General features: G+C 46.4%; 8 protein-coding genes, 6 long non-coding RNA genes, 3 other non-coding genes and 2 pseudogenes across 43 annotated transcripts; 11 read left to right on the top strand and 8 right to left on the bottom strand.

The window, feature by feature from the left end:
* Window positions 1-77,769: 77,769 nt before the first annotated feature.
* Window positions 77,770-77,841, bottom strand: TRNAG-CCC (transfer RNA glycine (anticodon CCC)). Its single transcript has one exon. It is a non-coding gene; the product is annotated as a tRNA-Gly (tRNA).
* A 15,047-nt stretch (window positions 77,842-92,888) lies between these two features.
* SNX29 (sorting nexin 29) lies at window positions 92,889-680,115 on the bottom strand. Of its 21 annotated transcripts, none has more exons than XM_055561377.1 (21): window positions 679,917-680,115; window positions 655,132-655,196; window positions 652,500-652,552; window positions 631,454-631,578; window positions 609,816-609,996; window positions 606,481-606,551; window positions 604,685-604,933; window positions 602,354-602,729; window positions 592,361-592,479; window positions 588,991-589,066; window positions 586,595-586,677; window positions 542,822-542,885; window positions 540,362-540,490; window positions 463,819-463,901; window positions 389,676-389,782; window positions 322,188-322,304; window positions 288,039-288,094; window positions 283,964-284,045; window positions 209,938-210,078; window positions 160,598-160,737; window positions 92,889-98,214 (listed from the first exon to the last, which is right to left on the bottom strand). In XM_055561377.1, exons 1-21 carry the CDS (start codon window positions 679,921-679,923, stop codon window positions 98,085-98,087), a joined length of 2,454 nt encoding a protein of 817 aa, XP_055417352.1. In that variant the 5' UTR covers window positions 679,924-680,115; the 3' UTR covers window positions 92,889-98,084. The 21 variants fall into 21 exon arrangements, with proteins under 21 accessions (XP_055417352.1, XP_055417345.1, XP_055417342.1 ...); XM_055561370.1 differs by lacking the exon at window positions 679,917-680,115 and adding an exon at window positions 678,294-678,376; XM_055561367.1 differs by lacking the exon at window positions 679,917-680,115 and adding an exon at window positions 678,231-678,311.
* On the top strand, window positions 304,741-304,813 carry TRNAG-CCC (transfer RNA glycine (anticodon CCC)). The gene has a single exon. It is a non-coding gene; the product is annotated as a tRNA-Gly (tRNA).
* Window positions 614,623-628,341, top strand: LOC129638127 (60S ribosomal protein L37a-like). The gene is made up of 4 exons (XM_055562700.1): window positions 614,623-614,767; window positions 620,504-620,764; window positions 624,922-624,965; window positions 628,306-628,341. The coding sequence occupies exons 1-4, from the start codon at window positions 614,623-614,625 to the stop codon at window positions 628,339-628,341; spliced, it is 486 nt and encodes a 161-aa protein (XP_055418675.1).
* Window positions 680,116-683,814: 3,699 nt separating the features above from the next.
* TNFRSF17 (TNF receptor superfamily member 17) lies at window positions 683,815-686,955 on the bottom strand. Its single transcript, XM_055562192.1, has 3 exons — window positions 686,838-686,955; window positions 686,135-686,266; window positions 683,815-684,300 (listed from the first exon to the last, which is right to left on the bottom strand). The coding sequence occupies exons 1-3, from the start codon at window positions 686,953-686,955 to the stop codon at window positions 684,017-684,019; spliced, it is 534 nt and encodes a 177-aa protein (XP_055418167.1). The 3' UTR covers window positions 683,815-684,016.
* Window positions 686,956-692,305: 5,350 nt separating this feature from the next.
* On the top strand, window positions 692,306-692,378 carry TRNAR-CCU (transfer RNA arginine (anticodon CCU)). The gene has a single exon. It is a non-coding gene; the product is annotated as a tRNA-Arg (tRNA).
* A 24,199-nt stretch (window positions 692,379-716,577) lies between these two features.
* Window positions 716,578-721,810, bottom strand: LOC129637631 (40S ribosomal protein S3a-like; annotated as a pseudogene).
* Window positions 721,811-765,971: 44,161 nt separating this feature from the next.
* Window positions 765,972-779,875, bottom strand: LOC129638043 (uncharacterized). Its single transcript, XR_008707673.1, has 4 exons — window positions 779,761-779,875; window positions 778,226-778,465; window positions 769,111-769,242; window positions 765,972-766,173 (listed from the first exon to the last, which is right to left on the bottom strand). It is a non-coding gene; the product is annotated as an uncharacterized LOC129638043 (long non-coding RNA).
* Window positions 779,876-779,985: 110 nt separating this feature from the next.
* On the top strand, window positions 779,986-809,690 carry GSPT1 (G1 to S phase transition 1). 3 transcript variants are annotated; one of them, XM_055562500.1, is made up of 15 exons: window positions 779,986-780,125; window positions 792,679-792,723; window positions 792,837-792,878; window positions 793,621-793,848; window positions 794,623-794,656; window positions 796,249-796,326; window positions 798,131-798,311; window positions 799,134-799,288; window positions 799,387-799,527; window positions 800,799-800,892; window positions 801,746-801,826; window positions 806,122-806,295; window positions 807,131-807,220; window positions 807,332-807,500; window positions 809,198-809,690. In XM_055562500.1, exons 3-15 carry the CDS (start codon window positions 792,857-792,859, stop codon window positions 809,248-809,250), a joined length of 1,500 nt encoding a protein of 499 aa, XP_055418475.1. In that variant the 5' UTR covers window positions 779,986-780,125; window positions 792,679-792,723; window positions 792,837-792,856; the 3' UTR covers window positions 809,251-809,690. The 3 variants fall into 3 exon arrangements, with proteins under 3 accessions (XP_055418475.1, XP_055418474.1, XP_055418473.1); XM_055562499.1 differs by lacking the exon at window positions 779,986-780,125 and adding an exon at window positions 780,188-780,796 and having other exon boundaries at window positions 793,624-793,848; XM_055562498.1 differs by lacking the exon at window positions 779,986-780,125 and adding an exon at window positions 780,189-780,796.
* Window positions 809,691-816,258: 6,568 nt separating this feature from the next.
* Window positions 816,259-820,803, bottom strand: LOC129638044 (uncharacterized). Its single transcript, XR_008707674.1, has 2 exons — window positions 819,117-820,803; window positions 816,259-819,032 (listed from the first exon to the last, which is right to left on the bottom strand). It is a non-coding gene; the product is annotated as an uncharacterized LOC129638044 (long non-coding RNA).
* Window positions 820,804-823,052: 2,249 nt separating this feature from the next.
* RSL1D1 (ribosomal L1 domain containing 1) lies at window positions 823,053-835,618 on the top strand. The gene is made up of 9 exons (XM_055561770.1): window positions 823,053-823,259; window positions 825,774-825,913; window positions 828,350-828,488; window positions 829,371-829,519; window positions 829,607-829,708; window positions 831,754-831,847; window positions 831,936-832,061; window positions 832,930-833,202; window positions 834,987-835,618. Exons 1-9 carry the CDS (start codon window positions 823,161-823,163, stop codon window positions 835,311-835,313), a joined length of 1,449 nt encoding a protein of 482 aa, XP_055417745.1. The 5' UTR covers window positions 823,053-823,160; the 3' UTR covers window positions 835,314-835,618.
* Window positions 835,619-839,820: 4,202 nt separating this feature from the next.
* LOC129637223 (uncharacterized) lies at window positions 839,821-843,426 on the top strand. The gene is made up of 2 exons (XR_008707385.1): window positions 839,821-840,612; window positions 842,975-843,426. It is a non-coding gene; the product is annotated as an uncharacterized LOC129637223 (long non-coding RNA).
* Window positions 843,427-846,353: 2,927 nt separating this feature from the next.
* On the top strand, window positions 846,354-851,746 carry LOC129637600 (uncharacterized). The gene is made up of 2 exons (XR_008707543.1): window positions 846,354-847,442; window positions 851,652-851,746. It is a non-coding gene; the product is annotated as an uncharacterized LOC129637600 (long non-coding RNA).
* Window positions 851,747-858,647: 6,901 nt separating this feature from the next.
* LOC129637765 (uncharacterized) lies at window positions 858,648-868,225 on the top strand. Its single transcript, XR_008707569.1, has 3 exons — window positions 858,648-858,927; window positions 862,360-864,383; window positions 867,771-868,225. It is a non-coding gene; the product is annotated as an uncharacterized LOC129637765 (long non-coding RNA).
* Window positions 868,226-895,574: 27,349 nt separating this feature from the next.
* On the top strand, window positions 895,575-934,007 carry ZC3H7A (zinc finger CCCH-type containing 7A). The gene is made up of 23 exons (XM_055562821.1): window positions 895,575-895,719; window positions 907,433-907,534; window positions 908,307-908,346; window positions 910,655-910,852; window positions 911,601-911,759; window positions 911,992-912,072; window positions 912,166-912,204; window positions 913,065-913,098; window positions 913,709-913,992; window positions 915,459-915,666; window positions 916,739-916,803; window positions 917,350-917,536; window positions 918,584-918,745; window positions 921,971-922,167; window positions 922,441-922,541; window positions 923,193-923,374; window positions 923,782-923,858; window positions 924,794-924,927; window positions 925,332-925,437; window positions 927,962-928,070; window positions 929,880-930,013; window positions 931,853-932,016; window positions 933,114-934,007. Exons 2-23 carry the CDS (start codon window positions 907,467-907,469, stop codon window positions 933,301-933,303), a joined length of 2,919 nt encoding a protein of 972 aa, XP_055418796.1. The 5' UTR covers window positions 895,575-895,719; window positions 907,433-907,466; the 3' UTR covers window positions 933,304-934,007.
* LOC129638167 (60S ribosomal protein L37a-like) lies at window positions 904,658-905,382 on the bottom strand (annotated as a pseudogene).
* A 9,911-nt stretch (window positions 934,008-943,918) lies between the features above and the next one.
* TXNDC11 (thioredoxin domain containing 11) lies at window positions 943,919-1,004,260 on the top strand. Of its 5 annotated transcripts, XM_055562636.1 has the most exons (12): window positions 943,919-944,292; window positions 951,824-952,040; window positions 955,198-955,295; window positions 959,029-959,158; window positions 970,523-970,616; window positions 986,683-986,795; window positions 988,850-989,050; window positions 992,505-993,297; window positions 995,498-995,640; window positions 996,116-996,225; window positions 999,671-999,751; window positions 1,003,501-1,004,260. In XM_055562636.1, exons 1-12 carry the CDS (start codon window positions 944,048-944,050, stop codon window positions 1,004,141-1,004,143), a joined length of 2,868 nt encoding a protein of 955 aa, XP_055418611.1. In that variant the 5' UTR covers window positions 943,919-944,047; the 3' UTR covers window positions 1,004,144-1,004,260. The 5 variants fall into 5 exon arrangements, with proteins under 5 accessions (XP_055418611.1, XP_055418614.1, XP_055418612.1 ...); XM_055562639.1 differs by lacking the exons at window positions 955,198-955,295; window positions 959,029-959,158; XM_055562637.1 differs by lacking the exons at window positions 970,523-970,616; window positions 986,683-986,795.
* Window positions 1,004,261-1,004,406: 146 nt separating this feature from the next.
* Window positions 1,004,407-1,014,264, bottom strand: SNN (stannin). Its single transcript, XM_055562642.1, has 2 exons — window positions 1,014,141-1,014,264; window positions 1,004,407-1,007,353 (listed from the first exon to the last, which is right to left on the bottom strand). Exon 2 carries the CDS (start codon window positions 1,007,269-1,007,271, stop codon window positions 1,007,008-1,007,010), a length of 264 nt encoding a protein of 87 aa, XP_055418617.1. The 5' UTR covers window positions 1,007,272-1,007,353; window positions 1,014,141-1,014,264; the 3' UTR covers window positions 1,004,407-1,007,007.
* A 265-nt stretch (window positions 1,014,265-1,014,529) lies between these two features.
* Window positions 1,014,530-1,032,140, top strand: LOC129637810 (uncharacterized). Its single transcript, XR_008707585.1, has 4 exons — window positions 1,014,530-1,014,577; window positions 1,029,991-1,030,109; window positions 1,030,644-1,030,804; window positions 1,031,975-1,032,140. It is a non-coding gene; the product is annotated as an uncharacterized LOC129637810 (long non-coding RNA).
* Window positions 1,032,141-1,039,561: the final 7,421 nt, after the last annotated feature.

Raw genomic sequence — 1,039,561 nt, 5'->3', positions numbered from 1 at the left:
GAACAAATACTGTACCGGTAAACAAAGCAGGTGAGCCCAGAGAAGGGACTGATTCCAGACCAAAGGGAATATGGGAAAAGAGAGGGCTGGAAATCCAAGTGAGGGCCTCAAAAGAAGTGAAAAATGCATCGTGGAAGTGCTTCCCAGAAAGGTTATGTGAATGAATGAGATTCCTGAGAAAATTTAGCAGTCCTGGAAGAGCCTTAAGGTCACAACCTTAAAATAGACCTTTAGGGAACATCTTTGTTTCAGCACAGGAAAAGACAGATGGAAGTCACAGAAGGGGTGAAGAGGAATTTTTTTTTTTTTTTAAGTTCAGACTGGTCCACACTGAAGAAATAGAAAAAGGAATGAGCTTTACTCAGAGCTGAGTGGTTTAGTTCCCACAGACCAGTCTTTCTGCTGATAACTATGAACTTAAAAATCCTTCTTGGTCATTTGGAGCATGAACAGAAGCAGGGAGCTCAGAACTTTCCCTCTCCCCCCTTCACTTTGCCCTGAGGGTTAACCACAGTTGTAGAGCAGTCAGCTGAGATGGATAAAGGTTTCTCCCAAACCTACCATCTATTTGACCAGAGACACCAGGGAGGAAGCCCAGGTCACTGGAGAGTGAAGAATCCCAGACAGCTGGGGATGGTAATCTTAATCTCCTGATTTTCTAAGTGAACTTTGTACAAATCTCTGGCTTAACTCTAAGAATACATGAACTGTACAGATTGAGCAGCAGAAGCTTAAAGAATTGAACTGCTATTTGAACTGCTGCTAAGGGCAATCAACAAAGAACTTACCATTTGAGTCTAATCAAGTTAACAGCCTGCTAAAGCAAAAGCCTCAACATTCTTCAGAGGAATATAACAGAATCCCAAGTCTCCACAGTTTAACATGCACAATTCCCAGGATGCAATCCAAATCACATGATGTACAAAAAGCAAACAAAAACAACAAGAAAATGTGAGCCACTCTCAAAAGAAAAAGCAGTCAATCCCAAGATATCCCAAATGTTGGAATTATCACACTGGGGCAATAAAGCAGCTATGAAAACAATGCTAAAAAGAAGTAAAAAATATGCTTATAATAAATTAACATAAAGGATATCTCATCTAAGAAATAAAATGTATAAAAATAACCAAATCGAAATTTCTGAATCAAAAAACAATATCTGAAATTTTAAAATTTCCTGAATGGGCTTAATATCAGAATGGAATGGATGAACATGAAGATAGGTGAATAGAAATCACCCAGCTTAAAGAAGGAACTTGCCTAGTGGTCCAGTCAATAAGACGCCATGCTTCCAATGCAGGGGGACCAGGTTCTATACCTGTGCAGGAAACTTGCTCCTTCATACCACAACTAAGACCCAGCACAGCTAAATAAATAAATATTGAATAAAATAAATAAAAGAAAAAAAAGTTTGGAAAAAAAGCCTCAGGGGCCTGTGGGACAATGTCAAAAGGTCTAATATACGGGTAAAGTGTGTGTGTGCTCAGTTGTATCCAACTCTCTGTGACCCCATGAACTGTAGCCTGCCAGGCTCTTGTGTCCATGAAATCTTCCAGACAAGAATACTGGAGTGGGTTGCCGTTTCCTTCTCCAGGGGATCTTCCCAGCCCAAGGATTGAACCTGTGTCTCCTACATTGGCAGGCAGAGTCTTTACCTCTATGCCACCAGGGAAGCAAATATAGCAGATTCTTTATCGTCTGCTGCTGCTGCCGCTCTTAAGTCGCTTCAGTCGTGTCCAACTCTGTGAGACCCCATAGACGGCAGCCCACCAGGCTCCCCCATTCCTGGGATTCTCCAGGCAAGAACTCTGGAGAAGGTTTCCATTTCCTCCTCCAGTGCATGAAAGTGAAAAGTGAAAGTGAAGTCGCTCAGTTGTGTCCGACTTGTAGCAGCCCCATGGACTGCAGCCCACCAGGCTCCTCTGTCCATGGGATTTTCCAGGCAAGAGTACTGGAGTGGGGTGCCATTGCCTTCTCCGCTTTATCGTCTGAGCCACCAAGAAAGCCCCCATACAGGTAATGTTATTCACCCAGTTGTGTCCAGCTCTTTGCAACCCCTTGCACTGCAGCATGCCAGGCCTCTCTGTCCCTCACCATCTCCCGAAGTGTGCCCAAGTTCATGTCCATTGCATTGGTGATGCATCCAGCCATTTCATCCTCTGATGCCCTCTTCTCCTTCTGCTCTTAGTCTTTCCCAGTATCAGGGGCTTGTAATTAATATGAGTCCCCAAAAGGGGACTCATGGAGCAAAAATATATTTGAAGACCTAAAGCCAGCAAATTCACATATTTGGTAAAAGATAGAAGTTTACAAATTCCAAACTCTCAGCAAATACAAAATATCACCAAATTGAACTTTAAAAAGATTCTGCTGTTCAAAAGACATCACTAAGAAATCAGAAGGCAAGCTACATACTGGAATGATATATTTGCAGCATAGTTGTATCCAGAATATGTAAGGAACCGTTACAACTCAATTTTAAAAAGGTTACTAAAAAAGATGGATGAAATATTTGAACAGACACTTAAAATATATGAAAGGCTAACAAACACATGAAAAATGCTCACCATCACAGCCCACATGGAAGTACAAATTAAAACTAGAGTGCAGTGCTATCTGTCACTAAGTAAAATTGCTGAAAGGGTAAAAGGTTGACAATACCAAATGTTAGTGAGACTTTGGTACAATTCTTGTGATACTGTGATTCATAATAAGAAATATACTTTTGGTCTTCATCCCTGTCCCAAGCAAAATTCCTAAAACCCTTGGAATTTCTTAAATGCAGAGAGATAAGGATTCCTTGATGAAAGGGAAAGAGGAGAGTTGGCTTAAAGCTCAACATTCAGAAAACTAAGATCATGGCATCCAGTCCCATCACTTCATGGCAAATAGGTGGGGAAACAATGGAAACAGTGAGACTTTATTTTCTTGAGCTCCAAAATCACTACTAATGGTGACTGCAGCCATGAAATTAAAAGACACTTGCTCCTTGGAAGAAAACCTATGACCAACCTAGACAGCATATTAAAAAGCAGAGATATTACTTTGCCAACAAAGGTCCATCTAGTCAAAGCTATGGTTTTTCCAGTAGTCAGGTATGGATGTGAGAGTTGGACTATAAAGAAGGCTGAGTGCTGAAGAATTGATGCTTTAGAACTGTGGTGTTGGAGAAGATTCCTAAGAGTCCCTTGGACTGCAAGGAGATCAAATGAGTCAATCCTAAAGGAAATCAGTCCTAAATATTCATTGGAAGGACTGATGCTCCAATACTTTGGCCACCTTATGTGAAGAACTGATACATTTGAAAAGACCCTGATGCTGGGAAAGATTGAGGGCAGGAGAAGAAGGGGACAACAGAGGATGAGATGGTTGGATGGCATCACCAACTCAATGGACATGAATTTGAACAAGCTCTGGGAGTTGGTGAAGGACAGGGAAGCCTGGCATGCTGCAGTACATGGGGTCTCAAAGAGTTGGACACGACTGAGTGACTGGACTGAACTGTCTAATGAGGCAACTTTTAGAAATCGATAGATTGGAACTGGTTGCCCAGGGAACCAAATTAGAAGGTGGGAACTTTCAGGCCCATGCCCCATCCTCAGGGGAGGGCCAGGAGGCTGGAGACTGAATTAATCACCAGCAAGTGATGTTTTGGGGCTTCCTGAGGCTCAGATAGCAAATAATCTGCCTGCAATGCTAGAGACCTGGGTTTAATCCCTGGGTCAGGAAGAGCCCCTGGAGAAGGAAATGGCAACCCACTCTAGTATTCTTGCCTGGGAAATCCTACAGACAGAGGAGCCCAGTGGGCTACAGTCCATGGGGCTGCAAAGAGTGGAACATGACTTAGCGACTAAACCACCATCAACCACCATAAGCGATCCAGTACTCTTGCCTGGAAAATCCCATGGATGGAGGGGCCTGGTAGGCTGCAGTCCATGAGGTCGCTAGGAGTCAGACACGACTGAGCGACTTCACTTTCACTTTACACTTTCATGCATTGGAGAAGGAAATGGCAACCCACTCCAGTGTTCTTGCCTGGAGGTTCCCAGGGATGGGGGAGCCTGGTGGGCTGCCATCTATGGGGTCACACAGAGTCAGACATGACTGAAGTGACTTAGCAGCAGCAGCAGCCAGGTAGCAGAGTTTCCATGAAAACCCAAAGGACGGGTGATGGTGCTGGAAGTGACATACCCGAGAGAGCACAGAAGCTGTGCGCCCCTTCCCACACACTTTGCCCTGTGCATCTGGATGTTCCTGAGTTATATCCTTTTATAATAAGCCAGTGATCTAGTAAGTGAAATGTTTACCCGAGTTCTACGTGCCCTATAGCAAATTTCGTTGAACCCGACAAGGGCATTGTGGGAACCTCCACTTTAGAGCTGATCGGTCAGAAGCACAGAAGGACCTGGACTTGCATCTGAAGTGCAGTGAGGCAGTCTTGTGGCACTGAACCTTAACCTTTGGAATCTGACCTGCTCTCTAGGTAGATAATGTCAGAGTTGAGTTACACTGTAGTACACCCAGTGCGTTTCCCAAAATTGTTTCATGTGGGGAGGGGAAAAAAAAAAACCTAATGAGCAGAAGTACCAGAAGTGTTCTGTGAGTACTGAATAAACAAAAATCCTGTACAAGCATGTTGCTGCTGCTGCTGCTAAGTCGCTTCAGTTGCGTCCAACTCTGTGCAACCCCACAGACTGGAGCCCACCAGACTCCCCCGTCCCTGGGATTCTCCAGGCAAGAATACTGGAGTGGGTTGCCATTTCCTTCTCCAATGCATGAAAGTGGAAAGCGAAAGTGAAGTCGCCCAGTCGTGTCTGCCTCCCGGCAACCCCATGGACTGCAGCCCACCAGGCTCCTCCATCCATGGGACTCTCCAGGCAAGAGTACTGGAACAAGCATGATAGGATTGTACAATCCTGTACAATTTCTTAAAAAATGAAAGTCCCCCATATGACACAGCAGTTTTATTCCTAGGTATCAGGTTGATGAAAAAGTAATGGAAGTTTCAGACCACGAATTTTAAACATTGTATCTAGGCTCAAACGTATCTTTATTAATCAAAATAGGAACCGTTACAATCAACGCATTTTTTTGCCGATGAGAAATAAGTTTGTTTGTCCCTGTAGCATTAAAACCCATGCTTTGGGATTCGACAGACCTTGGCACTTTTTGCCTCCTGCTGGCTGTGAAAGTGTTTTCCCTGCAAACGGAGATGTTGAGACGCTTGAAGAAGTGGTGGTCAGTTGGTGAGAGGTCAGGTGAATATGGCAGACGAGGCAAAACTTTGTAGTCAAATTCATTCAGCTTTTGAAGTGTGGGTTGTGTGACCTGTCGTCAGGCATTGTCATGGGAAAGAATTGGGCCCATTCTGTTCACCCATGCTGGCTGCAGGCATTGCAGTTTTTGGTGCATCTCATCGATTTGCTGAGCGTACTTTTATGTAATGCTTTAGCTGACATTCAGAAAGCTGTAGCTGATCAGGAGGGCAACAGGCCACCAGACAGTGACCGTGACCTTCTTTTGGTTCAAGTTTGGCTCTCAGAAGTGCTTTGGAGCTTCTTTTTAGTCCAGCCACTGAGATGGTCATCACTGGTTATCATATAAAATCTGCTTTTGTCGCACATTGCAATCCGATCGAAAAATGATTCATTGTTGTTGCATAGAATAGGAGAGGGCAACACTTCAAAATGATGATTTTTTTTTTTTCTTTTTGATTTGTGGTCAGTTCATGAGGCACCCACTTAATTGAGCTTTTTCACCTTTACAATTTTCTTCAAATGCCTAAGGACTATAGAATGGTTGATGTTGAGTTCTTCTGTAACTTGTGTGTTTATAAGAGGATCAGCTTCAATGATGGCTCTCAATTGGTCATTGTCAAATTCCGATGGTTGACCAATATGCTTCTTATCTTCAAGGCTCTTGTCTCCTCTGCAAAACTTCTTGAACCACCACCGCACTGTACATTCATTAGCAGTTTCTGGGCCAAATGTGTTGTTGATGTTGCGAGTTGTCTCTGCTGCTTTACAACCCATTTTGAACTCAAATAAAAGTCTCTCGAATTTGCTTTTTGTCTAACATCATTTATATAGTCTAAAATAAATGTAAAATGGACAGCAAGTAATGTCATTATCAAAAAAAAACACAAAGCGAGAAGTCCACATTAAAATGATGTACAACATAACCACATTTATTTAAGAATATATTCCAATATCAAGCAGCAAATTCAACAACACAAAACCACAATTACTTTTGCACGAGCCTAATATTTACCTAAGAAAGTTGTAGACATACTTAAGCTCCAAAATTTGTACATAGTACCTTATTTGTAATAATAACTAAAACTAGAAACAGCCTGAATGCCCATCAATAACTGAATGAATGAGCAAAATGCAGTATATTCCTATGATGGGGTACTCAGATCAGTCGCTCAGTCATGTCCGACTCTTTGCAACCCCATGAATCACAGCATGCCAGGCCTCCCTGTCCATCACCAACTCCTGGAGTTCACTGAGACTCACGTCCATTGAGTCAGTGATGCCATCCAGCCATCTCATCCTCTGTCATCCCCTTCTCCTCTTGCCCCCAATCCCTCCCAGCATCAGAGTCTTTTCCAATGAGTCAACTCTTCGCATGAGGTGGCCAAAGAACTGGAGTTTCAGCTTTAGCATCATTCCTTCCAAAGATATCCCAGGGCTGATCTCCTTCAGAATGGACTGGTTGGATCTCCTTGCAGCCCAAGGGACTCTCAAGAGTCTTCTCCAACAGCACAGTTCAAAAGCATCAATGCTTTGGCGCTCAGCCTTCTTCACAGTCCAACTCTCACATCCATACATGACCACTGGAAAAACCATAGCCTTGACTAGACGGACCTTTGTTGGCAAAGTAATGTCTCTGTTTTTGAATATGCTATCTAGGTTGGTCATAACTTTCCTTCCAAGGAGTAAGCGTCTTTTAATTTCATGGCTGCAGTCACCATCTGCAGTGATTTTAGAGCCCAGAAAAATAAAGTCTGACACTGTTTCCACTCATCATTAAAAAAAAACTACTGATACATGCAATAACACAGATGAGACGCAAAGATATCTTGCTGAGTGAAAGAAGCCACATTTTTCCCGTACATTTAAGTCTGTTCCATTTACATAAAAGTCTAGAAAATACAAACTAATCTATAGTGACAGGAAACACGTCAGTGGTTGCTAGGGAATGGGGTGGAGGCAAATATGGCTTGAAAAGGGGGCACAAAGAGACTTGGAGTGAGAAAAGTGTGATCTGTATCTTCCTGTGTGGCTGTTTCACAGGTGTGTAATCTGCCAAACCTCATTGAATTAAATATTGTAAGTATGTGCGGCTTAACAGTTTATTTTACATAAATTGTATCTCAGTAAAGTTGTTTAGAAATAATTTTAGAAAAGAAGGACTTATTCCAGCTTGGGAGAGAGCAGTGTTTGTGTTCAGCGTTTGCCAGGGAGGCATTCTGTCCTGTGATGTGCTGTTTCCAGAACTGCTGTGCCTCCAAAGTCAGACCCAGGTTTGGATCCAGGCTCTCAGGTTGTGCCATGGCTGTGTTGTCTGGCACAGTTCACTGCATCTCAGTTTCCTCATCTATAAAAGTGCACACACTCCATCGATTGGAATGCTTCTAGCTGATGGTAACAATATCAGATCAGAAGTGACTTTACAAGCTGGGGTACACTTTTTTTAATACAACATCAGTCCTGAGTCCTGAAGTCAGTGGTTTTGAGATGTTCCAGCAGCTCAGTGTGTCAGGGTTCTGTGTTGAGGACTTCACGACTCCTACTGACAAGATGGCTGCACAGTTCCGAGCATCACATCCTCATAGAACCATGTTCAAAGACAGGAAGACAGAGTTGGTGGGGTGGGCCTTTACTGCCCAGAGGCAATCATTGGGAAACATTCTCCAGTCATCCAGAATCTGGTTTGGCCAGAACCAGAAAAACTAGTGATATAACCCAATTACCAGCACCAATCACAAAGAAATACAGGGAGCTTGGGTTTAGGACCATCAGTGACGTTGAATGCGTGCCTAACTGGACACCACCCAATAAACTGCTGAAGGTGTGAATAGTAAGAAAGTGAATCAGCAAAGACCAGTTTTTCCAGGGACCTCAGGAAGGGAGTAGGCTGAGGGCAAAGTGGAGAAAGTGTGGGTTAAGCATGTTAACAGAGGCAGCAGCAATCAAGAGAAGGTGGGTAAAAACGTGGGAGTTGGAAGGGAAATAACTGATGGGCCAGGAACACTGAAGAGGAGCACAGCCTTGGCCATGAGATAAGAGGGAGGAGGGTGGACAGGTTGGTGATGCTAAGAGTGGAGGAGCCTGGGGTTGATTGATTCATTGACAGGCATATTCTGTGTCCTGTGAATTCATTTCTCAGAGTTGCTCTCTGCTTGTGCTTCACTGTGAGGGGGTTAGACTTTCTCAGTTCACCTCTGTCTTGTTAGGCAAAGGCCACCATCTGTATAGACTGGTAACCATCTGGCTTTCATAGGATCTCTGCCCCAGATAGACCCTATGGGATTGAAGACATTGAAGGAGGGCATATTCAAGGTGTGGCTTACTCCCAGGTCTATCAAAGTCTCTCTTTGAGCTGTGAAGCTGTTCTTTTCAAGTTTTCATGGAGAAATTCATCCATTTCATCTCTTACAATGTCTTTGAAAGACTCTCTGGATTTGCTTCTTGTGAAAACTATCAAACTGGAACATTGTGTCCCTAAACCACCTATTTTCACTGTCACGGTTTTCCTGAAGAGCCTTGTCAATAACATTGTCCTGTACTTACCATGTAGGCCTCCACTTCCCTGGTCTCCAGTGCCTGTCGGAGAACGTGATGAGGCCCTGGGGACAGGACAGCCTCTTGTTGGCCACTGATGGGGAGCAGTGAGACGATTTAAACGTTGATGTTTCCTGCATCCGGGACAGCCCTCTCTGCCCCTTTCTGTCTTAGGAAGCGTCAGTTGTCACTTTTGTGATAACAGTGCCCACATACACCATTTTTAAAATGCGATGACCTTCTAAGCCCATGAGTCACAGCCTTCAAGTGCCAACCAGACCCATAACAGTGGTCCAGAGAGGACTCAAGCACGACATCTCTAGAACTCAATTCCCTTGTCAAACCACTTCCGCTTCTGTTGTTCCCTGCCTTGACAAGTGCCAACAACTCCCTACCATCTGCCAAGAATCAGAAACCACCTTCTCCCTCTCCCACTGCCCCGTGTCCAATCTCTCACGACCCCCAACACTGCAGTGACCCCCAGGGGCCACAGTAGTGACAGCCCCCAGTGCAGACTCAGGACCCAGATACCATCTGGTCACTAGTGGATACCATCTGGTCACTAGTGGATACCATCTGGTCACTAGTGGTTGCCCGACATTGTGTGTTTTTAGCCCCTGCAGACTTTCACGTCCTTATCTGTAGGATGATAAGGGTATCTCGGAGAGGATTAAGCTAAGCAATGCATGTTTGGCACTTAACCGTGTGCCAGGCACACAGTGGGCACTCAGCGAGTGGCATCCGCGTAGCCGCGGCTTCCATCCAGGTCACTGAACCATTGCCACAGCCTCCCAGCCCATCTCCCTCCCTCCAGTGGGTCTTTCCAGGCCCAGAAGGAAAACATGTTGATGGGACCAAGTCAGCCCATCTGGGCTTGACTCCTGGCTCTGCCACTCACTCAGTAGCTCTGTGGCCTTGGGCAGGTAAGGTCCTTTTGGCGGGACTTTGTTTCTTGATCTTTAAAATGAGTACAATATAGTACCTTCCCTGTAAAGTCGAAATGAGTTTATTCTTTAATGTGTTAGCATATTAGATGCAGAATATGCACGTGTAGAGGATAAGGATGCGAATCATCAAACATCACAGTTGGACTCCCCACCCCCACCCCCACATAAAGCCCAGTAGTGTATTATGAAGGCCCACACCACCCCCAACCCCTCCTGTGTTGAGCCTCCTAGGTTGGCTCCTTATAAAATATATCTGTATTCCTGACTTCCCAGCATAACGTCACTGGTCATCGTTACAACAGACGTGAGAAGGGCTGCAGCAGAGGGGGTTAGGGCAGAAGGAAGGCAGGCTTGAAGAGACTCGAGTTTGAACCCTGGGTCGGGAAGAGCCCCTGGAGGAGGGCATGGCGACCCACTCCAGTATCCTTGCCTGGAGAATCCCATGGACAAAGAAGCCTGGAGGGCTACAGTCCATGGGGTTGCAAAGGGCCGGACACAACTGAAGTGAGAGCACACACATGCACGCAGTTGGCATTTTTACAATTCGGGCTCAAAAGGAAAAAGGAGCCGAGGAGGTCAGCTGAATGACCCATCACTCTTCTGATCACTCCACGCGCCTGAACTCACTGAATGCTGAAACAACCCTTCTAAGATAAGTACTTTTTTTTTAGAAGTTGACTGATAAACTGATATTTTTAAAATTTTTTATTTACTTATTTATGTATTTTTGGCTGCACTGGATCTTCATTTTTGCACTTGAGCTTTCTCTAGCTGTGGTGAGTGGAGGCTACTCTTCGTTGCTGTGCACAGACTGTAGGCGAATGGACTTTGGTAGTTGCAGCAAACGGGCTCAGTACTTGCAGCACATGGGGTTCCTTGCTCCACGGCATATGAAATCTTCCCAAACCACAGATCGAACCCATGTCCCCTGCATTGGCAGATGGACTCTCACCCACTGAACCACCAGAGAAGTCCAAGGTAAGTACTTTTATTATCTCTATTTTACCGATAAGGAAATGGAGACTCAGAGGCATGGGGGAACTTTCTAAGAACACACAGCTTATAAATGGCAGGGCTGGGAATCAAAATCCAGCAGTGTGGTTCCAGAACCCATGACCTCCACACTGAACCAAGACTCAAAGTGGTCCTTCTGGGGTCTGGCAGGGGACAAGTCTCCAGCCCCCTGTGGTAGAAGGGGTCCTCTGTGGTAGAAGGGGTGTAAACAACAAAGATCCCCTCCTCAGCTGCACAGCAGAGGACATGTCACCAAGTAGGACCCCAGCCGTCCTCCGACACAGAAGTCCTTCTGTTGACTCTTGTTGACATAGGAAGTCCTTCCTATGACTCTTGGAGTCATAGCCTGGAAAGCAACTCCCATTCTAAAATTATGTCTCCTCTGACACATGCAACCAAGTTTATCCATTTAATTAATACAACTTAGTTAAGTATTTTTCTCCCTTCCAACAAATTCTAGCAATAAAGTCACATGCATTCATGCTAAGTAGCCTCAGTTGTGTCTGACTCTTCGCAACCCTATGGACTGTAGCCTACCAGGTTCCTCTGTCCATGGGATTCTCCAGGCAAAAATTCTGGAGTGGTTTGCCATGTCCTCCTCCAGGGAATCTTCCCAACCCAGGGATCAAAGCTGAGTCTCTGGCATTGCAGGCGGAATCTTTACCACTGAGACACCAGGGAAGCCCAATAAAATCATACATCTCCACAAAGATATCCAGTGGGAGTTTCTGAACCAACCCCACTTACCTACAGAGTTGCCACAGCTCCTGGTGCAGATGAAAAGAAAGTTTCATTAGCTTAATTTACTGCTCCCGACATCACTGGCCAGCGGAGTCTAAATGCTGATGTCATGTCTAATTAGTGGCAGCCTCTGCCCTGCTGGTCGCAGTTTCCTGTCTGGCTGGTTTGTGCTCAGGGAGCGGTGTCATAGGGAGCATCGTTATGAACTAGCTCCCCTGTGGAGAGTCTCTCATTACCATTTAAGAAAACAAGCTTGATGTTGTGTAGACAGTTCAGCAACATCCCCCCCAACAGGGCTGATAATTGTGATGCCCTTTCAGTGCATGATGGCTTTGTCTGATGATGATGACACCGGATCCTGGAGAGCTAGAAATCAGAAACGTCTCTGCCTCTCTGTCCCACACACCTCGCAGATCTCCTCTCAACTTGGGCTCTTCAAGGGCTCAAAAGCCAGTTTTCTACTTTGGGGTGAGTTTGCTAAGTGTCAGAAATTCAGCTCAAACCACCAATGCAATCATTGTGCCCCCAGGTACCATTTATTTATTTTAAACTTTTTATCTTGTATTGTGGTATAGCTGATGAACGATGCTGTGATGTTCGTGCATGCTCAGTCATGTCCGATTCTTTGCCACTCCATGGACTGTAGCCCACCAGGCTCCTCTGTCCATGGGATTCTCCAGGCAGGGATACTGTGATAGTTTCAGGTAAACAGGGAAGGGACTCAACCATACATATACATGTATCCATTCTCCCCCAGACTCCCCTCCCATCCAGGCTGCCACATAACATTGAGCACAGTTCCCAGTGCTACACAACAGGTCCCTGTTGGTTATCCGTTTTAAATATAGCAGTGTGCGCTGGGTACCATTTATTGTCATGAAATCGAACCCAGGAGAAAGGAAAATCGTTCAATACCTAAAGGATTAGAGCAGGTACAAATATTCATTGATATGATAAATTTCACCATGTGCTTTTGTTTAAAAAGGAAAAAGAGCAAGGGACTTGTTTGAATTCCTCAGTGCCAGAGTTCCATTGAGCTTTGAAGAATTAATGATTCTTAACTAGTAAAGATTTTTAATTACAGTCTGAGAACATCAGTCAGGCAACACCGCTGTCTGGTAGACAGTGGCGGATAGCTCTATGATAAATCAGATACAGCAAAACTTTAATGGTATGACCTGGGTGGTGGGTATGTTTGTGTTCATTGCAAAGCCTTTACAATGTTTCATTATATTTGAAATTTTTTCATTTAAAAGTATTGAGAAAAAATGCATGTGTGCTCAATTGCTCAGTTGTGTCTGACTCTTTGTGATCCCATGGACTGTAGATTCCCAGGCTCCTCTGTCCATGGGATTTCCTAGGCAAGAATCCTGGAGTGGGTTGCCATTTCCTTCTCCAGGGGATCTTCCCAACCCAGGGATCAAACTTGGGGCTCCTGCATTCCAGGCAGAGTCTTTACCACTGAGCCACCAGAGAAGCCCTGAGAAAAAAGACATCAGAACTCAAATCTCTTTCACCCCATTAAGGATCTTAACAGCTGTCACTAGGCCTTTGTTGGGCAGCAGGCTCTGGGCTCAGAGCTTGACATCCATGTCCTATTCCATTTTCATGAGAAAATGAAGCCGTTCCTCTAGTACTCAGTGTACAGGTGCAGAATCTGAGGCTTCAGATGGTAGCTTGTCCACAGTCTGCAGATGGTGGATGTCAGAGCATATAATTAAACCCAAAGTCCAACTTTCTCCCCATTCTGCCTTCCTGCCCACAAGAATAGGAACTGGCTGTATTGGAAGACCACCACCTGCCTCCCTGCCTTAGTCTGGGCTGATAGAACCAGTGAACACAGACTGGGTGGTTTAAACAAAAGACATTTAGTTCTCACAGTTCTGGAGGCTGGGAGTCCAAGATCAAGATGCTGGCAGATCTGGAGTCTGCTAATTTGTGGATGGCCACCTTCTCATTTGGAGAAGGAAATGGCAACCCACTGCAGTATTCTTGCTTGGAAAACCCCATAGACAGAGGAGCCTGCTGGGTTATAGTCCATGGAGTCGCAAAGAGTCAGGCATGACTGAAGTGACTTAACACACACCTACTCATTGGCCATAAAGAAGGCTGAATGCTGAAGAATTGATGCTTTCAAATTGTGGTGCTAAAGAAGACTCTTGAGAGTCCTTTGGACTGCAAGGACATCAAATGAGTCAATCCTAAAGTAAATCAACCCTGAATATTCATTAGAAGGACTGAAATTGAAGCTCCAATACTTTGGCCACCTGATGTGAAGAACTGACCCAATGAAAAAGACCCTTATGCTGGGAAAGATTGAAGGCAGGAGGAGAAGGGGACAACAGAGGAGGAGATAGTTAGATAGCATCACTGAATCAATAGACATGGGTTTGAACCAACTCTTGGAGATAGAGAAGGACAGGGAAGCCTGGCATGCTGCAGTCCATGGGATCACAAAGAGTGGGACACGACTGAGAGACTGAACAACAGCAACAACATTCTTATTGTGTCCTCACATGGCAGAGAGCAAAGAGGAAGCAAGCTATCTCTTACATTTTTACAAGGGCACTAATCTCAATTATGAGGGATCCACCCTTGTGATCTGATCACCTCCCTAGGGCCCCATCTTCAAATACCATCACCTTGGGGGTGAGGGTTTCATCTTATGAATGTGAGGAGGGGAGGATGTGGAACACAAACTTTCAGTCCACAGCACTCACCTATAGCATTCATCTAGGCCTAATATCCTTTATTATTCTTAAAAAAAAAAAAAGATCATGGGATCTGGTCACATCACAGCAAATAGAAGGGGAAAAAGTGGAAGCTGTGACAGATTTTATTTTTGGGGGGCTCTAAAATCATTGCAGATGGTGATTGCAGCCATGAAATTAAAAGACACTTGCTCCTTGGAAGGAAAGCTATGACATACTTGGGCAGCATATTCAAAAACAGAGACCTCACTTTGCCAACAAAGGTCCATATGGTCAAAGCTATGGTTTTTCCAGTAGTCATGAAAGGATGTGAGAGTTGGACCATAAAGAAGGCTGAGCACCAAAGAATTGATGCTTTGAAACTGTGGTGCTGAAGAAGACTCTTGAGAGTCCCTAGGACAGCAAGGAAACCAAATCAGTCAATCCTAAAGGAAATCAACCCTGAATATTCATTGGAAGGACTGGTGCTGAAGCTCCAATACTTTGGCCACAAGATGTGAAGAACCGACTCATTAGAAAAGACCCTGATGCTGGGAAAGAGTGAAGGTGAAAGAAGAGGGTGGCAGAGGATGAGATGGTTGGATGACATCACTGACTCAATGGACATGAATTTGAACAGACTCTGGGAGATAGTGAAGGACAGGTAAGCCTGGTGTGCTGCAGTCCATGGGGTCACAAAGAGTTGGACATGAATTAGCAACCGAACAACAACAGCAATTATCCTTTACCTTCCTTTTGAGACTTTAATGTCATGTAGAATCCCTCTATGTCCCAAAGGCACATCTGCATGTCATTTTACACACAAGGATAATGAGTTCATGACCTCCCTGAGGCCCATGCACAGCCAGAGAAGCCCCAACCCCCTTTGCTCATGACTGAATCCTCTCTAACTCACCACACGTCTCTGTGTTCCAAACTTCCCCACTCTTGCTCCAACTGTTTCCTCTTTCTAGACTCCACTTCTCACTTATTCACCAAATCCCACTGGAATGTAGATGCCCTGAGGACAGGACACCATCCCCTTCTCCACTGTATCTCTCTTTCCTAGTCCAGCACCAGCCCAGAGGAGGTGCTCGAGAAGCGTTTTTAAACAAATATTTATTTGCTTGTTTGGCTGCATCAAATCTTAGTTGCAGCATGCAAATTCTTAGTTGTGGCATGTGAACTCTTAAATGAAGCATGTGGGATCTAGTTCTGTGGCCAGGGATTGAACCCAGGCCCCCTGCATTGGCAGCGGGGAGTCTTAGCCACTGGACCACCAAGAAAGCACCTGGAGCCATTTTTTGATTGACAAATTCTAAAATATCTTTGTTGAGCCTTCCTATAGACTATGGCAATAGAGTGGTGAACATCATAGCCATGGTCTCCATGCTTATGGAACTATGAGAATGTATTAGTAATTTACTGCTGTGTAAAAAAAACACCCCAAAATGTGAAAGTAATAAATTTTATTATCTCACATTTTTTGAAGGTTGCAGATATAGGAGCAGCTCTGCTGAGAGGTTCAGGCCCAGTCTGTCATTAAGTTGCTGTCAAGCTATTGGCTGGGACAGAAATTATCTGAAAGCTGCAGAATCCACTTCCAAGCTCACTCATGTGACTCTTATTTGCTGGCAGTTGGTCAGAGGCCTTTGTCCTCAACACATGGGTCTCTCTGTAGGCTGTCTAGGGGGTCCTTATGACATGGTGGCTGGTGTCCCCTGAAGTAAGTGACCAAAGAGAATCTCCAAGACAGAAGCCTTAGTCTTTTAAAACCTAATCTTTTCTTTTTAATATTTATTTATTTATTTGGCTGTGCTGGGTCTTATTTGTGGGATTTTTAGTTGCTGCTGCTAGGATCTAATTCCCTAAGCAAGACTGAACCCAGCACCCCTGCATTGGGAGCATGGAGTCTTAGCCACTGGACCACCAGGACGTCCCTTAAAATCTAATCTTCAAGGTGGTCTACCATCACTTCTGCCATATGCTGTTGGTCATAGAATCCAAAACTGGTATCAGTGCATTGTGGGAAGAGGCCACACTGGGTCTGAATACCAGGAAGTGGAGAGTATTGGGGCCCATCTAGAAGGCCGGCCATCACAGTCAGGTGACAGTAATAAATATCACACTCATGAGTGGACAATTACAAACTGAGGTGTGTGCTCTGAAAACACAGAACCTGGTTCTGTGAAAGTAATAAGAGGTCTAATTCAGACATAGGTGGGGGTCAAGGATGGCACTTTGACATGGCCTCTGGGATGGCAGGACATGATTAGTAAGAGATGAAGAAAGGAAACAGGGTGCCCCAGACTCCTGGTTCTCCATCTTGGATGCCCTTTGGGTTTTTTTAAGTTTCCAGAATGATTGTCATGTGCAGCATTGTAATGTGAGAACCCCTGTTCTAGGCTGTGTGCTCAGTTGCATCTGACTCTTTGCGACCCCATTGACTGTTGCCCACCAGGCTCCCCAGTCCATGAAATTCTCCCGGGAAGAATACTGGAGTGGGTGGCCATTTCCTCTCCTAGGGGATCTTCCTGACCCAACGAGTCAACCCATGTCTCTTGTGTCTCCTGTACTGGCAGGTGGATTCTTTACCACTGAGTCACCTTTTCTAGGCCAGAGGACCAATTGATGTGACCAGAGGGACCATGGGGCTTTTGAAGAGCTGAAGGCTGGAAGGCTGGAGGACAGAGAGGATATGACATGAAACAGAGAGAAGTGGGCAGACCCTGGGCCATGTGGGTCCTCGGGGAACAGGGAGGTTGGTCTTGGAAGGTGTGAGGATGGTACTGGGAAGTGAAATGATCCAGTTTATAGTTAGAAAAGGTCACTGTGGCTCAGGTGGAGGTGGACTATGCGGGCAGCTCAGATGCCCGTGGGAACACCATTTGGGGATGTTCCGCAGTGGGCCCACCTGTGACACAGGATGAGGACTTGGTCAGAAATGTGGCTGCCTGAGTCTGGTATTCTGTGTCACCAATGCTTACGATCCAATCAAAATGCTTTATTTCACTAATAGGAAGCTGACTTCAGAGAGGTGATGGGGCTTGTTCAAGGTAATTGAACAATAGGAAAAAAGCAGAAGGAAAGAGAATCCAAGTGGGCCCTGAGAATCCAGGGTTGTGGTCTATGTGATCCAGAAGACCAGAGGGCGGGGTGGGGGGGCAGATGGGGAGAACATGATGATTAGACTATCAGGCTAGGATAAAAGGCACATCACGCTCCTCAGTGAGAAGATCAAAAGGTTACCAGTAACTTGACAAATAGATGGTATAATTATAAAGCTGTCAGAAATGGCATCCGGGGTCAGCCCCATGACCCATCCCTCTATTCTTGGCAGAGACTCTGGTGGAGGGCTGGGGAAGAACTGTCAGCCTCCTGACCCCCTGGGGAGGATGCTGCTCCACGCCCTACCTCTCTTTTCTGCAGTGGAACCTGTGGCTTCCTTTCCAAGGCAACTGAAGCCCGTGACAGCCTGTCCCACCTCTGTGGTCACATGCTAAAAGGCTGTTTGCAGCACCCCACTTTTATCCACACATTAAACGGAAGGGGCCCTTCCCTTTCCCATTGTTAATGATCCCTTGCCTCTGAAGAGGTGGCTTTTCAATGTCTTTCTGAAGAAAAAGAGAAGGTGACTCACATCTCACAAGGCTGAAATCATTAGCTCTGGGAGCAAAAGCTTGTAGATGTGGCTAAATGCTTTACAGTTATTCCCTCTAGGCAATAATCTCTACATTTATTAGGAAAGAAGCAGATAGTACAAAGAAGGAACAAAGAGACCAGAGACACATATTTCCATTATGTCCTGGGTTAGACAATTAAGTGGGTACTAAGTTTACTGACAGAGAAGGCAATGGCACCCCACTCCAGTACTCTTGCCTGGAAAATCCCACGGATGGAGGAGCCTGGTGGGCTGCAGTCCATGGGGTCGCTAGAGTCGGACAAGACTGAGCGACTTCACTTTCACTTTTCACTTTCATGCATTGGAGAAGGAAATGGCAACCCTCTCCAGTGTTCTTGCCTGGAGAATCCCAGGGTTGGGGGAGCCTGGTGTGCTGCCGTCTATGGGGTTGCACAGAGTCGGACACGACTGAAGCGACTCAGCAGCAGCAGCAGCAGCAGCAAGTTTACTGAAAAATGTATAATTCTGGAATGTTAGAGCTAGGATGACCCTGTAAGAAAATCTAGTCTAGCAGTGGGCAGAAGAGGCATTCTTTCCATTACCTTCCCTCTCACACCCATGCCAGACTTTTACTCCCATCAGGGGTGGTCCTGTGACTCATTTTAACCACATGGAATAAAGCAGAAATAATAGCTTTATTGCCTCCAGAAATCGTGGCAGTTTTGCACTTGTGTGAATATAGCCACCACATAAAGAATCCCAAGTCACATGAAAGACCACATGAGGAGAGAGAGAAGTGCCAGCCCTCCAGCCGTCCCCTCCAAGGCACTGTGAGTGAGGCCATCTGGTCACAATCGCTGGAGTACCTGCACGACGCCAGGTGAGAGCAGCTGAAGAACCATCCAGCTGAGCACAGCCTCCCCACAGAATTGTAGAAGATACACAAGCAAATAATATGAATGCTTTTTGACAAGGAGGATAGGGAGGCCTACAGAGGTTCAGTGAAAACTTGCCTTGAAAAACTTAATCGAGATACTGGGTGGCATTGGTATTAACAGGGGCTACTCCAAGCACAGGGACTATGACATGTAAAGGTCCTATATCAGGCAGGAACCATGTCATTCAAGGAACACTGTGGGGACAGTGGCATTTGATGAGGCTGGCAGCATCCAGTGATTGGTCCAGGCATGGCCATGACGGTTCATGAGCATCTTTGCCATAGACATCTTTGCTGTAGCAATTTTTCCACAGACCTTTTTGCCACATAACTAAATGGCCATAAGGCAATTTTTCTGTAAAAGGTAAAATAATGATAAGTGAAAGAGGGACTTTAAAGAGGACCTAATGAAACATGAGAAATGATTAACAAAATTAAAAGATGTTATTGTGAACTACAAAATGTTTGAATCCATTTAAAATATGTGTGGATTCATGGCGACAGCATGCAAAAAAACTGATTTGATCTTGTGGTTGCACCAAAGCAATTGTCTTCAGTGCCTTTTGTGCTTTATGCTTTTTTTTGCTTCTTGATTTGTTTCCTCATTCAGGATGCACTTTTTCACTAAAATATCTTCCTTAATTGAGAGGTGTTAATTTCCCAATAACAGGGTGTGTAATTGTAACTGAGATTTACAATGTGTCAGGAAAACCTTACACATTGTGTTCCTCACTTACTGTTACACGTCCATCCATAGGTTTCCAAAGTCCTGTGGGACATGTGGGTTCAACTCCGAACCTTCAAGGCCCTCAGCCTCTTTCTCCTTCAATGTAGTGCATTTCAAAATAAGGAAACAATTCTTGGGCAAATCCTCATCATCTTTCAGCTTGATAAAGCCATCAATAACATCACTAACTGGAAGAAGTGCTAGCAAATTCCAACCAGTTGAAAACCAAACTGTCAAAACACATTGTCAACCGATTATTTTATCTTTCATGGCAAAATTGCCATTTAGTTATGTGGCGAAACGTTTGCAGCAAAAGTGCTTGAGGCAAAGATGTCTATGGCAAAGAAGCTTAGGCTGAAATTACCAGACCTGGGGCACGTGACCCAGTTCTAGCCAATGGTGTGTAAGGGGGAGCCTGAAGGGGCTCTGGGGAAAGACTTTCCTCTCAGGTTAAAAGAAGGATTTGTGCTCAAAGAACCCCTCCTTCCCTCCCTACCTGCTTCTAGGTATCACGAGCTTGTGGCATTTGTGCAACCCATGGAGGAAAGGTAAAACAAAACAAAAATTGTGGGGAAACTGTCCTAGAGTCTGTGTAGACATCATCAAAGGGCTGAGTGAAGCAACTCTGAAAACACTTAACCCCAGGCTGCTCATTCAAGGACAGGATAAATGTCCTTGCTGTTTGGACCACTTTTAGACAGGCATTCTGTGACTTGCAGCCCCAAACTGTTGCACCTTTTTTTAGAAGAGAATTGGAGGGTCAACCAAGGGGACGCACATAGCTGGGGTGCTTGAATACCAAGCCAATGCCCTCAGCAACCCTCCAGATCAGAAAGGCCCATGACCTGAACTTGGTTCAGGTAGAGAGGAGCCTTTGCAGGGTCACAGGGTCATGTGTGTCTGGCCCCCACACACTCCAGAAGCCCGCAAATGGGCTGTGTCTCCATGTGCCCTGCATCACTCCTTGTTTGAGTTTTTATGAACTGTTGTAGCAAACTATGGAACCCCAGAAAGAGGTCATGGGAACCTTTGATTTGCAGCCAAGTTAGAAGACATACGGTTAACCTGGGGACCCACTACTCGTGATAGGTGTCTGAAGTTGGTGGGGGCACTGGTGGGATGGATCCTTGAACCAGCTTCGTCTGCACTAACTCTGAGTCATGTTGAAAGTGGATTGTAGCATACTTGGATGGTGTTGCAGAGAATTGCCTGACATGTGAAAAACCCACACATGTGGTGCTAGAAGTGAAGTGTGGCAGTAGTGACGGAGCACAGGAGAAACACAGGTGTGTTTTTCCCAGAAGCCTCCTCTTTATCACAGTCCACTGCCCTGGTCTCTGAACCTTTATCCTCATCTATAAAATATGAGTCATCAGGGACTTCCCTGGTGGTCCAGTGGCTAAGACTCCGAGCTCCCAAAACAGGAGGCCCAGGTATAATCCCTGGTTGGGGATCTAGAACCTGCATGCTGCCACTAAGTCCTGGCACAGTTAACTAAATAAATAAAAGTAAATGTTTTTGAAAATATGAGTAATCAGAGCTACCTCATAGGGTTATAATCAAAATCAAAGATGTTAATAAATCTGGAAGCATTTTGAAAACAATTTATTAAATATTATGTATGACCCGATTCCTGTTAAACTGTGAATTACTTAAGAGGAAAAACCATTTCACCTTAAAATTTTTTTAATCTCAAGTTCTTAGCAAAAAGAATTGGCGCAGGCTAAGAACTGTGGTGTTGGAGAAGACTCTTGAGAGTCCCTTGGACTGCAAGGAGATCCAACCAGTCCATTCTAAATGAGATCAGTCCTGGGTGTTCATTGGAAGGACTGATGTTGAAGCTGAAACTCCAATACTTTGGCCACCTCATGCGAAGAATTGACTCATTGGAAAAGACTCTGATGCTGGGAGGGATTGCGGGCAGGAGAAGAAGGGGAGGACAGAGGATGAGATGGCTGGATGGCATCACCAACTCGATGGACATGAGTTTGAGTACACTCTGGGAGTTAGTGATGGACAGGGAGGCCCGGTGTGCTGTGATTCATGGGGTCGCAAAGAGTCAGCTGAGCGACTGAATTGAACTGAAGGTACTTGATAAATTGTTTGTTAATTAAATGAATAGTTGATATTGGAAAAAAGTGAAAGTGTTAGTCGCTCAGTGTCTGACTCTTTGCCACCCCATGGACTGTAGCCCGCCAGGCTTCTCTGTCCATAGGATCCTCCAGGCAAGAATACTGGAGCAGGTTGCCATTTCCTACTCCAAGGGATCTTCCCCACCCAGGGATCAAACCTGGGTCTCCTGCATTGCCAGTGGATTCTTTACTCTCTGAGCCACCAGGGAAGCCCAGTTCACATTTGGTGAGCTCTTATTAGAGATTATCACATTAAACACTTATGTCCCCTTAAGATAGGTAGACTTTTCTTTTCTTTGTGCTACTGGGCTTGTAGGATCTCAGTTCCCTGACCAGGATTTTTTATTATTATTATTTTAAAATATATATTTATTTACTTGACTGCCTCGGGTCTTAGTGGCAGCACATGGGATGTTCATTGCATCATGTGGGATCCCTCACTGTGGTGCATGACTCTCTAGATGTGACTCTCGGGCTCAGTAGTTGTGGCGCTCAGGCTTAGGTGCTCCTTGACATATGGGATCTTAGTTCCCCAATCAGGGATCGAACCTGGGCCACGGCAGTGAAAAGCACTGAATCCTAACCACTAGACCACCAGGGAACTCAGATAGATACTATGACCAGTGCCGTCTTACAGATGAGGAAAGGGAGGCTCAGAGAAGTTAGGTCTGTTTCCCAAAGCCACACAGTAAGTGGTGGAAGCGAGGCTTGAGCCCCACTGTCTCTGCCCTCTGTGCCTACACCCATGATCCCCACCTTAGACCGGATGCGGGATGGACTTCAAGACACAGAAGACATTGCATAAACCCAGGAGGAGGAGTCAGCAGTTTGCAAGGACAAGTGGGCTACACGGAGGCAGCAAGGAGAAGTGCAGTGGTGTGGGAGCCGATCTGGAAGCTTCTGGATTGGACCTGCGCTTTCGAGCAGGCAGAGCAAAGACTCTGTGTTCTACATGTCCATCACCCAAACCTGCCCCTGTGGTGGGGGCTGGTGACGGATGCATCACCACCCAACAGACACCCCTGGCTCACCCACTTTAATTAGGAGGAGGTGTCAAGACCCATTAGGATCACCTGGGAATGCCATGCTGGGACCAACAGCTGCATACTCTCAAATCACTGCCTTCCCACCCCAGCTAATATTTCATCAGCATTCATTCATTCATTCATTCCTTTAGTGCTAGTATTTTTTAAGTATTAATCATTTTTACTTATTTTTTATTGACATATAGTTGATTTACAATGTTGTGTTAGCTTCAGGTGTACAGCAAAGTGATTCAGTTATATATTAATATGAAAGTGAAAGTGTTCATCGCTCAGTTGTGTCCGACTGTTTTGCAACCCCATCATCTGTAACCCACCATACAATTGTGGAACCCAGGAGATCAAACCCAAGCCTCCTGCAATGCAGGCAGATTCTTTACCGTCTAAGCCATTATGAAGAATCCAATATGTTAAAATATATATATACACATATATATGGGGGCTTCTGAGGTCTCACTAGTATAAAGAACCTGCCTGCCAGTGCAGGAGACATAAGAGACTCAGGTTCGATCCTTGGGTCAGGAAGATCCCCTGCAGGAGGAAATGGCAGCTCACTCCAGTATTCTTGCCTGGAGAATCCCATGGACAGAGGGGCCTGGTAGACGACAGTCCGTAGGGTCACAAAGAGTCTGACACGACTGAAGTGACTTAGCATGCACACAAATGTGTATATATATTCTTTTTCAGACTCTTTTCCATTATAGATTATCACAAGATATTGAATATAGTTCCCTGTAATTTTAAAATATTAAGCAGATAATACAGCCAGCCACATGGTAAAGTTGTCAAACAGTACAAGAAAATATACAACAGAAAGCAGAGCTCCCTTTCACCCCAGACTTCTGAGGCCAACGTCCTCCCAAGCCATGGCTATTTTAAGTCTCTTGTGGGTCCTTCCAGAAATGTCTTATGCATACAAAAATGTGCAAATACAATTATTTTTAATTTTTTTAAAACACATACACACATAATTTTTTCCTAATTCATAAGGCGTTCTGGACCTCTCTTGATAACACTGCATGGAGACCTGCCCTGCTCTTTTCATGGTTGCCCAGCACTCCATGACTCGGTTTCCACGTCATCTGATGATATTTATGTTGTGTCCAATCATTCGTTATTACAGGGGATGCTTCCATGAGCTCTTTAGATCATCCATCTTCGCTTGTTCTCAAAATATCTACAGGAAACCAGTTCCAAGTCATGGAAATGCCGGGCCCATGGCTAAGTATGTTTTTAATTTCAGTAGATAGAGACAGAGAGCAAATTGCCAACATCTGTCAGATCGTCGAGAAAGCATGAGAGTTCCAGAAAAACATCTGCTTTATTGACTATGCCAAAGCCTTTAACTGTGTGGATCACAACAAATGTGGAAAATTCTGAAAGATAAGGGAATACCAGATGACCTTACGTGCCACCTGAGAAACCTCTATGCAGGTCAAGAAGCAACAGTTAGAACTGGACATGGAACAAAAGACTGGTTCCAAATCGGGAAAGGAGTTCATCAAGGCTGTATATCGTCACCCTGCTTATTTAATGTATATGCAGAGTACATCATGTGAAATGCCAGGCTGGATGAAGCACAAACTGGAATCCAGTTTGCTGAGAGAAATATCAATAACCTCAGATATGCAGATGACACCACCCTTATGGCAGAAAGTGAAGAGGAACTAAAAAACCTCTTGATGAAAGTGAAAGAGGAGAGTGAAAAAGTTGGCTTAAGGCTCAACATTCAGAAAACTAAGATCATGGCATCTGGTCCCATCACTTCATGGCAAATAGATGGGGAAACAATGGAAACAGTGACATACTTTATTTTCTTGGGCTCCAAAATCACTGCAGATGGTGACTGCAGCTATGAAATTAAAAGATGCTTGCTCCTTGGAAGAAAAGCTATGACCAACCTAGACAGCATATTAAAAAGCAGAGACATTACCTTGCCAACAAAGGTCCATTTAGTCAAAGCTATGGTTTATCCAGTGGTCATGTGTGGATGTGAGAGCTGGACTATAAAGAAAATTGAGCGCCGAAGAATTGATGCTTTTGAACTGTGGTGTTGGAGAAGACTCTTGAGAGTCCCATGGGCAGCAAGGAGATCCAAGCAGTCAATCCTAAAGGAAATCAGTCCTGAATATTCATTGGAAGGACTGATGCTGAAGCTGAAACTCCAATACTTTGACCACCTCATGCGAAGAACTGACTCATTTGAAAAGACACTGATGTTGGGCAAGATTGAAGAAAGCAGGAGGAGAAGGGGACGACAGAGAATGAGATGGTTGGATGGCATCACCAACTCAATGTGTATGAGTTTGAGTAAGCTCCGGGAGTTGGTGATGGACAGGGAAGCCTGGCATGCTGCAGTCCATGGGGTCTCAAAGAATTGGACACGACTGAGTGACTGAACTGAACTGAACTGAGATAGCACCATCCAAGGCAACGTCACAACTCATTCTCTCCCCCAAATATGTGAGCATCTCTGGGACAGGATCCACTTGACTCCATTTACTGATGCGTGGATCCTACTTGTTCCTTTGAGATTCCACAGACGTTCCCTTGGCTCCTGCTAGGTATCCACCTCTACGTAGGTCCTCGAACACAAGTTATTAACCAGGATTATAAGGCTGGCTGGCCTTTAAAAGATTTTCTACTGAATAAAATATCATTTGGGTAGTATAAATAATGCATGCTCCTATAAGTGATTGAATAGGCCTCCTAACAGTGGAGGGACATGTTTATAACCTAATATTAAATAGCAAATGCAGCATACAAAGAGTGAATCTTAAAGTCGAGTCTTTTTCAGCATCCCTGGGATCTAGTTAAGAATACAGATGCCAGGACACCAGTCCTGCAGGTCCTGACTCAGTAGACTTGGGATAGGACCAGTGCAAAACAATCTGTATTTTGAGATGCTCACCAAGCTCACCAAGAGGTGCTGTGCATTCTTAAAATATTATATATTCACTATAATCTCACATATGATCAAAGAATAAAAATTAGGCTCATCAAAGAGAATAGTGCTTGTGTCTGACTGAAGTGAGTCTGAGCTTAGCTTCTTTTCTGTGCTTTGCTGTGTTTTCCAAATTTTCCAGCTCAGAAACTTGTTCAGAAAACAAAAGGATGCTCTAAAAATCGATACTCCCTCTGCCTCCCTCCATCTGCTTGTTCCTTCCTTCTTGATTCAGCCCAGATTGAAGGAGCCTAGAGGGACATGAAACTTGGTTACAACACTTAATCTGGAGTGGATGGGTTTGTCCTAGAAAGCATCATCAAATTATCAAACCTTAAATGAGGTCTCTGGATGCGAGGTGTATGGGAATTCTTTGTTACAGCTGTGCAACTTTTATTTAAGTTGAAAACTCCACGATTTTATGCAAGCATCTCACCGTCATCTTGGTGAGATAATAAAGCTTTTCTGTTGCTTGAATTACAAAGCATCGTAATATGCCTCTTAGCACTTAAAAAAAAAAAGTCTAATATGGGTCTTTCTGGAATACCTTATCGATGGAAGTCCATGCTTCTTCTGCCATAAAATATATTTATTAAAGTTAGGAGATAAACATTGATATAGTACTATCATCTAATCCATGGATCAATTTTCCCAATAATATCTTTTACATAAAAATATTTTTAACTGTATTTTCTTACTCTGGATCCAATTCAGGATTATATATTGCATTTGGTGGGCATGTCTCATTAGTCTCCTTCCTTCTAGAATGTTCTGCAGCCTTTCCTTGCCTTTCGGGATCTTGATGTTTTTTTCAGAGTACAAGCCAGCTATGAATTTTCCTCCATTTGGGTTTGCCTGATGTTTTCTCATCACGAAATTCAGGTAATACGTCTTTGGCAGGAATGTCCCAGCTTGATCTCGTGTTTTTCTTTGCATGTCAGAGGAGGCGGCTCACAGTGTGGTCTGTCTCTTTCCGATGTCCTTAACTTCGATCACTCAGTTAAGGCGGTGCCCGCAGGCTTTCTCTCCCGTCAAGTGGCTACTCCTGCCTTTGTAATCAACCAGGAATCAGTGGGGAGCTATTCTGACACCACGTGACTATCCTGTTTCTCATCAAACGTTCGCTCTTTAATTTTAGCTTCCATTGACGATTCTTCACTGAAACAAGTATCATAGTAGTTGCCGAATCTCATAGCATTGTTCAGAATATGAAAAGTTAAGTGTATATCAAAGGACCTTGACCTACTAGTTATATTTCAAGGGAAATCATATTATAGGTCAATTCTATCTCAGTAAAACCGGGGGGTGGGGGAAGAGAAAATATCTCAAGGAAGCAATGTAAGATGTGAACAAAGATATGAGTACAAAGGTTTTCATGGCAACGTTGCTAGTAAGAGCAAAAAATGGAAAATCAAGCAGTGTAGTAAATTGATACCAAGAAATAGGAGGCACTCATTTAAAGCAAGATTTTGAAGAAATTGTCCCCACTGAATGCTAAGTCATAGAAGGTAAAGTATCAAACTGCATTTGGCTAAAAGGAATTTGATATCCTGACTTGGATCCTAGAACAGAAAAAGGATGTCATCCCTTATAAGCAGAATCTAAAAAGAAATGATACAAATGACCTTTTTTTTACAAAACAGAAACAGAGTCACAGACTTAGAGAACGAATTGAAGATTGCCAGCAGGGAAGGATTGGGAGAAATGATAGTTAGGGAGTTTGGGATGGACATGTACATGACACTGTATTTGAAATGGATAACCAACAAGGTCCTCCTGTATAGCACAGGGAACTCTGCTCAGTGTCACGTGGCAGCCTGGATGGGAGGGGAGTTTGGGGGTGAATGGACACATGTATGTGTATGGCTGAGTCCTCTTAGCTGTACACCTGAAACTATCACAACATTGCTAATCAGCTATATTCCAGTATAAACTAAAAAGTTTTTTAAAAATGGGGAAAAAAGGATGTCAGTGGGAAAGGTAGTGAAATTCAAATTAAGTCGGTAGCTAAGTTAGTGGCAATGTTCTGATATTAAATTCTTTGTTTTAATAAATGTTTCATGGTATGTGTGTGTGTTGGTCACTCAGTTGCTTCCAACTCTTTTGCCACCCATGGACTGTACCTGCCAGGCCCCTCTGCCCATGGAGTTCTCTGGGCAAGAATACTGGAGGTTACCATGCCCTCCTCTAGGGGATCTTCCTGACACAGGGATCGAACCCGTGTCTCCCCCAGTACAGTAAGATTCTTTACCATTCATGGTACGTAGATATTAATATTAGGGGGAATTGGGTCTGGGCTATCCCGGATCTCTCTCCATTATCTTAGCAACCTCCCTGCAAGTCTAAAATTGTTCCAAAATAAAAACTCCATTTAAAAAATTGCCTTGGGAGTGATGGGTCTGTTCATCATCCTACTTGTGGTGATGGTTTCATGAGTGGATGCAATTGTCAAAACATTTTAAATTATACACATTAAATATGAGCAGCTTATTGTATGTCAATTATACCTTGATCAAGCCTCATTTTTAAAAAAATGGTCTTTGGTAAACTCTCAATTTTGTTCAAATACAAGCATTAGGAAAAGTACTGGATGGAAATATATCACAACGGTGTTGGGGGCCTTCTCTGATAGCTCAGTGGTAAAGAATCTGCCTGCTGATGCAGAAGACATGGGTTCAATCTCTGATCCTACATGCCGAGGAGCAACTAAGCCCGTGCACCACAACTATTGAGCCTGTGGTCTAGAGCCCGGGAATCGCAACTACTGAGCCCACGTGCCCTAGAACCTGTGCTCCGCGACTAGAGTAGCCCCTGTTCTCTGCAGCTAGAGAAAAGCCCATGCAGCAGTGAAGACTCAGAACAGCCAAGTAAATAAATAAATAAAATTTTTTAAAGAGAAATCTTAGTGCTAAAGCAATCAAGATTTTTTTTTTTTTAATGGTGTTGGTGTCTCTGTAGCTAGTGGGATGATAGTTCAGTCACTCAGTCATGTCCAACTCTTTGCGACCCCATGGACTGCAGCACACCAGGCCTCCATGTCCATCACCAGCTCCCAGAGCTCACTCAAACTCATGTCCATCAAGTCAGTGATGCCATCCAGCCATCTCATCCTCTGTCACCCCCTTTCTCCTCTTGCCTTCAATCTTTTCCAGCATCAGGGTCTTTTCTAATGAGTCAGTTCTTCACATCAGATGGCCAAAGTATTGGAGTTTCAGCTTTAGCATGACTGTCATTTTTTGCAAGTTTCTTATAGTGGACATGCAAGACTTGAATAAACAGAAGTAACCACTATTTTTACACAGGGTGGTTTGCAATGATAAAGCTTTTCTTCCTTGTCTGTGAAGCATCTGGCTTCTGGTAAGAGCTAATACCCATTTCCCACCTTCGCTCATTAAGACAATAAATAAGGCAAATAAATAAAACCTGAAGAAAGAAGAAACCCTCTCGCAGCCAAGGCTCCTCACCTGGGAATAAAGAGCCTGAAAATGTGCACTAAGAATGATGGAGATCTCAGAGCAGTGGTCCCCAAAGCTGTGTGTGTTGGGAATGCTTGTGAAAATGCAGATGTGTGTGTGTGAGCTGGGTTTGCTTGTGAAAATGCAGACCTCCCAGCCCCCACCAGCAGCAACAGTGACTCAGTAGGTCTGGGGTGGGGATGACTGGGAATGTTTGCCCAGTAGCTCAGGTGATCTGACCCAGGTGATGGAGATCAAGGCTCAGCCCCAGGGCTGAGGGGCCAGCTGAGAGTTTGCCTGAGGGTCAGCCCGGGGCTCACCAAGTGTGGACCATATTAACCCGCCCAGCTTAAAGCCCACATGACCCCAGTGCCTTGTGGCTGGGACTTTCCAGATCTCCTGCAGACTTGGGAGGATGTCTCGGGAAGCCAGGGAGGTGAGTAGTTCCCCTCCATCCTCAGGGGGACAGGGGTGAGGCCCGGACAGCTCCATGGACCTCAAGCCATGTCTATAACCCTGCCTTGGACCAGGTCTCTGGGTTTTCACTCCACTTTGGGGTGCCACTCACTGCCGGAGGGTCGGAAGGAGGGGACGCCAGGTGTGGGGGGAAGGGGCAGAGGCAGAATGGCTGAGGGGACAAAGGCCAGCCTGTGCCAGTGACGGGGAAGCAGAGGAGCACCCTGGCATCAGTGACACCCCAGGGACAGGGACAGCAAGGCTGGGGCGAGGGGGCGGAACTGGAGACCATGTGCCAGATGAAGGCCTTTTAATCCACAAGCTTCACACTCTGGGCCCTGTTCTTGGAGAGAAAGGAGGGGCGCCTGGAAAGAGCCACAGCCTGGTCCCTTTGTCCCCTCTGCTGGCTGCGACCTAATTAAGCAGCTGAGACCACGGTGCTGGGAGGAGCCGCCACCTCCCAGGTACTAATTCAGCCTCGGAGATGCAGACGTCTAAGTCCCGGCTCCTGCAGCACCTGGGTCTCCACCTCCCTCCAGAGACTCTCTGGAAAGTCACCTTGACCTGAAGGACCTCTCAGGAGGAACCTGAGGCTTCGTGCAGGAGCTCCAGCTGGGGAGGGGGCGAGGCCCCGGGCAGGCAGCTGGTGTCATAGTCCATGGAGAAGGGGGTGCCTTCCCATTCATCTGCAGAGTGGAGGTGGGCACCGGGAATCCAGATAAAAAGAGCTTTTCTGGGAAACTCCCCAGTGGTCCAGTGGTTAAGACCCCACCCTCCAATGCAGGGGGTGTGTGTGTTCAATCCCTGCTTGGAGAACTAAGATCCTTCATGCCACGGAGTACGGTTAAAAATTAAAAACCCATAAGCACCTGACCATCACAATAGGGCTTGACAGAAAAGAGCTAAAGCTACCCAAAGATGGGGTTCCAAGCCCAGAATGGGAGGTCAGGAAGGGCCTCCTGGAGTGGGATGGACAAGCAGGGTTTGGCCCCTTGAAGGCAGAAATCAAGAGTGTTTGCTGGCCGAGGGAGCAGCTTTAGCTCCGTGACCCTTTGGGGAATGAGGAGCAGGTGGAGGTGGGAAGACTCCTCAAAGGCGCTGGTTCTCAAAGCGTGGTCCCTGGAGCCACAGATGCCTCACCCGGGCGATGTTAGAAATGCCCATTCGCTTCCCAGGTGGCGCTAGTGATAAAGAGCCCACCTGCCAATGCAGGAGACACGGATTCGATCCCTGGGTCAGGAAGATCCCCTGGAGGTGGGCCTGGCAATCCACTCCGGTATTCTTGCATGGAGAATCCCCTGGTCAGAGGAGCCTGGCGAGCTACAGTCCATGGAGTCACAAAGAGACACAACCAAAAGGACTTAGCACACACGCAGGGCCCCCTCAGACCTCCTGACAAACAGGGCGGGGCCCAGGGATCTGTTTTAACAAACTCTCCAGGTGATACTGATGCCCGGGAACATCTGAGAAGCCGTGCCTTGTCGTTACTTAGCAACTGAAATATCACCACTCAGATAATCCCACCTGCCTGTCTAGACCACAGCAGGTCTGAGTGCTCTAGGCCTGTAGCTCTTACACTTTCGGGGCCTCTTTAAGAAAAGACTGTGGAATCACAGATGTAATCTGGGTTTCAGAAGGGGCCTTTGCAAGGGAGGGAGGCTGAAACATCATTAGCTTCCTGTTAAATTTGCCTCGGGACTGACAGCTCTGAATGGCGGTGAGGGGGAAGGCAGATGCTGGAGGCAGAAAGCAGGGGACTCTTTAAACCCCCCTTCCCACACGTAGGCCTGTGGTTTTTGCCCCAGTGGAGAAGTTCTGCACGGCTTATGTAGACGGCCAGGAAGAGGCTGGGCCGCTCGCTTACCAGGTGCGGGGGGGGGGGGTGCATCATGCTTATTAAACAAACCTCCCACCCACGTTTTGATTCAGCAGGTCTGAAGTAGGGCCCAAGTTTGCCTCTCTAGTTTCCTGGAAGGCACAGCTACACATTTTGCAGGGTTGCTGTTTTTGAGTCGCTCGGTCGTGTCCGACTCTGCAACCCCATGGACTGCAGCATGCCAGGTCTCCCTGTCCTTCACCATCTCCTGGAGTTCGCGTGCGTCCACGTCCATTGAGTCGATGCTGTCTAACCACCTCGTCTTCTGTCACCCCCTTCTCCTCCTGCCCTCAGTCTTTCACAGAATTGGGGTCTTTTCCAATGAGGGCTCTTCACATCAGATGGCCAAAATATTGGACATGTTATGGGTTATAATACTCAGTTATGACCACAGATCCAAAGAAGGGGGTTGATAAACTCAGAAGTCGAGACTGAGCTGCTGGGGGAAGCACCTTGCATCACCAGTCATGTGGGACCCAGATCTGAACATGAAATCCCAACCCCGCCTTCTTAGCTGTTGGCTCTTGGACAAGGTGGTCATTCTCTGTAAAGCGGGTTCCTGTTGCAGAGGGCCTGCCGCCCAGTAGGCTCTCGTATCATAGTTCCTTTGGCTTGGCCTAATGACTTGCTCTGAAAAGAAGCAACTCCATGGATGAGACCCCAATGCACTTGATGCCGCAAGGAGGGTTGAGGGCCCCTGTGGGTAACTGCATGGTAGGGAGGGAGCCTTAACACACAAAGGGCACAGAACAGCGTGGAGAAGTGGTGGGAGCAAGGGATTAGGGCCAGTCAGCTCTGGTCCCATCAGTGAGTGTCTGCCACTTATGACCTGACCCTAACTTGTTGCTGTTCTAAGTCCCAATCTCCTGTCTGTAAATGGGAGGGTATATGTTATTGATAAGAGTAGAAAGCATTGGACACCACAATCTTCTCAACAGGTTGAACCCACTGTGCGTGCATGCAGAGTCACTTCAGTCATGTCCGCCTCTATGGACTGTAACCTGCCAGGCTCCTCTGTCCATGGGATTCTCCAGGCAAGAATACTGGAGTTGCCATGATGATCTCCAGGGGATCTTCCCAACCCAGGGATTGAACCTGTGTTTCTTACATCTCCTGCATTGGCACACAGGTTCTTTACCACTAGCACCACCTAGGAAGCCCAGAATCCACTGTGCTTTGTTATTATTATTAATCCCATTGTTCTTTACCATTTAGAGCCTGAGAACTCAAGATGAGTGGTGATGGGCCTGGCTGTGTACCTCACGGGAAAAGTCACAGCAGGAACCGGAAAAGGATGCCACGATGGATCTATTGGAGGAGGAGTGTAAGTCTCAAAATATTCATGAATATTGATCAGAGAGCCCCTGTGACAGGCTTCAGGAGGCTGGGAAAAGGGCTGCTCTCCCTAGGGCTGGGGCATGGGTTGATGAAAGTCAGATTTATTCCAGGACTATGCTGTCCTGTAAGGTGGTTACTAGTGACGTGTGGCTTTCAGGTTGGTGGGGCTGAGCAACTGAGATGTAATTTAGAACCAACTTTAAAACCTGATATGCCATTCAGTTACTAGAAAACTTTTTTAAAAGTATATTTGGAGCCACTTGGGTAGATGAATCTCCTTTTTCAACTGAAAATATTATAAAGTTGAAAATACATTTGCAATAAACATTTAGCATCTGGATTAGATGCTAAAAGTATAAAATACACACTATCAAAGAATTAGCATCCCTCCAAAGAAAGATGCAAGTATTATCCTTTACACATTATTTGATGTAAAGGAGTTTATTTTTTAATTTATTCAAGTATAGTTGATTTACAGTGATGTGTTAACTTCTGCTGTACAACAAGGTGATTCCAGTTATATATGTATCTACACACGTTATTTTTCATATCTTTTCAATTATAGTTTATCCCAAGATATTGAATATAGTTCCCTGCACTATACGGCAGGATCTCATTGTTCATCTGTTCTATATATAATAGTTTGCATGGTGTAAAGGAGTTGAACGTCTTCATGTGATCAAATATTTCCTTTATGTTCAAGAATCATATTGTTGAGTTTTTTTTAATGGTTTCATTTTTACTATTTGACTATTTCATCTGGGCTTTTAAAAAAGAATGTGGTGTGAGATATTGAACTGATGAGAAATTCTGGATGGAAAAGAGCCATTTTAAAACAAATTTTTAATTTCTCAATGAGCATGTGCATATTTTGTCCTGGTGTGTTAGGTTTTTTTGGCGGGGGTAGGGGGGCAGTGTCATATTTTATGTCTTTATAGTTCTGCCACCTTTCATAGAACTTTTGCTAATGAGATATTATCTCGTGTAAGATTCAAAATAATCCCAGAAAGTGGATGGGGCATGTCATGTCATCCCATTCTACACATATAGAAATTAAACGCTTGCCCAAAGATTGCCAGTTTAGAAATATTGGAGTTAGCACTTGAATTTGGGAATTCTGATTTTTGTAACTGGATGTGTACTGTCAGGGGGAACCAGAAAAATTACTCCTTTCTTAGGTCGCTAGGTTGATCCTCCAGGAACTTGAACAAGCAGAAAGTTTCCTCCTGAAATTGGTTTACTCGAGTTAACTACACCCCACCTTACACGTCTGAGTCTGGGCCCCCCCTCATATCCATTGCCTGTTTTCTTAGGATTCAACCAGCCATTTCTCAAGATCATTTTCAGGACTTTGATCCACAAGTGGTCAATATGTATAGTCTCAATCCTTTCAGAGACTTACATTCATCACAACCTGGCTGTTTTAAAAAGGAGGCTTCTAAGAGGAAAGTCACCTTGGCCCACTAACCATGATCCCAGGCCTCCTGTCCTTTCCTTTCTCTGGCCTGATCTCCGTCACTGGTTTAGAGTGCGCCTTTCCAGAACTTTTCCTACGTGTTCATATCCACACCCTTAGAATCTATTGTTGTTGTTTTTGGAGTCAGGAATATATATGTATGATGTATGCATCATTTTTCAATTTGCTTTAAAAAACACATATCTTCAAGCTCTCTCAGTATACTTAGATTTCCTTCTTTCTAACTGCTGTGCAATATATTATGGTACAAATGTACCAGTCTATTCATTCATGCAGCAGTGGGCATTTGGGTAGTCTTTTGATTTTGTTGTTACACACAATGAGATAGACATACTTATTCAGCATTCTTATTGACATGGGCAAATTGTTGTTTGTGCTTTTCCAGGGGGTGGTAGTGAAACCTCCATCCTGGGGCATGCACTTATTAATATTTTACTGCCAAAATATTCTCTGAGGGCTATAGCAATTTATCACCAGTGATATATGAAAGCAATTACCATTTTTAATTTTGGGGCTATTTAATATAGATAGAAACGTTATTTCATTGTTTAAGTTTGCATTTCTCTGATTGCTAATGCAGTTAAATGATTTTTTGCATGATCATTTCATATAGTCATCTTATGCAAATTGGTCATTCATAGCCACTGTTCAAAATTTTCTTTTTGATTTACTTTAACCAGTGTAAAAAGGGTTTTCTTCACCTGAATATATATATATTTCTCTAGATAATAATTATATGTGCTACAAATATCTTCAGTGTTGCTTGACTTTTAACTTTCTTATATTGTTTCTTATATGTAGAACCTTAAAATTTATCAGTCAAATTTATCAAATTTATTAGTCTCTTAAGACTTAAAACATCTTATCTGTGTGTGGGTCCATGCTCAGTTGCTCAGTCATGTCCAGCTCTTTGCGACCCCAGGGACTGTAGCCCACCAGGCTCCTCTGTCCATAGGATTTTTCAGGCAAGAATACTGGAGTGGGTTGCCATTTCCTCCAAGGGATCAAATTTTCCCCTTATCTTTTCTATTGTATCTTTTGCAAATAATTAATTTTGTATTTCTTTTTCTAATATTTATAGGTCTTTTTATTTTTACATAGACAACAACCTCCAGTATAGTTTTTAAAAGTAGCAGAAAGATAGCATGGTTCTTGCCTTGTCCCTAAGTTTTACAAAATTATAATGGAGTCCATTTTAAGGTTATTGATTTCAGTTCGACTGATGAAAGGACTAACTCTTAGGCTAGCATCGCACTGTTCAATTTATGGCAGTTTTGATGTACAGATTGCTTAGTCACCATCAATTCACTTTTCCTTGCCTTTTAATAAAAAGGCAATGTCTTCTGATGTCTTTTTCTCAGCTTTAAGCATGAACAGCTTGGTTGGGCATTAAACTGCTATATCATGGCTTTTCCTCTCAAAATTCTTTAGATTTTGTTCTATTCTGATTTTTTTTTCCCCAGAAATATTTCTGGCTTTTTGTGGGCTAATCTTTGTCTTCCTGGATATTTTCAGAATTTATTTCCTGATACTAAAACCTTAAGAATATTCTTCAGGGTCAAATCATTTTCTCAGCTATGCCTTTGTTTATTCTTTTTGTTTTAATTTCTTGGGAAAACCAACAGATTTTAGAGTCACTCTTCTTTCTTCTCCTCCCTAATCATTTTCTCCTTTGCTGTCTGGCTTCTGGCCCTTTCTTCTGCTTTGCAGGACAAAGACCTGATACGTCAGTTCTGCTCATGACCTCAAATGCTGTTGAGTTATTGGTTCAACTTCTTCACCTCTTCTGTAACAAGGGACTCTTCAGGCATGGCTCTGTTTAGACACAAATGATTTCTTTGTGGGGTCGGGGCGGGGCAAACAAAATCTGAGGAAATGTAGTCGAGATTAAATTTTAAAATTACCTGATATCAGTAAGATCATGTTTTCTTTATTGGAGTATAGTTGCTTTACAATGCTGCCTTAGTTCCTGCTGTACAGCAAAGTGAATCAGTCACACCTGTACCTATATCCCCTCTTCCCTGGGTTTCCTTCCTATTTGGGTCACCACAGAGCACTGAGTAGAGTTCCCTGGGCCGTACAGTAGGTTCCTGTTAGGAACAGTAGGTTATCTGTTCTATACATAGTATCAATAGTGTATATATGTTAATCCCAATCTCCGAATTCTTAAAATCCAAGGTGGAGGATCAAAATGTAACCCATTTGCATATCTCTTCTGATTGAGTGCTCTGATACATCATCTGATTTTTTTTAATAACATAACCACATTTATTTAAGAATGTATTCCAATATCAAATTACAAAGTTCAACAATGCAAAACCGAGATTACTTTTGTACCAACCTAATAATCTTACACATAGTAATGCGTATGTTTCGGTGCTACTTTCTCAATTCTTCCCACCTTCTCCTTACCCCCTTGTTCCCATAAGTCCTTTGTCTGTCTGCATCTCTACTGCTGCCTTGCAGATAGGTTCATCAGTACTTTCTAGATTCCATATATATGTGTTAATATGATATTTTTATTTCTTTCTGACTTGACTTCATTCTGCAGAATAGGGTCTAGGTTCATCCACCTCATTAGAACTGATTCAAATGTGTTCCTTTTTATGGCTGAGTAATACCCCATTGCATACATATACCGCAACTTATTGGTCCATTTATCTGACAATGGACATGTAGGTTGCTTCCATGTCCTAGCTGTTGTAAATAGTTGTGCAATGAAACCTTGGGCTACATGTGTCTTTTTCGGTCATGGTTTCCTCAGGGTCCGTGCCCAGTAGTGGGATTGCTGAGTCATATGGTAGTTTTATTCCTAGTTTTTGTCATCTGATTTTGACTGGCCTTGCACCCAAATTGAAAAGTAAGGATGAATGATCGTGGCTTTGCTCCTGAGGCATCATTTTTAAAAAATTTATTGAAGTATGGTTGATTTATAACATTGTGTTAATTTCTGTTGCACATCAAAGTGACTCAGTTTATATATATATAATGTGCGTGTGTGTTGTTGTTGTTCAGTCACTCAGTCATGTCCGATTCTGTGACCCCATGGACTGCAGGACGCCAGGCTTCCCTGTTCTTCACCATCTTCCAGAGCTTGCTCAAACTCATGTCCATTGAGTTGGTGATGCCATCCAACCATCTCATTTCTCTGTCGTCCCCTTCTCTTCTGCCTTCAATCTTTCCCAGCATCAGGGCCTTTCCTAATGAGTCAGTTTTTCACATCAGGTGGCCAAAGTATTGGAGCTTCAGCACCAGTCCTTCCAATGAATATTCAGGACTAATTTCCTTTAGGGTTGTCTGGTTTGATCTCCTTGTAGTCCAAGGGACTCTCAAGAATCTTCTCCAACACCACAGTTCAAAAGCATCAATTCTTCAGCACTCAGCTTTCTTTATAGTCCAACTCTCACGTCCATACATGACCACTGGAAAAACCACAGCCTTGGCTAGATGGACCTTTGTGGACAAAGTAATGTCTCTGCTTTTTAATATGCTATCTAGGTTGGTCATAACTTTCCTTCCAAGGAGCAAGTGTCTTTTAATGTCATGGCTGCAATCACCATCTGCAGTAATTTTGGAGCCCAAAAAAGTAAAGTCTGACACTGTTTCCACCATTTCCCCGTCTATTTGCCATGAAGTGATGGGACCGGATGCCATGATCTTTGTTTTCTGAATGTTGAGCTTTAAGCCAACTTTTTCACTCTCCTCTTTCACCTTCATCAAGAGGCTCTTCAGTTCTTCTTCACTTTTCTGCCATAAGGGTGGTGTCATCTGCATATCTGAGGTTATTGATATTTCTCCCGGCAATCTTGATTCCAGCTTATGCTTCCTCCAGCCTAGCGTTTCTCATGATATACTCTGCATAGAAGTTAAATAAGCAGGGTGACAATATACAGGCCTTGATGTACTCCTTTTCCTATTTGGAACCAGTCTGTTGTTCCATGTCCTTAACTGTTGCTTCCTGACCTGCATACAGGTTTTTCAAGAGGCAGGTCAGGTGGTCTGGTATTTTATATAATTTTCCACATTTTATATAATAGTTTGCATCCGGTGGCTCATTTGGAAAGAATCCACCTGCCAATGCAGGAGACACAGCTTCAGTCCCTGGTCTGGAAAGATCCCACATGCCACGGAGCAACTAAGCCCGTGTGCCACACGATTGAGCCTGTGCTCTAGAGTCTGGGAGCTGCAACTCCTGAGGCCTGTGCCCCCTAGAGCCTGTGCTCTGCAACAAGAGAAGGCGCTGCACTAAGAAGCCCGTGTGCCACAACTAGAGAAAAGCTGGTGCAGCAACAAAGAACCCAGCACAGCCAAAAATAAACAAAATTATTTTTTAAAGTAATTTGCATCTGCTAATCCCATACTCCCAATCCATCCCTCCCTGCCCTCTTTCCCCTTGGCAACAACAGGTCTGTCCTATGTCCGTGTGTCTGTTTCTGTTTTGTGGATAGGTTCATTTAGGTCATATTTTATATTCCACATATAACTGATATAATATTTATTTTTCTTTGCATAGTATGATAATCTCTATGTTCATTCATGTTACTGCAAATGGCATTATTTCATTTTTATGGCTAATATTCCATTGGACATATGTATCACATCTTCTTTATCCATTCATCTGTCGGGACATTTAGATTGTTTCCGTGTCTTGGCTATTATGAATAGTGCTGCTATGAATATAGGATTACTTGTATCTTTCCAAATTATATTTTGTCTGGGTATATGCCCAGGAGTAGGATTGCTGGATCATATGGCAACTCTAGTGTCTGGTTTTTTGAGGACCCTCCATACTATTTTCCATAGTGGATGTACCAATTTACATCCCCACTAACAGTGTAAGAGGGTTCCCTTCTCCAGCATTTATTATTGGTACACTTTTAATCATGGCCATTCTGACCTGTGTGAGGTGGTGCCGCATTATGTTTTTAATTTGCATTCCTCTAATAATTAGTAACGATGAGCATCTTTTCATGAGGGCACCATTTTTTTTTTTAATCGTCTCTTCTTGGGTAGTTTATCCCAGATCTTGTGGCTGTTGGAAGATCTCTCGGGAACCAACAAGTGGTGCAGGGTGTGGATAGGAAATAAACAAGAATCTGTCTCTGTTTTTGAGTTCGAGGGCAGAAAAACCCAGGTTTTTGCTGGCTAACAAATGATCATCATCTTCTGGTCTGTGTAGTTCTAATGCTAGAAGCATGACCAAAGTATGTGTGTGTCTCTTTTATCTACATCCTTTGGTTGGAGTGTGGTTTCCATCTAATGTTGCAACCCTATGGACTGTAGCCCGCTAGGCTCCTCTGTCCATGGGATTCCCCAGGCAAGAATACTTGGGTGGGTTGCCATTCCCTTCTCCAGAGGATCTTCCTGACCCAGAGATTGAACCTGGCACGTGGGGTGAAACTTTTCCTCCTCAGAATGATTTTAAGGACTGCAACGAATGACTATAAGGTACTGGAAAGGAGCAGACACCAAATTATGTTCTCCTGTCCCCGTGCAGATTTCATTCATTTTCTCGGAGAAAGGAAGAAGAAAGAACATGAGCCTCTTTAAGATCAAACATCACATCCTTATAGCTGGCTTTTCAGTAAATAGCTTATGGAGTATGTTATAAGTCGCTAAATCATGTCTGACTCTTTTGTGACCCCATGACTGTAGCCGCCCCCCCACCCCCACCCCCACCCGCACCCCCAGGCTCATCTGTCCATGGGATTTGCCAGGCAAGAATACTGGATTGGGTTGCATTTTCTCCTCCAGGGGATCTTCCTAGACCAGGGATCGGACCTGCATCTCTTGCACTGGCCGGCAGATTCTTTACCACTGAGCCACTAGGGGAGCCCCTATAGAGGCTGTGTGGGGTTCTGCAAACTTTGGCCTGTGGGTCACATCCAGCCAGTCCCCCATTTTATAGAGTTTGATTTGAATACAGCTATGCCCAGGCCTCCAAGTTGAGTCCTTGAAGGCCTAACATCCTGCAACGCCCAAAATACTAACTGGCCCTGTAAGGAAAATGTTTGCCTATCCCTGGCTTAGAGCAACAATTTCTTCCTGAGCTAGGATTGACATTATTATCAGCTTGTGTCATCAGAGCTAATCGAGGGTCAGTCAGTGGACCAAGTCAGCCAATTGCTGTGGCTCAGTGTTTGGGGAGAGGTTCACAGGACCAGCACACAGGGCCCTGCTCTTAAGCTTATAGTCCTCTTGTGTGGATAAACAAAGCCCATGCAAGCTGCAGACCAGAACTGCAGTCTCGCACACTGACTAGCCTTGACTTTTTTAAATTTGTCTAGGCCTCAGTTTTTGCCCATCTATCAAATGACCATGTTATGGGACTCATCCCTTTTCTCTGTGTAATCGTTGTAAAAACTAAATGGATTGTTTTTTTTTAATTCTTCACTTGCACAGTATTTGGCCTGTACAAGAACCTCTTACCCAACTTTGCCTGGAAAATGGTATCTATCCTTTTCAGAATGAATCTATTTGTCCTGCAGCCAGCTTCCCTCCCTTCCTTTCTTCCTCCCCTTCCCTGTACACCCCATCTTTTGTAGCCAACAGAGCCATCATCCCCGCCCCCCCCACCATGGTCATGTTTCCTGCCCAGGTACCCTCCCGTGGACCCCCTGTGTAGCCAGACCTCCACCTGCTGACCCCACTCTGTCTGAGAAGGCCCAGAGCCACTTTTGAGGCAGGGACTGCAGAAACTCCATCTGTCTGCTAAGGGCACTGCCAAGGACATCTGCGTCCCTCTGGCTCAGACCTTGAGACCGCTGCAGTTTTAACTAAATTGGGGTCACCAGTTCCATCTCCCCATCCTGGTCCCGCCCCTTCCTCTAAAGCCTCAGAGCAGATGGCGGTCGTTGTCTTTCCCTCTCCTCTGCCCCTTCCTAATTAACACACCTCATCCTCTGCTGGGGCCTCTCTTAGCAGATGGTAAGTGACAACCCCTGTTCCGTGACAAACGTCCCTCCAGGGACAGGAGGGAGCTGGCGGTGGTTTCAAGGAGCACAGGGCAGATTTTGGAGACTCAAGAGAGGACGAGGTGAAAAGAATGTGGAAGGGACGTGCCAGGAACCTCAAACAAGACACCCAGGTAGCTCCTTCCCGGCACCCCCAGGTCCAGGCGAGTCCACTGCATGACCACGTGCATCTGGCCCAGTGCCTGGCCCGAGCCGCCATCGCCTTCAGCTTGGATGCTGCAGTGGCCTCTCATGTGGTCAACCTCCCTCCAGCCCACCCTCCCATCCACTCTCCACAGCCAGGGTGGGCTTTGCAAAAGGCAAGTTTGATGCCCCAACTAGAATCCCCTGAAGTCCACGACCCTTAATAGTGGCCACCACCCACGATCACATTCAATGCCTGCTCCATCCTCCCGTGTTGAGAGCCAACTGCTTGTCATTCCCCCAGGCACCTCTTTCTAGCTCGCCTGTCCATGGAGGTCTCTGTGGAAACCACAGCCCCTTCCTTCTGTGACTTGAACCTTAAGGGTTTTTTTCCTTCAATTTTTAAAAAATTGAAGTATAGTTGATTTACAATGTGCCAGTCTCTGCTGTACAGCAGAGTGACTCGGTTATGCACATATATACATGGTTTTTACTATTCCTTTCCTTTATGGCTTGTCACCGGATGTTGAAGATAGTTCCCTGTGCTACACAGTAGGACTTTGTTGTTCATCCATTCTAAATGTAATAGTTTGCATCTATCAACCCCAAACACCCAGTCAATCCCTTGATCTCCCTTCTTCCTTCTTGGCAACTACAAGTATGTTCTCTATGTCCGTGTGTCTGTCTCTGTTTTGTGCGTGTTCATTTGTGCCATATTTTAGATTTCCCAGATGTTGTTCAGTTTCCACGTTATGTCTGACTCTTTGCAACTCCATGGATTGCAGCACGCCAGGCTTCTCTGTCCCTCACCACCTCCCAGCATTCGCCCAACTTCATGTCCATTGAATCAGTGATGCCACATATAAGTGATATGATTCCACATATAAGTGATATCATATGATTTTTATCTTTCTCTTTCTGACTTGCTTCACTTAGTATGATCTCTAGTTGCACCCATGTTGCTACAAATGGTATTTCATTTTTTATGGCCGAGTACTATTCCATTGCCTATATGCACCACATCTTCTTTATCCATTCATCTGTCAGTGGCCATCTAGGTTGTTTCCATGTTTTGGCTACTGTGAATAGTGCTGCTAAGAACATAGGGATACCTTTTGGAGTTGTAGTTTTCTCTGGATATATGCCCCAGAGTGGGACTACAGGATCATATGATAACTCTAGATACTGCCTCTTCTAGAAAGTCTCCTCAATTCTATACTTTCCCTCTCTTCCAAGGCTGGGTTTGGAGATCTTGTGTTCCCATAGCACCCAGCACGTGCAGGAGAGCTGCTGGCTGTTTGGCATCCTATTGCTGCTGTAACAAATTATTACTTCCTTAGTAGCTTAATGATGCAAATTAATCATCTTACAGTGCTGTGGTTCAGAAGTCTGCAATGGGTCTCATTGGGCTAAAAATCAAAGTGTTGGCAAGGCCGCATTCTTTTCAGAGGCTCCTTTGGGAGAATCCATTTCCTAGGTCTTTTCTGCTTCTAGAGACTACCCACATTCCTTGGCTTGTGGCGCCTTCCCACAAAGCCAGTAACAGCGGATTACTCACATCTCCCTCCCCTTCTCTGTCTCCATCTTCCTGTCTGACGGATGCTGTGACAACGCTGGACCTACCCAGCTAATCTCCCCATCTTACATCAACTGATGGGCATCCTTATCTCCGTCTGCACCCTAAGCTCACCCCTGCCACATAGCAGAACAGATGCATATGTTTCAGAGATTGGGACATGCACATCTCTGGAACCATTTTTCCGCCTGCCACTTGTTACTTTAATTTTTGCCAGCCTGGCACGCATGAAATGATGGATCATCATGATTTTAATTTGGATTCATTAGAGGCATATTGAGGGCTTCCCCGGTGGATCAGCTGGTAAAGAACCCACCTGCCAATGCAGAAGACACGGGTTTGATCCCTGGGTTGGGAAGATCCCTGGAGGAGGAAATGGTAACCCACTCTAGTATTCTTGCCTGGAGAGTCTCATGGACAGAAGAGCCTGGCAGGGTCACAAACAGTCAGGCGTGACTGAACAGGAATGCATGCATGCACAAAGGATAGTTATCCCTAAGGAGGAGCCTGGAAGGCTGCAGTCCACGGGGTCGCTGAGGGTCGGACACAACTGAGCAAATTCACTTTCACTTTTCACTTTCATTCATTGGAGAAGGAAATGGCAATCCACTCCAGTGTTCCTGTCTGGAGAATCCCAGGGACAGGGGAGCCTGGTGGGCTGCCATCTATGGGGTCGCACAGAGTCAGACATGACTGAAGCAACTTAGCAGCAGCAACAGCAGGCATCAATACCATCCTCTTAAGTGTCATGAATATTAATATTTGTGGGGATGCCTTCCTGGCTTGGACCCCAAGTGAGATGGACACATGGAAAGAGCACTAAATTTGGAGTTGGCAGCCCTGGGTCTAACTTTGGCTCTGACTGTATTAGCTGTGTGAATATGGACATACTCTTCCTCTCTGGGTCTCATTTCTCACCATACAGAGTGGTTTTTAAATTAATTTAAAAAAGATACCCAATAACTTCTACTTAAACCGGGGAAGGTGAACAGGATCAAGTTGGGATCTTTTGAGGGAGATGAGCGTAGAAGATAGAGGGGCCTGAGTGAAGGAATCCAGGATGAGAGACCCAACAAAACATGGGCAGCCCATCTCTCTGGGTTTGATTTTTGCCTTGATTCTTCTCATTGTGAAAGGATGAAGTTCTGTGATATCAGGAGACGCAGTGGCGCTTGTAATTATGCACACAAACCTCAGTCAAAGGTGGCTCCTTCATTGTGTAAGCAGGGCTCTTGTTTGAGGTATGGTTACAAAGAGGTTCTCTTACCATAGCGGAGCTCTGTGGGTAAGTGGGGTAGGAAACAGCAAATCTTTGTGGTTCTCCTCTTGGATGGAGAACCTAGTCCTCTGTAAGGGCTGCTGGGTATAACTGGGCAGGTCGTATGTAATCCCATGGGATGTCCCATGATGGGGCAAGTGGGAGACAAAACCCAACCCATTACCCACTTGCCAGGTTTGAGCACACGAGCATGGAGCTGCCTCTACCCGGGGAGACACACTGCTTTCTCATTTGCACAAACACATGTTCTGGGCAACCAAAGCTCTCAATGCATTTGGGGTATTAAGGGGCACATTTTCCCCTAATGTCCAACAGAAACCTAGAAAGGAAGCAGGGACCCTAAAGCACTATGGTTCTTCCTTTTTGGCCACATGTAGCGATGGACACACAGATACTGATGTGCTTAAAAATGAACTCCAGGGTTTTCCTGGTGGTCCAGTGGTTAAGACTCCACATTCCAATGCAGGGGCCTTGGGTTCTCTCCCTGGTTGGGGTACTAAGATCCCACATGTCGGGGGGGGGCCACCAAGCCCAGGCACCACAATTACTGAGGCCCATGTGCCACGACTAGAGTCCTTGCACGAGATAAAACGTGATCTCACATGATAAACAAGATGCTGCCTGCCGCAACTAAGACCCAACATGGAAAAATAAGTAAATGTTAAAGGACTCCATTTGTAACTCAGCTGCTTCCCAAGGGAAATGGTAAATTCACACAGTGACTTCATGGGATTTTGGGGTGCTCCTAAATTGCTTCCATGACAGCCTGCCCTGTTGGGTTTGTCCCTCATGGGTTGGGTGAGGTTGCATGAAGGATGCAAAAGGTTGGAAGATTGCATGGGAGGACCTAGCATGACCCAAACATGGCCCCTGGGGGGTCCCAGGCAGAAGTACCCTTCCTCACCAGCCTCAGTCTCCTAAATAGTCCCTTTGCTCTTGTGTGCTCCAGAAAACCTGTATTTCAGTCTTGTCTTGATGAGCTTTGTTTCTGAGATCTACAATCTTCACTCGTGAACTTGATGTCATTAAATGCAAAGTGTGACGTCACCTGGCCAGTGGCAAAGCCATATCCCCTCAGGACATGGTATTGCCACTGTCGTTAACTGAATCCGTCTGTAAAGGTCTCCCAGGTGAGGCCGCCAGAGGGAATGTGTCGGTCAGCTTTCCCACCTGTAAAGTCAAAATGACGAATATCACGAAGACCATTTGTGAATGTTGGGTAGCTAATCTACGTAAAGCACTTAGAGTACATAGTAAGTGCATTTGCTCAATAAATGGAGGCGTCTATGATGGTGATGGAAAGGAGAAATCTAGAATATGGCTTTCTCTGTACAGAAACTTCGGCTCAAGAAAACTAGAAACTTAAGGACTGGAAGCAGTGGTTGTTCCAATTTTTAATGCTTTTTAAAAACTGAGATCCTTATAGAAAAATGCACAGATCTTAAAAGTATATAGAGTTCAATGACAGATTCTCACATCTGTGTAATCCACACCCTTACCAAGACACAGAATGTTTCATCCCCAGAAAGATGGCTCACATCCTTTTCCAGCCAACCCCCCACCCCCCCCCAACCCCGCTGAGTGGCTACATTGTTTCCACTTCTTTTGCTGTGGACTAGTTTTGCCTCTCCTAGGACTTCATGTAGCAGGATCGGACCGTATGTCCTGGTTTTGTGTTCAGCCTTTTCTGCGCAGCCTGTTTTCAGGTCCTTCCATGGTGTGAGATTTATCAGCAGTTCATTCTTTTCTTGGGCTTCCCAGGTGGTGCTAGTGATAAAGAACCCGCCTGCCAAAGCTGGAATCATAAGAGATGTGGGTTTGATCCCTGGGTTGGGAAGATCCCCTGGAGGAGGGCATGGGAACCCACTCCAGGATTGCCTGGAGAAGCGCATGGACAGAGGAGCCTGGCAGGCTACCGTCCATTGGGTCACAAAGAGTCAGACACAAGCGACTTTGCATGCATGCATGCATTCTTTTCTTGTTAGACATTTTTCCACTGTACGAATATAGCATCATTTATGTATTCACCTGTTGTCTTCCCTGGTGGCTCAGAGGGTAAAGCATCTGTCTGCAATGCAGGAGATCTGGGTTCGATACCTGGGTCAGGAATATCCCCTGGAGAAGGAAATGGCAACCTACTCTGGTACTCTTGCCTGGAAAATCCCATGGACAGGGAAGCCTTGTAGGCTACAGTCCATGGGGTTGCAAACAGTTGGACACGACTGAGCAACTTCACTTTTTGTTGTTGAGCATTTGGGTAATTCTTGGGTTTTGGCTGCAGTGAACAAAGTTGCTGTCACCATTCCTGTATGAGGCTTTTTTTTAAATATATATATATATATATACACACACACACACATATTTTCATTTATTTTGTGAGTGGAATCTCTGGATCATAGAGAAGGTTTTGTTTAACATTATAAGAAACAATCATTCTGGTTGTATCATTTTCTCTCCACTGTGTATAAGAGTTAATTGGCTTTACATTCTTGACAGCATGAGGTTGACAGTTTTCAATTTTAGCCATTATGATGGTATGTAGTGGTCTCTCATTGATTTCAAATTGCATTTCCTTGCAACTAAGGACATTGAGTGCTTTTTTGTGTGTGCTTATTGGTGTGTGCTTATTGGACATTCCTATATCTTCCATAAAGGAAGGTTCATTTTTATTTTGTTGTCAATTTGTCATTGAGATATAAAATTCATTTCTGTATTCTGGGTACCAATCCTTTGTCAGCTGTACATATTTATTTCTCTCCTAATCAGTGACTTAATTTTCTTAGTGATATCCATTTTACAGAATTTTTTATGAAATATATTTTAACATTTAAAAACTTTTATGATAATTTCTGTGCCTTGTCTAAGAAATCTTTATCCCAAGATCACTAAGAGATACTCCTATGTTTTCTAGAATCTTTATAGTTGCAGCAGTAACATTAGAATTTTTATCTCTCTCATTCTAAGTTTTATCTGTGAAATGACAGATGGGTCAAAGTTTTTTGTTTTTCTGTATGGATATCTAGTTGTTCCAGCATTATTTGTTGAATTTCATTTTTCCATTAAATTGTTTTGGTACCTTTTAAAGAAGTGGGATTGATTTCATAGATGTGAATCTATTTCAAGACTTTCTGTTCTGTTCCATTGTTCTATTTGTCTATTTTTAAGTCAAAGCCATACTTCTTTTCCAAAACTGTTTTTGGAAAACATTTGCATTCCCATACAAATCTTACATTCACTATGTCAATTTCTAGCAAAAAATACCCCACTGAAATTTTTATTAAGGTTGTGTTAAATCTGTAGGTGAATTTGAAAAGAATTGATACCTTAACACTGAATTTTCCAGTCCGTGAACATAATATATCTCTTCATGTATTTAGATTACTTTCTCTGAGTGATGTTTTGTAAGTTTTAGTGGTTTTATATATTCGTTGAAATTCAATCTTATGTATTTAATGTTTTTTTGATTTTTTAAATGGTATTTTAAAATTTCACTTTCAGTTATTCATTACTGATATAATAGAATGACTTTTTTTTTTTTTGTATGTTCTCTTCATATCCTACAGTATTGCTAAGTTTGCTTATTGGTTCTGGTGGGTTCTTGTTTTGTTTGGTAGATTCCTTAGGATTTTGTACATATACAGTTATGCAGTGTGTAAATAAGGATATTTTTAGCTCTTCCTTTCTAATTTTTATGTCTTTCAATTTTTCTTTTACTGTCATGTTTAGGACTTTCTATAAGATGTTCAATAGAAATTCCAATCTTTGAGCAAAGCTGTTTGTAACTAGGTACAATGTTAGCTGTAGGTATTTTATAGATACACTTTATCTGGTTTTCTGGGAGTTTTTGTCATGAATGCACCTGGACTTTTTTCCCCAAAGCTTTTTCTGCCTCTATTGAGATGATTGTATGGTTTTTCTCTTTTAACCTCTTAATGTGGCAAATTGCATTGATTCTTCAAATGTCAGACCAGTACTGCATTCTAGAATCAAACTTCATCTGATTGTTGGCTTTGACTTTTCAGTATTTTGTTAAGGATATAGATTTATGAGAGACAGAGGTCTACTTAGCATTCACATGGCTTGACACAAGTCCTTAAAAGTTTGCTAACATTCACCAGTGAAGCCCTCTTGGACTGGAATTTTCTTTGTGGAATGCTTTTTAATTATGAATCTGAATATTTAAGTAGAACTATTTTGATTTGCTATTCTTCCGTCAGTTTTGGTAATTCGTTTCATTCAGAGAATTGAATGATTTTTTAAAATTTAAGTTGTCAAATTTATTGAAATGATTGTACATAAAATTCTCTCACTGTTTTAATGTCTCTCAGATTATTGCAATGTACATTGTTTTGTTCCTAATGTTGATAGTTAATTTTATTCCCTTTATATCTTTAATTTATTTAAAATTTTTTTTAATCTACTTAAATTTTTTTTAATCAGAGGATAATGCCTTTATAATTTTGTGATGGTTTCTGACATACATCAACATGAATCGGCCACAAGTATACTTATGTCCCCTCCCTCTTGAACCCATCTCTCCCCATCCCACCCCTCTAGGTTGGGTTCCCTGCATCATACAGCAAAGTCCCACTGGCTATTTTACATATGGTAATGTATATGTTTCAATGCTATTCTTCAAACCATACCATCTTCTCCTTCCCCTTCTGTGTCCAAAAGTTTGTTCTTTATGTCTGTGTCTCCTTTGCTGCCTGCAAGTAGGATTTTTTTTTTAATTTTATTTTATTTTTAAACTTTACATAACTGTATTAGTTTTGCCAAATATCAAAAATGCAAGTATGATTTTGCAGATACCATAAATATGTGTTAATATACAATATCTATCTTCTTTCTGACTTCACTCTGTATAATAGGCTCTAGGTTCATCCACCTCATTAGAATTGACTCAAATGGGTTCCTTTATATTGCTGAATAATATTCCATTGTGTTTATATACCACAACTTCCTTATCCATTTGTTTGTTGATGGACATCTAGGTCCCTTCCATGTCCTAGCTATTGTAAACAGTGCTGCAATGAACACTGGGGTACATGTATCTTTTTCAGTTGTGGTTTCCTCAGGGTGTATGCCCAGTAGTGAGATTGCTGGGCCAGATGGTAGTTTTATTCCCAGTTTTTTTTTTGTTTTTTTTTTTTTTTTTTAAGGAATCTCCATGCTGTTCTCCACAGTGGCTATATCAGTTTACATTCCCAAAAACAGGACAAGCGTGTCCCCTTTTATCCACCCACTATCCACCATTTATTGTTGGTAGGCTTTCTGATGATGGCCATTCTGACTGACATGACATGATACATTACTGTAGTTTTGATTTGCATTTCTCTAATAATGAGCAATGTTGAACATCTTTTCATGTGTCTATTTGCCATCTGTAGATCTTCCTTGGATAAATGTCTGTTAAGGTCTTCTGCCCACTTTTTGATTGGGTTGCTTGCTTTTTTGGTATTGAGTTGCATGAGCTCCTTGTATATTTTGGTGATTAATTCTTTGTTCTTTGATTCGGTATTATTTTCTCCTATTCTAAGGGTTGTCTTTTCACCTTGCTTATAGTTTTCTTCATTGTGCAAAAGCTTTTAAGTTTAATTAGGTCCTGTTTGTTTATTTTTGTTTGTATTTTCATTACTCTAGGAGGTGGGTCACACAGGATCTTGCTGTGATTTATGTCAGAGTATTCTGCCTATGTTTTCCTCTAAGAGTTTTATAGTTTCTGGTCTTACATTTAGGTCTTTAATCCATATTCAGTTTATTTTTGTGTGTGGTATTAAAAAGTGTTCTAACTTCATCCTTTTACATAGTTGACCAGTTTTCCCAGTACCACTTGTTGAAGAGACTGTCTTTTCTCCTTGCATGTTTTTGCCTCCCTTGTCAAAAATGACTTGCCCACTGGTTCATGAATTTATCTCTTGGCTTTCTACTTTGTTCCATTGGTCTATGTTTTCTGGTTTTGTGCCAGTACCATACTGTCTTGATGACTGTAACTTTGTAGTATAGTCTGAAGTCAAGAAGGTCGATTCCTCCAGCTCCATTCTTCTTTCTCAAGATTGCTTTCATTCTTTGGGGTCTTTTGTGTTTCCATACAAATTGTGAAATTATTTGTTCTAGTTCTGTGAAAAATAACATTGGTAGTTGGATAGGGATTGCATTGAATCTATAGATTGCTTTGGGTAGTATAGTCATTTTCACTATGTTGGCTGTTCCAATCCAAGAACATGGTTTATCTCTCCATGCGTTTGTGTCGTCTTCGGTTTGTTTAATTAGTGTCTTATAGTTTTTGGCATACGGGTCTTTTGTCTCTTTAGGTAAATTTATTCCTAAGTATTTCATTCTTTTTGTTGCAACAGTGAGTGGGATTGTTTCCTTAATTTTTGTTTCTGATTTTTTCATTGTTAGTGTATAGGAATGCAAGGTATTTCTGTGTATTAATTTTATATCCTGCAACTTTATTGTATTGATTGATTAGCTCTAGTAATTTTCTGGTGATATCTTTTAGGGTTTTCTATGTAGAGAATCATGTCCTCTGCAAACAGTGGGAGTTTTACTTCTTTTCTAATTTGGATTCCTTTTATCTCTTTCTCTTCTAAGATTTCTGTGGTTAGGACTTCTAAAACTATGTTGGATAATAGAGGTGAGAGTGGGCACTTTTGTCTTGTTCCTCATTTTAGAGGAAATGCTTTGTTTTTCACCATTGAAGATAATATTTGCTGTGGGTTTGTCATATACGGCCTTTATTATGTTGAGGTATGTTCCTTCTGTGCCTGCTTTCTGAAGAGTTTTATCATAAATGGGTGTTGAATTTTGTCAGAGGCTTTCTCTGCATCAGTTGAGATGATCATATGGTTTTTATCTTTCAATTTGTTAATATGGTGTATCACATTGTTGTGTGTATTGATTAATTTGCATATGTTGAAAAATCTTTGCACCCTTAGTATAAAGCCTACTTGATCATAATGTATGATCTTTTCAGTGTGTTGTTGGATTCTGTTTGCTAGAATTTTGTTGATAATTTTTGCATCTATGTTCATCAGTGATATTGGCCTGTAATTGTCTTTTTTGTGTGTGTGGCATCTTTGTCTGGTTTTGGTATCAGGGTAATGGTGGCCTCGTAGAATGAGTTTGGAAGTTTTCCTTCCACTGCAGTTTTCTGGAAAATTTGACAGGCAGGATAGGTGTTAGCTCTTCTCTAAACGTTTGGTAGAATTCACCTGTGAAGTTGTTTGGCTTTTGTTTGTTGGAAGACTTTTTATTACAGTTTTGATTTCTGTGCTTGTGATTGGTCTGTTCAGATTATCCATTTCTTCCTTGTTCAGTTTTGGAAGGTTATGCTTCTCTAAGAATTTTTCCATGGCTTCCAAGTTGTCCATATTATGGGCATATAGTTGCTCATAGTAGTCTCTTATGATCGTTTGTATTTCTGTGTTGTCTGTTGTAATGTCTCCTTTTTCATTTCTAATTTTATTAATTTTAGTCTTCTCCTTTTTTCTAGATGAGTCTTGCCAACAATTTGTCAATTTTATCTTCTCAAAGAACCAGCTTTTAGTTTTATTGACTTGCTATTATCTCCTTCATTTCTTTTTCATCTATTTCGCTTGAATCTTTATGATTTCTTTGGTGTGGTGGGGGTTGTCCTTTTTCTAGTTGCTTTAGGTGTAAGGTTAGGTTGTTTGTTCGAGGTCTCTCTTATTTCTTGAAGTAGGCTTGTATTGCTATAAATTTCCCTCTTAGCACCTCTTTTAGTGTGTCCCATAGGTTTTCAGTTGTCGTGTTTTCATTGTCATTTGTTTCTAGTCATATTTTTATTTCCTTTTTGATTTCTTCAGTGATCTGTTGGTTATTCACAAGCATATTGGTTAGCCTTCCTGTGTTTGTTTTTAGAATTTATTTCTTTTTGGCTTTGTTGTGTGGGCTTCTCATTGATGTGGCTTCTGCTGTTGCTGAGCACAGGCTCCAGGTGCACGGGCTTCTCCAACAGTTGCAGTACATGGGCTCAGTAGTGGTGGCACACGAGCTCAGTTGCCCCGTGGCATGTGGGGTTTTCCTGGTCTAGGGGTCAAACCAGTGTCCTCTGCATTGTAAGGTGGATTCTTAACCACTAGCACCAGAGAAGCTCTCCCTTCATATTAATATCTCAGTCAGTCTAGCCTAGTGGCATATCAATTTTATCAACCTTTTCCAAGATTCAGCTTTTTTTTCTTTTTTCTTAGTTTTTTGCAAGTATAGTTGACCTACAATATTAGTTTCAGGGGTACAAATAGAAATTCAATATTTTTACAGATTACACTCCAAACAGAGTTATTATAAAAGATTGACTGTATTCCCTGTTCTGTGCATTACATCCTTGTAACTTACAAAAAGATGCACAACATCACTAATTATTGGGAACATAAAACCACGATGAGATACCTCCTCAACTTTATTTTTTATTGATTTTTTTTCTAAAACATTATATGTTTTCTCTTTCATTGAATTCTCCTTTATTGTTTCCTTCCTTCTGCCAGTTCTGGGTTTAAGTTGCTCTTCTTTTTCTAACTTTTTAAGGTAGAGATCTGAGTCATTAATTCACACATTTCTGCTTTAGAAGCTGTGAACGTGAAAATGTTAGTCTCTCCATCATGTCTAAGTCTTTGTGACCCCACGGACTGTAGCCAGGCTCCTCTGTCTATGGGATTCTCCAGGCAACAACACTGGAATGAATTGCCATTTCCCTCGTCAGGGGATCTTCCCAACCCAGGGACTGAACCCAGGTCTCTCCTGTCCTGCAGGCAGAGCCACCAGGGAAGCCATACATTCAATCTAAGCTCTGTTGTAAAAGTCAAAGCCCCACCCCAATTTTTCTTCTCCTCTAATACCGCAATCACACATATTAGATTCCTTGATTTTTCTCCCACAGTTTACTAAGGCTCTGTTTCCCTCCTTTTTTCCTCCCCTCTGCTTCAATATGGATAATTTCTATTGCTCTGTTTTCAAGTTCGCTAGTCTTTCTCTTTTTCTATGCAATGTCTGTACTTCTTTGATTTCCTTCCAGTGAACATCTCTACTTTTGTAGTTTTGGGTTTAAAATTTCCATCTTTTAAAAAAATATTTGCCTTTCTTTCTTTTTTTAACTATTTACAAATTTAAGCAGTTAATTTACAGTGTTAGCTTCAGCTGTACAGCATAATGAGTCTCATTTCTGGATGTGTTCATATTGACTGATCCTCTGGATTATGGTTACCTTTTCCTGCTTTGTCATATGCAGTGTATGTTTCATTGTATAGATTCTTTGTTCCTGAGTGTCAGGGTTCTGTAGTAATAACCGAATGTTATTTCAGCAGGCAATTACTTATTTATGAATTAGCTTGTTCCTTTAAAAATCTGTTGGTGTGCACCTGGAGTAGCCTTTACTCTAAGGCTAGCTTAGCCCTACTCCTAAGTGTGACTCCCTGGGGTCCCTCCTGAAAGTTCCATGGGTTCAGCCTCTCCACACTGGATGGTTGATGTGAGCTCTGATATTTATTCAACTCACAACTCCCTAGTGCTTTCTTTCCTGGGTCATTCTTTCAGCAGCAGGTGCTAATAGCCAATGTCACAAAAGATTGACCTTTGCACTCACAGCCTCATGCTCAGCCAAATACTCAAAGGGACCCAATGCCGTTCTCTGTAGCCCCTTCTCTGACCAGCTCACTTCTCTCCAGGACTGTTCTCCACAGATTCCAGGCAGTTCAGCCCCTCCAATCTCCAATCTCTCTCTTCCTTGCTTTGTTTGGACTCTGCCTTCCTTTGCTGTGTCCAGAAGGGATCTCAAGCAGAAAGCTTGGCAATCCCTTGTTCCCTGTGTCTGGGGGATTACAGTCCTGCAGTCAGTTGCACAAACTCTGGGCCCAGTTATTCTGTATATTTTGCCAGTATTATAGTCATTTACAGAGTCGTTTATTTGGGTCCCATCATGGCTGGGGGTGGAAGAGAGGGCAAAGTTTCCACTTTTGAGCAAACTGATGAGATGTAGTGCTTGCTAAGAGAAGTGAAGATGGAGCCAAAACCTTAGCTCACCTCTACCTCGAAGAACCACTATGAGGAGACTAGGCTACTGGGTCAGCTTGCTCTGCTCTTCCCTTCTTTAAGACAAGGGCGATGGTTGAAAACTGGCTTGGCCACAGTTCAGAGCCTTCTATTGTCCTCCTTTTCCTGAATTGTCCAGCTTCCAATTATATGTATATGTGTGTGCTGGGTCGTGCCTCTTTGGGACCCCATGGACTGTAGCCCACCAGACTCCTCTCTCTATTTTCCAGACAAGAATACTGGAGTGGGTTGCCGCTTCCTTCTCCAGGGAATCTTCCTGACCCAGGGGTCGAACATGCATCTCTTGCATCTCCTGCATTGGCAGATGGATTCTTTACCACTGCACCATTCATTAATACAGTTAATCCTTAAAATAGCCCTGAAAGGTAGGCTTGGTGTCCCCATTTTATAGATGGGACAACTGAGTTTGAGGGAGACAACCAAGACTACAGCACTCAGCACAGCTTCCTGCTGCAGGAAGCAGACATGGGTGGATTCCTGTGTGTTCATTCTTCTTAGACTTGGAAGAGACTTTGGACTTATCCAGGATCACAGGCACCCCTGCACCAGGAGTCTGTTGCATATTCCTGACAGGTGATGTCTAACTTCTATATGAAAAGAGTTTGTTGATGGCAAACTCAACCCTTATTGAGAGAGAAACCACTGCCTGCCTTTATCTTTTCCCAAGATCTTTTTATCAAAGTATAATTAATTTACAGTGTTGTGTTAGTTTCAAGTGTACAACAAAGTGATTCAGTTGTACACGCAAACACACACATATATATGCTCTTTCAGGTTCATTTCCACTATATTCTGTTACGAGGTATTGAATAGAGTCCTCTGTGCTATTCTGTAGGTCCTTGTTGTCTACCTCTTTTATATATAGTAGTGTGTATATGTTAAACACAGATTCCTAATTTCTCTCTCCCCCACCCTGCCCTTGGCTTTCCCCTTTGGTAACCATAAGTCTGAAACTACAGCCTTTAAAGTAATACAAACCATACACCAGGGCTCCCCAGCCTCTGGGATCTAAGGCCTGATGATCTGAGGCAGAGCTGATGTAATAATAATAGAAGTAAATGCACAACAAATGTAATGTGCGTGAATCATCCCGAAACCATCTCTCTCTCCCTGCTCCATGAAAAAAGCACCTTCCATGAAACTGGTCCCTTGTGCCAAAAAGGTTAAGAACTGCTGCCATAGGAGACCCCTGGGAGAACTGACGGCAAGTGCTAGAGTATGTTTAGTGCAAAGTGTGTCTCCTAAAGGATTCTAGGCACAGGGGGATCCAGGGATGAAGGAAATACTGTTGTGACTCTCAAGGAGTTTACATGTATTTAGGACTAGACATGAGCCTTTCTCATCAAGGTCAGTGTCTCCAAAAAAGTTGGCATGTCCTTCAGGTAGACATTACATTGTTGTCATTATTGTTCACTCACTAAATCATGTCCAACTATTTACACCCCCATGGACTGCAGCCGGGCGCCTCTGTCCACCACTGTCTCCCAGAGTATGGTCAAATTCATGTCCATTGAGTCAGTGATGCTATCTAAGCATCTCATCCTCTGCTGCCCCCTTCTCCTCCTTCCCTCAATCTTTCCTAGCGTCTGAGTCTTTTCCAATGAGTCGGCTCTTTGCATCAGGTAGCCAAATTATTGGAACTTCAACATCAGTCCTTCCAGTGAATATTCAAGGTTGATTCCTTTGGGATCGACTGATTTGATCTCTTGCAGTCCTAGGGATTCTCGAGATCTTCTCCGGCACCACAATTCAAAAGCATCAACTCTTTGGTGCTTAGCCTTCTTTATGGTCCATCGCTCACATCCATACATGAGTACTGGAAAAACCATAGCTTTGACTAAATGGACCTTTGTCAGCAAAGTGATGACTCTTTAACACGCTGTCTCGGTTTGTCACGTCTTTCCTTTCAGTGAGCAAGCATGTTTTAATTGCATGGCTGCAGTCACTGTCCACAGTGATTTTGGAGCCCAAGAAAATAAAATCTGTCACTGCTGCTGCTTTTCCCCTATCTATTTGCCATGAAGTGATAGGACTGGATGCCATGATCTTAGGTTTTTGAAGGTTGAGTTTTAAGCCAGCTTTTTCACTTTTCTCTTTCACCCTCATCAAGAGGTTCTTTAGTTTTCTCTTCACTTTCTGCCATTAGAGGGGTATCATCTGCGTATCTGGCATCATGGTGGCCACATTAAATTATCAAGTCACATACAGGAAAAGTTATTCCTTTTTCCTCTTCCTTTCTAGCCTGGTCACATCAAGGAGGAACTCGCCCATGGATGCTAATTTGTCTCTAACACCTAACACTAATCCCCTCCCCCACCTTTCTTTTCTTTAAAAATTGAGAGCAGATTTCAAAAAACGGATCTTAGTAGTTAGTCATGGATTTTATTTATTTAAATGCAAAATATTTAGTAGCAGTGATGGTATGATCACTGACCAATCAGAGCAAGATGGAGCTTGTCCATAGTTCCCTTATTTCTCTCAAGTGATATTAGCCTTTCATTTAAGAGAGTAATAATTTTCTTTTCTGAAAGAGATCCAGTAAAAAATTTGAGTGGCTTTAAAGGAAAATGTCAATACTTGTGCACACGGATATAGCATAAGGTAATGGAAAGCTGCCAAAGGAGTTTTTAAAACAGCATAATTGAGAGAGAACTCACACAACATACCGTTCATTCCTTTAAAGCAGGTCAGTCGTAGCATATTCACAGCGACGGTGTAACTATCATCACTATCTAACTTCACAATGTTTTCATTTAGCCCCAAAAAGAAAGCTGATACGACCCAATGACCATCATTGACCATCACTCTCCTAGTCCCTTCTTCCCTGGGCTTCCCAGGTAGCCCCTGGCAACCACCAGCCTATCTTCTGTCTCTCTGAATTTACCCATTATGGACATTCCACATCAATGGACTCATACATTATTTGTCCTGTTGCGTCTGGGTTCTTTTGCATAATGTTTTCAAGGTGCGTCCATGTTGTAATGGATACTGGGACAGTAAGTCCCACAGACTTGTTCCAAACAGGAAGAGGAGTACTCCAAGGCTGTATATTGTCACCCTGCTTATTTAACTTATATGCAGAGTACATCATGAGAAATGCTGGGCTGGAAGAAGCACAAGCTGGAATCAAGATAGCCGGGAGAAATATCAATAACCTCAGATATGCAGATGACACCACCCTTATGGCAGAAAGTGAAGAGGAACTAAAAAGCCTCTTGATGAAAGTGAAAGTGGAGAGTGAAAAAGTTGTCTTAAAGCTCAGCATTCAGAAAACGAAGATCACGGCATCTGGTCCCATCACTTCATGGGAAATAGATGGGGAAACAGTGTCAGACTTTATTTTGGGGGGGCTCCAAAATCACTGCAGATGGTGATTGCAGCCATGAAATTAAAAGACGCTTACTCCTTGGAAGAAAAGTTATGACCAACCTAGATAGCATATTGAAAAGCAGAGACATTACTTTGCCAACAAAGGTCCGTCTAGTCAAGGCTATGGTTTTTCCAGTAGTCATGTATGGATGCGAGAGTTGGACTGTGAAGAAAGCTGAGTGCCGAAGAATTGATGCTTTTGAACTGTGGTGTTGGAGAAGACTCTTGAGAGTCCCTTGGACTGCAAGAAGATCCAACCAGTCCATTCTGAAGGAGATCAGTCCTGGGATTTCTTTGGAAGGATTGATGCTAAAGCTGAAGCTCCAGTACTTTGGCCACCTCATGCGAAGAGTTGACTCATTGGAAAAGACTCTGATGCTGGGAGGGATTAGGGGCAGGAGGAGAAGGGGATGACAGAGGATGAGATGGCTGGATGGCATCACTGACTCGATGGACGTGAGTCTGAGTGAATTCCGGGAGTTGGTAATGGACAGGGAGGCCTGGTGTGCTGTGATTCATGGGGTCGCAAAGAGTCAGACACGACTGAGAGACTGAACTGAACTGAACTGAAGTCCCCTACATGTGAATGAGTTCCATTCTGAGAGCCCGTTCATAAGTCCAATTTTTCATAAGTCCAACAAAGTTAGCCTAGGTACCCAACCAACACAATTGGCTATATAGTACTGTACTGTAGTAGGTGTATAATACTTTTCACACAAATGGAACATTAAAAACCAACAAACACAAAAAGTAAATGCTTTTAATCTTAGAGTACAGTACCTTGAAAAGTACAATACTACCAGCTACATCACTGCTGCTTTTGTGCTTGCTTCTGGACATCCTAGGCTTGAAATAGAGACACTATACTACTGCACTCTGTACAGTAAAGTACACAAAAGCCCAGCCTTTTGAGGGGATGCCCACACATGACAGTGTACACCAGACACGTGAACCAACTTATATGATTGGACATGGGATGCATGCTTGCATCTCTGAAAGTTCACAGCTTGAAGGTTTGTATGTAGGGGACTTACTATACCTTATCTCTTAAGTTGTTGTTGTTGTTTAGTCACTATATCGTGTCCGACTCTTTTGCAACCCCATGGACTATAGACCACTAGGCTCCTCTGTCCATGGGATTTCCCAAGCAAGAATACTGGGGTGGGTTGCCATTTGCTTCTGTGGGGATCTTCTTGACCTAGGGTTGGAAACTGCATCTCTTGCATGAGAAGGCAGGTTTTTTACCACTGAGCCACATGGGAAGCCCATATTCCTTTTTATCAATTCAGTTCAGTTGCACAGTTGTGTCCGACTCTTTGCAACCCCATGGACTGCAGTACGCCAGGCTTCCCTGTCCATCACCAATTTTCAGACCTTACTCAAACTCATGTCCACTGAGTCGGTGATGCCATCCAACCACCTCATCCTCTGTTGTCCGCTTCTCCTCCTGCCTTCAATCTTTCCCGACATCAGGGTCTTTCCAAATGAGTCAGTTCTTCTCATCAAGTGGCCAAAGTATTGGAGCTTCAGCATCAGTCCTTCCAATGAATATTCAGGACTGATCTCCTTTAGGATGGACTGGTTGGATCTCCTTGCAGTCCAAGGGATCTCAAGAGTCTTCTCCAACAACACAATTCAAAAGCATCAATTCTTCTGTGCTCAGCCCTTTTTATATTCCAACTCTTACATCCATACATGACCACTGGAAAAACCATAGCCTCAACTAGACAGACCTTTGTTGACTAATGTCTCTGCTTTTTAATATGCTGTCTAGTTTGGTCATAACTTTCCTTCCAAGGAGTTCAGTTCAGTCGCTCAGTCATGTCCGACTCTTTGAAACCCCATGAATCGCAGCACGCCAGGCCTCCCTGTCCATCACCAACTCCCAGAGTTCACTCAGACTCACGTCCATCGAGTCAGTGATGCCATCCAGCCATCTCATCCTCTGTCGTCCTCTTCTCCTCCTGCCCCCAGTCCCTCCCAGCATCAGAGCCTTTTCCAATGAGTCAACTCTTCGCATGAGGTGGCCAAAGTATTGGAGTTTCAGCTTCAGCATCATTCCTTCCAAAGAACACCAAGGACTGATCTTCTTTAGAATGGACTGGTTGGATCTCCTTGCAGTACAAGGGACTCTCAGGAGTCTTCTCCAACACCACAGTTCAAAAGCATCAATTCTTTGGTGCTCAGCTTTCTTCACAGTCCAACTTTCACATCCATACATGACCACTGGAAAAACCATAGCCTTGACTAGACAGACCTTTGTTGGCAAAGTAATGTCTCTGCTTTTCAATATGCTATCTACGTTGGTCATAACTTTCCTTCCAGGGAGTAATTTGGAATTACTTTTAATTTCATAGCTGCAATCACCATCTGCAGTGATTTTGGAGCCCAGAAAAATAAAGTCTAACACCATTTCCCCATCTATTTCCCATGAAGTGATGGGACCAGATGCCATGATCTTCGTTTTCTGAATGTTGAGCTTTAAGCCAACTTTTTCACTCTCCTCTTTCACTTTCATCAAGAGGCTTTTTAGTTCCTCTTCACTTTCTGCCATAAGGGTGGTGTCATCTGCATATCTGAGGTTATTGATATTTCTCCTGGCAATCTTGATTCCAGCTTGTGCTTCCTCCAGCCCAGCATTTCTCATGATGTACTCTGCATATAAGTTAAACAAGCAGGGTGACAATATACAGACTTGGAGTACTCCTTTTCCTATTTGGAACCAGTCTGTTGTTCCATGTCCAGTTCTAACTGTTGCTTCCTGACCTGCATATAGGTTTCTCAAGAGGCAGGTCAGGTGGTCTGATATTCCCATCTCTTTCAGAATTTTCCAGTTTATTGTGATCCACACAGTCAAAGGCTTTGGCATAGTCAATAAAGCAGAAATAGATGTTTTTCTGGAACTCTCTTGCTTTTTCGATGACCCAGCAGATGTTGGCAATTTGATCTCTGGTTCCTCTGCCTTTTCTAAAACCAGCTTGAACATCTGGAAGTTCATGGTTCACATATTGCTGAAGCCTGGCTTGGAGAATTTTGAGCATTACTTTACTAGCATGTGAGATGAGTGCAGTTGTGCGGTAGTTTGAGCATTCTTTGGCATTGCCTTTCTTTGGGATTGGAATGAAAACTGACCTTTTCCAGTCCTGTGGCCACTGCAGAGTTTTCCAAATGTGCTGGCATATTGAATGCAGCACTTTTACAGCATCATCTTTTAGGATTTGAAATAGCTCAACTGGAATTCCATCACCTCCACTAGCTTTGTTTGTAGTGATGCTTCCTAAGGCCCACTTGACTTCACATTCCAGGATGTCTGGCTCTAGGTGAGTGATCACACCATCGTGATTATCTGGGTCATGAAGATCTTTTTTGTACAGTTCTTCTGTGTATTCTTGCCACCTCTTCTTGATATCTTCTGCTTCTGTTAGGTCCCTACCATTTCTGTCCTTTATTGTGCCCATCATTGCAAATGTTCCTTTGGTATCTCTCATTTTCTTGAAGAGATATCTAGTCTTTCCCATTCTATTGTTTTCCTCTATTCTTTGCATTAATCGCTGAGGAAGGCTTTCTTATCTCTCCTTGCTATTCTTTGGAACTCTGCATTCAAATGGGAATATCTTTCCTTTTCTCCTTGGCTTTTCACTTCCCTTCTTTTCACAGCTATTTGTAAGGCCTCCTCAGACAGCCATTTTGCATTTTTGCATTTCTCTTTCTTGGGGATGGTCTTGATTCCTGTCTCCTGTACCATGTCACAAACCTCTATCCATAGTTCACCAGGCACTTTGTCTATCAGATCTAGTCCCTTAAATCTATTTCTCACTTCCACTGTACAATCATAAGGGATTTGATTTAGGTCATACCTGAATGGTCTAGTGATTTTCCCTACTTTCTTCAATTTCATTCTGAATTTGGCAATAAGGAGTTCATGATCCAAGCCACAGTCAGCTCCTGGTCTTGTTTTTGCTGACTGTATAGAGCTTCTCCATCTTTGGCTGCAAAGAATATAATCAATCTGATTTCGGTGTTGACCATCTGGTGATGTCCATGTGTAGAGTCTTCTCTTGTGGTGTTGGAAGAGGGTGTTTGCTATGACTAGTGCATTCTCTTGGCAAAACTCCATTAGCTTTTGCCCTGCTGCATTCTGTATTCCAAGGCCAAATTTGCCTGTTACTCCAGGTGTTTCTTGAGTTCCTACTTTTGCATTCCAGTCCCCTATAATGAAAAGGACATCTTTTTGGGGTGTTAGTTCTAGAAGGTCTTGTAGGTCTTCATAGAACTGTTTGACTTTAGCTTCTTCAGTGTTACTGGTCGGGTCATAGACTTGGATTACTGTGATATTGAATGGTTTGCCTTGGAAGCAAACAGAGATTATTTCCATCATTTTTGAGACTGCCCCCAAGTACTGCATTTCGGACTCTTCTGTTTCAGACTCTCTTTCTTTCCTCTATTCCTTTTTATAGACAACTATTATTCCACTCTATGCATAGACCACATTTTTTACACATTCATCAGCTGATGGACAGTTAGATTATTTCTTTTTGGCTCTAACAAATTATGCTGCTATGTCTGTGTACACATTTTTTATTTGAACACATGTTTCAGTTCTCTTGGGTATATACCTACAAGAATAAGTACTAGATTAGATAGTAACCATGCTTAACCTTTTGATATATATAGTAAACAGGGTCTTCAAACAAATTTCTTTTGGGAGTTCCCGGTGGTTAAGGATCTGCCTGCCAATGCAGGGGACACGTGTTTGATCTCTGGCTCTGGAAGATCCCACATGCTGTGGAGCAACTAAGCCCTCAAACCACAACTACTGATCCCACACGTCTTAGAGCCCGTGCTCCGCAACAAGAGAAGCCACCACGATGGGAAGCCCACGCACTGCAGTGAAGACCCAGTGCAGCCAAAACAAAACCAAAAGATTGAAAAAAACTATTGTGAGCTCATCTCATGCTCAGAAATTGGCAGGCAAGGTCACGTGATCAAGAACTCTGGGAGCACACACCAAGAGAGCAGCTGAAGTCATAGTAGGTACCTCACAGGCAGCTCCTCCTCCTGTTTGTTAGAGGCAGCCCTGGTTCTTCCTGAGTCCCTCTCCCTACAGCTCTTGCATTAGAACCACAGGATGGAGGTGTTTATCTTCTGCAGTAAAGTTGAAGTCGTGGCTACTTCAACTCCTTCTGTTCAAAGAGCCGAGGTGAATAGCATTAGAAAGGAAAGCATTTGTCTAGTGGAGGAACGCCATCCAGCACAAAATACCCTCTGGCCATCAAGGTTTTACATCTGGGGATAGTGTGAGTGAGTGAACATAAGCACAATTGTCGGGATCTGCTTTCTAAACACGTGTGGGCTTTGCCTCCACTTTTCCTTTCCCCCGTTTGTTTTATTGACAGTAATGGCCAGCTGCCTTGAACAAAGAGGCTGATTTTGACAGCAAAACACTAGACCTTGAAAGCAAACTGAAACAAGTAAAATACAGGCAGATGAGAAGCCTTCCTTTGTAATCATTGCATGTACTTATTGGTGCTTTCTCAACCATTGTCTCCAACCTTTCAATGCAATTTTTGTCATCAGTGTCGGAGAGTAAATAAAATTTGATTATTTTTCCTCTCATTTAGTCTGGTATCTATCCAATAAATGTTTATGGAGCACCTCTTCTAGAGGCTGGGAATGCAGAGAGCAAACAAGAATTGCTGCCTTGTAAAAGGGTACCTTTGATGAGTGGAGACAGTAACAAATTCATCAGTAAACTATATGGTGTGTCTTATAATAATCATGATGACTATTATGGGGAAACAAAGGGCTGTGTGGAAGGTGTGTCCTGTAGGAGGGTCATTTCATGAGGGTGGTTTGGGAAAACCTCACTGGGAGAGTGACATTCATTCCAGCAAAGATGTCAAGCAAGTTGGGCATCAAGCCATGATGGCATGCAGGGTGGACTTTCTCAACCCCAGCAAGCTGGGCATTCTAAATGGGGGAATTCTCTGTTGTTGAAGCTGTTGTGTGCACAGTAGGGTGTTTAGCAGCATCCGTGACCTCCACCTGCTAGATGACAGTAGACTCGCCCAGGTGTGCTCATCAAAGCCATCTCCACATATTCCCAAATGTCCCCTGGGGGGCTAAGTCACACCCCAGTGGCAAACTCCTGCTCTGAAGCAAGAGGTTCCCTTGCAGATGGAACAGAAGATGCAAAGACCTCAGGGGAGGAGCGTTCCTGCTGTTCTAGAGACAGCAAGGAAGCCGATGAGGATGGAGCAGAGTGAGCAAGGGAGTGAGTACAGGGAGGTGAGGGCAGAGAGGCCTCGGAAAGCCCGGCCATTGTAAGGCGCTATGAATAATGCATGCATGAATATTCTTATACCTGATGTGTATTGCACATGTGTACTAATTTATAGGGATCTATAAATTAGAGTGGAATTCTGGATCATAGGGGACACATATGTTCAATCTCAGTAGATATATCAGTTTTCTGAAGTGTGTGTACTAATTTGCTCCCCCACCAGCAGAAGGAGAATTCTAGCTGTACCACATCCTGGCCAACACTTGGTATTTCCTATTTTTTTCCATTTTAGGATTTTGATATGTGTGGAGTACTATCTCATTTCAGTTTTTAAAACATGTTTTATTATTTATTGGAGTATAGTTGATTTACAGTGCTGTGTTTCAGATGTACAGCAAAGTGATTTAGTTGTACATATTCACACGGATTCAATCCCTGGGTCAGAAAGATCCCCTGGAGGAGAGCACGGCAACCTATTCCAGTATTCTTGCCTGGAGAAGCCTATGGACAGAAGAGCCTGGTGGGCTACTGTCCATGGGGTCTCAGAGTCAGACATGACTGAGTGACGTAGCATGCATTCACATGTCTTTTCTTTTTTGAATTATTTTCCCACATAGGTTATTACAGAATACTGAGTAGAGTTCCCTGACTACACAGTAGGTCCTTACTGATTATCTGTTTTATATATAGTAGTGTGTATATGTGTTGGAGAAGGAAATGGCAGCCCACTCCAGTGTTCTTGGCTGGAGAATCCCAGGGATGGAGGAGCCTGGTGGGCTGCCATCTATGGGGTCACACAGAGTTGGACATGACTGAAGCAACTTAGCAGCAGCAGCAGCAGCAGTGTGTATATGACAGTTCCAAGCTCCGAGTTTATCCCTCCTCCCAACTTTTTCCCTTTGGTGTCTGTAAGTTTGTTTTCTAGGTCTGTAAGTCTGTTTCTGATTTGTAAATAAGTTCATTTGTATCATTTTTGTTATTCCACATATGAGTGATATCATATGATATGTATCTTCTCTGACTTAGTAGGGTAATTTCTAGACCTATCTATGTTGCTGCAAATGGCATTATTTCATTCTTTTTTATGGCAAAATAATGTTCCAAGATATCCATGAACCACATCATCTTTATCCATTCAGCTGTCGATGGACATTTAGGTTGCTTCCATACTTTGGCTATTGTAAATAGTGCTGCTATGAACATTGGAGTGCATCTATCTTTTGAAGTTATGGCTTTCTCTAGTTATATGCAGTTTTAGTTTGTTTCCCTGATGACTGACATTCAATATGTTTTCATGTCTTTTCTGAGCTACCTGGGTATTCTCTTTCAAGAAATGTCTATGCAGGTGTTTTGCTCATTTTTCTAATGGGTTTCCTGTCTTTTTCATTTTTTGTAGGAGTTCTTCTGGATCTGAGTTGTTATGTGGGATATATAAATTGCAAAAATATATTCTCCTATGCCAGAGGTTTGAAGGTTGTTGTTGTTTTAGTTTTCTGTTGCCACACAGAAAATTACCACAAATATAGCCACCAATACACAGCACAGATGGTCTGTAGGTTGGAAGTTATCAGAGTTTGGCTACATGCTCTGCTGCTAAGTCGCTTTGGTCGTGTCCGACTCTGTGCGACCCCATAGACGGCAGCCTACCAGGCCTCCCCGTCCCTGGGATTCTCCAGGCAAGAACACTGGAGTGGGTTGCCATTTCCTTCTCCAATGCATGAAAGCGAAAAGTGAAAGTGAAGTCGCTCAGTCGTTTCCAACCCTCAGCGACCCCATGGACCGCAGCCCACTAGGCTCCTCCGTCCATGGGAGTTTCCAGGCAAGAGTACTGGAGTGGGGTGCCATTGCCTTCTCTGGCTACATGCTCTACTCAAACCTAAATCGAGGCGTCAGTGGGGTTGAGTCCTCATCTGGAAGATATGGGGAAAATACAGTTCCAAGCTCATCCTTGTCATTGGCAAATTCAGTTCCTGTGTCTGAGGCCTGAGGTCCCCATTCCCTTGCTGGCTATTGGCTGGGAGTTGCTCCCATCTGGTCGTCTCTGTCTGCAAAGCCTGCCACAGTTGCCAGATTTTTCTCATGCTTTGAACTTCTGGCCTCCTCTGTCTCCCATCTCTAGACCCAATTTAAAGGGCCCATGTGGTTAGGTCATGTCCACTGGATATTGATACTCTCCCTTTCAATTAACTCAAAGTCAGCTGATTAGTAACCTTAATTATTATATCTACAAAACCACTTATGTGGTTTTCCTTGTGTATAGAATATAATCACTGGACTGATATCCCATCATTTCATAGGTTACACCCTCTCTGGATGGTCACTGGGGACTTAGAATTCCACCTACCAAGTATTTATTTATTTTTACCTAAAACAATTTTTTATCAGAGTGTGGTTGGATTACACTGTTGTGTTTCTACTGTACAGCAAAGTGAATCAGCTATACATATATATGTGTGTGTGTGTGTGTGCGCGTGCATGTGCTAAGTCACTTCAGTCGTGTCTGACTCTTTGTGACCCCATGGTCTGTAGCCCACCAGGCTCCTCTGTCCATGGGATTCTCCAGGCAAGAACACTGGGGTGGGCTGCTATGCCCTCCCCCAGGGGATGCATATACATCTATCCCATCTTTTTCAGATTTCCTTCCCATTTAGGTTGCCACAGAGCATTGAGTGGAGTTCCTTGTGCTCTACAGTAAGTTCTCATTCATTACCTATTCTATATATAGTATGTTATAGTTGTTCAGTCACCCATTTTTTGATCGGGTCATTTGGGTTTATATATATATAGAGAGAGAGGTACATAAGCTGTTGGTGTATTTTGGAGATTAATTTCTTGTCAGTTGCTTCATTTGCAAATGTTTTCTCCCATTCTGAGGGTTGTCTTTTTGTCTTGTTTATGGTTTCCTCTGTTGTGCAAAAGCTTTTAAGTTTAATTAGGTCCCATTGGTTTATTTCCGTTTTCATTTTCATTACTCTAGGAGGTGGGTCAAAAAAGATCTTGCTGTGATTTATGTCAAAGAGTGTTCTATGTTTTCCTCTAAGTTTTATGATGTCTGGCCTTACACTTAGGTCTCTTATCCATTTTGAGTTTATATTTGTGTATGGTGTTAGAGAGTGTTCTGATTTCATTCTGTTACATAAATATGGGTTTTTAAAAATTAACTTTTATTGAGGTACAGTTGATTTTCAATGTTGTGTTAGTTTCTGCTGTAAAGCAAAGTGAATCAGTTATACATAAATGTATATCCACTACTTTTTAGATTCTATACAGGTCATTACAGACTATTGAGTAGAAATCCCTGTTCTATACAGAAGGTCCTTATTATCTATTTTCTATAGAGTAGTGTGTATATGTCAATCTCCCAATTTATTCCTCCCCTCCCCAATCCCCCCTAGTTAGTTTTCTACATCTGTGAGTCTATAACATAGGTTTTATTTTGAGAGAAAAGAGTAGCAATTGGAGGAATTTAAGAAAAGAATGACATTTTCAAATGGATATTTTTGGCTATTGTGTTGAGAATCACGGTGGGGGCGGGGGTAAGAGTAGGGGCAGTTACGAGGCTAATGCAATAATCCAGGAGAGGTGCAGGTGGCTTGGAGCAAGGTGGCAGCTGAGAAGATGGTGGGATGAGGTGGAATCCTGGATACATTTTGACAGGAAATACTGATAAACAGGATGCCTGAAGCATGAAAAAAAAATAAAGGACTGAAAAATTATTCCCGAGTTTCTGGCCTACTCATCATAGTTACTCAGAAACCCTGATGGAGGAACAGGTAGGGATGGGGCAGGCTTGAGCAGACAATCAGGAGCTTTGTTTGGACATGTTAAGTTTGAGATGTGGATGCGATGTCATGTGGAGCTGTCAATGAGCAGGTGAAAATACAGGCTGGGAATCGGGGAGCAGCGTGCATGACAGACACACCTGGGGGTCATCAGTATGTGGCAGCCAGGAGGCTGATGTGGCCACTCGGGAGTGGAGAGAAGAGGTCTGGGACCAAGCCTGGATGGGAGGGTCAGGATCTCAGGAGCCCTGGGGTGCTCTGCAGGAAGAGGTGGGGGAAATCCTGGGAGGAGGAACCAGGAAGAGAGACTGGACAGGAGTGTCCAGAGAAGTATAGGATGGAAGCTGGGGAGTGTGGTGTCCTGTCACCCAAGCGAAGAAAAGGTTAGAAAACAAAGGACTGAGCAACCTCACCAGATACTATAATGGAGAAGTTACATAAGGATTAAGATTTGACCCTTGAGTTTCACCATGGGAAAAGGAGGGGAGGGTTGTTGGTAATTTTTTTTTAATTAATTTAATTGAAGGATAATTAGAATATTGTGATGGTTTTTGCCATACATCAACATGAATTGGCCACAGGTATACATATGTCCCCCCATCCTAAGCCCCCCTCTCACCTCCCTTCCCACCATATCCCTCTGGGTTGTCCCAGAGCACCAGCTTTGAGCGTCCCGCTTCATGCCTCGAACTCGCACTGGTCATCTATTTTACATATGGTAATGTATATGTTTCAGTGCTGTTCTCTCAAATCATCCCACCCTCACCTTCTCCTACTGAGTCCCAAAGTCTGTTCATTACATCTGTGTCTCCCTTGCTGCCCTGCATATAAGATCATCACCATCTTTCTAAATTCCATGTGTATGTGTTAATATACAGTCTCTTTCTGACTGACTTCACTCTGTATAATAGGCTTCAGGTTCATTCACCTCATTAGAACTGACTCAAATGCATTCCTTTTTATAGCTGAGTAATATTCCATTGTGTATGTGTACCACAACTTCCTTATCCATTCATCTGCTCATGGACATCTAGGTTGGTTCCTTGTCCTAGCTATTGTAAATAATGCTGCAATGAACACTGGGGTACATGTGTCTCTTTGAATTCTGGTTTCTTTGGGATGTATGCCCAGCAGTGGGATTTCTGGGTTATATGGCAGTTTTATTCCCAGTATTTTAAGGAATCTTCACACTGTTCCCCATAGTGGCTATACCAGTTTGCATTCCCACCAACAGTGCAAGAGGGTTCCCTTTTCTCCACACCTTCTCCAGCATTTATTGTTTGTAGAGTTTTTGATGACGGCCGTTCTGACCAGTGTGAGATGATAACCTCATTGTGGTTTTGATTTGCATTTCTCTAATAATGAGTGAAGTTGAGCATCTTTTCATGTGTTTGTTAGCCATCTGTATGTCATATTTGGAGAAATGTCTGTTTAGATCTTTTGTCCACTTCTTGATTGGGTTGTTCATTTTTCTGATATTGAGCTGCTTATATATTTTGAAGATTAATTCTTTGTCAGTTGTTTCATTTGCTATTAGTTTATCCCATTCTGAGGGCTGTCTTTTCACCTTATAGTTGCCTTCATTGTGCAAAACTTTGAAGTTTAATTAGGCTCCATTTGTTTATTTTTGTTTTTATTTCCATTACTCTGGGAAGTGGATCGTAAAGGCTCTTGCTGTGATTTATGTCAGAAAGTGTTCTGCCTATGTTTTCCTCTAAGAGTTTTATAGTTTCTGGTCTTACATTTAATCCATTTTGATTTTATTTTTGTGTATGATATTAGAAAGTATTCTAGTTTCATTCTTTTACACATAGTTGGCCAGTTTTCCCAGCACCACTTGTTGAAGAGACTATTTTTTTCTCCATTGTATATTTTTGCCTACTTTGTCAAAGATAAGGTGTCCATAGGTGCTTGGATTTATCTCTGGACTTTGTATTTCGTTCCATTGATCTGTATTTCTGTCTTTGTGCCAGTACCATACTCTCTTGATTACTGTAGCTTTGTAGTATAGTCTGAAGTCAGGAAAGTTGATTCCTCTAGTTTCATTCTTATCTTAATGAAGTAGTTTCAGGTCAGTGACTGGGAAATGCTGACTCAGAGGGCTCAAGAGCAATGGGAGGAGAAGAATTGAGAACGCATCAGAGAAGAAAGCTGTACAAGTCAGGATAGGACAGGCTATGCTGCAGTAACAAACATCCCCCAATGTCTTTTGTCTTCATACGACAAGTTTGTTTCTTGTTTGAAATATGTGTTCAGTAGAGGTCAGCAAGAGGGCTGTGGTCACTGGAGCTACTCTGTGACCAGGCGAGTAGAGGGTCTCTCTCAACACAAACGTGCATGTCAGCAGAGGGAAGGAAGTGAAGGGAATCATGCACCAGCCATGCAAGATTCTATCTGGAATAGACACGTATCACTTCCTTTCAAATTCATTAGCTTAAAGCAGCTCAAATGGTTATGCCTGCCATCAAAGAATGTCCAGAAGGAGGGAACCAGGGATATCAATGAATAGCATGAGCCTGGTGGGCTACAGTCCATGGGGTTGCAAAGAGTCAGGCATGACTGAGTGACTTTCACTTTTTAAATGAATAATACACAGAGCATAACTTATATTTGAATTTTCTTGCACATTACTTCATTAATGAGTTTTAGGCATGTGAGTTTTAAGCATGATAATATCTGATTGTGTTTTTTCATTTATTTGTTTTTGGCTGTGCTGGGTCTTTGTTGCTGTGATCGGGCTTTCTCTAGTTGTGGCAAGTGGGGGCTACTCTCTAGCTGTAGTGTGTGGGCTCCTCATCACAGTGGGTTCTCTTGTTGCAGAGCATAGGCTTCAGAGTTGTGGCACACGGACTTAGTTGCCACACAGCATGTGGGATCTTCCTGGATCAGTGATGGAACCCACGTCTCCTGCATTGGCAGTCAGATTATTAACTACTGGACCACCAGGGAAGTCCCTGAGTGTATTTTTAAAACATTATTTGATTCAGTGGAATAACTCTGGAATAAGAGATTGAATTATTGATAGACACATAACCATGGATGAGTCTCCCAAAGATTATGCTGAGTGAAAGAAGCTGGATACAGTGAGTAGATAATATACAATTTGATTTATATGACACCAAGGAACAGGTTAACTAATCTATGGTGATAGAAATCAGAAAGTGGGTGCCTGGAGGGGTGGAGCAGGAATTAACTGGAAAGGGTAGGAGAGAACTTCTTTTTTTTTTTTAAGTTGAAGTATAGTTGATTTACAGTGTCATGTTAATTTCTGCTGTACAACCAAGTAACTCAGCTGTACACATATATACATTCTTTTTTATATTCTTTTCCAATATGGTTTATCCTAAGAGACTGGACATAGTTCTGTGTGCTATACAGTAGGATCTTGTTGTTTATCCACCCTATACATAATAGTCTGGATGTACTAACCCCAGACTCCTACTCTATCTGGCAACCACAAGTCTCTTGTGTGTGTCTGTGAGTCTATTTCTGTTTTGTAAATAGGTTCATTTGTGCCATATTTTAGATCCCACATGTGATAGCATATGACATGCGTCTTTCTTTTTCTGACTTACTTCACTAAGTATGATCATCTGTAGTTGCATTCATAGGAGAGAACTTTCTGGGAAGAAGAAAATATTCTCAATCTTATTAAGTGTCACATACACGTGATACACTAGTGTATATTACACACATGGCCTATACATTTACATACCTGCTTATATATAATTTGCATGTATTATATGTGTGTGTATATACGTGTATACATATGTACACACATATGTACATAAGCACATGGAGGTAGAACAGAGACCAGCAGGCAGACTGGGTCTCCAGGTGAGGTCGATGGTAACCTGGAGAAGCAGATGGATTTGGACACTGTGTTGGTTTCCTGTGACTGCTGTAACTACTACAAACTTGGTGACTTAAAAGAAACTTATTCTCCAAGAATCCTCGAGGTTGTAAGTCCCAAATCAGGGTGTAGGCAGGGCCACGTTCCCTCTGGAGTCTCTGGTCCTTTCTTGTGTCTTCCAGCCTCTGGTGGTGGCTATCCATCCTTGGTGTACAGCATCACTCCAGCCTCTTCATCCATCTTCACACAGCCTTGTATCTGTGTGTCTCCTCTTCTTATATGGACACCAGTCATTGGATTTAGGACACCCTATGCCATGATGACCTCATCTTAATGACTAATCACACTTGCATGAGCCTCTTTCCAAACAAGGCCACATTCTGAGATTCAGGTAGGCATGAATTTGGGGTGGACACAAAACAACCAGTATGGACAAAATTTGAAGGCAGAGTAGAAAGAACTTGCTGATGGATTGAACATAGAGGGAAGAGGGTGATGGAAGAGGAGTCAAGTGTGACTCGGGTTTTAGCTGGAACAACCTGTGGGAAGCGCCCTTTACCTTGGTTGGGGAGCAATTCTAGGGGAGCCCTTGAAGGTTCTGTCTGGGGGCACACTTAGTTTGAGATGCCCGTTAGGCATTCCCGTGGGAGGCTGAATGAATACACTGGGGTATCACGCATGTGCATAGATGGTGTTCAAAGCCATGGGTGAGATCCTCAGAAAAGAAGAGGCTGGTACCCGTCCTTGAGTTTTAATGCTGAGAGGTTTCAAAATGAAGAAGCAGAAGTACCAGCAGCCTTTGTGAATCTTCAGAAACAGAAATGCAATTTTTAAAAAGGTGGGTTATGGTAACAGCAATAAAAAAAGGTGAGTTTTAAGACATTGCAGTTGTACTGCTGAGATAAATCCGAATTATGGTCCATGTGTGCATGTAACTTGACAAATCAGCCCACTCTAATTCACCTAATTCATTTCAAGTGGGACAGGGAAACACTTTTGATTTGTAAAGAATGAAAAACCTTTTACAGTATTCAGCATCAATAAATTGTCAGCCTCTGGGTGATCCAGGCTTCGCTTTCCTCTTCTTAGCCAGGGATGATGATGATGATGATGATGTTCAGTCAGTCACGTCCAGCTCTTTGCAACCCCAAGGACTGCAGCACGCCAGGCTTCTTTGTCTTTCACTATCTTCCAGAGTTTGCTCAAACTCATGTCCATTGAGTCGATGATGACATCCAATCATCTCATCCTCTGCTGCTGCCGCTGCTAAGTCACTTGAGTCGTGTCCGACTCTGTGTGACCCCATAGACGGCAGCCCAGCAGGCTTCCCTGTCCCTGGGATTCTCCAGGCAAGAACACTGGAGTGGGTTGCCATTTCCTTCTCCAACACATGAAAGTGAAAAAAAGTGAAGTTGCTCAGTCGTGTCTGACTCTTAGCGACCCCATGGATCTCATCCTCTATTCCTCCCTTATCCTCTTGCCTTCAATCTTTCCCAGCATCAGAGTCTTCCAGTGAGTCAGCCTTTTGCATCAGGTGGTCCAAATATTGGAGCTTCAGCATCAGTCTTTCAATGAGGATTCAGGGTTGGTTTCCTTTAGGATGGACTGGTTTGATCTCCTTGCTGTCCAAGGGGCCCTCAAGAGTTTTCCCTAGCACCACAGTTTTAAAAGCATCAATTCTTCAGTGCTCAGCCTTTTTTATGGTCATCCCTGGTGGTTCAGATGGTAAAGAATCTGCCTGTGATGTGGGAGACCCAGGTTTGATCCCTAGATCAGAAAGATCCCCTGGAGAAGGAATGGCTACCCACTCCAGTATTCTTGCTTGGAGAATTCCATGGACAAAGGAGCCTGGTGTACTACTGTCCATGGGGTCGCAAAGAGTTGGACACGAGCGACTAACACTTTCACTAGCCAGGGATAGGGAAACACAAAAAGAACTCTTCAAGAGACCCACCTCTGTGACAGACACAGAATCCCCCCATGACAGAATACAGGGAGCCTCATCCTTGGAGACAGTCTGTGGGGTGCCCACTGGGAGTGAGGATAAACAGTTCTCATGGTCCCAGCAATGTGTTTGGGGCCCCACATGCACTGCATCCCTAGTTCGAGGTTCATAGTCACCTGGGTGGAGTATTTAAAGATGGGTGGACCTGAGAGGACCTGCTTGGGGGGCAAGCATCAGTAAGGCATAAACTTGAGCCTTTATTCACCTAGGGCCAATGGCCAATCAGCATCTTGGCCAGCTTTTCGGAGAAGTCTCTTAGATGAAGGTAAATAATTAGGCCTTTTAACCAGGAGATACGGAGAAGAGTCATAAAAGTGAGTGATCATTCATTCATTCGCTTCACTATTCATCCACTGAACAAATGAGTGTCTGAGTGTCCTTTATAGTCTAGCAATGAGGGTGTGATTGTGCATAAAACCAACATGGTCCATTTCCCCTAGAGCAGGGGCCGCTGCCGTCATTAGTAAGCAAACTGCAAATATTTAAGTAGAGATACGGACCTCCCAGGCTTCCCTGGTAGCTCAGCTGGTAAAGAATCTGCCTGCAATGTAGGAGACCCCAGTTCAATTCCTGCGTTGGGAAGATCCCCTGGAGAAGGGATAGGCTACCCACTCCAGTATTCATGAACTTTCCTAGTGGCTCAGATGGTAAAGAATCCACCTGCAATGTGGGAGACTGGGTTTGATCCCTGGGTTGGGAAGATCCCCTGGAAGAGGGCGTGGCTACCCACTCCAGTATTCTTGCCTGGAGAATTCCATGGACAGAGGAGCCTGGCGGGCTGCAGCCCATGGGGCTGCAAAGAGACATGACCGAGTTACTAAGCACACACACACAGGCCTCCCAGGTGGCTCAGTGGTAAAGAATCCATCTGCCGATGCAGGAGACTTGGGTTTGATCCCTGGGTTGGGAAGATCCCCTGGAAGAGGAAATTGCAAGCCATTCCAGTATTCTTGCCTGAAAAATTCCATGGGCAGAAGAGCCAGGCAGGCTCTAGTTCCTGGTGTTGTAAAGAGTTGGACACGACTAAGCAACTGAGTACATACAATACAGTTTATGAGAGACTGATGGAGAGGAGATGATGGTATGCCAAGAGGTCAGGAAAGGCTTCTCTGAGGACGTGATGTTCAATTTGAACCCAAGGAATGAGTGAGCCAGGCAGAGGAGGCAATCAAGGCAGGGGGACCAGGCTGTGTGAAGGGACTGGGGTAGGTGGGTAAGGGCTTGGCACGCTTAAGCCATGGGAAGGTCAGTGGAGAGGAGTAGAAGGGGTAAGGGGAGGCGGGGAGGGGGGGGGGATGGTCCTTACATCTCCAGAATGCAAACACAGACTGCAGAGACAACAGGCCTGGGTTTCAGCCCTGGCATCGGCTCTCACCAACTGGGTGACCTATGGCCTTCTGTCTTGGAACACTTGCCCTCGTGGGAGGAGCCATTAGCACCCCTCCACCCAGAAGCCTCCCCACTGGTTTTGGAAGGCTGTTACGCCCCAGTGCAGACATTCCTAGACTAGGCAGGAAGGCCATTGAATCTCCCTGGGCCTCAGTTTGCTCATCTGTGTAATGGGGTAGTAACAGCGCCTGTCTCACAGGGTTGCGGTGAGGACCCATGAGATATTTATGTGAAGGACTCTATTTGGAGCCTAGAATCTGGCAGGCATTTGGTGGCTGCTTGTGCCTAACACTTCTTTTCCTGTCACTGCTGCTGTGACCCCCCCCTCCCCTTGCAGGTGCTTCAGGGCGGTCCCCAGACTGGGAGAGGTGGTGTTGCCTGGGAACTTGTTAGAAACGCACATTCTCAGGCCTGATCTAGCCCTCCAGCAACCAGCATCCTGGGGGTGGGCCCAGTGACTGGGTTTTAACAAGCCCTCTGAGTGGTAACTTACCATCAAATGTGAGACCCACTGGGGTAGGGAGGTAGGCGGCCGGGTGTCTGAGCATCAGTCGCAGGGAACAAGAGGCCCAGGGCCAGAGGCTGGAAACACTGAAAACCACACAAAGCCACCACCCGGGGCTTCCCTGGGGGCTCAGTGGTGAAGAACCTCCCTGCCAGTGCCAGAGACACAGGTCTGATCCCTGATCTGGGAAGATCCCACGTGCAGTGAAGCAACTAAGCCCATGAGCCACTACTACCGAGCCCTCGTACCACAACTACGGGAGCCCGCACGCCCTATTGCCCCTGCGCTGCAACAATAGGAGCCGCGGCAAGATGAAGCCCACGCACTCCGCTTGCCGCAGTTGGAAAAAAGTCCGCACAGCAACGAAGATCCAGCACAGCCAAAAAAATTAATTAAAAATTGTATCCATAAAAAACCCGCCGCCCAGGGCGCCCCTCTGAGGGCCCGGGATCTGGGTCCCCGGACCTGTCGGCCTCGGGTAGTCCTGTTCTCATGACCAGTGCCGCGTACCCTAAAGTGACGGCGACGCTGCGGATGTCACTGAGGCAAGAAGGCGGCCTCAGAATCACAGCCCCGGCTAGGTGTCTCAGGTGACAGCTTGTCAGGCCACCTCGGAGGGTGTGCACATTAAAAGACGTGCACACACAGGACGTCTCTCAGATTCCTCACGGAGCTCTTTCAGGGTCAACTCTGATGACACGAAGACAAAGAACACAAAGTGATCAATACCTGCCTCAGAAACCGCCAGAGAAAGGAAACGGGAACCCGGCAGGCGGACCGAGAACATAGAAGCCAGAATGTTCACAGAATAATGATGGGAAATGAAAGGAAATTATTCTTGTTACTGTTTCCTGGAAAAGACACGGGAAGGTCGATCTGCCCATTTCCACACACCTACAATCCCCAGAGAGGGGGTCCAGGCAAAGGCGAGGCTGGGACATGGCAGCGCCGCCCCCACCAGCATACTGTGCTTGCTTAAGTCGGCCTTCAGGGCTGTGTGACCTGGCGCAAGTCACCATAGCTCTCTGGGCCTGGTTTCTCCATGGGATGCTGTAAGGGGGCAGCCCAAGCCTCCACGGCAAGGGGGCGGGAAGGACCACCTATTAAGCACCTGCTGTATGCTCTCACACTGTCATCCTCTCGTGGTTCTCCCGTCCACCCTGTGAAGTGAGTGAGGTCGCTCCCACCGGACAGGCAGAGGGGAGGGCATCTGCCTGCGTCTCCATCTCGGTCCTTTAGGATCTCAGGGGAGCTTCTTCAGGGTGTTTGGGTTTGTGAGGCGCTTCCCTTCCCTGGCGGTGGGACCGGCTCATCGCCATCCCCACCTCCTGAGATTGTGAGGATTTTAAATAAGACAGAGGATGTGGGGATGTGCTCGTGCATTCACTTTACAACATGTTCTTGCTCCTGAAACATGCCAGGGGAGTCCTGGAAGGGCACCAGGGTCAGAGCAGAGAATGTGAGGAACAAGTGCCCACCTGGAATGTGCAGCCTGGATCAGTAAGTGATAATAAATGAATGTGAGATGCTGAACAGCATCCGTCCTGGTAGATGCTGGCGATGCCTGAGTAGGGCTGGTGCTCTAAGGACTTTACATATTGTACTCAATGCGATGACCTATAAGGAAGGTGTGCTGTTATCCCCATTTTACAGAAGGGAATACTGAGACCCAGAGAGGTCAAGGGAGGTGCCCATAGTCACACAAGAGGTGGTGGAGCTGGCATTCAAGTTGCTGCCTCACAGGGGACGATGCCTTTTCATTCAAGGTGCTCCCTTCTTCACTCACCTAGTGTTTCTGGGTCTGAGTGTCACGTTTATGCCAGCAAACTTGGGGAACCAGTAAGTGCCGGTGATGTCATCAAAGAGGGAAGTCCCAGGGGTCCTTTACGGCAGGTGGGCTTCTCCCTCCTCAGGGCTCCCAGCCCTGCTACCTGCCTGTCTCCCTTCCCTGTGGACTGTTTTGATAGAGGCAGCTACCACAATCAAGCCAACATAGCAGTCATGTGGGTCACATGATTTTTATTTCCCAGCACATATAAAAGTTATGTGTATGCTATACTGTAGTCTATTGCATGCAATAGCATTATGTCTTAAAAACAATGTACATGCTTTAATTAAAAAATATTTTATTACTAAAAAATGCTGTCATCTGACAGTGAAGTGTGGTCAGAAACCTTCAATTTGTTTTTTAAAAAAAAAGTAATATGTGATTGCCAAAATGAATTATACCTGAATTTTAGAAGTCATTTGGTCCAAGCCCCAGCTTGAGTATTAATTCTCCAGCAGCCTTCTTGAGAGAGAGTCACTCACTTCATTTAAAAAAAAAAAAAAAATTTATGTGCCAGGTCTTATTTATCCCATGTAGGATCTAGTTCCCTGATCAGGGATCAAACCCGGGCCCCTGCATTGGGAGTACAGAGTCTTAACCACTGGACTACCAGGGAAGTCCTGAGTCACTCACCTCTGTTTGATCATAAAGTTTACCTTTTCCATGAAGTCTTTTTTCTTTCTTTTTTTTTTTTAAAGATCTATTTATTTATTTAAGTTTTGGCTGTGCTAGGTCTTCATTACTGCACTCAGGCTTTCTGGATCTTTGTTACTGCACTCAGGCTTTCTCCAGTTGCAGCGAGTGGGGGCTACTCTCTAGCTGTGGTGTGAAGTCTTCCCACTGCGGTTGCTCCTCTTAATTGTGGAGCTTGGGCTCTAGATGTGAGCGCTTCAGTAGTTGTGGGGCACTAGCTTAGTTGCTCTGCAGCATGTGGGATCTTCCTGGACCAGGGATCAAACCGGTGTCCCTTGCATTGGTAGGGGGATTCTTATCCAGTGGACTAACATGGAAGCCCTTTCATGGAATCTTTACACAGTCCATGATAAATGTTCTAAGTTTTTCCATTATATTGACTTAAAATCTTCAAACTTTGAAGTCTATATTAGTGACAGACCCACAGTGGCATAGGATAGAAAAACTCACACATTAGTGAACTTTCATTCAACTTTTTTTTCATTTTTTTTTTTTTTGCTGTTGTTTTTGTTGTTCAGTCATGTCCTACTTTTTTTTTTAACTTTACAATATTGTATTGATTTTGCCATATATCAACATGAATCCACCACATTTTTTTTTAATGCCCTTCAGTGAAAAGAGCTATCACTTGGGTGTGGACAGACTTGTTTGAATCGTCAGCAATGATGTTAATACATAAAACCATCTACACTTAGGCAAGCTAATCACTCCTCTGGGCTTCTATCATTGCTTTGAGGAAATCAGGATAATTATTTATTTTAATTGTGGAAAAAATGGGCTTCCCTGGTGGCTCAGATGGTAAAGAATCTGCTTCCAATTGCAGGAGACCCAGGTTCGATCCCTGGGTCAGAAAGTTACCTTGGAGAAGGGAATGGCTACCCACTCCAGTATTCTTGCCTGAGGAATTCCACGGAGAGAGGAGCCTGGCAGGCCACAGTCTCCGGGATCACAAAGGGTCGAACATGGCTGAGCCACTAACGCTTTCACTTCTTTCGTGGTGATTCTGTTTAAGTTTTTGAGGACTCACCAGCCTACTGTTGTTCTCACAGCAGCTGTACCATTTTCCATTCTCACCAACAATGTACAAAATTCCATTTCTCTACATCCTCCCTAAAACTCGTTATTTTCTGTTTGCGTCTTTAAAAATGAAAGCCAGCCTAATGGGTAGGAGGTGTTATCACAGTTTTAATTTGCATTTCCCTAGTGATCACTGGCATTGAGCATCTCTTCAGGTGCTTTGGATCATGTGCTATTTGGATATCTTAGGAGAAGTGTCTATTTGAGTCCTTTGACCATTCTTTAAAAAAAGCTAAAAAATTTTTTTAAAGATTGATTATATTTGGCTGCACTGAGTGTTCACTGCTGTGTGCAGGCTTTCTCTGTTTGCAGTGAGCAGGGCCTACTGTTGCGGTGTGCAGGCCTCTCAGTGTGGTGGCTTCTCTTGTGTCGGAGCGTGGGCTCTAGGCATTTGGGCTCAGTAGTCGCAGCCCGCAGGCTCCAGAGCACAGGCTCAATAGTTGTGGTGCACAGGCTCAGTTGCCTCTTGGCATGTGGGCTCTTCCCAGACCAGGGATTGAACCCTCATCTCCTGCATTGCAGGACAGGTGCTTGACTACTAGATCACCAGGAAACCCCCTTTTTGACCATTTTTGGATTGGGTTTTATTGTTGTTGAGTTTTGGAGTTTTCTACATATTCTAGATGAAGGAAAGTTATGACCAACTTAGACAGTATACATATTAAAAAGCAGAGACATTACGTTGTCAACAAAGGTCCAACTAGTCAAGGCTATGGTTTTTCCAGTAGTCATGTATGGATATGAAAGTTGGACTATAAAGAAACCTGAGCACCAAAGAATTGATGCTTTTGAACTGTGGTGTTGGAGAAGACTCTTGAGAGTCCCTTGGACAGCAAGGAGATCCAACCAGTCCATCCTAAAGGAGATAAGTCCTGGGTGTTCATTGGAAGGAATGATGCTGAAGCTGACACTCCAATACTTTGGTCACCTGATGAGAAGAGCTGACTCATTTGAAAAGACCCTGATGCTGGGAAAGATTGAGGGCAGGAGGAGAAGGGGACGACAGAGGATAAGATGGTTGGATGGCATCACTGACTTGATGGACATGGTTGGGTGGACTCTGGGAGTTGGTGATGGACAGGGAGGCCTGGCGTGCTGCAGCTCATGGGGTCGCAAAAAGTCGGACACAACTGAACAACTGAACTGAAGATGTTAATTACTTATCAAAAATTTTATTTGCCAGTATTTTCTTCCATTCTATGGGTTGCTTTCTTACTTTTTACATAATGTCTTTTGATGTCCAAAATGTTTAAATTTTTTCGTAAGTAATTTGTCTATTTCTTTTGTTGCCTGTGCCTCTGGTGTCATATTCAAGAAATCATTGCCAAATCCAATGTTGTGAAGCTTTCCCTTCTTGTTTTCTTCTAAGACTTTTATAGTAGGTCTTTGATCCCTTTTGAGATAATTTTTGTACATGGTGTTAAACAAGGATCCAACCTCTTTTTCCCCATGGACAATCAGTTTTCCCATTTGTTAAAAGGCTGTCCTTTCCCCAGTGAACGGTCTTGACACCCTTGTCAATGAGTGATTTGGCTGTATATACAAGGGTTTGTTTCTACGTTCCCCATTCTATTCTAGTCATGTCACTATCACACTGTTTTGATGAATTTGTTAAAAATTTTGAAATCAAGAAATGTGAGTCTTCCCGACTTGTTGTTTTTCAAGATTGTTTTAGCTATTTTGGGTCCCCTGAACTTCCATGTGAATTTAAAATGGATCATTCTATTTCTTAGAGAATGGAATGGCAATCCACTCTAGTATTCTTTCCTGGAGAATCCCATGGACAGAGAAGCCTGATGGGCTACAGTCTGTGGGGTCACAAAGAGTCAGACATGACTGAGAAACTAACACACACATTCTATTTCTGCAAAAAAAAAAAAAAAAAAGTCATTGGGATTTTGATAGGGATTGCATTAAATCAGGCAATTCTTTTGGGTAGTGACATCTTAATATTAAATCTTCTAACCATGAGCATGATATGTGTTTCTACTATTTTATGACTTATCATTCTTTCAGCAATGTCTTATAATTTATTTACAAGTCTTTTACCTCTTTGGTTAACACCCAAGTATTTTTTTTTCATGCTATTGTCAGTTGAACTGTTTCATAATTTTCCTTTTAAACTGTTCATTGTTAATGTACAGAAGTACAACTGATTTTTTTGTGTGTTGACTTTGTCCCCTACTAATTTGCTGAAATTTATTGTCTCTAACAGTTATTATCTCTGTTTGTTTGTTTTGTTTTGCAGAATCTTTAAGGTTTTATACATGTAAGACCTTATCATCAACAAATAGAAAGGATTTTACTTCCTCTTTTATAATTTGGATGCCTCTTATTTCTTTTTCTTGCCTAATTGCTCTGGCTAGAACTTCCACTGAAGTCAAAACAGTCCAACTTAAATAAAGTACAGTAGATTCACCTGGTAAACAAAGGAAATCAAAAAGTATATTTACCAGTTAAGAACAAAACTAAAGCACAAACCAGAAAAGAAAACTAAAGCAAAGTGCCAAGTGGGGAATAAATAAATGAAAACAAAACTAACAAATATGTTGAGAGGAAAGGAAAGAAAGAAAAGAAAAAAAGAATAGATATGCAAAGTTAAATAAAGGTAGATGAAGATTTATATACATTAAAGATTAACAGCAAGGGGAAAAGAACAGTAGGAAAGGCAAAGGAATAAGTGCAGACAAAATATAGTAGGCTTGAAAAAAATTAAAATTATAAAAAAGAAAAGAAAAAGGAAGAAGAAAAACAAAAGGAAAACACAGAACTGCAAAAGCCCAACGTAGAGGCAGAGGTTTATAACAACAGTAAAAAGTGTGACTGAATATACACATATACAGATACACCCATAAGCAAAATCAAAACAGTCCAACAAAAGTAAAGTACAATAGATTGATCCAACGAACAAAGGAAACTAAAAATTATATCTACCAGTTAAGAACAAAACTAACTAAAGCACAAACTGGAAAACAAAACTAAAGCAAGGCGCAGATTGGGGGATAAAGCAATGAAAATAAAACTAACATATATGTTGAGAGGAAAGGAAAGAAAGAAAAGAAAGAATAGATATGCAAAGTTAGAGGTAGATAAAGATGATTTATATACATTAAAGATTAACTGCAAGGAAAAGAATAGTGGGAGAAGCAAGCAAGGGAATAAATGTAGAAAAAATAATAGGTTTAAAAATTAAAATTAAAAAAAGAGGAAAGGGAAAAAAAGCTCCACAGAACTGCAAAAGCCCAATGTAGAGGCAGACATTTATAACAACTATAAAAAAATGTGACTGAGGGGAAAAAAGCTCAAAAGCTTAGATTTCATAGCGCAAATAAAATCGACAACTACAACAGGGTGGGGTAGGGAGAAAAAAAGTTTCAAAAGAATCTATAGAACAAGTCAAAACATAAGAATAATAAATGTTTTTCTTGAGTCTCTGCTGTCAGAGTCCTTTCCCTGCTGGGAGTCACAGTCCACCTCACCTCCCTAGGGATGCCCTCCAACACTGTGCTGGTCTCTGGACCTGCTGTCGGGGCAGCTCAGATTCTAATCTGGTCCTAGTGTGTTCTTGCCTCCAATGCCCACAGCTATCAGAAGTAATGTGTTTTCTTTTGTGGGAGCTCTCAATGACCTTTTATATATTTCATAGACCCAGAGTCTGGCTAGTTGATCGTATGGATTTAATCTGCAGCTTGTACAACTGGTGGGAATGTTTTGGGTCTTCTCCCTTAGCCACACTGCCCCTGGGTTTCAACTGTGGTTTTATTTCCACCTCTGCCAGGTGTGGAGGTGGTGCGGCTGCTTGGGTCTCAGGGGTTCTGGCAGCACCAGATACTCAGGGGAGTTGGCAGCTAGGGCAGCAGGAAATAATAGTGCTCTAGAAGGGTGTGGCAACCAGTATTGGCCAGTACGCTCCAGTATTCTTGCCTGGAAAACACCCCTGACAGAGAGGCCTGGCAGGCCATAGTCTACAGGGCCACAGAGTTGGACACGACCAAAGAAACCCTGCAGACATAGACGTGTCCCAGTGAGAGCTGGGTGTGAAGGCGGTGCAGCTGCTTGGCTTGCAGGGACCCTGGTGGTGCCAAGTGTGCAGGGACACAGATTGCCTCTGCCCCAGGAGTTACAGCCCTATCTGAGTCTTTTTTCGAGCCTCTTGCAGCTGGCAATCAGAAAGCCTCTTTGGCCAGTCTTTCTCCGTAGCTCCGCCCATTCAGGCACTTAGAGGGCTTCCTTACCTGGGGTCCTTCTCTTTTGTTCGGCAGTTCAGGCACTTAAGGGGCACCCTGGGTGGGGTCCTACTCTGGAGTTTAGTACCTCAGGCGTTTGATGGGCCAGCCTCTCTATTGTTCAGCTGCCAATGCTGGTGTGTGGGGGGAGAGAGGCTATGGTGATGGTTCCACCCCCTACACGTGACTCAACAGTATCTTCTTGCTTCCATGACTTCCTGGCTTTCCTCCACAGGCATTTCGTACCATAATCTCCTTCCTCACATCCCCTCAATCCGTCTCTCCACAGTCAACAGCAGCCCTCCCCCTGGGACTGGTCCACAATCCCTAAACTCCAGCTCCCAGCTGCTGCACCTTCCAGGGGACCGGCATCCCTGTCCGGGGTGTGTATGGCGGCGGCAAGGACTGTCTGTTTCTCATTCCATTTAGGCTGCCACTGATCAGCTGTTTCACCCTCAGCCTTAAATGTTTCTCCTCTGACTCAGACAGTTGCCCTGATGTGGGGATCGGACCTGCTTCAGTTGCCCCACCTGCTGAGGGCAGGTCCAGTCCTACTAACACTCCTGCTTTTCCTCCTAGTTCCTTCCTCCTACTGGGTTTTGCATAGTTCTGTATATTCTTTTCCACTGGTCAAGTTTCTCCTGTCTGTTCTCAGCTGGTGTTCTGTGTCTGAAGGTGTATTCCTGATGTATCCGTGGAGAGAGAGATACTCCATGTCCACCTACTCCTCTACCATCTCGTTCTCCCAGGTTTTGCTCTCTTCAATTTTGGGGGGGAAAGTTTGAGGATTGGCATTAGCTCTTTAAATGTTTGGCAGAATTCACCAGTAAAGTCATCAGGTCCGGGCCTTTCCTTTCTTGAGAGACTGATAACTAATTCAATCTTCTTACTAGTTATATATAAGCTCGTTCAGCTTTTCTATTTCTTTGATCCAGTCTTGGTAGATTTTGTGGCTCTAGAAATTCGTTTGTTTCATCTAGGTTATCCAACTTGTTGGCATAAGATTAGTCATGGTACTCATAATCCTTTTTATTTCTGTAGAATCACTAGTAATGTCCCCATTTTCATTTCTGCTTTTATCAAGTTTAGGCGTCACTTTTTCCCCTTAGTCCATCTAGCTATAGGTTTGTCAATTTTATTGCTTCATTCAACAACTTTCATTAATTTTATCTTTTGCTTTTCCATTCTCCACTTCATTTCTGCTCGAACTTGTGTTATTTCCTCCTTTGTGCTAACTTTGAATTTAGTTTGTTCTTTTTTTACTGGTTCCTGAAATTGTAAGATTGATCTCAGATGCCTCTGGCCTGCAGTAGCTTGAACAGGGTTTCGGTTCCCAGCCTAGGGTCTCAGAAGTCTTTCTGATCTTTTTGAATAAGAGCTTCGGGTCTTGGAGTGGCTCAATATCCACCTGGAATTTTCAGGTTATCCTGCATCCTTTGAATCCTGTGGAGACTCAAAGAAAGGCATGGATTCACAGGGATGGCTGGAATGTGGGTCTTCGGGTTCCTGTAACTTATCACTGGGCCAGGCTTAATCCTGGACCAGTGAACCCAGCTGGTGACTCCCCTGGAGTTGAAGTGCTATGGGTGCTCAGCAAGACTTGGTAAGGACCCTTTCATTTTGGGAGCAGCTGGTCACCAGGGGACTATTCTTCCAGATCTATAAAAGTACCCAGTCTCCAGGGCTTACAACGGTGTCTTGGACTGTCATCTGGAGAGGACTGTAGTCTGTTGCCATATCTGGACGTGACCTAGATTTATAATCATTTCAGATGAGGCTGGGTTTCTGGGTCAGTTAGCATGTCTAGAGTAAGGAATGGCCTTCTAATGTCCCTTCAAAAAGGCTTAACTTAGTGGTTGTTTTAGGGGCTGCCCTGACCCTTAAGAGAGCTACTGGCAGCGGGTGATACTGCAACGCTGACATTTCCTGGCAGTTTTGCCAAGGTTTTCTTTAGGGTATGATTGGCCTATTCCACTTTTCCTGAGGCTGAATGGAGGTGGTATTTAATTCCTAAAGCCTGCAAGACCTGTTGAGTTTTGCTTGGCTACGAAGGTCCTTTGTCACTCTGAAGGTGATGGGGCAACCTGAATCTAGGAATAATTTCCCTTAAGAAGAGCCTTAGCCACTTTAGTTGCCCTCTCTGTTCTAGTAGGGAAAGCCTCTATCCATCCAGTAAAGGTATCTGTAAAGACTAGTAAGTACTTGTAAGTATCCATGAGGGGTTGTAAAACCCTTCTTTGCTTCCAACTCTATGGGGAAACTTTATTGTCTCTTGTTAAAATAGGCGGTTTCTGGCCTAAGGCTAATTCTTACAAGTTGGGCATTCTTACAAGTTGGGCCCTTTCAAGGATTCCTTTGTCCTGCAGTGAAGGTTATAGCTGGGAATAGGACCTTGCTTTTCCGGCTGGTCTGTCTGAGAGTCAAGATAAGGGACTGCTCGGTATGGCCCCAAGGGAACTCAGGAGGTCCCTCCCAAGGACAAGGGTTGGCCACTGAGGTGCGGCTAAAAGGGCATCTGAAATCAACCACTGCTGGAACTGGGAAGTGAGAGCCCAGGGAAGTGAAGAGTGTGAGGCTTTTCATCACCACCAGTCGTGGTAGAGCTTTTGGAGGAGAAAGGTCCAGTGTGAGAAATTAAGACAGAGCAAGTGGCTTCCATATCAAGTAATCAATCTTCTTACCTGCCTTGTCAAAGACTCTCTGGGGTTTCTCGATGGAGATAGATGTCTCACTGGGGGGAGCCCCCGGAATCTCCAGGCCACCTCGGTCGTCCAGCAGGGCCATCTTGGGAGCAGGAGCCCCTCTTCCCCTTTGGGACTGAGGACAGTCCCTCTGGTCAGTGCGTCCCTGGGCTACTGTCCAGATTCTCTGTGTTTCCTGAGGAGTACAGCAAGCAGAGAGGACTGCTTGGACATCCTTCCAAGTTAAATCATGGACCAGAGTGAGGGCATGAAACTCTTCAGCAAAGTTACCGGGGTCTTCAGAAAACTAGCCTGGTTTCTGCGTGCATCAGGCTAAGTCAGTTAAAGAGACGGGCACATGTACTCTGACTGCCTTTGCCATTCAGCCTTCCCTAGGAGGGCAGAATTTTCCTGATCCTGGGTCATACGGAGTTTTGCTGCAGGTCACCCCAGAGGGACTTGTCTCTCTTTCTTTGGAGTAATGGGAGGGACACAGGGAGATGGAGTTTGGGATTGGTCAGGGGGACCAAGAAAAGTCGGTGACTCTGGAGAAGAAGGGGTACTGTCGGGAGAAGGGGGAGCTTAATTTCCCCCCTGAGAGATGGGAGAGCTTAGAAGGGGATCATCTAAAATGTCACGAGAGTTTTCTGCTTCCCCAGGTTTTAAATTACTAAGAGTCATATATGGCAGGGTTTTGTTAAGGACCATGAAAATCTGAATATAGGAAACCTCAGTCTACTTTCCCAAGGCAACGAAGATCCAATTGCAGCATGATATCATTTAGAGACCCGTTTTCAGGTCATTTTTCTTCATTCCCCAACTTATACAAAGGCCAGGCTCTGGTACAGTAGAACTTACGGTTTTCCTTTCTTGGCCCTTCTATTTAAAAAATACCCAGTTCTTAGGGATATACCCCAGAGGTGTTTCTTTTGGCTTGGAGATGGATTCTCCCACATGGAGTGACCTACAGCCAAGAACAAGAGAGGTACAGAATCCAGGGTCCTGGACACATTTACCAGGAGGCTTCAACCTGAAGAGGTTCGGGGCATCACCTGAATTCCCTTCAAACCTGATGGGGTTTCAAGCATGGATTTCTCCCATGGATTTCTGACCAGACATTTCTTGTTTTCCTTGGTATCTTGCACAAGGTGCCTCCCCACATGGCCAGGGGAGGACATTTGAACCAGTACAAACGGGTTGTCAAGACGTTCCTGAAGAGGGATCCTTTGTCTATAGAGCTGACGTCCCGTGACAAGTCTTCTATGCTGGGGTGGGTTTCTTACGACTAAACATCTACAGAGTTTATGATTCGGGCTTCTGGGTGGTGGCCAGCCTGATAAGCTCTCCATAGCAGTGTGCCCACTGCCAAGGCCTGGAGTGAAGGGGGTCCGATAGATGCAAAGAGGAACCTTTGGAGAAACTGGAGTTGGGTGCTATGGATGATGTCATGGGATTTAAGGCCCTTGAGGGCCAGGAGGGGAGAAACTCTCATGGGCACGGGGTGAAGGGAGAGACTAGGCAGCAGAAGAACCGCAACTCCTTTGCGCTACCTGTCTGGCGGCTAAGGTAGAATTGGGAATCATCCTGATGGTTTTATCTGACACAGACAGCACGGGGTTTGACAGTGGCAGGGATGCAGTTTAGGGATAATGTGCAGGATTTCTTCTCTAAAAGGACACAGAAATAGGAAGTAAGAAAGAGACTTTGTTGTGTGAGTAAGGTGGGAAAGAAAACTCTGGTGCAATGTTCCACATGGGACAGTGAGAGAGGGAGAGTGCGACCCCTTGGGCTCCTCTGTGGTCAGAAATCACATTTCCACCATGTCCCAAAGGACAGTGCCAGCTGTCACCCAAGCATTATTTGAATCTGCACGGCCCCTGGGAGATCCCCTCGACACCCCTAGTGTTGGCAGGGAGCCAAAAGGCTGTGGACAGATTGAAGTTATGCTCTGTGGGTTTTGAAAGCAAGCACGAGTGGGCCAAGGGCCTCCAGCCGCAGCTGGGGGAAGCCCTTGCTTTACCTTGACTTTCTGAATTCCCAGGCTTCAGCAGCAAGTATAATGTCAGGTGGCCTCAGCCTGCAGTGGCTTGGAGCAGGGTTTCAGTTTCTGAGCCAGAGATTACGGTCAGGTCACGTCAGTGAGAGCACCAGATCCTAGCCACCAGACCAGTGGTCAGTGGCAAGGGCCCTGGCCCTTTGGCTTTGCAGAAAAGAATTCCCACAAAGATGGAAAGTAGTGAAATAAACTGTTTATTAGGAGGAAAAGGAGTACAGTGCATGTAGATAGATATACGGGCTGACTCAGTCAGTCTCAGCCTTTGGGTAGCTTAAATCACTTACGTGGGGTATTTCTTTGGGTTCTCTTTGGCCAGTCATCTCCCTTTGCCTGGTTCTGAGTCTGTATTTGGTATATCTCATGGTCCTCCCCTGTGTACATACATCTCTCAGCCAAGATGGAAAGGCTTATGGGTAGCCTTGGTATTACTCCCCTTTTGACCTCCAAGGAGCTTTCTAGTTGGGAGGGTTTCCTTGACTTTGAGAATGAGAAATATTCATTCTCCTATATCCTGGGCCCAGCCTCCTCTCTCATTGTCCTGCTATTGAAATTTGGGACTTTCTGGCCACAGGGAACAAACTACTGCTTACCTCAAGGAGCAGGGGCATCTTCCTCCTGCCTCAAGATTAGAGTGGTGGTTTTAGGTCATCCTAGTTTTTTAATAAAAGCATTTATAGCTGTGAATTTCCCCCCTGTCATTGCTCTCATTGTATCCCGTAGGTTTTGCTATGCTGTGTTTTCAGTGTCTTGAAGTCCTTGGAGTATTTTCTATAAATTTTTCACAATTTATTTGATCCATGGGCTGTTCATGTTGTTTTTCATAAATTTGTGAATTTTCCGTTTTCCTTCTATTACTGATTTATAACTTTATCTCATCAGGTTGAAGAAGATATGTTGTATGAAATCTTATCTTTTAAAAAAAATCTGTTGAGACTTGACTTGTGGCCTAGAGCATGGTCTACCCTGGAAAAGGTCCCACGTGCACTTCAGAAGCATGTGCTGCTGCTGTTGGGTAGGGTGCCCCGTGTGTGTCTGTGAGAGGATTTAACACAGTAAGCCAATTACATTTCCTTCCTTCCTTATTTTCTGTCTGGTGGTTCTGTCTACTATTGAGAGTGGGGTATTGACGTCACCAGGTATTATTGGGAAAGTGTTAGTCACTCAGTTGTGTCTGGCTCTTTGCAACACCATGGACTACTGTAGAACTGTCTGATTCTCCTTTCAATTCTGTGAGTTCTTTGTTTTCTATATTTGATCATCTATTATGAGGTGTGTAAATGCCTATAACGGTCATAGCTTCTTCCTGTATTGAAACTTGCGTTAAAATCTATTTTGTTTATTATTGGTATAGCCACTTCTGACCTCTTTTGGTTACTACTTGCCTGGAATATCTTATCCTATGGTTTCACTTTCAATCTATTTGTGGTCTTAGATCTAAAGTAAATCTTTTGTAGACAAAATATAGTTGGATTATGTGTTTTTATTCTTTCTGCCAATCTTTGTCTCCGCTGGAAAGTTTAATCCATTGACATTTAAAGTAACTACTGATAAGGAAGGACATATTTAGTTATTGCTGTGTTTTCCATAAGTCTCATAGCTTTTTTGTCCCTCATTCTATGCATTCCTATCTTTCGTCATGAATGTTCCTTTCCATCTCCTTTTGTGTATATCCTACAGCTGTTTTGTGATTATCATGAGGATTACATTTAACAACCTGAAGTTAATTTGAATAATAAGTTGAATTCATAACAATTAGTAACAAAAAACCTATGCTCCTTTGCAGCTCTATTCCCATTCCCTTCATACATCTTTATATATTGTATGCCCCCAAACATAAACAAGTAATTCTTTTAAATGCATTAGTCTCTTAAATTATGTCAAAAACAAAATGTGGAGTTACAAACCAAAGTTACAAATGATACTGGCTTCTAGACTAGCTTGTCAGTTGAGCTTGACTAGGGCTGGGTTTTTACCAAGCAAGCATGAAAGAGATGCAGGGCAGATTGGGATGACCCCAAGGGAGCAGTGATTGGCATGGGCCACAGAACCAATGCTGGGAAAGGCAGGGGCTTGGCAAAGAGGAGGGCAGGATCTTGTGTTTTGGCTATTTTTGGCCGCACTGGGTCTTCATTGCTGCTCAGCCTTCTCTCGTTGTGAGCGGGGTCTTGTCATTGCTGTGGCTTCTTTTGTTGCAGAGCACAGGCTCTAGGCGTGCAGGCTCAGTTGCTGAGGCTTTGGGGCCCCAGAGTGCTGGCTCATTAGTTGTGTTACATGGGCTTCGTTGCTCCGCGGCACATGGAAGCTTCCCAGACCGGGGATCAAGCCTGTGTCCCTGCATTGGCAGGTGGACTCTTAAGCCTGGGCCACCAGGGAAGTCCTGAGGACAGGGTTTTTTAAGATGACAGCATTCCTGAGGAATCTGAAGAGCTGTTGCTGGGGTGGGGGCCAGTAGAGAGAAGAGCCAGGAGGTAGAGTGGATCAGAGCAGAGAAGCTGAAGTCAGGATTGCAGAGGTGTGTGCTGATGGCCGCTGTGGCCCTTGGTCTTGAAAAGCCGCAATGTTGCACAGGGGAATGGCCTCTGGAGAAGGAAAAGCTCAGAGGAGAGAGAGGTGCGGTGTGGCTGGAGGGGATCAAGGGGCCCTGAGTGATGAATTAATCATCAGTGTGTGAGAAGCAGCTTGGAGGTCAATAGACGAGTCCAAGCCTAGACATAGAGGGTGATACAGGTGGATGGCATGAGCTCCTGAGGAACTGAGGTTTTTAAGGAGGCAAAGTGGTTTAAAGTAGAGAAGCAAGTTCAATCCCAACCCAGGGATTGAACCTAGATCTCCCACACTGCAGGTGGATTCTTTACCAGCTGAGCCACCAGGGAAGCCCATGAATACTAGAGTGGGTAGCCTATCCCTTCTCCAGCAGATCTTCCTGACCCAGGAATTGAACCGGGGTCTCCTGTGTTGCAAGTGGATTCTTTACCAGTAGGGCTACCAGGGAAGCCCTTGGGAATATGGACTGAGGATAATCAAGGAGACAGCCTCCAGCTGGGGGGTCAGCTGTGCTTGGAGATAGCTGAGGCGCTGAGGCGTCCCTTGGGAGAGGCCAGAGAGAATGGGGAGGTTGCTGCATGCACGCTGGACGTGAGGGAGGGGCGGCCTGGGCCGATCACAGTGTGGCCAAGACAGTCCTGGCTGTGGGCACAATGGAGACAGTCCTGCTTCTCCTCCGCCTCGAGGCTGGGGCACTAGGGCCCACACTCGGCCTGCACGTAGTTTTCTTTCTCATCTGTCCAAATAGGGGATGCACTGTGGTGGCCTAAGGGTTTAGTGACCTGGAGGCTGGAGAGCGCAGGCGCAGTGTGGTCCACGTACACGCCCTCGAAAACCAGTGCTGGTCTAACCCTCCTCTCTCGAATCAGCCTGGAAGTACCCTCCCCACGGCCCTGGGCTGAGGGGTCTGCAGTATCCCTTGTGGGCCCCTGGGCAGCATCTCCCCATGATTTGCTGGGATGCCTTTTAAATACCAATCTCATTAGAGCATGTGCTTAGTCACTCAGTCACGTCCGGCTCTTTGCGACCCCATGGACTGTAGCCCACCAGGCTCCTCTGTCCATGGTGTTCTCCTGGCAAGAATACTGGAGTAGGTAGCCATTCCAGGGAATCTTCCAGATTCCGGGAATCGAACCTGGGTCTCCTGCGTTGCAGGCAGATTCTTTACCGTCTGAGCCACCAGGGAAGCCAACCTGGCCTCTTACTATCCTGGTTAAAAAGGTTAGATACCTGGTTTCAGGGGGTGAATTTTTTAAGCCAATGTAAATTTGGGGTGGGGAGCAGGAGACTGCGTAGCATTTTTTCTCATCCTTCAAGTCATAGCTTAAATGTCACTTTTGCCAAGAGAATCCCTTGGTCTAGCCTCAGGGTTCTCAACAGGGGACCATTCCTCACTCCAGGGATGTGTGGTGACATCTGGTTGTGAGAACACAAAAGGTTCCAGGGCGTTTAGGGGTTGGAGACCAGGGCTGATCACGCTAGTGACAGGACAGCCCTCATGCCCCAGAGCTATCCAGCCACAAACGTCATCGGTGCTGAGGCCGAGAAAGCCTGGCTTCAACTGTTAAAAGGAGATCTTTCTCCAAGTCCGTTGTGGAGCTTACAGTGGTCGGTAACTGTCTGCATGGCTGATTTTAAACAGGGTCTGTGTGTTTAGATAGATGCATACATGCATGCTCAGTCGTGTCTGACTCTTTGCAACCCCAAGGACTGCAGCCCACCAAGCTCCTCTGTCCATGGGATGTTCCCGGGAATACGGGTGAAGGTTGCCATTTCCTTCTCCAGGGGATCTTCCTGACTCATGGATTGAACCTGTGTCTCGGGCGTCTCCTGCACTGGCAGGCAGATTCTTTACTGCTAAGGCACCAGGGAAGTGTGTGTAGACAGACAGATACACAGAAATATACATTATTGTCCATCTGTCTTACTTGGAATCAGTCCAAGAGGCAAGGGTCTTTTCTGCCTTCGCCACTGCTGTATGCCCAGGGCCTGGCATGATGGTATACAGTAGGTGCCCAAAAATGGTTTGAGTGAATAGGAACCTATAATGAAGGGAATTTTTTTCTGTATAGAATTTTGATTCTACATCTCCAATTAATATAGATCTGCCTAATAACTCAAAATAAGCTCCTGCTCTACTTCAAATAAAAGTGATGCTTGTCCAATCAAATCATGTTGTTCAGGGTAACATGTGAAATGGTGAAGGACCTTATAAGAAGTTTTTATAGTGTATACTGAAACTTCACCTAATCCCCAACTGCTGAAAAAGAATGGATGCAAAGAATTAGACCATAAACCGAATATCTAATTTAGAAAATGTAACCGTTTTAATTTTGTCATTGTAAAGAGGTGTGTCTCAACTAGATTGTAACAAAATTACCACAGCTTATTCCAAAGGAAAATTTTAATACAAGAGATTTTAGAAAATTAAACACATTTGTTTAAAAATTCTATCGTGTAAACCGTAACAGAAGAGGGTAGTTAAGATAATACCACGCGTTTTGCAGCCCATCTGTGGGCTTCTCAGCCTTGCTTCCATCCAGACCATAGACTCCAGATTTGTCGCTGGTTCCCCCTCGAACAGACGGTTCACGGGGACCCACTCACGGGTCACCATGGAGCCTGTAGTCAAAAGAATTCTTCCACCACCAAGTCAGCATCTGATGAGTTAAGCAGTGTGTTTTACCAAATGGTGATGCCAGAGATGGTTCCGCTAAGGTTACTGAGGTAAAGACATTCTTTCCAGGATGGATCCCAGGTAATAAGAAGCCCTAATTAGCTCCACCACCCCCTCACTCCTGGCAATGCCCATTCTCCAGCTCATCTCAACACTGGTTGCAAACTTGCGATCCCGTCTTCTGTGTCTTCCGTCCCAGCTGTTGCAAAGGTCCCCTTGTATGGCCTCAAGCGATGGCAGAGAGAACTGCCGGAGGGGCACGGCTTCTCCCCTTGTAGTTCATGAAGGCAGTGATGGGATCTGAGGGCAAGGGGGGGCATCTTGGCAGGTCAGCTAGTGGTCTTTGGTGAGGATGGCAAATCATCCCTGTGCCACAAACAACTGAATCCCTGGACCATGAAACCCTCGTGGATCTGGCCGTTCTTCTATTCTTCTAGTGGGGTTGCTCATCCTTGCTATAAGCTCACCCATCTTTTAGAAAAACCAGCTTTCTTTTTCTTTTTTTTTTTGCTTCTCTTCAGAAATGGATTAAGTAAGGAAACCCATTCAATGTGGTTGTTAGAACTGAGAACTACCAAAATCAGGCCCATTCCTGGCAACAGGCAAGGGTGGCAAACGGGATGGCCTAAAATGCCGAGACAAACTGAGGAGGGGCGTTTCCTCTGCGGGCCAGGCAGATGGCCGCTCTGCTCAGAGCGTGGAGGTGGGCAGTGCTCCCTGCTCGCTCCTATCGATCCGGGAGCTGAAGTTTTCTTTTAGACACATAATCAAGACCACGTGTTAGGGAAACAGGAAAAATTACATTTTTGGCAAGGTTAGATAAAATATCCAGTGCTGCAACTGTGCAATTAACACAGAAAGCCAATCTGAACAGCAGACACTTAATGTTAAAGCAGCGACGTGCAATATTTTGAAAAATGATCATTGCAAAAGGCCTTGCTCGTGAGCAGACGCCTGCCTGCCGGGGGCACCCTGCCCGGGGGTGAGGTCCAGCATGGGTGGCACTGTCCGGAAGGGGAACACTGAGGCAGAGTCGAGACAATTATTGCCTTTGGGGTAGCAACTTGAGCGTGGCATGCTCCTTTGAGAAAGCTCTTAGCTCGTCGGATGCTCCCGGGCAGGGTCCTTCTGACAGGTCTTGGAGGCTGCCCATCCCAGCTCCAGGCTGAGGACCCAGTCAGTGATACGCCCAGGCGAGATCCTCCTCCTAGAGGAAGGCACCTCCTGTGCATGGGCGCTGGCACCAAGCTGCCGGGCTGAGGGATGAAGGATGCTGAAGGTGACTGGTTAGGAGAGGTCTGCTGGGACCTGAGAACGGGCTCTGGTTTCTAGGTGTGGGGCCAGCTGGCGGCTCCAGGCTGCACCCCTGTGAAAGTGAGCAGGTGAGGTGCGGGGGCTGAGGCCTGGGACCCTGGGACCGGGCCCTCTGGTGGGCACACTGTCTCATGAGCAAAGAGGCCACCCCAGGCCCCAGATCCCAGGGTGCTGGGTGTCAGGAGACAAAAGCAGCACAGCTTCGGATCCCCTGGGCTGCCCGGAGGGTCTTCTTTCCTGTTTCCGGGCCCAAAACCTGGGGATGAATTCTCGGGCCTCCAGTGCCCGCTGCCTCTCGGAACTGGCTGCAGCTGTGTTACCAGTCCCGGGGTGTAAACAACTTTGATTGCCTCTGTGTTCTGAAAGGCACAACACAGCCTGGCAGTGCTGTCGAATCCAGCGTTTATCAAAGAAGGCATCCTAACAGGCCCCGAGCGACCACACCTGGTCCACACACCCTGGCTCACCAGCCTCTCCCTCACTGTTCACGCCTCTTGCCAGGACTCACAGGATGGTACCCTGTCTCTGCAGCTCCGTCGGTGATCCTTCTGTGGCCAGGAAGCCCTTAGATGGCCAGGCTATGGTGTTCACGGCGACCTCTGTGAGGTGCAACAGACTCTCGGGAAAGCCGCCTCTTCCCCCAGGGCCTGACTGTAGAGAGATCTGTGCAGTTTCGAGCCAGGATTCCACACGGGCTGCGGAGCGGTGGCTGAGAAAGCTGGAGAGGTATACACCAGCCTCAGCCCTCACTCCCTGGGAGCTCTGGTTTTCTCCTAAGGAGAGATGTCTCTGCTTTTTCTGTGAGATGCGAACAGAGCTGGACCTGGCTGGGCTTCCATCCCAACCCGGCTGAAGCCACCCCTGAAGAGCCTGCTGGCCTGTGCTCTGGGGACTTGGAGGGGGCGCTTCCTGCTCCCAGGGTAGGTGGGGCGCCAAGAGGTTCAAGGCCTTCTGGAGACAGAAGGGCCCTTGTGTTCCTTTCTGAAGAATGGGGAGTGCTTTCCTAGGTGCTAAAGAATCTTTGATCAAGGAGACAGAAGCCGGTGTCAGCTGGTCCTTTGTGGGGGGCGGGCTGTCTTTCACCTGATGGGTCTCAGGGGCAGGGGGGACATCCTGCCTTCTGACTTAGATGGGGGTGGATGCGCAGATGATGACACGGCCTCGGGGGGTGGCATTCTGTGAGCCACATCCTGGCCTGGATCTCAGGGTTTTGTTCTTTCTCCAGGAGCTGGTGGTCTGCCCCTTCTAAGTCCATCCCACCGCCCTGGCGAGCAGGGCTATATCATGGCAGAACATTCCATGTGACTCCAGAGGTAAGGCTGGAGGAGGAGCTGTGATGTGCATGTCACATGTGTATCTGAGCTGAAACCAGATGGACTGAAGATCGGGGTTTCTGCAGGGTCACAGAAATGGGGGCACAGAAGGCAAGCAGCCTGGAGGGGTCCCCGCAGGGCCCCTAGGAACACGCTTTCTACAACCCGCATTTGGGAGGGCAGGGCAAGCTTCCCATGAATAATTAAGCTTTAAAAACAGGAAGGCAGAGCTGCTTCTTTCCAAATACAGGCCGAGAGTGCTCTTATGTCTCCCTCCCGCTCAGTATCGGCCTGCTGTAGCTCTGGGTGCCCTTTTTTTTTTTTTTGGCTGTTTTTTCACTCCATGCACAGAAGGTCAAAGCTGCTTCCTGGTGGGGTAGCTGGAGAAGGTGAGGCTAGAAATCATTCTTAGATGTGTTTGGGGTCAGGTGCCAACACAGCCTGGCTGATCAGAACCCTTGGCCCTGGAGAATGTCGGGGTGCTGGATCTATTTGGGTCTCATGTGAACAGAGAGACACCCTGGGTTCAGATCTGGCTGTGCAGCCATCAGCTGGCCTCAAAGTGACCCCGGTGGAGGAAGCCACGTGCGGGGCAGAGCTCTGGGGCAGCTGGAACTTCCAGATGGTCCCGGAGGCCTGGGTGGAGGAGGGCTCTGTGTTCGAGGCAGTGCTCTGGGGCGTGGGAATTCCAGCACGGTGCATGCGCAGTGGATCCCTGGGCACACGAGGGGGAAACCAACCACGCTGCCTTTCTGGGACATGCTGTCCCTCGGGTCCTCTGACCCCCACAGGCTGACAGCAGGGCCCCCACGTACACACACTGCCACCTCCTTCCACGCAGGACAGCCGGCTCGTGTCACTCCCCTGGGCCTAGCCCACCAGGTAGAATGCCCCCTCCAAAGTCGCTGCAGCCTCCTTGAGTCCCTGGAGGGCCGTGTGCAAACGTCAGTTCTGACAAGCCTCCCTCTGGTGAGCACGGGGAGTGCGGCATGGCCCTTCCAGGCTGTCCCTTCCAGGGTTTCCACTACAGGCTCGATGATGACCCACATTGCTCACCCAGGCGTGGGCTGAGGTGTGCTCAGCCCTCTGCTTTTCACACATTTATGCTGCCTTTTGGTCCTTTGTATCAGCAGCTGAGGGTGACTCCTACCCAGGGTAGGGAAGAGTTCCACGCTTCTGGATGTTAAAACTGGCCAAACAGCTCTGGTCCCATGGGGGGACCTGATGCTGTTCTCCTCCTGTTCCCACCTGCTGCTGGTGGTGGTGGGGTGCTCTCTGAATGGGGGGGAGCAGAGGGGTCAATCTTGGGGTGGACCCAGGGCCCTGCTCCCACCGAGAGCATACTGGCCGACAACACATGTGCTGTCTTTAGGGGACAATCATGATTTGTTCAGTGAGTGACGTTCACCCAAGTTCACAGAGAGTCACGCTGAGCTCCACGGAACCCCCAGAGGCCCACAGAAGCTTCTGAAGTGCTTCCCAGAACCGAGTCTCTCAAAGCCTTGAGGACTCTCCTCTTGGCTTTGGCGGCCAAGGCCACCAACCCCTAGATAGCTCAGGGCTTTCTGGTTCAGGTCACTAGGTTGTTGCTGACGGCTGGCCTGACCAGGTGCACGTAGGCTTCCTACAGGGGCCAGTCCTTCCAGAACCAACCAGAAAGGAGGTAGGAAGTTCTCCAAGAGCCACAGTTCCTCATCCCTAATGGCTCTGCTGCACGAAGGCCACGGGGCTGTCTCCCTGGAACCTGGTGGCAAGAACTAGGGTGTCTACTGACCACTGGTGGGGCGTGTGCGGAAAGGAACTAGCTCCCCCTCCGTGTTCATAGGTTGTAGCAGGCAATTACATTAAACAGGGGTGGGGGATGGGAAGTAACAGTCATTCGAATTCCCACGTGGGAAAGAGTCAAGAGGTGAATGAACCTTCTGACCAAATGAGACAGACTTGTGCATCGCGACCAGGGGGCTCTGAGCCTGACCTGGCGCCCACCCTTCGCCTGGCCTCTGGGCTGGAGGGAGGGGAATGCCTGGCCCTTGAGGCCCAAGGTGGGGCGTGGGGAGAGCAGGGCCCACGTGCCCACATCCGTCCAGTGAGGAGCCGCCCTGCTCTCACACAGCCCAGTTTAATCGGGGTGTCACGTGCCCGGCAGGGCATGTATGCTCTCTGGGGTTCACCGGTGGGGGTAGGGTGGTCCCTCTGAGGTGGCAGGGGCCAGCTGCCGTGGCCGGGGTGGAGACAGCTGGCGCAGCACGTAGGGCCCAAGTCCAGGGTACCGTCGAGGTCAGAGGTCACCGCTCTGGGGCTCCACGTTGCGCGTCTCCCTGGGGTGACCTCGGGCCAGCTTGGGGAAGCGGGAAGCCACTTTGGGCCGGCTGTTCTTGGTTAGTGCGTCTCCGGGAGGGGTGATGTCGCTGTAAGACAGAGTGGGGAGAATCGGGGTAAGTCAGGAGTTCTGAGAGCAACTGGTCACAGGCAGGGCAGCCGTCGGGGGCTGAGGGGGGAGAGGGGAGCGGCGGGAGTGGCTCAGGGCCATGGTGGCTGCCTGGCTGGCTGGGTGGTGAGAACAACCTGGAGAAATAAACCTCCTGTCTATCGTGCCCAGCACAGTTGTGGGGCCGCAGTTCTGAACCCTCTTTTAAGTCGATGAAAGAAGGTTCTGGTCTTGGCTTTCTTCTCACCATTTTCACTGATCTTCCAGCAAAGGCACATTTCAAAGTCAAAGAGAAAAGAAAGAAACTGCTTTGGAGAACATTGCATTTAAAAGTCAAAAGATGCGAAAACCCAGGAGACGGAATTCCGGTGGAGTTGATCCTAAAAGAATAATCAGAGGTCTGCCCACGTCTAATTGTAAGGGCGTTCACAACAGCACTGCGTGAACGAGCCAAAAATGGGGAACTACTTGCGAGTCCAGTGTGAGGGGCTCGCTGGTGCTGGATATAAAGCCCTCACATCGCAAGACGGCGGCAGCCCACGAACAAAGGGGAACAGACGTGCGTTTACGGGCCAGTGAGGGTGTACGCTTCTGCAGACTTAAAAAATACAACCTAAAAAGCTATGTTTTATTCATTGGGAATGTTTGGACTTCAAGCCAAGAGAGAGCATCTCAAGTGTCCCTGAGAGACCTGCTCCGAGGAGGCAAGGAGGGGAGCCAGGTTATATATATTAAAAGAAGTTTTGCAACAAAGGGCAGGCAGTCTGAATGTCAAAAAGTAGTAGTTGTTTGTTTAAAGAAAACCAGGTATCCCAAGTTAAGGGATTTAGTGCTTTTCTATGTACGAGGAGAAGCAAGAGCCGGGCTGACTCTTCCTTTGAAATCATTGCTTTGATGTGCACCGCGCAGCCGTCTGGGGCCAGTATGGAGTTTCCTGAGTTTCCCAGGGGCTCACAGTAGGGAGTGCCTGCAGTCTGATGGCTGCTAGATGGTGGGTATTCTTTCCTTCCTGAGTTTCCTCAGGGGGTCACCATCCATAATTACTGATGCCTATGACAGCCTTTGTTTATTGATATGGCAGGAAATATTCCATTTCTCAATTCCAACCCACGTTACAGCACAGTAGAAGGGGTATTCAGAAAACACTGAAGGATACACTTGTTTACTCCATGAATCTTTGCGCACCCCTGTGGGCCAAGCACTGTGCAAGGCACTAGGGCTAAACAGTGAGCAAAACGGATTCTCCCAGGCCCTATGGAGCTCACAGTCCGAAGGAGGGCTAAAAACATCATGCGCTCACTCTAAGACTTAGGGTACAAAGCCTGCCTGAGTGGCGAGTCCCAAGCAAGGCAGGAAGGGCCTGGGATGGGGGGGTGGGGCCCCGAGGCTCTGGGCACAGGAGCAGTGGGTGGAGGCAGCAGCTGGAGGACTCAAGAAGGTGGATGTCCCTGGTCTGGTTGCGTTTGAAATGCCAACTGCCAAGGTCACTGCTCCAGGCACACAGGGCCAGGGCTGGGGCCGTGAATGTACAGGCGGTGAACTCGGTCTTATTTCCCACAGCTGCTGTAACACATTAGCACACGCTTGCGTGGTTTATTACAACACACTGAGATATCTTACAGTTCTGGAGGCCGGCAGTCCCCAGTGGGTGTTATGAGGCCACGTTCAAGATGTACCGGACTTCCCTGGTGGCTCAGAGGTTAAAGCATCTGCCCACAATGCGGGAGACCTGGGTTCGATCCCTGGGTTGGGAAGATCCGCTGGAGAAGGGAATGGCTACCCACTCCAGTATTCTGGCCTGGAGAATCCCATGGACAGAGGAGCCTGGTGGGCTACAGTCCACAGGGTAGCAAAGAGTCAGACACGACTGAGCAACTTCACTCAAGATGTACCAGTGTGTGTGCTCAGTCATGTCTGACTCTGACACCACGGGCTGTATATCCTACCAGACTCCTTGGTCCATGGGATTCCCAGGCAAGAATACTGCGGTGGGTTGCCATTTCCTTCTCCAGGGGATCTTCCTGACCCAGGGATTGTACCTGCATCTCCTGCATTGGCAGGTGGGTTCTTCACTGCTGAGCCACCTGGTGAAAGAGTCAATTCCTGGGCAGGTTGATAAGAAATCTGGGGTCCCCGAGGAGGAGATAGGCGTCTGGAATTCTCGAGGAAAGGACAAACGTCTTTTTTTCCCCTCTACATTCCTTAGTCTTAGTCATGTAAAACAGTTTTTTTCTTTAAGCCCAGAACTGATGATTACACAACAAACAACTCCGCTTGAATCTGTACTAAGGATTATATAACAACACTGTATCCTGCGTGAGGACAGTTTCTCCTTCCTGAAAAGCTTCCGACTGATCCTGTTATCTTAAAATGTATATTATGGGAGTGGGTCTTATTGCCAAATGCAGACTTAAATTGAAGAAAGTAGGGAAAACCACTAGACTAGGTATGACCTAAATCAAATCCCTTATGATTATACAGTGGGAGTGAGAAATAGATTTAAGGGACTAGATCTGATAGATAGACTGCCTGATGAACTATGGAATGAGGTTCGTGACATTGTACAGGAGACAGGGATCAAGACCATCCCCATGGAAAAGAAATGCAAAAAGGCAAAATGGCTGTCTGGGGAGGCCTTACAAATAGCTGTGAAAAGAAGAGAAGGGAAAAGCAAAGGAGGAAAAAAAAAGATATTCCCATTTGAATGCAGAGTTCCAAAGAATAGCAAGGAGAGATAAAAAAGCCTTCCTCAGTGATCAATGCAAAGAAATAGAGGAAAACAATAGAATGGGAAAGACTAGAGATCTCTTCAAGAAAATTAGAGATACCAAGGGAACATTTCATGCAAAGATGGGCTCGATAATGGAAATGGTATGGACCTAACAGAAGCAGATTATACTAAGAAGAGGTGGCAAGAATACACAGAAGAACTGTACAAAAGAGAGCTTCACGACCCAGATAATCACAATGGTGTGATCACTCATAGAGCCAGACATCCTGGAATGTGAAGTCAAGTGGGCCTTAGAAAGCATCACTACGAACAAAGCTAGTGGAGGTGATGGAATTCCAGTGGAGCTATTTCAAATCCTGAAAGATGATGCTGTGAAAGTGCTGCACTCAATATGCCAGCACATTTGGACAACTCAGCAGTGGCCACAGGACTGGAAAAGGTCAGTGTTCATTCCAATCCCAAAGAAAGGCAATGCCAAAGAATGCTCAAACTACCGCACAATTGCACTCATCTCACATGCTAGTAAAGTAATGCTCAAAATTTTCCAAGCTAGGCTTCAGCAATACATGAACTGTGAACTTCCAGATGTTCAAGCTGGTTTTAGAAAAGGCAGAGGAACCAGAGATCAAATTGCCAACATCCACTGGATCATGGAAAAAGCAAGAGAGTTCCAGAAAAACATCTATTTCTGCTTTATTGACTATGCCAAAGCCTTTGACTGTGTGGATCACAATAAACTGGAAAATTCTGAGAGAGATGGGAATACCAGACCACCTGACCTGCCTCTTGAGAAACCTATATGCAGGTCAGGAAGCAACAGTTAGAACTGGACATGGAACAGACTGGTTCCAAATAGAAAAGGAGTACAGCAAGGCTGTATATTGTCACCCTGCTTATTTAACTTATATGCAGAGTACATCAATGAGAAACGCTGGGCTGGGAGAAGCACAAGCTGGAATCAAGACTGCCGGGAGAAATATCAATAACCTCAGATATACAGATGACACCACCCTTATGGCAGAAAGTGAAGAGGAGCTAAAGAGCCTCTTGATGAAAGTGAAAGAGGAGAGTGAAAAAGCTGGCTTAAAGCTCAACATTCAGAAAACGAAGATCATGGCATCTGGTCCCACCACTTCATGGGAAATAGATGAGGAAACAGTGTCAGACTTTTTTTGGGCTCCAAAATCACTGCAGATGGTGACTGCAACCATGAAATTAAAAGCTGCTTACTCCTTGGAAGGAAAGTTATTGCCAACCTAGATAGCATATTCAAAAGCAGAGACATTACTTTGCCAACAAAGGTCTGTCTAGTCAAGGCTATGGTTTTTCATGTGGTCATGTATGGATGTGAGAGTTGGACTATGAAGAAGGCTGAGTGCCGAAGAATTGATGCTTTTGAACTGTGGTGTTGGAGAAGACTCTTTCTAGTCCCTTGGACTGCAAGGAGATCCAACCAGTCCATTCTGAAGGAGATCAGCCCTGGGATTTCTTTGAAAGGAATGATGCTGAAGCTGAAACTCCAGTACTTTGGCCACCTCATGCGAAGAGTTGACTCACTGGAAAAGACTGATGCTGGGAGGGATTGGGGGCAGGAGGAGAAGGGGCCGACAGAGGATGAGATGGCTGGATGGCATCACCAACTCGATGCACAGGAGTTTGGGTGAACTCTGGGAGTTGGTCGTGGACAGGGAGGCCTGGCGTGCTGCGATTCATGGGGTCGCAAAGAGTTGGACACGACTGGGTGACTGAACTGAACTGAACTTTGAGACATTCTTTTGATTTCTTGTAGTAACCAGTTAAATTATATAACTCCCTTGCTTAGACTAGTTGCGGGGGGGGGGGGGGGGGAAGGGGCACTCTCCATCCCTCTTCTGATGTCTGTGTCAGAAGCTTGCTCTGTCCCTTTTCTTACTTTAATAAAACTTTGCTACACAAAAGCTCTTGAGTGATCAAGCCTGGTCCCGAAGCTCAATCTCCTCCTTCAGAGATCAGGAATCTGACATCATTCACCATAAGCTATCACTGGGAAGCCCCGGAAGGCTCCAAGGGAGATTCTCAAGGCCAGAAGTTGGCCTTTGCAGCCTTTCCAGGCACTCTGAGGGTCATGGCCCTGCTTCCATCTTCACAGCCAGCAGCGCAGCCTTGTCCACTCTCTCTCCCCTTGACTCTCCTGCGCGGCTGGGAGGTGAGGGCCTGTGGTCCCTGGAGGAGCCGGCTCCTCAGAGGACTGGAGACAGAGTTGGGGACAGTTCTGAGTCATGGGGCCAGGGCTTTGGTACTTCATTTGGTTTCTCCAAAGGCACCTCCTATGTGAGGATCAGCAGAGGGGAGGGGGATGGGGGGGTTGCCTGCCCCGAAGCCTCCTGCCCGGGGCTGCCACTCAGAGATGGCACGGTGGGAGCGTGCAGTGCGTTTCCTCAGGCAAGTGTCTCATCGGCTTGGAATGGCTTCTAGGGTAGAATAAATATTTATCCGAAAGAACAGAAATCAGAATCTGGAAGTGCTCTCTCTGCACTCCCAACAGGCAAGATGTGCAATTATTAATAACTTAGATCTCTATGAATGGATTAAAAAAAAAGTTTCATCCATACAAAGCAATATGCAAGCCTTACAGGAAAAAATGAAAGGCTGACATATGCGATAGTATAGTGTCCTCCTGCTAAATGAAACAAGCCAGCCACAAGGACAGATAACTGCATGATTCCAATTACAGGAGGTGTCCGAAACAGTCGAACTCCGAGGGGGATGAGGGAGGGGGTGAGTAGGGAGTTACTAATCTACAGGCAAAAATGTCTCAATTGAGTTAAGTTCTAAACTCAAAATGGACTAAAGATCAGATACTATAAAACTCCCAGAGGAAAACACAGGCAGAACACTTTGAACATAAATCACAGCAGTATCTTATCTCCTAGAATAATCAAAATGAAAACAAAAATAAACAAATGGGACCTAGTGAAACTTAAAAAGGTGTTTTGCACAGCAAGGGAAACCGTAAATAAAACCAAAAGACAACCCACAGACTGCGAGAACATATTTTTAAACAAAGCACCCAACAAGGGATTAATCGACAAAATTTACAAACAGATCATGTAGTCCTATGACAAAAAAAACAACCCAATCAAAAGATGGGCAGAAGACCTAAGTGACATTTCCCCAAAGAAGACATACAGATGGCCAAGAGGTACATGAAAAGATGTTCAATATTGCTAGTTATTAGAGAAATACAAATCAAAATTACAATGAGGTGTCACCTCACACTGATCAGAATGGCTAACATAAAAAAATCTACAAACAACAAATGCTGGAGAGGGTGGAGAGAGAACGTAGCCCTCCTACACTGTTGGTGGGAACGTAAATTGGTACAATCCCAATGGAGAACAGTATGGCGGTTCCTTAAAAATCTAAAAATAGAGCTACCGTATGACCCTGCAATCCCATTTCTGGGCATTTATCTGGACAAAACCATAATTTGAAAAGATACATACACCTTAATGTGGAAGGAATGATGCTAAAGCTGAAACTCCAGTACTTTGGCCACCTCATGCAAAGAGTTGACTCATTGAAAAAGACTCTGATGCTGGGAGGGATTGGGGGCAGGAGGAGAAGGGGACGACAGAGGATGAGATGGCTGGATGGCATCACTGACTCGATGGACGTGAGTCTGAGTAAACTCCAGGAGTTGGTGATGGACAGGGAGGCCTGGTGTGCTGCGATTCATGGGGTCGCAAAGAGTCGGACACGACTGAGCGACTGAACTGAATGTTCACTGCAGCACTGTTTACAACAGCCAAGACATGGAAGCAACCTAAGTGTCCATTGAGAAGGGAATGGATTAAAAAAAGTGTGTGTGTGTATACATACATGCATACATTAATGTATATATATTATATATTAACATAATAAAGATATATGTGTCTATATATACACACACACACAGTGGATACAGCTGTATCCATTACAGCCATAAAGAATGAAATACTGTGATCTGCAGCAACCTGGACAGACCTAGAGATCATCATACTTAGTGAAGGAAGTCAAAGACAAATATCATGTGGTATCACTTACATGTCAGCTAAAAAATGATACAAGGGAACTTATTTATAAAACCGAAACAGACTCAACAAGTCTGTTTTTCAACAGACTCGAAAAACAAACTTTTGGTTACCAAAGGAGAAACGTGTTTGGGGGCGGGGGGCAAATGAGGAATTTCGGATTAACGGATACACATTGCTATATGTAAAATAATCAACAAGGACCTACTATATAGCAGAGGAAACGCTACTCAATATTCTGTAATGACTTATCTGGGAAAAGAATCTTAAAAAAATGAACATATACCTGAAACTAAAACATTGTAGATCAACTATATTCCAATATAAAATTAAGTTTTAAAAAAGATGAGTTAAGTTCGAGGTCTGTACAACACTGCCTACAGCCAACAGTCCTGTATTTGATGTTTTAAATTGGAGTGTAATTGTTTTACAATGTTTCTGCTGTACCACAACGTGAATCAGCTTCACATATCCCCTTCCTCTTGAGCCTCCCTCGCTGTCCTGGGTCATCAGAGCATGCAGCTGAGCTCCTTGTGTTATACAGCAGCTTCCCGCTGGGTGGGTGGGTGGGTGCTGGTGTGTGTGTGTCAACGCTGGTCTCTCAATTCCTCATCGTTTACAGCCTTTGTGAGCCACCTGCACTGCTGAGATTTAAAGGAGGGGTGTGTTTCTCACCTGGCCCCATCAATAGAGATCAGGCCACCAAGAAGCTCTTTTTACCTCCTGCTGATGATGATGTTATAATAAAGCGGGCTGGTGAGTCTGGGTCTGGGCAGGAGCAGAACCACTGAGCAAGGCAAAATTATGTTCCTCATCTACCCGATTCTGTTTTAATGCGGAAGGTCTGTCTACCCCAGGGCTTCCATGGTGGGTCAGTGGTAAAGAATCTGCCTGCCAATGCTGGAGACATGGGTTCAATCCCTGGCTTGGGAAGGTCCCCTGGAGGAAGCAGATAACCCACTCTAGTCCTCTTGCCTGGAAAATCCCATGGACAGAGAAAGGAGCCTGGCGGGCTCCAGTACAAGTGGTTGCAAAGAGTCGGACAAGACTGAGCACACGTGTCTACCCCAATTTTGCAGACAAGAAAAGGGGGGTATGGAGGGCAAGAAAGGCCCCACCTCCATCATAAGAACAGATCCTAAAGGTGTATGGAATAATAGAAACCCCATATTCAAAGACAGAAAACCTAGGTGCCTTCACTTAGACCCCTTAGGACCTTAGAGGAAGATACATCGCCTCCCCAAGACTCAGTTTTCTGATCTGTGAAATGGGTATAATATTGGTTCTCCCTACTGTTTATGTATCATTCAACACATATGAATTGAATCTGTTATAAATAGGAATATAACTGGCTCCTTCAAGACCCCAGGATCTCTGAGATAAAATTCAGAGGCACAGGCAAATTCTGGCCAGCAAAATCTTAAGAACTCTGATGGCTGAGGCATCAATATATCAAAGGAAGTTGGTAGAAGCTTTTATAAAGATTTTACAAATGACAGAAATAAACCTCAAGGGAGTTCCTTGGTGGTCCAGTGGTTAAGACTCCATACTTTCACTGTAGAGGGTGTGGATCAGATCCCTGGTTGGGGAACTAAGATCCCACAAGCTGCATGGCATGGCCAAAAAAAAAAAAGGGAAAATAATATACCTCCCATTCCTTTTACTAGCACAGCTCAAGTCTTCCATCTGTCTGTCCTGGGGGCAGGAGACGGAGAAAGAAACCTTCTCTGAAGAGATCAGACTAGGTTTTCTGGAAGAGGAGCCCTAAAATTTACAGAGACAGAAAAGCCCTGGGATTTGGCAGGGCTGTTTCGAGACAGCTTAAGGAAATAAGTGAGTAAACAGGTGGATCCATCGGGGAACAAGGGTGGAAAAATCGTGACCCTCCTGTAAAGGAAGATCAAACCACTGTTTCCCTTGAGATAAGGCCAGACCCTGTGCTAAACTCTGGGGACATCAAGACAACAGTTTCTACCCTTAAGTTACTCAAAACAGGGGCAGGGGTGGCGGAGGGAGAGGGGGAAATGATGAAGAATATACACAGCGGTAGAGTCAGGGGCTGGGAGGGTCTCTGGAGGAGGCCTGAGCACTGAGGTAGAGGGGTGGGGTGGGGGAGGTAAGGCTCAGTGGAGTAGAGGCAGACGGAAAGGGCTTTCTGGGCAGGAAGAGCAGCCAGCAAAAGACTCCATGGGGAGCAAGACAGGTGGTGGGGCCTGAAGCTGCCCAAGTCTGTGTGGGCCAGGAAGGCCCCCAGATGATGTAGACACCTCTGGTCTACAGGAGTTCTACAAACTACCTTTTCAAAGGTGGGGACCCAGTCAGCCCGTGGCAAGCGATGACTTTTGGGCCACATCACAAGCATAAAGGATCTTAGTTCTCCACCAGGAACCGAACCTGCACCCTCTGCCATGAAGTGCAGAGTCCTGACCACTGGACTGCCAGCAAAGAAGGCCCGAGAGGCCATCTTAATGGCAACAAAACTCAACCTCAGGTTGTCAATTTGCCAACTAAGGAGACATAATACACATGAGCACAATCCAACTATTTGCAAAGGTTAGGGGAGGTCTTACTACTTTGCTTGTGGTTCCTCCCGCTTAGAGAACACTCCCTCTGGGACAAGGTCCAGACCACACATGGGACTGTCAGAACCAATGGTCTAGATGACCTTGAGGCTCCTCTGGGACCAGGCGGAGCACGCCACGTTGGGGATATGGTTCTCAGGGCCATGGCCTCTTTATTCTGGAGACCAGGGTCACCCTGCCCAGAGCTGTGATGGGAACATGGAGCCATGTTTCCTGAATACCGCCTTATCATCTCTGATGCTTTAACCTCCCACCTCTCATTATCTGCACACCTCCTATATAATACCCAAGATATTTCTTTACCTCTGTTTTTAGGTTACTTTGGCTTATGCAAAATCATCCACAAACATAGATGTAAGCATATTAACATTAAATTAAAAAAAAAAACAACCATTTCCTAGATATCACCACTGGCTCATTTACCACCCTAAATGGTTGTTCCCTCCTTCAAAATGTGTTTTCTTGGTAACATGGGTAAATCTCAAAGGCGTTCTGCTAAATGACAGAAGCCAGACTCAGAGGCTACACCCCACCTGATTCCTTCCTAAGACATTCTGGAAAAGGCAAAAGTATAGGGACAGAAGCCGCAGCGGCGGGCACCAGAGACTGGCTACAGATAGGCACCGGGGGGTTCTGGGGGCTGTTCCGGTGGTGCTGTGACCCTGCGCATCCTTCAAAACTCACAGAACTATATAACAAAAAGGGGAAATGCTACCACATGAAAATTGTACTTCAGTCTTAAGAAGCCTGGCTGAGAAAGGCTGTATTTAAAAATCTCTACCTTTTCCGCATGAAGGAGCACCTTGCATCCACTCTGGGTCTCCCAGGAGACAGTGACCTCACCCCCTTCCACAGCTAAGAAGGGCAGGGACCACGGGGACAGAAATTCTCGGACTCTGTCATTTACCAGCTGACTGCCTGGATGGTCACTGATGCGCCCTGGGACTGAGATTCCTCACCTGTAAGAAGGGATCGCATCACAGTGAAAAGACAACTCAATCAACAAACGGGCAAAGGATGTGAATAGCCAATACACAGAAGACCAACAAGCACATGGAAAGATGCTCAACATTCTTATCAGGAAATGTACATCAAGACCACAATAGGAGGGACATCCCTGGCGGTCCAGTGGTTAAGAATCTGCCTTCCGGTGTCGGGGGAAGGTGATCCCTTGTCAGGGAACTAAGATCCCGTATGCCTTGAGGCGACTAAGCCTGAGAGCCACAACCACCGAGCCTGCGTGCTTTAACTAGAGAGAAGCCGTGCGCCGCATGAGGCCACGTGCTTCAACAAGACCCCACGAGCCGCAACTAAGACCGGATACAGCCAAAAAGAAATACTTTAAAAAACCCCAACAAAATAAGACACGACTTCACACCCACTGGAATGGTGACTGTTGAAAAGACAGGTAAGTGCCAGCAAAGATGGGAAATCAGAACCCGGCCACACTGCCAGTAGGGACATTAAATTGTGCAGCTTTGGAAAACAGTCTGGCAATTCTTCAGATGGTTAAACATAGAATGACCATGTGACCCGGCGATTCTTGTTGGTACACACCCTGGAGAAATGAAAACATGTCCACATAGAAACTAGTACATGAATGCGGGAAACAGCATAATTTATAACAGCCAGAACTTAGAAATAATGCAAATGTGTATCGGTGGAATGGATGAACAGAACGTGGTTTATCCACTCAATGGAATTTTACTCAGCCACAGGAGGCATGAATCGTTGATATGGCTGAAGGTGGCAGAATATACCACACACCAAAAGGCCGCTCTGCTAACTGACTGTTTTGGGGTTAAAGGCACTTGAAAGGAAGTGAATGCAAGCAAACACTCTGACCTTCCCATTTTTCATTAAAGCAGGAGACAGAATTCCCAAGTGAAAGACGTCCTCACCACACCAGAAGGAAAGTCACGCTCTCACTGTTGAGGACGAGAAGCTGAGATGGAGCAAATTCTGTACAAATAGGTCTTGTTAAAATTACTGTCTTCCTTGGCCCTACTCACACAGTTTAGTTACTTTTTCACAATTGATCCTTCCTGTTCACAAAATATAAAATCAGCTCAAGAAACAGCAGGTAGCTTTGGCCAGGCCATTTCTTTGGGTCTTCACTTCCTTACTAAGGCTCCCATGTCACACGACCCTTCTACAAACCTGGATGAGCTTCCCCTGTTCTTCCATCTTATGTCGGTTTGATTCAGACAAGGAGATCAAACCAGTCAGTCCTAAAGGAAATCAACCCTGAATGTCCACTGGAAGGACTAATGCTGAAGCTGAAGCTCCAATACTTTGGCCACCTGATGCGAAGAACTGGCTCATTAGAAAAGACCCCGATGCTGGGAAAGACTGCGGGCAGGAGGAGAAGGGGACGAATGAGGACGAGACGGTTGGATGGCATTACTGACTCGATGGACATGAGTTTGAGCAAGCGCTGGGAGTTGGTGATGGACAGGGAAGCCTGGTGTGCTGCAGTCTATGGGGTCACAAAGAGCTGGACACGACTTAGTGACTGAACAACAACAAAGGTAAAAAAAACCCCAAGAGAGGAGAGAGAAAAATTGCCCTCTCCATGTGCTACTGCATGGATGAGCCTTGCAGCTGTGAGTGGTGGAAGATGCCAGATGCAAAAATCCACATGATGATTCTATTTCTATACGGCAAAACAGGGCAATCTCGAGAGACAAAGTAAATGTGTGTAGTTTCCAGGAGCAAGGAAGGTGTGGGCTTTCTCTTCAAGTGATAAAAATGCACTAAAAACAACGGTGGCGATGGCTGTGTATATGTATGAATATACTAAAACCTGATTCAAAAAAATTTCATTATTTGGCTGCATGGGGTCCTGGTTACAGTCACTGGGATATTGCTTGCATTAGGTGGGATCTTTCACTGCAGTGCACGGACTCTCCAGTTGGGGTGCACGGGCTCTCCAGTTGGGGTGCACGGGCTCTCCAGTTGGGGTGCACGGGCTCTCCAGTTGGGGTGCACGGGCTCTCCAGTTGGGGTGCACGGGCTCTCCAGTTGGGGTGCACGGGCTCAGTAGTTGTGACACAGGCTCAGTTGCCCCACGGATGTGGGATTTTCGTTTCCTGACCAAGGACTGAACTGCGCCCCCTGCATTGCAGGGCCGATTCTTAACCACTGGACTACCAGGGAAGTCCCTACAGACGACTGACTTGTGTACACTTTAAATAGGTGAATTGTGTGTGAACTCTATTTAGTAAGGCTGTTTTTAAAATGGTACATGTTAAAAAAACAGAAAAGAAGAAGAGTATTACAGAATCCTCTCTGGCAGGCTGTTGACAGCTGAGGGATACACTCTGTACTTGGATGGCTAGCTTGCAGAGAAGATGCTTAGTAAATACCCCCTCTCTTCACCTGCTTCTCAACTCGGCTTTGGCCAACCTCCAGCGTGGCTCACTCTCTCTCGGAGGGAACTATGCCCAGTCATCACCAAGCTCTGTCAACCCTGTGGGGCTGCTGGAGCCATTTCTGGGGCCGTGAAGGGTTTGTCCTGGAGGCTCAGTTCCAACCAGTGGGCAGGAAACCAGGAAGGCAATGGTGCCATGGCTTCCTTCCCCGAGCCTGCAAGGTGCTGGCTGTCCTGAGCTGCAGCGACCCCCTGTCGCGGGGTTAGGGGCATCTGGGCATGTGGCTTCCCCAGGGCTGACACCTTACACGTGGCACTCAGCTCAGCTAGAACCGGGTCTTCAGCTGGAAGGTGGTGGACAAACAGCCTCCTGAGGTCTGATGGCTGCCCATGGAGACAGCCCAGACATCCCCAGAGTACCCCCTTCCTCTTCTCTCCTGCGGGAATGGGGGACCAGAGCTGAGCCCAGGAGCCCCTTCATTCTGCCTGCTCTCCCGTTCCTGAGATGTGTTTGGCATTTGTTCGGAAACTCACTCTCCAGTGCTGGCCACCATCAAGGCACCGAGGGAGACCAACCTTGTGAAAGTGGCCCCTGCCAGGAGCCCTGGAGAGGGGAGGACTATTTCTTTTAATAAGCCTCTGGGGGCACATTGGCATGGTGTTCCCGTTCCCAGCACACAGGTGAAATTGATCCGATGGTCTCAACCACTCATCAGTGAAAGTGATTTCAAGGAGAGATGTGCTGTTCATTTCACTTAGGAAGTGGCTTTGGAGGGCCGGTCAATACTCCATTTGCTGGGAGCTGCCATCCAAGCGGCTGTGCCTTCAGCACTGATGGTCTGATCTTTGGGAACAACTGGAACTGGGGAGGGCACATCTATCACTGGGGGACCGCACACCCCATTTCAGCAAATCCCGTACTATAGTCTCAGGATCTTTCTCGAGTGATTTCAGTCGTGCTCTGATGGAATTGCTGCTCTCTGTTGATAGATTTCTAACATTTCAACTTTCAGCTTTTCTACTCTGAGTTCTGGCCCGGGGGTTACACACGCACAGGTTAAAAAGGGGAAGAAGGAGGGGACACTCACACAGTGATCCAGTGGCTAAGACTCCGTCCATGCTCCCAATGTAGAAGGCCTGGGTTCCCTCCCTGGTCAGGGAACTAAAGCCCACATGTGGCAACTGAGACCTGGCACAGCCAGATTTTACAAGAGGGCAGGGAGGGAGCAAGAGGGTGTAGAGAAGCCTCCCGTCATTAACAAAAGTTAAAGAGGAGCGACCCAGGCTCACTGTAGGGGAGAAATGGAACCAGCGTGCACAGGCATGAAAAGGGAGCAGAGAGCCTGAAACCCTGCCCTCCGTGGACGACAGCTGTTCGTGCAAGTCTGGGTTCTCCAGGCCACCGTCTATATGCATTTCTCATAGTGGATCTTCCAATATAAAAAATGGTTACTTCCTAGAGAGGCCGGCTTTGAAATCTGACATCCTTTTAAATCAAGGCATCCCGCTCACAGAATGCCACAGATGTTGGTGATGTGTCCTGGAAAAGACTGGTGACAGGGACGACGGGTAATTCTACCAGGTCCGCACACAGCGGGCTTGCTGTGTGGCAGGTGCAGGGCTCAGCAGTGTTACTCTACGAAGCTCTCCCTCCCACCAACCCTGGGAGGGAAGGTCTCGTTTCACATGTGAAAACTCAAGAAGCTGCCATGGAGGGTGGCTTCCTGAGCTGGAGGGACTTACGCGATGTCACGCGAGTCCTATGTCACAGAGCAGGACGGAAGTCCAGGCCTGTGTTCTCAGCCTCTGGGCTGGGTGGCAGGTGACAGGGCGGTATTTGTGGGGGGTGGTGGGGGGGAGAAGTCTCAAACGCTCTGGGAAGACTCTACAGTTTGTGAATTTACTTGCCTCGAGTGAGCCTTTTCATGCTCCAACCACTCCCATCTCTGCATCTTCTCTATAGTCACCTATTTTAAGAAATTTCTTGGTCTTGTTCTAGGCAAAGGCTCTTAATCTATGGTTGCCATTCACAAATGGGGCTGTGGGGTTAAACAGGACAACCCGGGGGATGCTCTCCATCAATGTGGGCTCTGGTGGCGGGGGCAGGACTGGCAGGGGCTGCCTCGTGGGGCAGAGGATCGTGGGGGGCGCGAGGGGGGGGGCTGCAGGAGGGGTGGAACCTACTTTGAAGGCATAGCCTCTAAAGATCTCCTGATGGAGCTGGGAGCCATGGGACAGAGATGAGCCCCACAGACAGGGAGCCCTGTTTTGGGGCTGGTGCAACCCTGCCCTAGGAGGAGGACCCTGGAAAGAGCCGAGACGGGGCAAGGCAAAGCAGCAGGGTTGGGATGATGCTCCCAAGGTGCTGAAGAGACCGCATCCCTAAGGCTCCATGACCAATCGGATGGGGGAGTGAGAACGGGTTTCATTTGTGCTTGGAAACTGGACTCTGGGGAGTGGCTGAGCTGGGGTGGGGGGTGTGGCGGGGGAGGTAAAGAAAGTGACAGGTGGATGGGGGTCAGGCATGTCCCTGGGATAAACTATGCTATTAAAAATGTAAAGATGCATTTGGCCTAGTTTACAGGAAGATCACGCAAGTCCACACACACACTGTACTGTCTACCTGTGAGCCCGGACATGCCAGCTTTCATCCCTTCACGGAACAAACCATAACGGATGAGATTCTGATTGCTACAGGTGGCCCTGGGCTGACGGGGCTGCACCAGGTGCCTGGCTGGGAGCCTCTGCAGTTACAGCTCCTTTTATCCAGAGCGGGGTGTTACCCAGAGTCAGGGTTCTGGGGCTCCTGATCTGACTCAACTGACATCTCAAAAGGTCTGTATACGTCATGTGCTAGGTTGGGGATCTTACCCCAAGAGGCTCTTCAGAAAAGGGGATAGATGATTCTCGCTCTTGCCCTTTAGGACCCCTCTCTCAGTCCTTCATGAAGCCCCCTCTCTGAATCCCACCACTGACCCCGTCTCAGTCCCCTTCTCACACATCAGCCCGCATCACATCTCCATGGTAATCACTGCCCATCTCCTCACGGCTGCTCTTCCCTGTCACAAAGCCCAACCAGACCCCACACTAGTTAAGCCAAGCAGTAGAACAAAATCCCTTTTGTGGGAACAAAAGCCCAGGATGGGGCTACTGGCTGTATTTTCAGTTCGTGGCTAACCCCACTGGGCCCCACCCACAGAAGTGACTTTCATTTTTTCCCTCTTCTCAGACCATCCCCGACCCACTCTGCCTGGCAGTTCACCCAGAAACAGGGTGCTCTGGCTCCTCTCCTCCCCGACATAGGATCACGCGGCCCTGCTCCTACTTAAGGCCAACCCCTCCAAGCATCCTGGGCCTGGGTTCTCTCCTCGGCTCTGTCAACAGCGCCTATGTGGGATTTCATGGAGACCTAGGGGATCACACGTGTCTAAATGCCAGAGATTCCCAGACTTAAATGTTAGCCTTGCTGCCTTTGTGCTCCAGAGTCAATGGACCCACTGGAATTTCTGGCATTTCCACATGGATGTTCGATAGGCATTCCTGTCCTGAACGTGGCCCAAATGCACATTCTGATTTTCCCCATCAAACTTCTGCTCCTTCTCTGGCCCTCGCTTTAGTAACTGCTGCAGTTCCCCCACCCTATTCATTGCACAAACCAGAACCTAACGCATCACCTTGGCTTCTCCCTCTCCCTTATATTCCTGACCCAATCCAAGCATGGGCCCGTTGGGTTCCACCTGTAGATACACGCTCAACAGTCCACTCTCTGCTCTAACATCGTACGTCTGGCCACCGCCACCTCTTGTCTGGACTGTTAGGACAGATTCCCACGTGCTCTCCCTGCTTCCTCTTGATTCCTCTGCAACTCAAAGTCGCCCGCCATTTCCCCTCCTCCATGGCTTCCCTCTGCACTCAAATCCTTACAACTCGTCCTTACCTCCTCCAGCTGCACTGGGACCCCCTGGACTGCTCGGAAGTCCTCCTCCGAGTCTCACTTAGGTCACTGCCAGTTACTCTGTTTTGGTTTCTTTACAGCACCTGTCACTCTCTGAAGCGGCATCTTTACCACCCTAATCCCAATGCCTAGAACTGTGCCTGGTCCACTTAACCTTTTGGGCGATGTCAAAGTGGCCTGTAAACGCCAAGCTCATCCCCACCAGACTTGTCCTCTGGGTCAGACAGTGCTTTGTCCTCGCCCAGAGGAGGCAGCAGCATGTTCCATAAGAACCCGGGCCTTGGAATCGGAAAGCCCTGGGTTGATACCTGACTCTGTAACATACCAGCTGTGTGACTGTGAAAAAGTCATTTAATGGCTCTGTGGTTCAATTTGAAAAGACAAGTAATAACCGGTGTTCACGTCTCTCATAGAAAGCAGAAGAGGTGGTATCACTTTTATGAGAGATGGAAAAAGAAAAAAAACAGCCTCCAAAGCATCACCCAGGTCTGTCCCTTCAGGCAGAAGCTACAGTGGTTATAACGGGAGGGCTGCAGAGAGAACACTGGGCTGGGATACAAGTTGGTGTGAATAGACATAATGTCATATGCAGAAATATGTAAAGACAGAGCTGTGACTCAAACGACAGGCAGACTGGGAGGAGGTGGGGACTGAAATGTCCAGAGTGTGTGCGGGGCTCCTGCAAACCAACCAGAAAGAGGCTGCAGCCCAGCAGCGCACGGGGAGAGGATAACCGTGAGCACTGGACAGCAGAAAAGCAACAGGTTTTTAGGTTTTTCAGTAATTCTGCTATTTGTTGAAGCCCTACTAGGTGCCCTGTCACAGACAGAGCCCCTGCTCTTGGGGAGGTATCTCATGGGCCAGGCACCATCTCCTCTCACCTGAACCACCCCACCCCTCTCTCCCGTGTTCTGCCTGCTGCTACTCTCCTCTGGTATAAGCGATCCAGCAGATAAAACAAGCCTGATCACAGCACTCTTTTGCTCCAAACTTGCCAGTCTTCCGCCTTCCGTGGACACGACGCTCTCCCAGGCCATCGCTGACTAGGCAGTCCCCTTCCCCACTCCATCCCCCGCTTCGGGGCTCCTCAGCAGAGCTGGGCATGTGCCTGCCCCAGGGCCTTTGCAGTTACTTTAACTCTTCACTGCCACAGCAAGGGGGGCTCTTGGCCTGGCTCTCTCCCTCCTCCTCCAGGTCCTTCCTCTTCTGGGATGTTCTCAGGGCCACCTTCCCTGCCGCCACGCTCTCCCCCGCCCCCTACTCCAGACTTGCGTGGTGTGTTATGTCGATGAGGGTCTGGAATCTGGCTGTAACCCAGCATGCAGAGAGAGAATGACACAGGAGTGCTCAGTGACCACTGGGGGAATGAATGAGTCCTGCTGGGGGACCCAGCGCATCAGAGTCACCTGGTACAAGGTGAAAGATGGCCCTTAGCAAGCTCTGATATAGATACTGAGAAGTCGGGGGGGTTGTGGTCACAAATGTACAGACCAGTGGAAGTTTTTAGGGAAGCTGAGGGGGCTGTGAGTTCACACGTTTGCATGTTTACACACACAAACACATACTTGTGCAAACCCTCTGACTCAGGAATGCCACGTCTAAGGGCCACTCCTACAGAGGCACTGGGTGTAAGGATGTTCAAGGCAGCGTGGATTCTAACGAGGAAGTGTGGAAACACCCTGCCTGGAGGCAGGAGACACATCAAACACACGATGGCACCTGTGTAAGCAGCAGGGCTGCCGCCACAGAGGATGCAACGCAGACCGGCAAGAAAACACCTCCACGGTACAATCACGGGACAGCAACAGGTTACAGAACAAGACAGGGCAGGATGCGGTTTTTATGAAAAAAATGAAACCTCAAAATGCATGTGCACACAAATATGCATCTAATGCAGAGACCAGAGGACGGGGGCGTGCGTGCGCACATGCTCTCAGTGGTGTCCGACTCTGTGACCCCGTGGACTGTAGCCCACCAGGCTCCTCCGTCCATGGGATTCTCCAGGCAAGAATACTGCAGCAGGTTGCCATGCCCTCCTCCAGGGGATCTTCCCGACCCAGGGGTCAAACCTGTGTCTCCTGCATTGTCAGGCGGGTTCTTTACCACTTAGGAACCAGGGAAGCCCTGAAGGACGGTGGTGAAGTGCCTATTTGTGCTTGTTCTGTATATTCACGTTATTTAAACCCTTTCCATTAAAACACATCACTCATTTAATGAAAAATACAATTAAAAAACACAACAGTCCATGAAAAAGCCCTGAGCTGCTGCCTGGAGACCCCCAGCTTCACCAGGGTCCACTCTCCCGCCCGGGGATGGCGTGCACTCCAGCTGGGACAGGCTGAGACCCCCCCAGAGCCGAGGGAATCCGGGGCAGCCTCAACTAGCAGGAGCGTGTCAAAATGAGTTTTTAGTGATCAGATCTGCTGGTAACCTGTTCAATTTCTCACCCCCTAGCAAGCTCCGGGAAGACTGGACCGTATTCTCTGCCTGCCCTGTCGCTCAGATTCCAGCTCTGGTGCATTTCCATCCATGTTTGCCCCACTCTCGACTTTGCCCTCATGCACAGCCTGGGTGAGGACCTCCAGGCAACAGTGGTCTCATAGAGTCCCCGTCCTCTGGCACTGCCCCTAGGAAGAACAGCAGTTAGCACTGACTAAGGATTCAAAAACCCCAAGAAGGATCCCAGAGCTGGGAGCCAGGTGTCTATGATCACCTCAGCCTGCACCCCTAGGCCCAGCCTGCATGACGTGGTGGTTCTGATGAGAGACGGCTAATGGTGTCAGAATGGTCACCTCTAACTAGGTTTAGACAACTTCTTAAGACAGAAGGCTGATTGTAGCTCACTCCCCTGATTATAGCCCTTCAAAGGCTGTCCACTGCACTCTGAATAAATCCCATGCTCCCTACAGCCTGCTGCCAAGGCCACTGTGCTTAGTCATTCAGTTATGTCTGCTCTTTGCAATCCTCTGGACTGTAGCCCACCAGGTTCCTCTGTCCATGGGATTCTCCAGGCAAGAATACTGTAGTGGGTTGCCATGCCCTCCTCCAGGAGTTCTTCCCCACCCAAGGATCAAACCCACATCTGCTATGGCTCCTCCTTGGGAGGCAGGTTCTTTACCACTAGCGCCACCTGGGAAGCCCCATACTCCGTCCTATAGCCTGATGCCAAGGCCACACTCCCTCCACCTGGGCCATATGGCAGGGGGCAGGGCCTCTGTATTGTCCAGAAGTGTGCCGTGCCAGGGCTGAGAGCCGCAAACATAAAGACCAGCTAAGGAGAGAAGAGGGACTTCGCCACTGGTCCAGTGGCTAAGACTTTGAACTCCCAGTGCAAGGGGCCCACGTTTGGTCCCTGGTCAGGGAACGAGATCCCATATACGGCAACTAAGAGTTCACATGCTACAACCAAAGATCTGATATGCCGTAACTAAGACCTGGTGCAGCCAAATAAACACTTTTTAAAAGAGAGAACAATGCCCTTTTGCTCTGAGGTCAAAGGCGGGTTTCTGATGGGTTGGCGAACTGGTGGAACACTGGAGAGTGTGAGAACTTCCTGGTGGAATGATTTGAACCATCCTTGGAAGAGGGAAGATGTGAGCACAGTGCATGGAGTTTTGCTGGTGGAAGAGACTCATGGAGGGTCCCCAGTGGTTTCTGATACTTTCCCAGCAGCTATGGACCCTGGTTTCATCATTCCAGGTCAGGCCTCATGACCGGAAGATGAAGAAGCTTTGCTTCCCCCACCAGGATGCACTCACTTAGGAGTACAGATCCTTCGTCCTGAGATGGAGAAACACTTAGATCACTTCCCACTGTGCCCTAAGCCTTTCTACCTCTGTGAGTCAACTGGAGATTTATTTCCACTTCCGTATAACTGGCAATCCTGAGTTTCTTTCACAGAGTCTTCTTCCCAGAGTCTGTTATGAAAATGTCATTTGAATTGAGAGGTCCCTGGTGGCTCAGAGGTTAAAGCATCTGTCTGCAATGTGGGAGACCTGGGTTCAATCCCTGGGTCGGGAAGATCCCCTGGAGAAGGAAATGGCAACCACTCTAGTATTCTTGCCTGGGAAATCCCAAGGACAGAGGAGCCTGGGGTTCTACAGTCTGTGGGGTCACAAAGAGTCAGACACAACTAAGCACGCATGCATGCACCATACATAGATCAGCCCCAGTCAGAGCCTGGCCAACTTCCTCTCCAATGGGGTTGACAGTAAACATTTCAGGCTTCCCAGGCCCTCTGGTCTCTGGCAACTACTCAGCTTTGTCTATGAAGCATGCAAGCACCACAGACAGCATGTAAATAAATGGGAGTGACTGTGTCCTAACAAATCTTTATTTACAAAAACGGGCAGTGGGTGAGACTTGGCTCGTGGGCCACAGTTTACTGAGTTCTGTTCTAAACTCTCTGGCTGTCTGATCCCAGCTGGATCTTATCCATCAATGGCTGCACGGTATCACGGAGGCAGGGCTGGCTGGCCCCAAACGCAGGGACCAGGAAAGGGCTTCCTCCTCTACCAGCACTTGAGAGCAAACAGAGATGAGCTGTCTGCTTATCACCCGACAAGTTTCGAGCGAAACGCTGGAACAGATTTTGCTTGGTGTCTCCAGTGGCCCCTGAATAGCATCCAGGACACCAAAATGCCAGGCGTGGGGACTGCTTTGAGCTGGTTTAGGCAGCTCTGTTTTCTCTTATTTTTGGCCACATTGGGTCTCAGCTGGTCATACGGATCTTTCCCTCTGGGTGTGCTGGGCTCGCTCAGTAGTTGTGGCCCTTGGGCTCAGTTGCTCCATGGCATGGGGGCATCTTAGTTCCCTGACCAGGGATTGAACCTACGTCCCCTGCATCGCAAGGTGGATTCTTAACCACTGGACCACCAAGGAAGTCCTGTGCTCTGTCTTCTTTTCAGAGACATGTGCAGAAGTCGAGAGTGCTGAGGCTGGCTATGGAAGGCCTGGGGTAGAAGAGGCCTAGGCTTAGGACTGGGTCCCAGGGCAAGGCCTGAACCCTGCTCCAACCCTTCCCGGAGGCATGGGAGAGTCCAGAATAACACTAAAACACAGCATCGTGAGGGGCCTGGCCTGGTGAGGGGGCCTCACTTGTAGACACTGAACAGACAGCAATACAAGGATGAGGATGAAAATCGTTAAATAAAAGGTCAAAATTTGATCCCGGGATTTTCCATCTGCTGTGTCCTCAAGAAACCACATCACTGAACATAAACCCAGATGCTACAATGAGCAGCTGGCTGTAAGCATGACAGTAAGTTCCAAGACATTCCATGACCTGTTCCTGTCCCCCCGCCCCCATGCTTGGTCCATGTCAGAATCCCTGCCCAGATGTCCTGATGTGACCAGCTGTCCCTTCGTTGGAGAACTCTGCCCTGACCCCTTGGCCTGTACTTAGAATCACCTGTTCAGTTTTCTTTGCTGCCTTCAGCAGACCAAAAACACCGGGAGAGCAGGCACTCAGCTCTCATATTTTCTGAGGTTTCCCTGGTCACTTGGCCCTCTGCACGTCCCTGGAAAACATCAGCTGCCTAGATGAGTGCCGGCATCTGCAGAACGCACACCCAGGACCCTGGCTGGAGACTCAAGGAACCGAGAGAGAGCTGGATGGCGTTAGGTCCACCCTCTCACCAGGGCCCCCACAGCTCTAGCTGGAGCGCAGGACTCACACGGACGGCCTGGGCAGAGCACATCGGCCGGCCAAGTTCATGGGGCTTAAGGGGAAGTAGTCGTTGTTCAGTAGCTAAGTCACGCTGGACTCTTTGCGACCCCATGGACTGCAGCACACCAGGCTTCCCTGTCCTTCACTATCTCCCAGAGTTTTCTCAAACCCATGTCCATTGAGTTGGTGATGCCATCCAACCATCTCATCCTCTGTTGCTCCCTCTCCTGCCCTCAATCTTTCCCAGCATCAGAGTCTTTTCCAATGAGTCAGCTCTTCATATCAGGTGAACAAAGTATTGGAACTCCAGCTTTAGCATCAGTCCTTCCAATGAATATTCAAGGAGAAGAGAGTGATTCAAGCCTACTTTACTGAGAGCTGATAGAAGGCGCCAGACAGAGGTGATTCCCAGAGGGCTTCACCTTCCAGGCGCACAGCTCAGAGGATACACAGGCTGTCACCAACTGTCCCTGCGTCCTCGTACAAGCCAGGCGGTGGCAGTGCTGTCAGAGAAAAGGGCCTCACCCGCCACAGAGATGCAGCAGGAAGGGCCGCTCACAAAGGTGACACCTGGGCTGAGCCTTGGAAGGCAGGGGATTCAGAACGAGACCCGGCAAGGCAGAGAGCAGAATCAAGGGCAGAGGGGAAAGAGTGGTGTATTCGGGACCTGCAGCTGCTTTAACAAGCTGCCTAACACGTGCTCCCTTCCAACAACACGGATGTGTTTATTCTCTTAGAGCTCTGGGGGCCTGAGGTTCTACATGTGTCTCACTGAGCTAAGACCAAGGTGTTCCTGCTGAGCTCCTCTGCCAAGTTTCTGATTAACTCTCTCTATCCAAACCTTTACTCCCTTTCTTTCCCTGAATCTGTTCCCCTCAAAATTGTTGTTCAGTTGCTTAGTCGTGTCTGACTCTTTGCGACCCCATGGACTACAGCATGCCAAGCTTCCCTCATCCTTCACTATCTCACTCTGGAGTTAGCTCAAACTCATGTCCATTGAGGAGAATCGAAGAAAAGAGGGGACTGGAACCATATATAAAACCCTGTGTCCCTGTCCTTTGAAGTCAAAGGCTTTTGCTTTAGTCTCCCAAGCCTCCCCAAGTCTCTAAAGGTTCAGGAGTTAGGGATGGGGTTATGTGGGGACTTCCCGGTGGTCCAGGGGCTGAAACTCCACATTCCCAGTGCAGGGTTCCCAGGTTCGATCCCTGATCAGGGATCTAGATCCCACATGCAGCAATTAAGAGTTCAGATGCTGCAACTCAAGAGCCCACGTGCCACAACCAAGACCTGGTGCAGCCAAGTTTTTTTTTAATGATTAGGAAATGTGAAGATGTGGAAACGAAGTACAGCTCCAGGGCTGGGAGACTGCTAACAGTGTAGACTGCAATCCAGCCACAGTCCCCGAACCTCCAGTTCCCTGAAAAATACGAAGGCCTGATACATACTCATAGGTCGTTTTTATAGGAAGCAGACTTCCCACTGGATGGAAACTGCTGACCAGCATGCAGTCCATTTTATGGATGAATCAGTGAAGGCTTAGGGGGAGACCTTGTTCTGGTCCCAGGGTTAATATCTGGTGATGCTGTTGTTGCTTATCTGACTCTTTTGCAACCCCACAGACTGTAGCCCACCAGGCCCCTCTGTCCATGGGATTCTCCAGGCAAGAACACTGGAGTGGGTTGCCATTTCCTTCTCCAGGGGATCTTCCCGACCCAGGGATCAAACCTGCATCTCCTGAGTTGGCAGGCTGAGCCACCAGGGAAGCCCCTGGAGATGCTTCAAGTGGACTAAAGGCAGTTTGACCACTGATCTGTACTCTCCAGCTCTGGCCTAAACCATCCCTGGGGCTGCCTGGCATGTCAGCCCCCACCCCAGTAAAGAGACTGGCTGCAGAGTCTCTGAAGCGCTTCCCAGCTTGGCCACATTTCACACGTCACAGTCTGATTTTGGGAGAGTTCAGTGCATCTGGTGTGAGTCCCTGGCTGAGGATCTCGGAAGCCTGCACCTGGACCTCCCTGGACTCCAGCCCCATACCTTTCCTGTTTGCTCACCTTGCCCTGTATCCACTCACCAGGATGAATCAGAGCCAAGAGTGTGAGTCTATGTCGGGTCTCTGGGTTTCCCAGTGGCTCATTGGATCTAGGGGTGACCTCGGGACCCCTGACACCCACCCTCTCACTGCACTTGAGTTCTGGGCAAGCGGGCACTAGGGTGCCTGGCTCATTGCTCCGTCCCTAGCCCAAGACGGGGCTCCCTGCCAGAACAGCCTGGCCTGAAGACCAACCTTTGGGCTTGGAGGGCTGGCAGAGCCAGGGTTAGATGGGTGTCCAGTTCCCAAGCGTGTCCTTGATTTCACCCTAAACCTGTGTCAAATGGGGACCCTCTGCACTCCTTTCCCTTCTCCTCCTTTGGGGGAGCCCAGCTTCCCAGAGGCGCTAGGAGTAGGAAAACCAAAGGCGAGAACTTCCTTCTTCAAGGGAGATGGGGCTCAGCAGGCAGGGGAGCATCCAGCTCGGGTACTGGCTTCAGGTGAGGATGTCTCTCCTGGCATCCAGCCTCATGCGGCCTCGCTCCTCTGTGAGAAAGAAGGCCTCAGCCCTCCCCAACAGGAAGGCACTCACTGCCATATGTACCCACATCTCAGACACCTGCAGGTGTGAGCTGGGCACCATGTGAGGCGGGCCTCCACCAACAGGGGTGGGCACATCGATCCTGCGGGAAAGACCATGCTCCCAGGGGGCTCAGCCCTCCCCAACAGGAAGGCACTCACTGCTGTATGTACCCACGTCCCAGAGACCTGCAGGCATGAGCTGGGCACCGTGTGAGGCGGGCCTCCACCAATGGGGGTGGGCACGTTGATCCTGCGGGAGAGACCCCACGCTCACCCTGTGGGCCCTGCCCGTGGGCGGCCCTCCTCCCGGGGGGCTGCCTGCCCCACTGTGCAGAGTGTGGGGTTAGGGAGTGGAGAAGAAACCTCTGCAGAGAAGGCAGGCCCAGCGCATTGGCCAGAAGGCTGCCCGCGCCCTGGGCCCCCACTCCCTGCGCCACTCGGTTGCAGGGGGCAGGCGGGGAGGCTTTCGGCCTGGCTGGCCCAGCCCAAGGCCTCGAGGAAGCTCTGAAAAGACTCAGAGGGACCAAAGTTCTACAGAAACAAATTCTCCCTGAGCTCAACCTGGGCAGTGGACAGACTGGCCAGCCCTCCTGTGGGAGCCTGCAGGAATTCCTTCGGAGCACTCACTAAATAGGAGAAAACTAACATACACTGAGCACCTACTGTTTGCCTAGCAACACGCCGGGCTCTTAGAGCATCGTGTTTAACTGAGAAGCTGAGCGGCTCTGAGGCGGACAGCCCGGGCTTACGTCCCTGCCCTCAGGAGAGGCCACGGGGCCGGGGCGGGTCCCCCGCCTCGCTGCTGTGCTGTCCTCTGTAGGCTGAAGCTGGTACCCTGACGTCCCCAAAGTCAAGAGGGTCAACGAGTAAATACAAGAAAGGTGCTGGGCGCAGGCTCTGACTCAGGGAAGTTAAAATGAGTTGTTACCACAGCTGCGTCCCTCTGAGGGAGGGTTACTAATAAGCCTGTCTTACAGCGGAGGACGGGGCTTCCCGGGGGCTCAGCGGTAAAGAATCCACCTGCGGGGCAGGAGCTACAGGAGACAGAGTTTTAATCCCTGGATCGGGGAGATCCCCTGGAGGAGGGCATGGCAACCCACTCCAGTATTCTTGCTCCCATGAACAGAAGAGCCTGGCGGGCTACAGTCCATGGGGTCACAAAGAGTCGGGCACGACTGAAGCGACCTGGCGGGAATGCACAGAGGAGAACACTGACGGTCAGAGAGGACCCGTGGTGAGAACTGAGAGATGGTTATCAGAGCAGCCGGCCCGTGCCCAGCCCACGGGAAGGGAGCCGTGGCAGCTGACGGCCGCTCTCACCTGAAAAGGGGCAAACCAATGGGCAGCTCCCACGCTTTCGGCACTGGAACCCTAACACAGGCGAACTTTCTCGGTCAGGCATGAGAGGAGCGTTCTGTGTGTCAGGGCTTCTCTGCCGCCCTGAGCAGCTGGAAAAGGCTGCAGCCCGGATACTGCTTTCAGCTGTGAGGCAACACAGCGGCTCTCGTGTCCTTCTGGGGGTGAGCCTCCGAGGCGGGGCCATGGCAGGGAACGGGAAGGCCTGGACTCTGCAGCCAAGGGTCTGCTCTGGAACCTCAGGCCAGTCATTTAACCTATGGAGCCTCAGCTTGCTCACCTGTAAAATGGCAACGATGCTAACTAAGGGACAGGGTTGAGGATGCGACTAGAAAAGGCACAGAAAGCGTCTCCCCCAGTCCCAGAGACAAGCTCCACAAATGACGGCTGCCGTTAATTATTATCGCCAGTGTTGTTTAACGAAAATCAGATCCCGTTTCATTCCCAAACCCGGCCCGGTTCCACTAGGACCAGCTGTCCCGAGCATGGTCTCGACAAGCAGTTGATGCCACCTCTGGGCTGAGCCAGAGAGATGCTGGGCATCACCATGGTGACAGACTGGGATGGCACACACCAGGGCGCTGGTGTTGGGGGCCCACAGCTGGACCCAAACAGATGAACATTCCAGGCTCTGATTCAAAATGACTGGGATGGAAGCCACTTCCCCCAGGGAGCCTGCCAGACTGCTAAATCAGCCCGTACGTGGCTGTGCTTCTTCTGACTCAAGGAAGACACGGCAAATGCTCATCCACTGAAAACCCACTAAGGTGGGGCGCTGGGCAGGAAGGGCCTAGAGGCCCCACAGCCGTCACACTAGGGGGCTTAGTGCAGTACACCCGCTTCAGAGGCGAGCGGCAGAGACTCAGAGAGGGGACGTGAGGCATCGAGGGCGGTGGCCGTTGTTCAGTCACTAAGCCGTGTCCGACTCTTTGTGGCCCCATGGACTGCAGGAGACCAGGCTTCCCTGTCCTTCACCATCTCCTGGAGTTTGCTCAGATTCATGTCCGTTGAGTCAGTGATGCCATCCAACCATCTCATCCTCTATCTCCCTCTCCTCCTGCCTTCAATCTTTCCCAGCATCAGGGTCTTTTCCAGTGAGTTGCCTCCTCACATCGAGTGTTTTATTCCAGCGGTTTAAAGACAAGTCCAGCCCCTCCTCTGCCCAGTGGACCTTCTTCCTGCCCCTGCCTGGGCTCCTCGCCTGGTATCAGACCGCCCTTGGCCAGTCCCAGGTTCAAGAAGGGGCCTTATGAGCTCGGCCGCTCGAGAGGCAGAACGTGGCTCCAGGAGAGTGGGCCTGTGTCGACAGCATGGCTTCTGTCACACGTCAAGCTTCCACTCGGAAGAGAAAGCGGATGACGGACAAATGCCCAGATGAGACTACCATTTCAAAAGGCACGTGCAGCCCTCTGTTCATAGCAACACTATTCACAATAGCTAGGACACGGAAGCAACCTAAATGTCCATCAACAAGACAGGTGACTAGATAAGGAAGACGTGGGGTGTGTGTGTGTGTATAAATATATATCAGATCAGATCAGATCAGTCACTCAGTCGTGTCCGACTCTTCGCGACCCCATGAATTGCAGCACGCCAGGCCTCCCTGTCCACCACCAACTCCCGGAGTTCACTGAGACTCACATTCATTGAGTCCGTGATGCCATCCAGCCATCTCATCCTCTGTCGTCCCCTTCTCCTCCTGCCCCCAATCCCTCCCAGCATCAGAGTCTTCTCCAATGAGTCAACTCTTCGCATGAGGTGGCCAAAGTACTGGAGTTTCAGCTTTAGCATCATTCCTTCCAAAGAAATCCCAGGGCTGATCTCCTTTAGAATGGACTGGTTGGATCTCCTTGCAGTCCAAGGGACTCTCAAGAGTCTTCTCCAACACCACAGTTCAAAAGCATTAATTCTTCGGCGCTCAGCCTTCTTCACAGTCCGACTCTCACATCCATACTTGACCACTGGAAAAACCATAGCCTTGACTAGATGGACCTTTGTTGGCAAAGTAATGTCTCTGCTTTTGAATCTGCTATCTAGGTTGGTCATAACTTTCCTTCCAAGGAGTAAGCGTCTTTTAATTTCATGGCTGCAATCACCATCTGCAGTGATTTTGGAGCCCCAAAAAATAAAGTCTGACACTGTTCCCACTGTTTCCCCATCTATTTGCCATGAAGTGATGGGACCGGATGCCATGATCTTCGTTTTCTGAATGTTGAGCTTTAAGCCAACTTTTTCACTCTCCACTTTCACCTTCATCAAGAGGCTTTTTAGTTCCTGTTCACTTTCTGCCATAAGGGTGGTGTCCTCTGCATATCTGAGGTTATTGATATTTCTCCCGGCAATCTCGATTCCAGCTTGTGTTTCTTCCAGTCCAGCGTTTCTCATGATGTACTCTGCATATAAGTTAAATAAACAGGGTGACAATATACAGCCTTGACGTACTCCTTTTCCTATTTGGAACCAGTCTCTTGTTCCATGTCCAGTTCTAACTGTTGCTTCCTGACCTGCATACAAATTTCTCAAGAGGGAGGTCAGGTGGTCTGGTATTCCCATCTCTTTCAGAATTTTCCAGTTTATTGTGATTCACACAGTCAAAGGCTTTGGCATAGTCAATAAAGCAGAAACAGATGTTTTTCTGGAACTCTCTTGCTTTTTCCATGATCCAGCGGATGTTGGCAATTTGATCTCTGGTTCCTCTGCCTTTTCTAAAACCAGCTTGAACATCAGGAAGTTCACGGTTCACATATTGCTGAAGCCTGGCTTGGAGAATTTTGAGCATTACTTTACTAGCGTGTGAGATGAGTGCAATTGTGCGGTAGTTTGAGCATTCTTTGGCATTGCCTTTCTTTGGGACTGGAATGAAAACTGACCTTTTCCAGTCCTGTGGCCACTGCTGAGTTTTCCAAATTTGCTGGCATGGAATACTATTCACCCATAAAAAGAAAACAGTGACATCTGCAGCAACATGGATGCAACTAGAGATTATCATACCAAGTGAAGGAAGTCAGAAAGACAAATACCACATGATATCATTTATATATGGAATCTGGGAAAGAGAAACAGAGTCCTACAGACATAGAGAACAGGCTGGTGGCTGCCGAGGGGGAGGCGAGGTGGGGGAGGGATGGAGTGGGAGGTCGGGATTAGCAGATACAAGCTTCTATGTATAGGATGGATAATGACAAGGTCCTGCTGTACAGCACAGGGAATGTAGTCAGTATCCTATGATAAGCCATGATGGAGAAGGATATTTTTTAAAAAGAATATGTGTGTGTGTGTGTGTGTGTGTGTGTGTGTGTGTAACTACTGAATCACTGCTGTATAGCTGTAATTAACACAACACTATGAATCAACTATACCTCAATGAAAAAGAAAAAAAAAAAAAGATGAGGCAGACTCCAGGCTAAGGCAGAGCAAGTGACAGAGAAGAGGAGGTGTGCAGCTTTGTGGGAACAGCCCTGCCCGGCCTGGCTGAAGGCTTTGCTGACCTCATCCCAACCCCCCAACTTCCCTCCAAAGGCTCTGTGCAACATCTAAAGCTACTGGTTACTTTCAAGGCTCAAAGACTGGGCACCTGAATGGTGAAACGGGGAACAACACTCTGGGGTGTGGACCAGGAAGATCAGGAAATTAATACAGAAACGGATGTTAGTGTTCTGTTACGGGCGAGGCTCTCGGAGGGTCACTGCCATAGAGCCCACACACAGCTGGCAAGTGTGTGACTGTATGTCAGGCACTGGGGGTCTTCCCACTACATCCCAGCCTCCTGGACAAAGGTCAGAGGAGGCTCCAGTGGAAAGAGCCCAGCCCTTGGGCTCATTCTCCTCTGGTCTCCAGTTGGATCCTTCTCAGAACTCCCAGGCTCCTCCATCTTCTTGGCTGGGCCCTTTAAGTTACCAGCCTCTACCAGCTGGGTGGGCAGGGCTTCATCCTGCCTCCCGCAACAAGCCCGGTGGCATTTCCTGCCCCATATGCGATGACGCCTAAGATTCCAACCCCCACCCAGCCCTCCATCCTAGGCTTTAGGCTCCGAGACTCCAGCACCCATCTCCACCTGGATGTTTGACGGGCATGGCAAACATACCACATCCAAGGCCACCTCTTGATTCCCCCACCACCCTTGGCCACTTTCACTTCATAAATGTCAACTCTCTTCTGCTAGTTCCTCACCCCAGCCACCCTGGGGCTGGCCTGACTCCTCTCTTTCCCTCCTGTCCACATTGACCCACTGGCAAATCCCGTCTGCTCTATTTTCAGGATACATCCAGAATCTGACTGCTGCTCACAGCACGGCCCCACCCAGCTATTATCTCCTCTCGCCTTGGTGATCACATCATTCCTTGCCCGGCCTGATGGCTTCTTTTTTGGTCCTGTCATTATTCACAACAGCCTCGGATGGCTCCCACTCCACTCCAAGTCCACAGCCAGAGTCCTCCTTTGACTGACCTCCTTGCCCCCCTGACCTCACCTCTGGTGCTCTCCCCCTGTTCACTCTGTTCCCACTACACTGGCTTCCCTGGTGCTCTTCCAGCAGGTGCTGCCCCAGGGCCTTTGCACTTGCTGTTTCTGCCTCCTGACTCAGCCCTCCCTCCCCCCACCCAGGTCTCCATGCTGTCGAACTATCTTTGTGGCCTTCTCCAACCACAGATGACACAACCCCAGCAAGCCCCTTCCCCTACATGTCCTCTGGTGGCTCTTTCCTGTTTTACCTTTCTCCAGAGTAATGACCATCTGACATATATACGTTTGTCATAGCTTTCCTGCCAGAAGCAACCATCTTCTAATTTCATGGCTGCGGTCACCATCCTCAGTGATTTTAGAGCCCAAGAGGAGGAAATCTGTCCCTGCCCACACCTTTTCCCCTTCTTTTTGCCATGAAGACGATTGCTTCTTGGAAGGACAGCTATGACAAACCTAGACAGTGTGTTAGAAAGCAAAGACATCACTTTGTTGACAAAGGTCCATATAGTCAAGGCTATGGTCTTCCCAGTAGTCATGTATGGATGTGAGAGCTGGACTGTAAAGAAGGCTGAGCACTGAAGAATTGATGTTTTTGAACTGTGGGGCTGAAGAAGACTCTTGAGAGTCCCTTGGACAGGAAGGAGATCAAACCAGTTAATCTTAGAGGCAATCAACCCTGAATATTCACTGGAAGGACTGATGCTGAAGCTGAAGCTCTAATACTTTGGCCCCCTGATGCGAAGAGCTGACTTATTGGAAAAGACCCTGATGCTGTGAAAGACTGAAGGCAGAAGGAGAAGGGGATGACATGATTGGATGGCATCACTGACTCAAAGGACATGGACTTGGGCAAACTCCGCGAGATGGTAAAGGATAGGGAAGCCCCGTGTGCTGCAGTCCATGGGGTTGCGAAGCATTGGACTTGACGACTGAACGGCAACAACACACACACACGTTCATTTGCGGTCCAAAGGGCAGGGACTTTGTTTTATTCACTGTTGAACTATCTGAGTCTGAAAAGGTGCACACAGTAGGTACACAGTAAGAATTTGCTGGGTGGGATGGATGAAACAGACAGATACATGGAGGACTCTTCCTTCCCACTCTCGGTGCTCCAGGCCCACCATGACTTCAGGGCTCCCCCTGGCCCAGCTGAGGCTGAGGCAACTGAGCTTCTTCCTGGAACTCTGACAGATCCTGGGGAGAACTGAGTGTACCTTTTAGTGTTTAGACTAATTTTAATCCCTTTATTTGCACCTATTTTGAAAGCAATCCTAATCGCTTATATTTAAAATCTCCTGTAATAAATGTACCTGCGTAGAAGGCAGCTGCTTAAATGTCTCTGTAATTTTCTCATCATGTTTTCTTGGTTTTCTAGTCAAAACAACAGCTTTAATCACAGGGGTTCTACATATATTAAGAAATAAAAAGATTTTTCCTCCTTTGATCTGAATCATTGTTTATAATTACCGATTGATCAAGTTAGTATTTGTACTTGACTCATATCATCCTTCTTGGGTTGAGGAAAGAATGAAGAAGGGAAATTACTTTTGACTTGATGGCGTAGAGCACCCACTACATACTTGGTTGTTTTATAACCACTGCGTCAGTCCCCTCTGCCATGCTGGGGGGTCTGAGTTACGGGCTCCATTTTATGGATGAAGAAATATGAGTGCAGAGAAGAACATAAATTGCCCGAGGTCATGTAGCTAAGAGAAAGACTGGGGATCTGAGCCCAGGGCTGCCCCACTCTTTACAGTTTATTTTTTATTTTGGGATATTCAGATAGTCAAACTACAGTCCCCACTCAAGTGCAGGATAAATAAATAAATATCCCCCCATATCTGGGCTGCTCTGAGGCAGCCGCACTGAGACTCAGTCTTTCCTGATACCTCAGGTTCAGCTTCAGACACTGCAAGAGAGCGAGCATCGCAATGGAGCAAGTCACACGATTGTTGAGGTTGCCCGTAAATAATTCATGTTTACACAGTACTGTAGTCCATTTATGTGTGCAATAGCATTAGGTCTTAAAACAATGTACATACCTTAATTAAAAAACACTTCCTTGCTGAAAAATGCTAACCCCCATCTGAGCCTTCAGTGAGTCGTAATCTTTTCGCAACAGTAACACGAAAGATAACTGATCACAAATCACCACGGCAGATATAATCAGCATAAACAAGTTTGAAATATTGTGAGAACTACCAAAACATGCCACAGAGACAGGAAATGAGCAAACGCTGTTGGAAAAATGAGGCTGACTTGCCTAAGGCGGGGTTGCCACAAACCTTCAAGAGTGGGGAAAAGCAAAACAAATCAAAACCTGCGAAGCTCAATAAGATGTGTGCCTGTATTTCTTCTCTCAGAAGGGGCCCCCGTGCCAAGAGGTAGTCACGCCCCTCCTGCCTCCATGCAGCCCTGCAGACACAGATGGCAGTGGGGCGGGGCGGGGGTGCCTGCCCTTGCCTCGCAATATTTCAAACTTGTTTATGCTGATTATATCTGCCGTGGTGATTTGTGATCAGTGATCTTTCGTGTTACTGTTGCGAAAAGACTGCGACTCACTGAAGGCTCGGGGTGTCCTGCCAAGGCCAGGTAGAACGGATTCTGAAAACCAGCCGAGGCAGCCGCGTTAAGCGGAGAAAGCCCAGACCTGGTGTCTGCCCGACCTCGCTGGCTGCGCCAACGATGGTCCCTCCCTGGCCACAGAAGCCTGCAGAGCTGGGGCCCAGAGTCTGATGAGGAAGCCACCCAGAAAGCCCACGTGCCCAGTGAGGGGGAGAGAGCTGGTTTTCAAAGGCTGCTCCTGGGTCTCAGGCTGGAACCTAGAGGCCTCACTATGACCCCTGAAGCCCTGGCTTAGACCCTGACTTCGTCACTACCACCTGCCCGTCCTGGCCCATGGCCCCCGCCCTCCAGCTCCACGCCTCCCTCCTCTCTTCCCCCCACGCTCTTTGGTTGGCTGACTTCCAGTCATCCTCCTCATGCAACAAACAACTCCCCAATCCCAGACCAGCTGAGGCTCCCGTGTGGCACCCACAGGCATAACTGGAACCCTTCCCTGGGTACCGGGTCACAGTTGCTCTAACGGTGGCAGTGCCAAGGGGCCACCCCCATAACACCCACCCCCAACAATGTAAAGATGAGTCAGACCCCTCCACTGACTGGGCGTCCTCACCTCCAGCTGAGCCTCCAGGCTGACACGAAGCCCCTGAGGACAGACTGCTGGTGGTGTCTTCCTAAAGCCCAGAATGGGGCCTGGGAGACACAGAGGAGGCTCAATAAGTAGCTTTAAATAAAGGACTTAATCTCAAGGCAGGGTGACTGCGAGTCTCCTTCCCACCCCTGCACCCCTGATATGGCTGCATGGAAATCTGACAAAATGAATTAAATCAAAAAGGTGAGAAGGACATTAGAGATTAACAAAAGGTTCAATACAGCAAGAAGCAATAATGATTATAAACACTGCTCCCCCACCACCCCAATAATGGAGCAAAATACATGAAGCAAATTATTGATAGGCTCAAAGGGAGAAATAGAAACAGACAGATGGAGATTTCAGTACTCCAACTCTCAACAGTGGACAGAAGCACCAGAGGGAAGATAAGTAAGAAAAAAGAAGACATAACACAATAAACCAATTAGAGACAGGTGTACACACACGCTTCTCAAGGCTACAAGGGACATTACCAAGGATAGATCACACATTAGGCCACAAACCAAGGCTCAACAGATTTTTTAAAGATCAATTTTATATGGACTATCTTCTCCAATCACAAGAGGACGAAGTTAGAAATCAGTAACAGAAGGAAAACTGGAAAATCCGGAAATTGTTATGGAAATTAAACACACTCTTAAACAACAATTGGATCAAAGGAAAAAATTACAAGTGAAATTAGAAAATACTTCAATAGGAATGAAAGCAAAATCTCAATATACCAAAACCTATGGATGCAGGGAAAACAGTGCTAAGGTGGAAATTTCTAGCTAAATAAATGCTTGTATTAAAAAAAAAGCAACCACTAGGAAGATGTGAAATCAGAACTCTTATTTTATGACTTTGGGAACTGGAAACAGAGCAAACCAAACCCAAAGTTAACAGGGAGAAGAAAATAAGGATGAGAACTGGGAATATAGAGAAAATTTAATAGAGGAAATCAATAAAACCAAAAATTGGTTCTTTGTAAAGATCAACAAAATGGACAAATCTTTGTCTTGGTGGACTAAGAAAAAAGAGGAATGACTCAAATTATTAAAATCAGGGATAAAAATGTGGACCTCATTACTGATTCTGCAGAAGTAAAAAGGATTATAAGAGTGCTGTGAACAACTGCATGCCAACAAATTGGATAACATAACTGAAATGGACAAATTCTTAGAAACAAAAATCCTATCAAGACTGAACGTATGAGAGGAACAGGAAATCCAAATAGATGCATTGCTTAGTAAGGAAAATGAATCAGTAATCAAAAATATCCTGTCAAAGGAAAGGCGTGGACCTGATCGCCTTGCTGGTGAATTCTGCCAAATATTTAAAGAAGGAATGCCAGTACTTTTTAAACTTTTTCAAGAAAACAGAAGAGGAGGCAACACTTCTTAACTCATTCTGTGAGGCCAGTATTGCCCTGACGCAAAGCCAGACAAAGACACTGTAGAAAAACTACAGACTCAAATCCCTGGAGAATATTAATGCAAAAACCCTCAATAAAACACTAGCAAACCAAATTCAGAAGCTTATTAAAAGGATTATCTACTATGACCAAGTAAGACTTATTCCTGGAAAGCAAGGATGGCTCAACATACAAAAGTTGATCACCGTAACAGCACACAAATAAGGTGGAAATAGATCATCTCAATTGATGCAGAAAACGTATCCGACAAATTCAACGTTCCTGCACAATAGACCCTGCACCCTTGTCTTCTGGAGCACAGCCCTGTGCTGACTGAACAGCAGGGACTTTTAGTGCATTAGTCTCACTCAACCTCCCTTAGCAAGAGGAGGGAGCTACAACTGTGCCCGTTTTATAAAGGGGGTAACTGAGGCCCGGAGAGGTTAACACATCATTGACCAGAGACATATTAATATGTCTTTTGTTACCTGAACGTTATTGACTGGACTGTTTCAATATCCACTTACATAACACATCACCAGCCACAGGAGTTAATCTCTGCAAAACTCCCCTGGTCAATAATGAGTTAAGTGACTCACCCCAGATTTTCACATCTATCAAACCACAGAGGAGGTGGTCCATGCTCTGACATCATGTCCATGCTCCAGATAATAATAATTGCAGCAGCAGCAGGGAAGATGGCAAAAGCATACACCACATTTACCCTGGCCTACACAGTGCTCCAGATGTAACCCGCACTACAGCAAACAGCACTGCGCCACTATTAACTGCACTTTACAGACAAGGAATCTGAGGCTCAGAGAGAGGAAGTAACTTGTTCAAGGTCTGACGGCTGGCCGGGGGCAGGGTCCAGGCTGGAACCCGATCTGGCTCCCAGGCCCATGCTCTTGGTTACTGCCCTACACCGCCTGCTGAGATGGGACCCAATCTCCCTCTTTTTCTCATGCATATGTTCTTTTTTGTTGTTGTTGCTTTTACATTTTATTTATTTTTAATTGAAGTATAATTGCTTTACAGTATTGCGCTGGTTTCTGCCGAACATCAACATGAATCAGCCATAGGTATACGTATATGGCCTCCCTCCCCACCCCACCCCACCAGGTTGTTACAGAGCCCTGGTTTCGAGTTCCCTGAGTCATACAGCAAATTCCTGTTGGATAGCTAATTTACATATGGCAATGTATGTTTCCATGTTACTCTCTCCATACATCCCACCCTCTCCTTTCTCCCCACCTCCATGTCTTTAACTAACACTGAATTCTGAAGTCATCCCTCCTAGGATTAACTGCACCTGAGATCACTGCTGGCAACTGTATAGTGCGGAGGTCAGCAAGCTTTTGTGAAGGGCCAGATGGTAAGTATTTTGAGCTATAGAGTCATGTAGTCTCTGCAACCACTCACCTGCCAGTGCAGTGTGAGAGTGGGCACAGACAGGAAATAATATGTGGGCATGGCTCTGTCCCAACAGAACTTTATCCATGAAGACAAGCAGTGGGGGGATGGATAGCATTGAAACATGCATACTGCCATACTTGACATCGATGACCAGTCCAAGTTTGATGCAAGAACAGGGCACTCAAAGCCGGTGCGCTGGGACAACCCAGAGGGATGGGATGGAGAGGGAGGTGGGAGGGGGGTTCAGGACGGGGGACACAGGTACACCTGTGGCTGATTCATGTCAATGTATGGCAAAACCCACCACAATATTTTAAAGTAATTAGCCTCCAATTAATTTTTAAAATGTAAACATGAGAAAAATTAATTTCCATGCACATAATATTATAGATTACAGAATAAACAAAGCCCTCCTCCAACTTAAAAAAACACAAACAAACCAAGCAGCAAGCCAGATCTGGCCCCTGGGCTACATAGTCTGTGAACCTCTAGTTTAGATAACATGCATGCTGTGTGCTCAGTCGTGTCGGACTCTTTGTGACCCTATGGACTGTAGCCCACCAGGCTCCTCTGTCCACAGGATTTTCCAGGCAAGAATACTGGAGTGGGTCGCCATGCCCTCCTCCAGGGGATTGAACCCGCATCTCCCGTGTTGCAGGCAGATTCTTTTACCCACTGAGCCACCTGGGAAGCCCCTCCTTGATTTTTGGATGTCAGCAATGGTGGGATGCACCTTTCATAGTCAATCACATCTTTCTGGAACAACAGGAACAAAAACCAGCAAGGCAGAATTAAATGTACTGGTCCATTAAAAGTCCTTTTAATTTCATGCAGCCATCTTAGACACTGTTGGTGAAACTTCAGCCTTTGGGGAAAGCAATCTTGTGTGTGTGTGTGTGTGTGTGTGTGTGTGTGCGTGTATGTACACACTAGCGTACTCAGTCATGTCTGACTCTTTGTGACCCCATGACCTGTAGCCCACTAAGCTCCTCTATCCATGAGATTTCCCAGGCACGAATATTGGAATGGGTTGCCATTTCCTCCTCCAGGGGATCTTCCTGACCCAGGGATCGAACCTGCGTCTCTTGCGCCTCCTGCATCAGCAGATGGATGCTTTACCACTATGCCACCAGGGAAGCCCTAGTTTAGGCAACAGTGGGGCCAGTTCTGAACCACCCACTTCCTTTTATTTGGAGGTGACAAGCCAGGTAAAGGCCATACTCTGGGCTCTGAGAACAGAAGAAAACAACCTGACCTTTGCTTTCTGTATGCACAGATCCCAGAGGAAACAGGCTCCTCAGTCTGCTTCAAACTAGCTCTCTGTAAAAAGCCCTGGCTGGCAGAGGCCCTCATCACCTGCTCTGACTGGAGCGAACGCTGCTCTCGGGACATGCCATCTACAGGAGGGCAAAGTCCTGCTCCGAGACAGCAGGCCCTCGAGCCACTGAGCCAGAGAGCGGGGTGGTATTTTATCAGCCCACGAGCTGGATGGGAGCAGCCCCGGGGGATGGAGCCAGGTGGGGGCAGGCTGGAAGGGTGACTGTGCCCCTGGCGTGTGACAGCCAGGAGGCGCTGCCATCTGCGTGCCCTGGGAGCCAATGTCACCCCCTCCCTGGGGGCTGCAGGAACTCCATATTTAAACAGGTCCATGTGGCAAGCCGGTTACTCACCAGAACTCTGCGGAGCTGTTCGGGAGGCAGGGGCTGTCTTTGTCAGCTCTCCCCTACCCTTTTCCTAATCAGTCCTATTTCTCTGGGGGCCAGCAGGGTGTCTGCACTTAGTAACTGTGCTGGTGGGGTGGGAAGAGCTTGCCTGGGCCATGGAGCTTCAGAGTGGCCATGAAAAGCCCAGTTCTGTTGCGTCCTGGCTGTGTGATCTTAGGCAAGTTGCTTGACTTCTCTGAGCCTCAGTTTTCACATCTGGAAATAATGTGCACAGGGAAGGGGGATGATAACAGCTAACAGATGCTCGTTGTTGGTCCACCCACCACGGGTCATGGACGGTCCACAGGCAGGTGAAGTGTTATTTCCTTGACACTTCTGGGTTCTTCTCTGAGGGTCAAGCTGTGGCGACCTTCCCCAGATCCTGGATTTCTGAGCCTGATCTACATCCCTCGCTATACCTACCTGTTGGGATTCATGCAGCTTCATGAAATTCTTTTATCACCCCTCCCAAGGAAGCTCTGGGCATCCTACCAGGGGGCTCTTGCTGAATTCCTCAGCCCAAGGCCCTGGCAGGGTTAAGAGCTTAAGCTTTGGAATCTCAGCTCTGCCGTTTACCAGTGGTGTGACCCACAGCAAATGACTCCACCCCTCTGGGCTTGGAGATGACTTCCTGCCCCTATGAAAAGGATAAGTGAAAATAATTCAGAACAGCTCTCTCAGGGGCTATAGGGAGAAATAAGTGGGATGTCCCATAAACCCTCTAATCCCAGGGTGTGACAGAGAATAAGGAATGACAACTGATTAATAAATACCTGCTGGACAAATGAGCCATTTAATGGAATATCCTAGGAGAACGTACAGTCCCCATACAGTCCTCACATAAACATTCCTGCTCCTGCTAAGTCGCTTCAGTCGTGTCCGACTCTGTGAGACCCCATAGACGACGGCCGCCCACCAGGCTCCCCCGTCCCTGGGATTCTCCAGGCAAGAACACTGGAGTGGGTTGCCATTTCCTTCTCCAATGCAAGAAAGTGAAAAGTGAAAGTGAAGTCACTCAGTCGTGTCCGACCCTCAGCGACCCCATGAACTGCAGCCTTCCAGGCTCCTCCATCCATGGGATTTTCCAGGCAAGAGTACTGGAGTGGGGTGCCACTGCCTTCTCCACATTCCTAGAGGCCCCAAGAAGGGACTTGCCTCTTCAGAAGAAGACTTCCCTGGTGGTTGAGGTGCTTAAGACTTCACCTTCCAATGCAGAGGGCATGGGTTTGATCCCTGGTTGGGGAGCTAAAATCTCACAAGCTGACCAGCCAAAACACCAAAACATAAAACAGAAGTGATACTGTAACAAATGCAATCAAGACTTTAAAAAAAAATGTTCCCACATTAAAAAAAAAAAGACAAGGTCTAGAAAGGAAATTTAGAGTCTCCGCAGATGTGAGCCATCAGGTTTCAGCAGACAGGCCCCAAGGCCCCTCCCAACATCAGCTCCCCTGTCCAACACTCTTGATGTTTGCTGCCTGATGACCGCAGGGTTGGCCTCCCCCAACCTTGCCTGAGCATCCGGGACACCCATCCTTGGAGGCCGCAAGGCCGTTCTCGGGAACAGTCCTAAGGTTGTGTTTACCCATGACAGTGAACTGTGCCCTGGGTGTTAAGGAACCAGGGTGTCGTGGCTCCCGATCAATGCACACACCTCCCTCTCTGTTCTGCTGTGTGTTCTTCTAAACAACAAAGCTGAGGACCATGGACTTATTCGCAGCAACAGCCTTCAGCAATCAAAACTGCTGAAAGACCTTTGCCCCTGCTGACGTGAGCAACAGGAAGCACTCCTGTGGCTTCGGGACGTGACAACTCAGAGCTGGGTCTGCCATCCAGGGCCTCTGCAGTTGTGGGGTGACCCTGGCTGAGTCCCTCCCCTTCTATCCTGCACCCCCCTCACCAGATCTGTTCCTCATCCACAAGAGGGCATGGCAATCTACCTCTGTGACCTGGGGCGAAGGGCCACGAGGGTTCCTGTTAGTGTGATAAGACCTCTCAGCCTAGACACATTAATAATTTTTAAAGTGCGCTCAGTCCTGTCCAACTCTTTTGACCCCATGGACTGTAGTCTGCCAGGCTCTTCTATCCACAGGATTTCCCAGACAAAACCACTCTCCTTCAAATATAGAATGTGACTCACACCTTGCAGATGCTGCTTCTTCAGGACCCGCCTCGAGAGGGTCCATAATAGCATGTAGGTGCCTGGGGGCCACCTTTCATCAGAGAAAGAAAAATCTCCTTGAAAATGAAGCCAACAGAGTCCTGCTGACATTATATGAACCTCCGGACCCAGCCACTTAAGTCATCGCTATCCTCGGGCTTTATAGTTAGGTGAGCTAACAGTATTTTTTTTTCAGTTTAAGATAATTCAAAGCAGGTTTCTGAAATTTTATAAACCAGAGTCCCTCGTGACACATACCATGCTTCTGGGACCTTTAGAGACTCAGGCGTTTAGCATGCTGAGGGCCTATCGTGGATCTAGATACCTTGTTCAGTTGCTCAGTCGTGTCCAACTCTTTGAGACCCCACGGACTGCAGCCCGCCAGGCTCATTTGCCCATGGGATTTCCCAGGCAAGAATACTGGAGTGGGTTCCCATACGATGTGCCTTTACCTCATTCTCCCACTTCACTGATAATTTATTTTTGTAAAAAGCAGTGAGAGTATAGCATTTCCAGCAATGAATGACCTTAGAGTCAGAGATCAGGGGTCAATACCCACCTGGGAGCAAAGTCCACATTTCCAACGCTTCACCTTCAAAGCATACACACTGAGGAGTTAAACTCAGCTTCAGTGTCAGCTCTGAAACCTGCCAAGCTGTGTGATCTTCGGCAAGTCCTTCAGTCACTCTAGGCCTCAACTTCTTCATCTACAAGGTGGGAATAAGGATGGGTCTCACTTCTCAGAACTGCAGGTGAAATGAGATCCTGCCGGTAAAATGTGTAACCCAAGGCCTGACACAGGGCAGGAGCACCGGCGAAGGTGGGTAAAACAGAAATGGTGGCTCCTTTTAGGGACACTCTGGGAGGAGACCGCATTGCAGGATTTGAGAAGACTAGGGATTAGGTCTATCTCTGCTATACTAATTTGAAAAAAGAAGGAAAAAAAAAGAAAAAGTAAAGAATACGAGAGAGAAGCAGTGCTCCACCCTTCTGGATGTATCAGACAAGTCTCCTTAAATGGATCACACATCCCACCTGGGGAGGTCCCTGCTGCGGGGAGTCAACGGAAAGGAGCTTTGGGTTCATTACAATAAACATTCGCTTAAGCTCCACAGCACAGATCAAAGGGGAGGGAGGTTCCTGACCTCTGGATGGTTACACTGGAGGGGGTGAGAGACACGTCCACACAGGTCAGCACGAGGCCTGGCGGCCTCGGTGGAGGAAAGCACCCCTGCCTGATGAGCTGGTACTGACATGGAGCAGGACCCTATGGCCCTTGCCTCTCCCACCCCCACACCACGCCCTCTGCTGGCCTTCTGCCTGTGGAAAACTTTAACCAAAGGATAAGTTTAATCAGAGAAGTGAGAACTGCTGAAACAAAAACAGTCCAAGGAGACTAAATAATAATAATGTAATCATTAAGCATAGCCAAGGACCTTTAGTTCTTTCTCAAGATAGGCTATAGATAATGTTCTGAGCCATATCCTGTGAGCTGTTCTATAGATACAGGAACACCAGGTGGAGAAGTTAACGACACGGTGACCAGACTGTACCCAGGACGTGAGCTGCCACGATTCCGAGAACTGACCACAAAGAAATGGGCACAAGTGCACCCTGGAACTGAAGATACACTGGACCTAAAACATCCAAGATGATGCTTGTCAGACCACTGATGACCAGTTGAGGATGACAGTTAGGGATGACTCTGCTGTTTCTGCATGAGGCCCCCACCCACTCTCTCTATAAAATGCCTTCACCCCCTGCCTGCCATGTGTGGGGTGGCGGGGAGTCAGCCTTTGGACAGATGTCCACCACCACCCCCCCACAGTGGCCAGCACCTGAAGGAAAGCAAACTTTCCTTTCCACCAACCTGGCCTGTTTACTGGCTTTTGAGCGGCGAGCAGCCGGACCCTCACACACTCCTTTCAGTAACAGTACCAGCGTGTCAAGTCAGCTAAAGAAAGACTTGATGGGGTCAGACAGAGATGTGGCCAGGGTCTGGACTTGTGGGAGAGGCTGGGCTGTGGCAAGAACCTGGGCAGTCCCTATTAGGGCAGGGCTATTAAAAACGGCAGGACAGAGTGGTTACGACCCAGGACCCTGGAGTCACACACATCTGAGTCTGAGATGTTGTCCTCCTCACTCGCTATGGATGGATCCTTTGGCAAATTCATTAGCTTCCCAGAGCCTCAGTTTCTTCATCTGTAAAATGAGCCTAAACATGGTACCTGCTCTCAAAGGGAATACTATAAACATCAAGTAAGATAATTCTAGCAGATGGAGATACTAATAATTCTGGCAGGCAGAAAGTGCTCAATACATCCTGCCCATCACAATTACCAGGAATATTCCCCAGCACTGAGCATTCACTCCCTGACATAACACATGTTTATACAGAACACTCTTTTTTGGCATACACAACTGGTCCATGATTCTTTGGTGTAGAAAATACAGAAGAAGGCATCCAGATCTGGGGAATAGGGTAAGCCCCATTCCACTCTGGGCCTCCCACCAAATGCAGCTATAAAACCTGGAGAGAATGCATGAAGGGAGCTATCCATGGATCCTGAAAAGTCAATAATAGCAGGTGGACTGGGGAAGATGACTATTGAACCTCAGGCGAGCTCACAATTTTAACTATCTTTTAGCCTGGACCCAAGGCAGCTGGACACCTGCGTGTGGACGCAGAGGGCTCCGGGCCAGCCTCTGGTTCTATTCAGAGGCAGGAGAGGGGCTTCCTAATGGTCAGGAAGAGTTGGGTAGGGGGCTCCTGTGTTTCTTTTCTCTCCTTCCTCTGGTTCTCACGCCTCAGTCTGGTCCTGAAGCACCCAAAACTCTGAGGGAGGGTGTGGAAAGGTGAATAATGGCTCCCTAGAGATGCCCTGGGACCTCCCTGGTGGCTCAGATGGTAAAGCATCTGCCAACAGTGCAGATGGCCCAGGTTCCATCTCTAGGTGGGGAAGATCCCCTGGAGAAGGAAATGGCAACCCACTCCAGTATTCTTGCCTGGAGAATTCCGTGGACAGAAGAGCCTGGCAGGCTACAGTCCATACCATCCATGGGGTTGCAAAGAGTTGGACACCACTGAGCGACTTTCACTTTCAAAGATGCCCTGTCTCACTCCCTGTTACTTTATGAGACAGAAGGGTCTTCGCAGATGTGGTTAGTTTAAGGCTTTGAGATGAGGAGGTGATCCTGGATGATTCGGGTGGGTCCAGTGTGATCGTAAGGTTCTTGTAAGGAGACAGGGGATCAGAGTCACAGAGTAGCTGATGCAGTAGAGGCTGAAGGGGCCACGGCATTGGCAGCTTCTAGAAGCTGGAAAATGCGAGCAAGCAGATTCTGCCCAAGAGCCTCCAGAAGAAACCAGCCCTGCTGAGGTCTCAACTTCAGTCCTGTGAGACTGAGTGTGGACTTGTGACCCCCAGAACTCAAAGGCATTACAGTCGTGTTGTCTTAAGTCACTGAGTTTGTGGGAGGTTTGTTACAGTGGGTGTCGGAAACTGATATGGGGGAAATACTCTTCAAATCAAAGAGCTTTGGCCCCACAAGGGCAGGACAAACCCTTGCTGCTTTTTATCTCTGTGTCCCCCTGTACTTGGTCTTGGACATGGACGTAGTTATGGAAGGTATGTGAATCTCAATCCAATCCTCACACCTTATACAAAAGTTAACTCGAAATGAATCACTGACCTAAACATCAAATTATAAATTTTTAAGCAGAAATTCTAGGGGAAAGTCTGCAAGGAGATGAAACCAGTCAATCTTAAAGGAAACCAACCCTGAATATTCAACGGAAGGACTGATGCTGAGGCTGAAGCTCCAATACTTTGGCCATCTGATGAGAAGAAATGACTCATTGGAAAAGACTCTGATGCTTGGAAAGATTGAAAGCAAAAGGAGAAGGGGGCGGCAGAAGATGAGACGGTTAGATAGCATCACTGACTCAATGGACATGAATTTGAGCAAATTCTGGGAGTTAATAAAGGACAGAGGAGCCTGGTGTGCTGCAGTCCACGGGGTCCCAAAGTGTCAGACACGACTCAGCGATGGAACAACAACAACAAAAGATATAAAGCACAATGCAGGGAATATAACCAACATTTTATAATAACTTTAACTGGAGTATAATCTATAAAAAGCAAATCACTATGTTGTATACTTGAATATAGAACAACATTATAGTACATAAGTCAACGACATTTTTATGAAACTCAATAGTAAAACAACAAACAACCAAATTTTCTAAAATGCGCATAAGACTTGAGTAGCTACTTCCTCAAAGAGGACACAGTGAAGAAAAGTAGGCACATAAAGAGATGCTTCATAGTATTAGCTACCAAGGGAATGCCAATGGAGACCATGACCAGACACCGCAGGGCATCCTATCACACAGCTGTGGCACCACCAAGCAATGAGGAGGGTGCAGAGCATCTGCCACTCTCACACTGCTTGTGGGACTGCACGACGGCACAGCAATTCCGAGACACGGTTTTACACTTAACCCACGACCCAGCCACCCTCTTCTTAGGTATTACCCTAGAAATGAAAACTTCAGTTCACATAAAAAGCTGCTCATGAATGGTTATATGTGCTCCATTCAAAAGTTGTTCACAAATGTCTTTTGTGAACAGATAAACTGTGGAAATTCGTGTGATGGAACACTCCTCAACAATAAAAAGGAACAGACAACCGATACACCTGCCAGCTGGGTGAACTTCAAAGGAGCTGTGCCAAGTGAGAGAATCCATCTCGAGAGCTTAGACGCTATATAATTCCATTTAGATGGCGGTCTTGGAAAGAAAACTGCAGTGATAAGAACAAGCAGTGGTGGCCAGGGCTCAGGGATGGGGGAGCGCGTGACCACAAGGGAGTAGCACGTGACAGCTCTGGGGGGTGATAGGACTGTTCCTTATCCTGATTGCGATGAGGCTCTCAAATCTATACATGTGGTAACATTCATAGAGCTGAGCGCACACATGCACAAAGTCAACTTTATGCTGCTTTTTGTTTTTGACCCTGCCATGTGGCTTGCGGGATCTTAGTTCCCCAACCAGGGATCGAACCCAGGTCCCAGCAGGGAAAGCATCGTGTCCGAACCACTGGACCACAGGGACTTCCCTGCATGCTGATTTTAAAAAGAAGTTGATTTTTTTTTTTTTTTTTTAAGTCAAGGCAAGCGGGACTGTGGTCAATATATGCAGGGTATGAACTGGCCCCTTCCCAGAATGCAGCGGGATGACCCCTCTCTGAGACCTATTGTTGATTACTGGGCACTTGGGGCTCTGATCACTGGGCTTCCGTCCACCTTCCTACTGGTGAAATATTATCCAGTGTAGAACTTTACAGCTGTGCCTCCCCCACGCCCTTTCACTTTCTACCTAGGATAAGTTGCACAAATGGCCCCAGTTATTCACTCCCTCTGTGACTTTGCAGAGTCCTCTGGCTCTGACTCTTGTTCTCCACTGTGGTCCAGAGCATGCCTTGCCCAACATGGGGTGTTAGCAAATATGGCACAGTCAGAGCTTGGTAGGTGCTGCAGTAATCGGGTTTTCCCCATTCTCACTCTGCCATACATACCCAGGCTGGCCTGCTGGTCCCAGCAGCCCCGTTACTCCCAGTCAAGGCCATTCCTGGGCCAGCTGACAGTCAGCTGGCATAGAAGCAAATGTAGCCAAGATCAGCAGAACTTCCATGCCCATCACCTAATATGTGAGCAATATGTTGTTATTATTGTTTGCCACAACCAAGGTGTCAAGGTTGTTTATTACACAGCATTAACGTGGCAGTAAATAACTGATACATCACCCAATTAAGCAGCCATTCTCAGTTACCACTCAGAGAGAACATTTAAAAAGAGCAGGGGGAAATGCAGAAAGCTGTGAAATTGTTTTACCCACGGAGAAAAAAGCTGCCACGGAGATTGATTATAATGTAGTGGAACAGAATAATCCCATCTGCAAAGAGCACCCGACTTCTTGCATGCTGTGGTCTTATCCCCCAATATTAGAGAACTTCTATTACTACTCTTATTATTGTTTTTTACTAACACCAAGTTGGATAGAGGTTATTGTGTCCAAAGTAACTTAATCTGCTTCCCTTGCTCCAAACTGAATTTTCAGATGCTCCAATATTTAAAAATAAAAGACATGAAATAGGGCAAGCAATTGTAATAATCTCGAAGCCGCCAACTCAAATCATTTCGAGACTGAAGTGAGAGTCTGAACATAGAAGTGAAATGTGACTACAGCAGAAATAGCTCCCCTTGGAGAAGTTCCCAGTAGGTGAATTTCATGTAATCCTCTTAGCAAGCCAGCAAGGTCTGTGCTACTGGCCCATTTTACAGCTGGGGACACTGAGGCACAGAGAGGCCAAGGCTGCTGGGTAGTGCGGTTGACACTGAACCCGGGTCTCTGACTCAAAGTCTTGCTTTTTCAGTTAGACACCAAGCTGCCGTTTTAATGTTGTAAGAAACTAATAACAGAGCTTCAGCCTATCTGCTCATGTGATCTATCCATCACAGTGAAGAGTTACTGGGGTGAATAGGTCTGATATTTTAGGGGCACCTGGCACTTTGCTGCCTGGACACTGGGCTCAGCAATGTAGGGCTTGGCCATGGGGTTGCCATCTTGATGCTAACATGATCACAGAGCGTCAGCCTCCCAGATTAACTTGACTGGGAGTTAATTAACTTGAAAGGGAGTGACCATGGCTGGGAGAGTTGCAGAGAAATCTATACTGTCTCCCACACATCCTCAACAAGTGCGCTTGCTGTGTGCTCCTCAGGCCATCATGCCTGGCAAATACCGTAGCTCCAAGGTCTGCCCTGATTCTGAGAAGCCAGAAAGGAGTTGTGTATCCTCCAGCTAACGGAACCAATTGTTTTACCCCACAGCCACAGCTCACCCAGTAAATGCTTAGGATGAGCCTGGTCTAAGTGCTCCAGCGCTGCTGAAGCTCTGAACCAGCCTTCTGAAGGGCGGCGGGGCGGAGCCTAGTCGGAATCCCATTTTTCAGATGGGGATGTTGAGGCATAACGTCCTTAAAGGGTCTGATCTGAAATCACTGAGCTAGTAAATGGGATGGCCTCGAGTGGAACCAGGGTCTGCATGACTGTAGCTCTTTCTCTTAACAACAAAGTTAGCTCGTACCTTCAATGCAAAAGTCATAAAACACGCCGCATCCCAAACTCTGACAGAATGGCTTGCTTCCTATTGCATTAATAATTTCTCAACCTGCCTTCCCAGAAGAGGCTAGCTAGAAAAACATCCAAAACTCTGTCACAGCAAGTTCTCATGTGTGAAAAAGAAAAATAAAAACAAGGCACCCTGTTCTCGCTCAGCAGCCTGTGACCCGCTTTATCTTCTGAGTGATGCTTGCCTAGCCAGCAGATGGTGTGTTCAAAGGAGAGTTCCCAGGGCCCAAGCAGGACTTCGGTTTACCCTTCTGGCCCAGTTAAAACATCCTGGGTGTATTAGATTGATGAACAAGAAAGGGCTGAGGCTTATGAGCAAACCGGTTGAGGAAGGGATGGGAGGGGTGTGAAGTGCTTGAGGAGCGGGTATCTAAGACCGCTTTTTGCAACTGGGTCAAAGCCCTCATGAGTTCCGAACCCTCAGCCCCATTTTCCCTTTCTTTCCACAACATTTACTTTGGGAGCTAACCCCAAAGAGGCAGAGATGGGTAGGACCTTGGACAGCACCAAGCAGCGGCCCTAGAACAGATATGCACGGCAAGAAGCTACGGTGCAGAAAGGTTTGAAGCAGTGGCCCGAACCCATGCCAGAGAACCCCCCACCCCCACCTCACCCCACCCCAGAGGAGAGACAAGTGGACAGTGACGAGTGTGACAAAGCCAAGCTTACTTCCTGGGGTGTGGATAACCCACAATTAGCATCCTGAACTTGACAACAGCCCATCAGAAGATACTTAGGGATGCTTTATCACGTTTCTCATTTTGATGGAACCGTGACACAGAGTGGAGACTGTCAAACCACACAAACCCAGCTTACTCTCCTCACTCCACCACCTCCAGCTGTGAGACTATGGCAGGTCCTGTCACTGTCAGAGGCTCAGTTTCCTCATCTGAAAAATGGGAACAATAACCCCAACCTCAGAGGGCAGATGTGAGGACTTAATGAGAGAACAGCTCCTGGCCCATTTCCTGGGGTCTTCTTACCTCTCTCTCAGCCATGGGACCTGAGGGATCTGCAGCTTGCTAAACAAGATTCAATGACAGGGACGTCCCTGGAGGTCCAGGGTGTAAGAATTCACCTGCCAATACAGGGGACACAGGTTTGATCCCTGATCTGGGAAGATCCCACATGCCCAACTACTGAGCCCATGAAACTTGCGTGCTCTAGAGCCTGTGCTCTGTCACAAGAGAAAAACCTGCACAGCACAAGGAAGTCACCCCTGCCTTGCTGCAACTACAGAAAAGTCTACACACACAATGGTGAAGACCCAGTGCAGGCAAAAAACAAAAAAAGACCCAATGACAGACCAGCTTCTTGGGCTGGAGCGGGGCTGATACCTGGGTCAGGTGGCTCTCTGCTGTGGGGCTGTCCTGTGCACTGTAGACTGCTGAGCACCATCCCGGCCTCCCCCCACTAGACTCTAGCCCCCCGCCTCTTACAGGTGTGATAACCAAAAACGTCTCTATCCATTGCCAATTGTCCCCAGGCTTGGGGAGGAAGGCATAATGTCCCTAGTTGAGAACCATGGTGTTAGAGGCAGGAGGAGACACAACAGGAGTTAGATGGCTAAGGGCAGCGAGTGAAAAAAAAAGGAGCCACATAGGCACAAACACAATCATAGTAAAAAGCTTCTCTGCACAAAAGCCCTTCAGGTAAATTGTACCCACGAAGAGAGTATGTTTCTTGAACTTAACAGGTGAGATGACCAGACTTCCTTTACAATCCTAGTAAGTGTTAGTCACTCAGTTGTGTCCGACTCTTTGTAATCCCATGGACTGTAGTCTGCCAGGTTCCTCTGTCCATGAACCTAACACCCTGTCGATAACATATCAACCCTAATAACCTGTGACCAATTCCCTGGAAGGGTAACTGTCCTCCAAGGATCCATGTTCCTCTTGCTAGGAGCAAAACTACATAATTACTGGCCATGTTCTTTTTACAGGTAAATAAGCATGGCCTGTACTTACACAAGGCTTCCCTGGTGGCTCAGAAGGTAAAGCGTCTGTCTGCAATGCAGGAGACCTGGGTTGGATGGCCTGTGGTTATACAAAGGTAAGAAACAAAAGAACCGCCCTGGAGAAGACGTGGGAGGCTCTAGCAGGCACCTTGTCTGGAGGAGCCGAACATGTGGCTGGTCAACAACCCTCTCTGGGAACACGGTACCTTCTTCACCTGGAAGCAGGCAGGCCTGATGGGCTGCTCTTGGAAGCTGAGCCGATGTCTACTGCCTAAGGCCTGTCCCGGTGGGCTCGTCACTCACCAGGCCTCAGTCAGAACTGCAGGGGCCGCTGTGTCCTGAGCATCTGGGGTCAGAGCGACCCTGGCTGTTATCCTATTGTCACTGTCCACTGTGACTGCCTGAGTAGGTCACTGCCTGCTTCTGCCCTGGATTTCTTCAGGTTTTAAACAGATTCGTCTATCGCAGGCCCTTTGGGCTCCAGAAGGCGCGTGAATACAGTGGGCCACATGCAGCCCACAGCTGTTGTGTCTGGACCACAGACAAACAAACTAGCTGCCAGCTAATTTAAGAGTCAGATTTCACATCAAGACGTGGGCGTCTGCCATCTCTTGGAAAGTTCACAGACCACCAACCTGTGGTCTCAGTGATAATCAAGGCTGAGGCGGGCCTGACGCTCTTGAGTTCCACTCCCCACACCTCCCTATTAACACAGCTCACTGGCTTAATTGACGTACAAGACCTGCCTGGACCCTATCGGTATCCGAGGTTGCTGTGGTCATAGTCCAGTTGACAGGGATACACTCGGGGTGTTTGCTCTGTTGATCCCAGATGATGTGAGGTGCAAACCTCCATAAGCAAGATGGTGAAAGATCACAGAAACAAGGGGGCTGGCTCCCACCGGGGCATATCTGTCCCAGTTAGGGCGCCAGTGCTGGTGGTGAACTCCCTCCTCTCCCAATAACCACCTGATTAATAACGGTGGGGTAAGAAGCAGAAGCTAAGAGACAACAACAGACGTGGCAATGGAAAAAAGCCATCTTTGAACTGGGGATGAGACATCAGTGCTTTGCCCCATCAAATCCAAATGCACTCATTTGCTCAGTCCTGCCAATCCCTTTTACGACTCTCTGGACTGTAGCCCTCCAGGCTCCTCTGTCCATGGGGTTTCTCAGGCAGGAATACTGGGGTGGGTTGCCATGCCCTCTTCCAGGGATGTTTCCGACCCAGGGATCGAATCCATGTCTCTTGCATCTCCTGCATCAGCAGGCAGATTCTTTACCACTAGTGCCAACTGGTAATCCCCAAATCCAAATGAAGCACCAGTGTGTCAGAAAAGGAGCCAAAGGTTCTGCGATCCCAGCTGACCTCTATCTGATCAGAGTTATTGAAAGGGATTGCTGCTCAGTTGTGTCCAACTCTTTGTGACCCCATGGACTGTAGCCCACCAGGCTCCTCTGTCGATGGAATTTTCCAGGCAAGAACACTGGAGTGGGTTGCCATTTCCTTCTCCAGGGATCTCCCCAACCCAGGGATTGAATCCAGGTCTCCTTCATTGCAGGTAGATTCTCTAATGTCTGAGTCGCTAGAGAATCCAGGGCCCCAGAGGGTCATGATTTCTGAAATAATGGCCAGACACCGGCCACAAAGCCACCAGGGCTGAATCCCCAGGTGGAGGCTTTGAACTCTGCAAGGGGCTCCACATCAGAATGAACTGCCCCAACCTACGAGACTAGGCCAATAGTCCTCCAGGACCCTGGAAAGCTACCAGTTCCTGAAAGGTCACTGCAGAGAGAGTCTTGCCGGTCAAAGGCACACGTTTCTAAGCAGAGCTGTGGAACTGACCGCCCACTGTGCCCCCCTCAAAACCCCAGGCCACCCAGGCAACTGGGGATCTCATAGGCGCTCCACCCCCGCTGCCCTCGATGCCTTGTTCATGGTGCCCTCCCCTGACACGGGTGGCAGGGACGCCTCCACAGTTGTGCTCTGCCACATGCTCCGTGCTCCTCAGCCAACTTGGCAGCAAGGAAGGACAGCTTGCTATTCTTACTGCTCTGGGACTAGGTGTGAATTTGGCAGCTTGTTCATGCAGAGGAAGCCTTCTTTGGGAAATGCTCTCTCCCCTGGCAACCCTGACCCAGCTTTCTCCAGGTTTCTGCCTCCTGTCTCCTCTGTTCTGCTGGCTCCTGGCCCAATCTGTTGCATTTCCTTCCCTGTCACCTCCTCTTGTTCACCCTATTTCCCTGAGGGCCCTACCCCAGCACCATGACCCCCATTCCCAAGTTCGTGCCCGGAAACTATCTCCCAAGAAGGGCTGCCAAAATCCTGAAAGAGATGAGTCTTAGGGATTGCAGAGTAATTCCTGAGTGTTTTCTTGGAAATTCATCCCCCAAATCACAAGTTATTCTTAAAATAGTCCCAACATTCTTCATACAATTTACTCTTTATTGTGGAACTCTACCATGATCTGCTCAATAAGGAAGAAATAGTAAGTTCAGAGGTAATTCACAAAGAATCATAGCCTAGACCAAATATTCAAATCGGGAAATGCTAGTGAACACTAAGGAGTCCTGTTTGGATAATAATGCAATGTATGAATCTCTTATGAGAGTCCTGTGTCAAAACAGGCAATTTAAGGACATTTTGTGCCTCTGAAACTTATTTCTTGGAATGCCATTCACATCAAGTATGGTGCTGTACAATCCATTAAGTGTCCAACTCTTTGTGACCCCAGGGACTGCACCACGCTTCCCTATCCTTCACTATTTCTCAAGAGTTTGCTCAAACTCACGTCTAATAAGTTGGTGATGGCATCCAATCATCTCATGATCTTTCACCTCTTGCCCTCAATCTTTCCCCAGCATCAGGGTCTTTTCCAATGAGTCAGCTCTTCACATCAAGTGGCCCGAAGTATCACAGCTTCAGCATCAGTCCTTCAAACAAATATTCAGGGTTGATTTCCTTTAGGATTGACCAGTTTGATCTCCCTTTCCAAGGGACTCTCAAGAATCTTCTCCAATACAATTTGAAAGCATCAATTCCTTGGCATTTGGCCTTCTTTGTGGTCCAACTCTCACATCTGTACATGACTACTGGAAAAACCATAGCTTTGACTATATAGACCTCTGTCATTAAAGTGATGTCTCTGCTTTTTAATATGCTATGTAGGTTTGTCATAGCTTTCTTCCGAGGAGTAAGCATCTTTTAATTTTGTGGCTGTAGTCACCATCTGCAGTGATTTTATGCAATAAACTTGTTAGTATTTATTTTATTTGCAAGAATAATTCACTGTTTGCAGTAGGCAGAGCCACAGACACACTACTTATGACACAGCATCAGCTGAAGGCAAGAATGACTACTGAGATCGTGACCCTCTCTCTCCTACAAGCTCCTGTCCTGGTTCCTGGAACCAGTGACCTTGGCCCTCGCTCCTCCTATTCTTGCTTTTGCCTCATTAATGTGGATTCCTTCAACCAGGGATGTTGACTGTTACGCTTTAATTTTCACAGAAGAATCATCATACTTTTTCTTGATGTCCTGTTTCTCTTGAGATCTGGAGAGAGAGATGTTTCCTGAGAAATGCAGGAAGGAACTCACAGCTGATACCAAGTCCAGAGGCTGCCATCCGAGGAGACACTCACCTTCCTCTCTTGCCTTCTGGACCCCACAGAGACCATCTCTAAGCTCAACACCCCACACTCTCATCTACTCCAAAACCAGTTTCTCCTTTGTCCCCTTGATCATCACCCACCCAGATATTTAGCATCAAAATCTTGGCATCATGAAGCAGGGCACCCAAAGCCGGTGTTCTGGGACAACTCCAAGAGATGGGGTGGGGAGGGAGGTGGGAGGGGGTTCAGGATAGGGGGGACACACGTGGACCCGTGGCTGATTCATGTCAATGTATGGCAAAAACCCATCACAACATTGTCAAGTAATTATTCTCCAGTTAAAATAAATTCATTAATTTTAAAAAAATGCAAAAAAAAATTTTGGCATCGTCTGGTGTAGGCCCTCCCACCTTTTCTCTGGGCTCTTATAAAAGCACCCTGCCCTGTCTCCCTAGCACTCACGCCCTATGCCCGGCTGCCAGTAGGATCCTCCTGAAGCACAGACCTGAGCTCAGAGACCTGCAGGGACTCCCTTCCTGGAGACCAACACTGCAACTAGCTCGAGACCTCTAAGCTCCCAGCCCTGCTCCCCAGGGCGTCCTGACCACAAGGGCAGTGCCCTGTTCTCTGCAGTGGAGGACAGGGGGCCTCTGAGCTTTGCAGCTGCATATCTGGGGCGGGGGGAAACACATCTCTCCCTTCATGTCTAACAGAATGGTGCATATCTAACTGGTATGAGTGGTAGCGGTTAGTGATACCTGTCAATATTCAAACATGTGCCTGCCCCCAGAGCCAGAACCACTTCGAAAGATCAGTCCCACAGACCTACCTGCCAAAATGTACATCTACTTGAAACGTTTCTGGCAATACTGTTTGAGGGAGCCAAATCTGGAAACCTCTTAAGCGTTCAGATGGAACGATGGTAAAATAAATTATGAAACAGCCATTGCACTGAGTACTCGGTAGCTTTCAAAGGGAATGAGCCAGCTTTATTAAATTAAAAAGGCAAACTACAGAGGGCTGGTTGGAGCCCGGCTTTGGCTTACATAAGTATCGATGCTTTCTGCAAAGTTACATAAGAAACTTGACAGCGACCGCGGAGGGTGGGGGGCCCAACACACAGCGGAGTGGGGTGTGATGTTTACTTCTCCTTCTTATATCTTTCTGTAGTGCTTCAGGATTTTTTTTTAATACCATGATTTTATCACTTCCTCCAAAACGTCTGCTCCCCAGACTCCTTTTCCCGTGCTCCCTTTCTGCTGGTAAAAAATAGTTACGCACATACAGGGCTTACTATGTGCGAGGTGCCATTCTAAGAGCTCGACATGCACGTGGAACCCTGTTGGCCCCACGAGAGAGTGCTGGGAACATTGCCACTGCACAGAGGAAGACGCTGAGGGCTGGAGAGGCTTCAGTGAGCTGCCGAAGGCCACACGGCCAGTCTGAAGCAGAGTGGGGCTTCAAATGGGACAGTCTGACACCCACCCAGGCACTCTGCAAATTTCCTGGTGAATGAGCTTGGGAAAGAAGGGAAAAAACGCTGCCTTGGAATAACTGCATGACCTGGACACCTACTGACCCTGAGGCCTGGGGCCCTGTCTCAGTCATCTGTGTGGTGATACTCCCCACCAACCTCCTTACCACCCCAGACGCCTGCATGGAGTCATGTAGGTGCTTGTGACCTGAATACAGCGTTGTGCTGTGCTTAGTCGCTCAGTCATGTCCGACTCTTTGCAATCTCTGGGCTGTAGCCCGCCAGGTTCCTCTGTCCGTGGGGATTCTCCAGGCAAGAATACTGGAGTGGGTAGCCATGCCTTCCTCCAGGGGATCTCCCCCATCCAGGGACTGAAGCCAGGTCTCCCGCATTGCAGGTGGATTCTTTACCATCTGAGCCACCAGGGAAGCCACCAGAGAATACAGGGTTATCTGTACGTAATAACACAGAGCATCTGCACACCTGCCTGGTCTGTTAGGACCTCAAGCGTGTCATAATCCTCTTCTTTCAACCCCAAGAGCCAGCCCTCAAATGTATCTGGGGTCCAATCACCTTTCACACGGTTCTTCTCATCACTCTGGTCAAGCCACAACCTCTTCCTGCTTGGACCCTAAAAAAGCCTCCCCCTCTGCCTCCCCTCGCCCCCACCCTGATTCTATTCTCTAATCTATATCCAGAGTGAGGATGCAAAAACATAAAGCAGGTCACGTTGCACTCCTGCCCCAACCCCTTCAGGTTGGAGTAAATCCTGACATCATTATTACGGCCTCCAAGGCCCTGTGTGATCCAACCCTGGTGACCTCTCCAGCCTCGTTCTCCTGCTCTCTGTTCTGGCCACACTGGCCTCATCCGACACACTGGGCTCACTCCTGCCTCAGGGCCTTTGCACTCACTGTTCCCTCTAATTTCCCTCGGAAATTCACAAGGTTGTCCCTCGGAGAGGCCTTCCCTGACCATCTGGTGGAAACACCACCCACGTGACCGGGACTCTCTAGTCTATAACTCTTTGTTAGTTTTCCTCAGAGACCTTCTTGTTTAGCAGCATGTGACATGTTTATTTGTCCATTCTCCATCTCTCTTGACTCCATTAAGGTGGTTTATGCTCTTTTTTTCTGTTTTGTTTGCTATTACCCTCCCCAGTGCCTGTTGAGTCCTTAGCAGGTGGTCAGTAAACACTGAGTGGATGACAGGGCTGTTTACCGAACAGAAGTCCCTTTGATGGGGGTTTTCCGTGTATCAGCTCAGCAGTGTCCCTGCCCTGGAGGTGTTCCAGGCTCCCCCACTTTTCCTGGACTTGTAAAAGCTGCACCATCATCAGCTTTGTGAAGCTGATCTCGCCCCTCTTCACCACCCAACAGAAAGCAGCAGCATGAGTGAAACATAAGGGGCGTGTGGGGGCAGGGGCATCTGACTCAGAGGAGAGTAGCTGTTACCCTCATCATCTTCAGAAAGAGGCATTTGTTCTGAGCTCCGTGGGCAGGAGTCCTGCAGAGGACTGGAGGGCCAGTACCCCGGGGGACTGCACTTTGTCTGCATCCCTCGACACAGCCCCTCCACAGGCCAGCAGATGGAGGTGATGAAGTGGCATTTTGCATATCATCTCTCCAGGCGACAGGGTGGCGGGTTCTCCCTGGGAGAGACCTCCGGGTAATGAGCTTCTGAGGGATGGGGTGTCTTCCTGGGGGAAAGGCCTGGTCCCTAGAGGGAGCGCTGCCATGGGCTCTCAGAGTCCACAGAAAGCCAGAGCCCGGCTGGGGGACACGGTTTCTCCCTGAGCCACTGCGCCTAGATGCGAGATCCCTGTGGGGAAGGAGGGCGGGAAAGGCGGACTTCCGGAACAGCCATGTTATCAGTTAGCGTTTCACGAGCACACAGTATGTACTGGGCACTCAGCGTCCCTGCGGCTCAGGGAAGCGCACTGGACTCTTGCTCTGGCCTGCAACTTGCTCTCACCAGGACCTTAGGCAAACCGGTTAAGTTTCCTGGGACCCAGTTTTTTACCTGTAGGCATGGATAGATGATGGATGGATGGATGGATGGATGGATGGATGGATGAAGAGAGAGACAGAGAAATGTCCGTAGGGTTTTTGTGGGGAGTCTCTCCTGGTCTTTCTCACAAGTCTCGTCATCAGCTGCAGTCGACACAGAGAAGCGGCCGAGTTCCACTCTCACCTACCATCCTGCATTCATACCTCTCCTCCCATTTCACACAAAAGGAACCTAAGACTCAAGAGGCTGCATCCTGGCCCGAGATCACCCTCCTCCTCCATGGCAGAGCTAGTGGGGAACAGCAGTGACGCCCAAATCCCCACGCTCTCCATTTGGACACCGGGGGTCTCAGACTCATCTGCTCATCACAAATCACTCACACGGATATTTCATTTTAAGCATGACCCACATCTCACCAGTCTGCCAGTCTGGCCTCAAGAGTGAGACTTCTTGAAGGGGGTCTTCACTCTTTTCTGGCCTGGGAGATTTGGGCCAGTCCCCAAAAGCAGTGTGGACCCAGGGTCCTGGGAAGGAACCACGTGGCTCCTGTGAGTGGCCCCTGGCAGAGCGGCATGTCCTCTGGGCTCCGCGTGATCCTGGAGGCGCCCAGGCTGAAACATCTCAACCCTGAGCCAAACCTCCCGCTCGCGGGGAGAACGTGGCAGCTCCTATTTCAGCAAAAAATATGTTTAACAGCTTTGAGAATAAATGTGGCAGCAGATGGGGGCAGGGAGTGGGGAAAACATGGACCGTGTTTTCTGCCGAGAATCCGGTGGGGAGGGTGTGCTGTGCCCTACATTACTCCTGCTCCCACCCCCGGAACTCTTCCTCTCCTCCACGGAGCGGCAGAACACGGTGCATTTCCCAAGGCTGAAGTATTCTGCAGAAAAACATCTTAATAACACACTATACAACAGCACCGCAAATCACTGAAGTCTTCATGGAGCTGCGGTCCAGTTCTGCAGAACGACTTCTTGGAATCCACGATCCTGCCCCCTTCGTTAATGCACCTTCCAAGGAGCACGCGACATTTCCCAAAGTAACTGCTCACATCTGCCACGTGTCACGTCCTGGGGTCTGCCTGTCCCTCCAAAGAGCCAGGAGGATGCAAACAACATGGGGTCCCCCAAAGGAAGAGGGCATTAGGGTGTGTTGTCTACTCGCTGGTTTTGGGGGCAGGCTCAAATCTCCACGTGGGCCAGGCACACACAAGGGTTCAAAATGGAAAAGAAACGGCCCACTTCCTACTGTCCTACTTTCTAATTCCGACTGCTGCTGGCATTAGCCAGGAAGTCAATGGGAGGCAGAGAGATCTGGAGAAAAAAGAATTCAACCTGCTGATTCCTCAGCTCTCAGACGTGTGCAGATGGCAGAATCCTTGGAAGTCATGCTGCCCCTTGCAGAACACAGTGAAATACTGACACGTTAAATAGGAAAGACGAAGCGGAAAAGTGTGTGTAAAAGCAGGTGCCATGGAACACTGGATGCCGGCCCTGCACAGCCCTGAACGTTTGAAGGATTTCAGTGAAGAAAAATGAGCAAACTCTACCTGCCAGGTTTAATCCCCTGCCTCCCTTCACCCTCCCGCCCCTCATGGGAAAGGGACCATCTTGACGGATGCTCAGCAGTGGAAGAGCTCATGGAACACACTTCGGAGCACAGAGGGCGAGCAACGCACCGTGGGCGCCTCACAGCCAGAGCCTACACGGCTGAGCAGCGGGTCAGAGCCAGCACCGCAAACCCGGGTGTCTCCCGGGCCAGGCAGGTAATACGAGTGACTTAGCAGTGGGTAAAACAACAGCCAAACGCTAACAGCAAATGGCAGGGAAGTCGGCTCAGTGTCCAGGGATGAGGGGGGATCGGCGGGGACAGGGCAGCACTGTGTGCTTCAGCCAGGTGTGGTCCAGTGGGAATACAGTCTCTCTGGGAGATGGTGAAGGCCAGGGAAGCCTGGCGTGCTGCAGTCCATGGGGTCACAGTCGGACGTGACTGAGAGTGAACCACCACCACCACCAGGGGTAAAGAATCCGCCTTCCAATGCATGGGTTTGATCCCTGATCAGGGAACTAAGATCCCATGTACCAAGGGGCAACTAAGCCCATGCACCGTAACTACATGCTGCAAGTAGAGAAGCCCGCACGCTGCAACAAAGACCCAGTACAGCCAATAAATAAATAAAATGAAATAAAAAAGGAAAGACCCAAGGAAATCTGTCAAGATTCTAAGAATAATCATGCTTTGGAAGGGAGGGTTATTTCCTTAGTTGAGATAGACGCTTTTTAACTGGGAGTCTCTCAGAGTGAGCTTCTGAGCTGAGATAGCAGGTCTGCTGTTTTCTAGAAGGATGCAGAGACAGGACATGACTACATGGAGGTGACTGGCAAGGACAGACCAGGGCGAGGCTCGCCTTCTGTCACCCCCTCATGAAATGATCTGCAAGTTCCAACCTGTAGCACCATCTGACTTCAAAAAGACAGAGGAGGAGAGGGCAGCGAGCAGTGGAACTGCAAGGAAAGCTGTTTGATATCAACTGGATTTGAGACCAAGGTTGAGTCCAGAGTCTCGTGTCAATATTGTGTCATTTGCCACAGTCTCTTTTGTATGTTTTAAGGCCCATGCAATGGAACCCCATGTTCTCCATGCTAATTGGCCACTGAGCTTTATTTCTCAGCTGTGATCGATGGCAGCCAGCGTGGCTGCACGACACGCCAAGATGCTCCTGTGTTACCAGGCAGTTGTCACAATTCCACAGGCTGGAGTTGGGTGCATGCCCACCAGAACTGCCTGGACCACCCACCCCAGCAGTGGGGGCACCAGCTCACCCCTATGAGGCAGCCTATTCTCACACTTGAGGTGGGCAGCCTTTTGTAACATCTGGGTCTTAGGACCATGTCTTGGACTCCATTTTCACCAGGAAATCTGATCCAAACACACATGACTCAGTCAGAAGTTGATTTCCAGTACTCATCACAGGCCAGGGAGCTGCCTTTAAAAGAAGGGGGGCTTCCCTGATGGTCCAGTGGCTAAGACTCTGTGCTTCCAAAGCAGGGGGCCTGGGTTCCATTCCTGGTCAGGGAACTGGATCCCACACAGCACAACCAAGAGATCCCACATTCTGCAACTGAGAACCAGCATAGCCAAGTACATACAATACGCAATGTTTAAAAAGAAAAGAAGGGGACCTCCTCTCATGAACTATAGTGGTGTTTTCAAAACAAAATCAAGCCCCAAGCGGCACAAATAATCGAATGAAAGAAAAATACCATATGGGGTATTCTATTTGGAGGGGTGGAGGGGGAGACATCTTTTTTATCAGAGATAGCAGAGAACAACTGAATCTTCTCATAAAGGTCCTAAAACAATTAGAAGGATGCGAGTAAGCGGATTTGGCTTCAGTTTCAAAGCCTGGAGCAGGTTCAGTTCAGTTCAGTCGCTTAGTTGTGTCCGACTCTATGACCCCATGGAAGGCCGCACGCCAGGCTTCCCTGTCCATCACCAACTCCCGGAGCTTACTCAAACTCATTTCCATTGAGTCGGTGATGCCATGAAACCATCTCATCCTCTGTTGTCCCCTTCTCCTCCCGCCTTCAATCTTTCCCAGCATCAGGGTCTTTTCCAATGAGTCAGCTCTTCACATCAGGTGGCCAAAGTATTGGAGTTTCAGCTTAAGGATCAGTCCTTCCAGTGAATATTCAGGACTGATTTCCTTTAGGATGGACTGATTGGATCTCCTTGCAGTCCAAGGGACTCTCAAGAGTCTTCTCCAACACCACAGTTCAAAAGCATCAATTCTTCGGCACTCAGCTTTCTTTATAGTCCAACTCTCACATTCATACTTGACTACTGGAAAAACCATAGCTTTGACTAGACGGGCCTTTGTTGGCAAAGTAGTGTCTCTGCTTTTTAATATGCTGTCTAGGTTGGTCATAACTTTTCTTCCAAGGAGCAAGCATCTTTTAATTTCATGGAGCAGGTAAGTCCTGCCAATGTCTGTCTGGTTGGAAATTCAACTTGGAAATTCCAGAAAGTGTGAAGCCAAAGATACTCCCCACACACAGAAGCAGAAATAAGCCCCATTTTGAGTTATAGCATCACTGTTAAGACAAAACAGATCCACGAACCCTCAGCACACCCATTTTGAAGAGCTCCAGGGAAACTCTTGCATTATCAGCAAACCAGTCTTTATCAAATGACAAGTCCCAACCTACTTTCAGAGGCCCATGGGTTTGCTATATGGATCCTTAGGTCTATTGTTTCCACTACAATGATAACATTTTAGAAATCATATACAGTTGACCCTTGAACAACATGGGTTTGAGCTGAGCGGGTCCACTTATATACAGATATTTTTAAATAGACAGAAATATTTTTGAAGATTTGCAATGATTTAAAAACTCTCAGATAAACTGCATAGTCTAGAAATACTAAAAAATTAAGAAAAAGTTAGGAATATCATAAATGTATAAAATAAATGTAGACACCCAAAAATATGTTTCATCTGTTTATGTCATAGGTAAGGTCAACAGTAGGTTATAAGCAGCTAGGTTTGGAGGGAGTGAAAAGTTATACACAGATTTTCAACTGGGAGGGAGGTTGGTGCTTCTTACCTCCGTGTGATTCAAGGGTGGAGTATAATTATATTCTCTAGCATCTGAAGACTCAATAAAAACTAAGGGCAGCTTCATCATTTGGGTTCCCTGAATCCAAGCATGCAGATGTCTTGATATGATGAGAGATGGATGAGGACTCTGGGGAATAATCAGTGATAAGGCCGTGATACCAGTGAGGCCCACTGGCCCCAAAGTGTGACTCAAACAGATGTTCTCCAGCAACGTGACCCTAGGAAAGTTGGGTCAGGGGGAGGAGGGGTCAGCACGTGGATCACCGGCAAGGTATGTGGCAAGCTTGGGAGAAGCCAAGTTTCTTCTGCATATCACTGTGAGCAAAGACTTGGTTTCATAAAAAGCAGTGGCCACTGTGTTAATCGATGATTCTGAATTGTGTAATGTTCTAAGTGTCTAATATGTAAACATCTTTTTTGCTTTTACTTTTATACGACCTGTAAGAACAAGGTCTATATACCTAGTTTTAAGTTGGCTTATACTTAAGTCATACAAATATGAAAGTAATTTAAGTCGGCACCAGTGGGAGTCTTTGGAGAAGTTTCCTTGGGTTCACTGCCGATATGCTAAGAAAGCCTGAGAGAGACTACTTTAACTCCGGGACACCTGTAGGCTGCAATCCTTCCTGCAATCAAAATGTACCAAAGGACGAAACTGCAGAGTTCTGAATTTTGGGGAGCCTTGAATCAACAATGCTGACTTGCGAGCTCGCCCCCTCGGGTCTCCTGGAGTGTCCAGGACACAGACAGGTGCCGCAGTGTAACCTCAGAGGAGAAGGCAGGCCGCACTGGGCGGAGCACGTGACCGGTACTCACACGAAGAAGGGCATCAGCTGGGTCAGGGTCTCCTTCTGGGGGCTGGCAGTAAACTCAGGGACTGCCTGGATGACTTTGTTCATGACGCTGCGCAGGTAGGTCTGCAGCTGCTTCCTGCGTTCCTCCACAAACTTGGCGTCCTGGGAAGACAGACAGACAGACAGACAGGCGTCCTCAGGTATGCTTTCTGCTTTCCTCAACCACCCGGAGAACACGCGACCAACAATCTTCTTTACCCAGAGCGAGTGCAAGTGTGTCTCAGGCTTTACACGTGTGACCACACTTAGCAACAGGGGAGATGCTCGTGATACTACTACTGTTGTGTGTGTGTGTGTGTGTTAGTCACTCAGCCGTGTCTGACTCTTTGCAACCCCATGGACTGTAATCCCCCAGGCTCCTCTGTCCATGGGATTCTCCAGGCAAGAATACTGGAGTGGGTTGCCATGCCCTTCTCCAGGGGATCTTCCCAACCCAAGGATCAAACCCCAGGTCTCTTGCATTGCAGGCAGATTCTTTATCATCTGAGCCACGAGGGAAGCCCCACTATTACTGCTAAGTGGGGGCAATGCAGGTTCATGAAATTTCCTACATTGTATTCCCAGGAACGAATGAAATCTCAGCACCTGCAACGTGCCAAGCATGGCGCTGGGATCTGGGACAGACCATGAACACAAAGGGTCCCTGCGATGGCCCTGGTGGAGGAGATAAATGAACCCAGTGACCACACAGGTCAGCACACAGTGTCATTCATCACATGAAGTGTGCCTCCCTCCAGAGAGGGTGCTTAATTTTGCCTTCACGGGAATTTTCTGAATTTGGAATCAGTCACCACTATTTAAGAAGGATTTCATTAATAAACAAATTCCACCCTTTCTGAGAAACCAGGAGACGTAGTGACACGGCCCCACTCCCAGGGCCACTCCGGGGGTGGGGGTCTGCTCGGTGTGGCCCCGAGGCAGGCCCAGGGCCCCAGGTCCACGCTCAGAATCCTCCTGGCTCACACCCCCACGTCTGCCTGGCCCTTGTAGGCAGGGCTGGCTTCCAGGCGTGCCCCAGGGTGAGAACTTGGACCCGTGTGGTGACATGCTGTCCCCATGTTAAAAATCTGAATAATTTTGGCATGGGGGCCCTACATCTGCCTGTTGTCATGGGCCCCACAGATCCCAGAGCCCCACCTGCTCATATGCCTCTGAACTGGCCGGGGGGCGCGGGGGAGAGGGGGCTGGCTTGGAACAATGAAATCGGGCCCGCGTTGGGGGTGGGGGACATCCTTCTTTGAGGAAGTGATGCTTCTTCCAGACTGGAGGCTGAGTGGGGCGAACAGGGCACGGCAGAGCAAGGGGATGGGAGGAACAGGGTTACTTATCCTCACAGGGACATGAGACGCACTCTCTGATAAGTCTCACATGACAAATGAGGGAACAGTGGCCCAGAGCGAGGCTGGGTTGCTCGCCCACGAGGCCCCACACTGAAAGCAGGACACTCATCACCCCCCTCGCCAACTGCCCCAGCCAGCCTGGGGCTCTGGAAATCTGCAGAAGGTGCCCACATGCTCAGAGACACCTGAGGACAAGCCCTGTCCCCACAAGGCCCTGCCAGGAACCCAAGCACAGCCGGGAGATTCTTAAGTGCTGCCAGGCTTAGCAAATAAAAAGACAGGATGCCCAGTGAAATCTGAATTTCAGATAAACAATGAATTTTTCAGTATTCATAACTCCATATTCAATAATTCATGACTCAATAATTTTTCGGTATTCAAGTATGGCTATACAATAAAACCTTTCCATATAATATTTGGGACTCACTCAGACTTGGAAATTATTCACTGTTTATCTGAAATTCAGATTTTACGGGGTGCCCTGAGTTTCATCTGCAGCCCTCCTCTGGATGCCAGAGGGGAGGAAAGAACACAGAGCATCTGTTGCCCCCTGGGGGCCGCTTCAAGGTCACAGCAAGGTCTCTTCTCCCAGAGCCACCCTCTGATGTAGTGCCTCAGCGGGATGTTTCTCCAGGGGAAATGGCGCTCCAACACTGTGGCTGGCCGTCCAACTTGATCGCCAGCGCGGTCCCACATTGGGGCTGGAATCTCATGCAGTGTGGGCAGGAGGCATCGGGCCAGGAGAACCGTGGGTCCTCGCCCCAAGCTCAGCCACTCGGGCTCTGCTCACCCGTCTGATGCCTGGGTCTGCTCCGCGGTCTCCAAGTTTCAACCCATCATAAGCAATTAGATCCTCCTCCTTGGGAAGGTGATTAATATGCCAGGTTAATGCTGAACGGAGCCACTCAGGCCTGGTTTGTAATCTGCGCAAGAAACCCTCAAGGACGGCTTGAAAGACTTTGCGGCAGGAAGGCAAGAAAGGGGCTCAGCAGTCCCGGAAGAACTCATGGGGATTCCTCCTTTTTCAGAGGAAGGATGCTCAGAACACTCTGAGCACCAAGGAGGGTGGGGATGGCTCCCCGTGCGGATTGTGGGGCTGTGCTGGGCTATACGGTCCTGGGAGGGGAGGACAGGAGGACCCTCAAATGAAGGTCAGAGGATCCCACCCAGGAGTCGAATCTGCCTGTTTTCACTAGGGCTTCTGTTGGCCCAGGTCCCAGGCCAACAGGGGCTTGGCAGAAAGGTTACCACCTGGAGGAATCCCACATCCTTGCCACACACTGAATCCTCGAGCTCGCCAGTCCCAGGAAACCCCAGCCAGCTTCTAATAAAACCCTACATGGTAGCAATCTGAGTCTGACAGCTGAGCAATTTCTACTGAGCTGTTCAGAACAAGAGATGGGTATTTGTGGAGTCTTCATGCCTGCTCTGCGCTCAGCGCTTTCCCAGAGCCGCATATTTCCAGCACAGTGGAGGCTCGGGAAGGGTAGGGAAATTGTCCGAGGTCTCAGGACCTGGAGGCAGCTCAGCAGGGTCCCAGGTCATCAGGCGATGAGCAAGGGAGAGCTGCCTTCAATTCTGAAGACGCTCTTCAATTTACAGAAGAAAAATCTATGGGTCCTTTAAACCCCAAGGCGTCTCCCAGTCAAGACGCATTTCACACTTGCACCTGCCCGTCGGCTGCAGAAGGAAGCCGGTCACACCGGAATGAAGGGGATAGGGCTAGGATGGTGCGGGCTGTCCTCAGACCACGAGCCTCTGCCTGGACACACTGTCCTCAGATCTCAATCTCATTCTGGGGGTCTGGACGCCTTGAGTGGCCACACCGACTCAGCAGGATGCAGTGAGGCTGCAAAGATCTCAGAATACCTCAGTCTTTCCCGGGACTGTCATTTCGTTTTTCACTATGAAAGTTCCAAATTATGGCAGAAAGTAGAGCGCATGGTATAATAAACCCTCATGACCCTTTATCTAATAAAGTCTTAACCCTTTCCCATATTTCATCATTTTCACCTTTTTGCTAAGCTGTCTTAAATTATAGCTATCATGATGTTTTATCCCTAAACACTCCAGGGTGCATTTCTAAAACACTAAGAACATTTTCCGATTGTACCACAATACTGCGGTCACCTCTAATAAGATGAATGATAATGTGTTGGTGTTACCTCATACCCAGTGTGTATTCGAACGTCTGAATTTTCAAATGTGCCTACTGCTTATGGAATTTTTTTTTTAAGGGTATAGTCCATCCTAGAACAAAGCTGGCAATTCTCCAGCAGGTTGAATGCAGTCTGGTTCAGATCAGATTCCCCCTCGGGATTAGTGAAGTTCTGACCAAAAGTCCTGTGGCCACAGGACTGGAAAAGGTCAGTTTTCATTCCAATCCCAAAGAAAAGGAATGCCAAAGAATGTTCAAAGTACTGCACAATTGCACTCATCTCACACGCTAGCAAAGTAATGCTCAAAATAGTTCATGAACTGTGAACTTCCAAATGTTCAAGGTGGATTTAGAAAAGGCAGAGGAACCAGAGATCAAATTGCTAATATCCGCTGGATCATCGAAAAAGCAAGAGAGTTCCAGAAAAACATCTACTTCTGCTTTATTGACTATGCCAAAGCCCTTAACTGTGTGGATCACAACAAACTGTGGAAAATTCTTCAAGAGATGGGAATACCAGACCACGTGATCTGCCTCCTGAGAAATCTGAATGCAGGTCAAGAAGCAACAGTTAGAAATGGACATGGAACAACAGACTGGTTCCAAATTGGGAAAGGGAGTTTGTCAAGGCTGTATACTGTCACCCTGCTGATTTAACTTATATGCACAGTACACCATGCAAAACGCTGGGATGGATGAAGCACAAGATGGAATCAAGATTGCCAGGAGAAATATCAATAACTGCAGATATGCAGATGACACCACCCTGGTGGCAGAAAGTGAAGAAGAACTGAAGAGCCTCTTGATGAAAGTGAAAGAGGAGAGTGAAAAAGCTGATTTAAACAACATTCAGGAAACTAAGATCATGGCATCTGGTCCCATCACTTCATGGTAAACAGACAGGGAAACAGTGACAGACTTTATTTTTGGGGGCTCCAAAATCACTATACATGGTGACTGCAGCCATGAAATTAAAAGACGCTTACTCCTTGGAAGAAAAGTTATGACCAACCTAGATAGCATATTGAAAAGCAGAGACACTACTTTGCCAACAAAAGTCCGTCTAGTCAAGGCTATGGTTTTTCCAGTAGTCATATATGGATGTGAGAGTTGGACTATAAAGAAAGCTGAGCGCCGAAGAATTGATGCTTTTGAACTGTGGTGTTGGAGAAGACTCTTGAGAATCCCTTGGACTGCAAGGAGATCCAACCAGTCCATCCTAAAGGTATTCAGTCCTGAATATTCACTGGAAGGACTGATCCTTAAGCTGAAACTCCAATACTTTGGCCACCTGATGTGAAGAACTGACTCATGTGAAAAGACCCAGATACTGGTAAAGATTGAAGGCAGGAGAAGAAGGGGACAACAGAGGATGAGATGGTTGGATGACATCACCGACTCAATGGACATGAGTTTGAGTAAGCTCCGGGAGTTGGTGATGGACAGGGAGGCCTGGCGTGCTGCAGTCCATGCGGTCACAAAGAGTCGGACACGACTGAGCGACTGAACTGAACTGACCAAAGGTGCAGATGGTGGTGCCTTTTCACCGCAAGCTGCTAGTGGGCTTGTGTGGCCTAAAAACACGAAAACCAGGGTGTAGGGGCTTCCCAGGTGGCGCAGTGGTAAAGAATCCACCTGCCAATGCAGGAGACACAGAAACACTGGTTTGATCCCTGGGTTGGGATGATCTCCTGGAGAAGGAAACAGCAACCCACTCCGGTATTCTTGCCTAGAGAGTCCCATGGACAGAGGAGCCTGGAGGGCTACAGTTCATGGGGTCACAAAGAGTCAGACATAACTGAGCACAGACAGAGGGAGCTGCATCCCGTGCAGGTTCCTGGCCTCTCCTGAGAAGTGGCCCTCGACAGCTGAAGCACAGGGCCACCGTCCCAGCCAGCCTCTGTGGGGACCCAACTCTGTGCCACATGGGATTGCCCAAGACACCACAGACCCATCCAAGATCCACCCAGCGAGACGATCACATTCCAGGTGATCACATTCCAGGTGACCTTCCAGAACAGCTTGCACTGCCACTGGCCAGCTCTACTGTGCGGCGGCTAAACCACTTAGAGCTGCGGTTCCTCATCTGCAAAGTGGGGTAAGGGTGGAGTCTGTGTCATTTGGGATAGCTTAAGCTAAGCGCCTGGTGACCAGCATCGTCTGCCAGGCTCTGCGATGGATGCTGATGTCTCTGGATGTTCAGCCAGGATGCCTTTCCTCAGGGAATGTCTCTGGGCACGGGGCGGGGAGGGCAAGTGCTGGGAGGCCGCCTTCCAGAGGTGAGCAGGGGAGCGCGAGGGAAGTTCAGGTGAGAAACAGACAGGGTTTCACTTGAGGAGCAGACTCCTAAAGGGGCTCTTCAGCATCTCTTGCAGGAGAGAAACCCATCGGGGGTCTAGTTGGGAGCCCTCAGTGGAGAAGGGCATGCCAGGCGGAGGGAACAGCAATGTGGAGACTGTAGGCAGAAGGAGTGCGGTTTATGGGAGTGGCACAGGCAGGCCGGAGGGGCTGGGCTGAGGTGGCTCCCAGGAGCCGAGGCTGGAGCAGCAGGGGTTGGATCGCACACAGCCTCAGGGATAGTGAAAGAGGCTGGGATGGAGGTGGGATGCAGGAAGTGCATTTAGAAAGACTGTTGGTGGCCAATGGGCTGTAGGCAGCCTGACGCAAAGAGACGCCTGTGAACTCTGCCCCCTTACCCAGGGTGCACATCTCAGCCCTCAGCATGGCTCGCATGAACCTTCTCGACATGGCCCAGCTTGCCCTGCCAACCTCCCTTCACGTTACCCTACCCCCAACCCCATCAGTACACACCCCACATCCAGGCGATCACAGCAGCTCTGTAAACACTTGCTGTAAGAATGTACAAACGTGGGGGGGTGGATTTAGGGACAACAAGACAAGCCACCAGAGAGAATGAGCCCAGACAAGAGACGACAAGCCCCCTAGTGGGGAGAGACATGGAGAGAAGTGGCTGCAGGCCGGCTCCCTGGTCCCCAACTCCCCCTAGGCAGGGAGTGAGGGGCAGACAAGGAGAGAGCAAAAATGGGGAGCCGGTCTTTCGGGGACCCCGTTTGTCAGCTGGCCCCCGGGGAAGAGACTGGCGTCCACATAGGGCCTGCCCCGCTGGATAGGGGCCAGCACTTAAAGGGCCACGGATCATGGTTGTGCTCCTGGGGCTGCCGCCAACACGCAGCATCAGCAGCAGTGGGCTGGACGGCAGCCCAGCTCACGGAATGTGCCAGGCGCCTCTGGTGGCCGCTTAATGAGTCCTCGCTGCCCATGGCCCTGCAGTCATCTTGCCTGGCCCTCTTATCGTAATACTATTGTCAGTTATGGTTGAGGACTAAGAATAGCAAAGGCAGTTAGTCCTCACGGTAAAAAAGAATACTCAGGACTATTTTAATGGGGGTATTTTTTTTTTCTCCCTCTTGAAAAGGTTAATTTTATTTTGAGCTTCAAGAAGATAAAGACGCCATCAAATGAAGAAGAGCTATTTTTAAAACAATGGAAGGATGTGAACAAGACAACGAGCTACCATTCCTGGAACCAGACCCCCAGCCCCCTGTATTTTGCAGCCTATTCTTTCCTAGGTCCTTCCTTAAAACAGCGCCTCCTCAACCACACCCCGTCTCTCCAAGAGGACCGTCCCCACCCGCCTGCACTTCCAGAGTGCCTCTTCATTCCCATTTAAGTATATCGCAGTGATTTATTCGATATATAGGTCTTGTCCATCAAGGGCATCAGGCCCTGTCGAGAGAGGCCATGGCAAGTCAGCTGATCTGACAGTGCCTCACTGGCTAGAGAATCCCCGAACAATTCTAGAACTAGTTTCCCAAGGAGCCCAGCATCAGTGAATGACTTCAAGTTCTATTTTAGAGCCGACAACCCAGGTGGGACATGCTGATGGGCTGGTGTCATTCATTCATTTACTCGATGATCCGGCCACAAATTAGTTCACTCATTCATGCAACAGATAGCCTGCTGTGAGACAGGTGCTACAGGGGAAGGAAATAAATCAGTCTCGAATCTTGCCTTCACAAAGCTTACAGTCGATGGAAAAGACAGACTAACTGATCATTACAAAAAGTGCGATGAGGCCAGGAACACACAGGATAAAGGTGCGCACAAAGTCTGCTGTGGGGAGGGGGGAGTGTGTGTGGGGAGCACACAGTGGGGTAGGCAGGCCTTTCCCAGGATTTATAATAGTTACAGTAGCATCAGCAGCAACAGGAAGAGGAGGTGTTACTATTAACGTTTACTGAACATTCTGAGTGCGTGCATGCATGCTCAGCCATGTCCGACTCTTTGCGACCTCATGGGCTGTAGCCCACCGGGCTTCTCTGTCCATGGAATTCTCCAGGCCAGAATACTAGAGTGAGTTGCCATTTCCTTCTTCAGGGGCTCTTCCCGATCCAGCGATTGAACTCAGGTCTCCTGCACTGGCAGGTGGACTCCTTACCATTAGCACCACCTGGGAAGACTGAGTACATTAAATGCTTTATTGGATTCGCACAGACCCACTGGGATAGATACATTTTAGTATCCCCATGTCAGAGAGAGAAGCTGACATTCAGAGAGGTGGGGGCGAGGGGCAGTGTCCAGACACGTGACTGCTGAGGGGTGGAGACAGGACTCGGCCCGGGAAGCAGAGATCCGCGCTACTCTAAGATAGAGGCAGAAAAGGGTGTTCTGCTCTGAGAACCACCTGGAGTCCAAAGACCACAGCCGGAGGGCTGTTCTGGGGAGACCATCACACACTTGCTAATGGGAAACCGAGGCGAGAAAGGGCCTGTCGCTGTTGCTTTAAACACACTGGACGGGGACTTCTGAGAGCAATGAAGCCCGGGCAGGAAGGACCCTTGTAGCGGCTTTGCAAACATCACTGAGCCCCTTCCATCAGCATCTCATTGGGTGTTTTTAGCAAGACCACACAAAATATCTTCACTTGCCTAACTCGGAAATAATAAAATCGCAACTTAAAAAAGGAAGCTCTCCTAATCTGTACACCATGAGTGGGTCCCCAGAGGTCAGGACAGAGGTGCTGATGTTCATTCACATCTGGGCCAAACAGGTAGGTGTGGCCTGGCTGTTTAAATGAGTCTGGTTTCCCAAGCTTTCTTCCAGGTAATCATCAGCTGGATGACTACCTGGAAAATCACCAGGCTTCCCTGGTAGCTCAGCTGGTAAGAGAACTTGCCTGTCATGCAAGAGATCCGGGTTCGATAATTGGGTTGGAAAGATCCCCTGGAGAAGGAAATGGCAACGCACTCCAGTATTCTGCCTGGAGAATTCCATAAACAGAAGAGCCTGGAGTGCTGCGGTCCATTGGGGTTGCAAAGAGTGGGACACGGCTGAGTGACAAACCACTTTCACTTTCATCAGCTGGAAGGACCAGATGTGAATGAAGCGGGGAGGAGGAGGCCTTTATTTAGAGTAGTTTGGTGGAGAGGGGAGGGCGGCGAGGGGTGAAAAAGGCCCACGTGTCTCTAAGGCATCCTTGCTGAGAATTTCAGGTTCCAAGCCTTGACAGACACCCAGTAATTTAGAGACCAGAGCTACTGGCCCATCTGCAGGGCCAGGGGAGCACAGTCCTGTTAGTTGAATTACTTTACCCCCAGTGACTCAGCCTGGCCACCATTTACCAAGTAGCCTGGTGATGGGCTGGGATGAACAGAGACAGACAGGAAACAGGCATAGCCCCGTGGGGGTCAGCGTCTCCCGGTCGGAACATTTACTGAGTCCCGGGATGTTACAGCTTTCCACCCAAGCAAACATTGACTTGAAGCCTTCCCTGCCAAGCCCAGTTAGTCCGTGTGAAAAACACCTAGTTCTTGGCCTAAAGGCATGAACGGCCTCTCACTCATCCATACACTCGAGCATCCACCAAGTGGCAGAGTGGAGGGTCCTCCACTCGCCCATCCACACCTGCCCTGGATGCCTGCCTCATTCTGGGGCCCGTGATGAGCAGGGGCTGGAGAAGGTGAACGGGACGGCTGCCCTCATGGAGGTCGCCATCAAGATCCCCTCCCTTCCAACACCGTTCGGCCAGTGTTCTGTGTGCTGAGCATTACGTGGAGTGTCCCCCTGAATTACCTCAACAGACCCCTGCGACAGCTCTATGGACTAGATACTAATATTCCCATTTTGCAGATGAAAAAACTGAGGCTCCCAGAAATTAAGGACCTCCCCTAAAATGACCCAGCTAGGGAGGAACAGAGCTGGGATTGTGGGGCCATGTCTGTCTGGGATTGTGGGGCCCTGTGCTGGGGGCCCCTGAGATGAGATGACAAGTCCTGGTTTCAGTAGACACCACCAGGAGGTCAGGGCCAACACTGGCAGAGCAGGAGGAGAGCTCCTGGAGTGGGGGTGGCATGCCCTCTGAGCTGGGCTGCTGGGAATTGGCAGGCACTTCCAGCCTGCGTCTGCGGTGGGGGGCCGGGTGGGTAGGATTTCGGCAGATGGGGAGGAAAGGAATCCGGATGGAGTGCCTGAGGGGGGTCGGGTGACATCCTCTTGGTGGGGGTGGGGTGTGTGTGGACTGAAGCAGTCAGGCTTTGGAGAGAGGCCAATGGTAAGGCGTGAAGTCAGTGCAGAGGGTCTGGGGGAGACTGAGTGCATGCACTAGGGGTTCAGGAGGCCCAGAAGTCGAGACTCGGGGGAGGAACAGAAAGGAGTTGATGAGGACTTCCCTGGCAGTCCAGTGGTTAAGACTTCGCTTTCGCCCTCCAATGCGGGGGGTGCGGGTTTAATCCCTAGTAGAGGAGCTAAGAAGCCTGGACTGTAAAGCCAGCTCGTCTGTCTCTATCAGTGGCACAGGCTAACACTCCCTTGGGAAGGCAAGGGGCTACTGAAAACAGAACTGCCTCCCTCGCCATATAAAAATAAAATAAAATAAATAAATAAAATAATTAAAAATATTTATTTTTAAAATATTTAAAAAAATATTTCCTATTTCTTGTGGAAATAGGAGTTTCCACAAGACACACAGCAAGATACGTGACTCTGCCGGCAGCCCTGAGGATCTGAGGGCTTCCGGCTGAGACTCGGCCTGTGGTGGGAAAAGAAAGGGCAGGTTCGAGAAGACACCACAGACCCCAAAGTCCTTCCCACACCTTCCTCATGAAAAACACCAGGGGGCTTAGGGCTTGCACCAAATCTAAGGCTGAACTTCCTACTGATCCAGGAGACACTCCTCCTCTTGTCCAGAAAGCTCCCAGTGAGGCTACGGACAAGCCTCATGGCTCACAACACCTCACTCAGAAATGGGGGAAACAGATCAGACCCCCAGGGCTGGGCAGCTCAAGGAGGGAGTACAACGTGGAGGAGTTTGAAGAGCGTAACAAGGCACTCGAGTGATGTCAGTGAACTAGGCTAAATGTCAGAAGAGAAGGCGGATCCCGACCCCCACCCGCAATGAAGGGAGCTCCACCCCACACCTGGACTGCAAACACAAGAAACAAAGCAAATCTCTATTTCACAAAAGGAGCAGAACCCCCACCCCCACCTGCAGGGCTCCAGGTACATTTACATTTTCCTCCCATGCACTTCCCATAATGATCATCATAGTAATTACTGTAATGCCATTTATTGCCAAGCTTCTGTGTGCTGAGCATTACGTGGAGTGTCCCCCTGAATTACCTCAACAGACCCCTGCGACAGCTCTATGGACTAGATACTAATGTTCCCATTTTGCAGATGAAGAAACCGAGGCTCCCAGAAATTAAGGACCTCCCCTAAAGTGACCCAGCTAGGGAGGAACAGAGCTGGGATTGTGGGGCCATGTCTGTCTGAGTTCAACTCATAACTGCGATGCTGTCCTGGCTCTTAGGGTCAACATATTCATACACAGCAGGATTTCAACAGCTTCGCTAAACACAGGAATGAAAAAACAGAGTAGCCCTGCAGTTCCCATGGGGTGAACCAGATACCAGAGCTCTAAAAACTCCCCTTGTGGCACAGCACTATGCATTGTGGCTGGATAAGTCTCATCCTTCTATCATTGGAACCTGCCCGTCGGTGGGAGACGGATTACGGACAGTAGCTTTAGAGTGGCCTCTGCAGCTCAAGAAGCCCTGGATACGGGGACCTGTCCGCCCACAGGCGGGAAACAGCCTGCAACGTCTCTTTCCCCCTCTGTGACGCTGGCACAGGCTGGGTCCCAGACAGGACATGACAAATGATCTCCTAGCAGTAGAACGGAAGGCTCTGTCGCAGTCAAAGCCCATTTTTCTCTGTTATTGACTTTGCAGCCAAGGCAACCTGCAGGCTGGACAGCTGAGGTGGGGATGGGGGAAAGGCTGGTTCATGCATTCACTGGGAAAAACTCAAGAGTGGGGGGAATAAAAGACCGTATCCACATGCAAGTGTCTCTTCCAGAGCTGTGAGCTCCAGTGCGGGAGGGGCCAGTGGGTAACACGGGCAACCACAGGTGCCAGAGGGGACAAGGTAATTGTTTAATCCCAGTAATTGTTGCCTTGTGGGGAAGTGGGTCCACTGTTGCCAGATCACCTAGATTTTTTTTCAAGTGAAATCCTAGATTTTTAAATATTGAAAATCATAAAAGATTTAAAGTCCAGGTGGATCAAACAAAACAGAAGACAGGCCACAATGTCAGATGTCTGATCTAATGAGATGCTCCGTAACTTAGAATGCTTTCCACAAATTTATGGAAGGAAGACCTAGGACCTGGGATTATTTAGGAAAGCAGCATGGTGTGTCCACAAGGATCACTCAGAGCTGAGCTCAGCCCCAGCTACGGCTTAGCTGGGCGACCCCTGAGCAAGTTATCTCCACCTCTCTGGACCTCAATTTCTCCACTCGTGCAGCACAGCCCAGGTGGCTCACTGGGTAAAGAATTCACCTGCCAATGCAGGAGACATTAAGAAATGTGGGTTTGATCCCTGGGTGGGAAAGATCCCCTGGAGGAGGGCATGGCAACACGCTCCTGTATTCTGGCCTGGAGAATCCTGTGAATAGAGGAGCCTGGTGGGCTACAGTTCATGGGGTTGCAAAAAGTCAGACATGACTGAAGTGACTTAGCACACACGACCTAGAGGATTATTATGTGATCAAATGAGACAATGTATGCAAAACAAAAACCGCAGCTGTTCTCAACCCATGGTAGACACTCAATACAGAGACATTTCCTTTTTCGAAGCAGTCACAATTCAGGTCCGTCAGCCATATTCTTTAGGCTGGCAAATTAATTTGGTCAAATTAAATATAGTGTACTACATGACCCATTGTACTATAAATCAACTATACTTCAATAAAATTGAAAAAATAAATAGAAGATATACAGACGCTTTACCATCTGAGCCACCAGGGAAGTCCTATAGTTCACTACACAGCCCTGCAATTCCACCCTGAGTACCTATCCTGAGAAATTCTCACACAGGATCCTGAGGGTCACGTACAAGGAGACCAATGGCTATGCTGTTTTGAGTGGGGAACAGTCAGGAGCCACTGGGAGGCATTCCGGAGTAAAGGACAAGTGAAATGTGGTGGTTGTGTCCTCCCCAAAATACACTGAATAGTCACAGAAGCAAAGGACAGGCTGACGCGGCCACATGAACAGAGCTGAACAGGAGGCTGAGTCAAAAAAGTTAAAGGATGGAGGCTAGGACTATGCCATGTACGTAAATTAAAAACATGACTAGTGCAACATATTCTAGAAGGAAACACAAATTTCCAGCTCTGAGCCAAACACAATGGCACAGCTATTTGTGGCAATGAGAAGAGCTGATGGGAGAAGGGATGGTGAACTTGAGGCTTCAGAGTGAACACTGAGATCCGTGCGTCAGGAGCTGGGCGACAGCATGAACTCGCTGTTTTGTCTGGGAGGTCCAAAGAGGAAAATCAGAGAGGAGAGATGCATTTCCTCATTCTGCACCTGTTTAATGCCAGGACCTCCATCCATCAGATCCAAAGACCCTTGTGGGATCCTGGGTTCCTACGTGTCCTGCCCTGAAAAACTCCAACAGTTTCAGAGGCTGAGACCAGAAGTTCAGAGTGCCTGCATGTATTTTATGTCCCAGTCTTCCCTGAGGGCTCCGTGGGGTCTCACTCCCCTCCCTCTCAACCCCTCTATGCAACTGTTTTGCCTGTGGGGGCCCCAGACAGCACAGCGATTGCTGGGCAGACAGATGGCACCCACAGCCACTTCCCCGCAATGCCCTGGGCCACTTCACAGCCCACTGCAAGTGTGATGCTCACACAGGGTCTGCTTTAGAGAAAGTTTAATGGCAGCAACAGCAGCGTCGTGTGGAGCCGTCTCTGACTGTCTTAATTGTAGTCTCTACGACCAGTGTAAATCCTTAACTGCTGATGCCACAGCCTGAAATGGCTGTTTGAGCAGAGAGAAGCATAACGGAGCCAAAACCATGCCAGGCAGTGCGTGTCGAATGCCAGGACTTGAGCGGACACGGTTATGAGTGTTATTTCTGACCCCAACATTTCACCGATGAGGCTCAAAAACGTAAGTGCTGGGCCCAGGATCACACAGCTAAGAAGCAGTAGGGTCAGGACAGCAACTGACTAGAGGGCCGGTCTTCCTCTCGCTGGGCCCAGACATCACGCCCCCAGGGAGGCCCCTCCGGGGGAGACATGGCTGGGAGGAACAAGCAGGCTTCAAAGCCAAGGAAGAGAAGGTGGCAAGGCGGCTGTGTCCCTCTCGAGAGTTGGCAGACAGATGCCAACACCCCGGCCCCGACCACCGGCAGGGACCAGGGGCGCACGCTCCACCCTCTAGGGCCCAGGCCTGATGCGCAGGACCCAAGGGCGACAGCGACATCGGAGAAGCAGGATGCTCGGCATGCCGCTGCGAGGGGACTTTGGGGGCCTGCAGGGCCGCTCCTCAGCTTTCAGGGGAAGCAGCCAACCTGGGCTGTTAGGGGAAATCCCTCAGCTCTCATATCAGCTGGCAGCTAATTCACGTGCTTGACTATGATGGTGCAGACAAAATCAAATACATCCACAGGCCATCCAGAAGCCAGAGGAAAAAAATCACCAGGTCATCAAACACAGATCTCCGCAAAATCAGTCCCCCCAAGCTATGTTACTGGTGGGGCCGGGGGCGGAGTATGGATCCATGCTTCTGGGGGCCAAGCGCCTTTCCAGAGAAACAACCCAGACACCCCAGGAAGGGGTGGAGCCCAGCTCCAGAGCAGGGCTGGGGCTACGCTACACACGATGGCCTGCTCTGGACTCCTTCCCTTGATTACCCTGCTAGCGACCGAATGCCCAGCACACCCGCCCTGGGGCTAGACATTCAGAATAACAGGATTTTTCTTAACTCTCAAAACACACTACTCAGGGAGGTGATGGTATCTCCAATTTATAGGAAAGGAATGGAGACTCACAGACATGAATTACTTTGCCTGTGGTCATAACAGAATGATCAGAGAAAGAATTTTTTTAATTAATTGATTATTTTTAGCTGCAATGGGTCTTCATTGCTGCAAGCGGGCTTTTCTCTAGTTGCAGTGAGTGGGGACAACTCTCTAGTTGTGGTGCGAGGGCTTCCCATTGTGGTGGCTTCTCTTGTTGCAGAGCATGGGCTCTAAGGTGCATGGACTTAGTTGCCTTGGGACATGTGGGATCTTCCAGGACCAGGGATCGAACTTGTGTCCCCTGCATTGGCAGGCGGATTCTTAACCAATGGACTACCAGGGAAGTCCCAGAGATAGAATTTGAACTCAGGTCCAGCGAACCTCCAGGGACTCTGTTGTCTTACACTGTTCTTTGTCTACACAGGGGCAGGTTACAAAAAATCCATTCGATTCAGAAACTCTGACTGACCTCTACCACGTGCCTGCTGCAACACTGGAGGGATGAGGAGGAAGAGGTCAGGGCCAGGCCATCTGAGTTTAAGGCAAACTGAAACTGTTTTATCTACAATGTTTCTGACACCAATCCTGTGGAGGTTTTTCTTTCACACCAACAACCAATTCTCAAAAGTTTTGGACACCGGCTTAGTGTCCAACAACTCAACTCAATTCTGACGCTAACTACCTGAGATTACCATCAGACCTCACAGATCAAGGGCTCAGTCCCACGACACTGCCCCTGCTTCAGAGTCCAAGTCCAAGTCCAAGCTAATGGTTAAGTGTTAGTTGCTCAGTCGTGCCCAACTCTTTGCGACCCCATGGACTGCAGCCCACCAGGCTTCTCTGTCCATGACATTTTCCAGGCAAAGATACTGGAATGGGTTGCCATTTCCTGACCAACTGGCTATAAATCGGTGGTTCCCATGACACCCTTGACTGGTTTGATAATTTGCTAGAATGGCTCACAGAACTCAGAAAAAGAGCTTACATACTGTTACCAGTTTATCACAAAGGATACAACTCAAGAACAGCCGAATGGAATAGACGCAGAGGACGAGGTCCTGGTGAGGGGACGAGGCTTCCCTGCCCTCTCTGGGTGCACCACCCTCCCAGCCCCTCAAGTGCAAAAACGACAGTCGCTCAGTCGTGCCCGACTCTTCGGAGCCTGTGGACTGTAGCCCGCCAGGCTCCTCTGTCCTTGGGATTTCCCAGACAAGAATACTGGAGTGGGGTGCCGTTCCCTTCTCCAGGGGATCTTCCCGACCCAGGGGTTGTATCTGGTTCTCCTGCATGGTAGGCAGATTCTTTACTGTCTGAGCCACCAAGGAAGCCCCTCAGCACCTCAAAATGTGTGCCAATTCAGAAGCTCTCCAAACTTCAGGCTTGAGGATTTCTATGGAGATTCCACTAAACAGCAGTGATTGAGTAAACGATCGGCCACTGGTGATAACTCAATCTGTGGCCCTTCTCCCTCCCCAGAAGCTAAAGGTTCCAACCTACTAATCACGCCATGGTCCTTCTGGGTACCACCCCCCATCCTCAAACTACCTAAGGACTCCAGCCGCTGGTCATTTCATTACCATACAAAAACCCACTCTTACCGAGCCAGAATTTCTAAGGGTTTTAGAAGCTCTTGTGTCAGACCCAATATTGTCACAAAAGCTGCTCCTTTCACCTCACTCAGGAGATTACAAGGGGTTTGTGAGTTTTCTGCCAGGAACCAGGGACGGAGCAAATATGTATTCCTTATTATATCACAGTATCATAAAACCAAACAGATGAGATGACGTTGGGAGGATAAAGGGATTATTTTAAATTTACTTGGGAATTTTATTTACACTGGACAAGGTCTCTGGAGTTTCCTCTTCTGAAGTACACTGCTTATTTAATTTATATGCAGAGTACATCATGAGAAACACTGGGCTGGAAGAAGCACAAGCTGGAATCAAGATTGGTGCGAGAAATATCAATAACCTCAGATATGCAGATGACACCACCCTTATGGCAGAAAGGGAAGAGGAACTAAAAAGCCTCCTGAGGAAAGTGAAAAAGGAGAGTGAAAAAGTTGGCTTAAAGCTCAACATTCAGAAAACGAAGATCATGGCATCCGGTCCCATCACTTCATGGGAAATAGATGGGGAAACAGTGTCAGACTTTATTTTTTGGGGCTCCAAAATCACTTCAGATGGTGATTGCAGCCATGAAATTAAAAGACGCTTACTCCTTGGAAGGAAAGTTATGACCAACCTAGATAGCATATTCAAAAGGAGACATATTACTTTGCCAACAAAGGTCTGTCTAGTCAAGGCTATGGTTTTTCCAGTGGTCATGTATGGATGCGAGAGTTGGACTGTGAAGAAAGCTGAGTGCCTTAGAATTGATGCTTTTGAACTGTGGTGCTGGAGAAGACTCTTGCGGGTACCTTGGACTGCAAGGAGATCCAACTAGTCCATTCTGAAGGAGACCAGTCCTGGGTATTCATTGGAAGGACTGATGCTGAAGCTGAAACTCCAATACTTTGGCCACCTCATGCAAAGAGCTGACTCACTGGAAAAGACCTTGATGCTGGGAGGGATTGTGAGCAGAAGGAGAAGGGGATGACAGAGGATGAGATGGTCGGATGGCATCACCAACTCGATGCACATGAGTTTGGGTGAACTCTGGGAGTTGGTGATGGACAGGGAGGCCTGGTGTGCTGCAGTTCATGGGGTCAGAAAGGGTCGGACGCGACTAAGCGACTGAACTGAACGAACTGAAAAATAAAGTCAGAATCAAATAAGGAACTGCAAGTCAAGTCATGCCCCGACTCGGGGTCTTAGTTTCTGTGTCTGTAAAATGCGAGTGGGTGCTGCCATCGTGCCCTGACTCAACCAACATGACCTGCGAGGCGCGGGGCCGGGAGTTGGGATCCAGGGGTGACTAAGGCCACAGCACAGACAGTCGGCGCTCACAAAACATCCCCAGGATCCACATTTCTCAGCCACCTCTGCAGGGAGGCGGGCCCAGGACAAGGCCTGGCCAACAGGCAGTGGGAGAGAGTGGTCCCTGCCAGCTCCGGGCGGGGGTGGCTCAGGGCTGGTGTGTCTCCCCCGTGCCTCTCTGCAGGGAGAGCTGCAGTGACCTGGGGACCATTCCTTTCCCCTCCTCCTTTTTTCTCTTGAACACTCCTTCAAGATGTGCTCTGTCCTTCTCCCTTCCAGCCTCAGATGACCTGCTCATGACAGAACAGCTGTGGCCTACCCTACCCCACAGATGGGGGCCACTGAAGCACAGACCTGCCTGGCACCCAAGATTTAATCCAGGCTCCTCGACTCAGAGCCCCTGGGAACCAAAGGGCCTTCTGAAGACTCGTGGAGTTCGGGGGTCTTCAAAGGAGGTTCCTGCAGGGTTCCCCGGAAGTGTCTCGAGTCGGGGCTGCACCTGGGGAATGAAGGGAGGCTCTGATTCAACAAGCAGCACCCCCTCCATCTGTTGAGGGTGATGTGGATGGTGATGCTGGGGATAACAAGAGCGGCCATGGACTGAGAGCGCACTCCCTGCGGGGCTCAAGGTTGAACAGTTTTCATATATTACTGGGTCTGATCTTCATACTCTGGGTGGGGGGCACTCCTGACCACAAATATCAGATACTAAGACCAACAAGGGGGACATCCCTGGTGGTCTAGTGGTTAAGACTCAGCGCTTCCACTGTAGGGGATAGGGGTTTAAATGCAGGTCAGGCAACTAAGATCTCACGTGACCTGTGGTCTGGTCAAATAAAATAAATAAAGAAGTGATGTAAAAAAGTGGCTTAGGATTTTAGAGCTAAGGAGACATGATGAAAGGAGAAACTGATTCTGCCAGGAGTCAAGGTGCTCATGCTGCGTCGCTGAGTCGTGTCCGATTCTCTGTGACCCTGTGGACTGTAGCCCTCTGCCCTCTCCCCTCCCTACCCCACGCCCGTCCACTCCCCCGGCTCCTCTGTCCATGGAATACTCCAGGTAAGGATACTGGAGTGTGTTGCCATTTCCTCCTCCAGGGGATCTTCCCAGAGAGTCATATATATGAATGACCAACAGGGAACACACTGAGAGTGCGGGGTTTAAATCTGTGTCAGCAGCGAGTTCTGCCCCAACTAATGTGTGGAGAAAGGGATGAGCTAGAGGCCTCTGTTCTACCCCGGTCGCCGGTGTCCAGCCCTGGGACCGCGGGGCCAGTGCACAGATGCCAGCAACTCTGCACAGCAGTGAAGACGTTCCTCCTCTGACACACACAGAATCCAGCATAAACTGAGGGTTTGCTGCTCTGTGCCACGCCCTGTACCAGCGCTTTGAATTGGTGGTGAAGAACCTAAGCTGGTTAGACCACCTGGGTTTGAAGCCCAGCCCTACCATGTACTAGATCTGTGGCCCTGGAACAGTTACTTCAGCTTTATCATCTCCGAGAGACGGATGATGATAGTAGGAGTTGCAGCCCCGGCACAAAGTGAGCGCTCAGTCTGCGTCAGCTGAGACCATTGTCATATTCCTCGTTGTGCCATTTAATTCTCACAAATAACCTACGGGTTCAGCATAGTAATTATCCCCACTGGCTGATAAGTACACAAAATACGGTCTTCATGCTCTAAAAAAATGCTATGCTATGCTAAGTCACTTCAGTCGTGTCCGACTCTAAGTCACTTCAGTCGTGTCCGACTCTGTGCGACCCCATAGACGGCGGCAGCCCACCCGGCTCCCCCGTCCCTGGGATTCTCCAGGCAAGAACACTGGAGTGGGTTGCCATTTCCTTCTCCAATGCATGAAAGTGAAAAGTGAAAGTGAAGTCGCTCAGTCGTGTCCGACTCTTAGCGACCCCATGGACTGCAGCCTACCAGGCTCCTCCGTCCATGGGATTTTCCGAGCAAGAGTACTGGAGTGGGGTGTCCAAGGGATGATTAGAAGGAACTTACATGTGTTGTGATGATCAGCCTCAGGAAAGAGACCGGAGCAATGAGTGGGTTTTGGCTGGATTTGGTGCGATGTCGGGGATGGAGGTGTGGTTAGTATAAGTTTTCCAGGCAGGAGACCCTCACCTCCCCAGCTAACTCTTCAATACTACCGTTCACTGACCAGAGTTGAGGTTCTTAAACCAGCTTTGTCTGAAGCCCTTGATGAAGCCTTGATGTCTTTTGTTGTTGTTCAGTGGCTCAGTTGTGTCTGACTCTTTGCAACCCCATGGACTGCAGCAGGCCAGGCTTCCCTGTCCTTCACTATCTCTTGGAGCTTGCTCAAACTCAGGTCCACCAAGTCGGTGATGCCATCCAACCATCTCATCCTCTGTCTCCCTCGTCTCCTCCTGCCCTCAATCTTTCCCAACATCAGGGTCTTTTCCACTGAGTCTTAAGCTTTTGATAAGATTCAAAAAAACAAAAACAAACAAACAAAAAAAAAAAACCCTTTGTATGCTAAGATGCCCTGGATTTCAGAGATTTCTTTTCATCTCTTCTTCCCTGGGGTAATCAAGTGGACAATGGCCTTTGAAATCCTGGCTCCACTGCCTCTATATCCTTTAGATGGCTTTACTGAGGCTGAGATTGTAAGAATTTATAATAGGTAATTTTTCTTCTTTTCTCCTTTCTTACTTTTGCCTGTCCAGTGACTATCCCCTCCATGGCTCTGTTAAGAAGACTGAAATAATCCTTTCAAAGATCTCCTGCTCCTCACTTTCAGTTCAGAGGCAGGGAAGGGCTGCCCTCACCACCCACCCCTCCAGCCGCAGAAGCAGGCTCACATCAGACAGGTCTAGCAACTGCAAGTTCTTCTAGTCACAGACACTGGCTCAAGAATGAGCACAGAAACAAAAGAAACACAGACGTGTACTCCAAAAACTACAAAACATTGTTGGAAGACACCAAAGAAGACCTAAATAAATGAAAAACAGCACAGCCCATGTTCATAAAAAGGAAGGCTTACTATTATAACGATGATGAGTCCTGACATTGATCTACGGATCCAACAAAATTTCTTATGAAAATTCCAGTTGCCTTTTTTTTTTTTTTTTTACAGAGTTGACAAGCTTACCCTAAAATTCATATGGAGGGACTTCCCTGGTGGTCCAGAGGCTAAGATTCCATGCTCCCACTGCAGGGAGCCCAAGTTTGATCCCTGTCAGGGATCTAGATCCCACACGCTGCAGCTGAAGATCCCATGCGCCACAACTAAGCCTTGGCATGGCCAAATGAATAAATAAATAATTCATATAGAAGCTGAAGGGACCCAGAAGGGCCAAACTCTCCTGAACAAGAAGAGCAAAGCTGAAGGACTGACTTCTCCATTCCAAAACTTAATATAAAAGCTACAGTAATGAAGACAGAATGGTACTGCCATGAGGCTAGGTATTTAGATCAATGGGGAAAAGCTGAAAGTCCAGAAATGAACTCTCACATTTCCAGTCAATTGATTTTCCACAAGGATGACCAGACAACTGCATGGGGGAATGAGCTATCTTTTCAGCAAATGGTACTAGGACAGCTGGATACCCACATCAAAGAATGAAATTTGTTCCTGTTCTTCAGTTGCTCAGTTGTGTCCGACTCTTGGCAACCCCATGAACTGCAGCACACCAGGCTATCCTGTTCATCACCTCCCAGAGCTTGCTCAAACTCATATCCATTGAGTTGGTGATGCTATCTTGCCGTCTCATCCTCTGCCACCCCCTTCTCCTGTTGCCTTCATCTTTCCCAGCATCAGGGTCTTTTCCAATGAGTCAGCTCTTCTCATCAGGTGGCCAGAGTATTGGTGCTTCAGCATCAGTCCTTTCAATGAATATTCAGGGTTGATTTCCTTTAGGATTGACTGGTTTGATCTCCTTGCAATTTTTTAATTTCATGGCTGCAGTCATCATCCACAGTGATTTTGGCGCCCAAGAAAATAAATTAAATATGTTTAAATTTTAAATAAATTAAAAGACACTTGCTTCTTGGAAGAAAAACTAATACAAATCTAGAAAGCATATTAAAAAGCAGAGATGTTACTTTCCTGACAAAGGTCTGTATAATCAAAGCTATGGCCTTTCTAGCAGTCGTGTATGGATGTGAGAGTTGGACCATAAAGAAGGCTGAGCAGCGAAGATTCATGCTTTTGAACTGTGGTGTTGGAGAAGACTCTTGAGAGTCCCTTGGACTGCAAGGAGATCCAATCAGTCCATCCTAAAGGAAATCAGTCCTGAATATTCATTGGAAGGACTTATCCTTAAGCTGCAACTCCAATACTTTGGCCATCTGATGCGAAGAACTGACTCACTGGAAAAGATGGGATGCCGGGAAAAGGCAGAAGGCAGGGGAAGATGGGGACAAGACAGAATGAGATGCCATTCAACCAGGATGGCATCACTGACTCAAAGGACATGAGTTTGTGCAAGTTCCAGGAGATAGTGAAGGACAGGGTAGCCTGGTGTGCTGCAGTCCATGGGGTTGCAAAGAGTCAGACACGACTGACTGACTGAACAACAACAAAGAAAATACAGTCTGTCACTGTTTCCGTTGTTTCCCATCTGAAATTAGACCATTTCTTTAAACCACATAAATTATCTCCAAATGAATCACAAAACTAAATGTAGGCACTAAAACTATAAAACTGCTCGAAGAAATCAGGAATAAATCTTTGTGTGGTTAGGCAAAGCTTTCTTATATACATCAAAAAGCATATGGAACAAAAGAAAGAATAAGCACATTGGATTTCGTCATAATTAAGAACTTGTTTTCTGGAAAGGACATCATCAAGAAAGAGAAAAGGCAACTCTGAATGAAAGAGGATATTTGTAAATCATCAATCTGATAAGGGACTTATATCTAAAACACATAAAGAACTACTGCAACTTAACAATAAAAAGACAACCCAACTTTAAAATGCTAAGCATCTGAATAGGTATTTCTCCAAAGAAGAGATACAAAGATAAGGACATGAAAAAAAATGCTCATTATCATTAGTCATCAGGGAAACACAAATTAAACCACAATGTGATATCACTTCATACCCATCATGGTGTATTAAAAAAAACAAATAATGATAAGTGTTGGTAAGAATCTGGAGAAATCAGATCCCTGATACACTGCTGATGCGAATATAAAATGGTGCATCACTTTGGAAAACAAACGGTTCTTCAAGGTGTGAAATACAGAATCACCATCTGATCTAGCAATTCCACTCCTGGGTGGAATGAAAGGAAACAAGAATATGAAAAGAAAGAGAGAGGAAAATATATGCCCAGCTCAGCTTTGTCCATAGTAGAATTATTCATCATAGCCAGAAAGTGGAAAGCCAAATGTCTATCAACCATTGTGTTGATAGACAGGATGTGGTATATCTACATAATGGAACAGTATTTGGCAGTAAAAAGGAATGCGGTAGGACTTCCCTGTTGGTCCAGCAGTTAAGAATCCGCCTTAAAATTCAGGAGATGCAGGGTCGGGGAACTAAGATCCCACCTGCCCCACAGCAAGCAAGCCCTCAAGCCACAACTAAACAGCCTGCCTGCTGCAACCATTGAAGCCTGCTGACTGCAGTCAAAGACCCTGCAAGATGCAATGAGGATCCCGTGGCTGCAACTGAGACTCAGCACAGTCAAGTAAATGAAATGAATAAATACATTAAAAGAAACGAATGCAGCGCTGATATATAACACAGATGAACCCCAAAAATATGCTTCTGTGAAGTCACAAAAGACTATATAGTATATGCTCCGTTTATATATGATAATATTTCCAGAACAGGCAAACCTGTAGACAAAAGAAGTAGATTAAAGCTCTCTTAAAAAACGAATGAGCACATCATCCAGAAGACTAATGAAATTTAATTTCAGAATTTTTGCTGGAACTGCTGGAAAAGAAGCTCTTTCTTCTGGGATTGCTGTCAGGATGATAGACACCTAAAAACTGCCAGCAGGTCTGTCTTGGACAACACCTGTCGAGGAAGAAGCCAGCACAGAGAAAGCAAGGGAGAGAAGGAAGGAGGGAGAGAGAGAGACCAGTTCTGATGGTTCTGAGCCCTGGACCAGCGATGTCTGAAGTTGCAGTCCATTCCTGCTCTCTCCAACCACATAAACCGAATTCCCCTCGTGCCTTTGCCAATCTGGGAGGGTCTTTGCTTACCTCCTCACTGCACCGGCGGTTCTCCCTGGGCACCCTGCACTCACTGCTCCGGTCACTCCCTCCCTGGGTTTCTCATGCTGGAGCCCCAACCTGTCCCCAAAGCCCCCAACTCTCCCAGGGCCCAGGCCTATCCAAACATTCTCTGCCTTCTGCACGCAGCAGCCCCCGTCAACCTCAAAGCGCCTCTTTTTAGCCAAAGACGCTTTCCCCACCTGCTCTGCACCTGCAGCAGGGCTCTATAACTCAGCTGCTTAAAAATAAACATGAGCTGCACTATTTCCAACAAGCTTTCCCACCCTATTAATTATTTAGCCCGCACCTGCTTGTACAAAAAAGGAACTTGGTGGGGAAGGGATGGGGGAAGAGCCTGGAAAGAGCGAGGCTGCTGAAAACAGCAGAGGAGCAGGGTGGCCCTCCACCAGGACTGGGAGCAACGGGGGTGGCAGAGAGAGAGAGACCCTGGGGACGTGAGGGGGACACTGGCAGGGCTCTCTGTGAGGCCTTGGGGGAAGTCCTGCCATCTCCTTGTCAGAACTATGCTTTGAAATTCATGAGCCAAGATACACAGGGTTCAAAGGAAAAGCACATGTATTTTAAGCGCAGCTGTCACTTTGGGGACAAGCGGTGCAGGCGTCTCTTTGTTGTGTAGTCGCTAAGTCTCGTGGGACTCTTTGCGACTCCATGGACTGTGGTCCTCCAGGCTCCTCCGTCCATGGGATTCTCCAGGCAAGAATACTGGAGTGGGCTGCCATTTCCCTCTCCAGGGGATCCTCCTGACCCAGGGATTGAACCCTCGGCTCCTGCATTGGAAGGTGGATTCTTTACCACTGAGCCACCTGGGAAATCCAGGTGTTTCTTTGCCGGGGCATAAATAACAAGATGGAGTGGCAGGTCTGATCACTACCTTTAAAGTGGTGATGCGCTTTAGGACAGAGAGCCATCTACAACAACTGTCACGTGACTGGATAATACACTTATTTCTATCAGGGACAAAGTCACAGATGATACAACTACTGTTATGGTTTGTAGCCTAACTTCATGTGTCAGTGAAAATAAAGCTGTGATGCTTGTTCATTGATGGCCCGGATTTTATCCTCAGACCTCAGGGTAAGAACTCCTGGGCTAGATCAGGGTGAGCCCCGGAGCAGTGTCTGAGCCAGTGTCCCTGTCGGTACAATGGGCTGGGGATGGTGCCCTGCCCACCATGGGGAGGGGAGGGGAGTGAGGAGGTGGCGGAATGATGTTAAGAGATTGTGGCCAGAAGACCCAGGAGATGGCTGAGCACCAGCCACCACCAGCAGCTTCCAAGCTCTCACTATGGGCCCAGTGTGTTCTGGTTACCTGCTCTTAATCCTCGTAGCAACCTCGAGAAGAAGATGCCAATGTTTGAGGACACCAAGGCACAGCAAGGTGATGGGCTGGTTTACACTGTTATCAGGGTTCAGACTCAAGTTCAAACTCAGGGGACCCCAGACCCACGCTCTCCTCCACCACCTCTTACACCCATCAGCCCCAGAGACCTAAGGGAGATAAACACCCAGAGGCTGAAGTCAGACTTGATTTAGAATTCGAGGCCTTGGTTCCAAACCTTGCACGTCGATAAGGAACACATTTTCAGCCTGGGTCAGGCAGTCCTGAGCCTGGAGACAACACAGACTCTAAACAGTAAGTAGGTAACATGTATTTATGATTTATGAAACATATCAATGGAATGTATTTAAATGCATCTTTATATTACTGGCATATAGTATTCTCACATGGATATGTTGTGCAGTAGTTCAGTTTTTAAGAAATTTTCCTGGATCTATGCATCATTTATTTTCACAAGTATTTTCCAGTGTGGTAGAATAAAAAATGATTGTAATCTTAAAACTGTAAAAATTGCTTATATAATATTCTGAAAGCTACTAGTTTGGAAAAGTAAGATTAGTATGGCTGCTGTCGTCTCTTGTTCACTCTGTTTTTTTTTTTTTAAGTGACAAATAATGTCTTCATTTCTGACCCTAAGTTTTAACCAGGAACTAGGAGCTTTCCATCCCAAAGAGAGGAAATGCCGCATGAGCCGAGAGGAGAAGAGCCTCTGACCCAGGACCTGGTGCAGAGTTGCCTGCAGGCCTGCATTTGCCGCTGCCTCTGCCTGGAGCAGGCTTTCTGGGTTGTGTCTGGCTAACTGCTACACAACTCCTGTATTTCAGTTTAAATGTGGGTGCCTGGACCCCTTGACTAGATGAGACCCTCTTCATTATAGCTCTCTGTGCTGTTCCTACATAAGAGCTCATAAAAGTACTTGAAAGTACCTGTATAGGTTTGTTTGTTAATGTCTGTCTCTGCTGATCTACAAGTGCCCCCAGAGCAGGGACCACATCTTTCTTTCCCTATTGACTTAAAACACAACTGCTACAAAACAAAACAAAACAAAACACAACTGCTTAATGAATACAAAGGGTAATCATATGGGAAGAAGAAAAAGCAATGAGGACTGAGCCAGCCTGTTTCCAGGGAACTTCCTGTTTCAACCTAGGAGGTCGAGACTGGACACGACACATCCCGATGTACTGATTTAACATAGTCACTCTGACCACCAACAGGTATGACTCAGAGTCTGACCACCTGAGAACTCGAGCAGCAATTTTCCCCCTAGAGGGGAACAGGAAGGAGTGAGGAAGAGCCCTGCTGGAAGGATCCAGGTCAGACAGTGAACAACAAAACCCTTGGACACTGCTTCTCAAACTCACCTGGCAAGCCTGTTAAAACATGCAGATTCTGATTCAACTGGAACCTGGGGGGGGGAGGGGGGATGGAGCTGAGTTTCCACATTTCTAACAGGCGACCAGGTGAGGCGACGCTGATGGTGCAAGAAACACACCTTAAGTGGTGACATCTTTAGAAGGAATAGATAGGACACAGAATCTGAAACCATCCTTTGAGGTCCTATTTTATATCATTAATCTTAAACTGGATTTTGGCTGGAGACCATGGCCCAGAAGCACAAGGTTGAGAGTAAGGGAGCCTGCTGAGACCATAAGGAGAAGTGGACTAATCAGACGTTCCAGTCCCAGCTCTCTGAACACCTCATTATGTGACCTTGAGCAACCTGTTTCCTTTTCCTCAGCCTTTGGCCAGTGGCTCCCATCTCTGACCTGCAGACCAGCTGTGTCAACACTTTCCAAACATTTAAAAAATAGATTCTCGGGCTTCACCCTTACAGATTCAAATTCAGTAGGTCTGAGGTGTGGTCTGAGTATCTGAATGTGTTTAAACCCAATGATTCAGATACACATCCAGAGTGGGAAACCATCAGGTAACTGACAACAGCGGTGGAACTCTCCATGGTGCTGACCAGCGTCAGGCAATGTGGACTAAACGTAGACCCCTGAGAGGTAATGAGGCTTCCTGGGGGTGCTGCGGCTGCTGCTAAGTCGCTTCAGTCGTGTCCGACTCTGTGCGACCCCATAGACGGCAGCCCACCAGGCTCCCCCATCCCTGGGATTCTCCAGGCAAGAACACTGGAGTGGGTTGCCATATCCTTCTCCAATGCATGAAAGGGAAAAGTGAAAGTGAAGTCGCTCACTCGTGTCCGACTCTTAGCGACCCCATGGACTGCAGCCTACCAGGCTCCTGGGGGTGCAGTGGTAAACAGAACACCTGCCAATGCAGGAAACAAGAGAGACTTGGGTCCAACCCCTAGGTCGGGGAGATCCCCTGGAGGAAGAAATGGCAACTCACTCCAGTGTTCTTTGTTGGAAGATCCCATGAACAGAGGAATCTGGAGGACTACAGTATATGGGGTTGCAAAGAGTCACACACGACTGAGCACACATGCATGGGAGGCGATAACTTCCCACCCTGTTTGAGAATCTGAAACAACGCAGCCATCTTTTGTCCTGTCCCATTACCAGTATCACGGGCACACCATCAGCCAGCTGGAGCACAGCAGTGATGCCTAATCTAAGGAAGAGGGAAAACAGTAATGCCCCGTTATTTACAAAATCAATGCACTCGAGGTGTCTGCGACAGCCCCCAAAGCAATGCCGAGGGACACGATTTACAGCTCTCCAGATCTGTCTGAGCACTGAGGGGAAGTCCCCAGATAGCAAAACCGTGCCTTATTTGATGCTCTGATTTGAAGAATGCCTGTGTGAAACTCCAGTCTGCACTTTCTGCAGGGATTCCCCACTGTAAGAGGAGGAATGAGCAGAGGGCAAGGGGAGAGGATAAAAGCCGGAAATGAGGATTAAGCAGGATGCCAGGGTGGCCCGGCTGGCTCATTTTTCTAGCTTTCCCCAAAGATGTATGCACCTGTCCAAAACGAATTACAGATCCATTACCCATACACGGAGCCGCTTCAAACATCAAGCAGCAGAAGGTCAAGTCCAAATGATAGTCCACTGCTAGCTGAAAACCTACTACCTCTCTGTTTTTACTCTAGTCTTTCAAAGGGAGCTGGGTAATTTTACTTTGGTTGGCAGCACTGTGCAAAAAAAAAAAAAAAAAAAGAGAGAGAGAGAGAATTATTTGTTTTTGTACTTTGCAGGCTGAAGAAATTCCATACTGCTCAGTTCATAACTTAATACCTCCTCTGACCTGGGTAACCTTTCCCAGGACAGTTTTCGAGGACAGTTCTAGCATTAAATCTGTTGACCTAGTGTGTTATTCAGAAATCAGAAACTATCTATATGTTTGTTTCGTCTGCCCTCCCTCCTCACGTCCTCCTCTTCCCAAATTGTAAGCTCTGTGCAAGCAGGACCCTTACCTATTTAGCCTCAGTGGCTGGCACATAGTAGGTGCTCAAGAAAGATTTGTTGACTGAATGAGTGAGTGAATGCATGATGCTCCTCTTGAGAAGTCTGTACACCTCTGGGCTTTTCTCTGGGCCAGTCTCTCCTGCTGTTCATCCTCCACATGGCTTCCCAAGAAGCCGGAGGGGTGGAGCTGCTCCAGGAACTCTGGCTTCCAAAGTGCCATCTCCTTTGCCTGGAATTCCCCATCTCACTCAACAGCTGGACCCTGCTCATCCTTCAGGGCTCACCTCTGTTCTGAAGCTTGTCTGCTCTCTCTCTCTGTTCCTTCTGCCCCAGGCTGTTTTGCCTGCACACTCCCCAAGCCCTTCTTTCCTGGTGAGTGGTATAATCTTCCCCTGGGGAAAAATCAGCCTTTTCCCACTCTCAGATCACAGGGCTGGGATGGGATTAATTCCACCCTTTGACTCCAGACTGAGCACACGACCTGGCCAATCCCAGTCATTACTAGTGACCCTGGAATAGGCACAGGACTCAAACTGGGCCAATGAGTGTCAGTGCCAAGACCAGGACACTGAAAGGAGATTGGCTCTTTCTGCCTGAGCTGCCAAGGGGATACAGAGAAAGCCTGGAGCTGTGTGATCTTTGCCACAAGAGGGGAGGCTGACTGCAAATGCAGCCAAGTCAGAAAAAAAGCAGGTGGAGAGAGAAACAGATAAGTAGACAGATAAGAAGCAAGAGAGTGAGTGAGCAAAAGAGAAGATGATTGGCCAAAATATTGGCCTCTGATGATGTCACTGAATTCCTGAATCTAGCCATTCCTGAAGTCAGCTCTCGACTTCTGTGCTACACAAGCCAACAAATCCTCTTTTTAAATTAAAAATAGCTTAATTTGGGTTTTTGTCACTTTCAGTGAAAAGCATCTTAGATGATATATCCTCCTCTCTGCAGAAACCCTGACTGAACCTCCGCCATAGTACTTCCTGGGGCTGGGGGTGATCTCCCAATTGCCCTTCTAACCTGTAAACTCCCTGAGGGCAAGAAACCCATCTCATTCACCTCAGAAGTGTTAAGACTTGATGTACCATAGATATATAACAGAGATTGTGAAATGAAAGGGTGAAGGAAAGTTTATCTGGAAATTATTGAAGCTTTCCATCGATCTGTTTTGCTTTAAGGGCCTTTCTAACAAGAACTCATAGACTTCTCAGGATCCTGACTGTTTTCAGTCTGCTCTACTCCCCTGAGTGCTAGTTTTTCAGATCTTCAAAGTCAGACATTCTGGAGATAACAGGAAGGAGCAGGTCCAAGCTGTTGAGAAAGCACACGGCCCAGGATTCTAACATAACTGTGCTTCTCGCTCACTGGGACTTCATCCAAGGCTGGAGCCATCCCTGGACCTCCACACTCTCCAGCTGAGGGGCTGGAGCACTGGGACAAAACGGATCCAACACACACCTGAACCTGTTAATTTTTCAGGCTTCTGGACCCGTGCGGAGGCTTTCCCCTGCTGAACGCCCTTCCCTCTTTTCTCTACCTAATTCTTCAAAGCTTACTTGAAAAGCTATCCTCTCCAAAAAGTCCGCCCTGAACTCCCAGAGATGATAAGTTCAAAAGCCTTCGGGGACAGGCAGTGAGAGAAGCACAGCAGCCTGGCAGCCTGGGCAGCGCCCACCCCATCGAAGGACCAGCCTCAGCTCCTGCCAACCGCTGCCACCAGAAAATCCAAGATAAAGACCGGCCTCTTACAGCTGGGCAGCCTGTGTGCTCTGATCTGCAGACACCAGTTTCCTATTACGGTTGTCACTGTGAACCTCATCACCACCATCAAATACAAACTGTGTCTCAGGTGGACTGTGCCCAGGGGGCCATCAGTTGACAGCTTCCGTGCTGGGGCTCTGTCCAGGGCATGGGATGGGACCCCGACACTACAGGGTACTGTCACCTATGTGTGCTCGTCTCTCCTACAAGGCTCCGTCTCTGCAGGTCGGACCCCACGTCTCCAGGTCTGCTCATGACCCTCTCAGTCCTCTGGACAAACCAGACCTCACCGGCACCAGGAGATGTTCTGCCCATGACCTGGCATGTGTCTCTCTGCTCACCCCATCAAGCCATCCTCCGCACAGCAGTGATGAGCCCACAATAAAAATGAGACCACTGTAATTCCTCTGCTTGAAGTCCTTGAATGGCTTCCCCATCCCCGACATACAGACACACTCCTCCATGCATAAACCATGTTTAAACAAATCACTATAGTTATCAAATGTATGAACGCTGCGTGCGTGTGTGCTCAGTCGTGTCTGACTCTCTGCGACTCCATGGACTGTAGCCCGCCAGGCTCCTCTGTCCATGGGATTCTCCAGGCAAGAACACTGGAGGGGGTTGCCATTTCCTCCTCCAGAGGATCTTTCCAACCCAGGGATCGAACCTGCATCTCCTAAGTCTCCATCTCAGGTGGATTCTTTACCACTGAGCCATGGGGGAAGCCCCACAGTTATGAAATGGATGAATGCTAAAAGGAAAAAGAAAAAAACATTGGACTGTAAAAGCCCCTAATGGAGAGAGAGCACTTATTCTAGGGGGCCGGGAAAGGGTTTCCTGAGGAGGTAGAATTTAAGCTGAGACCTGACAGATGAGAAAGATAAGTCACAGGAAGGGTGAGGGATGGAGTGTTCTAGAAGGAACTGTATATGCAAAGGCCCTAAGGCATAGAAGAGCTTGGGGGTTCAAGACCTAAGGGGGAGACACGGACAGTGGCCTGAGGTGGGGCAGGGATAATGGGTCCTCAGCCACCTGAACGCCGAGAGGATTAGGCAACAGAGTGCAGGCAAGCCCTTGGCACCAGGCTGGGACGGAGTTAGCGCTCAATGAACAGCTGCTATTCTTAGTAAGATGGCAGTGCTGATGTGAAAGAGGGCTTGTTTATCTCCTGCTGCTAGGAATAGTGCTGCCCAGGTCAGGAGGGAGAGCTAAAAGCCAGCATCAAAGCCTCCTTTATGATACAAAACAGTTCCCTTCTCATGGGCTTATGGGGATCAGGCACTTGATGCAAAAAAAAGCTTCTACACTCATTACAAAAAGTACCTTGCTTTCCCTGGGAAGGCAGAAGAGTTGAGAAAGTAATGATGAGAAAGTTCCAAGGAGGCAGTCAGCTTAGTGGTAGAGAAGACTGGCTCTCCAAAGAAGCAGAGGAAGTTGTGTTCAACATTTCTTGGACACAGAAGGCTTTCTGAACTCCATCTCGAGCAGAGGAGCCATGGAGGGGTGAACCCCGAGTGCACATTACAAAATGCAACCTGGGGCCTCAAGTTCCTTTGTGCCAGTAACCACTGACCAGCCCCCAGTGATGGCAAACCTCATGCCAGTGTCTTGGCATGTAGAGTCTGATGAGAAGTCAGTGCTCTTCTGGAAAACGGGACCAGTGAGGGAAGCAGACATGGAAAGGCGTGTGCACTAAAGCATTCTGGACGCTGTGGAGGAAACGGGCGCCGAGCGCGTGGAAGCACAAGAAGAAAGAAGAGGTGATGGGAGGGGAGCGAGAGGGGTTTACTGGAGATGAAGAGAGTTATGTCTTTTTAAAAGAATGCACAAAGGGTGGCATCCAGAAAACATTAGACGATTACAGAAACCAATAAGAAAGATACAAGAATCCTGGTGGGAAAATGACCCAAGGACACAGACCAGAAAGAGAGACAAGAGGAGATACGAAGGGTCAAAAATCAGGAATGACTCATCAGCCTTATCAGTGATCAGGCAAATATGTGAAAACCACGATGAGGTACCATTTTGTTCTCATTGTGTTGGCAAAATACAAATTGTAAGTCTAACGGTGCCAACTATTGTTGAGAACAACGGGGAGCTCTCATCTTCCTGGTTGGGAGGGAACACTTGGTCCCACCACCGGGGAGCGCGATTTGTCAACAGCTAGGGAGATTGAAGACAAACATGACCTGTAAGCTGGCACCTCACTCAGGACATCCCCGATGAGCCTAAAACGTGTGTGCCAGGAGATGCGGAAGGACATTCACGATAACAATGTATGAATAAGGAAACTCGTCAACAACCTAGTAAATGCCCGTCAAAGGGAGAATTTGTGCAACAGAGTACAAGTACAGCAGTAAGTGAATTAAAAGGATATGCATCCAAACGTATAGATCTCAACAAGGTAATATTGGTGAAAAACACAACATGTGAAAAGATAAAAAGAATGCTATCATTTATGCAATGTCACAAAAGGCAAACCCTCTCCTAAGCACATGTATGATAATCAAAGTGTAAAACCACAAACAGGAAGGATGCACAGATCCACAGGTTGGGTCCCTTTGGGAACAACGATACAGAGGACTCAGCTATATCTGAAATGTTTAATTTCTAAACATTAACATTTATTAAATCTGGATAATGATACATGCATGCTCACTATATTCTGGGGCATGTATAAAATATTCTGTAATAAGTTTTAAAAGCTTAACAGCAAATACAACAAAAAAGGAACAGCTGTGAATTCCAGGTAGCAGGAATGTGAGTGCTCATTACTGTCAGTTCAGTTAGACAGTTCAGGAGCTCAGTCATGTCCGGCTCTTCTCGACCCCATGGACTGCAGCACATCAGGCTTTCCTGTCCATCACCAACATCCAGTTGGTGCTTGCTCAAACTCATGTCCATCAAGTTGGCAATGCCATCCAACCATCTCATCCTGTCATCCCCTTCTCCTCCTGCCTTCAATCTTCCCCAGCATCAGGGTCTTTTCCAATGAGCCAGCTCTTCACATCAGGTGGCCAAAGTATTGGAGTTTCACCTGCAGCATCAGTCCTTCCAGTGAATATTCAGGACTGATTTCCTTCAGGATTGACTGGTTGGATCTCCTTGCAGTCCAAGGGACTCTCAAGAGTCTTCTACAACACTACAGTTCAAAAGCATAAATTCTTTGGTGCTTAGCTTTTTTTATGGTCCAACTCCCACATTCATACCTAACTACTGGAAGAACCATAGCTTTGACTAGACGGACCTTTGTTGGCAAAGTAATGTCTCTGCTTTTTAATATGCTTTCTAGGATTGTCATAGCTTTTCTTCCAATGAGTAAGCATCTTTAAATTTTATGTCTGCAGTCACCATCTATAGTGATTTTGGAGCCCAAGAAAATAAAGTTTCTCACTCTTTCCATTGCTTCCCTGTCTATTTGCCATGGAGTGATGGGACCAGATGCCATGATCTTAGTTTTTTGCTTGTTGAGCTTTAAGCCAGCTTTGTCATTCTCTTCTTTCACTTTCATCAAGAGGCTCTTCAGTTCCTCTTCACTTTCTGCCATAAGGGTGGTATCATCTGCATGTCTGAGGTTATTGATATTTCTCCCAGCAATCTTGATTCCAGCTTGTGCTTCCTCCAGCCCAGCATTTTGCATGATGTACTCTGCATATAAGTTAAATAAGCAGGGTGACAATATACAGCCTTATCGTACTCCTTTCCCAATTTGGAACCAGTCCGTTGTTCCATGTCTGGTTCTAACTGTTGCTTCTTGACTTGCATACAGGTTTCTCAGGAGGCAGGTAAGGTGGTCTGGTATCTCCATCTCTTTAATAATGTTCCACAGTTTGTTGTGATCCACACAGTCATAGGCTTTAGCGTAGTCAATAAAGCAGAAATAGATGTTCTGCTGGAATTCTCTTGCTTTTTGGATTATAATCTAACAGATGCTGGCAATTTGATCTCTGGTTCCTCTGCTTTATCTAATCTAGCTTGAACATCTGGAAGTTCTTGGTTCATGTACTGTTGAAGCCTGGCTTACAGAATTTTGAGCATTACTTTGCTAGCGTATGAAGTGAAGTGAAGTGAAGTTGCTCAGTCATGTTCGACTCTTTGCGACCCCATGGACTGTAGCCTATAAGGCTCCTCTGTCCATGGAATTTTCCAGGCAAGAGTACTGGAGTGGGTTGCCATTTCTTTCTCCAGGGGATTTTCCCAACCCAGGGATCAAACCCAGGTCTCCCGCATTGCATGCAGGCACTTTACCATCTGAGCCACCAGGGAAGCCCCTGCTAGCGTGTGAGATGAGTGCAATTGTGCAGTATTTTGAACATTCTTTGGCATTGCCCTTCTTTGGGACTGGAATGAAAACTGACCACCTTTTCCAGTCCTGTGGCCACTGCCGAGTTTTCCAAATATGCTGGCATACCGAACGTAGCACTTTCACAGCACCATCTTTTAGGATTTGAAACAGCTCAGCTGGACTTCCATCATCTCCACTAGTTTTGTTCAAAGTGATGCTTCCTAAAGCCTACTTGACTTCACATTCCAGGATGTCTGGCTCTAGGTGAGTGATCACACCATCGTGATTATTTAGGCCGTGAAGATCTTTTTTATATAGCTCTTCTGTGTATTCTTGCCACTTATTCTTAATATCTTCTGCTTCTGTTAGGTCCATACCATTTCTATCCTTAATTGTGCCCACCTTTGCATAAAAATGTTCTCTTGGAATCTCTAATATTCTTACATTTTTTTCCCCTTCCTTTAAGAATTCATCACTGTATAATAATACACCATTGGATAACCACTCTGGGAAGCTCTCTGCCTGTATCTACTTAAGTGGAGCATGCACATCCTCTGACTGGGCAATTCCATTCCTAAGTTAGACCCACAGAAATCAGGGCTGATCTCCACTAGAAGACATCTCTGTATAAGGTCACTAATTAAGCACTACATATAACTGAGCCATAGCAACAGCCAAACAACAACAACAAAAAACCATTTTGATATATTCATACAATGAAATCTTACCAATGGAATTTATACAATGCAACTTTTCATGCAATGGAATACTACACAGCAATGAAAAAAAAAGATTGTTCCTTGCAAGAACATGAATGAATCATACAGATGTGATACTGAGAGAAAGAAGGCAGACCCAAAGGAGGACAGACTCTATCATCCCACTGATGTCAAATTCTAAACCAGGCAAAATGAATCGATGGTATTAGAAATCAGGAGAGTGGCCACCCCTGTGCGGAGAGTGACAAGTGGCGGCTGGGAATTCTGCTAACAGTCTACGTTTTGGTCTCTGTGCTGTTAGCATAGGTGTGTTCATTTTGTTAAAATCCATCAAGCAGTACACTTAAGATTGGAGGTATGCTATACCTCAGTTTAAAAAACAAAAAAACCACCACCATAGCAACGAGAGAAATGAAGAGGGAGAAGATGACGACAGAAGGGAGGAAAGAACCCAGCGTGCCTGTGTTTGACTCATCAGAAGTTACAGAAGAATGGCAACCAAATTAGGGAGGCTTCTTGTAGACCTATTATTTCAAGCTAGCATTTGAGGTACTGGGTTAACAGCTAAGTAGCAGCACCTCACTGGATCATCACAGAAGCCCTCATCCCACGTGACTGCTGAGACAACCGAGTCACAGGCTTGCCTGAGGTCATGTGGCCAGTGTATGCCAGAAAGGCAAAGAAAGGAAAGTGAAGTCGCTCAGTTGTGTCCATCTCTTTGCAATCCCATGGACTGTAGCCTGCCAAGCTCCGTCGTCCATGGGATTTTCCAGGCAAGAATACTGCAGTGGGTTGCCATTCCTTATTCAGGGGATCTTCCCAATGCAGGGATCAAACCTGGATCTCCCACATCGCAGGCACATGCTTTGCCATCTGAGATACCAGGGAATCAGAGACAGGGTCTAATTGAGGCTAATGACACATCAAAGCCCACACCCTTAGCCTCTTGGCCTCTGGCAATTTAGAAGCCAAATTGCAAAGCTTCTAAAAATGCCTAAGTGGACTTCCCTGGTGGTTCAGTGGCTAAGACACCGTGCTCTCAACGCAGGGTTCAATTCCAGGTCAGGGAACTAGAGCCTGCATGCTGCAACTAGGATTCAGTGCAGCCAAATAAATATTGAAAAAAATAAAATAAAAATGCACATGCTGCAGAGAAGGCCAAGGGGAAGCAGATGGCTCCCTCCGTACATGAGGAATTCTGACTCCAGACACCTGGCAATGGGGACAGAACTAGGATGGTGGCAACTTGAGAAACTACAGATGTTTTCCCTAGTTGCTGAGATGAACCGAGATTGCAACACACAGCTCTGGAATGTCAATGGGAGCACTTGGGGGAAGGGAGCAATTATTCTTACTTATCGGAGACGTAAATGAAACTGAGAGGTACTCTTCTGGGTTGCGCTTTTAAGCAGTTGTCCACAAATGTAAGGAGGGGAAAGCAGACATAATGTGGATTAAGTATGTTCAGAAGGGCCTTCAGAGCTAGAAGGGAGATTAAATACTGACATACAAGTTATTTAACAGCCCCAGAAATACGTGGGGCAACCCTTATGCCCAGGAGCGAGTCCAGTGTTCTATAATTCACGGCCATTTCCAAACCAGTGGGTTCCACACTGCGGCAGCAGAGGCCTCAACCAGAGCGGAGTGAGGAGGAAGCTGGCTGGTGAACTGGGGGGCCAGGGCCCTGGTGAGTCACAAGGCACGGCTGAAGCAACGTCTCTGCAGACCCTCCTGCAAATATTCTCACTGTTGGGTCTATATCCAGAGGGCAGGTAGGGCCTGAGCATCTTTCTGAGAGCAGTTACCAAAGAGCTTTGAGTGTTGTGGCATGCGGGATCTTCTGCAACACTTACAGCTCTTTGATATATGCTCCCAGAAAATAAATAAAAGAGCTGTAAGTGTTCAGTGATGCAGGGAACAGAGGAGAAAGGGAACTGAAGCCACAGAACACGAGTGTCACACACTGCTATCGACGGAGCTTGAGTTCATTTGTTCATCAAACGCGTTTGGACTTTCCTGATGGTCCAGTGCTTAAGAATCTGCCTGCCAATGCAAGTGACATGGGTTTGATCCCTGGTCTGGAAAGATTCCACCTGCCGTGGGGCAAGAGGGCAACTAAGCCCGTGCACCACCACTACTGAGCCCACGGGCAGCGACTACTGAGGGAGCCACAGCAGTGAGAAGCCGCGGCAGTGAGATGCCCACGCACCGCAGCTGGAGAGCAGCTTCCACTTGCCACAAACAGAGAGAGCCTGCACGAAGCAATGAAGACCCAGCACAGCCACAAATACATATACGTTTAAAAAGAAAACGACATTGAATTCAGCACCTACTATGTGCCAGGCACTGAGTGAGATGCTGAGAAGACAGATTCAGCAGGCCTGGTCCTGCTCTCTAATTCCATGGGATAACGGGGGGCAGAGAGAGGACTGTGCATCAGGCAGCCCAGAGGGGGCATGAAAAAGGAAGTCAGGGGAAAGACAGCTGACACTCTGAGTCCAGGGAAGGCTTCCTGGAGGAGGTGGCACCTGCAAGGTCTGTGACTTGAGACCACCAGGATGATCCTCCTGGAATCAAACTCTTCATACAGGAAATGAGAGGGATGGGAACAAAGTGGTAACTACACCTCTAGCTGAGGCTCTGGATTATTCGTTTATAAAATGATTTTGATTTTTTAAACTGGATTTTAATTAGATGTTATAGAGCAGCCCCCCCAAGAATCCACTTCTTCATACGTAGGCATATATAGTCTAGATCCGAGGCTCAGTACTGCTTCTCTCTCGAGACAATTTTTCTGGCCAGATGACTTTGGCAACTGCTCTCTGGAAAATATCTTAAGAGGCTCTTCACTGTATTAAAGGGAAACACAAATGTGTGGTGTATAATGAGCCCAATTTCTTTCTCCTTCTTATTTAATACATTAAGTACCGGGACTGTTTACACAGTAGTTGGCAGGGTGTCAAAAGAGAAACAAGCTTGCGTTTATGGCTTCATTCAGCTGAAGCATCTTTTCTCTCTGGAAAACCGTGAGCTTCCGGGGACAGTGTCTGCATTCCCTGTGTCTCGGTTCCGACTGGGTGGCCGTATCTGCATTGCCTTCTGGATCTTTTCCCCACATGAGGGTGCTCCTGGGAGAATCCCCCGAGACGTTGCCTTTCTGCAGGGAAACCTGCGGTACCACGTGACTCCCTGTGGTGCTGGCTCCCAGGTCGGGGTGGGGGGGCGGGTGGGTTGGGTCATGTGGGCTTCTCGACCAGGAGGCACAGGGCCATCAGCACGAGCCGGACTTGATCCCTGATGGGAGCCATGGGACCTTGGGTGGGAGGCTTACAGCAGCCGAGCCAGTTTCCTCATCTGTAAGACATCCTTCTGCAGGGCCTGGCAAGAACTGCAGGATGAGAAAATGACTGTAGAGCCTCCAGTATTCAAGCTCAGCACAGGACAGCTGGCATTAATACGCACACAAAAGTGGGGGGCTCTGGACAGACCACCTATGTCAGGCTTGTCCGCTGCTCGGGCTCAGAGCCTCAGAATCCTCTACGGGAAAGATGTGCGTGCCTATGTGTCCACTTGCTCCATCTCACTACCGAGCCACACGCCCCCCTTAACCAGCTGGCACACAGCGCTTACCATGTGCAGGCACAGTTGTGAGCACTGCAGACATATCACCACCTCAGAGCCTCATAACAACACTAGGAAGGAAATGCGGGCACCACCCCTGGTACACAGAAGGGGAAACTGAGACACAGAGAGGTCAGGACACTTGCCTGAGCACACAGCTAGTGAGTGAGTGAGAACCTTTTTCCTTTTGGTTTACTCTCAGGGCTGGCAAAGACTACAGAAGGAATACACACACAAATAGGTGGATGGATGATGCTGCACACACTTAGGGTTATCAGGAAGGTTTATAAGCCTGTGGGCTGACTATAAAGGCACAGCTCCTAGCTCTAAAAATGGCCCCTAAGTGAGGGTGGGTGGTGGGTGAACCTAGATGGAGAGGCAATCAAGGGCTCTGGCTTCGCCTGCTCCCTGATTTCTATACCAGCGAGGTTAAGAACCTGACTTAAGGGACTTTCCTGGCAGTCCTCCAGGGGTTAAGACTCTGTGCTTCCACTGCAGGGGACCTGGGTTCAATCCCTGGTGGAGGAACTATTAATAAGATCCTGCATGACTCATGGATGACTGCATGACTGCACGACTTTAATTTTTAAAAAATTAAAAAATAAAGAAACTGACTTAATAAATCAATGTCAATGTCCACTAACTGAGCAATGACTAAATAATCTACATTTGCCCGCTCTCCAGCATCCTCTGGAGAGCAGATCTGTAGTGAGAGGGTGAAGGCGTAGGGCCCTGCAGACTGTCTGCCTGGGCTGACACAGCAGCCCTGACACCACTGAGGGAGATGACCTTGGGCAAGTCACTTCCCCTCCCTGTGTCTCGTTTCATTTGTAGAGTGAGGTCACGGTGATGGTTTTCTGCCCCAGGCAAGGAAGGAGGTGTGAGGCAGGCAGAAGAACGTTTCCTTTGAGATGTTGTTCAGTCACTCAGTCATGTCCGACTCTTTGCACCCCTATGGCAGGCCTCTCTGTCCCTCAGCAGCTCCGAAGTTGGCCCAAGTTCATGTCCATTGCATCGGTGATGCCATCCAGCCACCTCATCCTCTGACACCCTCTTCTCCTTCTGCCCTCAATCTTTCCCATCATCAGGGACTTTTCCGATGAGTCAGCTGTTCGCATCGGATGACCAAAATACTGGAGTTTCAGCTTCAGCATCAGTCCTTCCAACGAGTATTCAGGGTTGATTTCCCTTAAGATTGACTGATTTGATCATCTTCCCTGAGATGCTCTCACCCTGATCTCCAGGACCTGGCTACACTACCTCACATAGCAACAGGGACTTTGCAGAGGTGATGAGGGACCATGAGATGGAGAAATGTTCCTGGGTTACCTGGTTGGACCACAACTAATCTCAAAAGCAGAGAACCTTCCCCTGGTGTGGTCAGCAGAAAATGGGACTATGGCAGAGTGGTCAGAGAGACGTGGCACTAAAGATGGAGACAGGGGTCACAGGCAAAGGAATGCAGGAAGCCTTTAGAAGCTGCAAAAGGCCAGGAAACCATTCTTCCCTGGAGCCACCAGGAGGAATCAGCTGTGCCCACACCTTGACTTCAGCCCAGTGAGACCTGGCTCAGACTCCTGACCTCCTGAACTATAAGACAACACATGTGCGGTGCTCTCAACTGCCAGGTCTGCATTTGTTAGAAGGCAGTCATCGGAGGCTAACACAGACGCACAGAGGAAACGGCACACAGATGGGGGGGACCCCCCCCCAACTGCCTTTGTCCCACTTGCTCCCTTGTGTGAGGCTCATCACCAGGATGCCTGCCGGCCAGCCCTGTGAGCATTATCCCTCCAGCAGAAAGCAGCCCTGATTCCCCCTCCTCGTTCTTCTCTGAGCTCACTGGGACCCCACTCCAGTCTGCAGGATTCACTAGCTTTTCTCCTCACAAGACTGTGAACTTTGTGAAGGCAAAGATCACACTTTGAATCATCTTCGACTCCGCACACCTAGCATGACAGTCCTGACCTTGAGACGTGTTTGCCAAGTGGAAGAATTCACCTCTGTTTCCTCCACATGCCTGCTCGTTCCTCCTGCTGTCTCCAACCTCTGCTGGGGTCCTGCCGTTGGCCCTGGCGGCTGCATTGAACTCTACGCCTCTAGGGAGTTGCAAGGCGTTTTCCACGGCTCAGCGAGTGCCCATCGGTTCCTCCACAGCACACTGGTGTGTGTGTTTTTAATGAGAACTTTAATGCATAATTTCTCCAACAAGTTGAATTATCTGCGGCTCGGGGGAAAGCGATTCGCCTTGCCTTTGTGCCAAATGAACTTTTAGAGACTGACTCCATTATCCTAAGAAGGAACGACAGGCCCTTAATTCTCATTTGCTCACTGAGCAACAATGGAGATTTTTTAGTAGTATCATCAAAAAACGTATCTTCCACCTAAGTCCTCGTACCAGTCAAATCCATTTGGACAGGGAGCTCTCAAGCCACGACCTTTGGTCGCGAGGCAGCCAGCTTTCCTGTCTGTAAACGCTTGCCGGTCTTCTGCTCATCCTGCAAGAAACATTCAGGCAAAAGTGGAATGGGAACAACCTCTAAACATAACCTGAAAGTTACTCTACTCCTTTCTGGGATTCAGGTTTTTCTACATTTGTGCCAAGACCTGGTGAAGTAAAGAGAGTAAAAGGGAAACTTTTCCATTTCGTTTCTGTCCACATAGTCATTCATTCAGGCCACGAGCATCTCTGGTGTGTTGGGTTCTATTCTAGGAGCTGGAGAGAGCAGTTTTCATGAGCTTCATTCCAGGGCAGAGAGAAGGATGCTACTCAAAGACACAAAGAAACCATCTCCACTCACAGTATGTGCCGGGAGAGGCTGGGCGAAAATGAAAACAGTGATGGGCTAGAGACTGACTGAGGGGCGGCATGGACAAGGATGCTGGGGAAGACTTCTCTCTAAGGAGTGGTGCTGAGCTGAGCCCTCATGAGTCGAAGGAGTAGTCCAGGCAGAGATCGGGGAAAAGTCATTCCTGGCAGAGGGAAGAGCGGGTGCAAAGGCCAGAGAACAGCATGGACATGTACCCGCTTCCAGGCAGAAGCTGTAAGAACCAGCATCTGGTCTGCCTTTGTCCCTTGTCCTGCTGCCATAACCGTGCTGAGAGGAGGCTCCGGTAGCCTGGGTGGTGATGCTGTGAGTGGCAGAGCTCCTCACCAATGACACGTGATGGACCCTGAGCATGAGCCTGGGTTGTTCTGGGCCGCCAAGATCATAGTGCTATTTGTTACTTCAGTCGAATCATAACAAACTGTGGAAAACTCTTAAAGAGATTGGAACAGTAGATCGTCTTACCTATCTCCTGAGAAACGTGTATCCCAGTCAAGAAGCAAAAGTCAGAACCTTATATGGAACTGACTGGTTCAAAATTGGGGAAGGAGTATAGGAAGGCTGTTTATTGTCACCCTGTTTATTTAATTTATATACAGAGCACATCATGTGAAATTCTGGGCTGGATGAGCTACAGGCTGGAATCAAGACTGCTGAGAGAAATATCAACAACCTCAGATATGCAGATAAGATCAGTCTAATGGCAGAAAGTGAAGAGGAACTAAAGAGCCTCTTGATGAGGGTAAAAGAGGAGGGTGAAAAAGCCGACTTAAAAACACTAAGATCATGGCATCTGGTCCCATCACTTCAAGGCAAATAGAAAGGGAAAAGGAGGAAGCAGTGACAGATTTCCTGTTCTTGGGCTCCAAGATCACTGCAGACGGTGACTGCAGCCACGAAATTAGAAGATGATGGCTTCTTGGCAGGAAAGCTAAGACAAACCTTGACATTGTATTTAAAAGAAAAGACATCACTTTGCTGACAAAGGTCCATGTGCTCAAGGTCTTTTATAGTAGAGAGTTAGACCATAAAGAAGGCTGAGTGCTAAAGAATTGATGCTTTCGAATTGTGGTACTGGAGAAGACTCTTGAGAGTCCCTTGGACTGCAAGGAGATCAAACCAGTCAACCCTAAAGGAAATCAACCCTGAATACTCGTTGGAAGACTGATGTTGAAGCTGAAGCTCCAATACTTTGGCCACCTGATGTGAAGAGCTGACTCACTGGCAAAGATTCTGATGCCAGGGAAGACTGAAGGCAGAAGAAGAGGAGGCTGACAAAGGATGAGATGGTTGGATGGCATCACTGATTCAATGGACATGAACTTGAGCAAACTCTGCGAGATGGTGAGGGACAGGGAAGCCTGGCGTGTGGCAGTCCATAGGCTTGCAGAGAGTCAGACACGACTGAGTGACTGAACAACAACAACAAAAAAAAACCAAGTCTATCCTGAGTGATACAAGTCCCATGCCTGTGATATTTAATAGTTAATAAGTAACTTTAGGGGCTTCCCTGGTAACTCAACTGGTAAGAATCTGCCTGCAATATAGGAAACCCTGGTTTGATTCCTGGGTTGGGAAGATCCGCTGGAGAAGGGATAGGCTACCTACTCCAGTATTCTTGGGTTTCCCTGGTGGCTCAGCTGGTAAAGAATCCTCCTGCAATGCAGGAGACCTGGGTTTGATTCCTGGGTCAGGAATATCCCCTGGAGAAGGGAATGGCTACCCAATCCAGTATTTTAATCAACAGACAATGAGATGGTTGGATGGCAGCATTGACTCAATGGACATGAGTTTGAGCAAACTCTCAGAGATGGTGAAAGACAGGGAGGCCTGGCGTGTGGCAGTCCATGGGATTGCAGAGTCGGACACAACTTACCGACTGAACAACAACTTTAACATGGGCTTCCCTGGTGCTCAGCAGAAAAGAATCTGACAGTAATGCAGGAAACCGCCTTCATTGCAGGAGACGCAGGTTTGATCCCTGGGTTGGGAAGATCCCCCAGAGGAGGGCATGGCAACCCACATCAGTATTCTTGCCTGGAGAATCCCATGGACAGAGGAGCCTGGCGGGCCACAGTTCATGAAGTCACAAGAGTTGGACATGACTTAGCAACTAAACCAACACTACCAACTTTAACACACAACTATTGTGGCCTGACTTGGCTACGAAGGAATACATATTTCACTGACTCAGAAAACTATTTTAATGCGATGGGCTGGATTGGTACATGAAGGCATGACTATATCTCCATCGAGTGCACTGGGCTTCCTGCGCATTTATAACTAAACACATACACAGCAGGATCCAAAAGTCTACAAGCAATAAATGCTGGAGAGGGTGTGGAGAAAAGGGAACCCTCTTACACTGTTGGTGGGAATGCAAACTAGTACAGCCACTATGGAGAACAGTGTGGAGATTCCTTAAAAAACTGGAAATAGAACTGCCTTATGATCCAGCAATCCCACTGCTGGGCATACACACTGAGGAAACCAGAAGGGAAAGAGACACGTGTACCCCAATGTTCATCGCAGCACTGTTTATAATAGCCAGGACATGGAAGCAACCTAGATGCCCATCAGCAGATGAATGGATAAGAAAGCTGTGGTACATATACACCATGAAGTATTACTCAGCCATTAAAAAGAATACATTTGAATCAGTTCTAATGAGGTGGATGAAACTGTAACCTATTATACAGAGTGAAGTAAGCCAGAAAGAAAAACACCAATACCGTATACTAATGCATATATATGGAATTTAGAAAGATGGTAACAATAACCCTGTGTATGAGACAGCAAAAGAGACACTGATGTATAGAACAGTCTTATGGACTCTGTGGAAGAGGGAGAGGGTGGGGAGATTTGGGAGAATGGCATTGAAACATGTATAATATCACGTATGAAACGAGTCGCCAGTCCAGGTTCGATGCACGATACTGGATGCTTGGGGCTGGTGCACTGGGACGACCCAGAGGGAGGGTATGGGGAGGGAGGAGGGAGGAGGGTTCAGGATGGGGAGCACGGGTATACCTGTGGCGGATTCATTTCGATGTTGGGCAAAACTAATACAATATTGTAAAGTTTAAAAATAAAATAAAATTAAAAAAAAAAAAGAAATGCATTGGTGAAGACAAATCTTGCATCCAGAAACTATAAAAATGTGTAAATTTAATTGATTTTTTAAAAGTTCAAACTGGGGTTAAGATGACATTTTAGTTCTAGGGAAACAGAAATTCAGGCTAGAAAGGTACTCATCTGATGAATTTTAAAAGGCTACAGTGTGTTTAATATGTCCTTGAATACTGTCCAGGACTGTAGATTCTACAGTGAATCATTTAACGGGTCTAAGGCTTAGAGCAACAAGGTGCATGTAACTCAACCCCCCTGGAGATGTGTGTCTGCATATTAATACACGCCTTAATGGTCGGGGAAGGCAAGTGTTCCATATTAATACATGGCTCAATGGTCCAGGCAGGCAAGCGTTCCACTGGTGAAGTGACCCAATCAAAGAAAAGACTTCGGTGGGGTACATTTTTCTGGCTCAATTGAGAATCAAGCTCTCTAGAAACTTTGCCCACAAGGTGTCAAAGGAGGTTTTCTAAGTTATTAGACTCAGGTGTAGCCAGTGAAAGCTTGGTCTTATAAGAAGAGTTCATCACCAGCCTCTGTTGGGCATTGAGGTCCTGAATCCTGATTCATTCTGCCCTTGAAAATCAGACAGATCCTCAGATTTGATGGGGGTTGGGGGGCGGCGGCACAGACTAGAGGGAGTTAAACTAGAGTCAGAACCTGACCAGGGCTTCTCAGGTGGGCTCAATGTTAAAAATCTGCCCACCAATGCAGGAGACGCAGGTTCGATCCCTGCATCAGGAAGATCTCCTGGAGAAGGAAATGGCAACCCACTCCAGTATTCTTGCCTGGAGAATTCCAAGGACAGAGGAGCCTGGCGGGCTTCAGTCCATGGGGTCGCAAAGAGTCAGACATGACTGAGCGCTCATGCATGCAGAACCCAACCAGCCAATTAAAAGCTAAAGGGCCACACAGACCAGACAAGCAGCCAAGGCCCTGAGCTGTGAGATTCCTAAGCAAGACTGGAAACTGTCAGATCCACTTCTAACCATGGGGAACAGAACCAATGATCTGGTGAAGAACCAGCCAGTGCGTGTGTATAAGCCAGTCACCACTGGGTCAGGCCCATCCAGAGAGTACCTTTAATTCCAAGCTCATTTATTTGCAAACAGGGTTGCCCTGATACCCTACTGATAGATTTCACAGCCGTGAAGCCCACTGCTGGTGAAGGTCAGGCCCAGATTGATAGGGATGGGAGACCAGAGCACGGATGCAGGTGGCCCACTCAGAGGGGAAACTCTCTCTCGCCAGGTGTGCCTGGCACAGGAGAAGCAGGACTGCTCACGCTCTGTCTATGGTCACGTGACTCCAGAAGGCTCCTCCAACCCCTCAGGGCTGCGTCTCCTTCACTAAACCTGAGCCTGGCACACCAGCGCACTGAGGACCGGTGGTGCTCTGGATGGCTCTGTCTTATCTTAAATAAGTTCTGTGCAACCATAAGGCTTGAGGAGAGATGAAGTGAGGGTCGGGGGGTGTGGGGTGGTCCCTTGGGGCTGCAGAGAAAGAATTCAGCAAGTAGGGCTCCAAAGATGTCCCTCCCCATCCTCATCCCAGAGTCCAAGGGCATCTCACCTTACACGGCAAAAGGGGCTTTGCAGAACTTGAGAGAGGAGATGATCATAGATTTTGGTGGGGGGGGGGGGGAGGGCTGTGATCACAGCAGTCCTTATTAGAGGAAGAGGAGTCAGAGAAGGAGATCTATGTTAATAGAAGCAGAGACACCAGAGCGATGAGATTGTGGCCTTGAAGAAAGAAGGGGGCCACAAGCTAAGGGATGTGGGGGCCTCTAGAAGTTGCAAACCGCAAGGAGTGGCCTCTCCTCTGGAGCCTCCAGGAGTAATACGGGCCCCGCCCATGCTGGAATCATAGCCCTTTGAGGCTGGCTTTAGAGAATTAACTGCAATTGTTTTAGACCACTAAACGTGTGGGAAACGGTTACAGCAGCCATGTGCATGCGTCCATGCTCAGTCACTCAGTCATGCCCAACTCTTGTGGCCCTCAAGGACTGCAGCCCACTAGCCTCCTCTGTCCACAGGATTTCCCAGGCAAGAACACTGGAGTGGGTTGCCATTTCCTCCTTCAGGGAATCTTCCGGACCCAGGGATCGAACCTGCATCTCCTGCATTGGCAGGCGGGTTCTTTACCACTGCACCACCGGGGAAGCCCCCTTACAGCGGCCACAGGAGGTGAAAACACAGTGGCAGACAGACATGCCCCGGTCCAGCCTCATACTAATTCCCTCAGTGAGACGCAGACAGGCCACGTTCCCTGCAGGTGTTGTGCAAGGGCTGCGCCAGGGTAATGCTCTCTGCAGATGAGAACATCTTACAGTGATAATACGTTGGTTACATAGAATTTCATTTTATGACACTTAAAGATATTCTGGATGGGTCCCAAGATTTGTATGAGCCTGCAAGTCATGAGATTAAATCAGTAATATAGTCCCCTCCCCCATTTTCATAAGAAGTATTTTACTCCTTGCTGTGAACAAGTATAGAATTTCTCAGTCTTCTGTTTTTTATGGGCTCAACTCTATTTTTCTTCAACAGAAGAAAAGGAACAACAGATTTATTCTGGGTCTGAGACAAACCTGCTTTATAACTCTTTAAATTATGTTCCAGCAGACCCTGATGTCGGAGAAGGCAATGGCAACCCAATCCAGTGTTCTTGCCTGGAGAATCCCAGGGACGGGAGCCTGGTGGGCTGCCATCTATGGGGTCGCTCAGAGTTGGACATGACTGATGTGATTTAGCAGCAGCAGCAGCAGACCCTGATATGATCAGATTTCTAATCTGGTATAAACATGGAAACCTCTGAACATATAAACACAATGGTCAGTAAGTTTTCTCTATGGAATTGGTGAGTGTGGGGAGTGAGTTATGGAAACTCTTGCTCTGGTTTTTCTATGAGGAAGACCGTAGGATATCCTAGGAAATTCAAGGCCAGTGGGACCTGCACAGGCTTCATCCATGTGACAGTGCTGAGGTTCCCATACTTCCTATGGGTCAGCACCACCCAGAGAGCTTGCTAAGCCCCACCCTCCCTGTGGGGTCCCGGCCCCAGAACCTGTCTTCCAGTAGGTGCAGGAAGGAGCCTGAGAACCCGCATTTCTCACAAGCTCCAGGTGAGGCTGATGCTGTGGATCGGGGGTCACACTCTGAAAACCAACTCCCATCCAAGGCCCAACTTCTCCCAGGTCCCGAGAAGAATCCATGTTATCTCATCTGATTCAACTGCCCCTGCCAAGCTAGTTCATATGGTGCAATTGATGAAGTGTCTCTGTCTCCTACTTGACTGGAAGCCAGGGGCTCTCTGGCTTGTCTGCATCCTGGAGTCACTTGAAATCCCTCCATGCACAGGCCTCACTCCAGGCCAGTCAGCCCAGGATAGGGGGTGGGGGGTAGGCAGGTCGCAGAGTCTGGAAAGCTTCCCGAGTGATCCAAAGCCCAGCCAAGATGGAGAATGGCTGCAAATGTGATGGATGACAAAAATGATGCCAACCGGCTGAAGCAGACAACACAGCGGGGCCCTATGCCAAGCTCGGCTGTCATCTTTTGGGCTACTTACAGTGTAACACTGACTGGTGCTCAGTAATGCTGGCTGGATGAATGCATGGATGCTAACTGGCCAGAGAGGAGGGCTAGTGCCTCCTTTCTCCAGGGCACAAGGATGAACACACGGAAACACACTAGTTCATTATCAATGACCAACCCCCATGAGGCAGCAATCCTGTAATAAAACAAGCTCTTCTGAGAAAGCCTTACTTGGGAAACAACTCCATATCCTTAAGTCCAAATAAATATCATGACAACCATGGATGAAAACCAGAAGACTTTTTTTTTTTTTTGGGGTCCAAAACAGGAGCTGGCAAACTATGTCCCATAGGCCAGATCCGGCTGCCACCTCTTCTAATAAATAAAGCTTTCCTGGCACACAGGCATGCTCACGTGCACACACTGTCTGCAGCTGCTGCCACGATGGCAGAGCTGGGTATTTTGGCTGAAGTGGTAGGGGGCTGCGAAGCCAGGACACTTACTCTCTGGCCTTTTAGCAGAACAGGTGTGGCAGCCCTGCTCCAGAGAAATCAGAGGATGGACACGCAGACAAGACGTAACTCGACTGTCTTTAGGGGGACGAATGGTGGGTTTACTTCGTTCCCATCTTTTTTCTCGTATCAGCCAACTTTTTGAGTTATATAAAGGAGCCCAGATGTTCAAATCGCCGGCGGAAGGAGAAGACGGAGGCACCAGGCGGAGAGCTGCCCGGCCCGCGGCAGTGGCAGCACCTACCTTGTTCCCGATGGCCTTCTTGGGCGGGAAGCTGAAGGCCCTCACTTGAGGGTATTTGTTCTGCAACTTGTGGTGCAAAGTCCTGAACTCCGCGTACCGCCGGTAGACGTTCCACTCGTCGTCTTTTATCCGGATGTAGACCTTTGGAGAGAACGAAAAGAGAAAGAAAATATCAAGTCTCTTAAAACTCTCATTCCACGCTGGATGCCTCCATGTCCTGGCTATTGTAAAGAGTGCAGCAATGAGCTCTGGGGGTCGTGTGTCTTTTAGAATTGGGGTTTTCTCACAGTATATGCCCAGCAGTGGGGTTGCTGGGTATATGGTAGGCTTATTCCTAGTTTTTTAAGGAATCTCAGATAAAGGAGATGTACATCTCCTTTATACAGTGGAATATTACTCAACCATAAAAAATGAATTTGAGTCAATTCTAGTGAGGTGGATGAACCTAGAGCCTATTATACAGAGTGAAATAAGTCAGAAAGAGAAAAACAAATATTGTATATTAGTGTATATATGTGGAATCTAGAAAAATGGTGTTGATGAACCTATATACTATCATGTGTAAAATGGACAACTGATGAGAAGTTGCTGTAAGCAGAGGGAGCCCAGCTGGTGCCCTGTGATGAGCTAGAGGGATGGGATCGGGGAGCGGAGAGAGGCTCGAGATGGAGGGGATATATGTATAATTACGGCTGATTTGCATTGCTGTATGGCAGAAACCAATACAACATTGTAAAAATTAAAATTTAAAAGTGAAAAAAATTCTCATTACAAAGAGGGTGGGGCTCTGGCGACACCTCCCCCCACTCCAGGAAAACCAGCTGTGGCAGCAGGCCACATCCGCCCCCGGGGTCACTGGAGGCCGGTTGCTGGGCGTGGAGGAGGGACTCAGTGTACCACGTGCATAAATGGGTGCACAAGAGAATGGCACCCTCTGGCAGGCTGCGTACTGATGAACATCAGTTCCCAGTATCAGTGGAGACCGACAGCCCAATTCATCTCAGAGACGCATTTTCCATGCTTTTGTCCCAGGCATGCTGCAACAGTGACAGATGGCGGTGGGGAGGCCATTCATCCTTGCTGGCCTGCGTTTCTTCATCTGTTAATGGAGCTGACTAACGGCACCTCCTCCCAAGGTGGTGGGGAGAACAGTCGGGCTTATAAGCCGAGCAGCTGTGCCTGGATCACACAGGCCAGCACGCCGGTGGGGAGGGGTGGGGGGCGGTGGTGTGAAATCAATCCCAGGGAGGAGGAGGAAGGGAGGGGGCAAGAGCTGAGATCAGCACAACCCAATGGAAGGTCACATTAGGATGGCATACACACACCTGGGGCATGAAACGTCTTCATTTTAATCAAGATGTGGTCCTCAAGGTAACATTCAAGGGGTATAAAATGTAAGGGCTATTTCACCTGCCTTTTTTTTTTTTTTTTTTTTTTTTTAACAGGCCCTCACACCTTCCAAGGACACACACACAGCAACTACGTCAGAAAGCAAAACAGAGAAGTGGGAGAGAGCACAAAGAATTTTTTTTTTTAATTATATGAGTTAATAAGAACAGCCCAGGGCTTTTCTGGTGGCTCAGTGGTAAAGGATCTGCCGGCCAGTGCAGGAGGCATGGGTTTGACCCCTGGTCAGGGAGGATCCCACATGCTGTGGAGCAATGAAGCCCATGGGCCACAAGGACTGAAGCCCACGCCCTAGAGCCCATGCTCCACAGCAAGAGAAGCCACCACAGCGAGAAGCCCGCACACCACAATGAAGACCCGCCACAGCCAAAAATAAATAGAATTAAAAACAAAAAAAAGAAAAGAGCAGCCCAGAGGGTGAAGTCTCCACTGATAAATAGCTACTGTAATCTGCAGTCAGCGAATGTCAATACATGTCTTAAAACCTCTTTCACCATACAAGCAGGCATCTCTACTGTGACTGATAAATTCTGCCTCTCTCTAAAGAGTACCTGCATCCCCAAATGCGGACTTCATATATCTGAGCTCTGGGAAGGCGACCACCAATATTCTGGCGAACAAGGTGAAGGAGGGAGAATTTAAACCCAAAGAATGCCAATCAATGGATGGAAGTTTCCAGTGGACTTAGATGGAGAAACGGAGGCCTATCAAGTCTGATAGAAGCCCCCAAGTGAAGAGAGACCATAAATATCCTGGATGACAGATATCAAGTGATCTCAAGTGACTTGAGGGATGAGTCTAACGCAACATGATGAAACTTAAAAAGATCAGTGCTGGACTTTGCAATACAACCCCAAAAGCCAACACTGTAAGATAAGATGGGAGAGATACGGTACAGCAGTGGCCTGGGATAAAGACTCACGGGTTTTAGTAAATTCAAGTTAAGGGAATACCATCAAAGGGTCACCAAGAAAAGGCCTATGTATTATTTTCTCAGTCGTGTCTGATTCTCTGTGATCCCCTGGACTGTAGCCTGCCAGGCTCCTCTGTCCATGGGATTTCCTAGGCAACAATACTGGAGTGGGTTGCCATTTCCTTCTCCAACTATTTAGATCTCATTAAAAGGTATCTGATATATTTTAAATAAAAGGAGTTGACGAGTCTTGGTTTATTCTAAATTGACCACACCAACTTAGTTAGGTTTTAGCTGCTGCCTGTTAAAAGATGAACTGAAATAGGTTCAGAAATGCCCAGAAGACTTGCTACTCAAAACGTGGTCTGCAAACCAGGAGCATCAGCATCACGTGGTAAGGTGGCAGAAATGCAACATCTCAGGCTCCACCCCAGATGTACTGACTCAGAATCTGTGTCTTAACCAGAACCCCAACTAGCACACACATACTTTAAAAGTTTAGAAGCACAGGTCCTCAGAGATGATCTGCAACCAAATTATCAGAAGGAAGATGGAAGAGACTGGAGGATGATAAACTGAGCCTCAAAGATGGAGGAGGTACAGATCTCTGAAGACTGCAATGAGGAAAAGGAAAGACCGAGATGATGTGTTCTGGATGATTCCAGGAGGCAAACTTCCAGCAGACAGAAGCTAGAGAAAGACAAATTTCATTAGGAAAGAACTTTATAGCAGCCAAAGTTGCCTAAAGAGGAAAAGATATGTCTCAAGAGCTTTTCTGGCACTAGGTGCCCAAGCAGTGGTACAACAGATAAACAGATGGTTATCACAATTATGCAAGGATTTGCTTTGTAACATGGAAGGATAATTAGACCCCAGAAGCATCTGGAAAGTCTTGGCTAGCTGTGGAACAGAGACTTCAGGAATTAAGTCTCCGGGGACTGAGACAAGATGGGTCAGTTGGCAAGTAAACCCAGGAGCTAGGACTTCAATGCAGCACTTGTAGGGCATTCTTTGGGTCCTCCCAAGTCACAGCTAATGCGAGCTGCCCAATCAGTACCCATTTCCCTCCAATACTTCTGGGGAGAGCAATGTGTTCAGGAAAAAAAAAAAAAAATTAACCACATTTTCCAGTGTTCCTGGCAGACGCATTGGAAAAGACCCTGATGTTGGGAAAGATGCAAGCAGAGAATTAGGCAACAGAGAATGAGATGGTTGGATGGCATCGCTGACTCAATGGACATGAATTTGAGCAAACTCAGGGAGACAGTAAAGGACAGGGAAGCCTCATGTGTGGCAGTTCATGGCGTCGCAAAGAGGTGGACACGACTTAGCGACTGAACAACAAACAGATGAAAGAAAGCTCTTAGGAGAGATCTGACCCAGCCAATAAGTGCCTTTTAACTCTTCTCCCTGTCTTCTTCTTTCTCAAACACAGATGTGAAGACTGGAGCTCCAGCAGTCATTTTATGATCATGAGGTGACCAGGTGAATGGATATAGAAAAGTGGAAGGACCTTGGGTCTCTGATGAAATTATGAGGCCAAATTATTACACCAAATACTAGATGATCTATTCAAAACTTTTTTTTTTCTTTAAAAGAGAAATATTCACCTCTAAACTGGTCAAGCTAATGCTTTAGAAGTCTACAGACTCATGGCTGAATGCCATTCTTCTCTGATACATCTTGAATGGACTGTATCTACTTGTACTATATTTTCACACAAGTGCAAATATCCCCTTAAGAGTGGCAAATGTAATTGCTTATCTGAGCAAGTACAAAACAAATTACCTAGGTCAGGGGAGGTAAGCTGTGGCCTGTGGGTCAAACCCAGCCGCATCTATTTGTTTGTCGTTGTTCAGTCACTAAGTTGTGTCTGGCTCTTAGCGACCCCACAGGCTGCAGCATGCCAGGCTTCCCTATCCTCCGCTATTTCCTGGAGTTTGCTCAAATTTCACATTCACAGAGTTGGTGATGCTATTTGTTTACCTACTGTTTATAGCTGATTACAGTGGCAGAGTCGTAATGGCAGAGTGGCTGCAACAAAGACCACATGGCCTGCAAAGCTGAAAATACTTACTCTCTGCATGCGTGCACGCTAAGTCACTTCAGTCATGTCCAGTTTTGGGTGGCCCTATGGACTCCACCAGGCTCCTCTGTTCATGGGATTCTCCAGGCAAGGATACTAGAGTGGGTTGCTGTGCCCTCCTCCAGGGGATCTTCCCAACCCAGGGGTCAAATCTGTATCTCTTATGTCTAAATTGGCAAGTGGGTTCTTTACCACCAGCACCATCTGGGAAGCCATTCACTTTCTGGTCCTTTACAAAAAAAAAAAACTCTGGTCCCTGATTTAGATACTCAGAAAGTCCTCATTATTGTTGTTTTTCAATAAACATATACAAATTTAGTGCAGAGAAGGGCAGTGCTTTCCAATAATTACCAGCCCTGGGTGGACCACACAGAAACCATCTGAGACCCAGGAATTCCTAGAGTTCCAAAGCCTTCTGGTGATTCTGACGAGTGGGCGATGTTCGAGTCAGACTGTGCCCCTCCCCCAAAATGCACATATTGAAATCCAAACCACCAATGCAGTACTGGGGCAGGAGATGATTAGGTCATGAGGGTGGAGCCCTCATGAATAGGATTAGTGCCCTTATAAAAGAGACCCCACAGCTCCCTCATGCCTCCCGTTATGCAAAGACAGTGAGGAGAGAGCTGTCTGGAGCTTTGGTTTTGGACTTCCCAGCCTCTAGAACTGTGTGGAAGAGTTTATTGTTGAAATCACCCCATCTATAGTTGTTACAGCAGCCCAAGTGGACCATTAGCACCCCAAGTGGACTAAGACAATGGGCAATTAGGGGAACCTCTAATGTAAAAAGCACAGACTATCCCTCCTCTCTGACTATGTGTTTCCTCATCTATAAAATGGAGCTGAGACCTTACTGATAGAGCCTGTTCCCAAGGCAGTATGGAGAGTGTTTAGGTATAGAAACCATCCAGCTATGCCTGGCTTCACAAAGACCAGCACACGGAATGGGTGGAGACGGATTTGGAGAAGGAGGGAGAGACCAGAGTTGAGATCGACCCAGTTGGATGGAAAGTCACATCCAGATGGGATAAGCATAACTGGGGTGTAAAACTTCTTGAATCAAGAGAACACTCTGGGGGCACAACACACGAGGGCTGTTTCATCAGCATTTACAGGCCCTCACAGCTCCCAAGAACACCCAGCAACTGCATCGTGAGGGAAAAGAGAGGGAGAGAGATCAATGCATTTTTAAAAATTACATGAGTTAAGAACAGCTCAGAGAGTAAAATCTCCAATGATAAATAGCTCTTATAATCTGCAATCACTGAATGTCAATACACATCTTAAAAACCTCTCACATAATGATTAAAATTGGCAACTCTAATGTGTGCTATAAATTATAATTCTACATTTCTCATAACACATTCAAGAGCCAAATGCTTCACTCTGTGGAAGCACTGAGTCCTTTCTGCCTCTCCAATGGACCCTTCTTGGGCTTTCTCGTGGGTACCTCCTCTCCTGCCCATGTTCCCCAGGACCCTCCTCGCCCTGACACAGGCGTCCAATCCCACGTCTGCACGTTTCGCTTTTAGGTCAACGGCTCTCAAATTGTTATCTCTAGTCTGGATCTCTGATGTGAACTCTGGACTCAGGCTTGAGAAAGCTCTTCTTGTCTAGATCTACACTCAGGATCTCTACCTCACTCTCTCGGCGAATGGATGGCTGAGTTGCCTGAGTCAGAAATCTGGGCATCAGCTTTGACCAGTGCTGTTCGTTACCCCCTTGTCCAAGCAATGAGCAGCAGGGACTGCCAAGCCCACCTCCAGAGGCAGCCCTGCTCCTTGTGGGGCCACAACAGCAGGCTTCAGGCGCTCCTTCAGCCTCCCGTGTTTCCCCATTCAAACTCCTTCAGCGGCTGTCCGAGAAGGATGCTCATGCCAGAGACTAGGTTCTGGGGCAGGTTCATTGAGCAGGGAAGGCTCCTGCATCATTACAACCATCTCACTTCTTCAGGCTCCATTCCTCGCTTTGGCAAACCAGGATCATGCGGACCTGCCTGCCTTTTCTTTAAAATTCTTTCACCTCTTAACTTCTTAAAAATGTCAACACCCAGGATGGTGTTGATTTGCTTGCATTCTTTAAAACCTTCTTAAAAATGTTTGGATGAGAGCAAACATCCTGTTCTAGAAACAGCATCATCCCTTGGCCTACCACGTTCCCAATGTTACCCCCTGCTCTGGGGGATAGCAGGCATTCAAGAACTCAGAACTTTGGAATAGCAGCATTAGAAAGGACCTCAGAAACCATTAGTTCAGGAACCTCCCTGGCGGTCCAATGCAGAAGACGCGGGTCCGATCCCTGGTTGGGGAACTAGAAGCTGACGGGCTGCTAAGCCTGTGAGCTGCGAGTACTGAGCCTGTGCATTCGAGAGCCGGCACGCCACACCAGAGAGCGTTCCAGCCACAGCTAAGACCCGGTGCACCCACCAACCAATCACCAACCGACACGTCTTGTTTTTCAAAAAAGAAACCGTTAGTTCAATCCTTCCTTTCTGGGACAAATACTCCCTGCTCGTTTCATATTCTCCTTGATGTCTGGTTCTGGGGGCCCATGGCTTGGGGAAAGCCACCGGGACTGACAATCTGAATAAACAGCATCGGAGAGAGGGAAGGCCACGGGCATGATGACTGGGGCAGGGAGGGAAGCAGGTTTCTGGTGGTGGAGAATGGGGGCTCTGACATCAGAGCAGTGTCAACGTAAGCAGACCCAATGCATGGAGGCAGCTAAGCGCGGAGACACTGCAGCCCAATTCTGGGGCTCAGACCCCGGCTCTGCCGTGCACCCTGAGAAAGCCACTTCACTTCTCTGTGCCTCTGCTTCCTCCTTTGAGAAATAAGGGTATTACCTCCCTTGCTGGGTCTTGGGAGGAGTAAATGAGTTCACACGTGTAACAGGCTTAGAATAGAGCCTGGTAGATAGAAGATGCCATTTAAGTGTTTGATAAAGAAGCAATTAAAAATGTAGCATAAGACTTCCCCTGTGGTCCAGTAGTTAAGAATCCACCTGCCAACACAGGGGACACTGGTCCAATCCCTGGTCAGGGAACTCAGATGCCACGTGCCTCAGGGCATCTAAGCCCATGCACCGCAACTAACGGAGCTTGTTTTGGAGCCCGCGTGCTGCCAACTCCTGAGCCAGTGCTCTAGAGCCTGTGCTCTGCAGCAGAAGAAGCCACTGCAATGAGAAGCCTTCGCGCCACAACTAGAGAGTCACCCCAGCTCGCCTCAACTAGAGAAAGCCCACACGCCACAACAAAGGCCCGGCACAGCCAAAAGTAAAACACATAAATAAATAACATTGAAAAAAAATGCAACCCATTGGTTAGGCTGCCACTGGGGATTTACAAAGGTATGGATTTTGTAAGTCTCTGATCTTGGTAATCAGCTTTAATATTTATCTCCTCCAGTGGTTTGGCTGATGGGAACTGGGCTCTATTGGGACATGGGAACAGTCATAGCTGGCTCATGGACTGCAGCGGGAATCCCAGAAGATCAGACCTCGACCACCAGTCAGTTGTGTGATGTTAGGTAAACTGCTTCTGAATCTCAGTTTACTCACTTGAGTAACGGGTATAATTTGGAGGGGGGACGTGCCTGAAAGTGTTTATACAAATGCCATGAGGGTTACCTGCTGCTATTATTATTGTTGTTGTTATCACCATCATCATCAAAAACATGAAATCCTGCAGACAGGAAGAAGCACTGCCGCTCAAGTCACACCTGTCTTAGCTGTACGGTCTCCACCCTAGGAGCTCTGCTCAGTACAGAACAAGTATACAGGGTACTGCTGAGCCTTAGACTGAGCGTTCAGAACAAGTTATGCTGTGGGTCATTAAAAACTTCAAATAAAAATATGAATTATCACGCCTCTCCCCTAAAAAGCTCCCTAAACATGACTCCCAAAACACATTATTTCTCCAGAGTCTGTGAAAGCAGCTCTGTCCCTGAGACTGGATGGGGCGGCCCTTGGCCACTGTGTGTGCTCCTGGGAGTAGCCCTGCTTCTTCCAGGTCTCGCTTCCTCCTGCATAAAATGCAGGAGTTGAACTACAGAGCCTCTAGGTCCCTTCACGGACCCCCTCAGGGGGCCTCGGTGTCCTTAGGTCATTCATAAACCCCAAGAACTTCACTGGGCTCTCTTCCACCCACATTCCACTCCCATTTCATTGTGGAGATCAAGGGGTTCATGGAAATCAGGCAGGAGGTCTGACCTTGGGCTTGATTTAGGAGGATTTCATACCCAAGGGGCAGGGCAACAGCAGAACCATCCCTGGAGCCTCTGTCTCGAAAGCTCAGCTGTCTCAGTCACCCAGCAAGTGGGAGAGAAGCCTCCCGGGAACACTGGATGGGGAGAACTGATGCCCCAGGGGTACTGGGGGCAGAGAGGGGCCCAGGAGCTTCCTCGAGTTTAGTGACCGCCCTGCCCCAGCCAGTACCGTTAGACTGAGGCCATCTCAGAGGTGCAGAGTGGCCAGTGAGCATTTCTGGCACCAGCCTCTGTTCTAGCTGGAGGCCATCTGATAACAAGGCAAGGGGAGCTGGTCACGGAGCCCATGGAGACCAACAACACATTTCTGGTCAAGCATACCTGTTCTCAGCTTCCTCTGTCGTCCGGATGTCAATCAAACCCAGACCTCTCTGGTTAGCAGTCAAAGCCATGAAGCCAGAGTCAAGTACACGGTCAGACCCAAGAAAGTGAAATGATATTTTTCGGAATGCCAGTAACATAGAAACGCCTTCGATGTTAACACTTGCCATTTATGAAGCACCTACTATGCGTAAGGGATGCCACATACCTCACCAGGCATCCTCACGTGAGTCTGCAAGGCAGACGGTGTGAACTTGCCCCTTCTCCAGATAAAGATGTGGGCTCAGAGTGGGTGTGTTGCCTGCCCAGAGGAGGTAGGGAAATGGAAAGTTGAACCCAGGTCTGCCTCATGGCGAAGGCCTGGCTGTACTTTTTGACCGTACCAAGTGGCATGTGGGATCTAAGTTCCCCAACCAGGTATCAAACCCGCACCTCCTGCAGTGGAAGCTCGGAGTCTTAACCACTGGACCGCCAGGGAAGTCCAGGCCCGGCCCTTTCTATTACAGCACACAGCTGCAGAACCCAGGCTCTCCAGGGCCCCAGGAACCCCAAACCAGCAATGCCGGCAACTGGCAAGGAAGGTCCCTGCTCAAAAGCTCTGAGGCCTAACCACCCCTCTGCTGGGGAGACCCCATGTCCTTACAGCAGTCTCCTTGGTACCAGCGATGTCAACTGCTCTCTCTCATTCATGCCTCTCCCTTCAGGAATCTAATGCCATCAAAATCACGCAGAATTACCTCAACAGTCCAGCCTCAACAGCCATGCTTTTAGCATCTGAACTCAGGAAATGATCTCTGCAAATTAAGTTGTCCTTGAATTATACTTAACCAAACTGTGCACTTCTTTCACTGAAGAATTCAAAGGGCTTATGTCCAAAATTATTAGGTTTCTGTTCTTGTTTTGTTTTGTTTTTAAGGGCTTGCTCCCTCCAAATTAAGTTTGATAGGCCCCAGTTCTGTCTGCTTGAGCCATAACGATAATAATTCCTTGGAGGAATAAAAAGAGTTGACCTCTCCCAGCAAAAACAAGTTCCCTTTTAAAATGAGCAATAAAAAGACACTTCAAGTCCAATCTCCTCAACTCAGCAAAAGAAAAATAAAATAGAAGGGTAATATCTGTCATCAGGAATGGGGCAAATCCTCTCTTCTCTATTTTAAGAAGGAATTCGAATCTTGAGGTTTCTTTTCCATGGGGAAGAATGACCCCAGGGACGTGTGTAATAATCCTGGGGGGAAGGAGAGGTTAAGTGGGGGAAGGAGGCAAAAACCTCAGTCTGGATGAACTGAACCCAGAGCAGACTCACGTGTAGACAGTCTCATCTGGAAGATGAAGACCGTCTGCTGGGAAGGGGAGTGCCCATCAGACCCCCCGTGCCTGCTGCCTAGCAGCACCACCTGCTGCCCACTCTATGGAGCGCTCCCCCTGGCTTCTTTCACCTGCTTCTGAACTCCATCTCAATGGGCTCTGCAGAGTGTGCCCCTCGGTGTCTGGTTCTTCTCACTCCCTGTTGTGTCTGGGCGATGTTTCTGTGTGGTGTGGGTAGCACTCCCATGTCCTGCTCACTGTCCATGCTGTGGGCATGCCACAGCTTACATGCCCTCTGTGCTGGGGTGGACACTGCTTCTAGTTGGGACTGTTACGGGTAAGGCAGCTATGGGCACTGATGCATCTCTTTTCTTGTTGTTTTTTTTTTTTAATTTTTATTGCTGTATAGTTGCTTTATAATGTGTTGTTTTCTGCTGTACAGCAAAAATGAATCAGCTATATGTACACACATATTCCCTCTTTTTTGAATTTCCTTCCCATTTAGTCACCACAGAGCACTGAGTAGAATTCGTGTGTTATACAGGAAGTTCTCATTAATTATCTATTTTATATATAGTATCAATTGTGTATATATGTCAGTCCCAAGCTTCCAATTCATCTCTCTTCACTGTATAAGAAGGTCTCCAGGTCCATCCACATCTCTACAAATGACCCAATTTTGTTCCTTTTTATGGCTGAGCAATATTCCATTGCATATATGGCTTTTGCTCTTTTCTTTTGGGATCACAGATCTAAATGTGGAAGGTAAAATCAGAAAGCTACCAAGAGAAAGCCTAGCAGGATAGCTTCATGACCTTGGGGGTAGGTGAGGATTCCCAGCGGGAGCACAGAAGGGCACAATCGAGGGCGCTGGAGATGCCCTGTGTCTCTGGGCAGGGCTACACAGAAATACACAGAAGTAAAAGTTAACTGAACACAAACTGAAGATTTACACATCTACGGATAAACAACGAGGTCCTCCTGTAGAGCACAGGGAACTATATTCAGTATCTTGTGATAAACCATAATGGAAAAGAATAGAAAAAAGAATGCATACACCTGTATAACAGAATCATTTTGCTGTACAGCAGAGACTGGATGACACTATAGATCAACTATCCTTCCAGGGACTTCCCTGATGGGCCAGCAGTTAAGAATCCACCTTCCAATGCGGGAAACGTGGGTTCAGTCCCTGGCGGGGCAACGAAGCCCACACAGCGAAACTGCTGAGCCTGTGTGCTGCAACTAGAGAGGAGCCCACACACCACAACGGAAGCCCTGCGCATCACAAGACCTGACGCAGCCAAACAAACTAATAAGCATTTTCTTAAGAAAACCAAACTATACGTCAATAAAAACTATTTAAGCATCTGATATTTATATTAAACCTGGATATAAAAGTGGAAGTCAAAAAAAAGCCATACCTATACTATCCTCAGGACAGTGAGCTTTTTACCCTAATTTATGATGGCGGGATGTCTGAAATAGTCTGTGAGCCTGACACAGTCAGATGTCAGTGCTGAGAGGGGGTCCAGGTCTGGGACTCTGGCCTCGGGGAGACCTGGGTCTGAATTCAGCTCTCCCTCTTGGAACCAAGCCGTCCTGGATATGTATATTTACCTCTTCCAGCCTCGATTCTCTCTCTGTCTCTCTCTCTGTGCTGCTGCTGTTACTGCTTAGTCACCTCAGTCGTGTCTGACTCTGTACAACCCTATGCACCTGCAGCCTGCCAGGCTACTCTGTCCATGGGATTCTCTGGGAAAGAATACCAGAGTGGGTTGCCATGCCCTCCTCCAGGGGATCTTCCCAACCCAGGGATCAAACCCTAGTCTCCTGCATTGCAGGCAGGTTCTTTACCCCAGCAGGGAAGCCCTCCCCGCTCCTCTCTCTATATATATGAAGAAGGGAGGGAGCAAGCCAAGAAGTCAGAAGGGGAGAGGGAGAATGAAGAGTTAAGAGTTTGTTCTCAGTGGGCTGAAGTCTCAGCTCTGCTTTAAGATCTGCCAAGCACAGATTCTTTAGCCAGCCACATGCTGAACCTTAGGCATGTCTGAGGCCTGTCCTATGAGGGGCAAAAGGGCCGAGAGAAAGTGCATGGGCTGTACAGGGAGAGAGGTCTGGGTTCAAACACTCCACCTCAAGTCTCAGCTTCTCAATCTGTAAAATGGGGCCAAGACCAATCCTGTCGGGTGGCTGTGAAATGCTGAGCCTGGCAGGAAGGAAGCGATGGCAGCTGTTGATATGGTAACCCCATCACCTTCATCTTCATCTGCCTTGTGTACATGAACTTCCCTATTACAGAATTAGGGGTAATTATAGGCTGTGCAATCACAAAATTAAAGCAGGTAATTACCATGCCTGCCTAATTAATTGTCGAATGCCAGACAGGCAAGGAAACACAAACAGAACGCACAGTCTGTGGGCTGGGCAGTTAAGCATCCCCTTTGCTTCCAAAAAACTGTCAACAGAAACAGCGGAGTTCAGTAAATGACCTTCTTGGGAGGGTTTTTAAGGATGCAAATGAAACCTGGGAAGTGCTACTGGGCCTTCTGACTCAAAACAAGCTCGGTACACGGGCATTTATACAGCTCCTGCCACACAAGCACCAAGGTCTCTGGACAAGGTGCTCTTTTGGGAGAGGAACTTCATAGGTGATCCCTGATGGATGCTACTAACCTCTGCAAGGACCAGACCCTGCAGAGAAAGCTGCTGATGGGAATATAGCAAGAACCCTGAAATTAATGCTCATTTACACACTGCTTGTTTGAAAACCTCCACCAAATGCGTGCCTCTCTGTTTCCAGCTTCAGGCACCTTCATTTTTAAATTTACTTTTTATTCTGTTTATTTGTTTTTGCCTGCACTGGGTCTTTACTGCTTTGTGAAGGCTTTCTCTAGTTGCGGTGCGTGGGTTCCTCACTGCGGTGGCTTCTCCTGTTGTGGAGCACAGGCTCTAGGCACGTGGGTTTCAGTAGCGGCAGCTTGTGGGCTTCAGAGTGCGGGCTCAGCAGTTGCGGCACACGGGCTTAGCTTCCCCAGCACGTGGGATCTTCCTGGGCCAGGGACTGAACCCGTGTCCCCTGCATTGGCAGGCAGATTCTTATCCACTGCACCACCAGCAAAGTCCTTCAGGCAACTCCTTATTATCCACAGTCCTCCATCTTAAAACCAAAAATGTGTTGGTTTTTTTCCCCCTTTAATCTTTTGGCCATGCCTAAGGGCATGCTGGATCTTATTTCACTGGACCAGGGATTGAACCCATGTCCCCAGCATTGGAAGCACAGGTTCTTAACCACTGGACCACCAGGGAAGTCCCCAAATGCTTTTTCATGTGTATTGTGATACTCAAGAATGGAAGCTAAGTTTATATGAATGTCCTCAGACCTCCAGAAGATGATGTACCATTTAGTATTGCCAACCATGGGACAGACATTTGACCTACAATTTTCACCAGAGCCCTGCAATTTTATACGCTGAGAAATGGAATCTTGGAGCAACTAAGCAACGCACCCAATATGACCCAGGGGGTGAGGAGCAGAACCGGAACTGGGCCTTAAGTTGCTGCTACACCCGAAGCCCAGGCTGCGTGCTTTTGGCCCCAGAGAAGAGCAAGTGCTATAAACTGGAAGCTCAGATGCCCTTTATGAGGACTGTTAAATGAGGAGAGTCAGATGACTTCAGGGTAAGAAAGATTCTCTGAGAAATGGCTTTAGGTTCCTGATTAATTTTGCTTCCTTAATATCCAAGGAAGGAAATGATTTGTATTTTGGTTGGCGGCCTGTGTTAATGGCTCCGAACAAAACTTTCTTCTTAATGAAATGGCTTCATGTGTTATTAACTCTAAGTGTCCTCGTTGCTAGAACAAAATGCCTGAATTACTGCATGATCACGCTGATGGAGTGATATTATTATAGCCAAATGCCGAGGATAAGATGAATAACTGAGTTGGAGAAAAACGACTTTTTGGTTCACTGGGTTATGCAGATGAGGCAGACTTGTAAAGGCGGAAATGCATTACCAAAAACTGCTAGCATCACCCCACGTGCCTTTTAAAGGAGGAGAGAGGAAGACCTCGCTGGTGGTCCAGTAAAGAATCCGCCTGCCAACGCCAGGGACACGGGTTTGACCCTCGGTCTGGGAAGATTCCACATACCAAAGGGCAGCTAAGCCTGTGTGCTACGACTACCGAAGCCCTCTCGCCCTCGAGCCCAGGCTCCGTAGCCAGAGCAGCCACGGCCACAAGAAGCCTGCACACCACATCCAAGGGTAGATGTGAGAGAAAGCCACAGCGAGAGAAAGCCCACGCAGCAACCAAGACCCCGTGCAGCCATAAAGAAAGAAAGAAAAGAGGAGGACAGAGGATGAGCAGTTTAGAAGTGGAATAGAGCTGCCCAGTCTCCGTGTTTCAGGGGCTACAGCACCGCGCGCACCGTGTTCCAGCCTGAGTGCTACTGTCTCTGGCTGTGCTGTGCTCAGCCACTCAGTCATGTTCAACTCTTTCGACCTGTAGCCCGCCAGGCTTCTCTGTCCATGGAATTTGCCAGGCCTAAGTCTCTAAGAGGAGAGGAAACTTTTTTTTTTTGGCAAACATTAGCGCCCATGACGGAGAAGGCAACGGCACCAGCAGCAGCACAGCCCAGGAGCCAGGGCCGCAGTGCCGTTCACCTGCACCCTCATCTGCCATCTTATCTTACGGAGGCTGAGCCACTGGTCCAACACACAACTAGTCAGAAAGCAAGCGAACACTGGGGCCCGGGTCGTCCTGACTCTGGGGATCGCATCTTCCCATGACCACCCACCAATCTGGTGACAAACGCTGGGACTCAGGTCCCTTTGGCGTGCTGAGTTCCTGACTTGGGGGCTCACCTTTTGGCTCTAAAGTCAAGTCTCTGACTAGGTAAGTCAGAGGTGGGATCACTTCCGGTGAAGGTCAGAGGCAGACGGACTCTCACAGAGGAACCATGGGGAATGTCTCCACGTCATGTCATAACCTGCTATGCAAATAGACCTTCCAGGCCAATCAGGCCCACTAGGACCCTCTGCTCTGCCAGACGCCCACTGTGGCCCCCATCACTGCTAACAGCAGCCTTGGCCAGAGGACCAGGAGGAAACAAGCATGACATTGACTGTGCTCTGACTTCATGGATCTGACCCTGTACTGGGGCGGACCTCTCCCCTGCTGGGAGAGTCATGTGCCCTTTCAAGGGAGTTGGAGACCAGAAGGAAGGCAAAGAGTCACCCTTCTGAGACCCCTGGACTTGAGGGCAGCCCCAACTGCAAGTTCTACCCAGTGCTGTATTTCTTGGCCATGATCCCTACACTGTTGGCCCAGTTTTATTACAAGTTCTGGCCTGGTCTCGGTTGTGCAGAGTGGACACAGGGAACAGGCCCAGCTATCTGATGCAAAGAGCCAACTCACTGGAAAAGACCCTGATGCTGGGGAAGATTAAGAGCAGGTAGAGACGGGGACGACAGAGGATGAGATGGTTGGATGGCATCACTGACTCAATGGACATGAGTTTGAGCAAACTCTGGGTAATAATGAAGGACAGGGAAGCCTGGCCTGCTGCAGCCCATGAATTTGCAAAGAACTGGACATGACTGAGAAGGCAATGGCACCCCACTCCAGTACTCTTGCCTGGAAAATCCCATGGACAGAGGAGCCTGGTGGGCTGCAGTCCATGGGGTCGCTAAGAGTCGGAGACGACTGAGCGACTTCACTTTCACTTTTCACTTTCATGCATTGGAGAAGGAGACGGCAACCCACTCCAGTGTTCTTGCCTGGAGAATCCCAGGGACGGGGGAGCCTGGTAGGCTGCCGTCTCTGGGGTCGCACAGAGTTGGACACGACTGAAGCAACTTAGCAGCAGCAGAGTGACTGAACAACACAGAAAGTTAGAGAAAGCATCCTACCCCCTCCCCCAACCCAAGCCAGAGCAAAGATGACCGTAGGTGGGCCAGGTGCCCAGATCCCTGGCCATCTAATGAGGTTCATCCTCAGCCAAGCAGCAATGTCAGGGGCCACAGAGAAAACCACAGGGGCAGGTCCCCAAGCGCGCTTGAGACAGTTCGCAGGAAACTCAGAAATAGCTGGAACCATTGTGATGGGGGCTTGTTTCCAGCCATCAAGCTGCCAGGGGCTCCAGGGATCACACTTGGGGAATTTTAAAAGGAAGCATGACTTCATCCCGCAGTCACAGGCCGCAGTCTGGATAGCTGAGTCACGCGCATTGTGACTGGGCCACGCGCACGGCAGTCAGCGTTCGCTTGCCAAAAGCTGGCTACTCCGTTCACAGCACTGAAGCTACAGACGGGGTTTCAGACTCACTGCAAAAGGCAGTGAGACCTTCTGCTTCTCTCTTCACAGATGTAAATACCAGCCAAGTCTTCTGGGGGCGGGGGGCAGTGGAGAAGCAGAAGTCGGCTATCTGTTTACTCTCAAATAATTCAATTTAGAGACCATTTAGGGGACGATAAGTATGACTCCAATCACATGTGTGTATGTGCGCAATTATATCCCTGAAAATAACCAGAAGGCTTCAAATCAAAACATTAACAGTGGTTGTGTTGGAATGTTTGGTCAATTCTTATTACTGTTATGGTTTTCCCAGTTTCCCAACTTTTCTGCTTCTGTTGAATACTGACTTTGATGAGGGAAAAATGAAATGATACATTTCAGGTCAGTGGGGCTTCCGGTGAGCTTTGAGAAGAATGCATAGTCACCCTCCCTCTTCTCTCCAAATGCAACTGGATAAATGTTCAGAGCTGCTTTGAAATGCATGGCCACGTTCCAAAACAAAACAACTGTCCTTGTCATTTAGGAGGAAACCTGAATGAGTGTGGGGGTGGGGACTCGGGCCCGACCTGGGCTCCAGGGCCTGAGAGCTCACTGGGGCCCGGGGACCATGCAGGCCTGCCCACAGCATGAAACCAAGCTGGGCATGATTGTGAAGGCAGAAGAGGGGCCAGGATATTTGAGATATTGATCTCCATATGCACCTGAATTCTGCCACTATAATGAAAATGCAGGAAAAACGCTCTTGGAAGATCTGATGTCCCAACAGCTGTGGCACTGCTGAGACGGACGGAAGCTCCTTGCGACCCTGTCACCCAGAGCTAGAGCCCTGGAGGGGCTGCTGGTGTGGGCAAGCTTTACAAACAGACGAAGTCTCTTAGCCTCGGAGAGAAGGGTCCCAGTGAAAACTCACTCTCTGGCTGCACAACTCTGCTCAAGGGGGAAGCCAACCCTGCCTCTAACTCTCATCAGAGCCACGAAGGAAGCAAAACCAGGACTTCCCTGGAGCTCCAGGGGTTAAGACGCCTCATTTCCACAGCAAGGGGCATGGGTTCAGTCCCTGACGGGAGAACTGACATCCCATGTGATACATGGCATGGCCCCCAAAAAATGAATAAAAAGTCCTAAGCCGAGCTGCACGCACATAAGTATTCAATCTACTTCAGCTCATCCAGTGTTTCCTGAGCACCTACTACGAGCCAGGATCTGAGCCAGCTGCAAGGAGATAGATGGAAGGTGGACTGACGTTTGGAACCGTGATTACGAGCTGTCTGGGGACTAGGGTTGCCTGGGTTTGAATCGTGACTTCACCTTTATTAGCTGTGAACCTTAGTAACTGACTAAAGCTCTCCACATGACTTAAATTTCTTAATGTAAAAGTCAGGGCAGGGACTTCCCTGGTGGTCCAGTGACTAAGACTCTGAGCTCCCTATGCAGGGGGCCCAGGTTCAGCCCCTGGTCAGGGAACTAGAGCCCACATCCCACAACTAAAGATGCCAGATGCCACCTGAGATCTGACTCAGCCAAATAAATAAAAATTAATAAATAGTTTGCATGCTTTGACTAAGGATCCCGAGTGCTGCAACCAAGACCCAGTGCAACCAAAGTTCTGGCCTGCTCTAAAAGGTCCCACGTGAATGAGGCTGACAGACAACTAAATGGACAAAAACTACAGTCTGGGTGGAATCAGTGCTATGACACAGGAGGCTGGGAGACAAGGAGAAGCAGCATGGAATGCAGTGCGGAGTCCATCAAGGAAAGCTTCCTGGAGGAGGTGATGTCTAAGCAAAGACTTCAAGGGTGAGGGGAAGGAAGGGTGAGGACAATCCAAGTCAAAGCTACTGAAGTTTTCTACTTTGATTACACGGAGACCTTTCCAAACCAAGTGTTCTTAAGAATAGAGATATAGCAAAAATGAACTCGTGATAAAAGAATTTGGTGTCTGAACAAGCAGTACACTCAACTCTGAAGATACCAAAGAGACGGCTAACCCTAAAAGACAGTTTTAGGGCCTCCCTTTCTGAATGAAGAGTTTCAGACACATCGGGACTATTTAGCCACATTTGGCCTCCAAAGACCTGGGCTGTGTGATCAAGCATCTTTCAGGCAAGCAGTTCTCGTGTAAATGAATGGGCGAGGGAGGCCATTATTCACCAAGGATGACCATGAGTGTCACTTTCTAATGTGATTAAGTGACCTCCCTCCTCCTGCTGCTGCTAATTGTCCTTTAAAGAACTGGGAGCTGCTCATGATGCGCAGAATTCGATCCATACCAGGCACGGGTCCATCGTACAATGCTTCTGCTCCAGGCACATCAATCTCCTGCAGGCGCATCTCTCCTGGAGGGAAACCCTGTGAGCTAGCCTAACACAGTCGCTGGTTTTTCTCTGCCCAGTCATGGACCCTTTCATTGCTGGGAAGCAAAACCAATTCATGACAGCTTTGGGGAAACGGGGACTTACTGAAAAAATACAAGGGTATCTCAGACAACCGAGGGCTAGAAGTGCTGCTGGGCTCTCCAAGAGGCTAGACCAGGAGCCAGAGAGCTATCAGAACCAGGACAGGGAGCCAGGCATCCTACATGCTGCACGTTCTCTCTCTGCATGCTAGCTTTCTCTACTTCTTGAGCCCATGGTCCAAACATGACACCTCTCAAAACCCAGCCCCTCAAAACCCAGCCCCATGTACGTTCAGACTGACCCATTCATGGTTTGCCCAATCCTAAATGTTCCAGGTGTGAGCCTCCACAGTGAACACTGGGCATTCCTCTCTGCCAGGCACCCATACCCCCTCCTTCTGGCAGCAGCACACCAATTCTCCTCTAGGGACCCAGTGTCTACCCAACCTCAGTCCCTGTGCTTCCTGTGGACCCCACCTGAGCTCTGATCCTAGAGGCAGGCACAAGATCAAGGCCTGGCCGATCAAAGCCCTGGGGTTACCACAGGAAGGGCACGTCACCCAAGCCAGGCTAATAGGGAGCTTGTATTACTGGGAAAGAGGTGAGGGATATTTTAGTTGTATTTTCCCTGTGAGGATGTAAGCTCAGATCTGCTGGAGCTTATATCCTCACAAGGAGAGGAACCCCACAAGGAAGGGAACCAACTAGAGAATAAAATCATAAGAGAAAGGGAGGGAGGGTGGGAGAAGAAGGAAGATGGAGAAAAGCAGAGGGAGGGAGAGTGACTGAGCACCTGGATCAAGCCACACCTGAACTCATTAAGCCAATAAATTCTGTTTTAAGACAACATTTCTGCCACTTGCAATCAAAAGAATTAAAACCAAAAGAGAGATGATTAGGCAAGTATTTACATAGTTTTCCCCTGGGTGGGTATCCATGCTGGGTCAATTAGCCTTGGCAAGTGTCTGTGTATCTGTGCAGCGTGTATGTAGGAGGAGGGAGCAATTTCTGGAGAAGTAGAAGAAGCCTCAAAGGATCCCTCCTCCACAGAGGCCTGCAGTTTATTTATACAACACGAAGCTTCTTCTGGTGCCCTTTGTAGTGAGTCTGGCAACTGTGGGCTGAGATAACCTTGGAGCTGAGCCAAGAGTCTGAATACTACCCCCAGCACAGTCTAGAAACAGGACAAGTGGTGACTGTCAAACAGACCAAAAAATGTGGATAATAAATATAGAACTCTCCAATTAGAACTGATCCTTAATCAAATAGCTACAAATTCTCAGGCAGTCACTGCAGAGTACTTCAGCGAGCATGTCAAGACCAGATTTCTCTTCCCCCTTGTGGATTCATTCAGTTCATTCAGTCTGGATTTCTTCAGAATGCCACAGCATCTCTGTCTTGGCGTTATGGAAACCCACCCCCATCAAACTGCATTTAGGAGGCTTTAGTTAAATAACATGAAAAAGATGGCGTCGAGCTCGGGCAGAGATGCTACCAGCTGCAAGTCTGTTCCAAGCAGACTCGTGGACGGAGCACGGCAGATGCACCCCCAAGAGGACTCAAAGTTCCTTCACGAGCTGTCGGAGAGCCCAAGGTGAAGCTGAAGACGCGCTGCCCAAAGCATCCTAAAGCAACCCAGATGCGCACTCTTTTTTACACAGCTGCGAGCCTGTGCTCGCACTCTTTAATCTCCCTCTTTGAAAAGCATCCAATTTCAGAAATTTTGCAGTAATCATTTCAGAGCAATGAAAAACAAACAATAGAACATCTCAGATGAGAACTCTGTGCACCTCTCTCTTAACGTTCGCTTAAAGAGACACATTAGTCATTAGGAAGAGCCCTTTTTTATCCCCCTACACAACCGAGCTGCTTGCTTGCAGACCACAAAGATTGTAATACAGTTAATTTGGTCCATGGACTCATCTCTTCCTTATAATGAGGCCAATAAGATAGCATTTTTTTTTTTTAAATTCTGATGTTCAAGATGGGACTGGAATGCTCTAGAGCCCGTGAGCTTCAACTACTGAAGCCCGTGTGCCTGGAGCCTATGCTCTGCAACAAGAGAAGCCACCGCAATAAGAAGCCCGTGCACCGCAACTAGAGAAAGCCCAGGCGCAGCAGTGAAGACCCCAGCATAGCCAAAAACAAATAAATAAAACCTAAAAAGCTTTCTTCAAAGATAGGGCTGGAATGAACACTAGGGAATGCTGGGATGATCTGCTATTTGGTAAGGGGAAGAAAAGAGTTGAAAAGGGCTTGCCTGACAGCTCAGTTTACTGCCCACTAGAGAGGGGACCCGGCGGTCACAGTCAACTCTGGTAATTTCATTCAAACATTCCTTTGGCACCTAGACGTGTGAAGCATTTTCTCTAGAGGTCTTTGGTGTAAAGACCATGAAGGTCTCCTGCTTTCTAGGAGTTTATATGCAGGGGAGCCTCGAGCAGTTCTTACCAACCTGGTCATGGCCTTTCTACTTTCCAAGGTCGCAGACTCATCACAGACTCCCTGAAATAACTCACAAAGCCTGGGGATTCTGTCTTGAAAAAAAGACAACGGCACACACATTGGTAAAGAACTCGCCTGTCAATGCAGGAGACAGAAAAGATGCAGGTTCGAACCCCTCGGGTTGGAAGATCCCCTGGAGGGGGGCATGGCAACCCACTCCAGTATTCTTGCCTAGAGAATCCTGTGGACAGAGGTACCTGGCAGGCTACATTCCATAGGGTCGCAAAGAGTCAGCCTCGACTGAAGCGACTTAGCACAAACGCATGCACACACACATGCACACACAGCCCCACCAGGTGGGTGTGTACATACAAACAAACATATACACACACAGTACATATACTTTTCTAAGTCATCTCAGACCATTCAACAAAGTTGGGGCCCAGCCAGCCACCACACACAGTGAGGAAGTCACCGGCAGCCAGGTCTAAGAAATAGAATTGCCGAACATCCCCGACCCCACTGCTGTAGCGCCCCCTGTGGGCCAGCTCAGTGGCATTCGCCCGTTCACTCCTTTACTCCCTGCAGCAACCCTGCCGGCCAGAGTCACATCTCTTCTTTAGAGAGGAGGACACACAACCTCCAAAAGATAAGTTGGCACCTCCGGCTCCAAAAGGGTCCACCTAAGGCCCTAAGGTGCCCGAGGGCGCCCACACCCTGCTTCTAGGAGATCCTCATGTTTTAGGTCCTAGCTGCCCACTCGGGCCCGCCCCCTGTGCACAGAGCCGGAGGGGGCGAGAAGGCCTGTGTATGAGTCAGTGGCCCGGCAGCCCGGGGCGATCTAGTGGCTGAGCACGGCAGACCTCCTCTCCAGGTCCTCCTGAGATGTGTCTGAGCCCACAGCAGCTGACAGCCCACTTTTCTCTGCAGAAAGGAGCTGTGAAACCACACCTCTGGTACCTGCTGATCCAAATCAAGGGACTTGGGCAAAAACATGTCCTCAGTGGCCCTTGGTGCAGGGAAGGTGGAGGGGGGGTCTCCTAGGACCCAGGACCAACTGGCCTGTGTGCCACTTGGGGCAGGGGGACATGTCAAAAACTACAATGTCAACAGGAGCCCAACCCCTCAGCCACACACCCCGCCTCAACTCCCCAGATCTGAAAAGCTCTGAAAACCAAAAGGCTCTTATTAAGTTCAGTGCAGACTCGTTCAGCAGTGGAACCTGCCTGAACCATCCCATTAAGCGTGAATGCCCCCGTTTCACTGCAGGGACACTGAGTGTCCGGTTCTGGGTGCTGCCCCAGACCTGCTCATTATGCTCTTATTCTTTCCTAAAGTTCAAAAAGAAAAGAAAAATGAAAATGCGAATCTTGAATTGTGTTGATCTCAAGAGTTTTGAATTATGGGTTATGGACCTTTAATAAAACAACTTTAAATGAAGTTGAACTTAATGTATTAAAACCAGCCCAGAGGCAAAAAGTGAGCTTGGTCAAAATGACCACCTGGAGATGTCTTAAATTGCCCATAAAGTACAGTGAGCTGGGTCTGATGTACAACTCTGAGTGGTAATTTGGCTATATAAATGTATAACGCACACAGTGTTATATGCTATATGAAGGCTATGCACAAAATCTAATTTTATAAGATTTTTAATTTTATAGAAGAGGCAGCTCTTTAAACACTACACTCTGGGAGCAACTTTACGTGGAAGACCAAGAAAGGGGCCAGCAGATTGTCTCCTGTATTATGCTTCTCTGAGGATACTTAATGAGAGAAAAGTAGGCTGGCGACATGATTTAAATTTTTTCTCCTTTTTCCTTTTGTCAATCGTGGGCCACTGAATTACTGGCCCAATTCTTCCCCTTCTCTCCCTGCTACATACTCCATGTCATTCAGATGTGACTGCAGGTCCTTCTACTAGAGCCTTCCCAGGGGGCGCTAGTGGTAAAGAAACCACCTGCCAACACAGGAGACATAAGAGACACAGGCTCAGTTCCTCCTGGGAAGCTCCCCTGGAGGAGGAAACGGCAACCCACTCCCCTATTCTTGCCTGGGGAATCCCATGGACAGAGGAGTCTGGTGGGCTACAGTCCATGGGGTTGCAAAGAGTTGGACACGACTGAAGCAACTGAGCACACAATTAGAGGCAGATGACACTTCCCTTAACTTCAGGCTTGACTGTGTTACTTGCTTTGGTCAACAGAAGATCAGTGTGTGTAACTCAGGCTGAGGCTTCAGACGCATGTGCACGGTCTGGCTGGTCTTTGCACCTCTGCCTCCATCAGGAGGGCACACCCTCATCAGTCTGCACTTCAGAATGACACTTGTGTGTGTGTGCACTCAGCTGTGTCCGAGAGAGTTAGAGAGATTGATACAGAAGATGATGGCAGAGCAGCTCTGGTAAAAGGAGGAGGAGGGTAGGGCTCCACCTGTGCCCTGATACCGAGGGTGGGTCTGAGACCCCTCGGAGAAGTACCAGGTCACGACAAGCCCAAGTCTGAAAGCCCCTGGACTGGAAGATCAAGTCCACGCTCCCTGACAAAGCTCCCGAGGCCCCTCCCTGTCACTTCCCTGCCTGCCTCGGCAGCCCCACCCCCTCTCATTCCATCTTGCAGCCTGGGCCACATGTGCTGAGCTGTTCAGAAACCCCCGAATTCTCCCTCCTTGACATGGGTGCTCCAGCCCACATGGCTTTTGTCTATACCCGGCCCTCTGTCTGCAGGCCTTTCCTCCTTCGTCTGCCAGGCAGAAACCCACATGTTTCCCAAGACTCAGCTCACTCAATGCCTGATGTTGTTTCATTGCTCAGTCCCACTCCTTGCAACCCCACAGACCGTAGCCCACTGGACTCCTCTGCCCATGGGATTTCCCAGGCAACAATACTGGAGTGGGTTGCCATTTCCTCCTCCAGGGAATCTTCCCTACCCAAGGAATGAACCCACATCTCCTTCATTGGCAGGCAGATTCTTTACCATTGAGCCACGAGGGAGCCGCCCCTCCCCCTAATTCCACCCCCAGGTACAAGTGACCTCCCTGGTGACTAACAGAAAGCAATGGACTGATGTCTTTGACAGGTGTATATATCACGTATGACCAAGGTGTATGTATGTGGACTTCTGTGCATGATATCCCAGTCTAGCCCTCTGTGCAAATAAAGGCTTTTTTGTAGAGATGATCCATGACATCCACAACAGTGAAAACATGAAAGTCAGAGGGGTAACATAAAAGAGACAGCAGGAGATGGGTTAACTGGGTCCAAGTTGCAGAGAGGAAAGAGACAAGGCGCGCTGGCTCATGTAGAGGAAAGACTTCTAGTTGCCATGGCGCCAAGAGCCAGAGCGGCAGTGGGCAACCACCGCCACCTAGAGGTCAGTCACAGACACAGCGGATGTTGGCCAAACCTTCACTGCTTGCTTGGTATGTGGCTGACCAGGACTAGAGGAGATTATCAAAGGGCTTTTAATAGGAGCTGACCAAAGGTTTAGAAGGCCCAGCCCAGAATGTCAAGAGCTGTGGGTGCTTTAGAAAACTCCAGATATATACCAAGGTCTGACTGGCTGCCCAAGTTAGACTTGGGGCTCTGCTGTGGAAAAGGCAGTCTTAGAGCTGGCTGACAGGCTCAGATCTTCTAGAAGGGAGAAGAACTCTGGTCAGGATAGGTGAAGGCAGCTCTCTTCCTTCCTACCCCTTCTCCATGCCAAAGCCAGAGCAAAGGTTCCAAAGTAGGAATCGAAGCCGTTCACTGGGGCCCACATGGCACTCAAGGTTAGAAAGTAAAAGTCGCTCAGTCATGTTTGACTCTTTGCGACCCCATGGACTGTAGCCACCAGGCTCCTCTGTCCATGGAATTCTCCAGGCCAGAATACTGGAGTGGGTAACCATTCCCTTCTCCAGGGGATCTTCCCAACCCAGGTCTCCCGAATTGCAGGTGGATTGTTTACCATCTGAGTCACCAGGGCTCAAGGTGAAGTCTAATCTTAATCTGGACCCGACTTAAGCGGCACAGCAGGATCTTCTCTGGCCTCTCTCTTTCCTCAGATTCTTCTCTGATTATTCCGCTTGGGCTATTTAAGAACCCAGCCATGAATCTTACTGCCCAGCAGTACCAGACCTGTGTGGGAACTCATAAATAGATGGTGGAAAAAACAAATGGAATTCCAAGATCCTTAAATGCTGTGTGCTGTATCGCCTCTAGGGTTCTGGGAAAGCAATTCTCTTAGCTTTTTTCAAAGAACTCTCTGTAGCAGTGAACAACTGCTTTTGGCTCCAAGACAGCAGGGACCTGATCATGTGGGGTTTATTTTCTCCTGGACAAGCAGTCTGGAGGGAGGCATTCCAGGGTTAGTACAGCCACTCCACAAAATCAGAGGACCAAGTGCTGTCCATCTTTCTGCTCTGCCATCCTCACTCTTAAGCTGCCATTCTCAAGGACCAAAACTGACGCTGAAGCCTCGGCTATCACATCTGAATTTTAGACAATAGGAAAGAGACAAAAAGAGCAAAGCAGGCAGCACCCAGATGAATTATCTCCCTTTAGCAGCCCTCCTGGGAGGCCACCCCCAACATGTCTACCTATATCTCACCAGTCAGTGCTTAGTCACATAGTCATACGCAGGTGCACGGGATGCTGAGAAATTTAGTGTTCTCCCCTTGGGCACATTGCCCCCACTGCTAAAAGACAAGCGAAATGGATATTTGGGGAAAGCAACTAGCCGATTCTGCTACATTCCTATATATCCAGCTGCTACATCTTGGTGGAAGACCAGCAGACAGAAAGAATCTAAAGACATCATCTCTACTCTCTAAGTATCCACAATCTTATTGAAGACTAAGACAAATGCAGTTGAAGAGATAAATGACGATATTAGGCAGGAGTGAAATGGACCACAAGTCATGGTGCAGTCTTGGTAGGGTAAGTTTTATGCAGAAAAGAAGGCAGTTAACTACTGAGCACTTATTGTATACTGGGTGCTGTGCTAGTCACTTTATGTATTTTTACATCTTAGTGTTCACAGCGACCATTCAAAGGAATTATTATTATTTCAGTTTTGCAGAAGAAACCTGGAAGGGTTATGTTTAATGCGTCCAGGGCCACACAGCCAGTGAGGATTCAGAACAAGGGTGGCAGATTTGCCAAGGCGAGGGTTGCTTGCCTGCTCTAGTCCATTAGTGGGAGCTGCCTGGGGAAGGCAGTGGCTCTGTGGAGGAGGATTCTGAGAACGGGTCTGAGCTCATCGAGAAAGGGGGTGATTGATTAGCTATGTCTGCCATGGACACAGAAAGGGGGAGTGGTGGCACGAGTGACATGCATTTCACAGTCCTGCTTTCGAGACTTCTGGTGGTCAGTTTACGTATGGAAATGCTGCATTGGCACTCTGATGTCTACATCTGCACAGAGGGTGGGAGCGGGGCACACACTGCCATTAAGTGAGATGGTCTCAGGTGTGCTGCGAAGAATCCCTTCTGGCTCCCCTGCTTTCAGAAAGTGGGAGTGCTGAGACTTTCTAAGATGAAGACCACCTCTAAGCCTCCAGAATCTGAAGCTGTGGTTAGGAAGCTAATGTGTCCTTTAGGGGAATGTGGCGTGGAGGAATGAAGGTGCACATCTCGGAGTTTTAGCGGCTGCTGCCGAATAAATAAAAATAGCTGTAAGTACTTCTGCAGCTCTTCTATTCAAGGAGAAAAGTGGCTACCCTGTGGGTAATAGATGGACTTTCTCCCTTGCTTGTGGAAGGTAAGCACTCAGTTTAAAATCACAGGTAAAAGCCCTGTCATTCCCCCGGCACTGGGTCTCCAACTGATGGCTTAGCACAGTGCAAATCACATCTCTCACCAGGCAAAGGAGCCATCCAGTGTGGCCGAGTCTGCCTCCTGTGTGTCTTGGGTTTGTTCCCCCTTCTTCACTCTTGAGCTCAGTCCTTCGTCTACTCTTGCTAGGATCCCCAAGGGGCCCCAATCCATGCCACCTTTCCCTCTGCCACAATGACTGGCCTGGATCACTCCCCTTTATGTGTTACTGCTGTCTCCGAAACACTTGGCAGGTTCCCTGTCTCCTTCTGGGCACTGCCTGAGCTCCCAGCACAGCAGACAAGGGCCTGCTTCCCCAGCCTGCACTGGACGTGGGCTGCTCTGGGCCAGCCAGTAAGATGGTGCCCTGATTCTCCAGCTGCTCTGAAAGGCATCTATGACCCAGGCCTAAGCCAGTCAGCTCATTCCCTCACTCCCCTGGCCACAGACAACGGTTCAAGAGAGAGTACATGACCCCCTAGGATGCGGTGAAGCTTTTTTTGGGATGAACGGGCAAGCGATTCTTACTCCTCTCTCACTGGCTAACAGTTGATCATATTTAGAGCTGCTACAGCTGACTTGACCCATGAGAAGAGAGTCTGTCTGAGAATATGTCCCCAGAGAATAAAGCCAGGAGCTGTCGAGAGCAGGTGGACCTCGTGTGAGGCCCTGATCAACCTGTGCCTGAAGCTGGACTACCCCAGAACTGGTCAGTTACAGGGAGTAATAAATTCCCTTCCTGTTTGGGCCCGTTTGGGTTGACTTTTCTGTCACTTCCCAGGGAAAGTGCCAGACCCCAATCTCATTGCATGCATTACCCACTTCAAACACCATCATCTAGTTGAATCTGTGCCAATAACAGCAAGAGCCATTTTTCTCGTTTGCTTCTTCCCAGTATGTCCACACCCTGTTCTACGGTCACAGCATCCTGATTTTGCTTTAAGGATCCTGTCCCTTGACCCTGGTTTAAGCTGACCCACTCCACCTCCAGTGGGGGAAACCTGGGCTCCTTGAAAAGTTATCAAGAGTCCCACAGCCTGAAACCTCTCGAGGCATTCCCTCCACGGGGCCAGCTCTTCCCAACGATAACATGTACTGCTGGCTCCTATTCTGAGACAAGTCCTTGACGAGCTGTTTCGATGCTCTTCTCTGTTCGTCGAGTATACAACGGGTGCCTCTAGGAGCGCGCGATCAATCCTGAATTACCCATTCAATTAAAGGCGGTGAATGCATTAAATATGCCACCAGATGATAAAGCGCAATTACTGACCGTGCTGTGCTTTTAGGATTTGAAGCTGAGAAGCGGAAAGGAGTTTCCTAGCCTTAAAGCAAATGGAAAGAGAAGCTACTGTTATAATGACCTGTCCTGGGGCTGCAGCAAGGCAGGGTTGTGTCCTGGGAGGGGCATTACTCTGGAGCTCAGCTGCATGGGTGTGAATGAAGCCCCTTCCCCACCGTCTGCTCACAGGCACACTAACCAGCTAGGTACCCCTGGGAAAGCGCATGCGCCTCTCCAACACCTGATCTCCTCATCTGGAGCGTGGAAGCAGCACCTCCCTCTGGGGGTCATCCTGAGCCTGAAATTGGCTAATATCCCTAAAGCACTTAGTGCAAGAGGCTGGCACGCAGCAGGTGCCATACTGAGTATCAGTTACGTTGATCAGCGACACCTCACTATGAGGGCTGGGGAGGGAGCTGATGGACTGCAGGCGGGATTCCTGGGCCAACTCGACACTGAGGCCACATCTCTGCAAGCGAAAAAGCTTAGCTTAGGTTCACCTAGGCAGGTGAACTCTCTCTCAAGCGGACAATTTAGAATGCTTATCTCATCCAGCCTGCCAACTGATCAGTCATTTATCCATTTCATAGGTAACCAAGCACCTACTTTGTGACTGTACTGAGAGAGATGGGGGTCCTGGATAAAGAAGCGCCCTCCAGGCGCTCCCCAACGTGGTACAGAGACGGTCAGAAGGTCAGCCCATCACTGCACAGCATGAACAGTGGAAAAACGGCGACGCCCCCTGGGGATGAAAAAGAGCCCTGAAGGGGGACATCTAGAGCAGGGGTGGCAAACGTTTCCTGTAAAAGGCCAGACAGTGAATATTTCAGGCTTCAGAATATTTTATGGGCTCTGTCACAAAGACTCAACTCAGCCACTGCAGGATAAAAGAAGCCACAGATGGTATAGAAGATGATTATGATGGTATTCCAATAAAACTTTATTTGCAAAAACTGTCCAGGTATCAATGTGGTCACCAGCCATAGTTTGTTGATGGTTGATCTAGAGTAACCTAGATATGATGGGCAGGGCCTGCACAGTGGACCCAGGGCTGGGGGGAAGAGACAAAAGAAAGGCTTGTGGCTTGGGGATTCAGGCTTAAGAGTTCAGTTCAGTCGCTCCGTCGTGTACGACTCTTTGCAACTCCATGGACTGTAGCACGTCAGGCCTCCCTGTCCATCACCAACTCCCAGAGTTTACTCAAACTCGTGTTCATTGAGTCGGTGATGCCATCCAACCATCTCATCTTCTGTAGTCCCCTTCTTCTCCCGCCTTCAATCTTTCCCAGCATCAAGGTCTTTTCAAATGAGTCAGCCCAGGCTTAGAGGCAAGGGAGAAAATGTTTCCCCTCACTCAACAGGTCCAGAAGAACTGTTTCAGTGCCCATGCCAGGGCGGCCCTTAGATACACGGATGAGAATCCCCCTAGACCACCTGACCCAGCTCAGGCCAAAAGGGAAGCCAGCACTGTCCCTGCCCCGGGCTGTGCAGCCAGTGCTTGAGCATCTGCGGCTTCTCCGCTGGCTCAGCTGGTAAAGAATCTGCCTGCCAGTGCAGGAGACACAAGAGACATGGGTTTGATCCCTGGGTTGGGAAGATCCCCTGGAGAAGGGAATGGCTACCACTCCAATATTCTTGCCTAGAAAATTCCATGGACAGAGGAGCCTGGGTGGGCTACACTCCATGGGGTCACAAAGAGTTGGGCATGACTGAGTGCACATATACATATTCACATGTCACAGGAGCTCAGGGAACTCCCAGGTGCTGGCCTCGGCCATCTTTACCCTCCTTGCCACCTATCACAGCGGGGAATGCAGTGGTAACAAATACCAAAGCGGAAATTAACCTTATTAAATGCCTGCTGTGGACAAGGTGCTGTGTTAAGAACTGAATGTTCACAACAGTGAGGAAGGTACTGTCATCGCCCCCTTTATACAAGTGAGGAACCTGAGGCTCCCTCAGGCTGGCCAACCCCACCAAAGTCACACTGGAAGGCATGCAGCCAGGTCTGGATTGGCTCAAAAACTCATACCCTCCTGAGTAAGCTGTAAACAATGGGGAAACAGTGGAAACAGTATCAGACTTTATTTTCTTGGGCTCCAAAATCACTGCAGATGGTGACTGCAGCCATGAAATTAAAAGACGCTTGCTCCTTGGAAGGAAAGTTATGACCAACCTAGACAGCATATTAAAAAGCAGAGACATTACTTTGTCAACAAAGGTTGGTCCAGTCAAGGCTATGGTTTTTCCAGTAGTCATGTATGGTTGTCAGAGTTGGACTATTAAGAAAGCTGAGTGATGAAGAATTGATGCTTTTGAACTGTGGTGTTGGAGAAGACTCTTGAGAGTCCCTTGGACTGCAAAGAGATTCACCCAGTCCATCCTAAGGGAGATCAGCCCTGGGTGTTCGTTGGAAGGACTGATGTTGAAGCTGAAACTCCAATACTTTGGCCACCTGATGCGAAGAGCTAACTCATTTGAAAAGACCCTGATGCTAGGAAAGACTGAGGGCAGGAGGAGAAGGGGACAACAGAGGATGAGATGGTTGGATGGCATCACAGACTCAATAGAGATGAGTTTGGGTAAACTGGGAGTTGGTGATGGACAGGGAGGCCTGGCGTGCTGCGGTTCATGGGGTCACAAAGAGTCGGACATGACTGAGTGACTGAACTGATGGAAAGATTACATTAAAAGATAAACGCAAAGAAAATGAATGTCTAGTTTTAAGAACTCCTCTAATTAAAACAGGAAAAAAAAATGTTGGCATTCAAAAAGCCATATCGAATTAGTAAATTTATGGGTCTCAGCTTCCCCTCATGAGTCTCACAGACGCTAATAAAAACATTAGGTTATTACAGCTCCATACAGACAAACAAACTGATTTTTTTTTTTTTTAATGGGCAGAAGATGTGAATAGACATTTCTCCAAAGAGGACATACAGAAAGTCAACAAACATGTGAAAAGATGCTCAACGTCACCATCATCAGAGAAATGCAATTCAAAATCACAACTGATATTATCTCAGACTCTACAGGCGGATTCTTTACCAGCTGAGCCAACAGGGAAGCCCAAGAATACTGGAGTGGGTAGCTTATCCCTTCTCCAGCAGATCTTCCTGACCCAGGAATTGAACTGGGGTCTCCTACATTGCAGGCAGATTCTTTACTAGCTGAGCTACCAGGGAAGAACTGCCATGTCAAAACAGCTATCATCAAAAAGAAGACAAACTGCAACTGCTGGCGAGGGGGTGTGGTGAAAAGGGAACCCTCATACACAGTGGTAGGAATGTAAATTGGTATAGCCACCAATTTACAGTATGGAGCTTCCTCCAAAAACTGAAAACCACCGTAGGATCCATCAACTCCACTCCTGGGTATCCATCTGAAGAGAATGAAAACACTAACTCGAAAAGATACATGCACCCCCATGTTTATAGCAGCGTTATTTATAATAGTCAAGTTATGGAAGCAACCTAAGTGTTCGTCAATAGATGAATGGATAAAGAAGATGTGGTGCACACACAAAAGAATACGATTCAGCCATAAAAAAGAATCAATTTTGACCATTTACAGCATGGAAAGACTTGGAGAGTATTATGCTTAGTGAAATAAGTCAGAAAGAAAGACAGATACTCTATGTGATCACTTACATGTAGAATCAAAAAATAAAACAAACTAGTAAATATAACAACAACACACACACAGAAACAGACTCACAGATACAGAGAACAAATGAGTGGTTACAGAGGGGAGAGTAAGGGGCAAGACAGAGGAATGGGATGGGAAGAGGTGTAAAATATCGTATAAAATAAATAAGCTATAAGGATATATTGTACAGCACAGGGAATATAGCTAATATTTTATATTAACTATAAATGGAGAATAACCTTTCAAAACTGTGTATCACTATTCTGCACACCTGAAACTTACAATACTGTAAATCAATTAAATTTAAATACTATACCTCAATTAAAAATTTTACTTAAAATTTAAAAAGAAAAAGCAAAGAAATGTTCATCAACAGGAGAAGGGGAAGAGGCCAAGGAGAGAGTGAGTGGACTTCCCAAAGGTGGAAATTTTCAAAGGGTCAGTAAGAAATAGGTGAATACAGCAAATATTTGAAAAAGGCAAAACACAGAGGAAATCAAGAAGAGAGGAGTCAAGAAGACTGGTCCCAGCAGGATAGAAGTCTTTAGATGGTTATTAAGAAATACATCAAACTCGCACTGTTTATCTACTTTACATATGGGAATGGACATGTTTCAATGCTTTTCTCTCAAATCACCCACCCTCTTCTTCTCCCACCGAGTCCAAAAGTCTGTTCTTCACACAGAGTGTCTCCTTTGCTGCCTTGCGTGTAGGGAGGTGGGCGGTGGGTTCAAGATGGAGGGGATACATGTACACCGAGGGTCAATTCATACTGATGTATGGCAAAAACCATCACAATGTTGTAAGGTAACTATCCTCCTAATAAAATAAATACATTTTTAAAAAGAAATGGGATATATAAAACGGATATTGATGGGGTTAAACAAAGGTTTGAATACAGCACTACCTAAGGTAGGGTGGGTCAAAGGGACCTCCTATCCCTCCCCCCAACATTAAAAGGCCCCAAACAAGTCTGTTCTGTTCATATCAATTTGGAGAGATTTAAAAGGCCAGAACGGAGAAGGCAATGGCACCCCACTCCAATATTCTTGCCTGGAAAATCCCATGGATGGAGAGGCCTGGAAGGCTGCAGTCCATGGGGTCGCTAAGAGTCGGACACGACTGAGCGACTTCACTTTCACTTTTCCCTTTCATGCACTGGAGAAGGAAATGGCAACCCACTCCAGTGTTCTTGCCTGGAGAATCCCAGGGACGGCGGAGCCTGGTGGGCTGCCGTCTGTGGGGTCGCACAGAGTTGGACATGCCTGAAGTGACTTAGCAGCAGCAGCAGCAAAAGGCCAGAAGGCAAAAATGACACCGAGAAACCTGACCTGCGATCCCTGGGGTCAACAGGCCGATCAAGCAAGTTAAAGACTGACAGAAAGGCCCAGGACCCTTGGCTGGACCCCTCACTTGGCAGCCAAGGCCTTTTGCACAGAAATTGATACCTTCCTCTTGCCAGGGAGGTAGAGAGGTTTCCAGGACCCCTTGATGTGGAAGCTTCCTGGGCTATGACACCAAAATCCACTGTAGGGGCATCAACTTGTGCTATAATTATATTGAGAAAACATAAAAATGCGAGGGTTGGTTGTCAAGGCTAGAATGGCTGAGTGGGTGTTACATGAAGAGGCTGTGTCAACTCTGCCTGAGCGTTTCATAGGAATGGACCTGGGGTCTGGCCAGGAACGCTTTCTTTATCCAAAACTGTAAAACAGACTAGTTGACAGGGTCCTAGTGAAATGCACTCGTTCAGAGGCAGAAGAGTTAATGGAAGGCTTAAGACTGTTTTCTATGTCTGTGGGTCTCTTCTGCTGTGTAAGTAGTTCATCTGTGTCATATTTTAGATTCTACATATCAGTGGTATCATCTGATATTTGTCTTACTCTGACTTTTGTCATTTACTATGATAATCTCTAGCTCCACCCATATTGCTGCAAAGGACATTATTTCATTCTTTTTTAATGACTAATATCCCACTGTATATATATATATATATATATATATATATATATACACACACACACACCCCTACATCTTCTTTACCCATTCATTAAAGAATCACTTTCCCGTACACCAGAAACTAAACACAATATTGTAAATCAACTATACTACAATTTTTAAAATAGAGTTAATGAAACTGAGGTGAAAGTTTGTAGCAAAACTGGGCTTTCTGTTAGAAGGGTTATGTCTCTTCTGCTTGATTGTTTAGTGGGGCTGGGTGCTGTGTCTCATTTTCCCTGTCTGTATTGTAAAACAGGGGTACATAAATGCACCCGTGTGTGTGTGTGCGTGTGTGAGAGAGAGTTCAGTCATGTCCAACTCTTTGTGACCCCATGGACGGTAGACCGCCAGGCTCTTCTGTCCGTGGAATTTTCCAGGCAAGAATACTAGAGTGGGTTGCCATTTCCTCTTCCAGGGGATCTTCCTGATCCAGGGATCGAACCCACGACTCCTATGTATCCTGGATTGGTAAGCAGATTCTACTCTTGGGGCAGTGTTAATTGAATGTGCTAAAGGGGGCCAAGAGGGTTGCCCTGAACCCACAGAGGTGAGGTGTAAGCAGGGGGCCAGTGTCCAAGGGCTAACAGAAACAACTGTTTTTGTCTTGTAAATCGCTACAAACTCAGAAATGTAAACATTAGGCACTATCTCCTGAAACTGAGCTGGTTTAATTCAAACAGTTAGAACCTGAAACCAAAGGCAGGTAAAAAAGAAGGAAACAAGCCTTTTTAAAAAATACAAACGACAAGAGAAGCGTTTTTGCCCAAATAGCCTCTTTAGGATTACTTGTCAAATACAAATCTTAAGTCCTCTCCACAAAGTAAATGCTTCCCTCATAGCTCAGTTGGTAAAGAATCCACCTGCAATGCCGGAGACCCCAGTTCTACTCTTGAGTTGGGAAGATCCCCTGGAGAAAGGAAAGGCTACCCACTTCAGTATTCTGGCCTGGGGAATTCCATGGACTACATTCCAAGGGATTACAAAGAGCCGGACACAACTGAGCAACTTTCACTTTCCAAAAAGTAAAAAAGGCTTTTGCCATCTGAATAGACAAACTTAACTTTTTCAAGATGCCATAACAATATTTGGATCCAACTGTTCTTTTTATAAACCAATGAGTTTTGCACTATTGTACCCATCTCATGACTAATTTTTTTTTTTTAACAAAAGCTTTAAGATCTTTCTATCTATGTGCTCATGTGTGTGTCTATATGTTGATTGTGTGCTCATGTGTGTGTCTTTGTACTGATGTGTTTGTGTGCTCGTGTGTGTTTATATGCTGATGTGTTTGTGTGCTCGTGTGTTTATATGCTGATGTGTTTGTGTGCTCATGTGTGTGTCTATGTGTTGATGTGTTTGTGTGCTCACATCTGTGTCTATAGGCTCATGTGTCTATATACTCATGTATTTGTGTGCTCATATATGTGTTCTGTATGCTCATGTGTGTGTTTATATCCCCATCTGTTTGCTCATGTCTGTGTCTCTATGTGCAGAGATATGTAATTCCTCCAAACAATGGTATTGCCAAAACTAATTTGTAAAAGAGTTCTATTTAGTTGGCTTAAACAAACAAGTGCTTATATAAAAACTCTTAACAATATAATAGAAACTAAGGGCCCAATTTTTTTTTAAGCTAACATGATATAAAATAATCTTTTGTACCAAAGATCATTTTATATCATGTTGACTTATGCAGTGTATCAGCACTGGATACAATGTAGACATGCAATTTTTCACTCCATCTGGGTTGTTGATCAAATAAGTTCATGCTTCCTCTGTTATAAAATTTTTCACAAAAAAATATTTATAGCTTGAGATGATGACTAATTTTATCTAATATCCCATGAACGTTTCTACACGTAATCTAAATATATTTGTTAATAACATGTAAAATTAAATAGATGTAAGCAGGATAAAAGGGCTTTTCCAGGTGGTGAGAGTGGTAAAGAACCCACCTGCCTATGCAGGAGATGTAACAGACAGGGGTTCGAATCCCTGGGTCAGGAAGATCAAGTGGAGAAGTGCATGGCAACCCACTCTCGTATTGCCTGGAGAATCCTGTGGAGAGAGGAGCCTGGCAGGCTACAGTCCGTGGGGTCACAAGAGTTGGACATGACTTAGTGACTAAACCACCATCACCACCACCACCAAGCAAGATAAAAAGATTTTAGGTGAACCTTTTAACAATACTTACATGTTATAGTATATGCAAACTTACAAACAGCTTCCAAAATCTTTTTGGTTATCAGAATCCTCAAAGTTTTGCTAAGCTGAGTTAAATGATGAGTCAGGTAAACACACTAAACATCTAGATCATTTCCAAAGAAGACATTAAAAAAAAAAAAAAGCATTACTGAACATAAATCTATCTACTTCTGGCTTCCTGTTTTTTCAGTAGAGAATCTAAAGAAAAAGTAGGGTCTATTAGTAACCATGTCTTTTGCCACATTCAAAGATTATACTATTTAAAAAGGGCACATGTCTCTAGAAATTACAAAAGGTATTTATAAATATGCCAAGCCAAAAATGCTAGTCACAGTTCCTAAGAATTTACTTCTTTATTTTCACAAGAAATTAAGGCTTCTAATTAATATATGTGATTAAGGCTACTAGAACTAATGAGAACAATTCTTTATGCAAGGAAAGTAAGGTGTATTTTGGGCTAAGAAGAGGTATGAGATATGGAGATGCTGTCAGTCCTAAAGGAAATCAATCCTGAATATTCATTGAAAAGATTGATGCTGAAGCTCCAATACTTCAGCTACCTGATGCAAAGAGCTGACTAATTGGAAAGGATCCTGATGCTGGGAAATACTGAAGGCAGGAGAAGGGGATGACAGAGGACGAAATGGTTGGATGGCATCATCAACTCAATGGACATGAGTTTAGGCAAACTCTGAGAGATGGTGAAGGACAGGGGAGCCTGGAGCTGCAGTCCATGAGGTTGCAAAGAGTCAGACGTGACTGAGTTACTGAACAACAGATGGAGATGCATTTTTATAGACAGAATGAAAGTGATTTTTGCCCTTCAGCTGACTACTTTTAAATGGAAAAGAGAACAAGGAACAAACAAAAATGGACACAAAGTTGTAGATGGTTTGCACAAAAGGAATTTTGGTAAATGGATTTTATATGTGATCAAGCTGGCTAAGATAGGAATAAATTTAATTGAGTGAACAAATTTCATTATCAAAGGTACACTGGTGCAAAATTAGAATTTGTTTTTTCTCTGTCAGAAAGACAAGGCTTTATTACATTATTGGTCTGTTCTTAATGAGAAACTGTAAACAAAGGTTTTTCTTTACCTTTAATGTAATCTGTCTAGAAAAAAAAAGATTCTGTTTTGTCTGTACCAGGTCTCTAACTACTTAGAAGGAAAAAAAATCCTTTTCAATATTAAAAGACCAAAGCAAAAAAAAAAAAAAACTTTTAAAAAAAGAGCTAGGCCTTTTAAAACTATTTAAGCTTCTGTATTTGCTTGCAAAGTCTTTGTTACCATGATTAAATGAGTATGTATTGTTTCACAGTAACCTGTGATCCTAATATTTAATCAAGAGTTTAAAGCTTTTTGAATATTTTTGACAAACTGACCCTAAACCAAATTCTAAGTGAAGTCTTTTTTATTTTTATTTTTTTTTGTTAGGTAGATTCTTTTTTTTTTTAATTTTATTTTTAAACTTTACAATATTGTATTGGTTTTGCCAAATATCGAAATGAATCCGCCACAGGTATACATGTGTTCCCCATCCTGAACCCTCCTCCCTCCTCCTTCCCCATACCATCCCTCTGGGTCGTCCCAGTGCACCAGCCCCAAGCATCCAGTATCGTGCATCGAACCTGGACTGTCAATTTGTTTCATACATGATATTATGAAGTCTTTTTTAAAACATGAAACTAATTTTGAAGTTTTCAGAGGGCCCCTGAAACATTTCAAAGGATTTGTTCTCTCTTCTTATAAAAAGGAGATATTAAACTAATTAGGTTTATTTGACATGTTAAATTACATGGGAACCATTGTTAAGAAATAATACTAAGCTTCTTTATGCTGTGTCTGTACAGGTATATATTATAAATATTTCAGAAATCTTATGAAAACAATAAAAATCTGATATACCCTGATATGTTATCATCATAATTTCAACTGTTATCTTAAAATACTGTACAACACAAAACTAACTATACTTCCTTAAAAACTGAACTTTAACAATGGAATGGCCATTCTAAGTCTTTCTCATCTACAGACAGTTATTATTCTACTTGGATGGTTTTACAAAAGCTTCCTGCAAATGTGTTTAATCTTCAGAAAAATTCATGGAAAGGAATCTAACAAGTACTCTAAAATGCAAGTTTCTATACATCTGTGTCTTTTTTGCTGTCTTGCATACAGGGAGGTGGCGGGGGTGGTGGTTCAGGATTGGGAACACATGTACACCTGTGGCAGATTTATGTTGATGTATGGCAAAACCAATACAATATTGTAAAGTAATTAGCCTTAATTAAAATAAATAAATTTAAATTTAAAAAATAAATAAATAAAATGCAAGTTTCTAATAACTTTCAAATCATACCACTGAATTGGGTAAGAAATTACAGAACTCTAAATGGAAAGACAAATGGCTTCATAAAACCACTAACAAAAGATCAAAATGAATTCAGTACAGTTACCCAGTACTGAGTAAACTGATAAATATGATTATAATTTTTATTACTTCTGTCTGAAGTATTTCTGGCCTCTTAAAGCTTTCTTTCCAGATATAAGGAAATCTTTCCTCTTTTGCTAACTATGACTAAAGTAATTTGGTAAATTATACCTTTATAAGCAGAATTGAAACATATACCTTTTTCTCTCTAACCAACTGCTCCAGAATTTGGAAGCTCCTAGTGAATGGCTTTTTCTCATGGCAGTATAGTTATATTTACATAAGTTCAGTAAGAATCTGTTCTTCTCATAACAGGACACAACTGGAAAGTGGACATATTACCATATTATGTGCCATATTTGAGAGAGACATGCATATAGATTCAGATATGACCAGACGGCTTTAAGGAACTTAACGTTGACTTTATGGAGCCAATAAAGCACTGTTGGGGGAAATTGCTTACAGAGATCCCAGCAGCTTCATCTGGTGAGTGAGGTAGGTCACTTCCTGGCAGGTGCAGGAACCTCAGGATATTTAGGGGACCTCAAAAAGAGAATTCACCCAAATCTATAGGTATCACTGACTCAACAGGCATGAGTTTGAGCAAACTCCAGGACACGGTGAAGGACAGGGAAGCCCGGCATGCTGCAGGCCATGGGGTCGCAGAGTTGGACACGACTGAGTGACTGGACAACAAATAGGTATTACAGATGAGTCTGATAGCAAGTATTTGGCTTGGCTTCCAGGCCTTCAGAGATATTTAAAATTCAGTCTGGCAATTCCTTATGGAAAGTGCCAACAAAACATATTTAAAAGAGCCTATATGATCAATGGGGGCTTCCCAGGTGGCTCAGTGGGTAAAGAATCTGCCTGCAATGCAGGATATGCAGGAGATAAGGGTTCAATCCCAGGGTTGGGAAGATCCTCTGGAAGACGGCATGGCAACCCACTCCAGTATTCTTGCCTGGAGAATTCCATGAACAGAGGAGCCTGGTGGGCCACAGTCCATGGGGTTTTAAGAGCTGGAGAAAACTGAAGCGACTGAACACACATATGACCAATCACTATTCTTGCTGAACTTATGTAAACAACTGGGCCAAGTTTAAGCTTATTTTGCAAACAAATCAGTCATCATTAGCTATCTTTGGTAGAAATAAGGGTGATTTTAGAGAGGAAAAATTGTTTCAGTAATAAACCTTTGTGGTTATTAGATCCTAATACTATCCTTTGTCTTTAAGACTTGTTTTCTACCTATAAACTGGACTAGATCCTGAGTTCCTCACATCTGGCCGCAAGTCTCCAAACCAAGGTTTCCAACTTCCCCCATCCTTTTGACTTGGAATCATTAAGAACTAAAACTGCTCTTTTTCCCCAAAGCTCTGTAGACTAAACCTAGACAAGTTGATACACACTTCAGAGAAATCACCACGACAGCTCACATATAGACATTCTTCGGCTTGTTGTTGTGTTGGAGCACTCAGAACAGATCACCAGAGACATCTGAACAGCAAAGCTGGAAGATCTGTCCTCACTGCGACTGAGAATGATCCCAGCAGGACATCTATTGATAAAAATTTTCCCGACTGGCTGCCTTCAAAACTCAGGAACTGGGATTACTGTTAAAATCCTTAATCATTTTTTTCTTTTGCTTCCACAGAAGTGCCTCTCATTAAACACCTGGTTGCTTGTACCAAAGGCCCAACTTTGGGGACCCACCTGCAACACCACCTCCTGAGATGAGTTAAGCTGGACTGACCTATTATCCTTAGGACTAAGAGACTGGTTCCGAGGGATGGAACAACCTACAAACTCAGCTTCTGGACTACGAAACTTCTTTGGAGACATTTCAGAGGTGAGACTGTCGGAAAGCGAAATTTGTCACCCAGAAATATGTCTCTCTGGAGGATTATTTTAGGCTGATTATTTCTAGGAAACAGAAGACTTAGGAAGTCTTTCTATTTAACCTCTTGGAAAAAGAAATGGCAACCCACTCCAGTATTCTTGCCAAGAGAAATCCACAGACTGAGGAGCCTGGCGGGGTCCCAAAGAGTCGGACACGACTGAGCAATTAACACTTTCACTTAACTGCCTAAAGAATTTGGATAAAGAGCCTGATCCAGGAAGAGAATTATCACCAGAGCTCCCTGCAAAGATGGCAAGGTGAGTGGGCAGAACTTGGCAGGGCCTGGAGATCAGAGTCCACTGCATCTTATCTTCTCCATCTGGTTCAGCAAACATCTGTTTATCAAACATTTGCTTCTCCATCTCCATGTGAATTGCCTTCCTCCCCTGTGAAGTCCCAAACTCCTACCCTCAACATCCTCTTTTGTCTTTAGCTGAAGATGGTATTTGGGTGAGGGTTTCAGCCATTTCCCTAGCTGGCTCAGTAGTAAAAAAAAAAAATCTGCCTGCTAACGCAGGGAAGATCTCCTGGAAGAGGAAGTGGCAACCTGCTCCAGTATTCCTGCCTGGAGAATCCCATGGACAGAGCAGCTTGGCGGGCTTCAGTCCACGGGGTCGCAAAGAGTTGGACATGACTGAGCTTGCATGGAGTAGTAGTTCAGCCATTCTGGTGAGTCACTCAGTCTTTCTGGGTCTCTCCACGTATACAGGTTATTCAAATTCTATTTGTTTTTCTTCTGTTAGTCCTGCCTCATATTAATTTAATTCTTAGGCCAGCCAGAAGAACCTACTAGGGAGAGGAAAGTTCTTTTCCTTCCCCACAGAGGTACCCGGCGGTGCCACTTCCCTTGGCTTCACAGACCACAGTGCTCTGACATCTCAGTGCAGCAGAGACGGTCCCTGACTATGGTTCCACTCAGGACTGTAACTTTATGATGGCGCAGAAGGGATATACGTTCAATAGAGACCACTCTTCTGATTTTGAATTCTGATCTTTTCCCAGGCTGGTGATATGCAGTACAATCCTCTCTTGTGCTGCTCAGCCCTTTACTGAAAATACTTATGAGCAATTGCTCTAAAGAATTCACAAGAAGAGGGCTTCCCTGGTGGCTCAATGGTAAAGAACCCGCCTGCCAATGCAGGAGACAGGGGTTCAATCCTTGATCCGGGAAGATCGCGCATGCTGCAGAGCAACTAAGCCCATGCACCACAACTACTGAGCCTGTGCTCTAGGGCCCAGGAGCTACAACTACTGAGCCCACGTGCTGCAACTGCTGAAGCCCATGAGCCTAGAGCCTGTGCTCAGCAACAGGAGAAGCCACTGCAATGAGAAACCCAACTAGAGAGCAGCCCGCACTTGCCATAACTAGAGAAAAGCCCAAGCAGCCACAAAAACCCAGGGCAGCCAAAAATAAATTATTTTTATAAAAAAGAATGCACAAAGAGATAAAGGAAAGGAAGGAAGAAAAGAGGAAAGGACAAGGAATGGTAGAGGGCTATATTCTTAGTTTCAAAACTGATTAAAAGTCACAGGCATCGGGATAGTGTGGTGCTGTCCTAAGCATGGGCATACACATCTACGGAATAGAACAGATCCGAAAATAAACCTATTCATCTACATCGTATCGATTTTTGACAAAAGTGCCGAGACCTTTCAGTGGGGGAAAGAATAGTCTTTTCAACAAACCGTGTCAGGACAAATGGGTCCATGGGCAAAAGAATGAAGTCTGAAGCCTTCTTTAATACCATGTACAAAAATTAAGCCAAAATGGATCAAGACCTGAATATAAGAGCTAATACTGTTAAACTCCTAGAAGGAAAATAGGAATACATCTTCCTGCCCTTGGGTTAGGCAAAGGATTCTCAGATATCATACCAAAAGCATGAGGAACAAAAGAAACAAAACAGATAAGCTGGAAGTCATCAAAACTGAAAACATTTATGCGTCAAAGGACACCATCAACCAAATGAAAAGACAACCACAGGATGGAAGAAAATACCTGCAAATCTGATACGGGATTTGTATCCAGGATATGCAAAGAACTCTCAGAACTCAAAAACAAAACAAAACAAAATAATCCAATTTAAAAACGGGGAAAGGATTTGAAAAGACATTCCTCAAAGAAGAGGCCAGCAAATCTGCACTAAATGTGCCAGCAAATTTGGAAAACTCAGCAGTGGCCACAGGACTGGAAAAGGTCAGTTTTCATTCCAATCCCAAAGAAAGGCAATGCCAAAGAATGTTCAAACTATCGCACAACTGCACTCATCTCACCTGCTGGCAAAGTAATGATCAAAATTCTCCAAGCCAGGCTTCAGCAGTACGTGAACTAGGAACTTCTAGATGTTCAAGTTGGATTTAGAAAAGGCAGAGGAACCAGAGATGAAATTGCCAATATCCGTTGGATCACGCAAAAGAGTTCCAGAAAACATCTACTTCTGTTCATTGACTATGCCAAAGCCTTTGACTGTGTGGATCACAATAAACTGTGGAAAATTCTTAAAGAGATGGGAATACCAGACCACCTGACCTACCTCCTGAGAAATCTGTATGCAGGTCAGGAAGCAACAGTTAGAAACTGGACATGGAACAACAGACTGGTTCCAAATCAGGAAAGGAGTAGGTCAAGGCTGTATACTGTCACCCTGCTTATTTAACTTATATGCAGAGCACATCATGAGAAACGCTGGGCTGGAAGAAGCACAAGCTGGAATCAAGATTGCTGGGAGAAATATCAATAACCTCAGATATGCAGATGACACCACCTTTAAGCAGAAAGATAAGAAGAACTAAAAAGCCTCTTGATGAAAGTGAAAGAGGAGAGTGAAAAAGTTGGCTTAAAACTCAACATTCAGAAAACTAAGATCATGGGATCTGGTCCCATCACTTCATGGCAAATAGCTGGGGAAACAATGGAAACAGTGACAGACTTTATTTTGGGGGGCTCCAAAAATCACTGCAGATGGTGACTGCAGCCATGAAATTAAAAGACACTTGCTCCTTGGAAGAAAAGCTATGACCAACTTAGACAGCATATTAAAAAGCAGAGACATTACTTTGCCAACAAAGGTCCATCTAGTCAAAGCTATGGTTTTTCCATTAGTCATGTATGGATGTAAGAGTTGGACTGTAAAGAAAGCTGAGCACCAAAGTATTGATGCTTTTGGACTGTGGTGTTGGAGAAGACTCTTGAGAGTCCCTTGGACTGCAAGGAGATCCAACCAGTCCATCCTAAAGGAAATCAGTCCTGGATATTCATTGGAAGGGCTGATGCTGAAGCCGAAACTCCAATAATTTGGCCACATGATATGAAGAACTGACTCACTGGGAAAGACTCTGATTCTGGGAAATCAGAGAAGGCGGGAGGAGAAGGAGACAACAGAGGATGAGATGGCTGGATGGCATCACCGACTCAATGGACATGAGTTTGAGTAAACTCCAGGAATTGGTGATAGACAGGAAAGCCTGGTATGCTGCAGTCCATGGAGTCGCAAAGAGTCGGACACGACTGAGCGACTGAACTTTCAACTTTCCCTTTCAAAGAAGATATACATAAAGCCAGTAAGCACGTGAAAAGATGCTCAACATCATTAGCCATTTGTTGTTGTTTATTCACTCAGTCCTATCCAACTCTTTTGTGACCCCATGAACTGTAGCCTGCCTGGTTTCTCTGTCCATGGGATTTCCCAGGCAAGAATACTGGAGTGGGGTGCCATTTCCTGCTCCAAGGGATCTTCCCAACCTAGGGGTCAAACCTGAGTCTCCTGCATTGGCAGGCAGAATCCTTACCACTGAGCCACCAGGGAAGACAGCTGGGAAGTGAAAATTAGGGAAAATTGGCTAATAGGGAAGTGAAAATTAAAACCACAATGAGACGCTACTTTGCACTACTAGGATGCCTGTAATCAACAAAACTGACGCAGGCCCAGTGGTTCCGCTCTCAGGTGTGTCCCCAGGAGAACTGAAAGCGAATGCCCACACAAAACTTGTACACAGTACTCACAGCAGCGTTAGACAAAACAGCTACAAAGTAGAAACGACACGATGTCCCATCCATGGATGAAGCGGGACACAAAACGTGGTCTCTCTATACAATGGAATGCTATTCAGCCACAAAAGGGGCGGAACACTGATATCTGCTACAAGATGGGTGAACCTTAAAGGTACTACGTTAAGCGAAAGAAGCCAGACACAAAAGCCATGTATTATAAGATCTGTATGATTCCATTTACATGAAATGTCACAAAAAGGCAAACCTGTAGAGATACCCACAGAGAAAGAAAAGCAGATGACTGGTTTCCAGGGGTTAAGAATGGAAAGAGGAGGCGCCCTAACTTCTCACCTGACTCTCCCCCTCACTTTCTGTGCTAATGTCTTTTAGGCTTGTGACCCAAGACTCAGGTAAAACCTGCCCTCCAAGAAGAGGCACACCCACCACCCCAGGAGCCCCTCTCTCTCCACCCCTGATCCTCAGCATCATGGTGGCCTGAACATGTGAATCTCTCTCCCATGAACCCAGGAATATCGGGGTGCAGGCCCTGGGTCCCCTCCAGCATCATCCCACCAGTACTCGGGCATTAAAGAATGGATGAAGATGCCAGTGCATAAATGGAGAGTGAGTAGGAAAAGAAGAAGAGAAAAAGAGAAAGAATAGGAAGGGAAGGAAGAAAGACATTCGTTTCGGTTCTGGTGACACAACACAGGATTTAAGTAACATGTTACTAAGATAGAACAGGTCTTTGTGGCCACACGGTCTGCCTGTATCCTACTCTCGGCTGGAACACGGTCTTTCAGAATCTCAGTTCTGGTACTTGCCTTTCACACATTCACAGATGTCAGCCTGATCTAACCCGGACCCTCAAGTTCACAGACAAGGGAAGCTCGGTCCCCAGCAGCCAAGGTCAGCCACCACCCAGGCAGAGGGTGCCCTGGAGGAACGGCCATGTCTCTGCAGGCTGGGGCCAGGGACCCAGTATTTCTCTTGCAGGCACAAGTGGGGCTCAGAGAGGACGCTCAACTGCCTTGCATCCTGAGCACAGACAGTGTCTGAGCAGTGGAGGCCGTGAACACCTGTCTGAGCAACTCAGGAGTCTTCCTGGAGGCATCCGGCGGGAGGCAATCTGCCAGGTGCTGGCTCCCCCCAGCCCACCAGGCAGCACACACCTTACACACGGAGGTGTCACGCCACGCACACTGACACCAAGCTGCTGCACCTCCTTGTGCTAAAAATGGGGCTGTGTTCCTGCCTTCATGCCCTCCCTTCTCTCTGAATAGAAATGTCTGTCGGAGAGCTCCTGAGCCTGCTGCCTCCTGTCGCCAGCCTCATGCTCAACCCAGGCAGATGACGTGGCCCTCGCCCACGACAGTGCCACCTCGGGGGGCTGTGTGGAGCACCTGGCGTTGGAAAGCATCCTCAGAAAACAGCTTTACCTTTCGGGAAATTAACCTTGACAGACGCTGTGTCTCAATATAAAGCTCTGGGGTCGAGTGAGGCCCTCTTGGAGTTAGAGGCCCCTTTCTCGTCCGATCCTAGAGGCTGCTCCACAAGCGAGGCAGACCTGAAGCCCAGAGACCAGCCTGGGCTCTGGCCTAGCAGCACCCTCCCCACATGGCAGCGGCTCCGGGCAGGACTGGGGGGCATGGATCCTCTGCTGTCCTCAGGGAGCAGAGCAAGAGATGCCATGCTGAGGACCCAGGTGGCACCCCTGGACTCAGCTTCTAGGCAGAACCATGTTAACTAAGAGGGAAAACGGGTACTGAAACTGATTTTTGTCTGGTTTGGTTTGGGTTTTTTGACCATGCGGCATGCTGGAACTCAGCTTCCCACCCAGGCATCGAGTCTGTACCCACTGCACTGGAAGGCAAAGCCCTAACCATTGGGCCACCAGAAGTCCTACAAAACTAGTGTTTTCTAAACTGTGCACTGAAACAGCCCTGTCACAGAAGATGTCCACAGATATTTGAAGAAATGGAAGGGAACGAAGCTCTGCTCAGCATTCCCGCCAGGGATTCTTGGGGCCTCCCTGTGCTTCCCACAGCCTACCAGGTCAGATCCTGATCTACTCGAGCAAGTAAATCACCTGACCACCTCCTTGCTGGTCCTCAGTTGAATAAATGGGAACTTTCTCTAAGCTGGAGAGAGAACAGCTCAGGATTTTAAGAAAGATATGTAGGGTGGAACATTTTCTGCAAAGTCCCTTTATTCTCAACAGGGGCTAACGCTAGTGGGTCGCTCAGGTGTCATTGGAGCTGGTCTCTCCAGGCAGAGAGCCTGCGGTCAAGCACCAAGAGCTGTAAGTGAGCACATCTGTCTGATGACTGTGTGAATCGGGAGCACCGATTCACCCAGTCGGGGTTACCAATGAGCCCCAGGACTCACTCCCATGCCAACCAACGGAGAAAGGCCTTCCTCGATGACCCCATCAGATGCAGCTCCACCTGAATACGCCCCAGTCCCCTTCACCACATCACCGGTTTTATTTGCTTCCCAGTGGGAACTGTTGAATACAATTACACTGTGGGCTTATTTTTGGAGCCTCTGCACTGGGATATGAGAACCTTCCTCCGAGAAGACAGGGTTTGTATCTATTTGGGCCCATCAGTACATCCCTGGGGCACAGAAAACAGTCTGGCACAGAAGGTGCTCCAAACATATTTGCTGGTGGGGTCCTTGGTTGGTTGGCTCAAAAATGAATGAATGAATGAGTGAGTGAGTGAGTGAAGGAATAAACAACCAGAAAGAATCTTGTGAGCCAGCCCTCCCTGCACTCTGACCTCATGGGGTCAGTCAAGGACATGAGTAAGAGCTTGGGAGACACCAGCCACAGAGCGGCATCCCTGAACTCAACACTCTGAAGTAGAAAACGTTTATGTCGTTGTTTCTTGACTTTGTCTGACTCAGGCAGAAAATGAAAGAGCATTTTACATAATATGGAAGGACTCGTTTTCTGAAACTCTGCAAAAGGTCAGAGTTTTTTAAAAGGAGGAATGAGTATTTCACTGATATGTTCCATCAGAATTGGGCTTTTCACTCCACCGCAGAGCTGCGAGCATCACTCTGACACTGCGGATCGATAACAGGAATGTAAGAACAAAAGGAAGGGCCAGCCCCAGAGAGAGAATCAGCAAGAAGGATTCAGTCCTCTCCTCCTCCTCCCAACGCCCCCTCACTCAGTTAAGGGAGTAAAGTCATCTACATCTGCCCCTGCGATACCTGCATGGTGGGGGTGGTGGGGAGGGGGGGAGGGTGCTGGTCCTTCCTCCTCCAGGTTGCTCTCATCTCTGTGGGGGCCTGGGATCCTCTGCCTCTCTTACCTCCTGGCTCATCCTGGCTCAGCATGAAAGACTGGTTCAGGGACTTCCTGGAGGCCCAGTGGCTAAGACTCTGAGCTCCCAATGCAGGGGGCCCAGGTTCAATCCTTGGTCAGGGAACTAGATCGCGCATGCCACAACTGAGAGTTTGCATGCTACAAATAAAGCTCTCACATGCTGCAACTAAGACCCACAAAGTCAAATAAATAAATATTAAAAAAAAAATACAGACTGGTCCAGGCATCAATTCTTCCTGTAAGCTTCTATGACCTCCCACCACCACTGGCAAGTGAGTGAGGGTCTCCCCTTATTTGTCCAGAGCAGCTTCTGCAGAGCTCCCTTACGGTGCTGCTAACAATGAGGGGGATAGACATAACACAGTAACGACCACCATGTACTAAGTGAAAAGTGAAGTCGCTCAGTCGTGTCTGACTCTTTGCGACCCCATGGACTGTAGCCTACCAGGCTCCTCTGTCCATGGAATTCTCCAGGCGAGAATACTGGAGTGGGTTGCCATTTCCTTCTCCAGGGGTCTTCCCAACCCAGGAATCGAACCCAGGTCTCCTGCATTGTAGGCAGACGCTTTTACCATCTGAGCCACCATGGAAGTCTCCTATCATGTACTAAGTGTGAACGATATGTAGCCCAGGCACTATACGGAGTGTCGTACATGTAATCTCATTTTATTAATTTCACTTGATCCTCATAATCCCTCTGCAGGCTGTGTACCACCATCCCCATTTTTACAAGTGAATTAACTGAGCCTTGAGGGTGTTATACAACTTGCCCAAGGTTTCAGCTCTCTTAGAGATGTGATGTCAACCCAGGAATGACCTGATTCCAAAGCTGGTGTGTCTGATCTGTTCCCTGCAGCCGACAACATATCAAGTTATCTACATGTCCCCTGGATGCCAGGGACTTCACAGTCGTTATTCTAAGCTTCACCGTGACCTCTGAGTTGGTGATATCATCTCCAAAGTGCAGATGAAGAAAGGCACGGGCAATTAAATAAGGTGCCTATGCTCACAGAGCAAGAAAACAGTAAGGTCAGGATCAGAATTCGTATCCATCTACTCCAGAAATCCAGGCCCTTTCCCACTGTATCACACTGCTGCCCCCTCCTCCAACCGCAGATAAATTTATAAAAAGAATCTTGGACTTCCCTGGTGGTCCAGTGGTTGAGAATCTGCCTGCCAGTGCAGGGCACATGGGTTCAATCCCTGGGCCAGGAAGATTCCACATGCTGCGGGGCAACTAAGTTCTAGCACCACAGCTACTGAGCCTGCACTCCACAACAGGAGAAGCCACCACAAGGAGAAGTCCACACGCCCCAACTGGAGATCAGACCCTGTTTGCTACAATTAGAAAAAGCCCAGGCACAGCAACAAAGACCCAGTGCAGCCAAAAATAATTTTTTTTTTTTTTTTAAAGAAAAAGCATCTAAAATATAGCATACAATACCACAGCCATTGCTGAGACCTGGGCTCACCTGGACCACAGGTTTAACGTGGACAGAGAAGCCTGGAGGGCTACAGTCCACAGAGTCGGACACAACTAAAGTGACTTAGCATGCACACAGGTACATCAAGCTGTGTCTGCTCACTGGTACGTGGATGAAGGCAGGGAGGAAGGAGTTTGCTGAGGTCTGTGAGGACATGGCTGCCCTTGAGAAGAATCATGAAGAGGATGGAGTGGATAGTGCTGAGGGAGAGGATGTGGGTGACGAGTATTAACCTGTCTGCTGCAATTTGACACTCCTGTCTTGCATGCGTGCTGAGTCGCTTCAGTCCTGTCCGACTCTGCGACCCTATGGACTGTAGCCCGCCAGGCTTCTCTGTCCATGGGATTCACCAGGGGAAGAATACTGGAGTGGGTTGCCATGCCCTTCCCCAGGAGATTGTCCCAGCCCAGGGATCAAACCCGAGTCTCCTGAATTGCTGGCAGATTCTTTACTGTCTGATCCACCAGGAGACGGTCTTACTTTTGGTCCATGGAGCTGTCCATGGTGGCTCTATGTTGTCAATAAAGGTGATATTTCTTTTAAAAAAAAAGATAAAATACAGCACAGGCCTGAAGGATATCATGGTCCTCTGTAATTTCTCAGGACACTGAGAAATTGGAAAAAAAAAACAATGCTGAATGACAGGATTTGTTACTAAAACTAATCAGACAGGAAGGTCAGAGACTGTGGCAGCTTGAGTCCTCAGGCAGCCTACATAAACAAGCCACGGTCAGCCTCTGCAGTGGCCTCAAGGCTAAGACGCACCCGTCAGAAAACAGCCAGCGAGCCTTTCTCAGGTAATGTGCTCACTCAAGCTACAGCCAAGCAAACCATCTCCTCCCTTTCTTTGCAGCCCTATCTTCTCTACAAAAGTCTTGCCCAGTTCCTGTCTGTGGAAGGCTCTGAGCCACTTCCGGTTTGGTGCCATTTGACTGGAATCCAAGTTTGTTCAAAGAAACTCTTGAAATGGTTAACATGACTGAGTTTATTTTTTTATCAGAATGAATGGGCAGAGAAATTAAATTGCTATGGGAGAACATTATACAGCTGTGAAAGATGACTTTACCATCAAGTGCAGAGTGACATGGGAAAAATGAAGCCAAATGAAAAGGAAGACACAGGAGTTCATCCACGGGATGATTCCACCCAGAGCAAAGTGCACAGAAAAAGGGCAAATGAAAGATATTAATTGTAATTGTATCTATGCAGTGGGACTGAGTCATTTGTTTTCCTTAGTTCTAACTTTCTTTTATTTTCCAAATTTTCTATAATGAGCGTGTGCTACTTTTAGCATTTTAGCATTTTTAAATGTTTTTTCCCCCCCTTAAAGCAACTGGCTATTATGAACTAAGGCTGAGAGCTAGATGATTTTAAATCCTCGGAATGGACGCCATTCTGAGTTCTGATTAAGGGTAATTCAAGCCTTTGAAAAGTCCAAATTGTCTCTCTTGATTTTGGGAGGCGAATAATTGCATTTTATACTAAACTTATTTGCAGCTCAAATACAGCTCAAAACCTTGTTTTGATTACTTGTTTAGGGAAAGAGTAACATCAGAAAATGTAAGAATCACATTTGCATGATGGGTGATGAAGCAGGGAATTACAGTTGGGGGTAAAAAGAAATGGAAAAAAAAAACCCAACAACCCTGAATATTCAACAGCATGTCTTGAACATAAAGCCTATTCCTACATCCACATTCAAACCCAAAACATTTCCCCTCCACACCATCTTCTGCATCCTCAAAGACAAAAGCTGCATTTGGTAAAGGCACATGGGGTCCACGTGTTTCCACCTGACTTTCTTTAAGCAGACTGCCCTGGGAACTTGTCCTCAGAAGCTTGTCTTTCTGTCATGAAGAGAGCTGACTGCTTCTTCAGTCACAGCATCACTTTCAGCACGAGAGAATCCTGATGCCTGAGGTCAGCAAGATACCAAGGAGGACCCCTGGGCTCCCTTCCCCATGACCTCCCCCAGGGGCCTGGCCTTTCCTGATCACAGACCTGGGTCTGAGGCAGGAGACAGGTGGACCCAACAGCTGGAGTCTTTGCCTGTGGATAAATACTCCAACATGAAGATAATAGCAGGAGCAAAGAGGAGCTGAGGCCTGCCCAGATCAGAGATAAAAAACCACACATTCCTCATTCTCGAGGTCAAGGAGACCTTCCTGACTACACACTCGCAGAAAGACTCCCTGGAGGTCATAAAGGGGGGGATGCCACCCCACAGTAGGTGATGTCGACCTACCCATAGGCCTCTTCACTAGGATCCATCTTGGCTAAGAGATGTATACACACACAGCAGAACACCCTGAGATACACCAAATACAGACTCAGAACATGGCAAAGCAAGATGACTGGCCAGAGGAAAAACCCAGAAGAAATACGCAGAAAATTGATTCAATCTACTTCATTCTACCATGAGGACGCAACTCTCTGAGCTCGCCTATGTGTCTATCCACACGTACTCTTTTTCCTCCCAATAAACACCTGTTTCACTACTTTCCATCTCTGTCGGGAAATTAATTTCTACACAGCTGACAGGCCAGGACCTCATCACTGGCTGCTGTTCCTGGCAGCCTAGTGGCTAGGATTCAGCACTCTGCCTGCCATGGACTGACTTTAGTCTCTGGCCGGGAACCAAAACCCTGCTTCTAGCTGCTTCAGGACAAGGCCACTAGAGATTAGGTCTTCGGCTGTTTAATCAAGCAGCTCCAAATACAGAGCTGCTTGTTATTCATTAGGTCACTACTTTTTTGATTAACCACTAAATAAACATCAATTGAATAGAGTTATAAAGTCAAGAGTGATTCCGGCAGCTAAAACACATTTTCCCTTTTATTAGTGATTTTCTTGTTTTCCCCATTACATGTCACCAAGAAACAGCCATTTTTGAGGAAAAAACAGCCATTTTGAGAAAAAAAGATAAGGAAAAAGGAAGAGAACATTCAAAGTCTCACTGCCCAGATAGAATCATTTTTGGTTCATGTCAAAGACTATAAACCTGAAAGCCTGTGAGGGTTAAAACTTTTAATTACTTGCCAACATTTAAAAATAAGAGATCTTAGTGTTTAAACCTGGAGAAGGCAATGGCAACCCACTCCAGTACTCTTGCCTGGAAAATCCCATGGACGGAGGAGCCTGGTGGGCTGTCTATGGGGTTGCTGAGTGAATTCACTTTCACTTTTCATTTTCATGCATTGGAGAAGGAAATGGCAACCCACTCCAGCGTTCTTGCTTGAAGAATCTTAGGGATGGGGGAGCCTGGTGGACTGCTGTCTAAGGGGTCGCACAGAATCGGACATGACTGAAGCAACTTAGCAGCAGCAGCAGTGTTTAAATCCAGGTTTCCATTTAAAACTAAAAAGCCTAAAGATCAGAGACACGGAGTCCCAGTTTCTGCATGGTGACACTCGGCTAGCACTGAGATCACTGACCTGGGTCATTTCTTGCCTAGACACTATAGACATCTAGGTTTACTACAGCTAGTCTAGAACTTTCCATTTTATATTTCTTACGCTAATGCACACATTTAAAAATGGTTACTTTTTAAAATGAGATTAAACAATATATTCTATTCAGTTACCTATTTCCCCCTGACTTGTCACATATAAGAAATAATCTCCCAAGCTTGTTAGGGAACTGTGGACCAAAACTGCCTGCTAGGCGCTTGAATAAGATGTCTCACAACGTGAGGTCCCAATAAAGAACACAAAACTGATGAGCCACCAACAAAACCAACTGGAAGGATTTGGGAGGGGCCAAAAAGAACGAGGAGAAAATAGCCCATAATATGTTCTGCCAACCTCCCAGTCCTATCCTGACTGAGAGAGGCATGTGCCCCCAGGAAGGACCCTGAGTCAGATCGAATATGGGCAGGGTGAGATGACTGGCCACAGACAACCTGGAAACTAACCCCACCTGATGAACCCTGAGACTTGGAGCTGCGAGGCAGAGCAGTTTTCCTGGGTTCCCTGATCCTGATGCTCTCCACTGGAGCAGCCTTTTCAAACGCCCCTCTCTGTCAGCACATGTGTCTCCTGGGACAATTCATTTCCGAGTGTTAGATAAGAATCCACTCTTGGGCCCTGGAAGGGGTCTCCCATCCTGGCCACAAGCTAACACAGAAGACCTCCATCATTTTTAATAGCTATATAATACTTATCTATCTTGGCTGACTCTTTCATGAGCAAGCATTACTTGTGAGGTCTATCAGAAGTGAAGTCGCTCAGTCGTGTCCGACTCTTTGCGACCCTGTGGACTGTAGCCCGCCAGGCTCCTCTGTCCATGGGATTCTCCAGGCAAGAATACTGGAGTGGGTTACCATTTCCTTCTCCAGGGGATCTTCCCAACCCAGGGATCAAACCCGGGTCTCCCGCATTGGAGGCAGACGCTTTAACCTCTGAGCCACCAGGGAAGCCCGTGAGGTCTATCAGTGTAGTCCAATTCTCCCCTCTGCGGGGCCTCCTCTCTGCCATCCTCTCTGTAAGAGGATTATTCCTCCCGGTCCATTACCATCAGGCTTGACCTGCGTCTTGTGGAAGTGATGTGTGCCACTTCTGAGCACAAGCTTTCAGACACAAGCACAGTATGCCATCCTCTCTCTTCCCTCTGCCACGAGAGCAGGATGTCCTGGCGGCTGCTTTGCTTTGGATCCTGACACGCAGACAACGCGGCGCCTGAACACAGCTGACCCGGGATGGATGTGTAGCGCGAGTGGGAAAGAGACATGTAATACACTTAATGTTGCCCAAAGCCAAGAGTGGGGGCTTATTTCTTACAACAGCATAATGAAGCCTCAGCTGATCAATATATTAAAACATTAAAAATTAAAATAATTAAAAGATGATCAAACCATCTTACAAAAAATCTCCAGCCAGTGTCCAAGCCTGGGCCTGAAGGTTTTGACAGGATGTGGCTGGGGCAGGGGCCCCGTGTACCAGCTGGATCCGGGACAGGAGGGCCCCTATCGGCCCTGCAGGAAACACCAACTCTCATGGCAGAGATGGTTATTTATGTCAGTGGTGTCCAAGGGTAAAAGAAAGAGCCAAAAAACGCAGGCAGCTTTAAGAGGTGAGATGCTCACAATATAAAAGGAACTTAGCAATGAAGGGTGACCGAGGGAGCAGCAGAGCCCTGACACTCGTGCGCTTCGTGTGCACACCGGGACAGACGCTCTCAGAGTAAGAACCGAGATCAGCCTGGGCTTTGATCCTGGTTTCTCAACACGTGCTGAATGACCCAGCTTTCTCCTCCCTCCCGGCTCCTCCACTGTCACCTCGAGCCCCATTAATCTAAGCAACCCTTATCAGCCACCCATCATCACTAGGCCCCAAGAGGGCCTGGTTTTAGGGGGAATTTTTTATGACCAAAAAAAAAAAAAACCAAGTATATTTAGAATAAGCTGGCTACACTTAAGTTTAAATGATTCTGATTTTGTTGGCAACATCCACAGCACCAGTCACGAATGCATGCTTCTTCTATCAGACCAGATCGGGGGGTGACCTTGGCCACATCAATGTCACGGGGCTTCTTCACAGTCTGCTGGACCTGGTGTTCGCTGGCCCTGACCTCCACAGTGAGCACAAGTGTGCCGGGAGCTTCTGCTTTCTGCATGGCTGACTGGGCGGTCAGAGGAAACTTGATGATGATGTAGTGGTCAAACATGCTTCTCCTGCTGAGCACAACAGGCCCATCCAACAGCGTGCATTGGGAGGAGGATGAGGAGTATTTTCATAAAAATATTTTTAATCTTTTTTAAATTGGAGGATAATTACAATGTTGTGTTTCTGCTGTACAACAATGCAGATCAGTCATAACACAGTCATATATATATATATATATATATATATATATATATCCTTCCTCTTTATTTTGTTTTTAAATCTAGCTTTTCATTCAACATCGTTTGTAAGATTCATTCATATTATTGGATACAGTTATAGATCTTCATACTCCTTGCTGTCTGGTGCTCTAAGTGTGTGAATATGTCAGAGATTACTCATCCACTTTCTGTGGCTGGCCATGTCACGGTTGTTATTTTCCTCTTATTTATGTGTGTGATTAATAATTGTTTTCCCCTCGCTAGCTGGTAACTCCACAATGAGAACAGCCTACTTTATACATTCTCATCACTGTGACTCAATCCTTAACATGGTGCCTGACGCATAACGGGAGGGAAGACGGGCATGCAAGGAGGGGAAGGAGGCAAGGAGGGAGAACACGTCACTAGTATATCCAAAGACAGGACCCTACCTCCAAATACAAGGTCTGTTTCAGCAATCCAGTTAATTTCCTAGTTCCTGCTTGCTATAAGCTCCTTTCTTCCTTGCATAATTCACACTAAATTAAGCCCCCAGGCTCTTAAAGGATTCCTGCCTCTCGTTGCCAATAAAGATATTTAGATGTTATTAAGTAAAAATTTACAGGCACCGGAAGTCTCTGGCTCTCAAAAAAAGTTTGTTACTAAGATTCTAGCTGCCTGGGGAGGGGCTCTAAGACAGAATATTATCGTCCTCATGTTATTAGCACGTTCAAGACAGAAAACCATCCACAATTATCTTTTCAATTTTCTTTGTAAAGTATGCCCTGGTAGGAGGAAAAAAGCAAACAAACACTAGAGGAAACTCCCGCACGAGGTGGGGAACAAAAGAAAGCGATTTTCTGGTATTGAGCTGTATGAACTGCTTGTATATTTTGGAGGTTAATCCTTTGTCAATTGTTTCATTTGTTATTATAGACAACCAGCAGGGATTTGCCACGTGATGCAGGGAGCTCAAACCCAGTGCTCTGTGACAACCTAGATGGGAGGGATGGGATGGGAGGTGGGAAGGAGGTTCAAGAGGAAAGGGACAAATGTATAACTATGGCTGATTTATGCTGATGTATGGCAGAAGCTAACACAATACTGTAAAGCAATTATCTTCCAGTTAAACTTTTTTTAACTAAAAAAAAAGTGCTAAGAGGGCTTCCTGGGCAGGGACTTAAGCCTTGAACAGTGGCCACACCCTAGAGGGACCCCACCGTCCACCCCACCTCACCCAGACCCCACCCTCTTCCTTCTACCTCTGATGGACATTGACAAGACAAAGTCACCGTCTACCACGTGGGAGCAGAATTTGGCTTCTGGGATTTGTGTATTACACATCATCCTTCTAAAACTGAGTCTTTTCAGTCCTACCTGTGAGGCTCCAACTCAGTCACAGGCATAGGTGAGGCCACCTGTGGTCCTGCTCCCCTGTGACTGACCAGTTCAGAAGATGAACTTATAACTTCACTCTGCGGAGCTTATGCTCTGTGGTGAAAGATATGAACAGCCTGGTATGAGACCCCTGCTGGCCTCACTAGCTTTTACGCCCACATGCCTTGACTCTTCATGCAAATCCTTATTTTCCCAATGCATGCATATGCATGTCTGCCTGTTCATTCATTTAATAAATATTTATCGACAGGCACTGGTCTAGGCCACAGGATACAGCAGAAAAATACAACAGTGCTCGTGGAGAAAGTGCAAGAGACAGAAAGTAAACAAGCAAGCACATAAACACACAAAAGAAAGCGCTCCAGTGTGACAGCAAGAAGGCTGCACACAGGAGACATGGGTCTGTAAAGCACCTACTATGTGCCAGGTACCATGCTGGGCCCTTTTCTTATTCTTCCACCAATCCTACATGAGAGGTGGTCAGTAGCTACATTTTACAGTCAAGGGACACAGGTGGTAAATACACACAGCTGGTAAGTAAGACAGGTGGGCTTTGCCTTATGATTCAGAGACCAAGGTGGTAAAAAAAAAAAAAAAGAAAAAAAAAAAGACTAGCAGAAGCCAAGTTGGCCACAACTTCTTTGTTTTTCATGAAAAGAGCAAGAGGTCCAAAGTGAAGGCACTGCCACTCCTAAAAGCCAGGGCTGGAGGGGGGGAGTCAAAAGCAGCTACTCTGTGCTCTTAGCAAGTCTCAGCAAGGATCTAGTCAGGGAGACAGGGCACGCCAGGGTCCCCAGGGAGGTATGGGGACTAAATTGGGCTTTCCACCCCCAGGCTCTGCCGGGTGCTTGACTGTGAATGCCCAAAAACCAGCTGTGATGTGCAGAAAATCTTAACAGTGAAAAGATTCTTGAATCTTTCCTGATATGGTGGGGTATTTGAAGGAAATGTGTGCCTCTTCTTACTCCTGCAGAGGAAATCAGAACTTTCCCATCGAGGAGCTGTGTGAGTTTAAAGGAGATAAAACATGAAGAGAACTTGGCACAGTGCCCGGTACAGGGGAAGGACTTGGCAAACAGACCTGCTCCCCTCGTCAGCCACTGCGATCCTCCTCAGTTATTCTCAGCAGTCATCACCAGCACGCTCATCAGTCGTCCTCATCAACCACCTTCCTCCTCGTCATCAACCATTCTCATCCTCCCTCCCCCCCACCACCATCCGCACCTTCAACCTCATCAGTCGTCCTCCTCAACCACCTTCCTCCTCATCTGTATTTCACGTCTATCTCCTTTCTTAGGGCTTCCCTGGTGGCTCAGCTGGTAAAGACTCCACCTGCAATGTGGGAGACCTGGGTTTGATCCCTGGGTTGGGAAGATCCCCTGGAGAAGGGAAAGGCTACCCACCCCAAGTATTCTGGCCTGGAGAATTCCATGGACTGTATTGTCCATGGGGTTGCAAAGAGTCAGACTCGACTGAACGACTTCCGCTTTCTCCTTTCTTAGAGAAACTCTGTTAAGAAAAAGGCAGCATTTTTCTCTTAAAGAATACAGGATTGGAAGGTCATCTGGACCTAGGTTTGAAGGTCATGCCTGCTACCCACCAGCTGTGTCACCTCGAGCAGGTTACCAAACCTCTCTGACCTCAGTTTACCCATCTGTAAACAAACAGGAAAATACTTTCCCTCACAGGCTGGTGGCAAGGAATTGGCATCATGTAATGAAAGGCTCAGTATTAGGTGTTTACCGTTAACAGTGGTCTGTGGGTCTCTTTCCCACGTGCTTTTTTCAGGTACAAATGGACAGGGTCAGGGCAGACTTGGTAACACGACTCCGTTATTTACTTCCACAGTCCAGCACGAAGCCGCCGCTGCAAAATGCACCTTGCCTTCCTTTCCTTTCCAGGAGCTGAAGTGCTTGAACCTCTTTTCCCTCTAAGTCTTCGGGACCACAGCAGACCAGCAGCCCTAGAGGTGAGATTCCTCCTCTTCCCTTCCTCCACCCCATAGGACGGTCATTGCAACGTCCTTTGGGACTCCCTGAGACCCCAAATCAGCATGCTTGCTCCTTTCTCACACTCTCGTCTCTGCGGCTCCTGAAAAAAAAAGCAGCCTCCACGTGGCCGCCAACTTGAGCTGCCTCCTCCGGCTCCAGACAGAGCAGTCTGGCAGAATCTCACTCAGTGGGGAAGTCTGGCACGGAGCTGGGATTCACAGTCTCTCTGGATGTGCCTGCCGGCGGCACAAAGAGATAACCTTTAAAGGTTGGACTCAAACTGCTTTTCAGTATCTGGAAGGGGTAGAAGAAAAGATCCAAAACTTACAGCGACAGCCCCTCTTCTCCCCCCGGCCGCTCCCCCGACCCCAGGCTGACTTTATTAGGAGACAAAGGCTTCATCGAGCCCAGACCAGGGAGGAGGAAAAAACCCAAAACACAACAGCCTTAATGGTTCAAGTTCATCAGTTCAGATGAATGCATACTAAGCTGATGCAAGTGAAAGTGAAAGTCGCCTAGTCGAGTCCAACTCTTTGCGACCCCATGGACTATATACAGTCCATGGAATTCTCCAGGCCAGAATACTGGACTGGGTAGCCTTTCCCTTCTCCAGGAGATCTTCCCAACCCAGGGATCGAACCCAGGTCTCCCCCATTGCAGGTGGATTCTTCACCAGCTGAGCCACAAGGGAAGCCCAGAATACTGCAGTGGTGATGCAAAAGCCCTCCTCATGCCAGGACAGTCCAAGTTCTAAAGATCATAAGAGAACTCACCCAAGCAAAGAGAAGCATCAACTCCCCATGCCCAGGGTTGCTGTTTCAAACACAGGAGTGAAAAAGCTATCATTCCTGCACCACAGGCCTTGGGAAAGCACTCCTCACATAAACATGAATCAGGACAGCTAACATCTGAACAGCTGCCTAATTGATCAACTGTTTCTACATCTGTCTCCCTTCACCTTGCGTGAGCATTGGGCCGGAGTGGCATCTTCCAATGAGGAAACCACAGCTTAGCATCACGCAGTTGGAGGCTCCTGACAATGGTCTGGGTCTTCGGGTCACAGGAAAACCTCGCAGTCAAGGAGGGAAGGGAAGACACTTGTGCCCAAAGACTCCAACAACTGGAATGGAAGTTGGGGTAGCCTGGGTTCCAGACTCCCTGCTGCAGAGGAAGCTATTTCTAGGACTAGGGGCCCCTGTGCACTTGTGAGCGCAAACGTGTGGGTGTCAAGACCCACAGCGTACACATCTTCCAATCCACAATGACCCCGTGAACGAAGCAGCAGCCCTACTTAAAAGGGGAGAAAGTTGTGACTTGGACAGGATAATAGAGACCCTGTTCTAAACAGTCACCCAACTATGAACCAAGAGGCAGCTCCGGGTTCACACTTGAGGCGACCACAGAGTCCACGTCTGGATCACCCTCTCAGATGCCCAGGAATTTCAGACTCAACATCTGCTCTCCTTTCCATGGCCGCTCTGTGTGGGTGGGTGGCCAGGCAGGCAGACAGACAGACAGACATAAAGACAAACGGACCCAGCTGGTTGCAGTGCCCTGAGTCCCACTGCCCTCTGCCCCAGCCACACCAGCCTTCTAGTTCCTCTTGGGAACCAAGCCCTCTCACATCTCCAGGGCTTTGTATGCGTTGTTCCTTCTGCCTAGAATATTCCTCTTCTAGTTATTAGCGAGCTCTACATCATCTTTCAGGAATGAGCAGGTATCCTCAGAAGATCTCTTTCTTGCCCCCAATTACTTGGGCCCCTTCCTGTAATCTCTGGAGCCCTGTGTAGTATTCCATCACAGCACGTACACAAATTTTAACTACTGATTCATTTGTAAATATTTTCACATTAATAGGTTTAAAGTCTCCTCTCTGTTAAGACTGCAAGCTCCATTGGGGTGGGGCGATCAGATCTATAATTTGCACTGATGTAGCCCCAGGACCCAACACAGTGCTTGACTCACATGAGGGGCTCCTTGAATCCTCACTGTCTGACCCTCTCAAGCCCCTCTTACTGATCTTGAACTCTCACCCCGAGCAATCGAGGTGCTGGGACTGGGACCTAGAGTGTGTAAAGGGGATCATGGGAAAGTCTAGGGATTCCAGCTGAAGGTTTGGGCTACACTTGACCACCAAGCTCTAGAGAAACAAAACTGCTATGACAAAACATCTACCTTTGCTTTACTGACTGCGCCAAAGCTTTTGACTGTGGATCACAACAAACTGTGGAACATTCTTCAAGAGACGGGAATACCAGACCACCTGACCTGCCTCCTGAGAAATCTGAATGCAGGTCAAGAAGCAACAGTTAGAACTGGACATGGAACAACACACTGGTTCCAAATTGGGAAAAGAGTACGTCAGGGCTGCATATTGTCATCCTGCTTATTTAACTTATATACAGAGTACATCATACAAAATGCCAGGCTGGATGAAGCACAAGCTGGAATCAAGATTGCTGGGAGAAATATCAATAACCTCAGATATGCAGATGACACCACCCTTATGGCAGAAAGTGAAGAAGAACTAAAGAGCCTCTTGATGAAAGTGAAAAGAGGAGAGTGAAAAAGTTGGCTTAAAACTCAACATTCAGAAAACTAAGATCATGGCATCTGGTCCCATCCCTTCATGGCAAACAGATGGGGAAACAATGGAAACAGTGACAGACTTTATTTTCTTGGGCTCCAAAATCACTGCAGATGGTGACTGCAGCCATGAAATGAAAAGGTGCTTGCTCCTTGGAAGAAAAGCTAGGACCAACCTAGACACCACATTAAAAAGCGGAGACATTACTTTGCCAACAAAGGTCTCTCTAGTCAAAGTTATGGTTTTTCCAGTAGTCATGTACATGTGAGAACTGGACTATAAAGAAAGCCGAGCACCGAAGAATTGATACTTTTGAACTGTGGTGTTGGAGAGGACTCTTGAGAGTCTCTTGTACTGAAATGAGATCCAACCAGTCAATCCTAAAGGAACTCAGTCCTGAATATTCATTGGAAGGACTGATGCTGAAGCTGACACTCCAATCCTTTGGCCAGCTGATGCCAAGAACTGACTCACTGGAAAAGACTCTGATGCTGGGAAAGATTGAAGGCCGGAGGAGAAGGGGACGACAGAGGATAAGATGGTTGGAGGGCATCACTGACTCAGTGGACGAGTTTGAGTAAGCTCTGGGAGTTGGTGATGGACAGGGAAGCCTGGCGTGCTGCAGTCCATGGGGTCGCAAAGAGTTGGACACGACTGAGTGACTAAACTGAACTACTACACCACAAGACTGAATAATACCTGGGCGGATAAAACTTTTGGAACCAAGGTTGGGCCAGTTAACCAGTGAAGAGGAAAGTTGCCTGAATAATGAAAAACTGAGGCAGGGTTGACCTTGAATGGCAAGGGGAATGATCCAGGAGGGACTGATTGTTTAGGGAGAAGTTTTATAAGAAATGCAAAATAAGAACTCAGGGTCTATCAGGATATACTACAATTGAAGAACTGGAGTCAAGAGTATGAAGTCAAGATGTCAGATGGCAGGTCTCCCACTAGAAAGATTCATTTGTAGGTTCATGTATTGGTTTATTCATCCATCCATCCATCCATCCATCATGCAATGTTCCAGTCACTGGGGACACTGCAGTGAACAGAACGGACACTCAGCTGTGCTTTGTGGAGCTGACCTCCTGGGTCTGCAGCAGGTCACAGCCTGCATACAGTGGCACCTGTGCGCCTGGGTCTAGACCTCAGGTGGGTCCAGGTTAGGGATACTAATATGGTAGCAACGGCCACGCTGACTGCATGAGAGCCATGGCATCAACCTGAGTGGTTTCTGCTGAATCACCATGACACGGGATGAGAGGCTGGGGTACCCCTGATGCTCTGATCCTCGCCCCCCCCACCCCCCACCCAGGTGAGGGGCAAGTCCTCAGTCTCTTAACTCTGCCAGTTGCAAAGTGCCCAGAGGGAAGGAACTCCATCTAAGATGTGAAGGCTGGCGGTCAGTCAGCATGCGTGTGTTAGTCGCTCAGTCGTATCCCATGGACTGTGGCCCGCCAGGCTCTTCTGTCCATGTGATTCTCAGGCAAGAATACTGGAGTGGGCTGCCATTCCCTTCTCCAGGTCAGTCAGCGTGTTGGCTGCTGTTTGCATTCACATCCTCAAGACAGACGGATGGGTACCTGTGTGCCCACTTCTCATGCTGGGGCAGCAAAACCAGCAATGACAGAGAGCAGCTAAAGGGCCTTTTCCCATACAGACCAGCAGGACCTGACAGCTAAGCTCTCACAAACTTACAAGCATGGAAAGCGGCCTCAGAGGTCAACTGGTCCCTCCTGCATGGGACAAGGATCAAGTGTGGCTGGGGGATAAAGATCAGCATTTGGTAGAACCACCCTGCCTCGAAGGGCTCTCCATTGTTCCGTCTTATTCATAGTAAGTAAGTAGTCAGTGACCAAGACTGTATCTCTGTCACTTACAAGGACATCCTTAGCACCAAGCCTGATGCAAGCTAGCTAGACAAACAGACACAAAGAAGAATACAGGGTCAGCCCAAAACTGTTTCTCTCTCACTTCCACTCATTGGTCTCCATTCAGTCCTCTAGAGACAGCTGGGAGTCCAGGTAAAAACCTGGGACTTGGGGTGGGGAGGCCAACAGCGAATCTTTCGTTTGACCTTGGACAAGTTACTTCCTAACCATTCTGAACATGTCTTTCTCCACCCCAAAAATGGAAAGAAAGTCTACAGGATCTCAGGACTGTTGCAACAATGAAATGAAATAAACATAAGCACTTCATCAGGTAAACCAGGAGCCTCCGGATTCCCAAGATTCGGAGATCAGGAAAAAAAGAACAAAAATAACTCTCATAATAAAGTTAAAAGATAAGCAAGAGACCAGGAAAAAGAATTACCATCCAAAGGACTTGCATGAATTGACCAAAAAAGTGATGAGCAATTTCACAAAAAAAAGGGGGAAGGATACAAACAGGTAATTCACAAAAAAAAAAAAAAGAAAAAGGAAAAAAAAGACAAATTAAAGTACAGAGAACCACAAACTCACAAATAATTAGGAAAATGCAAGTTCCAACATCATGTAAACATTTTTTTTTTCCTCTATCAGATTGGTAAAATTTTAAAGATTGATGATCCCCAAGGTTGGCAAGGACATGGGGACAAAATATTCCTTTATTTTGTTGGTGTGATTGACAACTGGTTCAGCCTTTTAGGAGAGCAATTTGGCTGGGCCTTTTTTTTTAAAGTATATACCTTTCAACTCAGCAAAGCCACTTCTAGTCATTTATCCTAGGGAATTACTTACAATGTGTACGAAGAGGTCTACACCATACAAGGACAATTCCGGCAGTTTGGTTTGCAATGGTTGGGAAATAAAACAATCGAAATGTCCATCAGGAGAACAGTTACATAAGCAATGCTTCCTTCATACTGGAAAATAACTCTGCGGAAGCTTAAAAAGAGTGAGGAGAAGAGAGGTCTATTTACTGCGAGAGGAGAGCACGTATCTTATATTCCATTTTTTCCCAAGAAGAACAATAAATGCCTGATAAAAACTACAGTAGGATTTAATGGCACCACGCAAAGCAGAGGTTCTCCGTCCCAGGGGATGTTGGCCATGTCTGGGGACATCTTGTGTCATCACAGGTGGGGAGAGGGGACAGTGACACTAGGTAGAGGCCAGGGTGCAGCTCGAGGTCCTGCATGCACAGGTGAGGCCCCACCCCAAGGAGCTGTGGTTGTTTAGTTGCTCAGTCATGTCTGACTCTTTTGCAACCCCACGGACTGTAGCCTGCCAGGTTCCTCTTTCCATGGGATTTCCAGGAAAGAATACTGGAGTGGGTTGCCATTTCCTTCTCCAGGGGATCTTCCGAACTCAGGCATTGAACCCACGTCTGCTGCATTGGCAGGCTGCTTCTTCACCACTGAGCTACCATGGAAGCCTACAACAAGGAATTATCTGGCCCCAAATGTCAACTGTGCTACAGCTGAGAAACTCTGGTGCAGAGATACTTAACTGTCACCAAACTGGCTCCTGTGTCAACCTCAGGCTATGAGCAGCCTGTAGCCTTTGAGGGCCACGTGCTTTTGGGGCCAGTCTGACCCCATCCCCCCGGTAAGAGCACACTCATTTTGGGAGGAAGCACCCACTCCCACTGGCCTGCAGTTTTATGAGGAGGTATGCAAGCATGGTGCCCAGGAGGACACAGAGACTGGCAGACAAGGGGCACGGCCGCCCTCATCAAGAGGCTCAGGTCTAGGACCCAGTCAGAACTGGGGAGGGGAGAACAGAGGCCTTTCCTATGGGGCAGCTGAGCTGAGGGGACACAAGCCTGAAGCTGCCCACTGACCTCCTGCCACCACAGCCTGGCTGTGAACGGAGCCAGCACAGAGAGCAAGACGACCCTCCCCAAAGAGGTGGAGCCCCCATGCCCGTGAGTTCCTGGAATTCAAGCCATGCCCGTCCTTGGTCTTTTCTATTAGGCAGTCAATGAATGTCCTTCGTTTCTGACACTGGATCAAGCTGGATTTCTATCTCCTACAAGGAAGAGAGTGCTGGGACAGATCAGGAATTAATGTCCTGTTTAGAAGAATCAGGTGGTCAGTTGGTGGTTTAGTCGCTAAGTCGTATCCAACTTTTGTGACCCGATGGACTGTAGCCACCCTGGGCTCCTCTGTCCATGGGATTTTCCAGGCAAGAGTACTGGAGTGGGCTGCCATTTCCTTCTCCAGGGGATCTTACCAACCCAGAGATCGAACCCAGGTCTCCTAGATTGCAGGCAGATTCTTAGCCACCTGAGCCACCCACGTTGTCCCAGTTTGAGGATCCCTGGCCTGGATGTGAAGGGGGTTCACGTGCCAGGATTGGGCTGGGTCCTGCCACAGAGGTGGCTGTGTTGGACACCCTGTTATCCCGTTCTCTGAGACTACTCAGATTCACCCTCCACTTCGAGCCCTTGTACCAAGACATGGCTCCCCATGGAAATCTGTCCTCAAGGGACCAAGCACAGGGACCAGCAAACAAAAGCATCCAGGGGAACCAGGGGTTCTCAACTGTGACACTGCTGATACCCTGCGTTAGATCACAGTCGTGGGGGCTGTCCTGTGTGTTACAGGGTGTTGAGCCGCATCCCGAGCACCCAACCCTCTCCATCGTCTAGCACAAGACAAGTGTAGGCAGGTTTACAGAGATGGCTCCCGCTGATGGGAAGAAGAGATGTCTGAGCTGACTCTGACTAGGAGATCCTCAAGCCTTGAGACCAGAATTGTTCTCAGGCATATGGAGAAAACCACAGAAACACAGCAGGGCAGAAACTGGTGCAGAGGGCCAAACCACACCCAGAAATCCAAGACCACAGTGAGATAAAGCAGGTACTCTTCCCCCTTCTTACCCACTCCACTTGGAAAACAACTTTCTGGCAAAAAAAAAAAAAATTCTCACTGTCAACAGGAACACTCTGTGATTTGTATGGTGAAGGAGGATGCTTTCTTGCTTGTTTGGGTTAATTTAGGGGGCACCGGTATATGGTTTTACAGATATTGATGAAAAGCAGTAAAGTTCATAAGAATAAAAATAGCACCAACCAATTAGCTCTGTACCATATTAACTCTGCAATAGAACAATAATTGGTCATTAAAAAGCTTAGGTGAGTATTACGCGGAGTGACTAGCTAATTGTGCCAGGAAACACCATTTTCCCAACAGCAGGGATCCTCCAATTTCCAACAACATGCCACTGGCAGGCAGCTTGGGGCTGTCACATTTGCATGCAATTAGGACTTCCAGGAGAAAAAGTGCCCCCACCCCCCCACCACTTTAACCTGATTCTTTCATTTTGCCGTTCTCCAAAGCTCAGAGAAGAAAGTCTGCAGCCAAATGGAGAGAACGGGGAATACCAAGAAGCCGTCCAGTGACTGAAGATGAAAAACATTTGCTGATCTGTGGTTTGTAGAACTTTTCTTCCCAGGGCAGAAGAAAGCTGAGCTGCTTTCTTCTCTGAGTCAAGAACTAAGAATGGGCAAGAACTAAGAAAGGGCTGTCTGCCTGCGGGGTCCTGGTTTCTGCTCCCAAGCAGTTCAAGGCTGGGGAGACTTTTTGCCCAGGCTGCCCCACCCTCTCTTCTCAGGAGACCAACAGAAGTGATGCAAAGGAGTCCCTCATAAAACGACAAACTTCAGACTTCTGAAAAGCAACAGCCAGACAGGAAAGTGGCTTTGTCCAGATTTCTGTTTTCACCAGAACTCTCCCTTCAGACCAGGGAACAGAAAAGGAGCAGCTGGCTGGGACTGGGGAACCAGAAAAAAGGAATTACTGCAGCAAAACAGATTCACATCTTAGCCAAGTTTTTCTTTCTTCCGTTCTGTTTCTCTAATGGTGAGGCTGAAGATGGGCTAAGGCAAACATGCTGAAGAGGGCCCATTCAGCAGTGTTCAGGGCACTACACGTAAAGGGAAGGACTTCCATACCTCTCCTTCCTTTTTTATGTAATTATTTCCACACTGCCTCACTTGGAAAAAAAGGAATCTAGCTCCTTGCAGCCTCTAAGGAGGCTGAGGTGGAGTCCATGATCAAGTAGATGCTAAATAAAGGCTTTTCCAAACACGCAGATGAGCCCAGAGACATTCAACAGGGGGAATTCCTTCTGTTTACCTTCGGGTCTAATTGTTGATCACAAGTCAAACAGTTCTTAGATCACCAAGGGCAGCGTTTGCAGGGTAGCTGTGTGCCAGGCACTGTGCTAACCGCTTTATCTGTCATCCTCTGCTGTCACTTTGTAAAGTGAGTGGATGGATGCCCGTCCCTCTCACCGGTATCTCTCTCTGCAGCCCTTCTATCGCGAGATTGTTATATTTAGCTGGTAGAGTCTGTCCTCTCTAGATTGTGAGGGTGGGAGGGTAAATGCAATGTCAAGCATTGCTCTGCAGCATTTAACACGTGCCTGGCATCTAGTTGACCCTCCATCCACAGCTTTGGGATAAAGGAATTATGCTACAAAAGGAAAAATCATAAAGTTCCGCCTGTTCGAGAAGATAAAAGCAGTAACGGAGAATAATAGTGACTCGAGTGTCCAAGGGGAGGAAAACAGGCCTTTTTGGTTTGGCTTTTTGTTTTCCACCTGTATCAGGCTTTCCCAGAAGCCTTGAGCATCCCAGGAACAGCAGGAGGGGAACGTGCTGTAATCCCCAGAGGTGCCTGCCTCTGTGGTGTGGAAAGTTCTCCAGGAAGGAGAGAGCAAAAACAGAGGCCATGGCTCCCACAGCTTCGCTTATCATGCAGCACAGACACCAACCTGGCTGGAAAGGAACTCAGAAATCAAACGACCCACTGCCCGGCTGCCAGCAGTGTGCGGGGAGGGACCTGACGTGAACCCCTTTGTCCTGTGTCCCCCACCCCTGGAACGTAACCCACGAGGGCAGAGGCTTCTGATCAGCCCATGTTACTGCGACTGCCATGCCCATTTCTGTGCTGGGCTCCAACATCTCATCTTTCTCCGCTTAATGAATTCCTCCCTCTCTGCACAGCTACTGACTCAAAAAGTATAAAGATGGAACCGCGGCTAAAAGCAAACTTGAAGGCCTGAGGGGTAAACCATCTTAGCACAGAGATGAAAAGGGCTTGAAGCACCCAAAGACTGAGGTACAAAAGCATCGCCATCCTCCTATGCAGCCCACCAGACCCTGTGATCTTTTATTAATACAAAAAAATCATGGATCTTCCCTGTACGGCATATATAAATATGCTCTGCCAGGATAAACCTTGAAAACTCCTGCCTATGCTGCATGATATCCTTCAGGGGGTGGAGGAACCCCAAAACTGAATGAGTCTTCCTGGGACACCATCTTTTCTCCAAGTCAAGAGAGCCCCGCTGTGGTCCTCAGGAAAGGGGGCTTATTCTAGAACAAAAAAGCTTTGGTGAAACAAAGCAATTGTCATTACAAAGGAAATCTGAGCAAGTGGAATACGGTACCCGTAGCCAGTGCTTCTGGTGGTGAAATTCAAAGGCTGAAATGAACGCCATAGAGAGGACTGATTTCAGCTGTATTTACGCTACAGGTGCTTTTCAAAGGGAAAGAGCTAAGGATTCAGAGAATAAGTGGATTGATGTATTAGTTCATGCCAATTCGGTGGCTGTAATGTTGGCTTAAGGAAAAAAAAAATAGGTGGATCGTTCTAAGGTCTAACGTGCCTTTGTAAATACTATGGTAGGATATTAAGACAGAGGACCTCAAACTTGTTCGAAATTGGGGTATTTGGGGAATAAGAGCAAACACTTGCAAAGGTATAAACTAGGAACTAATTGATAAATGACAGATGTAACCATGTCACGTGGAAGGGACAGAAAGTCAAACCCCACCAGCATAACTGTGTGTTAACACACACACAGAAACTAAGCAAGACCAGTTAGTAAATAGGGCTTCGTTTTGTTTTTCCATTCTGTTTGTTGCTGTTTAATCATTTTGTCTCTGGCATGTGTCTGCAGGCAGCCAAGCATTGTAACAGGGGCCAGAAGTAAGAAATCTTCTTGGAAGAAAAACTTAAGCTGGGAAAGTTCTGGACATCAATTTTACTTTTGTCCTGAAACCTGGCCAAAGGCTGCCACTTCTTTCTTTTATGCCAGAGCACACCTCAGAGCCCACCTCGGGACACAGGAACACAGCATGGAAACCGCAGTGTTCAGAGACACAAATCCTTTCAAATAACTTGCATTCAGTCCTATCAAGGGACTTCAGTGCTTCTGGCCAGAATCCTGTGTGCAAAACACACACCCAGACCCCTTCCACAAACAAGCAGTGAGAGCCGGGAATTACGAGCAGCTGGAGAACCAGTTTAGCTCCTCCTCTGTGGTCAGAAGTACCCCGGTTTCCAAGCGTCCGGGCAGGCTTGGGGACCCTGCTGCTGCTCAAACAAGTGCAGTCACGGCCAATAGGCACCCGCTTTAACAATTTTCCAAAGCAAACCCACCGCAGGCCGCTCTGGGCTTTGCAGGGCTCTGATGTGTGTGCTGCAGGGAGCTTGGAGTAGAGGCACAGGGCATCCCTGGGTTGGCCACAGGGGGTCCTTGGTCCACGGTCTTAGGGATGCAGGTGGCTATCCACACAGGCAAGTTCCTGGTCAGGCTGGGTCCTTCCGAGGCAACTGGCCAATCTGTTCCCTGGATTGCTAAAGCTGGACTCCACCCACATTTATAGAATCTGTGCAAACTGGTACCTTGTCCGGAAATGCTTTGAGGTCTGAACATCATGTTTTTGTTTCTTTTAATTATTTTTTATAATTACTATTGGCTGCACCATGCGGCATGTGGAACTTCCCCAACCAGGGATCGAACTTGTGCCCTCTGCAGGAAAAGCACAGAGTCTTAACCACTGGACCACTAGGGAATATCTGGAAATCATGTTTCTGAATGAGCTGCTTCTCTGTGTCCTGTTTTCCCATCCATAAAATGGGGAGAATAAGTGCTTGCTACCCCACAGGGTCACTGTGAGGACTGAATGAGCTGCTTTATGTAACACATAGGCCAGTGAGAGGTGGCATTTCCCAAATGTTATTCATTCACGTGTCACCGTCCTAAACTTCTTGCTGTTTTCACTATCATGCATCTAGTAGTTTTCTTTAAACTGAATCATTTTCTTTCTCAAGTTTATTTTAAAAGGAAACTGCACATCACCATGCTAAATGGAAAAACAGAATCCCATGCAGGCGGCACTAGTGGTAAAGAGCATACCTGCCCAGGCAGGAGATGTAAGAGATGCAGGTTTGATCCCTGGATCAGGAAGATCCCCTGGAGGAGGGCATGGCAACCCACTCCAGTGTTCTTGCCTGGGAAATCCCATAGACAGAGGAGCCTGGCTACAGTCCATAGGGTCACAGAGAGTCAAACACGACTAAAGTCAGACATGACTGAAGCGACTTAGCAAGCATGCCAGCCATAAGTAGAAGGCAGGCATAAAGTTGTATTATTTTTATAATACCTACAATGAAAGAAAACAATGTAGCTCACTGAGATAGAGTCTGCTGCCTGTCGAAGGTGTTGATCCCGGGTCTTCCTCGGTCTCTGCTAAGAGGCAAGACTAGAGTGCATTCAAGGCCCCGTGGCCACAGGGAGACTTCCTCTTCTACATCATTGCCAGTGATAGAGGAGCTGAAAGACCAGTGGTCATCGCCCTGCAGAACCTGTCACGGGATGTCCAATCTCTGTCACTCCAAAACTTCACTAAACACAGAGAGGACCACACAGAAGACCACCTAGCTTCCTGCCACTCCGGGAGAGACTGATCTAAATGGTCCCCATCCGGCACTTCCTGTGATGATGGGAATGTTCTGTGTCTACGTTGTCCAATGTGGCAGCCACCAGCCTTATGTGGCTATGAAGCACCTGAAGCGCGGATGGCATGTCTGAGGGACTCGAGTTAAATTTCAATTAAGTCAAATTTAAATGGCCACATGAGGCTAGCGGCTGTTGGACTGGACAGCGCAGACAGATCTGCTGGAAAAGCTACACACGCTGTTCCTTTCGTCTGGGCTCTTCGAATGGACTTAAGGCCCTTTTTATGGTTATGCACTTAGCTTCCTTGGAGGGAGATCTTAAGAAAACCTGAGCGTGATCTGCCACAAGGATGCAACAGGGCATCGTCTGCCACGTCCTCTATTATCGTTGAGTCTAAAGTCCCGTAGTGACATTTCTTTTAGAGCTCTTTGAGGAACTGACATATCTTCTTCCATTTAGTGATGGACCTGCCCAAAATAGCTACATTTCCATTTTCACACTGGCTGCCAGGAAGCACAAAGGGAAACTTTCAAACTAATGAGAGCAACCATGTAGGCTCTCATTATAAATATATATAAATATATATATGTGTGTGTGATTTCCAGTGTTCCCTTAATGAAAGTGCTCTTAGTTTACATTTACTCTGATTTTGATATTGTATTTCTTCTATTTTATCACTCCTTTCTGAGTTTCTCTAGAAATTATCTGAAATCTTTTGTGGAATTATATAAAATGTATTTTTAAGCTAGTAAAAATAAAGTCCAACGGTACCAGTATTTTAAATGAGTCAACCTCTCTCCAATTATCGTTTATCATTTAAAAAACAACAAAGTCAAAGCGAAGCACACTGTAACAGAGCCTTTCTCAAAAGCTTCCAGACACATGCTCAGAGTCTGTTCTTGAGGCACTGACCGGAAGCACTGTTTGCTAAAAGGAGAGAGACAGTTGCATTCCAGAAATGCTGCTCCATACTACTCCAAGACCAGAGGGGATTTTCAGAGAGCCCGCAGCGTGGGATGGAGCTGCTCTGGGTGATGCGAGGCCTGCCAGGCCCGCGGCTCCATGTGATCTGGGCCTCGTCCTCTGCACAATGGGCTGGATCACACCCAGGAAAGCTCTGGACACTCTGGTCAAGCACAGGGCGAGTGCAGCTCGAATGCCGCCGTGACCAGTGTGGGAACAATCTCCCGGGCAACGGCATATGTGCTGTGTCCGTCTCGTTCGTAACAGACTTCTGGTCACTGAAAACGGCCCTGTGACTTGCCGGGGTGAGGTGCGGGAGGAGTCAGGAACGAAAGGTCAAGGAAACCTCTCCAGGGAGCTCGCATTTTAATTTTGCTCTAAAATAAAGCTGTCTGCTTCCCTCTCTTCCTCCTCCAGGCAACACCCCCAGCTTTCTGATGATCGCAAGGCAGAAGTTACAGGACATTCAAATAAGAGGGTGTCTTCTTGGTTTGGTTTGGGATAAAAAAGGAGAAGAGGACATTCAGAAATCTGTCATCTCCAATTCTCTTTTCAAGCCAGAGCTGAGAACATCGCGAACACATAGATTCCCTAATATTTACTAAAGTGCTATCGTCGCCCGGCCAAACAAGCAAACTAACGTGACGTTCTAGTGCAAACTTCCTTGCCAAACTCTAGCTCATCTGTCCAGAAGATTTCAGGTGAGCGGCATGTGGCTTGCTCAGGCCCATCCCTACAGAACCCATGCCCACTGCCAGACCTGCCATCAGTGACCAAAGGCAGCGGCCAAGTCAGAAGATAAGAGACGAATCTCAAGCGCCTACTAGGCACCATGTATTCCTCGTCCCGACAAAAGCTTTCCAAAGTAAGCATTATTATGATTTCCATTTTACAGATAAGGAAACTGATATTTACCTAAGCCATAAAAGTGAAACCAGGGCCCCTATTCCCAAGTTCAGAATCCTTTCAGCCCTACCCCAGTCCCTGGAGAAATGCCTTAATAGCTGAGAAAACTTCAATGGTCAATTTCCCAGTAAGAAAAATGACAAAACAAAACAAAACCAAGGTTTTTCACAGAGCTCGTGGGAATAAGAACAAAACCTAATGAAAGCTGTTGTGATACAAGATGACAGTGGAGCCAGAAGCAGTTAAGAGTCAAAGCTGAAAACCAAACAGCCCCAGCACAAAACACCAATGGCTGGAGTTCAATTAAGAAGAGAAAGAAGAAAGAAAGAAAGAGGGTAAGTAGGCAGGGCTGGAAAAGACATCAGAAAATCAGACAAAAGATGGAAAACCAGGGTCCCAATTGTTGGGGCAAAATCAGCTCTAAAGCAAAGGTTCCCCTTGTCCCAGACACTCAATCCCCAACTGGGTGTAGGCTGGCCGGCTCCACCCCAGGAGGCAAATTGAACATCACTTGACAACTGTCTGTTGACCCTTCTCTTCACCGAGTGGCCTGGTTTTCATCTGCGGTGTTGCCTTGCCCCTCCCTCAGTAACAAGGTCAGATGAGGTTAATTCCAACCCCCTTGCCAGTGGAGGTGAGAGGGTCACATGATTTGAACCTGGCCCATCACAGAAGTCCATCACTCCACCCCTGGGTTCAGGGATGTGCCTGGGATCTAAGACAGACCCTTGAGAGATGCCCAGACTGGCTGAGAGTCTGATGCTTCCGGGAGCCGCCTGGTCCACCTACAGAGAGAACTAGCCTGAAAAGGATGCCCTGGCAAAGGAAACAGGAGAAAATAGTGGCAGCTTCCTGACCATGGGTCCAGCCGAGCCTGAGGCCAGACCCATGCCTGGACTCTTCAGTTGTAACACAAGCCATCAACGCCCTGCTTTTCTGCTCAAGCAGCCTGAGCTGAGTGGTCACAGCCACACTAGGAACCCCGGCCAGCACGGGGAAGCACCCCCAGCCTCCTCTTGTCTGATGGAAGGACCGCTGCCTCAAGGAGGTTGGGCAGGTACATGCTGGTGTTGGGAGGCCGTGGCTTCTCGGTACAGCACTCTACACTCCACCACCAAGATGTAAAAGCTCCAGAGAGTAACAAGCAAGTGTGGGCTCCACCCTGGCAGTGGCATCTAACTGAAAACCAGGTAATTACCTGATACACGTGGAAGGCGTTGGCAGCTTTGCCCCGGAGAAACACTGACGGTATCCAGACGTTGATCAGAGCTCGGTTTGATCTAAACAGAAGAAAGATCGAAACTGGTCATTTCAATTTACCAAAAAAGGGAGGAAGCTATTAATTTTCTCCTCTAAGAGGCACACAAGGTATGTCAACATGTATTACACTTCATAGTAGACTAAAGGAGCAGTTCACAGTTTCATTATTTGGTCGCCCAGGATTATTTTTAAGGGCCTTAGTTTAAAATGCTTGTGTGCGCGTGTGTGTAAAATTTGTAGATGCTGTTCACATTCTGGACTGAGAGACCACTGGCCTTCAGGTCCTACTACCTGAGTGACGGTGGCCTGTAATTTATCTGAACCTCATTTTGCTCATCTGAAGAGGGGGCTGACCACAGGAAGACTCCACGAGCCTAGGGAGGGTCAAGAGCACTAATGCTCACAGGGTGTCTAGAGTGTTTGGAGGATTCGTGCAGTGTCCTCACAGTGCCCACTTTAAACCCTGACTCCCATTTTAAGGGGGGGCGGTGCTTCTCTGGTGGCTCAGTCTGTAAAGAATCTGCCTGCTAATGCAGGAGACCCAGGTTCAATCCCTGGGTCAGGAAGATCTCCTGGAGGAGGAAATGGTAACCCATTCCAGTATTCTTGTCTAGAAAATTCCATGAACAGAGGAGCCTTATGGGCTACGGTCCATGGGGTCGTAAGAGTTGGACACGACTTAGCGACTAAACCAGCATCATCACCTCATTTTAAGATCAGACTCCATGAAAACAACACTCATGGCCACGCAAGCAATGGCTCTTTGGGGTGGGGGAAAGGAATTTCAGAAAGTCAGGCACCAATAACCACTCTTGCAGCTTTTCCAAAAACACTGTGCGGCTTGAATAGAGCAAGTTTTATTTTTATTTCCATTACTCTAGGAGGTGGGTCAAAGAGGATCTTGCTGCAATTTAGAAAAGTGTTCTGCCTATATTTTCCCCTAAGAGTTTTTTTTTTTTAATTTTACTTATCACTTATTTTTGGCTCTGTTGGGTCTTCACTGTTGCATGGGCTTCTCTTGTAGCAGGGGCTCTTCTCTAGTCGCAGTATGCAAGCTTCTCTCTAGAGTAGCTTCTTTAGCTGCAGGGCACGGGCTCTAGTGTGCTCGGGCTTCAGTAGTTGCGACTCTTGGGCTCCAGGGCACAGGCTCAATGGCTCAATAGCTGTGGTGCATGGGCTTAGTTGTTCCTCGGGATGTAGGATCTTTCTAGACCAGGAAATCGAACCCATGTCTCCTGAATTGGCAGGCGAATTCTTTACCACTGAGCCACCAGGGAAGCCTACTGCTAAGAGTTTTAAGTGTCTGACCTTGTATTTAGGCCTTTACTCCATTTTGAGTTTATGTTTATGATGTTAGGGAGTGTTCTCATTTCCTTCTTCCACATGCACCTGCCCAGGTTTTCCCAGCACTCCTTACTGAAGAGGCTGTCTTTTCTCCACTGCATATTCTTGCCTCCTCTGTCGAAGATAAGGTATCCACAGGTGCGTGGGTTTGTCCCTGGGCTCTCTATTCTGTTCTATTGATCGATTTTTCTGCCTTTGTGCCAGTACCACACTGTCTTGATGACTGTAGCTTTGTGGTATGGTCTGAAGTCAGGGTTGAATAAAGCAAAATTTAAATTCAAACGCAGAATCATTTACTGCACATGTACCATGGATGGATCCACGCTTTCACCCAGATCATCTCTGTTGATCCTCGCAGGCTACTCGAGAGAACATCAAGGGTTCTTTTGGTAGAGTGACAGTTGGGCCTTACTGGATGACTCTAACCACACTCCTGAGTCGTGGGTGCACACGCCCACCATCACCACGCTTCCACAGCTGGATCAACATGCAGAGCTGATAAGCTGTCACCGAAACTTCCAGATCACTCGTAACAGTTCTCCTAACAGTACTGTGCATTTCTGGAAGGGCTGGGAGGCCCCACTCCTTGCTTCCATTCAGAGCTGTTCCAGGGATAAACGCTTTTTCTCAAGCTCTCCTTCTCTCTAAGAGCAGCTCATAAAAATTCACCAGCCTCTTGTGCTTGGACCACGGTTTGATGCACTGATGATGGAAGATTCCATGACTCAGCAGCCTCACAACCTCCAGGGTAGAGAGCGTTTCATTTTCACAAAGAAATGATTCTTTCCTGAAACAGCATTTCTTCTAAGCTCTGAACCAAGGCGCTGATCCCCTTCATGGGGCAAAATAAGGCCTATTGATCACCTCCCCGGGGATCTGAGTACAACCTGCAATTCTGGTCCACTGAATTGACTTGGGTATCTACAACACCTCTCCTGGAAAGACCCCCAAAACTGTGCTAGTGATCAGTGTTCCCCCTTCATTTCTTTCAGCCGGGGGAAGGGTGCAGAAGTGTAACTAATACTCCCGTTTTCATTAACCTCCCAGGATGGGTGAGGTCTGCACAACCTCACAGGAGATTACGCAGGCTGGTTAGGTGTGTTCCCCTTTCTGTATCACACTATATTAGAATTGACTGTTTACATGACCATCTCTCTCCTACATTTTCAAGTATGGGTTAAGTGAATACAATCATGATCCTGTGTATGGAAGACCAGATAAGTTGGAGGAATCCAGCCCACCAGGGCAGCTGGTATGAAGAGAGGGTGGGGGGAGGCTGGAGATGGAGCCAAGGTCAGCCAGGGCCTTCCCCGCAAGGACAGGCGGGATCTGCAGCTCCATCTCAAGGGAGGGAATGGCACTTCCCTCTGGCTTTAGTGGAGACAAGCACCCTGGGGGTAGGAGGAGGAGGATGTGGCTGGTCTGTGCTGATTCAGCCCCTCCACCAGGACCTAGCAGGGTGCCTCCCACAGCAGGCAGTGATGAATTCCTGCTTCAAAACTGAGTCCCTTCCACCTCATGAGTGGTCCATCTCTGGGATCCCCTATTTGGCTTTCACCTCCCTCCCCAGCAGGTCCCCCCTTGCCCTCCACCAGGCTGCCATTTCATGACCCTCTTTCATGCTATACCCTCCTCCACTCATCCCCCAAAAAGCCAGTGGAGACAAACTTGTCTTTGATTTTCATCCTTCACTATAACTTCCACAACCCCGCTCACCAGCACTCAGGGCCTCTAGATACCCCCTGCCTCTAATCTCTACCTCCGTCTCACAAGGCCAGCTGTGATCTGCACCTTATGAATGAGCAAGCTCAGGCCCAGAGAGGTTAAGCGGCTCGAGGTGACACAACTAAGGTTTCAACTTGGCTCGGCCTGGCTCTAACAAAGTGCTCTTCCAATGTCCACCGCCCCCCCCCCCCCTCCACCAGAAGCAGAGGGACAGATGACACCATCTCCTGGGGAGGCTAAAGCTTCTTCCACTCAGCACATCTGAATGAGAAGAGGGAGGTTCTGCTTGACCCTGACTCAGGACTCACTCCACTCTCTTCTGCAACCCCATGGGACTATTCAGTCCAAAAACCAAGGCAACTCAATCAGAAAGTCAGTCTGAAGATCAACCAAATAGCCTAGGGGTTATCGGCAAAAGCACCAGCTAGAATTAAATCCAATCAAAAATCAGACCAAGATACTGAACTCTTGTGCTTCCAAAAATCCTGGAGCTGCAAACTCAAAACTGGAACAGAAGACACCCAGACAATGGAACCAGTGAAGTGGGCCAGAGGAGTGGGGACTAAGGCGAGCGGAGGGGCACACGCCCCGTACAGCAGAGGCAGCTGCCGCTCAGCTCCAGCTGATGGTGGCCTTGCCGGGATTTCTTCTTTTAAAGAAAATGGAGAAATTTAAATTTTCATGTGGCATCTTCCAACTCTTAAATGTCAGCCAAAAAGATTAAATTGTTTTTAAACACCCATGGAGGGAGACTAAAAACACATCTAAAGGCTGGACACAGACTGCAGGCAGACAACTCCCCAACTCTACAATAACCAAATCAGCCATGCAGATTTAAACAGTCTTTTTTTTTTTTTTTTTGGCTGTGGTCTCCTGGGATGTGAGCCAAGCAACAAGAGTCCTATTTCTAAAAGGCCCTTCATGAGCGGGCGCTGTGGACTTACATTTCAAAATCCGACAAACTCTGGTCTTCAGATGTTTGACTCAAATCTCCGGGCACCTGCCATCAGGAGAGAGGGGAGGGGGAGAGAGAAAACACATCACGGTTAACATGGTTTGCATATTCACGGGAAATTCTGCCTCTCAATGGTCTCTGAACATTTCCTGTTCAGAATGAGGGGAAGAAGCAGTTACTGGAAAACAGTAAGAGATTTAGTGGAAGGATGGTTAGAGATGGAGTTACAGTAATAAAAATATGCCACCATGAAAGATCTCAATTACCTTCGCAGGAAAAAAAAAGGCTGTTAATCCCATTGAGATCATTGTAGGTGTGAAAAAGCATGTAATTTTGGAGCTAGAGAGGCCTAATTAGGAGCTAAGAGGTGAGACATCAAACATGCAATGGCAAAATATAGTCACCGTGACCAGGACGATAGTCACATATACAGACACACCTGGTGTGCAAACACAGAGGCCAATTTCTGTCCCCCAGGATGGCTCCATCCTTTCCCCTCTCATGTGTGGGCAAGTTAAGGCAGCTGAGTATGACCTCCTCCTCTGACTCAGAAGGGCTCCATGAGAACAGGACTGGGTGCAAGATGCTAAATCGCCTGGTGGGATGGTAATTCTTGCAGACAGCAGACAGCCGGCACTGGTAGACGCTCAGTCAGTCATGATGTTATCAGACCCTGGGAGTGAGTTTCCTTTTGTGACAGGATCGTATGTGAACTGGAGGTGACTTCCCCGGTGGTCCTGTGGTTAAGGATCCGCCTGCCAATTCAGGGGACACATGTCCTGGGGCAACTAAGCCCACGTGCCCCAGTACTGAAGCCCTTGCCCCCGACAGCCTGTGCTCAGCAACAGGAGAAGTCACTGCAAGCAGCAGCGCTGCAGCTGGAGAGCCGCCCCCACTCGCCACGACCAGGGAGAGCCCACGTGCAGCGATGAACGCCCAGCACAGCCAAAAAGTGAAAATACTTTTTTTTTTAAGAAAAGGAATGTGAACTGGACAGAATGTAAGACTGTGGATCAAAACTGAGAGGAATCCAATGGAACAGAGAAGGGGGAGAGGCGATAAGGGAAACGGGCCCTTCTTTCACACTGTGCGCCGTCGGGGCATTTAGGTTACCTTCGATCATCATTAACTGTGGTGAACGGGGACCTCCCTGGTGGTCCGGTGACTAAGATTCTGTGCTCCCAATGCAGGGTGCCCGAGTTCCATCCCTAGTTGGGGAACTAGATCCCACATGCCACAACTAAGAATCGGTGCAGCCAAATGAGTAACCTTTTAAATGATTTTTTAAAATCGTGATAATGATTCTGGGGGTGGATAATGTCCCCCAGACGAGGGAACAGAGGCTCGCAGAAGCTGAACTCGTCCAAGGCCGCACACGTAGGAAGGGGAGACAAATTCAGGTCTGTTCCACTTTCAAGGCTTTTCTACTACCAACCCTTAGCAAACAAGAGGAAAAGCCAGCTCAAAGGTGATGGGAGGAGGAGAGACTTGACAAAGCTCTGCCTGAACAGACGATAAGAAGACACTAGAAGACCGTCCCTAAAGAAACAGCAGGCTCCTCTGGGAGGCAGGAAGAGGGATGGCCAAGCAACCTGGGCTCTGGAACCACATGGCTCCTGACCGAGTCCTGAGCCCCTAACAGCGTGGCCACGAGCAGGCCACCTGACTTCTCTGTGTTGTACTGTCCTTGTCGGTGAAATGAGTGTAACGGTCACAGGCACAGGGCTATTCTGAGCACAAGAGGAGCTGACACGTTTTGTGTGTGTGGAACAGTGCCAGGCAGGTGGGAGGGTCTCCCTGATTGACCTGTATGCTAAAATAGTAATATGACAACAGGCTTCCCTTGTGGCTCAGCTGGTAAAGAATCTGCCTGCAATGCGGGAGACCTGGGTTTGTTCCCTGGGTTGGGATGATCCCCCGGAGAAGGGAACAGCTACCCACTCCAGTATTCTGGCCTGGAGAATTCCATGGACTATACATAGTCCATGGGGACGCAAAGAGTCAGACACGACTGAGCGACTTTCACTCACTCACTCACCCACTGAAGAACATAACAACTACTGAGAAGGAACAGCAGTGTGCTATCCTTGACACCAGACACTAATCTGCCGACAACCCTAGGGGTGTCTCACCCTCTATTCGGCAGCCCAGAAGGAGGATGGCCAAGCTGAGCCCTTTCCAGGTTCCTGGAGCTAATGAGCAATTCAACCGGGCTCTGGGCAGCAGGCTTTGCCAAGGAGCTGATGTTGAGAGAGTCTTTGAAATCCAGCAAAGAGAAACCTGCCTAACCACTTGAGAAAACGTCAGTTTCTTTCTTCCTTTTCTTTTTTAATTGGAGGATCATTGCTTTACAATGTTGTGCTGGTTTCCACCAAACACCACCACCAATCAGACATGTGATAGTCGCTCAGTAGTGTCTCTTTTTGACCCTATGGACTGTAGCCTGCCAGGCTCCTCTGTCCATGGAGATATATATGCATATCCTCTCCCTCTTGAGCCTCCCTTCCCCTGCTCTGCCAATCCCACCCCTCTAGGTCGTCACAGCGCTGAGCTGAGCTCCCTGTGTTATCCAGCAGTTCCCCCAGCTACTTTACACATTGTAGTATATATACATGTCAGTGTTACTCTCTCAATTCGTCCCATCCTCTCCTTCCCTTGCTGTGTCTACAAGTCCATTTTCTATGCCTGCATCTCTGTTATGGACCTGCACACAGGTTAACCAGTACCATTGTTCTAGATTCCATATATATGTGTCAATATACGGTACTTGTTTTTCGCTTTCTGACTTATTTCACTCTGTATAACAAGCTCTAGGTTCATCCACCTCAGTTCAACTGAGTCACGTTCGCTCCTTTTTATGGCTGAGAGATATTCCACTGCACATATGTATGACAGTTTCTTTATCCATTCGTCTGCTGATGGACATCTAGGTTGCTTCCATGTCTTGGCTATTGTAAACAGTGCTGCAATGAACAAAAGACCAGGGACTCCCTGGGCTGGGAGTTGGGGTGGCCCTGTTGTTCGAGGGACTGTCATTGTCCTCAGGGTGTCTAGGGTGAGAGCAGGTACAATCCCTTGGGGGACGCCATGAGGTTGTGTGTACAAAGATCCCTAAAACATCTCTGTCCTTTGACCCAGAAATCACATTCCCAGGATTTATCCAGAGGAAACAAAGACATCAACAAAAATTTACATTAAAGATGATTCCTCTTTCCAGGCTTAGACAAGTAAAACAAAAAAGAATCTAACGGTACAACTATAGAGGAATGATTCAAGAAATTACGACATGTCCATAGGAGATGCCTGGTTTAAGAAAATGACTTATACACATAAATACACACACATACACTCATGAGGGTACAAGCACAAAAATAATTCTGGGAAAGTACGTAAGAAAACAGCAACACTGATAACAGATTAGGAGTGGGACTGGGGAGAAAAATGACGCTTATTTTTCATTCGCTATCTTTCTGTAAGATTAAAAAAAATGATCAAGTGAACTTCTTTAAAAGAATTTAAAGGTGCTTTTGAAGAATGAGGTAGCATTCCATGTGCAGTTATGAAAACATCTAAAAGAGAAACCGTAACAGGAAAGAGTGGAGAAGGAACTGGCAACCCACTCCAGTGTTCTTGCCTGGAGAATCCCAGGGACGGGGGAGCCTGGTGAGCTGCCGTCTCTGGGGTCACGCAGAGTCAGACACGACTGAAGCGACTTAGCAGCAGCAGCAGCAGCAGCAACAGGAAAGTGAGAGCAGGCTACAGACGGTGGGTGTAATACACCACCTTGGGTGCAAAAACGGGGAAGGAAGAATATCAAGTTGTTGCTCTTTATTTTTGCATTAGGAAGGTACAGAAGTGAAGTTCAAGGCACCAACCAAACGGGCACCAGCCCTGGGGGCAGGGCCTGGACAGCGCGGTGGGACTGAGGCTATTCATTCACCACACCTTTATACCTACTATTTGAGTTTTGAAAGAATCTAACATCCATTAAAAATGTAAACTAAAATGTATTATCCCACCAAAGAGTACTCTTGATAAATTTTTAATGGCAGAGGAAAAAAGCTCCTGTTCTCTGTTTAACAAAATGCTGCTACAGAATTCCCTGGTGGTCCAGGCGGTTGGGACTTTGCACTTTCTCTGCTAAGTGAGCTCAGGCAAGAACACTGGAGTGGGCAGCCTATCCCTTCTCCAGGGGATCTTCCCAACCCAGGAATCGAACAGGGGTCTCCTGTTGGGGGCCGGTGTGAGGCACTCCGCCCATGGCAAAGGTCATGAGGAAGGAGGCTCGACATATGCAAAGGCGGGATCGAGCCTCAGGAGTCCCCCTGGAGATCCTCGAGCATCTACCCCCATAACCAGAGCCTGCCTACTTTACTACTTTGTGCTCTCACCTACACCTCTGACTTTACGGGGGGCTGTCCCCCACCACCTCTTTTGGAGAAGGAGTTAACTTAGAGCTCCAGTTAATAATAATTCCTGGGCGTGATAGGAGTGTTTCAACCTACAAACTCCTCTGAAGGTTCTCTAGCCTGCCTGACAGGCTTGTCCGGCCACACGTGATTGCTCACAGCCTCCCAACCGTGAGAGGCACGAGATGCTTTAAACCTTCTAAAAACATGTTCTTTAGAGAAGTCAGAAAATTATTAGTATAAGTATAGTGGGCTGATTAGAAATTGTATTGATGAAGGGTTTTTCATTTGTTGAGCCAATGTTTGTTGCTAAGTCTCCATATCCCCTGCCCTTACACACATTAATGAATATATAGAAGAAATAAGTATTAACCTTTGATATAAATCACGTTAGACCTTAGGCTAAGTAAATTCTTTCCTTAACTAAAACCCACTACACCCTCACCCTATAGGAATGTAACTTTATTTGGGTGGCATCTGTTTTAAGAATAATCACCCTTGGAGAAAAAAGTGTTCTGGTTGACTGACCGCTGTCACAAGGAGAGGGTCATAAATTGTCAGCAGGCCCCCTGGCCAGAAGATGATGTAACACCCCTAAGACCTCTGTATACCTTTGTATGAAGCACCTGACTTTGATAAAAGTCAGGACTGCTGACCCCGCGTGACTTTTGCATAATATCTCAGTGTATAAAAGTAGACCATGGAAAATAAAGAATTGGGATCAGTTCCTCGAAAGACTGGTCTCCCCATGTCTCTCTCTCACTCTGGCTGAGTCTCCATCTGGAGCGCGGAACCCACCATGCTTACTAATTATGCCTGGGCTTCTAAGATCCGACCGGGGAGGCCTCAGTGTCTCCTCTCCTTCGGGAGAACGGAAGGACGCCTGTGGCCTACGTAAGTGGTGCAAACTTCTTGTCTTGAAGTTTTATTGGTCCCCCGCGTAAACCAAGCTACTCAGCCTCTTTTCTCCACTGAATTTTCCTACTGAGCTATCCTCATTCTATTACTCTTTATATCCTTAATTAACGTTTAATTAAGCAGTTGTTTCCTGACCCTCGCCTACACCGTCTCTCCTTCGAATACCCTGGATCAGCCGGGGCATTGCAGGCGGATGCTTTACCAGCTGAGATACCAGGACTTGGATAAATCCAATTAAAATTCCTGGTCAGGGAACTGGGATCCCAAAAGCTGTGCAGCACAACCAAAAAAAAAAAAAAAAAATCTTTTAAAGCTGCTATTAACATGAACTGCAAATACCTAGTATGTGTCCTAGATAAAACTAGCAATGACTGTGATCAGTAAGGTGAGGATGGAAGAGATCCGAAAGTGCAGTATCAGAGAGAGCGCAGTCAGATGAATCTGTAGCCATGCGTCTGGACTTCTCTGTACTTTCTATGAGGAAGATGCATCAATCCTGTAACCACTAACAGATACGTCTGTATCGCATTACTGTGTTCTTTCCAATCCTCCCCCACTGGATGGGAGGGCCTATGTCTTCAAGTCTTCCTTGCATCGGGGCAAGAGGGCTGAGGGCAGCTCTGAAGCCTGTCCTCCAAACACCACTCTCCCCCTGCTGCTTCCAGATGGAACCCAGTGCCTTCTCTGGAACTCGCTTCTCTGAGTTTACCTCCACACCTAAGCCATCACTTTGCTGACAAAGGTCTGTTGAATCAAAGCCTTTTGACTTTTGGTTTTTCCAATAGTCATGTATGGATGTGAGAGCTGAACTGTAAAGAAGGTTGAGCACCAAAGAACTGATGCTTTCAAAGTGTGGTGCTGGAGAAGACTCTTGAGACTCCCTTGGACTGCAAGAAGATCAAACTAGTCAATCCTAAAGGAAATCAGTCCTGAATTTTCATTGGAAGGACTGATGCTGAAGCTAAAGTTCCAATACTTTGGCCACCTGATGCAAAGAGCCGACTCATCGGAAAAGACCTTAATGCTGGGAAAGATTGAGGGCAGGAGGAGAAGGGGACGACAGAGGATGAGATGGTTGGATGGCATCACCGACTCAGTGGATATGAGTTTGAGCAAACTCTGGGAGACTGAGAACAGGGAAGCCTGGTGTGCTGCAGTCCATGGAGTCACAAAGTCGGACATGACTGAGCGACTGAACAACAACAAGGCTAGGAGAAGCGTCCTTGGCACGACGTGAATCAGGCAAACAGGTCGGAGGCCGGACTCCAGACAGGGAAGGCGGCAGTGGCATCCTCACACTGCCCTTTGAGTGCAGCCCTGTCTCAGTTCAGACATGAACAAAGCTTGGACAAAGGGAACCTCACTTACAAAAAGGAAAGTTTTTACTGCCTGTCCCACCAGGCTGAGGGGAAGGGTGACCAGAAGGACCAAAACAAAAGACAAGTTGAGGTCTTTAAGGACAGATGCCATTCATCCTACAGTAATGTGAACAAAGAGCTTCTTCAAAACGATCAATTTTAAAAAGAAGGTAGATGTATGGCAAAACCCACCACAATATTGTAAGGCAATTATCCTCCAATTAAAATAATTTTTTTTTTAAAAAAAGAAGGTATTTTCCTGATAGATAACTTTCCCTTTGGGTATGCTTGGCACACTGTAGTCCATGGGGTCTCAAAGAGTCAGACACGACTTAGCAGCTGAACAAAACAACAAATGCCTGTTTGTTGGGACCCTCTTGGACAGTGGGTGTAAGAACCTGAGAGCTGTTAAATCCTTCCCACTCAGGAGCTTTTCTTCTAATTGGTGGCATTACTGGCATCAGCAAGTCAGGAGATACGAGTCAGCCTCAGTTTCAGGGAGGCTGGCTGGAAAAAGAATCCATGAACTTTCTGACCTTGGTGGATCTATCCTGAAAACAAGGCCTGGGTCAACAGGAAGTGCAGGATGACAACTGGTGGCCAATCTTATTCACCAACTTAACCAGCTGTCTTTTCACACTGTCTACAGAGACTGGAGAAGGGAGCATCTGAGGGTTACAGCAATCATCCCAAAAGCTGATTTGACTTCCAATTCTGGCCGTGAAAGAAGTGTGGGGCAGAGATTTTGTATGAAAAATCAGCTTTCTATTGATACTGGCCACAAACACCCTCATGCCTTCCTCAAGCCCCGGCACTCTTGGAGGACACGTGTTCGTGATAGAGCCTTCTCTTCAGTTCCCACCAACACAGAGCATGAGATAGCATGGCCATCCTCACTTCCCTCTCCCTGGCCCCACAGAGAAGGCGGCTCACCATCTGGGCTGTGGTCTGGGTGGGGGGGTCAGGGGGCAATATACTAGTTCGCAGGGAAAGGCAGAGCCTGTGGCTGGAGAGACAGGGCAGCAGGATTTCGGGGCCTTTCTGGAGTGAACACTCCAGGTGCTGCACACATTGGCGTGTAGGGACAGGCGAGACCCACAGACAATCAGAACCCCTTTCATCTGTGGGTACACAAGGCAGCCTTCACGATTACCTGAGAGGTCACGTGGTTCTCTGAAGGCCCTGCTAGAAAGCAACAGAGATGCCGGCTGGAGGGGAAGCCAAAGAGTGGTGAACGCCTTTTGTTGATGTTCAGTCGCTCAGTCGTGTCCGACTCTTTGTGACCCCATGGACTGCAGCACGACAGGCTTCCCTGTCCTTCACTATCTCTCAGAGTTTGCTCAAACTCATGTCCACTGAGTCAGTGATGCTATGTAACAATTTCATCCTCTGTCACCCCCTTCTCCTCCTGCCTTCAATCTTTCCCAGTATCAGGGTCTTTTCCCATGAATCAGCTGTTAGCATCCGGTGGCCAAAGCTGAATGCCTATGCACCAATGTATTCGCACAGTTAACCCTCCAATAAACATGTGAAGCAAGTATTACTGCAAGTCACATCTCCCTCCTTTCTTTCCCCAGCCTGTGTGCAGCTGGCTCTTCCCCCATCTTTCAAGATTCAGCTAAAAGAGGACTTCCTGTGAGACACCTTCCTGACCACCTGAACGAACCACACCCTCCACTGCCGCCCTATACCGTCCCCGGGGCTCAGGCTGCAACTGGTTGCTCCCTGCAAGCTCGGGGACAGCAGCCTCCACGTCTTCTCGTTCACACTGGCCCTGGCACACTGTGGACACTGACTGAGCATCTGGGACTGAGGAAGGGAGGGAATGATGAAGGAAGCTCCATTTCCATGAAAGTGTCAATCAAGCCTCCAACTGCTCTGGAGCAAATCCTCAGTCGTCATGCATGAGAAGGATGAGCTAGTTTGGAGATAAGAGGAACCAAAGGACGAGAATCATAGTCTTTGTCTTCTAATTACAGGGCTCTCGTATTCACTGCTCAGAAGACAAGGCAAAAAGGCAGACAATACAGGACAGTGAATCTTGGTCCCAATCATGAAATGACACCCATAATTTATGTCTTCCAGGCGCTTTCTCACACACCCCCTCTTTTCAAATAGCCTTCCCCAAAGCGATTAGCTCTCACTTTGCACTGCCAGAAATGACAACTATTTCCCACTCCACCAATACCCTGCTTTCTCATCTCACTTTTCAAAAGGAACAACACATCAGATGCACGGCTGTCTCCAGCTTGGTCGGCTGGGCCAGGGGACAGCCCTACGCTCCTTCACGTCCCCAGCAGGGAGGCAGCTGCCTGGTCTGGACCACTTTCAGGGTTCTGTGCTTATCTGTTAATTTGTTCTTCTGTTTGTACAAATATACAATTAGAGGCATCAGTGGAGGCCAAAGACTCTCTGCTGGGAATAAAGAACTGGCAAACAAGAATTTTAAAGAGTCTTTACTTCTGTCCTCTGAGTAGTCCTAGAAGCTGGCACAAATGCAGCCGGACGCACTTCTGTAAACTTTTTTTGGATGTGTCTGTTTTTCCCCAAAGACTCTGAGGGTCTCAAGGACCATATCCTCAGGGCCCCAGATGATATCAGGTACATACTGATCACTCGGAGCATGTTTCCCATGGATGAATAGATATACAGATGAGCAAACAGATGGGGGACGGGATGGTGGATGAGAGCAGAGATGAGAGGGTCAGGCTGGGAGAGAATTGTCTAATTTACTGAGAATGGACATCTAGTTTTTTTCCCCAAGTGATTAAGTTGCATGAACAACATCTGTACAAAGGGCTTACTTAGCAGCATTTACTCTCACTGTTCAGGGACAGAGTTCAAGGGCATTGGACAGAACAGACAGACGTTTGGGGCCCAGCAGTCCCCACCCACGAATAAAGCGCCAGCTGCTCCAGCAAAGACGTACACACCCACGTTACTCAGATGCGTAGCCCGCAAATCCACATTAGGTTCTTCTTATGGCCCTGGCACTCTGGGTACCAGGGAGTTGGCAGAGGAGATGAAGGAGCACACAGTCCACCCAGGGAGACAGTCTTTAAACAACTGATAACACAATTACGATGTGAAAAGTCCCCAGAGAAAAACCAGGCTCACTAAGGTGTCTGGGAAGGCGATAAGGAGAGGGGTTTGGAGGACCGTGGGGAGAGCTGGGGCCCAAAGGAGGACAGCAAGGCTCTGGCCTTTGCTCAGTGGAGGGAAACCTCCAAGCGGATTTAAGCAAGAGAGAGACTGGAAGAAACCTCACCCGAATAAGTCACTCTGGCTGCAGAGGAAAGACTGGGCAACAGGCAAGAGGAATAGCCAGGAGGCTGCTGAGCAAGCGTGTGTGTACACACACACGCACACGCGCGCGCCATCTCAATTCTACACGCTGGATCATTTGCCAACCTGTCTGCCCACTGCCTTTTCATTGACAGATTTTTTTTTAAGGCGGACCTCTAAGAAGAAATCCACAACTGTCTACAGCTTCTCTAGGCTTAATTGCTAATAGAAAGCTATTCTTCAGTTATGAATTTTCAGACAATCTCGAGCGAGAGACTCAGGCTTCTTAGGAAGGAGAGCATTCAACTTATCCAAACTCACTCCTGCTACAGATGAGAAGTGGCTGGGTCCCCCATGCATACTTCTTCAGCCTCACACCACATCAGGGGGTCTTGTCTGCTCCTGACAGGTCCCCAAAGTTTCTAGAAGCTGCTGCAAGGGCTTAGTGGCCAGAGGGCCTCCCCTCACACCCTTCTTCAGCAAGACCAGCTTAGCTTCTAGAGACTTCCCTGGAGATCCAATGGTTAAGACTCTGTGCTTCCACTGCAAGGGGCAGGGGTTTGATCCCTGGTCAGGGAACTAAGATCCTGATGATGCCCAGCAAAAGCAAACAAGCAAACAAACAAACAACAACAGCAAAAAAAAAAAATCTCTGTCCCTGGGATTCTCCAGGCAAGAAAACTGGAGTGGGTTGTCATTTCCTTCTCCAGTGCATGAAAGTGAAAAGTGAAAGTGAAGTCGCTCAGTCGTGCCCGACTCTTAGCGACCCCATGGACTGCAGCCCACTAGGCTCCTCCGTCCATGGGATTTATACACCCTAGCTTCTATCAATACTTCCAATGCATTTCCCAAACTGAGTTTCCAAGGCAGACCTCCTTTCAAAGAAAAGGTTACACAAGCATGATTTACTCAAGGAGACAGACGTTTAGGCCACACTGAGCCAACTGCCTCATCTCACCCTCAACTCTCACTGAATAGCCAGAGACAGAGAGGCACAGAGCTACCAGAAGATGCCAAGGAGAAGTGGCACTGAGCACACTCCAGAATCCAAACATGCCCTCCCCAGGCTTCCGCTGTCACTGGCGAGTGGGTGTAGGGCTTCCCTGAATACGCAGCAAACAACTGAAGCTGTCACTTAGACATCAGCCAGACCACCAGCCGCATTAACAGCATTAAGATGTATCAAGGAGGTTTAAGCGGCAGGTCTGAGGAGCTCACGGCTGCACACAGGAGCCGATTTGGGTCTATCTGGGTTGATGCGCTGGAGACACCAGGCCGTAAGGACAACAGATGCCCCTCACCTCCACCCCCGGCTTGTTCATTTTCACATTTCCGGTCCCTAAACCCCCTGCCTCTCCAGATTCGAGATCAGGGGTTACATGATGGCCCACAGGCCAAATCCAGCCTGCGTTTGTAAATACACTTTCTGTGGACCGCAGTGACACGGCTATGACGTGTGTACCACCTGCGGCTGCTGTCACTCCATCCCCAAAGCCCAGTCCCTGGGACACACAGTAGGCCCGCGACACCTACAACTCTGGGCTCTACGGGAAATGCGTGCCTGCTTCTGTCGCTGATGGCTGAACGGATGAGAGCAATCATCAGCAACCTTAGGGAAGCACTTCTTCACACAAATGTTTGAGCTCCACAGCTTCACGAAATGACTTTCAGTGACTTGAGAGTAAAGAGACACCCCTGATCTTAATGGAGGGGGAGGGATAAGAAGTGACATTTAAGGTACTGTGTATTAACACACATATATGGAATCCAGAAAAACAGGACCGGGGGGATTTGCAGGGCAGGAATAGAGGCATCAGGAGGTGGGGGCGGGGGGGAAGGAGAGGGTGGGACAGACTAAGAGAGTGGCACTGACATGTATACACTACCGTGTGTGAAACAGACGACTCGTACAAAGCTGCTGCACAACGCAGGTGGCGACCTAGATGGGTGGGATGGGGAACGGGAGGGAGGCTCATGAGGGAGGGGATATATGTGTGAAAGTGTTACTCACTCAGTCGTGTCCGACTCTTTGTGACCCCTCCTCTCTGTGGACTGCAGCCTGCCAGGCTCATCCGTCCATGGGATTCTCCAGGCCAGAATACTGGAGTGGGTCGCCATGCCCTTCTCCAGGGAATCTTCCCAACCCAGGGATCAAACTCAGGTCTCTCGCATTGCAGGCAGATTCTCTACCATCTGAGGGGTGTGGGAGTGGGATGGAGGCTTCAGAGGGAGGGGATACATGTATACCTACAGCTGACTCCCACTGCTGTACAACAGAAACCAGTACCACATTATAAAGCAACTATACTCCAATCAAAAAACATTTTTTTAAAACACAAATGACGTTTAAGGCCCTTATATACATTCATTTACCTCAACCTCACAGCAGTGTTCTACCGTGAGGATTCTGTGTCTGGCCCTATTCCACGAGAGGCTCAGGGAGGCTCTGTGAGGTGCCTGCGGACACAGCGAGAATTCAAAGCCCAGTTTAGCTCAACCCCAAGCTGTGCTCTTCTGCGTATACCCGCTGCCTCCCCCCAGAGAATCATGAGTGCAAAACAAGAATCCAGCCTAATCTCTGAAGGCAGGAGTCTGCTCCTGTGACAGAAATGAAGACACTCGGGCAATCAGAGAGGTATTCACCTTCGCTCTCTGAGGCTACCAATGCGTCTGGACTGTATTTCTGCCGTCACGGGTGTGGTGATTACATCGGCAGATGAGTGGGCACTGATGACTGGCATATAAAATCAGAAGGACTCTGGAATGTTTCCTCCCAGGATTTTTATGGGGATTTAATGTCTACTCTTTCTAAATAATGGAGCCACATCCTGGAGGCTGCTTCAGGACTGTGGAGTGGGCTGGCGGCTTAAGTTTCTGAGGAATTTCTCCAGCAATTCCCAGAGAATGCCCAGGTCCTCAGGGAAAGACGCAGGGTCTGGTGTCTTAAAGTCAGGTACCTCTGAGCCTCACCGCTTACTATCCATGAAATCTGTGCCCAGTTTCCTTTTCTGTAAAATAGGGCCAGCACTCGCCCATCCCAACCTCTGTACCATTGTTATAAAACACCCAACATGCTGCCTGTGTGGTTATTGTGGTCACCCTCAGCTGCCATTTCCCACCTTCCCTGTCACCTCCCTGCAGGAAAAAGACAACAGGAAGGGGAACTTGGTCCAGCGCTGAACTTCAGCGATCCTGCCTTCAGCTTGGGTTGCTTGATTTGGCTGTGCTGGGTCTTGGTTGCGGTCCATGCGGGACTCCTCTTGTTTCGGACCATGGGCTCTACAGCGCAGGCTCAGTAGCTGTGGTGCACAGGCTTAGTTGCTCTGTGCCATGTGGGATCTTAGTTCCCCGACCAGGGATCAAACCTGCATCCCTGCATGGGAAGGCGGATTCTTAACTACGGGACCATAAGGAAGTTCATTTGTTTTCTTAAATCGGAACCCATTTTCTACCACTGAGAATCCACCATCTCTCCTGATCTGCCTCAGGGGCCACCCACCAGCTACCCTGAGCAGAGCAGCAATGGCCCCACAGGGAGGAACAGGCACTTGGGCAAGCCGTCCGTGTTCTCCCGTGCCCAGCATTTCTAGTCCCTTCCAGCTGTGTCACAAGGAGCAAAGAGCACTGATGTTGCCCATGTCCCTCCTAGTCGGTGCTAAGGCGCCAAAGACAGGACAGTCACCTTGGTTTCTGCACACCGGTAACAGAGACCTAGAACCTCCTCTCTACTTGACCTGTCCCCTCTGCGGGAACAAAAGCCTTCCTGTTTCATTTCTTAACCTTCAACTCCTCTCCTATTAACAATGAGCTGGCACTGTATTTGCCACACGTCTGCAAATAATACAGCCCAGGCTGAAAACACATCTGTGGGTTTTCCCTTCTCTGCACTTCCAGGATTCCAATTTTTTTTCTTTTTTAAGCAAACCACTTCTCTTGATTGACATCTTGCCAAGAGGCCCAGCGTTAACAGCAGTGCCCCGGCTGCTATGTGGGGCAGCACTCGGGCAGCTGAGGGCTTGGGCATGCATGCAGGGCAGCAGGACAGCAAGAGCGAAGGGCATGGACGGCAGCGCCCAGCCCCCAGGGCCCTCTCCCCTGCGGTGTCAGCCTGGCAAGTGACTCGCCCTCTCTGTGCCTCTGTTTCCTTCTCTGTAGAATAAATACATCAGTTCCACCTGCCTTACAGGGTTGTCCTGAAGAAGTGAGACAACTTATGTCAAGTGCAGGAAAGAAAGTCCAAGATGCCAGGGCTTCATGTGCAGCCGTGGCTGTGGTCACCCAGAGTGGCCTGGCACATGGAGGCCCAATAGGAATCTTCGCAAGGCCAAGTCCACTGGGCTGGGTGTGGAGGCGGATCTAACACTTCTGGAAGGTCTGAGCACCTCTCACTTGTCACACCCACAGCAGCCCAGGGGCTGGCGAGGTGCAGGTCCGGGCAGCTGTGTCTCCCATCGATCCTGGAGACAGAACATAGCCCATCTGGCTGTCATGCACAGGATACCCTCTGTGTCCTTCACATGAGAAAACCCTAAAAAGGTGACTTTGAAAAGTCACCCAGAGGTGGCTCCTATGGTCTTCACTGTCCCTCCAGACCTGTTATTGCCACTTGTCAACAGAGCGGTTGTCCAAAGTGCGAGGCTTTTCCTTCACTTGCGTGTTTGTTCAGGAGGTTTGGGGGCAACTGATGGAGACCGAGGCAGGAGGGGACCACGGGCCACTGGGCGCAACCCCTGCGCACATCACTCACCAGGGAGAGGGGCTTCTGGGGCCCCAGCTGGGTGAGAGCCTGGAGACCAGCCGTCCTGCCACCTACCCCAACCCCAGTGTCCTCTCTTCAGAGGCCTGGGGCCCCCGGGGGACACAGTTTGAAACCCACCACCCTGGAGAAAAACTCCCGTTTCCTGAGAGGAGAATCCCCAGGCACAGCCTCTGGGAACTCTGGATTCACTTCCTGCCACCAACCACATCCAACCAGGCTCCTTCCTCACCCACTCCCCGGACATGTGCCTTGCATGGTTGGCATCTTCTGAACCCAACAAGGCTCAGGTGGCCCCGTTCAGTAGAGCCTTTGGAATGAGACGTTCCTTTTTTGCAAAGACAGCTGAAGGCCTCCCTGTGCTGTTCCCATGCACTTTGCACGTGTGTCTTGTTACAGCCCCTCCCATATACCTGGAGGTCATGGGTTTACTCCCTGCTTCTCCAGATGCCTGAGAGCTGACCAGACACCAGGCGGTGCTTTCACCCACCTCAGATGCCCACAACCTCTCACAGGGCCCAGCAACAGGGTCATGATCTGTGACACCTATCTATCTTTCTGTCCTAACAGCAAGGTCTGGAAGGATAGCACCAAACTCATCAGGATGGTGGTCCTGGGGGGAGAGGAGGGTGGAATTGAGGGCATTCGTTAAAAAGATTTTAATTTACTGCCTGAATGTTTGCATGTAGAATGTACTCAGGTAATACTGCGCGCATACTCAGTCGCTCAGTCGTGTCCAACTCTTTGCGACCCCATGGACTGTACTCTGCTGGGCTCCTCTGTCCATGGGATTCTCCAGGCGAGAATACTGGTGGGGGTTGCCGTGCCCTTTTCCAGGGTATCTTTCCGACCAGGGATCGAACCTGCATCTCTTATGTCTCCTGCATCGGCAGGTAGGTTCTTTACTATTAGTGCCAGCTGGGAAGCCCACTCATGTAATACCAGTGCTTTCCGAAAAAATGTTTAAATGATAGCAGCTGTAGTGAGTTGATGGCAGCCCCCCGCCCCCGCAACTTCAAATGGTATGTCCACATCTTAAGCCCCAGAATCTCTAATTGTGACTTTATTTGGAAAAACAATTTTACAGATGTAACTAAGTCAAAGATCTCAAAATGAGACTACCCTGGATTATCCAAGTGGGCCCTAAACTCACTGACCAATGTCCTTATGAGAGAGCCACTGAAAGAACCAGAAGGCCAGGTGAGGACAGAGGCAGAGACTGAAATGATGTGGCCACAAGCCAAGGAATGCTCCGGCCGCTCTAAGAGGCAGGAAGGCTCTTTCCCTGGAGTCTCCAGACAAAGCCTGGCCCTGGCCAGTGTCAATGCTCTGCTTTTATTATTTATTTAAAATTTTAAAGATTCATTTTAATGTGGACCATTTTTTTTTAAGTCTTTATTGAATTTGTTACAATTCAATTTGTTGCTTCTGTTTTGGCTATTGGCTACCAGGCATGGGATCTTCGCTCCCCAACCAGGGATCGAACCTGCACCCCCTGCATTGGAAGGTGAAGTCTTAACCACTGGACTGCCAGGGAAGTCCAAAGCCTTGATATCGGGCTTCTGGCTTTCAGAACTGTGAGAAAATGAACGTGTGTTGTTTTAAGCCACCAAGCTGGTAGAGATTTGTTACATTCATTGATCTCTTGCCAGGCCTGTGTTATACATTTTAAATGCCTCATTACTCTAAGGGGTTGATACTATTCCCATCCTCATTTCATAGATGAGGAAACAGACACTCAGAGAGTTGACTTCACGTGCTCAAGGGCACAGGGCTGTAAGTGGCCAAGCCAGGAGTGGACTCAGGCGCCAGCTCCAGAGCCTTCAATGCACGGTAACATGTAATGAAAGAACACGGCTTTGGGGTTTCACAGATCTAGGCTTATACTCTTACTCTGCCATCCCAACCAAGGCCCCCAACTTCTCCAAGCTCCACTCTCCTCAACTACAAAGCAGGCTCAGGACTTCCCTGGTGGTCCAGTGGCTAAGACTCCGTGCTCCCAATGCAGGGGGCCCAGGTTCAATCCCTGGTCAGGGAACTACATCCCACAGGCTGAAGCAAAGATCTCGAGTGCTACAACTAAGACCTGGTGCAGCCAAATAAATAAGTATTATTTTTTAATTAAAAAAAAAAAAAGCAGGCAAGTAATACTTCCCTACTGTGCTTACTATGGATTAAATAAAAGAAAGAAAACACAGAGTCTGGGATGTAGTATCCCGGTGCTGGGCACAGAGGGGGCCCTTGGCAAGCATCTCCTGAAGGCATGGGAGATGGGCCAGGCATGTCAGAAGTCAGGGGTAGGAAGTGGCTGGAAGACATGTTCTTCCATGAGGAACACGCTGACTACAGGTGCAAACCGTTTCCTGCATTCGCTCACCCAACCCGACCCGCAGTGGGATCAGAAGCACCAGATGGGAGGGAAGACAGATGGGTCAATCAATTCCACAGAACAGAGTGGGCAGTTGGTCCGCCTTAGGGGCTCCATCGTGTGATAAAAGATGATGGCACTGGTGGGGGAAAGAATTCTTTTAAAGCTGAGCTCCGGTTCTCAAACACTAAAAAGGCCCATTCCGCAATTTGTCCCCAGGCAACTTGCCATGTGATGTCCGGCAATGAACTCCAAAACAGTACTTTCCGAAATGCTCATGTGTCAAAGTTAACAGCCCCGACACACACACACACACACACACACACACACACACACACACACACCCCACCCCCACCCCCGCAGCAGCTCCCACAACCAGCTAAAAAATGGCCACATCACGGCTGGGCAGCCTCCACTTGCTGCCACTGATGACTTAGGAAGCCAATCACCAAAACCTTCACTCACTCAGAGCCCCAAACCATTCCCTGCAGAGATCAGACACGAGAAGCAGTCCTGCCACGGAGCAATCTGCCTGATCTTCAACCTGTTATCAACAAGCAATAAATAATGAAGTTTTGCTAAAGATGCTGGGGACAGTGCAATTTAGCATCTGTTTTATAATCACAGCTCCCAAAGTGTGATGCTTCCCGAGTCCCCTTTGAAACTGATGGTTTCCCAAGACAGTGTGTTTTGGAACTGAGAGCACAGTCCTCGGTCCACAGCCTGGCCCCCACTCTGTTTCCAGCATGCTGAGTAGAAGCAGGAAAAGTCATTTCATTTTTCTGGACCTTCATTTCCTGTCTGAGGAAAGGAAAGGGCAGGATGAAGAAGTGGACTGTGGCTGTTTAAGGCCTGGCGTCCACTCCCCTCCTGGGAGATCAGCCCACCCAGGGGCTGAGACTCGAGCGGAGCACACCCCACACCCGGATCCAAGGGTGAGCACTAACTAATGCAGGTCAGTCAGCACATCCCATCCTTACGGCCACAGTGGTTAGTTCAAGATTGGTCAACAAACCAAACTGGTTCAATGAGAGTGAAGCCTGGAGATTTTGCTGGCAACACTGGACAGTTTCATTCTTCCTCCTGACAATGACCGAAAAGACGAGACCACTGCTCACCCCGGTCTCAACTTTTCAGTGACCCGCTGAAACAAATGCCTTGCTCTGCTGATGCTGCTTTGACTCGAGTCCTCTGTTTCTGCCACTGAACACATCCTGATACAGAAACCATGACCCTCTCCAATTCCGGCATTTATTTCATTCCATATGTTTTCCTAGGAAGGCCAAGCCCTCCAAGTGAAAACCCAAAGGAAATCCTTCAATCCCTGCTGCCAAGGAGAGACTGTGAGCTGCTTAAAGGCACAGACCACGTCGATCTTGTTTTTGATCTCCAGTTCAAAGAACAGTACGCGGAATCCAGGAAACTGAGAACCCGACACACAGGGACTGAAGGAACAGATCAATAAGCAGAGGTCTATACGCTGCGGGCCCCTAGATAACCTTTACTTCTCTAATCAGCATCGCCATGAGAGCTGCCATAACCACCAGCATCACGGTTCAGGGAGGGCTACCGAGCTGCCAGGCATCAAAAGCTCTGCAGAGACCATCCGACTGAGGCTCATCACCACGCTGGGAGGTAAGTCTGCGGTCACCGCTGGAAGTCACCAGGGCCAGCCACAATAACTCTGCTGTTTCCAGCTGCCTGGCAGGACCGTACTTCCCCACCCATCCAAAGTGATGTGTGACCAAGGGACCTGCTTAACCAATGAAACAAGAGAGAAGTGAGGTGTCCCACATCCGGGCAGAAGAGAAGACTGTGTGCTCAGCCAGACTGTCTAGTCCCCCATCACAGCCTGGGTGCGGGTGTGAGGATGACAAGATGCAGTAGAGGCCCAGCCAGTTCGTGAAGGGCACGCCACATGGACGAGACAGAAGCCACTGTGTCTTCCTTACCGGCGTTTTGGAGTTCTTTGTTACTGCAGCATAACGCAGCCCACCCTGACTAATATATCAACTCCATTTTACAGAAGGGAAAACTGAGGCTCAAAGAGGTGAAGGGCCTTGTCCCAAGCCATGTCATTACTGAGGCCAAGAGGCATGTGCAGGCCAGGAGAAGACGGCCGTGGCCACTGTTCCTCAGGTTCAGAGGAGTTGCTATCTATGCCGCCAACCAGCCGCCTCAGGGCTTTTGCCGTCAGCCTGGCCCACACACTCCTGGTTGGAAATCCGGGCACTAGGGAAACAGAGGTGTTGGTCCCTCTGTACCTCAGAAACCGAGAGCCTACCCCGAAACAGCAAAACTCAACAAGTTTCCAAAGCTCAAGACATCAAAAGTCCAGGAATGTAAGAATATATACAGCATAATATAACACACAATAATATTAGTAGTAGTGTGACAATGCAAAAAGAATGGAGGAAAGAGATTAAAGAAATAAAATTACTATTGAAGACTAGACCAGAGAGAGTCAGTCGCTCAGTCGTGTCTGACTCTTTGTGACCCAGTGGACTGTAGCCCACCAAGAAAATGGCTACTAACTCCAGTATTCTTGCCTGGAGAATTCCACGGACAGAGGTCATAGTCCATGGGGTCGCAAAGAGCTGGACCCTACTGAACAACTAATATATACATACATACAGAGAGTAGGTACACAAGAAGTCCTGCCATAGAATTTTGAGATAATAAATTTCTCTGACTTCCTGTGACTTCCCTTGTGGCCCAGTGACTAAGACTCTGCGCTCCCAATGCAGGGGGCTCAGGTTCAATCCCTGGTTAAGGAACAAGATCCCACATGCCCCAACTAAAGATCCTGCATGCTACAACGAAGATCAAAGATCCTGTGTGCTGCATCGAAGACCCAACACAGCCAAATAAATAAATTAATGTTTTTAAGTCTTCAGATTTAAAATAAGAAATGAATTTCTATATAATCATTTCTCTATTTTCAATAAAAAGCAGTAATTTTGACTCAAATGCCTCACGACCAAATTGTGAAACAAAACCAGTTACAAGATCCACTGTGTCCACAAAAGAACCAGTGACTGCTGAGAGGAAGCACGGGTGTTAGGACCTGCGGGGACGCCCTCCCACCCTCCAGGTGACAGGTGTGAATTAGCAGGTGTCTTCAGCATAGTCCGTGCTGGGTTGTCTCTTAACATGCATCCAGGCAGTCCCCCTCCGGTCATCCGTGTCCTGTGTCATTCTCACCCTGAGGGTGGGCAGGCCCCACTGACTCCTCCTAACCAGCAGATGGAGGTAGAAGTTACAGGAAGCCACTTCCTAGGTCAGGATGTAAAAGACTGTGACTTCCGTGGAGCTGGTCTCTCTCTCTCTTGGCTCACTCACTTGGATGAAGTAAATGGCTATGATGAACCTGGGCGGCAAGAAACGGCCTCCAGCCAACAGCCTGGGAGGAACTGGGCCTTCAGTCCAAAAGCCCCTGAGGAACTAAGTCCTGTCACATGGGTGAGCATGGAAATAGACCCTTCCCCAGTCAGGCCTGAGATGTTTGTAGCCTGGACCCAAGGAGAGAACCAACCAAACTGCATGGATTCCAGACCCCCAGATCCCATAAGACTATAAATGCTGTTATCTCAAACTGTTGTCCCTACATCTTGGGACAATTTGTTATGCAGAAATAGACAACTGGTACAACCCCTAAAAAGTATAACAGTGAGTTTTGTTCACTCTTTCGGTGCTAGCCCTTCAGGAATCCTTGGCACTGCCCAATGAGTCCCAGTGATGCTACGGGAGCCAAAATCAGGCCTAAAACTCTGACCCTGGGATAAACTGGAGCGGGGGACTGCCCACACTTCAGTCCATCATGAGGCACCGTTGTGATGTCTGCCACACTCACATATTGTTTACTTGCACTACTGTTCACTGATGTCATTTTTAAATCAACTCCTCATTTTACTTATAAAATTTACTCAACAGGAAATCACTCTGGCAAATAGAAAACCAAATGCACTTGCTATACAGAGAAAGCAAACTGAATCCAATGAAAAAAGAACTTCATTAAATTTGAAGTGTCACGGTTCTCAACACCACCTGTGTTAGAATCACTCGTGTCAACAAGAAGGGTGTCCTGGCCCCACTGCAGAGGTTCTCCTTCCACTGAACTGGGGTTGAGCCCTTGCATCCAGACCTTGAGACATCCCGGAATACACGCTTGTGGCTCATGGGCTCTGGCGAGGGCCTGGATGCCATCAACCCAGCTTGGCTCACATGGGCATCTCCTCCAGCATGCTGCTGATAAGGAGGACCCAGTCGACACTCCAAGGCCAGTTCTCTGTATTGCTGGTGCAGGGGTCAACCCCTGACACACAGAGGATGCTAACAGGTCTACAGTGAATCAACAGAGGAGGTGTTATCCAGGATCCCGGGGGAAGGGCAAGATCTGACCACTGTCCAGGGGAGAAGTGATATTCCAGCCTGGGCCCCGGGGTGGGGGGCAGGGGGCGAGCTTCCTCCAGCCAGCCCTCACTCTCGCACCAACAGTTTCTCCAGTTAAGCCCTGGTTTGATTCCAGGCCACCAAGAAAAGCAAAAATTCTCTCTGTAATTGATAGATAATTTCATATTCAAATCGGAAATGCTTAAAAGAGACATCACGAGAATTAAGGGGTGGGAGACATGTGATATTTAGTTCCACGAACATGACAACAACAAATAAAAAATGAAGACAACAAATGTTGATCATCATGAGACATATAAATCCATGATCCCTTGCCGGAGTAGGGGGCAGGCTTAAAGTGTTTCGCTTTGAAATTACCAAGTACTTTCTGAGCAGCCATAGTCAGGATGCTACGGTGGGAAGTGAGAGCTAATATCCGTTCATTCCTTCATGCCATAAATACTTAATACTGTCTGCCAGGTACTGGGACACAGTCAAGCTTACAATGGACAAAGGCTGAGAGAGCAAATAACTCTAAGCCAAGCAGTGATAAGTGCTATGAAGAAAAATGTTAATAATGCAGGGGGTGTGGGTGCTATTTTATTCAGGCTTTTGACAAGCTGATATTTGACCCCAACTTTGGATCATTTAGAGAGATTATCTCATTTAATTCAAACCTCAAAGAACTCTCTTGTGGGCATCACCCCATGTAAGGACAGGACATGAAGAATGAAAAAGTGAGACTGATCGGCTCCATGCTTACCAGTCCTGATGACATGGGCACATTATCTATCTCACTTGTGCCTTAGTTTTCTTATCTCTAAAATGGAATCAGGAGTATCTACCTTATGGGCTTGCTATACCTGCAAACCACTTGGGGATGTATTTGGTAAATAAAAAGTGCTCAATAAATGTTGTCCATTGAAGGCAGCAGTGGAAATGCCACTCGCACTTTTAGGGACTTCATTATCTGATGGAGAAGCCAAATGATACACCGGTGCAACCAGGGCATGAACATATCCATGGATGTGCCATGTTGATTCACACTACCAGTCCCTTCTCCTGACAGACCCATCTTCCCAACCAACTCCTACTCGTCCTTCAAAACCCAAGTCAAACGTTTCCTCTCTTAAAACTTCCAGAACAATCTCAGCAGCTAATTAACCCACCACTGTGCCATCATTACACCTGATTCTACATTAATTCTCTTATTTGTTAATTTGGTCATTCAGCACATTTGTATCAAGAGCCTTCCCTCTGCCAGACCTTCCTCACCCAATCCTGCAATTACATGGTTACTGGGTCTCTGTGTCCTCCATTGGACAACAAACTTCTGTCCAGTGGCAGACAAAAATCAACTGGATAAAATTCCATAGGACAAATGAATAAATAAGCAAACAAAAGGGCCCATCACTTCAAGGCAAATAGATGGAGGAAAAGTGGAAGCAGTGACAGATTTTATTTTCTTGGGTTCCAAAATCATTATGGACAATGACTGCAGCCATGAAATTAAAAGAAACTTGCTCCTTGGAAGGAAAGCTATAGCAAACCTAGACAGAGTATTAAAAAGCAAAGCCTCTACTTTGCCAACAAAGGTCGGGTTAGTCAAAGCTATGGTTTTTTCAGCAGTCATGTATGGATGTGAGAGTTGAACCATAAAGAAGGCTGAGCAAGGAAGAATTGATGCCTTTGAATTATGGTGTTGGAGAGGACTCTTGAGAGTCCCTTGGACAGCGAGGAGACCAAACCAAACCAGTCAATACTAAAGGAAATCAGTCCTGAATATTCATTGGAAGGACTGATGCTGAAGCTCCAATACTTTGGCCACCTGATGCGAGGACCTTATTCACTGGAAAAGACTCTGATGCTGGCAAAAACTGAGGGCAAGAGGAGAAGGTGGCGACAGAGGACGAGATGGTTGGATGGCATCACCAACTCAATGGACATGAATCCGAGCAAACTCCGGGAGACAGCAAAGGACAGAGAAGGCTGGCGTGCTGCAGTCCACAGGGTCGTGAAGAGTCAGACACAACTTAGCAACTGAACAACAAAACAAAAGACAACATAAGAAAAGTAGACAAAATGGGTGGTCCAGAGGGGAAGAGGATTATAGGAACTCAGAAGTTAAAAATAAAAACAAAAAAATTAGAACTGAAGAAGTCACTGAGGGCTTTAGAATGAGCTGGAGTTTCAAGGGTGGGGATAATCTGGGAGGGTGGGCACAGAGGAGAAGGAGACACATACTCACGAAGGATACAAGCAAGCTTTTCAGAGTCAGGATCTCTGGGAGAGAGGCACTTGTATCTTATACTCTCTTCAGTTGTATAATGCTTAATTTCTTTCAAAAATAGATTCTTACATTATTTGCGTCATTTAGAAAAAAAAAAATTGAAAGCAGATCTTCTGAAAGACAAAAAGCAGAGAAGCAAGGCAACACAAGTTGGAGGTCATGTGCACAGGGGAGGGGCTGGCCTCTGGCCCACGGGCCAAGAGTGAGGGGCCAGGCAAGGCCAGAGTCACTTCCCGCTGCAGCATCTGCCAGACCTTTCTAAAATGAAGCTAACAGCACATAAAAAGCAGATAAACAACACAGACCTACTGTATAGGACAGGGAACCATATGCGATACCTCGTAATAACCTATAATGGAAAAGAATCTGAAAGAAGAAAATATACAATTGAATCACTTTGCAGTATACCTGAAACTAACACAGCATTCATTGTAAGTCAAACCTACTTCAATGGGGGGTAGAGGGGGAGGGAAGAAACTAAAAGATCTGTGGGCTTCCCTGGTGGTTCAGTGGTAAAGGATCCGCCTGCCAGTGTAAGAGACACGGGTTTGACCCCTGTTCCAGGAAGATCCCACATGCTATAGGTTAACTAAGCCCATACGCCCCAACTCCTGAGCCTGTGCTTCTCTGGAGCCTGGGAGAGGCAACTGCTGAAGCCTGCACGCCCGAGAGCCGTGCTGCACAACAAGAGGAACCACTGCAATGAGAAGCCCGCTCGTCGCAACTAGAGAGCAGCCTTCACAGCAACGGAGACCCAGCACAGGCCTAAATAAATATCGATCTGCCCGTACAGGGACTCTGGGAGCCACAGCTGGCTGGGACCCTCACTGTAACAGGGGGAGGCGGGGATTCACCCAGGGGCACATGCTCTCATGCCAGCAGAGGTGATGACACTCTGGACAGCAAAATGAAAAAAAAAGAAGGACGAAAAAAGAAAGCTACTTTCCTAGGAAAGAAATAAAAATCTAAGTGAACACAAGGCTCTTCTGACTTTATGAAAAGTCTTGTGGCAAAGTCTGATCTCAAATGCCTGACTGACTGCATCAGTCACATCTCAAACCTGGGCCACCCACCTCGGTGTGGATGAGGCCTGCAGGTTCTGGGCTCAGGGGAACACCACTTGAACCTTATTCCTCAGAAACGAGAGCAGCAGTATTTCTGTCGACCCGACGGGTAGGAAGGCTTGGGAACCCCAGGATCAGTTCCAAGACGGTACCTGTCCCTCAGGAAGAGGTCAAAAGAACAGGTCACGGCAGCAAATCATTTGGCTTGGTTTCCTAGAAAAGTAACAACGGATCTAGGCACAGTCTGCTCTAGAGCCTGCAAACCGGCTGACCAGGGAATCCACCTCCATGACACACACAGTAAAAACAGCATCTATTTCCACTGGAAGGTTATATAAATCCACTTCAAGGACACTGGGCTTCTCTACTGCTCAGATAGTAAAGAATCCACCTGCAATGCAGGAGATGTAGGTTTGATTCCTGGGTCGGGAAGATCCGCTGGAGAAGAAAATGGCAACCCACTCCAGTAGTCTTGCCTGGAGAAATCCATGGACAGAGGAGCCTGGTGGGTTACAGTCCATGGGGTCGCAAAGAGTCAGAAAGGACTGAGCGATTAACACTTTCACTTTTTAAGGAGATTGGGAACACTCCCAGAACAAACTGTACGGTCTCTCTGAGGCTCTGATGCCACTCAATGAAAACTGAGCCATCACTGAACGTCACTTCGTATTAGCAGCCCCAAGTTCATGATGAACCAGGAGAAAAAGGAGAAGACATGAGCCTTTTAAAAAAATTATAAAAAATAGAAATCTTTAAAAAAAAAATTAAGTCATGGGTAATTGGTAGGGAAGGCAAGACTAATCAGAAGGGAGCTCTGTTATCATGAAGAAAGATATTTATTAAATTAAGAAATAAGCACCTATATTTAGTTAGAGGGTATGTACAAGTATAATCATGTGGTTATTATGTATCCTTGGAAATACAGTGTGTGTTAATTTAGCAGAAATATGGTCAATTAACTTGGAATTTAGATGGACACGTTATGATCAGTAGAATTGACAAGGGGCTGTGGGGACAGAACAGAAGAGGCTGAAGAATCTGCATTTTGAGGATGACAAGAATGACATGAGTCAAGGACAGTGGCCCAGTCTGACAGCATGAGACAGAGGTCCAACCCTGGGCCAGTCTACACAGGAGTCCCACGTGGCGCCTGAGACTCAAGAACCGTGTTTCCTGGTTAACGACATTAGACTGAGAAACATACATGTCAATAAAACACAATGGTTAGGAGCCAAGCAACTCAAGACCTTGAGGTTTAACCCTTGAGAGGTGGGGGTGGAGGCTGGGAGCAGCTTCTGTAGAAGGCAAAAAGTGAGATCAGAGCTAAGTTATTAAATAAAGATGAGTAGCCTTGTTTGCACCAGTAATTGGTATGGGTCACGAGCTCAGGATTTCAGTCATCCAACTGAAAATGGCAACCCACTCCAGTATTTTTGCCTGGAGAATTCCATGGACAGAGGAGCCCGGTGGGCCACAGTCCATGGGTTCACAGAGTCAGACATGACTGAGCAGCCAACACTTGCAATCTTACTGCAAATGTAATTTCAAAGTTCCGCAGCCATAAGCCTTGGGTTAGCCAGGCTCTGTCCACCCAAACCCTAAACCCAAGCCCCTCAGGGTTCCCCAGAGGAACCGAACTACTCATGGTGATGAGTGAACCAGGCATAAATCAGGGGTATAACCTGGGCACCCTTGGGAAGACAGACCTGTGAGTCCAGCATTAATGTCAAGGAGCACGTGATTGCCTATTTGCACACAGAGACAGAAACTGGGCTCAAAGAGGGGCTTTTATTCCCCAGCACTGAGCTGTTTAAAGTGGGTTCTGCAAGCATCTTTCCGGATGATTCTGTGTCAGAAACTAATATTTCTGAGCTAAGCTTCTATGTGAGACATATTTTTAGTAGCCTCTCTTAAATGGCACTTTTAAAAATAATCTCCTTCAAGACGGTAGACGATTAGAACACGGATGTCCAAGCACCGAATTAAAAAGCTTCTTATAATTTGGAACACGCTGTTTAGAGCTGCTGTGGGACCACAGACAATTTAGTACTTGATCATTAGATATTCGGCAAGTGCCACCCAGCTGAAAAATATATTTCTTATTAAGCTTCAGGACTTAAATAGCATCAGCTCTCAAATGAGATCACTCCCTCAGAAGGTTTTAAAGATACCAAGAAAGTCCCAAGAAGCATTTTATTTCAAAGTGAACCTTATTACAAAACTTGGGATGAGTTTCTTCCATCTGTCTCACACCTGAATTTTAAATCCCTCATCTTTCTCTCCCATCAGCTTCATCATTCCAATAATGGAGGGAAGGGGGTCCCATGGAAACACTGAGCAGCTTACAGCGAGAATTAACAGGAAGTCTCTGCCATCCGACAGCCTCCAGGATGGCACCTTTCTGGATAATCAAACACTGCGGTTAATAGAGAGTTTCCATAGCTACCGCAGGTGCGTGGGCAGACTCACACAGCACCTGCTCCCTGAGTGTGCGCACCAGCCTCCAAGAAAAGGAAAGTCAACACGGCCCCTGTCGCCAGGCAGCTATCCATCCTCAGATTTAAAAAGGAAAATTCAACACCAAGTGATAATACAGAGTGACAGATGCTGACCCACAAAGTGTCACTGGAACAGATTAGGGGCTTAGCCAGGTGTTCAGGAGGGGTGCGGGGAAGTGGGGCAGGTCTGTGCAGGCTTTCGTGGAAGGTGGTTCTACTGTAAGGCGCTTTGGGGGACCTGAAATGGAAAGCATTTAAAATGTTTCAAGGCAGTTGCAATGAATAGCATCATCATTACACTGTAGAGCAATGGACGTGTTTATGAAACTAGAGATAATGGGAAGGGAAGGGGGAGCCGAGAGACAGACAGAGCATGAGACAGCCTCGGAGAGAGACTCAGCATTGGGGAGAGACAGTCAGTCAGTCAGAACAGGGGCAGAGAGACCAACACACACACAGTGGGTGAAAGAGAGAGAGAGAAGGAAAGACAGGCAGAGGCAGACCAAGACAGAAAGGAACAGAGAGTGAGAAACAAGGAGAAGTAGGAAGAAAGAGAGAGAGACAGAAAAAGAGATTACAAAGCAGAGGGATGGACTTCCCTGGGGTCCAGTGGTCAAGAACCTGTCTGGCAGTGCTAGGGATGCAGGTTCGACCCCTGGATGGTGAACTAAGATCCCAAATGCTGCAGAGCAACTAAGCCCGGATGCCACAGTGAAAGATCCCGCAACACAATGAAGACGCTGCGTGCTGCAACTAAGACCCGACGCAGCCAAATAAATAAACGAGAGGCTGAAAAAGAGAGCACAGGGAACCCAAGAGCCCTGCACGGCCCCTCTCTGGGAGCCTGTGTGCATGAGGCTCAAAGTGCCCAGGGACACACAGGAGTTCAGATGACCGAGAGCCAGGCCAATGGGGGTGGCGGGTGGGAGGGCAGTGGACGCCCAGCCGGTCACTCACCTCCAGAGCGCAGGTCCAGGGCACCCCACAGTCATGCAATGCCACCTCCCCCTCCAGGCTCTGTGGATCCCGGGTTGGGGCAGCTTCATGGGACAGCCCAGGCTGTCAGGGTCGCCCTGCAGCATGTGTGGGTAACGAATGTGATATGTAACTCGGCCCTAAGTTTCCTAAAAGCATCCCTTGGAAAGCATCTTAGAAAAGATGGTCCTTGGGGAAATAAATGCGTAAGGGGCGTGCCAGGTCTACCCTTCGCGGATGGCCCTGGTGGAAAGTGCTACAGAGAGAGGCCTCCTGACCATCTTTGTTTGAGATGATTTATCACAATACCCCTTCTTTTTCATATGTACCGCCTAGTGACAGACTTTATTGTCTTGGGCTCCAAAATCACTGCAGATGGTGACTGCTGCCACTAAATTAAAAGACGCTTGCTCCCTGGGAGAAAAGCTATGACCAACCTAGACAGCATATTAAAAAGCAGAGACATTACTTGGTTGACAAAGGTCCACAGTGTCGAAGCTATGGTTTTTCCCATAGTCATGAATAGATGTGAGAATTGAACCATGAAGAAGGCTGAAAGAAGCAACCATGAAGAAACCATGAAGAAGCCCAAGACCTGATGCTTTCAAACTGTGGTGCTAGAGAAGACTCTTGAGAGTTCCTCAGATTGCAAGGAGATCAAACCTATCTATCCTAAAGAAAATCAACCCTGAATATTCATTGGAAGGACTGATGATGCTGAAGCTCAATACTTTGGCCACCTGATGTGAAGAATGGACTCACTGGAAAAGACCCTGATGCTGGGAAAGATTGAAGGTAGGAGGAGAAGGGGATGATAGAGGATGAGATGGTTGGATGGCATCACCAATTCAATGGACATGAGTTTGAGCAAGCTTCGGGAGATGGAGAAGGACAGGGAAGCCTGGCGTGCTGCAGTCCAAGGGGTCACCAAGAGTTGGGCACGACTTAGCGACTGAACAACCACCACCACCTATGTGCATCCTTTGAATCACTATTCTACTCTCAGGAAAGTATTCTGCTCTCAGAAGACTCCACCTTCTCTAGATTACAAATTTCAAAGAGTGTAGTCTGACATCAAGATGAAGTGATCAGTTAAGTGAAAAACAACAACAACCCGCTTTGATGTAAAAAAAGCAAGAGGAGGAGACAAGGCAGTGGAAGATGCAGTCTGCGGGCAGGGAGTAGAATGCTTGAGAACTCTGTCACAGAAGGATGGGAACCTTTAAAATCCCCAGGAGGGTTGTGCCCGGAGGACAAAAGACATTAAACCCTGCTTGAAATGAAAAAGGAACGAGAAACAGGAGAGTAAGCAGCACGGCGCTGAAGAAACGATATGGTCCTGGATTTGCAATCTGGTGCAACCACGGAGCTGTGTGCCTCGGGGTGAGTCCTAAAACTTGTCTGTGCCTCGGTTTGCTAAGCTGAGAAATGGACCGAATGAATATACTGTGCTAGGGGAAAGGCTAAAAGTGCATGCCACCACCACGCACGTAGTAAATGGCTCTCATCAGACAGACAAGGGAGGGGACAGGTGGCAGGAAAACAAGCCAACAGGGCTGATGCTTCGAGTCAGGGAAGTGAGGCTGCAGACCTCCAGCCATACCAAGCGGTGCCGTCTTTTCTGCTTAAGCAGAGGCGATCAACTTAAACAGCACATGGGACGGGGAAACAGAGACCCACAGAGGCGGCAGGAAAGGGAGCAATCCAAGTGCAGTCACATAAAGTGAGACTGAATTTTCATCCCTGGTGGGAACAAACGTGCAGTTAATGAGCTGCTCTCCATGTGCTGTGACTGTAATTGACCGCCGCATCCTGCCATCTTACAAGACTCTGTCTCCATTTATTCCAAATAGGAGCTATTCTCCCAGAGAATTTTCAGGGCTGTAATCAAATCCTGCTAAAAAGGTTTTAAAAAAAAAAAAAAACAAAAACAAAAACTCCAGCGTTCATTCACATCTTATACCAGAGGAGGAGAGAATAATGAGTCGAGAGTCCTAAAAATACTTGCATTCAAAAAAATAAAAGGAAAAAATTCAACCCTTAATCCCAAACTCCTCCTTAAACGACTTACTTTAAAAGTCTATAGTATCATAAAAACCTACCACTGAGAAGACACTGTGTCTTTGTACCTATCTCTAAAAAAGCAATTACCATTTGGACTTCCCTGGCGGTCCAGTGGTTAAGACTTCTGACTCTCACTGCAGGGGTCACAGGTTCAGTCCCTGGTCAGGGAAGATCCCACAGGCCAACAGGTGCAACCAAAAGAAAAATTATTATTTGCTCCATGGAATTGTCCTCTGCTCTAAAACAGTGAAGTTCTCACCTAGCAAACACTTAACGGAGCACCTACTCTGTGTCAGGCACAGCCCTGGGCATGGAGATTCAGAGACGAAAACAGGGCCACCCCTCTCCGCCCCAGTGCCCACCAACAAGTGCCTTTACCAGCAGCATCTCGTGGAATCCCCAAAGCCACCCAATAGAAGAAGAAACCAGGGCTTCCAAACACAGCAGACCCCTCCCTGCCCTTGAATACTCTGGTGTCTGGGAGGAAGTCTAATCTGAGGGCAGCAGAGAGTGGCAATGGGAAGAGCCTCCCCCAACAGTGGCCCCTCAAGACGGGCGGGAGCATGCAGGCGTGCTAAGTTGCTTCAGTGGTATCCGACTCTTTGCGACCCTATGGACCACAGCCTCGGTAGGCTCCTCTGTCCATGGGGATTCTCCAGGCAAAAATACTGGAGTGCATTCCCATGCCCTCCTCCAGGGGATCTTCCCAGCCCAGGGATAGAACTCTCGTCTCATGTTTCCTGCATTGACAGCCGGGTTCTTTGCCACTAGCACCACGTGGGAAGGAAGAGTGGGCTCCAGAACCGAAAATGAGCTCACGGCTGCCTCCCTCCTTTGTCCAGGCTGCCTGGCTCTAGGCAGATGACCAGAGCAGGCCTCAGGCAAAATCGACAAGGTCAAGGGGCTTCCCTGGGCCAGTGTCAGAAAGGCCGGCTCTTCCCAACAGCCTGCAGGACCACTTACTCTGTCCTGACTGCTGGCCATCACAGCCTGCCCGCCGGAAAGGCTCTGATGACAGTTCGAGCTGCCTGTGGGTAAAGGATGTCACTGCCCTCATGGGCATCCAGACTGGAGGCCAAAGGGAGTGCGGCACGAGGAGAGAAGATGGGTCACTTATCAGGGGTCCAGGGAAACCTGGACTCCACCACTTACTACCTGACATTCACTCACTCATTCTATAAGTCAACTTACAGTCATTAAGTACCTACTGTGTGAATCACTGGAATTTAAAGGGAAAAAGACAGGGCACTTACCCTCAAAGAGGTGGTGGTGCCTCGAGACACTGATTAGTGAGAGAGAAACATAAAATTATAGTAAGAGGAGAGAAAGATACATACAAACATCACACTTGACAAGGAAAATCTGCCCTTGTCGGGTCTCCTGAGGAGGTGATTCTGATGGTGAGTGGCCTGGGCCCAGAGCCTTACTCCAGGCAGAAGGGATGGGAGAAAAGGCCCCACAGAGGGAGAAAGCAAAGGACCTGGAGCTGAAGAAGCCCAATGGGCTGGGGGCCCAGCACCATGCTGGAGCTTAATCATAAGTCCAGGGGGCCTGAACCCTCTGCATCTCAGCTGCCGTGCTTACTCAAGAGGAGGCTAATTTCATTTGATTCACAGGCTGGACTTCAAATGAGAGGGGACTTCTCTGGCAGTCCAGTGGCTAGGACTTTGCCTTCCAATGCAGGCGGTTCACTGGTCTGGTCAGGGAGCTAAGATCTCGCATGCCTCCCAGCCAAAAAAACAAAACAAAACAGAAGTGATACTGTAACAAATTCAATAAAGACTTAAAAAAATATATCAAATGAGATAAGGAAGGCAGAGAACCATGTGTGCCCAACACAATGTTGGAACTCCGACAACTGGGAGCTCCTGATGGGTACTGGCGCTCAGAAAGAGTTTTCCTGCAACAGGTAGAGGAGGACAGAAAAAGGTCCTCCCTTCTGATGGAGGACAAAAAGAAGATTCAGTGCCCCAGAATCTTGTAAGATGAGAACTCTGGATCTACATCCAGTCAAGCGAGCTCCATGAGCTGCCTGACAACCTTCCGGTCTAAGTGTGGGATTTCACAAGGATGTTATGTCAACTCTGTTTTAAAGATAAAAACAGAAAACAACTGTATATCCATCAATAGGGCCTGGTTAGACGAACTTTGGAATTGCCAGTTCAAAGGATTATGATGCAGCTCTTTAAAACAATGACGTAGACCTACATGCAAAGTATCGATAAAATAAAGTGACCTCTAAAGTGTATAGTTAGAAGGAAGACAAGTAATATACACAACAGTGAATAAAGCAGGCGACTAGTGATTAAACACGCAGGCACATGTACACCGCTTACTCAAGCCACGCTCATCTCTAGAAAGACAAACCCAAGACTGATCACTGTTATTGCCCCTGGGACAGAAAATAGATTTCTTTTTCACTGAATATACCCTTTTATGCTACTTGTCTGTTTAGCATGTATGTAACAAGGTTTGTCAAGAGTCCAAATTTTGATAATTTTCAATTGTTTAAAAAAGAAAAATCCAGTCTCTGACGGCACACAAACCCAGATCTGTCACTTCTCACTACAATTCAAAAAACTAAGAAAATTATGAGACAAGAAGAAGTTTGAACACTGATATTTGTTGGTATAAATGAATTATTGATAACAGAGGCTGACAATGATATTTGTTTCAATTATACTTGATTGCTCTGTTCTCTTGATTTTTATAGCTATATTCTGAAATGTCTAGAGATGAAATAATGCCTAATATTTGATTCAAAACAATACAGAAGGGGAAAGCAGGTGTTGGGAATCTGAAATAAGATTGACTGTGACTGACAATAGTTCAATCAAACAATGGTCACATCAAAGTGTATCACACACCCGCCGATCTTTGGGTGTTATTAACATCTGACATCATAAGAAAGTTTTAAAGCAAAGAAAAAGCTGTTATAAACATGCACAAAAGGACAAGATGCTCTCAGCAACGTGGTTTGCAGTAGCAAAATAATGGAAACAACCCCAATGTTTATGAACGCAAAACCATATTTAAACTAGTGCAGTATTTCTTTCAACAGAGAATTACAGAATTAACAAAGTGAACAAACTCGGTGGGGCGTTCTCAACCAGGGGTGATTCTGCCCCTGAGTGGACATCTGATAATGTCTGGGGATATATTTGGCTCCCGTGACTGGGGTGGCAAGGGGTTGCTACTGGACTCTAGTGAGTAGAAACTGGGGATGCTGCTACACATCTTATGATATACAGGATGGCCCCCGACAAAGAAGGAAATGGCTCAAAGTATCAAGAGGGCTGCAGTTTAAAATCCCTCTATTACAGTGGCCCCCAACCTTTAGACACCAGGGACTGGTTTCATGGAAGATAATTTTCCCATGGGCCGTCGGAGGGAGGGTGGTTTGGGGATAATTCTTGTAAGGAACACACAACCTAGATCCCTCTTGTGTGCAGCTCACAGTAGGGTTCCTACTCCTATGAGAACCTAATTCCGCCACTGATCTGACAGGAGGTGGAGCTCAGCTGCTCATGTGCTCAATGGGGAGTGGCTGTAACACAGATGAAGCTTCACTCACTTGCCCACCAACCACCTGCGTGGCTGGTACCTGGATGGGGGCACCATCTGAGTGGGGATACCCGGATGCTCTCCCTTTTAATCTCTGTACTTTTCCATGCCCTCGACATTGATGTAACAGAAGAGTTGCGGGCAGCAGAGGTGGTAGGCAGACAGTGTGAGCAGAAGGGCAAGGCTGGGGCACTCACCGGCCCCCGCAGGTCGATGAGCTCCTGCCGCATCTGGGAGACGAGGGCTTCCTTGGCCACCAGGGCCCGGTGCAGGCGCTCGTTGAACTCGATCAGCTCCCCGTGCATCTCCGCCACCTGCAACACACAAGCACCAGACGGTGAGGCTCAGGGGCAGACCCTCCCCACGGCCCATCCCGCCTTCTCTGAGCCCACCACTGGTCAGCTGGCACCGAGAGGTTGTTGAGCTGGAAACAATGAACACTGCTTCCTTACGGATCAGCTATGCAAATCCACCCATTTAAGCTGAATATGTTTTTGATTTGATGGAACTGAACACTGTAGTATCAATGGTCCCAGTTTATAGTCCAGAATATGACTATATCAGGTCATTTTTGGACCTGAGGCTTTTATTCTTAGGAAATGAACACTTGTCTAGCAAAGGCTTTCTTTCTCATCTGAGTTGTGCCTGTCAAGAATCCCCTGCTAATGGCACAAGTAGAATGGCTGACAACTTCTTTTCTTTCTTTTAAAAAAAAAAAAAAAGCCTTATTTGGCTGTAAAATTTATTTTTATTAAATTTATTTGGCTGTAACATGGCACCCCACTCCAGTACTCTTGCCTGGAAAATCCCATGGATGGAGGAGCCTAGTAGGTTGCAGTCCATGGGGTCGCTAAGAGTCGGACACGACTGAGCAACTTCACTTTCACTTTTCCCTTTCATGCATTGGAGAAGGAAATGGCAACCCACTCCAGTATTCTTGCCTGGAGAATCCCAGGGACGGGGGAGCCTGGTGGGCTGTGTCTCTGGGGTCACACAGAGTCGGACACGACTGAAGTGACTTAGCAGCAGCAGCAACATTTGTTTAGTTGTGGCATGTGGGGTCTTTGTTGGGGTGTGTGGGTTTTCTCTCTAGGTGTGGTGCACAGGCTTAGAAGCCCTGTACCAACTGGGATCCCAGTTCCCTGACCAGGGATCAAACTTGCATCCCTTGCACTGGAAGGTAGATTCTTAACCACTGGACCCCCAGGGAAGTCCCTGATGAACCATTTCTGTTCACTGAGGCTTTGGTTTTGAAAACCGAGACAACAGAATCAGAGCCTTGCTGAGGATGGCGATGGGGAGAGTGACAGACACGCCTGAGGCAGCACAGATGCCCAGTGGCCCCTGTTTGCTCTCTGCTGGGAAGACACCTGAGGTAGGTGGTATTACTCCCGCCACACAGACAGAGGAATAATGTCAGAGGAGTCTCAGGAGCAGGATGAAGGCCACACAGCTAAGGCTGACTCCGGAGTCCTGGCTCTTGGTCACTGGGCCACATGCCACAATCCTGCCCCTCCACTCAGGCCTGCAGAGAGCCTGCAGATTTATCCACATTTCAATACTCTCGGCTGATCCCAAATAAAAAATGGAGGTTGGGATAAGATAGCCTATGACTGGTGCACAGAATCAATAACAGATCTTTCCGCGTGTAACATACAAAGGGAACAAGGATATCCTGCATGGTCAAAGCATACAGTAATTCCTCTGATTGTAAGAGTGATCTTGGGACTTCCCTGGCAGTCCAGTGGTTAAAAGACCACACTTTCACTGCAGGGGATACACATTTGATCCCTGGTCAGAGAACTGAGATCCCACATTCCATGTGATACAGCCAAAAGAAGAAAAAAAGGATTTTTTTTTTTTTTTTTTTTAAGAAAAGTGATCTTATTGGGGCTTATAATCAAAATAAACTAATTTATTTAAAAAAATTTTTTAGAGAAATGTGAGGTATAATCTTGCCATGCTCATCAGAAACCATGAAAGATGACTCTGGCAAGTACCTTACAGAGAACACACCCCCGCCCGCCGCCCCCCCTCCGCCCCCGCCAAATGTAGAGGTCAAGCAGACCCCAGCCAGCCCCTGTCCCCCTGCCCCTCCCAAGAAATCACCCCTCCTATACCCAAGACCTTAGCCAGGGTCTTACTACATTCAGTATAATGTATAAATAGTGCCAGAACATTTATAAGTACTCTAGGTAAAATATAAAACATACTGTTAGAATGCAGAAGGGATGTAAGGAGAAGTTTTGTGGGCAAAAAAGAGATTAACCTAAATCTAGACGCTTCAGAAGGAATAAAGGGAAGCTGTCATTTTATTTTTCTGAATACAATATATATAAAAGGTAAAAGGCGCAGGGAGGAAATACAGAAGATACTGACATTAGTCACGGGATATTTTTTGTTTCCATTCTTTCTACTTTTCCTTACTTTTCAGTTTCTTATTAATGAGCATTCTTTCATTTATCAGAGAGAATAACCACTCAGGCTCTTTAAAAGAATTAAAAATTCTTCACGTGCAACTCAAGGAAGCAGCCAGGTGCAGTCAGCATGGAACTTCTCAGGCCCCCCTGCAATCCTGATGCTTCTGTTAACTTGCTCAGCGGCTCTTCACTCAGATGGGAATCCCTCTGTCTCCCAGGTGCCCACCCTATTCAAACCGGTGAGAAACACAAAGTGAAAAAGGCACAGCAGACACTGATGGCCACAGAATTAACTAACGGAGAATAAGTCACTGAGCCTTTGACCAAACTCTCGTGTCACACAGACCTAAAATCAATATTCCCCGGTTGCCTTATTTTCGTATAAAAAAGCTTAAGATGACCATCAGGCCTTTCACAAACAAATACAACATCACTAATAACACCTACTTGATTCCTCCACACACGCAGAAATCATACAAACCCTCCTCGAGCTTCCTTGGGGCTGAGAATCCATTTACCACACAGTAAGCAGGAAACAGATACAACTGCCAATTTCGCTGCTAAATACCTGCTAATATGCCCCCACAACATACAAGCTTTAAATAAATGTCACCATCATTTCCAAAGCAAAGTAGGGTTTTGCTTTGTGTTTGTGTTTTGTTTGGCAGTGGAAGCCAGGGTGTTAAAACAATTTTCCATAAATGCATAAAACATTGGAACATCCCAGCTGCAAGTGGTATTTATCACGAACTGTCAAAACCCTGGTTCTATTTTGCAGCCAGAGAGTAACTTGACCACATCAGACAAAGCTTTCATCTCACTAGAGAATGGGGGGGAGAAATCCTATGGAACCAAGGAGACAAAATTTGACAGTTTCCAGCAGTCATTAAAACAGCAATGCTCATTGTTACTAAGCTAAGCTCTGAAACACTGGATTTCTCCATTTCATATCCCCACAAACAGCTATTGATATAAACAGCTTTCATCTTACATAAACCACACTGAGCTTCCTATTCCTCAAATAACTCTTTCCAAACTATAGCATAACTAGAAATGAATTTGAGATTCAGAGCCAGCCTCAGAAGAGAAATGTGAAATCACAAATGGTTCTCATTATCACCAAAATAAAAGGCACAACCACTGCTTGTTGGAATTTCTATGAGGCTCTGAGGGCACTTACAGGTTGCATATGACCTTCCTTCCCTATTTCCAACAGCCACAGGGAATGAGAGAGAGAGAAATGTCCCCCAGTCCTTCTCCACCAAGGAGCAAGAGTGATCTTCCCAAAGCAACAGCTGATATTGTCACCTGCTGTTTAAAATCTTCAATGCTTCCCACTGCCCTAAAGATAAAAATCCATCTCCTTGCAGATCTGGCTTCAGCCTCTCTCCCTAACACCATCTCCTGCCCCTTCCTCTCGCGTTTTCTCCCCAAAGTCACTCGACCCAGAGGGTCTTCTATGTTGCATAAACATGCTGAGCTCTGGGAGCTCACCTTATGAACAAAGAGGAGAAAGACACAACCAGCAGAGGAAATGACAGGTGCGAAGGCCCAGAGGATGGCAGGAAAGCAGCCGAAAGAGGTGCTTTGAAAAGGCTCAGACCCTGATGCAAGGCAAGCCTTGGTTGGCTCACTTAACGCGTGCTCTTGCGCGAGTCACTTAACCTCTATGATCCTGAGGCCCGTCATCTACAAAACGGGGATTAAAAACCATGCTCACAGACTTCCCTGGTGGCCCACTGGTTAAGAATCTGCCTGCCGATGCAGGGGACAGGGGTTCAATCTCTGGTCTGGAAACAGTCCACATGCTGTTTGTTGGACAACTAAGTCAGTGAGGCACAGCTACTGAGTCCATACATACCCTAGAGGTTGTGAGCCGCAGCTAGCGACCCACGCACTGCGACTGCCGAAGCCCGCACGCTCTATCTAGAGCCCACAAGTGATCCACAAGAGAAGCCGCCACAATGAGAAGTCTGAGTGCCGCAATGAAGAGTAGCCCCTGCTCGCGGAAACTAGAGAAAGCCGGTAAGGAGCAATGAAGACCCAGGACAGCCAAAAAAATCAGTTCAGTTCAGTTGCTCAGTCATGTCAGACTCTTTGAGACCCCATGGACTGCAGCCAAAAATAAATAAATTAAAAAAAAAAAAACCACACTCATCTCAAGGGGCCGCAGTGTGGATGAAATGAGCTGCGGCCCTTAGCAGGCTCAATACTGTGTCCAAGCATGGCAAAGGCTCAGTGAATGTGAAGTGGTTGTATGGAGGGTGATCACATTAAAGGGACAAGAGAAAGGAAGAAAAGGACAAGCAGATTTCTGGAAGCCAAATGGAAAAGTAACAAGCCGTAACAAATGGCTCAGAGGGCTGTGGAGAGACACTCGCTGTCCCCTAAAGCGGGAGCATCATCCAGAGAACTGCTGACCACTCACCAGGCAATGTTCTCAGTGGTGAGGCACAGGGAAGTCATGGAGTTCACATCCTAGAAATCAGACAAACTGGACTAGCACTCAGGGAGAGAGGAGGACTTGGAAGGAAGACAGGGTATCAGGAAAGGCCTCGTCCAGAGAAAACACTCAGGAGTCACTTCTCTGATGGGCCTTGACTCATGCCAGGCAGCCTCCCACGGCTGATCCATGCCCTAAATCACAGTCAGGCACTCGCTGTGTTCTGGGACCAACGATGCTCAGGGCCGCCTTAAAAGTCAGCCGTGGGACTTGCCTTGTGGTCCAGTGATTAAGAATCCTCCTGCCAAGGCAAGGGGCATAGATTTGATTCCTGGTCCAGAGAGATTCCACATGACAAGGAACAACGAAGCCCATGAGCTGCAACCACTGAAGCCTGCAAGCCCTAGAGTCCCTGCCCCACAAGAGAAGCCCCTGCAGTGAGAAGCCACCACGACTAGAGAGCACTCCCCCACATGGTGCAACCAGAGAGAAGACCCTCTGCTTGGTGCGACTAGAGAGAAGCCTGTGCAGCAGCGAAGACCCAGCACAAAAATAAATGCATAAATAACACCATGCATGGCTCCCAAGCTGTGTCTGGAAGGTGCACAACTCATGAGCTAATAACGTGTGGCTGCTTATCAGTCATCATTTGTGTTTCGCCCTTTAGCCTTGAGAGAAGAGGGGAGAAAGATTGAAGAAGTTTAAGTCACAAGACTGTTTGGCAATACATGTCAAACTTTTAAAATCTCTCTCCTTGTGCTTAGCAAACCCCTGCTAGGGAGTATCCTGTGTGCTAGGGAGTAAACCTGTGCTCAAGCAGTTTAGCTCCAAATGGCTGGAGTCCACCTAAAAGCCCAACCACAGGGCCTAGTGAAATCTATCAGGTTCTGCTGCTATCCCCCACTTCCTGCTGCTTGGCAGACATCACTAGTCAATCAGGGCTTTCTTCCTCAAGAAGACACTCAGTCACCCCAAGCCAATCGATCAGAGTGCTGGCCTACAGGATGACACCTATTTAGTATTCCTGGCAGACAGGTTTGGGGGAAGGCATCAGAGAAGGCTGACGTCTGAGCTGTGCTAAAGATGATGCCTTTATAAGATGGTGACTTTATAAAGATGATGCCTTTATAAGATGCTTTTATAAGATGAAGCCTTTGGCGATTCAAGGGGCTGAGCAATCCCTTCCAGCTGGAGCATCAGGAAAGATGCTCTCTGAAAAAAAATGTGTCTGTGAAAAAGCTCTTAAGTCTGTAAAAATCCCAGAAATTATCATAATGACCTGCCAAATCATGAAAAGATTATAATTTTTTGAAAAATGCCTTTGGCATTTCCTTTCATATCACAATGTTCTATCTAATCACATTCAAGTAAATCTTGCTTCGCCCTTCCTCTGGCTATGGAATGAGACACGTCCTGATTAATTAGACCAAGATACCTGCAGTTTCCCAGGTGGCACTAGCGGTAAAGAAGCTGCCTGCCAATGCAGGAGATGTAAAGGACACAGGTTCGATCCCTCGGTTGGGAAGATCCCCTGGAGCAGGAAATGACAACCGACTCCAGTATTCTTGCCTAGAGAATCCCCATGGACAGCAGAGCCTGGTGGGCTGCAGTCCACAGGGTGGCAAAGAGTCGGAGAAGACTGAAGCGACTTGGCACATACGCACCCCCAAATTTTAACAGCAACTGACACTCTTCAGGTCACATTCCCAAACTCTCAGAGAACACTGACTTGATGCCTCACAATCTACCTCGATTTTATAAAATGCGCAGGCTGTGTGTGAGTCCCACTGCCAATGGCTGTGGGGAGAGACCTGGAACCTTCTGCTGTTGTGAGGATACCGCAACCGCCTTTGAGAGACAAAGCCCTCACCAGTGCCTACCAGTCTTCAAGGGTTTTGTTGTTGTTGTTGCTGTTTTTGATGTGGACCATTTTAAAGGCTTTACTGAACTTGTTACAATATTGCTTCTGTTTCATGTTTTGGCTTTTTGCCCAGGAGGCATGTGGGATCCTGGCTCCCCCACCAGGGATAGAACTTGCCCCTCCTGCATTGAAAGGTGAAGTCTGAATCACTGGACCACCAGGGAAGCCCCTTAACACCCCTGTGAACGCCAACTATACATCGGGCCTTTTCCGGGCATTAGATCACCCAGCTCGCGACTCTTGCCACCCTCCTGTGAGTGGCAGGGCTTCTTACACACGGGCCCTTGAGGCTCAGAGAGGTCAGGCTATGAGCCAAAGGCACCAGAGTCAGAGCCACGGCCTGTGTCCTCTGCCCTCCACCCTGGGGCACAGCCAGGAGCCGAGCCCTTCAGGGGTTAAGGAGATGAGCCAGTCCCACAGAGTAGACGGTAGCAGCCCCGTGTGGACCAGTGGCTCCCAAAGCAAGCTGACAGATGCTTGGAGGGCTTCTGACAAGTACAGATTTCTGGGTTTCACTCCCAGAAAGGCTGATTCAACACGGGGGAGTCCAGAGTAATACTTTTAAAAGACCCTAGTGACCGTGATGATCAATCAGACTTGGGAACCACTGGCAAAGACAAGGGGGGAAGAGAGTTCACACACACGGATGTGAACTGCGAGCTTTTCAAGTTCAGGATTTGTAGAATCAAGAGGTCATGGAAGCTCCTCCACTTGTCAGCTCTCGACTTCTGGATTCTCAAGGTGGTGAACAAAGCCACGGCCAGAGAAAAACCTCATCTAGCCTACCGGCCAATACCAGACAGCAGCAAGCGCCCCGGGCAGAGCGGTTCCTCCTGCGATGGTACAGGAGTTCTGCAACAGCGCTGCCTGAGGGCGCCGTGAGCGGCAGCTGGGCTGTCAGCTGTCTGCCACCCATCTGAGGCAAGCACAGAAATTCATAGTAAGCATTTCAAAACATTTGAAGCCATCTCATCTTGGTATGAAATCCAGGAATTCCACAGTTTTTCTAGTTTTGGGGGGTTTTGTTTTGGGTTGGTTTTTTTTCCCCGCATTTTACAAAAGTTCCAGTCTGTAATGAATTAGAAATTCTAAAAAAAAAAAAAAAAAAAACAAAAACAACAGGTTATTCGCAGATAGTTTCAGAAGCATCTATCTATATCACGTATGCCATCATTGAAACATCTTGCATTAATAATTATTAGAGACAACGACTAATAAAAGGATTTTTAAAAGTCAAAATATGACCATTTTTGGATAAAATTTGTAAAGAGAGTAGAAAGGAAAAATAAGAACCAATGTTATCCACATCTGTTGGTCTTCAGACGTATTTCCCTTGTTACAGTGTCAATGTAGGCTTGAAGACTAAGAAAATCACAAACGTTAACTGAACAACACACGTACAGACCTGGCCCAGGACACAGCCATCCTCAAAAAATTACAGTTGATGGCTCAGTAGTGAAGAACCCACCTACCAGTGCAGGAGACATGGGTTCCATCTCTGATCTGGGAAGATCCCACACTGCACGGAGCAACTGAGCCCGTGCGCCACAACCACAGAGCCTGCGCTCTCGAGCCGGGAGTCCGCACGCTGCAGCAACTGAAGCCTGTGTGCCTCGAGCCTGCGCTCCGCACCGAGAAGCCACTGCAACGAGAAGCCTGTGCACTGCAATGAGTAGCCCCCACTCAGCAACGCAGCCCCCACGCAGCAACGAAGACCCCACACAGCCAAAAATAAAAACCACACTTGCTATTGCCCTAAGACTGACAGTGAGTCTTGCCTACAGCCGCCTGATCATGTCCATTTCCCAGAGAAGGAAGGGTAAGGCTCAGGACCTGAGCAGCAAACCAAAAGGAAGGCGGGAGAAGGTAAGCACCCTGCTCAAGGCCACACAGGAAGCAAGCAGCAGAAAGAAGTGCAAGTGACAGTCGCTCAGTCGTGTCCGACTCTTGTGACCCTATGGGCCATAGCCTGCCAGGCTCCTCTGTCCACAGGATTCTCCAGGCAAGAATACTGGAGTGGGTTGCCATTCTCTTCTCCAAGGATCTTCCCAACCCAGGGATCGAACCCAGGTCTCCTGTGTTGGTAAGCAGATTCTTTACCAGCCAAGCCACCAGGGAAGCCCTAAGCAGCAGAACTGGTTTTCAAATTTCTGGGTCCGGGTTCTGAGGCAGGCTCTCTACCCTGCCCCCCTGCATACACTGTGACCAGGATGCTGAGCTGGCACCTCCAGATGCCAGAGGACCCGGAGGAGGTGAGGAACCTGGGTCGAGCATCACCACACACGTGCACAACCCTGGAAAAGGCACCGTCTCTGGGCGTGCCTGAGGCCTAGTCTGGCTTATCACAGACCAGTCTGCCCAACACCCCCGAGTCCCCGAGGAGACCCTGGCAGTACAGGAAGGGACACCCAGAGTGAACAAGAACCTGAGCAGAGGCAGCCCGACTGTGGGACTCAGGGTCCCAAAGAGGAACCCAGCAACTTGGCCAGCAGCCAAAATGAGACTTGTTTAACGTGGTCTTTGCTTCATACACAGGCACTGCAGAAACCAGCAAAGGAAATGCCAACCGGAGACGCTCCAGGGCCAGTGAGGGACACTTGGGGACGTGCGGCATCAACGAGCCATCCAAGTGAGGCCACCTCTGATCAGGCGTACAAAGAGGAGGGCTGTGGAGGTCAAACTCGGGTCCCATAGATCTGCTGTCAGGTGGCCTCTGACTCCTGGTATCGTTTCTACAAAAAGAGGGTCTCGTGCCCTGCAGTCCAGGTTGTCATGAGCAACAAAAACATGACCAGAGTATGGGCAGCACCTGGTGCCTGCCACAGGGTGTGATCCTGAATTCCTCCCAAGGAAGCGCATCCTCTGGCCAGCCAGTGTTCCAGGTACTTTACAGGAGCGTGTGCCATGGCCTGGGAGGTTGAGATTTATGTCCATTTTACAGATGAGGAAAGCAAGGCCCAGCAAGGTAAAGTGATGGTTCCAAGCCAGTTTGACTGAGGGGTGTGAAATGGACTATTTCCTGCCACACCAATAAACAAGGATGTCATAGCCATCTGTGATTCTGGCACTCTGAATGTGAATTTCTGAGCCCTGAGGGCACCCAGGAAGAACAATTCTGGGTACCAGACAGCCATCCGAAACTCCCTACAGCGAGCAGTGAGCAAGGAACTGAAGATGTGTAAAACCAAACAAAAGAGCCGAGATCCATATAAAACAAATGATTTCAGTGAGCCCCGACTCCTGCATCTTCCCATAGAAAGGCGCTAAATCCCTTAACTTGAAATATCTGATTTTCCTTAATTAACAATAACCTTCTGATGTTCAGACCACCTCCTCCTTATTACAAACTTCTATATAACCTGACTCCTCCCCCTCTCCTGCCCCCTCAGAGCAGTTCTCTCAGCATCACTTGAGATGCTGGATCCCAGGCCTAAAGTCCTAAACTTTCCACCAAATAAAACCTAACTCTCAACTTCTAGGTCGTGATTATTTTTAAAGTCGATGTGGACTTGGGGTCTTGCATCTCCAGAGTCTCCCCAGTTTTCCTGTGCTCTCCAGCCTGCCCTGTGCTCTGATTCTGCGGTAGGGCCGGCCCCAGAAAGGCAGGCAGGCTCATCCTGGTGAGGCAGAGCGCTGGGACCTCAGGACTGATCTTCCTGGACATCACACTGCCAAGCTACCAAGCGACAGGCTCACCGGAAGCTGGGGGAGGGCCAGCTCCATCCTCAAGTGCCACCCAGACAGCGCCACATGGGCTCCACCCGCAGAGCCACTGAGATAAGTTCATACTGAAGAGAGACTCCCTCCCTTCATCTCCTCTGTGTTCAGCAAGTTGAAATTGAGGAGCGGATGCTTAAAAATGTTTGCCTGGGATTATGGGTTCCTGAGGGAGAAGGAAACACTCAGAACACTCAGCACTAACAGATTATGGGACACCTCTGAGAACAGATGCTATGTACCTGGTGCAGCCCCACCGCGGGGCTGCAGCGTCCCCATCCTCAACACTGGCCCTGGCTTCCCCTGATGCCCAACCTTTCAGACAACACAGCAGGCAAGCCAGAGAAAGGTGGCACACAGAAGCAGCTGATAACCTGCCCAGGTAACACCTTCTCTTTCCTGCCTTCCACAAATAGCCCTTAAAGAGCAAAGGCAGGACAGACAGAAATGGAAATAATAAAAGGGCAGCCAACCCCTTCCTGGAGGTCGTTTGAGACAGATGAGCAAAACAGAGGGAAATAAAGCAAACACAAAACCTCTGAGTTCTAGCACTCTGCTGAAAGACATATTCTCATCAGAAGAACACAAGAGGCATCGCACAGCTATAGAGGTTTTTAAACAGGTTCCATCAACTTTCACACACCCTGGGACTTCCCTGACAGTCCAGTGGTTAGGACTCTGCAATTCCACTGCTGGAGGCATGGGTTCAATCCCTGGTTGGGGAACTAAGATCCTGAGTGATGCAGCCAAAAGAAAAAAAAATAAATGACACGGTCACCCATCCTGGGGAAGCATGACCAGAGGGGCTGCACAGCCTGGAATTTAAGCACAAACTCCAGAGCCCAGAGTCTTAGGATTAAAAACCACCCTCCTTCTTCCTAGCTGTGACTTTGGGCATATAGCTTACACCAGCCTTGGCCTGGAAACCCAAGTTCGATCCGTGGGTCGGGAAGATCCCCTGGAAAAGGGAATGGCAACCCACTCCAGTATTCTTTCCTGAAGAATTCTATGGACAGAGGAGCCTGGCGGGCTACAGTCCACGGGGTCATAAAAGGGTCTGACACAAAGCAGCACCAAGGACAGCACCCAGTGTCACTGGTCCCACAGAATCTACAGCCTCGGATCTTCAGATCTGTCCCCTCTGTCACCTCCGTCACCCCAGTCTTGGTTGAGAAGCCCCCCCATTTCCCACTGCTCTCTCCTCATCGGCCCCACACACAAGCTGACACTCAAATGGCCTCCCTATGACCCAAACTTGAACACATCCCTTCTCCGCTTAAAACCTCTCACTGATGCTGACAAAGAAAATGACCAGAGGTCTGCAATTTGTTTCCAAATGACACAAAGGTCGAGGCATGGAGTACGGTTGGCCTTGGGAACTGGAGCCACCTGAGATGATGTGATGCGTAGGGGTAGGGACATGACACTCTTCTGCCCATATTAAAATTCTTCCATAACCCAAAGTTTAAAAATTTCTTTCAATGGATTCCCACGAATTTCCCTGGCATGGTATACAAGGATGGGAATAGGGGGAAGGGAGGAAGGGGCGGGAAGAGATAGGGAAGGGAGGAAGGAAGTAGGACAAAATATTTCAAAGGAAAAACCGGCACTGAGCACATGAGATTACATGCTGCACCTCCACCTCCCTCCAGGCACATCTCCTGGAATCCTATCTACCCTTCAAAGACGAACTCACATCTCAGTTCTCCTTACTCCCCAGATCTTTTGACACATTTATCCATCTTCTCCATAAATGTATCCTCAAGAGTGTAGGAGCAGTTATGGTTTCATGAGCACTTACTTATTTTCTTGGGCTCCAAAATCACTGCAGATGGTGACTGCAGCCATGAAATTAAAAGACCCTTGCTCCTTGGAAGAAAAGCTATGACCAACCTAGACAGCATATTAAAAAGCAGAGACATCACTTTACCAGCAAAGGTCCACCTAGTCAAAGCTATGCTTTTTCCAGTAGTCAAGTATGGATGTGAGAGTTGGACCATAAAGAAAGCTGAGCACCAAGGAATTGATGCTTTTGCACTGTGGTGCTGGAGAAGACTCTTGAGAGTTCCTTGGACCACAAGGAGATCAAACCAGTCAATCCTAAAGGAAATCAGTCCCAAAAGTTCATTGGAAGAGTTGATGTTGAAGCTGAAGCTCCAATATTTTGGGCCACTTGATGCGAAGAGCCAATTCATTGGAAAAGCCCCTGATGCTGGGAAAGATTGAGGGCAGGAGGAGAAGGGGATGACAGAGGATGAGATGGTTGGATGGCATCACCGACTCAACAGATGTTCGTTTGAGCAAGTTCTGGGAGTTGGTGATGGACACGGAAGCCTGGCGTGCTGCAGTCCATGGGGTCGCAAAGATTCGGACACAACTGAGCGACTTAACTGAACTGAGCACTTACTCCATGTCAAATGCTCTCAGGGCCACACCAGCCACAGCCCCACAGGGGCACGTGGGCCTAACAAAGCTCCCACGTGGTCCCCAGAGCCACAGGCCCTTGTGCAGTGTGCAACCTGCAGAATCACACACAGAAGCCTTAGACATTTCACCAGATGCAAACCGCTGCTCCATTTTACAGGAGAGAAAACTGAGGCCCAGAGCAGCTGGACTATTTGCTCGTGGACCCACGGAGATGAGGGCACGCAGGGACACCTCAACCCACACTTATTTTGTTACACAAGCCCCACCCTCCACCCCGCCGCCAGGAGGAGATGTGGCCTGGTGGGGCAGCCTGTGCACACAGCAGCGCTACCCTGCTCCCCAGGCCTGTCCTGGGGCACAGGCTCTCATCCAACTCCACGTATCTTCCCGGGGACTGAGGCCAAACCACCGACAAAACCAGACACTTCCAGGGCTCATTTCTGCTGGATCAGTGAAGGGTAGGAGGCCACAGAAGGGGAGATGGTGAAAGTTCCTTTCTGTGAACACAGCAGATAATGTCGTTTACCTGGCATCACACAGTGGTTGTAATTATAACCCATCACCACGACAAAAGCACTGTGCTCTGCCAGGCTTGTGAAAATGGGTCAAGGATTACTTTGAAAGGCTCTGCTGGCCTCTCCTTTCAAAAGCACCTTTGTTACAGGCTTGCTCATGGAGGACAACTATTGGTTCCCAGGGATCATGGACTTGGAAGGCAGCTCAGCACTGGCCTCATCTACCTGTCCAGCACAGGGGGCTTTCTCCAGCCTTCTAGCGTTGAGTGGGGGAAGAAAGGGAGAGGCCATCGTCATCAAGAACACACACATGCTGAGCACACACCCTGGGACGGACCCAGTTCCCAGCACCGTCCCTCCGTGAGTTCATCCACAGGCAACCTTTGAGGCCCAGCCACAGCATTCTCTCTCCTTCAAAAATTCATCGGGGATTCCCTGGTGACTCAGTGTAAAGAATCCACCTGCTGATGCAGGAGACATGGGTTCGATCCCTGATCTAGGAAGATCCCACATGCCTTGGAGCAACTAAGCCCGAGCAGCACAACTATGGAGCCTGTGCTCTAGAGCCCGGGAGCTGCAACCGCTGTCCCCACGTGCTACAGCTACTGAAGCGAGCCCTAGAGCCCTTGCTCCACAACAAGAGAAGCCATCGCAATGAGAAACCTGTGCACTGCAACCAGAGAGCAGTCCCACTGCTCACAACTAGAGAAAAGGCCACACAGCAAAAAAAAAAAAAAAACACAGCACAGCCAAAAATATGTGTATGTTAGTCACTCAGTCGTGTCTGACTCTTTGTGACCCCATGGACTGTATAGCTTGCCGGACTTCTCTATCCATGGGATTTCCTAGGCAAGAATCCTGGAGCGGGTTGCCATTTCCTTCTCCAGAGGATCTTCCTGACCCAGAGGTTGAACCTGGGCCTCATGCATTGTAGGCAGATTCTTCACCATCTGAGATATCAGGGAAGACAGCCAAAAGTAAGTAAATAAAATTTTTTTAAAAAGAAATTCATCTTCAGTATCCAAAAATGCTCAAAAATTCATTGATTCAACAAATTTCTATTTTGCATTGACCAAGCCCTGTACATCTATCAAGTACTACAGACACAGTAGCAAATGAGAGAAATCTCTACCTTGGAGGGGGTCTCCATTCTAGCAGGAACACACCCCCACCAACCCCGACAAGGAGACAGACGTGCAAGGAGGTTCAGTTTTATTTGAGGATGACGAGTTAAGAGCTTGGGCTCTGAACCCTGAGTCCACGCTCACCGCCACCAAAAGGGCCTGCCTCTTGCCTCGGGGGTGGTTCATTTATAAAGCTCCTCCTGTCTGCAGTTACATCTGGAATGACTTCCTTCACCCATACAATCATTGGCTTGAGTGCCAGGTGCTGTCCTGGGTGCTGGACATCAGTGGTGACCCTCAGGGAGCTCCCAAGATGCTGATGGTTCCTATACAGCATGACCAATGTGCCAGCGGAACACACTGGGGTCCTGGGGGCATGACAGAAGGCGTTCAGTCTTGGGGGCTGGGGAGGAGTGGCCACGGGGGATGGATCCCAAAGACAGTACCCAATGTGAGGCTTGCGGGGTGGGAGGTCGGCCAGCAGGAGGCAGGAGAGCCAGTTCACACCCAGGCCCAGCTGCTCCTGGGTCCCAGCACTCGTGTGCACCTCCCTGGGCTGTGCTGTGCTCAGTCATGTTCGACTCTTTGTGACCCCATAGACCGTAGCCCATCAAGCTCCTCTGTCCGTAGAATTTTCTAGGTAAGAATACTAGAGTGGGTTGCTATTTCCTACCCAGTTCCCCCAGGCTCCTGGACTATAAAGTGGGGACCCACTGTGCTGGCGGGTGGGAGACCCTGATGGGACAAGAGCTGACCTCAGAGCCCAGGGCTGCCACACAGGCAGGGCAGCTTATTCCCATTTCTAAGAACCAGACACCAGACCTCAGAAGTTACATAATATCACGGACCTGCCACTCACTCTCCCATTCAGAGGTTTTCTCCAGAAAATATTTCACCCTCAAGGGTTGTTTTTACATTTACGGTGCAGGGTGCTCTGGAAAGCGCAGGATTTCATATAAAAATGTAAATCAAGAAATTCTGTGGCTCTTTGTCACGTTCTAACGTCTTCCAGGAGTCAGGGGAGGCCAGTGCATTTTTAATCACATTCCTTCGGAAGGAATACAAAGCACCCTCCTGATTTTTTAAACGGGGCTCAATAAATTACGTCCAAGTTTCCAAAGGAAGACAGTAAAGGAAAAACATTAAATTTTATGAGCACCAGAAAATGTTTTTCTCCCTGGATGGTCTCTTTCTCATACTGAACAGCACTGACTTAAAGCTGAGAGGAGCCCCTCCGGGTAGCGACCACCTAGCTTCTCCAGAATGAAGGACAGACTCATGGGAGCAGAGAACTGTGGGCACGGACGACTGGACAGAAGGACGAACGCGGCTCGGGTCCAGGTGGGCAGTGTGGACCCATGCTGGAGGATGAACCTGGAGCGCCTCCCAAGGTGACGGACACAGACTGCTCTCCAACACTTCCTTTGTCAAAGAAACAGAGTCCTTGCCGACAGCAAGTTAAACAGGTGATGTCTGGCCTAAAAAAATTGATCGCCCTCCCACTTGCAAAATGACTCAGCCCCCAAAACACCGGGGAGACACTGAGGTAGAAATCTCCTTATGCCGAGAAGCAAAACCCATCAGACCTGGGTTTGACAACACACTGAACGTTCTCCACCAGCCTCAGAGGCTCCTCTGGACGTGGCTGCAGAGAGACAACTTTGGCTCCAGGATGTAGCCCATCGGGCTGAAGCAGCTGAGGGCAGGCCGTGGAAGTTTCCCTCTGCTGTTACTCAGCCCCAGAGACTGTCACTCAGCTCTGGTTTTGAAGAAAGATCTGTCTGCTTCCTAGGTGCTCGTATTCCGAGCACCTGAGCTGGACTGTTCCAGTTGTGGGATGAGCAGCAGCAGCCAGGTCAGGAATGGCAGCTCCGAGTTCTTCCAGGAGGTCACCATCCTCGCATTGCTGGACAGACCCCCACACACACACGTCACGTCTCCACTAAATACCTGGGCGAATGGGCTGGGAGATGCTCTGGAGCTTTCTTCTTCAAAGTGAGATTTTTAAAAGCCTCCTTAGGGTATTTACATGAAAAAGGAGTGGAGATTTCTGAAAAGAGAAGCTGGCGGCCTCCTCTGGCTCCTGGACCAGTCTAGGGGCTCCAGAGGTGCAGTGGAGGAGTGTGAGGAGACAAAGGTGTACCCCTCGGAAGCAGGAGGGAGAGGGGAGAGGACTCTGGTCCTTTGCGACTGCTTCCATGTGCTGGAGCATGCCTCACCTGCAGCTGTCTCCTTCGGGACATTTTGGAAAGGCAGAAAGGTCAAATTGGTGGCTTAGGGAAAGGGAAGCTTTACTGGGTACTTTAAAAGATCGATATCTCACAGTTTTGGGAGCAATGTGGCGCTGAGACCTGAAGGGGGCTTTTGGACAGAAGACAAATCTAGACTTGCAACCCATAGTTAGGGAGATTGGGATGGACATGTACACCCCACTGTATTTAAAACAGATAACCAACAAGGACCTAGTGTATAGCATGGGGAATTCTGCTCATATTCTGTAATAACCTAAATAGGAAAAGAATTTGAGAAAGAATAGATGCTTCATAACTGAATCAGTGTGCTATACATCTGAAACTAACACAGCACTGATAACCAACCATACTCCAATATGACCAACTCAGTGGACATGAGTCTGAGCAAACTCCAGGAGACAGTGAAGGACAGGGAAACCTGGCGTGCTGCAGTCCATGGGGTCACAAAGAGTCGGACATGACTGAGCAACAGAACAACAACTCCAACATAAAATAAAAAATTTAAATGTGGCTTTAAAATAAGTAAGTAAACATAGATTTGTATCCCAGCTCCATTACCTACTAGCTGGGTGATCTTGAACAGGTGACATAACACATAAGCTCCGTGTCCTGTGTCTTTGTCTATAAAAGGGTCTAATGCTACCGGCCACCTCGGCTGGTTCAGAAGATAAAATGGGAGAAAAAATTCTCCCAGGCCTGGCCAAGGCTGGTGCTAAGTGAACGCTCAGCTCCTTTGCCTTCTGCAGCCGCTTCTAGTACCAGCCCTAGGGGATGGCTGCAGGAAGACGTGGTTTCCTCATACCTTGATGTTCCACCTCGAAAATGGGACATTGAAGCACGTGTCACCTGCCATCCCTCCAGAAGATACAATGCAAAACGAGCATCAGGAGTTTAAATGCAAACTCTGGATAAAGAAAGAGTCTCCTAATATTGATGTGCCTGCGTGTTCAGTTGCTCAGTTGTGTCCAACTCTTTGCAACCTTATGGACTGTAGCCCGCCAGGCTCCTCTGTCCATGGGATTTCCCAGGTAAGAACACTGGAGTGGGTTGCCGTTTCCTTCTCCAGGGGATCTTCCCAACCCACGGACTGAACCTGCGTCTCCTGCATGGACAGGCAGATTCTTTACCACTGCGCCACCTGGGAAGCCCCCTAATACTGATCCCTGTCCTGTAAGAGGACAGCTTTAAGATACCAGAGTCACCAACACAAAGAGCAGTCAATGGGAAGTGCCAGTGTGGCCGGGCCAACCTGAATGGCGGCGTCACACACACAGGGCAGTGCAAACAGAGCTTCATGTCATGTCACCTGCCTCAGGACTTTTTTTAAATTCCTGCCAAGAATGGCTCTGCAGTCAGACTTATTTATGGCTCCCATGCCGCCTCGAGATGCTGAGCAGACTCTATTTTGAACACCTTCTCTACATGTGCAACACGGAGTTCCAAACCAGAACTTCCTCCCTAAAGGCTGGAAAGACACAGTAGTAAGTCATTTCAACCTTTCTGTTAGTCGTTCCGGAAGTAACTGGTGCCTCTGGATCTCTGGAGATGGTCTAATTTGATTTAACATGAAAATACTATGATTTTCCATCACCCTCAACACCAATCTGATTCTTCCTCAAAAGCAATCATGGTTTAACAAAGACAGACAGTGCCCTGGTCACTGTTACACACTCAGACCCAGATGGACTGTCTTTGTCGGTCTCAGTCCACGGGAGGCAGGAGAGGGTGGAGGTGGTGAGTCCCACAGCCTGGGTTCATTCCTGACCTTTTTTCTTTTTTTTTAATTAATTAATTTATTTTTGGCTGTACTATGTCTTCGTTGCTGCAAACAGGCTTTCCTCTGGTTGCAGTGAGTGGGGCTACCCTCCAGTTGCGGGACGTGTGCTTCTCGTTGCGGCGGCTTCTCTCGTTGCGGAGACAGGCTCTAGGGCACGCGGGCTTCAGCAGTTGCAGTGTGCGGGCCCAGGAGTCGCGGCAGTGGACTCTAGAGTGAGGACTCGAGCTGTGGCTCACAGGCTTAGCTGCCCGGTGGCCCCTGGAATCTTCCCCGACCAGGGTCTGAACCCTGCATTGGTAGGCAAATTCTTAACCAATGAACCACCAGGGAAGGCTAGTTCATTCCTGATCTTCCCCGCTGAGAGGTCTATGAGTTTGCAATGAATCTTGCTGGGCCTTGACTTCTTCGTCAGTAAGAGGCATGATCACAGTGACCATCTTTAAGGGGCTGCACTAGAAATCACTGAAATAGTCTGGCTGAGGTGCCCAGCAGGCCGGCCAGCACAAAGGGAAAATGCAAACGGCATTAACTGTTACAATACTGCTGTTACAATATTATGACCACTGAACAGCACGGCTTTAGCCTTTTTGGATGGATGAATTGAATTCTTACACTCCACACAGCCACAGTTTCAGGGGAAATTAATGATTCTTTTCCACAGTGGGGACACACACACACACACACACCTGGACTCCCAAGTCCTCGAGGATCTATAACCTGGCCATCAGAGACATGACTGACCACGTGAATCCCCAAAGGAGCCACGCCTCCACGGGGCACCCCTGTGGGAAGCACTGCTGACCCGACCTGGCTGCCTCTCCCCTGCTGCAATTTAAGTCATTTCCCACAGAAGAGGTCGTGAAGTGACAGTCAAGCAACCTCTCAGGCATCTTGGCAGATTTCACTTTCTGGCACAGATTTGCTGAACCAATGACATGCTGCAAAGTTTGCATATGAAATCAAATTGGAGAAAGCGTTGCTTTAAAAAGCCTGGGCAGAAGGGGGCTTCCGTGGTGGCTCAGTGGCAAAAGAATCCACCTGCCAATGCAGAGGACCACGGGTTCGATCCCTGATCCGGGAAGATCCCACATGCCTCGGAGCAACTAAGCCTGTGCGCCACAACTACTGAGCTGGTGCTCCAGAGCCCGGGAGCCGCAACTACCGAAGCCCATGCACCCTAGAGCCTGAGCTCCACAAGAGCCGCCACCGCCATGAGAAGCCCAGGCGCTACAACCAGAGAGTAGCCCTGCCCACCACAACTAGAGAAAAGCCTGCACGCCAACAAAGAAAAAGCACACTCCTCCCTAAAAAAAAAGCCCAGGAAGACTGGATAATGTAAAGTGGGAGGGGAGAAGGAGAGGGGACAAAGGCCTTGAGGGATCAGGAGGGCAAAATCAGAGAGAGAAACTGCCCAGGTGGGCTAGAGTTGTGGCCAGGGCGGCTCTTAGATACGGGGCAGCCGCTGCTCGGCCCTGGGCGAGCACAGACCTGCTGCTGCTGGATTGCTCCGTGTTTTCCAGATTTTATGGGCAATTCAATGGTGGGTTGCTCACTACCATCAATAAATTCAATCTTTAAAATGGCAGGAGCCAAAAGAAACAGATCTTTGGCCCTGACATGGCCCAGTTGGCCAGATTTCGATCTCTGGTTTAAAGGAGTCCCACAAATGAATTCTACTCCAGGGGCCTGCTGGAATGAAGGCCCACTCCAGTCTTTTGGCCTGCAGAATTCCATGGACTCTTTAGTCCATGGGGTCGCAAAGAGCAGGACATGACTGAACGACTTTCACTTTCACTTCACAAATGAATTCATCTTTGAGGGAAGGAATCCGCTGTCATCAGAACCGTGTCCGCTTTCAGCCATCTGCTGTACAGATCGAGATTAAATGAGATAATTTGTGTTGAGCGCTTTATGCAGTGCCTCGCATATGGTAATGTCCAAATATGGCTTAGTAATATTTTTCCCTGAAGTGGGACCATCTACAGAGGAGGAGGGAACCTCACAGAAGCCCAGCCCAGGCTTCAGTCTCCAGGGAGTCTCCATCAAAAGGCCATAAACAAGCAACTGCGGGAGAAGCTGCTCCGAGAAAAGAGGGAGGGTTCATCTTCCTTCTAAAATCCCCCTCCCAAAGCTCTTCAGACTGCCTACGGTTTTAAATCAACATTCATCATTTCATTACACTTGTCTTCAGTCAAAACTTGAAACTCTAGAGGGGATGGCTTCCGAGGGGACCCTGTCTTTTGAAGCATGGTTTCCTATTTGTTTCCTTTAAGCTGAAAGCAATGATCCATCTTTATTTTTCTTTCTAAAAGGCTACCCCAAAATTAAACAACTGAGATATTTAACAAATCGGCCCATCAGCTACAGCAGGAAACAACAAGCATTCCCGCGAGGGTGCACTCGGAGCCGTGAAACGACAGCGATAAACGGGGAACGCAGAAGGGCTGCGTGCAGCGGGGTCGACAGCTGCTCCCGTCACTCTCGACAGGACCTCTGAGGACAGCCGGACGGGACTTGGCCAAACCCGCTCTATTCTCAATCAGCCATTCAACACTGTGGGTGTTGCAGCTCCCTGATCCCACCCAGGCCCCCCAAATGAAGGCTCTGTGGGGGATGGGGGTTGTGGTCCAAGTAGGACCTGATCACCTGCTTGGGAAGAAATCCTTATGGCTGATGCGGTGCCCTAAAAAAGAACCAACATCCTGGAGTCAGACAGAACTGGATTTAAGCTTGGACTGTGAACCCCCAAAGCGAGAGAGCCTTTTGTTGACAGCTACCTGCCCAGCATGTGCAAAGGTGCTGGGGCCATCACAGGTGCTTGATAAAAAAAAAAAAAGCTGCTGAATGAATGAATGAACCATCAAACTCAGAATGCAACACTTCATCATCACAAGTCATGGGTCAAATTATTGACTCTCTCCGACCTTCAGGTTTCTTGTCTCTCAAACTGGAAAACCATCACCACCATCCAGTGACGGTACAACACGGCACCCAGCACATCAGAGGTGTTACCATCCGCACCCCACGCTCCCTTCCTCCATCCGCACATCTCCTCCCGACTTGGGTGGGCACCCAACAACAACGTGAGCAGGACTCACGTGGGGGCCTTAAAGTTGGCCCAGGGGCAGAGCTGGTTTGGAGCAGAGGCTTGAAGCTGAGGCAGATGTCCTGAGGAGGAAAGAGAGCAGGTGAAGCCCAGAGGAAATAGTAGAAACGCAGACGGGACTGTGAGCACAGAGGAGGAGAGCAGGGTCTGCAGAATCAAGGGTGGGAGCACGGGAGCAACAGAGATCAGGCTGCACGAGTAGCAGAGAGATGGGGGTACATCCAGGAGCTAGAGATGCGGGCAAACTCGGAAGGTGGGCCTGAAGATGGGAGTTCTTGTGAGCCAAAAGCATTTGCCAAAGGACCAGGGGCTGGGGGACTGGGGGCACAGCCATCCCACCAAGCACCAGGTCCTTCTCAAGCTCTGTGGTCATGGCTTTAAAGCCACATCAGGACTGGGGGAGATTTGCTGGCATCATCCAACAGGCAAAAGGGATACACAGAGAGTAACCCATTTTTAAAATATCACCAATAAAACTGCTTTAACAAGACATTCCTAACAGCCGTGACACTAATGAGCCACCTCGGTGAGAAGCAAATGTTAATTTGCTCAGAATCCAGGGAAAATGACAGCATTTCAAGCAGGGGAAAACCCATGCAATCATCTGGCAATGAGGCCAGGACATGAATAAATGCGTGCACAGGTACACAAGCACACACACACCCTGCCTCGCCATTCTAACCCAGACTTAAAGCCCATCTTCCCAGATCCCCACTTCCTTTCTAAGGCGAGAAGAGTAATGATATGTTAACAGCACCAGTAACAGCAACAAAAGTAACTAACACTTATGCTGTAAATTATTTAATTCTCCAAACATAGTGTGAGAGGTCTTCTGTTGTCCCCAGTTCGCAGATGAGAAAACTGAGGCTCAGAGAGGCTAAGAAACATCACGATCACCCAGCATATCTGTGGGGCATCTCCTTTTTACTTCATGGGGCTGTACAGGGTGCCAATCATTCTCAGATCACTTATGCCACTGAAAGATACAATCACCAAAGCCAACAAGAGAGTCCAAGTGAGGATCCAAATTATCTTCATGTGACAAGTTGCTTCAATGCCTGGGATTTATCTGCCAGGCACTCTGCAAGGTGCTGAGACAACAGAACCATGAGGTCAGAACTCCTGGCCCCATGGAGCTTAAGAAGATGTCTCCTGTCTTTGTTGGGGGAACCATGATCTGCCTGCCTCCAGTGCCTATGGCACCAGAGGCTAAGCCAAGTGCCCGGATCTGGCCCGTCTACTGAGTTCTCTCCAAGTGGCCATGGAGACGCCACTGCAGGTCTTCAGCTGGGGTTGCTGAGCCGCTAGCGTGGAAGCCTGACGTCATGGTGCTGATCCTGCCTCTCTGGATGAAGAGGCCCCGAGGATACAGTCAGTGAGGAAAGGCCACTGAGCCAGCAGGGGCAGCGCGGCCTGAGAGCAGCACATCAGCGCCCACATCCAGCCGGGCCTGACGCCGCCTCCCAGAACAGTCTGCGACACGAGCCAGTAAACCCTGCTTAGCGATGCGTAACTCATTTTAAGATGGGTTTCTGGCACTCACAACAAAGAGAAAAGTGAGACACAGACATAAAAAATAAGACACAGGGACTGTGATAGAAATGCACTCCAAAAAACAGAGTGCCCAGGGGAAGGGATGTACGATTCCTCCTCACAAAAGACTTGAGCGTGGTGACATTACAGGAAGGTGACCGATGAGTCAGAGTCTGGTCCTCTGGGGACGGAGACCCACAAATCCCGGGCACCAGGAATCGGCCATGCTCCAGGAAGTCACCATCTGCAGTCTCACCCCGGCCAAGAGTCAAGTGCTTCGAGGCCAGGGCCAGTCTGTGCTTCTGTCTCCCAACAGTTGTTGCCAGGAATGAAAAACAGTCACTGGAGGTGTCAATCAGCCCAGACCCTGCTACTGGGCTTGTGGAAGAATTTCCTTTCCATTTAGCTCGAAGATTCTTGAGAATGCCACTGAGTCTGTTTTAGAATTAGCCACTTTAATAAACAATCTTGATCTGAAAGACTAAGAGATACTAACAAACCAGAAACATCTTTGGCTGAGGGTATGGCTCAGACCCTAAAGAGTCCGCCTGCAGTGCAGAAGACCCAGGTTCCATTCCTGGGTCAGGAAGATTCCTTGGAGAAGGAAATGACAACCCACTCCAGTATTGGTGCCTGGCAAATTCCATGGACAGAGGAGCCTGGGAGACTACAGTCCATGGGGTCACAAAGAGTCGGACATGACTGAGCGACTAACACTTTCACTTTTCACTCATAATTACAGTAGTCAAACAACAAGAGCAATACAGACAGACCTCAGAGACGTTGTAGGTTTGGTTCCAGACCACCATGACAAAGTGAAGCACACAGGGTCAGGGTTTTTGGTTCCCCAGTGCATATAAAAGTTACGTTCACATTGTCCTGCAGTCTACTTAAAGGACACAATAGCACTGTGTCTTTAAGAAAAAAACAAAAACAAAAAAACCTTAGTTAAAAAATACTTGATGGCTAAAAAATGCTAACCAGCATCTGAGCCTTCAGCGAGTCATAATCTTTTTGCAACAGTGACCCATCAAAAGCACTGATCACAGATCACCATAACAGATATGATAGTAATGAAAAAATCTAAAATAGGGACTTCCCTGGTGGTCCAGTGGTTAAGAATCCCTCTGCCAATGGAAGGGACACGGGTTCGATCCCTGCTCCAGGAAGATTCTACACAGTATGGAGCAACTGAGCTCAGGTGCCACAGATACTAAGCCCGCACACCCACGGCCTGTGCTCCACAACAACAGAGGCCACGACAATAAAAAGACCGTGCTCCACAACGCAGCAGCCCCAGCTCGCCACAACTAGAGAAAGTGCTCAGCAACGAAGACCCAGCGCAGCCAAAAATAAACTTTAAAAAATGGTAAAAGAGTTTAAAATATTTGGGGAATTACCCAAATGTCACACAGAGACAGGAAGTGAGCAGATGCTGTTGGAAAATGGCACCGATAGGCTTGCTCGACATGGGGCTGCCACCAACCTTTGATTTGTAAAAACACAGCATCGGTGAAGCTCAATAAAGCGAGGTATGACTGCAGCTGTCAATATAGAACAGCCTCGGTTCACAAAGTATGCCGTGTAGGAGGCTTATAAATACTCCACATGCAGATTCTCACCACACTGTCCCAAGGCTCTAAGATAGGTATATGCAACTCCATTTTACAGGTGAGAAGACAGGCTTAGGAAAGCAGGGCCTGCCCAGGGGTACAGCTCGAGTTCACGATGCTGCTCTTGCCACGGTCTGGCCGTGACGCTGTGTGAATATGGTCCCTGAGTGGGGCTGAGCTCCACGGGAAGGGCCTACGGAAGTCGAGAGGCTCGTGACTCAGCACGAAGGGCCCTGGCCGCCTGACACTCAGTAAGATGGTGCTGGGACCTCAACCAAAACGGCCACCTCCCTGGAGCAAGCCCAGCACGTGGCCCAATTTAGTGGCCTTCCTGAGTCTTCCCTGCACCCACCAGTGCCCTGCAATCTCTGATTCCCGGACACTTTCTCTCACTCACACACTCGGTTTGTATGTGCCTAGAGACTCCACCTGTTAGGATCTGAACTGTGTTCTCACCAAATTCACATAGTGGAATGAAATCCTAAGCCCCAGGATATCAGAATGTGACTGTATTGGAGATAGGTCACCAGGGTGGCCCTAGGCCAATATGACTGGTGTCCTTAGAAGAGGAGATCAGGACATGGCCATGGCCAGAGGGAAGACCATGCAGGGAAGGCCGCTGTCTATAAGCCAAGGAGAGAGGCCCCAGAGGAAGGTGACTCTGCTGACACCCCAGTCTCAGACACCCCAGCCTCCAGGGTTGGGAAAAAATATAAACATGTCATTTAAGCCACCCAGCCCCTGACATTTGGTCATGGTGGCCTGAGCCAATTAATATTCCCTCCAATCTCCCCAAATTAGAGGAGCTCCCAACCTGCTGCCAAGGCTGATGGCTCAGAAGCTTAATATGAATCCAGTGATCTGAGTTGGACCATAAGGAAGACTGAGCATCAAAGAATTGATGATTTCAAACTGCAGCACTGGAGAAGACTCTTGAGAGTCCCTTGGACAGCAAGATCAAACCAGTCAATCCCAAAGGAAATCAAGCCTGAATATTCCTTGGAAGGACTGATGCTGAAGCTGAAGCTCCAGTATTTTGGCTACCTTATGCATAGAGCTGACTCACTGGAAAAGACCCTGATGCTGGGAGAGACTGAGGGCAGTAGAAGGGGGTAGCAGAGGATGAGATGGTTGGATGCCATCACCGACTCGATGGACATCAGCTTGAGCAAATTCCAGGAGATAGTGAAGGACAGGGAAGCCTGGTATGCTACACCCATGGGGTCACAAAGAGTCGAACATGACTAGCATGTAACGACAACAAATACGATCTACAAACAAAGCTGCCCAGGGGCTGTTTCAGCATCAACGCGGACCACACAGGTGACTCACACAGAAGACATGAAACCCCAAGTCCCCTAGTTTTCTAACACAACAGCCCAGAGGCCCATCAACCCTACAGGAAGCCTCAAGTACGTCTCCCCACTCTTAGCAGCTGCCTCCAGCCCAGTCCAGTGTTTCCCAAATGTCTCTGACAATGGTCCACAGTAATGAACGCACCAAGTTCCAGCCTCCACTGACCCCAGCCACGATCACCACAACACCCCCACCCCACCCGCTGTACACACACGGCTTCCAGGCCCTGTGCCCCTTCACTGTGAGGCCAGGTACATTATGATCCCCATTTAACTCCAAAAAACTGAAAGCACTAGCTCAGGCTTGCAGACTTGCAAGTGACCTAGCTTCAAACCCAGGCCATCTGACTCCAGACTCCAGTTGGGGTTGACAGACTATGGCCTGTGGGCTGCAGCCAGCCTTGCTATTCTTGTACAGCAAGTTTCTTTGGAACACAGCCCTGCCGAGTCCTTTCTGTGACATCCACAAAGACGAGCAGATGCCACAGTGACCACGTGGCTGTAAAGCCGAAAAAATTATCTGGCCCTTTACAGAGAGCTTGCCATGGACTTCCCTAGAGGTCCAGTGGTTAATAATCCAGCGGCCAATGTTGGTGACAGGGTTCAACCCCTGAGCCAGGAAGAGTCTACATGCTGTGGAGCAACTAAGCCCGCTCTAGGGCCCAGGAGCCGCAACTACTCCAGAGCCCGGGAGCTGCAACCACTGAAGCCCGAGTGTCCCAGAGCCTGTGCTCCGCAAGGGAAGCCACCACAACATGAAGTCCGCACACTGCAGTGAAGTGGCCCTCATTCGCTACAACTAGATAAAAGCTCACATTTGACTCGGTTCTAATGAGGTGGACGAACCTAGAGCCTATTATACAGCATGAAGTAAGTCAGAGAGAGAAAGATAAATCTCGTATACTGATGCATATATATACGGAATCTAGAAGGATGGTACTGATCAATTTATGTGCAGGGCAGCAATGGAGAAATAGACATGGAGAAGAGACTTATGGATTGGGTGGGGAGGGGAGAAAGGAGAGGGTAGGATATATGGAGAGAGTAACATGGAAACTTGCATCACTATATGTAAAATACATAGCCAATAGGAATTTGCTGTATGATTCTGGGAACTCAAACAGGGGCTCTGTAACAACCTAGAGGAGTGTGATGGGGAGGGAGATGGGAGGAAGGTTCAGGAGGGAAGGGATGTATATATACCTATGGTTGATTCACGTTGAGGTTTGACAGAAAACAGCAAAATTCTGTAAAGCAATTATCCTTCAATTAAAAGATAAAGTGGCAAATAATAATAATAAACTGTTTCATGGTAAAAATAAAAAAGAAAAGCCCTCGAAGAAACAAATACCCAGCCCAGCCAAAAATAATAAATATTTTTTTTTAATGGGAGCTTGCCAACCTTGCTATCGGCTCTTGATCTCACACCAAGCCTGCCCCATTCAACCCTTCCAGGTCTCTCCCCAACTCTGATTGCCCTTCACACCCTGACAGGAGAAAAGATAAAAAAGAGGAAAAAATTGTATTTAAATATAATCCTCCTGATAAAATAAAGAACAAATCAAATTCTCTGCAGGTTCTTTTGTCCTCAGGCATTGCCAAGATGTCAACCTCATACAAGATAATAAATAAGAAGAACCAGCAAAGTGCTTCCCAAATATTTAATTAATGCATTTTATCTGCTTCACCACCTGGGAACAATGGGCCACAGGTTGGAAGATCAAGTCTAAGCCTTACTGTTGAATGCTTGGTTTTATAAAGCGCTTGTCACAACCTTGATATTACTTAAATGTAGCTTTTTTTTCTTTCTGTTATTATTAATTAGGTTTTTTCCTAACAGTCGGTATCACAATTAACCTTCAAAGAAGAGCTGCTGGGATGCATGTAACTAATTTTTACAAAGCAAACCTTTCCCAAGTCACCCCGTGCCAGCTTTCCATTCCTCCCTCTTTTGGCAGATTTCCTCGTCAAATTAAGATCCGCTCTTGATACCGTGCAAATAAATGCCTGCGACATTCTAACAATGCTGCCGTTCTTACCAATGACATTCAGAGGGGTCGACTGGAGTGGAGACAGTCAAAATGGAGGCATTCTTAGATTCTGACTCTCTTTTCCCAGGGCAAAATTTTGCGAAGGAAAGTCAGTTGAAACTTGGGTGTCATCACGTGGTTTCTGTTACTTCCACAAGACAGTTGCTTTGCAATCTTGGTGTAACATACTCACCATCAGGGAGGAGTATGTAAGCGGCCAGAGGGAGAGAAGGAGCCTTCTGGGGGAAGTCACTCAGAGCTTGTGTCCTGGTTGAAACTTTGCTGTTGCTTTCTCTGCTTCTCTAATTTCTCTCAACATCTTTCATTACCTGATGGAGTTACTGGGGCTTTAAAAATGAATGTCCAGGCAGCCTGGGAGGTTTCAGCAACTTCCCAGAGAAATGGATTGCTGGGTGAGGAGGACCATTTATCAGCTCTGAGCTGAGTTCACGGCACACTGGTTACCATCAGAGGGGCTAGGAGATGAGCAAAGAACCAACACTTAAGCTTCAAGGTCAACTAACTGTACTGTGAGCTCAGTCGCTCAGTCGTGTCTGACTCTTTGCGACCTTAGAGACTATAGCCCGCCAGGCTCCTCTGTCCCTGGGATCCTCCAGGCAAGAATACTGCAGTGGTTGTCGTTTCCTTCTCCAGGGAATCTTCCCGACCCAGGGATTAAACCCGAGTCTCCTGCACTGGCAGGCAGATTCTATGCTCCTGAGCCACCTGGGAAGCCCCCCTTAAGGTAAGCTACGTGGGGGCAAAAGTACTAGACAGAATTACTTCACCAGATGAACTCAGGCCAGGGATTACAAACAGGTTTTGCTCACTCTGTATAACCTACAGAAGGAAAACATTAGCCAGGTGCCAATATGTAAATGCGAAAAGCATTTCCCAGGGCAAGAGTCAGCTGGCACTGACCCAGGGCCATCCTCTCTGGACACTCCCGTCTCCCACACAGTCCTCCCACGGCCTCCCTTACCCATCCGATTCCCAGCCTGGACCTCACTGGGGTCTGCGTTGGTGAGGCCACCTTCACAGCACCCAGGGACCAGTTGGTGATGAGCTGCTCTGTTTTCTTAGACTCCAAAGATACAGTCCTCAACACTAAAGAGTTGCCTAAAAACCCATGGAACGCTGAGAAAATGGACTGAGTCATGAAGAAAACAATGGGATGGCTCAAATAACCAACCAATAATACAAGCTTGTATCTATCAACTGCGGGTTACGTGGAGAATTTGAAAATCTGATTCTGTCTACCTCAGCAAACCTAGGAGGTAGGCCCGTATTACAGATGGGAAAACTGAGGCAGGGGAGAGAAGCGATAAAGTCAGTATTCAAACTCATATACATCCCTCTTGAGAGCACAAGCCCTTAGCCACCCTACTAGCATCTCCCCAAGCAGGGAACTCTGAACCCAGGGTCATTTTCTGCAGAGTCTGGACACCAGAAAGCAACACTGAGCTCCAAAGACAAAGTTCTCCCCTGAATACATTCTCGGTCTCTCTGAAGATTCAGCGTGGTGCTCATCTCCCAATTCACCTCTGGGCAGGCAACAGTTTCTGGCCAGCTGTTTTGTATTCATCATGGTATTTGCAGTTGTTTTCTCTTGAGGGCAAAGGACAGTACTGGTTTTTCTTATAAATAAATTTACGTTAGGCAAAAACTGAGAACCAATTTAGAGAAAATATTAAATTGCTACTGGTGGGCAGATACAGCAAAAATCATGACAGTCAAATAGGAATGACTCAACTCAAGGTGATGGCGTGAAGATACGTGGCAGGTGATGCCTCAGCCTTAGGTGAGTGCATCTTCATGCGGGTCGTCGGAACAGGGTGCTCAAGACAATCCCCAGGGACACAGAAAGAAACATGGGTGCTTCAATTTAGATCTGGTTCTACCTGACATTTTAAAAGGTTTCAGGGTTCTGCTTTGTCTCATAAATAATCTATGCATATTGCAAGCAAAGATGTACACTGCAGATTTCTTTTTATCAACTGGGGTATTTCATCAAAGCAGCTCAGCTACCCAGGACCAGAATTCCACTTTCCCAAGGGGCAGGATCCCAAGAGATCTGCAGTGATCACCCGGTGCCCCCCACCCCCCAGCATCCATTCCCTGTCCTTCCATGATGGCCTCTGACTTCCACTGGCGACCCCATGTAATTCTGGGCAAGAGGCTCCTCTCCTGGCTCCAGGGTGGAACACATGATGGGATTAGACAGTCAGGGAACTCCCCGCTCCACTGCCACCACCAGCATGACTGGGACGATGGGTTCCGGCTCAGGTCCTGGGTGGGAACACTGGGACAAACACTTGTCCTCTGCGTCTGCTCCATCTGCTTCTTCACAAATCAGTCTCTCCGTATCTCACTGAGCAAAAGGACAAGCCGATGGGTCAGCCTAGAGCCTCCAGTTTTCCTCAGCGTTGGCTCGTCTAGTGAGCTGGGCTCAGCTATGGAACAGCAGTGTCTCCTGGGGAGCAGGTGAGGCCGGTGATGAGGGAAGCCTGCGGCTGGCAGGAGGGGCATTTCAGCCTGCACCCTGACCTCCTCCTGGTCGGAGATACAGAAACCTGCCCCGACAAACTCACGACGGCCAAGCCCAAGCAGTCTTCCCCAGGAAAACTTCTAAGAGAGAGAATGCTAGTTCTTCCTTCTTCCTGATTAAATGCCTCCACAGTCCACAGAGCCAGGAAGAACCCCTCCCTCCAGGGCTGTTACAGGAGGGATCTGAGCCAGCACGTGCCAAGCACAGAGCGGACACCTCCTGGGACTGCTGCCCGTACCCCTTCTCTAAGCAGCTGAGGCTTGGAGAGTTTCAGGAACGAGTCCAGGGTCATCCGGTTAATAATGCATACTTGATTCATTTCATATTCGTTCCACGTTTATTAAGTGTCCACTGTATGCAAGCCACCATGTATACAATGGTGCCTGATACAGACAGGAACCTTCATCCTACGTTCACAGCGAAAGTGCAAGTGTTAGTCACTCCATCGTGTCTGACTCTTTGTGACCCCATGGACTGCAGCCAGCCAGGCTCCTCTGTCCATGGGATTCTCCAGGCAAGATTACAGGAGTGGGCTGTCGTCCACTTCTCCAGGGATCTTCCCAACCCAGGGATGGAACCCAAGTCTCCTGCATTGCAGGTGGATTCTTTACTGCCAGAGCCACCTGGGAAGCCCTCACAGACGGTATCAGGTATTAAACAATTAAATGTGCACTGAATTGCTCACAAAGTGAAGAAGTGAGCACTTGAAGTGCTCTCTGTGGCTTGACAAGCAGTGCCTCCCACCTTCAGGGGATGGAAGGGCGGCTGTCACTGTGGGTCTCCAGACAGAACCCAGGAAAGGCCAGCAGGTACTCGAGCGGTCCCTGGGTCTGGGGCCTGGCTGCTCCAACTCCCCAGCATCTCTAGATGAGTCACTAGCCCCATCATACAGGAAAGGGACAGGGGTGGGGGGACTTCCCTGGTGGTCGAGTGGTTAAGAACCCACCTGCCAATGCTGGAGACACAGGTTTGATCCCCAGTCTGGGACAATCCCACATGCCATGGAACAACTAAGCCCGTGCAGCACAACTAATGCGCCAGTGCTCTAGAGCCCAGGAGCTGCAACACCTGAGCCCACGGGCAGCAACTCCTCAAGTCCACGGGTCACGAGCCCATGCTCTGCAACAGGAGAAGCCACCGCAATGAGAAGCTCAAGCATTGCAACGAAGACTATTCCCCGCTCGCCACAATTAGAGAAAGCCCGTGGACAGCAATGAAGACCCAGCGCAGCAAAAAATAATTAAAAAAAAAAAAAAAATGGGACAGGAAAACAAAGGATGGGTGGTTCATGAGGATCATGGGAAAGAGCCATGTCAGAAAGCTGTCAGGGGATGAGGAGACAACGGAGGAAGGGGAGCACCAGCTCAGGGGGCAGGACCCGAGATGGGAAAGGTGGGGAGCATCACACATGGAGGCCTGTGGCCAAGCACGGCTGCTGCCTGCCTACAATCTGTGCATGGAGTCCTTTCCCGAAGCCCTGGGCTCCTGGGAACGACACTTCCTTGCTTTGTGAGCAATCCAGTGCACATTTAATTGTTTAATACCTGACACTGTCTGTGAGGGCTTCTCTGGTGGCTCAGACAGTAAAGAATCCACCTGCAATGCAGGAGAAGCCCTGGGAATGACAGGTATAGAAACTTCTGGAAGACAAGGGCAGGCGGGAGGGGAATGACTATGATTAGATTTCCTCCAAACAAAGCAGGTAGGAAGCAAGCTGAGCCCGAAGTGTACAGGTCAAATTTCATTTAATAGTTTAAAAAAAGAATCAAATAATAAAGTGAGATGTGTCTAATCCTGAGGGACATGGGGCTTCTGCCCTGACCACCACTTCATGATCTACTTTCCACCCAACAGCCAGAGGAGCCTTTTAAACCCTGCCTCTGCTCAGAGCCCTCTGATGACTTCGCACGTGGCCTTGGAAGCGCTCACTTCCTGCCATCTTCCAAGCTCACCACGCAGCGGCCTTGTCTTCATCATTCTGTCCACCTGGAGGCTGTGGGAAAAGCCAAGACTGAGGAGCACACACGGGAACTGGGAGAAGGAAGGAGCGGAAGGCAGAGAAGGGGTCATGCCTGTGTGAGCCCATGGGGGCAGTCGGGGTGGGGCGCAGCAGTGGGAATGGAGGGAGTAACCCTAGGCGGGCTGGCCCTGAAGTAACAGAGAGGAAGGCCTGATGCCCGCAGAGGCGCCTTCTGCAGGTGACACCAGTGGACGACAAGTCAGCCCCTCCCTGGGACAAGTGCCCTGGACCCTTCCACGCCTGCGGCTACCACCAGGCTCCGACCTACCAAGCTTGATCCCACCTCTGGCCTTTGGCTGGCTGTCTGCCTGGGACGCTACACTCCTAGACCTTGAACTTCAAGCATCACCTCCTCAGAGGACCCTTGACCATTCTGCCCTGCCCCTCACCCAGCTGTCACCCGTCACGTTACCCAGTTCTGTGCAGAGTAGGGAGCTCTACCCGGAATCAGCCTGGCTGCATATCTGTGCCTTTGTTGACTGTCTTCCCAACGAGAATGTCACCTCCACTCCAGCAGAGAATGTGTGTCTCGTGCCCCCCTTAGGCCCCCAGCACCTGGCCCAGAATATGTGATCCAAAACTTCTACTGCTTCCTTTAGTGCTGACAGCCCTCCACTGACTGTTTTTGTAAATACAGTTTTATTGGCATTCAAAATAATGCTAATGTCTCCTAGGGCTGCCATGACAACATGCCACAGACAGGGAGGCTTAAGTAACAGAAACTTACTGTTCCCAGTCCTGGAGGCTGGGAGTGCACGGTCACGGTGTCAGGGGCTGGCCTCTCCTGAGGCCCCTCTCATTGGCTCACAGATGGCCACCTCCTCGCTGTGGTCCCGTGTGCCTTTCCTCTGTGAGCACACGGCCCTGGTGTCTCTTCGTGTGTCCAAATTTCCTCTTCGTACAAAGACATCAGTCTTACTGGTGGCTCGGGGACCTACTCTTATGACCTCATGCTTAGTCAGTCGTGTCCGATTCGTTGTGATCCCATGGACTGTAGCCCACCAGGCTCTTCTGTCCATGGGATTCTCTGGGCATGAATACTGGAAAGACTTGGCATTTTCTACTCCAGGGGACTTGCCCAACCCAGAGATGGAACTCAGATTGTCTGTGTCTCCCTCGCTGGCAGGCGGATTCTTTACTCACTGAGCCATCGGGGATCTACTTACGGGCCCTGCGTCCACTATAGTCACACTGCGATGGGGCAGGGCTTCAACATAGGAATTTGGGGCAGGAGGTGGGAACACAACTCAACAGAGAAGAGAACACAGCCACACCCATGCTTGACACGTGGCTCTGGCCGCTACCACGCTTCAGCAGCAGAGTTTGGTTGTGACACAGACCAGCACATCTGCACGGCCTGGAACGTTCCCCAAGCAGCCCTGCACAGAAGCTTGCTGACCCCTGGTCTAGAGCAGGGCTCCTGTTGTGTTTACCGTGTCACAATGAAACTCATTGTTCCCGAGAACCTCCATCGGAAGACCCCAGAGAAGTCCGGCGCAGAGCTCTGCGACATGTTCTCCAGCTTCACAACCACCAGTAATCTCATCACTCCCCTGGGTCGGTGACTGAGGCACCCCTGATTGCAAAGTATGATACCAGAGATAAAAAACCCAAGCCCGCAAAGCCATAATTAAGATACACCCAGGAAAAAAGGGAAGAGAATTACCTGTCAAATGCCAGCCCTCCGGCAATCTGTGAGGATACACAGTTTGCTAACAGCATCTGCAGTGTAATTCAGAAACGGCGCGAGGACCATTCGGAGGACATAGGGGCTGGTGTTGCGGGAGGAGACAAAGAGACACTAGGCGTGTCACCTTCTATCCTCTAAGCTCCCAAGCACCCCGGACAGGCCTGGCTTCTACTCCTCCTGTGGCTGTTTCTCCCTTTCGGTTCAACCACAATTTCAATTACAGTCAAAGAACCTCAGTTTCAAAAGCTCAGGGGAAGAAGATGCTGAAGACGCAACTTTAGTTTTTTTAAAAAACACATCTTAGATAGTGTTTCCCATGTTCCAGGCACTGTTCTAAACCTTTCGTCTCCATTAACTCATTCAGTCCTCATGACAAAATGATGGTGGGGGGACGGGGTGGGATGCTATGATCTTCATTGTACAGGTAAGGAAACAGACTCAGAAAAGCTAAGTAGCTCAGCCAAGACCACACAGCTACAAAGTCAAGGGGCTGAGATTGCAACACAGGCCATCTGGCTCAAGTTTGCCCCCAAGCATCACTCTGTATTTCTTCTTTCAGGTGGATAGATCTCATCTGCGGTTCAGTCATCCACAAAACGCTATAATATTTCCTATAATTCTAGGAATATATATAGCAGCAAGCGAAGACTACATACAGAAGTCTAAAAGGAAGAATGACTAGCTTAGACACCAAAGAGCTAAGATGATAAACACTCTACATTATAAGAAACCACTGTTGCGAGATTCCATTTACTGAGACTCTGTTCCTTATGTAATCATTCTCTGAACCAGTATCAGTGGGGAAGCTACTCCACACCCAGCACTGGGTGAGGCACAAAGAATATAATGGTGATGAAAACTGACACCACCCTGCCTTCACGGGACTTGCAGTCATGAAACAGACAGAAAACAAATGCTCACACAGATAATCACCGATTAAGACCAGAGATAATAAGAAACAGGATAGGAACTGTCCTCGTTCATACTGGTGAGTCATGGAAGGGCCCTTCTCGCCCGGCGGGAATGTACCAGGTCACACTTGGCAGGGGCTTTCCCAGAAGACAGAAGGGCATGTGCAAAGGTCCTAAGGTCAGCCTGTGGTTGGGCACCACCATTTTACCCTGGCACAGACCATGAGGGAGGGGTCATCATACTTACTTCACAGAGGTATCACCTGAGCGGTTAAGACTCAGGGTCTCAAAGCTCCTACGTGACAAAGCCATACCTTCCTGATTCCAAAGGCCATCTTGTCCCCAATGGGCCATGCCATGCTCTGTCTGTGAGAGGGCTTTCAAAGCCAATACACTTACTGGTTTTCTTATTCTTTGGATCCCACAGGAATGTCTCAGGGGCAACTTTGTAAACGTTCTTCTATTTCCATCTTCTACGAGTGGATAACACATACATCTAGGAAATCGTTTCCATCCGTAACACAGAAGTTACTTGGCCTATAAATTTTTAAAATAATAGAGCCCTATGGAAGCATCTCCTCCACCCCTTGGTCCCCAGGAAAGCAGCAAAGGATGTTCCTGAGGAGGACGAGACGATAAGGCGCTAGATCCTGAGCTCCAAAGAAACAGGAGGCCCTGGGCTCCCCTGCCCTGCACACCTCACCTCTGCTCCTGGGACAAAACCACCTGCCTCATGGGCCACTTCATTTTTAGCTGCATTCACAGGAAAAGCTCTTTGTGCTCACTGACAGAGCTTTCTTAAAGACAGACCCCCAACTCCCACCAACTGGCACAGAGCTAAGGGAAAACCTTTACTATACAGGTGATGGGTTTTCATTCAACATGTGCTCTGCATCTGTTATGCACCAGACCCTGGCCAAGCACTGGGAATTTGGAAGTAGATAAGCCATAAATAAATTACAATGCTGTTAGTGTTGTGACAGAAAGATGCTCAAGGGGCTGGGATGGGAGGGGGCATTCACTCATTTATTCATTTATTCAACAAACAGTGATCAAGCACTGTAACAGAGACTGCTCCCTTTCCCCCAATATCCTTTCTGCTTTAAAGTAATAAAGCTAATAAGTCGTACTAGACACATGGCTGCCAGAGAGACTATGTTTCCCAGAATCCCTTGCAGCCCAGCATACCTTGCAGCTCAGCATGGCCATGGGACTAAGTTCCATCCAGTGAGATGAGAACAAGTGATGTGAGTGACTCCTGGGTCTCAGAGTCAAGGAGCTGCCTCTCCCTTTCCCCTTCTCGAGGGCCAGCAGAGCAACAAGACAGAAGGAGCCTAGAGACTTCCCTGGTGGTCCAGTGGCTAAGATTCCGCACTCCCAATGGAGGGGGCCCAGGTTCCATACCCAGTCAGGGAACTAGATTCTGCATGTTGCAACTAAAGACATCGCATGTCACAACAAAGATCAAAGAGCAGTCAGATGAATAAGTAATTTTTTTTAAGTAAGCCTTTTTTAAAAAATGAAGGAACCTGGGTCCCTAAATCATCTCATGGAGAAGAGCTGCATACCTGCACGACCCATACCAACTCCAGCTCTCGTGTAAGAGACAAGTAATTTTTTCTGGTGATCCCAAAGATTATCTGTCTATATTAAGCTCATTATAACAAGCCCCACCCGTTTTTGTTGTTGTTCAGTCAAGTCATGTCTGCCTCTTTGCCACCCCATGGACTGCAGCACACAGGCTCCCCTATTCTTCACTATCTCCTGGAGTTTGCTCAAACTTATGTTTATTGAGTTGGTGATGCCATCCAGCTATCTCATTCTCTGCTGCCCCTTCTCGTTTTGCCTTCAATTAGGGTCTTTTCCAATGAGTCAGCTCTATGCACAAGGTAGTCAAAATACTGGAGCTTCAGCTTCAGCATCAGTCCTTCCAATGAATATTAAGGGTTTATTTCCTTTAGGATTGACTGGTTTGGGCAGCCCATCTGTTCCAGGTGCCAGGAATACAGCAGTGACAGTCGAAGTCTGCTCCACAGAACTCACATCCTGACCACAGGCAGACATCAACGAGTACTTCAGACCGTGCTGCTCCAAAGGAAGGAAGGCGAAGGGTTTGAGATTCATCTCTGTGAGCATGCGTGCTCCAAAACACCCGCTCTAGGAAGTGAGAGAGAGACCTGAAGGCTGAGAGCTGCCGGCCCTGGGAAGAAACTTCCAGGCAGAGGTGGCTTTGGGAAGACATAAAAGAAGGCCAGTGCAGTCCAGTGAGCAGGGGGAGAATGAGACCAGAAATGAGGCTGGAGGAAGGCACCTAAACCAGCCCAGAAGTCCAGGAGGACTGCCTGGAGGAAACACCACCTGGTGTCCGTTGTTCAGTCACTCAGTCATGTCCGACTCTTTGCGACTGAACAACAGACAGTCAGGATATCCACTGATGTCCACAGGCAAGAAGGTGTGCTTCCAGCAGAGGGAACTGCATAACAGGAGGAGCTCCGGAGGCAGCCCCCAGAATCTTCAGCTCCCATCTGTCCCTTTTGTGATGGAACCTGCTGGAAGACCCCCAGACACAGGTCCAGCAACCTTGGGCAAGAGAAGCACTGAAGGGCTGGAAAGAATCAGCAGGTTCCTAGCTCAGGGGGATTTCAGAAAGCCAGAAAGGACTCCTCTGAACCCCTGATAGGGTTTCAAATGAAGAGTTCGATTTTTTAATGATGTATCCTTGCATCCTTGCCCTGTGGAGTTGATTATAAACGACCAGCGCTGGCTTATAACTTTCTTATCTAAAGGAAGCCTTGCTTTATTTTTAATACAATTTATAACTAGGTGACGATCCTCCCAGGGAAGCTTCATCTCATTATATGCCTTTTCCTCATTCCACAGTGGTTACTGAAGAAACATCCAACTTCCCCTGCAGGTTTCCATGAGGGTGGTCCATGGAGAGACTCCAGTGGACATTTGGGGGCAGAAACATAGCAAGCAGCCCTTTCATAGCTCACGTGCCTTCTTGCTCACTGCTGACTCATGACTTTGGGTGAAGCAACAGCTGGGTCTGCAACTCTTCCATCCTCCCTGGTCCTCCTGGGGGGTCACCCTGTCCTGTGCAGGGCTGTGGGTCTACCTCTGTGATGAAGGACCCAGCCACTTTGGGGCACCCACAGCACCCTGGGGAAGGAACGAGAACGAACCTGGCCTTGGCCCAGGCATGGCGCCAGCCTGCTCTTCACCCCACACTTCAGGTCGTCTGTCCTTGATGGCAGCCGCCCTGAGGACTTCAGGCTCCAGCATCAGTGGTGAAAACAGCGGCCCTGCAGAGGTGCAGCCTGCTTCCGCAATCGTGTCACACCAAGCTCCCAGACCAGATTCTAGAACATCCGTGTGTACAGATTGCTTGGCGGTTGTGCTTCTTTCTCGTAACTCCAACTGCTGCATGTTTGACTTTAGAAGTATGAGGACAAAATATGACCCAGCACCGAGCCGGACGTGAGCTGTACAGATGAAAGGGGTGTGCGTGGATCCCAGGCTAAGGGCAGGGGGATGATCGAAGGCAACATGACACCCTCGCTGGAGTCTCAACCACTGCCCTTTCTAAGCGACACTCTTCCAGCTTCTCCAAACCACACTGCACCTCTAACCTGGCAGTGATGGACACGGGTGATTAGAAGCTGTGAGTTGGCCCTGCCTCCTCGTCACCACCAGGGTCGGAGAGCGGCCAGGTGAGGACGACGGCACCCACCTCCGCAGGCCTCATGATGGTCCTTCATTCAACGCACATCTACAAAGGACCTATTATGTGCCAGGAACCATGGAGGCTCTGGGATACCAAGCTCCCAGACCAGATTCCAGAGCATCCATGCGTACAGATTTCTTGGTGCACGAAGCAGCCTCTGCTCTCATGGAGAGGATGAATAAGCCGAGAAAGGCACAGGGAACACACATCAGCATATGTGCAGGGGCAGGAAAGACAATTGAGGGGGAGGATGGGTACAGCGCACAGAGCACCGTGGGAGGAGGCGGGGTACTCTGGAGACGAGGATCAGGGAGAAGGGTCTTCCTGAGAGACAGGTCTCTGAGCAGGGACCATGAGACCTTCAGGACAGTGAACGCTGGCAGGCTGTCGGCAACTGTCATAGCATCAGCTACAGGCACGGGCAGGGCTGTGGGGACCGCGAGTTAGATGTGTATCTTTGCATCCCTCCGCCTGAGCACCTTGGGCATAGGATGAGACTCGCTGTTCTGCAGATAACAAGCGCTCTGTCTATTCCATACGTCTTAACTGAGCACGACTCCAGTGGACCCAAAACCCTCAGGGGAGCCCATCACTTCACTCCCCTCTCTCAGGGTACACAAGAAATCAGAGTGGAGCCTCAGAAACCAAAAGCACTCCCAAGCACAATGGTGGATCGTCTTATCTTAGAGCAGTTTCTGTTGATGCTAATGCCCCAAAGAGAAACGACCTTTCCGTCCTAGCAAGGCTGCCTTTTACACAAAATCTCTGCCATAAACACACGTTTGAACCTTTATCCCCAATCAACTGTGACCTGCGTTTCTTCTCTTCTCCACACACAGCAGGTTAATGATCTTCTAATGGGTCTGGACATAATCGACAGCTTAAATAATTACACTTATAATTGCTGTACCCTGTCGTTTTTGCTCACGAGATAAATAAATCCTTAGGTGTTGTCAAGACTCTCCAGCTGAGAAACTGATGGAACTGTCTTTAATTTGTAACTGTCCAGGAACATCACTTATTTGTAAATAGCAACAGCAGATATTACACAGGCATGGCAGCCATCAGCCTTGGACCCATTAAGTCAAGGCTTTTCTCCTGTTTTGTTCACTGTGAACCCCTGGCACCCAGAGCAGTGACTGGCACATAGTAGGTACTCAGGACATATGTGGAGGATAAGCGAGCAGGCATGCCAAGGTTTGAGAGCTGTGCCTGTCCAGACCCACGTGGTGTGGCGCCCCGGTGATCACCCAGCGAACCTGAGGCAGGAATCAAGTCCGGGATCCCCCCAGACCCTGAGGGGAAATGGTCACAAGGCCACACAGTCAGTACAGACAGAGCAGAGGCTGCAGGTGTCAGAAGCCACCCGGCGAGGGGACCAGGTGGCGTGCCAGATGGTGGAGGATGAGCAAGAGCAGGCGCTTGCCTGCCAAGGCCAGTCAGGTGTCACCTCTGCTGCTGGCTGTACAACACACTCGGAGCAGAGGAGGCTGAGGGTCTGAGAGTCCTGAGGGTCAAGATCACCGGGGAGGTGAAGGCCGACACGGAGGGTTGGCGGCAGCACTCTGCAGACACCTGGGGTTGTATCTGATCATATGAATGACTAGCCTGGCCACACCGGCGCTCCATCTGAGTCCTGACAGAAGGCAGCCGGGCACTGCCCGCTGTGCAGACAGGCCCCCGGGAATCCCAGAGCCACTGGGGCTGTGATACTGGCAGACGGCTCAGGAGCCTGAAGGCCCCCAGAGAGTCTACACTGACAGCCTCCTGCCTCGTCCTCTCTAGACAGGCACCCAGCAAACGCTTACAGATGCCAGGCTGCACACAACTGTGCCAGACACTTGGGGTAAGATGGTGAGGAAAACGGACCCTGACCAGCACTCGTGAGACGCGTGAGGTCTCAGCACGGGTCCTCACTTGTGCATCGGCTTCCCCATTTGTGAGACAAGAGCGTGGTGACAGTTCCATGAATTGGAACGTCACTCCATTCATAACGTCACAGCATCCTCACTGCCGCGAGAACAAACCCATCCCCCGTCCCCTCACCACCACATCCCACTAATCCCCACACCCTCGGTCTGCTAGGCCCCGATACGTGTAACCGTTCACCCCCAAGACAGCATGCAGCCAGCATCACGAGCCCACTCGATGGAGGAGAAAACTCAGACTTGAGGCAGCTCTGAGCACCGCAAATCTGAACTTGCATCTTTCTGTTAAAGCCATCCCAGTGGCTGGAGCTCTTTTCTGAAACCCACTCTTCAACTATTTAAAGGCAAGGAAGCTGGGGTACAGAGGGGCTCAGGGCCCACGTCCCCATGATCCCAACGTTCTCAGTCTTTTTCTCTTTTTTATTGTATTTTTCCTAGGTTTTTTTTCTAGGTCTTGGTTTGTTATTTAACTTATTTAGTTAGTTTTAAATCATTTATTTATTTTTAAATGGGCGACAAGGCATGTGGGATCTTAATTCCCTGACCAGGGATCGAACCTGCACCCCCTGCACGGAAAGTGCTGAGTCTTAACCACTGGACCGCCAGGGATGTCCCCCTATGTTCTTGGTCTTAAGACAAAGTTTAGAAGAGCAGCGATTCTCACCACTCCCAAGACCAATGCTCCGCCTCCTCTGGACGCAGGGGCTCCCGGTGAGCTTGACAGAACAGCCTGGCGGATAAGTCTGTCCTTTGCTGTCACGTCTCTAATAACTCTTGAAGCGTCTCCAAAGTGCTGGGGAAGCAGAGTGGAGCATCCCGCCGTGACCCCCAAAGGCCAGGCCGCTGCCGCGGGAGCTCCGCCATCAGCAGTGCGCTGCCGCAAGCCATCAGAGCCAAACGCAGGTTCCCTTCAATGCCAACTGGGGGGAGTGTGGTTGTAAAGGCGGCAGAACGCGCGTTCAAAGACATTTACACGCGCGCTAGCCTCAGCCAGAACAGGACGAAGACGTCAAAAGCTCTGTAATATTCTAATTCTCCAGCCAGAGAGTCTGCTGTTTCAACAAATCTCAAGATACATTTAAAGGCTTGTTATGAGTCCTGACAGGTTACAGCCTGTAGCTACTCTGCCTCGTGTGTGTGTGTTCAGTTGCTTCAGTCGTGTCCGACTCTGCGAGTCTACGAACTATAGCCCCCGAGGCTCCTCTGTCCCGGGGAATCTCCAGGCAAGAACACTGGAGTGGGTTGCAATGCCCTCCTCCAGGGGATCTTCCTGACCCAGGGGTTGAAACCAAGTCTCTTATATCTCTTGAACTGGCAGGTGGATTCTTTACTGGTTCCTCCCAGTGCCATCTGGGAAGCCCAGCTACTCTGCCTTGCCACATACCAATAAAAAAGGCAAGAAATTGGACCACATTCTAGTGGAAACACTGTCTTTTCCTCTCCAAAACCCAGAGATGTGAAATTCGGAAACTGTAATTACAGTGTCTGAGGTTTTCAAAGCCTGGATAGGCCCAAGATCAAGAGCAATCTGCTTTTCAGGGTAGGCTTAGGGTGACTAGGAGCCCAGTGAAAAATTTAAGAAGGCACCAAAAAAATGAGGCATCAAGATAAGTCATGTTTTTGTTTGTTTGGTTGGTTTTATTTTTCGATGCTTATTAGCATGAGAGATCTTCCCCAACAGGGACTGAGCTCATGCCCTTGCACTGAAAGGACAGTCTTAACCACTGGACTACCAGGGAAGTCCACTAAGTCATGTTTTTGTGCAACATTCTGAAAAATCAAGATGAATGCAAAAAAAGCTATAATGAAAAGAACAGCATGATTTTTCATCAAGACGAGATGAGTAATACTGATTTGTCCTGTCACCTCAGACTGTGATGTGGCTGGGCTCCACACAGCTGCCCTATCTCTTGAAGGATGTATTTAACTTCCTTGTACCTTGGCTTCCTCATCTAGAAGATGGAAAGTACAAAAAATACCTTCTCTCTGAGCACTGCCATGAGGACTGAATGAGACAGTAAGTGTGAAGCATGTAGAGCATAGTGCCCGGCCCAGAAATGTTCAGAAAACGCTGAAAGCAGCATCCCCACCGCTTACTCCATCAATAACATCTCCATCACCATCAACATTTTCCATCAGTAACACTTCCACCGTCATCTCCATCAATGGCACCTCAAGCGCCATCACCTACTCCATCAATAAGGCCTCTACCCCTACCTCTTCCTCCACCAAAAACAGCCCCACCACCATCACATCCTTCTTCAATACACTTCATCAATATATTCTCAGCCAATACCACCTCCATCATTAACACCTCCTCCTCCACCTCCTCCCCTATCACTATGAGGAGAAAGATGGAAAAAACAGAAAAGCCCCTTAAACAAACCAGGCTGTTCTGGGCCTTCTGAGATCCTTCCAAGCCCCAATCCACTTCCTCCTTGCTTCTCAGTGGAAGAATTACTTCCTGGAACAGTGACTCCCTTCATTACCCACTTCATGCTCAGGTAAGAGACCAAACTGTGCTGCTAAAGCATTTAACACTTAGGGGGGGGGAAAAAAAAACCTAATTATTCCTGAATTTTTTGCATCGAGCCAAAAACGGCAAAGACTTCTCCAGCACGCAGCACATGGCAGGAACTACTAATAGCTGGTGAATGTTTGGAGAACCAAACTCTTCCTACCATACGCTTGCCCTTTCCTGACACTCATCAGCCATGAAGCCATGTATGAACTACTCATATGAGGGCAGGGGGACTGAAAGACCATTATATACACTGCATGCATTGACTCTAAATTCTAGTTCCTACAGATTTCAAATAATCAGAAAGCTGAAATAACCAGCTTTTTTTTTTATAGTGTCACATTATATAACTGATGTTCGTAATTATGGCCTCGAGGCAAGGCAAGCTCCTTAACTGCCTTCTAAATTATCGAATATCAAATTATGTTCAGTTGCATTTCAGCGTTAAGTGTATTTTAATTATATTCTCATTCTTTGAAAATTAGTAACCCACATGACTGGAAAAGATGATCAAGACAGCTTTGTGAATAAAATACTCTGGATAAAGCTCAGATTTCCAGAATGCTCTCACGAACCCGTATTCTGGTATTCTAGGTAAATGAGAATTGTTTACATGCTCTTTTTCCAAAAATAATATGGCCACTTACAAACAGGTGTCTTAAAGAACAGTATTTTATAATTAAGTGAGGAAATAAAGGAGGGAGGAGAGGCAAGAGAACAGGCGAAGCCAACGGCAAGCTTACACAGAAAACACACACTACAATGTCTCCACTATAGACGGCTCCATCCAGATGAGCCCACATTTGCCTCTGAGCTTCCTAGCAGCCAAGGCAAAGAAGAAAACATGATCCGTGGCAGTATTTGTTACATCCATAAGACTTAACTGTGTAGTCAAGAGAATCATTCTTGGGACTTTTAACTCTGAGAAGTTTCTCTCACATAGAAATTACTCACGTTCTAAGTGAGAGAAATTTCTCACATTACGCACAATGTGTTGTAAGTGGTCACCAACATTCTTACCTACGTGCTTGTAGAAAACACAACAAAGATTCTCAGCAGGCTGCATCTCCTGAAACCCTAAGGGTGGGGGACAAAAACTCAAACACCACTGAAAACACATGAGATAGGCTGAGCCTTGGGAACACCAGGGAGGAGCGGGCGGTTAAGGACTCTAATAAGCGGGCAAGTTTGAGCAGAGCATCTAAAGGAGGCAGTGGGAACTCAGCTCCATCTTGAAACCGTGAACAAACCACTGTGTCCTTGTCTTTCGAAGTAAAACGATGCAGACTCAAGAGTTAATGACTGGGAAACGTGAAGACGTCGAAACAAAGACGAGCTTTGGGGCTAGGGGACTGGTGACAATTTAGACTGTATTTCTGCCACATCGCAGAACCAATGAACTCCCAGTTTCCTGAAACATAAAGCCTGGCACACAGTCCTGAGTTGCTTTTACAGGAAGCAGACCCCTTCCAGATGAAAACTGCTGACCACAGAACACAGACCCTAGACTGGTGGAAACTAGAAGGTTGATGATCCTTAAACTTCATCCTGATGCCAACCAATCCAAGAACTGTCCACGAACTGGTCACACCCTGCCCCTCAAACACTATAAAACTCCTCACTGCACTCTCCAGGCTGGGTCACACGGTCTTCAGAGCATTAGCCCACTGTGGCCCCCTTTGACTGGCAAAGCAATAAAAGCTACTGTTCGCTATCTCAGCCGAAACTCTGTCTCTGCGTTTCGGCAGCAACCTGGCAGTTGCCGTGTGTGAATATGGGCCCAGTGGCTCCAGAACATTCAGCTTTGTAATTTATGCAATAGTTCAAGCATACAAAGAAAGAAATATCATACATACATAGAGGAGATAAGTAACAGGAACAAAACAAATACCCACGCACCCACTCACTGCCTGTATCACTTAAGATACAGAAACATCCGGTACTTTTAAGAACCTCACCCCTGTAAGCACTGCCCTGACTTCCATATCTGTCATCCCTTTGGTTTTCTGTGTATCTCGTCACGTTCAACTCTGCGACTCCATGCACTATAGCCCACCAGGCTCCTCTGTCCATGGGATTTCCCAGGCAAGAATACTGGAGTGGGTTGCCACTTTCTACTACTCCAGGGGATCTTCCCGACCCAGGGATCGAATCCAGGTCTCGTGCCTTGCAGGCAGATTCTTTACCAACTGAGCCACCATGGAAGGTTTTTCTGGATGGCTTACCACATAGGTGAATTCCTAATCTACCTCCTCTTCCACGCCACTCCTGTTCCACTCATCTTTATATAAATGTGTTCTGTTATTTGCCACCTAATATTCCTGAGGCCTGGCCACACTGACGTGCACAGCTGAGGCTCGTCCAGTATCACAGCTGTATTGATCTCTATGCCACACCTTTTAAAAGATTTCCTCTCTTGTTGATGGATGTCCAAGTTGCACAGAGTGCTCTGCCATTATGAGCAACGCCATGGGCATGGCTGGCTGTGTCCCTCCTGGTGTGCGTGGCCAAGTGTTTCACTAGGGTGCGGCCCAAACCTGGATTTTAACACTGGCCAAAATAATTCAATTTAGAAAAAGCATTTGGGGACTTCCCTGGTGGTCCAGTGGTGAAGAATTTGCCTTCCAATGCAGGAGATTCAAGTTCGATTTCTGGTCGGGGAACTAATATCCCACATGCCATGGGGCCACTAAGCCCACCCACCATAACTACCGAATCCGGTTGACACAACGAGGCAAGCCCTCGTGCCATGATTAAGACTCAGTGCAGGCAAATTTTTAAAAAAATAAAAGAACACTGGCAATTCTTAATAAAAAATTGCATCAACTCTAAATGTGCAAAGAAAATACACCCATGGGCTAGATGCTGCTTGTGGGCTGCTGGTCTGCAGCCTTCAACAGAGACTGACAGGTCCATGGTAAACTGGAAAGGAATGATTCTCCAAGCAGGAAGACGATTAACGCTGCCTGTGCTCCTGCCATGAAATGGCTTAACTCAAGGTCAAAGGGCCCAAGTGGACAGACCATCTGACCTTCAGGCAGGGGTTTGTGAATATCACTTTTTTTTAAATGAGCTTCTAGAGTCTTTTAGATGGAACAACATGTGACTTGGTACTCACTCATACAAACCCAGAGGGAAGACAAAGGGGCTACTAACCGAGGACAGATTTATACCCTTTCAAAGGCTGTTGTGTTGAAACTCTGACCATCCATGAGCAGGGCACACTGTGTACTATAAGTGGCTCTACCAAACCTCCCACCACCGACAACGCCTCCGGAGTAGAAATTTGACTTCAATGATAAAAGTTATAAAACTCAGCAGAGAGTATGATGCCAGGTTTGAAAAACTCTATACATTCCAGTCAAAAACAAGCAATGTGACAGATACCATCTATATTTATATGTCCATTATGGAAACAAAATGTTGTCCTAACAGATCCTAAAGTGTCAACAGTGATCGTCTCTGGGATGAATTGCAAGTGAATTTTTTTTAAAGTTTTACTTGTCTGTAATTTTTTTCAGTGATCCTATGTTACTTTTATTCCTGGTGATACAAGATTGTGACTAATCAAATTACCTTGATTTGCAATGGCCACTCTTCTTAAGCGGATTTTCCAGGTGGTGCTAGTGGTAAAGAACCCGCCTGCCAATGCAGGTGACATAAGAGAAGCAGGTTCAATCCCTGAGTCAGGAAGATCCCCCGGAGAAGGGCATGGCAACCCACTCCAGTGTTCTTGCCTGGAGAATCCCATGGACAGGGGAGCCTGGCAGGCTACAGTCCATAGGGTCGCAAAGAGTCGGACACGACAGAAGTGACTTAGCACACACACGCGCGCACACACACACTTCTAAAGAACCCAGAATGGACCCTCTTGAATTAGGAAAGCTTTGGGAACATGGTGAGATTTCAAAACATATTCACTCTCAGATGTGACGCCAAGATAGTCCACTGTGCTTTGTAAAAAGGCACTGCTTAACAGAAAGCTTCCAAAACAACAGAAGAGCACAACTCTTCTGTTGTTTTGGAAGATATAACACAACTGACAACAACCTGATGCTGGGAAAGACTGAGAGCAGGAGGAGAAGGGGGCGGCAGAGGATGAGACGGTTGGAGGGCATCACCAACTCAATGGATATGAGTCTGAGCAAGCTCCAGGAGATAGTGAAGGCAATGGAAACCTGGCATGCTGCAGTCCATGTGACTGCAAAGAGCTGGACACGATTTAGCCGCTGAACAACAACAAAGTAGCAATACTCATACCAGTGATGAACATGCATTCTGCCTGGCACAGGATAGGCACTGGGAACAGGGGCTGACGCTGGTAGCACGGTGATTCTCTCTTCACCACTACAGCGGTCATCATCAAGTAGGAGAATCTTCTAGATCAGGGGCTGGCACATTCTTACCTGCTGGCCAAATCTGGCCCACTGCCTGATTTGATAAATAAAGTTTTATTGGAACACAGCCACATCCATTTGTTTACTTATTGCGAGTTGCCTGAGGCTGCCTGCACACAACAATGGGGGGGGTGAGTAGCTACAGCAGAGACTATGTGCTCTACAATCTACAATGCCTAAAATACGTATCATTTGATGGGGGGGAATAAAAAGACATTTGCTGACCGATGATGGAGAAACTGTGAAGTGCTTATACCAGAAAAGCAAGTTATAATTCTGATGTGTCAAAAAAAAAAAAAAAAAAGGCAAGAAATTTACTTTTCTTTCCCTAGATATATAAAAGCTGTTGACACAAAGTTTCAGATGCAAAATGGCATTTTAACTGATGGCCAATTTAATCCACTTGATTTCATCACTTTTCATCCAAATTGACCACCACTTTGCTTTAAAGTACACACCATCAAAGCAGCTCAAACCTCAAATACCAGGAAGGCGGTTGTTATGTTATTTACAGAGAAACCGATATCAGCTCTCCTCCTGAGTTGCAGCAAAGGGCTGAGGAATTTTCCATTAATTTTAAAAGCTCTTAACTACCAAAGCAAAAAAGATTTTTCAAGAAGACAAAAAAGGCAATATTTTTGGCATTTAAATCCAGTTTTCTCCACAAAAGGAAAATAATTTCTACATGGTAGGAACTGGGTTGTTACATATTTCATTTAGAGGAGAATTACGGAATTTAGAAGATTCATTTTCAGAAGCATTCATCTCAGGCACCTGGAAATGAAAGAGCTGGGGCACAGAAGCTGATCTTTGTAGGAAAAAAGAATTTCCAAGTTTTTGGAAGACTGGCCTGCCTTCTCTCTCTTTACACTGTTAAAAATGGATCTTTTTTTTTAAAACCACCTGGAGGGCGAGGAGGGAAAAAGAATCAAGAGAACCCAATTTCGATCTCCTCTGCTAAAAAAGTCATATTCTTTGCCCTAAGCATGCCACAGAGCTGTCTGTATGACCCAGAGAAGTTGGATCAGGGTATTCTAAAGGTTCTGTGAAGGAGAAAGAAACTTTTAAGAGGAACCTGTCACTGTGTAAAGGAGGCTGACAGCTTGCCCTGGAGAAGCTGGGTTTTTGGTACGGAAATGGAGCCTGTGAGTCACGTCGAGAAGGCAGGGTGTACTCAGGTCTCAGTTTCGCCGGGTACAGAGGTAAAGTGTACCTGCGTCAACGGAAGCAGCAGAAAAAGCAGGATGCTGATGGCGAAAAAAATTTGCCATGAAGGATGCTGTGAGACAGAGTTGCTTTCTGATAAACAAAACGCAGAGAGCTGTCGGCAACTCAGCCAGCAAAAGTTCTGAGACGGGGAGGAGGGGGAGGGAGGGCTAGGGACTCTGGCAGCCCCTCCGGACAGTATGAGTGAGGACTGTCCTGAGTGTCACACCTGGGCCTCCCTGGCGGTCCGATGGTTAATACTCTGTGCTTCCACTGTGGGGGCTGATGTTGTTCCGTCACTAAACTGAAGGCTTCCCTGTCCTTCACCATCTCCCAGAGCTTGCTCAAATTCATGTCCATGGAGTCACTGATGCCATCCAACCATCTTATGCTCTGTTGCCCTCTTCTCCTCTTGCCTTCAATCTTTCCCAGCATCAGGGTCTTGTCCAATGAGTCAGCTCTTCTCATCAGGTGGCCAAAGTATTGGAGCTTCAGCTTCAATCTTTCTAATGAACATTCAGGATTGATTTCCTTTAGGATTGACTGGTTTGATCTCCTTGAGGGGGGGTCGAGTGGGGGCTTGGGGGTGGATTCAATTCCTGGCTGGGGAACTAAGATCTCTCCCTTATCGGCATGGCCAAAAAAACCGCACAAAAACCAGAAAGCATCACAGTAAATTCCAAGGGAGGCAGGAGGCAGACTACACTGCCTTGTGGTGGGGTGTGGGGTTCCCTAAAGAGGACCGATGATCCCACTGCTCCTCATCCTGGTCAGGTCAATGCCAGGACAGGCGGCACGGAGAACCAAGAAGGGGAGGATGCAGAGACATCTTCTCCCTGGGGCTCCAACAGCACTGGGAGCAGTGGTCTAGACCCAGCGTGGTCCAGAGCAGCTCCAGTGGTGGAAGAAGCTGTCCTCAGCCCTGTGACAGCAAGCCACAGGAGGCGAGGAGCCAGCCTGGGGAGACAGGCTGTGGAAGGACCTGGGCTGGCCCAGACAGGAAGCATGGACTCACTTCCTAGAAGAGGATCAGGGCAAGAAGCCACGCCCAGTCATCAGAAAACATGCTTTCTGCAGTTGCCAAGGCAGCAGGAGGCCACGGCTGCCCAGGTTCCTACACAAACAGGAATGGAGTGATGACCACGGACTTCCCTGACCTTGGGTGAAGGGGCTTGTCCTTTTGTCCTTGGAAACCAAAACGACTCAGCCTCCCTCCCTGCGTGCTCTTTCCAGCCCGTCTCGGCCCTGGGGCGCGTGGGTTGTTCATCAGGAGTGTCACTGTCGCTCCCCTCGTAGGAAGCAGTGCAAATGATGCCGTGACTAATCTGTAAACATCAGAATCAACATTCCCAGGCTACAGATGAGGGCAAGTCCCAGAGGCTGGGTAGCAGGGCCGGGTAACATAGCTAGGGCCAACACTGGGACCCTCACACTCTGGCCAACGATGAGATAAACCACCTCTGCCAGCTCCTTTAGTTCAGATTCAAGGTGCTTTTCAGCAGGGAGCAGTTACGAGCTCTGGGCCTGGAATTTCACCCCCAGCTCTCCCACCAGTTACCTATGTGACCTAAAACATTAGCCACTTCCGCATGCCTCACCTTTCTCCTCTAAAAAACAGAGATAAGAGTTAAGACCACTTAGGATCAAGTGAGATAAAGTGCTCAGAAAAATGCCTGGCTCCTACAAGCACAGAACAGACGTTAAGCCAGGCAGCTTGAAAGGATCTGAACCATCACTAAGAAAGACACCTGCCCCCAAGAACAGAATGGTTCACCATTAATTGACACAAAGGATTCTTTGTGCTTTTGATTTTTCAATCCACTCAAATGTGCCCCCAAAGTGGATTAAATAAAAACCGTTCAACTCATTCTTTCTACACAGTCATTGGATCAAGGCAAGTTATTAGCTGGGCTACATAATTCATTTGATTAATTTCCACCACCAGGAGCCGGGAGAAGGGTCAAAATCCCAAAGTGGCTTTGAGTCCAACTTCGAGTCTATTTCAAGCTTTGGAAGAGTATTCCACTAGAAGACCCTCATAAAATGTGCCAGGAAATAGAGACCATGTGCTTAACCTCCACAGAGCGCCGACACTTCTCACAGTAACATCTCTGTACATGAAGGCACCGGCTGAATGGGGAGGTGGCGGGATCTCAGCCCTTGCTGCCATCGGAACGGGCTCAAAAAAAAAAACCAATTCTGCAGGGGGTGGTGAAAGTGAAGTAAAAGTGTTAATCACTCAGTCGTGTCTGACTTTTTGCAACCCTGTGGACTGTAGCCCCACCAGGGTCCTCCGTCCATGGGATTCTCCAGGCAAGAATACTGGAGTGGGTAGCCATTCCCTTCTCCAGGGGATCTTCCCGACCCAGGGATCAAACCTGGGTCTCTCACATTGAAGGCAAATTCTTTACCATCTGAGCCACAGAGGAAGAGGAGCGGGTGGTGGGGAGAGAGAAATCAGACGTGTGGGATCAACATATACATATTAGTATATATAAAAGAGGAAGACAACAAGGGCCTAATGTAGAGGACAGGGAACTAAACTCAATATCTTGTAATAACCTAATGTAAGGCAAACAAACAATATATATATATATATAGTGACCTAAAACATTAGCCACTTCCCCATGCCTCACTACAGTGTAGTTTATATATATATAAACTACACTGTAACTAAACCTCAACTGGAAAACAAAAACAAAAACAAAACTATTCTACCACTTCTCTGCTGTGTGACTTAGGATATTTGACTCACCCTTTCTGAGCCCAGTTTCTGATCTCTTGGTAAAAAGTATTTGAGAGGATGCATGTGATGCCCCTGTCTAGTTTTTGACACATAGTAGGCACTGAATCGGAGAAAGCAATGGCACCCCACTCCAGTGCTCTTGCCGGGCAAACCCCATGGACAGAGGAGCCTGGTAGGCTGCAGTCCATGTGGTTTCTATGAGTCGGACACGGCTGAGCGACTTCACTTTCACTTTTCACTTTCATGCATTGGAGAAGGAAATGGCAACCCATTCCAGTCAGTGTTCTTTCCTGGAGAATCCCAGGGACGGGGGAGCCTGGTGGGCTGCCGTCTATGGGGTCGCACAGAGTCGCACACGACTGAAGCGACTTAGCAGCAGCAGGCACTGGATGTGAACATTTGACTCACTGGGAAAGACCCTGATGCTGGGAAGGATTGAGGGCAGGAGGAGAAGGGGGTGACAGAGGATGACATGGTTGGATGGCATCACCAATTCAATAGACATGAATTTGGGCAGACTCCGGGAGATGGTAAGGGACAGGGAGGCCTGGTGTACCACGCTCCATTGGGTTGCAAAGAGTTGGATACAACTTGGCATCTGAACACACACACAGGCACTTATTAAATGGTATCAACTGAATTATTTTGTACTTAGTAATCATTCATTCACTTCCAGGTGAGTGAACCACTTTGGGCGTAACTGACTTATTCCACATAAGAAAGTTGTTCAGATAGATGGTAGCAGCAATGTTCACATACAAGCTTGGACAGCATTGGTCGAACCTTGGCTTTTGCAAGCCTATCACCAGAGCCACTGTGCTATGCGTTGGCCTCTAGGTGCAAGAAGACAGACAGGTGATGGAAAGTTTTAGATCCTTTAAATAAAACAAGCAAGAGCATCAAGCTATTTGGAGGCAAAGTCCCAGGTCTGGAGAAGTGCCACCTCTAAAATGATGGACACCCTCAGGCAATGTTTTCACAGGATATGTCCCAATCACACCCAAGAAAACTGCTATTAATACAAATCTTCATGCTGGAAGCCTTCAGGTACTTTCCTGAGGACCCAACTGCAGAGAAACAAGTCTCTCAGCACCACCGGCTTGACCCACAAAACTACATCTTCTTGAGAACGTCAGAGATGACTGGCTGGACTTTAGAAAGGAATTTCTATCCAGAGGCTGAGGGCAGAGAGGGGATGGGATGTGTGGCAGTCCACGTGTCCTGGTGTCAGGGAAAATCAGGTGGGCAGGAGAAGGCAAAGGAAAGATACAGCTGCCCCACTGTACAGAGTGCAGAAAAATAAACATTAACCGTAGCACCTGAAGAGGAAAAGACTCTAAGAGGAATGAAAAATGGAAAGTGCTGATAAAAAGAAAACCTGAAGATGCCTGCCTCCGTCTCACTCTATTCTGTATCAGTTAATCGCCTCCTGAGAACTTGGTCAAGCCTTTGCTCATGCTGTGCCTGCAACCCGGATTGCCCTGTCCTTCCTTATCTTTCTGGCAAACTCCTTTTCTACCTTCAGAACCCAACTTAGAAATGAATGGTTCCATGATACTGTCTCTGAGACACCCTGAGCCATGCCCCTCTATGACCAGTTCTGATGAATTCCCTCCTTTCCTGTGTGACTTTTTTTGATTTCCTGATCAATTGCTACTATTGACTACTCCTTTATGATGCCGACTCCCCTGCCAGGTTGCAAGCCCCCTGGAGCAGGAGAAGAGGGTGAGTCGTCATCAATGTATGCACTAATCTGGCACTCATTCATTCATTCGTTCATGCACACATTTAAATGTTCACTGAGCACTGAAGCAGATCTTGGTCACCTGCGCCTTTGGTGCCTATTTCCTGTCTAGCAACAGGCTCAGTGTTCACTGAGGATCCACCGCACACCCCAGCCTTCATTCTCATGTCTGAACTGGGCTCTTCCCTTGGCCTTGGCACATGAGAGGTACCCTGCCATTGGTTGAAGAGGGAGCGGGAAGCTAAGCTTGCTCTATCAGAAGGAACTCAAGGCTTTCCCCAGAAATCAAGAAAGAGACTCTTTCTTTTTCCCCTGAAATGTGAACCTGGAAGAACTATCCACCCAGGGGTTATCACAGCCAGCTGTGACCAGGAGGGGGATAAACCCACCAAAATGATATTAACCCAGACATGGTAGAGGTCAGGAAGAGAGACAGACAGACAGAGACAGGAGCCTCGTAACAGAGCCTGGCATCTTCCAATATGCCAAGATTCAGCCACACCTAAAGCCAAACTCTCCCTTCAATCAAGAAATTCTCCTTCTAGGCAGAATCAGGGTAGGCTATGCTCTGCTGTAATAACAAGCAAACCCTGATACTTTAACAGCTGCACAGATAATGGTCTATTCCTGCTCTCCCCAAGTCTGCAGCAGGCCTGGCAGCATGATGGGGCCAATCCCTTCCAGGCAGTGATGCAGGGATGCAGGTGAGCATCACCCCGTAGCTACACCACAGGGAGCACATGGCTCCCAGGACCATCACAGCAAGGACAATGAGAACAAAGGGAATTCATACCAGCTTTCTCTGCTTCAGCCTTGGAGGGCACTCATCACTTCTACTCAGAGCCCACTGGCCAGAACGAGTCCCATGGCCCCAGTCTAACCTAAGGGAGACTGGGAAATGGACCAGCCCTGCTCATCCAGGGAGAGCGAAGTGAGACAAGCTTGATGAACACACAGCACAGTCTCTGCCACCACGGGATCAGCCATGCTGTCTGTCACCTGTAGACAAAAGACTCTGAAATTACATCAGCACCAGCCAGGTGCCAGGGATCACGGGAGACGCCGGGACCACAAGAGTGAACAGGACGATGCAGGAGCTGCCACGGCGGAACCCACGGCACAGTGAGAGGCAGGGGAAGAAATGAGGGAAACAAGCACAGACGAGACAGCACACACACCCGGCACAGTCAGGACGAGGAGTGGAGACGCGGGGCGGCGGGGGAGGGGGGGTGAAGAGGGCAGGAGAAGCAGGACACCTGGCGAAAGCAGCTCGGCCTTTGGGAGTGCAGAGGGTGGCTGGGGGCGGCCTCTAGGTGAGCTCTGAAAGCTCAGAGGTCAGTCCAGGAAAACGGGGAAGGGAGGGAATAAGGAGAAAGAACAGGGTTCCAGGTAAGAAACCAACAGGTGGCAAGGTCCAAAGATGAGTGAGGCCACGTGCATGTGGACACGGACACCAGCTCACGGTGAGCTGGGAAATATGGGCAAAGGGGGAGGCAGGAGCCATGGCACACAGCGTCTCCCAGCAACATACGGGAAGGGGCTACACCAGTGCTCACTGCAGCACGGTTTACAGCAGCCAAGACACGAAAGCAAGCTAAGTGTCCACTGACAGGACTGGATAAAGCAGATGTGGCATGTATGTGCATATGTATACATATATAAACATACATATAATGGAATATTACTCAGCCATTAAAAAGAAAGAAATAATGCCATATACCGCAACCTGGATGGACCTAGAGATTGTTATACTGAGTGAAGTTAAGTCAGAGAAGGAGAAATATCAGATGGCATCCCTTATATGTGGAATCTAAAAAGAAATGGTACAAATGAACTTATGAAAGAGATGTTTCTGACGGAGAACAAACTTACATTTACCCAGGGGCAAAGATAGTTAGGGAGTTTGAGATCAACGTGTATACTCTGCTATATTTAAACTATATAACCAACAAAGACCTGCTGTATTAGCACAAGACACTCTGCCCAATGTTATGTGGCAGCCTGGATGGGAGGAAGTCTGGGGGGAAAATGGATCCCTGTATATGTATGGCTGAGTCCCTTTGCTGTCCACCTGAAACTATCACAACATTGTCAATCTGCTGTAGTCCAATATAAAATAAAACGTCTTAAAAAGGGAGTGGGGACTACATTTAAGCAACTCAAAGGCCAAAGAGGAGCCACTGGAATTTTAAGCTGGGAGATAGCCCTGGGGTAGTTTTTCATTATTCCGTCCACGTGCATTAAACTCACCACCTCCCTCCCCACAACTCAGCATCTGCCTGCCCCCACCCCCCCACCCCCCCGTGGCTCCCCACTGTTGAGGACACCCCCTAGATGCTCCTGGTGGGCGGGTCCACGCGGGACAGCCCTGCCCCTTCCTCCACACGGAGCCCGACCCTGACAGCACAGTGCTTCCTGCACCCCTCCACGCAGACCACACAACTCCTCCCCAGGAGGCAGCTTCATGAAGCCACTTCCCACCTCAAGAGGGAAAGCAAATATAAAACAGACCCAAAATAGTGTGGGTCTGAAAAGCTGAAAACCAGCCACCATAATTACAAGTATTTTTATCCCTTGCCCAAAAAGGAGTAGCAGATCATTTTCCAAGTGTCTCTCTAAGGAGCTTCATCTGTTCCGTCTCAAGTGCTGCGGGCTCCAGAGACGCCACCAGAAACGAGGCTGTAGCAGGAAAGGAGCCAAAGAGAAATCCCAGGGTGGATACACCAAGCAAAAACAGGGCCTATGGTATCATCATCCATGGAGGGCGGGGGCCACACCATGAGATGGAGAAGAGAAATCCAAAGATCCACGAGAGGGACCAGGAGATGATGGACCAGGAGATGGGCAGGGATGTGAGAGAGCTAACAAGGCTGGGATGTGGGCGTGTCCACACAGGAGCCCGGCTGTCCCCGTTCAACACCCCTGGCCAACTGCACTGAGTGATGAAGGGCCAGGGGACCTGCAAAAAATAAAGAGGTCCCACTCGGCAAGAAGGGCATGCTGCCCCAAGTGGAACCTTCCCCTCTGCTACCCTGGAGGGTCGCCTGAGCACAGGAACGGTTGGGGACATATGACGAGCAAAAGAGGCATCAGAAGAGGCCATCTAAGCCAGCGCTTGGGCTTTCAGCAGTGACTATATCAGCCACAATTTCTTCCTATTATCCCTCCTCATCCCTTCATTAAGTCCCTCAGGCTTGACAAGCTCAGAGCTAGCATGCTGGGCAATGCTTTCATCGCCGTCATCCCCCTTAGAGTGAAAAGTTGAACCAGCCAGCTAGGAAGGCCTGGTTCCTGCTTCTAGCCAACAGGATACAAAGAGCACTAACTCTGGAGTCAGACAGCCAAGGCCATAACCTCATTCAATATGTGAAGCCTGGTGACCGTGGGCAGGTGGCTTGTCATCTCCATGCCTCAGTTTCCTCATCTGTAAAGACACAGCTATAGTTTTCCAGTAGTCATGTACAGATGTGAAAGTTGGACCATAAAGGAGGCTGAGCATGAAGAATTGACACTTTCGATCTGTGGTGTTGGAGAAGACTCTTGAGAGTCCCTTGGACTGCAAGGAGATGCAAGCCATCAATACTAAAGGAAATAACCCTGAATATTCATTGGAAGGACTGAATCTGAAGCTCCAAGACTTTGGCCACCTGATGCAAAGAGTCGACTCACTGGAAAAGACCCTGATGCTGGGAAAGGTTGAGGGCAGGAGGAGAAGGGGGTGACAGAGGATGACAGATGGTTGGATGGCATCACTGACTCAACGGGCATGAGTCTGAGCAAACTCCAGGAGAGAGTGAAGGACAGGGAAGCCTGGCGTGCTGCAGTCCATGGGATCGCAAAGAGTCGGACACCACTCAGTGACTGAACAACAACAACAAAAGACGCAGCAAACATTAGATCAGACAGTCCAACATGACACAGTGAGCACAGGGCCGAAGAAGAGAACAAGCCCTCAACTTAGGCTGACTGCTCTTACCATCACTGTCGCCGATGTCGGGGCTTGCTTTTCTCTAAGAAAATGCCACCAAAAGCCTAAGAGAGGTCACAGAGTACCAGGCACATAACAGACCCTCACAAGACACTGGGGCGAGAAATTCTCCAGGACCAACAATCTAATTTCTTCCACGAATAAACTTCAACTAAAGATTAAATGGAGAGGGGCCTTCCCTGGTGGTCCAGTGGTTGAGAATTTGCCTTTTAGAGCAGGGGGTGCGGGTTGGCTCCTTGGTTGGGGAACTAAGACCCCAGATGCGCAGAGCAACTAAACCTGCGTGCTCCAACTACGCATCACAACGAAGACCCATGGCAGCCAACGTAAAATAAAAATAAATAAAATCAATTTTAAAAAAAAGCAGGGAATGAGAGAAAAAACAGTTGGGAAATCTGTAGACTCAAGGAGGCTGAAGCAGTGTATTAACAGCCTACAATGTGTGGACGGACCCCGTTTGGAACCCTATTCAAGTGTTTGTTTGAAAATTTGAATACTCACCAGATATTTGATAATGTTAAGACATTACTGCTAATTTTTAGGAGTGATATCATAGGACTTTCTTTTTTCTTTTAAAAAGTAGAAGGGCCCTTATGTTTATTGGAGACAATTTCCCAAATACTTTGGGAGGAAAACAACACCGTGGCTTGGATGAGCCTCAGTGCACCGAAGAGCAGCTGGGGAAGGGGGCACGGACACGGCCAGACTGGCTGCGACGGCCACCAAGGCAGCTGGGCTGCGGTGCGCACCTAAAGGCTCATTATGCTCTTCTGTCTATTCTGATATTCGAAGTTTCCATAATAAAAATACATTTTAAATAAGGGAAGAGAAACTGAAGAAGAAAGAACACGTATATATACATATATTCACACACACACATATACATACACACCTGTATGTATAACTGAATCGCTATGCTATACACCTAAAATTAACAAGATATTGCAAATGAACTATACTTCAATTTTAAAAGATAGAGTTCTTTTTAAAAAAACAAAAAAACAAAACAAAACAAAATAAGTACTTTGAAAAAACGGACTGCCTATGACCTTTATCACGGAACTAGTTCATTCGTGCACAAGGGCACAGGGAGAGCCTCGAAACCACATCTCCTTCTCTCCAACCTGCTTCATATCCAAGGGTCAATGCAGCTGTCCTGGAGACAGGGCTGTGGCTGATATTAACTGGAACTAATGTAGAAAGCCAAGCAAAGGGGAGGAAGGCCTGGGCTTAGCATCTCCCATGAATCAGGTGCTAAGGTTCCTTCCTCAGCAAAGTGAAGAGGGTGAACAGAAAGCTAGAGGCCCTGCAATACTGTTACTCATAAGAAATAGGAGGAGGAGTGGGCGGCAGAGGATGCGACGGTCAGATAGCATCACTGACTCAACAGACATGGATCTGAGTAAACTTTGGGAAATAGTGAAGGACAGGGAAGCCTGGTGTGCTGCAGTTCATGGGGTTGCAGAGAGCTGGATACAACTTCATGACCGAACATACATACAAAATATACATTTGGTCTTGGGCCACAGTTCTCAGTTCCCAAAACCCGTAGAATTTCTTAAGTGTTGAAAATAAACACTTAGAAAGAACACTCAGAACGCCTTAGAAAGGCATCTTTTGTTATGTCAATGAGGTGACTTTCAGAATCACCTAATGATGGGGGCTGGGAGCCAGAAGAACCAACCCCATGATTACAGGGTTAGAACTTCTTGTCCTACCTCCTGGCTCCAGCGAGGGGAGAGGGGCCGGAGGTTGAGTCAGTCATCCATGGTCAATGATTTCATCACTCCTGCTCTGTAATGAATCTTCTGTTTTTAATGGAGAGGACAGGGTTCTGAAAGCTTCCAGGGTGGTGGACACATGGGTCTGGGGAGAGCAGAGTGGCTGGAGAGGGCATGGATGCCCTATTCTCTTTCTGCATATCTTGTCCTACATGTCTCTTCCATCCAGCTGTTTCTAATTTACACTGTTCTACAATAAACCAGATATCTAGTGAGTAAAATGTATGAGTTCTGTGAGCCGCTCTAGCATATTAGGGCTTTCCTGGTGGCTCAGATTATAAAGAATCTGCCTGCAAGGCAGGAAACCCGTGTTCTATCCCTGGGTTGGGAAGATCCCCTGGAGAAGGGAAAGGCAACCCACTCCAGTATTCTTGCCTGGAGAATGCCATGGACAGAGGAGCCTGGTGGGCTATAGTCCACAGGGTCACACAGAGTTGGACATGACTGAGTGACTAGTGCGTGCACACACAAACACACCTTTTACAGATAGGGCTTCCCAGGTGGTGCTAGTGGTAATGAATCCTCCTGCCAATGCAGGAGATGCAAGAGCCTCGGGTTTAATCCCTGGATTGGGAAGATCCCCTGGAGAAGGAAATGGCAACCCACTCCAGTATTCTTGCCTGAAGAATCCCATGGACAGAGGAGACTGGCAGGCTGCAGTCCATTGGATTGCAAAGAGTCAGACATGACTAAGCAGCTGAGCACATCTTTTATAGCTACAGCCTGAAATACTTAGAAGTGGAATGATATGAAAACTCAAAATACCACGAGAAACTGGAGAGTAGGACGAGACAGAGATGAAGCAAGACTGGCCAGGAGTTATTATACCAACTGTCAAAGCCACATTATGGGTGTTTGGAGGCTGATGAAACTCTTCCATTTTGGTACCTTTCTATAATAAAAAGATTTTAAGAATTCCTTGGAAATTTAGCCTTGTTAGTCATTTACACTTTATTGAGAATTATCCCTAGCCCTCCAGAAAGGAGGATTCCTCACCAGTATTCATTCACACATAACAATTGCACTTCAATACCCAGTTCTGAAGGGTAAGCAATCTTTCTTCCTCTTAGAAAGTAAGAGCATAGTCTCAATCCACCCAGCAACATGGAATATTAAAACACAAAAACATGTTCATGGATCAGAAGAATCAATATAGTGAAAATGAGTATACTACCCAAAGCAATCTATAGATTCAATGCTATCCCTATCAAGCTACCAATGGCATTTTTCACAGAGCTAGAACAAATAATTTCACAATTTGTATGGAAATACAAAAAACCTCGAATAGCCAAAGCAATCTTAAGACAGAAGAATGGAACTGGAGGATTCAACCTGCCTGACTTCAGGCTCTACTACAAAGCCACAGTCATCAAGACAGTATGGTACTGGCACAAAGACAGAAATATAGATCAATGGAACAAAACAGAAAGCCCAGAGATAAATCCACACACCTATGGACACCTTATCTTTGACAAAGGAGTCAAGACTACACAATGGAGAAAAGACAATCTCTTTAACAAGCGGTGCTGGGAAAACTGGTCAACCACTTGTAAAAGAATGAAACTAGAACACTTTCTAACACCATACACAAAAATAAACTCAAAATGGATTAAAGATCTAAACGTAAGACCAGAAACTATAAAACTGCTAGAGGAGAACATAGGCAAAACACTCTCCGACATAAATCACAGCAGGATCCTCTATGAACCACCTCCCAGAATACTGGAAATAAAAGAAAAATAAACAAATGGGACCTAATTAAAATCAAAAGCTTCTGCACAACAAAGGAAAATATAAGCAAGGTGAAAAGACAGCCTTCAGAATGGGAGAAAATAATAGCAAATGAAGCAACTGATAAAAAATTAATCTCAAAAATATATAAGCAACTCCTGAAGCTCAGTTCCAGAAAAATAAATGACCCAATCAAAAAATGGGCCAAAGAACTAAATAGACATTTCTCCAAAGAAGACATACAGATGGCTAACAAACACATGAAAAGATGCTCAACATCACTCATTATCAGAGAAATGCAAATCAAAACCACAATGAGGTACCATTTCATGCCAGTCAGAATGGCTGTGATCCAAAAGTCTACAAGCAATAAATGCTGGAGAGGGTGTGGAGAAAAGGGAACCCTCTTACACTGTTGGTGGGAATGCAAACTAGTACAGCCACTATAGAGAACAGTGTGGAGATTCCTTAAAAAACTGGAAATAGAACTGCCTTATGACCCAGCAATCCCACTGCTGGGCATACACATCAAGGAAACCAGAATTGAAAGAGACACCCCAATGTTCATCGCAGCACTGTTTATAATAGCAATAACATGGAAGCAACCTAGATGTTCATCAGCAGATGAATGGATAAGAAAGCTGTGGTACGTATAACCACAATGGAGTATTACTCAGCCATTAAAAAGAATACATTTGAATCAGTTCTAATGAGGTGGATGAAACTGGAGCCTATTATACAGAGTGAAGTAAGCCAGAAAGAAAAACACCAATACAGTATACTAACGCATATATATGGAATTTAGAAAGATGGTAACGATAACCCTGTATGCGAGACAGCAAAAGAGACACAGATGTATAGAACAGTCTTTTGGACTTTGTGGGAGAGGGAGAGGGTGGGATGATTTGGGAGAATGGCATTGAAACATGTATAATATCATATATGAAACGAATTGCCAGTCCAGGTTCGATGCAGGATACAGGATGCTTGGGGCTGGTGCACTGGGATGACCCAGAGGGATGGTATGGGGAGGGAGGCAGGAGGGGGGATCAGGATGGGGAGCATGTGTACACCCGTGGTGGATTCGTGTATGGCAAAACCAATACAATATTGTAAAGTAATTAGCATCCAATTAAAATAAATAAATTTAAATTAAAAAAAAATAAAAATAAAACACAAAAACAAACCCACATCCAATGCTTCATTTTGAGGAACAGTTTAATGGAGATCTCAGCTCAGAGTTTGGTATTCTGAACCCTTACACAGAACCCAGGCTTCTATTTAAAAGTCTGTTTTTGTTTGTATAAAAATGACTCTCAGATCCATCAAGAGTGTTGGAACCCACTGGTGCCAATTTATGAAGCCAGCCCTGCTGGTATAACTCCTCCCAAGGTCCTGGCTGCTTCAGGAACTCTTCCGTTTTATTAAAATGATGATCACATTCACAGTTATCCACAGCATGTGATTATGAATGTATTTTTTACCAGTTTGATGCTTAAGCTTACTTTTCCATTAATAGTAACTCTGCCTTTATAATGAGAACAAATGTCACTAATACACATTTATTTCACCCATGAGCAAAAATTCAGGGACTAACTACATTCACACAGTAAATGATAAGTATCCTATAATTTGAAAAATCAATCAACAGCTAGCTGAGTCCTTCCACACAGGACGAAGTAAAGATCTGTTTGCTGAGGATGGACTGGCAGCATCGTACACAGCACACAGGCAGGCAGACAGGGGAGAAGCACGGGCTGTGAGCAAGACCTAGGACAGCATGGAGAAGGCAGAACAGAGGAGCCTGGACGGACAGACAGGGAAGGGAAAGGCATCTGTGCATCGCTGACTCTTTCAAAGCTTCGTATCAACTAAGGCAGCGGCCCCCAACCCTTGCAGCGGCCCCAGCAGGTTTCACGGAAGATAATTTTTCTACAGACTGGCGGTCAGGGGGTGACGATGGTTTGGGGATGATTCGAGTGCATTACATTTATTTATATGTGCACTTTATTTCTATTATTGTTACATCCGCTCCACCTCAGATCATCAGGCATTAGATTGCTGAGGTCGGGGACCCCTGAGCTAAGGTACTTTGGAGGTAAGAGAGACAGATTCTAACCTGAGCTACAAAGAAATTACTGTCAACAGTCAGGAAATTGGGAGAACTTGACCCAGAGAAGGAAATGAAGCCAGAATAGCTCTGGCCAGTTCCCATAGGAGCAAACAGAAAGTCATCAGGACCTGGCTGTTGAATAAATGGCCTCTCAAGCATTCTTGCCATTCTTGGTCAATTCAGGAGCTAAAGCCCCAACTGCCATGGCTCAGCTTACAGGCCTGCCCCCAGGCCAAAGGATGGCAGAGTTTACCCCCCAACTGAGATGGCAGGACATGGTGGGGCCACCATTCTCCAAAGAACGTCGGCATAGAAGGCAAGAAGCAAGCACAAGGGAAACTCCAATCCACTCCAGGCACTGAAGTGGATTCTTTACATTTAATCCTCAAAGCAACCCGACCAGTAGGTATTATCTGCCCAGTTTTACTGACAGCAACACTGAGGTGTAGAGAGGTCAGGTGACCTGCTCAGGGGTACACGGTGGTGAGAGGGCCAAGCTGAACTCAGTCTGACACAGGACACCTGTGCTCTCCAAGCCACCAGGCTATAGGAGGCGACGTGGGTCCAAAGTCTGAATGCTATCAACATTCTCCATTTTTCTTGATGGCAACTGCTAGGGAAAAAGTGGGAAATGAGTCCAAACCAAGAGAACTGTATTTGAAAGTGTTAAAGAAGAATCTTGGAGCAGATCTATCTTGGACACGTCCAGTATCTTTTATCCTCAAAGCCCTTGGTGAGAACAAATCCATTTCCTCTGAGGCTGAGATCTTCAGGAGGGATGGGAAGTGGACAAAAGAAATTTCTGAGCATCATCATTGACAGTCCCAAAGAAAAGGAGAGGAACATTTGAGAAGCTCCAAGTAGACACCCAAACTGCAAAACTGCCGAAGACATAGCTCAAGGAGCCCATGAGGCAGGTGTCACTCTATGCCTGCACCTCTGGCCCTTCAAACCTGTTTCTTAATGATCATAATGGACATGTCTTCCTCACCCCCCACCCAGGCGAGCTTCCCCAGAGGCAGATACTGTGTCTTGTTCATCTGTGTAACCGACACCGACGAGCCTTGGTTATACAGATGCTTCCCATGGATGAAACATCACTGACTCTGCAGTCAAAAATGAAGGAAAACAGTCTAGGGAAAAAGAAGCCATTTGAGGAACGTCTCTGCTTCAGACTCACATCTCTGTTGGCTCACTTTCTAGAGTTATCAATTCTACTGCTCCTGGGGGAAGGGAAGCTGCTGAAGGTAGAGAACAGGAAGCTGAAGGCTGGACACTCCGGAGGGACTCAGTAAATATGTGCTGGATGAGTTGGTACCGCCCATCTGTCACTCAAAGTCCCCTCCAGACTCTCCAAGCTAAAACTCCTCCTAAAACTGACAGCAGAAAAATGTGCGTCTCCTCCAAAGAGCCCTGATTCCTCTTATTAGATATGGAATCCCCTCCACCAGGATGCTCTGAGTGGAAGGCGTGCCCTGTACAACTCCCTCTCTCACCCTGAGCGGTGAGAGAAGTCCGTCTACCACTCTTTGAACCTGACCCTGAGTAGCTGAACCCACGTGACTGGCTGTCATCCATTCAATACTTATAAAGCTCCTACTGTGTGCTGGAGCCGAACTGGGCAATGAATATACCCTGAAAAAGTCAATAGCCACAGGTCGCCAGAGGGGCTCCCAGCAGGCATTCTTCTGCAAGTCGCTTCAGAAGTAGGTTGGTACGAGAGCAGATAGAACGAGTTTCTTCCTCACGTGGTAAGTGAGGGTGTGAGCGAAGCCCCCTCCAGCAGGTTCCAAATGGCTGACGGGCCACACGTCTGTCAGCTACCGCTGGGGACCCCCTCATCTCCCTCCACGCCTGGTTCAATGGGACCACTGCCTAGCCCTTCTCTTTAAAGACTCTCTTCCTCAGGGAGCCCAGCCTTCTACTACACAGCTGGAAGATGGGTCTGGGCCCTGGGGCTAGACGCCCTGAGGGATTCAAACTCAGCCCTGCTTCTTATCAGCTGGGGAACCCCCGACAAGCTACTTCACATCTCAAAATCTCATCAGTGGGCAGCGGCTTCCTCAAGGAACTCGGCTGAAGACCGCGAGGATGCAGACGTGACGCCTCAGTGCAGAAGCAGAACTGAAAGTGCGTGCTGCCAGCAGGCTGCCAGGATTACCGCGGCTCTTACACGATGCTTGATATTAGTATTCTCTCCTGCCAGATTAACCTATGCCTGCCAGGACTCTCTTCCATCCTGATTTCAAAAGTTGACCATCACAGGGTGTCAGGAACTATCTTTGCACACTCCTTCCAGTCCGGGGCCCCTGAGTCTCACCAGCCACTATGTACGGTGTTGCTCTGGCTTCTGAGCTTTCGGTGCAGCCGTGTGCAGGTGGGTGGAATGGTTTTAATCCTCTGAAAGACACCTAGAGAAAGAAGGTTCGGGAACTCCCATTTCACTGGGATGAATCAGAGGAGAGTCATTCAACTGCTGGGGTGTTTTAAATAGTCATATTACTTCAAACAAAATGTTTTTGCTTCTTTTGCCCTTTTGAAATGGAAAGAGAACATGTGGACTCTTCCCCCACATCCTTTCATTACTCCACTCCAACGTGTGTTTACAACTCTTCTTGGTAAAAACCAGCCCATTAATAAAATGACAGACGAGCATCACGAAGAAAGGGCTTTGATTAAGGTCAACAGAGAGGGTTTGGCAGAAGTTGTGATAAAATGCAGCTCGAAGGCTATTCACAAATGAAAGATGGCTGACAGGACCTCACTTTGCAAACAAAAACAATGAAAAATCAATGCACAGTAGTGAATGCCATGGGAGGACCATCTCCACTCCAACCTCACCTCTCATCGAGCTCACTGACCAGAGACACTGACTCCTCTTCTCCCAGGGGTAACAAAGACATGGAGAAGGTTTAAGGCTGGCACGATAAATCTACCCCGACTGCCATTCCCTCCGATGTAGGAGTTCAGCACTGATCTTTCTCGCAGGCCACAAGAGCAATGATGTCAGGGGGTGAAACACCAACTTCACATCAGACACCTAGATCTTTCCTGCCCGTCAATGCTGGAACACAGGGAGGTTGTGAGACCCTCTCACAGTCACAGGGGGTGGGGAGAGGGCACCCAATGAACACTGAATCAACCAGCCAACCAACCGAGCAGCCAGCCCATGAATGGACCGTGGTGCTTCCTCAGTGGGTCAGGCAGTTACTTCCTCCTGACCCTCTTTCAAGTTTGAGCTTCCGGTGAGCATGTCCGCCCCCTAGATCGCCACCCCAGGCCCAGAGTCCAAAGGAATCCGGGGACACGAACACTGGTCTCTACACTTAGCGGGTCTGTCGACATCCGTACAAGTGGACACCTTGTCCTGGTTTCCCTGACAGGACAAAAGCTCCCAAGCCCTTTCCCCCTGGCCAGAACCCTTCACCCTTCCTAGCTCAATGGCTCTTCATTCATTCAGCAACCAGAGATGTCCCTGTCCCAGGAGAATTTCAAATACTTTCATTCTAGGACTATTTAGCTAAAGTCACCACTTGGCAACAAATGGTCAGTGAGAATACAGAGATCGAAGAGAGCCTCTGCCACCCAGAGACTCAGAGTTCGCCAGCTCCTGAGGGTAAGGGGCTTGTTCCTCTCTCCACCTGGGCTTTCCACCAACAGCCAACTCTGGTCTCATGACCCCACAGAATGAGGGTCCACAGATGGGTGTGGTGGTGGCAGAGACGCTCCAGGTGTTAGAGGAACCACTGACCAAAACCACCCACCCTGGCCAGGTGCCATAGTAACTCACCTGCATGAGTTATCTTAAGCAGGAGGTCCTGGGAGGGAACATGGAACTAACAAGCTACCACCAACCAGAAGAATTCAGGAAAGGTCAAAAGGAAAGAGAAGACACCAGCCCACAAGTCCCACCAACCTCCCAGAAGGCTTCCCACTGGAATCCTTCTTGGCTAAGCAATGCGCACGCCACCAGGAAGGTCCCAGAGTCGGAGAGACTGGCCAGAGATGACCCAGAAACTAACCGCATCATGTGATTCTAGCAGTCCACTGCATCCATATTATCCCATTTCTCAGCACAAAGTTGTATGTGATACTCTCTTCTGTTTTAAATATTTTCCAAATCCAAGGGTACCATTGTTTTCTTATTCTTCACATGATATGTGTTTTCTCTCTTACCACAGGTTTCTCATTAAATGATACCTTTCAAAGAACCGCGTCTTAGGGTTCTATATCAATTACAATGTGGTTTAATCATTTTACGTTTTGTTTGTTGGTGGGGGAGGTGGTGGGGCAGTGGCCACTGGTCGTTTTGCTAACATCTGTCTAACACACTAGGGCCGTGTCTGAAAAGTCCTCTAGGCAACCAATGTCGGAGATACACATCGACGCCATCAGCCTTACCTCGATGAGCTTTCTTTCATAGGAGCTTGCGAGTTCCTCGGCGACTTCTCCAGGTTTCTGCTCAGGGACTGTAACTTCTCCATCAACATTCCAAAGATTTGGGACAACTTTTGGGAAAAGAAAGACTTCCGTAAGTAACTTTATCAACTATAATTCCCTCAATTAAATTTTTTTTCTGTAGAATTTTTTTCTGAAGAAAAAAATTTTTTTTCTTCTTTTCCAAATGGCTTCTCTGGAAAGAAAGCTCTTGCTAAAGAAGAAAAAAAAAAATCACAATTACTAACTACTTCCACATTGCATCATTTTCACACAAGTACAATAAAGTGAATGATAAGCTATATTTAAAAAATGGAATAACTGTCCTCGAGATAGATGCACAGAAGTCTAGGGAACGATCTTGTCGCTACTTTCCATTTCAGGGGAAACAGACGATGCTTTGGCAAGATATAAGAGCCTACATGCGCATCTTCTATGTTGGTTAATTTTCTTTTTCTTCAACAAAAAAGTTTTTCAGGGAGGTAGTACCTGCCTACAGCATGAAGTGAGATGGCAGTAGGGCCGCTCAGGCAGCATCTAGAATCAAGGAAGCTTCTGGAAAAACTCCAAAGCCAGTGCACAATGATAATGCAAAGACATCTCCACGAGATACGGCTCTCAGATCAGCACAAGAGTCAGCTCAGTATTGTAAGAAACCGTCGCACTGTCCTCCATAACGCCTGCAACAAGCTACGCTCCCACCTGTGGTGCAGGAGGGCCCCCATGCTCCCACACCATCATCAGCATTCACGATCGGTGGACTTACTGATGGCCGTTCTTACTGTTGTGAGGTGACAACGCATCGTAGTTCTGATTTGTATTTCTGTAATAAGTAGTGATATTGATTCTTTTCATGTGCCTGTTGACCATCTGTATATCTTCTTTGGAGAACTATCTGTTTAGGTCTTCAGCTCATTTTGATTGGGTTGTTTTTCCCATATTAAGCTGTATGAGCTAAAAATAGAGTTACCATAGGATCCTGCAATTCTAGACCCTGGGCATCTACCCAGAGGAAACTTTTCATTTGAAAGGATACATGCATCCCAATTGACAGCAGCATGATTTACAACAGCCAGGACATGGAAGCAACCTACATGTCCATTGGCAGATGAATGGTAAAGAAGACGGGGTACATATACAAATGAAATACTATTCAGCTATAAAAAGGACTGAAATAATGCCATTTGCAGCAACACGTATGGACCCAGAGATTGTCATACTAAGTGCAGTAAGTCATACAGAGAAAGACAAATGCCATAGGGTATCATTTATATGTGGAACCAAAAAAACTGAGGTACATGAACTTCTCAGCAAAACAAAAATAGATTCACAAAGAAAAAAAACTTATGATTACCAAAGGTGGTAGTTCAGTGGTGGCTATATCAGGAGTTTGGGATTAACATATATACATGACTGTATATAAAATAGGAAAACAACAAGGGCCTACCGTATAATACAAGGAGCTACACTCTCTATCTTAAAGTGACCTATAATGGAAAAGAATCTGAAAAGATATATATGCACAACTGAATTACTCTGCTATATCCTTGAAGCTAACACAACACTGTAAATCAACTAGACTTCAATAAAAAAATCTGCACAGTAGATGCCCATGGAAATTGCTTCTACAATAGAAACTGATAAAATATGATAGAAGTAGACAAAACCTGGAAAAGAGCCAGATAATTCCAAGATAAGTAGGAGAACAAGAGTAGGAAAAATGGCCACATGAGCAGTTAAGAAAATCCAGTGGAGTGATTTAAGACTGTAGACTCGCGCCGGGTCTGAAAACAAGCATCAGGGATGCAGAGGCCTGTGTGTCCTGAGATGAGACTCCTGGATGCTCCAATCAAATGTGATGAGATGGCAATGAGGCAAAACAGGAAGCTACGCCTAGTCCTCCAGCCACTGGGATGTGGGAGGCATGGATGCTGGTCAGGCACTCAGGCAGAAGTCAACACTGGGAAAGATTGAGCAAAATGGGAGTGGCTTCTGGGCCTGAACTGATCCATGGCTCCACCTTCAGCCCTTCATGGAGCCTCCATCAGGCTGCAGCTGGTCCAGGCATCTGAGTGACGATACAGAACATGCTAGAATAAAACCGTAAGGGATTTCCCATCAGGAAGCTTCCATAAGCCTCATTATTATCCATCAGAGGGCAAACAGAATGGAAACCACAATCACGGAAAACTAATCAAACTGATCACATGGATCACAGCCTCATCTAACTCAATGAAACTATGAGCCATGCTGTGTAGGGCCGCCCAAGATGGACGGGCCATGGTGGAGAGTTCTGACAAAACACAGTCTACTGGAGAACGGGATGGCAAACCACTTCAGTATTCTTGCCTTGAGAACCCCATGAACAGTGTGAAAAGGCAAAAAGATACGACACTGAAAGGTGAACTCCCCGGGTCGAAAGGTGCCAGATATGCTACTGGAGAAAAGTGGACAAATAACTCCAGAAAGAATGAAGAGACGGAGGCAAAGCGAAAACAATGCCCAGCTGTGGATGTGACTGCTGATGGCAATAAAGTCCAATGCTATAAAGAACAATATTGCATAGGAACCTGGAATGTTAGGTCCATGAGTCAAGGTAAACTGGATGTGGTCAACCAGGAGATGGCAAGGCTGAACATCGACATTTTAGGAACCAGTGAACTAAAATGGACCGGAATGGGTGAATTTAATTCAGATGACCATTATATCTACCACTGTGGGCAAGAATCCCTTAGAAGAAATGGAGTACCTCTCATAGTCAACAAGAGTCTGAAATGCAGTACTTGGGTACCATCTCAAAAATGACAGAATGATCCCTACTTGTTTCCAAGACAAGCCATTCAATATCACAGTAATCCAAGTCTATGCCCCAATCATTAATGCTGAAGAAGTTGAAGGTGAACAGTTCTATGAGGACCTACAAGACCTTCTAGAACTAATACCAAAAAAAAATGTCCTTTTCATCATAGAGGACTGGAATGCAAAAGTAGAAAGTCAAAAGATATCTAGAGTAACAGGCAAGTATGAAATTGGAGTACAAAATGAAGCAGGGCAAAAGCTAACAGACTTTTGCCAAGAGAATACACTGATCATAGCAAACACCCTCTTCCAACAACACAAGAGAAAACTCTACACATGGACGTCACCAGATGGTCAATACCAAAATCAGATTGATTACATTCTTTGCAGCCAAAGATAGAGAAACTCTATACAGTCAGCAAAAACAAGACCAGGAGCAGACTGTGGCTCAGATCATGAACTCCTTATTGCCAAATTCAGGCTTAAACTGAAGAAAGTAGGGAAAACCACTAAACCATTCAGGTATGACCTAAATCAAATCCCTTATGATTATACGGTGGAAGTGACAAACGGATTCAAGGGATTAGATCTGATAGACAGAGTGCCTGAAGAACTACGGACGGAGGTTCATGACATTGTACAGGAGGCAGTGATCAAGACTATCCCCAAGAAAAAGAAATGCAAAAAGGCAAAACAGTTTCCTGAGGAGGCCTTACAAATGGCTGAGAAAAGAAGAGAAGCAAAATGCAAAGGAGAAAAGGAAAGATATACCTATATGAATGCAGAATTCCAAAGAATAGCAAGAAGAGATAAGAGAGCATTCCTAAGTGATCAATGCAAACAAACCAAGGAAAACAATAGAATGGGAAAGACTATAGATCTCTTTCAGAAAATTAGAGATACCAAGGGAACAATTTCATGCAGAGATAGGCACAATAAAGGACAGAAATGGTATGGACCTAACAGAAGCAGAAGATATTAAGAGGTGGCAAGAATACACAGAAGAACTATACAAAAAAGATCTTCATGATCTAGATAACCATGATGGAGTGATCACTCAGCTAGACTCAGACATCCTGGAATGCGAACTCAAGTGGGCCTTAGGAAGCATCACTACAAACACAGCCAGTGGAGGTGATGGAATTTCAGTTGAGCTATTTCAAATCCTAAAAGATGATGCTGTCAAAGTGCTGCACTCAATATGCCAGCAAATTTGGAAAACTCAGCAGTGGCCACAGAACAGGAAAAGGTCAGTTTTCATTATTCCAATCCCAAAGAAAGGCAATGCCAAAGAATGCTCAAACTACCGCACAATTGCACTCATCTCACACACTAGTAAAGTGATGCTTAAAATTCTTCAAGCCAGGCTTCAGCAATATGTGAACCATGAACTTCCTGATGTTCAAGCTGGTTTTAGAAAACGCAGAGGAACCAGAGACCAAACTGCCAATATCCACTGGATCATCGAAAAAGCAACAGAGTTCCAGAAAAATATCTATTTCTGCTTTATTGACTATGCCAAAGCTTTTGACTGTGTAGATCACAACAAACTGGAAAATTCTGAAAGAGCCGGGAATACCAGACCACCTGATCTGCCTCCTGAAAAATCTGTATGCAGGTCAAGAAGCAACAGTTAGAATTGGACATGGAAAAACAGACTGGTTCCAAATTAGAAAAGGAGTACATCAAGGTTGTATATTGTCACCCTGCTTATTTAACTTATATGCAGAGTACATCATGTGAAATGCTGGACTGGATGAAGCACAAGCTGGAATCAAGATATTTGCTGGGAGAAATATCAATAACCTCAGATATGCAGATGACAGCATCCTTGTGGCAGAAGATGAAGAGGAACTAAACAGCCCTTTAGATGAAAGTGGAAGAGGAGACTGAAAAAGCTGGCTTAAAACTCAACATTCAAAAAAGGAAGATCATGGCATCTGGTCCCATCACTTCATGGGAAGTAGGTGGGAAACAATGGGAACAGTGAGAGACTTTATTTTGAGGGGTTCCAAAATCACTACAGATGGTGACTGCAGCCATGAAGTTAAAAGATGCTTGCTTCTTGGAAGAAAAGCTATGACAAAACTAGAGAGCATATTAAAAAACACAGACGTTATTTTGCCAACCAAGGTCTGTCTAGTCAAAGCTCTGGTTTCTCCAGTAGTCAAGTATGGATGTGAGGTAGTCAAGTATGGATGTGAGGGTCAACCTGTAAACAAAGCTGAGCGCTGAAGAATTAATGGTTTTGAACCGTTGTGTTAGAGAAGACTCTTGAGAGTCCCTTGGACTGCTGGGAGATCAAACAGTCAATTCTAAAGGAAATCAGTCCTGAATATTCTTTGGAAGAACTGATGCTGAAGCTCCAATACTTTGGCCACCTGATGCAGAGTCGACGCATTGGAAAAGACCTTGATGCTGGGAAAGACTAAAGGCAGGAGGAGAAGGGGGCAACAGAGAATGAGATGGCATCACCGACTCAATGGACTTGAATTTGAGCAAATTCTGGGAGATGGTGAAGGACAGGGAAGCCTGGTGTGCTGCAGTCCATGGGGTTGCAAAGATCAGACACGACTTAGCGAATGAACAAGGACATCACAACAGAGACACAATAAAGAGTAAGTATTGATTTTTTTTTAGTCTTTCTAAAGGCATCACCCTTACAGAAAATGAGAATCAGAAAGAAAACACAACAAAATTTTAAAAGCTGAGAAGTAGACCAGCAACTGGTGAATAATTTGACAGACCTGAGAAAATTTCATTCTCAGCTGCAAGTGGGCAACTCCAAAATACACTCTGATTAAAATGAACAACTTGTTTAAACTGCTAAACGAGACACTTCTAGGAGTAAGGGTGAGTGAGCACCAGCTAACAGTCCAAAGAAGGGATTAACGAGTCGGTCTTAAGAAGCAACTAGCAGATGATGAAAGAGCTTAGTCTTTGGAAAAGGTGAAAAAAAAAAAAAAGTAGCTGTGCCTGAATTGAAGGTAGGGGTATCTTACTCACAATAGAGGTAAAAATAATACATAATAAACTTTTGAAGTTCTCCCATTTTTCTCTCCTTCCCAACTCCCAGTGTGTTAGTCACTCGGTCGTGTCCAACTCTTTGGCACCCCATGGACTATAGCCCACCAGGCTCCTCTGTCCATGGATATCTCTAGGCAAGAATACTGGGGTGGGTTGCCATGCCCTTCTCCAGGAGATCTTCCTGACCCAGGGATTGAACCTGGGTCTTCCACATTGCAGGCAGATCTTTACCATCTGAGCCACCACCCACCCACCCAACTCCCAGAGGAGTAGGCATATATCTCCAGGTAAGGGAACTAATAGCATGATCCTAAGAATCTACCAGCCAAAGAGAAAAGACCTGAAGGGCTCAATGTGGGAGGCTTTTCAGGGAAATGGCACAGACCCACCACCCCACCAGGAAATGATCAGGGACAGTTTTTAATCAGTGTTTTAGTGCCCCACTCTTGCATGTGAGCAGACAGGAATCACTTTATATTTAAGGCAAGCCCCTAAAATGAAAGATAGGGACTAGAATAAAAAAACAGAGAAATGAAGCTGTAGGAAAGGAAAATTATTAAGCAAGAAGAACACTTCAAAAACAAGTTATGTGTCACACTCCCAGAGAGAAGAGAAGCAGCAAGTTGAGAAATGGAAGAGAAGGATATTTGGAAAAAACCCACAGAGTGTAAGAAAGCCCTTTGGAAAGCAAAACCATGACAGCAGAAATGCAACACCAGGCACAAGGGAACAGAAGGCAAAGAAACTTCTAGAGAGCAGAGCCAAAGGATGACAAAACAGAGAACAAAAGAGGAAATCACAAATTACCAAGTGAGAAGAGCTCAAGAAAGAAAAAACAAAATAATAGAGGAGGAGGAAGTCAAAGACACAATTCAAGAAATGTCCCAGAACCAAAATGTCCCAGACATGAGTGCTGAGGTCGAAGAGCTCAGTAGGAAAGAGCTCCATGAGGACAAGCTCGGCGATCACAAGCTAACAGTGAAGTTTCAGAACACCAGAGACGAAGATGAGAGGGTGTAAGTGCCCAGAGTGGAAGGAGAATTTTTACAAAGGATGAAAAATTAGCCAGGACATGGAAGCAACCTAGATGTCCATCAGCAGATGAATGGATAAGAAAGCTGTGGTACATATACACAATGGAGTATTACTCAGCCATTAAAAAGAATACATTTGAATCAGTTCTAATGAGGTGGATGAAACCGGAGCATATTATACAGAGTGAAGTAAGCCAGAAAGAAAAACACCAACACAGTATACTAACGCATATATATGGAATTTAGAAAGATGGTAACGATAATGCAAGAGTGGGGCACTAAAACACTGATTAAAAACTGTCCCTGATCATTTCCTGGTGGGGTGGTGGATCTGTGCCATTTCCCTGAAAAGCCTCCCACATTGAGCCCTTTAGGTCTTTTTTCCTGTATGTGAGACAGCAAAAGAGACACAGATGTATAGAACAGTCTTTTGGACTCTGTGGGAGAGTGAGGGTGGGATGATTTGGGAGAATGGCATTAAAACATGTATAATATCTTATAAGAAATGAATCGCCAGTCCAGGTTCGATGCAGGATACACGAAGCTTGGGGCTGGTGCACTGGGATGACCCAGAGGGATGGTATGGGGAGGGAGGTGGGAGGGGGGTTCGGGATGGGGAGCACGTGTACACCCGTGGCAGATGCATGTTGATGTATGGCAAAACCATTACAATATTGTAAAGTAAAATAATAATAATAATTAATAAATAGTTTATGCTTAAAAAAAAATCAGAAATGGCAAAGGATTTCTAAACAGCATCAGTGTAAGCTAGACAACAATAAAGGGCTATCTTCAACACCCTGAGAGGAATGATTTCCAACCTAGAGTTATCTACAGAGCCAAACCATGTGAGAAATGCTAAGGACGTTTACAGACAAGCAACGTCTCAAAAATTTTATCTCCCACCCAAAGAAGAGAAGAAATCTAAAATGAGGAACACAGAGATGCCAAGATATCGGGGATCCAACACAAAAGTGAGTTGTGGGAAAATCCTTCATGACAACCAAAGTGGAAGAAACCCACAGGGCCATCATGGATAAATGGATAAACAAAGTGTAGTGTGCCAACACAATGGATCATTGTGTGAAAGTGTGAAAGTGAAAGTCGCTCAGTCCTGTCTGACTCTTCGCAACCCCATGGACTGTAGTCCATGGAATTCTCCAGGCCAGAATACTAGAGTGGGTAGCCTTTCACTTCTCCAGGGGGTCTTCCCAACCCAGGGATGGAACCCAGGTCTCCTGCATTGCAGGCGAATTCTTTACCAGCTGAGCACAAGGGAAGCCCAATGGATTATTATTTAGCTTTAAAAAGGAATGAAGTGCTGACCCTTGCCACAATATGGAGGTACCTTGAAAACTTGCTGCTGAGTGAAAAAAGCCAGCCACAGAGGCCTCACACTGTATGCCATCATGAAACGTGCAGAGCAGGTACTGGTTTCCAGAAGTCTGGAGGAAGGAGGGATGGGGAGTGACTGCTCGTGAGTCTTGGGTTTCTTCCTGGGGTAATAAAACTGTTCTAGAAAATGATGCTTGGACAACCTTACGAACGTACCAAGCAGCAGTGAACCGTGCACTGTGAGGGGTGACTGGTGCAGCATGTGAATCGCACTGCGATAAACGAGGACTGAACTGGAGAGAACAGGTGCACAGAGGAGTCAGGCTGCTTCCAGCTGCAGGTCGGAGGACTCCAGGAGAGACCATCTCAGGACGACGCCGATGCCTCAAGTGTTTGAAAATACTGAGATTTATACAACTGAGGGAGCCTCTGGAGTTGAATTAGTGAAAAGTACACTTAATACCAAAAAATTTTTTAAACTCAAAACAGTTAAGCATTAACTTTGAAGAAATGTAAAAGTTGTCCAAAAATACTGATCATGTATATATGTATCTCATGGCTGAGCTGTGGAGAGCATTTTCAGAGTCGTAATAATGTAATCACGGACTACTGATTGAACCAAAATGATTGCGTGACTGTGCTAGATTATATGACAACTGGAGGGTGTGTGTTTCTGTGTGTTCATGTGTGTGTGTGTGTGTGTGTGTGTACACACATACTTCAAGGGTGTGAAGGACCAGAGAATGCTACCCTTCATCTTCCACAATAAGAAATCCATAAACAGGAGGAGAGGGGGACCATAGAGGATGAGACAGTTGGATGACATCACCAACTCGATGGACAGGAGTCTGAGCAAGCTCTGGGAGTTGGTGATGGGCAGGGAAGCCAGCCCGGCATGCTGAAGTCCATGAGCTCACAAAGAGTCGGACACGACTGAGCAACTGAACTGAACAACTTAAAAAAAAACCAACAAGAAACAATAGACAAATTATTCAGAGCTATCAAGGTAACTGCTGAAAGAATGGGTTTAAAAGCTTACAGTAGGAACTCCCTGGTGGACAGTGGGTAAGAACTGTGGGTAAGGAACACAGGTTCGAGCCTGGAAAGATTCTACATCAGAGCAGCTGAGCCCGGGGGCCACAGCCACTGCAGCCTGTGGGCCTAGAGCCCTGCTTCGCAGCAAGAGAAGCCACTGCGATGAGAAGCTACGACGAACAAGAGCCCCACTTGCCGCAGCTACAGAAAGCCTGCTCGCCACAATGTAGACCCAGCAGAGCCAAAAATAATAAATTAACTGTTTAAAAAATGGTTTAAAGCGTTTGCTTGTGAGCAGTGGGAAGTGGGGGAAGATGGTGGCTGGAAGCATCAGGTCTTTTATCGACAAAGCTCATATTGTACTAAAACTCAATTCTCTGAAAAACTAAATTCAATTTTATTTGGTGAAAAAAACCTTTAGTTTTCAAATAAAAAGCTGAATGCATTTAATCTAAGATCAAGAATAAAATAAGGATTCCCACTCACCACTTTTGTTCAGCATAGCATTGAAAGTCCTAGCCATGGTAATCAGACAAGAAAGAGAAATAAAAGGAATCCAAATTGGAAAGGAAGAAGTAACACTGTCACAGTTTGCTGATGACATGATATTATATATAGAAAATCCAGAAGATACCACTAAAAACCTACTAGAGTTCATTAATGAACTCAGTAAAGTTACAGGATACAAAAAAATATTCAGAAATCTATTGTACTTCAATACATTAATAATGAACCATAAAAAAAGATAAATTTAAAAGACAATTCCACTTACTGTCACATAAAAAAGAATAAAATACCTAGGAATAAATCTAGCCAAGAGGGTAAAAAATCTGTACTCAGAAAACTATAAAACACCTATGGAAGAAACTGAAGACAACACAAACAGGTAGAAAGATACACTGTGTCCATGGAACAGAAAAACTAATATTGTTAAAATGACCATAACACTCAAGGCAATCTACAGATTCAATGCAATCCCTATCAAAATACCAATGGCATTCTTCACAGAACTAAAATACTTCTAAGGACCCAAATAAACAAAACTATCTTAAGAAAGAACAGAGCTGGAGGCATCACACTCCCTTGATTTCAGACACTACAAAGCTACAGCAATCAAAAGAGTATGGTACTCACATAAAAAAGGACAGCAGGATCAAGAGAACAGAATAGAAAGCCCAGAAATAAACCCACACTTTAGGTCAATTAATCTAAAACAAAGGAGGCAAGAATATACAATGGGGGAAAGATAGTTTTTTCAACTAGTGATGCTGGGAAAACTGGACAGATACATGTATAAGAATGAAATTAGAACATTCTCTCATACCATGTACAAAAATAAATGCAAAATGGATTAAAGAACTAAATATAAAATCAGAAAGTACAAAACTCCTAAAAGAAAACATAGGCAGAACACTGTTCAACATAAAGTGCTGCAATATTTTTTCAATGTTCCTAAGACAAACGAAGCAAAGCAAAAAATAAACAAACAGATCTAATTAAACTTAGAAGCTTTTGAACAACAAAGGAAACCATCAGCTACAACAAAAAAGACAAGCTACCAAAAGGAGAAAATATTTGCAAATAACATAACCAATTTTTTATTTGTATCAGGACTTCCCTGATAGCTCAGTTGGTAAAGAATCCACTTGCAATGCAGGAAACCCCAGTTCGATTCCTGGGTCGGAAAGATCTGCTGGAGAAGGGATAGGCTACCCACTACAGTATTCTTGGGCTTCCCTGGTGGCTCAGCTGGTAAAGAATCCTCCTACAATGCAAAAGACCAGGGTTCAATTCCTGGGTTGGGAAGATCCCCTGGAGAAGGGAAAGGCTACCCACTCCAGTATTCTGGCCTGGAGAATTCCATGGACTGTATAGTACATGGAGTCACAAAGAATCAGACACAACTGAGCGACTTTCACATAACCAATAACGGGTTAATACCCAAAATATATACACAGCTCTCCACAGCTCAATATCTAAAAAACAAACAACCCAATTTTAAAATGGTCAGAAGGTCTAAATAGACATTAAAAAAAAAAAGATATACAGATGGCAAACAGACACATGGAAAGATGCTCAACACAGTTAATCATCAGAAATAAAAATCAAAACCACCATGCGGCATCACCCCCGTCAAAACCGCTAATCATCAGAAGACCACAAACAATAAATGCTGGAGGGAAAGCAAACTGGTGCAGCTTCTGTGGAAAACAGTATGCAGGGTCCTCCAAAAGCTAAAAATAGAATTACCATATGATCCAGCAATGCCACCCCTGGATATATATCCAAAGAAAATAAAAACACTAATTTGGAAAAAAAAAAAAAAATACATACACCCCAGTGTTCATAGCAGCACATTATTTACAATAGCCAAGACATAGACACAGCCTAAGTGTTCATCAACAGGTGAATGGAAGAAGATGTACCTCTACAGCCTACAGATCAATATTAGGAACGTGAGGGGAGCCACCTCTCTACTGGCAAGGTGAATCTGGGGCGAGGCACCAGAAGCCACTTGTCCCTTTAGTTGAAGTTTGTACAAGCATCACATCTGATCAGTGTGTTTTCTAGCCCAAAAGATTTCACCTGCCATGGGAGCAAGAGAACAGGCAGGTGTTCAAGGAAAGCAGCACAATAAAAGTGTGAGTAACATCAAGTCATATGAGAGCCAAAAACAGCAGCTTACAGCACCGCTTCCTCCTCTCCGCACATCCTCCAGCAAACCAGTCACCTTGGAGAGGGTAACTGGCATTGAATCCTGCACATCAAATCTGAACGACAGACACACACTTCTGTGACTGATTGCACTTCATGTTTGTTGTTGCTGTTTTAAGATATCTGTTTCCTGAGAGTGATCTATTAAATCTGGGCACAGAAAGACAACTCAACAGCCCAGGAAGAAACAATTTGGGTCCAAAAGAGCTCACTCTGAATTCCAGAATACAAGACTTAAAAACACTGGCTAGCAATGCCATCTCAAGCCTAAACTTTTTCATTAACAATCTCCGTCCACAGTTTGAGTTACTCTGACAGTGACTTCTGCCCTGCTCGAGCGCTGCACAAAGAGGACCGAAAGAAACTCTGACCCACGTGTTTAGATATTTCAACCATGGAGGAGAAAGTTGTATAGTAGTCTGCCCCCATCTGCAATTTAATTTCCATGGTTTCAGATACCTGTGGTCAATTGTGGTCCAAAAATATTAAATGGAAAATTCCAGAAATAAACATTCAGTTTTAAATCACATACCATGCTGAGTAGCATGGTGAAATCTTGTACCATCCTGCCCTGCTCAGGACGTGAACCATCTCTTTGTCCAGTGTATTCAATGCTGTATATACAACCCGCCTATTAGTACAGGACAAAACAGCATATATGGGATCTGGCATTATCCGCAGTTTCAGACACCCACTGGGGGTCTTAGAACATAGCCCTGGGGGATGGTGGCCAGAGGGTGGAGGATGGGATAAGGGATACAGTGTCGAAATGGCCAAAACATAAGTCCAAAAGCAAAATGGAGAAAGGGCTGGATTTAATTTGCTAAACACAATTTGAAAGCTACATCCATACACAATGGGTCTTCATAAAAATAAAACAGTGATAATTGCTTCATCTTACTTGGCACTTTGGAGTTGACCAAGCATCTTCAAATGCCCCATTCACAGAAACCTCCATACAGGACTCAATCTGGCCAGCTGAGGTTTGTGCCAGAGCTGAAGCTATCTAGGTTATCTGTCTAGCACAGAATGCCTCGTAACCCAGGCGACCTACTTAACATCCACATTAGTCATGGGAAAATTTACACTTTATTTACTTGTACAAACTCTGAGCAGTCAGCAGTCTTCTCCTGTATGTATTTCCTTGATGGCATAATTATCCAAGTTAGATTCCAAATGGAAAAAACACTGGCAAAAATAATAAGCCTTCTCTACACCCAGAGAGACACGGAAAGTGTGTCTGGTACAAGCACATTCACTTTAATCAGAACTACCTTTCGTGTTCTAGAGAGGCTGTGGGTTTGTTAGCACCACTGTTATTTACACTTGGAGAACAGGACAGTCTTTCGCATCCTTGCAGCCTACCAAGGTATCTGTGATAAGTCACCTGAAATAAGCAGATGCTAAGCTGGTCTCACTAGCAGGCAAGGCACCAGAGAACACATGGGGTTTTTTGCCTAAATTATTTTAAGCCAAGCTTTGGCTACCACGGAGAGCGGCCTGGCAAACAGTATGATAAGATTACTGTTTTCCTTTCAATATGAACAATCTTAGCATGACCCCAGCTGCAAACAGCATGAGGTGCAGGCCGTGGAAGAGGATAAGGAACCATTTAAAATTCAGAGACGGCTCCCTTGAACATTCTTATGGACACGAGGAGGTGTGCCAGGTCCTGTGACCGCAGGCCGGGTGTGGTGTGATGGGGACTGGGGACACCTGGAGGCTCCAAAGGAGAACCACTCTTCCTGGGCATGGTGACAGTGACCTCACAAGGCAGCAGGGACCCACATTTGCTCCAGCAAAGGAATGAGTCTTCATAACAACAGCACCCACCATTCTGAGCGCTCGCTGCTGCGGCAAGGGGAGGGCACGGTGAAGACGACACTGTGTGCTCTGCCATCAGACAGATGCCAAGTGCAAAGTCTGGTTCCACCACTCACCAGAGAGAGACCCTGGTTTCATCCACTCACTCAACAACTAGCTACTTACGATTCATTACACACCAGGCACTAGACATGCCCACACAGCAAGTCTCTCAGTCATGTCTGACTCTTTGAGACCCCACAGACTGTAGCCCGTCAGGTTCCTCTATCCGTGGGAGTATCCCAGCAAGAATACTGGAGGGGGTTGCCATTTCCTCCTCCAGGGGATCTTCCTCACCCAGTGACCAAACCCATGTTTCCTGTGTCTCCTGCATTGGCAGGCACATTCTTTACCACTGAGCCACCAGGGAAGCCCTTTCATAATAACCCTGGTTTTTGTTGTTCAGTTGCTAGGTCGTGTCTGACTCTTTGTGACCCCATGGACTGCAGGACACCAGGCTTCCCTGTCCTTCATTATGTCCTGGAGTTTGCTCAAATGCATGTGCTTTGAGTTGGTGATTCTACCTAACCGTCTCATCCTCGGCCACCCCCCTTCTCCTTTTGCCGTCAACCTTCCCAAACATCAGGGTCTTTTCCCAAACAGTCACAGGATGAAACACCATAAAGCAGGCAAAGCACTCAATTCGTGTGCAGCCAGGGGTCCAGATGCCGTTACCACTGGGGTCATCCTTCAACGCCTTCCGCCTTGCCATGCACTCTGCTGGGCACGTTACTATATATATTACGTACTGTTCTCACAGTGAACATACATGGTAGATATTATTAACCCCAGAAAAATGAGTTTCCAAGGCGTTATGGGATGAGCCCAAGATCAGACAGGTACCAAAGGGCAGGTTCAGGATGAAACCCAAGCCTCTGTTCCTCCCCTGACATGCTCCTGCCCCAGCTCCGTCGGCAGCAGCGTAACTAGAGGGGACACACCCAGTCTCTGGCTCAGACCTTTGTTCAGCAGGTGTTCGTGAGCCCAGAAAGTCAAGGACAGGCTGGGGTCAGGGGAGGTGGCTCCTCTCCTGACCCCAGGTTACAGCCCGGCTCCCGTCTCACAGCACCAGCTGTCACCAGGGCAGCAAGTCTCCGGCATCTCTCAGGACAGCTTCTCTTGGGGGCTTTCTGAGTTACCACTGAACGTGTGCAGGCTTTTCAGGGATGGGGAACAGATGAACTCAGGCTCCGAGTCAGCCCATTTCAACCTTGGGGAAGGGAGTACTTGCCCCCCAAACTGAGAAATCTTGATTCAACCTGGAGTTTCCATGAGAAGCCAAGCCACAGTACTTGGGGGGAAAGGTGCTGAAACAGACAAGAGATCCTGGCACTGAAAAGGAATAGCTGCTCCCGACTGGAGTGAGAGAAGGTTCTACCTCCGTGCCGGGGTCTCAGGATGCAGCATAGAACATCTACAGGCAGCAGAAAGGGGGAAAACTACTGTTCATGGAGCCTGATGAGCAAATGATTTCTATCATATTGTACCCGGCCTGAACCACCACTATGCAGGATCTCCTGCACAGCACTGAGGAAGTGGGGGTGTGGCTTCTTTTACAGCACTGCAATCAATGTACTTGGTACTGCAAACCACTGTCTGCCTGACTTCAAAGCCCCAAGCTCTCCCAGACTCACCACACTGCCTCCCTACCTCCTGAGCCCACTGGCCACCATGTCACCAACTTCCACCTGATAGACTTCCCAGGCCACGTGCTAAAACCCCAGAGGAAACCTGCCTCCCTGAATGCATCAAACGCACACACACAGACACACATGCATGCACACACACACCACATGTATGCATATTTGGTTGCCTGCTCGTGGGTAACTATAAATTTCAAACCCTCCAGAAACTTGAAACCTTATTTTCCAAAAGCCTGATATATACCTAGTCACCTCACAGAGAGCCAAGCCAAGAAAATGTTACCTAAACAACATCCTAGAACGTGACATCTACACCCACATCATTGCCCCAAGGGATGCATACTCATCTGTATCCTTCAAGAATAGGACCAGGAACTCTGGGATCGAGGGGGATACTGTTTCTAATAGACGAGTAATTATATAGGATGAGAAGGCTTCCCTTGTGGCTTAGACGGCAAAGAATCCGTCTGCAATGCAGGAGACCGAGGTTCAATCCCTGGGTCAGGAAGATCCCCTGGAAAAGGGCATGGCTACCCACTCCAGTATTCCTCCCTGGAGAATTTCATGGACAGAGGAACCTGGCAGGCTTCCTGCTTCCAAGCAGTCCATGGGGTCACAAAGAGATGGACACGACTGAGCGACAAATATACTAGAAGCAGAGACACAAGTGCATCCCTGGATTCAAACCCTGGCTCTGTCACTAGGCAGAGTGAAATAGGAGGCACATGACTTCATGGCTTTGAGCCTCAGTTTCCCCATCTGTAAAAGGGGATAATACCTCTTGTGAGGACTAAACAGAAGAATATAAGTTACTTTACATTCTCGCCTCATGCATTAAAGATATGATAATTTTTTAATATTTATTTACCTATTTGACTACACCAGGTCTTAGTTGTGACATGTGGGATCTTTAGCTGTAGCACGCAGGATCTGGTTGCCTGAGCAGGCCTCTGTTTTGCGAGTGTGGAGTCCTGGCCACTGGACCACCACAGAAATCCCTAGGATAGTTTTTTTTTAAGGCAAATATAAAGTGAGATCCTGCCTTCTTTTTCAAATCAAAAGTCTGTTCACTAGAAGTTTCCATCTCCTACAGGTCTTGCCAGAGACATCTGCTCACCTGTTTAGACGTCGCATCTCTCTTGCGAGGGATCATCTAAATACATAACGCGTGCACAGGGACAGCTGGGGGCGACTGCTGCCTACAACCAGAACTGTCATCACGCCCGTCACCAACCACATTTCCACCTGCCCCTGTGATGCAGTCCAGCAGAGGCTCTGATGGAAACTGGAGAGTTGTGTTCTTCCCCTTAAAGTGAAAACCAGTCTCAGAGCGAGAACCACTCTGTTGCTGGAATAAAACAGGCAGCGAGGCATGCCAGACGGAACGATTTCTTTGCCACGATCTAAGCGGTGCGAAAGCATTTGCCGAAAAGAGCTCTGGACCCGACCACACTCTACGGACCCACGAGGGCCAGCTTGTCAGCAGAGATGCAAGATGACACGGACGGCTCCGAATGCCATTTGTAAAGCTGTTCCTTTCAAAACACAGATATGTCTAAGTCCAGAATCCCACTAGTAGCAGATATGTGTGTGATGCGGTTCCATTTTGGTGGGAGGGAGGGGGGATGGAGGGGGGAGGGAGGAGGATGATCTGGATCTGAACCTGGTTGTCTAGGACGCAGGGCCAACCCGAGCTGCTAACACTGGTCACCTGGGTGTGGAGAGCCGTGGACGACAATCAGTTTTCCCTGTAAACCTCTGAATCATTTTATTCCAAACAAGGACGTGTGACGTCCACAGTTCATCCCTATAGCAGCAGTGCCATGCTTATCAGAGGCAGGAACTGCTTGTCTGTAAGCTCAGGTTCATGGGCATCAAATCTTCCTTGGGAAATCACCGTACGACCTGCCTTTAAAAAGAGCCTCCTGAAATTTCAAAAGGCCGCGTGGAAGATTTCTCTGGACTGCCTCAGTGCTGGAACTCTGCGCCATCCCCCGCGCAGATGTCGTGCACTTTTTTTAAAAAGGAAATGAGCTGGGACTTCCCTGGTGGTCCAACGGTTAGGACTCTGTGCTTTCACTGCCGTGGCCGGGCTTCAATCCCTGGCTGGGAACTAAGACCCCACAAGCCAAGCGGCATGGCCAGAAAGAAAGGAAGAACGTGTCAACAGACTGAGACGGACGCGACAGTGCCAAAGGCTTAAGAGCCAGAGTCTGCTGGACCTGGGTTCAAACATCAGCTCGGCCCCTTTCTGCAAGGCCATCGGCTGCCCTGGGCCCAGTCTCCTGCTTGGTAAAGAGGGGATGTAATAACACACCCATCCTGCAGGGCAACCGTGGAGGATTCAGAGAGAAAACAGACAAAGCTACCAGCAGAGGCCCAGCACAGAGAACACGCTGTGTACGTGGTCATGGTGATGGGGGCTGTCAGGGTGATTAATGGAACATCAGACGGTGACGTTGACCATACCCAGACTGCTGCTGTTTGGTCCCTAAGTCATCTTCGACTCTTCTGTGACCCCATGGACTACAGCCCGCCAGGCTCCTCTGTCCAGGGGATTTGGATTTCCCAGGCAAGAATACTGGAGTGGGTTGCCATTTCCTCCTCCAAGGAGTCTTCCCGACACAGAGATCAAACCTGGGTTTCCTGCATTGGCAGGTGGCTTGTTTACCACTGAGTCAGCTGGGAAGCCCTAGAAACTCCTAAAAGGCAAAAGCTCCCTCCTGTTTCTCCGAACCCACAAAAAGTCCAGAATCCGATGAGGTCCATTTTAGATTCTCAATACTTCCTGGGTGGCTGACCGACATCACTTAGAAACGGAATGTACCAATATATCAAGAACATCGGTCAGCCACTTTCACTGGAGATGCGATTGAGCCACCGAGGCACATTTTTTAGTGTGGCTCTCAGACCCTGTGGCTATGTCTCCTCTTTGTTTCTTCCACAAGTTTACTTTCTCAAATTATAAAAGTAACACATGTTCACTGCAGGAAAAATAATCCATCTTAATATGTTCAAGCCCCTGTCATACACCAGACAACTGAAATCAAGGGACGTTAACCAGGAATAAATCTCAACCCAGCCAACAAGTTATAGGATAATCCATTATATTTCTAGACTCTCGTATAGAGTGCAGTTCACACTCCTTCCAAGGGGTGTACACACTACCTCTCACTTGGCCCATACAACTGTTCAGGGGTTGGGGGAACTGCCTAGAGGATGAGACTAGAATAGCAACGGTTAATATTTACCGGATGCTTGCTAAGCGCTCACCTGACGGTAAGCACTTCTCGTGCAGTGACACGAAGCATCCACCTTTGCATTCTGAGGCTGCGATCTGAACCATGATGCCGCATCTCTGCCCACGAGCTCCAACGTGGGAGTTCTGGCCTGGCAGAGATGGATGGGAATCTTGATTCCAGAGGGAGAGCCTGAGCAAGCCTCAGGCAGACTGGGTTTGCTCTTCTCTGGGAGGTTGGTTTATTCCCCCCATGTGATACCACATCCCAGAAGAAAGCACCACAAGTGAGGAAACCTTGATATCGTGGATGTGACTACTTATTTTCTTTTCCCCATTTCATTAAAAATTAGAAATCAATCCATGAGCATAAGTTTGTAGTTTTAAAAGATTCAACCCAAAAGAACTGAAGGTATAAAAAAAAAAAAAAAACTGGTATTCAATGGTTCCAAAGGCAAAAGCAATCCAAGTGTCCAGGGATGAAGGAACGAATGAACACTATCTGATCTGTACATAATGTACAGTCATTTGACCTTGAAAAGGCGAGAGATTCTGACCCACGCAACAACACAGATGAACCTTAAGACACTGTGCTAAGTGAAGTAAGTCCATCACTAAAGGACAGACACTGTGTGAACCCACTTATAAGAAGCACTTGGATTAGTCAAGTTTAGTCATAGAGCCGGGAAGGAGAATGGTGGCTGCCAGGGGCTGAGGGGCGGGAGAATCGGGGAGGGACACGACTGAGCGACTAATCTGATCCGATCTGTCTAACGGTGCAGTTTCGGTTTAGAAAGACGGAGAGAGCTCTGGAGACAGATGGTGGCAATGGTTACACACAGTGTGAATGGACTTCCTGCCACCAAAGCGTACATTTCACAACAGTTAAGATGGCCAGTTACACGTTATATGTATGCCACCACGATTTGAAATATTTAAATATTTTTAAAAGAATGAAGTGCTGACAGATGCCACAAAGTGGGTGAATTTTGAGGACATGACACTAAGTAAAAGAACCCAGATACAGAAGGACACATAGACTGTGACTCCATCTACACGAAATGTCGAAATAGGCAAATTCATAGAAACAGAAGTAATTTCACAGCTGCTGCGGGCTGGGGGAGCAGAGGGTGGGACTGACTTACTGGATTCAGGGTTTCCTTCAGGGTGACAAGAATGAAGTGATAAAATGGTAATGGTTACACAGCTTGGTGAACGCACTAAGGAACACTGAACTGTGCACTTAAAACAGGTGAACTGTACGGTATGCAGATTATATCTCAGTAAAAAATTCAAACGCCTAAGCATTGAGCGTAGAAAGAGCAAGGCTGTGATGACCTAGAGGGGTGGGAGGCAGGCTGGAGAGGGAGCGAATATACGCATACTGACAGCTGATGCACGCTGCTGTACAGCAGAAACTAACACAGCACTGCACAGCAATTATCCTCCAGTTAAAAAAAGTATCCTATGATAAACCATAATGGAAAAGAATATTCAAAAAAAGAATGTAAAAATCTCTCTCTCTCTCTATATATATATATATATGCACAGCAAAGAATCACTTTGGATTGATGAACAGAAATTAACAACACTGTAAATCAACTATACTTCAATAGAAAAAAATTTTTTAAATGCAGGGCACCCTCTACCAGGGCTCACCTTTCCGGGGCACCCTCTATCATGGCTCACCTTTCCTCCCCAATCCCGTTCCTCCCACTACTATTCCAGGATTATTCTTCCAGGTATGTACAGATGTGCACACCCTCTGATGTTCTCTTACAGGTTCTGATCTTTATAAACCCAAGGAGCACACAGGGCACAGTTACCCTTCCCTCCACAACCAGCAAGGGCGACCACGCCCCAAGGCACAGACAAACCCACCTCTTTCTTTACAGCGGCTGCATTTCCAGAAGGAACCACAATCTATCCCACCCTTCTTTTACTGATCCCCCATTTGAACAACGCCATCTCTGCAGCCTCGTACCCATCTCCCTCTGCATGTGTGTAAAGCTTTCTTTGCGATGGAATCCTTGAGATGGAGCTGGTGGGTCAAGGGGGGGGGATACAGTTTCAATTCTGAAAGCTGATGCATGCTCCCTACCCCCAGACTTGCACAGAGTGTCCTGTGACCCTGAACAACATCTTCGTTTCCACGGGCCTCAGCACCCTCACCAATGGGACCCGCAGAGGACTTTCCAGTCAATTTTGGTTTCAATATTCATTATTTAAACCCTAAGCTCCAGAGGAAGCATGACAAAGTCACTGTGGGGCTGGAGTAAGTGTGTGGACAGATAGCATGAGGCTGAAATGTACTCAGTCCTTGGGTCTCCAGGACCCTCAGGCTACAGGGCAGGGACACCCCCACCCCTGCTGTGAGGGACAGGAGGCTGGGCTCCACAGGACGGCTCGTCCAGCCCTCAGGCGACACCTGCAAGTACTTGAGGACCCTCCCCACTGGACGCCCAAAGGACAAAGCCAGTGGAGGAAACCCACACTGTAGAAGGCAAGAAAGAGGATTTTATCAGAAGGGGTTAAAAAAAAAAAAAAAAACACACACAAAATTAATGTTGAAAATTCAAAATCTTTCCCTGCTCCAGGGATCCACCAGAAAGCAGTGTCAAGGGTTGCCCAGAACACAGGCAGGAAAAGAAAAGCCATCATCTCTGAGACTCAAGGTCACGGGGAAGCCTAATGTTTGGAGGGGTAAGAAGAGACTGCTTTAGAAAAGAAATCATGTTGAAAGCTCACATCTCTAAAGAATGCCATGGGGTCAGGTCATGATGCAAAGAAAAAGGGGATCACGGAGAAGCCTCAACCTGGCAGCTGCCTCCTAGGGGGACAGAAAAGCAAGAAAAGCAGCGGCTGGCAGAGAGGAGCAAAGGTCTGCGTGGCTGCATTTGTGAGGCGGGGCGGGGGGCAGGGGAGGCTGTAGACACGGGGACACAGGGCAGGGGGTCAAGGGCATGGTGGTGACCCTGGCAGGAAGGTCCACTAGGTCAGCATGGCTCTAAGGATGGACTGTAGGCACCCCCTCTTCAGAATGACTTGGAGAGGGATGGGGTGGGAGTGAGAAGATGTCAACAGCAGGTTCCTGGGCCTCGACTCCAAGCAATTACTTCAGCGGGTCCGAGGGAAGGGCCAGGAATCTGCATTTTTAATAAACACTGGCTTGATTTCAATTCACAAGCTATGTTTGAGAACCAGAGCATGAAACATTGAGAGGATGTCTTACAGAGACTAGGAGATGGGAGAACAGCCCCATCCAAGGTTTCTGCCCTAGGACTGGGCCGATCTTGCTCCTCAGGGCTCCCAGCATAATTCGGGCTTGTTAGAATGGCAAGGGAGCAGGGGACAGAAAGAGCAAGGGCCCCGCACCAGCCAGCGAGCCACCCTGCCTCCTCCCCAAAGACGGAACTGAAGGACTTGGCGGCCCAGCCACGACCACGCGGCATTCTGAGCACCTGGAGTGTTTCTCTCCCACGTGACAAAGAGATCCTGATGTATCTAGAGCAACATGCTAATAAATGACAGGCCGGAGGCCACTTCAAAAAGCCCACAGAGATGTTCTGCAGCTCTGACAACTTCCCCAAAAAACCTTATTTATTTCTAAGAGCCCAAAGCAAAAACGAGCTGGAGGGAGGAAGCAGGACAGGAGAGAGCAGCAAGGAGGAACCTGGGGGAAGGAACTGGAATGTTCCAAGCCGCAGGGTTGAATCCAGTTCTCTGTCTCTGCGCTGATGGGATGGCTCTGGTCCGCTTAGGGAAGCCTCTTTGTCCTTGACTATTACAGTCAGATGATGACACAAGACAGGAGTCCCCCTCCTGCTGAGAGTCAAGGAAATTTCCCAAGGGAGGCTTCAAGTCCTCGAGGGTGTCTGACTGTATATTAGAAAAAAAATAACCACTCTTTCCACACTTGGCACCTCTGACTGGGGAGACATCAAATTCAGGAACCGACTCCCAGCCCCTTACAAGTCCCATGAGAAAAGGGCAGATGGAAAGTACTTCCTCCCCTAAGCTAATAAGATAGAGAGACAAAGCAATCATAAAACACTATGAAATATATGTAGGTCTTTGAGCCAGTTCCCGACACAGGGCTCTAAAAGCCCTGTAATCCCCTGAGTGACAGGCTTGTTGGGAGCAGCTCCTGTTCTTTTTAAATCACCCTGGTTTCTGTGTGAAGAATGGGCTACAAAGAAGCAAGACCGGAAGAGAGGAGACCAGACAGGAGTTACTGGAAAGGTCCAGGCAAGAGACAGTGGTGCCTGACCCAAGCCGGCCTCAGTGAGATGGTCAGAAGTGGTCCATCCGTCACCGTGGAAAGAACCTCGGAGCTGACAGGACTTCCTGGTGGGCTGGACATGGGAGCCAAACTATCCAGAGAAACAGGATGATGCTGAGATGTCTGGTTTGGGCAGCCAGCTGGTGGCATTTCCTGAGATGGGTGGGTGGGAAGGATGGCTCCCTCCCCTAAATGTCCAGGCCCTAATTCCCAGAAGCTATGAAAATATTACCTTTAGATAGAAAAAGGGATTGTGTAGACGGGATTAGGGCCTTGAGGAGGGAGATGATTTTGGATTGCCTGAGTGTGACCAATCCGATCACATGAGTCCTTAAAAGGAGAGAACGTTCTCTGGCTGGAAGTCCAAGAGAGAGGTGGCAGAAGAGGGAGACAGGAGACACTGGCAAAGGGAAATCAGAGTCCAAGTGTGAGAAGAACCCAGCCTGCCACCACTGGGTCTGAGATGCAGAGCCGTGTGCAGAAAAGCCGATAGGAGCCATGGGCGACCCCTGCTGAGAGCCGGCAAAGAAATGAAGACCTTGGCTCTACAAGCCACTGCAACTGAATTCTTTAGCACCTGAGTGAGCAAGGAAATGGGATTCTCCCCTAGGGCTTCCAGAAAGAACACAATCCTGCCGAAACCCAAAGAGATCCATGGCTTCCAGACCCGAAAGATAATCTGTGTGGTTTCCAAGCAACTAAGGTTCTGACCACCCGTTACTGTCACAACCGCGAGGACTCGCGGGGAGACGGGAGGTCTGGGAGGAAGGACAAGCATTCCCTTTCGGCTTCCATAAATCCAAGAGGAGCAGGCAAGGTGGCAGGTGACGACGCACGACTGGAGCTAGCGTGGAGGTCAGCAGTCACACCTGCCTCTCCCATGGCGACTCCAGTGGATGCAAGTCCCACATATATCGGGAATTACGTAAGTCAGACAGGAGCACGGTGCCTGGCACAAAGCAGGTGCTCCATGAACAACTGTTGAATGAATGATTGTTCTCTCTTAAAAAAGGAAGAAAGCTTCGCTCAGGACTTCCATGGTGGTCCAGTGGCTGAGACTCGGTGCTCTCAACACAGGGGGCCCTGGTTCGATCCCTGGTCAGCGAACTAAATCCCACATGTCTCAACTAAAGATTCTACACGCCACAAGGAAGACCCAGCGCAGCCAAATAAACCACCAAAGGTCAGTGTCATCCACATCCCTGACGTTCACTGCCACGCTTCCTCTCTCTCCTTTGCACTCATCCTCCTTGAGGGAGCTGTCTACACTTCAGGCTCAGTCGTATCTGACTCTCTGTGACCCCATGGACTCCCCATGTGACCCCACCAGGCTCCTCCGTCCATAGGATTCTCCAGGCAAGGATACTGGAGTGGGTTGCCATTTCCTCCTCCAGGGGATCTTTCTGACCCAGGGATCGAACCCGCATCTCCTGCATAGCAGGCAGATTCTTTACCACTGAGCCTCTTGGGAAGCCCTGTCTCCACCCGCTGGACCCAGTTCCTCTTCTTCTGTTCTCTCTTCAACATCCTCTAATCACACAAGTCTACCGATCTGCTGTCAACATCACCCCAAATGCTCACCCCTCAATGATCCCAAAGCCCACCTGCCCCCTCCTGTTTGGCCCACCAGCAGCCCCTGGCACAGCTGCTCACCGTCCTTCAAGCAGGCTCTCCGTTTAGCTTCCAGGACCCCACACTCCCTCGGGTCCCCCCTTCCTCCTCGGACACTCCCTCTCCATCTCCTTTGCTGGCGCCTCCTTGTCTCCTGCATCCTCTTCGTAGGGGGAGGCCCTGGGGCGTGGTCCATCTACACATGCCCTCTTGGGGCACCTCCTCCAGTCTTGGGGTCTAAATGCCTTGAATGTCCAAACCTTCCAAGTCTGTAGCAGCCCTGGCATCTCCTCTAAACTCCCAGGATGCATACCTCCCGCCTGTCTCCCTCCAGATGCCCACGCATCTCAGACTCCGCACATCCACACCACAACTCCTCGTTGCCCCTGCCCCCTACAAAGCCTCTACTCTGCCCAAAGCAAAACTCAGCGCAATCAACAGCTTCCACCCTTGCCCGCTCCACCCTCGTCTCCAGACAGCAGCCAAGGCAGTGACTGAAAATGCTAAGTCAGATGACACCCCATCTCAGAACCCTCCAGGGGCTTCCCACTTCACACACAAAAACACAAAACCTCCCCACGGGGTCACAGGGCCCTGCAGGATCTGACCTGCTGGAAGCTTCGGTGACTTCACCTCCTCCTACTCCACACCCCCGCCCTCACCACCTGCTTGATGGTCCTGAGACACGCCGGGCACGCCCCCTCCCCCAGCTGGTGCCAGGCTGCCCCCTCTGCCTGGAACATTCTCCCGCCTGACGACCACTCCTCCCCTCTTTCACATCTGTGCTCAAGCATTGCCTTCCCAGTGAAGCGCATCCCCAAATGTCTGAAGTCCCCACCCTCCTGAGCCCCCTCAGCCTGCTCTACTCCTGACTCTTCTTCCATCGCAACCATCACCTTCCAACCGGCCACACAGTATGGGTCACCCTTGGGGATGGTCATCCATCTCCCCCGAGCTGGACTGTAACTCCACAAGGGCAGGAATCCTTGTTCTGCTCACTGTTTACCCAAATGCCCAGAAGGGGGCCTAGCCCATGAGAGACACTTAATGAATATTCATTAAATAATAATGAACGAATGAATGAATGACCGAATAACAACGTGCAGGTGAGGGCCCAATTACCAGGAGGATACGGCCCGGACGACTGTGTCCTTCCACCTTTCTGTCTGTCGTCTCCAGTCTGCCCAGCACGTAGTAGGGAGCAGAGGACATCTGCTGAGTGAGCAAAAAAGGGCCAGTCCTCTGGGATCACTGGACCCCCAGAGATGACTCAGAGGCCCAGACACCACCAGCTCCTCCATCTGGGCCTGAACACTCCTCCAACCCAACCCGTGATTCCTCACCCACCCCAATCCTGGACTGGTGGGCAGATCATGGAAAAGACAGCTTGGGATGAGGAGTAACATCTGTTAAGCTAGTGCTCAAGTGGATCTGATGCACAATTAGACAGCTGGAAGAGGCAGCTGCTCCCTCGCTGCGGGCACCATGCCACTTGGAGAGGCAGCTGGTAGCCCACTGAGGCTTTGCATGGCAGGGCATCTAGAGCCCCTAGAAGGGCTGCCGCGTTTTAGGGGTGTGACCCAAGGGGTGGAGCTTCCCGAGACACAAGCCGCCAGAAGCAGGAAGAGGCAGTCCTAAGGCAGGTGTGAGGAGGGCACCACACCACACAAATCGCGAGGACAGCCTGTGGCCCAAAGGGCAGGGCCCTGGAGGCCAGAAAGGGACCCTCAGGGAGCTCAGAAAAGGAGCAGCGGGCAGCCCTCTGTTGTGCCATTTTCCCCAGCACCCCAAGTCTCTGTAAGAATCGGCGTCTCCTGGGTCAGTGGTCTGTGCCCCAAACTAGGCTGGCTATGAGTGACCTTGACTGCTCCTGGAAGAGAACAAAATCACAGGTCCTATCGCTGGATGTACACAGGGCTCTCTCAGAAAATCCTAGCTTGCCTTTCTACACTGAGCTGCAATGTCACCTCCTCCAGGAAGTCTGCCCTGAGTAACCCTTACAGCCCATCTCTCTGCCCTCCCCACCTCACACGTGCTCCAACTGAACACATGCACTTCAGGCCGGCTCTTGGCCAACCGACGTCTACTTTCATTCCTTCTGGAAACCCTCTTCTCTCTGCCAGGCTCTCCCAGGTGGAGGACCAACTGGCCACCTGCCCAGACTCCACCCGGGGCTCCCTGTCCTGGGGCTCCCACTGACATCTTGTCCTCGGGGACCCCCGCCTCCCCAGCCTGACAAGTGGCAAACCACCAGTCCATCTCTCCACAGGAGCGGGGCAGACGCCCCACCATAATTCTTTTGGGTCCCCCACCAACCACACTTTCCTCTGGTTTCTCGGCTTGTGCACATGCCCGTGTCAGGGGTGCTATTCCACACAGGATGGCCTCTTGATGGTGTGATGCTGAAGCAGAAACCTGGAGGAGAGGGGAAGCCATACAAAGATCCAAAAGGAGAACATTCCAGGCCACAGGAACAGCAGGAGCAAGGGACCTGAGACCGAGCCTCGCCAGAGAGGAAGGAGGGGAGGTGTCTGGACACGATGGTGGTGGGAGACAGAGAGGAAAAGGAGGGCAGGGCCAGACTGTGCGGGGTCCGGAGGACTACCCTCAGGGCCTGACCATCCTCAGGATGAAGGGAAGCCTGAGAGACAGAGTCTGGGGAGAGACGCTTCTCGAAGCATCACCCTGACAGCAGAGAAGTGGCAGGTCGGCCAGAGAGGAAGCAGGGAGAAGGAGCTATATGATGATGACTCGGACTGGGAGGTGGCAGGGCTGAGAGATGCTTGCCTTAGCCGTGTTTCCATGGTAACCCCTCGATGGTCAACACCACCCAGAGACGGACCTGCCTTTCTCAGGATAAAAATGAGACTGCCTGCCATTCTTGAACAACTTCAGGGCTGGAACAGGAAACGCACATGCCTGCCACACAGCTGGTTTCCTTTGTTAAGATGCGCTTCGGTAGCACCTCCTGAGCATGCCATGTACGGAACCCAACGGGACGAAAAGCAACCCTAGTCTGGAGACTGCCTGGAAGTGGGACTTTTCAACCTTAACTGAGGCTGGAAATAAACTACACGACACCATAATGCCCCACTGGGTCACGCCACCACCAGACGCAGGCCCCGCTGCGCACTCTGTGAATGGCACACAGACCTGACGGCTCTCCGGGAGGAAACACTGCACCCGGGTCAATCGGGGGCCACCGGCTCCTTTCTCTACACAAGTCACGGCTCGTTTCAGGTCCTCTCATTTGCTTCACGTGGAAGAGGAGCTGCTCTAAGCTGGAAGATACTTGTTCTTACCCACAAAATCATTTTCAGGGAAAAGCAAAAGGAAACAGACTGTGCAGGTCAGAGGAAAACTAAGTTCAGGCAGAAAGACTAATGAATGAATACAGTCTGATAAGAAAGAATTCTATCAAAAAATTCAAGACGTGTGCTCCTTGTCCTGTCCACTTTATTCCCCATGCCTCTCCTGGTTCCTCTGATCTTAATTCCCGTCGTCTCCACCATACATGCCCACCAGCCTGCCCGGCTGAGTGACTGCTGAGTGGCCAGCAGGTCACCCCACAGAGGCCTCTGTTTCACCAATTTTCTCTGCATAGCGCAGGGAATGTGAGAAATTTAAAAATGCAGCTCTGATCCCGTCAGTCTTCTATTCGTGACTCTTCAAAGACTTTCCATTTTTCTTGGGATAAAGATCAAACTCTTTCCTGGCAGCCATGGGGCCCTTGGCGCCCTGGGCTCCATGACAGGCCCCTCGAGCTCCAAGCTCCAACGACACCAGGCTTTCCTCAGTCCCCCTAACTCCTTGTTCCCCTGCTTCCTCAGGCCTTAAGCCTGGTGAGGAAACGCAAACACCCTCCTCCTTTCAGATCTGAGCTCCACCGTCTCCTCCTCAGAGAAGCCGTCTCTGACCCGTACAGACCAACCCCCAGACCTGAGCAGATACTCTGAAGCTGCTGCTTTGAACGGGGACTGCTGGGCCCAGCGTCCTTGTTCTCAGCAGACCACAAACTGGCCCTTCTGTGCGGGTCACACATAAAGGCTGCTCTCTGACTCTAGGACGTAATCATTAATGATCAAGCCTAGCGCTGTTTTTGATCCAAAGACTCATCTCAACTGTGACCCACCCAAAAAGGAGGAGGGATTATTAGCTGTAAATACTGTTAGTTCTGCCTCCCACCCCCCAGCATCATTTCTCTTCCTCAGACCATCCAAAGCCCTTGTTAAAATCTCTGCAAGCTAGGTGTTCCCAGAGCCATGAAGAGATGTGCCCATCTCTTTGGTAAGGGTATCACCTTAACTCACTGGTAACTGAACTTATTTCAGTGTATAGTGAGTGTGTGTGTATAAAGTTGTGTATTAATATAACACACAGACTCCAAGGAGAAAGAGAACAAAGCCCATGCATGTAGTACTCTCTGGGTCATCATCAGTGCTCTAAAACCAAAGCAATAATAAAATAGAGACCTACCAGGTAACATTTAGGGCTCACTTATTACTACATACCAGGCACTGGGTTAGGTACCTTTTGTGCACTCTTTAAATCTGGGGCGGGGGGGGGGGGGGGGGGGGGGGGGGGGGGACTCTACAAAGTAAACATTGTTAATATCCCTAATTCCACAGCTAAGAAAAATGAGGCTTAAGGGAATTACTAACCCAAGGTCAAAAGGCTGGTAAGTCCAAACATGTAACACTTCCACCATCAATCAAGCCATCCAGTTCCTGCAGTAGAAACTCTGCATGCTCCCACCTGCCTCAGCTCTCCACAGCACACCGTCAACCACAAAACCGGCCTACACCAGAGCAGCCAGCCCAAGTGTGTTTCTAGGCCAAGAAACAGGTGATGCTTTGGGAGCAAAGAACATTTGTTTCAGAATTCAGCAACCAAGACCTGGGGTGGGGTGAGGCATAAGTGTGGGCAGAGACATAATGTCAACCACAGGGTTTACTTGGGTCAAGAAGGAAATTTTAAAAAGAACAAAATTAAATGTATTTAAGGACTACACTCTTACACAGGTTTAAGAGAACTTTTCCCTAAAACACAGCTAGGAAGAGTCAGCATCTCTCATGCTAGAGGAAACTTAAGAAGGTGTCAGTGTGAAGCAGTACCCAAACATATAACAAAAACTGAAAGTAACCTAATGAGAGCCACATGTACTGGGCAGTTTCCAGGGCTGTCCTACCAAGTGCCGGCCATGCGCGGTCACAGCACCATCCCAGACCTGCACGTATCCTGGCAACCTCACTGCCCAAGGCGAAGCTGAGGCTGCCCACATCACACAGCTCACCCACAGGCCTGCAGCGAGCGAGGAGCCACGCCGGGATTCTGCCACGATGTGGACCAACGCCAGGGCCGAAGCGCTCAGCCGGCACATGACGGATCCAACGAGAAAGGGAGATACCATTTCTCAGTAAGTTTCAGTTCAGTTCAGTCACTCTGTCCTGTCCGACTCTTTGTGACCCCATGAGTTGACCACTTAGCAATTCACGTGAGTGGGGGAAATCGATGTTCTCCATTATTATAAGGAAAACATGCCCTTTCAGACTTATTTTTAAAGTGGTGCTATTACCACTTAGGTAGGCCCTACAGTGAGACCTCCTCGAACAAACATTATAATTAGATCTGCTGAATAAGTTGCCACAACAACTCTAGAAGGAGAAACGTGACAGTTCTTTTGAGAACACAAAACTGTAGTTTCAAATTAAGTAACAAATGGTGAGAAGTGTGACTCTGGGGGCAACACACATCTGCGGTTCAACATTAACCCACGAGCCTCCCGTTAACCCACTCGCATCAGCTCTGTGGCCCTGGCTCCTCAGAGAAGGAAATCACCTTCCGTGTAGATCATATAGGGCCAAGGTCAGTATTGAGAGGGGAGCTTTGCTTCTAGGAAGCACAGGAAACTCTCCACTGAACACACATCATTTGTCCACTTACATGAAGGAAAAAACAGAATTCTCTCTTCCACTCAGAATTCTAGACCCCACTGTATCCCTCTGAGGGGACAAGAATACTAACCAGGATCCAGTTACCCAACAATCTCATGTCCCACAACAGCCTCTGCCCAATGTATTCTTTTTTCCTCTTTTATTTTTCTATTTCTTTTTTATTTTTTACATTATGAAACTATGATAAAACATTTATAGGAGACTTGGAAGATAACAAAACAAAGTTACATACAGTTCTACTATCCCTTGGACAGCAAGGAGATCAAACCAGTCAACCCTAAAGGAAGTCAACCCTGAATATTCATTGGAAGGAATGATGCTGAAGCTGAAGCTCCGATACTCTGGCCACCTGATGCCAAGAGTCGACTCATTGGAAAAGACCCTGATGCTGGGAAAGATTGAGGGCAGGATGAAAAGGGAGCAACAGACAATGAGATGGTTGGATGGCATCATTGACTCAATGGACATGAGTTTGAGCAAGCTCCAGGAGATGGTGAAGGACTCGAAAGCCTGGCATGCTGAGGTTCGTGAGGTTACAAAGAGTCAGACACAATTGAACAATATATTAGAATCATATTTTAAGACAATAAATTAAGACTTTTAGCTTGAGTTTCAATATCAAATTCTCAAAAATTAATAGAATAAGTGAATATACAGAAAAGTAGAAGGATATAGTAGACCTAAAAAGCACCATGAACCAATTCAACATAATTAAGATTTATACAATTTTCACACAACAGTAGAGTAAAAATTCTGTTCAAGTTCTCAGACTATAAACTAGGAGACAGTGGAACATATCCAGGGACATAAAGCAAGCTGCAAAAATTTCATGGTCTAAAGCTGCTGAAATCATACAGAGTCTGTTCTCTTATCACTGTAGAATTAACTTAGAAATCAATATCAAAGGTGTTTGAAAATAAGCCACACATTTTCAAGCAATGTGCCTAATACCTGGCTGCGTCCAGCATGTGCCCTGTGGTGACATTAAGGGCACATTTAGTTTTTTCAGATTCAACTGTGTGTGTGGATTGGCGTGTACGTGAAGGACACCAGACTTGCACCGAAATATACACAAAGAAAGGAAAAGCAGAGAAATAAAGTCAGTGCCACCCCACAGTTCCACTCCCCCAGCGTGTGAGCTGGGACGTGCTTGGGCAGGTGTGGGAATGGCCACTCCCCAAGAGTCTGAGCAGCTATGTGCTCCTCCCTGCACGAGGCTCCTGCTGAAGTGAGAGGCTGTAGGGTTTAACAGAGAGAGAGAGAGTGTGTGTGTGTGTGTGTGTGTGAGAGAGAGAGAGAGAGACAGAGTGTGTGCCAGTGTGTGTGTTTATAATACAGCCTACATCTTAAACACCCTTAAATACTCACCAGCCACTGCATCTGGTGTTTGACTTCAGAAACGACAATCTATTCCACTGCTGGAAGAAAGAGCATATCCAAAATGGTAACTTCCTAAGAGATTCTCCAGAGTATTTCTAATTATTAGTGATTGTCATCATCCACGCTGGTGAGAAGCAAAACTCTGCAAGAGTCACAAAGGGCTCTGCGACATTAGACACAAGACACTGCAGCGCTGAATGCACATCCATGATGACCCAGAATCTTCATGGATTTTATCCTCCTTAATCCACAGGACCTGCTGACGCAAGTGTGACCAGTGAGCAGCCGCTCTTCTGTTTGAGCCGTGGGATTACCTGGTACCCAGGGATGCTGACAGTCACCAAGATCCATGAGGGCAGCGCCAGGCCTGCGACCAAAGCCTTTAGAGTTATCTGAGCGGATGGGCCTGAAACCCAACCAAATAACTATTCAACCCAATTAAATGCTTCTCAAGTGTCTGAGCCAGCAGGCAGGTCCAAATAAGCTATCAGCATTCCCGGATAGATTAGAGGCCTCTCTGGAGGCCACTAATGACTCAATCAAAAAGCCACTTAATTTGAAGCTTGGCAATACCTTTCACGGGAACACAATACACCACCCAAGGCCACAGAACAATGTGTCAGAGAATCACGAATGACAAGGAAAAACTTGAAGAGGAATTCCCTGGTGGTCCAGTGGTTAAGAATTCGCCTTCCAACACAGGGGACGCAGGATCAATCCCTGGTGGGGTAACAGATCCCACATGCCGTGGGGCAACTAAGCCCACACTCAGCAACAAAAGATCCCACCTGCCGTAACGAAGACCCAACACAGTCAAACAGTTAATAAAATGACACTCAAAAAAATGCCACGCTCAATATTTTAAAAAAAGAAGAAAGAACTTGAAAGTTAACTGTGCTTTTTGACACTGGAACTCATTTTCCTTAAACCTAGGTGCTTTAACCCGTACTCTCTGCCTTCTTCAAAGCACCCATCTGCCTCCCTCTCATCCCTCCCTGACCCTCAAGGTCATGATGTGACTTCTTGATGAACCACTACCACCGTCTTGCTTCGCAGCAACGTTCACACAACTACTGTCTGCCTGGCTTCATCCTATGAGAAATCATCTGTCGAGGAGGTAAAAAATTGGCAACAGTGCCTCTGTTTTCTGGTAGATGAAGTGTGATTCGGATCCTTCAGTAATAATGAAAGGCAGCCACAGCCCAGGTAACAGAACTCCTGAGATCAATGCTCTTCCCCTGAAATTGAGTAGCCCAGAGCTCTTTGACAACTGGCTGCTCTCAAGACAAAAAAAAAAAAAATAGAAGAGGGCTAGAAACAGCAACACTCACAGGATTCGAGATCAGGACTGAATGGAAGAAGTCAGGGCACTGGTAGCTTCCTCCACCAGCCCCTCACTGCTCCCGTCTCCCCTCTCTCCCAAGGTAGAGAGAATAATCCACCACTCTTGAGAAATTACTGTCGACCTAAAGGATCCAAGCTGCTGCTATCACCTTACAGTCATGTGGGGAGATTGATGGGCCTGATAACAGAGCCTACATGGGCGAGAGACAGAAATAGAGAAAGGGAGGCAGAGAATGAAGGTATGGATACAAGGGGGAAGGGAGGGGAGGGGATGAATTGGGAGATTAGGACTGATACTATACACTATTGATCCTATGTATAAAACAGATAACTAATGAGAACATACTTCGCAGCACAGGGAACTCTGCTCAAGGCTCTGTGGTGACCTAAACAGGAAGGAGACCCAGGGAAGCGGGGATACATGTGTACGTGTGGCTGATTCACTTTGCTGTACAGCAGAAACTACACAACATTGTAAAGCGACTATATTCCAATAAAAAACATTTTAAAAAGAGAGCGAGTAAGATGGACAAGGAAAGAAACAGAGAGGTACAAACAGACAAACGCACACAAGCAGAGACAGACAGACCCAGAGACAGACTAGGTCCTGGTAACACCAAGTCCTCAGTCAAGCACTGACTAAAGCCAAAGAACTTTTGTTGCTGCTGCTGCTGCTAAGTCGCTTCAGGCGTGTCCGACTCTGTGTGACCCCATAGACGGCAGCTCACCAGGCTCCTCTGTCCCTGGGATTCTCCAGGCAAGAATACTGGAGTGGGCTGCCATTTCCTTCTCCAATGCATGAAAGTGAAAAGTGAACTTTTGTTACCTATATCAATAAACTCCCTTTTAATATAAAACAGGATTAGTGATTTTTCAGGGTTCCGTGTCTCAGTACTAAGTCAATGGTCCTTCTCTGTTCAACAACAATGACTTCTGAGGGACCCACCAGGCCAAACTAGACAAGAGGACCTTACCCAATAATCATTAATCCTCTTATAAGCCATCCAGGCATTTTTACAAGATTACTATTGGAATCCTAATTAATTTTTAATCTACTACATTTCAAAGCTCATCAAGAAAATGATCAAATAAACAGTTACTTTTCAGAACAGTAAGTTGAGAGTTGTCCAACACTTACACGTACTACAAAGTTATACTAATTAACATAATAAAGTACAAGTGTTCACCAATAGATTTATTGCAACAGAAAAGATAACCAGATACAGGCCCTAAAAATGTTCTCTCTCTCTCTTTTTTAATGTTATAACAAAGACATAAAGCATTACAAATTACTGAAGGAAAAGAATCATTGCTAAATGATGCAGAACAAAATAACTGTTTCATCAGTGGGTGAGGGTGGGAGGCGGGATAGGTCACATCCTCTTCTAAAACCTTTCACTAAAATAAATTCCAGATGTATTAAAGAGATTTAAAAGTTTGAAATAAGTCAAATAAGCAAACACTAGTGTTTTGTATCTGTAAGGAATTTCTAAATAAAAGTCAATAGATTTGATTTGGTGAAAATGAAAAATTATCATATGTCAAAAAAACATTACACAGAAAAATAAATGGAAAATAAGTATTTGCCCACAAAGGCCACATATTGATATTCATATAAACAAGAAGGACGCCCAAATCAAAACCAGAAAATCTGAAAATCAGACTGGGGGGAGGGTAGTAGGGAAGTCTGTAAATTATTTCAGAAAAAAAAAAAAAAAATGGTCAACACTCTTGAAAAAATCCAACCATTTTAAGAGTTAAAATCCTAACTATACCAGTGAGAAACAACCAGGCACATACGTGTTCACGTACATGTGCACGCACACACACACGCACGCACATGCACCCACACATGCACACACCCGCCTGCACACACACGCACACACACAGCTGCCATCAACACAACACAGACATGTACACACACACGCACACACTGCCATCAACATCCTCTTTCTAGAAAATAAGTTGGCATCTTTGTCAAGAGCCTTAAATGACCCAGTGATTCTCTTCATGGGAGCTGACCCCAGAGAAACCATTAGAATCATAAACTAAAATAATTCACATAAAAACAGGGACAGTGCCCAGACACAGAAAGTATGAGACACAATATGGCCTTTAAGACTGCTGGGCATACACACTGAGGAAACCATAAGGGAAAGAGACACGTGTACCCCAATGTTCATCACAGCACTGTTTATGATAGCCAGGACATGGAAGCAACCTAGATGTCCATCAGCAGATGAATGGATAAGAAAGCTGTGGTACATATACACAATGGAGTATTACTCAGCCATTAAAAAGAATACATTTGAATCCGTTCTAATGAGGTGGATGAAACTGGAGCCTATTATACAGAGTGAAGTAAACCAGAAAGAAAAACACCAATACAGTATACTAACGCATATATATGGAATTTAGAAAGATGGTAACGATAACCCTGTATACGAGACAGCAAAAGAGACACTGATGTATAGAACAGTCTTTTGGACTCTGTGGGAGAGGGAGAGGGTGGGAAGATTTGGGAGAATGGCATTGAAATATGTATAATATCATATATGAAACGAGTCGCCAGTCCAGGTTCGATGCACGATACTGGATGCTTGGGGCTGGTGCACTGGGACGACCCAGAGGGATGGTATGGGGAGGGAGGAGGGTTCAGGATGGGGAACACATGTATACCTGTGGCAGATTCATTTTGATATATGGCAAAACCAATACAATATTGTAAAGTTAAATAAAATAAAATTTTAAATAAATAAATAAAAAGACTGTTAAGAAAAAATATTTAACCACTTTTAAAAATGCTCATGATACGATCCCAAGTGAAATGGGAGAACACAAAATCATATTCACAGGGACCTCCCTGGTGGTCCAATGGTTAAGAACCCACCTGCTAACGCAGGAGACATGGGTTCCACCCCTGGTCTGAGAAGCAAGATCTCACATCCCGCAGGGCAGCTAAAGCCTGTGCTCTGCAACAAAAGAGCAGCCCCTGCTTGCTGCAGCTAGGGAAAGCCCAGGCACAGGAACAAAGGCCCCACAGAGCCTCAATAAATAAATAGAAACATATTTTTAAATGATATACATTGTTGTTAGGTGGCTAAAGTTGTGTCTGGCTCTTAGCTTGATCCCATGGACGACAGCCTGCCAGGCTCCTTTGTCCATGGGATTTCCTAGGCAAGAATACTGGAGTGGGCCATTATTGCCTTCTCCAGAGGATCTTCCGAAACCAGGGATCAAACCCGTGCCTCCTGCATCTCCTATACTGCAGGCAGATTCTTTACCACTGAGCCACCAAGGAAGCCCTGACATATATACACTGCTGCTGCTGCTGAGTCACTTCAGTCATGTCCGACTCTGTGCGACCCCACAGACGGCAGCCCACCAGGCTCCCCCTTCCCTGGGATTCTCCAGGCAAGAACACTGGAGTGGGTTGCCATTTCCTTCTCCAATGCATGAAAGTGAAAAATGAAAGTGAAGTTGCTCAGTCGTGTCCGACCCTCAGCGACCCCATGGACTGCAGCCTTCCAAGCTCCTCCATCCATGGGATTCTCCAGGCAAGAGTACTGGAGTGGGGTGTCGTTGCCTTCTCCATGTATTAAAAAAAAAAAAAGATAGCTAGTAGGAAGCTGCTGTAAGCACAAGGAGCTGAGCTTGGTGTTCTGTGATGATCTAGGGGGTAGGGGGAGGTGCTATGGGAAGGCAGCCTAAGAGGGAGAGTGCATACATATACTGATAGCTGATCTACACTGCTGTACAGCAGAAACCAACACAACACTATAAAGCAATTATCCTTCATTAGAAATAAATAAAATACTCAAAATCTGAACATGACCATCTTCCTTTCTCCAATCCAGTCTTTTGGTTCAACCAACAGGATACAGTTAACTGTTGGAACACAGTTGATGGATCTTTATTTAACGAGATCTGCGTCACATTAACATGAAGAAATCAGAGATATAAAATCCAAACCTATAGTACTGGGAAATAAATAGGCAAAGCAGTTCTGGGTTATCTGTGCAAGCAGAGGCGGCGTACATTAAAGAGAGAGATCAGGTTTTAGCTCACACATATTTCAGCCCCTCTTTCAGGCAGAAACAAGTTCTACAGAAACAGAACACCGTACTTGCCCAATAACCCCTCGATCGTTATTTATTTCTGAATCCTTACTCAGTTCCCTCAGGTTTCTGTACAATGCCCCCAAAGAACGGAGCCTATAAATAAGAATCTGCACTCCAAACATACACAGACACACAGATCAAATTTACAACTACATTTTCATCCACCTTTTATTGCATTTATGTTTCCTGTTCAGAACACGGATTAATTTTCCTTTCAACAGAAGAAAGGTGGAGTGCAAATCTGTTTTACCCAGAGGTTTTTCCATTTCTTTCCTCTGTGTTATTTTGAGTCTTGCCACTGAATCGGAAAGCAAGAACCCTGAAGGATAGCCCAACGCTGTACAGGTGAAAATACATCAGTACAGGAGAGCAACCTGGGAGAATGGAAAGGCAGAAATGGTTATTTTCATAATAAAGCTTCTGACAAACACCAGCAGTAGCGCACAGGGAAAAGTCTGCCTGCACAGATCCCATCCGACAGGCCAAAATAGTACCTTGGAACGTGAAAATGTGTATCGGCAGCTTGCTAACCAAATTTCAAATTAAGTACCGCAGGCCCGGGGGACAGAGTCGCAGACAGCGAGCTGGAAACACAAGCGCTGCAGCCTGGGGGCCAGCCGGTCCCGAGCAACGTCTGCCAGCCCGGGCCAATCAGCAAAGAGGAAGCAACAGTTTGTGTAAAACATCTCCAAACGCATTAAACACCAAGAATACTGAAGCGACAGGAAAGAAAGAGGGGGTGGGAGGAGAGAGAGAGGAAAGGAAAGGAAACACGGTGGAAAGAAGGAAGGGAGAGGGAGGAAGACAGGCAGAGAGGGAGGGAGGAAGAAAGAAAAGGAGAGGAGAGAGACAGGAGAGGAGAGGAGGAAGAGACCCAGGGAGGGTGGGGGAGAGACAGCAAAGAGAGAGAGACAAGGAGGAAGGGAGGAAAAGAAGAGAGACAGGACGAGAGAGAGAGAGCAGGCCTGCTCTCCATCACCTGCAAGATCTGACGGGGTAAACTGCTCAGAAGAATGAAGAAAAAAGACAGCAGGAGAGGGAGAGGTTCTGAGGGAAATAAAGACACCGAGCCAGAGGGACCCAGGCAGAGACCAAGAGGCTGAAAACAAGGAGAGAAAGAGGAGAGAGAATCAAAAGGAGGGCATGGGCGAGGAGGATGGGGAATGCCAGCAGACACACACGCCCAGCAAACACACTCCCAGATACAGAGGGAGAACGGAGAAGAAAAGCAGCAACACAGAACCAAAGACAGACTGACACCGGCCTCGATGCGGAGTGCTTTGTTTTGCCATCTGAGCATCGGCCACGATGCCCAGCAGGGGCCAGCTCTGCTACCAGTGGCTCCCGTTGCGGGCGCCTGGTGACCGTGACAGGGGCGCGTGAATGCAGCATGACGGCGACTCCAAAGAGGGGATGACACCCCTCCGTTCAAGACACCCCTTGAGCCACTGGGCCAGAGCCAAAGGGTACATAACCTCTAAATATCACATCATCTTGAGGCATAAAATTAATTGACAAAACCAATGATTTAAAAAGAAAAAAAAAAAAAAAAAACTATGACACCAAAAATACACGTAACAGGAAAAACAGATGACCTTCACCAAAACTGAAACCCTGTATGCCTCAAGGAAACCATCAAGAGGGCGAAAAGACAGCCCATGAAATGGGAGAAAATACTTGCACATCTCCTATCTGATAAGGGCCCGGTGTCCAGAATATACACACAACTTTCATAAGTCAACAATTCAAAAGGCAGCTGAATCAAACAATAGGCAAAGGATCTGAAGAGACATCTCCCTAAAGAAGAGACGCAGATGGCCGGTAAGCACAGGAAAAGATCACCAGCATCGCCTGCCATCAGGGAAATGCAAATCAAAACCACAGTGAGATACGACTTCACACGTACTAGGATGCCTGTAATAAAAAGGCAGACGGCAGCCAAGGTTGGCAAGGAGGCGGAATCACTGGGACCCTCACCCAGCGCTGGTGGGAGGCGCAGTCACTTCAGAAACCGGCGTGGCGGTTCCTCAAACAGTGAAACACACAGTCACCACTCGCCTCGCAACGCCACTCCCGAGTGTGCACCCAAGAGAAATGAGAAAACACGGCACACAACACGACCGTACAGGAACGTTCGCAGCAACGTTATTCACAAGAGCCAAACAGCGGGAACGGCCCGAAGGTCTACAAGTGGTGAATGAATACAGAGGATGCGGTGTATCCATACACGGGAACATGATTCCGTCATAAAAAGGCATGAAGTGCTGATACCTGCTACTGCGTGGGCAAACCCTGAACACGTCACGGTGAACGAAAGAGGTCAGACACACAAGGTCGCGTGTTACACCACTCTATCTGAAATGTCTAGAACAGGCAAACCTCCAGAGACAAGGAGCAGACGAGATGTTGCCAGGAGCTGGAGGGAGGAGGGTTGGGAGTGGCTGCTTCCAGTGGGGAAGCCAGAACTGGATGCAGAATTCCATGAATGATGACACAAGTCCAGCCAACAACTCCAGGGCTAGAGCCATCCGCCCCGGCACCTCCTTAATCCCCGGTCCCTGGACCTCTCAGACCTCATGCCCTGGGCCGAGGCCTAAAGGATGCAGGCGCAGGCCAGTCAGCAAGGGGAAGGAGTTGGCTTTTTTTTTTCCCCCCAGAGGGGGTTCAAGGAAAGAAGAAAGTGATCGGTGCAAAGGCCTTAAGAGGAAAAAGGTCACGGCCCCTGGAAGCTGGAGGAAGAGAGAGGCCCACATTGCTGGAGCAGACAGAGAAGGGGGAAGGGGTACCTGCGTGGGACAGGGGACTGGCGATGAGGGAATGAGGCGGGGAGGACCTCAAGCCAGGAAATGCTGACGAGAGCTGACCTTGGAGAGCAATGAGGGACCAAGGAAGGGGCTTAAGCAGCAACACAACGGTCTTGTTCAATTTGCATGTTCAAAAGACCAGAACCCATGAAGTCATTTTCAAAATTAAACTAGAGGTAGACTTCCCTGGTGGTCCAGGGGTTAAGAATCCATGTGTCAGTGCAGGGAACTCGGGCTGTGGAGCAGGTAAGCCTGTGCGCCACAGCAACTGAGCCCACGTGCAGCAACCGCTGAAGCCCCCACGTCCCAGAGCTGTGCTCCACGACAAAAAAGGCCCTGCAGTGAGAAGCCTGCTCGCAGAAACCAGAGCAGAGCACCCACTCGCCGCAGCTAGAGAAAGGCCCACGTGCAGCAACAAAGACCCAGGGTGGCCAAAAATTTTAAAAATGCATAAAACGGAGGTAACAGATACAAAAGCACTTTATAAACTCAAGGCACGTCCATGTCAGATGCAGAACAAGGAAGAAAACTGCTCACTGTAGTCCCTCCTGTACCAGAGGCTTGGGTCCGGCTTGGACTGGCTCCATCTCAGGACAGCAGTCAGGGACCTGTCACCACACCCATTTGTCAGGTAAGGGACATAAAGGTCACAGAAGCAGCCAGCCAAGGCAGGCGGCTCAAGAAAGGGTCTGGCCCCGACCCACCCCTCAGGCAGTCTCCCTCTGCCACGCCTCGAGAGCTCAGCACAGGCTTTAACTGTATTTAAGCAAGGGCTCAAATACACCATCTACACTGAAGTGAAGTCAAAGTTGCTCAGTCGTTTTCAGCTCTTTGCGACCACATGGACTATAGTTCATGAAATTCTCCAGGCCAGAATACTGGAGTGGGTAGCCTTTCCCTTCTCCAGGGGATCTTCCCAACCCAGGTCTCCCACATTGCAGGCAGATTCTTTACCAGCTGAGCCACAACAGAAGCCCAAGGATACTGGAGTGGGTAGCCTATCTCTTCTCCAGGGGATGTTCCCAACCCAGGAATTGAACCGGGGTCTCCTGCACTGCAGGCAGATTCTTTACCAACTGAGCTCTCAAGGAGCCCCCCATCAACACTGCGGCCTCCAAAGCCTGGCTTGCTTCTGACAGTCACGGGCGGTGCGCAGTACTCAGTGTCTAAGACCTTGTAGCTTTCAGGGAGAATGACGCTCTTGTGAGTGGAGCCAGATTTCCCCAAGTTTCCTGCCAGCCTGCTGTGGGACTCAGAGGGGGATTATACACCAGAGCTGTTCTTTTGTTTACCAGAGGAAAAGTAGGCCCAGGATCCAAGCATTCAGACACATCCACTACCAAAGTAATTATACCATTATATAAAAGACGACAGGGGCTTTCAATGGGGCTGCCTGATGCTTTCCCCCCTTTATGACCGTAAGCCCCTCTAAGTACCTTCAAACAAAGGCTTGAAGGTTTCTGTCTCGAAATACAGCCTGCCAAGTGCCCTAACCAGGCCACCCACTGAAAATCTCAACCAGGGGACACTGCAAAAGCAGAGGACAATCTCTGACCATTGCTAGAACTGTGAGCCCATTAGAGCAAAGAGCCGGCATCGTGACTGAGGCCAAGCCCTCACACAACCATCAGGAAAAATCCCTAAGACATAAACACCAAGGAAATGAGCTGATAATTCACCAAAAGGAAATTCAATTTATAAACAGAGGGGGGAAAAAAAGCATTTCATCTCCATAGCGACTCAGCAAGTACAATCAGCCCTATCTTTGCCTGTGTGCGCGCTCAGTTGCTTCAGTTGTGTCCGACTCTTTGCGACCCCATGGACTGCTGCACACCGGGCTTCTCTGTCCATGGGATTCTGCAGGCAAGAATACTGGAGTGGGTTGCCATTTCCTCCTTCAGGGGATCTTCCCGACCCAGGGATCAAATCCACAGCTCCTGCATTGCAGGCAGATTCTTCCCCGCTGAGCCGCCGGGAAAGCCGTATATTTTTGCCTACCAGAATTCAAATGGCAAGCACCCATTACTGCTGGAGAGAACGGCCACAGGCCCTGTGGTCAGGTGACACATTCCAATGGACACAGTCCTTCTGCAGAGCAACACGGGAATTTTTAACAAAAGTCAGAGAAGTCACAACACATCATCCAGCAAATCAGTTTATGGTACCATATTCCCCAAATAACCTGGAAACATGGGAAATTTTTGGATACAAAAGACATTCACTGCAGCACTGCCAGTAAAGAGTTTTTTTTTTTTTAAAGCCCAAGAATAGGAAATGGGCTAAAGAAACTCTGGCCATCCTTTAGATGGACAGGCATGCAGTTGTTACAGACTAGAGTTATTGCACCAGGAGGGAAGGGGGCAGGGCACAACTTTTGAAAGAATGACATAGCCCGAGGACACAACATAAATCAAGTAGAATCAAATGGGATCAAGATGGCAGACAAGTCAACTTCAACTAGACATTGATCCTCAATCAGCAAGTGACATGACACACCCAGAGGTGCCATGACAGTTTCAAGGCACTATCAAAAGACCAAGGAGTGGGGAGTGGGCCAAATCCCAGGAATCTCCACCTCTTCCCAAAAACAGTTGGAATAATCCTCCCACTTTATTTTTTGGGGCTCCAAAATCACTACAGATGGTGACTGCAGCCATGAAATTAAAAAACGCTTGCTCCTTGGAAGAAAATCTAGGCCCAACCTAGACAGCATATTAAAAAGCAGAGACATTACTTTGCCAACAAAGGTCCATCTAGTCAAAACTATGGTTTTTCCAGTGGTCATGTATGGATGTGAGAGTTGGACTATAAAGAAAGCTGAGCACCAAAGAATTGATGCTTTTGAACTGTGGTGTTGGAGAAGACTCTTGAGAGTCCCTTGGACTGCAAGGAGATCCAACCAGTCCATCCTAAAGGAAATCAGTCCTGAATATTCATTTGAAGGACTGATGATGAAGCTGAAACTCCAATCCTTTGGCCACCTGATGTGAAGAACTGACTCACTGGAAAAGTCCCTGATGCTGGGAAAGATTGAAGGTGGGAAGAGAAGGGGACAACAGAGGATGAGATGATTGAATGGCATCACTGACGTGATGGATATGAGTTTGAGCAAGCTCCGAGAGTTGGTGATGGACAGGGAAGCCTGGCGTGCTGCAGTCCTGGAGTCACAAAGAGTCGGACACAACTGAGTGACTGAACTGAATCCTCCCACTCACTGGCATGTGAAATTACCCGGCCTATAAAAACCAACCACACCACATTTCGCAGCCACACTCACCCTCTGTGATGGCCCACACTCTGTCTGTGGAGTATGCTTCTCTCTGAATCTGAATAAATCCACTTCTTACCTATCATTCTGTCTCTCACTGAATTCTTTCTGTGACGAGGCATCAAGAACCTGAGCTCCATTAGGTCCTGAAACCAGGTACCGTGGGTTTTGTCTGGGTTTGAGCCAATAAATTAGTATGGGTTGAATCAAACCTACATCCCCTGCAAAGCAAGATGGATTCTTAACCACTAGACCACCGGAAAAGTCCCAGAAAAATCTGAAGGAAGTCCTGTTTTCCTCATCTTCTGCAGTGAAGGGGCTCGGTGCGGTGGAGAGAGACCAAGCTTCCGAGCCCAGGAGAGTGACATCTGCACCCTTTCAAACCAACCAGAGACTTGGTTTCTTCATCAGCCAGTTCAACCTTTACATGACTTGTTCCAAAGGAAAACCAACCCTTATTCTTCAGAGCCACAATGGTTACTTGCAACCCAAATTATTTAAGGGGCAAGGCAGCATTCATTATCACTTTCAGATTTGGTTTTGTACTTTTTTCCCCCCAACCTAATTCAGAGATAAGCGTTTGGGACATTCCAGGCCTATCGACTGTTCATTGGTCAAAAAACAAATGCTGAAACTTGTCCACGTGCAGTTTTGTTGGATCTGCAAGTATACTGACATTTCCACTAATGCTGACCCTCCCAGCAGCTGGGCAAGGGTGATGGACCCACATGCAGAACAGCCCCGTCTCTACAAAAGAGCCATCACTCAAAAAGCAAGGTTAGTTAGACAATGCAATCCTGTACTGTTGACGAAAAGAATCTTTCCTTGAAACAGCAGAGAGCCCAGCAGATGGGTGACTAATGAAGGGAATGTGATTGTTTATTTGAAAAGCAAGAAGTATTTTTTGAAACTAAGAAATCACTGCTTGACTCTTTGCCCAAACAGGAAGTGAAAAACAAGGATGTTTCTCAAGCTTAAGAATCAGTTCCTGAGTCCCAAGAACAGCTTCAAATCTGTCTTCTGAGGCACTCTGCAAACAAATTTGAGAAGAAATGAAAGCTATCTAACATTTAACAAGTTTTGGCTTTGTTTTTAAGGTGGACATCTTAGAACAAAGGCCTCAAGCGATGGCCCTCAGGCCAAACCTGGGCTAATGTCTGTTTTTGTAAATAGTTTTATTGGCACTCAACAGTGCCTATATTTGCATAATGTCTAGGGTTGCTTCTGCACTCTGAGAGCAGAGTTGAGGAGCTGTGACAAACACCCCTCTGGTCAACAGAACCAGAAACAGTAATACCTGGACCTTCAGAGAACAAATGTGCTGACTTCTGTCCTAGGAAAAATGAAGGCAATTCATTTGAGTCACCCCGTGAGTCCAAGCAGACAAGCACGAGATGGGACTGAGCTACCTGTAGGGACCTTGGCTCAACACAGGAAGGACCACAGATGGAACTCCAAGCCCACACAGTTCATCCCTTCAGACGCGGCTCACAGACACCATCCTGTGAAGACTGTCCACCCGAGGAAAGCAACCCCCCATTCGAAATTCTAGGTAAATTCTGCTGATAAAAGATCCTGCAGAAGGCAAAAAGGGTCTCACTGGACTGAGGAAAAAAAATCACTCGATAGTCTGAATAGCCACCATTCTTCAAAAGGAATAAGATAAAAATGGTATGAAAAATATTTTTTGGAGCTATCTGATAACTTCAAAAAGCATCTGCGTAGGAACTGCCCTGGTGGTCCAGTGGCTAAGACTCAGTGCTCCCGATTTAGGGACACAGGTTCGATCCCTGGTCAGAGAACTAGATCCCACGTGCTGCAACTGAAAGCTCGCATGCTGCAACTGAAGGTCCCTCGTGCCACAGCTGGGACCTGGCACAGCCTGCCTAAATAAATAAATATTTTAAAAAAACATCCATGCAGTTAAGCAAAATCCCTCTGAATCTGACTGGCCACGTGGCCTCCAGCAGATCAGACCTCTTCATTTCTCAGCCTCACCCTATGCACATAGTGGAGACCAGGTCAGATATGCTCCTGAGTGCAAATTAAGCCCAAAACGTGAGGACTGTCCTGCACTTGCGTCCCTCATTCCCACGTATGTTCAGACTGTATTTAACGAACACCTACTATGTGCCAGGCTGGTGCTTTGGGTGCGGGGCCAGTAACACAAACAGGAATCCTGTCACCAAGAAGGTTACCGTCTTCTCCAGGGACTGAATACTAGCCCAACAACAAATACGTAAAACTAGCTGCACAAGAGTGGGATGAACTGGGAGAGGAGCCCTGACATGCACGCACTGCCGTGTGTGAAGGAGAGAGCCAGCGGGAAGCTGCTGTGTGGCACCGGGAGCTCAGCCCGGGCTCTGGGCTGACCTAGAGGGCCGGGGTGGGGGAGCAGGTGTGAGCCTCAGGAGGGAGCGGGTACGTGTGTGATTATGACTGACTCACGCTGGTGCACCACAGAAACTAACACTACACTGCAAAGCGGTTCTATTCCAATAAAAGAATTTAAAAAACGAACTGCACATGATGACAAGCTCTCCAGAGCACCAAGACAGAGAATGTGGGGGGCTGCTTGGCTAGAACAGTCAGAGGAGGCCTCTCAGGAGGCGACAGGCCCCAGGCCAGTCCCAAGGGATGAAGAGGAGCCAGCCACACAGGGTGCCTAGGAAGGGGGTGTTCTTTCCACTGTCACAGAAGGGCAGGAAGACTCAGCCGACACTCGGGGGGAATCCTTGGTGTGGCCACCGTTGGGGGGCTGGGGGGAGGGAGTTAACGACACAGGCATCTTGGGCTCGTTCTCACTGGTCTTGAGGCCTCAGGCAGACCAAACCTCCATGTCCTCCACCTTCTCACGGGGACAGGACCTGGTACCAGGCCGGGGAGGCGGAGAGCAGCAGGCAAGCAGGAGGGACTGGGGAGGGAGGGGCTGAGCAGGGCCTGGTCAGGCAGGGTCTTGCAAGTCGTGGTAAGGAATTCGGATTTATTTCAATTGCAACGGAAAGTCACTAAAGGGCTTGAAGCAGGGCAGTTTTTACTTTTAAAAGACAACTGTGTTACAGAGAACAGGAAGAGAGAGAGGTAAGAAAGGAAGGGGGCCCAGGACATCACTGTTGTCCAGGTAAGAGGTAATTGGGGACTAGATGGAGGTGGGGTACAGCGACTGAACCTCATCTTGACTACTTGCTCTAGACAGCTGGATGTGACTGCCTGGACCACTGCGGTGACAAGGATTATAAAGCTCAGACAGGGCTCATTGGGAAAAAAGTATCTGGTTTGACTAGTGATGCCTGCCACAGGCACAAGACAGGGAGTAACAGTAACAGATGTCAATACACGTCCTCTGTCGACAGAAACTCAGAGCAGAGCTACTCACACTGTAACGTGGGGAGCCTTAAGGTACAGGTTCTGAAACAGCGGGGCTCGGGATAGGGCCTGAGATTCTGCATTTCACTCATATTTCAGGGTGATGACGCCAATCCTCTGGTCCAGAGACGTCAGTTTAAACAGCACAAACATAGAGCATGTACTCTTTTCTGCCCCCACAGATTTGTACAGGATGAACACCAGCTCCCAGGGCTCCACACAGAACACTCAACAAACGGTGAGGGCTTCCCTAGTGGTCCAGCGGTTAGGAATCTGCCTGCCAATGTGGGGGACACTGGTTCGATCCCTGGTTTCAAAGGATCCCACATGCCTCAGAGCAGCTAAGCCCATGCACCATAGCTACTGAGCCCTCGTGCTGTAAGTACTGAAAGCCTGTGTGCCCTGGAGTCTGTGCTCCACGCCAAAGAGAAGCCACTGCAGTGAGAAGCCTGTTCCCTGCACAGAGTGGCCCCTGCTTCCCGCAACTAGAGAAAGCCCATGCACAGCAATGAGGACCCAGTGCAGACAGACATAAAGAAACAAATAAAAAATAAATCTTAGAAAGAAAAAAGGCTGACTGAACCAAGCTGGGTCTGTTTTTTTGTTTTTCTGCATGTGTGTGACTTTCAGCTCTCGACTGAAATAAAGAGAATTCTGAAAAATTCCATGTAGCTGTCCATAAAAAGCATCACCCTAGAATATCACCAACAACATCACACATGTGTATTACACATTGTCGAGGGACCTGCACCTCATCTTTACTGAGCTGAAGATCATTTGGGTGAGGGTAAGGTAAAGAACTCACCTGCCAATGCAGGAGATGTAAGAGACGTGGGTTTGGTCCCTGAGTGGGGTAGATCCCCTGGAGGAGGGCATGGCAACCCACTCCGGTATTCTTGCCTGGAGAATCCCCATGGACAGAGGATACAGTCCATAGGGTTGCAGAGTCGGACACGACTAAAGCGACTTAGCACGCAAAGGTAAGAAGTAATGAAAATGCACAGGTGAGAAATCTGCTTAACAGGCTGATTCTAACCACGGGGCTATTGTCTGAACTCTAAGCTCCAAGGAATGATGGGGAGATACAGTGAGGAAACAAAGAGCTGCAGCTGGTTCCGTTCCCCAGAAGATAGCACCGCGCCCCCTGCTGGACACCTGGCTGCACTGCATGACGACTGCAAGGCTGGCTCTTAAGCCCCAAATGCGAACTGCGTCCTGTGTCTGAACGCATCACACTCCTGGTCCATACTCCCAACTAATATGAGAGTTGGCCAAGTCCCAGTTTCCCAGTTTGGTCAGATCCAAATCAGCTCTGGATCAAGGACTGTAGCCAGACCCTGCTGACTGCAAATAGGATCAGCTGGGCAGTGGACTGGGTGTTAAATAAACATTCCTCAAACCTGAAAGCTTAGTTCAAGGCATTCGGGTGTCCAGGAAACCAAAGTCTCCTTTTAATGATGAACAGAGACCCCGCAGCTCCCTGCTGCCCAGCCAGTCCCAAGAGCTGCCTCCTCTGAATCACACAGTCCACAGATTGTTTTCTTTCTCTCTCTCTCCCTTTTAAACTCACAGAATTACACAAGCCTTAATTTTTAAAGAGTTTACCTTAATAACACACATTCATTTTCAGGGGGGACCATTAAAAAATCATGAGAACATTCTCCTGTTGCAAGGAGGTGATTCATGATTTCCACCAGCAGACACCTCACTTTTGGGCCTCTGCTGGTTTACCACCTCCCAAACTCCCAGACAATATTAATTCTGCACCTGAGTGGTTGCATATAAATATTAAACACATACAGCACTTTTCAGGCTTCCAGAATGTTGAACAAGACTGTTCTTTAGACAAAGTAAGAGCAAAAAGATTAATCATCACCAGGATTAATTGTTAGGAAGGACTGGGATGGCAGAGAAGTCATTTGTACGTGAGGGATTTTGTACCTCGGATAAGTTCACCTCTTGTTGGAATCCTGGAGGATGAGGGCTGAACGCTGCCCTGGTTTCCACATGTAAAACACAGAGCTCAACTGTTTCATCTGTCTAGCTGGGGTTAGTTTAAAGGCAGAGGGCCTCTTCATTAACTCTGGTGTATTACTGTAGAGTTAACTACAGTGAGGACGGCAGAGTGAACATGGGGCTACAGGCTGCAAAGTCAATGCATTTTTTAACAGAAAGAGGCTTGCTGAGTTCACTGCCACGGCTTGCTTGGGCTTTGCTGAGATGTGGTGACACCCCTACCTCAGCTCCTCAATTCTTCAAACAATTGAGGAAAGAATCTTAAACTTGCCATGCTGCTTCTGACCCTGCACCCTGGACCTCAGCTGACCCAAATGCCTACTGCATACTTTACAACACACCCAGAGTCAAGTATGGAAGACGCCTTTTAAAGAAGGGGGCGACAGAGGATGAGATGGTTGGAGGGCATCATTGACTCAATGGACATGAGTTTGAGCAAACTCTGGGAGACAGTGAGGACAGGGAAGCCTGGTGTGCTGCAGTCCATCTGAGTCAGAAAGAGTCGGACACAACTAAGCAACTGAAGAGCAGCAGCGCAGGGAGGCTGAGACTTACAGGTTCACAAGGGATGGTAAGCACAGCCTCTGTCCTTGCTTGAACAGACTGTAACATTCAGGAAGCCCAGCAGCCGTCCCATGCTGGGAGGTGCAAGGCTGGATTCTAACCTGGTCTTGTGTGCAGCCAACCTATCCCAAACCCTAGTTATCTTAACTGATCCTGCCCTGAGATGCTGTTACTTCTGCCTTGGACTCTTCCATGTGGTACTCTTGGAAGTTCCATGAGCCAGAAGGACCCTGAGCTGGGACTTCAGCAAGCTTGTCTTGGTGGATTACCTGGTTTTGTTTCTGCTTGCTTTATAAAAAAAAAAAAAAAAAAATGGTGGGGCGGGGCATGGGGAGACTTCCATGGTGGTCCAGTGATTAAGAATCCACCTGCCAACAGGGAAAATGGGTTTGATCCCTGGTCAGGGAAGATCCCACATGCCACGGGGCAACTAAGCCCGAGTGCCACAACTACAGAGTAGCCCCCGCCGGCCATGACCTGAGAAAAGCCCATATGTAGGAACGAAGATCCAGTGCCAAAAATAAATTAAAAAATTTTTTTAATCTTATTAAATAAAGATTAAATTCAATGACCCAGTGTTTCTGAATAGCTGGTTTCTTTAGATTTCTTCAGAAAGCTGTGGTCATCTCATCCTTCCTTCTTTGACCCAGAAAATTCCTACTCAATTTGCAACCCTCAAACCAGATGGCAGTTCTCTAAGAAGCAGATGCTCGCCCCGGACTCTGAACGAGCCGGGCTCCCCCCAGACTCATGTCCACCTGGACTCCCCTCAGTGTCATTCTAGGAGGCATTATCACGTTGCATTGTAACTTCTTCCTACTTATCTGTCTGCCCTTCTCATCCGTGAGCTCTGAGGGCAGTGACTTTGTTTCGCGTCCAAAATGTATCCAGGCATTGGGTACTGGGCCTGGCCCATGGCAGGCCCTCCATAAAGATGTGTTAGAGAACGCAGCAGCCCCAGGAGAGGCAGGAAGGGAGGGGGTAGGAGGAGAGGGAAGGGAAGGGGAAGCAGTGGGGAGAGGCAGAATTTGCCGCAGCTATTCCACTCTTGAGGCTCAGCAGTAAAGAACTCACCTGCCAAGGCAGGGGATGCGGGTTTGCTCCCTGGGTCAGGAGGATCCCCTGGATAAGGAAACAGCACCCCACTCCAGTATTTCTGCCTGGAGAATCCCACAGACAGAGGAGCCTGGTGGGCTACAGTCCTTGGGATCCCAAAGAGTGGAACATGACTGGGCAACTAAACAACGAAAGTCCACTCCTGAAGTTAGAGGCGGGTGCTCCAATAACCCACTCAAGTGGCTCAGTATTTCACGTACTGAGGAAAGCAACGAGAAAGAACTCTCAGCACAGCTGTCCAGTAACAAGAACCTGGGGGTGGGGAGCAAGGCCACCGGCTGCAGAGCAGCCCCGGGGGAGGCCGTCCGAGCCTCGTGGTCTGACAGACGCTGCTGAGCCTCCCTGAGACTCAGTTTCTTCTTACATAAAACAGAGGAAGTCCGAGAACATGCCAGAAACCGTGGTGGCATGGACTCTGGGAGGTGCTGACCGAGAAGTGCTGAGCCAACAGCCCGAGAGGAGAAAGCCCGCAATAAACCACAGGTGCCTGGGCCGGGTGGGAGGGAGAAGACCCCCAAGTCCCGACGCCTCCCCGCCCTCACCGCTGGAGCCAGGCCACCCACAGCCCTGAGCAGAACAGCTGTCCACAGCTGGCAGGTGCTGGGCTCGATTCAGTCCAGTGCCTGCTGCTCTAAAGAGCTGCAGGGGGCTGGGGACAGAGCTTCAGATCTCGGAGACCACGGGAGGGCCAGACATCAGCCACAAAACCGCGTGAATGTACTCACACTGCCCAAGGGCACGCCTGTCGACCGTTAAGGCAGTAAATTTTGTTATGTGTATTTCACTATAATAAAAAATAAAGTTTATTTAAGAAAAAACAAATAGCAATGATAGCTAGGGGCTTCTCAAGTGGCTCAGTGGTGAAGAATCTGCCTGCCAAGCAGGAAACTCAGGTTCGATCCCTGCGTTGGAATGATCCCCTGGAGAAGGAAATGGCAACCCATTCCAGTATTCTGGCCTGGGAAATCCCATGGGCAGAGGAGCCTGGAAGGGCTGCAGTCGATGGGGTCGCAGAGAGTCAGACATGACTGAGCGACTAAACAAGGACAGTTAATGTTTCCTGAGCATCGTTTTAATGGTTTCATTCTACAGTCGTAACAACTCACGAGGATGGAACTATTAGATCAATTTTACATGTAAGAAAGCTGAGGTCCAGAGAGTCAGTTCAATCACTCAGTCGTGTCTGACTCTTTGAGACCCCACGGACTGCAGGCTTCCCTGTCCATCGGGCTGGTGATGCCATGCCCAGTATCATGCAGCTGCTGAGGGGTAGAGCTGGGCTCACCCCCAGATGGTCTTGACTCCAGAAACCCTGCTTTGAACCATAAGCACAGTAAGGAGAGCATTCCAATATTACTTACATCCAGAGACTCCCTGATGGTTAAGACTCTGTGCTTCCACTGCACTGGGCGTGGGTTCAATGCCTGGTGGGGGAACTGAGATCCGACAAGCCATGGGGCACAGCCAAAAAATATATTAAATAAAAAAGTGAATTTTACAAAAAAGAATCACTCATGTCCAGAGGAGGCACCAGCTGGAGTCCCAGATGTGCCACCTAAAGACCTAAACTGACTCTCCAGCTCTGTCGTGGGCTGGGTGCAAACTCTGCATGGAGCCTGTTCTCTCACTTGGAAGTGAGGAGAAGGGCATCTACGCCGGTGACCTCAGCAGGCTGGCGAAGGATGGGTCAGAGGACCACACCTACAGAGCGTCCACCCCACGCCTCCTCCCGCAACACCGGACACTCTGGGAGAAGCCACCCCAAAGAAACAGCCAGGTGTAAACACACAGGTTGGTGGTTTACCTTCTTTATCAAGCAGGCTTTTCCCTGTGTAAACTATAGGAAGAAAAGTCTGAAAGAACAAATAAGCATCACCCTTAACTCCACTCGGTCTGCAGCTCTGAGAAAATGTCCAGAGCACCAGCCTGGCTGGAGCAAAACCAGAGCAGGCAAGAGAGAGAGGAGATTCCGGGAATGGAAAACAGCAGACAAGTGGGTCCCGACACCTCAGAAATCAGCAGACATGGTGCGTGCGAGAAGGACCAGCTGAAGCAAAAATCAGACCTACAGGAACAAGGACAGCTCCATTTTTTAAGAGGCAGTTTAACACCAACGAATGCCCACAAGATGGGTTGGCCAACTACACCCCGTGAGTGAAATCCAGCCTGAGGTCTACGTTATAGTAAAAACTGTACATAATTAGGAGAGGAGGAGGGGGGAGAGAGAGGGGAGGGAATGCAAACAAGGGGAGAAAGAGGAAAGGAAGAAGCAGACAGACCAGCTGCAATGCCTGAAATACTTACTACTGGGCCTTTACAAAAAGACATGTTTGCCAACCTCTGGTCTCTAAGATATAATGGAAAGTAAGTATCTGCTTCTTGTCATCTGAAGGCATAATGAGGTTTGTGCACATTCTAGAAGAAAACCAAACACCAAGGCGGAGGGCTGCCCAGGTGCCAAGTGAGGAAGACAGCAAGCCCTCACTGCAGGAACACGCAACACGAGGGGTGGCGGTACACGCCAAAGTGGGCACAGAAGCAGGCATCAGGGGGGGCGCTCAGAAGCTGAAGGGAAGCGGGATGAGGTTACAAGAGGTTGAAGTGTAAGGAGAGAGCTGGAAGCCACATCTGTGTGAATAAACCCAAGCCTGCTGGAGAGCCTCTCGGGTGAGCTGATCAGGTCCCCACCCCAGCCATCATCAATCAGTGGAAATTTACCAGCACTGTTTCACCCTCCTGACTTGCTGTGTGATCTTGGGAAAGTGACTTAAGCTCTCTGTTTATGTTTCCTCACATGCAGACTGAAGATCATAATAGCATCCAACACATCGTACAGATGATGTGAGGATTAAATTAGTACATGGGCAGTTCTTCAGATGAGTAAGCACTACTTACATGTTAGCCTTTTTCTCTTTGAAATCACCCTCTACTTTTCATTTCACAGACTGGTCCAGTTCAAAGGCAGAGAGATGGGAGAATTCAGTCCATCTGCTTTACATGTGAGTTGATCTGAGGCTGTACGGCCACTTATGGTACCCTATTCACCCTAATCACTCTCTGGCGGGGGGGAGGTTCTGTACAGCCCCCAAAAAAGGATGGGACCACGTAGGGAAGCGGCAGAATGGGGCATTATTAACAGAGACCCTGAGGGGGTCCGGCAGGAGCAGATCATGTGGGGCCCCTGGACGCCAGGTGCTATATGGCTCAATTCTTCTTGTCGCTACAAGGTTGCCAAGGTTAATCCCAAGAAGTGGGTTGACCCCTATCAGCCATGAACACCCCACCTGGCCATCCTTGGGACATGAACATGATGCAGACCTGATTTCTCAGGCTCATTACCCAGAGACCCACCCCTCACCGCAGCACCTGACTCCCTGCCCCCACCCTCCCCTCTCAGCTTTCTCTGTATTAGCAACAAGCGTGCCATTCTTAGGAACTATCAGAGATTACTACAGCCTGCCTTGCAGAAAATGCTGAGTGGAAAGGAGGAGGAAAGGAAAAAAAAGAAAAAAAGAAAAAACTCTCCTTGATGCGATTCATATATGGGCAAGAGATACAAACAATTCAGGGCGCTAAAATTATTGCACTCCTGGGCCAATGAGGAGAGGGTGAACATCATGGCAGACAGTAATAAAAACGTACTTAATGTGTACAGCACATATTTATTCATTTTTAGAAAATTTGCAATGCTGCCATCCCCCCTTTTCCCATAAAATCTGACCATCCTACTCAGCTGCTATTCTTATCTCTTGCTCATTTGCGTAATTTTAACACTGCAGAATATAGCCAGCCTAAGAATATTTTTTTTTTATAATTACACCCATCACAGGAACTGTCAGTATCTAATGAAGGATAATTTCAGCTATTATAAGAAGCTTAAAAGATCATTTTCATGAATAATTCGTAATATGAATCATTAAATTCAAACAATGTCAGAAATTTCAAAAAAAAAAAGAGAGAGAGAAAGAAAAATATTTTAGGTGTCTGAAAGTAACCATCCCTCTAAAGAAAGAATCCGGTTTCTGACGTGCATAGACCAATAAGACACGTGGAGCAGACCCTCGTGAGAGGGGAGGAAACACGCATATTGACTCGCGTCATTTTCCACTTTACATTTTTCACCAGGTTCCCCAGCCTGAGGATAAAATCCAAACCTCTCTGCAGGTTACAGGGAGTGACCTTTGCTCTGACCCCTCCGGCTCCTAGCTGATCACCTTCTCCCCCTAGAAAAGATAAGCTGCCTGAAAATGAAACAAAGCTGCCAGAACCTGAAGCAGGATGAAGGGGGAGAGAGAGAGATCTCCCTGGTAAACCGCTTGTGCACACCTGGATCCAGCCAGACCTGCACCCGAAGAAGTTCTATGAGAGAAAACCCTTTCTGATTGGTTTCTTGGTTTGCAGAAGCGGGGAAAAGTTCAATTACTAAAATAAGGCTGCAGGTCTCAACAGCCTCAGAGGGAATAACGGAATCACAGTATTTATGACTGATCTGGTCCAAAGGCAACAGAGCACTGAGCAGAGAACAGGTGGGAGTCGAAGCTGAGCAGGGGGTAATGATGTGTGTGGACACTGGACCAGGGGGTGGTCAGGATCAATGTGTGAGCCACTGGGCTAGACCCAAAGGAGGACAAATCACCCATGAAGTGGCTCGGCTAACAGGTACATCCACACTGCATGACGGCAGAGTCCGGGTATTTGGTCTCTCTGGGGAAACACATGAAGACCAAGGACAACTCCCATTTCCAAAGGAAATTGGTCTGTATCCCACCTCACAACTATAAAGACATTATGCATTAAACTATGTATGAATTTTCACTAAGAAGAACAAAGTTTTTCCTTAAATAAGGGAAGGAAGAGGAATGGCCTTGACCAACAGATAAAATATCAAACTTAACTAGATCACAAGATTCAGAATAGTCTCCCTTTCTAGAAAAGTGTCATCTCTCAAACTACAGGTTGTGTCCCTTTACTGGGGTGGTGAAAACAATTCAGTGAGTTACAACTGATGTTTGTTAAGATGGAACAGAACAGGATACAAAACATGAGACTATTTTGCATGTAGTGAGGCTTAAGTACTATTCTAGGAAGGTTGAGTATCAACTGTATACTTACTTGAAAATGTCTACTTCAGCAGCAGATTTATTACTGTGAGCCAGAGTCAACAGGGATTGAAAACCACTTTTGTAACAAATGTCAGATTCTGAAAAGAGGTGTCAGATCAGAGAGAACATCTGATGACATGACACGTGGGTTTCAAACCAAAAGGCAACTGATGGGCAAAGAATCCAGGCTTTCCTTCAGCAACGGTACTTCTGTAAATCTTTCCCACGTAAATGAAGCCCCTGGGATATAAAAATACACTTATATGGGGTTTATGAAATACTGTTTATTATGGCAAAATCCTGGAATCAACCTATATGCCACCTATGGGGGAATGATTTTAACCATCACAGCACAGTCACATGATGAACTCTGACATGCAGGTGCACATGAAGTTAAAATGAAGGACTTAGGGACTTCCCTGGCGGTCCAGTGGTTAAGACACCACGCTTCCACTGCAGGGGACAAGGGTTCGATTCCTGGTTTGGCAGCTAAGATCCTGTTTGCCTTGGGGAGTGGCAAAAAAATAGAAAAAAAACAAATAAATAAAATGAATGACTTAGATCTGTATCTATTGGTCTGGAGTGAAGAGTTATAACTGTTCAGTTATATACCATTACCTGAGAAAGTCAAAGCAGATTAGACCGGGGAACAGCAGACTTTCTTTAAAGGGCTAGGTGGTTTTCAGTTTTTCAGGCCCTGTGTCTCTGCTGGAACCACTCAACCCCTCCGTTGTATAGAGAAAGCACACAGGCAATTCATAACAAACGGGTGGGGCTGTGTTCCAATAAAACTTTACAAAAATAGTGGCATGCCCAGGGGTCAGAGTTTGCCAACCCCTGATAAGAGACTGTAATCCCATTTTTGAAGGGAAAAAAATGGAATAAGTAGAACATGTGTGTAGAGTATAGATTTGCCAAAGTGTATGTACATCAATTTACCCTGGTCATCTTAAGTGGGGAGCATTAAGGGAGATTACTCCTTTATATGTCTCTTTTATACTCCTTTATATTGTTGGACCCGTTATGAAAAATTAAAAATAACTCATTTTTTAAATTCCAGTAAAATACTCAACTATAAAAAACAATGTATGGCAAACAAGCTATGCAGTGACTGCTTTCACTGAAATCAATTCTAAAATATTAAACCAATATTTTTATCATTGCAAGTAACAGAACAGACCTTCTATATTTCATATTTAATTGAATGTCAACTGTCATACTCTCCAGATAGAAATTTCCAAGGAAGGTAGAAAGTACAATAACACATCATGGGAAACCAAGAAAATACTGTTAAGTTTATTTTCCTCTCCCAGTGGGAGACCAAATGATATAGAAAGAGCAGTTGAAAACTTGATCTCGTAACCCTGGGATCCACTGTTCACTGGACCAGGGAGTTACTATCCACACCTTATAGGTGGCGAGGGTGAGCTTACACCATCTGAAAACGGCACGAGCAGGAAGAGCAGTAAGCCAGGATTCAGACCTGGGTCTCTATTCTAGTTTAACCAAATTCTCTCGGCACTGACCTCGCTGATTGGTAGGACACATGCCCATGACAAATCTTAACCTTCAGACCACAAGAGCACTCTAGATTCACAGGGGAAATAAACTTGGGACACATAGCAGTTGACTGTCTTACTTCTTAAAAATGAAGATGATTCCTGTGTCACCAAATGGTGAGAGTTTCCAAGTGCCGAGCAGAGATCATCTTTCACATTTCAGTTCTCCTCATTTCTCCACTGAAACTCCACCCCATTAGTGCCATTGCCCCAAAAAGCTAGCACTTTGCTTCCACTTGCTCATCAAAAGCAGAGTAGCAATTAATGCAAACACATATATCCTCTAAGGCTAGTATCCCCTAATAGCCAATCTTTCTTCTGTAGTAAGAAAAATATTGCATTTGCGGGAGGATTCTTTACCAACTGAGCTATCAGGAGAGCCCCTAAAAAGAGAAATTTCAACTTTCTGCTGGGCACTTGGATACGTGGGCCGAAAACAAAGAGACAGTGTTCCCCAGCGTCCCTTATAGCCGGGTACGGCCACTGTGAAATGTCACAGCAAACTGCAGAAGAAAGACAAGCGAACTTGAAGACCTGGCAACAGAAACTGTCCAAAACATAAACACACAGAAGGCTTCCCCGGTGGCCCAGTGTTAAGAGACCACCTTGCAATGCAGGGGACACCACTCTGATCCCCGGTCTATGAAGATGCCACATGCCTCAGAGCAACCAAGCTCATGTGCCTCAACTACTGAGCCCGCACTCTAGAAGCCGTGCACTGCACCGCTGAAGCCCGCCTGCCTAGAGGCCGTGCTCCGCAGCAAGACAAGCCACGCTGAGAAGCCTGAGCGCCGCACCTGGGGAGGAGCTCCTGCTCCCCGCAACTGGAGAAAGCCCACACACAGCAACAAGACCAGGCACAGCCAAAAGTAACTCAACAAATGAATAAGATTATTTTTTAAATAAAATAAACATGTACAAAGGAAAAGGAAAGAACACACAAAAAAGCCAGGCTATATGCCCAAGGTCACACTGCTGGCAAAAGGCAGAGCTAGGGCCTTCCAGGCAAACCCATGGGATGGTCTACACCTTCACGCTGCAACACAGGATGGGCAGCCTTCATGAACGCTGTCCCTTCTTCCTCTGGAAAAGAGGCAAAGACAGCCGTAGCCAGTCTGCCGGCCCATCAAACCACACTTCCCGTCACTTTGGCACACGTGTGGCTTGTTATGACAGGACCTTGGCATGATTTATGGTCCTATGAGACCACTGCCTGATTTTCCTATTAAAATCCCTACCAATTATTTGTTATTGGCATGTTTTTTTAAAATACGATCCAGTTCTCCTCTTAGCCCATGAAGTCCATGTGTCAAGCAGGGGATAAGGGATCCCCAGGCTCTTCAGGCAGGATGCGTTTAGCCCAAGAGTTCCCAGAAAGAAGTGCTACACCAATCTGGAAGGATCTATCCCAGGGTATTAATAATGATTGAGGGTTTGTGATTTTGATTTTTCTCCTTTATTTTTTGTCTCTATCTTTTTAAATTCTCTGTAATGAATACGGTTTCATTTTTTAACAAATTGTTCTTCCACATAAAGTTGTTGAAAGAATTTTCAGGCCAGCAGGTGAGTTCAGCAGGCTGCTCCTGGCCAATGGGTACATGTGTGCTTGCGTCTATTCCAAGTCCTTCATTTTACTCAGAAGGAAGCCAAGACCTCAAAACTGTGTATGCACCATGCCTGGTTGCCATGCTGTGAATAGCATTATAATGAGACAAATCAGATGCAAATAAGGGCAAAAGTAATTAAAGGTGGAGTTGAGCTTAGCCTAATTGGCTCCACCTGGGGAAAGGAGGGTGCTTTCGAAGGGACTGGGCCTCAGAAACAGTGAGATTCTAAGCCTAAAATGAAAAGGTAATGAGGGAGGAGCCTGGCAAGGTGAGCCATCTGAGGTACAGCATGGACCAGAATTGATGCTTCTGAATTGTGGTGCTGGAGAAGACTATTGAGAGTCCCTTGGACAGCAAGGAAATCAAACCAGTCAATCCTAAAGGAAATCAACCCATATGTTCATTGGAAGGACTGATGCTGAAAGCTAGAAGCTCCAACATGCTGGCCACCTGATGCAAAGAGCTGACTCATTGGGAAAGACCCTGATGCTGGGAAAGATTGAAGGCAAAAGGAGAAGCGGCGACAGAGGTGGTTAGATGGCATCACTGACTCAATGGACAAGGGTCTGAGCAAACTCCGGATGATGGTGAAGGACAGGGAAGCCAGGCGTGCTGCAGTCCACAGGGTTGCAGAGTCAGACACGACTGAGCGACTGAGCAACAACGAACTAGAACGCCGCCCAGGAACTCCGTTCAAGGGCACCACATCCCCTGGCCCCCATCCACATCCTCGCCTACTCTGCCCAGGCTTGGCTGGCTGGGAGCAACCCGGGACTGGAAGGATCAGGTACACGCTCTCCTGGAGCCCAGGTCCCTGGACCCACTCAGGCACCCCTCTGCGAGCTCTGGGGTGGTAGCTACTGTGGGTCATTCCTTTCTGTGTCAGAACATCAGTGGCCCACCCCGCTCACCAGCGGAGTGCCGCGGGCAGAGCCCTTGACCGTGATGTTCACAATAGCAACGGTCCCACGAGGCACATGGGAGGGACTTCAAGGCAGACAGTTTGGCTGTCCTATACGGTCTAACTTTTCTTGGCCTTAGTTTCCCCACCTGTAAAGTGGGGAGGTGATAAGAGTACTCACCTTACAGGAAGGTTGCCTACTGAGTAGTTAACAGAGGGTATGGCATATGGTGCTTAACCCACATTTGCTGTTATTATTATTATTATTATTGTAAACTCAGTCAATCACTTATCAAACATCTACCCACCAAGGATCAGCAATCTATTTTAGAAGCTGAGTGCACAATGATATCAAAATCAAGTCAGTCCCACTTACGGTTGCTGGGGGGAAGGTGGGGGAAAGGGATATTTAGAGAGTTTGGGATGGACATGTACACACTGCTATATTTAAAATGGATAACCAACAAGGGCCTGCTGTACAGCACAGGGAGCTCTGCTCAATGTTATGTGCCAGCTTGGATGGGAGGGGAGAATGGATACATGTATATGTATGGCCGAGACCCTTCGCTGTCCACCTGAAACTATCAACATTGTTAATCTCCCATACCCTAGTGCAAAATAAAAAGTTAAAAAAAAAAACCCAAGTCAGTCCCCATTTTCATGGAGCTTCAGATCAGATCAGATCAGATCAGTCACTCAATCGTATCCGACTCTTTGCGACCCCATGAATCACAGCACGCCAGGCCTCCCTGTCCATCATCCTGCTAAATGTTTACTGAATATGTCACTAAAGAAAGGAAGAAATCAGAATTTTAAAGCACAAAATACGCAGCCATACAATAGATCTGAGAGTGACCAACTAGGGGAAATGATGGTGAGCTTCATTTGGGCTTCTGGAGCAACGACATCAGCCTGTAAACAGGAGAGGTACTGGGCAGAAGAAAGATTCTAAACTGAATGAAGAGAAGTATGGAGAGGGGTGAGGAGGGAGTGTATTTCTCCTGCAACGCAAGAATGAAATTGAGGCCATAAACCAGTGAAATAACCACAGACCAAGAGATGGGCTTTATCTCTTTATAGGAAGGATGTCTATTTTTTCTGTTCCGTCCCAGTGCAAAGGAAACATTTAGGCAAGTCACTCTCTGCCCAGGTTAGAAGCATCATTACCCACTCAAGCAAAGCAAAATGACCAGTTGCCTGATGAAAACTGTAATTAGAAACTTAAAGCAGAGTAGCTGTCAGAATGGAAGTGGCATTTAACAAAACGAGCCACCTGCCGGCTTCCAGGAAGGGGAGGCGCCGACACCAGAGGAGGCACCGACAGACAACTGCTCCCGGAGAAGCACAAAGCCTGCAGGGCCGGAAAAAAGTCACGATGACAAAGATAAATGCATGTCTGGGCTAAGCCTCTAAGGAGGGAGCGGAGGCACTCCTAGTGCTCCTGTTCTGTCTCTGGGCCTTTGTTTCCTGCCAAACAATAAAAAGGAAATGAACAAAAATCATGCATCGATCCCTGGCATTTTCAAGCAATTGCTTCTGCAGTGATTTAGGAGAGGAAAGCATCTTGCAGGGAATGAAGTTCGGTGGAGCAAATAAAACATGAACTCTTATGGGAGGTCTCCAGAGAGACAGGCGCCACTTCCAGAACCAGGGAATGGATGAGCTTTCAGCTCTGACCCTGTATCCTTGATGAAGCTTTTCCCCATAGCTATGGCACTCAGGGGTGGCTTGGGGGGACTTTAGAAACACCCTCCCTCCATCCACCCCGGTGTTATTGTCATCAGCCTTCCCTTTCTCAAAGCCACCTGGGGCAGGGGCTGCTGGCTGCCGACCCCATCTCCATGGTCCCTGTTTCCTTATGTGCCAATTAGGCAACCTTCCCCATAATTAGGGGAGGCCTAAAAGCTTTAAGGGCTTCCCTGGTGGCTCATATGGTAAAAAAAAAAAAAAAAAAAAAAATCTGCCTGCAATGCAGGAGACCAGGACTCAATGCCTAGGTCGGAAAGATCCCCTGGAGAAAGGAAGTTACCCACTCCAGTATTCTTGCCTGGAGAATCCCATGGACAGGGGGGCCTGGCAGGCTACAGTCCATAGGGTGGCAAAGAATGGGACACGACTGAGCGACTAACACCTTCAAGAGCTCTAAAGAAGTCATTTGGAGTGGGAAAGCTCCTTAGAGAAAGCTTATGATCCTAAAGTTTTAAATCCTTACAGACTTCAGCTGTAAAATGCACTCTCTGCCCTTCCCCACTTCTGCTTTTACTGGCCTGAAATATAGATGTGAAGGCTGGAGCACTAGCCACAATATATATACCGTGAGGCAATCATGAAGCTAAAAAACCATGTACTAAGGATGGTAGAGCAAAATGAAAAGAGTAGCCTGAGTTCACAAAAACCATGGAACGATCACACTAGGCCTGGACTAGACTGTTCACTTCTAGGCTTACGTGAGGTAGGAAAAAACCTGTGGAGTCAGTGTTGTCTAGGTTTTCTTCTTCATGATGCTGAATCTAGTTCTGTTACGCTATCCCACGTAAACATGCAAACTCAACAAAGATGGACAGCATGCTATGCAGATACAGTCTCGGGAAAATGCCTTCAAACCCCCTTTCCAACAAAACCACCAAACCCCTCCTACCTAAAAATGCTGGTGTTACCAATTGCCCATGTCACGCCAGATGCAACAACCCCTATCTTTTTCCTCCTCAACATCCTCTCTTGGCAAAACCCATCTCTTACTTTTGGAGGCCTACCCCTCTCCCCTCTCAATCCAGAATGTTTGGATAGAGCTGCTCCCACCAAAGTTCTAAGTCCCCTGACACACATATACCCCCAAGTACCCAGCATTAGTCTGAGGCCTGCCCCCCAAGCTGGGCCAAGAAGAATTAACCTGGAAACATCTGTGCATGCAATCAGTAAGGACATCCTGGACTACACTTGCAACTTTTAAGTATCTGAAATCAATATGGAAATTCATCTTTTACATCTAGGTGGTGAGTACATTGGGTGATGGGTACATTACTCTCTGAACTTCTCCAGCAAATTCTAATTTCAAACTATCAAAGCTAAAATCTGTGGCTACCATCCCTGGAGGATCTTCCTGGTGTTGGCAGTACTGAGTGCTCAGCAAGGGCCAGGGACTGGGGCTACCGGTTCAGATTTTTATTTAAAGGTCAGGAAATTGGCTAATCACACAAATATTGTTTTACCAGGATAATGGACTGCAAAAGCTTTCAAAGGGGTTTACACTATAATTATCACCATAATTATTCACCCACTTTCAGAAATTAATGAACAGGTGTTCTGCTAATGGACCCTGACCTGCCACAGCCTGGACACCCTTCAAAATGCTTCTATAACCCAAAATAATGTCAACATTTGCCTGGTACTTTACCTACACCATCTCTTTTAAACTTCAAATAATGCTAGGAAGTCAAAACTATTATCACTCTGTTCAAATAAAAACACTGAGGCTCTGAGATTAAAACCTGGTCCAAGACTTCAGAGCTGCTAGACAATGGGGCTGAGTTTCAAGCCAGACCCCCTCAAATGGAAAATGTGTGCCTGCCTTTGGCCTCCAAGCTCTGCTATCGCCTTTTCTGAGTTCCTTCTCAAGCAAGAGGCTTCTCTTTCCCATGGAAGGAAGAGCCTTCACTGTGTCCACGGCACATCTGGTCCACACCCAGCACTGCTACCAAGAAGCCCGTCTGATGTCCAGTTCCAAGCCCCTCATGCTCTGACTCGGTTCCCCATGTTGGCTGACGGCACATGATCGGGTTTCGGGGGCCCATGAGGACAGAGGAATAGAGCAGGGTTTTTCAGGATAAAGTGAAGGCAGATTCCCCAGCTGGGCCAGCCATCCCAGGCACAGGCTGCGTCCTGCAGAGCAGGCATCTCTCAGTCACCTGCCAGACACTGAGGTTTATCACCTAAGACATCTCTGGGAGAATCAACTCAGGGGCGCAGGGGAAACATGGCCTCAGCTTACACCTGGGGAGGAATTTTGGCACAGCCACTTTGGAGCAGGATGACTGTGACGATTAATTTCTTATGTCCATGTGAGTCAAGATTTCTACCACGGGCCAAGAATCCACGAACACTGACACATTTGAAGCACTTTATCAACTTGATGATGAAGTGGCATGCATCACTTCATCAGCTTGAAAGCAATATCCTCTAACGTGGTGGTTGCAAGCGTCAAGCACTGGGATTTTTTAAAACTCCCCAGGTGACTCAAATGGAGCCAAGATTGAGAAACTCTGCTCCACAAGGGGAAAGAGGGGAGAGTGGTTTATAAGGAAACTAGTGGGAAGAAGCTCTTTTTGATTGGGTTGCTGGGAGGATGAAAACAAGAGCTGCTGGCAGCTTACTGTCACCATAAGAACACCTGCCTGCAAAAGGAAGCGACAACGAGGGGCCACTGCAAAGCTGGGGCACACGGGTTCACGGGAGCCCACGGGTGCATCTCTTCCTAACTTTGCGTTCAGTGACGTCATGTGAACAGCTGGAAACTGACCACAATGGAGCACCAACACCGTGGAAATTAGTGCTTCCCTCTGAGGGCTAGTGGTTCAACATTTAGCAGCACCACACTGCTAATATTCGGAGGGAGGGGGACAGAGTTGAGAAGTAAAAACACGAAAAGCAAAAAACATTTCCTAATGATATTGTTTGAGCCGCTGGATCAAGCCATTCCTAAAGACAGACACTCCTGGATTTCTGCTGTTTAATTGAAAACCGATTAAATTGGATTTTTATGATTCTTGTAATCAAAATAGCTCTGAATGACGAAACCCTCGAAGAGTCCAAAGTCATGTGCTAAGAAGTATAGTTATAAGGAGCCAAAACTACATGTGATCAGAAGAATCTGGTTGGAGGCACAAGTGAAAAATGCAGTTACATGTGGTATAGCATGCTACCAGTGACCTTAGAATGAAGACCCACGACCCCGCCCACCGCTGCTGCTGCTAAGTCGCTTCAGTCGTGTCCCACTCTGTGCGACCCCAAAAATGGCAGCCTATCAGGCTCCCCCGTCCCTGGGATTCCCCACGCAAGAACACTGGAGTGGGTTGCCATTTCCTTCTCCAATGCATGAAAGTGAAAAGTGAAAGTGAAGTCGCTCAGTTGTGTCTGACTCTTAGCGACCCCATGGACTGCAGCCTACCAGGCTCCTCTGTCCATGGGAGTTTCCAGACAAGAGTACTGAAGTGGGGTGCCATTGCCTTCCCCCGCCCACTGCTGAGCTCTCCCTAATTGCTGTGGGTTTTCAATCAGGTTCTACAACAACTCCTCCTGGATTTCTATTCATTTCTAATCATTCGTGTTATGAACATTTATGGAAGATGGCCAACAAATACATGAGAACATCCTTAACATTGCTCATTATTAGAGAAATGCAAATCAAAACTACAGTGAGATATCACCTCACACCAGTCAGAAAGCCCATCATCAAAAAAATCTATAAACAATGAATGCTGGAAAGGATGTGGAAAAAAGGGAACCCTCCTGCCCTGTTGGTGGGAATACAAATTGAGACAGCCACTATGAAGAAGGGTATGGAGATTCCTCAAAAAACTAGGAATAAAACTACTATATGACCCAGCAATCCCACTCCTGAGCATATACCCTGAGAAGACCATGACTGAGAAAGACACATGCACCCCAGGGTCCACAGCAGCACCGTTTACAACAGTTAGGACATGGAAGCAGCCTAGATGGCCTCTGACAGAGGAATGGATAGAGAAGATGTGGTGCATATACACAATGCAATATGACTCAGCCATAAAAAAAAATAAAGAATGAATTTGAGTCAGTTTTAGTGAGGTGGATGAACGTAGAGCCTGTTATACAGAGTGAATTAAGTCAGAAAGAGAAAAGCAAATATTGTATATTAATGCATGTATCTGGAGAAGGAAATGGCAACCCACTCCAGTATTCTTGCCTAGAGAATCCCACAGGTGGACGAGCTTGGCAGGCTACAGTCCATGCGGTCACAAAAGCATCAGACATGACTGAGCGACCAAACAACAACAATGCCTATCTACTGAATCTAGAAAAATGACACTGATGAACTTATTTGTAGGGAAGCAATGGAGACACAGATATAAATAATGGACTTGACGACACAGCAGGGGAAGGAGAGAGATGAATGGAGAAGGCAGCATCAACATACCTACATTACCATGAGCAAAACAGACAGCTGCTGAGAAGCTGCTATATAACACAGGCAGCCCAGCCTGGTGCTCCGTGATGACCCAGAGGGATGGGAGGAGGGGAGGGAGGCTAAGGAGGGAGGCGATGTATGTATAATTATGGCTGAATTGCGTTCATTGTATGGCAGAAACCAACACAACATTGTAAAGCAATATTCCTCCAATTAAAGAATAAATTATTTTTAAAAAAATATTTATGGAGCGCATCCCTTGGGTGAAGCCTGTGCGGGGCCCTCTGAACACAGTAGAGGGAAGAACAGGCAAGGTCTCTGCTCCTTGAACAGTACACTGCAGGGCGGAACACGGACAGTGAACAAGGAAGGGAACAGACAATTGAGACACGCTGAGGCGCTCATAAAGGTGCTGTGACAGAGATCAAGGAAGTGACGGGACGAAGGAAGGACAGGCGGGGTGGCCGGGAGGTGACACCTGAACACGGCCTGCCTGACGAGGCAGGACCAGCCTTTCAGAGATGAGGGAGAAGCATTCCAGAAGGAGAGCAACAGCCAAGGTCCGGAGGTGTGACTTGGTAAGGCCAGTGTGGCCGGGCCAGGAGAGGGCGGGAGGAGACGGGGCTGGGAAGTAGGGAAGAGCCGATCACACTGAGCACTGCAGGCTCTCATCATGAAGTGCAGACTGGACTTCCCCGGTGGTCCAGCGGTTAAGGCTCTGTGCTTTACTGCAGGGGGCGCGGGTTTGAGCCCCGGTCGGGGAACTAAGACCCCACATCCTGCAGGGCAACGAAGACCACGTGCCACAACTACTAAGCCTACATGCTCTAAAGCCTGTGGTCCACAGCTAGAGGAAGCCCCTGCAGGCTGCAACAAAGACCCAGCACCACCAAAAACAATTTTTTTTTAAAAGTTTGGATTGAGTTTTAAACAGCAGAGTGATGAGATCTTAGCAGAGTCTCCACGAAGTCCAGTGCTGATCGCGCTAGAACCAGACACACACACACAACTCCCGAGCTTGCTTCCCTTGCAACCAAAGCAGCCTGCCTCAAACGAAGACCTCTCTGCCTGTGTGCACACTGGGGGCGAGAATATGTGGCCACCAAGGAAGACACCCCAGTGCCTGCAGTCCCTGAGGGAAGATGCAGGTTGAAAGGTCCCACGGCGCCACACGCACCCTGAAACCCACAAGCTCCATGAATCCTCTCGCCCTCGACCCTGCGTCTTCACAGGACCAGGCTTCTCCACGGTCCTGCCCCACTTTCCGGAGCCCAGGGGAAGTAAGACCTCGAGGAGGACATGGAACACATGCAGGCGTGGAAGCGAGGGGTCACTGGGCGAGTCACATGCAGGCAGAGACACGACACGGGACACGGGCTGACAGCTTCCTTTTTTTTTTTTAAACTTCTTTTGTTTCTTAAACTTTTAAAACTGCTCCCAAGCCTCCCTCATCCATCAAGTTCCTCCCCCAGATTGCCTGCTCTCACTGCCAATTACTCTGATTGCCACCAGCAACAGGCCTTTGCTTCTCCCTCTGCCCCTGAGCCTGTGGCTGATGAATTAAACGGCGATGCCAACAAGAGCCTGCAGCCTTAAAATCCATCACCACAGGATAGGACTATGGAGGCCAGGACAGATGATTCTGGTGGAGGGGACCTCATGAGAGGAGGGGGCCAGAAGGAAAGACCTCACAACATACAGACACTGCAGGTTAGGAAAGACAGGCTTCAGAGAAACGACAGCTCCCCCTGAAGACCGAACAGACCCTGCATCCAGGAAAGAGCAGTTTGCCATGACCGCACTTCCCAGGTGGCTCAGTGGTAAAGAATTCGATTACCAATGCAGGAGACACAGGAATCGAGGGTTGTCTCCCTGGGTCAGGAAGATCCCCTGGAGGAGGAAATGGCAACCTGCTCAAGTATTCGTGCCTGGAGAAGTTCATAGACAGAGGGATCTAGCGAGCTACAGCCCATGGGTTCTCAAAGTGCCAGACCCAACTGAGCACGCATGCATTCAAGCTATGGAAGCCCCACCCAAGCTTGAAGACAGTGGCAGAGAGGCTAATGAATTATCGCTCTTGTTAACAGTACGTTTAGGGCTGAACCGTCACATCAGGACGGCTGGATTCGGGGTTTCGAAGGACACGATCGACCCCCAGTGCCTCTCTGCCTCTCAGCTCAGCTCCTCTCCCCGTGCGACGGCCTCACACTCAGGCTCCACTCGGAGACAAGGTAACTACAGCGGCTCCAGCCTTCCAGGCCTGACGGGAAAGGAAGAACTCCTCGTGACAGCCCAGTACAGCCCTGACGCCCAGCTGGAGCCAGTCGGCTGAGGTCAAGGGCAGGAGGGAGGGTAGGGCCTCATCGACATCACAGGGCTGACCCTGAGTGAGGACACTGGGCCCAGAGAAGCTGGAGCACAGGCGACCTGAAACCACAAGGCCAGAGACGGCCACCACGCCAGCCGGGGGCGGCAGCCCAAGCCATGTGACACAGGAGGACACAGGCGTGTCTGGAATCCTATGTTCAGCTGCCCCTGTAGAACCTCTTCCTTGGTACTGAGAACCACCTCCAACTCACGGGCAAATGCTCCTTGGGAAAGCCCAGGAGAAGCCCGACACCCACCAAGGGGCTGCTCTGCAGCTAAGACCTCCATGAGACCAGCCCCACCCCCACCATGGGGCGCTCAGAGAACCCAGACTCCCCAAATGCATACGCAACACTGCGGTTGTTGTTCAATCCCTAAGTCGTATCTGACTCTGCAACCCCATGGACTGCAGCACGCCAGGCTCCTCTGTCCTTCACTGTCTCCTGGAGTTTGCTCAAATTCACATCCATTGAGTCAGTGATGCTGTCTAACCATCTAATCCTCTGTTGCCTTCTTCTCCTTTTGCCTGTCAAAAGCCTTATATTAATCACATCTGAAAAATCTCTTTCTGGCTTCCCTGGTTACTCAGTGGTAAAGCATCCGCCTGCCAATGCAAGGGATGTGGGTTTGATCCCTGGATTGGGAAGATTCCCTGGAGGAGGAATGGCAACCCACTCCAGTATTCTTGCCTGGAGAATCCCATGGACAGAGGAGCCTGACAGGCTGCGGTCCATGGGGTCACAAGAGTCAGACATGACTGAGCAACTGAACAACAACTAAAGTCTCTTTCACCATGGAAGGTGGTATGGGCACGGATTCCAGGGATCAGGACACAGACATCTTTGGAGGCCCGACATTCCACCCACCCCAGCATTTTTTAGATCCCAGCATGTTATCTGAATTACACCTCTTAACAGCTAATCCTCACAACAACCTATGAAGTATATCTACTATTTTAATCAATCCTAATTTTACAAGTGTTCAAAGGGGCCATGAGAGAGAAAGTGAGACAGTAAAAATAGTAATAACAATAACTGTCATATTTACTGAGTGGCTGCTACATATCAGACATTATTCTAAGTGCTTTCCACACACTAATTTATCCCTTCTTCCCCCAAAACCCTATGAGGAAGGTATTGCTACAGTTCCCATTTTACAGAGGAAGAAACTTACATGGCCTCTAAGTCAGGTGCCCTGGGGAAGTCCTCAGAGTCTTTGGCACAGGGGTCCCTCGTCCACTAATGTCAATTACGATGAGCAAGAAGAATGTGGAATGCACAGTGATTCCCAAACGCTTTGGCCATAACCACTATTTTGGTGGGTACATGTACACGGACTAGGATGCGATGATCCTTTGGGGATAAAGGTCACAGTGACAGCTGAAACAAGCGTTCCTTCTGTTGACAGAGCCTTTCCCCAGAAGGTCAGGTGTGATGGAGGAGATGCCTACTCAGGGAACGACGCTGCTGACCCAGCCCCGCTGCTGGCGTCTCCCTCAGGAGGCACCCAGAAAGATCTGCAGTCACCACAGGTCTTACCAAAGGGCCCCCACCTTGGGCCATATGTCCACGAGAAGACATCCCCCATTAACACACTCTCAGCCTCACTCCCCACCTCCTACATGACTGTGAGAGCCTCAGTCAAACAGAGATGCTGCGGTAAACAGAGAACGCCCCCCTGGATCGTCCTCCTCCTTGGTCCCCACTGGGTGGGCATCATTCAGCAGACCCAACAACACCTCACAAGGGGGTCCCAGGGTCTACAGTTGGGAGAACAATGCACTGGGGAGTGTGATTCTAGCTTCAGTCAAGCTGGAGTTTCCAACCAACTGTCAGTAATAAAGACATCATTTGGAACACTTTTGTCAGATGCCTACATCAATGTTTCATAAAGAACTTGAGGGGGAAGAAGAGTCATGATAACCTCAGAATTGAAATAAAGTTACCGACTGACCTCTTAAACATTGTCAACAATCTATTCTAAAGGTCCATTTTAAGTTGATTTTTTTTTCTTCATCTTGAAGGCACTTCCCAGAACAACAATGAATAGAACAATCCCAACATAGCCCTCAGCCATCTACTCAATCCTAAAGGCATTTGGGGCTTCAATGATTTCTCACCCTTTTCCCTACTGATGAGCTCAGTTTGACAAACAATTTGTTGTCCAAATGATTTTAAAAAAAGAAAAAGCTTTATAGCCTCAACCTAAAAGGATTCTCTTGTGGAAAAAGCACTCTGAACTCTCACCTAGAATTTGAGAAGCTGGTCCACACCGCTATGTCCACCTAACATCAGGAGCCATGCAAATCCTGGATCAGAAAAGACTCTCCCTGGCCAACCTCTCCCTACCCCTTGTCCCCAGCTCCCCGGAAATACCAAGTCCCCCACCCCAGCCTGTCCAGGACACCCCCAAGATACCACAGCCTGACAAGGGCACCCCAACCTGGCCAGGGCACATATGCCATAGCTTTCAACAAACTGAGTCAGCAGCTGGCTGGGGTTGAGGAGTGAGCCCCAATTTCTCTGAGTAGATGACATCACTTGAAAATTAGGTAAAGGCTCTGGAAAGGCCAGAGCACAATTTCTGAAAGCACATCTTCTAATCAGGCTGCTTGCTGGTGTCTGGCATGTTAGCTGGTGCTCACAAATTTTACTTAAGTGGAAGAAAGAATAAAATGCAGGACTTAAGCAAGGAAGAGAAGGGCATCACTCAGTTCGTGCCTGCACTGAAGGACTTTCATAAAGACCTTCCACCCAGGATGACTCCCAGATATGGCAGATGGTCTTCTCTGACCTGGTGAAAACAGAGTGGTAAGGGACTGCAAAAGGGACTTTGCCGATGAAGTTCTGGATAGTCAAAGCTATGGTTTTTCCAGTAGTCATGTGCGGATGTTAGAGTTGGGCCATAAAGAAGGCTGAGTGCTGAAAAACTGATGCTTCCTAATTGTGGTGTTGGAGAAGACTCTTGAGAGTCTCTCTTGGACTGCAGGGAAAACAAACCAGTCAATACTAAAGGAAATCAGTCCTGAATATTCATTTGAAGGACTGATGATGAAGCTGAAACTCCAATCCTTTGGCCACCTGATGCCAAGAACGGACCCATTGGAAAAGACCCTAATGGTGGGAAAGACCGAAGTCAGGAGGAGAAGGGGATGACAGAGGATGAGATGGTGGGATGGCATCACCAACTCAATGGACATGAGTTTGGGTAAACTCCAGAAGTTGGTGATGGACAAGGAGGCCTGGCGTGCTGCAGTCCATGGGGTCCCAAAGAGTTGGACACAACTGAGTGACTGAACTGAACTCAGCAACTGAACAACAAACAACAAAAGGACTATGAACGAGTGACAAAGTATGCTTCATCCTCTCTGTTCTGTTCCACTTAAGGGGTATCACAAACCCAGCTCTGGCTTAGCACATTCAAGCTGGTCTTAGGAAAATTGACTTTGGCTGTGGAGAGAAACCCTTCTCTATGTTGTAGCTTCTGTTTTGGGGGGCTGGGGGGGGGACGACTCATTCCGAAAATGCTCCTACTCAGAAATGTACTATATAGTATTGCAGATTTTAAACCAAATTCAAGCCCAGTGGTACTCCCCACCCCACATTTAATTTTCTTACAGGATTAAATTAAATTCCTGTGAGGGCAGAGTATAGATTTCAGAAACAGTGGTGGCATAGTCCACGGCCACCTGCATGAGAGTCACACATCTAAACGTGCAAATCGAGAGCCCCCGGCCCCGTGCCGTGATCCCCGGAGATGAGGCACAGGCACGTGGCTCCTCAGGAAAGGCCTCTGAACACTAGTTCAGCAAGTTCGTAAGGCAAAGACTCAGGGATTTAGAAGGAAATGACCTGAGTTCATTCCCACCCCAAAGCCACAGACAAGATGTTTAAGCTCTCCTGAACCTCTAATAACGAATATTTTAAAACACAGGGGAAACACCTACTCATCCCGGGATTACTGAGTCAAATGTGAATAGACTTGAACTTGCTTGGAAAGGATAAAGGGCTAAACTACTCATTCAAAACATGCAGTGAATGAAATGAATGGCTACAAAAGCCAGGTGCTGGGGAAACAGAGATGAGAAGTGAGGAGTCACAAGGCCAACGCAGACACAACCCAGTGTAATGAGATGGAGTCCGGGCCACACGAGCAGTATCTGTGTGGAAAGGGTGATGGTCCCCCTGAGAAAGACAAGATTAATGCTGCAGTGATAACCGCCAGACTGGTGGCAGTTACAAACTAGTGATGAAGAAAGCAAGGCATGCTATCAAGGAAAAGCAAAAAGAAAATCAACGTGTTGAACCTCATCAAATGGAGACCATAGTAAATACAAACACTCAAAAAAATTCCAGTCTTTTATGATATTACTATGCAAATCACACTCATATTATACTCCTGTCTCTATGACACAGAAAAATGACTACATGTACTGGATACCAACTATACACTGGGTGCCATATGAATGAAGGCTTTGCATTCACTGTTTTGGTAAATCCCCACGATAACCCTCGTGCCACTCGTGTGATTTCCCCTAACACTGGTGTGGCGTTTCCTCTTTCAGATGGCTAAGTAACTCCAAGAGGTCAAGTTATGGAGGATGCACCTGAACTCAAATTCAGGACTGGCTGACTCCCAAGACCTGTGAGCATGGAGCATACTCCCCTCTGTTAAAATGTCCACACTCCAAGGGCTTGTTTTTGTATAAGAAAATCTTGTTCTGGTCAGTTGGGTGAAGGTTGCAAGACACTTCAGCCAAAGCTAAATACCCTGTCTGCAGGTTGACCTAAGAAACATTTCAGCAGAGTCATGACAGTTAAAGTGCAGCCAAACTGCACAGGAGGAAGCATACAGGGCCACCTTATTTGGTGGGATCTTGCCCAGGTGATCACTTCTCTATCTACTTGTATTTCTGATCAAGAATATTATTATTTGCAGCTAAAATCTACTCCAGTAGTCATGTGCAGATGTGAGAGTTGGACTATAAAGAAAGCTAAGTGCCGAAGAATTGATGCTTTCAAATTGTGGTGCTGGAGCAGACTTGAGAGTTCCTTGGACAGCAAGGAGATCAAACCAGTCAATCCTAAAGGAAATCAACCCTGAACATTCATTGGAAGGGCTGATGCTGAAGCTCCAACACTTTGGCCACTTGATGTGAAGGACTGACTCATTGGAAAGGATTTTAATGCTGGGAAAGATTGAGGGCAGGAAGAGAAGGGGACAACAGAATGAGATGGTTGGATGGCATCACTGACTCAACGGACACGAGTTTGAGCAAGCTCCAGGAGATGGTGAAGGACAGGGAAGCCTGGTACGCTGCCACCCGTGGGGTCGCAAAGAGTTCGACAAGACTTAGTGACTGAATAACAAATCTACTCAGTACTCCCTCTCTGGTAGGCGTTATGCTAAGACGTCTACATGGATTGCCTCATGAGGCAGGTGCTGCCAACTTCCCCCATTTTATAGATGAGAAAACTGAGGTACAGAGAGATTAGGAAACAGAACTGGAGCTGGGGTTGGAGCCTGATCAGCCTAACCCCATTGATTCTCCGCCACTTTGGCATTCTGTTGCTTTCACCCATGGCCTGACATGACTTAATCATGCTACAGGTTCACCACCTTGTAAATATCTTAAGACTAGTCATAAAAATTCCCTAACTGCACAAACTGATACAATGATTGCTAACAGTCTAGCAAGTAAGTCTTACTTTTGTAAGAATGAAGAGCAGGGTCTTTCATCTAATTAATTTTCCGGGATCCTAAGCAGCACCGTTTTTCTAACTCATCTGCAGGTGTATTCCTCCCATACTGAGCGTCTGCCGGGCCAGGCACAGGGGTGATCAAGATGAAAAGGTGCAGCCCCCGCCCCCCTCGGGTTCCCTCTGCCCCTCACCTTCGGCTGTTTGACCTTCTCTTTTCAGCATCTGGACAGCGCCTACGTATTTCTTCAGTTGCACTTTGAGCACTTCATTTTCTCTGTGGGCACAAGAATGTCAGAAAAATGTATTTTAAAATTGGCAACTTAGACCCAAAGAAGGAAGAGAATCTGCGTAAGGAAAATACACAGTGTGCATCTGGTAAATATTAATGTATTCTGTTTTAGAGATCTTTGCTGGAAAAGACAAGGTTAGCGAGGGCACATTTGTGTAACACCGTCAAGAACCACTCATTCATGGTGGAAATAAGTGCTAATTGGTTTCAGCACCCACAAATTCAGGATGCTGGCATGTGCAGTCCTCAGGTTATTTGAATCTAACAACCTGTTAGGTGCCGACTGTGTCAGGCACTCTAGTATTTACAGAAACTGTAAAAATAGACAAATTTACAGTATGTCCATTTACACAAACACATACTAGCTATTGTTTACTTGGGGAACACTCAGTGTTTTTAGTAACTACTACATGTATTCGGACACGACTGAGTGACTGAACACGTATTAAACATTATTTGCCAGGCATCACATGAAGCCTTTATTATCTCATTCAAACCTTCCAAGGTACATATTAGCACAACACCACCCATTTTACAGATGAGCAAAGTGTGGTACAATGACGAAAAGCAGTTAACTGAGTCCACCTGCCCCACCCCTCTCCCCAGGTGAGACTGTAGGATGGAACTTGAAACTCGGGCAATGACAAGATCCCACTCCACTGAATTCACTCCCCAGGTACCCTGGCTGAGGACTAGGACATGAAAGTCAGGAGAGAAAAATACCATCTGTTAAGAATTTACTACATAGTTCAGACTTTACATGTGTGACCTCAGTGAATCAAGCACGCATATATACATTCATCCACTCTTCATTCAATGGAAGCATGCTTCTTAAGTACCTAACAATATGTCAGGTGCAGTGACCCTGTAATGCCCTCCTCGTTCTGCAGGAGAGGAGCTGGGGCATGGAGATGGTCACATGGCCAACGCCAAGGTCATATGTAAGACACAGAGTCTGGATACAAACCCACGTCTATGTCTCCAAGGCCCCAATGAGCGCTTCTCTGTCTCTCTTGGGATTTCAAACTGGTTTCTTACCTCAGCCCCAGAGACAAATGCCTCTTCCACACTTTCTGCTTCTACACATTCCCTATCCCACAAGGTTTTAAGCCTGAGTGTTCTTACACATGCTGGAATATTGCCTTATGATGAAAACGATTGGGTATCTCTTATGATTATAAAAAATAAAACACTCATTGCAAAATACTCAATCAGAACACATTTAAGAAGGAATGTAAAAATTCCACTAAAAATCCTCGAAATAAATCTAACTTCTTAAGACTCTTGAGAGTCTCTTACCAGCAAGGAGATCAAAGCAGTCAATCCTAAAGGAAATCAAACCCTGAATATTCATTGGAAGGACTGATGCTAAAGCTGAAGCTCCAATACTTTGACCACCTGATGTGAAAAGCAGACTCACTGGACAAGACCCTGATGCTGGGAAAGACAGAAGGCGGGAGGACAAACAGACGACAGAGGATGAGACGGTTTGACGGCGTCACCGACTCGATGGATGTGAGTTTGAGCAAGGTCCGGGAGATGGTGAAGGACAGGGATATGCTGCAGTCTCTGGGGTCACGAAGAGCTGGACACAACTGAGCAAATGAATAACAACATTTTTACTTTCATCCTATCAACGCTCACCTGAGCATGCACACATACATACATCACTGAATATAATTATTCACAGGTGAAACACAATTTCACACGCCTCAAAATTTTTCTGTTTGAAGACTTTTTCCCTCTGTTTACTGTCCCACACATCCTTCTCCATGGCAACCACCATTAAACATCTGGTACACACATTTCATGTCTCCTCCATGCTCACAGAGTCACTACAAACCTGATACACTCAGAGTTTACTTTATGCAACTGGGTCCTGCTATAAATTTTTCTACAACTGGTTTGTCTCATTTAACAATTCACCAAGGTAAGCTTCTGATTCCATCTATTTATGGATGGAGATGCCATTCCTTGGTAATAATATGCCACATATATGCTCAGTGGAAAAACTGCAGACTGCCAAACTGCAGACTGCAAATCACTGACTCTGTTTCTGACACATCTTATTATACCTCAGCCCACAGAGATGGCACTTGGCATTGTGCTTTTCTGCACTGTATTTTGGCAGAAAGAACACAAGTACCAACTGCAGACATGACCATATACTGAGGTGTCACCAAGTTTCATCTCAGAAACTTAGGAAAAAAAAAAAAAAGAAACTTAGGAAGAAAGTCCGACATGAAGGAGTTCCTTAATTATCGTCCTCCTCCTAGACAGCCTGTCACAAATGTTTCTATTGGCAGCTGCACTTTCTCTGTGATACAAAGAGCCAGGGTCTGAAGCTAATAAACAACTAAGGAATCTCGAGATCTGCGGGCAGGAAAACACTGCCCAACGGACATGCTGACACAGCTGCTTTTCCTGGATCCCCTCGCCAGCTCTTGTCATTCATCCAGCTTACTCCTAATCCCCTCGTGTGAATTCCAAGCACATAGCTGAAAATAAGGGACAGAAAGAGATTGGTATGCATCTCTGTATGGTCTGCAGTGCTGGAGAAGACTCTCAAGGGTCCCTTGGACTTCAAGGATATCAAATCAGTCAATCCTAAAGGAAATCAGTCCTACATATTCATTGGAAAGACTGATCCAATATTTTGGCCACCTGATGTGAAGAGCCGACTCATTACAAAAGACCCTGATGCTGGGAAAGATTGAGGGCAGGAGGAAAAGTGAGCAACAGAGGATGAGATGGTTAGATGGCATCATCTACTCAGTGAACATGAGCCTGAGAAAACTCCAGGAGATAATGGAGAACAGGGAAGCCTGGTGAACTGCAGTCCATGGGGCTGCAAGGAGTCAGACAAGACTTAGGTTGAACAACAAATGGCCTAATTTAACAATGATACGTTCAGAATGTTGGGCAAGAGGCAAGAAGAGGTAGGTTTACTCAGGCCCAGCACTGGTGAGTTGGGTTGGGCTGTCAAGCCTCAGTTTGCCCAAGCACACCATCCAGGCCCACCCTCAGCTGCCTAGCTGTCAATTCTGCAGCCAGCACTGAAATGTTCAAAAGGCTGCTTTTCTTCTGGTTTGGAGGCATCTGTTAACATCTTAACACTATCTAAATATTAAGGCTTCTATGGTGGTCCAGCGGCTAAGACTCCGCACTCCCAATGCAACAGGCCTGGGTTCGATCCCTGGTCAGGGAACTAGATCCCACCTGCCGCAACTCAGAGTTAGCATGCCCCAACTAAAGCTCCTGCATGACACAAGAGAGACCGACCTAACAGGGGAAGATCAAGACCTTTAATACAAATCCAACTTTCATCAAAATGATGAGATGTCATGGAGAATACACTATGGATGGGCAGCTTTAGGAACCATAAATTCATCCCAGCCAACTTTGCCTCAATGAACTTGTTTGCCTTCTGTGGGAAAGGAACACTGTCAGGCCAGTAGAACTGCTCCTGACACAAACACGAACATCGGGAGGACCCACTGGCTGCCCCAGAGAGGCAACTAGCTACGGACCCCGGGAAAGATGAGGCCTTTGTTTCAATTTTTATTTTGAAGTACTTATAGACCCAGAAAGTTGCAAAGACATTACTGAGAGGTCCTGTATACCCTCGGCCCAGCCTCCCCCAGGGGTCACACCTTCTGTAACTATGCTCTGATGGCAAATCCAGGACACTGACACGGTCACATCATGCATGTGGTTCTATCCAGCCCAGTGTTTTAACTGACGTTCATAACAACCTGAAGATGAGATTCAGGCTCAAATGACCACAGCAGGCAGACAGACGAGACTTGAGTAACCCAAATAAGACAAGAGGGTCTGGGGGCAGGAGCTGCCCTAGTACCACTACTGAGCCCCTCGCCACAACTAGAGAAGCCGTGCACCACAGCTAAGACCTGATGCAGCCAAAAAAATAAACAAATAGACACCTAACAAGTCAATGGCCCGAGAAAATAATTCCTAGGCTCTGAATGCCTAATTTGCAACCAGCCAATAGAACTCTGGACTTCCCTGATGTTTCAGACTGTTAAGAATCTGCCTGCAATGCAGGAGACCTAGGTTCGATCCTTGGGTTGGCAAGATCCCCTGGAGGAGGAAATGGCAACGCACTCCAGTGTTCTTGCCCAGAGAATCCCATGAACAGAAGAGCCTGGTAGGCTACAGTCCCTGGGGTCGCAAAGAGTCAGACATGACTGGGCAATCAACACGCAATACAACTTTAATCTGTAGACAAAGGAAGCATACAGAATGTATCGATCCTGATGATCATATAAGAATGCCGTTTCGTCTGCCACCTCATGAGATGACAGGATGGGTCAATGATGAAGTGCATCCTGTGAAAGGGAAGAGAAACCTGAAGACACCCCCCTCCCTGCCGCCTCTTTAGTAACCACCCAGTTCTTTCCACTCTGAAGCAGGGGTGGGGGTGGGATACAACTTCCTCACAGTTCAGGGAAAGGAAAAAAAAACACAGAGGATGAACTAGAACAGAATCTCCCAAAGCTGGTACATCCTGGAGATCGGCTGCGGGCTTCACCAAACTGTTCGTATTTTAACACCAGGCAATTCTTCCGGTATGTTTCAAAAACACCAGTTTTCCACGTATGGTACATAAATGATACAGAGCAGCAGCAGTCCCCAAGCTTTTTGGCACCAGGGACCGGTTTTGTGAAAAGAGTTTCTCCATGGACCAGAGGGTGAGGAATGGTTTCGGGATGGTTCTAGTGCATTACATTTATTTGTGCACTTATTTCTACTATTATTTACATCTGCTCCATCTCAGATCATCAGGCGTTAGGTCCCAGAGGTTGGGAACCCCTGATGTAAAGAACCCTTTGGAAAGGCATGTAAAAGTTTTTAAAAGTGAATGGATTGCACAATAAATACTATGGAATTAGTAACGGGCAGTACACCACGTGGCAAAGACCACGAGGGCAGTGACAGATCTTTGCTTTAGAGAAAATAAGTGTGTAAGGAGAAGACCTTTGCTTACAGAGTCCTTTCCAAATTGTATTCCCAGGGATGACAACATACTCCAAGACAGACAGACGGGAGAACAGAGTTAAAGATGTTTAGAAACATTAGAAAAGTTCTGTCTCCCTCCCCCTCCTCCCCAGGGCTTCTCAGAGCCCTCAATATATTTATGTACACTGAGCGTCTATTAACTCCTCAATCTGAATAGTTTGTGAAATGCTGCATTTTCATACTGGGCACAGCCCTCTAGGAATGGGAAAGAAATCCTAGAGCAAGAGAACCATATCTCTGATAGAAAAGCACTGCCCAGGTGGGCATGGCAGAGATGGGCATTTGTGATGCTTCCACCTCCTTGAAAACCCTCTGTGCCAGTTAAGACGTAAGAGGCAGCTCAGTGCCAAGACCTCCTACGGGAAAAACTTCATTCAGAAGCTCCCTCCATGGAAAATAGGAAATACGCTTTCCTACCTGCAACACAGGTGTCCTACCTGCAACACATTTTCTACCTGTACAGAATGAAGCAGGGCAACGGCTAACCGAGTTCTGTCAAGAGACTGCACTGCCGCTGCTGCTGCTAAGTCGCTTCAGTCGTGTCCGCCTCTGTGCGACCCCATAGACGGCAGCCCACCAGGCTCCCCCGTCCCTGGGATTCTCCAGGCAAGGACACTGGAGTAGGTTGCCACCTCCTCCTCCAATGCATGAAGGTGAAAAGTGAAAGTGAAGTCGCTCAGTCGTGTCCGACTCTGTGTGACCCCATAGACGGCAGCCCACCAGGCTCCCCCGTCCCTGGGATTCTCCAGGCAACAACACTGGAATGGGTTGCCATTTCCTTCTCCAAAAGAGAACGCACTGGTCATAGCAAACACGCTCTTTCAACAACACAAGACTCTACACATGGACATCACCAGATGGTCAATACCAAAATTAGACTGTTTATATTCTTTGCAGCCAAAGATGAAGAAGCTCTATACAGTCAGCAAAAGACCGGGAGCTGACTGTGGCTCAGATCCTGAACACCTTATTGCCAAATTCAGACTTAAATTGAAGAAAGTAGGGAAAACCACTAGACAGTTCTTGTATGACCTACATCGAATCCTTTACGATTATACAGTGGAAATGACAAATAGATTCAAGGGATTAGATCTGATAGACAGAGTCCCTGAAGAACTATGGTTAGAGGTTTGTGACACTGTACAGGAGGCAGTGATCAAGACCATTCCAAAGAAAAATGCAAAAAGGCTAAATGGTTGTCTGAGGAGGCCTTACAAATAGCTGTGAAAAGAAGAAAGGCAAAAAGGAGAGATACACCCAAATGAATGTAAAGTTCCAAAGAATAGCAAGGAGAGAAAAGAAAGCTTAAGTGAACAATGTACAGAAATAGAGGAAAACAATAGAATGGGGAAGACTAGTGATCTCTTCAAGAAAATTAGAGATACCAAGGGAACATTTCATGCAAAGATGGACTCAATAAAGGACAGAAATGCCATAGGATGACACCACCCTATGGGAGAAAGCAAAGAACTGAAGAGCCTCTTGATGAAAGTGAAAGAGGAGAGTGAAAAAGCTAGCTTAAAACTCAACATTCAAAAAATGAAGATCATGGCATCCAGTCCCATCACTTCATGGCAAATAGATGGGGAAACAATGGAAACAGTGAGAGATTTTATTTTGGGGGGCTCCAAAATCACTGCAGATGGTGACTGCAGCCATGAAATTAAGACACTTACTCCTTGAAAAAGTTACAACCAACCTAGACAGCATATTAAAAAGCAGAGACATTACTTTGCCACCAAAGGTCCATCTAGTCAAAGCTATGGTTTTTCCAGTTGTCATGTATGGATATGAGAGTTGGACTATAAATAAAGCTGAGCATCGAAAAATTGACTCTTTTGAACTGTGGTTTTGGAGAAGACTCTTGAGAGTCCCTTGGACTGCAAGGAGATCCAACCAGTCCATCCTAAAGGAGATCAGTCCTGGGTGTTCAATGGAAGGACTGATGCTGAAGCTGAAACTCCAACACTTTGGCCACCTGATGCAAAGAGCTGACTCATTTGAAAAGATCCTGATGCCAGGAAAGATTGAAAGCGGGAGAAGGGGATGACAGAGGATGAGATGGTTGGATGGCATCACCGACTCAATGGACATGAGTTTGAGCAGGCTCCAGGAATTGATGAAGGACAGGGAAGCCTGGCGTGCTGCAGTTCACGGGGTCGCAGAGTCGGACACGACTGAACGACTGAATTGAACCTGCAACACAAGAGTACTCACCTCCGAGAGGGGCTCTGAACATTCAAGGGGTTGCAGACATGGCCTGCTCTGGTTCAGTCTACACAACAGCTCTGCGAGAGGGGTTACTGTCCCTGACTTTTATTACTTGCATTTCTACAGGTGAAGGAACTGAAGCTCAGAGAGGTTCAGTGGTCAATAAAAAACAATTCACACCGCTCTACTAGTCAGGGCCACTATTCACACTCAAGTCTCTCCAAGTCAGTCCATGTCCTTCTCCTTTCAACCACACGCTTGCTCTTGCTGGGTCATCAGCAATGCCACATGAGGTTGGTTGTACTGTGCCCATTTTGCAGATGGGAAAGCTGAGGCCCAGAGAGTCAAACAACATAAATACACCCGAGATTCAAACCCATGTCCTTTAACTCCAAAGTCTCTTGCTGGAATCATAAAAATCCAGGGAATTAAATGAACAGGACAAAGTTGAAAACGTAAAGCCTTTGAGGGAGTCCACTGGGAAATGAGAGAGGATGCGCATGGGTCTGCAGGATCTCCTAGTTGGTCAGCCTGCTGTGCAAACGTAAACAGGATTCTCCTGACCTGCCAGCTTTGCTCAGAGGTTAAGGGACTGTCCTAGGGTTACACAGCTCAAGCCTCTGCTGCCCATCAGCAGACAGCTCACAAAAGGAAACAGGGGGTCCGAGGTGAGCTTTTTCTAAATATGAATCAACAGCCTCAAGAACTGTATATCTTCTGAGCCAACAGCTCCACTTCTAGGAAAACCATGCTCAGGAATAAGAAGCGAAGTCTCAAAACATACACATGCGGATGTTGTGAATGTTATCAGAAAGAAAGTGGTTACAAATTACCTGCTGACACTGGGAGAGTGAAGAGGCTGACGTGGCTTATCCGTCTGTAAGAGGACACTGTTTGTTGTGATGAATATTGTTGTTGTTTGTTGTTGTTTCATCGCTAAATCGTGTCCAACTCTTTGCAACCCCATGGACTGCACCCCTCCAGGCTCCTCTGTCCAGGAGGACGCAATTCTTCCCAGGCAAGAACACTGGAGTGGGTTACCATTTTCTTCTCCAGAGGATCTTCCCGACCCAGGGATCGAACCCATGTCTCCTGCACTGGCAGGCAGGTTCTTCACCACTAAGACCCCAGGGAAACCCTAATGCATTTAACATGGATAACGATATAGGATGACATGAATGCAGCAGAGAACAAAGAAAGTATGTTTACTCTAACCCCTCAGGTATATTTACTGGCATATATTTGCATCAGATGAAAAATAATCCACCTGCAATGCGGGAGACCTGGTTTTGATCCCTGGGTTGGGAAGATCCCCTGGAGAAGGAAACGGCAACCCACTCCAGTATTCTTGCCTCGAGAATTCCATGGACAGAGGAGCCTGGCAGGCTACAGTCCATGAGGTCACAAAGAGTCAGACATGACTAAGCGACTTTCACTTTTCATTTACACTAGAAATATACATGCCAGGATATTGGGGCTTCCCTGGTGGTCCAGTGGTAAAGAATCTGCCTTGAAATCCAGGAGAAGTGGGTTCGATCCCTGGTCGGAGAACTAAGATCCCACATGTCATGGAGCAGCTAAGCCCTAGTGCTGCAGATACTGAATTCTGCATGCCACAACTAGAGAGTCCACGAGCCACAACAAAAGATTCCACATGATACAACAAAGATCTGTGGCCATAACTAAGACACAGTGGAAGGAAGGAATATACACACCGCACAATATTAACAGAGCTTGTTTCTGAATGTTGAAATCAGGAGAAAGAAATTTTTAATATGCCATCAACACACTTCACTAGCAGACTAGAAAAAAACAACATATGAAGACTAAGAGCAGCCCTACAAAACACAAGAGCAAGTGTACGGCTAACACCACACTCAGCGGTGAAAGACTGAACGGTTTCCCCATGCACCTGAGAGCAAACCAGGAAGCCTCTCTCAGCTCTCTCTTCTATTCAGCACAGTACTGGAAGTTCTACCTAGTGAAATTAGTTTGTTGTTGTTGTTGTTGTTGTTTTAAAAAAATAAAGGATGAAATACACAGGTGTAAGTCCAATAAAAACATGTCCAGGATCTGTGTGCTAAAAACCATAAAACACGGGTGTAAGAAATCAAAACAGAACTACATGGATGTAAATAACAGGTTCATAGGTTGTAAGACTCAAAACCATTAAGATGTAAGATGTCCATCCACAGACTGACCTATAGATTGAATGCAAGTACAACAAAAATTCCAGCAGGATATCTTACACATATACGTTAGCTGATTCTAAAATTCACATAGAAAGGCAAAGAAATTACAGAAGCCAAAATCACTGTGAAATAGAAGCAACATTCAAAGGACTCACACTATTCTAAGACTTTCTATGCAACTTTAATCAAGGAACGTAACACAGGCCAAGGAAAGACACAGATCAACAGAAGAGAGTCCAGAAATAAATTCGCACGAATACGGCCAAATAATTTTTGACCAAGGTACAAGGGCAGTTCAGAAACAAGGATGACCTTTTCAACAGTTTGGGAACAGCTGGCTATTCATACACCAAAAAATAAACTTCAACTAGTACTTCACACCTTACACAAATATTAAGTCAAACTGGAAGAATGATAAATGTAAAACATGGAAGTACAAAACTTGAGAAAGTCTTCATGCCTCAACGGGGGCTGGCAAAGAGTTCTTATATTTAACACCAAAAGCATGAGCCATAATTAACAAAATAAAAGTTAAACTTGATTTGCTCTGTGAAACTCATTTAACAATGAGCGGAAGAAGACAAGCTGCAGATGGGAAGAAAGTATTGACAAATCAGATAAAGGACTCCTATCTGAAAGAACTCTCAGAACAAACAAACAAAACATAACTAACCACAGAAAGGCAGGAGAGGAGGGCAAAAGACCTGAACAATTCACCAAAGAAGATAAACAGACGGCAAATAAGCACATGAAAAGACGCCAATCATCAAAATCCCTGAAACAGCACTATGAATCTATTAAAATCACTTTAAAAAATCAAATGACAACATCAAGTACCGGGAGGATCTTGAAGCAACTAAAACTCTTAATTCCACTGTGCAGGAATACATAAAAGTTGGGTGACTCTGGAAAACAGTAAAACAGCTTTTTAGAAAGCTGTCCTATGACCCGGAAACTCACTTCTGAGTATTTTTCCTGGGAAATGACCTTTCATTTTTCACACACAAATCTCTCCATGAATGTTAACAGCCACACCAGGCATAATCACCAAAAATGGCAAACAATTCAAATGCCCTTCAATGGGTAAATGGTTAAACCCTGGTCCATCCACACAAAGGGATACTGCTGGTCAATAAAACTGAACGTGGTATCCCGGGATGTTACGATTTGGATGTATCTCAGGAACATCTAAATAAAAGAAACCAGTCCCCAGAGGCTATATAGTATATATAGTGATATACATACATATAGTGATCTCATGTATTTGACACTCTAGAAAAGCTAAAACTACAGGGGAGAAGGATAGGTCATTGGCAGACAAGAGTTAGGCATGAGGGCAGAGACCACAAGGGGGCCGTGGGGGAGACCTTCTGTGGTCTCCTGACTGCGGTTGGTGGGGTTACATTCTTCAATGTACAGCTTACAACTCATGCCAACTGAACACCTTTAAAACCTGAATTTAACTGTATGGACATTAAAACCAAAATACTTAGTGAATAAAAAAAAAAGAGTGAGACAGGAGGAGGAGACTGATCCATCACACAGGCACCACACAGCCACGGGCGTGCCAACTGTGGAGGGGAGGGGCGGGAAGACAGAAAAGAGCAACAGAAACAAAGCGAGCATCTGACAGAGCAGACCTGGTCTGCCCGCTTTTCTCTCTTTTCAATTTTTATTTTTGATTGTGATAAAGTACACGTGACATAAACTTTACCATCTTAACCACCTTTAAGTATACGGTGCTGTGGAGTTAAGTACCTTCATATTTCAGTGCCCCCATCAGCACCACCCATCTCTGGAACATTTTTCATCTGAAAAACAAAAACTCCACACCCATTCAACAGTAACCCTCCATTCCCACTCAACCCTGACAGCCCCTGGCAGCCACCATTCTACTTGCTGTCTCTATGATTTATCTCCTTTTAAGAAAGACGATCAAGCAAATGTTACTGTCGACAGGGGTGCAGCTTTGAACGTGGCTCTGATGAAAGGAGACGCCAATTTGAAACTCAGTTTGAGACGTGGCTCCCAAAGACTCATGAGGCAGAAAGGAGCTTCACATGAGGACATCAACACAAAGAAAACAGCCGAGCCTGGCTTGCTCCGGCTTCCAGCACACAGAGGTCCATACACTGTGGCAGTCCCGTGCAACTTCAGGGCAGTGAGGGCTGCGGAATTCAATGGAAGCCTGAACTTTCCTTCCCGAGATCCTGACTCAACTGCAGAATCAAAAACCAGCTTAAGACTTCCCTGGTGGTCCAGTGGTTGAGAACCCACCTGCCAATGCAGGGGACACATGTTCAATCCCTGGGCCAGGAAGATTCCACATGCCGCAGGGCAACTAAGCCAGTGTGTCGTAAGAGAAGCCACCGCAACAAGAAGCCTACACACCACAGCTAAGGAGTAGCTCCCACCTGCAGAAACCAGAGAAATCTCCCTTGCAGCAATGAAGACCCAACAAAGCCAAAAAGAAAGAAAATTATAAAAAATAAAATTTTAAATTTAAAAATCAGTTTATGTTCCATTCCAGATTCAACTGTTTTATTCCCCCTTAATTGTCTGGAAATTGACTTCTCACATCCAGAGCATAAGATGCCTTAAAATCCAAACAGAACAGAGCAGGGTGTGAACGTGGCCAGACAATTGGATTTAACCTCTACTGAACGCATCACTAGTTTAACAAAAGCATCAGCAGATGGGGGCTAGAGTGTTGGCTACAAAAAGGGATCAATTCTCTCATTCATTCAGCAGGTATTACTGACTGCCAGGCATCGATCGAGGTGCTGAAAACACACGAACAAACAAAAAGGACAAAATTCCCTGGCCTCTCTGAGCTTCACTTATTCCCCAATTCTTTTAATTTTTCCTTTTGAGTAGGTACAGGCTGCCAGAGTGGAAAAGTAAAGTAAGGTTCTATTCCAGACATACATAAGACTTGTCTCCAGGAGTTAACCAGACTCTGGGTTCCTGGTTAGCCTTAGCCAGCTTTCCCTGGACCCACCACCCAGCTCTCCAACTCACACCTGATCTTGTTTCTTTTCAAGCCTCACCTACCCACAGCCCCAGAGCTTCCCAGGTGGCGCAGTGGGAAAGAACCCACCTGCCAATACAGGAGATACAAGAGATATGCTTCAATCCGAGGTTTGGGAAGATCCCCTGGAGTAGGAAATGGCAACTCACTGTATCCTCGCCTGGAAAATTCCCTGGACAGAGGAGGCTGTCGGGCTACAGTCCACACGGTCACAAAAAGTTGGACATAACTGAGCACATGCACATATATACCCACAGCCCCCTCACCAACCTATTCTGAAGTCAATCTCAGACACAGAACATCATCCATAAAAATGTCAGGATTTACCTCTCAGCGGTATGGAGTCTTTATCTGAATCTAATCCCCACACCAGCATCACACCTAAAAAAGTAACCAAATACCCACTGTTCCCAATTGCTTCAGGCTTTTTGTTTCTTCAATCAGTATTGGACTTCTATCCTGGCAGGCTTTTACGGTAAAGCACTGAATCCTTTATATGCATAAAGCCAAAGAGGAAACAGGTTGTCTGGCTAGAGAGTTACCCACATCTGGGTTCACATACCCGTCCTGTCCCTCCCAGATGGGGGCCAACAGTTCTCTGAGCCCAGGACTCCTTAGTTTCCAAGTAGGAGGTGAGGAGCCTTGCAGGGCTGAGACGAGAGACAGTGGGTATAAAGTCAGTGACCAACACTCAGGCACTCACTCACAGTCATTCCTCTTTCTCCTTAGGAATATGCGTTAGACCCAAATCACGCAAAACCTGGGCTCCTGACAATGGCTATGCTTTAAAGAGTGTGTTTTTCCCAGGACGCACAAAGGGGGACTCTGTTCTCACGACCAGCACAGGTTACCCTGAGGGGCTTTTACCAGCATGGTCATCAAAAAGCATCCACTGAACAAAGGCTGATGTGGGGGGTAGGGAGGGAGGTGGTTCAGGCAACCACGATGCAGAGCAGACAATCAACTGGAGGAGGCGGCAGAGGAAACTGGAAACATCCGGAAGCAGACAAAGCTGGGCACAGCTCTCAGCTCCAGGTCTGACCAACTCCTCGATGCCACCGTAGCGGTGGTGGTGGAAGGAAGAGGAGGGGGCACGGTGGGGGTGTTGGCAGCAGCACCATCGAAACCCTTATGAGGGGCTCACTGGGCACCAAGCGCTGCCCTGCACACTGCTGTGGCGAGCCAGCTCTGGACTGTCCCCCAGAGACCCCAGTGTTAGCGGCCGTGTGTAATAACCACTCCTTGAACTGAGTTCGGATGGGTCTTACTCACTCATTTCCAATAGCAGAAGGAAACTGTCAGCTGTGAGATCAGTTATTAATAGACTGTGAGGGAGGCTCACGGGGGAGGGGACATATGTACACATAGAGCTGGTTCACACTGCTGTGCAGCAGAAACTAACACACATTGTAAAGCAATTACCCTGTGCTTAAAAAGTAAATATGCAGAGGGGAAGATGTATGGACAGAGTAACATGGAAACTTACATTTTGCTAAGTCGCTTCAGTCGTGTCCGACTCTGTGCGACCCCCGAGATGGCAGCCCACCAGGCTCCCCCGTCCCTGGGATTCTCCAGGCAAGAACACTGGAGTGGGTTGCCATTTCCCTCTCCAATGCATGAAAGTGAAAAGTGAAAGTGAAGTCGCTCAGTTGTGTCTAACCCTCAGCGACCCCATGGACTGCAGCCTACCAGGCTCCTCCATCCATGGGATTTTCCAGGCAAGAGTACTGGAGTGGGGTGCCATTGTGTTACCATATGTAAAATACAAAGACAATGGGAATTTACTCTGTGACTCAGGGAACTCAAACTGGGGCTCGGTATCAACCTACAGGGGTGAGATCAGGAGAAAGATGGGAAGGTGGTTCCGGAGGAAGAGGACATGCATACTGATGACTGATTCATGTTGATGTTTGGCAGAAATCAACAAAATTCTGTTAAGCAATTATCCTTCAATTAAAAAAAAAAAAACTTTTAAAAATATGTAAAAGAAAAAAAAAAAAAAATATGCACACCTGGTAAGTCACTTCAGTCGTGTCCGACTCTTTGCAACCCTATGGACCGTGGCCCACCAGGCTCCTCTGTCCTTGGGATTCTCCAGGCAAGAATACTGGAGTGGGTAGCCATGCCCTCCTCCAGGGGATCTTCCTCACCCAGGGATTGAACCCTCGACTCCTGAAACGTCAGCATTGGCAGGCGGGTTCTTTACCACTAGTGCCAAAAATAAATAAGATATAATACTGATGTAGAGAATAAAAGAGAAAGAGAGATTATGACGGCTACCCGGGATCTCTCCAGCTTCTGCACGTTCGCTCCCTCCCTCCTCTCGCCTCTGGTCACCAGATCCCTGTCTTGAGGACACCCAGGCAGGCTGAAAAAGGACCACGCAGTGAGGAAGGAGTCTGCCAGCAGCCACTTGTGTCAACTTAAGAGGCAGGTTTTCCAAGCCCAGCGGAGCCTTGAAATGAACTCAACTCCACCCAGTGTCCTGACTACAACATCATTAGACCTTGAGTAAGAGGCACCAGCTAAGCCACGTCCAGATTCTTGACCCACAGAATTCATGAGATAATAATCAGGTTGTTGAGAACTTCCCTGGTGGCCCAATGGCTAAGACTCCATGCTCTCAACGTAGGGGGCTCAGGTTCCCTCCCTGCTCAGGGAGCTAGACCCCACATGCTGCAAAGAGTTCATAAGTCACAACGAAAGATCCAGCATGCTGCAACTGAGACTCAGCGCAGCCAAATAAATAAATGTATTCCTTAATTGTTTTAAATAAATAAACGTGTTGTTTTAATCGATTAAACTTTGGGTTACTTTGTTACACACCTGACAATTAATATAGCTTTACTTATTATATTCATTTAACCCTTAGAACTATTCTATCAGGGATTTTGATCCTCAAATTCGGGCCAAGGAACAGGGAGGTAAGAATGACAAACAGGACAAATAATGTGCCCAAGGTGACTCATTCCCGACCCGCGAGTCCCACATCTGTCAAAGCCCTGCAGTCTGGGCGACTTCACCTCTAGACAAGTGTGTGCAAGGGTGGCGTCTCTCTCTGCAGCTCCATCTACTCACCTAAACAACAGAAGAATACTGAGGGCCTCACCAGATTGTCGCAGGAGCTTTATAATTTATTCAACAGAGGCTTTCCTGAAACCCACGTGGACCAGGTATTGTTTTGAAAACAGAAATGGAGGTGGGAACGAGAAAGACTAAGTCTCTACACTCGCAGAAGTGACGATCACAAAGGGGAGGTGGTCAAACCAGCCAAGGCACAGGCTTTGGAGAACAATGAGAATTATCAAGAGTGAAAGCCACACCTGGTAGAACAGCTAAAAGCCAGAACACTGGCAACTGCAAAGGCTGACGAGGCTGTGGGGCAACAGGAACCGTCATTCATTGCTGGTGGGAATGCAAAACGCTGACAACCACGCTGGAAGACAGTCTGGCAGCTTCTCACAAAACTAAACACACTCCTACCATATGACCCACAAATGACACTGCTTGGTGTTTACCCACAGGACTTAAGAACGCGTATCCCCACAAAACCTTGCACACAATATTTAACAGTTTTATTCATAGTTGTCAAAACTTGGAGGTAATCAAGATGTCCTCTGATAGGTGAATGGATAAACAAATGGTCTACCCAGACAATGGAATATTATTCAGCAGTGAAAAGAAATGAGCTATCAAGTTATAGAGAGACATGGAGGAAACTGAAATGCATATTGTAAGTGAAAGAAGCCAATTTGAAAAGGTTACTAACTTCATGATTCCAACTATATGACACTCTGAGAAAGGCAAAACTTGAGACAGTAAAAAGATCACAGACGTGGCTGACGGGGATTCGAAGACAGGGATGAACGGGTGAAGCACAGAAGACCTTTAGAACGATGAAATTGGCCTGTGTGAGAGTGCGACGGGAGACACACGTCACCATCTGTCCAAACCCACAGAATGTCCACCATGGAGGGCAACCCCTAATGTAAACACGGACTCTGGTAATAAAGGATCCACATTGCTCACTGATTGTAACAAATGTAGCCAACTCAACCCAAGATGCTAATAACAGAGGAGCCTGGGGAGGAGGGCACTGATGCATGTGGAAACCTTTGCGCTGTCTGTTCACATTCCTGTAAATCTAAAACTGCTCCCCAAAGCCTACTAATGTAAAAATACATAAATGAAGCAAGAGAAGAAGATACAAAGGGTATTTTAGGTTGGGTCATCTGAGAAGGCCTTTCTAAAAGGTGACAAAGAGGCAAGACCTCAAGGAAGTGTGACAGTGGGGGAAGATGGCCTCTGGGGACCTTGCAAAAATCCAGAATCCGACTCAGCTTGTCTGGGTGGAGCCTGAGAAGGCGTTTCGACCAGGCCCTCTAAAAACGCCGGTGTTACCAGACCTTGGACCACAGGTGAAGCAGTGACGTTCTGGGCAGAGAAACAAACCAAGGAAAAGCCCCAAGGCCAGTGCCTGGCCTGTTCCTGGAACTCGGGGAAGCCAAGGAGGCTGGAGCAGGTGAGGAATCATGAGGGACCCCGAGGTATGAACCTCAGTCTAAGCCCCAAGGGCAGCCAAGAGAAGGTGGTCGGCAGGGGCGTGGCAGGCTATGTGGGACAAACAAACAGCAGGGTAGAGAGGCGGCAAGTGTCAGACCAGAAGTAAGCTGCCGTGCTTCTCCACCCAGGGAAGAGATGATGACGGCCAGGATCAAGGCCTGGGGTGGCGGCAGCTGAGACAGAGATGCGTTCGGGTCTCATCTCGAGGATTCCAAACAGCCCTGCCAGCTCCCACCCCCAGCCCCAGACATGCCTGTGGGCCACCCTGAGTTTTAAGGCATCAGGAAAGGAAGCAAACCATCAAGGAGGAGAAAGTACCTCTCGAACAGCCTCCAATGACTGCAATAATTAATGTGTGTAAGTCAAAGCAATTACGCCTGCCCTGGGAACAAACAACCGGCAGCCCCAGACAGCACCACTCAAAGGGTAATTACTCAAAACAAAACCAACGAACCTGTTGAGTGCATTTGGTAATTTGCAGGCATCAAAGCATTACAGAGAAAGGCAGGAACAGGCAGGAACAGGAATTCTGCCTTCCCCTGGCCAGACGCGGGCCCCAGGGTAGCAAAGAACGGACTGGTCTGCTAGGTACCAATCCATAACCACACCCAATTACTAGAATGTGGCTCAGTGACCAAGCTGTCCGACAATGATGTCCCAAGTGGGCAGCAACAAAAGACAGGAAGGGAGGCAGAGGCATAAATCCCCCATCTCTGTGGTGCCCCCAAGCTCACTGCAAAGTAACACACAAACACACATTTTTCCAAAACTGTGTGTTTTCCTCAGACCTCCAACTCAGTCCCACCTCCTTTTGGAGGGCACACAACCTCACCCCTGTTGTTGAAACGAGCACATGTATTTCTGCATCGTCTTTTGCAGGGCATTTCTGTGTTCGCATCCTCTTTAGCTAACTGCACCATGAGAGCGACTAGAAGCTAAGGCTTGTCCAGCACTGACTGGCGAGGAGGGCCGGGGAGTGGGTCAGGCAGGCTCTCAACCATCTACAGACACACACACCTCCAAGGGGATGCGGCGGGCAAGTGACAGGTGGGCAAGAGGCTGGGCTAGGATTACAAGCTGGGAAGTGTGACTCCGAGTCAGAACCAGACCACTCCTCTCTCCACAGGAAAAAAAGCACAAGAGGTTTGAAGCAATAAAACCCAGCCTGGAGAATCCCATGCACAAAGGAGCCTGGAAGCCTACAGTCCATGGGGTCACCAAGAGTGGCATACGACTGAAGTGACTTGGCACACACAGTCAACCATCACCCAGGCAGTGAGGGGCAGGGGAGGAAGCAGAGGATGCCTTCAGAGCACGGCCCCCAGGCCACAGCAGGGGCTAAGGGGAGCCTGCCCCAGACTTTCCCGAGGGCCACTGACCCCACCCCGTGGCTCAGGGGATGGGCTGACGCAGAACCCACCCCCACCCAGGGATGTGGCCACCAGCTCCTCACTGGCACCCACACCAGCCGGGCTCTCCCACCCGCTCCAGCTCCCTGGTGATCACCTAGGACTTCTGCAGGAGTCTCCCTGGAGGCCATCTTCTCTCTGAGCTCTGCCAGTTGACCCCGAGTCCCCCTTCCAGGTTTTGTGACCACCCCCTCTTCTGCCCCCACCTCACCTCTATAAGCTCCAGGCGCAAGTCTAAGCCTTTACTACCCTGGCTGGGGCTGGTTTCCCCCAGCGAGACCTGCAGGGGAGCAGCCGGAGCTTCCCTAGCTCGTTTCAGCCCCTGTAACCATGAAGTATGCATCACCATGGTCCACACTTCCGGGGCTGGTGGCTGGTCCAGGTCACTAGGGAGTGGAGTTGAGACTGGCATCTGGGCAACTTCAACGTCCACACCCTCAAGCGCTAGGCCAGGGTTCTGGCAACACGGTCAGAGGAAGGAGGTTCTCCTAGAGCAGAATCAGCTGGAGGAGCTTATTCAGAGGGCAGGTCTCCCCCAGCCCTGCTTGCTCCTTCCTGTTCAGTGAAGGCCACTGGAGAGAGAAGACGAGTGGGAAAGGGACTTCCCTGGTGATCCAGTGCTTATGAATCTGCCTTTGAATGGAGGGGACATGGGTTCAATCCCTGGTCAGGGAACTAAGATCCCACCTGCCACGGGGCCACTAAGCCCATGCGCTGGAACTACTGAACCCACACTGTAGAGCCATGCTTCGTAGCTAGAGAAGCCCCCCACACGCCACAACAAGAGAAAGTGCGTGAGCCGCAGGGAAGACCCAGTACACTCAAAAGTTTTGTTTTGTTTTAAATAAGACTGTGAGTCTTAAAAAAAAAAAAGTGGGGGTGGGGAGGGGGCAAATACCTGAATACACAGCAGACAACGGGAGACAGGCTTCCTGCTGTCCGAGGAGGGAGTGACAAACATGTACAGGGAGAAACCCAGAAGTCAACACCATGGTGTTGGACTGGAATTCAAGATGTTGGTGTAAACTCATGGGGTCATTTCAGAAGGGCCTGGATGCCAGTTCAGAAGTGTTCCCACTGGACAAATCTGGGGCAAGTTGAACATCTAAATAGTGACAGTAAGAGATTGTGAGCTACTAAATGAAATAAGAACCCAGGAATACAAAAATGAATAAGTGGAGCATTTAATGTATTAGGTATACATGTGTTAGTCACTCAGTCATGTCTGACTCTTTGTGACCCCATGGACTGTAGCCCACCAGGCTTCTCTGTCCATGGAATTCTCCAGGAAAGGATACTGGAGTGGGTAGCCATTCCCTTATCCGGGGGATCTTCCTGACCCAGGGATCGAACCAGGGTCTCCTGCATTGTGGGCAGATTCTTTACCATCTGACCCACCACTGGGTTGGTCAAAAAGTTCGTTTGGGTTCTTCCATTATACCATATGGAAAAAAACTCAAATGAACTTTTTGGCCAAGTCAATATAAAGTGATGTTTACACAGGCTCTAACTACTGCCCCACAAAACACACACTAATTGCAAAGGGGAAAAGGGTAACTTCATAGAGGAGCAGGGGGCAGACATGACCTTAATCGGAGGATCAGAGTTAACACGATCGTAGAACAAACTCAGGATGCTCTGAGAAGAACACACGTCACCTCTGTGATATTAGCACCACAGACACAGAAGCTGCACCTCTGAGGAAACAGCAGACAAAGCAAACTGAGGGAAAGGCTACAAAACAAACCGGCCTACAATCGTCAAAGGTGTCAAGGTCACGACAGACCAGGAAAGAGAGAAACTGCTCCAGACATGAGAACCCTGACAGTCACATGCCACAGGTCAGTCTGGACATAATCAATCTGCCAGCAGAGGCAAAGTGTGAGAGCTGAACAGGAGGGGAGGGCTCGACGGTAGGGATGCGTGTCTGTGGATTTTCCAATTTTGATTGTTGTGCAGTTATGAAGGAGAAATGTCCTGTTTGTAGGAGACACATCCTAATATTCTGTGATTTGAAAAACAGTGAAAAGTAAAAAGCAGGCCCCGAGGCCCTGCCATCAGCAGACAGGTCCTGGAGTGGGCCTGGTCCCTGCATTTTAACCAGCTTCCAGGACACTACCAGGCCACACTTAAGCCCAAGGCCCACACACCGCCCTGTGCACTCCCCTACATCCCAATCAGATGAAGAACCCAGAAAAGGGCGAGGATCCTCCTTTGGACACTCTTCAGAAAACAGGGGTCTCTTCTCACCCCAAGATATCTGACTACTTCTCCTTTCTCTGCAGCTATATTCACCAAAAAGACAGGGCCAGGGCTGCCAGGGAACTCAAGTTCCAGGGAGTCGGCATTTCTCCTTGACTGTTCTCTCACCTGGGCTCTGCAGCATCTCACCTGCCAGCTGGAGGGCATGGGGAGCTGTAAAAAGCTTGTTTGATTTTTAGGGCTCGCTCCCCTGTGCCCATCACTTCACTGTTTCTTTTATAAACCCCATCTCATTAGCCACCTGGTAAATCCCCCACAGAATGGCATGCTGGCCCGTGAAACTCATATCCAGAGCCAGGGCAACAGCCCAAACAACTCCCGCAACTCATGAAGGTAATTAATTGCAGATGACACACACCCAAAATTATCCTGAGTACAACAGGAAAATCACAGGGTTCCAAACTTAATAGCCAGAATCATATTAGACTGTCATTTCACTCACTCAAAACTCTTTTTAAAGTTACCTTCTTGGCGCATTCATATATCAAGCAGGCAGCTCATTGCTCACTTCAGTCCTCAGTGCCATTAAAAGTGCCTGCTTTGAGGTCAGAGAGGCCTAATGTGAATACAGCTTCTGTGTGACCTTAGGCAAGTCCCTTGACCTCTCTGATTCTGGTTTAAGCACCTGCAAAATGGGATGGCCAAAGTACCTACTTCAGAAACTAGGGAGCAGGAAAAGAAGTGTGGTGCAAATGCAAATACACCTAGATTTTCAACTACAACCAAAGGAGGCTCCTAAACAAAACCAAAACCTGCCTGGTTTCTGCCATTATTGCAAGAGGCCAGGAGACTGAAAAAAGGGCTGTTACAAGCTTAACACACTCCGGGTGTTTTCAACCCTCAACCAACCCAGTCCCCAGTGACAAGGCTCCCAGGAACCACAGGGCCTTGTCCCTATCATTCCCCTTAATCGGCTTGGGGAAACCCCTTCTCCAGACTGAGAATGCATCTTTGAGCCTTTTTTCCCCATCCTTGGAGGTGCCGGTGCTCAACCCCACTGCCAGTTAACAGCCCCACCTCGAGGCATTCAACAGTTCAGACAGGGGGGTCTCAACAACTCTGTTCCATACCCTTTCCTTTCTGTTTGGACCTTCTGAGAGACACCCATCCTTTTCTTCCTAGTCCCTGTGCTCCTATTCATCTGTTGGGCCAAGATTTCCTAAAAAAATTCCATGCTGCTAGTTCTTTCTTCCAAAACGGGGAAATAATTCCAGAGTCTGATTACAGCAGTAGCAGCAACAACCAAAGTAGCCACCTGGGTAAATTAAATGATCATAAAACATCTTTTATCTGTTCTCTCAGCAAAACTAAGTCGGACGCTAGTCATTCATCCCTATTAGATCAGCTGCCACCTTCCTCATGGGCAAAGTCTGCACAGATACTGGCAGACTCCACAGTGCACCTCATACCAACATGCAAAGAGAGCCTGGAAAGCCTCTCCCCCAAATTAACCAGCACCCTACAAATAAAGAGGCCCTCTAGTACAGAGGAGCCTGGCGGGCTAAAGCCCATGGGGTTGCAAAAGAGTCGGACAGGATTCTAGCAACTAAACAACTGCAGCATCAGGCTAATAATGGAGGCCCAAGGCCTACTGTCCCTCGTGCTAACATCTCTGTTTTATCTGTGAACAAATCCAGTGGCTAAAGATGGAGATTTGAACAAGATTTCCAAGTGATAAATAACATGGTCATCCCTAGGCACCTGGCTGTTCCTAACTCTCATACATTTCTGGGATCCACCCCAACTGGAGGCAAATTCTTTATAGCTGATTTATGCAATGCCTTCATCCCCTAATCTGGTTGACAAAGCCAGCCAGTACCTTTTTGCTTTCACAGAGGGGGGAAAACAATTTGTCTGGACAGCAAAGCCTCAAGGCTTTACTTAAAGTCCCTCTTACTTTTCACAAGTCCTAAAGGCTGACCTGAATAACAGACGGCTTCCCAGAGGCTCTACTCTGTGGCCCTTGGTAGACAACTTAACAGCTTTGTTCTCCCTCCCAGGCCTCCTCACAGGAAGACAGCATCCATTCACCAAGACTTCTGGCTCTAAGACAACGCAAGGTCGCCAAGAGAAGCTGCAGTATGTCCAAACCCAAGATTGGTATCTGTGTGTGCTCAGCTGCTAGGTCGTGTCTGACTCTTCTGTGACCCCATGGACTACAGACCACCAGGCTCCTCTGTCCACGGAATGTCCCAGGCAAGAATACTGGAGTGGGTTGCCATTTCCTCCACCAAGGGATCTTCCTGATCCAGGGATCGAACCTGCATCTCATGCGTTGGCAGGCCAATTCTTCGCCACTAGCACCACCTGGGAAGGTCATCTGATATTGAAACAAAGGCTACAATCTAGATCCAGACCAGGTTCATAGCATCCTGAGTGTCTCAAAACCCAAAACTAGATGCCAGTTAAGAGCTTTTCTCAGGCTGGCTTGCCATTGTCAAAATTGGATTCCAAATGTTTTCTGTTACAACCAAATCCCTGTTCATTTTACTAGGAGAAAAAAAAATAATAATAATCACCATTCCAACTCGATTCTATGGAGAGAACAGGATGAATACCCTTTCAAGCCTTAAAGGAAAGTTTAATGAAAACTCCTGCCCTGAGGCATCCCAAATATCAACTACCAGCTTTCCTTGCTACGCGTGAGAAAGAAGGGAATGGTCCTGGGATCACCGGCCCAGAGGGCACCACAGCCAACAACCACGCCTTGCAGCATGAGGACCCCCTCCCTGCCTGAGAGCCAGCCCCTGCCACTGCCTTTCTGGTTAAGGCCACTGAAGAAACAGGTTCCCAGGTGGCTCAGTGGTAAAGAAACCACCTGCAATGCAGGAGATGTGAGTTCGATCCTTGGGTTGAGAAGATCCCCTGGAGGAGGAAATGGCAACCCACTCCAGTATTCTTGCCTGGGAAATCCCATGGACATCGGAGCCTGGCAGGGTGCAGACCATGGGGTTGCAAGGAGACACGACTTAGTGACTAAACAACACCAGAAGAAACAGTCGTAGGCTCTCCTTCGCCCATTTTCCTAACTCAGGCAGTGGCAGCCTTTCTAAATTCTCACCATGCACAGCATCTTTCTGCTATCCATCTCACCTCTCATGAGATTCTCTTACTAACCACTCCTCATATAGCTCTCGTTATAATAACCATAACCCTGCTACTCATCTCCTCTGTTACTGATGAAATCCCCACAACTGTTAAACACGGATGAACCACCTTCTAAGCAACCCTCCCCCCACCTGACTGCCATGACCTACAAGAAACTCGTCTGAGTAATGCTGACATCTCATAGTTTCCTGTCGGTTCTGATTTCAAACCTGACAATGGCAAGCGGCACCCTTGCCCTTGGCTACTTTGGCCCAAGAGGCCAATTATACGCGCTTACTCAAGCCTGTACACTAGCCTTGGGGCAAGGCTGCCAACCTGTATACCGACCACAGGTATGCTTTCAGAGCGGCCGGAGACGCTGAGATGCCAGAGGAACAAAATGCCTTCCTGACTTCCAGTGGAGATAAAGTTAAGAATAGTCCTTATGTTCAGAACCACCGGCTGCCATAATCGTCCCCGCTGCTTTGGCTGTTATTCAGATTCCAGGACATTCTAAACAATGCTCTAAAGACTGATAAGGAAACTATCTTGACAGTTCAGCAAAAAAAGGGAGCCAATCACAGCCAAACCTCTGTCATGATCTAAAGGGAAGTTTTCCTCAATGAGAGCTTAGAAAAACGGATTTCAGAAAACCAACCATTTGCTTCAGAAAAAGAAAAACAAGATTCGAAATTCAACAATTACCGGCTTGATTTAAAACAAAACAAAACAAAAAAAGCAGTTCTGGTTCAGGCCAAAATAACCACTCAGTCATACCAAAGACTTTAGAGTTCCTATTTTTGCCCACCGTCCCTGCCCTGAAATCACTGGTCAACCAATAAAAGATAGCTTTTATTCATCAATACTGTTGAGGAAATATCAATAAAGCTGCAGAAACACTCATTTTGCTTGCCCTACCCGTCCAACATCTAATTCAGGGAAACCTGGCTATCCTGCTCCTGGACACTTTAAAAGGCCCGAAGGACCATTCCAGCTTTGGAAACTGGCTTTTAGGCTCTGGCCATGGTTTGTACACTATTCACTGGACAGAAGCCTTCCTTTGTCAATAAGCTACTCTCTCTGCTTGTCTGAAGTCCTGTTGGAAAAGACCATTCCCACCTGGGGAACCCCTTCTTAACTTCAGTAATCACTCTGTAAGCCAAATACTGCAGCATGTTTGTGCCATCTGGCCGGTTCTGCAACACTTTTTTGCTTATCGTCCTCAATCCTCTGGGCTGCTCAAACACATTAATGATGTCATTAAGAAGAAACTGGTGACTGTTCTGGTCGCTCAGTGGTAAAGAATCTGGCTGTCAAGGCAGGAGACTCGAGCCCGATCCCTGGTCCAGGAAGATCCCACCTGCTGCAGAGAAACTAAGCCTGTGCCCCGCACCACTGAGCCTGTGCCCTACAGCCCAGGAGCCACAGCTATTACTGAACCTGTGCGCCACAATGACTGAAGCCCACGTGCCCCAGAGCCCATGATCCGCAACAAGAAGCCACCACAAGAATGTCGCACATGGAAGCCAGACAGTAGCCCCCACTGGCCGCAACAAGAAGAAAAAGCCCATGCAGCAACAAAGACCCAGCGCAGCCAAAATAAATAAATTAATTAAATTATTTTTAAAAGAAAAATAAATAAACTGGTGAAGTCTACGGAAGCTCTCAAGCTATCCTGGCCAAGAGCATCACCACCGTCCTTCTGACTCTTAGGCCTACCCGCTTCAAGAATCATAAACTCTCACCCTGTGATGTAATCACAAGATGCCCAGTGTACTCAGCCACTTAGACCTGATAGCAGTCATTCTAACAAGGATGAAGACAGTCTCCTTTTGGAGGTGCTTATTTTGATCCACAAATGGTAAAGGAAAGCATGTACTTCTTCTTTCTATGCTGTAAAGGCCTAACTGCTTCTATTCAAAATAACCATGCACTGGTAGAGCACTCTTTTCGCAGCGCATTCATGGAAGACAAAGATCCCAGATGTCACACCCTATAGCCTAGAGATCTTGTATACTGAAAAAGCACCTCCAAAAGGACTCTCTCTCCATTCTTGCTAAGAGAGTCCCATCAAGTCCTGCTGACTAACCCTTGCGGTACCCAACTCCAGGGAGCAGACCCCTGGATCCGTGTGTCACACCTAAAGAAAGCAACGAACCCATTAAACCTACACACCATCCAGTAACCTGAAGGGAACGCTTACTAGGCTCAGAAGCAGATGATATCTGAGGGTTATGGCTTTCCTAAGATGTCTGGACCAGGCCTGTATGCCTTTGTTTCAATATTGTCTGTTATCTTGCTTTCTCCCTCTTTTCCATGAGAAATGCCCTCATCCATATTTCCTAACCCTTTACAAAAGAGGGAAAACTCTCTGATCACTGGATTTCCCATCAGAAACCTCAGCTCTGCAAGAGAGCAATGACCCTCTGGTTCACCCTATAGGTCGTTTCACTGGAGTTCGAGACACTCTTTTCTCACCAAATTTTTCCACGGGCCCATCACATAGTCAGGATGCCAAGCCTGCCTAAAATTATTCTTCACTTCAGTTTTACCCAACCATGAGTAAATATTGGTATGAAAGGCTCTGTGGAGCTGGTAATGCAAGTCAGGTCATTCGTAAACTGGCTGACATGTCTATATATCTAGGTAACTGTTCAGGCTATAACAATATAACTTCTGAGCCTTGGTTAAGTTATTGCCTCTGTGCACCAATGAAATGACTCCATCAGATACTACCACTTATGTGCACCCCTTGGTCCCAACTTCATATGTAGAGGTTTGAGGAATGCCCTTAATGCTTGGGCACCTCATTGCCTTGACAACTGAGGAATACAAGGACAGTGTGCTCTTGCTGTATTCACTTCCTGTACTTCCTACAAAACCAAACAGAAGCCTCAGGTTGGTGCATCCCATTAAACCTCTATAACCACCTTATGCAAAAACTTTCAAGAGGCCTATGTGATTCTGGCTTTGCCCCTGTAGGGAGAGCTTTCTTCCCACAATTCGAAGTGAGCAAGAACAATCACTCAGCAACCTCTCCCTGACACTAGGAGAGCTAGTGGACTCCACAGACACCACAGTTTCAGCTCAGCAATGGCCACTTAACTCACTGGATAATGACACAGCCCTGGATTACATACTTGCTGAGCAGGGAAGTGTCTGTGCGAGAGCAAACACCTCTTGGATGTGGATAAATGCCTTTGGGGAAGTAAAGACCCAATTACATAAAATTAAAAACAAGTACCTTGGTTACAGCAAATTTCACCTGGCAATCCACTCTCGCGTTCAGCTGACTACCTTTAGATCTGGTTTAGAACCATCTTGCAAACTAGGTTTGGAATGCTTTTAATTTTGCTCTAATACAGTATACTTATTGTTAAGTTCTACACCTACTGTTTATTGAACTTTTGTAAAATTGAGATGCCTAGTAAGGTTATGTTAGCTCAGCATTTGAAGATAATTTCTAGTGCTTACAGCACTGATGAAGCAGACTCCAAATACGAAACATCTGAGAGTTCTCCCTACCACCTTTCCTTGTTCCTCAAATGTGGCCCCATGAAGTGTCTGGTTTGTGTACTTTCCCTACAAAGTGGGATATGTCAACCAGGAAAGGTCCCACCGGGCACTGAGGGGCAAGCCACTACATACAAAGGTCCTGACTCTTGATCTGCAATTCTTTTGGAAAAAAGATCTTGATCAAAAGGGGGAAATGTGAAATTAATTAAAGAAACCTGACTTTAAAAATTAGAGTCAGGACAGGCCTGTAGGAAAAGCTCCCCAGAACACATCAACTACTCCATACAAAAAGATGTTGCCGACTTTACTATCCAGCAGGAAGAAAACTTCTCTCCACCCGATGACAGCCCAGCCAATCAGACTGTACCAGCCCACCCAATGAGAAGCCTCGATATTTTGGACTCCTAGATTCCTTCAACTGACTCTTTGATTATTAGAGCCCCTCCAAACCACGCCCCTTTTCCCCATAAAGGCAAGTTCTTCAGAGTTGCCTATGGTCCACCACAGTTCACACATTCTGAATTCCAAATCCTCTACCTACTCCCAAATAAAATCCCTTTTGCTGGCAAGTGAGTCGCTCAGTCGTGTCTGACTCTTTGTAACCCAATGGACCATGCAGTCCATGGAATTCTCCAGGCCAGTGGGTAGCCTTTCCCTTCTCCAGGGGATCTTCCCAACCCAAGGATCAAAGCTGACAGAGTATCTGGCGCAGGGAATTCCCTGGTGGTTCAGGTGGTTAAGACTCCATGCTCTCATTGTCATAGGCATAAGTTCAATCCCTGGTATATAATAAGTACTAAAAAAATTAGCACTAAAAATTAGCTGTTATTTTTATTATCACTATTATCATTAGTCATAAATTGTAAGCCAGGGCTCCACTGTCATCATATTCTAATCCAAAGAGGTCTGTTTTCTCCATGGAAGCAAAAAGGCAGGGAAAACCTGGAGTGATGCTCCAATCATTTCTGGTCAGATTCCCAGATCAGGCATCAATATTCAGTCCTCTTACTTCAGCCTGTTGCCTAGCTAATTCAATGCATTACCAAGTCAACCTCACCTCCTCAGAAAAGACTTGTGTGGTCTCCCCAGGTTCATGTAGGTCTCTTTGGGATGTAGCAGTTCCTACATTAACTGGGAGCTGAAGGAGTCTCTCTATGAATTGGGCTTCCACGGGAGCCAGTCAGGAATACCCAGAGGTCTTCCACGTGCCAGTCTACATTAATGAAGAGTGAATGCAAACAAAGTCCCTGCGTAAGAATGGGTGTTCAAATAAATCAACCTCCCCGAAAGAGGTAAGAAATAGGTAAGGAGAGTAGACATGACCTGGAAAACTGTTTCCTGATGGGCCCCAAGATGAACGTATACAACATATAGGAGCAGAATACTGAGAGAACGAAACTATCCCGAAGGTTTTGGAGTCATGGATCTACCGGAGGCAGGCAAGTAACATAAAGGAGTGAACCCAGCTGGGAGCAATGCATGTCAGGCATCGTGTGACGGTCACAGTGGAGAGCACATGCTTGCGTGAAGGGCACATCACAGCTCAACACCAAGCACGTGGGAGGGCAGCCCCAGTGTCAAAGTCCTCAAGAGCAGCTGCAAGTCTGGATTTCTCTGTGAAGTCTAGCGGTCTTAAGACACTAATTCACATTTTTTAAAAATATATCATATGCCAAAGAAAGCACATCTGTGAGCTGAAATCCTCCTGGGGCCACCAAGTCCTACCTCTGCTCTTGACTGTCACCTCTTGATATCAAGCTTTGCCATCTGTAAGACTAGAAGTCTACGGCGTGTTCATGTCCCTTTATTAGGCCAAGAGGAAATGGATTTCAAACCCATGAGGTCCTGTCAAAAATGCATAACGCAAATCTAGTCATCAGGAAACAGCTGACAAACCCAAACTGAGGCCCGTCCTACAAAGCAACTCGTCAGGAGAGGAATGCAAAACAGTCAAGGTCAGGAAAAACAAAGAAGCTATGGAAGTGTTCCAGATTAAAGGCGATTAAAGCAAAGAGACAATTCAATGCAATGGCTGGGTCTGGACCAGTTCCTGAATCAGGCAAAGTAAATGGCCACAAAGGGCTTAGCTGGCCCAATTGGAGAAAAATGAATATGACCTGTACTTTACCTAATAATACCGCATCATGTTAAATTTCCTGAATTTGATCTTCACACTGCAGAGGTGTAAGAAAGTGCCCTTGTTCTCAGGAAATACAAGTACTTAAGGGTAAAAGGTCATAATGTTCACAATCAACTCTTAAATGGGTCAGGAAAAAAAGTTTATATGGGCAAATGCAGATGGAGATAATAGATAAATCTATCTCAAATGTAGCAAAATATTAACACCTAGTTAATCTACCTAACTTTGGCCACCTGATGCGAAGAGCCAACTCACTGGAAAAGACTCTGATGCTGGGAAAGACTAAAGATAGGAGAAGAAGAGGATGACAAAGGATGAGATGGTTGGATGGCATCACCAACTCAATGGACATGAGTCTGAGAAAATTCTGGGAGACAGTGAAGAGCATGGAAGCCTGGTGTGCTGCAGTCCATGGGGTCACGAAGAGTCTGACATGAGTTAGTGACTGAACTGAATTGAACCTAGCTAAAGGAACATGAGAATTCTTTTACAATTCTTGCAATTCTTCAGCAAATTTAAGATTATTTCAAAACAATAATTTTTTTAAAAAAGAACTCTTTGGAAAGAAAAACTCCCAACCAACAAAAATAGGGGCTTATCATAACAGCCCACACAGTAGGGTTGCAAAGGTTAATTAAGTGAATAGCTCATAACTGGCACCGAAAAGCCAAGGAAATTTGCTTGGTAAATATAAATACAGTATATTAAATATTAAATAGTGTCTGGGAACAACAAGGCCCAGCCACCATTATTACTTTGACAAACATCATGGTTCAGAAAAGTGCCGCTCGGGAAATCCGCCCACCTCCTTCATGGCAATGCCAGCAGGACCACTTAGAACCTAGAAAAACACTTCAAGGCACATTTGGGAACAAAGGTGTTAAATCACTGTTATTATCTCACACCCGCATATGAGGAAAGCGGGGGTAAAGGCCAGGAAAGGGCCTCTTTCTTTCCACCAGGCAGAGTGGAGTCTAGGGATTTTGATGGGCCACAAAGGAGCTATTGTTACTGATACAGCATTAGGAGAGAGAGACATCCTGCATCTGAATACCAAGCTGAAAACTCAATTTGGCTCTTGAACAAGTCACAATAGTCTCATCAAATGCCAGCCTCTTGAGACCACAGGCAGGAAACAGGGACTGTGAATGAAGCAAAAATAAAAAGGTAACAACAAAATACAGCAATGGAGGCCACACAGCAGAGAAAGAGAGACAAAGATGACCCAAGGAGGGTGGAGATGACCACGCATCCCAGATGCAAGGACCATCTGGCTTGTAGACATGCTCTGTTGCCCCTCAGAGCAGTGTGTGAGAGTGTGTATAATCTCTTTTTTTAATTAGGTGCAAATAATTAGAAATCAAGATATTTCCCTTACAAATCAATGTCTCCAACTTTTCTTGAAAAATCCAAGCGTCTGACCAAACTCGCATGCTCTTGAGGCCACTGCAGCTGGCACGGTTGCTTCTTCAGACAAGCGCTTTTCAGAGCCCCGTGCCCTCGTCCTCTCACAGGTGACCTGCTGCATCCACTTCCATTAACTACCAGGCCGTTTGTCGGAATTCCTGTTTAAGACCCCCTACTGGGATGCCGACAAAATTCCAGAGGCAGCTATGGGATGGGAATTTCAGGGTCAAAGCATGAACGTGATAGAAAAGTTATTAATAGTCACCACTGAGTTCTAAGTCCAGGCTTACACCCCTCCCTGGGGGGGTGGCTTATGGTTCGGAGACTATGGTTCAAACTGCCTTTGGCAAGCTCCAACCGGCACTCCTGTCTTGATGCAACAAGAGTCCCCAAAGATCTGGCCAACAAAAACACACTGCTGAGAAGACACAATCACTTCCCCCTTGACAGTTAATGATTGTGAGCTGACAAAGCAAAAAGAAAATGAGGCTCCTTCAAGCTGTCTATCACTGCTGCTTGCCTTCACTTGATTAAAACATTTTTCCTCTGGGTTCAATTTCACCGCACATCTTGGGGATAAGTTATTGAGAAACTATAGAAGACACCACTAAATATAAGGAAGGTGTGTTCTGGGGCCTCCAGCATCCTGGTAGAATAGAATGTCAAGAGGATCAAGACAGTGTGGTGGAAGGCTTTTAAGATGCCTGTATATTGATACATGTCAAGAGCCCAAACATGAATGGATTCCCATAGATTCCAGGAAGCTGAGCAGGCATGGAGGACTTGAAAACCAGGAGCGAGCTGGATGCTACTGGTTACAAAGGTGAGTCGAAACTCTTAGGAATATAGCTACTAGCATGAAGATCCTAGGAAGTCCAGTTCTGTACTGCTCTTATTTTACCCTGGCTGCTTCTAGACCACGAGCTCCTTAGAAGAAGGAACTGGGGCCCACCTGATTGCCATGTCCCCAACATCCGTCATAGCACACGGCATGGAATTTGGGCTATGGTCTGATGACCTGACAACAAACATGAAGCATAAACCTTTTTGGATCCTGAATCACAGGGGAGTGATGGCTAAAAACGTCATTTTAGGAACAATGAGGCAGTTGTGAATATGGACAGCATATCAGATAGTAGAATTACTGTCCATTTTCTCGGGTATAATGATAATACTGTGGCAATGTCACTGTCCACCCTTGTTCTTCGGGAGAAACATAGAAAGATTTAGGAATCAAGAATCACAATGCCCGAGACAACTTTTAACAGGACAGAAAAAATACATAAATATATAGATATACACACACGTGCTTATTCCTTTGTTTATCTATTAATAAAAACGAGAGAATATAAAGACAAATGTGCAAAACATTAACTGGTGAATCTAGGTAAAGGCTGGGTGTACCCAAGTTCACTACACTCATCTTGCTCCTTTCCTGTCGGGTTGAAATTTTTCAAAATTATAAGTTAAGGGAATTTTTAAAAAAAGAAATGTTTGATGAATAAATATATCCATAAGCAGGGCTCAAAATGACAATTCTGTATCCCACTGAGGGTGGACAGACGAAACCGCTTAGGCTGGAGGCAACAGGCAGGGGTCCCGCCGTCTGGGTCTCTCCGACAGCGCCGAGGGCTGAAAGCATCGCTATCTCGGCCCGGGGAGCCTCTGCAGCGCCCTGGCGGGGAAGCTCTGCTCCGAATGAACCAAGGTTGCGAGGAACCAGCCGAGCAGCCACTTCTGTGAAGCAAGATGAGTTAACCAATCCGCCTGTTATCAGCCTGCCTGCTCACCTGCGGTTTCACTCTCACAGGCAGCTTCCTTCTTTTGTGCTTTGTCTGGTGGGATCATCATTAAGGGGGCATTTATTTGTAGTGTTTTAAATGTCTGTTTTGAAAGGGATTCTGGGAAGACAGGTGTGATGGCAGTCTAATTTTTAATCTCTCTAAATAATATAGAACAAAACCCAAAGTTGATGGACAATACAAAAAAAACTAGGTGACAAGGAAGCCCCCAAAGCCAAAATGCAAGCAGGTAAGGACAGACTAACAGCCTTCAAGGCCTGCAGGGCATCCGCATCTATGCATGCGGACAGAGAAGGAAGCAGCAACATGGCATCTCATGAGACACCCTGAGAAAAGAACCCCCAAACTGCCAGTGAGCATCCTGGAAAGGAAAGCATGCTGGACCAAGCTGAGAACTCTAACAAAGCCAAAAGAGACTTCCCTTCTCCCAACAGCAGGTGAGTGCAAGGGACGTGAGGTGAACCCTAAGGGGATACCTCAGGTAGGCCTCCACTCCTTCAAACTGGCCCCCTCGGGCTCCCTGTCAGGTCAGGGCAATGCAGTGGGGGAAAAGAAAGAAACAACTACTCGAGTGGAATCACGACTGAGCACAACAGAGACACTAGAGGTGAAGGGAACGAAGATCTAAATACAAGTCAGACAGGACAGACTTCCCTGCTGACCGAGTGGTAAAGACTTCACGTTCCAATTCTGGGGGTGTGGGTTCAACCCCTGGTCAGGGAGCTAAGATCCACATGCCTCCTGGCAAAAAACCCAAAACATAAAACAGAAGCAATATTGTAATAAATTCAATAAAGACTGTAAAAATGGTCCACATCAAAAAAAAAAAACTTTAAAAAAGAAAGTCAGGGAGAAGAACCAAACCAGGAGTCTCAGAAAGCAAGCTGTCACACACCTGGTCCCTCAGTGAATACAAGGGAAGGTAAAAAGAGCTGCCCTCAACTTTACCCCCTCCCTCTAACTGTTTGGTTTCTTGACGACGCAGAAAGAAAAGCAACAGAGAAATGGCCAGAGAACACCCCACACAGAAGTTGTAAGGAAAAAAGAGGAAGGAGGAGAATGTTTCTACAGACAATGACGGCATGCCAGAAATACCCACGTAACTGCAGCTTTCTATTTCAATCCAAACCCAGTGACACTGCGGAGATGGAACGAGACTCGAAAGAACAACGCGGACCAGAATTAGAAAAACTCAGTGGTGAAGGGACAAAACTCAGGAAATTAAAGCAAAGTTTTCAGAAATGAGACCAGCCTGGAAGGAACACCTAGACGGTGAAGAGAGGAAGCTTAAAAAAAAAAAAAAGAAAACTAAAAAGTGAACAAAGAATAAAGATTAGCAAGAAAGTGACAAATAGTAAAGATAGGATGCAACATACAGGAAACAGAAGCCCCCAGGGAGGAAAACCAAAGGGAAGGAACAGACACTAAATTACGATTTGAATCAACTTTGCTGAAATAAAGAGACGGAAATCACATATAGGAGCCCACTAGCTACCTGAGAGCACTAATTCTGAGTAACTAATACGGAGATGCATCCTAGTAAAACTAGTGAACTTCAGACATGGAAAAACTCCTTTGGGCAAGTGACTTTGAAGGGAAAGAAAATTTAATTATCCTCCAACTTGCACAGCAATGCTTCTCCAAAATGTAGTAACATATTTAAGATACTGCAGATGGTGCAACCTAAGGATTTTAGAGCCACCAGACTGAGGTTCAAGTGTAAAGGGCACCGGAAAATTCCATTCTGACACATCTTCGGTGAATCCGATCACCTAGTATTCTCTGCTCCAAAACAAATACAAAAAAGCCTAGGAGTCAAGCTTCCTGACTATTCAAGTTCCAACTTGTTTTCAGCACAACAAGGCCTTTTTCTGAAGGAGGTCTGACCTTTTGGGTCCTGGATTGACTTAAAAGAGGATGTAAGTCAGGCTGGTTTGTGGAATCTTGGGATCTGGTTGGTGTCCAGACTGAGGGCTGTGTTCCGTGGAACCAAAGCAACGCCTGTCTCTAGCTTCACTCTCAAATGAGCATGACTCAACCCCCACCTCCGCCCACAGGAGTAACAGCCTACACAGCCCCCTTCCAGCACAAGAACCATCCACAGACGGTGGCAAAGGGAGGGGAAAATGACCAGAAAAGAGCAGAAGAGCCAACTCTGCCACTGCAGCCACGCCTCATCACCAGAAGACACTGCTCCTAAGAGGCCCCGGCACATGTCAGCCTCTGGAGCGGAATCCTGTAACCTCCAGCCTCACACTCCTGTCCCTGGGCCCCTCCCCTTGTCTCATGAACACTGATCAGATGAAAACTACAAAGGCATAGAGCCTATACTGGCCAGCGGGGGATGGCAGGGACAGGGAAGTCTAAGATCGTGTGGACTCTGGGTTATTGTAAGGTAGCTCTGCTCAGTAAGCAGAGAGAAGTTATGGGACAGATAGATACGTTGCCAACTCTTGGTTCACGATGACCTCCTGACAAGAGTGTGAGCTCCATGAAGGCAGGGACTGTCACCTGACGGGGACACCGGTGGATGCCCAGTGCTGCAATTAGCGCCTGACCTTCCGTTCAGCAGGCACTCGGCCCACGCTGAATGAGTGAACCCATACTACATATGAGGCAACAGATAAAGCAGCCATGCACTTATTTTAAAAAATAATTGAGACAAGAAAGTAACTGAGGGGACTTCCCTGATGGTCCAGTGGTTAAGAATTGGCCTTCCGATGCAGGGGACGTGAGTTTGATCCCTGGACGGAGGAGCCTGGTGGGTTGCAGTCCATGGGGTCGCTAAGAGTCAGACACAACTGAGCGACTTCACTTTCACTCTTCACTTCGATGCACTGGAGAAGGAAATGGCAATCCACTCCAGTGTTCTTGCCTTGAGAATCCCAGGGACGGAGGAGCCTGGTGGGCTGCGGTCTATGGGGTCACACAGAGTCGGGCAGGACTGAAGCGACTTAGCAGCAGCAGCAGCAGAGAACTAAGATTCCACATGCCAAGGGGCAACTAAACAAAAACCCAGCAGAGCCCCCCCAAAGATAGATAAATAAATAAGTGAGCACTCTATATACACTAAAAAAAAAAAAAAATCACTGAACTGCATTCTTTAGACAAGTGACTTGTATGAATTAGTATGAACTGTATGTATTACTATGAACTGTATCTCAATAAAGCTGTTAAAAAATAAAAATAACTCAGCATCTGCTATATACCAGGCACTCAGACAATCACAGGAATGTAAGAGAATACATCCAGCAAGGTCTGCCTCTCAAGATCAACACGGCTTTCATTTAAGACCTTAAACAGGCTAACACTTTTCAAGGTAAGAGAAGCCACAAGGACAGCCATGCAAGGCCGAGTCGCGTTTGGGTTCCTAAAACGGGAGTTGCAGAATCAGGGTTTGTGTAAGAACACTAGTGACCCAGCCCAACTCCACGCCCACTCCCATTTTCGGCTGAGTAAACTGAGGCTGTGAGTAGGAGCACAGCCAGCCAATGGCCACAGCCAACAGAGCAGCACAGCTGAGATGGACACTGAGCAGACGGACTCCCCCGAACACACCACACCGCCTTCGTCATCAATCCTGGCTCGATGCCTGCTTCCCGCAGCAACGAACGTGAGTCACTGGAAACACAGAAGATCCCAAAGGGACACTGGACCTCAGCAAGTGCGTTTATCCAGAGACAGCAAGGCTAAACTGGGGTCAGTCCCTTTCACAGTTCACACACACAAACAGCACATATACACATAATGCATAATTTCTAGGACACACTCCTTATTTTACAGAGAAGAAAACCAAAACTCAGATTAATCGGCTTGTCCCAAGTGCTCACAGCAGGTAAGCAGTGGACCCAGGATGAACCTGTACCCATCAGAAGCTGGAAGAAGAGACAGCAGTTAAGAGTACGTTGGCTGTCATAATCAAATGCCACAGACCGGGTGGCTTGACAATAGGCACTTATGTCTCAGAGTTCTGAGCACCTAAAACCCAAGACCCAGGTGTAGGAGGTCTGGTTTCTCCTGAGACCTGTCCCCCAGGCTTGCAGACGGCCGCCTTCTCTCCCTGTCCTCACACGGTCGAACTTGTGCGTGCACATTCTTGGCATCTCTTCCTCTAATAAGAACATCCACCATATTAGAGCTGAGTCTCACTCTCATGACCTCATTTTAACTTTAATTATTGCCGGGAGAAATATCAACAACCTCAGATATGCAGATGATACCACTCTAGCGGCAGAAAGTGAAGAGAAACTAACAAGCCTCTTAATGAGAGTGAAAGAGGAGAGTGAAAAAGCTGGTTTAAAATTCAACATTAAAAAAATTAAGATCATGGCATCCAATCCCATCATTTCATGGCAAATAGAAGGGGAAAAGTGGAAGCAATGGCAGATTTTTATTTCTTGGGTTCCAAAATCATTGCAGACAGTGATCTGCAGCCATAAAATTAAAAGATGCTTGCTCCTTGGAAGGAAAGCTATGATAAAGCTAGACAGTATATTAAAAAGCAGAGACATCAAGGTATCATTTTGCCAACAAAGGTCCAAATAGTCAAGGCTATGGTTTCTCCAGTAGTCATGTACAGACATGACAGTTGGACCACAAAGAAGGCTAAGCACTGAAGAATTGATGCTTTTGAACTGTGGTGTTGGAGAAGACTCTTGATAGCCCCTTGGACAGCAAGGAGATCGAACCGGTCAATCCTAAGGGAAATCAACCCTGAATATTCATTGGAAGGACTGATGCTGAAGCTCCAGTACTTTGGCCAGTTGATGCAAAGAGCTACCTCACTGGTAAAGACCATGATGCTGGGAAAGATTGAAGGCAAAAGGAGAAGGGGGCGGCAGAGGATGAGACAGTGAGATAGCATCACCGACTCAATGGACATGAACCTGGGCAAACTCTGGGAAACAGTGGAGGACCGGAAAGCCTGCCGTGCTGCAGTCCATGGGGTCGCAGAGAGACAGACATGACTTAGCAACTGAACAGCAACAACCTTCTTAAAGACCCTGTCTCCAAATACAGTCACACTGGGCATCAGAGCTTTGAGCACATGAATTCTGGGAGGACACAGCACAGTCCATAACAAACAGTGACCCACCTCGGGGGCCAAAGTCCGCTGCAAACGTATAACAGAGGCAGTGAGTAAAACGCAGTCTAGAAATAGATTAGCAACAATTTAGGTAATCCTCCGATAGCAATCCTAAAAATAGAATAATCCCCAAATAATTACTCCCAAGCCAATCTCCCTTTAGAAACTACCTAAGCGGTAAATGAAATATAATTAACATTTTCTGTTAGGCTTCTCAGGAGAGAACACCACGCCATGTACTAACCCTCCTACCTCAGGGACAAAGGGATTGAGAATTTTGAAATCTTAACAACACTTTCAATTTACAGAATCATTTTCCTGCCCCAAAAATACAAAAAAGCAAAACCACCAAAGACAAAGTCTCCTCAAACACGTGCTTTATTACTCAGAGGTGGGGGAGAACACAGCAACTTTCCAACAAGCCACCCAGCACAGGGTCCATTTTCATATTATTCTGTCGCCTCCTAATCTTTTTATTATTCATTATTTATAAAGCACCAACAGAGTCACCGTGTGGAAAATAGACCTATTCCTCCAGTTTTTAAATGAGCTTTGAGAATTCTCTTGTGCTGGTTCAAATGCCACCTTGAAAGTTGGTGACTGACACACGAGCTGGTCTGTCTGTCACTGTTAAGCCCTCTCCCCGCCCAGCTCCCAGCACTAAGGCTGCTGCAGGGTTGGCTGAAATCCAATGATAAATCTCTCTGCCTCTCATGTGCCCGGAGCTGACACTGGCAGCAATAACCGGGTGTGTCCACCCTTCCCTTTGAGAAGAGGTCAAGGCTGAAAGTGCCAATGACTCCTCTTGCCAAGATGGGACTTCTCCTTGCCCTGACTTTCAGCAGAGTGGCCACAGGATAACCGAGGGCCGCTGGGTCTCTTGGTGGGTTTCGCTCCTCCATGCCTCCCACGTGGTTATCCCAGCAGCTCAGGAGCACAGAGATGCCCAGCCACCGCCCCAGAGATGCACAACAGCAGCAGGGCACCAGGGAGGCAGCTGACCTGCCCTGCAGACTGAGACGGGCCTGCCAGTCCAGGTCACGACTTCCAGCTCACAGGGTTCACTTTTGCTGAACTGTCACCCAGCAGCAGAGGGGCGGCAACACCCACCTGAGCATCAGGGGATTCACAACACATCAAGCCATAAGAGAGGAAGTGTCTGCAGGCATCTCACAGGCTGGGAACGCAGCCTTCCCTTCTCCCAAAGGCTCTAAGCAGCTCCAGAAACAGGTGCTTGGTTCCTGGTTGGTGGATAAGCCTCTCCTGGGCCACATGTAGAGGAAGCCATGTGTCACAGGGGACAGGGTTAGAATTCTGAGCCAGATGACCCAGACTCGAGACCTAACTCAGCACCTGGCCGTTCACCAGCTCCATCAGGGGTCTGGAAACTGCAGCCATAGAGCAAATCCAGCCTTGTAAATAAAGTTTTATTGGTACAGAGTCCCAACCATTGGGTGACGCGTCATCTGTGGCTGCTTTCACACTACAATGGCAGTGCTGAGTCGCTGCTGCAGAGGCCAGGTGGCCCACAAACCTGAAGATATTTACTACCTGGTCTTTCACAGACGAAGTCTGTGAATCCATGTGACACCTCACAGAGGTGATTTTACATTTTTGAATCTGTGTCTATTATCCCTAAAACGAGAACAGAATGACCATCCATCTTTCATATCTCAAAGGGCTGTAAAAATCAAATTCATTCATTAAAACAGGATACTAATGATGATGACAATTCTTTGAGCCCCTACATCCGTCAGACAGCATTCTGAGCACTTTGCCTGGATTATTTTATTGAATCCTGACAACACTATGAGAAAGGTAACAATTTTATAGATGAGGAAATAAGACTCAGAGAAATGAAGGATGTTGACCAACAGTGATGACCTAGCCCATCCACTGCCCTCTGCTCTTTCAGACCCAGGACGAGGATGCCGGAGGTGTCGACACCTGAGCAGTGACATGACAGATCTCAGACCCTTGCACCCTCTGGACCACCTCCACACTCTCCTTCCAGCCCTGTCCCTCTTTCTCCTTTCTACTCCCTCCCCATTTAAATTGTCAAGAAGGGTATTCCCCGGTGATCCAGCAATTACAAATCTGCCTTGCAATGCAGGGGATGCAGGTTCAATCCCTGGTTGGAGAATAAGATCTCACATGCCAGAGGGCCTATAAGCTCATGGATGGCAACTAGAGAAGCCCCCATGTTGCGGACAAAGACCCCAGGTGCCGCAACTAAGACCCCATGCAGTCAAATAAATATTTTTAAATAAATAAATTGCCAAGAAGAGAATAAATAAAGAAGAAGAAAATAAATTTGCCATCCTGTGTTTATTTTAACAACGGACACAGACTACTTCTCCTCAGCTGGTGAACAAAGCCTCAGGGTCTCGATGAGCATTCCATTTGTAAACAACACTTCACATTGTGTAGCAGGTTAAAAAAACTTTTTTTCTTAATCAGAGCGAGTAACACTTCTGGAATAAAGATTCAAAGTTTCAGATGCAATTTCAACAACAACAACAAAAGACGTGTCCCAGCACAACACCACCGGTAAGTAGCAGCACAGATGTCTGCTAGGAACTGCACAGTTGACCAAGTCAGGACTCTCGTGGGATCCTCACAAAAGCACTGCGAGAGGCTGGCAGGCTTGGTGTTCACTGGCAGCAAGGCCCAGAGAGGTCAAGAGACTTGCCTGAAGGTACACAGCCGGCAAGGAGCACAGGTGAGAATTAAGAGTAAGTCCTTGACCAAATTAAACAGTTGGGCCACCCACCAAGCACTGAGCTGTGGACACAGAAGGACTTGGAGGCCATTTCAAAAGTGTACCTATAACGAGAAACATGAATTTGACCCAAATGCTGTATTACGCCTGAAAACAAAGCTCCCTACCCATCTGACCAGCAGAAATTTCTCTATTCTGCTTCAAAAACCTGCAATCTGGGATGTCGGGGCCGTTGGCACTTGCCAAGGTTTCAGGTGGAGGAAATTCTTCTACTTTGGGGCCATCCCATTTCTCTTCCTTCCAGAAACGGCCCTTCATGAGATGCTGGTGGGTGTGTCAATCACACAGCCCCGCCTTCCCTCCCAGGGGTAGGCACGTGACCCTAGCTGGCTCATCCCTCCAGAACTGAAGATTGAGCCGGGAGGCCATAGGGCCCACAGAGGGCTAGCCGGGGGTCCTTCCGGAGAAGGGCCTAGGGTGCTCGCTTCGCCGAGACCCTGACCTGCAAGGAGAATGGAAGCCTGGCTTTGAGGAAGCCCTGCGTGCCACCTCTGGAGAAAGCCCACCTGAACATGACGTCAACCCAGAAAGCAAGCTCAGGGTCGGGTGGAGGTGATGTGGAGACTCGGAGGCCAGTGATTTGAGCACTGCTCTGGAGCCAGACCTACCTACCGGAAGCCCACACCAGCCCCTGGAGGCTCCCAGTTACATTAACTTGGTATTAGATTGGCCAAAAAGTTCATTCAGATTTTTCCATAAGCTTTTTTTAAGATACTTTGTTCATGTGGACCATTTTTTAAAGTCTTTATTGAGTTTGTTACTATATTGCTTCTGTTTTTATGTTTTGGGGGGTTTTTTTTGGCCTACCAGGTCAGGCCCTCCCTGACCAGGGATCAAACCCACACACTCTACACTGGAAGGCAAAGCCTTAACCAGTGGACTGGATGTCCCCATTTCAGAGAGTACAAAAAAACCTGAATAAACTTTTTGGCCAATCCTATAGATTCCTATGGGCTTCCCTTGTAGCTTAGTTGGTAAAGAATCTGCCTGCAGCGCAGGAGACCTAGGCTCAATTCCTGGGTCAGGAAGATCCCTAAGAGAAGGAAAAGGCAACCCACTCCAGTGTTCTTGCCTGGAGAATCCCATGGACAGAGGAGCCTGGCAGGCTACAGTCCATGGGGTCGCAAAAGTCAGGCACGACGTAGCGACTAAACCACAAACCACCCACAGATTCCTTGGGTTTGGGTTTTGTTTGTTTTATACAAACTCATCTGAGCTGGGATCCTTTGATTTGCAACCCAGAATCCTCACACATACAGCTTCCCCTACGGTCACCATGCTTAGAGAGAACACCCACAGACTACAGGAGGGCTACTGTCCTGAACCACACTCTCCTCTGTGAAGACTGACAACCACGAGCACCAGCCAGAGGGGAGTGGGTGATCCCCCTGCCCTCAGCAGTCCCTCTGAGACAGCACAGGCTCAAGATGAGAGAGACCACGGACCCCACCTGACAAACTCAAGCTCCGAGGAAGACACACCCAGAGTGGACCTTCCCTGCTATCCGACATGGGCTAATCACAAGACGGAAGTGACTGTGAATGACTTTCCCTCCTTTTGTATAAATTTCAGCCTTTTTGAGAGGTTTATGCAACAGCCAACCCCAGAGCTGGGTTCAATTCGGTGCCCTCGGTTATCACGTGAAGACAGGGCGGGCAGCTGTGTGAAACCCCCAGTTAACCACAGGAGCGGCATGATTCTGCAGGACCCCTCAGGTGGTCCACCCGGGAGCCACTGCCAACCAGGGAGGAGGGTCAGCACCCTCCTCTGGGTCCATCAGGAGCTGGAGAAGGAATTACAGACCACCAGGGGCACCCCTGGCCCTCGTGGAAGGTCTCCCCAACCCTCCTCCAAGCTGACAGGGTAACCTAAGATATAAAATCACATCACTTCCCCAAGACCCGTAAAGCACCAGCCACGATTCTCCAGAGCTCCTGAGCCATGAATAAACCCTACCACCGTCTACCTGGAATCAATGCTCCTGGATGTGTCAGGGTGCTGCAACGAGTTGAGTCCTCAGCTGGGGTCACCATCAACACACACACGCACACATACCCTGACGTGCACACACGCCTTCAACAGAGACCAAAACATCAGCCTCCAAGTTCCCACTTTGTAACCAACCCGCCTCCTGGAGCCCACCTCCTAAACTTGCCTGGGGGTGCCCTTCTCCACCCTCACAGCAGCCCTCAGGGACAGCCCCCCTGACCGCCTGGGTCTCTGCCCACCCTCTCCTCACTGGCCCCTGCCCACAGCCTGAGGTCACCCCAGCCTTTCTCCCCCACAGCAGTGCAGTCCTCTCTGAGGACAGAGGCCTCGTACACACTGGACTGAACCATGAGCAGCTGCTGGGATGCGCCACCAGCTCTCTGGCATCCGGGCATGATTCCTACGGCTCATGTGCCCAAAAAGACCTCCCTTGCTGATAAAAAGCAGGTGGGTGTACACGCACACAAAGACACACTCACACACAAGCACGTACCTGCACACAAGTACACACAGGCCCAAACCTCTATCATCTTTTCTGTTTTATTCCAGTGCCCGCGTGCAAGGGACGCTCGCATATTTTAAAAATGAATACCATTACTTTGCTGACAAAGGCCCGTATAGTCAAAGCTATGGTTTTTCCAGTAGTCGTGTATGGATTTGAGAGTTGGACTATAAAGAAGGCTGAGCACCAAAGAACTGTGGTGTTGGAGAAGACTCCTGAGAGCCCTCTGGACAGTAAGGAGATCAAACCAGCCAATCCTAAAGAAAATCAACCCTGAATACTCATTGGAAGGACTGATGCTGAAGCTGAAGCTCCAATACTTTGGTCACCTGAGGCAAAGAATCAACTCACTGGAAAAGACCCTGATGCTGGGAAAGATTGATGCAGGAGGAGAGGAGGAGGAGAACAGAGGATGAGATGGTTGGATGGCATCACGGACTCGATGGACATGAGTTTGAGCAAACTCCGGGAGATGGTGAAGGACAGGGAGGCCTGACATGCTGCAGTCCATGGGGTGGCAAAGAGTCGGACACGACTGAGCGACTGAAAAACAATAACAACACAACTAATATCCTGGGGACATGTTTAAAACGAATCCCCCTGCCCCGCATACACTCTGTTTTATCAAGCCTGCTCTTAGCAGGAGCTGAGGTGAAGTTCTGAGGTCACCTCCAGAGCCATCCTTCAGTTATGGCCATGATCTTCAGGAGGGAAACCCTATCGCAGGACTGTCCTCCCCACGGGTCCTGTTCAGAAGTGGGACAGCCCCCTCCCCACCTGACCCCCAAGTGCCAACCACTCAGCCCTTGACGATTCGGGGCAAAGGGAATGCAAGTCAACTTTCACTCACACCTTCCTCCTATGACTTTCTTTTATCTCCTAAAGGATCACTTCAGAGGGCACGCTAAGAAAGTGAACGGATAGGAATTTATGTAACCATCTAATAATAACTCAAGATGTTATCATTAAAACATTCAAGCAGCAAAGGGAACTGGGGAAGGTACTCCAATTGCTTCCCTGTGATGAGGGATAAAAAGCAGCAGCTCTCAAGGAGGAAACCAGGAAGGCAAAGTAGGGCAGGCTCCAAAGGTACCCCAGGCTCATCAGTGCTACTGTCTGCCCGGGTCCAGGCTGCATCCCGGGGCCCCAGGGGCCTGTCCCATTATGAGAAGATGGTTCCAACTGGGACGCTGCATGTAAGGGGACAGACACTGCAAGCAGAGGAAGAGAACAGGAGGAACAATGTGGGTGGAGAATCAAAGGTAGGTTCGGTTCTCTGCATGACTTTTCACCTTGCCATGTGACCTAGAGCAGGATCCCTTCAGCTTCTGAGCCTGGGTATCCTCGTTTGGAAGGAGACCTTCCAAAGCAGGGTCCTCTCCCACACCCTGCTGCTTACCCCCGGGCCTTTGCACTTCCTGTTGTTTCTCCCTGAGGGTTCCTCCCTCAAACTTTGTCAGCTTGAAGACCCCACGAGAGAATCCTCCTTGACCCCTGCCCTCTACCAAGTGTGTTCCAGCACTGAGAGCCTCTTTCCTGCTTTCACACAGCCTACGCTTTCCTTTCAGATAGTTCTGTTTATAAACACACATTTATGAATAAGGTAAGTACCTAGCTACCACCTGCCGCCACCAGAAGGTGACACATGTCCACTGATTCATCACCGTCTCCCAGCGCCTGGCACGTGGCGCGAACTCTGCACTTTTAGTTTTCTTTGCGAGTTTCAGCGAGGCTTAGTGGCTTAGAGCTTGGGCTCAGAGCAGGCGCTGGCAAACATTTTCAGGAAAGGGCAGAGGTGTGTGTTACAACCACTCAATTCTGCTGCTGTAATGCAAAACCACCAGAGACCGTTTGTGAGTGAGCAGGTAAACGGGTGGCCATGGCTGAGTTACAGGCAACACATGATTTACAAAAATGGATGGTGGGCCCACAGGCCAGTTGACAACTTAAGCTGTCGAGTCACACTATGTGAATTTGAATCCTGGCCAGGTTGCTCCCCTGCAAGGACAAGTGGCCTAACCTCTTTGTGCCAAGGTCTCCTGTGTCCAATCAGACAGGGCTTTCGGAAGATTAAACAATGGGCATAAAGACAGCTGAGCACTGAGAAACTGATGCTTTCAAACTGTGACACTGGAGAAGACTCTTGAGAGTCCCTTAGACAGAAGGAGATGAAACTAGTCAATCCTAAAGTAAATCAACCCTGACTATTCATTGGAAGGACTGATGCTGAAGCTGAAGCTCCAATACCTTGGCCACCTGATGCAAAGAGATGGCTCACTGGAAAAGACCCTGATGCTGGGAAAGATTGAGGGCAGGAGGAGAAGGGGCGACAGAGACTGCGATGTTGGGTGGCATCATGGACTCAACAGACGTAAGTTTGAGCAAACTCCGGGAGTTGGTGATGGACAGGGAAGCCTGCTGTGATGCAGACCGTGGGGTCACAAAGAGTCAGACACGACTGAGCAACTGAACAACAACAGCAAAACAAGAGCTGGAACAAAGTAAGCACTCAGTGTATGTGAACTGTCATAATCATTAAAGTCATAATTAATGATGGTGGTGATAAGAGAATCAGTGACTGCATCTCCCAACCCTAGGCACTTGGTCAGTGGCGGCTGCCCAGACGGTGACCATATTAATGAGGAGGAGGAGGAGGAAGCCAATCCTGACAGGTGAGCTATGAGAGATTCCAAGCACTCTTCTGGGGCACACAGAGGCTCCAGGCAGGTCAGCTGAGAGAGGTGATTGTCTGGCCAGACTGGATGGCCAGACAGGTGGCCCGCCAGTCACCTCTCTCAGCTGACCCACCTGCTTCCCTGGCAGAGCTCAGACAAAGACCATTGGGGTGACTCCAGCTCTGAGTCAGCCAACCACCTGGTACAGTCATGGGTCACTGAACTCAGATTCCTCAACAGGCAGGGAAAAAAATGACACAGCACTTCCATTTCCAAATGAGGCCAAGGACCTCACCTGCTGAGAGCTGGCCAGGAAGTCAGTTTTCCTGGTTCAGCCAGCAAAGCTAAGACTTTGTTACAGGGTCCCCCATGAAGTCAAACATTCCTCTGGACACAAACGAGACGGGCATTGAGCTAATGAGCCACGTGGGCAGTCGAGATAGAATGTCCCTGGCTGACCACCATCACTTACCGCTGGCAGACCCCTCTAAGGGGAGGTCCATGCAGCAGTCCAAAGTTAATATTGTTTTGCGAAATTAACATAGTCCAGGCAGACCAGTAATTACAGTTATTAAATTCACAGCATTAGGTTAGACCAGGGATTCTCTGCAATCATTTTTTAAAAATTGTATCATGTTCCACTGATTTTAAACACACACACACACACACACACTCTAACGTGTGAAGCGGCTGGTGGCAGTTCTTAAACAGAGAACCTCAAAGGGAGGAAAAACACATAGGGTTTTCACACTTTCCAGGAGCTGTGGATTTACAATTTGCCCCCCACCTGCTCCGCCAACAAAGAGCAGCACCTGAGAAGCAGGTGGTGAAAGGATGTGATGAGGAAATGACCCAAAGGACACAATCGGGTCCGACCAAAACGAGGCCCCCTCCTCGACCGCAGGCGCTGGAGCCCTGCCTGCTCAGCCCCACAGCCGGCACAGGACAGAGGCTCAGTGAACACAGCTCTGTAATGAACCAATGGACCTACTTCACTGACCGTCCAAACCACACGTTTAACCCTGAGGCACGTCTCTACCACTACTAGCGGTAGTACTGGTACGATGAGTACTACCACTCCTGATACCCAGTACAGACTAAACTTGCACCACGTGTTCAGCACTGTCCTAAGCACGTCATATAATCCTCCCAACCACCCTCCAAGGAGGCCCCACTTCACAGGGGGACTGGCCCAGAGAGAGGAGGCGAGAAGTCCAGGGTCACACAGCCCACGTGCGCAGAGCCGGGGGCCTCAACACCCACCCCCTTACCTGTCCCTGGGCCAGGCCCGCACGCAGCAGTCACTCTCAAGCTTTTTACCGCAGGGAGGCCTGGAGTGCTGCCGTCCATGGGGTCACGAAGAATCAGACGTGAGTGGGTGACTGAACAACAACAACGGAACCCATGCTAACGTTTCTGCGATATTTTTTTAATTGGCCCACTTTCTTACATCACCTTGTCCTAAACAATGGAATATGAAAACTCACAGATTTGACGGGTTATGTTCTATTTTCTAAAACTTAGCCAAATAAAGGTAATTAGGGAAATAAAAATATTCATCTGTGTAACAAGAGAGACCATCCTTTTCTACAAACTTGGGAACACAGCCCTGCCCCGCAGTGCCCTCTCTGGCCAGCTTGCACACAGCCTCACCTGCAGCTTCTCAGGGACAGCTAGTCAGATTCTGAGGACATTTCTGAGCTGCACTGGGCTCCCGTGGGGCACCGGGGGGGATACACACAGACAGGACACAGCTCAGGGGGCAGCACCTGCTTTGCTCTCAGCAGGAACATCAACTGCACACCTGGTTTTCTCCCAGGATGCCCACCTGGGAGTAGATCCCTCCACCCACCTCACCTCCGAGGGTAGGTGAAGAATTCAGAGCAGGCTAATCTGGCCTTCATTCTTCCCAGCAACAGGGACCGACTCAGGGATGGACATATGTTTGGGCCCAATATGAGGCACACAGAGTCAAGCCTGAGTCTCCTGTTTGACTGCTCCGAGGCCAGAAACTCTGTCTTGCCCATTGGACATAACACTGAAAAGACAGGAGGTCTGGAGCCGCTGTGGCTACCTCATGCTTGGAAAACATGGAGAGTGGAAACTCTCTACAAAGGAGGCCCAGACAGAACAGAAATGGACCCTGGATCCAGCTGTGCCTGAAGCCAAACCTAACTGGCTCATGGGAGCTCCGGAATCACCTTTCTGCTTCTGTCAATCTGCATTGGATTTTCTGACACTTATCATCAAGAGCCCTAAAGGATACACATGCCCTCCAAAAGTGCTCAGGGAATCAAAGTTTATTTTTAATATTTGAATGATAAAAATAGGACTGTAAAGTAGGCTTATAAAATGTTCAGCTGAATAAGCACTGAGAAACGAAAGGATCGACAATTTTGACTGCACAGATTATTCTTGCTGTTTCTTAAGCAGAAGCGAGTTGACCTGAAACCTGAGACAAAAAAATGAGAGCCACTTTCCGCGCCACTCAGAGCTGAGTGGCTTGACGAGTCCTATCGCACCACCTGATAACCAGAAAGCACAGTGTGATAGGGAAAAGGTGTTTGCAGGTGGAGTGTCATTCAAACTACTCTATGCTTTAGGACAATTACCCAGAAAAAGCACATTTTGCAAGGCAGACGGAGTGATCATGACTCCAAAGCAAAAACATGGGCCTATTCTATTCACACTCGCTTCCATGTAAAACCATGTATTTCCCACTTAATAAGAAGCTAATGCCTCTTGGAAAGTCCTGACCAGCTCTCCTTATCTGTTCCTCAAAAGAACAAACCTGACAGATTCTTGATTCATTCATACAGTGGCGATGCAAATTCAAGAACAGTCGTGGGAGAAGTGAGTCAAGGAAGCATGAATAAACACACTCCATGTGAATTTCACTGCCCAAAATAAGAAAATTCCAGGATTAAAAACAAGCCAAATGCTCAGACTGCTCACACAGCTTTCGAATGCCAGCCCATTTCAAAGTGAGAAGTTTTTTTTTAAAAAAATATTAACAACTGAAAAGGAACACACTCGTAAACAGTACTGAATCTCAAAGTTGTAACACTGGGCCAGGAGGAGCAATGCAACAGCTCAACTTCTGAAAGCCTGGAACCTGCACCATCAAGGATTCCCAGGTGTGTCTTATAAACGCCCACTACATAACAAGTCACTATGTTTGTTGTTGTTCAGTTGCCAAGTCGTGTACGACTCTGTGATCCACTGGACTATAGCCCACAAGGCTCCTCTGTCCGTGGGATTCTCCAGGCAAGAATACTGGAGTGGGCTGCATTTCCTTCTCCAGGAGATCTTCCCAACCCAGGGATTGAGCCCAGGTCTCCTGCATTGGCAGATTCTATAGCGCCACCTGGGAAGCAGCCCAATTCACTAGGGCACCAGTTCTCTTAAAGTGGCATGCTGTTGCTGCTGCTAAGTCGCTTCAGTCATGTCCGACTCTGTGCGACCCCATAGACAGCAGCCCATCAGGCTCCTCATCCCTCGGATTCTCCAGGCAAGAACACTGGAGTGGGTTGCCATTTCCTTCTCCAATGCATGAAAGTGAAAAGTGAAAGTGAAGTCGCTCAGTCATGTCGGACTCTTAGCGACCTCATGGACTGCAGCCTACCAGGCTCCTCTGTCCATGGGATTTTCCAGGCAACAGTACTGGAGTGGGGTGCCATTGCCTTCTCCAATTCTATTCACTAGAAATCTCAATTAACTGGAAATTCTGTTTCCCAGACTTGTTATGGCTCCTGCATGATGAGTATCACCAGGCTAATTCTCTATCTCATTCCCCGTCAAGGGTTCTGCACTAGTCACACTGGCCTTCTCTGCAACCCTTACTCACCCCACACTCATCTTCACCTCAGGGCATCCCCTCTATCGGGATCAATCTGGCCCCAGTCATGGGAGATTTGGTGCCTTCTCAACTTTCCAATCCCAACTCCTCCATCCCTGACCCCCCCACCGAGTGGTGCTGGTGAAGACTCTTGAGAATCTCTTGGACTGCAAGGAGATCAAACCAGTCAATCCTCAAGGAAATCAGGCCTGAATATTCATTGAAAGGACTGATGCTGAAGCTGAAGATCCAATACTTTGGCCACCTGATACGAAGAACTGACTCATTGGAAAAGACCCTGATGCTGGGAAAGATTGAGGGCAGGAGGAGACGAGAGTGGCAGAGTGTAAGATGGTTGAATGGCATCACCAACTCAATGGACATGAGACTGAGCAAACTCCAGGAGACAGTGAAGGACAGGGAAGCCTGGCCTCTGCAGTCCATGGGGTCACAAAGAGTCAGACACGACTGAGCAACTGATCAACAACAACTAGGGAAACAGCTGCCCCCATACGTCCCCCCACCTGCTTCACATCCACCACTTTTTACCGTCTTCTCAGTACTCATACTCTCGGAAATTTTTCAGTAACAATTGACCCTTGACCAACGCAAGGGTTAATTCGCACACAACTTGAAGTCGGCCCTTGGTATAGTCCTCGAGTCTACAGAGTCCACCAACCAGGGACCACACAGTACTATAGTATTTACTACGGAAAAATACCCATGCGGTTCAAACCTGCGTTGTTCAAGGGTCGACAGTACTTGTGACTGTCCCTCCCCCCGACCCTACCCCGCTAGAAAGTGGAGACGTGAGCCCTGCTCGTCACCCCCCACGCATCTTCCCACACCAACAACAGTGCCATCCATCAGTCCTGAGAAACAGCACTGCATCAGCCTGCCTTCCATTCGCACCCACACCAAGTTCAAGGCAGGAACAGTCCGTGGTCCTGGTTGAAGGTAAAATATCAGCCTGAAGAACTATATATCCTCTCAAGAGCCCACCCCAGACCAAGACCTGCTTGTAGGCAAAAAGACTCTAGACAGCCTGTCTTCTGCTGCCACCTGCGCCCCCAGCCCAGCCCAGCCTCTGTACCACCCGTGATGACAACGTGTCAGCTGACAATTCTTCAGCTCAGCCCCCTGCAGGCCCTCCACCGCCTACAGGGCACTGGCCACCAAGTCCCAAAGCACAGCATGCAGGACTCTCCAGGATCTGGCCCCTGTCCAGGAAGTTCCTCTGGGTCCTGTGTTGCCCTGGGTTTGCAGAGTCCAGTCCCTCAAACATACCGAACTTCTCCCACCCTTCTCGAAAAGCCTGCCTTCCTAATATCTCCCCTGTCCACGTGCCAGAACCCGAAGCAGCTCAAGGGTGCTCCCCTTAAAGGCCAGTTCCCGATCTTCCCAGCAGGTGAGCCGAGTCAGCTGTGAGCTCCCACAGGCACGTTCCCATCCATCGGGACCACTAGTTGCGCTGCACGACGAACACACCCTTGCGTGTCCTCCAGGGCAGCAAGGTCAAAGGGGTTTCGTCTTGTTTTTCCACTGTTGCCTCTGCTCAGCACAACGACCTACACAGGGGCGGTCACTACGTGTGCGTTCAGGGACCATGTACTACACGCCTGCTATGGGACAGGCCCCATCCAAAGTCTGGGGCCCGAAATGAATAAGACAGGAAGGTCTTAATGCTCACGGAGTTCTCAGTCTAGTTCAGGGTTCTCAAACTCTGACCCACAGGCCGAATACACTGCGCTGCCTATTTTGTTGCTTTAATAGCTTTACTGAGATAAAATTTACCCACCACAAATCTTCTTGAGAGTCCCTTGGACAGCAAGGAGATCAAACCAGTCAATCCTAAAGGAAATCAACCCTGAATATTCACTGGAAGGATTGATGCTGAAGCTCCAATACTTTGGCCACCTGATGCAGAGCCGACTCATTGGAAAAGACCCTGATGCTGGGAAAGACTGAAGGCAAGAGGAGAACGGGTGACAGAGGATGAGATGATTAGATGGCATCACTGACTCAAGGGACATGAGTTTGAGCAAACTCCGGGAGATAAGGAAGCACAGTGAAGTCTGCATGCTGCAGTCCATGGGCTCACAAAGGGTCAGACACGACTTAGAGACTGAACAGCAACAACCACAGATTTCTGCTCCACTGTTTTTGTAAATAAACTGTTATTGGAACACAGACACACACATTCATTCATGTCTTATCTGTGACCACCTTCTTACTATAAAAGCAGATTTCAGTGGCTGCAACAGAGACCCTATGACCCGCAAAGATGAAACTATTCAATCTCTGGTCCTTTACAGAAAATGTTTGCTGACTCCTGGTCACTTAGGAGGACACCCTGGACAAGGCAAGCCAGTCAACCAGGTCAAAGATGATTTAAAGGTCAAAGTACTGTGAAGAAAGGAAGCCTTGGGACTAAGATAGAGTGACTTAGAGGGCAGACAGCCAAGGCCCCTCAAGCAGTAACAGCGGTCGGTGCCAAGTCTGGGAAGGACCCATCCAGGCCAAGACCTGGGCAAAGAGCGTTTCTTGGAGGGGGAATAACCAAGTGCAAAGTCATGAAGCTAGACCAGGCCTGGTGTTTCAGTCACAGCTGAGCAGGAAACTCATGGCACGAAGCCAGAGGTCATGGGGCTTAATGAAGAGACTCTCTACCAAGGGGAAGAGGAGGAGAAGGGAAACCAAGAAGGGACGGGGAGGGACACAGGGGCTGGTGATGGTGGAAACCCCCACCCCAGAATCCTCCAGGCCTGGACGGGGAGGGAGGAAGCGATTCCCAGACCCACTGGGACACAGGTGGACACACAAGGAGCCATGGCCCCCAGGACGAGAGCACAACCCACAGCCTAGCAGGTAGGGGCTGGAGGAAGAATGCTCTGACCTTGCCTTCCTTTTGCCTGAGGCTCCCACTGGACCAAAAGGGGCCAAGCCCCACCAGAAGCTAGGGGCAGGGGAGCCCAGTGACCCAGCACATCAAGGTCCACTTCCTGGGGCACAGAGCAAGGTACATGTATATCTGTAATCTGAAGGTGAGAAAAGAGGTCAGTGTCACTTTAAGGGCCATCAGTGAGATTAATCATATCAACCCCAAGATTGTTGTGAAGTACCAGACAGACACTCTGGATTGGGTGGGGGTGGGGGAGGGGGCGGAAACTGTGAGGCAAACAAAAGATGAAAATGTTATTACTGGATCTCTGTTAAAAATGTAACCGGTGTGTGCTTTGATCAGTTACAGCACGTCAGCATCTCTGAGTGGAATTAGGAAAACCAGAAAAAAATGACTGCATATCTTAAAAGCATGCATATATGAGGGGCTCATAGCACAGGGCTAGAGATGAAAGCAATCAAGTCTCTCTACTGCTTTGGACCCAAAAGGGAAAGTCACCATCGTCCTCATGCTGATGTTCCAAAGTCATCAGCAAACAGGGAGTGGTACTGACCCTCGTGCCCAGTTAGTTTTCCCAGTCTTTGACTAATGACAGCTGTTATGAACATATGATTTTGTTTAGCTTAAAATCACCATGTACTGCTTTCTACTTTTATTGAGATATACATAATTCACAATTCACTCATTTAAAATGCACAATTCAATCGACCTCAGTATATTCCCAAGGTTCTACAACAATTAGCACGAATTCCAGAGCACTCTTGAGAGTCCCTTGGACTGCAAGGAGATCCAACCAGTCCATTCTGAAGGAGATCAGCCCTGGGATTTCTTTGGAAGGAATGATGCTAAAGCTGAAACTCCAGTACTTTGGCCACCTCATGCGAAGAGTTGACTCATTGGAAAAGACTCTGATGCTGGGAGGGATTGGGGGCAGGAGAAGAAGGGGACGACAGAGGATGAGATGGCTGGATGGCATCACGGACTCGATGGACGTGAGTATGAGTGAACTCCAGGAGTTTGTGATGGACAGGGAGGCCTGGCGTGCTACGGTTCATGGGGTCTCAAAGAGTCGGACACGACTGAGCGACTGAACTGAACTGAACTGAAAGAAACCCATATCAATCAGAAAGTCCTTCTTAGCTGCCTCCAGCCCACTCCTAGGCTGACAGCCAAGTCACCTTTGCATCCCAGTAAATCTATCTATTCTGGCCATCACTCATGCACGCAGTCAGATAACAGTACCACAGAATTCTTCACCGCTGTGTTCAGACCACCTTTCTGGCTGTGACCTTTCAAAGCTTGTGAGCTGCCAGAAGAGCACACTCACCCCTGTTATGTCACCCAGGGGGTCAGCTTAGAGGACTAAGACCGCAGGTACAAATTACATGCAGCCCCAGCATTCTCCATGCAGACAAGAGCTTCTTCACGTTACAGCTTGACATTTACTCCTACGATGCCCACCTGCAGCACAGATATGGAGAGAAAGTGGCACAGAGGGAGTTCTGGGGGTCCAGAAGGACCAGGAACAGGACAGACCACGGACACTCAGCCTCATTGGCATCATCACCACGCCTGCCCATGAGCATGGGCTCGCTGCTCCTCCTGGCTATGGTGAAGCCTGCCATCCTCCGAGGTCTTAGAACACGTTATTTGAGATGTTTGTCTAGCTTGCCCTTTCCGTAGGGTCCTTATTAGGGTTCACAGAAATAGGAAAGGCAAAGAATAGGTTTTCACTGAAGAAACAACTCTGAGATACTCAGGCACAGAGATGTTAGAGACCCAAGATACTAAGGCAGATAGATGCTACGGACCTCAGATAACACAGAGCACTTAGATAGTAGAAACCCTAGATATTGGGGCCCTGACATGCTAAAGCCCTAGATACTGATACACTTAGATGCTAAGGGCCCTAGATACAGGGACACTTAGATGTAAGGACCCTACACACTGGGACAATTAGATAGATACTGGGACCATGGATACTGGGACCCTGAGATGCTAAGGACCCCAGATACAGGGGCACTAGATGTAAGGACTCTAGATACTACAGCACTTAGATGCTACGGAGCCTAGATACTGGGGCACTGAGATGCTGTGACCCTATATAATTCAGAACTTTGATGCTAGAGACCCTAGATACTGGGGCACTTAGTTGCTAAGGACCCTAGACACCAGGACACTAAGATGCCAGGGACCGGACCCTAGATCCTGGGACATTTATATACTGCTGCTGCTGCTGCTGCTAAGTTGCTTCAGTCGCGTCCGACTCTGTGCGACCCCATAGACGGCAGCCCACCAGGCTCCCCCGTCCCTGGGATTCTCCAGGCAAGAACACTGGAATGGGTTGCCATTTTCTTCTCCAGTGCATAAAAGTGAAAGTGAAGTCACTCAGTCGTGTCCAACTCCTAGCGACCCCATGGACTGCAGCCTACCAGTCTCCTCCGTCCATGGGATTTTCCAGGCAAGAGTGCTGGAGTGGGTTGCCATTGCCTTCTCCTCTAGAGTCTTTATATCCTGGTGCCGAGATGATTGAGACCCAGATACTTCGGCACTTAGATGCTAGGAACCTTAGAGTAGTATATTTAGACCCTAGAGGCATAGGATACTGGGGAACTTAGATGCTAAGGACCCTCAGTACTGACGCACTTAGATGCTAGGGACCCGAAATACAGGGGCACTTAGATATCAGGGACCTTAGATGGGGTTACAGCAGAGAGCAGTGATTAATTACAGGGTCTGCCATGTGCACAGGATGCAACACTTCAGCAAATGCCCCTGGATTTCCCTCCCTCCTAGGGAGGTTCATCAGGGGCACAAACCCTGTACCCACCAGGTGTGAGTTCTCTTAGTCAGTAGAGATTTCTATTCTCCTCCTACTGGTGAGATAAACTCCTAATTAATACAGTGCTCCATCTCCAAGCAGATGCAGTCTGCTGCTGCCGCTGCTAAGTTGCTTCAGTCATGTCCGACTCTGTGCGACCCCACAGATGGCAGCCCATCAGGCTTCCCTGTCCCTGGGATTCTCCAGGCAAGAAGTGGGTTTGGAGTGGGTTGCCATCTCCTTCTCCAATGCATGAAAGTGAAAAGTGAAAAGTGAAAGTGAAAAGTGAAAAGTGAAAGTGAAGTCGCTCAGTCGTGTCCGACTCTTAGCGACCCCAGGACTGCAGCCTACCAGGCTCCTCCGTCCATGGGATTTTCTAGGCAAAAGTACTGGAGTGGGGTGCCATTGCCTTCTAGGGGGCCTCAAATGTCATCAGCATAGCTGGTGAAATTTCACTATCTTTGCAGGAAAAAGCTTAGTCCAGGACATCTGAAGCCAAAGTCTATCAAGTGAAATGGTGAGAGTTCTCAGATCTTCCTATCTCTGCTCACTGCTGGGCTCTCTGATTACCAGGATTCAGATCCCACCTCTGTTCAGAGAAGCGGCCAAACACATAGATTTCTGCGCCATCAGCTCTGAGAGAATGCTGGAGTGGGGAACGCAGCCAACTCCCTGGAGTACTCTGCAGGCTCTGTTGGCAATGAGGATTAGGCAAAGCTGGGGATTAATTTGGCGGGAACCATCACGCCCTGTAGAGGAACCAGCCACTGCTGGAGCCAAAAGCCTTTGCTGGGCTGGTGTCCTCGGTGGGGGTCACTTGGAAGCTCCGTTTGGGCTAATTGCTAAGATAATGAACAAGACGTGCTTCCTACCAACACCCATACCGTATTAATTTCAGAGTGTTCCTGACCAGAGGACTGAACTAAAAGCAACAGCAAGTGTCCTGCAAATCCCATCCTGAATCCACCTGAATCCACCGTTAGAGAAACAACTGACCCCCACGGACCAAGAAGATTTCGTTTCCAATTGGGCCTGAACTGGGGAACGTGGGGCAGGGTCTACACTTAGTGGTCAACAACCAGGTCTGAGGATGGGGCTTCGGGCTGCATTTCATCCTCACACCCCCGTTTCACACACAGGCTCAGACGTGCCCAGAATCACACAGCAGGAAGCGAGGGGTCAGGACTCCGCCCAGGTCGGCCTGGCTGTCAAGAGCGTATCACTGGACCTGTTGGCCGGCGTGGCCGCTCCAGCAGGATAAACTAGAGACAGTTTCAGGCCCAAGGTGCTCGGAGCCACCCAGCTCAGCCTGCCCTTTCATTTTCCATTGAAGCACATGGCACCAACCTCTACTCAAACTCACTCGGGACTGCCTCTCACTGAGGACTGGGCCTGTACCAGGACACTGAGGGGTCTGGGGTCCTTCCACCCAAGCCAGTCCCTTTCCTCCACTTGCTAATGACTGTATCCCTGGCTCACCCCACCCGTGGGTTCTCAAGAAGGTAAACATTCAGCATCTCATTTCTCAATGTTCGCTGGTGTTCCCAAAGGCTTGCTGAATTGTACATGTTCTGAGTTTCCTGAATTAATACAATGCTTTTCTACCAACATCATACTCAGAATATTTCCAAGCACACACAAACTACCTCATTACACCGTCACAAACCTCCCAACCAAATCCATTTCCTGTGGGTTGGAGCTTTCTCCTCAGATCACCACTCTGGCAACAAACGCCAGAGGAGCCTGGGGTTGGGGAAAGGAGAGTCAGCCAGCACCAACGGGAAGTGGACAAGTGAAATGCCAGCAGGAGGGCATCCAGCAGAAAGAAGCACAGGTGGAAGGGCCGGGGGTGGCGAGTAAGAAGGAAAGCCTGACTTAAGCTTCACTCATTCCTCAAATTTCAAAGATACCAAGCATCCCCTGTGTGTTAGATTCAGACCTGGGAATGAAGAGCCAGAGATGAGAACAAAAGCCAAGATCCCCTCCACACCCCACCCCTGAGTCTCAAGTCTCTCGCAGAGGAGACAGACTCTAATCACAGATGCACACACATACATAATTATAAACCAGAGTGAGACCAGGAAGAAAAGAACAGCCTACTCCGTTGCAGGGGCCTCCAAGAGGTGGGGACAGCCTGCCCTACCAAGACCAATCAGGCCTAGGGATTTAGCTTCAACCTCCAAAATTAAGAACGTGTTTTCTCTCTCTGGGCAACTACGGTTAAGCCTGCAGCCCGACACCCCCTAAAATACATTTCATTCCAGGGCTTTTAGAATTCTTTGAAGAAACAGTAAAAGACAGCCACACTTTCGATGATTTCCATGTCAAAAGCTGCAGAAAAAGGAAAGGACTTTACATCCAATTGTTCTTAATGCTTTAACAGAACATTCCCTGAGAAACCACCTCCCAGCAGTTTAACCTTCAACGTGAAAGGAAATTGTCTCCATGATTCAAACTCGAGGAAGGCAGAACAGAACTGGAACGCATCAGACAAATAGCCTTCTGTTTTTCTTCGATTTAAAGCTCCACAATTTGTCTTCCTGTCACAATGCCTTGCCACATAAAACATCGTGAAGAAGCTGCTTTCACCATAAAGATTTGGAGGAAAGGCAAAATGTGGGGCATTTTCGGCATATGTTACAACCTGAGATGAGCCTGGCCGAGAAGTTTAGACGGGGAGCAAGATGGAGCGTTCAGAATCAGACAGTTCTGGAAGATGAAATGTCCCTCCTAGCAGCCAAAAATGAAGGACTCGGCCCCTGTTTAAACTGTCAACCTCGTTGACTAAAAGCAGCCATGGCGGGGACCAAAAAACCCTACAGCGAGAGACAGAACAAGAGACAGTTCTTGCACGAGTCACAATCGCACAGGACAAAAACCATCTGATGACCATCAAGAGTGGCTGCCGGGCTTCCCTGGTGGATCAGTGGTAAATACTCTGCCTGCCGACGCAGGAGACACAGGTTGGATCCCTGGTCCAGGAAGATCTCAGAAGCAGCGGAGCAACTAAGCCCGTGCACCACAACCGCTGAGCCTGTGCTCTGGGGCCCGGGAACTGCAGCTCCTGAAGCCCACACACTCTAGAGACCGTGCTCCGCAACGAGAAGCCACCGTGATGAGAAGCCTGCACACCCCAACCAGACAGCAGCCCCTGCATGCCACAAGTAGGGAAAAGCCCACACAGCATGAAGACCCAGCACAGCCAATAAATAAACTTTTTTTTTTTAAATAAGAGTGGCTGTCCAGGGGGGCTGACAACAGGGTCTGGAGGCAGACCGAAGTTCAAGTCCCAGTCCCGTGACCTCAAGCTGCTTTATCCATCATGGGAAAACCCCAGCGCTCAGGTGGGAGTGCTATGCAAATTAACTGAGCGGATACACATGAGACAGAACAAGCCCTGGTACAGAGAAAACACTTACAAGCTAGCTGGTACAATATGTTTGGCCATAAAAGAAGCAGATTCACAGAGAACTAGTGCTTCACCAGTGGGGAGGCGGGGAGGGGGCAGAGTGGGGGTGGAGGAGTGGGAGGTGCAAACTCGTGGGTGTAAGACAGGCTCAAGGATGCACTTACAACATGGGGAATACAGCCAATATTTCATAATAACTGTAAATGGAAGGTAACCTTTAAAAAGTGCATTAAAATTAGACAAAAAAATGTAAAGACAATTTGCCCATCATTAACAGGCAGCCTCTGTTCCCCAGACCTGTGGGTCACGTGCTGCAACTAAGACCCAGAGCTGCCAAATAAATAAGCAAATAAATATTAAATAAAAAAAAAAAAAAAGGTAGAGAGTGGAATGGGATGAAAACAAGAGCAATACAATATGGATAACTGCGAGGCTGGGTGACGAGTGCATGGGGGTTTGTTATACTCTTCCATCTACTTTAGTATGTATTTGAAAGATGTATTTTTAAAAAGTTAAATAAGCAACATAAGCAAATACTTGAGAGTCCCTAGGACAGCAAGGAGATCAAACCAGTCAATCCTAAAGTAAATTAACCCTGAATATTCATTGGAAGGATTGATGCTGAAGCTCCCATACTTTGGCCACCTGATGCAAAGTGCCAACTCATTAGAAAAGACCCTGATGCTGGGAAGGATTGTAGGTGGGAGGAGAAGGGGACAACAGAGGATGAGATGGTTAGATGGCATCACGATGTGATGGATATGAGTTTGAGTAAGCTCCAGGAGATGGTGAAGAACAGGCAAGCCTGGCGTGCTGCAGTCTATGGGATGGCAAAGAGTTGGACATGACTTGGCGACCGAACAACAATTAGAAGTTTCTCTCTATGGTCACATGGCAGAGGGAGAAAAGGCATCTTGACCTGGTTAAGGTCTTCTGAAAGCCAAGGTCACCTCTATTAGCAATGAACCTGGAGGAAAACCCAGGTCACATCCCACCTCACACTCCCCAGCCCAGCACATCTGTTTGTTAAATGACCACATCTCTTGTCTCTGCTGAGCAATTTCTATTTCAGATAAAAGAGCCAAAATAAATTAGCCCCAATCTGCACAAGTGAACCGAAATCATAGGCTGTGACCCCACGGGTGACCCAGGGACAACTTCCTTCCTGTAAGCTCAAGGCCAGCTGCCCCTGTGACCACGGTAATAACGAAGGGATGCAGGTTCGCACACGCGATCTCAAGATGTGACTGATGGGTAATAATTAGTTCATTAGCTGTCGTTCCTGGGCAGCGGGTGCAGGTTTTCAAAGCTTCGATGCTGACTCGCTCTTCAAAAGACCTGCCACTGCTTGGCTCAGGTTAACAAAGAGGCACAGGCTCAGAACTAAATGTCTACAGTGAAAATGTTGGTGCTAGCAAGGACGTGGGGCGTCCCTAGTGCCTCGGCTGGTAAAGAATCCGCCTCCAATGAGGGAGACCTGGGTTTGATCCCTGGGTTGGGAAGATCCCCTGGAGAAGGGAATGGCTACCCATTCCAGTATTCTTGCCTGGAGAATCCCCACGGACAGAGGAGCCTGGTGGGCTACAGTCCATGGGGTTGCAAAGGTCCGACACCATTAAGCAACTAAGCATAGCACAGCACAGCAAGGACCTGGGTTGGATCTGATCTTCTACCTGGAAATCTATGCTGGGTGTATGAAATACTTCACTGACATCCTGTTTATCGTCCTTCCACCCCACACGTAACCAAGTCTACTGGGAAAACAGACTCTGACCCCAGAAGGACAAGTAGCCTCACGCTAGCCAGTGTAGACACTCCCTCGCTCTTGCCCACCACATCTTCCCTCTAGAATCGCAGGCCCTGGTTAGTTGAGACCAGCGTCATCTCTTGCCTGAACGGCTCAGGGCATCTCCAGCCCAGACTCCCCTCCCTTCTTCCATCCACTTCTCCGTGGGGCCCTGGAGGGGGGACTGTCCATAGAACAGATCTGATCCATTACTCTCCTTCCTAAAGGCCTTGCTTATTAGTTCCCCACTGTCCAAATGCCTCACTAGGGCCTCTGGGCTCTGTCCCCAGGTTGCCCTTCAAGAACCTTCCTCAGTCACTCCCCAGACACACCCTGGACTCCAGGACGCTGAGCCACAGCCATCGAGAGCAGCCCGCAGCTTTCTCAGTACGCCACCCTGCCTCCTTCCTCTCTCCCTTTGCACAAATGGTTCTCTTTCCAGAATGCCCTCTGTGAGCTTCTGGAACACAGAAATCATCTGTCATCTGTGGATGACATCTAGAAAATATACCTGAGGACAGTGATAACATATAACAACCTCCATTTACTAACTTTCCGGGCTTCGGACACCAGGCCACGTTTCTCTACCTGCATTATCTCACTTAATCCTCACTCTCACCCTTGAAGAGGTTCTATATTATCCCCATCTCATAGATTTTTTTTTTTTAAATTGAGGCTCAAAGAGGTAAAGTAACTTGTCAAAGGTCGCACAGTTTCACACAGGAATTTGAGCCAAGGTCTTTCTGACTCAAAAGCTATTTTGTTAATCACATGATATACTGATGTCCACAGAACAGAACTTAAGCTGCCTATTCACTCCATGGAACAATAGAAGTGGGTTTTTCTATATTCAGTTTAGCTCTATGAGAGTTTACTATGTCCAAGGCATGGAACACAGACCACTGTTTACCTTCCAAAATACCCGTTCTTCCCTTCTTCTGTTTTAATTAGGGTGATAATGTGTTCTACTACACACACACACACACGCATTTCTCAAAATCCCTAACAGAGTACAGCCAATGAAATGTAAAAGAAAATATTTTGGATGAGTTGCGGGTAACCTCCTTAAAAAAGTTGGCACATATTCTTTTTACCCTTCTACCCTTCCTCTGCTTCCCCCTGCCTGCTACCTAGAATGTAGACGTAATGGCTGGGGCTCTAGCAGCCGTCTTAGACCACGAGGACCTTAGAAACTTTAGAAACACAGCAAAGCAACAACACAGAAGTACTCATTTGTTCATCTGACAAGTTTCTAGCTCTGCTGGTGCCAGGCAATACACAAGCCCACAAGACAGGCCCAGCTGTGAGCAGACTGAGACAAAGGTCCCTGCCCCCATGAGGTTTACAGCATAAGAGGAAAAGGCAGTAACACCTGATTATAATCCGTAACATATCAGAAGATGATCGATGCTACAGAAAAAAGGAAAAGAGCAAAATAAAGCTGACTGAGAAAGGGAGAGACTGAACTGTGAGACTTGACAGCCCCACGACTGATGGAGGAGGTGAACAGGAACGTCTCATGAGACACAGTTACCTCCACTTCCAGCAAAGCCACCTGGGGAAAGCAAGCAGCCTCACAAAACGGAGGAGCTCCAGGCACCATCTGTGGGTTTCGTTCAGTCCTAACAACTCCTTATTCCACGTTACCCGAAACGAGGGAAACGCACTCGAAGGAAAACCTGTTCCACACAAGCTGATCATTTCTAAACTGCCTTTTTAGGTGTGGTTCACGTGGGGGGTTAGCGGCTCCGGAGGTGGTGTTCCAGGACCCCGCCGCCCTCCACTCCAACCCATGCAGCTCAGCTCTCAGGTAGGCTACATTTGGAGCTTCCAAGAAAGACTGCATTTGAAGACACAGTTCTTCTGCCTAAAATAAAAACGTGTCTGTGACGGCCGTTTGGCATGAGCCGCGTGACGGTAGGTGAGCCTCTCACGTGTCTGCGCCTTGTCTGTGTTTGGCACGCGGGATGAACTCAGTGAACTTTTGTTTGCTCGCGGAACAAATAAACTCTGCAAACTTCCAGAGCCACTAGACTTGACAGCTGCCTCTCAGGAGAGTGCATTACTGCCGCTGCCGAGAATACCTCCTCTCCGCTGAGCTTCCTGCCGCGCCCCTCCCCGGCTCCAAAATAGCAAGAAGCTGCTTGGCAGTGACGTCACTGCCACTGCCACTGCCTGCAGGGCGTTCACATGCCGGCTGTATTTAAGACCCAGCCTTCATGTTCAGTGACATGGAAATTGCCACCTTGTGAACCGCACCGGAAAGGCAAGGTTTGAAAAATTATTTTCTGCGAAGAGCCAGGTTGCCAACTCTGCCTCTCCCAAGGCAAAGAGGAAGAAGCCAGGGCATTCAAGGGAGCAAAGGGCTCCAGCCCCTGGGATCACCCAGGTCTGGCTGTTTCATTTCAACCGTTTTCTCTCAAGTAACACAAACCCCGACACTCGGCAGCGTCATCTCTCTCTCTCTCAATTGGGCTCCTTTCCTGCTCTCCCTCAAAGCCATTCTCTTATTTTTATTTACTCCTCTAGACGTTCCTACCTACTTCTCATTAGAAAAGACAGCAAGCGGAGCGTTAATGAATGGTAAACACATTTGCCTCCCCCGTAGATAATTATCATAACCTTTTAATGAGAGTTCTATCACACTGATTGGTTGGGGTAATTTTTTATCTCCTCCTGTTTCTGAGCTTTGATGGGGAAAAGCGATGGGCTCAAGCGACATTGCAGACACAAGCAGCTCCCTCTTCCCTGAACAGCTGTTTGTTTCTCGCATCTTGATGAACCACCCAAGTCTGCGTTTGGTGCACATTTTGTGGGGAACATCTGGCACCGACGGCTAATGGCTCTGACGCTGAGCCATTCCACAGGGGCACGGGCTCCAAGATGCAGATGGGCCTGCAAATATACCTTGCTGCTTACTCCCTAAAAATTTGAGTTCGGCAACAAAACCTGGGTCTTTGATTGCATTCGAGAGGCATTAGAGAAAATAAACAAGCACGTGGCGTTCTCCCTTGCGCGTGATTGCTTTAGGAGACGCTGCCGCCGTGCTCCTGTTCCTCCAGCTGTTCCTACCCACCATTCTCACTTGGGGAAAAAAAAATCAAGGAAAGTGACACAGGTCACAGACTTCTGAAAGGGCCCTGAAGGGATGGATGGATGTGGCTCTCCAGTGTCCACGGTTCCGAGTTCAGATAATGGATGCATTTGGGATTCCCACATCTCTGCTCCCAAAAGGAATGTCAGCTGGGAAATCAATCATGCCAACGATACCTTCACCTTCACGGACAGGAAAGCAGGAGTCAGGCAGTGACGAAACCATGACAGGACCTGCTCAAGCTCTAGTGGGTGGGTCCTCCTGCCTCGGTGTGGAGCCAGAACCACATAACCTGTGTGCTAGTAAAACCTTCGAATCCTTTGCCCTGTGACCTCACCCCTGAAATACAGACTGAGGGAAGAAACTGACAGAGGCAGAACAAGCCACAGACAAAGGAATATCTCCCAAACCTTTCCCTACAGTCTCAGGAAACTATAAGCAGCCTCAATGCTAACCTACATGAAAAAAACATAAAGTAAACGGTGGTGTGCTATACAGTCATTGACAAGGCCAAAGAAGCAGGCCTTCCATATCCTGGTGGGCACGGGGGCAGGCAGGGGTGGTTAGGCAAGACCTCTTTCCTGGAAAGGATTTCGGCAATATGAATCACGAGTCTTTACAGATACTCACACTTTCTAAAATGAGAATTCCAATTCCGGAAATCCAGCTTAAGACTTTTTTTTTTTTTTTTTAAACAAAAGGAAGAGATGACCCACCCCTCAGAAAATATTCACAGAAGGACTACTGCTATAAAGATGGGAAGGGGGAAGTGGTATGAGAAACAAGGACATATCTAAGCACAAAGTTCTATACGACCATCATAAGGAATATCCATGTAAGTGAACAGGAGGAGGACATTTTACTTACTCTGTTAAGTCGTTTTCAAGACAGACCATCAACTTATGAACTCAAAATGATCTGATTTATGTAAAATGAATGTACACATAAACTGGAATAAAACACATTAACAGAAATTGTGTCCAAGTGATTTTCTTCTTTAAACTTTTCTGTGTAATTTGTGCCCTTTCTTTCTATTCCAAGGGTAAAAATCTCTACTTAAACATCATTTGAAATCTACATAGAAACACAAGAAAACATTATAAACAGAATAATAAATTGTATGTATATATAAACCCTCCTGTCCTTTTGGTGGGGCATCCCAGGTGGCACTAGTGGTAAAGAACCCCTCTGCCAAAGCAGGAGACGTAAGAGACGCAGATTCCGTCCCTGGAGGGGGAAGATGCCCTGAAGAAGGGCGTGGCAACCCACTCCCGTATTCTCGTCTGGAGTCCCACGGACAGAGGAGCCTGGTGGGCTACAGTCCATGGGGTCACAGAGAGTCAGACATGACTGAAGCAACCCAGCGCGCCCACATGCATACTGCTGGGGGCAAATGTAAAGCCCCTGTGAAAAACAGTACAGAGGTTCCTTTAAAAATCAAAAATAGCTATCATATGATTCAGCAATCCAACTCCTGGACATATATCTGGAGAAAACTCTTAATTCAAAAAAAGACACATGCACTCCCGTGTTCAGTGAAGCACTGTTTGTAACAGCCAAGAACAGGCACAACCAAACGTTTATAGAGACACATAAATGGATAAAGAAGACGTGACATATCTACACAAGAGAGTACTACTCAACCGCTTAAAAAGAATGAAATAATGCCATCTGCAGCAACACGGATGGACCTAGAGATGATCACACTAAGTGAAGCCAGCCAGAAAGACAAATACCACGTTATATCACTTTTACATAGAATCTAAAACATGACGCAAATGAACTTGTTTACAAAGCCAAAATAGACTCAGACACAAAAAAACAAATTTATAGTTACCAAAGGGGAAATGGGAGGGGAGGGATAAATTAGGAGCTTGAGATTAACAGATAAACACTACTATATATAAAATAAACAACAAAATCCTACTGTATAGCACAGGGAACTCTACTCAATATATTGTAAAAACTTATAATGGAAAAGAATCTGAAAAAGGATATATTCACACACACACATGTATAACTGATCACTTTGCTGCACACTAGAAACTAATACAACATTGTAAATCAACTATACTTCTTTTTACAATTACATGTACACACTAACGGTTGTATAACTATGTAAAAACTGTACTTAGGTGGACAAAGAATAGGAATAACTGTCATGCTAGGGTCATGAGATTGAGGACTCTCTTCTCCATTTCAAGTTGTTATGCTGCTTTCACAACTTAAAAGTAATTTTTGCAAGCAGAGAAACAAGAGCTTTCTTAAGAAATCTCACATTGGCCAGTCATGACTGAATTCCAGCCCAGGATCCCCCTTGTGGGCATCTTAACCTAAAAGCCTTCCACTTGATGCGGGGTCAAGCCAGGCAAGCTGTAGAAGGATAGGCTCAAGTTAAAAGCCCACACGCAGATCTTTCAGAACCCACAGACAACAAGATGGCATGTTGTTTATAGTTCACTTAAAAATAAAATTGAAAGCAGAGATGACAAATGCGAATGGTGCTAATTTTGTAGTGATCGTATAGCATTCTCTGTACGCTTCAAACAGGCCAACAGCCTGACTTGGTTCTGAGATTTGAAGAACGGTCACAAGTGCCTTCACGTCTTTCTAACAGCCCAGGTGTTTTGAACCACTGACCTTCCTCTTTCAGCGCATCACCAGCATCGGAGTGAGCCCGGGCCACTCACAGTGCGGTGTGGACGCCCGCAGCATCAGCACCTCCCGGGAGCTTGCTACAAATGCTCGCTCTCAGGCCCCCCACCCACCCCCTCCCCGGCCCATGGAGTCAGAGTCTGAGGGGCCACCATCACCCCCAGGGGCATGGTGGGCAAGTTACTGTTTGAAACGCGCTGCTCTGAGCCATGTGCTGTCAACTCTGGCTGCAGCTGAGGATTCTGGGTCTTGCCTCCAGAGATCCTGATGGAATTGGTCTGGAGGGTAGTCCGGTCGTCACAGTTTTAAAAGCTCCCCTGGTGACTGCCATGTATCTACAGCCAGAACTAAACAAAGCATGTAGTTCCTCAGCCCGGAGAATTCTTAATTAGATAGTTACTTACATCTGAGCAACAGCAGGTGAGATAAACTCCAGAAAATGACTCTGTGCAGCCTTGTATGGAGGAAAAATTGACTTACACGGAACTGGTAGCGCAGACACGGCTGGCCTTTCCTGAGGACTTGGGCAGGGCACGCACTGTGCTCCACACTGGCCCCGCAGTACCTCTTCCATGCTGTCTGCAAGGAGAGTCTACCGCTGTCTCGGGTCTCTAGGTGAGAAGCACCAGGGGTGGAATGACCAGTGGAGATCACATCTAGAAGCGCAAGCAGCACTCGCAGGGCCCTCAGAGGGAGCAAGCGCCTCCCTTTTTCTGCACCGAGGGGCCTCACTAACCTCACTCTAGTCCAGTCCTACAGAAGTTGGACTCAAGGGACTTGCCTGGTGGTCCAGTGGCTAAGAATCCGCTTGCCAGTGCAGGGGACACAGGTTCGATCCCTGGTCAGGGAACTAAGACCCCACATGCCAGAGGACAAGTAAGTGTTAGTCGCTCAGTCACATCCAACCCTTTGTGACCCCATGGACTGCAGCCCGCCAGGCTTCTCTGTCCATGGGATTCTCCAGGAAAGAATACTGGAGTAGGTAGCCCTACCCTCATCTAGGGGATCTTTCCAACCCAGGGATTGAACCTGGGTCTCCTGCATTAAAGGCAGATTCTTTACCATCTGAGCCACCAGGGAAGCCCACACACAACTACTGACCCCACGTGCTCTAGAGCCCATGCTTCACAAGGGAAGCCCCCACGCAGCGCAACCAGAGAAAGCCTGCACAGCACAACAAAGACCCAGCACAGCCAAACTGAAAGAAAGAGGCTGGACTCAAGTCCAGGCTTGCCCTGCACTTCCTTCTAAGACCAGCCACCTTAACCAGAGCATAAGGAATTATCAGCGAAAGGTTAAAGTCTGTTCATATGTTCCTCCCTTTTCAGCCCCTAGAGGTTAGTCAGCTGTATCCTGTTTTTCTCTGATGGACCCAGCTCACTCAGAATAGGTGTCTGATGAGTGAATCAACTCATCAGTGAATGGGTATTAACTGACCAACCATCCTTCACTGGATCCCAGCAGCATTAAAATTCAGGAAGCCGGCTCCTCCTCCTGAGTCATGGCTTTGTCTCCTGCCAGGACACGCGTGTCCCATCCTCACCCTGTCCCACCCCGTGCACTCAGCTCTCCTCGGCTGCTCTGGGGTTCATCACTAAGGACCTGTCAGCTGCTGACAGGGACGTGCTGAGGAATGACGAAGAGCACAGCTCCCTCGGCTAATGAGACCCAGCGGCAAGAGAGCTGCGACCTGGGGACGCCAGCTTCCTGCTCAAGGAGAAGTGAAGGATGGGAGTGGCGAAGGGAGGGGGACACCAGGGGCTCAATGGAGCATCCATGTGATCAGGGTTCTGTCCCCGGCCAAGGACACCAAAAGAGAGGCCACGTGACCATGGACCACAAGGCTGTGGGAACAAAATTCTAAAGGTACGTTTACAAACTTGAAGACAAGAACACAGAAAGGGCGAAAGCAGTGGTTCTCAACTGGGTGTGGACACTGTTTTAAAGCTCCCCAATGCCCTGTAATGCATGGCAGAGGCTAAGCAAGGCCAAAGTGTGGAGATGCTTTTGGTCACCAAGATGATGGTGTTACCAGCATTAAGAGAGCGGGGCCAAGGCTACAAACTGTCCTGAAAGACCAAGAGCAAACTGTATCCTGCCCTGCTTTCCATCGTGCTGATGGCCCTTTATGTGAGTGAAAAGCTTATTTGTAAGGACTTCCCTGGTGGTCCAGTTGCTGAGACTCCCTGCTCCCACTGCAGGGGGCCTGGGTTCAATCCCTGGTCAGGGAACTAGATCCCACAGGCCACAGCTGAAAAAGCTTCCACAGGCCACAGTGAAGATCAAAGATCCTAAGTGCTGCTTAGAACTAAGACCCAGTGCAGTCAAATAAAAAAATATATTTAAAAAAAAAAAAAGCTTGTTTGTAATCTGAGCCTATCCTCAAATTAACTCTACACTGGATATACCAGTTTTTACCCTAGGGCCCACCCACGCTCTGTTCTTCCATTTTCTGTATTTCTTCTAAAGAGTGACTTCTGACCTGACCGCCTTTAAATCCAAACATGTGCATTATAACTAGGTAAGAGCACTTTACCACTTCATGTTTTTCAGGCAAGGTCATGCCCAGCCCATGTATATTGCAATCTACTTTGTATTATAAATTACTTCCCTATTACTTCTCCTTCAGATTACAGTTAGGGTATGATACTGATTTTTTAAATTATTTGTGCAGGCAGGGTGTGTTAGCTATGAATTTCATTTCAGGATAGTTAGGGTTGGTTTTTATTTTAAAGGGATACTGAGGCTGGTACCGAGAACTATACATCTAAGGAGGCCAAAGTGGCTGGACCAGGCGCTTGTTAACAAGGTCAAATTGCATCTGATGTAACCATCCCACCAAGGAAAGACATGCCGGGACACCAGGATGACCGGAAGCCCAGATTTCACCATCACTCATGGGAGGGCTGGCTCCAGGGCACAGAATCTCTACACTGGGAAACCGACAATCTCCAAATGTGACAAGGAACTCAGCCCATGGCAGGGGACACCCACAGTCTCTGCCTGACCACCGCTCATCCCCAATCTGACAGAACGAGCTCCCCAACTGTCCTTTTGAAGAAACGCCCCTGTCGTTTGCCCTTGCTCCGTGTGGCCAGGTGAGGAAAAGCAAGCCACCTCCTGGCTCCCGGGGGCACATGACACAGGCCAGGACAGCGAGGATTACACATCCCACCAGGAAAATGAGTGAATCCCAGAACTCTCTCATGAGCTTTCAGGAAGACACGCTCTCCTTCCTCTGGGTACTCAGCCAACAGGATTTATGCCTAGCGATGTGTGGGGCCCCTCTTGTCACCAAGCGAGATCAGGACTGAGAATGAAGCTACAACCAAGGAAAAGAAGGGGAGATACAGAAGGATATGGATCCCGCATGACACCCCCCAGGGTCCCTGGGTCCAGCTGGGCAGAGCGCTAGCTCTTCTCCAAATTTGTCAGCTACACAAGCCAATCAAGGGCACCTCTTCACAAGCCAGTTTCTGGTGGGTTTCCATCACTTCACACTAAAAGTTCTCACCCCTCCTCTCCCTGCCAAGTTGTCGTGCAAACTTTACCCTGAGGCTGTCTCCCTCATGGTGGTAAAACGGCTACAGCAATTCCAGCCTCTGTACCTCACAGCACGTGTTCCAAAGGGAGCCACTCCAGCCATCCAACAAGCAAAGGACCATCTTCCTCCAAAGCCCTAGCAAACTCAACCACATCTCCATGGCCAGAATTAGAACTCATGCTCATCTCCTGAACTAAATCCAAGTTGGGTCAACCCATGGTTACCTGAACCAATCATTTCGGAAAGGAGATGGAATTATCTTGACCAGATTAGACAGATCACAGCTGATGCCTTGGTGCTTGGGAGAGTTTAATCCCTACAACCAACCAAGAGGGAAAAAAATTTTTTAAACCAAGCCATGTATGGATGTGAGAGTTGGACTATAAAGAAAGCTGAGCGCCAAAGAATTGATGCTTTTCAACTGTGGTGTTGGAGAAGGCTCTTGAGAGTCCCTCGGACTGCAAGGAGATCCAACCAGTCTGTCCTAAAGGACATCAGTCTTGAGTGTTCATTGGAAGGACTGATGATGAAGCTGAAACTGCTATACTTTGGTCACCTGATGTGAAGAACTGACTCATTGGAAAAGACCCTGATGCTCGGAAAGATTGAAGGTGGGAGGAGAAGGGGACGGCAGAGGATAAGATGGTAGGATGGCATCACCGACTCAATGGACAGGACTTTGGGTAAACTCTGGGAGTTGGTGATGGACAGGGAGGCCTGGCGTGCTGCAATTCATGGGGTCGCAAAGAGTCGGACACGACTGAGTGACTGAACTGAACTGACGGCTGATTCTCTAGCGTGGGAAAAATAAAAGGGGTAGCTTTTCAGGAAATGATGCTACAGCAACTCTTCAATGGGGGAGCCCCACCGTTAGCTCCTTCCCAACTCTCAGGCTGCAGCCACAGGCTTTTAGAATCAGGCAGCAATGCAAACGCTAATCTTCTGAAAGACACACAAAAGCTGTACTCTGGTCTCCACTCACTCTGACTGCAGTTTTGCTTTACATAATGGGTTTGAAACAGTGCCGGAACATGTTTCTTTAATGACACAGAACTGAACATCAAAATGGACAATCACCAAGGACCACCCGTGTAAGCACAGGGACGTCTACTCAGCGCCCTGTGGCAGCCTGGATGGGTAGGGGCGGGGGGAGGTTGGGGGAGAATGGATACATGTATATGTATGGCTGTGTCCCTTCGCTGTTTACCTGAAACTACCACAACATGGTTAATTGGCTATATCCCCAATACAAAATAAAAAGTGCAAAGTTTGAAGAAAAAGATTACAGTGACCTAAATATATATTAATAAAATGCTAATGCCGTAAGAAAGAAAACAACAGAACTGAAGGATGGGACATCATGAAAGAATGAGAAAGGAAGTCTCCCTTTCTCAGTCTCATGTATGACTCTGCCCTTCTGGCTTCGGGACTTGAGTTCTCACTCCCACGACTCTGCCAGCACGTGGGTTTGCTCTCAAGGGGCTGCTCACAGCCCAGTCACGGTGGCCATGGGATGGAACAAGCTGGCTGTCCAGGCCGGTGACATCTGCCATGCTCTGGAGCCCCGGCGGGGCAGTGGCGGGGTTATTCCTGCCAAAGCACTGGGACAGAATGGAGAGGAGAAGACCCGGCCAAGGAAGACTGGGGTAGTGCTGTCCCAGGGTAGGTGTGACAGACAGCCTCCAGGGTGGCCCCCAAGACCCCTGCTTCTTGGTGTTGCCATCCACGTGTAGACCCCTTCCATGCTGAACCAGGCTTGAGCTGTGTGACAACAGAATACGGCAGATGTGATCGTCTGTCCTTTCCGGCATTCGGTCACAAAAGTCACGGTGGCTTCCGCGCTGGGTGTGTTCCCTGCTCTTGGGTTACTCGCCCCGGGAAGCCAGCTGCCAGTTGTGAGCACCCTACAGAGCAGTCCACATGGCAGGGAACCAAAGCCTCCTGCCACAGCCATGCACGTGAGCTCCAAAGCGCACCCTCCACCCCAGTCACGCCTTCAGATGACCACAGCTCTGGTTAACGTTTGACCACAACGTTATGAGAAACCCTGAGCCATTCCCACATTCCCAACTCCTCAACATTCCCTGTTTTAAGCTGTTGAGTTTGAAGATCATTTGTTACACAGCCGGGGGTATCTAAAACAAACAAAGCAGAGCCCGGGACCTCCCTGGTGTTCCAGTGGTTAAGAAACCACCCTACAACGCAGGGGACGCCAGTTCGATCCCTGGTTGGGGAACTAAGATTCCCACACTCTGTGGAGCAACTAAGCCTGTGTGTCACGACTATGAGCCAGCGCTCCACAACTACAGAGTCCGTGCACCACGGCGAAAGGGCCCACGTGACACAACAAAGCTCCCTCGGGCCACAACTAAGACCTGATGCACCAAACAAACAAATAAATAGGGCAGCAGCAGAAATGCCCCAACAACCGACAACCCTGGCCACTTGCATCCCTCAAAGGTACTTCCGCTCAGTTAATGTGAGTTTTCTTTCTGCTCACACCTATGTCACAGGGAGAGCTTTTTTTTTTTAACTGAAGTATATACAGTGGATTTACAATGTTGTATTAGTTTCTGCTATACAGCAAAGTGATTCAGTTATATACACACACACACACACATATATATATATATACACACACACACATTCCTCTTCATGTTCTTTTCCATTTCCCATCCTGTTTATCACAGGATATGGGATATAGTTCCCTGTGCTTAAACACTAAGACCTTGTTGAGCTCGAGATTTCTTACTTCCACAGGAAGTAAGGCAATCCATCATCCAGGGAGGGAGACTGACTGATCCTGAACCGCTACTGATCACAAGGACTCCGGCTGGGAAGGCGCAGACGCTTAGCGCCACAAGGGCACTGGGCTGCTTATATGACCTCGCTCTTTGTTGAGCCGTGATGGCGTGAAAGGAAAGCCATTAATTTTGAGCAAAATGAATGTGTAATAAGATGCTTCATTTGCTCAGGGATGTTCCCATTTCACAACTCTGGACTCAGGGCCAGGAAGACACACACACACCCGAGCACGCTTCTCAGCAATACAGCAAAAATAATTTCATTGTCCTGTGTCTGAAATAGCCTAACTCTTAATTCTTTCTGCACCACTGCTGTTAAAATACAACTTTTGATTAGGCAAGGTTTCTTAGTAATAATACAATTACTATCTTAGAGAAAAATGATAATAATAAGTAATGTGTTTGAGCATTTATGAAGCCCATTCATGGAGCTGATATATGGTCTCTCATTTTATCATCTAACTACTCCATGAGGTAGAGTTCTCTTCATTTTATAGCCAAGGAAACAGAGATAGTTAAGTAACTTGCTCAAGGTCACACAGCTAATAAGCAGCAAAGCCATGAATGGACCCCTAGGATCCAATGCCAGAATCAGTACCACCAACCACTAGGCTAAACTACCTGCATTATGAAACCTGCCACCTGGACACACGGGGACCTGGAACAGGGCTGCCCTGGTGCAGCCGTGTGGGCCCCGCCCCAGCCCTGACCCTGCACACCCTGCCTGTGACCCATGGATGACAGCACCCCAGCTGACCACGGGGACCCTGACAACACGGACAGCCTCTCCTCCTGCGGCCAGAAGCAAGGAGAAACTTCTGACAGCTGGCAGGAGCCCGTCTGCAATGTCAGCAGTCGAGTCTTTCAAAAAACGTCCCGCTGCTGTGTCCGCTTTCGTGCCGTTTTCTCCTGAAGCGTTTGCCCGCTTTACCCAAGTTCCTTCTACCTGTGAACTGCAGACTTTCAGGCACTTAAACCTTCAGCTGTCTGTTTAGTCACTCAAGTTGTGTTCACTCCTTTGTGACCCCAGGGACTGTAGCCCACCAGGCTCCTCTGTCCATGGGATTTCCCAGGTAAGAATACTGGGGTGGGTTTGCCATTTTCTTCTCCAGGGGATCTTCCTGAATCAGGGATCAAACCCACGTCTCCTGCACTTGCAGGCGGATTCCTTACCCCTGAGCCACCAGGGAAGCCCAAACTCTCAGCCACCCCACTGTTTACCTGGGGAAACCAGATTACAGAATAGCGTGGTTAAGAAGTTAGCTTTTTCTATTTCATTCATGGGCTAAAGAAAATTTATCCCCAAATTATCATATACTCAAAACATTTACTGTAAAACACACTCCAATCACTCGCTGCTGCCTTATGGACCTTCACACCCTTTCCTCAGTGGGCCCTCTCGGGGGATAAGACCATCCCATCCATTTCATAAACGAAGAAATGCACGCCTGTGGAAGTGAAGCGGTTCAGACCCAACACCCAATTTGCAAGCCATGGAGCAGCAACTCGAGGCTGAGCTGGCTCCTGACACAATAAAAAATAATAGAGGATGGAAGTCTGTCTGTCTTCAATGATTCAGAACCCGGGTCTCCACAGACTACAGTCTTTATTGAGAACATAGAACACAATCACATGACGGAACCCTGGCATGGCCAGGTAAGACGGGGGCCAGCTGAGAAAATGCCGTATCAGGCACCTGGGACTTGTTTCTGATGCTCGGGATGTGTCACTTTCAAACGTGAATGCAGGAGAGAAGTTCAAATTGAAATTAAACACAGGGGGACTTCCCGGTGGTCCAGTGGTTAAGAAACTGCCTTCCAAGGCAGGGGATGCAGTTGTGGAGCAACTAAGCCCGTGTGCCACACTACTCAGCCTACACGCCACAGTGAGGACCCAGCACAGCCAAAAAATACATAAATATGAGATCACGCTGCCAACTTCCCGTTACATATACATAACAATTACATTCATGTCACTCACAACAGCTGATGGCACGGGGATGGTAAAGCTGCCACGGTCGAGCTTCCGTAACCCTGGGCTCCCCCACCCCACCCCCAACAAGACAGATGCATCTCCAGGTCTACTTTTAAAGTAGTCTTAAAGAATCTGTATAGTCAAAGCTATGGTTTTTCCAATAGTCATGTAAAGATGTGAAACTTGGACCATAAACAAGGCTGAGCGCCAAAGAATTGATGCTTTTGAACCATGGTGTTGGAGAAGACTCTTGAGAGTCCCCTGGCCTGCAAGGGGATCAGGCCAAGCCAATCCTAAAGGAAATCAACCCTGAATATTCATCGGAAGGGCTGAAGCTGAAGCTCCAATACGTGGGCCACCTGATGCAGAGAGCCGACTCACTGGAAAAGACCCTGATGCTGGGGAAGATTGAAGGCAGGAGGAAAAGGTGATAATAGAGAATGAGACGGCTGGATGACATCATCGACTCCGTGGAGTTCAGCAAACTTTGGGAGATAGTGAAGGACAGGGAAGCCTGGCGTGCTACAGTCCATGGGGTCGCACAAAGTCACACATAACTGAGTGACTGAACAGCAACAAAAGAACAACCAGTTGAAGTGCTTATCTTACATAAAATGGGGGAAAAACTGGAACAACTCAAATGTCCAGCAATCTGAAGTGGTTATTTCATATGGTGCATTGGCTCAATGAAATGCCACATCCAGGCACATAAAAACGGTGACTGTGAAGCCTTTACTATGGTAGAAGGACACAGCCTAGGAAGTGACGGGCTGGAGGTTTCACGCAGAGCCCATAAAAATGTGTTTGCATGTGACAAATTCAGTAAAATCTCATTATGGCAGTTGGACCTTGGGGGTTGGGGGGGGGGGTGTTGCTTTATACTTTTCTTTAATTAGATATAAACAAAGTCATGGAAAAGAAAATAAGATGACTCAACTATGAAGACGTTCAACCATACTCTGAATCAGGGAAATGAAAACTATTTCACCAGCACTGCTTTCACCTCTGATTTTATCAAAGACCCGCAAAGCTGGATCCGCCAGAGGCAGGGCTGTGCTGGGGGACACCCAGCCCTCGTTAAAGGCAGGTTCACGACCCTTATCCAACTCAGAAAGCACTGTGGGGACTTCCCTGGTGCTCCAGTGGCTAAGACTCCACACTCCCAATGCAGGGGGCCCAGGTTCAGTCCCTGGGCAGGGAACTAGACCCCACAGACAGCAACTAAGAGTTCACACACCACAACTAAGATCAAAGATCCTATGCCACAACTAAGACCCGGAGCAGCCAAATAAGTTAAACAAATAATAATAAAAGAAAAACACAGTGCTTTGACCCAGCAATTCCACTTCCAGGAACTTTTCTGGCAAATACACTCATACGAGGACACAATGACAACTGCGAAGATTATGAGAAGTAGCAAAGGGCTAGAAATGACTCAGACGCCTGGCTGCTGGCACCTCGGCCAAATGAGTCCTGGGGTTGGTGGACGGTGGGGTATCAGGAGCCGTTAGAAAGACGGCAGGTCTGTGTACCCAGCGCAGGATGCAGGACGGTCTCTAAGCTGTGGAGGGAGGAGGGTGCAGGATATGGGACCATTTGTATCAAGGAAGAAAGACAGGAGAGGAGGGAGATGAGAAAGTTCATGTATCTGAATGTTCGCATCTGCTCGAGTACACAGGGGCATCTCTAGGAGGTGATGCTGGCCACCCTCCAGGGGTGAGCTGGCAATTGCAGAGTTTAACCATTCGTGACTTCTGTATTTTGAACCATGTGCATGTATACTATTTAAAACTTACTCAATATTTAATATTAAAATTTCAGCTATCTAAGTATTATTTCCATTGGTCACTTTAAATTAGTAAGTACTGATGAAAGGTGTGCTTGGGGGCTGGCCAGTGCCTCCCCCAACCCCTCCGCCCCCTACCTCGCCAGCGCCTGGACCTTCGTGACGTGCCGCTCCTCCTGTTCGGCCACCTTCCGCTTCAAGGTGTCGACCTCCTGGCGGAGCGCAGCCGAGTGCTCCATCTCACCGTCAAGCAGGTTCCGCAGTGACCTGGGAGGAGGAGGAGATCCCACCTGTTCAGAGGCTGCCAACCCAGAGTTCACAGAGTCAAGTCCTAGTTCATTCATCTTCCACAAGGCTCTGCAGAAACCGCAGTTCACGTCCATCTCGTACAAACTGCTTTGAGGAGCTACCCAACTCTGCTCAACAGTCTCTGCGTCGTAATTAGGATGAGCCCTGGGGAACCACCGGAGGCCTGGCTCTGAGAGCTTGTGGGTTTGGTGGTTTAAACCAAGGGAAAGCAATGAGTTGAGCCAATCCCAGGCATGCCCCCTCCCAGACATCCCACACTGAGGTGTGCATGCTCAACTGGGACGTCTCGGCCGAACCACACTACGTATGAGATTTAACAAAGGAAGGGCTGCCAGGACAGGCCGAAAAAAACCACCTGAGCCACAAACACAGAAGACAGGCTCCAGTTATCTGATGGATGACAGGAGTCTCATTTCTCCTTTGCCCACAATCTCACAAAACGCCCTTCACCCTTGCTCCGTCGCCACCTCCAGGTTAAACAAGCATACAGACTGTCTTACGGAGATGGATAACCTGACATTGCAATGAGCGTGCTTTATACTGTATCTGGAGCATGTTCACCCTGCAAACACATTCGCTTGAATATCTGTCACCTTTGGTCTTAAATAGCAGAGAAGCCAGCGGCTCTTCCAGAAATAACCACAAGTTACCACCTAGAATTGAGCCAAGCAGGGTTCTGGTGACCATCTACGGACCTCAAATGGCTATTTCCCGAAAACATTTCCTAACTTTGGTGCGGCTGCCTCCTAAATCTAGAGGACACTTGCCATGAGACAGCAGACCACAAGCAGCAGTGTCTGAACCACCCCACCTCCACTGCTCCCTGAAGCCCCACTCCAAAAACAAGCATGGCGTGTCTCAACACTCCTTGAAAGTTTTGAAAAAAATTCCCTCTTGGGGCCTGGAAACTACCCCCCCAACACAAACTGGGTGTGATTTCTTTTTCTCTTGATGGGAAGGAGAAGAAATGACCCAACAGTGACTATTGCTCTCTACAAAGTAACACAAAACCTGCGGCTTTTTCTAAGATAACGGCCCCAGCTGAAAAAAGGACAAAGCACCCTACAAAGTCCACAGCCTGTCCCTGAGATTTACTTTCACTGGAAAAATCACACTGTCTGAGGATTCCTTTTTAAAAACACTTGTTTTTCCAAATCACGTTTGTTTGCTTTTGTATGTTTCCATAAAGGGTGAGGGAGAAGCTTGTCAAGCAGGGCCCAAAGCAAGTTTTAAAAAGGAGAATCAGAATGCACATCCTCAGGGACACAATTCCTGCTCAGGGGCAAGCATAAGAGGGCGGCATGAGCGTGCACACACGTGTGCACACACACACACACCTACTCCCTGACCCCCAGGCCAGCAGACGTGTGCTCACAGAGGCTCTGCAGATAACCGCAGGCAGATCCCTCCACTGACCAGCCTGTAGCCCAGACAAGGTCCCGGCACTGGAGCGGTTCACGCTTGGGCAGCTAGACAGAGGCAACACAGCTAACAGCTGTCTGGTATCCAGCCCTGGTTTCAACAGGGAATCAAAATGAATAAAACCCTTTGGCCTCTCAGTGTCTGCAACAGGGCTTTGGGGAAAATCGAAAGACTCCATACACCGTCTTACTCTAGGTATCCCCCATTCGAGAAAATGTTAAGCACGCTAGTGCCTGGAACGTGGTGGACAGAACCTCAATGAAAGGTTACCCACTGCTTAAGGGGGGCTCAGGCTGACAGCTGTGAGGATGCAGCTTCATTTTGAGGCAAAGAAAATGTTCTAAAATTGACTGTGGTGAGATGGTTGCACATATCTGAAAACCACTGAATACTTTAAATAAGTTTTATGTTTTATATGATATTTAAATTATATAATCTATGAATTATATGATATGTGAATTATATCTCAAAGGCTATTTTTTTTTAAAAAAAAGAATTAAAAAATTAATAAGACTGCTTTACAAATTCTCAGTTTGTTCTAAGATAGTGCATGATCGTTTCATTCCCTATTAACACTCAAGCCACGTTACATATACTAAAGTGGTACATCCCAGAATGGATACATGTATATATACGGCTGAGTCCCTTTGCTGTTCACCAGCAGCTATCACAACACTGTCAGTTGGTTCTACTCCAACATAAAATAAAAAGTTGAAAAATAAAGTAGTACATCTCAGAACGAAAAATCAGAAATCACTGGTCACAATTCTTCCCCTGAAGCAAAACTTCCTTCACGGTGATCTTCTCTCTGCCCCAGAGGTAGGATTTCCATGAAGCAGCGACCCCTCCAGCCCCAGCGCTGGATACCTGTTCTCTTCCTCCAGCTCGTCTTTCCTGTTCATCATGGCCACGATGGCTTGTCGCAGGTCACCTAAGGGAAGAAAGCCAAGTCCAAATTAACCGGCAGATCCCGCCTGCTACACCGCCCCTCACCGGTCTGGATTATGTGCTATTTAGGGCCACTTGTCTAGACGAGTTCCCTTTTCCCTTTCAAAAATAATTCCTATACAGTCTAGAAGATCCAGTGGGCTCAGTCAATCACTCTTATTAACCACACAGAATCCAAAGGCAGGGCAGGATGAGAATAAATGTGGAGGCGTTTCCTTGGTGAACATAACCAGCTAACCAGCCGCTAAGGAAGTTAGAGTGATGACTTCTGAGTGTTTTTCCAAGTCCCTACTAAGCTGACGGCGTCTGCTTTGAACACTGATCTATTCCCAGTTAGAGCCAGTTATCAACCACCGGTCAGACAGCAGATTTCATGAAACTGACTTCATGCTCCTGCGTGTTCAGTCATGTCCAACTCTTTGTGACCCCGTGAACTGTAGCTCACCAGGCTACTCTGTCCATGGGATTCTCCAGTCAAGTATACTGGAATGGTTTGCCATTTCTTCCCCCAGGGGATCTTTCTGATCCAGGGGATATTCCTGACCCAGGGGTAGAACCCACATCTCCTGCATCGGCAGGCAGATTCTTTACCACTGAGCCACATGGGAAGCCCAGGTGACTCCATACTGACACAGACATACTCCAGATTACTGAGAGATCTGGTCTTCTTGCGCTGACTCCCATATACTGTGAAGAGGGACAGGGGCCCCTCCAACACACAGTTGATAATTACTTGCAGGAGCAGCTCTCCTGACATCTTCAATGTGGGACAGCAATTCACTGATAGAGAATCTCGCCTTTAAATTCAATGAGCATCCAAGTTTTCCACCTACAGCAAGCTTACCTCTTGTCACTGTCCACCCACAGTGGACTGTTTACAACACTCAGATCTCAGGCCCAGGAACTTGTGAATTTCCCCCGGAAAGCCAGTTTTATTTTTTTTCCCCTAACCAATCCTCTTAGAACTGGCTGCAAAGAAGCTCACAGCCAAAGTCACACAGCCAGTGCACCCACTCGGCCCTGCGGCCACCACAACAGGCCCTAACCTCCCTCTCACCACCAAACCGTCTTTCCACCTGGGGCCAATCTACATATGACCCGTTTCACTCTATTTTTTAAACCGTTTTAATATGCTGCTTCAAGTCCTCTTTTGGAAAGAAGTATGGTTTGTTGGTATCTCTTTTTAGCTAAAATTCAAGCTCTTCTACTTGTCAAGCTCTGTTCAAAGCCCGTTATCTCGTTTACACCTTTACACACACCTAAGAAACACTACCCCACGTTGTTGGGGTACAAATGAATTGGGAAGGAGGAAGAAATGGGGGAGGATGAGGACAAGATAAATAGGTGGTCCCTCTGTCCCATTATACTCAGGATACCTAGGCAGAAAGAGGCCCAAAGACGTTGAGGCAAGAAATGGGTCCCAGGACCCACGCTGTCCATAGGCGGCCACAGAGTGGGCGGAAGCCCACCATCCAGGTCTCAGAGGAAGGAAGGGAAGGATGAGGAATCACGAGGGCTCCTGCTCAGCCTCTGGGTCAAAAAATAGGCCCTCCCCTGTCTTTTCTGACCCAGAACAGCCACGTCAGCATCACAAAGACACAGCTAGGAGGTCGAGGCCTGGCTTCCCCATCACACCTGTGATGGTGTGAAACCCGCGAGTCACATGGTGAGAAACCAGGCCATCTAAGGTGCTGGTGAGGAGGAGGGTCTGAGGTGTCCCTCTCCTGGGATCAACCAAGGTGTTGCCAAAGAAAATTCAAAATTCACTGGGTTGACACAAACTTACTGAGCACCTACAAGGTCCAAGAGCTGCTCTTGGTGCTGTGGGTAAAGAAGGCATAAAGAAAACCAAAGTCTCTGCCTGCAGGAGGCAGGGCCCCCTCCCTGGGAGGGGAGACACGCCAACCAACATGGAACAGATGGGACAACGAGACACGCTGGGAGGAAAGCCAGGTGGGGTGCAAAGACAGGTGGTGGGGAGGGTGTCATTTTGTGGGCTGTGCTGGGAAGGCCTCTCTGGGGGCCCCAGGGGAGAGAGGGAGCCAGTGAGCTGCTGGATGCATGTGGCACAAGGCACATGCAAAGGCCCTGGGGCAGGCGCGAGCCGGGCCACACAAGGCAGGCAGGGTGAGCCAGGAAGGGCCATGTGGCCCGGCCCTCAGGGAGCTTGGAGACTTGAGGATTTGATGACAACTCCAGTGCCCACCAGGCAAGCGCCCCGGTACACAGTCTTGCTGGTCACAGAATCGCTCTCCAGGAAGTGGTCTCCCAGTCCCTTCTACAGGCCTTTAACCAGGCTCAGAGTGAAGATGTCAAGTCACAGCTGGCATCCAAATTTGTCCAATTCCAATCTCTGCATGTGACCCAGGAACCAGTGGTAATCACCACCACTCACTTGCAGCGATTAAGAACTACTATTTCATCAAAATATCACAGGGATATTAAGGCAGAAGAACCTGAGATGTCATGAAATAAGCTGTGCAACCATGCACCTTTCCATGTCAGAGTCAGGATGGAAGCCAAGGTGTCCTACCAGCAGGGGAGGAGACCCCGGCCCCTTGGGACGTGGTATGCTGTGTCCACAACCAGGGCCGCTGATGCTGGGGAAGACGGAAGGCAAAAGGAGAAAAGGGCAGCAGAGGATGAGATGGTTGGGTAGTATCACCAAGTCAGTGGATGTGAACTTGGGCAAACTTCAGAAGATACTGAGGGGCTGGGAGGCCCGTTGCGCTGCGGTCCATGGGGTCACAGAGTCGGACACGACTGAGCAACTGAACATCAACAGCACAAGCATCTGCTGAGCGCCTGCCTGCTGGCTACAAGACCCCTTCCCAAGGAGAGAGCCGGGCTCTCAACTCACCTAAGGGAGGAGTGTCCTTAACAGAGCATTTCTCAATGGAGGACAGACACACACAGTCACACGCGCCCACGAGGAGACAGTCTGTCTGACTGCATGCTGAACATGACCAGGTAACGAGGGCCCTGGTTCTCAGCCTTGTACCAGGGTCTAGCCTCTCTGAGCCTTTCTCTGGGGGAACAGCACCCGCCTTTCCACCTCCCTGGAGCACTGTAACCTTCAGAGGAGAAATGAGGCAAGGTGGTGCTGGGTAAAGACACTGCCTCTCACAGGCGGCAGCAGAGAGCACTAATGATTTAGAAGAACTTGACATGACGCTAGATTTCACACTTTTATGGTAACTGAAAACACTGGTGAACCTGTAAAACTAAAAACAAGCCGGTAATCTAATTCCGTGACACCATAGCCATGAGGGGGGAAAAATCAAGACTTAATACATCACTGAAGACCAGCTGAGTGATATCTCTTTGGCTCTTATCTTCAAGAAACCCAGAGCAGGGGCAAGGCTGCAGCCGGGTGCTGGAGACCCAGGCTCAGGAAGCTGCTCCTTCACTCCAAGGCTTGTGTGACATCTGAGTCTTCTTATGAGGACTTCTTCTGGAGGGCTCAGCTGCCCCACACTTCTTATAGAAGCAAAGGACTAGATATGTTGTTGTTCATCGTTGCAACATGAGGTTAGAAGAAGTGATATCTTTTTTTTTTTTTTTTTACACAAACTATTTTATAAAGCAGTTTGAGGTTCACGGCAAAGTCAGGAGGAAGGTACAGAGGCCCCCCCAACTACCAGCAGCCCCTGCTCACGCACAGCCTCCCTCATTACCGACACCCACCACCAGAGCCGGACGTTTGTTACAAATGACGGACCCACACTGACGGTCACAGGCACCACCGCCACGTCAGCTTCGCCAGTGGGTTGCACGTTCCCTGGGTCTGGATATCCGTACGACGACGTGAATCCACCAGGACAGGATCGTCACAGTTTCGCCGCTCTAAACATCCTCTGTGCTCCGCCCGCTCGTCGCCCTCCCCACCAAGCCCTGCTGAAATCTCTTGATCAAAGGGATCACGCCAGCCTTCTGATCTGCTGAGTGTGCCATGTGCTTGCCTGATTTACACGTGCCCTGGATATAAGTGGGATGAGAGCTTAGCAGGGCACATGTGCCTGGTGCAGACACGCCCACAGCCAGGGCGCCTGGCACCCTGGACCCAGCAGGGCAGAAGGCTCGGGTTCCGGGGCCCTTGATCCCTCCTGTGCCAGGCTTCTCCTAGAGGGAGCGGCTCGCCACCCACAGGCACGATCCTTATGCTGAGATGTGGGTGTCGCGCCCCCGCCTGGCGTCACCAACCCCTTTACCTGGCCTCACCTGCGGCCAGCGATCCGCTTGGGCCAGCAGCCTCTGAGCCAGCCTCCCTAAGGACGCTCTTCAGTGATGGGGCTGCACTATTTTGTTCCTCCTCCCAAATGTGAGCACCTCTCCCTGAATAAGACACAAGCCCAACGGAGTTTTCCACTGTGCTGAGAACGCTTCACCCGAGATCTCCCTCCTCACGGATGTTAATGGCCATGTCCGAGCACAGGGTCATCACACACCAGGGCTCTGGAGCTGACCCGTGCGGCTGGCCTGAAGCCTGACACCCAGAGCACCTCCCCACTCCCTCCTGCCGCAGCCCCTGGCAACCACCCTTCCACTCTCTGCGTCTCAGAGTTTGACCATTAGATTCCTCACATAAGTGGAATTACGCGGTGTTTCTCCTTCTGGATCCAGCTTATCTTACTTAACTTAATGTCCTCCAGGTTCATCCATGTCGTCACCTGTGGTAGGAATACCTTCCTTTTTAAGGCTGAATAACATTCCAATGCATTGTTGTTTCATGGATTTCCTCATGTTCACCACCACCCCCTCATCCTGATCTGATGAAACTCATCTACTCAGACCAGGATGAAAAAGACACCTCAACCAAGAAGCCCACCATGATTCCCCTACCCCACAGCAAGCTGCAGAGTGTGCAACAGCTAACTGCCTCTGCCTCTTGCAATCACCTCACAACTTCAAGGCACACAGCAGGCCATGCACCTGGGGTCCCCAGAGCTCTTACACGCCAGGCGCTTGTGCATGTCTGTGCACGCTCAGCCACTCAGTCATGTCTGACTCTCTGCGACCCCCTGGACTGTAGCCCACCAGGCTCCTCTGTCCATGGGATTGTCCAGGCAAGAATACTGGAGTGGGCTGCCATTTCCTTCTCCAGGGGATCTTCCCAACCCAGGGATTAAACCCGTATCTCCTGCCCTGGCAGGTGCATTCTTTACCACCTGCAAGGCCCACCAGGCACTTGGTCAAGGTTTATGGGAAGTAAGTGATGCAGAGAGATGATTTCTACCTGAGCACAACACTACTGAAACGGAGAACAAAGGTACCAGCTGTCACGTGGTGGGCACGCCTTCATCTAATGTCACATGGGCTGAAGCCTCGTTTCATTTCTCACCTGATGAGGATGCTCAGGAACACAGAGCAGGGACCCATGTAGGACAAGCCAAGCTGCCCGCAGGGCCCCAAGTCACCTTCCAAACCCTAAGGACAAAGATTGTGGATACTGTCCTGCGCAGGTCCAACAGCTGGAGAGAGATGAAGGGCTTCAGCAGGGACCTGCCAGGGGCAAGAAGGTCAGGTGGAAGGGGCGGTGGTTCCAATAGCTTCCATTCCAACGACAGGAGCAGAACCCATGGAAGGTTGCTACCGCCAGACCCTGGGGCTGGGGAGATCTGTGTTCAAGCCCCAGCTCAGCCATCAAACTGCTGGGTAACCTGGAGGGGGTTTCTAGCTCCTCGAAATACAAAAGAGGAATTCCCTGCAGGATGTAAGAGTAAATTAAAGCTCCCTGGGGGCACTCCACACCGCAGCCATTGCAAGGAGGTGGTTCAGGGTCCTGGCTTTCAGAGCACGATCTCTAGAGTCAGGTCCCAGGTTCAAATTCTGCCTCGGTAGCTGGGTAACCTTGAGCAAGGTACCCACCCTCTCTGCGCATTGATTCCTTTACCTAAAAATGGGATCTTTTCTGTCATTACCTCACACAAGCATTATAACAACTGCCCAGCACACAGAAGGCATCCAGTAAACGTTACTGATCACCGTAAGTGAGCGCCCGCCCCTCCCACGGCAAGGGTGGGGACAAGGCAGCAGCGGCTGCCCAAGCACGGCTGGACTCAGCTGGGCACGTGTTCAGGAGTTACAGGGTTCACTGAGCTCCTGCGGACCTCAACCCTGGGAAATGAAAAGGAATTTTTTTAAGTGGTCTATGCCCTAGGGCAACAGACTAGATAATAGACTTTTATGAGCCATCAAACCAGCTCAGCACAGGCAACATGGGAAATCAGACCTGGAGAGCGAGATGTCACATAGAGGGGACCGCAGAAGTGAGGTCGGGGCGCTGGGCTTTTAGGCATGGCATATCCAGGTGGCTCAGTGGTGAAGAATCCACCTGCCAATGTAGGAGATGCGAGTTCGATCCCTGGATGGGGAAGATCCCCTGGCGCAGGAAACGGCAACCCACTCCAGTATTCCTGCCTGGCAAATCCCGTGGATAGAGGAGCCTGATGGGCTACAGTCCATGCGGTTGCAAAGAGTCAGACAAGACTGAGCAACTGACAACAAAGACAATGCGGGGATCCCGAACACGCCACTAGGGATCATGCGGCTGACATGTGTGCAGTCCGCGGGGGAAGAAAACTGGAGGAGGAAGGGTTTCCCAGGAGGACCTAGAAAACACGAATGCCCTTTGGGCAAAGAACAGCCACGACCAGCTGCAATGAGACATCTTGGCCACAGGTGCACTTTGCAGGGGCCACAACTGGTCCACAGAGAAGCCGCAGAGCAGGGGGATGAGCATTGCTGTTGAGCCACAACATCCTCCCATCATAACCCTTCCCTCCCTGGTCCTGCATGCTGTGTACCCCCAGACACAGGTCCTGTGTCCGCACCAACATCTAAATTTCAGAGGACACAAACACAGGTCCAGCAGGACTCTGATACTGTAAATATTTCAAAAAAGATTGTGCCCTTAGTCTTCCCTAAGTTACCAAAACAGAACACTCCTGGTGATGGTGAAAAAGGCAACAGCCTGAGAGCTGGTATCCTCTCCCAGCCTACACCCACCTCCCCCCCCAAAAAAATCACTCTTTTGACAGGCTTCAACTTGACATGGGCATCCCAGGTGGCGCAGTGGTAAAGAATCCACCTGCCAATGCAGGAGACACAAGAGACCCGGGTTCAATCCCTGGTCAGAAAGATCCTCTGGAGAAGGAAATGGCAACCCACTCCAGTATTCTTGCCTGGAAAACTGCATGGACAGAGGAGCCTGGTGGGCTACAGTCTAAGGGGTCACAAAGAGTCAGACACAACTGAGCAAATGAGCACACACACACACAGCTTTATATGCATTCACTTTGCTGACTTTTCTGGGATGGGTAACGCCAAGGGGCTGATTCCCCTACATCATGTAAACAATCTACTTTCTCCAAGCTCAGGCACACACATCAGCAGAAGTGCTGCCTAGCTTGTAATGTTCTCTCCTCTCCAGGCACCCGCATCCCATGATCTGTTTGGTCTCTACCGTGGTTATTCCTTTCGTCTTTATTACCTGCCACCGCGCGTTTCGAGGGACAGCAGCGCAGTCTTTCTGCACTGCAGCCTCTGCAGAGCCCGGTGGAGTCAGGGGCTCTCCCTCCTAAGGCTGAAGGGCAAAGAATGATCTATTGAGAAATTGATTTCATGCTTGGCTTCGAAGAACTGAAGAGCAAATCCAGTCAAAAACACAGGAGAAGGTTAACCATGGGAAATCAGTCTGGGTTAAAAAGCATTTGGAATCACTGCAGAAAGGATGGCTGTTTAGTCGCTCAGTCGTGTCTCTTTGCGACATCCTGGACTGTAGCCCACCAGGCTCCTCTGTCCATGGGATTGTCCAGGCAAGAATACTGGAGTGGGTTGCCATTTCCTTCTCCAGGGCATCTTCCTGACCCAGAGATCAAACCTGCATCTCCTGTATTGGCAGGCAAACTCTTTAACTGCTGAGCCACTTGGAAAGCAAAAAGGACGAATTGGTTCATAAACATTGCCAGGGAAGGGAACCATTTTAGGAGCAAGAAACAAGACTTAAATCTCTGTTGTTACTATATATCAATATAAAGTTCAAAAAGAGTAATTTAAATATGTGAAATGCAGCAATAAAAACAGCATAAATATGGAAATAAACATTTACGCCATCTTGCAGCAACAGCAGCCCATCTCAATGTGCAAGCGAAGAACAAGTCGATTAAGGAAATGATAGTTTTGTTTTTTTAACTTTTGTACCCTGAAGGCCAATCTGACAGAAAACTGGTCCATTGTGGAAACTAAGCTCTTCAAGGCAGCAAACAGGCAGAGCAGGAGGAACACAGGTTTTCTAATCAAGCCCCAGATCCCACCGGTCTCCTGGGCCCCTTCTCCCTCTCCATTCCCTCAGCTGGAAAAACAACTGGCACTGGTACGGCCGGCCTCATGGGACAGGGCGGGCGCAGCACCAGTTTTCCTGGGTCACAGCCCTGCCGTCCATTCTCAACCCATCTGTCCTGCGGTCATGCCGCAGCGGCAGAACTGAGCCATAGGCGTGCAGTCTGCGGGGCCGCACGGCCTAAACCACTGACCATCAGGCCTTTACAGAAAAGACGAGAAGGTCCCCAGGAGCTCCTGCCCCCACTCCCCATCACAGCCTTCTCCTACGCGGGCCCTCTGCGGTTAGTGTGCGGCCCGCCAGACACGGCGTCGACGGTGGGGCCCCATGGCTGGAACCCAGACTGTTCATAGATGCAACACAGCCAAGACCCGCTGCTGTCTTAGACACTGCAGATCCCTCTTGCCTCTTCACCAGTCCCCTCGGCTTCACCTCCATCCCTCTGGCAGGCCTGGCTCGGCCCCTGCCCTACATCATCTTCTACCTACAACGGTTCTCCGGAGGTGAGCCAGCAGAGGGCCAGGGCTGCACACGGGCTTGGCGCTCTGGGTGTCTGCAGGTTGAAGGTAGTGCTGAGACCCAGGGTGGCTGGCCAACTCTGATAGAGACTTCCATAAGTTTGTGATGGGCCACCAGCTCCGATCAGGGATACAGGAGGACGGGAGCAGAGGCGCCTGGCCCGAGCACAAACAGTTCTAAATCGCTCCACCAGGATCCGCCTGCTGAGAGCTTAGCTGAGGACAGGGCGCTGGGCCAGGCGCAGGGGCCTGGCCAGGGACACGTGAGATGCAAGCCCCAGACAGAAGCCCAAAGAGATAAAGCCAATAAAGCCCCTCAGGGAGGGGCAAGACCATTCAGTGCAGAGAGAAGGCTGAGTTTTGGCCAAGTGGCTGGCATCAGAGATGTCACACGTGCCCTGTGGCCTGACAATGGGACAAAGCCACAGGGGAACCCAGACTCTGAACAGAATCCCCGTTGAGTGGGTGAACTCACCACTGGCTGGCTTGGCCTCTGGCCACAGTAGTACTGCCAAGACAGCTCTCTGGGGTCAGCCAGCAGAGGCAGCCGCCCCAGGAATGCGGCAGGCAGGAGCCCAGCCACCAGGCCGCCAGGAGCCCCCATAACCTCCCCGCTGCGGTTCTCACCTTAGAGGTTCTGGGTTCCAGCCCAACAAGCCAAGGAGAGCTCGCGGCCCCTACTCTCCCTAAGCCCCACCGCACCTTGTCCATTCTCACCTCCATGAACGCCCCACCCATCAGGATGGACTCGCCCTTCTGCAGGCGTGGCTGGCAGAGCCCCGCCCCCAAGCCTGTGGGGCCCCTGAGAGCAGGGACCCCTGGGCCCGGCACCCACGAGACTGGGAGAATGAACCCAAGGCCAGATGAATAAGCGGATCATTAATCAACGAGTGAGTGACTGACTGACGCCCACTGCTAGAATCTGCCCCTCAACTCCTGGAACCGAGCACAGGATGGGCCGGGCAGAAATGTCCAGCGCGTTTAATAACAAGTTCAAGGCTTCACTTAGAGGAACTACCTACCAGTTCATGGCTGCAATTTCCGGCCCCAGTGACAGGGATTCAGACTTACTTTTTTCCAGTAGGTGCCTCATGAATGGATACACATAGGAAGGAAGAGATGGATTCTTATATATCGTGACCATGACCTGGAACTGGGCGAGCCTGCAAAACCATTCCCCCGCCCGTCGACACACGAACCCCCGACTTGAAACAGACAAGCAGAGCAGGGACCAGACACCAGAGGCCAAGCACCCGAACGGAAACCAAGACACTACAGGGACCGCTCCACTCACACGAGGGGGCATCAGAGGCTGCTTGAAACAGTGGCTTCAAGGGAGGGGAAGAGAGCCTTCCCACCTGCAGCCGACAGACCTTCCAGGAGGGAAACTGTCTTGAGATCAACTGATCTTTAATTCCCTTTTCAAGATTAAAGGGAGAAAACCGGATGGCTGTAGCTAGACATCTGGGCATGTGCACACGTGTGCAAGCGTACACACACGCTCGCTCCCATATACATAGATCTGGGTAATAATTCTTTGGCTTTATATAGCATCTTTTTTCAAAGACCTCACAGAGCCTTTACAAACACTCCCCTGGGGCGCGTATGTGGTGATATTTAAAGAGAGGGCTCGTGAGGGCACATGCACAGAAATAAACAGTGAGTGCTCTTCTGTGGATATATACTTAACCTACGCCGCCGTTCTCCAAACTTATAACCGCTTTTTATATCTTTTTCTGACTACCCACTCCCGTTCCTTTTATCTCTAAAAGAAAGGATGAACTATATTGAGCTCCAAAACGTAACTTTTTAAATGGATCCCGGGCCCATTCGAGCTCTTTGTTCTGTTTCTCCTTCCTGCCTCCCCTTTCCCCCTGCCCACCCAGAGTTTCTGTTTTGCAGTTGGTTATGATGAAAAAATTAAAATGCCTCAGGATATGTTCCCAGTGTTCAGATGGCCAGTGGCTGCTATGCGTCGTTTGCTGTATACCCAGCAAGGCGAAAAGCACTTGAAACACACAATCCCACTGAATTCTCACAACCTCCCTGAGAAGCAAAGTGTACTACGCCCGCTACGTGCAGGAGGAAACGGAGGCCCAGAGCAGCACACAAGCAGAAGGTGGCGGGGCAAGGACCCAGCCTGGTCAGGTCCCCTGGGAAGCCTGTCCCCGAGCTGAGCTGGCAGCGCCAGGCCTAGCCACCCCCTGGGACGGAGCACATACCCTCGACACTCAACCAGCTCCCAGCGTACAGCCTCCAGCAACTCTCCCAACCTTCCTCTGCCCTCCCCAGGAAAATCAGGAATCTGATGAAATTCTGTCCTCTAAGCCCTTACCCCACCCCCACTTTAAAGCAATTGTTTCTACATAATCTGGAAATGAGAAGAAAAGGTTTGAGGAACCCATGCAAACAGAATGAGAACTACAAGGAAATCACAAGAGATAAGAAACGTATCTTTCAATGTCTTGATAAAGTTCAATAACTTGAAAAAGTTTCAATATCTTGATAAATTTTTGTGAACTTCTCCATATGTGCAATGGTGGGTTTTCTCACTGGTGTGTGTACATAGTCTCACACACAAGTGCAGGCGTACACATACACACACACACACACACACACACACACACACACACAGTGTTTCTTTATAGTGACTTGGAAAGCAAGTTGTCCCCAAAGTAGATACAGACAGGACCAAAAAGTAATAGCAGTGGATGCTATAAGAGGCTCAGCAGGAAGCAGGGACCTTGGGTAGAGGGCAGACAAGCTCAGCCAAGTGGCAGCCCTGCCTCCAGCCCACTGTCCCTCACAGGGACACAGCCTGGCTCGGAGAAACCAGCATCCATGTTCTTACACAAATCGGATTTTATGTATCTTATCTTTACCTGTATGCATCTTTATATTCTTACATAAATTTGATTTTAAATGATGTTAACCAAGTTCTTTTCCAGGCTGGCCCAACAGATGACAGCTCTGGGACCCCCACTTTGAGACTCCCAACCCAGAAGTTTAAGTTCCCGACCCATCATTTTGAAAATGTCAAGATGAGTAGCACACAACAGCGCATGGTCGTTTCTGAAAAGTCAGCCTTCCGGTCCACGTCAGAGAATGTCACAAGTGTGGAGTCTGAGGGGGCGCTAATGGAGGCAGAGATCGCCAGGAGACAGAACGGGCAGGGGCTGCACATAACCCCCCCGCCAAAGGCAGTTCCCCAAGGACCTCAGAGTGATTCACTTGGGGACCAAAAAGCGTCCAGGCACATCTGCCCCCATCAGAAAAGAGAGCATCTGAGAACACACAAAATTGTCAGAAGGTTAGAAGCAATAAAGGGGAAGAGGCGGATCTCCTTTATTGAATAATTTCATGCTTTTCAACATCTTTTTCTATATCAAGGAGTCAAAAGTCTACATTCATTCTCTGAAAATTAAATAAAAAGAAAACAGCTCTGGTACATCATTTAGCTTTAAAGAGGTATTCGCCAGAAGAACTAAAATCAGAAACTAAAGAGAAGTTGCTGTGGGAGACCCCAGGCTGAAGGCGACTCAGCACAGCAGAAAGGGCAGCAGTTATCATTCCAAAGCTCCTACTGCGGGCCAGGCGTCGTCCAGAGAGCTTCACAGACATTACCTCAATCACTCCTCCCAACAAGCACAGGCCATCACTGTTCCTATTTTTCAGGTGCACAAACCAAGGCTCAGAGAGGCTGAACAATCTGCTCAGAGACGCACAGCTAGGAGCCAGGCCTAGAGCCTGTTCCTCACCGTTTAGCTGCAGAGCCAGCTGGGATGGGGGGAGGTGCGGGAACGCCTCTGTCCTTGGTCCTGAACAAGCACAGTAGGTTTCTCTGGGGAAGTTTGCAGACGTTTCCCCTTGGGGGAAAGGGAACTGCTACCTGTACCCCAACATTCAGACAATCCCTGTTAACTAGTCCAGGCTTGCCCTGTCCATGGCACCGTGAGTGTTAACATCCCCCAGAGGAGACACGGGGTTTCAGGGTGATGGGAACACCCAAAAGGGAAAAGTCGATGGAGAGAAGACAGGGCCTCGGGGTCTAGTGCCCCTCTGCGTGTGGCAATTTTTCATCCACTACCAACCTTGAAGCATGGGTCTGACCTTGGCTGTACTAAAGGAACCAAGTTTCTTATTTCACAGAACTGGTGGTGTCAGCCCCCTGCTTTATAGGTGGAAAAAACGAGATGTGAAATGACTTTCCTAACAGCTGCTAGGGGGCCCAGGCCACGTGCCAGACCCTGGGTGAAACTGTTCGTAAATCGTCTCCTTAAGCCCTCCAAACAGCCCCACAAAGCAGGTGCTCGAGTCAAATCTATTTTTATACATAAAGAAACCGACACAGAGATCAGAATAAAAGATATTTGACATCATGACCTCCACCTAATCATACCTACCACTCTATACTCTTCCCCCCAGCCCCACGGTGGGATAGAAAGAGGAGGCCAGAGCCCCAAGCCAGCCTGTATTTTAACCCCCTCCCCCCAAAAAAAATCAACATTCTCAAGATTTTCATTAAAGAACCCAGCGTCAAAGGGTTTGGGCGGAGTCAGCCTGGCCAGAGGTCGCAGACATGCGCCTCCTCATCACTCCATTAGCAGCCCTCAGGAGGAGCCCTGGAGACCACCTGAGTCTGGGGGTTCAGACAGCCTCAATGCCACAGGCACCCTGGGTGCTTCAGGTCTGGGGGCAACCACATCCCCATACTTAAGACGTTTGAGCTGGTTTCTGCCACCCTCGAGCAAAGGAATCACCCCTCACCTACTGCACCTGGGAACCCACAGGAGGGGTCCCTGGCCACCAGGCCACACATGCAGCCAGCAAGCTGGGAGACACAGAGGACGAGAAAACAGCATAAGCAGAGATGCACCGTGTGATGACAAGGAACAGATAAGGATGCCAGGTCCACGGTCAGTCCAGCTGCAAGCTGGCAGGGGTGTTCGGCACATCACACGCACTTTGCATCTGAGACGTTCAGTCTGTAAGATGAGGAGGTGAGACGAGCTGACCCTGCAGAACCCTCCTGGCTCCGAGACTCTGGGATCATCAGCGGGAGTCGATGAGCCTTCCTGAGTGTTTCTGGCTCCCGCAAGCAGACGGGGAGCACCAGGCTTCCCCCACTGTCTGTTCTACCCGCTGGCTGCCTGCACTTGGCTGGGCTGCCAACAGCAACCAGCAGAAACAGGACCCTGACCTGTTTGAGGCCACTGGGTCCACCCAGGGCGCAGTTACACCAGCCCCTGCTGAGCCCGGGCTCATGCACCGCGTGGTGGTGGGGTTAACTGACAGCGACGAAGACTAACCGCATGTGAAATGTGCATAAATAATTGGGACATCTGCAGCAGAGCTTCCGTCTACCCTCAGGCAGTGGCATCATGTGTGTGGGCAATTGTCAAACAGACCCACACACGTAAAGTGCAATTAATTAGAAGCACACAGCTACCGAGAGGGCTCAGGTGGCCCTCACACCAGACGCAGTCACACCGACTCTACGCTGCCCTGCTCCACACTTGGACGCTTTGAGGTCTGCTGCACAGAACACCAGCTCCCTGTGGCCAAGGAGCGGCTTCCAGTCCCAGCTCTGCCACCGACCTCCTGTGCAGCCACAGGCATGTCGCTCACTGTCTCTGAACCTGCCTCCCCCCTCTGAAATGGACATGATGGCAGCCTGTCCACCTCCAAAGTTACAGAGGGGGAGGGGGCACGCGGAGCTTGGTCAGTGCAAGGTGAGCGGACGTCTGGCTGAGCCCCTCAAACTGCCTCCTCAGTCATGAGCGGGAGGGAAGGAAGGCGGAACGATGCTCCCAAGGCTTACAGTGAGGACCAGAAAGGCGGAGTGGCCACCCCGAGACACACAGCAGGACAAGAGTGGCTGAGAAACGGTGCATGTGGCTGGGCCCTCCCGATGCCGAGGCCACCACACTGACCCCTGGGTGTCCCGCGTCCTCCACTGCTGCCCGGTGCCACGCACGCTCTCTCCAAGCACCCTGGTGGCTCAGGAGCAGAGGTGACCTCTAACCTTGGACAAGATATGAGAGTCCCACCCTGTCACACTGCCCTCAGTGCACATACGTGTGCGTGCTCACTCACTCAGTCGTGTCCAGTTCTTTGTGATCCTGGACTGTGATCCTGGAGCCCGCCAGGCTCCTCTGTCCATGGGATTGTCCAGGCAAGAATACTGGAGTGGGTTGCCACTTCCAGGAACTGAACCTGCATCTCCTGCACTGGTAGGCAAATTCTTTACCGCTGAACTATCTGGGGAAGCCCTCAGTGCAGGTAAGGAGACTCCTAAGCTCAGAGCCACCCCACTGGAGGAGGAATATCACTGGAGACTGACCCAGCAGGATTTAACACTGTCAGGATTAACATTTCACCCCAACGACACCTTGAAAACCCAGCTCGGCTGTCCTTTCCTGAAGGAGGCCTTCTGGACTCCATCAAATGAAGCCGATTCCTCTCCTTGGGGTGCCCAAGGGCCTCAGCCTTTCCTTTCACAACCTCCCCTGCGACGTGGCGAGTTCTGTGTGAGCAGGAATGAGCCTGTCACCTCGGACTTTCCCTCCACCCACAGCCTGGCACTTTGCCTGCATGTGGAGGGACCACGTGGCTCAGCTCCGCTTGCAGGGTCAGGTGGGCTCGCGGAAAGGTTTCTATTTTCCTGGTAAAAGGAAGAAACAGCAGGGGCTACCCCTTCTCCCTTGCTTCCTGATTGACAACAGGTGTTGTCACCAGAACAGGAGCAACCATCTTGCAAACACGAGGCAACCAAAACCAGGATGAAAACTAGCAACCGAAGAGGCTGGGGCAAGAAGGAACCTGAATCCCTGGCAGCACTGCACTGCAGAATCAGGCCAGCAACCCCTCCCCTCCCATTTCACATTCCAGAGGAAAATGAATGCCTCCTGTAGCCGCTGTCCCCGGGTTTTCAAGTGCTTGCAGCTGAGAGCGTTCCTCACTGACTTCCCACCTCCACACAGCAGCCCTCTCGGGCCCACCTGGACCTGAGCAGCGACGTGGACCCTCTTTGTCCCTGAAGGCCTCCCTGGGACAACCCCACACGGAGTCCCAGACCCCACTCTGGGCCAGGTTACCTGTCGTCCCCAAGCCTCAGCATCCCCAGCTGCCACAGTGGGGTCATACTACCACGCCACGGGTTGGCCCTGGAGAGTCAACGAGATAAACTACTTGAGAGGGTGTGACAACCTCTCACACACGGTCAGTCCTCGCAGACTTCCCTGGAGGCAGCGCAGCCAAAGAAACAGCCAGCCTGCTGGTCAGGTGAGCTTAGGCACCTGGCTCTGTCCAGTACCTGCCGTTTTACCTCAGGCAAGTGAATTAACCTCTCTGAACCCATTTCCTCACCTGCAAAATGGGGAAATCAAACTTACCTCCATTGGCTGTTGTGGGGATTAGTGAAGGATGAAGAGAAGCACCAGGCTCCGGGAGGGGCAGGAAAGCTGGTCTCCCTGCCTCCTATTCCGCCCCCCCCCCCAGGGCAGAATCACCTCACAGTGTAACCCAGCAGGGACCTATGGGGCCTTCCCAGACACAACACCCTCCTCCCCACCGTGTCCTCTGCCTCTTAAGCCTCCCAGGCCTTCTCTGACAATCAGAGAAGTGAAAAAAAAAAATGCAGGGAAAAAGGAAAATAGTCAAGCAAAACAATATAAGTTTAGCGATTAAACAAAAATCAAGTTCCTTTAGTTCCTCCTCAAGGGCCAGAGATCATATTCTGAGCCAAATCCTGTGAACTGTTTTGCACAGACTGAAACCCCCACCAGGTGGAAGAAGTTAACTGAATGATGACCACCAAGCCCGTAGACCCCAGGCGGGCTGGAACCAGAAGGGTCACGCTGACTCCCGACGACCCTACCATCAACCAATCAGAAGAACGGCCACGAGCTGGTCACGTGCCCCCCACCCCCAACCCACCACTGAAAGTCACCATCAGGGCTTCTGAGCAGTGCCTGCCTGGTCTCCTTGCTCGTTCCTGCGCTAAACGCGGCATTTTCCTTCACCACAACCCGGTGCCAGTAGAAAGGCTTGACTGCTCACAGACGAGCGGACGCAAGTTCGGTTCAGTACCAACAGCAAACCCTCCAAGGAAGCCAACATGGCCACCTTGGCTTTATTAGTGAAGCCAAGTCTGTGCAGCCAACTTCCTCTCAGCCCCCTTCCCCAGCCCGGGCCAAAGTCTGGAAGGAAAAGCGCTGCCCCAGGTAAACAGGCTGAAAGCCTCCTTCCAGCAGAAACGGTCACCCTGGACTCAGCGGAGGATTCGCACCTCACAGAATGGCGTCTGGGAGAATAAGCCCCCGTCCTCTGCGCTGAATCCTGGCCCCTGGAGATTTAAAAAAACCGCAGAGGGCAGGCCTCCAGCTTTCAGATGGTGCGGCCGCGCTCGGAACTCGTACCTGCAGGCAGAGTGAGGAAAGATGATGGTGTTCTCTGGGTGCTCCTGGGGGTGAGAGTTCCAACTCCTGGGCTGCATCGACTTCCCCCAGGAGACACTAAACCCCCCGCGAGAACCAGCAGAGGGAGGGAGGGTGGGAGGCGGAGGCCAGAGCGAGCCAGCAGCGGGCCTCCTGATGGGAACACAGGTCAAGAGCCCAGACACTGGAAGGAGCAGCGGGCAGGCTCCCTAATCCCACCTGCAGGGCGCCGCTCGAGAGGAAAGAGGAGTCCCCAAGGTCACACGGCGGGGGCCACATAGAGAACCAGGCTCGGCCTGAGCCCACAGCACACGCCCTTCTGGCTCAGCCCCCAGTTCACCTGCCCAGGCCGCTCCTGATGCCACAGGCAGGAGGGGAGGCAGAACCCCAGTGGCTGGGGCGCAGGAATCCCTCTCGGCGCTCCGACCAGCTGGGTGAAATCCTCACCATGGATACCGGGAAGGGTAAGGGAAGCTCGTGACGGGGCGTGGCCAGGTGAAGCTGAGGCAGAAAAAGGTGAAATTGGAGGTGATGAAGTAAGGGGCCTCAGCTGAGCAGAGGGTGGGGAGGAGAGCTTCCAAACAGAAGGAAGGGTCTGCCTGCCATCCCGAAGGGCCGTGTGGCGGGACAGAGATCAACGTGGTGGGGGTGGGCAGAAAGGCCACGCAGGTGTTAAAGGCCATGACAGGAATTCGCTTTTGCCCTAAGTGCAGAAAAAGGTCGCTGCAGGGATCCGGGGGTGGGGGGAGGATGGGGGTGGAGGTGGACGTCCCCCTCCCCATCCGCCCAGGCAAACCATCCCAAGAGGACGAGCGTGCTGTGGATGACGCTTCAGTATCTCCTTCCAGGCATCCCTGCACACGTTCCAATTATTAAAACCCTGGGGAAAATGCTCTTTTCTATTCCTAATCTTTTCTATTCCTAATTCCTCTCCCAGGCTGCCAGCCTGTCTTCCAGGGGCTCGGGGCCTGTGTCTAACAGGCCTGGGGGGAGGTGACGGTGGGCTGGTGCTAAGCCCTGTGGACACCAGGGAGTTAAGCCTGCCAGCCCGCACAGCCGCCGCCTCACTGGGACGCACTTCACCCTCATTTTCATCCTCATGGTGGGCCGCAGCGGGCCGGGGTAGGGGGCACCCTGCAAGCTTGCCTCTGGGCTCCTCACAGCTTACAGTCTGAGGCATCTGTGTAAAACCCACTCATCTGGAGACAAGAAGAAAACCTACGCCAAGTTCCACCTTGGGAGCTAGAAAATTAGTCTTTAATCAGACGAATACACAGGCACCACGGTGGGCAGCAAGAGGTATTAAATTGTGGAGGGCGGGCTGCTGAACCCCGTGAGGGTCGGGCCTGACTGACCACAAGTAAACAGATAACACATCCACCTCTCTCCTGCCTCGGGAACCCTGCTGGAGGGCCGAACGTCCCCCGAGCAAAGACACAGCAAGAGCGTCACAGGAGACAGCCGAGCCGAGGCCAGCTCGGAGCTGAGCCTCACCTCCAACACTGACCCCTGCAAACGCCACACTCGCTGTGCCCTGCGAGGAAAGCGGGCAGGTGGGTTCACTCCATTTTAAAGACGAGGCAATTGGAAGCTAGAGAGGTTAACGCTGGGTTCTGTACAGACTTTCACGTCTTTCTCACAAAAGCTTTCTAGAGCGGGTGCTGGCCTCTGAGCTGGACAGCTTCCTGCTGCCACGGCCCCGTGGCATGACGACAGGGCCCCATGTGCAGTCGGTCAGGACCAGGGCAGTAGTCAGGCCACCACGTGGCGTGGCGAACGGGGCACAGGCCTCAGGGTTGAGCCTGCGTTCGAGTCCCTGTTCCAGCAAGCACCGGCTGGGTAACTCTGAGGAGCCAAACTGACCTCTCTGGTCCCCAGTGGTGGCCTCTGGGCACAGGGGTATGACCACCAAACTCACAGGGCTGCCAAGGGAACCGAGTGAGTTCAGGCCAGAAAAGCTCCTGCCGCACAGTGCCCACATACAACAGTAGGGGCCCCACAAGCCTGGACGCCTCTAACACTCTCCTAAAAGGAGAGAGGACTTCCCTGGGGGGTCCAGTGGTTAAGAACCCGCCTTCAAACGCAGGGGACGTGGGTTCGAACCCTGGTTGGGGAGCTAAGATCCCACGCTGCAACTAGAGAAAGCCCGTGTGCTGCAATGAAGACCCAGGGCAGCCAAAAATTTAAAAATAAAATAAAATTTAAAAACAAAAGACACTGCACCTCCAACACTCGAAGGCTGGAGCCAGAGCCAGCATCCAGGGGCTCCCAGGTGTCCAGGGTCAGGTTTTCCTGCTTTGCAGAAGTCACCAAGTATATTTCCCCAGGGCCTGGCACAGCACTTTCCTTAAAGAGGCACCAGAACGGGAGACCTGGCCCAACAGCCAGGTGGCATTCTCCTCCAACGTTGTTCCAACCCCTTCCTCATCTCCCTCGGTTCTTCTCAAAGAACATCAGGGAAGGTTAGGAAAAGTCAGCTTCCTCTGCCACCAGGAGGGTTTCTCGTGCCCCGAGGATTGTCCAGGAAGAACCTCTCCTCCAATGCCAGGCCCGTCTGCCATCTCGGCTGGACTGGCATAATTATCCTCTTTGGGACTTCCAACAGCAATTGATACATCAACAGGAAATCTCTATGCCTCAACACTGACATTTCCCTTTTTCCTGTGCTTTTCTAGCAATTCTTAATACATATTTATGTCTCAATCTGGGGCTATTGATCAATCCGTGGCCATAAAAAAAAAAAAAGCCATGGCCAAAGTCATGTCATAGCTTTGCCGGTAAGTATCTCATTCTATCATTGAAAACCAGCTCTGTAGTCTCTCCAGGCTGCAGTTTTTCAGACATAAGATGGACAAGAGAACAAATTTCCCCAGGATCCTGGGGACGATGCATGAACAAATTTCCCCAGGATCCTGGGGACGATGCGTGAGCATGCGGCTCAGGGCGGAGTCCTGCTGCAGGTGGGCAGTCCATGTGCTGACACCTGCCCATCACCTATTAATCAGCTTGATTCTGCTCTGTTCCCTAGACCAGCAGTGGCGAGTCACTCACGAAGGGCCAGGCGCCAGGCACAACGCTGCCGACACGCAGAGGAGGAAAGGAGAGACGGCGCCTGAGGTGGCCCCCGCCCTCCAGGAGCCTGCAGACTTGCGAGGCAGCTGCCAGGCTAACAGTGCGCAGGGAGCTGAGTGACGGAGGCCAGCAAAGACTGCAGAGGCCCCCGAAAGCCTGTGGGTGAAGAGGGCCAAGGAGCCCTTCCTCAGAGGAAAGATGCTTGCACAGAGGCCTGGAGTGAGGAGGGGTCACCCCTAAATTGAGCAAGACCCCCACAACAGAGGAAACTGCTTCTGTCAGGAAGGGCACACTCAGCTCCCTGGGGACCCCCAGATGGGGCTGGAAGGAGCATAGTAATGGCCTTCTCCAAGGATGCGGCCAGGCATACACGCCCAAGGACCGCAAAGGTTCGGGTTTTTCCACTGAGGTCAAATGTACTGGTTTATTGATGCTGTTTCTAACAGGAAAATCTCCTGATGACTCAATGTCAGCAACTAATGTCAGCAACTAATTTCTAAAAAGGTTTTCATCATTGCACAGCCCAAACAGAACCCCTCTGTGGCTCGCCAGTTTGGCACCTATGGGTATAACCTAAGGCAGGAAGTGAGGCGACCACACAGTAAGCACCGGAACCAGCGTTTGTGTGCAGGTCAAGGACACAGGACCGTGGGAGACGAGATGGGGGCTGCCCACGGAAGCCCCAGACTTGACCCCCGAGGATGGGCAACCACTGAAGGAAGTTTCAGAAGGGCCACCTATGGCGCTGGCCACGTGGCTCTAACACAAGTGACAGCATCTCTCACCGCTCCAGACATGTGCAACAGCTCACGGGGAACTGGCGGGACCCAGATAAGGTCCGCAGCGGCGTCCTTTCCCTGCTTCTAATAATGCGCCATTGTTCTGTAGGATGTTATCGAGGGAAGCTTGGGGAAAGGCATGTGGAAATTCTCTACCACAATTTATAAATTCTTGTGAGGCTTAAAATCTTTTGAAACAGAAAACTTTCTATACTATCTGTGCATGTGCTCAAGTCACTCAGTCGTGTCCAACTCTTCACAACCCCATGGACTGTAGCCCTCCAGGCTCCTCTGTTCATGGGATTTTCCAGGCAAGAAGACTGGGTGGGTAGCCATTTCCTCCCCCAGGGGATCTTCCTGACCCAGGGATCGAACCCAAATCTCTAGTGTCTCTGGCATTGGCAGGCAGATTCTTTACCACTGTGCCACCTGGGAAGCGCGTGTGTGTGTGTGTGTGTGTAAATGCATATTTTCCAAGTGTGTGTGTGTGTGTGTGTGGTAAATGCATATTTTCCAAGAAAGTGCACTGGTCAAATGGACGGTGTTGTGCACCTCCGTCCGTATGCACAGCTGGCCACAGGACCACGTGGAACAAATACACCTTCCACCTTCCGTAGCAGCTGCAAGTGACCCTCTAACTCCCTCCAGGCGAACCAAGATGGATGGAAGCGAGGCTGGAAACTTGGGGTCCGCACCCTCAGGAGCAGGGACCATGCCTCCTCTAGGGCAGAAACATGCAGGTGGACAAGGGCAACGTGGACAGACGACAGAGCAACCAGATGAGAGGACGCCGGGTCCCCAGCTGCCGTGTGGGAAGAAATCAAATCCTAGCCTGTCTAAACCAGTGTTACTCTGGGTCCTTGTTACAGAGCAACTTCCTGCCTGAGGCCTGACAGACACACCTCCCGATGCAGGGTGACTGGTCCCATCCCTCAGCCCATGCCAGCCAGGAAGAGCAGAGGAGATTCACGGAGGCCAGGCCTCCCGGGTCCCTGATGCAAGCATCTCACAGGAAGCTGAGATGGTCTCGCCGCAGTGTCTCTGCCACCTCCCTCCCCTGATTTACATGGAGACATCCGCTCGGTACCCAGGGAGGCACTGCCTCTGTGAAGACAGATAATGGAGGCTGCCCTCCAGAAAGCAGTTGCTCTGTCTCCTCCCACGCAGACCAAACAGCATTAAACATGTCCAGTTGGGGTCACTCGGTCCCAAGTTCTCCACTCAGTCACCTGAACTTATTAATTATTAACATCCACACAAAGAGAACTCGGCCAAACTCGCCTCTCCAGAGTAATCACTCCACTTTGGGGAAACAGGACCAGGCGATGAATCTGAGGGGTGGGGACAGGAATCTCTGGAAACACAGGTGACCAATGTCACCATTTTTCAGTCTATTGCTAACTTTGTCATTGTTGTTGTTTAGTCATGTCAGTCGTGTCCAACTCTGTGACCCCATGGACTGTAGCCCACCAGGCTCCTCTGTCCATGGCAAGAATACTGGAGCGGGTTGCCACTTCCTGCTCCAAGGGATCTTCCCGACCCAGGGATTGAACCGGCATCTCTTGCGTCGGCAGGCAGACTCTCAACCACTGAGCCACCAGGGATTGCTAACTTATTACCTGAAAAAAGACACCTGCTGTGTTAAGTGATCAGTGCTATTCAGAAGAGGGGGAAAAAAAGAAAAACCTAATTTAGACTCAGGGTCAAACTTCATCATAAATTCGTTAATGGATGTATTCCCAAAATACTCTTTTAACAATTTATTGACTAGAGACACATTCATACATCTTTTGTTACCCAAACATTATTGATCAGAGATGTTTCGGTATCACTTATAAAACAAGTCACCAGCCACAGGCACTGGTTTCTGCAAAAATCCCCTGGTCAATAATGTGTTAAAGCTGGATTCTTCGTACAGTCCGGCTTCATATTGGGGTTGATTGAGGGTCTAACTGTGAAGACAAGTGTTCACTGTGTTTCTCACATTTTAAGGATGCAGGCTGACTTCCTGGGAACGCAGGGTAAGCCTCCATTCCTCCCTGGGTAGACTGACGAGGAACAGGGCACGAAGGAGCGGTGATAAACTACAAGCAGGTTCAAGCCGGAGCCAGACACGCCTGCGGGAGCGGAACCAGCCGCATTGCTGGCAGACACGGGATGCAGTACCAGCCTCTGGCATCCTTTCTAGGTCCTTCTACTTGGCATAATCATTCCTTGGGACCTATCTCCGCAAGACAAAGAAGGCTCTGGCAATAAAGCCAAGGGTCACCAACTACTTTCATCAAAGACCTTCACAGAGAAAGTTAAAAGATTGCCACAGCGATTGGTACATCACCTATTCTGTGCACTACAAAAATCATTCCTGGGACTTCCCTGGTGGTCCAGCAGTTAAGAATCCGCCTTCCAGTGCGTGGGACACGGGTTCAATTCCTGGCTGGGGAACGAAGATCCCACATGCCACAGGGCCACTAAGGCCTCACCGCAACTACTGAGTCTGTGCTCTGGAGCCTGAGCATCGCAACTGGACAAAGCCCATGTGCCACAACAAACACCCACTGGAGCCCAAACCAAAAACAACAAACAGTCATGGATACAGTGCATGAAAATGACGCCAAACCCAGAGCTAACCCCGGAGTGACCATGGGTGGATACACGTGGCCAAGCAACTCAGGTGACAAGAACATTCCCAAAAGCACTGGCCTCAGCGATCTTGGGGGAGGGTGATGTTTGTGTCTGGGGTCCAATGAGAAGATTCTCCAGTCACCTAAGTGCCCACAAGCATCAAGGGACAGCTTCATTTTCAAACAAAGCATCTAAGGGTCAGATGGTCCGGGACCAAGGGGCAGCCACAGTTTCAAGGAAACCAGTTCTTACTCGGGGCTGCCTCCTCTGCAGGGAGAGCCTGGCTCTCAAGACGAGGGTTTTCAATTCTAGGAGACGAAAGTGAAGGGAAGTTATTTTTCTCAAGTATATTTCATGTTTTTACCTGTAAACATTAGAAGGGCCCTAATCACACAGTTAGGCCTCTAGGAATGAAAGAATAAATTAATGATTACAAGAACACCATGGAGAGATGATAAATGGAAAAACAAGAATGCATTAAAAAGACATCAAGGGACAGCTGTGACTAACTCAAGTTGCCAACATAAAATGATTAAAATTAATTAGGGGTCAACTGTTCATTAGAGGGAGGAACACATTGAGAGAGAAACCAAAGATCCTGAAAGACAAAACTGGGGGGAAAGCTACCTTAGGATGTCTCAATTAGATGAGGGAAAAAAAAAAAAACAAAACCAGAAAACAGCAGAGCAAGGAGAACAGAAGAGGTTGCCGCCTTCAGTCCAGAAAAGGGCTCAGGACACACCATGCCTCCCCATCCTAGCAGAAAGTGATAGAAAGCTACGGAGTGCTCACTCAAGAAACGGTGGATCAAGAAGAGTGTGGAGCAGCAGAAACGGCAGCTAAAAGATGGAGAGAGTCTCTTAATCCCAGGAGGAGCGGGGCTGGGGTGGAGAGAGGTGGGCCGGGTCCTTCAGTCATGGCCGTGTACTGCACTCACCATCTGAGGTCATCTTCTTACAAGGAGAGTCCTAAACCTGCCTCCGTGTGGCCAGCATCTCCTGCCTGGACCAGCTGCTGCCCCTGCCGTCTCCCTGGCCCTCCAGCCCCTCCCCCCGATCAACTCTCCACCCAGTGGACACAGGTCAGATGGAGTCCCTCTCCTGTGCTAAAGCCCCTGATGGTTCCCCATTTCATTCAGAGTAAAAGCGAAAGCCTCCCCACCTGCCCTACCCTCACCACCTGCCATCCAAGACTTATTCTGCTTAAGCCACACCCAGCACCCTCCTACCCCAGGGCCTTTGCACGGGCTGTCCCTCCGCTGGGAACACCCCTCCTCAGTCTGTTCAGGCCTTGACTCACGAGTCCCTTATCAGATGGACCTTCGCAGACAGGACCCACAGCCCCCCTGGCCCCCTCTGTCCGTGCTCTCGTTGCGTTTCACTTTGCTCCGACAGACCCTCGCCTGACACACGTCTGTGGTCTCCACGCTCCCACTCTGGGACGGAAGCTCCATGTTTCCTGCTGGAGCAGTGACGTCCCCCCCAGGAACACCTGGCAATGTCAGAGACAGTTTCAGGCGTCACAGCTGGAGCGGGGGTGCTGGCATCGAGTGGGCAGAGGCCAGGGGTGCTGGCAACACCCTCCAGCGCACGATAGGGAGTAATCTAACTCATAGGAAACCGCGCAGAGGCTGAGGCTCCTGCCTAGAGCCCACACGGCGCCTGGCATGAGGAGGCCCTCAGCAACTGTCTGCTACACAGACGCCTCACGGGAGTCGCTCACCCCGCAGGTTCAGGCACCGGTCCTGACCTGCTTTATCTCACCAAACGTTCCCAGCAAATCTGGGGGGGATGGGTTAGTGACCCTGTTTTGCAGAAGAAAAAAACAGCCTTAGGAAAGTCATTGACCTCTGGTCATACACCTAAAAACAGCCTGAAATCTCGATGTCTCTTCCCAAGCAAAGAGCTGGGAGGGGAACCACCAAGTCCATGACTGTCCATTTCCACCTGGAACAAGTCCCCCTGCCCCCGCCCCCACCCCATCTCTCCACCCCTCACTCTCTGCTCCCAGGAGAGAGGTGACTGGTCCCACTCCAGAGCCTGGAGGGGGAACTGGGCCAGCCCAGCTCAGAGCCCACGAGGTCTCCCTCTCTCAGGGGTACAGCCACGGCCCACCCACCACGGTGTACACTCAGGAGCCGCCACCGTGGGGTCCCCACCTGACAAGCAAACTCAGATGGTGCTTATACAGGCCCACCTGGCCACAGGCTTAAAGCTCTGTTTCGCAATCAGCTTGATTTAATAACAAGCTACCATTTTGATCTGCATCTCTCTGTCTAGAAAAGGTGACATCTGAGCCAAATCTTAAAGGATGAGGAAGGCCAAAAAAAGGGAGGGCGGGGGGTCTGGGGGGAAGGATGCCCCAGGCAGCCGGGCGGCATGGCTGGCATCAGCACATGAACCTGACCCCACATGCGGAGCCCCGGAGCAGCCCGGAGCCGCCGAGACGTGGGGGCATCGCTGCAAAGCGCTCAAGGATGGTCACAGGGGAGCGCCAGCTTTGTCCCTTTGACCCCCAGTTCGGCCTGACGGCTGCGGGCTCCCAGATATTGAACCGCAAAGCTCAGAACCCTGCAGGGGGAGCTGGGGCTGAGACGAGACAGGAAGGGAAACTTAGCTGTGCCCAACAGTTACCTGTTGAGGTCTTTTAACCTACGTAAGTGTATCAATATACAAAACAAAAAATGTTAACAGTAATTTTTTAAGTTGATGTTTAAGATCCAGGGGGCGGGGTGGGGGGGAAGTGGAGTTGGAGGAAGGGAAGAGTTGGAAGAATTTGGGCACAACCAACACACAGGTGCCCCCTCCGGTTCACTGATCAGGCCCCCAAGCTGAGTGAGTGGCTCCTCACAGGTGGGTGTTACTAGCTCCTTTTAGAAATAAGGAAAAGGGGTCCAGGGAAGGGAATGAGTGGGCCCGGCAGGGCCAGAGCTGTAGGAGATGGGGTGTTCTCACCGCCCCTCTCCTTTCAGGACACAGCCCAGGGTGACTGGTTCCATCCACGCCCAGCCAGGCAACCCCCACCTTCGAAATGGCCCCCACCTCCTGGCTCTCCTGGCGGCAAAGCTGACACTTCAAACGGGTGCAACTGGTGCCTGTTTGATCGGCTGAGCAACAAGCCTGTTTCAGACCCGCCGTGAACCGCACCGAGCTGTTACATAAACTGCAACCAGGCTGGGCTGAGAGAGAGGACAAGGAAGCTCAAGTTCAAAGACATCCTGGCCTAGGGGCCTAGCTCCCTCCTTCCCACATGTGTGGACAAATGAGGAGTCGGAGTTGTTAAGGGTGACCCTTGCGGGGATCAACCGACCTCTACTGAAAGGAGAAAACTCAAAAGGAAAAAAATAGAACACCACGTGTGGCTCAAAAAAGAACCACGACGATGCTGAGACCAGGAGCTCACGGCCGCCCCCTGCTTAACTGCAGTTGGTGGGGGGAGCTTTGCAAGGGCAGTGAAAGTGAAAGTCACTCAGTCGAGTCCGACTCTTTGAGACCCCATGGACTATAGTCCATGGAATTCTCCAGGCCAGAATACTGGAGTGAGTAGCCTTTCCCTTCTCCAGGGGAGCTTCCCAACCCAGGGATCGAACCCGGGTCTCCCACATTGCAGGCGGATTCTTTACCAGCTGAGCCACAAGGGAAGTCCTGCAAGGGCAGTGCCACCTCCTAAAGCACTGCAAGAGAGACTCCTGGAAAGGCCCTGGGGAGCGGGTTGGGCCGGGGCTGGGGCGAGGCTGCAGGCACACGGGGGTCGCGGTGGAGGCGGAGTGAACAGGGCAAGGGACTGAGGAGTGGCGGCCCCGAGGGTGGGAAAAGCCCCTCTGACTGCCCGGGTGCCCCGGCAGCCACCCCTCTCTGGGCCTGCCCGCCCCTGCGTGTCCAGGCTTCCCTCACTCCCACCGCTGCACCCTCTCCTCCTCCACTGCCCTCTCCCCAGAGAGCCCCCACCCTCACCGCCCTCATCTCCCCCACTGGCACGGGTTTGCCCCTTGCTGTTTGAGGAGCGTGGAACACAGTCTGTGTGACATCGATCTCCCCGGCCCCGCCCCCAGCATGATTCCAAGCCTCTGTGGCTCCAGGTAAGAGGCTGGAGCTGTGCGGCTGATCTGCAACTCGGATTAGGATTCCCCGCTTCCGGGATGGGGGGGAACTCCTGCAGGGTAAGGTGGGGGAAGGTCATTGTGGAGGTCACACACAGGTAACAAAGAATCCATCACCCCAGGGGGAGGGACCCAACTGCCTCCCTTTTCCCCTATGCAATGGCTCTTTGTTTCAGGATTTTATTTTTTTTGCTTCTATATTTAATGACCACTGTTATTTCCCCTGGATTTTCAGCTCCCTGTGGGCAGTGTCTGTGCAGCAGGAGCTCCCATCGACTAGGTCCTGAGCACACTGGCTTTAAGCACTTCATCGGTACCAATTCGTCTGGTCCACATGGCTCTGATGCTGGTTCTCCTAAAATCTGCACCTGAATGCCGGTGACCCTCAGGCACAGGGCCTCTGCGGGCAGAGCTGGGTCAGTCACTTGGACTCCCCAGGGCCCACCACGTGACAGGTGCTCAGTAAATCTTTGTGGGCTGAATAACAGGTGAATAAAGAATGGAGACATATGTCTAAATTCCATCCTCTCGGAGGGGATAAATGTAGGCATATAGCTGATTCACATCATCATTCAGCAGAAACCAACACAACATTGTAGAGCAACTCTACTGCTGATTTTTTAAAATAATTTTTTTAAATAAATGAAATAAATTCCATCTGGAATGTTCCAATTACCAAGTCAGGCACTGAAAGTCTAACAGACAAAATTCAGTGGGAAATTTCCCCTTGCAAGAAACCTGCCCAGCTTGAGGCTTTGTGTCAACTATACCAACGAGATTCAGGCTTCCCAGGGGGTTCTAGTGATAAAGAATCCGCCTGCCAACGCAGGAGACGTAAGAGACGCGGGTTCAATAGCTGGGTCAGGAAGATCCCCTGGCGAAGGACATGGCGACCCACTCCAGTATTCTTGTCTGGAGAATCCCCATGGGCAGGCTACAGTCCTTGGGGTCACAGAGAGTTGGACACGACTGAAGCGACTTGGCATGTACACACCAACCAGATTCACCCCGTGTGGCTGCACAACCAGTGTGTGGGCTGCTGGCCCACCGCCTCCTCCTGAAACTGCACTGTCAAGCCCTCACCCAGGCAGTGGCGGGCCTGGCCATCCCCCTCTGAATCATTTACTATGGGCTCTCCAAGCTGCCCAGTGTTTGGAACCGCGTTGCCAGGCAACCATCCAGACCTCCTCACTAGTTCCGAGAATCCTTTCCCACAATAGCTGCCAGGAGGAAAAAGGACCCGCTCAGCCAGGCCTGCTGACAACCGAGGATGTTTCTCTTGCCCCCTCTGCCCGGGCTCAAGATCAGAAGTGGGGAGAAATCAAAAGGAAGCGATCAGGTTGATTATCTGGGCTTAACTCCCCCCTCTACCTATCACTCCCCATCCGCAGCCCAAAAGAGGAAAAAGAAGGCAATGACTGGGATTCAAGTGCTGAACAATATCCCTGGATAATCAACTATATCTCATGAAAAATAATGACAAAGACAAATATTTTCTAATTAGCTGTATATTGCATTTCAAAAACACAACCAGACACCTAATCCAGAAAGTGACTGGCAACCTACAGCCACAACTGTGCTGACAGCAAATAGGATGTTCTGTGAGCACGTGATGTTTTCCTCTAGAAAAGACCATTGCCCCCACCACCCCCGCATCATTAAAATAGGGCACCGGCGCTGGACATCGGAAACTGAGCCCGCAGCAAGCCCTGGAAGGAAAGCAGGGGAGAGGCAGGCAGAGAAAGGGCCAGAGCGCCCCCTGGTGGCTCCAGGGCTGCTCTCCCTGCAACCGACAGAGATACAGGCTGGAGCCTGGTTTCTTGCAACTTCCCAAATCATCATATATTCAAACAAAGAAATAAATTCGAGGGCAGAAACTCATTTTCTAAAGATGGAGTGAAGGAACACAAGGCTGACATGAATGCCAGTATCAACTGAAGGAATTTTCAATTATCTTCTGGGCAAACGGCACCTGGGGGCTCAGTGGTAAAGAACCCGCCTGCAGTGCAGGAGGCTCGGATTTCATCCAGGGATCGGAAGAACCCCTGGAGGAGGAAATGGCGATTCACTCCAGTGTTCTTGCCTGGGAAATCCCACGGACAGAGGAGCCTGGCAGGCTACACAGTCCATGGGGTCGCAAAAGGGTCGAATGAGCTACACACGCTGGGTGTGACCGTCACCGCGGCTATCGGGCTGGATCATTTATTCTGGTAACTTGTACAGGTGCTCGTCCTTATGCACCCTACAGCCCCGCTAAATCACCTTCAGTGCAGACGTGAGAGAACTAAACAGCTCCCCAGTGCGCAGGCAAGAACAAACGCTTTCTGGGATCTGTCATTTCGCTCAGGTTCATTTTTAGCCTGTTTCACTCCCTGAATCATGCAGGAGGCAGGTGGTTTAAAAACAACAACAACCAAAAAAAAAAAACTCTAAAATAAAAACATGGCTCCTGGAAAATAGCCCCACTGCCTGCTCAGGGTTTCGCATCCTGGGCACCAACATTTGGGGCTGCATACTTCTCCACTGTGGGGCCTGGCCCGTGTGCTGCAGGGCATTGGGCAGCAATCCCTGGGGATCACCCACCAGATTCCAGCAGCATCCGTATCCCAGCTGTGATGACCAAGATCGTTCCCAGTCATTGCCAAGTGCACCCCAGGGGTTGAGCTCACCCCCGGCTGAGAACCACTATCCTATCTCATCACACACCCGTTCCCGCTCTCTTTTTTTAAGATTTATTTCTTTGTGGCTGTGCTGGGTCTTTGCTGCTGCACACCGGCTTTCTCTAGCCGCAGTGAGCAGGAGCTGCTCCTCACTGTGGTACACGGCTTCTCCTTGAGGTGGCTTCCCTAGTTGCAGAGCACAGGCTCAAGGTACACGGGCTTCAGGAGTGTGGGGCTTCATCGCCCCGACATGTGGGATCTTCCCGGACCAGGAATCAAACCCCGCGTCCCCCGCGTTGGCAGGTGGATTCTTAACCACAGGACCACCAGGGAAGCCCCACACTTCCATTCTTGAGGCCACTGGCCTCACAGAAAGAGTACACAGGTTCGTCTCCTCTAGAGGGGAGAGGAGATTGAGGAGGAGATGCCACGGGAAGGCACCCCCCAGGGGCCTCTGCAGGAAGGATGGTGTCGGGAAAACCGAAAATCAGGTCTGTTCACCTGCAGGTCAACGAGAAGGCCCAGACACTGTTTTCAGGATGACTAGCCAGCAAGATACCCCCTCAGGATGTTAACAACAAAACAGCACCTTCCAGACACAGCGTGCCTTTAACATGCCGGGCACTCCTCCTAGTCACGTTATGATTCGTTTTTCCTATCGAGGTATAATTTACATAAACCATCTTGAGCATTTTTCACAGATTCATTCATTGAATCCTCACGACCCTGTCAGAAGCGTGCGATTAGCAGAGACTCATTTTATGTAGAGGAGAACACAGAGGCCCGGACAGGTTAAATAACTCCCCACTGCTAATCTGAGGAAGGAGGTGGGTAAGAACACAGTCGGTCTGGCTGGAAGGATCATCAGGAAGCAGAATAATGATACCGAGATTAGGAAGGTTGTGGCAGACGCCGGGCGCAATTATCACAAAGTGCTCTTACTTCTTTCTGAGGTCTGCGAGCCTTTGAAGGAGAGTGATAAAAGCAAAGGACCTTCTCTCCAGGAAAATTCACAAAGAAGCACAAATACACAAACATCATTTTGCACACAACTGCAAGAGGCTTCTGAGGTCTCGTAAACTATCTATGGGCCTCGAAGAAACTCCTAGACAATATAGCCTAGGCTCGGGGCTAGACCTCAGAAGAATCCTGCAAGCAGGTAATATGACTTTCATTTCACGGATTGGGAAGCCGAGTTCACAGAAAGCAAGGCATTTGCCCAAAGTCACACAGCTCTCGAACAGCAGCACTGTGGTCTGCCTGACTTCAGCATTCCTTCCACCCTGAAAGGCTGCCTTCACAGCAATCCATCCACCACCACCCACACCAGGGTACTAGAAAAACAAGGGATGCACAGAGACAACGGATGTACACGCATGAACTAGCAGGACTGGTGATGGAAACTTGGCAGTGACCATGGGAAGGCTGCTGGCCTCTCAGAATGAAAACCTCAAGGTGACCTTTGCCTCTCATAAAGAATGCTGATGCTGCTTTACACATTCTGGGAGACAGCGTCGTTTCAAAGCAGTCTCCAGGAGCCTGGGCTCACTCACACTTCCCACATCGACCAACACCTGGCCCAGAGTTGAGAAAGTTGCCGGCCAAGTATCAGAGCCACTGTGATCATGGATACCAGATCCCGCAGCCAAAGGTCACTCAAAGTCAATGCAACAGTCGGCAACATTTGCAGAGGAAAGAGTCAGCGAGGGGGAGATGCACACGCCTGCCTTGCCATCAGGACAGCCCAGGAGACCAGGCCTGACGCTGGAGTCATCCAGACTTTGACAACCCAACACTGGAATGGCTGCAAAGGGAGGGGTGTGAACATCATGGCCCTTTTCCTGGAACAGATGGCTAGAAATGCAAGGAGTCCCTGAGGGTGGGCTCCTCCGCTTTAGAGCTGGGGAAACTGAGGCCCAGAGAGGCGCAAGGGCCTGCTGCTATCAGAGCCGGAATCAGAATCAGGTGCTCCCGACTCCCAGGCTGGCGCTCCTTCTGCCCCAGCTGCCTCCTCCCTGACGCAGCGGGGAATGGGGCAACAGTCACGCGCTCCTCCACTCCGCAGGCAGCTTCGTGGTTTTGGGTTTTTCCCGAGGACCAGGCGAGGGCCGCAAAGATGATGAGAACAGATGTACACCTGTGCTTGGGGAACTCACTTTCGGTTTGTTCCTACCAGAGCCTTCGTGATTTTTCATGTGTTACAACGAGAATACCCGCTCGTGCTTCCCTTCCTTCATGTCTTCAACTAAAGTGTCTTTTATTATTTGTTTGTTTTCGGCTGTGCTGGGTCTTCACTGCGGTGCGGGCTTTCTCTACTTGTGGCGAGCAGGGGCTGCTCTCTAGCTGTGGTGCACGGGGTCTCGTTGCGGTGGCCTCTCCGGCCACGGGGCACAGGCTCTAGGCCTACAGGCTTCCGTGGTTGCAGCTGCAGGCTCAGCAGTCGTGGCACACGGGCTCAGCTGCTCCGCAGCATGTAGGATCTTCCCGACCACGGAGCGAACCCCTGTCCCCTGCACTGGCAGGCAGATTCCCACCCACTGTACCACCAGGGAAGTCCCAACTCAAGTGTCTTTGAGCAGCAAGTACACGGCCAGCAGGGTTTCCGGCACTGGGCACTGGAGGAGCCGGCAGACAAAACGGTGGGCGGCGGCAGCAGGCCCTGAGACGGGTGGCCAGGGAGAGGAAGGCCGTGGGTCATTTCCACAGCCTGAATGCTGTGCTTGACGGCAGAGCATTCCAGAAGCTGCAAGTGTCCAGGAACAGCAGTGGGAGAGGAACCCAGGCTCCCCCAAGTCCTCGCAGTGGGACCTTCACCACAGCCTCCACTTCTCCAACTGCAAAATGAAGCCAACATCCCCACTTTGCAGGAATGCTGAGAAAGCTGAGTGATACCATAGACACAGCCTGGTTCACAGCTGGAAAATACACGGGGAGATACCCGCGTTATTCATCTTTTCCAGGCCCTCCATGAAGGAAGATCTGTAGTTGCCCCCAGAAGTAAATACGAACTTACAGGTGGATCTGGTATCTGAAGCCAGGCAGGCATCATCTGGAAACAACCAGCATGGAAACATGAGACCAGAGTCAAGAATCCAACGGGTTTAGCTCTGACTGGTTCCAAATAGGAAAAGGAATACGTCAAGGCTGTATATTATCACCCTGCTTATTTAACTTATATGCAGAGTACATCATGAGAAACGCTGGATTGGAAGAAACACAAGCTGGAATCAAGATTGCCAGGAGAAATATCAATAACCTCAGATATGCAGATGACACCACCCTTATGGCAGAAAGTGAAGAAGAACTCAAAAGCCTCTTGATGAAAGTAAAAGAGGAGAGTGAAAAGGTTGGCTTAAAGCTCAACATTCAGAAAACAAAGATCATGGCATCCAGTCCCATCACTTCATGGGAAATAGATGGGGAAACAGTGGAAACAGTGTCAGACTTTATTTTTTGGAGGTCCAAAATCACTGCAGATGGTGACTGCAGCCATGAAATTAAAAGACACTTACTCCTTGGAAGTAAAGTTATGACCAACCTAGACAGCATATTCAAAAGCAGAGACATTACTTTGCCAACAAAGGTCCGTCTACTCAAGGCTATGGTTTTTCCTGTGGTCGTGTATGGATGTGCGAGTTGGACTGTGAAGAAGGCTGAGCACCGAAGAATTGATGCTTTTGAACTGTGGTATTGGAGAAGGCTCTTGAGAGTCCCTTGGACTGCAAGGAGATCCAACCAGTCCATTCTGAAGGAGATCAACCCTGGGATTTCTTTGGAGGGAATGATGCTGAAGCTGAAACTCCAGTACTTTGGCCACCTCATGCGAAGAATTGACTCATTGGAAAAGACTCTGATGCTGGGAGGGATTGGGGGCAAGAGGAGAAGGAGACGACAGAGGATGAGATGGCTGGATGGCATCACTGTATCAATGGACATGAGTCTGAGTGAACTCCAGGAGTTGGTGATGGACAGGGAGGCCTGGCATGCTGCGATTCATGGGGTCACAAAGAGTCGGACACGACTGAGAGACTGAACTGAACTGAACTGAACTGAAGGTTTAGAGCATGGGCTTCCCAGGTGGCTCAGCGGTAAAGAACCTGCCTGCCAGTGCAGGAGATGCCAGTTCTATCCCTGGGTGGGGAAGATCCCTTGGAGGAGGAAATGACAACCCACTGCAGTGTTCTTGCCTGGGAATCCCATGGACAGAGGAGCCTGGCGGGGTACAGTCCATGGGGATCATGAACAGTTGGACATGACTTAGGGACTAAACCACAACAACAGGATTAGAGTGTGGACCCTTGGGGCTACTGAATGGGCTCAGAGCCGATCCCCGAAGAGGATCCCCAGAGAAGATTTCGGGAAGAGCTCCCTCCCTGGGGCCTGGGTGGCACCAGCGCCCGACGCCTGTGCACGGCGAGATGACACTGGACGTCTCACTGAGCCTCTCACTGTCCCCCGTCCTCGGCCAGGTCCTCGGCCTCCGCGGGCCATGACCCGACTCTGAAGAGCCAGAAGAGCAACGCTCACCACCCATGGAAACTTCTCCACAGAGGAGAAGGCTCTGACCCCACACGACGCCTGGTTCGGGGCTCGGGTCTTGCGCCTTGGGATGTTAGCACGTTTAACCCTCCAATCGACCCTGAGAAGGCAGTGTAAGTGTCTTCATTTTACCAATGAGGAACCAGGGCCCAGAGAGTCTGGGGTAAAAGGAAAAGAAACCAAGGGACTTCCCTGGTGGTCCAGAGGCTGAGACTCCATGCTCCCAAGGTGGGCGGCCCAGGTTTGATCCCTGGTCGGGGAGCGTGCTGCCAACTGGGAGTTGGTATGTCACAACTAAGACCCAGTGAAGCCAAACAAATAAATATTGATGAAAGAGAAACGTAGCTGGGAAGTTCCTGGAGCTGGGGCTTGACCCCAGGACGGAGGCTCCAGACAGGCCTCCTACCCCAAGCCTCTCCCACTGTCGCCCTTAGCACGTCTGTCTGAACTATGGGTGTCGGCGCCCCACACTCAGGGCGCCCACCAGGAAAGTGAGGATGGCAGAGTTAACTGCGAGGCACAAGGGAGGCCCTTCAGGGTCCACTCGGGAGAGGAAGGGCCACCGGGAAGGAGAAAGGCAGGCATGCAGCTCAACAGTCTGCGCTCTGCAAGAATGAGTGGCAAGAGTCACGTGGCACCTGCTTGAGACCCCGCGCTGACGTCCTGCTGCGCTGGGGGCAAAGCCCGGGTCCTCCGGCTCAGCTCTCCCCCTCACCTCTGCCCAGGCACCGCCAAGCCCTGCCCCGGCCCCGCGTCCTGAAGCCTGTCTCCCGAGAGAGAGACCTTCCGGAGTAACGTACTGAAAACAGCACCCCCCACGTGTCTGTCCTCCCACTGGCATGCTGAGCCCCCAGGGCAAGACTTGCCACTTGCTCCGCCAAGTGCAGGCCAGGAGCATCTGAGTGTCTGTCAACCGGTCAGCACTGGCATAAAAAGGTTCTGAATGTACAAAAAAAAAAAAATCTATCAAATAGTAGAAGAATGGGAGGAAGGGAAGGAAGAAGAAAGAAAGGGACAAAAGGAAAGTGCGCTTTTTTTCTTCATCCAGAAAAGCAATCTTCAAAAATTTGCCAAGAGGGCAGATCATATGTTAAGTGCTCTTCATCATTCAACCAACCCGTCGGGAGGTTGGGAGGAAACTGGTAAGTGATGGATTGTGTTTCCGGCATTGACTGAGGTGATACCATTTAATGAGTATTAATCATCATCATTGGAGAAGGCAATGGCACCCCACTCCAGTACTCTTGCCTGGAAAATCCCATGGACAGAGGAACCTAGTAGGCTGCAGTCCATGAGATCGCTAAGAGTCGGACATGACTGAGCGACTTCACTTTCACTTTTCACTTTCATGCATTGGAGAAGGAAATGGCAACCCACTCCAGTGTTCTTGCCTGGAGAATCCCAGGGAAGGGGGAGCCTGGTGGGCTGCCGTCTATGGGGTCGCACAGGGTCGGACACGACTGAAGCGACTTAGCAGCAGCAGCAGTAATCATCATCATAATTATTACTGACCACCGAGAGCCCCTCCTCTGCCATCCCCATGAGCCACGCTTGCCTGCGAGCCCTCGGCATTAGCTAACCCTGCTCGTCACCACACAGACTAACGCACGCCCGGCCAGAGCAGAGATGCCTGCTGTTTCAAAAACACTCCTGGAGTCTGGGTCAACCTCCATCATGACGGTGCTGTTGCATGGCTTCTCTCTTGCCCACCGCCCCCATCTGACCCTCACAGACCCCAGACTAGGAGCTGAGGACTATTTAACCTAAAATTCTATTGAAACACTGTTGCCACAAGTTCAGTTTAAAAGAATGCCAAAAGTTAAACGGAACTGCAAAATAGAAAATGGAATTTTATTCATCATAAAATTTGGTGACTGGAGTAAGTCAGTTTCAACAGCAAATGATGACCAGGTGGAAAGCTATATTGTGCCAATTCCAGGGTAGAATGAGAAGTCCTGCTGGGTATTTTTAAAGGCCTTGGGGGTGAACCACATGGATTTCTTGCGTCCAGGTTCACTTCAAAAATATACGATTTTCTTTTGTGTCCATTCCAGTATATTAGGCAAACTCTTTTTCTATTTACCCCTTCAAAATAAGGTCATACTTTGGTCCCATAAAAGAGAGACAAAGATTTCTGAGATAAAGGTGGAGAAAAGAGGACGGGTGTTAAAAGGATTTGAATAATAATTAAATAAATTAAATATTTGTTATTTCAGGAAGACATGAAAATGATCGCCTCTGGCTTCCCTGGTAGCTCAGCTGGTAAGGAATCCGCCTGCAATGCAAGAGGTCCTGGTTCAATTCCTGGGTTGGGAAGATCCACTGGAGAAGGGATAAGCTATCTACTCCAGCATTCTTGGGCTTTCTTGGTGGCTCAGCTGCTAAAGAATCCACCTGCAATGCGGGAGACCTGGGTTCGATTCCTGGGTTGAGAAGATCCCCTGGAGAAGGGAAAGGCTACCCACTCCAGTGTTCTGGCCTGGAGAATTCCATGGACTGTACAGTCCATGGGGTCACAAAGAAATGAGTCGGACACGACTGAGCGACTTTCATTTTAAACTTTTCAGGTGGAATTCCGAGAACCATCTGCAGTGAGCAGAGTTGCGGCAGAGGCCCTGAGTTTTGAGCAGGGAGAGGCGGAGAGGTGCAGGCAGAAACTGCAGAGCGAGTTCCTGGACCATCCACTAGGTGGCGCATGAACCCAGGACAGGGGGGTGTCAGCCGCGAAGGCGGGAGCGTTCGAGGAAGGGGAGGCGGAGAGGCAGCGACGTGGGGTCAGCGCGGCCAGGCTCACGGCCCCACTGACCCTCAGGGTTTCAGTACGTTTGAGTGGCAATAACAGGACACAGCAGACTGGGCGGCTGATAAAAAACAGAAATGTACTGCTCACCATTCTGGGGGCCGGAAGTCCAAGACTGGGGCGCCAGGGTGGGCAGGGGACGACCCTCCGACAGGATGAAGCAGGTACTACGCAGGCCAGGGGGCACCTGGTGGGACGTCAGGGTGACGTCCAGGGAATAGAGTTGGGGTTCCTCCGCCATGCTTCTCTGGGGTTCATGAGAGTTGAGCATCTCCTCTGGAGAGGAATCCAAGCTGCTGCACATAGGTACGTGTATGCGTGCATGCTCAGTCCCTTAGGTCGTGTCCAACTCTGCGACCCCATGGACCGCAGTCCACCAGGCTGCTCTGTCCATGGGATTCTCCAGGCACGAATAGCGGAGCGAGTTGCCATGCCCTCCTCCAGGGGATCTTCCCCACCCCGGGATCGAACCCACGTCTCCTGCATTGGCAGGCGGGTTCTTTACCACTGCGCCACTTGGAAATTTCGTCTCTCTCAAATTCATGTGTTTTGATTACATTTGGAGGTAGGAACTTTAAAGAGGCAATTAAAGCTTCTTTATGAGAAGAAGAGACACCAGGGATGCACGTGCACAGAAAGAAAGCCATCAAGCCGAGAGAGAGGCCTCACCAGAAACCAGACTGCAGGCGCCTCAAGAACTATGAGAAACACACTTATGCTGTTTACGCTGCCGGTGTGGGGTACTCTGTTAACAACAACCCTAGCAAAGTACAATAAGACTCCCTGGATACCCAGACAGACTAGCTCTCATTCTTTTTTTGTACAATAACACAGGAGGCAGGGGTGAGATGGGGAGGGTACAAGTCAAAAGCACCCACGCTGGCAAAACTTCTAAGGGTTCTGATCTCTCATCTGGAATACCCACAGGACAGACAACAATTTCAGTGAAGGTTCCCTGAAATTTACAGCCAGCACCGCAAAAACAGAACCCCCGCCCACCACACACACCCTTATCCCCCACAAACCACACTGCTACCGAGCGTCGAGGGTCAAAATGTGGATGTGGTGAAGTTTTTCTTCAGAGATGCAGGCTGTAAACTCTGGATTTGCCAAAGATACCAAATAAGAAAACCAGATTTACACTGTTAGAAAAGTGTAGGCCTGGGCTTCCCGGGGGGCTCAGTGGGAAAGAATCCACCTGCCAATGTAAGAGACAGGGGTTCTATCCCTGATCCGGGAAGATCCCCTATGCCGTGGAGCAACTAAGCCCGCGTGCCACAACTACTGAGCCTGTGCGCTCGGGCCCGGGAACCGCAACTACGGAGCCCATGAAGCCCTAGAGCCTGTGCTCCGCAACAGGGGAAGCCACCGCCACGAGAAGCCCACACACCACAGCTAGAGCGCAGTTCTCGCAAAGCAACGACCGCCGAGCACAGCCAAAAATAAAAACAAGTAAAACTGTGTTTTAAAAAGTGACAGTTGCTCAGCTGTCCGACTCTTTGCGACCCCAGGGACTGTAGCCCGCCAGGCTCCTCTGTCCAAGGGAAGGTGCCTTTCCCTTCTTCAGGGGATCTTCCCGACCCGGGGATCAAACTCAGGTCTCCTGCATTGCAGGCAGATTCTTTATCATCTGAGCCACCAGGAAAGCCCTTTTTCTATTTAAAGCATACAGCTAAAAATAAAAAAGCCAGTCTAGATCCCTGCCATCAGCATAAGTCAAATGCATTCAGAGGCATGTCCTTACTGAAACACACGGGCCAGCATCTTCCTCAAAGCCAGAAGACGTCTGAGGCAGACCCACAGACCACGATCTCTCTTGACCCTGAGGAGTAGCTGACAAAGCGCATGGTATCTGAGATGGCGGGACCGCATCCCAGGGCACAGAGACCCACGTGAAAGCACAGCACTGGGTGCCCCGGGGCCGGGTGGGGTGCGGAGCATCGAGATGTTCGTATCCTGGCTAATGGTGCCCAGGACGAGGCGCCAAGTCTGGCCTTCCGGCCCTCAATCTCGGGGTCACCATGCTTCTCAAAACAAATATAAATGAGGCAAAAACTGGTGTGATTCGGGGCAGATGCACCTGGGGGCCAGAGTAAGGTCTCAGCCCTCCACGCCACGGTGTGACCCACAGCAGCGCTGCAGGTGCCAAGAAGCCGAGGCACCAAACAGGCAGAGACAGAATTCCTCTGCCCGCTTCCGCTCATCCCGCTGACTTCTGGAAACACATTACTACCTGCCTTTAGCACTAAGATAGTGTTGGCACCGTTCTCACCCTTAGACAGGCAACCACGTCCAGGCCAACTCACTAGGGCTGGCTCGTCTTCATTGTCTCTATTTTCACAGTTACCTGCTACTCAAGGCAACGAAGAGTGGCTCTCCCAGTACAGGAAGCACATAAAACTCCACTTCTAGGGCTTCCCTGGTGGCTCAGTGGCTAGGACTCCACACTAATGCAGGGGGCCTGGGCTCAATCCCTGGTCAGGGAACTAGATCCCATATGCCACACCTAAGACCCAGCACAGTCAAAAATAAAAAAATTATTTTTAAATAAAGAAAAGAATATTGGATGGCCCTCAGACTCCACTCTTCCTTCCTTAGTCAAAGTCACTCAGTCATGTCTGACTCTTTGCGACTCCATGGACTATACAGTCCATGGACTTGCAAAAACACTGGAGTTGGTAGCCTTTCCCTTTTCCAGGGGATGTTTCCAACCCAGGGGATCAAACCGGGGTCTTCCGCATTGCAGGCGGATTCTTTACCAGCTAAGCTACCAGGGAAACCCTCTTCCTTCCTTAGCCATGGGGTTATTTTTGGGAGAAAACAAGATGGACACGTTGTCTCCTGAGTAGCCGGGGAGGCCTTGGGACGGATGTCAGCCACACAAGTGGGAACCTGTGTGCACTTTCTAGGAAGGGTCCTCACTGCTTGGGGGAGGGGAAAGGTTCATCTTTGTGCCAGAGATCTACTGCATTGTCTGGTGATGAAGCCCATGGGTCTCTTCTCAGAAAAATGTTTTAAAATACATAACATAAAACACTCAAGATTACAAAGGAAACTGATTACACTAAAGCAGAATTACCAAAATGTAAAAAAAGACAAGTGACAAACTTGCACACAGGATTTTACATTTTCTCATTAAAAAACTATTTTCAAGCAGCAATGACATCATGAGATCTTTTTCATATCACTGTTACAGGAGCCAGTGACTTCCATTGCTCGCTTGGCTGAGACGCCTAAGGTTTCTATGATTCACTGCCACTTTCATCATTAAAGAAAATGCAATCTAAGCAACCATCAACAGATGGGTGGACAAAGAAGATACACACACACACACACACACAGGAATATTATTCAGCCATGAAAAAGAATGAAATTTTGCCATTAGAAGCAACACAGATGGACTTAAAAGGTACCACGCTTAGTACAGAAAAGGACAAATACTGTCTATCACTTGAATGTGGGATCTTAAAATAAAACTAACAGATGAACATAGCAAATGAAAAACAGACTCATGGATACAGAGGACAACTAGCAGTTACCAGTAGGGAGAGAGAATGGGAAGGGGCAAAATGGAGGGAAAGTAAGAGGCACACGGGACGATGGGCAAAATAAACTGCAGGGGAACACTGTGCACAGAGACCCAGCCAGCGTCACAGTGACTGCATCCCCAACACAGCCCACAAACACGCTGAGTCAAGGTGCTGCACACCCGGAACTAATAACATTGTAAACAATACTGCAACTAAAAAAGATAAATGCAGGATTTCCCTGGTGGTCCAGTGGTTAAGAATCCTCCTGCCAATGCAGGGTGCATGGGTTCGACCCCTGGTCCAGGAAGAGTCCACCTGCCACAGGGTAAGTGAGCCTGTGCACCACAACAAGAGAGGCCACTGCAACAAGAAGCCTGCACATCACAAGGAGAGAAAGCCCCCATGCAGCAAGAAGACCCAGCACAGCCAGAAACAAAGTTAATTAGTTAAAAAATAATAATAAAAAGTGAAGGCAATACTGAATACTAAATTTCAGTCAGAGGCTAGAGGAAAAAGTCGTAACTTTTTTTCCAAGTTCAGATCCCTGAATCCTACCTAAGGAAATGGCAGAAGTTTCTCCTTTGCCCCCTCCTCATTCCTGATACCTGGGATGAGAATGAGATGGCTGGACCTGAAACAGCCATTTTGTACAACGAGGCAAGACAGAAGAAGCCCTACTCTCTAGTAACCATGGAGCCACACACTGGCCCAGCCTGCCTACCTCTGGGCAGAAAGGTGATTTCTATCATATTAAGCCACAGCTGGTTGGTATATTATTATATAAAGCCACTCAAACCTAACCTTTCATCAAGAGCCTCTTGATGAAAGTAAAAGAGGAAAGTGAAAAAGCTGGCTTAACACTCAACATTCAAAAAACAAAGATCTTGGCATCCAGTCCCATCATTTCATTGGCAAATAGATGGGGAAACAATGGAAAAGGTGACAGACTTTATTGTCTTGGGCTCCAAAATCACTGCAGATGGTGACTGCAGCCACAAAATTAAAAGACGCTTGCTCCCTGGAAGAAAAGCTATGACCAACCTAGGCAGCATATTAAAAAGCAGAGACATTACTTTGCCAACAAAGGTCATTCTAGTCAAAGCTATGGTTTTTCCAGTGGTCATGTATGGATGTGAGGGTTGGACCATAAAGAAAGCTGAGCACCGAAGAATTGATACTTTTGAACTGTGGTGTTGGAGAAAACTCTTGAGAGTCATTTGGACTGCAAGGGGATCCAACCAGTCCATCCTAAAGGAAACAGTCCTGAATATTCATTGGAAGGACTGATGCTAAAGCTGAAACTCCAATATTTTGGCCATCTGATGCGAAGAACTGACTCATTGGAAAAGACCCTGAGAAAGATGCTGAGAAAGATTAAAGGCAGGAGGAGAAGGGGACGACAGAGGATGAGATGGTTGGATGGTATCACCGACTCAATGGACATGAGTTTAAGCAAGCTCCGGGATTTGGTGATGGACAGGGAGGCCTGGCATGCTACAGTCCCTGGGGTTGCAAAGAGTCAGACACGACTGAGCGACTGAACTGAACTGAAACCTAACTTAATTGCTGTACATTTTCTGAGTGGTGAGGTTGTCAACAGGTTGCACCTGATCATTAGCAACCTTCACTCATCTTTGAGAGACACACTCTCCCTTACGTACAAAAGTGATTCCTCCAGGGATACAAAGGAAACCCAACTAGAAACCTCCTCTGTAGCTGACGGCCTTGCAGGAAGCAAACCCCGAAACCATGAAGGACGGAAGTTTCCCTCGGCCTCCCTGCTGCTCCACCTCCGTGTCCTTTAGGGCAGGAGTCCTCAACCCCCAAGCTGGTACCAGTTCAAGACCTGCTGGGAACCGAGCCACACAGCAAGAAGGGAAAGGCAGTGAGCCAGCGAACCTTCATCTGCATTCACAGCCGCTCCCCATCACGCGCATAACTGCCTGAGCTCCGCCTCCCCTCACATCGGGGGTGGCATGATAAAGGTAAAGCGCCTGAATCATCCAGAAACCATCCCTGCCCCCTGGGTAAATGGAAAAGTTGTCTTCCATGAAACTGGTACCTAGGGCCATAAAGGCTGGGGGCTCCTGCTTTAACAAAACGATGCATGAACCCAGGGAGCTTACAACCACACACCACACTTCAAGTCCACAACCAGGCACCCACACACCTGACTCCCTCCCAGACTCTGTCCAGTCGCGGTCACGCGGGAGCCAGCGCGAAGGCACTGCCTCCAGGACATGCAGGCCCCAGGGTAGCCCAGGGATGGCGGACGCTGCCCAGGAAGTACTTACTGACTGTCATGGACTCCGGCACCGAGGCAGAAGGTAACAGGCTGCTCAGAGGACTCTCCTGGCCTGGAGGGCTGGCTTCCACACTGGAAAGGCAAGCAGAGGGAAGTTAAGAGTCAGCCACTTAAAATATGCCACCTCGACATTCAAAACACACGCAGCCGGCACTGAGCTCATTCAGGTTTCCCGACTCCAAGGAAGGGAAGGCACCCTTTGCGGTCACAGTCCATCCTCTCTATGTGTGTATTCCATATCTGGAAATTCGCCTACTTCCTGAAGTTTACCCGTAACCCCAAAACTCCACACTCTCAGGGCTGACATGGTCATCCGTGAACATGTACATGCATGTGTGTGCGCTCAGTCGCTTCAGTCACGTCTGACTCTACATGTCCCCACGGACTGTAGCCAGGCAGGCTCCTCTGTCCATGGGATTCTCCAGGCAAGAATACTGGAGTGGGTTGCCATTTCCTCCTCCAGGGGATCTTCCCGACCCAGGGGTTGAACCAAAAAGTCTCTTACATCTCCTGCATTGCAGGCAAGTTCTTTACACTGGCACCTCCTAGGAAGCCCGAAGTGCTGTCTGTTGCTCCTAAACACAGGGCGCTGCGGTGCCTCTTGGAGGAAGCCTGTGTGAGGCAGCCTCTATTCAGCCTGATGGTACAGTGTGCTAAAGAACCCGCCTGCCAATGCGGGAGATGCAAGAGGTGCGGGCTGGATCCCTGGTATGGGAAAATCCCCTGGAGGAAGGCACGGCAACCCACTCCAGTATTCTTGCCCGGAGAATCCCATGCACAGAGGAGCCGGGTAGGCTACAGTCCATGGGCTCACAAGAGAGTCAGACATGACTGAAGCAACTCAGCACACACACACACACACAATAACACTGCTGTTGGTCATGAGTTCCCTGTCAGTGAATCAACAGTGGATGTTAGATGAGATGTCTTTAAACAGGAGCAGACAGAAAACAAAGGTACTTACTGATCCACTGACCAAAATGTTATGACCAGACACACTCCTAGGGACCTAGGAGCAATGGCTCCGTCTTGAGAGAACACGACCACCAGAAATAATGAGCGCTGATTGTGTAGTTACAAAGAATTTGCAACATGGAAAAATAATCCTTCACATCATGAAAACAGCCAGGGGAATACCCAGTGGCCCACACAGTCAAAGCTATGGTTTTTCCAGTAGTCATGTATAGATGTGAGAGTTGGACCATAAAGAAGGCTGAGCGCCAAAGAACTGATGCCTTCAAACTGCAGTGTTGGAGAAGACTCTTGGGAGACCCCTGGACAGCAAGGGGATGAACCCAGTCAAGCCTAAGGGAAGTCAATCGTGAATATTCACTGGGAGGACCAATGCTTTCTGCGGGTGAGACCAACCCCTCTGGGCACCGCACTATCGTGTACAAGCCTCCTACAGGCAGCGCCTCTCCGAAAGCAGGGCGAGACTGGAGCACCAAGCACGGGCGGAGGGGAACAGCGCCCGCACCCGGGGGCCGAGGCTGAAAATGCAGACGCTGTATCTCAGGGACACCAAATTAAAGCCAAGGAGGAAGGAGAGAGCTGTAAGGGCGCAGCGAGGATCACAGCGGCAGCAGGGGCTCCTCAGTGTCCATGTCAGCTCTGCCACCTAACGTCCAGTGACTCTGAACAGCTCAGCTTTCCCTTGATGAAAAAAAAAAAAACAACCTGACGTGCTGCGTGTGTGCTTCAGTCATATCTGACTCTGCCAGGCAGGCTCCTCTGTCCAAGCGATTCTCCAGGCAAGGATACTGGAGTGGATTGCCATTTCCTTCTCCAGGGCATTTTCCTGACCCAGGGATCGAACCCTCGTCTCCTGCACTACAGGCGGATTCTCTATCACTGAGCCACCTGGGAAGCCCTAGGCACTTCCCAAATACCTGATACCAAAGTGGTTCCAATATTACGTGTGTGTGCGCGTTCAGCTGTGTCTGACTCTTCCAATCCCATGGACTGCAGCCCGCCAGGCTCCTCTATGGGATTTTCCTGGCAAGACTACTACAGTAGGGTGCCATTTCCTTCCCCAGGTTTAAATATTACATAATACTAAAACTGTAAAGTGTAACACTAAAGTTGTCCAATGGTTTATTGCCAAATATTAAATCAAGCACATTATGACCGTGGAAGTACCTAGCCGTGGCCCCCCATGAAGGAAAAGTAAAGCCGGCAGCAAAGGAACTGTGACCGACACCAGGTCTCGGGCCTGAGACCCTTGGCCACTCGGTGCCCTCGGACATCAGACCAAAGCTGAACTGAATCCCTGTGAAGTGAGGCCCTGCCCGTCAAGCAGGGGGACTTTCCAAAAGAGGAGAGGTGGAGCTGTGAAGAGGGCAGCCCGGCCCCAGAGCCAGCCAGGGGCGGGGGCTGCGCGCTCACCTGTACCGGGGTCCCGGCTCCGGGAGGATGTGGTCCTCGGGTCCCGTCCCGTTCTCCAGGCTCCCGAGGGGGGCATCTGCAGATAGCAGCCACAGAGATGGTCAGGGTTCTGCTCTCACCCTCAGCTGCCCCATGAGACAGACACTGGCTCGCCTGCTAACTCCGCTGACGTGCAAGGCCTTCCCCACCTGCACAGTGGACTTCCGTCTGCCGCCCGTTTCATTTTTTTCGGCCGTCATCTAGGACTTGGCATCAGTCACTGGCTGGAGGCCCTGTTCTCCCACTTCGGCTTTTTTTTCCCTTCACTGAAGCATGGCTCCCACACAATACTCTTATCAGTTGCAGGTGTACAGCATGGCAACTCAGCACTTATATTGGAAACTGATTACATTACATATTGATCACCGCAATAAATCCAGCAACTACCTGTCACCCACAGTTACTACAACAGTACTGACTACATTCCCTATGACTTTATTTATTAACCTTTCTGATCTTGAGCCACCTGGAATTATGCATGAAGTCCATATCCAAAGACAACCTCAGAACCAGAGAATAATAAATCAGCTGTTAGACAAAAGGGCTCCCGCCTGCAATGTCTGGAGATGGCCACGCGGGGGCAGCAGCATCCACCTGTCACAGCCACGTGACTGCCACTCTCTCAAGAGCCCTGCACCAAGCGGGAAAGGCATTTGGAAGACGGGAGGCCGTAAGTCATCTCGATAAACAACAGGCACGAGGCAGCACGGACCTTCATAGATGTACTGGCTGCTGCTCATGTCTCTTTCCAGGAAAAAGTGCAAAATCCGTGCCCCTGGGGGACATCAAGGCCAATGTCGCTCAGGAGAACACCTGTGCACTAGACAAAGTCCTGGCGTGTCCAGGCCCCCAACCAGGCCTGGGTCAGGACAGGGGACGGAAGGGAGCTCGTCTCGCTCCCTAAGCCATCTGTCCTGTGACCTCCTCCGTTTTCACCTGCTCAAAATTCCCCGCTCTTAAGGGGTTGAAAAAGGGAATCCTAAGAGGAAAAGCATTCTCTCGCTTTCCCTTCCACCCGCTGTCTGCACGAAGCTACTCCACTCACTCCCACCTCTTATTTATCTTAATTTATATTAAAGTATAGTTGCTTTACAATGCTGTGTTGGTTTCTACTACACAGCACAGTGAATCTGAGATATATATATATATATATTCCCTCTTTTTTGGATTTCTTTCCCCTCTGGGTCACCACAGAGCACTGAGTTCCCTGCACTACATAGCCGGGATCTGAATGGCATGCCCACCAGGCCACGGCTCCTCCAGCTCTGGTTCTAGCATCTGTGAGCAGCCTGAGGATAACACGCCTTCCCGTGCAATGCTCCCACCAACAGCGGGTGTGCCCCTCAGGCTGTCACAAGCTTCCAAGACTCCTGGCAGCTTCGTTACTGTAAATCAAAAAGCTGGCAGACGGGCTCACACCCTGCATCCCTGGTGAGGACGGTCTAGACCAGCTGGACCTCAGGGTCCACTCACCAGGGACAAGATGGAGCCTCTGGGCCTGGGAGGCTGACAGCCCGAGGAGGGATCGAGAGAAACCTGCCAGGTCGGGGGACGCCTCCCGGCGAGGATCCCGGAGGCCGGCCAGAATGCCGGGTTCTGCGACTGAACCCCAACGTGAAGAGCACACAGCCAAGCCCTGGGGGCAGCCTGACATGCCAGCCCAGCGACAGTTCACGACCCGGCCAAAAGGCCCATCAGTGGGGAGTAGAATAAGGGGTGTGGACCCCAACTCAGATGCTGTGAACGAGCCCTGGAAACCCTCCAGGGGTCCTAGACGCACGTGAGGACCACCTACTTCCTGTCAGCCACCCCCACTTCTCAGACACTCTGCCCGAATCTGCACTGCCCCTGCGCGGGCAAGGGCGAGGTGACCATATCCCCAGCCTGGTGGGGCTCGGACCCAGGCTGGTCACCTGAGCGGAAGGAGGGCAGGGGCTCCCAGATCGACCCGCCCTGGGCTTCACCGAGACCCAGACAGAAGCTCTGGTTGGTACCGAAGGTGCTCTGTTGACACCTCAGCCAGGTACAGAGCAGATGGGAGGAGGAGAAGGCTGAAGAAACACGGACCGACCAGCGAGGGGAGGAGAGGGGGCAGACCCCACCAGGAAGTGGGGCACAGGACCAGGAGGACTGCAGGCCAGGCCAGGCCCAAAGACGCCCCCCGCCACCCCACTGGTATGAAGCCAGCAGGGAGCCTGCCCGGGCCCTCCTGTGTGCCCGGCCTCTCCTCTCAGACTCCCTCGGGGGAGCTTCGCCCCACGTCTGAACAGTGACTCCCCTTCCTCGAGGGCTACGGTCAGGAGGGACTGAGCTAACCCAGACAAGCATCGTGTGTTCATCACCGCCATCTGCACTTCCCCGGAGAGGAGACCAGCCTGGCGGACGGTGGTCACTCACACCAGCAACACCGCCTCGCGGGCGGCCACCTGCCCCACCCTCAGCACCTTCGAGGTGACCACCACGCCCCCCAGCCCCGACTGCACCCGGGAACAGGCCCGCCCTCCCTGAGCTAGTCTGAGGGAGTTTCTGTTCCTCACACAGAGCCATGACAACCGTCTGTCATCCGGCTTAGAATGTCGACAGCTTCCTGAGCACCCGGTGGGCCCCTGTTCCCAACCGTCCACGGCTTCCTAAACCTGGGCCCACAAGGGTGAGAGGGGCACCCACGCTGCAGGTGCGGGGAGGCCTCGCCGACACGGTGGGGCTGCGGGGGCACCGGAACGACCCAGTGCTCTTCTGTGCCGGGCACCACGCACACCCACCTGGCCAGGAGCGCTGGGCTCAGCCACGACTCCCACCCACACCCCGACACCTCCCACCCCGACCTGCTCTAGCCGAACAAAATAATAACAAACCACACGCGTGTCCCCTCAGTCACAAGGAACGGGCCAGAAAGGCTTGCCCACTTTTCAGCAAGCTTAGTCCCTGACCCCCATGCCCTCAGCTGCCAAGGGTACGAGGGTCTTTAGAGCTATGGCTTCTGACCTCCCTCCTCCTGAGAGGCAAAAATAATGGTCACCATTTGTAATCTGCCTGTACACCACCAAGTTCAACAGATCGCTGATAAGAAAGGAAGCAGGCCTGGGGGCTCCCAGGTAACATGCCAACACCCGCTCAGGCGAGAGCACCGCAAAATACCCTGGTTCAGCGAGGAGACAAGCCAAAGCCACTGGGGCTCCCCTGCTGAGAGGGGCCGCCTGCCCTGAGCCCCGGCCTCCCTGCCTCCCTTCCCCCCACCCCTGCCCACAGACGTGACAACTGATCCGGCCTCTCCTGCCTCTGCTCCGGCCACAGCCCGTGCGGGAGGCAGGGAGGAACCGGGGACACCCACCTGCAGGCCCGTAGGAGCCCACGCCGCTGACCGGGAAGAGCACCTCGGCGTGGCCGTGCAGCACTTGCAGCGGGGCCCAGCCGTGCATCTGGGAGAGGCAGGCACCCGTGTCCCGCGGCCTGAGGGAGAGAGCACAGCTGCGGGTCAGGGCCCCGCCCGACCCCCGCAGGGAACCACCCAGGCCGGGAGGGGCTGAGAACACGAGGAGGCCCGGGCGGGAGCCGGGAGCCGGCCCTCCTGTGCTCGCTCTTTAGCCCATGTGTACTGAGCCCCTCCTACCTGCCAGGCAGTGGACACACACATGCATGCATGCACACACGCACACACACACAAGCCAGCCAACAAGGTCCATCCTGCCCTCATGGAGCTTACAGTCTGCTGGGGGTGCAGACATGAAGTATGTGTGTGCGTGCTAAGTCACTTCAGTCATGTCTGACTCTGCGACCCCATGGACTGTAATCCACCAGACTCCTCTGTCCATGGGATTCTCCAAGCAAGAATACTGGAGTGCGTTGCCATACCCTTCTCGAGGAGGATCTTCCCGACCCAGGGATCGAACCCACGTCTCTTACATCTCCTGCACTGGCAGGCGGATTCTTTGCCACTAGCACCACCTGGGAAGCCCGACATGAAACATACGATCCCACAAAAAAGTGAGAAACGGCAGCTCAGGTTCATGGGGCTGGTCGGGAAGGTGGTGGAAGGATTCCATGAAGAAGGGAGGTTTGAAGTGAGTGGGGAGGGAAGCGCTGGGGCCACGAGGGGAGGTGGAGGGGGGAACAGGGATGGAAGTGGGGGGCCGCACGTGCCAGGACTGAAGCAAGAGGAGGCCCCAAGGGCTCTGGCTTCTCCAATAAGCCTGGGCCAGTGTCCCTCTGCCTCACTGGTTCTCAAACCCTCAGGAGTAAAAGGACAGAACCAGACCAGACCGTGTCTGGGCCACTTCCAAGAAAGGGGGTCATTTCGAATATTAACCAGGCTCATATGATCTGTTACAGTGTAACCTTACCCACCACTGCCAAACTAGCCTGTTCGACCTTGGTAAGGCCAGGCTGGTTCGGTTACGTGGGTTTGAGAAAGTATCTGCCCACTGCAGCATCTACTTCTGGGCAAGAGCCAACAGTGATAAACACCAAGATGCGTCTGTGCAGGACTTGAAGGTTTATAAACTCACGTTGTAAATCAGATGTAAAGAAGACCACAGCAGATCACAGTCACAGATACTTAATGGAGGGAGGGAGGCAGAGAGGAGGAGGAGGAGGAGGAGGAAGGAAAAGGAGAGGAAGGGGAGGGGAAAGGAGGGGACAAAAACAACTCAGAGAGATCAGGCGACTGGTCCAAGTTCATCACTTGGCCAGGACCAAGGCTGGTAGAATTCAGCCCAGGTCTTCCAGATCCAGTTACTATGAGTCTCCTGGCCACTGCCCAACACGATACATGATGTATATATTTCTTTCATATGGAGCAGGGATTAACAAAATTTTTTTGAAAAGGACCAGACAGCCAATACTTTAGGCTATTGGCCATTGTGGCTGTTCAGTAGCTAAGTCGTGTCCAATTCTTTGCAACCCCTTGGACTGCACCATGCCAGGCTTCCCTGTCCTTCACCATCCCCTGGAGTTTGCTCAAATTCATGTTCACTGAGGCAGTGATGCTATCTAACCATCTCATCCAGTATACTTCTTCGTTTTTTGGTTTTGTTTTTTTTTTTGAATGGTTTACAAAGCTTTAAAACATGTAACAGCCATTCTTGGCCTGGGGGTAGATTTGGCCAACAGGCTAGTTTGCCAGCTCTTTTTTTAAACTTTTTTAAAATGTTATTTCTTTATTTATGGCTACACTGGGTCTCATTGCTATGTGTGGGTTTTCTCTAGCTGCAGTGAGCGGGGGCTGTGCCTCACTGAGGGGCCAGGCTGATCATCGTGGTGGCTTCTCGCTGCACAGCATGGGCTCTAGGGAGCTCTAGGGCTTAGCTGCTCCACGGCATGTGGGATCTTCCCGGACCAGGGATCGAACCTGTGTCCCCCGCATTGGCAGGCGGATTCTTAACCATGCTGCCATCAGGGAAGTCCCTGCCAGCTCTTCCTTTAAAGCTTGTCCTGCAGCCATTCTCCTCTGAGTCCTCTGGAGCTTTTGGCTGCACATGTGACACTCAGCAAGACACACAGGGAGAAGCGACCTGCAGACTTTTGCCAGCTCTGTGACTCAGGCCTGCAGGTAACGCACTCCGTGAGGCATGGGAGAGGAAGCGCCCCACCTGTGTGCCCCGCAGCAGAGCTGGGTGCTGGGGTGCACGTGGCCCTGCCTCTACAATCTGTAAAGAACTGCCTGCCTGCCTTGGGCTCCGATCCAGCAGCTGGCAACCAGGGGGACTCCCAGACAGACGCCCAGAGGCAGCCAGGGTGCCCCTCGGGACACGGCGGCAAAACCACAGTCCTTTCCTGGCTGCTGTACCGGCTCCAGGTGGGTGGGATTTCCTGCTGTTTCTTTTTGTTGTTGAATCTTTACTTCTGTAATTTTTTTAATTTATCTATTTTTAATTGGAGGATAACTGCTTTACAATGTTGTGCTGGTTTCTGCCACACATCAACATGAAGCGGCCACAGGTAATATATATGTTCCCTCCCTCGTGAACCTCCCTCCTACCTCCCACCGCATCTCCTCCCTCTAGGTTGTCACCGAGCACCAGGTTGGGATCCCTGTGTCATACAGCAAATTCCCATTGGCTATCTCGCTTATACATGGTGATATGTATGTTTCTATCCTACTCTGCTGTTTCTAAGGGGACATACATCTTGCCACTTTCTGACAACACGTGCAGAGCACAAGGTGAAGTCAGGCCCCACGAGCTGAGGTTTGGACCCACATAAAAGTGGGCAAAGGATCCCCATCTCAAAAAGGGGTTACACTAAAGTCATTCCTGAGGCAGAGACCAATTCAGAATACGGTGCCAATACCAGAATGGGTGTTGCTTTTCTTTAGAGAAGATACTTAAAAAAAAAAAAAAAAAAAAACCTAGAAAATGCCACAAAGAGGAGGGCAGTGTTAGTTGCTTAGTCGTGTCTGACTCTTTGTGACCCGAGACGAGAGCCTGCTAGGCTCCTCTGTCCAAGAGATCCTTCGGGCAAGAACACTGGAGTGGGCTGCCATTCCCTTCTCCAGAGGATCTTCTTGACCCAGGGATGGAACCTAGGTCTCCTCCATTGCAGGCAGATTCTTTACCGTCTGAGCCACCAGGGAAGCCAAAGAGGGGGAGAATAACACACCCAAAGGCACGTTATCCAAAACATGACTGACCTGGACATGATCGCCTCTGTCTTTTTCTTGACTTGCATACTTCTCTTTAAGAGGTTGTGACGCAACTAAATGTAGGTTTTTATAATTTCCTTTTTTCATTCAATGTATAAGTTCATCCTCACACTATGTGAACACTCTCAGATGTCATTTAAGATGTTTAAGATCCTGAACACTAAGATTTAATCTGAACTATGAAACACTCCGCTGTTCACTGTGAGTAGTTCCTCCGCGCCTGCACCTTTTGGTCCCTTGCGTTGTCTCTCTAACGCAGCATGCTGTCATCTGGAGGCAACAGCCTTTGTCCTCAGACCTGTCCTCAGCACGGCTTCCCGGCAGCGGAATTACTAAATCGAGGGGACTAAGCACTGAGGGCAGGAGGAGAAGGGGACGACAGAGGATGAGATGGTTGGATGGCATCACTGACTCAGTGGACATGAGTTTGCACAAACTCCGGGAGATGGTGAAGGACAGAGAAGCCTGGCGTGCTGCGGTCCATGGGGTCGCAGAGAGTCGGACACAACTGAGCAACTGAACAACAGCAACAGAACATTTCTAAGGCTCCTGACGTGTCACACTGTTCTCCGCAGAGGCTGTGGACAGGGCTGACGCTCGGTCAGGATGATGTGAGCGAGGGTTGGCCTGATCGTTGTACGAGTTAATGCTACTGTGTGTCTGAAGATTCTGAGCACTGAGGGCAGAGAGCCAGCCGTCCTGGCGGGGCGCTCACGCAGGCCCACCCTCCACCTGGTTCTCTTTTTCAAACGTGATGAAGACGATGGCAAAGTGCAGGGTCTGCTTTCGCTCTGCGTTTACACAGTTGCTATTGAAATGCAACCTTTTTCAGGCTTGTAGTTCTTTTCAAATTATGTTTTCACCCCACTTCTCTGTTGGTTTCATGGAGCACATATAAAGTGACAGGAAAACCCCTTTTTATAATAAAGGTATTATTCTTTTTTAAGAAAAATAATCAGGGGTTTCCCTGGCAGTCCAGTGGTTAAGACTGCACTTCCACTGCAGAGGGTATGGGTTCCGTCCCTGGTCAAGGATCCCAAATGCCACGCAGCATGGTCAAAAAAAAGAAAAGCTACCACTTATAAATCAAATCCACCTAAATCAAATCCCTGACAATTATACAGTAGAAGTGACAAATAGATTCAAGGGATTAGATCTGATGGAGTGCCTTAAGAACTAAGGACGGAGGTTCATCACATTGTACAGGAGGTGGTGATCAAGACCATCCTCAAGAAAAAGAAATGCAAAAAGGCAAAATGGTTGTCTGAGGAGGCCTTACAAACAGCTGAGTAAAGAAGAGAAGCTAAAGGTAAAGGAGAAAAGGAAAGATACACCCATCTGAATGGAGAGTTCCAAAGAATAGCAAGGAGAGATAAGAAATTCCTCAGTGATCAATGCAAAGAAAGAGAGGAAAACAATAGAATGGGAAAGACTAGAGATCTCTTCAAGAAAATTAGAGACACCAAGGGGACATTTCATGCAAAGACGGGCACAATAAAGGACAGAAATGGTATGGACCTAAGAAAAGCAGAAGATATTAAGAAGAGGTGGCAAGATACACAGAAGAACTGTACAAAAAAGATCTTCATGATCCAGATAACCACGATGGTGTGATCACTCACCTAGAGCCAGACATCCTGGAATGCGAAGTCAAGTGGGCCTTAGGAAGCATCACTACAAACAAAGCTAGTGGAGGTGATGGAATTCTAGTTGAGCTACTTCAAATCCTAAAATATGATGCAAAGTGCTGCATTCAATATGCCAGAGAACTTGGAAAACTCAGCAGTGGCCACAGGACTGGAAAAGGTCAGTGTTCATTCCAATCCCAAAGAAAGGCACTGCCAAAGAATGCTCAAACTACCCCACAACTGCACTCATCTCACACGCTAGCAAAGTAATGCTCAAAATTGTTCAAGCCAGGCTCCAACAGTACATGAACCAAGAACTTCCAGATGTTCAAGCTGGATTTAGAAAAGGCAGAGGAACCAGAGATCAAATCACCAACATATGTTGGATCACTGAAAAAGCAAGAGAGTTCCAGAAAAACACCTTTCTGCTTTATTGACTATGCCAAAGCCTTTGACTGTGTGGATCACAATAAACTGGAAAATCCTGAAAGAGATGGGAATACCAAACCACCTGACCTGCCTCTTGAGAAATCTGTATGCAGGTCAAGAATCAACAGTTAGAACTAGACATGGAACAATGGACTGGATCCAAATCAGAAAAGGAGTACGTCAAGGCTGTATATTGTCACCCTGCTTATTTAACTTATATGCAGAGTACATCATGAGAAAGGCTGGGCTGGATGAAGCACAAGCTGGAATCAAGATTGCCAGGAGAAATATCAATAACCTCAGATATGCAGATGACACCACCCTTATGGCAGAAAGTGAAGAGGAACTTAACAGCCTCTTAACGAAAGTGAAAGAAGAGAGTGAAAAAGTTGGCTTAAAGCTCAACATTCAGAAAACGAAGATCATGGCATCCAGTCCCATCATTTCATGGCAAACAGATGGGGAAACAACAGAAACGGTGACAGACTTTATTTCTCAGGCTCCAAAATCACTGCAGATGGTGACTGCAGCCATGAAATTAAAAGACGCTTGCTCCCTGGAAGAAAAGCTATGACCAACCTAGACAACAGAGACATTACTTTGCTGACAAAGGTCCATCTAGTCAAAGCTATGGTTTTTCCAGTAGTCATGTATGGATGTGAGAGTTGGACCATAAAGAAAGCTGAGCACTGCATTGGGAGCACGGGGCCTTTACCCACTGGACCAGCAGGAAAGTTCCTGTCTGTATTTTTTTCATTGCATACAACATGAAGGTATATGTGTGTAAGCAAAGACCATTTTAGGAGATTTAACTTTTTAACAAAATAAGACAAAGGCTGTCTAATCAAAGCTATGGTTTTTCCAGTGGTCATGTATGGATGTGAGAGTTGGACTATAAAGAAAGCTGAGCACCGAAGAACTGATGCTTTTGAACTGTGGTGTTGGAGAAGACTCTTCAGAGTCCCTCGGACTGCAAAGATAACAACCCAGTCAATCCTAAAGGAAATCAGTCCTGAATATTCACTGGAAAGACTGATGCGAAGCTGAAGCTCCAATACTTTGGCCACCTGATGCAAAGAACTGACTCCTTGGAAAAGACCCTGATGCTGGGAAAGATTGAAGGCAGGAGGAGAAGGGGTCAACAGAAGATGAGATGGTTGGATGGCATCACTGACTCGATGGACATGAGTTTGTGCAAGCTTCGTGAGTTGGTGATGGACAAGGAAGCCTGGCGAGCTGCGATTCATGGGGTCGCAAAGAGTTGGACATGACTGAGCGACTGAACTGAACTGAACTGAACCACTTCTAAATACTGAGGCAGGAGGCACAAGATCTTTGCTCAGTCATCCAAGAAGTGGTCTAATTGCCAGCACATGGACGTGTAAACCCAGTATTTGGCCAGCAGCGCATCTATTAATGAAAAACAATCAGAGCATCTGACTTTGCCAGAGGCCGCTGCCACCCAGCACATGCTTCTCCCGACCTGGCCCCTTTCCTCCCACAAACCTGGCCGCGCTATTAAACTCTAAAGTCCCGGCCCCTCCAGGTTCCTAGACCTTTCACATGAATCTAGCTTAGAAGCAAAATCAAAGCATTACTCAGTAGGCCATCTCATCACTGCTCTTTCCCCAAGATGCTCTGCAGGATGTTGGCTCGAGATCCCCTCTTTATGCCAGCGAGCAGCTGTCCATAGTTCATAGGAGGCCCAGTGGCCTCGGAGGGCCGAGCCTGAAAAGGTCAGGCTGCATTGTTCTGTGGCTCACACATCACAATGCCGCCGGCTGCCCCGGCTCGCAGGCTGGCCTCCCCTCACTGGCGCTAGTCCAGCAGCAAGAGAAACAACTGTCTGAGGCCACAAGACTGACTCATGGATGAAGCAACTCGGAGGTGCGCTGGCCTAGAGCGACAGAAAATACAAACGGCATTTCCTCAAAGGCCCAGGGGAAGAAGCACAGGCAGGTGTGACGGTTACCTTTATGTGTCATCTGGGCTAGGCCACGGTACCCAGATACTTGACCAAATGTCATTCTTGATGTCTCTGGGAAGGCATTTGGTTAGATGAGATTAAAATGTAAGTCAGGAGACTGCAAGTAAAGCCGATCACCCTCCATAAGCCAGGGGGGCCTCACCTCATCAGTTAAAGGCCTCAGTAGAAAAACACAGACGTTCTCCCCCCAGAGAAGAAGAAATTCTGTCAGCAGACTGTCTTCAGATTCGAACTGCAGTCCTTCCCTGGGCCTCCAGTTTGCAGGCCTACCTTGCAGATTTTGACGTCAAGTTCCACCATCACATGAGCCAATTTTCTTAAGGTAAATCTCCGGAGATGAATACATACATACATACACATGCAGAAACACACACACACACACACACACACTATCGGTTCTGTTTCTCTGGAGAACTCTAACAGCATGGTTCACGAGACTGGATCCGAGTACAAAATCATCCATACCCAGTGAGCAAGAACAATGCCACAGGGGGGTTTCCCTAACATACATCAGGAGGCGGAAAAAACCCTGGGCAGGAAAAAAAATGCAGCCAGTGCGACCTAAACTTAACCCTGGTTTTGCCCATTGCTTTGACAAATCTCGACTCTGCATTAAAGAATCTGGTTCTTTCATCCATCAAGTGGGGTGACACCCATAAACCCCCCGGGACCACTCTAAGTGCTAGGATACAGCGTGTCTGCAGCTTGCAGCATCTGGCCTCTCCTACATGATACGGAGGCAACGCTACTATCGTGAGCATCCACGTGAACGAGGATAACAGTAAAAATCGAAGACAAAAACAGGCAGAGTCTCATGAGAAAGAAGAAAAACTCTGACTCAACACATGGAGACGCCAAGCTTAGGACTGGAGGCGGCTTGGCCTCTTCGGCGCCCCATGGGGTCTCAGCTTCTTCACTGTACGCTCTCGCGGCTGGTTTTGAAGACGGCCGTGACTAGGCAGCACTGCACACTCAGAGCTCGGGTGAAGAAGTCACTAGTTGATTCAGCATCAAGAGGAAGAGCAAGACTTCCCCGGTGCTTCAGTGGTTAAAAGTCCACCTGTCAATGCAGGCGACGTGGGTTCGATCCCTGGTCCGGGAAGATTCCACAGGCCACGGGGCAGCTAAGCCCGTGTGCCACAACTACCGAGCCCACTCTCCAGAGCCCATGCTTTGCAAAAGAGAAGGCGCCACAATGAGAAGCCTGTGCACCGCAAGTGAGCGCAGTCCCCATTCTTTGCAACTGGAGAAAAGCCCTCCCAGTAATGAAGACCCAGCAGGGTCAGGAATGAGCGTGAGAGCAAGGACAGGAACGATCACAAGGCTTACAGCGCCACAGCGGCACAGCGGCAGGGCTGTCCTCGGTGTGCTGGCACCAACGCCCCAGGCCTCACACACAGGGTCCCACGGGCGGGACAACAACTCTCCAAAGCACGTGCTGTTCTCTCGGATCTCAGGTGAGGCCTGAGGCTCTGGGAGGCAAAGAAACTTGTCCGTCCTAGTCTAAACTAAGCCACGGAGCTAGTAAATGAGAGCCCGGGTTGCCATGATTCTAAGGGTCAATCTCCTAACTTTGCTTTTGTGCTTCACACGTTCACCTGCATCCAGCCCCTCTCGAAGGTATAAACATACTACAGCCCCAGTGTTAAGGCGATAAGTGCAGGCAAGTTACCCTGCAAATAAACACAGACATTACCAGCCTGAGACTGTTCTCTAAAATACCTTGCCTCTCTCCTGAACTTCCTGGGCTGGTGGCCAGCAAGACATGAAAGCAAAATTCAAGTTATAAAATGAAAGACATAAACACAAAGCAAGAATTTCAGGCCATACATCTTGACACCAATCCTATAAGTACCTTCCAATAATATATACGTTCCCTCCACTGAGTTCTCAGGAGAAAGTAAGTTCACACTCCTTCCCCCAAAATCAAGATCTGAATAATGAAAGATGCTGCAAACAAATAAAAAACCTGCAGTCTAACATCACCCAAAACTGCAGAAAGAGCCAGCAACCTGTGTACCACCCCCCCCTTTTTTTTACATTTTTTTAAGGTTTGATTTTTTTTTTTTTTTTTTTTTACTGTGGATCTTTTTTTTGTAACTTATTTATTTGGCTATGCTGGGTCTTCGTTGCTGCGTGGGCTTTTTCTCTAGTTGTAGCAAGCAGGGGCTACGCTCCACTGTCTCTAGCTGTGGTGCCAGGCTTCTCATTGCCGTGGCTTCTCCTGTTGCAGAGCACTGGCTCCAGGGCATGTGGGCTTAATCGCTGCAGTCCTCGGGCTCAGCAGCCAGCGGCTCAGCTGCAACTAGCAGCTCTCGGGCTCAGGAGCACAGGTCCAGCAGTTGTGTGCACGGGCTTAGCTGCTCCGAGGCACGTGAAATCCAGGGGTCAAACCCGTGTCACCTGCGCTGGCAGGCAGATTCCTGAGATGTGGATCATTTTTAAAGTCTTTATTGAATTTCTCACAATATTGCTTCTGTTTTTCATGTTTGGTTTTTTGACCTTGGGGCACGTGGGATCTCAGCTCCCTGACCAGGAATCGAACCCACACCTCCTGCACTGGAAGGTGAGTCTTAGCCGCTGGACCACCCGGGAAGTCCCCCACTACCCTTTCGTAGAAGCTCTCGGGGGGGAACTTACTTCTCTGGCAACTCAGAGTGGCCCGGGCGCTTCCTTCCCGGCGTGCTCCCGCACATGTCGTCCTCATTCTCGTCCGCGTCTTCATCATCGATGCTTTTCACATCCAGTTTCTGGTACCCAAACTCCCCGTTCAGAGACAGAGAATCAATTTTCCAAGAGTTGCTGCCCTGACTTCCATTGGAATTTGGCCCAAAGGGGCTTTCAAAGGCCGACATGATATTGATCGAGGACCTGTCGGAGTTCTCCTCTGAGCTCTCCCCAGCCCCGGGGATCTTCTTAAAAACATCCCCGGAGCTCTGCTCATCTTCCTCGTCATCAAATGAGATGATGTTGGTCACCTTCTTTTTCTTCTTCCGCTCCCTTTTACATTTGGCATCTGGCAAAAGATATGAGATAAGAAAAAGCGATGATCCTGCCTCTAGACTGTGGAAAATCTCTTACTATTCTACTCAAAAATAAATTGAAGATAAACTCAGATCTTTTTTTTAATCCTTGCGGGGGGCAGGGGGTGGAAATCTGTCTATGCAAGACCAAGCAAAATGAATGTGGGCCTCTACTTCTGGTTTGAAATATGTCACAGAGCACACATTACAATCATTCCTTCTAAGCAATCTTTCCAAGCACTTTGATTCAAAAGATGAATCAATATTGAAATGATTTTTACCCGTTCACTTTGGAAAACATTCTCATGGCTGGGAGATGAGACCAAGAAAATCAGTTCAGGGATTGTAACTGATTGTTCAACAGCCCCAATTTCTCCCAACCCTGCAACGTGCCCCTTTTCAGCAGGACTGCTCGCATCATGGGTGGTGCCTACGTCTCCACCCTCTTGACTCTAGGCCAGCTTAGTGCTCTACTTTTAAGAACAGAATGTGGCAGAAATAACAAATCTGTGAGTTCTAGAGGCCAGGCATTACCCTCATGGAATAATGCCCTGAAACTACCACAGAGGAAGCCAGTCTAACTTATTGGAGGATGAGAGGCCAACGTAGGGGAAACTGAGATGCCCCAGCCAGGAGTCAGCACCAACTCCAGATGCGTGAATGGGGCCACCTTGGACCTTCCAGCTCAGTCACCAGCTGAATGCAGCCCCATGAGGGAGCCCAGGTGAAACCAGCAGAAGAACCATCCGCCAACTCACAGACTCACAAAAAAGGAATGAACCGAGGTTGTCTGTTTTAAGCTACTACATTTTGGAGCTGTTTGTTACGCAGCAGAGACAAACGGAAACAGAAGTCAGGACTGCCCTGGTGCCTGGCACTTAGGTGAGCCAGTCTGTTCACGCATTTTAATCATCAGTCTTGGGTGTGAAGCACTTTGGAGCCAATTCCAAAAAGACAAATCCACCCACTAGGGTGTGACATGGTGATGTATCACCAGTGTGTCAGAACGTGAAGACCGTGTCAAAAGCAAGGCTCCCAAAATGCATGGAAGAGACACTCCTTTGGGTGTACAATCCCAGCATCTCTGGTACAGTCATCAACAGTCCATGTCATTTGCATGAGGTCTCTGCTCAAGAAGGAGAGGGTGGGCCTCCTGGTGGTCCAGTGGTTAGGACTCTGCACTTCCAATGCAGGGGGCACAGGTTCGATCTCTGGTCAGGGAACTAAGACCCCACATGCTTTGCAGCACAGCTAAAAAAATTTTTTAATGATTTAAAAAAAAAAAAAGGAGAAGGCAAGACAGATAAAGCCAGTGTATACCAAAGACTTCATAGAATTCTGAGCTTCCCCATCATTAATAACTCCAAAGGGAAGACCATGATTACTGCCTTATTTAAGGGATTTGAGAATACCAGGATTAAGCCCTTATAACCCAAACTTCCTATTTTGCTGTTTCAACGTTCTGGATGTCCCAAAAGGTTCAAGGGGCACTGTAAAACTTCTTACGAAATTAATCAGAACTGAATCCACTTTCCTTGGCCTCCCCAGAGCCTAGAGTCAAAACCAACCATTTCCTCTCTTTCCCCGGCCTCCACTTAAACGTCTCCCCCTCAACAGGCTACATTCTCCATAGCTGGGCTTTCATCCCACTGATCAGAAGGATAATTAAACGAATGAATGGATGAAGGGACAAAGGCATGAAGGGCAACCTCCTCCGGCTTCATGTGACCATCATGCCCTCCCTCTCGGTTTGCTCTGACTGAGCTGTTGGCTTGGCTACCCTGTCATCTTCACGTCCCAGGAAGCCTCTCAGCACCCTTTCTGAGTGAATAAGAGTAAGAAAGACAAACACAAACATGAGCTGAAAACACCAGTGTATCGGATTTCACTTCCCGGGGCGCTTTCTTCTCATCCCCGCCCAACCCCCCGTGTCCCCATCCTCTCTCACCGGCACTGACGTGCTTGGACACCACGGGCAAGGGGTCGGTCTCCTGCTCAGCTCTGCTGAGGATGGAGACAGCCGAGGACGCTGTGATCTCCCTGAAAAGGCTGCTCACTCCTTGCGTGGATTCCTTCAGCAAGGAGGTCACATTCTGCGTGGATTCCTTCAAGAGGTCCGAGACGGTGGGAGCAAACTTACTCTGCCCGTTTAAGTCCTTGTTGTCGATGTTAATCGCGAAGAGTATGGAGTTCAGACCTACCCCCCGAAAAGGGAAAAGTCTGGACTGTCTGTTGTTCAACAGTCACACTTCCAACACAATAAACAAGCTGCAGACATTAGATGACACAAGACACACTCATCTCAAACGGTGACTTAAAAAAAAAAAACCTCCCACAAAACTGGGGTCAGGAGACACCGCTATCATGGGAGTTGAGTCTTCCATAGTCTCTCCCTATCTGTCAGGAAGACAAACTCAAATAAGAAGTTAGTAATGGGGAGGGGAAGGCTTAAATTCTGGGGTTGGTCTGCCTGGGCTGAGCCCCAGCATGGCCACTCAGTAGCTCTGAGACCTTGGTCAAGCCATTCATGACCCCTCTGAGCTTCAGTTTCTTACCTATAAAACAGGGACAACAGCATCTCTTACAGAGTATTAAATACCATCATCCACCAAAATCAGCTTGGTAATCAATCAAAAAATGACATATACACACTATTGTGCAAAATAGGTAATTAGCAGGAAGCTGCTATATAACACAGGGAGCCCAGCCTGGCATTCTGTGATGACCTAGTCGAGTGGGATAAGAGCAGGGGACGGAGGATCAAGAGGGAGGGAGGGAGGGAGTGATAGTCGCTCAGTCATGTCCAACTCTCTGCGACCCCATGGACTGGAGCCCACCAGGCTCCTCTGTCCATGGAATTCTCCAGGCAAGAATACTGGAGTGGCTTGCCATTTCCTTCTCCAATCAAGAAGGAGGGGATATATAAAATTATGGCTATTCACGTTGTCATATGGCAGTAATCAATACAACACTGTAAAGCAATTATCCTCCAATTAAAAAAAATATCATGTCCATTATACCTTCAGGCAAAAATGCGCACTGGTCTCCTATGGCCTACGTACGACATCATGGCCATCTGACTTTTCCTCATCAATGGACAAGCCTAATGTAACTCAGTAGATGGGACTCAGTGAAAACTTTCAGGAAAGAGAGAAAGGGGAGGCACAAAGGATTTGGAAGAAATAAGCAAGGCACCCACTTCGGTTGCATTCACCTTTGGAGTGAGAGTCAAACGTCAGACAATTTTACAGTTCATCAACTAGCATCAAGGCAGGGCTTTCACCAGACAAATCAGATACTGACTCTGTCATCTGGTTCTTTCACAACCCTATCAGGTGACTGCAGTGCCATCAGGATTCCCACCTTGCAGAAGAGGAAGGTAAAGGTGAAAAACTCAACGGATCTGCCTCAGGCCACCTGCCAGAGGGAGGGACAGCCAGGCTTCCGAGACGTGTCTCCTCCCCCAGGTCCCTGGATCTTTATCTCACACTTGCAAAGCCTCAGCCAAAACCCCGCAACCCCACGCTTTCCCAGCCAGGGTATCACAATTCTAGATAAATGGACTCCGTGTTTATCACCACTAAAGGAAGGATAGTGCCGAGTGATGAGTGGTCCTTTCATTCAGTGAGGGACGGGGAACCCACAGCACCCCGTGGAGTTACACATTCACTCCCAGGCAGCGCCTCTGCTCACCAGGCTTCACAGGACCCCCTGCCCCGCACCCCTGGCCCTGGCCAAGCTTACCAGCCGCCATGGTGGGAAGCATGCTAGACCTTTCTTCATCCATGACAAAAGCCCAGTCTTCATAAAACGTGCTGCAAATGGAAAAGAAAGAGAGGGAATGCTCTGAACCGTCGTTCTCAGCATCCGTTAGCCAGACAATTCCTTCACATGGCTCCCTGCAAAGTTCGTGCCTGTCTATGCCAAAGTGGCCGTGCAAGGTCTGCTGCGCTGGGTCTTCTGGTTATAAACAAAGGATTGAATGCGTATACCCTACAACTTCCTCATGGGTCCCCTGAGATCATTAGAGCCTGAGCGTACCAAGACAGGCATGAGATGGAAACGCACTACTTATGAAGCAGAAAAGGGAAAAGGGACAAACAGTGGTGACTTTCACTCGAGCAACGTTTCTAAGAAATAAGACAGGAAATCCAAGCCAGCCCACAGGGACCCCCGAGTGGACTCATACAAGAAGAGACGATTTCAGAACGAAATTTTAGTTCCCTGGGCCCTTCAACCGAGGCATCTGTATGTAACACCAGTTTGGGCAGCAGCCTCAAAAGCCCAAATTACCCCCTGGAATGGGCTGGGAAGCTAAAAAAGCCCACAGACCTAAACGGCAGTTGTAGAGAAGGGGACCAGAAGGCCAATCGGTCATTCCATTGTCCAAGGTCATTCAGCAATAAATGGTACAGCCTCGGCTCAAAGGCAGCTCTCCCTGCCCCACGGCCCAGCTCTTTAGCCGACCCCCGGCTAAGCAATAACAAGTAAATATTCTCATCTCTGACTTCCCCACCAGGTCAGAGAACTCTAAACTAATGGAGTCAAAATTCAATTTCACTGAAGCACAGTCAGTGATGGGTGACCTGGAGTTCAGCAAAAGACCGGATACATAGCTGCTGAAGTGACTGAATACAACCAACAGAAAGAGAAAAGACAGACATCATTGTCAACATACTTAACCTAGCAAAGAAGTCAGTGGAAGCACAGACTGTGTCTTCAAGCTGGCAGTGCAGTCAGACCTCTGATTGCCCAAACTGTGATTCTTTACAGACTGGAGCCAGTTTTCTTGCATGTAAATGAATTTGGTTTTCCCACACTGAATTAGAGGCTAGTGATTCAGCGAAGTACAATGGTGAGTCTTAACAGCATATTCCCTTCTATTGCTCACTGTCACATTCAACCTTGACACAGAGTACGGCTCTGAAGGACACCTGTCCCTCAGTATCCATGGGGGATTGGCTCCAGGACCAACTACGGATACCAAAGTTGAGGATGCTTACATACAAGAGCATAGTACAGGTAGCCCTCCAAATCTGCGAATTCTGCCGCCATAGGTTCAACCAACCACAGATCTTAAACACAGCACTCAATCCACGGCTGGTTGAGTCCACAGATGCAGAACCTGGGGATATGGATGGCAGATGGCACTTGTAAATAATCTGCTGGAAAGAGCTTCACAAAAAAAAAAAAATCTACTGTTAAGAAACATGAGTTGTTGTTTGGTTGCTTAGTCATGTCTGACTCTTTTGCGACCCCGTGGATTATATGCAGCCCACCAGGCTCCTCTGTCTGTGGGATTTCCCAGGCAAGAATACTGGAGTTGGGTTGCCATTTCCTTCACCAGGGAATCTTCCTGATCCAGGGATTGAACCTGCCTATCCTGCATTGGCAGGCAGATTCTTTACCGCTGAGCCACCAGGGAATCAAGAAACATGAGTGTGTTTTCTTTAGTGAAAGCTGGTTAATGCTCAGAGGTACCCGCAGACATGCACAGCCTCCCAACTCAGACATGAGTAGTCCTAGGCAGCATGTGGGTACTGTTATCTCCCATCTTCCCGGCCCCCATCCCTCCCATTTCATCCCTACAGCTATATCACAGGCCACATCAAATAAGAGAACCTCAAGGCTATCTTTGACAGCCTTAGTACACAAGCCTGGAACACATTAACACCGGAACCCCTCAACTATTGGAAGAAAGACGACCTCAAGCAGCAGAAGAAACACCAGAGGAGACCTGAGCCAGGGAACGCACAGCAAGATATGAAATCACAGGAGTGTATCACAGCACTGATGAAATAAATGCCAGCTTACTGAATTCAGTGACATCTCATTGTTGAGGATCTGGGCACTGCTGGGTGTGGAAGTTATTCAAGGGACCGGGGCGGAACTGATCACAGTCTTTTTGGACCATCAGGTGACACAAAACAACATGTCTGGTCCACCCGTCTCAGAGGGAAAATAATAACGTGAAAGAGGAGGAGGGAGGAAGGGAGACAGGGAGGGAGGGGTAGAGAGAGGCAGACAGAGAGAGAAGTCATAACGATCAGCATGCAGGCACAACGACAGGGAAACACACCAACACGCCAGCAGAGCTATGTCTATGCAGTTTACGAGTGATTTCAGTCTCATCCCAGCGGGTTCCACAGCATCCATCAAATGTCTCTGAAGGGAAGGCGGCTGCCTGTACTATTCACTGATACACATTGAGTGCCTTCTCCCTATGGCTGTGGAATAACCATACCTTGCCCACCCTACTGAGTGTGACTTGCTGGCCAATAAAATACGCGTGGAAGTGAAGCTTCACGGTGGGCAGAAGCTTGGAGGGCCAGTGTTTCCCTTAGCCAGAGCCCCCTCTCTGCCTCGGCAGTCCAGAAAGCATACGCAGAGATGTGCCTCTGTTAGCCTGGGTCTCTGAGATGAGACCCTCAACCCATGACAGACACACAGCAGGCAGAAGACATGGACCTGGTGGTCTCAAGCCACTGAGGTTTCCAAAACGCTTGTTTCGGCAGCGTAACCTCGCTTCTGGAATAAACTTTATGATCAAGAAAAAAAGAAAACAAAAGGATGGGAGGGGTTCTTTTTAATAACAAATGACTTCTCTCAACTTAAAACGCCCCTATTACTTTCCATCAGTTTGAGATCCACGAAGCTCTTAAAAAAAAAAAAAAAAAAGGCCAGAAGAACCATCCAGTACCCAGTGTGCAAGGAAATACATGGCAAGAGACAGGGCACTGAACACCCGACTTCTGAAGAGCAAGAAATTCTGGATCTGAAAGAAACCGAGATTAAAATTCTGCCAAGAGGGGCACACGTGTCCTAAGACAACAGCTCGCTCCACACCCCAGGCCTTATTAATAACAGGCATCTATTGAGTGCCTGCTGCATGCAGTTGCCACGTGGAGGGAGCCCGACAGGCATCTTCACTTGGTCTCCAGTGGACTGTGCCCAACGGCCCAGCCAGACAAGCTGGGGCTGGAAGAGGGGAACCCGGCCGTCCCGGATGCAGGCGGGCACATCCTGCGATGGTCACCCCCGGCCCCGGGGGCACCCACTCCCCCACCCTGCCCGGGTACCTGAGCCGGCCGCGGTCAGCCAGGAGCATGTGCAGGTAGCGCTCCAGGGAGTTCTCGTTGAGGGCGCAGCGCAGCCAGGCGCGGCCGCGGCCCGCGTCCGAGGCGATGTGGCGCAGGGCGTGGAAGCGCTGTAGCTCGTGCTTGCTGAGCGCCTCCTTCACGTAGAACCAGAACACGGGTTCTGCGGAGACAGGGGACCATGCCGTGGGGCGCACATCGCGTACAGAGGAGCACCCAGGGGCCGTGTGCATGCTGGTCTTAGCACGGAAAAGGAAGATACCGGAGAACATACCCAAAATACACGTAACCCCCCTACCCAGGGAATTCCCTGGCAGTCCAGTGGTCAGGACTCAGGGCTTTCACTGCCATGGGCCTGGGTTCGATCCCTGGTCAGGAAACTAAGATCCCACAAGCTGCTTGGTGCAGGAAAAAAAAAAAAAAAAAATGACCTGATCACCATCCAGAGGTGATCACTGTTAACATTTTCAAATCAATCTCTTTGCCTGCACTTTGCTTTTTTTCTACAAAACTGACATCTGTGATAGCTGAATCGTGACTCCCAAAGATAACCACATCATAAGCCCTGAAATCTGGACATCTTACCTTACACGGCACAAGGGACTCTGTAGCTGTGACTAAATTCAGGATCTTGAGATGGGGTGACTACCCTGGATAGTCTCTCTGGGCCTGACATAACCACAGGTATCTTTAAAAGAGGTAGGGGGAGGGCTTCCCTGGTGGCTCAGTGGTAAAGAAGCCACTTGCCAATCCATGCAGGAGACATGGGTTGGATCCCTGGTCAGGGAAGATCCCACATGCCTTGGAGCAACTAAGCCCATGCGCCACAACCACTGAGCCTGTGCTCTAGAGCCTGGGAACCAAAACCAGTGAACCCACATGCTTCAGCTACTGAAGCCCACTCACCCTAGAGCCCGTGCTCCCCAACAAAAGAACCCACGGCAATGAGAAGCCCGTGCACCACAACTATTGAGCCTGTCTTCTAGAGCCCAGGAACCACAGCAAGAGAACCCACCGCAATGAGAACCCCATGCACAATGATGAGCAGCCCCTGCGCTCCACAACTAGAGAAAGCCTGTGCACAGCAACGAAGACCCAGCACAGCCAAAAACAAAAATAAATAATAAAATTTTTACAAAAAAGAGGGACGGGGAGGGAGATCTGAGGCAGAAGGGAAGGCGGCAGCATGACAAGAGAAGCAGAGCCTGGAGTGATGCGGCCACAGCCAAGGAATGCTGGAAACTGCTAGAAGCCACCAGAAGCTGCCAGAAGCCGGAAGAGGCAAGGAACAGATCCTGCCCGGGAGCCTCCAGAAGGCACCTGCCCTGCCATCGCCTTGCCTTTAGCCCAGTGAGACTGAGTCTGGACTTCTGCCCTCCATAGATGCAGGAAAATTAATTTGTGTTGTTGTAAGCCACAAAGTTTGCAATAATTTGTTAGAGCAGCAGCAGCAAGAAATTAACATATCGTCATACTGTGTGCTGTGTATGTGTGTGTGTGCGCTCAGTCACTTCAGTCACGTCTGACTCTCTGTGACCCTATGGACTGTAGCTCGCCAGGTTCCTCTGTCCATGGGATTCTCCAGGCAAGAATACTGGAATGGGCTGCCATGCCCTCCTCCAGGGGACACCTGTACATTTATATATATACACACACACACACACACACACACACACACACATACACACACACCACATTCGTAGCTTTGTATCTGGACTTGTTTCTTTCCTTGTCTAGATCATGGACATTTTCTCCGTAACATTTGAAGATCTTTGGAAACATGATTTTAGATGGCTCCCCAGTTAAACACAATTTATTTCATGACTGCTGGGAACATAATACAATGCCAATTTTCCCCGTGTAGTGCTTTGAACATCCCTGTGCATAACTAACCGTCCTCATTTCTAGTTCCTTCAGGGAGATTTCTGTATGTCTAATAATAGGAACAGATTTAAGGCTTTAAGGGAAAGCTAAGAAGTGTGTTTTTATCCATAAAATAGTCATCACGTCGCTTCACATCCTGCCTTTTTTGTCCATACACACACAGATTTTTTTCATAGGTGTGATTCTAGTATATACCTAATTTTGTGACCAACCTTCTTTACTTAATAGTAGTTCATCAATACTTTTCAAAGCTGTCAATAATAGTAACAGCAACAATAGGGACAGCCACTGCTACTTACTGAGCATTAAGTACGTACCAGCCACTGCACTCCACACTTTCCATCTAACCTCAGTCCTCTCAACCACCACGGCCGTCTCCATATCAAAGACAAGGCTGAGACCCAGCCAAGTGAAGTAACCGGCCCAGTGATACACAGTTATAAGTGGGACAGCAGAAAGGGACCTCAGAGCTGTCTCACTGTGAACCACGTCATCACACCATCTTGCAAAGTGAGGGGGGCTCTGCCCCCTTGAAAAGGATCGTGTTCACAACTGCTTGATGGATTCCAACCCAGGAGCTAAACAGACTCACTGACCCCTCTGAGAAGGTGACAAGATCTTTGAACCTTCCTTCCAGAAGGATGTGAATACGCACATCTCCATAAACTGGACACCAGGCTGACAAGCTCAGTCTAAGATTGCAATTTAGCTCAGGGAGCACAGACTGCCTTCTTCCTGGGAGCCATGAGCTGGGTGAAGCCATGGGCCCCTAGGTAGACAAGAAGGATGTGTCCCTAACAAGCTTCTGGTCTCGTGGGCAGGACAACAGGTGAGGAGGTCTTCAGGGGAATGCCTCTGGGCAGGTCCCTCAAGCATGCTAAGCTTCAGACTCCTCTCTCTTAACAGAAGCCCCGAAATATAGACTCCCCCAGGGTTACTGGGGTAACTGGAGAAAAGAGAGATAAAACACTGAGCGTGACGTCCAGCCCATGGTGACCAACCACTGTTTGCTAAAGAATTACCTTCTTATCCGAGAGCATACAGGTTGTTTCCTCTTTTCCTTTTTCACGGCATCTAAATGTGTACATACATGCAAGTGTGTGTGTGCATTCGAATGTGGATCAAGTCAATCTCTGAAATCATTTCAAAGAAACATCCCAAGAAGGACTGGTAAAACCACCAGCAGAGTGGATCACTCAGAATGCCTTCTCTCAATCCCTAAATGCCAAACTAACCCCCTTCTGAAACCCATTATTACTTCTTTAAAATTTTAACTCAGTTGCAGCATGTGGGATCTAGTTCCCTGACCAGAGATCGAACCTGTGCCCCCTGCATTGGGAGCATGGAGTCTCAGCCACTGGACCACCAGGAAAGTCCCCCGAAACCCATTAGATCAGTCCAAACCACACAAATGCATAACTTTTCTTTTAACGTGTTTCCTGTTTAAAAGTTAAAATTTTTTCTTTTAAAAAAAATTGGCCTAGGCAGCAAAGTGTTGCATGAAATCACTCTGCGTCAGTGTCTGTACATAAAGATAGAATAAAGTGAAGGAAGGCTTCTACTTGAAGCCTCTCTCAGAAACCAAGACAGGACATTTGCTGAGAGTATCGGGGCCAGCCGGCCAGCCAGCCAATAACTTGCATTGTAACCCACCAGACAACCATCAGTACATCCAGCACGACTTCAGTCCAGAGACTCTCATCTGCATCCTGTCTTTTCTGAAAACTGCAGTCACCTCCCTCTGACCTTGAAAACACACGAAACACTTCAAGGCGTGTTTTCACCTTTCCATTTCTAAATTGCTTACCACTCCGGAATCCTTCTAAAGCTCGCCTGAATGATGCGGCTGCTGATCATCAATATCCCAGCAGGGCTCCGCTCCCACTGCCAGAATTAATGTGGTCTATTTAAAGCGCAGCTCACCTGCCACTTAACACCTGCGGTGTCCATAATTTAATTGGGGCGTATACACTGATTGCTTACTGCTCCAAACCGGAGGCTGATTCCAAAAGCGGGTGAGGGCTTCTGGTTCTCCCAGCTCCTGAAAGCCATCTGCTGACAAGAACAAGAACCAGGAGAGGAGCACTAAGGTGAGCTACCTGGGGGTCCCTGCTGACAGAGGATGACAGAGGATTTTTGCAAAGTTTCCACACTAACCGATGCCAATTCAAAGAACGCACTTTGGCGGACAAAAACCCTGGCACAAATTCTAGTTCAGGCCTTGCGTGACCCTGGGCGACTTATTCTGTCCTTCATTTTCCTCATCTGTAAAACGGGGATAACTACCTGCCTTTGAGGTTTGAGATGAGGGGGAAAAAATTGAGAAAATAAAGCATGTGTATGAAGTACTTCATGGCCAAGACAGGCGAAGAGCAAGCCTTGCCCTTTCTTCTGGCCCCGTGCCTCTCTTTCCCAGGGGATCTGTGTTCCATTTGCTTCTCTGTAAAGTCCCTTTAGCACTACCAACCACTGTCTCCCACAGGGCTCGGCAGGTGACCCGGGCTGAGCAACCACCTGGCCACAGCAGGACGGGCACCTCAAATCACCTTACTCAGCGCCCCCTCGTTCTGGCCCTGCTTGACATTTTGTATGACTTTTGTGTGACCTTCGTGTGATGGAGTCTTTTCTGTGGTTTTATTTTTTTAATATTATATAAAAATATGATTGATCTTGATGGGCTGAGGGTTTTTGGAGCTCCCTGCAATTCTCTGCCTAAAGTGGGTATTACCCTGGCCTCACCCTGGTCCCAGCCCTGGACCAGTGGGCACCCCCCACGACTATACCTGAACCACTAGAAGAGAGGCCTTGTCTCTTTTCAGAGTGAAGTCAGCAGACAACAACCGAAGGGCCAGATTCAGCAGCCCCATCGCTGTGTGTGCAAATAAAGTTTTATGGGAAGGCAGTCATGGCATTTGTTTACAAGTCGTCTGTAGCTGCGTTCCTGCTACAAAGGCAGAGCTGCTATAAAAACTTACAGCCCACAAAGTCTAAAGTACTGTACGCGCTATTCGATCCCTTAAGGAAGAAGTTTGCTAACTTCTGTGCTAGAGGTAGGAACTCTTCATAGCCATGTCAATCTGGAGCTTCCTGGGGCAACTGTACCCTCTCATGTAGAGTTGCCCACTTGGGAGAGAGGCCAACCCAGAGAAGTGGTGATGAGAGAGATCCAGGGACAGACGTGGGGATGCTGAGCCCCTGGATCTGGCTCCACCCCTAGTTTTCTTATTTATTGAAGGTAAGAAGTGCCCTTTTCTGCTTCGGGCTGTCTGCGAGTCTGGCTGTCACTTGCAACTAGAAGAAGCCTAATGCAGGGAGCACGGGCATGTTCTTCAATCACCTGACAATCATTTCGGGGGGACCCACATGGCAGGCTCTGGGGGGGTGGGGATATCCCTCAAAATTAAACAAGAAACAGGGCCTCCTGCAGCAGTCCAGTGGTTAAGACTCTGCCTTCCAATGTAGGGCATGCGAGTTCAACCCCTGGTCAAGGAACTAAGGTCCACATGCTATGGGGTATGACCAAAAACCTTAAAATAAAATTAAAATAAAAAATAAACAAACAAAAAAAGCACCACTCAACAAGAAACAGAAAACACAAAGACAAGGTGCGAGGCTCCCTGTAAACAACAAAGGACACATTGAGTCTGGAGGTACAGACAGCTGGCTGGAAGGCTCTGTCACGGGCAGAACACCCACCCTCCTGACCTTCGCCTCACTGTCTCAGGGCACTGCTCTCTGCTATCGTTCAGTCACTCAGTCGTGTCCGACTCTTAGCGACCCCGTGGACTGCAGCACGCCAGGCTTCCCTGTCCTTCACTACCTCCCGGAGTTTGCTCAAACTCATGTCCATTGAGTCGGTGATGCCACCCAGCCATCTCATCCTCTGTCGCCCCCTCCTCCTCTTGCCCCCAATCCTTCCCAGCATCAGGGTCTTTTCCAGTGAGTCAGCTCTTCGCGTCAGGTGGCCACTCTGGGCCTCGCATTCACGACGGGAACAGAAGAAAGAGGTTAAGATAAAGCCAGCTCTACTACCTCGTTTTTTTCAGACAAGGATAAATGCACACAAGAGAGTGAAGAACATGTCAAGACTGGCTAAACTGCTCATGAGCTTTAACCTAGAGAAGGACACCCCACAGCCCCAAGCACAATCAGGGCTATGATAAGCCAAAGAAGAAAAGAGGGATGGATTTCTCAGTAGGAAACCAACAGAATCAGCCATACACAGTATCAACCATTCCAGGAACAAAAGGCAAGCAGAGTGCTTCCACGTTTCCGCCTGAGACCTGGGTGACCACAGGCGTCCTCAAAGCCCACTCACACCTGGGTGAGCCTGACGACAAGACACAAGTGCCTGGCAAAGCCGAGTTTCCAATGAGGGGCCGTGGCTTTCTTGCTTGGCCGTGACTCAGTCGGCCACAAGGCCACCTCCTGGAACTAGAACACAGGGACTGGGCTTTGACCATGAATAACACACGATACAGACTCATACAAAATATGTAAACTTGAAACTTTTTTTGCTCTCTTAAATTGTGGCAAAACATGCATAATAAAATTTACCACCTTAACCATTTCAAGTGTATAATTCAGCGACATGAAATACATTCACAAAGTCATGCAACCACCACCACTCTCCATTTCCAGAACTTTTTCATCATTGAAACAGAAACCTCACAGCCATTAAACACTAACACTCTCCCCATCCTCCCCTCCCACATCCCGCCCCCTGTAAACCTCTATTCCACATACTTTCTCTATGAATTTGACTATTCTAGATTCTATGTATAAGTAGAATCACACAACATGTGATCTTTTGTCTGACAACTCTCACTTAGTATGTTTTTAAGGCTCATCCATGTTACAGTAAGTAGCAGCGTGTCTTCTTATAACTGAATAATATTCCATTATAAATAGTATGGGCTTCCCAGATGGCTCCATCGTGAAGAGTCTGCCCGCCAATGCAGGCGATGCAGGTTTGACTGCTGCGTTGGGAAGATCCCCTGGAGAAGGGAATGGCAACCCACTCCAGTATTCTTGCCTGGAGAATTCCATGGACAGAGGAGCCTGGTGGGGCACAGTCCATGGGGTTGCAAGAGTCAGACACGACTGAGTGGCTGAGCACAAACATACTCAGAGTAAACACCACACTTCGTTATCCATTCACCTGTCGATGCACGTTTGGGTTCCTGTTTCTTTGTTTAGGCTCTTGTGAATAATCCTGCTATGAATATTTGTGATTCCCTGCTTTCAGTTTTTTTAGGTCTGCATCTAGGAATAGAATTGCAGGATTGTTTGGTAAATCTATGCTTAATTTTTTGAGAAGCCATCAAACCATTTTCCACAGCGGCTATACCATTTTACATTCTGAAACTGAAATTAACTCTGCTATTAAATTCCCTTTCAGTTAGGAAAACAAACTTGCCAGTAAAGGCAACTTATCCACTGTCCTGTTTTTTGCTTTTTTTTCAATTGTAGTATAATTCACTGAATATAAAATTCAGCATTTTAAAGTGTATAGTTCAGAACTTGATGCATTTTTAAAGAATAAATAAACACACAATGATCTGATATTGCTTTTGAAGACTTCAGTAGATTTAAACGTAAACATCCCTACTGACTCTAAAGAACAAGTGCCAATTATCTTAGTGGGGGTGAACGGAAATTACAGAAATAAAGCAAGGAAAGGAGGGTCAATTGGCACTTACTGCCCAGACGGGACCTGGCTGCCTGCTCCCTCTCCCTCTCCGCCTCACTTCATCCCACTCTCGCTGTCACTCACCCTGCAACAATCCCCCGGGTCTCCTGGCCACTCCACCAACAAGCCAAGCTTGCTCCATCCCAGGGCCCACCCAGTCACAAAAACAGAAACCACACGAGCTAGCCCACTGAAGGAACTTCACATAAGGCATCTGTTACAGAGACCGTGGAAGCCAAAAAGCAAATAGGAGATACCGAGGGAACACAGAGACAACTGACGTCAGACATCCAAACCATTCTGGACTTCCCAAGTGGTCCAGTAGTTAAGAACTCCATGCTCCCAATGTTGGGGGGCACAGCCAGTGCGGGGGAACACGGGTTCAGTTCCTGGTCTGGGAAGATCCTGCATGCCATGTGTTGTGGCCAAAACAAAAAAGGACCCAACCCTAGAGCCAGAGGAACCAAAGGCGGTACCAGGTGACGCTACCGTGGCTGTGGGTACCAGCTGGACTGTGGCAGAGGGACCAAGGGGTAAAGTGGGGGAACAAGAGGAAGGCCTGACCAGCAGCAGAGGGGGACCTCCACGGACCACAGGAAGCACTGTCACTGCTAGAGATGCCCCCCACCCCCAATCAAGCTGCTTCCCTGTCCTCTCACCTGCCCCCCGCATCACCACCTCCCACTGAAAGGATGGGAGAGGGGGCCTGGGAAACAGAGCTTGCAGGGGAAGGGCAGGGAGTCAACTGGAGAGCAAACACACAAATGACTGGTGCAGGAGAGAGAGAGAGAGAGAGAGAGAGAGAGAATGAGAATGTGTGTGTTTTAGGCAAGAAAAAAAATTTTTTTTTATTTTAATTGGAGGCTAATTACTTTACAATATTGTGGTGGTTTTTGCCATACATTGAACTTGTTGAACCACCTGGGATTCCTTCTCGCAATAACAGGACGGCTAACCCCCTCCCTTCCTTTGGGCTCTATTCTAACGTCCCCATCTGACTACTCTATAAAGAAAAGGAAAACCTCCACCGTGACAGACTGCTGGCGACTCATCTAACTCTGTCCTCGCTTCCACCTGAACCCATAGACGGAGCACACGTCCCAGCCGCTCCACGGGGGCCACGTGCCTCACAGGTGCCGCCTCTCCCTGGCGCCCTCCTCACTCATCTCTGGGGGCTGTCTGGCCCTGGGAGCAGCTGGCGTCTGGGTTCCCAGCTCTAACACCTCAGCCCGCACAGCTGGCCCTTGTCCACGTGACACAGGGGTCCACGTGGCACCTCCTTCATGCTCCCAGTGGGAATCTCCTCCAGCGCTTCCCAAACCTGTGCCCCGTTTTCCTCTAGGGGTGTACTCCATACTCTGTGCAAGATCCATTTTCACACTGACAGGGTGAAGGACCCACGGAACCAACAGACTGGATAATAACTCGAAACTGACAACTCTGAGCCCAGGTTTGAGCCTTTTGAAAAAAAAAATTATTTATTTGGCAGCATCAGGTCTTAGTTATGGTATGCTGCTGCTGCTGCGGCTAAGTCACTTCAGTTGTGTCCAACTCTGTGCGACCCCATAAACGGCAGCCCACCAGGCTCCTCTGTCCAAAGGATTCTCTAGGCAAGAACACTGGAGTGGGTTGCCATTTCCTTCTCCATGGTTGTGGCATGTTGGATCTTAATTTCCCAACCAGGGATCAAACCCACATCCCCTGCACTGGAAGGCAGATTCCCAGCCGCTGGACCACCAGGGAAGTCTCCGGGTCTGAGACTTAACATACAGGACATCAAGATTAAACACCTCTGAAACAGCCAGAGGTCCCCTCCGGCCAAGAGGCACCCGTCTGGCTAGCAGCAGTGCATGCTAAGTTGATCAGTCATGTCTAACTCTTTGTGACCCCATCGTCTGTAGCCTGCCAGGCCCCTCTGTCCATGGGATTCTTCAGACAAGAATACTGGAGTGGGTAGCCATTCCCTTCTCCAGGGGATCTTCCCGACCCAGGAATCAAACCCGCGTCTCTTACGACTCTTACATCAGCAGGCAGGTTCTTTACCACTAGTGCCGCCAGGGAAACCCCAGATCCTAATATCCTGGGACAGTTTTGTTCCCCTTTCTAAGTGGCCAGTGGCCCAAGCCCTCAGCCACCCCAGCGGTCAAGGAGCCTCCCCAGGACTCTGTGGACATTGCCCGAATCTAGCATCTCACTGGTTAACAGCTCACCCATGGCGAGAGCACACTGGCTCCCTCCCTAAGGCCAGCATTTCCCCTCCAGCTGCTGAACATTTTTATTGCCAATCTGGACACCTTCTCTGCCCCTTCAGCAAACATCCTCCCAATGTCTCTTTCACCAGACCTAGCTGATTTGCAAGTTTGCGAATTCACCAGAGAAATAAAAACAGGGAACTGAAAACATGACGGGATGGAAGGCTGGGGTGGGTGGACTTCCCCTCACGGTCAGAAGGAGGGGCCCAGGGTTCTCCTGGCACAGGCGGCTTCCTCCACAAATAATTTTCTACAGAAATGAAATTGTTACCCAAGGTGACGTGGTGAAGCAAAATATAAACTCGGATTTGATTTAAATGCAATCAACCATTTTCAAAAATCCCCACCAAGGATCATGGGAGTTGGTTTCTCTAATTTTAGAGTTGGGGGTATATTAATACCACCTGTTTTCAACTGTGAAGATGCACAGATAGAAGGGGCAGGGCTTGGCACCCCAGGAGAATGAGCAAGACCTGAAGTCTGGGTCCTCCAGTCATTATTCCGAATGCAGTCTTTCTATGGCCAGGCCCTTCTAGTACACTGGAGCTGCAATGTGAGCAAGAATGGACCCAGCCCCGGACCACCGAGAGAGGGCGACAAGAAAACAGTGGCATCATACTGAGGTTTGTCAAGAGGAGGACTCAGGACTACTGGGGGGCAGGGCGGGTGGCAGGAGCCAAGAGGAGGGGCACTGTCAGGCTGAACTGGTGGGGACCTTGTGAATGACTTTGAGAGATACCTGAAACTTCAAGAGAGAAGAGATCAAAACCACCATGAGATATCACCTGGCAGCTGGCAGAATGGCTACCACCAGAAAGAACACAAATAGCTCTTGGGCTCAGATGTAAGTGGTGGCAACCTGGCGAAATGCACCAAGGAGGTCAGAATCATGAGCAAATATGGGATCGGTCATGATGCCTCCCTCAGGAAAGTGGTGAAGAAAACTGACACCAGCCAGCGTGCCAAGCACACCTGCTCCTTCTGTGGCAAAACCAATAAGAGACGAGCCGTGGGCACTCGGCACTGCGGTTCCTGTGTGAGAACAGCAGCTGGTGGTGCCTGGACCTACACCACCACCTCTGCCGTCACAGTCAAGGCTGCATCAGGAAGCAGACTACGGAGCTGAGGGACCAGGAGAGGCACCATCGGACAGTGTTGCTAGCTTCCCAGGTGGCGCTAGTGGTAAAGAACCCAGCTGCCAGCACAGGAGATGCAAAAGATGGTGGGTTCGATCCTTGGGTCAGGAAGATCCCCTGAAGAAGGAAATGGCAACCCACTCCAGTATTCTTCCCAGGAGAATTCCATGGACAGAGGAGCCTAGTGGGCTACAGTCCACGGGGGCGCAAAGACTCAGACACAACTGAGCAACTAATACTTTCACGTTTAGCCTATAATAAATAGGTTAATTTATGTAACGAAATTTTAAAACACACACACACAAGTAACAATGTTGGTGAAGACATGGAGAAATTGGAACTCTTATGTATTATGGAGAAACTGAACTCTTGTGCATTGCTGGTGGGAATTTTAAAAGAAGCATCCAGTATGGAAAACAGTGTGGTGGCTCTTCAAAAAAGTAAACGCAGAATGACCATGTGATCCAGCCATCTACTTAAGCTTGAACAACTATTTGTACACCCATGTTCGTGGCTGCACTTTTCACAATAGCCAATAAGCAGAAGTAACCCATCGACAGATGAGTGGATAAACAAAGTGTGGTCTATCCATGAAATCGATTATTACCTAACCTTAAAAGAGAAGAAAATTCTGATACATGCTACAAATGTATGAACCTTGAAGACATTATGCTAAGTGAAATAAGCCAAACACAAAAGGACAAATACTACATGACTTTACTTATATGAAGGACCTAAAGTAATCAAATTCATAGAGACATAGATTGGTGGTTGCCAGGGGCTAGTGGGAGGGTAAATGGAGAGTTTTTATTTAATGGGGGTGGTGTTTCAATTTGGGAAGATGAAAAGGTTCTGAAGATGGATGGTGGTGATGGCTGTATAATCTGAATGCCCTCAATGCCTTTCAACTGTATGCTTAAAAACCGTTAAAATGGACATTTTAATACTGTGGATACTTTTTTGAACTTTTCAAGGAGATCAAACCAGTCCATCCTAAAGGAAATCAGTCCTGAATATTCATTGGAAGGACTCACGCTGAAGCTAAAGCTCCAATACTTTGGCCACCTGATGCGAAGAACTGACAGATTGGAAAAGACCCTGATGCTGGGAAAAACTGAAGGCAGAGCAGAAGGGGACAAAAAAGGATGAGATGGTTGGATGGCATCACCAACTCAATGGACATGAGTTTGAGCAAGCTCTGGGAATTGGTGATGGACAGGGAAGCCTGGTGTGCTGCAGTCCATGGGGTCGCAAAGAGTCAGACATGACGGAGCGACTGAACTTAATGACAATTTTTAAAAGATAAAGAGAAAAAATAGAAGTTTGAGCAGCTGCAGGGGAAGGAGGAGGCTGGGAGGAAGCCCGAGGGCTGGCCAGGAGACTGGGTGAAGGGCAGAGCCATGCACTAAGCAGGGAGCACAGGACCAAACATGGGGGTGAGGGCAGGGATGGCGACTCAGTCATGTGGACTCTCACAAGCCCTTGGTACATTCAAACGGAGACACTCAGGAGAAAGACCAGGAGTTGACCTGCGGGAGGTATAATTTAATCAACACATAGACAGCAATTTTCACCATGAAATTCAGACAGTATGTGTAGAAACAAGAGTCAACAACAGAATCCAAGGATACATACATGCTAAGTCACTTCAGTCATGTCGGACTCTTTGCGACCCCGTGGACTGCGGCCTACCAGGCTCCTCTGTCCATGGGATTCTCCGGGCAAGAACACTGGAGTGGGTTGCCATGTCCTCCTCCAGGGGACCTTCCCAACCCAGGGATCAAACCTGAGTCTCTTATGTCTCCTGCTTTGGCAGGCAGATTCTGGGAAGCCCAATCCAAGGATAAGTAATATTTAATGTCTGAGGGTGAGGAAGTGATATGCCAGGAAGGATCTTCAGAAGTAGAAAGTGTGCCAAGAGGTTGGGCCATGGCATTATAGAAGAGAGAAGACAAAGTGTCAAGGTCAGAGGTGACAAAGGCTGCTGAGCAGATAAGGAAAATTACATTTTAGTTTTACAAGACGGGCATCTCAGTAATAAATGTGCCTCTGGTATGTTCAAAATCAGGCCTATCACCTTGTAACAGACTGCCAACACATAACCCGATGGTGATCTACAAGAACATCAAATTCCAAGGTAATGCCATTGAAATGCCACTTTTATAACCGAGGGGGTCCCCTCAAAATTCATCTATTGAAATTCTAACCCCCAAAGATGACGGTATTAGGATATGGGGCTTTGAGTGGACTTTGGTGATGAGGGTGGCACCTTCGTGAATGGGATTAAAAGAGGCTCCTTCTAACACATGAGAGCACAGTGAGAAGGCACAGGCTATGAACCAGCAAAAAGAAGCAACTCGAGAGTGACCATGGCTCGAGGCACCTCAGGAATCATGAAACACATGTGCACACTGAACAATGCCCTTCCTTCCCACCAAAGGATATTTATTGAGCATAATTTTACTGAAGAACCCATATACTTCTAGACACCATGCCAGGAGCTGGAAAGTCAGGAGGAAGTGAAACAGACACAGTGCCTGGCACGCCCAGCGCGCACCATCTAGCAGGGTAAACGGACCACAGACATCTGAACACAGCGTGGCAACAGGTTTTGGCGGCATCCTCTGACCTATGTTCTCGAAGAAGGGCTTGGCACACTTTTGCTGTAAAGAACGCGCTAATATCTACTTAAGACTTTATGGGCCACATAGCCTCAGTCACACTTTTGCCTAAAAGCAGCCAACAGTAAATAGATGAATGTTTGTGATTGTGTTCCAACACAACTTCACTTACAAAAACAGGAGGTAGGACGTGGTTTGCTGACCTTTACACTGAGTGATACTAACTTACTCAATACTTACTGCTTAATTTACTCACAAGTTCAAACTGGGGTGACTGTGATATTTCAGAGAGTCCTCGTTCTGGAAACAATATGCCATTAAGAATAAAATCAGGAGCTTCAGGGAATTCTCTGGTGGTCCAGTGGCTAGGACTCCAGGTTCCCGATGCAACGGGCCCAGATACCATCCCTGGTGGGGGAACTAGATCCCATATGCCGCAACCAGGACCACAAGCACCCAAATAAATAAAGTCAGGAACTTTATTTAAAAGTCAGGAGAGCTTTTTTTTTTAAAGTCGGGAGCTTCAGAATCACAGTCATATAGGCCTGAATAGAAATTTCAGCTCTGCCACTTTTGGCTCTGGTACATTAATGAAATTATTTCATTTCTTTGAGCCTCATTTTTTTTTCATTTGTAAAATGGGGATGCTGTCATTCACTCTGCATAATCATTTCAACAATAAACTGGAAAAATGAGCACAAACAGTCTGACAAACCCCCTAGGTCACAGAGCTGCTCAACATGAGTCACCAGCAAACACTAAGAAAGCCAGGCCTGTGGTTCAAGGAAAGGAGCAGAAAACACCCAGGTGTCATTTCTAGGATGAATGTGTTTGAATGTGCTAATCACATCATTCCTCCCATTTCCGGCACACAGGCTCTGACTCTTCTTAAGTTGTCTTGCTTTTCTCTCTCATTTAAGTTAGGATAATTTTGGATATGAGTAAAAAGAAATCCAACTTAAAGTGCCTTAAAATATTAAGGAATTAATTATCTCACATAAGACTAAGTCCAGGGTTGGTTGATTCGGTAGCTCAGTGATATTATCAGGGGCCAGGTACTTTCCATTGTTCTGAGATCCCATCCTGAGTGTACTGACTTTCGTCTTCAGACTTGTTCCATCCTCATAAGATCACTGCCACAGCTCCAAACATCACACAGGTCTCACACAACAACCCATGGCCATAAGATAAGCCCTTCTGTGTCTGCATTTAAATTGCAAGAGGCCTTCTCAGAAGCCTCTTGGCAGACCTCTCCTTCCTTCCCGTTGGTCAGGACTGCATCTCAGGCCTACTCCTTAGTCAACTACTAGCAGCGTGGAATTCGTTACAGCTGGCCTAATCTGATCCAGATTCACTCCCCCTGCAGCCAGCCTCAGGGCAGAAGCTGGTGGCCACCCAACGTTGGAACAAAGTCAGAGTTCTATTAGCAAGAAAGAAGGGGCTGCAGGGTGGGGAATTACCACTGTCTGTTGTAATTATTCATGCTCACTTGCATAACTGGAATGCAAAAGTTAAATAAACTGAAGGACCAGACTCAGGAAACACAGGTTCCTATCTCATCACCAGCAAATCAACAGTCTGAGCAAATAAACCCAGTCACTTGTCAAAGTCAGAGGAAACGATTCTACTGGGCACGGCAGGCTCTTATTTCTGGGGTCTGAATTCTAAAGGAGACACACCAAGTGACCTTATTCCAAGCTTCTCTGGGTCCTGTGTAACCCAACTCACTGGAGAGGCTATCCAAAGGGATCACAGTTTGGGATGCCCACCAAGGCACAGCTGGGCTGGCAGTGTAACGGCTTAGAGCAACGCTTACCTTACTAACATTTCATAGCGGGTCAAGTAGGGGAAAACTCCCCAAGCTAAAAACAAAGAGAAATCTGAATGCTAAGCTAAAAACAAACAAAAGACACACCGGTCAGAATGGCTATTATCAAAAAAAATCTACAAACAATAAATGCTGGAGGGGGTGTGGAGGAAAGCAACCCCTCCTACAGTGTTGGTGGGAATGTAAATTGGTTACAGCCACTATGGAGAACAGTAGAGAGGTTCCTTACAAAACTAAAAACAGAACTACCATATGACCCAGTAATCCCACTACTGGGCACATACTGGGAGAAAACCATAATTCAAAAAGACACAGGCGCCCCAATGCTCACTGCAGCATGGTTTACAACAGCCAAGACATGGAAGCAGCAGAAGAGTGGATAAAGAAGACGTGGTACCTATAGACAACGGACTATTACTCAACCATAAAAAAGAACGAAACAGTACCATCTGCAGAGGTGTGGACAGTCCTAGAGACTGTCATACAGAGTGAAGTATGTCAGCAAGAGAAAAACAAGTATCGTAAATTAACGCTTATATGCGGAATCTAGGAAAATGGTATAGATGAACTTATTTGCAAAGCAGATATAGAGACAGATGTAGAAAACAAATGTATGAATATCAAGGCAGGGAGAGGGGTGGGATGAATTGGGAGACTGAGACTGACAAATATACACTACTATATATAATAAAAGAGATAACTTATGAGAACCTACTGTGTAATACAGGGGACACTACTCAATTCTCTGTGGTGACCTAAAAGGGAAGGAAGTCTAAAAAAGACGCATTATATGAATATGCATAGCCGATTCACTCTGCTGTGCAGAAGAAACTAAGACAAATTGTGAAGCAACTATACTCCAGTAAAAAGTAATTAAAAGAACAAACAAGACAAAAACACCTGACAGCCAGCAAACTAGGGAACGGGAGGTATACAATATATAGGTGGGGATTAAAATCATCACAAAGCGGAAGGAAAACTGCCTGCAGACTCCCTTTCCCAGACCACAGTTGATCCCAGGAGGAAATCCTGGTACCCGACTGGTATAACGGTAACTGAGGATGGTCACGCACACATAAGGCGCGCTGGGCCAGGGGAACAGGCACATGGCAGCAGCACCATTCAAGGGCACACCGTCCGCTACGGAAGACTCGCTTGAACCAGACCAACTTCCCCAGAAAAACAACAGCAACTGCAAAAGCCAGACTTGTTTAAAAAAAAAAAAAAAACTGAAGTCCTAGGAGCTATGCAAAGACAGGAAAGACGTGAGGAACTCGGATCCCAAAGAGAAGGGAAGTCTACAGACATGAGTCCTAACTACATGGAGAGCCAGGTTTTGCTCTGAGGCTTTTGCCAACCACAGAGCAACTCTGGTGAGAAGTTAAAAGGAGCTTTCAGAATTCCCACAGTCTTAAAAAAGAAAAAAGGAGAAGAAGGAAAGAAAACACAGGTCAGGACCTGCAGATGCAGAAGGGCACTGGTAAGCACGTCAACTACGTCCCCCCAGAATTCAAGTCCACGCGGAGCCCCAGAATGTGACTATTTGGGGGAAGGCTCTAGGCAGATGTCATTAGTTGCAAGGCGGTCATATCGCAGCCAGGGAGGGGGAAGGGCGCCTAGTCTGATACAACTGGTGTCCGCCTGAGGAGAGGAGGGGACACAGAGGGACATGGACACAAAGGAAAGAAGGCCATGTGAAGACAGAGGCCGCGACGGGAGCGACAAAGCTGCAAGGCGAGGGGCTGCTGACAAGCACCGTGCACCAAGAACACACCCTCCCCCAGAGCCTTCCAGAAGCAACCAACCCTGCGGACACCTAGATTTTGGACTCCTGGCCTCCAGACTGTGAAAAGGTAAATTATCTCTCTGTTGTTTTGAACCACCCACGGTGTGCAAATTTGCCACGGCAGCTCCAGGAAGCTGATATAAGCTGGAAACCCCAAAAAACTACACCCTGGAAATACATGGGCCGTCACAAATACTAAAGCCCAGGTGTGAACCGCCTTGACCCTTGACTGGACTAAGTGGGCCTCCCTCTGCCCTAACTGTCTGAGAAGCAATAGTAAATCCTCTCTGAAGAAAGAGAGCACCATCCCAAACGTCAAAGTATCTCTACCCTTGTTCACACACAACATCTGGCATCCAGTCGAAAATAACCAGATACCATGCAAAGACAAGAGCATATTCAAAAGGAAAACAAAAACAAAAAATAGGACTTTCGGCTACAGCCCAGTGAGAAGGTTAACAAATCCTCGCCCTGAAAGCAATGATAAAGCTGGACAAATCTGACACAGATAATGGTTCCGACACTCCAGAAACTGGCTTCGGTGGCTTACCACCTGGGAGCGGTTTACTCTTGAAAACTTGAATTTCTGATAAGAAGAGGGGGAAGAGTACTAACAGGACAAGGATAAACGGCAGCCAACATGCCATCTCAAGGGTCAGAGGCCACAGGGCGGGGCGTAGACTGCGGTGGATGAAGCACTTCCGGCCCACCGACAGAGGGCAGGGGTGCGGGGCCCCCAGCGGGGTCAACTGTCAACGTGGGCCCAGAGTCGCAGGTCCAAGTTCAAGAAAACCTACAAACCCATATCTCCACATAAGATCTCAAAATCTTTCAATGCTAGAATCTTAAAAACAAATTTTTAAACGCACTCTACAAAGGATTTCCCTGGCAGTCCAGAGTAAGACTTGACCTTCCAATGCAGGTGGTGCGGGTTCCAGCCCTGGTCAGGGAGCCCAGATCCCACATGCCTCAGGGGCCAAAAAAACAGAACATACACAAAATAAGTAGTATTGTAACAAATCAATTAAAAATCACACTCTGCGAGGGCACCAACTTCCAAATTCAGCCCTACATGCAGCCTAACTGTCGGGGCAGTTATGCCCCTGGTAGACTCTCAGCATTATCCCATTATTGTGATTTCCAACAATGTCACTTTGTTCAATCATTACGCTGAAGTTCAGCTTTTCTCTCTTCATTTAGAAACAGAGCTAATGCAACAAGCCTTGTGGATTAATTCACCATTACTCATTCTCTCCTGTCACTTTCAATTCAGTTAACGGAGCTGGAGAGGTCCACAGAACAGCGATAACGGGCATCAGGCCGGCTGCCCGAGGAGGCAGGGAGCAGGGAAGAGCCAGGAATTTGACATGGGTCTGACCTGGGCTGGAATCCTCAGCTCTGCCATCTACCAGCTGTAGACGGGAACTTGGGCAACTTATTAACTAACTTGAGACTCAGGGTCATCGTTTGAAAAGCAAGGACACCATCACCTACGCTGGAAAGTAACTGGCATGTTATCACCGTGCACCAGCTCGGGCAGATCAATACCAAGGCCTCAAGCCCCCGCCACTATCCTACGAGGCAGATCCAGCTATGATCTTTATTTTACACAAGAGGAAACAGAAGCTCAGAGAGAAGATGTCCCAGAGAGCTTGTGTGTGACAAGTCGTGGAGAGGGGATTTCAACCCTGCTTCCCGATCACTAAGCTACACAGAGGGCCCAACCCCGCAGCCAGGAGTGACAAGGGAGCCAGACAAGGCTCATTTCTGTCTGATCCATCTCTCAGGATTTCATTTTCTCCATTCTGCCTGGCAAGGCCATTCCAACGGCTTTAAGAACAACCATAAAAAGCCATTGATCTGATCTTTCCCAACTCTTAGCAGCTGAAAAAACACCTGCCCTCCCCCATGAGGTTTTTAATCAAACATTCAATGGCAGGAAAGAGGTTTTTATCAGCCAAGGACCATCCTGCACCTGTGAATGGTTAATTACTGCTGCCGACAATGATGACAGAAGCCCCTGGCAGCCACTCAGGTGTGAAGCTAGTCTGGTCTTTGCTTCCCTTCTAACTGGCCAGGAGACGGTGCAGCACACACTCCCCAGCAGAAACAAAGCCAGAGGCCACTCGCTCATCAGCGTCTCCAAGACACGAGGATAGAAATCATGCTAAGATGCAGGGAAACAGTGAGAATGAGAAGGCTGGTGATGCCTCGCAAATGTCTAGGTGCTTCCGTGATCTTCAGGGCCAAGTAACAAAAAGACAGAAATTCTAGTCTGGATGGGAATACAAAGAGCCATTCTTCATGGTCAAAAGGTCAGAGCCTCAAGAAGGGGTGAGATGGAGAAAGAGGTTAGACGTGTAAAGGGTGTTTGGGAGAAGGTAACTGGTTAAACAATTGGAGGGGGGTGTGCATGTCTCTGAAATGAAGCAGGTGCTTCACATGAGGTTATCATGTGAATCCACCTGACAACCCCCCAGGGAGAGAGACGCTCTGTCTTTACAAGTGAAAATGGAGGGCACAGAGGGGCGTTTTCCCAGGGTCATGCCAGGCTTACCCTCGGAGTTTGACTCCAAAGCCATGGTTGCCTCTGCCATGCCCAGGAACTGTCCATAGCCTTGCGGTCCGTTCCACACCAGTTTCTCCAAGGTAGCTCCCCACAGACAGTAAGAAGGAAATAAAAAGAAAGAGGGGCCAGCAAGCCGGGGGGGACTCTCGGAAAAGCCATGTCCTCAAATAGCCATCAATCAGCCCTAAACCACCTCCACACAGAGCTCAGGGAAGCGTCCTGGACATACGATGTCACCAAGGGACTTCCCGGGTGGTCCAGTGGCTAAGACTCTGCCCTCCCAAGGTAGGGGGCCCAGGTTCAGTCCCGGTCAGGTAAGTAGATCCCGCATGTCCCAAATAAGAGTCTGCATGCCACAACGAAGATCAAGGATGTCACGTGCCACAACTGAGATCTGGCTCAGACAAAATTTTTTTTTAAAGTGCCACAGAGACTACTGAGGCTGACATTCAAGGAGGCCAAGGTAGCTAGCTGCAGTTTCTACAAAGACTGAGGCCCTTGAAGCTGGCTCTTCTCTGAACTGGCCCACTGTGACCCATGAAGGTGGAAGAAAAATCAATGATGACAGGAATCCTTCTTGCAGGCCCAAGAGGAACCACATTCATTTTTGAAAAAGAGCAACTGGTGAGATGAGCAGGATCAAAGACTTGCTGGAGGGCTGAGAGAAAGGGGAAGGGAGATATGCCAACTTGGGTGAGAGGGAAAGGCGGTCGGCAGAGAATTTCCAGATGGCTCTACCAAACATGGCCAGGGCTGATTTCTCGATGTGAAAGGAGGTAGACCAGCAAAAGGTAACCCATTTCACTCAGCAGGGACACTAACGTCACAGCAGCAAGATTCAGGAATTCAAGGTGGCACCCACAAGCAGGGTCTTAAAGAACCTGCTCTTCAAAATTGGGGGTGTGGGGGGTTTTTACACAACGTGATACACTTCAAAGTTCAGATCCAGGGACTTCCCTGGTGGTCCAGTGGCTAAGACTCAGCGCTCCCAATGCAGGGGGGGTCCTGGGTTCGATCCCTGTTCGGGGAGCTGGATGCCACATGCCACAACTGAGACCCGGCACAGCCAAATAAATAAATAAATATTAAAAACAAAAAAGTTCAGATCTGGGCAGAAACCAGTATTGCAATTGTCCTTCAGTTAAAAATAAATAAATTAAGACAGAAGACAAAAACAAGTTCAGATCTAAAGCAAACCACTGAACAAATAATGGCTGCGCTGAAGAGAACACGGATGAAGATCCCGACCACCGGCAGCGCTGTCCTGTGAACTGAGCGAGTTAATTTAAGACTAACAACATGCCAGGCTGACACTAAGTACCCACGGGTGCTAAGAGTTATTACTACGAGCATCATTCCTGTCATTCAGAGACACAGGAGGACAGGACAAGCGAAATGCTGCGGCAACTGTAAAAAGGATGGTGGCAGAATTCTAAGCTCAGAGATCTGCCTGATTTCTGTCACTGTCACTGAAGACAGATTTAATTATGAAATGCCGTGCCATCCTTGTGCGTCAAATCAGAACAGATTATTCACTTCTCACCAGTTGCTACACCACACTGGGGAAATAAGCACCTCAGCGGCAGGCCCCCCCCCCGAGTCCCTTGAGACCATCAACACGTGGCTCTGAGAATTCTGCACAAAGGGTGGCTTCCTTTCAATTAACATGCCAGACAACACAGGTACTGACTGCGGTGAGACATCCTCACTGTGGATTTCCACATCACCACGGGCCTCCCACCCCCAGCAGTCCCGCACAATGACTGCCTTGCTTGTTACTAAAAAAATAAATAAAAATTAAAAGGGCAGAGAGGAAGGGATATGCTCCAGGGTTCACCCGGCCGAGGAGTACCTGTTTCGGTTTTGCTGGCGAAGCCTGCTGCCTGTTTGATCGCGGCCGCCGTGAGCGCTAACCCTCGACTCCTCTTCAAGCCGTGCTGCAGGACGGCTTCAAATTGGGCACACAGACAGGTTACCCTGCAAGAGAACCCGTGATTCATCAGTCCACCCCAGGAAGGGAGAAAAACAACCAGGGAGGTGGCAGCATCTCCCAGGGGAGCGAGTGAAGGACCACATTAGATGCCAGGATTTACAAGCAGGTAACTGACATGTAAGTGACTCCCCACTAGCTCGCCCCATCTGTGTTCCTTTCAGGTCAACTCAGGGCAGCCCCACACAGTCCAGCCCCTGTTCATCAGACTGGTGAAAGCACAGTAACAATTCACAAGAGACAAGGGGAAATGGAATTGGTGCCAGCCAGCGGGGGTGGGGGAGAAAAAAAACCAATTTAAAAACAAATCAGTTGTGTGCGGGGAGGGGTTGGGTGTTAATTTGTATCCAATTAGCAAGTTTCAACTCTAATTCATATCATGTCCTTTATGAAACAAGATTATCTTCTAAGAGATTGAATTCGCAGGTCTGCCGAACTGGAAACATTGTGTGATTTCATGGCCTGTTACACCCTAAAGAAATAATACGAGTTCTGATTCTTGTTCTTTATTTTGTTGTTAAGAGATTACATTGTTGAAGGCAGATCTGGAGTTGATGGAATTTTCAATTAAGTTACAATTACTGTGCATTTAATTGAATTTATTTCTCAATAACCAAAGAAATGGGAGATTCAGGAACATGTTCACAGAGATGAGGTCACCATAACCACACTCGATTCTTAGCAGTCCTCCCAGGGCTCCTGGGCCCCCAGCCCGGCTGGATCCGTGGACCTCAGCAACTCTTCCGTTCACTCAGGCAACAAACGTTAAGAAATCCAGAACTTGTCCCAGGTGCCAGGCACTGTTCTAGGCTCTGAGGATACAAAGGTGGGAGTGAGACAGATAAGGTTCTAGCAGGGAGAGATTCGCAAATAAGCCAACCGGATCCTATCAGTTGACGAGAACTCTGAAGAAAATAAAACAAGATGAGGTGGTAGATAGAGCCAAGGCAAGAACAGGCTGAGATGGTGTGGCCTGAATGGAGGTAACCTTAGTCATGACCTAGACGTGACAAGAGGCAGCAGGCTGGGCAGAGGGGCACAGTGCAAAGACCCTGAGGCCACCACCACCTGGCTCATCCCTGCCTAACTGCAGGCATTTCCTGCTCCACCCACCCCCACACATGTAGTAATTATGCTCCAAGTATTTATCACGCTATGGGTGGTAAACATTTTCACATCCATGATTTCACTAGCTACTCCCATGATGATATGATTGGAGCAGGTATTATTACCTGCATTTTACATGTCAGGAAACTGAGGCTTAGAGACACTTAAGAGCACATAATAAGTACATAATTAACAGCAATATCCTTACTCCAGACCTACCCACCCCCATGCTATCCAAGGTAGTTCCCACTACACTCTGTACCACGACAAACAGGCTTTATTCTAAGACAAAAGTCCACTTTCTCCTATATGCCACCTTTACTCGAGTGTTCTGTCTATACCAGGAAACCCTAACACAGTATCAGCAAATACACAGCACATGTACACTGACTCTCTAGCCTATGCCTGTGGCAGACATCACTAATCCATCCAGCCTTCCAGGCTACTACTGCCAATGATCAAAGTCAGCCCTCCAAAGGAAGGAGTCCCTTCTTGCATCCCAAACCTAACTCGTGTCCTCACCTACACTACCTGGCTTCCAACTCCTACTGGTCCTCCTGGCTCCCCTGCAGCCAGTTCACGCAGTGCCTGGCACACAGCGTGTGCTCTGTATGTGCTTTTTCAGCGGGTATGTAAAAGGGTGAGGGACCTCGGCCCCAGAAGACTCCCCCGCATTGAAACAATCCTCCTCGCTGGGCAGATGCCACTCAGACATTAGATGTGCATATGCTAGTCTCTCTGTGTATCCACAGGGGCACACTGCTGAGGGCTCCCTGCAAAGCTAGGACGCCCACCAAAATTAAACCCCACAGAAACCAAAACAGAGGCATGATACAATGGAGCCTGACCAAGGGCCCTGTCTCAGGGCAGTGGGGCGAGGAGGAGGAGGGGGAACCTTGGTCTGTGTTTAGAGGTCTCCATATTAAACCACAGCCTCTATCTTTAAACGAATCATCAGCCAATACAATGATTAACTCAACAATCCTAGTCAGGTTGTTTGGCTCCAGTGCACAAGTCGATAACTGCCCCGCCAACTCTGTAATAACATCTGGCCTCTAAGGGGAATGGAATGCAGGGGAACAGCATTAGCCTGGCCCCTGAGGTCTGGGTTACATCAGCAGTGTTGCCTTCCAGACGCATCTAGGTCACAATCAGCCCAACACAGCAGAAAACCACGGAGGGCGTTAGTCCTATAATTAGTTTATTACGTAATGTCTGCCTTACTGAAGGCCATTCTATTTCTCACCCTCCCCATTTGACCTGAGCTTATATCTACAGGCCATTCAAGACTTAGCTAAAGGAGCCCCTCCTCCAGGAAGCCTTCCTGAGTGCTTCCTCCGGCTGCAGCACTTGGCCAATCTCTCTGTGAACAAGCTGCTCTCCACCGCTGTCTCCTCTGGCTAACTCAAGTTCCCTGACAGCCAGGAGCACGTCTCAATCGTCTTAGTTGCTCCAGCACTCGGCAGGACGCCTGGCTTCTGCGATGTATGTGACCAGGACTGTCCCTCCCCTCGAAGAACTCAGAACATAGGCTTGACGTCTACTTAGGTAAGAGGGGCATCTCTGGAGATGTTGTATAAAGTGGAATCCAGGTCAGTTACTAAGGAACCAAAGAGAATACACTTGTCCAACCACAGGAATCTACACCCTTCATCTTGTAGTGGGCATGCTATGGGTACTGACTTATAATCACGTCACCTGAAGCTGTTCCATTTCTTCTCATCTGACTCGGCAAGATGATCCTTCCTGCAGAACGGGGCACCTGCCTTCATGGAGCTCACTGTTTTCTCAGCTCAGTCGCTCCTATTTTCCGGGATGCTCTCCCCTGAGTGTTCTCTGAGACCCACGTTGAGGGTGGGAGGAAGGACTGGCCGCCTCCACAGCATTTGCTCACATCTATCTGTTTAATGAATTGGCCATGTTTGTAATTAAGCAGGGCACTTAACAGTGGATGTTTTAATTTTTTTAAAAAAACACCAGCCAAGAAAATCACTTCAAGTTTTTATGTATACAGCTGTTTACCAGATGAGTGGATAAATAAAATGTGGTATACTGATACATGCGTGTGTGTGTGCTAAATTGCTTCAGTCATGTCTGACTCTGTGCGACACTGTGGACTGCAGCCCACCAGGCTCCTCTGTCCATGGGATTCTCCAGGCGAGAATACTAGAGTGGGTTGCCATGTCCTCCTCCAGGGCATCTTCCCAACCCAGGGATAGAACCTGTGTCTCTTAAGTCTCCTGCACTGGCAGGCAGGTTCCTTACCACTAGCGCCACCTGGGAAGCCCCTATATTGATACGATGGAATACTATTCAGCAATAAAAAGGAATACAGTACTGACACGTGCCACAACGACGACGAGCCTTGAAAATATAATGCTCAAGGACAGAAATCAGACCCAAAGCCATACACTGTATGATTCCAAGAAATGTCAAGAAAAGGTAAATATATAGAAACTACAAGTATTGGGTTGGCCAAAACATCTTATGTGAAAGTGACTCAGTCGTGTCCAACTCTTTCCGACCCCATGGACTGTAGTCCATGGACTTCTCCAGGCCAGAATACTGGCATGGGTAGCCTTTCCCTAACATCTTATGGAAAAACCCAAAAGAACTTTTTGCCCAACCCATCACACGACTGCTCGCCTAAGGCTGGAATCAGGGATCAACTGTAAACTGGCATAAAGAAACTCTTTGGGGTAATGAAAATGTTCTGAAACTGAACTGGGGTGATGACTGCACAGCTCTATAAATTTACTTTTAAAAATTCACTGCATTGTACATGTACAAGGAGTAGATTTTTATGGTAAGTAAATTAAGACTTCAATTAAGCTGCTTAAAAAAAAAAAATAAAACCGGCCCTCAGGGTGCTCAGTAAAACCCGGATGAAGGAGTGAAGGAGTTAATGAGTGGAAAATGAAATAACCTTCTCCTGCTAAAACTGAAATAACCTTCTCCTGCTAAAACTGTCTCCCACCACCACCAGCACAGCTGGACTTTGCACGAGCTTAACTGCTTTACTGCTAAAATTCTGCAGGCACTGGTTTTCCTGAGCTGCGTCCTGTATTTCAAGACTGCTTAACCTATCACATTAATCTTTAATAAGAATCCTAAGAATCCTGTGCTTTTTTATGGCAACTATGAGGCATTTATGGTGAATGTGAGGCAGACAGGATCAGTAATAAAAGCTGCATCTTAAGAACCACATCAGATTCACCTGGTGACAGAGGGCGTAACTTTAAACTGATCCTTTCACGAGTTACAGCTTTATTGGAATGTTTTGGTGAAGAGCAAGCACAACAGTGAAAATGGGCTGGAGCTGTCCTCATATGGAAAGCTCCAAAGTCACCTAGAACAGAGTCGACCGTACCCACAAAAACTAGCCATTAACAGCATTAGCCACATCTCAGATTTAAGACAGTGCAATCAACCAGCCTTGCTACACAAGGCCATCACGTGACAGTCATTTGCAATGGGCCATGCCCTACATTTGTGGGTTACAAATTTTCAGCAAAGTGCACATCCTTTCTGGCTGAATTTTACTAGCACCAATCAATCCTCAACTGTAATCTACAAGTCAGATAAAGATTTCAGAATGAAAATATTCAAAACATCCTTTGCAACTGTGGAAAGTTAAAAATACATACAGATTTGACACTTGGGGAATTGGTTAAATGATAATACAACATATAATCGAATGCCATTTAGCCTTTAAAATATTGATCAAGAGTTTATAATGATAAGCCAACAGGTTTACAATATGAAATGAAACATAAGCAGGGTATGCAACTGTATATTAAGTATGTTTTCAACTATGCTAAAAAAAAATAAATTTGAAGAGAATTATGTAAAAAATTAACAGCAACTTTATAAAATAATTACTGGTGATGTCTTTCTTACCTCTATGTTTTTCTCACTTAGCTTCTTTTTTTGCATTTAAAAAGTATTCATGTCTCAAGAACCAGAAACATTGCTACCCTGAGCTACAAAGAATGAAAAAATCTGGCATCAAAGTTATACTGAGGGAAAAAAAACACATGCAATCATTATTTATATGCAGAGAATTTGAAATGGCATTTTTTAAAAGCATAGATTATAAAGTTAAGCCAAAAAAAGGAGACCTACAAAAAGATATAAAAATGTTTTTAACCAGCAAATTTTAAATGTTGCAATAAAAGAAAGAGTAACATTAAAAGTTGATTTTTTTAAGTCAACAAAATGGTGGAGCGGACACAACATTCACAATAGTAACAAAAGTAAAATAAATCATATTTTTAATAAGAAAGATACATGTCCTATATGAATAAAACCATAATATTCTTAAAAGGTATAAAGATCAAAATAAATAGAAACATTGCTATCCTAAATGGGAAGATTTATTTACATAAAAATGTCAATTCTTCCCAAATTAACATATACATTTAATACAATTCCAATACTAATCACAAGAAGAACTTGGTCCAGTGTGGTTCTGGGTACAGTGATAAGCATTAATAGAGCAGTATAGAGAACCTCCCTGTCCCAAAAAATCCAAATAAATATGGAAACATTTTATATATAATAATGGAAATACTTCAATTCAGATGGGCAAGAATGAGCTATTTATCAGTGGCACTGACACAAGTAGCCATAGGGCTGAAAGAAAATTAAGAATAAACTTTTGTCTCAAACAACCACAGAACTAAATTCCACATGCATAAAAATCAAGAAAATATATAAGTGTGCGTCAAGATCAAGAAAATATATAAGTGTAGAAAAATAACACTTTGGCCACCTGATTCAAAGAGCTGACTCATTGGAAAAGACTCTGCTGCTGGGGAAGAGTGAAAGCAAAAGAAGAAGAGGGCGGCAGAGGATGAGATGGTTAGGTAGCATCACCGACTCAATGGACATGAATTTGAGCAAAATCCAAGAGACAGTGAAGGACAGGGAAGCCTGGCGTGCTGCGGTCCATGGGGTAGCAAAAAGTTGGACACAATTAGCAACTGAACAACACCAATAAGAAAAATAAAACTGTAAAAAATTATAGAGAAAAATATAGGTGAACTGCAGGACAGGATACTCTCAAAGCAAAATTTTAAAGGTTTATAGAATTAACCACAAAAAAGTTTTAAATTTCAACATAGCAAAAGATATGATAAATATGGTAAAGCAATAAATGATAACTAGAGAAAATATTTACAATCACATAACTGGAAAAAAAATTACAGGCCATAGTACCTGAAGAGTTTCTACAGGTGGACAAGACAAGCAACTCCAAAAATAAGAAAACTATTAAAGAAGGGAACAAATAAACCATGAAAGGAGGAAATACAGTTGCCCAACAAACACAGAAAAAATATTCAATCTCACTAGTGACCAGGAAAGTGCTGCAATACTAAGATACCAACTGGGGACTATCAATTTAAAACCAGTCACAGATCTATACTAAGATACCAACTGGGGACTATCAATTTAAAACCAGTCACAGATCTATACTAAGATACCAACTGGGGACTATCAATTTAAAACCAGTCACAGATCTAGCAAAAGTACAAATAAGTGGGTCCTGTTGATAGGAATATGAATGTGAATTGCTACACCTCTTTACAAAGAGATCAGGCAATATAATTTTTTTAAAAGCCTATACCCTTTGTCCCAGATGGCTCAGTGGATCAAGAATCCGCCTGCAATGCAGGAGACACAGAAGATGCCGCTTCAATTCCTGGGTCGGGAAGATCCTTTGGAGAAGGAAATAGCAACCCACTCCAGTATCCTTGCCTGGGAAATTCCATGGACAGGGGAACCTGGCGGGGTATAGTCTATGTGGTTACCAAGAGTCCGACAGCAACTAAGCACAGACCCTTTGACTCAGCAATCCTACTTTTAGGAATTTATCCTATAAAAATAAAAGCACTACTAATTAGAAATGAGCAAAAACCATGAACAGACATTTCACCAAAGAGGATACACATGTCCAAGAACGTGAAAATATGTTTACCATCATTTGCCATTACAGAAATGCACGTTAACACTACAGTTAGATATGCCTACACACCTACAGGATGGCTAAAATAGAAAATCACGAGAATATTAAAAGATGACAAGAATGCAGAGGAACTGGATCACTCACACGTTGCTGGGGGGAATGTAAATGGTATAGTCAATATGGAAAACAGTTGGCAGTTTCTTATAAAACTAAATGTGCAAATGTCATACAACCCAGAAACTGTGTTCTGGAGTACTTATCTCAGAGAAACGAAAGCTTAGGGTCACAGCAATAACCTGTACATAAACGTTTCCAGAAGCATTATTTGCAGTAGCGAAAACCTGAAAACAGCCCAGACATCCTTCAGGGGATAAACAGACTGTGGTGCGCCCAGACCAGAGAATACTACTTGGCAATACACTATTGATACATGCAACAGTCTGGATGAATCTCAAGGAAATTACCCTGATTGGAAAAAAAAAAAAAAAAGCCAGTCCCAAAAGGTTACACACTGCATGATTCTATTTACATAACATTCTTAGAATGACAAAATTTTAGAATTGGAGAAGAGAGTGGTAGTGGCCAGGAATTAGGGATGGGGAGGGAGGGGACAGGAGGGAGGTGGGGTATGGTTAAAAATAAGAAAAGAAAAAACAGGAGGAACCCTGTGGTGATTAAATTATTCTGTATCTTGACTGTGGTGGGGACACATGAACCTACAGAGGGATAAAACTGCACAGAGCTAAATACACCCACACACAAGTGAAATTAGCAAAATTTGAAATACCTACCATCCAAGAATCTTACAAGGTAAGACCACTGGAGAAAAGTGAGTAAAAGCTAAATGGGATCTTTCTATTTCTTACAATTGCCTATGCCTCCATAATCATCTCACAATTAGAAGCCGAAATAAACAAATATAAAAGCATGAGAAGGCAAAAATAGACATATACACAACAACCATCTCTGCTGTGGCATTGTTATAACAGTAAAAGCAGAAACAAAACTAGACACAGCCTGAACGCCCATTAACAGGAAAACACTAATAAGTTACAGGACCGCCACACGACCAAACACTAGGTAAAAATTTTAAAAGAATGAGATGCCATATCTAAACAACCTACGCAGCACCTTTCTTCCCACATTTTAAGGCCTCGGAAATCCAGGTGTGCCTCACAGTCGATGGAAGTACCCAGTGAAAACCGGCACTGGCTGTTCTTTATTATGAAGACGCCATTGATGGCAGGCTGCACCATTATGTTACCCAGTGACCTGGAACAAGGTCCATAATACATGCCCAGGTTTTTGTTTCTTTTTTAAATCAAGTTACAGTTAGACATGGTAGGATTCTTATCTGAAGGAGGAAGAAGAGAAAGAGGAAGAGGAGTGGGCTTCAGTTATTTGCATCGTCTACACTCATGTGAGAGGATGGAAGCATCCTTGGCAACTCAGGCCAGCACTTCTAGAGAAGGGTAATGAGGGCTGGGAGGTGAGGCTGGGCTCCTCACCCACAGCATGGCAGCGCCAACATGCGAGGTTCTCGCCCACTCCTTGCTGAGCCAGGGGTCCATGGCCAGTGAGTCAAATCAGCGCCGTGCTCTCAATCAGTCCTCCCTGCTTTGGCCCAGAGCGTCCTCTCGCTGTGCTAGGTAAATGGGACGCAAGTAAACAGCAGACCAGGGATAAAGAGCCAAAAAGATCTCTGAGAAAGGTGGCACCCGTCTAGAAGAAACTAAAACTGGTTTTAATTTTATCCCAGGAACTATACAAAGATAAATCCCAGAAGGATCAAAGGCTTAACTGTAAACAGTAAAAATCTTACAGGAAAATGTAAAAGACCACACGCACACTCTAATGTTGAGAAAGATCATAAAATACTGAAAACCCAGAAATTGGCAGGTTAGTATATGGACCAGTAAAGAGACATTTAATTGTGTCAAGAATTTTAAGGACTTCCCTGGTGGTCCAGTGGTTGAGAATCTGCCTGGCAATGCAAGGGACACAGGTTCGATCCCTGGGGCTGGAAGATTTCACATGCCTTGGGGCAGCTAAGCCTGTGTGCCACAACTGCTAAAGCCCGTGCACCCAGAGCCTGTGCTCCGCAACCAGAGAAGCCACTGCAATGAGAAGCCTGCTCGCCGCAACCACAGAAAGCCCACATGCAGTAATGAAGGCCCAGAACCGCCAAAAAAAAAAAAAAAAAAAATTCAACGTAGTATTATAATAGATACTATTATCTGTGCTTACAAAGTTAATGGACAGATCTGAAAAATATTTGCAATGCAAAAAACAGGTGAAAGGTTAATTAATTACTGTAATACACAAAGAGCTCTCACAAACTGATAAGGGGACATATAATCCAACAGGAAACAGGGCAAAGAATATGAAGCTCCTCTGCACAAAAGAGCAAAGTCAAATAGCCAAAAACATTAAAAAAAAATTAAAAAACTGAAATTCACTGGCAATCAACAGATGCAAATTACAATGACAAGTGAGCCACCTCTTTTCACCCATCAGACTGACAGAACTTCAAAACAACACTCAAAACTATTATTAGAAAGGAAGAAAAGGGCAGTTTCATGCACTACCAGTAGAAGTTTTTTAGAAAGATACCTGACCACAACTGTTAAAAATAAACGCATTCTCTATGGCCCAGTAACTCAGCTCCCGGAAATCTCTGCCAAACAAACAAAACCCTCAATACATGAGAAAAGATGCTCAAGGATGTCTACTGTTGCACTGTCCACAGTAGTAAAAATTGGACTTAAAGTCAGTATTACTTCGTAGGCAACTGTTGGTACATTTCACATAATACAATATAGTGCAGCTTTTTAAGAAGAATTTTTAGAACTCTAACTTGGAAAGGATTTGACAGGATAGTGCCAAGAGAGAAAATACAGATGCAGAACATTATATATAATTGAATTTTTGGAAGACAATGTGTACGTGTGTGTGTGTATACACATGTGTATTTTATTTCTAAGAATGTGGAGAAATACACAGAACAAATGATTCTTGATCATTAACATAAGTTATCCAGAGGGAAGGAGAAGAGATGGGATAGGAAAAAAGAGGGGGAGGAAAAAAAAAAAAGCAAGTAACAAAGAACCGGAAAAAAATGCAAGCTTGGTAACAGTGAAAACTCACAAGCCAACAGTTTTCAAGATACTATTAGGCCTGAGGATGGCAGATGGGCATGTAAAAAGAAATCAGATGAATGTTCTACCAGAGGAACCAGAAATTGGAAAAATAACCTATTTTTAAATGAGTTAAATCATTTCTGACCGTTTTTAAAAGTTACTAAAATAAATACAGTAACTGGATTTCCCAGGTGGTCCAGTGGTTAAGACTCTGCACTTCCAGTACAGGGAGCGTGGGCTCAGTCCTTGGTTGGGGAACTAGGATTCCACAAGCTGCACAGCTTGGCCAAAAAAAAAAAGACAAAAGAAACACAAAACTATAGGAACCTCCCTCGTGGGACTCAGTGTAGCCAAACAAATAAATAAATATTAATTTATTAAAATACACACATATAAAAACACAGCAACTGTCTTCTCTGGGGTAGATAGACCCTCCAGCTTTGGTCCAAATGCAAACACCTGCTTGCCCTTGGATTCTTTTGGCAGATGAGGAGCTTCAAAGTCAGGGATGGGAGGTGAAAGCTGAGAAGGAATCAGTCTAGGGAGCTGATAAATCCAAAGGGAAAAAGAGGATGGAGAAAGCCAAGAGACCCTCAATGCAGAAGAACTGAATAAACGGGAAATGAGGAAGCAGAGACGTGACATCAGGTCCAGTGGCCAATGGATCTCCCAGTTTGGTCAGAGTCCATAACCTGGAAGAAAGAAAACTCCACACCAAAAGCTTCCTTTCAACAAACAATACAGTCACAGATGTAGAAAACAAACTTACAATTACTGGGCAGGGGGAGGTGGGGGGTTGTGGGGGGGAGATAGATTGGAACCAGTGTATATATTACTCTACATAAAATAATAATAAGGACCTATTGTATAGCACAGGGAACTCTACTCAATATTCTGTAATGACCTACATGGCAAAAGGACCTAAAAAAGAGTAGATAGATAGATAGATAGATGGACTTCCCTGGTGACTCAGTGGTAAAGAATCGCCTGCCAGTGCAGGAGATGTGGGTTCAACCCTGGGGTCGGGAAGATCCCCTGGAGAAGGAAATGGCAACCCACTTCAGTATCCTTGACTGGGAAATCCTCTGGACAGAGGAGCCTGGCGGCAGGTTACAGCCCATGCAGTTGCAAAGAGTCAGACACAATTTGGAGACAAAACAACAACATATATTCACAAAACTGAATCAGTTTGCCTGACACCTGCAACTCACACAACATTGTAAATCAACTGTACTCCAATAAGAAACAAAGAAACAGGTAAGACGCAGGCCATCCCCCAGTACAGATATATCTTTGGGAAAGCAAAGGTGGCTCAGAATAAAATTTGCAGCCTATTATTAGAGCCCCCAAAAATGCTGTTTTTAAAAAAAAATAAACAAAATCTAAAACAATATACATTTGTTCTGATTTCTGGCCATACCTTAGAGCCAGAGCATTTAGGTCTCATCCCCCAGTCAGTCTCATCCAGGCTCACCCTAAGCCTTCTGTCCCTTCTCCCAGCACCACCACCTCTATTCAGCTTCCTCGCCCACTGTGCAGAGCAGCCCCCTCTCCCTGCCCCACCCCCCTGGCCTGCCGATCAGAAGCCACCCTCCTGAAATGCAAACCTGACAACACCATTTTCCTTCCTGCCACATTCTGCTCGGGTTACATGACGATTTCAGGGGGACCATAAAATGACATTTTTAGGTTAATCATTTTACTATGACTAGAAAAATATTTCAGCAGCCATCAATCTTTGATTTCACTGACAAGACCTGAGTAGAAAAGGGAGGCCTTAAAATTCTACCTCAAGCCAATCTCTGGCACAAACAGTACAGGGGAGTGGCAAAAATTGTGAAAATCTTATACAAATAGCCATAGTTTAAAAAAAATAATACTCTATCAGAAAAAGTTCAAATACTTCCCTATGACAGCAAGTCAAGAATCTATTGACTTTCCAGCCAAACTTCCGGTACAAACAACACACCATCCACAATCCCAAGACTTTCTCTCATACCCCTGCCTTTGCTGCTCCTGCTGCCTGGAAGTCCCATCCTGCCCATCTGACAACTGAAGACCCTGTACTCGCCTCTCAAGTCTATACTACGTAATTATTACTACAGGCCACCATGACTGTCTGCAATTTACACGTCCACTGCCCAGGCTCAACTCTGAGTTCCTTCAGAACGTCAACCATCTCACCCAGCTTACAGCACCAATGCCAACTCAGTGACTATAAATAAGTATCTGCTGAATGAAGGAACTAACGAGAATCATTCTAGCCTTTAGTTTCCAAATTAGCCAAAATACTGGTATGTCTAGTCACAGGAAGAAAATGTATTGCACTTAATAAGTTCTCACTGGGTGTGTCAAGCAAACACTATTATATCTAATCCTCACTTCAATCCCAGGAAGTTGGTACCACGATCATCACCTAATTTTTTTAATTATCTGTTTATCTATTTTATTTTATTTATCTCTATTTATTTTTGGCTGTGCTGGGTCTTCATTGCTGTGAGGGCTTTTCTCTAGCTGCCATGAACAGGAGCCACTCCCTAGTTGTGGTCTGTGAACTCTCACTGTGGTGGCTTCTCTTATTGTGGAGCGTGGTCTCTAGGGCACAGGCTCGATAGAATGGAGCACTCTCTTAGCTGTTCCACGGCATGTGGGATCTTCTCGGACTAGGGATTGAAGCTGAGCCTCCTGCACTGGCAGGCAGATTCTTTACCACTGAGCCACCAGGAAAACCCTCATCATCTAATTTTACAGATGCTGCAAGAAAGGTCTGCTGCTGCTGCTGCTGCTGCTGCTGCTGCTAAGTCGCTTCAGTCGTGTCCGACTCTGTGTGACCCCACAGACGGCAGCCCGCCAGGCTCCCCCGTCCCTGGGATTCTCCAGGCAAGAATACTGGAGTGGGTTGCCATTTCCTTCTCCGATGCATGAAAGTGAAAAGTGAGAGTGAAGTCGCTCAGTCGTTTCCGACTCTTAGCGACCCCATGGACTGCAGCCCACCAGGCTCCTCCATCCATGGGATTTTCTAGGCAAGAGTAATGGAGTGGGGTGCCATTGCCTTCTCTGGCAAGAAACGTCTAGAGATGCCACATGTGTGTATGCTAAGAGGCTTCAATCGTGTCTCTTTGCAGCCCTATGGACTGTAGCCTGCCAGGCTCCTCTATCCATGGGATTCTCCAGGCAAGAATACTAGAGTGGGTTGCTCTGCCCTCTTCCAGGGAATCTTCCTGACCAAGGGATCGAACCGAGGTCTCCTACATCTCCTGCACCGTCTGGCAGATTCTTTACCACTAGTGCCACCTGACTTAGCCCATATGTACAACTGGTGATCTGTGGACTGGGTGAGCATGAAGATAAGTATGCCTGACTCCAAAGCTCACCCTTCACACCCAACACCTCTCTCCACAGCAGGATGGTGGCGATGATGATGATGACTGTGCTGACCCGTGATTCCCTATGGGCCTAACACTGCTCTCAACGATTATCAATATAAAAACACAAGTATTTATTAAAATTCAGATGGAAATGTGCTCAGATTTGCTAAATGCCCTAGGGCTCCCCCCATTTGCTAAAAATAATCTTTCCCCAAAAAGAAATCAATTCATTTGATTCATGGAGTAAAATGAAAGCAAATGCAATACAGAACCATCCCCTACTAGAGCCTCAAGGTGGAAAGCAAGTGCTCAGGCAGCGGAGATAAGAAATCCAGTTAACGAACCCCAGGGGGTTTTGCCAGGATGAGAATTAGAATATCCGGTCAACACCTCAAACCGCTAAGAGGCTGGTAAATCTGTGACGAACTGAACATTAAAAAAAAAAAAAAAATGACGAACATCACATGACGAACATTTAAAAGAGGAAAAGGAATGTCTGAAAAAGCCATTCAGTTTCATAAGTGTCCAGAGGACCGCACAGGACAGTTTTCAACAGTGTCTAAGAAATAACATTAAGGAACAGCAAAGGGCAGCTGGTTTCGTTCTTTAGCTTCCTAAAAAGTTCAACACAGTTTCGAATTCCTTAACAGGTAAAGAAAAACCTCAGGTGGCTCAGTGAAGAATCCGTCTGCCAGTGCACAAGATGCAGATTCAATTCCTGGGTTGGGAAGATCCCCTGGAGAAGGAAATGGCTACCCACTCCAGGATTCTTGCCTGGGAAATTCCATGGACAGAGGAGCCTGGTGGGCTACAGTCCACGAGGTGGCAAAAGAGTTGGACACGACTGAGTGACTGAATAACAACCAAGAAAAATCACCAAAACAAGAAGTCTTCCCCGGCATGTTTTGGAAGGAGAATGCTTCCCTCTGATTTCTTCTGACATAGTCACATGCTGCTGCTGCTAAGTCGCTTCAGTCGTGTCCGACTCTGTGCAACCCCATAGACGGCAGCCCACCAGGCTCCGCAGTCCCTGGGATTCTCCAGGCAAGAACACTGGAGTGGGTTGCCATTTCCTTCTCCAACGCATGAAAGTGAAAAGTGAAAGTGAAGTTGCTCAGTTGTGTCTGACTCTTAGCGACCCCATGGACTGGAGCCTACCAGGCTCCTCCGCCCATGGGGTTTTCCAAGAGTACTGGAATCACAAAAATCTACGCTATCTAAACAAGGCAAATACCCAAAGCCAACTCATTGCCACCCACAATGGGAGAGACCCATGTGCAGAGAATACTTACCAAGCGTCAAGACACTTCACAGAAAATTATAATGGCAGTGAAAACTGAAAGTAAAAGTGTTAGTCGCTCAGTTGTGTCCAACTCTTTCTGATCCTGTGGACTGTAGCCCACCAGGCTCCTCTGTCCATGGAATTTCCCAGGCAAGAATACTGGAGTGGGTAGCTATTCCCTTCTCCAGGGGATCTTCCTGACCCAGGGATCAACCCTGGGTCTCCTGCATTGCAGGCAGATTCTTTACCATCTGAGCCACTAGGGAAGCCCAACAGCTAACAATTGCTAGAAACTTACTAGCCACCAGGCACTAACCTAAGGGCCGCACAGCTCTATGGAGTGAATATTATCACTACTCTCCCCATGTACAGACAAGAACACTGAGGCACAAGGAAATCAGAAACTTGTCCATAGTCCAACACAACCAGGAACTGGCAACACCAGGATTTGAGCTCTGAGCTCCATATCCCACGCTCACTCTGCTGCCCCCCTGGTTTGGGTTGCTCTTTCTAATTCCACAGGAAACGTTAGCATGTTCTGTAATCCCACGTGGGAAGAAGATGCACCCGTGGAGCACCAGTGTATGTAGTCTTCACAGGGACTTCAGCACCGGCTAGTTCTTAGGCCATTCTTTCTAGAAGGCAAACTATTCAAAAGATACGTTACTGCCTCCCCACAGGCCAGTGTGACTGATGGAATGAGCAATCAGTTTAATGAAGCACAAGAATGTGTCCTTGTCCTTAGGAGGAAACAGCAGGAGAACAAGGCCAGCAGAGGAGGAATGAGCGCAGGATGGAGCCTTATGACCACCACCTCTTCCTCCCGAGAGGGTTACCGGGGACAAAGTCTGATGGGGACAAAACAATGCCTGACTGTCACTTGCCTTCCTATCAATGCTGTTTTATACTTCATGCAAGGGCTGCTGCATCTTGCCGTGTCATCTTGTAAAACCAAACAAATCTCTCACACAGACATAGACACAGACATGCTTTGCAATCGGGGTTTTAGCCAAAGAATACTGAACATCATGTAGCCCTGGCCAGCTCTCTCTTTCCTCAACTTCAGTTATCCATGGAGAACTCGGCCACTTTTGTCATTTGTGAGGGTTTTTCTTTTTCTTTCCCTGTTTTTTTTTGGGGGGGGGAGGGTCTGGACCATTTTTAAAGTCTTTAGTGAATTTGTTACAACATTGCTTCTGTTTCATGTTTTGGTTTTTTGACCGTGAGACATGTAGGATCTTAGCTCGCCGACCAGGAATCGAACCCTCGCCCTCTGCAGTGGAAGGTGAAGTGTTAGCCACTGGGCTGCCAGGGAAGGCCCTGAGGATGTTTCTATTATTTACTTGTCTGGAGTCCAACTCACTTTTTCCACATGTGTAAACCTGTTTTAAAGGGAAAAACTCCATGACTGTTGCAAGTGGAAAGCCAGCACTGTGGGCCCTCAACAGGGTGGCACCTTCTGCCCCAAGCACCACTTCAGACACCAATCACAAGTCCAGGCTGTCACCTGCGCTTCTGACTGACCAGTTATGTATCTCAGGGGTCCCCATGACCTCCTCCTTGGGTTCAATTAATTTGCTAGAGCAGCTCCCAGAACTGAGAGAAACCTTTTATTTACTAGATGACTGGTTTACTACAAAAGGATGTAACTCAGGAACAGCCAGATAGAAGAAAGGCACTGGAAAAGAGCACAGGGCTTCCAGTGGGCCACTCCCCCAGGGGGCCACTCCCCTTGGCCCACTCTTCTTGCACCTGTAAGTGTTCACTGACCCAGAGGCTCTCTAAACCCCGGGATTTTTATGGAGGCTTCATTATACAGATTATTTGGTTAAATCATTGGCCACTGGCAACTGAACTCCATCTCCAGCCCCTCTCCCCTCCCTGGTGGTCTGAACTGGTAGTCTGAACTGGTGGTTCTGAACTGGTGGTCTGAACTGGTGGTCCCTGGTGGTTCTGAACTGGTGGTCCCAGGTTGGAACTGAAAGTTCCAACCCCTTAATCATGTGGTTGGTCCTCCCGGCAGCCAGCCCCCAACCTCGAGTGCTTTCCAAAGTCACTACATTAACATTACAAAAGATACCTTTCTGGCTCTCATTGCTTCGGAAATGTCAGGGGTTTTAAGAGTGTAGTACCACAAGTGACGGGGCAATAATGCATCTTTCTTATTATAAATCACAGTATGACAGGAGATCTAACTCTTGAACTTGGAGAGGTGAGAGGTGCAGCTGGAAAGGGGAAGGGATAGCATTCGAAGCCCAGCTGCGCAGGGCAGCCAGCAGCCCCTAAGATGCCACCCTCGGTGTCACATTCTGCCATTGCCGCCTCTGTATTCCCTGGTGGACACAAAGTCATCTGAGGGGCAGAAACATGTCAGAAATACTCTGGAAGCCCCAGTGTCGAGCACAGAATGTTACATCAAGCAGGTGCTCAGTAACTCACTGTTGGGCTTCCTTGGTGGCTCAGGGAGAGAGAACCCGCCTGCCGATGCAGGAGATGCAGGTTCGAACCCTGGGTCGGGAAGATCCCCTGGAGGAGGGCATGGCAACTCCAGGATTCTTGCCTGGAGAATTCCATGGACAGAGAAGCCTGGCAGACTACAGTCCATAGCGTCGCAAAGACTCGAACATGACTGAAGTGACTCAGCACACACACACACACACATACACACACACAAGCACTTTTATGTGTCAGGTACTATGGAAGCAGCGTGAGCAAACCAGGCTTCTCTCCAGGCTTCTCTCCTTCTTCTCCTCTAGTTGAGCAGACAGATATAATGCATTCATCCCACAGAGGTTTATAGCCTCAAATGGTACAGAGCCGGGTCAGCACAGTACAGCCTGAGGACAAATCCGAGCCTGAACAGCAAGAGTCTGCCAGTCTCCGGTACAGAGCGAGGAAAACAGCCCAGGCGGCCAGTGCTGGAGAAGAGTGTGGAGGATTCATATCAGGGACCTGGAAGGCTTCCCTGAAAAATGACTGAAAGGCTTTAAGAACAAAAAACAAAAACCAGAAAAGGCCAGGCCAGGGTGGCAGGGCAAAGAGCCAGGGGAGAGCTAGGGGGCCCTCCAGGTCGTTCAGCATGTGGGTCGTTTTCCCAAGAGCAAAGAGAAGGCGGTGGAAGGTTTTCCGTGGGGGGGGAGGGGGGTGGTGATGGACGGGAATCTGCTTCTGCAGAGCCCACTGGATGTAGAGGAGGCAGGGCAAGACAGGAGATGGGGGAAGGCCCACAGCGGCCGCCCTGTGAGCCACGGGGTGTCGCGATGGGCGACAGCTAGGGGGCTGGAGAGAAGTCAACGGACTTGAGATCCATCCTGATGCCAGGCTGTCTGAAGGAGTGCGGAGAGAGGCGAATCACCTTTCTTTTCAGACCTCACGACTGTGGCTTTAAAACTGTCACTGACTTTCCCTCGAGGTTAGACTTTCTCACCAAATAAGGACAATGATGTGGCCTTTCCTACACAAAGGTGGTGCCACCTTTAGCCAGACACACGGCAAGAGGGGACTAAGACTCGGATATTGAGAAGGAACCCTTTAGAGGGGAAAAAACAAAAAAATTTAACCTAGCTCACAACCAATGCAATCGCTAAATGTGATATAACACAGAAAGAACAGATTTTGGAGCCCAAGAAACTAGGGTCCAAACTTCAACCCTAACATTACCAAGACGGTACACTGAGGCTGTATTAGCTTCCCTCTCCGAGCTTCTGTTTTCTCACCTGTGAAGAAAGAATTATGCTCCTCCTGGGGCTGCCCTGAGACTAAGAGTCAACACAAACAAGGAGCGGCAGGAACAGTCAGAGACAGTAACTATCATTATCATGATGAAGCAGGGTCTTGCTGGAAGCCGGAAACCACAGCTATTGATACCACAGAAGGAATTAACTTTGTAAATCCTACTATAAAATACAACAGTTTACAGAATAAAAGTTATAATTGGTAAGCTCTACTATATAAGAACATGTTCATCTAACATTCAGAGATGGCTTCTCTAAGGAAATAAAAAGCATAATTACAAAAAAAAGTGATAAAGAACTCCTGACTACATACACCCACTCACCCATAAACACACACACACACACACACACACACACACACATATCTACCTCCTGGTTCAGGAGATCAAGGACTCCTGTTCTCATGCAGGTGACCCTGGTCCCAAAAGGAGGACCCCTGCACTGATGGAGACCATAGTAGGCCCTCAGGAAGAACTGAAGCAATCAGTCAATTTAATGATCTAATGCCACAAACATGTAGAGAACCTCAAGAGTGACAGGCACAGAACGTCTGTGCAAAATACTCAGAAAGAAATGGAGAAGCTGCCCCTTTGCCCTCCAAGCTCACAGATCTTTACACCCCTGACCATGTGTGGTAGGAAGCCAGGTACACAATCTACCAAGCAACGGATCTCCCTGAGCACCTTCTAGATGCTTCCAGGCTGAGGATGCACCTTGAACAAGACAGCCAAACCTCTCTGCCTGCAGAGTAGACATTGTGGTATGGGGAAACTGGAAGAAATGAAATAAAAAATTTAAAAGCACAATATACAGTCGTTAGTTGGTGCTGTGGAGAAAAACTGAGCAAAGAAGAGGCAGAGACTGTAGGGGTGAGGGGTAGAATTTTAAATCTGCACTGGTTTCAAACAGTCCCTATAAATCCATGAAAATGTAGCACCGCACGCTCTGCTCACGGCTGGTAAAGTGCCAACAGAAGAGCAAGGGTTGGAGGGACAGAGGAGGAACCGGCTGGGCTGGGTGGGTCAGGGTCAGAAGGAAAACACACGTCTCCAGATTGAGACGAATGCTGAGCAGTGAGTTCCCTCCCATCTCTTCCTTTTCAGGAATGTTCCTCCTGCTCTTCCCTAGCTGCAGAGCACAAATCAGCCTTGAACGTCACTGGGCATTTCCAGCAAATGCCTGTATGTCCTACACAAGCTTATTCAGTCATGTCAGCCTTTCCTGGGTCATGAAGGTCAATGGCCATTTTTAGGACTTTTTTTAATTATAAAAGGGACACATGATCACAGTATAAAATGTGACAAAATATCAGAAAGGATGCAGGTTCCCAATAGTCTTAATTTAACCTCAACATGATCTCTACCTACATTTTGGTATGTTTTTTGCCAGAGTCGTCTAACACATAGAGGATCACTCTGCATCCATATTAACTCTGAATGCTGCTCTTTTAATTTTTACTAAATATATTACTTTTAAATTCCTAGATTTGCATTTTTCTTATAACAAATTCTGTATGGACATCCTTGTAATGGGCTATAGAACATTCAAACTACTGATGCACTATGCTTCATTATTCACCATTTCCCATTTGTTGAGCCTTCAGATTTCTGAGTTTTCATCATTATATATTACTGTGAAAATAACTTCAGGTGGAAAGGCATTTCAAGTAATTCCCTCAGAGAAGATTCCTAGAAAGAGGATGGCAGGGAGCTGGGAGCACTTTAGACAAGCAGTCACTGTATAGACCTACGCCGCCCCCCCCCCCCCCCACCAAATGTAATTGTGATAGAGAAGAATTTTTGCATTCTATTACAAGCTAATCACTAAAGGGATGTTACCTAGAAGTTTAAATTACACATAATGGCCCATTTCTGGGAACCCTGCTTCCCAGGTAATGAGCATTAAGCTAAAATACTTTGGTTTAGCTCATAGAAAACCTGACCAGGACCACCAGTGAATGACTACAGGAAGAAGAAATTAACACATCCCTATGGAGCCCAATGGGAACCAGGAGTGTTTGACTTTATCCCCTCCCCTTTTATTACAAAAGGAGCCTGGATGCTAACTCAGGCAAGACAGTTCTTTGGAGACACAAGCGCAGCATCTTTTGGTTAGCTGGTTTTCTGAATCAAGCCATTATTCTTTGCCCCAACAACTCGTCTCTCAATTATTGGTTTGCTGTCCAAACTCAAACTTGGTAACGTAATCACCGCCCCACTTGGCTGCAGTGGCAGAATATAAAAGCTAGTGAATCTCTGGCTACCTTTTTGGCCTTGAGGGTAATGGGTTTCAGAGGCTACATTATTTACCTGCTGTCGGAATCTGAGGCGATCTCCTTTCTCCCTCCAAAGCGGATCTGGCACTGCAGGAAAAAAAGAGTCGCTGAGATCAGCCATTGGGATGGACACACAAAACCACCCCCAGGGGCCTTTGGGGTATGGGGGGACCCAGGGCCAGAAACTCTGGTGGCCAAATCAGGGCGTCCCCGAGCCCTGGGGGTCAGCCCAAGAAGTGGGATGGCGGGCACCCCAGCCTTCCAGCCGCCATTTGAAGGAAGAAGCCCTTTTACCTCCCGCTTGTACAGAAGGGAGCCTTGCACAAAGACAGCGCTAAGAGGGAAACAGAAGCCGTCTGCAGATTCTCTAGGAAGCTGCTTCTATCTGTCAGCAGCTGACTGTCAATAACGCAGGGCTCTTAACAGGCAATAATTAAAACTGCCACAAATCTGTGATGATGACGGGTCCCTTCTGACAGGGCCCAGAGTTGTTATGGCTGCTGTGAAGTTATGACAGCATAAATCAAGCTTCAAACAAGCCCTCTGGTTGTGCCTAATGACAATTCACCCAGGGAGGGTGCAAACAAAAGCAAACTTTCTTTTTTTTTTTTTTTTTCTTTAATGGTGCTGAAATGTAGATAACATAAAATTTACCATTTCAACCATTTTTAGTCATGCAACTCAATTCACAATATTGTGCAACCATTACCACTCTCCACTATTCCCTTTCAAAGGTACAGAACCTCCACTGTGGGTAATAGGTTTACCAGATTCCTAAATTTATTATCACATTTGTGTGTAGGGGTGCGTGTGTGTGTATATAGAAATTTAAATGATACTTCGGTCAAAACTCACAGAACTGCACACTTAAAATTGGTATTTTTATTGTATGCAAATCACACCTCAATAAAGTTGGTTTTTATTTTTTTTCTTTCCAACTTGAAGAAATTTTAATTTCTTCATGAAGCTAAGAAATCATAGTGTATTCCACATGCATATAAAAAAATACACATAATAAACAAAACATGAAGTAAAACCTAGCAGGTTACCCAGTCCAATTAATCCTAAATTGAATAGGGTTTCAATCTCAACACTCAAGATATTAAAGAAAACTAAACTATTAAATTTTACGTATTGAGAAATTACTATTTGCCAAGCACTGTTGTAACTAAAGTTGGTTTTTAAAAGGCATATGTACAACACTTTCACCCTCCCAAATAGTAATAATAGCTCTGGGTGGAAGATCCAAGTTATTTCTGTTTAACTGCTACATTTGAAGCGGTTGGACTTAACTCTTCATCTTATTTTGCATTCCATTTCTGGAGCAAAGAAAGAAAAAAAACTAATAATGTCAGCTCTGCATTTATTGGGGACCAGGCACCGGCCACGGCCCTTTACCCCTTTAAGCAATTCCCTCCACAGCCCTTTAGAGATGGGTGACCCAATTAAAGAGAAGAAGGATGCTCAGAGAGGCTGGGTAAGTTGCCCCAGCACACACAGCTGTCGGAGACAAAGCTGACCTTCCAACCCAGCTACACCTGAGCCTGTGTCCTTTCTGCCATGCCTGGATGCCTCGAGGCTTGGGCAGATGCTAAATTCTCTGAGCTCACATCAACCCTTAACAGGCACTTCCATTAAAGGACATATTTATCTCCCTATATTGTGAGGACGCCGGTAATCGCCAGTCGCCCCTTCTGAAACGTGAATTCCTAGGGCTGGATCCCAGCTCTGCTACCTATTAACTATGACAACTGGCAGCAAGTTATTGGACCTGAGCTTCAGTTCTTCATTCCTTCATCTGTAAAATGGCAATAATTGCAAGAACCATCTCACAGGGTGGCTGGAAGGATTCGATGGAAAGCACTCAGCGGAGCACCAGACACACGATGAATGTGCAAGGAACGAGGCCTGCCGGGTGGTTGTAAGCAGACAACCTGATGCCAACCTTGTGTCAACACCCGCTTCCACACCCAGCCAAAAGCCAGGCACCAACTCAGCGTCAACCAAAGCAAGCAGAGCCCATCTGGAGATGCCACATGACCCTGAGCACGGCCTGGTTCCTGTGCTTGTGCTCACGGGGCCCTGACTCCCAACCAGCACCGCAGCACCCTTAGAAAGTGAAAGTCGCTCAGTCGTGTTCCACTCTTTGCGACCCCATGGACTGTAGTCCACGGCATTCTCCAGGCCACAATACTGGAGCGGGTAGCCTTTCCCTTCTCCAGGGAATCTTCCCAATCCAGGGATCGAACCCAGGTCTGCTTTGGAAATTCCCCAGCGGTCCAATGGTCAGGACCCTGCTCTCACTGCCGAGGGCCTGGGTTCAATCTGGGGATTTTAGTTCCTGCATTCTACTACAAGCCATGCAGCGCAGCACAAACAAACAAAAATAACTGCTTGGAAATAAGACTTTAAACCCACATTACTGCCCTTCTCAAAGGGACACCACCGAAGGATGGGGGTGGGTCCTCCGGGGGCTTTAGGATGTCAGGACACAGGAGCCCCTCTGTCCCCACCTCTGATCACTGTCACTTGCTGGGGGAAATGGTTAGCCTCCCAGATTCACGGCAGAAGTAGGGCTGTGTAGACAGAAGGGCAGAAATGACTTCTACGTTCATCATCTGACACTATGACTTGAACTCAAAGTCCAACATGCGCTTTCTTCTTACCTGTTTCACTGCATCCAGCAGTCGTTCCAGCAGAAACTGTCTCTTCATGTCATTGTTCTGTGTTCCTAGAAGGCAAGGGGCTTGATTAGTTCTGTTTGACATTCGCCTTCTACTAAGACTCTCTGAGATGTAGCATTTGGCTGTTCTCAGCCAGCATCAACTTTCTCTTTAATAAAATCAATAACAACACCAGATATCAATAATCTGCACCAGTACAATGAGGTCTGACCCCTTTCCTATGACTATATCACAGGAAAGCAACTAAACTAGTGTTCCCCGAATCTGGATGACGTTTCTGGAATGATCTAACTTAAGGGTTTCTCAACCTTGGTGTCACTGACATGTGGATCAGATAACTCTCTGCGGCTGCCTGTGAACTGTTAAGATATCTGGCAGCATCCCTGGCCTCTACCCACGAGATACCATTAGTGCACATGCACACACATGTGTGTGCGCGCGCACACACACACACACACACACACACACACACACACACACACACACCCTAGTTGTGGCAACAAAAATCTCCGGATTCTGCCAGACATCCTCTGAGGAACAAAACTGCCCCCAGTTGAGAAGCAATAGTCTAACTTAAAACATAGGTTTCCTAGTACGGCAGGCACTGCTGGTCGGCTGACCTCACCATCATCTCTAACACCATTTTCCCATGAAAACCCTAATTACTCAGCCTCTCTTGTAAGGCTGACCTTAAGAAGCTCCAGCTGATGGGATGTAAGCAGAAGAGCACTGGGAGGGGCCTGGGGGGAAAAGGACAGATGCTAATGGCTTCATTCCTGCTTCTATCCCTCATGCCTGCATCCAAAACACATCGGGGGAAGCCAGAGCAGCGTCTGCAGGGAAGCCCAAGAGAATCACAAAGACACCAGCCCTGATGTCACTTTGCCGCTGAACCAAACTAGAAATCTCAGATCTTTCACAAAACAAATCATTCCATTTGTTCAAGCCCTGAACACTGGGTGGTTACTTACAGTCAAAAGCATTCCCAAATAACACACATGTCATACACCAAACTCCCATTTAAGAGGGTGTGGGGCAAGGCCAATTTCGTCTTCCCAGGTGGCTCAGTGGTAGTAAAGAATCTGCCTGCCAATCCAGGAGATGTAGGAGAGGCGGGTTCAATCCCTGGGTTGGGAAGATCCCCTGGAGTAGGAAATGGCAACCTGCTCCAGTATTCTTGTCCATGAAGAATCCCATGGACAGAGGAGCCTGGTGGGCTACAGTCCACGGGGTTGCACAGAATCAGAAACAACTGAGCAACTGAGCATAGATGCAGGCTAGGCCACTTCAAAGGCCCAGGCAGAACACTGTCAGAACCACATCTGATGCTCTACAGGGGGCCCAGTGACTCCAATCCACAGAGACATGGCTACGTATTATTATACACCAGACACTGGACACAACTGTTTCACAGGAGACGTAAATTTAAGGTTACAAGGGAAGTCAGTGTTGGGACTTCCCTGGTGGTCCAGTGGCTCCCAGTACAGGGGGCCCAGGTTCAACCAGGGAACTAGATCTCACGTGCCACAACAAAAAGATCCTGCATGTTGCAGCTAAGACCTGGCACAGCCAAATAAATAGACAGATAAATAGCGTTTTAAAGAGAGAGCGAGATGGTCAGGGTTTCATCCAAGTCATGCCAGGGCCACCCAGCTGCTAACAACCGTGCCCATGTGCTGAGCACTTCCTGTACACCAGGCACCAAACTGAGTCCTCTGAATGCGATGCGTCCTGTAATTTTCATGACCACCCTACCAGCCAGGTATTAGGATCCCTGAATCGCAGAGGGGGAAACAGAAGCTCAGAGAGGACAAGCAAGTGCAGGCGCTGACCCACTCGACATCTGCTGAACTACTGGGAGCCAGGCGGTGTTCTAAGTGCTGGGGACACAGGAGTTCAGTGGTATAAAAGAGCCATCTTCTTGTAGAGTGGAAATGCTATTAGGAAGAAACAAATGGCTCCTAAGTACACTAACAGAGGAGAAGGTGTTAGAGAGTCACACTAGGAAGAAAACCCAGATGAAGTGAAGAGACCAGGAGGAAGCTGGAGGGCCACGTCTGCCAGGGCAGTCGTGGAAAGTCTGTCTGCACACGCGACACCCCAGCTGAGCCCTTTATAACGCGGAGGAGCAGTCATGGAAAGTTACGAGAGACCAGCGTTCCAGGCGGAGCCAACAGCCAGGGAAGACAGGCAAAAACAGCCTGGCTTCCATCTCCCAGGACCCGAAGGAAGTCTCCAGTGACTTGAACAGAAAGCAGAAAAGGGGAAGCAAAGATCAGAGGCAGGCAGGGGCCAGTCACAAAGGCCTCGTGGACCATGATAGTGGGTTCAGGTTTTTGTTCTAACTTGAACACTAGCAGTTGGAACCATGACCCTAACTGGAGACCGTGCCCCTTAAGGGCTATGTCAGGACTATCGCATGGGCTCTTGCCTTACCCCAGGCCTGGAGATTAAACCAGTCCATAGACTCTCTATAGACACACAGTAATAAAACTTACTTCCCAAACACTGCCACTGTAATTTTTTCTGGAAGAGGTCTTGAGAGAGGTCAGCCCACGCACCCTTCCCACCAGACCAGAGGCCATCTCGAAGCGTCTTTCAGGATGGCTAGAAACCCCACCTGCCTGAGGGCCTCACACACACCTCTATCAACACACCCTGCTCCTCGCGCAGCAGGAGGGCGAGTTTCCGCCCTTCGCCCTCTAACACCAGAATGGGGAAGGCAGCCTTGCTTTCTTCCTTTTTCCAAGTACTGCACCCAACAACTCTACTTGCCTTTGGGCGATGCCAACTGGAAAGTTGACAACGTTTTCCCCCCTGAAGTGCTTTTGCTGTTTTTTCTGATCATAAAAGTAATTCGTGTTTTAGAATTATCATACACAACCCAGCACTTCTGGGTGTATGCGCAAAAGAATTGAGAGCACGATCCTGAAGAGCTATTTATATGCTTACGTTCATAGCAGCATTATTCACAGTAGCTAAAATGTGGAAGCAGCTCCTGTGTACATCAACAGATGAATGGAGACGCAAAATGTGGCATGCACATGCAAAGGGTATTATCCAGCCTTAAAAGGCAAGGCAACTCTGCAGTATGCTGCAACACAAATGAGCCTTGAAGAACATCACGCTAAGTGAAATAAACCAGACACAAAGAGATAAAACACTGCATGATTCCAATTACATGAGATACTAAGAGTAATCAAAATCATAAAGAAAGAAAGCATAATGGTGGTTGTCAGGGGAGGCAAGGGGAGAGAATGGGGGTTAGAGTTTCATAGCTACACATCTGCACTTTTACAAGATGAAGAGAGGCCTGGGGATGGGTGGTGGTGACGGCCACACAACAGTCAGAAGGCATTTAATGCCACCAAACTGTACACTTAAAATGCTTAAGATGGGGACTTCCCTGGTGGTCCAGACTAAGACTCCCTGCTCCCAATGCAGGGGGCCCAGGTTCGATCCCCGATCGGGGAACTAGTCATGCCACAGCTAAAGATCACGTGTGCTGCAACTAAGACCCAAAGCAGCCAAACAAAATAAATAAAAATAAATATTAGGGGCTTCTCTGGTGTCTCAGTGGTAAAGTATCCACCTGCCAATGCAGGAGATGGGGGTTTAATTCCTGATCCAGGAAGATCCTACATGCCGCGGAGCAATGCAGCCCACGTGCCACAACTACCGAGCCTGCGACCTAGAGCCCGGGAACCACAATCACTGAAGCCCAAGCACCCTAAAGCCTGTGCTCTGAAACAAGAGAAGCCACCGCAATGAGAAGCCTTTGCATCGCAACTAGGGAGTAGGCCCCGCTCATCACTACTAGAGAAAAAGCCCCCACAGCAACGAAGCCCCAGCACAACCAAAAGTAAATAAATAAATAAATATTCCAAAAATGGTGAAGATGGCAAATTTGATGTTACCTGTATTTCACCACAATTTTTCTATAAAGTAATTCATGTGAGGAAACACAATAACAACAAATCGTGGGAGGGGGGCGGGATTGACAAAGAAAATAAAAATCTCCATCATCTCCTTACTGATCATTGTTAGTGCAGTAATTCACAAGCTTTCACCTGCGCACGAATCTCCTGGGGTCTTGGCTAAAAGGCAGGTTCTAATACAAGGGCTGGGTGGGGCCTGGGACTCTGTATTTCTCACAAGCTCTCACGTGCCACTGATGCTGCTGGTTCCCAACGCACACGGGAAGAGTGAGGATAGAGTGCCTACTCCTAGCGAGGACCCCAGAGCTTTCCTAGGGAATCTGCAACCCTGCTTTCCTGGAGCCGCCAGCAGCCTTCCCTGCCTCACCCTGCAAAGCCTCTCCACGGTGGGAAGAAAGCCTGCTCTCCAGAGAAACAGCCTGCCACACACCCTCCCCAGACAAGAAGTGCACTTGAAGGAGACCATCCTGACCCCTGGAGGGGGCCCATGACCATCCCAGCCCTGGATGGGATTAAGGGACCGTGACTCCCAGGGCAGGGGGAGCACGGGTGCCCTTGGCAACATTCACCGATGGCAGGAGGTGCCCAGGAGGCCCAGGGCCACGAGGCTCCATGGAAGGAGCGCTGGAGGGAAGTCACAAGGCATCATGAGTTCTCATCCCGGCCAGGCTGCTTGCTGGCCCTGTGTCCGGGACAGTCACTTCCCTTCTCCAGTCACTGGTTTCTGCATGAGATCATACCCTCCGAGCTCTGCAGTCTGCAAACCTGGGGCCTCTGTTCTGAGACGGCAGGCAGAGCAAGCAATGCTACCGGGCTCTTTCCTACCTTCTCCAGGGACCAGGAGGAGCAGGAGCAGGTGCCCACCTACTGAGCCTCACAGTGAGCTAAGCCCATGAAGTGGCCAGCATCTAATCCTTCAGGGCTTCCCAGGTGGCTCAGAGGTAAAGAATCCACCTGCCAATGTGGAAAATGTGGGTTTGATCCCTGGGTTGGAAGATTCCCATGGAAGGAAAAGGCAATCTATTCCAGTATTCTTGCCTGGGAAATCCCATTGACAGAGGAGTCTGGTGTGCTACAGTCCACAGGGTCAGAGTCCGACACGACTGAGTGGCTGGGTACACACGCACACACACACATCTAATCCTTCACGAAGAAGGAAAGGTGGGCTCCACTGAACAGAGCACTGAGGCTGAGAGGGAAAGACGTTCACTCGTGGCCAGTGCTCATGGAGGGACTCGACTGCACGTCCACTGATTCGGCCATCTGTTAAGTCCTGCTCGCCCTCAACCTGTAAGAAACCTGCAGTGGCAGCCCCAGCGCCAATTCAGCAACGATTTCTCCATAAAATCCCAGCCTTTCTGCCTCCTTCCTTCTGTAACAATGGCCCTGAGTCAACACTATCAGTCAGATGAGCCAGAACAGGCTTCCTTTTCTTAAAAAAAAAAACAAAACTGGAGTAGAGTTGATTTACAATGCTGTGTGAGTTTCAGGTGCACAGCAAAGTGACTCATAGAACAGGCTTCTTTTTAATTTCTTGTTGAAGTGAAAGTGTTATGTCTCTCAGTCGTAACCGACTCTTTGTGACCCCATGGGCTGCAGCCCGCCAGGCTCCTTTGTCCAGGCAAGAATTTGTCCAGGAATTTTCCAGGCAAGAATACTAGAGTCGGTTGGCATTTCGTTCTCCAGGGGATCTTCCCGGCCCAGGGATCAAACCTGGGTCTTCTGCACTGCAGGTGGATCCTTTACCATCTGAGCCACCAGGGAAGCCCAGTTTCTTGTTAGAGCACCATCAAAATGAAAATAGAAACTGAGAGGAGCCCCACGGAATGCCCTCCAGGGTCCACAGTGGTCCCCTGAAGCTCTAACTTAGAAATCACCTGCGATGAAAATCAGTCACCCGGTTCACGCGCCTCCCTGTTGTCTCTCAGGTTTAGAAGCCTTCAGATCCTACACTAATTTTTTCCCACAAACCTCCAGCCTTCAGTGACCTCCTGCGGAGGCAGAGCAGGGGTTAAGAGTAGCGAAGGTCACCAGCTGTGTGACCATGAAAGTTACTTAACTTCTCTGCACCTCCCACAGTTAGTAAATGACTGAATAGGTATCACGCATCTAGAACAGTGCCTGGTATACACCAAGCACTTTATACATGTTGACTATTGTTGCTGGAGAAGGAATTGGCAACCCACTCCAGTATTCTTGCCTGGAAAATCCCATGGACAGAGGAGCCTGGTAGGCTACAGTCCATGGGGTCGCAAAGAGTCGGACATGATTGAGCGACTTGACTTCACTTATTATTGTTGCTGTTGTTGTGGGCAGCCCTACATCCCAGAGGCCTAAGACCTCTGGTTCTAAGAAGTACTTTCATCTGGACCACAGGCAAAGCAATCCAATCCAGGCCTCTGTGGCTGTGGCCCAGGGGAGTGTGAAGGTGAAAATGCATCTCTGGCATCTGGGGAGGGAAAAACCAGCAAGATGCACCCACGGTATATATTCCTTCTCCCGTCCCTGTCAAAATCCAGGTCAAGGTAAACACGGTTCCTGTCCACAGAGGAGTCAGGTCACTTGGTCAAGGCTGCACAGACACTGACAGAGCAGCACTTCCTTACCTCTCTACGCAGTAGCAGAGGGAAAGTCGTTTCTCTGGTCTAAGGCCAACCCTTGGGCTTCCCTGGTGGCTCAGCAGTAAAGAATCCGTGGGTTCCATCCCTGAGTTGGGGAGATCCCCTGGAGAAGGAAACGGCCACCCTCTCCTGTATTCTTGCCTGGAGAATCCCATGGACAAAGGAGCCTGGTGGGCTATGATCCAGACACGATTTAGGGATTAAACAACAACTATGTCAGCCTTGGCAATGCACTCAGTGGGTACAAGGTATAAGAAAAGAAGATGGCAAGGTTCTCTGGGGGCCAGGGGTCAGGGAGCAAAGCACTGCTGAGACCCTGGTCTGCTGACCTTCCACACCACACTGCTGGCCTGCTGGGGGCCAGGGGAAGCAGACTGCAAGAGCGGGATTTTGGTGGTGGTTTAAGTCACTAAGTCGTGTCCAACTCTTTGCGACCCCATTGGCTGTAGCTCACCAGGTTCCTCTGTCCATGGGATTTCCCAGGCAAGAATATTACAGTGGGTTGCTATTTCCTTCTCCAGGGAATCTTCCCAATGCAGTGATCAAACTCAGGTCTCCTGCATTGCAAGTGGTCTCCTGGATTGCAGGCAGATTCGTTACCGACTGAGCCACCAGGAAAGGCAGGAACTTGAGCTGTGCTTTAAAAAAAATAGGAAGGCAACTTCTCTGGTGGTCCACCTGTTCGGGATTCACCTGCCCATGCAGGGGACGTGGGTTTGATCCCTGGTCCAGAAAGATTCCACATGTCTCAGGACTACTGAAAATCCAAACACCACAACTGGTGAAGCCCGTGCACCCTGGAGCCCGTGCTCCACACGCATGGAGAAAAGAAAAAAGCCCGCATGCAGCAACTAAGACCCAGCGCAGCCAAAAACAAACAAATAATTAAAAAAAAAACAAAAACAAAAAAACAGGAAAGACTAGAAGAGGAAAATCCATACTGAGAGAACACAACTGCTTAATGGTACAGGGTGTCCTCTGCAGGTGGGGAAGGTGTTTAGGAACTAGACGGACGTGGTGAGTGCATGACATTTCCCATGTGCTAAACTGCCCCTGAACTGTTCATTTTTAAACAGTTAAAGATTGTTAACTGGTTAATTGTTTTTATAATGCTTAAATTTCTAACTTCATAACTGTTCATTGTTTTAATTGCATTAAAAGCATACAGGGTTTCAAATTGTGGCGGAGGTTTAGTCACTCAGCCATGTCCGACTCTTTGTGACCCCCGTGGACTGTAGCCCGCCAGGCTCTTCTGTCCACGGGCAGACTACTGGAGTGCAGTGCCATTCCCTTCTCCAGAGGATCTTCCCCACCCAGGGCTCGAACCCAGGCCCCCTGCATTACAGGCAGATTCTTTACCAACTGAGCCTCCAGGAAAGTCCAAAGAAAAGGTTCCCTGACATCAGGGTATCTGAATTTCACCTCAATAAGAAAATATTTTGCGGGAAGGACAACAGATAAAGCCCATTCGAAGCCGAAGGCGCCACCACAGCCGGCGTCCCCTAGGGGAGGGACAGGACCCCAGAGAGAGCCCAGCCCCCACGCAAGCACGGTGGAAAAGCCAAGCCCACTTCTCTTCCATGGTTAGGATTACACTGAGGGGAGGGAGTGTCTGTCTGATGTACCAGTCAGGCTCCTAACAGGAAGTGGCACTCACTCTCAAGTGAGGAGAATTCAAGGAGGTTTACTTAATACAAGGGATCCCTGTGGAGGAGGAGGCTTCCCAGGTGGCTCAGTGGTAAAGAATCCACCTGCCAATGCAGGAGATGTGGGTTCGATCCCTGGGTTGGGAAGATCCCCTGAAGAAGGACGTGGCAACCCACTCCAGTATTCTTGCCTGGAGAATCCCCATAGACAGAGGAGCCCAGCGGGCTGCTAGAGTTCATGGGGTTGCAGAGAGTCAGGCACAACTCAGCAACTAAACAACAATAATAACAGAGGAATGGGAGGGAGAAACAATTCTCAACCAGGATTCCTCCCCTTAACAGGACACTCAGCAACATCTAGAGACATTTTTGACACAACTAGGGGGCTGCCGCTGGCGTTTACCATGTGTACAGGACAGCCTGACACAATTTTCCAGCCCAATGTCAAGAGGGCCGAAACTGGGAAATTCTGCCCTCGTGTAAGTTCAATAATCCCATTGCACAGATAACGACACTGAGGCTCCAAGAGGCGAAAACACATAAACCTCTACTTGTACTCTGAACCCCACCTCCTCTCACCTGCTCCAAGACATACTCCAGCATCTTTCTCCTACATCTTCGATTCTTCTTGTGTATGCAATTCTTGCAGCATACGGGGATATCATAATATTTCCCCACAGTTTAATAAAAACCATGCTCCCACATGCCATTCCAGCCACAACCCCACTCCTCTGCTGTCCTGTCCAGCAGAGCTCTTCCTTCACGACAGTGGCCAGGCCCTCAGTGAGGGCCACCGCTTCCACAACAGCTGTTCCCCACTCTGGCCCAAAGCTCCTCTGTTCCCATCTCCTTCTGCACCAAATTATCTACACTGGGGCCATAACCCCTGAAAGCACGGATGAAAACACAACAGATGACTCACTGATATCATGCAACAAACACAAGACACCTGCGGTGATATTATACCCTGCCACACTGCAGTTCACATGGCATGTCTGTGGAGCCCTTGTGGGACGTTATCTTGGATGATTTGTGTTTCTGGTTCCCCTTCTCACAGAAGAACTCAACAACTGTTGGATCAAGACTCCAGGGTTGAGGCTTCCCTGGTGACTCAGTGGTAATGAATCTGCACACCAATGCAAGAGACACAGGCTCAGTTCCTGATCCGGGAAGATCCCACATGGCTCAGAGCACTAAGCCCGAGCACCACAACTATCGAGCCTATGCGCTAGAGCCCGAGAGCTGCAACTACTGAGCCCACATGCCGCGACTACTGAACTCCAAGCACCCTTGAGCCCATGCTCTGCAGCAGGAGAAGCCGCCACAGAGAGACGTCTGTGCACACAACTGGAGAGGAGCCCCTGCTCCCCACTACAGAAAGCCCACACGGCAACGAAGACCCAGCAAAGCCAATATATACATAAATAATTTTTAAAAGACTGGGGTTCCGTTCTCTAGTTCCCCAAGTGGCTACTTTAAATGGAGAGGTCTCGGGACTTCCCTGGTGGTCCAGCGGTTAAGACTCTGAGCTTCCACTTCAGGGGGCACGGGTCTGATCCCTGGACAGGGAACTAAAGATCCCACGTGGAGCATGGCAAAAGACAGAAAGAGAAAAAGGAAGGAAGAAGGAACGAATGGAGGGAGGGAGGGGGAAAGAGAGAAAGACAGGGAGACAGAAATGGAAAGAAAGGAGGGAGGGAAAGAGGAGGAAAAGAAGGAAGGGAGAAGGCCCGAAAGGCCAGGACACAGCAGCAGCCTCGAGTGTGCAATGCGCAGCCTGAGTGAAGCACCAGCTCTGTCCGCATTAGCATATGAACAGATAAAACGGGCAGGCATTCACCCCCAAAGTCAGGGCGCTGGTTCCCAGTATTGTTGGGCAAAATGGTGCAGGTGGACGAGGACAAAAGGACAAGCTGTCCGCCACCACACAATGGAAAGAGGCAGCCTGTGCTGGGAGGCAGATGGGCTCGAGCCATCCAAGTGGCCTTGTGATGCCTGAAAACAAAGACTGGCTCAACAGTGGACTCATAAACAGGCAAAGAATTCGCTCTAGAGCAGAGGTCGGCACATATTTTCTGTAAAGAGCAAAATGGTAAATATTTTTGGCTTTTCAAGCCAGTTGATCCCTGTTACAGCTACTTGATTCTGCCATCAGAGTGCAAAAGCAGCCAGAGGCAACAGCTAGAACGGGTGTGGCTGGGTTCCAATAAAGCTTTATTTACAAAACAGGCTGTCGGCCCAGTTTGCCAATCTTTGCTCTAGGAAAAGTGCAGCTGCAAACACTATGAAGAGATAGTGTATCTTCCCTCACGGTTGGAGAAATGCAGACTGCAAATTTACCACATCAGCCATCACTGTATATCCACTAAATTCACCAAGAAACATTTAAAATGAAATTCCCCATTTGTTGGCAAGTGAAGTGAAAGTCGCTCAGTCGTGTCCAATTCTCTGCAACCCCGCGGACTATACAGTCCATGGGATTCTCCAGGCCAGAACACTGGAGTAGGTAGCCTTTCCCTTCTTCAGGGGATCTTCCCAAACCAGGGATCGAACCCAGGTCTCCCACAATGCAGGCGGATTCTTTACCAGTGGATTCTTTACCTTACCCACAAGGGAAGCTCTAGGGAAACACAATGATCAGAATGGCCATCATCAGAAAGTCTACAGATAACAAATGCCAGAGAGGATGTAGAGAAAAGAGAACTCTCCCACACTGTTGATGGGAATGTAAATTGGCACAGTGTGGAGGTGCCTCAGAAAACTCAAAATAGAAATATCATATGATCCAACCATCCTACTCCTGGGCATATACCTGGACAAAACTGTAATTCCAAGAGACACATGCACCCCTATGTTCATAGCAGCACTATTCACAACTGCCAACACATGGGAACAACCTAAATCCCTGTCCACAGATGAATGGGCAAAGAAGATGTGGTGTGTATATGCGATGGAATACTACTCAGCCGTAAGGAAGAATGAAGCAATGCCATCTGCAGCAACACGGATGCAACTCGAGACTATCACACTAAGTGAAGTAAGTCAGAAAGACAAATACCATATGATGTTAATTATGTGGAATCTAAAATATGGCAAAGGACTTCCCTGGTGGTGCAGTAGATGAGACCCACCTGCCAATGCAGGGGACACAGGCTCGATCCCTGGTCCAGGAAGATCCCACATGCCGTGGAGCAACTAAAGCCTAGGAGCCACAACTACTGAGCCTGCGATCTAGAGCCTGCGAGCCTCAGCTACTGGATCCGTGCACCGCAACTGCTGAAGCCCGTGTGCCGAGAGCTCGTGCTCCACAAGAGAAGCCACCACGATGAGAAGCCCACACACTGCAGAGTACCCCTGCTGGCCACAACTAGAGAAAGCCCACGCAAGCAACAAAGACCCAGACAAAAATAAAAATATTTATTTAAGTATATCCACAATACAGGAACAGATTCACAGACACAGAGAACAGACACGTGTTTGCCAAGGGGGTGGAGGTGGGTGAGGGAAGGACTGGGCATGTGGGATTAGCACATGCAAACTATTATATACAGAGTGGATCGATCCTACTCCTACGCACATATCTGGGAAAACCTCTAATTCAGAAAGATACTTGCACCCCTATGCTCACAAAGGCACTATTTACAACAGCCAGGATATGCAAGCAACATAAATGTCCATCGGTAGATGAATGGATAGAGAAGATTTGGTACAGACTTCCCTGGTGGTCCAGCGGCCAAGACTCTGCACTCTCAATGCAGGAGGCAGGGGGCAGATCCCTGGTCGAGGAACTAGATCCCACATGCCACAACTAAAGATCCCGCAGGCTGCAATGAAGATCGACGATTCCCTGAGCTGCAAACATGCATCAGAGCCAAATTAATTAATTAATTTAAAAAAGATGTGGTACATATATACAATGGAATACTACTCAGCCATAAAGAAAAATGAAATATTGGCATTTACAGCAATATGGATGGACCCAGAGATTATCATACTAAGTGAAGCCAAGACAGAGAAAGACAAATTTCCTATGATACCACTTATATCTGGAATCTAAAAAACTGATGCAAATGAACTTATTTACAAAACAGAAACAGACTCACAGACAGAAAACAAACTATGGCTACCAAAGGGGAAAAGGAGCGGGTTCAGTTCAATTCCGTTCAGTCGCTCAGTTGTGTCCGACTCTTTGTGACCCCCTGGACTGCAGCACTCCAGGCCTCCCTGTCCATCACCAACTCCCAGAGCTTGCTCAAATTCATGTCCATCCAGTCGGTGATGCCATCCAACCATCTCATCCTCTGTCATTCCCTTCTCCTCCTGCCTTCAATCTTTCCCAGCATCAGGGTCTTTTCCAATGAGTCAGTTCTTCACATCAGGTGGCCAAAGTATTGGAGCTTCAGCTTTAGCATCAGTTCCTCCAATGAATATTCACGATTGAGTTCCTTTAGGATTGACTGGTTTGATCTCCTTGCAGTCCAAGGGACTCTCAAGAGTCTTCGCCAACACCACAGTTCAAAGGCACCAGTTCTTCAGTGCTCAGCTTTCTTTATGGTCCAACTCTCACATCTCACATGCACATTTGCTTGTATGCAGGTCAAGAACTGTTGCTTCTTGACCTGCATACAGATTTCTCAGGAGGCAGGTAAGGCAATCTGGTCCAACTCTCACATGTACATTTTCCAGTACATGACTACTGGAAAAACCATAGCTTTGACTAGATGGACTTTTGTCAGCAAAGTAACATGTCTGCTTTTTAATATGCTGTCTAAGTTTGTCATAACTTTTCTTCCAGGAAGCAAGTGTCTTTTAATTTCATGGCTGCAGTCACCATCTGCACTCATTTTGGAGCCCAAGAAAATAAAGTCTGTCACCGTTTCCATTGTTTCCCCATCTATTTGCCATGAAGCGATGGGACTGGATGCCATGATCTTCATTTTTTGAATGTTGAGTTTTAAGCCAGCTTTTTCACTCTCCTCTTTCACTTTCATCAAGAGGCTCTTCAGTTCTTCTTCACTTTCTGCCATAAGGGTGGTGTCATCTGCATATCTGAGGTTATTGATATTTCTCCCAGCAACTTATTCCAGCTTGTGCTTCATCCAGCCTGGCATTTCACACAATGTACTCTGCATAGAAGTTAAATAAGCAGGGTGACAATACACAGCCTTGACATACTCCTTTCCCAATTTGGAATCAGTCCATTGTTTGTTCCATGTCCGGTTCTAACTGTTGCTCCTTGACCTGCATACAGATTTCTCAGGAGGCAGGGAAGGTGGTCTGGTATTCCCATCTCTTAAAGAATTTTCCACAGTTTGTTGTGATCCACACAGTTAAAGGCTTTGGTGTAGTCAATAAAACAGAAGTAGATGTTTTTCTGGAACTCTCTTGCTTTTTCTATGATCCAACGGATGTTGGCAATTTGATCTCTGGTTCCTCTGCGTTTTCTAAATCCAGTCTGAACATCTGGAAGTTCTTGGTTCACGTACTGCTGGAGCCTGACTTGGAGAATTTTGAGCATTACTTTGCTAGCGTGTGAGATGAGTGCAATTGTGCAGTAGTTTGAGGGGGGAATAAATAAGGAATTTCGGATTAACAGATACACACTACTATATATAAAGTAGATAAACAACAAGGTCCTACTGTATAGCACAGGGAACTATATTCAATATCTTACGACCTATAATGGAAAAAAGAATATACGTATAACTGAATCATTTTGGTATACATCTGAAACTAGTACATCATCATTAATCAATTATACTTCAATTTATTTAAAAAAAAAAAAAAATGAATTCCCCACTGCAGGTAAAGCTTCAGGGAAACAGGAATGAACTACTGGTAATGAGGAGTGGTCCAGAGACTGGAAAGCAAGGTATAGGAAACACCAAAAGCTACAAGAATATCAAGCACCTTCCTGACCCCTGGGAAACTAAACCAAGGTGGAAAAGGGTGGAGAGGAGTGGGAGGGGTGGGGTGTAGCGCAGGTGATGAGGAAAGTAACGACACTCACATTCATCACTCACTTTTTTTTTTTTTTAATATTTATTTATTTGGCTACGTGGCACCTTAGTTTCCGCATGCAGGACCTCAGTAGATCCCAACTAACACAGGCTTAGTTGCTCTGCAGAATGTGGGATCTCACTTCCCTGACCAGGGAGAGAACCCACATCCCCTGCACTGCAAGTTGGATTCTTAACCATTGGACCACCAGGCAAGCAAGCCGCCATCATTCACTTTCATTTCCATCTTCTGATGAGAGAATTAAGAGTCAGAGAAGTTCATGGACTTCCCTGGTGACACAGTAGATAAGAAAGGTCTGGGAAGATCCCACATGCCTTGGAGCAACTGAGCCCGTGGGCCACGACTACTGAGCATGTGCTCCAGAGCCCTCATGCTGCAACTCGTGAGCCCACCAGCCACAGCGAGTGAGCCCCTGCGCCACAACCACTGAGGCCTGAGCGGCTTAGAGCCTGCAAGCCGCAACTACCGAAGCCCCTGTGCCTAGAGCCTGTGCTCCACAAGAAGAGAAGCCACCGCAATGAGAAGCTCGCGCACCGCAACGAGAGAACAGCCCTCGCTCTCCATGACTAGAAAAAGCCCGGGTGCAGCAATGAAGCCAAAAAATAAAATAAAATAAAAATGAACCAATAAAGAGTCAGAGATCAACAACCTGCCCAGGTTCTTCAAGTAGGGAGCTAAATGCAGGACTCCTTGAGTTCACATCACTTTCCACTGCAACATGACCCCTGCCTAAACCCAGTGTCAGGGGCACAGATTTTTCCAGCAGTGTTCTAGCACAGGGGGCAGCAAACAACAGCCCCCAAGCCAATCCAAACCACTGCAGTTCTTCTAAATAAAGTTTTATTGGAACACAGCCACGTCCTTTCACTTACATATCGCCTGTACTGCTTTTGTACAACAGCGATGCGTAGCTGGGATGGAGACCAGATGGCCCACAAAGCACAAAATATTTACTATCTGGCCCTTTACAGAAAACGTTTACCAGCTCCATCCCAGAATATCAAAAATGCAATTTCCTATCTTTTCCTGCACTAGGAGAAAGGTTAAATAACTGCAGCACGTCAATTTAGCGGAATGTTACCCATTTCTAAAGAATTGTGAGGAGAAGGAACACAGGAAAATGTTATAATAAATGGAAACACTAATTCAAGTGTAGACTCAATGCAATTGGGTAAAATGCCTGTACTCTGAACACAGTCAGGCCTTCCCTGGTGGCTCAGATGGTAAATAATCTGCCTGCAATGCACAGACAGAAGTTACCTAAACAGTTAATACCCTAGAAAGGTAAATATATTTATAGCTCTATTATGTTTTCATAATAATCTTTGGTATTTTAGAGTTTTGCTTAGTTTTTTTTAAGGAGAAGGAGAAAAGGGCAGATTCCAAAATATGCCAACGTGGATAAGGAGAAACGAGATACTGAGGGCAAGTTTCCCTCCTCGTGCGAAGCCGGCGAAGGGTGGCAGGGGCAGGGAGGGGAAGGCTCCGAGATGGACAGATGGACAAGCTGAAGTCAGGGAGGGGAAGGGTCCTCCCTCCCCCTGGGAGCCTCAGCTGCTTCTCCCACACCCCTCCCCCACCTCTGCAAAAGGAATTCTGACCCATCCAGCAGCTCAGGAGCCTCTCCCTCCCTCAGGGCTCTGCTGAAACAGAACCTTCCTACAAGGTCTTCCTTGAGCACCCCGCTCCCAACTGCAAGAGCCCTCCCCCTTCAGTTCATCCTCCAACCAGAGGACAGGTGGGACGGATGCCACCCTTGGGCTCTGGACTGGGCACAGGACCCAGGCCTGGGCAGCTAGAGCCATGGTGACCGGTCAGTTCCAGGATGGCTGCACGGCAAGCCAGACAGCTATGAGTGAGCCCCAGGATTTCTGCTGGAGCGATTGGGAAAGACCTGCCCTGCTCAGGTGTTGCTACATGGTAGGATGTGACCCAAGAGCTGCTGGTGGCCCTCTTGCCTCCACGGTGCGGAGGCTGCCTGAGGGTAAAGCCAACAGAGATGAAGGTAGTAGCCAGCCAGACAGAAAGGTAGTCCTGATGACTCTCTAAGCGCCAGCTGAGCCTGAAGACGCCTACACTAGACCTTCCCAGCACAAGATGCTTTAAACTCCCATTGAGGACTCCCCTGGCGGTCCAGTGGTTAAGAATCCGCCTGCCAGTGCAGAGGACAGGGGTTTGATCCCTGGTCCAGGAAGACTCCACATCCCACAAAGCAACTAAAATGTGCCACAACTACTGAAGCCCACCAACCGCGATTACTGGGCCCGTGCACGCAACTAGAGTAGCCCCCGTTGGCCACAACTAGAGAAAGCCCGGGCACAGCAACAAAGACCCAGTACAGCCAAAAATGATTAAATACACAGAATTATATACAGTTAAAAATAAATAAATTCCCAGTGTCCAGAATCCGCTTCCGCAACATGCAATTAAAGAGTCCTGGTTAACACATACATTACTCTAACACTTTGGGTACATTCATTCAAGTCCCTTCAACAAATACTGACCGTACGGCCTTTTGCTACGTGACGGAAGATGCGGCAAACCGTCACTCAATAAAAGCCTGCGGAATGCTGAACCCTGAATTTCCAGCCGGCCTCTGCTGCCACTAGCGCCTCACTCACTGGGAGCATTTTAAACAAGCTGCAACGGCTTTGGCAGAAAGAGAAATCAAGAACCATCAATACTTTCACGTTAAGGCTACTTTAGGGAAATTATCCTCAAGACATCGTTGAAAGAAAGGAAGACTAGCTTGAACAGAAATGTTCACTGCATCATTACTTATGATGGGGGGGAGGGGTGCGGGCACGGGGAGGACTTCCTTGGTCGTCCAGTGGTAAAGAATTCGCCTTCCAGTGCAGGGGACACGGTTCAATCCCTGGTCAGGACCCCACATGCCATGGAGCAGCTAAGCCCGCGCGCCACTGCCAGAGAAGCCCGCACGCCGCAGTTAGTGAAGCCTGTGCGCTGCAAAGACGACCCAGCGCAGCCAGAAAAAGGGAAAAGAAGAAATAGAGGGGGTGGATAAGTTTCCGCAAGTCAGTGGTTTAAAAATTATGTCACATGCATAATGATGGATTACTGATGGATTGTGAAGTCCATAAAAGTGATTGATATGAAGACCACATAGCAATATGATAAAGTTTTATTCAGAAATGTTAAGGGTAAAAGCAAAATGTGAATTTATGTGATAGTGCTAAAATTACTTCGGCCTATGTCAGTGTTTCTCAAGCTTTTTCTCCTTCCCTCCTAGGATCCTTCCTAGACATTTTTTTCTTCATCACTCCCGCCATGAAATCTCAATACCGCTAATCTGTACATCATGCAGATCTGTGCCTTAGACACAAGAGCAGATGTTTCACCTCCACAGGGGTGATATCACCCGCTGAAAACTCACAACTGATGTGCAGGCAGCACGGGAGCTGCTTCATCTGGGATTTTGTAGTGCTGAAGAAGACTCCTGAGAGTCCCTTGGACTGCAAGGAGATCCAACCAGTCAATCCTCAAGGAAATCAACCCTGAATATTCACGAGAAGGACTGATGCTGAAGCTGAAGCTACAATACTTTGGCCACCTGATGCGAAGAGCCAACTCACTGGAAAACTCCTGATGCTGGGAAAGACAGAAGGCAAAAGGAAAAGAGGGTGGCAGAGGATGAGATGGCTGGATGGCATCACCAACTCAGTGGACATGAATCTGAGCAAACTCCCAGAGACAGCGAAGGACAAAGGAGCCCGGCATGCTGCAGTCCACTGGATTGCCAAGAGTCGGACGTGACTTAGCGATGGAACGACGATGACGACGATGACAAATGTTCACGCTGCCAGAATTTACAGGATTCAGTTTCAAAATGCAAGCCCTCTGAGCATTTGACTTCCTGCTGGTCACCCAGGCACAGCCATGCGACAGGGAAGTGGGAGTGGAGATCCATGGAACCGAGCCCAGTGCCACTTGCTGACAAGGGAGGCCGTCAGATGTCTGCTGACAGCGGGACACCTTCTTCTCGCAGCCCGCTGTAACAGACCAGCCCACCTTCTTCTCGCAGCCCGCTGTAACAGACCAGCCCAGCTTCTTCTCGCAGCCCGCTGTAACAGACCAGCCCAGCGCCCTCATCTGGGGCGGGGGAGCTCCGCGTGTGGCATCATCGCCTTTTCTGCCCTGAATGGAAACCACAGCTGCTCTCTTTTCCAGTCACTCATTTCAGCTCATTCTTTGTTTTTAAACCACTTTTTTTAATTGAAGTATAGGCAATTTACAATGTTCTGTTAGTTTCAGGTATATAACAAAGTGATTCAGATATATAATATATATAACCATCTGAGCCACCAGGGAAACCCATATATGTATTTTATATATATTATATACATATATATATACACACACACACACATGTTCTTTTTCATATTCTTTTCCATTATAGGCTCATTACAGTTGATTAAAAGATACTGAATATAGTTCCCTGTGCTATACAGTAGGTCCTTATTGTTAACTATTTTATATATAGTAGTGTCTAGCTGTTAATCCTAAACTCCTAATTTGTCTCCCCGCAACCCTGCCATCAGCCAATCCTTTATTCCAAATACAATGCTGGAGATGAGGTAGTCAATGCCAGAGAGAAAATCATGACAATCATGAAAAAAATCATGAAAATCTGAGAGAAAATCTTCAACATTCCAGAAAAATAAGAAAAAGCTGCCAAAATGTACCTAAACATCAAGCAAGACGCCGCAGTAAACTACCCACTAAGCCCCCAAACTCTAGTGTTTCAGCCCTTTAGAGCTTGTCTGTTTCACTCATTATTTGACCTCTCTGGGTCTGGCTTTCCCCAGACCTTGAAGCCAAGATTTCAGGGTCTTTCTAATGTAAGAAGGATTCATGACAGAATAATTACTGATTGAAATGAGTACCAAGGAGCTTCAAACATAAAGTCTTACCAAAGATAGTGCCTGAGAACCAGAATAATGACTTTCTGCCCCTACAAGTTCTACTTTTCCCAGGAAGAGCAAAAGCGTTATCTGAACATCAGAATGCCTTAGCTGACAGAGGCTGGTGATCAAGCATTCCCACCTACCGGATTCTTTAATGAGAAACAAGGAAATCATGACACTATTGTGCTAAGACAACCACCCACATCCAGCAGGTAGCCATCATTCTGGCAACTTGTCTCCTTCCACACACATACGTGAATCCATAAACACTGTTTTACATGCACGTCTTAATGTACATCAAGGTATATATCTTAGGTGTAATTCTGCACCCTGCTTCTTTTTAGAGAACACTCACGGTAAGATGCAGTCACGCTGATGTGTATAGATCTGTTTTATCCCTTTTAACATCTCTGAGGTTTCCCACCATGTGACCATACCACATACACATGTCCACTCCCCTATCGGTGGTCATCTTAGTTGTTTCTGGCCCCGCGATGCCCATTTATCTTGTGCGTGCATTACCTAACCATTCCACTTCCTGGTTATTTGCACTTAATGTATTGGGCCTTGTAGCCATCTGACCTCTGCCTCTACTGGAACATTTTCAACTGCAAAACACAGCAAACTCTAATTGCCAATTTACAGGCTATGTGAGAGACTGAGAATGAAGCACACCAAAAGGATGCCATCAGCAAAATCCCACCAAAGTCAAGTGTTTCCTTCAATAAAAATGTCAGGGGGGCAAAAAGGGAGAGAGAGATGAAAGGGGAATCCATAGTTTAAAAACAGACTTTGTGCTTCAAAGGTACCATCAAGAATGTGAAAAAACAACCTACAGACGGGAGAAAAAAAAAATTGTAAAGATATAATAAGGGACTTGTAGCCAGAAATTATATAGAATTCTTACAGCTCAGCAATAAAGAAAAACCCAGTTTAAAAAGAGAAAAATGGACCAAGAATCTGAACAGACTTTTCTCCAGAGAAAATACACAAATGGCCAATAAGCACGTGAAAAGATGCTCAGTATCCATACTCATCAGTCAGTTCAGCTACTCAGTCATGTCGGACTCTTTGCGACTATAGCACGCCAGGCTTCCCTGTCCATTACCAACTCCCGGAGCCTACTCAAACTCACGTCCATCCAACCATCTCATCCTCTATCATCCCCTTCTCCTCCTGCCTTTGATCCTTCCCAGCATCAGGGTCTTTTCTAATGAGTTGGTTCTTCACATCAGGTGGCCAAAGTATTGGAGCTTCGGCATCAGTCCTTCCAATGAATATTCAGGACTGATTTCCTTTAGGATTGACTGGTTGGATCTCATCAGGGAAATGCAAATCAAAACCATAAAGAGATACCAGTTCACACTCACTAGAATGGCTATTATCAAAAAGAGCACTGGTGAGGACATGAAGAAACCAGAACGTTCTTACAGTGCTGGATGAATGGAAAATGGTGCAGCTACTTTGGAAAATAGTCTGACAGTTCTTCAAATGCACTCAACAAGATTTCCCCAGTGGCTCAGTGGATAAGAATCTGCCTGCTGATGGACATCTAGGTTGCTTCCATGTCCTTGGCAGACAACTGGATAAGAAAGCTGTGGTACATATACACAATGGAATATTACTCAGCTATTAAAAAGAATGCATTTGAATCAGTTCTAATGAGGTGGAGGAAACTGGAGCCTATTATACCGAGCAAAGTAAGTCAGAAAGAAAAACACCAGTATATAATATACTGTATGAATACAGTATATTAACGCATATATATGGAATTTAGAAAGATGATAACAATGACCCTATATGCAAGACAGCAAAAGAGACACAGATGTAAAGAACAGACTGTTGGACTCTGTGGGAGAAGGTGAGGGTGGGATGATTTGAGAAAATAGCATTGAAACATGTATATTAACATACGTGAAATAGATTGCCAGTCCAGGTTTGATGCATGAAACAGGGTGCTCAGGGCTGGTGCACTGGGATTACCCTGAGGGATGGGATGGAGAGGGAGGTAGGAGGGGGGTTCAGGATGGGGAACACATGTACACCCATGGCTGATTCATGTGAATGTATGGCAAAAACCACCACAATATTGTAAAGTAATTAGCCTCCAATTAAAATAAAAAGAAAAAACAAACAAACAAAAAAAGGATCTGCCTGCCAATGCAGGGGACACGGGTTTGATCTCCAGTCCAGGAAGATTCCACCTGCCTTGGAACAGTTAAGCCCGTGAGCCACAACTACTGAGCCCACGTGCCTAGAGCCTGTGCTCTGCAATAAGCCACCAAAACAAGCCTGCACACAACGAAGAGGAACCCCCACTAGCTGCAACTAGAGGAAAAGCCCACACGAAGCAACAAAGCCCCAGCACAATTAATTAATTACTTTAAAAAATGCACTCAGCAATTCTATTCTTAGATATCTACCCAAGAGACATGAAAACATACTATCCACACAAAAACTTATATGTGAATGTTCACAGTGGCATTATTCATAATACCCCTAAAGTGGAAACAAGTCAATGTCCATCAAATGATGAATGGACAAACAACATATGGAATACCCACACAACAGAATATTATTTAGTCACTAAAAGGAATGAAGTACAGATACATGCTACAACATGATGAAGCTTCAAAACATGACACTCAGTGAAAAGAGCCAGACACAAAAGGCCACCTATTGTATGATTTGATTTATACAAAATATCCAGAAAAGGCAAATCCATTGAGAGAAAAAGTAGATCAGTGGTTGCTTGGGGCTGAGGAAATGGAAAATGAAGAACAGCTGTTAATCAGTATGAAGTTTCTTTTTGGAGTAATGAAAATGTTCTAAAATTTATTATGGTGATGTTTGCACAATTCTGTGAATATGGCAAAAATTTAAAGAAACAAAAAGAGAGAGATCTAAAAAAAAAAAGTAAAAGACAAACCAATCTGCATTATTTAACCCTTATTTAGACCCTGAGATTTTACAAGTACACCATAGGGAATTCTCTGGTAGTCCAGTAGCTAGGACTCAGCACTTTCACTGCAGGCGTGGGTTCAATCCCTGGTCGGGGATCTAAGTTCCTGCAAGTAGGACAGCTTGGCCCTCCTCTTCCAAAAAAAAATATACTATAAAATAAAATTATAAGACAATCATGGAAATTTGAACATTGAATATCTGATATTAATGAATTACTGCTTATTTCTCAGAGGTATGATAATGGAATTGTGTTTTTTAAAAAGGATCCCTATAGCTTAGAGATACATATTTTAAACAAAAACTTACAGATGAAATGATACAGTATCTTGGACTTGCTTCAAAATATACTGGGGAGGAAGGCAGGTAGTAGATAGGTATATGGGTGAAATGGTCATGAGTTAGTAACGGTTCATTAAACTATTCTCACCAATTTTTTTTTTTTGCCTTGAAATTTTCTTAAAAAAAAAAAAAAAAAAGAACAGAAGACAGGAAACAGTTCCATGCCACATTTTTTTATGTGCCAATTAATCCCATAGGTGAAAAACACCTCGGACTTTCCCTTCCAATCATCAGCAACCACTTTTTCTGCCTCAGTTACAATCTTTCCAAAAGAAGACTTTAATCCTTAATGCTTTTTCCTAAAAAAAAAAAAATCATGTGTTAGTTTCCTTCTATAATTGGTTTAACCTTAAACCTAATGAGGTTTTTCAACTGAATTTTAAAATTTCTTTAGTTTTGATACTAAGTTGCTCCTTGAAGGCTACATTGGTCTGTTTCCCTTGGCTTGTCAATTTCACTGGCTCTCACAATGTAGGCAGCAGAGAGAAGGGTACAGGATTGACAGTCTAAGGTGGAGGCACTATGCTCACATAAAAAGGAAGAGATTTCCAGGGCTACTTAGCCCCAGCCCTTGTCCCAGAAGGGAAGCCAGAAAATAACCCGAACTGAACCCCACAGGGTCCTTACAGAAACAACAGTAGCAGCTCCAAGCTCCTCACCATGTGAGAGGCACAGGACCAATCACTTTACCTGAGTAATGTTATTTAGTCACTGCAACAAGCTTAAGAGTCAGGTGCTATTATTTATCCTCATTTTGCCGAGACTTCCAGAATGTTCAAGCACCTTGCTCTAAATCACATGGCTTTCTGTGGCAAAGCTGGGATTTGAACCCAAGCTGTCTGCCCCCAGGGTCTGCACTTATCTCAGGCTACATTACCTCCTGGATGAACTCACCACATCTTTGCTGTGGTCTCACTAAAGTTCAAGGACCAGAAACCCTTAAGTAGACCAAAAATCATCTGACAATAGAAGCTGGACTACCTCCCAGGAAAACGCCCCTCCCAAGCTCCCGCAACAGCATCATCAATTTCACAAACTTTATTCATGAATAGCAAAACAAAAGGCACCTAAGTTGTTGGAAATGATCCACAGAGTTAACTTAAAAGTTAAAGATGAAGAGAGACACAGGGCCTTCACTTTGCCCCGCCTCAACCTCCAGAAAAGCCTGGGTCCAAGGTCAGGGCCAGCAGTACTGGTTGCAAGGATTCTGTAGAGGCAATTCCACAGAGAGGGGAAAACAGGCAGAAGGAGGGTAGGCGGGTCCTCCTAAGTAAATCCAGATCCCAGTCGGGATAGCTGGGAGGCTTCCCTGAGTCACTCCTGTCTCCACATTCTACACCCAGGGATGACTTAGCACCAAAACACATCAGATCTCGTGAGTGGAAACGGCTGAGAACACCAGTCCAAGCCTAGGGACTAAACTTCAGAAACGCTGAGGACAGGCTGTACACACACCCCTCCCAGCCTCCCACCAAAACCACCCAGCACTCCAGTGGAGGGGAGAAGAGTGGATGGGAAGGGCAGAGACCCCCAGATGGGCTCAACACTGGACAGCAGGGGAAGAGCTGCAGGGCAGGTCAAGTGAGACCTCAAATGAGCAGGAGAAGAAATGGAAGGAGCTGAAGAATGAAAAAATAACCAAAATGCAAGAAGCAAGGATCAGAGAGGGAAAATGAGAAACGCAACAACTGGGGACTGGGACAGCAAAGCACTGGGGGAAGACGGGAGGAGGGAACCGCAGGGTCGGGGAAGACAAAGAGGCTGGAGAACTCAGAGTCCTCTGGGAACCGAGAGCTGGGGGAACGCGGGGCACAGGGGTCAGCAAACTAAGAATGACCAGCAACAGAATGGTCAGCAACACTCTTTGCCCCTGCGGAGACTGGAGTGACTGGGGACAGAGGCCTCGGGAGTGGCTAGGGAGCAGGGGGACCCAGGAGTGCAACTGAGACTCAGAGGGTCGAGGAGTTAGGAGGGACTGAGACACAGGAGGTCTGAGAACTGGGGGTCTGGTAACTGCACAAGGGGGTCGGAGGATGGGCAGGGACTGAGGGATCCGGAGGACAGATGTCCAGCAGCAGGCTGTGTAAGTGATGGACAGGGGTCAAGGGACTAGGAATGCCTGGACCCGGCACTCCAGAAAAGTGCAGGTGACCAGGGGCCAGGACCTGGGCGTACAGGGGTCCGGAAACTGGGAGCGACGGGACGGGGTCCGCAAGCAAGCGGTACGCAGGGACTCGGGGGCTGGAGTGTGTAGCTGGAGCGGCGAGAGCCGGAGCGGCCGGGGCGGGTGACAGCGGCCAGGCCGCCACTCACCGCTCATGGTGCTGCTCCCCGGGCCGGTGCCTGCCGCGCCGCCACCACTGCCGCCACTGCCGCTGCCGCGCTCCAGACAGGCCGGGAGACAGCGCGCCCCGCCCCGCCTGCCGCCCCGCCCCGGAAGTGGAGCGCAGCCTCCGCGGCCCCGCCCTCCGACCCGGAAGGTAAACCTGGGCACCCGCGCGAGGTGGCCAGACAGAGGCACGGCTTGCTGTGCCGAGAGGCTGCAGGACGCCCGGGGCAGTCGTAAACACACCGGCTGGGACGCCTCGTGCGTGGTTCGCTAGTCCCCGGCTGCGGTGGAGACCGACTGGGACGCCTCCCCGCCAGCCTGAGTTCACACCTCTGTGGGGGAGCCAGGCGGGAAGGTGGCTACGAGAGCCCTAGGAGCGGAACGGGGAAATTAAAAAAGAGGAATGGGCCAAAGCGTGGGGACGAGAGAAGCGGAAAGTCCCGGGGGGCCTCTCTATGCAGATGACTTTAGAGTCCTGGATGGTAAGAGGAAGGCGGCCCGGGAAGATCTGCAGGAAGGGTGTTCCGGAAGGAACCTCCTGCCTGGAGGTGTTGCCTGGAGCCAAAGGGTGAGCAAGAAAAGGGCTTTGAGAGAGGAGATGGAAGATGTGGGTGATAGGGGTTGGGCTTTTCTGCCTCACTCTAAAGAGGTGAAAGTGAAAGCCGCTCAGTCGTGTCTGATTCTTTGGGAGCCCATGGACTTTAGCGCCAGGCTCCTCTGTCCATGGGAATTATCCAGGGAAGAATACTGGAGTGGGTAACTGTTCCCTTCTCCAGGAGATCTTCCCAACCCAGGGATCAAACCCAGCGCTCCCGCAATGCAGGCGAATTCTTTACCGTCTGAGCCACCAGGGAAGGGAGGTAGGGAGTGGGAAATCATTACAGGAGTTTAAGCAGAGGACTTGGACTGCAAGGAAATCCAACCAGTCCATCTTAAAGGAAATCAGTCCTGAATATTCATTGGAAGGACTGATGTTGAACCTGAAACTCCAATATTTCAGCCACCTGATGTGAAAAACTGACTCATTGGAAAAGACCCTGATGCTGGGAAAGATTGAAGGCAGGAGGAGAAGGGAATGACAGAGGATGAGATGGTTGGATGGCATCACCGACGCGATGGACATGAGTTTGAGTAGGCTTCGCGAGTTGGTGATGGACAGGGAGGCCTGGGGTGCTGCAGTCCATGGGGTCACAAAGAGTCGGACAGGACTGAGTGATTGAACTGAACTGAACTGAAGCAGAGGACACAATCTTCAGGAGGTTTTAAGATGGTTCCTCTTCCTGGGTTGAGAATGAGTTGTAGTGAGTGGGTCAGGGTAGAAGAAAGGGCTGCTGGTTAGAGGGGCACTGCAGTTGTTCAGCAAGAAGTGTGAGTGCCTGAGGCTAGGGTGGTAGCAGTGGTGTGAATGTGGATGGGTTGTGTTTTAAAAGTTGTTACTGCCCCGTTTTACAGATAAGAGAAAGAGGGCTCAGAAAGGGTGAAAAAGCATTTTCCCAACTCCTTTGTCCCAAGAAAAAGAAAGTGAAAGTGTTAATCGCTTAGTCCTGTGGGACTCTTTGTGATCCAGTGGACTGTAGCCCTCCAAACATTTTACACCACAACCCAGCACACAAATGCATACATTTAAGAAGCTATTTAACAAAATTCTGCAGGGAATGTATTCTCTTCGATTTTTTTTTCCCCCAGTGTTGCCTGAGAACGATTGATCCACTCCCAAGACTTGATCCACAAAACACTGAACTGAGGCCCCATGGGGAAATGGAGCCAGAATGCCAGCCCCCTGTGTGTGACCTACAGCCCCGTGGTCTTCTGCTATTACCTTGCTTCTCTACACATCATCTCTGGCCCCTGGGAATTTACCTTGTGGACTCAGCAGAGGTTGAGAGATCTTTAGAAGGATGCTGTCTCTGCAGCATTGTTTATAATAGAAAGTGGAAAGCACCAAAGCCAGGTTAGAGAATAGCTAAGCAAATCATGGCCCACTTCACAGTATTTGAAAATGCTAATTATAAAGGTAATGGAAACACAAGGAAAGGCCACAGATAATACAGTAATTTTAAAAAGCCGCATGCAAAATGGTCTGTACGCTATGATTACAATTGTGTCAAAATACAGTCGTGTAGGGACCGCGATAGAATGTAGAAATTCTTGTGTTGGGGAATTCTTGAAAATTCTTTGGTTGTTAAGGTGGTTTTTTTTCCCATGTTCAAAATTGTGCTTTACAGTTGTTGCTAATTTGTTATTCTAGGTAAAGCATCAGTGTGCCTGAATCCCTTCTCTTCCCCCCAGAAAGTCTAGGTTAGGTCTGTCTGCCTCTGTAACTTTGCTGAGACATCACATACCTGATCCATGGAGTTGTCAGGAAGTGATACACCTTCTTACAGGGCCCTGTACTTTGTCTTCTTGGCACTTGAAACGGGATATGTTACTGAACATGTACGTGTACTTCACATCCTCCACCACCAGCTACTCCCTTTAAGTAAGGTAATTCCTTCCTCCTGAGACTTAGCCCGGTAGTGGAGAACCAAGAATCAAAAGCCTAAGGTCAATAGCATTTCTGGGCTTTTGGAAAAATCTAAACTCATTGGGGAGAATGGAGCAGTAAGGAGAGAAGGAAGAACGGCTGTGAGAAGCTAGGAGGAATATTCCCAGGCCATATAACAAAGAGTGTCTGCCTGCGCTCAGAGAAACTAGACCTCAAAGCACTAATAAAAACCACGATTGCGATGCAACTAACACAAAGTACTTATCATGAACCAGAAACTTATCATGGGAAAAAAATAAATAATAAATGTACGTGTGTGTATATTTTCATTTAATCTTCAAAACAATGTTATAAGTAGATACTGTCATGATCCCCATTTTACAGATGGGGAGACTGAAACAGGGAGTGGTTAACTGTCTCAGTCACTCAGTGTCTATAACTTCCTAGTAACAGAGTCAGGATTCAAACTCAAAGAGCCAGTGTCTTCACCACTATGTTGTACCATCTATGGCCCTCAAGGCCCTGGAATGGAGCCATGATGGGCCCCAAGTAGGTAGAAATGTCTCACCAAGTTTCTCCATATCCCAAACCCAACACAAAAGCCACAAAGCCCCAAGACCTCGAGGTTCTCTGATGTAGTGCTAATGGGTATTATCTTAAGAAGAATCAAAGTCAACAGACACTAGAGGGCATTGCCTGTTTCCATAACACCCCAGGACCTTTGCACAACCCAAGGAAGGCAACCCTCTCCCAATGGGTAACCCATTGAGATGAGAAACTCAGAAATGGAATTAAATTGATGTGAGAAGAAGAAAAAGGGATAGATCAGAACGTCTGGGTTTCCCTTTGGCTCTTCATTTACCATCCATGTGACCCTTGCTCTGACTCCCTTTCTGTCATCATGTGTAGCAGGGAGATAGTAATGGTCCACCTACCTTGTGATTTGTTGTGTACATTAAATGCCTTAGTACAGGTAAAGCACTTGGAACAACCCCTGGCACATTAGAAAGGCTAAATAAATGCTATCTGTCATTATTACTTCCTGCGTTAACTGCAAAAATGATGCCGAGTACACCTTTATCACAGTTTGCAGCTACACGTTCATTTATATGATTATAATAATGCCTGTATGACTCCATGAAGCTGAAAGCTCCCCAAGTCAGGAACCAGTCATGCCCTGCACACCGAAGCAGGGTGGTGACTCCAGGCTTCTCCTATATACAGAGAGTACATTGGATCACCTTGCTTTCCTTTAACAATAAAGAGAGAAATCCAGTCTGTCCTGAAATGTACGTGCACATGTGTAGGAGAGAAGCTGCCTAACCATAGAAATATGTGACTGTGGGATCTACACATTGCGGTGCTTTTTTTGTTTTTTTTTTTCAGTGAGTCAATTTAATCATGAAACCAAGGAAGTTTCCAGAGTTAAGCTCCCAACAATAAGGTAGAAAAACATAGCTAACATAAAGATTTTCCAGAATTAGAGGACGGAAAGCCATATCATCTGCTGATAAGTACAATCATCTTAAAGAGATCTGAGACACCATCCTTCCCTGAGGACAAAGATTTTCCAAGTAACTATAGCATTAACATGGTTAATTATCTGGTATAAATTGACTTCTCCGTCCCCGTGACATGGGTGGCAGTGAGCAGACTGCAGTACTCATTTGTTTTCGTGGTGACAAGAATGGTCGCGCCTTCCTCCATGGCTGGGAGGGGGAAGAAATGGTCAGAATCGACCTTCGGTTTGCTCCCGACACAGTCTTCGCACGTACATTCTTCTACTGTGTACCCCAGGCCTCTCGAAAGAAGAGCTTCAGCCACGATGGTGCTGTTATTGCTAACATCCAGGTCTGCGTTAGCATTCTTCTGGAGAACCGCTCCTGATTGCACAAAAACAGAACCGTTATCCTAAACCTTTCAGGGTGCTTGGTTGTGCCACACTTAGCAGCATGCATCAGGGATCAAAGCAACAGGAGACAAAAGTCTTTCCCCCAAAAAAGCAGGCCTTAAAAAAAGAAAGCAGGCCTTACACACCAGGTCATGAGCTGAAAGACCATGGGCCGTGTTGGGTTCAAAAACATGCTCACTTTAGGGCACACAGTATTTTTAAAGTGTTTGCTTATCTGTTTTATGTTGGCCCACGTTTGAAAATCAAGAGATTTTACATACAAATCTAGACAACTGGTCTCTCCACCTCATGGCTTGGGGGTGCTTCCCCGGTGGTTTAGCAGTAAAGAATCCGCCTGCACTGCAGGAGACACGGAGACACAGTTTCAATCCCTGGGTCAGGAAGATCCACTGGAGGAGAAAATGGCAACCCACTCCAGTATTCTTGCCTAGAGAATCCCACCGACAGAGGAGCCTGGTGGGCTACATTCCATAGGGTCACAAAGTCCAAAAGGTCACAGAATTTCCCCCACCAGGGATCAAAGTCATACCCCCTGCAGTGGAAGTGCAGAGTCTTACCCAGTGGACCACCCTGGAAGTCCCTCTTTTACTTTATTTTTTTTTAAAGACAACAAAATGTGGCCAGTGGGAACTGACATTCCTACAAGAAAACACTTGGGAGTCAAGAGCCTTTGTCTCCTTCAAGCTGGGCACGTGCTCCCCTATCACCGAACCTCCAGTGACCCACTACATTCGTTTCTGACCCACTTGGCCCTTGGATACATTATGATACCGACCCTTTTCACAATTGCGAAATGACAGATCAGCGTGTGTTACAGCATACCAGAATGAGTCTTGGGTGACACTTTACAATTCAAAGTAAAGATGTTTCTCTTACAGAGCATTGGGCAGATTACTTTTTTTTTTTTTAATGAATCTTTCATGATCCCATAAAGGAGTCTCTGTTGTGTCCCCATTACACGCCTGTGCAGGCATGTTTTAATACTTTCACAACGTTACATGGTATACCTCCATCTTCCAAAATGTCATACTTAAAGTCACTCCCCACCTGTCTCTCAGGCCCCAGGCAAAAAAAGACAAAATGAGTAAATGATATGGAACAGTCATCTTCCTCCCCTTTCCGCACTAGAAAGCAGATGAAACGTTGCCTTATAGACTATGCACGGAAAATACACACATAAAGAAATAGGGCAATGACGGCAAAGCGGTCTAGAAATTAGATCATGGGCAAAGGTGCTGAAAGATTTTTCTCTTAAGAAACTCCTCAGCAGAACATTCACTTCCCTGGGACTGATTCTCTACTGCTTAATAAAGACCTTTGAGATGATTGCTTAAATAATCCAGGAGCAATTGGTATTCATTTCTAGCTTTTTTTCAGCAGTAGACTGTTCATCTGAGCAAACAACACTTGTATTTGTATAAAAATACGGCCACCAATCTTGTCAAATACATTTTTTTCATATAGTACCAGACCTGGCTAGCTATTTCTGATAGTGTGATGTTTAATCAATGTGCTGACTTTGGTCAAAGAGATGGATGTTTCCCAAAGAGGCCTCAGTACTTCAAAAGAGTAAATACCAGAGGAAGAATGTTGAGGAATGCTGACATGGTACGATATCAACAAAGAAAGTGTAAACATCGGAAAGGAAGCTCCCTTCTCCCAAGTTCATTTAACCCAACTGTCATCTAACATACTCAAAAGGGCACTTACCGGATGAGATACACAACGTGAAAGAAGAAAAGGAATTGAAATTCACAATAGCCACCTCTTGGAAAGAGATTTCAAAGATCAACCATCAAACCAACCTGTGTTTTTAAGTTTGTCCTTTAATGGTTCGGAGCTCATCTTCCTTAGCAAGAACATCAATACGAAAACTGTCAAGGAAACTATCAAGCTCAGGCCCAAACAGGTCCAGAGAAATGTATTTGTTCCTTTCACTGAATCAAAAGAACGTCAGAGAGAGAATGAACTTGATAACATAATATTCACATCAGGTAAAGGTTATTTGCCATCCACTTCCCCTAATTCCTCAGCTTTGACTTTTAAATTCTAAGTTAATACTTAATTAGGAGAGATGATAAAAATCTATGTTGCTAAGATTGCAGAATAAAATAGAGTTGAGTTCTGAAAAAGTATCCATTCCTGTTGGCATTTAAATGATTGCCTTATTTTCTTTCTCTTTTTGATTCAGAAAATCTCACCACCTTCCCCATAATGTTTCTTCTTTGAATGAACAGTCAACTCCAGTAATTTTGGGCTTCCCTGGGGGCTCAGACGGTAAAGAATCCGCCTGCAACATGGGAGACCTGGGTTGGGGAGATTCCCATGGAGGAAGGCATGGCAACCCACTCCAGTATTCTTGCCTGGAGAATCCCCATGGATAGAGGAGCCTGCTGGGTTACAGTCCATAGTGTCACAAAGGGTCAGACACAGCAAGCACACACACAAACACACACACACAGCAAATACTTCACACCAGTGAGTAATCATTCAAACAGGATTACTTACTTGTGTTACAATAATGCTGACATATTACAGGAGGGGTATTAGGGCATCGAAGTTGACACGATATGCAAGAATTCAGCAATCTGTCAAAATATTCATTTGGGGAGCACCGCTGAGCCATCTGGAACTGGATCACAAAAAGAAACAAGGAAACCGCAGAAAGAACAGCATGGAAGGACAAGTAAACTCTTGTTGAGAATTCCCCAGCAAATGTAGTGACGACAGCCAGAATGTCGAGGAAAAAACAGAACTTCACATTGATGACTTGGTTCTTAAGGGGGCTGACTCTTTGTACTGTGGCTAAGGATTTGAATACCAACACTAATTCCAGTTTCTAAGTTTGAGGCTTGAGTTAAGTAAGAGAGGGGATATATGCAGCAAGAGCAAACCATACTTGAAACAGAAACTGCTTATTTATAGAGGAAATTTCCCAGGCAGGTGACAAGTGTGGCATTGTCAACAAGCCTGAGGCATCAAGCAGAAGGCTCAGTAACCATTTCTGGAGCATCTGTTCTGTGAGCTGTGCTGTGTGATGGGCCCCAAGGAGAGAGATAAGACAAGGTCTGAGCCACTGAAGAACTTAAAATCTAACAGAGGAGACAGTGTGCATGTGTGTTTAGTCACTCAGTCGTGTCACACTCTTTGCGACCCTTTGGACTGGAGCCCACCAGGCTCCTCTGTCCATAGGATTTTTCAGGCAAGAATACTGGAGTGGGTTGCCATTTCTTAGAGGAGATAGAAATGCACTCAAATAACCACAAAGTATAGTGGGAAGAGAGAATGTGAGAGGGGGAGACTTCCCTGGTAATCCAGTGACTAAGACTCCATGTGCCCAATGCAGGGGGCCCGGGTTCGATCTCTGGTCAGGGAACTAGATCCCACCTGCTGCAACCGAGCATTCACTTGCTGCAACTAAAGATTCTGCTGAAACTAAGACCGTGAAGCCAAACGAACAACTTTTTTTTTTTTAAGAAAAAATGGGTATGAAGCACAACTACCAAGTTTTAAACCTAGGAAGAATCCCAGAATTCCGACAAATAGAGACTTCTAGGGTAAAAGAGGCAACTTCTATTTTTACTTCTAGGGTAAAATAGGTTAAAAAAAAAAAAAGAGGTAGGTAAAAGAGGGCTAGAGGAAGACATATTTGGGACATAATAATAATATATGACTATTAATATAATGCTTTCAAATTGTGGTGCTGGAGAAGACTCTCAAGAGTTCCTTGGACAGCATGGAAATCAAACCAGTCAATCCTGAAAGAAATCAACACTGAATACTCATTGGAAGGACTGATGCTGAAGCCGAAGCTCCAGTACTTTGGCCATCTGATGTGAAGAGCCGACTCATTGGAAAAGACCCTGATGCTGGGAAAGACTGAGGGCAGGAGAAGAAGGGGGTGGCAAAAGATGAGATGGTTGGATAGTATCACCGACTCAATGGAGATAAATTTGAGCAAACTCTGGGAGATAGTGAAGGACAGGGAAGCCTGGTGTGCTCCAGTCCACGGGGTCAAAAAGAGTCGGACATGACTTAGCGCCTGAACAACAACAATAAACTAACATAATATTATAACATATGTCTATGTTATGTCTATATTCCACTGTTGAACATCTATCCAATGTCTATGTTCCACTGTTGAAAACTTTGAAAAAACAGGTGGGCATATAGCAAAATTACCCATAGTCGTAGCATACAGAAACAGTCACCGTTAATATTGGGGTGTATAAAGCAGCATTTGCAAACAGGCCCACCAGTGTGTTATTTGTCTGTTTTCACTTTCTATTGGAGTATAGTTGATTTATGATGTTGTATTATACAAAGTGATTCAGTTATACATATACTCATACCTATTCTTTTCCATACTCTTTTCCCATATGGGTTATAACAGAGTCGAGTCCCCCATGCTATTGCCAATGTGTTCTGTTTAGCCAATTAGTGATATAGATCTTTCTGGAAGGATTTCTGTAGGTGGCCAGATTGATCGATTGATTCATGTAGCACATTCTTCCTTTTACATAAATGGAATCACATGTGTTTGCATTTAACCATACTGAGAGATACCCATATGGAAATGTCTAAAGAACTCAATCAGAAATACAGGACTCAAGTAAACTGCAAGGACAGGAAAAATCTCAGATTAAGGACAGCGCCTATCTCTAGAGGGCAGAAAGGGGGCAAAAGAGGCTTCACCTATATTGGTCACATTTTATTAAGCTGAATGGTAGACAAATTGACAGTTTCTATGTTATTCTTTTGTTTTATTTTGGTTATTCTTTACACTTTTTGATATGAAAACAATGATAAAATAAAATGCAAGAATTAAAAAGAACACACCTTTTTTTTTTTTTTTTTTAATGAAGGGCTTGAAGCCTAGAGGAAAGTTTGAACTTAGATTGATCAAAATCTCACATTCCTCCAGAGGTGAGGTCAACGGGTGTGCCAGCCTGGGTGGGACAACCAAGAGCTGAAAGGGCTGGCCCAGCAGGTCCTACGCCCTCAGACTCCTGCCAAACGGTGACCCTGGGAGACAGGAAAGGACACAGGAAAAGCATGATTAGAGATAGGCCAGGACAAAGGTTATCTCTCCTATCAGCTGAGCAAGGAGAGTTTCAGAGAAGGATAGGAAATGGGATCAAATTCTGTGGAAAAGTCAGAGTTGATGCAGTAGGGAAGGGGTCACTGGTGGCCTTTGAGTCGGTCAGTCGGTATATTGAGGGTACTTAAGGAGCAGAGAGAAAGAGGAAGTGGCTAAACTAGGCCATGCTGGGGAAGTCTGGTGGAAAGCACTGCTGTTTCTGACAGATGTACTGGCTCAGGTGCCTGAAGTACTATGCAGAAAGATGTTCACTGCAGCATCATTTGTAGTCACACGAGCCTGTCCGTCATGGGGAACCTCACAGTAGAATACTATGCAACCATGCAAAGAATTCAATACTATGCAAAGAATGAAACCAATGCCCTCTGATGTGAACAGTACATCACTAAGTGGAAAATGCAAAGTAATGAAGAGTGTGTTTTCAAATCTTGTTTGTTGTGTTTACAAATAAAATACGTAATATTTTTAAAAGTAAAATTTAAAAAGACAAACAAAAAAATAAAATAAAATATGTAGGGTCTGCTGCTGCTAAGTCACTTCAGTCGTGTCTGACCCTGTGCGACCCCATATACAGCAGCCTACCAGGCTCCCCTGTCCCTGGGATTCTCTAGGCAAGAACACTGGAGTGGGCTGCCATTTCCTTCTCCAATGCATGAAAGTGAAAAGTGAAAGTGAAGTCACTCAGTCCAGTTCGACTCCTAGCAACCCCATGGACTGCAGCCTACCAGGCTCCTCCGTCCATGGGATTTGCCAGGCAAGAGTACTGGAGTGGGGTGCCATTGCCTTCTCCATGTAGGGTCTATACAGAGATATAAACATACCCTACATCCGAAAAGATGCTCAGGAGACAGTAATCATTGCCTCCGGCAAGACACAAAAAGTCCAGGGTGGAAAAACAAATTTACTTTTCACTGAAAAATTTTGGTACTGTGTGAATAATTATTTTTAATAGTAATGATTATTTTTTCAATAGAATTATTTTTTTAAAGAGTGCTCTATTAGTCCATTCAGGCTACTATAAAAAATACCATAGACTGGATGGCTTATGAACAACAGAACTATATTTCTCCCAACTCTGAAGGCTGGGCACTCCAAGATAAAGGTGTCAGCAGATTTGGTGTCTGGTGAGAGCCCACACACAGCGAGCTGTCTTCTCACTAATTCTGCCTATGGTAGCTGAGGAGCTTGGAGGAGGGAAAAGAGTAGAGTAAAAGGAAAGTTACCCAAAGATGAAGATCATAGTCTAAAGGGGAAAGAATAAAGATTAAAGATGTCAGACCAGGATGGGCAGAGTCTGAGACAGTGTGAGGACCAAAGCACCCTCACTGGGACTCACAAGCGATGAAGGCCTCCAGGGGTTGTTCTTTTTCTCTTTTTAAGTATTTATTTACCACTGACTCAATGGACATGAATTTGAGCCAACTCTGGGAGACAGTGAAGGACAGGGAAGGAAGCCTGGCATGCTGCAGTCCAGGGGCTCACAAAGAGTCTGGCACGACTTGGCAGTTGAACAACAACGATAATTTATTTACTCGGCTGCACCAAGTCTTAGTTGCAGCACACGGGATCTTTTCTAGTTGCGCCACACACTCTTAGTTGCCACATGTGGGATCTAGTTCCCTGACCAGGGATTGAACCTGTGTCCCCTGCATTGGGAGCACAGAGTCTTTGCCCCTGAACTGCCAGGGAAGTCCCTGCAGAGATTGTTCTTAATCCCTTGTAGGTCTCAAGCATCCTGGAGAAGCCCAAGAATGGCTCCATCCTCAGAGAGGTCATGGCAATCGCCTCCTGACCTGTTGCCAAGCATCTCAGATGCGCTAGGTGGACTCCTGGGAACCAGGCTGGGGATCTTCATCTTAGCGCACACTCTTTCCCCAAAAGCATCTTTCTCCAAGTCATTTCAAGCTTGAACCAGAGAGAGCAGAACTTGCAGCTGTATCCCATCAGTGGATGGGCAGCCCAGAGAGGAGGGTAATGCCAGCCTGCTGAGGCTCCCCAGGGCAGCTCTGGTCCCTCCCCTTCCCCACGTTTGCTGTTCAGCTTGCTCTGACTTTGTGGGGGAAACCCGTGATCCTTCCAATAAAGCTCCTTTTTGGCTTATGTTAGCCAGAGAGCCAGAGTCAGTTTGGGTTGATTGCTAATAATCCAAACATAAAATCCTTAACCATATTCACCCATTCTTAACTGATTCCTCCACTCTTGCCTGAAATGTCCAGAACAGACACCAACTGAGGTAAGCTGTGCCTTCCCCTTTGCTCCTCAGGATAAGGGGGACTAGTATAACATCTCCCAATTGCAAGGAAAATTCCACTCAATTAAAAGATCCTTTTCCCAAATTACTAAACAACTAGCAAGTTTTCACAGCAGAACATGTGAATTCTGGCATCTTTGGGTCAGCTGATTCTCCTCCATGACAGCAAAGGCAATGGGGAAACATAGGAGACAGAGATAAGGGATTGGGAGATGTTATGTTAGGACTCTTCCCATAGAAATGATATAAAAACTTAAGTTCAAAAAGAATGTACTAGTATTATAGCTGAAAAGTATAGTAGAATCAGCTATAGTAGCTGAAGTTTCTCTCTGTCAGTTGCCTCATCAATGCCATCTTCTGAGTCTTGGCTCCATTCCTAAATCTTTCCCTCATGGTCACAAGGGAGCTGCAGCACTTCCAGCCCTCACACACTCATGCCTTCTAAACCCTCCTTACTCGTCTCTTCTGTTCCCATGATATTAAATATTTTACCTTCCAAATCTGTATATTCAACTCCAGCCCTGACCCTGAAATCCAGACCCATCTACCAACTGCCTACTTGATACATCCATTTCAAAGTTTAAGAAGTATCTCAAACTTTACTAATGTGCATTTGGGTGGACTTCCCTGGTGGTCCAGTGGCTAAGACTCTGTGTTCCTAATGCAGGGGGCCCAGGTTTGATCCCTGGTCGGGGAACAAGATCCCACATGTTGCAACAACAACTGAAGATGCAGTGTGCTGCAACTGAGACCCGGCACAGCCAAAGAAATACATATTTTTTTTAAAGAGGTATCTCAAACTTTATTAAAGTGCTGGATTCTTCAAAAGAGGGAGGGGGCGTGTATGCTGCCTTTTCAAACCTACGTGGTCACTGAATCCCTTTTTTGAAGGATCATCTATGAAAATTTAGGAATAAATGTTTTGTGAACATGATTTGGGAAAAGTCAAGCCCGATTATCTCTACAATTCTCTCTAGTCCACAAAGACTGTGATTTGGTGGTTTAGCAAAATAATAAAACAGAAGTAAATAGCATGTTTTAACAATAAGGATTTTTTTTTAAGTTTCCTGAAAAAGTCTGTAGATGTAATAACATCACCAAAAGAGTGCTGGGTCTGACCTCACTTTACACAGAGAAAACAGGGAGGAAAACCAATCCCTGAGTCGGTATCAAGCTTCAGCAGTCACTCAACGCTCTAAAGAAGCGACAAGACGCTGCCTCAAACTCCAAAGCCATTAGCGTGTTATGTTAAGTATAACTGACTAGTATAACAGCCCCCAATTGCAAGGAAAATCCACTCAATTAAAAGATCCTTTTCCCAAATTACTAAACGACTAGCAAGTTTTAACAGCAGAACACGCTGACCTTTGGCTCTTAACTCCAAACCAACAGTACACAAGTTTTTCCAAGGGTTTTAGTAGGTTTCTCTAGACTTATGTTTGTCAGGGTTCCCCAGGGAAACAGAACGACCAGGAGAGAAAGAGATTTACTATAAGAAATTGGTTCACAAAAGGAGGCTGAAAAGTCCTAAGATATGCAGTTGGCAAGCTGGGGAAATCAACAGTGATGGTGTCGTTTCAGTCTGAGTTTAAAGTTCCAGCTCAAGAACCAGCAGGCTCCAGACCCAAAAAAAGCTGATGTTTCAGCTTGAGTCCAAAGGCAGGAAAAGACTGGGGTCCCAGCTCAGCAGGCAGGCAGACCTTCAACTCTTTGGACGAGGGCAATCTGCTTAACTCAGTATACTCATTCAGACGCTGTGCCGTGCTAAGTTGCTTCAGTCATGTCCGACTCTTTGCAACCCCATGGACTGTAGCCCACCAGGCTCCTCTGTCCATGGGATTTCTCAGGCAAGAATACTGGAGTGGGTAGCCATTCCCTTCTCCAAGGGATCTTCCTGACCCAGGGATTGAACCTGAGTCTCCCGCATTACAAACAGATTCTTTATCGTCTGAGCCACCAGGGAAGCCCCATTTGGATGTTAATAAATCCAAAAACACCCACACAGACCCACCCAGAATAACGTTTGACCAAGTATCTGGGCAACCCTTGGCCCTGCAAACCGACACACAAAATTCACCATCACAAGGCCCTGGACAAGGGACTTTGTTGGTGGTCCAGTGGCTAAGACTCCATGCACCCAATTCAGGGGGCCCAGGGTTCACCCCCTGGTCAGACAACTAGACCCCACATGCTGCAACTAAAAGACCCTGAATGCTGCAACTAAGACCTGGCACAGCCAAAATAAATAAATAATACATATTTTAAAAAACAAAAATCAAGGCCTTTCGTTAGGGGAAACACACAGACTGAAACTGCCCACTCTGACCAGGCACCATAGTATCCATTTCCGTGAGTTATTTTACGACAGGAGGTCCTGGTAAGGAACATGGAACTAATAAGCCACCACCAACCAGATGAGTTTGGGAAAGCACAAAAGGAGACACTATGTGTCTTACCCCTCTCAGAATCCTTTCTGTTGTAACCCATCTTGGCTGAGCAAGGCATACGCCACCAGGAAAGACCCTGAGTCAGAGTGATTTGCCAAAGACAACCCAGAAACTAATCCCATCACCATACTGCAGACTGCAAGCCATGTGGCCCAGGAGTTCTCCTGGGTTCCCTGACCCTCCTGCTCTCCACCCAGGGAGCCCCTTCCCAATAAAGTCTCTTGCTTTTTCAGCACGAGTGTCTCCTTGGCCAATTCATTTCTGAGTGTTAGACAAGAGCCTGCTCTCAGGCCCTGGTAGGGGTCCCCCTTCCAGCAACACCTTGACTGCACACCCAGTCCTTGCCTTCTGTTGACCACCTTGAGTAACCTCTGTGCTCTGTCGTCCTACGTCCCCCAGGTTTCTCTGGGAGCTGTGTCTCCCAGCACCCCCACACGGTTCCAGGGCAGAGTTGACCCACAGAGGAGCATGCATGAGACTGGGAAAGAGCATAGGAAGTGGCAGCTTCCTATTCTCCAAAGGATATCATTGTCACATGCAGTGATGGATGGTGACAAGGACACCTCATGGGTTCAGGCACATCCTCATTCTCCTTTGCTTTGCATTTAGCTCTTCTTCCCACCTGACGCCCTGCTGACCAACAGTGGCCCTAGCCCCACCATTTTGCCATCAGCTTACCTGTTGATTCACAGAGGCGGGGGCCGCACGGAGGCAACCTAAACAAATCTCACAAGCTCCCTCTCAGCACCATGTTAGCAACTGGACGTTCCTGACTCCTCAGATCAACTGGTCAGTGATCCCTCTGGTCTTCAGCTCCCCAGCTCCCTCCACAACTATGGAAGGTCTGATTTCTACAATACGTCCCAGCTGCTCTACTACTCACGGCGGCTCAGCGCCCATGAGCATCCCTGACTGACATACCTCTATTCTTGCTGTTGGAACATCCACCAGGGACTTCCCTGGTGGTCCAGTGGTTAAGAATCCTCCTTCCAGTGTGGGAGATGCGGGTTGGATCCTTGGTCAGGGAATTCAGATTCCACGTGCTGCGGGGTCTGAGTGTTCTGGAGCTCAGAAGATGTGCCTGAACCCATGAGGCGTCCTTGTCACCATCCATCACTGCATGTGACAATGATATCCTTTGGAGAATAGGAAGCTGCCACTTCCTATGCTCTTTCCCAGTCTCCCAGCTGCAGTGAAAGACTGTGCTGCAACTACGACCTGACACAGCCAAATGAATAAATAAATGTTTTAAAAGAGAGATTCTCTCAGAACTGTCCAGAATCCTGCCTGCACAGTGGCACATTATGATTAAGGCACAAGCTTTGGAGCCAGAAAAATCTGAAGCCGAACCCCACCACAATGTGTGACCTTGGGCAAGTAGCTTAACCTCTCTGAGCCTCAAATTCCTTATCTATAGAAACGTCCTTGATAATATATCAACTTTGTGGAACTGCTGCAAAGATTAAGAAAGATGATTTCTAGAACACTTGAGTTTACGTGCAAAAAATTTATGAGCACAGTTTCAAGCCCAGAGTAAGTGCTCAGCAAATTTTAGTGATTTTGTTATTATTAAAAAGAAGCCCAGAGCTAATCAACTTCTGGGAAGGTTGTTAAGTCCCAAGGCTGGCTAGAGCAGTATAACCAGGAGGAGACCCCATATAAATGTTGCTGTTGTTCAGTTGCTAAGTTGTGTCCAACTCTTTGCGACCCCATGGACTGCAGCACACCAGGCTTCTCTGTCCCTCACTATCTCCCAGAGTTGGCTCAAACTCATGTCCATTTTGTCAGTGATGCCATCCAACCATCTCATCCTCAGTTGCCCCCTTCTCCTCTTGCCTTCAATTTTTCCTAGCATCAGGGTCTTACCCAATGAGTCAGCTCTTCACATCAGGTGGCCAAAGTATTTCAGCTTCAGCTTCAGCATCAGTCCTTCCAATGAATATTCAGGGTTGATTTCTTTTAGGACCGACTGGTTTGATCTCCTTGCTATCCAATGGGATTCCCCAAAACTAAAGCCAGGAAAACAATATCATTCATGAATTGCTGAAATTTCAAATAAATCAATTAATTTATTAAAAAATAATAAATGCTAGAATTTCAAAGGCTGATGAAGCAAAGAGGCACTGCAAGTGTGGAGGACAGAATGTACTTGAGTTTGAGAGATAGGTTAAGGCAAGGGGTTAGTACTAAAGTAATGAGTAGCAAGCAAAAGCAAGAGTTCTTTTTTCTTTTTTAATATTTATTTATTTATTTGTCTGTTCCCAGTCTTAGCTACAGCACATGGGATCTTCAATTTTCCTTACAGCATGTGGGATCTTTATTGCAGCATGTGGAAGCTAATTCTCTGACCAGGGATCAAACCCAGGCTTGCTGCATTGGGAGCACAGAGTCCTAGCCACGGGACCACAAGGAAAGTCCCAAGAATTCTCTTTTTCTGGGATGACTGATGACTCTGCTAGCACAGAGCTAGCATAATAGCCCACAGGAAACCCACAAGTTCAGTCCAAAACCCTTACTTTTTCTCAAAGTAGAAAAACAGCCTCTAGAAATTCAAATATTGTTGCAATACTGTCAAAGGCTCAGTTCAGTTCAGTTCAGTCACTCAGTTGTGTCCGACTCTTTGGGACCCCATGAATCACAGCACACCAGGCCTCCCTATCCATCACCAACTCCTGGAGTTCACTCAGGCTAGATACTTTTAATGTCCTTTACTTTAGTAGATGTACATGGTATTTATTATGACACTTTATTTTGATAATTATTATTTAGTGCATGCTTTTTATTAGAAAAGGTTAGACAGTTCTCATTACAGGATTTGCATTTGTATTAGGTGATCTGGAAGCAGGTTCAAGAAACAAGGCTTAGCTCTGGACTGGATGTTGACAGGTTGAGGGGTTAATTGTATAATCGGGGTATAACTATATATTAGTCAAGTTATTCCAGAAAGACAGAACCAAAAGGATATAGACAGGGCTTCCCTTGTGGTCCAGTGGGTAAGAATCTGTCTGTCAATGCAGGGGACATGAGTTTGACCCCTGGATCAGGAAGATGCTTCGAGGCAGCTATGCCCGTGCAACACAACTACTGAGTCTGTGCTCTAATGCCTGAGAGCTGCAACTATTGAGTCCATGAGCCGCAACTAGGAAGCTCGAGTGCCCTAGAGCCGTGCTCTGCAGCAAGAGAAGCCCACGCATCACAATTAGAGAGTGGCCGCCACTCTCCGCAACTAGAGAAAGCCCTCTTGCAGCAGTGAAGACCCAGCATAGCCAATAAATACATAAATTTCAAACAGAGATAGACAGACAGGTATTTTAAGGAACTGTCTCATGCAGTTGTGGGGGCTGCAAGTCCAAAATCAAAGGGCAGCCTAACAGGCTAAAAATACAGGGAAGAGTTGATGTTACGGTATTGAGTCCAAAATCCAGAAAGCAAACCAGGCAGTCTGGAAATTCTAGGGTTTCCAAGTTGCAGGCTTGAGGCCAAATTTGTTGGGGGAAGAGCAGACTGAAGTCTTTGCTCTTAAGGCCTTCAACTGATTAGATGAGGCTCACGCCCATTATGGAGGGTAATCTGCTTTATTGAAAATCCACTGATTTGAATGTTAGTCCACCTAGAAAATATCCTCATGGCAATGTCTAGACTGTGTGACTCTGGCGATCGCTGGAGCTGTGCCCAGTAATACAGTTCTCGCCTAAGCAAAAGCCAGGACTGTACTTTCTATGCCCCACTTTGAAGTCACACATAGATGAATAACTTGTTTTTGAATGTGGGCAGAAGAGACACATGTCACTCGAAGACAGGGGCCAGGGCTTAATTCAACCATGTTCTCTTTTCCTCTGCCACGTTGAATAGCAATGCCCCAGATGTTGACAGCTTCATGAGCCTGGATTCCAATGGGAGGATGACAGAAGCACAGCCCCAGAGGACCCAGGAAGGAAACTGTGATGGGCTGAATGTTTGTACCCCAGATTCATCTTTTGAAGCCCTAATTCCCAATGTGATGGCTTCTGGAGGTGAGGCCTTTGGGAGGTGATGAAGCTTAGATGAGGTCATGAGGGGGGTGGCCATTATGATGAGATTAGTGCCCTTACAAGAAGAGACACCAGGGAACTTTCTTCTTTTTTTAAAAAAAAGTTTTAAACTTTTTATTTTATATTGGAATATAGCAATGAACAATATTGTGATAGGACTTCCCTGGTGGTCCAGTGGTTAAAAATCTGCCCGCCAATGTAGGGGTCACAGGTTCAATCCCTGGTCCAGAAAGATTCCACATACCATGGGACAATTAAGCCCATGGAAGCCACAAGTACTGAAGTGTGCATGCCCTAGAGCCTGTGCTCTGCAACAAGAGAAGCCACCACGAGAAGCCCGCACACCACAACTAGAGAGTAGCCTCTGCTGGCCACAACTAGACAGAAGCCTGCATGCAGAGCAAAGACTCAGGGCAGCCAAGAATAAATTTAAAGAGAAAAATGTTGTGATAGGTTCAGGTGCACAGCAGAGCAACCCAGCCAAACGCATACATGTATCCATTCTCCCCCAAACTCCCCTCCCATCCGGACTGCCACATGACGTTGAGCAGAGTTCCCACCAGAGAACTTGAGCGCTCAAGTGCCACGGAGAAGGCAGCCGGCTGTGAGCCGGGAAGGGAGCTCTCACCAGACACCACACCTGCTGGCATGTGGATCTCGGACTGCCCAGACTTAGAATTTATTTCTAAACAATAGAAATAAATGTCTATTGTTTAATCCACCCAGCCTATGATATTTTGTGATAGCAATGCATGCATCCTGAGACATGTGGCGTGAATGAGACCTGGGTGATGTTCGTTACTGCAGCATGGCCTCGTCTACCCTGACTGATACAGCGTCCAAAGCCACAGTATTATCCATTGGGCTGCACTGCCTCTTCACTACCACTGAAAATTCTTTATGAGCACTAAATATCTCCAGACAAGCTTTTGCTAGTGTTGTGGTTGTGCTGTCGATAAGTTGTGTCCAATCTTTTGCCCCATGCACTATATAGCCCACCAGGCTCCTCTGTCCAAGGGATTTCCCAAGCAAGAATACTGGAATGGGTTGCCATTTCTAACACTGCATCTCCTGTGTCTCCTACATTGGCAGGTGGATTCTTTACCACTGAGCCACCCAGGAAGCCCTTTGCTAGTGTACTGCAGTCCAAAATGAAAGAAACTTCAAAAGAACACAAAACTAACAGGAACAGAAAGGAACAGCAAACATTAAGCCAGAAACACTGTCCCTCTGGCATATATCCATAAATTGCAGATGATCTGGTTTCTTCTTAAACCCGAAACAGAGCCTGGGGGAGGCTGGGCTTGTGCTAAGGAGAGCTGGAGGAGATGGAACAGCTCAGAGCCAGGATCCAATGAAGCCTCAGCACCTCTGCTGGGTAAATCCTGCAATGGCAGAGTCCCATACAAAGGCCTTCTTCCCCCTCTCTCCCTCGTAGTCAGATCAGTCCCAAAGACCTTCTTCCTCCCTCTCTCCCTCGTACTCAGATCTCTGCATCCCTCAGACACCTGTTTGCTTGTGAACATGAAAAGGCTAATTTGATTTGGGGCCAAGTCTCAAGGTCACCTGCTAGTTTTCCAAGAACATTTCCTTTGAAGACCAGCCTCTCTGAACTCCTGCCTTCTCTAACCTCTTCGGAAATGCCACCTTCTATTAGCTCTTTATAATTTCTCAAAGTGGCTTCATTCTGGTTTTCAGGGGGTCCTGACTGTTTCTAAGACTCATCATGGCAGGGAAGTCTGAATTCTTGTTTTTCAAACCAATGACTTCTCCCCATGACACTTTTTGTCTCCACTGTAAATACCAACACCCACAACATACAGAGCATGCTGACCCAGTGGGGCCTGGGTCATTAGATGACTTGAGAAGCAGAGAAAATTCCTCCCACTCTATAAATACTGACTGAGCGCCCACTTCGTCCTAGGCACTATGTCAGGCACCAGGATACAACGGCGAGTTCATTTTAGATGTGGTTCCTGCCCTAACAGAGTTTACAGGTTAGTGGAGGACACAGGAAAAAAGAAAAAAAAATTTTTTAACTACTTAAAACTGATAAAGTGATATTAAGGGAAAAGCATGGTGCTAAGAGAAAGCCTGAAAAGAGGTGAGTGAGGGCCGAGGGTTCAGTGGAAAGAAACTCAACTGTGAGTTGGAGGCCCTCTGGGAAGCAGTCACCAAAGTGGAATTAGATTGCGACAGGTTTTGAAGCAAAGCACTTGTAAAGAATAGGGCTTCCCAAGTGGTGCTAGTAGCAAAGAATGCCAGTGCAGGAGACATAAAAGATGAGGGTTTGATTCCTGGGTCAGGAAGATCCCCTGGAGGAGGGCATGGCAACCTACTCCAGTATTCTTGCCTGGAGAATCCTGTGGACAGAGGAGCCTGGCGGGCTACACTCCATAGGGTTGCAAGGAGTCAGACACGACTGAAGGGACTTAGCATGCACGCACTTGTGAAGCATACAAGGAGCTAGAGAAGGGGGAAGAAACTTCAGGCCATAATGCAGGTCTGATGCCACTGAAGAAGGCAAGGAAGAGACACTGGGTAGCAAGTGTCTCGGGCTGCAGCCAAGGCCAGGCTGATTGGGGCAGGGGGTGCAGCAGTTCTTGAGCCCAAGCTTCCTATCGAGGAGTCCTGGGTCTCACAGGAATGGGCTCAATGCACTAGTCCCGTGACTGTGCTTGGGCCTGACTGGGAGTCTCGGTGGGAAGCAGTGATGGGCGGTGGCACCTGGGATGGTCAGGAAGGCAGGAGCCCGGCGGCACACCCCTCTGAGGGCCACTGTCATGACTGCCAGTCTCCAGGTGTGTTTGGGAAGCAGCCCTCTATGATTTCCATGGGCCTTTCTTTTATTTTTTTATTTAATTGGAGTAGAGCTGCTTTACAGTGTTGTGTTAGCTTCTGCTGTACCGCAAATTGAATCAGCCGCACGTACACATGTACCCCCCTTCCTTGGATTTCCTTCCCAGTTAGGTGACCACAGAGCCTTGAGGAGAGTTCTCTGTGCTGTACACTAGGTCCTCATCAGTTATCTGCTTTATACATGCACGTGTGCCTGTTCCATCACCCAGTCGTGTCCGACTCTTTGCAACCCCATGGACTGTAGCCTGCCAGGCTCCTCTGTCCATGGGATTTTTCAGGTAAGAACACTGCAGTAGATAGCCATTCCCTTCTCCAGGGGATTGAACTCCCATCTCCTGCATTGCAGGCAGATTCCTTACCACTGAGCCATCTACCTCAGAGGGCTGTTGTAAGGATATTGCAAAACAATCTATATAATACAATTATTACAGGGCCTAGAACATAGGAACCAGTCTCCAAGTGGGCTTATTATACATGTTGTTTGATAAATATTTTAAAAGTTTGAGTAGTTCCATAATATACAACTTCCACATCACTTAGGTGAATATCAGGAACACTGTTACATGATTTTTTCCATGTCACCAATCAATGTTCATCTACAAATATTTAATAATATTTCATGGAGTCTAATAATCTGGACATATTGTATCTCAAAAAGATTAAGAATATCAGTTAACATGCCAAGAATATTATTTATAAATACCCTATTGCTTAAAATACCTTATGACTTCCCTGGTGGCTCAGATGGTAAAGCATCTGCCTACAATGTGGGAGACCTGGGTTCAATCCCTGGGTCAGGAAGATCCTCTGGAGAAGGAAATGGCAGCCCACTCCAGTACTCTTGACTGGAAAATCCATGGACAGAAGAGCCTGGTAGGCTACAGTCCATGAGGTCGCAAAGAGTCGGACACAACTGAGTGACTAAAAACTTATGGCTTAAAAGGGAACGCATTTGAATCAGTTCTAATGTGGTGGATGAACCTAGAGCCTATTATACAGAGTGAAGTCAGAAAGAGAAAGATAAATATCATATATTAAATGGAATCTAGAAAGATGGTACTAATGAATTTGTTTGCAAGGCAGCAATGGATAAACAGACATAGAGAACAGACCTATGGACATGGGAAGAAGGGAAATGAGGGTAAGATGTATGGAGAGAGTAACATGGACACTTACATCACCGTATATAAAATAGATAGCCAATGGGAATTTACTGTGTGTCTCAGGGAACTCAAATGGGGGCTCTGTATCAACCTAGAGGGGTGGGATAGTGAGGGAGCTAGGAGGGAGGTTCACAAGGGAGGGGACATATCTATACCTATGGCTGATTCATATTGATGTTTAACAGAAAACAACAAAATTCTGTAAAGCAATTATCCTTCAATTAAAAAATAAATAACTTAAAAAATAGCCTATGGCTTAGCAAAAGAGATGGCATAATTATTTAACAGTTGTCTCTCCCATTAGGATGTCAAGTTCAACAAAAAATTATCCACCAACCTGGGAATATATCAGACAAAACTATAATTCAAAAAGATACATGTTCATAGCAGCATTACTCACAATAGCCAAGACATGGAAACAACCTAAATGTCTATGCTGCTGCTGCTGCTGCTAAGTTGCTTCAGTCGTGTCTGACTCCGTGCGACCCCATAGACGGCAGCCCACCAGGCTCCCCCGTCCCTGGGATTCTCCAGGCAAGAACACTGGAGTGGGTTGCCATTTCCTTCTCCAATGCATGAAAGTGAAAAGTGAAAGTGAAGTCTCTCAGTCATGTCTGACTCTTCACAACCCTATGGACTGCAGCCTACCAGGCTCCTCCGTCCATGGGATTCTCCAGGCAAGAGTACTGGAGTGGGTTGCCATGGATAGATAAATAAAGGTGTGGTGTGCGTGAGTGCTCAGTCACTCAGCCATTCCGAATCTTTGTGACCTCATGAACCGTAGCCCACCAGTTTCCTCTGTCCATGGAATTCTCTAGGCAAGGATACTGGAGTCGGTAGCAGTTTCCTACTCCAGGGGATATTCCTGACCCAAAGATAAAACCCATGTCTCCTGCATCTCCAGCATTGGCAGGGGGATTCTTTACCACTGGGCCACCTGGGAAGCCAAAGAAGGTGTGATACATATATACAATGGAATACTACTCAGCCATAAAAAAGAATGAAATGTGCCACAATATGAGTGGACCTAGAGATTATCATATTAAGTGAAGTAAATCAGAAAGAGAAAGACAAATACCATATGGTATCACTTATATGTGGAATCCAAAATATGACAAAAATGAACCAGAAACAGAATCATGGAAACAGAGAACTGACAGATGGTTGCCAAAGAAGGGATTGGAGGAGGGACGGAATGAGAAGTTGGAGTTAGCAGATGTAAGCTTTTATACAGAACGTAAGCTTTTACATAGGATGGGTAAACAGCGAGGTTCTATCGTATAGCACAGAGTTCAGGGTTTCCCAAACATATCTGACCATGGACCCCTTTTCACAGAACATCTATTAACAGAATTGATGTCCTAAGGAACCCATTTCAGGAAATGCTGTTACAGATACATACATCGTAGACTAAAGTGTACAGGCATGTGTGACTAATCGATACACTTCTCCAGCCAACAAATGATTCATTCCCTTTAATGAATCTCAATATTTGGGAGGAAGAGATAAATTTAATGGAAATGTTTACCTATTTGAATGTCTGAAGGCGGCAGTGCCAAAAGTTAGGGATTTTTCAGATATGCCAATAAATTCCTTTCCTTTGAACACACATGAGTTTCTCTTCTGTCTCTTACATTTTTTTAATGTATTTTTAACTTATTTTTTTGGCCATACGGAATGCGGGATGTTATTTCCCTGACCGGGATTGAACCTGAGCCCCCTTCATTGTAAGCACAGAGTCTTAACCACTGGACCACCAGGCAAGTCCCGTCTTGCATTTTAAAGAGTCCTGACCAATACAATGAGCTACTTCTGGCTTTCTCTAATAGACACTCAATCCCATCAACGTGAAAATGCTAGCAACAAGGCTCTTTTTTATTTTATTTTATTTTAGACTGCACTGGGTCTTCGTTGCAGCATCTGGGCTCTTTGTTTCGGCATGCAAGCTTTCTCTGGTTGCCCTGAGGCATGTGGGATCTTAGTTTTCCTGACCAGGGATCAAACCAACGTCCCCTACACTGGAAGGTGGATTCTTTACAGCTGGACCATCAGGAAAGAGCCTCATCAGGCTCTTTAAAACACCATGCTGAATTTAGGAGGGGCATTGCCAACTGTGAAACATTGAAAACCCCTAGACAAGACAGTATCAGGGATGGCTTCCCTTTCCTCTCTTGTTATCTGTTTTGCCATAGAGATGGGTCATAACTAGAACACACTGTATTATCAGGGCTTAGAATATCTTCTTGAAATGTCCATCACTAGGGGAATGATTAAGCCAAATAAGATCTCCAGCAGATCTTCCTAACCCAAGGATCAAATCCGCATCTCCTGCATCAGCAGGCAACTCTTTACCACTGAGTCACCAGGGAAGCCAAATACAGTAAACGCATACCAGTTAATAAAATGGGAATTTCCTTTGGCGGTGGCAGTGGTGGTGGTGTTTAGTCTCTAAGTCATGTCCAACTCTGAGACCCCATGGACTGTGGCCCGCCAGGCTCCTCTGTCCATGGGATTTCCCAGACAAGAGTACTGGAGTGCATTGCCATTTCCTTCTCCCGGGGATCTTCCTAGCCCAAGGATTGAACCTGCGTCTCCTGCATCAGCAGGCAGATTCTTTACCACTGAGCCACCAGGGAAGACCGAATTTCCTTTCAGATCAGATCAGATCAGTCGCTCAGTCGTGTCCGACTCTTTGTGACCCCACGAATCACAGCACACCAGGCCTCCCTGGTGTGAACTCCTGGAGTTCACTGAGACTCACGTCCATGGAGTCAGTGGTGCCATCCAGCCATCTCATCCTCTGTCGTCCCCTTCTCCTCCTGCCCCCAATCCCTCCCAGCATCAGAGTCTTTTCCAATGAGTCAACTCTTCGAATGAGGTGGCCAAAGTACTGGAGTTTCAGCTTTAGCATCATTCCTTCCAAAGAAATCCCAGGGCTGATCTCCTTCAGAATGGACTGGTTGGATCTCCTTGCAGTCCAAAGGACTCTCAAGAGTCTTCTCCAACACCACAGTTCAACAGCATCAATTCTTCAGCGCTCAGCCTTCTTCACAGTCCAACTCTCACAGCCATACATGACCACAGGAAAAACCATAGCCTTGACTAGACGAACCTTTGTTGGCAAAGTAATGTCTCTGCTTTTGAATATGCTATCTAGGTTGGTTATAACTTTCCTTCCAAGGAATAAGCGTCGTTTAATTTCATGGCTGCAGTCACCATCTGCAGTGATTTTGGAGCCCAAAAAAATAAAGTCTGACACTGTTTCCCCATCTATTTCCCATGAAGTGATGGGACCAGATGCCATTATCTTCGTTTTCTGAATGTTGAGCTTTAAGCCAACTTTTTCACTCTCCACTTTCACTTTCATCAAGAGGCTTCTTAGTTCCTCTTCACTTTCTGCCATAAGGGTGGTGTCATCTGCATATCTGAGGTTATTGATATTTCTCCCCGCAATCTTGATTCCAGCTTGTGTTTCTTCCAGTTCAGCGTTTCTCATGATGTACTCTGCATATAAGTTAAATAAGCAGGGTGACAATATATAGCCTTGACGAACTCCTTTTCCTATTTGGAACCAGTCTGTTGTTCCATGTCCAGTTCTAACTGTTGCTTCCTGACCTGCATACAGATTTCTCAAGAGGCAGATCAGGTGGTCTGGTATTCCCATCTCTTTCAGAATTTTCCACAGTTTATTGTGATCCACACAGTCAAAGGCTTTGGCATAGTCAATAAAGCAGAAATAGATGTTTTTCTGGAACTCTCTTGCTTTTTCCATGATCCAGCGGATGTGGGCAATTTGATCTCTGGTTCCTCTGCCTTTTCTAAAACCAGCTTGAACATCAGGAAGTTCACGGTTCACATGTTGCTGAAGCCTGGCTTGGAGAATTTTGAGCATTACTTTACTAGCGTGTGAGATGAGTGCAATTGTGCGGTAGTTTGAGCATTCTTTGGCATTGCCTTTCTTTGGGATTGGAATGAAAACTGACCTTTTCCAGTCCTGTGGCCACTGCTGAGTTTTCCAAATTTGCTGGCATATTGAGTGCAGCACTTTCACAGCATCATCTTTCAGGATTTGGAATAGCTCAACTGGAATTCCATCACCTCCACTAGCTTTGTTCGTAGTGATGCTTTCTAAGGCTCACTTGACTTCACATTCCAGGATGTCTGGCTCTAGGTCAGTGAGCACACCATCATGATTATCTGGGTCGTGAAGATCTTTTTTGTACAGTTCTTCTGTGTATTCTTGCCATCTCTTCTTAATATCTTCTGCTTCTGTTAGGTCCATACCATTTCTGTTCTTTATCGAGCCCATCTTTGCATGAAATGTTCCTTTGGTATCTCTGATTTCCTTTAATGATCTCCAATTACCCAACCAGCTGGACTAATCAATACTCACCAGTCTGTAAGATCAACCATGTGGGGCCCACAGCAAGAGTGGGAGGAGACACTGAACTACCACACAGAGGTGAACGTTTGTTCCCATTTGTTGAACTGCATGTTTATTCCGAAAGTCAGTTGTCTGGGTTTCCAGACCTATTTACATCTGTACTCATTCTTATGTAAATATCACATAAACCAGTAAAAATGTGAAAAATAAAAAGAGTTAGCGTGTATTTGAAAACTAATTTGAACACTTTGGAAAGACTTGATAATAGCACATCTATTTTTTTTAATAAGCATGATCTTTTGTTTGCTTGTTTTCAACTGCACCAGGTCTTAGTTGCAGCATGAGGGATCTCGCTCCCTGACCAGGGACTGAACTCGGGCCCTCTGCATTGGGAGCACAGAGTCTTAACCACTGGATCACCAAGGAAGTCCCAAAGCACGTCAATTTTTACTTAGGTAAATATTGTCTCTTGGTAGAAATACATTCTTGAGTTTTTCTATTTTTATACATTTTTAATTTCTGTCAACGTTGTGGGATATTTTGTAAGCCCCATGAACTCAAACCTCTCAGGCTGAGTAGAAATAAGTATACTATCCAAACTATCCACAAAAATACCTAAAAGCATTAGACGTTTTTAAAAAGCAACTTGCTAGATATTTTCTTTGACACATTTAACGTCACATTAAACATTAAACACATTTAATGTTTAATTAATGGATCCCTTCATAGAATAAAGAAAATTACAATGATAATTGTCACTGTGTAACAAAAAGTACATCCTACCTGAAAATTACTTTTCAGAAAATTCATTGTGGTGAAATCAACATTGAGATTTATGATGGCAGAGGTTTCCCTATTATGCCAATTTGTTTTTAACTTTTTTATTTTGTTTTTGGTTTTATTTATTTATTTTTGGTTTTGGTTACACTGTACAGCTTGCAGGATCTTGGTTCCCTGACCAGGGATTGAACCCAGGTCCTTGGCAATGAAAGAGCCAAATCCTAGCTACTGGACCACCAGGAAATTCCCTGAACTTTGTTTTGACAAAATTTCATACTTACAGAAATGCTGGCATTTACACTTGCTCTGTAATTCTACCTCTCTTTAGAGGTATGCTCTCTCTTTGTCGTTGTTCAGTCACTAAGTCGTGCCCAACTCTTTGAGACCCCATGGACTGCAGGACACCAGGCTTTCCTGTCCTTCACTATCTATGGGAGTTTGCTCAAATTCATGTCCAATGAGTCAGTGATGCTATCTAACCATCTCCTCTGTCGCCCTCTTCTCCTTTTGCCTTCAATCTTTCCCAGCATGAGGGTCTCTCTTTATATATACATAATTTTGTCATTTTTATGAATGATTTAGGAATCAACTTGCAGACATGATATTTCTTCACCCTTAAATATGTCGGTGTGTATTCCCTAAAAACAAAGACATTCTATCATACAGGTACAGTACGATTGTTAAAACCAGGAAATTAATATTGATGATAATGAACATGGATACTATCATCTAAGACCTTATTCAGATTTCACCAATTTCCCATGAATAGCAAAAGAAAACAGCTTTTTTCCCTGGTCTAGAATCCAATCCAGGAACAAAGCAATTCTCCTTGACTCTGGAACTCTTCCTCTGTCTTTGCCTTTCACTGTTTGGGCATTTCTCAAAGAGCACAGGCCCTTAGGACACCCCTAGTGGTCCAGTGGTTAAGACACCACGCTTCCACTGCAGGGGACCCGGGTTCAATCCATGGTCAGGGAACTAATATCCCATATGCAGGGCGATATGCACAAAAAATAGAGAAAACTAATAAAAATAAATTTTAAAAGTTTATTCTTGGAAACTCCTTGGTTAGGATTCCTTCCTCTCACTGCTGAGTGTTAGTCACTCAGTCGTGTCCGACTCCTTGCGACCTCATGGACTGCAACCTGCCAGGCTCCTCTGTCCATGGAATTTTCCAGGCAAGAATACTGGAGTGGGCAGCCTTTCCCTTCTCCAGGGAATCTTCCTGACCCAGGGATCGAACTCAAGTCTCCTGCATTGAAGGCTGATTCTTTACCATTTGAGCCACCAGGGAAGCCTCTCACTGCTGAGGGCCTGGGTTCAATCCTTGGTTGGGGAACTAAGATCCGACAAGCTGCATGGCCAAAAGATAAATGAAAAAAAAAAAAAAACGTGCACAGGCCCAGGGATTTCCTGGTGGCTCAGTGGTAAAGAATTCACTTGCCAATGCAAGAGACATGGGTTTGATCCCTGGGCTGGGAAGATCCCACATGCCTGGGAGCAACTAAGTCCATGCTCCACAACTACTGAGCCTGTGCTCTGCAACAAGAGAAGCCATTGCAGTGAGAAGCCCGTGTACTACCACTAGAGAGTGGCCCCTGCCTACCACAGAGAAAAGTCCAACCGGCAAAGAAGACCCAGCACAGCCATCAATAAACAAATACATAATTTTTAAAAGAGCACAGGCCTATTCTTTTTTTAGAATGTCCCTTGATTGGAGTTCATTGCATTTTTTCCCCCTGATGCACACGTGGTCAGAACACCACAGATGTGATATTGGTCCCTCTCAGTGCTTTGTGTCAAAGGCACAGGATGTATATTTGACACACTGCTGGTGATGTCCATTTGGATTACTGGTTAAGATGGTCTCAGCCAGGTTTCTCCATTCTAAATTATTACTTTTTAACCGTCCTGATTTATAAATATCGTACTCTGATTTATTTTGAAACTATGCAAATATCCAGTTTCTTGTCAATCTTTCATCTACTAATTTTAGCATCCATTGAAGATTTTTGCCTGAAACACTTCTCACTGCGGTGGCTGCCAGATGGTGACTTTCTAATTCCATCATTCCTTGTACATGTGCGAGTTGGCATTGTTCGGTAAGGAACGGCTTTTCCTTCTTTCCCGGTCAGTCATTCATTCATTTGTTAATATCATTATGGACAGATGGTGAACCAGGGGTCCAGGCACCTTCCCTCTGACTCCATCACCTCTAGTATGTGGCCTCCAAAAGCACCACAGAAAGGAAAGAAAGACTATATAGAGGAATCCACAAGGGGCATTAGGGCAAGGTCTGCAAGTGACCTATCACATTGCGATGATACATCGTCTGTGTCAACTTGACTGGGCCACAGGGTGCACAGATATTGGTCAAATATTATTCTGCCTCTGTCTATAAAGATGTTTCTGAATGAGGTGAGCATCTGAGTTGGTAGACTAGGGAAAGCAGATGGCCCTTGCCAGTGTGGGTGGGCCTCATCTAATTCACTGAAGACCTGAATAGAACAATAAGGCTCAAAAATCCACCCTCTGTGCCCAACTGTCTTGGAGCTGGGATATCAGCCTTCAGACTTGGACTAGAACCAAACCATTGGCTTTCTGGGTGTCCAGCTGGCTGACTACAAATCTTGGGACTTCTCAGCCTCTGTGATCAATTCCTTATAATAAATCCCTCTATATATACCCTACTGGTTCTGTCCCTCTGGAGAACCCTAATACATACATTTAAATATTTTACTTATCTTTGGTCAATCCCTGGTACATGGCCCCCACCCTAACTGCAGGGGCGTCTTCTTGGGCGGAAAAGAATAGAATAGAATTGGTGAGCTTTGAGCCACTCTTTGCCACTGTATGTCTTTCTTATGGTTCTGATTTTCAATGAAGTATCGTGCGTGCTCAGTCATGTCCAACTCTTTGCAGACCCATAGACTTTAACCTGCCAGGCTCCTCTGTCTATGGAATTTCCCACTCGGGGTTTGAACTGGAGTCTCCTGTGTTGGCAGGCGGAACTTTACCATTAACGCCACATGGGAAGCCAAGTATCCAACAGAGAACGCCAATTGTTTCAGTTAAGAGGGTTTCTATGATCTACTCAGCCATTAAAATAAGAGGGAAATTATTCACACCAATGGGGAGATACTGTCAAAACACAAGGCTAAGTGGGAAAAAGGAATAATATAGAACAACAGTCTAATAAGATCTCTCACAGAAAAACTACACATAATACCCATGTATCTTTCCTCAGAAATCTACTGGAGAGGGTAATAAATAAACACACCAAGAAAGAGGAAGATACCCAGGCAAGAGGAAACCCAGCTTAAAAGAAAGGAGAAGCAATCCCACGGTGATGGAAAGAAAGTTCCCAGGGTAACATCTGTACATGGAGCTTAGAGAGAAGATAGTCCCAAACGGACCAGGTCAAAAGGCTCCTGGAGAGTCACTCCAGGGTAAGGCTGATGGAAAACCTAATGCATATAGCAGTGGGGACGATCTGGAGAGAGAGCTTACAGCTTAATTAGTGGCGAGAATATAGAACGTGACACACATGGGGAAACTTAGCCATTACTAATGTCAAGAAAACAAAGAAAAAACAGACCCCTGAACTCCATGGTATTCAACATGGCTCAGCTGTGAAAGGCACATCCATGTTTATAATAATGCAAATATTGATCTAACCAAGATTTTGGTACCATGATGAGAGGAGCACAGAAGGGGGTTGAGCGATTGCTGGCGATAGCCTAAAACTGAAGTCTAAAGCCTCTTCCACCCTGGGAAGTCAAAAGACAATGTCTGAAGCTGAAAACATCTGAAGTAGACATCTAAGCACATTATTGAGAGTTAGAGAGGGATCAGGAACAAGTTGGACGTGTTCACTTTAGGGCACCGTGAACAGAGAGCTAGAAACAGGGCTGGCTGGGCCTGCTGTTCTCCTGCAGAACTTGTTTAATGATTGGAGCCTTCAACTAGGAGCATGTATAGCTTAGAATTTTTTTTTAATGTGAATTAGAAGCCATGTACAAACTCGGTTTCTCCATGCATACGTGTTTACAAATGCACAGAAAATATCTGGAAGGAGATGCATGGAAATGGTAACAACGATGGCTATTGAACTTGGAATGAGGAACTAGGGTCACAAGTGGAGGGGGGAGGGGAGAGTAAGAGGGTCAAGCGACACTATCATTTCATCCGTACTATTTTCTTTCTTTCCTTCTTTATTTGGCTGCTCTGGGTCTTGCTTACAGCACGTGTGATCATCAAGCTTCGTTTTGGCATACAGGATGTTTAGTTGCAGTATGTGGGCTCTTTTAACTGCGGGATGTGGGATCTAGTTTCCTGACCAGGGCTTGAACCTGGGCCCCCTGCATTGGGAGCATGGGGCCTTACCCACTGGACCACCACGAAAGTTCCTGTCTGTACTGTTTTCATTGTCTACAACATGAAAGTATGTGTGTGTAAGCAAAGACCATTTTAGGAGATTTAACTTTTTAACAAAATAAGACAAAGGCCCATTTAGTCAAAGCTATGGTTTTTCTAGTAGTCACGTATGGATGTGAGAGTTGGACTATAAAGAAAGCTGAGTACCAAAGAATTGATGCTTTTGAACTGTGGTGTTGGAGAAGACTTTTGAGAGTCCCTTGGACTGCAAGGAGATCTAACCAGTCAATCCTAAAAGAAATCAGTCCTGAATGTTCATTGGAAAGACTGATGCTGAAGCTGAAACTCCAATCCTTTGGCCACCTGATGTGAAGAACCAACTCACTGGAAAAGACCCTGACGCTGGGAAAGTTTGAAGGCGGGAGGAGAAGGGGACGACAGAGTATGAGATGGTTGGATGGCATCACCGAGGCAACGAACATGAGTTTGAGCAGGCTCTGGGAGTTGGTGATGAACAGGGAAGCCTGGCGTGCTGCAGTCCAAAGACTGCAAAGGGTTGCAAAGAGTCGGACATGACTGAGCAACTGAACTGAACTGAACTGAATAAAATAAGACAGTGGAGAGAGTTCTCCTTTCCTACTGGGCACAGGCCCAAGTCATGGTTCAATTTTCCATGGCCTGGTACGCTCCCAGGAGACAGTAGAATCTCCGGTCTTCTCGTCAAACAGTCTTTACCTCCTCTCAGTGATTCTAGGAAACCAAGGATCCGCAATGACTGAGATGGGTCCAGAAATAGATGCATCACAAGGCAGAAAGGTCATTAAACACACCACACACACACACACACACACATGAGGGTGCCCTCCCAGTCTACTATACTTTGCCCAAAAGCCTCTCTGTCTCGCCTACTAACTTTTTAAGATTTTTTTTCTTTTGATGTGGACCATTTTATAAAGTCTTTATTGAATTTGGTACAATATTACTTCTGTTTTATGTTTGGATTTGGGGGGCCACGAGGTATGTGGGATCTTAACTCCCGGACCCGAAATCGAAACCTACACCTCCTGCAATGGAAGGTAAAGTCTTTACCACTGGACCACCAGGGAAGTCTCTCGCCTATTAACTTTTAAGAGAATTTCTAATTTTAATAAGTAGTAAATAATAATACTAGCAAGCCATATTCATATTTCTGTTTTCAATCATTTACTATCTTCCCTGCTGGCACTATTTTTAAAACTTGCCAAATCAAACAAAGCAGCCTGAGAAGAGCATCTGACCACATTACAGAACTGTTCAATTCTACAGAAAGTCTGACTTTTTGAAAGAAAGCTTTTTTAAAAAAAGAGAGGTTCTCACCAATTTAGCCTTTCAAATCAACAAGAACTTCCAATCTTATTAAAATTGCTAGTGCTTTAGTGAACGCTCTGGGTCGACAGGAAGGTAGATGCAATATTTAAATTCATTTCACTTATGGGCCTTTTTTAAGCTTCTCTTCACCTGGGCTTGATTCCCCAAATCCAATATGCTATAATAAAATTATGAATATATGAATAATTTGCACACATTAAATTTTGGAATTGCTCTCACATGTGTTACCCTGTATTTTAAATGATTTCTCTTGGGAAATTTCCTGATTAAGAGGTTTTAGAAATAGAGAGCATCAATTCTGAGCCATGATTAAAATCAGTTCCTTTATTCCCACATTTAAGATTATGTCTATGATACAAATGATATAATTTTAATATAAATATGAGCCTACTTTAAGTTTTTCACTTAATGTGTTTTCATTGTGTGTTTAATGATATGCAAACTCATGCTTTCAAAATAGATGTCTTCTCCAAACTTTAACAGGCCAAAAGGCCAAACTCTGCTTTTTAATCACTTTGTTGGGCAAGCCAATTTTGAATGCATGATTTTTAAAATGTTTTTCTCCATCTTAACAAAGGACTCATTTTATATAGCCTCAGGTCTCTAGCCTCAGTCCCACACAAATGCTGACCTAATGGTGAAAGTCAGTATTCACAGGGCCCCTGTGATGTGCTGGGCATTGTGCTCTGTGAGAATCAACTGATTCTCAGCTAATCTTCACATCAAGTTGGTGGGAGGTAGGTGCAATTATTACTCCCATTCCACAGATGAGGAAACTGAAGCTGAGAGTTTATGGCGCATACCCCAGGTCCAATGCAAGAGATGCAGATTCAATCCCTGGGTCAGGAAGATCCACTGGAGCAGGACATGGCAACCCACTCCAGTATTTTTGCCTGGAAAATTCCATGGACAGAAGAACCTGGTGGGCTACAGTCCATGGGGTCACAAAGAGTTGGACACAACTGAACACACACATCCTCATACATACCCACACACCCAACGTCCAACAGCTAATATAGACAGTGGGGAAAGAATAAAGGGTTTACAATGGGGAAGTGAGAAGATCAGATTTGTGTTAAAAAGAAGAGAAAAAGTTAAACTGCAAGGTGACAAGATGGAAGGCTCCTGCAAAAATTCAGAGGGAGAGGGTTTCTCTGATGGTGCAATAGCTAAGAGACAAGGGGTCAATCCCTCTTCAGGGAGGATCCCACATGCCCTGGAGCCACAACTGCTAAGCCCGAGAGCTGAAACTACTGAAGCCTGAGCTCCCTGGAGCTTGTGCTCCCCAAAAAGGGAAGCAACTGCAGTGAGAAGCCCACTTGCTACAGCTAGAGAAAGCCCGGGCACAGCAAGGAAAATACACCCAGCTGCCCAAAAAAAAAACTCAGAGGGAGATGACGACCTAAAGTGAGAGTGAAGAACACGATACAAGGCAATGAACACAAGACAAGCTACAGTTGATAAGATGTTATGGCTGAATACGTGAGAGATTTGATTCATCTAAAAATACGTGGTGAGTTCTTTCTGTGTTCAACCCGCAGCTAGGCACTAGGGATACAAGAGAGAATAAACAAATAAGAGTCTTGTCAATTGGAAGAAAAGCCATAAGCAAGTAAGCAAACAAAATAATTAACCAACTGTGTTTGTTTCCTAGGTAACAACTTTCACAACTGGGTGGCTTGAAACAACAGACATATATTATCTCCTGGTTCCGGAGGCCAGCAGTCTGAAATCAAGGTGTTGGTAGGCTTGGTTCTTCTGGAGGCTCTAGAACCTTCCTCACTCCTTCCAGCTTCTGGACACTGCCAGCAATCCTTGGCATTCCTTGGCTCCAATGTTTGCCTCTATCAGATGCCTCAGATGTATTCTCCCAGGTGTCTGTCCATGTGCAAATTTCCCTCTCCTTATAAGAAGGGAAAATTTCTACCATGTTGACGTTCCATAGTTCCCCTGGTGGCTCAGAGTCTTGATGAGGTGGGCAGAGAAGACCACAGCCCCAGCATCCCAACTTAGGCAAAGTACTCCACTCTGCATGGATGTACAGATCTGTCTATTCAGAGTGACAGGAGAACATTCCAAAGCCCCCACGTGGCCCATTGCTGAACTGAGAGGTCCCCCTCTCGTCTCTAGCTATAATTCTGACTCCGTATTGGATGTTTCTTTTACTTTACGCTTTGTCTTCCATTGCTTTTGCTGCAGTTCAGTCAGTTCAGTTCAGTTGCTCAGTCGTGTCTGACTCTTTGTGACCCCATGGACTGCAGCATGCCAGGCCACCCTGTCCATCACCAACTCCCAGAGTTTACTCAAACCCATGTCCATTGAGTTGGTGATGCCATCCAGCCATCTCATCCTCTGTCGTCCGCAAGTGAATCACAAAAGGGATATTGCCCATAAGATTAAATCATACATAATGGCCCACCTCTGAGAACCCTGGCTCCCATGTAATGAATGTTAAGCTAAAATACCTTTGTTGCCTTATAGAAAACCTCCTGACCAGACCCACATGTGAATGACTATAAGGAGGAAGAAATTAAGACATCTCTTTCAGAATCTGACCAGAATCAGGACTTTACCTCCTCCACTTTGTATAAAAGAAGCCTGAATTCTAACTCAGGAAAGATGGTTCTTTGGGACACTTGTTCAGTCGTTAAGGCATGTCCAACTCTCTGTGACACTAGTCAACCATCCTTCAGTTTTCTGGCTTTCTGAATAAGCTGCTATTCCTTGCCCCAACAACTCATCTCTCAATTTACTGTCCTGTCACGTGGCAAGCAATAGGAGCTTGCACTCAGTAACACAGATAGTAGCCCAAAGAGGTCAGAAGCCATTACTTATAAGCACACTTTCCCTCTGGAAGCCTCATCTGGCAATCACTTATACCCAGAAAAGTGTCATTAGCCACTGTTCATGCCACCCCCAACCTGACCTTACTGCCCTTTGTTTCTCCAGGTTGGGCCTCAGAGTGGGATTTGATTGGACAGCCTCTCTGCTAGGACCTCTACCTGCTTTGTTTTTAAAAAATGAATCAAAGGACTTCCCTGGTGGTCCAGTGGTTCAGAATCTGCCTTCCAGTGCAGGGGACGTGGGTTTGATCCCTGGTCGAGGAACTAAAACCCGACATGCTGGGGGAAACCAAGCCCTTCAGCCACAGCTAAGCACCCCAAAGTGCCACAACTAAGACCTGACGCAGCCAAATAAACAAAAATAAAATGAATTTTAAAAATGAATCAAAAGGTTGAGGACCTTAGGGTCAAAATTCCAGCTTAAGGACCTGGATTCAAAACTCCAGTACCAGGACCTGCTCAAGCTATATAAATTTCATTGAGTCCCCTGGTCTCTCAGAGCTTCTTGGGTAAAATCAGAATAATGAAATGCCTGTCTGCAGGGCACTGGAGGCTTTAGTGAGCTAGGTGGGAAGGCCCCGCCACCACGGTGCCAGCACTGGGTCAGGTCATTCGTGCGGAGACAGCCAGGCAGCCAGCAGCTGCTATGGATACTGCTGCACCCCTATTGATTCTCTGCTTCCCAAATTCTGAGAGCTAGCAGCTGTCTTGGCAATAACTGGTGCTGTGTAAATGAGGAAGCGGGCCTGGCTGACAGTGTCCACCCCAACCCCCTCAATGCCCAGTACCCCCAGGGTGAAGCCAGCTAAGGAAGGAGACTGGAGGCCTGTCAGAAGCAGGAGGAGTTTTCAGAATATGGCCTGGAGGGTCCTGGGTAGGCTCTGGGCAACGCCCCAAGGCTCCGGGGCTCAGCCATGGAACAGACAGAGCCCTCCACCAGCCAGAGTCAGTGCCCACAAAGTCAAGACTGCATGGGAGAAGTGCCCGTCCACCTGGGTATTTTTCAAGGAAGCCACATCCAAATGCGAAAGGGCAGAGGAAAGATTCCTGCATGACTCATGGACCAATGGCAATTTCCTGCCTGCCTCTGGAATGAATACAAAATAAGTGAAAACGTACAGTTGAAGCAAAGCTTTTGGGTCTGTGGGGATTCTGCAGTGAACCAAAGAGGCTTGGGGCTAGCTGAGTCATCTATGTGGGTGAACATTTTGTCCTGTCTGCAAAACAAGAGCAGAGCTCCAGAGAAGGGGCATGCCAGTGGGATTCAATGTTCACCCCCCAGCAGGCTCCAGGAGGAAGACTCTAAACAGCATCGTGGTAGCTTTCCATTGCCACTACCTAGAAGAACTGGGGGGAGAGATGGTGAATTTCTCATCCAAAGATAGCATCTCTCTATATCCTTTGATCTTTATAGATGAAATGATTTCCTTCAAAATAATACAGAGCAAGTGAAAAAGGGTGGGAGAATAGATTAGACTCACCTCTCTGAGTGGATGGGCCACTGGGACATGGGGCATTTTTTTTTTAACTACTAAATAATTGTTGTTTTTAAATAATAAAAAGAAGGGCTTCCCTGGTGGTCCAGTGACTAAGTCTGAGTGCTCCCAATGCAAGGGGCTTAGGTTCAATCCCTGGTCAGGAAACTAGATCCCACAGGCCACAACTAAAACTAAAGGCCCTGCATACTGCACCTAAGACCCAGTGCAACCAAAAAAAAAAAAGTTAAATAAATAAATACAAGATTTTAAAAATATAATATCCAAGGCCCAATATGTATCAAAAGGCTTTTTATGGTCCATATTCTTTCATCAGGGCTTCCCTGGTAGCTCAGCTGGCTAAGAATCTGCCTGTAATGCAGGAAATCTCGGTTCAATTCCTGGGTCAGGAAGATCCCCTGGCAAAGGGAATAGGCTACCCACACAGTATTCACGCCTGGAGAATCCCCGTGGACAGAGGAGCCTGGCGGACTACAGTCCATGCAGTCACAAAGAATTGGACATGACTGAGCGACTAAGCACAGCACAGCACTTTCTTTCACCAAGCAGTTCCACTTTTAGGAATTTAGCATAAAGAGATGCACTGCAGATTAGTAGAAAGATCTGTGTCATTTATAACAGCCAACCAAGATGTCTAGCAAAAAGAGACTGCTTAAAATTATTTATGGGATACTAAGCAGCTGTTTCTTTAAAAAGGATGATAAGAAAATAAATAATTAACTAAGAAAAAATATCTGTACTTTAAGTTACAAAAGGATAGTTTCTCTGACACGTGAAAAGCTCCTGCAGATCAACAGTTCCAAAAAAAAAAAACCAAAAAGGAAAAGAATATGAAAAGGTGTGTGTGTATGTATATATATTTGCACAGTTAAGCAAAGATCACAATTTGTGACATATCCTATTGGGAATGAAAAGTAGTACAGCTTCTGTGAAGGGAATTGAACAGTATTCATAGATATTATAATACCTGTATCTATAGCAATATAGATTGACCCAGCAACGCCAGTTACAGCAATTTATTCAACACACATAAAACAAAGGATGAACAAGCTTTTTCACTACAGCACTGTTTGCGATAGGAAAAGACTGGAAACAACCTCAATGTCTAATAGTAGGAGATTAATCAAATATATTGAATGAAATTAACAGAAGAGGCATAAACAGGGACCAAAAGGGACCATGAGAACATGAACACCTGGCCCATTCACAATCCTAACTGGACCCTGAGATTCCACAGGGAATGAATTTGGGTTGAAGCCAGTCTTTTCTAAACTCCAAGGGGTGGAGCGGCTCCAAATAGCATCTTGTTTGCTAAGTCCCTTAAGACGTGTCCGACTGTGTATGACCCTATGAACTGTAGCATACCAGGCCCCTCTGTCCATGGGATTTCTCTAGGCAAGAATATTGGAGTGGGTTACCATGCCCTTCTCCAGGGGATCTTCACTAGCATCTCCACTAGCACCACCTGGGAAGCCCAAATAGCATCTTGCTGTTGCTGCTGCTAAGTCACATCAGTCGTGTCCGATTCTGTGCGACCCCATAGACGGCAGCCCGTCAGGCTCCCGTCCCTGCGATTCTCCAGGCAAGAATACTGGAGTGGGTTGCCATTTCCTTCTCCAAAAGAGTATCTTGGGGACATGCAAACCCTGAAGTCGATTTTTATATTCTAACCTGGAAAGATGGCCACGAGACACTATTAAGCTGGGGTGGGGGGTGGTGAGTTACAGAATATATAAATACATATAGTATATATACATATACTATGTATATGTAGATCATGTAGATCATAGTATATATACATATACTATATGTATATATATAGTATTAATGCATGATCTCATTTCCATCTAAAATTTAAATATTATGTATCGTGTTAGTATACACATAGGAAAAAACTGGAAGAGTATACACCAAGCCATGAAAGCAGTTAAGTGCCTACCACGTGCTAAGTGCTGAGAACTTGCAGACAAATGAGGAATCAGAATGTCAATTCCATGAAGGAATAGAGACTGGCTGTTTTGTTCTCTGTTTCAGCTCCAGTGTCTGGCACTTAATATGCACGGAATGGAAGGAATCAAGAGAGAGAGGGAGGAAAGATGGAAGGGAAGAAAAGAAGAAAAGAAAGGAGGGAAGAAGGAAGGGAGGGAAGAAGGGAGGAAAGGAAAGAGTTCCCCACTCCCCCATTGCCCACAGTTGCTCACAGCCTAGTATAGACACAGGTGTGAGATGATCAGACAGGGCAGAGCAGAGAACTCTGGGAGAATAGGACTCTGAGCTGGTAGGGCCTTTGCATAAACTGTCTGTCATCCATATATAGTGCATATGTGCCCGGTCACTTCAGTCTTTGTGACCCCATAGACTGTAGCTCGCCAGGCTTCTCTGTCCATGGGATTCTCCAGGCAAGAATACTGAGGTGGGTTGCCATGCCTTCCTCCGGGGGATATTCCCGACCCAGGGATCGAACCCACATCTCTTATGTCTCCTGCATTACAAGCAGATTCTTTATCTGCTGAGCTATCAGGGAAACCTCATCCATCACCTCCCCCTTTCAACAACAGAGAAATCAGTTGTAAAGTCACAGGCGCAGAGCCCCTTTTAGCTTATCCAGCTGCTGGGAGCCTCTTCTTAGGGGCAAGCTTGGTTCTGTAAATGAGAACCAGATTATCCAAACTGCTCTGGGGCCGGGGTGCTGGTAATGAATGCCTCCAAACTGGATTTTAGAGAGCCAGAAACTCTTGGGAAATGAGGCATTTTGTCAGTTGCTCAGAGACTGGGCTCAGATGACTCAAAGGTGACACCTAATGTCACTATGGGGAACTACACAGGAATCCTAAATAGTGGTTCTGGGAAAAGGGAGCCTCCCTGGATCCTTGTCTTTCATCCTTTTCCAGTTAGCTCTGTGAGGTTCTCGAAGAAGCCATGCTAAACAGGGAGAGCTTGCCAGGATTGTACGAAAAGATCCTCCGATTCAAAAACCTGCCCAAAGTGAAATGAACACATCCTTGGCCATGGGATGCTATAGTTTTTCTCTGTCCAAATAAGCTGGTGATGATTTCATGAATAAGTACTTCTCTGATTCCTTTCTTTATTTTTCCAGTAAAATTCACATTACTATCAAATCAGAACACATAATTCAACAAGCTGTCAGATTATCTAAAAAGAATGACCGCAAAAAATGTCACAAATAAGACCTTTTATTTGTCACCATGAAAAGTCTGAATTAAAAAAAAAAAAATTACTGGAGAGGTGGCTCATGTCCAGCAGTTTGTTCAGCTTTACTACCTGTCTCATGCCCGGTAGCTTATCCAGAACTGCTACCTTCACCGGGTAGCTCAATGAGTTTTTCTAATTCAAATTTGGGCTTCTTCAGCATTTTTACTTTTCTAACAGATACATCATGGAGTGGAAAGGCTGGCAAGAATTTTCTATGTTTTTTCCAATGCTGTCTGGAATCAATGTATTTTTTAAATTATTTATTTATGCATGGTAGTTTTGGCTGTGCTGGGTCTTCATTGCCACACTCAGGCTTTCTCTAGTTGTGGCGAGCGGGGGCTACTCTTCATTGCAGCATGTGGAGTTTCTCATTGTGGAGGCTTCTCGTTGCGGAGCACAGGCTCTAGGCGCACGGGCTTCCGGAGCTGCAGCACATGGGCTCAGCAGTTGCGGCTTATGGGACTCCAGAGTGCAGGCTCAGTAGTTGTGGGACATGAGCTTAATTGCCCTGTGACATGTGGGATCTTCCTTGACCAGGGATTGAACTGGTGCCCCTGCATTGGCAGGCAGATTCTTGGCCACTGCACCAAAAAGGAAGCCCTGGAATCAATTTATTGACCACCTTTTTCAAGTCATTTATCTGCACCTCTCAGGCCATGATTTCCATCCACCTCTTGCAGGTCTTGTGGACCTTTTGGTGCTGGGCATAGGAGCCTTCCAAATCTGATTGTTGCATTTTTTAGTAAAACCCACACAGAACAGATGAAGCAAATAACCATCGATAATCTTGACATCAACATGAGCTTCAATCATGGTCTGCCATTTTTTTAACCATGGAGCATATTTTGTCAATGATGAGATCCAGGCCATGGAAATTAGGCAGTTTTTGCGCTGAACATCCTCAGTAATGAGTTTGAATTTTCTCAATGCAACTTTATCATCCTACAGACCAACAAGGGTCACTTCAAAAACACAACCCTTGAGGCCATCAGATATGATTTTGGTTCCTTGAGGTCTCATGACAAATGTTTTTCCAATATTTCTTACACTGAATGCAGCTGGTGCTTTCACATCATACCAATCTTTCTTAAAAAATGGGTCGACCGCTTTCATCTGGGGCTCCCTTTTTACCACCTTTCATGAGGCTCTTGTTCTTGTCGACTGCCATGGTGCTGCTCAGAGAGCCAAAAGACTGATTCTTTTCTGACAGTATTTGCTTAATGACAATTGCACTTGAATAGCAGGAACCAAAAACCTTTCTGGAGACTAACATTTGAGGCGGGGCCTTCAGTTAGTTACTGGTTGGGGCATAGACTTGGGTTACTGTGATATTGAATGGTTTGCCTTGGAAACGAACAGAGATCATTCTGTCGTTTTTGAGATTGCATCCAAGTACTGCATTTCGGACTCTTTTGTTGACCATAATGGCCACTCCATTTCTTCTGAGGGATTCCTGCCCACAGTAGTAGATATAATGGTCATCTGAGTTAAATTCACCCATTCCAGTCCATTTCAGTTCGCTGATTCCTAGAATGTCGACATTCACTCTTGCCATCTCTCATTTGACCACTTCCAATTTGCCTTGATTCATGGACCTGACATTCCAGGTTCCTATGCAATATTGCTCTTTACAGCATCGGACCTTGCTTCTATCACCAGTCACATCCACAGCTGGGTATTCTTTTTGCTTTGGCTCCATCCCTTCACTCTTTCTGGCGTTATTTTTCCACTGATCTCCAGTAGCATATTGGGCACCTACTGACCTGGGGAGTTTCTCTTTCAGTATCCTATCCTTTTGCCTTTTCATACTGTTCATGGGGTTCTCAAGGCAAGAATACTGAAGTGGCTTGCCATTCCCTTCTCCAGTGGACCACATTCTGTCATATCTCTCCACCATGACCCGCCCGTCTTGGGTTGCCCCACGGGCATGGCTTAGTTTCACTGAGTTAGACAAGGCTGTGCTCCTAGTGTGATTAGATTAACTAGTTTTCTGTGAGTATGATTTCAGAGTGTTTGCCCTCTGATGCCCTCTTGCAACACCTACCATCTTACTTGGGTTTCTCTTACCTTGGGCGTGGGGTATCTCTTCACAGCTGCTCCTGCAAAGTGCAGCCATTGCTCCTTACCTTGAAGAAGCTGAAGTTGAACGGTTCTATGAAGACCTACAAGACCTTTTAGAACTAACACCCAAAAAAGATGTTCTTTTCATTATAGGGGACTGGAATGCAAAAGTAGGAAGTCAAGAAACACCTGGAGTAACAGGCAAATTTGGCCTTGGAATACGGAATGAAGCAGGGCAAAGACTAATAGAGTTTTGCCAAGAAAATGCACTGGTCATAGCAAACACCCTCTTCCAACAACACAAGAGAAGACTCTATACATGGACATCACTAGATGGTCAACACCGAAATCAGACTGATTATATTCTTTGCAGCCAAAGATGGAGAAGCTCTGTACAGTCAGCAAAAACAAGACCAGGAGCTGACTGTGGCTCAGACCATGAACTCCTTATTGCCAAATTCAGACTTAAATTGAAAAAGTAGGGTAAACCACTAGACCATTCAGGTATGACCTAAATCAAATCCCTTATGATTATACAGTGAAAGTGAGAAATAGATTTAAGGGCCTAGATCTGATAGATAGACTGCCTGATGAACTATGGAATGAGGTTCATGACATTGTACAGGAGACAGGGATCAAGACCATTCCCATAGAAAAGAAATGCAAAAAAGCAAAATGGCTGTCTGGGGAGGCCTTACGAATAGCTGTGAAAAGAAGAGAAGCAAAAAGCAAAGGAGAAAAGGAAAGATATAAACATCTGAATGCAGAGTTCCAAAGAATAGCAAGAAGAGATAAGAAAGCCTTCTTCAGTGATCAATGCAAAGAAATAGAGGAAAACAACAGAATGGGAAAGACTAGGGATCTCTTCAAGAAAATCAGAGCTACCAAAGGAACATTTCATGCAAAGATGAGCTCGATAGAGGACAGAAATGCTATGGACCTAACAGAAGCAGAAGATGTTAAGAAGAGATGGCAAGAATACACAGGAGAACTGTACAAAAAAGATCTTCACAACCCAGATAATCATGATGGTGTGCTCACTGACCTAGAGCCAGACATCCTGGAATGTGAAGTCAAGTGGGCCTTAGAAAGCATCACTACGAACAAAGCTAGTGGAGGTGATGGAATTCCAGTTGAGCTATTCCAAATCCTGAAAGACGATGCTGTGAAAGTGCTGCACTCAATATGCCAGCACATTTGGAAAACTCAGCAGTGGCCACAGGACTGGAAAAGGTCAGTTTTCATTCCAATCCCAAAGAAAGGCAATGCCAAAGAATGCTCAAACTACCGCACAATTGCACTCATCTCACACGCTAGTAAAGTAATGCTCAAAATTCTCCAAGCCAGGCTTCAGCAACATGTGAACCGTGAACTTCCTGATGTTCAAGCTGGTTTTAGAAAAGGCAGAGGAACCAGAGATCAAATTGCCCACATCCGCTGGATCATGGAAAAAGCAAGAGAGTTCCAGAAAAACATCTATTTCTGCTTTATTGACTATGCCAAAGCCTTTGACTGTGTGGATCACAATAAACTGTGGAAAATTCTGAAAGAGATGGGAATACCAGACCACCTGATCTGCCTCTTGAGAAAGCTGTATGCAGGTCAGGAAGCAACAGTTAGAACTGGACATGGAACAACAGACTGGTTCCAAATAGGAAAAGGAGTTCGTCAAGGCTGTATATTGTCACCCTGCTTATTTAACTTACATGCAGAGTACATCATGAGAAACGCTGGACTGGAAGAAACACAAGCTGGAATCAAGATTGCCGGGAGAAATATCAATAACCTCAGATATGCAGATGACACCACCCTTATGGCAGAAAGTGAAGAGGAACTCAAAAGCCTCTTGACGAAAGTAAAAGTGGAGAGTGAAAAAGTTGGCTTAAAGCTCAATATTCAGAAAACAAAGATCATGGCATCCGGTCCCACCACTTCATGGGAAATAGATGGGGAAACAGTGGAAACAGTGTCACACTTTATTTTTCTGGGCTCCAAAATCACTACAGATGGTGACTGCAGCCATGAAATTAAAAGACGCTTACTCCTTGGAAGGAAAATTATGACCAACCTAGAGGGCATATTCGAAAGCAGAGACATTACTTTGCCAACAAAGGTCCGTCTAATCAAGGCTATGGTTTTTCCTGTGGTCATGTATGGATGTGAGAGTTGGACTGTGAAGAAGGCTGAGAGCAGAAGAATTGATTCTTTTGAACTGTGGTATTGGAGAAGACTCTTGAGAGTCCCTTGGACTGCAAGGAGATCCAACCAGTCCATTCTGAAGGAGATCAGCCCTGGGATTTCTTTGGAAGGAATGATGCTAAAGCTGAAACTCCAGTACTTTGGCCACCTCATGCGAAGAGTTGACTCATTGGAAAAGACTGTGATGCTGGGAGGGTTGGGGGCAGGAGGAGAAGGGGACGACAGAGGATGAGATGGCTGGATGGCATCACCGACTCGATGGACCTGAGTCTCAGTGAACTCCGGGAGTTGGTGATGGACAGGGAGGCCTGGCGTGCTGCAAGGGGTCGCAAAGAGTCGGACACAACTGATTGACTGATCTGATCCGATCTTCAGTTAGTTACTGTGTTAGACGTCACAGAGTCCTGCTCCAATCAAGGCCACTACGGTGGAGGCATTTCCCTCCATAAACCGGAGCAACCTCTCCCATACTAAAAGTGGAAAATCAGAAGCCACCATATAAATATATATATATGGGCTTCCCTGGTGGCTCAGATGGTAAAGAATCTGCTGGCAATTTGGGAGACCTAGGTTCAATCCCTGGGTTGGAAAGGTCCCCTGGAGGAGGAAATGGCAACCCGCTCCAATATTCTTGCCTGGAGAATCTCCATGGACAGAGGAGCCTGGCGGGCTACAGTCCAGGGGGTCACAAAGAGTCAGACATGACTGAGCCACTAAGCAGGGCACGGCACTGCAGTCATTCAGATCCAGGTAGGAATCTGCTCAGTCTCTTACCAGCTGTGTAGCCGGGGACACATTCCCTCATCTCCCTGAGCTTCAGTTTCCTTGCTTGTAAAATGGAGATGATTAAACCTATTTTGAAAGATTGCTGTGTAGATGAAATGAGATGTCATATGTTTGGTAAGTGTTAATGTTATTTCCATTATGGGTATTAATAATATTTCAGTTCAGTTTAGTTCAGTCGCTCAGTCGTGTCCTACTCTTTGCGACCCCATGAATCGCAGCACGCCAGGCCTCCCTGTTCATCACCAGCTCCCGGAGTTCACTCAAACTCATGTCCATTCAGTCGGTGATGCCATCCAGCCATCTCATCCTCTGTCGTCCCTTTTCCTCCTGCCCCCAATCCCTCCCAGCATCAGAGTCTTTTCCAGTGAGTCAACTCTTCCCATGAGGTGGCCAAAGCCTGGAGTTTCAGCTTTAGCATCATTCCTTCCAAAGAAATCCCAGGGCTGATCTCCTTCAGAATGGACTGGTTGGATCTCCTTGCAGTCCAAGGGACTCTCAAGAGTCTTCTCCAACACCACAGTTCAAAAGCATCAATTCTTCGGCACTCAGCTTTCTTCACAGTCCAACTCTCGCATCCATACATGACCACTGGAAAAACCATAGCCTAGCCTTTGATATGTGCTGCCTTTTTAATCCTTACAACAACTTTAAGAAGTCGCTAGTATTTCCATCCCAATAGGACAGGAAAAACTGAGGTCTGGGGAGAATGGTCAAGGTCATGTACTAATACGTGGCCAAAGTGAGATTCAAATCAAGGCCACCAACAGCAGAGCGCCCACAATGAATCACTATTCTATAGTGGCTGCTGTATGTAATCATTTAGGAGACCCTTCAAGATTGAATATACTCATTACAAAATGGGCAAAGGATCTGAACAGATATTTCTCCAAGGAAGATATACAAACAGCCAATAAGCACAAGAAAAGATGCCCAACATCATTAACCATAAAGGAACTGCAAATCGAAACCACAATAAGGGCTTCCCTTGTGGCTCAATGGTAAAGAGTCCACCTGCCCATGCAGGAGACATGGGTTCGATCCCTGGTCCAGGACGATCCCACCTGATGTGGAGCAACTAAGCCCATGGGCCACAACGACTGAAGCCCAGGCGTCCGAGAGGCTGAGCTCTGCAACAAGAGAGGCCACCACAATGAGAAGCCTGTGAACCGCAACTAGAGAGAAGCTCCTGCTCACTGCAATTAGGGAAAAAAGTCTGCATGCAGCAACAAAGACCCAACAAGGCCAAATGAATAAACACATAATAAATTTTTTTAAATTTGACATATAAGTAAGTTTTAAGACCTTCGTATTTGGCACATAGCTCACACATATCAAGTAATCCTTACTGAGACACACATCACAATTTTTATTCTAGGAAAGCAGAGTTCATGGACCAGGTCCCAGGACAGATGCCAATTGAAAAACTAAGAACTCACCAATGAATGACCTAACTCATTCTAGCCACATGCCAGACCGAGTCAGTTACCTGAGGGCTTGGAAGCTGAGTAAAGTCTATCTGGACGCACAGTGGTGGGACCCCCTTGTAAGCACCCCCGTTAAATTGCTCACAGACTGTCTTTATCTCTGTTGGCCGTCGTGCTTTACTGTCTTGATGAGAGAAGGGCGTGGCTTCCTGCTTTCCAGGAATAAGGCACGCTGTATCACCCTGGATGATCCAACAGCTGATTTCTTGCTCTTTGGACCATCCTGTCCTATTTCTAACTGACACAATTTCTCCAGGGCTCTGGGAAGTTGGAGGAGGAGGACATGCCTTCCCCCTTGCCACTTACCCCTTTTTAACCATCAATTTACCTGTCTGACCCTAAGCCAAAATTAATGCTAAGGGTCGTAGGGTACATATGAAATTTACCAAATCATCAGAGTCTCAGTCTGTTAGGGCTGCTATAACAAAAATACCACAGACTGGGTGCATTATAAACAGCAGAAATGCAGTACTCACAGTTCTAGAGGCTGTAAGTCCAAGATCAGGGGACCAGCGTGAGCAGGTAAGTGGTGCAGAGTTGCTGCTGTATCCTCACAAGGCCTAAGGGGAGAGAGGAGCTCTCTGATACCTCTTCTATTTTTTTTATTTTAATTTTTTAAATTTTTATTGATTGATTTATTTATGTTTGCCCTGGGTCTTTGTTGCTGCGCACAGGCTTTCTCTAGTTGTGGCAAGCAGAGGCTACTATCCATTGCAATGCACGGGCTTCTCATTGTGGTGGCTTCTCTTGTTGGGGAGCATGGACTCTAGGTGTGAGGGCTCAGTAGTTGTGGCCCGTGGGCTTAGTTGCTCCACAGCACATGGAATCTTCCCAGACCAGGGGTTGAACTTATGTCCCCTGCATTGGCAGGCAGGTTATTATCCACTGTGGTGCTCTTTTATAAGAGCACTGATCTCATTCAGAAGGGCTCTGCCCTCGTGACTTAAGCACCTCCCAAACACCCTACCTCTGATGCTGTCACATTTAGAGTTAGGATTTCAACATGTGAATTTGGGGAAAACACAGACATGCAGACCACAGGAATCTACAAAAGTAGAAAGTAAAGACGTCTGCTGATCTAGTGAAGAGATTCCACCTTGCCTTTCCCAAAGCTCCCACTTCCTGTGAGGAGAAGGTAGGAATGCTGTGTCACACACTTCCAGGAGACAACAGTCCCATCATCTTTCCTGGGAAGGTGGCCCCCAGAATCTGAGCAGGCATAACCTATGAGGTTGTAAGCTGCAGGTCTGAGCAGAGGAGATACCCAGTGAAACAAAGGATCCTTACATTCATCTTCATATTCTCAAAACATCACCTTCACCTCTCAGGGCAGCATTGATCACTGCCTGGGGCTTCACAAACTGGTAAATGGTTCGTTCCCCAACAGTATTGTAAGCATTGAAGGCAGGGAATGTAACTTATTTTTCTTGGAATCTTGGAATATTTATAACCACATAAACAGTTACAAATCAAAACTTCAGACACATGGAGTTGTAGGCTGCATAGTGCCCTCCAAAGAAAAGTGATACCTTACATGACAAAAGGCACTTGGCAAAATGATTCTGCAGATTGAGTTAAGCATCTTGTGATGGAGAGATCATCACAGACTCTCCAGATGGGCTCAGTACAGTCATAAGGGTCCTTATACGAGAGAGACAAGAGGGTAAGAAGCAGAGAAGGAGGGATCCCAACAGGAACAGAGGTTGGAATGATGGGGGATCATGGGCCAAGGAATGCAGGTGACCTTTAGAAAGAAAGGGCAACCCTAGAAAAGGCAAGGCAATAGATTCTTCTCTAGAACCTCCAGAAGGAAGGCAGCCTTGCTGACCCAATTCGGACTTTCCATCTCCAGAGCTATAAGAGAATAAATGTGGTTGTTTTAAGCCATTTAATATGTGATAATTTGTTGCAGCAGGATAGGAAATACACTTGGCGCCATCTTTCTCCTCCTTTTCTCTCATCATCTTGGTGAACACTGAGTTCATTGATGTAGTCCCTATTAAAATGAATACATGGAAGGTACTATTAGTACCTTCCATTACTGGACTTCCCAGGTGGCTCAGTGGTAAAGAATCTGCCTGCAATGCAGGAAACACGGGTTCGATCCCTGGGTGGGGAAGATCCCCTTGAGAAGGAAATGGCAACCCACTCCAGTATTCTTCCCAGGACAATCCCATGAACTGAGGAGCCTGGCAGGCTATAGTCCATGGGGTTGCAAACAGTCAGATACAGCTAAGCATAATTGTCCCAACAGTGGCAAGCTATTATTACCTCTATTTTACAGGTAAAGGAACTCAGGCTCAGGGAGATTATATAATGGAAGGTGTTTTTTTGTTTTGTTTTGTTTTTTGGTTCCAAACAGTAGAAAGAGACTCTGGCTAGCAAAAATGGAGAATAACCCCAAGCTGCATGAATCATAGAGGAAGTACCCTCTGGGCAACATGGCAGCTACAGAGTATGTGTCTTCACTGGTGACACTTTGACCTTCAGTACACCTTCTTTATGAACTTCTAGTCTTTTCATTCATGAAATATCTGTTGAGATCCTAACTATATGCCAGGCCCTGGGCTAAGCGCTGGGGATATAATGCCAAACCAAAAACCAGGCCCGATTCCTGCCCTCATGATGCTGTGATGCTTATAACCAAGCGAGAAAACACATTAATCAGATCATCACCCTGAAAGATGATATACTGCAACTTACTAAATGCTGTGAATGCAAAATTCTGAGAGTGCAAAGGACAGGGGCGCAACAGGTGAACTGCTGTGTGAGGAATGAGTTGTTGTTGTTGTCAAGAGTAGGAATGGAATGGCCACTCACTTCTCAGTGGTGTCCTAGATGATAACAAAACTTTAAAAAATGTTTATTCCTGTTTCTCTGTATTTAGTACCATATCTGTATTTAGAGAAATACATTCTCTGTCTCTGTATTTAGAGAAAGATGCAGCAATACCACGTGGAACTTCTTACAGATGTTAACATTTTTCTCTGTTATTTCCTTATTGTGTTTATTGTGACAAAATGTATATAACATAAAATGTACCATTTTAACCATTTTTAAGTGAACCATGCTGTGGCATTAATTATATTCAGCATGTCCTACAACCATAATCACTTTCTTTTTCCAAAATTGTTCACCACCTCTAACAGAAACTCTATATTCATTTAATAATACCTTCTCATCCCCCCTTCCCTCCAGTCCTTGGTAACCTCTGTTCTACTTTCTGTCTCAATGAATTTGCCTCTTCTAAGCACCTCATATAAGTCAAGTCATATGAAACGTGTCTTTTTGTTGGCATTGTTTTCAAGGTGCATCCATACTGTGGCATGTATCAGAACTTTATTCCTTTCTATGGCTGAATAATATTCCATCGTGTGGAGGTACCACTCTAAGCCTGCAACCATTCAAACACAGTGCCAAGCCTTCAAGTGACTTTCTTCTCTGGACACATCCTTGTTTGTTTCTCTTATAGCTTCCCCATCTGTAAAATGGGAACATTTCTTAAAGGCAAGGCACCACAGAGAAGCAAGTTCTTCAGCCAAAGCTAGTCCACACTATCTTGGGGCCACAGTGTAGGTGGAGCTGAAATGGATAAGATAAACAGAACTCCAGGTGTACAGTCATCCCTCTTTATCCATGGGGGACTGCTTCCAGGACCAAAGGGCACTGCCCCTCAGATACCAAAATCCATGGATGCTCAAGTCCTTGTGTAAAACGGTGTAATATTTGCATGTAACCAACGCACATCCTCCCATATACTTTAAATCATCTCTCGATTACTTATAAAACCTAATACAACACGAATGCTATGTAAATGGTTGTCAAAGCATGTGGCAAATTCAAGTTTTGTTTTTGTTTTTTGGAACTATCTGGATTTTTTTTTCCTAAAAAATGGTTTTTTGTTTTGTCTTGCTTTTGGCCACACAGAGAGGCATATGGGAGCTTAATTCCCCAACCAGGGATGGAGTCCACACCCCCTGCATTGCAAGTGTGGACCACCAGGGAGGTCCCACCCCAAACAGTTTTGTTGGGGAAGCGCACTGGCTGAAGCCGCCCGCCCTGGCCAGGCGCCATAGTAACCATTTGTGTGAGGTGTTGTACGACAGGAGGTCCTGGTAAGGAACACGGAACTAATATGCTACCACCAACCGGAAGAGTTTGGGAAAAGTCAAAAGGAGACGCCATGTGTCCGACCACCTCTCAGAATCCTTCTCTCTGGCATCCATCTTGGCTGAACAAGCGGTGCACCACCAGGAAGGACCATGAGTCAGAATGATTGGCCAAACACAACCCAAAACTAATCTCATCACCATAAAACCTGAGACTGCAAGCCACGTGTCAGAGCAGTCCTCCTGAGTTCCCTTCCCCTACTGTTCTCCGCCCGGGGAACCCCTTCCCAATAAAGTCTCTTGCCTTGTCAGCACGTGAGTCTCCGTGGACAATTCACTTCTCAGTGTTAGACAAGAGCCCACTCGCGGGCCTGGAAGAGGTCCCCCTTCCTGCAACAGTTTTGATCCATGATTAGTTGAACCCACAGATGCAGATAAACTGCAGATACAAAGGGCCTACTGTACTCCATCCAGCAGCTGGAATGCACCTAGGAAAAATGTTCAGAGACCCACAGTCCTCCAGTCCAGGCTGAAACAGGGCTGCCAATCCTCCTGCCTCCCCAGGGCAGGCAGGCAGGCAGGAGAAATGACAAAAGCAGGCTGAACATTAGAAAAACAACAGATGCCTGAGGATAAGTGGGAGGCAGTGGGGAGGGGTGGGGACTATGGAGAACTGGGAAGAACCCAGTACTTACCAGCTCCCATCACTGCCATGTGGGAATATGGGCCCAACGCTGCCAGAACTTTCTGTTAGAAGATGCTGGAAATCTGGATATTTATGTGAATTTGCTTAATTTTTTTTTTTTTTTTTGGCTGTACACCCCACAGCATGTGGGACCTTAATTCCCCAACCAGGGATCAAACTCACACCCTGCATAGGAAGTCCTGTCTTAACCTCTGGACTGCTGGGGAAATCCCAGAATTTGCCTGATTTTAAATGCTAGCAATTAATTTTGAATATTCAACACAATACAGCCAAATAAAACATGTCTGGTGGCTGCATATAAATTGAGGGTGCCCAGGTCCAAGAGATCATTACTGTGAAAAGACACAAGACCAGTGCCTCACCCTTGTCAGGACCAAGAGCCATTGGTAGAGGGTGAAATTCTGTCTAAATTGCTGTGTGGTCTTGAGGGTCCTGAGGTCCATCATTTCTCCAGGATGAACGTCAGGATCCTTAATCTATGAATTGCCAGGGTAGACCAGATGTCCTCTAAGATCTCTTCCATTTCCAATATTCTAATATTGGACCTTCTTTAAGAGTTTTCCCCAAAGAGAACAGAAGGGACCCTCTGTTTCTTTTTGTTTGTTTGTTTCTTATTTTAACTGTGGTAAAATACATATAGCACAGGCTTCCCAGGTGGCACGGTGGCGAAAAATCTGCCTGCCAATGCAGGAGAAGTGGGTTTATTCCCTGGGTTGGGAAGAGCCCCTGAAGAAGGAAATGACAACCCACTCTAGTATTCTTGTCGAGGATATCCCATGGGCAGAGCAGCCTAGAGGGCTACAGTCTATGGGGCTGCAAAAGATTCAGACACGACTGAGCAACTGAATGAATGATGAATAAACACATAACATATCATCTACCATTAGTGGGACGTCATGCACTTATAACATTGTGCTGCAACTATCACCATATCTAGTTTTAGAACATTTCTTCACCCAAAAGAAGATCTGTCTTCCATGTGCCTGAGTTTCAAGGAAAAGGAGGCTTTGATCTTGAAATGTATTGCCTTTAGAAAAAAAATCAAAATCCCTTGTTAGGTGGGGTGCTAGAGAGAGGAGGAGGAGAAGGAAAATGGATCAAGTCACAGTGCATGAGGTGGTAGCTTGGGTCTCAGGGGCACAGCCAGGCAGCCAATGGATGCAAAGAGCAAGGCCAGCTCCACTCTCCTGAGGTCTCAGAGGAGCCCTCACCACAGCTGAGCACAGACAGAGGGCCCTTGCTGCCTTGAGCCCAGCTGTTATTTTCCATTCAAGTACAAAGCATTTCATCAAGCAGAAAAGCCCTCCCTGAGTTGACAACTCCCTTTCCTCCCACAGACACACTACTAGGATTCAATAGAAAAGGAAGTGCGTTCATGAGTCCCAGGGGACACAGTTGGGGGGGACCCTCACCTGAACCTCTGAAGAGGCTGGAGGTTTGAGAGCCCCACACACGGTAATGACAGCAGCCTCCAAGTCCTTCCCTCATTAGCAGGGAAGAAGTGAGAGCAGCTGGCCCTCCAGCCTCCCTTTCTGTTCCCAGGGTGTTGGGGTAGCCAGTCTCAGGGTGAACTGACACATGGGGGACACAGAACAAGGCTGTCCATGAGGCTCACTGTGCCCAGGTGAAAGACTGAGCTCTTCTGAAATGATCTTATTGGTGTCTGTATGCTCTTCCTTTAATGAAACGATGCTGAAAGTAGATGGGAGTTTTAAATTGTTGTTTGGTTTTCTTTTCTTTTTTCTAATATTTTTTATTTGGGCTTCCCTGATGGCTCAGATGGTAAAGAATCTGCCTGCAATGTGGGAGACCCTGCTTCAATCCATGGGTTGGGAAGATCCCCTGGAGAAGGGATCTTCTCCACTGTATTTACTTACTTGGCTGCACTGGGTCTAAGTTGTGCCATGTGGGATCTAGTTCCCTGACCTGGGATCGAACCCTAGCCCTCTGCATTGGGGACTGCAGAGTCTTGGCCACTGGACCACCAGGGAAATTCCTGGTTTTCTTTTGTTTTAATTTGGCATAAGGAAAAGTTGGCCTTGTCCTTCACCCAAATTGTTGGAAAATTCACAGAATTTTGTGAAATTCTAAATTCTGGTGAGACCCTGACCTACTTGTGACTAAGAGTAGCCCCCGAGCAGGGAGGGTTACATCGACAAGAACACCATGCTGCTGCTTTTAATTGTTCTGATAAGGGAACATGTCAACCCTTCAAAAAGTAAAGAGAACAATATACCAACCCTCATATACCATCACGTGGCTTCAAAAATTATCAACTACAGGCTAACGTGTCTTTAGTGTGACCACCACTCACTTCCTCCCAGATTATTTTGAAGCAATCCATAGACATCATACCATTTTGACTGCAAATATTTCAGTACGTATATCTAACAGGTAAGGACTCTTTCTGAGGAAGTTTAGCTGCAATACAGTATTATACCAATAATTTTAAAAAATTGAAGTATATTTGATTTACAATATTGTGTTAGTTTCAGATGTATGGCAAAATGATTCAGTTACACATAAATTTTTCCCAATTCTTCTCTAATACAGATTATTGAAAGATGTTGAATATAGTTTGTTGTGCTCTATAGTAAATCCTTGTTATGGATGTGAGAGTTGGAAAGCTGAGCACCGAAGAATTGATGCTTTTGAACTGTGGTGTTGGAGAAGACTCTTGAGAGTCCCTTGGACTGCAAGGAAATCCAACCAGTCCATCCTAAAGGAGATCAGTCCTGGGTGTTCATTGGAAGGACTGATGTTGAAACTGAAACTCCAATACTTTGGCCAAATGATGCGAAGAGCTGACTTATTTGAAAAGACCCTAATGCTGGGAGAGATTGAGGGCAAGAAGAGAAGGGGAGGACAGAGGATGAGATGGTTGGATGGCATCACCAACTCTGTGGACATGGGTTTGGGTGGACTCCAGGAGTTAGTTGATGGACAGGGAGGCCTGGCATGCTGCGGTTCATAGGGTTGCAAAGAGTCAGATAAGACTGAGCGACTGAACTGAACTGAACTGATATACCAATAATTTCTTAATATCATCAAATATCTTGTTAGACATTCCATGACACACAGACACTCTCTCTCTCAATTTCTTCAAATCAGGATCCAAATAAGATCTGGGTGGGACTTCCCTGGTGGCCCAGTGGCTAACATTCATTGCTCCCCATGCAAGGGACCTGGGTTTGATCCCTGGTCAGGGAACCAAGATCCCACATGTAGCAATTAAGACCCAGTGCAGCCAAATAAATAAATATTTAGAAAAAAAAAAAGATATAGGGACTTCTCTGGTGGTCCAGTAGCTAAGACTCCATACTCGCAATGCAGCAGGCTTAGGTTCAATCCCTGGCCAGGGAACTACATCCTACAAGCCACAGCTGAGAGTTCACATGCCACAATGAAGATTAAAGATACCACAAGACTCAACTAAGACCCAGTGCAGCCAAGTAAATAAATAAAATATTAAAAAAAAAATAAGATCTGAATAAGGCAATCAGTTGATATGCTTCTTAAGTGTCTTTCAACCTACAGATCCTCCCTCCATCCCGGTTTTTTCCCCTTCCAATTTATTCATTGAAGAATTTAGGTCATCTGTCATTTGTCCTAGAGTGCCTGTGTGCAATCATTTCACATCATCCATGGTCCTCTGTATTTCCTATTAACTGATTATATCTACAGATTTCTTTATATTTAGGTTTGGATTTTGTGCCAAAAAAAAAATTTCAGAAGTGGTGTCGGGTGTGTGTTCATCAGAGACACACAATAATTGACTTTCTGTGGCATTAGTAGCCATGGATGCCAAGATTGATCAACTCATTAGAAATGCTTCAACATTGTATTTGGTGAGGTCATCGGGTGACCAGCTTCTCTGTTTGCTGTGAGTTCCCCAGTGTTGGTACCTTGAGTTCTGCATCCCAGGAAACCACTCCATCCCAGGGAAACCAAGTCAGTTGGTCACCCTAGGTGAGGTTCCATGTTCTCAAGAAGTGATTCTTCCCATAACCTCTCCTTCCCTTTGCCATACCAGGCAGAGAACTCAGAGACCAAACGTGGTAACAGACCAGAGAATGCAGGGGTAGGGCCACCATACTAAGCAGTCAGTCTTGGGTGTGGCTGACACCTTAGTGGCTGTGCACTCAGCTTTCGTTTCTACCTTCCTTGCCTCACTCCGATTGGTTTAGGTGGTGCTCTCTCCCCACAGTCCACGTGCTTCAGGTGAGCTAACCACAGTCCCAGCTCCAGGCATGGGCTTTCTCTTTCCAGAATCAAAGCCCAGTCAGTACATCCCATTCCTAAGTCACAGCGTGGGCCAATGAATCGAAGTGGTTTGCTAGGGGCTTTTGGGAAAACATTCTCTCTCTTTTATTTTCTTCTCTCTCTCTCTTTTTTAACATACTATCTGATAGATAGAGTGCCTGATGAACTATGGAATGAGGTTCATGACATTGTACAGGAGACAGGGATCAAGACCATTCCCATAGAAAAGAAATGCAAAAAAGCAAAATGGCTGTCTGGGGAGGCCTTACAAATAGCTGTGAAAAGAAGAGAAGCAAAAAGCAAAGGAGAAAAGGAAAGATATAAACATCTGAATGCAGAGTTCCAAAGAATAGCAAGAAGAGATAAGAAAGCCTTCTTCAGTGATCAATGCAAAGAAATAGAGGAAAACAACAGAATGGGAAAGACTAGGGATCTCTTCAAGAAAATCAGAGCTACCAAAGGAACATTTCATGCAAAGATGAGCTCAATAGAGGACAGAAATGGTATGGACCTAACAGAAGCAGAAGATGTTAAGAAGAGATGGCAAGAATACACAGAAGAACTGTACAAAAAAGATCTTCATGACCCAGATAATCACAATGGTGTGATTACTGACCTAGAGCCAGACATCCTGGAATGTGAAGTCAAGTGGGCCTTAGAAAGCATCACTACGAACAAAGCTAGTGGAGGTGATGGAATTCCAGTTGAGCTATTCCAAATCCTGAAAGACGATGCTGTGAAAGTGCTGCACTCAATATGCCAGCAAATTTGGAAAACTCAGCAGTGGCCACAGGACTGGAAAAGGTCAGTTTTCATTCCAATCCCAAAGAAAGGCAATGCCAAAGAATGCTCAAACTACCGCACAATTGCACTCATCTCACACGCTAGTAAAGTAATGCTCAAAATTCTCCAAGCCAGGCTTCAGCAACATGTGAACTGTGAACTTCCTGATGTTCAAGCTTGTTTTAGAAAAGGCAGAGGAACCAGAGATCAAATTGCCCACATCCGCTGGATCATGGAAAAAGCAAGAGAGTTCCAGAAAAACATCTATTTCTGCTTTATTGACTATGCCAAAGCCTTTGACTGTGTGGATCACAATAAACTGTGGAAAATTCTGAAAGAGATGGGAATACCAGACCATCTGATCTGCCTCTTGAGAAATCTGTATGCAGGTCAGGAAGCAACAGTTAGAACTGGACATGGAACAACAGACTGGTTCCAAATAGGAAAAGGAGTTTGTCAAGGCTGTATATTGTCACCCTGTTTATTTAACTTACATGCAGAGTACATCATGAGAAACGCTGGACTGGAAGAAGCACAAGCTGGAATCAAGATTGCGGGGAGAAATATCAATAACCTCAGATATGCAGATGACACCACCCTTATGGCAGAAAGTGAAGAGGAACTAAGAAGCCTCTTGATGAAAGTGAAAGTGGAGAGTGAAAAAGTTGGCTTAAAGCTCAACATTCAGAAAACGAAGATCATGGCATCCAGTCCCACCACTTCATGGGAAATAGATGGGGAAACAGTGGAAACAGTGTCAGACTTTATTTTGGGGGGCTCCAAAATCACTACAGATGGTGACTGCAACCATGAAATTAAAAGACGCTTACTCCTTGGAAGGAAAGTTAAGACCAGCCTAGATAGCATATTCAAAAGCAGAGACATTACTTTGCCAACAAAGGTCCGTCTAATCAAGGCTATGGTTTTTCCTGTGGTCATGTATGGATGTGAGAGTTGGACTGTGAAGAAGGCTGAGCGCCAAAGAATTAATGTTTTTGAACTGTGGTGTTGGAGAAGACTCTTGAGAGTCCCTTGGACTGCAAGGATCCAACCAGTCCATTCTGAAGGAGATCAGCCCTGGGATTTCTTTGGAAGGAATGATGCTAAAGCTGAAACTCCAGTACTTTGACCACCTCATGTGAAGAGTTGACTCATTGGAAAAGACTCTGATGCTGGGAGGGTTGGGGGCAAGAGGAGAAGGGGACACCAGAGGATGAGATGGCTTGATGGCACCACTGACTCGATGGACGTGAGTCTGAGTGAACTCCAGGAGTTGGTGATGGACAGGGAGGCCTGGCGTGCTGCGATTCATGGGGTGGCAAAGAGTCGGACACGACTGAGGGACTGATATGATGTGTGATGAACCATTTCAGGCACATGACTGAATGATTTCTAGTAAATTTACTTAACTGTACAACCATCACCACCATAGTTTTAGAACATTTTCATCACCTAAGTAAGGGCCCTTATACTCATTTATAGACAACTCTAGTCCCACTCCAAGCCCCAGACAAACACTAACCCGCTTTCTGTCTCTGTGAATTTGCCTCTCCTGAACGTTTCACACAGATAGAATCATACAATGCATGGTCTTTTGTGACTGACTTCTTTTACTTAGCATGTTTTCAAGGTTCACCTGCACTGTAGTAGATATCAGTACTTCACTCCTTTTTATCACCAAATAATATTTCATCATAAGGATATACCACATTTTGTTTATTCGTTCTTCAGTTGATGGACATCTGACTTGTTTTGACTTTCTGGTTATTATGAGTAATGCTGCTGTGAACATTCTTGTACAGGTCTTTATGGGGACATATGTTTTCTTTTCTCTCACTTATAAAATACTTTGGCAATTGATGGATCAGATGGTAAATTTAAGTTTACATTTTTAATAAACTGCCAAAAACTGTTTTGTGAAGTGACTACCCCATTTTATATTCCTACCACAAACATTCAGTGGTGGTGGTGGTTTAGTCACTAAGTTGTGTCTGACTCTTAGAACCCCTAAACATATAAGGGTTCCTATTTCCCCAAATCCTCACCATTTGTTATTCTTTTTTATTATAGCTGCCCTGATAGAAATGAAGTGGTATCACATTATGGGTTTTTGGGGGGGTAGTTTTCTGGGGGTGTTTTTGGTCTCACCACATGGCATTCAGGATCTTAGTTCCCCAACCTGGGATTAAACCTACGCCCCCAGCAGTGGAAGCTTGGAGTCTTAACTGCTAGACTGCCAGGGAAGTACCTCATTGTGGTTTTAATTTGCATTTCTGTAATAATGATTATTGTTTGGCATCTTTTCGTGACATATTTCCTTGCTCTTAAGAGCAAGGCATGAAGAAACAGGAATCTTGTTTCTTCTAAACAGCTGTGAGGTCCAGGACCTTCCTATTATTCTAGGACAAAGTGACTCAGAAGAACAGCTTCAGAACACTGATGAAACAGTACTCCAAATCCATCCAACCTCCACACTTCTTCCATCACATGAGCCAAGAAATCCTTCCCATTGTTTAAGCCAGCTTGATTTGGATTTTCTGTAACTTGCAGTTTATTGAATAGAGTAGAGAAGGGCACATTCCCTTATCAATTCTGAGGCAAACATGGGGTATTTGGAGGGAACTTTGCATACTTGCTGAGGTGAAGACTAAGAATTCAATTCAAAGAACACAAAGAACTTGAAACAGGGAAGCAACTGCCTCCAGAAGAGACATCAAGGAATAAGAACAAAGGAAGGAACAGAGGGACTTCCCTGGTGGTTCAGTGGCTAAGACTTCATGCTCCCAAGGCAGGGAGCCTGGGTTCAATCCCCGGTCAGAGAACTACATCCCACATACGTCAACTAAGAGTTCAAATGCTGCAACTAATAAGATCCTGCATGCCACAACAAAGATAGATCCCACGTGCTATAAATAAATAAATTTTAAATGTATTCATAAGTAAAAGATTTTTTAAAGGAAGGTATAGAGAATAGTGGGGGCTTCCCTGGTGGCTCAGAGGTTAAAGCATCTGCCTGGAATTCAGGATACCCGGGTTCGATCCCTGGGTCGAGAAGATCCCCTGGAGAAGGAAATGGCAACACACTCCAGTACTCTTGCCTGGAGAATCCCATGGAGGGAGGAGCCTGGTAGGCTACAGTCCATGGGGTCGCAAAAGAGTCGGACATGACTGAGCGACTTCACTTTTACTTTCTATAGAGAACAGTGGGGAGAAAAGAGCACTCAGCTGAACCACAATGAAAATATTATTTTAGCCCAAGCTAAGAAGAGTGTAAAGTTTCTTCATGAGAAAGTACAAGAAATTAATATCAGAATTAATCCCATCGTATAGAACATTTAATCCATTGTGTGCCTTTCTATTTAAGTTATTAAAGTTGTAGAGTTTTCATTCCCGAGTATAGGTTCAGTCATTCTCTATTTATCCTTTTCTAATCTTAATAAAGTCCCAATAGCCCAAATGTTGGCTAGACATTGGATAATTAATACCCAAAGTTGGATAGATTCAAAAAATTGAGAAAATTATATGTCTTTAATAGCAAAATAAGAATCCCTTCTAGGGAGAGACAACAGTCTTATTGGTTGTTGTTGTTATTCAGTTGCTCCACTGTGTCTGACTCTTTGAGACCCCATAGACTGCAGCATGCCAGGCTTCTCTGTCCTTCACCAACTCCTGGAGTTTGCTCAAACTCTGCCATCCAACCATCCCATCCTCTGTCATCTCCTTCTCCTGCCTTCAATCTTTCCCAGCATCAGGGTCTTTTCCAATGAGTCAGCTCTTCGCATCAGGTTGCCAAAGTACTGGAGCTTCAGCTTCAGCATCAGTCCTTCCAATGAATATTCAGGACTGATTTCTTTCAGGATTGACTAGTTTGATCTCCTTCCTGTCCAAGGGACACTCAAGAGTCTTCAGCAACACCAAGGTTCAAAAGTATCAGTTCATCAGCACTCAGACTTTTTTATCGTACAACTCCCACATCCACACATGACTACTGGAAAAACCATAGCTTTGACTATACGGATCTTTGTAGGCAAAGTAGTCTCTGTTTTTTAATATGCTGTCTAAGTTTGCCATTGCTTTTCTTCCAAGAAGCAAGTGTCTTAATTTCATGGCTACAGTCATCATCCATAATGATTTTGGAGGCCAAGAAGATAAAGTGTCACTGTTTCCATTGTTTCCCCATCTATTTGCCATGAAGTGATGGGATGAGATGCCATGATCTTCATCTTTTGAATGCTGAGTTTCAAGCCGGTTTTTTCACTCTCTTTCATCTTCATCAAGAGGCTCTTTAATTCCTCTTCACTTAATTCCTTTTATTGGTAAATGTGACTAAATAAGTGCATGGGTAAGAAAGTGAGTCTTCACTTCTTTCTCAGGCCTTGGGGTACTAAGGCTTTGGAAGATGCAGAAGCTACTTAAAAAAAGAAAAAGAGAAGATGCTGGGGGTGAATCTTAGAGGGAGAGGATGGGGGCAGAGACAGGAAGAGGAGAGGAGATAAAATGTCAGTAAGATGGTAGAAAGCTATGCACTATATGGAAGGACCACTCTCCATTATTTCCCCTAAAATCTCTGCTTTATTGGCTGTTGTGGGAACTGAAGAAGTTGAATTCACATCAGGAGTGACCTGGTGTGGAAAAGAGACGGCACATAGACAAACCAGAACCCCAAGGGGCAGGGAACACCAGGAAAACGTAAACTTCCTGGAAAGAAACAGAAAATAAGAGGAGGACTTTGGGTTTCCACATTCCCTGAGGTGTAAGATGGTAGGTGTTTCTAAGACAATTTCATATGTCATCTATCCCTCTTGTAGTAGGCAGGTCCCCAGCTGGTCTATGAGTTACCACACGTGTGTGTGTGTGTGTGTGTGTGTGTGTGTGTATACTAAATCACTTCATTCATGTCTGACTTTTGTGACTCTATGGATTGTAGCCTGCCAGGCTCCTCTGTCCATGGAAATCTTGAGGCAAGAATGCTGGAGTGGGTCATCATGCACTCCTCCAGGGGATGTTCCCAACCCAGGAATCAAACCCATGGCTCTTGCATCTGCTGCATTGGCAGGCGTGTTCTTTACCACTAGTGCCACCTGGGAAGCCCCTACGCACACATACCTAGACTAGATGAACTCTTATTCAGCCATTACAATCAAATGCTTGGGAGATAAATGAATTCCTAGGAACAGGCATGTAAAAGGAATAGAAAGCTAAAATAAACTGATGAGTGTTAAAGAAAATGAAAAAATCACCAAAGGCTTCCATCTTCCCAAAATTTCATGTCCAGATGATTTTATAAGTAGATACTTTCAAGAAACTATCTGAGACAGAGAAAGAGAGAAAGCTGCCCAGATAACATGAGACTGGCATAATCTTCTCTTTTTTTGGCTGTGACGGGTCTTTGTTGCCGTGCGTGAGCTTTGCCTAGCTGCGGTGAGTGAGGGCTGCTCTCTAGTTGTGGTATGCCAGCTCCTTATTGCAGAGGCTGCTCTGGTTGCAGAGCATGGGCTCTAGGCCTGCAGGCTTCAGCAGTTGCTGCATGTGGGTTCCCTAGTTGTGGCACATGGGCTTAGTTACCTCACGGTATGTGGGATCTTCCCAGGCCAGGGATTGAACCTGTGTCCCCTACAATGGGAGGTGGATTCTTAACCACTGGACCACCAGGGAAGCTCAAGACTAGTATAATCTTGATTCTAAAACCAGAGAAGATCAATATAAGAAAATTATAGGCCCATTTTATCTATGAATGTAGATTCTAAAACCCTACATAGTATTGAAACATTCTTGCATCCCAGGGATAAATTTCACTTGGTCATAGCATATGATCCTTTTAATGCACTGTTGAATTCAGTTTGCTAATATTCTGTGGAGGATTTTTACAGCAATATTCATCAGAGATATTGGTCTGTACTTTTCTTTTCTGGTAGTTTTTTTGGTTTGGGTCTCAGGGTGATGCTAGCTTCACAAAATGTGTTTGGAGGTATTGTCTCTTCTTCTTTTTTTTTTTTTGAAGAATTTAAAAAGGATCAATAGTAATTCTTCTTTGAATGTTTGGTAGTGTTCATTCCTGCAGTCTGGGTTTTTCTTTGTTGTGAAGTTTTTAATTGAATTCCTGAATCAATCTTCCTATTGGTCTGCTAAGGCTTTCTACTTCTTGATTCAGAAAATGTGGTATATATCTAAATAATGGACTATTATTCAGCCTTTATAAAGGAGGAAAATCTGCTATTTGCAATGACGTGTATAAACCTGAAGGACATTATGCTAAAGGAAGTGAGGCAGAGGCAGAAAGGCAAATACTACACTATCTCACTTGCAGAATCTAAATTAGTCAAACTCAGGCTTCCCTGATGGTCCAGTGGTTAAGAATCTGCCTGCCAATGCAAGGGACACAGGTTCAACCCCTGGTCTGGGAAGATCCCGCATGCCATGGGACAGCTAAGCCTGTGCGCCACAACTCCTGAAGCCCGTGTGCAGCAACTACGGAAGCCTGTGTACCTACAGCCCGTGCAGGGCAGCAAAGGGTAGCCCCCACTCACTGCAAAGCCTGCATGCAGCAATGAAGACCCAGCACAGTCAAAAATAAGTAAATAAATAAAAAGATAAATAAACATTTAAAAAATAAAACTCAAACTCATAGAAGCAAAGAGTAGAATGGTGATTGACAAGGGCTATAGGGAAGGAGAAATAAGGAGATGTTGGTCAAGAGGTACGAAGTTTCAGTAATGCAAAGTGAATAAGTTCTGGAGATCTAATGTACAACATTTACTATGAATAATGGTACTATACTGCACACTTGAAATTTGCTAACAGGATGTATCTTAAGTGTCCTCACCACATTAAAAAAAAAGTCAGGAGAAGAAGATGGTAAATATGTGCAGTGATTCATACTAATTAGTTTGATTGCAGTGATTATTTTATGATGTGAGTGTTTACCAAACTATCGAGTTGTATACCTTAAGTATACAAATTTCTACTTGTCAATTACATGCAATAAAGCTGGAAAAAGGAAAGAAAATTCTACACAGAAAATTAGCCAACAAAATCCAACAGTGTATTCAGAAAATAGTATATCTTAAGTAGGGTATATTTCCAGAACGCAAGAATGGCTCAACATAAGAAAACCTATCATTGTAATTTATCACATTGGTAGTCTGAAAAGAATAAATCATATGATTATCACAATTCATGTAGAGAAAGCATTTAATGTAATTTATCCAAGAATGTTACACACAGTGGGGCAAAATTAACAGAGAAGTGTTCCTTCTAGAATTATATCGTGAGGCATTTTCATTCAACAAACACTTACTGAGTGACTACTTGGTATCAAGTACCATCTACGCATACTTTTTACGTGGTACCCTCTAGTTTTCATTACAGCCTCATGCAGTGGATTCGATGATGATCCCATTTTATAGTTGCATACTGTAAAGTATGGGATTCCCAGGTGGCTTAGTGGTAAAGAATATGCTTGCAAATGCAGGAGACACTGGAGATGCAGGTTCAATCCCTAGGTTGAGAAGATCCCCTAGAAGAGGGAATGGCAACCCACTACAGTATTCTTACCTGAAAAATTTCATGGACAGAGGACCCTGGTGGGCTACAGTCCATGGGATCACAGAGACTCAGACACGACTGAGTACAAGCCAACTGTAAAGTATAGCTCCCCACAGTGAGCCATGTGGCCCTGAAACTATTATCTTCCCCTCTGAAAAATAGGACCCTCAATTCTGCCCTGGGTCATAGGCACAAAGCATCTGCTGATCTATGTTAGAGGCCTCAGGAGGGCATCATTTCCATTCGGTTTGCCAAGACACATGGATCAGCAGAAGCCAGGCCTGGACGTCAGCAAAGAGGAAGACTGGCAGACTTTGGCCGCCACCAGTGTCCTCTCCCGTGAGAATCTGGTTCCAGGCGGAACCCCAACTTTATTATTTATAGCTCTCCTTTCTCCCAGCTGGAGAGGGAGCTCTGTTTATGTACTTAGCTGATGGATGACTCAGCCAGAGGCTGAAAAGCTAACGGAGCCCTAGTGAACTGTCAGGAAGAACTGAAACTGGTGACCTCAGCTGCTCTGGAAGCCAGTAAAGCCCCTGTCTCCAGACACTGGAGAGAGACCACAGCGAACTCTGGGTCCCACTCCTAGAGATGCCTATGCCTGGGAGGTTCACTTTTTTCAGAGGAACTCCATACATCCTCCTCATTCTCACTGAAAGACCACTACTGTTTTCCTGGCTTTCAGGCTACATCTATCCATTGCAGAAACCTGGGTTCAAGTGCCAACTCTGACAGTTACAGTTGTATGACCTCCGGCAAATTACTGTTCTTTCTAAGTTTCAGCTTGATGCTGTTGTTGTTGTTGTTCAGTCGCTAAGTCATGTCTGACTCTGTAACTCCATGGACAGGGACTGCAGAACTCCTGCCAGGCTCCCCATCCTCCACTATCACCTGGAGTTTGCTCAGATTCATGTCCATTGAGTCAATGATACTATCTAATCATCTTATCCTCTGCCTCCCCCTTCTTCTTCTGCCTTCAATCTTTACCATCATCAGGGTCTTTTCTAATGAGTCAGCTCTTCACCTCAGGTAGCAAAGTACTGGAGCTTCAACTTCAGCAACAGTCCTTCCAATGGATATTCAGGGTTGATTTCCTTTAGGATCGACTGGTTTGATCTCCTTGCTGTCCAAGGGGCTCTCAAGAGTCTTCTCCAGCATCACAATTTGAAAGCATCATTTATTCCACACTCAGACTTCTTTATGGTCCAGCTCTCACATCTGTACATGACTACTGGAAAAACCATATCTTTGACTATGCAGACCTGTATCAGCAAAGCGATAGATGACTCTGCTTTTTAATACTCTGTATAGGTTTGTCATAGCTTTCTTTCCAAGGAGGAAGCATCTTTGAATTTCATGGCTACAGTCACCATCCACAGTTTACAGTTTACTCATCCATAAAATGGCATCAGTAAAAGTAGCTACCTAATAGTGTTATCGTGAGGCATCAACATGGTGGCACATGCAAATAGCTTAGCATGGTACCTCGAACACCATGTGTCCATTACATGTTAATTACATGTTAGCAGTTATTGTTATTACTATCACTATTGTTGTTATTACTATTGTTGTCCCATCTAAAGATAAAGGAGGAGGACAGCTGGTGGCAATAGCTTTCGCAGAATCATTTAATCTCTTAAAGTCTTTGATAAAGACTTGGTCATGTAGCCCGATCTCTCAGCTGATGTCTGACCCCACTAGGTTGTCTATAACACCATTCTCATCCATCAGGTGGCCCATTCTATCTATGGACTGTTGGAAAGTTCTACGTTGCTGCCAAGGACATATGGAGTTGCTTCCTGTGCTGAATGGTTTCCACGTACTCATCCAGACCCACCCTCTATGCCTCTACCCTGCTTTCTGCCCCAGGAGGCTGAGTAGTGTGGACCACATCAACGGCAGTTAATCCCTGCCCTCTAGCTCATAGCTGGGTTCAGCTAATTGAAGACACTTGCAGACGAATAGGACACAGGAGGAAAGAGGCTGAGGTATTAATATCCTCAGCACCATCCTTGCCAAGATACAGCGTGTTGGTTGTATTTCTCCACTACAGGCCACAACTCTTGCCAGGCAGCCCTGTCCCACATCTACAGCTCCTTTCTCTGGATTCTGGTAACTGGGTCCTTTATTTTTTTCATTCCTATTCACTATCTCAAACCTTCTCCATGATGCCTTTTTGGACTCCCTCCTCTCCTCCAATGCCATCCTGTGAACTGATAGCATCAAATGAATTTTGTTATTAATGTTCAAAAACTAAGAAGTTTCATATTTTAAAAATCTAGATTTCTAATCTCCGTTAAAAATGTGGTCACTTTGGTCATCATGGGCCAGCACTGCCCTGTGGAAAGAACAGGGTATAAGGGGAAGGGTCTGCACCCATCACCTGGGTCCCTTACCCCTCAACCTGTTTGGCCTCAGTTTCTTCTTGAACTCTGTTCCAGCCACACTGTCCTCTTGGCTTTTGTTCAGACACACCTAGGACCTTCCCACCGAAGGACAGAGGTCCTGTCCTGTCCTCACTCTGCTCTTGAAGCCCTCCTTTTCTGGTCTATGTTGTCAACCCAAAAGAGCAGCGTGTGCCCCGCTCATGACGGGTTGAATTGTGTCACCCTAGAATAAGGTACTTTGAAGCCCTAACCCTCAGTATCTGTGATGGGACCTTACCTGGAACTGGGATCTTTACTGATGTAATCAGGTCACATAAGGTAACCAGGTTAACATAAGGTCATTAGGGTGCCCCCAATCCAGGACTGCTGTCCTTATAAGAAGAGAGAGGACTTCCGTGGTGGTCTGGTGGTGACGAACCTGCCTGCCAATGCAGGGTTTGATCCTTCGCCCAGGAAGATTCCACATACTGAGGGGCAACTAAGTCTGTACCACAGCTACTGAGTCCATGCTCTAGAGAGCCCTTGCTCCACAACAAGAGAAGCCACTGCAGTGAGAAGACCAGGCACCGCAACTAGAGCATAGCCCCTACTCACCACAACTAGAGAAAGCCCATGCATGCAGCAATGAAGACCCAGTGCAGACAAAAAAGTACATTAATTAAAAAAATTTTTAAAAGAGGGAAATTTGGACAGTCACACATGGAGCAAGCCATGTGAAGACAGAGACAGAGATTGAAGTGATGTTTCTACAAGCCAAGTAAGGCTAAGAGTTGCCAGCTATCACCAGGAGCTAGCAAAGGCAAGGAAGGAGTCTTCCTTAGAAGTATTGACAGCATGCAGGGCCCTGTGGGGCTCCCGGGCACAAGGCCTCTCTGTGTCCCCCATTTCTTTGATTACAGGAAGCAGCCTTCATTCAACCTCTATAGCCTTCCCTGAGTCCCAATGGGCAGTTTTAAGCAGTTGTTAATTAGGGAAGGGAGGGGATGAGAGACCAGTGAGAAACAGTCAAAGGAAGCCTCAGGGCAAGGCCTTGTATCCCCATCAAAGGATGCACATGACAATATCTTTGCAGATACTGGAACCCCCTCCAGGTGGAGAAGTTAACTATGGTATGCTGCCCACAAGCAGAGAGACCTCAGACTAGTTGGACCTGAAGTTTGATGATGCTGACTCCTATTTACCTCACCACTGATCCATTAGAAGAATGTTCACGAGCTGATCACACCCTCTTTGAACAATTACTACAGAACATCTATCTTTTCCAAGTTGGGACTTACGGTTTTGAGGCCATTAGCCCACTGTAGCCCCCTTTGCCTGGCAAAGTAATAAAGCTATCCTTTTCTATTTTACCCAAAACTCTGGCTCTGAGATTCAATTTGGTGTACAGATAAGCTGAGCATTCAGCATCAGAATGGCAGTTTCTGAACCAGGTGTCGGTAACCTGACACTTGAACCATCCGTGTCAAGTAAGTGGAATAAACTAGCACAAACACAACCAGCTTCAGAAAGTGCATCGCAGGTACTTTCAAAGATGAAGGAAGTCACCTAAAACACGGAGGGAGAGAGAGGGGAAATGGGGATGGTGTGCCCCAAAACACCTTTGACTAAATCCCTGGACAACAGTCAATAGGCATTTATTGAGCACCTACTCTGTGAATGCACCAGAGTTTAAACTCAGTGCCAATGGCTCAACTATTCTGCTTAACCCACATAAAGACTATGAGTTGATAAGGCACATCTCTCACAGGAATTAAGAGCCCTGATCATGTTCAAAACAAGTTCAAATGTCTCTCTGGCCCAGGGAAAGTGAAAGTCACTCAGTCATGTCCAACTCTTTGTGACCCCATAGACTATACACTCCGTGGAATTCTCCAGGCCAGAATACTAGATTGGGTAGCCTTTCCCTTCTCCGGGGGATCTTCCCAACCCAGGGATCAAACCCAGGTCTCCCGCGTTGCAGGCAGATTCTTTACCAGCTGAGCCACAAAGGAAGCCCAAGAATACTAGAGTGGATAGCCTATCCCTTCTCCAGCGGATCTTCCCAACCCAGGGAAGCTAGCACCCAAAATACCATTAGCAGACCTGAAACAACATTTTATTACCAGAAGTACAGCTCTTGTTACACCATTTTCTTCTCAAATGTTCTACTACCAATTTCTGCAAGAAGATCTGGAAGGCATTATAACAATGATGCTAATAATGGTATCTAGTCCCATCACTTCATGGCAAACACATGGGGGAAAAAAATGGAAATAGCGTCAGACTTCATATTCTTGGCTTCAAAATCATTGTGGACAGTGACTGCAGACATGAAATTAAAAGATGCTTGCTCCTTGGAAGAAAAGCTATAACAAACCTAGAGAGCATATTAAAAAGCAAAGACATCATTTTGCTGAGAAAAGTCTGTATAGTCAAAGCTATGATTTTTCCAGTAGTCATGTACGGATGTGAGAGTTGGACCATAAAGAAAGCTGAGTGCCAGAGAATTGATGTCTTCAAATTTTGGTGCTGGAGAACACTCTTGAGAGTCCCTTGGAATGCAAGGAGATCAAACCAGTCAATCCTAAAGGAAATCAGTCCTGAATATTCACTGGAAGGACTGATGCTGAAGCTGAAGATCCAATACTTTGGCTACCGGATGTGAAGAGCAGACTCACTGGAAAAACGCTGATGCAGGGAAAAATTGAGGGCAGGAGAAGGGGGTGACAGAGGATGAGATGGCATCACCGACTCAATGGACATGAGTTTGAGTAAACTCCAGGAGACAGTGAAGGACAGGGGAGCCTGAGGTGCTGAAGTGCATGGGGTCGCAAAGAGTCTGATATGACTTAGCCACTGAACAACAATAATAATACCTAATATTTACAAAGGGAATAGTTTTACATTTCTGGTGCATGCTAGACATTTTTATCATTTAAAGGGAGGCTATGATTATGATTATTATGGTGCCTGTTTATAGATGAACCTGATACACACAGAGATTTGATTACTTATCCAGGCTGGTACATAGTAGAACCAAATTTCTCTGAGTCTAGGGCTTTAGACCATTATTTCTTTTCTATCTTAAGGTTTAACTTAAAGTTTTTTGTGTGTGTTTTAAAATATATATATCAGTGCCATAGAACACGTTACATAATAAACAAATAAATAAATATTAGGCACACACTGAAGTTTGGGCTCAACCTCAGGATTTAACCAGAATCTTTTTGTTTGTTTCTAGGGTTTGATTTGTTTATTTCTTCTTGGTTGCTGGGATCTTCGTGGCTGTGCACAGTCACTTCCTCTAGTTGCGGTGCCGGGCTTCTCACTATGATGGCTTCTCTTGTAGAGCACAGGCTCTAGGGCATGCAGGCTCAGTACTTCAGGTGCATGGGCTTAGTTGCCCTGAAGCACATGGAATCTTCCAGGACCAGAGACTGAACCGGAATCCCCTGCATTGGTAGGCAGATTCTTAACTACTGGACCACCAGGGAAGTCCTCAACCAGAATCTTAATTGACTGTAGCCCCCTATTTTTTATGCTGTCTTCTTAGAAATGGGCCACCCATTCATGACAGGTCATGCAAGAGAAGAGCATGAATGTCATGTAGACATAAAACAAGTGAGAGCTGGTTCACTCTGACAAAGACAAAGCCATTTTCATTTGAATATCATTGCACAGATCTGCGCAAGTCTTTCGTGTCCTTCCTACATCTAACACTGAAGAGCTATGGACAAGTGAAAACAAAAACCAAATGCATCTTCAGAAACAAATATTCAATAACAAGGGTGCAAATATTTATCCAAGAAGTATCCGAAAATATCAGGCAAGTTATCATTCTCTGATTTTATGTTTAATTAGAAAGTGAATTATGGAAACACTCAGTTTATTATACACTAACAAACATTGCAAATGAACACTATTTGTCTGGTTTGCTAATTGGAAATCAGCCAGTCTTTCCAACATGCAATTATAAACAGACTCTAATCGCTTGGCTGGAAGTGAGACGCAAGCTTGCTGAGTCGAATGCTGCTGCTGTTATTAGCTTCGTGACATTAATAGTGTTTAGTAAGAGCCGTGAGGATTAGCACCCACCAGCCGGGCTAATCTGACAAAGGCAATTGAAACCCCAAAGAAACAGGACGTAATTATAACTTATGAGGGATAAAGGCTTAAAACATGTTTCTTAACACTAACTACTGCAGTGTCTGTCTCTTACGATGTGGGAGGGATGAAGGCAGTGCTCCTGCTCCAAGAGGCATTAAGGAATGTGGGTTGAAAAGATCTGAAAGTATGTACATTCTTTGATCCAGAAGTCCACATCCAGGAATTTATTTTATAGAATTAAAACTTTAACAAAACCTTTCAAAAATTTGGTTACAAGAATGTTCATCATCACATTGCTTAAAACCGTGAGAAATTGGTTTAGAGCATCTACCCAGAATATTCATTGGAAGGACTGATGCTGAAGCTGAAGCTCCAATACTTTGGCCACCTGATGCAGAGAGCCGACTCATTGGAAAAGACCCTGATGCTGGGAAAGATTGAAGGCAGGAGGAGAAGTGGGCAGTAGAGGATGAAATGGTTGGATGGCATCACCAACTCAATGGATATGAACCTGAAAAAACTCAGAGAGATAGAAGGACAGGGGAGCCTGGTGTGCTGCAGTTCTTGGGGTTGCAAAGAGTCAGACACAACTTAGTGAATGAACAACAACAAACAAGAGAGCATCCACACAGTGGAGTACTATGTAGCTATGAAAAAAGATGCTACAGAACTGGATACCCTGATGCATAAAGAAGAGACATTTTCCAAAGAACATAAGCAAATGGCAAAAAAAAAAAAAAACCACTTTAAAAATGTTTAACATCACTAATCATTAGAGAAATGCAAATCAAAACTGCAGTGAGATACCACTCCAAACCCATTAGGATGGCTACTATAAAAAAAAACAAAAAACAGAAAACAAAAAATGTTGATGAGGATATGGAGTGGAGGAACTGGAATTCTTATGCAGTATTGGTGGGAATATAACATGGTGCAGCCACTGTGGAAAACAGTATGGTGACTCCTCAAAAATATTAACTTAGAAGTATTCTATGATTCTTTGGTGGCTCAGTGGTAAAGAATCTGCCTGCAATGCAGGAGATGTGGGTTCCATCTTTGGGTTGGGAAGATCCTCTGAAGGAGGAAATGGCAACCCACTCCAATATTCTTGCCAGGAAAAATTTCAGGGACAAAGGAGCCTGGCAGGCTACAGTCTGTGGGGCCAAAAAGAGTCAGACATGACTGAACATAACAACAACTAAATGATTCATCAATTACACTTCTGGGTATATACACAAAAGAATTGAAAGCAGGGACTTGAACAGATATCTGTACACCAATGTTAATAGCAAAAGCCAAATGTTCACTCACAATAGACAAAGGTGAAAACAACCCAAAGGCCCACTGATGGATAAATGGATAAGCCAAACATGGAAACACACAAAGTGGAATATTGTTCAGCCTCGAAAAGGAAGGACATGCTGACACTTGCTACAGTGTGGATGAACCTAGAGGACATTCTGCTAAGTGAAGTAAGCCGAACACAAAAAAGATAAATATTTTATAAGTCCCATGTTCGTTTTCCTGTATAGCAGAGATCTGCTTATCAAACCAGCACAGGATTCCAGTCATCTCAGCAGTGACAGTTTTCTAGGTACATAAGTGAACTGACACTTTTCTCTCTATACTAGGTTCTCAATATTTTCATATTTATGATCAGTTTTTGAGTCTGATAACCTCTGAATGATTTGAAAAAAATACACAAAGCCAACTCACTAGACCCTGGACCATCAGGACCATATGAAGGCATAGCTACCCTCCGAGGCTGACGGGGCACCCCTGGAATTCAACAAAAGGTGTGATATGAAAAAGGCAAACAGGTCTCAGCATAAGTGCCATGGCACCTTGCTTATCCATAAATAATGTTGAGATGAAATGTTGCAAGTAAATCCAACTAAGTAATTTAAAATGCATATAGAGAGGGGACTTCCCTGGTGGTTCAGTGGTTAAGACTCTGTGCTTCCAATGCAGGGGGCATGGGTTCGACCCCTGGTCAGGGAAGTTCCACGTGCCATGAGGTCAAAAAATAGATAAATAAAACCTTTATTAACTTTTTAAAAATGGTTTGAAACATTATAATGGAACTTAGAAATGCCTTGGATCTCCTTATCTCAGGCACGGTCACCATAAAACGATTAAGGGTGAGGGATACAAGAGAGAGAGAAATAGAAGACAAACACACCTTTCTTCCCTCCCCAAAGCCTTTCCAGTAACTTCCCTCAACCATCCAAGCCATCTGCAAGTTCTGAGATGTCACAATATCACCCTTGACTTAAACTCCCAGCTATCTCATATGAATTACAGCAAGCGCATTTTATCCTCTGATATCACCACTCCCATCAGGCTCTGTAACGTAAGACTCCAGGAGGACTCCTATAGCCTTTCCAGCTTCTCTTGATGCCCCACCCTTCTCAAATTGTAAACATTTTTGAAGCAGCAGTGCCTTAGCACAAAGTGTTGAACATGTTTTAAATTCTATAAAATGATACACTGTATCTCCACAGAACTGTCAGGGTGAAGAAAAGCAGTACTGCAACAGTTACAAACATATCATATGCAGCATTTATTCAGACAAATAGAGATCTAGCTAGGTGTCATTTTAAAGCTCAGCTATTTATGCTTTTGGCAGGTAGTTGAAAGCAGAATGCATTTATAGCTCAGAAATGTAAAAAAAATAACCCAACAGTATATCGCCAATGGTCGGTGTATCAGGGTTAGCTCTGGGATTCTGGGTCAGTTATTTCACTTGTTTGAGGGGATAACCCATCCCCACAGAGAGGTTGTGGGGATTAAACATGTAAGCGCCACACCAAGCAAGGCATCTGACTCATAAACACAGCCCACTCAATGGACGCTGTATAGTCAAAGCTATGGTTTTCCCAGTAGTCACGTATGGATATGAGAATTGGACCATAAAGAAGGCTGAGCACCGAAGAATTGATGCCTTCGAATTGTAGTGCTAGAGAAGATTCTTGAGAGTCCCCTGGACAGCAAAGAGATCAAACCAGTCAGTCCCACAGGAAATCAACCCTGCATATTCATTGAAAGGACTGATGTTGAAGCTGAAGCTCCAACACTTTGGCCACCTGATGGGAAGAGCCAACTCCTTAGAAAAGATGCTGATGCTGGGAAAGATAGAGGGCAAGAGGAGAAGGGGCAACAGAGGATGAGATGGTTGGATGGCATCATCCATTCAATGGACATGTGTTTGAGCAAACTCTGGGAGATAGTGAAGGACAGGAAAGGCTGGAATGCTGCACTCCATGGGGTCACAAACAGTCATACACGACTGAGTGACTGAACAACAACAACAGTGGATGCTATTTTTATGACGATTGATCCCCCTACCTTTGGACCACATTCTTGGTGTCTGGTAAACACTCAGAAGTCTGTCCCCACAGGGTCCATCCCTGGCCACGTAAGCAACACAGAAAAGGCTATTTCTGGATGAGTCCCACACTGGCATGCCTGGATGCTCTCTGCCTTCATCTCTTCCATGGTCATCCATCAGTGGACTCTTGCAGCTCCTGAACCCCTCTCCTGAGTGCAAATAGACTGAACTTTTCACTCGTTTCTTCATTAATGGGACACATTGAATGCCTGTTAGGCACAGGGGAGACAGCCCTGATATGGAAGCTGAGGTTGCAGCTCTCAGAGCACCTCCACTGCTGAGGCTCATAGATGAGCAGTAATCAACAAGAAGACACAGACACGGGACAATTTCAGGCAGTCTGTGTCCCTATCTCCTCCTGAGGAGGACTCTTGCTTATAATGTGACAGCAGAACCAAGACAGAAGATGGTCTTTCTCCAACAAGCTTGGTGAGTCGGGGAATCCAAAAGGAACAGTTGAAGTGTACAGAGAAGCCCGTGATGGAGAGAGGCAGGAGACGCAGTTGGAGAAGTGACGTTGAGGGTGGGTTGGTCCCAAAGTCCACACAGATCCTGGGCCATCACCTTTATAAAACTCAGATCTTCCTCGAGACAAGGGGCTTCTTTCCGGCCACCCCCATGGTCCTACCCTCAGCCTCTAGATGGGTACTCCCAAGAAGCTCTGCTGGTCCCTCCCCACTCTTCATCCTGCCAGCCAAGGCCCTGCTGTCTAACTTGGGCATGCTAACAAGTAGAAAGTTCTTCCTCATGTGTAATCTAAGTACGTCTGGCAACAATTCAAATTCATTTCCTGTTGTCTTAAGTAATCATTCGGGGTAGTTACCATCACAATCCTTAACATATTACAATGACCACTTTCAGAGCACAAGCAATATGCTAAGAGCTTTAAGGGAAAAGGCTCAGAGAGGTTAAGGAACTTGTCCAAAGTCAAACAGTTAAATGTAGTGGGAAGATTCAGACTCAGACCTTTCTAACTCCAAGCTGGAATCTTTATTATGTTCTACTTTTCTCTCCTGGCTCATCTCAAACATACAGACTCTCAACACTTCTCTTTACAGATGGTCACAAATAAGCTGATTCATCTCTATATAAATGACTAGCTGGTTTATCAAGGTATGGGGACACACCTTGCCCTGTACAGAGTGAATCGAGAGTCAGTCTCTACACATGCTACTGTATATAAAATAGATAACCAGTGAGGACCCACTGTATAAGCACAAGGAACTTTACTCGATATCTTGTAATAACTGATAATGGAAGAGAATATTTAAAAAAAGAATATATATAAACTAAATCAGGGCTTCCCTAGTGGCTCAGATGGTTAAAGAATCTGCCTGCAATTCAGGAGACCTGGGTTTGATCCCTGGGTCGGAAAGATCTCCTGGAGAGGGAAATGGCAACCTACCCCAGTATTCTTGCCTGTAGAATTTCATGGACAAGAGGAGCCTGGCGGGCTACAGTCCGTGGAGTTGCAAAGAGTCGAACACGACTGAATACTAACACTTTCACTTTTTTTAAAAATAACTAAACCACTTCGCTGTATATCTGAAATTAACACAACATTGTAAATCAACTATATTTCAACAGAAATAAATGAGTCAGTCTCTATGGCTTCTTTTTTAATTCAACCTTGAATTTAATATTTATTTATTTATTTGGCTGTGCCAGATCTTAGTTGTGGCATGCAGGATCTTTAATCTTCATTGTGGCATGTGGGATCTTTTTAGTTGCAGCAAGAAAACTCTTATTTGTGGCATGCAGGATCTAGTTCCCTGACCAGGGATCAAATCTGGGCCCCCTGCATTGGGAGCTCCTAGTCTTAGCCACTGGACCCCCAGGAAGGTGCTTCTATGGCTTATTCTTATTTGCAAAGTTTGCAGTCAGCAAGAGTGGGTTCAGTGTATAATCAATGGCACATTAATATTTTTTAAATTTTGAAAATTGTAGGTGTGAAATAACATTTGTTAAATGAATGGTTAGACAGGAAGGATCACATTCTGTTAGTTTGACTGAGGGGACAAATGTCCTGGCATCTGTCAGGCGGTAGCCATACCCTTGTGTTTTTCATGCTGTATCGACTTTGGCTGGACATATTCTGCTACCCATCAATAATTAGATCACTTTAAATAAATAGAAACTTATTCTGCTTATTATTTGGAGAAGGCGATGGCACCCCACTCCACTACTCTTGCCTGGAAAATCTCACAGGTGGAGGAGCCTGGTAGGCTGCAGTCCATGGGGTCGCTAAGAGTCGGACCCGGCTGAGCGACTTCACTTTCACTTTTCACTTTCATGCACTGGAGAAGGAAATGGCAACCCACTCCAGTGTTCTTGCCTGGAGAATCCCAGGGACAGCGGAGCCTGGTGGGCTGCCGTCTATGGGGTCGCACAGAGTTGAACACGTCTGAAGCAACTTAGCAGCAGCAGCAGCTGCTTATTATTGGACCATGCACTTCCCTTCCCCAAAGCCTTTTGTAACTGAATTATGCATGTCATGCTGAGTTTATGTTGAGGATCATTTCCTCTGGTGAACTCCTATCTATCTGTCAGAGCTCAGCTAAGGGGTCACCTCCTCAGAGAAGCCTTCTGGGTATTCTCCTAATGAAGGTACTTATTCCCTACTCTGCCTTCCCCTTAAATCTTGTAGAGAACATGTTCATTAAAACAAAAGTAACTATAGGAGGTAATAAATGTTAAATTGTTTGTGGTGATCATTTCACAATGTATATCAAATCATCATATTGTTACTTTAAATATATTCCAGTTTTATTTGTCAATTGTACTTCAATAAAGATGAAAAAAATAAAATCCCAATAAGCAGCTAGAAAATCACCTTGCATGGATTTCCGCTGCTGCTGCTCGGTCACTTCAGCCGTGTCCTACAGTTTGCCACTCCATGGATTGTAGTCTGCCAAGCTCCTCTGTCCTTGGGATTCTCCAGGCAAGAATATTGGAATGGGTTACCATGCCCTCCTCTAGGGGAACTTCCCCACTCAGGGATTGAACCTGCATCTCCTGTGTCTCCTGCACTGCAGGTAGATTCTTTATTGGCTATGCAACCAGGGAAGCCCTGCATAGATTTCTACTGTTGCACAAATTAGATGTTTAAAAATTACAAAGTGTTTCAAACACAAAAAGTTACAGAGAAATAACTTAGCAGACACCTGCATACCCATCTTTTAGAGTTAAATAAAAACATTTTGCAATATTTGTGTCAGATATCTTTTTGAAACAACTAACTAACTAGTTATGCTGCTACTGCTACTGCTGCTAAGTCGCTTCAGTCGTGTCCGACGCTGTGCAACCCCACAGACGGCAGCCAACCAGGCTTCCCCGTCCCTGGGATTCTCCAGGCAAGCACACTGGAGTGGGTTGCCATTTCCTTCTCCAGTGCATGAAAGTGAAAAGTGAAAGTGAAGTCGCTCAGTCGTATGCGACTCTTAGCGACCCCATGGACTGCAGCCTGCCAGGCTCCTCCATCCATGGGATTTTCCAGGCAAGAGTACTGGAGTGGGGTGCCATTGCCTTCTCTGAACTAACTAGTTATATACATGGCTAAAACCATGCCCTTACTCCATTTCTTTCCCTCCCTCTTCGAGAGTAAAGAATAAGGAAAAAACAAGGTGGAATCAAGCTCAGAAAAGCAATCAGCAGTTCTTGGTGCATCTTTTGCTCGTTCTCAGGATCCTGATGCCATCTAGAGGGAGAAACCCCATTACAAAATGTGTCAGAGAACTAGATGACTGCTGATGGAGGAATCAGTGAGGCAAGAATAATGCTGAGTTTATGTTGAGGATCATTTCCTCTGGTGAACTCCTATCTATCTGTCAGAGCTCAGCTAAGGGGTCACCTCCTCAAAGAAGCCTTCTGGGTATTCCCAAGGACAGAGGAGCTTGGCAGACTACAATCCATGGAGTGGCAAACTGTAGGGCACGGCTGAAGTGACCGAGCAGCAGCAGCGGAAATCCATGCAAGGTGATTTTCTAGCTGCTTATTGGGATTTTATTTTTTTCATCTTTATTGAAGTACAATTGACAAATAAAACTGGAATAGGGACCATCCTTGAAGAACTGAGGGTAGAGACAGTCTTTGATGTTTCTCATGTCCTGAAAGCTACATATTAAGCTTATGTTGAATTATACACTGGTAAATGTCTAATCCAGCTTTTTGAGCATGCTTGTCATGACCTCAACAAAGTGGAAATAATGAAAGCCAATCACATTTAGCAATGTTAGACATTAGGAAGGGAAGGGGGCTTCTCCAGTGGCTCAGTGGTAAAAAAAATTCTCCAGCAATGTAAGAGGCATTGGAGATGCAGGTTTGATCCTTGGGTGGGGAAGATCCTCTGGAGGAGGAAACGGCAACCCACTTCAGTATTCTTGCCTGGAGAATCCCATGGACAGAGGAGTCTGCCAGGCTATGGTCCATAGGATCTCAAAAAGTTGGACACGACTGAAGCAACTTAGCCCACATGCACACAGGAAGGGAAGGAGAACCCAACATTGTAGGTTGTGCTAACGTCAGTTTCCAGGGGATGACATCAGGATCAGAAGGAAGTTTGTTGGCTCTCAGTAGACTCACAATGACCTGAAATAAAATGAACGAACGCCCTGCACACCCTAGAGGCCATGCTCCACAACACAAGAAGCCACTGCAATGAGAAGGCTGCATGCTGCAACCAGAGAAAGCCTGCGTGTAGCAATGAAGACACAGAGCAGCCAAAAAAAAAAAAAGATATTAAAAAAAATGAGCCAATGAATGAGTGAATAAATAAATGAACTGGTGTGTACTCAACTACCAAAGAGAAGGACGTTGCTCACTGTCTCTCTTTACCCTGTGCTGAGGAACTGGAGCTAAGTCCATGTACCCTTCCTCAATCAATAAATCTTGATAAACTGTCTCCCTTCTCCTATTTTTGTATTTCAGTTTCTGATTTTCCCCTTGTTTCATGCTTTTTGGCATTACTGTCCCTACAGTTTTATTATACAATGCTCTGGAAGTTGACAAGGTTCTCAGTTGTGGCACATGGGATCTCAGATCTATGTTGCAGCATACGGGATCTTTTAGTTGCGGCATGTGGGATCCAGTTCCCTGACCAGGGATTGAACCCCAGCCCCTCTGGAGCTGGGAGCATGGAGTCTTGGCCACTGGAGCACCAGGGAAGCTGCTGTGCAGTTTCTGACTGAGTTTCTATGCAAGACATACCAGTGATGTTAGGATTATGTGTGAAGATGTAGAGGATGAGCCCCAGCTTTGCAGTCTGACAGATCTGGGTTCAAGTCATTTAATTTCTCTGAACTTGAATTTTCTCCCTTTGACAAAGGAGCTAAAACACATGGCTCTTCCTGGCCGTTGTGACACTAAAGTAAATTTTGAAGTTACACTGCTGCTGCTGCTGCTGCTGCTGCTAAGTCGCTTCAGTCGTGTCTGACTCTGGGCGACCCCATAGACGGCAGCCCATCAGGCTCCCCCGTCCCTGGATTCTCCAGGCAAGAACACTGGAGTGGGTTGCCATTTCCTTCTCCAATGGATGAAAGTGAAGAGGGAAAGTGAAGTCACTCAGTCGTCTCTGACTCTTCCCGACCCCAAGGACTGCAGCCCACCAGGCTCCTCCATCCATGGGATTTTCCAGGCAAGAGTACTGAAGTTACATTAAAGATGTCAATATAAGAAATAAAAAACTTAAAGTGGTCCACTTTTAAGAAAAGCTAGCTCTGGGTCACAGCTTGCTGATGTAATAATAGCTGATAGTCCTAAGAAAACTGGAAAGTCCAGGCAAACAAAGGGAGGGCAGGATGCCTAGGATTTTCGCACGGGTTCATTCTATTGGTGAATTCAAAACCTAAGAATGGGATTAGGGTTTTGTGCGGGTTCATCCTATTGGTGAATTCAAAATGTAAGAACAGAAATAGGTGTGTAGGAAAAGAGGAAACAAGATGTAAGGCAGGGGCCAGCCCATAAAGAGGGAGGCAACAAACCTAGGCAATATCCAGGAAGATTGTTCACCCATAGTGCCCAGCCAATGAGGAACTAGGGGAGGGACTTGTGTGCTAGGGATAAGGTGCTCAGTGTAACAACCCTGGGTGAGCCTGCCCACCAGACACCGATCTTGCAAGACCATCACTAAAGAATCCCTTCTGGCTGCAGCTTGTTTCTCCAAGTCCATTCTTTGAGTTTAGGCCAGTGAGCATTGTTCTTGCATTACTAATAATCATCAAATCAGATCAGATCAGTCGCTCAGTAGTGTCCGACTCTTTGCGACCCCGTGAATCGCAGGACGCCAGGCCTCCCTGTCCATCACCAACTCCCGGAGTTCATTAGACTCACGTCCATCAAGTCAGTGATGCCATCCAGCCATCTCATCCTCTGTCGTCCCCTTCTCCTCTTGCCCCCAATCCCTCCCAGCATCACAGTCTTTTCCAATGAGTCAACTCTTCCCATGAGGTGGCCAAAGTACTGGAGTTTCAGCTTTAGCATCATTCCTTCCAAAGAAATCCCAGGGCTGATCTCCTTCAGAATGGACTGGTTGGATCTCCTTGCAGTCCAAGGGACTCTCAAGAGTCTTCTCCAACACCACAGTTCAAAAGCATCAATTCTTCAGCTCTCAGCCTTCTTCACAGTCCAACTCTCACATCCATACATGACCACAGGAAAAACCATAGCCTTGACTAGCCGGACCTTTGTTGGCAAAGTAATGTCTCTGCTTTTGAATATGCTATCTAGGTTGGTCATAACTTTCCTTCCAAGGAGTAAGCGTCTTTTAATTTCATGGCTGCAGTCACCATCTGCAGCGATTTTGGAGGCCAGAAAAATAAAGTGTGACACTGTTTCCACTGTTTCCCCATCTATTTCCCATGAAGTGATGGGACCAGATGCCATGATCTTCGTTTTCTGAATGTTGAGCTTTAAGCCAACTTTTTCACTCTCCACTTTCATTTTCATCAAGAGGCTTCTTAGTTCCTCTTCACTTTCTGCCATAAGGGTGGTGTCATCTGCATATCTGAGGTTATTGATATTTCTCCCCGCAATCTTGATTCCAGCTTGTGTTTCTTCCAGTCCAGCGTTTCTCATGATGTACTCTGCATAGAAGTTAAATAAACAGGGTGACAATATACAGCCTTAACGTACTCCTTTCCCTATTTGGAACCAGTCTCTTGTTCCATGTCCAGTTCTAACTGTTGCTTCCTGACCTGCATACAGATTTCTCAAGAGGCAGATCAGGTGGTCTGGTATTCCCATCTCTTTCAGAATTTTCCACAGTTTATTGTGATCCACACAGTCAAAGGCTTTGGCATAGTCAATAAAGCAGAAATAGATGTTTTTTCTGGAACTCTCTTGCTTTTTCCATGATCCAGCAGATGTTGGCAATTTGATCTCTGGTTCCTCTGTCTTTTCTAAAACCAACTTGAACATCAGGAAGTTCACGGTTCACATGTTGCTGAAGCCTGGCTTGGAGAATTTTGAGCATTACTTTACTAGCGTGTGAGATGAGTGCAATTGTGCGGTAGTTTGAGCATTCTTTGGCATTGCCTTTCTTTGGGATTGGAATGAAAACTGACCTTTTCCAGTCCTGTGGCCACTGCTGAGTTTTCCAAATTTGCTGGCATATTGAGTGCAGCACTTTCACAGCACTGTCTTTCAGGATTTGGAATAGCTCCACTGGAATTCCATCACCTCCACTAGCTTTGTTCGTAGCAATGCTTTCTAAGGCCCACTTGACTTCACATTCCAGGATGTCTGGCTCTAGGTCAGTGAGCACGCAATCGTGATTATCTGGGTCGTGAAGATCTTTTTTGTACAGTTCTTCTGTGTATTCTTGCCATCTCTTCTTAATATCTTCTGCTTCTGTTAGGTCCATACCATTTCTGTCCTCTATCGAGCCCATCTTTGCATGAAATATTCCTTTGGTATCTCTGATTTTCTTGAAGGGATCCCTAGTCTTTCCCATTCTGCTGTTTTCCTCTATTTCTTTGCATTGATCACTGAAGAAGGCTTTCTTATCTCTTCTTGCTATTCTTTGGAACTCTGCATTCAGATGTTTATATCTTTCCTTTTCTCCTTTGGTTTTCGCTTCTCTTCTTTTCACAGCTATTCGTAAGACCTCCCCAGACAGCCATTTTGCTTTTTTGCATTTCTTTTCCATGGGGATGGTCTTGATCCCTGTCTCCTGTACAATGTCATGAACCTCATTCCATAGTTCATCAGGCACTCTATCTATCAGATCTAGGCCCTTAAATCTATTTCTCACTTTCACTGTATAATCATAAGGGATTTGATTTAGGTCATAGCTGAATGATCTAGTGGTTTTCCCTACTTTCTTCAATTTAAGTCTGAATTTGGCAATAAGGAGTTCATGGTCTGAGCCACAGTCAGCTCCTGGTCTTGTTTTTGCTGACTGTACAGAGCTTCTCCATCTTTGGCTGCAAAGAATATAATCAGTCTGATTTCGGTGTTGACCATCTGGTGATGTCCACGTATAGAGTCTTCTCTTGTGTTGTTGGAAGAGGGTGTTTGCTATGACCAGTGCATTCTCTTGGCAAAACTCTATTAGTCTTTGCCCTGCTTCATTCCGTATTCCAAGGCCAAATTTGCCTGTTACTCCAGGTGTTTCTTGACTTCCTACTACTGCATTCCAGTCCCCTATAATGAAAAGGACATCTTTTTTGGGTGTTAGTTCTAAAAGGTCTTGTAGGTCTTCATAGAACTGTTCAACTTCAGCTTCTTCAGCATTACTGGTTGGGGCATAGACTTGGATTACTGTGATAGTGAATGGTTTGCCTTGGAAACGAACAGAGATCATTCTGTCGTTTTTGAGATTGCATCCAAGTACTGCATTTCGGACTCTTTTGTTGACCATGATGGCCACTCCATTTCTTCTGAGGGATTCCTGCCCACAGTAGTAGATATAATGGTCATCTGAGTTAAATTCACCCATTCCAGTCCATTTCAGTTCGCTGATTCCTAGAATGTCGATGTTCACTCTTGCCATCTCTTGTTTGACCACTTCCAATTTGCCTTGATTCATGGACCTGACATTCCAGGTTCCTATGCAATATTGCTCTTTACAGCATCGGACCTTGCTTCTATCACCAGTCACATCCACAGCTGGGTATTCTTTTTGCTTTGGCTCCATCCATTCATTCTTTTTGGAGTTATTTCTCCACTGATCTCCAGTAGCATATTGGGCACCTACTGACCTGGGGAGTTTCTCTTTCAGTATCCTATCATTTTGCCTTTTCATACTGTTCATGGGGTTCTCAAGGCAAGAATACTGAAGTGGTTTGCCATTCCCTTCTCCAGTGGACCACATTCTGTCGGATCTCTCCACCATGACCCGCCCGTCTTGGGTGGCCCCACAGGGCATGGCTTAGTTTCATTGAGTTAGACAAGGCTGTGGTCCTAGTGTGATTAGATTGACTAGTTTTCTGTGAGTATGGTTTCAGTGTGTCTGCCCTCTGATGCCCTCTTGCAACACCTACCGTCTTACTTGGGTTTCTCTTACCTTGGGCGTCGGGTATCTCTTCATGGCTGCTCCAGCAAAGCGCAGCCAATGCTCCTTACCTTGGACGAGGGGTATTTCCTCACTGCCGCCCTTCCTGACCTTCAACGTGGGATAGCTCCTCTAGGCCCTCCTGTGCCCGCACAGCCGGCGTGGGGTTGGTCCTCCCGGCCACCGCCCCTGGCCTCAGGCGTGAGGTTGGTCCTCCCGGCCACCACCCCCGGCCTCGGGCGTCGGGGTGTGGGGTAGCTCCTCCCTCCCGCCGCCCCTGGCCTCTGGCTTAAAAGGGCGTAGGGTATCTCCTCCCGGCTGCATGCAGCCCCTGACCTCGGACGCGGGGTAACTCCTCTTGTCGCCGCCCCTGACCTCGGACGCTGGGTATCTCCTCTCCGCCGTCCCCCCTGACCTCAGACGTAGGGTAGCTCCTCTCAGCCGTTCCTGCGCCGTCGCAGTCTGGCACTCTCGGCCAGGCTTCTGCCCTTGACCTAGGACGTGGGGTAGCTCCTCTCGGCCGCTCTTAGCGCACCCGTCGCAGCCGCCTGCGCTTAATAATCATAAGATCCAGCAATTTCACTTATGGGTATATACCCAAAAGAACCGAAAGCCAGGACTCAAAAATTCTTGTATTCTAATGTTCATAGCAGCATTATTCACAACAGCCAAAAAGTGGAAACCACCAAGAGGCCATCAATGGATGAATGGATAAACAAAATATGGTATAAACCTATGATGGAATATTATTCAGCCTTACAAAGGAATCAGATTCTGATACAACATGGATAAACCTTGAAAATGTGCCAAGTGAAAAATTAGCCAGAAAAAAGGGACAGCTACTGTATGATTCCACATATGAGGTACTTAGTACAGGCAAATTAATAGAGATAGAAAATAAAATAGAGGTTACCAGGGGCTAGGAGAGGGGAGTTATTGTTTACAAAGTTTCTGTCAGGGATGATGGAAAAGTTATAGGGATGGATGGTGGTGATGGTTGCAGAAGAATGTGGATGTACTTAGTGCCATGGAACTAAAAGTGACTAAGGGACTTCCCTGGTGATCCAGTGGCTAAGATTCTGAGCTCCCAATCAGGGGTCGTGGGTTTAAACTCTGGTAAGGGAACTAGATCCCACATGCTGCAACTAAAAATCCTGAATGCCGCAACTAAGGCCTGGAGCAGCCAAATACATAAATATATTTTTTTAATAAAAGTGATTAAAATGGTAAATTGTGTTCGTTCAGTTCAGGTAAATTGTGTTACATATATTTTACCCCGATTCTTTAAAAAATAGACATATAAAGCTAGTTATTTTTGTTAATAAAATAGCATTGCTATTATTACATGTTTGTTATAATATATACATGATTTCATAGGCTAGCTGTGAAGTTTAAAACTACTGAACCAAGTTGGAGTTTTCCTTTTCCCACCTACAACATACCTTTCCCAGTAAGAGGTCTGTAGAAATGTTGGGAGGGGGTTGGGGAGTGGCGACCCTGGAATGAAAGGCACAGGGCTCTTAGGTGTCAAACCTCACCAACATTATGTTCATACCTCAGGAATCACGAACCCTTATTTCTGCAGAATGAATCAACTTTTCATCTGAGTCAGCTGATTACTATCAGACTTTCTCTCAGCTCTCCAACATGGGTCTTTCACATTCATAAAGGGGATGTAATGAGACAATCGTTAGCACTGAGACAGCTATTTCAAATGTAAATCAATAAGCCAGTGGAACCTGGGGACTGCTGCTATATAGACACCTTTCAATGGCCCCGCTCTGATAACACAGGGAGAATTGGGCTTTGCCGGTTGAGGAACCAGGCAGCTTCTAGGGTGGTCCTGGTGGCTTCATTCTACTACAGGGAGACAAACCCATTTAAAGGGACTCCAGGGGTTCAGCAGTCATTAAACTTCCTGGATTTCGGACATGGAAGGCCCCAGGATTTAACTGACCAAGAGCTCTGAAAACAAGCATTTGCTTCAGGTGAATGGGAAAAGTGACATACAAAGTTTACTCACAGAAGCATCCCTCTGAATTCTGGAGAAACCAGAGCAACAGGTTTTTGTAGCAGTTCATCGAAAGGCGGATAATACACAGGAGCAGAGAGGAAGCCAATTTCACGACAAGAACAAATTTCAGGTTGATTGATTAAGATGGAGTTCTCAGTCTCAAAGTCGTAATCTCCTTGGCATCACCAAGTTTTAACAATATTGTAAGCAGGTACGGCAGGGAGTCCCTGGAGAAAGAGGACCAGGCAGGGCTTTTGTCGATTGAAAAAAAAATATTAGTCACAACCTGTAAATAGAGAGTCATTTTATTTGGTGGAAATGTTAAGGACTCGAGTCTGGGAGACAGTATCTCAGGCAATCCCCCGAGAGAGCTGACTCTGAGGAGGTGGGGTAGGAGCCAGGCTACACACAAGTTTGCAGCAAGGGGCAGGAAATCTGAATATCAAAAGATTAACAAAACTGAAGAGAATTAGTGATCTTCTGTGTATAGGAATATGCAAGTGTCCAGTCTTGCTGAAATCATTTCTTTTATATGCATCTAGCTATCTGATAGATAGAGTGCCTGATGAACTATGGAATGAGGTTCGTGACATTGTACAGGAGACAGGGATCAAGACCATTCCCATAGAAAAGAAATGCAAAAAAGCAAAATGGCTGTCTGGGGAGGCCTTACAAATAGCTGTGAAAAGAAGAGAAGCGAAAACCAAAGGAGAAAAGGAAAGATATAAACATCTGAATGCAGAGTTCCAAAGAATAGCAAGAAGAGATATGAAAGCCTTCTTCAGTGATCAATGCAAAGAAATAGAGGAAAACAACAGAATGGGAAAGACTAGGGATCCCTTCAAGAAAATCAGAGATACCAAAGGAATATTTCATGCAAAGATGGGCTCGATAGAGGACAGAAATGGTATGGACCTAACAGAAGCAGAAGATATTAAGAAGAGATGGCAAGAATACACAGAAGAACTGTACAAAAAAGATCTTCACGACCCAGATAATCATGATGGTGTGATCACTGACCTAGAGCCAGACATCCTGGAATGTGAAGTCAAGTGGGCCTTAGAAAGCATCACTACGAACAAAGCTAGTGGAGGTGATGGAATTCCAGTGGAGCTATTCCAAATCCTGAAAGACAATGCTGTGAAAGTGCTGCACTCAATATGCCAGCAAATTTGGAAAACTCAGCAGTGGCCACAGGACTGGAAAAGGTCAGTTTTCATTCCAATCCCAAAGAAAGGCAATGCCAAAGAATGCTCAAACTACCGCACAATTGCACTCATCTCACACGCTAGTAAAGTAATGCTCAAAATTCTCCAAGCCAGGCTTCAGCAATAAGTGAACCGTGAACTTCCTGATGTTCAAGCTTGTTTTAGAAAAGGCAGAGGAACCAGAGATCAAATTGCCCACATCCGCTGGATCATGGAAAAAGCAAGAGAGTTCCAGAAAAAACATCTATTTCTGCTTTATTGACTATGCCAAAGCCTTTGACTGTGTGGATCACAATAAACTGTGGAAAATTCTGAAAGAGATGGGAATACCAGACCACCTGATCTGCCTCTTGAGAAAGCTGTATGCAGGTCAGGAAGCAACAGTTAGAACTGGACATGGAACAAGAGACTGGTTCCAAATAGGGAAAGGAGTACGTTAAGGCTGTATATTGTCACCCTGTTTATTTAACTTCTATGCAGAGTACACCATGAGAAACGCTGGACTGGAAGAAGCACAAGCTGGAATCAAGATTGCCAGGAGAAATATCAATAACCTCAGATATGCAGATGACACCACCCTTATGGCAGAAAGTGAAGAGGAACTCAAAAGCCTCTTGATGAAAGTGAAAGTGGAGGGTGAAAAAGTTGGCTTAAAGCTCAACATTCAGAAAACGAAGATCATGGCATCCGATCCCACCACTTCATGGGAAATAGATGGGGAAACAGTGGAAACAGTGTCACACTTTATTTTCTTGGGCTCCAAAATCACTGCAGATGGTGACTGCAGCCATGAAATTAAAAGACACTTACTCCTTGGAAGGAAAGTTATGACCAACCTAGATAGCATATTCAAAAGCAGAGACATTACTTTGCCAACAAAGGTCCGGCTAGTCAAGGCTATGGTTTTTCCTGTGGTCATGTATGGATGTGAGAGTTGGACTGTGAAGAAGGCTGAGTGCCGAAGAATTGATGCTTTTGAACTGTGGTGTTGGAGAAGACTCTTGAGAGTCCCTTGGACTGCAAGGAGATCCAACCAATCCATTCTGAAGATCAGCCCTGGGATTTCTTTGGAAGGAATGATGCTAAAGCTGAAACTCCAGTACTTTGGCCACCTCATGGGAAGAGTTGACTCATTGGAAAAGACTGTGATGCTGGGAGGGATTGGGGGCAGGAGGAGAAGGGGACGACAGAGGATGAGATGGCGGGATGGCATCACTGACTCGATGGACGTGAGTCTGAGTGAACTCCGGGAGTTGGTGATGGATAGGGAGGCCTGGAGTGCTGCAATTCATGGGGTTGCAAAGTGTTGGACACGACTGAGTGACTGATCTGATCTGATCTGGGGCCAAAGTTGCTTTCTTGATTCTTCACATCTTCGTTCCTTGGTTACCAGTAGAGCATAGAGCAGGAGACATTTCACAATTTCTTGACATAAAAGAAGCCATTTTTGGCCTAAGCCATGTTGTGATGCAAGTCTGGCCTTCAGGCTTGCCCTTGAACGGGCTCTCAGAAATGTGGGAGCACAGGAACAAAGGACAAGCAGTCAGGAAACCATAGTTCAGCGATAAGACAGGGTCCTAGTTCTTCCTCAAGGGAGGAACAATCTGATAATAGACTTTGAGTTCTGCAGTAATTCGGGTGGAGAACGGAATGGTGATGTGGACCCTCGTGACTTTGATCAGCTAAAGCTTGGACTCCGTTGACCCTGGCCCCAATTCCGTCCTGAATTCTTCTCTGCTCAAGCCCCTTCATGAATATGCATAAACCATTACCGTAAAACTTTCCCAATTTAGTTGTTCAGGGAGACGTTGCTTAGAGAAAGATGCCCGGTATCTTCTTTACTTGTGGCAGGTAATAAATCTTTCGGCTTGATACCTACCCAGAGGCAAGCCCAGTTTTTCAGGTAATAATATCACCATCATCATCATCATCTGTAGTAATTCAATTTTCTCTTACCTTTATATCTTGCACAGTGCAATCTTGTTTATGTATTTGTGACTCATTGAGAGCCCTTTTCTCTGCTTCTTTTCTGTTTGATGTCAGCTCTTAGGTAACTTCATTCCAATGGGGCATTTTCATTGATCTAGACTTTAAAAAACAAAGAAATATCATTAAATTTGGTGACAGTGTGTCACAACTGAGAATAGACTAAAAACCTCTGAACAGGACCCTGTAAATGGGCGAACTGTACGGCTTGTGAATTAAATCTCAATAAGCTGTTACAAACAAACACAACACATAAAATGAGAAAGTCTAGCCAAAGTGCAGAACCAATAAATTTATCACAGTGTTTGTTGCCAATTTTGACAAAATGTTTGCTGGGTGAGGAAATTAAAACAAGCCATGTATTTTCTGTTCATTATTGCTATCTGGTTCCAAATTTCTATCAATAAGTCAGAGTTGACTGTACTTAGCAAAAACAAAATGCTGGCGGGGGTAGGGGCAGGGATAAATTAGGAGTTTGGGATTAACATATACACACTACTATATATAAAATAGATAATAAAGGATCTACTGCACAGGGAACTAACTATACTAAGTATTTTGTAATAACCCAAAGGGAAAAGAATCTGAAAATATATATATATATATAGATAGATACACACATACACACACTTGAAACTGACACATATTTGTAAATCAACTATACTTCAATTTGGGGCTTCCCTCATAGCTCAGTTGGTAAATCATCTGCCTGCAATGCAGGAGACCCGGGTTCGATTTCTGGGTTGGGAAGATCTCCTGGAGAAGGAAAGGGCAACCCACTCCAGTATTCTTGCCTGGAGAATCCCATGGACAGAGGAGCCTGACAGGCTACAGTCCATGGGATCGCAAGAGTCAGACACGACTTAGCGACTAAACCACCACCACCACAATACTTCAATTTAAAAAAATTTTTAGGAGGTGAATCCCTGGCCTTCCAGTGCTTAGGACTCCGAGGTTCCACTGCAGGTGGCATGAGTTCTATCCCTGGCTGGAGAACTAAGATCCCACATGCTGCCGGGTGCTGCTGAAAAACAAATTTTTTTTTAAAGAATGAAAACAACTAGACCAGTAGTTCTCAAGCCTGGCCTCACACGGAAGCCTTTCGTGGAATGTACTTAAAAAGAATCAGTGTCCATGTTCCTACCCCAGACCAAGAATATCAGAATCTAGATATGGGTTGGATTTAAAGTTTCCCCAGGTAATTTTCATATGCAACCAACAGTGCAAGCCACTAATTTAAGAGATCCATTTTCCACAGTGAGATTCCACTTCACACTCATGAGGGTGATTATTATTTAAAATAACAAAACCAGGGTTTCCCTGGTGGTTCAGTGGTAAAGAATCTACCTGTCAATACAAGAGACACAGGTTTGATTCCTGATCCAGGAAGATCCCACATGCTCAGGAACAGCTTAGCCTATGCACCACAACTATTGAGCCTGTGCTCTAGAGCCCCGGAGCTGCAACTACTGAAGCCCATGTGCCTACGAGCCCACATTCTGCAGCAGGAGAAGCCACCACAATGAGAAGCCCGCACACCGCAACTAGAGAGTAGCCTCCACTCTCTGCAACTAGAGAAAGCCCCGCAGGCAGAAACAAAAACCCAGCACAGCCAATAAATAAAAAGAAAATAACAAAGCAAAAACAGAAAACTACAAGTGTTGGTGAGGATATGGAAAAACTGGAGCCCTTGTGAATTACTGGTGAAAATGTAAAATGGCACAGCCACTGTGGAAAAAAAGCATAGCAGTTCTTCAAAAAATTAAACATAGAATTACCATATGATTCTGCAATTCTACTTCTACATATATACATAAAAGAACTGAAAGCAGGAACTTGAGCAGATATTTGTACACTCATATCCAAAACAGCATTATTCACAATAGCCCACAGAAGGGAGCAACCCCAGTACCTACCGACTGATGGATAAACAAAATGTAGTATATGGAGACAATGAAATATTATTCTACCTTAAAGAGGAAATTCTGAAAAGGAAATAAATTTTAATATATTCTAAACATGAATGAAACTGGAGGACATTATGCTAAATTAAGTACAGTATTGGTCACTATAGGGTTCTAAGAGGTATCTGTGTGCATGTGTGTATGTGTGTGTGCTCAGTCATGTCTGACTCTTTGCCACCCAATGGACTGTAGCCCCCCCAGGCTCCTCTGTCCATGGAATTCTCCATACAAGAATACTGGAGTGGGTTGCCACTTCCTTTTCCAGGGGATCATCCCGACCCAGGAATAGGACCTGGGTCTCCTGCATTACAGGCAGGTTCTTTCCCTTCTGAGCCACCAGGGAAACCTATGAGACATCTAAAGTGTTCAAAATCATAGACACAGAAAGCAGAATGGTGGCTGCCAAGGGCTGGGGGAGGGGAGGATGGGGAGTTACTGTTTAATGGATACAGAGTCTCAGATTGGAAAGAGGAAGAAGTTCTGGAGATGGATGGGGGTGTTGACTGCACAACAGCATGAAGGTACTTAATGGCACTGAAATGTACACTTACAAATGGCTGAAGTGGTACATTTTTTATGTTATCTCTATTTTACAATAAAAACAGAGAGATCTCCTTTTCAAGAATGGGAAGGTGATCCGAATTCTGGCCAGTGACATGGGAGGAGATATCTCATAGACAGCGTCTGAAAAAAGTTTCCTCATTCCTAGAAGAGGGCTGCAGGGTGAGATGCTCTCTCTTACTTCTCTGGGCGCATCTGGAACTCTCTCTTATCTGGAACCCTGCAGCCATCTTGGGGCCAGCCAGAGACTGAAGCCACCACCCAAGGCAGCAGACAGATGGAAAGATGTAGGTCACTGGTGATGTCATTAAGCTCCCAAACCAATGGACTAAGAAGTCAGTCCTATCTTAGGGTTTATAGTTAAGTAAGAAAACACATTTCTTAAAGTTAAATTTACTTTGAGTTGAAATTTCTATAACTGGTTCTGAAAGGATCCCGACACTTGTATAATTATTGTTGGTATAACAAAAAATTGGAAATAACCTAAAAGTTTAGGGAAATGGGTGAATTTAAAAAAAGATGTATAAACATAGATGGAGTTATTATATAGTAGTTAAAGATAAACACATGAAGTGAAAGACAGATTTTGCATATTATATGTAAATTCTAAATACAGTGTATTTTTCATTGACTTATACGTATATATATATATATATATATCTTTAAATAGATGGCTCTCATAGGGCTTCCCTGATAGCTCAGTTGGTAAAGAATCTGCCTTCAATGCAAGAGACCCCAGTTCGATTCCTGGGTCGGGAAGATCTGCTGGAGGAGGCATAGGCTACCCACTCCAGTGTTCTTGGGCTTCCCTTGAGGCTCAGCTGGTAAAGAATCCACCTGCAATGTGGGAGACCTGGGTTTGATCCCTGGGTTGGGAAGATCCCCCAGAGATGGAAAAGGCTACCTACTCCAGTATTCTGGCCTGGAGAATTCCATGGGCTATACAGTCACATGTATATGTATCAGTCAGTTCAGTTGCTCAGTCATGTCCAACTCTTTGCAATCCCATGGACTGCAGCACGCCGGGCCTCCCTGTCCATCACCAACTCCCAGAGTTTACTCAAACTCATGTCCTTTGAGTTGGAGATGCCAAACAATCATTTCATCCTCTGCTGTCCCCTTCTCCTTTCACCTTCAATCTTTCCCAGCATCAGGGTCTTTTCCAATGAGTCAGCTCTTCGCATCAGGTGGCCAAAGTATTGGAGTTTCAGCTTCAGCCTCAATCCTTCCAATGAACATTCAGGACTGATTTCCTTTAGGATGGACTGGTTGGATCTCTTTGCAGTCCAAGGGGCTCTCAAGAGTCTTCTCCAACACCACAGTTCAAAAGCATCAATTCTTCGGTGCTCAGCTTTCTTTATAGTCCAACTCTCACATCCATATATGACTACTGGAAAAACCATTGCCTTGACTAGACGGACCTTTGTTGGCAAAGTAATGTCTCTGCTTTTTAATATGCTGTCTAGGTTGGTCATAACTTTCCTTCCAAGGAGTAAGCTTCTTTTTATTTCATGGCTGCAGTCACCATCTGCAGTGATTTTGGAGTCCAAAAAAATAAAGTCTGACACTGTTTCCACTGTTTCCCCATCTATTTGCCATGAAGTGATGGAACCAGATGCCATGATCTTCATTTTCTGAATGCTGAGCTTTAAGCCAACTTTTTCACTCTCCACTTTCACTTTCATCAAGAGGCCCTTTAGTTCTTCTTTACTTTCTGCCATAAGGGTGGTGTCATCTGCATATCTGAGGTTATTGATATTTCTCCCGGCAATCTTGATTCCAGCTTGTGCTTCATCCAGCCCAGCATTGCTCATGATGTACTCTTCCTATAAATTAAATAAGCAGGGTGACAATATACAGCCTTGATGTACTCCTTTTCCTATTTGGAACCAGTCTCTTGTTCCATGTCCAGTTCTAACTGTTGCTTCCTGACCCGCATACAGATTTCTCAAGAGGCAGGTCAGGTGGTCTGGTATTCCCATCTCTTTCAGAATTTTCCACAGTTTATTGTGATCCACACAGTCAAATGCCAATTGACTACTGGCATAGTCAGTAAAGCAGAAATAGATGTTTTTCTGGAACTCTCTTGCTTTTTCCATGATCCAGCGGATGTTGGCAATTTGATCTCTGGTTCCTCTGCCTTTTCTGAAACCAGCTTGAACACCCGGAAGTTCATGGTTCACATACATATATGTATCAGCAATACATATATGTATATGTCACAAAGAGACGGACACAACTGAGTGACTTTCACTTTCAAATATATAATGGTGGTTGCCTTTTTGGAGGGATAGAATGGGACAGAAGTGGGAGTTAAGAGGTAGCATATACACTGGAATGTTCTATTTCTGATTTTAAAACATGAAACAAGATGATGATATTTTAAAAATTGACAATACTGGGATTGTATGTAGGTATGTGTATGCTTATGATTCTTTGTACTTTTCTGTATTTACAAAATCTTCAAAGATTAAAAAAAAAGCTTCCCTAATGCTACCCCTGGCCCAAACAAAATTAATTAAGAAGGACAGAAAAAAAATCTTTTGGTAAAGACTAGGGAACTTTAGCTAATGTCTGTAAAATTACAGGTGGGCTCTAAGAGTTCAGAATATATGGGGTGTTTTTTGTTGTTGTTATATAAGAGGTTTTTCATCTGTTTTTGTGGTGCCACACGGCATTCAGAATCTTAGTTCCCCAACCAGGGATGGAACCTGTGCCTCCTGCACTGGAAGCATGGAGTCTTAACCACTGGACCATCAGTGAAATCCCAGTATGATAGTCTTTAACCTTTTAACTTTTTATTTTGAAGTAACCATAGGCTTATAAGAATTTGCAAAAACATTACAAAAGGTCCAATGTACCGCAACCCCTTACATAACTATAGTACACTATCAAAACCAGGAAACTGTCATTGCCACAGTACAATTAAGTAGCCTCGACACCTTACTGGGACTTTCCCTATTTAACCTTTCTTTTCTTTTTAATGTCTTTAAGTTACAAAAGCAATTTGCTCATCGACAAATTAATGGATAAATAAGAAGTGGTACATCCACATAATGGAATAGTACTCTATCATAAAAAGGGATAAAATACCAATACATACTACAACAAGGAGATCAAACCAGTCAACCCTAAAGGAAAACAACCCTGAATACTCACTCAAGGAAGGACTTACGCTGAAGCTGGAGCTCCAATACTTTGGCTACCTGATGTGAAGAGCTGACTCATCAGAAAAGGCACTGACACTGGGAAAGACTGAAGGCAAAAGCGGAGGATGAGATGGTTAGGTAGCATCACCAACTCAATGGACATGAATCTGAGCAAACTCTGGGAGACAGTGAAGGACAGACAAGCCTGGTATGCTGCAGTCTACAGGGTCCCAAAAAGTTGGACACAACTGAGCGACTAAACAACAACATACTACAACATGGATGAATTTTGAAAATACTTTGCTAAGTGAAAGAAGTCGGACACAAAAGGTTATATATTGTATGATTCCATTTATATGAAATGACCAGACTAGGCAAATCCTAGAGATAGAAAGGAGATTGGTGAGTTTCAGGGGCAGTGGGGAGAGGAGATGGGGAGCAGGATCCTATGGGAATAAGGAGTATTCTCACAACAGTTATGGGTTTCCTTATGCCATGATCAAATGTTTTGGAACTAGACAAAGGAGGTGGTTGTACAACACTGTAAGCTCACTAAATACCGCTGAATTGCTTACTTATTTTAAATGGTCAATTTTATGCTATGTGAATTTCATCTTACTAAAAAAAGTTTTTTAAAGCAATTTGCTTGTTGTATGAAAATCTAAACATAAAGTAAAAAATTATAATTTCTTTTCCCAGCTGCTCATCTCCATGTCCAATCCCATCCCATAAATATACCTTCCTTTAACTGTTTATTTTTTTAATTTTTGTTTATTTTTTTAAGTTAACAAGGGAAGTCTTACAGGGAGGAGGTCTTTTATTTTTATTTTTTTATAATTGCATTGTATTTCTTTTTGGGTGTCCTGGGTCTTCGCTGCTGCACTAGACTTTCTCTAGCAATAGAGACTGGGGTCTACCCTCTGGTTGCTGTGCCCAGGCTTCTCATGGCAGTGATTTCTCTTGTTGTGGAACACAGGCTTTGGAGTGCACAGGCTTCGTAATTGTGGCATATGGGCTGAGTAGTTGCAGTTCTCAGACTCTCTTGAGCACAGGCTCAGTAGTTGGGGTACACGGGCTTAGCTGCTTTGCAGTATGTGAGATCTTGATCAGGGATCGAACCCATGTTTCCTGCAACGAAAGGTGGCTTCTTTACACTGAGCCACCAAGGAAGCCTTCCTTAACTGTTTATATATATATATAAAACTCTCCAAACTTTAAAAAGCTTTATAGTATCCAGAGAGATACATATGTTTCCTTCTCTCCTGGAGGCTTACTGAGGACTTTATACCCACGTGAGCCAGGTGATGTTGTAGGTGATGGGAAACTCAATGGTGAACAAGACAGGCTGGAGGAATTAATTTTCTAGTAGGAGATGGGCAGTAAGCTTGGGAATGAATGTGATTTTCAGTTGTGGTAAATGCTCTGAAAAAATAAAAGTGGGAAAGATGGTAGAGAGTGATGCAGGTTGGTGGAGGGCCAGGGTGGCTAGTAGAGGTCTCTGAAATGAATGACGGCATCTGAAATGAGTAAAGACAGTTAGGGAGGTGAAGATCTAGGGAAAGAGAATTCAAGACAAAGGAAATAAAGCTAGACATCTTGGGATTTCCCTGGCAATCCAATGGCTAAGACTCCACCCTCGCAATGCAGAGGGCCCAGGTTCCATCCCTGGTCAGGGAACTGGATCCCACATGCTGCAGCTTAGAGCTCACATGACACAGCTAAAGATCCCAAATGTTGCAACTAAGACCTGGCACAACCAAATACATAAAAAAAAAAAAAAAATACTGAAAGAAGCTAGGTATCTTTACAGAAATAAGACTGTATATACTAGGCACAGTGATCCACTACATATTTATACACATATTAGATATCTCACTTTCCCCCTTCTGTTTTTAAAATTATTTATTTTTAAATTTTATTTTATTTAACTTAACAATATTGTATTGGTTTTGCCATATATCAAAATGAATCTGCCACAGGTATACATGTGTTCCCCATCCTGAACCCTCCTCCCTCCTCCCTCCCCGTACCATCCCTCTGGGTCATCCCAGTGCACCAGCCCCAAGCATCCAGTATCATGCATCGAACCTGGACTGGTGACTCGTTTCATATATGATATTATACATATTTCAATGCCATTCTCCCAAATCATCCCACCCTCTCCCTCTCCCACAGAGTCCAAAAGACTGTTCTATACATCAGTGTCTCTTTTGCTGTCTCGTATACAGGGTTATTGTTACCATCTTTCTAAATTCCATATATATGTGTTAGTATACTGTATTGGTGTTTTTCTTTCTGGTTTACTTCACTCTGTATAATAGGCTCCAGTTTCATCCACCTCATTAGAACGGATTCAAATGTATTCTTTTTAATGGCTGAATAATACTCCATTGTGTATATGTACCACAGCTTTCTTATCCCCCCTTCTTTACCATATACTATACGTGTATTTCCAAGTTGGCCTCATAGCTACATGTTATTCCATAATAGTGATACATCATATTCATTACACATGTACTTCCAAGTTGGCCTCATAGCTAAATGTTATCTCATAATATTGATACACCATCACTTACTTAGGGGCTTCCCAAGTGGCGCTGGTGGTAAAGAACCTGCCTGCCAATGCAGGAGACACATGAGATCTGGGTTCAATTCTTGGGTCAGGAAGATCCCCTGGAGAAGAAAATGGCAACTCCACTCTACTATTCTTGTCTGGAGAATCCCATAGACAGAAGAGCCTGGTGGGCTACAGTCCATAGGGCCGCAAAGAGTCGGACATGAATAAGGTGACTTAGCACGTGCTACATACATCACTTACTTAACTATTTCTCTGTTCATGGACATTTAGGTTGTTAACAGTTTGGAGCTATTTCCATATTCCAATTCCAGGGCCCTTAGGGTGATTCCTCTTGTTGTCAACTAACGTTGTGTGTGCATCACAGGGACTACCAGGTTGTCTTTGGAAAACTAACTCTTAAAGTTGAAAATCCTTTGTCTCAATAGCCCCAATGAGTGTAAAAGGGCAGTATTGTCCCAGATTCCCTACTGATTCCCCCATTCATTCATCTAACACTTATTAAGCATGTTTCCTATGCCAGGAATTATACTGAGCATTATAAATACAAAGAAGATGAACAAAAGATTCTAACCTCAAATTGCTCAGTTATCAAGACACTGTAAATCAATTATATCTCATTTAAAAAGAGAAGGAAAAAAAAGCTTCTTCCTTTTCTGCTTGGAGCAGTATCTCTACCCAGGCAGGTTAAGGCTTTTGAAAACCAACAGAGTGGATTCTTTCCTGAATAATTATCCTATTCAGGGACATCAATGACATAATGACATCAACTTTTCTAAGCTAGGAAAAATACACCAAAGAAACTCTGCTGATGTAATTAGGTGTGAAGAACTAACCTATCAGAGTGATCACCCAGTGCCCTCAGGGTGATTCCTCTTGAAGTGTGGTATCTGATGACATGGGGTTGGAGAAGGACACTGTGGTTCACTATTTGAGTCAGCTGCTTGTGTTGACATTTTCTTAGGAGGAGGTTGGGGAGAGCAAATCTTGACTGTGAGAGCACTTTAGGCACTTTATTTTGGATACATTGTATTTTCTTCTTCTCTTGACTCTGATTCAACAGCAAAGGTGGCCTCCTATATATAAAAGAAGGTCTGGTTTTTATACCAATCATTGATAAATTCTCTGTAAACCTGAGGACAATCCATTTAACACCAAGTTTAAAGCGGAACATATAAGATTCAGTGGGGTCTTCAGAGAACTATATTAATAGGCTGTAACCGGAACTTTGCATTCATGAGAGGAATAAATCCTAACATCTGTTAGGGGGGTGGAGGTGGAATTTAGGTCCAGAAAATTTCAGGGAACATGAACCACAGACCTGTCCAGAAGCTTAAATCCAGCCTCGTGATAATTGAGATTTCTGGTTTCTTTACATTTATAGGGTTCAACTTCCCAAGTGTTATGTGTTAAAGAAACAATGCAACCAGCAAATTTGCTAATTTCATATTAAACACAATTTCAAACCACTTTAGAGTAGTAGTTGTTCTCAAAGATAACTGACAGCTTTGCTTTTGATTTGTCTCATTAGGCTGGGTCCTCTTTTTATCCTTAAAACAGACATTTAAAATTAAAATTAGTATCTAGATTTGGGATCTTCACATAAGGTTCTTAAGAAACATTCTGTGTTCCCGCTTCTACGCCGTAATTTCTATTGAGCTAGTCAGTTGCACTCTGTCTAGACTTCTTGGAGAAAAATATCAACAATATGTTTTTCTCGGTCTTGGGCTCCGCAAGGGAGAATTACAGGAAAACTTAACAGGTACTTTCCTACTTCAAGCAGTTGGATCTATATATTTATCTTTTTTTTTTCCTTTTCCTATGTTTACCAAACAGTAACTGGCAGCAGTCAATAAAGTACTTCGGGAAAACCTGAGCAAATTCGGCCATTCAAAATAAAACCACTTCACTGGAAGGTGTACAATGAAGCACAAAAATAACCCTGTTAGGTGGGACTAGCTGGTTACATCATGGAATATGGTAATCCTCTATTTAATTTACAAAGCCCTTGGCCGAGAGGAGGAAGGGATGGAAAAGTCTGAGTGAAGGCTTTAAATGACTAGTCATACAGACAATGAGTCACTGTAAGTTTCCAGTTAATAATCCCCTCTGCCGGGCTGGGCTTTATGACCCACAAAGCAGTTTAAGTGGTAATGGCTCACAGTTTTATGGTTTCTTCTACCAAATGAATACAGAAAATGAAAGACGCCCTGAGTTGTCTTTGAAATGTAGGGCAAATTCTGACTGGGGGCAGGGAGGAGGAAGGTGGAATGAAAGAGAACGAGGTAAGATGCCTGTGAGGCAGGGAACGGAGAGGGCTGGTGAAACGAGAAGGGAACGATTTTCAGGAGTTGAAGGCTTTTCTCTCCACCTTGGAACTGCTGTCCATTTTCCCGCATTCTGTGCACAACAGCACGGAAAAGGCCACCCCGCGACCTAAGGAGCTCGCGTTCCGCCGCCCCGCGCCGAGTCGCGCCAGGGTTCGCTCCCACCCCCGCCCCCACTCGGTGACAGGTGGGGCAGCCGTGAGGCAACCAGACCTCCGCCTCCTCGCGCTGCCTGCCGGGAGCCGGCGCCGCTTCCGGTTGCTCTCGGCCCCGAACTCCGACTCCCGTCGGCCCCCGGGAAAACCGCAGCGGGGTCGCGCGGGCGCTGCCGGAACTCGTAGTTTCTCCTTCTGCCGCGCTTCATAAGCGGAAACGGGGTCGCCCGGGGCCGAGAACTACCGAGGCGAAGGTACGGGTGGCGGCGAGGGGTCAAACCGCGCCGGGCGTGGGGTTGGAGCTGAGACGGTCGGAGGTGGTTGGGGCTGGGTGGGTGGAGATCAGCGCGCACACACGAGGAGGGTTGAGTAGCCGCTGCCGCTGCCGCCGTCGTCGTCGCGAGTGCGGAGTCGGGACTTGAGCTGCCGCCGCGACGACGCCGGGGATTGTGCCGCTAGCCCCCGGCCCTTCTGCCTTGCCGCTTTCCTGGGTCAGCGCGGCCTGCTCCTCCCCAGCCCGTCTCCCCCGCCTCCATTTCCCGCCCTCTCTTCACCACACACACGGCCCCCCCGATCATGGATCCCGGCAGTGGTGGCGGTGGCGGCGGCGGCGGCGGCGGGAGCAGCAGCAGCAGCGACTCAGCGCCCGACTGCTGGGACCAGGCGGACATGGAAGCTCCCGGGCCGGGCCCGTGTGGCGGCGCCGGCGGCCCCTTGGCGGCGGCGGCGGCCGAGGCCCAGCGTGAGCACCTCAGTGCGGCCTTCAGCCGGCAGCTCAACGTCAACGCCAAGCCCTTCGTGCCCAACGTCCACGCCGCCGAGTTCGTGCCGTCCTTCCTGCGGGGCCCGGCCCAGTCGCCGGCATCCCCAGCTGGCGCCGCCGCCAACAACCACGGAGCCGGCAGCGGCGCGGGAGGCCCTTCGGGTAAAGGGCCGGGATCAGCCCCCGGGACGGGAGGAAGCCGTGCTGCGAGGGCTGGGGCAGATGGCCTGGGGGCCGGAGCCCACCTGGGACGGGGCCCGGGAGAGGATCGGGGGCGCGCCTAGCCCGGCGAGGGACGCGTGGCCGTGGGGCCCGGGGGCACGTGGGCCGCTGACAGCGGCGCCGGCTGTCCTGGGTGGGGCGACCTGGGGCCGGGGAGGCGGTCTGCGTGGGGCGACCGCGGCGGGGGGCGGGAGCAGAGTGCGGGGCGCACCGGTGGGGCCTGGGGTCGACCTCTCACCGCCCCCCGCAGGGGAGCAGGTCCCTGCTGGGAAGTGGGAACCGTATGGGATGGAGAGCGGGTCAGTGCCACGAGGCCTAGAAGCCAGGACAGATGGAGCCAGGAGTCGGCCGGATGGGCGTTGAGAGCGCAGAGGAGTTGGGGCGGACGAAAGCTCGCGTTTTACCTTCACCTTGGGCCTGGGCGAGAGAGCTTCCCCCGCTGCAATGCCTGTTATTGAAAGTGTAATTACGTTTTAAATGTCCACGGACCCGAACAGTCCCGAAGGAATCCCAGGATGCACTGCAGCCCTGCCACCGGGCCGAAACTGTTGGCTGTCAATAGATCCTTAGCATATTGTAAGGTTGTGAAGTTAACAGAGTGTCCCAAAGTAAGCGTTCTATACGTAACATTAAATTGTGTAGGAAATGACGTTGATCTGTGTGCCCTTTTTCTTAAGTGGGACTTGGATTCTTCCCTTTAGTTGATGACACGTTTAGAATTTTTATTGCGTTAAAAATCGTTTGCCTCATTCAGGTTGCTTGGTGTAACTCATTCTCTTTGTTCTTGTGTCAGGAGTTAGTCTGTTCAGACACCTGAGCATTTGTTAAAACTTCTTAGGGGTCATATGAAATTTTGACCATGGCTAGTCGAGTGACTTTCTGTGACTTCAAGTTAAGTCTTCAAAAATCTCACTGTACTTAGGGGCTGCTTAAGTGATAGCATGCTTTCAGGTACTGATTTTGTCAAGTGAGTGAACTTCATTCCTCTCTGAAGTTCTTTGTTGTCCTATTTCTTGGATAGGTAGACATTGTAAAAGTGCTCTAGGAGTTTAGTTTCTTAAGAAACTTTGCCTGCAGTTTTCTCTCGAGGCAAAAAGAGAGTTTGGGGAAATGCTTTTGGACACACAGTTGGACTTAGCTATTTTATTGACTGGTATTTCTTTTACTTGTGTGAAGCCATTGATGTTTTCCCTTTAAACAGAAGTTTAACTTTGCTTACTACTTTGGTCTACATAAACTTCTTCACTTACCAACTCCTAAAAGTGCCTAGTTCCCCAAACCTTATCATGCAATTTGCTCTTATCCAGCCATTTTCTTTTTTGACCCTCCCTTGTAAATCTGGAGTTACTAGTATCACTGGGACTAGACTTAGGACTCCATTTCCAGCCTATGTAGCCATCAGCCAGTCATCAAGGGATGGCAGTCGTTAGAGCAGTGGTCTGGAAGGGTGGTCATTCTTGAATGAGTAGGCATTGCCTCTTATGATGGACTGTCTTTTCTCTTCCTGATATTTATGTGCTGATTTGAAGTTTTACTCTTAATCCTTTCCTCTGTGACACTGCCAGAAGTTGGAGATGTAGAATGTGTAGGGGAGTGGTTATTCCTACCTTAGGGATCCCTACATTATGGTCAGTTTTTTCTTCTTTTTTTTTTAAATCAGAAACCTAATTTGGTGTTACTGACTCTTACTAGCTGTTTCTACAAAATGCCACTTAATATTTAAAAAACAACTCATCCATCCTCTGTAGGATGTCTATTTGAGAAAGAATGGATGGTCCAGAGTTAATGTGGCACTGTTAGATTGCATGTTCCAGCATAAATTCAGGCCCATAGATTATACTAGCATAAGAGCAAAGAACTGTGTTTGGAAGAAGCAGGGAAAACATTGACATGGCATTTAGGTTGAAATTTGTGAAGGGGAAGCCCATAAAGTGTGCAAGTATTTTTTGGTGAGGAAATCAACTGTAGGGCTAGCATGTTGTTAAGTCATAGCTTCTGTTAAGTGTCCTTCTGTTGTTAGCTAAAAGTCAGCTAAAACTGGTGGTGGATGTGTTTTTAAACTTTAAAAACTTAAGGAGAGCTCTTGAAGGAGTCTAGAAGAAAAGCACTATCACGAACGACTTTAGTTATTTATGACTGCACTGGGTCTTCTTTCCTGTGCGTGGGCCTTCTCTTGTTGCGGAGCAGGGCCTGTATGCCCGCAGGCTCAGTAGTTGTGGTGCAGAGACTTACTTGCTCCACCTCTTGTGGGGTCTTCCTGGACCAGGGATTGAACCCAGATACCCTGCATTGGCAGGCAGATTCTTAAGCACAGGACCACCAGGGAAGCCCTATAATTAACAGCTTTTAAAATGTACGTGTATAGGATGAGTATCTGTCATTCTCCTGAAAGAAGGCTAGTTTTCTCTTTTTCTCTCTTCCTCTCCCCCCCTCCCTCCGGTGGTACTTGGAGCAACCAGAAAGGGGAGATGCTTTTACACAAAAAGTCATCCACTTTCACTGGCAGGCTGCTGGTTAATCCTTATATCCAGCTATAGGATATCCTGAGTCACAGCTTGGGATTCAGTGTTGACCTTGGATCTCTCAAAATTGTTAACATAAGTTTCCAAAGAAATGATTAAGTAGAACCCATGTAAGTGTAATTACATGTAATTCATTTAAGTACAGTTCTCTCCAGATCCAAGTAAAATGGCTAAGTAATGGTCATTTAGAGTCCTTCAGATGAATGAAAATGTAGACAAGTGCTGTGTGTGCCAGAACAAACATTTTCTATAATCGAATGTACTTATTTTCGGTTCCAATTTGCACCAAGTTCAGGCTTTTTTATTGTTAAATGAGAAACAAGTTCACCTGTGTTCATCAGGATTGCTTGGTCTGTTTGGGCTGCTATAACAAAATACTGTAGACTTCGTAGCTTGTAAACAACAGAAGTTTATTGCTCACAGTCTGAGATCAGGGTGCCAGCCTGGTTGGGTGAGGCTCTCTTTTCTCTTCTGGATAACAGACTGCTGACTGACTGCTTTCTGTGTCCTCCCAGGGCTGAAGAGGCAAGGGAGTTCTCTGGGGGCCTCTTTTATAAAGGCACTAATCCCATTCATGAAGGCTCTGCCCTCATGGTCTAAGGCCACCCAAAGACCCCACCTAATACCATTACTTTGGGCATTAGGATTTCAACATAGGGATTTGGGGAGGAACACAAAACAGGCCATAGAACTTGGCCAGATCTTCTAAAGTAATGGTAAAGAGTTCTGTCATCCCTCCCTCATTGCCTCTCAAAACTGCCATTGTGAAATGGATATGGAATAAAACCAGCAGTTGTTTAGTCACTAAGTCATGTCCAGCTCTTTGCGACTCTGTGGTCTGTAGCCTGCCAGGCTCCTCTGTCCATGGGATTTCCCAGGCAAGAATACTGGAGTGGGTTGCCATTTCTTTCTCCAGGGAATCCAAGAATAAATCCATGTCTCCTGCACTGGCAGGTGGATTCATTACTGCTGATCCACCAGGGAAGCCAGTTAGTCCTTAGGAGGGGTTTAAGTCGCTTGGTGGATGCTGTTATTCACTGAATTTTCCCAAAGGTGACTGACCTCTTCTGGGCCACCAGAGTAGAGAAGATACAGACTCAAAGTAATAGTCGTTTTGTCCTGAAGGGCTCTTACACTTTTTTATGTTAAACAATACCAGTTGACTGATAGTTAAGTTTAAAGAGATGGTAGATATGGTTGCCCCTTTGTTTTTCTTGTGACTGAATGCCTGCAGTAACAATTGTAATAGAAAGGACTTTTCAGATGAGACAGTGAATGGAATAAGTGGGCTGAGGAGATCAGGGAAAGTAGTGTTCCTGGAGGAGTATTTCTTTTCCTACCATGTCATACTGATTATTAGAGATCATTCAATTTTAGCTCTCGTTTCATGATTTTACATGTGGAGTGGCTCAGGTGTGGGGGTTCAGGGAACAAGTGAGGGCATCCACTAAGGCTGCACCATGTTGAGCAACTGTTTCAACTGTTAGAAACTTTGTTTGGGAATAAGTTTGATTTTTTATTTATTTGGCCACGTTGCCATTTTGGGATCTTAGTTCCCCCTGCAGTGGAAGCATGGAGTCCTGACCACTGCACTGCTAGGGAATTCCCATGGGAATTTTAGAGCAGGTTTTATTCACTGCTTTTTTTTCCTTTTGTTTATTTTTCGCTTTTTTTCTGGAATTGTACTGCATAAAAAGATGATGAAAACATATCATGGCATGTTGGGAAATATTGTAGAGAACAGATTTTTAGCTTTGTTTTGTTTGCTGGGGAGGAAATGTCTTAAAGTGTTAAAACAGTGTTGTCTTTCTAATTGGAGAGGAAGGAATGAAAAAGAGATTTGATTATCTTTCCTGAAGAGTTAGCTGAATTGGAATGGAATTTTTCGAGATATGAATATCTGGTTTTGCTCAGGTATGTGTATGGCAGTTAATGAACAGACATTGCCTGCCTGCAGAAGGCAGGATGCTGTGCTAGACACTCAAAGTGATACCACCAAGATGGATAACTGATTCTCAAGGAGTCCAGAAAGGGATCAGATGATACCCAGTCTACTCTAATGGAAGACCCTTCATGGTTAAGAGGGCCATACACAGAGTGCAGAGAGAGGGCTTTCAAAGCTGGGAAGCACTGTTCACAGGTCCCTTTATATAAATAATTTCACTCGTGTCACCCTAATCATAAAACCACAGATCTGTTTTCTACTAAGTGTTCTCTGTGAATATCCGAGGTACAATTAACATAAAATTCACCTTTCTTGTGTTTCTGTACTTCAAGTTTCCTAGGAATTTGCTAGAGTACCAGTCATCTTTACTTGTAAGTAAGTGTTAGTCGCTCAGTTTCTTTTCGACCCCATTGACCGTAGCCTGCTAGGCTCGTCCATCCATGGGATTTTCCAGGCAAAAATACTGGAGTGGGTTGCCAGTTCCTTCTCCAGGGAATCTTCCAGACCCTCCAGACCCAGGGATCAAACCCGGGTCTCCGGTATTGCAGGCAAACGCTTTACCATGTGAGTTACCAGGAAAGCCCACTTCTAAGTAAAGACTTGTTTATTTCGTATTAAACATGGGTGAGTTACTTTAATTCTGGCTCCTTATTTAGAATTTCATCATTCAATTCACAGTTCTTAAAATTTTGAGAGAAGTTAGATTTTGGCTACTTGGTTGTTCTGAGGTCCTCATACTCCTTTTTTAGCTATCAGTTGATGGTTCATACCAAAACTTCTTAAGAGTTTTCTTCCTGCTGTTGGTAGATTTTAACGAAGTGTGGCTGAGCTACAGATATGTTGTTGGTTTTTTCATAAATGACTTTGTTCTAAGGAAAGGTTAGTTGTTATATTACTACTCCAAGTTAAACCAGTCCCCATCATACTCTCCTTCCTAGGTGAGAGGAACACTTAGCAAGGATTTTTTGAGCTAGCTTTGTCTGAGAGTGGTCAAACCTAATTCCAGACCATATTCTAAGTAATTGTATTTCTCTTCACTTGAAATAAAAAAAGTATACCTTAGCAAACTACTATGTATAAAATAACCTACAAGGATATATTGTACAGCATAGAGAATTCAGCCAGTGTTTTATAATAATTATAGAGTATAACCTTTAAAAATTGGAATCACAAAAAAAATAAATTTTTTAAAAAAAATTGTGAATCACTGTGTTGTACATCCAAAACCTATACAATATTGTGTATTAACTATCCCTCAATTTATTTAAAAAAGTATGTACCTTAGAATGTCATCGGGTTGCCTGTTTCTGTGGAACTCCAGTAGGAGTTCTTACAGTACTACTGAGCCCATCTCCTTTGTGGTGGTTGGTTTCACGTGGATGGTATTCTGTTATCTTTGTACTTTTTTGTGGTATCTGAAATTAAATATCTCATTCTTTTTGCAGCAGATAGTATATAAATTATAAAGACTATCTTTTAGCATTGTTTGAAAAATAGAGTAGAACTTAAGTTACTCTACAGAAAAGCCTGTTCGGGTTGATATTACTTTAGTGACTGAGTAAATAGGTTCTTCAGAATGTTAGGACCAGAGATGACCTGGCAGTCATAATAAGAGATGTTGAGTGAATGCCTAAGGTCACTCACAGGTTTAAGGACACAGTTGAGTCTAGAATCCAAATTTGCCAGTTGCTAATTTAGTGCTCTCTACCACACCCTGCTGTTTAATAATGACAAAAAAAAAAAAAAAGAGAGAGCATGCCCAGAGCTAATTACTACAGCCAGCATGGATCTTCTGAGAAAGTGGTCCTGGAATTTGCCTTTCTTATATTTCATTCTTAAAAGTTTTTATAATCATTATGGGACATTGAAATGCTTATTATAATAATATATTTATTGAGCAGTTACCACTTGGTTAAAATGCCCTTCACAACAACCTCTTGAGGTATAGATACTGATGACCTATTTTTACAGATAAGAAAATTAAGTTTCAGAGAAGCTAAATAAATAGGGGACGTGACATCCATGAATAAATGGAGGAGTTGGGATTAGAACCTAGATCTGATTTCAGAGCTTATCCTAGCAATAGTAAGTCCATTAGTTTTTCCTTGTAATTGGAAGCTAAACAATCTTTTGGCTGAGACACTTTCAAAAACGGGGCTTATAAGTTTGTGCACCACGGCACTCTCTCCATGCTCTTTCTCAGCAGTAGCTGGGTACACGTCATAAGTAGGCAATGCTCTAATTTTTTAAATTTTATTATTTTATTTTTTGGCTGTGCTGGGTCTTTGTTGCTGTGCAGGCTTTTCTCTAGTTGTGAGTGGAAGCTACTCCCTAGTTACGGTTCAGGCTTCTGATTACAGTGGCTTCTCTTGTGGCGCACGAGCTTTAGCAGTTGCAGCAAACAGGCTCAGTAGTTGTGGAGTGCATGGGCTTAGTTCCCAAGACCAGGGAGCAAACCTGTGTCTCCTGCATTGGCAGGCGAATTCTTTACCACTCAGCCACCAGTGAAGTACGGCAATGCTCTAATTTAAAGTAACATTTTGAAATTATTTAAAACATTTTAGGAAATGATATAAAATAAACAGCTGTGATCACCACTATCTGTAACATTGTGCCTTTTTATTTTTAGAGGGTTAGGTAGTTAAGGCAAAACCATGGACCCTTGTACATGTTCTGCAGGCTTTTCTTTCTGATACCTGCCTTTACTATTTTCCAGTGTTGTCTGGGAGAAAATGCCTGAGCTTTTGTGAGACCATGTGGTCACGTGTGTGCCAGAGAATTTTAGTTCCTTACTCAAACTGTTCTTTAACATCTCTTGGATATTGTTTCTCTAACTCCCTTAGAAAATTGGCACATATAAAATTGTTCTGAACCCTACTGCTGAAGTTAATTCAGTAAAAATTAAGTGTGTATTTATTCTATACAGTACACTGTGCCAACCTCTGGAGACAAAGTAGAGAAAAAAGTCTCCTTGTTTCAGAAAACCAGTCATTCTAGAAGTCCATAATCTCCTAAGGAACAAGAACTAAGCTGTGTGTGTGGGTGGATCTATAATTGAAAGAGGGTCATATCTTAGAGGAGTCAAGAAGCCAGGTCCTTAGCCCTTCAGGTGGAAAGTGGTTGGAGAATAGGGCAAAGTGGAAAACCAGATAAGGCAAGTTCATAGGGCAACTGAGGTCACTCCTTCAGAGGAGCCAGAACTGTGCACATGTGGGTGTTTAATTTTAAAACTAAAATCTAAAATGCAGTTCCTCAGTCACAGTAGCTACCTTTCAAGTGCTTAAGAGCCACACGTGGCTAGTGACTATCATCACAGCACAGATGTTTCATCATTGTAGAAACTCAGACAGAATCGCCTCTATTTCTCAGATCCATGCAGGTAGGACACTTGTTACTTCTGTGACACCACTGAAGTCGTTTTTATTTTTCTTTACTGAACACACCATTTAGCTAACAGGAGGAAGATATTTTAGTTAAGATGGCATTATAAATAGCTGTTTTAGTGTATAAAGGGGATTAGAGACTGGTTTTATAGCTAAAGCAGTGCAAATTTAACTTGCTGATTTATGAAATAGATGGATTAAGCACTTTTTGAGAATTGGTCATCATTTAGTTTAAAATACGTAGCTTAAATTAAAACATAGCTTTCATTACCTGCCACATGTATGGTCTTGACTAACTTGTGCTGTCCTTACTGTAAGCTGGCAAAATAGGAGTTGCCATGTTGAAGTCCTTTGATCCATGATTGTATCTTTAAATTTCTTTTATATTAAAAAAAATCTATATAACATAAAATTAACCATTTTAGAGTGAACAAGTCATGGCATTTAAAACATTCTCAGTGTTGTAAAAACTGTCACCTCTGTCTAGTTCCAAAGCATTTTCGCCACCCCTTCCCATTCCCCTTTCCTTCCAGCTTCTGGTAACCACCAGTCTGCTTTCTGCTCTCTGGATTTACCTATTCTGAATATTTCATGGAAGTGGAATGGTATAACATGGGACGTTTTGTGACTGGCTTATTTCACCATGATCATATTTAACTAGCAGTTTTAAGAACCAGATTATCATCTGTGTTAAAACACAGGCAGTACTGTTGCCTGGCTGTCTTTTGGTAAAGTCGTGTTTAAAAAATTGTAATAATTTCACCACAATTATTAGTTTCTCCTTTTAACTTAGGGTGTGGCAGTTTTAATCACTTGTACACTCTGATAACCTTCTTACTTTATTAGAATTATTCCTTCGAATACTCGATAAGAATGTGTGTCTGAACATGGAGATACCATTGGAATATATGAAACCATAATTTCATTCCTTGGGAGGGTTTTCTTCTCTTTCACTGATAGGTATGAACTGTGCAAGACTTGAGAAATCAAGCGCTAATAATCCTGTTTGCTAACCATGAACAAATGACTTTAGGTCTAGTAGAATTCTAAGCCCAGGATTAATAGTAGCCAGTAAAATCTGGATGTGATGTGCATTGTGAATAAGACCAGAGTAAAATGAACAAGAAGGGCTTACATGAATGTGTAAAGCCTGGGGACAATGATATTGAGAAGCTTAAATTTAAGGAACATCTTGTTATATGTGATTTTACTGCTTTATTAATTCCAAAAACATCAGTTTGCAAATGTCACTAGCATTACCAAAAAGTTTATAACGTCTTCTGTGGTCTGAATGCATATCATTAGGTGTATATTAAGCACTTGATTGCTTTTGGTACTTTGTCTCTAAGCTTTGTAAACTTAAGACAAATATTCAATAAAAGTAAGACACCTTGAAAAATAAAACCATGAACAGATTTTGCATTATGCACCCATGGGGGTGAACTCATGACTGATGTCACTGTCAGGAGAAGTGCCTTACAGCCTAATGCATATGTTGTGTATTTATAAGTTTAACAGTTGGTTCTAGAACTAGGTGGTCAGGTGTATGTACTATTTCATTTTATAAAGCTCAGTTGCAGTTTGGGTTATCTTACTAAGTGACAGGAGAGTCTACTACACCAGTTATCTTAGTCTTTTCCTGCCTTAGAATATATGTATATCATCATTTATTCAGTTCACTTTTTCTGAGTGATTTTCAACAGGGGCCATCTGAATGTTAGATGATAGTTGTCTATTTCATAGGGTTTTCAGGGGAATTAGAAGAGACAGCGGTTAGCACATAAGGGCTCAATAAAGGTTAATTGGAATTAGGGTAATTTGCCACCAACTCCCTCCCTACCTCCAGGACTTGGGGAATGCTTCTTAATCCCTGTCTAGACTGTAATAGACACTCAGTACATGTTAGTTGATAGAATTGATACTCGGTCCATGTTAGGAGGTAGAGACTCATTTGTTGAATATCTAGGTGCCACGAGTTATTTGATAACTAAACAAATTATTCTTTCATCTAATCCTGTCTGGCAGATGGCATGTCATCTTGATGACTCCAGTGAAATGACTGTACCTGAGAACTAACAAATGACAAGCCAGGAGTCAGCTCAGTTCTGTCCTTCTGCTACTGCCCTGTGCCGCCTCTTCCATCCCTAGGGTGGCTATGAACTTGACTTTTTCTGAAAATTGAGTAATTTTTCCTTATCTTACCTGTAAACTTTTCTTAATAGGAAAACCAAAAAAAAACAAAAAACAAAAACTAATCTATATTATATCTGAAGTACAATTCCTTTTACTTTGTGGACTGAGTTCAAAGGATTTTTCCTCCCAGTTCCTGTTAAAATACCCTGTTAATCACACAGGGTGGGGTCATCTTAGACTTTTCATTCTTCCTCCCTGTTCCTGTCAGATCTTTGCTCCCTTTATCTTTGCACTGAACTCCATCTCTGGTTGTACCACTCATGTGTTCTGATGGCATACTTTCTTGTAAGTAGTGTTGTTGGTCTTTCTGACTTGTGGTGTCTTTACCTCTCTGGTTCATTTGTGTACTACCATAGAATGATCTCCCTAAGTCACACTTGGCATGTCACTTCCTTCCTCAAAAAAAATCTGTTGCCCTTGACCTTTCAGGGACAGGAATTTCTTTCTTTCCTTCTTTTCTTTTTTTGGCCATGCCATGTGGCTTGTGCAGTCTCCGTTCCCTGAGCAGAGACTGAACCCAGGGCTGTGGCAGTGAAAGCCTGGAATCCTAATAGGCCACCAGGGGACTCGCAGGAATTAACTTTCTTCAGCACTTCATGTTATTGGGAGATTGGGCCCCAAGCTTCTTGTTGACTTACGGGTGTTAATACTTCCTGGGCACTGATTTTAGGAGACTGATGTGCTGCCTGCTGTGCTAAAGAGGCAGACTGGACACTGATTTTAAATGTGAGTCTTGCAGGTTAAGAATTCACTGTTCTTTATTGGTGTGGAGGATTCATGTGACTTCAAATTCTCTGATTTTTTTTGCCTCTTGTAGATTCTTTAAAGCAAGAGTACTTAGGTATTGAAGTATTTAGTATAAAAAATAAATGTATGGACTGGGGTATTAGTGTATATTTCACATACATCTCTTCCAATGGTGTCATAAAGCTTGTAATGTGATAGTTATGGAAACTGGGTTATTGCTTGACCTTAGAATTCTAATATAGGACAAAACTACCCCACTCCAGTACTCTTACCTGGAAAATCCCATGGACGGAGGAGCCTGGTAGGCTGCAGTCCATGGGGTCGCTAAGAGTCGGACACGACTGAGCAAATTCACTTTCACTTTTCACTTTCATGCATTGGAGAAGGAAATGGCAACCCACTCCAGTGTTCTTGCCTGGAGAATCCCCGGGACGGGAGGAGCCTGGTGGGCTGCCATCTATGGGGTCGCACAGAGTCAGACATGACTGAAGCGACTTAGCAGCAGCAGCATTATAACCACTTTTTCTGAGATGATGTAAGGGCCTGGATGCATTCCAGAGACTATATACGAATGTCCTTTTCATTTTATTGGTATCGAATATAATTTATATAAGGATCTTGATGATAACATGTATTATAGAATCTTAACAAGGACTAATCATTACTTCTTGGGCTAGAGAATCTAGAGTAGTAATGTATATTTGTTGAGTCAAATCTAATTTGATTTGTGCTGGGCTGCAGGTTACTTTTACAGTATCTGTAAAGGAAAAGTTTATGAAGTAGAGTCAGAGAATAAACATGCTTTAGTGAATACATTTTAAACATTGAAAATGTTTTAAAATTGGCTGTAGTTGGTAGATTTTTTTTAGGTTAAACAGATTTGTAATTTGAAAGCCTGGGTTAGTTGTCATTGTTCTGAATTATTGAGGTTTTTGTTTTGTTATTGAACTTCTGTTTTTCCTGTTTCTTAAAAGATAAGTAAAATGGATGTATAGGTCTCAATTTTTAATAGAGCTTATTTCTGTTAAACAGCACCTGTGGAATCTTCTCAAGAGGAACAGTCATTGTTGTGTGAAGGTAATTTTCTGTGATGTGACTCTTTGAACAACTAATTGAGAAAGCATTAAATTGTCTGTGGTGTGCAAATCTAGATAGTGTTTGGTAAATATATATCTCAATTTCTTGTCTAGGTTCAAATTCAGCTGTTAGCATGGAACTTTCAGAACCTATTGGTAAGAAAATTTCTGACCATATTAATACAGTAATATTAAACTCTTTCAGTCTCAAGATTTAAGGTACAAACGTTTAAGTGTTATCATTATTATAATGCCTACATTTAAAAAACTACAGTGAAAACTGAGTCTTTGCCATTAGGATTTAGCAAGCAGAGCTAATGGGGCATTAACACTGCCATGATAAATTTAGTGATGGCAAATATAAAAGAATCACATGGAGGAAATGCTAAAGCAGTTTGAATAGGTGTACTTAATTTACGTTTGTGAACATTTTTTTCCTTTTTGTAACTTTCTTACCCTTAAGGGTTTCATATTCCCAAGGTGTTCAGTAACATTCATACTGAAGTTCTACTACTTCCAAAGGAAAAACAGAAATCTAAATCTTTTCACACTTTTTTGTATTCTGATTTTGAACTTCCCCTTTTCTGTCAGGACATCTTGATGCCAGAATAATTGGGCTGTTGGGAGTGTTAGATGTCCTGTTCATATTTTGTTCGTCCTTGTGAAGATGAAGCTCCATTAAAATAGTCTCTCCTAATCTGAGTCAGAGCTCTGATGTCACCTGTGAGGCCAGCTTGTATGTTTCTTTTATGAAAGAGATTTTCTTGCTTGTGTGTCACTAGATGTTAGGATATGGAACTGAATATGTTAAGTTCTGTTTGTTGTTTAAAAGCATCTGTGTTTTAATGTATAGATAGATGATAAACCTTTTTCAGAATACTAAACTGTTTTATTTCAGTAGAAAATGGGGAGACAGAGATGTCCCCAGAAGAATCATGGGAGCACAAAGAAGAAATAAGTGAAGCAGAGCCAGATGGTGGTTCTTTGGGAGATGGAAGGCCTGCAGAGGAAAGTGCCCAGGAAATGATGGAGGAGGAAGAGGAAATACCAAAACCTAAATCTGTGGTTGCGCCGCCAGGCGCTCCTAAGAAGGAACACGTAAATGTCGTATTCATTGGGCACGTAGGTGAGTTGCACTTGTAGCAATGATAAGAAATGACCAAAGTTACTGAATCCATCAGAGAACATCTTATTAAGCTACTTGAAATATTTAGTGAAACTGAACTAATCTAAAATGTCTTGATTTTTAACTCGATAGATTTTTTAGCTGGCAGAACATTGCCAGCAGTGTATTCTTGGAAGTTGTGGTGGCATCGTAGCTGGAAGAAAATAAGTATATTTGTATGTGATACATAATTGGTCTGTAGGCCACTGGTGATGGCTCAGCATGTTACAACATCTGTTAGTTAATTTTTTTTTTTTAAAGTCTATTTTTTTGTGTGAAAAGAAAATAACAGAATTATGTGCCCCTTTTCCTTTCCTTTCTCTTATCTCTGGCTTCTTTTGAATTTGATGATACACCATTCTGCTTTTTATGGTAGCAAGAACTCCTTTGAAATTTGTAAAGGAACACCTATACTGGCTAAAAGTGCAAAGCAGACTACTTAAATGTAGTTGAGGGGTCTTGGCTACTTTAGTTCTCCTGAGGCTCCCCTTGGGTAATTCATATTATCAGTAAAGTAGTCCTAAGTCACTATCGAGCTGCAGGGGGGGTCTTAGATTCAAGGAGAGAAGGTAACTAACCAGAACTTCTGACCCAGATTCTATTCTTTGCAGTTGCTTTTGCAAGCTGTAATTAGGTATGTTAAATGGGCCTTTGGTTGTGTTCCTATATAGTCCTTATGTTTGGGTTTGACTATGCCTACGGTTTGCCTGTTGTTGATCATGTTGTTACTTTCAGATGCTGGCAAGTCAACCATTGGAGGACAAATTATGTAAGTATATTTTTTGTTAAATACCTTTTGTTATCACTGTAAGACTCTCATGAAACCTTAATTAAATGCATTTCTAAAAGCTGTCTTTTAGATTTGTTAATAAAAAGTAATATAGAACCCTAGATTATAAGAAATTTTACTTTGTTTTAAATATAATTTTCTTTGGAATAATGAATCTGGGGGAACTGGTGTTTCCTCATTCATCAACTCCTTAAATATATGTGGATTTAATCAGAATGTCTGGCTAACATGCTTTTTTTTTTCTTTTTTATCATATATAGAAGGTATCTAGGTATGAAAATGCCATGGTTGGTGTTTAGTGATGTGTTCTAGAATTGAAAAATATTTTCATTAAAACATCTTTTTAATCTCTCCTAAAGTAGATGCATTTCTTTAAGCTGTTATCTTAAAGGATAACAGAGGGTCTAGAGGGCATATCTTCATTGTCTTGCTTTGTTAAGTAATCTTAATCAGTAAATTTGCCAGTTACTGCTGAAAATTTCTACAACAGATCCTAAAGCAGGCTATTATATAGGAATTCTTACCTAAGACTCTGGAAAGAAGTGGCAGGCCCGTTTGATGTTGTGTTTTATGAAAGTGTATATTTTTTTATTTAGATGACTATTGAGAACACCCAGAGACAGAAGCTTAGAACAGGATTTGATTTGGATAGAGTCAAGGGAAGCAGTTGGGTATTATTTAAAAATTATGATCTCATTTTGACTAGTATGTTTTAAATATTAAATAGTAAGACTTAATTGCTTGGATAGCACTTAGAATTCCTTTCTTTTACATTAGTATTTACATTTGCTGTTTGAAAAAAAAAACATTTATTTTGAAATAATTTTAGACTTATAGAAAGGTTCCAAAAACAGTAGTGGAATTGTTAGACAATTTTATTCAGCCTACCTTAATGTTAACCTACTAAATAACCATTGTACAATCATCCCAACTAGCGAGTTATCACTGGTACAAACTAACTAACTAAACTACAGATCGCATTTGGATTTCACCAGTTTTTCAACCAGTATCATTTTTTCTGTTCTAGAATTCCACATTACACTTAGTTGTTATGTCTCTTTAGTCTCCTCCCACGTGTGACATTTCCTCAGTCTTGTCTTTCATGACCTTCATAATTTGAAGAGTGCTGTTTGGTTATTTTATTGGATGTTCTTCAATTTGGGTTTGACAATGTTAATAATTAGACTGAGGGTATGCATTTTGGAAGAGAATATCTCAGAAGGTATGTTGTGCTCATATGAGAGTGCAGATGATCACAATATTCAGTATGTTTTATCTATTACTGGTGATAAAAGCCATGATTACTTGGTTAAGGTGTCCGCTGCCAGAATTTAGCCCTGTAAAGTTATTTTTTTCCCATTATCTTGGGGGAGGTAATCTGAGACTGTAAATGTCTTTTCCACTGAAATTTTCCATGATTTCAGCATCTACCCCAGTGGCACTTGTACTTTAAAGTAGCTTTTTTATGGAGTTCAAATTCCCTTCGAGAGCTTTAAAGATTTCCTGCCTTCACAACTGAGCAATCCATGAGTAATTAAATGTTTGTTTCTCTTTTCTTTCAACATTTTCAGGTATTTGACTGGAATGGTTGACAAAAGGACACTTGAGAAATATGAAAGAGAAGCTAAAGAAAAAAACAGAGAAACTTGGTAAACTTTTATGACACTATAAGTTACTTTTCAGGAAATGACTTATGCTTTTGTAGTCTACTAACATATAAATTCATAAGAGGAGACTTGTGGGATAAATATAAAGCATCTATTTAATTGAGACATTACCTGGCTACAAAATTTCATTCACAGAATTTATAATAATCAGGAACAGATGTTACAGTGGAATTTGGGGAGAAAGCAGATAACATAATAGTACTTAAGGGTATGATCATTATGTGAGTAAACCGCTGAAAGATAAAAGAATAGATGGAATAATATATTGATAGTAGTTGCCTTTGCATGGAGAGAGGGTCAGTTCTTTTCTTCTTTCTAACCTTATTCTTAAGTTAACAAGCTTTATCTCAATAGGACATTGGTGGTCTTTTTATTTATTTATTTTTTTTTAAATTCTGTGTTAAGGGGAAAAGTTCCTAATCAATATAATACTAAAAAATGGATTCAGTTCAGTTCAGTCGCTCAGTTGTGTCCGACTTTTTGCGACCCCATGAATCACAGCACGCCAGGCCTCCCACCAATTCCCAGAGTTCACTCAAACTCATGTCCATCGAGTCAGTGATGCCATCCAGTCATCTCATCCTCTGTCATCCCCTTCTCCTCCTGCCCCCAATCCCTCCCAGCATCAGAGTCTTTTCCAATGAGTCAACTCTTCGCATGAGGTGGCCAAAGTATTGGAGTTTCAGCTTCAACATCGGTCCTTCCAATGAATACCCAGGACTGATCTTTAGAATGGACTGGTTGGATCTCCTTGCAGTCCAAGGGACTCTCAAGAGCCTTCTCCAACACCACAGTTCAAAAGCATCAATTCTTTGGTGCTCAGCTTTCTTCACAGTCCAACTCTCACATCCATACATGACTACTGGAAAAACCATAGCTTTGACTAGACGGGCCTTTGTTGGCAAAGTAATGTCTCTGGCTTTTAATATGCTGTCTAGGTTGGTCGTAACTTTCCTTCTCAGGAGTAAGCGTCTTTTAATTTCATGGCTGCAATCACCATCTGCAGTGATTTTGGAGCCCAAAAAAATAAAGTCTGACACTGTTTCCACTGTTTCCCCATCTATTTCCCATGAAGTGATGTGACCAGATGTCATGATCTTAGTTTTCTGAATGTTGAGCTTTAAGCCAACTTTTTCACTCTCCTCTTTCACTTTCATCAAGAGGCTTTTTAGTTCCTCTTCACTTTCTGCCATGAGGGTGGTGTCATCTGCATATCTGAGGTTATTGATATTTCTTACTTACTATGAAATACAGATGATGTGATGAGGTAATCTAAATTAACACTGTTATGGATGGTTTGAATTTATATATGTAATTTTATATGGCAAAGAAATATCCAAATAATTATTAGCAAGTAACCATTGTTTCCAAATGGTGGGTTAGTGGCCTTCACTTTTAGAAGGTACCCTTAGACAGCCTTACTTGTATTATACTTTGTGCTAGATGATTTTTAAAATGAAATATAAAGGAACTCATTACTTAACTCATAGTGATATTGGCATTGGTACTAAATAGTCTTTCTGTGTATGTTGTCATCTTGTTATTATACCTAATATTTGCTTACAGAATGTATAATTGACACTGGATATATATAAAAGCTCTTGAGTGTTTGAATCAGAAGAATATAAGTTTTAGTCATTTAACTTTTACTTCTACCCAGTCCTGTTCATGATTTAAATGTATGTTGAACATAAAATTCTTCTACCATTAATTACCCGTTTAATGGTAGAAGAATATTTTTAAAACTCCTGTTCTTACCAGTATTGTTATTTTAAAATTATTTCAGGTACTTATCTTGGGCCTTAGACACAAATCAGGAAGAAAGAGACAAGGGTAAAACAGTAGAAGTGGGTCGTGCCTATTTTGAAACGGAAAAGAAGCATTTTACAATTCTAGATGCCCCTGGCCACAAGAGTTTTGTCCCAAATATGATTGGTGGTGCTTCTCAAGCTGATTTGGCTGTACTGGTAAGGAAAGATGTTTCCAGTTCATCCCTGTATTTCTTCGCAGCCCAACTTGAAATGTAAACTCTTGGATTTACCTTCTAAAAGCTAGAATTTAGATTACAGTGAACTGTAAAATATACAAAGTTACAGTTTTCGCTTTGTTTCACTAATCTGCCCAAGAAATCTTCATAATTTGATTTACTTATGAAAAAGTTTCTGCTTTTCTCTACCATTGCTATTATCTCTGTGCCCGAAATTAGTGTCTACTGACTGCTAAACCTAATCCATTTTGTACTCAATCCTGTGAGTACAAAAACGAGTAAGAAATTATCTGTTTAAGATCTTCAGTCATTTTGCAACTTGGCGGTAGTTATTGTACTAGCACTAAATCACATATATGTTTGAAATGTAAAACATAAATTTACATATAAATGTAAAAATAAAATATAAAATATAAAAATGTACTAGATTTTGGAGAATTGGGAATGAGAAGAAACATATACCAAAATTTTAAAGTATTTAGACATTGTGACATTCAAAAGTACATATATGCTCAGACGATAAAAGAATCTACCTGCAATGCAGGAGACCCAGGTTCAATCCCTGGGTCAGGAAGATCCCTTGGAGAAGGCAGGCCTCTCCAGTGTTTTTGCCTACAGAATGCCGTGGACAGAGGAGCCTGTCAGGCTGTGGGGTCACAAAGAGCTGGACACACTGAATGACTAACTCACTCACTTCTATTTTCTTGCAAGATGCTTCTGATAAAACTGAAAAGAAAAACGTTGTATTGCTAGAAGAGTGTACTTGAATGTGTAAGAATAAACTGTTGATTTCTTGGAACAGGTAATCTCTGCCAGGAAAGGAGAGTTTGAAACTGGATTTGAGAAAGGAGGACAGACGAGAGAACATGCCATGCTGGCAAAGACGGCAGGCGTCAAACACTTGATTGTGCTTATTAATAAGATGGACGACCCAACAGTGAATTGGAGCAATGAGAGGCAAGCTTGGATGTCTTACTGTTTGTTCATACTCTGTTTAATGTTGAAACTATAGAGTTCAGATGCTTTACATTATAATTATTTATAAATATTGATAGATATGAAGAATGTAAAGAGAAACTGGTGCCGTTTTTGAAAAAAGTTGGCTTTAATCCCAAAAAGGACATTCACTTCATGCCATGCTCAGGACTGACGGGAGCAAATCTTAAGGAGCAATCAGATTTCTGTCCTTGGTACATGTAAGTAATCTTTTTAATTTAGTTTGTGTCTTATTAAGTAATCTTTTTTTAAATTAATTTTTTGGCTGCACAGCATGTGAGATCTTATTTCCCTGACTAGGGCTCGAATCTGTGCCCCCTGGATCACTAGGGAAGGCCCAGTGTGTTTATGTGTGTTAGCCGCTCAGTCGTGTCTGACTCTTTACGACCCCATGGACCATAGCTCACCAGGCTCCTCTGTCCATGGGATTCTCCGGGCAAGAATACTGTAACCTTTCCCTTCTCCAGGGGATCTTCCCCACCCAGGGACCAAACCAGGGGCTCCTGCATTGCAGGCAGATTCTTCATGGGTTGAGCTACCTGGGAAGCCCAATAATTTAAGAAAATATTGAGTGTAACCTTGGCTTTAAAAATGCCATGACCTTTGTCTTTTACCTGGGTTTTCTTTCTTGTTATTGAATTGTTAGGGTACTTTATGCACTGGGTACAATTCCCTTATCAGAGACATGATTTGCAAGCATTTTCTCCCATTCTGTGGGGCTATCTTTTTACTTTCTTCATAGTGTCCTTTGAAATACAAAAAGGTCTTAATTTTGATGAAATCTTGTTTATTTTTTTCTCTTAATTGTGCTTTTGGTGTCATGCCTAGGGAATTGTTGCCCAATCCAGTCATAAAGAATTAGACCTGTTATTTTCATTTAAGCCTATTGAAGCTCTTAGGTGTGTGTTTCATTTTTGGATTAATTTTTTATAAGGTAAAGTCTTGAATACTTCAGCTTTGTGAGTATTTAAATTGGGAAATGTGAGTCTTTGACTTTTCCCTCCACCCCCCAAGAATATTTTGCCTTTTTGGGTCCCTTGAATTTCCATATGAACATTGGGATCAGCTGGTCAAATTTCTGCAAAAAGGCAGTGGGACTTTAATAAGAACTGCACTGAATTTGTAGATCAGTTTGGGGGGAACATTGCGATCTTGGCAATAGTATACCTCCCAATTCACATACTGTAGTTTTAAGGGGGAAATTATAGAATCTTGATTTCAGAGCTGGAAAAAGTCCATGAAAAATTAGGTTATATAGTGTGGCTTCTATTTATTACAACATGTGGGTTATTGGCCATTAAATATTTTTATAAGTTTACAGGGAAACTTTTTCATTATATTAATCTATTATGTAATTTTTTTTGAAAACATTTCTGAGGAATAAGTAAGATGAACTAGATAAAGTTAGAGCCATGTAATTTCTTAAAATTTTAACATTTATGTTGACTCTTTAACTTTATTATATTCTCAGTGGATTACCATTTATTCCATATCTGGATAATTTGCCAAACTTCAATAGATCAGTTGATGGACCAATCAGGCTGCCAATTGTGGATAAGTACAAGGTACCCAAAATGTTCAAGAAATTGGGTTTTATGGGAGGTGACAAATTATTTTGTGTTCTGTTTTAAACTATGAAATAACTTTAACAATTAACAACATAACACAGGTATCTCTTTAATAAAGATTATGTTATTCAGTGATATAGATAGACCATAATTAAATCAGTTTAATTTAATTTGGTTGTTTTCTATGAGCCAGTGATCATTTTTTGGTGAGAGATTCTTATAAGTAAAACTTCTGAAAGAGGTTCTACATTAAAGTTGATAGATACTGACAAATAGCCTTCCAAAATGCAGTGCTAATTTACATGACCACCAGCAGTATGAACATGTTTACCATGGCCTAACCAACACTGGATGTAGTCTTTAAAAAATAAGCTTCAAATAAAGAAAAAATAATAAGCTTCACTATTTTTAACTATGTTTTCAGCTTCATTTTAAGTACTGCACTATCAATATGTAGTATTTTGCTTTTTTCAAATACGTCATTATTTCATTAGCTTCATGCTAAATTTCTTGAAATTTAGTTTTTAAATAGGGAACATCTCAGACAGTTTTGAGAGAACCTCAATTTGAACAACAAATTTAGATCTTCAAACGTATAATTCTGTCTCCTGCAGTGTGTTTTCTTTTTAAATCCCTAGGCATACTTATTTATTAGTATTATATATATGTATGTGCTTTTGAAATAGAGTATTTGTTGCCTGTGTCTAAGATTAATCCTAAGGATTCTACCACTTGAGCTAAAGATTTTCTTTTCTGAATAAGCCTTGCAAGATTTCACTTTGGGTTGTTGAACTCCTGTATAGTAGTAACAGAAGTCTGACATTTGGTTTTTTATTTTAAATTTAAACAGGATATGGGCACTGTGGTCCTGGGAAAGCTGGAATCAGGATCTATTTGTAAAGGCCAGCAGCTTGTGATGATGCCAAACAAGGTAAGAATTCATAATGCTCTTGTTCATTTAAATTTTCTCTTGAAAATATTAGTAAGGAATCAGAACTTTTCAATCTTAGGGATTTCATTAAAAGAAACCACTTTTTAAATCCAACATTGGTGGTGGTGGTGGTTTAGTCGCTAAGTTGTGTCCGACTCTTGCGACCCCATGAACTGTAGCCTGCCAGGCTCCTCTATCCATGGGATTCTCCAGGCAAAAATACTGGAGTGGGTTGCCATTTCCTTCTCCAGGGGATCTTCCCAACTCAGGGATCGAACCCAGGTCTCTTCCACTGCAGGCAGATTGTTTACCAACTGAGCTATGCGGAGCTAGTTAATGTCAAGTGCAAAATTTAATCAAGAATATGTGGTGTTATTTACTGACAAATGGAGAACGGAGAGTATTAGCACCATGTCAGAGTTAAAAGGTACGTCATCATGAGAGCTTCAGTTAGTTATTTTATAGGAAGTAAATAAAGATTTGAAGTGGTTGAGTGATTTGCTTCTGTTAACATTCTAGATTAGTAAGTGAGCCAGGGATGAAAACTCAGGTTTAACATTAATATAATTAGCTTTCTTTTATTTTTTGTACATAGTAGTTACGTTGGATACTATAAAATGTGTCCAAGCTATGCTCCTAATTTATTTGGGGAGAAAGGGATTTTTTTTTTTTTTTAAATAATAAATGGGTCTTTTCTTGACTCTTAATACCTTATTGTAGTTTCTTCATTATAGGAGAGGGTTTCATTAAATAACATGAAAAAATCTCAATGAACTATATTCCTTTGTGTTATTTTTGACTGGTCAGTTGCTGGTAATTGCAGATGACCTGTTACTAAGAAACTGTTACCTGTTTTCCAGAGGACTTCTCTAACAATCCAAAGATGTTGTTTATGTAGGAAAAGGCCTGAATTATCAGAACCTCCAAATAGACATTTTGTTAGATTTAACTGAGAATTTCTTTACCATGCTTATTCCAGGCAAAGAATATTACAAAAGATAATTGTCAATGTACTGTTGAGTTTTAATGGAAACCTTACAAAGTATACTTCAGGGTTTCTTGATGCCTTATGCATTGGAGATCAGAGTATGCTATCATAGTCTCTTTTCTTTAAGAGGTAATTATGCAGCGATAAATGAGTGAAAATAATGGTCAGTTTGAATCCTTGTTGTATTTTGTCTGTTGAGCAATCACAGAAGTCAAATTTGCTTGTGGAGATGGAAGCAAGGGGCTGGGGGAAGAAGAATGGGGAGTGGATTCTTAATGGGCACAGAACTTCCTTTTGGGGTGATGATGTTTTGGAACCAGATACTGATAATGGTTGTATACCATTGTGAATGTCGATGCCACTGAATTGTATGATGTAAAATAGTTTTAAAAGGTAAATATGAGTATTTTATCACAATGGAAAAGTACTTACTATGGGCAAGTGAACTTAGTGCTGGGCTGTAGTTAAAGGTGAAGGGACTCAATATATTAGTTCTCTTTAGAAACTATCACTTTACACTAATTACTGAACAGGTCAGTGTAGCATATCTTACAGGTGTTAATCAGTCCTTAAGAACTCAGTTTACTTCAGTCCCTGAGTTTCAGTGGAATAGAATTATGTTTTAAAAGATGTTAGACTATGCTGTGCTGTGCTCAATTGCTCAGTCGTGTCCAACTCTTTGCAATCCCATTGACTGTAGTCCACCAGGCACCTCTGTCCATGGGGATTCTCCAAGCAAGAATACTGGAGTGGGTTGCCATGCCCTCATCCAGGGCATCTTCCCAACCCAGGGATTGATTGAACCCAGTTCTCCTGCATTGCAGCTGGATTCTTTACTGTCTGAGCAACCAGGGAAGCCCAGATGTAAGACTATTTTACATTGAAAAATTATAGGTAGCGAACCTACAGAATGGGGGTAAGAAATTGTATATCATAAATCTGATAAAGGGGTTACTATCCATTATATATCAAGAACTACAACTCAACAACAAAAAGAAAGAACCTGACTAAAAAATTAGCAAAGAACTTAAAGCAGGCATTTCTCAAAGAAGATGAACAAGTGGCCAACAAACACATGAAAAGAAGCTCAACATCACTAATCATTGCTGCCGCTGCTGCTACTGCTGCTAAGTCGCTTCAGTCGTGTCCGACTCTGTGCGACCCCACAGATGGCAGCCCACCAGGCTCCGCCGTCCCTGGGATTCTCCAGGCAAGAAACACTGGAGTGGGTTGCCATTTCCTTCTCCAATGCATGAAAGGGAAAAGTGAAGTCGCTCAGTAAGTGTCCGACTCTTTATGACCCCATGGACTACAGCCTACCAGGCTCCTCCGTCCATGGGATTTTCCAGGCAAGAGTACTGGAGTGGGTTACCATTGCCTTCTCCGGTGAGATAATACCTCACAGCCATCTGGATGGCTATTTAAAAAAAAAGAAAAACCCAGAAAATAACAAATGCTGGCGAGGATGTAAAGATTTGGAACCCTTTCTGGATTGTTGGAAGGAACGTAAAATTGTGCAGCTGCTGGGGAAGACTTAACGGCATTTCTTCAAAAACAAAAATAATAATAAAAATAGAATAATCATGATCCAGCAGTTCCACATCTGAGTATACACCCTTAAAAGCTGAAAGCAGACCTTGAAGAACCAATGTCCATAGCACCCAACACAAGGAAGCAGGAGCAAACAGATACGGTGTACACATAAAACGGCGTATCACTCAGCTTAGAAAGGAAGGATATTCTAATATAGGCTAAACATGGATGAACCTGGAGGGCATTACTACTAAGTGAAATAAGCCAGCCAGCCATACATACATAAATCATGTATGACTCTCCACTTTTGTGAAGCACTTTGAGTAGATAAAATCTTTACTACCTCTCAGAAAGTAATTAAAAAATTAATCTTAATTTTTCATAAGTATGGATTACAGAGTTGACTTGCTCTATTTTGTTTAGTTATAAAAGTCTTCATTTAGGGAAAGGAATTGTTACACTGGATTATTTGGGCAAAAAGTAGTAAACATACTTGTTTGGTTATATATGATGGAACTGCTAGTTTCTACCTCTTTATTCCATTACTCTAAAGAATTTGCTAGCAAATACGGCTGTACTACCAGTTTTGGGAATGAATTTCAAGACAGGTATCAGTAAGGTATAGGCTACCTTTTGGGAAAGAAAGCCATTATTTGTGTATGTGTATGGGGGAGAAACTACTGGAGTTTAGCAAATGACAGTTTGTAGAATTCTGGTATGTTATACAATGATTCTGGATTTTCTACTGTTTATCTACCATCCAATGAGAAAGTTCATTTTTGTCTTGAAGGTTGTTATTTTGTTTTGTTTTCTGGCATGTGTTTTAAAAATATGAATTATCTCCAAGGGAGGAAATGGAGTAAAATAAGGGACTACTTTGTGAGGATTGCTTTTAACATTTTTCCCCATCTATATGCTTAAAAAAATTATTGTAGTAAAAGACAAATTTTACCACTATTGACATTTTGTACATTCACAGTATTGTGCAGCCATCACCACGTCTAGTTCCAAAACATTTCCATCACCCTAGAAGGAAACCTTCTACCTATTAAACAGTCAGTGTGCTTTTAAAGCTTAGCTGTTCAAATAACCTTAGAAAAATACATTCTTCAGATGTTTGGGGATTGATAGGTAATAGAAGCTATGTCCGGAGAAGGCAATGGCACCCCACTCCAGTACTCTTGCCTGGAAAATCCCATGGACGGAGGAGCCTGGTAGGCTGCAGTCCATGGGGTCGCTAGGAGTCAACATGACTGAGCGACTTCACTTTCACTTTTCCCTTTCATGCATTGGAGAAGGAAATGGCAACCCACTCCAGTGTTCTTGCCTGGAGAATCCCAGGGACGGGGGAGCCTGGTGGGCTGCCGTCTATGGGGTCGCACAGAGTCAGACACGACTGAAGTGACTTAGCAGCAGCAGCAGCTATGTCTCTTAACTCCTGAAATTTAAGAATAAAAAAGTTATATCTATAAAATTAAAATGATTTATGTTTTAATTTTAAAAAAGTAAGAAAGGCAGATATTCTGTTTGGAAATTATTAGGATGTGATATTTAAAAAATGACAGATAAATCTTTTAATTGGCAGCTTGTAATTCTAGGATATGATTTTCATTAAGTTCATGTTATACAAATGTTACCGAGTTTTAAACTCAAAAGAATTACTTTGGCTAATCAACAACCACAGAAAAATGTGACTTGTAAGTCTTCAGCAAACATTTTCCATTCTACAATGTAGTGAATGTATCAAGTTTTCCAATCTTGGTTTCTTTTTAAGCACAATGTGGAAGTTCTTGGAATCCTTTCTGATGATGTGGAAACCGATTCTGTAGCCCCAGGTGAAAACCTCAAAATCAGACTGAAAGGAATTGAAGAGGAGGAGATTCTTCCAGGGTTCATACTTTGTGATCCTAATAATCTTTGTCATTCTGGTCGCACATTTGATGCCCAGGTAAACCAGATATTGTTGTTATCATGATGACCTTCACTGTCACAATGAGACTAGGATGTAAATGCCCTTTGTCCTGATTACTGCTGATACGCCATTGTGTGCAGAAGGGGAACTGAAGTAGGATAAACCATATATAGAGATCACAACAGCTGTGATGTATATCTCATACCCAAATGGTCTTTGATGGTACAAGTCCTGGGTAGAAAGTATGCATTTTTAGTTTTTATGTTCTGTTGATAATATATATTGATACTTAATATTTTGCTTAAAGTGTCTTTATGCTCTACTTTAAGTAGAGCATAGTTGCCTTGGAAGTCATGGTTTGTCTGCTTATGCAGAGCAAGCAAATTTCCAGATAGGAAAACAATTAATTTCTCCATGTTATTAGCAACCTGACTTCCCCAGGAGGATGACAGAGTAAGTTAACTGGTACAACTCACAGAATTTTTGAGTTGTTATATGATGATTAATCAAGTTCGATTTTTATGTCAGATACAAGCTTGTTAACTTTGGAGCTTGGATACTGGGAAATGGATAAAACTAAGTTCGTATCAGGAGGGAAAATTCTAGCATGTGAGCAGCAGTGAATGCCTTGGTGGGGGAGTATAGAGGAAAGGCTTCCCAGAGAAGAAAGTATGCCTATGTTTTTAAAGTTTGGGCACTTGCCAAGAAGATCTGTAGGATAAGGACATCAAAAATTCATGCTTTGAGGTAACCCAATCTGACCTATCACTTCCAACACAAAAATAAGTTGCTGCCCTACTGAAATTGTGAGTTACACATTAAACTCTTTTTTTACCTAGGGATAAAGATGATAATTTTTTTTGTTTGACAGATAGTGATTATAGAGCACAAGTCCATCATCTGCCCAGGTTATAATGCGGTGCTGCATATCCATACCTGTATTGAAGAAGTCGAAATAACAGTGAGTTTTAAGATAACTGGGGTTTTTGTTTTAAGACCATTATTCACACTTCTGGTCTTAAAGATTCTTTTATTAGGCATTATTCTAATCTCATCCTTTTTTCTTGGATAGGCCTTAATCTGCTTGGTAGACAAGAAATCAGGAGAAAAAAGTAAGACTCGACCCCGTTTTGTGAAACAGGATCAAGTGTGCATTGCCCGCTTGAGGACAGCAGGAACCATCTGCCTTGAGACCTTTAAAGACTTCCCTCAAATGGGTCGCTTTACTTTAAGAGATGAGGGTAAGCCTTTAAACTGATGTCCAGAGGTCTGTCTAAGGTGCTTAGCTTTGGTAGTTTTCATCTGAGTACAGTGCACATTAGAAGTTCATAGGAAACTTGGATACCTGTTTATAATATATGTTATATATGTTTTATGAGTTGAATGAATTAAACAGACTTGACCATACACTTTAGTAGTAATGCTGTAGATGAAGAACCTTAATCTTGATATTTTGCAGGCAGTAGGTTTTGAGAGTCCTTTTATTTATTGCTAAATAAGACATTTCTATGATAAAATCCTCTCTAATATGTGTGATAAAACCTCATCTTGAAGGACTTTATCCAGTAGAGCAAATTTTTGCTAATAAGCAAACCTTTGAGGTAGACATCTTATTTTTTAGAAAAAATCATTTTAAAATCCAATATGATAAACTTTAACTGCACTGAAATGGGGGGAGATAAAGGAGTACATAGATTGATAGCCTTAATGCCTAATATATTCAAGGTTTAGTATTTATTCATTATATTTTTTATATTTTTATAAATAAAAATATTTAAAAAGTAATATAAAATATTTTTATTATATTTTTATTATTTATTTCAAGGTTTAATGTTCATGTTCTTGTGTGTGTGTGTCCACTTCTGCCTGAGTGAATTGGAATAGCTGTAATTTTCCTATTTCAAACAGCTATGAAACTTTGGTATCATAGAAACAAAATGACTGTGTTTAATAGAACATTTCTCTTATAGATTATTATTTTAGGTTACTATTTTAAGACTATGGAAGACTTTACATAAAACTTTATGGTTCACTTAAAATACAGAATAGTCAGTTCATATATTAGTTCCAATTCAATTCAGCAAAAACTGTACTGTATATCCACTGAATGTCAGGAGTTGTGCCAAGCACTGGGAATATGATGGATATGGTCCCTGAGCTTTATTTCAGAGGAAACTATATAAAGATGGTATACATTTAAAGTCATTATCTTAAAAGTCTTCTTGATGATAATGAAACTGGCTATTGGGGCTTTCCTATTAATATAACAAAATGAGAATTTTAGTTTGCAATTAGAAATTAATGTAGCAAGAATTTTTAACCTCAGGATTTTTTCCCCCCCCTAAAGAATAGCTGGGCTTTTAGGTTTTTCACAAGACCAAATGGATTTTGTATTTCTAATAATAGGGTCTGAGAGCCCTTTTTAACAGCTTTTATTGAGATAATTTAAATACCATGAAATTGGCCTGTTTGGAGTGTATAGCTCAGTGAATTAGTATGTTCAGAGTTGTATAGTCATCACTACATCCTAATTTTATAACATTTATAACATCTGAAAAAGGAACCCAAATACTTGTTTACCAAGTTACCACCGATTATTCTATCCACCTCTGGCCGTTGTAGGCAACCATATGTCTACTTTTTCTCTGCCTGCCTTTTTTGGACATGACTTATAAACAGAATCATATAGTTTGTGGCCTTTAGTGTGTAGTTTATTTCACTCAGCATGTTTTTGAGGTTCACCCATGCTGTGATATGTATATAATTCATTCCTTTTTATTGCCAAATAATAATTCTACTGTACGGATATATCCATACTTTACTTTTCAGCATAGGTTTTAATTAGTAATTTACATTGTAAAATAATGATGAAGTTTTAATATCTAACATAGCCTTGCTGTTAACTACTGAAAAGGTTTCTTAAAAATTTCATTTCTAGGTAAGACCATTGCAATTGGAAAAGTTCTGAAACTGGTTCCAGAGAAAGACTAAGCATTTTCTTGATGACCCTGCACAATACTGTGAGGAAAATTGACTGCAAAAGCCTACTTCACACCGCCTTCTCTTATTTTCTGCCCATTGACAAAACTCTCCCCATATTTTGCAAAGACAAAATTCACAGCAAAAGTCCACATTATGTCAGCTTTCTCATATTGAGAGCTCTGCTATGCCACTGTTGAATTTTTCCCAAGATTTTTTTCTTCCCCTCTCAAACTCTGCTTCCTTGGACAGATTTGGCAATAGCTTTGTAAGTGATGTGGACATAATCGCCTACAATAATGAAAAACCTACCAGGAATTTTTTTATTTTTCATTTCCCCTTAGGCATACCTAGTCTTTTTCCCCCCAGGCAGATCATTCTGAGTGTGCGAGTGTGTGTGCACATGTTACAAAGACAACTACCATGTTAATAAAATATTCAATTTGAAACCCTTTTTGGTATTTGAATTGCTTTTGAATACTGTTTTTTATCTGGATGTAACATTGTTGCATTAGCTTTTTAACTGGACCAAGTAATCGAGTACATTTTATTACTTGGACTTTTCTAAACTCTTTCCCTCTCCACTACTTAAATGAGGCACTTACAAACCATGTTCAGGTTTGTATTAAAAGAAAGAATTAGATGGAACCCTTCTTTTGATGGTTAATGCATACATACAATATCTTTATGCAACTATGACACTGCTTTATTAGGTCTCTCAGTTATTTTCTGCCAACTGATATTTTAACATGGTTTCTTAAAGTAAGTGGTTTTAAGACACAGGAACAGCATATCTGTAGTTTTCATAAGTATAAAGCATAATGAAATTGTACCCCTACAAAAAATTCCATTAACTTGTTAAATTAGTGGAATTTACAATAAAAACAGCATGTTGAGACCTGGCAAAAATGCCTCCTTTAGTATTTATAAGAGCTGCATGCAACTAGTATGAAAACCATATCAATTGCAAGTGCCAGTTCTATAAATTATTCATTTTATTTATTGTTTATATCAACAATTTTAAAGGCTGGATGACTCTTGCTGGTTAAAGCTAAATCTCATCCAGTAACTAAATGAATACATATTTAGAACCATCAGAATCTGCACAGACTAAAGTTAACAAGTAGAATTATGGTTTTCTCAGTTATTCAAAATTGTTTTCTTAAATATATGCTGAAATTTGCTAAATTATGATTTGGATGGCCCAGAGTGCAGCACTGTGGTGGTTTTTAGATTGAATCCTGACCTCCTGCTACAACTGTCATGATTTTGAAATTTTTAATGAGAATAAATGGGAAATGGAAGGGATACTTTCAGGGATTTTTTCTGGGTTTATTGGAAGCCCCACCTTGATTTTGAGTGTTGCCATTTACAGAAGACTTGGCCTCTTTTAGATTGGCTTAATCTCTAAATAAGATCCTTTGTAAGTGTGTATCTAATGACATGTCACTTCCCTGTAATCTTCCTGCCTCAGAAAAGAAAAGCCTCCTCTGACTATTTCCAGCCACAAACATAAAAACTAAATCTATCATGTTTTCATAACTGTAAAATTCCCATTCATTTCATGAATGATGCTACAGCTTATGGACAGAGCACAGTTACTGTCCTGCAGTTTCCTATAACTATACTCATGGTTATTAAAGTTGCATGAAATTTAAGTTATACTATGTTTGCAAATCTGGGCTTTTAGTTTTCTGGAATATGTGGGAGCTTTAATCAATACATTATAACTTTTTATACTTCCAAGTTAATAAGAACAAAATACTAGCAACTGCTTGGATTTTAATGAATCTTTAAAAGCTCAAGAGTCACTGAAATTATTTCCAGAGATATATTTCCATTTTTAAATTGAACACATTTTTTAAAAAAAGTTATGTTTGCTATTAAAACAGTTACACTTTTAGAATATTATGTGCATGTTGCCAAGACTCAAAATGACTTGGATATCAACTGTGAAGGGCCTACCTCTAAAAAAATAAAGAGAATAAATATAATTATGAAATAAAACTTTTGATGGATTCTTGCACATTTATGCAAGTAAGATTATTTAGAAGAAACCTCATTGTTAAATTAACCAACACCATGCATTTTTGTGGGCTTTGAAGTTCTGTGGGAAGAATGCTTACTTGATGCATTTAAAAATCTTCATTACACTGCCTGGTTACTTGGATGGGCAGATGTGTCTGAAGTGAACTAGCAGTGTGGGGAGATGTTAGACCTATGAAAAGCAATATACAGATTCCTATGCTGTCATTTTGTCTTCTGCAAGTGCGTTTATATTGTTGACAATGCAAAAACAGGGTAATTGGCTACAGACTTAGGATATTACAGACCTAAACCTTTTTCTTTGCTGTCTTTAGCATAGATATGTTAGAATCACAATTTTCTTTGCATCTTTTTACATTAATGATGTTCTTTATACAGCTTTCATGCTAGATTATTTAATCATAGTTTTTTAAATTAATAAACTTAAGATATTGAAATAAACATTAAATAATTGCCATTTTTCAACCTTTATTTCTTACTATGGGAGAAGGGGAATCTTGTTTTTAATTTGCAAACATAATTCATCCAGTGAAAATCTATGTAAAATCAAACTAAAAGAGATGGACTGAGTATATAATGCTATGAAATTAAGTGACAAATAGTAAGGTATTCTTGAATAATTAAGCCCATGTATATTTGTTTTGAATTGAGTCTTGAAATATGTGATAATTGAATGTAAAAACTTTGTGAATTGTAGAAGAATAAGGTTATTCACTGTAACAAGAGGTAGTTCATACTTGTCTGCTAGTTACATAAACTACAAGAACTACTTTTACAAAATAGGATGGACTTTGAATGTGATGCAGTTGACAGATACTGGCATCCTCAGCTGAAGTGCTACAGATATTGGGGGTCATACGTTCAACCAGCTGCAGTTTTGCAACCCAAGAAAAAGGTGAACTTATGCTCAAAAACTGCTTTCATGATGAACTTTTGAAAAAAAAAATCAAGAAAACTCCCTGGCAATCTTCAGAAACACTAGCTGTGACTAATTACTCCATGGTCTTTGATGGCTGTTCCATCTGGCAGCACTCTAGCACCTTTCCTCACTGGCGTGGACTTCTTATGGACTGCTGCTTCATGGATGACCGCTTCTTTGGTTTGGGTAGGGAAGTTTTTATTACAGCTCTTAACATCAAGCAACTTTCAGCTTTTAAAAACCCTTTGTGAAAATTCTGGTAACAGCCCTATAGCTGATTGTGGAATGATTAAATGTTCAGTGTTGGCCTATCTTAACAGAATAAACTGTGCCATTAATCCTCTCACAGACATACATACATAAGGTAGATAGCAATCAACAGAATTTAGGGGACGATTTTCTGTCTCCAAATAACATGGCTTATATTTCCTCCAGCTGATTTTTTCCATGATTGTAGCAGATGTCATCTAATACCTTTATGATCTTGTTTCTTTCCTCTAGAGATCTTGCCATGGCAGCAACTTAATAAATGTACTTAACACGTGCACAACTCAAAGACTAGTAGGTTTAAATTTAGCACTCAGTTGGTTATATTAGATTTCATAGTAAATGGAATAGGAAGTGTTTTTATTTCCCTATAGTTCAGTGGTTTCCATTTGAACCAATGTACTGCCAAATTTCAGATAGGGTAAATTTGGTTCAACTTATGATGGTTTTGGCTCTAGGATATTCTTAATTTTCAATATCCTAGGACATAACTGAGTCTTCCTTCAGTAAATGTACTTTTCACATACCTCTAATCCTATGCTTCCTTGAAACAGTAATGTGCTAGCTGAGCTGTTTAAGAAGTGTTTTAAGGGCATGAAGGTGTGGGAATATTGGAGTATTCTCCAAAAAAGGGAGAAGCAGTAAGGCACCATGTCTGATTAGGCAGAAAATTAGGCAGGATTTAAGTGACCCTCAGAATGGTGGTAGTCTTTTCTGCCTTGTCACACATGCCACTGTGCCCTTTACTACGTACCGTGGAAACCTCAGGTTTGTGGACAGCAAAGGTAGAATGACATTGTGCTTCCCAAGGCTCCCCTCTGCCAGGCACATTAGCTTAGTGCTTGTCAGCCCAAGTCCCTGCTACCTCCTTGCTTGCTGCCCAGGAAGAGTGTTTGTGCTGGAGCTGGAGCTCCTGCACACCTCAGGCGACCAGACCACCCACATGTGCTAGGTGAAACTTAGGTCTGAGCCCAGGTCTACATTTTAAGGACTTAACATTTGGCACACATCTTGGTTAACTAGTTTCTTCTCTTTGTTCTAGAAGAAATGTGGATCTCTCTCAGGCCAGGATTTAGTGACTAGTTTTCGCTGGATGGCAGGTTAATACTTAGTTCTCCTTTTTTAAAAGACAGAATTGAAGGGAACTGATTAGGTTTGCTGGGTTTTTAACCTAATTCCAAAGCATGGCAGAATGCTCTAGGTAGGAATTACGGGAATCCAAGGTAAAGAAACCTTTTTCTTATGATTTGTAGCTACCTACTGTGCCTGACTTGGTGCCTGTGTGAGGATTAAGCCCTTAGTCTGCTCTTGCAATTATTCAAATGACTGAAGTTAAAAAAAATTTGCTTTTGTAATAACAATAAAAATTGTCATCTTCCCTTTTGAAGGATTTGTCCGTTTGTTTATAATTACTGTATTCTGTCATACTCTGAGTGTATCTGCTTTCTTTACAGTTCTCAACATCGTGTTCAGGCATCAGACGACACATAGGCACTGTATAGCTGTGTGTGCAAGGTTGACAATAGAGTACTTTTTATACTTTATGGCCCATGGAACCAGTGTCAGATACAAAAGTTGTATCAACACATTTTAAAGCAGAAAAATAGCGTTAGTACCTTGGATGTTTTAGCTTTGTAGTGGAGAATTTTATCTCCCAGTCTAGAATAAATGATGACCAAATTACAATTAGATTTTAAGTTTTCTGAATTTTAAAAGAACCAAAATTTGATGCTAACATGAAGATTTCGAAAAGTCATATACGGTCATGGCATCTTTTTGTGGTTCTTTGTATTTATATCAGATCAGTCACTCAGTTGTGTCTGACTCTTTGCGACCCCATGAATTGCAGCATGCCAGGCCTCCCTGTCCATCACCAACTCCCAGAGTTCACTCAGACTCACGTCCATCAAGTCAATGATGCCATCCAGCCATCTCATCCTCTATCGTCCCCTTCTCCTCCTGCCCCCAGTCCCTCCCAGCATCAGAGTCTTTTCCAATGAGTCAACTCTTCACATGAGGTGGCCAAAGTACTGGAGTTTCAGCTTTAGCATCATTCCTTCCAAAGAAATCCCAGGGCTGATCTCCTTCAGAATGGACTGGTTGGATCTCCTTGCAGTCCAAAGGACTCTCAAGAGTCTTCTCCAACACCACAATTCAAAAGCATCAATTCTTCGCGCTCAGCCTTCTTCACAGTCCAACTCTCACAGCCATACATGACCACAGGAAAAACCATAGCCTTGACTAGACGAACCTTTGTTGGCAAAGTAATGTCTCTGCTTTTGAATATGCTATCTAGGTTGGTCATAATTGTCCTTCCAAGGAGTAAGCTTCTTTTTATTTCATGGCTGCAGTCACCATCTGCAGTGATTTTGGAGCCCAGAAAAATAAAGTCTGACACTGTTTCCACTGTTCCTCCATCTACTTCCCATGAAGTGGTGGGACTGGATGCCATGATCTTTGTTTTCTGAATGTTGAGCCTCTTTGTATTTAACTTGTATTTAATTTGTCCTCTAAACTCAACATTAGTCTTTAAAGTGAAATAAACAAGAATAAGCAGTAAAAGAAATTGTAATTTTATTATTTATATGAACCTAATTTGCATTCTAAGGCATTTTCACCAAAAGTTCTGAGTTTAGTGAAGAGCGAGGCTACTGATAATTTCTACCCGAACAATAGTTTAGCTAGAGGGGACATAATGAAAGAAACATGTTGAAATTGTTTTGCACTCTTTGTGACTGTCTAGGTTGAGACTTCACCCCTCTGAATTGAGCAGTACAGTCCTCCTAAAGAACTTTGTTTGCTAATAAATCACACAAATTGTTATACTTCAAACAAAAACTATCTCCATTGCCATCTTTGCTATTTTCCTGGCAAATACACTTAGTTTTAGAATAAAAGAAAGAAATTTTGAAAGATTAGATTCTGAAGAGTAATTACTATTTATAAAGGTCAGGCAGACAGAATGTGTACACAAAGGAGAATTTTTTTTATTATTATTAGATAAAACTTGCATACAGAGAACTGCACAGATCTCAAGTTTAACAATGAATTAATCTGGTGTATACAATTATGTTAACATCCCCATCAACATATAGAACATTTTCATCACTACAGAAAGTTTCTTTCTGCCTCTTTCCAATCCATCCCTTCCTCCTGCCAAGGCAATCACTACTCTGCCATAGATTAGTTTTGCCTGTTTTTGAATTCCAGGTAAATGGAATCATGTTACGCACCCAGATGTCTTTTTTCCAGGGGTGTTCAGAGATTAATTAATTCACCTATCTTATCACTAGTTTATTCTCTTTACTGCTGGGTAATTTGTTTGAATTATCATTAGAAATGCAAATGAATAAATAAGCCAGAGAGGAAAGCTTCACATCTCCTCCCTTTATCTGCTTTTATAAAGCTGTTACCACACACAGACCACTTAGTATTCCTCAAAGGTGGTGAAATAACTTAAGCTTCCCTCCCGATCTATCAGTCTTGAATGCCTGCTGCACTCTGTTCCCTTTGATGTGCCCTGTCAGTTATAACACTGGATTGTCCCAGGACTTCCCTGGTGGCCCAGTGGCTAAGACTCAGTACCCAATGCAGGGGGCCTGGGTTTGATCCCTGGTCAGGGAACTAGAACCCATGCAGAAAACTAAGACTCCGTGCAGCCAAATAAATAAATACTAAGAGAAAAAATACTAGATTGTCCCTATCAGACTTTCATGTTGTTAGAGCCAAGTTCATCTGACTTGTACCTCTGCTGATTAACTCTTTAAATCTCAAGGTTAAGTCCTTGTTTTCTTTTTTGGTAGATTTTACTAAATTACCTGTATGAATAACTTTTAGAAGTTCTTTTATTGATCGCTTATTGACCTATCATAATACTTCACAGAGGCTATTGAAAGTCAAAGTCACTCAGTCCTGTCCAAGTCTTTGCAACCCCATGGACTGGAATTCTCCAGGCAAGAATACTGGAGTAGGTAGCTTTTCTCTTCTCCAGGGTATCTTCCCAATCCAGGAATTGAACCAGGGTCTCCTGCATTGCAGGTGGACTCTACCAACTGAGCTATCAGGGAAGCCCAAATATCGAGGCTATTGAAAACCTTCCTAATTTAAGTAAAGATGCACTTTGACTATCAATAACATTTACCAGTTACATACTGTTGTGGTTAAATGAACACAGTCCTCCAAGAAGTTGTCAGCTGCTTATCTTCAATAATAAAAGATGATCAATGGTGCTGAAAGCACCCCCACACACCCTTTTTTAAGCCTAGAAATCACTTCTGAGACTAGTCTTGATGACATTTCTCAGGGAATATAAGGCTGATAGGATTAAAGAGTTGTCTTCCTAAATGGTGTACAAGGAGGCATTGGTGTCCTTTGTGAGACAAGAGTTAAATGGGGTGCTCAAGGCACCCACACAGCTGTACACAGATACAGGGAGAGAGCTAAACAGGAATAGCAAACAGGTTAATAGTTTCCCTACTGAAATTTTCTCTGGTTTCACTGTTTTCCTGCTTCTCATTCACTAGGGCCTTCATTCCCTAATTTTTTTTTTTTTTAATCAGAATCTAGTAATTTCTTGACTTAACCACCTCTTCTTCCCTCCTTGAGTTTAGGCATACTGCCTCCCCTCTTTCAGACCCTAAGATGCACATTCCACTTTCCAATAATGATGATTATTTTCAGCAAAAGGCTAAGCCTGTCCTATTACAGTATGTGCCAGGTACTATGTACATATATACGTTATCTCATTCAATTCTCTTAACAATTCCAGTGCAGAACTAGTTTCCTCTTACATATTTAAAAAAAAAAAAAAGAGGCTTGGGAGATTAGCTGACTTGTCCAAAGCTAAATAACTACTATATTACTGAGTTAGGATCCAGACTCAAATCTTTCTGACCAAAAAGACCATATTCTTCCTATTTCCCTTATGTCACAGTCTATACTGTTAGCAATACTGTTTCACCTCATGCCTAGATCAATATTTCCTAGCAGATTTCAATACTAGGATAGATCTTGAGGACACTGACAGAACATTTTAAAAATTGCTTTTAGATAACTCAGACATGGATATTTAACTATATGGCTTATTTTGCCATTTGTACTAATAATTATCTTAACTTTGCAGGGCTGTCTAGATTTACTAGTTGATTCTAGCAAATATTTATTTTCAAGTAACTAGAATTTGAGCTCCATTATTAAATTTGTTATTAAACTTTGTTTACCATCCAGCAACATCTTCATACATTCTTTGCAGATAGTTGCATCATGATTTATTAAATCCTTTATACGAGTATATACTACTTTGCATACAGTTGATGCCATTTTGTTAATAAGCAGGCAGATTTGCAACTACTAAAAAAATTTCAAAAATAAAGAGAAACCTTTTAGTACCTTCAGGAAAACAATAGTATTCAGTGAGACCTGGATACTCAAAATGTTGACTGACTCTTACTTAATATATGCTTACTAGAAAAGAAATACTACAAAACTTAGTAATTGTCCCATTAGAAATGTACATGCTAAATGACTTTGATTTCTTCCCTAAGATGTTAATATATTAATTTTTAAAAAGCAATTTGCATATATGGTTCAAGATACTTATTACTTTTCCTTTAACTCAATTTCCACTAATAGAACTGCTTTTATTATTCCTTTACAAGTACAATTTTCATTTTGGCTGGCAATTATCATATTTAATTCATTTAAAATTGGATAAAGGATAGATGGGCATAAATAATGTAATTAAGTAAGTAGAGTCTGGATAAAGTTTACAGAGTATTAATCTTGTGTGTGTTCAACAGTATCTTGAGTTTAAAAAGTTTTAAAAAGAAGAGGTAGAATTGACTGCAGTTTAAGAAAAATTTAAGTTACTTAATTTATGAATGAAATATTTACCCTCAGGTATTGAGTGAAATTTTATAGAATAATGTGGATTATTCAGGTTAGTTCTCTTAAAAGACTAATTGACAAGAGTAAAATATTTTCCAGCATAAATCCCAAAGTTAAATAACATACTGCGGCAACTACATCTATACAGAAACAAATGAAGTACAATTCACATTTAAAACTAGTGCTCACTAATGGCTAATTTAGGTCTTAATAAATAGCAGGCATGGATATTTAGAAAGGGATAAAATTCCTTGAGAAATTTCACTGAACATGAGAATGGTTTCAAATACAACAGAGCAAAAAGAATGAGGATTTTTTAAAAAATTATTTGAATTAAAAGGTCATTGATGACTTTAGAGAGAATAGTAATAGTGTGATTGAAATTAAAGAGTTAGGAGAAAGCTGAAAGTGCTTTATAGCACTTGACTACAAAGACAAAACACGATAGGGGAAAAAAATAGCATGGCACTATTGCTTAAGAACACACATGAAGCACAAAGCCAGCTACTGGAGAAAAGGGAAATGAAGACAATGGAAGAGGAGGAAAATTAAAAGAGTAAAGCCTTCAGAAGGTAAGACAGGATTCACAGATTCAGTGTCCACTCACCACGTGCCACGCAGACCTTGTGTGTACCAAGTAAACTTGAACCCCAGTTCTGGTCTCAAAGGACTCAATCTAGTGCATAGAGGAAACAAACTAATCAACAGTCACTATCACACAAGGGTGAAAACACTAAATTTAGAGAAGAACGCTTCTTACCATTGCTATTCTTTCAGTTTGTAAGTAATCGGAGTTCATGCGGCAGCTTATAAAAATTACAGCATTGATCACATCCTGCCTCATAGGTCTTACTTTGCCCTATTGCCCTGTTAAGTTGTAAACTCCCTGGTAGTAAGCACATACACGAGTTGCGACCTATTGAAAGTGAATAGGATAAGACCACAGATGTTCAATCTGGAGAAATAAAAAATGCTAACTAGTAATTCAGCAGATGCTTTAGAGGTTAACATAGCATTTATATCTACATAAATCTATATTTAAATATATAATCATGTCCAACTCTTTGTGACCCCATGGACTGTAGCCTGCCACGCTCCTCTGTCCATAGGATTTGCCAGGCAAGAGTATTGGAGTGGGTTGCCATTTCCTTCTCCAGGGGATCTTCCTGACCCAAGGATTGAACCCGTGTCTCCTACATTGCAGGCAGACTCTACCGACTGAGTCATCAGGGAAGACAGAGAGGTAGATGAGCAAGTGCTATTATATATGTTATCATTGATAGTAAGGAGAACTGGCAATATAAAGAATTCCCTGGGACACAAAAATAATTTCACTTACTTCATCTGCCTTAGCCTGGGCTTCCCTGGTGGTTTAGATGGTAAAGCGTCTACCTACAATGAGGGAGACCTGGGTTCAATTCCTGGGTCAGGAAGATCTCCTGAAGAAGGAAATGGCAACCCACTCCAGTATTCTTGCCTGGAAAACCCCATGGACAGAGGAGCCTGTTAGGCTCCAGTCCTTGGGGTCGCAAAGAGTCGGATACGACTGAGTGACTTTACTTTCACTTTCATCTGCCTTAATGGTAAATAAAAGTTTAAAATATACCAATGTTCCTTTTTCTCTCTCACTCATATCTCTCATAATCCTTTCACTGAAATTGTTTTCTATAAGGTCACCATGACTTAATTGCCCAACAAATGGCTTTTCAGAAGTTCTTCAGTATTTATGGTATTAACACATCCTCACTTCTCCATTCCTAAGTACCCTCTTGGTTTTCTTTTACATCCTAAACTATTTCTCGATTTGATAGGCTCTTTTTTCTCCTGTCTCCTAACAGGGTTTCTCCATACCCCTATTCTGACTCTCTGCTGCTGCTTGTGGCAATCTCATGTATTTCCAGTTTCCTTTTTTCTTTTCAGCCTTCCTGTGCAGCCTGTGGGATCTTAGTTCTCCCTGCAGTGGAAGCTTGGAGTCTTAACCATGGGACCACCAGGAAAGTCTCACTTGGTTGCCTGAGTAGTCTCAGGACTTCTCTAAGTTTCACCCAGAGCAAGTAATTTGAAAAACAGAAAGAGGGAGGGGAAAAGAACACTTAAGGTTGAACCTATAGTCTTTTTATAACCTAATTTCAAAGTGACATCCCCTCACTTCTGCTCTATTCTATTTACTAAAAGCAAATCACTAAGTCGAGCCCTTACTCAAGCGACAGGGGAATGAAACTCCATCACTTAAGGCTTCAGTGAATTTGTGGGCACGTGACTCTTTTAACCACTACAATACCACAGAAAGATCAACCTTCCTAAAGTCTAATTCATTACTAATTCCTCTTCTTCCCTGCTGCTACTACTGCTGCTAAGTCACTTCAGTCGTGTCCGACTCTGTGTGACCCCATAGACGGCAGCCCACCAGGCTCCCCCGTCCCTGGGATTCTCCAGGCAAGAACACTGGAGTGGGTTGCCATTTCCTTCTCCAAGGCATGAAAGTGAAAAGTGAACGTGAAGCCGCTCAGTCGTGTCTGACCCTCAGCGACCCCATGGACTGCAGCCTTCCAGGCTCCTCCGTCCACGGGATTTTCCAGGCAAGAGTACTGGAGTGGGGTGCCATTGTCTTCTCTTCTTCCCTGAGACCAGTTCAAAAACCTTGTATCTGTATGGTTTCTCCAAAATATAAAACTTCAGCTTGATAATAAATCCCTTAACCTACCCACGCTAGACTCATCTCCTCCTTCTCCCCTCTGCACATCCCTACTCCAGCCACTTACTACTTCCAAACACCACCATCCTCTTTTACCAGAATTCACGCTGTTGCCTTGGCCTGGAAGTCTGGCTCTGAACTTGAATTCAGGTGACACAACATGCGGCAGCCCTGATGTTCTTTTCAGAATACTAGGAGACACAGTACATGCAGCCTAAAGTAACAGCTCATTATCATGTTAAAATGAATTCCAATCTGCTAGCAGATCAATCTGGAATTCCATTTAGAATTCCAGATTCTAAAACAGGCAAGTGGGAATTGGTGCCAAAGGTTTAGAACATTTTTCCTACAAGTTTTTGATTAAAGACAAAATGAGACATAATACTGTAAACTAACTGTATTTCAGTAATTTTTTTTTTTTTTTTAAGATAAAGTCAGTATTAGAGATCAGCAGAACTCCCCTTTTTTCAGCTTTGGCAATAAGGAAGGAGCATTTCCTTGAAAGCAACTGACATGGAAAGCATCCCACTCCCATCCTTTCAAAATTTCATAGCTTTTTAAGAAACATATTTGACTTACAATACAGTGTTAGTTTCAGGTGTACAACACAGCGATTCAGCTAATTTCTTTATCAGTAATTCTTTGCTGCTTATCTATTTTATGTACAGTAGTTTGTGCTTAATCTTTTTAATTAAACTTTTTATTTTGTATTCGAGTATAGCCAATTAACAATGTGTGACAGTTTCAGGTGGACAGAAGATGGACTCAGTCATACATACACATGGATCTATAGCTCTTTGCAAAACGAGCCAACCTGAATATCCATCAAAAAGCTCCTAAAAAAAGCTCTGGTGGTCAAAGGCCATATGGCTGTAAAAACAAACAAACAAACAGAGGCAAAGACTTAAGTACTGACTTGGACAACCTCTAAGATACCTTAAGAGAAACGGGCAACGTACAGAACGATGGGCACAGAGCTTACTACTTGTCTTAAAAAAGAAAAAAAAAAAACAACAACAACAAAAACTAAATTGAAGCCCAACCATCCATAAAGAGAAAAAAGTATAAGTTTCCTAAACATACGTAGACGGAGAAGGCAATGGCACCCCACTCCAGTACTCTTGCCTGGAAAATCCCATGGATGGAGGAGCCTGGTAGGCTGCAGTCCATGGGGTCGCGAAGAGTCAGACAGGACTGAGCGACTTCACTTTCAGTTTTCACTTTCATGCACTGGAGAAGGAAATGGCAACCCACTCCAGTGTTCTTGCCTGGAGAATCCCAGGGACCGGGGAGCCTGGTGGGCTGCCGTCTCTGGGGTCGCACAGTCAGATACGACTGAAGCGACTTAGCAGCAGCAGCAGCAGCACACATACGTAGAACATCCCTGGGAAGCTCCAGGAGAAACAGGTAACCAGTGGTCACCTGTGGGGCCGCGGGGAGGGAGAAGGGCCTTCTCCCGTTCTCCAGTCTGCACCGTTAGCTGCACTTGCTCTTACCTCCCGCCTCTGTGAAACTCGAAGCTCAGGAGATCGGCCCCGGCTCACCGTTCGGGCCCCACACCGCTTAACGACTCGCCCGGTGTTTCCCGTGCACGGAACCGTCACCAGCCGGCGGGGAAGGGCCTGTGCTTGGGAACGGCGGGGGTTCGCCCCAGGTCACCCGGCAGGTAGGTGGTGGGGCCAGATTCCCCACGTCCCGCGCCTCCTGCTCCAAGGTCGGGGTCCACCCAGAGCGGGTGGCCCCACCGGGTGGGCGGACAGGCCTCCTTTTCCACTTCAGGGCGCTCGCCCGCTTTCGTGGAAGAATGAGAGCCAAGCGTTGCCAGGCTGCTCCCCGCGCCTCACAGACACCGGGAGCTGAAGAAACTTGAGAGGCATCTATGCCCCTCGTCGTAGCGACTCAGATCGCAGAGAGAGAACCTACCTCAGTTTGCTCCAGCCCGCCTATCTCTGACACCGCGACGCCGAAGCGCCCGACCCCGCGCTCCCGGAAGTGACGCGAGCGTCCGGTTCCCGCCTCCCAGCTTCCGGCTACGGGCGTGTGTCCGCGCGTGCGCACGGAGAGCGAGCTCTCGCGTAGGCACGCGAGTCTGCACGCGGTGAGGGCGACATGGAGGCTTCGGCTTCTAACCCGCCGTCAACCTCACCCGAGACTTCAGCTTCGACTCCAGAGACCCCGGCCGGCCCGGAGCAGCTGGACGAAGAGCAGGTGAGTGGCCCCCGGGCGGGGAGTTTGGAAGCGGGGCGGCCGAGGCCTTGTGAGTCGCGGATTCCTAGGGCGGGCTCCGCGCCGGTGTGGACGCCTTCTGGGCTTAGGGTAGCTCGTTTGCGGTGTTCTCCGCTCTCCCGCTGCCTTAAACAGCCGGCTAGATGCCCGCCTCCTCCAGCCCTGCGGCCTGGCTCTCTTGAGTTGATTTTTTTTTTAATGGCCGCTCCGCGCGGCTTTCGGGGTTCTAGTTCTCCGACTAGGGATGAAACCCGTGCCATCTGCAGTGCGAGCTCAGAGTCCTAACCGCCGGACCGCCAGGCGAGTCCCTTATCTTGAATTGGATTTCAGGTATACCTTGGGGCCCTGGAGTGAGGCCCACCTGGCTCTGCTTCCCTGCCGTTTGCCTTTTTTGCTTTTGTTTCTGACAATTCATAAACCTCTCAGTTGATTGCAAATAATTAGCGCAGAACACAGAGTAGCCTCCAGGGAGAAATCCTGGGAGGAGGCGTCGCAGCACAAGCAGAAGTCCGGCAGCTGGTCTCTTTAACAAGCCCGAGAGGGAAGCAGGCTCCTACTGAAATAAGGCCTTCCGGCAGTATCCGTCTGCAACAGCTCTCAGCAGCATGGAGACGCGTCCTCCAGCGAGGAGACATCACGTCTCTCGGCTCCGGGGTCCCTTTTTGAGGAGTGGTGGTAAAGAACCCACCTGCTAGTGCAGGAGACATAAGAGACGCAGGGTTTGATCCCTGGGTGGGGAAGATCCCCTGGAGAAGGAAAGAGCAACCCATTCCAGTGTTCTTTCCTAGAGAATCCCATGGACAGAGGAGCCTGGTGGGTCCATGGGGTTCTCAAGAGTCAGACACCACTGAAGAGACTTAGCACACACAGTTATTACAGGGGAGTGGGTCATGGCTCTATCAGTTGCTCCTTCTGTTTCACACATGTTGCCCATCAAATTTCTCATCTAAAGTAACACTCTCAGTTTATCACTCTGAGACACTTGCAGTCTTACAGCAGGTTTTTAAAAAATATTTATTTGACAGATCCGGGTCTTAGTGGCCTCATGTGGAAACTCTTGGTTGCTGCATGTGGATCTAGCTCCCTGACCAGGGTTGGAACCCAGGCCCCTGAATTGGAAGCACAGAGTCTTAGCCACTGGACCACCATGGAAATTGCTAGCAGATGTTTTAAAACAACTGATACGGAAGTTCATGCTGGCCACTGTGACTCCATTTTGAACTGCCTCACAGAGTTTTTGTAGTTCCATCACTAAGTCATGTCCAACCAGAGCATACCAGGCTCCTCTGTCCTTCACTATCTCCTGGAGTTTATGTCCACTGAGTCAGTGATGCTATCCAACCATCTCATCCTCTGCTGCCCCCTTCTCTGAGTTTAACATTGCTTAAATGTTTTAAGTTTTTCACAAGATGAGTAGGTATCAGAACACAAAAGGAATCACCTTATAACAGCAATACAGTGGGGCAAGAGAAAAGGGAATGTCTCTAAAACAGGCCCAAATTATACCTTGAAAACCACACGACTGGTTTGGCTCCTTCTGGGTATTCTAAAGGAATGCTTTTTTAAGCAAGTTTTCCCTTTCAGTTCAGTCACTCAGTGGTGTTCAACTCTTTGCGACCCCATGAAGCACAGCACACCAGGCCTTCCTGTCCATCGCCAACTCCCAGAGTTTACTCAGTCATGTCCTTTGAGTCGGTTTTGCCATCCAACTATCTCATCCTCTGTCGTCCCCTTCTCCTGCCTTGGATCTTTTCCAGCATCGGGGTCTTTTCCAGTGAGTCAGTTCTTCACATCAGGTGGCCAAAGTATTGGAGTTTCAGCTTCAGCATCAGTCCTTCCAGTGAATATTCAGGACTGATTTCCTTTAGGATGGACTGGTTTTCCCTTTAACATTCTGATTAGGCTTTGTTAGAAATAAAGCTGCAAATTAGGAAGCTTTATTTTTTATTCATTTTTATTGGAGTATAGTTGCTTTACAACATTGTATTAGTTTCTGCGGTACAGCAAGATGAATAAGCTGTATGTATACACATACCCCCTGCAGTTTGGCCAAGTCGCTTGATCCTTGGTAACTTCCTCGGATTTAAAAATGGGCTCTGCTCTCCAGGATCAGAGAAGGTGATGCAAACAAAGCAAAGGGGCCGGGGGCGCCTGGCGCATGATAGGCACTCAGAAAATGTGAGACGCAGATGTACTGTGCTTTTATGAGGTTTGCTGCCTTCATTGTCGAGTGCGGGGGAAGCTGCTCCCGCTTAGTGTTTTGTTTTGGCCTTGCAGGGACCTGTGCCTCCTGCAGTGGAAACTCAGAGTCTTAACCACTGGACTTCAGGTGGCTGCATTCCTCTGATTACAGATTGCACAATCTTGATGAGTATGGTTGTGGAGATTACCTGCGAAAATAGAAATTGAGCAGGGGCAAATTCTGGGGAGGGGCTAGATTTTGAATTTTGCTAAATTCAATTGAAATTTGACTGACTTGTGTATCTCCACTTGCAGGTTAAGAAGGCAGTGGAGGCTCTGTTGGCACATTCCAGATCCAGGAAAAACGCAAATGAAAAACTTCTGAATGAGAATGAAAATTTCTTTTTAATGGTGGTATTATGGAAAATTCCAAGTAAAGAACTGAGGGTCAGATTGTAAGTTCTTGTTTTCTTCTTTTGCTGGTCTTAATTGCTTGGCTGTTTTGTGGAGCTTTAACAACTGTCAACTTAGTTTTTGGTGGAAACTTTGTAAACTCAAAATAATCTGATTTGAAAACCATCGGATTTAGACTTGCTTAAATTTTCTAAAAATTCCATCAGTTTTCTGAATGGTTGGTGGATGATTTGACCAAAGCCAGATTCAGTTCTGTTGAATCTGAAAACCTGGTTTTTGAGAGGACAAAAGTTAGAATAAATGAAACAGCTTTCGTATTTTCATAGAATCTGTTATCTTTCCATGTCCAACTAGTTCCAAGTTAAAATTACTGAGGTGCTAAACTCATTCCTATATACAAGACTACTAAAAATTTGACAGTGAATTCCTTACAGAAAAGAAACCCATGAAGATTACACATTCTTATTGCTAGAACTCTTAGGTCAAAGATGCCAGACTTAGCAAATAAAAATACGGGGGAATTTTTTTGTTAGTGTAAGTAGGTCTCAAGTAGCATGGGGACATAATTATACTTAAAAAATGATTCAGGTTTAACTGGGTGTCCTATATTCTGTCTGGTAACCTGCCTCTCTGTGGAATCCTTCATTTCCAAAGCTAGCTCTGTTATAGAAAGCGAGATGCGGGATAGCTTTTCTTTCCCCCATAAGAGTGGAGGATAGGGGTTACGAATAACTACAATTGGAGATGTTATCCCCAGATGTCTGATGGTTAGGGCTTCACCTTCTTTTTTTTTTTTTTTTTTTTTAATGTTGAATAGTTTCCCCTTTTTTTTTTGTTTCCTTTATTTTTATAGTATATTGTGGTGTTCCACGAGGGAAATTAAGGCCAGAACTAACAGTGTTATCAGATCGTCAGTTTTATTTCTGTAATTTTAAACTAGCTAGGATTTTCTCTATAATTTTGAGACTGGAAATTCCTCCTTAAGCCTAACTAAAATATTCACCTTAACCATGTCAATCATACTGCTGCTGCTGCTGCTACTAAGTCGCTTCAGTCGTGTCCGCAACAGACGGCAGCCCATCAGGCTCCCCCGTCCCTGGGATTCTCCAGGCAAGAACACTGGAGTGGGTTGCCGTTTCCTTCTCCAAGGGCTTCACCTTCTAATGCTGGAGGGTGCAAGTTCAATCCCTGATTGGGGAGCTGGGATCCCTCATGCCTCTTGGCCAAAGACAAAAAACAGAAACATTGTAACAAAGTCAATGAAGACATCTAAAAGCAATTTTTTTTTTTTTTTAAAGAATGATTACAAATTGGGAAGACGCCTTTAACCCTCAGACTCTCTTAACTCATAGCCATGAGCAGCCCTAGCCATGTTGCTTTAGTTCCTGCTTCGCATATCCGGGTGTGCTCTTTGTTTATTCCACACTGGCCCTCACATTGTCCAGGTTATTTTCCCAACTGCTCACCTCTTGGTGCGGAGAAGGCAATGGCACCCCACTCCAGTACTCCTGCCTGGAAAATCACATGGACGGAGGAGCCTGGTGGGCTGCAGTCCATGGGGTCGCTAAGAGTCGGACACGACTAAGCAACTTCACTTTCACTTTTCACTTTCATGCATTGGAGAAGGAAATGGCAACCTACTCCAGTGTTCTTGCTTTGAGAACCCCGGGGACGGGTGGGCTGCCGTCTCTGGGGTCGCACAGAGTCGGACACGACTGAAGCGACTTAGCAGCAGCAGCACCTCTTGGTGATTTCTGCCACTTGCCGTCTCATTGTCCAAGTCCTGCTGCTGTGGCTTGCTCTCCTCTTAAACTAAGGAAATGTTTCCTCAGGACACACAGACCTAGCGCCCGAGCTAAGCCTTTTTTTCCCTTTTTGAGACTCAGCATAATGCGTGTTTGCTGGGGCCTGTGGGTTTGCTCAGTTTTCTGTTTCAGCTCTTAAGAGTTATGATTATGGAGCCCAGAGGTTTCTGCAAGGTAGCGTTCTGAAACAGAACTGCCCTGATGAAACTGAATTATTCTCGCGCTTCATAGTACATGTGTATATACAACAAATGTATAAAATGATGATCAGACTTCCCTAGCGGGCCAGCGGGTAGGATTCCACCTTCCAGTGCAGGAGGCATAGGTCTGAACCCTGGAAGGAACTAAAATGCCATGTGTCTTGTGGCCAAATAATAGTTACATTTATACTATTTTGAGTGTCCTTGATATATTTTAACTCTTAATCGCATCCCAAATGTTAATGGTATTTCGATCTGTGGATATTTGTGGTGATTTAGTATTTGAATCTTAACTTTTCTGTACCATTGAAAACTGTATGTATGTGTGTGCTGTGCTCAGTAGCTTATTTGTTTAAAAACCATGATAAAGTTTATTGAAATGATTGGATTTATTGTGTATTTTGTGGGATATAAACATATATATGATCAGTTATAATGCTTTATTCCTTGGTCTGTTTCATGTATTTTGCAGGTCTTTGCCTCATGGTATTCGATCAGATTTAGCAGACGTTTGTTTATTTACCAAAGATGAACCAAATTTAAGCTCTGAACAGACAGAACGTTATTATAAGAAGCTTCTAAACAACCATGGGATCAAAACCATTTCTCAGGTAGGGAGCAGGTTAATATTTTCAAGGCAACTAAAGTTTGGATTCAGTTGAAGTGACAAGAGGGTCTTCCCTGGTGGTCCAGTGGTTAAGATCCTGTGCTTCCACTGCAGGGGGCCTGGGTTTGAGCCCTGGTCAGGAAACTAAGATCCCTCATGCCTTTTGGCTCTCCCCCGTGCCTGGCCCCCCCAAAAAAAGATTTCAGTTGAAGTGACAGGTAATATATTACCTAGTACATATTCCTCTCCTGGGAATTTAATTTTTAACTTAATTTACCCATTGGCTTTGGGTAGGGCATATTCCCTCCAGCTTGTAATGAATGAGCTGTTGAGGTTGGTTGGCCTAAGAGCTCTACATGAGCATCAGTGATGTTTCTGTCTTGAAGATTTTACAGAAGGTTGCTCTGTTAAATTGCTCCTTTCTCCGGGGTGTCCTGGGTTTGCCTCTGGCTCAGCACCTCTTACCGTTTCTGTAGTTGGTGGTACAGTGTCTTTAGCCGAGGGTCCTGCTCATTCCTCTGTGTCCCCAGCGGTCAGTCTAGTACCTGTGCTATTTGAGGCACATTCGTGTCCGCTTAGCTGTGACTCCAGGGCATTTTAGAATCTAAACACAAATTGTCCCTGAATTTCTTCTTCTTGTCCAGGTTCTTAGTTTTTTTGTGTTTTTATACTTTCTCTTTTTTCCCCCCTCTACTTTCTTTCTCCTTTTTCTTTTTTATCGAAGTATAGTTGGTTTACAATATCGTTTTGTATCTGTTGATCCCAAACTCCTAATTTGTCCCTCCCCTCCCCTCTCCCCTTTGGTAAACTTAAGTTTGTTTGCTGTGTCACTGAGTCTGTTTCTATTTTGTATATTCATGTTTTTACATTGTCTTAAATTTTCTAGATTATCCCCCTCCGAACTTTAAAAAAGGAATATAAAGCCTATGAAGCCAAGCTCCGCCTTTTGGGTAGTTTTGACTTCTTCATTACAGATGCCAGAATCAGGCGGCTCTTGCCCTCACATCTGGGGAGGCATTTCTACAACAGAAAGAAGTAAGTTTCTCAGCAGTGACCAGACTTGAGTAACGTGATGTTTATGGCTGTTATGTGCTGTGGTAAAGAGCCATTGTGTTGTTCTAGGGTTCCAGTATCTGTAAACCTTCAGTCTAAGACACTATCTAGAGAGATCAACGACTGCATTGGGGGAACTGTCTTAAACATCTCTAAGAGCGGCTCTTGCAGGTAGGTAAAAGGCGTGAAGGTGTGCCTCTGTTTAATTTTGTCTTTAGTAATGGTTTTATTGGGGTTGCAGAGTCGAACACGACTCAATGAACAACAGCGGTGGCTGTATAAACATTTATAAGATGGTGTTGATGAAATCAGATTCTTCAGATAAACTAAAATTCATTCCTTAGAAGTATTCAGTTCTCTAGAACGGTGCTGCCCCCTAGAACTTTCCCCAGTGCTGGAGACGGTCTGTGGCTGTGCAGTCTCACAGGAGAATGAGCCACGCATGGGTGCTGAGCTCGTGATGTGGCTGCTGCAGCTGAAGAACCGAATTTCCAGCTTCACTTGTTTTTAGCTGAATTTAAAAAGGCATGTCTGCTGACTTTTACTGTATTGGATAGGGCACCTCCAGATGTTCAGGAAAACAGGAGAATAAGACCGATGCTTAGGGAATGTTAGTAGTTCTGGGCTTCTGTGTTGACCAGCATCATTTGTCCTTTAAAGTCAAGGCCCACTTCAGTCTTGCTTTAACTTCTTGAGAAGTGAGTTCTTCATCTCCCCTGTTTTACCAGCCCGTCTTATATCTCGGCATGGTCTCATGGAGCTTCTCTTTGCTGGAATGCTGAGCTGGGTGGAATCCCCACACCCACCAAAGACCTTTTAGGACAGTGACTGCATCCCAGCCTTCAGATGGACAGAGCAGCTCAGCCTTTTTCTTTTTTTTAATTAGACTCAGAAGCAAGTTGAGTTTGAGTGCTTGAAGGGATGGTTAAGTTTGAGTTGTGTGGAGGAACATAATTCAACATCATTTCATAAAACACGTAATCTGATGACTGGGACATCTGTGGTGTAGGGATGAGCGACTGCCAGTAGGGCAGGGCTGTAGAGCCTTTCCACCCAGAGATACCCCGGAAGCCCATGTGGACCCAGTGGTCACATCCATAACGAAACAGGCTCACCAGGGAGGCCACCCCTCAGCAGTGTCTCTGGCCGAGTTAGAGCAGGGCATGGCTGGGGAGACTGGTGGACTCTGGTGTCATCTTCTGCCTGCAGGTGGGAACCCTCCTACTTGGGTGAGTTAAGCAGCTGAGTAGAGTTAATGGTCAGGCCTGGACCCCCCACTCTATATTTATAGGCTGACATAAAAGTAGTGGTTTATGGGAATCAGTTAGCTTGAGGGTCAGAGGCCTGGTTCAGGGTGTGTTGCAGGTCAGTGCCAGTGGGCACACAGAATGGGCGAGCCCCTTCTTTGGTTTGAGAGAGGTGGGATCAGCAGCCCGTATCACCCTCATTCTGCAGATACCCCACCAACAGCCAGCCTGCCTGTCAGCTCCCCTGGCAGGGAGAGTGGGAGCTGGCAGGACCAGGGGACCTGGTGGCTGAGCTGTGGGCGCTTCTGGACTCTCCAGTGGCCCATGGGTGCCTTCTGCTTCAGCTGAGGAGATAGTTTTGCTCTCGGCCAGAATATGCTATTCCACAAGCAGCTGATGCTGCGTCAGGGCAGTGGGGCTATAAAAATAGCAAGCGGTCCTCCTGGGAGTGGGTCTTTTCCAGAGCAGCCACTGTTGGGGGTTATCACCCTCAGCAAAGCTTGAGGGCTGGCTCAGGGACCTGTGTTCTCTAGAACGCAGGTAGAATTTCCTGTGGCCCTCCCCGCTGACCCTCCCAACCTCACACGATTATGTGCCAGCTCCTCAGTCACTTCTTATTTTGATGGCGGGGGTATAGTTACTTCACAAAGTTGTGCTAGTTTCTGCTGTACAGTGACGCGAATCAGCCGTACATATACATGTACCCCCTCCCTCCTGGATTTCCCTCCCATCTAGGTCACCAGAGAGCAGCAGCTAATCACCTCTTGATATTTCAGGAGGAAGATATTTCTTCTAGAACAGGAAAGATGATCATCTTCTCTTAAAATAAATGGAGGACCTGAATATCTTAGTGTTTCTACCCTAAAAAAAATGTTTGAGTTGTGTACTTCTGTTTGTCATATACCAGCCTATGCTTTATTTTGAGAAGCAAGTTACATTTTCACGTCTCTGTGTCGGATGCTTTTCCAGCACTATCCGCATTGGTCACACGGGGATGCCGATTGAGCACATCGTGGAAAATGTTGTTGCTGTTGCAAAAAGTCTCTCGCAGAAACTGCCGGAGGTACGGTCTTACAGATGTCTCACAGTCAGTCCTTCATATTAAAGAAGCAAAACCCGCATGGGTGACATTGCTCTTCTGTCTGTTTCAGAAGTGGGAGAGTGTGAAGCTCTTGTTCGTGAAGACTGAGCGGTCGGTTTCCCTGCCTGTCTTCTCTTCCTTTGTCAGCAGTCAGGGTGAAGCCAAGGGACTCCGCATACGAGACCTGTTGAAAAAGGTTAGTAGAAGTTCATATCCTGGACAGGCTTCATCATGTTTGTAAGCATAGCCCAAGAAGAGAGAACAGAGGTTCAGAAGAGCCTGCAGGAGAGGCTGAGAGGAAGAGGAAACCCAAAATCGAGGCTGTTGAGTACTTGGTTATTTGTGGGCAAAATGTAAGACTGCTTGAGGCTGACATGCCTCTTGGTTCTGGTGTGTGGGTTTTAAGTACTGCTGGTACTATTGTGAAAAGTGGCAGGAGAGAAAGTGGACCCTTTTGTTATTGGTTGGACCAGTCTCCTAGTTGATTCAGTCTTTCTCCAGCCCTGTTCATCCATGTGTCCAGTGAGTGGTTTTTTTGTTGTTTGTTTACATGCCCGAACAACAATGTCCAGTATATAAGGTATGCTACACACATCCTCCCGTATTCTTTAAATCATCTTTAGGTTATAATACTGAATGCAGTGTGAACGCTATGTAAAGAGTGCAGCAAATTTAAGTTTTGCTGTTCTGAACTTTGGGGATCCCGCCCCCGAATATTTTTGATTCACATCTGGTTGAGTTTGTAGATATGGAACCCTGCATGTATGGAAGACCAGCTATTTCACAACACATACTGTACAGTTCCGAATTATTCATAACTCGACCTGTAGACGAAGTTGACTTCCACACAGCCGGTGACCACACGCTTCACATACCCAGGTTCTGGATAGAATTCACCACATAAAATGCACCTTTAGCTGTGGAGTTGGGTTTCAAGTGGTGGCAGTGGGGCTCGTTTGCTTGGATCTTGGGCAGGTCTAGGCCCTTTCAGGAGCTGACGAAAGACCTGACTACACGTGCTAAGAAGATTCCACCTTTAAAATTACGCTTGGTTCTTTTTGGAGGTATCAAAGAAAAGCCGGAAGAAGACAGACAGAGCTCTTAAAAGACAGCAGGAGAAGAAAGAAAAGAAGCTTCTGAAGCAGGCTGCAAAGGCCAAACCTGCCCCAACAACCGATGCAGTGGCCCCCAAAACTGGGGGCGTTCCAGCCCAGGACCCTGCACCCCAGGAGGAGACCGGTGGGGTGAGCGCCCTTCCTAAAGCACAAGACGATTCTGAAGATGAAATCCCATTGCTGGTGCCATTGAAGGAAACTCCAGCTGCAGGAAGCGCCAAGGTATTTTCATTAATATTGGTGCCCGTTGTGGATGGGTTCTGGGGCCCACGTGTGCCGGCAGGCACTGCTGAGGGACAGGGAGTGCTACACCTGGGAGGCAGCTCTTGTAGAAATTTGTGAAGCAAGGGATGAAAAATACCAGGGTGAGCCCCAAGAACCTCTGACTGACTCTGCTCCCCTCCTCAAATATTGGAGTGACCTGTAGTCAGCCAAGGCTTTCTTCATGTACCTTGGAATCGAGGGAGACTCAGCCATATTAATAATGCTAATAATTCAACCATGTTGCCTGTGGTTTTGAAGAGCAGATTCCGTTTGTGAAGATAAGTTCTCAGTCACCACATAATTGATCTCAGAAAACTTACCTGAGGGGAAACTTGGGTGCTGGGTCCTGCCTCTGACACCTTTGCAAACACTCGGTCCTGCATGGCTCTTAATGGAAGTCTGACTTCATGGGTTTCAGAGGAGGTGGTTTAAAGGAACTGAGTTTTTTTCTTTTGGGGTGCTTTGTTAATGTTTTCACTCAGAGTATCCATCCAGCTATTGAGGAGAGACCTCAGAGTCAGAGGGGAGCAGTGGGTCCTTTTAAAAAGGAGATTGGAGGGTGGCCCTTGCCATATGTCAGGGAGACTCACAGCCTCTCTGGGCATAGCCCGTCAGGGTTGTCCCTTGGCTGTCCCTGCATTTTACCTATTAGGTATATTTTTGTAACAGTAATCCTTAAAATCCTTCAAATTCTGTTGAAATTCTTTGAACAGAATTATAATTTTTCTCTGTTAGTGAAAATATTCCTTTTAAAGTATCCCCAAAGTGCTATTGAGATTTTTTTAATACACTTGAAATTAATGTTGATGATTAGTATGTTTACTGTAAGCAGTATAATTGTTTCTAGAAGTAAGCTGTATTTTTTTTAACGTGACTGGAAGGTGATACGCTGGAGGGGAAAGCATCACTGCCGGGGTTATACAGTTCAAGAGTATTCAAGTGTCGGCATTTCCCTGGAGGTCCAGTGGTTGGACTCTGCGCTTTCACTGCCATGGTCCCGGGTTTGATCCCTGGTTAGGGAACTGAGATCCCATAAGCTGTGCAGCATGGTTGGAAAAGAGTGTAGAAGTGTGTGTGCCTTTTGAACCACCTAGGAAATTTGGGGAAAGATACGAAAGTTTCATCGTATTTTTAATGGTTTTCAAAATTTCCGTCTGTTTTATATTGTCAGAAACAAAGTCCTTTTGGTGGTTTTGTCTATATTGTCTCTCTGTGTGGGACACAATCCATTGCTGGAATGTTGTCCTCGGATCATCTAGGGTGTTTGAAAAATCCAGGCGTCCCAGCCTGGAGTACAGTCCCCGCTTTTTTCTAACATGCCCCACAGTTGGTTTTAACTGGGTAGCCAGCCAACCAACCTGGTTTTCAGCAGGGTAACCCACTGCCCTAACACACATATAGGGAATTTACTCCTGAGGGTGAAGAAAAGTCAGGATGAGGTCACAGGTCTCCCTGCTGTGCTCCCAACGTGTGCTTCCCGGAGCCCTTAGCCCCAGCCATAGGAAAAGATGGTTTTCCGCTGATTGCACCAAGAAAATGCTAGGGTCCTTTCTACAGTCATTAATAATGAAATGCAGCTAGCTGCCTTTCAGAACGTTTGCAAGGCAGAAGGAAAAGCCGTTGCTTACAATTTGTGCTGCAGTGTGCCTTTTAGGGGTTCTCTAAATTTTAAGAACAGAAGCTCTTTGGGTTACATTGTTAGTAGTCTGCCCCATATTCACCCACCTTTTTCTTTTTCTTAGATACAAAAAGCTGCAATAGGAAAGAAGTCTCCGAAAAAGAGTCCTGGTCCCAACACAGCTCGTGGGAAGAAGAGAAAGGCCTCCCCAGCCCTGGAGACCCCAATAGCTGTGGAGCCCAAGACCCCAGGGAAAGGCCCAGGGAAGAAGGCCAGAGTCAAAGAAGAGGTGGAGAAAGAAAGAAACTCTTCCCTGGGGAAAAAAGACCCAAGACAGACTCCCAAAAAGCCAGAGGCCAAGTTCTTCACCACTGCTAGTAGCTCTGTGAAAAAAGCCCCCCGTACCCTGACACAGCGACCCAAAAAACCCAAAGTACCCCAGTCAGCCTAAAAGCAGAGACTCAACCAGCAGGAAACTCAACTATCCGAAGAGCTTGTAAAAAAAAATACCTGGGTTCTGACTCTGACCCCTGCTGCAACCTCAGAGTGAGGCCTACCTAAACTTCAGTATATTTTTTTAATACCTCCACAAGTAATTCTGATAAATATTCATGGATGTATAAGAACCAGTGGTTGGAAGTAGGTCCATTTATTTTGTTGTTCTTCTGTGTATTTGCTAATGTAATAGAGGGAAAGTATAGTGCTTCTTCGTGGTTGTGTTTTTTATTATTAAAGTGTCACATTTGTTTCACGATACACTGTTGGCATTCCAAATCTTGTTGGTGTTTTACTTGAATGCCTATGAGATAATTCTTGACTTCATGTGATTTCAGCCATTTGTTCACTTGACAGCTCCATTACAGTAATTTGTGCAGACGTATCCAGAGCTTGTCTGCAGGCCACTGGTGGACTTAATGCGAATCAGCCATGGAACTGGTGACCAACTCCAGTTTCATGGCCCCCATGCCGAGATGGATCTTGGAAAAGACCCTTGAATCAGAAATAAAATAATTGATTCCATGACCCAAGGTTCCAGATCACTGAATTAGCATGCATTTGTTGAGGGAAATTAACTGTCATCAGTTAGAGAAACCCTGGATCCAATCCTGCACGTTGGAGGCGAGAAAATACTTATTTCTCATAGCCTTTCCTTATTCCTCCAGATTACTCCTCACCCTACATAGACTTACTTTCCTAGGGGAGGAAGCTCAGGAGAAAAGACTATAAAACTTCAAGTCATCGTCAAACATACCTGAGGCAATAAATTGACTTTGCAGGTACTTCCACTGAATTTGAACTGGAGTGTATGTCTCTAGTAGTAAGTGATGTAGTCGCTAGTACAGAAAGGACAAAGTGAGGCATGCTTTCAAAGATCACGTCATTGATGAATAGAACGACTAAAGGAATAAGAGTTTAGGTGGTTCTCCAGGTTTTTAAATCATGAAAGCTTTTGAAACACAAAGTTTCTCACTCCGTTGTCCTTTTAAACTGTTTAAAGTGAGTATACTACATTTAATGTCGGGGTTTAGCATAATTGATTTGTTTACCATAGAAACTAGGTTCTATGGGAAGGTGTATTTAAGACCATAAACCTATAATTCAAAAATAAAAAGGCAATCCAATTTTTTAAATGAGCAAAGGGTTAGAATGGACATTAGCCCAAAAGAGATAACAGATGACCAACAAGCACTTGAAAAGATGATCATTAGTCATCAGGAAAATGCTAATCAAAACCACAACAAGATACACCACTTGACCCTAAAAGACAAGAGGGATATGAAGAAATTGGGATGCATTGCAAATGGCAATATGAAATGGTGCAGCTGCTTTAGAAAACAGTGGTCATTTTTTGAAACAGCATAAAACAGAGTTAACCACGTCCATTCCTTTGTATACACCCAAGGACGTTAAGAACATAGGTCCACAGAAAGATTTGTACTTGGAATGTTTATAGCAGCATTATCATAATGGAGAACAAGTAAAAACAACCCAATGTCCATCAGCTGATGAATAGATAAACAAAATGTAATATATCCATTCAATGGAATATTATTAAATCGCAAAAAGGAATGACCAACTGATACATCATTCCACATGGATGGGCCCTGAAAATACTATGACCTGTTAACCTCCAAGTCCAAACTTTGAAGGTGGGATTGTGTGTTTCCATGTGCAGTCACATAAGGTGGCCCACGTGTCTGGCATATATTGTCGGGTGTGCATCTTCTGTGAGTAGTTGTGCTTTTATGCACAGTTCTGTATAGAGTACAGTCATAAGGTATCTTTATTTCAAGCCCAGGGTGTCTGGATCAAGAGGGTGGATAGAATTGAATCTAGCAAGGAACCAGAACCAGTGCCAACATCAGGGGTGAGTGAAATTGCAGCTCACCCTCCATCTCCTATTGCTGGTGATCCTTCAACGCTACTATCTTCTCCCTCCTCCATCAGTCACTCTTCTTGCCTGTTCACTCGATGCCAGCCCCTTAATGCCAGCTGTTGTACTGTCCTAGGTCCTGTATCCTAAGATTAAAAATATTTTCCTTGATTTCTGTGTTTGTTTTTAATGCACTATTTGTGTGAAAAGTTTTATAAACCTATTACAGTACAACACTATATCAGTTCAGGTCAATCGCTCAGTCATGTCTGACTCTGCAACCTCATGGACTGCAGCATGCCAGGGTTCCCTGTCCATCACCAACTCCCGGAGCTTGCTCGAGCTCACGTCCATCAAGTCAGTGATGCCATCCAACCATCTCATCCTCTGTCGTCCCCTTCTCCTCCTGCCTTCAGTCTTTCCCAGCATCAGGGTCTTTTCCAAGGAGTCAGTTCTTCACATCAGGTGGCCAAAGTATCGGAGCTCCAGCTTCAGCATCAGTCCTTCCAATGAATATTCAGGACTGATTTCCTTTAGGATGGACTGGTTGGATCTCCTTGCAGTCCAAGGGACTCCCAAGAGTCTTCTCCAACACCACAGTTCAAAAGCATCAATTCTTTGGTGCTCAGCTTTCTTTATAGTCCAACTCTCACATCCATACATGACTACTGGAAAAACCATAGCTTTGACTAACAGACCTTTGTCAGCAATGCCGTGCATGCACAAGTCCTTTTGAAGGAGATGGCCATTACAGTCATTACCGCTACCATAGTTTGGCCTCAGGCCAAACAACAGGGAGGTAACACAGCCCCGCCCACTGGAATAAGAACCAGTTTCACCAACAGTCTCTCCCATCAGGAAGCTTCCATAAGCCCCTTATCTATCAGAGGGCAGACAGAATGAAAACTACAATCACAGAAAACTAACCAAACTGATCACATGGACCACAGCCTTATCTAACTCAATGAAACTATGAGCCATGCCATGTAGGGCCACCCAAGAAGGATGGGTCATGGTGGAGTGTTTTGACAAAATGTGGTCCACTGGAGAAGGGCATGACAAACCAGTATTCTTGCCTTGAGAACCCCATGAACAGTATGAAAAGGCAAAATATAGGACACTGAAAGATGAACTCCCCAGGTTGGTAGGTGCCCAATATGCCACTGGAGAAGTAACTCCAGAAAGAATGAAGAGATGGAGCCAAAGTGAAAACAACGCCCAGTTGTGGATGTGACTGGTGATGGAAGTAAAGTCTGATGTTGTAAAGAACAATCTTGCATAGGAACCTGGAATGCTAGGTCCATGAATCAAGGTAAATTGGAAGTGATCAAACAGTACTTCATAGCTGATTGCATTAGTTGGGTACCTAACTAACTTCGTTGGACTTTACGAAATTGCTCTTGAAATGGAATTTGTATGTAGGGGACTTAACTGTATTAAGTAAAAGGAGCCAGACACAATGACCATCTATTGTACGATTTCATTTATATAAAATATCCAGAATAGGTAAAGCCATAGAGACAAAAAGTAGATCAGTGGTTGCTAGGTTCAGAGGGAGGGAGGGGATGGGAAGTAACCACTAATGGGTACAAGGTTTCCTTGGGGGATGATGAAAATGTCCTGGAATTCATGCTGATGGTTGTAGTCTTGTGAAAAAAATACGAAAACCCTCTGAACTGTACACTTGAAAAGGATAAATTGTATGTTACATGAGTTATATCTGAACAGCTTTGATAAGAAGAACTAATGTTCACAGAAGCAAGTTCAAACTTCTCATTTATAAATATAAAAACCAACTATCGGAGAGTTTTATAAAAATTCAATATTTAGTTTTTCCTAATAGGGTGTACTTTAATATAATTCCAGATTACAGAAAATGTTTTGCATTTTCCTCGCACAAACTTCATATGCTGCTGCAGCTGCTAAGTCGCTTCAGTCGTGTCCGACTCTATGCGACCCCATAGACGGCAGCTCACCAGGCTCCCCCATCCCTGGGATTCTCCAGGCAAGAACACTGGAGTGGGTTGCCATTTCCTTCTCCAATGCATGAAAGTGAAAAGTGAAAGTGAAGTCGCTCAGTTGTGTCCGACTCTTAGCCACCCCATGGACTGCAGCCTACCAGGCTCCTCCATCCATGGGATTTTCCAGGCAAGAGTACTGAAGTGGGGTGCCATTGCCTTCTTCGACAAACTTCATATAGATGCCTCTAAATCCCTTCCAGTTTCTCCCTGAGTACCACCAGATTCTGGTGTGTTCTAGGGACTTCTCTGGTGGTCCAGTGGGTAGCATTCTGAGCTTCCACTGCAGGGTGCGCCAGTTTGATCCCTGGTCAGGGAGCTAAGATCCCCATACGCTGAGCCCCGTGGTCCAAAAAAAAAAAAAAAAAAGACTAAACATTACAAGAAAATAATATTCAAAACCCCACATCCCAAACATATGAGAATAGTGTATTTTCTATTGTTGTTTTATACAAACAGAATTTTTCATTTCCTTCTCTTTTTTTAATCATTTGTATTTTTTCAAGTTTCACTCATAAAATTTCTGTTCTAATGAAAAAAGAAAAGTTCTCTTTTCTTAATTGTACTTCTTTCAGTATCAAGCAAAATCTAGTAACAAAAAATGTATCAGTGGTTGTTGCTTGGGGATGGGAAGGGAGATGTGGATTACCAAGAGATACAAAGAAACTTTGGGAGGCAATGGATGTGTTTATGACCGTATCTGTGGTGATGCTTTCATCGATAAATATATATATACATATGTCAAAACTCATTGAACTGCACTTCAAAAACTCATGAATTGGTGCAGGTTCAATCCCTGGTCAGGAAGCTAAGATCCTGCATCCACCATGGCCAAAAAATCCAAAACATAACAGAAGCAATAGTGTAACAAATTCAGTAAAGACTTTAAAAATGGTCCACATGAAGAAATCTTTAAAAACAAGAGTCCCAGGCTTCTCAAACTCAGGGCAGTTGGAAACCACTGGTACCAATTGGCTGATAGCTAAGGAAAGAGACTTCCCTCATCTTGACCAAATCATCAAGTGAAGCCAAATGAAACCATAACTATCAACATCCCAGGGATAAACAAACCGATGATTTCCTAGTGTTTTACATAAATGCACGATCCTTAATCAGTATATGATACGTGAGTGTCCCGCAAGGTTCTCAGCCTCTCACCATTTTCTATCATTGGATTAATTGGGATGAAATCTGACAGGTGATAAAGGCTCACCATAGAATCCACATTATTGCAATTATCCAATCACGACCCTGTCTCCTATAAAAGAAATGCAATGCTGTGCTCAAGGTTTCATCTTGAGATGTGTTTGCCTGTTCGTTGTTTGCCTGTTTGTTATTAAGGAGATTCATTTAATCAGGTAACTATGTTTTTAAAAAATATATGTTGTGGTATGTTTGAAAGTCATTGAATATTGTTTTCCCTTGTTACTAGGTGAACTCAGGTATGTCTAAAGAAGATTCACTGATCATTGCAGTTCCTCAGATGTGTTTCTTGTTTTACCTTTTGTCCGTTTTCCCTTACTTGTTGATGTTCTGTGTATATGTGTCAGGAGTTTCTGACTCTTTGAGACCCCATAGACTGTAGCCTTCTAGGCTCCTCAATCCTTGGAATTTTCCAGGTGAGAATACTGGAGTTGCCAGTATTCTGGTTTGCCATTTCCCATTCCAGGAGATCTTCCTCACCCAGGGATCAAACCTGAGTCTCTTGTATCTCCTTCATTTGCAGGCGGGTTCTTTACCACTGTGTCATCTGTGAAGCCCTCTGCATGTTTTTATTTTCTATGCATATAAAGTATATTTCTCCCAACTGATCATTTACCATAACTTGTCTGTAATGCCTCTTGCCAGTCAAGGAAAATTTTTTTTCCCTTTGAAGCACCTGTTTCACTTTTTCCAAGAAAAACTTGCAAGAATTTATTTAGCCAGAAAAACTAAAACATGCCTTCAACCTAAGGCTCTGGAAAAAACAGTAATAAAACCAATAGAAATGCAGGAGGAGTATTTTAATAAGGGAACAAAATAAATTGGAAAACTGAAGCCATGCCTGGTAACACTCAAAGTTAGTTGTTGAAGAAGGTGACAAGTAGCTAAACATGGCAAGCCAAAAAAAAAAGTGAAAATTGTATGAATGAGGCAAAAAATATTGTCAGATAAAAGGAGTTATAAAAAAGTTCATGTAAAACTTCATGGCAATATACTTGGCATTTTAGGCAAAAAAAAATATGGTTTTCTTTTTCTTTCTCACCATTTATTTAAACAAATGTTAATACATTAATTCTGTGTCTGGCCATATTTAGAGAGTTTTTATAATTGAAATATAATTGATGTACAATATTATGTTAGTTTCAGGTGTACTGTTGATATTTGCATTCGTATTATGAAGTGATCAGCACAGCAAGTCTAGTAACCATCTGTTCCAATACAAAGTTACAATTTTATTGACCATATTTCTTTTGCTGTATGTTTCATCCCTGTGACTTATAAGTGGAGGTTTGTACCTTTAATCACCTGTTTCACTCACTCACGTCTCCACCCCTGCCCTTCTGGCAACGACCCATTTGTTCTCTGCATCCATGAGTCAATTTTCATTTTGTTTGTTGTTTTATTTTTTCAGACTCCACATATAAGTAAGGTCATTCAGTATTTGTCTTTGTCTTCATTATTTCACTTGACATAATATCATAAAATGTATGGTTTTCTTAAATAAGTCACCAAAGAGTGTTACCAAAAGTTACCAAAATTGAATCAAGGAGAGTAGAAACATCAGAATAAACCAACCTTTTTAAAAGAAATGAGAAAAGAGGTCACACATCTACCTATGCTGGCCTGAAAAGACAATTCTAACAGCTTTGTAGTCATCTTACAAAAGCAGTGTTACCTTAACCTCAGCACCCATAAAAATCCTCTTGACAAAACTAAAAATATAATGGAAAAATTCTTAACAACGCAAGCAAATCATGTCTTTTAAAAACGTTTAATCATAATTTACAAACACTTAGACAAGTTTTAAAAAGGCATAATACACAGTCCCTACTCTCCACTGTGTTGCAGAAGCTTGTTAATGTTTTTATGTGGTGCATAGGTACATAATTATTTGCTGAATCATTTGAGAATTGGCTGATGGTTCAATAAGATGCGACCATGTCCTCATGCAAACCTCAGGTCTATGGGTCATGGCCCCAGTTCTGTTGTGTTCTCTGGATATAATCTGGAAGTTTGTGATACATGATTTCTTGGAGGTTACTGAAAGAAATAGTGAAAGGAAATGAAGAATATGTACTCATCTTTCTGGATTTTCTGTGAATCTTCTTTGGCAGGCAATTCCCGGGTCGTCCAGAAAGAAGGCCTTTGTTTTATACCATCAGGACACTTGGTAACTCGGTGAATATAATTAAAAATTTGATCCAAAAGTACTGTCATGCTAACTGGGGAGATAAGTTCCTGGTCAACCTTTTGATTTTTCTAACCTTAATTTTTAGCTTGGGCTTCCCACATGGCTCAGTGGTAAAGAATCCGCCTGCCAATGCAGGAGGCACAGGTTCAATTCCTGGGTCAGGAAGATCCCCTGGAGAAGGAAATGGCAGCCCACTCCAGCATTCTTGCTTGGAAAACCCCATGGACAGAGGAGACTGATGGGCTACCATCCATGGGGTTGCAAAAGAGTCGGACATGACTTCGTGACTAAACAACAAACAATTTTTCCCACCCCTCATCCTACAGATAAGATTCGTCATGATCCCAGCTACTCAAGCTCATGGTCAGTGGACCTGGTTTCAAAGAATAAAGCAAGAATTCTGCAAGCCCATCTGTTGGTTCCATATTGGATTAATAATTATGCTCCTCAAAATTGCTGTGGTAGCCTTCTTCGGTAATCATTTACCTTTCTCCCTCTCAGTGACAATAATTGCTTCTGGCATCGTTTTATTCCTCATTTCTGGAGGGATACTCTTGTATGGATTATGCCAAAACTCAGACTACACCTCTCTTGAACCAGAAGAATTAGTGAGGTATCATCGAACTGCCCACAGTCATCCTGAAGGTTTTGAAACAGAGGCAGCAACTATCAGCACCTCGCTATGACGTATAGTAAACCCAGATATCACTGGGTCTTTTAACCTTCTGAAAGTTCCTTGAGTATAATTAAAGTAGAAATAAACTCTGACCTCTAAAAAGTTTTGTTTTCTGAGTTTGGAATGTGTTTGTTCTCTCTTGATATAAAATCTCTCTCTATAAAATCGTTCTTCTTCAGAAGTCCTCTCTCTCTCGAATTCATCTCGAAACTAGTTTTGTCCTGCTTGTTTCTGCAGCTCCCAACCTTCTTGTTCTCTTCCTATCATCACTGGTGCTTCTCATCTGGGTCTTCACTGTCAACTCCTGCAGATTTCAACAAGCACAGAGGTGACCCCTTCAAGACCACAGGGACCGAGCTCACGGCCCTCATGACCTGCCGTGTCCTGTTCTTTTCTCACCAGCCATGGTCATGTTTTGTACTTTGTCATAAACGCTACCTGTGAGACCCCTAGAACATCATTGCAGACACCTCACTGGCTCATCACACTTCCCTCAGGGAAGTTCTGAGCTGCTTCTTGGTGTCTAAGAAAACTAGAGCCAGCCAGTAGTTAAAGTAATAAAATTAGATTTTACTCAGGAAATATTGTAATGGGAAAAGAGACCCCAGCATAGAACTGGGCTCAATTCTTCTTCTTTTTTTTAAATATATATTTATTTAACTGAGCCCAGTCTTAGTTGTGGCATGCGGAATCTAGTTCCCTGACCAGGGATTGAACCCAGGCCCCCTGTATTGGGAGTGCAGAATGTTTGCCACTGAACCAGCAGGGAAGCCCCCTGGGCTGAGTTCTGTCTACAACATGTTCAAGTGGGAATGTATGGTGCAGGTGAAGTTTGGAAATCAGTCACTGGGTAGAAAATTACTGAGGAAACATTAGGGGTATGTGGGAAGGTCATGGTGAATCTGGCTAAATCAACCTAACAGGATTTTTGCAGAAGGCAGGTCAAGGTGACATCACCTGAGAGCTGGGGTGGGGAGAAACAGGAATCTGATCAGCCATCGGGGGTGGGGGTTTTTCACTAAGCCAACTTAGCAAGTTTCCAGCTCAGATTGGAAGATGCAAAGACCAGCACAGAAGTGCAGAAGTTGAGTGCTGATTGGGATGAGGACTCAGAGGAGCTGGACTAAATCTGGGTCAAGAAGAGATGCTTTGTCATTGAAAGTACCTCCAATTTTCTACCCCTTATAACTCTCCAGGCCTGGGCACATATGAAGCCCACTGAAGTTTTCCACTGTGGACATGAATCTACAGACCCAAACATCCTAGACCAAGTCATGCTACAAGGTTGAGTGACTTCTTTGAAAATCATGATTGTTGCTTCAGAGGAGACTCCCTACTTCTATTCCACCTTTTGAGATTGTTCCCCACTCCTTCAGTCCTAATGGACAGTGAAATCTTTTTTTTGGCCACACCATGCAGATTGTGGGATCTTAGTTCCCCAACCAGGGATCAACCCCAGGTCTGGGCAATGGAAGCACAGAGTCCTAACCACTGGATGGATGGTCAAGGAATTCCCAAGAGCGAAATCTTGTCTTTTAATATAATTGACCAAACGTCTTTGCTCCCTCAACACGTGTGTGTGGGGTTCCACAATGAAATGATGACTTATTATGTCACCATCTCACCTAATCACCCTACAGATCCCACCAGTGCACCAGCCCTACCCAACAGCTCTGAGTACCTCACTGAATATGAAGGGAGATCCCAGAAATTAAGACCTTTGGGGAAAGTTTCTGTTACTGTTGGTGGCTCAGAAGGTAAAGAATCTGCCTGCAGTGCAGGAGATCCTAGTCTGATCCCTGGGTTGGGAAGATTCCCTGGAGAAAGGAATGGGTACCCACTCCAGTTTTCTTGCCTGGAGAACTCCATGGACAGAGGAGCCTGGTGGGCTATAGTCTATGAGGTCGCAAAGGGTCAGACACCACTGAGTGACTAACACTTTCACTTTTCTTTCTGTCATGCTTGGCAAGCTCAAAGGTCTTTAGAGGATGCTCAAACAGTGCAGAGAGCAGCACAGAGAAAAAACATTTTTCAACCTGTATCTTTAATATTTCAGACATGTAGGAAGCAGTATATATAAATGAAGTAAGTATAGAGTGTCATAAAGGATCCAGAAAAAAATGCAAGAGCTCTTGAAAATAAAAAATGAGGGCAAAAATTCAAAATCTAAAACTGTTGTGTCATACAAGTGATGGGATAAATTCAAGACAAATCACTTCCAGTGGAAAATACTGAAAACACCATCTAATACTTTTTGAAAGACACGATAGAGTAAGACAAAGAAACATTTACCATCCCTGAACTGAAGTCACAAAGAAGTAAACGTAATAGGAAATCACCATTTAGGTGATTGTTTCTCCGTGGGGTAAGTAATGAACTTTGTTTCTAGTTGAATTTTTTTGGATTTTCCCAACATTTCACTAAGGCTTTTTTTTTATTACATGGCAATAAAATGGACAGAGAAGCCTCATGTGCTGCTGTCCATGGGGTTGCAAAGAGTCAGACACAACTGAGCGACTGAACAAAAACAGCAATAAAAAAGACTAAATAGTTTAAAAAACAAAATTGCATATGTATGTGTATATATGCATACACATATTCATTTATAGATAGGTCCATCCATCTATCTGTGTATATATGTATCAATATGTACGGATGGATATCTCTATCTCAGTGGCTCAGTGAAATATTACAGGAAATGAAAATATATTCCTCCTAAAAGTGGCAAGGAGCTGAAAGACAGTACCTAGCTTGTCTGCTGATATCACATACAGACCGTTTCTTGGCATTGTTTTAAACATAATCATCAACTTTTTGTGTTGGCTTTTCTACCACAGGGATGTAGAAACATCCCCATGATACTTTGGAAATATCTTGCACTTCTGAAAAGTTCTGTAAGAAAAGATATTCAAATCCAACAATTTCCAAGCATAAGGATGGTTGGTTTTCTGATCTTTTCCCAAAATATATAAGGCTTTTAATTTTTAATCTATATTCCCAGTCTATATGTTTTCAAGTATTTGTCAGAAAAAAATTTCCTTTTCAATAAAGAAACAGTAAACTGGCATTTCTACTCTTTAATGTCCTAAATTGTCTGTATTGGCTCCAAACTGGAAACAACCTAATGTTCATAAATAAGAGAATGGATTAAACCAACAGTGATATATCCATACAGGGCAATATTTCTCAAAATAAAAAGGAACAAACTATAGATACTCACAACAATAGGAATGGATCTCAACATAATTATCCTAAGTGAAAGAAGCCAAAGAGAAAAGAATACGTACTTGATACTATTTACATAAATTGCAAAATAATCTTTAGTAACAGAAATCAGACTGGGTGGCTGCTTGAGTCTGGGGAGGGAGCCATGGACTACAAGAGGAACATCAGGAAACTTTGGAGGGCAGGGGATGTGTTTAACAATCTTGTTTGTGCTGATGCTTTCATTGATATGTCAAAACTCACTGAACTTTACACTTTAAATTTGTGCCATCATTTGTATGTCATTTGTACATCCATGAAGCTGTGAAGAAAGAAGCACAGAGTGATAATTTTAAGCAGAGTCCCCCCAGCAGGCTTAATATCAGCGTGCTGATATTAGGAAGCCGGTGGTGCCGTGGGAGGTCCATGCTCCTGGTCCCACTGCTGGAGCCTCCATGAAGCACCAGGTGAGCTGTGCTCTCAGCAAGGGTCCTGGGAATTCTCAAGCTTGGGGCAGTTGGAAAGCCCTGGTACCCACTGAGTGGCAGCTCTTATCTTGACCAAACTATCATCAGGTGAATCCAAATGAAACAACTACCATTAATATCCCAAGGGGAAAACAAATGATCATTTGTTTTATTTATACCGCATTATCCTTAACCATCCTATAACAAGTGTCTGTCACCTGTCTCTCCTGTAAGAAGTTTTTTAGTCCCCTGACATCTTATATCATTGGATGAACTGGGAGAACACTAAGCTGATGAATGAAATAGTTCTCTATAGAATCCATGCTACTGCAATGATCCAATCAAGATCCTGTCTCCTATAAAAGAAACACAAAGAGCTCTGTTTAGCATTTCACCCTGAAGGGTGTTTGCTGATTTCTGTTGAGAAAGAGCTGCTTTTAATACCAGGTAAAGCATGATTTTTTTTTTTTTACATTGTTATAAAAGTAGTGGAAGTGACTTTGATTGGAAGTCATTAAGAAAGTTCTTTTTTTTCATGACTAGGTAAGGTCAGGAATATCATTTGAGATTCACAGAGCACTGTAATCCCCGAGATGTGTGTTTTCTCTCATGCCCTTTGTCAGTTTATTTTTTTCCTTTAATTTGTGGTGTTCTTTGTTTGTAATGGATTTTAACTCTTTGTCTTCTCTATGTTGAAAATATATACTCCCATCTGTCACTTTAACCTCATCTCTAGTGTCTTTTTTCCTTTATGGCAGCTGTGCTAATTTTTTTCAGTAAAACTTGAACTTTTTTCTTTATTTAGCAAGACTGAAATTACATAAAACATGCATTCACTTTGGAATTGAGAAAAATGCTCCTTAAACATTGGAGAAGGAATTTAATAGGAACATCTAAAATTAATCAACTGGAGAGCAAACATTATGGTTGATGGATATAAGTAAAAGCTGGTTTTGGGGAAAGGGAGGTATTTTTCTTTTTGGAACCCTGTCAAGTCAACTAAAAACTAAAAGTTTTTATGAATAAGACAAGAAATATTGGACAAAAAGTTATAAATAAGACAACAGACAACTTCATACCTATATGCTTGACATGCTAGACTACATGAATAATTTTCTGGAAACCGACATTACCAAAATTAAATTTAGAGAGGACAGAAACTCCAAACAAACCATGTTCTTCAAAGAATTTTAAAAATTTGTCACACATTTACCTAGGGATAGCCTGAGGAGCTGATTCTTTTGAGTTGCTGAAAGCTTTGCAATTATTTTACCAAGGTAAACAGATTTACCCTAGTCTTGGTATCCATAAAAATCCCCACAACAAAACTGGGGTCTTAAGTTTAAAACATATATGTAAAAATTCCTAACAAAACAAGAAAATTAATCTGTGTTTTTTTTTTAACTTGGTCATAATAGTTTTTAGTTACAAAAATTTAAATAATCAAAAGGTGGCTTATCTATACTTAGATTTAACAGATTATTTGGTCATAACTGGTACATGTGTATGTAATTATTATCATTATTATTGTTATTGGAATGATTTGAAGAGTAAGTTGTAGACTTCATGACATTTCATCCTTAAACACTTGAACTTGCATCTTCTACATGTAGAAACATTCTCCAACAGTAACTCACTTATGTGCAGGAAAATTACTGAATAATTTTAATATAATCAAGATGGCTATGAGGGTTTATTTCAGGACACAAAGATGAATCCAAATGGGGAAATCATCAAATGTCATTGTACTAATAAAAGAAAACTGAAAGTCCCATTTATCAACAAATACTGAGAATGTGTTTGAAAAAACTCCCTAGAAATTTTCGTCACAATTTGTCACAGAAGAACAGAAATGTTCTCTAAATGTGCAAAAGGGAATCAGCACTTGTCCAAAAGTATGAGCAACAATCAAAGTGTTTCTGAGAAATGTAATATGCACAGCTCTGTAGTTTCCAGTATGTCTGAGATATTCACTTTCCTTGACCCAAGAACCATAACATTTTTGGAGGAAAATTGTGTCCTTCATTATACATTAAGCTGACTTCTAAAACAGTTCATTGTAAATTAAAATATTCACAAAAGATGCACTGACATATTATAAATGATGTTTCAAAGTAACTGCTATACCACTTTTAAATGCATGCATTGAATTTGAATCTGTCACTCCATCATCTGTTTGAAATATACACGAACTGAGTTCTTCATTAAAATTCAAAATTTCACATTCTTCGCTTCCTTTTTCTTCAACTTCCTTTTTATTCCATGCTCTCTCACCTAGACGGGCTGTCCTAATATAATATGTTATGCCTTAAATCTTTTTTTGATCAATATATCATAGTTCTCGGCAGTAAGAGTATCAGTTCAGTTCAGTCTCTCAGTCATATCCGATTCTTTGTGACCCCATGGACTGCAGCATGCCAGGCCTTCCTGTCCGTTACCAACTCCTGGTGTTTACTCAAACTCATGTCCATTCAGTCAGTCATGCCATCCAACCATCTCATCCTCTGTCGTCCCTTCTCCTCCTGCCTTCAATCTTTCCCAGCATCAGAGTCTTTTCTAATGAGTTACTTCTTCGAATCAGGTGGCCAAAGTATTGGAGTTTCAGCTTCAGCATCAGTCCTTCTAAAGAATATTCAGGACTGATCTCCTTTAGAATGGACTGGTTGGATCTCCTTGCTGCCCAAGGGACTCTCAAGAGTCTTCTCCAACACCACAGTTCAAAAGCATCAATTCTTCTGTGCTCAGCTTTCTTTATAGTACAACTCTCACATCATGACTACTGGAAAAACCATAGCCTTGACTAGACGGACCTTTGCAGTAAGAGTATACATAAATTTAAATTGTAAGAAATATTTTTGACTATAAGACTCTAGGTGTTAAGTTTCTTCTAAGTTAAAAATACAGTTACTATATTTGTGATCAAAATAAGATAGTGCAAATCATAATTTTAACAGGAAAAGGAAACTGATAAGGGCTTCATTTCCAATGATGCAATAATATGTTTTTTCTCATTTTTTCCCTTTTCAAAATGCATATGTAGAGAATTCTCATTGCTAGAATGAGACCAATTTCAGCATCATTACACTTCTTTTATTTTTCCAAGACAAAAGAAACTCATTCACAAACATAGAGATGGGCATGTACAGAGATGTTATTTAATATTTTGGACTCCTTCAAGGTTACATGGAAAAATCACAAAATGATCTTTTATTGAGTTATTTTCCTGAGCTGAAGCTTCCATTGATTCCTCCAGTTTTTGTTAACAGCAAAAAATAAATGACTTCCACTTGTAAAACTGTTACCTGGTTATTAGTCATTTATTTTCTTAAGATAGCTGCCCACATTTCTAATTGTTCCTGTATTTGGTGCCTCGGATATTTTTTTAATACCTACCCTAATGCAATGCACCATAGCAAGATAAATATGAATGAGATGATTTTCGTTTGAAGAGGTAAAGGGCATCTGCCAAAGGGATACCCTACCTGCAGGCAGAGCAGCTGTAGGAAGGACAACGGCTGAGGTTGTAGAGCTTGATAGAACTTTCCAAACACAAACCACCTGGGTGGACTTTGCATCCCTTGAGGGTACACGTGGGTTCATTTGAAGATCGCTGTTCTAGACGAGGTAATAAACTAGGAAAATGCAATAGTAAAATGATTGGGAAAATTATTCCTATGGATATAGTTTTATACCTAGAAAATCCAGGATTTAACTGAAGAGTTTTAGAATTAGTCCAACAAATTTAAATGTCTAATGATAAGAAATGGTTTACAAATCTAGCAGTTTTCCTTAACGATGGTAATTGCCAATTAGAATGAATAAAAATTTTAATTATTAAGTTAATGTCATTGGATATAATTGTAATTTTGTGTTATACATAGAAGGAATAGAAATATAAATATTAAATAAGAACTGAGCATAAAGTAGTAATGAAGACTAGAAAGATGAACTCAGTAGAGAGCCATTCCTGAAAAGGAATTCTTATTATTATAAAATGCAATGTCTTTCCAAGAAATGGTTAGTTGCAATTTAAATTATAAGGCCCAACTTGTCTCCGGCTGTTGAGGGTAATGCCAAGAGATGTCTAACAGACAGGTTGTCAGGAAACACTGAATAGGATCATAAAAGGGGGTCTAAATCAGTACAAATTGGGACTGGCAAAAGACTAGATATAAATGGAAGATAGAGTGTTGAAACACATCCTATGGTGTAGAGTTATTTAATATGATGGGGTAGCATTTCAAAACCATGTGCAAGGATTAAATATTCCGTAAGTGGAGAGGACTACTTGGCTACTCATTTAGGAGGGAATCCAGAGTTCCTTTTCAAGCAAAAGTAAAAACATGGTCAATGGATTAAAATGAAGGACACCATTATTAAAATGTAACACTTGACAGTATTGATGTGGGGTATTGCTCCTTAAATGTTTCTTGAAATGTAACAAAATGTGCTAGTACCAGGATTTGTTGATCAAATGCGCTTTATACCTGAGAAAGTAGAGATTCATAATAATGGAGAGTAATAAATCCTGTGATTCAGTTGAGATTGTTGTGGCTCTTTTTTTTAATTTTATTTTTTTTGAATTATAGTTGATTTACAATGTTGTGGAGACTGTGGCCCTTAACCATGCTAATTAGAAACCCTGTCCTTTGTCAGGTGGATCCTGAGACAGCAGGCAGCCCATCTGTCTGATAAGCCATCAATCAAAACAGGAGTTATCTGCTGACTCTTCCTCAACTCTGCCCTCCCAAGTGGCCCTGGGAAGCCTGGTGAACTCAAGACTCCTCTTCAGTCCACTCAGGCAAGGACAAGGGCATCAGTGGGAATTTCCTTCTGGAAGCTTCTTTCTGTCTTGCTGGTCAAACCTTGCAGCTGGGTCTTCCACTGGCAGAGGAAGGAAATCACAGCCCCATGGGCTGCAGGTCAAATTTCTCTTGTTATGTTTTGTCTGGAGAGTGTGTTGCTTTTAGCATGCATTCCATTCCATTATATCTGTATCTATAATCTTTTTTTAAAATGTTATTTTAATTTTTAAGAATTTTGGCTGTGCTGGGTCTTTGTTGCTGCATTGGCTTTTCTCTAGTTGCTGAGCGGGAAGTTACTCTCTAGTTGCGGTGTACGGGCTTCTCATTGTGGCTTCTCTTGTTGCGGAGCACGGGCTCTAGAGCACTTGGGTTTCAACAGTTGCCACTCCTGGGCTCTGGACCACAGGCTCAGGGGCTTAGTTGCTCCAAGGCAAGTGGGATCTTCCCCAACCGGGAATCAAACCCGAATCTCCTGTGTTGACAGGAGGATTCTTTACCTCCGAGCCACCAGGGAAACCATACACCTGTATCTAAATTAAATAATGAGGCCCTTGCTTGGTGCTCTATTTCATCTGTATCTGATGAACAATCTTAGATACACCTCCAAGTAATGTTGATATTCCCATAAAGTGCAACGTGTGTTCTGAGTCTTTACATGTCTGCCAGCAAACCTCAGGACAACGTGATATACCCAATCCCTAGTGGTCTTTCTAAAAATGACCCAGAAGTTGGGGATAGACAGCTTCATGAAGATATTGAAAGAAATATTTAAAATAAATACGGATTAAATACCAATCATCCCTTATTTTTCTAGCCACATTCCTTGGAATTCAACTCCTAGGTTGTCTTAATTACTAGCCCTATGTATTCTATCACCAGAACACTTGATAGCTTATCATGAATGCATGCTCAGTCACTAAGTCATGTCCGGCTCCTTGCAACACCATGGACTGTAGCCCACCAGACTCCTCTGTCCATGGGATTTCCCAGGCAAGAATGCTAGGGTGGGTTGGCATTTGCTTCTGCAGGGGATCTTCCCAACCTAGGGACCAAGCCCTCATCTCCGGAGTCTCCTGCCTTGACAGGCAGATAACTTAGGGTGAATGGCATTTGAAACTTCATTTAAAAGCAAAGTCCCATCAAGTTAACCTTGTGATTCATTGACCTTCACTTTTTTCTTCCTCTAATCCCTGTAGCTAAAACTCATCATGATCCCAGCTTTTCCAGCTAACAGTCAGTGGACCTGGTTTCAAAGAATCTCGCAAGAAGAGGTTTCGCGTAGATGCTGGTTGTGCTTCTATTTGTTCTACGCTGTGACGTTAGCACTGCTACTCGGCGGTGTTTTCATCACTTTGTCCTCTGATCATCCACCCTTCGCCCTGGTAACGACAATGATTGCTACCGGCATTGTGTTTTTCATCCTCACTGGACTGATGTACTTGTGTGAAGCAAACAAGATATCAGCTTTCATGCAAGAAAAATTTTCAAGGAGGAGAATTGCTCAGGATCCTTGTAAGGCTTTAGAAAGGAAAACAACCAACGGTTGCCACCTGACTGTAATCTCATCTTAAACCTGAAAATCCTTGGGACTTAGATATTTTAATGATTTAAATAGAAATAAACTCTGGCCTTTTTAAAAAAAAAAAGGTTTTTATTTGATTTTGGAATGTTTCTATTCCCTATTGCCTCTCTTCAGTCTTCTTACAGAAGCTCCTGTTCTTTCAAGTTCCAGCCAGATGAATAGACCAGTTTCCTCCTCTCTGTTGCCACAGCGCGCTTCCAACCATCACCGAAGACCCAGCCCCTGCTTCTCACTCTGGCTTTTCACATGGACTCCTGCAGACATTAATTGACCCATCCAAGACCATAGGTGTCCAGCTCATGGCCAACCTCCCTGGCAGTGCCCTGATCTTGTCTATCGTCCTGTCCTGTAACTTTTCATGACTGTTGCCTGTGAGTCTCCAAAACGATCCTTCAGACACCCCTTCCTCCCACCACACAGCCCTTATCATCCTTGGTCAGTTCCCCTGGCATCCCTCACCTGACCATCCTCTGATGTAATGGTGTGGTCTACCCTTCTGAGGCTAAGGTCTCCTTACTCTCCCACAGTGCCTCGACTTCTTATCTCTTTGGGGCTTCTTCTTGGAATTACCTTCTACTTTCCCTCCCCTTATTCTTGCCTTATACATTCCCTTCTACATGCCTGGTGATGTGTGGACATGTGAACTCGCTTGAACTAAGCTATCTCCCTGTGTACATGAATCCAAGGAGATAATCACTCAATAAAGGTGAACTCTTCCTTTCTTTTTCTTAAAATATTATTAATTTTTTTGGCCATGCTGGGTCTTCACTGTTGCTCAGGCTTTTCTCTAGTTGTGGCAGGCAGAGGCCACCCTCTGGTTATGGGGTTCTCATTGCAGTGGCCTCTCTTGTTGCAGAGCATGGGCTCTAGGCATGTGGGCTTCAGTAGGTGCAGCACATGAGCCCAGTAGCTATGGCTTCTGGGCTCTAGACCACAGGCTCAGCATCTGTGGCTTATGGACTTAGTTGCTCCTAGGGATGTGGGATTTTCCTGGACCAGGGATCGAACCCATGCCCCCTGCATTGGCAGGGGGATTCTTTATCACCAAGCCACCAGGAAAGCCTCAGTGATTTTAATTCCTTTCAATCATGATCATTCACCAAAGGGATCACCACTGCGGTCCTGCTTTTCTGAGCTGTTTCCAGTCCTTCAGTTCAGGCAGGAATCGGAAGACTCTTTGCTAAGACTTCCCTGGTGGCTCAGACAGTAAAAGCATCTGCCTACAATGCAGGTAGACCTGGGTTCATTCCCTGGGTGGGGAAGATCCTCTGGAGAAAGAAATGGCAATCCACTCCAGTACTCTTGCCTGGAAAATCCCATGGACGGAGAAGCCTAGTAGGCTACAGTCCATGGGGTCACAAAGAGTCGGACATGACTGAGCAACTTCACTTTCACTTGCTAAGTTTACTGGCCAAAGAAAAACTGTCCCTTCTCCCCTAACATGTAGGGATCCCATAATAAAAACACTGCTCAACCTACTCTGACCTGAGGGTTGGATGGCATCACTGACTCAATGGACATGAATCTGAGCAAACTCCAGGAGACAGTGAAGGACAGGGAAGCCTGGTATGCTGTAGCCCATGGGGTCACAAAGAGTCAAACATGGCTTAGTGACTGAACAACAAAACCTACTCACCAAGGAAACTATATCCTCCAACAAGCCCTACCAAACAGCCCTGGGGTCTTCCCTCTGAAATGAGAAGGGAGAGCCCTGAAACTAGGACCCTCTGAGAAAGCCTCTGCCATGGTTTGCAAACTCAGAAGACGTTAGAGGGCATGGAGAGTGTAGGGAGCAGTAAGACCTAGCTTTCAACTGTGTAACTGACATTTTCAGACACTTAGAACATACTACATAATTGAAACAACAATAGGGTGTTATAAAGGATTCATAATAAAAAAGCAGGAACTCTTGAATTATGAGTTCAGGCAATGTTATGGGGCAGACTGGATGGGAGGGGAGTTGGAGGGAGAGTGGATGCATTTATATGCCTGGCTGAGTCCCCTTGCTGTCCACTGGAAACTATCACAAGATTGTTAACTGGCTATACTCCAATACAAAATAAAAAGTTAAAAAAATAGAGGGGTGGGAGGGATACTTGAGGAAAAGGGGACATATGTATACTTATAGTTGATTCACGTTGTTATACAGCAGAAACTAACACATGGTAAAGCAATTATCCTCCAATTTAAAAAAATAAAAGTAAAATTCTTTTAAAAAATGAGAGCAGAACTTAATTCAAAAAGTTGGGTACAATAAATGTAAAAAGAAATATTCAAGAAGAGCAGCTTACAGTGGGGGAAAACTGAAAACAATGTCCAGCAATGAAGAATTTTTCAAAATCTTGATACAATAGAACAAGACCATGAAATCTCTTACCATCCCTAACTGATATCAAAAAGATAGAAACACAAAAGGAAACCATCATCAGTGTTGACTGTCTCTGGGGACTGGAATAACTATTGACCCTATTTGTACTTGAATATTTCTTTTATCTTTCCAAAATTTTACAAGATTCTGCAATCAAAAAAATCTAATGTCAAAAAATAAAATTGCAATTTTTTCCCCAAAGTTCTCAAGGTTCTGTCATCAAAAAAATCAAATGTTGAAAAATAAAATATATCCAGGTGACCTGGTTAAAGAATCCATGACGTGAAATTACATTTCCAAAAGGGAGACTTCCTGTGCTATCCAGTGGCAAGAAGACTATGTGGGTACCAGTGTTGGGCCCATCTCTCATGCCTGCTACATTTTAAAGACAGCTATAACTTTTTGCCTTGAGTTTTCCACCCTTGAACTATGGATACATCCCCTAAATGTTTTTGAAGTATCTTGCACTTTAAAAATATATGTATTTATTTATTTATTTATGGCTAAGCAGGATCTTTGTTGCTGTTGAGGGCTTTTCTCTAGTTGTGGTAAGTGGGGGCTACCCTGTAATTGTGGCGAGTGGGCTTCTCACTGTAGTGAATTTTATTGTGGAGTGCGGGCTTCAATAGTTGTGGCACATGGGCTCAGTTGCTCCGATGCATGTGGGATCTTTCCCGATCAGGGATTCAACCCATGTCTCCTGCACTGGCAGGTGGATTCTTTACCACTGAGCAGTCAGGGAAGCCCTGTTTTGCACTTTTGAGACCGAGAATTTTCTTTTTTTTTTTGAGACCGAGAATTTATAAGAAAATAATATTCAAGTCCCCACTTCACAAACAGAAGGAGGGTATATTTTCTGACAGTCTTTCCATGTACATAGGGTGTCGCTCTTTTTTATGACCGTCTGTCATATTTAACTTTTTCCTAGTGATTTTTTTCAAAAGAAAAGGGAAAAGCAATCTCTCCTTCACTGTACCTCTTCAAGTATCTAGAATTACTTGTGATAGTCTCAACTGGAACCAACTTACATATCCATTCACAGGGGGAATGGGTTTATCCTTGCAGTGGAATTTTGCTTCTTTGTGATCCACATGTCTTCCCTTCCATTCCAAGTCCACTTTGGGCTTCTCTGATGGCTCAGCTGGTAAAGAATCTGCCTGCAGTGCGGGAGACCTGGGTTTGATCCCTGGGTTGGGAAAATTCCCTAGGAAGGGAATGGCTACCCACTCCAGTATTCTGGCCTGGAGAATTCCATGGACTGTATAGTCCCTGGGGTCACAAAGAGTCAGACAAGACTGACTTTCACTTCACTTCACTTTGCAATGGAATATTATTCAACGTGAAAACAAACAGTCTGTTGATACTCAAGTCAACATGAATGAATCTCAAAGTAATTATGCTGAGTGAACAAGCCAGACACAGAAAAGTACATACCAGAGAATGTCATTCATATAAAAATGTGAAATCATTTCTAATGACAGATTGTTGGTTGGTGGTTGCCTGGGAATGGAAGGGAGGAGGTGTGGATTCAGAGAAGCACAATGAAACTTTGGAGGTGATAGATATATTTTTTATTTTAATTAGACTGATGCTTTTATTGGTTCATACATGCCAAAACTCAATGAATTGTACACTTTGAATATGTGCTGGCTTTGTACCTCACTTGTACATTCAAGTGAATAAAGAAGCATAGAGTGAATTATTTTAGGCAGTGTTTCTCCAAACTTTGCTGATATTAAAAAGCTCCTAGTACCTACAGTTAACATACTCAACAGTGAAAAGCTGAAAGTGTCTCCTCTAAATTCAAGAGCAAGACAAGAATGCCCACTCCCATCATTTCTGTTTAACATAGTATTAGAAGTACTAGATGGGCTTCCCGAGTAGCTCAGCTGGTAAAGAACCCAGCTGCAATGCAGGAGATCCCGGTTCGATTCCTGGGTTGGGAAGTTCTCCTGGAGAAGGGATAGGCTACCCATTCCAGTATTCTTGCCTGGAGAATCCCCATGGACAGAGGAGCCAGACAGGCTACAGTCCATGGGGTTGCAAAGAGTAGGACACGACTGAACTACTAAGCACAGCACAGAACAGCAGTATTAGCTACAACAATCAGTCATAAAAAAGAATGAAATTCTGCTATTTGCAACATCATCATAGACCTGGAGAGGGCTTCCCTAGTGGCTCAAACGGTTGAGAATCCGCCTGCAGTGCAGGAGACCTGGGTTCGATCCTGGGGTCAAGAAGATCCCCTGGAGAAGGGCATGGCAACCCATTCCAGTGATCTTGCCTGGAGAATCCCATGGACAGAGGAGCCTGCCAGGCTACAGTCCATAGGATTGCAAAGAATCAGACATGACTGAGGCAACTTAGCATGCACGCATGCATGGACTTGGAAAGGATCATGCTTAGTGAAATAAGCTAGATAAAAAGAAGACAAATTCTGTATGTTTTCACTGAAACATGGAATCCAAAAAATTAGATACTTCCCTGGTGGTCCAGTGGTTAAGATTCCATACTTCCACTGCAGGGGGTATAAGTTGGATCCCTGGCTGGGTGAGGAACTAAGATCCCATATGCCATATTATGTGATCAAAAACAAAATAAAATTCAAAAAACAAAACAAAACAATGAATTTTTAAAAAAGAAGCCCCTGGTGCTGTGTAAAGTCCATATTCCTGGTCCTACTGCTGAGTACTCCATGAAGCACCAGGTGAACTGTGCTTTCAATAAGAGCCTCAGTGATTCTCAAGCTCAGAGAAGTAGGGAAACCCTGGTTTAAGGTGGGTGACAGCTGAGAAAGAATGAACCTTCCCTCACCTTGACCAAACCATTATCAGGTGAAGCTGAATGGAAACCACCACCATCAACAAGCAGGGGAAAAAAACCTATGCGATTTCCTAGTGTTTTCCACAAGTACATGACCCTTAAGCACCATATAGCAAGGGTTTGTCACCAGGATCTCCCTTAAAGAGCTTTCTCAGCACCCCCAGGATCTTATATCATTGGATGAATTGGGAGAAAACTAAGCTAATAAGTGAAATGGCCCTCCACAGAGTCCATGTTGTTGTTATCCAATCAACATCTGTCTCCTATAAAAGAAACTCAAAGAGCTGTGTTGGATGTTTCATCTTGAAAGGAGTTTGACGTTTCTACTTGTTCAAGAGCTGCGTTGCAAGCCAGGTAAAGGGATCTACAATTTTTTGCATGTAACTGTAGTGGTGTGTTTGGAAATCATTACAGAAGCTCTTTTCATCATTACTTAGTGAGGTGAAAGTTTTTTTTTTTTTTTTGAGGTATCTTTTTAGATTCACTGATCATTGCAGTTCATCAGATGTGTTTTCCTGTTTTGCCATTTGTCTGCTTTTCTTTTTTCCTTAATTTGTTGATGTTCTTTGTTTAGGAAGGATATTAACTCTTCTATGTGTATAAAATAGTGACTTACCAGAACTTTGTGATGTCTTAATGCCATTCAAGAGTTTTCTTTCTTCCTTTATTGCATTTTTCTGAGTAAAATATAAGTGCTTTCCTTACTTAGCAAGACTGAAAATATGCATTCAATCTAAGAAACTGGAATAAATAAAATCAGTGGAAATAGAGGAGGAAATGTAAAAGCCTAAATTAAACTTGGAACCAAATACAATACCATGCCTGAAGGGTAACACTAAAAGCTTGTTCTTGTAAATGGTGACAAGTAGATCAATTCCATCAAAACATTTTTTGTTGTTGTTTTAATGAGCATTTGGTGAGCAATAACAAGAAATAGTCAGGTAAAAGGTAATGTACAACTGCATATCAAAATACCTGATAATTTATGTGAAAGGGATAGTTTCCTTGAAAAGTTACCAAAACGGATCAAGAAGTAACAGCAGACAAATCACTCCAGAAGATAAATTCACACTTCCACCTAAAGAGCCTGAGTGGCCTATTTCTCTGAGCTCTGGAAACTTTTCAAAGGCATCTTTTTATAAAGATAATTTTTACCTCAGCCCAGCACCCATAAAAATCTCCATGATGAAACTGGGGCATAGTCTAACTCAAAAACCTTCTTGGTAAAGTTCCTAACATAATGAACAAATAAAATCTTACTTTTTAAAAAACCTTTAACCTCAATTTTAAAAGTCTATTTATTTTTAATTGGTGGATAATTGCTTTACAATATTGTGTTGGTTTCTGCTCTACAGCAACATGAATCAGCCATAAGTGTATATATGTCCCCTTCCTTGTGGCTCTCTGTCCCACCTCCCACCCCATCCCACCCCTCCAGGTTGCCACAAGGCACTGGTCTAAGTTCCCTGAGTCATACAGCAAAGTCCCACTGGTTATCTATTTTACACATGGTGGTATATATGTTTCCATGAAACTCTCCCTATTTGTCCCACCCACTCCTTCCCATTCTGTGTCCTCAAGTCTGTTCTCAATATCTGAGTCTCCATTGCTGCCCTGCAAATAGGTTCATCAGTACCATCTTTCTAGATTCCATGTATATATGCATTAATATGATATTTGATTTTCTCTTTCTGACTTACTTCACTCTGTATAATAGGCTGTAGGTTCATCTGTCTCATTAGAACTGACTCAAATGCATTATTTTTTATGGCTAAGTAATATTCCACTGTATTTATGTACCACAGCTTCTTTATCCATTCTTGTTAATGGACGTCTAGGTTGCTTCCATGTAACCACAATTTTCAAGTGTGTAAAATGTTAAAACACAATGAACACTCACTTACCTTTCTTAATGTTAACAAATTAACATTTTGTTGTAACTTTAGCACATGTTTATAACATTTGTTGCTATTGCTATTATTGTTGTTGGCTGAATCACTGAAGAATCAGTGGCAGCCTTTATGAATTTCTTGTCTAAATGCTTGAAACTGCATCTCCTTTTTTTTTTTTTTAAAAAGGGGGGGCATTCTCCTATAAGAACTGAATGCCACCATGGATTAGAAAATTACTTGTACCAGTTAATAAAGATGGCCATGAGTTTATTTCAAGAACACAAGGATAGGTCCAAATTAGAAAAATTGATAAACCTTATTATATTAGTGAAAAAAACAGAAAGTCACATTTACCAGCAAGTGCTGCAAATGCATTTGACACAATTCCCTGCAATTGCTGATAAGTTCTCAAAGAATAGAAATGCTGATTCTAAAAAAGACAATCTGCCAACACAAATAATGTAAAAAGATAGTGAAATAACCAAAGCATTTGAGCTAAAGGCATTCTACAAAGTGAGGCAATTTTTGATGTTTTTCTCCCTGTATTTGAGTTCTTCAATTTCCTTGATCTCATGCATCAAATATTTTTGGAGAAACTCCATAGTTACTTATACATTAAGTTGACTTCTAAAGTTTTCCATCACCTTAAACAGTCACAAAGAATGCACTGTCTGGTATATTGTAAATGCTGATCCATCAAAATAACTGCTATACCACTTTTAAATGTAACTATAAGCCTCAGTCTTCACCACCATCATTCATTTGAAATGCACATAAACAAATTTTTCTTTGTCTCAAGCTTTGCCTCATTTCCTTCTCTTTAATCTGTCCTTCCATTTCATTCAATCTCTCCTGAAATGTGTCTTAATATAGTATGTTATGCTTTAAAGTCTTTTTTGATCACTCATATCATTGTTCTCTGCAACAAAGATATATATTAATATGTATATGTATATGCTTGGATTTAAGGCAAATTCTTCTGACCATGATGTTCTAACTGTAAAACTTCTTCTGAACTGGGTTACAGTTACAATTCATATACGTGTGATCAAACTAACACTGCTATGGTCTGAACATCTGTGTCCCCAAATTCATATGTTGAAATCCTACCCCTTTCAGTGATAGTATTAGGAGGTGGGGGCCTTTGGGAGGTGGCTAGGTCAAAAGGACTGAGATCTAATGAGTGAAATTAATGCTCTTAAAAAAGATCCCACGGACCTCCTTCTCCCCTTCCCCAAGGTGGGGATTAAAGGAAAAACCTGCAACCCAGGAGAGGTCTCTCACCGGTGATACTGGTTTCCTGATCTCAGAGTTGCAGTCTCAAGACCATAATCACTATGTTTCTGCTGTTTATAAGTCACCCAGTCTGTGGCATTTTGTTAGAGCAGCCTAAATAGACTGAGAAAATATATTACAATACAAAAATATATTAAACACAGAAAACTTTTAAGAACAGCACTTACAGTCATAGAACACGTATACCTTTTTTTTGGTTTGCTTAAAAAATTTTTTTGTTGTTTTTATTGTAGTACAGTTGATTTACGATGTTGTGTTAGTTTCTGCTGTATAGCAAATTAGCTATATACAGCTGTACTCTTTTTTAAAGTGTTTTCCCACATAGATCATTAAAGAGTATTGAGAAGAGTTCCCTGTACTATACAGTTGTTTAGCTGCTAATTTGTGTCCAACTCTTTTGCGACCCCATGAATTGTAGCCCATCAGGCTCCTCTGTCCATGTGATTTTTCCAGGCAAGAATACTGGTGTGGATTGCCATTTCCTTCTCCAAGGGGTCTTCCCAACCCAGGAATTGAATCCGCATCTCCAGCATTGGCAATGGTTAGTCGACCTTTCGGTTTATCTAACCTTAACATTTTCCCCCTCTTATCCCTGCAGACAAGATTCATTATGATCTCATCACCTCGAGTTTACGGTCAGTCAAACTGGTTTCCAAGAATAACTCACATCAAATGTTCATATCAATTATACAAACAATTCTTTTTGTTCTTTGCTGTATTCATCATTTTGCTTTTTGGAATTGCCATGGCAACTTTCCCTCTGGATCGCAAGACGTTACTCCTGGTAATCACAATAATTATTACTGCCATCGTTTTTCTCATCATTACTGGAGTGCTCATTTTTTATGAAGTCTGCCGAAAGCTGGAGGAATTTATCCCTCCCCAAGTGGAAGAATCATGGAGGTATATAATTGAACACATTGAAATTTAAGCTTCAGCAACAAGATTCCAATCGTCAGCACCTGACTATCATCTTATCTGAAATCTGAACCTCCTTGGGACTTTGAACCTTTTTAGTCTTTTGAGCATTTTAAAAGGAATAAACATTGACTTTTTAAAAGGTTATGATTTTGGAAAGTTCTTGTTCCCTATTGCCTCTGTGAAATCTCTTCCTGGAGAAAGCCCTTTTTTTCCCTCAAATATGTGACAGATAAATGTACCAGTGTTCTCCCACCTGTTTTTATTTATTTTTGGCTGTACTGGGTCTTTGATGGTTTGTGTGGGCTTTCTCTAGTTGCGGGGAGCAGGGGCTACTCTTCGCTGCAGTGCATGAGCGTCGCACTGCGGTGGAGTCTCTTGCTGTGGAGCGCGGGCTCCAGGGTGCTTGGGCTTCAGTAGTTACAGCTCTTAGGCTCAGCTGCTCTGTGGCATGTGGGATCTTCCCAGACTAGGGATTGAACCTGTGTCCCCTACATTGGGAGGCAGATTACTATCCTCTGCACCACCAGGGAAGTCCTTCCTCCAAGAAATTTTTGCTTCTACCAAATTCTTGCTCTCTTCCTCCCATCACTTACGACCTACCTCTTACTCTGGCTTTTCATAGCAGCTCCTGCTAATTTTAACATGTACAGAGGTGGCCCACTGAAGACTCCGGGCTCCCAACTCATGACTCCTCACTTGCAATGTCCCAATCTTATCTCCGCTATTGAAGTGGAGCAGGACCCTATGGCCCTTGCCCTGCATGTCCTCAGCCTGCCTTTTGTGTGTGAAAAAAACTTTAGCCAAAGAATAACTTTAATCAGAGGGAGAAAAGGCAGAAGCTAAAAACAGCAGTCAAATAGGACAAAACAATAGTCAGTAAGCAAAGTCAAGGACCGTTAGATCCTTCTCAAGGATTATAGATAATATTCTGAGCCATATCCTGTGGGCTGTGTTGTAGAGACCAAACCCCTCACCAGGTGGAAGAAATTAATGACATGATGATCAGACTGTAGCCATGACATAAACTGCCACAATTCCAAGAATTTTCCCCAATGAAAACAAATCAGCCCTGGAACACACACACAATGTCACATGACCTTATTTTACTGTTCCTAAAACTGATATCAAAACCATTTTCAAAAATGGTTTTGTGCACTTAAAAACTTAAGAGAGTAGATCTCATGTTGTATTCTTACAAAAAAAAAAGCCAAGAAACACAATAAATGGTTTGGAGGTGAAGGATATATTTATTACCTTGATTTTGATGATGATATCACAGGTATAGGTATATGTCCAAACACATCAAAATGTATATATCAAATGTGTATGATATTTTAATATAGTAAGTATGCCTCAAAAAACTAAACACAGTGGAAGCCATTTTTAATGGGAATTGGTTCTGAGTGGTGGAATACTTCTATTTGGATCTTTCTTATTTTTTTCCAAGTCTCCCAAAGAACATATGTGTTGCTTTGTAATCAAAACCCAGCAAATTGTTAAATTTGCTGGATGGCCATGCAGCCCACCATAGATGATAATATAGGCATCATACTTAAACAAAAAATCCTAGATAATCTGTAAGTTCAGTTCAGTTCAGTCGCTCAATGGTGTCCGACTCTTTGCGACCCCATGAATCTCAGCACGCCAGGCCTCCCTGTCCATCACCAACTCCCGGAGTTCAATCAGACTCATGTCCATCGAGTAAGTAACATTTTACAAAAAAATGTCACTGAAATTGCCTTTGAACTGGACTCTTGGCTTCCCTTCCTCCCATACCCCTCTGTCATCTCTTGTTAACTGAGAGTATGATTTTTAAAGAATTTTATTTTATTGAAACATAATTGATTTATAATGTGTTAATTTCTGATATACAGCAGGCAGTTATACATGCATGTACATACACATATACACTTTCTTTTTCATATGATTTTCCATTATGGATTATCACAGAAAATTGAATGTATTTCCCTGTGCTAGGCAGCAGGACCTCAGTGTTTATCCATTCTCTATATGATAGTTTGCATCTGCTAATCCCAAACTCTCAATCCATCCCACCTCCAACGCCCTCCCCCTTGGCAGCCACGAGTCTATTCTATGTCTATGAATCTGTTTCTGTTTCATAGATAAATTCATTTGTGTCACATTTTTATTTTTATTTATGTAAAAAATTCTTAATTTAAAATTTTATTGGCCAGACCACACGGCATGCAGAATCTTCCTCAACTAGGGATCCAACCAGTGCCCCCTGCATTGAGAGCAGAGTCTTAACCACTGGACCACCAGGGTCATATTTAAGTATGACATATTACATATGACATATGACACAAATCTGTGTCATATTTCAGATTCCACATATAAGTGAAATCATATGATACTTGTCTTTCTCTTTGTGACTTACTTCACTTAGTATGACAATCTCTAGATCATCCATGTTGCTAAAAATAGCATGATTTCATTCTTTTTTCATGGCTGAGTAGTATTCCATTAGGTACACACCATATCTTTATCGGTTCATCTGTCGATGGACACTTAGCTTGTTTCTATGTTTTGGCTAGCATGCATAGTGCTGCAATAAATAGGGGTGCTTTTAAAAAAATATTTATTTTTGGCTGCACGGGAACTTTGTTGCAGTGTGAGGGCTTTCTCTAGTTGCAGCAGCGATCGGGGGCCACTGTTCCTCGTGGCATGAGGGCTTCTCTTCTTGCAGAGCACGGGCTCTAGCGTGCTCAGGCTCAGTAGTTGTGGTGCACAGGCTTAGTTGCCCCGTGGCATGTGAGATCTTCCCGGACCAGGGATCGAACCCTGCATTGCTGGGCAGATTATTAACCACTGGACCACCAAGGAAGCCCTAACAGGAATTCTTGAGTCTGTCCCACAGAGCGACAGATCAGGGAGCAGCTGGCTAACACCCCTCTGCTTGTAAACTGCCTTCCCTGGCCATGCTGGATCAGTTATTTCCCTTTCTTTCTGTCTCCTCTCTTTAGCTGCATACCTGCCCAGCTTCACATGGCTCAGTTGTTTCACAGGAACTTAGAGTTACCTCACCTTTCCCTCTACCTCCAATCACTTTACCCTCATGCCCAATTCCATCCTGCTTATCTTACAACTATCCCAACCCCCTTCAGCTTTGGGGAGGTGGATCTGAGACTCGTTCTCCTCTCTCTAGTCTGTCGCCTCCCTTGGCAAAGCCTCGGCACCTCAGCGTTTGGCTTGCTGTGCCTGGTTTGGTAATGGTGTTACAATTCCCCAGAGGTGCTTGTGGAAGACTGGTCCTTCAAGAAAGGATCTGGAGAATTGTGCTTTCACCAAGTGCCCTGAGGTTTTTCAAGCCCAGTGGTGGTTGGGAAAAACTGGTATAAGGCAGGTTGCAGCTGACAAGGACGCTTTCCTCAACTTGACCAAACCATCATTGTGGTGCATGTGTGCTAAATCGCTTCAGTCGTGTCTGAGTCTGTGCAGCCCTATGGACTGCAGCCTACCAGGCTCCTCAGTCTGTGGGATTCTCTGGGCAAGAATACTGCAGTGGGTTTCCATGCCCTCCTCCAGGGGGTCTTCTTGACCCAGAGACTGAACCCACAGCTCCTGCATTGTCAAGCGGGTTCCTTACCACTAGTGCCATCTGGGAAGGAAGTCCAAACCATCATCAGGCAAAGCCAAATGGAACCACCACCATTAATAGCCAGGGGGAGAACAAATGATCATTTCCTAGGTTTTTTCCAAGACACATTATTCTTAACTACCACATAGCAAGGGCTTCCCTGCTGGCTCAGGGATAAAGAATCTGCCTGCCAATGCAGAAGATGTGGGTTCGATCCCTGGGCCGGGAAGATTCCCCAGAGGAGGGCATGGCAACCCACTCCAGTATTCTTGCTTGGGAAATCCCATGGACAGAGGAGGCAGGTGGGCTACAGTCCATGGGGTCTCAAAGAGTCAGACACAACTTAGCGACTAAACAACAATAATAAACCATAGAGCAAGTGTTTGTCATCAATCTCTCCTTTAAGAAGCTTTCTCAGACCCCTGCATCTTATATCATTGGCTCAACTGGGAGAAAGCTAAGCTGATGCGTGATTCTATGGCTTTCCATAGAATTCATGTTATTGCAGTTACCAATCAGGATCCTGTCTCCTATACAAGAAACAGAAAGCGCTGTGCTTAGCATCTCACCTTGACGTGTGTTTGCTGGTTTCTGTTGTAAAAAAGCTGCATTGCATACCAGGTAAACCCCTCTATCACCCCTATTTATCTATAAAAGCAGCGATGTGTCTGAAAGTCATTAAAGACTCTCTTTTTCTTATTTCTAAGTGAGGTCAGGGATACCTTTTCAAGTTCACCAGCCATTGTAATTCCACAGATAGGGGTTTCTTGTTATACCCTCTGTTTTTTTACTGGTTTTCTTTCTTTATTGTCAATGTTTTGTGTATATAAGGGACCCTATGCAAGAGTTCAGGAGGGCATGGAAACACACTGAAGTATTCTTACCTGGAGAATCGCATGGGCAGAGGAGGCTGGCAGGCTACAGTCCAAAGGGTCGTGAAGAGTAGGACGTGACTGAAGCGACTGAGCACTCACACATGCATGCAAGAGCTCCAATTACCTTTGATAGCGTTTGTCTAAAGTACACGTTGCTTTCTGCCTCTACTCCATTAAACCTAAATTAATAGGGGTTTTGCTTTGTGATCTGTATCACCCATACTGAAACTAGTATAACAATTTTAAATGATACATTTAAGTAATTCTGACACTTCCTTAAAATGAGATCTTGAGTCTCTTCTCATCCCCAAGCAAACCTCAGGACTATGAGCTATGCCCAAGTGCTCTGTGGAAATGTTCCAGAAGTTTGTGATAGTTTCATTAAGGTTATTGAAGTAAGCATTTAAAGGAAATTAACATACTTATGTTTCCTGGCAACCTTCCTTGGTCATCCTAGACCCTAGCCCTTTGTTTCAGTCCATCAGGACACATTACAACTTAGAGTGAATAGAATTCAAAACTTTGTCTAAAAGCAATGTCATGGCAAATGGAGAGATGGGTTCCCAGTAAACCTCTGATTTATTTGACCCCATTTTTTTCTTCTAACCTCTGCAGATAAGATCGTCATGATCCCAACTTTTCAAGCTCATAACCTGAGGAGCTAGCTGCTGAGACTACAGAGTTTATACAAATGCATCTGGCTTCTTTATTTTGGAGTAATCACTTTGTTCCTGGAACTTTCTGCAGTGGCTTTCTTTGCTGATCAGATACCTTTTCGTCTAGCAATGATGATGGCTGTTTCTGAAACTGTTTCTATTTCATTCCTGCAATCTTTGCCTTGTGTGAAGCTTGTCAAAACCCAGAAGCTTCACCTTGAAGCCTAGAAGAATTATCAAACCTTAGAAACCCCCAGAAGCTTAGAAATAGCTATTTTGAAATGGGAGCACCAAACACAAGCACCGGATTTATAAGTTGATGTTAAACCCCAAATACCTTTGTGCCTTTGGACAGTTTAAGAAATCCCTTGAGCATTGGTTTAAAAAGAAATAAACTCTGGCCTCTAAAAAGCTTACTATCTGATTTTGGAATGTTCTTGTCTCTATGAAATCTCTTTCTGCAGAAATTCTTGTTCTTTAGAATTCACGTCAAATGAAGGAACCAAGTTTCGCCTCCCTGTTGCCATGACTACCAACCTTCTTGCTCCCTTCCAACCATCACTAAGATCCAGTTGCTGCTTCTCACTCTCTCTTCACATCAATTCCTGTGGACTTTAACATGCACAGAGAGGACCCTTCCAGGCCCACAGGTGCCTAGCTCACAGCCCTCCTCAAGACCCTGCATCCTCTAAACACACAGCCCCCCCCTTTTTTTTTCTTTTAGTTTAACATTTTATTTAAAACACTTTATATTTTGTGTTGGGGTATAGCTGATTAACAATGTTGTGATAGTTTCAGGTGAAGAGCAAAGGGACTCAGCCACACATGTACATGTATCCATTCTCCCCCAAACTCCCCTCCCATCCAGGCTGCTCCATAACATGGAGCCCAGTGCCATGTACTCTGCAGTAGGTTGTACGTGTTACAATAGTAACTTGTTGGTTATCCATTTAAGATAGAGTAGTGTGTTCATGTCGATCCCAAACTCCCTAAATATCCCTTCCCCCTGGCAATCATAAGTTCGTTCTCTAAGTCTGTGGGGTTTTTGCATTTTTCTTTTTTAAAATATGTATTTATTTGGCTGTGCCAAGTCTTAGTTGCGGCCTGTGGGATCTAGTTCCCTGACCAGGGATGGAACCCGGGCCCCCCGCACTGGGAGCAGGGAGTCAGCCACTGGACCGCCAGGGAAGTTCCTCCCATAGCACCTTGACTTTTTTCTTGTCCCTTTTGGGTTCCAAATTTTTCACCCCCTCTGACCCTCCTGTATATTCCTGGCACTTTTACTGGCCTATCCACGTAGTCCAGAAACCCAAGAAGCCACACCTCCTGGAGCAAATGACACAAGAAAGTGTCCTTCAAATCATGATCACAAAGTTCAGTCACCCGTACTGCAATCCTTCTATTTCATTATATCCTCTCCTTTGCTGCCAGGCTGGGAACTGGCAGATGCCTCTACGAGAAAAGTGCCTCAAAAGAATATCTTCCTTCCCTTTGTCTGATGTTTCTGGGTGCCCCCTCCCTTCGCCACTATTGAGAAATGGACTCACCATGCCACCTACTCATTCTAGAAATCTCACCAGTCAACGGCCCTACCCAATGGCCCTTGATATAAGAAGATAGAGCCCAGAATCAAGGACCTGGAAGCAATTCTTCTCTCATGCTAGAACAGCTAAAAGTAATTTGCAGAGGGAGCTGATGCAGATAGTAAACAGAGGACAATTTTTTTCTTTCAACATATAATTACTATCCTCAGGTCTGGAGTAGTAGGCTGTATCACAAAATGAAACAAGAATCAGACTGTGTGAAGGATCAGTAACCAAGGCAAGGACACTTGGAAATTGAAAACGAGGGCAGAAATTGAAAAGTGAAAAAATTTGGAAGATGAAGGAGAGAAGTCAACAAGGTCAGCCATTTGTGATGGGGACAGTGGAAACAGTGTTTAAACACATGAGATTTTTAAAAAAACAGTTCCGTTTTGCAAGATGCAAGAAGTTCTCTGGACAGAGTGCACTGACAACCTGAATGTACTTAATGTCACTGAACTGTCCACTTAAAATGGTTACAGTGGTAAATTTCATGTTATGCCTGTTTTATCACCATCAAATATCATTTTTTAGAAATGGAATATGGCGGAAGAGAACAGGATTCAAACTGATATGGGGATAAAAAGGACTTCAAATGAAAGTTCCCACCAACGTATGACTTGGGGGTGGTGCAATAATTGTTAACATAAAGGAAGGGCTATAGAAGATATACTTTAAATTGCAAGTGATAAAGAGGATTAAAGTTGGTCGTTGAGGCTGAAGTCCTCAGGGGGATTTCATAACCTGTAGGACCATGCTGCTACTGCTGCTAAGTCGCTTCAGTTGTGTCCAACTCTGTGCGACCCCAGAGACGGCAGCCCACCTGTCCCTGGGATTCTCCAGGCAAGAACACTGGAGTGGGTTGCCATTTCCCTCTCCAATGCATGTAAGTGAAAAGTGAAAGTGAAGTCGCTCAGTCATGTCTGACTCTTAGCCACCCCACGGACTGCAGCCCACCAGGCTCCTCCATCCATGGGATTTTCCAGGCAAGAGTACTGGAGTGGGGTGCCATCGCCTTCTCGGGTAGGACCATGAGTCATCCCCTAATAACCTTCTAGTCCACTCACTGGTATTTTGTGGAGGGGGGTGCGGTACACTGCATCTTCGTTTTTGCAGGCGAGCTTTTTCTAGTTGCAGCGAGTGGGGCTACTCGTTGCTGTGATGCACGGGCTTCTCATTGCGCAGGCTCCTCTTGTTGCAGATCAGAGGCGCTCAGACCTCAGTGGTCGAGGTGCGTGGGCTTCGTTGCTCTGCGGCATGTGGAACCTTCCTGGACCAGGGATTGAACCCGTTTACCCTGCATTGGCAGGTGGACTGCCATCCACTGTACCACCAGGGAAGTCCCAGTTGGTCTTACTTTTAATATCTGCTAGAAACAACACATATGCACTGGAAATGGAAGGCTGACCAGATCCAGGAATCGTGACCAGATCGTGAGTTCACAGCAGCAGAGTTCATGTGCAAATGTGTTTCTTGCCTCTTCTGTTGATATTCCTTTTCCCATTTTTTCAAAAAGTACAAGGCCATGAGGATCTCCATACAGCAATTTTTATCACAGCTCTTCATAGAATCGTTGGTGCCAATGAGATTTATGATGCCCCAAGAGCCACATAATTCTATAAATCCTTAGATACCTGACAACATTGATTTTTACCCTCTGTTTCCATTAATGCATACTCGTACCTCATGATGAGAAAATGTAGACTGTACCAACAAATCAAATTATTTGAGCCTGTTGTTTTTAAATGCAGAACAGAATCACCTGATGAAAAAATTTTTTAAAAAGTCTACTTGCCAGGAGAATCTAATTCTGATGTGTACATCCAGCTGAAGATCATCAATTTAGGCTGAGCAGGGGCACTTCTGATTCTATTGATTTGATGAGGTTTCAGTGAGTAGTTCTGTCTGATGAACTGAGGGTGTAACCCAGTAGGACCTTTGGGGGCCTTCCCGGGACAGACTACCCCCCACCCCCAACCCATGTCCTCCAGCTGCCTCTTGTCTGTAGAAAACTTTGGCTTCCTAGGCCTTCCCCAAGTTCCAAAGGATAAATTTAATCAGAGAAGTGAGAAAATGTAGAAACAACAGGAAATAGTCAAGCAAGGCAATAATAATAGTTTAGCCATTAAACAAAGTCAAGGACTTTTAGTTCCTCCTCAAGGGCTACCAGTTATCTTCTGAGCTATGTTTTTTGAGCCTTCTGCAGGTATTTCAACTCCCATCAAGTGGAAGAAGTTAACTGCTTGCTGACCACGAGCACATAGACCCCAGCCAGCTTGGAACCAGAAGGTTGATGATGTTGACTCCCCAGTTACCTCACCACCAACCAGTCAGAAGAATGTTCATGAGCTGATTATGTGCCCACAACCCCTCTCCTTTATCTTGGAAGCCGATGGGGAGTTTGGGTGTTTTGAGTGCTAGCTGCCTGGACTCCTTGCTTGGTGCCTGCAATAAACACTGCGCTTTCTTTCACCAAGACCCAGTGTGAGTAGATCTTACTGCATGTGGGTAAGCAGAGCCAAGTTTGGTTTGGTAATAGAAGAAGCAGTAGACTCCTGCTTTTAATGAAATACTTTAAAATTATCTTCTTTCCTCATCAAGAAACCTTTCTCAGCTCCTTCTGAGATTCTTGCTTATTCTTGGTGTAGTTTTCAACTGGGAATATCAGATAAAATAGATGTACAGTCTACTTGGGAGTATGCAAAGACAGAGGCTTCCTTTCTTTGTATGATGAGTTCCAGGCATTGTGCGGATGGCCAAACAGAACTGAATATCTGAAACAATCGTTTTTATTTTTTAATATTTATTTATTTGGCTGCATTCGGTTTTAGTTGCAGCACTAAAGATAAGCAGGATCGCTGATCTTTATGGCGGCATGCGAACTCTTAGCTGCAGCATGTTGTATCTAGTTCCCCAACCAGAGATCGAACACCAACCCCCTGCGCTGGGAGTGCAGAGTCTTAGCCACTGGACCACCAGGGAAGTCCTTGAATCAGTCATTTTTAAACTTTGCTGTTGTTTTTTAGTTGCTCAGTCATGTCCAACACTTTTGTGAACCCCTGGACTGTAGCCTTCCAGGCTCCCCTGTCCATGGAGTTTCTCAGGCAAGAACACTGGGATGGGTTGCCATTTCCCTCTCCAGGGGATCTTCCTGACTCAGGAATCGAACCCACGTCTCCTGCATTGGCAGGTATGTTCTTTACCGATGAGCCACCAGGGAAGCCAACAGAGAGGGCTTCAGAGTCTCCTGAAGGGCTTACTGAAAGCCAGGCTGCTGGATCTCACCGGCAAGAATTCCTAATCTGGTAGGTCTAGGTTGGAATCTCCAGAATTTACATTTCTACAAGATCCCAGGTGATGGTGCTGCTGCTACCTTGGAGAACTCTCTTTGAGAAACTCTGATCTATTCCACCTGCCCAGGTCTGAGAGGGAGGTTTTACAAAATACCAAAGGTGTTATGACTACTCTGTGGTGCCAAAGAGACCATAGAAGGAAAACAGACTCTGAGTTGAATCCTAATTCTGCCACTTCTTGCCTAAAAACCCTGTGCAAATTATTTAACTCTCTGTACCTGGTTTTCTGGTTGGTAAAATATGGATGATAATACCTGCCTCATGAGATTCTGTCTGTAAAACACTTGGCCTAAAGTAACATACAGGAGACAGCATTTCTGATGGTGACCTTTCTCATAAATAGTTTATAAATTTCTCACCATTCTTCTGCATATTAAAGTCATCTGGGGACCTCCTGAGGCCCAAACACCATCCCCAGGGGTGTTGATATAGTAGCTGGGATGACACCGTGGGTATGTTTTCATTTTTATTGGAGTATAATGGCTTCCCTGGTGGCTCAGACGGTAAAGAATCTGACTGCGATGTGGGAGACCCAGGTTTGATCCCCGGGTCAGGAAGATCACCTGGAGAAAAAAAACGGCATGCCATTCCAGTATTCCTGCCTGGAGAATTCCATGGACAGAGAAGCCTGGTGGGCTACAGTCCATGGGGTTGCAAAGAGTCAGACACGACTGAGTGACTTTCACTTCCCTTCACTTTCAAAATTGCTTTACAATGTTGTGTAAAGTTCTGCTGTACAACAAAGCAAATCAGCTATGTATATATTCTCTTTCTTGGACCTCCCTTCCACTTACCCCTATTCCCACCTATCCAGGTCATCACAGAGCACTGAGATGAAATCCCCGTGCTATCCAGGAGCTTCCCACTAGCTGTCTATTTTACACATGGTTGTGTATTTATGTCGAGCTCCCAAGTGAGTCAGCTATACATCAAGAGTAGAGAACCACTGACTTAGTAGTTAACAAACTAGAAGAAGACGAAACAATAGAAGGACCAGGTTTAGCTCCTCAGTGGAAGACGTTATCCGTGTGACATAGACCCATACTGTCTTGAGAGTATTCAGAGATACCTGGGTGTTCCCTGTGCTAACATTAACAAGAGTGAGCTCACTACCAGTCCCATTAGTGAAGTCCTTCACAGCCCTCCAGAGAGGGCAAATTACTGTGCTGAGTAGGACTAAGTGCTCATCTGAGGCTTAACAATGGCATCCCCGGAAAGTTCACATTATTCTCATTATCTAATCAAGATCCTCCCCCTCTTAAAAGGAAAAGGAAAGGCTTCAATTCTTCTCCGAAGGTTACGCCAGTTTGGTTGGAAAGCCTGCTAGCTGATTTCTTTAAACTCCTCCTTATTTTTAGGTTTACATACTACTGGGTAAGTAAAACAAGACTGTCTTTCATGAAAGTGTTAACTTTTTGCAGATATATGCATTGAATTAAGAAAATTTTGTAAAAAAAAAAAAAAGAAAATTTCAGTTACCATTTTGATAAGTACTTAAAAAAAATCATGAATGGCTCTGAAATGTAAACAAATGATTTATCGGCACCTATTGCAATACTCATATGGGCTTTTTTTTCATATACTTTTTAAATGTGGTGTTGTGTTATAGTGAGATTTTTGTCATGCTAAGCCATCTTTCCATGCTTGGGATAGCCATTATTTGTTGGCTATATGTGTGCGTGTGTTTTCTTTTTAAATATTGATACAATGCTCAATGGGCTTCCCAGGTGGCGCTAGTGGTAAAGAACCTGCCTGCCAATGCAGGAGATGTAAGAGACTCGGGTTCGATCCCTGGGTTGGGAAGATCCCCTGTAGAAAGGAATGGCAACCGACTCCAGTATTCTCGCCTGGAGAATCCCATGGACAGAGGAGCCTGGTGGGCTACAGCCCATGGGGTTGCAAAGAATCAGACAGACCTGAAATGATTTAGCATGGACACATGATGTTGAATGCTGAATTTAAACTAGAGTATTTCTTAATTATATATGAAGCATTCATATTTCCGTATAGTTAACAAGAGTTTGTTGATAACTTCTTCGTCACTGAGAAGATTGTTTAAATCTGGGAAATGAATGCATGAATGAATAGCTAATCCAATGTAAAAATGGATGCCAGAATATTATCTGCAGTGCCTGTTACTGTAATCCCATCCCCAAAGACAGTACATTAGTTGGTAAGTCGTGTCCAACTCTTGTGACCCCAAGGACTGTAGCCCACCAGGCTTCTCTGTCTGTGGCATTTCCCAGGCAAGATACTGGAGGGGGTTGCCATTTCCTTTTCCAGGGAATCTTCTCCACCCAGGGATCAAACTGGCATCTCTTGCATTGCAGGCGAATCCTTGACTGCTCAGATACCTGGGAAGTGCATCTAAAAGGTATATGAGACGGTAACTTCTGACGGATCTTCATGGAGGACAAAAGTACTGTCTGAAACCTAGCCTTGGGACTTCCCTGCGGTCTAGTGTTTAAGACACGGCACTCCTAGGGCAGGGGGCTTGGGTTTGATCCCTGGTCAGGGAACTAAGCTGGAGGAGGAAATGGCAACCCACTCTAGTATTCTTGCCTGGAGAATCCCATGGAGAGAGGAGTCTGGCAGGCTATGGTCTGTGGGATCGCAGAGTTACACACAACTGAGCAACTGAGGGCACACACACACGGGGAACTAAGATCCCACATGCTGTACAAGGTGGCAAAAAATACAAAACAAACAAAACCCCACACCTAGCCCTTTACGTTATCTTCTAAGAATATTACATTCAATAAATAGTCTAACAAGTCACGTTCACAGTAGATTTTTAGATTGTATCTAAATAAAATGTCATCTCAAATAGAGAGAAATATTAATATTTTGCATATCTAACACATTACTTTTTTTTTTTTTTTGCAACCGCAGCAGCAAAGACTCACTATGTTTGAGCCTCATAACTGGAGGATAAGGCTACCAAAAAGCATGCTGCAAAAACCTTTTTACATTCGCTACCGGGATTCCCTCATCCTCACCAGCCTGGGATTCGTGACTTTGGCTCTGGGAATTGCTATCACAATCGGAGCTTTTAACAACGTGGTTGTCCTCCTTGGGATGACGCTTGATTTTCTGGGTGTCCTTCTTGGTATTTTGGGGGGTATAAACATGTACACCACCTACTCATGCTTCCAGAGCTCCTTAGAAGCACGAGGGGCAGCTGAGAACATTCACTTCATGTGGTGTCAGGTTGTACATCAAGAGCCTGAACTCTTGGCCAGCACCTGCTTATAATCTCATATTTAACCTGAAAATCTCTAGGACTCCAATTTTGTTTTATGCAGCATTTTCAAACTTGAAATAAAATTCTGAAAGCTACTGTGAAAGAGATTTTCAATGTCCCTTCTTACTTTTTTTTTTTTTTCTCTTAATTTGGCCACACCAACGCACTGGATTTGCTATAGAAGTTCATGACTGTTGACTTCTGATCTCTGGTGAAAGAAGGGAATGTTAGAGTACAGGTGATGATGCTAAACCTTGCCATATAGAAGAGATACCAACACGGACTTCTATTGTAGAATTCAGTCTTTCCACTCACCCACAAAGACTTGTGACCTCTGTTTTGGGCCCCTGAATCTTGGCCTCAAACTGCCCAGCTCTCCAGAGATGGACCTGGAGTTTGTACTACGATCTGTTAGGCTCAAGCCCCAGTTCTCACGTGGATCCAGTGATTTGGAATGGAAATATATTGCCAGCGACCCACGTTCCTGTCTGAGCTACCAGGGAAGCTTAAGAGGTGGGTGCTAGTTGTAAAGAGCCCGCCTGCCAATGCGGGAGACATAGAAGACGTGGGTTCAATCCCTGGGTGGGGAAGATCCCCTGGAGGAGGAAACAGCAACCCACTCTAGTATTCCTGCCTGGAGAATCCCATGAACAGAGAAGCCTGGTGAGCTACAGTCCAGGGGGTCACAAAGAGTTGGACAAGACTGAATCGACTTAGCACACAACCCATGTTCCCAGCATAGCTGTCAGCCAACACCAGTTGTCTTATTGAGTTCTCTCCTTAGTGCTTCATTCACAGCTGACTTCATTCACAGTATGGCACATGGGTCCCTAGTTCCCTGACCAGGGATCGAACTTACACTCCCTGCACTGGAACCTCAGAGACTTAACCACCAAACCACCAGGGAAGTCTCCCCTCTTCCTTTGAACAGGTATTTCCTCCTATTGAAACGCTCATTCTTCAAAATTCATGCTGTCTCGTGAGAGTATGCCTCCTCTGCCTGGGACTGTCCTCTTAAGGTCCTTCCCTCCATGTGGCACCTTATTCCTCATCCCTCATCAGCCATTGACACCTTCTCCTGCCCTAACGTTTTGCTCTCATGACTATTATTCTTGAGGACAGGGATGGCCCATCGGCAGAAAAACTGCTTGGTTCTTGTTGGAATTTAAAAAAATAACTTTGATTGCAGGGACTTCCCTGGTGGTCCAGTGGTTAAGAATCCATCCTACAGGGGGTGTGGGTTTGATCGCTGGGTGGGGAACTAAGATCTCACATGCCTCTTGGCCAAAAAAACTAGAACATAAACAACAGAAGCCGTGGTGTAAGAAACTCGATAAAGACTTTACAAGGGACTTCCCTGGTGATCCAGGGGTTAGGACTCCTTGCTTCCAATGTGGGGGGCCTGGGTTTGATCCCTGGTTAGGAAACTAGATCCCATATGCCACAACTAAGACCCAACAAAGCCAAATAAATAAGTATTTTTTTTCTAAAAAGACTTCACAGGTGGTCCACATTAAAAAAAAAATCTTTTTTTTATTGTTTAACAAATTTTATTGAAGTATAGTTGATTTACAATGTTAATTTCTATTCTACAGCAAAGTGACTCAGTTATACACATATATTCTTTCCCATTATAGTTATCACAGGACTTTTTGAACTTTTTATTTTATATTGGAGTATAGCTGATTAACAAATGTTATAATAGTTTCAGGTGGACAGCAAAGGAACTCAGCCATACATATACATATATCCATTCTCCCCCCATTTCCCCTCCCATCCAGGCTGTCACATAACACTGAGCAGAGTTCCCTGTGCTACACAGTAGGACCTTGTTGGTTATCCATTTTAAATACAGCAGCAAGTACATGTCAATCCCAAACTCCCTATATGTTCCACCCATCTTCCCCCGCTGGCAACCGTAAGTTCCTTCTCTGAGTCTGTGCCTGTTTTGTAAGTAAGTTCATTTGTATCATTTCATTTTAGATTCCACACATAAGCAGTGTCATAAAATATTTCTCCTACTCTTTCTGACTTACTTCACTCCAATGACAATTTCTAAGTTCATCTATGTTGCTGCAAATGACATTATTTCATTTTTTTAATAGCTGAGTAATAGTCCGTTGTATATATGTACCATATCTTTTTTACACTCCTCTGTCAATGGCCATTCAGGTTGCTTCTATGTCTTGGTCATTGTAAACAGCGCTGCAATGAACACTGGGGTGCATGCATCCTTTTGGATCATGTTTTTCTCCAGATACATGCCCAGGAGTGGGATTGCAGGATCATATGGTAGCTCTACTTTTAGTTTTTTAAGGAATCTCCATACTGTTCTCCATTGTGTCAGCACCAATTTACATTCCCACCAACAGTGTAGGAAGATTCCTTTTTCTCCACACCCTCTCTAGCATTTATTATTTGTAAACCTTTTAATGATGGCCATTCTGACCAGACTGAGGTTATATCTCATTATAGTTTTGATTTCCATTTCTCTAATAATCAGCAGCATGGAGCATTTTTTCATGTGCCTGTTGGCCATGTTAATATCTTCTTTGGAGAAATGTCTATTTAGATCTGCACATTTTTTTATTATTTTTTTATATTGAGCTGCATGAACTGTTTGTATATTTTGGAAAGTAATCCCTTATTGGCTGCATCATTTGCAAATATTTCCTCCCATTTTGTAGGTTATCTTTTTGTTTGTTTTATGATTTCCTTTGCTGGGAAAAAGCTTTTAAGTCCCATTTATTTATTTTTGTTTTTAAACCCATCCATTTAAAGTGTGCGGTTTAGTGGTTTCCACTATATTCACCATTGTGCAATCATCACCAACTGTAGAACATTTTCCTTGCCCCGCCCCAACCTCATAACCTATTTCCTCCCAGACGTGTGTGTGTGTGTGCAAAGTTGTGTCCAACTCTTTGCAACCCCATGGCCTAGAACCCACCAGATAACCCACCAGGCTCCTAAGTCCACGGGATTCTCCAGGCAAAAATACTGGAGTGGGTTGCCATTTTCCTCCTCCATTCCTCCCAGACATAGGCAGCTAATAATCTACTTTCTGCCTCTAGAGATTTGCCTATTCTGGACATTTCACGCACATGTGGGTTTTTGCAGCTAGCCCCTTTCACTTAGCATGTTTCTAGGCTCCCCCACGTGTACCTTGTATCAGTACTTCATTTTTGGTTGCCAAATCATATTCCATTGCATGGAGAGACCATATTTTATTTCTTCATTCACTACTTGATGGGCAGCAGCTTGGTTTTGGGCTCTCTCTAGCCAATGACCTTTTTGCTACATTCCATACTTTATCACCCACAACAGTGCTTTGAATTCTCCCTTTTAATCATTCCAACCTTTTAGGTTCTTTTTTCACAAAAATTAATTAACTTCTTTATTTTGGCCACACTGGGTTTTCACTGTTGTGCCTGGGCTTTCTCTGGCTGTGGTGAGCTGAGGCTCCTCTAGTTGCGGTGTGCGGGCTTCTCACCGCGGTGGCTTCTCTTGCTGTGGAGCATGGGCCCTAGGGCATGTGGGCTCAGTAGTTGTGGTGCATGGGCTTAGCTGCCCCTCAGCATGTGGAATCCTCCCAGACCAGGGATCGAACCTGTGTCCCCTGCATTGGCAGGTGGATTCTTAACCACTGGATCACCAGGGAAGTCCCTTTCAGGTCCTTCATGCTATTGTTCCCACTGTTGAAACTCTTTTCTCATGAGACCGCCAACATACACAGACACACACATACAAAATCTCCCAGTTTTCTCAATTTCCATGAATCCTCTAATGTCCTCATTTCTCCCCTCATCTGAGTTAGACCCTATATTCCACTGTGATTGCTTCCTTTCAAATGTCTCCAACTCTCCTTATCTCTCCCCCTCCATTCTACCTTCTGCTTCTTAAAATACATGAAACTTGGTCAATATAAGAATTTACTGGGACTTTCCTTGTGGTCCATTGGCTAAGACTCCGAGCTCTCAGTGCAGGGGGCCCAGGTTCAATCCCTGGTCAGGGAACTAGATCCCACATGCCCAACTAAGAATTTACATGGTGCAATGAAAGAGCCTGTGTGTTGCAACTAAGGCCTGGTGCAGCCAAATAAATAAATAAGATAAGTAAACATATTAAAAAAAAAGAATTTACTTCTTGGATGGCTGTACTGAGGCAGTTAAACATTATGCCTAAACTGACATATGTTGATCTAAAATCAAGTTCACCCACGTCAACTGGGCATCAGACTTCTCATCCGTCTTTATTTCCAGCCCCCAACTTCTCACGGGAGACTGGGAGACTCCTTTTGCAGGAGACTTACCACTTTAACACAGAGAGACCTAGGCTTACTCAGTGAAAAGTTGGTTGGCCTCTTTAGGCTCCTTCTGCAAATTCACCGGTTGAAAAGGCTGTTTGAGATCTTGAATGGCTTTTCGATGCTTTATTCTTAACACAGGCAGTAAAGAATTCCCAAACATCTGAAGAAAGCTCTATGATGAATGAGTCACCCAAGTAAGAAGACAAAAAAGGAACTAGGGAAGAATAAAACAATGCAGGGTGCCTTCCCATTCCCAACAGAAGAATAATTTCCTGCCTAAGAAAAGCCATACTCAGGAAAATTATCAATCAAAGGTGAGGTTAGGATACAGATATTTTCAGACACACAAGGTCAGAAACATTGGCTTGACGTGTACTCTTTCTCAAGAAGCCTAACAGGAACTTGCCTGGCGATCCAGTGGTTAAGCTTCCGAGCTTCCAACGCAGGGGGTTGTGGGTTTGATCCCTGGTCAGGGAACTAAGATCCCACATGCCGTGCGGCCACACACACACACACACGCATGCACGCACACCTTACAGAAACAAATTCTTAAACCAAGAAGGTGAAAGCTTTTTATAGAGACATAAGAGTTAGGGGAGATTACAGCTCTCTTGAATCAAACCAAGAACTAGAACCCGAGCTTTCTGGTTCTCAGTCCAGTGGTGATTTTACTATATTACACTGTTTGCAATATTTGTCTCAATAAAACTGTGAGTTTTAGAATACAAGATTCACTTTACGTTGCCACAGCGCTAAGGGAGAATTTCCAGTTGGTCTTTGAATTTAATATTATTTAAGCACCAACATCGGAGAAGGCAGGCACCCCACTCCAGTACTCTTGCCTGGAAAATCCCATGGATGGAGGAGCCTGGTAGGCTGCAGTCCATGGGGTTGCTAAGAGTCGGACACGACTGAGCAACTTCACTTTCACTTTTCACTTTCATGCACTGGAGAAGGAAATGGCAACCCACTCCAGTGTTCTTGCCTGGAGAATCCCAGGGATGGGGGAGCCTGGTGGGCTGCTGTCTATGGGGTCGCACAGAGTCGGACACGACTGAAGTGACTTAGCAGCAGCAGCAGCAAGCACCAACATGGAGAAGGAAATGGCAACCTTCTCAAGTATTCTCGCCTGGAAAATCCCATGGACAGAGGAGTCTGGTGGGCTACAGTCCATGGGGTTGCAAAGAGTCGGACACAAACTGAGCGACCGACCATGCAACACCAACATAAAATACTCGTATAGGCCTACTGTGGTTTCCTTGACCTGTCAAAATGCTATTGTCACAGATGAGTCTGTGTCTAACGGGTGAAATCTGGTCAGTGTCAGCCTCCTGGTGTTGATAGTATAATACTAACGCTGGGAGAGGCTGGCGGACGGGCACACGGGACTTCCCCATACATTTCTTAGCAATCTCCTATGACTCTGTCATTATTTCAAAATAAGAAGTTTTAAAATTAAATTGTATGAAAACACAGACTATTGAAATTTATAGACCTGGAGACTGTCATTTAGAGTAACTCATAAAGAGACAAATACCATGTATTAATGTTTATATGTGGAATCTTAAAAAATGATGCAGATGAACTTATTTGCAAAGCAGCTATAAAGACGCAGATGAAGAGAACAAACTTATGTCTACCAAAGTGGAAAGGGCGAGGGGTGGCATGAATTGGGAGGCTGGGATTGACAGATATGTACTATTGATATTATGTATAAAATGGATGAGAACCTGCTGTAGAGCTTGGGGAACTCTACTCAGTCCTCTGTGGTGACCTAAATGGGAAGGGAATCCGAAAAAGAAGGGATATATGTATATATATAAGAGATTCATTTTGCCATACAGCAGAAACTAACACAGCACAGTAAACCAGAGATACTCCAATAAAAATGAAAAACAAAAAATAAAAACCAAAACCACCTAATGTCAGTTTGTCTAATTTTACACTGAAAAGTAAAAGTGAAAGTGTTAGCTGCTCAGTTCTGTCCGTCTCTTTGTGATCCTATAGACTGTAGCCTGCCAGGCTCCTCTGTCCATGGAATTCTCCAAACAAGAATACTGGAGTGGGTTGCCATTCCCTTCTCCAGGGGAATTTCCTAACCCAGGGATCGAACCCGTATTTCCCACATTGTGGGCAGATTCTTTACCATCTGAGCCAACAGGGAAGCCCCCTACCAAGAAACACCCCAAGTCCAGTTCAGTTCAGTCACTCAGCCGTGTCCGACTCTTTGCGACCCCATGAATCGCAGCACGCCAGGCCTCCCTGTCCATCACCATCTCCCGGAGTTCACCCAGACTCACGTCCATCGAGTCGGTGATGCCATCCAGCCATCTCATCCTCTGTTGTCCCCTTCTCCTCCTTCCCCCAATCCCTCCCAGCATCAGAGTCTTTTCCAATGAGTCAACTCTTCGCATGAGGTGGCCAAAGTACTGGAGTTGCAGCTTTAGCATCATTCCTTCCAAAGCAGTCCCAGGGCTGCTCTCCTTCAGAATGGCCTGGTTGGATCTCCTTGCAGCCCAAGGGCCTCTCAAGAGTGCTACTGTAATTATAAGGATTGACCACAGGGTGTCACCAGTGGCCTGTCATAGCTCTCTGAAAGTTTGTTTTTAACTCTCACTAAACAAGAGTTGTCATTTGGGAAGAAAGGAGTTCTTCTTAAAGAATAAAGAATGTAAATTTAATATATTTGAATATGTTCAAACATATTTTTTCTAACTGGGTGCACTAGGAAGTCCCAGTATCTCATTCTTTTTTTTTTAGATGAAAACACAGAAACCCCTAAGAAAAGGTATAGAGTTTACCCAAGGCATTTAAGACAGTCTGTAGAGGAATCTCACTTCTCAGAAGTGTGGTCTGTGGACCAGAAGTGTTGGCATGGCCTATGAATTTGTAAGATGTGCAAAAAAAAAAAACAAAACAAAACACCTCAGGCCTCACCCCAGGTGTACTGAATTACATTCCTAACAAGCTCAAAGGTCCACCCACCACACTCTAAGTAGTAAAAATCTAAGACACATGGGGGTTCAGGATGTTGGGACACATGTACACCTGTGGCTGATTCATGTCAATGTATGGCAAAAACCACCAGAATATTGTAAAGTAATTAGCCTCCAATTAAAATAAATTAATTAGAAAAATAAAAAAAATTTTTTTAATAACTTCATTAAAAAGAGAAAGAGACTTAAGAAAATAAATGCAGGCAGTTGCTGCAAATACAACAAAACTGTCCTAATTTGGAGCTCACCGAATCAGAATTACAATTTTAACCTGAATTGGATTAAATATTGTGTTATAATGTGTGCAAATGCATAATTATACCTACAAAATAATGTTTGCACACATGTGTGTATGCACATAAAATATGCATATTGTATTCCATGTTTAGTGTATATCAAACTTTGGTCCTGATTTTGCAAAAAAAAGTTTAAAGATAGCTTGCTTTATAAACTTAGACCAAATCATCAATATGGTTTACACTAGCCTCGTGATTTTTTACATGAAATGACATATTCTATGATCACTTAATAATTACTGAATTTGAACAAGATACCATGTCACTTCCTTCTTTAGAACTGCTAATAAAATCAGATAGTTTCAAATGTTACCAGGATGCTCTCAGAGTATTGTGAAGTAAAGCTTTCAGAGTTTAATGGGGGAAAACTTTTACTTTTTTCTCCTCTAGCAAATTTACTTTTTAATCTCTTGATATTACGGTTGTGTAAATTCACCTTATTTGCTTCCTGCTGTTCATGAATGCTATTCACTTTCCCCATATCCTTTCTCTTAACTTTTGCATTTGATTTTAATATTTTAGTATTCCTCTGCAGTCTTTCACTCTTAGGGGACTTTCCTGGTGGTCCAGTGGCTAAGACTCTAAGCTCCCAATACAGAGGGCCAAGGTTTGATTCTTGGTCAGGGAACTAGATCCCACATGCTCTGAGTTAGAGTTCACATGCTGAAACTAAAACCCAGCACGGCCAAAATAAATAAATATTTTTTTAAAAAAAGAATAGATTCTTATTATGATGGCTGTTGTCTATAAAATTAACAGTTCCTCATTATTTTAAAGCTGTTTTACTTCACAGCCTTCTAGTAATCTACTTAATTGCTTTTATGGGGCAAAAAATTTTCAGAGCTGCCACTTTAAAAAATGGTAAAAAAAGCACATAACACAAAAATTACCACCAGAACTGCTACATTTGTTTATTAAACATGTTGAACTTTGTCAGAGTTGGCTTCCTTGAAGGACAGTTTGCTCCCCGGCTGATCACATGTTATTGTTGACTTTTCCTTCCTTGTCTGCATTTCATTCCCTGCCCTTTTCTCTGATCTTATCAGTCTCTGATTTATTTCCTCCTGGGCTGATCACTTCTAACACAGGGACATCTCAACCATAATGGACAGGATGCTATTTAATAATTGCTTGATTTTCATAAATAAATATAAAATATTATAAAATACAAATTCAGAAAGATACATGAACCCCAGGGCCCATAGCTGCATTATTTACAATTGCTAAGGAATGGAAGCAGCCTAAGCGTTCATCAACAGATGAATGAATAAAGATGTGAGACACACACAATGGAATACTACTCAGCCATAAAAAGAATGATATTTGCAGCAACATGGATGAACTTGGAGAACATAAGTGAAATAAGACAGAGAAATACAAGTAATTTATGGTATCCCTTATATGTAGAAAGTTACAACAAACTAGTGAATAAAATCCCCAAGAGGCAGATTCAGAGAACAGAGAACAAACCAGTGGGGAGGAGTAAGTGCAGAGGGTACACACAGGGGTGGGGAGATAAGGGTTTTTAGGGGATTACATGAAATCGTGTGTGGGAAACATTTGAAAATCATAAACATTATAGAATTTAAAGAATCTTTCAGTCAATAAAAATTTTAATAGCTTAGGAAACTTAATGAAAAGATTATAGCATTTTCATTGTAATAAAAGCACTATCTATAACTTTAGAGAAAAAATATGAATGCTCTGTACATTTTAGAGGAACCGAAAATGTAGAACTGAATAGATCTGCTGTATTGTTGAATAGAAATATAAATTCCTGCATATGCAATAAAAATATATACATATATGATATTACATGCAATCTGTTTTACTTTCATGGCTTCTGAGAGCCCTCACACCCTTGGAAATCTTTCAAGGTGGCCTTTTAAATTCCCCTTAGGGGATCAGTGTTGCAGGGCAGTGGGTGTCAAGGAGCATGTATTCATAATCAATATCTTCCTGCCCACTACCACCCATCTGGTCTTCTGTACTTTGGATTAATTTCTGACTAGCAAACTGTCTTTTCTTAGAGGGTATTTATACAGTAGTGGGACACGCTTCTCAATAAATAGTTATGTACCAATAAATACTAATATAATAAATGAAATGTTTATTGAATATCCGTGTTCCAGTCTCTATGGGATACGATGTTAAGGAAAAAAGATACAGTCACTACCCTCATGGGGCTTCAGTCTAGGAAGGGAGACAAATACGAATCAAACAACATGCAAACAAATGTGACCTTGCGCTTGTGTCCAGCGCCAAAAGGGAGGTACACCATACACTGACTGTCTCTGCTGGGCAGATTTGATCTCCTTGGGAAAGTTAGGGAAGGCTTCCCTAAGAAAGTGTCGTACGAGACAGGGAGGCCATGGGTTCAACTTTTGAGATGAGATGTTGGAAATGCTTCTCATCTGTCCAAGAAGAGATGTTAAGTAGGCAGTTGGATTACTTATTGGGCTGGGACTCAGGACTGATCTGGGCTAGAGACCTACATGGAAGGGCCATCAGTGCATAAACAACAATGGAGGCCAGAACCATCAATGAGATTGGCTAGGACGCTAGAGAATTGGAAAAGAAGAGGACCTATACCCATTTATTATCTTCTTTTATCAGCACTAGAAATAGAGTTTTTGTTTTGGAAAAAGTGCCAGCCACTTATAATCTTCTTTAGGTACCAAGTACTTTTCCTTGGAGGGATAATTCTTTTCCCTTTCTTGGCTGAGTTGACAGAGCTCAACCAAGAAACAGAATTATATACTGACCCCCCAGCACCAGGGGTGAGTATATAATTGAAGCCCAACTCATTATTTTCTAACGTGATTGTATACAATGTCAATGGACAACAACTCAATTGTATGACATCCCCCAAGCCTCAGTGATTGATTCGGGATGGTCAGACGATGACCTGGTTCTGGTCAATGAAACTCAGGCCTTGAATATTTGTGGTGGTTGCTGAGAAGGCGCCCCATAAGCCTGAAACTGCTAGCAGCTCTCTGGACTCTAAAGGGAGGAACTGCCTGAGACAGACAAACAGTGTTGACTGATAGAGAAAGACTGGGTTTTGTTGACATTGAAGCTGGCTTTACCTGGATAGGTGAATTTACATGTGATTAAGTTTAACTTGCTTTCTGCCTTAATCTAGGCTAAGCAGGGCCCTCTACTTAAAGATCATTGCTACTAAAAAATTATTGATATACCCATTTATAGACTTTAAAGAAAATGCCAGTAGAGAATTCCCTGGCGGTCTAGAGATTAGGACTCCATGCTTCCAATGACAGGGGTTGGGGTTCGATCCCAGGTTGGGGAAGTAAGATCCCATAAGCCAAGTAGTGCAGCCAGGGAAAAAAAAAGAAAGAAAATGCCAGTAAAGGGTTGTCCTTAAAGAGGATCTTGCCCCTGAAATGGTAAGTAAATCACTAAGACTTTGGGTTCCCCTGGTTAGAGGGACTTCTTTGCCAGAACTTGATGTACTCCCAAGGTGCCAACTACTGCAATGTTTACTCGGGATAAATTAGCCAAGTTAAAACTTGTTCCTCTGATCAAAGCTGAAGAAAAGCAAGACAGACTTTGCTGATACTGTAGATGAGGGGAGGAAGAGTAACATTTGAATTGAGATGCAAAGAGAGCTCTTACAAAGTCATGATGAACCTAAGAATGTTTAAAATCTGGTTAGATTTTTAAAATATATATAACTTTATTTTTTTGGCCACGCTGTGCGGCCTGTGTAATGCCAGTTCCCCGACCAGGGATTGAACCTGTGCCCCTACAATGGAAGCGTGGAGTCCTAACCGCTGGACTGCCAGAGAGAAGTCCCTAAGACCTAGTTAGATTTTGTTCTAGAAAAGAAACAAGAGATTTAAGCCCATCCTATAATAAATTTGTGTGGAATATATGAATTTTGGGGGGTTGCAGCATACACACACACACACACACACACACACACACGCATGTTCCTAGAAACGTCTTTTCTAATGACAACACAGGCCTTAAATAGCATGCCTGAAGGATGGACGCTGAATGATAGGGATCAGATTCAGCTCGGGTTTTTTCTTTTTTTTTTTAATTGATATTTAAAATTTATAGCACAACCAGATGACTATGATTCAGATTTAGAGTTTATTCACATTTATTCCTTTTTTGAAAATGTCTTTAAAAATACATTAATTTAAATTTTTGCCATAAATCAGTCTAGAGCAGATGTAGATTTGTGCTAAGTATATTTTATAACAACTTCACAGAAGGGGAAAATGGCTTTGGACATGTTGTTGGAAACATTCATGTGGTTACTCAAGGGAGAATTTGTACATTTTTTATATTTATGGCTTCTGCAATTTCTTAATAAGCCTTGGCACCCTGCCAAAGGCTATAAAAGACTGAGTAAAATTTATGATCCTTGAACATGTTTTAAAAAAAAAAAAGGCACTCTATTGTAGATTAGTTGGATTAAAGGAGCCTGCCAAACGTTTCCTTTAATTGAGGCAGTACCGTTTAAACTGCAGTGTCCGTGGTAAGTTTTCTTCTGATTTCATGTTAATCCTCCTTGTGTACACATGTCCTGAGAATTTCACATGTTAAAAGACAGATCACGTTCGCTTAACCTGTGCTTTAGGTTCATCATAGGGGCTTCACAGATGGCTTGGTGGTAAAGAACCCACCTGCCAATGCAGGAGACTCGGGTTCAATCCCTGAGTTGGGAAGAGCCCCTGGAGGGGGAAATGGCAACCCACTCCAGTATTCTTGCCTGAAAATCCCACGGACAGAGGAACCTGGCGGACTACAGTTCATGGGGTCACAAAGAGTCTGACATGACTGTGAGACTTAGCACACACGCCCAGGGTCCCTGTGCTCTTTCCTGTTCCAATTGTCTATTTCCCAAGCCCACATCTTGGAGGATCTTCAATAGCAAGTATAATTTTAAGCATCTGAGTGTAGGAACTCTGACTGTAGGTTTTGGAATTCAGCACACTGAATGTAGTTGGCACTTACATTTGTTGAACAGATGAATGGAGCTCCCTGGATCCCATCCACTATTCCAGAAGGACCATTTCCAGGTGGTTTGCGTTCCAGAGGCTGGAGGCAGTAGAAAGCATGGGCTGGATTAATCAGTGGATGGGGGAGGAAAAGTCAGCTGGGAATAGGTATGGAGGGGAAGACAGAACACATGGAAAGGGGACCCTTGTACTCCCAGCTTAGGGGCAGGAAGAAGTAGGGGAAAGAATTGAAAATAACTCCTGCTATGAAGACAGCACTCCTGGATTTCTCATGATCCTCCATCCCCCAAAGCTACTATTAACAGGAACTGGAGCAATTCTTTTTCTAAATGTTAAATGTGTCTCCCCACATAAAAGAAAGGAACTGTGTGATACATTGTGGCACCAAACTTAGTATGAAGTCCAGGCTGAGAATCAGGGGAACATAATTTGGAGGCAGAAATCTGCTTTCCCACCACTGTATCCTTTGGGGGGAACTCCGAAGAATTCCTGGAAAAAAATGCTGACAAGTAAAACGTAAAGTCTTTCATCTTATTCCCCCAATTATTTATCTATCTGCTTCTTTTATTTTCTTGGATAATTAGGGCTCTTTTGCTCTATACTGGGCTTCCCTGGTGGCTCAGATGGTAAAAAATCTGCCTGCAACACAGAAGACCCGGCTTCCATCTCTGAGTCGGGATGTCTCCTCACCGGCACTTAGTCACACATGTAAGTTGATGTACAGGCCACCAGCCCATGGGTGGAGGTTTCAGAAAGCTATCTTCAAAGCTGAGTAACATGAGATAAATACCAAGAGAAAGTGGAGAGGAAGCACATGCCTATCCATATAATGCCTACAAGCCAAATAAAGGAATCCAGTTTATACTTTTTGTATCTTTCTTATATTTTAGCCCTTCATCAAAGCAGAATGTGGAAGTATAGTCCCAGTGATTTACTGTGATTACTCAGTTCATATGACTATTCAAGAAGGAATATAATAATATTACATTTTTAAAAATGCTGAACATGTAGGTTCCAGCACAGGTTCCCTCCCATAGGAGCAGTGACATGATTCATGCGCGTGGCTTGTCGAAGTATCATGTGGTCATTTAGCAAATATTTAACATGTGTGTTTCCTGTTCTGAGTCACCATAAAATTGAAGGTTTTCCTTTTCTGAAACACGTATATCAATTGATGCTTTCAAACTGTGGCACTGGAGAAGACTCTTTGATTAGAGTTCCTTGGGCAGCAAGGAGATCAAGCCAGTCAATTCTAAAGGAAATCAGCCCTGAATATTCATTTGAAGGACTGATGCTGAAGCTGCAGTACTTTGGCCACCTGATGCAAAGAGCCGACTCATTGGAAAAGACCTTAATGTTGGGAAAGATTGAGGGCAAGAGGAGAAAGGGGCACCAGAGGATGAGATGGTTGGATGGCATCACAGACTCAATGGACATGAGTTTGAGCAAACTCAGAGAAGTAGTGAAGGACAGAGAAGCCTGGCATGCTGCAGTTCATGGCTTTGGAGAGTCAGACACAACTTAGTGACTGAACAACAACAAATGCAATACTTGCAAACAGATCGTTTCTATTTTCATTCTTATTTGAGGTTGGCCCTGTGGTGAATCCATTTCTGTAGATAATACATTGATAATAGCCTCAAGATAGTGGGTTTATCTCTGCGATGGTGGGTCTATCTTTAAATCATTTTTTTAAAGATTTTTTTTTTTGATGTGGACCATTTTTAAAGTCTTTACTGAATTTGTTACAATATGATTTCTGTTTTATGTTTTTGTTTCTATGTTTTGGCTCAGATCTGTTTTATGTTTTTGTTTCTTGGCCAAGAGGCATGCGGGATCTCAGTATCCAGACCAGGGATCAAACCCACACCCCCCGCAGTGGAAGGCAAAGCCTTAATCATGGGATCACCCAGGAAGTCCCCTGAGGTTCCATTTTCAAGCCAGTGACTCAAGCACTTTCCCCCTTCAGGATACCTAAGAGATCTGTCACCCTTCCATCATGCCCCCCTCAGGAACAGTTCTTCCAAATGTAGGGGGACTAGGGAGCATGCTTCATGGTGTCTGGGGGTGGGGCCTGGTGCAAGTGCCCCTCCCCACCTCCAAGATCATGGTGGCAAGTTTATTCATTAGTCAACACCCTGAGGGAAATGTAACTGCTAATTATTGACCATTCTCTGCGCCAGGCGCCTTATGTACACATTATTTAATCCTCACCATGAGAGAGGGATTATTAGCCACATGTTAAGATGATGAGCTCAAGACTGAGATGTAAGAAACGGGCCCCAGGCCATCCAGATGGGTAAGGAGCGTGTTGGGATTTAACCCTTGTTTCCCAAACTCCAAGTCCCCTCCCCACTGTGCTATCTCCCACTAACCAACTGCTTGTATCTTAGATGTTCACTGTCTCAGTTTGTACCTGCTGCTCTCACAAAATAACCATAGATTGGGTGGCTTAAACAAGAAACATTTTTTTTTCCCCTCACAGATATGAAGCCTGGGAAGCCCAAGATCAAGATGACAACTGATCTGACATGTGTGGGGAGACCCTCGTCCCGGCTTGCAGACAGCTGTCTTCTCCTTGTGTCCACACAATGGGGAGAGAAATCATTTCCCTCGTGCCTCTTTTATAAGGGCACTAATCCTGTTCATAATGGCTGCACCCTCGTGACCTGATCACCTCCCAAAGGCCCACCTTCTAATATCATCACATTGGGGGTTTGGATTTCTAACACATGAACTTAAGAGAGGGGAAACAAATATTCATGCCACAACATTCACTTCGTATTTATGTGGAGGAACTTGAGTGAGAGAGAATTGTGTTTATAATGATATGAACACCTCTTTTTCCCTTTGGAGGGGACTTAGGATGTGACTATATAAAACAAAACCCACTTTTGTCATGTGTGCGTGCCAGCTGCAGCTGAGAATCTTCGGAAACTTTATACACAAAACAGAGCCATCACTGATGTTACTGCCAGGATGCAGGAGCTGCTGGCCAGAGATCCCCACTAAGAACTCACTCCCACGTTTCCAGATGAGTGCTAGGAGATGAGGTTCTTAAACTAAGACTCCTAATTTGGTGCCCTGCTAAAAGGAAAAACCAAGGCAACCAAAAATAGACATACACTGACTCCTTATACAGTTGAGAATTTTGACAGAATAACATGCAGAGGAGTAGAGAATTCAAGGTGGGTAGGAAGACTGGGGAAGAAGGCGATGGCACCCCACTCCAGTACCCTTGCCTGGAAAATCCCATGGACGGAGGAGCCTGGTAGGCTCCAGTCCATGGGGTCGCTAAGAGTCGGGCACGGCTGAGTGACTTCACTTTCACTTTTCACTTTCATGCATTGGAGAAGGAAATGGCAACCCACTCCAGTGTTCTTGCCTGGAGAATCCCAGGGACAGAGGAGCCTAGTGGGCTGCTGTCTATGGGGTCACACAGAGTCGGACACGACTGAAGCGACTTAGCAGCAGCAGCAGCAGCAGGAGGAAGACTGGGATCACAAACTAATGCAACACACCTTGGCAAAAATAAAACCCATCTAAAAAGAACAGGCCAAATAAAATTAAAAAGTAAATAATTAAAATAAAAAGAACAGGCCTTGGGACTTCCCTGGTGCTGCAGTGGTTAAGAATCCACTTTGCAACGCAGGGGTTCAATCCCTGGTTGGGGAACTAAGATCCCGTAAGACACAGAGCAACTTAGCCCATGCACCACAACTGCTGAGCCTGCGCACCATAATGAAAGATCCTGTATGCAGAAACTAAGACCCGGCATGGTCCAATAAATAAAATAGATTAATTAAAAAAAGAACACGTCTGGTTTGCCTTCTCTTGCTTAGTAGAATACACAGTTCTGGTCATAAGAACTCTCCCATAGATAGATGAAATAAATGTGGAGATTATCCTGCATAATCTGGACGGGCTTATTGTTACCACAAGGTACTTACAAGGGAAAGAAGAAAGCAGGAGAGTCAGAGAAGACGTGACATCAGAGGCAGAGCTGGGGAGATGCATCCTGAGGAAGGCTTCCCTAATCATTGCTGGTTTTGAAGATGACGGGAGGTACCATGAGCGAAGGGAGGCTGCAGCCCCCAAAAGATGAGAAAGGCAAGAGAAGTCTTTTCTGGAGCCTCCAGAAGTAATCAGCCCTGTCCATACCTTGATTTTAGCCCATGAGACCCACTGTCAGACCACCAGAACTGTAAGTAGTAACTATGCATTATCTTAAGGCACTAAGTTTGTGGTGATCTGTTACAGCAGCCAGAGGCAACTCATACAATCCCATCGAGTTTTCTCTTGTACTGGCAAAATGATGTTCATCTTCATGTAGCTTTACAACACCCTTCCTGGCCTTTGCTCATATCCTGTGTAAATTTCCTGGGACCCCACTCAGGTGTCTGTGGTCTAGCCACTCTGACCTTTTAGTATCTTATTCTCTTTCTTTTTTCTTTTTTGCTCTGTCAACATGTGAGATCTTAGTTCCCTGACTAGGGATGGAACCTGTACTCCCTGCATTGGAAGTGCAGAGTCTTAACCACTGGACCACCAGGGAAGTCCCTTTTCAGCATCTTCTGACTTAAGTCTCCTCTCTCTCCATGCACCCCTGCAGCCAGTTACCTCTTGCTCATCCTGCAGACTTTAGCTCCTAGTTACCTGGGGACATCCATTTGAGAAAAATTTATAGAGTGCTAGATGGGGTTGCTAAGAGTCGGACACGACTGAGTGACTTCACTTTAACTTTCATGCATTGGAGAAGGAAATGGCAACCCATTCCAGTGTTCTTGCCTGGAGAATCCCAGGGACGGGGGAGCCTGGTGGGCTGCCGTCTATGGGGTTGCGCAGAGTCGGACACGACTGAAGCGACTTAGTAGCAGCAGCAGCAGCAGCACTATTCTAGGGGCTGGGAACAGAGAACAGAGCAAGAAGAGTCTCTGCTGTCCTACAGGGGAGGAGGAAGACCACAAATAAGAACCCAAATGATTAAGCAAGGTCATTCCAGAGAGCGCTGAGACAATGGGCAATTTTAGGTGACCGTCAGGGAAGGACTCTCCAAGAGAAGACGTTTGAGCTGAGACCTGAGTGATGAACAGAATCCCTTCCTTAGACGGTCAGCCCTCCTTGAACTTTTCTGTCACAGTGCTTACCTGGTGTTACAGACTGAACTGTGTCCCCTCCAAATTCATATGTTGATACTTTAACTCCTGACATGACTGTATTTGGAGACAGGGCCTTCGAGGAGGTAATTAAGCTTAAATGAATTCATAAGGGTGGGGCCCCAAGCCAATATGATAGGTGTCCTCCTAGGAAGAGAAAGGCTTGTACACAGAGGAAAGACCACATGAAGACATAGACAGAAGGTGGCCCTCTGCCAGCCAAGCAGACAGTTCCCCTCAGAAACTAACCCTGCCAACACCCTGATCTTGGACTTCCAGCCTCCAGAGCTCTGGGAAAATGCATTCTTGTTAAAGCCTCCAGGTCTGTTGGTATCTTGTTACAGCAGCCTGAGCTAGTACACCAGGTTTATAAACTGACATCACCCAGACCACAGCCAGAGCCACCCAGCAGTCTCCCCGTTCCCCCTCTTGTTCCTCCTACTACGCCCAGTCTCAGCACAATAGCCCTAGAGAACTTCTTGAAATGCAGATCACATCCTGTCACTCCCAATTCAGACTCAGTAGTGCCACGCAGAACAAGCTCCAAATTCCAAACAGTGGCCCGCTTCGGTTACTCAGACCTGTCTGCCCTAACACACCTCCTGTTCCCCAGACACCAAGCTCCAGCCTCCTGGATTTTGCACTTGACCCTTCTTCTGCCGAGAGCACCTTCTTCAGCTCTGCAGACTCTCACCTTCGCAGAGGCGTCCCTCCCCCCTATTGTAAATGAAGCTGTCCCATCGCGGTCTCTTAAACCAGACCTGAGTCTCCTGGCTTTTCACCGCCCAGAACGGTCTTTTCTGCGTCTTGGTGGGTTCCCACTGCCACTCCTCATCCCATTATGGGGCAGGGACCCTGCCTTGTCCACCGCCAGAGCCCCGAGCACTGCTGGCTGTTGAAAATACAGGTGGTTGGGGGACTTCCCTGGTGGTCCAAAGGTCAAGACTTGGCCTTCCAACTCAGGGGCTTCAGGTTCCATCCCTGGTCGGGGCAGGGTGGGGGTGGGGTACAAAGATCCCCACATGCCTTGAAGCCGAAAAACCAAAACATAAACATTGTACCAAATCCAACACTTTTTAAAAAGGTCCACATCACCAGGATAGGGGGGTACCTATTAGAGAGTTTTCGATTGCTGACGGCAGATTAATAATAAAGTGATGCTCTAGTGGAGGGAAAAAAAAAAGGTGCACATTAAAAAAAAATCTTAAAAAAAGAAACAAGAAAATACACGTAGATGAGGTGGCATTGGAAGGACGGGAGCCAGGCCCTCTAGCCGTCCATGTCAGAGCCGCCACTGAGTTCCGTGCTCTTCCTCATCTGCAGGAAAGAGGACAACAACGATGTCCACAGGCTCCAAACAGTTCATAAGCCGGAGAGTAAGGAGCACCAGCTAAGGACTGGCTAAATAAACAGTGTCTCGGGGAAGGCACCTCCCGACACCCGAAACGAGGTCAGTTCCCTGTGAGACGCTGTTCTAACTCCTAGCTCTTCTGCTCCGGGGTCGCGGAGCGCAGAAAAACACATGCCCCGCGAGCATCCATTTGAACCGCACGTCCACCCCCAATCGGTTCCCAGGACCGCTGCTTCCGCGAGCCGCGCAGCCCCTCCACTGGCTCCGCCCCGGGGCCGCAGACCGGGGAGGACCGCGCGCCCGCCTCGGGGGCGGCCCCGGAGGCCGGGGCCGAGGGTGACCGCCTCCCTCTGCCGCCGCCGCCGGGCCCGACGTGGCGCCGCCACCGCCCCCGGCGCCGACGCTCGCGGGCGCAGCCAATGGCGGCGTCTCCCGGGCGGCGGGCGCGGCCTCCGACCGCCAGAGGGCGCCGCGCGGAGGCCGAGGAGCCGCCGCCACCACCGCCGCCGCTGCCGCCGCCGGGTCGCCGCGGAGGGAAGCTGAGAACGAGCGCCCAGGCCGCCGCCGCCGCCGCCGTCGCCCTCTCATCGCGCGCCGCTGCCCGCCCGCCGGCGCGGCCGTCCCCGCAGGTAGGTGCGCGCCGCCCGCGCGCCGGCTCGCGCGCCGCCCGGCCCCCGCCCGCCGCCGCCTCGTGCTCGCGCGCGGCCGGTAACGGACACGGGCGGGGGAGGGGCGCGCTCTCGGCCGCCCAGCGGCCCCGGGGGCGCGGGGCTCGGTCACAAAGGGCGCGCGGCCCCGGCGCAGGGGCGGCCCGAGCGCGCGCCGCCGCCCGGGCCCCCGCGGGCGCGCCGACGGGGGCGGGCGGGTCCCGGTGCCTCCCTCCCTGCGGGGCGGCGCGGGGCGCGTCTCCGCCAAGTGGGGCGCAGGGGCGCCGCCGCCCGCCCCATTCCCGCATGTGTTTCGGTTGACAAAACACCCCCTCTCTGGCTAACTAAAAATATATATATATATACACATATATATGTATATATTTTCTCGTACTATTTGTGTCTGGTGATCGAGGACCCCCCACCCCCAACCAATCCAGTACCTTGGTTTTGGGGGCGGGAAGGATGCTTGCGGGGCGCTTGGCTCGTTAATTTCGGGTCACTCTCTCCGCCCCCCCTCCCCGTTATTTATTTATTTTTCACGGGGCTCACGTCTAAGACGTGCACGAACGGTTTCCTGTCTTTATTGTGGACACCGAGACGGCCCGGGCTGGAGGTTTCTTTTCCCCACCCTTGAAGAATGAAGACCTGTCAGTTCCCATTAGCGTGAATTTCCTCTCGGGGACGGTCACTGCAGGGGTGTGGTCCAGCTGGAAAGCTCTGGCTGGTCCCGAGAGGTCGCGCCTTGCACCCTGATTGGGTGAAATTTTCGGGACTTGGGTCTTTCCCCCCAACCCCTTCCTCCGATACGTAGTTGGGTATTTTAAAGGCCAACCGTCAGCCTGAAGTTCGTGTGAGCTGCCCCCGGAAGGTGGCCGCTGACCGCCGGAGCGCTGGCAATGTGGCTTGACCTCCTAGAGATGTCCTCGTCGGTGAAAGAAACACACCTGATTTTAAATCACTTAGGAGAAAACAGTAAAACACCACCATTCGTCATTTTTTTCCTGCTTAAATCATACAGGTTGAGATGATGTTTCGAACATATTGGGTTAACTTAAATACATTCTTAAAATTAATGTCACTGGTTTCATTTTGCTCTCTCTTCTCCTTTTAACATGGCTACTTGAAAATTTAAAATTAGATACGTGACTGGCATTATATTTCTTTTGGACAGCGTTCAGCCAGAGCCTCAGAATGGGGCAGGGGTGATTAGGAGCCTGTGCCATCTGCTTATTTTTTGCTGCTTATGTGATGGCATGTGGCCTCCTCTGCTAGGCTCTCGAGGAATCCCCTGCCTCTTCCTTATCACCCTCAGTTGGACTGCCCAGCTGATTGCTTAATGAGGATCTTGTCCTAATTTGCAGAATAATTCAAATTAGTGGACGGAATTTTCTTTGCTGAAAAAATGTTTTCCGTCTGCTGTCTACAGGAGTCTGCAAATAGTTTGACTCAGGATCAGACCTTGAGCTGTTGAAGCTGAGTATTTTTTGGGGGGTGGGGTGTATGTTTGTGTGTGTGTGATGCAAAGACCATGTTGATTTTCAGGTCCTCTGCCACCTAAATGCCTTCCTTCAAGTTACCGTGGCTCTTTGTTGGGTGCTCATCACACACTGACCTACACTCTTTTCCCTTCTCAACTGTTAGATACTGTCACTTTTTGCGAGTACAGATGGTGGTTGTCAGATACTGTCCCCTAATTCTTCATTTTGACTAACTGTAAAGCCTGTCAGTTTGGGAGGGTTAAAGCAATGTTAAGTGGGAGAGAATCAGTGAGTATACAATCTCAGGTCCAGTAATGGCGACTGTGGCTGTTGGCGAGTTGTGAGCCTTCCAGTAAAGGACCAGGTAGAACAGAAGGTGTCTGTATTCTGTTGCCTTGGTTACTCTAGAATGACTTTCAAGAGAAGGTATAATGTGTGGGGATTTGATTTCCAGACAATATCTTGAAGTGTGTGTGTGTGTTAGTGAAAATACTTTTTCTCCAAAATCTTAGGATTGAAAGTGAAACTTGTGTTTTCTAAAATGTGAAATGTTTACAAATCATCAGAAAAACTTTAGATAGTATTTTTAGGGTGGAGAAATAAGAATATATTCATCCAGAAGTTTAAAATATAGACTTGTTCCAAATATCAATTTAAAAAATTTAATTCACATACACGCACGCACACACAATAGAAGCATATTAAGTGAGGTGAGAATTTCCTTTGATGCAAAGAAACAGGGTCATTTATCCTTACCAGGTTTTGCCCAAATAAGAAGTTTGCTTTTTAATTTTGTTATGAGTTTAGCGATGTGTTGTTTAGTTAACTAATTACTATTAATTTCACATACTGTGAAGCCTTGGGAACCAGATAATGGATACAGTAATAAAAGGCAGAAATTTTTCTGTTGCACAAATGAGAAAGTGGAACCTTTGTATTTTATTAGAATACGTGAGTCTGGAGCAGGGTAGTAATCTGGCAGTTCAGCACACCTTTGCAGTCCTGGGCATGTCACTGACCCAGGGCCTGGGTGCCCCTGGGCAAGCTGTCTGCAAGATTTTTTGTCTTTCTTGTCCATTCCTCCCATACAGGATCCCTGTGTCAGGCAAATGTTCCCAGGGCCTTCGGAGGCCTGGGCCCCGAAAGGGCTACCTGGCACATGTTATATCTGAGAGATCTGAGAGCAAGTTCAAAGTGAACAGCTGGGGGTGGGGTGGGGAGAGGGGTTGGGGGTGGAGTAAAAGTGTGAAATTTCCTCCCTGCTGTTGTTTAGCACAGCCTTTATCTTGGGGCTTTCATTTTCTGTAGAAGGGGCAAACTGTCTCATAAGTGTATCCAGGAGGAGATTTCCCTGTTCCAAGAAGGTGCCAGAACATCTATAATAACGTTTCCCTCCCTGGTTTGTGGTCTCTGTGGGATGTAATGTGTCCACCTGCTTTTCTAAGTGTTGAGCCGGGGTGACAGGCAACAGTTACTTTAACTACTTTGTGTGTTGTTTGCGGCTTGACCCAGAGAGGCTTGAGTCTGAGGGCCGCATTGACTGCAGGCTGATGATTATAATTTTTCACTTGCAGCTTAGGAATGCCTTTTAAGGCAAAAATTCAGGCACTGTGCTGCACATTCCCTGGGGCACCTTCTCTGGTCCTGCGTGAGGATGTCTTGGAAGTACGGCTGTTTAATAATATTTATTCCTCTTTCTAAACACATGATGTCCTGGGCGGAGCGTATTTCCACTCGCCACTTGGCCCTGGAGTGCTGTCCTAAAATTCCCTGTGTCCACACCATCGACCCCCTCTGCTTCTCTGAGTTGCTTTAAATTTCATCCCTTGCCGACGTCATCCTGTGTGCCTGAGTGTGCAGAGGGCTGTATTTATTCCGTTCTCTTGAGTGGCACTGAAGTGCCCACCTGTCTGTGGCAGCTGCGTGTGTCTTTCAGAGCCCAGCCCCAGTGCCCTCAGAGCCACGCTGGCCCTCCTGGCAGAGCTCCTTGGATGGGAATTCAGGCCCGGGGCCAGCCCGGGCAGCTGGGCCCCTTCCTGGCTGTGCGATGCTGGCCTGGCAGCGTCACCTCTCTGTGCTTCAGCTTCCTCTCAGTACCTGCCTCTCAGGATTCTTAGGATTAGATGATTTCACCCTCGGAAAGCACTTGGAACAATGCCTGGCATCCAGCCAGAGCCATCAGTGATTTTCGCTGTGATTTTCGCCTCTGCCGTATATTGTGGTCACATTTCGCTTCCTTGGTGTCTTCTGATAATGGACGCAGGTTCCCAAAGTTACCATGAAAGGCCAGAATTTCACAATTTCGCATTTCATGGTTTAGTTATAGCTGTGTACTAGGCTTCGACTAGTGGGTGTCACCTCACAGGCACAGAATAAATATATATATGAAGAATCATACCGGAGAGCCAGGGTACCTTGCCTTCTGTGAAGCTTCAGAGTGAGTAAGGAACTTAAAATCAGCTGGTTCCAGAGAGGTGATGTATGTTCTAGTTTACAGTTTAGCTAATTAATGAATTGTTGTTGTTCAGTGGCTACCTCGTCTCCGACTCTTCTCAGGCCCCCTGGACTGCAGCACTCCAGGCTCCCCGTCCTCCACCATCGCCCGGAGTTTCTGGCTGATTTTGTTTATTTATTTTTACTGTTCAAAGCTCCCCCCTCACCCTCCCACAACTTCCTTTCCGTTTAAGGAGAAGAGGGTGTGGCTGACTGGCTCTTCGCCTGTTCAGTTCAGTTCAGTTCAGTTCAGTCGCTCAGTCATGTCCAACTCTTTTCGACCCCATGAATCACAGCACGCCAGGCCTTCCTGTCCATCACCATCTCCCGGACTTCACTCAGACTCAGGTCCATCGAGTCGGTGATGCCATCCAGCCATCTCATCCTCTGGCGTCCCCTTTTCCTCCTGCCCCCAATCCCTCCCAGCATCAGAGTCTTTTCCAATGAGTCAACTCTTCTCATGAGGTGGCCAAAGTTCTGGAGTTTCAGCTTTAGCATTATTCCTTCCAAAGAAATCCCAGGGCTGATCTCCTTCAGAATGGACTGGTTGGATCTCCTTGCAGTCCAAGGGACTCTCAAGAGTCTTCTCCAACACCACAGTTCAAAAGCATCAATTCTTCGTTGCTTAGATTTCTTCACAGTCCAACTCTCGCATCCATACATGACCACAGGAAAAACCATAGCCTTGACTAGACGGACCTTTGTTGGCAAAGTAATATGTCTCTGCTTTTCAACATGCTATCTAGGTTGGTCATAACTTTTCTTCCAAGGAGTAAGCGTCTTTTAATTTCATGGCTGCAGTCACCATCTGCAGTGATTTTGGAGCCCAAAAAGATAAAGTCTGACACTGTTTCCACTGTTTCCCCATTTATTTCCCATGAAGTGTTGGGACCAGATGCCATGATCTTCGTTTTCTGAGTGTTTAGCTTTAAGCCAACTTTTTCACTCTCCTCTTTCACTTTCATCAAGAGGCTTTTTAGTTCCTCTTCATTTTCTGCCATTAGGGTGGTGTCATCTGCATATCTGAGGTTATTGATATTTCTCCCTGCAGTCTCTTTCAGGAGTGACTTAGGGTTTCAGGTTTTTCCTCTGTTGCTGTCCAGTTGATTCCCATCCTATTGATTCACTCCCTTGTTTGCTCCCTAAGGATGTGGGATCCCCCTCAGCCTGCTCCGCTGGCGTCTGGTCACTTCCGCTTTGGCCCCGTCCTTTGGTTTATCATGCCTGCCTTGACTGAACCCCTGTCCCGGGGACTTTGAATGGAGTGTTCTGTTTACACTCGGCCACTTCATTCATTCTTCGCTCAGGTTGTCATTGACCTGGACCCAGGGAGTGTGAGGTGATCGCAGCCAAGAAAGACAGGGGGTCTCCTGGCAGGGAGTGATGGGGGAGACAGCCTCTAAAGCTGACCGTGAAGCCCAGACTCAGGGCTGAGAGGAGCCAGCTCAGGGCAGATCTGAGAAGGGTGTCGTGGGCAGAGGGAACTGCATGCATGAGCTCCCGGAAGCGTAGAGCCCTTGACTCACCCCAGGGACCCACAGGAAGAGGAACAGCATGACCCAGGCAGGGTGAGGGTGGCGTCGCCGTCAGGAGTCTAGATTTGGTTCTGGAGGAGTTTAAGTGGACCGTGATACCCAACTTGTGTTTTTAAAGAGCATTCCTTTCAGTGTAGTGTGGGGACGGGGTTGGGGAGGGACAGTGGCGAGCTCGGGGGCCCAGAGCAGAGGTGAGGGAGGAGGGAATTGCGACACCCCCGTGACTGGGGCTGGGGTGGCACAGGAGGCCTGACGTGCTCAGATTTGGGGTGCCTGGCATGTATTTTTGACAGTGTCACCGACAGATGCTTTGCCGGTAGATTAGTTGGATGTGGTGAGAGAAAGGTTTCTAGTTTGAGCAGTTGGCCAGGAGGTGATTTCAGTACTGAGAAGGGCAGAGTTAGGCTTGGGAGGACGAGGGTATAACATTAGGGGCCTTCCAGTTAGAAATGCTGAGTAAAGGTCACACACTGGCCCAGAATTTTCTATAGGTCTTAAACATGTCAGTGTAGGATAGATAGCCTTTTTGTAAATGGCATTTGGACACCTGTTAGCTATTTGCGAGGGAATATGTGTGTGTGTGTATATATATATCGCTCCTTAGAGTAAACCGGTGCATCCGGTTTAAGGAAAAAAAAAATTTTTTTTAATGAAACATTGAGACTACTAGACGAAAACGTGGAGAGTTATTTCATAATCTCAGAGTGGTGCAGGCAGTTCTTTCTTTCTTTAAATAATTTTACTTCTTTATTTATTTTAGCAGTATTCACTGCTGCTAGGGCTTTTCTCCAGTTGCAGCGAGCAGGGGCTGCGCTAGTTGCGGTGCATGGGCTTCTCGTGGCGGCTTCTTTTGTTGCAGAGCCCAGGCTCGAAGGCGTGCGGGCTTCAATAACTGTGGTATGTGGGCTCAGTAGTTGTGGCACACGGGCTTAGTTGTTCCGTGGCATGTGGGATCTTCCCAGATCAGGGATCAAACCCTTGTCGCCTGCTTGACAGCCATTCTTAACTACTGAGCCGTCAGGGAAGCCCAGGCACTTCTGATAATGTCAAAATCCAGAAGCCATAAAAGAAAGTATTGAGCTACTTAAAAATAAGACTTTTGTTGTCAAAAAGTATCATAACCAACATCAAATGTTTGACATCACGTTGGGGAAAATAATAACAACATCACAAAGGACTGCTTTCCTCAACACTTCCATGAATCAGAACAGCTCAGCCTGGAAGAAAAATGCATGAAGGAAATGAAGCAACAGTTCACAGAAAAGGAAGTACAAACGGCTCTTAAATCTTAAAAGATGTTCAGCTTCACTGATGATAGGAAGACCGAAACAAACAAAGCCCAGCCACAGCTGCCAAACTGTTTGTCAGCTCCCTGACGGCAGTGGAAACGTCCGATGATTTCTTGTGCGCGGGTGGCAGGTAGGGTCATTTGGTAAAACTTGGCAGTAGCTGGCAAAATAAAGAAATGCACCTACCCTTCATTCTTTGGAAATTCTTTGGCGATATGCGCATATGAAATGTCCTGTGTACCTGCTGAACTTTTAAAGCCTGGAAACAACCACAATGTCCTAGGGGCCTGGTGACGTTCCGGTGCAGCCATATCACGGGGCACGCTGCAAGGCTGTTAATGCAGCTTGATATGTGCTGACGTGGACTGACCTTCAAGACGAGGTGCCAGTCAAGAAAAGTAAGGTGCGGACACGTGTTAGAAGCCCCGGTTTGTATAAAAAATAGCGTATCCACAGGATATTTTTAACTTTTTATTTTGAAATAATTACATACTCACAGTATAATGCGAAAGTCATATATTGACTCCCACAAACCCTTCGTCTGCTTCCCCCAGTGGTGCCGTCTTGCCTACCTGAAGTGCCGTAGCCAAGCCAGGAAACCGACACCTGTATAATACCGTTAACTAGACTACAGACCTTACTCAGCTCTTCATTCACGTGTGTGTGTGTTTCTGGGCAGTTTTATCCCACGTGTAGATTCATGTAACCACCTCTGTAGTCCAGGCACAGCTTTGTTCACAGAGTGTCTTCGTCAGGATGCTCAGCAGATCTGTGTCAATGATGTTCTGTTGATCGATTGCCCTCAGAGGGCACACAAGTGGCTGAATGATCGAGCTGGGAAGGCGATTTTCCTTTTCACTTTCATGGTATTTTAAAGGGCTGCTTTCTGGACAGCGGGTGGCGTCTGGACATCCAAGTAGAACGACCAGGTAGAAGGTATCTGTGAGCTCTGCCAGGGGATGGACACGGGCATTGTCGGGCCCTTGATGAGAATATTTCACATCTGGGTGGGGCAGGGGGTTCCTGAGGGGAGAGAGTGGGGGGGCACAGGGAGAGGGGTTCTGGTGCCCCCCAGGGCCCTCACGTTTAGAGGTCAGCTGGAGGTGAAGCCCCCTGCCTCCGCTGAATTTGAAGAGAAGTGGTTGTTGGATTAACTTTATCAAGTTCTCCTTCACTTTAAAACTGAGTCTGGATTCTGTTGACTGGATCCCCAAATAAGATGGTGTGGAAAGCCTTTATTGTTTTATTTTAAAATGAGATGTCAGGAGAGGCTTCATTTCACAGGTAAAACTAACTACGGTGGGAAAAAATCCGAACAGCGATTGCCCTGGGTGCGGGGTAGGGGAGGACTGGCTGGAGAAGGGGCCCGAGGGAACTTCTGGAGTGAAGGCAGTGGGGTGTCTCAAGGCCAGGGTCTGGGTTACGCGAATGTATCGTTTGTCAAAACCTGCCTTAACGTATGTGCGTTTTACCTTAAAAACTGCAAACAGATGTTGAACTCCACATAATGCTGAGGTGTTTCGTGGTGAGTTATAATTGATGTCTGTAGCTCACTTTGCAGTTTACAAAATTGTGTTGGTGGATGGACGGAGGGTGGGCAGACGTCATTAAGGATGGGCAGATGTAATACATATACCAAAATATTAATTGTAAGATATAGGTAGTATAGAGATATATGGTATTCATGGTAAAAAAAAAATTTTTTTTCTGGGTGTATAAAATTTTTCATAACAAAATTTAGGGGAAAATTCTACAGAACATGGAATGCTGTGTCATATTATATTTAAATGTCAGCTCATGCTCTGTTCCCCGGTCTTTAAACATGTGAAAGTGACATGGCGTTTCCTGCTGTTAAGAATCTACATCTTACTTTCTCTTAATCGCTGGCTTGAGTCGTCAGCTCTTTCTCTGCTGCCCTTTGTCCTTAAGAGGGCAAAGGTTCAAGGTTTTCGAGCACTTCCTGGGGAAGCAGCTCTAAGGCTCTTATCTTGGCGGATTATCCTAACCCCAGAGTCCCTTCTGAGTCCACAGATTTGCTTTTTTTGTTGTTGTTGTTACATAAATGAACCCATTTATTATAGGCTAGGCAACGTTATCAAATGGTGGTGCTTCTCCTGGTCCTTCAGCTCCGTAGTCTTCTTCCTGATGCAGCCTTGACTGTGACGGCAGAGGTGGTGGTGAAGGTCCAGGCACCACCAGCTGCTGTTCTCACACAGGAACCGCAGTGCCGAGTGCCCACAGCTCGTCTCTTCTTGGTTTTGCCACAGAAGGAGCAGGTGTGCTTGGCACGCTGGCTGGTGTCAGTTTTCTTCCTCGTCTTCCTGAGGCATCATGACGGGTCCCGTGTTTGCCCACCATTCTGACCTTGTTGGTGCGTTTCACCAGGTAGCCGCCACCTAGGTCTGAGCCCAAGAGCCAGGTTTACTTCTCAGGTGAACCTCAGACTAATTCCGCAGCTCGCCAGGCAAGGGTGGGGAGAGGCCCGTCGTTCACTGAGGAGAGGAGAGGCTTCTTGCCTGCAGCTTCTTTTCTTTCATCCCAGTCACTCTGGCCTGACCACCCTGGACCCCCAAGTGCAGCCCTGGGTGCCTTTGAGCTCCAAGGTTCTGACTCTGCCTTAAGATAAAGAAGAAAACCTCGAGTGGCCCCGGAAGGGCTCAGAAGCCACATAGGCTTCTTTGAATACTTTCTTTTTCCAGAGGTCATTTATTCACAGGATTAAAAAAAAAAATGTTTTTTAAAGGTTTGCTGTGAAGAGACTCTGTCTTACCCTCTCCCAGCCCCCAGGTTTCCCTCACTGCTGTTGCTTCTGTAAATCCATCTGGAGCTATCTCGTCTATGGCTCATGCTCAGTTGCCTCAGCCGTGTCTGACTCTTCATGACCCCATGGACTGTAGCCCGCCAGGCTCCTCTGTCCATGGCATTTCCCAGGCAAGGATATTGAAGTGGGTTGCCATTTCCTTCTCCAGGGGATCTTCCCTACCCAGGGATCGCACCCATGTCTCTGGCATTGCAGGTGGATTCTTTACTGCTAAGCTACCAGGGAAGCATGAAAGTTGTTGAGAATGTAGAGTAAAAGTTCTCATCACAAGGAAAAAAAAATATTTTTATATTCTTTTAATTTTGTGTTTATGTGAAGTGATGGATGTTCACTAAGCCTGTTATGGTAATCATTTCATGAGGTTTTTATGTTAGATCATTGTGTTCTATACCTTAACCTTACACAGTGCTATATTTAGTGGTATCTCAATAAAACTGAAAGGGGGAAGAAAAGGAAAAAGCCTTAGCACCAGTTCCCAGGTTTCAGGGCACTCCAGCCTCCATCCCACTCTACACTTTGAAAAACTTGCATAACACATGGTAAGCAGTAATGAAACTAAAACAATTCAGTTATGTATACTTGAAACATGGGTGCAGATCCATAGTTTTCGTGACACGACGTCCTCTTAGAATTAACTCTCAGGAGTCCTCGTCCAAGGGTGACTGTGTGGACCCCCCAACCCCTCCCCACCCCACCGGGGAGCATTTAACAATATCTGGAGATACTGGTTTGTCACATCTGAGGGGAGTCATGCTGCTGACAGTTAGTGGGCAGAGGTCAGGAAGCTGCTAGCATCCCACGGCACACAGGACAGCTCTCCATGCTAGAGAGTTTGTGTCGTTATTCAGTCACTCTTTGCGACCCTGTAGACTGCAGCACGCCAGGCTTCCCTGTCCTTCACTGTCTCCCAGAGTTTGCTCAAATTCATGTCCTTTGAGTTGGTGATGCCATCTAACCGTCTCATCTTCTTTCGTCCCCTTCTCCTTTTGCCTTCGATCTTTCCCAGCATCAGGGTCTTTCCCAACAAGTCAGCTCTTCACATCCGGCCAGAGTATTGGAGCTTCAGCATCAGCATCAGTCCTTCCAGTGAATATTCAGGGTTGATTTCTTTTAGGATTGACTGGTTTGATCTCCTTGCAGTCCAAAGGACTTGCAAGAGTCTCTCCAACACCTCAGTTCAAAAACATCAATTCTTCGGTGCTCAGCTTTCTTTATGGTCCAACTCTCACATCTATACATGAGTACTAGAAAATCATAGCAAAGTGTATGTCTTTGTAGGCAAAGTGATGTCTCTGCTTTTTAATATGCTGTCTGGGTTTGTCCCCGAATGGCTGAGATTGAGTGACCCTGGTTTAGGATGCTGAGAGGTGATGTTTTATCCCATTTCCCTTCTCTGTGGTTCTCCTGTAGCTTTCTGGAAAATACTTCATGAACAATGGCCAGTCAGGGTAAATACCCCCGGTGTTGACATCAACCTGAGTTACATTTAAGGTAAACCCTTACCGTCTAGAAAATTCCGATTAAAGTAACTTCACTTAGATCCTCATTCTATCAGTTGTATCAACAAGGATTGTTTCAAAAGTCTGTGTAACAGAGTATGGATCAGGCTTAGACTCTGCTCATAAGGAAGTCAAAATCCCTCAGAGGCAAGCGGATATGAAACCTTTTTGCTCCTGGAAGGTTTCCAGAAGCAAAACAAGGCCAGGACTGTTCTCACAGCTGCTTCCGCGTGCGTGGAGACAGGCCAGAAACAAAACCTGCAGTTGAAGGAGGGTAGATGAGAGGGGGAGAGAGAGGTGACTTGTACATGGGGATTGTTTAGAAGGGGCCTGCCGAATCTGCCTGGCTGTTCAACGTGGAGCAGGCAGAATGTGGACACCCTCTGCTCGAGGCACACGAGACAGCGGGGACCACGGGCCCAGCTCAGATGGTGTCCTCAGCCTCAAAGACCCTAGTCAAGCCGGAGGAGATGGATGCGTCCACAGTTAATTGTGCAACATGACCTTGGTCCTGAGTGTTTTAATTGGGGTCCAGGAGCCCCGTGCCTTGTGTAACTTGTTGCCTGTTTCTTTCCAGGTTTCTCCTTTAGAAAGTGGATGTGTGGGATAACATGTCCAGTGTGTCCGAGGAGAGAAGAAAAAGGCAGCAGAACATTAAGGAAGGACTACAGTTTATACAGTAAGGGCTCCCTGCACGCCTGTGTCCTCGCCACATACAGTTCCGTTTTGCTGTGGCTCTGCATTTAGGAGGGGATGGGATACTTTTAGTCCTATTCACTTGGGTTAGAAATCGGATATTTTTGTCCCAGCAATGCTTTCTGCTCCCGAAACATCAGTCCCTTTGTGTTGCAAGGTGGATCTTGCCGTCACCGATATTTCAGGGTTAAAATCCTGACTTATCTCCCAGAATGTTCGATGGAGGAATTTGAACCTAGTTTCACTCTGATGAGGGAAAGTCAACGTCGGTCAGCACCCAGGGCTTTTGTGGTCACACTCCTTCTGTTGAGAAGCCCGGTCTCCAACTGGCCTTCGTGACGCACGAAGTGACAGGACCACAGCCCGGGTGGCCATGTCCAGGCAGAAAGACTTCTTTGTCCCTCCTGGGAAGGGGATATTCTTACCCTCTGTTCTGCAGTGAATTGGAACAAGTAGAACTAGTGGTTCTGTACTATTTTAAAACTTTTTCGGCATTTGAAGAATTAGGCCCTCTGTTAGTAGAAGTAGATTTGAAAGGTAAATGTTACCCTAAAGAAAATACAAAAGAATAGTTTTAGATTTTTTTGTGTGACTACAGTTATATGTGAATCAGGGTCATAGAGGACAAGTAGGTCTTTCAAATGTACTTTGAACCAGTGATGAGCTAATGAGAAGCCCAGTTTTAGGGTCACTTCTGGATGAACAAATTCTGACAGGGACCTGATCATCAAAATTAACTGGTTTCTTCTTCTTAGGTCACCGCTGTCGTATCCAGGAACACAGGAACAATATGCGGTAAGGAAAAAATCTGTTTGAAAGTAGCTTGTGAACGGTCACATGTAGCCTGGCTTGGCAAACCCCAATGCGGCCCTCTGTCTGTTTTTGTAAATAAAGTTTTATTGGAACACAGCCATGCTCATTTGCGGGTGTGTTATCCAGCTGCTTTCATGACATGGTTGAGAGAGACTGTATGGCTCACAAAGCCTCAAATCCTTACTGTCTGGGTATTTACAGGAAAAGTTTGTCAACTCGTGTATATAAGATAAGGTTAGTTTTTTCCGGCATACTTGGATAGTTGTGTATTTTCTTTCCTCTGTTAATGTAGTTTTGAAGTAATTTCTTTTGAGTCCCTTGACAATTACTTTTAGCCTTTCATTTCAGGAAGAATGAGAGGGACAGATTATGAATGAGAGGGACAGAGTATCTTCTGGTTTTTCTTTAGCAGAGAAATTGTCACAGTAAAAGGGTGGCTGGGTAATCAAATGAAAGAGCTGGAGATGAATTGAGTTAGAGAGAAAGCCCAGTTGACTAGGCCTAGAACTAAAGATGCTCATCTCTGCAGACCATTAGTTCCCTGTGGCTTTGTGTCTCTGCGGGTTTTGGTGTTTCTGAACGTCGCTCCTTTCTCTCTGCCTCCCTCCCTCTCTGTTCATTTCAGCCCCTTCCTTCCTTTTCTCCAAACAGACGTAGAACTGTAAAGTTATGAGAGCTAGCAATCATGTGGAGCAGTCCTTTGATTTTACAGATGGGCACTCGGGGCCCAGAGAGGGGAACCAGCCTGTCTCTCAAGTCACCTCAGTCATTAAAGATCGATCTGGACAGTTTCCTTTGTCACTTTCATCAGCTTAGACGTGAATTCATGAAACGAGATGAAGAGCTGCATGTTTATCTGCTCTGTTGATAGGAAAGGATTACTTATTTATTTAATTTATTTTGGGGGCTGCACTGGGTCTTCATTGCGGTGCACAGACTCTCTAGTTGAGGTGCACAAGCTTAGTTGCTCCGAGGCATGTGGGATCTAGTTCCATGACCAGGGATCGAACTGGTGTCCCCTTCATTGGAAGGCAGTTTCTTAACCCCTGGGCCACCAGGAAAGTCCCAGAAAGGGACTTTTAAAAATCTTAAAGCAATGATAGTAATCCTGAAGGAAACTCAAAGAACATTTGCCCTTACCAAAAGAATATGTGTACTAAAAGCAATAAAAAAAAGATTTGACATCCCCTGGAAGAAAAACTATGACCAACCTAGACAGCATATTAAAAAGCAGAAACATTACTTTGCTGACACAGGTCCGTCTAGTCAAAGCTATGGTTTTTCCAGTGGTCTTGTATGGATGTGAGAGTTGGACCGTAAAGAAAGCTGAGCACTGAAGAATTGATGCTTTTGAACTGTGGTGTTGGAGAAGACTCTTGAGAGTCCTCTGGACTGTAAGGAGATCAAACCAGTCAGTCCTAAAGGAAATCAGTCCTGAATATTCATTGGAAGGACTGATGCTGAAGCTGAAACTCCAATACTTTGGCCACCTGATGCGAAGAACTGGCTCGTTGGAAAAGACCCTGATGCTGGGAAGGATTGAAGGCAGGAGAAGGGGATGACAGAGGATGAGATGGTTGGATGGCATCACCGGTTTGATGGACATGAGTTTGAGCAAGCTCCGGGAGTATTGGTGATGGACAGGGAGGCCTGGCATGCTGCAGTCCGTGGGGTTGCAAAGAGTCGGACACGACTGAGCGACTGAACCGAACTGAACCCCCTAAATCAGTAAGCCACCTGAACATTTACAAAAGAAGAAATACAAATGGTCCATTAAAATGTGAAGAAGTTCAACCTTGCTGGTAATCAGATATGCAAATAAGTAAAGGTTACCGTTTTCCCCCTAGAAATCGGTAGATTTTACGTGTGCATGCTCACGCACGTGTGTACACATGTTGGCAGGGGTGCTCTCAAGCAAGCCACTATACGCATTCATCGTTACTGCCTTTTTTGGAAAACAATAATAAATACCAGTTAGAAGCCTTAAAATGCTCATTCTACTTGTAGGAATTTATCCTCGGCACAGAGTTGGCGATGTCAACAAATATTGACAGGCTGCTTTTGCAGCACTTTTCTTAATTGAGTTTTTTCTTGGGAAAAGCAAGCAGGAGGAAACTCGAGCTGAGATGGTAGTGACCTGGCCTAGATTTCATAATTTCTTACAATAGTGCTTGTTGCTCTGTCAAATTATTTCCTCTGAAGTTTTAGATACAGAAATTAAAATTTGCTTGCACTCTGACTTGTTCCTTAAAGAGTTTCAAGGGGTAACATTCTTTTTATTTTTTTTAAGGTATATTTACATGCTCTTGTGAGAAATCTTTTTAATGAAGGAAATGATGTTTATCGCGAACGTGATTGGAACCACTCTATAAGTCAGTATTCAGAAGCTTTGAGTATAGCTGATTATGCAAAGTCTGAAGAAATTTTAATCCCTAAAGAAATCATTGAAAAACTATATATAAATCGTATTGCTTGCTATTCCAATATGGTGAGTTGTGACTTGTAAAGCAGTGTTTCTGAAGAGAAAAAAAGATTTTCAATAACATAGTACCTTAGCAAAAGTCAGCTTTCTAATTTCAATTTATAGGAAAGATGTATTAGCTGCTTTAGAGAGGCCTCAAGCTTTGAAAAATCAGTTTTGGCCAAATACTTAGGAATTTTTTAAAATAATTTGTTTTTTAGATACTGGTCCTTGGAGATACCCTTTTGAGTATGGCTTTGGGGGAGGGGGGGTATCTGCTCTTAAAAAAAAAAAAACAAGTCAGCCGGGGAAGATACAGGTATTCTACAGATGGGTGTATCAGGTATCTCTACTGACAGTTTCTCCTTATGTTTCTCTTAGGAGTTATTTTTATTTTTTAATTAAAAAAAAGGAGTAGTGAGCCTTCAAAAGAATTAACACAACCTCTTCACTTATCTAAACTTAAAAAGTAGTACTTTCATGTTGTTACAGTTTTCATATAGACATTCACACTTAGGACCTCAGCTATACCTGGACAGCTTTCTTTCTTGAAGATCTGGGGTCTTGTATGGCCAAAGGTCTGGGTGGTGGGTACATAGGTAGCCATGATATTCTTTCTACTTTTCTGTATTTGAAATTTCATAATGAAAATAGTTTTTAAAAGACAAATAAAAACCATTACCAATCCATTTGAGAGGAGAATCTGAATTTGTTTGTGTTTGCATCATTGCAAGACATGAATTGATTGCTAACTTTATTTGGTCTCACTCACCAGGGTTTCCATGATAAAGTTTTAGAAGACTGTGATACAGTCCTCAGTTTAAATGCCAGTAACTACAAAGCTCTGTATCGGAAATCTAAGGCTCTAAGTGAGTTAGGAAGATTCAGAGAGGCTTATGATGCTGTAGCAAAGTGCTCCTTGGCAGTGCCTCAGGTATGGTATTTATGTTCTAATTCATTTGTTTACATTCTAGCCATTTTATTGCTTCTGTGTAGATGAATGGCATCAAAAAGTTATGTTTTCCAGCCAGCCGTCTACCTGCAGCTAGGAATAATTGCCCATAAAGCAAGTGTCTTGACAAGGATAAATAGACCTGTTTTGTCCCTTCACCTCTACGGTTAGTAAATATAACCCTCCGTTAATTGTATATTCTGACTTTTTTCAGGATGAACATGTAATAAAACTAACTCAAGAACTAGCTCAGAAATTGGGATTTAAAATAAGAAAAGCATATGTTAGAGCCGAGGTAAGCTAGAGTTCTCGCCACAAGGTATTTTCATTTTGTTTTGTAACTTGGAGTCAGTTCTGGTTTTAAATTAGCATCTTAATTTTCTTTCAGCTCTCACTAAAATCACTTCCTGGGGATGGGGCTACAAAGGTAACGTTATTACTCTTGTAAGAATCATAATTTTGAAAAAAGAAAAGATAGAAGTATTAGCAGTTCTGCTTTTAATATTTTTGGGTTTTGTTTATTTTTGAGACCTTTTTATTCCTCATACACCTAAGTGGCCAGAGCTTCCTGCCCTATGAAAAGAAAACAAACATCTCCAGTCATATCTTTTACTCTCAATCAGCATTTCCTGAAGGCCCATGGAGCATTTTACAGGATGTTCATAGAAGTTAGGTGTTGTTAGAAAAAGTGGGTTGCGGCCACATACTAATTTTAGAAGTCATTGGGTTAAACACAACTAACAAGATTTATCTTTTTTAAAGATAAGTCTTCTTAGAGCTGTTAGGAGGTCGCTGTGAGTTGGGGAGGGTGGAGTGGCTACACGGGTCCCTCTGGAACTGGAAGGCTCCTGAATATCCTTGGAGAAATACTAAGCCACACGAAATGAGTGGCAAGAGGCCCGCACTGTTTAATCCTACGTATTACAAAGGTTGGGCTTCCCAGCCAGGTGGCCTGCCAATGCAGGAGATGCAAGAAATGCAGGTTCAATCCCTGGGTCAGGAAGATCCTGAAAAGGAAATGGAACCCTATTCTGGAATTCTTGCCTGGGAAATTCCATGGACAGAGGAGCCTGGTTGGCTACAGTCCATGGGTCACAGAGAGTCAGACATGACTGGGCATGCACTGGACTGGCCATTACAAAGGTTTATACATTGTTTGTCTCTGTCTTAATTGGAAGGAGGTCAAATGTGAGAATCGGCATTGCTTTCTTAGAGTGAGTTTTATAGCTTGCTTTCTAGTCTAGAATCCTGAAAATACTATGATCTATTATTTGGTTCAATTTCTAGGCTTTGAACTGTTCTGTGGAGGATATCGAACCAGGTATGTTTTCACACACGTCCTCTTAATCTGAAGTGCCAGCCTTGGGGACTTCCCTGGTGGTCCAGTGGTTAAAACTGCACGCTTCCAATGCAGAGAGTGCAGGTTTGACCCTGGTCAGGGAACTAAGATCCCGCATGCCTCACTGCAGACCAAAAAAAAAGAAAAGTGCCAGCCTCAGATGTTATGTACATTATAGTGTTGTCAGTTAGGATTGCTGGGTCATTAGTATTAAAACAAGAGTAATTTCAGAAACCACCTCTGTGCCTCTGGCTGTGTCAGTAGTGACTGATGGTACTGACTGTCAGCGAGCAGTTGTTCGGTGTCCACCGTGGCGTCACCACCCTCTAGTAGCCCCACCCAAAAGGAGTCCAGGCATTTTGAGAAAGGAGGAAGCATTTTCACAAGTGAATATATCTGTTCCTGGGCAAAACAAACTCTTTTTTTAGAATTGCTTTTACTCTTTTTGAATTGCTTTCACTGTTGTATCTCTCTGTTTATAATTGCTTTCATATTTTCACCTTGCTCTTCATTTTCTCTGTTATTGGCTATTAACACTAGTATTACATAAATACACTGAAAATAAGTGAGTGCATGTCCATTCATGTTACAGATTTATTAACTCCAAGGCAAGAAGCACTTTCTGTTGTTTCTATACCCGCATCCAGTTTTTCTCACCAAGTTGGAAATGAGCTGGCTTCAGTTTCTATTATGCCCTTAACTTCTGTTTTGCCACTGCAAGTGGAAGAGAGTTCTCTACCATCGACAGTGTTGGCAAATGGGGGGAAGATCCCCTTCGGCACACCGGAGGCGTTTTTAGATGATGGAGACATGGTCCTTGGAGATGAAATAGACGATCTCCTGGATTCTGCACCTGAAGCCAATGAAACCGTCATGGTAAATTTCAGTCTGACTCCTCCTCAAAACCTGACTACCCCCCCCCCCCCCACTTTTTAAAAAATGGTGATATAACCTGCTAGATATTTTCAGTATTGACTGTAGGCTAAACTTAGGCTTTCTTGAAAGTTACTTTTGTCCTTTTCCAGTGGTAACTGGCTAATTTTGTCATTTTTTAAATTAAAAAAACAGAACATGCTAGGAATCACATGTTATGGGAAAGGGAAATTTAACTCCCTGGCAAAAAATAGACATTTGGCGTGTAAGGCAAAATGAATCGATGGATTAAGGATTTCTCATTCCTTAAGGATGATTCTCCTATTGCTATATAACCATAAAGCAAACTTGGGTCCACAGGCCAGATCTGGCCCGCTGCCTCTTTTGTATGGCCCGAACACTAAGACTGGTTTTGAGATTTTTACATGGCTGGAAGAAAGAGAAAAGAAGAAGAATGTTTTAAGATAACATGAAAATATCTCATGACACTGCAGTAACAGAGTTGAGTAGTTGCACCAGAGACCGTGTAATCCACAAAGCCTACAATGTTAATAGGGCTGTATTAATATCCAGCCCTTTATAGAAAAGTTCACTGATTCTTGCTGTGAAGTATATTAAGATAGTGGCAGCAGTGATACTAGAATGATGATGTGGAGAGGGAAACTCAGAGCTGGTTTCCAGGGAGAGTAAAACCAGTGATGTCCTTGTGGAGCTGACAAAGAGCAGGTGTAAAAGGCAGACAGACGATGGGGAATGCAGGTGGGGGGAGTTGGTTCCTTCCACTTTGATCTGAAGCAGGTTATTTCACCTCTCAGTCCCTCGGTTTCCTCATCTGTACGGTGACAGTCCTTGCAGGATGCACCTCAGAGGGTTAAGAGGATTAAATGGATGGTATATCCTGCCCTTTATAGAAAAGTTCGCTGACTCCTGCAGTGAAGTATATTAAAATAGTGGAAGGTATTTTAATTGATACAGGAGGCTCTCGAAAAATTGTCGCTGTGTCAGGGAGGGGCAAGGCATCGTTCCATTTGTTCTCATGAGGCTGTACATTGGCATCTCCAAAAAGATGGTCCCCAGTTCTCCAGGCTGCTCCAGCTCCCTTCTCTCAACCACCCTTCCTTCCGTCCTGGCCCCATACACGCCCTCATGGATCCTCTTTGAGGAAACCTTCTGGTTGGCTCAGAGCAGGGAATGTTAGCAACCCTAGGAAGCTTGGAAAATGAAGCAGGGACTTCTCATTTGGGTCACAGTGATATTAGAAGTCACATCTCCAGACTTTTTAAAAAGTGGGCTGGAGAAGAAGTCAGCTCTGTCGCTTCGATTCTGCCATCTTGGTTATGACTTCAACTTTGTTACCTAACAAAATCACCCAGTGGACTAATTCGTTCTTATGTGCTGGTATTAAAAGCAGTTTGGCTAGCTTGGGACAGAGTTTCATGGACTTAAATCCGGTCTTGTTTCCTCCCCAGCCGTCAGCCTTAGTCAGAGGCCCTCTCCCAACTGCCAGCGTTGGCCCGAGCGTCCCCTTCTCTGCGGCGTCTCTTTTGGGCGCCTTGCCCATCGGGGCGAGGTACGCGCCCGCGCCCTCCTTCTCGGAGCTGTATCCACCTTTGACTTCGTCCTTAGAAGATTTCTGTTCTTCTTTAAATTCATTTTCAATGAGTGAATCCAAACGAGGTAAGACTCGAGCTGCTTATGTAAACGGTTACAGTTCATTTTCTAAAAAAGACAGTCTGTTTAACTAACACTAGGTAGTTGGTACTTGAGTTATTTTCGTTGTAGCTGAAAATACACTGTAGCTCTAAAACCTGAAGCTTCCTGTTTTAAATTCACCTGGACTTAACTGTGCCGTTGTGGAGGTCAAGAAGCAAAGGCCTGAGAGTAGGAGTGCATGTGGTACTGTTTGTTTTAATAAGATAACTTGTTAAGGTGGGTGTCTGTTGTTTGGGGGGGCGTGAAATGACTTTTAATGTTTTCTCTAGAAAAGGGATAACCCCCTCTTAAAGGGTCTTAAAGACAGGTTATCCTTTTAAATTCTGAACTAGGCAATACTTAATTAAGACTAATTTAAAATCAGTGTTTCGAATGATAATAGAACCATGTATTTTTGGCTTCATCCATAGCAAACCATGGTGCTTTACTTTGGCAAGGGATTGCTGAGGTTTGGGCCTGACTCCTGTTTTTGTAATCCTAGGCTTAATGTATCCTTTAAGTAGCCACAAGAAAAATCTTCATATTTTTGTCAGGCATCATTACAGTTAAATGAATCAACGTCAAAATAATTGATTTAAAGATTGGCAACTGAACAAATGAAAATTTGTGGAAAACAGAGGGCAGAGAGAAAGTAATTGAGTGGTAGACTAAGAGAAAGAAATTGAACCCGACTGATTCTCTTAATGTTTTGATGAGTTTCTGCTTCATACTTTCAAAAGAGAATCCTTTCCCCTTTTTAATATGAATTATCTTCTTAGTCTTTTTAACATTCCCATTTGATAGGCCCTGCCTTAGCTCATGTCTCTGAAAAATTGCTTTTTATTGAAATTTGTTTGTCTAAGGATTATTTATGTCCTTGGTTTCTGGAGGAGAGGAGAGACTCCATAGCCCTCTTTGGGTGTCAATAATGAGCAAGAAAACTTCTCAGAACTGGGAGGGGAAATAAGGTGGGAAGCCATAGTGAGCTGCTAAGCCCTGATGTTCTTATTACATGATTAGAATGAAAAGGTCTGTTGAAGTTTTTTTATTATTTTAGATCTGTCCACCTCAACTTCTAGAGAGGGAACAGCGCTTAACAACAGTAATTCTTCCCTTTTACTTGTAAGTGCCACTTCCTCTTTTGTAACTTCGTCGCTTAAATTGCAAATAGGTCTTTTACTTAAGTAACTGAGTTATTTGAATGAACGGTACCAGCTCCCTGGAATTTTGTGTGTGCTGTGGGAAAGAGTGCTAAAATAAGACTCTTCTGGAACATCCAGTAATAAGTGCTCTGTGTTTAAGGCTGGATCTGTCATGGCAAATTAATCAACAGTGTAAGAGGCTTTAGCGCAGTGTGAATGACGAAGAATTGCAAGATCAGGGCATGAAAACCCTGTTGGCTGATGAAGCAGAACAATTACCCATCGCTTATAACAACTCATGGAGCATCCCAAAATGTGGGGGAGGGGCCTAGAGACCCCAAAGACAGGAAAATGTAGAAGGAAATGGTTTTTAAATAGAAATGTAGTAAGGACAGGATAGTCCTATGTCTAGTCTGTGCAGAATGTCTCATTTTTCAGATGTGTTTGTTTTCTTCTTTAGTGATAGTGCAATATTTGTTGGCTGTTTTTTGTTTTTTTGTTTTTTGTTTTCTTATGCTTCTTGCAGATGAATGGACCAGGCAGTCTGTTTGCTTCTGAGAGTTTCCTGGGAATTTCAAGTCACCCTCGGAATGACTTCGGAAACTTTTTTGGAAGTGCAGTAACTAAACCCACTTCTTCAGTGACCCCAAGACATCCCCTTGAAGGAACCCATGAACTGAGACAAGCTTGCCAGATCTGTTTCGTAAAATCAGGTCAGGACCAAACCAAGGAGCTAGTCAATAACCTGAGAGTTCTTAGGAATTTGTAAATCTAAGTGGAAACACCAACTGTTGTGACTCTTGCATCTTTTTTTGAGTTCTTTCTAAAGAAGCAGCAATCATTGATTAGGAGCCTTTAGAGTCTAATAGGATAAGTCTCGGTTCTTCTTTGATATAATTTTATGTATAGAATCATTTGGAATAGAACGTTGACCTGATTTTGAAAGTTCTTTGTATTTTAAGCATATGTTTAAGAATGTGAACATTTTCAAATAGAGTGAGAACTAGAAAAAAAGCATTTTAAGACCAGCATGTGATACAGTGTTTGTGAAAATTAGAGTACTTTCTGTTGGGTTATTTCATATCTTTACCCCTAAGTCACGTGATACAAACACAGTTTACTCTAAACGGGGCCCAAATTCATTTTCTTTCTTAGTTTATTTAAGCACATGCTTTACCTTTACTCAGTTGGTAAAGAATCCGCCTGCAATGCAGGAGATCCTGGTTCGATTCCTGGATTGGGAAGAACTGCTGGAGAAGGGATAGGCTACCCATTCCAGTATTCTTGGGCTTCCCTCATGGCTCAGCTGGTAAAGAATCTGCCTGCAATGTGGGAGACCTGGATTCGATCCCTGGGTTGGGAAGATCCCCTGGAGAAGGGAAAGGCTACCCACTCCAGTATTCTGACCTGGAGAATTCATGGACTATAGAGTCCATGGGGTCACAAAGAGTTGGACATGACTGAGCGACTTTCACTTTCACTTTACCTTTAGAAGCCATTAGAATTCTTATTCTAATAATTAAATAAGGGTTATATCTTGGGAGCACTGGTGTTTTTGTTCTGATCTTTGTGTTTTGTCTGACAGCACAAAAGACAAAAATTACTTTCCCTAGCTTGTTTATACTTGGGGGTTATGAAAGGACTTTTTCATGGGAATTTAATAATCATTATTCAGTTGTTCACATCTGCTTATAACTGTGCCTGTAAAATGAAACGATACTTCTTGTGCATATGAACAATCCTTTTAATATCTTTTTCAGGCCCTAAGCTAATGGATTTCACTTATCATGCTAATCTAGACCATAAATGTAAGAAAGATATTTTAATTGGTAGGATAAAGAATGTAGAAGATAAGTCATGGAAAAAAATACGTCCAAGACCGACAAAAACAAATTATGAAGGACCTTATTATATATGTAAAGGTATGTGCTATAATTACTTAATTGGTGTACCATGGCCTAACTGAGAAACAATTTGCTACTTTTATTGCAGTGGTCCCAGTATTACTGTTACTAAAAATGTTTAGAGTTAACAGCAAATTCCTTGGTTTGAAAGATTAGTATTTTTTTGTATTATTTTTACCTTTGCTTTTAATTTGCTGTCTAGTGGGTATTTAATAGTTATTTATTGAAATAGGGGTTTTACCAGGTTTTAAAGAGAAAACTGTCTCAAACTTTGGGTTCTCTGACATAGTCTAAACAGAATCAGAACACTGAACTAAGGTTTTGATAATGTTACTCTTTTAATACATGTTTGAGAGAAACATAGTGGTTTCATTTTGTCAGACCGCTCCACCTAAATGAGCTTTCAGTCAATTAGGTTGCTCAGTCATAGTCTGACTCTGCTACCCCATGGCCTACAGCACTCTAGGCTTCCCTGCCCATCACCAACTCCTGGAATTTGCTCAGACTCATGTCCACTGAGTTGGTGATGCCACCCAACCATCCCAACCTCTGTTGTCCCCTTTTCCTTCTGCCTTCAATCCTTTCCAGCATCAGGGTCTTTTCCAGTGAGTCAGTTCTTCACATTAGGTGGCCAAAGTATTGGAGCTTCAGCTTCAGCATATTCCTTCCAATGAATATTCAGGAAATGAGCTTTGAATGTCCATAAATGATAGAATGGGAAAGACTAGAGATCTCTTCAAGAAAATTAGAGATACCAAGGGAACATTTCATGCAAAGATGGGCTCAATAAAGGACAGAAATGGTATGGACCTAACAGAAGCAGAAGATATTAAGAAAAGGTGGCAAGAATACATAGAAGAACTGTACAAAAAAGATCTTCATAACCCAGATTATCACGATAGTGTGATCATTCACCTAGAGCCAGACATCCTGGAATGTGAAGTCAAATGGGCCTTAGGAAGCATCACTACGAGCAAAGCTAGTGGAGGTGATGGAATTCCAGTTGAGCTATTTCAAATCTTGAAAGATGATGCTGTGAAAGTGCTGCACTCAATATGCCAGCAAATTTGGAAAACTCAGCAGTGGCCACAGGACTGGAAAAGGTCAGTTTTCATTCCAATCCCAAAGAAAGGCAATGCCAAAGAATGCTCAAACTACCACACAATTGCACTCATCTCACATGCTAGTAAGCTAATGCTCAAAATTCTCCAAGCCAGGCTTCAGCAATACATGAACCGTGAACTTCCAGATGTTCAAGCTGGTTTTAGAAAAGGCAGAGGAACCAGAGATCAAATTGCCAACATCTGTTGGATCATCGAAAAAGCAAGAGGGTTCCAGAAAAACATCTATTTCTGCTTTATTGACTATGCCAAAGCCTTTGACTGTGTGGATCACAATAACCTGTGGAAAATTCTGAAAGAGATGGAAATACCAGACCATCTGATCTGCCTCTTGAGAAATCTGTATGCAGGTCAGGAAGCAACAGTTAGAAATGGACATGGAACAACAGACTGGTTCCAAATAGGAAAAGGAGTACATTAAGGCTGTATATTGTCACCCTGTTTATTTAACTTACATGCAGAGTACATCATGAGAAATGCTGGGCTGGAAGAAGCACAAGCTGGAATCAAGATTGCCGGGAGAAATATCAATAACCTCACATATGCAGATGATACCACCCTTATGGCAGAAAGTGAAGAAGAACTAAAGAGCCTCTTGATGAAAGTGAAAGAGGAGAGCATAAAAGTTGGCTTAAAGCTCAACATTCAGAAAACAAAGATCATGGCATCCGGTCCCATCACTTCATGGCAAATAGATGGAGAAACACTGGAAACAGTGTCAGAGTTTATTTTTCTGGGCTCCAAAATCACTGCAGATGGTAATTGCAGCCATGAAATTAAAAGACACTTACTCCTTGGGAGAAAAGTTATGACCAACCTAGACAGCATATTAAAAAGCAGAGACATTACTTTGCCAACAGATGTCCATCTAGTCAAGGCTATGGTTTTTCCAGTGATCATGTATGATTGTGAGAGTTGGACTATAAAGAAAGCTGAGCGCTGAAGAATTGATGCTTTTGAACTGTGGTGCTGGAGAAGACTCTTGAGAGTCCCTTGGACTGCAACGAGATCCAACCAGTCCATTCTGAAGGAAATCAGTCCTGAATATTCATTGGAAGCACTGATGTTGAAGCTGAAACTCCAGTCCTTTGGCCACCTGATGCAAAGAGCTGATTCATTTGCAAAGACCCTGATGCTGGGAAAGATTGAAGGCAGGAGAAAGGGATGACACAGGATGAGGTGGTTGGATGGCATCACTGACTCAATGGACATCAGTTTGAGTAAACTCGGGGAGTTGGTGATGGACAGGGAGGCCTGGCGTGCTGCAGTCCATGGGGTCTCAAGGAGTTGGACACGACTGAGTGACTGAACTGAAATGATTTTTTAAACTTAAGTGGTGAACATGCAAACATCAGGGCTTTTTTTGCCCTGTCTGAAATAAAAGTAATTTAGAATTGTGCTGCTATTTTTTGTTTGTTCGTTTGTTTGTTTGTTTTAAGAGTCAATACCATTGGGACTTCCCTGGTGGCTCAGATTGGTAAAGAATCTCCCTGCAATTCGGGAGACCCAGGTTCAATCCTGGGGCAAGAAGATCCCCTGGAGAAGGGGATGTCTACCCACTCTGGTATTCTTGCCTGGAGAATTCCATGAGCCTGGCAGGCTACAGTCCACGGGGTCGCAAAGAGTCAGACACAGCTGAGCAACTAACACTTTGATGCTTTCAATACACCATTCCTGCATAGTAATATGTGTACCATGGTTTGAAGCTATCCATTAATTGTTACAAAAATGTAAACAATGCCCTTAGTGTGTTTAATATTCATTAGCTTTGAAAACACAGTGGCCCATGCTTTAAATGTCTTTTAATTCCCTGTCTCCCCCCTAGTGTTTTTTTTTTATTTTGTTTGAAAATCTATTATTTTTTTTTCCTTTTTCAGAGGATAGTTACTTTACAATGTTGCGTTAGTTTCTGCTTTACAGCAAAGTGAATCAGCCACACGTATACATACATCCCTTCTTCCTTGGATTTTCCTCCCATTTAGGTCACCACAGAGCATTGAGTAGAATTCCCTGTGCTATACAGTCGGTTGTCATTAATTACCTGTTTTATTCATATTAGTATATGCATGCCAATCCCAATCTCCTAATCCATCCCACCTCTGTTAATTTCCTGTCTTTCTAGATGTTGCTGCTGAGGAGGAATGTAGATATTCAGGCCACTGCACATTTGCTTATTGCCAGGAGGAGATAGATGTCTGGACGCTGGAGCGGAAGGGGGCATTCAGCAGAGAGGCTTTCTTTGGTGGCAATGGAAAGATCAGCTTTACCGTGTTCAGACTGTTCCAGGAGCATCTTGGAGAATTTATATTCCTTTGTGAGGTACTGTCTCCAAGTCTTCTTTCGACTGTGAAACAGGTGGTGGTTTCTGACCCAGAAGTATCAAGTGCTTCGCTCTGGTCCTGCTGTATGCTAAAGCATTTGCTTAGCAATGGTAGCCACTGTTACTATCCAAAAGAATAACATTAAGACATCCTATTTGCTGAGTGTTAATTGACATATGCTTGTAATGTGTAAGTATGAACGTCATCAGCATCACACAAAAGCTATCATCTTGTAATACATTTTTACGATAATTCTTCTTCTCTGTTTCAGAAATGTTTTGATCATAAGCCTAGAATGATAAGTAAAAGAAACAAAGATAATTCTACTTCTTGTTCTCATCCGGTTACAAAGCATGAATTTGAAGACAATAAGTATGTTGGTATTTTCTAATATTTTTAGACAAAATTAATCCTCTTTTTAGATACCAATAAAACCAGAGTAGTATCTTCCCAGGCGTTCCCCTCTCCTTTTGTTGTTGTTTTGAAACATGGTGACTGTTTTTAAACAGCTAATAGGTTTTGCTGAGAATTTTAAAATGAATTATTAAGATTTAATACAGAAAAGCAATACTGATTTATAGCTTCTCAGGACATGGATTTAGGTATTTTAATATAGCCTAACATAATTATCCTCTCCTCTCCCCAATTAATCCTACAGTTGCATACAGTGATTTGTTTTTTTCTGATAAAGATTTAAAATGTATTTTCAGTCTAGAATTTTACATTTTGTATGTGTATATGGGCTTCCTGGTCGCTCAGATGGTAAAAAAATCCACCGTAATGCAGGAGACATGGGTTTGATCCCTGGATTGGGAAGATCTGCTGGAAAAGGGAATGACAACCCACTCTAGTGTTCTTGCCTGAGTATCCCATGGATAAGAGCCTGGCGGGCTACAGTCCATCGACTCGCAGAGTCAGACATGACCGAGCGGTTAAGCACACACACACACACACGTGTATATACATTTTTTTTAAAAAGCTATGGTAGAACAGAAGTAAAATGTCACTCCATTTTCCTCGTAGGTGCCTTGTCCACATTTTGCGAGAGACAACAGTAAAGTATTCCAAAATACGTTCTTTTCATGGCCAGTGTCAGCTTGATTTATGCCGACATGAGGTTCGATATGGCTGTTTAAGGGAAGACGAATGCTTTTATGCACATAGTCTTGTAGAATTGAAAGTCTGGATATTACAAAATGAAACAGGTAGGTTTGTGCGAGATTGAGACACGTCCCCTCAAGAGCAGTCAGGGTTTACGAAATGGTATCGAAGACCTTCTCCATCAGTCTGGTGTGGCAGCACTGTAGATTTTACCCTGAGTCTTAAACCTGAGTCACTTCATCTTTCAAGTGGCCTATTTTGAATGTAGTCTCGTATAAGCAATTGCTGATACAAGTTCATGTATGCAGTACGGATTTGTGAGGAAGAAAGATTCTTCGGAAGGCACCAAGAGCTGTATTTGTAAAGATTCCATTTCAAAAGAGTAGTATGATATTCCTCCTTGGTGACAGATTATGCCAAATGGGGGTAAAGCATTGAGTCTGACTGTGCCTAGACAGGTGGCCTGGTATTGCGTTAAGATCCTTAAAAAAAAGTCTTCGGCATTTCTCAGGTATCTCACATGATGATATTGCCCAGGAATCTAAACGATATTGGCAAAATTTGGAAGCTAACGTACCTGGAGCTCAGGTATGTTTTTCCTTTATCCTTTCTGCATTTGGGATCTTTTCTGGAATCGCCTGGTGAATGTTAGTAGTTGGCAGATGCAGTTTATACTTCCATACAATCCAGTAACTCTCTTTTCTTGAGTTTATTGAGTTAAATGGGAAAAAAAATTGTGTAAATGTGAAAAAAATTTTCTGAATTTTAGTTGATTATCATTAAGATAAAAAAAAAAACAAAAAACTAGGCATCTCATAGCACCTGCCAGGAATACAGGTTAGGGAATTCCCTGGTGGTCCAGTGCTTAGGACTCGGCGACTCCACTGCAGGGGCCATGGGTTTGATCCCTGGTCAGGAAACTAAGGTCCTGCATAGCCAAAGAAGAAAAGAATATAGGGTACAATTTTCTCTAATTATTTTGTCTTTTGATCACACCACATAGCATGTAAAATCTTAGTGCCCCAACCAGGGATTGAATCCACTTCCCCTGCAGTACAAAGCGCAGAGTCCTGACTACTGGACTCTCAGGGAAGTTCCAGGATACAGTTTTCTTATTTAGTTTATTTGGCAAAACACTTGGGGTCTTGGGCTGTGGGGATCCTCGGAGTAGGGGAGGTAGACTATGTAGTTTTGCTTACCACTTAGCCAGACTGCTTTATCCAGCCATCTTCCTTCTTTTCTCCCCACAAATCCTAAACATTAACACCAGAGCTGGCTTTGATAAATTGAGGTTTGGCATCTGTAAACTACTTTCATCATATTCTCTTATATTTGGCTAGAGAACTGGAGATTTAGTTATCAGATCGTATATATAGTGGTCAAATCATCAGACCAGACAAGAACAGAAGTTGTGTGCTGTTATATTAAAAAAAAATAATAGCTCACAGTTGTGCATGGTGAATGAATGTGTTCTCAGAAAATGGTTTTCTGTTCGATTAAAACTGATCTCTTAATTACTTAAGGTACTTGGCAATCAAATAATGCCTGGATCCCTTAATATGAAGATAAAATTTGTATGTGCTCAGTGTCTGAGAAATGGCCAAGTCATTGAACCAGACAAAAACAGAAAATATTGCAGTGCAAAAGCAAGGCATTCGTAAGTAGTGTGTGTGTGCAAATAGTGCCTGTTTCTTTTCAGGGGCATAAAATTGTACATATAAGAAAAAAGATTAAGGCTGTGAGGAGAGCAAAGGAAAGTAGACAATTTAGGAGTAATTGCAAACCAAAAGGAAAGAGATTTTTAGGCTTTAGTAGCTAAGAATTCAACAAAATTCAATAGTGTTTTTCCTGTATTTTACCATTTCCTTGTTTAGGATTCATAGGGAATGTCTGTTCATAAATATCAACAGGAAGTAAAATGACAGAATCATAAGGCATTTCTTTTAGAAGGGTTGAAAAAAAAAAAATCTCTGGTCCCTTGGGTACAGACTTTGTACCTGCCCCTGTATATTATGCCTTTGCCACTGTGTTTTTGTTTTTTCTGAACTCCATTTTTCTTAGGTGGACCAAAGATCGTCGTGCGATGAGAGTGATGTCTATTGAACGTAAGAAGTGGATGAACATCCGTCCTCTTCCCACAAAGAAACAAATGCCTTTACAGTTTGATGTACATACGTAATTTTTAAGCCACTTTTTTTTTTATTAGGCATTTCAAATCATTAGAAAGTAGTAGTAATTCAGATGGAAACTGGTGCCCTTTAAATAATGCTCGTCGTGTTACTAAAATCTAAGTGGTCCTTTCGTTTTCCTTCCCCTTTTGTGTGTGTGGCTCTGGCGCAGCTTTTAGATTGATTGGAATGAGTTACTTAGGAGACCTAGAAAAATGAGCTAGAGAAAAGTGATGGTCTAGACTCAGCTTATTTTCCAGATGAATGACTGTGAGCAAATGGGAGAGAATTTCATTGATTCCTCAACTTTGCTATCAAACCCAAGACTTTCTGTGTTATTAACTCTATTGATGAGTTTTTGGTGTGGGGTTTTTTTTTTTTTTTTATCACGCCTGTTTCTTTCACTGAAGCAATGGATACTCGCTAAAGGATACCTAATGTTACAGGATTTTCTTGAAGTAACCCAAGGGAAAAATGCTTCCTGTTAGAGCAACATGTTCCCCCAAAGCCCTTAGATTGAGAACACCGAACTGACTTACAAGGTGGCACGTTTCATCTTGGTCCCTCTGGTCCCATACATGGTCGTCTGGGCAAAGCTTGGAACTGGCCCGACTTTCTTGTTCACAAGAGAGGGTCTGGTGGGGTTATACCTGAGCTCAGGTGAGGGGCGCTTTCTGCCCCAACGGAGGAAACATGGAGAGAGTCTTTTGCCCAGAGCAGCAGTGCAGATGGGCTGCAGAGTCTCCACTGACGAGGCTCCTTCTCCAAACTGCCAAGGAGTTGAGGAAGAGACGGGTTCATTTCCCATCACCCAGGGCACCTTGCAGTTTGTGAAACTTAACACAGGTTACAAGGCCAGTCTTTGAAGGAGGTGATGTGTTTGTGTTTATCCACTGTGGTTTCAGCCTCATAGATACGGGTGATTTATTAGTGGGCTATAAAAAGAGAGGAGGAAGGCTTATTAGAACCAGTGATTATCTTGTGCTTCAGTAGATAGTGGAGATTATAGATGTACTCCTCAAAATTTTGCCAAAACAAAGACGACTGGGAACAGTTTTAGCTCATGAGGCAGCTGCCTACAGCCACTGATTATTCTCTCATTGCAGATGCGGTGTTCCACACTGCATTTACAGGAACCCATTTCCTCTGTTTCCCTACCCCTCTAGATATTGCTAAGGGGTCCTTTTTCTAAAAGAAGAAATAATACTCTGTGTGCGTGTATGTGCGTAGGCAGTGTGGCGAGGCGGAGAGAGGATGGGCTTCAGGGTCTGCCCGAAGAGCCAGTTAGTTAGCCTCAGTTTGCTCATCTGTAAATGGGAATTATTGCATCCTAGGGAAGATGGTGAGATGGTGTTGTGTAAAAACCCAGCACAGAGCGGCCTTCTCCTTTATCTTCTCTTCTCCCTGCTCCTTATCACTGAGCTTTGAAAGACAATGATCAGTGTCTACCTAGTAATACCTAAGTACTTCCTGGGGCTTGACTGGGAAAAGAAGATAAGAAAATCCATCACAAGAATGTTTTGTTGACTATTGACTTCCTGAAAAAAAATTATAAAGGGGTTGGGGGGTCCCTGACTTTGGGGGGGTCCCTGACTTTGGTTCAGAGGAGGAAAGGAGCAGTGTTTAGTGTTAACTGCTTCTTAATTTTTGGTGAAAGTCAATGCTAAGCATTTACTGTTTTGTAAACTAATACATAGAGCCAGCTCTGTTGAAACACGGATAAACTAAGACAAGCTAACAGTGAATCCTACCAGGATTTATGCTCCATAAAGACAAGTACGTTGATAATACTTAGGAATGAGCTCTAGGTGACAGTGTTGTTCCGAGTTCTTAATAGTCCCGGGTCTTAGGGAAATCTGTGTTCTGCTGACTGCTATCACTTTATTTTTCCTATCAGTACCACTGTATTTACTCTGTAAAATAAAAATGCAAATAACCACAAGAGGTATTACTTGAATGCTATATAACTGGATGGCCTGGTTAGTGGAATAATTGTCTTCTGACACTGCAGAACTAGTGAATGATGACTGAGATTAGCTGCCAGTGTCGGTGAGAAGTAAACGTCGGAGGTTTTCTCTGACCTTGTTTATTGGAGGCGTCTGCAGTTTCTTTCCTGCTTGCCAAGCGCTGACAAGGAGGTATCCTGGGTGTCAGGCAGAGGAGAGTAGCATGTGTCATATTGAGGGGGCCAGAGACTTGCACCACAGAGATAAAGTGCTCTGCTGTGTTAAAAGCAGATACTCTGAATAAGTGAATCGATTGACATTTTCTCATAAGAAAATGTTCCATATTCCAGTTCCATACTTATGCTCTTTTGAAAAGTTTTGAGACAGAAAGCTTGATATCATCTCATGTCTTTGAGGCTTAGAGTCAATTTGAATAGGAGCAAATTAATCTCATTTAAAAATTATATTATTCAGCATTAGCATGGATAATATTTATTTTGCTTACATGTAAAAATTAGGTAGTTTTACTCAGTGTACTCTGTCTTAAAGCATATTCATGTATTTTTTTTTTATACAGCTGTGCAATCATATCGCTTCTGGGAAAAAATGTCAGTACATTGGAAACTGTTCCTTTGCTCACAGTCCTGAGGAACGAGAAGTGTGGACCTACATGAAGGAGAACGGGAGTAAGTTGATGGTTAAGCATGGCCTCGACACCCACGGAATCCAGCTCGCCTGGAAGTCTCTTTCCTTCCTGTAAATTGCCAGCTCACAGGGAACACAGAAGGCAGTCTGTGCTCTAAACCATTATCTCATTTTATCAGTGAAGCAGAGTCTGACCACCAATCATGTTTGCTTAGGTCAAATTTGGATACAAAAACATAGGTCAGCGTCCTCTGACATCATAGGCGTGTCCCTGAGTCACTGGGGAAGGTCAGTCCTTCCACGAGTGCTCAGGTCAGATCACCTGCTCCTGTTTGAAGAGTCACCCCTGAATTCATCAGGTTGGAACTGGAGGTTTCTTCTGGGAACTCTTATGGGTAGAACAGGCCCAGACGCAAAGGCCCAAGGAGAGAATGTTTGTCTTGGTCAAGCATCAGTTTTACTGTGAGAGCCTTGGAAAGAAGCCTCAGGCAACCTTTCACTTCTGACCAGAAAAGGTTTTGCTACCAGGATCATTGTTCTTCAGTCTTAAGTAAACTGATCAAAATTTATGGATGGCTTAAGATCTGCAATCTGGGGATTTCAAGAACCAATCTGATTTAAGCACATCACCTATTGTATTTCAGCCATGTAAACATTCAGTGACTTGTGTGAGTGGGACTCCTTGCTTGGAGTGAGGACTTGAGCTTGGCCTTCCTGAAGGTATCCTTACAAATCAGGGCTCTTGCAGCAATTCCTGCTACCACTGGCCTGAAGGAAGAAGGATTTCCTATTTTATCTCTAATCTTAGCTGGAGGTATATTGTTAGAAACACTTGAGCAGACAGTAGAGCCAGGTTTTGACCAGATCCTCATTTCCGGCTTTTTTTTTTTTTTTAAACTCAGTACCTCTCAGCTAGGGATGAATTTTGCCACCCACACGCCTCTCCCCTTAGGGACAGTTGGTAGCATCTGGACCTTTTTTATTGTTATGACTTGGGGGGCAGTGCTACTGGCAGCTGGTGGGCAGAGGCCAGGGAGACTGTTAAACATCGTATAGTGCACAAGGCTTATCCAGCCGCAAGGAATTACCCGGCTCAGCACACAGGTGGTGCTGAGGCCTAGAAACCTTAGTTTTATCAGTGGGTGGTAGTGCCGGATACACTTGTTCCTACTGTAAGAAGCAGCTTGCAGCCACAGCCCAGGACCTGGTCATCACCGTGCTGTTGTAAATTGCACCCCTGTGTGTCAGTCCCCTGGGACAGGAGCTGGCCTGACGGGGCCCCATCAGGGTCAGAATCTTGGTCCCTATGGTAGGTTTCTCACCTTTCTCAGTAAACAGTGAGGAGCTGTGTAAGTTGCCTGAGTGTTTACGGCACTGAGAACATGTGTTTGACGTGGGCCATTGTGAAGCCGTGTCTTTCCTTTTCAGCAATGCCCTTGAAATGGCTTCTGAATTTTATTTTTTGGCTGCACCATGCGGCATGTGGGATCTTAGTTCCCTGACCAGAGATCAAGCTTGTGTCCCCTGCAGTGGAAGCACAGAATCCTAACCACTGGACCACCAGGGAAGTCTTGGGTTTCTGAATTTTAAACACCCACAAGGTGTCTTGCAAATGCAGGGAGGAGTTCATCAATCTTGAAAACTAATGTTTGTCTGTACCCTAAAAGACCTGAATTTGGTTCTTACCCTGAGCGTCTGGAACTGGCCCGTCTCTCGTGCCTAATACATAATCGGTCTCTGTTTGCCTCTTGATTTTCTTTTGAAAATTATGCTGACTGATGCAAAAACAGTGCATGCTTTAAATGGTGTCTTTAAATATTTGCCGCTGAAAGGAGTTCATTTTTCTGTAGTACAAGATATGGAGCAGTTTTATGAACTCTGGCTAAAGAGCCAAAAAAGTGAAAAAAGCGATGATGCAGCCAGTCAGTCCAGCAAAGAGAATGGAAAGCAAATCCACATGCCGACAGATTACGCGGAAGTTACTGTAAGTACCGCAGGTTGGTGCCCTTGCCTGTGCTTCCGGGCCTTTCTTTTCTTTCCCACCTTCTCCCAGACCTGGCTCCCTCGCTCCCAGCTGGCCTGCCTGCCTCCCGGTGTCTTCATCTTCTCTTTGCGCTGGCTCCCTTCTGTGAGTCTAAGCCTCTCTGTCCTAAAAACTCCTTTCCTGCCTCCTTTTTCTGACTCTGGAAGCAGGAGCTGATGAGTCACTGGCCTGAGACCCTGCGTAGCTTATGGAATGCCTCTGTGACGGAGATGCAAAGCGTGATGAGCCTGAGGGTATATCCCGCTGCTGGGCCACGCAGGTGCTCAGGAACCGAGGGTTCCCCACACGCAGCTGGGTTTCTGGATGGGATGCTCCTCCTTGTTTCTGGATGGGATGCTATGCAGCACGTGGGATCTTGGCTCCCCAGCCAAGGATTGAACCCATGCCCCCTGCACTGGAGTCTTAACCACTAGACCATCAGGGAACTGCCCACCCCACCCCACCCCCAGTCCTCATATTCCCTTACCATCCTCCTGCAGTCTGGCCTCTGTCTCTGGGTTCCACCCCAGACATAAGTCACCTGTGCTGTTTCACTGGGCTTGCTTTAACATTTTTCCAGAAAAGTAAAGGGGTTAATACAGGGTATCTTGAGCCGACCATCCCAAGTCAACTGATGTTAACAGTTTGCCGTGTTTGCTTCTGTTAGGTAAATAAAATGTCACAGATGAGGTTGGAACCCCAGTTGTCACCCTTCCCAGAGGGACCAGGTCCAGTGTGTCTCTTTCCAGGCCGTGTCTCCATATCTTGGACTGTCTGTTCCTAATCTGTAGTTCTGCCCAGCGTGGTGTTTTAAACTGACACAGACGTACGCGTTAACTCTGCTCCTTGTTTCCAGTTTTTTTTTGGCCTCTCTCTGAATTGAATCAATCAGACCCAGGTCAGAGACATGTCTCTGCTCACGATAAGCCCTGTGGACTCTGCCCTCTCTGCCCAGGCTCAGCGCCGATTGCCTTGCCACCTAAAGTACTGCTGGGGTTTCCAGAGCAGGGTCACCCCAACTTGCTGGGTCGTGAGAGTCACTGTGACCCTGTTCTCTCCGCCTCCTTGCCCCCGTCCCCCAGCACCACCTAGCATGTGAGATCCTGGTTCCCCCGCCAGGGATCAAACCCACATCCCCTGCATTGGAAGCACAGGGTCATGACCACTGCACTGCCAGGGCAGTCCCTCTGTAAACCTGTTCTTACCCAGCGTCACACAGGATTCTGACCCAGGGCACTTGGGAAGTACTCTTCAAACACTGCACGCTTGCATCTGTGGCAGCACAGGGTTCCTAATATAGTCCCTGGGTCTGTGCCCCCGGGGCGGCGTTTTCCCAGCATGGGTACTTCCCCGGCCCCTGGCACACGTCCTGGCCCGCAGTAGGGGCTCAGTTCATGTGCAAGAGTGGAGTTGCTGCTCCTTGTTCTTGCACAGCAGGCGAGCCCTGGGCTTTTGCATCCTCTCTGATTTTCCTCATGGTATTTATCCTCCCCGGGACCCTGGTTTGAACCTGGCCCCCCATCCTCCCGACAGACACCCTTGTTGGCACACCGGCTTCTTGCTAGAGAGTGCCTGGACCCCCGGCCCAGCTCATTGCCCTGGCTCTCTGCTTCCTATGTGCTGGGGGGACCCTCAGCCCATCTCTCCCAGCTACCCCCGCTGGCCGGGCTCCCCAGGAATCGAATGTGGGCCTTAGGTGGAGTTGTTTTTAGTCAATCTGGGGCCTGAACACGGGTGACCCATCAGGGGGCCCCCCGGACAGCAGCTGCTTACGCGACTCCTGTCTTCCGTGCGCTGCAGGTGGACTTTCACTGCTGGATGTGCGGGAAGAACTGCAACAGTGAGAAGCAGTGGCAGGACCACATCTCCTCCGAGAAGCACAAAGAGAAGGTCTTCCACACTGAGGACGACCAGTACTGCTGGCAGCACCGCTTTCCAACGGGGTATTTTAGTATTTGTGATAGGTACGTGGGCCTCTGCAGCTTCCCACCTGAACTCTGCTGGTCTGGCTTGAATTCCACAGTCATTGTATCAGTAGACAGGGTGCCGGCTAAATCACTTCTGTTGTCAGACTCTGTGTGACCCCATGGACTGTAGCCCTCCAGGCTCCTCTGTCCATGGGATTCTCTAGGCAAGAATACTGGAGTGGGTTGCCATTTCCTTCTCCAGGGGATCTTCTGACCCAGGGATCGAACCCACATCACCTCTCCTGCACTGGCAGGCAGGTTCTTTGCCACTGAGAGCTACCTGGGATGCAGTACACACGGTACCTGGGTGGCAAAGTCTTCTAATCCTGGATGTTGGCATCTGAGCTCAGAGTTTTAGTTGCTCCTTGAACATTTCCTTCACTCACCTGAGTTACCTGAAAAGATTGACTAGTTTGCCCGTACTGGAGTGAAACATCTTAAGATAACCAAACAGAGAAGTAAGTTCATTCAGGCTTGCCCAGATGATCTCTGAGCTGGCAATGAGGATTCTCTGACTCTTCACAACCATCTTTTCGTAGTAGATGGTCATCACTTTTGAAACTGCCTTTGAATTATATTCCAAGTGTCAATCTGGAACTTTCTCAGGTCAGATGGAAGTAGTATTAATAGTATCACTCTTTTAAGTATAGTTAGAAAATTTTTCATTGAAAAGCTAGGTAATTTTGAATTGCTCCTTATTTTGTTGTTGGCCATTCTTATTTGATTTCCCAATTTAGATCCATGTGATATGTAGAATTATTGAAGATTATTTTCTACTTCCTGTCCCCTCTGATTTTCTTTCTACTGCATCAGGAAGGAGTGGAGTGTTTTTTTTTTCCCCCAGCAATCAGTCTTTTTCATTAACTAGTGCATTTAAATAGTTTAAGGTACTCATTTCTCTATTCTAGATGCCAGGACAATAAAATACTCATTTTTATTATACTCCAATATAAAAGTATTAAAAATACTCATTTTTCTAGGATTATGAGTTTGAGCTAAAAGTTTAACACAAACCATAAAGGTAGTGAAGAGCACATTTTAAAGATTGTTCTAAACAATGGGTGGACACTTACCAAGCTGACTTGTCCTAACAGGTATATGAATGGTACCTGCACGGAAGGAAGCAGCTGTAAATTTGCACACGGCAACGCTGAACTTCATGAATGGGAAGAGAGAAGAGACGCCCTAAAGATGAAGCTCAACAAAGCACGAAAAGATCACTTAATTGCCCCCAGTGATAATGACTTTGGAAAATATAGTTTTTTGTTTAAAGATTTAAACTAATATGCTGGCTTTTATGTATGTTACCTAATCAGGGCATTGACCAGAAAAATTGAAAGTGTTCTAAGGCACGTAGCAGAGGAGCTGCAGGTTTCCTGCTTGTATTGGCGTCTCTCGTCCCTCCTGAGCAGCAACCCACAGTAGGTAGGAAAACGGGCTGTTGGACAGGTCTGGCCAGGCTCTTAGGGCATCACATGGCGAAGTGACCACTGCCGGTTGCCATCTGTTGAACAGACTTTTGGATGAATTGTGTTTGGGAAGAGGTGATGTCCAGGACGACTCCTTGAGTTGGTCCTTCAGATAAGAACCATGATGGTGAGAGAGAAACCCTGTACTAGGATCAGAATACATGACGAATGAATTCTTCACGCGTTTTTTTAAGAGGAACGCATTTGTCTAATAAAGTTCGCTACTTATCTGTACGTAGGTTGCTAAAAAGGATTTTCTTAACTCAGATTTTAAGCCAAATAACCATTTAACACTAGTATATGTTAAATGGGGTATTTTTCTGTATTTGTATGTTTCACTATAATAAGGGAACTGAGGATAATGTGCATTGAGACTATTTTGAAAAATAATCAGTTGACTCAAATTTTATTTCTTGGTCTTTTGCTGTTTAAATGATGATTTTGAAAGATTACACTTGTACTGTTGGTATTGCGTAGTGTATGGACCAATATTGCCTGTAATAAAGATTTTATATATAGATGTCTTTCATTTTGTGGTATGGTCCTTGCCTCACAAAGAATTGTTAAAACTGGGTCCTAAAATCACAAGGTTAGATCTTTTTTTTTCTGGGCACTCCATGCAGCTTGTGGGATCCCAGTTCCCCAACCAGCAATCGAACCTGGGTCCTTGGCAGTGGAAACATGAAATCCTAACCATTGGATCGCCAGGGAATTCCCTAGATTTTTTAAAAAACACTTTTCTTTAAGCAATCAATGACAGAAAGTAAATTAGAGGGACATGGCAGCAACTGCCTCCTGTCTCACTCTCCTGCGATTCCGGTTGCTAAAAGGCTTCTCTTATTGACCGACATGCTAACCCCTCTGGGAGCTCTTCTGTGTTTCATTCAGATGAACACTCAGCAAGGGGACACTTGGTCAGCTAGGACGTGGGCTGTGGGACTCCGCAGAGATAGCCGTCGAGCGAGATGCGCTCGATAGGGTCATTGTGGTTGTTGAAAGACTGCTGAAGACATGGTCAGCACAGAGACAAAAGCACTGTTGTTCTGCTAAGTCTCCCTAGTCTGACGGCCTTCATGACATTTTTCTTCTCCATCCTTCCAGACTTCTTTTGTGCTCTTTCCAGGGAGAATAGATGTTAAAAAAAGATATCTCTGCTGTTCTGTTTCAACCTGCAGTTTAAAAAGTTGGTTGTTTTAACCTTGGAAATCTAGGCTTGAAACCTAGTTTGGAATCCTCTGACTGGTCAAGAGGAGAATTTTTTTGATTTTCACACCCCACCTCAAAATTTTCTGTGCCTCGGCTCTCTTGCAGTTCTCTGTGCTCTGAACCATCTTTGCAGTAAATCCCACTTCTGCCTAAGTCGTCCAGTTTGTTGCTCTGGTTTCCACCTAAGAACCCTGCAGGCCACAGCCTTGGTCTCAGCAGTAGGATTTACAGTCGTTCAGTCACTAAGTCATATCTTAATCTGCGACCCCATGGACTGCAGTGCTCCAAGCTCCCCTGTCCTTCACTGTCTGACAGAGTTTGCCCAGAACTGAGTCGGTGATGCTCTCTAACCATCTCACCCTCTGTTGCCCCCTTCTCTTTGACTTTCTTTTCCAGCATCAAGGTTTTTGCCAATGAGTCAGCTTTTTGCATCAGGTGGCCAAAATACTGAAGCTTCAGCATCAGTCCTTCCAACATCAGTGAATATTCAGCATCAGGAAATCAGTCTAATTACTCCATGATGAAGTCACATCCCCATCCCAGAAATGAAGAGAAGAGAGTAGTATTGGGGTGAGGAGAGGGAAGGAAAATAAGGTATAAAAGAGCAAAACTGCAATATTAACAGCATTGGAAACTAATAAATCGATGTGTCTCCTTGGACAGGTTGATCTGCCTATCTCCTCCAGAGTGGATTTTTTGTTTGTTTCAATGTTTAACAAATGGAGATACAATTTAAAAAACCCCAAATGTTACCATTTTAAAGTAGAAATCCATGGTTTTAGTAGAATCCAAATGTGCTACAATTGCCACAATGAAAAAGTGTTTTACTCCCTGAAAATAAAACCCATACCCTAGTCTACCAGCTCCCTCTGACTTTCAAGCTGTAGGTGACCACTGATCTGTTTTCCTTCTTATTTAAACAAAAAATTTTATTTATTTGGCTGTGCCAGGTTGTGCCATGTGGGATCTAGGTTCCCTGACCAGGGATTGAACCCAGGCTCCCTGCATCTTGAGCTCAGAGTCTTGTCTAGGGTTGTCCTAGACAAGGACAGGGCAGTCCCTAATCTGCTTTCTGCCTGTGCTGGACATTGCATGTAAGTGGACTTATAGAATATGTGGCCTTTTCTGACGCTTCTTTTAGTGAGTGTAATGTTTAAGAGGGCAGCAGAGGATGAGATGATTGGACGGTATCACTGATGCAATGGACATGAGTTTGAGCAAACTCCGGGAGATAGTGAGGGACAGGGAAGCCTGGCTTGCTGCAGTCTGTGGAGGGCATGACTTAGTGACTGAACAATAACAGTGTTTTCAAGGTTCATCTACACTGTGGCATGTTATCAGTATTTCATTCCTTGTAACTGCTGAATAATCCTTCATTTTGCAGATCTGTTACGTTTTGTTTACCCATTCCTCTGCTGATGGGCATTCCAGCTTGTTCCCTCCTTCGGGTTCCTGTGAATAGGTGCCAGGAGCCGGCATATTGCATATTGAGTGCAGCACTTTCCACAGCATCATCTTTCAGGATCTGGAATAGCTCAACTGGAATTCTATCACTGCCGGGAGCCAGCGTGAGGAACTCAGCCCATGGCAAAGGTCATGAGGAAGGAGGCTCCGCATACGCAAAGGCAGGATACGCAAAGGCGGGATCGAGCCTCAGGAGTCCCCCTGGAAATTCTCGAGCATCTACCCCCAAAATCAGAGTCTGCCTACTTTCTGCTTTGTGCTCTCACCTACACCCCTGACTTTACGGGGGGCTGTCCCCGACTACCTCTCTCTGAAAAAAGAGTTAACTTAACAGCTCCAGTTAACAATTCCTGGGTGTGACAGTGTTTCAACCTACAAACTCCTTTGGAAGTCCTCTAGCCTGCCTGAATAGGTTTTTCCGGCCACATGTGATTGCTCAGAGCCTCCCAACTGTGAGAGGCATGAGATGTTCTAAACTGTCTAAACACAGAGTCCTTTGAGCAGTTAAAAGATTGATTAGAAATTGTATTGGTGAAGGGTTTTTCACTTGTTGCCAATGTTTGCTGCTAAGTCTCCATATCCCTTACCTGCTGTGTCCCTGGCAGTGTATTGATTAATATAATTGGTGTAAATAGTAGCTTTAATGTTTGTAACCTGGGACCCTTGAGTTAATTCTTTTTCTTGTTATAGCTCACCACACCTTTGCTCTGTAGGAATGCAACTTTATCTAATGCTTTTGAGGGTGGCGCTTGACTAATCACCTTTAGAGAAAAATAAGTTTTCTGAAGAAAGGGTCTTAAAATGTTAACAGGCCTCCGAGCCAGAAGATGATGCAAATCACCTAAACTTTTGCATATGATAAGTTTGCAGGAAGAAAGCCTGGCTTACTGCATGACTCTATCCCTTCCCCCATTATCCTCTATGCATAACTTAAGGTATAAAAACTACTTTGAAAAATAAAGTGCGGGCCTTGTTCACCGAAACTTGGTCTCCCCATGTCGTTCTTTCCCTCACCTTCTGGCTGAATTATTCAGCCTCTTTTCTCCACTGAATTTCCTCACTGAGCTATCCTTTTTCAGCCTCTCTTCTCCACTGAATTTCCTCACTGAGCTATCCTTATTCTATTACTCTTTATATCCTTAATTAAAGTTTAATTAAGCAGTTGTTTCCTGATCCTTGCCGACGCCGTCCCCGCTTCGAATTCCCTGGATCCACTGGGGCTGGACCCCGGCAAATAGGAACATTCATGTGTAAGTTGTGTTGGCCACAATGAGCTGGTCCCATCAGTCCTGAAGAGGTGTTGGGAGGTGGCAGGTAGATTTTCCTCTGCCCAGTTCTCCCGCCCATGTTGGACGTGCCTGGACAGTAGGCCGGGGCTGGAAGTGCTCACCCCTCTCCATCATCCTCACCCTTCTTGGGTCTGCTCTTTGAGGGCTGTTTGCCTTTGACTGAGTTCCAGTGATCCCGACCGGGAAACCGAAGGACAGCATGTTCCCTGGGCAGTTAGTGCGGGTTCAAACACTCCTTAGTTGACCTGTAGAGATGAGACTATGGGTTTTCTGTCAGTACCTGCTGCAAGGGAACAAGGAGCGCCAATTCATGGAAAGCCAACTCTTCGATCTTGATATAAAGTCTCCAAGAAACAGCACCATTGTCCAGCTTTACCTAGTAGGCTCAGGGTGTGGGCTCCCTCCTGCGTTACCTGCCAACTTGTACCTTGCTAGGCACATCCTGTTTACTAAGTAAATGCTTCGAGGCTTTAAAAATTAACAAGCAAAAAAAAATTATCAAGCATTAGATGTTTCATATACACACACACACACACACACACATATATACACACACACAAATAAATACATGTCTCTGGTAGCTCAGCAGTAAAGAATCTGCCTTCAATGCAGGAGACACGGGTTCAATCCCTGGGTCAGGAAGATTCCCCCCAAAAAGGAAATGGCAACCCACTCCAATATTCTTGCCTGGGACATCCCAAGGACAGGGGAGCCTGGAAGGCTATCCATGAGGCCACAGAGTCGGACATGACTTAGAGACACTAAACAACAACACATGTATACATGTTATATATATGTATATAAGTATATGTGTGTGTATATATACACGCACACATATATACATATACATACAATGGAATATTAACTCAGCCATACAACACAATGGAGTATTACTCAGCCATTAAAAAGAATACATTTGAATCAGTTCTAATGAGGTGGATGAAACTGGAGCCTATTATACAGAGTGAAGTAAGCCACAAAGAAAAACACCAATACAGTATACTAACGCATATATATGGAATTTAGAAAGATGGTAACAATAACCCTGTGTACGAGACAGCAAAAGAGACACTGATGTATAGAACAGTCTTAGGGACTCTGTGGGAGAGGGAAAGGGAGGGAAGATTTGGGAGAATGGCATTGAAACATGTAAAATATCATGTATGAAACGAGTTGCCAGTCCAGGTTCGATGCACGATACTGGATGCCTGGGGCTAGTGCACCGGGACGACCCAGAGGGATGGTATGGGGAGGGAGGAGGGAGGAGGGTTCAGGGTGGGGAACACATGTATACCTGTGGCAGATTCATTTTGATATTTGGCAAAACTAATACAATTATGTAAAGTTTAAAAATAAAAAAAAGTGAAATCTGTAGCAACTTGGATGGACCACAGAATATTATACTTAGTGAAATAAATCAGAAAAAGATACTATATGATATCCATTATATGTAGAATCTAAAAAGAATACAGATGAACCTGTATACAAAACACAAACAGATTCACAAACAGAAAACAAATTATGGTTACTGAAGGAGAGACGGAGGGACAAATTAGGAGTATGGGATCAACAGATACAAATTACATAAAATAGATCGGCAACAAGGATTTACTATACCTTCTACATAGTACAGGGAATTACTGAATATCTTGTAACTACTATACCTTGTATATAGCACAAGGAATTACCTGCTAAGTCTGCTGCTAAGTCGCTTCAGTCATGTCCGACTCTGTATGACCCTGTAGACAGCAGCCTACCAGGCTCCTCCATCCTTGGGATTCTCCAGGCAAGAACGCTGGAGTGGGTTGCCATTTCCTTCTCCAATGCATGAAAGTGAAAAGTGAAAATGAAGTCGCTCAGTCTTGTCTGACTCTTCAAGACCCCATGGACTGCAGCCTACCAGGCTCCTCCGTCCATGGGAGTTTCCAGGCAAGAGTACTGGAGTGGGTTGCCATTGCCTTCTCCGAGGGAATTACCTAATATCATGTAGTAACTTATAATGGGACGTAATCCACAAAACACACTGTGCTGTACATCTGAAACTAACACAATATTGTAAATCAACTATACTTCATTAAAAAAAAATTTGTTGAAACTACAGGATGTAAAATATGGGCTTTCTTGTGCAAGAAACACTGACAGAATACCAAACCAGAGACTCAGATTTAAGGAAGCTGATGAAGGGACAAAGTAGAATAAAATATTTGAAGCAAGTGATTGCATTGCTTTCTGAGTTACCATAGTAACTCACTTTTAAAAATAAGCAAATTTGGCTTAGAAACAATAGTAACAAGACAGAATTTTAAAATTTTGTTTAAAAGACAGAATTATAAAATTTTGGGCAGGGGAAAAGTTATGATTATTTGCACATACACAAAAACAAAGAGCTCTAATTAAAAAAAAAAGTAACAAGTAATTATTTTTCCCCAATTGTAAGACAGGATTAATACCTGGGGAAAATATATGTCCCAGGTGGCAAGGTGGTTAAGAATCAGCCTGCCAACATGGAGACAAAAGAGATATGGGTTTGATCTCTGGGTTGGGAAGATCCCCTGGAGGAGGAAATGGCAACTCACTCCAGTATTCTTGCCTGGAAAATTCCATGGGCAGAGGAGCGTGGCGGGCTACAGTCCATGGGGTCACAAAGAGTCAGACACGGCTGAGCATGCGCACAAAGAAAGAAATACATGGAATCTTCTCCCTGGCCCCTATGCAAACGCCACTACCTTGATCATGGTATGAAAAGTGACCATGAAAGCACAGATACTGGTTGACGTGGACTAGTTAGGGCTGACATGATTTAATGACTGAACAACAAGAACAAACCTTGAAGAGCAGTGCAGCCTGACCCAGATGGCCTGGTGTCATCTGAAATGAATTTCCCATTGTCCATCATTGCCGGAGCAGCAATATCTGGAAACAGAGGAGTAAAGGAAACATACTTTGGTCTCCTGGCTTGTAAGACACCACCCTGCACAGCCATAAGATATAGTGGGTCTTATGAAATAGCCCAGAGGCAACAAAACACTTTGAACTTTATCCTGTGCAAAGGACAGGTGTCTTATGAAAGAGTAGGGTGGATTCTGCCCTACTGGCCTACAGTGAATGAGTACCCATGACTTTGGACCGTATTTGTTTTTGTTAGCAATATACTGTGTTAACTCAGATCTAAACAAATCAAGAGCACTAGAAATGGTAAATAAAGTTAACATCTTTTTAAAAAACTAGAAATGCATTTTTAAAAATTTTCTCAGCTTCTTCCAACAATATTATACAAAACATAACATAACACTGGGTTTGTAGTAGATTAAAAAAGAGCAATAATAGCATAAAAATGGAAGGAGGAAATGGAGCTATATTGGAGCAGTTTCCGTATCTTACTGGAATTAAGTTAGTGTAAATCAGAAGTAGATTCAGAAAAAAATGTATACTGTAATCTCTGAAGGGCTCAGATGGTAAAGAATCTGCCTGCAATGGGGGAGACCCAGGTTTGATTTCTAGGTCAGGAAGATCCCCTGGAGAAGAGAATGTCTACCCACTACAGTATCCTTGCCTAGAGAATTCCACAGACAGACGAGCATGGTGGGCTACAGTCAGTGGGGTCACAGAGAGTTGGACACGACTGAGCAACTAACGCACAATCCCTAAATGCTGCCGATAAGAATATAAACTGAAAAAAATTAGTTTTAAATCCTTAAAGGAATTAACAGTGTTTTAGAAAAGAGCCACTTAACATAAAGGAAGGAAGTAAAGAGCAAAAAGAAAAAAAAAAAAAAGGGATTGTGAGAGGAGATACTTCCCTGGTGGCCCAGTGGCTAAGACTCTGCACTTTCAATGCAGGAGGGCCAGGTTCCATCCCTGGTCAGGGAACTATATCCTGCATGCTGCAACTAAGATCTGGTGCAGCCCAAAAAAACAGTATTAAAAAAAAAAAAAAAAAAGATGAGATATACAAACCAAAGAGCAAAATGGCATTCGAACATGAGCTACCAACATGTTGAGCCTCCATGGTGAACAAACTGAATGCTCTGGGCCACTTAGGAACGTGGCCATTCCTAGAGCCCTTTCAGTTCAGTTCAGTTCAGTAACTCAGTCATGTCCAACTCTTTGCAGCCCCATGAATCACAGCACGCCAGGCCTCCCTGTCCATCACCAACTCACGGAGTTCACCCCGACTCATGTCCATCGAGTCAGTGATGCCATCCAGCCATCTCATCCTTTGTCATCCCCTTCTCCTCCTGCCCCCAATCCCTCCCAGCATCAGGGTCTTTTTCAATGAGTCAACTCTTCACATGAGGTGGCCAAAGTATTGGAGTTTTAGCTTTAGCATCATTCCTTCCAATGAACACCCAGGACTGATCTCCTTTAGAATGGACTGGTTGGATCTCCTTGCAGTCCAAGGGACTCTCAAGAGTCTTCTCCAACACCACAGTTCAAAAGCATCAATTCTTCGTTGCTTAGATTTCTTCACAGTCCAACTCTCACATCCATATATGACCACTGGAAAAACCATAGTCTTGACTAAACGGACCTTTGTTGGCAAAGTAATGTCTCTGCTTTTCAATATGCTATCTAGGTTGGTCATAACTTTCCTTCCAAGGAGTAAGCATCTTAATTTCATGGCTGCAATCACTATCTGCAGTGATTTTGGAGCCCAGAAAAATAAAGTCAGCCACTGTTTCCCCATCTATTTCCCATGAAGTGATGGGACCAGATGCCATGATCTTCATTTTCTGAATGTTGAGCTTTAAGCCAACTTTTTCACTCTCCACTTTCACTTTCATCAAGAGGCTTTTGAGTTCCTCTTCACTTTCTGCCATAAGGGTGGTGTCATCTGCATATCTGAGGTTATTGATATTTCTCCCGGCAATCTTGATTCCAGCTTGTGCTTCTTCCAGCCCAGCGTTTCTCATGATGTACTCTGCATAGAAGTTAAATAAGCAGGGTGATAATATACAGCCTTGACATACTCTTTTTCCTATTTGGAACCAGTCTGTTGTTCCATGTCCTGTTCTAACTGTTGCTTCCTGACCTGCATACAGATTTCTCAAGAGGCAGGTCAGGTGGTCTGGTATTCCCATCTCTTTCAGAATTTTCCATAGTTTATTGTGATCCACACAGTCAAAGGCTTTGGCATAGTCAGTAAGAGCCCTTACCTCCCTGGAAACCTTGCACCAGGGTTAGCACGCTGGCTTGTGGCATAGGTGACTTCTTATTGTCTGTTTTTTTTTTTTTTGTTGTTGTTGTTTTTTTTTTTTGTTTTTGTGTGGTATCATACTGCCTTAGTTCTCTCTGCGTTTTATTTACCTGGTTTGTAGTTATTGACAGCAGAAGTCTATCCTAGATCTTTGGCCCCAGCTGTTGGGTAATTACGGACATTCTCTTAGCTCCAGGTACACGTGTCCCAGGTAAACAATCCCAGTCACTCTCAAATCACATTTCATCCTTCTCCGACTTGTCCTTTTTAATCACAAAAACTTATTTAGAAATGACCTAACATTTAGAACATTTGGAGCTCCCCCTGTGGCTCAGCTGGTAAAGAATCCGCCTGCAATGCGGGGAGACCTGGGTTCGATCCCTGGGTTGGGAAGATCCCCTGGAGAAGGGAAACGTTAACCCACTCCAGTATCCTGGCCTGGAGAATTCAAAGGGCTGCATAGTCCATGGGGTCGCAAAGAGTCGGACACGACTGAAAGACTTTCACTTTCATTAACATTTAGAGTCACAAAGGATTTAGAATCGGCAGAGGATCGCTGGAGCGGCTTGTTAACCAAATTGTTTTCGAGTCTACTCCCCTAATGCCTAGTGGACGCGGTCAAGCGGCTTTTCCAAGCCGCTTCGGTTTTCCCATCTCTAAAGTGAGTACCGGATGCACAGACCGTTTTCCCAGGGCCGTGGTGTAGGGACGTGGTACCGTGGCGCACAGCAGTTCACTGTGCAGGAAATGGACACTGGGAGAGAACAGTCCCTAAGACTTATTTAGCACTCACTATGGGCCCAGCACTTTCCATCAAGGACCTCAGGTTAACCTTCAAAGCACCTCTGTGAGGTCAGTACTGATGCCACTGCAATTCCACAGATGTGTCCCAGACACGACGGCTGTCACCATCACAGCTCTTTTAAGTTCCCGGAACCGGGCGGTGACTCTCCGCAGCCCGGGGATGCTTTAGGGCAGCGCTGGGTTTAACCAGCGGTAAGAGCAGCCGGACACCTAGCAGCGGTGCCTGCGCAGACTCAGTGGACGGACGGGCGTAAGCGGGGCGAGCACGTGGCACCGGTGGCGTGCGCACAGTCTCCAGGGACGGGGCGGGGCCTGTGGGACGAACACGCCTCCGCGGCGGCGCTGGTGAGGGATGGGGCCGCGCAGACGCCACGAGCGAGGGGCGTGGCCCTCCGGGGGTAGGGCTTCCGAGTGGTGTCCGGCTCCGCCTTCTGCCCGGAGTGGGCGGGAGCCGCGGAGGCGGCCGGGCTGACGTGGAGGTTCGGGGTTAGCCGGCGCGGCGAGCTGCGGGATTGGGGAGCGACGGGCCGGGCCGGGCCGGGCCTTCGGGCCCTTGGCGGCGGCGACGGCGGTATAAAGCCGGCGACGGGGAGCATGTAATGTCGGAATGCGGAGGCCGCGGCGGCGGCGGCAGCAGCAGCAGCGACGACGCCGAGGACGAGGGCGGCGGCGGCGGCCCCGCGGGCTCCGGCTCCCTCAGCCCGGCCCCGGCTGCGTCCTCGGAGGGCCGGCTCCGCCGCGGGTTGCGCGGCGCCTCTCTCATGGCGCGCCGGCGGCCCGAGCTGCTCTGCGGGGCCGTGGCGCTCGGCTGCGCGCTACTCCTCGCCCTCAAGTTTACCTGCAGGTGAGGCGGCCCGCACCCCACCCCGGCCCGGCGCCCCTCGGCCCGGCCGGCGGCGCGTGACCGGCATGGGGGCCTCAGAGTCGAGGGTCGAAGCGGCCTCCGGAAGTCGGGCCTGCCTTTGCCCCGGCCGGTGGACTTGACCCTCCCGCCTGCCGCATGCGGCCCTGCCCGCCGCTTTCCCTCCTCGCCGGCCAGCGAGCCCTCAGGGGAGGCTCTGAGGTGCTGCCCGGCGCCCTTCCTACCATTTTCATACCGAGGAAAGGTGGGCCAGGTTCTGATGTGCTTGTCACCTGTTGGGATTTCTTGGGGGTGCATCCGTGACTTTTGCCCATGCTGTAGGACCCTTATTTATCACCCATTTTATTTCCCTATGCCTCGGGTAGGCGTAGACGACCACTAGCGTCCCGGACGTTGAGAATTCATGCACTCATGGATCTAACGATTATTTATCCGCACTTACTGTATGCGGACGGCTCCTCGAGGGTGTGTGATGAATATCAGAAGTCCCTGTTCTCCATTCCAGTGGTTGGTATACAGGCAGTAAACGAGTAACCTTAACATAATCTTAAAAGATTTCAGTAAGTGCTGTGCAGGGAATAGAAGCAATGAGGGTGGGGCCTAAAGACCTTCCCTGGGGAGCTACATAGGAGAATCACCCAAGAAGGGGAAGGGGCTAGCACTGGGGAGATCCGGGGGAGGGGGGATGTCCATGGTAAAGGAAACAGCAGGTGCAAAGGTCCTGGGGCTGGACAAGACTGGTGGACTGGTGTTTTCCTGAAACTGGGAGAAAGGCCTAGGCTGGAGCTAGTGGGTGGGGTGGGGGAGGGAAAGACAGTTAATGTGTCTTGCTTTGGAAAAGGACACCAGTACAAATTTTGCTTTATGTTTTAGCGTGTCTAGTGTGTTTTCGTATTTTAGTGTGTCCACAGTGTATCTCCTGGGACTCCAGTTTATAAGTTTGTGGTGCCACTGACCGGCATAGCAGCTACTGGGAAGATTTCAACTTGGAACAATTTTATGGAGTCTGTTTAGGACAATATATGACCCCTGTTGTCAAAGAGATGTCAAAAGATTGGAGATTTTAGTAGAAAGAAGAAACTATAATAATTATTGCTGATGAATTAGGAGATGGGGATTGACATATATACACTGCTGCTGCTGCTGCTAAGTCGCTTCAGTCCTGCCAACTCTGTGCGACCCCATAGACGGCAGCCTACCAGGCTCCCCTATCCCTGGGATTCTCCAGGCAAGAACACTGGAGTGGGTTGCCATTTCTTTCTCCAATGCAGGAAAGAGAAAAGTGAAAGTGAAGTTGCTCAGTTGTGTCCGACTTTTAGCGACCCCATGGACTGCAGCCTACCAGCCTCCTCCGTCCATGGGATTTTCCAGGCAAGAGTACTGGAGTGGGGTGCCATTGCCTTCTCCAATATATACGCTACTATGTATAAAATAGGTAATAATGAGAACCTGTTGTACAGCACAGAGAACTCAACATAATGCTCTCTGGTGACCTAAATGGAAGGGAAATCCAAAAAGGAGGAGATCGTGGATACATATGGGTTTCCCAGGTGGCTCAGTGGTAAAGAATCCACCTGCCAGTGCAAGAGATGCAGAAGATATGGGTTTGATCCCTGGATCAGGAAGATCCCCTGGAGAAGGAAATGGCAACCCACTCCAGTATTCTTGCCTGGAAAATCTATGGACAGAGGAGCCTGGAGGGCTGCAGTCCATGGGGTTGCAGAGAGTTGGACATGACTGAGCGACTGAGCATGTGTGCACACACATGGAAGTATATGTATGGCTGGTCCACTTCGCTGTATAGCAGAAACTAACACAACATTGTAAAACAACTATATCCCTAATTGAAAAAAAAAGTCATATAGTAAAAAAACTAAACAAAAAACCTTATTGAGCATTTGCCATTGTGCCAGGTGCAGCCTGCCAGCTGGGTTCCTCAGCTTTGGTACTGTTGATATTTTGACTCAGATAATTCTTGTGGTAGCGGGCTGCCTTGTACATTCTGAGGTGTTCAGCTGTATCCCTAGTCTCTACCTACTACCTGCTCTTACCCCCCACCCCCCACAATGTGACAATAAGAAATGTCTCCAGATCGTACCTCATGTCCTCTGGGGAACAGAGTCACCTGTTTGAGAACTACAGATTCCATGAATGCATTTATTTTATTTAACACGTGACCTGAGAGCCTGTTGTGGATCACTTAAGTAACCCAGTAAAGTCTGGAGAGAGACACACACACACACACACACACATACACACACATATATATATGTTCTTACCCTTCCAGTTTACACACGAAGGAGTGGAGCTTTGGCCATGTTGCAAAACTTGCCCCAATTCACTTCCACCTAATAAATGGCTGAGCTGGAATTTGAATCCTTTAATGTCAGAAACCAGGCTCTTAACCATGTTCTGTGTCATGTCCTACACAAGGGAATTACACAAAGTATTTTACAAGGTAGAATATGGCAATGTGGTATTCGAGTTCAGATGAGGAAGAGAGGTTCTCTCTCCTCCAAGGGTGGACAGCTTGCTTGCATCAGTTTGTCCATTTATAGCAATAAAGCGTAGTATTTTCTCTGAGAGAACAAGCTTAGTAGATATGAAAGTCCTTTGAGATTTCAGGAAGAAGTGTAAATCCAGTTAATGGAGCAGGCTGAGTAAGATCCCACCTGCTTCAGGCAAGGAGAATGAGCCAGTGAACAGCCTGTTTGCCTGTCCAGCTTCTTTCTGTGCCACAAATTTGATGGTCTTTTAATAGACTCAAATTGATTTTTTTATAATCTCCTTTGATTGAATGGTGTCATGATACTACTTTATTGTTCTACAACTGACTCTGACATTTCTGCCGCTCTTTTCCTATTTTGCTTTTAAGATCTTGTGTGTTAGTGAGGACAGAGGCTTAAAGGAGAGTAGAATTTTTTTTTAAGTTATTTTTTATTAATAGCTACAGACCTGAAATAAGACAACCCCCTTTAGTGTCTTATTGCTTATTTTTAAAAAAAGAAAAAAGGTTGATTTGGGGTTGAAACACTATTAATAATTAGTTGTACATTTCTGAGCACTTAATCTCTGTCCTAGCTGCCTTTCTATGCATTGAATGTCCATGACTTCATCCTTTTCCTTTTACCCTGCTTTGTGGGTGTGTTTTTGTGGGGAAAAAGTTATAAGTATGTCTTTGGGTGTCTCTCTCTCATCTCTGTTGTTCAGTCGCTCCGTCATCTCTGACTTTTTTGGACCTCAGAGACTGCAGCACTCCAGGCTTCCCTGTCCCCCATTATCTCTCTATGTGTATATATTCATTTTGCTTTATTTTGTTTTGTAAGTTCAAAGCTGCCTCAGACCCTCTTTGGAAGGAGGTGTAGAGCGTGATTCTTGTATAGAAATTGGGAGTTGCGACAGGACTTCCTTGTTTGCAATCAGCTCTTTGATTTTTTTGGTACCTGAGACTTTGGCTTCAAAGCTGCAGGAAATCTTTAATCTCCATATAATTTCTCAAAAACAGTAGCTAATTTAGGAGTTAAATGGCGACTCATGAATGCTTCTGTTGGGGCAGACACATATGGGTTTCTCTGCCCTGGTTAATGTTTGCTTTCTGACGGGCCACGGGCTTGTCTGGCTCGTTTACTTGAGGAGCTGGCTCATCAATAGTACAAGGCTGATGATTGTCCTTTGTTTGATTTGTCACAGACCTGCATTTTCCTTCCGTTTGCATATTTAACTCTTACCACCAAATTTGAAGAGTAGAAAAATAATACCTCCAAGACTTTTGGACTTGCTGAGAATGTGTCAGCTTGCCTCAGGGCTTTCCCTCTGGGTGACTGCCTTCCTGTCACTCACATCTCAGCTTAAAAGACACCACCCTGACCACCACCCCATGGAGGAGCTTCCAGGTGCCCTGCCACATTTCTGTGTTGACTTCTCCAGCGAGCATGTTCATTTTGTATGGTTTTATGTCTCTTTACAGGTTTGCTTGTTTGCATGTCTTCTTCCCTGAGAAAGGAAGCCCCTTGAGAACAGGTCCCTGCTCCTATAGCCTTAGTTCCTATACAGCAGTGCCTGAAGCCCAGAAACATTTGCTCAGTGAACTTTTTTTTTTTGAATTATTGTGTAAGTGACCGAGTTTTTGGGGTTATGAAGATGTTTTACTTAGACAAAGCTCCCTGATTGCAGAGTTAAAATATTAGCATGAGTGTGTAAATTGGAGATTTGCTCTGACTTTTAACAGCGTTACTTTATGATGTTAATAATTTTTGGTTAAAATGGGGAAGCAGTATATTTAAAACTGTCTTAATTCAGGAAGCTGACACCTTCTAGATGTAGAGAAGGGTATGTACTCTTTTCCTCAAACTAAATGATCCAAGGCTCTTAAGAGTAGCTTTGGTCTTGGGTGTTTGTATGATTTCTTTCTTTTTTTTTTTAATTTATGTATTTGTAACTGAAGGATGATTGCTGCACAGTATTGTGTTGCTTTCTGCCCTGCATTAGCATGAATCAGCCACAGGTACACATACGTCCCCTCCCTCTGGCGCCTCCCTCCCGCCTCCCGCCTTGCCCCACGCCTCTGGGCTGTCACAGAGCGCTGGGTTGAGCTCCCTGCATCACACAGCGTTTGCACACTGGCTGTCTATTCTACATACGGTGACACAGGTTTCAGTGTTACTCTCTCAATTCATCCCACCCTCTCCTTCCCCCACTGTGTTCACAAGTGTGTTCTCTATGTCTGTGTCTCCATTGCTGTCTTGCAAACAGGTTCATCAGTACCATCTTTCTAGATTCCATATATATGTATTAATACATAGTATTTGTTTTTTTCTTTCTGACTTGACTTCACTCTGTATTATAGGCTCTAGGTTCATCCACCTCATTAGAACTGACTCAAATGCATTCCTTTTTATGGCTTTGAATAATATTCCATTGTATTACACTACAACTTCTTTACCCATTCATCTGTCAGTGGACATCTAGGTTGCTTCTGTGTCCCATTACTGGGCATACACCCTTGAGAGACCATAGCTGAAAAAGACACATGTATCCCAGTGTTCATTGCAGCACTATTTACAATATCTAGGACATGCAAGGGCTTCTCATAGCTCAGTTGGTAAAGAATCTGCCTGCAGTGCCGGAGACCCGGGTTTGATTTCTGGGTGGGAAAGATCCCCTGGAGAAGGAAATGGCAACCCACTCCAGAATTCTTGCCTGGAGAATCTCATGGACAGAGGAGCCTGGCAGGCTATAGTCTGTGGAGTCGCAAGAGTCAGATTCGACTTAGCGACTAAACCACCACCAGGACATGGAAGCAACCCAGATGTCTGATTTCTTTTTTGGTTCTAAGTATCTGTCTGCTGCATATCTCAGAGCTGGCGGCATGTTCCTACCTGTTTCTCCGTCCTTCTACTTTGCTGTATACTGGGAGTTCAAAGTTCATTTGTACACATATAAAGTTAGAACAGAGTAAAGTGGTCCTTAGAATCATTCCTTGTAATGCAAATGGACCTTCTGACATTTTTGATTCAGATTAATAATATATGTCTGTATGGATTTAATTTGCTGTCACATATATTCAAATGCGGTGAGTAGAGTAGGTTTGTTCATTTCACACATTACTGACCTTTGCAGTACTGGGAGTTGCAGATCCAGTGAGGATTTATCAGTGAAAAAAAGAGCCAGGGTTGTTACCCTTATGGAGTTAATAAACAGGTAAATAAGTAAGTCACAGATTATGGTGAGGGCTGTTGAAAGCAACTAATAGGAACCTGAGAGAAAAAAAAAAATTGGGAGACTCGTCAAAGCAGTCCTCACCAAGGAGGTGACCCATCAGCCAAACTTGTTTCTCATCAATGCCATTGTACTATAATTTACATTTGGTAAAATTCACATATTTTACATACGTAGGTCCATGGCTTTTGGCCAGTGTAGCCACCGCTACCCTTTTAATTCCTTGTCCCCAGAAACTTTCCTCAGCGCTCTCTGCAGTCAGTCTTCCTTGCTCTACTCCCAAGTCCAGACCACTGCTGATGTGATGGATTTTGTTATAGACTAGTTTTGCCTGTTATGGAATTTCATGTCAATGCATTCATATTATATGTATTCTTTAGTGTCTGACTTCTTTCAGTGTATTTTGAAATTCATTCAGTTATAGCATGTATCGGTTTGTTGTCTTTTAAATTACTGAGGAACATTTAATTGTAAGAACACACAAATTAGTTTATCCTTTCACCTAATGATTTATTACAGCTTTTTTTGTGCTTACTTTGTATGTAGTTTATCTTTTCCCATCCCTGTGGCTTCATGCTATGTCTTTATGTTTAAAATGCTTTTAGACAGCATATGGTTGGGTTTTGCTTCATTATCCAGCCTGGCAATCTCTTCCTCTTAATTGGGTGGTTTAGTCCTTTTATATTTAATGTAATTGTTGATATGGTTGGGTTTGTGTTTACCATCTGGCTGTTTGTTTTCCATTTATACTTTCTGGTTTTTCTTCCTCTCGGTCTTTTTTCTGCTCACCTTCCCGCCCCACCCCTCCCCCCCAACCTGGTACCACATGGTCTGCAGGAATCTCAGTTTCCCAACCAGGGACCAAACCCAGGCCCTCAGCAGTTTGAAAGCATGGAGTGTCAACCACCGAACATCTAGGAAATTCCCTCTTTTGGGTTAATTGAATTTTCATAGGGTTCCATTTTTATTTCCTATCTTGGTTTCTTAGCTAAGCTTCTCTAATGGTTTTATACTCTTTTAATCCAGATGTGTGGACAGCTCAAGAGTGTTCACTGAGGCCCTTTAACCTGGTGGGACACAGCTTCGGCACAGACCTTGTTGTCTTGGCTCTGGCCACTTGTTTAGTTTTATTTTCTTTCTTCCCCTGACCTTCTGTGAATCTTAAGTACATACTTAGGAAACCTGTTTTCCAGTTAAATGGGCAGTTGCTTTGCTATTCATCTTTATTAACCTTTGGATCATGATGCATAATGGAGACATCTACATCATTATTACTTTTACCTGAGTGTCCCAAGTACAGGCCAACCACAGCTAATGAACTTGATGTGAGTGGGCTGTGAGCATTTCCCATGCCTCCTAGTGGCGCCATGCATGCTCCTCCCTCTTGATTTTGAGCAAGCTCACTGGTGGCTCTGAAACCCTGGACATCAGTGGCTTGTGGAGAGCAAGGCTGCAGAGAGATAAGGATGGAGTCTTTTGGGTGGGGGAGGCGAGAGTCCAGATTATTCAAAGACACTCTTCTCCTCTGCTCTCCACTGCCCTCCCACCCCACACCCGGGGCAGACAGTGTTAGAGAATGTTTTTAACATGTCATTGAGTCTTGTCTTGCATTCTCTCAGTCAAATCTTGCCTTCGCTTAGCACAAAGTACTGCTTTTATCCTCCAGGCCAGTGTTTGGGGAAGTCCCTTTTCTTATTTAAGAGAAGACTTTTCTTTTAAGCTTTGTTCTCTTTCTACACAGAGCTGTTGTTAGAAGAAGATAAACTAAACAATCTTGTGTTTGCTCTTTTTTTAGTCGAGCAAAAGATGTGATAATTCCAGCAAAGCCACCTGTCAGCTTTTTCTCCTCGAGGTCTCCGGTTCTTGACCTCTTCCAGGGGCAGCTGGACTACGCAGAGCACATTCGCCGGGATTCGGAGGTGGTGCTGCTATTCTTCTATGCTCCGTGGTGTGGCCAGTCCATCGCCGCCAGGGCTGAAATTGAGCAAGCAGCGAGTCGGCTTTCAGACCAGGTAAGGTGGGCATTCAGCCTGACCGTCAGATGACTGGCAGGCCAGGCGCAGGGCAGGTTCTCCCACAGAGACACCTTTCCCAGACGGCTGGTTTTGCCAGGGTGAAGGCCAACAGCCTTATTTCAAGCCTAAATCGTAAAGCCCCTGTGAGCCAAGGCTTTCTGATTGTGCTTGTCATAGTTGGTTAGAGGCAGGAGTGGGAGGAGATGCCACATTTTCTCATGATGAGGCCAGTGCTCATCTCAGGGTGCCAGGTTGTCTGGTTTCAGTGGGGAGACTGAAAATCCTCATTGAATATACTGTTAACATTTGTTGGTTAGTTATTTTACGTAAGAGAAATTTATGTGTCATGATTACAGTGTTACTAGGCAGACCTTTCAAATACCTAGACCGTAGCTACATTCAACAAATATTTAATGAACGCCACCTTCACGCTTGGTAAGAGGGATATATAGACAATTGATAAATAGGCCTTCTGTCTGGCAGTGGTTTTCAATCCAGTGGATCCCAGTTGACCTTTATAAAACAAGTATTTTTTGATATCCCTTTTTCTGTCCTCAGAAGGTATTCATAGATGATAAAACTCCCCTATACATATAGTTTCAATGTAGCCAATCTAATGCACTAATTGTAACATAAAGATAAGGGGAAAAAGAAAAGTGGTATATAATTAAATGTGTGTTAGTATGTAAGTTGGGGTAAGTTAGGTCCCTGTACCTTTATGTAGAACCACTATGAGTTATAAATGCAGGAACAGTTACAAACGCAGCCTCATAAAGTAGGATATGTTGGCCACACAGGGGCCACGAGGGCATTGCTCTCAGTGACTTGATTTTTCTAAATGGTGAACAGCTCTTGGTAAAGTTCTGAGCCAACGAAAGTCCTTTCTGCCCTCAATTAAACAGATGTTGCCTTCTTGAGAAATTCAGTGAACAGAGAAGCCATGCTTTGGATTGACATATATAAAATGGAGTCAAGATCTGAGTTTAATAATAATAAACAGGTTTCCCTCCACATCAGTGTTTGGCAGGACGTTTAAAATTGCTCTGGGGGATATGGAGGATTGTTCCATGTGCAGAGCAGCTTGGAGCACTGCAGGACATCGGGGCCACGGCCCCTGCCCACCACATGCCCTCTAGCACCCCCTGACCGATGCAGTCAGCCAAAAAGCATCCCACAGGTTTCTAAGAGGCTGCTGTCCAGACCCACTGATCTGGGGTGACTTGTGGCACAGTCCAGTTTCAGAAGTTCATTTGGAACTCTCAGTTGGATTTTCTTAGAAACAATGTTATAAATGTTGGCTAGACTTCCTGCCCAGCCTAGCAAAACCTTTTTAATTAAGTTATACCCCTGAGCTTGATGCTAAGTACTGTATAAATATGTTGATTTTTGTATTGATAGCGTTGATTCTCAGGGGGTTGTGATTTTGTGTTCCAGCTTTGGACCCATGGAATCAATCTATTCCTTGTCTCCCCCCAACCCCCACCCACCCCCCCCCCCCCACACCCGCAACTCCCCTTAAGACTGGCTGATAGTAATCAAGCTGGGGACACTTGTGGGAAGAAAACAACCCTAAGGGAGCTCTGGGAGGCAAGCTTAAAGAAGTCACCCCTTTGTCAGTCATTCCTCATTTAGAGCACTTGTGGGAAAATGTGAGAGTCTGTTGTATTTTAGGGTAAGTGTCAACTACTTGTTATATTACTGTCAGCCTAAGGAATATGTCTTTCAGCGTGACCGTAGGGATTGCGTGTTGGTGTGCAGGCCCCTGCTCCTTAGAACAGCCCTGCAAGCTGATGCTGGTTACTCTGAAGCACGACCTTGGGTTTAGAGGGCAGAATAGTTTGTTAAAGGCCACAGGACAAGTGGTGGAGGTTACAGTGCCATCCACAACTGATGCGCTCTGCCTTCTTTCAGAAACAATTTCAGCTCCTTCTAAATTGAGAGCTTATTGTTCTGTGTTCTCAGAAGGGAAAAGGAGTGGATTTATTTGTGAAAACAGGCATAAATTTCTGGAGCCACATTACTTAATAAAATTAGCAAATGTGGTAAATTGTGCCCTTTTTTGAGGCGTCAGCCGTGGTAAAGGTACTGTTATAAAGTATAGGTAGAGTATAAAAGGAGTTCTTGAGAGTTTACATTAAGTTTTGAGCAGTACTGCTCTCTGGTCAGTATAAGGCATCTGAAAGTGACTTTTCATTTGTAGTCTTCATATTTTTCAGTACTTTATTACAAAGATTTTTAAACATATAATAGCAAAGGTGAGCTGTGTCGGCCACTTAACATCTAATAATATTTTATTAGGCTTGTTTTATCATGTATCTGTTCATCTTATCATCCACGTAATCAGTGGTTCTCAACTAGAGGCAGTTTTGTCCTCAGGGGACTTTTGGGACTGTCTGGAGAGGTTTTGGGTTGTCAGTACTAGAGAGGGGAGGCCAGGGATCCTGCCACATCCGACATCCACTGTGTGCCTTCCCCACCCCTGCCCCCAGCAAAAACAAACAGCAGCAAAAAACCTGTATCAGTTCATGCTCAAAGTGTCGGTAGTAGCAAAGGTGAGAAACTGCACCTGTCTAACTATTAATCCATCCCATTTTGGGTACAGTTCAAAGTAAATTTCGGGCACTGGGATACGTCTCCTTAAATACTTCAGCATCTGCCTATAAATACATATTTAATCCATATTTTTGCTATCTGATAGTATATTTTAGAGCATAGTTCTAGTCATCTATTATCTTTATTGGTTTTTAATATCATTATTAAAAACGGTCCTTTGAAATTTTTGTTATGTCAGCTGTAGGTAAGATTGTTTTTATTCTCAGATTCTCAGTTTGACTATCAAAAGACATATCCTACTGGTAAGTTTTAGTATAATCATGCTTAGAAAAAGTTACTTGGTGTCATTCACTTCAGGATTTGAAGCAATTCATTTTCCTCTTGGACCAGACTGCAAAATATTCAGAGTCCCAGCTGGACACTAGAGTCTTTCTTTGTCCTTGTCAGGGTAAATGATGCCCTTCTTTGAATACCCAAAACGATTTTTTTAATGCTTTCTGTTTCAGAGAGGGATTGTTTCATTTCTATTATTTTGTTTTTTAAATCTTGGTGATTTTTCAGTTGTTATTTATAGTCATTTGAAACCTTCTTTGACTTGCAGGTGTTGTTTGTCGCAATTAACTGTTGGTGGAATCAGGGGAAATGCAGAAAACAGAAACACTTTTTTTATTTTCCTGTAATATATCTGTATCATCGGAGGTAAGAACTTTCAAGTAGTGTTTCTAATCCAATTCAGTTTATCAGTTTCAAAGTGAATTTTTGTTTTATCCTGTTTAAAAGTATCCACTATAGAAAATTGAGAAAATAACAAATAAGCAAAAATAAGTAAATAGAAGGATCTGTGATTTATCAACATCCATAATCACTATGTGTTTTGATCTATATCCTCCTATGACTGTACATATCCACACCCCCCTTTTTTAACTTAAAAAAATGGGATCATGTATTGATAGTAGTAATATCTCCTCAACTGCTTTTTTTGTGTGTGAACATTTTTCCATGTCATGACGTATTCAGTAGCATTGTTTTCAATTGTACTGGTTACTCCGCTGTGTGGCTGTATGTTTCAAATATTATAGAAGTGTTTTATGGAATAAAAATGTACTAAAGTCCTTATCCCGTTATCTAGCAGCATAACATAGTCAGGAGGATATCTAACATCTTTTCAAATTGGGAAGAAAAAACTACAAGTCTGCAATCCTATAATGTATCATTCTGAAATCCAGAGAGCTTTGAAGACCTGAGGGAGTTCGATGAACATCATCCCCAAATGCGTTCATCTGGCCTAAAGTACCAGGAGGCCACCTATAGTCTTTGTACCACATCAGGTGCCTCTGTACTCACTTTGCTGCAGGAATACTGGTGTTTGATTTTGGAGAACTGCCCGGGCCTTGCTGCGGGTTGTTTAGTTGCTCAGTTGTGTCCGACTCTTTGTGACTCTGCGGACTCTAGCCCTCCAGCCTCCTCTGTCTATGGGATTATCCCAGCAAGAGTACTGGAGTGGGTTGCCATTTCCTCCTCCAGGGATTGAACCCGTGTCTCCTGTGGCTCCTGCATTGGCAGGTGAATTCTTTACCACTGAGACCCCTGGGAAATCCCGCTGTGGATGTTAGGTCTAAAATCTGACTTGAAGGATTTTGGAGACAGAAGATGAAATTCTGGGCTCTGTTCAGTGTAATTGGCTTGAAGTTTGTTACTGAAGGGTTAAGAAGAGTTGACCAGTAAGAACTTTAGTTTTTAGGCTTTATTGCTATGCTGTGCCAAGTCACTTCAGTCGTGTCCGACTCTGTGTGACCCCATAGACGGCAGCCCACCAGGCTCCCCCGTCCCTGGGATTCTCCAGGCAAGAACACTGGAGTGGGTTGCCATTTCCTTCTCCAATGCGTGAAAGTGAAAAGTGAAAGTGAAGTGGCTCAGTCGTGTCCGACTCTTAGCGACCCCATGGACTGCAGCCTAACAGGCTCCTCCGTCCATGGGATTTTCCAGGCAAGAGTACTGGAGTGGGGTGCCATTGCCTTCTCCGTTAGGCTTTATTACCTCCCTCTAAAATTCTTGGGCCTTAATCAGTGCAGATTTATTATAGATATCACCAGACTGTCATGTGTGGATTATCTGTCCCCTTCCAGCACATTCCTGTGTCTCTAACATAAAACTTGTGTGGCTCAGAGTGTTGTTTCTCGGGAGCTATTAAATAGTATTTGGGCAAAAACACACATTCCTTCCCCATCTCCACCCTCAAATTTCCCTTTGGGTATAAACACAGTTTCTCTGAGTAACTTTCTGATGGTCACTTCTTTTTTTTTAAGGTAAGTATGTGGTGTTATATTAATCTTTGAAAGTTCTAAACCTCGGTAATGTGTAATGGGCGATGAGCTTGCCCTGAAGAGATCCCTGTATGTCTTTTTTTGGAAATAGGGTGCAGATGGCTAGCAGGGAGTGTAGGCCTTGCAACGGTGTGTACCCAAGCCCGCTGCCCAGAGGTAGACTTAGCTCGATGTGACATTAAAATCACAAGAGTTCCTTTGAGTTGAGTACAAATGTCGTTTCAGGTTATGTGGGTGTGCAGCGCTGTCTTACACTACTGGTTTTCTTAGTTTTATAGAAAGATTGAAAGGACATGAAAGGAACGTCAGAAATACTTAGTCCAGCCCTCTTAGTTTACAGATGGGGAATCTGAGGCTGCTATACCTTAAAGTGCCTGCCCCTCATCTTGGCCTGTTAAACCTTTACTTGTTTGAGTTGGTTCAGAACCATTAATACTCATTTCAACATCTAGCATTCGCATTGTACCAAAAAAAAAGTGCTACGGCAGAGACACCCAAAAGGTAGCCTTTTTGTATTCTGTGCTGTTTGTGTAACAGCTTAACTAGTAGTAGCTACCTATAGAAATGAACAGGCTTTCCTGTTTGTGAGAGCAGACTCCGTTTTTTTGACTTGTTTTATTGCCAGTCACAAAGGCAGTTTAGGAAAGGCTCTGAAGCAGGAAGTAGTTTTCCCAAAACACTGTGCAGAATTCAGCTCCCCTCAGTCAGCTTGTCCGAAAGCAGTGGCCATGGTGTGCTGGCAAAACGTGCTCTACGACCTGCATCTGGGGATCTTCTCATTACACCTGATCCCTGGGACCCTTGTAACACGGAACCTGGGAACCTCAGCAGAGCCTGATTTGCTTGAGTGGACGAGGTTTCCAGGTCCCTTGCTCACTTTCTGCTAAGCAAAATAAGTTATCAGATGATATTTTTGATTTCTTCCTTTAAATTAAGAATTGGTGGTGAATGATGTGGTTGGTGGTGGTAGTAATTTAAAAACAAAATTAGTTAGCAAATGAATTGTAGTAAGTCTTGAATCCATGGAGTCGCTGGCCCAGTGTCTCCGCTGTGTGTGTAGATGCTATTTTTACCTCTTGCTGCTGATGTTCCTCTGTCTGCTGTCACATTCTGCAGTGCACACTGAAGATTGTTTATGTCAGCACATTATATGTATGTGTATGTGTATTAATTTCTGTTATATATTAATATTGTGATCCCCATTTACGTAGTTCTTTTCTATGCTCTGTTGTTGCTGTTAACAGGATGCTTGGTGTCAGTTTCTATTCAGAGAGAAGAATGGGTATAGATCTGCTGAATTTCGCCATACTCCCCCATCCTTGCCACATACCATCCAATTATATTTGAGCAATGTCTGTTGTGCAAGAGTGAAGAAAGCCCTGTGAGCATTCTGATTAGCTTAGGAGGATAACTCGGTGTTGGCAGTATTGCTTATCGGTACTAAATCAAATTCCTGTGTGTCCCCAAGCACAACTGCCTGGGAAAACAGGGAAGATCATTTGTACAGTTCCCTGACTTCATATCTTCATATGATTTTTTGTTGTAATAAAGTTTTAAGTAGGTTTAAGGTTTATTTAGTGATCCTTTGTGTAAGTGCCTCTGAGAATATTTAATGACTACTTTGTAGTAGGCCAAGGACCAACTGCTCAACTTGTTCCTTATTTCACGTTGTCTTGAAAAGGAAAGTGTACCCCTTCCCCCGCCTTCCTCCCCTCCCCCACCCCGCAGGAGAATTGTGTAAAGATCCTGGAATCCTTTGGCATTTGGTCAGTTTTCAGAGTTGCCTGTTTATTGTTTTTTATAGAAATGTTACTGTGAGAATTATTTTTTTTTCAGAGACTAGAATGAACTTTGCTCTGAAATTCAGTTTGCAGAAGTCATTTCATATTAAAAAGTAATGGCCAGTTGTACCTCCCCTCACATAAAATGCTTGCTCTTAATTAGGCCTCCAGTTACCCTCTTGAGACAAGGAAGGCTACTGACATATGAACCAGTTGGGATCCTAAAACAAGACATTTTCATTTTGTGGTGTTGATGATTTCAGTTATATATTACAGGTTTAATGCATGGTGTATTTTTATTTTTTATTTTTATTTTTTTGGTACTAGTTTTGGACCAATCGAATACAAAGGCCCCATGAGTGCTGTTTACATTGAGAAGTTTGTCCGCCGAGTGATGAAACCACTTCTCTACATCCCATCTCAATCAGAATTACTAGATTTTCTCTCAAACTACGAGGTACCTGTCTTTCCTGTCTTCTCCCATTTCCTTAGGCTTCACTGGGTTGCATTGGATTGTTTTTATTAGAAGAGTCTTTATACCTCCTGATTTGCAGCAATTAAAAGATCACATTATAGGTAAGCCCCAACTAAATACTTTTGGAGATACTTAATTATAGGGATGGTTTGGCCAAGTGAGTTTTTAGAGAACAGAAAACTTGTGAATACTATTTTTTATTCGGGAATTTTAAACAAACTTTCAGTTTGTCTCACGATTAACTTAGAGTATGTAAGAATTAATTTACAATTTATATGCAATTGTAGATTTCTAAATATAAGATGCACACAGCACTTCTGGGCATCCCAGGTGGTAAAGGTGGTAAAGGACCCGCCTGCCAGTGCAGTAGACGTGAGATGTGGGTTCGATCCCTGTGTCAGGAAGATTCCCTGGTTTGGGAAGATCCCCTGGAAAAGGGCACAGCAGCCCACTCCAGTACTCTTGCCTGGAGAATCCCATGGACAGAGGAGCCTGGGGGATACAGTCCATGAGGTCGCAAAGAGCCGGACACGACTGAGGGGACTGAAGCGCATGGGACATAGATTTCTAAAAACTGTGTATGCTGGCAGCACTTGACTGTGAGATGCCTGGCTTTCTCGTAAGTTGTAGTGTAGTTTTTTTAAAAAAAAGCTAGGAATATGTTCTTTCTGTTTTATTAAATGTGTAAAAATGTCAAGGTTTATTAACAGAAAGTTTCCTAACATGGCATCTCAACTGTTTTCCTATTGCCAGTCAACCCCTGATGGATTATTTTGTTGGGATCCTCAATGTGTGTTCAGGACAGGTTGTTATTGAGAGACCAATATAAATCTTAAAATAATCTCAAAAATTATAAAAATAGTTCACAGAAAAATTCACTGGATCAAATGTAAAATCATACTTGTGATGTTAGTCGTTGAGTTGTGTCTGACTCTTTTGGGACCCCATGGACCACCAGGCTCTATCCATGGAATTCTCTGGGCAAGAATACTGAAATGGGTAGCCATTGCCTTTTCCAGGAGATCTTCTCAGCCCTGAGCCTCCTGCATTGCAGGCAGATTCTTTACCATCTGAGCCTCTTGGTCACAAGTAAAAATGATACTTAGCTACAACAAAATCAAGACTATAAGTACCTAGTAGAGATAAAAAGCATATGAATCCATCTCTCAGTACTTGAGAATTTATTAACTGTCATTTGGTTAAAATTTACCTTTTGCACTGTGTGTATTTTATATAGGTGGGATATGAATTTCTTTCCCCAGAACATCATTTACAACTTTTTCCAGTTGTGTCAGAAACACTTTGTGTTAACTGTTAGCAGATTCTCTAGGCAGCAGTGTTCCTCTCCAGTTATTCTGCTTCTAGTTCCCAGAGGTGCTTCAGGGTGAATGCTTCCTCTTACGTGGATAAAGGGTAGGTTTTCCTGGGAGGCTGGTGAGCAGGACCTACAGTGGGAGGCAGGGCACCTGGGCCCCATCCCTCTGGCAGCACCGACTGGGTCTGTGACTGGGGGCAGGTCACTCATCTGCCAGGCGTCAAGGTCCGGGAACAGGGTTTTTCTGAGACTCCTTTTGGTGCAGTGATTGTGCGATGAGGGTTTTCACGTAGATTTTCAGTAGATGACAGTCAGTCACTGGGGTGGTCCAGCAAGACGGTGAAGAATCAGGACTCAGACAAACTTGAATCCAAACTCACCTCTGTCTTCTAAGCTATGTGGCCTCCAGCAAAGTACTTAACCTCTTTATGCCTCCATTTTCTCATTGGTAAAACAGGGATTAAATGAGATTTTAAAAAGAAAATGCCAGGTAGGATGTAGTCATAATAAATAAAAATCTGTCAGTGAAAATTACATTGTGGAAAAATCCTGGATAGTTAGCACTACTGAGAGAACTCAAAATGCATAACATCTGCTGGAATTCCCTACTTATATAAAAACCTTTTGTTTGTTTTGTAACTGAGATGATAAAAAATGACCTCAGAGGCCAAGAGGTCTTCCTTCAGGTGAAGTCTCTTGAGACTTCTGGGGAACATTGGGCCTGGATTGGTGCCCTCTGTTTTTCCCATTACATTTTCACTCAGTGTCCTCTAGAAAGTAAAGAAATGGGAGAAGAGCTGCCCCAAAAGAGTGTGGAAAAAAAAACGGAGATGATTTGGCTTTACAGAGCACAGAGAGGTGGCTTTATGATTATATCCAGCTCTATGAGAGATTTGTGTACAGAGAGTTTTGAGCCAGTTTTTAAGCAGAGGTCACATGATGAGATGGACTCAGCTAGGAGCGACTTCACTTTCATGCATTGGAGAAGGAAATGGCAACCCACTCCAGTGTTCTTGCCTGGAGAATCCCAGGGATGGGGGAGCCTGGTGGGCTGCCGTCTCTGGGGTCGCACAGAGTCGGACACGACTGAAGTGACTTAGCAGCAGCAGCAGCAGGACTCTACAGGTCTGGGTTTTAGCTCTGACAGAAATCTTTGATTTCTCTGTTTTATGCAGATTTCTCATTTCTGAAGTAAGTGAGATGGCTCAGATAATCCCTCCTGTTTTGGCTTTGGTGAGTTTAGAGGTTGGAAAGAGGCAGACGAAAGAAGATTTATCATTTTTGGTTGGGAAAGTATTTTTGAAACAATGCCTTTGAGCATGTGTATCAGAGATCTTTCTAACCCTTTTTTATTACTGTCTCTAAGATGTTTGTAGTGTCTCTGTAGTTGGATCTGCAGGAGAGAGACGAGGGCACAGCTATGACTGAGCAGCAAGGATGATTCCTGACCTTGAGCTTCTGCATTCTTAGAACCCGCTTGTCAGCAGCAACTTTCAGTGATGATGCTCCAAGTCTGATGTTGAGTTCACATCAGATTCGGTGTTGTGCCAGTGACATTACTCAAGTTGTTTGTTTGTTTTTGGCAGCCCACTTAATTAGAAAGATGACAACAATGGTTAGACTGCTTTTAAGATGGGACCCAAGAGAGTGCTGCCAAGATGGAACCCTGTAGAGCTTCTCTTGGCCTTTCAAATGCCTCCTGAAAGCTGCAGATGGCTTTTATCTTGTTAGAATCATCTTTGCTGGGCTTCTGTTCACTGAGATGAAACTGTTGGGTTGGCAAGAGACAGTATTTGATTAATTGTGAAAGAATTTGGGAGTTGCGCCCAGCATGGTTTCAAATGGGAAGTCTTTTATCTTGTGAAACATACCAGATAGTGCCTTAGAAAGAAGCGATATCAGCTTCATTCACTCTCTGTAAGATAGCATAAAGACACAATTTCCGATCCTGAAATGAAACCACTCTCATGGTTTTGATAGTTGAATAAATAAAAAAGTTTAAAAGAATTTTTAGAGGCCTCACTCTGGACCATAATAAACTTTATAGGCATCCTTTAAATTAAGGTTTCTCAGTCTCGGCATTATTGACATTTGGAATCAGATAATTCTGTGTTGTGGCGGGTTGTCCCGTGCTCTGCAGAATGTTTAGCAGCATCTTTGGCCTCTGCCTGCTCATACCAATAGCACCGCACCTCCCCCTTACTTGTGACAAGCAAAAATATCCAGGCATTGTCACGTGTCCCTTAGGGGCACAGAATCATCCTGGTTGAGAACCGCTGTTCTGAATGATTGTTTCCTCAAATAAGGTCTTTAGGATGCCTCACAGGTCTTAGTATAAACACACATTTTTTCATATAGCACATAGAAAGCCGCAATCTAATTATTGCAAGTGTGTCTGCTTATCACAGTGTCAGTAGAGAGATGAAAATTAAGCAATGCCTTAACTAGAAATTTCTGGAGTGTTACCTGTGGGGAGCTAGAGCCTGGAGTGAGTTATTTTTCATCTATAGATGTCCCTGATGCTCAGCTTTTTACTCACTTAGTTTGTACCACACCCTCCCCCCGTCCCAAAAAAGCATGCATCCTAAGTATGTTAAGGGTATTGCTGATTTAAAGAAGTCTTAGTATGACAGATACTTGCTTTGATCAAATACGGATTTCAGTATCAAATCTGTATTTGGATTACAATATCCAAATTTTGTCTTTACAAATACGGATTTCAATATCAAGTGTGTTTAATATGGATTGATAATTCCATGAAATTACAAATATGGATTTCAATATCAAGTGTGTTTAAATTTAGGTATACTAAAATTGGGCAGAAATAATTATTTAATGTTTCTGTGGCACTTCTAAGGTTTGTTAGGATGGCACTGCTTCTGTCTCTAGGTGTGTCTGTGATGTGTTACAGGAATGCGTTTGATAATTTCCTCCTCATTAAAAAACCATATTGGTTACTTATAAGTTTGTCTCTAATCCAGGTATTTATGAATAGTGTAGATCATTGTAAGATTGTGTAGTGTTTATTACTTGGGCAGTGATGCTGCTCTGCAATTAACAACTTTCTATATTGACATAAACTTCATTATTCTGTGTATACTGCACTCTATTCACATATGCTTCTAATGCTGTTATAAACAGAAATGCTCTAATTCTAGGTTGGTTTGAATTTTTACAAGTCCTATAGATGAATCCTTTTAAAAGCCTATTTCAGATTATTTGATAATTACCTAGAAGAGCAGAAGTTTTTAACAAATGGAGAAAATACATATGTGTGTGTGCATGTATATATACACATGTGTATATAGTTTTGACAGTGTTGCACGGCTTGCTGGTTCTTAGTTCCCAGCCAGGCATTGAACCCACGCTCCCTGCAGTGGCAGCACAGAGTTCTAACCATTGGACTGCTGGAGAATTCCCTAACCAATATTTTATTTGACTTAGAATACATCAGACCTAACTGAATCAGATTGCTCATCATTCACCATACTTTTATGTTTGTAAAATATGACACTAAACCCAGATGCTATTTTTAGGAAAACAGTATTGCATTTAATTTACTGAACATTGCAGAAAGACATTAAAGGGTGAGTATTGTAAGTGCTTGACTCTGTAAATTCTAAAATTCCTTAGACATTATCAGCAAACAAAGAATGAGTAAACTATGCTTGGCTAAGTGACCAGCAGTTTTCAAGTGCTTTTACTTCTGATTTTCCCAGCAGCCATGTGAGGTAGATGAAAACTGTAGATCCTTTAAACAGATTAAGAAGATAAAGGTACAAAGAGGCAGAGAGGGTATGATTTACCCTGAGTGGAGATTGGACTGCAGTCCAGGTCTTCTGGCTCCCAAGATTCTTCCTTATATACAAAGGAATGATTAAAGTCTCTGATTTGAATTTTTACTATGTAACTAGAGGTTAAAACTTTGAATATTTAATTATTTTTATGTCATTTTTGATCCTTCCTTCTTCATGGAAGAAAAATTTTGAAATAAATCTTAACTTGACTGTAACTTTTTTTCCTTCATCTTTAATAATGGTTCTAAGAATAATTAGTTATAAAGGATGGGCCATGGCTATTGACTTACTATTAAAGAAGCAAAGTTTTATTAATTGGGTCGTTAGTATTTATTCTGCAGAACTGGGAGTGTTCTGTGTATGAAAATCACAGAATTGATGCTTGGTAGAGTCTAGAATGTTCTTCCCAGATATGCACTAAAATCATACCTGCCTTATAAATCATGAATGTAACTAAAACTAAATGGACTTCCTGGTGGACACTGCAGGCAGAGATCAGGAGCTTTATGTCATCTTGTTGCAAACTATGTTAAGAAATTCTCCTTTCTTCATTTACTCTAATTGTATGATAAAATTCCTCTTCCTTGAAAGTTCTTTCTAACTGTTTAAGAGACAAACAAGAAAGTTTATTACTTGGAGACAGCATAGTCAAACATACCCATGTCACTTTTATTTAGACATTCAGTTGATTGGAAAGGGGACAGGACTGAGTGTGGTAATGTCACTTTCACAGTCACTAATTTTATGACTCCTCTGTCGGTAATTTGTCTTAAGTATCGGTAGCTTCTGTGTCAATATTCTTACTTTTTTATATTTTAAAGCATGTGACAGAATCATCTGATTTGTACCTTTCAGTCTACCACCAGATGCCAACAGTATTATTTAAAACTCATATCGGTAACCAAAATCTTTTCAAAATCTTTTCATGAATCTCTATAATTTATCTTTTTAAGAGCAGTGATTTAGCATATATCCATTTATTTATTCTTAGAAGTTTTGATAAATCAAGTTGTTTTAAATTTAAATGGGATAAGAGAACACTTGGAAGGTATTTGGAGGGAGAAGCAGGGCATTGGGTAAATTGCCAGTTGACAGAAATCTGAGCACTTTGGAGACAAACCTAGAATGCTGCCTGGTATCGGCTGTTATCCTGTTGTTTGTTAGTAAAAGTGTTGTTTGTACTCTGATGTTGCACATAGAAGTAGATACATAGTTCTATACAACTTTAGCTTTACATTTTATGCTGCTGCTCCTGAGTCGCTTCAGTCGTGTCTGACTCTGTGCGACCCCATAGACGGCAGCCCACCAGGCTCCCCCGTCCCTGGGATTCTCCAGGCAAGAACACTGGAGTGTGTTGCCATTTCCTCCTCCAATAAATGTGAGTTAACATTAATTCGGAGAAGGCAATGGCACTCCACTCCAGTACTCTTGCCTGGAGAATCCCATGGACGGAGGAGCCTGGTAGGCTGCAGTCCATGGGGTCGCTAAGAGTCGGATACGACTGAGCGACTTCACTTTCACTTTTCACTTTCATGCATTGGACACCACTGAAGCAACTTAGCAGCAGCAGCAGCAACATTAATTCAGATATATTGTTGCCATTGAGGAAAGCAACACATGGAGGTAACTGTTCTCATGGCCACTAGAGGGCGTGCACACCATCTGCTGAAATTTATGCCACACTGCAAAGGGTGTCACATAGGAAAGACATTTTTATGCTGATGAGGTTGGGCTGGCCTCATATAAATAGCCCATTTAGCCTGTTTCCAGCCTCATTATAGCAGGTACTGAATATACTGTACATCATGGAATGGAGTTGAAAACCCACCGACTGGGTTAGGGTATAATCTGGTACTCTTCGTGTTTTGTTCTTCACCATGAGAAAAAATTTCTGTTGGTTTAAGCCACCAAGTTTGTGGTGATTTGTCATGGCAGCCCGAGAAAGCTTAACACATGAGGTAATATCAGAAAACCATTGCTACAGACAGAGACAAGGGACAGGATGGAAATGAGAGCAGAGAGGGAGGTGTGAGTGTCTTAGAAGGCAGAGAAGACATCTCTGAGGATGCGACATTTGGACAGAGACTTAGAGTGAAGCCTGTGTGATGTGATCCATCCCTGAGGAAATTTGGGGAAAATACTCCAGGAGGCAGGAACAGTGAGTGCAGAGGTCCTGAGGGAGGAATTGGATTTGGCGGGGCAGTGACTAGAGCCAAGGGGAGAGTGGTGGGAGTCAAGGGCACAGAGGTGTCTTGCGACTGCAGTGTGTCCTGATTATACCTTTGATGAGGTGGGCAAACGAAGGAAAGGGGAACACTAGCAGCTAGGTTCCTGCAGGCAGCCGTCCTGGCATCGGGGCACTGATGGAAATGCTGTGGCTGGCCCCTAGGGTGGGACCACCTTTACACACTGGTGGGCATCAGGGTGAGGAGCGACAGCGTGCATGCCAGCAGGCTTCCACCCCAACCTCAGCCCAGGGTCAGCCTGCCCCACCTGCTTGGCCTGCTCATCTGAAAGAGAGCCTCAAAAGTATATGAGGCAGGGAGGGGCCCCAGTGTCTGCTTTGAACCAGCCCCTGGGTTGATACGCAGCCCAGCAAACAAGGGATGTAGACCTGGCACGATTGTGTATGTGGATAGGCATGTGTTTTTGTTCCCCAAACTTCTGTTTTTGCAGATTTAAGAACTGTGGAGGAATCTGAAATATATAATGATTTCTTAGATAACAGCTTTGGTTGGAGAGACATTGAAACTTTGGGGAAATGCTTGTGAAATGTATTTTACCTGAAGCATAACCAGAGCCAGTTTAATAACTTTTAAATGGTAATTTGCAGTAGAAATAAACGGATAATTGTCACTTTATTTCCTTTTTATTATTTTGAAATGTTTTAAGTGACATTCTGAAACATGCCACTTTTCAAAATCTAATACAGACTGTCACACTCCTATGAATATTTGAAATATAGTACCTAAAATAGATAGACGTTGCCTGTTTCTTTAAAATAGATTGTATTTTATGATTTATGCAACTGTTAATCCTTTCATATGGTTGTTGAATTTTATGATCTTCATATTTTTGGCAGTAAAAAGTAAAAATAATTTTACCTGTGGGTTTTTTGTATTGTTTGTGGAATTTCTTTGGAAATTTCAGTACCAGGTCTGAGAATAGAGGCTCCTTCATTCAAGCTGTGTAGCCCCTTGGGAAACCACAGCAGTGGCGCCATCAACAGGGATGAACCCTTACGCTGTTGAAAGGCCTGCAGAGGACCCCTGCAAATGGTTTAGCCTTTATTCGTTTTTAAAGGTTTAATCTACATTTCTCATGGAGACGTAGAATTCAGGTAGTTTTTATTTCCATTGAGGTGTGTTTACATAAACACACATGTAATTACATACATGTATGTAAACAGATACGTGTTTATGGGCCGTATGTCTTCTCCTATCATGGGAGAAGAGAGTTTGAAGCTCACTTCATATCATTTTTGGCCACGAAACCTTTCTTAATATTTAGAATGAGTTTATTCCAATTGGTTTTGATTTAGAAGAGTGAAAGAAATATAAATGGGTGTATTTTCTTTCCATCACTTTTCATTTTATCTTGTATTACCCAGTATTAACTTGACTGAAATTCCTGAAGGTCTTGTTTTCCTTTGTTCCTGGTATAAAGGCTGGTACACCGTCATCAGATCAGTTCAGTCGCTCAGTCGTGTCTGACTCTTTGCAGCCCCATGAATCGCAGCACGCCAGACCTCCCTGTCCATCACCAACTCCCGGAGTTCACTCAGACTCACATCCATCGAGTCAGTGATGCCATCCAGCCATCTATCTCATCCTCTGTTGTCCCCTTCTCGTCCTGCCCCCAATCCCTCCCAGCATCACAGTCTTTTCCAGTGAGTCAGCTCTTCGCATGAGATGGCCAAAGTACTGGAGTTTCAGCTGTAGCATCATTCCTTCCAAAGAAATCCCAGGGCTGATCTTCAGAATGGACTGGTTGGATCTCCTTGCAGTCCAAGGGACTCTCAAGAGTCTTCTCCAACACCACAGTTCAAAAGCATCAATTCTTCGGCGCTCAGCCTTCTTCACAGTCCAACTCTCACATCCATACATGACCACAGGAAAAACCATAGTCTTGACTAGACGAACCTTTGTTGGCAAAGTAATGTCTCTGCTTTTGAATATGCTGTCTACGTTGGTCATAACTTTTCTTCCCAGGAGTAAGCGTCTTTTAATTTCATGGCTGCAGTCACCATCTGCAGTGATTTTGGAGCCCAGAAAAATAAAGTCTGACACTGTTTCCACTGTTTCCCCATCTATTTCCCACGAAGTGATGGGACCGGATGCCATGATCTTCGTTTTCTGAATGTTGAGCTTTAAGCCAACTTTTTCACTCTCCACTTTCACCTTCATCAAGAGGCTTCTTAGTTCCTCTTCACTTTCTGCCATAAGGGTGGTGTCATCTGCATATCTGAGGTTATTGATATTTCTCCCAGCAGTCTTGATTCCAGCTTGTGTTTCTTCCAGTCCAGCGTTTCTCATGATGTACTCTGCATATAAGTTAAATAAACAGGGTGACAATATACAGCCTTGACGAACTCCTTTTCCTATTTGGAACCAGTCTGTTGTTCCATGTCCATTTCTAACTGTTGCTTCCTGACCTGCATACAGATTTCTCAAGAGGCAGGTCAGGTGGTCTGGTATTCCCATCTCTTTCAGAATTTTGCACAGTTTATTGTGATCCACACAGTCAAAGGCTTTGGCATGGTCAATAAAGCAGAAATAGATGTTTTTCCATCATAGGTTGGTTTAAAACATTAGGAACCCAAACAGTGTGTTATTCTACTTTGAGCCAATTCTGGATTGGCTTGTTGAAAACATTTAAAGAAATTTAGCAAAAAAAAAAAAAAAAATCCTATTTCAATAACTTTACTTTCTTATTTCCTCAGTTGTTTGGGAAATTAGTTATTTGTTGGATTTTTTTTCTATATTAATATTAAACATTGACTGTCTCGATCTCTACCAGAATGAAAAGCAGTTAATTTATTTAAAATGAAATCTTATTAGACTAAACAAGTGCTTTAGATTTGAAAGATAGTATGTTCCATTATAGATCAGAAATTTCCTTTTTTGTACAACATACTGATTTTAAACTTTACCAACAGGGTAAATTTCTATTTTACTATTTAGGTCTTTGTCCCAATGATCACATCAGCTCCAAAATTATTCATTAAAAACAGTGTTGTGTGTTTTAGGGCTAGAAAGGCCTTCTTACCTCTGCTTAGTGCTTTATGTTCATCAAGCCCATTCTTCTCAGTAACCCCAGGATGAATGGTCCCCTTAGTTAAGAAAGCTGAGCTTCACATTGAAGGGTTCACCCAAGATCACTGAGCTGTCAGACTTGAGCTTAGGTCTCCTGACTCCCAGCCAGCACTCGTTGCTCAAGGATCTCACAGTTGGGCTTCAGAAACATTTAGTTACAGAACAGTCAGACAGAATGGTGCCCGCGGGGCCTTCTAAGAAGGAAGAAATTATTCTGAACGTGAAAGCAGAATGTGGTCTGGTGGAACACAGTTAATTGGTGTGGCAGAATGGAGGGGCGTGCGGTTCTAAGCTTAGAGAAATGGAATGAGTAGGTGGAAGCTGGGGTGGAGGACCAAGAGAGCTCTCCGCAGACTGACCTGACAAGAGAGGAGCGTTGCCCGTGAGGAATGCGGGGCTCTGAGGGGAGAGGAAGGAGCCCCTAGAAGGATGACCTTGAGCACCAGTGGAGCCGCTCAAGGGTAGCCCAATTTCCAGTGAGCGTGAAGGTGTGTTTGGAGTGAGGGGAGGAAGAAATGTAAGAAAGGTTACAGATCATTGAATGGGTTTGCCTAGAATTGCCAAACAAAGGCAAGTGAGTACTTGGACTTGATGGTGAGGTTTCAAACCAGGGGCATAGGAGAACTGCCCACAGAGGGTGAAAGACCTGCCTAGGATGTTTCAGCTCTGAGCTAACTGCCCCTGTAAAAGCTGCTGCAACTCAACTCGATCCCTTACCCTGTCTGTTGTCTAAATGGAGGGAAAGGGTCATTGCGTACCAGCAACTTTTTTCATGGGCTTCTGTTAGATTTTTTAAAACGGGAATGCAGCAGGTTGCAATTGTGAAGTTGTAATGGCATGTCTTTCTTGTTTTGAAATACTTCTCTTTATGCAGTGACCAGCGATACCCCAGTCACCTAATTCTGCTCTTGTTCTACAGCCTGGAGTTCTCGGGTACTTTGAGTTCAGTGGCTCACCCCAGCCACCCGGTTATTTGACCTTCTTCACCTCAGCACTGCATTCATTAAAGAAAGGTAAACAGGATTCATATTAACACATTAGTGCTTTAACCAAAATGTATGTATACTGATACCTACTTTTGCATAGGTTATCTTTGTGATTTATACATTTTAGTTCTCTTGATTCTTTTTCTATTTGTATTACATTGTTTTATGTTCTATTGACAGAATTGTTTGCTGTTTCAAGGACAGTCTCTTAAATGTTTAGAGATTTTTTTTTTTTAATGTAGCTTGATCACACAGTGTCTACAGTGTTGTATTTTGCACTTTAAATTTTCTTATATTCTCTCGTTTTGTGTGGAGTTGGACGTTTTGATAACAGTTTTTAGTGGTTGTAGGTTGTATAAAAGTCATGTCATGTTACAGCATCAGCCTACAGCCAGCTTCACTACTCTCAGATCCATATATACATGTTTTTCTACTTAGCTGAATCATATCTTATTTGAAGCCCTGCTTTTTAAGTTAAACATTGTATCCTGCCCGTTTTTTCACGTTGCTCCATTTTCTTTCTCTGTATCAGCTGTGGCCTTAAATCAGCTCTCTGTTAGATACTTTCATCTGCTGTTCATCTCATTACAAGTCGTGGTCCAAGCCTCTTCCCACCCCTGGACGAGACCAGTGGGCACTTACCTGGTACCCAGTCTCCATCCTCCTTCCTCACATGGGGGCCGCTGTGCCAGCCCTTCTGCCTGAAATGTGTCCTCCCATGCCCAGGGCCCAGCTCTCCACCTTTTAAACCCCTGTTTATCCTCCAGATTCCCCTCAAATAGCACCCACCTCCTCAGTCTGCCACGCTGGGGAGAGGTTTGTTGTTTTCTTTCATAGCACTCAGCCTAGTTTATATGATGTGTCTACTTGTGAGATGATTTGTTTACTGTCTGTCGTTTTCCTGGGACTGGGAGATTCTGAGGGTGGGGACCGTGTGTCTTGAGTTTGGTGTTCTTTCTCCAGCATCTGGCACATAGCAGGGGCTCAGTCACTGTTTGCCAGATGAGTGATCGCACTGATCTTTCAGCCATCCTCCTGGTACTGGATGTTACATTGCTTCAGTGTTTGGGGGGATATTATGATAGCATACTATTAATACATCAAACAGTTATATTATTGGCCATTTTAGTGTGTACATTGTCTTAAGGTTTTATGCATAGAGAAACTACTGTGTGCACGCTTTTCACGCAGGGGACATTGGGAGAGGAACTCAGCCTGTCACATTAGGTGTCTCTTCTGTCCCCTTTAAGACTGGGCTGCACAGCTTCAGGTGACTAAGGAGGCTCAGTGAGTCAGTTTGAATTTTGAAGACAAAATACTGCCAACTTAAATAAGCTTAAGCAGATAGATGTTCAAAAATCCTCTTAGAAAACTAAATAAAGTCCTTTGAAGATGATGTATAAAAGGGTAGCCTAGAGTTAGTCACTAGAATAATGGCAGCATTCAAGTTCTTGAGTTAGAGAAGCTGTTTCAAGATTTGAAAGGGTGTGTTGTTATCCAGCTAACTTACAATGTGTGTTAATGTTTCATCTTAAATTACCTTTTCATTCAGAGGTTTCCAAAACATTGCTTCTTTTGGAAAAAATCTTTCCAAATATAAGGTAGTAGTCTTTATTCCCATTTTTTTTTAAATATAGTTGACTTATTAAAAGTTTTTTCAATAAGTTTTTTTTTCTGTTTCTTTTTTAAGGAAGGAGGGTAACAAATGGGTTAAGACTACCTGAAGGTACAAAACAAATCTTTTGATCAAATGACTAATTTTGACAAATGATTATATCAAATTTCTTCTCGGAATAAATCTAGCTCAGAAAATTGACTATGTTTCTTCCCTCTGTAGTTGGGTCTTGTAAAATCCTGTTGCTTATGGACTTTGCAAGAACTGAGTTCATTGTATTTAATAATTTTTCACTCCATTTTTGTGGCTAAGCTCCCACTTAAGCTTTAATGAGCCATTTTTAGAAGGAAAACACAAATTTGGCAGGATGACTCTCTATGAGCTGTGTACTGTGAAGGATTACCTGAAGTAAATCTTCCTTGGGCACCTGGGTGTTTTTCACCTTTGCTTTCTCCCACACTGAAGTCAAATGGAATTTTACTTACTATTAATAGCCCATGCTCAGTATGCAGGCTTTTTTTTTTTTTAACGGGACAGTTTGAAATGTAAATTCTAGGTCATTGTTGCGTTTCTGTCATGTGCACAAATTGAGGCCTGAGGAACATTTGACCCGTTTAACATTTGGTTATAGAGAGCTTAACTGATGAAGTGTTTAGACTGTTGTGGTAGAAAGCAGATGTCCTGGTTCACCAGGCCACGAGCGTATATAAAATGCACATGTCTTTCCATTGCCTTATGGTTTTGTTTTTCTTTTTTTTTTTTTTGTTAATTGCCTTAGAAATAGCCAGGACACTCTCTAACGTTTGTTTAGCTTGCCATTGGTCTACAAATATTTTGAGAATGTGCCGTGTATGAAGCACTCTGCCTGGTGTTGGGGGTGGGGTGCTGCGAGGGGCCATCTCAGTCCCCTGTGTCCTCTGCCTGTTGGTCTCCATCCAGGTGCCAGTTTGTCAGTTTATGTTGGCCCTGCTGTTGGATGGTTGTGGGCAGTAGCCCTTTGTTATATTTCTGTCCATTATTTTCTAGCCATTTTACTTTTATATATTTTTTTATATATAGCAGTTCTGTATTTTCATGTAGTTAAATCTGTGGTTCTTTTTCTTGATCTATTTATTTTTTTAAAAATCTGATCACTAATTAGTTCCCTTTCTTCTCTTTGGATTTTAAAATTATTTAGCACTTTATGCTGCCTGGGTTTACCTTGGCTTAAAATACAGAGCACAGTTGATTTTCCTCACTTCTTACTGACTAATCAGTTAGCTCTATTTACAGAGTAACACTTCCTTTATCCTTCATCTTGATGATGCCTGCTTAACCAAAAAAAATTTTCTTATGTGTAATTGGGTCTATTTTCTGTGTTTTCTCTTGGTCTAGAAACCTCTTTTTGTATGAGTAAATATAATTTCATTTCTTGCTCTGTAAGTGAGTACTTGGTGAAGTCTGGACTCTGCTTCTTTTAGTTCTTGTGTTTTATGAAATATTCTTTTATATCCATCTATGCATTGGGCTGGTAATTTTATTAAGTGTTTATATTGACTTAGAGGTAATTGACATTTTCATAAAATTTAGCTTCCCTTTCTAGGCTCACAGCATCATTATTCATTTATTCAAACCTCCCTTTCAGTTTTTTGTAAATGGTCTTGGCATGCGTGCATACTCAGTCATGTCTGACCAGGCTCCTATGTCTATGGGATTTTCCATGCAAGAATACTGGAGTGGGTTGCCATTCCCTCCTTCAGGGGCTTTTCCTGATCCAGGATCGAACCCATATCTCTAGTGTCTCCTGCATTGGCAGGCGGTTCTTTACCACTGCACCACCTGTGAAGCCCCAAAGGTCTTACACTCCCTCATTACTGATTAATCCTTGCAAAGTGCTGAATGACTAACTGTGGGCTGGCATTCTGGGTGTGTTTCCAGATCCTGGGGATGCTGGTCCCTTGTACTTTTCCTCTCTTTCTAGACTGCCAAGCCTTTGCTCTTTAAGCCTTTTCACCTTGATCTTGGCAGACAGGCTCTTTCTTCTTTTGCCTAAAGAAAACTAGAGGGGTTGATATTTTTAGGGTGCCTACTTGATTTTTTTCTGTCTTATGCTTGTTTATTTACTGTAAAGATGTGTTCTGGTAAAATGTTGCTATAGTGTGCTGTGATTCAGTGCCCTTTTTAAAAGAGAAAGTTTGCAAGAAATTCTGTCCATTTGACCTTCAGAAGGGATGCAGTGCTTCCTGAGGGGAAAGCAGGGTCGTGGGGGCTGCTATCTGGTCCTTAGCCTTTGTCTGCCCCGGCAGGGTCCATACACTTGGACAAAACATGCACCTTTTCTGTGTTTGAGTTTCTCTGCCATAAAATGGGAGAGAGCGGAGGTGAGAGGGTAAGTGTTTGTTTTACAAGGCCGCATCATGTGTGAATTATGTTGTGTGTGAATAAAGTTACAGTCTGAAAGTCTGTAGTAGTTTAATGGCAAAGCCACCGACTGAAAGCGCCTGAAGCGAGTTCTGGGTCTGGATTCTTAAAGGCGACTACACCAGGTGTTCTGCACCTAGACCAGCCAGCAGGTCTTCCTCTTCCCTTTCCCTGAGCTCTCCATCCTTGCTGCTTTTTGTGTAGTTAGCCCTCTGTGTCCACCTGTGGATTCAGCCAACCCTGGGTTGAAAATATTAGGAAAATTCTAGGAAGTTCCCCAAAGCAAAAATTGAATTTGTCACACATCTGCCAACTAACTGACATAGCATTACATTGTATCTACAACTATTTATTGAGCATTTACACTGTATTAGGTGTTACAAGTAATCTAGAGGTGATCTAAAGTATACCAGAAGATGTGTGTAGGTTACATGCAAATGCTGTGCCGTTTTGCACAGGGGACTTGAGCATCCCTGGGTTTTGGTATTCAAGAGGAGCTGGGGTGGGGCTGGAACCGGTTCCCTGTGGACACCAAAGGATGATGGTGAGACATGGTGTTCTCCCCATGGAACTGACTGCATCTCTGTCCCACCGGAATGTGAGCTAGTTTGTTCAGACAGTATTTACTGAGTGCCTTGAGGCCAAGGTTTCGTCATTGGGCTCTCGCAGTTCTTACAGTTTAGCTAAAAGTTTGAATGAGTAAGTTGTAAAGAACACCTTGAAATTGCCGAGGGAGTGATTTTCTCAGTGGGATGCTGTCACTTTGGATCTCCTGCCCACCTCGTCCATGTCCCCTTATGTCTGTCCTTTCAGGTTCCCTAGACCAGAGTTGGCAGGAGTCACTCACCCTGGGCTGGACGGAGGCCCAGCCTGGCTCATTCTTGGCTTCTCACTGTCTCCTGACACTAGAATCCTAATGGATTGAATTGAAATACACATGATATTTTGGAGAAGTAAATGGCAGCCCACTCCAGTATTCTTTCCTGGAGAATCCCATTGACAGAGGAGCCTGGCAGGCTATAGTCCATGGGGTCATAAAGAGCTGGACACGACTGAGACACACACACACACACGCGACATTTAAATGTCATCCTCAGAATACACTGAACTGTTAACTAAAGACCCACTCCCTTCTTTCACCTTTAGGAATTCCTGAGTGTAGTTGACAGCAGACTTTGTGATATTAGTCTTCTAAGGAACACTTTTGGAAAATAACCCTTGCAGTGAATTTTTTAAAATAGAAATTGATTAGAGGAAGTAATTCCAGTGTAGGGTCCCTCTCCTCCACCAGGTGGCGATTTGTGGTGCTGCTATTTGCTGGGACAATCCCGTCAGGACACAGAAAGGTCCCTTCATGAATAAAGCTTTTTTGGAGCTCTTTTCTGTTAAATTATGAAACTTTATACAACATCAAGAGATCTGAAAGGTAGGATTTTCTTATCCTGTAAGTGACATTCTTAAAGTCATTGAAAAAACAGGGAGCTGGGACTTCCCTGGCAGTCCAGTGGCTAAGACTCTGCACTTCCAACACAGGGGGCCCAGGTTTGATCTATGGTTAGAAAACTAGATCCCACGTGGCTGCAACTAAGAGTTCACATGCCATAACTAAGAAACCCACAAATAAATAAATAAATATTTTTTAAAAGGCCAACAACCATTAAAAAAAAAAACCCAAAAAGCAAGGGACTGACTTCTTAGGCAAGGTTGACTCTGAGATTACTGTATTTCCTGAGGTTCTTGGCTCTAACTCTTGGAAGTTTGGACCAGGCATTGGATTTAACAGTTCTCCATGAATGAAACAGCTCTTGATCAGTTGGTTTTCTCAGCTAACCTTTTTGTTGAGATTACTGAGCATTAGTGAGTCTCATTAGGGAGTGTTGTTGTCACTGTACTCACTTGCAGAGAGAATCTTTTTCTAACTAACTAACTGCTGGTGATCTGAGGCCCTCTGGGTACTGATGAATATGCATTAGAGTAAACATATTAGGAAGTCCATACTTCTTTATTCCCATTTAAAAATGACTTTTAATTATGTTGCTATTATTTTAGCAAGGATCTGATCATTTTTCATAGGAAATGCTTTTATTCCCATTATGACATCTCCTCAGCCTAGTAAGCGCTGCTCAGTTCAGTTCAGTCTCTCAGTCATGTCCGACTCTTTGTGACCCATGGACTGCAGTACGCCAGGCCTCCGTGTCCATCACCAACTCCCTGCTAGATAAGCACTAAGCCCGAAACCAGACATTACTGTTCTTGAGTTAGATTCAGAAGCATGACATTAATTCAGCGAACTTTGGAGGGTCCACTTTGTACTCCAGCTGTGAAAAAGAGTAACACTTCTTACCATCCATAGTGCCCCTAGAGGGTGGCCCTCAGGTGGGCTTGTCCACAGAGCAAGTGCAGTAACACATCTGTGACAGGCTGTGTCGGAGCACGGAGGTGTGGGGTGTGCGGGTCAAGTCAGGGAAGACTGGAGGTGGGCGGGGTTTCCCAGGAGGACGAGGAGTCAGGAACAAGAGAGTGAGGATGAGGAACAAGAGAGCGGAAGACAGGTGGTGCTGAGAGAAGCAAAAAGTGTGCAGAGAGCTCAGAATCAAGCTTAGTGGTCATTTGTAGATACTCTGATTCCTTGGACCTTGGTTCTAAGCTCAGAACCAAGCTTAGTGGTCACTTGTAGATACTCTGATTCCCTGGACCCGTCTGTTTGAAAAATTTTACTGTCTTTACTTTCTAATTGTTTTGTGGTATTTTCTACCTTTTTGAAGTTTACCTGTTTTATGAGTGTGTATGTATATGTGTTTTTGTTCTTGTGTTTTGGGGATTTTCTCTTTGGCCACGTTATGCGGCATGTGGGATCCCAGTTCCCAGACCAGAGATGGAACCTGTGCCCCCTGCAGTGGAAGCATGGATTCTTAACCTCTGGACCGCCAGGGAAGTCCCTGTCTGTGTGTGATTTGATTTTTGATCCTATTTTTTCAGGGTTGTTGGGGGTTTTTTGGTGGGGTTTTTTGTTTTTGTTTTAAGCTGAAATAAGACTCCTAGGCAAAGAACCCAAAACATTAAAATCATGAAAACCTCTCAGGGCTCACCTTCTATAATAAAGTCACACACTTATAGTAAAGCCATTCGGTTTAGACAAACCCAGCTCTGCCCGCCACTTGACTGCTTGTTATGTAACATTGAGCATGATAAGTTGATGCTGAACAGAGCACTTTACCCGGAAGATCCAGTCTTCACTGCCACTCTTTGAAGTAGAACGTTACCTTCTCAGTGTTACTATCTCAGCTGAGGAGACTGAGGCTTGGAGGCCTCATTCACTGACCTCACAGACCCCAGGTCACTGTGAGGCAGAACAGAGGCTCCTCAGAGATGTCCACATTCTAACCCCAGGACCTGTGAATATATTACATTGCATGACAAGAGGAAATGGAGGTTGCATGTGGATTTAAAAGTGGAATTGAGAGGCAAAGAACAGTTTCAGAGTGATCCAGTGAGAGAAGGACTTGTCTGGCCATTGCCGGTTTTGAAGACTGAAGGGGCCACAAACCAAGGAATGCAAGTAGCCTCTGAAAGGTAGGAAAGGCAAGGACATGGATTCTCCCCTGCAACCTCTGGAAGGAACACTCCCTGCTGACACCTTGATTTTAGCCCAGTGAGGCCCGTTTTAGACTTCAGCCTCCAAACTGTAAGGTATTTTTTAAAGCTACTAAATTAGTGGGTAATTTGTTACAGCAATAACAGTGACTTAATATAGTCATGTCCAGTACGTGAGGAGTGTGATAGGAACTGCAACCACATCACTCCATCTGCCTCTGCTCTCCTGGGATTCGGAGGTGGTGATTCCCACCTCCAAGGCTTTGCTCATGATCCTACGTAAAATGCAGAGCCTTGCCCTAGTTAGTGTCTGCCTTTTTCGGGGACTAGTCCAAGTCCTGTGGGAGTTGTAGATATTGCCTAGTCAGCGTGACATCTGGCGCTCTGTAGACATAGAGTGGAGATTTCCATCCACCGGCTCCTTCCTTGGAACTCCTGTTGCACTGCTTGGCTGTGTCTCCCACTTAGCAACCAACGTTGTTTTCTGGTTTTCTCCTGGACGTTAGTGGCATCTTCTTACCTTGTAGTCGGGGACTCGCTCTCCTGACTAGTTGTGTCAGTGGCAGGTGTCCTATGTGACCACGGCTTACTCTTTAGGTTCTCCACCTGCAGCATAAGGGAGCTTTGCCCTAGTTGCCTCTAAAGGAGACTTCAGCTTGAAAATGCTCTGGCCCGTGGCCTGTTTTTTTTTTTAGACCTGGTAGCTAAGAATTGTTTTTATTTTTGTAAAGCATGATTAAAAAAAAAAAAAAATATATATATATATATATATGAATGACATCAATGCTAGACCCTAAGTGCAGCGTAAGAGGGCATGGAGGAGGAATCTCTAAGGAGATAATGTTTCTTTAGTGAAGTCTTTCCTTCCCTGAGGCTTTTTTTTAAAGAGAAACTTAATTGAAATACATACAAGAGATGTATTCAGATTGATCATTTTCATGTTATGCTCTGACTAAATGAGAACAATGGTGTGAGGGTGTCTACGGCCGTGTTAGTGTATAGGACAGTGCCTGTTTAGCTCTACAGTTTATGTTCCCCACAAACGATGAATTTGGAATCATGTTTTTCTTTCCCTCCTTCCTAACTCACAAGTAGAAGGAAAATCACTGCTAAGAAGTTATATGTTTACTTGGAGTTTAGCAGTATTTTGGCAAGCACCAGAACATGCATAGTGTGTCTGTGGTGCCCAAATGCCAGACTTTTTTCTACATAATTGTTTTGTGCTTAGGATTTTGAGGGAGTTGCCTGATGGTCAGGATTCTGTGCTTTCATTGTCGTGAGCTGGGTTCAGTCCCTGGTTGGGGAACTGAGATCCAGTAAGCCATGCTGCACAGCCAAAAAAAAAGAAATTGACAATGTAACAAATCTCTGAGTCACATTTCTGTGGAAAAATGCCAGCCATAGCTATAGTTCATGTGCTGAAGACAAACATTTCTATACAGTTGCATTTCTTTGCAAATTTTTTTATTCTGATGAATGCATGTAGCATTGGAAGTACGTGAAGTCATCATCCGGTGGCTGATGCCGAGTTACTACAGTGGAAACCCTAAGTAACCTTGGAGGGGCTGTTGTTATCCCTGTTAATACAGTCCTGCCGTCTTCCTTTTTCTTCCTTGTCCAAAAGCTTGGACAGAAGAGTGGGAAAGCAGAAGTTAATAAAAACGTCAGAGTATAAAGTGAGAATGGTCGGCGGCCTGGAAGGGACCACAATACAGGTTTTGCCTTTGGGAATGTGACCACTTCCCAGAGTAAAGAATTGAGAGAAGTTTTCCCAGGAAGTAAATAACTTCTTAGCCATGTAGGTTAAAATCTATGTGACTTAATCCAGTGGTACTCAGTCAGTTTTGAAGAATACTGTGGTTTATTTGTTAGTAGTATTCTGTATCAGTCTTTTTCTCAACCTGCTGTTCCATTTTGCCCTGAGAGCCCTGAGAGATTAGCTCACGCAGAAGCGTCCTGGAGAGCAGATGGCCCATTCAGTTCCAGCATGTCTGCTCATTCTTTCACTGTATCCTTGGGTACCTCACTTTGTAGGACACCAAATGCTGTTTAATGTAGCCCTCTGAGAGAGAATTTCAGAAGCTCGGCTGTTTGTACCCAGAGTCACAAGGTCTAGAGCCCCACCTTTTCCTTTCTGAAGGAGAGAGTGGGACACATTCTTAAAGATAACCATTCTCTGCTATTTAGATAGGTTTTCATGGAAAACATCTTTGTCTTATGTGTCCTTCCCAGATAACTGTCCATTATTAAGGCTTACTGGCTGCTGGACTTATCTGAGGCTAATCTTCTTCCTGAGTTACATGAATCTTGCTTTTTCGTCATGGTCACCTTGGCATAGTTCAGTAGAACTTTAACATGAACCACAGAGATATTTTAAAATTTTCTAGTGGCTGCCTTAAAATTGAAGAAGAAATAGGTGAAATCAATTGAATAATTTATTTTATTTAACCCAGTGTACCCCAATTATTAGCATTTCCACATGTAATCAGCATAAAAACTGTTGAGATATTTTACATTTTTTAACCAAGTTTTTATATGTAACAGCACTTTCATACAATTTACAGCTGAAAAAGTGTTTTACATACCAAACAGTTTTATAGTTTCATTTTGTGTATTTATTTTTATTGAAATATAGTTTATTTATAATATGATATTAGTTTAAGGTTACAAACTCATCTTTTGAATGTTTCCTTATAACTGAGTTGAGTATCACTTTCAAATTAAAAGTCAAATAAAGTAAAAATTCAGTCCCTCAGTTGCTCATGTTTCAAGTGCTCACTAGCCACACGTGGTGAGTGGCTACCACCTAGGACTGTGCACTTAGGACCTAGGCCTCATTATCCCGGTGTCCTGGGAAAAAGCAATTATATCCTAAGATCCTGAGTCTCCTGTAGGCACCTCCTTGAGCTGATGCTTCAGTGTCCTCCTGGTAGTCTGTTAGTTGGTGAGTGTGAATTGTGTAGCTTTGCTTCTGGCAAGACTTATTACTAATTTGAAGCAGTTAAACATCTATTAATGGAAAATCTGAAAAAATATAATAAAATTGAATCATTTTGCTGTACACCTGAAACTCATACTGGATTATAAATCAACCATACTTCAATAAAAAGGGAAACAAAAAACCTTTTGCTAACAAAAGGAACTAATTTTTGTTCTTTTCTGGAATGTTTGAGAATTTTAATATTTTGCCTCACTGAGGTCTTGCCTCAGAATGTATGCTGCTGCTGCTGCTGCTAAGTCGCTTCAGTCATGTACAACTCTGTGCGACCCCATAGACGGCAGCCCACCAGGCTCTGCCGCCCCTGGGATTCTCCAGGCAAGAACACTGGAGTGGGTTGCCATGTCCTTCTCCAATGCATGAAAGTGAAAAGTGAAAGTGAAGTCGCTGAGTCTTGTCCGACTCTTAGCGACCCCATGGACTGCGGCCCACCAGTCTCCTCCGTCCATGGGATTTTCCAGGCAAGAGTGCTGGAGTGGGGTGCCATTGCCTTCTCCGCAGAATGTATGCAGTTTACCTTAATACCAAACTGAAGTTATAATGTTAAAAATTGAATTTAAAGCAGTGGTTTTAAGCAATAAAAGTAGTCTGATATTAAAACATTATGCAGTGACCAAAAACAAACCCCCTGACGCATACCAGAAAGATCACAAGTGAGCCAGGTGAGTCTGAGTGGAAACCAGATGGAATTTCAGGTCTTTCCATTCTCGATGTGTCCTTGGTGGTTGCCAGGAGGTAAATGGTGAAGTGGTGTGTGGAAGGTCAATGAAAGCTCCACCCAGAGGGGTAAGGGAAGCAGGAGTGGAGCATTGTGTGAGTGACGGAAAAGAACCCCAAGCTCATGAAAGGTAGCAAGGGGTAAACCTGCAAAAAGTGCTGGAAATAGACAAGGTTTCATGGATCAAAGCAAGGCTGTTTGTTCCTCAAAGCACGCAAACACTGAGCGCCATGCTATATTTGTCCACTCATCCCTAGTCCCATGGGGAGCCTAGCGGTGGCTGTGTGCCCAGTAGGTTGCCATGTAGCGAAGGGAGACCAGACCAAGGACTCAGACGATAGACAAGCTATTTGTAGCAGACAGTAGACAAGCCAGTCTTCTTGCTGTGGTCATCTTGATGTCTGTGTGACCAGCTACAGAAACTGCTCAGTAACTCCTGCTTTCACCCAGTTGTTCTTTCAGGATGTCATGCATGTTGCAGTAGTCTTTCTGACACCTTTCCCTGGGTGGTTAATAGACTGTAGTCAGCTAGTTACCTGGCTAACAGAATTTATTAAGACTTTATTATTATTATCATTAATTGAATAGGATCATGCCATTGTTGGACCCACTGATGGGGGAGGGAAGAGCATGGTTCTGAATTTGTTTTTTATTATTCAGTACATTCAGAATCCTCAGTTAAAATATTAAAGCTTCATTCATTTTGGGACAAAATTATTCGTTTTATAATTGACAAAGACCCCTATTGTAGAAAGCCCTGGAGCCCTGCCTGACAGAATGTTCTCGATATGGAGATGAGAAGTGTTATTTTCGTGTGTCATTCTTACACTGTGAACTTCGCCTGCTAATTTAAGTGCTCCTTATACACAGGAGACTGCACAGATAAACTGCTTTTTCCAGCAGGATTTCCACTATCTGAAGGAACTTTTAAAACGTGTGATTCTTGTAAATTTCTGTGTGAAAAATAAAGTTTTGAAATTGTAGTATGTTTGGACATGTTAAAATCTGCCCCGTGCAGGCGGCTGTCCATTCTTATGAATGCAGCTAAGCTGGTTTTTGAATGGCCCCTTTCAGCTTTTGAGTTAGACTGTCATTCCTGATTCGTCTGCTCCAGTAAATCATGTTGGTGACTTTGGCGGACTCTCAAATGAGTTTCCTACTGGCTGCTTCTCCTTCACCCCTCTCTCTATCGGTGGCGGTCTGCCAATATTGAGCCTACTGCTGAATGGAGGGTGGTGTGTTTGCTCCTACCAGTGCATTTCCCCTCCTGAGTCCTGCTTTTTCTTCTAGCAGCTTTGGAATGTGAACTTATATGTTATGCCTTTTTTTTTTTTTTTTAATTTCAAATTTGAACCAGTTTTATAGCTGCAGAAATGTTACACGGATGGATGGATCCGGAGTTTCCTAATGCTCTACCTTCACCTAGCTCCCCCCAGTGTTAACATGATTTAACCATTTGTGGTGGTGCTTTTGTCAAAACTAAGAAATTAACATTGGTCCAGTGTGAAGGTCTGTAAACCGCAGACCTTATTTGAGTTTTGCCATTGTTTTCAGTAAAGTCTGTTTTCTCTTCCAGGATTCAGTCTGGGATCCTGCATCGCAGCTAATTATTTTTTCTCCTTAGTCTCCTCCTATGACAGTTCCTCACTCTTTTCTTACTTTCCATGACATGGACACTTTTGAAAAATACTGATTGTTTATTTTGTTGCTCAGATTGTTCCAGCTTTGGCCATTAGCATCTTGGGTTGGTGCCTGTGTCCCTTGAACAAATTTTCCTCTTTTTATGAGCACTTCTTTCCTGACTCAACAAGATGTTTCAGGCTCATCTTGTACTGCCTTTGCCCCAGCGCTGGGATCAGCTTCTTTTCCAAGAAGCCCCAGGTTCTTTTTATTGGAGAATGACATTTAGAAACCCAGATCTGGGGCTTCTTGATACTCAGTGTCATTACTTCTAGGCCCTTTCAGCAGGCAGAGAGCTCAGACATATATGTGTTTATTCCTACGCACATGCATGCCTCTGTTCTGTATCTGTTATCTGTGTCTTAAGTCATAAGTTTATACTAAAAGTTGTAAGTTTATTTTAATTTCCTCTGATTCCAGTCTAACACTGCAGAGTTTACTTTAACTTTCCTCTCTTCATATGTAACTTCTTTCTCCTTCCCCAAGAAGCCTAGCTCTCGCTGTCTTGACAGTATCCAGTCAAGATACTGTTTGCAGCTCTTCTCTGGTTCAGTTCTTTGTCCTCACCCACCACCACCCCCTCGCTGAGGTGTGCGGTGATTGCAGTGCCATCAGGTTTATCTCGGAGAAGGCAGTGGCACCCCACTCCAGTACTCCTGCCTGGAAAATCCCATGGATGGGGGAGCCTGGTAGGCTGCAGTCCACGGGGTCGCTAGGAGTCGGACACAACTGAGCGACTTCACTTTCACTTTTCACTTTCATGCATTGGAGAAGGAAATGGCAACCCACTCCAGTGTTCTTGCCTGGAGAATCCCAGGGACGGGGGAACCTGGTGGGCTGCCGTCTATGGGGTCTCACAGAGGCGGACACGACTGAAGCGACTTCGCAGCAGCAGCAGGTTTATCTGTTAGTGCTTGTGTTCCACTTTGGATCCCCACTTGGTGGCTGGTGTAATGAGTCTAGGTTTTGATCATGAAGGCTGTGAAACGTTGCTGTGGTTCTAAGTCTGGTGCTGAGAGGAAGATTAGGCTGCCTCACTCCCATTCTCTGGCTCCCATTGCCCACCCCGCCCCGCGCTTTGCCATCCACCCTATATATAAGCCTTTCCTGTCATTTTGGGCTTATTCTTCTTGTGTTTCTTTGGTTCTGTGCCATTTTCAACTCATCAGGTTTATGTTAGATTGTCCAGCCTGGTGTGAGGGACATGGTCACTCTCGCCTCATCGTCAGTAGTCACTCCTCCTCTGAGAGGAAGAGGCCGCCCCTGCTGGAAGGAGGGCTTGTGTGAGTAAGCTAGAAGCTTCATGTGTTTACTTAGATATCACTTGGTAACATTGAAAGTTTTTTTGTTGTTGTTCTGTAAATCATGGTGCAGTGAACGTCTCTGTGCACAGGACACTTGAAGTGATTTTGACTTACTTTCATAAGACTTGAGTCATAGCTTCCCAGGTGGCGCAGTGGTAAAGAATCCACCTGCCAGTGCAGGAGACATGAGAGACATGAGTTTGATTCCTGGGTCAGGAAGATCCCCTGGAGAAGGAAATGGCAACTCATTCCAGTATTCTTGCCTGGAAAATTCCATGGACAGAGGAGCCTGGCAGACTACAGCCCATGGGGTCACAAAGAGTCAGACATGACTGAACGACAGTGTAGCACACAATGTTTAACTGATACTTTACTTAACACCTGCTAGTAAAGCAGAAAGAGGGTAGGAAAAAATGCACCTTTTCTTCCTATGTCATTTTATCCACCCTCTTTTAATACTATATATTTTAGTCAACTTTTAATCACACAAATATTACATTAAATATACTCCTTAGGGGGAAAAAGAATGCTTCACACATAAGGATCAAGTCCCCTTTGATTTCCAACCCCCAACGCAAAACAGTTTTTATTATCCTTTCAGATTCTGTATACATTTGTAACCATATGTGCCTGTAGGAGAAGACATTATAAGTGTGAGGGATTTTTCCACATAAAAGGTACACTGTGTCTTTGCTTTTTTACTCACATGTGTCTTAGAAAATCTGTTCAGGCTGTATAGATTGCCCTGCCCCACTGTTTTCAACATCTGCAGGCAATTCCTTGGTGACTGCCCTTGGGTGTAACTCTCAGGGCACGTGTGTGGGCACCAAAAGGTGGATCGGGGGCTGTGGGCCGTGTCCGGGTTCCATTGTGGGCGGCAGCACAGCGGGTTGCTCTCCCAGATGGCTGCCAGTCTGCCTTTTCCACCAGCTTTGCAGCAGAGCACTCATTTCTTTACTGGTCATCATATCTGGTACTTCCTATGTCTCAGATCTGGGGCATTTTGAAGGTGAAAAGTGGCAATTGTGTTTTCATTTGCTTTCCTCCAAAATAGTGAGGTTAAGTGCACAGTTAGCCTCTTACGTTTCAGTTTCTGTGATTTGCCCATTTTTAACTGTTTTATTTTTCTTAGTAATTAATATGAATTCCTTGTATATGCTAGATTGATTCATGTAACTAACATTTATTGCTCAAGAGATCAATATACACATGCCCAGATGCTGCTGTAGATGCTGGGGTACACAGCAATAAACAAGGTTTTAAGAGGAAGCTGGACCAAAGAAAATCTAAATAAATCAGTAGGATTATGTAAATGTTAATAAGTGCTGTTAAAAGCTTAGAGTAAAGAGAAGGCTTGAGTCAGGAGGGAGCCTTGGTGTCCCCTTACGGACCATCCTTTCAAGTGTTTTTGCCTGGAAGCAGGTGGTCAAGGAAGCCTCCTCAGAAGGTGGGGTGGGAGCCGAGATCTGAATGATGAGAAGGAACTGGCATGGAAATGTCCAGACGGAGAGAATAGCATGTGCCTGGGCTCTCAGGTGAGGCTCGTGAGTAGGGAACAAGGACTGAAACAGCGCAGGTCCTAGTCAGAGGCAGGTACTCGGGAGGAGACATGTGATCTGTTTTAGGAGGTGGTTTCTTTGGCTCCTCCTTTTCGGTCTAGGCTAGGTGGCCAAAAAGAGCTTTGCTCCGGGGAAATTTGTGTGTCAAGATTTGATCATTGGGTTTTGTGGTTGTTTTAAGGCATAGGCTTTTTCTTTTTAATAAAGGAAAATTTTCTGTTTCAGATTACCTAGGAACAGTACGATTTGGGGTTATCACAAATAAGCATCTTGCGAAACTGGTATCCTTAGTACACTCTGGAAGTGTGTATTTACATAGACATTTCAACACATCACTTGTAAGTATTTTAAAATCACGTTTCTATTAGCGCAGTGGTTCTTAACCTTGTTTAGATCACAGACTTCTTTGAGAACTGGGTGAAATCTGTAGACGCTGTCTCTAGGAGAGTGCACATGGTTTTATATGCAAACCGAGTCCCCTCAGCCCCTTCTGGAGCCTGTGTCCCAGAGCTCTCGGATTTAACAGATAGAAATTCTGTTTATAGTCTTAGACTTTGACGCAGCCTTGTTAGCTTTCCTTCTTGGATGAAATGGCAGAATTGCTGTACTGGAGAAGTGTTCCTCTGGGACCATGTTCTCAAAGGTTAAGGTTCCATTGGGCAATATCCTCTGTTCATTTGTTGCATTTATCAAGAGTAGCAACGTGACACACTTTTCTCCTTTAGCTGATGAGATGGACTTGGAAGTTCTTGTCAAGTCACAGTGAGAAGCTGGTGGCTTCCCGCCCCAGAGCGCCTGGGTTTTCATTGTTGTCTTTGTTCCCTGATTTTGTTTGCTTGTTGGTGGACTGGCCCCAACTTAGCTGTTTCTGAGCTTCTGAGCTGTGTTGTGCTTAGTCCTGTGCTTCTGCTCTGTTTATTGCTACTTCCTCAGTCCCAGCGCTGAGTTTATTTTCTTCAGTGTTTTCTCTCTCTGACTTCATTGACGGCGTCAGTGACTTACAGGTCGAGTGAGGACCCGAACCCCCGTACCAGTGTGCCCAGCCTTTAAACCCACGCTCCCCTCAGCTCAGCGTACAAGGCTCTTGCCTGTAGGGGGACTGCTGAGGGGTGCCCCCCTGTGGCCAGTCTCCCTGGCTTCTGCCTTTCTGTAGTAACGCAGGTGGCTTTACTTCCTACAGTTTATATTCCCAAAGTCAAATATATTCCATGTTTTCCAGATAGAAATATTCATGAAGACAATTAACATTTTTTTCCACCTCCCACCATCCCACTCTGGGAATAAAAATCTGACGGTTTCTCCTGCCGCCCGCCCATTCTCCTTGTGCCTCTGTCTGAAGTTTCTTTGGACTTCATCTGCTTCTGCTGTCTATCATTTTCCTTCATCCTTCTTTTGTAACATGCTTTACAAGCAACGTATATCATGTTTATGTATAGTAACGGGTACTGAGAAAGAAATTTAAAATAGATGGCGAAAAGAAGATAGGACTATGAGAAAGATATTGAAAAAGATACTGAATTCATGGTGTCAATTCCATAGTTTTTAAGGGTGGCTCATTGACAGAGCAGCAGAATTCCTTTCAGCAAATGAAATATTAATGGGATACCAGTATTTTTTTTTTTTTTTTTAAGTAAAAGCAGTGGACATCTTGTTATAAGTCAGTTTAAACCTCTATTTGGGGAAGTATAAAATATCTTATTTTGTGGAACTCTCCAAGCATTTTGGGGGGGAGTTTTGTTTGAAACCCTGTAATTTACATCATTGGAATTTCAAAAATAATTTTATGTGGACATACTTTGTTAGCGAAAAAGCAAAAAAAATCTAGGCATATCTCTCCTTAATTCTGTACACATTAAGTATGATCTGTGGCCTTGTATACAAGTTCTAGGTCACTCAGGGTTTCATGCAAATATTTGTTGAGTTCCTGCTCAGTGCCAGCTATGGGGGTGGGGAGACAGGTGAGCAAGGCAGATATAAACTTCTGTTCTAACAGAGAGTCCCCAAGGACAAGGGAAACATGATTTTCCCAAGGGTAAAATGACCCCGGACTCCATCATTTCTGTTTCCTTAGCAATTGCTTTACGCAGGAAGGTAGAGGTCACTGTTGCCAGCAGCAGGCGGGAAACTTATTTGTTGGTAGATAAACAAATTCATCTTTTCTGCCTAAAGGGAAAGATGAATCACATGATCTGAAAGTCACCTCTCACAGCAGCTTCTGCTTTCCAAGCCACTTGTGAGGAAGCGCCCTGTCTGGAGTGGCAGAGCCAGAGTGCAGCCACCCAGGCCGCTCCGAGCCTCGTTTTCCTCACCTGTGAAGAGAGGGCTGAGGCCGGGCAGGGGTGGTGCTGCCGTCCCACCTCGCCTCTTATGTCTGTGCGTTTGTCCTTCCCAGGTCTTTCCCAGGGAGGTCATCAACTACACCGCTGAGAACATCTATAAGTGGGCCTTAGAAAACCGAGAGACGCTCGTCCGATGGCTGTGGCCGCACGGCGGCAAGAGTCTCCTGCTGAACAACGAGCTGAAGAAGGGACCAGCGCTTTTTGTATTCATACCTTTTAATCCCTTAGCCGAGAGTCACCCTTTGATAGATGAGGTAAGAGCCACAGTGGGAAGAGATGTCTCAGAAGCAACAGGCAAACCTCATTGACTTAGAGGCTTCTCTTGTTCCACAATCAGAGTGGTTTCCCTTACTCGCTGAGTGGCTGCTGCGTTTCATGGTATCACTCCTTCCTGTAAGTGGGCAGGAGAGCCTGTGCCTTCTTGGTTGGGACCCACCATGGCCTCTCCAGCCACGTTACTGACAGTATCTCAGGTCTGGTTGAGGCAGAGCAGACAGGGCGGTCAAACCAGGCCTCCTTGAAGATGGGCCAGGTTCCCTCTTCCTGCAGCGACTGATGTTCAGGAGAGGTGTGGAGCGGGTGGACAGCACAGGCGGGGTTTAGTGTGGCCTTGGGGGTGCCGTCATCACAGGCATTTGGCCAGGCTGGTGGCCCTGACCACGCTCAGTCCAGCAGTGGCAGGGTGACCTTGGGATCCCATGTTTTCCTAACCCTTCTGTGGCTCACAGAGTGGTTTTCGGAGCCAATCGTCATCAGAAGTCAGCCCCTCCTGCCTGCCTCTTCTGCGTGCGTTGCCTGTCTCTGAGTGTGAGTTTATTTTATGTATGGATCGTTCGGGGGCACTTAGAGCAATAACAATCAGCAGAGAGCACCTGGGATTGCTCAGTTGGGTTTACTGGGGGTTTAATTTTTTCCTTCCCTCCAGGATCCCTTAATTGGCCAAAACCAATTTCAGAGAGTCCTTGAGCCACTGGCCAGGCTCACCAGATGCTGCTTTTCCCGGGCCCTCTCAGGAGCCTTCCTGAGGGAACGGGGAGGCAGGACCTTTGCCAGGCCAGGCCCCTCCTGTGGCTACTCTGGAGCCTCTTTGCTGACATGATTCATCCCCGCTGGGGGCCTTCTGAGTGGACGCTGCTCACGTGGCTTAGAAGAGGGAGGAAGAGGAAGTGAAATGGATCTGCTGATTCTCTGATTAGGGAGGACTTGAAGTAATAAGACTTCATTTCTTTGGAAAATCTTCACAACACAGTTATTCTGTGAACTAAGACACTCTTACTTTACTAAGATGCTCTAGTATTAAGAGTTCTTAAAGTTATTTCTAGTAAATGTGGGGTTTTCAACCAGCCATCCCCTGGTATCCATGGGGGTTTAGTTGCAGGACCCCCACATATACCAAACTCCAAACGTGCTCAAGTTCTGTATTGTAAAATGGCATAGCATTTACATGTAACCTACGCACATTGTCCTGTATATTTTAAATCATCTCTAAGATTACTTATAATACCTATGCCTAATACTGTATAAGTGACAGTGTTAGTTGCTCAGTCGTGTCTGGCTCTTTGCGACCCCTTGAACCATAGCCTGCCAGGCTCCTCTGTCCTGGGGATTTCTCAGGTAAGAATACTGGGGTGGGTTGCCATGCCCTCTTCCAGGGGATCTTTCTGACCCAGGGATCAAACCCCCATCTTGTACGTCTCAATACCATATAAATGCTATGTAAATAGTTGCCTGTGTGCAGCAAACTCAAACTTTGTTTTCTGGAATTTTTCCCCCCAAATATTTTTGATCCATGTTGTTTGAATTGCTGATACAGGATATGAAGGGCTGACTGTAGTTGAATTTTTGTGGGTTTGGTGGGGGCCTGGGGGTGGTGATCTGTCTTTGAATATAAAGTAGTACCCAGATGAGGCAAGAGGGCAGCTGGGCTCTTTATTAATCACATAGGCTTGAACTTTTCAGTATAATGTGCTGTTGGAGCCTTACCGTTTAAGAAGGGCTGAGATGTTCTTGTGTGTACATGTGTGTGTGGGAGGGGGGGGACCAAAACACTGGTTTTATCATCTAAAGTAACCTTTTTTACGCCCAAGAACTGTTCGAACAATTTGCTTTTTTGTACAAACACGTGTCTTAAATTAACTCTGTCCATAAGTATCATGTATTATAAAATATGGGTTTTCTTTTAAATTGGAAAAGTACTTACTAAATGGTTTTTACACACATGCGCACACAACATGTACCCTCTTTAATGAAACAAAATCCTGAGTGACTTAACACCCTTTAACTAACTCCCCATGGCAGGATTTGACTTAAGTTAGCACAGCTCTGTTTTAGGGAGTATGAGTGCCTCTGGATTAGAATGACTTGCTTGTCTTTTGCATTAAACTGGGGTGGTGTTGGGTGGTGAAAGCTCTTGAGTTTGGAAATGGAAGAGTCCTGGAATGCAACTTGAATCTAAATGGCTAGCACTGATCTCAGGGTAAAGCCGATCATCTCACCAAGAAGCAGGAGTGTGTACATTCATTCCCCTGAGATGCTTTCGTTCACCAGGTGTTTACTGAGCCTTTGTTACATGCCTGGCACTGGGCGAGGCTTGAGGGGACGGCAGGATAAATCAAGCCCAGTCCTGCCCGTGAAGATCCCTGAGCCTGTGGGGAAGAGGGGTGTCTCGACAGACAGTTGTGAGGCTCTCTGGAAAGGACTTCTGGGACCTTAAAAATGGGGAACCTGCCTCTCCCCCGGCTGGGGTGGGGTCACCTTTACTGGTGTAGGGTCTTGGGGAGAGTGTTGAGGTTTGCCAGGTGGAGGAGGCTCTGACCAACCAGAAAGGCAGACTTGGGTCAGACTGTGTTTGGTTTTACCCTCCAGATAAGGGGAGCCACTGAATGTCGTTTGGCAGAGGAGCCTCGTGCTTTGGTATTTTTAAAAATAAGGGGTGGCAGTGTGGAAGCTCAGTGGGTGGGGGAGAGAATGGCGGTCTGTGAGGAGTGAGGCCGAGTCGAGGCAGTGGCCGTAGGGATGCAAAAGGACGCTGCCCAAGTCAGTGCTGGCCGGACTGGAGGCGTGGGTGATGCGGAGGAGAAACTGAGGGCTGGCTGATGTTTCTGGTTTGACGGTGCCGTTTTCCAGAGAGGCTGGTGCAGGAGCAGGAAGGCAAAATGAAGGAGTATGGTTTGGAACAGGTTGAATTCGTGGGCTCCTCTGGTGCATTAATTTATTTGGAAACATAGATGCCAGGAAATAGTTGATCTACTCGTTAGGTGCTTGGCAAGTTTTTTTAGGCTAGACTGTTATATTTAAGAGGAAGAATGAAGACCTCCTCTGGAGGAGTTTAAAGATATAAAGGAAGGTGACTCAGCTGGGTGTTCAGACTTAAATTCTGTTCCTGGTTCTTCGATAACCCAGATGTGTCTTGTGAGGTGAGCCGCTTCACCCCATCACGTGATAGGCTAAGACATCTCCCTCTAAGACCCCTTCTGTCTCTGAACAGGTGGTTCAGTATTTGTTAACAGAGTGACATGATCTGAAATGTGACCCAGAACCCTCTATTAATAGCTCTAGGTGTGACAGCTTCCTGTTTATTGCTGTTTCCGGCCAGGGCTCTTCCTTCTGAATCAGACAGGATGCTCTCTAGGCCTGTGAGCCCCAGTGTCAGTCCCTTGGTTCCCTACCCCGCCCCACACCTCTCACGAGCTCCGCCCTGTGTTTCAGATCACCGAAGTGGCCTTGGAGTACAACAACTGTCACGGGGACCAGGTGGTGGAGCGGCTTCTCCAGCACCTGCGGCGAGCGGACGCCCCCGGGTTCAAGTCCCTGGCACCTGAGCCCCCAGCCCGGCTCCCGGACCCGCCGCTGATAACAGCGTCACCCTGCTGCAACACGGTGGTGCTGCCACGGTGGCACTCCATCTCCAGAACCCACAATGTGTGTGAACTGTGTGTCAACCAGACGGCCGGTGGCCTCAGGCCGAGCTCGGTCAGCGTGCCCCAGTGCAGCTTCTTCGAGATGGCAGCAGCTCTGGATTCTTTCTACCTCAAGGAGCAGACCTTTTATCATGTGGCATCAGACAGCATAGAATGCAGCAATTTTCTAAGTTTCTACAGCCCTTTCAGCTACTACACTGCATGTTGCAGGACCATAAACAGGGGCGTAGCGGGCTTCATTGATTCTGAACAAGGTGTCTTTGAAACCCCGCCCGTTGCATTTTCTTCCCTAGAGAAGAAGTGCAAGGTTGAGAGCCCGGGCTCTGTTCCTCACATTGAGGAGAACAGGTATCTCTTTCCTGAACTGGAGACGAGCAGCTCGAGCTTCACAGGCCTGAGCTGCAGAACCAACAAGACCCTAAACATCTACCTTCTGGACTCCAATCTGTTCTGGTTGTATGCGGAGAGGCTGGGTGCTCCGAGCACCGCACGGGTGAAGGAGTTTGCTGCAATTGTTGACGTGAAGGAAGAGTCTCACTATATCTTGGATCCAAAACAGGCTCTTATGAAGTTCACCCTAGGTACCATGGGCATTTCCTTCCCCAAGCCTAATGCTTTGCTTAACTTTCCATAGGTGACTCTTATTTAGGGATCTCATGACAGTTGGCTCTTACTAGCTCATTTTAAATCTTCACACTGCAGTCGTAATTTTAAAAGAAGCTAATTTTGTCCGTTAAATGAAACAGAAACTCCCTAACTCCAAATTCTGGATAAGTTGGTCACTTAGCCCTTGGGAAGAGTCCAGCGTCCCTGATTGGCAGTGCCTGCCGCATTTCCAAGGTGGGAACCTGGCCACAGTGACGGACAGGGTGGTGGCGAGTGGGTCTGGTGGTAACTCCTCTGGCTGATGAACAGCCCTGGCAGGAGCTTCACAGAAAGCAGCGGAATGATAGAACCGCCTGGCCCCCTTTATGTCTTGCAGGTTTAACTACATATCAGGGCTACCAGACCTAATTTGTTCTGCTGCTCCTTTTTAGCAAGTTGAGGAATACTGCTATGACCTTGGGTGCCTCGATGGTAACAAGCAAGTGTCAGACCAAACCAGCAAGACCCACTTAGGGGGCAGGGCTGGGAAGGGGGTAGATCAGCGTTCTGGGAAAGCACCGCGAGCTTGCCTTTAGAGCCTGGCAGCAGCAGTGGCCCAGCCCACGTGTCCTGTTCCCAGGGCTTCGCTGACATCCTTGATGTGCACACAAGGAAGTGTAAATTCAAAAGCTGTGTTAGTTCAGCCTCATTGCAACCATGGAGGAAAGTCGCTGTTTGCCAAATGGATTCAGGAGGAATGTGGTGGGGAGGGCAACCTTTCGTTTTCAAGTTTTGGAGAGCATGAAAGTAAGAAACTCAAAACTCTTAAATATTAGTCACTTTAGGTGCTGTCTTTTAAGTCCAGGTGAAGCTTGTTTGTTTCCTATATTAGACACGTTTGAAAAGGCTTATGTAAATAGTGATTTATTTTTCTTACATCAAATTATATACTAAAATGTGAAGCCTCCTGAATGTGTAGAGGAACCCCGTGAATGGTCACTTAGTAAAGTGCGTCCACTTTTGATATCACACCTTGCTCCTCATTCATGTTGCCTGAAGTTACATTTTGGTGTACTGAGTTTTCTTAAAATGAAACAAGCCTGTATTTTTCAAGTAAGCGTTGATTGGATCTTCCTGCCTCCTGTGCTGATACTCAAGCATTCAGTGAGCTCGTGATGGGCCCCCCCTGAATTTAAGGGTGATCTAAAAGACGCTGTCATCTGATTTCTTTTCATCTTCTGTATCTACTCTGAAACATCTAGTTCTGTTGTTCTCTGTCCTGTGGTTGGTGACAAAATTTGTCAAAGTCCTCATGCAAAAACATCCACTGTGTTGTTTTGGAGAGATGACTCTCAAGTCAGCCATCTCTGGGGCAGTTTCAGAATTCAGCCTTCATTCAAATTAGTGAACAGTTCTGGGTTTTATGTTTCAAAAAACCAACTAAGTGTCATTCAGATGTTGATGACTGATTCTCTTTAGTATTCACTCAACCTTCTTCCCTTCTTCCTTCCTCCATGGAGCCTGTCATTGTTCACTAGGACCTCAGAATGGAAAGAGAAGGAAAAAAAAAAATGAAACTCAGATTAGTGCTGCTTCAGATGAAACAAAGGAATCTGAAAACATAGTCGTCGGTGGGGAGGGTAAAACTGTTGGTTCAAGTTAGGGTTTTGGATTATTTATGGGTCTTATTGATGCTGTTTTCCCACTAAATATAGTGGTTTATTTCGCTTAACCTTTTAATTAAAGAAGAAACCTGAGGAACTTTAGTAAAGGAAACACAAACCATAGCTCCTCACCCTCATTTGAATGAGTGTTTGAACACCTCCCACATTACAGTAGCTTGTGCAGTTACTGCATCAGTAGTTAGGCTTAAAGGTCTTGGTATTGTAGATTGAAATCTTGATGATGACTCGTTGATGACTTACCCAGTCTCTGGTGTCTTGTGGACCAGTGTTAGAAAAAAAGACCGTCAAATTCCTAGCCCGTGCACAGTAGACCATGGAACTCTTGAGTGGTGCTTTGTTAACTAAAGTGCTGTCTGCTGAGTTACTAGAGCCAATGCGACCCCCTGTCCCCTCCTATGTGGATTTTGTTCAGTGGGCCTGTGAAGCCAGCCCACTTTTTAAAGTATAAAGTGGGCCAGCTACTCTCCTTGTACCAAGAGAAGAGCTGATCTCATTTTCTCTTTATTTTTAGAGTCTTTCATTCAAAACTTCAGCGTTCTCTACAGTCCCCTGAAAAGGCATCTTATTGGAAGTGACTCTACCCAGTTCACTTCTCAGCGTTTAATCACTGAAGTGACGACTGATACCTTCTGGGAAGTAGTCCTTCAGAAACAGGTATGGAATCAAGCGAGGCAGAAATCAAGCTATCTGTCCCTATTAAAATAATTTCCAAAGCTGCAATCATGGGTGGAGCAGTTGGGCTGACGTACAGAAGACTAGCCACGTGACAGCCTTACTGCAGAATGTGCGTGAATTACATGGTGCTTTTGTGAGTGCAAAGCATCCTTAAAAATACATAACTGAAAACACCAACAAAAGATCAGGGACTTCCCTGGTGGTCCAGGGGCTAAGACTCTGAACTCACGGTGCAACAGGCCTGGATTCCATCCCTTGTCAGGGAACTGGATCCCATATGTCACAACTAAGAGACCCAAGTGCAGCCAAATAAATAAATATTAAAAAAAAAATACCCAGACATCAAGTTTTCACTGTTCTTTGTGCATGAGCAGCATTTATGGAATGTCTGCCAGGCTCTAAGTACAGTGAGGACCCCAGAAGCTCAGTAACAGCCAACTTCTTCTTCCCACAGGACGTGTTGCTACTTTACTACGCACAGTGGTGCGGCTTCTGTCCAGCCCTCAATCACGTCTTCATCCAGCTAGCTCGGCTCCTGCCCTCAGACACATTCACTGTGGCGAGGTAAGGAAGCCTATGCTGCCGCACTCTGGGCTGGATGCCTGTCTTTTTTCTGCTTCCAGCTTAGCCACGTGGCTTGCAAGGGTCTGCCAGTTTTCTGTGGACTTGGGTAAGGCTGAGTTGATTGTCAGCTGGAAGCTATGAGCAAAACCTCATTGGCGCCAGAGTCTTCCTGGTGAATACTGAGTGTTCCTTGCGTGATGTTGAGAGTGTTTCTGTGGGAGCAGTGCTGACCTGTTTGCTTGGACAGCCCCCCAAGTGGCCAGCTTTCTGGAATATACATCACTGGGGCCTTGGCCCAGCAAAAGGGGGCCAGTCTCTGACATACTGTCAACCAGCCCTGGGACCTGGAGTGAATCTCTCCAGCAGGCCTTGTTTCCCTCCTCATTCCTAAAAGGAAGAGGAAAGATGGGCTAATACCCATGTGGTGTTCTAGTTGTGTGATTCCATGGCACTGTATGTGGGATCTTCAGTAAACAAATGAATTTTAAATCACTGTTTTGTAAAAACAATGCTCAAAGAGTTTTTGGATGAGGTAGTAGGCAGTTCGGAGGGAAAATTATTTAAATTTAAGCTATATCTTCTTTCTCCCTCCTCCCCAAGAAAACCCCTTCAGATAGGTAGAATTAAATATAAAAGATCAAATCAGAGAAAATGACAGAAAATAGAATATTGGATTTGCTGGTTACTTTGAGAGGTGGAAACTTGCCAAATAGTGAAAGAAAGATGAACAGATTTCACTAGGAAAGTGTGCAATGAAAATACAGAAAACCGACTTACAGAAGGACAACAGCTGTGTTTCCCAGCACGTGTGTCTTTCCTTCTGTGTGTGCTGCAAATAATGATTTAGAGCCACACTGGAGGAGGCACTGTGCTGGGAGACTTTTATACACACACGGTATCTGACTTAATCCTTAGGACAGTCAGTGGAACAGGCGTGATCACCAGTCCTTTTACTGAGGACAAATCTGAGACACAGAAATATCAGGCAGCTTGCCCAGAGTCAAGCAACCTGTAAATAAGGGATCAGGATTCAGAATCAGGCCTTCATACTCCAGACCCTGAGAAATTAAAGTGGTTTAAGAAAACTGCTGAGAGCAAAATGTCGTTTGTACGTATAGTGGAATATTACTCAGCCTTAAAAATTTTAGGAAGGACGTTCTGTAACATGGGTGCACCTTGAGGATGTTCATGCTAAGTGAAATGAGACACAGAAGGACCAACGCTGTGCGCTTTCCCTGCGCGAGGCCCCTAGAGTAGTCAGAGTCATAGAGGTGGAAAGCAGAATGGTGGTTACCCAGGGGTGCGGGGAGGACCGGAGCGGTTGTCGAGTGGGGTCAGTTCCTGTTTTGCAGGATGAAAGAGCCCGAGACAGATGGTGGTAATGGTTACACAGCGTTATGAAAGCACTGTGCACTTAGAAATGGTTAAGATGGCACGTTCTGTGTTATGTGTGTTTTACCACAGAGGAAGTGGGGGATGGAGGGAGAAACAGCTGAGAAGGACTGCAGTGTGAGAGAAAGGTCACAAAACAGACTTTCCACCTAAGAGGAGAGAGTGAATAAACAAGTAGGGAAATGATAATCTAGTAAGTGTAAATTAAAACAATAACAAAATGTCATTTACATTTATTAACGAATGCTCTTGAGTGGTAGAATCTTTGTTAGTTTGTTTGGTTTTGTTTTGGCCACATCATGTGGCTTCCAGGTCCTGACCAGGGATCAAACCCAGTCCCCAGGGCAATGAAAGCACAGCCCTAACCACTGGACAGCCAGGGAATTCCCATTGGTAGGATCTTGTGTTGATAAAATCAAATGAAACTGTCACAGTCAGATGTAGCTAATAGAGAAAGTAAATTGGCATAAGCTTTTTGGAAAACATTTTAGTACCATTTGTAAGAAGTCACAAAAATGGTTATATACTTTTGACCCAGTTAATTTCACTTTGGGGAATTAAGGAAATGGGACTCCCAGAGAAGCATGTGCTCATCATTGCAGTGTTATTTATATCTGACAGGAGAAAAATGGTTACATAAATTATGGTTGAGCATTTGATGGAATTTTTACCCCTTCATTAGAACAATGCACATCATACAGTTAATTTTGAAAAGAATATAATGTGAAATATGACTGCTGCTCTTCACAGTATGTTGATATAGACACCAGAACTTGAATGAGAATGGCAGAAAGGAGGTGCTGATTAGCCCAGTGGAATTCAGAGGGGATGTTTACAAATATATTTTTTGATTTTACAGTTTAGTTTTTCCTTGAAGTAAAAAATCAGGAGAAAAAGCATTTGATTATAAACCACTTGCTTAAAAAATAGGACTGATGTTCTCTGTAGCCTTTCACAGGGGGAGGCAGGAGTGCTGTTTTGTTAGTGAAGCTATTTAAAACTGCTGTGATTTGGTTATGTCATTTCTTTTTTAAGCGAATTTCATCCTTCTGGACAAATGCATGGCACTGATTTCTCCTGCTCCCAATTATACATTCTGAAAACTTCTGTCGAGTTAATGATTCAGAACATTTCCATCTTTTGCACGTACTGTTTGTGGATACTGACACCTGGCCTAGCGGGCCTTCCTCGGTCCGCTTCCTCCTCCTAGGATGTTCCTTTTGCTTCAGCTGAGCAGTCCCGGGGGTGAGTGGGGAGGCCCTCCTGCAGGTCCAACCCATTGCCGGCTGAAGAGGTGCCTCCACCTCGTTCAGCAGAAAGCAAGCGCACAGGTTGGGTAATTTAGCCCAGATGTCATTTCCTGTATTAGAAAATTAATCTAAAATCTGCTAAGAAAATACAACTTTTTTGGTCTCTGTCTAGACTTACAAAATATAGAGTATTATCTTTCGTTCCCAGCTTTCTTACATTTTCAGAGGCTCGATGTATTTTGTGCAATGATTTCCTTATTCCAGGGTTTATTCATGGGTTAAAGTACTTGCCCACATTCTGTCAGTTAGGTGGACTACCTGTCAGGTGTCAGTGAGACTTTTTTATTCTTTTTTGGAATTCACTTTTACTTTCAAGACATTACATTTCAGGACTTTCCTGGTGGTCCAGTGGTTTAGACTTCGCCTTCCAATGCAGGGGGTGCAGGTTTGATCCTTGGTCGGGGAGCTAGGCTCCTACATGCCTCCTGGCCAAAAAACCAAAACATGAAACAAAAGCAATATTGTAACAAATTCAATAAAAGACTTAAAAATTGTCCACATCAAAGGAACAACAAAACCCCACTACATTGCCCTCAGCGAGTCAGGTGAGCAGTTGTCTGTCCTGAAAGCCTCGGTGTTTCTCGCGTGCGCTGTGCCTGCCAGTGGTGTGCACACTGCCAGGGGCCGGTCTGTGTGGCACACACAGCGCTCCGGGTTCTTAAGTTACTTGAGAAGAGGCTTTCAGGTTCCAGGTTGGAGTTTCTTGGGCCACTCTTACATTTTCTGTTCTTTCCCTTTACCAGGATCGATGTATCTCAGAATGATCTTCCTTGGGAATTCATGGTTGATCGTCTTCCTACTGTCTTATTTTTTCCCTGTAACAGGTAATGCTGATTTTTTTTTTTTTTTCCAGTATTTGGGCAGATGGGATTCTTTTGCCGAAAATAAAATGGGTTTGAGGTAATTCACAAAAATGAAACGTAAATCATTTTCTATTACTAAAATATTTAGAATAAAATGCATTGTTTGAAACATACCACTAGGGACCAAGGGGAAAAGGGCTTTGGTGTCAGGGTGTCAGGTGTAGTGGTTTTAATAAATGTGCCCCTCCCGGAGTGTGCTTTACACAAGCATGAATGTGGCCACTGGAACTCGTTCGCCTTCTTGGCCTTATGAGCACACAGTGTGTGCTGAGATTGACAGCAAAGAGCCCCAGGTTCAAGTGGGCAAAACAGTAGCTCATGGCTGGGCTCTCGGGGACTCAGGCCCGGCTTGCCTGCTTCCGCGGGAGTCATTCATTTCTCATTGAGCCCTGCGGATGGCTTCCTCGGCTCTCTGGTGCAGGGAGGAAAGAGGCTGTCCTACCCGCTGCACCCCCCACTCTAGGGTTCACAGAGCCTTCTTCCCGTGAATGTCACTTCAAGGGCTGTCACCTTGATCTCTCCACATTCATCCAAGGGCGCTCCAAGGCCAGCCATCAGGGCACCCTCCCTGAGAGCCCAGGCACAGGATGGGCCGTTAGGTTAGCAAAAGAACGCCGACCTGGCAGTCAGCGAACGTGGATCCGGATGTTTTGGTACAAAGGAAATTAACTCTTGGACTTTTAAAGCCTGACAAACCAAATGTTCTCTTTGTATAAATTCCTTTTTGTTTTTAAAAGGATGGGTCCTCAGAGACCCAGTCACATGGGTTTGACAATATCTTCTCAGGGAAAAGCACTTGCAGGATGAGTTTAGTAATGCTGTCTAATTCACGTGTTTTATTCTCCGGCGCTCGCTTTTACTATTTATTGCAGCCACTGTCATGCTTCTCGTGTTTCTCTAAGGAGAGTGCTTCCTTCACATGTATTGATTCATTTCCTTGGTTTTTCCTCTCTATCTCAAAGAATTTTTGCTGGTACACTTCCTGTGGTAGTAGGGTCTTTTCAGATCACACACTAAAAACAGAGCGTGACTCACCCCATTCCACCGCTGAGTGGTGATGAGCCTTTTTCTTTCTAAGAAGCATCTCAAGTGCCGCACAGTCCAGGAAGCTTGGACAGTGACACAAGCAGTTTCACCTTGTGTGGGACAGAGGTGAAGTTTAACGCCTCATTTTTCAAATTTCAAGCCTAGTTTGAAAAAGCGGTGAAGTCATAACCCCCAGCACATGCCTTTGCAGGAAGGCGTTCCCAGCAGCTAGATGGTTTCGTGTTTGGGTTGGGCACTTTTCGCTCTGAGGCCGCCCAAGGGAGTCGCTCATGCCCTGCAGGAAGGGTGCTGCAGCCCCTTCTTGTTTCCCTGAATTGAAAAGTCAAGGAAGTAAATACTAAATAGAGAAGACTGTCCAGTTCTAGTTTAACAGAGAGAGCTTGAGAACCAAAGTCTTACTGCCCTGGAATAGAAACTTTCTTTTTTATAAAATATTTATTTATTTTTGGCTGTGCTGGGTCTTTGCTGAGGCATGCTGGTTTTCTCTGGTTGTGGCGAGCAGGGGCTACTCTCTAGTTGAAGTGTGCCGGCTTCTCGTTGCGGTGGCTTCTTCTGTGGCAGAGCCTGGGCTCTAGGGCACGTGGGCTTGGTAGTTGGCACTCCCTGGCTCTAGAGCACAGGCTCAGTAGTTGTGGTGTTCTGGCCCGGCTGCTCCACGGCGTGTGGGATCTTCCTGGATCAGGGATCGAACCCGTGTGCCCTGCATTGGCAGGCAGGTTCTTTACCACTGAGCCACAGGGCAGCCCAGGAACAGAATTTTTTTCTTATTTCCTAAAAAGAAATGGTAATCAGAAGTGAATAAGCTCCTCACTAGCTGGTCCAAGGTGAGTATTCAGTTTACTCAGAAGGTAGATGGGCAGAGAGCTGACAACTTGCAAAAGAGGACATGAAAAGGCTGACAACATGCAGTAAGACCTTCCTCACAGTCACATGCTTATTTTCCATGAAGAGAATGTAAAAGTGCATATGCGTTTTTGGTAAAATATAAATTTACACATGCACTGGGTTAAAATATGTGCAGAAGGAAAGTTATCAAGGGGTTGATGGTGATGGTTTTGCAGGAGTGAGGCTTACAAGTGGTCTGCTGAATGCCTCGTGTGCTTTTTACACCCTTTGCCAATTGCCCTCAATGAACACGTTGGATTTAATAATCATGAAAGTGAAACTGTAGGAGAGAGCTTGTCCTCTGCCGCAGTGTGCAGCCTGGGCCGCCTCCTCCTCCTGCAGGGCCACCTTCCCACTCAGGGGCATCTCAGAGCCACTCTTGTTCCACCATGTCTTCTGTGTGGCCTTTCACAAGGCAGGTGCTCTGGCCCGGTGCTGGGCCAGCACGTTAGAAGTAGGAGGGGGTTCCTTCTAGCGTGGCCCCTGGGGAAGGACCTCGCTTCTTTAGAGGAGCAGCCCACCCTCCTTCTCTGTTATAGCCCGTTGGCCAATTTGCATTTGGCCTTTTATTGCATGCTAGATAGAGGTGCATACGCGTGCTCTTGGTGAACTTCCAGGAGAGTCAGATAAACAGTGGGACCTTTACCACCACTCCTGCAAAACGATTACCATTTGGGAAGCAACTTGTTGACGCTCTGTGTCCTTGCTGCTAAAGGAGTTTGAAAGTATTTTAGCACACCCCTCAGGTAGGTTCATGGAGATTGCTCCAGATACTGAAAAACAGCATGCTTACCAGTGTCATTTTCTGTCCTGTGTCCCCAGATACACACACTAAGCCTTTTGCTGGGGACGGTTCACATTTGCTGTGTCCTGGAAGATCAGGTTGTGCTGCAGAACTTGGGGGCAGATCCAATCTCTGCTTGCCCGTCCTTGCCCACTCTTCACAGGGGCCAGGGTGTTCTCAGTTGTTGATTGAATGGCTGGGAGGCCCCAGTGGAGAAAGCTTACACGTTAAGGAAACTATGCTTTAAAGGAAGACATGGTTATGTGCTTACCCCCAAAGTTTAAAAAAAATTATTCCATTTACCTGAAATTTTCCATAAACATATAAAATGGGGCATATCTGGTTTTAATTTCCCTGTGATCTTTCTTTCATAGGGAAAGGGCTGCCCTTTGATAGAACACCTTTTGTCTTTTCTTCGGGCTGGGCAGCCTTCATTCTTCAGAGCCCCTCAATCTTTCTGTCAAGGGTGGGGCTCCAGTAACACCTTCCCCATCTTGACAATAAAATGTATCTCCAGGTGTTGCCCACTGTCCAAAGGGTTGGGGATACAGTCACTCTAGTTGAGAACTCTTGCTCAGATAATGTGTAATAAATGCTTGCTGAAGAGCCAGGCTGAGTGTGGGAGGTTTTCCCCATCTCACCAAGCATTGCTGATGGCCACAAGAATGATGTGGTGGCGATCTGGCCCCAGGACACTCTTCCTGACACACCACTGGCTTTCGGCCTGGGAGCTCTTATCTTTCCTGGAAGGTTGTGAACAGAGTCCGAGCCCTTTGTCCTCAGGAGCAGACATGCCTTTGAGATAAACCACTGTAATTACAGAACCAGCACAGGGACACCCTCATGTGTGTGGAACATTTTTCCGGATGACATTTCCCGAGCAGACTTCCTTTTGGTAGGAAACAGCAGCTTGACCTTCGCTGGCAGCCTGGTTTTGGACTAAGAACATAGGCCTGGCTCTCTGATCTTTGACTCCTTCCCCCTTTCTCTCCAGAAAGGACCTAAGTGTGAAATACCCTGAAGACCTTCCCATCACCCTTCCCAACCTGCTGCGGTTCATCCTGCATCACTCAGACCCGGCTTCCGCCCCCCGGAGCCCGGCTGGCCCTCCCACCGCAGAGTGTCTTCAGAGCGAGGCAGCCCTGCAGCAGGGGCACATCGCCCACCTGGAGAGAGAGATCCGGAAGCTGCGGGCGGAGATCGGCACCCTGCAGCGGGCGCAGGTGCAGGTGGAGGCCCGGCTCGCCAGCGCACGCAGGGACGAGCACCGCCTGCTCCGGCAGCAGCACACGCTGGAGCGGCAGCATGACCTGCTGCGGCTGCACAGCGAGCAGCTGCAGGCCCTCTACGAGCATAAGACCCGGGAGCTTGACGAGGTGGCCCGCAAGCTCCAGGAGCTGGCTGACGCCTCGGAAACCCTCCTCACTGAGAACACTTGGCTCAAGATCCTGGTGGCTACCATGGAGCAGAAGCTGGAGGGCAGGGACGGGGCGGACGACCGCGTGCCCCCGAGCAAGGCGCGCTCAGAGCACCCCGAGCCCCCAGGTGCCCCCCGGCTGCCCGCCAGCACGCCCCTGCCTGCCAACGTCAGCTCCACGCTGGCCTCTGAAGGGAGCCCTGAGAATCGGACAGACTGACTTTGGAAAATGACATGAAGAAATCAAAGGAGAAAACTGTACATTGGGAATATATTTATGCAAATTTTATTGAAATTTATTGTAAATAAAGATTTTCTCAGTGGTCTAGAAAATCAACTTGAATGTCATTCAGCTTTTATTGAACAGGGGTGACATCCCCTCCACTTATTGCACAAACTTGGTAGCTTTGAGACAAAAACAGTAGCACAGTCCATGTGAAGATTCGTCAGAAAAGTTAGTCCCTGTTTCAGTGGCTCAGTGTCGGAGTTCCCTCCCCATCCCCCTCCTGTTGCCTCTGCCATGACACGCAGGATGAAAGGCTAACGTCCTGACTGACAAGTCAGGAAACTTGGACGCAACAGTTGGGCTATTCAGAAAGAATTCAATGAGAGGTCATAACTTAACTGAGCCATTGGAGTGCGTGGCTCTGGTGTCTCTGCTAAAAAAAGTAGCTATTGACAAAGAACAGTGAGAGCTATTGTGTGGTTGGTCACCAGTCCTGCGGGCCCTTCCACTTACCCCAGAGACCCCACTAGTGCCCCACCGTGCCTCTGACCCGGCACGGACACCATGATGATACGCCCGGTGCCAGAGGCATAGATGTCAACAGATAAGGACCCCCCAAGAGTGAAACTAAGGAGAAAGTGACGCTTCATGTCTCAAAACTGAAACTGCAGGGGCATGGTAAGAAGCTTGGGGCAAGCCTGACAGTCAAGCGGTGGTCGTTTTCAGGGTCAGGCTTAGGGACTTGAAAATGCAAGTGCTTCGGTTACTTGGGGGAAGGACAGACAGTCTCAGCTGCTGACCACCGGCTGCAGAAAGTAGAGGTAGAAAGCCCAAAGCTCTGAAATGCGAGGGGAATGGATCAGACACCCCCACACCTGCCCCAGTTTTATGTCCTCCGTTAGAAAGCACGCCTCCTTGGCCTTCCAGTTGACCCCTTTAGAACCTCTGACAGCCGCCTGCAGCCCACACTGCGTCCTGCCTCTGCTGGTCTCCAGTCTCAAACTTAGCCATCCCCGGGTAGGGACCAAAGGCAGCCTCTCCCCTGCTCTAAAGCCCGGCCACCTTCTAAGGATCCCTCAGTAGCATCCTATGCTGTCTCAACCCTGCTTTCAGCTCAAATTGTCTTTTAACTAGCTACCCCTCCCCTCCCCCCAGCCATCATTTAAGGTTGGAACCCTTAATTGAGGGGTACACTGCTAAGAAAGGTGTTCCCTAAGCTCCCTCCTAGGGGTTCTAGAAAGTTGGATTAGTTCAACACACTTTTTTAGGGGCGATCTGGATGAGGCCAGAGGAGCCGCCTTTAGTGTGCCCAGGAGGCCAGAGCTCTGCGGGGGAGCTCTGATGGGGTGGCAGCAGCCTGGGCTTAGCCAGGCGCTCCCCGCCTCTGCTGCCGCAGGAGGCTCAAGTGCTGGGGGCCAGCGCTCCGAAGCTCTGCCAGGGCTGGCCTCCAGTTTATTCCCAAGGATGCGCGCACAAATCACCATCTAATCATCGTTTAGGACTGTTTACAGTGGTGTGATTAAAAACCCGAGTTCACTGAAGTCTACACAAGGGACACCGTGGAGAGGCAAGGGGTGGGGGTGGGGTGTCCGTGGCCATCCAGCTCCTCATCTTTGCAAAAACCGAGTCCTGAACCTTAAGCCCCTTCTCCCTCTTCCCGCCTACTGAAGTACAGGCTGCTCGGGGCTCCTGCTTCCTCAGGGACCCAAGAAACTACACTGGACACTCTCAGAGCAAGGTCAGGGGACCCTCCTTGTGGGTGGCCCGCTGAGGACAGTGAAATCGAGCAGGTGGGTGGGAATCTGAGCGGAAAGGAAGCAGATCTGTGAAAAGGGCAGGAGGGGGAAACTAAACCCCGCCCCCCTCCAGTGCAGAAAACATTAAATACAACAACAAACTAAAGCCGCCATTGTCTGCCCTTCCTGGGCCAGTTGGGTTTCGGATGCGGGTGAAGACGGCAGCTCTGGTGTTTTCCAGCGAAGCCAGCGCTCAGTAAAGCCGGGTGGGGGGCGGGGCGCCCAGCATGCTCAAGACCACGGGGGCCAGAAACTGCTCTGCCACTGGGACGCCTGGCAGCCTCGGGACTCGTGCCTTGACTCGTCCTTCACCGGCTCCCAAGCAGCCGCAGCAGCTTCCTTGCAATCGCTCCACCAGCAACAGGGAACAGCCATTTAACGACCTCATCTACCAGGAGCTAGCGGGGTGGGGCATGGGGGCGGATCGCGCCCTCGATTCCATTCATCGCTCACAAAGCAAACCACCAAGGCACCCCGAAGGGTCTGCTAGGAGGCTTAAAACCGACATGTCACGTCCTATACGTACAGACACTCGTGTATCAGAGGCCCCTGCCAAGTGCCATGTGGGCCTTACACGTCTAAAACCACTCTCCCCAACTGCCTTGACTCAGCTCAGCCTTAGTTCGGGCAGTCCCATGTGCTCTACACGCGATATTTTTAAAAATCAGCAAGAGGCTTAAGCACGTGCTTCCGGGGCCTATTTACAGTTCACAGGCTTGTGAGTTCACGCGTTACAGTAGTAGTAGCTCCATCAAAAACAGGCTCAGCTAAACATTCAAGTAACAAAAGCGCTGTGGGGCCGAGAGCCCCGGCTAGGGCAGGCCTGCCCACTGCCTGCAATGGGCAGTCCCGCCAGGACGCTGAGGGCTTGCCCAGGGCCAGCGAGCCCCAGATTGGGACCGCTGGGACCCCGAGAGTCAGTGCATGCGATGATGAAGCCTGGCGAGGCCATGCCAGCAAGTGTCAACCCTTCCTCTTAGGCGGAGGCATGTCTGTGGGTTCGCCCCTCCTGCGCCTCTCCCGGCTGGCTACCAACGGGCCCAGGAGCCTCTGCATCCCGGCTCAGCCGTGGACTTCAGGGCCGCTGGGGGTCAGCTTGGCCTTCCTCTCCACGCACGGCCCCTTGGCCGAGTACTGCACCAGCAGGAAGGGCTCCTTGGTCTCACCGTCCCCTACGATGCTCTCCTCGTCCTCCGACTGGCTGATGCGCTGGAGTCGCAGGTAGCACCAGCAGCCCAAGATCAAGGCCCCCAGGGCGGCGATGGCGATGAGGATGACGATGACCGTGACCACTCCCGTGGTGGGGCTGTGGTCCATAATAGACATGGTCAGCGCTTGTAGGGGCAGGGGCTTGCTCCGCAGGAAGGTCTCGCGTGGGGACCGCTCAGCAAGGCTGGACCCGAAAGCCCTGAAAGACAAAGCAAGACGATGGGACACTCTGCTGGGGACCCTGGCGGCTCACACGCTCTCGCTGGGTCTTCCACCGGGTCTATTTTTAATCAGTTTGTAAGCCTGACCGGGCCCGCCCTCATCCTAGTGAAAAACAGGCCGGTTGCCGTTTGCTGGTTTTTTTGGCTCGTGATGCCACCAGTGTTCTTTGCTCACCCCAGCTGCTTCCATTTCATACCTTCAGTGCCTCTGCTACCAGCCAGCCAGTCACCCGCGCTCAGGCAGGGAACCTGAGCGGCAGAGGCAGGAGAGGCAGCACCCGAGACCTGTGACCCCACCGCCGTGGAGGCTGAAAGAGCGTCTGTTCCAGGTGAATGGATGTTCTAGAAACCCAGCACCACTGGGTGTTTAGTAAGTGCTCACAGATGAAAGGAGCCAGTGCTTCGAGACAGCCAGAGACGAGGGATTCGAAAGCAGGGAAATGACATCAGCCCCGACCGGGGAAGTATACCGCTCCGCGAGCCTTCCTGTACACCTGTGAGAGGGTGCAGCTGGTGACAGCCTTTGCTCCCAAAGGAGCTGTAGCTGCCCTGGCTCGGGAACTTTGAGGAGGGCACAGGGGAAGCAGGACAGACTGGCCTCTGCCTTCACTGAGCTCAGCATCTAGTGCAGGAGCCAGACTACAGACAGGTCAATATGCCACACCTGTTGCTACAAATGCAGGAAACTCACGCTGGGAACACAGGGGACCAGGTGCCACCAGGTTAAACTGGGCGGGGCAGGCGACAGACACCGGGGAGGTGATGCTGGGACATGCGGGAAGGTCAGCCCTTGGAGAAAAGCGTTCCTGGCAGTGGAACACCATCCGCTAAGGCTCTGAAGGCAGGCGGGTCCGCTAGCAAGCGTGAGGAGCTGAGGGGGTTTGATCCCTGGTCTGGGAAGATTCCACATGCAACCAGTGGAGATCAGCTGGTTTGTATGGGGTAGAGGAGGGGCAGGCAGGGACAGCCCCCTGAGGTTGGAGGTGGTGGCTCCCCTGGGTCCCAGACCGAGCCCTTTTTAACGTCTCCTGCCTGACCACACATGGAGCAAGTAACAGTAATAGCCAGGTGGTCGTGAGGGTGCAGGAGAGCCCGGGGCGCGTTTGGCACAGGGCCGGTGCAGAGCTGGCGCTCAGCTGTCTGAAGCTGCTGTTTTTGGAGAAGACTGACATCAGTGCAGGTAGACAGCGCTGGAAGGGGAAGGTGTCCCCTCCAAACAGGATGGAGTGCTGTCCTTGAGCAATGACAGCCTTAATTAGCAATGATTCTCCTCCACACCAAGGAGTTCCCCCCACCCCCACCCCAGGACCACGTTCTGGGCAGCAAAGTCAATGTCCCTGAGTCTGTCCAGGGACCAGGCCTTGAGAAAACTCCTGCCCTGCTCCCACCGCCACACTGGCAGGGGGGTCTGGGGCTGGAGGGGACGACACACCTGGAGTCTGTGCCCTTCTTACCACCTCCAGGGCCAGGCTGCTGTCATCACTCTCAACGGGCTCCCTGGCCCACCTGGACCACTGCAGCCAGTGCACCGTCACTCAGCAGAAAGGCCCCAGGGCCTTACAGTGACCTTCAGAATCCATACGAAGCAGCCCCAGCCCCTGCTCATCTCCCGCTGACCCCAACTCCTTCTACCTCCAAGCCTTTGCCCAGCTGGGTTCCTCTGCCCAAAAGCTCTGCTCCCCTAACCCTGGCTCAGTGCTTCTTAAGTGGGGACAGTCGTGCCCCCCAGGGGACATCTGGCAATGTCTGGAGACATTTTTGGTTATAACTGGTGCGGGGTTGGGGGGGTTGCTACTGGTACCAACTGGATAGAGACCAGGTGTGCTGCTAAACCTCCCCCACTGCTGCGGACGCCTCCCCAAACAAAGGTCCCAAACGTCATGCGGAGGCTGAGAACCCTGCCCTGGTTAGTTCCAGCCCAGGCAGGGAGCCTTCCTGACCCCTCAGTCCAGGAAGACCCCTTGGTCCTGCGGTTTGCACTCCCTCCCCCCCTCCCTTCAGGGCACCCATCTCGGTCTGCCACCCTGGCTTCAGTGTCAGCACCAGGCTGGCATACTTGCTCCAGGGGTGGCCCCACACACTTCTGTGCCTCCCAGGGCATGTCCTCCTGGCTTCTCCCCTGCCACCATCAGGGCTGCCATCAGCTTCCACAACCTTGCTCAGCCCGTTCTCTTCTCGGGCCTCCAGGTAGGACAGGTGACCCCTCCCCCCACCCCACCCCCACTAGAGCCTGCTGGCAGCACCGGATAAACCCATCCCAACCCCCATGCTCTCTTCCCACTTGGGAGCATGCTGGTCCCTCTCCACCCTGCCCTCTCCACTCGCCCTCCTGGGTGTCCAGAGCCTGCTGGGGTGCCTGCCCCCACTCTGGGTTCTTGGACAGGAAGGGAAGTCAGTATCAATTCGGAAGAGGAAGTGTGTGTGTTTGGGGACTGGGGGGTAGGGAGTGGGTTTGGGGACAGGAAGTCAGAAATCAAACAATGGCAGCAAGAACCTGGGGATGGGGACCCCAGGGGCCAAACCAGCTGGGGAGCCCAGGAAGTGCCCCCAGAGTCCTGGGGGAGAACCAGCGGTCAGAGGACTGATGAAAAAACGGAGGCAGAGGCAGCCCCATCTCCAAGGGACCTTCCGAGAGGGGCGGTGACTTCTAAACCCTGTCTGCTGCCCCTCCCCACGCCCCCGGCACCCCAGGCCAGGAGGAGGGGGCGGAACCAGGTCTGGGTGTCTCCCTCGAGGGAGCACAGAACCAGGTGACCGGGCCACAGTCACACCTGGTCGGAGTTCCCTCCCCCACCCCCAAATGTGTGTGTTTATTACTTCATTCCCTCCGCAAGTACTTCCTGAGGACCCATCTTTTACAAAATCTGGTCGCGTCATCTCCTGCTCAGAGCCCTCCCCAGTACCGGCAGAGAAGCCGAATTCCCCTGCCTCCCCAGCTTCTTCAAACCCTCCTGCCTCCAACCTATCTCCCCAAGGCCTCTGCACTTTCCGTTCCTTCTGTCTGTGGTGTTCTTCCCTGCACGTCCCATGACTGGCTGTTTCCCATCAGAGGGAACTTTCTCAGAAGATGCCTCTGCGGGGTGGTGAGGGGGACAGACGGTCTCCCCAGACTCCCCAGGCTCCAGACGCCCCCCACCCCCACTGGCCCTGGTCTTGTCTCACTTCCTCCTGTTTCCTGGTGCTCTTTGCCACTTGACATTCTCTTGGGTCAGGAAAGGTGCTTCCCTGGCTGCCAACTCCTTCCCACAGTGGACTCTGAGCCTGGAGGAAGGTGCCATCCATCCTGCCCATTGCTGGAGCCCCAGCCCTGTCACCAGCACACAGCAGGTGCTCAATACTTGTCTGCTGACCCACCACTCCAAGCTCGGGGGAACCAGCAGTCCTAGGCAGCTGGCCTAGGCAGCTCCTACCCCTGAACACCCCCGAATCTCAAAGCTACCACGGAGGAAGGACAGGCTGCAGCCTGAGCGTTGGGGTGGGTCCCAGGCAGGCCTGACCTGAGCCCCTGGAGGGGCAGCTGTCCCCACACGGGCTGTAGGCAAGGGAAGATGTCACCGAGATGCAGATCCCAGAGCAACCTGAGGCCGGCCGGTTCCCCACCTCAACCCTCACGGCCTGGGCTGGACCCTACCGATGGCTCCATCTCTTCCGGGCTTCCCTCCTGCTAAGCTAAGATGTCTCCTGCAAGTCAGCTGACCCCTCACCTTGAGCTAGGAAAGGACATAGGGCAGGACAGGGAGGATCGCAGGCTGGGTAAATGCCCAGAATGGTATGTGGGAAACCTGGACCCCTTCAGAACACTCATCCAAGTGGTCAACACTTTATTCCACACCATCATCTGATCCTCCTAACAAGCTGGCAACTAGCGATCCTCAGGGTTCCCATCTGAGTTTCACAGGTGGGAAAACTAAGGCGCAGGGAGCTTGAGCGGATTATCCAAGAGTGAACCCGGGTAGAAACATGGACCCAAAAGTGGGGCCCAGCAGAACAAAGGGCAGGGGCTTCCAAGTGCAGGGGGAGAGGGGCAGGCCAGCCTGGGAGCCAGTGCACAGCCGAGGCACTCTAGGGGTGGGCGACGGGCCATGCTCCCCCCAACCTCCACAGCAGCTCCTTGCCAGCTCCCTTAGTCAGGAGGGAGGCTGGCGATGGAAGCTCAAGGCCGTTTGGATCCCCAAACACACAGTGCCAATCCTCCGCCCTCCCTCCGCCCTCCCGCTCCACCTCCCTGGGATCTCACTCACTGCTCCTGGAAAAACAAGATGTAAGCCCAGTGCCTGAGACGCCAGCCCTCTGAGCTTGCCACCCCGGCCCCCCACCATCCACCAGTGGGTTTAAAGGACTGCCCCTGCCTCAGCCACCAGCAAGCCAGGCATCTCCCACTGTCCTGCTGGCCTCAGAGGCCCACCGCTTAGGTCTTCCTCAATGTAAGGTTGTGTGTGTCACCCCTGCCTCTTCAGGGGACCCCAAAATGAAGCCTTAACCCCACTCCACAGGTCCCTGCACCCACCCCAGGCCTAGTGGAGCCTCAGCCTCCAACAGAAGAGATTCAATTCGAGTCCCCTTCTTCACCACATCCCATCCTTCCACTCAATATCATGAGCTACTATGACTCAGCCAAGCAAGCTGCCCCTAACGGCCTCAGTTTCTCAGCCTGCAAAATGGGAACGAGACCCTGACCTCACCAGCCAGGCTGTGGGGAGGCTGAGAAGTGATCAGAAATGTGACAACGGGACTCTGGAACCACCAGGTTTGTGTGTCTCCAGGCCCCACACCTTCATGGGTGTCACAGGGAGGACAGGGAGACCTCAGGGTGGCCCCTCACAGCACCCCCTCTCCAAAGGACCTGCTCCCAGAAGGGTACAAAACCTGGTCCAGCCCCAGTGCCACAAACAGCACCTTCCTCAGGGGACATGCTGCCACCTTCTCGCTTAACTGGGCACATCACAAGTGCTACCCGGCCCAGCTAGACACCAGTTAGCTACCTCCGCCCTGCAGCCGCTACCTTCTGGGACTGTCCTGCTTACAGGGGACCAACCACCTCCGCACAGTTAAGCCATGCCCCTTCCCCTGACAGAGCCATCTGTCAGGTGTCCCAACAAACCCTGCTCTGTCTCTTCGGGGGACCCCAGTTCACAAACTGGAAACACTTCCTGCCCAGTTTCTGATGAGGAACACAGGACAGTTGGGGAGGACGGGGCACGTCAAAGGGGCAAGTGGAATATCTGCTCTGTGCCAGGCCTGAGCCGGGGTTCGGACCCAAGGGAGCATGACACAGGCCACTGCCCTCGCCGAGCCAGGGCGAGGACAGTGGCGATGCGGATGAGAGATTAACTGCGCTGTGCCTGGCTCTGCGTCCAGTGTCACCCTCACCTTCCGCCACCCACCCATTACACCACGGTTCTCCCGAAGAGGAAATTCGCACCAGAACCCTCTAGGTTCCCCTATGCAGAAGAGGAAGCTGGTGCAGGCAGAGTCCCAGGGACTGCCCCAAGGTCAGTCTCAGTCTCCTATGCCCATGCCCTGTGAATCAGCCACTGGTCATTCTCACAGGCTGCCCCGGGGTAGGCCCACTTGCCAGACAACTTTGGTAATAACAGTAGATGCCTGACAGAAGTTGGCAGCGATTACTCTGTGCCTGACACTGGGCTAAAAACTTCACAAAGATCACCACCTCTCAGCCTCAAGAGTCTGTGGCTCAGCTCGAAAGTAACTGTGCGGGGATTCAAACCCAGGCAGCCCTGGAGCCAGAATCTGGGATTTCAACTCTGACACTCAAATGGCATATTATTTGACCCCCACCTCCCCCGCTCCCATGCCTGAGGGGTCAAGGGGGACAGGTTAAGCCCAGTCCGCCCCTGTCAGAGCAGTCTGGGTGACTGGAGCTGAGGGCTCTATGCTGGGGACAAGGGGATGACAAGCGCCCGGTCAGCTCCCGCGTGCCAAGCGCCGGCGACGTGCAGGCGCGATGCCAGGCGATGCCAGGCACGCTCCACGCACCCTCTCATTTAACCCTGCCAGGCGACTCCGTCGTCTCCCCACCTCTACCAAAGAGCTAAGAAAAGGCTGGAGAGAGGAAGGGACGCGGCCCGGGGTGGGGGGACAGCTGGAGGGGAACGACAGCTGGAGAAGCAATTCCAGTCGGCTTGACTGGGGGAGGGAGCTTGGGGGACGCGGGACCACGAGACCCAGTCATGCCCACGCCGCGCAGTCACCGCCGACGGAACCGGGCACCAAACGTCGCAGCCCGTCCTCAGTTTCCCCACCTGCGAAGTGGGCGCCAGACGTCGCCAGGACCCCCTCTCCTACCCCCCGGATTCCTCCTGACCACCCCGAAGGCTGCCAGGATCCCCGCCTCCTGTTAATTTTTGAAAATCTCTTAAGTGTCCCGAGGAGCCCCGCGGCCAGCCTGGGGCTCCGAACTGCGGGCCGCGGTGAGGGGCACGCACTGCGTTGGGGGGTACACTCGCTCCCTGCAAAGCCGCCGCCGCCGCCCCCCGCCGCCTCCTTTGTCCCGATCTCTCCGCAGCGCAGCGGACAAAGAACCCCCGCCCGCGGGCGCGGCCCCCTTGAACAGACCCTCCCCCCGAAGCCGCGCCCCCAGCCCAGGTTGCCCCTCCCCCGCCGCAGCGACCCCCAGCCCGCGACCGAGACTCCCAGCGCGCGCCCCAACCCCAGGCGGGGCCGCCCCTTCCCCTTCTGCAGGGCCCCGCCGGGCCCGAGCACTCGGCACCCGCCCCCTCCCCGGCCCTTCCTGGCTCCGCTCACCATGGCGCCGTCCGCAGCCCGGCCCGATCGCCCCGCAGCAGCCCCGGGGGCCCGGCTCCGCCCGCCCGCCAGCCCGGTCCGGCCGCCGCGCACCGTCCGGACGCAGAAGCCCCGCTCTGCGGCGGGCGGGGCGTCTCCGGCTCCGTCCCCGGACGGGGGCGGGGTCCTCCCTGAGTAGCCAATGGGAGCCCGCGCTTGGACGACTGGGCGGGCCGGGCCGGGGCGGGGTCACGTGCGCGCGAGGCGGGCCGCACAGGCGGGGCGGGGGCTGATCGCAGCTGGCAGGACTGGGGGCGGGGGGCGGGCTCGGCCTCGGCGCACCGTGATTGGGCGCGGGTGGGTGCGGGGCCTCTGTGCCCGGAACCCCCGCCTCCAGCCCCCAGAGGCTTCCCTTACACCCGCCAGCAAAGAGAGGCGAGAACTGAGGTGCAGAGCAGGTAAGAGTGTGGCAAGCTGCCCCGGCAGGACAAAAGACAGGCAGGACCCCTGAGTTACATGTCCTCCCTCGGGGCGGGAGCTGGTCATTCACTTGTTTATTAATTAGTTCATTACTGCATCATCCATCCATTCTTTCGACGTTTGTGGAACGCCAACCATGTACGCTGGGTGTACCAGTGGTGGCCGGAATAACCACGAACAACACAAGCAAGGACCCTGACCTCAACAGAGCTCTTATTCTGCTGCGGGCTGAAACAGGATTTGCAGCCTTTTTGGCCTCTTTTAATCATGGTTATTGAACATAATAGCCCCCGCGATTAGGCCTCACCCAGCACTAGGCCCTGTGCTCTCCTCTCAACACACTTCATGGAGACAACTAGGAAAGGAAGAGCTGCTCATTTTGCAGTTGATGTTCCAGAGAACTGAAGTACCACAGCCCACATATAATAAAGACAGGATTGGAGGCCAGGCCTGTTTGCCCTGGGAATGACTGCCAGTCAGTCCACTTGTCCACCCAGGAAGGCGGTCAAGGAAGAGGACACTCCTTCCCCTTGTGGCCAGCTGGCTGTAAGAGGGGCAAGAGTGGGTCCTTCAAGGCCTCTGTGGCCCAAGTTCTCTGGACCATTGCCTCTGGCTTGCAATGTAGGAGGGGGCAGGTGGAGCACCTCATCCTGAGAACTGGTCATCTTATCTGGAAATGTCTTTTCCAGTCTCAAGCAGAATCCTTGGAACTTCCCTGGTGGTCCACAGGTTAAGAATCCACCTGCCAATGCAGGGGACAGTTCAATCCTGGTCCCAGAAGATTCTACATGCTGTGGGGCAATTAAGCCCCCTCACCACAAGTACTGAGCCCATGGGTTGCAATTGCTGAGTCTGTGCACCCTCGAGCCCATGTTCCACAACAAGAGAAGCACTGCATTGAGAAGCCCAAGCACAACTAGAGAATCACCCCCACTCCTTGCAACTAGAGAAAACCCTTGGGCAGCAACAATGACCCAGCACAGACAAAAAAAAAAAAAAAAAAAAAGCAGAGCCCTCTGGGAGAAGATGGAGGGCCCCACTCTCAAGGCCACAGTCACCACGCTCTTTCTGCTCCATCCACTCGGGGTTGGTGTCTTCCTGCTTCAAATGCACCATGCTGTTTCCCACCTCTGGGCCTTTGCCTGTGCTGTTTCCTTCAGCTGAAACGTTCTTCCACTCCATCTTTCAGAGGGCCCTCCCTGATTTCCACCCAGTGCTGTTGTAGGTTATGTTCTAGCCTGTGCACTGCAAAATTGTACATTTACAAGAGGATATGATATTTGCTTGTCTGAAGGAAGGAATGAATGGGCAGACGGCAGACCTCCGGGTCTGACCCCATTGCACCCTAGCCAAGAGGCTAGGCCCCGGAGGTGAGCTGGAGGTTAAGTGAGAGTGGACAAAGAGGCAGAGGGGCATTCAGCTCCAGGCCAGCTCCCCAGAGGCCAGAGCCAGATAGCTCAACACAGCTCCTACTCCTGAGTTGGCTCAGCACCACCCTCAAAGGCTCCTGCCCAGTCAGCCACACCTGGGAGCCCCGGGTGAAAGGAGGCAAGTTTTTCCCACAGAGTCAGTTTCAGCGGCCTCTGTGGTCCCAGCCTCAAGTGGCCAAAGACCTCATTAGTGGTGAGCAGGTGGGAGGGGCAGGCCCAGAACCCCAGAGCCAGCGTTGGCAAAAAAGGTGACAAGGGACTCAGGGACACTTTGGGGGAAAAAATTCTGGGAGGAAAAAATAGTGATGGGGGGATATAGCATAGCATGGATGATGAGCATCAAACTCTCTGGGTACAGTGCAGCCTTTCCTGCTGGGTAGCTTTAGAAAAGCAGCCTGACCTCTCTGACCCTCAGTTTCATTGCCTGAAAAATGGAGGTGACAGCAAAGGCAATTGTGAAGGAGTTGACGGGGCATTTGTGAGTACCACAAGGGTTTAGTACAGAGGAAACAATTCCATTCACTCTTTTTTTTTTTTTTTTTTAAATACTTGTTTTTTTGGCCATGCCACATAGCATGTAGGGTCTTAGTTTCCTGACCAGGGATGGAACTTGTGCCCCTTGCATTGGAAGCATGGAGTCTTAACCACTGAACTGCCAGGGAAGTCCTCCATTCACTCTTAACATTAGTAGTGGGGTTGGATCGGTGTAGGAGTGAACCTGGGCTTCCTCATTTGGATCTTGGGCAAATCACTGCATTTCTGTGAGCCTCAGGTTCTTGGTCTTCACAGGGACAACCCACCTCTGGGGTGCTGAAAGGTGGGGGGCTGGGAATAGTCCAGCTATCTGTCTTGCCCTGAGTGAGTTGCTTCAACAATAATAACAATGAATAAATAATAAGAGCAGCAAACCATGTTCTAAGCACTACTACATATACATGAACCCATTTTAATCCCCATTTTACAGATGGGACAACTGAGGCACAGAGCAGCACATATGCACAGAAATTATCTGGGGGGAGTCTTGTTAAGTTGTAGATTCTGACTCAGTAGGTTGGGGCCCAAGGTTCTGCATTTCTCACAAGCCCCCGGGTGGTAGTGATGGTTTGGGTACCACGCTTTGAACCGCAAGGGGCTAGTGCATTTGCTAAAGGTCACAGGTGGTGCGCACCAAGCCTTGATTCGAGCCCTCCCAGTAGACTGCCAAGTCCTGAACTTAACCGCCACCCTAACTGTCTGCCCCAACCCTAGCTTTCTCCCCTACAAAGAGACAGGAAGTATTGCTCCCCTCCCCAAGCCCATTTCCTCTCTCCAGGAAGGGGTGGGTGCTAATACCTCCCTCCATTGGTGACATCTGGTCCGTAGAACCGCCCTGCCCCCAGCATCCCAGGGGTCCTCCTGACGATGACAGGGAGGTTTTTAGATGCTCATTAGCCAGGAAGATAATTAAGGACGAAGGCTGAGCTCGCCTTGGCTCCCTGGGGCTTGCTGGAGCCCAGCTGGGCCTGCCCTGTGCCAGCCTGGTCCTGTGCCCACTTCCCTTGGGGCACAGGAGGGGGTGGGACAAGGGAGGGGCTTGCCAGGGAATAGAGAGGCCTCAGCCAGCCTCTGGGGAGACTCCAATTGGGCCTCCTGCCCAGGCCACTACTCTTAGGGTTCCAGGCCTAAACATGAAGAGAACCGCTGGGCCAGAGGGCAGTTCCGCAAAGGGTGAGAGGTGAGTTCTCCAGGGCGAGGTTAGGTGGGACACAGACAGGGTGTCACCTAACTCTGAGTCACCCAGCAATCTGGGTCAAGGAGAGAAATCAGCCCTTGCTGGTCAGTGGGTATAACATCTCTCTGGCCTCTCTCTAGTGCTAGCTCGGCCCCCTTATAACCTTATAACCTCAGGCTGACAGTCTTGGGCAATCCACACTCCCATCTCGAACTGAACAACGTGTTGTTTTCTGCAGTTTATGTTACTGTCTATTTTTGGCCCAGATATTGCTTTTCCGTTTATGATAGTGACATACCCATTCCTTTTTATGTATTTATTTATGTTGGCTCTGCTGCGAAGCTGGTGGGATCTTAGGTTCCCAGCCAGGGACTAAAACCCACACCATAACAGTGAAAGCGCCACGTCCTAACCACTGGACCCCCCAGGAAATTTCCCCCATTCCTTTTTCTTTTTTAAACTATTTTTTAAAATTTGCTCTTTATTTTTATTTTTGGCTGTGCTGTGTCTTCACTGAGGTATATGGGCTCCCTCCAGTTGTAGCTTGGAGCGAGGGGCACTGTCTAATTGTGGAGCACGGGCCTCTCACTATGACAGCCTCCCCTGCTGCGGAGCACAAGCTCTAGGGCACGCAGGCTTCAGTAGTAGCGTTGCACGGGCCCAGCTGCCCCGTGGTCTGTGGGATCTTCCCAGACCAGGGACCGAACCCACGTCCCCTGCATTGGCAGGTGGACATGCAACCACTGGACCACCAGCGAATTCCTTCCCCAGCCCTCTCCATTCCTTTTTAAATCAGTCTCTTCAGGGAGAAAAAAAAAAAGAAGTGGGCGAATTTAAAGCAAAGTGTAATAGAAATAACCAGAGATGGTTAGGGGGCTAGCAGCGGTGAAGATGGGGGCAGGTGGAAGGCGGAAGTGGAGCACGCGCCAGAGGCGAACCCCACAGTGGCTTGGAGCCCGGTGCTCTTATTTCAGTGCCAGACAAGAGCCCCCGGCTGGGGCAGAGGCATCTCATGGGCTCCTGCATCCAGCTGGATTGTCATGAGCTGAGAGGAACCTGGGTTGGTTCTGGTCTTCGTTTCTGGCGTCTGTTATCAGCGTGATGAGGGGCAGTCTTGGGGAGTGGGGAGGGCATGACTGCCCACAGGTTGCTCCCTGCCTGAAGCCTGTACTGTATTTCCACGTGTAGTACCCACCCCCCACAACACACACATGCATCTGAGCGCCGGAGCCCCTTAACTGCCCATTCACCAAACCCTTTGTTTATTTACTCAGTTTTTTCATTGATTTAGCCGATCTTTATGTAGCACCTCTTCTGTGCCAAGCACTGTGCTCCCTCCTGGGGAGACCGGCGTGAATCAGATGGGAACCTCAGCCCTCATGGCATTCACAGCGTCTCCGAGGGAAGACAGATGATAAACGCAGAAATGAGTACTCTGCAGGGTTTGTCAGACCATGTATGCGCTGGGGAAGAAGGGAAAGACAGTAAGGGGAGAAGCGTGGGGACTGGGAGGGGGCAGGGGAGAGGGGCACTCTGTCACAGACGTGGAAAAAGGCAGTGGTGCAGGAATCCCTTTTAAGTAATTTTTTGTTATTGTTGATTTTAAGTAATTTTATTAGCAAACTTCAGGTGCAGAGAATGGTGGGCCAATCATAACCCAGATCATGGTGTTTTCTCTTTGGTCCTTGCATGACCTGATTTTCTTAAAAATTCCCACAGCTATTTTAATCACGTGATTCACACCATGTAACCCATTAATCAAAAGCTAGGACCCTAACAATGGCCCATGTCCAGCCTGGAGGTTTCCCCTCCTGTCCCCCTTGTCATCCCCATCGCCCTGGGGCCTGTCTTCATTGCTCCCTGGTTTCTCTCTTGTGTGGTTTTATCCTCCAAGTCTATTTTTATGTTGTTGTTGTTCGGTTGCTAAGTCACCTCTGACTCTTTGGGACCCCCATGGACTGTAGCGTGCCAGGCTCCTATCTCCTGGAGTTTGCTCAGATTCACGTCCATTGAGTCAGCGATGCTATCTAACCATCTCATCCTCTGCCGCTCCCCTTCTCCTTTTATGTTTTTTTTTAATGTTAGCTTCTTCCTACTAACTTTATTGAAAGGATGTATTAGCTTCCCAGGGCTGCTGGAAGAAATTCCCACAAACTGGATGGCTTAATACAGTAGAAATTTATTCTCTCACAGCTCTGGAAGCTAGAAGATCTAGATCAAGGTGCTGGCAGAGCCACATCCCCTTTGAAGGCTCTAGGGAAGGACGCGTTCCATGCTTCTCTCCTGGCTTCTGGTGGTTGCCAGCAATCCTCAGCAATCCGAGGCTTGTAGCTGCATCACCCTAATCCCTGCCTCTGTCTTCACATGCCTGCTCCTCTGGTGTCATCACCTCTCCCATTTCTCCCTCACCTTTATTGAGGAATAATTGGCAAATATAATTGTATAATTTAAAGTGCACAGTGTGAAACTTCCAATATTAATGCATACACATTGTGGAATGATTACCCAGATCAAGATAATGAACATGTTCATCACCTCACATGGTTAACTCTGTGTGTGTGTGTGTGTGTGTGTGTGTGTATGCACCCACGTACACAGGGTGAGAATGTTTAATACTTACTCTGCAACTTTCAAGTATACAGTAACGAGTTGCTAACTATAGTCAGCACGCTGTACATTAGACCCTCAGAACTTATTCTTGTAACTGAAAGTTTGTACCCTTTGACCTTTTTATCTCCTTGTTTCTTCCTCCCCCACAGTCCCTGGCAACCACTGTTCTATTTTCTGTTTCTGTGAAATTGGCTTGCTTTCCTTCCCTTTGTTTCTCGGTCTCTTTCCCACTTCCTTTCTTCTCCATATGTAAGTGATAACCATATGGTATTGCTTTTTGTCTGGCTTATTTCACTTAACATATGGTGGAATAATATTATATTGTGTGTGTATATGTATATGTGTGTGTGTTCAGTCACTCAGTCATGTCTGATTCTTTGTAACTAGTCTACTAGGCTCCTCTGTCCACAGGATTTCCCAGGCAAGAATACTGGAGTGGGTTGCCATTTCCTCCTCCAATGTGTGTGTGTGTGTGTGTGCATGTGTGTGTGTGTATTATATTACATATATGATATATTACATATATGTGTGTGTATATTATATTACATATATTATATGATATATTACATATACGTGTATGTGTATATATGCCACATTTTCTTTATCCATTCATTCATTGACGGACATTTGGTTTTTTTTTTTCTATGTCTTGGCTATCATGAAGAATGCTGCAATAAGCATGGGAGTTCAGATATCTCTTCAAGATACCGATTTCATTTCATTTGGATATATACCCAGGAGTGATTGCTGGATCACATGACAATTCTATTTTTCATTTTTTGAGGAATCTCCATACTGATTTCCATAGTAGCTGCCCGATTTGCATTCCCACCAGTGTGCACAAAGGTTTCCTTTTGTGTGAAGTGGTATTGTGATTCCGATTTGCTTGTCCCCAATAATTAGTGATGTTGAGCACCTCTTCATGTGCTTATTGGCCATCTGAATGTTTTCTTTGGAAAAATGTCTATTTGGGTCCTTTGCCCATTTTAAAAATAGCAAATTCTTTTTTGCTATTGAGTTGAGTTCTTTGTATATTTTGGACATTAACTGCCGGTCAGACGTATTTTTTGCAAACATTTTCTCCCATTCTGTAGGTTGCCTTTTCATTTTGTTGGTTGTTTCCTTTGCTTTACACAAGCTCTTTAGTTTGACGTAGTCCCACTTGATTATTTTAGTTTTTACTGCTTTTGGTGTCTTATCCAAGAAATCATTGCCAAGTCCATGGGCTTTTTCCTGATATTTTCTTCTAGTAGTTTTATGGTTTCAGGTCTTACATTTAAGTCTTTGATCCATTTTGAGTTTGTGAGTGGTCTAAGACAGGGATTCAGTTTCATTGTTTGCCATGTGAATATCCAGTTTCCCCAGCATCATTTATTGAAGAGACTGTCCTTTCTCCATTGCGTGTTCTTGTTGCCTTGTCAAAAATCAGTTGACTGTGTTTGTGTAGGTTTAACGTCTGGGCTCTCTACTATTTTTCACTGGCTCGGTGCCTTTTTTATGCCAGTATCTTTTCATCAAATTTATTGACTGCACAGGCTCTTAGTTGCAGCACTCAGAATGTTCAGTCTTTGTTGGGGCATGTGAGGTCCAGTTCCCTGACCAGGGATAGAACCCGGGCCCCCTGCAATGGGAGTGTGGAGTCTTAGCCACTGGACCACCAGGGAAGTCCCTATGCCAGTATGTTTTATTAAAGCTCTGTAATATAGCTTGAAATCAGGAAGTGTGATTCCTCCAGCTTCGTTCTTTCTTAAGATTGCTTTCACTATTTGAAGTCTTTTGTGGTCCCATGCAAATTTTAGGGTACTTTTTTATTTCTGTGAAAAATACCATTGGAATTTTGATAGGAACTGCATTGATTCTGTAGATCACCTTGTATAGTATGCACATTTCCACAATATTAATTCTTCCAATCCGAGAACACAGAGAGCTTTCCATTTATTTGTGTCTTCAGTTTCTTTCATCAGTATCTTACGGGTTTTTTTGTTTTGGTTTTATTTTTTGTCTTATAGTTGTCAGTGTACAGGTCTTTCACCTCCTTGGTTAAATTTATTCCTAAGGATTTTATTGTTTTTAATGCTATTGTGAACGTGATTACTTTCTTAATTTCACTTTCAGATAGTTCACTGTTAATGGATAGAAACACAAGTGATTTTTGTTTGTTGATTTATATATCCTGCAACATTACTGAATTCATTTATTAGTTCTAATAGCTTTTTAAAAAAGTTTTTTTGGGAGAAGGAAATGGCAACCCACTCCTGTATTCGTGCCTGGAGAATCCCAGGGATGGGGCATCCTGGTGGGCTGCCGTCTATGGGGTCGCACAGAGTCGGACACAACTGAAGTGACTCAGCAGCAGCAGCAGCAAGGTTGGATGAGGTCATAAGGGTGGTAACCTGATACAGTAAGATTGGTGGCTTGCAAGAAGAGAAAGAGAGACTGTTTATTCTGTCCATACAGGCAAAGAAGAGGTTATGACTCAGTGAGAAGGCAACTGTCTTTAAGTCAGGAAGAGAGCCCTAACCAGAAACTGAGCTAGCTAGGATCTCGATCTGGGACTTTCAGCCTCCACAACTGTGAGAAACTAAACTTTTGTTGCTTAAGTCGGTCTTTTCAAGATGGCAGATCCCACTGGCAATTCTTAGCCATCTAGTCACACCCAGTGGCTGAGGAGGCTGTGAAACATTGTCGTCCCAGGGTGAAAGCAAAACAGATTTGATGGACAGCTGGTTAGCTGTGGTGTAGCCCTTAACCCCTCCCTGGGCTTCCCTGGTGGCTCAGTTGGTAAAGAATCTGCCTGCAATGTGGGAGACCCAGGTTTAATTCTTGGGTGGGGAAGATTCCCCTGCAGAAGGAAATGGCAACCCACTCCAGTATTCTGGCCTGGAGAATTCCATGGACAAAGGAGCCTGGTGGGCTACAGTCCATGGGGTTGCAAAGAGTCAGACTCAACTGAGCAACTTAGCATGTAGCCTTTAATCCCTAACTATCAGGTAAGGTTAAAAGAGACTTGTGCTTTTGAAAGATTCTACTTTGTGGCCAATGAGTTGGAGTGAGTTTTGTTTTCTTTTGTTTTGTCAGAGAATTGCTTTAGAATCACTTAAGATATAAGTAAAGAAAACTACAAGAGGGAGGATCTAGAAATGTGAGTTGGCAAAGATCTGATTCTGTATTAGATTCTGTGTATGTTGACCAATCATGTCTGCTCAGAAAATGAGCTGAAAGCTGGTGTCATCAATCAAGTCATAATGAATGTGATCTCCAAAGTCCAGAATGATCCAACCATTGATATCTCCTGGCCCTTTCCCTCTCCTACTCAGAACTCCAGCCATACTGTCCTTTTGATTCCCTAAGAATCCCTCTGTAATGCAGGAGACACAGGAGATGCGGGTTTGATCCCTGGATTCAGAAGATCCCCTGGAGAAGGACATGGCAACCCACTCCCAGTGCTTGAAAAATCCTGTGGAGAGAGGGGCCTGGCAGGCTACAGTCCAAAGGTTTGCGGAGAGTCAGACACTACTGAGCAACTAAGCACACACACACACACACACACACACACACGCTCAGTGTCACCCCTACCGTAGTGCCTTGCACAAGCTCTTTCTACATCCTAAAATGTACCATACTTTCTGATGCTCCCACTCACCTCAAGCAGGAGGCAGGCAACATTTCAGCTGCTTTAAATCATCTTTTCCTTGGCCTTCTTGCCTGATGGGGTGGACTTGGTTCTAGTGGTAGGAAATATTGCCTGTGGATTAAAGCTTTTATTTTCTATGGTGCATAAAATACTGTTTACGCCTACAGCCCACCTAATGCATATGCCTTGTAATAATTTTAATAAACAAATTAAAGAGCAAAAAAAAAAAAAAGTTTTTTTGGCCACATTGCATGGCACATGGGATCTTAGTTCCCTGCCTAGGGATGGAATCCGCTTCCTCTGCAGTGGAAGCGCAGAGTCTTAACCACTGGAACACCAGGGAAGTCCTTTAATAGCTTTTTGATGGAGTCTTTACGATTTTATGTACATAAGATCATGTCATCTGCAAACAGATAATTTTACTTTTTCCTTTCCAACTTGGATGCTTTTTACTTCTTTTGTTTGTCTAATTGTTAGTGGGAGTTCTTCCCCTTCTTATAAGGATACCAGTCACTGGATTTAGAGCCTACTCTAACTCATATGACCTCATCTAAACTTAAATAATACCACTTCCCTGGTGGTCCAGTGGTTAAGAATCCACCTTCCATTGCAGGGGACACTGGTTCAATTCCTGGTTGGGAAGATCCCATATGCCATGGGGCAGCTAAGCCTGCATGCCATATCTACTGAGGCCATGTGCTTAGAGCCCGTGGTCTGCAACAAGAGAAACCACTGCAATGAGAAGCCTGCGTACCACAGCTAGAGAAAACCCATGTGCAGCAATGAAGACCCAGCACAGCCATAAATAAATTTTAAAAAATTTAAAAATAAACTTTAATCACATCAGTAAAGACCCTACACAGGTTCAAATAAGGTTACATGTACGGGTACCAGGGATTAAGACTTCAGTGATCTCTTCAGGGACACAATTCAATCCATCAACAAAGGGAAGCCAGATAACCAAAAAAAGTGTATCAAGATATGTGAATCTTATGAGACTTCATTTCATCATTTAATAGTCTACATATAGCTAAGACTGTCCCACACTGGGATTTGCCTGTTTGTGCCATATTCTCCTAGGTCAGTGTATCCTGGCTGGCCAGTCTGGTTTCCTGTGGACAGCCTCTTGAATGGTGTATGGGTGTCTGCTAATTTACAGTGCTGTTTGAGCATTCTTTTTTTTTATGTATATATTTTTGGCTTTCTTGGGCTTAGTTGTGGCACATGGGCTGTTTGTTACAGTACACAGGCTTCTCTCTGATTGTGGCCTGTAGGCTCCAGAGTGCACAGGCTCAGTAGTTGAGGTGCTTGAGCCTGGTTGCCCTGCAGCATGTGGGATCTTAGTTCCCCGACCAAGGATCGAACCTTCATCTCCTGCATTGGAAGGCAGATTCTTAACCACCGGACCACCAGGGAAATCCTTTGGCATTCTTATAAGTGGCTCTTGATTGTCCATGCAAGAGTTTCTCTGGAGTGTTTGCCTGGAAATGGAATCACTGGGATTCTGAATATATGAATATTCAATTGTGAGAGATGACAGCAAGGTACTTTATGAAGTGGTTGCCCTAATTACACTTCCGCCAGCAACATGTATGATCTACATCCTCTCCAGCACTGGGTATGATTTGATTTAAAAATGTTTTCCAGTTGACTGTGAAATTGTTCCCAGTAGAGATCTTGATTTGCATTTCTGGATCGCTAATGATGCTGAACACCTTTGTTAATGCTGAGGTCTAAAATATATTCACTTATACTTCCTGCTAAGGTTTCTGACGCTTTGTTTTTGACATTTAAGTCTATAATCTATCATCTTTGGCTCATTAAGTTCGAAAGGATTATTCCTCTTATTCCTGCTAAAAATTTTTAAGGTGGGTTTTTTGTTGGTTTTTGGTATTTAAGTCCTTAATCTGGGGTCGATTTTTGTGTAAGGAAGGATTGTGTAAACTGAAGAGCTTTTGTAGGGTAATAAGTGCAGGACAGTGGGGCAGGATGTTCCACTGGGACTCGTGAGTGTACTGGAAGTTGTTGACTGGATATTGAGTTCAAATTCTGCTCCTCTCATGGACTACTCTGTGATCTTCTACTTAATCTCTGTGATCCTTGATTTCCTCATCTGTAAAATGAGAATTATGGCAAATACTGTCCTTGGGTGCCACAAGGAGTACATGAGACAAAGTGTGCAGAAAAGCTGCCCACATTGTGGGTACGCAACCTAACTAGCATTTATTGAGTACCTACTATGTGCCTGATGAGGCCAAGCACTTTTCATGTATTATTTATTCATTTAACCCCTGACAGCTCCGTGACTTAGCAGCAGCAGCAGCTCCGTGAAGCTGATGGTATCTTCCACACTTTACAGATGAGGAAACCGAGTGTCAGATAGGATGAGTGAGCCCCCCAGAGGCACAATGCTAGTGTGATTCAGAGGACTTGAACCCTGGCAGTTGAGCTACAGAACCCTCACCCATCAGCCACTGTGCCACTGTGCTCAGTTGTGTCCAGCTCTTTGAGACCCCATGGGCTGGAGCCCACCAGGCTCCTCTGTCCATGGGATTTTCCAGGTAAGGATACTGGAGTGGGTTGCCACGTCCTTCCCCAGGGGATCGTCCCAACCCAGGGATGGAACCCAGGACTTCTGCATTGGCAGGCGGATTCTTTACCACTGAGCCACTAGGGAAGACCAAACTGCATCACATTTCAAAGCCATTCCTTCCCTCCCTCACCCTCCAGAATCTAGTCCCTGGGCCTTGCTTCTCCAGGCAGAAGGGTCTAGAGGTGGAGATGGGGGAGTAATAGGCAGTGGGGTTCTGATTCTCCTATGGCCCCTGCCTTTGACTCTGAGGCTGGGGAGAGGCTGGGGAAGGAGAGGGGAGCCTGAGCCTCTTGCAGGGAAGTCCATCCGTCCTCCCCTCCCCGCACCAGAGGCAGTTGACCATTACAGTGAAGATGAATCACCAGCCACAGAGTTCTCCCCAGTGTCGTCCATTATTCATAGCCGCCATCCCAGGCACGGGGTGGCTTTGGGGTCAGGCAGGAATTATTCCCGAGGCCCAGCTCTTAGGGGCTTTTATCCACAGCTGAGCCTGACCACAAGCAACCTCATTCTCTCGATCTGAGGGCTGGGGACTTTCAACCCAGAGGGGCTGGAGACTCCAGCACAAGCTAAGAGGCCTGCGACCCGCTGGCCAACAGGGCACTTGGGGCTGTGTTTGAGCCCAGCTCTGCCGCTTTCCAGTTACCTTCTTGGAGCCTCAATTTCCTTATCTGTAAAGTGGGAAGCCCCACTTCATTAATAGATGTGGAAATTATCTACGGCTAGAGGCATGGGTACCACGTTCACCACCAGAGTCGCTGTTGTGACATTTGCTCTTTCAGTGATTGTCTCTCAGGCCTTTCTGGGGATGCAGAGATGGTGTGACCCTTTAAAGTTCACCTAGTAAGTTTTAAAAAATTTTATTTAAATATAGTTGATTTATAATGTGTTAATTCCTGCTTATAATGTGTTAATCACCTGCAAAGTGATTCAATGGTATCACTGATATCAAAGTGATTCAGTAAAGATATATATGTGTATACATACGTATTCTTTTTCATATTCTTTTCCATTCTGGTTCATCATAGGATTCTGACCACAGTTCCATGCACTACACAGCAGGACCTTGTTGTTTATCCATTCCATATATAATATTCTATATATAATATTTATTGTCTATAATATCATCTATATATAATAGTTCACATCTGCTAATCCCAAACTCCCAATCCTTCCCTCCCGAACCCACTTCCACCTTGGCAACCACAAGTCTGAGCCTCATATCTGTGAGTCTATTCCTGTTGTGGAGATACGTTCATTTGTGTTGTGTTTTGGATTCGACATATAAGTGGTATAATATGATGTTTGGCTTTCTCTTTCTGACTTCCTTCACTTAGTATGATAATCTCTAGGTCTGTCCATGTTGCTGCAAATGACATTATTTCATTCTTTTCTTTTTTTATAGTATTCCAATATATATATACACACATACCCCATCTTCTTTATCTGTTCATCTGTCAATAGATACTTAGGTTGCTTCCGTGTCCCGGCTACTGTGAATAGCGCTGCTGTAAACGTAGGGGTACGTGCATCTTTTCAAATTAGAGTTTTGTCTGGATATGTACACAGGAGTGGGATTGCTGGATCATATGACAACTCTATTTTTAGTTTTTCACCAATTAATTCTTATTTGCAGCCAGGGTTGAAGCCACTGTCTTCACCTTGGAATTCTTAACAGTGATCCCTCAGCAGAAAAAGTTCAAGGAAGAAATTAAAAAATTTGGGAGGGGGTGCCTATAATTCTGTAATTCTCAACCCGTGGCTCCTCAGCGTCACCTGGGAGCTTGTTCAAAATGCATGTCCTTCCCTGCCCAAGCCTGCTGGGTCAGGAACTCTGGGGGTGGAGCCTAGTGAGTTGTCTTTGAACAGCTCCTCCAGGCAGGTTGAGTGCATGCACAAGTGTGAAACACATCACTCCCTCTCCCATTTGCTTGCTTTGTTGACACAAGTTGCCATGTCGTGAGCTCCCACGTTGGAGGGCCCCTGTAACAAGGAAGTGAGTGCTGCCGATGTGTACTGAGGGAGCTTGGGAGCTGGTCCTTCCCCAGTCATGCCTGCAGATGAGATCACAGCCCCACCGACGCTTAGATTGCAGTGAGAAAGGCTGAGCTGGAAGAATTCTCATTCAGATTCCTGCCTAACAAAAACTATGGGATTGTAAATATTTGTTGTGTTAAGCTGATCTGTTTCGTGGAAATTCATTTTGCAGCAAATAGGTAACTAATGTGGTGAGTACTGGCAAGAAGGAGAGAGTGGCTGGGTGGGGGGAATAGAAGGATATACTGGAGTAATCTAAAGCCTACGTGAAAGGGGTTTATGGGACTTCTCTGGTGGCTCAGTGATTAAGAATCTACCTTTCAATGCAGGGGACGTGGGTTTGGTCCCTGGTTGGGGAACTACTATCCCACACACCAACTAAGCTGAAATGCCACAGCTTTTGAATCTGCATGCCACAATGAAGACCCAGTGGTGCAGCCAAAAAATAAAATAAAAATTTTTAAGGGTTAAGGACCTACTGTATAGCACAGGGAACTCTGCTCAATATTCTGTAATAACCTCAATACAAAAATAACTTTGAAAAGAATAGATACATATATATGTACAACTGAATCACTTTGCTGTACACCGGAAACCGATGCAACGTTGTTCCTCAACTATACTACAATATACAACTAAAAACATTCTTTTAAGGATTTCAGAGACAAGTAAGCTGATTTCAACGTGCAGACCTTGTTTGGATCCTGACTGAACACATTAACTGTCTTGTTTTACGTTGATATTTGGGGAATGCAAATACCAAGGGAATCCTGGATGATATTAAGCTGTTATTGTTCATTTTATGGGGTGTGATAGTGGTTCTGTGCTTATGTTTTGAAAACGAGGCTGTGTCTCTGAGAGAAACATGTTGAACTAGTTACAGATGAAGTGATACTCTGTTGAGGAATTGCTTTAAAATAATCAGGGTGGGGAGTGGGTAGATGTGAAAGAAAAGGAGCCGATGGTTGTTGAGGGGAGGGGCAGTGCGTGGAGGTTCCCTTTACCCTTCTCTGTGTTTTTGTATATGTTTGAAATTTTTCACAGTAAAAAGTTTAAAAAAAAATGAAGTGAGTCCAATGTGCCCACTGTACAGATGGACAGAAGAAACCCCAGAAGCAGGCAGGAAGATTGGGAACTGGGGAGTGGGGAATCTTAGTTTGTTGACAATGGGGGTCTATCCCTGGGCTTGGCCTCCCCGCCTGACACTTGCGTAGGAGACTCTGGGGCCTCCCTGAACCTGGGGTGTGGAGAGGAATCTCCCCCATCATCCAAGACTCAGCTTTCTGGCACTTCGTAGCTGCCACACTAAGCCATCTGAGTCTATACCTGTGAGAGGCATCTTTTTGTTTGTTTGTTTGTTTGGCCACCCTCTGCAGCTTAAGGAATCTTAATTCTCCAACCAAGGATTGAACTGGGGCCACTGCAGTCAAAGAGCAGAGTCCTAACCACTGGCCCGCCACGAAGTTCCTGAGAGGCATCTTTCAAGTGTATAACGGTGATGATTTTTTCTCTTAATATATTAAGTCATCACAAAGGGAGTGTTTGATTGTGTTTTATTCATTTATTTTTGTATTTTATTTTAGATCTCTCTCTTTTTTTAAAAGAAGATACTTGTTCATTGTAAACTCAAAGGGAATACAATGCAAAGACAGTACCCTTCCTCTTGTCTTCCAATCACCTCCCAAAGACAACTATTTAATTTTTCAACAGACACATATTTTAAAAATTTAGTTTTGGTCACACCCACAGCATGTGGGATCTTAGTGCCCCAATCAGGGATTGAACCCACACTGCCTGCATTGGAAGCACAGAGTCTTAACCCCTGGACCACCAGGGAAGTCTCTTATTCAACAGATATATATTTATGGAGCACCTACTATATGCCAGAAAGGCACTGTGCCAGGCACTAATGACAGCTGCGTGTGAAATTTACAATTTTCCAAGAGTCCCATTTAAAAAGGAAAAAGAAACAGGTGAAATTAATTTTAATAATACATTTCTTTAACCCGTAATGTGTGGTCCCCAACAGGCTAAGCCCCCTGAGATCTAGAATCAGATCTGTGCCAACTTGGTAGCCCAGTGACAGTGGATTTTCAGCAAACGGTTGTTGAGAACAAGTGCGTGAAGGCACGAGCATGTCTCTGCTCCATCCAGACTTTGATGCTCCATGTGCGGTGTTAGGAGAGGCAGGTAAGAGAAGGTTCCCACCCCCAGCGCTGCTCAGTCTAAGGGGAGGCAGACATGAAACAGATAATTATACAATCACTCTGAACAGTCCCAGGAGACAAATATAGAGCCAATGAGAGTGTGTAGAGGGAGATGCCACCTTGACAGGGACCTGAGGTTTCCTGGAAGACATGATATTTGAGGCTTGATCTGAAAGCCGAGCAAGAATAATTAATCCAACAGAGAGAGGCAGAAAGATCTTTTCAGGCAGAGGGGACCACAAGTGCAAAGGCCCAGTGGTCAAGAAACACCCAGAGCAGAGTATCTGAGAGGTGCCGTGGGCTGAGAGGTTGGGGTGGGAAGATCAGGTCACATGGAGGGTGGCTGAACTTCATCCACAGAGCAGTGTGAGGACATGAAAGGATTTCATCATCTCTGGGAAGATGGAACCCAAATTAAATTGGAAAGAGCTAGCTGTGTCTGCCACATGAAAAACAAATCAGAGGGGCTAGGAGGGCAGGGAGCAGGCCCCTGCAGTTCTTGAAAGACTTGGATTAAGGCGAGGATAGATAGATGTGGACAGGCGTGGAGGATTTTTAGCAAAGAGCCAGTCTACAGGCCCACCCATGGGGGCGGTCTGCAGAGAGAACAAAGTCAGGATTCAGAGGGAGGCGTGGTGTCCTGCCTTAAGCAGGACCCGGCCAGCTGGGAGCAGCCTGTTCTCAGGAGGAGGGTCTGATGAGGCTCTGGGGCCCTGGCCACTAACCAGCCAAGAATCCCCTAGCTAGAGACATGGGCCTAGGGACATGAGGGATGCTAATCCTGTCTCCAGGGATGACACATTCCAACAGACAAGTCTTCTACATCCTTTGGGCCCGCTCTGCCCGGGAGTTGCTGAGTGAACATCTCTGGGCCTTGCCTACCCTCCTGCTGAGAGCCAGAGGTTCATCCACTTCCTTGGGGATCAAAGACTCCCAGTGGTCTCCTCCCAGGAAGCCCTCACCCAGGTTCAGCCAAACCCCACCCCTGGGAATGTTCATGAGAGCAGTGGTCCCCAGCCTGTTTGGCACCAGGGACCAGTTTCGTGGAAGACAATTTTTCCATAGTGGAGTGTGTGTGTGTTTGTGTGTGTGGTTTCTTGATGATTCAAGAGCATGACATTTATTGTGCACTTTATTTCTTTTATTATTACAGCAGCTCCACCTCGGATCATCAGGCATTGGATCCCAGAGGTTGGGGACCCCTGCTTTAGACCACTCAGGATGCACATGCCAAGTCCTGGGGACAGAGCGTGAACAAGGGGACAAGACGCCTGCCCGCAGCGGGCTGACAGTCTGGAGGGGTAGGAGGGAAACACGAAGACACATTGATAAATATGTTATGAAATATAATTTCAGAGCCAGATAAATGCTCTAGCGAGTGATGTGATGGAGACTAATGGAAGGATGGGCTGGGGTTTGTGTGAGAGAGGAGGTCAGGGCAGCACATGCTGTGAGGATGCAGAGAAGCCCGTCAAGGAAAAGCATTGTGGGGGTGGGGAACAGTCAAGGCAAAGGCTTGAGGTGGGATGGAAGAGACCAGGGAGGCGGGGAGGGGAAGATGTGGTAAAGGAGGGGCCCAAGGGGTGGACCACCCTGGTGAGCATGTCAGCTGGGGAGGCCTGACAAGGGTGAGACCTGGCGATGGGCTTCGTTCCCCAGACCTACCAGAATCTCCCTTCTTGCTCAGCTGGAAACCCCCTCCCCCGGAGTTCCCTATTTTAGCCCTTTCTAGCCTTTCTGCCTCCTTCACCCCCATAACAGGTACTCCCTGGGCTGGAATTTCCCCAAGATGCGCAGTCAGGGAGGGGAAATAACACCCATCATTGTCAAGACCATCAGTGCTGGGATCTCCTAACCCAGTGCCCTGGCCCCTGCTGGGTGCGCTGTGACTTGGGCCCTCGGCTCCTCACAAGGGGACCCTTCAGGTTTTACGGTCCCCATTCTACAGACCAGGAGACCCAGACGCAGTGTGACTCGCTCAAGGCCATGTGGCCCGAAAGCAGGAGCCAAGATTTAAATGCAGCTCAGTCTCATCCTGAAAGTCAAAGTGTTAGTCGCTCAGTCGAGTCCGACTCTTTGTGACCCAGGTGGACTGTCCATGCGAATCCTCCAGGGCAGAATACTGGAGTGGGTTGCTGTTCCTTTCTCCAGGGAATCTTTTTGACTCAGGGATCGAACTCCGGTCTCCCGCATGGAGGGCAGTTTCTTGATCATCTGAGCCACCAGGGAAGCCCTAGTCTCATGCTAAAGCTTGGGCAGAGCCTACTCAAGTCTCGCGAGAGTTTCAGGATCCCAGGAGATCCAGATTCCTCCGCCTCTTTCCTACCTGCCTTGCTTCACTGCCGCCATGTGGGTAAGTGTTGCCGCCAGTTTCCCAGTTGCTGAAGCAGACACCCCAGAGTCATTTTGAGCCCTTGGCTGCCCGCCTCTACCAGGGGCTGGTCGCGAAATGCCCCTTATGGGCTCTGTTGCAGCTTTAACACCCAGCATATCTGACTAGTGGTTCTCTCTCCCTCTTGAGACAAAAAAAAAAAAAAAGAGGAAATTAAATTGTGGCAGGTTATCATTGATCTAGAGAAAGCCGCACAAGGTCTGTGGTCACCTTTTTTTTAAAGATACACGTCACACGATTGCGCTAAGTGCAGTGGGTAGGCGACCAGGCCAGCCGGCTGATCTCTGGTGTCCCTAAAGAATACCTCAGGCCCCGGCGGCTGACGGTGCCCACCCAGAGGGGCTCTGGGGAGGTGGGGGCCCTCACAGCCCACCCCCTTCTGCGGGAGAAGTCATAGAGGGCTCAGAGTCACTGCTGCCCCTCCTTGTCCTCTTTGGGGGCAATAATCTGAAACTGTGGTGATGGATGCATAACTCCATGAAGACACAAAACCACTGAATTGTACTCTTTAATGGGGAATCACGTGGTATGTGAATTACAACTCAATTTATCTAGTTAAAAAAAGAAAAAAAGAACAACAAACACAAGTGTTCTGTGTCTGCTGGCAGGGTGGAGGGGGGGGGGGCGGTGTGGGTTCGGTCCAGGTCTGCTCAGACAAATGAAATGTGAAAAAAAAAAAATCATGAGACCACTCAAGTTTTATCTGATAGCAACAGTCAGAGCTAACCTTTCTTTTTTAAAAAAAAAAAAAAAAAGTTTATTTGCTGCACTGGGTCTTAGTTGCGGGCATGAGGAATCGTCCACAACTTGGGATCTGTAGTTTAAGCTTTTGAACTCTTGGTTGCGGCATGTGGGATCTAGTTCCCAGGCCAGGGATCAAACCCAGGCCTCCTGCATTGGGAGCTCTGAGTCTTATCCACTGGACCACCAGGGGAGTCCCCAGAGCTAGAATTGCTTTAGTGCTGGTGATACACTAGTTAACTCCTCTGACTCTCACCACAGTTCTATCAGGAAGAATTGTTACACCCCCACCCTTGACAGATGGGGGAGCTGAGGCATACAGTGGGACTGTGACCGGCCAAGCTCACTCATAAAGAAGTGTCCGAGCAAAGTTTGAACCCCACTGTCTAGCCCCAGAGCTTTCACATCTGCCTCTGATACAGACAAGAGTAAAGAAGACAATAGAATAACCATCAAGTGTCCCCAGCTCAGGAGTGGCTCCCCGAGTTTTTATCAGCACCAGTTAAACTACAGGCTGGTCCAGTTCCAGACACTCTGCGATGATGTGAAGAATATCTTCTTTTTTAAATGACTAATTGAAGTGCAGTTGATTTACAATGTTGTGTTAGTTTCAGGTGTACAGCACAGTGATTTAGTTATACATATATATGTATTTTTTAAAGATTCTTTTCCCATATAGATTATTATAAAATACTGAGTATAGTTCCCTGTGCTGTACATTAGGTCCTTGTTCATCTGCATGCGTGGGAGCTAAGTCGCTTCAGTCGTGTCCCACTCTTTGCAACCCTGTTAACTAGCGCAGCAGGCTCCTCTGTCCATGGGATTCTCCAGGCAAGAATACTGGAGTAGGTTGCTGTGCCCGCCTCAGGGGCTCTTCCCAACCCAGGGATCAAACTCACATCTCTTATATGTCCTGCATTGGCAGGAAGGTTCCTTACCGCTAGTGCCACCCTACTATTAGTGTATATATGGTCATGAAAATGAATGTGTTAGTCCCTCAGTCATGTCTGACTCTTTGTGACCCCATGGACTGTAACCTGCTAGGCTCCACTGTCCATGGAATTCTCCAGGCAAAAATACTGGATTGGGTTGCCATTTCCTTCTCCGAGGGATCTTCCCACCCCAAGGATCAAACCAGGGTCTCCTGCATCGCAGAAAGATTCTTTACCATGTAATTCACCAGGGAAGCCTGTATATGTTAATACCAAACTTTTAATTTATCTCTCTTTCTTTTTCTCCTTTGGTAACAGTAAATTTGTTTTCTATGTGTGTGGGTCTATTTCTGTTTCTGGATTTAAGTTCATGTATCAGATTTTTTTTAGATTCCACATATAAGCAATATCATATATTTGTCTTTGACTTAGTATAATAATCTCTATGTCCATCCATGTTGCTGCAGATGGTATATTTCATTCTTTTTTATGGCCAAATAGTATTCCATCGTGTGTATGTACCACATCTTTATCCTTTCATCTGTCATTGGACACTTAGGTTGCTTCCATGTCTTGGCTGTTGTCTGCAGCGAACACTGGGGTGCATGTATCTTTTTGAATTACACTTGGGAAGCCCCTGCCATCATATTACTTCTCTGTATGTATGCCGAGGAGTGGGATTGAAGGATCATAAGTTAGCTCTATCTGAGAATGAGATGGTTGGATGGCATCACTGACTCGATGGACATGAGTTTGACCAGGCTCCGGGAGTTGGTGGTAGACAGGGAGGCCTGGTGTGCTGCAGTTCATGGGGTCGCAAAGAGTCGGACATGACTGAACAACTGAACTGATACTGATACTGATTTTTAGTTTTTTTTAAAGGAACCTCCATATCATTTGAGAAAAGTGCAATGTCTTCTAAATCATCTTGTTTCAGCCCTATCCGCCCCGCGCCACCACCCCCCCGCCGCCCCCCACCCAACCGCCTGTCCCCTGCTGGGTTCTTTTATCATGAATCATATCGTCATTTCATTCATAAGTTCTTTAGCTCTGTGATAGGAACTGTCTCAAATAACCACATTTTCATTTAACTGCCACTTTAACACCTATAAGAAGTTCACGATTCTATAATATCCTCTCAAATCCCATCTCCACCTGCCGCCCCCTGATGTTTCCTAAATGCGTTTAAGGGCTGGTTGGTTCAAATCAAGAGACAAAATCTGTACATTGCATTTGGCTGGTGTTTCTCTCAAATCCCTTGTAAGCTATAACAATTCTCTCTTTTGTATTTCCTTGCCTTTTAGTTGTTGCAGAAAGTATGAGATCCTTCCTCTTAAGCATTGACTTACTGCCTCTTAAATGGCCTCCAGCAGAAATTCGAAGGCTGGAGGGTAGCGGGCAGAGGGGGCAGGAGATGGTGGGGGCTTGGCCCAGCCTCCAGACCTTGTGCAGAGCCTGTATTTCCACCTTACAGGTTATCTGAAATGAAATAAAATCAGGCCTGGGTAGAAAAGGGAGGCTCATTGATGTTGGCAGCAACTGTGCTAAGTCGCTTCAGTCGTGTCTAATTCTTTGTGACCCTATAGACTGCAGCCCACCAGGCTCCTCTGTCCATGGGATTCTCTAGGCAAGAATACTGGGGTGGGTTGCCTCCTTCAGGGGATCCCGACTCAGGGATTGAACCCGCATCTCTTACGTCTTCTGCATTGGCAAGCCGGTTCTTTACCACTCGTGCCACCTGGGAAGCCCTGACAGCAACTAAATATATTCATTTGTCACAAATGGTGTCTGTCCCCCCTTCAAAGCATATATGGAACCTGCCCTTTCTCTCTTGCAGTGGATTGGAGGAGGTGAGGGGGGAAGCAGGGCTGGGGTGCTGGGAGGCTCCCACAGTCCAGATGAGGGCTGATGATGTGCTGGGCCAGGGTCATGGCTTAGGTGAAGAGGGTACAGATTCCAGGAGTGTTCTGGAGGTCCAGTTGGTCTGGCGCAGTGACCACGGAGGGAAGGAGCTGTCCAGGATGCTTTGTTTATCTTTACAATTTTTGGCCACACCCTGAGGCACGTGGCATTTTAGTTCCCCAACCAGGATCAAACCTGCACCCCGTGAATTGGAAGGCAAAGTCTCAACCACTGGACCACCAGGGAAGTCCCTGGAGTGCTTTGGACAGCAGACTCCTTCCTCTCTGGGGGAAAGCAGCCTTCCTGCCTTGCACTCATGTACACAGACCCCCTCCTCCCAGCTGCAGCTGGGGCGATGAAACACACCAAAATGAGGGTGACTCACTCCTCAGCGTGGACCACCCGCACCCCATGCTCAGCCTTCCAAAGAGCAGTAGCCAACAGAGGAAAGAGACGGGGCGGGACAAGGGCATGGATGCCAGGATCAGCTGCTTCCCAGCGCTGTGAGCTTGCACAGCTCAAATCCTCCCTGAGCCTCAGTTTCCCCATCTGGGCAATGGGATGCCCATTTCTACCTGGGTGTTGTGAGAAGTTTAATGGTGAGCAGCTCTTAAGTGGTGGTCTTGAGGAAGAGAGCCCAGGTGGCCCCGGGAGAGACAGGAAGATGTGAGGACTGACTGGTAGGGAGGCTGAGCATGTCGGGAGCACGGTCTGCAGCTGATGAGGGTATGAGGCCAGGCACCTCCCAGCTGGTGCTTGAGCCCCAGTAGGGTCAGCCTCTGAGCACCCTGGTTATAGACAAAGCAGAACCAATGAGGGGGAAGTGATTGGGGTGCCATTTGTGGTTCTGCCAAGCCTTGGGCCATTTCCTTTTTAAAAAAATATATATATATTTTTTTTAATGACCATTTTTTTAAGAGTCCTTTTGTTGTTGTTTAGTTGCTAAGCTGTGTCCGACTCTGTGACCCCATGGACTGTAGCCCGCCAGACTTCTTCCTCTGTCCATGGGATTTTCCAGGCAAGAATCCTGGAGTGGGTTGCCATTTCCTTCTCCAGGGTAATCTTTCTGACCCAGGGATCAAACCCAGGTCTCCCGCACTGCAGGCAGATTATTTACCACTGGACCACCAGGGAAGCTCTTGATGTGTTTAATTCCTCCCAACACCCAGCCAGGTGGAAATGGCATTCCCATTGCCCACATGGGGAAACAGTTTCAGAGAGGTACAGAGCTGTTCAAGCTCATGATGCTTATTGAATTTGTTACATCATCGCTTCTGTTTCTGACTTGAACTCCATAGTCTTTGAGAGTTTTCCTGATTTCTGGAAGACATGTCCCAGATCCTCTTAAACCCTTTCTACTTTTGGGTTGTGCATTTTTTCAACTGACACTCCCCAGCAGCCATCTTCATAACACACTTATGCTCTGTGGCGGTTCCCCATCAGCCATTTCTCAGAGGGGCCCTTGCTCCTTTTGGTGATAAACAGGAGTGAGGGATCACAATCCAGACATGAAGGTGCTTATTCCCGTTGGGTTATCATTGCATCTAGGTGTGAAACTAGAGATACCGATCCTCTTCATTCACATTTAAGATTACAAGGTTTTCATTTAACTTCTTTGATTTTATGTATCTCTCTTTTTAAAAAATGTTTACACAGAAAATCTTGGTTCCTAACAACATTAGCACACATTTCTTATCATCTTTATCTTATATTATAAAGCTGACAGTTTCAACCTAATAATACCAATATAATCACTGCCTATAAGATGACCGAGTGCTGTTGAGGATCTCGTTGTGCTTCTGTTTCTTTGGTTCTGTGGTCCTTCGGATAAAGCCCATTAGGCATGTGTAATCAAACTGCTGTGTTAAAGTCACTTCCAATGCTCCTCAGTGTGGTTGCCAAGTTGACATTCAGTCAGGTTTATTCATTTCTGCTGGGTATTTTTATTTTAAGGTTTTTTTTTTTTTTTTTGTCTTTGCTTTATAATTTTATAGACTGTTTGCATTTACAAAATAAAAACTGAAACCAGATACACTCAGAGAAATCTAGCTTCCACATCTGTTCCTTTCACTAATTACCTCTCTCCCCATAGGTTACAGTTTTGTTAGCTTCTGATTTATCTTTCCATTGCCTCTTTCTTCCTTTTTCTTTTTTTTTTTAACAATTCTGTTAAAAGAATTCTGAAAAGAGCACTATTATATAAATATATGAAGAAGTTGAAATGTTAATCCCTGTGTCATCTCCAACTCTTTGCGACCCCATGAACTATAGCCCATCTGTCCATGGAATTCTCCAGGCAAGAATACTGGAGTGGGTTGCCATTCCCTTCTCCAGGGGATTCCTGACCCAGGGATCAAAACAGGATTTCCCACATTCTGGACAGATTCTTTTACCATCTGTGCCACCTGTATATGTATGTTTGTATATTTAATATTTATGTATTTGGCTGTGCTGGGTCTTAGTTGTGGCATGTGGGATCTAGTTCCCAGACCAGGGATCGAACCCAAGCCCCATGCATCGGGAGTGCAGAGTCTCAGCCACTGCACCGCCAGGGAAGTCCCCTCCATTGTCCCTTTCTGAAAATATAAGCAAATGTATACACATCTCTCACACATTCAGAAGCTAGAATATATATCATGCACACACAATTCTGCACCTTAGATTTTATTTTTGCTATTTTCTCATAAACCTATATCCTGGAGATCACTCCCGGGCGGTATTAGGAGAGCATCTTCATTTCTTTTCCCAACCGTTGTGCACTCTCCTATGTGGA

Source organism: Bubalus kerabau, chromosome 23, assembly GCF_029407905.1.
Source record: "Bubalus kerabau isolate K-KA32 ecotype Philippines breed swamp buffalo chromosome 23, PCC_UOA_SB_1v2, whole genome shotgun sequence".
Lineage (NCBI taxonomy): Eukaryota > Metazoa > Chordata > Mammalia > Artiodactyla > Bovidae > Bubalus > Bubalus kerabau.
This window is presented reverse-complemented; position numbering and strand designations above follow the sequence as displayed.

What these genes read in the sequence shown, in the direction of transcription:
- LOC129638127 (XM_055562700.1), top strand. Translation starts at nt 614,623, where the DNA reads ATGGCATTTGTTTACAAGTCGTCTGTAGCTGCGTTCCTGCTACAAAGG. An exon ending in TGCTAACTTCTGTGCTAGAG is followed by an intron (nt 614,768 to 620,503) that starts GTAGGAACTCTT and finishes TCTTGGGCTCAG; the next exon opens with ATGTAAGTGGTGGCAACCTG. An exon ending in CGTCACAGTCAAGGCTGCAT is followed by an intron (nt 620,765 to 624,921) that starts CAGGAAGCAGAC and finishes GCATAACTGGAA; the next exon opens with TGCAAAAGTTAAATAAACTG.
- SNX29 (XM_055561377.1), bottom strand. An exon ending in GCTTCCCACCATGGCGGCTG is followed by an intron (nt 604,934 to 606,480) that starts GTAAGCTTGGCC and finishes TTCGGGGGGTAG; the next exon opens with GTCTGAACTCCATACTCTTC. An exon ending in AGAAGGCCATCGGGAACAAG is followed by an intron (nt 160,738 to 209,937) that starts GTAGGTGCTGCC and finishes CTGTCTTCCCAG; the next exon opens with GACGCCAAGTTTGTGGAGGA.
- TNFRSF17 (XM_055562192.1), bottom strand. Translation starts at nt 686,955, where the DNA reads ATGGCTCAGCGGTGCTCCCCAAATGAATATTTTGACAGATTGCTGAAT. An exon ending in TCAGCATTATTGTAACACAA is followed by an intron (nt 686,267 to 686,837) that starts GTAAGTAATCCT and finishes CTTTTGATTCAG; the next exon opens with TGAAAGGAACAAATACATTT. An exon ending in GGACAAACTTAAAAACACAG is followed by an intron (nt 684,301 to 686,134) that starts GTTGGTTTGATG and finishes TTGTGCAATCAG; the next exon opens with GAGCGGTTCTCCAGAAGAAT.
- GSPT1 (XM_055562498.1), top strand. Translation starts at nt 780,448, where the DNA reads ATGGATCCCGGCAGTGGTGGCGGTGGCGGCGGCGGCGGCGGCGGGAGC. An exon ending in AAGCTGATTTGGCTGTACTG is followed by an intron (nt 798,312 to 799,133) that starts GTAAGGAAAGAT and finishes TTCTTGGAACAG; the next exon opens with GTAATCTCTGCCAGGAAAGG. An exon ending in TTGAAGAAGTCGAAATAACA is followed by an intron (nt 807,221 to 807,331) that starts GTGAGTTTTAAG and finishes TTTCTTGGATAG; the next exon opens with GCCTTAATCTGCTTGGTAGA.
- RSL1D1 (XM_055561770.1), top strand. Translation starts at nt 823,161, where the DNA reads ATGGAGGCTTCGGCTTCTAACCCGCCGTCAACCTCACCCGAGACTTCA. An exon ending in TCTAAGAGCGGCTCTTGCAG is followed by an intron (nt 829,709 to 831,753) that starts GTAGGTAAAAGG and finishes ATGCTTTTCCAG; the next exon opens with CACTATCCGCATTGGTCACA. An exon ending in TCTCGCAGAAACTGCCGGAG is followed by an intron (nt 831,848 to 831,935) that starts GTACGGTCTTAC and finishes TGTCTGTTTCAG; the next exon opens with AAGTGGGAGAGTGTGAAGCT.
- ZC3H7A (XM_055562821.1), top strand. Translation starts at nt 907,467, where the DNA reads ATGTCCAGTGTGTCCGAGGAGAGAAGAAAAAGGCAGCAGAACATTAAG. An exon ending in TGTGGAGGATATCGAACCAG is followed by an intron (nt 913,099 to 913,708) that starts GTATGTTTTCAC and finishes TTCATGTTACAG; the next exon opens with ATTTATTAACTCCAAGGCAA. An exon ending in GTAATTCTTCCCTTTTACTT is followed by an intron (nt 916,804 to 917,349) that starts GTAAGTGCCACT and finishes TGCTTCTTGCAG; the next exon opens with ATGAATGGACCAGGCAGTCT.
- TXNDC11 (XM_055562636.1), top strand. Translation starts at nt 944,048, where the DNA reads ATGTCGGAATGCGGAGGCCGCGGCGGCGGCGGCAGCAGCAGCAGCGAC. An exon ending in GTCACCCTTTGATAGATGAG is followed by an intron (nt 989,051 to 992,504) that starts GTAAGAGCCACA and finishes CCTGTGTTTCAG; the next exon opens with ATCACCGAAGTGGCCTTGGA. An exon ending in TTATTTTTTCCCTGTAACAG is followed by an intron (nt 999,752 to 1,003,500) that starts GTAATGCTGATT and finishes CTTTCTCTCCAG; the next exon opens with AAAGGACCTAAGTGTGAAAT.
- SNN (XM_055562642.1), bottom strand. Translation starts at nt 1,007,271, where the DNA reads ATGTCTATTATGGACCACAGCCCCACCACGGGAGTGGTCACGGTCATC.